This window comes from Anolis carolinensis, chromosome 5 (assembly GCF_035594765.1).
Source record: "Anolis carolinensis isolate JA03-04 chromosome 5, rAnoCar3.1.pri, whole genome shotgun sequence".
Lineage (NCBI taxonomy): Eukaryota > Metazoa > Chordata > Lepidosauria > Squamata > Dactyloidae > Anolis > Anolis carolinensis.
In genome coordinates, this window is record NC_085845.1 from 9,102,990 (window position 1) to 10,256,422 (window position 1,153,433).

General features: G+C 40.1%; 3 protein-coding genes and 1 long non-coding RNA gene across 12 annotated transcripts; 2 read left to right on the top strand and 2 right to left on the bottom strand.

The window, feature by feature from the left end:
* The first annotated feature begins 44,581 nt into the window (after positions 1-44,581).
* On the top strand, positions 44,582-745,928 carry ctnna2 (catenin alpha 2). Of its 9 annotated transcripts, XM_062981832.1 has the most exons (19): positions 44,594-45,003; positions 155,451-155,557; positions 211,624-211,819; positions 241,016-241,182; positions 260,929-261,048; positions 263,231-263,497; positions 286,799-287,002; positions 549,171-549,251; positions 575,879-576,031; positions 635,341-635,433; positions 635,717-635,873; positions 641,866-642,066; positions 677,446-677,597; positions 687,435-687,548; positions 700,843-701,024; positions 703,439-703,544; positions 710,303-710,437; positions 722,983-723,126; positions 744,701-745,928. In XM_062981832.1, exons 2-19 carry the CDS (start codon positions 155,456-155,458, stop codon positions 744,986-744,988), a joined length of 2,862 nt encoding a protein of 953 aa, XP_062837902.1. In that variant the 5' UTR covers positions 44,594-45,003; positions 155,451-155,455; the 3' UTR covers positions 744,989-745,928. The 9 variants fall into 9 exon arrangements, with proteins under 9 accessions (XP_062837905.1, XP_062837904.1, XP_062837902.1 ...); XM_062981834.1 differs by lacking the exons at positions 722,983-723,126; positions 744,701-745,928 and adding an exon at positions 712,928-713,554 and having other exon boundaries at positions 44,592-45,003; XM_062981833.1 differs by lacking the exon at positions 722,983-723,126 and having other exon boundaries at positions 44,595-45,003.
* LOC134299326 (uncharacterized) lies at positions 297,289-300,992 on the top strand. The gene is made up of 2 exons (XR_010006508.1): positions 297,289-298,505; positions 300,421-300,992. It is a non-coding gene; the product is annotated as an uncharacterized LOC134299326 (long non-coding RNA).
* On the bottom strand, positions 342,804-344,256 carry LOC103279066 (ATPase MORC2-like). The gene is given in 2 exon segments (XM_016994149.2): positions 342,804-343,413; positions 343,416-344,256. Coding segments are annotated over 2 exon segments (1,374 nt in total). The 5' UTR covers positions 344,218-344,256; the 3' UTR covers positions 342,804-342,841.
* Positions 484,653-487,311, bottom strand: lrrtm1 (leucine rich repeat transmembrane neuronal 1). The gene has a single exon (XM_003221838.4). The coding sequence runs from the start codon at positions 486,594-486,596 to the stop codon at positions 485,028-485,030; it is 1,569 nt and encodes a 522-aa protein (XP_003221886.1). The 5' UTR covers positions 486,597-487,311; the 3' UTR covers positions 484,653-485,027.
* Positions 745,929-1,153,433: the final 407,505 nt, after the last annotated feature.

A 1,153,433-nucleotide genomic window follows, 5' to 3' on the forward strand; every position in this document is an offset into this window, starting at 1 on the left:
GGGTCATACTTTGATGGCAACATTGATGCATTTCCTTTCCTTTTGTTAAAAAAGAAAGAAGACCAAACAGAACCAATCTCTATGCTTTTATTTAGTACTTGTTAACAGGCTTTTGTGTTTGATAGGCAGGCTGTATAGATGGACAGACAGACAAATGATCGGTAGTTCTGTTCCTTAGAATCATAGAGTTAGAAGAGACCTCACAGACCATCTAGTCCAACCCCTTGCAAGAAGCAGGAAATCGCATTCAAAGCTCCCCCGACAGATGGCCATCCTGCCTCTGCTTAAAAGCCTCCAAAGAAGAAGCCTCCACCACACTCCGCGGCAGAGAGTTCCACTGCTGAACAGCTCCCACAGTGAGGAAGTTCTTCTTGATGTTCAAGTGTGTCAAGACCCAGGCTGCAGAGCACCAATAACCATACACAGAGGCCAGAATCTATCTAATATCTTTATTGAAGGAATATATAAAGTTAATAAAAACAAGTGTAGAAAATAGTCCAGAATTAGACCTTTCAGGAAAGGTCAGAATTAGTCCAAAAAAGCAATGTCCAATAAGAAATATTAAGGTCCAAAGTTGTAATCCAATAACCGAAACACTCACTTTGCCAAGCAAAGTGAGGGGAGATGACAAGGTCCTTTAGTCCATGAAACTTGAGCGAGGCTAGGAAATAACTTGATACTTGAAACAAGGCTTGAACGTGGAACAAGGTAACTAAGAACAAGAACAAGGTCCGTGGAATAACTTGATAAAATCCGTGGAACAAGGCAAGGATTGATCCTGGGAAACAAGGCAAAGTCCGTAGATAAACAAAGGCTGGGAAGCAAGGCGAAGGCTGGATAGCAAGGCAAGGCTTGAGCAGGAGCGAGGCTTGAATCGGAGCGCGCTGTCCAGACACAACTCGCTCCGTAGGCTGACGAATTGACTCCGCGAAGTTACTACGCGGGTAAAACACCTAAATAGAGTCTAACTTTCCCGCCGAAGCAGTTCTCTGGGAATCAGAACCGAAAGCTAAACTCTGAGACCAGATGTGAGACTCCCCAAAGATTCTCACGAGAAGCAGTCTTAATTGGCCACATTCTTAGCTGCAATCCTCGCACTCCTGCGCGAAGCTGATTCCAAACTTCTCTGTTGTTTACAAAACTCCCGGCGCAAGAACACGGGAGAAGTAGGCTCTGGGCTTGTTTGACATACTTCTGGGAGACAACTTTCTTGCAGGTGCAAGGTTCCCAGATCTGCCTGGGAAAGATCTGGCTGAGAAGAATCCAGTTCAGACTGGGAAGGTAAAAAACCCAAGTTTTCATCTTCATCAGGAATTACAATGTCCTGAGCAGGACTACAAGGCCCATGGGTCATCACACTATCCCCCTCCTCAAGGCCCCTCCCAAACTGGGGCCCTCTCCCCGAGGCACGAGGTCGCGGTTTGGTGGGATAGGTCTGATGAAAGCGACGGGTTAGATCAGGAGCATGGACTGTGGAGGCGTCTTCCCAAGAGCGTTCCTCAGGGCCAAAACCCACCCAGTCAATGAGATATTGTAGGCGGCGGCGGTGAAAGCGAGAATCCAAAATGTCCTCAACCTCGAACTCCTCCTCCCCATTCATCAAAACAGGAGGGGGGGCTGGTTGGTCTGTATCAGGTCGCACTCCATCCGCCGGAAGGAGCAGGGAACGGTGAAACACTGGGTGAATGCGCATTGAACGCGGAAGTTGGAGTTTGAAAGTCACGGGGTTTAATTGCGCCACCACTGGATAGGGGCCAATGAAACGGGCATCTAACTTCCGGCAAGGGCGGTGGGAGGGCAGGAAGCGAGTGGACAGAAAAACCCGATCTCCTACCTTGATTTCGGGGCCCGGCTGGCGATGTTTGTCAGCGTGGCGTTTATAGTCCTCCTTGGCTTGGTCCAGTTGCTGGAGCAAAAGTTGTTGCACCGCTGTGAGTTCCTGCAGCCAATCCTCTGCTGCGGGAACTTCTGAAGTTTCAATGACAGGGGGGAAGAAACGTGGATGGAAGCCGTAGTTTGCAAAGAACGGCGTTTCTTTTGTAGAAGCTTGAACTCCATTGTTGTAGGCAAACTCAGACAGTGGTAACAGAGAAGCCCAATTGTCCTGTTGGTAGTTTACATAACAGCGAAGATACTGCTCCAAAGTGGCATTGGTGCGCTCCGTTTGCCCATCTGTTTGGGGATGATGAGCTGAAGATAAGCGAGAGTCTATGCCCAATAGTTTTTGTAGTGCCTTCCAAAAACGAGAGGTGAATTGAGATCCACGGTCTGTGACTAAACTCTTGGGCAATCCATGTAGTCTGAAAACATGTTGAAGAAATAGATCCGCAGTTTCTTTGGCCGTGGGGAGGCCTTCACAGGGAATGAAATGGGCTAACTTGGTGAAAAGGTCCACCACCACCAAGATCGTGGTGAATCCACAGGAAGGTGGTAGGTCAGTGATGAAATCCGCGGAAATTATTTCCCATGGGCGAGATGGGGTAGGAAGGGGGTGTAAAAGCCCTGAGGGCTTCTCCCTTCGTATCTTGGAGCGCTGGCATACTGGGCAGGTGTTGACATATTTTTCCACATCCTTGCGGATCTTGGGCCACCAAAAATCCCTTAGGATCAAATGCATAGTTTTAAATAGTCCGAAGTGTCCTGCTGGTTTGCAGTCATGACACAGACGAAGCGCTTTCTCCCTGCCCGGTCCGGGTGGGATATAAACATGATTTCTATAGCAGAGCAGCCCATCTTTAAGCGAAAAGGGAAAGTGCAGACCTTGGCGAAGTTGGTCCTGCGCCCAGGCATCTGCTTGCTGACTAGCCCTGATTTCTTGAGCACAGATGAGTCCTGGAGTAGGGGAAGTTGAACCAATGGGAATGGATTTGGTGTTCCCCACCGTGAGCGTGGCAAAGTTCTCGGGTTGTAGCAGTTGGGATTCAAAGGTCTCCTTGCGTCCTGCAGCGTATTCCGGTTTACGTGACAGGGCGTCTGCTTGCTTGGTTTGGGCTGGGGTCACATAATGGATCTGGAAGTTGAAACGTTCAAAGAATAAAGCCCAACGTTGCTGCCTCTGATTTAGTTTGCGGGCAGTTCTTAGATGTTCTAGATTACGATGATCTGTGTGGACTTCAATGGGAAATTTGGCCCCTTCTAGCCAATGTCTCCAAGTTTCAAAGGCTGCCTTTATGGCCAGTAGTTCTTTTTCCCAAATGGTGTAATTCCTCTCTGGTGTGGTTAGTTGACGAGAATAAAAGGCACAGGGATGGAGGTGATCTCCCACCGGTTGTAAGAGTACAGCCCCAATTGCCACATCAGAGGCGTCCGCTTGCACCACAAAAGGGGTTCCAGGATTTGGGTGCTGTAGAATTGGCTGGGAGGTGAATAGTTTCTTTAGTTGCTGGAACCCTTTCTCTGCTTGATCAGTCCAGCGGAAAGGCTGCTTTCCACGGATGCAGCTAGTGATGGGGTCGGACCAGCGGGCAAAATCTGGAATGAACTTGCGGTAATAGTTCGCGAACCCCAAGAAACGCTGCACCTCTTTCTTGTTAGTTGGCGCCCGCCATTCCAATACTGCTGAAACCTTGGCTGGATCCATGGAAAGCCCTAGAGGCGAGATGCGGTAACCAAGGAAATCTACCTCTTGTAGATCAAAGGCGCATTTTTCCAGCTTGGCATAAAGTCCATGATCCCGCAATCGTTGTAACACCATTTTGACGTGGTTCTCATGTTCTGATTGTGATCTAGAAAACACCAAAAAATCGTCCAGGTAGATTATCAAGAACCTGTCTAGATAGTCCTGAAAAATGTCATTGACAAAATGCTGGAACGTTGCGGGGGCTCCGCATAAACCGAAATTCATAACTCGGGACTCGAATAATCCGAATTTGGTCTGGAAGGCGGTCTTCCACTCGTCCCCTTCCCTGATGCGAACTAAGTTGTAAGCCCCCCGAAGATCCAGCTTGGTGTAAACCTTGGCTCCTCGAAGCCGATCCAGTAGATCCGAGATTAAGGGCAGGGGATAGCTGTTCCGCTTGGTGATATTGTTCAATGCTCTGTAGTCCACCACCAAGCGTAGTTCCCCTGACTTCTTCTTCACAAACATCACTGGGGAGGCGGCTGGGGATTGAGAGGGTCTGATGAATCCCTTGCGAAGGTTTGTCTCTAAGAATTCCCTGAGAGCTTCTTGCTCTGGTTCAGTCAGGGAGTAGAGATGCCCTCGCGGGATCGGGGCCCCCTCCACCAAGTCAATGGCACAGTCATAAGGTCTATGTGGGGGTAATTTTTCGGCTTCTTTCTCATTGAATACATCCCAATACTCGGAGTACTTCTTTGGCAAGGTGATGATGGGCTCGGTGTCTGTGGCGTGGCATACCTTGGCTACGAGGCAATGGTTTTGGCAGTACGGTGAAGCAAACTGCAGTTCTCTGTTGGACCAGGAGATGTTAGGGTCGTGGAGAGTCAGCCATGGAATTCCCAAAATCACAGGGAAATGGGGGACCTCGGTAACAAAGAAGGAAATCTCTTCCATATGTTCCCTTATCCACATCCTGGTGGGTTCCGACCACTGACTTACGGGGCCCGTCTTGAGGGGGCGGCCGTCTATGGCTTGCACCACACGGGCATTCTTGAAATCATGATATTGTAATCCCAGAGAGTCGGCATACTCTCTATCGATGAAATTGTTGGTAGCTCCAGAGTCTATCATGGCGTGGATCATGACGGGTCCCCTTTTTGCTGACCATAATGTGACCACGAGAAGGAACAGGACCCCGGTTGGCGGCTCTTGGATGGATTTTTTGACCGGGTTGGCGAGCCTCTCTACACCCGGTCGTTGGCTTCCCCCGCCGGCTGTGTGCCAGTCGGCTCAGACGCCTTCGTCTCCGTGGAGGACGCCGCCGCAAGACGGGCGGCAGGCTTCCCTTTGGCTGGGCACTCTCTGGCGAAGTGGCCCCCGTTCCCGCAGTACCAGCAGAGGTTTAAGCGTTGACGACGGGCCTTCTCGGCGGCATCTAGTCTGGGACGCACATTGCCCAACTGCATCGGCACCTCCTCGCCTCCTCTGGGGTATGGGGTTGGCGGTGGGGGTCTCCAGACCGGACGTGGCTGAACGCTGGCGGGAGCGGGGGGTTTTGCCCCGGCTCTACCGCCCTGGCCTCGAACCCACTGTTTCCTGTTGGCAATCATGACTTCAGCCCGTAAACATTGATCAATGAGTGCCTCGAGGGTCTGGGGAGGATCCACCTTGGAGATTTCTTCCAGCATTTCAATGTTGAGACCCTCCCGGAATTGTCCCCTGAGGGCTACATCGTTCCAGCCGGTGTTGTGGGCCAGCACTCGGAACTCGGCTATATACTGAGACATAGGTCTGTCTCCTTGGAAAAGGCGACGGAGTTTGTGACCGGCTGCCTCCAAATTGTCCTCGATTCCCCAAGTCTCCTTGAGGTGGTCCAAGAAGCGTTGCGCTGATCTTAGGTGTGGAGAGGCTTGGTCGTACAGTGCCGTCGCCCAGCTGGCCGCTGGCCCGTCTAGAAGACTGTAAACCCATGCCACCTTGATGTCTTCTTGGGGAAACTCGGCAGCACGGGCCTCTAGATAAGCTTGACATTGGCGACGGAAGACATGAACCTTAGAAGCTTCTCCAGTAAACTTGGTTGGCAACGCCATGGCCGGAAGACGAATTCCGCGTTCCTTCAAACCCCTTATTTCTCCATCCTGTGCATTGAGCTTATCACGGATTCGGTCCACCTCATCCTTGTCGATGGTGTAGGTAATCGGCTGGCCGCTCGGCCCAGGTACGACTCCGGTAGACATTCTGGCCGAGGTTAATTGGTGCTTAGGGTGGCGGAGTCAAACTGTCAAGACCCAGGCTGCAGAGCACCAATAACCATACACAGAGGCCAGAATCTATCTAATATCTTTATTGAAGGAATATATAAAGTTAATAAAAACAAGTGTAGAAAATAGTCCAGAATTAGACCTTTCAGGAAAGGTCAGAATTAGTCCAAAAAAGCAATGTCCAATAAGAAATATTAAGGTCCAAAGTTGTAATCCAATAACCGAAACACTCACTTTGCCAAGCAAAGTGAGGGGAGATGACAAGGTCCTTTAGTCCATGAAACTTGAGCGAGGCTAGGAAATAACTTGATACTTGAAACAAGGCTTGAACGTGGAACAAGGTAACTAAGAACAAGAACAAGGTCCGTGGAATAACTTGATAAAATCCGTGGAACAAGGCAAGGATTGATCCTGGGAAACAAGGCAAAGTCCGTAGATAAACAAAGGCTGGGAAGCAAGGCGAAGGCTGGATAGCAAGGCAAGGCTTGAGCAGGAGCGAGGCTTGAATCGGAGCGCGCTGTCCAGACACAACTCGCTCCGTAGGCTGACGAATTGACTCCGCGAAGTTACTACGCGGGTAAAACACCTAAATAGAGTCTAACTTTCCCGCCGAAGCAGTTCTCTGGGAATCAGAACCGAAAGCTAAACTCTGAGACCAGATGTGAGACTCCCCAAAGATTCTCACGAGAAGCAGTCTTAATTGGCCACATTCTTAGCTGCAATCCTCGCACTCCTGCGCGAAGCTGATTCCAAACTTCTCTGTTGTTTACAAAACTCCCGGCGCAAGAACACGGGAGAAGTAGGCTCTGGGCTTGTTTGACATACTTCTGGGAGACAACTTTCTTGCAGGTGCAAGGTTCCCAGATCTGCCTGGGAAAGATCTGGCTGAGAAGAATCCAGTTCAGACTGGGAAGGTAAAAAACCCAAGTTTTCATCTTCATCAGGAATTACAATGTCCTGAGCAGGACTACAAGGCCCATGGGTCATCACAAAGTGGAATCTCCTTTCCTGTAGTTTGAAGCCATTGTTCTGCGTCCTAGTCTCCAGGGCAGCAGAAAATAAGCTTGCTCCCTCCTCCCTAGGAATTCCCCTCACATCTTGAGCCATGCTCCTCATCATGTCTCCTCTCAGCCTTCTCTTCTACAGACTAAACATACCAGTTCTTTAAGCCGCTCCTCATAGGGCTTGTTCCCCAGAAGAACCGGCGTTGTCTGTAGAACCTCCTAGGTCATGTGGCCAGCATGACTGCATGGAATGCCGTTAACTTCCCGCCGGAGCCGTACCTATTGATCTACTCACATTTGCATGTTTTTGAACATGCAGAAGGTTGGCAGAAGCTGGGGCTAACAGCGGGCGCCCATTCCGCTTCCCAGATTCGAACCTGCGACCTTTTGGTCCATAAGTTCAGCAGCTCAGTGCTTTAACTCACTGTGCCACCAGAGACCTTAGATGATTATAGACAGCTAATAAGTCACCTCTCGATTTTCTTTTCTCAAATCTAAATCCAGTTTCCTAAGTAATTTCTCATAAATCTTGATATCTAGACCTTTTATCATCTTGTTGATATTCCTTTGGAATTGGAGTGTCTAGAAATGGACACAATATTCCATGTGAGGTCTGACCAAAGCACTATCCTCAATGTGGACATTATACTCCTGTTGAAGCAAAATTGTATCGGCTGTTGCATCATCCTTTGGAAACCCCATGGCATTATTGAATTGCTGTTGCTTTTCATCCGACAGGTACCAAAATATTAAGCCATACAGAGATGTAGATCGAACACAAAGAATTGGACTTCAATTTCCCCAAAGGAAACCAAGAAGTTACTGCAAACATAGCAGACAAGGACAATCTCATTATGAGAACAATTAGTGTGAAATTACAAAGGCTTTGTTCATCTTGCTATAATTAAAGACCTTTCAGCGCTTCCAATTTAAGCACCTCCATTGAATTAGCTGCAAAAGTTCACTCTGGGCTAAAATGTGTAATACAAGGTTTCAGTCCAGAAATTGTTGCAGCTAAGTATCCTCCCCTTTTTCCCAATTTAACTTACAAGTGAGATTTCCTAATTAAAATTTACTGCATGTTTAAACAGAAGCGAGGTGGAAAGTTATTCCATTATATAAAATAATTGCTTGGTTATTTCTCTCCTTGTTTAAAGTGACAAATTGTACTGCCCGTTCTCCATAGCAATTGCTCATAAGGAGTTATAATTATATGGACATTATGACAGTACTGTGAACTACTTAAAATATGTTCTTCTAAAAAAAGTCTGTGGGATGTCTAGCCCTCCACCGAGCTGGACTACAACTCTCATGAGTCCCACTGGGGAGGAATGATGGGAACCGCAGCCAACAACATCAGAAAATCCACAAATTGCATTGTTTTGTTATTACCATTGAAAGAGATGGGCTCCTAACACCGTCATCTGGAATAACAGCCACAATAAATATTTATGGGATCTTGGTGTACAATTATAGCACTTTGAGATCATCCACACTGCAGAAGTGTAGCCATTTGAAACCTTCTTAACTGCTATATTTCCATCCTATGTAAAACTGGGATTTGCAGTCTGTTGTGGCACCAGAGCTCTGTCAAAGAATGTAATCTGCTCTGAGTCCCTTTGGGGAGAAGGGCAGAATGTTTTTTTCTGGGAATTTTCAATGCAATTATTTGGTCAATTTCTGTTGGCCATCAACTGTAGACTCACACTGGGGAACTTAAAATGTCTAGAAAAAATATTCTCTCTAGTACAACTCTATGTTCCTTCTGGCAGAAGCTGACCACAGTGTCACATTGGAGAACCTAGAGATTCCCAAGGATGAAGTAAATCCATGACTAATCATATCCATAAAAGTGAAACTTGCAATAATTCGATGGTGAAATTCCAATTTAGTCGTTCAAAGGCCTTTTCAGCATCCAATAATAAAAGTGCCCCCTTTTTAAGCTTTGCGTTTTGAATGTGTTCAATTATATTCAAGATCATTCTTGTGTTATATGTATATATATATGTGTGTGTGTGTGTGTGTGTATGTGTGTGTGTGTATACACACACACACACACACACACACATATACATATAACACAAGAAAAGAAAAGCTAAAGTGTCTATATATATATATGTGTGTGTGTGTGTGTGTATATATGTATATATATATATGGACACTTTAGCTTTGCTTTTGGTTTTTGGTTTTTTTCTCTCTCTTCCTTTTTGATCCTTTTTTAATCACAGTTTTCCTACTTTCTATACAATCAAATGTTCTCACTCTTTTGATGTTAATTTACTCTATCTTATAAGGTAAAACTTCAATAAAAATATATTTTAAAAAAAGTGAAACTTGCAAATATGGAGGTCTGACCGTATTTACCAGTATAGAGAAGACAAAGGCAAACATTCAATACCTTATTTACAAGCATACAATGAGACACACGACACAGGCAAAGGCAAAGACTTCTTTTTTCATTTCCAGCTTTGGAGGTGGTGCTCATCTCTTACTCTGGGAGATGCTCTTTTCCATTTTCAAGCTGAGGAGCCTGTGTTGTAACCTCCTGGTCATGTGGCTGGCATGATTACTTGTAGTGTCTTTTATTGCCTTACTTACCTCCCCCACAGTGCTAATACTTATATAGTTAAGCGATAGTTGTCCTATATCACCCTCATTATGCATCAATGTATTTGCTCCTTCCATAGGGACACCTGGAGAACCTGTAATGGAGCTCCAGGTTCATTAAAGACATTGGTGAACAGTTACAACAACACATCAAAGAATACATATACCAGAGTAACACTTTTGGGAGTTGGTTTACAAACTGTGAACTGAATATAGATATTATGCTGTGGTCAAAAACAGTTTAGTTGGGTGCATTAGAGAACTTACATCCATGAACAAGATGCCAACTATCATTCCACTGTACTCTTCTTTTTTAGTAGAAAGTGGTAAAAGGCAAAGGTCATACAGAAATGATACGTTTGTTGAGGAGGAGCTTGAAAATATATTCTCTACTTTGGGTCTCAACTAAGTGAGAAAAGCAGAGTATAAATAAATGAAATAATCATAATCTGCTCATAAAATCCAACCCAGGGTTAGAAGGTTCCTTTTCAGTATAACTTTTATTGACTGTGAGATTTTGGGACATGGAGTTCGAAGATTACCTGCATTTTGTTGAAGGGTCAATCAACACACAGGGAAATCCAATTGAGTCAATGGCTTTGTTGTATTTAAGACAAACAATTGGATTTAGGTCATACTGCTATATGGTCTTAGCTTGGATGAAAATGGATGAATACTTTGGGTGAGGAATGGAGTCTCTAATCTGACCACAAAATTGAATTTCACAAACTCTGCTTTTGGCAACAAGATAGGCAGCTGTCCTATGTATCTGGATTCTCTCTCTCAAAGGGGAAGAAAGGGCTCAAAAGACAAAAAGCAGATCTTGAATAGCAAGCAAGCTAACAGAACATCCCAACAGCCGTGATTTTATTGGAAATCATTGAAGCCAACTCGCCATATTGGAAACATTTGCTGACTGCTTAACTCTAACACTCTTGCGCTCCCCTTCCAGAATGGCAAAGAGCATTGAGTGCAAACACTGGCCAAGAAGAGCAGAGTGTTAGAGATTACTGCCTCTTTAAAGGATTCATCTGTCTCTATTAGCCAGTTCCAACCACAGTTTAAGCCATTAGCAAGAATGTAGCAAACAAAATTTCCTCAAGGTTTCAGTCCAGACGTCAGAGACGAGCTGTACAAGCTGTGGGTGAAATTATCTTCTTTTCTAGGGCTGTGCAAAGAATGTTACATTCTTCCCCAATAAATGCTATGCAAGCACATTGATATCAAGAAAAATAAGCTTCATATTGGTTTGAGGAGGAGGAGGAGGAGGATTCTATGGGAGACATTTATTAAGAAGAAACCCTCATATTTGGTGGGATAAGGCTTGGAAAACCCAACAGAGAGAGAGGGTTAATAATCTTCAGGATCACAACCATCAATGAGTGAGGAGAGGAGTTTCCTTCCAAACTTTGATCCTGTCAAAAATCTCATTTTGAATTTTCTCTTTGCATTGGAAGGAAATATCCCACCAGTGAAAAGAGAAAGGTGCATCAGAGTTCCTCAGAATTGTTGATACAGTAGAGTCTCACTTATCCAAGCCTCGCTTATCCAAGCTTCTGGATTATCCAAGCCATTTTTGAAGTCAATGTTTTCAATATATCGTGATATTTTGGTGCTAAATTCGTAAATACAGTAACTACAACATAACATTACTGTGTATTGAACTACTTTTTCTGTCAAATTTGTTGTATAACATGATGTTTTGGTGCTTAATTTGTAAAATCATAACCTAATTTGATGTTTAATAGGCTTTTCCTTAATCCCTCCTTATTATCCAAGATATTTGCTTATCCAACGTTCTGCCGGCCTGTTTAGCTTGGATAAGTGAGACTCTACTGTACTTCCAACTCGGTTTATGTTTGAATACTCAGAATGAAATCCTTCTGTCTATAAAAGTGTTTCTTCCATGACTAATTTATTGGGTGGTTCCTGCTTGGATGGGAGGCCATCTGGGAAAACCAAGGATGGTCAAACTGGATCTTCAATCCTACCTGAAACCTTGGGGAACTGCTGCCAATCAGAGTTGAGAATCCTGTGATAGACACCACAAGGATTAGATATGCCATAAAGTACCTTCCTAAGTTCTCCTATACCAGTGGTTCTCAACTTGTGGGTCCCCAGGTATTTTGGCCTACAACTCTCAGAAATCTCAGCCAGTTTACCAGCTGTTAGGATTTCTGGGGCCCCTGGTGGCACAGTGTGTTAAAGCACTGAGCTGCTGAACTTGCGGACCAAAAGGTCCCAGGTTCAAATCCTGGGAGCGGAATGAGCGCCCGCTGTTAGCCCCAGCTCCTGCCAACCTAGTAGTTCGAAAACATGCCAATGTAAGTAGATCAATAGGTACCGCTCTGGCGGGAAGGTAACGGCGCTCCATGCAGTCATGCCTATGCCCACATGACCTTGGAGGTGTCTACGGACAACGCCGGCTCTTCGTCTTAGAAATGGAGATGAGCACCAACCCCCAGAGTCGGTCACGACTGGACTTAATGTCAGGGGAAACCTTTACCTTTACCTTTTTAGGATTTCTGGGAGCTGAAGGCCAAAACATCTGGGGACCCAGAAGTTGAGAACCACTGCCCTATACTTTCAATTGTGTTTAGGATTGTAGCCCCATTCTAATTATACTCTTTCTTAGGTTTTCAACCCAACTATTACAGCAGTCAGCAGAGGAAATCTCAACTGTAAAAACTAATAAGCGAAGCTATTATGAAAGCATAAAAGAGATGTTAAGAAAATTAAAGGGAACAAATCAGAGGCTGAGAGGACATTAGCAGCTTGGTTCAATAAGAAGCCTTCCCTGCCTTTGTGAAAGTTAAAATGTACTATGTTAGACAGACTTGCAAAAAAGAGCTCTATTAAGATGTTTCTTTCTCTATTAAAGAAAGCCAATGTAGTATAGGGATTTCAGCATTATACAACAATTCCAGAAGCAGAATGGTGGTTAAAAGAGTATTGAACGGAACGGCTATAACTGGGCAACAGAGACAATCTCAACCAAATGCAAACAAAGGGGGAATTTGGGAAGGACAAGTCTTTTTATCAATCTGAAAACTGTCTCTATCTTTGTTATTTATAGTATGATACCCTCCACCATTCCCGTGGAACCCATACTCTATTTCACATACTTACACCTTGGGAAAATGGTCACTTTAGCCATTTGCTATGTCCTCAGATGTTATCATAGACTCACACTGGAAGATCTAGCAAATGCCTAGAAATCCCTCTTTAAGAGCATCTAGGTCCTCTGGTGCAACTCCATGCTATGCTGGAACTGGAAGTTACTTATTTATAATGATGTTATAAATTATTCATGCTTACCAAAACCCAATCCACCCAGGGCCGTATTCTCTGCAGATATAGAGGTTTCACTATATGTATTTTCCACTTTTTTTTCTAGTCTTGGGAAATGGATTTGCAGATATAACAGAGTATCATAAATGCAGCCAGTGATTTTTTTTCTATTTAGTTGATGGAAAGACAAGCCAGAAACTGAACCATGTCCGCCCCTCCCCATGTCTATATTCTGTCACTTTGCTGGATTCCAGCCCATAGTATAACTCTTATTTAGTTTTCCGTAGGTGTCAGCTGCTAAATTATGCTTATTTTTAAGTTGTTTATGGGGCAGGATGGCTCAGCAAGAACACTTTATGTAAAAACTGGTGAGACGGAAGACTGAATTTTATTTTAGGGCTCTTTTCAGATCCTTATTTGATTAGTACACAGTTTTCTAGACACTATCTTTAAAGTTAACTTTTTAAAAAATCATTGTTTACCCTTACATGATATAATGCCTCTCTTCACACTTGTATTTCTTTCTGGTTATCTTACAGTCTCTCTGTTTGTTATATGGCATCCTTATGCTTTCTACCATATGCCTCTCACTTCAGTAGAGTTTAATGTTTTTGATATCAATGGGGTGACCAATCTACTCTGGGGAGTTGTCCAAATTTTATCCATGGTGCTGGAGCTAATTTGGGAAAAGGATGAAGTACTATGGACAATTCTTTTAAAGTTTACACTGAAATCCAGCACGGAGTAGTTACCCCAATGACATAGAAACAACCAACTACCAAGGGCCTTATTTTTTTAAAGAGGGAGGCAATATCCTTATTTTTATATTATATTTTTACCATGTTGGGAATTCGCTTGGATTATCTGCATCTGGCATCAAAATATCTTCTGCCATCCTTCTTTAGGTTAATACCGAATGTCTGTATGCATGTGCCTTCACGTTGTTTGTTGACTTCTGATGACACCATGAATTTAATAGGCAAGGAATGCTCAGAAGTGGTTTGGCTTGTTCCTCCCTTTGAAACGTAAACTTACAGCACTTTATTTTCTTTGGTGGTCTTCCATCAAAGTGCTGATCAGAATTGACCTGCTTAACTTCTAGGATCTGATGGGATCTAGTGCCTTTAGGCCAGAATACATGACATACATACATTTCTCTTGGAATCTAGAGTGGGCTCTATCTTGAAGTTTTGAATGCATCTTGGCTGGAACCTAGAGTTGCAGGTTTGCATGAGATGGCCTTCTTGTATTTTAATCCAGGATAGATTATGGAGCAGAACAAGGTACTGTAAGAACTATTAATCTGGATGAAGATACCTATCCTCAATTTCCAAGTCATTCTCTCTTAACACAATTTTTGCCTCTGCAGTGGAGAGTGGAGAAAGGTAGCACAGGGCACTGAGGACAAAAAGCAGAGCTGGATCCTCCTCCCTTCCCCTCATTGAAAAAATGATAGCCATATTGGGATGGGATAGCTCAAGCTGAAGTTTGGGATCTGGAAAGTGATAGAGAATATGGGATAGCTGATGAAAGGGTCCTCTGAGGATGGTCTCCAGTTGGGTTCTGGCTGGTTGGATCTAAAGTGTTCAGGGTAGATTGTATGGGCAAAGGCGATCCTGTAGATAACCTGGATCCAAACCATGTAGGACTTTAAAGATCAAAACCAACGTCTTGTACTTTGCCTGAAAACTAATTGGCAGCCAATGGAGTGATTTTAGGATAGGTGTAATATGCTCACTCCTGGATGTTCCTGTGACCAATCTGGTTGTCATATTTTGAACCAACTGGAATTTCTGAACTTGGTATGCCCAATGCAAAGTGCATTGCAGAAGGCCAACCTTGAGGTTACCAGCGCATACACCACCATGCTTAGGTCCTCCAAATCTAGGAAGGGGCACAACTGTCCTATCAGCCAAAGCTGGCAGTAAGTACTCCTGACCATCCCATCTACCTGGGCTGATATCTGGAGAGACGTATCCAGGAGCACTCCCAAGCTGTGAACACAGTCTTTCACAGGGAGTGTAACCCCATCCACAACTGGTTGACACATCTCCATCTTCAGATAAGGACCCTTGATGGCAAGTACCTCTGTTTTGTCTGGATTCAGCCTCAATTTGTTTTTCCTCATCCAGCTAATTACCTTCTACAGGAATTCATTAAGAGGAGCCATGCTATCCTTAACTGAAGCTGTTTTGAAAGGCATGGAGAAATATATTTGGGTGCCAGCAAACTGATAGCACCCCACCCTATGCCTTCAAATGATCTCTCCTAATGGTGTCATGTAAATATTAAAAAGCACTGGAGATAGAATGGCACCTTGTTGGGCACCACATAACAGCTCATTTTTTTTTGAAGAGTAGCTATCACCAGACACCACCATCTGGAACTTGTCTAAGAGGTATGATGGGAACCACCAATTCCCAGCCCCTCCAGGCCTCCAGAAGGATCTCATGGTCTTGAAAGTTGCTGAGGGGTCTAGAAGCCCCAATAGAAACATACTCCCCTTGTCAGTGTTAAGGTATATATCATCTACTAAGGCGAATATAGCAGTCTCAGCTCCGTATCCTGCTCTGGAGCTGGTTTGAAATGGATCAAGGAAATGTCTGTCACTCAAGACTGCCTGGAATTGGAGAGCAACAGTTGTTTGTAACTGTGAGTGTCTAATAATTTAGGAAGCGAGATATTTAATGTAATGGTTACTTGCAGGCTGAGTATCATGAGTGCATTTTCAACAACTCCTGTCTTATTTGTGAGCCAGTTCTCTTATTTTCTATCATTATGATCATTTACTCTAGCCATCATGTCTGTCTCATTAAACCAATGTGCTTTCTTTTGCAGAAAAAAGCAATTCTTAATGGACGCGTTACATAATATCCAGACAGAAAGGAATAGCTTAGTCTCTCATCATCTTCAGAGGCAATTCAGTTGCATTTGCTTTGATTTTATTTAGCATCTTACTCAGAAGTATGTTCCACAGCCATTAATAGGACCTCCTCTTTCCCTAGTTAAGTGTGTTTGGGCCTGCTACTGAAAATGTTATTATGAACATTTACCCTTAAAAATAATGGCACTGAGAATAAAATGCAGCTAGCTCTCCATATTTGTGGGTTTAACTCTTGTGGATTTGATTATTACGAGGGTTATCCACAAAGTAGATTACGTTTTGGAATTTAAAAAATGAACAAAGTATAGGAGAAAACATTTACCATATGCAGTTGAAAGCCACACCGAAATACCACTTCTCAACATAGTCCCCATTCAAATCTAGGCACTTATCATAGCATTGAATGAGCTTGGCAACTCCTTCCCCACAAAACTCTGCCACTTGCGTCCTCAACACAGCGTTTTGGTGACGATATGCAGTTGCGTAATGTCAGGACCCAGGCTGCAGAGCACCAATAACCTTACACAGAGGCCAGTCTCTATCTAATATCTTTATTAAAGAAATATATAAATTCAATAAAAACAAGTGAAGAATATAGTTCAGAAGCAGACCTTTCAGATGAGGTCAAATATAGTCCAGAAATGTATTGTCCAATATAAGATATTAGAGTTCAAAGTTTTAATCCACTTGACCGAAACACACACTTTGCCAAGCAATAGTGTGGGGAAATAACAGAGTCTTTAAAGTCCAATGAAGCTTGACAACAAGGCTGGAAATAAACTTGATTCTTGGCTAGATCCGTGACTTAAAACGAGGCAAACATGAAGCATGAAACAGAGTTCGTGGTAAAACCGTGAGACAGGGCAAGGCTTGAAGCTTGATCTGGGAAGCAAGGAACTGGGATTACGAAGTCCACACACGATCTCTCTCCTCTAGCTGATCAATTGACTCCGCAAGGAATCCCTCGCGCCAAACACCTATATTGGGTCTCGTTTTCCCGCCAACAGAACTCTTTCCCTAGAGAACGGGAAATGAAACCCAACTCTGTCCAGATGTGTGACTCCTTAGAATTTCCCAAGGGAAGCAGACCTAATCAGCTTGATGTTTGGCAGCTAAGCGTAAACTCCTCCGTTGGGCCTCCCTGGCTCCCCTTTCTCTGGAATAAGATTCTTTTCTGGGAAACGGTGGGGAGTTCTGCCCAAGGCCTGTTTGGCTGAATTCTTGAGGGCAAACATCAACATCCTGCAGGTGAAGAGACTCCGGCTCTTGCTGAACCGGCGAAAACCCCATGTTTTCCTCTTCGTCTGTCACAATAGTACTAGGAACAGGACTACAAGGCCCATGAGTCCTCACACGTAAAGAGGTGACCGGCTGGTTGAGGATGCAAGCGGCAGAGTTTTGTGGGGAAGGAGTTGCCAAGCTCATTCATCGCTATGATAAGGGCCTAGATTTAAATGGTGACTATGTTGAGAAGTGGTATTTGGGTGTGGCTTTCAACTGCATATGGTAAATGTTTTGTCCTATACTTTGTTCATTTTTAATTCCCAAACGTAATCTACTTTCTGGATAATCCTGTTCTCACTAGGAATTTCCAGCTGTACTAGGGTGACTCTATGCACAACTTTTGTTAGAAAGTGGCCACAAAGTCCAGTTGGAAGACCTGATTATTATGACAGCAGTGTCCTCTCAGATTAAGAAAAGTGTTTTGTATTTGTAGGTTTTCCATTTTACAGCAGCCCAGACCCCATCAACCTCATGAAAGTGTCAGTCCTACTGTACACATTTTGATTCCCAAGGCGGCACAGTTGGCGTAGGGAAGATTTTTGCCAACCCTACCAAGATAGGACCAGCCCTGTTAGAAATAGTCCATTGGAACTATTTACAAGGGGGCCAGGATGCCTTAGGGAGCAGCCCACTCCTCTTAGCTCAATTTGAGCTTTTCAATGACCCGCCCTCCCACCCATTAACAGTATAATACATTGGTCGTCTATTGCAGCCGGGTAGGATTTTTTTCTCCCATTTTCTGGGGTTTTTTTTCCACTCACTCTCTACGCTGTTAGCCCCAGCTCTTGCCAACCTAGCAGTCCGAAAACATGCCAATGTGAGTAGATCAATAGGTACCGCTCCGGAGGGAAGGTAACGGTGCTCCATGCAGTCATGCCGGCCACATGACCTTGGAGATGTCTATGGACAACGCTGTCTCTTCGGCTTAGAAATGGAGACCAGAGTCGGTCACGACTGGACTTAATGTCAGGGGAAAACCTTTACCTATACTGTTTACAAGGGCAAATTGGGAGCAGAGGCTTTAAATAGGCCATCCCGCTGAAAGCAGCTTTACATTTGGTGTACAACACCCTTTGTGGTGTGAGCCAGGAATGGAAACCCTCATCTGTGTTTACATAACCAGGTGAGGGCAAACAGAAATGATTTTGAAATGGGGAGAGTTCTGGCTTCATAAAATCCTTTGGACTTGGGGCAGAATTCTTCTTACATTTTCCTGAGTGGTTGCTCTGGAGACGTTAAAGTTGACTATATCTGGGAACTGAGGTGTTTCACCCAGCTTAGCCGAGGGGTAGGTCAGCGAGGGCCACTATCTCAGCTTAAAACACACATCAGGTTCATACCCCTTTAGTTATATGTTCCAAATCATAAAAAGTTAATTCAGGTAACATTTTAAATAAGTTTCCATAATTCAGTAGTGGGGAAAGCACAGTCTGAAGGCCACGATGATGCCCCTGGACCTACTTATTCAGCCCCCAAAGCCCTTCTACACTTCACCAAATTCTCCCCTTTTGTGAAAAAGAATAGTTTTAGATTTTTACCAAGTAACCAAAGAATACCCTCCAAACATGCAACAACACCTTCCCTTACCCTCCACACCCTCATATCTCTGTTTTCATTTAATTATCTCTCAAAATGGTGATATGAATGGATGCAATTTGGATGGATGTCACTTTCCACTTGCCATTTTAACGGTGGCCCTAAAGGATAACAGCAATATAATAGCAATATTTTGGCAAACTTAGGCCTGGACATGTAGAGGAGTCTGGAATGGTGAACTGGATACTGCACAGTTCCTAAACTTAGATGAGAGTGTCAATCTAGGTTAAGAGATACTAAGATTCAAAACCTCATCCACCCATACAACTCACTGACTGATCCTGGCTTGTATCCTCTTTTTTTCTACAATGTAGCTTACTTCATAGAGTTGTTATGAAGGTAGAAAGAAGCAGAAGAACAAATAATTGGGTTGCTGTGAGTATTCTGGACTGTGGCCATATTCCAGAAGCATTCTCTCCTGATGCTTTGTCCATATCTATGGCAGGCATCCTCAGAGGTTGTGTGGTCTGTTGGAAACTAGGCAAGTGGGGTTTATATATCTGTGGAAAGTCCAGGCTGGAAGAAAGAACTCTTGTCTGTTGGAGGCAAGTATGAATGTTGCAATTGGAGACCTTGAGTAGCATTGAATGGCCTTGCAGCTTCAAAGCCTGGTTACTTCCTGCCTGGGGGAAACCTTTGTTTGGAAATATTAGCTGGGCCTGATTGTTTCTTGTCTGTAATTCCCCTGTTTTTTGAGTTGCTCTTTATTTACTTAGAACACTTCAATCTTTTGTGTCATCATGAAGCATAAAATATAATTAAAATTACTCTTGTCTGTTGGAGGCAAGTGTGAATCTTTTTAATAATAATAAATAATAAAACTTTATTTATACCCCGCCACCATCTCCCCAACGGGGACTTGGGGCGGCTTACATGGGGCCATGCCCAAAACAATACAATATAACAAAATATAAAACAAATATAAAACAAAACAAATTTGAGGCAAATGTGAATGTTGCAATTGGTGACCTTGATTAGCATTAAATGGCCTTGCAGCTTCAAAGCCTGGCTTTGAAACAATCAGGGGGGGGGAAATCAGGGCCAGCTAACACCTCCCAACAAAGGATTCCCCCAAGGAGGAAACAACCAGACTTTGGAGCTGCAAGGCTATTCAATACTAATCAAGGTGGCCAATTAAAACATTCACACTTGCTCCAACAGACAAGAGTACTTTCTCCCACCCTGGACATTCCACAGATATATAAACCCCACTTGCCTAACACCTCAGAACTTCTGCCAGAGATGTGGGCAAAACGTCAGGAGAGAATGCTTCTGGAACATGGCTATACAGCCCAGAAAACTCACAGCAACCCAGTGATTCTGGCCATGAAAGCCTTCAACAAGACCTAGAACAAATAATGTGGCATTTAGCCCCTGAGTGAGACTTTGCCACCTCCCCAAAACAGGCCCATAAGCTCATTGGGACAAATGGGTATCTTTCCCCCCATGTCAGCATGATGAAAGCAGCTGCAGATGAAAGATTTTGATTGAGATGCAGTACTTTGTTGACTACACATTTCTTTTCTAATCTGACTTGCTGGTTTTCAGGGTTTTTTTTTAAAGTACTTTTTAAGGACATCTGATCCAGGTTCTTTTTCCATCAAGTGTTTGTCCCTCACTTCTAAATGAACATATTCAGGATCAAGCTGTACATCCCATTTATAAGATACCAACTCTCCCTTCAATTATCATTCTGGTCACTCCTGAAATCTCATTATAATTTCTAATGATACCGATTTCAGAGGGAGGATGGAGATAAAAGAGGGGAGAAATTAGATTTTCTTTTTTGTTGTTTTTCAAAGGCTCTCGGCTGCTGGTGGATTTTTTTTTTCTTTTTTAAAAAATATAAAACCGCTGAAGTAATTTCCTAGCATCCTGGGAAAATCCTGAGGGTCATCTGCTCTCAATTCCGATACCTGGTGAAATGCCACTTGCAAACAAATGAATTAAAATACACTAAGTATGAATTTATTAGCAATTAGCATATAAAATGCTTTCAATCCTCCTTTCATTAATCTTAAATAGGAAACCTATGAGGTTAGACTTTATAGAGAATTTGTGTGTGGAAGAGAAACCGAAAGGGAATTTACTCAAGGTCATGGATAAAACAGGAGGGTTAAGGAGAGGTAAGACTCATAACCTTATGTCATGCCTGGAGCCCTGCTGTGCTCTGAGCCATGCCCGGATCCTGAATCTTCCTTAGAATGAAGATTTCTACAGTGTCATCCTGGAGACAAGGCTTTCTGTCATAGCTGAAACAACAGCATTATTTGATTAGCAGGAACAAATCATCCTGAACAATCGTATCTTGACAAATACCCCACTTTTCTGTTTTTATAGGGTCTTAGTTGGTGGAAGGATGGGATTTTCTCCCAAACAACATTATATAGTTGTGAGCTAACTTTCTCTGCAATGCAGTCATCTCTCCATATCCACACAGTCTGCACCCATGGACTCAACCATCCACAGCTTGAAAATGTTCAAAAAATGCAAATCTGTTGGGTTGCTGTGAGTTTTCTGGACTGTCTGGCCATGTTCCAGAAGCATTCTCTCTTGACGTTTCACCTTCATCTATCCCAGGCATCCCCAGAGGTTGTGAAGTCTTTTGGAAACTGTTGGGACCAGGCTGTGGTGCAGGCTGGTTAGTAGCCGGCTGCAATAAATCACTATGAGTTCGAGGCCAGTCCGTGTCAGAGTGAGCACCCGTCCATTAAAATAAAAAATAGCCCTGCTTTTTTTTTTACCTAAGCAACCCGAAAGATAGTTGCATCTATCAAGTAGGAAATTTAGGTACCACTTATATGGGGAGGCTAATTTAAATAATTTACGACACCATAAAAATCGTCCAGCAGCATTTGGAATGAGGAAATATCCAAAGACTCAGCGTCACAGTGGATGATGAAGGAGCTGCTCCCCCTGTGGCCAGAATCGAGCATACCCTCAGGAAGCTGGAAGCTGGAGAAGGTTAAATTGCCTCTGTGTCTCTGTCTCTGTCTCTATGTTCATACGGCATTGAATGTTTGCCATGTGATCCGCCCTGAGTCCACTTCAGGGTGAGAAGGGCAGAATATTAATACTGTAAATAAATAAACTAGGCAAGTGGGGTTTATATATCTGTGGAATTTCCAGGATGGGAGAAGGAACTCTTGTCTGTTAGAGGCAAGTGTGAATGCTGCAATTATTTGCCTTGATTAGCACTGAATAGCCTTGCCATTTCAAAGACCGGTAGGCTGTTAGGAATTGTGGGAGTTGAAGTCCAAAACACCTGGAGGACCGAAGTTTGTTCATGCTTGCTCTAGAGTTTTCTTGAAATTTTGAACATTTACTTTGGAGGAAATCCTATTTTGCTTTCCTTCATAGGACAAGGACAAAGGAAAAAATGTATAGGACAAGATTGTAGGCTGCAACCCTACACTCATTAACTTGGAAACAAATCTAATGGCATTTGGTTCTGAACAGACATGGGTAGGATTGGGCTATGCAACTGCAGAGGAATGCAGTATATCCTTACTTCAAACTGAGTTCTCGGGAATGTAGCCTGGGATTTTCCGGAGGGAGAGGAAATAAGACATTGCTCCCCAATGTGAATTTTGACTACTGAATGTTTTTTTTCCCTCTGGTTTCCAAATTGCATTCAGCTATAACTTCAGTAGAGCATTTAGAAATGCAGTGGAGGTATTTCAAGGAAGTAAGATGCTTGGTTCATTTTAATATGATATGAGACAGGAGTACAACATTTGATTGATACAGGTATTTCCTTTTCCGGACAAAGCTGTTTAAAAAAGAGAAAATTATTGGGCTATCCAAGTCAAAAGGACAATGAGAAGCCAGATGAGAAAGGAAAAGATAAATCTGCTGCTTAAGTTCTAGTTGTTCAAGGACAGTAAATGGCCCAACCAAGGCCACTGATTAAAAGCATTTGTTACATAAAGGGGATGTGAGTCAGAAGTTACACATTATCTCTGCATTCCTATTTGCACACATCTCAACAAAATGCTATCTGGCTGCTCAGATATTCAGTTATTTGAAACCTGTGAATCTGTTGGGCTTTTTTTAAAGCCTTACAGGGGAAAACCCTATAACATATAAGGTAGTTTTTATTTAACACTTTGGACACAACCACATCTTGTAACTTGCTTAGTGGTAAACAGAGCTGATCCAACAATGAGGCGAATTAAGCCGTCGCTTCGGGCGCAAAACATACGGGGGCTCAGCCGAGAATGCTTTTTCTGTTGATTTGTTGTAAAACATGATTTTTTGGTGCTTAATTTGTAAAATCTTAATGTAATTTGATGTTTAATCGGCTTTTCCTTAATCCCTCCTTATTATCCAACATTTTCGTTTATCCAACGCTTTTATTTTTCAGTGATTGGTTTGGGGGGGGGAGGGGTTGCCAAAATTCTGTTCGCCTACACTTGAAAAATACCTAGGGCCAGCTCTGGTGGTAAAGCACCAGCGAAAAAAAACCAATGAGATTTTGGCCTGCATAAATAGGATTATAATATCTAGATCCAGGGAAATCGTGCTACCACTCTATTCTGCCCTGGTCAGACCACACCTGGAATCACACTGTATCCAATTCTGGGCACCGCAATTGAAGGGAGGTATTGACAAGCTGGAAAGTGTCCAGAGGAGGGCAATTAAAATGGTCAAGGGCCTGGAGAACAAGCCCTATGAAGAGCGGCTTAAAGAGCTGGGTACGTTTAGCCTGCAGAAGAGAAGGCGGAGAGGAGACATGATAGCCATGTTTAAATACATGAAGGGAAGTCATATGGAGGAGGGAGCAAGCTTGTTTTCTGCTGCCCTGGAGACCATGACGCGGAAAAATGGCTTTAAATTACAGGAAAGGGGATTCCACCTGAACATTATGAAGAACTTCCTCACTGTGAGAGCTGTTCAACAGTGGAACTCTCTGCCCTGGACTGTGGTGGAGGCTCCTTCTTTGGAGGCTTTTAAGCAGAGTCTGGATGGCCATCTGTCGGGGGTGGTTTCATAGAATCATAGAGTTGGAAGAGACTTCACAGGCCATCCAGTCTAACTCCCTGCCAAGAAGCAGGAAAATCACACTCAAAGCACCCCTGACAGATGGCCATCTAGCCTCTGCTTAAAAGCCTCCAAAGAAAAGCAATTTTCCTGTTTCTTGGCAGGGGTTTGGACCGGATGGCCCACGAGGTCTCTTCCAGCTCTACGATTCTATTATTCTCTTCCCTTTACTGGGCTTAAAAGTATTCCCAATTGCCACCAAATGTTTTTTCTTTCTCTTAAAGAAGGATGTGCTGTAAACAGAATACATTTCAGGTTTTCTAAACAACTTTCTTAATAACAAACAAAGGGTGGATTTTTTAATGTATTGTACGTGTCTGACAATAACACAAAAGACCACACACTAAGGGGGATCAAACCTCAATGAAAGAAGGACAACGTGATTCCTGGGGCTCTGGAGGAAAAGCATCCATAACATTCTTTTCCCAAGAAATGTGTACATGTGGGTCAAATATATACCAAAACAGAACTCTGCTTTTACAGAAAGCTTTGTAAAAGAAACCAGATGCTATCCACATGTGCAGCTCAGCCTTCCCATTTTTGCCTGGCAGAAAGTCTCCATGTGTTTAACTGGGCTTGCCCATTGGTAAATAAATACAGAACTGAAGCCACATGAATTCAAATTTCTGTTTTCTAGAAAGGAGGGATAGAGAGATTTGACCGATCACATTTGAAACCTGAAAGAGGCCGGAAACCTTGGCTGCTTTGACTGACAGGTTGTTCTGAGACAAATGGTGAGGAAAAGAATGATGGCGTGCAGAAGCAAGAATGTTAGGCTTGAGCTTGCTGGTGATTTCGCATGTGTAACTTGTTTTAAATGTGGCCTGGGAGATATGAAAGTTTTGCTGTCACATGTTAGGCTCCTAATGCTATCATTTGTCAGTCTGAGGCCTTTTGACAGGAGTACAGCTGCACATGGAGTAAGAAAGGATTTGATTTTGTCTCTAGCTTCAAAGACCTAGTTCTGCTTGACATGGCAAACCTGTTCCCAGGCTGTGTTATTTCAGATTGTTCATGTGAACAGTCAGTCTTCCGTGCAGATCCATATAAAAATCAAGAAGATGTTTATTGTTGTATGGCAGGAATTTTGTTTTCCTTTTTGCATAAAGAAACATGGTTTCTGTTTCTCGCTGTCAGAAGGGCTGAAACTAAGATTTCCTATTAATTGTCAATATATGTTCTGTTATGATTGAGCCTCATGGCTCTGTTACTGACAGACGTGGGCGTAAGACTCCTCGAGAGTCAGATACTCTCGAGGAGCGAGAAAGAAAAAGACTGCGAGACATTTTTGCAGCACCATCTGACGAAGAGTCTTTTGAGGGGTTTACGGAGAGAATGGAGGAGGGGCTGGTTAGCTCGGAGGAGGATGAGATGGATTGGACTCGGGTAAGGGAGGAATTGGGTGCCACTGGTCATGATGGGTAGAAGATGAATGGGGACTTTCAGGATTAGACCCATGGCTTAGCTGGAGGGATGGGACGGGATCCACAGCTGGAGATGCTGTGGGGCGTAGTCAGAGGTGTTCCAGCTCTGATGAGGAAAGTGATGAGGAAACGCCCGGGTTAAGGAGGACAGCTGACAGTGATGAGGATTTGTAACTGGCATAAAATGGGGCTTGGGAGCAATTGCAAATTGCGTTGGGCAAGGTAATCTGGACAAACGCTTGGGATCTGTGTGGGACGCTTTCCTGAAGACTGGTGTGTTTTCCTGTGCTGAGACGTAAGTTGTTTTTGGAATTCAGGGTCAGACGGCGGGAGGAATTGTGTGGGCATTTGTTTGTGCAAACCTGTGCTTACTCTTATTAGCTTGACCTTCCGTCGTCTTCTTGACGGACGCCATCTCCTGCTTTGAAAACTCGGATTGAACTGACCACGGCTTGCCTTCCCCCTTCTGGACTTGGAAACTACAAACGTCTACTTCTGGCTTTGAACCACGGAAAGGAACTGGGTCTACTCTTCTGCTACAATCCTTGGCTGATCTGTTCGTGTTGGAAATCCTGTCTGCTGTGTGTGTGGGAGCGACGCAAGTTCCTCTAAGCACAGTGTTGGCAGCAGAGAGGAATCTGCTGCCAATTAGTTGCATTCTTTTGTATCTTGTGTTCCTCGGCTTTTGTTTTGTTTACCCTCAGGCTGAAGCAAGCAGTTTGTTTTTACCCGGATTAAACTTCGGTTTAATCCGGTTTATCTTTTGTACATTTTTTCCTTGTCCCTTTTTTGCTCCTAAAGGCTAAAATTGCCTGGCCCTTGTGTTTTACGGGCATTTTTGAGTTCTGTAATTAAATAAACTCTGTTATCTTGAACCTTGTGGCGTTCTGTCCTTGACAGATTGCCCAACGCCCTTAAAAAGTTTATTGCAGCAATAAACCCGTCAGGAAGACGATGGATGAGTTAAGAGCCAAATTTGACCAATTACAAACGGCTTTTACCGTTAGCCAAGCTGCTCATGCTGTGAAAGGACATGTTTTGACTCCTGAACGCTTTGATGGGACCAGGTGCAAGTTGCTAACCTTTTTGGCACAAGTGGAGCTTTATTTTTCCCAGCTCAGTGCTCATGCTTTTCCTACAGACACTAGCAAGGTTGCATTTATTTTGAGTTTGTTGACCGGTCCCGCAGGACAATGGGCCACTAATTTAATTTTGGGAAATGACCCAGTCAAAGACAATTTGGATAATTTCAAAAAGTTATTAATTGACACTTTTGGGGATCCTCTCCGCACGGAGAATGCTGGGTGGGCTCTGTATCGGTTGAAACAGGGAAAGGGGACTGTTTTGGATTACTTAAATAAGTTTAACTTGTATCGCCACCAGCTGGATTGGGGGGAAAATGCATTCATGCTTTTATTTACTGCCGGGTTAAGTGATATGCTCCAGGATGAATTAGCACGCTTGGAGCCGGCTGAAAATTGGGATGCCTTAGTAGCTAAGGTGCTGCGTTTAGACGCAAGGTTCGAGGCTCGTAGACACTCGAAAGCAATGTGTGCGCCACCCATGCATATTACCAGGGCACCTGTGGTGATGGGGGAAGAGCCTATGGAGCTTGGGGTCTTTAAAAAGCTGTCTACAGAGGAAAAGAGCCGTAGGAGGCAGCTGGGTTTGTGTTTGTACTGTGGGAATGCGGGGCATTTTGCCAAAACCTGTAATGTGAAACCTTCCCAGCTTTCGGGAAAAGGCCAGCCCTAGTGCGACGTGAGTCCAACGCACTAGGGCTCCTCAAGCAGTCAACTGAGGGGAGGAAGCATGTTTTCATACCCATTACATTATCTGTTGGGGGAAGGGAACTTGTTTCCACTTTGGCACTGCTGGACTCAGGGGCTACGGTCTCTTATGTAGATATTGAGTTTGCTAGGAAGCATGGCATTCCTAGAGTGCGCAAAGCATGCGACGTGTGGGTGGAAGGAGCAGATGGGAGACTGCTGGAGACTGGGGTGGTTAACCATGAAACCTCAGCAGTAATGTGGGAGGTGCAGGGAGTAACGGGAACGTTTGTGTGGGATATTACGAGCTTGCCTAGATATGACGTGATCCTGGGGATGGATTGGCTAGCTGTAGTAAATCCACAAGTAGATTGGGCGACACGTAAAGTAACCTTAAAGAGGCAGGACTGTTGCATTCTGAATGTTACTCAATCTGATATGGAGGGAGTGCCTGCTGAGTATGGGGAGTTCTCTGATGTGTTTTGTAAAAGAGAAGCGGACAAATTACCACCGCACAGGCCATATGATTGCGCCATCAAGTTAGCAGAAGGTGCGAAATTGCCAGCAGGAAGGCTGTATGCCTTGACTGTACCGGAAAGGCAAGCTTTGCGGGAGTTTCTAGATGAAAATTTAGCCAAGGGGTTTATTCGCCCATCTAGTTCACCAACTGCGGCACCAGTATTTTTTGTAGCCAAAAAGACTGGGGAACTTAGGCTGGTTTGCGACTATCGGATCCTAAACAAATACACCATTCGGGATAGGTACCCGCTACCTTTAATCTCGGAACTATTATCAAGGGTGCAAGGGGCTAAGGTCTTTACCAAGCTTGACCTGCGGGGGGCATATAACTTAATCCGTATACGGGAAGGGGATGAATGGAAGACGGCATTTAACACGTGTTTCGGATGCCACGAGTTCCGAGTCATGCCTTTCGGACTTTGCAATGCTCCCGCGGTCTTCCAGAGGTTCATGAACGATGTGTTCAGGGACCTAATTGACCAATTTTTAGTGATTTATTTGGATGATATCTTGATTTTTTCTAAGGACGAGAAAGAACATCGTCAACATGTCAAGCAGGTTCTGCACCGTCTGCGGGCTAATGGGCTTTTCGCCAAGGCTTCCAAGTGCGTCTTTCATGTGCCTGAAGTGGAGTTCCTAGGTCATGTAGTGTCAGGTAGGGAACTTAAAATGGACCCACATAAGGTTGACGCCGTCAACTCATGGCAGGAGCTTAAGACTAAGAAGGATGTACAAAGGTTCTTAGGTTTCGCTAACTACTACCGGGAGTTTATTCCGAACTTTGCAAAGCTCACGGTACCTTTGACGCAGCTCCTGCGTAAGAAACAGCCATTTGTGTGGGGGCGGGAAGCTCACGATGCGTTTCTACAACTTAAGTCTAGTTTTCAATCGGATAACATACTAACACATCCTGATGTTGACAAACCGTTCGTGGTAGAAGCAGACGCTTCTAGCTACGCGTTGGGGGCTGTATTGTCTCAGAAGGATTCCTCAGGGACCTTGCGTCCCTGTGGATTTTACTCGCGGCAACTAACACCCTTCGAGCAGAACTATACCATATGGGAGAAGGAGTTGTTGGCGATTAAGGTGGCGTTTGAGGTGTGGCGGCACTGGCTTGAAGGGGCACGGCACCAGATCGTGGTCAGATCTGATCACAAGAACTTAGAGCACTTGCAAACAGCAAAGAAGTTAAACCAGCGTCAAATTCGATGGGCTTTGTTTTTCTCCAGGTTTAACTTCAAGGTGCAGTTCGTGGAGGGGAAGGCAAACTTGCGGGCCGATGCTTTATCCCGCAAGCCGGAGTTTAAGACCAATGAGCAGGTAGTATGTCAGACCATCTTGCCTACTGCCTCTCTATGTGTTGTAGACAATGAGCTCGGGTTACATGACCAGATCCTTGAGGCTCAGAGGGATGATGTGTGGACCCAGGAACAACTGATGTTGCTATCAGCAGGTAACCGTACAATACTGCCGCATCTACAGGATCAAGACGGAGTATTGGTACGCAGGGGGCAGGTTTACGTACCAGTGGGGGCCCTCAGGTTGGAGGTGATTAGAGCCCACCATGACGAACCCATGGCTGGGCACTTTGGCAGGTTCAAGACCGTACAGCTTATCACCAGGAGCTACTGGTGGCCAAAGATGCGGCAAGACATTTTGCGCTTTTGTGACAGCTGCACTGTTTGCCAGCAGAGTAAGACGCCTGTTGGGCGCCCTAGAGGGTTGTTGTCGTCTCTACCTGTTCCAGAGAGGCCATGGCAAATCATTTCCATGGATTTTATTTCGGATTTACCTAAGTCTGGGGGTTATACTTGTATTTGGGTGGTGGTGGATTTATTTAGCAAACTGGCTCATTTTATTCCTTGTTCAACCATTCCGGCGGCCCCTACGTTGGCCTTACTATTTACTAAGCACATCTATCGTTTGCACGGAGCACCCGAGGTGATTATTTCAGATAGGGCTCCGCAATTTGTGTCACGCTTTTGGAAACACTTCCATGAGTGCTTAGGGACTAAGTTAAACGTTTCTTCAGCTTTTCATCCACAAACGGATGGACAGTCTGAACGGGTTAATGGGCTCTTAGAGCAGTACTTGCGTCGTTTTTGCTTGGATCAACCCACGGCTTGGGTGAAGTGGTTACCGGTGGCTGAGTTCGCTTACAACAATGCGGTGCACGCGTCTAGTCAGCATACGCCATTTGAGCTAACTTATGGTTTTCACCCACGGGGAGGTGTGGCGCCGTCGACCAATGTGGTCTCTTCGGACCCTGTGTACCGCTCTTCGGAAATGGCTGCATTGCATGATGTTGCCCGTCGCTTACTGTTGGAAGCTAAGGCAACGCAAAAGACTCAGGCTGACCGCCACAGGCAGGCAGGGGAGGAGTTGGAAGAAGGGGATTTGGTGTGGTTATCTTCCAAACATATTAAACAGGCTGGGGGAAAGTTTGCGCCTCGGTATTTGGGTCCCTTTCCTATCGTTAAAAAGATTTCTTCCGTTGCGTTTCGTTTGCGTTCACCGTCTAGTTTAAAGGTCCATCCAGTCTTCCATCGTTCGCTGTTGAAACTAGATACCTCTAGTCGTCGTGGTGCTATAGCGGAGGGTATTACTGCCACTTCTCCGCCATCGGGGGAGGAGGCCTTTGTGAGAGGGGATAGTGTTATGATTGAGCCTCATGGCTCTGTTACTGACAGACGTGGGCGTAAGACTCCTCGAGAGTCAGATACTCTCGAGGAGCGAGAAAGAAAAAGACTGCGAGACATTTTTGCAGCACCATCTGACGAAGAGTCTTTTGAGGGGTTTACGGAGAGAATGGAGGAGGGGCTGGTTAGCTCGGAGGAGGATGAGATGGATTGGACTCGGGTAGGGGAGGAATTGGGTGCCACTGGTCATGATGGGATAGAAGATGAATGGGGACTTTCAGGATTAGACCCATGGCTTAGCTGGAGGGATGGGACGGGATCCACAGCTGGAGATGCTGTGGGGCGTAGTCAGAGGTGTTCCAGCTCTGATGAGGAAAGTGATGAGGAAACGCCCGGGTTAAGGAGGACAGCTGACAGTGATGAGGATTTGTAACTGGCATAAAATGGGGCTTGGGAGCAATTGCAAATTGCGTTGGGCAAGGTAATCTGGACAAACGCTTGGGATCTGTGTGGGACGCTTTCCTGAAGACTGGTGTGTTTTCCTGTGCTGAGACGTAAGTTGTTTTTGGAATTCAGGGTCAGACGGCGGGAGGAATTGTGTGGGCATTTGTTTGTGCAAACCTGTGCTTACTCTTATTAGCTTGACCTTCCGTCGTCTTCTTGACGGACGCCATCTCCTGCTTTGAAAACTCGGATTGAACTGACCACGGCTTGCCTTCCCCCTTCTGGACTTGGAAACTACAAACGTCTACTTCTGGCTTTGAACCACGGAAAGGAACTGGGTCTACTCTTCTGCTACAATCCTTGGCTGATCTGTTCGTGTTGGAAATCCTGTCTGCTGTGTGTGTGGGAGCGACGCAAGTTCCTCTAAGCACAGTGTTGGCAGCAGAGAGGAATCTGCTGCCAATTAGTTGCATTCTTTTGTATCTTGTGTTCCTCGGCTTTTGTTTTGTTTACCCTCAGGCTGAAGCAAGCAGTTTGTTTTTACCCGGATTAAACTTCGGTTTAATCCGGTTTATCTTTTGTACATTTTTTCCTTGTCCCTTTTTTGCTCCTAAAGGCTAAAATTGCCTGGCCCTTGTGTTTTACGGGCATTTTTGAGTTCTGTAATTAAATAAACTCTGTTATCTTGAACCTTGTGGCGTTCTGTCCTTGACATGTTCCAACCAGATTTGCACTTTCTGTGTACTCTAAGACAGTGCTTCCTGAGATATCCTATGTGTTGGGTCAGCAATGATTATTTTTTCAGTTCAGACTGGTACCATATATGTGACCATTGGTTACAATTGTTTCTTACTTTCCTAAAAGCTCTCTGGGGAACAGCGGCTGACAATTAGTGGATGGGCATCAATCCCTGACTGTTACAGTAGTTTCACTTATCCAACATTCACTTATCCAATGTTCTGGATTATACAAGACAGTCTGCTTTTCACCTGGATCCACAGCTGTTTCTCTAGGCAGCAAGGACTGAACTTGTTACGGGTTTAATTTCTGATAAAGTTTTACTGTAGGTTCATTTTACGCAATTCTATCTTTATGTGTAGTCAATGTGTTAGTAGCCAAAATTTTTGTAGTCAATGTTTTCAATACATTGCGATGTTTTGGTGCCAAATTCATAAATACAATAATTACTACATAATTTTAGGTAAAGGTAAAGGTTTTCCCTGACGTTAAGTCCATTCGTGTCCGACTCTGGGGGTTGGTGCTCATGTCCATTTCTAAGCCGAAGAGCCGGCGTTGTCCGTAGACATCTCCAAGGACCTGTGGCTGGCATGACTGCATGGAGCGCCGTTACCTTCCCACCGGAACAGTACTTATTGATCTACTCACATTTGCATGTTTTCGAACTGCTAGGTTGGCAGAATTCATTCATTTATTTATTTACAGCATTTATATTCCGCCCTTCTCACCTCAAAGGGGACTCAGGGCGGATCACATTACACATATAGGCAAACATTCAATGCCTTTTAACATAGAACAAAGACAAGACAAACATAGGCTCTGAGCGGGCCTCGAACTCATGACCTCCTGGTCAGAGTGATTCATTGCAGTGATTCATTGCAGCTGCTCTCCAGCCTTCGCCACAGCCCGAGTCCAGAAGCTGGAGCTAACACTGGGCGCTCACTCCGCTCCCTGGATTCGAACCTGCAACCTTTCGGTCTGCAAGTTCAGCAATTCAACACTTTAACACACTGCACCACCAGGGGCTCCATAATGTATTAAACTGCCTTCTCTGTCAATTTGTTGTAAAACTTGATGTTTTGGTGCTTAATTTGTAAAATCATAACGTAATTTGACGTTTAGTAGGCTTTTCCTTAACCCCTCCTTATTATCCAACATTTTCGCTTATCCAACATTCTGCTGGCTCGTTTATGTTGGATAAGTGAGATTCTAGTGTACCACCATAAGTCAGAAATAATTTGAATGCATACAGAATAAAATTCTGCTTAAGCTTCCCTAAGCCTTTGCAAAGAAAAGATAATGTCTTTTGTTATAGATTGGACAGAGAAGGAATATGCTTCTATGCCTTCAAGTTGTCTCCAACATATGGCAACCACAAGGTGAACCTATCATGAGATTTTCTGGGTGAGATTTGTTGAGAGGAAACTTGCCATTGCCTTTTTCTGAGACTGGGAGTGTGATTTACCCAAATTCACTTGGTAGGTTTCCATGGCTGATCGGGGATTTGAGTCCTGTTCTCCAGAGTGGTGGTCTAATGTTCAAACCTCTACAGCAGGCATGGGCAAACTTGGGCCCTCCAGGTGTTTTGGACTTCAACTCCCACAATTCCTAACAGCCGGTAGGCTGTTAGGAATTGTGGGAGTTGAAGTCCAAAACACCTGGAGGGCCCAAGTTTGCCCATGCCTGCTCTACAGGTTGGTTTCAATGCAACCTCCAGAAACAATTTTGTCTCTAAGGATACTGGCTGCTGACTTCAAAATCACATAAGCATTACAAAATAAACTCAGAATAAGATGCCAGCATGAAGCTGCCGAATTAGTATTTATTAAGCAACTTGATTCAACCGAATTCAGACTCAGTTAAGGATGCCATTATTGACCCCATCAGGAAAAATACATGTTCCTCTTAAAGCATTCATTAGCTTTGCAAAAAGGACAGTTGTATTACCAGTGACTGCTACTCTGAATTGATCTGCTATTATTTTGTATAGATGTAGAATATGTGAAAGCCCTAATGCTCAATTTTAATAACTTTCAAGCTCAATTGTTTGCAAATCTCTTCCTTCCTCCTCCTTCATACACCATATGCTCCAATACATTGCTCTCCTATACACTTCCTTGAGACTGAAATCAATGGAGGAGTAGAAATTCTGAGTAGAAATGTATGAAACTGAATTGGAAAGATGACCACAAAGATACAAGGCATATAACATGGGAGATTAGCAGTGTGAAAGAGCACGTTGTATAACTAAAGTTTTTTTTTAGTATAAGGTTGTTGTATGTTTTCCAGGCCGTATGGCCATGTTCCAGAAGTATTCTCTCCTGACATTTCACCCACATCTATGGCAGGCATCCTCACAACCTCTGAGGATGCCTGCCATAGATGTGGGCGAAACGTCAGGAGAGAATACTTCTAGAACATGGCCATACAGCCAGGAAAACATATAACTTTCTAATCCCGACTATGAAAGCCTTCGACAACACATTTTTTTTAGTACAGTAGAGTCTCACTTATCCAACATAAACAGACAGAACATTGGATAAGCGAATAATAAGGAGGGATTAAGGAAAGGCCTATTAAACATTAAATTAGGTTATGATTTTACAAATTAAGCACCAAAACATCATGTTTTACAACAAATTTGACGGAAAAAGCCATTCAATATGCAGTAATTTTATGTAGTAATTACTGTATTTATGAATTTAGCGCCAAAATATCACAAAGTATTGAAAAGATTGACTACAAAAACATTGGCTACTAAAAGGCAGACTGAGTTGGATAATCCAGAACATTGGATAAGTGAATGTTGGATAATTGAGACTCTACTGTATATCGTGGAAGCATAGAATTTGGTATCAGATACTGATTTTGGTATACTAAGAATACCAGTGTTTTTTTCCTGTTCTAATCATTATGAAATTTGGAAGCATTTAAAATAATGATCAATGGTTATAATATTGCTAAAATACTTCTCACTAAGTTCACTAAAACATACTTCCAACTAAACATGCTTCAGATTGTGCTGAAAGATGTATTTTCACTTCTCAGGGCATGAAGATGCCATGTTTGTCTGCACAGAAACTTGTTGTTCCTTACAGAAGCAGAACTGCTCATTAAAATAAGTAAATATATTCACATTTGATTTGTTTGCACAATGAGGTAGCAAGAATGGTTCTTTTTTTGCATTTCCTTACAAGCAGGCTCCCAAGCTAAAAACAACTGCCCAGCAGCAAGCAGAAATGGAAAATAACTTAAGTGCGTCATCATGTTCTGTGGGAGCTGGAAAAGACTACCCACTGGCTTCTCAAACTTAATAAATGTTGCTTTTTCAACCATTCCAAAATAGAGATACTGTGAGCCAAGGGATTCCTCTTCTGCTTTCTGTAACAAATGGAAGGAAGACACTTGTTTCGATTTCTATACAGCAGTAAATAATAATCAAAGGACATCAAGGCTTCATACCAGAGAGAAACATAATTCTGAACTGCCTCTCCTGCCCTCTCAGGTCCATGGCTGTCTGGGGAGTCTGGGACGAGACGAGAAAATAATATTTCAGCTTACAGAATTCAATTGTACAGATTAGGCTGGGATAAGATTCCTGAAATCCTCCTGATGCCATGCGTTCTCAATGGGGGGAAATAATCTGCCACAAATGTTGAAGGATAATGACAAAATGTATTATAAATGAAATGTACATAACTATAATCCATAAATGTTACCTGCAACTGAAAATTTAATGCATTTTCAGGAAAAAAAGAGTGAAAGGTGAAGTAATCTTCTTACTGAGAATTTAATTTGCTGATCATGTTTTTTTCCCATTTGTGGGTTGCAATTCTTTTAATACTTGTAAGATTAATGGAAATTTTATTATTACAACAATTCTGGCCAAATCCTCTGTTTTAAAGTAGCAAAATGAATATAGCAGATGTGTATTATGTCTCACCCAAACCTGGTATCTGAGGGAAGCCCACAAGTGAAATATCAATGAGGACCCTTAATTCTCCTAATACTGGGGACAATAAATAGCCACCATGGTTACTAGCTATAGATACTATAGCTTTCTCCTGTATACAATTCCCAATCCAAGTCATTTATAAGTGATCTCAAATGATCTTTTTTTACATGAGCCACACACTTTCTGCATGAATGTGATATTTCATAAATATTTCACCCTTACTTGCCATGGTTCAATGCCCAATTTTTATCTTATTGCATTTAGGTCTTGCAGCCACCATGGTATAGTGGTTTGATGTTGGACTTCCACTTCAGAAGACCAGAGTGTGAATCCTTGTTCAACACAGAAACCTGTAGGTTAATCTTGTGTAAATTATACTTTCTCAGCTATAGAGAAAGGCAAGAACAATCCTCCTCTGAATAAATCTTGCCAAGAAAACCCTGAGAAAGGATGGGCATAAGTTGGTGTTGAGTAGATGGCAGACAATAACAGTAACAATAACAATATCTATACCATTATAGAATTGCAGGCATTGGTTTATCTTTAATCTGACTGAGAGAATGGAGAATCTAAGGACTCCTTGAAAATGTCATAATCTTGTATGCTTTGCTGATCCAAGTCCAAGATACCAAAGGTTGCTACACTACATGCAGCACATATTTATGAAATAAGGACTGAAACAAAGGAACTTTTGTGATTTCACACCCACTTATATGATTCATATTAGAGTTGTGCATTCATTTGTCAACTTGATATAGACACAGGGTCTATTCCCATCCCAATTTGCACTTCTAAGCATTTGCATCACCTTATCAGTTACCTCGTGTTTACAATATTTATATGGTGCACTTTATCCAGTCTATTTTTACAACCTCTCCATTTTAATCCATGTTTTTATTAAGTTTTTGTCATTTACTTTATTGGTTAATGTTTAAATTTTAATTGTGCATGTCTCTTGTCTATTGTCGTGTTTTATATTGTTATTGTTTTTATTCAGGCCTGGCCCCATGTAAGCTTCCTTGAGTCCCCTTTGGGGAGATAGAGGCGGGGTATAAAAATAAAGTTATTATTTTATTATGACACAGCAAACAAGATAGATAAGCTGGATTTTGTATCACAAAATCACAAGTCGAACACTTCCCAAGCGTCTAGGACTGGGTGATGTATTTTCGGATGATGCGCACAGATCCCAGTAGGGTGGCCTTTTGCAGTTGGCAGATCGTAATTTGGTCAATGCCTATTGTTGTTGTTGTTGTTGTTGTTGTTATTATTATTATTATTATTATTATTAGGAATTGCTGTTTGTTTTGTGTAGTTTCATTCATGTCGTCTCATTTCCATATTCGTGTTCCGCTAATGTATATGGGCCACCTATACGACACAAATTTTCATCTGGCTAATGAAAAAAATGGCCATTGGCTGCAATGGGAGGGCTTCTGAGGTTCACCCCCTCCCCCTAAATTTTTGGGCTAGAGGGGTGAAAATTGCCACATATGGAGAGCACTTCAACTCCTTCTAGCCCACCAACATTTAAAATATTTGGGTCTTCCCCAGAGTACCATTGTTATTATTAATATTATTGTTATTAACACCCATTGGCACACATGAGTTGTCATAGGGAAGCAGCCCTCTCTCAGACTCAGCTTAGGGTCCCAGAGTAACTATCATTATTAATATTAATATTAATATTAAAACCCATTGGGACACATCCAATGTAATGGAAAGGCATTCCTCTCCCAGACTCAGCCTAGTGTGCCAGAGTTACTATTAATATTAATATTAAGACCAATTGGGACACATCTGATGTGATGGAAAGGCATTCCTCTCCCAGACTCAGCTTAGGGTGCCAGAGTTACTATTGCTATTAATATGAATATTATTATTAACACCCATTAGTACACAACAGTTGTAATGGGAAAGCAGACGTCTTGTCAGTACAAAAGGAAAACTAAAGCAAGCATGATGACTGTGGCTTTCATTTTCGTGTTGCCTCCCATTTCCTACAAAAATTTCGCCATTTGTTTTGTGTGACTGAATGGTTGAAACGAAACAATAGCATGAAGAAAAAGATGGAAAATTTTTCGCACACATCTCTAGTGCATATGTTTGCACCACCTCTGGAAAGAACATTTCCTATTTGGAATAACTAAATTTAGGAGAAAGCTAAATAGGGAAGCAAAGCACTTGCTAAAAGAATGCAAAGTTCAGGAAGCAAAAATGTACTCTTCCACAGAAAATATCTATGGTTTGTTTCTCAGTGCACAAGTCCACAAGCACATTTGTTGCCTTGAAACAAATGGTTAAGAATGCAGCAAATGCATGTTTAAGTCATCCTTGGTATGACTGCGAATGCCTGCATCTGTCTCTCCCCATTTCCTAAACACTAGATTGACTTGTCAGGCTGGAGGCAAGTGATGCCAGAAATTATAAAGTAAAAAAAATATATGTGAGCAAGTGTACTTCTGACCTCTAATTCCCTGACAGGAACATGGCCTAAAATTCACCTTTCCTCTCTCTAGTCTATGGAATAGTGGTGGCTGGTGGTATTGCATTGTGATGATGGTAGTGAGGAATCCACTTTTAAAAATAAAACACCTTGAAAAGAACTATCCAAGGTGCTGAACCTATTTTGGGTCTCATCTTCCGCAACTTAGAAGCATACAGTTGGAAGGAGCCTTTTGTTCTTTCTTTAGAAGTGGCAGCAGATGCATCCTATGGCAGAAGGGTAGTGAATCCACTTTGGGTTTTAGTGCAAACCATAAAGGAGTTCACCTGGATCACTGCACTCAGAACAGGGCACCTCATTTAAAGAAAGATACGAGATTATAATCAGGTTAATAAGGAGGATAAGAGATATGGAGAACATAGGAAGAAATAATTCAAAGACATTGCTGTGTTAATCTAGAATATCAGGATGGAAAAGAGATTGCGAGAATGAAGTTGGTAGCATACACATCCATACATTTATTTTCTGTATCTGAAGTCTATGAAAGTTTATGCTATTGACTTCATTCTCCCAGTCTTTAAGATGCTACAAGCCCCTTTGTATATGACAAAAGCTTGAGGGCATTGTAAGAGGGTAGGACCAGGTTTGCTTTAGCCCACATTAACAGAAGCATCGTTTCCATGTGGAAAGATGTAATGGTTCACCTGTTTTCCTTAATAGGTTCATCTGGATTGCTGCATTCAGTTCTGGGCACCTCATTTTCAGAAGGATAGACATAAATTGGGGCAGGTTTGGAGATGACAACCAAGAAAGGAATAGAGAACATATGAAGAAGCAATTCAGATATTTGTTTATTAATTTATAGTATTTGTGTCCCACTTTCTCTCTCTCAAGAAGACTCATTGGCTTACAAATTAAAGCTGCACAATGGCATAGCTTTGTTAGTTTAGGATACCAGGATGCAAAGGGATCATGTAACAGTGTGGAGACTAAGAGAATGAAGGTGGAAGCATAGGATTTCACAGACTATTTCTGCATCTGAGGAATTGTTGCATCACTTCACCTGCAGTGGCTCAATGGAGTGGGATCCTGGGAATTATTGTTTGTTGAGTTGAAATCGTCAACATTTTCTAGCATTACATCATTAAGCTCTATTGCTGGCATTGCAGACTTCTGGAAATATTCCATCAGCATAACCTCCAAAAAATATTGCAAATTTCTGGGAAGATGACAGGCAAACAATTGTCATCATCTGGGAGAAGAAGCATAGGTCACCAGCTTTGAAGCCATGATCCTCTATCATCCACTTTGCTAGACCAAATACCATGTTGTCCTAAGGCCCCACCACCATCTCCCAAAGTAGTTGCTTTATTCTCAATTCAAGAATAGAAAATGGAATGTCAGTGAACAGCAAAAGATTTAAAGATGGGCTTAAAGTGAACCTTAAAACTGTGGCATAGACCTGGTCTTTGAGTGTTGGAATTGGAGGTCGGCTGTGACCAACAATGCTATGGATTTTGAAGAGGTACAAATAGAGGGCAAAGGGAGAAACATGCCAAGAGGAAGGTGCATCAAGTAAACACTTGTTAGATCCAACTTCCATCTGGAATTGTATATCCTCACTGTGGCAGGCCATGCAGATCCAGAATAGGTCTCTACAGTCATTTGTGGACCCACCAAGACACAACACTTGGAAGACAACCAGACTTATGGGCCAATATGGATTGTCTATGATGTGTTTGGTGGGATACAAGATATTTGACCCCAGCAAGGTCAAATATCTTGTAAAACTACAACTACAATCATAGGATTCCATAACATTGATCCAAGACAGTTAAAGTGATGCCAAGCTGCACCCTTAGTCTATGAAAGCTTATACTACCAACTTCTTTGCATCTGAAGAAGTAAACCAAAGCTTATGCTATCAACTCCATTCTCTCAATTAACCTCTAGTGTGAAATAAGAGCCCTTTGCAGGTGAAGAAAGGGTGATGTTGCTAAAGGAGGATAGGCTCAGGTCTATTTCAGCAGCACAGTTTCCAAGTGAGAAGAAAGAACATTGCAACATCCCTTTGCATATTGATATTCCAGACTAACATAGTTATACCTGTGTATCTGAGGAAAGATTGAAGGAGGTGGAGGAGGGTAGGGTCAGATCTGTTTTAGCCTCCGTTAATGGAAACACAGTATTCAAGTCAAAAAAATTAGCTGTCCCCTATATTATGTGCTGGTCAGGCCTCATATAGAGTATTGCATTCAGTTCTGAGCACCGTGTTTTAAGGAAGATATAGAGCAGGCACGGGAAAACATTGGCCCTCCAGATGCTTTGGACTTCAACTTCCACAATTCATAACAGCTGGTAAGCTGTTATGAATTGTTGGAGTTGAAGTCCAAAACGCTTGGAGAGACAGACAAAGTTTGTCCATGCCTGATTTAGAGAAATGGGAGGAGGTTCAGAGGAGGCCAATGAAGATGAGAAGATGTATGGAGAATGAAACATACGAGGAGCTGCTGAAGCTGAGAATGTTAATTGTGGTGAAAAGACATCTGAGGGGTGGCAAGGCTGCCTTTTTTCAATACGGAGAGGAAAGGGAAGATATATTCTCTGCTGACTCAAAGGGTAGAACCAGGTTTGGAGTTACAGGGAGGTAGATTAACTTCCACTGAACATTAGAAGAAACTTCTTGAGGGTGAGGCAACTGAACCCATTGTCCTTCTCTGGACTTCTTCAGCTAGCTCGAGCATGGGCAAACTTCGGCCCTTCAGGAGTTTTGGACTTTGAGCACTTCTGGTTCCTCCAAGCATTTCAGATTATTTACTTATCATGTCAGAAGCGAATTTATAATACAATTATAATACATAAAAAACCACAAACAACATGATGCTAAATTTCCTTTGACCAGAAGCTGGCCACTTGGAGTGCCTCTGGTGTCGCTGTAAGAAGGTCCTCCGTTGGGCATGTGGCAGCACTCAGGCCGCATTGTAGTAAGTGACTAGCTGTGCCCGGCCACGCGTTGCTGTGGCTTAGTCTGGTGGTGTTGGTCAGTCTACATTAGTTTGTATTTATGCTGTGACCTCCACCTTCTTTATACTCACATTAGTAGTAGTATTTGAAGTCTGTTACCTTCTTCAATTTTTGTGTTGATTGATAATTGCTTGAGATCCCTGTTGTCTTTGGTTTGTTGTTAGTTGTAATGTCTGATTCTGCTGAGTGCGGTTTATATTTTTTATTGTGGTACAATAGTCTTTTTTTTTGTTTTGCCTGTGTAGGTGTTTATTATTATTGTTGTTGTTGTAGTGGTCATGAAGGTTGGATAAGTTAGATGCTACTGTATTGTTTTTTGGAGGCCCAGTGTAGCACTGCCTGGCCTCTCAGCCTCAGTGCCTGGTTGTTTCTTGCCTGTGATGGTGTTGATTCTTATTGTTGTTGTTGTTATTATTGTAATTGGTTTTTTTTTGGAGGCCAAGTGTGAATGTAGGGATTGGGGAGGTGGATGAGTTGTGTTGTCAAATTTTGTATTTGTTATAGTCACAATGCATTGTTGTGAGTTTTGTGGGTCCGGATTGTGGTTTTGTGGTGTGGTTGTGTTGTTACAACTGAGAGGCAAGGCTTTTGCATTGTTTTGCCAAGTTTTGTATTTCTGGGGCATTTAGTTGTGTGCCAGGTTTTGTATTTCTGGGGCGTTTAGTTGTGTTGTTATAGTCACAATGCACTGTTGTGAGTTTTGTGGGTCCGGATTGTGGTTTTGTGGTGTGGTTGTGTTGTTACAATCGGGAGGGAATGCTTTTGTGTTGTGTTGCCAAGTTTCGTATTTCTGGGGCGTTTAGTTGTGGTGTTATAGTCATGATGCATTGTTGTGAGTTTTGTAAGTCCAGTGTGGTTTTGTGGTGTGGTTGTGTTGTTACAACTGGAGGCAAGGCTTTTGCATTGTTTTGCCAAGTTTTGTATTTCTGGGGCGTTTAGTTGTGTTGTTATAGTCATGATGCGTTGTGAGTTTTGTGGGTCCTGTGTGGTTTTGTGGTGTGGTTGTGTTGTTACAACCGGGAGGCAAGGCTTTTGCATTGTGTTGCCAAGTTTTGTATTTCTGGGGCGTTTAGTTGTGTTGTTATCGCATGATGCATTGTTGTGAGTTTTGTGGGTCTGGATTGTGGTTTTGTGGTGTGGTTGTGTTGTTGTAACCTGGAGGCAAGCCTTTTGCATTGTGTTGCCAAATTTCGTATTTCTGGGATGTTTAGTTTTGTTGTTATAGTCACTGCGCAAACAACTTTATCATTTTATATATATAGATCTGTGGTTTGCTCTTGTCCACGCTCGCATGTCGTGGACTCCACTTTGTAGCCACATTTCTTAAGGTTGGCTCTGCATCTCATGGGATCAGAGCACAGCCTGTTCGGTGCCTTCCAAGTCGCCCAGTCTTCTGTATGCCTAGGGGGGAGTTTCTCATCCAGTCTCAGCCACTGATTGAGGGTGAGAGATGCTTGACAACTGAACCACTATGTTGTCGAAGGTTTCAAGTAAGGTTTATGTATCTGTGGACTGTCCAGGGTGGGAGAAAGAACTCTTGTCTGTTTGAAGTAAGTGTGAATGTTGCAATTGGCCACCTTGATTAGCATTGGATAGCCTTGTAGCTTCAAGGCTTGGCTGCTTCCTGTCTGGGGGAATCCTTTGTTGGGAAGTGTTAGCTGGACCTGACCGTTTCCTGTCTGAAATTCCCCCATTTTCTGAGTTTTGGTTTTTATTTACTGAGCTGATTTTAGAGTTTTTAAATACTGCTAGACAGATTTTGTTCATTTTCATGGTTTCCTCCTTTCTGTTGAAATTGTCCACATGCTTGTGGATTTCAGTGGCTTCTCTGTGTAGTCTGAGGTGGTGGTTGTTAGAGTGGTCCCCATTTGTCTAGTTTCATACAGACCTCACAACCTCTGAGGATGCCTGGCATAAATGTGGGTGAAATGTCAGGAGAGAATGCTTCTGGAATATGGCTAAACAACCCAGAAAACTCACAGCAACCCAGTCTCCCGGTTTATATATCTGTGCAATGTCCAGGGTGGGTGAAACAATCAGGGCCAGCTAACACCTCCCAACAAACGATTCCCCCAGGCATGAAGCAGCCAGGCTTTGAAGCTGCAAAGCTATTTAATACTAATTAAGGTGGCTAATTTCAACATTCACACTCGCCTCAAGCAGACAAAAGTTCTTTCTCCCACCCTGGACATTCCACAGTTATATAAAGCCAACTTGCTTAGTTTCCAACAGACTTCACAACCTCTGAGGATGCCTGCCATAGATATGGATGAAACATCAGGAGGGAATGCTTCTGGAACACAGCCATACAGCCTGGAAAACTCACAGCAACACAACTGAACCATTATGGAGCCCCCTGGCAGCGCAATGGGTTAAACCCTTGTGCCGGCAGGACTGCTGACTGAAAGGTCAGTGGTTTGAATACGTGGAGCGGGATGAGCTCCTGTCTGTCAGCTCCAGCTGGGAACATGAGAGAAGCCTCCCACAGAATCATACAGGTGTCCCCTGGGCAACTCCTTGGAGACGGCCAATTCTCTCACACCAGAAATGACTTGCAGTTTCTCAAGTCACTCCTGACACAAACACATACAAAAACACTGAACCATTGCCCTTCCCCAGACTTCTTCAGCTAGATTGAGGCTGGACAGCTCCTGCTGCAAGGGATGCTCAGTCTCAGTGCTTTGTTCTTCCAGGTGGTTTTGGACTTCAGATCCTAGAATGCCTCACTATTGGCCAAGCTGGCCGAGGTTTCTGGGAGTTGAGGACCAAAGTTTGGGGAGACTGGAGAATGAGGAGAAGAAGATGATGCGGTGCTGTTTCTGTGTGGGGCCACTTTCTCTCTCACATACTCCCCACTCCAGTTCCTGCTTCACTGTTGTCCAAACTGGCTGAGGTTTCTGGGAGTTGGAGTCCAAAACAGAGGAGCTAAATTTGGTGAAATTGGAGAGTGAGGAGAAGAAGGTGCAATGTTGTTTCTGTTCGGGGCCACTTTCTCTCACACATCCTCCCCACTCCAGTTCCTGCCTCTAAGTTGGGGTTGTTGTATGTTTTCCAGACTGTATGGCCATGTTCCAGAAGTATTCTCTCCTGACGTTTCGCCCACATCTATGGCAGGCATCCTCAGAGGTTGTGAGGTATATGGAGAAACTAAGCAAGGAAGGTTTATATATATCTGTGGGAAGTCCGGGGTGAGAGAAGAACTCTTGTCAGTTGGAGGCCAGTGTGAATGTTGTAGTTAATCACCTTAATTAGTATTGAATAGCATTGAATATTGAATAATAAGGTGATATATATAAACCTTCCTTGCTTAGTTTCTCCATACCTCACAACCTCTGAGGATGCCTGCCATAGACGTGGGCAAAACATCAGGAGAGAATACTTCTGGAACATGGCCATACAGCCCGGAAAACATACAACAACCCTGGGATCCTGGCCATGAAACCCTTGACAACACATTTCTGGGAGTTGGTGTCCAAAACAGAGGACCTAAGTTTGGGAGACTGGAGAGTAAGGAGAAGAAGGTGCAGTGTTCCCACTTGCAGATAGTGCGGAGAAGATGTGGTGTTGGTTCTGTGTCAGGCCACTTTCTCCCTCACATCCTCCCCACTCCAGTTCCTGCCTCACTGTTTTCCAAACTGGCTGAGGTTTCTGGGAGTTGGAGTCCAAAACAGAAGACCTAAGTCTGGGAGATTGGAAAGTGAGGAGAGGAAAGTGCGGTGGTTTGTTTTTGTGGTTGGCCACTTTCTCCCTCACATCTTCCCCACTCTAGTTCCTGCCTCACTTGTCTAAGTTGACTGAGATTTCTGGGAGTTGGAGTCCAAAACAGAGGACCTAAGTTTGGTGAGATTGGAGAGTGAGGAGAAGGTGCAGTGCTTTTTTGTGGTGATACTTTCTCCCTCACATGCTGCCCAGTTCCTGCCCCTCTCTCCTTCTCTTGGCGTCTTTTGTGATGGACAGCCGAGGTCGCCTAGCAACGCAGCGGCTTGCCATCACTCCCAACTCTGAGCAGCACCTGCGCAGTGGGTACCACCACCATCATTCACCACCCTCCTCGAGAGAGAGAGAGAGAGAGAGAGAGAGAGAGGAAAGGTACGCATGCGCGCGCAGCTCTCTCTCTCTCTCTCTCTCTCTCTCGGAGCCTCTCTTCCATCCTCTCAGGTGGGGACCAAGGCGAGGGGCGAGGAGCGTGCGCACGAGGCCGGCCCCCTCCCCGAGCCCTTCCCCGCCTCCCGCGGTCACCTGCGCCGCATCCCCCGACCCTCCAAGCTCCCCTCCCCAATTCCTGGGGCGCTCAGGGCGCAGGCGCGGACGAGGAGGAGGCGGAGAGGGAAAGAGGGAGGCGGGGACCTCGGCTTCGGCTGCCACTGTCGCGGGGAGAAGGGACAACGGTGCTTCGGAGGAAGGAAAAGAGGAAGAGGAAGGAGAAAAGGAAGGGGAAGAGGAAGAGGAAGGAGAAGAGGAAGAGGAAGGAGAGGCGGCCTCGCCTGCCTGCCTGCCCATCCTTCCCGGAGCGGAGGTGAGCGAGGCCGACGCCGCGCATCCTCGGCATCCTCGGCATCCTCCTCCATCCCTCGCTGACGCCTCCCTTTCTCCCCTTCATTGTCTGCTTCCCTTCTTTTCCTCTCCTTCCAGCCTTCCTTCCTTCCTTCCTTCCTTCCCGTCTTTCCCTCCCCCGCCAGCCCTTCTTCCTTCCCCCTTTCTCCTCCTCTCGGGATCCACGTTGGGAGCCAGGCACCAGGGTATGCCATCTCTCCAGCCAGAAAGGATGGGTTTCATTTGTGTCTAAAGGTCCCTTTGACGAGGAGGACTTTCTCATGGGCAGTTGCGGTGCTGAGAATTTCCCATAGCTGTATTCTATTCAAGGCTTCCTCACAATTGCTCCTTTATCGCGACCTGAAAATCCAGGGCCAGTCCCAGCAAAAAGGCTTCGGATTGGCCTCAAAAGATTCATACTTTCCCCTCTTTTCCTCCCCTTCCTCCCCCTTTTTGCATCCCCATCTCTTCTTCCTTCCCCCTTTCCTCCATCCTTCCTGTCTTTGGGGTTGCTGTGAGTTTTCCAGGCTGTATGGCCACGCTCCAGAAGCATTCACCCATATCCTGAGAGGTTGTGAGGTTTGTAGGAAACTAAGCAAGTGGGGTTTATATGTCTGTGGAATGATGTCCAGGGTGTGAAAAGGAACTCTTGTCTGTTGGAGGTAAGTGTGAGTGTTGCAATTGGCCACTTTGATTAGCATTGAATGGACTTGCAGCTTCAAGGCCTGGCTTCTTCCTGGAGGATCCTTTGTTGGGAGGTGTTAGCTGGCTCTGATGTTAAGGCAAGTGTGAATATTGCAATCAATCGCCTTGATTGGCATTGAAAAGCCTTGCATCTTCAAGGCCTGGCTTCTTCCTGGGGGATCCTTTGTTGGGAGGTGTTAGCTGGCTCTGATGTTAAGGCAAGTGTGAATGTTGCAATTAATCGCCTTGATTAGCATTGGAAAGCCTTGCATCTTCAAGGCCTGGCTTCTTCCTGGGGGATCCTTTGTTGGGAGGTGTTAGCTGGCTCTGATGTTAAGGCAAGTATGAATGTTGCAATTAATCGCCTTGATTAGCATTGGAAAGCCTTGCATCTTCAAGGTCTGGCTTCTTCCTGGGAGATCCTTTGTTGGGAGGTGTTAGCTGGCTCTCATGTTAAGGCAAGTGTGAATGTTGCAATTAGTCACCTCGATTAGCATTGAAAAGCCTTGCATCTTCAAGGCCTGGCTGCTTCCTGCCTGGGGGAACCCTTTGTTGGCCCTGATTGTTTCCTGCCTGGAATTCCCCTGTTTTCTGAGTGTTGGTCTTTATTTACTGTCCTGTTTATAGAGTTTTTAAATGCTGGTTGCCAGATTTTGTTCATTTTCATGGTTTCCTCTTTTCTGTTGAGATTGTCCACATGCTTCTTGTGGATTTCAATGGCTTCTCTGTGTAGTCTGACATGGTGGTTGTCAGAGTGGTCCAGCATTTCTGTGATCTCAGATAATATGCTGCGTCCAGGTTGGTTCATCAAGTGCCCTCCTTCTCTTTTTCCCCTCCTCCTCCCTTTCCCCTCTTTCCCTCTTCCTTCCTTCCTTCCCTCCTTTCCCTCCCTCCCTCTCCGCTCTCCATCCACCTGCTTCTCCTCCCATCCCCACCAAACCCTCTTCCTCCTCCTCCTTCTCCCTCACCCCATCTTCCCTTCCGCCACTCCTTTCTTCCCTTCCCCTCCTCCTCCTTCCACGCCTCTCTTCCTCCTCTCACCTCTTATCTACCCATCGCTACCTTTCTTTCTTCTTTCTTTCCTTCCTTCCTTTCCCCTCCAGACATCCATCCTCGCTGTCCTCTTGCCTTTGTGCTTTCCCAACCAGGGCCACCTTCCATCCACTTATCACAAGACTATCTGTTGACATGCAAAATGTGTTTGTAGCCAAGCGGAATGTATATATTCATTGTTATGGTCTCATTATTATTATTATATGTGATTGGGATCCCTGAGCAGCTCACAACTTAAAAAGCAATGCAAAAATATGTGTGGTTCCCCTCTCTATTTCCACATTTGTGCAAAACGTGTGCATTTCCTCTCTTTTCCTTGCTCTCTCTTCCTCTGAAAAGGAAAGAATCAAAAGGGATAAAAAGAGGATAATTCAACCTCCAAAGGCTTGGATAAGTGGTCATTTTTCTGCAATGTGCATGTGTGTGTATGTACCTATCAGTTGTTGTGCAAACAGAAGAAGGAGAAAATGCAAAAGGATTCTATGTCTGTCCAAAGAATCTGTTTCCTTGATTTGAATTGTCAAGATGCTTTGTAAATAGGTCCTTTTTTTGAGTGAGAGATTGTGTTCAGGCATCACTTTGCATGTGCATTTAAAACTCCTTTGGCTGCCTGTCAATCCGTCTCCTCCTGCTTCTGGTTATGTCTGTGAGAAACCACCAGGAAGAAGGAATGGTGAGATTGTGGTTGGATAGAAGGAAGCTCGGCAAAACGAGCTTTTCAACTCCGGTTCCGTTTTAGCTTCCTTCCAATTTTTACGCAATTTCAAACACCTGATTCATATTCGATTTGGGACCCAGCCTCAGACATCTGTGGTTCCATTTCTTCGGATAGAACTTATTTAGTCATTAATATAATGAAGCCTTTTTATCCCAAATGTTTTTGACATATCTCCTTTCTGAAGACAGTTTAATATCTGGAAAGCAGGGAGGTTTTGTGGTGGGATGTGATTGATAGTGCACTGTGTTTAATAGTGTGCTTGAACAAAGTTGGGGTTTGGTTACGTAGTCTCGAGACACGAGTAGATTTTGAATGTCGCCATGTGCGTCGATTTTCCGCAAAGTGACTGTACAACTCTGTATGGAAAAAATGTTTTCTTTTTACAAGGGGTTGGATGTACTTGCTCCTCTGATGTACTGTTGAATTCTCACAGCTGGAGAAAAGTGTTGAGAGGATATTGGATTCACAGATCATTTTTTAGGTGGCGGTTACATGCTTCCCAATATATCTTATGAAGGTTGATGCTTTTTTGCCTTTCTAGGGGTGGAAATGTTGCTAGTAATATTGACATTTTCAGCTGCATTGATAGAAAATATATTCCAAGTAATTTTCCTTTTTTGTGCATTTGCCCATTGAGCTAAGAAGTTTATTTCGTACTTTATCAGCCTGAGCTTGTGCTGTGGGACTTTGACATTTACAAAATACTGTAATCAGCCATGGAAGGGTTTGTGTATTGCTGCTGGTTCATATTTCCTTAGAGAGGCGAGATTCTGTAAACTTATCACAATTATTGACACTGTTGTCATTTGTGTATTCTGAAGAGGTTGTTTTGCAAGGAAGTGCAGTCACTGTGCATGTTCTTTCATTTTGAAAAGTACTTAAAATTTTGTTTGCTTTACACTACAAGGACATAGGAATGACATTTTCTCATTGGGGAAAATAACCCGTAAATATTATATTAGACAAAACAAATAAAATAACATACCGGTAATTAAAGTTTCTTAATGTAGACAGTTTTGAATAGCGTTCTCTAGTGTTGTACTCTCCATAAAGTTATATATAAAATAAAGAACTGCACACAAATTTCCAAGCATCATTAAGAACAATTAGCAATGCTGTCTTAGTGATGCTAAACTTAGTGATGTGTACTTCAGTATGACATGTGGTGTATTTTGGGATTCTCACCTGCCTGTAATACATTCTGTCATTGAGCCAAATTTCACTGACTTCTCAGGGCCAGAACACAGCAGCAGAAATGTGTTGTTTACTGTGGATGTCCTTAAACAGGGTAAGAATGGTTGAATGCAATATATGATGTCAAAAGCACAGTAAGAGGCTGAGTCACTTAAGGCAATTTTTTACAGATCCTGATATGTATATGCATTATGCAGGCTTGGTGCACATTGGACCAAAGACTTCTTATTTTTTTCGTGTCAGAAGCAACTTGAGAACTTACTGAAAGTCGCTTCTGGTGTGGGAGAACTGGCTGTCTACAGAGACATTGCCCAGGGGACGCCCGGATGTGTTAACTGGGAGACTTCTCTCATGTCTCTGCAAGCTAGAGCTGACAGACGGGAGCTCACACAGTCTCACAGATGTGTTAGAGACAGAGAAATCAGCTGAAAATCACAAATATACACCTGAACATGTGTTCAATATGTGCTGAATATTTTTTATCATGTCAGAAGCGACTTTAGAACATACTGCAAGTTGCTTCTGGTGTGAGAGAATTGGCCATCTACAGAGACATTGCCCAAGAGTTGCCCAAATGTGTTACCATCCTTCTGCGAGGCTTCTCTTATATCTCCGCAAGCTAGAGCTAACAGACGGGAGCTCACACTGTCTCACTGATTTGAACTGGCAACCTTCAAGTCAGCAACCCAACCTTCAGGTCAGCTGTTCAGCCAGCAGAAGGTTTTAAACCCATTGCTTCACCGGACATTAAAGGCTTCTCTAACCCAGCATCATGTTTTCTTAATGATCAGATATTTATGGGAAGTCCACAAGCAAACCATGATAGTACCTTTCTACTAGTACCTTTCTTCATGCATTTTGTACTGATTGTCATTGCTGTTGAAGGTAGCATATACAGCTATCATGATAGCATTATCCTCCATTGATTTCATTATCCTCCATCAGTTCACCTAATCCCTTTTGAAAACAGGGACATTATTGTATCTTAGGGTAGGGAATGCCATAGTTTAGCTTTGCACCACGTGAGGAAACACCTCCATCTATCTGCCCTCAATCACTTTGCATTCATCTTCCCTCAGTCGTTTACTGTTGGATGAACCCTTGCTTATAGTATTATGAAAGAGGAGCAGGAAAAAGACTCTCTATTCATTTCCCCCATATCTTAAACCATTTTACATATTTATCATGTTCTATCTTTAGTAAAGGTAAAGGTTTCCCCTGACGTTAAGGCCAGTCGGGGGTTGGTGCTCATCTCCATTTCTAAGCCGAAGAGCCGGCATTGTCCGTAGACACCTCCAAGGTCATGTGGCCAGCATGTTTGCATGGAACGCCGTTACCTTCCGGAGCAGTACCTATTGATCTACTCACATTTGCATGTTTTCGAACTGCTAGGTTGGCAGAAGCTGGAGCTTACAGCGGGAGCTAACTCCGCTCCCCGGATTTGAACCTGGGACCTTTTGGTCTGCATGTTCAGCAGCTCAGCGCTTTAACACACTGAGCCACCAGAGGCGCCTATCTTAATTTTTGCCTAAATTAAATATATTCCAGGTAATTTTTCTTTTTGCGCATCTGCCTATTGAACTAAGAGGTTTATTTCATACTTTGCCAACCTGAGTTTGAGCCTCAAGTAAATAACTCTAAAGACAAAATGTTTCTTCACAAGAAAGTTATTCCAGCCTCTTGATAATTTTAATCTCTTCTTTTCCTGATGTATGCTGAGGTGTTCAAGTTACAGACTAGTATGAATGATTTACTGTATTGGCTATTTTATTATAGACCACATTCCTAACTATTCCTTAAATCACATTCATTTTTAGAACTGCCACACACTGGGCTGACATTTTCATTGGGTTACTATTAATCATGAGCCTAAGATTATTTTTCTTAGTCAGTTATTGCCAGCTCAGACCCCATCAGGTTGTGGTTTTTTCTTCTTCTTCAACACACGTCATTTTACATTTATTTACATTGAATATGTGTGCTCTTTTCTTGTCCACTCATCCCCTGGTTGTGAAGTAATAAATAATTGTTTGTTGGGTTGCTGTGAGTTTTCCAGGCTGTATGGCCATGTTCCAGAAACATTCTCTCCTGATGTTTCACCCACATCTATGGCAGGCATCCTCAGAAGTTGTGAGGTCTGTTGGAAACTAGGCAAGTGGGGTTTATATATCTGTGGAATAATGTTCAGGGTGGGCCTTGCAACTTTAAATCCTGGCTGCTTCCTGCCTGGGGGAATCCTATGTTGGTAGATGTTAGCTGGCCCTGATTGTTTCCTGTCTGGAATTTCCCTGTTTTTTTTTAGTGTTGCTCTTTATTTACTCTCTTGATTTTAGATTTGGGCAGAACGTCAGGAGAGAATGCTTCTGGAACACGGCTATACAGCCCGGAAAACTCACAGCAACCCAGTGATTCCAGCCATGAAAGCCTTCAACAACTAATTGTGTGCTGTCAGTAAATGTGGTCATCTTAATATGAATACCTTCGCTTTATGAGTAAGCTAAATAGTTTATTTCCCAATGTAGGTTGTTAGGCAACTCAGGAGCTTATTATATCTCTGCATAATGCCCATTTATCCCATCTCCTTGCCTTCTGTTTTTTAAATCAGTTAGCAATCCATTAAACGACTTCTCTTATCCCATCACCACTTTATTTATTCATTGGTCATTGTTGAGAAACTTAGGAAAGTCTTTTTGAAGTCCAAGGAAACAATATCTCCTGTATTCTCCTTGCTGAAATTCGAGAAGAGCTAAATGGTTATTGTGGGAGACCTTAAACTTTGTATAGAAGCCAAGCCAACCCTTCTCCAGTAAAATGTGTTCTTCCACATACTACATCTATACTCACCTGTATCTGTCCATTTCTATCAAACTCATGTTGGACAATTTTTCATTGTTTTTAGGAAGAAGGCTAAACACAGGATTATTTTTTTCATATTTAGTTAGAAGGTCAATGGAATCACATTTGAGTTCTTTAAGAGATCTTGGGAAGTTAACATATGGGCTGGTGCTTTGTTAATTTGTAATAGATCAATATGATCTAGAACTTCATTCCTTGTTACTGTTGGCCTTGCATCCTCTGATATAGAGATAAATAAAAATGATTCAACGTTCTTCCAAGTTTGTCATCTTTTATTACATATTTAACTTCATCCTTCCTTGGAAGTTCCACTTGCCAGACCACATTCTGGCTTTTTTTCCTACTCGCTGTACTTTTGCTTTGGTTTTAATGTTGCTACTTCGCCCCTTGAAGTCTTTTTATTTATTAGGTTTAATTTAAGGAGCTCTACTGTACACATGGCCACCCCTTCTTTTGAGTTAGGTTTAAGTGATAGAATCACTGTCTTAAGATCAGTTGGTGCCTTTACTGGGAATATAAAATGGACCTCTAAAGTCTCAGGCCATTTATCCTAAGTAACAATGACACCACACTGTCTCATCATGCACACCATTGCTGGCTGTTGCGTGTCTTTTGCCAATGTTTGTGTGTATGTTTGCTTTCCCCAGTTTGTTAAGATTTCCCTTCTCTGCAGGAAGTATTTTGTTTTCTCAGTAGATTCCTTGACGGTGATGGCATTCTCTTTGACTTGGGAGTATCTTTGCTGATTTGCAAAGTTTACATTCCCTATATCAGTGGTTCTCAACCTGTGGGTCCCCAGATGTTTTGGCCTTCAGCTCCCAGAAATCCTAACAGCTGGTAAACTGGATGGGATTTCTGGGAGTTGTAGGCCAAAACATTTGGGGACCCACAGGTTGAGAACCACTGCCCTATATACTCATGTATAAGTTTGTAAATTTTAGTCCAAAAATAATCCAAAAAATCTGGTCCAATTTATCAAAGGGTTACTGCAAGTACTGTACCTTAACTTATATATATATATATAAAAACAACCGTCTACTTCCGAGTAGCAGAATGTAAGAACTAAGGCCATATGGGGAAATCTTAAAAGAAGCATCAACTTCCTTTACTATTTCTATCATGGCAGTACTTCTGCCCTTTTTGAGGTCCAGGGACAAAAATGATGGTGGCAGTTTTTAAGGGTAACTACATTTGAGGTGGCTATTAATACTTTCTCCTCTTTGTAGGATCACTCTCAAATTATCCATGGGTCGTATCAAAATCCATAATTTTGGTCCCCAAACCTACTTTCAATTTATATATGAGGTCGACTTACACATGAGTATATATGGCTTATTTCCCAGCTATCTAAACGATGTCTGATCTTCTCTACTTTCGTTTTCAACCAGATCCCTTACACTTGAGAAGTTCAAGTTCTAAAGTCAAATGTGCCAACCATTGACTTTGTTGACTATTACACAGCCCATTGCTTGGTGTCTTGGTTTTGAGATCTGTTTCTGGAGTTATTTGGGGCCCTGTTTCAGAAAATTGCATTGGATCGACCACATCAGGTCTAGTTTCCTAAATATGGTTATCATGATTTTCTGTGGGCGAGCAGATGGTGACTGTTGGATGGCATATGTTATATATCTCAAAAACTAGAGCTGGTGGGGGGAAACTGGTGCCATTTTTGGAATCAGAATATACCCAGAAAGAAGTCTTAACATTTGAGGCACCAAAATATGTGTGTTGGCCAGTATTATCTATTCCTTGAATCTGCTCCTTATCGGTGATGGCATTATCTTTATATGAAAATTTTCCTTCCAAAAGAATCAGATATCTGCTGAAAGCAGTATAAAAATACTACTTGGAAAATGTATGAAATTCTTCCTTTCAGGAGACTTCAACATCTACTGAAAGTAGTATGAAATACTACTTGGAAAATGTAGTATTTTATACTATCTTGACAGCAGTATGTGCGAAAAAAATCTTGGAGTCCTCGTGGGCAACAAGTTAAACATGAGCCAACAATGTCATGTGGCAGCTTAAAAAGCCAATGGGATTTTGGCCTGCATCAATAAGAGTCTAGTATCTAGATCTATTCCGCCTTGGTCAGACCACAATTGGAATTACATGGTGTCCAATTTTGGGCACCGCAATTGAAGGGAGATGTTGACAAGCTGGAATGTGTCCAGAGGAGGGCAACTAAAGTGATCAAGCGTCTGGAGAACAAGCCCTATGAGGAGCAGCTTAAAGAGCTGGGCATGTTTAGCCTGCAGAAGAGAAGGCTGAGAGGAGACATGATAGTCATGTATAAATATGTGAAGGGAAGTCATAGGGAGGAGGGAGCAAGCTTGTTTTCTGCTGCCCTGCAGACTAGGACACGGAACAATAGCTTCAAATGACAGGAAAGGAGATTCCACCTGAACATCAGGAAGAACTTCCTCACTGTGAGAGCTGTTCAGCAGTGGAACTCTCTGCCCCATAGTGTGGTGGAGGCTCTTTCTTTGGAGGCATTTAAACAGAGGCTGGATGGCCATCTGTCGGGGGTGCTTTGAATGTGATTTTCCTGCTTCTTGGCAGAATGGAGTTGAACTGGATGGCCCATGAGGTTTCTTCCAACTCTATGATTCACTGATGTATATTTGAAGTACAAAAATAAGTTTGGAAGAGTTTGACAATCCAATTAATTAATTAATTAATTAATTAATATGAATTTTCTTATTAAAATCCCATAAAGAATGTAAATTGCCTGTTAGAGAAATAATGACAGTAACTACCACATTTTCAAATATATGTAAATGACAAAGCATTGAAATCTGTCTGTACCGATTATGGAAAACAGGTTGAAATTTGCACTTTGTTGTGATTTCAGGGTGAATGTTTATAAAATGATGTATTTAGCAGGTATTTGACACCAGTAAAGTTAGCAAAAATGTATAGAGGTTGCATTAGCCAATGTTGGAATGTAACTTGCAAGAAGGGATATTCTTTCACTTATGGCGGACTTGTGATAAAGCAGAAAAGCATGCCGGAAGCAAATGAATGGAACCATATAAAGGTACTTAAAGCCCCTTAAGCCCAAATTCTTTGTATTGGGATTGTGAAATGGACAAGTAAAATGTAGCAAGAAAGTTCTAGTTATATATAGTCAAAGCAGTTAGAATACTTTATTCACAGTTACTGAAGAGCATGCAGAGTGCCCACAGTAAATACCTGGATTTTTAAATATATATATTTATCGTGTCAGAAGCAAATTGAGAATACAGTTATAATGTATAGAAAAACCACAAATAAAGTTAAAAACTTGGCATTATACTAGATTTCCTTTGACCAGATGCTCGCCACTTGGAGTGACTCTGGTGTCGCTATAAGATGGTCTTCCATTGTGCATGTGGCAGGGCTCAGGCCGCATTGTAATAGGTGGTCTATGGTTTGCTTTTCTCCACACTCGCATGCCGTGGACTCCACTTTGTGGCCCAATTTCTTAAGGTTGGCGCTGTATCTTGTGGTGCCAAAGCACAGTCTGTTCAGTGCCTCCCAAGTTGCCCAATCTTCTGTGTGCCTAGGAGGGAGTTTCTTATCCGGTCTCAGCCACTGATTGAGGTTTTGGGTTTTAGCCTGCCACTTTTGGACTCTTGCTTGCTGAGGTGTTCCTGCGAGTATCTCTGTAGATCTAAAATGAAATAGCAGCAATGGACAGACTAGCCATGTTGATTTAAAAAAGGACAACATATAATTTAATAGACTTGGAAGTTGTTTCTTATATTTTTGATAGTGACTGAAAATAAAATATCTGTGGGCTTTGAAAACTAGCTGTCCGTCACAATTAAGGAATTGAAGGATGTATAAAGTATATATAATTGTATGATATAACTGGAGGATGTATGAAGTATTTAAAAGCAGTGGTTGAATATACAATTTTTAAAGATTTGCTAGTAGAAAAGAGGGAAGTTTGCCTTTTCTTTTTCTTTTTTTGCTTTCCTTTCTTCCTTATAGAATTTAAATGTTTGTTTTTGTCTGCTTATGTTGTTACAGTTTGTTGTTAGTAGACTGGATCTCCTTTTTATTTCTTTTTAGGTAAGGTTATTTTTGTATGGATGTAATACTTATAATAAACATAAAATACAATAAAAACAAATCTACTTACACTGAAACCAAGTCACGTTTCATTTATTTTGCTGTTAATGATACACTGTAAACACTGGACATAAGGAGTTTATTTTGCTGTTGATTATTACATGGTAACACTGGGGATTCTTTGTTGTTATGGCAGAGAAAGCAGCTTCCTAGGTCTCTGTACTCAGTGTCTAAAAGTTGTTGGTTAATCTCAATAAACCTTTGTCCAGAGTACTTAATTTTGTTCTGAGAACAATGCGATGATAATAATGATGATGATGATAAAAACGTATTAATCACCTCTCATTGTGGCTCAAGATGGAATACACATGTTGGAAATAGCAACCTCCTACAAGCCCCCTATACTAATTATTTGTTATGTATAATTGAGATTGCTTACTATATTGCATGTATATATTGCTATGCAGCTTTCCCCTTAGCTCTATGTTGTTTGAGGTTGTGGGAGAGACTGCAGACCATGTGACCAGATCTGGGAATATTCAGACTGAGACTCAATTTTAGAAGTTAGTGTGTATGCAGTACAGTTAAGTATAGCAGTCAGTATGCATTAGAACGTAGTTGAGTATAGTATGTATCAGAAGAGAGTATTATTCCGTATGCAACAGAGAAGAGACTGAAACAGAATGCTTAAAGAACAGACTGTTTAAACTTTGAACCAATAAGCAATGTATCTACAGTAGAGTCTCACTTATCCAAGGCTCGCTTATCCAAGGTTCTGGATTATCCAATGCATTTTTGTAGTCAATGTTTTAAATATATCGTGATATTTTGGTGCTAAATTTGTAAATACAGTAATTACAACATAACATTACTACGTAGTGAACTACTTTTTCTGTCAAATTTGTTGTATAACATGATGTTTTGGTGCATAATTTGTAAAATCATAACCTAATTTGATGTTTAATCGGCTTTTCCTTAATCCTTCCTTATTATCCAAGATATTTGCTTATCCAAGTTCTGCCGGCCCGTTTAGCTTGGATAAGTGAGACTGTACTGTATATGCTGAATACATGAAATTTTGTAAGTAAATCAATTACGTTAACTTTTAATGAAGACTACTTATTTTTTTGGTTTCTTAAGAGCATGATTTAAAAGCAATATATTTTATGGGAAAGTAGGTTTTTTTTTGGGGGGTGGCACAGTGTGTTAAACTGCTGAGCTACTGAACTTACAGACCAAAAGGTCGCAGGTTCAAATCCTGGGAACGGAGTGAGCGCCCGCTTTTAGCCCCAGCTTCTACCAACCTAGCAGTTCAAAAACATGCAAATGTGAGTAGATCAATAGTTACTGCTTTGGCAGGAAGGTAACGGCACTCCATGCAGTCATGCCAGCCACATGGCCTTGGAGGTGTCTATGGACAACGCTGGCTCTTCAGCTTAGAAATGGAGATGAGCACCAACCCCCGAAGTTGGATACAACTGGACTTAACGTCAGGCGAAAACTTTACCTTTACTAGATGTTATTTGGGCAACTGAAATAACACTTCTGAAGATCTGATATATTGTAGTTTATGCATTGCCATATCTTTGTTCCTAACAGTTCAAAGAGAAAACCAGGGATATCAGTCTAACAACTGAGAAACCTAAATTGCCTTGCATGAATACTAGTGGATAGTTACCACTAAGGAGAAGATTGACTCAAGGGAGTTTTTAACTCTTCTCAGGAAGATCATACTTTACAAAAAGTTTATGATTATTCCAAATAGTGTGAATACCAATTAATCTCCAAAAAGTGACATGCTTCCTAATGGATAAGGTGATTCTGGTTTTCCAAAAGGTTATGATCTCTAAAAAAAAGGAGATGCCTTTGCAAAACAACACAATTAAGTCAGCGAGATAGAACACAATACAGTAGAGTCTCGCTTATCCAACTTCCACTTATCCAACATTCTGTATTATCCAAAGCAGTTGGCCTGTTAATAGTCAATGTTTTTGTAGTCAATGTTTTCAATATATTGTGATATTTTGGTGCTAAATTCGTAAATACAGTAATTACTACGTTACGTTACCATGTATTGCTCTACTTTTTCTGTCGATTTGTTGTAAAACATGATGTTTTGGTGCTTAATTTGTAAAATCATAATGTTATCTAATGTTTAATAGGCTTTTCCTTAATCCCTCCTTATTATCCAACATTTTCACTTATCCAACGTTCTGACGGCCCATTTATGTTGGATAAGTGAGATTCTACTGTACTATTGAAATACATCTAAAAATGATGAAAACATTCAGAGGAATGAAATAATGATTAAAAAACCAATACAAATAGTACAGTAGAGTCTCACTTATCCAAGCCTCGCTTATCCAAGTTTCTGGATTATCCAAGCCATTTTTGTAGTCAATATTTTCAATACATCGTGATATTTTGGTGCTAAATTCGTAAATACAGTAATTACAACATAACATTACTGCATATTGAACTGCTTTTTCTGTCAAATTTGTTGTAAAACATGATGTTTTGGTGCTTGATTTGTAAAATCATAACCTAATTTGATGTTTAATAGGCTTTTCCTTAATCCCTCATTATCCAAGATATTCACTTATCCAAGCTTCTGCTGGCCCATTTAGCTTGGATAAGTGAGACTCTACTGTAACAGCAATACAAAAAAAAATGATTGGCATAATAAGATGGTACTCAGGATAGGGAAAGATGTACAATAATTCTAGTTTTCAGGACGAAAGAAAAGGGGCAAATAAGGTCTTAAAATCAAACCATCAGCTGAAAAGTTTAGCAACAGCTGTGAAGAAATGCGGAGAGGCATAATGTCAGAATTTGTGTTTTAAGCTAAATGGTCTATTCTCTGGAGTATCTTTCTACATGCTCTGTGTAAATTCAGTGAAACTACTTCTGTAGAAAACACCTTGGGAAGTCTTATGTTATGGTACACTAAAGAGTACTATGAACTCTAGACAATATTTCAAAGGAAGGCAATGGCAAAGCACCTGAGTATAACTTACCTCATAAAATGCTATGAAATTCATAGGGTCACCATAGGTCAGGTAAAGGCAAACTTTGGCCCTCCAGGTGTTTTGGACTTCAACTCCCACAATTGGAGGGCCAAAGTTTGCCCATGCCTGCTATATGAATACATGATTTGAACACACTTGTGGACACACATACAATCAGCATACTTTCAGTCGGTTTCCTATTTTGTTTAGTGAGTATGTGGATACATTACCGGTAGTTTTGTGCAGAATTTTTTTGCAGTGTGTCAGATGTTTCAGTTATCACTTATCTGGCCTTTTTCTGATAAAAAATATTGGCATGTGTATGGTACAGAGCCAAAAACAGGGCTTAAAAGTTTACTTTGAAAAGTAGTATAGTTGATCCAAAGCCTTGCATGGTTACCATGCAGTTGTGCTTTTATTTAGGTTGAATGTCCATTACACTAATCCTGGATTGAAAGTGTTATTCCTGCTTAATTGTGTGGCACTTACTTTGAAAGTAGTTGTTATACTTCAGAAACTTCGTTTTTTTGGCTGCTGCAAACTAGGTTGAATCGTTTGAGACTCAATGATATTCACTGAAAAACTATTGCAAAATGTAATAAACTTTTCCCATGTTTTTATGATGGAACCAATTAGGAAATGACATTTACAATCAAGGAACAAAAATCATGTTACATAGTGTTATCCAAAAAGGTTGGACCAGAAGTAAGTAGGATTTTGTGTGTGTGGGCGGGAGGCATTTAGTGGGGGATTTGGAATACCTGTGTCCAATTTATGTAAATAATGAAGTATCTTAGAAATGGGACACAATACTAAAAATGAAATTGATTTTTCATCCACGTGTTGTAGACATTGCATGAAAGTAATTTCATGCAACATTTTAAATGATTAGTTCATACAACTACCTTTGTGTACATTGAACCAATAGGTGTGGCTATCTGAGCCGCCTATGTTCACAGTTTGAGATTTTGGAGTATTTTGAGTTTTTGATATGGGATGCTTAACTTGTAACTTTTTACGTTATTCTTAAAGGTAAAGGTAAAGGTTCCCCCTGACATTAAGTCCAGTCATGTCTGACTCTGGGGGTTGGTGCTCATCTCCATTTCTAAGCCGAAGAGCCGGCATTGTCCATAGACACCTCCAAGGTCATGTGGACGGCATGACTTGCATGGAGCAGCATTACCTTCCCGCCTGAGCGGTACTTATTGATCTACTCACATTTGCATGTTTTTGAAGTGTTAAACTGGCAGAAGCTGGAACTAACAGCGGGAGCTCACCCCACTCCCCGGATTTGAACTGCTGACTTTTCGGTCAGTAAGTTCCGCAGCTCAGTGGTTTAATCTGCTGCGCCAGCGGGGGCAGTTCAGTTAAGGGATGCTTAACTTGTAACTTTTTACGTTATTCTTACTTAACTTTGAAACAGCTCAAGCACAACATGAGCCTTCATGTAATCTTTCTATCTTACCAGTTCGTGAAGGCAGAATAGTATCATTATAAAACTGCCTTCTGTGCTGCCTGTTCATTTGAACTGAGAAGCAATGAAAAGAGCTGTAAGAGTTGGTAGTTGATGTTAGTAAAAAAAGCAATTATCTGGTCAAGTTTCTGGCAGAGGAGCAAGAACACACCTGGGGTGAGGAGAGACTGAGTAGTGGGGGAGTAGAGGTTTGCAAAGAAGAGACTCCGGTGACTGTTCTCAGAATATCTGTCAGCAACAGTATATTGCGTGTCATGTTAGATTATGGGAAAAGTTGAATGGACTTCTGTTTCCTAGATTGGTGCTGACAATATCTACAATCTCATGAAGAATGTTTATTTTACTCATTAGGATTGAAGCCCCATTGTTTTGTGGAGCTTGATGATAAAATAAGAGGCAAAACACTGAACCAATGGGATTTGGTTTAAGTTCATTAGATGGAATCAAAAAATGGGTAGATATTATCATGCCCATTTAATACTGAAGAAAAACAGAGATATTGTTCTTTTTTGCTTTGCAAAAGAACTGTACATATTTTCTTGGATGGCAATCGTGCATTATTTCCTCCAGAGATTCAGAGAGACTTCATGGTTGGTTGTGCATGTCTTGCATGAACCCATGGTCTTATTCTACCAACACACTTTCAAGCTGTTTCTGAGATGTTTTTATAGTTTCAGAGAGAAATGTTTCAAACCTTAAAGCTTACTAGACTAAAAAAATGTGTGAAGTGAGTGTGTGGTTAAGTTCCAAGATACTGTCATAGATGCTGCCTAGGGTCAGGGCTAGACATCCTGCAGCTCTCTATATCTTGCTGGGCTGGAACTGTCAGCATTCCTCTCTCTATCTTACTGAGCTGCCAAGGGAGGATGGGGTCGCATCCAAATGTGTCTCGGGTTTGGTGCCACAAGATGCAGACCTCTGATCTCGGTCCTTTATCATCTGCTGTGTTCAGCTTTGGTATAAATTCTGGTTTGCTATTATCTTCCAAACCTAATTCACATGGTAAGAGTGGGAGAAATGGAGGGTAGTGAAGAATGCCCCTAAACCAGGCAAGGGGAAATTAAGATCCGGGGGCCACATGCAGCCCCCTAGGCACTTACCTCAGGCCCTCCTCATTTTCCCTGTCCTCTTTGCATAAGGACATGGAGGCATAGTGTGTCCTTATGCCAAAACGACAGGGGAGGAAGGCATATGCAGCAAGTGAGAGCCCTCGAGAGCACTCTCAGCCACTGCATATCTCACCCTCCTCCCAGCTCCATCCTTATGTTGGGAGGAAAGCTCAAGGAAAGCACTTGGTGGCTGACAGCCCTCTGGAGTACTCTCAGCCACCACCTCTTTTGTCCTTCTCCTGGCATAATGCCAAGTGGACAGCCTGAGGATCTGGCCAGGCCCACAATGCAGCCCCAAGGCAAAAAAAAAATTGCCCATACCTGCCCTAAGTCTTTGGGGTTGCATCCTATCCACTTGGAGGTGTCTGCACTAACTCAATGAAAATTTCCTCTATTCTACCTATCTTTATGATCTCTTTGTCTAATTAATATCCTGCCTTTCATTCAAAGCGTCTGAAGGCATCTCGCATACTTTCCCTTTTGCCAGCGACTGCCAGTGAGATGGCACAGCCCCAGGAGCCATGTGAGGAGGTCCTAGGAATCTTTAGGCCAGGGATCCCCAAACTAAGGCCCGTGGGCTGAATGCAGCCCTCCAAGGTCATTTACCTGGCCCCTGTCCTAAACGTTAGACTTACGGTTGACCTAGGTCTAACTGGTCTTTGAAGGCCTCATTGCTTAGCTACGGCCTTATGAGACCATCTAGATGGCTTGTGGAGGTCACTTTCCTTACCTATGGTCCTATGAGACCATCTAGATGGCCTTTGGGGGCCCCTTTCCTTACCTCGCATTGGTGAGCACCCTTTGGGTTTGTTTACTTAGCCAATTACGGATCCACCTAACCATAGTTTTGTCTAGCCCACATTTTACTAGTTTGTTTGCCAGAAGGTCGTGGGGGACTTTGTCGAAGGCCTTACTGAAATCCAGATACGCTACATCCACGGCGTTCCCTGTATCGACCCAACTCATAACTCTATCGAAAAAAGAGATCAGATTAGTCTGGCATGACTTGTTTTTGGTAAATCTGTGTTGACTATTAGCAATGACCGCATTTCTTTCTAAGTGTTCGCAGACCACTTCCTTAATGATATTTTCCAGAATCTTGCCTGGTATTGACGTGAGGCTGACCGGACGGTAATTGTTTGGGTCGTCCTTTTTTCCCTTCTTGAAGATCGGGACCACATTCGCCCTCCTCCAATCTGCTGGGACTTCTCACGTTTCATGACGGGGTGGGCTGGATTCATCCTGTGGGCTTTGAGTTTGGCACATGTGACTTAGGGGATGTAAGACTAAAGTGCTACTCTGGGATCCTTAGGAATGCTAGGAGCCAGGTGTGCATTGTCTGATGAAAAAACAACAAAACTGTCTTTTATTTTAGGGTGAATTTTCTAGTTTCTAAAAAAGTACCTCAAAAGTTTGTCATAGGAAAGGAAAAAAAATGCTATTTCCTTATTGAAAGTAATGGTGCTTAACTTTGTTGACTTAAAAAATGGAGTCCAATATTGCATTAGAAGATGATGTGTTCCAAAAACAAATAAAACTATTCCCAGAGCCAATCAAGTATCAGACTAATCTTCTTTACTTCAAATATTCTAAGAGGAAGAAAAAAAAAGTAAGCCACTTTCAGACATTAGTACATTCATTGTCATGGGTTCTATGCAATCATAAAACTCCTGTTCTTGTGGAAGTGACTCTATTACCGTCTTTCCCCGAAAATAAGACAGTGTCTTATATTAATTTTTGCTCCCTAAGATGTGCTAGGTCTTATTTTCAGGAGATGTCTTATTTTTCCATGAAGAAGAATTCACTTTTATTGTTGAACAAAAAAATGGACATTTATTATATACTGTACAGTAGATATCATCACAAACCAGCATAACCAGAAAAACTGTGAATCTTATCAAGAATTTCTTGCTACTACCATTATTTTCATGTACAGTAATCTATGGTACGTACATTTACCAATCCTGCATGTTCTGGTGTTCTGTTTGGCGGGCATAATTTCAAACAAAAACTTTGCTAGGTCTTACTTTCAGGGGAGGCCTTATATTTAGCAATTCAGCAAAATCTCTACTAGGTCTTATTATCTGGGGATGTCTTATTTTCGGGCAAACAGGGTAGTTCCAGTTAAGGAAACAGATATCCAAAAGCACAGTTGTGGTGGTCTTCTACTTGAATAACAAAACACAGAGAGACGTTTGTACTTTCCCAAATAAGCAGGAAGGCTTCTCTTTCTCTTCTGTTGCAGCAGTATACAAAGTATATACAAAATATACAAACTTTACAGCTTCTTAACACTACTCACAACATCAATTTTCCAAACAACTATTCAGCCCTCAACAACCCTCATCAAACTTACTCAGTATATGTTGGAAATAGCAAGCTTCTACAAGCTTCCTATACTAGTTATTTGTTATGTTTATAATTGAGATTGCTTACTATATTGTATATATATATATATTGATATACAGTTTTCTCTTAACTCTATGTTGTTTGAGGTTGTGGAAGGGACTACAGACCATGTGACCCAGATCCAGATTGAGACTCCATTTTAGAAGTCGGTGTTGAGTATAGTACAGTTGAAGTATGAGTCAGTTTGCATCAGAAGCTAGTTGAGTATAGTACAGTATGCTGCAGTGAGTAGTCAGTTTATATTGAGTCAATGTTTAGTAATGTATTAGACTGAAGAGAGTGTTAGTCTGTTGCAACAGACTGAAACAGAATACTTAGAGAGCTTACAGTTTGAACTCTCAACCAATAAGAAATGTATCTGTATGCTGAATACATGAAGTTTGTAAGTAAATCAACAAAGACTACTTATTTTTGGTCTCTTGAGAGCATGATTTGATAGCAGTATATTTTATGGGAGAGTAGATGTTTTTTGGGCAAGTGAAATAACACTTCTGAAGATCTGCTATACATTTTATGCATTGGCATATCTTTGTTCCTAACAGTTCAAAGATATAACCAGGGATATCAGTCTAACAACTGAGAAATCTAAATTGCCTTGCATTAATACTAGTGGATATTATTTACCACTAAGGAGAAGATTGACTCAAGTGAGTTTCTAACTCTTCTCAGGAAGGTCATGCCTTTCCAAAAAGGTCATGATTATTCCAAATAGTGTGAATGGCAATTAATCTCCAAAAAGGGTCACACTTCCAAATTTTGGAGATGCTGCTTTTTCAAAAGATTATGGTCTTAAAAGATCATATTTTTCAAAATTATAACTACAACCCATTTACTACTCCCATTGCATATATCCACTACACCCTAATTACAATGGCTTAACTCTTTTACAGGTGGTTAAACCAGAGGTTTTAGCTCTGCTATCACTTAGAAAATGCTAGGTAATTTCCAAATCCTGATATTCATATCCAAAGGTATGATTGCTTTGGAAACAGCACAGCTGTTACCTACTGTACCACAACCAGTAATTTCTTGGAATGAACTCAATAACTATTGATAGTTACCTTGGAAATACTCCTCCCTTTATATTTACTACTTGCTGATGTGAGAGATATTTTTAGATATATGTGATACATTTAATTGCCTACCCAAAATATTGAAAAAATAGTGTAATGAAGAAGTAAATTGAGTCATGTTGAATGCATTTCAATTAGCCTGTCTAGAAAAATAGGTATTGCTAGAAATTCAAATGGACTTTTGTAATGGCGGGCTTCACGGAGATACTGACAACGGGCTCATAGTAAGGAATGCTGGGATATATACTTCACATATCCAAAGGAAGTCTCAGGAAAAAAGTTCTGTTCAGGGGTCAGTACAGCAGATGTTCTTTGCCATTTTTGTGACATTTTCAAGTCACAAAACTAACTGCAACATCATTTCCTTTGGGTTGTTGTATGTTTTCTGGACTGTATGGCCATGTTCTAGAAGTATTCTCTCCTGACATTTAACCAACATCTATGGCAGGCATCCTCTGAGGTTGTGAGGTATATGGAGAAACGTTTATATGTCATTGGAAGTTTCTGGGTGGGGGTAAGAACTCTTGTCTGTTGGAGGCCAGTGTAAATGTTGTAACGAATCAGCTTTGTTAGCATTAAATGGCCTTCCCAGCCTCACATCCTGGCCTGGGGGAATCCTTTGTTCAGAGTTGTTAGCTGCCCCTGATTGATGCCTGTCTGGAATTCTTCTGTTTTCAGAGTGCTGCTCCTTATTTACTGTTCTGATTTTGGGTCCCCCCCCCCCCAGGAACTTCCACAGACATATAAACCTTCCTTGCTTGGTTTCTCCATACCTCACAATGTCAGAAGAGAATAGTTCTGGAACATGGCCATACAGCCCGGAAAACATACAACAACCCCGTGATGCCGGCCATGAAAGCTTTCAACAACACATCATTTCCTTTGTTTTGTACTTTGTTTCTTATCAGTCAGGAGGTTACATTAGTAGGGATTCTTGGGTTGGTACACTTTGCATGCACCACTGATGAATTATTTAGGTTCAAGTAGTACTGCTCTTAATATAAATATGTAGGATGTCCACGATCTGTGGGCTCCCCCATTTTGTCATCATTATCATCATCATCATCGTCATCACCATAGTTTTACACAGTTCATCCTCATGCCCTTGCCCAGTACCTGTCCGTCAGAAAATTTTCAAATGTCTTGCCTGCAGTCACTTCAGTGAGTATCTCTAGAGATTCAAATGGACTTTTGTAATGGCAAGCTTCATGCAGGTATTGACAACATGCCCATAGTAAGGATTGCTGGCATATACTCCACATATCATTGGGCTTCCTTGTCCCCATTCCACTTTATTATTCTGTGAGTACTAGAGGTAATTTTGACGGGTCTTTGCTCTGAATATAGCACCCAACCATGCAGGAAAAGCTGCTGACTAGAGGGTTAGCAGTTCGAAGCCGCGAGTTGGGGTGAGCTCCGGACTGTCAGCTCTAGCTTCTGCCAACCTAGTAGTTCAAAATTATGCACTGTGAGCAGATCAATAGGTACCACCTTGGTGGTAAGGTAAAAATTCACCCTATGCAGACATGCAATCATGACGGCAAAAAGATCTGAGATGTCTATAGGCTCCTCGGCATGGAAAATGGAACAGCTCTTAGTATTGGCTGTTGGTCTCCCATCCAAGTATTGACTGGAGATGACCCCCTGCTTAGCTTCCAGTATCAGAGAGGACCTGGTTGGTACCACTATGTCTATTTACTTTTTACAATTCCTAAACAGTGCCTCCCTCCTGGCCTTTGCTTTTGTAAAGTGTTCACTGTTTGTGACAATCTGGTGATGCGTGTAAACGGGAAGAGGTGATTTAGTACGATAAGGTTCTCTATTAAGTCCTGATAGTCTGATAATGGAAGTAGTTATCAGTTTACTACTTCCATTAAATGGAAGAAAAGTGTGTCTGATCTTGTATCTAGTTTGTTATGGCTGTAGCTTTTATTAATGTGGCATGAAACTAAAAATTGGCATTAAATGCAGAAATGTTAGCCTCATCATAGTTGGCAGATAAGGAATATATACTAGACTAGAAATGAATAAAGCGGTGGACTTGTACATGTGTGCATGTGGATGGATGAGGCGTCCTGTTTCCATGTTTTCAAGTCTTGGAAACAATCCAGCCTCGTTTCATATTAAAAGTAGCAGGGTGATTCTCCTGTGTTATTAGGCCAGTTCTAGCTTGAAGCTTCCAGACCTCAAATCTTCATGCATGGATACAGACTACCTTTATCCCAATTACTCTCCGCAATCATAATATGACACTGAGATGTAGTGGCAGTGGAAGCATGCCCAGGTACTCTCCTGACAGCTTAAATGCATAAAGCTTGTACTTTGGTTGGCTGAATATCAGTCAGCTAGGCAAGAAATTGTTAAAGGATTACATATCCCAAAGGGCGACAAAATCCTCACAGAGATCTTCTAAAGTATTCAGTTGGCAGCAGAATGTGGTGCAAACCAATTGATTTTATATATTGTTTTCTGGCCATAAACTGTGCATAATTAAGGATAATGGCTGGAATTCATAATCGTAGTTAGGAATGTGTAACCTAGAGTTACACATACATAACTGATTTGTATTCACAGTTCCTACATTTTCAGCTGTGAAGGAAATATGCAGGGATTGGAGAAATCACAATATCCTTTGCATACTCTCATGATCTTATAGCACTTTTAACTACCTCTTGTTTACAAAATTCACTTAGCGCATTTTTGCCCAGTTCATTCTTATGATTCTATTGCTGTGTTTTAACTTGTGTTTTACTTAATGTCTGTTATTTTACTTTTATGTTAATTTTTAATTTTTATTTGCGTGTGGTTTTTGTTATTTGATGCTGTTTTATGTTTGTTATTGTATTTGCCCGGGCTTTGGCCCCATGTAAGCTGCCCCAAGTCCCCCCGGGGAGATGGAGAGGGGGTATAAAAATATAATAATAATAATAATAATAATAATAATAATAATAATAATAATAATAATCCAGGTGACAGTCGCATTGAAGAAAAACAACAGGAAAAACTCAGCCGCTATCAGGACCTCAAGATTGAACTTCAAAGACTCTGGCAGAAACCAGTGCAGGTGGTCCCAGTGGTGATGGGCACACTGGGTGCCGTGCCAAAAGATCTCAGCCGGCATTTGGAAACAATAGACATTGACAAAATTACGATCTGCCAACTGCAAAAGGCCACCCTGCTGGGATCTGCACGCATCATCCGAAAATACATCACACAGTCCTAGACACTTGGGAAGTGTTCGACTTGTGATTTTGTGAAACGAAATCCAGCATATCTATCTTGTTTGCTGTGTCATACAACATCGTTGTGTCAATAATAATAATAATAATAATAATTTTATTATGACACAGCAAACAAGATAGATATGCTGGATTTCATATCACAAAATCACAAGTCGAACACCTCCCAAGTGTCTAGGACTGTGTGATGTATTTTCGGATGATGCACGCAGATCCCAGCAGGGTGGCCTTTTGCAGTTGGCAGATCGTAATATGGTCAATGTCTATTGCAGGGGTCCCCAAACTAAGGCCCGGGGGCCGGATGCGGCCCTCCAAGGTCATTTACCTGGCCCCCGCCCTCAGTTTTATAATATAATATATTGTATATAAATATAATATTGATAATAATAATAATAATAATATTATAATGTAATACAATATAACACTAATAATAATACCATATAATAATATTAATTATATATTCTATATTACATATATTACTAATATTACAGTATAGTGGTATAGTTCAATATATAATATATAATGCTAATATTGTGCTATGCTAATAATATAATATATTGTATGCACATATAATTTGTAAGCCACTCTGGGTCCCCTTTGGGGTGAGAAGGGTGTGATACAAATGTAGTAAATAAATGCAGTAAATAAATAAATAATAAATAAATACATTTTAGACTTAGGCTCTCCCAAAGTCTGAAATGACTTGAAGGCACACAACAACAATAACAACAATCCTAATTAACTTGACTATCTCATTGGCCAGAAGCAGGAGCACACTTCCCATTGAAATCCTGATAAATGTATGTTGGGTTAAAATTGTTTTTATTTCTATACTAGCTTGGAGACCCGGCGATGCCCGGGTCATTTGAGAAAGGCATTGTTTGCCTGTGTTCCAAGTGTAGGCTATATCCAATGTCAGCTGGGTTCAGTGGGTGCGGGTGAGCTCCAACTCCCATATGCAACTCCCATCGTCCAGTGTCCATCCCCCTCCAAACAGAGCCAGTATGTAGAGTAGGTCATGGGGGCTCCATGTACCATGTTTGGTCTTGATCAGTCATTTGTGTGGGTCGCAGTGCTGTCAGGAAGTGAGTGAAGGTATTGGAAGTCCCATCGTGCATGGTCCATCGTCCTCCAAACTGCACCTGGGTGTAGAGTGAGTCCTGGGTGTTCTCTGTTTGAAGTTTGGTCTTGATGAGACATTGATGGGGGTGACAGTGGTCTCGGGAAGTGAGTGAACATACTGCAAGTCCCATCATCCAAGGTCCAAGCTCTTTCAAATCTCACCAAGATGTAGAGTGGGCCATGGTGGCTCTATGTGCCAAGTTTGGTCTTGATCAGTCATTGGTGGGGGTCACAGTAGTCCCAGGAAGTGACTGAAGATATTGTAAGTCCCCTCATCCACGGTCCCTCTTCCCCCAAACTGCACCAGGATGTAAAGTGGGCTACCCTGCACCTGCGTGTCAAGTTTGATACAGTTTTGTCATTCATGGGCATCACAGTGGTTTGTGGGAGGTGAATTGGATGAATGTACTGCAAATCCCATAATCCTTGGTCCACCCTCCGTCAAACTGCTGCAGCATGTGAAGTGTGTCATTTGGGATATGTGTGCCTGGTTTGGTTCAGTTGTGTGATTTGTGGCAGTTGCTGTGGTCTCAAGAAGTGAGGGAAGGTACTGCAAATTCCATCATCCTTGGTCCATCCTGCCCCAATATACATCAGGACGTAAAGGGGTCGACAGGAGTTCTGTGTGCCAAGTTTGGTCCATTTCTATCATTGGTGGGCATTGCAGTAGTCTGTGGGAGTTAAAGTGTTTGAAAGTACTGCAAATCCCATCATCTGTGGTCCATCCTCCCCCAAATGGCAGCAGGTCATAAAGTGCATCGTGGGGATGAAGTGTGCCAAGTTTGGTGCAAATCCGTCATTCCTGTTGGTCTCAGTGGCCTGGGATATTGGCGGCCAATCAAAACGCGAGCACATATTACGCCAGGCCAATCAAAACGCTGATACATACTCCGATTTCACTTTTATTATATATATAGATATAGATATTGTATTGTTCTTTCATTGTTCTTGTTGTTGTTTTTGCACTACAAATAAGACAAGTGCAGTGTGCATCGGAATTTGTTTGCATTTTTTTTTCCAAATGATAATCCGGCCCCTCAACAGTCTGAATTATTGTGGACCGGCCCTTGGATTAAAAAGTTTGAGGACCCCTGGTCTATTGTTTCCAAATGCCGGCTGAGATCTTTTGGCACGGCACCCAGTGTGCCGATCACCACCGCGACCACCTGCACTGGTTTCCGCCAGAGTCTTTGAAGTTCAATCTTGAGGTCCTGAGAGCGGCTGAGTTTTTCCTGTTGTTTTTCGTCAATGTGACTGTCATCTGGGATGGCGACATCAATGATCCAAACCTTTTTCTTTTCCACAACTGTGATGTCTGATTATTATTATTATTATTATTATTATTATTGACACAACGACGTTGTATGACACAGCAAACAAGATAGATATGCTGGATTTCGTTTCACAAAATCACAAGTCGAACATTTCCCAAGTGTCTAGGACTGTGTGATGTATTTTCGGATGATGCGTGCAGATCCCAGTAAGGTGGCCTTTTGCAGCTGGCAGATCGTAATTTTGTCAATGTCTATTGTTTCCAAATGCCGGCTGAGATCTATTATTATTATTATTATTATTATTATTATTATTATTATTATTATTATTATTATTATTATTATTATTATTATTATTGGGTTGCAGCTGCTGTGAGTAATGAGGGTCTATTCTTCTCTGGCTTTAGATGCAATGGACAGACGTTTCCACCCCATCTTTTGAGCTATTCCGAGCACTAGGAGAAATTGCTAAGGATCCTGCTTCTGTCTGTTGATGCAAAGATTACTCAAAGTGTGTTATTTTTGTTCATTGGATTTTTAATTTTGGGACCATGATGCTGTATTTAGTGATGTCTGCTTTAAGGCATATTTAACTATTTGGTTGATTTACAATCCCAGCCTGTTTTCCAGATTTTCTGTTATTCAGGTCCTTTATTGGTAGGGAATTTGTTGCTAAATTCACGCGCGTTCCCACGCTCCATCTCCAAAAATAAAATAAAATAAAATAAAATAAGAGAAGGAGATTTTACATCAATCATCTTCCTGCTGCTTAAGATGTCTGTTAAGATGGCTCTATGGATAGATTTACACTGTCATATAATACAGTTTGAATCTGCATTATATAGTCAGTGTAGACAAGGCATGGGAAAAACTTATGCCCTCCCAGTGTTTTGGACTTCAACTCCAATAGGCTGTTAGGATTTGTGGCAGTTGAAGTCCATAACACGTGGTGGGCATAGGTTTGCCCATGCCTGGTGTAGATCCACATAAATGCAGTTTCACCAGTATTATAATGCAGTGTGAAATGTAGTTTGGATCTGCATTATATGAGTCTATATTGACTATCATGCAGATCCAAACTCCAATATATAGCAAGTGTAGAACTAGCCCATATTAAGCCTGCCAATTCTAGAAGAGGCAAAATTACTTTAGATTTTGAGTAATCTGCTTTCCTTTGGGTGTCGTGAATCCAGGGAGTGGAGAGAGCACCCGCTGTTAGCCCCAGCTTCTGCCAACCTAGCAATTCGAAAACATGCAAATATGAGTAGAGCAATAGGTACCGCACCAGCGGGAAGATAACAGTGCCCCACGCAGTCATGCCAGCTACAGGACCTTGGAGGAGTCTACAGACAACGCCAGCTCTTTGGCTTAGAAATGGAGATGAGCACCAACCCCCAGAATCGGACACGACTGGACTTAATGTCAGGGGAAAACCTTTACCTTTACCTAGATATCTTACAATTATGCGTATTTGAGATGCTCTTCTCAAAGTTGTTTGGAAAATGGTGAGTATACGCCACCATGAGTATGTTAATAGGTCTGTGACATTGAGATCCTAGACTTTACAAAACAGTGCCCAGCTAAACAACTTATTACTGCAAGTAGACCATGGACAAATATGATTTGAGAGTAGAACTATGAAAAGACATATATTTGCTGGTGTGTACCCAGCAAAGAAATGTAATTGCTTTGCACTCTGGGCATACTGACTGGTTCCACAATTGCATTTCCCAGCCTTCTCAGGGGAAAAAGCATTAAGAATGACATTTTAAAAAGAGTTCTTTCAAAACTATTCATGGTAAACATGCTGGAATCCTGCTTTTACAATGCGGTGGTTAACTACACTGGCTTTATCACCAGGAAGGAAAAGGCTATGAGTTCAACAGCCATGGCAATTGTATAAAATAGGTTGCTCAGAGCTGACAGATTCTGTTTACCTTTCTTTGTGAACAACTCTGTGACCATGGAAATAGTGAAAACACTACTCTAAGATACCAAGAGGAGATTTCTGGCTGACATGTCCAATCTTTCAAATAAAGTCAATAAAAATATAATACAATGGTTAGTGCTGAATTGGTTTGCTTTGTTTCACAAAAGAGAATACCTCCTTGGTTAGAATATTTAAGAAATTTCAGGAACAATGTTGCTCTCTTATTTCTTCCCAGGCAGGAAGGAAAATGATCTCTAATTCAGAACCCATTTAAGTTGAATGTTTTTGATTTTTATCCTCATTGACATAAGTGGGATTTCTCAAAAGCCTTGTAAATTATACATGCTCAATTGTAGAGCTTGCGTGACTGCTGGTAGATGGTTTTCCTAAAAATGTTCAGTTGTATTTTCCTCCCTGTAAAAACTACATGTGTGACTGTTGCTTTTCCAAGTGAGTTCTGGCTTCTGGCAACATGGCCCTGCAATGTTTCTGCCCTTTCTTATTTGTTCAGTGTTTGTACATTTCTAAATGCAACCTGTCAGATGTCTAGGCATTAGTGTTGAGACTCACCTAGATGTCCTGGTGCACCCTTCCCCTTGGGCAGACCTATTATCATGCACAGGTTCTAGGTGTCTTCATTTTTAAACTTAAGAGTTTAATGAGGAGGGGAACAATCAAGGTTGAGCTGGTCATTTAGAATAAATTATTTTAGTATGCTTTGAATACTAAAAGAGAGACGGGGGCTTCCTAATTATAGTTGGAGTCAACACAGAGAGATGAAAAGGAGAAAAAAAGACGATTTTGAAATGTGGTAGGAAATACTGTCTGACATGAGTAGGTTTTTGTATTCCCTGTGACTGTTTTCTTTGAAGGAAGTGTAATTGGCTGCCACATTTGGTGCTGGAGAGGAATTTTTCTGAAGGAAAAGGTGCTACAAACCTTATGTTTTTCCCCCAGCATACAAGGTTCACTTGTTTGTGATATCAAGATCATGTCGTGATTGTATTCTCACTAAATTACTTTTGCATGGTTGTTTACCTCGCCATGAGTGGTAAGCATGTATGCTATGTCCACTGAATGGCAACAATTCTGTCATGTCTTCAGTTCATGGGGTTGTGAAGGCAAGCTGCCTAGATTAACAAGGATGCCTGTGATCTGTGATGCCACAGTGCATGAATGTCAAAGTCTTCATGCACTGTGGCATGAAGTCTTCCAAAACCTGCCCATCGTTATTATTGCTAACAACTAAGCTTCATGGTGAGCCTCCGGTGGCTCAGTATGTTAAAACGCTGAGCTGCTGAACTTGCAGACCAAAAGGTCCCAGGTTCAAACCTGGGGAGCGGAGTGAGTGCCCACTGTTAGCTCCAGCTTCTGCCAACCTAGCAGTTCGAAAACATGCAAATGTAAGTAGATCAATAGGTCTACTCCAGCAGGAAGGTAAGGACGTTCCATGCAGTCATGCGGCCACATGACCTTGGAGGTGCTACGGACAATGTTGGCTCTTCGGCTTAGAAATGGAGATGAGCACCAACCCTCAGAGTTGTACATGACTGGACTTAACATCATCAGGGGAAACCTTTACCTTTTCCTTACCTTAAGCTTCATTCATGGTTGTTATTATTATAACAACTAAGCTTCATGATTTTTTTCACCACTGGGATTCAAAATAGTTACATAGAATGGGAAGAACAATGGATGAACACCAGTATAACAGAAGTGTTTTCAGCTCTGATGCTAAGTTGGTCCAACAAGTTGCAAGAGGATGAGAAGAATGATATTGGCTCAAGATGAAATGCCTCTATGCTCCAATCTCCTTTTTCACACAATTTGTAGCTCATTGTCACTTTGAGTTTTACCAATAGAATGTGGCTGCAGCTAGCTACACAATGTCTACAGTGAATGCAATTTTGTTTGTCCCCAGTAAATTGGGAGGGAGGCTCATTCTTCTAGATCACTTTCTTCCATATTCTGGTTCATTTTAAAGAGCCACACAATTCAGAGGGATAGAGGGAACCTTTAGAGCAGGCATGAGTAAACTAAGGACTGGAGCCGGATGCAGCCGCCTGGGGGCTTATCTCAGGTTCGTCTTATTTTCCCTGGCCTCTCGGCATAAGGACGCAGTGGCCAACCTCATTCTTATTCAGAAAGGACAGGGAGGAAGACATGCAGTAGCTAAGAGCCTCTGGAGTGCTCTCAGCTACCGCATGTCTTGCCCTCCTCCCCACATAAGGACGGTGTGAATTGCCCTTTCCTTATGCCAACAGCATGGTTCGAGGAAGGCACATAGCAACTGAGAGCCCTCCATAGTGGCCTTAGTCATCGCCTGTCTTGCTTTCCTCCTGGCACAATGCCCGAAAATTGAGGATCATGGAGGAGGATTGCAGCAGCTGCTGTGTGTCTCATTTTGCTCTCGTCAGTAGGAGGGGCAACCAGTCTTATGCTTATGCCAGAAGAACAACCTGAAGATGATTTGGGCCCTGCCCCGTCCCCACCTTTTCTTAGGCCCACCCCTCCCAGGCCTATCCCACCCACAGGTGCCTGTCCCAGGAGCCAGATTCAGCTCCCTGGGGGCTTACCTCAGGCCCTGTCCTCTCAGCATAAGGACGCAGTGGCCAACCTCATTCTTATGCAGAAAGGACAGGGAGGAAGACATGCAGTAGCTGAGAGTCCTGTGGAGTGCTCTCAGCCACCGCATGTCTTGCCCTCCTCCCCGCATAAGGACGGTGTGAGTGGCCCTGTCCTTATGCCGAGAGGATGGCCCGAGAAAAGCACGTAGCAACTGAGAGTCCTCCATAGCAGTCTTGGCCATTGCCTGTCTTTCCCTCCTCCTGACATAATGCCCGACGATCAAGAGAGAAAGGTCAAGGAGGAAGATCGGGGCAGTTTCTGTGTGTCTCATTTTGCTCTTGGCATGAGGATCAGAAAGCAGCCTTGACCTTACGTCAGAAGGACAACCTGAGGACGATATGGGCCCTACCCCACTCTTTCCCAGGCCCATCCCACCCAGCAGGTGCCTGGCCACCCTCCATCGCGGCTTAGTCCTCTTAGCCAGGCCCACAATACAACCCCAAGGCAAAAAGGTTTGCCCATGCCTTCTTTAGAGGGAAGTAAAGGGCTAGAAAGTCCTGTTCTATTGTACCATTTACACATTCTGATCTGTCTTACTGTACCAGCTACTTATTGGTTCATATATATATATATATATATATATATATATATATATATATATATAAAATTTTATAATCTCTTTAATTAATCTGCCCATGCAGTGAAGTGCATATGCTGCTGCATAACCATGATGACTTTGAACTACTGTACACTGTGATGTCTGAAGAAATTAATTATTAATTAATTAACCAAATTAATCCTCTGCTTCAGTGAAAGATACTGTATGGGAAGAGCTGTGTCTAGGACCGTAGAGCAAATTAAAATCTTCACGTTATGTTCTCAATAATTAAAAACAACTATAATTATAAAAGTATACTGATGCTTTAAAAACAGTGTCAAATGCAAGTAACGTTTATTATTCTAAGTGTTGTAATGCTAAAGAAAGGTTGCCTGTTTATTATAATGTTGTTTAAATAGCACAGGGAGTAAAATACATTAATTAAGACCATGCTTAAGTGTCAGCTTTTAAGATACAGGGAATCACCCCCACCCCTCCCATCACTTTCTCAATATTTATTCTAGAAAGTTAGGAAATATAGTATTTTAAGCTCCACAAATAGAAGAAAAACAGAAGACAAGATGCTCCAAAAGGGCTTTTTATACAAGAAACCATGGGTCTGTAGGTATCAACCCAACAAATGTCTTTACAACGAGTCCTCAAATTATCAATTTCTCAACACAAGAAGACGAGTCCTTCCAAATTACGGCTACTATCATTATGTTGAATGTTTGCAATATTATTTCTTCAATTAGCTCCAAGTGCCTGGATTTTAAAACTGTTCAGACTGGAAGTAATAGATGTATTTCCATTTCTTTGCAATGTACTGTAGGTAAGGATGGAAATCTATTATAATTTCCACATCAGAGCTCTGGCATTTAGATTTTAATAAAGCCTAAGGAAAGAAGCAAATTAACTGTACTGGAGTAAATAGTTTAAACTTACTCCAAAACGACAGTTTCTATCAATAGTACATTTCTGGAATGAAGCCTAAATAGTATTGGCAGCCGGATATAATGGAGGCATGTTACTTTCACTCTCCCGAGAGGCAACAATGATTGAAGAGGCTGTTTTGTTTCTCTCTATTTCTTTTGTAGGATTTTCAGCTGTGCCATGTTTTTGCATTTCTTGTTTTCGGTTTTTGCCATTTTCTTTTTGATAAAAAATGTCATTGACTTTGGAACTAGATTTTCTTGGGCATAAAGAGTTCTTTATTTTCTTCATTCTGTTCTGTAAAATATAATTTGCTCCTTTGTTTATTCATTAACACATATATTTATATCACACTTTTCCTCAACAATCTCCCAGTCCTATGAGATAGGGTGAGAGATGCTGACAAACTTCAGGTTATACAATAAATTCGTTCTTGGCTCTGTTTTTGAATTTCTGTTTTCCACAAATAATCTGAAGATTAGCTGCTCCTTGCGTTGTTTGTGGGAAATAGATGATATTAATAAATATTTCCCATGCAGAAGACTTTTAGTTTGGACTATGAGAGACTGGGGCACCTAAGTGTTTTCACTGAGGAATGCCATATCTGTCTCTGACCTTGCTTACTTAGTTAGGCAATCCCTTGTTGTCTGTGTATAATTGTCTTCCAGGTGTGGTGTCCTGGTGGTGGATATGTAGGTGACTTGGAGCCCTGTTCTTGACCCGCATGTTCTTCCACCGTGAGGACATCAGTTTCCAGGTGGAAGGCAGTCCCGGTCAGGGTTGGCTTGACATGCCTTTCTCTTGGCATGTTTCTCCCTTTATGCCCTCCATTCATGTCTCTTGAAATCCCACAGCACTTCTGGTCATGGCTGACTTCTGGCTAGAGCTCTCAAGAGCCAGGATTTCCCAGTTCTCTGTGTCTATACCACAGTTTTTAAGGTTATCTTTAAGCCCATCTTTAAATCTCTTTTCCTGTCCACCAATATTCCGTTCTCCATTCTTGAATTGGGAGTATAATAACTGCTTTGGGAGACGATGATTGGGCATTCGGACAACATGGCCAGACCAGCGGAGTTGATGGCGTAGGAGCATCACTTCAATGCCGGTGGTCTTTGCTTCTTCCAGCACACTGGTATTTGTCCACCTGTCTTCCCAAGAGATTTGCAAGATTCTTCAGAGGCAACGCTGATGGAATCATTCCAGGGGTTGAGTTTGACGTCTGTAGACAGTCTGTGTTTCACAAGCGTATAACAGAGTTGGGAGGACAACAGCTTTATAAACAAGCATCTTGATATCCCTACGGATGTCCCAATCCTCAAACACTCTCTGCTTCATTTGGAAAAATGCTGCACTCGCAGAGCTCAGGCGGTGTTGTATTTCAGTGTCAGTGTTGACTTTTGTGGAGAGGTGGCTGCCAAGGTAGCGGAAATGGTCAACGTTTTCTAATGTTACACCATTAAGCTGTATTCCTGGCATTGCAGAGGGATTAGCTGGTGCTTGTTGGAAGAGCTCTTTGGTTTTCTCAGTGTTCAGTGAGAGGCTGAGCTTCTCGTATGCTTCTGCCAAGGTGTTGAGAGTGGCTTGTAGGTCTGCTTCTGTATGCACACAGACTACGTTATCATTGGCATATTGTAGTTCTATAACAGATGTTGTTGTGAACTTGGTTTTGGCTTTCAGTCTGCTGAGGTTAAATAGTTTGTCATCTGTCTGATAGATAATTTCCACTCTGGGGGGAAGCTTCCCATCAACAAGGTGAAGTCATGCAAGTGTTATTTATTGATCAGGTCATGTAAGTGTTATTTATTTCTATAATTGTATTTTTACTTTGCTTAATAATTTGTTATTATGTTTGTAATTTTATTTATTTATTTATTTACAGCATTTATATTCCGCCCTTCTCACCCCGAAGGGGACTCAGGGCGGATTACATTACACATATAGGCAAACATTCAATGCCTTTTAACATAGAACAAAGACAAACAAACATAGGCTCCGAGCGGGGCTCGAACTCATGACCTCCTGGTCAGAGTGATTCATTGCAGTTAATTGCAGCTGGCTTGCTCTCCTGCCTGTGCCACAGTATGTAATGTTTGTGTTGTTTTTATGATTGGAAACCGCCCTGAGTCCCATCCGGGAGATAGGGCGGTATATAAATAAAGTTTATATTATTATTATTATTATTATTATTATTATTATTATTAAGTATCAAAACGATGAAATGAGGCTTGAATAAGGGAATAGTAGGAAAGGGGTGAAGCTTGAGGAAGAACATGGCCATGAAAGAACAATATTTTATGGAAGTGAGAAGAAAGTGTGCGGGACATTGAGCGAGGTTGAGATATCATAGAATCTGGCATCGTTGAGAGGGAGGATTTCCGGAGACACAATGGGAACGGAGGAAGAAGAACTATAGATAGACGGGAGAGAACAAACAAGGAAAGGAGCAGGAGAGAATGAAGGAAACTTCAGCCATGTAGGATTATGCGCCAGTAGGGTGCACCAAGACTTGAATGCATAACTTACTACATAAGTTCACATTATAATAATAATAATAATAATAATAATAATAATAATAATAATAATAAAAAAAAAAAACTTTATTTATACCCCGCCACCATCTCCCCAATGGGGACTCGGGGCGGCTAACATGGGGCCATGCCCAGAGCAATACAACATAATAAAATATAAAAACAACATATCATAACACCATTTAAAATACAATAAATAATAATAAACAGAACATCAAGAAATAAAAACAAAAACAAAAAAAAAACAATAAAACAAGGGCAGGCCGCTTGAACACAGAGATAAAACCCGGAGTGAGAGGGACAGAGAAGTACTCCACTATGGGCAGGGACATTTGGAAGGGGTAATCTAGAGGATAGATTACAAGTCTGACAATGCTTTATGACATAAGGATAATGAGTTCTTGTTCTGTAAACCATTGATTTTCAAAGTGTGCTCTGTGGAGCCATTGGGGCTCCACAAAGTATCCTAGAGGCTCTATGGTTTCTTCCTCCTCCAACTTCCAAGCTTTTCCTCTTCTTTTCTGCTCCTCCCCCTCCCTCGCCTCACTCACCCCCAAAAGCCTTTCCCCCTTACTAACAGATAGTCCCTGGGGTTGCTCCCATTGCTATTATTATTATTATTATTATTATTATTATTATTAATATTAAAAAGGCTGGATGGCTATCTGTTGAGGTGCTTTGATTGTCCTTTTCCTGCATGGCCCATGGGATCTTCAACTCAAATACTATTATGTTTATGTTGGTTAAAATTGTTCTTCATTTTAAATATTATATTGTTCTTTCCATTTTCTGCACTACAACCTAGGTATGTGCAGTGTTCATAGGAATTTGTTAATGTTTTTTTAAATAGTTCACACAAACACTCTCCATCCATCTGCCACCGACTCAGCCTGTCTGTCAAATTTTAAAACACAATGTGTCAAAAAAATTGCCCATGCCTGATCACACACACACACACACACACACACAAAGTTTGAGAACCCCTGCTGTAAACTATCATTACTTCAGGTTGACATCTGATATCTTAGGTTCCATCTACATGCCATATAAAATCCAGATTACCAGCTTTGAACTGGATTATAGGAGTCTATACTGCCAGATAATCCAGTTCAAAGTAGATGCCCTGGATTATATATGGCAAGTTGATCGTAAAGATGAAGCCTCAAAGTTTGTACCAGTTTATTTTGGAGAATAATATAGGGAGTTTTTGTGGGAAAAGGGAAAGTATTTCCTGATTACTGAAGAAAAAAGGAAATATGCCATTAAAGCTATTCTTTTGAAGATCCAAGTAAATCAGGTATGCAATTTTTGCTGCTGATTGTAATACACAGGATAATTACCAACCAAATTAAAATCAACACAAGGCACAATTATTATGAGTCACAATTATATATAAATCTTTTAAAAACAGATACATCATTAGACTGAGAGGTGACATGATAGCTCTCTGTAATTACTATTTGAAGGAATGTTGTATAGAAGATGAAGCAAGATTGTTTTCTGCTGTTCCAGAGACGAGAACACAAACAACTGCATTCCTACTAGAATGCAATTAATATTCTCAGAGTTACCTTCTCACTTATTGGAGATATTTCTTGCACTTTGTTAAGGGCCTTTTGACATGACTAATGTATGGGATGAAATTCCAGTTCATAGGTAACTTGCTTCATGACTAAAGGGGAAGATAGAATAATAGAATCCTAGAGTTGGAAGAGACCTCATGGACCATCTAGTCCAACCCCATTCTGCCAAGAAACAGGAAAATCGCATTCAAAGCACCCCCGACAGATGGCCATTCTACCTCTGTTTAAAAGCCTCCAAAAAAGGAGCCTCTACCACACTCCGCAGCAGAGAGTTCCACAGCTGAACAGCTTTCACAGTTAAGAAGTTCTTACTAATATTCAGGTGGAATCTACTTTCCTGTAATTTGAAGCCATTGTTCTGCATCCTAGTCTCCAGGACAGCAGAAAACAAGCTTGCTCCTTCCTCTCTATGACTTTTCCTCACATATTCATACATGTCCCTCATCATGTCTCCTCTCAGTCTTCTCTTCTGCAGGCTAAAGATGCCCAGCTCTTTAAGCCGCTCCTCATGGGGTTTGTTCTCCAGACCCTTGATCATTTTAGTCGCCCTCCTCTGGAGACATTCCAGTTTGTCAACATCTCCCTTAAGTTGCTGTGCCCAGAATTGGACACAGTATTCCAGGTATGGTCTGACCAAGGCAGAATAGAAATAAAGGAATGGTGTCTGGAGATGCTCACATTAAAATTTCTTTGGGGCTACAAAGTTGCAAGGACTACCTCCTCTGTTGTTACTAGTCGAAAACTCATAATATGGCAGATCTTCAGATAAATGGAAATGCTAAATAATGCATGCTTTCACTGCCCCTATTGCCTCTACAAATCAACTTTCCCTTTAAAAACTTCACAATGTAAATAAAAACCAGTGCTTGTGACAGCAGATTAAAATTATCTTCCATATGTCCCAGATGCCAAGTGAGAGACTTGCTGCAGGTGCTCTTATAGTGTTATAGGGTACCACTGTGCTCCAGATTTCTAGCTCAGTGTGAGAAGCCATAGGCAATCGGGTAGAATTACATGTGCTATGCTTTCTTTCCTTCTCCCCTCGAGGCAGTGACAACCTTAAAAAAACTGGTGTAAATCTAGTGTAAAGAGGAGTAACAAAGTGGCCTGCTTGTGTGGTTCCATGGTTTAGGAATTACAGTAGAGTCTTGCTTATCCAACATAAACAGGCCGGCAGAACATTGGATAGGCAAAAAATGTTGGATAATAAGAAGGGATTAAAGAAAAAGCATATTAAACATCAAATTACGTTATGATTTTGCAAAATAAGCACAAAAACATCATGTTTTACAACAAGTCTGCTACTTGTTTGGAAGTGTGGCTGCACTTGTGGTGTTGTTGGGTGTGTTGGCCGCTGCCTAGAGAAACAGCTGTGGATCAGGGTGGGAGGCTGACTGCATTGGATGATACAGAACATTAGATGAGTGAAGGTTGGATAAGCAAGACTCTACTGTACCCAAAAAGTGAATAAGCAAAGCAATGTTGTTTATCCCAAGCAGCTGGCATAATGTTACCGTTCATACATAATGATGATGTTTAATGATTTAAGAGGACATAGACTAGGAGCAATGGTGTAGCACTGCAGTAGCACTCCCAGAACTGAATTTGAAGTAGAGTCTCACTTATCCAACATTCACTTATTCATTCTGGATTATCCAATGCAGTCTGCCTCCCACCCGGATCCACAGTTGTTTCTCTAGGCAGCAAGGATTGAACTTTTTGCGGATTTAATTTCCGACAATGTTGTTACTGTAAGTTCATTTTATGCAATTCTATCTTTATCTGTAGTCAATTTGTTAGTAGTCAAAGTTTTTGTAGTCAATGTTTTCAATCCATTTCTATGTTTTGGTGCTAAATTCGTAAATACAGTACAGTGTTCCCTCACTTAACACTGGGGTTAGGTTCCAGGACCACCCGCAATAAGTGAAAATCCGCAAAGTAGTTAGTAGTTATACACTATTTTAAGTCTTTATTAACCAATTGTGTGTTGATAAATTGCCTCCTTCTCTCTCGTTGCCGCTTGGGCTCCTTTTCTCTCCCTTTGGCTTCTCCTTCCTCTATTCCTTAGGCTGTAAATTGTAATTTTTTATGATTTATAATAGTCTTTTAGAGTTTATTGAAAAACCATGAAACAGCGAATCCGCGAAAAGTGAACCGCGAAGTACTGAGGGAACACTGTAATTACTACATAATGTTACTGTGTACTGAACTACTTTTTCTAACAATTGGTTGTCAAACATGATGTTTTGGTGCTTAATTTGTAAAATCATAATGTAATTTGACATTTAATAGGCTTTTCCTTAATCCCTCCTTATTATCCAACATTTTCGCTTATCCAACGCTCTGCCGGCCCGTTTATGTTGGATAAGTGAGACTCTACTGTATTTAAATTTTCCTAAAGAGAGTGTGGGCGATGAAGGATGTGTGAATCTATTGTTATTTCTGATTTACAAGAAACTTATTGTTGTTGTTTTGACTCAAAATGAAGATTGGGATTGGCTTTGCCTTCATCTGGGATTGAAAGAGTGTGCCATGTCATGTGGATTTCCATAAATGAGTAGAGATTTGAACTTTGGTCTCTAGTCAGAGTCTAAAGATCACGTTAGTATGGCTCTCTATTTGAGAAAAAGAAAGATATAGTACTCTTTAAAGTTTGGCTAAACAGGGCTCTCACCTGCAAGACCAGATTCACTCAGCAGTTGCCATTCTGATTCTTCCTAGTCTCTTTTGGAGAAACTTAAAAGTTTCAAGCTTGCTATTTAAACTAATCAAGTCCTTAAGCTATCTTCAGGTTTGAAAGAACTTGAATGATATCATATCACTTCCAATGTTAGAACAGGCTTCCCCTAAATGCAGCTTAGACTGGTGTATTTTATAAAAGTGAGACTGCTCATATCACTGATGTGAAACGAATCTGGTTTCTGGCAGTGGCATTTTAATGTGATTTTCCAATTTGCCTTCTTCCTGCAATAGTGTTAACTGCTGCTTTCTAGCTGCATTGTGAATTCATGTTGTACCTAAATATTTTACAGATGGCAAAAGAACACAAGTTTTTAAAACCCACACATAAAATCAGCTCCCAGTTCCTTTTGCCAGTTCATATAATTGCACACCTGTCTGAATCGCACTATGTTCCACCTCCCAGTCTTGGAAGGATTTCCCTGAAACAATGTGGTAAAAGAGAACAAAACTCTATCTCATAAAATACGCTTCCCAATGCATGCCAAAAATGGGCTTCCTTGTGAACCATTCCTCGGGGGGCAGCTTTTCTTTGAAATCTGGGACTGTGGTGTAGGATAAAGATTGACCTTATGGCTGCTGTCCAATCTGCATTCCCTTACTCCCAAAAGTGACCAACCAGAAACCAGCAGGCAACTAAAGGGAAAAAACAAAGAAAGCCAGTGTCTGTATCTGTATTGGCAGAGGCATTCCAGGGTCCTTTGAGGCTGATGGTGTTCACCACTTTATTATTTGTCCCCCTTCTTCATTGAGATGGTGCAACTGTACCAGTATAGTATGTACCCTGTTATAGATATTGATTTTATTATTTTTCTATGGGTTGTCCCTTTCCCCATCAAAATGATGAATCTTGCCATCCAAATGTGCTTAGCCTTAGGGTAGCAGAAGCACACTCCATTTCACAGCTTGAGGTCAACATAGTGCTGTGGTGTAAGTGACTTTGAATATCATATGTACCAAGTATTTCTTTCTTCTCCTTCATAACAAACAGTTATGTGTGCATGTATGCTGTGATTTTACCTGTTGATTTATGGCAACCAAATGAATTTCATAAGGCCTTCTAGATAAAGAATACTCTGAGGTGGTTTGCCATTGTGTTCTTCTGAAATATAGCCCATATATTGGGCAGCAGCCATAAGGTCAATTTAACCAATTTACGACACCATGAAAATTGTCCAGCAGCGTATGGAATGAAGAAGTATCCAAGGACTCGGTGTCACAGTAGATGATGAAGCAGCTGCTCCCCCTGTGGCCAGAATCGAGCATACCCTCAGGAAGCTGGAAGCTGGAGAAGGTTAAATTGCTTCTGTGTCTCTGTCTTTGTTTCTATGTTCATATGGTACTGAATGCTTGCCACGTAAGTGTACATTGTGATCCACCCTGAGTCCCCTTTGGGGTGAGAAGGGGGGAATATAAATACTGTAAATAAATAAATAAATATCACCTGGCTTTCTTTGGTGGTCTCCTATCCAAGTAATAACCAGGGATGCCCCTGCTTAGTTTCCAAGATCACATGGGATTGGTTGCCTTCTGGTATTTAGACCCCATCAAACAACTGCAGAGTTGTGCTTGTACTGGTGACTAATAAAATTTCTTTCTCTTGGCCTCTGGCTTGTGGGGTCCCTCAGGGATCCATCATGTCACCCATGCTATTTAACATCTACATGAAATCGCTGAGAGAGATTATCTGGAGTTTTGGAATTCAGTGTCATAATTATGCAGACTACACCCAACTCCATTACTCCTTTCCACCTAACGCCAAGGATGCTGTTCTGGTCCTGAACTGGTGTCTGTCAGCTGTAATGGACTGGATGAGGGCAAACAGATTGAAATTAAATCCTGACAAGACAGAGGTGCTCCTGGTTAGTCGCAAGGCAGATCAGGATATAGAGATACAGTCTATGTTGTATGGGGTTATGCTTTCCCTGAAGACAGTTTTGCAGCTTGGGGGTGATCCTGGATTCATCACTGACCCTGGAACCCCAGGTATTGGTGGTGGCCAGGAATGCCTTGCAAAACTCAAACTTGTGTGCCAGCCGCACTCATACCTTGAGACGCCTGATCTGGCCATGTTAGTACATGCCCTAGTTACATCTTGACTGGACTACTGCAACACATTCTACAACTATCTACTTTAAAGATAGTTTGGAAGCTTCAACTGGTTCATAGAATGGCAGCCAGGTTATTAACTGGGGCTTCGAACATGAAAAGAACCACCCTCATATTACAACAGCTCCATTGGCTCCCGATCTGCTTTTGGGCGAAACATAAAGTGCTGGTAGTTACCTTTAAAGCCCTAAACAGTTTAGGTTCAGACTACCTAACCTCCCGTCTCTGTGTTGTCGAAGGCTTTCATGGCCGGAATCACTGAGTTGTTGTGAGTTTTCCAGGCTGTGTCACCATATTCCAGAAGCATTCTCTCCTGATGTTTTGCCCACATCTATGAAACAGCTACTTTCCAGAGATGGTGAGGGTCTGTATATTTGAAACTAGGCAAGTGTGGTTTATATATCTGTGGAAGATCCAGGGTGGGAGGAAGAACTCTTGTCTGTTGAAGGCCAGTGTGAATGTTGCAATTATTCACCTTGATTAACATTAATGGTCTTGCCTCCTCATGCAAACCTGTTCAGTCACTATGATGGGGATGAGGGAGAGGCCTTTTTGTAATCACCCCCTGCCTCTGTAACTCTCTTCCAAAAGAGATTGGAATGACCCCCACACTCCTCTCTTTTAGGAATTCATTAAAAACCCATCTATGCACCCAGGCTTTCCTGGATAATGAATTGTTGAATGGACAAGACTTTTAAATTACGGATGTGCATTTTAAACTTATCAACTTGGTTTTTAGTATTTGTGAATTTGTTTACCTTATTGTGTTTTATTGTTGTTATTGCTTCATTTGTTTAATTGTTTTATATTAATTTATCCTTTTTTTGTATTATGTATTTTTGGCATTAACTGGTTGCCTCCATGTTGTAAGCGTCCCGAGTTCCCAGACGGGAAATGGGATGGGATACAAATAAAGATGATGATGATGATGATGATGATGATTTTTATTTCTGCAGCTGGCCATGTTATTTTCGTAACTTTTAAACATGTTAGGCATGATCCAGTTAGAATAAGATGCCTTGTGCCTGAATCAAGAGATAAATGTGGGATATAAATCATCATCATCATCATCATCGGTGTCAGGTACCACTAATTTAAAAGGGAAATGCTATTGGATTGGAACATGCTGTTTATAAGTTATACTTGGATATAGATTTAATCTTCACCAGAGGTAGTAGGAAACAGCTACTTTCCAGTGTGAAAAATATTGTTCAGGCCCTGCGCTTTCTATATAGATGTTGAAAATGTGAGGTGTCACAAAGAATAACCTTGGACATGCCTCCTTGTTTTTGATCAATATGATTTTATTGCTTTCAGGCTTTCCAATGTGTTTGTGTAAAGGTACAGATCTTCAAAGTCAAGTGTTGTTGTTTTTTTACTAGTTGGTCTCCCATATTTACTTCCCAGATATTTAATCTCAGACATAGCCCTGATAAAAAAAATTTTTTTTTGGTCTCCTGAATAGACAAGTGATAAAATTACTCCCAAAAATCTTCACACATATTCCTCTTTAGATATCTGCCTGGGAATATTGTTAGCATGTTTGTGACATATTAAAAAGTCTCTTAAAGTGATTAAAACAAAAATAACCGTACAGTACAAAAACAGATAGTGAACCCAAAAAGTTTCTGTAAGCTAACCTTATCGTACCTGTTGCATGGATGTGTAACAAAAAAGGGAAGGAATTGGGGAGGGGGGAGTTAGAATTATTTTCAAATCCAGAGACAAAATATGTTGTATTGTTATTCCTTGGTTAATTTGTTTCCTTCCCTACCATTCATCTTAACAGAAGGACTCCATAAGCCTTTCTCACTTTTTGAAAAATCAATTTGTCTTTAAAGCTGGTAGTTTCTGGCACCTGACTGAAGGGAAATTTTACACCTTTGCTTCAGAGCTCTGAATTCTATAGCAGAGTTGGTGACATGTCATCACTGCAGCAACATTAATGTTTCCCCATAGTGTTTGGAAGCTGGGAATCCATTATCAGTGGCCTGGAGTGTAGAAATCAGGATCAGATGGCATGAACTTTTTGGTTTTCAAACAGTGCGAGTCAGACTGTGCAGGATATAATCTGTGTTATGTCAAGCAGTGCATTGCAGGAGGATATTGGCTGCCTTTTTGGGATCTATTGACCTGGGCTGAATGCTTAGTGTTGCACTAGATATAGTGTAAGACAATTACCTTCAATGGGTCCTGGCTCAGGAGGGAAATCAGGCAGAAAACCCAGTCTCGTGAGAGATGGAAAAAGCAAAAATTAATTTCACTATAGCTATGAGAAGGCGGAACAGCCGTACACACCCACTTCAATGGGTCCGTACCATGCAATGTATGTCGTAGTTAACAAAGAATATATATCTTGGCTTATCTAAAATTGACCAGTGGCTGAGGGTTTTCCTCACTTTCCACACCTACTTTGACATAAGTGATACCTGTGATCTCACTTGTTGATTTCAAGCTAACTTTTGGTCTTGGAACTTTCTGGAGAAAGGCACCAGCTCATAGGAAGGGAGGGGCATATTCAGAGGCAAAGCCACATAGGCAAACGCTTACTATTTTCTGGCTTATGGTCCCTTCAATAGTAACATTCACAAGCAAAGTTCATGACTGTTTCATGTGGTATTTCTATAAAGGAAAAGGTTTAGCTCTAAATGGATTTGTAATTGCAGATGTAAAACTGGAGGAGTTCTCTACATGTGCTTCCTCCATTATCTTGTGGTTCCTAATCCTTATCTTTTCAGATCTCAACCTCCACTCATGTGTCCTCCCCATAACTCTTCATTTTTGTCATGCTTATTTGATTCCTTTTTTTAAAATTCCTCTTTTTACTGTTTTGTTCTGTTCTGTAGTGCTGTTTTCCCCAAGGAATGGCCTCCTCATCAAGCCAACTTCCTCTTCTTCCTCTAAAGTTTCGGACCTGAAACTGTCCTTGTCACTACCATTTAATTCTTCTCCACTGTCTTCAAATCCTTCCCATCTGCTACCAATTTCAGTATGCCTTTTCTCCCTCCAACTTTGTCTGACTTGTATGCATAGACTTAAAGCCCTTGAGGAAGAATTGGAGCAGCTTTCATGCAACATGTAGCACATTTAAGTAAATTGTTATGTAGAAAGAAACCAAAGAACTTGCCTATACAATAGCTAAAAGAAGCAGGATAGAAGAAACCCCAGATGTCAAATGCAAAATGCCAGTATAATGGACTTTTTCAGTGGTATGACAGAGAAGGACTGGCTTTGTAATAGATTAGCTGAAATCTATTGATTTCTGGTTGATTTTCCATTACTTTGCACACTTTCTGTCTGTAATTGTGTAATGGCCAGATTCACTAGGGATCTCATCACGCTAGCATGAGTCCACTTTAAATCCAGTTTCTGCCTCCTGCAGAATTCTGGGGCTTAGTTTAGGGAGGGGCCTTTAAACTGCTCACAACAACAACAACAACAACAACAACAACACTTTATTTATATACCACCCCATCTCCCCATGGGGACTCAGGACAGCTTTCAACATGAAAAGGCAAATATTCAATGACACACAGTACAGTAAATAAATGATGCCATTGAATAGTATAAAACACTAAACTACAAATCCTAGAATTCTTCAGGAGGCAGAAACTGGATTTAAAGTGGATCTATTCTCTAGTGCAGTGGTTCTCAACCTAAAACAGGCCAGAGAAGAGTTAAACATACACCATATCTGAAGTGCAGGAAAGAGTGTGCAAAGTATCACAGGTCTGCGAGATTAGCAGAGAAATAAGCATTAAACAAGCAACAGGTGAGATCATATGTGTGGAGTCTTGTTGTGGCAGACAACTTCATTGTTTTTTGGCTTAAATCGTGACATTGTTGCTTTTCTGACTACCGGCATTTCTGATCCAGGTTTGTGACTTTGACTTTCATTTGTTCCCAACTTGACTCTGCTGGTTCTCCAGCTTGACTTTGGCTAACTGGACTCTGCAACTGTTTGTGGTTTGTACTTCTGTTATTTTGGCTGGAATTTCAAGGACTCAAGAATTTGGACTTCCTTATAAGTGGGCTCTTAAGATTTGTCTTACTCTACTGTGTTGAAATCTAAGCTCCTGTTATAATGGCTGAATTCATGACAAATTGTCACATAGGTGCATTGGGTGAGGAAGATTGTCATAGGTCACATAGTTACTCTCTCATTATTTTTTGATTGTTTGACATGCAGTTCTTTGCTGGGGCTAAGGAAGAACAGGAGATGATTATTAGGGCCATGTGTCTCACATGAGAAGTTTTGCAGATAGGGTTCAAGATGGGATCCTTACCTCTTGATACCTCAAAGTCCATAAATGAACCATTGCTTCTGTCTCAGCAAGTTGTAGGTGGTGGACTGGGCTATTAGGTATATGAGATCCTTGTGAGTTGACATCAAACTGTTCTAAAAAACAGATAGTTTTCTAGGCTGCAGGTCCTAGACAAGCAGGTACATAATTACTGTATATACTTGAGTATAAGCCTAGTTTTTCAGCCCTTTTTTAAGACTGAAAAAGCCCCCCTTGGCTTATACTCGGGTGAGGGTCCTGGTTGGCTTATATTTGGATCAGCTTATTCTTGAGAATATATGGTACATTTATTATTTTTCTCTATTATTATTGGTATTATTACATTTATTCTTTTTCTCTATTATTGGTGCTACTATTACATTTATTTTACTCTTTTTTATTATTAATACATTTATTATTTTACTCTATTTATTATTGTATTATTTTCCTGTATTTATTATTATTACATGTATTATTTTACTCTGTTATTATTAAAAGGATACATAAGCACATTGATATTGAAGAAGATGAGAATAATGATTTGATCTGAGTTGGACAGTCTTATCTTAAATTTGAGCGTTATGTAAATATTCAAAAACATTTAACCTACTGATGCCTCAATTAATGTAATTTTATTGGTATCTATTTTTATTTCTGACATTTACCACCTTTGGCTTATACTGGAGTCGATGTTTTCCCAGTTTTTTGTGGTAAAATTAGGTGCCTCGGCTTATATTCTGGTCGGTTTATACTCGAGTATATACGGTAATTATTGAAAATTATTTCAAATAGTATTTATAAAGATGCAGTTATTTACTTTGGTTTCTACAACTTGCAATAGTAAACCCTGAGGTTTAGTTCCAGGACTCCATGTGGTTACCAAAATCCATGGATACTCAAGTCCCATTATATACAATGACACAGTAAAATGGTACCCCCAAAATAAAATGGAAAGCAGTAAGGTTTGCTTTTTTGGAATCCCTTCTTAATATTTTCAAGCTGTGCTTGGTTGACTTTGTAGATGCAGAATCCATAGATATGGATGGCCAACTGTACAATGAACTTCAAGTGATGTTGGCTATATTTAAGAGGAAGGAATTGGCAAAATCAACTCTGAAGATCCAGCACCTAAGAAAATTCTGTGGAATACTTGAAGGGTACTTGAAAGTACATGCACACACATATTTTAGGGTGGTTGTGTGTTTTCTGGGCTGTGTGGCCATGTTCCAGCCTCATCACACTAGAGCAGTGGTTCTTAACTGGTGGATCCCCAGTATACTTCTGGAACATGGCCATACAGCCCGGAAAACACACAACAACTCTGTGATTCCGGCCATGAAAGCCTTCGAAAACACATATTTTAAGCAACAAATGTTTTAAGTAAGAGATGGAGGCGGTGGAAATAGCAGGGAGTGATAATATGACATGGGCATGTTGACATTTCTTTGGGAATTAAAAAAGAACTTTGTGCCCTAACTCTTAAATTGTACCTGATGTTGGCAGCCAAGGCAACGTTTTCACTAGAGTAATCACACTCAGTGTATAATAGTACTTCATCTGGATGCCAAAGTCTTAATCTGCAACAGTTTTCAAACAGTCTTCAAAATAGTCTAATAGGAAGTACAGTATAATTATCCAATTGTGGGATCCCAAGGCATATGTAAGAGAAACTATAACTATTTCCTATTGGTGTGTAGAATACTAATAAAAGCTGCTGAGAAGCTTGGCCAATGTGGCCGTTATATATTCTCCTCTTCCCTTCCCTTCTCTCTCTCTCTCGTTCTTTCCTTCCCTCCTTCTCCCAGATTAAGTATTAATGTGTTTTGTCCTCATCTTGGTTATTGCTCCTCCAAGGCACTGATGCAAGACTGAAAATGCATCATTTCAGTAGGGTGAAAAAGAGAAGCAGATATGGAATGTCAAAGTAGCACTGTGAGAAAATGAGATTTTTATGCTCGGATCTCCAGATCTTTAAAAGACTGTGACAGATTAACCAAACGTTTTGTAAATGTGTAGTCAGCATTGATGAACCAGTGAATTCTTTCTGCTCAAATACAGACACAAACTCAGACTACTCAGTTAGCAGCCTGTGAAAAACACGCATATTTGCAGACTAATTTACAGGCTAATCATATAAGTTGTTTAACTTAAAAATGACTCTGCTTTGTCAAATGAAATTTATATTGAAATAATTGTCCACAGGACTGCAACCTTAGCCCTAATTCAGATAGCATTACCTTGTCATCCTCCGTTCTTCCAAAAACAACTGCCTTTCCATGCCTTGAGCATTTGTGCTGACAGTTAATCACTGAACAATTAAATTGTTCATTAGTATTCTAGAATATTGCAAGACTTCAGCAGATGATTTTCTCTGGTCATAGTCATAACTTCAATAAACCAACTACAGTACTATGTTTAATGAGTTTTCAGTTATCGCAGTAGACTCACTTAAAGAGTTTGGAAACTGCCAGCCCAATTCACATGAGCCTTGTTCCTGTTTTTATTCCTATTTCCAAAGCCCAGAAAAACTACTGTTTTTAGCTACGCCATATGCTCTTTGCTTTGAGTAATCGTTCACACCTTTCTGATCAGAGCTGATTAATATTAAAAATCGAATACCATTTTTGTTTAGTTAAACAAAACTGAGGCAATTCATATGGAATGGGGTAAAATAAATAGAACAAAACACAGCATTGCACATCTTAACACTGAAGATAAGAAATGGCTTTCTAAAATAGGAATTTCTTCATACTCTGCAAAACACGTTAATTGGTCTGAGCAGATATTTCTAGAAAATATTTGCTGAAATAGAAATTTCTGTTAGATACTTATTGTAGTTTCCAACAGAGGAAAGACAGAACAGAGTAGATTTCTAATTACCATTCTATGACTTTAAAGCACTGGTGAAATTGTGACGTCCTTTAGGTGTAGTTGAACTACAACTTCCAGCAATCCTAACTGTACTGATTAAGGCTGTTGTGGATTGCCATCTAATCACAACTGGGACACAACATAATGCCCATTCCTTCTTTAAAGAGTGTGCAGACTTACATGGAATGGACTATTTGGAAAAGATAGTATAGGTGGTTCTCAGTATCCATGGATTCCACCACCCATGACTTATAGACGTTAAAACAAAATAGAATCACCAAAAGCAAACCTAGATTTGCCATTTTGTATATGGGACACAATATTACTCTGCGATTGGGTGTAGTAGGACTTGAGTATCCAAGAATTTTGGTATCTATGAGAGGTCCTGCAACCAAACCCCAACAAATACCACTATAATGTAAAACAGCATACATAGAAACCAGAATCCTGTTGAGTTCTATGCTAGCATCAACATAGCTGCCAAGTAGTGGTTGTTTTTCAGAGGCCGAATACATTTGGTCCCTAGTGTGGCCAGCTTTTTTCAGAGCTTACACATAGCTTCTCTGTTTTAACTTGGATGGTGAGCTACTCTCTCATTGCACGTGAGCTCAGTGTTTCATTTATTTATTTATAGTACTTATTGTCGCAGCTATCAAACTGGAGTTCCAGACATTCAGCCCCTTCTGCGGAAGCTGCACCCTTCGTCTAAGGAGAAAACCCCAAAACAAACTGTCTTTTAGTAAAGAAAGATTTATATAAAAATATATACAAACATAACAGTCCTTGGCGTTTATCAGCAGCGAAAACAAAACGTTCTTATCTTCAAGCTTTAACCTTTCTGGTTTCTGGACTCTCCATCTTCAAACCTCTCTTCGGTTCCACTTCAATAGCTTTTCAACAGCAATACCATCTTTGCCACCATCACAATCACCTTCACCATCACATTCACTAACACAAGATTTACTCAGTCTCTATTAATAGCACTCAGTCTTTAGCAGGTGTCTTGATTGCTGCTGGTCATACATGGATAGGACATGATTCTTACAAACACTTATCCATTTTCACATAAGAAATGACCTAAATAATATAAAACTCTGACACTTATATTCCGCCCTTCTCACCCCGAAGGGGACTCAGGGCGGATCACATTACACATCTAAGGCAAACATTCAATGCCTTAACATAGAACAAAGACAGAGACAAACGCAGGCTCAGAGCCAGCCTCGAACTCATGACCTCTTGGTCAGAGTGATTTGTTGTAGCTGGCTGCAGCTGGCTGCTCACCAGCCTGCGCCACAGGCCAGTGATGTGCTGTGTGTTACTCAATAACTGCCACAACTGCAAGAATCATAATAATAATAACTTCAAAGACTCTGGCAGAAACCAGTGCAGGTGGTCCCGGTGGTGATGGGCACATTGGGTGCTGTGCCAAAAGATCTCAGCCGGCATTTGGAAACAATAGGCATTGACAAAATTACGATCTGCCAACTGCAAAAGGCCACCCTACTGGGATCTGCACGCATCATCCGAAAATACATCACACAGTCCTAGACACTTGGGAAATGTTCGACTTGTGATTTTGTGATACGAAATCCAGCATATCTATCTTGTTTGCTGTGTCATAATAAAATAATAATAATATCTTGTTTGCTGTGTCATACAATAAAATAATAATAACAACAACATTATTTTTATATCCCACCTCCATCTCCCCACAGGGACTCAGGGCGGCTAACATGGGGCAAAGCCCAAATATCCACAATAAACAAAATAAAATACATTTACAATAAAACGAACATAATAGACATATAACATTACATAGTAATTATGCCTTTTGTATCTATATGCTAAAACTGTGTAGTATCTGGTCCAGAAACAGATGTTTGAGATAAGATGAACCTAGATGGTGTGGAGTATTCTGTTATTTGTTTCGTACCTTAGAGACATCTTTTCGGGTGGTGAATGTTGTCCTCCATTAGACAAACCCAACCCGCTGAAGATGCGAATGTGGGGTGGGGGGCAGTTTAAGCAACCCATGAAGGCGGCCTTCACCGGACCCAATCATATGGTGAGGGGTGGAGTTGGTCCACCTCTTCAGTATATTTCTTCGCTCCGTTTGTGGGACAAGGCAGATGCCTGCTCCTTTTCGTGGCATGTAAAAGGTTACATAGTCCTGGTAGGCACCATGGCACCCACCTTTGTGGGTGAAGGGTGGACTTCCATAAAAGTATATCTGGGTTTTGTGGTTTGAAGGGCTGTAAATGGAGTTTCCCTTGGAACTTGAATGAGGGCTTCCACTTACGATTGGCCGAGCTGCATAACCCAAGAACTTAGGGTAGTCCTTGAGATCTTGGTGGTAGTCTAAGGATGGTCTTTGGAGGTGGTCAAACAAAGTGACACCTGGCCGAAGAACATTTCCCCCAGGTGGCTGAAAATAAATGTTTATCTTTTACATAGGCTAACTCAGTTTACAGGTTCAGTTTACAGGTTCGCACAGAATTTCTAACCAATAAATAAATACACCAAGAAATGTCCCTTTAACTCCACGTTTTGTGTCTAGTCTCTTTATTTCATGGTGAGAATTCAAGGATAACGCTTACTTTTCCTTGCAACCAAGATGTCATATTAGTCTGAAAGAGGCAACTAATATTTAATGAAATGCCTTGGATTTCACAGTGTATGCCGTGAGATGGATGTTACAGCTTTTGAATCAAATCATTGTGTATCCAGGAGCTATGATTTTACACTCGAATGCTGAAGGAGCCACATTTTGCTTAGTACTTGCTTTCTGAGCAGGCCCAGAGGCCCTTGAAACAAGGTTATCTTGCAGATATAAAACGTGTGGTTTGGTACAGGCTTTCTATGTTTCTGCAAGGAGCATATTCTGTCAATGTAAACTCTGAATGTGCCTAATGGGAGAGCTAACCTGTTATTTCACTGTGGCATTGGAAGAGTGAGGCAGCGTTTAGATTGTCTGCATTTAAAGGTTGCCCTCCAGTTAGACAAACCATCAAAATCCTCACTGCTGCGTGCATTTACCTCAAACAGTTCTTTCCTTTCCTATAGCTTGCCATGCCCCATAAATATAATATTATTTATTGTTTGGAATTTTTTAAAAAGCAGAAATGGGTAATTGGATATTTTGACCTGTGCACTGACACACTTATTTTTGATCTTTCTGTTTATACCATCATTGTTTCATGTAGAACATTGTCCAAATAATATTTTTCTGCAGCCGTGTAGATTTGTCATGTACATTATAGGTCCCTTAATTCCTATCAGCTTTATGTATTTTTGTTGCACCAGAAAACCCGTTTCCTTCAATGTACTGTGTCAGTTTTGCAGTTGGGACTGGTTCTACACTCCCATGTAATGCAGTTTGTATTGCATTATATGATCAGCGTAGAACTATATAATGCAGTTCAAACTGCATTGTATTGCAGTGTAATTATTATTATTATTATTATTATTATTATTATTATTATTATTTTATTTTTGTACCCCGCCTCTATCTCCGCGCAGGGACTCAGGGCGGCTTACAAATGCAAAAGAGTATACATACAAAAACATCAAATACCGAAAACCAGTCTGAGTTCTTTGATCCACCGTATATACTCGAGTATAAGCCAACCCAAATATAAGTCGAGGCACCTAATTTTACCACAAAAAACTGGGATAACTTATTGACCCGAGTATAAGCCGAGGGTGGGAAATAAAGCAGCTACTGGTAAATTTCAAAATAAAAATAAAAACCAATAAAATTACATTAATCGAGGCATCAGTAGGTAAAATAATGTATATACAGTAGAGTCTCACTTATCCAAGCCTTGCTTATCCAAGTTTCTGGATTATCCAAGCCATTTTTGTTGTCAATGTTTTCAATATATCGTGATGTTTTGGTGCTAAATTCGTAAATACAGTAATTACAACATAACATTATTGTGTATTAAACTTCTTTTTCTGTCAAATTTGTTGTATAACATGATGTTTGGTGCTTAATTTGTAAAATCATAACCTAATTTGATGTTTAATAGGCTTTTCCTTAACCCCTCCTTATTATCCAAGATATTTGCTTATCCAAGGTTCTGCCGGCCCGTTTAGTTTGAATGAGTGAGACTCTACTGTATATGGATACAGATATTCAGGTACATGGCTCTATATGTAAGTAGGATTTGCAAAGACCTGCAAATATATGAGGGGGAAATTCATATATAAAATTAATGTAGATAGATAGATAAATAGTGTGATGACCCATGGGCCTTGTAGTCCTGCTCATGACATTGTGATGCCTGATGAAGAAGAAAACTTGGGTTTTTTACCTTCCCAGTCAGAACTGGATTCTTCCCAGACAGATTCTTCCCAGCCAGATCTGGGAACCTTGCACCTGCAAGAGGGTTATGTTCCAGAAGTATGTCAAACAAACACTGAGGCTACATCTCCTGTGTTTTCTCGCCATGAGTTTTGTAAACAACAGAGAGGTTTGGAAGCGGCCTCGCGCAGGAGTGCTAGAATAATTGCTAAGAATTTAGCCAATTAAGCCTGCTTTCCATGAGAATCTTTAAGGAGTCAAACATCTGGTCTCAGAGATTAGCTTTCGTTTCTGGTTCCCAGAGAACTGCTCTCGGCGGGAAAGTTAGACTCTATATAGGTGTTTTACCCGCGGAGTAACTTTGCGGAGTCAATTCGTCAGCCTCCGGAGCGAGTTGTGTCTGGACAGCGCGCTCCGATCCAAGCCTCGTTTCTGTTCAAGCCTTGTTCTTGTTTTCAAGCCTTCGCTCCTGCTTCCCAGCCTTGTTTACCTACGGACCTTGCCTCGCCTTTCAGGACTAAACCTTGCCTTGTTTCACGGATTTTACCAAGTAATTCCACGGATCTTGTTCTTGTTCCTTGTTACCTTGTGCCACGATTCAAGCCTTGTTTTCAAGTATCAAGTTAATTCCTAGCCTTGCTCAAGTTCATGGACTAAAGGACCTTGTCATCTCCCCTCACTTTGCCTGGCAAAGTGAGTGTTTCGGTTATTGGATTACAACTTTGGACCTTAATATTTCATATTGGACATTGTTTCTTTGGACTAATTTTGACCTTTCCTGAAAGGTCTGCTTCTGGACTAACTTTTACATTTGCTTTTATTAACTTTATATATTTCCTTAATAAAGATATTAGATAGAATCTGGCCTCTGCGTATGGTTATTGGTGCTCTGTAGCCTGGGTCGTGACAGTTTGACTCCGCCACCCTAAGCACCAATTAACCTCGGCCAGAATGTCTACCGGAGCCGGACCTGGACCGGGCGGCCAGCCGATTACCTACACCATCAACAAGGATGAGGTGGACCGAATCCGTGATAAGCTCAATGCACAGGATGGGGAAATAAAGGGTTTGAAGGAACGCGGAATCCGTCTTCCGGCCATGGCGTTGCCAACCAAGTTTACTGGAGAAGCTTCTAAGGTTCATGTTTTCCGTCGCCAATGCCAAGCTTATCTAGAGGCCCGTGCTGCCGAGTTTCCCCAAGAAGACATCAAGGTGGCGTGGGTTTACAGTCTTCTAGACGGGCCAGCGGCCAACTGGGCGACGGCACTGTTCGACCAAGCCTCTCCACACCTAAGATCAGCGCAACGCTTCTTGGACCACCTTAAAGAGACTTGGGGAATCGAGGACAATTTGGAGGCAGCCGGTCACAAACTCCGCCGCCTCTTCCAAGGAGACAGACCCATGTCTCAGTACATAGCCGAGTTCCGAGTGCTGGCCCACAACACCGGCTGGAACGATGTTGCCCTCAGAGGACAATTTCGGGAGGGTCTCAACATTGAAATGCTGGAGGAAATCTCCAAGGTGGATCCCCCCCAAACGCTTGAAGCACTCATCGATCAATGTTTACGGGCTGAAGTCATGATTGCCAACAGGAAACAGTGGGTACGAGGCCAGAGCGGTAGAGCTGGGGCAAAACCCCCCGCTCCCGCCAGCGTTCAGCCGCGTCCAGTGTGGAGACCCCCACCACCATCCCCATACCCCAGAGGGAGCGAGGAGGTGCCGATGCAGTTGGGCAATGTGCGTCCCAGATTAGATGCCGCCGAGAAGGCCCGCCGCCAACGCCTAAATCTCTGTTGGTATTGCGGAAATGGGGGCCACTTCGCCAGAGAGTGCCCAGCCAAAGGGAAGCCCGCCGCCCGTCTTGCAGCGGCGTCCTCCACGGAGACGAAGGCGTCTGAGGCGGCTGGCACACAGCCGGCGGGGGAAGCCAACGACCGGGCGTAGAGAGGCTCGCCAACCCGGTCAAGAAACCCATTCAAGAGCCGCCAACCGGGGTCCTGTTCCTTCTAGTGGTCACCTTATGGTCAGCAAAAAAGGGACCCGTCATGATCCACGCCATGATAGACTCAGGAGCTACCAACAATTTCATTGATAGAGAGTATGCCGACTCTCTGGGATTACAATATCATGACTTCAAGAATGCCCGTGTGGTGCAAGCCATCGATGGCCGCCCTCTCAAGACGGGCCCCGTAAGCCAGTGGTCGGAACCCACCAGGATGTGGATAAGGGAACATATGGAAGAGATTTCCTTCTTTGTTACTGAGGTTCCCCATTTCCCTGTGATTTTGGGGATTCCATGGCTGACACTTCACGACCCAAGCATCTCCTGGTCCAACAGAGAACTGCAGTTTGCTTCAAAGTACTGCCAAAACCATTGCCTCGTAGCCAAGGTCTGCCATGCCACAGACACCGAGCCCATTATCACCTTGCCAAAGAAGTACTCCGAGTATTGGGATGTATTCAATGAAAAAGAAGCCGAAAAATTACCCCCACATAGACCTTATGACTGTGCCATTGACTTGGTGGAGGGGGCCCCGATCCCGCGAGGGCATCTCTACTCCCTGACTGAACCAGAGCAAGAAGCTCTCAGGGAATTCATAGAGACAAACCTTCGCAAGGGATTCATCAGACCCTCTCAATCCCCAGCCGCCTCCCCAGTGATGTTTGTGAAGAAGAAGTCAGGGGAATTACGCTTGGTGGTGGACTATAGAGCATTGAACAATATCACTAAGCGGAACAGCTATCCCCTGCCCTTAATCTCGGATCTACTAGACCGACTTCGAGGAGCCAAGGTCTACACCAAGCTGGACCTACGGGGGGCTTATAATCTAGTTCGCATCAGAGAAGGGGACGAGTGGAAGACCGCCTTCCAGACTAAATTCGGATTATTCGAGTCCCGAGTTATGAATTATGGTTTATGCGGAGCTCCCGCAACGTTCCAGCATTTTGTCAATGACATTTTTCAGGACTATCTAGATCGGTTCTTGATCATCTACCTGGACGATTTTTTGGTGTTTTCTAGATCACAATCAGAACATGAGAACCACGTTAAAATGGTGTTACAACGATTGCGGGATCATGGACTTTATGCCAAGCTGGAAAAATGCGCTTTTGATCTACAAGAGGTAGATTTCCTGGGGTACCGCATCTCGCCTCTAGGGCTCTCCATGGACCCGACAAAAGTTTCAGCAGTATTGGAATGGCGGGCGCCAACCAACAAGAAAGAGGTGCAGCGATTCTTGGGGTTCGCGAACTATTACCGCAAGTTCATTCCAGATTTTGCCCGCTGGTCTGACCCAATCACCAGCTGCATCCGTGGAAAACAGCCCTTCCGCTGGACTGATCAAGCAGAGAAAGGGTTCCAGCAACTAAAGAAATTATTCACATCCCAGCCAATCCTTCAGCATCCAGATCCTGAAACCCTTTTTGTGGTGCAAGCGGACGCCTCTGATGTGGCAATTGGGGCTGTGCTCCTACAACCGGTGGGAGATCACCTTCATCCTTGTGCCTATTATTCTCGTCAACTAACCGCACCAGAGAGGAACTATACCATTTGGGAAAAAGAACTATTAGCCATAAAGGCAGCTTTTGAAACTTGGAGACATTGGCTAGAAGGGGCCAAATTTCCCATTGAAGTCCACACTGATCATCGGAATCTAGAACATCTAAGAACTGCTCGCAAGCTAAATCAGAGGCAGCAACGTTGGGCTTTATTCTTTGAACGTTTCAACTTCCAGATTCATTATGTGACCCCAGCCCAAACCAAGCAAGCAGACGCCCTGTCACGTAAACCGGAATACGCTGCAGGACGCAAGGAGACCTTTGAATCCCAACTACTACAACCCGAGAACTTTGCCACGCTCACAGTGGGGAACACCAAATCCACTCCCATTGATTCAACTCCCTCTACTCCAGGACCCATCTGTGCTCAAGAAATCAGGGCTAGTCAGCAAGCAGATGCCTGGACGCAGGACCAACTTCGTCAAGGTCTGCATTTTCCCTTTTCGCTTAAAGATGGACTGCTTTGCTATAGAAATCATGTTTATATCCCACCCGGACCGGGCAGGGAAAAAGCACTTCGTCTGTGTCATGACTGCAAACCAGCAGGGCATTTCGGACTATTTAAAACCATGCATCTGATCCTAAGAGATTTCTGGTGGCCCAAGATCCGCAAAGATGTGGAAAAATACGTCAACACCTGCCCAGTATGCCAGCGCTCCAAGATAAGAAGGGAGAAGCCCTCTGGGCTTCTACATCCCCTTCCTACCCCATCTCGCCCATGGGAAATAATTTCTGCGGATTTTATCACTGACTTACCACCTTCCTGTGGATTCACCACGATCCTAGTGGTGGTGGACCTTTTCACCAAGTTAGCCCATTTCATTCCCTGTGAAGGCCTTCCCACGGCCCAAGAAACTGCAGATTTATTCCTCCAACATGTTTTCAGACTACATGGATTGCCCAAGAGTTTGGTCACAGACCGTGGATCCCAATTCACCTCTCGTTTCTGGAAGGCACTACAAAAACTATTGGGCATAGACTCTCGTTTATCTTCAGCTCATCATCCCCAAACGGATGGGCAAACGGAGCGCACCAATGCCACTTTGGAACAGTACCTTCGCTGTTATGTAAACTACCAACAGGACAATTGGGCTTCTCTGTTACCACTGTCGGAGTTTGCCTACAACAATGGAGTCCAGGCTTCTACAAAAGAAACGCCGTTCTTTGCAAACTACGGCTTTCATCCACGTTTCTTTCCCCCTGTCATTGAAACTTCAGAAGTTCCCGCAGCAGAAGATTGGCTGCAGGAACTCACAGCGGTGCAACAACTTTTGCTCCAGCAACTGGAACAAGCCAAGGAGGACTATAAACGTCACGCGGACAAACATCGCCAGCCGGGCCCCGAAATCAAGGTAGGAGATCGGGTTTTTCTGTCCACTCGCTTTTTGCCCTCCCATCGCCCTTGCCGGAAGTTAGATGCCCGTTTCATTGGCCCCTATCCAGTGGTGGCGCAATTAAACCCCGTGACTTTCAAACTCCAACTTCCGCGTTCAATGCGCATTCACCCAGTGTTTCACCGCTCCCTGCTCCTTCCGGCGGATGGTGTGCGGCCAGATGTAGACCGGCCGGCCCCCGTCCCTATTTTGGTGGATGGGGAGGACGAGTTCGAGGTTCAGGACATTTTGGATTCTCGCTTTCACCGCCGCCGCCTGCAATATCTCATTGACTGGGTGGGTTTTGGCCCTGAGGAACGCTCTTGGGAAGACGCCTCCACAGTCCATGCTCCTGATCTAACCCGTCGCTTTCATCAGACCTATCCCGCCAAGCCACGACCTCGCGCCTCGGGGAGAGAGTCCCAGTTTGGGAGGGGGCTTGAGGAGGGGGATAGTGTGATGACCCATGGGCCTTGTAGTCCTGCTCATGACATTGTGATGCCTGATGAAGAAGAAAACTTGGGTTTTTTACCTTCCCAGTCAGAACTGGATTCTTCCCAGACAGATTCTTCCCAGCCAGATCTGGGAACCTTGCACCTGCAAGAGGGTTATGTTCCAGAAGTATGTCAAACAAACACTGAGGCTACATCTCCTGTGTTTTCTCGCCATGAGTTTTGTAAACAACAGAGAGGTTTGGAAGCGGCCTCGCGCAGGAGTGCTAGAATAATTGCTAAGAATTTAGCCAATTAAGCCTGCTTTCCATGAGAATCTTTAAGGAGTCAAACATCTGGTCTCAGAGATTAGCTTTCGTTTCTGGTTCCCAGAGAACTGCTCTCGGCGGGAAAGTTAGACTCTATATAGGTGTTTTACCCGCGGAGTAACTTTGCGGAGTCAATTCGTCAGCCTCCGGAGCGAGTTGTGTCTGGACAGCGCGCTCCGATCCAAGCCTCGTTCCTGTTCAAGCCTTGTTCTTGTTTTCAAGCCTTCGCTCCTGCTTCCCAGCCTTGTTTACCTACGGACCTTGCCTCGCCTTTCAGGACTAAACCTTGCCTTGTTTCACGGATTTTACCAAGTAATTCCACGGATCTTGTTCTTGTTCCTTGTTACCTTGTGCCACGATTCAAGCCTTGTTTTCAAGTATCAAGTTAATTCCTAGCCTTGCTCAAGTTCATGGACTAAAGGACCTTGTCATCTCCCCTCACTTTGCCTGGCAAAGTGAGTGTTTCGGTTATTGGATTACAACTTTGGACCTTAATATTTCATATTGGACATTGTTTCTTTGGACTAATTTTGACCTTTCCTGAAAGGTCTGCTTCTGGACTAACTTTTACATTTGCTTTTATTAACTTTATATATTTCCTTAATAAAGATATTAGATAGAATCTGGCCTCTGCGTATGGTTATTGGTGCTCTGTAGCCTGGGTCGTGACAAATAGATAGATAGATAGATAGATAGATAGATAGATAGATAGATAGATAGATAGATAGATAGATAGATAGATAGAGATAAGTACATAGGAATTGTAAATGCAGATATGGGTTAATGCCATATATTAACAAATATTTCAGGGGAAAATGCTTTTATAAGATTAATGGATATATATTTTTCTTCTTCCTGACTTGCAAGGGCATCTTTCACTTTTCAAAACATTCTTTTGGTTAAGAGTGAGGGAGGCTTTGGAAAACACACTGATAAGGGAGGGTAAGAGAGAAATATATAATACATTGCAAGCAATGGCCTCCAGGTTCTGTTGCCCAGCCTTGACCACATTATAAGCTGAGGGAGGCTTTTTCAGCTCAAAAAAAGGGCTGAAAAACTTGTCTTATCTTCGAGTATATACGGTAATTTGTACCATAAGTCAAAATGTATGATTTGAAATGTGACTTTCCTTGGCAGCTTAAAAAAGGTTGAGGTTACAGTGGAATTAATTATATTTTGGAGGAGGTAGCAGTGATTTTTTGGGAAAAATAATTTAGTCCCTTTTATATTTTACATTAAAAGGCCTTTGTTCAATGTTCTTTAATTCGTACCTGCTCGAATACAACAATTGTTGAGTGGAGCAAGATAATGCAGTGGAAAATAAAAGCAAAATGCAATTATACTGATAAAGAAATTATATATTAGGTGAGAAAACGATACTTATTTCTTCAGCCTGAATAAATATCCATATTAAGCATCAATTATTTTGGTATGCTTTCTGCACTGCAGAGCATTTCAGGCAACACGAAAATCTTGCCCATGTAATAGCTTTTCTTGTCCTTGATCTTCTTGTGCAAATAGTATGGCATTGACTATTAGGGATGCTGGAGGAGGATTTTTGTCATCTATGATTACTGAATACTAAAAAATCCATTTGCTATGTATGTAGTGGTTGAGAAATTGATGTGTTTTGACATGTGTCACCATTTTATCACCAGCTAAACTCTTATTTTTGTTAAGAAAATACTTTGAACAAAGTTTTCCGATCCAAGAAGAAAGTTTGAGTTAAATGTACCGAATAATAGAATTACCTGCCTGTCTATTGAAGCACACTATCACAATTTGCTTTATTACGGAATAGAAATACCACAGCAGTCTTGTTGGCTTCATTTAACATGAAGAACAAGTATCTGTAGGGAATAGTGAGTCCTGAACAATTGCAACCATCAAACAAGCTGTATATTACCGTATCCCAACGAATATTTCTCAAGTTAAGCAATCAAACATAAAAAAGAATAATTGCACACATCTGAAGTTGCATGCATTGTATGTTTTAAAAGTATTCCTTATGTGGTGAAGTTGTTCTAACTGTGCCATGATCTGTCAACTTTGTATTTGTGTTTGTGTGATTCATATCATGTACTAGGTACTGAGATTACCATACTTTGAACATATTGTGAGAAGACATGATGCATTAGAGAAGATGGTAATGCCTGGTGAGATTAGAAGGCAGCAGGAAAAGAGGAGGAACACACTAAAGATGGATAGATTCAGTCAAGGAGGCCATGGACTGAGCTTGCAAGATCTGATCAGAGCTCTTGATAACAAGGCGACTTGGAGGCCTATCATTCATAGGCTTGCAATTGTCTTTGGGGGCCAACTTGGGTCCCATTCTGGAGAAAGGCAGCATACAAAGTAAATTAATAGGCATGCTAAATAACCAGTGCAATCTGATCTTAAAAACATTGTAAAACATAGAAATAATATATATGTATTGTTCCATTCAACCACCAACCCCTTCGGCAGGCGGTTTCCATACTTGGCTTCTAAGGGCAATTGTGCATTAGTTTCAATTACTTTTGTGAATACAAATCAAAATGAGTTTTTTTTTTGTAAGCTTTATTTCGTAAGCTTGGGGCTATCAATTGCATTCATAGTTGTATATCTTGGAGCACTGGAAACTATATAGAGCCTTGTGTTGCAGACAGCTGATTTGCACAAAGTTTAAAGAGTGCAAGCCATTGCGAATGTTTCTCTGCAATCTGTAATATGATTGATCCTTGCCATGTTTCGGTAGATCTCTTTTGCATTTGGTAATTATGTGGACCCCTTTTTGCTGTGATTGGTCTAAAACATTTCTTTTCTCCATCCTATGGTAGATCCTCTTAATAATGTGGATCATTTATTTATTTATTTATTTATTTATTTATTTATTTACAGTATTTATATTCCGCCCTTCTCACCCCGAAGGGGACTCAGGGCGGATCACAATGTACACATACAAGGCAAACATTCAATGCCATATGAACATAGAGACAGAGACACAGAGGCAATTTAACCTTCTCCAGCTTCCAACTTCCTGAGGGTATGCTCGATTCCAGCCACAGGGGGAGCAGCTGCTTCATCATCCACTGTGACACCGAGTCCTTGATGGAGACTTCCTCATTCCAAATGCTGCTGGATGATTTTTATGGTGTTATTGTATGTTTTCCAGGCTGTATGGTGAAACGTCAGGAGAGAATACTTCTGGAACATGGCCATACAGCCCGGAAAACCCTGTGATCCCAGCCATGAAAGCCTCCGACAACACGATTTTTATGGTGTCGTAAATTAGTTAAATTAGCCTCCTCGCATAAGCAGTGCCTAAATTTCCTACTTGATAGATGCAACTATTTTTCGGGTTGCTTAGGTCAACAATGAGCAGGGCTATTTTTTTTAGTGGTCGGGTACTCTAACACGAACTGGCTTCGAACTCATGACCTCTTGGTCATAGTGATTTATTGCAGCTGGCTGCTAACCAGCTACACCACATTTTCCCAACTTGGGATAAGGCTGATCCAGTATTGGAAATGAAAATCATGGGTATATGTGATTGGAGAGTCTTTGCAGATACCTGCTCAGTGCAATGTAAAAACAGGATGAGGAACGAGATAGTGGCTCCCATTGCTGCCAGTTGTTACCCTATAAAGAGGAGGAATGGACCATTTCGATAACTTAAAGTCTACAAAACATGTTTTAAATATTGTTAGGAAAGAAAAGACTCATTTGTTTCTGGCCGCTCATGCCTACACATCAAAGCATGGGAAGGAATAAGATCACTACTTCTTTCTCTCCATACTGACCCCTAAAAGATCTCTTACCTCCCTTCCCTTTCTGCTTCTTGTGGAGAGAAAATTGTACAGTGGTAGGGGGTCTTGCCTTGGTTTTCAAATCTAGCAGCTACTCTGAGGATGTATTATCTATATATATAAAAGGATAAAGTTGCGGGCGCAGTGACTATAACAACAAAACTAAACATCCCAGAAATACAAAACTTGGCAACACAATGCAAAAGCCTTGCCTCCAGGTTACAACAACACAACCACACCACAAAACCACAATCCAGACTCACAAAACTCACAACAACGCATCATGCGATAACAACACAACTAAACGCCCCAGAAATACAAAACTTGGCAACACAATGCAAAAGCCTTGCCTACCAGTTGTAACAACACAACCACAGCACAAAACCACACAGGACCCACAAAACTCACAACAACGCATCGTGACTATAACAACACAACTAAACGCCCCAGAAATACGAAACGTGGCAACACAACGCAAAAGCCTTCCTTCCAGGTTGTAACAACACAACCACACCACAAAACTACAATCCGGACCCATAAAACTCACAACAACACATCGTGACTATAACAACACAACTAAACGCCCCAGAAATATAAAACTTAACAACACAACGCAAAAGCCTTGCCTCCCGGTTGTAACAACACAACCACACCACAAAATCACAATCCGGACCCACAAAACTCACAACAATGCATCGTGACTATAACAACACAACTAAACGTCCCAGAAATATGAAACTTGGCACACAACTAAACGCCCCAGAAATATAAAACTTGACAACACAATGCAAAAACCTTGCCTCCCGGTTGTAACAACACAATCACACCACAAAACCACAATCTGGACCCACAAAACTCACAACAATGCATCGTGACTATAACAACACAACTAAATGCCCCAGAAATACGAAACTTGGCACACAACTAAACGCCCCAGAAATACAAAACTTGACAACACAACACAAAAGCCCTTTCTCCCGGTTGTAAGAACACAACCACAACACAAAACCACAATCCGGACCCACAAAACTTACAATAACGCATCATGACTATAACAACACAACTAAACGCTCCAGAAATACAAAACTTGGCAAAACAATGCAAAAGCCTTGCCTCCCGGTTGTTACAACACAACTACACCACAAAACCACACCGGACCCACAAAACTCACAACAATGCATCATGACTATAACAACACAACTAAACGCCCCAGAAATACGAAACTTGGCAACACAACACAAAAGCATTCCCTCCCGATTGTAACAACACAACCACACCACAAAACCACAATCCGGACCCACAAAACTCACAACAATGCATCGTGACTATAACAACACAACTAAACGCCCCAGAAATACAAAACCTGGCACACAACTAAACGCCCCAGACATACAAAACTTGGCAACACAACACAAAAACCTTGCCTCTCAGTTGTAACAACACAACCACACCACAAAACCACAATCCAGACCCACAAAACTCACAACAACGCATTGTGACTATAACAAATACAAAATTTGACAACACAACTCATCCACCTCCCCAATCCCTACATTCACACTTGGCCTCCAAAAAAACAATTACAATAATAACAATGACAACAACAACAACAATAAGAATCAACACCATCACAGGCAAGAAACAGCCAGGCACTGAGGCTGAGAGGCCAGTCAGTGCTACACTGGGCCTCCAAAAAACAATACAGAAGCATCTAACTTATCCAACCTTCATGACCACTACAGCAACAATAATAATAAACACCTACACAGGCAAAAAAAACAAAAAACTATTGTACCACAATAAAAATATAAACCGCACTCAGCAGAATCAGACATTACAACTAACAACAAACCAAAGACAACAGGGATCTCAAGCAATTATCAATCAACACAAAAATTGAAGACGGTAACAGACTTCAAATACTACTACTAATGTGAGTATAAAGAAGGGTGGAGGTCACAGCACAAATACAACCTAATGTAGACTGACCAGCACCACCAGACTAAGCCACAGCAATGCGTGGCCGGGCACAGCTAGTTTCTTTATATAATATTATGTAAGCGCATATATTAGGATGATCGGGTTATTCCAAAGGTTTCATGGCAAGTGAACCTGATGTTTTCTGAGGAATAGTTTCAGACATAGATTTATGGCTGAAGGTCATAAGGGTGATATGTTGGGATATAACTTGGAAGTGATAAGGAGAATAAGACTTTAGGCTGTTTGAATATAGAGAATAGATAGAATCTAGGTGCAAAGAAAAAACCCAATTTAGGCATTAAATGTGATAGTCATTTCTCCCCTGAGTAGACAGAGAGGAAGGGTTCTGCTTGTTCAATGTTATAAAGGATAAAAACATAGTGATTCAATGATGGATTGAATTGTATGTAGTTAAGGAGTGAGAGGTGTCTATCAAAGCCAAAGAATCATGCCTGATCAAGAGACTGGAGAGTGCTTTTCGTATATGAAGTGTGAACTTGAAGGGAAAAGTTTAACAAGAAAGATGAGAATGTATGCTAGCTGTGTTGTACAGATGGGTCGTAATACTGTAAAGACACCATATCTTCTCGTATTTTGGAAGCTAAGCAAAGTCAGTCATGGTGAGTATGGACTTGAATTGGAGACCACCAATGAATACTTGGTGCTGTAGGATATATGTCAGAGGAAGATATGGAAAAACCACCTCTGAGCATTCATTGCCTAAGAAAAACCTATGACATTCATGAGGTCACCATTAGTGGACAAAGGACTTGAAGGAACATTTACACACACTGTATAGATGTGGAAACCTATGCGATCTTGCTTACTGCAGATCGCTTGGACTAATTTAATAAATATTGCCTTATTTTAAATCATAGAATTGTAAGGAACCCCAAGGGTCACCCAACCTCTGCTAATTCTGGAGATTCACAGCTGAAGTAGTCCTGACGAATGGGTATCTGACCCATGTTCAAAAATTCCAACAAACAATAGCCAAGAAAATTATTTCCACTGTCAAAGAGCTTTTATCTTTAGTATATTTGTCCTTAAGGTTAGTTAAAACATTCTCTTTTGTCATTTGAATCATATCCTTTGGAACAGGGAGACAATAATTTTGCTCTATCAACTATGAAAGTCCTAATATTTGAAGATGGCTATCTCTCAGTCTTTCATTCTCCAGGCTAAAAATACACAACTTTGTCAATTGTTTTTTCTGCAGACCCCTTTATCATTTTTGTTACTGTTCTTGGAATCATTCCAATTTGTGGATATCTTCCTTAAGCTGCTGTGCCCAGAATGGCTTGAAGATTCATAATGTTTGTGAAACCTCCAGATGCTTTATAAATTATCTCTATGTGTTTACAGTTCATGTTGCAGTCATTATTTGTTGTGGACTGCTTTGAATGTCAGCTGAAACACTGGTGTTAATAATGCCAGAAAGATAAAAGTGTATTTATGTTTCTTCTGATATGTTTCACCTCTAGTGTCCCAACTCCTGTTTTAGAGTCCTTGTAAGTGAATTTTGTCCTACCAACAAATATGGCATATTAAAAAACTCTACCTTTTAGACTGTTTCCAGGTATCCTTGTTAAAAAGTGCTCCCACTTAAGAGAACGGTTGCAGTTCAGATTCTTGTCAAACCCAGAGCTGAACACTTGGGACTTTCTTAGTCATTCAGTTGGTGACATCAGATTTGGCCTCAAATTTATTTGGGTGTTTGGATGAAATGAGATGCTAGAAATATGGCTGTTATAAATCTTTCACTGCATAAACCAACGCCTGTGCATGGACCATGGATAGCCTTTCCATTAAAAACCGGAGGCAATTATACTGTCATAGATCTGCTTTAGCTGCATCATGGATTCAAGCATTTTTCAAAGATAGTCCAGGTGAAACCATATTATTCAGTACCAACCTTGAGGCTGATGCTGACAGAAGGAACCCACAAAAACAATCACCAGGAGAAATTCAGTCATGTTTTGCAATCAACAGTACCGTATATACTCGAGTATAAGCCAACCCGAAGGTGGTAAATTTCAGAAATAAAAATAGATACCAATAAAATTACATTAATTGAGGCATCAGTAGGTTAAATGTTTTTAAATATTTACATAAACCTCAGATTTAAGATAAGACTGTCCAACTCTGATCAAATCATTATTCTCATCTTCTTCAATGTAAATGTGCTTACTGCTTATGTATCCTTTTAATAATAACAGAGTAAAATAATACATGTAATTATAATAATAATAATAATAATAATAATAATAATAATAATAATAAATACAGGAAAATAATACAAGTAATAATAAATAGAGTAAAATAATAAATGCTATAATAATAATAATAATATCAGAGTGAAATAATAAATGTAATAATAATAATAATAATAATAATAGAGTAAAATAAATGTAATAGTAGCAACAATAATAGAGAAAAATAAGAAATGTAATAATACCAATAATAATAGAGAAAAATAAGAAATGTAATAATACCAATAATAATAGAGAAAAATAATTAATGTACCATATATGCTCGAGTATAAGCTGACCCAAATATAAGCCAACCAGGACCCTCACTCAAGTATAAGCCAAGGGGAGCTTTTTCAGTCTTTAAAAAAGGGCTGAAAAACTAGGCTTATACTCGAGCATATACAGTATGTCTCTTGCAGATATTTTGGATAATAATGAATATTTGTACGTGTTTACTGACAAATAAGCAAAAATAAGTGCAATTTGATTTCTTGTATTCTGAGTGTTATTGTTCTCACATCGATGTGGTTCTGTTTCCATTTTGAGAAAAAAATCACATATTTCAAATCTTTGTAGTTTACATTTTTGTGAACCTATTTTATAAATGGAGGCACGAATTCTCTCTAAACATTGGCACCACCCTGTTGAAATGTCTTCCTTCTCAAGCTCTGAAGCAATAAGATGGAAATTTCATCTGACTGAAAGGCTGAATTAACTATATGAAAGGAACTGAGAACACAGCACAGAGTAAAACTCTTGGTGTCTGTAATTGTGCCTATGATTCACTCACTGAAAATATGAGTCCATTGTTTCGTGCCTGATCTTTGGAACAAAGATGTGACAGCACACTATGTCTCAGGTACCGATCTTTCATTCTTTTTTGTTCTTGTGTTTTTGTAAGGATGTTCATTGAACCAGTCTATGGCATTCTGGAAGCCTGTCATTTTGTTGAACATCAACTTGATTGAATGGAATTCCTGCATTCAGTTTTATGAAATTGAGATTTAATCCCACCATACCCTTATGAGAGCCAATGTGGAATAGTAACTTGAGGACTCTGAGAGACTAGAGTACAAATCCATACTCAACCAGGAAAAATCACTGGGTGACCATGGACAGTCTTGGTCTTTCAGCCCAAAAAGGAGACATTAGAAAGCTTCCTCTGAATAAATCTTGCCAGGATTTATGGCAGCTTTCTGTAAGTCTGAACTGACTTGAAGCCACTTTATAACTACTATACCTTTATTTATTTATTTGCAGTATTTCTATTCCGCCCTTCTCACCCCGAAGGGGACTCAGGGCGGACCACAATGTGCATATACATGGCAAACATTCAGTGCCATACGACATACAGACAGAGACAAAGACACAGAGGCAATTAAAAATTTTCCAGCTTCATGAGGGTATACTCGATTCCGGCCACAGGGGGAGCTGATGCTTCACCATCCACTGTGACACCGAGTCCTTGATGGATTACTTCCTCATTCTTCCTCATGCTGCTGGACGATTTTTATGGTGTCGTAAATTAGATAAATTAGCCTCCCCGTATAAGCGGTACCTAAATTTCCTATTTGATAGATCCAACTATTTTTCAGGTTGCGTAGGTAGGTCAACAACGAGCTAGGCTATTTTTAATGGGCGGGTGCTCAATCTGACTTGGGCTGGCTTTGAACTCATGACCTCTCGGTCAGTTGTGATTTATTGCAGCTGGTTACTAACCAGATGCTCCACAGCCCATCCCTTTGGTGTTAGTTAGCAATAACTGGCATAACATTGCATTGCTTATTAACATTTGTCAGGTGATGTGACTGGCAGTTACTTTATTCGAAAACTTACCAATCCTGGCTGGCAGTTGACGTGAAAACGAGATTCTGGTTAGCAAGGTGTGGACCAATCATTTTATGTAGGCGTTTGTGTATTGGCAGGAACTTTTAGGGAAGTAGTTTTTTCCCTAGTGCCAGTGCTTTCAACAAACTTGTAGCATTTGTTGACAAGCTGAAACAAATTTTTACCTGATTTCAGATAATGTTCCCAGTGGATGTATGTGTCATTGAGGAATAGCGAACCACTATGCATGGGAATGTAGTTGATATACGTACATCTGTTTTCTTTAATCTTCCAGTACCTTCTTAAAAGACAACATTCAAGAATAGGATGGTACAGATGGGTCACAAGGGGAAAAACATAACTTTCTGTGAACTGCTTGTATATACGAGCAGCAATATATTTGTAAATAGTTAGCAATGAAAACAATTCATGAAGGCAGGTATGTTCTTAAACTAAAGACATCACGCAATTTGGTTGCCTTCCTGTATTTTCTTGAGGAGATATTATCTGAGGGTGCTTTTCTTTCGTTCTTCATAATCCAAGCATGATAGCTAGAGCAACCGATCTTCCATGATCACCTATCAACTGCGAGAAGAAGAAAATAACATTTCAAAACAGGACTTTGGATTAGCCATACAGCAAATGTTGGATACTTCATTTAATATTTGGAATTAGCAATGTCCTTGCCAACAAAAACAAAAACTAACTCTGTGCCAACGTCCAACTGGGCAAGGCCTTGAACATTCTGGCTAGTTGACAAAAGTACTTTGTTGCCAAAACAGTTTGGATTAATGTAGACTATAAAGCTGGCATTGCCATTTCAATACTGGTTCCATTACAGATTTGAAAAAGATACCACCAGCATTTTTTAATTGCTCTTTTGTCATTATCTCACTTAGTTTTTGTTCAATCATCCTTTCAGAGGCACTTCCACCAAATATGAAAGTGCTTAAAACATGGTGACTGGTAAGAGAACAAACATCCCAGCCAATATGATGGCAAGGTATTACTCAGTTCCATGCTAGAATAAGTCCTGCTCATAGTTTTCAGTGGGATCAGAGTATTTGTACTTGTTTCTCTCTATTAATATGGTAAATGGAGGAATGCATTTCGGAAAGTAGGGCTGTCATCTTTGGCTTGTCATCAGCATGTACCACTTTGGCAGCCTGGTCTCATTAAAAAGATCAAAGCCAAGCCTTGCTGGGCTGTCTGCTATTTGGAGCTCCTACTGAGGTCCTTGGTATGACAACAAACTGAGTCATCCCAACACTGTGTCTATGGACATGATTCCAGCAAGCAGGGTATTTAAACTACTGTAGTTTACTATTGCCAGGAACATTCTCTTGATTATAGCTTGTTGGTTGTCAAAGATCTACAGTGCTGCAGAGCTGGTACTTTGAATCCCTGTAGGTTTCCATTACTACCTGATTTCCTGACTCTAAGTATTCTAGTTTGACAGCTTCTGTACATTTATTTAAAAAAAATGTATGCCACTTTCCTACAAAAATGGCTTATCAAAGGAACAGAACAATCAAACACAACAAAAAGGCAAAACAGCCATAGAATACTACTAGAATGTAAAGCCCTCAAAGCTGAAATAAGCATGACAGGCTTTGGAAAACCTGAATGATTTGGGCCAGGCCGTGGCACAGCTGGCTAGTAACCAGCTGCAAGAAATCACTATTGACCAAGAGGTCATGAGTTCGAAGCCCGGTCGGGTTAAGCCCCCGACCATTAAATAGCCCGGCTTGTTGTTTACCTATGCAGCCTGAAAGACAGTTGCATCTGTTAAGTAGGAAATTTAGGTACGCTTTATGTGAGAGGCTAATTTAACTAATTTACAACACTATAAAACTGCCAGCAACATGTCGGAAAGGAATGCCTAATGTTCACAACTTGGACACACCAAGAGAAAACTTTCTAAAGTCTCCTGCTGTAATATAGGCTCAAATTATGTCTTCAGTGTCTGTTATATGTTCTGGGCACAGTGGACTTTAAAGAGAAATTCAGATATGATGGGTCTGTGAACACGAATTGCTCCAGTACTCATTTATTTAATAAAGATACAGGAGAACCAAGGCAACATTTATGACATGACAGGGTTTATGAACACAGATACCTGTTGTAGAGATGCTGAGGGTGACAGGGAATGGAATCCCTTTTGAATCCCTCAGCTTTGCCACCAATATGTACAGAGGTGAGGTGTCTGACAGGAATGTGTGTCAGAGATGGAACCCTTTTTGATCCCACACACACACACACAGATACCACCACTTAATACAGATGTTTTATGAGAGATGATGTTAATTAATTATTTAGTTGACTATCTTCTTCGCTGCCACCAATGGAGAGACGTCAGGCAGATGGCACTGGTTCCTTTAAGCTTTCTCTATTTGTTTTACTTCAGATGTTGATGTTGCTTAATTTAATATGAGAGTATGACAGAGGCTTAATTAGAATAAAATCAAAACAAGTTTGTTGCAGGTACAGAGCTTGATGGTTTCAGATAACTTGGTAAAGGCACTTCGCTTAATGGTTACAAACGGTTATGAGGTGGTTAAACTTTCAAAATACTTCTTTCTTTAAGTTACACTAAACCCTGATCCTACTGGATCCCCTGGGATTAATTCTCCCTAATCCACAGGCTCTATAAAAGACCCTAGACAAATCACCTAACTTGCCTAGTCTGGTCCAACCTAAATCTGACTCAAATCTTTCTATTTAAGCCAGCCTGATTCTCCACACAAGAATCAGATCCTTCCCTGTGACTAGAAAATCACAGACTGCCCTTGGGTTTTAAAACATTCCCCCTTTTCCTTTCCAGGCGGCGGTTGGCTCCGCCCCTGTTGCTATGGTAACCTGCTCTAGCATTCTAAGATGGCTACCTTCCCCCATACATATTGTCAACTTAAATACTCACCATTTTAACCTTAGCCAAACCTGGCTGTTTAACCAAAATCAAATACACATATCATCTATAAACAAAATATAATTATACACTTCTTCACACCTGTTTATTCTATATATCTTTTCATTTTATGAATAGCATGCTCACTGTTAAAACAGTCTTCATATAAAAGCAAGGCTAGCATCCCATTGTCCATAAATGCGGGAAAGATTCGGTGACATCTTGTTTTAAGGTTGGTCTCTTGTCCAACTTTACAATTAGAAAAAATTAGAAACAAGTATTTTTTCATGGAGCAATTAAACCCTCTTGTGCTGGCTGGACTGCTGACCTAAAGGTTGGGTTGCTGACCTGAAGGCTGCCGGTTTGAATCTGCAAGACGGAGTAAGCTCCCGTCTGTCAGCTCTAGCTTTCAGAAATATAAGAGAAGCCTCCCAGAAGGATGGTAACACAACCGGACAACTCCTGGGCAACGTCTCTGTAGATGGCCAGTTCTCTCACCAGAAGTGACTTGCAGTATGTTCTAAAGTCGCTTCTGACATGATAAACAAATTCAGCACATATTGAACACATGTTCAGGTGTATGTCTGTGATTTTCAGCTAATTTCTCTGTCTCTATGTATACATGAGTGTGTATGTGTAGGTATTTACCATGACATCACACTATTTATTGACTCGTACTGGGAGAAAGGAGGGATATAAACTAAATAAATAATCATTCTTTTATTTCATTTACTGATGCTGTTACTTGGGATCTTCCTTGTTCCTTGAATTTCAGGAACCCTAGGGTGGTCTCTTTAGGTTGTTGCTGTAGATTATCTCAGAGAGTGATGGACTTACCAATTTGAGCTCATTAACATGAATGGGTATCTTTCAGGAGTGCTGTAGCTGTGTATTCCTCCATAGTAAAGAGTTGAATTAGATGGCCCTTGCATCCTTTTCCAACTTTAGGATTTGTGATTCTGTAGTTCCATCATATCCTCTTTCTGTGTTACGACATGACTGTGTATATAGAAAAAAGTGCAGAATTTGTTACTGTTACTTAAGATGCATATATATATCTATATCTATCTATATAAAAGAGTGATGGCATCACGGCAATTCACAAAACAACAAAAGTACAGGACCCCTAACCTCAAAATTTGACAACACAACCCATCATCCATGCCTCAAGGTTGATACAACAAAAAGAAAAGAAAAATAAAGTCCTAATTAAAGGGAGAGCAATAATTTTTTTTATCCAATTACTGCCAGTTTAGAGGGCTAATCTCTGCCCACTTGGTTGCCTAGCAACCAAGGGACAGCCAGGTTTCAGTTAGGGGACAGGCAGATTTAGGCCTCACTTAGACTTCTTCCACAGATTATCTAATTTGCACTGGATTATATGGCAGTGTAGACCCAAGGCCCTTCCACACAGCTATATAACCCATTTATAATCTTATATTATCTGCTTTGCACTGGATTATCTTGACTCCACACTACCATATAATCCACTTCAGTGTGCATATTATACAGCTGTGAAGAAGGGGCCTCAGATAATCCAGTTCTGAGCAGAGAATATAAGATTAGAAATATACAGTAGAGTCTCACTTATCCAACGTAAACAGGCCGGCAGGATAAGTGAATATGTTGGATAATAAAAAGGGATTCAGGAAAAGCCAATTAAACATCAAATTAGGTAATCGTTATACAAATTAAGCACCAAAACATCATATTATACAACAAATTTGACAGAAAAAGTAGTTCCATGCGCAGTAATGCTATGTAGTATTTACAGTAGAGTCTCACTTATCCAACGTTCTGGATTATCCAATGCATTTTTGTAGTCAATGCTTTCAATATATCGTGATATTTTGGTGCTAAATTCATAAATACAGTAATTACTATATAGCATTACTGTGTACTGAACTACTTTTTCTGACAAATTTGTTGTCTAACATGATGTTTTGGTGCTTAATTTGTAAAATCATAACTTAATTTGATGTTTAATAGGGTTATCCTTAATTCCTCATTATCCAACATATTCGCTTATCCAACGTTCTGCCGGCCCGTTTATGTTGGATAAGTGAGACTCTACTGTACTGTATTTACAAATTTACCACTAAAATATCACAATGAATTTAAAACACTGACTACAAAAGCATTGATTATGAAAAGGCAGACTGCGTTGGATAATCCAGAACATTGTATAAGCGAATGTTGGATAAGTGAGATTCTTCTTTAATATGAAATAATTGCTGGGATAGAATAATGCAGAACAATATAATCTCTAAAACCAGGACAGTAAATAAACAGGGGAATTCCACACAGGAAACAATCAGGGCCAGCTAACACCTCCCAACAAAGTATTCCCATCATCAAAGTCTGGCAAATCCTGTTTTCTCAGGGCCACAGACAGTAGAAGCACATAAAATATCGCAAACAACATCACTCTGAAAACAAGGGTATTCCAGACAGGAAACAATCAGGGCCAGCTAACACCTCCCAACAAAAAATTCACTCAGGGAGGAAACAGCCAGGCTTTAAAGCTGCAAGGCCATTACATCCTAATCATTTTTCCTAATTGCAGCATTCATACTTGCCTCCAACAAACAAAAAAACCAATCAGAAATATTGTATATTCACAACCTTTAGGAAATAATATCCCCTGATGGCGCAACGTGTTAAAGCGCTGAGCTGCTGAACTTCTGGACTGAAAGGCCACAGGTTTGAATTGGGGAAGCGGAGAGAGCCCTCACTGTTAGCTCCAGCTTCTGCCAACCCAGAAGTTCGAAAACATGCAAATGTGAGTGCATCAATAGGTACTGCTCCAGCGGGAAGGTAACGCCGCTCCATGTAGTCATCCCACATGACCTTGGAGGAGTCTACGGACAAGGCCGGCTCTTCGGCTTAGAAATGGAGATGAGCACCAACCTCCAGAGTAAGACACGACTGGACTTAATGTCTGGGGAAAACCTTTACCCTTGACCTTAACTACCACCAATTCCTCAATACTTTATTTCCCATACCACCAGACTTCGCCACAGCAACGCGTGGCCGGGCACAGCTAGTATATATATATATATATATATATATATATATATATAGGTAAATGCAACATGTAGCCATACCAATTGTGATTATAAAATACTGACAAGTAGCTATGATGGGTGTAATAATAACCATAACCTAACACTTTTCTTTCTTGTGACAAGAACAAAAGAATCAATCTACAAGTTAGAAAAAGCAGCTAATTAATCCTTCACCAAGAACTTATGCTTGACATGTGATACACATATCTGCAGTTAAATCAGCCAGTTGTAATTAGATCACTTTTCAGAGTGTCATCATGAACTGAAACAGTGTATATTACCTCTAATTACCAAGAAGTGAAGCTGGCAGAAGTATATATTTATAGCGAAACATAAAGTTACCATTTAACTTTGAAGTCATTCTGTTCTGTAAAATTCGAACTGAAACAATCCAAAATGAAGGAATCACTATGCTTTTGCTTTAATGTTAGTAATAGGTAATTGATATAAGGGAAAATATTATATCACAATTTCAAAGGCAAATGGTATTTAAAGTATTTAAAGTATAAGTGCAGTGTATGTAATTATTATAACCAGTCTTTATGGGCTTTTGCGCATAAAAGTATGCCAGCTGTGCAAAAAGTTGAACATGGGTGGTATAAAAAGTTGAGCAAACCTTTTAATGCTGACCTTACATATTCATGGATAAGTCTAGGAATTTTAGTCAAAAGACAACCCAGACTGATGTATGGATAAAGCACGAGGATATTGGATGAACAATTTTAACCATATGTTTTATATTTTATACTGTATTTAACTATTTGGAATAGATTTTATATGCTGTTTGTTTTAATGATGTGTCGGCATCGAATTGTTGCCAATTGTACGCCGCCCTGAGTCCCTTTGGGTGAGAAGGGCGGGATAGAAATATTGGAAATAAATAAATAAATAAATAAATATCAACCAGAGAACCTAGGTTGACTTATCCATGGGTCAATGTAAGTAAGGTAGTACTGTACCTTAACTCTTACATAACAAAAGGAAGCATCCCCTACTCTGAGTAGTGTGGCAAAAGGCAAGTGCTTAGTCAGTTCTGGCAGAACATAAAAGAAGCACCAATTCCTTTTACACCAGGCATGGGCAAACTTTGGCCCTCCAAGTGTTTTGGACTTCAACTCCCGGTAGGTTGTTAGGAATTGTGGGAGTTGAAGTCCAAAACACCTGGAGGGCCAAAGTTTGCCCATGCCTGTTCTACACTCTTCCATGTCACCTCTTCCATATCACTTTTTGAATGTCTGCTTGGTTCTCCCCTCTCTACAGAATGACCCTCAACTTATCCATAGGTCATATCAAAATCCATTATTTTGGCCCCAAAACCTGCTCTTGACTTATACATGAGGTCAACTTATACATAATTATATACAGCAACAACAATAACAAAAGGAGGATCTTAAAAGGGCCTCTTCTTCTAGAGGGGTTGAGTTCCTCTTTCCACTTGCAGCTGAGCAAGTAGAAGAGAGCAGTTTTCATATGAAACAACTCAAGTCAACTTCACTGTAAAATTAATAGAAAGCATACCTGGCTCTTCCTTCCTTCCTTCCTTCCTTCCTTCCTTATTTATTTATTTATTTATTTATTTACAGTATTTATATTCCACCCTTCTTTCTCACCCCGAAGGGGACTCAGGGCGGATTACAATGAACACATATATGGCAAACATTCAATGCCAACAGACAAACAACATATATAGACAGACAGACACAGAGGCATTTAACATTTTTTTCCAGCTTCACGATTCTGGCCACAGGGGGAGCTGTTGCTTCACTGTCCACTAGTGGCTGTACTTCCTCATTCCTTTCCTCGTGTTTTGCTGGCAGTTTTATGATGTTGTAAATTAGTTAAATTAGCCTCCCGCATAAAGCGTACCTAAATTTCCCTAATTGAAAGATGTAACTGTCTTTTGGGGCTGCATAGGTCAACAGCAAGCCGGGCTATTTAATGATTGGGGGCTTAACCCGACCCGGGCTTCGAACTCATGACCTCTCGGTCAGTAGTGATTTATTGCAGCTGGTTACTAGCCAGCTGCGCCACAGCCCGGCCCTTCCTTCCTTCCTTCCTTCCTTCCTTCCTTCCTTCCTTCCTTCCTTCCTTCCTTCCTTCCTTCCTTCTCCCTTTGTCCCCAACATGTCCACACATTTTTTCTTTCCTCTTTTTTATCCTCTGCTGCCAAATATTTCATTTCTTTTAGGTTTTTGAAATTAAAAAAAAATGAGTGAAGACAAGAATGCTTTGAGATAGCTTCTGATGCAAAATACCAGACTTTCATGCTAATCTTTTGGGGGTAAAAATCTTGTAATAATCATAAGAAAGATGTTTTGAGAAAGCAGATGCTCTTCAAAGCTGGGGCTCATAAAACTCACTAGGCAGAATTAGTTATAGGCTTTATTTTAATGACGTTGCTTGAATAAAACATCCTTTGGAAGTTTGGAAGATTTTTGAATGTCTGTTTATATATTTTAATTATTAATACCATTCTTGCAAATGTATGGGAGAAGGACCTGTCCTATATTTAACACAGAATAAAAAGCCTCTGCCACTGCTTCTGAATGAATGCAGTCAGTTGTGAAATAATTTGTTTTTATTGCTTTACTGGTCCTGGTGTATATTAATACTGACTGTACAGAAATAAAATGAAGTGTTCTGGAGAGTTTACCATTGAGTTTGAAGTTTGAAAAAAAAATGCTTTCATTTGTGTCTGTATAATGGTCACTGTTTTGATGTGGAAGTCTAGAGATGATGTAGCTAACTATGGAAGACAGTAGGTCCTCTGTATCCACTATGGTTTTGTGCTAGGACCCCCATGGATACCAAAAGAGCTTGGATTTAGCACAGAAGGTTAAACCACCATCTACAGTAAATCTTGTCAATCAAAAAGGTTGACAGTTCGAAGCCTGTGTCAGGGTGGGATCCTGACTTTTAGCCCCGCTTCCACTTACCTAGCGGTTCGAAAACAAAATGTGAGTAGATAAAAGCAGGGAAGTAGTTTAAGGCACCCATAAGGAAATGCCAGAAAAATGCTGGCGATTTGATCAAAGGAGGAAGTTTACGAACAAAGCTCTTCGGTAGGGAGATGGAGCAACAGCCCCCCCCCCCTTTGGTGGCCAGAACTGAGCACAAGCTTCCTAGATGCCGAAAATGGGAAAAGCCTATATAAATACATCTGGGTACAACTGTCTATCTTGTCAGTGTATAAATGGCATTGAATGTTTGCTGCATATATATGTTCTGTGATCCTCCCCGAGTCCCCTTCGGGGTGAGAAGGGCAAAATATAAATACTGTAAATAAATAAATGAAATGTGTGGATGCTCAAGTTGTATTATATACTGACTTGGTGCCTGGGTGATTTGGAAAGGGCATTTGTCAGCTGGGTTCAGGGTTCTCTGGATAAAAGTGAACTACAATTCCCATATGCCAAGGTGAATCACCCCCAAACCCTGCCTGTATGTGCACTTGACCATGTTGGATCTGTGTGCCAAGTTTGGTCCAGATCCATCATTGGCTGGGTTCAGGGCTCCCTGGATAAAGGTGAACTACAACTCCCAAAAGCAGTCACCCCCAAACCCTGTCCGTATTCACAATTGGCCATGCTGGGTCTGTGTGCCAAGTTTGGTCCAGACGCAATGTTGGCTGGGTTCAGTGCTCTCTGGATAAGGGTAAACTATAACTCCCAAAATCAAGGTCTAATCCCACAAACCACTGCAGTGTGTTTTGTTGGTCATGGGGGTTCCGTCTGCCAAGTGAGTTCCAGGTCCATCGTTGGTGGAGTTCAGAGTGCTCTTAGATTGCAGGTGAACTATACATCCCAGTCCCTACAACTCCTAAGCTGAATTCTCCCCAACTCTCTCCAGTATGTTTAGTAGCTGATTAATTCCCCTGTTTGCTATGTCCCATAGAAAAGAGTAGGATAGGGTTAAAGGAGAGGCAGTGGGTGGGGTCATGCAAATAGAGAGAGAAATGAACGCTGGGATATGCTCACTGTAACCTGCAATGTCCTGGGAGGGAGTGATTTGGTGGCTCCACAGAACTGGAATCTTAGCCTGTTTGTGGAGACTGGATGCTGTCTGTGTGACACTCGTGCCACATACACACATACAGATTTTCACTTTTATTATGTGTATAGATAGATAAACTGACATAATAAAATGGTGAACAATTTAGATGAATGCTAGAGAGAGCCTGAGAATAAATGAAATGGCAGGAGGCTACTACAAGGTATTCCTACACATCAGTATAGTGCTTGATGTGTGGCAAAACCAAGATTTGCTTTTTTTTTTTCTTGAATATTTTGAGTCATGTTTGGTTGAATCCATGGATGCAGAAACCCTAAAATCAGAGGGCTGCCTGCAGTTCTAAATGAAGGCACAGTTTTACACCTTTTGCACTTTCTTCCTAAATTTTACAGAATTATGCAGAATGGCTTGTTATCACCATTGATACAATCAGACATGTGCAATACGTGATAGGGGCATAATTACCTTCGCTTTGAAACTACAAACATAGTTATCTTTTAATTGACTCCCTTTTGTATTTCTGTGTTCAGAATATTAAATTGCAGATGCTCTGAACTGAAAGGTACTGAGAACTGTTTTTGGAGTCAAGGCCAACCATATTCTGATCAATTTATAGTCTTTAATTCAAACAGTTTAGCCATGTGTTTCAAGTTTGAGATGTTGATTCTTCCCTTCATATTATACACAATCCACCACACCCATGTTTATTTTGTGTTTGTCTATAACTTCTAGATAAAGATAAGCATTCACAAATATTAAGTGGTTCTTCTTTGGTTCCACAACTTGTATGTCCATGGTTTTGTAGTGATGTTGTAACTTTGTTCTTTACTCATTACTAGTACTCTGTTACAGTAGAGTCTCACTTATCCAACACTCGCTTATCCAACGTTCTGGATTATCCAACGCATTTTTGTAGTCAATATTTTCAATTTATCATGATAGTTTGGTGCTAAATTCGTAAATACAATAATTACTATATAGTATTACTGTGTATTGAACTACTTTTTCTGTAAAATTTGTTGTCTAACATGATATTTTGGTGCTTAATTTGTAAAATCATAACCTAATTTGATGTTTAATAGGTTTTTCTTAATCTCTCCTTATTATCCAACATATTCGTTTATCCAATGTTCTGCCGGCCCGTTTACGTTGGATAAGCGAAACTCTACTGTAGTTTTCCTTTTTGCTATTTTATCAACCACTTGAGTTTTAAAACATTCACCTGAAAATACCTTCCCATTTGGCTTCAGGCAAGAGGTTTACAGTACTGCTTCATATATGACTTATTTTGGATTGCCTGAATCAAATTATTAAAATTTTGCTCTAATTTTGTTTAGACAATATTGACGTAGCTTGGATATGTTAGAGAAATAAAGTTTAATTTTGTGAAATGTTAGTAAGATTTTCAGTTTAATCCTGATGGTCAAAAGAAATGGTTGTTGATGCATATAGGAATTACGTATGAGTGGTAGGTTGAAGGTTTAGCTTGCTTGGCTGAGCTGAAGGGCGATGGCAGTATGTGAACAAACACGAAACAGCCAGAAGCAAATCTCACCAAGTGGAATATTGCAGCATAGCGTGAAATTAATACTTTAACAAACAGCCATGATTATTGGTTTAAACCAGCCACAGGCAAATCCTTGCTTTCAGGAGGCAACACAGAAGATAAATTTTATGTAAATGCTGGAGCCTTCCAGGTACCTAAAAACATGGGACCAAAGCTCTAACTTGGAGTATGCTTTGCTGAAGAAAAAACAGATGAATTGATAAAAAGTTAAGGTAATTTGGGTTTGAAAGTAAATACTATGCAGGCATGCTTCTGAAAAAGAAACTCCTTTTTATAAAGTTTTCTTATAGAAGACCATGTCAACTGGCCCCTTTATTATTTTCTTTATAGCAGGATTTTTTGTTGAAATATTGACATTGAGACAATGTTTAAGGAAGGCTGGAGAAATATAGCCTTTCAATGTTGAGTTATAGCAACATGTCAATAGTTTGTGTTTTTTTTTTCATGTCAGGAGCGACTTGAGAAACTGTCAGTCACTTTTGGTGTGAGAGAATTGGCTGTCTGCAAGGACGTTGCCCAGAAGATGCCCGGACGTTTTGATGTTTTTACCATCCTTGTGGGAGGCTTCTCTCATGTCCCATCTCAATAGTAAACAATGCAATAAAGCTTGACCTGGAAAAGGATGGGATACTAACTAGGTGATCCTACTTTCTCTTGATGTGCTTTGATAAAAATGACTGTCTACTGAGCCAATTTGCAAAGGCAAAACGGAAAGAAAAGCAGATTGACCTGGTCCAACAGCAATCCTGGCATGTTGAATAGCATATTTCTATAAGCTTCACCACCACAATAGAAGTAATAAAAATGAAGATTATTGAAAGAAAAAAAGAAAAGATCCCAGGATGCATTTTGGAACAAGCTTTCAACTAAATGAGGTTTGTAGGATTGTTCTTAAGTTGAATTTGTATGCAAATCAAAATAGGTACATTTTAATGTGTAACTTCAACCAGATAGAGAGATAGATAGATAGATTGCACAGGGAAAGGTTAACACACCTGTGGCATTTGTTTTGCTCTTTGTGCCCCTGTTTAGAAGATTTCACCTCTTTATGTCCCCGTGATAACTGGATTTTGAAAATGTTGGCTTCTTGTGGAAACAAGGATTGATGATAAAGCTACAGTGGGCACCTTTTCCCCATGATAACAACTCTTCCAGGAGTGAATTTCTCTATCAAGGGGTAGATTTTTCTAAAATCAAATAGAATCGTAAAACCCTTGGAGCTCCCTGTGGCGCAGTGCTGGCAGGACTGATGATTTGAAAGTTGGGTTGCTGGCCTGAAGGTTGGATAAGCATGGATAAGCTCCCTCTGTCAGCTCCAGCTCCATGCAGGGACTTGAGAGAAGCCTCCCACGAGGATGGTAAACACAGCAAAACATCCAGGCATCCCCTGGGCAACGTTCTTACAGACAGCCAATTCTCTCACACCAGAACAACTTGCAGTTTCTCAAGTCGCTCCTGACATGAAAAAAAAAAAAAGAATCATAGAGTTGGAAGAGACCTCGTGGGCCATCCAGTCCAACCCCATTCTGCCAAGAAGTAGGAAAATCACATTCAAAGCACCCCCGACAGATGGCCATCCAGCCTCTCCTTCAAAGCCTTCAAAGAGGAGCCTCCACCACACTCTGCGGCAGAGAGTCCCACTGCTAAACAGTTCTCACAGTGTGGAAGTTCTTCTTCATGTTCAGGTGGAATCTCCTTTCCTGTAGTTTGAAGCCATTGTTCCATGTACTAGTCTCCAGGGGATATGTTCAGGTTATGAAGAATACTTCTGCAAAGTAAGGGAAGAAAAAATATAATTATTCAATAGACTTCATAGTTTAGTTTGAGCCTCCAATTAGCTTCATGGTGTGAACTACTTAGCCTGTCAGAAACTTCAGAATGATATTACTGGCACTATGTGTCCAAAATGTGGAGAAATTGAATGCTGCCAAGTTGCCAACAGTTCTCTCTGTTAAGATGTTTATGTCCGGCATGTGGATATGTCAGATTAAGTTGGAATTGGACTACATCGTTTTTTTCCCCCTTTTCCCTGCTGTTAAAATCAGGAATGCATTTATAGAATGTTGCAAGCATTTTAGAAAGTGATATTTAAAATAGCTACTACTTCTTAGAGAAGTTCATCAGAGAAGGTGATGGGTTTCTTTATCAGATACAGATAATTGTGAGAGGGTAGTAATTTATATCCAGGCATATTATGATAACCTTTGTGTGTTGGTATAATGTTCTTCTTGAACTGCACTGCTGTTTACAGATTAGCACAGATGGCAATGAATTATTGGACTATTTGGTGCTTTTGTCGGGGAATAAGGTCACAGACTATTTAAACTGGGCCATTTTTTATCCCAATGGCCTTTAATCTGGAATTAAAGTATCATGGAAATTGACTCAGGGTATCTTGAATGGCAGGTTATTCAGTCATTACTGACAACCCGCATGTGTAGTTACAGTCTGATCCATACATAAACAGTATTCTCTCCTTTAAATAGTACTTTAGTTCCAGGCCTTGTGTTTTAAATCTTAAAGAAGTTTATTCTGCCATATTCTTCTCTAATACTGTCTCATTCTGGAAAGAGTGTGCACAATTCCTCAAAAATTGGTAAGAATATATATAAAAAGAACATTTTCATCTGAGCTTCTCCAACCAGTTCTTTCTTGAAAGATCTGTTTTTCATGCTGTGTAGGATGTATTGCTTCCTTCTCCCTTCCATGGTGACTGATGAAACTCTGCTTTAACGTCACTGGATGCTCACCACATGTGGGTGTTCTTCAAAATGCTTACCTTCAGGGAACTTTTTCTACAACTCCTTTTGTCTGTCGAACAGAAGAAGGCTCATGCTGAATAAGACCGAAAGAATAAGTAGCAGAACATCCTTTCTCCAGCAGGCCAGCCAAATGTTTCTGAGAAGGATATGAAGACAATAGCCCTATCCTGCTGTTCCCCAGTAGCTAGTATTTCCACACGTGGTGGCTGTGATCAGGGAAGAACATAGAGACATCACAATCACCCTGTCCTGAATACATGTGGTCAGATTTCTCAAGGAATCTGTTCCTGCATTGCTTTCATCTGATTGTGGTGCATTGCAGAGATGAGGCTACTGGGGCAATTCTATTTGTATTATATTTGGGGGTTTGTCCCTGTCCGAATGCCCAATCACCATCTCCCAAAGCAGTTGCTATACTCCTAACTCAAGAACTGGAAATGTAATGTTCATGGACAGGAAAATAAATGTAAAGATGATGATGATGATGATGATGATGATGATGATAATAATAATAATAATAATAATAATAATAATAATAATAATAATAATAAGTTTATTTATATCCCGCCTCCATCTCCCCCGAAGGGGACTCGGGGCGGCTTACAGCAAAATCAAAATACAAGCAATGATAAAATATGACACAAAGATGGGCTTAAAGCCAATGTTAAAAACTGTGGCATAGACACAGAGAACTGGGAAGACCTCGCCCTTGAGCACTCTAACTGGAGGTCAGCTGTGACCAGCAGTGCTGTGGAATTCGAAGAGGCACGAATGGAGGGCTTAAGAGAGAAACGTGCCAAGAGGAAGGCGCGCCAAGCCAACCCTGACCAGGATCGCCTTCCATATGGAAACTGATGTCTTCACTGCGGAAGAACATGCAGGTCAAGAATAGGAGTCCACAGCCACCTATGCATCCACCGCCAAGACACTACACTTGGAGGGCCACCATCCTCGGGGCTACGATGGATTGCCTAAGAGAAGAGACTGGTTTGCAACTCATTGCTAAATGTACTTCTATCAGAACTGCTAAACGGCAGACTATCTGGTATCCCCTACTCCCAAAGATTATGCCCGTGCGGTGGAAATGAAATGCCGCAGGCTATTTAGTAGCCAGTTGCAATAAATCACTATGACCAAGAGGTCATAAGTTTGAGGTCAGCTGTGTCGGAGTGAGCACGGAGTGAACCATTAAAAAATAAAAAAATAGCCCTGCTCGTTGTTGACCTAAGCAACCCAAAAGAGAGTTGCATCTATCAAATAGGAAATGTAGGTACCACTTATGTGGGGAGGCTAATTTAACTAATTTACGACACGATAAAATCGTCCAGCACCATTTGGAATGAGGAAGTATCCAAGGACTCAATGTCACAGTGGATGATGAAGCATCTGCTCCCCTTGTGGCTGAAATCGAGCATACCCTCAGGAAGCTGGAGAAGGTTAAATTGTGTCTCTGTCTCTATGTTCATATGGCATTGAATGTTTGCCTTGTATGTGATCCGCCCTGAGTCCCCTTTGTGGTGAGAAGGGCAGAATATAAATACTGCAAATAAATAAATAAATAAATAAACTCATTAGAATACATCTTGTTGCAGTGCTGCTATTACTCAGCCCGACGAGGTCAACTCACACACCCAATCCTGACCCGATTGTCTGACCATGCCTTGCAAGGGAAGATCAGATATCTTATGGTGGATAAGCACCACGAGGTGATCCTCACAGTGGCAAAGTTCCTTGCAGTGGCAGCAAGATTGAGAAAGGGCCTAGTCTCCAAACAGGGTATTACCTGACTTCGTGTAGTATGTGCCTGTTTAGCATATTTCCCCGGTTTTGAATGTTTTGTAAACTCCTATATTTTATCCACTTAACAGCTGTAGGTCCATACAGTATATATACAAGGACTGAATGAGAAGAAATACCTCCACCTTCACAACTCCTCAACAGATGGCAGTACTGGTCTGAGGCAGGTCCTGGCTTGTTCAGTAGACTCTCCTCTACAGTTCCATTTGGCGGGAAGCCTTAGCATTGAACGGTTGTGTTGTTAAAGTGCAAAGTATGGAACCCTGCACAGACGGTCAGTCAATGTGACTTAAGCAACGTGCAGTCATTGAATTCTTGACAGCAGAAAGTGTCACCCCAAAGGAGATTAATCAGAGAATGCAAGCTGTTTATGGTGATTGTGTTGATGTGAGTCCTGTGCATCATTGGGCGAGTAAGTTTAAAGATGTTGAGGTGGGAGCATCTGACTTGCATGACAAACAAAGAGTTGGACATCCTGTGACAGCAACCACCGAGATTCACAAGCAAAAGGTTGATAGATTGATTCAGGATGATCGTCGCATCCCTCAGAGAGAAATTTCAAGCATAATTGGCATTTCACAAGAACGTGTGGGTCACATTATTGCTTTGCTTGGCTATCGGAAGATCTGTGCACGATGGGTTCTGTGAGACGCTGGTTGCGGAAACAGAGTGTTGACTTTTTCCATGACAGCTTCAGAAAACTTGTTCATAGTTGACAAAAATGTATCTAATTGTCTGGTGATTATGTGGAAAAGTGAATAGTGGTAGTTAAAAAGCACATTCTAAGGATTATTTCTGCGTTTAATTTATTAAAATATTCCCATCCAAACCGAAGTAACGAAGGTGGAGGCATTACTTTTCATTCAACCCTCGTATATTGTATGGGTCTACATTGACCATAGAATTCAGATTCAAACCGCATTATATAGCAGTATAGATCCAGCCTCAAACTTTACTCCAGCTTTGTCTCCTGGATCAGTGTCAGCATCTCACTTTAAGACCTCCAAGAGTCTCCAAAATACTCTTGTTTTGGCTCTTGAGTTGACTTCTTCCACACTAGATATTAATGAATTCTAATGTTGCTATTCTTATGGGGTTTTTTTTGTCCCAGTGCAGCATGCCTTCCTGCGTATCCCATCTGCTTGCAGTATGCATTTTGCTGATCAGTTTGCCTGCCTGTATTAATTTGGCTTTGACGGCAGGATTAGCCTCACTGTAGTGAAATCTGCTGCTGTTGTCCTGCAGATTCTGCCAGCTGGACCCTCATTATACTAAAGTTGTCCTCCATTTCTTGTGGTCAGCATATTTTCCATTGCACGTGAAGCTGAGAGCTTAGCAACTTTTAAAACAGAAATTATTTCAGAAAACATAGTTACGGTCTAGACTGTATCTCCAGAATGAAGTAATGCTGCTGTGATTAGGCCACACGAGTGGAAAAGCAGAAAATACAATATGACAAAAAATTAGAGCGTGTGCATTTATTTCACTTTGCATGCAGGCGAATTATGCTAGCTTCTAATTCCTGATGACAGTATTGTATTCCCTATATAAAGTTTAGAAGAACTGACACAAACCTGCACTTGTTACCTGGGTCCATCGGTCCTCCTGGCCCTGTTACGGAATTACACAACTGTATGTTGCCTGTAGCTATAGCATGTTTCATCAGATGCACAGAAGATGGGAAAGTGTTAGGTGAAAGTGACTGCTTTTAAACAGCCTGGGCTCAGTGACAGAATTATTTCAGTATTCCGTCTACGCCGTGTTTGTTTTTCTTTCTGCACTTGCATGCTAATTTGAAAATATAATTGGGAAAATTCTGATTTTCAGTTTCTCCATACTGAGTATCCATTGACAGTTCTAAATACATGAGATTGGAGCAGTTTTTTAGGCCAGCTGATGCTTTATTTCTGTCTAAAATTTAGGCATGGGCAAACTTTGGCCCTCCAGGTGTTTTGGACTTCAACTCCCACAATTCCTAACAGCCGGAAGGCTGTTAGGAATTGTGGGAGTTGAAGTTCAAAACACCTGGAGGGCCAAAGTTTGCCCATGCCTGGTCTAAATCCACTTTTATTTCAAGAATAGCATTCTGTTAGGCCTTTTGAAATGTGATGCGTTTTGCATTAGAATGGAAATCTGCTTTCTAGAGGTTACAAGATGGATTGAAAAGCATAGTACAGTAGAGTCTCACTTATCCAGGCCTTGCTTATCCAAGTTTCTGGATTATCCAAGCCATTTTTGTAGTCAATGTTTTTAATATATAGTGATATTTTGGTGCTAAATTCGTAAATACAGTAATTACAACATAACATTACTGCGGATTGAACTGCTTTTTCTGTCAAATTTGTTGTATAACATGATGTTTTGGTGCTTAATTTGTAAAATCATAACCTAATTTGATGTTTAATAGGCTTTTCCTTAATCCCTCCTTGTTATCCAAGATATTCGCTTATCCAAGCTCCTGCCGGCCCGTTTAGCTTGGATAAGTGAGACTCTACTGAAATAATATATATCAACTATGGAGTAGTACTCTGCTTTAATTGTTGCTATGGTAATGGTAGCAATGTTTTTGTGGCTCAAACAAAGAATTGTAGACATAGATTAAAGAATGAACAATATTTATGTATGAGATATATAGATTATAAATGTCAGGAATCTTGGTGGGAGGAATATATAAATGTTATATATATAAATGTTATATATTCCTCCCACCATTCCTAGATTGGGGTTGTTGTATGTTTTTCAGGCTGTATGGCTATGTTCCAGAAGTATTTTCGCCTGATGTTTCACCCACATCCTAGATTGGTTTAAAGGGAAATTTGGGCTAATTTATATGAACCATTTTATATGAGTGGACCTTGGCAGAGCGGTTTTTCACCTTGTTTATTTGCATAATAAAAATAAGCAATGAAACCCCCTTTACCAAGTGATTGCATGTGATGAGCTGTAAACTGAGGGGGATTGTGTTGGGTCTTCAAATGTTCAATGGCATGGGCATCTAAATTATGTTGTTGAAGGAGTGGAAATTGTTCCTCAGCTTGAGAAGTGTCTGGAAATGGGAAACATTCCAATTTGCACTAAGCCCTGACCTTTTCAAGAAGGAAAAGTATTAATGGAAAAGTGTGTCAAGATTGATCGGATCAATCCAAGCAGTGGCTACTCTTACAAATGTAAACATCCAAACAAATAAGGACTGTAGTCTGTAGACATAACTGACTGTAGACATAACTCTGGACAAACAGAAGAGCTTTATTATGCTAGCAACTTATACTTCAGTGTAAAATTAAAAGTACAAAATTTCTATTCTTTTCTCTTATGACTATATAGTTAAGTAAGGTTTTCCCCTGACATTGAGTCTAGTCGTTTCCGACTCTGGGGGTTGGTGCTCATCTCCATTTCTAAGCCAAAGAGCCGACATTGTCCATAGACACCTCCAAGGTCATGTGATTGGCATGACTGCATGGAGTGCTGTTACCTTCCCCCAGAGTGGTACCTATTGATCTACTTACATTTGCATGTTTTCGATCTGCTAGGTTGGCAGAAGTTTACCCCGCTCCCTGGATTCGAATCACCGACCTTTCGGTCAGCAAGTTCAACAGTTCAGTGGTTTCATCCACTACGTCACTGGTGGATCCTTATGACTATATACACCCATGTTTTTTCTACCAAGATTGAGGTGTAGAATGCTCCTAGTGCATAACCTAGCATTACGGATGAGTTATGGGATGGTCATGTTTGTTGTCAATGCTGAAAAATGAGAATAAAAATAGATTGAGCAGTGTTCCAAAAGGATCTCATTCCCAGATTGGGGGAAATGAGTGTTAAAATAGGACATGAAAGTTTTGTATAAAGGCATGCAAATTTATGCACATGAGTGTGAAAGAGTCCAACTTTTGATATATGTGGATGGCATCCGAGCTGTAGGCAACTGACCAGGAAAAGAATCTTTTGTTAATGGTGGGTACTATGATGAAATATGACATTATATTCCGAAAGGCTAATTCCATTCTGGGCATTATTAGAAATTAATCAGAAATAAAACTGAGCCCTGGTGGCGAAGTGTGTTAAAGCACTGAGCTACTGAACTTGCAGACCAAAAGGTCCCAGGTTCAAATCCCGGGAGCGGAGTGAGTGCCCGCTGTTAGCTCCAGCTTCTGCCAACATAGCAGTTCGAAAACATGCCAGTGTGAATAGATAAATAGGTACCGCTCCGGCGGGAAGGTAATGGCGCTCCATGCAGTCATGCCGGCCACATGACCTTGGAGGTGTCTACGGACAACGCCAGCTCTTCGGCTTAGAAATGGAGATGAGCATCAACCCCCAAAGTCAGACATAACTGGACTTAACATCAGGGGAAAACCTTTACCTTTACCTTTTAAAACTGGCAAAATCATACTGCCCTTAAACAAATCCATGATACAGCCACATCTGCCAAACTGAATATGGGCACATCTGCACTGACCACTTAATGTGGAGGGCTCTTGATTCAGCTCTGTCATGACCAAACTACACATAAAGCTGGCCGGAGGAAATGATGTGGGGCAAGGATACCTTAATATGGCCTTGATCCATGTTAACCAAAGTTGTGGGTTGCTCTGAATTCTGCCCTGTATTTATATAGCCTCTCATGTTCTATGGATTTGGACAGCCTGGGGATACAGGAGGGCACTTACTGTTTCTCATGTACTGTAGTTTCTACCAACATGTCTAGAAATCTTGGCAAAGGATGGGCTTCTTTTACTTTGCATCCTTTCCCAGTATTGGCACAGAAAGATTTGGTAAATGCTGTGACAGTGACCCAACCCCGGCTCTTCCCCTGCCCAGTATTGCCAAAGTTATGATTTTTATGAGTGTTTTTCTGGCAAATATGCTAATAAAGTGTCTTTTGTCCAATAGAACTAGTTGTGTACTGAGATTTAAATTAATGAGGATTTCATTGTAAAATCAAGCCCTCCATTTGCTCCACAAACCAGGAAAAACAGACAAATAACACCATATTTTCTACATTCTACATTCTGTTATGCTAGTTTTCCCCATCAAACATATTAGACCAATTGTGCTCTGACAGCAATTGCTTCCCTGCAGCTCCATTAAAGCCATTAAGTGGACAGCTCCAGATTTTTAGATTAATGTTAACCCTCAATTTTTCAATGTTTGACATCTGCTTCTTACGCTCAATATTCTAATTTCTAGCAGCCGCCGTTCCACAGTGTTAATGGAGGTCCTTTCTTCTCTGTCTTTCTTGCCTTCTCCTGAAATTGTGGCTTGTAAATTACGGCCATAATTTGGGGCCATAGTTAGGGATGTCAGTTTAAGCATATACTTAGTTTTGCAAGTGAAATTAGAAACAAAAACCTCAAATATTACAGTTTGATGGTAAACACAAAATAACATTTAAAATAAACATGCACACCTTGGTGTATAAAAATATAATGGTAACAGCTTTCCTCTGACATCTTCAAAAATGTGAGTACTTCCAGATGCGTTTTTTATTGCACAATTAAGAACATAAGGTGGGCCATGTTGGATCAGAAAAAGGCCTCTGTTTATGCATTGTAAATGTGTTTCCACATTCTTTCACACAGCAGTAGTCAGTTGCTTTTGTAGAGTCCATATATTATTGCTCATATTCCTTAATAATAGGTATTATGCATTGACCACTCTATTACTTGAGATGACATCACATTTGGTAGCCATTGATAGGCTTGTCTTTCATGAAATCCATTGCTACATCTTGTGATAAAGCAAATTCCACAGTTAACTGTGCTGTGTGTGGAAACATCTATTTTCTGTGTTTATCTCTCAATATTAAGCTACAGTGCAGGTATGATTAGAGATAGAAAAGACACTCCTTATTCACTTTCTCCACAACACAGATAGATTTTATTGAGGTCTATACTGATTACTAAGTAAGCCAGGCTTTGCAACCTTCCCTTAGTTGGGAATTTAATGGGTCCCACCTCCAGGCTGGCTCTCCAGTTCCAATTTTTTGGGATCCTATCACTCATTTTGCCCCCTTTCCTTCTGGATCCCTCCATGGATTGGGTACTTGGGCCTCAAGTTGATCCCTATATTTATCAGGACTATGTTGTTCAGTGGGTTTTCAGTGGTAAGCACGACCTGTTGCTATCAAACTCTAATAGAAACACCAGATACAACTTTTAAAAAAGAATATGCAAGCATAGATTTATTACTATATTTTAGATCATACATTGAATTATTCACAACTCCTCTAGGCCTATTCTTTTCTGCCTCCTGGATGACTATCCTATCTTTGAGAAATCATTTACCTATTTCTGTGCAGACTTCTCCCTGTTTCTAGAACAGTAGTTCTCAACCTGTATGTCCCCAGGTGTTTTGTCCTACAACTCCCAGAAATCCCAGCTGTTTACCAGCTGTTAGGATTTCTGGAAGTTGAAGGCCAAAACATCACCCACAGGTTGAGAACCACTGCTCCAGGACATCCTTATCTTCCCGCTCTTCTGTCAGACATAAGTCTTTGTTTGGATCCTTTCTTCTCTGCAGGACCTCCTTCACATCATTCCCTCAACTGTCATTGGTTGGTACCAACCAGGTTTCCTTACTTCTCCCAACTCTTTCAAGCTCCATGATTCATATGTTTTAACCAGAACTGTATACTTGGGATCAAAGCAGGATATAAAATACATGCATATACACACATGCTGTTCTCAATGTGATCACAGCATAGATTTATAGAAAAGTAAGATATTTATAGTTTTATATTTGTTTCCTTTTCTAAATATGCCCAACATGGAATTGCCCTTTTGTGCACCATCTTTGCAGAGACTTTTTATTGGCATTGAATTCTCCACTACAATATAAGCTTTTTCCCTTAGGTATTTGGTGCCATTCAAATCTTTACTTGTGCGTGTGTGTGTGTGTGTATGTGTGTGTCTGGGTGAGCTTGTCCCAATGTGCATTACTTTACACTTATTTGTCCTACATTTTGTTTATCATTTTAGTGTAATTAAACCAACACTAGACATTAAACCAACTGGCTAATTTCGCCAAGTTGAAGAGATCCTTGTAGAGGTCTTCACATTACATCAATAAGCTTGGCCATCTCATTACATACTCCAGTGGTTCCCCCAAGGATCTGTATTGGGATGGTGTTTTTAATCTATTTCATAGATGATCTGGATGTAGGCGTAGGTCAGTGGTTCTCGACCTGTGGGTCCCCAGGTGTTTTGGCCTATAACTCCCAGTGATCCCAGCCTGTTTACCAGCTGTTAGGATTTCTGGGAGTTGAAGGCCAAAGCATCTGGGGATCCACAGGTTGAGAACCACTGACCTACTCCTACATCCAGATCATCTATGAAATAGATTAAAAACACCATCCCAATACAGATCCTTGGGGGAATACAGTAAACATTCTGGGATATACCCCTATTGAAAGGAATATTGAGATTTCTTTCTCTTCTTGTTTTTTAGCTAGTTACTAATCATCAACTCTCTTTTTTTATTCTATGATTGCCAAATTGATTTGATTTTTTTTTTGGAAGGACTTTGTCAAAAGCCCTTTGGAAGTCTCCGTAACCAGTGCATACTGGCCCCTCCTGTCATTGTGCTTCATTGGATTCCCAAATATCACTGTAAGATTAGTGATATGAGTGTTAACTTTGAGAAGCTGTCTTGATTTTTCCGTGGGTTCATCTTTATGTATGCTTGGCGCTTTAGTAACATTGTCCACCAGTTTGCTTGGAATAGACATTAAACTGACTGACCCATATGTTATTGAAAATCTTGTTTCACAAGGTAAGCAGAGTTCTTTGCCTTGTTGCAAGTAGAGTTTGCAGTTTGATTCACCAGGCAGAAGGTTCAGATGCTTCCTTTTAGCATAACTTAGTGGGGAAGAGTTCTGGCTGGTAATTAAACATGGCTTCTGATCCTCTGGATCAAAGACCAAAATAGATCCTGTAACCTGCTGTTTCAACCAGAGAGTTTAGTGGACAGTGCTTTTGATGTGCATTCTGACATTTTGAGGCAAGTTACAAGCAATTAGTAATTAGTAGCCCTAATGAGATGTTATGCTTCCTATTATAAATGTTAGAAATTGAGATTTTATCAGGATCTCCATTGCACTGGATGAGGTGCTTATTGCCCTGACTTTTCTGTGGCAGGTCTGTGTCCAAAACTGATGTAACTTTTGTTTCAGGGTTATAAACAAACAGATGCATTCTAATGTATTTAATATTTTTCATAAATGGATCTGTGTCTTTAATACATTAGTTTACTTTTGTTTATTGTGATGAGGAAAGTCATGTTATTGCATTAATTATTTTTGGCACTAGTGTGGATTTTTTTACTCCAGAGATTCATTGAGATAAAGGGCGATGATGATGTTTATAGTTAGCATCATCATTTATATCCCCCTTTCCAGAAGCCGATCTTAAGGCAATTTACAAAATAAGATAGTTATAATATAATTAAGTTCAGACAAGAGATAATTCTTTTCAAGTAGATGATTCTGAACAGTGCACCCCATTTTGCTTCTCTCCTATTTGTTAGAAAAACACTTAAAATAAAAATAATGCGCTCCAATGTATTTCCTCTTCAGCCACCCACAGTTCCTAATTAAAGAGGTTTATTATTACTACTCTGAAGGGTGCATGTTTATTGCAAATCTATTATTTGATTCCAATGTTTAGTTTTCATGAAAACACTTATTCTTTTTAATGGCAGCAAGTATAGATCTTTCAATATCTGAATATTATGAATATGTGATGGGAGATTATATGTGTGAAGGACATAATACACCTAAGTAGAATGGAAGAGTTAAACTGTATGGAAATACAGAAATGTGAAAGCTGTAAAAGATTATAGGATTTGCCGATTTTGTTTGCAAAACAAAAATACAGGAACTTTACTGATTCCAAGAAATCAAAAACAGTAGTATTTACAATGATCCCTCTGATCATTTACAGAAGTCTACAGAGATAAATAGTCCTTTTTCATTCCACAAATCTGCTTCAGAGAAGAATACAGTCCTGGTTCTTCTCCCTCTTTTTTCTGCAGCAAACAGGCCTCAAAATAGCAAGGCCTCTCTGAGTACACTGCTCTCTCAGCAGTATTCAGACAGCACTAAAAACTTTTCCAAACATGTTCTGCAGCAGCAGAACAGAAACAGTATCAAATCAATCCCAAGATCTTTGAAGGTTCAGCCAATTGGCTTCATGTACTTCATTTTCCAGTTAACACACACAGCACAGTACCTTTTGCAAACCACGACAAAACTATGTTTGTTCTAGAATTGATATGGTCCTTCCCTTTACCATGACAACATAGAAAATATAGACTGCCATGTCCATCATTATGCATGGTCAAAATATAAAACTTTGTGTTTTTTAAAACCAGAAATTGGTGTTGATGTGTCTTAGAACAAGGTGGTTTGGGACAAAGAATTATTTCAGGTTGAGAAAAATGTCTAGTGCTAGCAGGATGTTGGGTACCAATCCCTGCAAATTTAATGGTTGCTGAATACTTCAAAATGAGGCGCCAGGTAATTCACTTGAAGCAGAACGTAGGTGAAAGATCACCTCCTATCTGATTTGATTCCTTGTCATACATTGTGAATTCTCTTCTAACATTTTGCTGTGTCACCATGAGGAAGTGGAGACAATTATATAACTGAAACTGACTCTTTTTTTTTTTTTTACTCAATCCTTTGCTCAAATGCCGGCTTGAATCACTTAGAGCCTTTTTAATTTTAGCAGCCATTGAAGTTAAGCCATAGATTAACATATGCTGCATAATCTTAAAAATGGATATATGAGTTTCAGTGTAATGTTGAGGAAATAATTCAGCATTTCCTTTTGATCGCACAAGGAGTGAATGAAAGCTGAAATATGGCAGTTTTGCAATTAAATAACTTTTCCATAAATTTCAGCTGCTCTATCTCAGTTCTTTTCTGAAACCATCTATATATTTCTAAAATAACATACTTTTTGTAAATGTGGGTTCTTAGGCATTGGGCTTTCTCTTTCCTTCCCAACTGATAGTTAATATTAAATATGCTGCTGCTTTTCTTGCTTTTGAAGAGAACATTTCCAGATCAAATGTCCCTCAAGTAAACCATTATTTAGAGGTTTCTTGACAATTTCTTGCCCTATATTTGTAAATTAGTGGAATTGCAGCCCAACTGTAAGCAAAAGGTTTTTTCTAGGGCTATATGTCCCTAATTTAAAATAGTAATTATGAAAAGTGATATATAATATGATTCTCTTAACTGGGAGAAAATTGCCATGAATTGTTACGGTTCTAGCATTATAATTTCCTGTTGTATCACCTTCATTTGTTGAGTGTTGACAGAAAAGTAGTCAATGTAAGAGCTGTGTGATACATAAAGAAGATACTGGTTTGCTCAAGAAAAGCCCGAAAAAACAATATATGCATGGCATAACTGAATTCCCAAAACAACTCCTAGAAGACTAAACTAGCTCAAAAGCCACAGAATGTTTTATCAATTGAAAAGGAAGAATAGAAAGCTAGGGAAGTGCATGAAATATATCCTGCAGTAAGTCTTTGCTGTGTAGGTGGCTGGAGGCTTGAAATCACATATTTCTATTTGTGGGTACACTTTATTTCTGCTCCTGAGAATTCACCCCAAATCTCTTCTACTTTATAAACTATTTGTGCTGTAAATTTTTGGAAACCAAGGAGTTACAACTCAACGAAAGGTGGTTCTAGATGTTGCCTACATCTACCTCTGATAAGTATGAGATTTCCCTATCCTTTATGACATTTTCCACTGAATTATCATACACAATGAATAAAAAATAATCCCTGTAAGGTGTATCCCCATTATGCCGTCACACCCAGGCACCTTTTAAAGCTTTGAGATGTGCTTCTTCCTTTGCCCAGGTGAACTGCGGGGCCTTACTTAGAAGCTCTGGAAATCCTAGTAACCAAAGGCACTTTAAGTTGAACAATCAAACAAAATTTTATTTTCACAAAGTCTATGACAGACTTGGCACACATAGTTAAGGTTGCAAATATAAACAGTCAACTTATAAAACCTTGCAGATGTTCCTTTCTTGCTTTTCCCTTTTAGTTGCTGGGTTAACTTCCACCAAAAGCGAAGAGATCCTGAGATCCTTTTTACCCTAGCCCTGAGCTGCTATCAGAAAGGTCTATAACTATCTAAGCTCAAAGCTAGTTTTTGAGGCGAAGTTGGTAGGGCTTCTTCCAGTGGCAAAGAAATCCGGAGATGTTCTCTGCCCCAGTGCTAAGCTACTATTTTTAGAAAGAACAGGTCTTTCCCTATCTATGCTTGGCACTGGTTTTAAAGGCAGGTCAGTACTTACGATGGCTTTGTCAGAGTTGGCCTGGCTTGGCCACACAAGCACATCTAAGTTGTTTCTTCTTCAGTCTAGAAAGCAAGAGGCTTCTCAAAATGGAGCCTTCTTTCCCCAGGAAAAGGGGCGGTCTCCAGAACAAAACGATACATTTGCAGGCTGCCAGCAGCAAAGTTTTGCAAACAGGCTACAAACTCTGCTAATGGCTAAACTATCAGGTTGCTGCAGAATCTGCAACAGCCCTGGAAGAAATGCAAACAGGTGCTGTTCCTACAACTATGAGCAATTTGTAAAATCAAACTCCTGGGAGATGGAACACCCATCTTGTCCTTCTTTTGGGCTTTTCCTTTGATCTTTCAGTCCTTGTATTCCAATCTGCAGTTCATTGCTTATTGCAGTGTTATCTTGAGGTCCAGGAAGTATTGCAAAAGAAGGAATGGCATCCATGCTGAAGTCCTGCCAAGGTTATGTTCCCTCTGTTCCTTTGATCACTGGCTTAGTGGATCACTGAGTAAAGACTTCATAGACAGACTGGTTACCCTACCAAGTAGCATTTATAATGAGTGTGTGCATTTGAGGCTTTGTTGGCATCTTCTCCCAGCACTAAACTTAGATTTGCTACCTTCTTCCTAAGGTGATATCTTCAGTTGCGGTACCAAATAGTATAACATTATCATAGGAACCCCATTTGTAGTTGTTTCTGTTGTCTGGTGTTTGGAGTGGAGGAAGTAAAGTCCCGTGGGATAAAATGCTGGTGTTGAATTTCCACACAAATCCTTGGAATTGATAATCTATCTGTGGATTTGAAGAAGGAATGGGACACCCCTTTCTCCAGATATATTGAAGTACAAGTAGATCCGTTCCATTTCTCCACCAAAACACTACTGACCTTGTGCATTTTCCTCTTCTCTGTTTTTTTAGTTCATGCTGTCCTACCAAGGGCACATCCATTACTTCTTCTTCTTTCCTGAGAAGAAGCAAGATGATCTCACACCACAGCAGAAAAACACAAGTGGGATAGATCGGAAATCATTGAAGGCAAGGGCTGGTTGATTTGCTAACTAAAACCACCCCAAACAAAGTCATTAAAATCAGCCACACATCAAGTAGTTCCTCAAATGGTTAGGAGAGGCTCTTGACAATGAGAATCCTTAATGCCCCCACAGAAGGATTTCAGAAATGAGACCTGATTTAATCCAGTTAGTATTCAGTTTCCTTAAGTGTGTCACAGCCAATAATGAGAACAGAGTGAAGATATGAACCACAGAATGCCATTTTGACTTTATGGCTTCTCCAGAGTTGTTGCTATATAGGTTCCCCTTGGGCCATCACAGAAATGTTCACCCCGTGTTCTGCTTTTCTCTGTGTGTTTCATCAAAAACCAAAATCACATTTAAAATGCACACACACAAACAAAATTGGGTTGTTGTTTAATGCTCACATAGGGGCATTCTTTAGAATGAACACACACATGGGAGAACTTTTTTTATTGTATGTAGTAAATTGCAGGATCGATTTGAGATCACTTTCATTAGTGCAGATGCTGTGTTTAAGCAAACACATGTGCCTGCTCCTTCATTCACTTAATTTGCATCAATTTTGATTCCGTTTTCCGAGATGCATGTTTGCTTTTTGTTTAGTTCTTGTGCTGTTAAAAATAGCATCAAAGCTGTTAACTCTTAGGTTGCATTGGAAACAGCTGTCACAGAGGAACTGGAAACTTGTGTGTAGAGTCTCTACCTCATTAGTCTTTAACTTTAGATTTGCTCTTTGTTGAGAGTGGGATTGTTGTTCTCCTAACAACACAACCAAGAAGGGCAGATACATCTCCATAATGGAAAGTGATGTATGATTGTAATATAAATTCAGCGGATTTCAATCTGTCTAGATTTTAATTTGAGCCAGCTAGATTCAAGAAGTATTTTCACCAAAAATGTCCCTCAATAATTCTGGTTGCTAGTTGTTAGTTTCTATCAACCTCATCAGTTTTGTGCAGATGGATACAACTGGTTAGTGCAATTGAAGTTTGAAATATCTATAGCAGGTATGGGCAAACTTGGGCCCTCCAGGTGTTTTGGACGTGAACTCCCACAATTCCTCACAGCCTACAGCTGTGAGGAATTGTGGGAGTCAAAGTCCAAAGCACCTGGAGGGCCCGAGTTTGCCCATGCCTGTTCTAGAGGGTCCAACTTTTGAGAAGGTGGGTCTGCATAATTACTGAAACCGCAGGCTGAATGTAGAATGTAGACATCCTTTCCTCATTGAACTGATGTGGAGTTGAATCTAGGAAAATCTGCCATGGAACTATAGTAGACTCTTGCTCATCCAACATAAACAGGCTGGCAGAACGCTGGATAAGTGAAAAAGTTGGATAATAAGGAAGGATCAAGGAAAAGCCCATTAAATATCAAATTACGTTATGATTTTACAAATTAAACACCAAAACATATTTTACAATACATTTACAGAAAAAGTGGTTCAATACACGGTAGCATTATGTAGTAGCATTATTAATTTAGCACGAAACATTGCAATGTATTGAAAACATTGATTACACAAGCACTAAAAGGAAGACTGTGTTGGATAATACAGAACGTTGGATAAGTGAAGGTTGGATAGGCGAGACTCTATTGAGTTCATGAAATGCAAACCAGTAGTGGGACTGGTCGGACTGTTCCACAACTTTTGCTAAGGCTGTGCCATACATTATATGATGCGTTCTTTTATAGGAAGAGATTGATGGGGTGAGATATCTCTTCTTTTGGGAAATCTGGAGTAGATCTGTGCCATAAAATTAAAGCAGTTCGATCCTACTTCAGCTGTCATGGTTTTGTGCTGCAGAATCCTGGGATTTCATAGTTTGTTTGGTTGTTTGGTGAAGTACTTAGAATTCTATTCAAGTTTTCTAGTACATTCCTCTGAACAACAGTCAAATCGCATCACCAAATGAAAAATTCTAGAATTTCCCTGAATGGAGCATGACAGTTCAAGTAATATCAAACCGCAGTCGTTGTGTGGAATATATGAAGTCATGGTCTCTTATTACTGATCTTTTCTCTGAGCAACCCTTAGCAAATTTCCTGGAATACATTTTGTAAATGACTACATTCTGGGTACTTCTCCCTTTTATCAGGTGTTGTTTGATCCATGAACTTTTGTCTCATATAACTTTTATATAACCCTCGGGAAACATTTGAAAGCCAACTTGTCTGTTTTAATTTGAACACTTCCAGATCACAACTGGCTGGAATTCATTTGGGAATAAAATTAGTTGTCATAAATCAAATTATCTCTGTCTCTTAGCCATTTAAGGTGCTTCAGGGAAATATATTCTTAATAGGTTGCTGTGAGTTTTCTGGGCTATATGGCCATGTTCTAGAAGTATTATTTCCTAACGTTTTACCCGCTTCTATGTCAAGGATCCTCAGAGGTTGTGAGGTCGGAGGATGTCTGCCATAGAATTAGGCAAAATGTCAGGAGATAATGCTTCAGGAACATGGTCATACAGCCCAGAAAATTCACAGCAACCCAGTGATTCTGGCCATGAAAGCCTTCAACAACACATATTCTTAATATTTTTCAATCAGTTGGACTTTCCCAAAATGATATTTCATCTACACTGTTAATTATTTTTGATCTATTTAATATTATTATAATCTCACAAATGAAATAGTTACTCTAAAATACAACTGGATTACATATTTTATCTTCTGGGCTACCAGTGAGAAGCACTCCAATGTTTTTGCATTTCCATCTGCCCTTGAAAGGCAAAATAATTTTCCAGTTCATTTTAGACAACATTCTGCAATTTTGTATAGCTCTTCACAAAAACAGTACACCCTGCACTGATAAATGCTTCATATTATTTCTTTTGATGTTTTCATGCATTTATTGCTTCTTTCATCTTCTATGCTCAGCTATTGTTCTTTTCAACCTTTTAATGCCATTAAGCTCCATTTTTATCTCCGTAAGTATGGTAAGTCATCCTAATTTTCTGTCCTGTAAATCAACAGGGTCAAGAGTGTTTGCTTCAAGAACAAATAATGAAGCTTTCCAGAATTTTCCTTTGTATTCAATACAAATGGCATTTTCCCCATGGCATAAAATGGGATAAAAAACGGTACTACATTCCATCTGCTCTGTTAAATGCTATTGTGTAGATAGAACTTCTCCACTATGGTTGCGACTTACTTTGTACTGGGAGGAAATCCATCAGGGAAAGGTGGATCTTCATCACTTTTCACATTGGAATGAAGGTAGATGCGTTTCTGAAAGAGTTGCAGTAGCCAAAAGCAAGTTAATGGGACTTGCAGTTAATAATTCAAATTTCTCTCAGTTCCTGTTGTTTCACCTCCATTACTAACCATGAGTCATTTGTAAGTCGGATGTTTGTAACTTGGGGACTGCCTGTACAGGTATTAGTCCTGTGTAACCTAGGTGGCTTACGTATAACATAAATGTCATCATTTTGGAAGGAGACTTGAAACTGATTCCAGAAGGTTCAAAATATTAGTTTAATTATTTTCATTTCACATTTGCATGTTGTTAGTTTTGAATGAAAGAAAAATACTGAAATGTGTTGAATGTGCTCATCTTTTTTGTTTAGAAACCAATCCATGCTCTTTCCGTTTTATTCCTGCCATTGGTATTATTACTTTTTTTTACAGTACTAATTCCCAGGAAGACATCTACTTTATTAACTGAGCTGTACCAATATGGATGTGGATGTGCGAGAGAGAGCATGAGTGAGTGAATGAATGAGTCAGAGATAATCGGATGCATTAAAATTCCCTTCCTTGGTTGGATGGCACCTTTTCTGTATACAACCTTAATTGGGAAGGAAAGATTAGTGTAATTGATCAGTAATCACTTATCCTAACTCCAGCTATAAAGCCTGCAACTTGCTTTTTCTCCTTTGATAAAGTTCTTTAATTAAAGCATAGTGTGAATTATTAGTAGATTATTTCACCATAATGTATGACTATATTGCCATGAGATATTTAACCTATTATATGATTATTTAAATCCTGAGTGGTACAGTAATTGTTATTGATTTATCCAGAAACACTGTTCTTTATTACACATTCAAAAATCCTAAGTCTTTTATGTTGCAATGTTGAAAGGACTGCTTCTAAGTGGGAAATGAATAGAAGATTGCCTAGCAGCATACAATAAAACCAATCTAACAAAGTTTCAGTGGTGTGCTAGTCAGATACACACTGACGCCGTTCGGGTGCTTTGGGTCCCATACCAGGAGCTTAGGAGGATATAAACTGAATAAATAAATATCAAACCTTTTCATGATATGCCATATTATTTGCTAAATGGATAATTTGCTTAACATGCAAACATGGATGGTAGTATTTGTGCAATTCAGCTATGGAAGCCATGGACAAAGAGACAAGGATGAGAATGGAAGTTAAGTGAAATGTCTTCCATCAGTGAAGGGAATATGGAAAAACTAAACAAGGGGTTATTTAGAAATTGTGTCATCATATGCACAAAATGTGTGCAGATATGTGTTTTTCCAAGCTCCAAACTGTTTGTTTGTTTCACTGGAGTTAGCTACACTTTAAAATCTACCTGTTCCAACTTATGTAGAAATTCAGCTTAAGAATAAACCTACAAAATGTATCTTGTTTGTAACCTGGGGAATACTTGTACAATAGTTAAAGCCATGAAAGTTGGTGTCTTCTTGAGTTATCTGCACTACAGTGTTCCTTGCGGATGTCATTCCTGCACTCCTGTCCTTTTTGAATTGTGATTTATTTTTAACTGTGAAGTTATTCCTTGATTTGATTGCTTCTGGATTCTAACCTCATTTTTATATTAGGTTTAGCGTAACATTGACCCTAGGTGCATCTACACTGCAGAATTACTGCAGTTGGACACCACTTTAACTGCCATGACTCAATCCTATGGAATTAAAGTTCTTGCAAAACTGCAACTCCCATGATTCTATAGCATTGGTAGTTCTAACTGTTTGGAAGACCCTGAAAACTTGGCTCTTCCAACAGGCCTTTGGTGAATGATCTTCGCCCTTATGTTTAGGGTTCGTCCTGCTGTTTAACAGTATCTCTGCTGCACTTTATTCCTTCAGTTAGAAATAGTTCTTATGTTTACCCCATCCCAAACCCCTTATCAAGATAACAGTTCCGGGTTATTTACCTCTCCTCCAGTTTACATTCTTCACTATATGCACTTTCTCTGGTCCAGCCCATTTTAGGAGCTACTCAGGTTTTTTATCTAACTATGTTTTAATGTAAATGTGATTTATTTATTTATTTCGTGTCAAAAGCATTGCATAACAAATACATTTTAAAATGATGAAAAAAAAGGAACTCACAAGCAACTAAATTGAATGTGATTTAATATGTTTTATTGGTTTGTTTTTTATATTGTTCTGTCTTTTACATCGTCTGTAACTACCTGGCTTGGCCCCATGTAAGCCACCCGAGTCCCTTCGGGGAGATGGAGGCAGGGTATAAAAATAAAGTTATTATTATTATTATTATTATTATTATTATTATTATTATTATTATTATTTTGTATGACACAGCAAACAAGATAGATATGCTGGATTTCATTTCACAAAATCACAAGTCGAACACTTCCCAAGTGTCTAGGACTGTGTGATGTATTTTCAGATGATGCTCGCAGATCCCAGCAGGGTGACCTTTTGCAGTTGGCAGATCGTGATTTTGTCAATGCCTATTGTTTCCAAATGCTGGCTAAGATCTTTTGGCACGGCACCCAGTGTGCCCATCACCACCGGGACCACCTGCACTGGTTTCTGCCAGAGTCTTTGAAGTTCAATCTTGAGGTCCTGATAGCGGCTGAGTTTTTCCTGTTGTTTTTTGTCAATGTGAAAGTTCCCTGGGATGGCGACATCAATGATCCAAACCTTTTTCTTTTTCCACAACTGTGATGTCTGGTGTGTTGTGATCCAGAACTTTGTCAGTCTGGATTCGGAAGTCCCACAGTATCTTTGTGTGCTCATTTTCCAATACTTTTGCAGGTTTGTGATCCCACCAGTTCTTTGCTGCTGGGAGGTGGTACTTGAGGCATAAGTTCCAATCAATCATTTGGGCCACATAGTTGTGCCTCTGTTTGTAGTCTGTCTGTGCAATTTTCTTAGAGCAGCTGAGGATATGATCAATGGTTTCATCAGTTTCCTTTATTATTATTATTATTATTATTATTATTATTATTAATTATTATTATTATTATTATTATTCAGTTCTATTGTCTAGAGCAGCACCTGTTATTTTAAAAATGTTTCAAATCAAGAAGAGTGAATAAGTTAGATGGAAGGTTTTGCAGGACAGGAGAGTAGATAAAAATAATTTTAAAAATCTTTTTTTTTTCTGGTGAAACCCACCAAAATCAAAACAGACATTGAAAAACTGCCAACCTTTCAGCTCTCTTGAAGGACAATTTTGTTGACATTATCATTGACGATTTTTTTTGGATGAGATGTCTCATCGTGTTAAAGCAACCCGTTCTTGCCAAAATTTTGAAAATTTATGAATACACTTGACACCCCTAGCATGCAGAGATATTTATAAAGAGTGCAGCAGTTCCTGGGTATTTTCTTTTGTATGTGTGCCAAGGCAAGAAAAATAGTCAAACCTCTTTTTGATTTTTTTATATTTCTTAGAGAAAGCATTTAAAATGTAAGAAAAGCCCTAAATATACACAATGAAGCATGGGAAAACACACGCTGTAATTCAGTGTTCAAAAGATCTCTCTGAACCATCGTGCTCACCTGTCTCGATTTCCATCTGTGGCTGAAAGATGGTTCAGGCCTCCTCTTGTCATCTTGTGTTATATTAGCCAGATCTCCTGAGGGCTGAGTTGCCTGTCAATGAATAATGACAGGTGCTTCTAACCAAAGAGTGTTTTTTTTGATCTTCCTTGATGTTTTTTTACTTCTTTTTCTCCAAACCTCTCATTCCTCCCTATTGCTGTTGCTGTTTTTAACCTTTAGTTCTCTCCCTTGGCTTCCATTATGTCCTCATATTTCTTTGTACCCTCATTCCTATTTTTTTCCATTTCTTTCTGATTTTTTTCCCTCTTGTACTTATTTCTATCCCTTAGTATGACATCAGAATTTCAACAGGCATTATTTGGCTTAGAGGTGCTTCTTTGCTTTTTTGGTGAGCCTCTTGTTTAGACTGTGAGTCCATAGAGAACCCTTTTTATGAGCTGTAGGCAGCACTACAAGATTGCTTTGTTCCACCTGTTCCCCGTTTGCTTGTAATGCTGAAAGTTGATGGAACTGGTATTGCAAAAAAAAAAATCTTCAAAATTCCTCCTTCGTGGCCCAAATCCCATCATTTTTAGCACTTGCCATTTTTGTGGAAAGGAAGGCAACTAGTGAGGATTGTCAGACTTGTGGGGCTCTATGAAGTCCAAGAGCCTCCCCCATAAACAAAGGCTGTTTTCTGTGCTGAATTTTTGAAGTAGCTGTGATGACAGCAAGACCTATTCAGTGGATGTTGAATCATTGTAATATGACTGCAAAAGCGGCCAATGTGGGTGGCAATGTTGTCAACCATGTTCCACATATCCTGCATCTTCTGGGCTGGTTGTCTCCTAGTTGCTGGACAGAATTCAAAGTGTCAGTCATTAGATCTTTAATTGGCTTGGGTTTGAGATGCTCAGGGACCTCTTGCTCCCACTGGTTTGTTCTGTAAGACTCAGAGAGATAGTCCTTCTCTTTGTTCTGCTTTGGTTGGAGACATATAGCATATCCACACTGCACAAATATAATAGTCCTCATTGCAACAACCAGCGGGTGCAACTGCCTAGTGCGTGTTGCTTGTTGCCTGGAATGACATTAGTGGGGGTGCTAATGAGGGTGCTAATGGGGCCGGGCTGTGGCGCAGGCTGGTGAGCAGCCTGCTGCAATAAATCACTCTGAGGTCATGAGTTCGAGGCCAGCCCGTGGCAGGGTGAGCACCCGTCAATTAAAAATAAAAAATAGCCCCTGCTCGTTGCTGACCTAGCAACCCGAAAGATAGTTGCATCTATCAAGTAGGAAATAAGGTACCACTTATAAAAGTGGGGAGGCAAGTTTAACTAATTTACGACTTAGAATGAGGAAGTGCCATCAGAGTGGATGATGAAGCAGCTGTGGCCAGAATCGAACATCCCCTCAGGAGAAGGTTAAATTGCCTCTGCATCTGTCTGTCTCTGTCTCGGTTTGATGTGTTTATGGGCATTGAATGTTTGCCCTATGTGTGTACAATGTGATCTGCCCTGAGTCCCCTTCGGGCTGAGAAGGGCGGAATATAAATACTGTAAATAATAATAAATAATAGTGCAATGTGGGAAGGAAGAGAAGAGGAACTGCTGCTTCTTCTCTCCCCTCACTTCTCCAATCCCCTTGTCCCTCTGGTTAATGTCACTTCAGGTGATGAGTGACCAACATGAGCCATGTCATGCACACTGTTTACTGTGATGAGGAGGATGGGAGGGAGGTATCCTGTGTCCCCAGGCTGCTCAAGCCCAGGGAATATTGTACAACCATGTCAACAGTTGTAGCTGGTTCCATCTTGGACCCAAAATGGTCCCAAAATTATGATTTGCTCTGGGTTCTCAGGGAGAATTCAGAATAACCCATGATTTTGTTAACGTGGTTCAAGGTTGCATTGAGGTGACTTTGGCCTATTTTAGCCCAGATCTGCTTCATGTGTTTTTAGCCACAGAGCTGATTCTCCCACCCTTCAGGATAATTTGTCAGTGCAGATGTGGCTTTAGACTTCCCTAGTCAAATTTCCAGAAGGATAGTGTACTTCAAATTCTTTTTAGCAGAGAATTCAAAGTACTTTAAGGTAAAGGTAAAGGTTTTCCCCTGACGTTAAGTCCAGTCGTGTCTGACTCTGGGGGTTGGTGCCTGTAATGAAGTGAGGCGGGGGGAACTTTTATTAATCCCACCATACAGTTGCCACCAATTTGTAAAGATGTCTTGATGATGATTATATTTTTTCTTATAACCGCTGCCACCAATTATGAAGATGTCAGGCAGAGGATACTTATTCTTTTTAAGCTTTCTTTATTTATTTCACTTTTGATGGTATCGTGACTTAGTTTGAATATGAGTGTGACAGAGACTTAGATGGATTAAAAAAAACAAAACAAGTTTATTTCATGTACAAAGCTTAGTGGTTCAATTTGTTTCTCAGAGTTAAACTTTCTTAATCTGTTGCAAATATAACTTATGAGGTATACACTTTCAAAATACTTGCTCCTTTCCCTTGAGCAGTCTAAACCTGATCACTTTGGATCTAACCGGGATCACTTCCCCTTACTTCACAGCCTCCACAACTAGCCCTAAACAAGTCACCCAACTTGCTTAGTCTGGCTCTACTAGAGGTCTGCTTTCCTGGTTTCCCTCAATCCTGGAACCAGTCTATCTCCTGTGACTAACAATCACAGACTACCTAAAATAAGTCACCTTATTTTAGAATTGACTCAAATTCCCTCATTTGAGCCACCCTGATCCTCTAGCTGAGAATCAGTCTTAACTGTAATACCACCATTACAGACTCTCACTGACTGACTGGGTTTTAAAACGTTCCCTCCTTTTTCCTTCAAACAGCAGTTGGCTCCGCCCCCATTGCTAGGGTAACCTGCCTTCCCCCACGAAATAGCAACTAATACTTACCCATTTTAAACATACCCAAACATGACTTTTAAAACAAAATAAAAACACACACTTCTTTACAGTGCCCATCTTCATTTCTAAGCCGAAGAGCCGGCGTTGTCCGTAGACATCTCCAAGGTCATGTGGCCAGCATGACTGTATGGAGCGCCGTTACCTTCCCAGTGGAGTGGTACCTATTGCATGTTTTTGAATTGATAGATTGCCAGAAGCTGGGGATAACAGCAGGCGCTCACCCCAGCTCCTTGGATTCGAACCACCAATCTTTTGGCCAGCAATTTTAGCATGTCAGCGGTTTAACCCACTGTGCCACCAGGGACTCCAAAGTACTTTACAAAATTACAAATCCTAGCATTCCATAAGCTGCAGCCTTGAAATTAAAGTGGTACCACACTGCTGTACTGTGGATACACCAATAGCTAATGGTGGAAAGAAATGACACCTCCTCAGTGAATGCATAGTCATTAAGGCTGTAGAATTTATCTTATCCTGGTGATAGGAGACCCCTCTCCCTGCCTGTTTCTCACTAGTTGGCAAAAAAAAATTGGTTGAATTTTGCATTGCAAAGTACGCAATGCTTTATTTAATGGGTGAGTTTTCTCTGCAGTTTCTGCCTGTCCTTTGGTTTTATTATATTTTTATTAGGTGCATTATGTATGTATGTTTATTTTTTTTCGTGTCAGGAGCAACTTGAGTTGCTTCTGGAGTGAGAGAATTGGCTGTCTGCAAGGACGTTGCCCAGGGGATGCCTGGATGTTTTGATGTTTTACCATCCTTGTGGGAGGTTTCTCTCATGTCCCCGCATGGAGCTGGAGCTGATAGAGGGAGCTCATCCGCACTCTCCCCGGGTGGGATTCGAACCTGGAAGCCTTCAGGTTAGCAACCCAACTTTCAAGTCACTTAGTCCACTACGCCATTTGGGGGCTCCTTATTATGTATGTAATACAATTATGTATGTAATACGATATTATGATTTCAACTTGTTTCATGCTGTTGTACATGAGAAGGGATGGTCAGAAATTTCTGTATAGATTATTATATGAAAATGAATGCAAGTAAATTCTATTATTCTAAGCAGTTTTGATTCTACCTTTTTTGTTTGAAATGGAGCAGAACCTTATGATTCTGATACCAGTTTTAAAACCCGTGTATATGCTATTAAAGTTGAATGTTGTGTCTTTTGTTAAGATTGGTTAAATGTAATTAGCGTTACGCATGCTAAGTAATACTGTAGATCAGTACAGACTGGTGACATAAATGTATTGTAGAGTTAATGGATTACTAAAAACACTGGGGACCTCATTACATTGATGATGTCCTCCTGATCGATTTGCCAGCCTCCGTCGTGAATCGGGGCAATCCCAGTGCCTCATGCCCCCACCTTGCCAGTTGCTACTATCCCAGTTGCTAATGTCCCAAAATACCCTAGTTGTTCCAAAAGGAACAAATGGAGGCACCCATGTTGGCGGCACAATGTCCAAGGACGCTTTTGCTCCAGTTGAGCCATGGACCACTGCTGGAGGTGAGGCTACATAATGTGATGGGCGCCGTGGGGCTCTCTGGCTTAACTAGGGCAGAAGTGTCCTAGGACAATGAAATTTCCACATGTGATGAAGTCATAAGTACAATCGGTGCTCTAGATTTGCGGGTTTATCTTTTGCAGTATTGATTATTAGTTTATTTGATTACTAGCTGTGCCCGGCCACGCGTTGCAGTGGCGTTGTCTGGTGGTATTGGTGAGAAATTTGAGTTAGTGGTGGTATTGAATGTCTGTTGTATGGTTGTCTTTATGTTTAGTATGTATTTGGTTGTTTGTGTAATGTGAAAGTGGTGAGAGTAGAGGGGGTCGCTGTGTAGTATTGTATAGTATGCATACGTTGTCCAAGTGTTGTGAATGGTTAGATTGTGTCTTGGTGCATAGTAGAAAGGGTTGGGGTGGATGGCCGTTAGGGGTGTGTCCAAATTATTGGATGGTATAGTTCTATGATGATGATGATGATTATTATTATTGTTATCATAATGATTATTATCTTTATTATCATCATTATTATTATATAGTGGGTGGATGGCCATCTGTCAGGAGTGTTTGGATTGTGTGGTCTTGCATGGTAGAAGGAGGTTGTACTGGATGATTCTTAGGGCTGTCTGCAAACATAAGGATTCCGTGATATTGTTATTAGCATTATCATTCTCAAGAGGCTGTATGGCCATCTGTTGGGAATGTTTGGATTGTGTTCTCCATGGCAGGAAGGGGTTGGACTGGATGGCCTTTAGGGGTCTCTCCTATCTGTGTGACTGTAGGATTCTATTATTATTTTTATGGTGGATATTGTGGAGATATTGGATGGCCATCTGTCAGGAGTGTTTGGATTGTGTGGTCTTGCATGGTAGAAGGATGTTGTACTGGATGATTGTTAAGGCTGTCTGGAAACATGAGGATTCCATGATATTGTTATTAGCATTATCATTCTCAAGAGGCTGTATGGCCATCTGTTGGGAATGTTTGGATTGTGTTCTCCATGGCAGGAAGGGTTTGGACTGGATAGCCTTTAGGGGTCTCTCCTGTCTGTGTGACTGTAGGATTCTATTATTATTTTTATGGTGGAGATTGTGGAGATAAGCACCAAAATATCATGTTAGACAACACATTTGGTAGAAAAAGTAGTTCAATATGCAGTAATGTTATGTTGTAATTACTGTATTTACGAATTTAGCACCAAAATATCATGATATATTGAAAACATTGACTACAAAAATGGCTTGGATAATCCAGAAACTTGGATAAGCGAGGCTTGGATAAGTGTGTGATGCCTCATGGGCCTTGTAGTCCCGCTCCTAGTGTCACTGTGGCAGATGAGGATGAAAACATGGGGTTTTCTCCGGATCAACAACAGCCGGAATCTTTCCAGATGCCTGATGTTGATGTTCTCGCCCCAGAGCCAATTAAGACAGACCTTGAACAGCTCTCACCTCCCTTTGCTAGGAGACAGTCCTTTGCTGCAGACAGGGGAGTCAAAGAGCGGGTTCGCAGGAGTTTAAGAATTGGAGCCAAACAAGACACTGATTAGCCATGTTTCCCCTGGGAAAATCCAGGGAGTCTCACATCTGGAGAAAGCTGGGTTTCGTTTCCCGTTCTCTAGGGAAAGAGAACGCTGGACACCTGTTTGGCGGGAAAACGAGACCCAGATATAGGTGCCTGGCATGGTTGGTCCGGTGCGGAGTCAACTGAGCAGCTTCAGGAGTGAAATTGCGTCCAGCCTTGTGTGGACTTCGCAAGTCCGCAATTCCAGTTTCCTTGCCTTGCTCATTCAAGTATTTCAAGAATTGCCTCGCTTTGTTTCTAGCCACGGATCTTGCTTCAAGAATCAAGTTTTGCCCTCGTACCTTGTTGTGGACTTTTACCTTGGACCCTGAAAGACCCTAGACGTTTCCCCACACTATTGCTTGGCAATAGTGTGTGTTTCGGTTTGGATTTAACTTTGAACTCTAATATCATTTATTGGACAAAACATTTTTGGACTATATTTGACCTCATTTGATAGGTCTGCTTCTGGACTATATTTTCTATTTGTTTTTATTACTTTTATATATTTCCTTAATAAAGATATTAGATAGTTATTGGCCTCTGTGTTTGGTTCTTGGTGCTCCGTAGCCTTGGGCGTGACAAAGTGAGACTCTACTGTAAATAATTCGGATCATGGGCGGGTGCTAGGACCCAGGGGACAGCTTTTTCCCATTGCCTGCCTTCGCTCTTGCCAGCCGGCCATTATGCTTTCTCTTTCCCTCCCTCCCGGCATGGCTCCCGGTGGTGCGTTGTGGGTTCTGTCCATGTGGAGGTGTGTGACGTGATTTTGTGTTGTTTCAACCTTAAGGCGTGGATGATGGGTTGTCTTGTCAAATTTCGAGGTTGGGGGGCCTTTACTTTTGTTGTTTTGCCCGGTGCCGCGATTCCATAACCCTTTTATATATATAGATTATGTTTCTATGTTTTTCAGCATGACTCTATAATCAATTCCCCGCCATGATTTAATTTTTTTTCTTTCCCTATATAATTTATATGCAATTAAATAAAATCTTATGTTTCATGTATTGAGTCTCTTACTTACATGAGAGAATCCCTATTTTTTCCCCTATTTTCTTTCTTAATTAGGAATAGATTGTAGCACTGACCGACTTGCAATAAACTAGAATGTGATATATTTCCTAGGTCCCATGATAGCCCCCTTATTGGGTAGAAAGCTAATGAGCAGAAGAGATCATAAAGTGTGAAAGCATCTGTTGACAAATTAGATCCACCTTTTGGGATAGTTTGGGTTTATGCTGACATAGTTATAGTAGATGTTCATAGCTGCTGATATGTTTTTATACATTTCTCTGCACAACTGTGTCTCAGTATCATTTTAAAATTGTCTTGAGTTTGGATCATCTATATTTTTCTTTGCTTTAGATCAGTTATGTGGATTTCTTTCAGAAGGTCAGCTTGTCTTGTTTCTTTCTTAGCTGTATATTTGTTTTCTGTGCAAATTTATAAATGTCTCTTTAAATGTTAATTGAAACACTATTGTAGGGTTTATAGGCCATGGGTCCTCTTGCTCCCACAAATGTTGAATTTTAATGTCTTCTTGCAATCAACTAGAATGAAAGTGCACCATTTTAAATCTGTCACTTGAATGTTTCATAACATTTCCATAGAAAGGGTACAATATTATATTTATGATGCTTTTCATTTTGCTCACATCGAAACTGGCTTAGTTCCATAGTGGTTCACAGTTGTTGCTTTTTTGTGTGGGGTCAGCATAAAGCAGCATAAAGAAATATACAAATATAGAAATAGTTCTTACAAATTTCTGTTTGGAGACAAAATACATCATTTATATCGCATAAAAATAAATAAGTATAGCAAAAAAAAATTTCTTCCACATTTTGACTTCTGTTTAGCATTCTTTCTGAAATTGAACTAATTTCAATCTGTGATTTCTATAACACTAACAGCTACGTAATAAATAAACGTCATTCTCAATATAATGGTTCTGTTTAAATTTGAGTATTCCTCTAACTGATTATCTTTTTTTTAGGGAGAATGACTTCTGCAACTTCACCGATCATTTTAAAATGGGACCCCAAAAGTTTGGAAATCAGAACTCTTACTGTGGAGAGATTATTGGAGCCACTAGTTACACAGGTACATTTTCTAAATGCTTAACTATTACTTGTCGGACCGTATGTAATTATCATTAGCATTTTTAGAGCTGCTGCTGTACTGAAAGCTCATGTATATATGACAGAAAGGAAAACATTGGTCAGATAATAACATTTCAAGCTTCTTAGAAGGCTTTGATTCTGAAGAATGCAGAGCCAAATTAAGCCAAATGGAAGAAAGATGCCAGTTAGTATATGTACGGTAGGTGGCCATGAATGTTCACGTTTTCGTTGTCTCAATGAAAACTTGACCATTCATGGTCACCTACCATGTCTCAGTAAGTAATATACTAAAATGGGAATGGCAATTCAGCATTCAAAATAAAGAAGAAATCTTTAAAGGACTATTATTATAATAATGAATAATGATAATTACATACATATATATGATTATCAAATTTGCTTGCTGTGTTCCATACTTTTTAGAGTAAGAGTATACCTCTAGGTAATGATCCTCCTTCCTTTCCCTGATTTTGTTGTCTCTTAAAATCCAAATTTTAAGTTCACTGGGAAAGAGCCTTCTTGCCTTATTTATGCTGTTCTTGGAGTACACTATAGCAGTGTTTTTTGTTATATTTCCAGTTTGGGAATTGGATAGAATTTGGGGTTTTGAACAATATAGTATGACCCCCCCTCCCCATATCCATGAAACTGGTATTGTTGTGGACTACTGTTCTGATTCTGAGGAGGAGGTAGAACAAGAGGCTGAAGAGGTAGCACTTGGGGATTTGGGGCCAAGTGTTGAGGAGGAAGGAGAAGACAAGGAAGACATACTAAAAGTCCCTATATTTTTAGAATGGCAAAGGGCAAAAGAAGAAAGGAGAAGGTCAAGTAGAATCATAGCAAAAATGCTGAGCAATCAGACCTTGCCCCAGGAATGTCTGTGCTGGGATCTCAGGGCTATAAATGAGCAGAAAACTCAGTAGTCAGTGCTGGCAGCAACCGACCTACTTGGTCTGTTTGTGTTCCGATCTCCGTGCTATAGCTATAGCGTTGGCTTTGCAAAAGACTTCTTGCCACAGACTCTTGTTCCTGTATACTGTAAGCCTTTTTTTGCTGAAGACACTTACTCCTGTCTGCCTTGTTGCCAAAGACTTTTGTTTCATGTCTACTGTAAGAGCTTATATTGCTTTCGAACTTTACCTTCTGTTTCCTTTATTGCTGTTTGCATTATTATTATTATTATTATTATTATTACTATTATTTTGCTGAAGTAAAGTTTTTTTTGGTTTCTTTCGCTTGTGTGGTAAGTCTGGAGCAAAACAGGACAGGTATCTGCAATTTCATATAGCCATATCCAACAAAATATGTCATCTCTAGGCATTTTCTAGGTCCTCCAGTACAATTCTATTTCATTCTTGGTTCAGAAGTCCTTCATTTTGATATGGTTTGCTTTTATCTGTGATTCTGCATATGGGCCTCTGGTGGCACAATGTGTTAAAACACTGAGCTGCTGAACTTGTGGACCAAAAGGTCCCAGGTTCAAATCCCAGGAGCGGAATAAGCGCTCACTGTTAGCCCCAGCTCCTGCCAACCTAGCAGTTTGAAAACGTGCAAATGTGAGTAGATCAATAGGTACTGCTCCAGCGGGAAGGTAACGGCGCTCCATGCAGTCATGCCGGCCACATGACCTTGGAGCTGTCTATAGACAATGCCAGCTCTTTGGCCTAGAAATGGAGATGAGCACCAACCCCCAGAGTCGGTCACGACTGAACTTAACATCAGGGGAAATCTTTACCTTTACCTCTGCATATTCACACAAAGTTCAGAAATGTATCCCCTGTGAATATGGGGGTCATGTTTTATTGTAGGATTCTTAAAGGATATCGTAATGCTTTTATTAGTATGAATGAAGCTTATATATGCATTACAATATTTATATCCCTCCCTTTTCTTGACGATAGCATAGCAACATATGATACAACCAATCTAACAAAGTTTCAGCTGGCATACATAATTAAAATAATTTTAAAAACCAAAAAGAATATTAAACAATTAACTTTTTTAAAAAAAATAGGCTAAAGGTTTTTAAATAATTTAAAATGAATGTGTGGGAGAAGTTTGTAAAATCAGCTAGCTACTTTTCTAACAGTACTGGTTTTCTTACTTAGTGCCTAAATCGCGCTAATGTTGGTGCTAATTGAGAGAGCAGTCCATAACTGGATTGTCACAACGGACAAGTCCCTTTCCCATGACTTCACACAACATACTGCTCTGATTGTTGAAACACAGAGATCACTAAAAAAAAAGCATCTCTCCCCGCCCCCCTTTTATAGTTAGCTTTTTGGATACCGCTGCAGAATTTTAGGAAAGACCCATAAGCTTGGAATGTTGGAGTGGTGTAGTATTCTACTAGCTTTTGTTCTTATTTGAACACACAATTCTCCAGCATTTCTGCATTGTAGACCATCTTGCTATCTGTTGGTGTGTTCCTTCTGGTTGTTTCTGACTGGTGGTGACCCTAAGGGGAACCTATTGTGGGTTTGGTTGGCAACATTTGTTCAGAAGGGATTTTCCTTTGTCTTCTTCCAAGGCTGAGAGATCCTGATCTCCAGTGTTAAATCCTGATCTCCAGTTTTTTTTTATCGTGTCAGAAGCAAGTTGCTTATGGTGTGAGAGAATCGGCCATCTACAAAGATGTTGCCCAGGGAACACGTGGGTGTGTTACCATCCTATGGAAGGCTTCTTTCATGTCCCCTGTATGGGAAGCTGAGGCTGACAGATGGGAGCTCGCCCCATCTTGTAGATTTGACCTTCAGGTCAGCAGTTCAGCCAACACAAGGGTTTAACCCATTGGACCACCGTGGCTCCTCTGATCTCCAGTGTCAAACCTTGATCTCCAGTGTCATTATTCAGTGATCAAAACACACCCTTCCTACCATCTTTTCAGCAGAGTGACATGAATCTGTAACCGTAGGAAGTAGAAGCACAAAGTATTTGCTGTCGAAGAAGAGCATGAGGCATGCTTGCAATATGGAAGGATGAAAGAAGGGCAAATGTTCCTTTTGTATTATAAAATATTTCAAATATTAATCTGTAGCAGTTGAGAAATGTTGTTCATTTCATTCACATGATTGTTGCAGTAAAATTCAAATATCCAGAAACCAGGTGATGATTAAGTGGAAGAATGCTGGTTATGGGGACAACTCTGATAAGACGTGAATTGTATTTCATTCTTCGCTCGATAAGACTGGGAATGGCAAGCAGTTTGGCTGAAATCTTGTACATTAGAAACATAAAACAAGATGTACAGAGGGAGAAAAAACACTTATCTATTGGGTGAAAGGATTTATTGTATTTAATAGAACTAAATTTATATTTCTTCCAAAATGCTGTTATGGTAGCTGTTCAGATTGCAGAATGGATTAGAATTTGAATATCCTTTCGGAATGAAGGAATAGCTATTCTTCACTTCAATTACTTAAATTTGTCTAATAGTTATGAATGTTTACTCACTGACACTGCCTTTCTCCAGCTCTTATATTAGATTTATAGTCAGCTTAAGAGAACCATGTAACAAAATAGGATTGGTGAGTGTTCATTTAGAAGATGGAAATGCAAAGTCTCTCTTTGCCCTTGGCAGGGCAAGGAATGAAATTTTCTGACTAAATAAATACAACTGGCAGCTCATTTAGCTTACTTGTTGGCAGCCAAGTCAAGGACAGAAGTAACCTCCCACCTCCCAGTCTGGCCTCCTCTCTCTTGCCTAGATATCAGTAGGTTGACTTGTTAAAATGATTAGATATAACTAAGAGAGCTCATGAGTCTCCAGTGGTTAGAATATTGGTCTTGAATGCTGGAAACCTATTTTCCTCACCCTTTATATGAAGAGGTCACAGATGAAGACAGTGGAGCATGTGGGCATATGCTCAATGATTTCCTTTTATTTCTTCCTTAAGAATCGGGGAGTCCCTTGAATTACCGCTTTGTCTCATATGAATCTTTAAATTTTTATAAAAATTGTGCTACACTCACCACTGTTTCTTCTACTCTCTTTACTTTGTTTCCCATCGCCATAATGTGCATTGCCTGTAAAAGACCAGAAGTTTCAGCTACTGCAGAATTTAATTGTTTTTCAATGCTTACAGAAATCTCAGAGACTCCTGGTTGTTTCCTGAGTGAAATGTGTTGTCGAAGGCTTTCATGGCCAGAATCAAAGGGTTGTTGTGTGTTTTTCAGGCAGTATGGCCATGTTCCAGAAGTATTCTCTCCTGATGTTCAACCCACATCTATGGCAGGCATCCTTGAGTGAAATGTTCGTTATTAGCTATGTTGAATCCTATTTGGTAGAAAAGCAATAATAGCAATAATTTTATCAATGCCTTCTAACAAAAAGTTCTAAATAGTCTAGGTTTGCCACCTTATAATAATGATGATTTACTTGTGCTGCTTAGAGTATTATGGGTACAGACTTGTTGCAATCTTTACAACAATCCTGAAGCAGAAAAAAAGATCTGGGAGAATGTGAAAGAGATCTGTGTTACTAAGGCTCCGTGGTAAATTTGTGTGGAACAGATCTGCCGGGCTGTGGCGCAGGCTGGCAAGCAGCTGCTGCAATAAATCACTCTGACCATGAGGTCATGAGTTCGAGGCCAGCCCGTGGCGGGGTGAGCACCCGTCAATTAAAAATAAAATATAGCCCCTACTCGTTGCTGACCTAGCAACCCGAAAGATAGTTGCATCTATCAAGTAGGAAATAAGGTACCACTTATAAAAAAAAGTGGAGAGGCAAGTTACTTTGGAATGAGGAAGTGAGGAAGTGCCATCAGAGTGGATGATGAAGCAGCTGCTCCCCCTGTGGCCAGAATTGAACATCCCCTCAGGAGAAGGTTAAATTGCCTCTGCGTCTATCTGTCTGTCTCTCTCCGATGTGTTTATGGGCATTGAATGTTTGCCCTGTATATGTATAATGTGATCCGCACTGAGTCCCCTTCGGGGTGAGAAGGGCAGAATATAAATACTGTAAATAAATAAATAAATAAATTTCCTAACTTATAAATTGGATAGTGATTATGCTCTGTGAGGCTTAGCTTTCATGGTCTTAACCATTGGAAGATCAGTTGCTGTCCACAAAGAATTATTTCAGGTTCTAATCTTCTGATTATGGTTGAAACTGTTAGTTTTGGGATAAGAGTTGTTGGTGGATAGATGAAGATCAATACCATCTGTCCCCCACCTTCCCACTTCTCCAAAATAGTTTCACTTTTTATCTGGTAGCTAAGACTTCATGGAAGGATCACAGCATCTTTCCTTTACTGTTTGCATTTTACCTGATCTTCTTTAAGGAGAGTTCCCAGAGTGCCTTTCAGGTTAATAAAAACAAGACTGGTCCTGCTGTCAGGCTTGTAATATAAAAGGTATGACAAAAGGAGGAGAGAAGAAGAAAACCGGCAAAGCCCAACAGCGTTGCTTAATGTTCAAGTGTCACTCTGTTCCTCTAAAAATGTTTCTCGTCAAATCTTCAAAAGAGCTGCCAGATCCATAGAATCGTTGTATTTCTGGGTAACAATACTGGACTCCCAAAGTAATTTAGTTCTGGATATATGCTCTTATCCCACAGAACAAAATGTTCTAATTCAAATACGATATCTAATTATTTGAGAAGAAATAAGGTGAATAATTGGTTTTCCTCTGAGTTCTGGCTTTTTAAGCTTCTTGCTACAGGGACTGGCTCTCTTTTTTTAAAGTTGAAACTATCATAGTTTCATTTAAAACTATCAGAGTATGTTACAGGACAAGAATTTGATAGGATAAGAGCAATTGGTATACTCATTTGAATTTATTACAGGTTCAATGAAAATGCTGTCCATAATACTTTAATCATATGCAATTAAAATATGCTGATTTTATGTAGCTCATGATGTACTTCCAATTTGGCCTTTGGTGCTGAACAAATTGCCCGGCCCTAATTTTAGCACTGGAGACTTCATCTCCACTTCTGTGATTCACCTGGATTCATGGCGTAATAGGATTTGACTCTGGAAAGGAAATTAATCCATATCATTCAGAGCCTGACACCTGAACGAGAGCTTCTGAGCCAAAGGGAATATGCTGCAATAAATGAAATGTAGGGTAGATGTAGTATTTGACAGAGCAATTTTGTAATCAGTAGGAGTGTAGAGAAGTCTGACAGGGAATGAGCTGGCTAATACCTAACCCATTTGAGCCTGCAAGACAGGTATAGAATCACAATCTAGGCAGAAGTCATGTCCTCCCCACCCCCGTGATAAATTCTTTTTAAATATATTTGTTGCCTTAATATTTTTCTGTTCAATACATACCTTTTTCTCAACTTACTTGTGGTACGTTTTATTTATTAGCCCATCAGCCATATCAAAACAACACTCCTGTTTTGTCTTACAAGAACAGCCTTAAAATACTGTGTTAAGTAAATGAAACTGCTTTACTTCAGCAAAACGTAAAGTACAACACACTCAGTGGAATAAAGCAAGAGGTAGCAAAGAAGTCTTAGGGCAGTCTCTGATAAACTCCCAAATCAAATAACAGTCTTACTTCAGACAAAAAAACAGCAATAAATCCAGATGCAGACTCGAAGCAGGCACAAGGAGAGCAAAGGCATTAGAGTCAGTTTGTTACCAGTAAGAGCTGGCTGCACCTGCTTCTGCTTTATAGCTCTGAGTCCCTTCACAACTGCTAGGGCAGTTCCTAATTACTCAGCTGCCTTTCTGGCAGCTATTCTAGCTGAACGCCTCTGCTCTGTTTCCTTTCGCCTCTCCTGAAAAGTGGGTACTTGCAAAGTATCCTCCTCAGATTCCAACTCACCCTCAAATTCATGAACACTTTTCTGCTCCCCTTCTTCCTCTGAAGAAGAGAAATCCCTAACAACACTTGACAAACACTTTTAACACATACAGCATACAACCCACAGTACAACAACAGTTAAAATAAAAGAGCTGTTATCAAGGGATCAAAATCCCGATCCAGATCAAATGTCTGCTTTGGTACCCAGTTTTGGTAGCCTATCATTTGCCATGGAATTCAATTTCACCCAATAGTTGTATGCTCTAATTTTGGATAAATTATCAACTGTATATGCTCCCAGTTCTGCTCTTACTGCTGCAGCAGGGGTCCTTTTGTCGACTCCCCAAAAAATTCACAGGTGCTATGACACGGAACAATGGCTTCAAACTACAGGAAAGGAGATTCCACCTGAACATCAGGAAGAACTTCCTCACTGTGAGAGCTGTTCGACAGTGGAACTCTCTCCCCGGGACCGTGGTGGAGGCTCCTTCTTTGGAGGCTTTTAAGCAGAGGTTGGATGGCCATCTGTCGGGGGTGCTTTGAATGCGATTTCCTGCTTCTTAGCAGGGGGTTGGACTGGATGGCCCATGTGGTCTCTTCCAACTCTACTATTCTATGATTCTATGATTCTATGACTGAGATTGCTCTAATAATCCTACCTGGTTTAGGCCCCAAACTTCAGCTCTATATAAGAGCATAGGGGTAACCTTATTTCATAATTCCTGGAACTAAAACCAAACTCTTTTGTAGTTAGCAAACCATATATGTAGAAGTTTTCACTGTAATTTGAGCAAGAGAAAATGGGCACATTTGAAAAATGCATGTGATTACTAGTCTTTTAGGAATGAAATATATGTGCTTTAGTATTTTACAAAGAACATATACAGTTTTCTGTGCAGAAAACAAATAAGCAAAACAAAATAAATATGTTGTGGCTCCCTTGGATTAATGTGGAAATTAGAATGAGGTAGAAATCATTACACTTCAATATGAGCCCAAGGTGTATGCTTAAAGATGTGCCAATGGTCACAATTGTAGGCCATGCAGCAGAATGAAAGTCTTTAAGATACGTTTCTCACAACAAAATATGGTGCTGCAGGCAGAAAGCAATCCTAGTTCTAGTATGCTACTTCCAAGAGATGAAATTATAAGGTACAGTAGAATCTCACTTATCCAACATAAACGGGCCAGCAGAACGTTGGATAAGCGAATACGTTGGATAATAAGGAGGCATTAAGGAAAAGCCTATTAAACATCAAATTAGGTTATGATTTTACAAATTAAGCATCAAAACATCATGTTATACAACAAATTTGACAGAAAAAGTAGTTCAATACCCAGTAATGCTACATAGTAATTACTGTATTTATGAAATTAGCACCAAAATATCACGATGTATTGAAATCATTGACTACAAAAATATATTGGATAATCCAGAACGTTGGATAAGCGAATGTTGGATAAGTGAGACTCTACTGTAGCAGCAATCAAAGCTATAGAGTGATTTCAACAGAAACAATAGAATTCATTTGTTTCATACAGATTTGCTGATATATTTTTTTTCTCTAAAAATGTCTAAGTCTTCCAGAATGATTCTATGATCAGCTTCTTCTGGAACGTGGCTTCTTGGAAGACCCAGAGATTTCTAAAGAGGTTTTCTTTCTAGAAATATCTAGGTCTTCCAGGATGACTGCAGGATGTTGACCACAGAGTCAAACTGGAGGACCTAGAGATTTCTATTAAAAAGATTCTAAATAAAATCTGAGAATAATCAAATCCACAAAAGTCAAACATCTCAAATGTGAACTGATGACTATATTCTAATTCCAAAGGATTTTTGTCCATTTTCTTGCATGAGACTGCTGGCAAGCTATTTCTACACTAATTTTATTCTATTCATTATTATTCAATGCATCAATGTGAGGAATGATTTTAAATGTTATGCATCAGAGATGAGCCAGTTGTAAGATCTTGCATCCTAGTTTAATTGGATGAATATGCTTACATATGGTCATTTTGGAGGCATATCTCCTTTTTCTACTGAGATGCCTTGAGTTTGTCCCAAATATGCCAAAACGAGGTGTGCATTGGTATTCAACATTTGATAGGATGAAAAACACAATGGTTACCACACTGCATTTGTTTTGTCTTCCTATAAAGGAACAGATTACTATTGAGAAGGAGGGAAAATACCACTTGACTGTACATGCTACCTTACATTACTACTTCGCTGTTTCTATTATTTCACTCGTTCTGCTCATTCCTTGCATATATCTGTTATTTCTGTATATTTTTTTGTTGGAAATTGCTTCCCAGCTAGCATTCTAACTTCCTTCGCCCATCTATTGTTACAGCAGTGGGACTTTAGACAGGACAGCTTTCCTGTAGGCTTGTGCGTGGATTTGTTTTAGCCGTTTTCCTTTGGCCAATCCGACTTCTTTGGTTTGGTCAGATGACTGTAACTGCAAGGTTCCAGCTGACACGTTTTCCTGTCCATAATGGGATCACGGGACAGCTGTTCACAGCTTTTCCTCCTCTTTTCAGGAGCATGCTGGAGCAAACTGTGGCAATTGCCTCCATTGCTCTCAATTTTGTTCTCGTGCTTCAGTCCGATTGCTTTGCCTTGCCACCGCGCAGCTTGATTTTTTTGGCTTGGCTTGGCCTCTCTTTGGAATCTTTTTGATTTTCCTTTATTTTCTTGATTCTTCTTATTTAGTATGACAGAAAATTACTACCTACAGTTTCCCACCCTAACACTAATCAAAAATATAATGGGAAGGGGAGACTGGGAAGCCCCCCTCCCACATTGCTGCCAATGGGCAGATCTAGCCGTATTTTTGGCTGCGGTCCAAAAACAGCCATCTGGTTTTGCATCCATTTTTGGGAGGAGCACGAAAACGGATAGGAGGATCTACTGGTATCTGGCCAGCTGAAATGGATTGCGGTCAGAGACGGTCCAACCGTCAGGCAATTTAGGCATTTGCCCGTGGCGCCACCCCCCCGCCTCCTTTACCTTCGGGACAGGCCTTCCAACCGCGGTCTGGCCCTTGCTGTCCCGGCCTGACTGCCTGGGCCTTGCCACCATGCAGCCAGGCTGCATGGGAGGCGTGGCCACGCCTCCACGCCACCTGGCCACGCCTCCCACACCATGTGGCCTGGCCCCGCCCCCCATGCCAAGACACCTCCTCCCAGGGCAGCAGCAGGTCGCCAGGCCATGCCCTCCGCATGCAACAGGTAGAAGCAGCGTCACCCCCTCCACGATTCAAAACAGCACCTCCTGCCTCCTTCTTTCCTCCTTCCTTCATTCCTTTCTCCCTTCCCTCCTTCCTTTTTTCTCCCTTTCTTCTTTTCTCCCTTCCTCCCTCTTCCCTTCCTTCCTTCCTTCCCTCCTTCCCTGCTTCCTTCCTTCCTTCACTCCTTTCTCCCTTCCCTCCTTCCCTGCTTCCTTTTTTTCTCAGTTCCTTCTTTTCTCCCTTCCCTCCCTCCCTCCCTCCCTCCTTCCCTCCCTCCTTCCCTCCCTCCCTCCTTCCTTCCTTCCCTCCTTCCTTCCTTCCTTCCCTCCCTCCCTGCTTCCTTCCTTCCTACCTTTCTTCCTTTCTGGATTCCTTCGCTCTTTTCCCCCTTCCCTCTTCATCCCTGCCTTTCTTTCCCTGCCTTTCGTTTTCCAGTCCACTCCTTTCTTTCTTCTGTTTCCTTGCTCTCCCCTCCCTTTCCTCCTCTTCCCCACTTTTAACTCAAGCTTTCATGGCCTTGAAGGTAAAGGCTAGCTCGCTATGACGTTTCCTGACTCTATGGCCACATTCCAGAAGCATTCCATCTGTAAGTTTCCCCTTTATCTATGCCAGGTACCCTGCCTGAGGCAAGTGTGAATGTTTCAAATTGGCCAGATTGATTAACACCTCCTGACAAAGGATTCCCTCAGGCAGGAAATAGCCAGGCTTTGAAGCTGCAAGGCTTTTCAATAGCAACAGTCACACTGGCCTCTAAGAGCCTCAAGCCCCTTCCTTTTTCCCCTTAGCCATTTAAGCTAAGGGGTAAAACCTGGACACAGTATATTATTTGAGAACATAGAAATGCTGTACCACTCACATCCACCATGTCAAACTACACAGAGAAGCCATTGAAATCCACAAGAAGCATGTGGACAATTTCAACAGAAAGGAGGAAACCATGAAAATGAACAATATCTGGCTACCAGTATTTTAAAACTCAAAAATCAGGACAGTAAATAAAGAACAACACACACAAAAACAGAGGAATTCCAGACATGAATCAATCAGGGGCAGCTCACACCTCCCAACAAAGGATTCCCTCAGGTAAGAAGCAGCCAGTCTTTGAAGCTGCAAGGCTATTCAGTGCTAATCAAGGTGGCCTATTGCAACATTCACACTTGCCTTCCAACCTGGACTTTCAACAAATATTTAAGCCCCACTTCCCTAGTTTCAAACAGACCTCACAACCACTGAGGATGCTTGCCATAGATGTGGGCGAAACATCAGGAGAGAATGCTTCTGAAACATGGCAATACAGCCTGGTAGGTAGGTGCACTTGCTGTTACATCTTTGCTGGAAAATAATTCTGTGTGCATTTAGAAAAGCATAAATACTATTTCAAGTGATACATTATCATTTGATCATTTCATAGAATTCCAGCAGATTCTGAGGATGTGTAGGATGCATGGGAGTGGGAATTTATGAGTGGCTGTCACACAGCCATATAACCCAGAATACCAAGGCAGAATAACCCACAATATCTGCTTTGAACTGGGTTATCTAAGTCCACACTGCCTTATATCCCTGTTCAATGTTTGGTGCTAAATTTGCAAATATAGTAATTCCTACATAACATTGGAGCCCTGGTGGCGAAGTGTGTTAAATCACTGAGCTGCTGAACTTGCAGACCGAAAGGTCGCAGGTTCAAATCCCGGTAGCGGAGTGAGTGCCCGCTGTTAGCTCCAGCTCCTGCCAACCTAGTAGTTCAAAACATGCCAATGTGAGTAGATCAATAGGTACCGCTCCGGCGGGAAGGTAACGGCGCTCCATGCAGTCATGCCTATGGCCACATGTCCTTGGAGGTGTCTACAGACAACGCCGGCTTTTCGGCTTAGAAATGGAGATGAGCACCAACCCCCAGAATGAGACATGACTGGACTTAATGTCAGAGGAAGCCTTTACCTTTACCTTTTACATAACATTACCATGTATTGAACTGCTTTTTCTGTTGATTTGTTGTAAAACATGATGTTTTGGTGCTTAATTTGTATAATCTTAATGTAATTTGATGTTTAATAGGCTTTTCTTAATCCCTCCTTATTATCCAACATTTTTGCTTATCCAACGCTTTTATTTTTCAGTGAATGTTTTTTTTTTGGGGTGGGGCACCAAAATTCTGTTCGCCTACACTTAAAAATTATCTAGGGCCGGCTCTGATCGCGGTTCAGCCGAAATGCACAGGCCTAGTTTCCTGCATGTTTCTACTGAGTACATACTGACTCTAAAACTTACATCATTTGCTCAGTGAACCCTTTGGGGTTTATTTCTAAGCAACTACTATGTAACTAGAAAACTTTCCAGGTTTTTTCAAGCATGTAAAAGTCCCATCCCTTTATTTCTCTTCTTCCTTCTTTTAGATGATGAGTGCAGACTCTGCTGAGTTGCTTCTCTTCTTAAAATGTAGTTTAACTGAATTGAATTGCATTATATGAATGTACACTGACCATATAATGCAGTTTGAAACTGCATTATATGGCAGTTTTGATGGGGCCTGGGTCTTCAATGAAACAGTTTCTCCATACCTCACAACCTCTGAGGATGTCTGCCATAGATGTGGGTGAAATGTCAGGAGAGAATACTTCTAGAACATGGCCATACAGCCCAGAAAACAGACAACAACCCTGTGATCCCGGCCATGAAAGCCCTCGACAACACAGTTTTTATCTTCCCCAGAAAAGAGGCAAACACTCTAGGAATCTATTTCTAAACCAACAGTTTATGCTATGGAAAAAGTTCTTCAGTTTGAAAGTTGTTAGCAGGAGTGCACATGAGTTCAATTGCATTACCAATCACTCTTGTCTTCCGGCTGGGAGCTCTTTGAATAGATAATGATGTCTAGATTTGAAAGGCAAAGCTCTGTGAGCAATTCTGGCAGGAACGGTTTTCAGAGATGGTTGCTGTAGCATCTTGAGACAGCTATAATTCTAGGCTACTCCAATTCATGGTGACTTCATCATAGGGTTTTCTTGCCAAGATTTTTTTCCTGAGGAGTTTTGTCATTTCCTCTTTCTGAGCCAGAGATATTATGATTTGTCCAAGATTACCTTATGGTTTTCTATGGCTGAAAGGTCCTCCAGTCCTCATCCATCACTCAAATCACTACACTGCACTGGATTTGGGCAACCCACTAATACCTGGGATAAAGCAGGTTTCTAAAAGTGTGATGCTCAGAAGGATATGAAAAAACTCAATATTATATTGCACTCTTGATCTTCTGACAGGAAAGCATGATGGCTTCTTGGTACTGCGTTAACCGGGAAAGTTGGATTTGTAGCAGTGTGTTTGTTGATATATTGTTTACTAAGGAGAAAATGATGACTTTTCTCACAATTTCTGACAAAGTAATCATGTGCTGAGGTATTACATCTTACACACACTAAATGTTTACCTTTGGGGATGATGGACTCACCTTGTACACCAAATGTGCCTTGGTCATCATCATCACGTTGAAAATGGCCTATCTTTGCTCATATTGGGAGCCAGAAACTGAGTCCTTCAAGCTCAAGTACTCTTTGCTGAAATAACAACTTTGTGATGCCTCAAAGTGTCACACATTGTGATTGCTGTAAGCATTCCTGAACTCTAGCCCACTTGCCTGAAAATGTTGCATCAGAGGACTAGAATTTGTCCACTCGTCTCTAACCAGTGTCATATTCAATCTTTTCCCCAACTTATCTGGAACAGTACGAAGTGTGACACTGCTGTATTTTTGTAAAATTTCTTATACCTGACTGGATTGCTTATATACCTTTGTATCTGTAGTGTTGTATTTCAGCTAGTGGATAGAGAAACAAAATGTTTGTCGAAATTAATGTTTTGCTTTTGATTTAATAAGAAAAACTCTGTTATTTTCTCTTGCTAGAAGTGATAACTGTAATTTCTTTTTTTTTTTTTTTCATTTGGAAGCATAATCCTGCATCCTGAACTGTTGGTGAATATTGAACTATTTCCAGAGGACATATATTCATCTATTGAAGTTTTCATAGCAAATTAAGCATATCTGCACATTGCAGAACAGAACAGTTTAACTTTAATTCATGGCTTGAATTGCTTTAATTAACCATACATTGTTATGAAAGGTTACACTGGCCAAATTGCAAAATAGTAGATGTGCAATCATATATTTTGGTCTTTCAGGCTTGGAAATTAAGGAATGAGGTACTGTAAATCGAAAATTAATAGTGCTTTTGCAATAAATTATCTTCTTGGTGTGTTTCATGATTAGTACATCTTTAAATGTGGGGAGTTTTCATTGTTACTGGCAACTGAGTTGCATTCATGTTCACTTATAAAATTACTTACATTATAGTTCAGGCATGGGCAAACTTTGACCCTCCAGGTGTTTTGGATTTCAACTCCCATCATTCCTAACAGCTGTAGGCTGTTAGGAATGGTGGGAGTTGAAGTCTAAAACACTTGGAAAGTTTGCCCATGCATGTTATAGTCAGATTTTTTCTTCTTCTTTGTTTATGGATAAGTAACAACCCTTTGGAATAACTATGGAAACTACTGAGATTTGTTCTTCCTTTTTAGATGGAAATCTTAGAATCTAAGGAAAATAGTTAACCCATGTCTTATTATCCTTTGGCTCCTGTTGCACAGTAAAACATAAGAGATTAATAAACTACTTACATGTAAAACAGTGGTAGACCAACAAAGGTCTATCAGCACTATAATTAAATTCAGATTATAAAGGGCAAGGGTATATCATAGATAGTACAAACCCCAGTAATTCAGTTAGCTGAGTAGTTGAGACCACTGTCTTTAATTGTGTAGTGAAAACAGAGAATCCTCACTAAATGATGAAGATGACCCACTTGAGGATCCCATGCTCTGTATAACCCTTTCTCCTTCCTTGAACCTTTCCACCTAGGTCCTGGCACACTTCGGCTTTCCTTTGGTTCTCACTGGTTCACCAGGCAACTACTGTTTCTTGAGTTGGACCTACTCCCTGGTGCCAAGTTATCAGCTGAGACTTTTTCTATTTTGGCGCCATACTTGCCTTCTTCTGAGTATATTTTCACTATAGCCATATCCTTCAATTGAGAGATCCCAGATAGTTGATCTGATAGCTGCTTTGAGTCCCCTTTGGGGGAGATAAAGCAGGATATAAATAAAGATGATGATAATGATGACAGTAGTTGTTCTGCAAGGGTTTAGGTCAAACCTTGTATAACCATCAAACCTTCCTCATCCAATTTTGATAATTCTTGATTAACTGCTGCTACTCCTTTGAAAGAAGCTGAAGTGGCACTTGCCCTGAGTGACAATGCAGCTCAGATGTAGATGGAGCAGCAATGTTGGTGCATGTTCCAACTCAGCCACCTGAGTGACACTTTTTCAACCAAACTGAAGAGCTAATTGACTCAAATATAGTTCAGCCAAAAGATATCCAATCCACTGATTTAAAGTTTATCAAAGAAATGAGTGTTCTATAAAAAAGCTATTTCAAAAATACATTCCAAGGGAGAAGATACAAAAGTAATTCAAAGGTATGTGCAATAAGTCAAAACAAAAGTACATCCAAAGTACGGGATTCAAAAGTCATTCCAAAATATATCCTATAATCATAGTATTATTTGATGCAGCAATAAACAAAGTCCGGCACTGAGAATAAAACCAGAGACCCCAAAAGTCAAATGAAAGATTCCCTGATCATAGACAGAAAAGACATGAAACCAAGGCAAGAATCTCCTACTGTGGAGCTCCAGGAAAAGGTGACATTCTCCTAAAAATACAATACTGCACTCATACACAGCAACCAAAGAAGATAACTTAAGCAATCTATTTTTTTCCCATGAGGACACTATCTGTCTGACACCTGGAATCATTCTGTTTATTTTTCAAACTCTGAGAAAACTGTAATTGCCTCTGCTTGGCACTATCTTGTCATAATTGAAGATGCAGAGTTATAGGCAACAACCCGGTGTTTTCCACCTCCCTTACATTCCTCTCAGGGTCAGGGAAGGTCTCTGGCAGAGTCTCATGTGAAATATTCTCGCTAAGAGCAGATCTGTCTGTAAAGCAATTCCCATCATCCAGAGAAGAGCTACTTTCTTTCTGAGGCACTACAGATGTAGCAGGCTCTAATTCAAGGACCCACCAAAAGGTTCCTTCTCCTCCTCCTCAAACCAGGCCTCAACAATGCAGTTTTCCAGCAGCATCTGCACCCAATATTATGAGTGTAGTTGTGCCATAGTGTTTTCTGCTTATTGTTATTTTGCCTTGATGATCGATGGAAGCTAACTTGGTGCCTTCTAAATGTCAAACATGAACTCCTGCTTGAGATTGACCTAATCATTTGCTATTATTGCAATATTACAGGCATCCCTCAGTTTTTGATGGTCAATTTTGATGATCCTCTCTTTTGACAAGAAGCAGAACTATTCTCTCTTCCTCTTTGTCCATCCCACTCCTCTCAAAGCGTCACTCAACCAGAGTAATGCCTTCACAGAAAAGGGAGTGGATATGTGTGAGCTTCATGCAGCCATGCTTCATTGGGAAGCTTCCACCTCCCTTGTCCTGCCTGCCTCCCATTTCTCTTTCACACTGACTCATCTGCCACCAAATGTCTTTTAACTGTGTGTATTAGTTTGTGACACTCATAGCAGACTCACTGTTGCCACAGTCATTTTAAACACCAATTTCCACATTTTGGTGATATCTGGTGTTTGAGGGTGCTCAGATGCCAAACCTGTGAAATAAACAGGCATGGATATATTAATATTTTTTTGGTTATAGTTGTACAGCACTTCAAAATTTTTCAAATCATATAGTGAATGAGTTGGAAGGGTTTCCAAAGGCAATTGAGTCCAAATGCTTCTCAGGTCATGAATCTACTGCTAATTATTATTATTATTATTATTATTATTATTATTATTATTATTATTATTATTATAAGTATCCATAAAGAGATGCCAACCTAACCTTTCATTGAAAATCTTTAATGAAAGGAAGTCTATCAACTTTGAAGGGGACCTACTCTACTTTTGAATGTTGTCAAAATATTCATAAATGCACAGACTTCCTCAGCATTCAGTATATCCCAGTTTAGCCCCCAGTGCAGAGTTAACTCTTAATTGCATTCCTGCTAAAATAAAGAAAGAAATCATTTTAATTAGTTGAAATGTATAAAGATAGCATTTTGCCATTTTTAAAAGTCATGGATCGCTTTGAAAATGTAAACAGTTGTATGATTTTTGAATTATCTACTTCACCCGTGGACTGTTATAAGTAGAAGAGTTTATTCTTAGGCTTTCATTTCGAGGTGTCTATCAAGATAGAGATAGTAGTTTTTTCCCCCTTCACTGACATACAAGCAAAAAACAAATCTTTAAGTAAAAACGAAAAATTGATTCCATTTTCACAGCATTTTTCTTGTCTAGTGAAAAGAGTTGCGAAATGTCAATACTGGTGTGAATCAAATAGTCGGTAAACAAGTTCCCCGCATATAACAGAAAAATCAATTAGATTATAACATACACCCTCTTTGCAGTTCTGACAGATAAAGTAATATTCTGTAAAATAGGTTATTATCCAGATGTTCCATATGCCTCTTCCATTTTCAATCTAACCACCAAGTTGGTTGTTAGGCTGAATGTTGGCTCAGCCAAGGGAGATGCAAACTAGCCGGATGAGGTCTACTGAGGATGGAAAAGATTGCCTAGTGGTGGGTGGTTTTTGCCTCATTGGTCAGATGATGAATCTTATCTTGAGTTATTGTTTGAATTTGAAGGGGGCTGTTCAAGATGCTGAACCTTTTGGAGAGATCAGTATTATTCTCTTGGATAGCCACTTTTAAGCTTCAGACCGGAATCTGGATCTGACTTGCTGAAGTGGAAGACATTGTCCACTACTGTGATGACTCATGGGCCATGTAGTCCCGTTCCTAGTGCTGTTGTGACAGATGAAGAGGAAAACTTGGGTTTTCCACCATTTCAGCCAGAAAGGGAACTTTCCCAGCCTGAATTAGAGCCCTTGCACCTGCAGGAGGTTTGTATTCCAGAAATCTGCCAAACAAGCCCTGAGTCAAAATCTCCCCCATTTTCTCGCTGTAATTATTATCTACAACAAAAAGGAGTTCAGCAGGCTAATCGCCGAAGCCTGAGAATCGCAGCAAAGCATTCTGATGATTAAGCCTGCTTCCATGAGAAATTTTAGGGAGTCATACATCTGGACACAGAGATTGACTTTCGTTTCTGGTTTCCCCAGAGAAGTGTTCTCTGGTGGGAAACGAGGCCCTATTTAGGTTCCTTGCCCCTTTTGGAATCTTGCGGAGTCAATTCGTCAGCTACTGGAGTAGCGTGTGTGGACAGCTACTCCGTTTCCAAGCCTTGTTCCTGTTTCCAAGCCTTGTTCCTGTTTCCAAGCCTTCGTTCCCAGCCTTGTTTACTTCCACAGATCTTGCCTTGCTTCCCGGACCTTGCCAAGTAAATTCCACGGATCTTGGTTTTGCTCCTCGTTTCTTGTTGCCTTGTTCAAGCCTTGTGTTCCAAGTATCAAGTTATTTCCTAGCCTTGCTCAAGTTTCATGGACTAAAGGACCTTGTCATCTCCCCTCACTTCGCTTGGCGAAGTGAGTGTTTCGGTTATTGGATTACAACTTTGGACCTTAATATTTCATATTGGACATTGTTTCTTTGGACTAATTTTGACCTTCCCTGAAAGGTCTACTCCTGAACTATTTCCTACACTTGCTTTTATTAACCTTATATATTTCCTTAATAAAGATATTAGTTAGATTCTGGCCTCTGTGTATGGTTATTGGTGCTCTGCAGCCTGGGTCGTGACAACTACAGGGATTGATGGATCCAAAATTCAATAGTTTAGAGCAGGCAAGGCCAAACTTCGTCCTCCCAGGTGTTTTGGACTTCAACTCCCACAAATCCCAACAGCTGGTAGGCTGTTAGGAATTATGGGAGTTGAAGTCCAAAACACCTGGAGGGCTGAAGTTTGCCCAGGCCTGGTTTAGAGTCTTCCAAACTTCAGATGAAAAGAGTGGAGATTAAGGTGGAAAGTGACAGAATGATGGAGATGTATGACACAAGCTTCAGAACTGGAATGCAAGGTTCTAAAGCCATAAGGGTTTGACAGAATTGATTATGAATGTTTTTGTTTGTTTGCACCAGTGGCTTTGCATTAGCGTATGAATGTGGCTTCAAGTCATTTTATGGCAATGAATCTAATACATTTCATAGGGTTTTCTTAGGCATGGAATACTCAGAGGTGGTTTTGCACATTTCTTCCTCTGAAAAATAGCCTACAGCACCTGGTATTCAAACATATGTCAAAACTAAGATCATTTCTTTTGGTAAGAAAGCAGTTTTAAACCACGGGACTTCATTTATTTGATTTATACCTCACTTTCTTTCAATATGGGGGAAAATAAGCAGAAGCCAGAATAATATATGGATGTACAGTGTTCCCTCACTACTTCGTGGCTCGCTTTTTGTGGATTCGCTGTTTTGTGGTTTTCCAATAAACTCTAAAAGACTATTATAAATCATAAAAAATTACAATTTACAGCCTAAGGAAGGAAGGAAGGAAGGAAGGAGAAGCCGAAGGGAGAGAAAAGGAGCCCAAGCCGCAACAGGAGGAGGAGGAGGCAATTTATCAACACATGATTGGTTGATAAAGACTTAAAATAGTGTATAACTACTAAAATAATGTATAAATATTAAAATAAATATAGTGTCCCTACTTCACGGATTTTCACTTATTGCGGGTGGTCCTGGAATGTAACCCCCGTGATAAGTGAGGGAACACTGTAATTGGGTTGTTGTTCCATAGGTGTATGCTGGATATAGTTGCCGTATGTTTGAAACTGTGTATAGAAAGACTGTCATAAATTTACCAATAGCTAATGCATAGTTACAAGAAGTGCCTTGAGTAGAGGATAATGATATTTGATTTGTTTTGTTGTGTTAGGAGCAACTTGAGTCGCTTCTGGTGTAAGAAAATTGGCCATCTGCAAGGATGTTGCCCAGGGGACGCCCGGATATTTTACCATCCTGTGGGAGGCTTCTCTCATTTTCCCTCATGGGAAGCTGGAGCTGACAGATGGGAGCTCACTCCGATCCCTGGTTTCAAATCGCCGACCTTTCGGTCAGCAGTCTTGCCCACACAAGGGTTTAACTCATTGCGCCACTGGGAGCTCCGGGTGGGTATGTTACCATACCTTTGAAATTGATTATAATACCGTTGAAATCACCTAAGAAAAGTTCCATACTTGAATCTTGGTGAAACACAGTAATTCATGACTAAATGTATAGTAAGGGAGACATTAGAAATGGGTGTATTCTATTAGCATAAGATTTTTTTTTAAACCCTCTGATATACTATTTATATATTGGCCATTTGTGCACTGCTTTTTTCATGTCAGGAGCGACTTGAGAAACTGCAAGTCACTTCTTTTGTGAGATGATTTGCCCTCTGCGAGGATGTTGCCCATGTTTGATGTGCTTACCATCTTTGTGGGAGGCTTCTCTCATGTCCCTGCATGGGGAGCTGGAGCTGACCTGCTGTCCTCAGATTTGAACCACCAACCTGTCGATTAGCAGTCCTACCAGCACAATTGTGCCACCGGGGGCTTGTGAACTGCTAAAAAAGAAAAACCGTATCAGCAAAGGAGAGGATCTAGATTACACTGGCCAACAATGTTGCAGATTGTAGATGATAAATAGAAGCTCTTACGTGTGCCTGTGAGTCCCAGAGTCATCCTGCAGAAACATGACGTACCATTCAGGTTTGCAGAACAAATAATACAGGAACTTTACTGATTTCAAGAGATCAGTGCTTTCAGAAGTCCACAGTTATGAACAGTCCTTTCTCAGTCCATGAATCTGCTTCAGAGAAGAATACAGTCCTGGTTCTTCTCCCTCTTTATTATTTATTTATTTGTTTATTTATTAACGTTTGTTTTAACTTTGTTTTATTACCTTATTGTGTTTTAACCTGTGTATATTGTGCTAATGGATTTGTGTCGTTACTTTTGTAGCAATGTAAGTTGCCCCGAGTCCCCGCGGGGAGATGGTGGCAGGGTATAAATAAAGATTATTATTATTATTATTATTATTATTATTATTATTATTATTAATCCAGCAGTAAACAGGCTTTGAAAATAGCAAAGCCAATCGGCTTCCTGCACTTCATTTTCCATTTAACACGCACACATATGTAGCACAGTGTCTTTGCAAACCATGACAAACAACACACATATTGTGTTGTAGAAGGCTTTCATGGCTGGGATCACAGGATTGTTGTATGTCTTTCGGGCTGTGTGGCCATGTTCCAGAAGTATTATCTCCTGACGTTTCGTCCACATCTATGGCAGGCATCCTCAGAGGTTGTGAGGTATGGATAAACTAAGTAAAGAAAGGAAAGAATATATATCTGTGTAGAGTCCAGGTAACCAGATTTTGTTCATTTTCATGGTTTTTTCCTTTCTGTTGAAGTTGTCCACAAAGCATGTGGACAACTTCAACAGGAATCTACAAACATGTGGACAACTTCAACAGAAAGGAAGAAACCATGAACAAAAATGAACAAAATCTGGTTACCAGTATTACAAAACTCTAAAATCAAAACAGTAGATGGGAACCAACACTCTGAGGGCAGAGGATAGCTAATGACTGAACAAAAGATGCCCCCAGGCAAGAGACAAAAACCTTTCCAATGCTAATTAGGGTGATTAACTGAAACATTAATGCTGGCTTCCCAGTGACAAAGGACTCTTGCCACACCCTGGACTCTCCAGAGATATATATTCTTTCCTTTCCTTACTTAGTTTATCCATACCTCACAACCTCTGAGGATGCCTGCCATAGATGTGGCGAAACGTCAGGAGAGAATACTTCTGGAACATGGCCACACAGCCCAAAAGACATACAACAACACACATATTGATGCATCAAATGTTAGCCCTATTTTGAGTATATTTAATCTGCTGATTCCCAAAATGGCACCAGTGTTTTCCTAACAGCTCTTGTTTTTGAGATACAGAACATATGGCATACTCCACTTCTATTTTTTTATTAATAAAAATGAACAATGTATTGGGCTTCTGGCAGAAGCTTACCTAGAAAATGCCTACAGAAGTGTTCTTTCTACAGCTGCAGTGAGATTTTTTGGGAAAGTTGACCACAGGATCATGCAAGAGCAATTCTTTAGAGATCACTAGATCCGGCAAAGCAATTCTCTGGTGTTCAAAGCCCTTCACATATAATGAAACCATGTTCAACGATCTTGCATAATAAGCGGGCCTAAAATACTCTTTTAGTATCATCAGTCATGCACACTGGGCATGAAATATATCAGTCACTCTTGAAGCGATTGCTAGTGCAGCATAAAATAGACCTTTCATTTTAGGTTTCCGCGTGTATCTTCAGTGTACTCTTACAACACAGTATTACTAAAATGGAAGTTGCCCGATATTATTAGATCCATGTTGAAGTGTGTGTGTGTGTGTGGAGGGTCTGAGAGAGTAGGAGAAGCTATCTGCTTAATGAAGTGTTTGAATAAATTCTAAAGGAGGCAGCACGGTGCTTTTATCAATTAGCAGAGCTTCATAATAGTAAACGATTTAGTAAGTGAAATATTAGTAGCAGCATATCTCCCCCATTCTTCTCTTCTGCAGTTGTATAATTGCAGATGTTTGAAGATTCCCACTTGAAATAAAAAGAGGAAATAGCAAAAGAAAGACCAAAAGCATCCTTTTGCATATTTTACAGTGTCCTCTAGTTATCTCTAGAGACTCTCCGAGATCAAATAAACTAATGGTTAATGCTATGCTATGGGCAGTAGATACGGAATAAGGCAATGCAGAGGTATTACAAAAGGAGAATATATTTAAGGGCCGTAGCGGTTTAAGAAGATCTTATTGCTTGAAGAATGTGTCATAATGCCTTTTAAATTACAATATGCGTTCAGTCAAACAGATGTTCTCTTCTTAAGGATTCTCTTTCTCTTGGTGGGATAAAAGAAAAATGCTCCAACTACATGATTAAATATAAAGCTTAGGTGTGTGTAGTTTTACCAACATGTTCTGCTATAAAATAGTGTGTGTGCATTTGTGTGTGTGTGTGTGCTTTCGCCAATGTGTTCTCATTGCTAAAACATTATAGCTAAATGCCTTACATTATTCATGCAGTTACCCTAGTGAATCTTGGGCAGGCTCAGTAAGAAAAGCCCATAATAGATGTAGGCAGGCTTGTGACAGTTTGACAGCATCTCAGTACATCTGAATGACCCAGCTGGCTTGCATCCTATAATACCGTTTTTGGAAGGAAATCAGATATATTTATAATTAGGAAGACATCTGCAAGGCGGCATATTTACTGAGTGTGTCAGAGACCCAAGTTTGTGTGAGACTCTGTCATGTTCGGTCAGCCCTCCATATCCACAGATTCTGGATTTCAGCATCTGTGGCTTGAAAATATTTTTTAAAAATTCCCAAAAGCAAAGCATGATTGTGCTATTATATATAAGAGGAACAATTTTATTACACCATTGTATGCAATGATACTTGAGCATCAATGGATTTGTGTTCTGTAGTGGTCCTAAAACCAAACCCCAGCAGATACTAAAGGCCTATTACTATATATACTTGAGTATAAGCTGAGTTTTTCAGCCCTTTTTAGGGCTAAAAATCCCCCCTCAGCTTATACTCAGGTGAGGGTCCTAGTCGGCTTATATTTGGGTCGGCTTATATTCAAGTATATATGGTACATTTATTATTTTTCTTTATTTTTGTTGCTATTATTACATTTATTATTTTACTCTATTATGATTACATTAATTTTACTCTATTATTATGATTACATTTATTATTTTATTCTGATATTATTATTGTTATTACATTTATTATTTTTCTCTATTATTATCACATTTATTATTTTACTCTATTAATTATTATTATTACATTTATTTTACTCTCTTATTGTTATGATTACATTTATTATTTTTCTCTATTATTATTATTATTATTATTATTACATTTATTATTTTACTCTATTATTATTGGAAGGATACATAAGCACATTTATATTGAAGAAAGTGAGAATAATGATTTAATCTTAGTTGGACAGTCCTATCTTAAATTACAGTTTTATGTAAATATACAAAAACATTTAACCTATTGATGCCTCGATTAATCAATTTTATTGGTATCTATTTTTATTTTGGAAATTTACCACTCGAGTCATTTTCCCCCCAGATTTTTGTGGTAAAATTAGGTGCCTGGGCTTATATTCGGGTTGGCTTATACTCGAGTATATACAGTGTATGTTTCTGTAGCAGATGCTGTTTTTAGCCTTCAGACTTTATCGATCATAGATCTTTGCTAAAATTGCACTAAATGGCATTGTGTCTGCTGCTACATAATAAGAGGAAATTTGTTTTATGCTTCTGGGAGAAGTGTAGTAAGTATACACTTTACAAGCCTTTCTGCTAGATGTTAAACTAGGTCTGTTATATTCTAAGTGTAGTTTGCCTATGTATGGTTCTTGTGATATTGCTACACATAGTGCTTCATAGCAGTGTAACAGGGGAAAAGAAAGTCCCTTGGTCTGAATGGCTGTTCCCAGATTCTGGAAATCCCTCATCAGAGAGACTACGGGTTTATCTACACAATCCATTTAATCTGAAGCTTCCCTGGAGTGGGAATATTCTGGACTGGGCTTGAGGATGGCTACTCTATCCATCTCCATCCTGAAGCAATGGCAGGGCAAAGTGCAGACTATCCTGTGCGGTTGAAACTAGTAGGGTCCCCATTGGAGTGTCATCTAAGTTTGGCCTTCCCTTGTAATTAATGGTGGTGATCGGCACACTGGTGGTGATCGGCACACTGTGTGCCATGCCAAAAGATCTCAGCCGGCATTTGGAAACAACAGTCATTGACAAAATTACAATCTGTCAACTGCAAAAGGCCCCCTTACTGGCATCTGCATGCATCATCCACGCAAATACACCACACAGTCCTAAACACTTGGGGAGTATTCGACTTGTGATTTTGTAATACGAAATCCAGCATATCTATCTCATTTGCTGTGTCATACTATGCCTTTGTGTCAATAATAATAATAATAATAATAATAATAATAATAATAATAATAATACATTTTTATTACCCGCCTCTCCTGATGGCTCAAGTCAGGGTACAACAAATTAAATAGCAAATGAACATAAAAATACAGTAAATTACTACATTTCATAAACACAAACACACATATATATGGAAACGTATAATTTTGGGTAAAAGGTGGTGATGACAACAACAACAACAACAACTACTACTACTACTACTACTACTACTACTTTATTTTTGTATCCCGCCCCATCTCCCCAAGGGGACTCAGGGCGGCTTACATGGAGATCAAGCCCAGTAATATACAATAAAATACAACAAGGTAAAATACATTCCAATTACAACAAATTAATACATCAGAATTATAAAATCGCAACATCACGCAATAAAAGCATAGCTAGAAGTCAAGGGCAACATAATGGCACTTCAATCTTGGGGCAATGTTTCACCTGTTAAAGAACATCTAAAATTACTTTTAATTTCTCTGCAATCTAGCATTGCTCTCTGCCCCACATTTTATATTCCGGTCCTGCTTTTCAGCAAATTCCTCCCAACTCCACTCATTTTGAATTTGGCTATGGAAATAGGATAAGATTTGAGTAGCAACAGTAAAGGAGATGCCCTAGTAGCCAGTAGTTGCTACTTTTAGTCATTACTTGCCATTTCTTTTGCCAGTTTGCAAATGCTGTTGCTTGTGTTAAAAAGCAATCGTTCCCTATGGATAAATTTTCAAAATGTATGTTGAGCCAATTTCAGTAAGTGCCGGAGCATATATAATACACTAAAATAAAATGGTCACTTAAGCATTTTGACTAAGTGGGACCTAGCTAGTGCTTATTTGGATTGCCAAGGCTGCTTTGAACAGTTAATGGTTTTTCTGGTCTGCTGAAAGAACAAATTTTTTAAAAATAAAATAGAATAGCAGCTTGGCTTCTGTTGATAATAGAAGGGACACAGGAGATACTGAGTGCTTACTAATTTTACAAACATCTTTGGTCTCCTGAATATTTTAATAGGTTACAAGGAATGTGATAGGACTCGTGTCTGTTTCTGGGGAGCAATAAAATGAAGGGCAAGTAATTTAATTTACACTAGAGCAGCAAACAATCTAATATTTTCTGTCCTCTCAAGAGGCCTAATGTTTCTGACAAGAGTGACTAGCTTTTTCAGAATGCACACTTCCATGATTAAAATTATTTGACCTGAAGAGGGATCTTTGCCATGTAATTTGTGTTATCTTTGCCTAAATAAATTGTTGTGCAGATCATTCCTCTGTATTATACTCTGTCTATTATTAAGAAACTTTGCCAACCATGTTCACAGTCTGCTAACACTAATGGGTTTTTGCTAATAGATTTTCTCAACTCAGTTAACGATGTAGCAAATGCATTTTACCCGTTCCTTAATAATACAAGAAATGTTCAGATCAGTATATATTGTATGGTAGTCTCATGCATTTGTATGGAATCACTACTCATTTCTATTTGTACCATTTGTATGACCCCGTTTTCATTTCCGTCCGCCACTTATGGAATTGGGCACCTATACAAATGAGCTTTTCTATCCAAGGTCAGAAAAAACAAAGATTTTTCGGGCCATGGGAGGCAAAGCGCCAGGGCTTGCCAGGGCCTATAGGCCCTGCCAGTCAGGACCTAGATCCTAGTGGGACTGGTGCTCAGCTGTAGGCCCTGCCTGCCGGGCCTATGAGCATTGAGTGCTCGTCTGTAGGCTCAGCCTGCCGGGCCTACAAGCATTGAGCACGTGGTGGGCAGATCCTACAGTTGAGTGCTCAATGGCTCGTAGGCCTGGCTCATAGAGCCTACAGTTGAGCGCCAAGCACTCAATACTCGTAGGCCTGGCTCGCAGGGCCTACAGTCGAGCGTTGAGTGCTCAATGCTCATAGGCCTGGCAGACAGGGCCTACAGCTGAGCACTCAACTCTTGACTGTCGGCCCCGTGAACCGGGCCTAAGATTCTTGTTTTGGGTTCTCACTTGAAAATTACTGTAATTCTTTATTGTTTTAATAGCTAAAAAACCTCTTTGTTGTTGGAACAAAACTCTGTTAACAATGCTGAAGCTCAAATTTTAGGTGTGATACCCTGAGTCCGGTGGCACAGCGGATTACACCACTGAGGTGCTGAATTTGCTGACTGAAAGGTTGGTGGTTCGAATCCGAGGAGCAGGGTGAGCTCCTGCTGTTAGCCCCAGCTTCTGCCAGCCTAGCAGTTCGAAAACATGCAATTGTGAATTGATTAATAGGTACCGCTCTGGTGGGAAGGTAACGGTGCTCCATGCAGTCATGCCAGCCACATGATTTTGAAGGTGTCTATGGACAATACCGGCTCTTTGGCTTAGAAATGAAGATGAGCACCAACCCATAGAGTCGGACACGGCTAGAGGTAACATCAGGAGAATACCTTTACTTTTACCTACCCTGAGTCCATGTCATTTAAAGGTTAGATTGTTTTAAAAAAAGAATCACACATGCACGTTGATTAAAACATTACTGTATATTTAACAACTCTGCACCGTTGACTGATCAACATATGTGAGCAATCGGCTGCTTGTCTGTGTGTGTGGCTGCCTTTCTAAAATTTATACTTCCCCTATTTAAGTGTCTGAAACTATTTTCCAATAGTATAAAATTAATCTTTTTATTGAGGGACACAATTACTAAGACTGGATTGTAATCAGTCACACATGAAGGTTAGGTTATGGTTCAGCAACGTAAGGCCCCAGGCCAAATCTGAGGTTTAAGAAGGACTAGCCATGAGCCCATGAACTGCGACGATTGGAGTTGTAGATGCAAAAGTGTCATGAAAAATAAGGGCGTTGGCAAACAAACCTTTTAGCCGACCTCTTTATGAGGTGTCCCTTGAGACATTAGCTCTTAGTCATTACTTATTTTTAAGTGGCTCCTTCAGAAATCTGAGCGGTCAGGAGAACATCAGGTTCTTATACTTAGTTTGAATTATGATTTCCACTCCTGCTGAACAGAGTCATCTTAATATGCAGTATATATTAGAAATATTCTGCCAAATAGGTAAAAATAATTAAACCAATACATCCTGCAAAATTAGGTTACTCAATGCTGATTTTTAAAAGGCATATGTATAAAACTAGTACTCTCTTGGTGTAAGAAGTAGTAAAAAGAGTGAAAGAAAACAGGTCATGGAGGGTGTTTGTAGGATTGGGACCAACCGGGGGTGTTTGCAGTTGGTGTTCTTCACCTTCCCAATTAGAAGGAACTTTGCAGCTATTCCATCTTTTCCTCCTTCACAGAGTCTCCACAGTGACAAAAAAAGAAAGCAGCAGCATGTGAAAATCAAGAAAGGGTTCCAAGTAGAGGACAACCTTGTCTCAAGACTTTGTAAAATACAGTAAATGAGGCAAGGTGGTGACATGATTTAAAAAACACACACACATATACAGTACCTCTTTACTGGGACAGCTCTACAGTTTATAGTTTCATCTAAAAAACATTCAGAAACAGGCATCCCAAAGCAGAGAAAAGAACAGAGAATATTTGACCAGGCAGGGAGCTAATAGGCAGCTAGGATTGTCTGCTTAGAGTGGGAGGAAAGAAATTTAAATGTAGCAGGATAAATGGCTAAAACACCAGCTTTGAAAAGGCTTAATAATAGGAAAGGCAGTCTGAGAATAGGGGATTGTGCTGTAAGTAGATCAGAGCTGGCCTCAGAATCCTAAAGCAGGGCAGTTTTTCCCTGAATGGCTGGAAGGAGAGAGGCCGACCAGTCAGCGTGCAGCTTGCATTTACTGGTGACTTGCTGCACGGGGCAAAGCCATGATGGTGCTCAAGTCCACAGTCTCCTCCTCCAAGAGAGCTGGTAGTTGGGGCAGCTGCTCTGCAAAGCCGATGGCAGTCTCCAATAATCTCCATTTGGACAAAGCGTTGCTCTGTTCAAAATTCGTTTGTTCCAGAACCATGGAGAGTCATCCTCCCTTGCTTTTTGGTTTGGTATCTGCACAACTCTGTAGATACTTCGCTCCTCTTTTTACTATACTCACCTCACCCTTTTTGTTGACCTACAAACGATTTGGTTGTTTGCAAAAGCAGTGTCCCTGCTTGATACTCATAGAATCATAGAATAGTAGAGTTGGAAGAGACCTCACGGGCCATCCAGTCCAACCCCCTGCCAAGAAGCAGGAAATCGCATTCAAAGCACCCCCGACAGATGGCCATCCAGCCTCTGTTTAAAAGCCTCCAAGGAAGGAGCCTCCACCACAGTCCGGGGGAGAGAGTTCCACTGCCGAACAGCCCTCACAGTGAGGAAGTTCTTCCTGATGTTCAGGTGGAATCTCCTTTCCTGTAGTTTGAAGCCATTGTTTCATGTCCTAGTCTGCAGGGCAGCAGAAAACAAGCTTGCTCCCTCCTCCCTATGACTTCCCCTCACATATTTGTACATGGCTATCATGTCTCCTCTCAGTCTTCTCTTCTGCAGGCTAAACATGCCCAGTTCTTTAAGCCGCTCCTCATAGGGCTTGTTCTCCAGATCTTTAATCATTTTAGTTGCCCTCCTCTGGATGCTTTCCAGCTTGTCAATATCTCTCTTCAACTGCGGTGCCCAGAATTGGACACAATGTGATTCCAGGTGTGGTCTGACCAAGGCAGAATAGACGGGGAGCAGGACTTCCCTGGATCTAGATGCTATACCCCTATTGATGCATTACTAAGTCCATTTTATGGGACAGGGGAGTTGAAGAAGGAAAACCATATTCCCAATTTTCACTGGTTATTCCCCCCAGCCCTTTCCCATATAATAAACAATGGTTGTTTCGGTGATGGTGACATGGGTGGGGGAATAACAGGAAATGGTTTAATTCCTTCAACCCCCTTCCCTCCATAAAATGGACTATCCTTCTCTGTCTAGCACTCTCTTGTGGCCTCTGTCCGGATAATAGACCAGTCCCCTAATGTGCAAGACCCTAGTACCCTTCATGCCTCTGTTATTTTTTTTTGATGGCATATAGAATATTCTCAATTCCTGACATCTACAGGTTGGGCTGGGGCCCCTGGTGGCATAGTGCGTTAAAGCGCTGAGCTGCTGAACTTGTGGACCAAAAGGTTCCAGGTTCAAATCCCGGGAGAGGAATGAGCACCCTCTGTAAGCCCCAGCTCCTACCAACCTAGCAGTTCAAAAACATACAAATGTAAGTAGATCAATAGGTACTACTCCAGCAGGAAGGTAATGGTGCTCCATGCAGTCATGCCGGTCACATGACCTTGGAGGTGTCTATGGACAACGTCGGCTCTTCAACTTAGAAATGGAGATGAGCACCAACCCCCAGAGTCAGACACGACTGGACTTAACATCAGGAGAAACCTTTACCTTTACCTACAGGTTGGGCTAAGAAAGAGTTTTGTCCAAAACGTCGTTTGGTTTGAAGGTGATAACTCCATTTCGCACAGGTTTTCTTTGACCTCAGTTGAAATATATTTTGTTCAGGAGAAATCCTGGTATACCTTTCCACTAGCTCTTCTTTCTAGTTGCTCTTCTTTCTGAAAGGATTGCCACTCTAGTTCAGTTAGAAAAATATTGACTTTGAACTTAATCATTTTACAGCAGCTGTCTTCAATGGCAACATGTGTTTCCTCATTTGACTCAGAACGGAAGGTGCTGTCTATTTTGTTTAAAGGCCTTACTTCTCATATTTTTAAGAGGGATCCTTTATTTTTAAGAGGGCTGGGCTGTGGCGCAGCTGGCTAGTAACCAGCTGCAATAAATCACTACTGACCGAGAGGTCATGAGTTCGAAGCCCGGGTCGGGTTAAGCCCCCGACCATTAAATAGCCTGGCTTGCTGTTGACCTATGCAGCCCCGAAAGACAATTGCATCTGTCAAGTAGGGAAATTTAGGTACGCTTTATGCGGGAGGCTAATTTAACTAATTTACAACATCATAAAACTGCCAGCAAAACACGAGGAAAGGAATGAGGAAGTACAGCCACTAGTGGACAGTGAAGCAACAGCTCCCCCTGTGGCTGGAATCGTGAAGCTGGAAAAAAGTGTTAAATGCCTCTGTGTCTGTCTATATATGTTGTTTGTCTGTTGGCATTGAATGTTTGCCATATATGTGTTCATTGTAATTCGCTCTGAGTCCCCTTTGGGGTGAGAAGGGTGGAATATAAATACTGTAAATAAATAAAAATAAATAAATTTTTGGTCCTGAATTTGTGCCTTTGACAATGAACACTTCCCAGCTCTCCATTTCTCCCCGCCCCCCTCTCCAGTGCTGTAATGGCCAACTCACATCTCAACTGTCTCTTCTGGATTTTGATAGAATTTGTTTTTGTCTGTAGTTCCACTTTATTGTTTGGTGGGAACACAGGAGAGGGCCTTTTTGGTGACTGCTCCCAGACTGTGGAATTCCTTCCCAAGAGAGACTGATGAAGATAGCATTTGGGGAAGGGTAAGGGGCATATGCTGTATTGGAGGCATGGGCAAACTTGGGTCCTCCAGGTGTTTTGGACTTCAACTCCAACAAATCCTAACAACCTTGGGCCCTTTCCTTTTTCCTGTGAGCCTCTTAAGCAAGTGTGAAATTTACATTTGGCCACCTTGATTAGCATTGAATCAAACAGACAAGAGTTTTTTCTTCCACCCTGGACCTTCCACAGATATAAAACCCCCACTTGCCTAGTTTCCAACAGACCTCACAACCTCTGAGGATTCCTGCCATAGATGTTGGTGAAACGTCAGGAGAGAATGCTTTTAGAACATGGTCAGACAGTCCGGAAAACTCACAGCAACCTAGTGATTCCAGTTATGAAAACCTTCGATAACACATATGCAGATATTCTTTACTTGGCATTAAAACTTAAGTTAAGATATGATGCTGTGTAAAATAAATTACTAGACCTTTAAAAAGGTTATTATTCCAATGAAGTTGGTTAAGACAGAGAAAATGCAAACACTGATTTTTTTTCTAAGTTGTACTTCAGATTGGAATGTCGAACAGATTTCTTGAATTGGACATTAAAGTAATCATTTTTGTTAATAACCAGACTTCATATAGAATGAATGGCAAACAGGAGGAAAAAAAGACATCATATTACTTAATTAGCTCAGCTAAACACCTGTGAATTTATTTCTTGTTTCGTAGAAACCGGATTTGCTAAAATTATACACAAGGTATTAAAATGTAACAATTTTAAATAGAAATGTTATCACCTCGGGCACAGATATTCTTAGCTGCACATTCTCTTTCTCTTGAGAGTAGAATGAAGCAATATAGGTTGGTGCTATATTATGGGGACCCAAGTGATGCAAAAGCATCACACTGATTTTCAGTGTTGATGTGAAGCATCATAGAAAATCTGAATCAGATTGAGCCCCTGTTATCCAAAATACTTGGAGACTAGAAGTGCTTTTGATTTCAGACTTTTTTTTTCAGATTTTGTAATACATACATTTGCATATCTATACATAATGAGATATCTTGGGAGATGGGACCTGGGTCTAAATGCACAATTCTACACAATTCTGCCTGGAAGTAATTTTATATAAGTCTGTGTATTTATATAAACGTTTGTGCGCATTGAACGTTCAGAAAGCAGAAGTGCCACCCATTGGAATAAATTTACATTTTGGTGTATTTTAGATATTAGAATTCCAAATAATAGATATTCCACCTGTACTAATGAGGGGAAAGTGCTGTCTCCTGTGCTCCATGCAGTTTCCAGGGTTGATTTTGTGACCACTTGGCCCCAAAGCATCACCAATTTACATTTTATTTTGACTTCTCTCTCGAGGTATGGGGACAGAGGACGATGTTGCAGTACTTTGCTCCAGGGAGACCATTCTTTATGAAATAAATGAACATAGAAATGTCCCAGTTAATTTCTATTGGTGAATAAAGGTATTTTCTGGGTCTAAAATGGTCCACTGGGACCCAATATGGCAAGTTGGCCTCAATTATGGAGGCATTTTAGTTAAATGGGTTTTCGGTAAACTTTTTCCTTGGGAGTTGAAGGGTGGTGGGAGGGCACCATTTGGGTCCTATTGCAACCCTCCAGACCTGCCATATTGTTGGTTAGCTTGTTTCAGAAGATATCTTGTCTGGATGTAGCTTGAACTTCAAAACTGTTAATGATCACAAAGCCACTTTTCCTACTGAGATTTATGTTTTTAAGTCAGACATAACTTAGTTTGTATCAAGTCTAATAGGGCAGGCTTGGGTTGCCCAAATTGTAAACAATCCCAGAGAATAATAACTGTGAAGTCTTGGCTTTGCCTTTTCTCTCCTTTGCTTCAGTTCCCTCTGTTTAGGTTCCCCAATAGTGTAGATGCCTCCATTTGTATTAGTTTTTGGGTGGAGCATAAAAAACTCTCTAGAAGCCAGCCTTAGTAGGTTCAGTCCTTTTGCCTGTACAGAACTTTCTTGCTAGGTGCTCTCTTCTTTCTGCAATAGAGCTACAGAGTTTAGAGGCCTGGATATTGTCTGGAAATCCTAAGCCCTATCAATGGTATTAAGTAACTATATGTTTTAAGCTTGACTAATGTATTTTATGGATTATTGTTAAAGGTTTTAAATGTGTTGCTGTTTTTATTGATCTGTTTGGCATTGAATTTTGCCGGTTGTTGTAAGCCACCCTGAGTCCCTCAGATGAGAAGGACAGGCTAGAAATGTTGTAAATAAATAAATCAATAATCCAAATAGGCATCCTTAGCACTAAATTCTTCATATACCATCAGTCCCAGTAACAACAGAAGCTTGTGGTCAGCCCAAGTTTCACAAAATAGAAGACCAAGTCCATCACTTTGCATCAGAGGCAAAAGACTTTTCAGGATTCCAGAGAGATGACTGCATTCAGCAAAATCTCCATTTGTAATATATTGTTTTAAGTTATCTTATCATAGTCCCGGGTGGAGTTAGCCCTTGTTTTTCCAGTTTTCAGTAAACTCATTTTGGTTAACTTTCATCTTGCCTAAAGTGCCTCTGTATGTTAAGGGTTTTGATCTTAACAGAAGGTATACAGATAGCCCCCAAGTAAAGCCAGTCGCTATAGTTCTCCTGAAGGCTCGGGCATGCTATCATAATAACAGAGGAAAGAAAAGAAGAAGAAAGACATAGGCAACTGCCGGAGGTACGGGGACTATTTTTATGCCTTGGGATCTTCCAGGGGATGTGTGGACTGCTGAGCCCCTAAAACAACAACAGTAGCATCATCTAAGGTGGTGAGAAGTCCACTTGTGATTTTCAGGGTTTTTGAAATATACTAAGCAGAACAGTGAGGTCTTGTAGCCTATTTTCACAGGCAAGTTGTTGGACTTGGAGGCTTTCGGACCAGTACTTGATTCACTTATGGAGAAGAAAAAGCTTGATCTAGGGATTCTGGAGCTGTCAAGAGCACAGAGACATGCTTGGAGGGACATGTGTAATCCCAGGACTCCACTGCATTATATGATTGTATAATTGTCTCATCGGCAGTGGTCAGACTTGTTGTTAGTCATGACACATTGGAGTCATTTTTTAATTTTGCTGGATCTTCTCTAAAGTGACTAAGTCTCAATTGGAATTAGTGGCAGTTTTAAAGCATTCTTTTTATATTCTGAACTCTCTCTCTGTTAATAATCCATTTGGAGAAAGGGGTAAGACATCCTAAATTAAGTCTTTGTGCTTCTCCATGCTTTGTTGAACTTCCTCTCCCTCCTCCTCCTGGTGATGATCGGTCTGAAAAGCTGTGCTTTAGGCAGATGCTATTAGTATAATCAGTCAGCCATCCAGATCGTGCATTCAAGTAGAAGACTGGTATTATATTCAGAAGCGATAAAGGCCTTCTCCAAAATGTCAAGGCTGACTTTTGTTCAGGTCATTGACTGTTTCTAGAAATTCAGTGATATGTTAGAAATGGAGCTACAGAAATGGACAATAATATACCAGTGTTTATATTTTCTTGTAAATGGCATTATGTGAAAAAATAGATTTATTTATGCCAATAGAGCCAGGCTGAATGTTACTGGCCTGTGATACAGATTACAGGCGGAAAATACATTTATGTATAAATCCAGATCAAACCAGTAAAGCTCTTTTTCTTTAAAGTACTATTTTCACGTTGTTTTGCTTGCTGTAATCCTTTTTCAAAAATATTTTTGTTAGTTGCTTACATTGTTATTTCTTCAGTGATGCCTTGTGTCATGACATAAGGAAGAAAGCTGTGCAGAATATGAAGTAAGACATTCTGACTTGTTGCAAATGTACAGCTAGAAACAGTGTTTTCTCCATACTGATCAATCACTTCAATGTAATTCTACACTGTAAAATTACTACAGTTTAACCTCATTTTAACTATCATGGCTCAGTGCTATGGAATTGTGAGAGTTATCATTTGGCGAGGCACCATCACTCTTCTATTCTCTGTTAATAATCCATTTTATTGTATTCTATATGATTCTGTTCTATGGTTCTAGAATTATATAGTTGGGGAAACCCCAATGGTTATCCAGTCCAACTCTTTGCCATGCAGGAACACAGAATCAAAGCACTCCTGACAGATGGTCATCTAGCCTCTGCCTAAAAACCTCCAGAGAAGGAGATTCCACTGGATAGCATATTCCATTCCCAAATGACTCTTATCATTAGGAAGTTTTTCCTAATGTTTATGTCAGTGGCTCTCAACATGTGGGTCCCCAAATGTTTTGGCCTTCAACTCCCAGAAATCCTAACAGCTGGCAAACTGGCTGGGATTTCTGGGAGTTGTAGTCCAAAACACCTGGGGACCCACAGATTGAGAATCACTGGTTTAAGTGGAATCTCTTTTCTTCCATTTCAATCCATTACTCCATGTCCTGGTCTCCAGAGCAGTAGAAAGCAAGTTTTCTCCATCCTCAATATGACCTTCTTTCCAATATTTAAACATAACTCCCATGTCCCCTCTCAGCTTGGCTTCCAGGCCCTTGACCATTTTGATTGCCCTTCTCTGCACAGCTTCCTATGGGTCGATCTCTTTCTTGAATTGTATTACCTGGAACTGGCGAGGTCTGACCAAACCAGAATTGAATGGGTCTATGATTTCCCTCAATGTAGACATCGTACTCTGGTTTATGCAGCCTAGAATCACATTGGTGTTTTTGGCTGCCGCATCACCTGTTGTTAGAGAAGGCTTAAACCTTTGTAAAACTGCCATGATTCTACAGCATTGAGCCATGGTACTTAATGTGGTATAAACAGCAATAATGTTACAGTGCAGGTGCATTCTATGTCTTATTTTATTGAAGGGTGAAGGAACAAAGTAATGAAGTTGCTGACAGTCAGATAATATTTAAACCGACTGTGGAATGAAACTAGATCATTGGTCTAGCTCAGTGGTTCTCAACCTGGGGTCTCCAGGTGTTTTGGCCTACAACTCCCACAAATCCCAGCCAGTTTACCAACTGTTAGGATTTCTGGGTGTTGAAGGCCAAAACATCTGGCAACCCACAGACTGAGAACCACTGGTCTAACTATTTTTTGCTATCTTGGGGAAAAATGGAGCATGTCCTTGAGCACACTGGGGTGCAAGATGGATGATGTTTGCCCTTTGGGCATCTCCACTTTGGATCCTACTGAAGAAGGTATTCTAGCCTTTGGTATGGTCCTTTAAGTTTGCACCATGATCTCTTTTTGGAATACTTTGCAGCAGAGTTTCTGTCCACACACAGCGTTTCCTGTGTGGCCGTTTTATCCTGGACTTTCAAAGGAGGAAGAACAGTACCGTGAAAGAACAAGTTGCTCTGCGCCACTTTTATTATCTCATTTTCTCACACCATATTACATATGAGAAATTGCTTTTGAAAGTCCCCTCGGGTTCGGAGGAGGTTTGCATTTCAGAATTGCTTAAAGCTCCCTTGGTTTTTTCTTTTCTCTTTCTGGAGCTGTGTTAATATTAGTAGCTTGATGACTGAATATAAAACATCTTGAATGTCATGAATTTTTAACAACAGAATGCCACAGCACATTAGTAGTTGGAGAAAATGTAATTAAAATAACAGTTTGATTTTAAAGGTCAAACTCAACCAGCGTGGCCATGTATTCAAAGTGGAAATTTATACTGTCAGTTCATGTGAAATAGCAGGCATGTAATACCTCTTTATCCTTTTTTTGAGCTTTGTGAAGATGTTGTCGAGGAGGAGTCTTTTCAGGACTGTCAATGAGATTTAGAGACTTGTTGGAAAGCATTTTTTTCTATTTGGTTTGGGTGATACTGTACTTGAATATGTCTTACAATCCCGATGTTCAGCGGCAAAATTGAGTGGGGAATCAAGAGATACCTAAGGGCCCTGATGGCAGGGGAGAAATCCAATTTTTAATCCGAATGGCCTGCAGGATTTTGTTGAGAACTTTATCTAGTACATTTCTCTAATATTCTTGCCTTGTCTTCCCAATAGCAGCCATATAGCAGCACATACTGTGAATGCATCCATTCCCTCTTTCACATCTCTCATTCTAATGATCATTAGGCTTGTGCATGAATTTGGATAGATCGGTTCCCTTTGGCCAATCCGGCTTCTTCGTTTTGTTCAGATGGCCGTAATAGCAAGGGCTCAGCCTCCATGTTTTTTCAGTCACAACAAAACAGTTGCTGTTGAAAACTGGCTGCCATTGGTTAGAAGTGAGATGCGGGAGGGAAGCAGCCTCTAGAAGGAAAAGCACAAGGGGGAAAAGAGAAAAGAGTGGGCTTTTTAAGGAAGCCCAGGGTAAGATAGTTCCAGGTCATCACTCTTCCTTTCCTAGGAAGTGGGGAAGCCTCCTTAAAATAATGGAAAGCTGCGTTCTGCAGGGAGAGAGTGCCTGCAGCACCTGCAGAACTTATCTCCTTTATAGTAGAAACAGCTTTAACTAAGCATTAAACCCGGTCTCCTCTACAGACAGAAGGGAAAGGATCTCAGAAAGAATGATACCTTAACTCTGATGCTTTTAATCCAGGTCTTAATGAAGGATATAAGGACAAACGCTTCCTAAAATTATGGAAGCCTGGGAAGTCCCTCTCATAATGGGCCAGGTAGAAAACAGATCTTTCGGCTTCACAGTTTGAAAATGGATTTCTGTACTCCCGAATTTGGGATGCTCCTGAAAAATGGATCGGGACCCCCACCGAAATTCGGGACACTGAAACAGAATCATAGAATCATAGAGTTGGTCCAACCCCTTGCCAAGAAGCAGGAAAATCACATTCAAAGCACCCCCAACAGATGGCCATCCAGCCTCTGCTTAAAAGCCTCCAAAGAAGGAGGCTCCACCACACTCTGCAGCAGAGAGTTCCACTGCTGAACAGCTCTCACAGTGAGGAAGTTCTTCCTGATGTTCAGGTGGAATCTCCTTTCCTGTAGTTTGAAGCCATTGTTCCGTGTCCTAGTCTCCAGGGCAGCAGAAAACAAGCCTGCTCCCTCCTCCCTATGACTTCCCCTCACAATGTGTCCCCTCACATATTTATACAAGGCTAGCATGTCTCCTCTCAGCCTTCAACTTAGCTTCACGTGTTTTTAAATGTTTTGTGGGATTTCTTTTTTACCACAGCCACTAATTTATGTTTTCCCTAAAGGACACAGAAGTGAAGAAGCTTGCAATCTCTCCTGTTTGGAGTTGTGGCAAAGTCACAAGAGATAGGAATTAGATTTACAGAGGGTTCATAAAGTAGTTGAGATAATCAATTGGTTTCCTTACAAGAAACAAACCGTATCATCCTTCCAGAAGAGTAGTCTCTTCAGCAGAACATATTTGAGGTGTAGACAATTATTTGCACTCACCTGTCTCCGATTTCATTCCTCTTGCCCTTCATGCCTTCCTGACCACTCCAGACTCCCCTGGGTAAACTGGAATGGTAATTTAAAATGCAGATGGCAGCAGCAGAGCTGTTCCAATCTAAGGTTGTTTATACAGGTCTTCCACTGCTGTCAATCGACAAGGCAACCCTTTTTGGAAATTAGCATGCATGAAACAGGCACATTTACATTTACATCTCAGGCTGCTTCTTCTGTTAACAGTAATACCCTTATGCATCCAAAATTAGAACTTCTGGCATGATCCATTCATCACATGGCTTTTCAATGATATCCTTTGTTCAAGGTGATTTGTCAAGAAATATTGTAATTGAGATTAAAAATCACCTGAAATACTTCCTTCTTTTTAAAGGATGTATCTTGATTAGCAAAAAGTATGGAAGTAGCATGTGAAATTCAAAGCACTTCTAATCACTGTTTTGTTTTTCTTTAAGCCTTCAGCATATGCTTAAAATTTGTTCAAGTAGAAAACACACTCACTATTAATAATCTTCTTGTTTTTGATGATATGCAATTGCTGTCACAAAGACCCTTGTAACAATGTTAAGTAATAGGCAAAGAGTTAGACCCAACCAAGGATTTGCACATCTCTAGTGCTAAAGAAATCTGAAATGTTTTGCAGACATTTGAAATTATATGCAAATTTGTTGTTATTTTTTAAATTCTGGAATATATATTTAATTTTATGTCACAACTGTGGGTGGCCCCTTCTACACTGCCCTGTATCCCAGGATCGGATCCCAGATTATCTGCTTTGAACTGCATTATATGAGTCTCCACTGCCAGATTTTTTTTTCCATATCAGGAGCAACATGAGAAACTGCAAGTTGCTTCTGGTATGAGAGAATTATTCATCTGCAAGGACATTGCCCAGGGGATGTCTGGATTTTAAAAATATTTTTTACCATCCTTGTGAGACGCTTCTCTCATGTCCCCATATTGAGCTGGAGCTGATAGAGGGAGCTCATCTGCACTCTCTCCGGGTTGGATATGAACTGGCAACCTTCAGGTCGGCAACCCAACCTTCAAGTCATCAGTCCTGCCGGCACAAGGGTTTAACCCACTTCGCTACCAGGGGCTGCTTCCACTGCCAAATAATCTGGGATAAGAAAATAATCTGGGATCAGATCCTGGGATATAGGGCAGTGTAAAAGGGGCCTGAGGCCCCATCTACACTGCCATAAAAATCCAGATTATCTGATTTAATCTGGATTATATGGCATTGTAGACTCATATAATCCAGTTCAAAGCAGATAATGTAGATTGTCTCTTCGAAGATTGTCTCTTTGAAGGATTATATGGCAGTGTAGATCCAGCCTGAGACGTTCTTTAAATTCTGCAATTCTGACGTTTTTTCAATAAACTTTCAGCTTTGTTAGCTTTCCTTATCCTCCTTTTCCAAATAATTCTTGGAAAGAATCTCGTTCTATCACTCTTTAACTGTCGTCTCCCCCTCTTTCTTAATGTGTGTGTGTGTATGCATGCACTCATGTGCACATACAGGGACTTTGGAGCTGTTTCATATGCTTTACAAAACTGAACAATCCCTTGTAGAGTGGACTCTCCTTTTGAGTTGCATGCACACTACTTTGAATTTTGTATGCCTGTTCTTCGTTACTAGATAGTTCTGTGAAAGTTTGGAGAAAGGAAATGTTTGGGAGTCTGTAACTGTGATCATGAAATGTACTTCTGTTGATTTACCATTACATTGTACATTTCTTGTTTTCATTAATATTATGCAGCAGTTGTGCTGCCATATGTTGCTCCAAGGAAGCTTACAGTTGGAGCACAAACGATGTGGTAAAGTGCCAAAGTACTAGAGTTTCATGTAGACAGGTAAAGGTTTCCCCTTGACATTAAGTCTAGTCAAGTCTGACTCTGGGGGTTGGTGCTCATCTCTTTCATCCATTTCTAAGATGAAGAATTGGCTTTGTCTGTAGACACCTTCTAGATCATGTAGCTGGTATGACTTCATGGAGTGCCGTTACCTTCGCGCCAGAGTGGTACCTATATATCTACTCACATTTGCATGTTTTTGAACTTCAAGGTTGACAGAAGATGGGGCTAATGACCAGAGCTCACCCCACTCCATGGATTTGAATCTCCGACCTTTCGGTCAGCAAGTTCCACTGCTCAGTGGTTTAATCCGCTGTGCTACCATGGCCCCTAGACACTAAAGTATGGTTGGGCAAAGTAAAGCTCCAAAATTAGTTTTTGTAGGCCACAGTCCTTCCAGATACCACAAACTCCCTCTCTCTCATAAAAAAGAACTAAATGCATCTCCTGAAAGTTTCAAGGGACAGGGTTTGATCATTTAAAAAAATTATAGGGGAACTCAGACCCAATTTTCAAAATTGGGAGTGAAATTCTGGCCAATTTGAAGGTGGACATTATTAAAAAACATTTTGACTGTCTCATCACCATTGAAGAATCTTGAAGCTTGCCTCCTTGCAAACTACTTCAGTTGCCCATCCTGAAATAAGGGACTTGGTCAGTTTTTTTTGTGTGTTATTCCATATATATACTTCTGTGAAAGTCTACTTCATGAATCAGTTGAGGGTGGGTTGTTGGGCCAAAATTATGGATTTTGATATGACCCATGGATATGTAGAGGGCCATTCTGTGGAGAGGAAAACATCAGTGCCACCTCAGAGGTCCTGCCTGCCACTGCTATTTACCTGCTCAGTCATTGAATAAGTCCAGATGTTGTGCTATGGCAAAGGGAATAGAGGGGTCAGTGTCTTTTTAAAAGTTCTTCCATGATGGACTAAGACAGGCATGGGCAAACTTCAGCCCTCCAGGTGTTTTGGACTTCAGCTCTCACAATTCCTAACAGCCGGTAGGCTGTTAGGAATTGTGGGAGTTGAAGTCCAAAACACCTGGAGGGCTGCAGTTTGCCCATGCCTGGACTAAGGTCTTACCTTGTGCCACTTTACTCCTTTTTATATGAGAGATTTTTTGGGTTGACATTTCAACTAACATTTCAAGACTTATCATATGGGATGTATTATCCTGTTCATTTTTCATTCAACAGGAGGAATTGTGCATCTGTTCTAAAATACTATGCTTATCACGTGCCTCAGTCAAGTGCCCTTACATGTTGGTTGCCCAGAATCCCACTGTGGATTATTATAGATATACTCCCAGTGTGTATTTTCTAAATTAATTGGCATCACTCCATAAACCAATTCAAGGTACTTGTTCACTAGAGGCTTGATTCTTGGTCTGGGAGTTCATTAGATGAAGAGTGGCCTGAAGATGTGCTGAGTGTTTGTAATCAGAAGAGGGCTAGGGATTCGTTCTCTCTTGAGATTTACTAGATCATACAAGGTCAGCTGCCATTTCTGTGGGACAGCTCGGTTTTTGTGGGCACTTGTGTCCCCTTGCAAATGCAGTGTGTATCTTTCCCAATCTGTACAACTAATCAGGATTAAATCTATTTAAACGTTTAGCTGCTTTTGTTTTCAGTTTAGCCTGTTAGCTAAAAGTTCATTGTACAAAATTTACGAGCAACTACTCTTCTTTGTTTCAGATTCTAGTGATGTTTTTTGCTATCCATTGTTTAAAATTGCTGACACTTGGGAGCGATTGAGTATCATTGGTGAGATTATACCTTTAGAACTCTGTATTGCCTGCACTTAGGTTCCTTTCAGCTTTAATTATGTGTTTTACTTAACTTTTGCTTCTATTACATGTGATTGTGCTTGTTGTCACTGCGCAAATAACTAGGCGAATTTCTATATAGCAATGGAGTGAACAAGTAAGAAATGAATGTTTCAGAACAGAAGCACAGACTTTGTTGAATTGTTCGAGAGGCTATATTGCGAAATTATATCGACAATGCAGTGACTGGGATAAGATTAAAACCTAGAGACTTCCACTTTTCTGTTCTTAAGACTCTATTGGAAAAAATGCACACTAGAAAACACTTTGTGGAACATTATCTAATTTGTAGCACTCATCTAGTTGTCTGTGACAGTGAAGAATTGTTGGCAGGTTATCAGAAGGGAATTTAGCAGAGTTTCAAGAAAATAACGACTTGAAAAACTTGACAACCTGTGAGCAAAAAGGCTAGTAAGCAGTCTCTGTGGGCTAGTAATTTCTTTTGACTTATATACAAGGCTGCATAGAACAAATAACAACAGGTTATTAAATTTGACAGGGCACCTTCCCTGTAACTGTTAAGGCAATAACATACTATATACACCAAACATGGACAAACTTTTTTTCTCCTCCCCGATTCTCAAGCCGTCCTTCCAGCAAAAAGGCTCACCCCATCCTTATGCTTGGGGAAGGGCGAGATATGTGGCATCTGAGAGTGCTCCAGAAGGCTCTCAGCTGCCACGTGGCTTCCTCCCCTGTTATTTTGGCATAAGGACTTGCTGGGAAAATGAGGAGGAGTGGAGGTAAGTGTTCAGGGGGACATGTCTAGCTCATGGGCTTTGGTTTGCCTATGCCTGATACACACTCATGTGTAAGACTAGACCAGTGGTTCTCAACCTGGGATCCCCAGATGTATTTTGGTCTGCAACTCCCAGAAATCCCAGCCAGTTTACCAGCTGTTAGGACTAAACCTTAACATCTTTGAGGGAACTATCTTTGAGTAGAGTATCAAAAGATGAGAGTGTAGTTCATCCTAGAAAAACCTATAAGAAGCACCAGGCCTCCTACTCCCTCTGCCATGGTGCCACTTCTGGCTTTTTTAGATGTCTGATCAAGGAAATGGTGATGGCAAGGGGTAACTGGAGCACTGGAATTTTCTTTCTTTGCAAAATAACTCTTGACATATCCATGGGTGATATCAAAATTCATAATTTTGGCCCCAAAAACTGCCCTTGACTTACATGATGTTGACTTATATATGGGTTTATGGGATAGCTTGCTGATAGAACAGTACAGACTTGTAATTCAGCAGCTTGAAGATAGAGGTCTGTTCTGACTGTGAGATCTATGACCAAAACAATGGCTAAACAGAGTGTGATTGTACTGCTTGGAAACTGCGCAGGGCAGCTTTTTCATTGTCATAGTACCAGAATTTCCACAAGGAAACCTGGATATCCAGCAAATTGACAGGCCATATATGGTGCTGGAACCAAGAACACTGCAAATGGCTTACAAAACTTTTCAGAGGGAGTTCTAATTTATAGGGCAGGCATGGACAAACTTCAGCCCTCCAGGTGTTTTGGACTTCAGCTCCCACAATTCCTAACAGCCGATTTGCCCATACCTGTTATAGAGAATACATTGCACCTTTAGTCCTGAGTTGTCTTATGAATCATCTCATTGAGCCACAGATTGCTCACCCACATGAAATTCCTTTTTATTTTTTATGCAGTGGAAGAAAATGTTGCCTTCTCTAAATAAACAAATTTGGAAATGGTTGTTAGTTATCTTGACTGACACAAGGCTCATTTGATGTCCAACCATGGAATAATAGGACCATACAGAGAACGTTGGGTTACACAAGGCAATTTTATTTGACCTACTTCCTATTCAAGTTGATTGAAAATGAAAGGAGCATGGGAGGGGGGGAGCAACCTGATGCAGACTCAGCTGAGGCCAAATATCTACCTTAGACTACCTCCTCAGCTTTCCCTTAAGTCCTAAGGGAAATCCAACAGTTGGATTGCTCTCCAATCAGCCACATATTGGAAGGCAAACCCAGCACCCTCATACCCACATTTTGACCATTCCTCATTTGCTTGAATAAAGAACCAAAGCAACCTCCTTGTTGCATCCAAAATATTGCATACAGGTTATGAAATTACAGGAAAGCTAATTTTCAATAATGTTGTTTTTCAGTAACAGTTTAGTCACTGTTCAAATGTATTGTCTTGTATATGTCAATGAAACAACTCCCTACACCTTTGCAAGTTTAGCTTTAAATTTATTAAAACCAATGTAAGTCACTACTGGAGTTCAAATAGTAGAAGTTAGTAGTACTAGCATTTTAATTTTAGTAGATTGCTATCTGTGATGACTCATGGGCATTGTAGTCCCATTCCTAGTGCTGTTGTGACTGACGAAGAGGAGAACTTGGGTTTTCCTCCATTTCAGCCAGAAAGGGAACCATTTCAGCCAGAAATTGAGCCTTTGCACCTGCAGGAGGTTTGTCTTCCAGAAATCTCCCAAACAAGCCCGGAGTCGAGTTCTCCCCCTTTTTCGCGCCGTAATTACATTCTCAGCAGAAAGGAGTGCAACAGGCTAATCGCAGGAGTTTGAGAATAGCAGCAAAGCATTCAGATGATTAAGCCTGTTCCCATGAGAAATTTTAGGGAGTCATACATCTGGACACAGAGATTGACTTTCGGTTCTGGTTCCCCAGAGAAGTGTTCTCTGGTGGGGAAAACAAGGCCTATTTAGGTTCCTTGCTCCCGGAGGGATCTTGCGGAGTCAATTCGTCAGCAACTGGAGTAGTGTGTGTGGACAGCTACTCCGCTTCCAAGCCTTTGTTCCTGATTCAAGCCTTCGTTTTCCAGCCTTGTTCTTCCACGGATTTTGCCTTGCTTTCCAAGACCCAGCCTTGCCTTGTTTCCCGGATTTTGCCAAGTAAACACCACGGATCTTGTTCTTGTTTCTCGTTCCTTGCTGTCTTGTATTCAAGCCTTGTTTTTCCGAGAGTCAAGTTATTTCCTAGCCTCGTTCAAGTTCTTGGACTAAAGGACCTTGTCATCTCCCCTCACTTTGCCTGGCAAAGTGAGTGTTTCGGTTATTGGATTACAACTTTGGACCTTAATATTTCATATTGGACATTGTTTCTTTGGACTAATTTTGACCTTTCCTGAAAGGTCTAATTCTGGACTATTTTCTACACTTGTTTTTATTAACTTTATATACTCCTTCAATAAAGATATTAGATAGATTCTGGCCTCTGTGTATGGTTATTGGTGCCCTGCAGCCGGGTCGTGACAGTTTGACTCTGCCACCCTAAGCACCAATTAACCTAGGCCAGAATGTCTACCGGAACCGTGCCGGGTGGCCAGCCACTTAGCTACACCATCGACAAGGACGAAGTGGACCGCATCCGTGATAAGCTCAATGCGCAGGAGGGAGAAATAAAGGGATTGAAGGAACGCGGAATCCGACTCCCGGCCCTGGCATTGCCAACCAAGTTTTCTGGAGAAGCTTCTAAGGTTCATGTTTTCCGTCGCCAATGCCAAGCTTATCTAGAGGCCCGCAATGCCGAGTTTCCCCAAGAAGACATCAAAGTGGCGTGGATCTACAGCCTTTTAGACGGGCCAGCGGCCAACTGGGCGACGGCACTGTTCGACCAAGTTTCTCCACACCTAAGATCAGCGCAACACTTCTTGGATCACATTAAGGCGACTTGGGGGATCGAAGACAATTTGGAGGCAGCCGGCCATAAACTCCGGCGCCTCTCTCAGGGGGACAGACCCTTGTCCCAGTACATAGCCGAGTTCCGAGTGCTGGCCCACAGCACCGGATGGAATGATATAGCCCTCAGAGGACAATTTCGGGAGGGTCTCAACATCGAGATGTTGGAAGAAATTTCCAAAGTGGATCCCCCTCACTCTCTTGAAGCACTCATTGATCAATGTTTACGAGCTGAAGTCATGCTTGCCAACAGAAAACAATGGGTCCGAGGCCAGAGCGGTAGAGCTGGGGTGAAATCTCCCGCTCCCACCAGCGTCCAGCCGCGTCCAGTATGGAGACCCCCGCCACCAGCCCCATACCCCAGGGGGAGCGAGGAGGTGCCGATGCAGTTGGGTAATGTACGTCCCAGGTTAGATGCCGCCGAGAAGGCCCGCCGCCAACGCCTAAATCTCTGTTGGTACTGCGGAAACGGGGGCCACTTCGCCAGAGAGTGCCCAGCCAAAGGGAAGCCCCCCGCCCGTCTAGCGGCGGCGTCCTCCACGGAGACGAAGACGTCTGAGGCGGCTGGCGCACAGCCGGCGGGGGAAGCCAGCGACCGGGCGTAGAGAGGCTCGCCAACCCGGTCAAAAAACCCACTCAAGAGCCGCCAACCGGGGTCCTATTTCTTCTAGTGGTCACCTTGTGGTCAGCAAAAAAGGGGCCAGTAATGGTCCATGCCATGATAGACTCAGGAGCCACAAACAATTTCATTGATAGAGAGTATGCCGACTCTCTGGGATTACAATACCATGACTTCAAGAATGCCCGTGTGGTGCAAGCCATCGATGGCCGCCCCCTCAAGACGGGTCCCGTAAGCCAGTGGTCGGAACCCACCAGAATGTGGATAAGGGAACATATGGAAGAGATTTCCTTCTTTGTTACCGAGGTTCCCCATTTCCCTGTGATTTTGGGAATTCCATGGCTGACACTTCACGACCCAAGCATCTCCTGGTGCAACAGAGAACTGCAGTTTGCTTCAAAATATTGCCAAAACCATTGCCTTGTAGCCAAGATCTGCCATGCCACAGACACTGAACCCATTATCACCTTGCCCAAGAAGTACTCAGAATATTGGGATGTATTCAATGAAAAAGAGGCCGAGAGATTACCCCCACATAGACCTTATGACTGTGCCATTGACTTGGTGGAGGGGGCCCCGATTCCGCGAGGACATCTCTACTCCCTGACTGAACCGGAGCAAGAAGCTCTCAGGGAGTTCATAGAGTCAAACCTTCGCAAGGGATTCATCAGACCCTCTCAATCCCCAGCCGCTTCCCCAGTGATGTTTGTGAAAAAGAAGTCGGGGGAATTACGCTTGGTGGTGGACTATAGAGCATTGAACAATATCACTAAGCGGAACAGCTATCCCCTGCCCTTAATCTCGGACCTACTAGACCGACTTCGAGGAGCCAAGGTCTACACCAAGCTGGATCTTCGGGGAGCGTATAATCTAGTTCGCATCAGAGAAGGAGACGAGTGGAAGACCGCCTTCCAGACTAAATTCGGATTATTCGAGTCCCGAGTTATGAATTATGGATTATGTGGAGCTCCCGCAACGTTCCAGCATTTTGTCAATGACATCTTTCAGGATTATCTAGATCGGTTCTTGATCATCTACCTGGACGATTTTTTGGTGTTTTCTAGATCACAATCAGAACATGAGAACCACGTCAGAATGGTGTTACAACGATTGCGGGATCATGGACTTTATGCCAAGCTGGAAAAATGTGCTTTTGATCTACAAGAGGTAGATTTCCTGGGCTACCGCGTCTCGCCACTAGGGCTCTCCATGGACCCGGCAAAGGTTTCAGCAGTATTGGAATGGCGGGCGCCAACCAACAAAAAAGAGGTGCAACGATTCTTGGGGTTCGCGAACTATTACCGCAAGTTCATTCCAGATTTTGCCCGCTGGTCTGATCCAATCACCAGCTGCATCCGTGGGAAACAGCCCTTCCGCTGGACAGATCAAGCAGAGAAAGGGTTCCAGCAACTAAAGAAATTATTCACGTCCCAGCCAATCCTTCAGCACCCAGATCCTGAAACCCCTTTTGTTGTGCAGGCGGACGCCTCCGATGTGGCAATTGGGGCTGTACTCCTACAACCGGTGGGAGATCATCTTCATCCTTGTGCCTTCTATTCCCGTCAATTGACCGCACCAGAGAGAAACTACACCATTTGGGAAAAGGAACTATTGGCCATAAAGGCAGCCTTTGAAACTTGGAGACATTGGTTAGAAGGGGCCAAATTTCCCATTGAAGTCCATACTGATCATCGGAATCTAGAGCATCTAAGAACTGCCCGCAAGCTAAATCAGAGACAACAACGCTGGGCTTTATTCTTTGAACGTTTTAACTTCCAAATTCATTATGTAACCCCAGCCCAGACCAAGCAAGCAGATGCTCTGTCACGGAAACCGGAATACGCTGCAGGACGCAAGGAGACCGTTGAGTCCCAGCTGCTACAACCCGGGAACTTTGCCACGCTCACAGTGGGGAACACCAAATCCACTCCCATTGAATCAACTCCCTCTACTCCAGGGCCCCTTTGTGCTCAAGAAATCAGGGCTAGTCAGCAAGCAGATGCCTGGGCGCAGGATCAACTTCGCCAAGGACTACATTTCCCCTTTTCGCTTAAGGATGGGCTGCTTTGCTATAGAAATCATGTTTACATCCCCCCAGGACCGGGCAGGGAAAAGGCACTTCGTTTGTGTCATGACTGCAAGCCAGCAGGGCATTTCGGGCTATTCAAAACTATGCATTTGATCCTAAGAGATTTCTGGTGGCCCAAGATCCGCAAGGATGTAGAAAAATATGTCAACACCTGCCCAGTATGCCAGCGCTCCAAGACAAGAAGGGAAAAGCCCTCAGGGCTTCTGCATCCCCTTCCTACCCCATCTCGCCCATGGGAAATAATCTCTGCGGATTTTATAACTGATCTACCACCTTCCTGTGGATTCACCACGATCCTAGTGGTGGTGGACCTTTTCACCAAGTTAGCCCATTTTATTCCCTGTGAAGGCCTTCCCACGGCCAAAGAGACTGCAGATCTATTTCTCCAACATGTTTTCAGATTGCATGGATTGCCCAAGAGTTTGGTCACTGACCGTGGGTCCCAATTCACCTCTCGCTTCTGGAAGGCACTACAAAAACTATTGGGCATAGACTCTCGTTTATCTTCGGCTCATCATCCTCAAACAGATGGGCAAACTGAGCGCACCAATGCCACTTTGGAACAGTACCTTCGCTGTTATGTAAACTACCAACAGGACAATTGGGCTTCCCTGTTACCACTGTCGGAGTTTGCCTACAATAATGGGGTCCAGGCTTCAATTAAGGAAACCCCGTTCTTTGCAAACTATGGCTTCCATCCACGTTTCTTTCCTCCTGTCATTGAAACCTCAGAAGTTCCCGCAGCAGAGGACTGGCTGCAGGAACTCACAGCAGTGCAGCAACTTTTGCTCCAGCAACTGGACCAAGCCAAGGAGGACTATAAACGCCACGCTGACAAGCATCGCCAGCCGGGCCCCGAAATCAAGGTAGGAGACCGGGTTCTTCTGTCCACTCGCTTTTTGCCCTCCCACCGTCCCTGCCGGAAGCTAGATGCCCGTTTCATTGGTCCCTATCCAGTGGTGGCGCAACTTAACCCCGTGACTTTCAAACTCCAACTTCCGCGCTCTATGCGCATTCATCCAGTGTTCCATCGCTCCCTGCTCCTTCCGGCGGATGGTGTGCGCCCTGATGCAGACCGGCCGGCCTCCGCCCCTGTTTTGGTGGACGGAGAAGAAGAGTTCGAGGTTCAGGACATTTTGGATTCTCGCTTTCACCGCCGCCGCCTACAATATCTCATTGACTGGGTGGGTTTTGGCCCCGAAGAGCGCTCTTGGGAAGACGCTTCCACGGTTCATGCTCCTGATCTAACCCGCCGCTTCCATCAGACCTATCCCGCCAAGCCGCGGCCTCGCGCCTCGGGGAGAGAGTCCCAGTTTGAGAGGGGGCTTGAGGAGGGGGATAGTGTGATGACTCATGGGCATTGTAGTCCCATTCCTAGTGCTGTTGTGACTGACGAAGAGGAGAACTTGGGTTTTCCTCCATTTCAGCCAGAAAGGGAACCATTTCAGCCAGAAATTTAGCCTTAGCACTTGCAGGAGGTTTGTCTTCCAGAAATCTCCCAAACAAGCCCGGAGTCGAGTTCTCCCCCTTTTTTGCGCCGTAATTACATTCTCCAGCAGAAAGGAGTGCAACAGGCTAATCGCAGGAGTTTGAGAATAGCAGCAAAGCATTCAGATGATTAAGCCTGTTCCCATGAGAAATTTTAGGGAGTCATACATCTGGACACAGAGATTGACTTTCGGTTCTGGTTCCCCAGAGAAGTGTTCTCTGGTGGGGAAAACAAGGCCTATTTAGGTTCCTTGCTCCCGGAGGGATCTTGCGGAGTCAATTCGTCAGCAACTGGAGTAGTGTGTGTGGACAGCTACTCCGCTTCCAAGCCTTTGTTCCTGATTCAAGCCTTCGTTTTCCAGCCTTGTTCTTCCACGGATTTTGCCTTGCTTTCCAAGACCCAGCCTTGCCTTGTTTCCCGGATTTTGCCAAGTAAACACCACGGATCTTGTTCTTGTTTCTCGTTCCTTGCTGTCTTGTATTCAAGCCTTGTTTTTCCGAGAGTCAAGTTATTTCCTAGCTTCGTTCAAGTTCTTGGACTAAAGGACCTTGTCATCTCCCCTCACTTTGCCTGGCAAAGTGAGTGTTTCGGTTATTGGATTACAACTTTGGACCTTAATATTTCATATTGGACATTGTTTCTTTGGACTAATTTTGACCTTTCCTGAAAGGTCTAATTCTGGACTATTTTCTACACTTGTTTTTATTAACTTTATATACTCCTTCAATAAAGATATTAGATAGATTCTGGCCTCTGTGTATGGTTATTGGTGCCCTGCAGCCGGGTCGTGACACTATCTCTGTGGCTCGTAGTTGGATCAAGCTTTTTAAATGCCTGAATCTGAATTTTTTTTAAAAAAAACAAAAACAAAATATATACAGTAACACAAATTCCATTCATAAATGCTCAGCACCAGTTATTTTTTTACCTAAAACAGATGAAATGAAAACATTGAAATCCCTGGTTCTGTGCTGTCATAATGAAATCCCAGGCAGTTTTCATGGGAGGATTATAGACTAAAAACTGCTGGAATTCGACATGCCCTACTTAGGTATACAACTACCTAAGTTTGGCCTTACCTTCACCAAACACACATTGCTGGGCACCAGCTATTTAAAGAACGGGACATTCATTCTGCTACCAATGGAAGCACAGATGGATGATGTTCCCATTCAGCACTCATAAGACTATGACAAGGAAGTATCAAAGAAGTTCTGTTTCTGGTTGTCACGGCTTTGCTGGTGCAGGGAAGGGTAGTGGTTCTTCTGGGCACTAATTATCAGCAAAATCACTTTCAATCTATGTGGCTTGTACTTATCATAGGTTAAGTTAGGAAGACCAGAGTTCCCAAGTGCACAGTGGTGGCTGATGCTTTGTGGTGTGTATGGGGCAGGGTGGAATGGTGAATGTGAACTGACCCCAGCGCCATCATGGATCATGATGATGAAAACATGGGATTTTTGCCGTCTCAGCAAGAGACGGAGCCATTCTAGATGCCTGTTGTTGATCATTCTTGCCAAGAACTCATTAAACGGACCTTGAACAAGTTCTTCCCAGTGCTTCTCCCCCCCTTCGCGAGAAGGGAGTTCTGCGAGGCGAGCCGTTTCCAGAGAGAGCAAACAAGGAGAAGCGCGAGATTAGCAGCCAGACAGGGCGCTAATTAGCTAGTTTCCCCTGGGAGCTTTCAGGGATGAACGCATCTGGATGAAGATGTGTTTCGCTTCTTTTTCCCTTGGGAAAAGAAGCTCTGGACACCTGTTTGCAGGAAGATTCGAAGCTCCTTAAAAGCTTTTCGCACGGGCTAATCTGTGCGGAGTCAACATGTCAGTTGAAGGATTAACTTCGGTTCTAGCTAAGTGTGGACTGCGTTTTGAGTCCACTATCTCTAGTCTCTCCATGCCTTGCCTTGCCGTGTTCTTGACCGGTCACCGTGTTCCCAGCCTTGCATCTTGTGCCAAGTACCCAGTCTTGTCTTCAGTTCCGCCTTGGACTTACTTTGAACTCCAGTAAAACTTTTGGACGCTTTCCCCACTCTAACTGCTTGGAAGTTGAATGTGTTTCGGTTTTGGGATTGCAACTTTGAACTCTAATATTATATACTGGACAATATATTTCTGGACTATATTTGACCTTCCCTGAAAAGTCTTTTGCTGATCTACATTCTCTACTTGTTCTTATCCTACTATAATATTTCCTTAATAAAGATATTAGATTGTTATTGGCCTCCGTGTGTTGGTTCTTAGTGCTCCGCTGCCAGGGCGTGACAGTAGGGTTGTTTCCACAATGGGGACATGGGTGGAGGAAATAACAGGAAAACAAAGGGAAATGGTTTTCCTACTTCACCTACCCTTCACCCTCATAAAATTGACTATCCTTCTCTCTCTAGTGACCCTGGTGGCCTCCGCCCAGATAATGGAACAGTATCTGTATTATTACTCATTTGTTCTGATTTTATGTGTTTTATTGTATTTTTAAAATGTTTAAATTGTTTATTTTATTTTATTTATGTTATTACTGTTTTTGTTTTAATATTCGTTGTAATTGCTTTATTCTGTTTTGTTTTGGGCATTGCCCCATGTTAGCCGCCCTGAGTCCCTTCAAGGAGATGGTGGCGGGATAGAAAAATAAAGTATTATTATTATTATTATTATTATTACGTAAGGTAGTGCCAGTTTTATCTCCACCTTCCAAATAGCAGAAGAACAGAGGAGGAAGGAGTATGTCCATGTGGGAAGTCAGCTCCCTGGTTAGATAATGAATCCCTCCAACTCCCAGAAGCCTTAGCCAGCTTGTCCAGTGCTCTGGGTTTTTTCAGAGCTGAAGTCCAAAACACCTGGAGGGCTACAGGTTGTGCATCACTGATTTCAATTGAATAATTTCTAGTGGTATGCATTCGGGACTCACCTTGTCCCATTTCATGTCCTGGCTTTTGTTGGGGCCCTGATCCATTTTGTCTGAGCCTCCTGATATCAGGAGGTCAGACATTTGTTTGTTTGTTTTTGGGGGAAGAAATATCCATTTTCTTTTGGCCCATTATTTTGGAAGGGGGGACTTTACCCGTAGGCCCAAAGCTACTGGGCCTACGGGTGCAGGCTTTGGGCCTGCGCACTCAGGCCTCGGGTGCAGGCTTTGGGTCTATGGGTGCAGGTTTTGCACCCGGGCCTCACAGGGCCTGCGGCTGAGTCCTCCTTACTCGACAATCATCTGCAGGCCCTGCAAGGCAATTGATCCAAAAAGCAGGCTTGGAGCCAATACCGGCTCCCGCCTGCCTTTCGTTTCAAGTTGGTTTTAGTTTTGGAGGCGGGCGGCTTTCCATTTCGTGCCATCCGAATGGACTGTACGAAACAGAAACACAAATGAAACAAAAGGAACAAATACCACACACATCTCTACTAATTACTGTGCAGAGTTCTGTATACCATAAGAAGCCTTAAAGAAACAAAAAAAAATTGGGAGAAAGTCCATGCAATTTGTCAACAAATACTTAACACAAAATTTCCCAGGAAAGCGGAATATTATCTATTGGGCATAACTGACCGAGACATTCATTTAGACACCAATGATGATATCTTGTTCACATACTTAACCACAGCCTCCAGAATTAGCTTTGCAAAACAGTGGAAGCAAAAGGAAATACCAAATACGGAAGAATGGATACAGAAAGTGAGAGAGATCAAGGACATGGATAAATTAACTTTTTTATTAAAGAAAAATACAGGAAACCCGATAAAATACACAGACTGGTCCAAAGTAAAGGAATTTGAAAGGAAAAGAAGCTGATTAGTATCAATTAAAGGACAAACGGTAGACCCTTTTTGTGTTTCTCTTCTTATTACTTAACGAGAAGTAAAGAATCATTGACTCAGCCCATATAAAGGACAATATATTTTTTTGTTTGTCTTTATCACTTCCAAAAAAGAGGTTGCTTTTCTTTTTCATCCTCTTTCTTTTTTCTTAGAAATGGAAACGCAAAGGTGAAGATGGAAGTCTCATATATATATATATATATATATATATATATATATATATATTCCTTTTTAATGTTTTCTTATTTTTTCATCTTTTCATATATTTTTGATTTTTCTTTTTTTGTTTGTTTGTTGAGTTTGTTTTCTTTCCTTTCCCCATTTTATCCTCTTTCCCCATTTTCCTACTCCTTCCCCTCCTTCTCTCCAAATAGATCTCTTATTTTTTCCACACTTTCTCAACAAACATTGTTCCCACTCTTTCGTTGTACTCTAACTCTTATATATACCAATAAAAATTTAGGGGAAAAAATACCATAAGAAGCCTATATTCATATAATGTTGGCTTCCTGTGGATGGCAGTGGGGAAGACTGACAAGAAATGGCAACAGAAATGGGATTATTGAGCACAGACCCACTCTCCCTCCCATGTTAGAATGGTATAAGAGGAGAAGAAAATAATGAGAATAATCATATCATCAAATGATGTATCCTAAGGCAAAGAGTATGCTTTTTGAGTTACTTACCAGGCCAGTATCTTACAAGACAAGGCAAGGAAAAAACTTAAATCGTTCGAAAGGAAAACAACAGTTATAAAGAAAATATGACAAAATAGCATTTGGAGACATGTTTCATGACATTTTTCCATATTGTCTACAGCTAAGACTAAACATGGGGTAGAATTTATTATTCTGGCATAGTGTGTAGTTTTGTGGAGACTCCATCTTGTTTCATTTTCATTTGGTTTAAATGAGATATGATGTAATGGAGTAATATTTATTCAAGTTAATGCCTATGGGTGACAAAGAAAAGAGAATGAGGGAGCTGTTAAGTGGCAGAGTGTTTCAGAGTATTTCAGTTAATGGGCTTTTTGGCTCTTGGTCACATCCAGGGAGAAGTTTCATGCAATACTGTAGTTGTCATTGATGTCATGATTATAGATATACACAACTTTTTTTACTTTTTTCTTAGTTATTTCCCTCATGACTCTCCCTGAAGATGTCATACTACATTTTTGTATAAAGCAGAATATATTTCTCATTATAGGAATTCGTAGAATTTTGAAGAATGAAAGATGTTAAGTGCTCACATTTATTAGCTTCCAAATAAATGTACATGTTGTGCTAAATAAGCATGAGTAAATCATGTTTTAGATACCATTGCATTATTCAAGTGGGTGAAAGTGTAATGAAGCTTGCACATATCACAGTCAACTTAGGATGATTTTCAAAGGTTAACTTCCAAAATCTCTAAATCTCTAAACTTCACATGTTTCCTAAGTTAAAATTGTTCCTCGGTTAACCTTCAAAAGCAAATCTTGCTTTATTCCCATTCTTAAAGAACACAATTAGATGCTGGTTTGTTTCTGAGCCCAATCCATAGTTATTGTTACTTACTTTTAAAGCACTCAATAGATTGGGACTGAAGTACCTGAAAGGACATTTGTTTCCATACCAACCTGCTTACATTTTAAGCTTTTATTCAGAGTTGCTTCTCAAGATGCTCCTTTTAATGGAAGTACATTATTTAGTCATCGAGGAGAAGAGTTTGCTGTAAAGGAAACACTGAGTCATGCATTTTATGACCAAATAGAACAACTGTCAGTAAATCCAATTAAAACTGTACTTATAAAACATCATCTTTTTTGTCCTTTAAAGGTGACAACCCTTGTAAACACGAGCAACAAAGGGCCGTCTGGAAAAAAGAAAGGCCGGTCTAAGAAGGCGCATGTGCTGGCCGCGTCAGTAGAACAAGCGACTCAAAATTTTCTGGAAAAAGGAGAACAGATTGCAAAAGAGAGTCAAGATCTCAAAGATGAGCTGGTGGCAGCTGTGGAGGATGTGCGTAAACAAGGTAGGTGCTAATATCAGAAAGTATACCACAATGTGATTACAGATGTCTAATAGCAGCTCAACTGAGACAGTTTACAATTAATGCTAGCTGTATATAGCTGTAAGAGTAGAGACTTCACACTGGCAATGGTCTGCATAGTGAAAGCAATGGTATTCCCTGTAGTGTGGACCATAACAAACTGTGTCATGTGCTTGGTGGTATGGGGATACCAAGTCACCTTGTCTGTCTCCTGAGAAATCTGTATAAAGACCAAGTAACCACAGTAAGAACAGACCACAGAACAACAGACTGGTTCAAGATTGGGAAAGGAGTGCGGCAGGGCTGTATACTATCGCCCTACCTATTCAACTTGTATACAGAACACATCATGCGACGTGTGGGGCTTGACGAATCCATGGCTGGAGTTAAAATTTCTGGAAGAAACATTAACAACCTTAGGTATGCAGATGATACCACTCTGATGGCCGAAAGTGAGGAAGAGCTGAGGAGCCTTATCACCAAGGGGAAAGAAGAAAGTGCAAAAGCCGGGTTGCAGTTAAACATCAAGAAAACCAAGATCATGGCAACCAGACCGATTGACAACTGACAAATAGAGGGAGAAACCGTGGAGGCAGTGACAGACTTTATATTTCTAGACGCAAAGATAACTGCAGATGCAGACTGCAGCCAGGAAATCAGAAGACGTCTCCTTCTTGGGAGGAGAGCAATGGCCAACCTCGATTAAATACTAAAAAGCAGAGACATCACAGTGGCAACGAAGGTCCGCATAGTGAAAGCACTGGTATTCCCCATAGTAACCTATGGCTGCGAGAGCTGGACCATAAGGAGTCTGAGTAAAGGAAGATAGATGCTTTTGAACTCTGGTGCTGGAGGAAAATCCTGAGAGTGCCTTGGACCTTGGCAAGAAGATCCAACCAGTCCATCCTCCAGGAAATAATGCCCGACTGCTCACTGGAGGGAAGGATATTAGAGGCAAAGTTGAAGTATTTTGGCCACATCATGAGAAGACAGGAAAGCTTGGAGAAGATCATGATGCTGAGGAAAATGGAAGGAAAAAGGAAGAGAGGCCAACCAAGGGCGAGATCGATGGACGGTATCCTTGAAGTGACTGGCTCGACCTTGAAGGAACTGGGGGCGGCAACGGCCGACAGGGAGTTCTGGCGTGGACTGGTCCATGAGGTCACGAAGAGTCGAAAACGACTGAACGAGTGAGACGACGACGAACCTATGGGTGTGAGAGCTGGCATAAGGAAGGCTGAGTGAAGTGAGATAGACACATTTGAACTGTGGTGTTGGAGGAAAATCCTGAGAGTGCCTTGGTCCGTGAGAAGATCCAACCAGTCCATACTCCAAGAAATAATGCCCAGCTGCTCACTGGAGGGAAGGATATTAGAGGCAAAGATGAACTACTTTGGCCACATAATGAGGAGACAAAAAAGCTTGGAGAAAAGAATGATGCTGGGGGAAAAGGAAGAAAAAAGGAAGAGGGGCCAACCAAGGGCAAGATGGATGGATGGTATCTTTGAAGGGACTGGCTTGTCGCACCTCAGGTTAGCTTCACCTTGCTAAAGACACCAAGCCACACACAGAAAGTAGTCTTTTGTAGTTTATTTAGAAAATAGGCAAGAGATATTTCATGCCAGAGCTAAGAGGGGGCCATGAAGAGACTTCCATCTTGTCTCTTTGCATCAGCCCCTATCCGCAATAACATGCTATGCTAGTTTATATATATATATATATATATATATATATATATATATATATATATATATACATTTATATATACACACACACACACACACACACACACACACACACACGTGTGTGTGTGTTTACATATAAATATATATATGTATGTATATGTATATATATACACACACACACACACATATATGTGTGTGTGTTTATATATAAATATATATATACAATATAATTTACAATATGTAATAATTATAACATATTGTATATACATATAATATTCATAATATTATATTGTAATATGATATAATACTAATAATACAATATAATAATATTAATTATATATCATATTTTACATGTAATATTACTAATAATATTACAATATGTTGATACAGTACAATACAGAAATTTGTTACCAGTATTGTACTATACTAATATAATATTGTATGTAAATTTAATTTGTAAGCCGCTCTGAGTCCCCTTCGGGGTGAGAAGGGCGGCATATAAATGTAGCAAATAAATAAATAAATAAATAAATAAATAAATAAATGGTAAAAGTTCAGTTCCAAAAGGTAGGTACAAAACCAAGGCTGTAAGCAATAAGTCATAGAAACAGAGCATGAAATAAGGTCCTTTTCATAGAAGCCAAAAATCCCAGCAAATGGAATATATCCACATGGTAATACAGGAAAGCAAACTTGGTACAGGAAAACAAGCTTGCTTCTTGATCAAGCGGTGAAGTTGCATTGACAGAGATCTCCCTTTCAGCAGACTGTTTTAAAAGCATGACATAAAGGCATTCCTTTGCCCTTTGACCTCCCATTTGTTAGCTATTCAAAGACTTCTATGATCGAGATTGAGAGATGCGGCCTCAGAGTCAAGGTCACTGAGCCCGTTAGTGTTATCAGGCGGAGGCAAAGAGCTACCCTCCCTTTCTGCTTCCTGCACCTGAAATCCGTCATTAGAAACAACATCATTCCTTCCCATGGGAACAACTCCCTGCTCTTCATTTCCCACAGTAGGAGCCTCAGAATTATCTTCAAATTCATCCTGAATCCCATCATTATGCTCCTGTAACCCAGAATCCTCATCAGAGTCACACAAAGGCAGAGGCTGAGTCACAACATGGCTTGACCTTGAACAAGCTGGGGGTGGCCATGGTGGGCAGGGAGTTTTGGCATGGACTGGTCCATGACGTTACAAAGAGTCAGAAGTGACTGAATGAATAAACAACAATAAATATTGTACCCATTGTGTGTAAGGATCATAAAATGTTCATGCAAGTGTGCAATGACAAATAACATTGAGAATTGCATTAGATTGGCACAACCCTCTTTTTACTTAGATTTTCATGATAGAGTTGACAAGTGAACTCCTTTTTGTAAATGAGCTTCTTGAGATCATTATCGATAATTGTTTCATCTGACTCCTCTTCTGAAATGCTGCTTTTTCAAGGAGAAGAAGAAAAAAATTGTAAGCTAAGAAGGCTCAGTCTTGAAGTACTTGAATGGGAGGCCAGTGAATACCAGGTTCTGTAGGCTACATTTCAGAAGAAGAAATTGGCAAAACCACCTTGGAATATTCCTTGCCTAAGAAACAGCTATGAAAGGCACATACTCATGCATCTTGTGTAATAAAACTTGAGACCTAATATTGAATTCTTTAGCCCCTCACCCAGATGAGCACAGCAGGTCACTGTGACTTTCCAGGAGAAGAATCTCACATACATTGACTTTGATCACAGGTATATCCTCTTTGGTGGCAACATCATTATGCACTTGTCAGTTCCCACTGTGGTGAATCCCATTACAGAAAGGCACCATCTGCCAGGAGGGATGGCAGACATGCTTTTGTGATTTAACCCCCCCCCCCCTCCACCCTACACACACTTTTCCCCTTTTCTCTCATGTAATTTGTATTGCAGGATGATGGAATACTGTAACCTAGCATTCCTGATGTTACAGGTGAGAAATGAAGAGCAAAACAAGCTTTTAAACATTTATGAGGGTTGAATGAAAAGTAATGCCTCCACCTTCGTCACTTGGTTTTGGATGGGAATATTTTAATAAATCAAACGCAGAAATAATCCTTAGAATGTGCTCTTTAACTACCACTATTTACTTTTCCAAATAATCACCAGACAATTGGATACATTTCTGCCAGTGATGAACAAGTTTTCTGAAGCTGTCACGTAAGAAGTCAACACTCTGTTTCCGCAACCAGCGTCTCACAGTATCCATTGTGCACCTTACTTGCCCAACAACGCACAGTACTCACATCAACACAATCCCCATAAACAGCTTGCATTCTCTGATGAGTCTCCTTTGGGGTGACACCTTCTGCTGTCAAGAATTCAGTGACTGCACATTGCTTAAGTTGCATTGACCGACTGTCTGGGCAGGGTTCCATACTTCACACTTTAACAACACAACCATTCAATGCTAAGGCTTCCTGCCAAATGGAACTGTAGAGGAAATTCTACTGAACAAACCAGTACCTGCCACATACCAGTATTGCCATCTGTTGAGGAGTGATGAAGGTGGAGGCATTGCTTTTCATTCAACCCTCGTATTTAGGTGAGAGCTCATCTCTACTACAACCACCTCAAACACCATCTTCACCTGTAAAATAGTCTGAAGTCTTCAAAGTGTTTCATATGCACTGACTATTTTTGAGTCTTTCAGTGACATTATTTTTGAAAAAAATCAAGATAACTATAACCCAAATTCCACGAATAGAAATGAGCAAGAAAGCTTCTGGGAATAAAATACCCATTACTGTGATGCCTTTGTGGCATGATCATATTTTCAATAACGTGCACAGTTGAATCAGGCATATTGATTCCTGTCTTACCTTCCTTTGGTTTGGTTAAGCTGAATTATGAGCAAAGTCTGGCTATCAGTGTACAGACCTTATTAAATGTAGCTGTGTGATAATTGGAGCTAGTGCTCATATATCCAGAGTCATTCATCATATTTTATTGAGGGAAGTATTCATAACCTGTTCTAAGTATTTACTTTCAGTTCCAATTGTTATTCAGGTTTGCCAGCGCTTGTTCGGTGAAATATTGTGTGCTAAATGTCACTTTATGCAAATATCCAATTGTTAGTCCTCTAAGGCCCTTTCAAAGTCCATTAATTATCTTTCTGCTCTCGGAATATAGAGATTGTGAACGGCATTTAATTCTCAGTTCCAGGTTGATATAAAGCACTTGTGACGAATGAGCAGACATTGCAGGGAATCTTAGAGGTGAGGGGATGGAGATATGATGGGTTTGCCTTCCCTGAGATCATGAAACTATAACATCAGCAGCAAGCTGGTTTGGAAAGCTTTTCTTTTCCAAAATGAAGAAATGGAAAGAAACCAATGTTGCATCTATTCTTATTTACTATTCTAAATTAATATCTTCCTGTTCCAGTGTAGATTTTTCAGTATTAATTGAATTTCCCTTTGAATTTTCTGCTACATGAATGTGATTGTGTTCCTTGTACTTTTTACCCTCAGTTGTCATTTTGTTCCGTGTACTTTATAATCTTGCTGTTGTCTCTCTAGAAGACCTTTTATTTTTTTCCATTTTGTTTTGGTCATGAACAGTTGCAGTGATTGACAAATCATTGGCAGCATTCAAAGACTTGCTTTGAAAATGCCTGCAAGTTTAAAGTTACAGCTGAGGCTTATTTAGAACATCATGTTTACCTTAGACATTAACCCTTGGTTCATCTTTTGTGTAAGTATTTTCAGTCTATATGTTACAAACAGTTTGTACATTTCTGGCAGGGAATTTGGAGGAACCTTTACCATTTACTGATATCGCTATAAGTTTGTACTGTGCCAGAAATCCCTGATCTCTTTAGTTATGACAGGGTAAGAAGTTTTTGCAACTCATAGATTCACAGGTGTTGTATCTTTGTAGCTTGATTCTTAACCATCCATTGAATCTATTATAGATTTTACCAACAATCCTCCAAGATTTTCACCACATGCTAAGATTATTTTGAATAGTAGGAAAATGTGTTGTTTTCTGATCAGTTAAATAGTTGAATTCGAATTAATAATAGAAAGTGGAATGAGCAATGGCATAAACAGTATAATGTGTGTATACTATGCCAAGACTGGCAAAATTTCTCAGACCAGTTTTCGTTTTGATGTCAATGTGACAAATGATGCATAGTCTTTAACACATGTATTCAGAAGAAAAGCTATCTATTTGTTATTTTGTGTTCAGTGAGATTAAATTGTTTCTTCCTGTGGATAGCGTTGTGCAATCATGGGTTTTTTTGCTTCTTCCTTCATAATCCTGAGACAAGTAAGTCTCTATTTACATTACCTCCATTTACAACATTTAAAATTTACAATATTTTTCTCTAAGTAAAGGAAAGGCTCACCTAGCAGAGTGCTTTCCCGTTAATCTCTTTAAAATAGGCAATGGGTTGAGGAAAATTGCTAACTTTAGGGCTACTTTAGCTTTGTCAGATCACATCCTCCAATGAGACCTTGATTTCTGGTGACTGGCTCCCTTTGTTTGCATCAATTTCCATTTTCATGTCCAGAAACACAATTTCTGACATAAATTGAGACCCACTTGTACACATTTCTGCCCCTGTCACATATGGTTAAGTGAAGGAAAGTGAGATTTGTTTTTCCAGTTTGTCCACAGTTCTTCCACTTGTGCTTCTGGCTCTTCACAGATTGCATTATTGGTGACATTGATTTAATGATTGTATGTTGATCTGTCCCTCCAAAAATTGTAGCCCAATCTCACTCTCTCAAGGCAAATTGTTTTCTTTCAAATTCTTTAAGGAAATACCATGGATTGTTGCCTTCACGTCCTGTCCCATCCCCCTTTCAAAGAGGGAAAGCATGTTGAACATCAACTGCTTTATTAACCCACATCTTCCTTTCCCTTTTCAGATTTGCCTATTTTTTCTCTAAAGTTGTGAGACAAAGCACAAATAGGACCCTCTGCCTGTTTTGATGAGGTGATATCATTTTTATGCCTATTGTTTTGGGAAGCTGTCACACTTCCAGACTGCCAAACAGAATTTTGTTAGTAGACACAAATGAGCTATTTTGAAAAGGTTTTCAGTTGTGTCCTCAGACCTTGGCAAACAGCTCAAGCATTATTCCTTTGCAGCTTCATTTTCCTCCTTTTCCTTAATATCTATCATCAGAACCTTATTATGGCTTAAATCCAAGCATGAGCTAACATTTTGGATATAATGTCCAGATAGTTTGGCTATAATGTCCCACTTGAAAATAAGTGTGTTTCTTTGGGAGGGGAGACAATACATGGACATGATGGGTGAACAGACAGCTCTATTGAAGCTGGCAAGGCCATTAATGCTAATCAAGGTGTCTAATTGCAACATTCACACTTGCCTCTGGCCTCCAACTGACAAGAGTTCTTCTCTCACCCTGGACTTTCCATATAGCATTCAAAGCATTCAAAGACGTGCTTTGAAAATGCCTGCAAGTTTAAAGTTATATACATATATATACTTCTGAGGATGCCTGCCATAGATGTGGGTGAAACATCAGGAGAGAATGCTTCTGGAACATGGCCATACAGCCTGGAAAACTCACAACAACCCAGTGAAATCCTTCAACAAGACAGTGCTATTATTTCCATTAGTCAATGCATGCAAATCTTACATCTGAACCAGAGTTCAACAGCAAGAGATGCATTGGGCCTTCTTTTTCTTTACTCGTTCAGTCGTTTTCGACTTTTCATGACCTCATGGATCAGTCCACGCTAGAGCTCCCTGTCGGCCGTCATGGCCCCCAGTTCCTTCAAGGTCAACCCAGTCACTTCAAGGATACCGTCCATCCATCTCGCCCTTGGTCGGCCTCTCTTCCTTTTTCCTTCCATTTTCTCCAGCATCATGATCTTTTCCAAGCTTTGCTGTCTTCTCATGATGTGGCCATATCTTTGCCTCTAATATCCTTCCCTCCAGTGAACAGCCATTGGGCATTGCTTTGACTATTTCCTGGAGAATGGACTGGCTGGATCTTCTTGCGGTCCAAGGCACTCTCAGGATTTTCCTCCAGCACCAGAGTTCAAAAGCGTGTCTCTTCCTTCGCTCAGCCTTCCTTATGGTCCAGCTCTCGCATCCATAGGTTACTATGGGGAATACCATTGCTTTGACTATACGGACCTTCGTTGCCAGTGTGATGTCTCTGCTCTTCAGTATTTTATTGAGGTTGGCCATTGCTCTCCTCCCAAGAAGTAGACATCTTCTGATTTCCTGGTTGCAGTCTGCATCTGCAGTGATCTTCGCACCTAGAAATATAAAGTCTGTCATTGCCTCCACGTTTTATTTGGCATTGGGCCAAATACTGCTAAATCCTGAATCCTTGGAAACTGGATCATCCAAGGCAGGGTCCGTCATGGCAGCTTCATCTTTATTTCCAAGGGTTTTGTAGTCCACCACGTCAGCTTATCTGAGCAGGCAATATGCATAGTCCAAAAGAAGGGACTCTGGGTGCTAGGTGCTTCAGATAGAAGATTGCTCCTTTAAAGCTTCCCGTTCTGCAGCAAAGGATAGGATTCTGAATCCCTGTGAGATTATGTTTTGATCTTTGTGGGTTCTCCATGTTCCTTAAAGAGTTTGTCTTGTCTTTAAGAGCCTTGCTGTTTGTTTCCTCTTGGTCCCCTCTTTCAGATTCTCCCAGAAGGTCTGCCAAGATGTAGCCTTCAGATAAGCCCACAAGTTCTGCTTAATCAGCACTGGATGCTTTAGTGGCTCAGGGATAAAGAACAGTTTGATTGATAAGCCCTTAGTTTACAATTGGGCTCAAAAGACATGGGAAGAGCTACCCAGTAAGACTGTTGAAAAACTAATCATGGGGAAGGCACTCATAAAGAAGTCAAAAAAGTACAAGAGAAAAAGTGCAAAGGTGTTCCGTCTTCCTTTGAGCTCTTTTGAGGAGTGATGTCATATAGAAAAATAATAAATATAACAAATTGCCTGTGCAGTATTCTGTTACCTGCTTTGCTCATGATTTTGATAGTGTTCTGTTTGTTAGACATGAATGCATTATGCATCATTCGATAAGAGAAGGTTATCTATATTGCATTAACATACGCTGCCACAGAATTGTGAGTTTTATCATCAGTAAAATGTCAAGTATTAAATTTTTACCAGAAATCAAGAATAGGTCAGTGCTTGTTACAGTCCATTACGTTTTGGTGTGTTTTCCTTTTAATCTTAACACCACCAACTTTTGTATGGATAAGGAGAGAAATGTATGTAACTCTTCATTTAAGCTGCCATTTGAGGAGTTCGGTGTATATCAAGACTGTATGCTAGTTTTTTTAAAGCCAATTATTATTTCTGAAAAATAGCTGTCTAATAATAGTTCATGTAAATACATCATGCATCATGTCCAGAAGCAATATGTTTCTCTTGACGACTAGAGATACAACATAGTTTTGAAAGCCCAGAATGACATGCTTGTGTGTGTGTGCATGGTCATCCTCTGCTGTATTCAACGTAGGTCTTGACGTTTTCATGACCTGTGTTTTCTCCTACAGGTTTTCTCTTTTTCCTTTATCTCCCATTTTTCATTTTTTACAAGTATTTCACATTATCCAGTGCCAATACTCACTATGCGGTGTTCTGCATTGTATATAGAAGGAGGCCTCATGGATATCAAAATCCATAACATTGTTAACATCCCATGCTAGTTTTCAAAGAAATAGTTGTGTTAGTCTCTTGGAGCATAAAAAGGAGGAAGGAGGAAGAATAAAAGAAGAAATATGGCGGCATAAAACTAGGTGGTTATTATTTTAGCATGGGCTGTCCCAGATATGAACCCATTTCATCAGATGCTCTGTACTGCATATGAAGAAGTGGGTTTATGTCAATGAAAGCTCATAAAGGTGCTGCAACAATTTTTTTCCTTCCACTCTTTCCTTCTTTTTATTCCATACTAGGGATATGTGAACTTACCCCCCCCCCCCCAAAAAAAAAAAAAAAGTAAGTAAAGCAAGTACATATTACCTTGAAGCTACCCACTGACTCATGGGCAATCTTACGAATTTTGTGGAGTTTGCTTGGCCAATGAAAAATTGGCATACAGTAGAGTCTTGCTTATCCAACATAAATGGGCTGGCAAAATGTTGGATAAGTGAAAATGTTGGATAATGAGGAGGGATTAAGGAAAAGCAGTGTGTTGCTGCCTAGAGAAATAGCTGTTTGAAATGCTGTTCCCATCTCCCAAAGTTGGGGCTGCCGTGTGAACATTGTCCATAGGAGGTGAGCAAGGGGGCTCTTTGGGAGGTGTAACGTGTTTGTTTTCCTGAGCACTTTCCTTCCTTTGCCCAGTTGTATCATAAATTTGCAGTAGTGTAGGTAAGAGGAGGAGCTGCGAGGGTTGAATGAAAAGTAATGCCTCCACCTTAGAATCATAGAATAGTAGAGTTGGAAGAGACCTTCATTACTTTGGTTTGGATGGGAATATTTTAATAAATCAAATGCAGAAATAATCCTTAGAATGTGCTCTTTAACTACCACTATTCACTTTTCCACATAATCACCAGACAATTGGATACATTTCTGCCAACAATGAACAAGTTTTCTGAAGCCGTCATGGAAGAAGTCCACACTTTGTTTCCGCAGCCGCCATCTCACAGTACCCGTTGTGCACAGATCTTCCGATAGGCAAGCAAAGCAATAATGTGACCCACACTTTCTTGTGAAATGCCAACGATGCTTGAAATTTCTCTCTGAGTGATACGGTGATCATTCTGAATCAATCTGTCAACCTTTTGCTTGTGAAACTCGGTGATTGCTGTCACAGGACGTCCAACTCTTTGTTTGTCATGCAAGTCAGATGGTCCCACCTCAACATCTTTAAACTTACTCGCCCAACGATGCACAGGACTCACATCAACACAATCCCCATAAACAGCTTGCATTCTCTGATGAATCTCCTTTGGGGTGACACCTTCTGCTGTCAAGAATTCAGTGACTGCACGTTGCTTAAGTCGCATTGACCGACCGTCTGCACAGGGTTCCATACTTCTCACTTTAACAACACAACTGTTCAATGCTAAGGCTTCCTGCTAAGTGGAACTGTAGAGGAGAGTCTTCTGAACAAGCCAGTACCTGCCGCATACCAGTACTGCTATCTGTTGAGGAGTTACAAAGGTGGAGGCATTACTTTTCATTCAACCCTCGTAGTTGCACCGGGCGCCCGCAACTGATGCAGGCTGGACACTGCGCCCGATAACATACACTAGGGGAACTCAGGCCACTTCTACACTGCCATATAATCCAGATTATCAAATTATATCATTGGATTTTAGATGGCAGTGTAGAAGTGGCCTTAGCAGTAGCTAGGAAAGCTGGTGGCTACTTTGAAATATTATTCTATTAGGACTGAATTGGGTATAGTTGAGTATGAGTTCTACCTGAGTGGCCCATTTTGATTTTTTTTAAAAAATAATTACACTAGTTAATTTTGAGGTTTTCAATTCTGTTGTTTCCTTTTTAGAGGTCATTTATCGTAAATATCGCATCTTATTATTATGTTCATTTATATCCCACTTTTTCTCTCCATAAGGAGACTCAAAGCGGTTAACCTTAAAAGCATTACAATACAATGTAAAACATACAAATATTGAAACAGTATTGAACATCATGTACATTAAATACTATTAAAAATAAAGGAAGTTGTACACAGTATCCCAATAACATAGTACCAAGTGGGCTCCGTTAAAGACAGTTTTGTTGTAAAGGCATAAAGTATTAAAAATGTGCTATTACTGCAACGTGACATTTTCTTGGAACTGAGTAGTAGATTGCTAGATTTGTGGCCTGAAAGACCAGGTCTTGCATTCTTTAGTTTCCCCAGGGTGAATTACAGTAATTAAAATCCATACATTTAATGGTCTGTGCATTATGTGAAGCTATGGGTGAAGGGATCTAACATTGTTAAATGGCCTTAGGAAAATCCAGTCTGCTATATCATCTTTAACTGACATTGATGTTGTTTTTGTGATCCTGAAGCTACTCAGTCATTCATTGCTTTTCACTGCATGGCAGTAGATAGATATACTGATTGCTTTGAAAAGGAAAGACGAGATAAAGCTCTGCCCCCACCATCTGATATAACACTGAAAAGTCACATGTAGAAAATAGAGGGAAGCTATCTAAAGAATGCTAATAGTTGTAATCTATTGTCTTAAGGCCTAATACTTCTGTCATGTCAATATGTGTGTAATGTATATGCGTATATTTATGTAAAAATTTGGCAGTTGACAGAAAGAAGGAATATTTTAATCCACATATATATATACACACACACACACACACACACATTAAAAAATTTTTTTGGTGTTTTTCCAGCACTTTGGCTTCAGATTCCGCTGGTTTAAGCAAGACAAGGAGAATTTATGGGGAGGGAGAGATGGTGGTTAACATTTTAATTTTATTGTGTTAATGTGTAAAATATTTATATTTGCGTTTGTATTTTCTTTTCTGATGTGTTTTATTCTGTTTATTATAATTATCTGGGCTTGGCCGTATGTAAACTGCCCTGAGTCCCTTTGGGGAGATGGAGGTGGGGTACAAAAATAAAGCTATTATTATTATTATTATTATTATTATTATTATTATTATTATTATTACAGTACAGTAGAGTCTTGCTTATCCAACATTCACTTATCCAATGTTCTGGATTATCCAACGTAGTCTGTCTCCCGTCTGGATCCACAGCTGTTTCTCTAGGCAGCAAGGACTGAAATTTTTACGGATTTAAACTTCCGACGATGTTGTTACTGTATGTTCATTTTATGCAATTCTATCTTTATTTGTAGTCAATTTTTTAGTAGTCAATGTCTTTGATAGTCAATGTTTTCAATACATTGCGATGTTTTGGTGCTAAATTCATAGATATAGTAATTACTACATAACATTACCGTGTATTGAACTGCTCTTTCTGTCCATTTGTTTTGGTGCTTAATTTGTAAAATCGTAATGTAATTTGACCTTCAATAGGCTTTTCCTTAATCCCTCCTTATTATCCAATATTTTCGCTTATCCAATGTTGTGCCGGCCCGTTTATGTTGGATAAGTGAGATTCTACTGTATTATTATTATTATTATTATTATTATTATTATTATTGACAAGTGAGTTAAGCTGAGTTTGATAGAACAACATTTGACTGCAACTTTCATTTGGACAGATTGGAAAACAAATCATTTGTACAGAATTAATGCCATTTTTGTGTTCAACATTAGTGTCTATCAGGATGCACGCAGTCTCCTAATTGTACTCCTTAGAATGGGTTATCTGTCATTAGTTTCATCTGTCAGCCAGCATGCACATCTGGCAGAGTATATTATGGAGTAGCCCTGTTTTCACAATGGAAGACTGGGATGATCATATCACAGTAGGTGGTGTGGAGCGAGAGCGAAAACAAGAGACTCCCTCCCCCTTCCGTATTTAATCCATAATTTAGAAGGATTTCCTAGGCCCTTTGGGGATTGCTTTCAGTAGCTCTGTTTTTAATTAGTTAGTTGGTTTGCATGAAACCAGTGCATTGAATGTTGAGTAGTGCAAAGCTGTAGACTCACCAGGCATTCCAACATATATTCTATTATTTATCATTTGTTTAAGCCAATTATGTATTATCATGTAACCTATTGGGGCCCCCAAGGTGATGCACTTCAGATAAAAATCATAAAAATATTTAAAACATTATATACATAGATAAAAATGTTAAAACTTTGAAAAACATTCCTTATAAATATTTTAAAATCAGAAAGTTGAAAAAGCATGAGAACATCAAGGCCCAAAAAGGCATATGGAAGGACACCACTTCAGCTGCTCAAAAGAAAAGGAATCAGCCAACATTTGGGGTGCCGCAACATTTGGGGTGCCGCAGCAGAAAAAGGTGTACACATCAACTTACTCTTGTACGATATTGGATATACATCAGGACCTCCATTCAGGATCTCAGATTTTATATAGGAGAAGGCCCCAATTTGTTTCAAGTTTCGGATGTCAAAACCTGTACCATGGACTGAGCTTGAAAGCAGATGCAATTCTTGTAAAACCAGTGCAATTCTTGTAAACCAGTGCAATTCTTGTAAAACTGGTATCTTATCATCTGAAATACAGTAGAGTCTCGCTTATCCAAGCCTCGCTTATCCAAGCCTCTGGATAATCCAAGCCATTTTTCTAGTCAATATTTTCAATATATCATGATATTTTGGTGCTAAAGTCGTAAATACAGTAATTACAACATAACATTACTGCGTATTGAACTGCTTTTTCCGTCAAATTTGTTGTATAACATGATGTTTTGGTGCTTCATTTGTAAAATCATAACCTAATATGATGTTTAATAGGCTTTTCCTTAATCCCTCCTTATTATCCAAGATATTCGCTTATCCAAGCTTCTGCTGGCCCGTTTAGCTTGGATAAGTGAGACTCTACTGTATACACGTTTGATTATTATCTGACTAGCACATTGTGCACCTGCTGCAGTTTCTGAATTCTTTTCAAGGAAAGCCCCAAGTAGGTGATGTTGGAGCAGTCTAATGAGAAGGCACAAACAACTCTCACCAGATGTGCGTTCTTCAGAAAAGAACAACCATCTGAGCTAAGGCACTTGGCATCCATCTGGCTTTGCATAATCCTCAGGTCATGAACTGGATGTTTCAAAGGAAGTGAACATCCCAAACAGGCTATGATGTGAACCAGAGGTTAGCTTGTCTACTGACCAGCAGAAATCCATCTTGTTTAGACTTAGGATCAGTTCTCCACTCATTTCCAATCCTTCACTGCATCCAGATGATTTCATAGTCTCCTTGGGGAGATAAAGTTGGGTGTCCTCACATACTTAGGACACTCAACCTCCAAACTCGGGATGATTCCCACCCCATGGCTTCAGGTACATATTAAAAAAACATCCCCCCACAAGCTGCTGACCAATAGGCTGATGACAGAATCACCTTCTGCAGACATTGCAGCAAAAATTGCTAAACCCCTAAGTCCCATATCAGCCAGAATGCACAGAAGGATATCGTGATTGATGGTACTGAATGCTGCTGAGAGATCAAGAAGAACCAAATCCCCTGTTGCTATCTCAGTGCAGGTCCTTCACCAAGGCTGTTTCATCCAAGGAAGCCTGAATTGTGGAGAAAGAGAGATCATAAACTGGCCAAGAATGATTTAGGGAGGGAAGACCAAAATAATGTTTTTTCCACAGTGGCCTCACAGTTGCTTCTTTTAGAGGGTAGGAACATTGCTCTCTTTCAAAGAAGCAACTGCAAACTGCATCTTTTGTGACATGAAGCAGATACCTTTTGGCTAGTCGGTGTCACTCTCAACATGGAATACATCAAGATTTGTAAATCTGCTCCTGTTTTATGCTAGTATGAAACGAGAACACTGTCACTTGATTTTTTAAAGTGATGTTTTTATATAATACCATTAAAAAGGTAAAGGTTTCCCCTGACATTAAGTCCAGTCGTGACCGACTCTGGGGGTTGGTGCTCATCTCCATTTCTAAGCCGAAGAGCCGGTGTTGTCCATAGACACCTCCAAGATCATGTGGCCGGCATGACTGCATAGAGCGCCGTTACCTTCCCGCCGGAGCGGTACCTATTGATCTAGTCAGGTTGGCAGGAGCTGGAGCAACAGCGGCCGCTCCCGCCACTCCCGGGGATTGAACCTGGGACCTTTCGGTCTCCAGCTCAGTGCTTTAATTTTCTGTTGCCAGATGGAGATACATTGTCCAGAATGACTTGGCCTGCTCTTCTATAAAATATGTTCCCTTTTGTTATGGAAGCCTAATGACTCTGAATTGATTTGTAGAGCTGACATTGTTACGTTACAGTTTCTTTCCAGTATCTTGAAAAGTTATCTGTTAGATCAGGTATGGGCAAACCCAGGCCCGGGAGCCAGATTTGGGCTCTTTTCTCAGACCTTCCTCTCTCACACCATCCTATCCTTCCTTCTCTCTTTCCTTCCTCCTCCCATCCATCCTTCCCTTCCTTCCTTACTTCCCTGTTTTTCCTTCCCTCCTTCCTTCCCTTCCACCCATTCATCTTTCCTTCCCTTTTTCCTCCCTCCTTGGAGGACCCACATCTGGACCATGGCCTTTAGTTTGGGCTCCCCTGCACTAGGCTGTGCTGACTTAAGTAAAGACTCTGCCTATTTGGCCAAAGGGTTCACTTATAACTCGAGAATAGGCGTTTCTGCATCAAAATCCCAAACCTTTATCCTAGGTTTGAAGAACTTATATTATATGGCTTTTCCAACTATTTAAATTGTGGCACATTGACTTTGTTTTCAAAATGTACAGTTTTGTGACCAGACACATAAAAATATGGTGTTAATAAAAAAAAATCCCAAACAAACCTGAATATAATTTCTCGCTAATGGAAAATATATATAGCTTATATAAATCATTTTTTGGATTAGGCTAAATTTTAAGGGGAATACAACAGCAGCAGCAACAACAACCCTGCATTGTCCAACTCCTTTAAAAAGCGATTGCATTGCTAAATTCCTTTCTTTTAATCAAATCAAATCAGATCAGGTCTCTCTTTTAAGCTTTTGCTTACCACAAGTAATTGTTATGGTAATTTCAGAATTGGGCAATATCCCTGGAAGCAATTTGTTTACCCAGTTGAGGTTTGTGCAATTTTAGTGGTGGGATAAATAGTTATAAAAGTGTCAACTTCAGCTATTATACCCCTGCTTTCATGCTGAGAGGGGGGAGAGACAAACAGAGAGAGAAAAAGAGAGATTTGTGATATTTTTCTCTGTGGTCCTCACCATCCCCCTTCCTCCTAATTCATTCACTTTATTCAAAGTGGCATTCTCATGTAACTGCTGATTGGATGAAACCACTTGTTGAATGTATCCTTCTTACATAATTAATCATTAAAACTCCACAAACATATCCTTTTTATTGGTGTCTAAGATCATCTGGGGAGGCCCTGCTCTCGATCCCACCTTCTTTGCAAGCGTGATTGGTGGGAACGAGAGATGGGGCCTTCTAAGTGATGGCCCCTCGAAACTCCCTCCCTAGTGATATCAAATCAGCCCCCTCCCTCCTGGCCTTCAGAAGGAGAGTAAAAACATGGCTTTGGGAGCAGGCCTTTGAAAAATAGCACAGTGCAATAAGTTTACTGGAAATCATGCAATTTCATTATAGAATGTCCTTAGACCTTGCTTTTGGATTATGTGTCTTAACATTGGAATGCATTTTCATTATGTTTTATGTATGTATTAATTTTAATTTAATCTTACTTCATGTTTTTATGTCCAAGGCACTATGTAGTGCCATTTGTAAGCCACCTTGAGTTCCCCTTGGGGTAGAGAAAAGCTGGATATAAATATGGTAAATAAAGGGGCCGGGCTGTGGCGCAGCTGGTTAACTAGACAGCTGCAATAAATCACTCTGACCAAGAGGTCGTGAGTTCGAGGCCAGCTCATGTTGGAATGAGCACCCGACAATTAAAATTAAAAAAAAATAGCCCCTGCTCTTTGTTGACCTAAGCAACCGAAAGATAGTTGCATCTATCAAGTAGGAATTTAGGTACCGTTTTGTGGGGAGGCAAATTTAACTAATTTACGGCACCATAAAAAAATCATCCAGCTCCCGTTTGGAATGAGGAAGTATCCCTCAAGATGCCACAGTGGATGATGAAGCAGCTGCTCCCCCTGTGGCCAGAATCGAGCATCTCCTCAGGAAGCTGGAAGTTGGAGAATTGTTAAATCGCCTCTGCGTCTCTGACTCTGTTTCTGTCTCTATGTTTATATGGCATTGAATGTTTGCCATTATATGTGCATATTGTGATCTGCCTTGAGTCCCCTTAGAGGTGAGAAGGGCGGAATATAAATACTGTAAATAAATAAAATAAATAAGTATCACATCACTTTTTGAAAGCTCTTTATCACCACCACAGTCTGTGATGGCTCCCATGTTTCTGTTTATATTCCAAACTGGAACATCATATGACTGACCAGTATAATGTGTTGGGGGCTCTCCTGGCTTAATGAGCAGTTTCATGGCACTTTTTTGGAGAGATGTGGCGCAGGCTGGTGAGCAGCCTGCAGCAATAAATCACTCTGACCATGAGGTCATGAGTTCGAGGCCAGCCCGTGGCGGGGTGAGCACCCATCAATAAAAAAATAAAAAAAAATAAAAAATAGCCCCTGCTCATTGCTGACCTAGCAACCCGAAAGATAGTTGCATCTATCAAGTAGGAAATAAGGTACCACTTATAAAGTGGGGAGGCAAATTTAACTAATTTACGACATTGGAATGAGGAAGTGCCGTCACAGTGGATGATGAAGCAGCTGCTCCCCCCTGTGGCCAGATCGAACATCCCCTCAGGAGAAGGTTAAATTGCCTCTGCGTCTGACTCTGTCTCGGTTCTATGTGTATATGGGCATTAAATGTTTGCCCTATATGTATATAATGCGATCCGCCCTGAGTCCCCTTCGGGGTGAGAAGGGCGGAATATAAATACTGTAAATAAATAAATAAATACTTTGCTTATCTTCTAGCTGGGCCTCTTGAGGCATCATGGTTTGAAACCGTAGCAATGGATTATTCCCATCTCCAGTATTAATCTTAAAACGATCTTGGAGACAGAAGTCATTCCAAATCCAACCTGGAGAACAGATGGATGCAGAGCTGCTGATGTAGTGGTCTAGTTGATAGGTGGCTTGTGATGGATCTGGAAAAGTGATTTCAAATCTATTTTCTTCAGTTACCACACTCTGTGAGAGATTTACTGTGAGGCTTTCATCTAATTATCTCTCATATATTTTCGTATAGCTATGTCTTTATCTGAAAATGTTTTACAAAATACTTGTAAAGGAATCCATAGCAAAACACTCTCTACAAAAACAAAACTTCAGCACAAATGGAGATGCTGGCAAAATATTGTCCTGTTAGCAACACAGTAAATATTGATCTTCAATGTACCACCGCACACATAGTGTCTGCAAAATTCATATGGAATTAGCTTCTCCCCCCTCTTTGCAAGAAAGTGATGGATCTTTTCCCACCAAGTCTTTCTTCAACCTCTTCTGCAACCTTAGATATTTTTTAATATAGAGATCTACAAATATGCCAAGAGAAGATAAAGAAAGATGACTGAGGGCAGCAGTTTTCTTTTTTTCAGAGATATATATCCTGGACCTGAGCTTAGCCTTGCCCTATTTTTATTATGTGGGGTTATATATGTTTATCTCCAAAGAGAGAATTGCTGAGATTTGGAATACATGTTTGTGCTAATGCTTTTTTCTTGGGTTTATCAAATGCTTTTGGACTGCTTGATTCACATTTTGCCTTCTCTAACAAGAAAACAACACCTGTATTTTATAATCTGCAGCAAATTTAATTGGCTCTATTTTTCTCCTTTGATTTTAAATGTGTGTAGTTTTAGGTCTTTGGATTTTACCCGGTGTTAAATTCAAAATCAAGAATCCTAAATAGCAAAAGATGGATTGATTCTTCAAAATAACTGAGGACTAAAAACAGCAAATAAACCCACCCCAATCCATGTCACAAATTATAAATATTTGTTTCTCTGTTGAGCTTGTTTTAATTTTGCAGAATAAACTCCACTGTGACCTTAGAGTTATACAGGAGTTATTATCTGATTTCTTCCTCTCAGGAAGGCTGTGACGTAGGTGTATGCACACATTAACCAGAAAGAAAAGAAATAATAAGGCAAGGCGTTGGTAGGTTTTCCAACACCTTGCCTTATTATTTCTTTTGCTTGTGATGTTTATGCACATTAAAGAGACATAGCAACAAGCATGGAAGGCTCCTGAGGTTTGCAGAAATAAAAACAAAATCCTTGGAAAGAGGCCCTTAAAGGAAGAATCTCAAAAAAAAATAGGACTGAGTTCATGCAATGTTCATCAGTTGTTGAAAATTGAAAATTGTGTGGGAGGAATAAGAAAAAAAAACAGTGCAGATTTGTTTGGAGAGATTTTGCCTTTGCCTTTTCTTTTCCCAGAGGCTAAAAATGTATAACTTTCCAAATATCACCCAGTGGGTTCCCATGGTTGGGATTAAATCAATAGTTTCTATGGCTTGGATTCAACCAAATGGTTCTATGGCTGGGATTCGAACCCTGGTCCCCAGAGATGTTTACCACTGAAACCGCTGCACCATGCAGGCTTTTTTTTTTTTTTTTAAAATCTTCTTGTTTGTGTTCAAAGAGCCTTTGCATGACAGTATCAGAATTCACCAGATCTGCAGTGGGATGCTATTCTGTGGTCTCCAGTTCTGTAGCTCTTCTCATTGGCACATGTATTCCATTTTCCATTTCAGCAAGCCTGGTTAGGGCAAGGTTGCTGTGAGTCTTTTGGGCTGGATGGCCATGTTCCAGAAGTTTTCTCTGCTGACGTTTCGCCCACATCTGTGGCAGGTCCCTCACAACCTCTGAGGATGCCTGCCACAGATGCGGGTGAAATGTCAGGAGAGAAAACTTCTGGAACATGGCTATACAGCCCGAAAGATATACATCAACCCAGTGATTCCGGCCATGAAAGCCTTCGACAATATACTGAGTAGGGCATTTAGGAAGTTTTGTAGCTGGTAAGGTTCTGCATGAGCCAGTGTATTTTATTTGAGTCCTCTGTTTGGGTGGAGAAATGATGCCATTTGTTTCAATTGTGCTGTACCCAACCTTAAGCTGCAAGAAGAAGCAGGCAACAATTGTTGTTGTTATTATTATTATTATTATTATTATTATTATTATTATTATTATTATTATTATTATATTGTTTCAATTTTCTATGCTGGCAGCCTGATGACTTTTTGTTCACAACAGTGTGTGAACCCATTCTCAAGATTCCTGCCTCTTCAAAAACCTTATAGTTCTGCCAGGTACATACAGTAGAGTCTTGCTTATCCAACCTTCGTTTATCCAACGTTCTCTATTATCCAATGCAGTCTGCCTTTTAGTAGTTAGTGTTTTTGTAGTCAATGTTTTCAATACATTGTGATGTTTTGATGCTAAATTCGTAAATACAGTAATTACTACATAACATTACTGTGTATTTAACTGCTTTTTCTGTCGATTTGTTGTAAATGTGCCGTCCGCCGGACAATAAAAAGCTATAAAACTGAAACGTGCTGTCCTTTATCCGGGCGAACTGCAAATCCCTATAAGCTGTCCTATAGATATTGAACGACTGAGTCTGGATAACTTCAAAAAAGGATGTTTATTCATACAAGGTTGTAAACCTGGCACAGATCTTAAAGTTGCAGAAAATGAAACAAATTTCCATAGGTTTTAGTTGCAGAATTATCCCTGGTTCCAGAAGGCAAAGGTGATTATAAAACCACTATACCCTAATCACGCTGCCTATATTAGAAGGAGAAACTCTTTCCTTCCCTATCTTTACAGCAAAGATTAGTTCTAGAAGCGATGGAATAACTCTGCTCCTCTAACTAGATTTCCTATTCCAGATCAATATAATTCAATACTTATCTAATTTGGATAGGCTTAGATTGGCCTGGTTTTGAGGATGATTTGTCCCAGTTAGCTTTGCACAGCTGCAGCACGTTGGAAGACTATAGCCAAAATGAAGCTCCAAAATGGAGACTAGACCCTGGTAAAAAGGGCGGTCCTAAGATGTTGCATTCTTTGACCAATCACTGCAAAGAAAACTGCAGCCAGCTCTTGCAGATTCCAAGCCATTTTTCCTAGGCTTTTGCAGCCAGAGGCTGAAACAAAATGCAAAGGAGGGAAAACAAACAAACGACCAATAGGTAAGGCAAACCATCGTCCTGGGGGACGGAACACTCCCCGCTAAATTCCCAGGATGTGGGAATTTACCAATCAAAAACATACAAACACCTTTGTATACACAACAATAAAACAGTATAAAACTTACACACTTTGGACAAGCAACACGAGATTGCTGGTTGGTCTGTCCAGGACAGACATTTTGTCCTTACTATGAGTCTTTACCTGAACTTTTCTAACCTTACCGTCAGGGCAAGGAAAGGTCTTTAGTGTAATGCCCATAGGCCAGGCATAGCGGGGCAAGTCTTTGTCCTTTAGCAACACAAGGTTTCCCACCTTGAAATTGTCCTCTGGGGTTTGCCAGAGTCTTCTGGTTGGAAGCTGGCTTAAGTATTCGGCCTTCCACCTCTTCCAGAAGTGGTTGGCTAAGGTCTGCACATGCAAAATTGGTGCCACAGTCCGATCGAATTGACTTAATTGGCCCTCTGAGGGCTATGAACCTTTTCAATGCATTTAAAAATGATGAAGTGTCCATTCCCTCTACATCCTCAATATAGACAGTTCGTTTTGACAAACAAGTAAACAAAACCGCCCATCTTTTGTTATTTACAACACCACCCCTGGTTTTCCTAGTGACAACCTCCCAAGGACCAAACACATCGATTCCCACATGGGAAAAGGGGGGGTCTGTCAAAGTCCTGTCCTGAGGTAACTCAGCCATCAGCTGACTCTGAGTCGCCGACATTTGACACACTTAAAAATAACACTGCTGACCAAACTTTTAGCATTTACCACCCACAGGCCTTCATTTCTAAGGGTCGCCTCAGTCAGAGTTCTACCTTGATGATGGATTTTCTCATGGTAGTGACGAACCAACAACAAAGCAATATGGCTATTGGGGGGTACAATGATAGGGTTCTTTATACACACTTTGAGTTTAGCCTTAGCTAACCTCTCACCCACTCTTAAAATGCCCTCTTTATCCAGAAATGGGTTCAGCTCACGCAAGAAACTCCGGCTGGGGGTGTTAAGCCCTTGTTCTAACCTGGCTGTTTCTTGACTAAACTTATGCCTCTGAACTGACCTGAGTATTACTCCCTTAGCCTTCAGCATGTCCTGAACTTGCAAAGGCTGACTATCTTTGCAGACTAAGCGATGTATAAGCCTAGCAACTGCTCTAAGAAGACTGTGCCACTCCGAAAAACATTCAAAACGGTGTGGTTCCAGGCAAGATCTTTGGCCCATCTTGATTTCTGTGGTTGATTTGCAGGCTTTCACCTCTGCACTTCGTGAGACTTGAGCATTCATAATGTCCGAAAACCTTTGCTCATCTTTCGAGAGCGCTGTGGCTTCGTCTCTCTCAGAGACTTTGAAGATGGAGGAATACTCTGGAGTTATTGCTTGGCAGTAGACTGAGATATGACTTAGGCAACTGCGCACAAGTGTAGGACGTCCACCTTTAAGCACCTGTGCTTGATTGGAGTCCAACGACGATGGTGGGTGCATCTTGTTTATGCACACTGGGCCTATGACTGTCCAGCCTAATGGCAATTGTTGTGCGATAGGTGCACCTGGAGGTCCTTTAACTTGGTCGTTCACACAGAACAAGCTCGGGCAGTCCGAGCCAAGCAAAAGGGCAATGTCCACATCTGGCCGAAAGGCTGGTATAGCATTCTTTAACCGTCGCAAATGTGGATGAGCCTCCACAACTTCTCTAGTTACAATTTGTTTTTTGTTCCGAGGGATGGAGGAACACTCAATCAGGTCTGGCAACTTGAACTGTCTCTTCTGGTCGCAAGAGGAGACAACAAAGCCAGATGCTATGCGACCCTGCAACTTCTTTTTTCCTGCACACGTAGTCATAGTGTAGTCGACCATCTTGGTTTTAAGGTCAAACATGCGGAAGAACTCTGGAGTAGCCAGGGAGGCGTCGCTCTGTGAATCCAGGGCCACATAGAGTCTCTTTCTAAGCCAAGGGCTCTTGGCTGGATATACATCCGCTAGGCAGATAGGATGACAAACTCTGTACTGGTGCACGTCAGAACACAGCTCTGTACAGGCGACTGCTGAAACTTCCACCTGCATCTCTGGTGCGGCTGGCTTGTCGGTGTCTTCGACTGCTGACTTTTCTTTTGGTGAAGCGTTCTCTTTGGGGTGGGAGATGATATTGGAGTTGTGCATTGCGGTGCAATGCTTGAGGCTGTTGCATTTCTCACACTTGATGTTTTCTTTGCAGTTGGATGCAAAGTGTGGAGTTGCTCCACAGCATCTAAAGCAGATTCCCTGCTTTTGAACTAGCTGTTGCCTTTCTTTGTATGTCTTTCTACTAAACTCCCTGCAGTTGGCCAAGCTGTGAGGCTTTTGGTGAATAGGGCAAAGCAACTCTTTTACCTCCGACCTGGGTTCGTCAGCCTTGTGTTGAGTTTCGACTGCCTTTACGCTGACAGGTCTATTGGCCTCTCTAGGTGGTTTCTTGTCCACTTCAGGTGCCTTCTCTGGCTGGGTCCCTTGGTATAAGGTGGGGAGGCCCGTCTGCGGATCATTCCTTTCTCTGGCCGCCCTTGTGATGAACTGGACCAAATGAGAAAATAGAGGGTATGCCTGGGAGTGGGCCTCCTTGTAGTTGAAGACCTCCTGTCCCCAGCGTTCTTGCAAAGTGAAGGGCAGCTTGGTCAAGATCTGCCTCTGGGACAGGTACTGATCGAGGCACTTCAAACTGGGCAGTTCTGGATTCTCCTTGGCCGACTCTAATTCCGTAAGGAGATCGCTGAGGTCCCACAAGAGTTTGAAGTCTTTGAGTTTCAAAGCTGGGAACCTTTGGAGCTTGTCCATAAGAGATGCTTCAATCTCTGTGCTGGCCCCATACCTCTGCTGCAACCTGGCCCAGGCCTTTTCCAGGGCTTTGTCGGGATCGGCTACGTGGGCTGCGTAGATCTTCTTAACTTGTGAGGATGAGGCTGGGCCCAACCATGCAGCCAGAAGAGTCAGTTCTTCCTCCGGCAATAACTTTAAGTCTCTGATTGCTCTCTGGAAGGTGGCCTTCCAGAGAAGAAATTCCTCAGGCTTGTCCGAAAACTTTTCGACACCCTTGTCCTTAAGATCTCTTCTGGGGCTTCTGATGATGGAGACAAGCTGGGACTCTGGCGTCGAAGGGAACAATTGAGGAGTTTGCTGTTGTGGAGTGGACTCCCACCGTGTACCTTGCGTCAACCTTTGGCCTCTTGGAGGGATGACATCGACCACTGACGAATCGATGGTTCCCTGTGCAGCTGTCTGTAGGGGCCAACTAGCGCTCGGCCTTGGGGCCCTGATTGACTGACCTAGGGTTTTAGCAGGAGGCACAGGTAGCTCGAGCAAGGGTGAGCTCCCCGCTATGACGCTCTGCTCTGCAGGAAATTCAAACGTGACTTTGGGGCCCTGCTCTGGGTAAGGAGAGAAGTCTTCCTGTTCCTCATCCGAAAACTGGCTGTTCATGCTGCCAAGGTGCGCAAACACTTTGGCAGAAGGATCCTGTATTGGTAACTGGCTTACATTTTCTTCTGTGAGTGGCTCAATTAGGGCCTTGGCCAAAGTCTCAGCCCTTACCCTTTTGGCTGCGGCATCCATCTTTATTCTAAGCATCTCTATACGAGCCTGTTCTATTTGCATTTCGCTTTGTCTTTGGGCCTGTTCCATTTGCATTTCGCTTTGTCTACGGGCCTGTTCTATTTGCATTTCGCTTTGTCTACGGGCCTGTTCTATTTGCAGTCGTTGCTCTTCTTCTTTAAAGGGAAGGGTGAGATCAGCTGCCTTAGCATCAGCCTCCGCCCCCGCTACCTTGCTCTTTAGCTCCAGACGTGCAGCCTCCTTAATGTGCAAGGCAGCTAGGGAAGAGATGGCACTCCCAGCAGCAGAAGACTTGCTAGAGTGGCTATGTTTAGATGATGCACACTCCCTTAGTTTAGATACCTGGCTAGAGCGGTTAGACTTAAGACTAAGTGCCACAGCAGGTGATTTTAAAAGATTGGTCTCATGGCTGCATAAGGAAGACTGATTTCCTTTTGGCTCAGACCTTAGATTAACAGGTGGAGAACTAAATTCCAAGGCATCTAGAATTGCCCTCACCTTATTTTCTTTCTCATTAGTGTCAGCTAAGACACTCACTATTTCTAACTCTGAATCCTTGGCGTTAATGCGCTCGAGGACCTGGACTATCTTAGACACCAAACCCCTCCAGAGACCGAAGGTCTCTTCAAGGTCTGTCTGTAATATGGATGGCACCCTTGTAATACCCAAGCTCTCAATTCTGACCATCAATGTTACAATTCGCTCCCATGCCGAACCTAACCTCACATGGAGGAGCTCCTTTTCGTCTATTAGATGGGCTAGCATTTTGGCTGAAGGGTGCTTTATCCTTTGGGGCCTTTCATTCCTACTTTCAGCCTCAGAAGGAGGTATACCATCTGTATCATCTTGAAATTGCATAGACATTATGTATTCTTAATAGCAAGTAAATTTACAACAAAGGCAAATGCAATATACCTGCAAGTAAATTTACAATAAAAGCAAATTCAATATATAATACAATGCACAACACTTAACCATAGCAATATATATCACTAAGTAACTATACTTTACAAAGATTGTGACCTTTGGCGCCAGATTTTGGTGGGCAAGTTGCAAAATGCCAACTGACAGCAACTTGCCACTTGTTACCTCCCTTGCCCGAGTGACGTAAACTGCCAAAATGGCGACTTCGCCAAATTTTCAAGCACCTCGTGCTCTGCGGCTCGAGGCCTGCCGCCGAAGGAGCACCGAGGCTGGCTTTGGAAAGGAGGAGAGAAGAGACGCCTCCTCCCCGCTGTGAAGGGAGGTCACCACCGCAGGTCGATGAAGCAGGTCACCACCGCAGGACGATGAGGCAGGTCACCACCGCAGGACGATGAGGCAGGTCACCACCGCAGGACGATGAGGCAGGTCACCACCGCAGGACGATGAGGCAGGTCACCACCGCAGGACGATGAGGCAGGTCACCGCCGCAGGTCAATGAGGCAGGTCACCACCGCAGGACGATGAGGCAGGTCACCACCGCCGGACCATGAGGCAGGTCAAAGCCGGCCGAGTGCTCCGGCCGAACTCCTGATGAAGAGGCTGTCAAAGCCGGTTGAGTGCTCCGGCCGAACTCGCAGCAGCGTTGCCAGGCCTGTCCAGGTTCTAGCCTGGTTCTGGTGGGCTCCACGCCTCAGAGCCAGCCAAAGAACTGTCGCTGGTGCTCCGCGGCTCGAGGTCTACCGCCGAGGGAGCCCTGGACGTTGCTGGGAACTGCACAGCCTGTGCAAACCCAGAAAGCCACTGGGCTACGTGCGCACACGCGAGCCAAATAGCAAGGAAATAGAGCCCCACTATTTGACTCCTTCAGGTCTGAGAGCGGGCTCCACTACCTGAGACGCTGGTAGAGTCTTTAGGTATGCAGACTGAGCTCAGGCGGAAAAGCCGCAGCCTATACTAAAACTTCCTAAACTATAAAAAACTATAAAGCCGTGCAAGCTAGCTGAAGCGGAAAAACCGCTGATCGACCTCAAAACTGTGCCGTCCGCCGGACAATAAAAAACTATGAAACTGAAACGTGCTGTCCTTTATCCGGGCGAACTGCAAATCCCTATAAGCTGTCCTATAGATATTGAACGACTGAGTCTGGATAACTTCAAAAAAGGATGTTTATTCATACAAGGTTGTAAACCTGGCACAGATCTTAAAGTTGCAGAAAATGAAACAAATTTCCATAGGTTTTAGTTGCAGAATTATCCCTGGTTCCAGAAGGCAAAGGTGATTATAAAACCACTATACCCTAATCACGCTGCCTATATTAGAAGGAGAAACTCTTTCCTTCCCTATCTTTACAGCAAAGATTAGTTCTAGAAGCGATGGAATAACTCTGCTCCTCTAACTAGATTTCCTATTCCAGATCAATATAATTCAATACTTATCTAATTTGGATAGGCTTAGATTGGCCTGGTTTTGAGGATGATTTGTCCCAGTTAGCTTTGCACAGCTGCAGCACGTTGGAAGACTATAGCCAAAATGAAGCTCCAAAATGGAGACTAGACCCTGGTAAAAAGGGCGGTCCTAAGATGTTGCATTCTTTGACCAATCACTGCAAAGAAAACTGCAGCCAGCTCTTGCAGATTCCAAGCCATTTTTCCTAGGCTTTTGCAGCCAGAGGCTGAAACAAAATGCAAAGGAGGGAAAACAAACAAACGACCAATAGGTAAGGCAAACCATCGTCCTGGGGGACGGAACAGTAAAACATGATGTTTTGGTGCTTAATTTGTAAAATCATAATGTAATTTGACATTTAATGGGCTTTTCCTTGATCCCTCCTTATTATCCAACATTTTTTGCTTATCCAACATTCTGCTGGCCCGTTTATGTTGGATAAGTGAGACTCTACTGTACTACGATATTTGTTGGGGATACCTTTGGTCCTAACAATCACATCTCTTTTTTTGAAAGGCAAGCTATTCTTATACTTATACTTATAAGAATATTTATATTCTTATATGAAAATAGGGTTTAAGTGAGTAACCAAAAGCAGCGACCTTCTCAAAAAGCCACCTCTGTTCTGTGAATTTGCTATTCTTCAGGTTGCCTGTGTTTCGTCACATGCCATGACCTTGCTGTGTGCTTTGTCACACATTACCAAGTATTATGTTGTGTGTATTATTGTCTGATGAAATAGTGATGGTGTCCGAACTTCAGTACAGAGAAAGCCACAATGGACACAACTGTCAGGAAAGCTATGGGCTGATGAACATTGAATGCTGGCCAAGTACAATAGATATTACGCTAATTGTTTTGTTTAGAAGCATTGAAATAGGGGAAAGGTCAAAGGAGGGTGAACATTTGGGAAACATGCAATTCCTATATGAGAAAATGCTTACACTTCCACTCCCACCCACTACTTAGGCAAAACTAGCAATACTGATGTATGGATAAAGCACGAGGATATTGAATGAACGGATTTTAACCATATGTTTTATATTTTATAATGTATTTAACTGTTTGTAATAAATTTTATATGCTGTTTGTTTTTAATGATGTGTCGGCATCAAATTGTTGCCAATTGTACCTGAGTCCCTTCGGGTGAGAAGGGCGGGATAGAAATATTGAAAATAAGTAAATAAATAAATATATTTCAGAATATATTGTCCTAATCTGGACAAACTGCTTTGATCACCTTTATTCTGTCAGTTTTTTTTAAGAGCCAGACGTAACCATTATGTGTGATTACATAAATATTTTCATTCCTCATTGCTTAACTGCAAATTGTTTATCAATACAGCATTTCATATTGAGTGTTTTAAATAGCCTTCTCTGAAATGTTAGGATATCACCTATCAATCAATGAAGTCTGTTTCGGTTATGTGTTTGGATACCCACTCCAAAGAGGGATTTGCATCTTCCTTAAACTGTTTTTTTTTTTTAAATGAAATCAACATGAAAAACATTGCACTGATAAGCACAAGGATGGTGACAACGGCAACTGCTTCTACTCCCGCTTTTCTACTGATGGGAAAATATGACACATCAACAAAGCCCCCTCATGCCATGATTAGACAGCAGAGCATAAGTGAATAAAATATAGATTTTAAAACATTATGACCTAGCCTATTCTTAATTACAGTAACATTTTCAATAAATTAAGGTACAGGCATTTAGGTATTTGAAGTCCTTGTGAGCCTGCTTTTAAAATGAGCTTGTTTTAATTGTCTTTCAGGTGAAACCATGCGGATTGCCTCTTCAGAGTTTGCCGATGATCCTTGTTCCTCTGTCAAACGCGGTACGATGGTACGAGCGGCCCGCGCTCTGCTTTCAGCTGTCACCCGCCTGCTCATCCTAGCTGACATGGCAGATGTCATGAGGCTTTTGTCTCACCTGAAAATTGTAAGACTTCTTAAATAGGTTATGCTCGTGTCTGGGGATGTGGGATCGTAGACTACACAGGAAAAGAAGGGCAGCTGAAACTGGGATCCTATTAGCTCACTATAACAGTGTAGTTACCAATTATACTGGCAGTTGTGCTTATGCCAGGGTCATATAAGTCGACATGGAAAGACAGGCCAAGTTGCCACTGCAGTGCCATCGAGCTGTTGGTTCCAAGCACTTCCACAATGCTTGGCTTCCAGCCTGCTCTGAGCGAATTCAGGAAGGCAGCTTTGTCTATCATCCAGTACTTTTTTAATGAAAATCTTCATGTCCTCTAAGCCATGCACTTTTTGCTGTTCATTTCTCAGAGGTGAGATGGAAGGAATCTCTCCCAGGCGGAAACACCCACTTTTGTATCTGGCACTCCTGTATCAATTCTTTAGGACTGGAAGTAGGGCTATCAGGACATCCATAATTCAGATACTAATTTATTTGAGTGCAGAAATACATGGAATCATCAATGGTTAGAAAAAGATGTAGGGACCAAGATTTGGGGTTACATGTAAATTACTCACGCTATAAAGTATTGTCCTTCTATCTGACACAACTAACTGCAACTCTTGATTTACTTTCTATGTTCCCAAAGAATGGGCTGCTCCTGCTTTTACAAACAATTAGTCTCAAAATTTTCTACAGGCACATTTCATGCTGATGACACTCTTTGTATGCAGTATATTTAGGAAGACTTTGGACATACAGTGCAGCAACATATCACATGTGGAACATGTGGATCAAGATGTGTTCTCACATAATTGTTATACAGTAGAGTCTCACTTATCCAAGCTAAACAGGCCGGCAGAAGCTTGGATAAGCGAATATCTTGGATAATAAGGAGGGATTAAGGAAAAGCCTATTAAACATCAAATTAGGTTATGATTTTACAAATTAAGCACCAAAACATCATGTTATACAACAGATTTGACAGAAAAAGTAGTTCAATACACAGTAATGTTATGTTGTAATTACTGTATTTACGAATTTAGTACAAAAATATCATGATATATTGAAAACATTGACTACAAAAATGGCTTGGATAATCCAGAAGCTTGGATAAGCGAGGCTTGGATAAGTGAGACTCTTCTGTAATTGCTTTGACTGCACACACTGATTGTATGGCCATAGTCATGTTGAAATTATATGGACTTTTCATAGGCATGATCAACACGAGGATAGGTAAAAGGTAAAGGTTTCCCCTGACATTAAGTCCAGTCCTGACCGACTCTGGGGGTTGGTGCTCATCTCCATTTATAAGCCGAAGAGCCAGCGTTGTCCATAGACACCTCCAAGGTCATGTGGCCGGCATGACTGCATGGAGCACCATTACCTTCCCGCTGGAGCAGTACCTATTGATCTACTCACATTTGCATGTTTTCGAACTGCTAGGTTGGCAGGAGCTGGGGCTAACAGCGGGCGCTCATTCCGCTCCTGGGATTTGAACCTGGCACCTTTCGGTCCACAAGACTAGGATAAACTGTATTAATCAGACAAAGTAGATAAACTTATGGAATACTACAAAAGGAGTAAATTGCTGTCTCCAACTCCTGTGTGTGGGGCTCTACAGGGAGGAGAGAACTTTGCATTACACATGTTTTAGATATATATTGTATCTCCAAGGGTCTTCTTAGTCATATATACACCTTAACATGAGCCCTTTTGTGCCAGAGCTCGTACTTTGCGGTCAACTCAACACGTGGAAGCTGTAGTCTATCTCCCTCTTGTGGTAGAATCAAAACATGGAGGGTTGCTTCTCCTGTGAGCCGGGATATGAAATCCAGTACATCTAAATGTCAGAACTTTGATTGGCGCTGGAAGCAGCAAGTGCTTAATGAATGATCAAAGATGGGGAACAATGAAAGCCACAGAGGAATGATAGAGCAGCAAATGATTTACCGGTGGTTTGTATTTGGTTTGCCGCTGTCTGCCGTCCTGCCTGCAGAAGCCTGTAACAAAATGCTTTGTAATTGGAGCTAACCAGTCTGATGATTGATTTCTCCTTCTCTCCTTTCATTGCCTGCTGTTTGTTAATTGCAGTGGAATGGGAGGGGGGAGAAGAATCTGACTTATAAACTGGACAGAGAAGAATATTTATAAAAGCTAGGTTGTCTCTTTGAGCAGATTGTTTCTCTCTTTCATAAAAATTATGGCATAATATGGTTCTTGTGGGTGTGACACCCAGCAATCTTTAGCTTGGAAGACAAACCCATGCAGCAGTGTGCTGAATTGACCAGGACTAGCAGCAATAGTGGAAAATGTCAGTTCTTTCCCTGCAGAGAAGATGGCAATTCTTGCTTTAATAATAATAATAATAATAATAATAATAATAATAATAATAATAATAAGAAGAAGAAGAAGAAGAAGAAGAAGACGACGACGACTCTGGCAGAAACCAGTGCAGGTGGTCCCGGTAGTGATGGGCACACTGGGTGCCGTGCCAAAAGATCTCAGCCAGCATTTGGAAACAATAGACAATGACAAAATTACGATCTGCCAACTGCAAAAGGCCACCCTACTGGGATCTGCGAGCATCATCCGAAAATACATCACATAGTCCTAGACACCTGGGAAGTGTTTGACTTTTGATTTTGTGATATGAAATCCAGCATGTCTATCTTCTTAGCTGTGTCATACAATAAAATAATAATAATAATAATAATAATAATAATAATAATAATAATAATAATAATAATAATTTATTTTTATACCCCACATCCATCTCCCCTAGGGGACTTGGGGCGGCTTACATGGGGCCAAGCCTGGATAAAACAAACAAAGCAAAATAAAACAACATCAGAAAATACAAAACACGAAAATTAAAATGGACATTTTAAAATATAAAAATAATAAACATCATAAAAACATGGATTTGGCACCCAAGTAAAAAGGATAAACATGAACTGAGTAAAGTGCAGCGAGAGAGTATTGTAAACAAGATAGTTTAAAGGTGCTACCTTCAATAGGGAAGCAACTTGGGATGGGGTGGACTACATATAATAAATAGGTGGGGAGTAATAAAGTGCAACAGATGTTTTTTAAGGAGTAGGAGCAACAATGTGGGAGGAGAGCATATACCATTCACTTAAGTAATTACATTGCTTTCAGGGAGCTGAAGGAATAGGTTTCCTGGCCTGGCCTTCTCTTGCTTGAGTTCAATTCAAATGTTTTTCTTGGTCTCTCTCTGGTAACAAACAACTCCTTCTCATCAAAGAGCATCTGTTTCATTATTTCTTGCTCTGAATGTCAGTATACACTACCGAATAAGAGAAAGTATGCATTATAAGTTGTACAAATGTAAGTCCTTATCCATTCTAAAGCATGTTCCATGCAAATTCGCATTACAGTATGATGAAAAGAATGCTTTTCAAGCTTTGGTCCCCAAAATGTTTTTGATGTTGCATCCTAAAAGCTTCCTTCTGGGAATCAAAAACAATTGGAGAGCAAGACATGGAAAGCCACTGATGCAGAGGGTTGAAACAATTTCTTTTGTCCACATTCAGAGCATCTTGGCCAGCAAGTTCTACCAAAAGAACTACTTGTCATCCATCCACACTCTTTATTTCTTTTTTCCTTCCTGTTTATCCCTGAACTTTTCACAAAATGTTAGTGCTGTTGAAATGCCAAGCTAGGTCCTGTTCTGATACAACCACTCCTGTTTCCTCCTCCTCTCTTTCTCTCCACCCTCCCAGTTCTAAGAAACTAATTCAGGAAGCCCATGATGCATTTCTCTGTTGATGTTGAACTCTTGCAAAACCTTCTGGAGCAGAAGGAAGCTATGTAATGCAGTTAACTATTGAAATTCACCCTTCTCCAGCGAAATCTTTTAAAATTTTATGTAGAAGTGTTGTTCAGTAGTACACTGGCTGACTTTACAAGGATTGTGACCCCGAAAACCACTCATTCTTCTTCTATCAGTCCTATCCACAATAAATTAATGTCTTGGTAATTCCAATTAAATATTTAAATCTACACTATTCAGATTTTGGGACAGAAATGATACTTTGTCCCTGCAGTGTAATTTTCCAACATGAATGTGGATTAGTAGAATTTCACAGCAAGCCGTACCTCCATCTGTGCATCCACATTCGTTTCCCTGAAAAGTTCCAGTAGTCTTGTATGAGGTCATTATCCTGGGGCAATTACATGATTCCACTGACATTTTCATAAATACTCAATAAGCCACTTTAATATCCCCCCATATTCCTGTACCATTCCCTCTAGCAGAAGGCATTGGCATCAGCTGAAAAAGGAGGAAGGCTGCTGTGCAATTTCAATTGTCCGCAACTCCATTTGTATTAGAATGGAAGTGATAGTAGTTTGCTTTATGCAATGATTGCAGCAATTTCCATGTCACAAAATTAGTTAGTATTTTCATTGTTGCAAAGTAGCAGTAGGAACAAATTACATGATTTTGGTTCTCATTGGATTTTTTTTAAAGGCAATCAGTAAGGTTTTCACTTGGTTTAACAAAAAGGGAGTGAGTGATGCCATGATTAGGTAATTATCACCATGGTATCAGAAAGCAGCATTTACCTCTGGAGTGTGTTGAACATTATCTAGAGACTTTGCTTCAGTTGTGTATGCTTGAATGTGCGGTTTTCTATATAAAGTGCAAGTCCATATTAAAAAAGATAAAAGAAGATGAGACAGAGAAACTTTGAATTCATGCTGAATTTAGAAGAGACGTGCTTTAATATGATGCACAAGTTCAAGAATGGCTATTCTTTCCAAGAACAAGAATTTCCAAATAGATGAATGTCTACTGGTAGAGGAAGACAGAATATTTCATGCTCCCCATAAGTTTAACATAGGTAGTGTGAAGTCTTAATCTTATTGTGCTTTGGTCAGACCTTATCTAGTGTACTGTGTCCAGTTCTGGGCTCTGCAATTCAAGAAGGATATTGATGAGCTAGGTGTCCAGAGAAGGGTGATCAAAATGATCAAAGGTTTGGAAACCAATCCCTATGAGGAACTAGTAAGAGAGCTCGGGATATTTAGCTTGGATAAAAGAAAAGAAGTCTAGGAGGGGACATGAGTGCCTTGTTTAAATATATGAAAGGATGTCACATTGAGAAGAAGGGGGCAAGCTTGTTTTCCACTGCTCTGGAGACTAGGACATGAAGCAATGTATTCAAACTTCAGCAAAAGAGAATTCACCTAAACATTAGGAGGAACTTCCTGATGATAAGAGTTGTTCAGCTGTGGAATATGCTGCCTTGGAGCGTGGTGGAGTCTCCTTCTCTGGAGGTTTTTAAGCAGAGGCTGTATTTATTTATTTTATTTATTTACCTTATTTCTACCCCGCCTTTCTCCATCCTGAGGGCACTCAAGGCGGCTTACACTTGGCAACCATTCGATGCCTTAAAAATACATACGGTGGAGAGGAAAATCAATTAAAATTAAAAATTAATACACATTAAACATTTAAAAACATCACATTCAATATTGAAATCACATCCTCACAACCTCTGAGGATGCCTGCCATAGATGTGGGTGAAACTTCAGAGAGAATACTTCTGGAACATGGCCGTACAGCCCGGAAAACATACAATAATCCTAAAATCACATCATCCGAAAATCATAATCCAAGGCTGTTCCATCATTAATTATACATTATTCCAAGTCTATTATTGCACTGTACTAATTACCAAAAGCCTGATCCCAAAACCATGTTTTTACTTTCCTTCTGAAGGCTAGAAAGGAGGGTGCTGATCTAATGTTTCTTGGATGGGAGTTCCACAGCCAAGGGGCCACCACTAAGAAGGCCCTGTCTCTCGTCTCCGCCAGCCACGCTTGCGAGGAAGGCGGGACCAAGAGCAAGGCCTCCCCAGAAGATCTTAATTGTTGCACCTCAGATTCACCTTGCTCTGACACACAAACTGTACAGCAGGTTTAAGTCTTTTCAGTTTATTAAAAATTGATAGAAAAAAGTTCTTCAAAAAGCAAAAGTAAAATCTCAAAAGCCAGTTACAAAATATAATCTTGAGATACAAATCAGGCATTCACAAGGAATTTAACAAGGTCCAAAGAAGGCATGGCAAAGTCCAAGGAACATGGATACATAGATTGCAAGATAATCCAAGACATGGCAGGAAAACTAGAACTTGCTTCTCTGGTGAAAGAAAGTTGCTTTCACAACAACTTTATCCCAAACGTCCCCTTTTAACACTCTTTGCAAAACATGAAAGCATTCCTTTGCCCTCGTAGCTCCCCCCACCTGTTTGCAATTCTAGTACTATGGCGTACCCTCAATTCCAACCGGTCTGCTCGATCTAAAGAGCCCATCTCGTCAAGGTCAGCTTGCGCATTATTTCATTAAGGCTCATTATCAGGCTGAGAACATTCCACCCTCTCGTCCTCCTTTCCCGAGTCAGTGTGCACCTGGCTGGCTTCAGTAGTTTCAGAGTCATCAACACCAACCCTCTCTGTGGGAAACTGAACTTGCACTCTTTGTTCCTCATCTTCCAGAGGCCTTTCGGGGAGATTCTGAACCGGAACCCCGGTTTCCTCATCAGAGTCAATCCCAGATTCCAGCCGAGTCACAACATTAATCTCTGAGGTGGTTCATAGGGGAAGATACGTTCGAACAGATAAACTGGGCCAGAATCGTTTAGGGCTTTATAGGCTAAAGCCAGTACTTTGAATTGTGCCCGGTAGCAGACTGGCAGCCAGTGGAGCTGACATAGCAAGGTATATCTCCGTATGTTGCTCCGGTGAGCAATCTGGCTGCTGCCCGTTGGATTACCTGTAGCTTCTGAGCAGTCTTCAAAGGCAACCCCATGTAGAGTGCATTGCAGTAGTCTATATGCGATGTAACCAAAGTGTGGACCACCGTGGCCAAGTAAGGCTTCCCAAGGCATGGGCGCAACGGGCACACAAGTCTTTGTTGTGTGATCATCTGTCAGGGATGTGTGGCAGGAGATTGGACTTGGGTGGCCTTGATGGTCTTTTCCAACTCTCTGATTCTATGATTCTAGTTGTCAATTATCGTGAAGTTGAACTTAACTTCTGACAATCCTATAAATCAGAAACTTCCAGTTCTTGTTATCAACACCACTGGTCCGATCGTCCAGACTCAGGCCCATGGCTTTCTTGATTGAATCTACCAACTTATAATATGGATTTCTTCTTTTCCTACTTTCCTTCTCCGCTTCTGAGGAGTCACATCTTTCACAATGTGTCTAAAGTATGATAGTCTCAGTATAGTCACTTTGGCTTCTAGAGAGCATCCAGGCTTCAGACAGGGGAATCTTTTCTCCCCTATGCCTGGCATAGGAATCTGACAAGTTGGGGAAAAAGGGAGGGTGTTTATTTAATCTCAACTGTGAGTCTCCAACAAGATGAACAGGAGGAAGATGATTTGCAGGCTAGTTGCTCTTCTGGAAGCCATAACACAGAATTGCAGTTAGTTTTTTATTATAATAATTATTACAGCACTTTTTCTCTAAACATTAAAATAGAATTGAACCTAGAATTATCTAAAATGAATAACTAAAACCATTAAAACCAATATAAAATACATTGGGGGGGCCCTGGTGGCACAGTGTGTTAAAGCGCTGAACTGCCGAACTTGCAGACCAAAAGGTTCCAGGTTCAAATCCCGGGAGCAGAATGAGCGCCCGCTGTTAGCCCCAGCTCCTGCCAACCTAGCAGTTCGAAAACATGCAAATGTGAGTAGATAAATAGGTACCACTCCGGCGGGAAGGTAACGGCCCTCCATGCAGTCATGCCGGCCACATGACCTTGGAGATGTCTATGAACAACGCCATCTCTTCGGCTTAGAAATGGAGATGAGCACCAACCCCCAGAGTCGGTCACGACTGGACTTAATGTCAGAGGAAACCTTTACCTTTACCTTTTACTAAAAATACATAAAACACCACATTTACTGTAAACAGAAGTTAGGTGATGTCTATCACTTACTTTTATATGTCTTTTAAAAAATAAACTACAGGTCGTTCCCAAGTTACGAACAAGATAGATTCTGTAAGTTTGTTCTTAAATTGAATTTCTATGTAAGTAGGAACAGATACATTTTTAAATGTAACTTCAGCCATGTGTGTGTGAGAGAGAGAGTGTGTGTGTATGGCTGGAGATACACTTAAAAATGTACCTGTATCTCTGTGTGTAAACACACACACACACAGAGAGAGAGAAAGAGATAGACAGACAAACCTTTGGGTAGCATAGGGAAGGGTGAACACCCCCGTGGTGTGTTTGTTTTGCTGTCATTCCCCTGTTCAAAGATTTCACCTCACTTTCTGTACCTGTGGGAAAAAGGACTGGTGATAAAGCTTCAGTGGAGACATCTTTTCCCCATGATAGCTCTTTCAGGAATGAATTTCCCTTCCTAGGGATAGATTTCTCTCACTTTCTGCTGTCTGATCACTGTTTCTAAGTATAAGAAGCTTAAAAGTCGGACGTTTGTAACTCAGGGACTGGACTGCCTGTATTAGCAGAAATGAAGGGTCGATAATTATCAATAGAGAATTTTACACATACCACACACACACATAGAGATGATTAGGTTATTGTAATGCAATCTGTCATGATAGATGAGCTAAAGATGGGATATAAAAGTTCACATGACTCCATTCCAAGTGGAATAGTCTGAAATTGCAGGGTTGTAAAAGCCTTGTTCAAGGTGAAATCATATATGGCAATTAATCTCTTTGTGGATTCCTGCTATTATGCAAAGTAGCTGTACTTCATTGGCTCATTTATTTTTATTTCGTGCCAAAAGCTTTGCATGAAATAAGTTTAAAACTGATAAAATAGAGGAATCATAAACAGCTAAATAGTTTTAGACCAAAAACGGGCAACAGCGACTGCATTGTCTGTAGCTTTAAACAGTTCTTCCTCTGTGCATGAGGCAGGGCATGGTGGGCAAGCATAGAGAGGCTGAGTTGTTTGTTCTGCTCCACAATCGCACAAGGTGGAAGATCCTTCAAGGTAATGCCATTTTGACAGGTTGTCTTTTGATCTGCCCACTTCACTTCTAAGTCTGTTCAGGGACTTCCAAGTTGCTTATTCTTGGTTTGTCCCTGGATTGCCTGATTTTGCTGTCTACAGGGATATTCTTTCTAGGTTGTTGTGTGTTTTCTGGTCTGTATGGCCATGCTCCAGAAGCTCTGATTGGTTCCTGTCTGGAATTCCCTGTTTTCAGAGTGTTGTTACTGTCCTGATTTAGAGGAGTGGTGGTTCTCATGAAGCTTTTCTTTGGATCATTATATGTTTTCCTCTTCATTTGCTCATTTTATATGCCATCCTATTTTAACTATAAGTTGATTTCTGACCTCAACATACTGTAATTATTAATCATTCTTTTTTTCCCACATGGTACTATCTCATGGACACAACCAATTCATCATTACTTGTACAATTATTTTCCAAGACTCTTTTTTTGCTGTTTAAGAGCTAACTATTTGCCAATGTTTTACCTCTCATGGGCTTTAATTAAACCGGTACAGGAGAAATGCATCATACATATGAGTTAACTTCTTTGTTTCATAGTACTTATGAGCTGCAGATTCTTGTAACCTTAGCAAATACTTTTGAGTAATGTTATACTAAAATCGAAACCCAGATTGCTTCCTTCTGCCCTTTAACAAAAAAATACTGCTACTTGAATTGATTAAATGACTTCTAGTTGCTCCTTGGTGGCCAGCTCAATGGTCTGTTTTGCTAAATTGGATCCCTAAATATTTATAATTCGTAACTTCCTCAGTATTAAATCCCAGTTAACCTCTTGAGTTTTCCATCCTTTAACTAAACACCAACTTTTCTTATTTGACTTTAAAACAAAACAAAAATAACACTAGTTATTTCTAAAGAATAACCCGTTGTTTCTTTCTGTTACAAAAGATAAGCTTTGTTGATGCATAAAAAGGACAGAAGTTTAAAATCTTCTACAGTGATTGAAATTTTCTGAAGATTATGATTTTCATGAAGTTTGCATAAAAATGAATTAGAGAGCAAAGGCTGTCCTATGGAAATATTTGAAAAACCAAGTCTAAATTGGGTTGCTATGAGTTTTCCAAGCTGTCTGGCCATGTCCTAGAAGCATTCTCTCCTGACGTTTCACCCACATCTGTGGCCGGCATCCTCAGAGGTTGTGAGTTCTGTTGGAAACTAGGCAACATGGCCATATAGTCTGGAAAACTCACAGCAACCCAGTGATTCTGGCCATGAAAGTCTTTGAAAGCCCACTCTAAATTGTTCAAGCTTCGATAAAGTATTTTTCTTCTAAATTTATGGGTGGTATTTAAATGCTGAACTAAATGCAGTTGAAAACAATTGCTAAGTAAATTTTTAAAAACCTACAACATATTTTTCTTGATTTAAATCAAAGGATCTACAACAAAGCATTTATCAGTGTTGCTTCCCGAGGAATTTGTTCTTCTGTGATAAGAACAAGAATTAATTGCTTTTCCACCCAAAGATCCAGCTTGTTTCTTTGCTAACTATATTCAGCTAATTAAAAACATTGGTTTCATCATCACGATGGAACAGCTTGGTTAACAGTGTTGGAACGATGTTCATCTACGTGACTCTGAAACTAAATTCCACATTACAAGTATTGAACTGGTAGCCCATGCCATTCACATTGAGTCGGAATATCTTGCTAAATCTATATTGTTTAAATGCGAAAAGCATGGCTCTTAACAATTGCATTGTCGAGCATGAGTGAACATGGAAAGCTCTTAACATGAGATGTTAAAGTGAAAGCTTTCCAGTTAATTGAAATTGATTACTTTTTTGAGAAGGCAATGTGAATTTAAGCATTTGCAGGGGGAATGTTATGCCCTGTTAGGCTTTAAGAACTCGATTTCCTGAGCTCAGTTTTGAAGAACCTGCTTCTACTAAAGAAGTGACCTCGAGGAGGCTCTTCTGGCATGCATGCAAGGAGGCGTTTGAAAACACACAACTTTTCCAAGAAAGAACTATCACCGTGCATGTATTTTAAGACAAAATGGTGATTATACTCTCAGGAACTGTAGCACAACTCTAAAAATGGCCAAAGCCTGAAACAATGGTTATCACAAAGTCACACTGGCATAGGCTCTGGTAAACTTACTGTATTAAGGAAAGCTTTTGCATCTTTGGAAGCCTGTACATTTAGCAGCTTAACTGGCTTCCTCTGATTGCTACTGCAGTCTTGCTGTGATGGCATGCCTGAGCCTTTGGGAAAAACGATAGTGTCTGGCTTTACTTGGGGGCTATCTGTATACCTTCTGTTAAGAACAATACCCTTAACATGCAGAGGCACTTTAGGCAAGGTGAAAAGATAACCAAAATGAGTTTACTGAAAACAAGATGAATAAAGGGTTAACTCCACCTGGGACTATTATAAAATAGCTTAGGACAATACATTACAAAAGGAGATTTTGCTGGTTGCAGTAATCTCTCTGGAGTCCTTAAAGGTCTTCTGCCCCAGATGCAAAGCAATGGTTTACAGGCTGGTGCTCATACGCTGTCTCAGTCTTCTTCCTTGTCAAGCTTAAGCTGGTCAAAAGCTTATGTTGTCTCTGGGACTAGTGGCATATGAATACTGTCTGAATGCAGGTGCTAAGGATGACTGTTTTGGATTGCTTGGGCCTAGGATCACCAGACAATGCCCAAGCCTCTGGTCACTGTGTCTCTTCTGCAGAAAAAGGAGGAGTCTAGCAAGAGAGCTCTGTACAGGAAAATAGAATAGACCAACTAAGGCTGGCCTCTAGGGTTTTTTTTAATGCTCCACCCAAAACTAATACAAAGGGAGGTGTCTACCCTATTGGAAAACCTATAAACAGGGGGACTAAAGCAAAGGAGAGGAAAAGGCAGAGCCAAGACTTCACACTTGCCTCTGCTGCAGCATGAAGTAATGAACTCTGGGGTGTATAGTTCATAATGGAATATATCTGATAAACAGGTATCTCATTGTCTTGACTCAAATAAGAAGACATGCATGAGTTTCAGTAAAGAAATATTGCTACATGTAAAGTCCCTGAGGGATGGTATGGTGTGTTGGGTTGAGTATTGGGCTAAGGGTTCTGGAAGACCAGAGTTCTCCCATTGCTTGACATTGCACAAATCACACTCTTAGCTGAAGGCAATGGCAAAACCCCTTCAAATCAGTCTTGTCAGGTAAACCCTAGGATAGTCTCCATAAGTCAAAGTGAATTTGAAGTCATACAGCAACAACATAGTAGAAAGTTGTTGCATCAAACTGGAGGCCCTTTCAGACAAGCCCTATATCCCAGGATCTGATCCCAGATTATCTGGCAGTGTGGACTCATGCAATCCAGTTTAAAGCACAAAACCTGCCAGTTTTCAGAATATTGCAGACTTTTAACTCAGGTTCTTTGAAATAAGTCAACCATCATATATTTAAATATTTGAAATTTAAATTAGATTAGTGCATCATGTGTGACTCAAACCTGTGGACAAGGAGCCACAATGGTGCAATGGTTTAAACCCTTGTGCCAGTTGAACTGCTGACCTGAAAGTTGGGTTGCTGACCTGAAGGTTGCTGATTCAAATCCGCGAGATGGGGTGAGCTCTCGTCTATCAGCTCTAGCTTGCGGGGACATGAGAGAAGCCTCCCAGCAGGATGGTAACATATCCGGGCATTCCCTGGACAAAGTCTCTGTAGATGGCCAATTCTCTCACACCAGAAGCAACTTGCAGTATGTTCTCAAGTCACTTCTGACACGATTAAAAAAACCCACCTCTGGACCATGCATTATTTACACAACAATCTAAACCACAAGTTCACGAACTTTCTATCTACAATCCTCCCTTGAAAGAGCGGAAAATGAGAGAGACCTCACAGACACCGAATTGTAAAGCAGGGCAGAACTAACCACAAAGTCTTAGCAGACAAGAGGTTGGGTTTGGCATTATTAGTTGTGACTTACAAATACCTTTATGTTGATATCTGCCCCTCTGTTATTTTATTCTTTGCCACAGCGATTTCCTTGTAGCAGTGCATTCCACAATTCGATTTTTGTCAAGTTAAGTGCTAACAAGTATCACAACTTAGCATCCTCTTTTGAAGAAGAATGTGGTAATTTGTTCAATCTAAGATGGACAGCAATGAGTGACCCTCCAGATATTGATAGAAAGCTATCATTACTTTCCCTCACCTTTTCTTGTACCAGCTAAGGCCTGGGAAAGTTCCATAACAATATCTTGAGGGTTTCTTGTCTCCCATTACTGATCTAAACGAATAATAATAGTAATAATACACTTTATATTCTGCTCTATCTCCCTGGAGGGACTCAGAGCGGATTACAGAACACATATAAGGCAAACATTCAATGCCTTTTACACAGGATACAATATACAGACAGAGGTAAAGGTCTTCCCCCTTTTTTCATCTCCGGCGTCCGGAGGCGATGCTCAACTTCTGGCCATGGGGAAGTGCTCTTGTTCCATTTTTCCTTGCCTAGGAGCTTGTTATCCATAGATATCTCTAATCTGTTGCTGGCATATTTTTGCATATCTTCACGGTGTACCCTTTGACCTTCCTGCCAAGGCGGTATCTAATGATCTACTTGCATCGCATGCTTTCGAACTGCTAGGTTCATAATGAAGACCTTCTAATTTTGTTTTTCTCTCCCTAACTGCATATACATTAGTATTTAATGGGGTTTAATTCCAGAACACCATCCCCAGATACCAAAATCCATGGATGCTCACATCCTATTATATACAGTGGTTTAGAAAATAGTGTTCCTTATAATAAAAGGCGAGATCAAGGTTAGCTTTTTGGATTTTTTTTTAAAAAATATTCTTAAGCTCTAGATGGCTGAATCCTGCTTTCTTGTGCCCTCCTCTTTCACTATTTTAACATGTAGCCTACTATCACACATGACCAGTTCTTTTTCTGTACTGGAATCACTTGGATGGGTTTCACCCAAGAGCATGGCAGTTCAAATAGACAAAGACTATATTCATAGATGCAGTTTCGGTTCTCTTATGCAAGAAAAGTTGCACCTAATGAATTTCTTCTCCTAGTAAGAATACTTGGCCCTCTGCCTGTACAAAGAATGTCTTCCATGTTCCAAATTTAACATATCAAAGAGTCAAAAGTAAGTCAGAAGTGTAGTTAATATATTCTCTCTCTCTCTCTCTCTCTCTCTCTCTCTCTCTCTCTCTCTCTCTCTATATATATATATATATATATATATATATATATACATACTCAAGTATAAGCCGAAGCACCTAATTTTACCACAAAAAAACTGGGAAAACATTGACTCCAGTATAAGCCGAGGGTGGTGAATTTCAGAAATAAAAATAGATACCAATAAAATTACGTTAATCGAGGCATCAGTAGGTTAAATGTTTTTGAATAATTACATAAAGCTCAAATTTAAGATAAGACTGCTCTGATCAAATCATTATTCTCATCTTCTTCAATGTAAATGTGCTTATGTATCCTTTTAATAATAATAGAGTAAAATAATACATGTAATAATAATAATAATAATAATAATAATAATAATAATAATAATAAATCCAGGAAATTATTACATGTAATAATAAATAGAGTAAAATAAAAATGCAATAATAATAATATAATACCAGATTGAAAAAAATAAATGTATTAATAATAATAAAAAATATAGTAAAATAAATGTAATAACATCAATAATAATAGAGAAAAATAATAAATGTACCATATATCCTCGAGTATAAGCTGACCCAGATATAAGCCAACCAGGACCCTCACCCGAGTATAAGCCGAGGGGGGCTTTTTTAGTCTTAAATAAAGGGATGAAAAACTAGGATTATACTCAAGTATATACAGACACATACACACACACACACACACACACATATATATACACACACACACACATACATACACATATATATACACACATACATACAGTAGATTCTCACTTATCCAAGACTTGCTTATCCAAGGTTCTGGGTTATCCAATGCATTTTTGTAGTTAATGTTTTCAATATGTCATGATATTTTGGTGCTAAATTCATAAATACAGTAATTACAACATAACATTACTACTTTTTCTGTCAAATTTGTTATATAGCATGATGTTTTGGTGCTTGATTTGTAAAATCATGACCTAATTTGATGTATAATAGGCTTGTCCTTAATCCCTCGTTATCCAAGATATTCGCTTATCCAAGGTTCTGCCGGCCTATTTAGCTTGGATAAGTGATACTCTACTGTATATGAAATAATATGAAACATACATTTTAAAATTTTCAAGCAATGCCTCTATTCTCATGTCATCCCGCATTCCTTTTGCTATCCTGCAGCCTGTACCAATGCTTGTTTCATTTAGATATCTAACCAGCTACAGAAGCCTGGCCTAAATTAATTTATTCACTGATGCTTATATAATTCCAAATCAAGTTCTTCGGTGATGCCCATATAATTCTGAACAATTTCCTTTTTTATTTGCTTGATCTATTTTTCTTTTAAGCCCAAATTGTGGGTTGAGTGTGTGTAACAGTATGCTGTTTGATATACTCGGTCTGTTGTGTAATATGATTAGTTTTGCTCTTCATTGGATCCCATTTCAAACAAGGAAATGTAGGGGTGGTTTTCATTGGGAAGTGATTGTTCTTTCGCTTATTTTTAATTATGAAATTGTGAAACCATGGTGAGGAGAGCACTATGTTAGAAACCACACAATATGTATAATCAACCACCAATAGTTGGTTAACGCAAAACTCTTTGCAGAGGCATAAAAGTAAAATGTCTCGGGAGATCATTTCCTCTGGCACAACATAATTTCATCTACTGCTTATGTATGCTCTGCAGAATAAGTGGCTTGTGGCATTAAAATTATAACCCTGAATATGCCTTGTGATAGGTTATTTATGTCCTCTGTTACAATGTCTAAATCTTCACATGTACCTTGATGGCATGTTTATCATCAGCCATTAAAGTTACCAGGTAATACATCTGAGAATGTGTCCCAATGGCATGCATTTCCTGTAACCTATTTACCAGTCAGCCTCCAAATCCCCTGAATGTTAAGGTAGGGAAATAAAGATTTATATGCAATATTATGGGACTATATGTCCATCCTGCCTGTAATAAAAGTGAAAGAGAAGATTTAGAGGGTGGCAAATCTTTTCTATAGCTCTTCTTATTGCTGATTTAACCTGCGTAAATAACACAGCTTTGCTTATCTAGGTTTGCAGGCAAGTAACAAGAAAAAGCATTGTTTGGCATACAATGCATGTTGTAGATACAGTGTGTGAACAAGAAAAGGTCACACACATTATTGATTTCATTTCAAGAGAGGGGGGCTATCATGGGGTCTGGATGGAGACATTGGCCAAGCTGCTTGTCAGCTGTCAAAAAACAGTAACGCTCCAGTCTCTTTCTGGGCTAAAGACACTACATGGTTTCCCTGTCACTTAAGAGTGTGTTGGGTATGGTCATGGTCACTTGTATTTATTTATTATAATAATAATAATTTACAGTATTTATATTCCGCCCTTCTCACCCCAAAGGGGACCCGAAGGGGACTCAGGGCAGATCACATTATACACATATAGGGCAAACATTCAATGCTCATACACATAGAACCGAGACAGAGACAGACAGACGCAGAGGCAATTTAACCTTCTCCTTCTCTTCATGGTCAGAATGATTTATTGCAGTAGGCTCCTCACCAGCCTGCGCCACAGCCCTAGCAATATCCCTAGCAATTCCATCACACTGGAGCTTAGAGATGGAGAGGTAGTATGAGAAGAAGCCCAGGGGCCAACTTCCTGCTGGGAATCCCAGTAGGTCCAAGAGACACACTATAATAAATTCTCTTGTTTGCCAGGACAATCCACCAACTCTGGTGGACTAGATTCTTTTTTTGAATGGCTGGCTCTCCTGCTCTTTGCCAGATCCCATGAAAAAATGGGAGCTTCTGGGAATGGGCAGGGGTGATGGTGCTTATGCTCACCTCCATTGCAGGAGAACAACTGGTCTCCACAATGAGTCAAGCATTTTTTAAAAAATACAGTAGAGTCTCACTTATCCAACATTCGCTTATCCAATGTTCCGGATTATCCAACGCAGTCGACCTCCTACCCGGATCCACAGCTCTTTCTCTAGGCAACAAGGATTGAATGTTTTACGGATTTACTTTCCAACAGTGTTGTTACTCTAAGTTCATTTTATGCTATACTATCTTTATTTGTAGTCAACTTGTGAGTAGTCAATGTTTGTGTGGTCAGTGTTCTCAATAAATTGTGATGTTTTGGTGCTAAACTCGTAAATACAGTAATTACTACATAACGTTACTGCGTATTGAACTTCTTTTACTGTTGCTTTGTTGTAAAACATGATATTTTGGTGCTTAATTTGTAAAATCATAACATAATTTGACGTTTAATAGGCTTTTCCTTAATCCCTCCTTATTATCCAACATTCTGCCAGCCCATTTATGTTGGATAAGTGAGACTCTACTGTATCTGCAAAAGAATAACTGTTGTCTCAAGTACAGGCAGTCCCCATATTACAAACAACCAACTTACAAACAACTCATAGTTAAAAATGAGGGTGAGACAACAGAAAATGAGAGAAACCTTGTCTTTGGAAGGGAAATCCACTCCAGAAAGAGGTATCATGGGAAAAGGTCTCTCACCGGAAGCTTTATCACCAATCCTTGTTTCCACAAGTCATTTTTTTCCAAAATCCAATGGTCACAGGGACAGAAAGTGAGGTGAACTCATCTGAAAAGACAGCAAAGGAAAACTCCACAGGGGTGTTAAATCTTCCCTGTGCGATCCAAAGTGCACTCTCTCTATATATATATATGGCTGGAATTACAATTAAAATGTACATGTTCTGACTTACATATAAACTCAACTGAAGAACAAACCTGCAGAACCTATCGTGTTTGTAACTTGTGGACTGGATGTAATTAAAAAATTCCTATCTCCTCCTTGATTCTTTCACACCAAGATATTTCTAAGATTGTGTTGTCAAAGGTCTTCCTCTTCTTAGGTTCTAAGATGTTTTCTTCACCGTATTTTTGTGTGTCCCTTGTCGCTGCTTTTGTGTTTCATATTAATTGGATCATTTCAACTTTCAATCTTTTTCTCTCTAAAACCTTGAGATGATGGAAAATTGTTGTCTTAGGGTACAGGAAACAAAGGGTCATAAGAATAATTCTCTGAAGGATTGAAATTGCCTCTGGTTTCCAGAACCCTCTGAAACAGCTCTCATTTGGAAGTCCCCCAGTACAGTGGTTTAAACATGATGGGCCATTTATATGACAATCACTAGAGTATGTTCCAGAACCACCAGTGGTGCAATGGGTTAAACCACTGAAATGTTTTATTTGCTTACTGAAAGGTCGGCAGTTCAAATCCGGGGAGGGGGTGAACTCCCGCTGCTAGCCCCAGCTTCTGCCAACCAAACAGTTCTAAAACAAGCAAATGTGAGTAGATTAATAGGTACCGCTCTGGCAGGAAGGTAATGGCGCTTCATGTAGTCATGCCGGCCACATGACCTTGGAGGTGTCTATAGACAATGCTGGCTCTTCGGCTTAGAAATGGAGATGGGCACCAAACAGACAGGGAAAGAAAGCTTCCCCAACCAACACTGAAAATAAATGGATAGAAGCAGGACAGCCCTACTAAAGAGTGAGTTATGAAGATAAGGTGTCTTTACTCAGGGCCTCTTCCTTATTTCATATTTCACAAGTGACCTATCTTGTGTTTGGTTTCATTTTTACCAGGGATATTACATACCATAAATTGGAACCTGCAACTTGTAACACTATTTTACAACCATCTCAGGGTAAAATATACAGCCCAAAAGAGCAGTGTGGCCAAGGCTAGATTTATATGGTGTTTTTCAGCTCCTGAAAGTGGAACTTTCATTTTTTAAAAATTTATTGCCTTGCAAAATTTAATTTCCCTCTTTTCACTATGAGAAGGAACATTTTGCCATCATACCATATAATATTTTTATGTATTTTTCCTGCTATCAATCCGATGGTTAGCATTTGTGATCCATCCTGTATTTGCAGATTTTTATGGCACTTTATTTATTATTAGAAATAATCTGGAAGCCTAGAGCATTTTCTAGGCATTTTTCTAGGTCCTCCAGAGAAATTCTATGGTATTGAAAGCTCTTCATAAATAAATGAATCAGCTCATATAATAAGCGAGCCTACTGCATACACACACACACAAACCTAAGCAACTAGATACTGACCTTTAGCATTCCCATAATACGCATGTCAGAAGCAAGATGCCTAATATTCATGACCTTAAAGTGATGGTGGGCACACATGCACACACAGGCATGGATACAGAGAAAGTAAGAGAGAAAGAAAGAGACTAAGACTTTTATTAGTAGGGATAACATCTGAAGCTGGCAGCAACCGCCCTTTATTTTACTTCTTTCCTAACAAGCCAGAGCAATAACCCTAGAACAAGCTATGCTGGCCTGTCCCCAACAAACTGGAATTAAATAGAATTTGCCATGCTGTCAGGCAGTGACAAAACACAAAAACATAAGAGGAGGCTTCAGCCAACTGGGAATCTCTATTGCATGCTTGGTGAACATTCAGTCAAGTGCAGATCTGTTTGCTTTATGGTAAGGGAGGACATGCCAAATCTCTAATATGTGACAGGGTTCCCAAGTGACCTTGTGTTCGAAACAGAAAGTGGTACATTGTCTGGCATGAGCTTCAGTTTCTTCCTTGTTCTCTCCTCTCCCCTTTACAGGTAGAAGAAGCCTTAGAAGCTGTGAAAAATGCCACAAATGAACAAGACCTTGCAAATCGCTTCAAAGAATTTGGAAAAGAGATGGTGAAACTTAACTATGTCGCTGCTAGAAGGCAACAGGTGCGTATGATGCAGTGGTGGACAAAGTTTGACCCACAAGCAGCATATGACTCCCACAGCCATTGTCTGCCTTTGTAAAAATATTCATTGCATTTTTAGAAATTTCTCCATAAGGAATTTCACCATGCTGTTGTCCTCCATTGATTGGTTTAAGCCCGTGGAAGAGACATTGTACTCTTCACATTCCCCATATTTATTTATTTACAACATTTCTACCCCGCCCTTCTCACCCAAGGGGACTCAGAGTGGCTTACAACAACCGGCAAAATTCAATGCCAAACAAATCAATAAAAACAGCAACACATCTAAAACCATTAACAATAATCCATAAATTACATTAGTCAAGCTTAAAACATATAGTTACGTATTACCATTCTTCCAAGGAACCATTGCACATAAACCTAAGTTCAGACCTTGTCAATATAGTACTGGAACAAAGAGACATTTAGGATATGTCTTCTTTCTCCAAAGTTAAATGACTGTGGGGCTGTGGTTATTAGAGAAGTGTGTGGTCCTCAAGCCTGGAGAGGTCAATGCACCTCCACCTCTTTGGCCATTGTCTACCCTTTATGTGGATGGATTAGTACACGAGAACAGAGATAACAGTATTTACTGTATTGTGTAATGTAATTGTAATGCCCTCTGAAAAGCAACTCCAAAAAATACCTTCCAGAGCGGCTTCTCACACACCACGAAGAGTTGCAGCAAAAACAAAAAAAACAAAGCAGAGCAAAACAAACATATAGTGGTGGTCAAAACATTTCTTTTCATCAATCTTTAGATTTGTAAATCTTGGAAATATTTTTCAATACTGTTCGAACTGTTTTCTAGTTACCTTGGCAGTTTTAAAAAAGAAAAGGTTAAGACTAGAATTTAGCCATTCTAATTGGCAGTTCATGTTTTATTAACTTAGAACCAAGGGCGCAACACAAGACCCCAAATTCTTATGTTCATAATGTTTGCAAGAAAATTGTAGCACTCGTAATTATTTTTTTCTTGTACTGAAAATTTTTATTATAGTCCCCTGGAGGATATATTCTGAACCTAAAGGTATGAAATTTCTCCCTTCACATTTCACAGGCAGATTTTTTTTGTATACAGATAGCGATACCTCTTCATTACAACTAGTGGGTTCTTATCCACATTCAGCTATTTGTCTGTTCATGGGCGAATCACTGTCTTTGGCTGTTACAGAAACAATACAAGATAGTCATCATGTCGAGTTCATTAGAGAAAATGGAGGATGCAAACTCCAACAATACGCAAGCAGATTTCTGCTCATGCAAAAGGGCTTTTTTTCTCATTGCCTGCTTTGTACTGGTTTGACTGTCTACAAATGTCACTCTCAACTTCTGGAACAATTCCATCAGTGTTGCCTCTGAAAAATCCTGAAAATCCAAATGCCCGATCACTGTCTCCCAAAGCCGTTATTCTACTGTCAACACAGGAATGGAAAACAGAATGTTGTTGGACAGGAAAAGAGATGTAAAGATGGGCTTCAAGCCAATCTTAAAAATTATTGCATCGACAATGAGAACTGGGAAGTTCTGGTCCTTGAGTGGTCTAACTGGAGGTCAGCTGTTACCAACAGTGCTTTGGAATTTGAAGAGGCAGGATTGGAGGGTGAAAGGGAGAAATATGTCAAGAGGAAGAAGGCGTATCAAGCAAACCCTTTTCGGGACCACCTTCCATCTGGAAATGGATGTCCTCACTGCGAAAGAACATGCAGATCAAGAATAGGTGTCTACAGTCACCTATGGACCAACCACCAAGACCCTACACTTGGAAGGCAATCATACTCGGACATAAGTGATAGCCTATGATTTATTTATTTCAGGGATTTCTATGCCATATTTCTCCATGTGGACCCAAGGCAGCTAACAACAGAATTAAAATAAACAGTGTAATATAAACCATTCATTAAAACAAATACTGGATAGTGAACTGTCCCACAGCCCATTGGCAGGCTCATGGGTTTAAGATGGACATTGATCTGTCATTTGTGGTTGTTCCATTGTTGGAGGGAAACTATTGTCTCCAACTTGCAAATAGATAGGAGGGAGGAAAGAAATTAGATAGATGCATGCATGCATGCTTACTTCATGTATTAATTTTATAAATGTTCCCTTCTGATTTATATATGTATGTGTGAGATTCTGCATATGTGTGTATTTTGAAACAGGAACTCAAGGACCCCCACTGTAGGGATGAAATGGCTGCCGCTCGTGGTGCCCTGAAGAAGAATGCCACGATGCTCTATACGGCTTCTCAGGCTTTCCTCCGCCATCCTGACGTAGCAGCAACCAGAGCCAACCGGGATTATGTTTTCAAGCAAGTCCAAGAAGCGATTGCTGGCATCTCAAACGCTGCTCAGGCCACCTCACCAACTGACGAGAACAAGGGGCACACCGGCATTGGAGAGCTTGCTGCAGCACTGAATGAATTTGATGTAAGTAGTAGGCCTTTTAAAAAATGTGCCCAAGAACAATTGAGTGGCTTTTTCTAACATTTTCTAACCAGTTTTTAAAAAAGATAATAGGCTTGGAATACCCAGGGCCTGTGTTCCTCTTGCTCTTTGTTTGCTTCCCATCAGAATGTTTCCTTCATGTCTCACATCACAGTTTCTCAGAGTGGTATGCAATAAAAAAATTCAAACATCTTAAAATAATTTCATAGATTAAGAGTAATTTAAGTAGACTAAAATGTACAGATTAATTTGACAAGTTAAAAAGTTACAGTATCTTTAACCATTGAATATAGTTTTAACCAATTTACATATTTGATCTGTATTATCAGCTAGCTTTATGGTGAGGAGATAGTACTCTATCTCTTGCCTTTTTCTGTAGCTGCAGCATTCAAATTGTTTTAAAGGGCAGCTCCATGTAGCAATAATCAAATCAGGAAATTATCTGTGTGAATGTATTATTCCATATCATGTTGATTGGCTCCAAAACCACAAAGATTTCAGTGGAGCTAAGAGCCAGACTGAAATACTAAGATAACACAGTGGAGCTAACAGCAGGAGAATTAAAAAAAGAAACATTTTTAAAGGTTAATAAGAAAAGATACCTGTAAAGCAGGTAAAACATGTGGAAGAATGGTTTTGTTTCACCTGGCTCCTTGGGACCTAAAATCCAATTGCTTGCTATTATTAGCTCACTCGAATTTGCACAAGTGTTGACTTGCTCATGCAGCCATTTATTCAGTGATTCCAGTTTGACTGAACTCAAAATAGTTGCCAGTTGACCATCCTTGAGTTGCCAGAATCCTTGAGAACTTTATTCCACAAAGTGAACCACAAAAATGATACTATATCCAACTTCCTTAATAACTATTATCAAATAGACTTTGATTTAGGATGACCCAATGAATGGGAGACTTCTAAGTCACTCTGTCATCAGCAGCCCTGCTCAGATCTTGCAGACTCAGGACTGTGGCTTCCTTGACAAGTATCCATTTTTAATGTAGTCCTCCTCTTTTTCAACTGCCTTCTACCTTTCCAAGAATCTTTCTAGTGAGTCATGTTTTTCCAGGATATCTTCAAAGTCAGTTCCTTGTATGCGTCTTATCTAAAACAAAGTGTGGGAGCAGTCAGATCAATGCTACTTACTTGATTGTTGCCAATATATTGTTGGAAAGTGTTTTCAATACAGCTGGTATTCATATATAAATCTAGAAATTTTAGTTCAGAAAACACCTCAGAAATAAGTTTTTACTTATTCAAGGGTCAGTGTGGGTGCTGCACCTTTACTCTTGGGGGGTGGGGATCTTCTCTGAGTAGGGGCCGGGCAGTGGCACATGCTGGTGAGCAGCCTACTGCAATAAATCTCTCTGACCATGAGGTCATGAGTTCGAGGCCAGCCCGTGGTGGGGTGAGCACCCATCAATTAAAAATTTAAAAAAATAGCCCCTGCTCGTTGCTGACCTAGTAACCCGAAAGATAGTTGCATCTATCAAGTAGGAGATAAGGTACCACTTATAAAAAAAAAGTGGGGAGGCAAATTTAACTAATTTACAACGTTGGAATGAGGAAAGTGCGGTCAGAGTGGATGATGAAGCAGCTGCTCCCCCCTGTGGCCAGAATCGAACATCCCCCTCAGGAGAAGGTTAAATTGCCTCTGTGTCTGTCTGTCTCTGTTCTATGTGTATATGGGCATTGAATTTTTGCCCTATATGTGTATAATGTGATCCACCCTGAGTCTCCTTCGGGGTGAGAAGGGCGGAATATAAATACTGTAAATAATAACTAATAATAATAGAGTGGCGAAAAGCAATAAATACCAAAAGCTGCCCCAACCTTTCTATTCTCTCCACCGTGTCACCAGTTCTGGCTTTGTTGAATGCCTGGGTGGGGAAATGTCAGTGCAGCCAGGTGAGATGCATTTTCTCCTCTCTGAAATAACCACAGGTAATTTCAAAATCCATAATTTTACTCCCAAAATCTGCCCTTGACTTATATTTGAAGTTGACATATACACAAATGCATATGGTAGTTCTCCTTAAGGGGAAAAGTAAATATTTTTCCCCTTATTTGACCAGCAGAACTAGACTTAACATTAAGTCTTCCCTTGCTATGAATATTAAATGTGAAATATGTCTATTCAAGGCCGTGGTTCTTAACCGGGGATACCCAGATGTTTTGGCCTTCAACTCCCAGAAATTCTAACAGCTGGTAAAGTGGCTGGGATTTCTGGGAATTGTAGGCCAAAACACCTGGGGACCTACAGGTTGAGAATCACTGATTTAAGGTGTCTGTGCACATTTTGCTAAATTCCTTCATTCTTAGTCAATTATAGTTTGTGTCGCTCCTCAGGTTAGTTTCATCTTGCTGAACACATCAGGCTGTACACAGATTGAAGTCTTTTATAGTTTATTAGGAAATAGGAAATAAATAGCCCTTAAAAAGCAAAAGCAAAGATCCAAAAGATTGTTGCAAAACCAAGGCTATAAAGAATAATCCAAGAAATCCTTAGGCATAACACAAGGTTACATTAATACATGACATAGTCCCATGACCTTGAATACACAAAACTCCAGGATAATCCAAGAAAGCAAGAGCTGCTTCTAACTCAAATGAGACATTGCTTTTGACAAAGATTTCTCTCTCAGCACACCCTTTAATATTCCCTGCATAGCATGAATACATTTCTTTGGCCTCTGACCTCTTTCTTGTTTGCTATTCTGACACTCCTGCGGACCCAAAATTCCAAATGGCCAGCTCGATCCAGAGATGCCGTTTCATCAAGGCCAGACAGCTCGTTAGTAGCAGCCTCTGTCTGCATGCTATCTAACTGGGAGCTGTCCTCCCTTTGCACCTGGCTAGCTTTGATATCAACTCCAGTATCATCAACACCATTCCCTGCCATGGGAATGCCTCCCTGCTCCTCATCTCTCACAGCAGGGACACTCTGAACCTGAATCCATAATTCCCATCAGAGTCATCTGTAACCTGAATTCCATCATCTTGAACATCTGCAACCTGAATCCCACAATCCCCATCAGAGTCACTCTGAGACTCCAGCTGAGTCACAACAGTTTGATCAGATTGTGGACGTGACTCCTCCTCCTCCCCTTCTCCAATTTGTATATATGGTAATAAGCCACACACAATTTTAGCTCACTAGAATCACCTGATGCTTGGCCGTTTCAAGCTGATGCCAGCCTGTGCTCTCCAGAAAGAACTGCACTGAACTCTGTCACAGGCCTGGTATTGTGTGATGAGAAACACAATGACAAATCAGACTATGCAGAGCTTCCAGCAGATACTCTTCATTGCTATATTATCCATGCAACCTTCAGATTACAGGTAATCATTTTTGCAAGCTATGGATATGCTTGGAGAAATATCAATGTAGCATACTCTATAAATGTATGTGCAATATCGTTCTTGAAGTAGCATTATAATTTAAAAAAAGAAAATAAATAAATATATATTTGAATGAACTAATTAGGACCATTTCAAGGGACACACTTTTAAAAATAATTGTTTTTTCTTCTTTGATACTGTTTTCCATTTGTGGGCAAGTGATTTGCTGTAGATATTTCTTGTTATTGCTCTCCTGAATAAGACTTGAACAACTTTTCTTCATGAGATTTCAAGATTCATCTACCTTTTCTCGGTGTCTAAATGTGTCTAAGGTCATTCAGAATCAAGTCTTGTGTTTATGTTCTCAGGAATTAACTAGAGCAGCATAACATGAAGTTTCCCCTGCGGGAATTTCAGATAAAGGAAGAAAATTTATCTTCGGTATAGTATTGAGAACAACATTCTTTGTGAATAAGAAATGGATTGAACATCTCCTGTTGATAGCCAAAACATTTGAAACTAGTAAGGTGTCTTGGAAAGTTGATATTTAAAGAGCTGACTCTTCAATTGAACTTCTTCTCAGCATGGAGTTTTCTGTAGGTTTGTTTTTAATCTCAGAAATGTGTGACTTTCCATCGTTGAATAATTCTGCAGAGTTAGTGTTTTAATTTCCAGTGTTTACTTGAACTATAATAAACAAGTTTTTAGCATTTGCAGAAAGGAGAAGAACCTAAATCTCCATTGTGTGAAACATGAAAGCTGTAGCTTTAGACTTTTCTTTCTTAGCTTTACTCGTTCCGTCAGTTGTTTTGTTGCTGGATGTATAAACATAGAATGGTAGAAAATTCATTTCAGGATTTAAGTTACAAATATCAACATAGGTTTTCATGAATTGTATTCAAACTTAGACCCATTTATTTCCGCTGTTTTACTCCAAGTATGACTATGTCTGATAGATTTATGTGTTACCAGCAAAGAAATGCTTCTAACCATGTACAAAGATTTGAGCAGATAGTCATCTACTAAAATAGTCCATCAAATTTCGTACTGAGGGAAGGAATGCTTTATTTCAAAATATGAATATTAAAATGGAATTCATAAAAATGAATGTAAAGACAACTGAAATGAACGGTGACTGGATCTAAATAGAAAATGATCAAACTGCCTTTTATATGAGTTCATATCTATATCCATATCTTTGTAGGCATTTTAAAGTAGCTTTATGGAGTCTTTGCACTAATGCATTTGACATAATAATGGAAAAGACCTTGCTTTTTGAAAAGACAACTAATGCAAGCTAAGAAGACAGACTATTCCCTATGACTGTTTCCTTTAATGGCTCAATGAATTGAAGTTTCCTAAGTGAGAAGTAAAAGGCCAGGAAATAATCTCATGTATTTGCTAGAAGCTTTCTCCTTTCTGAAAATTATTTACTTGCAGAATTGTAATTTTGAGCACCACTGATATTTTATTATAGGCTACATGACATTTAATTTCACCACCATTGGTCTGAAGATGAGACAGTTTTAGACTTGGAAGTGAGGCAATAAGAAATGTGTATTTGTAAGAAATAATCAAGAAAGTGTCTACAAATTGTCTACCTCACAACCTCTGAGGATGCCTGCCATAGATGTGGGCGAAATGTCAGGAGAGAATACTTCTGGAACATGGCCATACAGCCCGGAAAACATACAATAGCCCTGTCTACAAATTCTCTCTCCAAGGGCTTGTCTACACTAGTCAAAAAATCCAGATTCACATCAAGCAGAAGGGTGTCTGTTTTAAGGATGCACAGCCCCTTCCAGTGAGTAACATTTCGGCACATGTTGCACGTTGCCTGGGTTCTATGAATTAGTCTCCAGTGTTAATATTGTATGTTTTATGTTGATTTTAACGATTGTTTTTACTGTAATTGATGTTTTTATTGGATAACTGTTTTATTGCTGTGTTTTGATATTTGATTGTTTTATCAGGCAAGGCCCCATGTAAGCCGCCCCGAATCCCTTCGGGGAGATGGGGCGGGGTATAAAAATAAAGTTGTTGTTATTATTATTATTATTATTATTATTATTATTATTATTATTATTATTATCCTGGGATTGTGGGGTTTCACAAGGACACAAATCCACTATGAGCAGTAGTAAACCAATTACAAAAGTAAATATTTTTTACAACTTATATACAGCCGCAATGAACATGTCTACAAAGAACTCTCTTGGCTACAATCAGTCACTGTGAATATAACAGGATTATGTTCTTTGTATACATGTTCATTGTTGTATATAAGTTGTAAAAAAATTACTTTTGAGATTGGTTTACTACTGCTCATAGTGGATTTGTGTCTTTGTGATTCAGGGAATCCATTTTCTTTTTTATTGTGGGTTTTCAACCAGTACACCCTGACTTTGCCAGAAGCTGTAGAAGTTGTATCCCATGACTTCAAGGCCGTCTGGGAAGCACAATGGGGGCTGATTTGGACCAATCTAGAGTCCATATGAGACACTGATAAACTAGCTCATTGTGTTCTTTTGTGTCCAAAACAAGACACAACCATGTCAAATGGTAAACAAAGGGAAGCGTCTAGTGAAACAAAACAAAACTGAATTTTTGCTTTCCTTGCTTCCAGAATTAGCTAGTCACAGAGTAACTGACATAATAAAAGCAACTGCTTTCCAACAATGTTTTGTCAACAATGCCAATGGCAAGGAAAGAAATATGGAAACAAGGAGAAGGTGCGAGATGGAAGACAAAGCTGTGGTGATACAAAAACATAGCCTGTTGTTGTTGTGGCTGTTATTATTGCTGTGTCATTTTTAAACATCCACAGCTACTATAGGATTGTGACACAAAAACAGAGTGCCAATAAACAGAGGAATGTAGTTACTGTCACCACAGCAGCAGTTGGAAACAGATTAATCTCTTCCTCTTGCACAGAGCTGAGAGGATGCTGTTGGTTTTTGGGACCACAGTTTCCAGAATCCTCAGACAAGCATGACTGCTAACCAAATTAACAGTACAAAAGGAATTTGTCCAGACTCTGCTACTGGAAATTAAAATAGAATTAATAACATAAAAGTCCTCAAATACTTTAAGAAATGTGATGTCTGTAGTTTTTGTTCTGCTTTTTCTTCTCCCAGTGAATGAAAAGTTGAAGTGGTTGTTGTGTGTTTTCCAGGCTGTATGGCCACCTTCCAGAAGTATTTTTTCCTGATGTTTCGCCCACATCTATGGCAGGCATCCTCAGAGGTTGTGAGGTATATGGAGAAACTAAGTAAGGAAGGTTTATATATCGGTAGAAAGTCCTGGGTGGGGAAAGAACTTTTGTCTGTTGGAGGCCAATGTGAATGTTGTAATTAATCACCTTGATTAACATTCAATGGCCTTCCAAGCATCACATCCTGGCCTGGGGAAATCATTTGTTCAGAGTCGTTAGCTGCCCCTGATTGACTCATGTCTGGGATTCTTTTTTTTTCAGAGTGTTGCTCCTTATTTACTGTTCCGATTTTCGAGTTTTTTTTAATACTGGTAGCCACTAGCCAGATTTTGTTCATTTTCATGGTTCCCTCCTTTCTGTTGAAATTGTCCACATGCTTGTGGATTTCAGTGGCTTCTCTGTGTTGTCTGACATGATAGTTGTTGCGAGTGGTTGAGCATTTTGTGTTCTGAAAAAATATACTGTGTCCAGGTTGGTTCATCAAGTGCTCTGCTATGGCTGACTTCTCTGGTTGAGTCAGGAGATAATACTTCTAGAACATGGCCATACAGCCCACAAAACACACAACAACCCTGTGATTCCGGCCATGAACGCCTTCGACAACATAAAAGTTGAAGGCAGACCCATAGCCAGAATTTTGATTCGGGAGGGGGGGGGGTGGCTGAGTCTGGGTGGGAGAGGATCTACCCTAGCAAACCTTTTGTATCGTTATCCCAATAGCCCCATGCATATGGGATATATTGAGCATGGTGATCAGATCATGATATGAATGAACATAACAGTTCAAATAATAAGTGTAAGGCCTTCTTGCGGACCACTCTGAGAATTTGGGGGGGGGAGGCTTATACTCGGGTGAGGGCCCTGGTGGGCTTATATCCAGGTCGGCTTATACTCAAGTATATATGGTATATTTATTATTTTTCTCTATTATTATTGGTATTGTTACATTTATCATTTTACTCTATTAATTATTATTATTACATTTATTATTTCAGTCTATTATTATTAAAAGGATACATAAGCACATTTACATTGAAGAAGATGAAAATAATGATTTAATCAGAGTTGAACAGTCATATCTTAAATTCCAGTTTGATGTAAAAACATTTAAACTACTGATGCCTCAATTAATGTAATTTTATTGGTATCTCTGCTCATACTGGAGTCAATGTTTTTCCAGTTTTTTTGTGGTAAAATTAGGTGCCTCGGCTTATATTCGGGTTGGCTTATACTCGAGTATATATGGTATTTGTATATGTATATGTGAATAGTTTCCAGCCTGAGGGCTTGTCTACTTGAACAAAAAAGTGGAATAACTCAAATCCAGTGCTGACTGTCTCCATGATACATGGGGACTTCTGGTGAGTGTCCTAGGTTTTCTGTCCTGAACTTGCCTTTGTTCTTCTTTAGACAAAGTTGGGGAATCGTTTGGAGTTTCCACAAACCTCACAGTCATCTGTATAACTGAATCAAGTTCTATTTGATCTGATCTTCTGTCTAGATGGACACTGCTACCATCACTTTTTCTCTGTATTGTCTAGAGTAGGGAAGGGAATGGCATTTATATTGTTCTAGATGTTATTGTTCACAAAAGGTTATCCCAATAAGCTGGAAGTTTCAAAGGGGGTAAAGGAAAATATACATTACAGTCTTTGTTTGTTTTAAGTCCAAGGAGCTTTGTAGCTGAGAAGATTTTCCAGGTCCCTCTTTCTCAATGGCTGTGAATGCAGGAGCAAACCTCAGCCTCAGTCCAAATGACCTATGTTTGAAGACACAGTCTTCCTCTGATGCCAAAGGACTGATTGGAAGGTGCTTGAGACTCCTCAGCGTCGTTCAGGTTGGCCCTGAATATGAAGCATAAGTCTCAAGGGTAAGAACCTCAGAATTGGTGCTGAGAGGTAACTTAATCAAGGGCTTTTAGAGCCAAGTCTCTCTCTCACATCCATCTGGTAGAGAGATTGATGGTGGAATGAAAAAGGAAACACTGTCCTACTCCAGGAAGAGGTGGAGTCAAACAATTGAGCTGAGGGAGCAGTATAACTGATGCAAACAACATTGATTGACGGCTATAAATAACCAATCAGTCCAACTACATTTACAGGGTAAAAGCAAAATCAGGCATGATACAATAATTCAAATCTTGCAACTTACAGTTTGACATATAGATGGCGCCACTCGCGCTGTCACAGGATCACTTTATTCCTTTCTTGCTGGTCATTTGGGTGCCTAGGTCTGACACCAGCAGACATGGCCACAACAACCAGGCATTTGCAAGGGAGTTCTGTGACCAGCAAGGAACAGCAGCGGTGACATTGAGGCAAGGTGATGGCCCAGTGAGGCTGATGTAGCCTCATCCCATCTGGTCCATTTGGCCACCAACACAGCATTGGCTTCATGCATTTGGCTAACATCACGGTCCCTCTGGGGCCAGTGTAGATGCAGCCTCCATCTCTGTGATTGCTTGCAGCAAATCATGTCGACTAGTACAAAGAAACAAAGTGAATAACATTAGGAATAATAAGCATTGAAGTAAATTTAGGCTAAAGATTCTTAATCCTATACTTTGTCAATCCAGATTTTCCTCTCTCGTAGTCTTGCAGAGATGTAGCAGCAGTGAGGTGCTATTTTAAGTGGGAAAATGTATAAAGGATGTCATGGAACCCTTTTTGCTCCTTTGTTGCTGTATTAAAGTTTTATCTTCTGAGGGTTCTTCAATTACCTATAAGAAAATATATGATGTGTAATTTAGCATTTACATCTTTAAACTTCTTCCTTTCAACTTTTGTTCTGCACCATTGAGAGCCTGAGAAATGTCATTTATTTCCTATGTTATAATGACATCTAGTGGATACTGTGTAGAACAGCTAGCCTCTATTGCAAATATACAAATGTTTTAAATTCATGAGCTGACCTAGCTAGCCTTTAAATCTCTGGCGATTTTTGTCCCCTACAGTTGACAGTGATTGATTTCAGTGCTAGTTCATGATCTGAGTGCTAAATGCTAGGGATTTTAGCACGTTCCTGGAAAAGGCCTCTAAAGATGCTGCATGCAATTTTCTGCTGACTGTGAAACAATGAGACTTGGATAAGATAAATCATATCAAGGGGAGGATAATGAAACGGTGGCATTGACCCTAACCCTGAAATAAAAAAGAATGTTGCATTATAGTCATCCCTATAACAAGCCTTGGTATGATTGCAAAGAGGAGAAAGAAATGAGAAGAAAACAAAGCAAGGAAAAGGCCAAAGAAGAATAGGAAAGGGAACGTAAGATATAGACTCATGCAATACTAAAGTTGGAAGGAGATCCATTGATCATTGAGTCCAACATCACAACCCCTTTAATGCAGGAACACCAGCTATACCTGTGGTTCTCAACCTGTGGGTCCCCAGGTGTTTTGGCCTACAACTCCTAGAAATCCCAGCCAGTTTACCAGCTCTTAGGATTTCTGGGAGTTGAAGGCCAAAACATCTGGGGACCCACAGGTTGAGAACCACTGATCTAGAGCATCCCTAGCAATTAGCTGATTCACTTCCTCTCTGTGACAGCTTTTGATCATGGACTAAGCAAACTGGCTTTATTTGAATGAATACATATTTGTTGAAGTTGGTGTCTATAAAATACACAGTAGAGCAGTCTGTACACTAGGGGATCAAAAGGACATAGGTTAAACATTAGAAATGGGAATATCCCAAAAATCTGTTGCAGACAATTTTGGCTTCTCTGTCTTGCATCTCCAGACAGGGATTGGAATAAGAAACAGCTAAATTAGAATGTGTGCATGAATTGCATTCAGTTGAGAGTACTTTGAAGGGAGACAATGATTTCATGGCACACTACTCAGTATTCGACATCCCAGCTTCTAAGTCATTTTCTCATGACAGCTTTACTGAACCACTTTACAGGTCCTATACCCATATCTGCACCCATGAATTAGATCAAAATCATCTTCTACTACAGTAACGTCTCACTTACTCAACATAAATGGGCTGGCAGAACATTGGATAAGCACGGTAACGTTATGTAGTAATTACTGTATTTACAAATTTAGCATCAAAACATCACAATGTATTGAAAACATTGACTACAAAAACATTGGCTACTAACAAATTGACTACAAATAAAGATAGAATTGCATACAATGAACTTACAGTAACAACATTGTCGAAAATTAAATCCGTAAAAAGTGCCGTCCTTGCTGCCTAGAGCAACAGCTGTGGATCCGGGTGGGAGGCAGGCTGTGTTGGATAATCCAGAACGTTGGATAAACGAAGTTTGGATAAGCGAGACTCTACTGTATTTATGTTACCTGGTTATCCTGTCTGTCACTTTTGTTCCTTTATTTTTCTCTTTATGGCCATCAACTGTAATTGAAACTGAAATTTTTCCTGCATCACCCATACCCACACATTTTGCGTTTCTATTACACTCCACTCCCCATTGCTATACATATCTTTCCACAGAGAATTTGCTCCATGCTTATGATGAAGTAAACAGGAGGTCATGAAACTTATGCTAGAAATGTTTTTTTTGTCACAGTTAGTATTAATGGTGCTTTGGGAATATTTTATACCACTTTATTCTAAAATACACACTCACGCATAATGAAAACAGTAAGATCTGATCATCAAAAGGTAGCTGTTAAATAGTATCTCTCCAATATTATAATATGTTGCAATAATAAAAGCATGCAGAAACCAATGATATTGGCACAGTGATATAATATAAAAGAACAAGTTTTTTTGTAAATACAAATTAAAGATACCTGGCTGAGCTAAACAACTCTAGAAAGTCTTCTCTGGGGTTGATCTACAGTAGGCATGGGCAAACTTTGGCCCTCCCTCCAGGTGTTTTGGACTTCAACTCCCACAATTCCTACCAGCCTACCGGCTGTTAGGAATTGTGGGAGTTGAAGTCCAAAACACCTGAAGGGCCCAGGTTTGCCCATCTCTGATCTACAGTTGCCTTGCTTGCTACTGTGGCATCCTTGGGCCTTCAGTGTTCCTGAAAGTTACAACGAAAAGGCAAAGCTGGCCCTAGGAATCCTATATCTAAATGAATCTCACTATCTTTCTCATTCAAAACGAGCATCTCCATGCTGTAGAATCACATTTGACCAACATCAGGTCACTGAGAGATTTCTCCTGCCAACAGTTAAAGATGAACTGAAGGGATGGAAACACAGAAGAGGAAGGCGGAATTGTCCAGCGACTTGCTATGATTAGTTGTTCATCTCCTGAACTCAATTGTCCCTAGCTGTTAATTTTCTTCCCTCCTCCTCCTTCCCAACAACTGCAGTAACAACCAGAAAGGAGGGAGATGAATAGGGAAAGGCAGAGAAATAATGCCAATGCAAAGTTCTTGGAGCGTTGTGCAACTTCCTGGCTCTCGCAGAAAAAGTTGTGCAACTTCCTGGCTCTCGCAGAATATGTGCTTTGTTTGCAAAAGATCCCTGATGAGGCTTGCCTGCGGGATATCCTATAAGCAACCTTAGACAACTGTTGCCTGACAATTTAGGCAGTGCAATCATTAGGATCAATTATCCACTATTACATAAATCAGTCTCCTGTTTTATTTATTTATTATTTATTTATTTACACTATTTATATTCTGCCCTTCTCATCTCGGGCAGATCACAATGTACACATACATGGCAAACATTCAATGCCATATGAACATAGAGACAAAGACAGAGACATAGAGGCAATTTTAACCTTCTCCAGCTTCCATCGGGTATGCTCGATTCTGGCCACAGGGGGAGCAGCTGCTTCATCAATCACTGTGACGCCGAGTCCTTGGATACTTCCGCATTCCAAACACTGCTGGATGATTTTTATGTTGCCGTAAATTAGTTAAATTAGCCTCCCCACATAAGTGGTACCTAAATTTCCTACTTGATAGATGCAACTATCTTTTGGGTTGCTTAGGTCAACAACGAGCAGGGCTATTTTTTATTTTAATGGTCGGGTGCTCACTCCAACACGGGTTGGCCTCGAAATCATGACCTCTTGGTCAGAGTGATTTATTGCAGCTGGCTACTAACTAGCCTGTGCCACAGCTCGCCCCCCTGTTTTCCTATAAGGATAATATATAATTTGTAAGTCTGCAAGATTCATGACATAGGAAGTGTTGTCAGGATTACTACAGCAAAGACTGCACAATCCAATATAGAATTTGGATTAATTTTGGGCAGGACTAGCTTCTCTCGGCTCTAAAAGAACTAGTATTGCCAAAGAGATTTAAATTACCAGTAAAGGAAGATAATATAGTTCCCATAGACTGGTATTATAAGAAGACTTCTTTCAGTCTGCCTTCCGATAACTTTTCTATTGCTTTTTTTCCCCTGGGAATTGAATGTTATCATTTCTTTCCTTATTGGTAATGCTTATAATTCTGAAATGTATTGTCATGTGGAACGAAAATGTCTCCTAATTGGTTTCTGAAGCTTTTTGTTACAATTGCTGAGTTGCAGCTTCTGCAAGAAGTATGATGCTACTGACAAGGTTTCTTTTGCCAATTTCCATCCACATCCTAACACAACATAATTATTTGTGATAGCGGAATTAAAACACCCGTTGTTGTTTCTGGATCCCAATAGCGAGAATCTCAGTACCTATCATTATCTCAGCAAAACTGTCATCTTTAGAAACACGATGATTGGTGACAGTGTATATTAACTAGAATATCTATGCATATCTCTCAATGGTGCATAATGTGGGTGTTCTACATGTCCTCTGTAGTATGTTGGCATTATACATTTTCAGAAACATCAGCAAACCATCACAACAACCAAAAAGCTTGAACAGACCTGCCACAAAATTCTTCAAAATTCTGCATTTTATTGTTGTTCTCAGAACACTGCCTCCTTTCAATTGAGTAGTCAAGGCTAGAGGTAGATAGAAATGTACTTGAACATTCCTAGTCTTGGTAAAAGTATTATTTTTTGAACTTCACAAAACTTGTTGAAAAACAGAAGAAGCTAACTTTCACATAATTGAAACACACACACACACAAACACATAAATGAGGAAATGTTATTCATGAATGGCACAATGTTGGCCCAGATAGCCCAATGGATTTCTCCCAACTCATTTGATTCTTGACAAAAATAGGAAAGGTGCTACAAGTTGTGTGGATTTCAGTAAAAGATGAAGACTCGTTGCAACCTGATAGAAAAGAGCAACAGGAGGAAAATACAATTGGAATCTGAAGAAACTCAACAAAATCAATATTTTTTTTACATTCATAAGCCAAGGCATTGGTGTTTAACTAAGCATATTCTCATTTAATGCTTCTCTCTCTTTTTCATTGGCTCATTTACTTTAAAATGAATGTGGTTGACTGCTTCCTCCCATCGATCAATGTGTCATCTAATTCTGAATGCTCCAGTTGATGCTGGAAAGTGCCCGGAGGAAAGTGTCCAGAGGAGGGTGACTAAAATGATCAAGGGTCTAGAGAACAAACCCTGTGAGGAGCGTCTTAAAGAGCTGGGTATGTTTAGCCTGCAGAAGAGAAGGCTGAGAGGAGACATAATAGCCATATACAAATATGTGAGGGGAAGTCATAGGGAGGAGGGAGCAAGCTTGTTTTCTGCTGCCCTGGAGACTAGGACACGGAACAACGGCTTCAAACTACAGGAAAGGAGATTCCACCTGAACATAGGAAGAACTGTGAGAGCTGTTCAGCAGTGGAACTCTCTGCTCCAGAGTGTGGTGGAAGCTCCTTCTTTGGAGGCTTTTAAGCAGAGGCTGGATGGCCATTTATCAGGGGTGCTTTGAATGTGCTTTTCCTGTTTCTTGGCAGAATGGGATTGGACTGGATGACCCATGCGGTCTCTTCCAACTCTTATGATTCTATGATTCTGTGTACCTGTTGGGTCTCTAAAAAGTGGTCCCATGTTTTGTTGAATCACTTTTGTATATTGAACATTGGCAAACCATATTCTTGGCACTGAGTCACTTTGCTCTGTTGTGCAATGATGATGCTTTAATTAAACTTGTGATCAGTCAGTTGTAAAGTTGCTTCAGTATGTTCCATGTGTAACATTGTGGTAATGATTTGCACACACATGGAGTTGTCGGATGGAGGTGGGGAGATAGTTGTAAGTTGTGTGAATGCAGATAGTATAGTCTGAAAACACATAAAGAAATTGGGTAGTCTGCTTGGGACTAACTGGAAAAAACAAAACTCCAGCATAAACTTTCTTGGCCTCAATCCACTTCATTGGATGCATCAGTGAAATGGGCCCAATCCATCCTCTTTTTCCTACACTGATGAGTTAAGAGAAAAAAGGATATTGGTGCCAGACCATGTGCACAGTGGAACACATCACATTGTAACTGATTGTGTTATTCACACTCTGAAGTGTGAAGCTGATTCAGAGTTTTGCTAATACTCCAGAGCATTCCTCGAGTTTCCTTAGCACAGGGCTAAACTGGTTCAACATGGTTTACCCCACTTTAAAGAACGGGATTCCCTGGACATCATCCAGTAGTGACTTCTGGACCACTTTGGCTTTTTTGGCTGGTGTCACCAAACCCACAGGACTAGTTCATGAGAAATATGTGGTGAGACCATTGTCTGATCTATAGCCCCCACCTTTCCCAGTTTGTTAGGCACTGTTCCAATTAACCCTCTGGGTTGTTGTGTGTTTTCTGGGCTGTATGGCCATGTTTTGGAAGCATTCTCTCCTGACGTTTCACCTACATCTATAGCAGGCATCCTCAGAGGTTGTGGGCAAAATGTCAAGAGAGAATGCTTCTGGAACATGGCGATACAGCCTGGAAAACACACAACAGCCCGGTGATTCCAGCCATGAAAGCCTTCGACAACAAATTAACCCTCTGTTTCCCCAGTATTCAGCTGTTTTTAAAATGTCCCAGTTACCCTCATCTCCTCCCGCTTTCCTTCTTTGTCCTTAGCTTACTTCAGTTGCTGCAAATTGAGTTCAAAGTCTCAAACTACTTTGTACTCAGTTAAATCACAGGAGGAAGTAGAGATGAGGGGGCAGGATCTTTCCCTTCCTAATAGGCTCAGGCAAAATAAAATCATTACAGACTTTCCCAAGTTCTGTGTTTATCATTATTGACTTTGTCTATCATGACAACACTTTGATATATCTTGGCTACACGAGTCCTAGGTTTCATGTTGGAGGTTATGCTGACCCAGCAAGAAGCTTTGTATACTAAAGCTAATTGGCAGGGTTGTGTGCCATTAAAGAAGATAGGTTGGTTGTATTATTTTGAGCTCCGGGAAGGCAGATGGAATGAAGAATATAGATAAACATTTGTCAAAAGTCTGAATGGCCTAGTTTTCATCAGAAGTTTATGTCAGAAATATTTAGAGAGAGGAAAGCTGGCTCATAGTCAAGTTGTAATAGATAGGATAAGAATAATCAGTTGTTATAATGGTTGTCTTTGAATATTACCAGCCTTGGCTAGTACATGATCTGGTCACTTCCCTTTGAGAGGCAACCACTTTGTTTCCTGATCCACGTACAATATTGGAAATGTAATCCATGTTGGTTATTCTACCACAAGAACATTTTCTGTTCCTTTGTCTTTGATACCTAGGTATCTCAGGACAATTAATCATAATCTGAATTTTGTCAGGTTTTGATTTATGACTTTAATAGTTTTGATTAATTGCGAATGTAAATGAGCTAGAACACTTTACATTAGTCAATCATTTACTGTCAGTAGCTGTAGGAAAGTTAAGGATGCTGTTTAGACATTTTGGGTAACTCAGAAGTAAGCTTTTGTCTGATTCATCTTAATTTTTAAATGACTTATCTTATTTCCTTGCCAATGCATAAAACATTTTTTTAGAAGTGCAGAAATTGAATACCTCACAGTGTAATGGGCTGGAACAGGACTCAGCTCAAATTGATTTAGTTCTAACTTACTGTCAAAAGAGAGGAGACTATTTATTAGAAGCTGTATAAAGCAACTCCACCTCTCTCTTTTTATTTCTCTGAATATGCGTATGTCTAAAAGAAGGAGATACACCCAGAAAGGCATGGCAGCCGGACAAGATGGTGTGTGGCAGACTGAGTCCATGAAATGTCAGATATTTTCAGGGTTGAAGAGGAGGGAAAGGGATTTTTCAGACTGAAATTTGGCTTGCTGTAGAAATAATTCCCTTGTGCTCCCATATTTGGCATTTTTCTTCCTTGTGATGATACTAAAATGCCATCCAGCACTATGCCATCTTTTTAGCAGTGATGCTGAAAGTGTCCAATCCCTCCCACTTGTTCTTCTCTTTGTTTTACAAATTCTGAAGTTGTAATAGTTTTTTTTCCTTCTTGCATTGCTTGGCAGAGTCTGATGAAGGTTGCACCTCTGCCTTTGACAGGAATGGAGGGCAGTTCGCAATCAGGACTCCTATGGCCTATTTTTTATAACATAGTATTTCTTGCAAAATCAACCTGGCTATCTTGGGTTTTTTTTTAATGATTCTTTGATTTCCCTTTCCTTTCTTTTTCTCTTTCTTTTTCTGAAGTATCTTCTATTTAATGTTTGTGTGGTAGCCACAGAGGTCACTTAGGTTATTGCTTCAGAAGACTTGTTTTTCTTGGGATGGTTCTTGCAGTCACAGCCTGTTTTATTGGGCAGCAGGTGATGTGCTCTGAGTGCCCTAGGACAGAGGACAAAATAGCAAGTACTCTGCATTTTTAAAGAAGCTGCCTTAAGCAATATTTATTTTATTTATTTATTTACAGTATTTATATTCCGCCCTTCTCACCCCGAAGGGGACTCAGGGCAGATCACATATTGCACACATATAAGGCAAACATTCAATGCCATAACATAGAACAGAGACAGAGACAGATGCAGGCATGGGCTGGCCTCGAACTCATGACCTCTTGGACAGAGTGATTTGTTGCAGCTGGCTGCTATCTAGCCTGCGCCACAGCCCGGCCTGTTGTAAATTAGAAAATTGACTGTTGTAAATTAGAAAATATCCCAAAGATGATACACATCCCCTTGCTATTGAGAGAAAGGATCCTGCAAAAAGAGGAAAGATACCATTTGGGAGTCTGTGTTACTGCCTGGATTGCAAATCCAGTTACAGATGTCTGGCAGGAGGCATTACTGTGAAAATGAAAAGTCCTTAATGTAGTCATGCTAAAAAAAATCAGGGAGGTTTTTCCAACTAAAACAATTATTTGAATTGTGTGTAGTATCATACTTTGCAGTGGTTCTTTGAGTGTGAATGGATAACTCTATAGCTTTGCTCCCCAGAAGTTGAAGAACAAGTGTGATTAGGAGCTCTTCCGGCTCTGAGTCTAATCTATTTCTAAGAGCTGTTCAGTCCAGTAATTGGGTTTTGAAAACATTTCTTTCCTTCCCAAAATATATCAAGAAAATCTAATTGCTGCCATGCTTCGTTTGTTGCTGACCTCTCTACTTTACTACATAGAACTGTCTGGGAAAAATGTTTTCAATTTATTCTTTGTAATCGAAATCAAGGGGTCTGGGCCACTTCTTCCTCCAGCCTTTGTACCTTTGTAGATCAAAGTTCCCAGGGAGGGATAAGATGGGAGAGATTATCTGTATTAAGACCAGCCTGGATTGCTTTATAGTTACAAAGGGGGGGGGGGGGGGATGCGGCCATAAAGAAACAAGATAAAATCTTCAAGTGTAAAGAGAAGTCATATCATTTGGTGAAAAAGTCACAATAATCCCAATCATAGTCTTTTTGATTTCTATGTATTTTTCAACTATGAAGCCGCTCTTGAAGCTATACAGAGAAGGAGGCTGAAAGGAAAATATCAATTCATTATAAATATGGTGCTAGACAAGATTTCTACAGATGCCATGGACTACTAAAAAGACAAGCGAGGAAACCTGAGAGTAAATCAAAGAGTAGTTGTGGACTTGTCTTTGACTCATTTTTCAGGAATGGGCAGAAGGCAGGCCTTGGTAGATTTGGTCTATTGGTAGATTTCTGGGTGATTTGCAGAAGATTGACAAGGCTTCCTGATTCCCAACTGTTTAGTAATAAGAGGAACAAATTGAACTCTTCTACCCTATTGTAGTGCTGAAGCAGAGAAAGTGTAGGATAACAAGATTTCTCTGTGTGTTTACTGTTGGAGGATTATACCAAATTAATGTAATCTGACTTTGTTCTTGCAACATTGGACCTAATGAGCCATCCTATGTTCAGGACTGGTCAGATGAATGATATTCTACTGTTATGGCCAATTTTGAGGAAGTACTGGTGTTTACTATATAAGCCCCCCTCGACATATACTCGATTGAGGGTCCTGGCTGGCTTATATTTGGATCGACTTATACTCGAGTATACAGTGTTCCCTCACTTATCACTGGGGTTAGGTTCCAGGAACACCCGCAATACGTGAAAATCTGTGAAGTAGGGACACTATATTTATTTTAATATTTATACATTATTTTAGTAGTTATAGACTATTTTAAGTCTTTAAATCGCCTCCTTCTCCTCCTGTTGCCACGTGGGCTCCTTTTTTCTCCCTTTGGTTTCTCCTTCCTCCTTTCCTTAGGCTGTAAATTGTATTTTTTTATGATTTATAATATTCTTTTAGAGGTTATTGAAAAACCACAAAACAGCAAATCCGTGAAAAGTGAACCGCGAAGTAGTGAGGGAACACTGTATAGGTAATCAGAGTTGGACAGTCTTATCTTAAATATTCAAAAACATTTAACCTACTGATACTTCAGGTAATGTAATTTTATTGGTACAGTAGAGTCTCACTTATCCAACACTCACTTATCCAACACATTTTTGTAGTTAATGTTTTCAATACATCGTGATATTTTGGTGCTAAATTCATAAATACAGTAATTACTGCTTAGCATTACTGAATATTGAACTACTTTTTCTGTCAAATTTGTTGTATAACATGATGTTTTGGTGCTTAATTTGTAAAATCATAACTTAATTTGATGTTTAATAGGCTTTTCCTTATTCCCTCCTTATTATCCAACATTTTCGCTTATCCAACGTTCTGCTGGCCCGTTTATGTTGGATAAGTGAGACTCTACTGTATCTATTTTTAGTTTTGAAATTTACCAGTAGCTGCTGCATTTCCCACCTTTGTCTTATACTCGGGTCAATAAGTTTTCCCAATTTTTTGTGGTAAAATTAGGTGCCTCGGTGTATATTCAGGTCAGTTTATACTCCAGTATATACGGTAATTACTTATTTATAGGAGACTAAATATTGATAAGGGAACTCTTTCAGTTGATGTGAAGAGCATAACTTTTCAGACATTTCATGTTAATGACACTCATTTTAGACATGCATCATTTTGTAGCACAATAATTCTATTTTATTAGCAAACTATAGAGGTTAAACTAGGCATGGTCAAACTTCGGTCCTCCAGGTGTTTTGGACTAATTCCCAGAAATCCCAGACAGCTTATCGGCTGTTGGGAATTGTGGGAGTTGAAGTCCAAAACACCTGGAAGGCTGAAGTTTGCCCATGCCTGGGTTAAATCAACCTCTTATAAAGACTACCACATATATAAATAGCAATAGTGGAACGTATGGGGATACAACATATCTCATGAAAACTTTTCATTTATATTTTTAGAAAATACATAATTTATTGCCTATTTCATATAGAAGTTTCTCATTATGTCCACACAGCAGACAATACAGTGTGTCATGACAAACCGTTTGGAAAGCTGTATGCTAGAAAGACTTGGATGAAGGCAACCAATCATTCCCAGAAAGCCTGTGTAGTGAAGTTTTAGGGCAATAAAAGATATCAAAAGGCAGAGGCTTTCCTCTGTGAGATTCAGAAAATGTTTGAACTCTCACTGACAGGGTTTGAAGTTGACACAGAGAGAGTTTTCACTCGATAGAAACAGGATTTTGGATTTGATGAAGACTGGAGATCTACCTAAGGTTTTGGGGAGCTGAAATAATAGACGAATAGAGGTTAAAGTATTGTTCTACTTTGCTTAATAAACCTATTCTTGTTTTAAAACTGTCTCTGGCTGCCTATCAAGCCCGAATTGGAGTCAGGTCACACATACCAAAACTGAAGAACCCACCCAAGAAGTTCACATATAAAGGCACTGTAACCCAATCCAACAAGGGGATAAACTCTCCAACCTGTTTTATGACCAGATAGAGAAGATTTTTTCCAAAGCCAGAGATGAATGAAAGTCATTTGGAGGCTACCTGAGACCTGTGGTTACATTTTCCCCACATTTGATCTAGTACAGGCTTTACCTTTTACGTTTTCAATTGCAATATGCTTTTAAATGGTTTAAATTATTTTATTGGTACACCATTCTGAGATTCTGTGACAGAGGCTTATATAGAAATATTTTAAATATACAAACAGATTTTATGCTTCATTTCACCTCTATCATTCTATGAAGATGGTATTGGTTTCCAGTTTGCAACTTGTAATATGGATCTGTAGTTTTGATTATTCTTTAGCTTCAATTGTTCAGCCAACCCCAATGAACAAACAAATAAGTGGCTTTGGTTCACAATTCTGCAATGACAACCATACAACTGTAACATAGTGAAGTATTGGGTGCTATATCTGTTGCCTAAATAACACAATAATCGTTCATAGCTGCAATTCCCTGGCATTTTGGATGTGTTAAGCTAAAATGATATTTGTTAATTAAATACACTTCCTAATGGTTTTGTATCCTCATCAGAGAGGCAGTTAACCAATAACATAAAATGCATCTCAACAGTTTACCATCTCATATTCAAATTTATATGATTTGTAATATTTGTGTTCTTTTGTAATACAAGCGTTCATTTACAGTACTTGCGCTCCACTGATACCTGTTAAGGTCGTTTATAGCCAAGTGTGCATGTATTTTGAGAACAAGATACTTTAAGATTTGCCATTTCAGCATTCCTGTGATGTTCCAATAATTTGTACTACTGATAACTTAGCCGTATATATCGCATATACTCTTGTATAAAAAAACCTTCATGTATAAATCAAGAATGGGTTTATAAATGAAAAGTATGGATTTTGATATGACCTTTGGATAAGTCAAGAGGCGTTCTATAGAGAAGGGAAAGCACCAATGACACCATAGTGGGCCAGCTGCCACCACTGTATCCTCACCCAGGCATTCAAAAATACCATATATACTCGAGTATAAGCCGACCCGAATATAAGCCGAGGCACCTAATTTTACCACAAAAAAACTGAGAAACCATTGACTCCAGTATAAGCCGAGGGTGGTAAATTTCAGAAATAAAAATAGAAACCAATAAAATTATTTTAATTGAGGCATCAGTAGGTTAAATGTTTTTGAATATTTACATAAAGCTCAAATTTAAGATAAGACTGTCCAACTCTGATCAAATCATGATTCTCATCATCTTCAATGTAAATGTGCTTATGTATCCTTTTAATAATAATAGAGTAAAATAATACATGTAATAATAATAATAATAAATAAAGGAAAATAATACAAGTAATAATAAATAGAGTAAAATAATAAATGCAATAATAATAAGAAGATCGGAGTGAAATAATAAATGTATTGTTAATAATAATAAAAATAGAATAAAATAAATGTAATAGTAGCAACAATAATACAGAAAAATAATAAATGTAATAATACCAATAATAATAGAGAAAAATAATAAATGTACTCGAGTATATTCTCGAGTATAAACTGACCCACATATAAGCCAACCAGGACCCTCACCCGAGTATAAGCCGAGGGGGGCTTTTTCAGTCTTAAAAAAACGGCTGAAAAACTAGGTTTATACTCGAGTATATACAGTACATTCTACTCAGAGCAAGAAATAGTTCCTTTTTTGATAAGTGTTAAGGTTCAACTGTATGGTCCAACCTTTAGTTACCCGAGGGTCAATCAAATGTGAATGTGAGGGCCAGAGACATTCCAGAAAGAAAACAAATTCTTAAAAACTTAAAGCAGTAAGAAGGGTAAACAATTTTTTCCAAATGTTACATTAAAATATTTTTCCAGTAAGAAGGGCAAGGGCCAACAAAAATGAATTGGTGGGCCGCATGCAGCCCAAGGGCCATGGGTTGGACCACACTGGGATATATATATATATATATATATATATATATATATATATATATATGGTGTCTAGATAGGAAAAAGGTAAAGGTTTCCCCTGACGTTAAGTCCAGTCGTGTCCGACTCTGGGGGTTGGTGCTCATCTCAATTTCTAAGCCAAAGAGCCGGCATTGTCCGTAGACACCTCCAAGGTCATGACTGCATGGAACACCGTTATTTATTTATTTATTTATGATCACATTTATATCCTGCCCTTCTCACCCGAAGGGACTCAGGGCGGCTTACAACAGTGGCAACCATTAGATGCCCATACAAATCAATATATAACCTTCCCGCCTTAGCGGTACCTATTGATCTACTCACATTTGCATGTTTTCGAACTGCTAGGTTGGCAGAAGCTGGAGTTAACAGCGGTTGCTCACTCCGCTCCCTGGATTTGAACCTGGGACCTTTCGGTCTGCAAGTTTAGCAGCTCAATGCTTTAACGCGCTGAGCCACTGGAGGCTCCTTATCTAGACATAAATTATGTATCTTATATACTCATGTCTTACATGAGTATATAAGATACATAATTTCAAAGACAACTGATTTCATTTTAGTTGATTGCTATCTTGTCCTTTAGAGAAAATCCTTCATTGCCTAACTGTGCTCATAAACATTATTAGAAACACAACTGTGCTCTTAATGGTCTGAATTTTGACTTTTCAGAACAAGATTATTTTAGATCCCATGACATTCAGTGAAGCCCGATTTCGGCCATCTCTGGAAGAGCGATTGGAGAGTATTATCAGTGGCGCGGCCCTCATGGCCGACTCGTCCTGTACTCGCGACGACCGGCGGGAGAGAATCGTGGCCGAATGCAACGCTGTGCGGCAGGCCCTCCAAGACTTGCTTAGCGAATACATGAATAATGTAAGTGAAGTGCTGCGTTCGATTTCTTATTCCGCAAAGTTCTACTATATGTCTTTAAAGGTGCGTGCACTTTGCCTGTATAGTTCTCACCCATTTCCCAAAAAGAAGTCAATTTAAATAATGTAGAGATGACAGTAAATTGATTCCTTTTTGGAAGACTACTTCAAGGCATGCTGTGAAGGCACAGTAGGCTCATCTTAGTAACTTTGGCTCTGATAAAAACTAGGTAAGGAGTATAAACCACTGCTAGTGATGGTGATGTTGGTGTTTGTTAACTGGAAATAAGACAAGAATGGGATATAACAAAAACAAACTGGTTTATAATAGTGATGCTTCTTTTAGAGTTCACTGAAAGTGATCAGAAATGCATAATGTGTACGCTATTTTAGGCCAAATGCATTCTTCTGAACTGTATCAGAAACCTTATTTTTTCTGGTGTAGATAAATGCATTGGCCCATTTCATGTGTTTTGAAAAAGCTCACTAGAAGTTTGGAAAGTCAAGTCAGATGGTAAATTATTATTTTTCCTTTCACGATGTAATTTCTTTCATCATTAACTGCTGGGACAGATGTGAGAACTCTGGGTTTGTATGTGGGAGGAAACAGTGAAAACATAAAGGAAGTATAGTTGTTTGCTAACAGTCTAATTGGAGCAATTAAGTGTGGTGTGTGGGTTCCCTACAGCTTCTCAGTCATTTCTAGCATGATGGCACTGTGCACAATGAAATATTTGAAATACCTCAAATACAGAGGTTGGAATGTCAAAAAAACAGCAATTACAGTATTTTCTTGCGGAAGTATACATTACGTTATTCAGAATCTAGCTATTCCGGTGTTAGGGATAATCATTTTCTTTGATGGGTGTTTCATAAACATTTCTAGAGTCTCCCCTTAAATGTCGTTTTGGGAAAAATATTAATAATTCCCTTTCTTGAAACACGTGACACAAAAACATAGCTATTGAGTTAATATTCAGTGTACTGCAGAGAAATTTCTTCGCTTCGTGTCAAGAGTTCTGTTTGTTTGAATAATAAAACATTTTCTGCTTCAAGTTAATCACGACTAATGCTATAGAATTTTTTTTCCAGAGAGCAACATAGGTCTTTTTTTGATATTTCAAATGCTTGTTTTCTTGAGAACCACAGGTGGAGATATTATGCCTTTTCATGTTATGAATAAGGAAAGGACAAAAAGCGAAAATCTGCTTTGCCATTTTGAGCTACATTTACCGAAATAAATTGTATTATCTCGTGATAAATTGCATCATGAATTGGTTTTTCTCAGGACTTCTTCACCCCACTACATTCAAGTATCCATATTCTTCAATTGTTTTTTTTAAATGCATGGAAATGTTATTTATTACATCGTTCTTGTGAAAACCAATAATGTGTAGTGTAAAAAAAAAGAGAGAGAAAAAACCTGAAGTATCTTCCCATTGCTTTATTTTATTTGTGACGGCAACCCTTATTTTGATACACTGGATCATTTTTATCATTCAGTCAGATGGAGTTATCTTCAAGGAATCTCTTCTCAGGTAAAGAATTAAGAGGCAGAAATGGCGTTTTGTGTTTTATCAAGTGACAGTTGAGATATTCGAGTGTAAATGACAATAAAAGCTGGATGTGGGTTTATCTTGAGGTGAAAGCTATAAAGAGATTGAGTTAAATAACAGGTGAATATGATGATTTGAGATGTGCCATTTTGGCATCGCTATCTGTACAGTCTTGTCTCACATAAATATTGCTCTGGTTGAAGTCCTAAAACACAGTTCATGGGCTGATTGATTGTTTTCATCTATTACTCGTGGCATCTGTTGTTATGAGCAAACCTTGGCAATAGCGGAACACATTTACCCTTCTGCATAAAATCTTTCTTACTTTATTGGTACTTCTGGGAAAATCTTTACCAATTAAATGTTTGACGTGCAAATGTATGTGTATATATCATAACTGCAATCAACCATGTGTGTGTTCCTTCAAGTTGCCTGTCGACTTATGACAACCCCATTAATTTAATAGACCTTTTAAAGGCAAGGAGTACTTAGGGGTAGTTTCGTCAGTTCCTTCCTCTGAAATACAGCCTGCACACCTGGTACTTAATGACATCTGCCTTTCACATACTTCCAAATACCTTATGTCTCTTGCAAGATCAGGCAAGATTTCGTGCTTTTAGGAGTCTTCTTGGACAGGGAGTTCCTACTTCAGTAAAGTGTTGATGAGAAACCTTCTCATTTGGTGCCACTCATTTGATCTCTCACAGAGATGGCACAAAAGTTGACATTGGAAAATATATACCTTAACATACCTGTACCACAAGTTATGAAGAGTTTTAAGGATTAAAAACAATAACTTAAAACGGCTTTCTAAAATGAAGTAGGAACACGTTTGGAGTATGTGTTGTTGAAGGTTATGATGTTGTGTTGACTGTTTTTTGCCTATGTTTTGTAATGCACTTGTATTTTGTGTCACACTTTGAGTGTTTTGTGAGCTGCCCCGAGTCTCTCTGGGAGATGGTGGCAGAATAAAATAAGATTTTTTATTGTTATTATTTTATTGTATGGCACAGCAAACAAGATAGACATGCTGGATTTCATATCACAAAATCACAAGTCGAACACTTCCCAAGCGTTTAGGACTGTGTGATGTATTTTCGGATGATGCGCACAGATCCCAGTAGGGTGGCTATTTGCAGTTTGCAGATCGTAATTTTGTCAATGTCTATTGTTTCCAAATGCTGGCTGAGATCTTTTGGTACAGCACCCAGTGTGCCCATCACCACCAGGACCACCTGCACTGGTTTCTGCCAGAGTTCAATCTTTAGGTCCTGATAGCGTCTGAGTTTTTCCTGTTGTTTTTTGTCAATGTGACTGTCACCTGGGATGGCAACATCAATGATCCAAACCTTTTTCTTTTCCACAACTGTGATGTCTGGTGTGTTGTGTTCCAGAACTTTGTCAGTCTGGATTCGGAAGACCCACAGTATTTTTGTATGCTCGTTTTTCAATACTTTTGCAGGTTTGTGATCCCACCAGTTCTTTACTGCTGGAAGGTCGTACTTGAGGCATAAGTTCCAATGAATCATTTGGGCCACATAGTTGTGCCTCTGTTTGTAGTCAGTCTGTGCGATTTTTCTTACAACAGCTGAGGATATGATCAATGGTTTCATCAGTGAAATTCACTAATGTGAATTTGGGATCCTTTTAAGCATCTCAGGAAATGGAATAAAATCATAGAATCACAGAATCTGCATTCTGAAGCTGCATTGTATGGCAGTGTGGATGGGACCTCAGATATATTACCCAGAGTTTAATAAAAGGTAGTAATGTCTCATACACGTACTTATAAAATACATCACAGAAGTTTTCAACTGGTCACTCTTCTTTCAAAGGTCACCACATGGCAGGAGAGATAAAATTTTATATGGCAGGTATTTGGTAGTTCAATCTCTTTTCTAGCAAACTAGATGGTGGTAGATAATGGCATTCAGCATGGGTGAGACATATGGGATCTGACCAGAGGCCTTTTCATCTAATCCTAATGTCTTTGCAGGCAGCCAAATACGTTCCATTTTAGAAATCCAATATGTACATCACAGCAAGAGGTTTGTTCAGATTTGGCAATTTCTTCACATTATTGCTTGAATCAACGCATATAGATAGCACTGCAAAATATATGTAACTGCCAGATATATGGCTTTGATGCATCATTTTCCTAGGTAGCCAGAAGAGGGCATACTTGCATGCTGCAAGACTTTTCTGCATAATTTAGATATATGTATTCTGCTGCTGTACCGCTATAATAAAAATGAATTTTAATAATAATAAACAAAATGCAGAGCTTATTTTTATGAGGTACAGGGGCTTTTACAAGTCACTGTATCTTGAATGTTTGTCTGTAATACAGTAGAAACGTAAACAGTTTCACAAAATGCTTGATTTAACCACACCTTGTATTTTAACAAAAAAGATGCGAAAAGAATGTGGGAACATTGGAACATGACATGGCATTATATCTGCACTGGAAAGGAGCCATAGTGGTTAACTACCATGACAATAAAACATACCTGAAGTGCTGAGTATTATTACTAGGTGAAGTTCTTAAGCAAGTTTTAGATTTTATGTTTGGAAAACATATCACAGCCTTAATTTTAAGATTTTAAATTTCAGCCACATTTTAAAGTGAATGTTGTTTCTGTGGTTTTTGCTTCTGCTTTGTAGTCTTAACTCAAAAAGATGCCATCTGTGTTCTTATATCCTAAAACAGTGGTTCCCAACCTGTGGTTCATGGACCACCAGTGGTCCCCAAAAACTAAAATATGGTCCGCGGTCTCACCATTACTACACTGTTGCAACTAGAGTGACTGGTTTCATGAAACCCTCTTATAGTGCTGAGGTAACAGGGATGTTAGGAGGGGAGAGGTAGACTACCCGCAAAAGATGCAACAACAAGTCTCCTGACTGCTGCTTCTCCTCCTCCCTCCCCCTGAGCAGAGCCATTCCATGTGGCACCTGGAAGCAAAGGCGCCTTGGTGTCTTCGTTTTTAGGCCTGTTCCTGGGGTTATTTGGGTGCTGATTTAGAAAATTGCATTGGATAGACAATATCACCTCTATATTATTGAATATGTTTTTCTGTGTCCAAGCAGATGGCAACTCCTGGATGATATATGTTCTGTATCGGAAAGTAGAGCTTATGTGGTCTATTCAATATGATTTTCTGAATCAGCTCCCCAAATAACCAAACCAAATCTAAAGTTGACCAAAAACTGATTTGTAACCATTTTTGGTACTAATGTTAGAGAGTGGTTCCTGTTCAAAATGGTCCCTGGTCAAAAAAAGGCTGGGAACCACTATCTAAAGTTTGTATTGGGGAAAAGGCAGGATCAAGACAAAGAAATAAATACTCAGTGTTTCAAATGCTAAGATTGAATACCTTTAAGTGAGAAGTTCAGAAGCAACCCTTTGAAATTCAGCTCAAAATATTCAGTTGAACACTTGCACTTATAACAGATCTGATTATTTTTCTTCATTTGTTTTCTTCTCTTTGGTTTGGAAAAATGGAGTTTGAATGAGCAGACATCACAGGAGGGAGACAGGTTAACATGCAATGTGTATATAGCACCATCAGCATTAGATGTGGCTTGTCATACTAATTCGACTATAATCAGTAAATCATTAAATGAGCAGATAGGTCGGTCAGTAAGTGCTGACTTGAATAGTTTATGATCATTGGCGCTTCCTTCTGCCCACAATGTTGTCTGGCGGGCAGGCGATGAGCTAGTCTGTGTTTTTAATGAAGAAGAGAGAACTAAGAAGAAAATATCTTAATAATAGGAAGCTCTCATGCATCCTGTTAGACAAAACCATTATTGAGTTGGAATCAAAGCCCAAGTCAGCCATTTTGCTAATACTTTGCCTCATTTGGAAAATACAGAACCTGATGTATGCATTCTGCTTTTCTGAACCATCGAACCTGAGATCTTTGATGAAATTCATCAACGTCCACAGAAAGAGAGAGTTCAAGCTATACAGGAATGCCCTTTTCTACTCTACATTCAACCTGTCAATTTTATTAAGTGTAGTGTAAATGCAGACACACAAATTCATGAGCACAGTATGTTGTGTTTATTCAGATGATCTGCTATATCTTGGCTTGTATAGTAGATTAATACAGATGCATGCAACAGCCAGTTGCAGTGAATATAAATAGTTAATGATTGCTGGGAGGGGCCATTTGGAGATGTGGACCGAATTGTCATCAGCATGGAGATAACACTCAGCTTTATTATTCCTTTTCATCTAATTCAAATAAGATGCTGACTATTCTGTCTGGTCACAATGATGGCTTAAAAGAAAGGTGTTCAACTGAGGTATGATCCAAGTAAGCAGAAGATGCTGTCACTTGATGGTTCATCTGCCTACCTGAGTGGTTTTCCACCTTGCTGCTAGGAAGAGTTAGCTGTAACTGAACAATGAGGCTGGAAATTTAGGGGTTCTCCTAGGTTCATTGTTCTCCTTGTACCTTTTATCCACTTAAATTAAAAAAGGTAAAGGTTTCCCCTGACGTTAAGTCCAGTCGTGTCCGACTCTGGGGGTTGGTGCTCATCTCCATTTCTAAGCCGAAGAGCCGGCGTTGTCCATAGACATCTCCAAGGTCATGTGGCCGGCATGACTGCATGGAGCATCACTTAAATTAAAATACCTTAAATCCACTTTAAGCAGAGGCTGGATGGCCATCTGCCAGGGGTGCTTTGAATGGTATTTCCTGCTTCTTGGCAGGGGGTTGGATTGGATGGCTCATGAGGTCTCTTCCAACTCTATGATTCTATGAAATGACAATAATACGACTGTGAACATCCTGACAGCGAGAGCAGTTCAACAGTGGAACTCTCTGCCTCAGTGTGGTGGAAACTCCTTCTTTGGAGGCTTTTAAACAGAGGCTGGATGGCCATCTGTCAGGGGTGCTTTGATTGTGCGCTTTCTGCATGGCAGGGGGTTGCATTAGATGGTCCATGCGGTTTCTTCCAATTCTATGATTCTACCTGGACATAGAGTGATTTGATACTGTTATTTGCGTTCTAGCAAGCTCCCATTTGGATTTCAGCAATGCATTATACATGGGACTACCTTTTTTGGGGAGAAAGGTCTTGGAAAATCAGATGAACTGGGACCATGCGTCAGGGCCAAATTCAAAGTTCTGGTCTTTACCTTTAAAGTCTGAAACAGCTTGAAAACAGATTACCCAAATTTTCACTTCCTCACAGATTTACTTATCTGGAGGTCCATCTCAGGTTTCTCAGGTTTTTCCCAAGTGAAGTATGGCAATGATTCTCAGAGAAAGAATATTTTTGACAATGGTCCACCAATTATACCGTCCTTCCCCAGAAAGGGTTGCATGGAGATTTCTAATTTTTTTTCAATGTCAACTTCTATTCTCCCTTTAATGGGAAATTTCTCTGTTGCAGATATTCATTTATTAAATCAATTTGGCCAAAAGTCTGTTATTCACAACACTAGCAATTGTACCACCACCTTTGAGCAGCTTTACTTCAGGAAATTATTAAGTGCATGATATAGAGAAGATGCAAGTAAATCCTAACAATCAAATATTAGAGTGTCAAGTGAGTTGTGCAGTTGTAGTTAAAACACAATTCTGTGTCTCCTTACAAAGAAGGACATCTTTGGATGTCTGCTGTGGAGAATGGCTGAAGACTTGACAAAGTTTTCTCAGGTATGTTGAACTTATTTTATTGAGAGAGCAAAAGTCATGGCTTCCTGTCATGCAATTTGATCCTTTGATTTGATCCTCCAAAGAGACAATTTTTGTTCTCATGTAAAGCACTGTAATATATAATATTTAGAAGGTTTTTTAAGAGTAGGAGATTTGAAGAAGACTTATGGATAAGTTGTAAAACAACCCTATGAACAAACTGTTGAAGTTTTGTATCTGTAGTGAACCCAAGCGAAACTGAGATGTAAAGAACTGAGAAATTTATCTTTTAATAACACATTTTTATTACCGTGATAAGATAATACTGCAACATAAAATCAAGGCTACTCAGTTAGAAATTTGTCTTTTGAAAAGGACAATGATTTGAGTTTTTTTAACACTATCAAGGATACCTTAGGGCACAATGAATAGTAAAACCATTCCTGCTATGACTGTCAGATTCATTGTCAAATGGCATTCTGAATTCAGGCATCAGATAAATTAGATTATAATTGAGTTTTAAAGCTGAACAGAGTAAGTAGATAAAGAATTATTAAGCAGAGACATCAATGCAACGAAGCTCTGCTTCTTTTATTCTATTGTATTAAAGACCATTGCCCATAGATCGCTGACAGGAGAGTCGATGCTAGACTTCAAATGAAAGAGATTGGCCATGATAGGTAGAACAAACAGTGGATGTAATGTAATCATGGTGGGAAGAACATTGGAAAACCTAGAAAATGGGCAAGCCTAGGTTGGCTATTGCATGGCATTTCAAAGGCAAAACAAAATTGAAATTTGCAAAGCTGGTAGGAGACCATTCAGGCAGAGAATTGAGGTATTTTTTAAAGCCTAAGATAAAGGGGAAACAAATTACTGCTTACTCTGAGATGATAGTAACATTAACCTATTCATTTCACTTAATAACAAGCTTATGATGTTCTTTCTTAAACAGTGATTTTAATTTCCATTATAGGCATGACCTTTTCCTTAATAACTTCGTTTTGTCTTTAGTTCGCTTTTACACAGACATGTCAGAATGACTGAATTTTTTTTAAAAGCCTGGAAAGCTGAAAGGACTAAATTCACAAAATAACTCTTTACTTAAAATGAAAATGTATTTTTAAGTAGCACAGCCCAATAATGTTTTGCACGCAAAAGAGATGATAGTGACTAACATTTGTATCTGTAACCCATTTCTTTAAAAAAATTTTTTTTGCAAACTCTATACACCTTCAGTACACATTTTTCTGTCTACACTATTTTCTTTTTTTAAAGGTTTCTTGATTATTCCTCTAAATTCAGGCCTTTTAAAAATAACATTACTAGACTAAAAATCACAAAGGAAAATAAAACAATGCTGAGGCTGTGCACTTGTTGAGTCTATCAGAGAACCTGGTGTCCCTATACAAAATTGTGAAGCCTGGTAAGACTAGAGAAAAAGTTTTTGTGCTGATTTACATGAAAATTTCATGTTGAGAAAGGTTGTGTGGTAGAGTGTTGTGCTAGTGGACACATAATCATTTAAATAGAATAGAGGAAGGCCACATCTCTGAACATTTCCTTCAGCTCTCTTGGTGACATGCAACTTCTTTGTAACACCAAATTTTCCAGAATGAATAGAAACACCTTTTAAGGTTTTCCATTTAAGCACAATCTATACACATGCCATGGTCAATGTTATGGAAGTGAAATGGTACAAAGAGGAATTTAATTGTCCTCAAGTGGATAGAAATAATAGATAATAGTAACAACAGTAATGAAGCTTCGTATTATGCTATATTGTGGTGTGTCTTTTGTATTAGCATGCTAAGTAACTGAGGCTAGATACCATGGGACTTTCCCAACTATATGTGGGGCAATAGCTTCCTCTCTTTTGCAAGGTTTCCAGCACCAAGGTAACAGTTATCTGTTGGTCAGTCACTTTGGGCATTTGTGTCATCAGTTAAACATTCTTGAGTTGTTCTTATTGTTTTCCCATTAAGCTGGAAATAGAATTAAAGTGAGGAGAAGACCAAATTCAAGGGTAATGATTTTACCCTTAAATCTGGCTCCTATATTTTAATTGAGCAAACTATATTTGCAAATAGTCAAAATAAAAGTAGTTGATGTCCAGCTCATGAGTTGGGCAGTTTTCAAGTTTCCGGGTACAGGAATATTTGCTCACACGTCAATTCCTAGCTGACCTAGTGCATGCTGGTAGTACCTTTTGTTTCTAATCGAGCCTATTTTGACTTGGTTTCTCATTAAACACTTAAAAATACAGTGATAGTTGGAGGCAGTAGAACGAATTGCATGGGAAAATGAGAATACTAGAATGTTAAGGATTCCTCTTCTTCAGAAGAGGAAGGGGAGCAGGAAAGTGTTCATGAATCTGAGGAGGAGATTTTGCAAGTATCCACATTTCAGGAGAGGCGAAAGGAAACAGAGCAGAGACATCATTCAGCTAGAATAGCTGCCAGAAATGCAGCTGAGTAATTGGGAATTGCCCTAGCAGCTGTGAGGGGACTCAGGGCTGTAAAGCAGAAGCAGGTGTAGCCAGCTCTTGCTGGTAACAAACTGACTCTTCGCTCCCCTTGTGCCTGCTTCAAATCTGCATCTGAGAAACTGCTCCTAAGAATTTATTGCTTTTTCTTTGTCTGAAGTAAGACTGATATTTGATTTGGGAATTTATCAGAGACTAAGAACTGTGCTTGCCCTAAGACTTCCTTGCTTCCTTTTGCATTATTCCACTGAGTGTTTATGTTTTGCTGAAGTAAAGCAGTTTTCATTTACTTACCACAGTGTTTTAAGGCTGTTCTTGAAAGACAAAACAGGACATAAAAGATGCCAAGTATTTCAAGTAGGTGAAGAATGCACTTAATTGCATTTCCAACTTTTGAACTCTTCACACAAGCCACTGGAATCGCCACACAACATGGTGAATCTGGTGACTGCTGTTTTTTTTGGGGGGGGGGCATGGGGAACCTGTCGCTCAATGGCTTCCTCCAATTCCTTGTGGTAAAACATGGGAAGCCTCCAGTGTTGCTGCTATGATTACATATGCTGGTTCCATGCTAGTTGACCCATGGAGCCCCACTGGAAGTTCCTTTGAGTCATGAGACTCCGTGGGTCAACTAGGGCTGAACCGGCATATGCCACCAAAGTAAGCTCCATCTGGTGAATTCATTTCACACTGTCTTGGACAAAGAGGAAGAAAATTGAAAATCTCTTTGGAATCAGTCTTGCCAAGAACACTAAAAATCTCCTGTGATAGGACCTTGGTAAGTCAGAGTTGACGTGAAGGCAAACAACTGTAATAGCTTAGATTTTAGTGTTAGATATAAAGACTGTCATATAGCAGGGTTATGTTTTTTAGCCTTAAATTTTGAATCAAGATACTTATCTAACCTCTTTTAAAGAAATACCAGTGACAGTTTATGAAGCTGATTTAGGAACAATGCAAAACAACCTTGATCTAACCTGAAGAGCAAACTGTGTTACCAGAAAAACTCAAGATAACTTCCTACTTCTAAACCCTGATCACATAACTGCGCTATACTTTTTGATTATAGTAGATAAGTGTCATATATTACAAGAACCCAAAGAGAATGGTTAAAACTGTGTTAAATATTTGATGTCACTATTATGCATCTTCAAGTCTCCTGTGACTTAAGGTGACCTTATCCTAGATTTTTTTTTTGGCAAGAGTTATACATTGGGGGAAGTGAGTTGCTACTGTTTTCCTCTTAACACTGGGAGAATGGGATTTACCCAAGGTCATCTAATGGGAAACTATGCCTGAGCAGGGACTGGATCCTTGGTTTCCTGGAGTTATACTCCAACCTCTACATTACACTGGAAATAGTCATTAAGTGCTATATTTATATCTATTTAGAAAAATCAATTTTGAGCTCCTCCTCCTTCCTGGCCTACTAAAAGAGCATGGCTGTTGACTTTATTAGAGTGATCCGCATGCATCCATTTTAGACAATAAAACTTGAAGGCTCATTAACTTGGAATGACCCAGCTGTGTTCTGTGCACAGGGGTCATTTCTTTACTAATGAGCCACTAAGCCAGATGGCTAACCCCACAGTCGCCTAACTGCATTATTGTGATTTAGATCTTTAAGCAAATTGCTTCTTGGGGATCAGAAGAGACACACAGTGACAGTGATGTGTGGGACTTTGTTTATAGGTGAAGAAAAGGGAAATACTCACATCTTTGGAAGACTCATGCTTAGAAAACCAGGATGGCTGATCTGTTATTTATACAAGCCATCCATTTACTATTGTAGAAAATTATAGCGGCATAAAGGTAAGGATCTATGGAAGAGTTATTTTTTCTTCAATAACATTCTAGAAGTTTCCTAACTCACAGATAAGACTGAACACTGCCCCATATATTATGCTTCTTACTATACTAATGTTTTGCATAGTGATTACTGGTGGCTATCCTAACATGCTGGTATTTCTCCACAAGAGTCTTTCACGTATAAATAGAGGAAGATGTTGACTACCACCAGGCTAGAAAGATTTGGATTAGTGATATGGATTACATATGGATTAGTGAGGTTTCCTTCCTTTCCACTGAGTTTTTAGTAGTTTGCTTATTCATAAAGAGTCTTTGTGAATGAAAGGTGCTTAATCCATTATACTAATCAGACACTTATTCAAATCACTTTTGTTTGCCCTAGAGCTACTAAAAATACTTTTTGTCTCCAGGTTTCTCATTTTGGTATCATTATGATATTATTAACATCAGAATCAGTCACTCCTTCAAAATTGTCTACATGTATACATTTAAAGCATGCTTTAAAGGTGTAAGATGCTGGTTTCACATGAGTATGGGCAAAATCCCTCCAATACTTACAAACACATGGATCTTTAATATCTTGCATTAATGCGTAAGCAGAAATTTGCCCAGAAACAGAAAAAAACAAACATAGCTACAGAAAACTGTTTTACATCTGGGTTGCTGTGAGTCTTTCAGGCTATATGGCCATGTTCCAGAAGCTTTCTCTCCTGATGTTTCACCCACATCTGTGGCAGGCATCTTCAGAGGTTGTGAGGCATGTTGGAAACTAGGCAAGGGAGGTTTATATATGTGTGTGTAAGGTCCAGGGTGGGAGAAAGTACTCTGTTTTACATCTGGCTCTCTAGGCTTTCTGGTAAGGATCGGGGGGAATTAATTCCATTACACATTTTTGGAAAAATACAACATTTCCAGGTACTTTGAAAACTTGTAAAATTTAGACGGAAGTCTCCAAAACCTATCCATTTAAGAATTTGAATCTTTGTGTGTTCAATGATATTAGTGTTGAATTGTTTGGCACCTCTGTTTTTCTTAGAGCTTCCTCATTTTTTTTTCATAGCTATAAGGAGGGTAGAGATCAGATAATTGGAATTTGATTTAGGAAGATGAAAGCGAAGATGATTGGCTCTTAATGGCCTATTCCAGGTGCTTTCCATTTGAATCCTTAATGCAACCTTTCAGGGTGATGCAACCTTGGGCTCTTCTTGAACCCTAAGAAGTCCTATGTCTCTCTACTCTGATTGCCTGTATCATCAGATATGATGCTGTATTTGCAAAGGTATTTCCACATCTACTGGGCTTGATAGCATTGGCCTGTGTGTCTGTGAGGCCTCTGCAGTTAGTTGTGTTTCTTTTGCCAGTATGAATGTAATGAAAATCCTGTCATGGTTTGTCTAGAACGGGTTGAATGCAGCCTTCAGAGATGAGGATCACAGCTGGGTGCTGTCTTCCAAATATGAGTGGCTTGCTTCCATGATTTCATGCTTTTGCTTACCCAAAGAGCAAATGCTGATTTGGTCTACACCAGTTTGCTTTTTACTAGCACATGCTGTGTTCAGATACCAGTACAAATTGTGTTGGCTATTCAAAATGTATAAATCACCTTCAGTTATGGGAATTTGTAAAATCCTTATAATAGCAACCAAATCTTGTGCTCGTGATGGCTTATTGTGGTTGTAGTATCTTCTGCATTCATTCAAACACAACTGTAGTCATCATTTTTCAAGGGTTATAGTTAAAATTTAGTTGGCAAAATGCTTTATGTTTTTCAATATTAAAATATTCACAGTGACATCAATGATAATGAGTGTAATGTTCAAAATTATTCAAGATACCGGCAACTAATTGACTTCATATGAAGAATGGCGGAGTTGCTGAGGTTTGCATGGAATTTTAATTTCTCCTTTTTATATTATAGGAAAAACTAAAACCATTGATTCTATTGACCTCTGGAGAAACTATTAACAATTCAGAATGGTTCTCAACTGTTCTCACCTTGTTGTCTATACTTTCTTTGTGGGATCATTGTCATTTCTGTGATTCTTTTCAAGACTTCATGACACACGGTTGACAAAGTCTCCTTAAAACATAATGCATGAAGGGTTCAGTGAAGTGGCGGCAGAAGCAAGATGACATCTGAATGTGAAATGCAACCTTTCCGTGTCACTTTGAGATAAAAGGAGTCTGAGTGGCACTACCAAACATAAACTGACTCAGGACAGCCCCACTTTAAAAAAAAAAGAAATAAGATATGGCTTTAATAAAGTGAGCACAGAGCTTTTCTTGATCTTTTATTTCACTTTAGTTTGACATTCTGTTTCCTTTTTACTTCAACCAGTTCTCTGTTAGAGGTATATTCAAATTCTATCTGTTTCTGCTTCTTAAAAAGTTGCACAACTTTTTTGACTATGGGCCTTCATTCTGTCATGATTGCTGCGTGCTTGGTTTAATTTTTAAAGTGTTAAAAAAAATAAAGAGGTATAGAGTGAATGATCTTTGTTTTACTTTTTTCTCCATTTTTAATAAAGCCAAACTGTATGTAATATGTCCAATCTTATGACGTCGTTGTAAGATGTTATTAAAATAATATCACTAAAATAGGGATATAAATCCTCAATTGTCTGTTTCTCACATTTAAAAATGAGAATTCATAAAAATGCTATTTGCAGACAACATAATGAAATATGTTTTATTTATATTGGTACAATTAGTGTTGTGGTTTGTGAGAGTGATTTTGGGGTAGGTAAAGGTTTTCCCCTGACATTAAGTCTAGTCGTGTCCAACTCTGGGAGTTAGTGCTTATCTCCATTTCTAAGCCGAAGTTGTCTGTAGACACCTCCAAGGTCATTGTTACCGGCATGACTGCATGGAGTGCCATTTGGGGTAAACTACCCAAATTGCATTGCTAAATTTCACAAGGTTTTCTTTTGGCAGGATTTGATCAGAGGTAGTTTTCCATCGCCTTCCTCCAAGGCTGAAAGAGTGCAATGCACCCAAGGTCATCCAGTGGTTTCCATGATCTGGTTGACATTCAAGTCCTGGTCTCCCTGAGTCTTGTCCAACATCCATGCCGATGCACCATCTGAACTGTTACGCAAACAGCAGAAACATATTTTTAAATGCTTTTAAAAATGGAAAATGCAATGTCAGTGACAAGTGGACCTTTCTACTCCTTGTGTGACCTGTCATTTCCTTAGCTTTATTTCTTTTGGAAGAATTAATCATCGAACTTGGACTTTGAGACCTTGGGACTATATTAAATTGAGATATTTTCTGTTGGAGAGCATTTGCTCCCTTTTCATTGTATTCTTATGGCACTGTATTGAACTTCGCACTGGAGATACATGATGATAATATTTGGTCATTACATGTTATTTTGTGCATAGACTATTGTGTTGGTTTGCATACTCTACAAGTATACTAGTATTCTGGCATTTCATTCAACATTTAAACCCTTGTGCCGACAGGACTGCTGACTTGAAGGTTGTGTTGCTGACCTGAAGGTTGCCACTTCAAACCCGGGGAGAGTGTGGATGAGCTCCCTCTGTCAGCTCCAGCTCCCCATGCAGGGATATGAGAGAAGCCTCCCACAAGGATGGCAAAAATATCAAACATCCGGGCGTCCCCTGGGCAACGTACTTGCAGACGGCCAATTCTCTCACACCCGAAGCAACTTGCAGTTTCTCAAGTTGCTCCTGACACACACACACACACACACACACACACACACACATCCCATTGAAATATCAGTATTTAGTTGTTTTTAAGAATCTTGAGAAAACATTCTGGAGAACTCAAATGCTTGCTCTGGACCTAATGTAGTATTTGTCCATTGCCCATGAAAACATGATGTATTTGGTTGTAGATTTTATATCTGCTCCCTTTTCATTACCGAATCCTTCAATCTATCTTTGTGCCATTGGGAGATCAATCTTGTGTCTGGGGTGGATGAAAAAAAAATGCACTGCAGCCAAGCTCATGCATATTTACGGTTAAGTAAATTAATACAACCCCGCTTTCCCTTTCTCGTCTGTTTGTCACTCTCATTTGAGACAAGGTTAGTACTGCCTGTCATTTAGTGTCCACCCTCTAAGGAGTAAATTTCATTGAAAGACTAGTATTTAGTTCATAAGATTCCATTGTAAAGCTGCACTGGAATGCTGGAGTCAATGCTACTGCTAAGTTCGGTGAAGTTTCCAAATCCCAGTGCAATCAATTACTTAGAACAATGCTATATCATGAACATTCACAACAGGAAAAATCAGTAGGAGTCAGAAATGTTTATCTTTTTGAAGAAGATATAGCATAAAGAACTGTCCAAGACTTGTTTTATTTTTTAACAGTGGTTCTCAATCTTTGGTCCTCCAAGTGTTTTGGATCTCAACTCCCAGAAATCCCAGCTGTTAGGATTTGTGGTGCTCCAAGAAATACATACACAAAATAATAATACTTTTCATTTCAAACTACTCACTCCACATTTCTTTTTACACTGTTATATTTGTCCTCTTTCCTCCATTTTTGTGCTTGCTTGTTTCTGTTTCCAAATATATATTGGTTTGGTGGTGAGAGTTCTTTCTCATCACACATTTTCCCTGAATCATATCAGCCAGAAATGTGTGTGTGAAAGATGGAAATAAAGTTTTTGGCCAGGTTCTGGTTAATCAAACTCTTAATGCCTATATTACACACCTATGAAAAGGGGGACCAAGAAGACTTGAAGTCATTTTAAGAAATAGATATTAATTGGATTATTTAAATTACCACCACTTTTTCTATATATAAAAAAGACATCCCTATTTTATGTCAGGAGTGGGGCTCGTGAAACAAAAGGGCCAAATCCAAAACAGTTCATGGTACTTGGTTTATTTTAGTCTGTGATCACAAGGGAAGGATAGTTAAGGACAGAAAGGTAATTAGTATTCTTTCAGAAAGAGTAATTATGATGGCACTTTATCTCCATGATATTCATTAGCAAGAGGACGTATTAGAGAGATGATGAATCATGCATCCTCTTCTCTATTGCAAAAATTGTAGAGATTTGTCACAACAGAAGTTAAATGTGGTGATTGCAGAACCTTGCAGTTAAATTGATTCACAAGGAAATCTTGCAAATTTCTTTAATGCTAGGTTGCTACTATACAGTAAAGTTACGAGTAAAGAAAATGCGGGCAATGTCTCACTTTCAGTCCCCAAAACCCACCCCCTCATCTCTCAAAAGCTCTTCAATCCAGCCTCCAGATCTTCTAGTCTGAGTTGATCCATATTATCAGGCTCCTTCACTCTCAGGGCCACAGATGTTTTCATCTCTTGACCTTGTTTATGAAACTCATGGCATGGAGGTGATCTGGTGTCTTGAACACGCCAGATACTGATCCATGACGTTAAAAGCATATTTACCAAGAGATTCTGGATGGGTTTAAGAGAGCCAAAATACAATTTGACCATATTAGATGGAAAAGAGATGGTGACCTAGAGTATGGTTTGGAAACAGAATGAGCAAAAGTGTAGTAATGCTAAATTAATTAATTTCTAAATTATTTATTTATTATTTATTACAATATTTATATCCCGCCCTTCTCACCCAACAGGGGACTCAGGGCAGCTTACAATAAAACAGACATATAAAAACAGTACAATACACTATAAATTAATGAATCTTAATTAATCTTTGAATCTTCCAATGTTTTTCTAAGACTAGTTCAACAGCATCACAGTAAGCATAATTTTGACACACCTATGACTAGAAGAAGATACTTGAAAAATCCTTTTCAGAGCCAAGGCCACATGATAAGAAAGATTTCTTGTGTTATATGGTAGCACCAGCAGTCTTGACTAGCATATAGTTCTTGAAATCTCAATTCAGTCATTCAGGTGGGAGCTGGATATCCAAAGGAGCAGGGTGAAAAGTTGGCATTGGAATCCCAAAGGAGATATGCAAGATACTTAAGCATAAGAAAAGGACCTAATTCAGATTTAGTGTTTGATTCAGATAGAGAGTGGTAAGCCTGGAGATGGAAATCATGAAGAACACTTTCAATCCAGACTCATGGGCAAACTGTTTCTTATTCTCCTCCTAATAGAAGGTAGTAATTTTAGTCAGTGGTCAGAACCTTTTTTGCTTATGGTTTAGAAACCTCATGCCAATGGAGAGCATAGAAGAAAGCATTTTGGTCAAGCAGTGAATATATATCCAAGGCACCACTCCCCAAATCCCTTATAATGATGACAGGTTTTACCAAAGTTCTACTGTTCACTTGGACTCTTCTCAAGAGCTGCAGAAACTTAAGATAAACAAGGTTGGTTGTTCTTTCCTGCTTCTGAGAGCCAAATCACAGCAAAACAAGCTGTCAGTAAACTTTTTTAATAGCTCTTATCCAGCCTTCACACATTTCATTCCAAGACATTAAAAAACATGAGAAATCAAAAGCCTGGAGTGTTCATGCATGGGAGTTGGAGTCTTTGACATTGAGTTGAGCTCTCCTCAAATTGAGATATTTGGTCTTACACTTTCTTATGTGCCTTGCAGATATTCTCAAGACTCATTGATAAACCATCCAAGAATTTCAGAATCAGATTAAACTTTTCCTCTTAGACTTGATCAACAATATTATTTAACTGCATCAGTGTCAGGTTATTAAAGGTGAACCACATCTGCTGATGGGTTTATACACTCAACTTCCACACCAAAAAGGAGAAAAGAAAAGGTCATTATCAATAAGTGGATATTTCAGTTTAGATCTATAACTTTCCCTTGTTGTGGTCCAACATTTCATGTATCCGATAGAGCCTTTGACTGAGTTTCTTGAACCATTGAGCTGCTGAACTTGCTGACTGAAAAGTCGGCAATTTGAATCCAAGGAGCGGGGTTAGCTCCCACTGTCAGCCCCAGCTTCTGCCAACCTAACAATTCAAAAACATGTAAATGTGAGTAGATCTATCGGTTCTGCTCCGACAGAAAAGTAATGGCGCTCTATGCAGTCATGCCAGCCACATGACCTTGGAGGCGCATGTGGACAACGCTGGCTCTTTGGCTTAGAAATGGAGATGAGCACCAACCCCCAGAGTTGGACACAACTAGACTTAATGTCAAGGGGAAACCTTTACCTTAACAAGGAACTGGGCCTCTTAATATATAAAATTCATTATGCTGCATACATATTTTCCAAGCCATGTCCTAAAGATGCTAGTTGTTTTGCACCGGACTTTCACTTGATAGTCAAATCTGAGCGCGATATGCTTCATTTATCTGCCAAACATGGAGAGATTCAGACTGATACTTCTGTCATTTAACACTGTCAAAAATGATGTATTTTCTTACATCTTGAGAACTGCAGAATAGCTAAAGTTGCAACTGTTGTGCTTGGCTGAAAGTTAGGAATAAGTGCCACAAGGCATACAAATATGAGGAGTAGGTATGATATAGCCTTAGAGCATGGATTGGTGGAAAACTGTTGAGGTGGAATGACAGCAGTTATTCATCCTGCTTTCTAGTACTGTTGCTCTCAGAGATATGGTGAAGAGGAGGAAACGTACAGATATTTGAAGTTGCTGCTTAGCAATGAATGAAGTGAGCAAATCTCAATATTTCTCCTATCTCCTTTGTCAAGTAGATTTGGAGGTCCCTGAAACCTGAAAGGAGAAAAGATGAAGGAAATACGAATCAAAGCATACTGAAAAGTCTCCGTGATTATGTTGTTATTTCCTATCCAAGAGCTTGGAAACTTTAAAAAAACTGAAGTAAAACAATTTTTCATGTGCTAAGGCAATTTCTGTAGTTTTTGTCCAATACTAATATTTCTATGCTGTGGGTTTCCTCTCTTTCATGTGGTTCTCATATACTCACCAAGCATTTTGTTTTAGGGTAGGTAAAATGGCACCATAATCTCATATATTAGCAACAGTGGAAAGATGCTTCTGAGAACATAAATTGGCTTCCAATGCCTTGGTGTAGGGTCTGTGATACAAGTAAATTTGCATTAAAATCAAACCAAATGAATCTCACTTTCATAAATTCACCTTCCAATGAACACAGTTCTTGGAAGGTTTGGAGGAAGATATTTAAAAAAATGTAAGATAGTCTTGAAATCACAAAGAGACCTGTGGCTATTAAGTTTCCCACATAACCAATATATTGGCACAGCTAATGTTTTACTGCTATGGATATGTAATTTTCACTTTCCTAGTTCAGGTATTGCTGCCACTAAATTGGCTATTGCAACTTTTGCCTTTTCATTATATTTATTGTTCTAGGTGACAACATACAAGCTATTTAGGCATTCAATGTTCACACTCTGTCTTTTTTTTTTGTTCTGAAATGCCATGTGTTGATTTGTTAGGCATGTCTCCTGCATTCACGTGTTGACTTACAATTTATACATCAAATTGCTTACATAAATAGACCCTTGTGTGCTGGAAATAATTGTTGTGTGTATATTTTTGTCCTCGTGCCATTTTCAGTCTTTTAATGGGATACAAAGTAAATGTGTTGTTTTAGCATCTCTCTCTTATAGCACGTTTTTATGGCAGTTTTGTTTTCTGTGAAGTTACTTCAAGTTATTGTAGCATAAATGTTCACTGTGCTATCCTCTCCTTTGCTTCTCTGTTTGTTGCTTTGGTGAATGTTGGGCTCTGAAACTTGGATCCAGCCACTCTCACCTTATCCTCAGCTATGGCGAAACACCACCCACTTTCTCACACTTCCCTTTCTCTTGGTATTTAACTTTGTTCTCTGCCATCTGGACTTTTCAGTTGGCACTTGCGGCACCGCATTTGGAATCAGACTGAGTTGACAACGACAAAATGTTTTGTTTGATTTTATTCTGTACTTTCAGAGAAAATGCTCAAAAGCTAAGATAGCTTTCGCTATATCTGGTGTGTGCATTTTTAGTGTGTAATGCCGTTTGCATATTACATTTTACAGTTTTCATTAACTGTTTTCCTTTAATGCAGTGGTTCTCAACCTGTGGATCCCCAGATGTTTTTGGCCTTCAACTCTCAGAAATCATAACTGCTGTTAAACTGGCTGGGATTTCTGGGAGTTGTAGGCCAAAAACATCTGGGGACCCCAGTTTGAGAACCACTGTTTTAATGCAATATAGTGATTCAGAAAGAATGGCTTGTATGGTCATAAGTTAAAGGTAAAGGTAAAGGTTTCCCCTGATGTTAAGTCCAGTCATGTCTGACTTTGAGGGTTGGTGCTCATCTCCATTTCTAAGCCAAAGAGCCGGCGTTGTCCGTAGACACCTCCAAAATCATGTGGCTGGCATGACTGCATGAGTGCTGTTACCTTCCTGCTGTAGCGGTACCTATTGATCTACTCACATTTGCATGTTTTCGAACGTCTAGGTTGGCAGAAGCTGGAGCTAACAGCAGGCGCTCACTCCGCTCCCGAAATTTGAACCTGGGACCTTTCGGTCTGCAAGTTCAGCAGCTCAGTGCTTTAACACACTTCACCACCTGGGCTCCAATGGCCATAAGTTAGTTGGCTTCTTTATCATATTTAAGACTCGAGATGTGTGGATTCTGTGTCCTTCTTCCAATCATTTTGTGTCCATTCTTTCCATAATGTCCCTTTTCCTGTTGACTATAATATAACTAATTTCTTGTAACAAAGTAAAAGCTAGACTGCCTTTTCACCTTCACTGTCAAATGGCACTTCCATTTAGAGACTAAAGTGAACTAAGGGGCTAAGGCCATGTCTAGTTCTACGCCAGCCACTTAATCTGAGACTGGCCCATAACATTATGCTCCAGACTAGCCAGTATTGACCCTGATGGCAACCACAGGCAATGCTTGACCTCTCTGTGGTGCCGTGTTAGTTAGTGTCTGTCTAGCCAGGATGAAACCAATCAGCCCTGTTGGAACATTGATTTGTCTGCTTCTCACTGTGTGAATGCCTGGCCAATGGCTGTCATGTCATAACGGTGCACCTAGATGAACAGCAGGGAGGATGATGCCCTCCTTCTAGCTAATCCTGCAGGCACCTCATTCTAAAAAAAACCCCAACAACTCTGGATGCAACCATTGGAGCAATATTGTAGGAATTAAAAGTTCCCTTATTACTTTTTGAAAACACACATGGTAACCTCGTGCCGGAATTGGTCTCTAAATTGAAGGATAATTCGATCCAAAAATCTAAATCAGTTCTTCCTTTTTAATGTGTTCATAAACTCAACTGATATGAACATGAAAATGGACTTTTTTTGAATTATGATTAATCTTCCCTTACCATTCAATAGATTTGCCTTGTGAGACTGCAGAGATATCAATATGTTCAGTGTGCTTCATTTTACACACTCATTTTTCTGAATCATTTATCATAACGATGGTATGTGAGTAGCTCATATATATGTTGTAGGTGTCGTGCATGTCAACTGGGGTTCTAAATTTGCAACCCCCTTTCTTCAGAAGTTTTGCCCCCTGGTTAAGGAGAATACCCAAAACAAACGGTCTCTTTAACAAAACAAACAAACAAACAAAACAGGTTAATATAAAGGTATTTACAAATACAGCAGAGTCCTTGGATTATTCAGCTGCTTCCACATGATGATTTGTAAACAATAAAGTCCTTATCTTCAGATAAGACGCCACAGTCTTGTTCTCCAGACGTTGCAGCAATAATACACCTCCGGCAACTCCAACTTGGATAAATCAGCTCCAGCAACTCCAGCTCAGCATTCAGTCTCCAACCTCGAACCTTAAGCACCAACCTCTAACCACAAGCTCAAACCTCCAACCTTGAGTAACATAATGTACGTACTCCATCTCTAGCAGGTGGCTTGATTGTTGCTGGCCATACAGTGATTGGTCATGATCCTTACAATCACTTGCCCATTTTCACTTAAGAAATGATGTAAAACTCTGACAGTAGGTCACTATTTTGACAATATTTTTTTCCTGTGAAATTGCCACTTTTTTCAGTAATGGCTACTTCTTATATTACAGGGTCATAGTTAATATACTGCTCTGTTAGCCGTTGTAACATCAGATACATCAAAATATACCATAGATAACTTTGTGTGTGGATAGGAGGAGGTATATCTGCAACAGAAATATGTGTTCTTGTGTATGAGAGAGAAAGAGAGAGGGGTCTTCATATGTATACTCTTCAGCAAATGAACACTACTTATAGAAATTAGGTACTAATACTAGGATGTTGTAGTTCAGGGCAGTGTGGTTCATGATTTACAAGACCACATGCAACTCTCTATCAGTCAGGTCCAAAGCAACAGACACACAAACAAGAGGAGAAAGGAACAAAAAAATCTTTACTCTTGTCAGCAGAGTTGCAAAATCAAAAATGATGTAAACTCAACAAACTTACACAGTTCTTCATAGCAAAGAGCATTGCTGGTCAGTCATTGCACTTTCAGCATCACCATCTGTATTCTAAAAACTCAGAGTTATACCCCATCAGGTGTGGTCCAAGCTTGCTTGCTGACCTACATCAGCAGCTGCTCATAATAAATAACACCATAAGGTTTTTTTAACACACACATAGATACCTGATCCTGTTACTACTTACTCTAACACCCCTCCTTGTGTTAAATAAAACCTTTATAAATCAAACTCAAATATTCCCAAGTCATCTAGAACTTGGTTATGTTTCTGTGCTCCCAGTGGCTTAGTTAATATGTCAGCAAGGTTCTCTGAAGTATTACAATATGTCAGTGAGATTTTACCATCTCTAACAGCATCCCTGACACAATTGTACTTTATGTCCACATGTTTACTTCTTTGTTTGACCCTTGCTTGTGTAGCCATCAAAATACAAGTTTGGTTGTCTTCAAAAACATTTGTTGGTTCTTCAACAGGAATTGGTAGGTCCTTTAACAATTGTTTCAAAACACATAACTCTGTCTGCCAGAGATAAAGCACCAAACTCGGCTTCACTCGAACTCAGGGCTACAAAACTTTGTTTCTTAGATTTCCAATCTATGACAGTGCCACTAAACTTAAACAAAACTCCGGTTGTTGACTTCCTGTCAGGGCTGTTTCCAAAATCACTGTCCACATAGCCTTCTAGAGCCAATGAATTGTCAGGATTCAAAACTAAACAAAAAAAAATTGGGTTTCTTTCAAATATCTCAATAGTCGCTTGAGACCATTCCACGCTGCTGTGGTTGGACTACTTGAGTACCTGCTCAAGAAATTAACAGAAAAAGCAATATCAACACGGGTGTAATTACTTATATACAACAATTGTCCAAGTACACTTTTGTATAAATCCTTCTGTGGAATTGGCTCAGCATTTTCAATTTTGTTTTGAAACCCTAAAATCATAGGTGATTGGGCACCTTTACAATTTTCCATATTCATAGTTTTTAACACAAGTAATATTTTCCCTTTTTGGCTTAACACAAAACCTCCTTGCTCAGTCCTCATCATGTGTAACCCCAGGAAATATTGTATTGGCCCAAAATCTTTTATCTGAAACTGCTGCTTTAACTCATCAGCAAAATGGTTCACCTCTTTATCAGTCTCAGCAATAAAACAAAGGTCATCAACATAAACTAAAAGAACTTGATAATCACAATTAACATTTCTTGTTTTTTCTTCGTGTACTCTGTGAATGCACACTAATGGAGAAGCTGCGCCTGCGCAGGTTCCAACGGAAACTCTTCCAAGCTGAAGTTCAAATTTTGGCGGTAACCACGCCCCCCTTCCCAAGGGGCATATAAGGCAGCCCCAGGCGCGCGCTCCCCAGTTCCTTTTTTTCCGCCGCAAGGTTCACTTCGGACTCTTCGCATGTCTACTACTCGCTTCAAGCGTTGCACGCAGTGTGCTGCTAAGATTCCTGACTCGGACGGCCACGCCAAGTGCCTCTTCTGTCTTGGCGAGGCTCATGTGGTCAGTAACTGCCGTTTCTGCCTAGCTCTCACAGCTCAGGCCAGAAAGAACAGAGCCGCTAGGCTTAGAGTGGCACTTTACGAAAAATCTCTCGCGCCAGAACCGACTCCATCGACGTCGGGTACGTCGTCGTCTTCAGCCCTAAGAGCCATGTCGGCGCCACCAGCTAAGCCTCCGTCAGCTAAAGCCTCCTCGGTCTCGTCCAGGGCGTCCAAGACCTCCAGGGCCGCTAAGCCGGTCAAGCCACCGTGTACGGTGACGACGGCTACCGTATCGACCCGCTCCGGAAAGGTGGGGCCTTCCTCGACGTCGAGCTCTTTGGCTTCGGTGACCTCGATCCGCTCTCGAATCGGCTCCCCCCCGTCCTCCTCTGCTATCAAGATAGCTTTTAAGAGGGCTCACGAGGAGTCTCGTCGAGCGCAATCTGACTCAGCTGTGGTTCCTCCCACACCTGGCAAGTCCTTGAGGGTTGCATCCAAACAACCGCCGACAAAGAAACGGCTGACTCAGCGCTCCTCTTCCTCGGCCTCCTCAAGGAGAGGCCAGCCATCTTCCTCGGCAACCTCCTCGAGAAGATCCTCTCCAATTGTGCCAGCACAGAGGCCTAGAGATGTTTCTCAATCTCCATTGCACCCCCTGTCTGACGGGGAGCTGCAGGACTCACCCCACCACTCTACCCAAACGGTGGTCAGGGTGCCGCTGCCGGAGCCCCTTGCGCCGCCTCACTCGTCGCGCCAACAGCTCTTCCCTCCCACCTCGACACCGGAGCGTGGCAGACAAACGGCTCGCCTGGCTCGAGCAGCTCAGGCCTCAGCCTCCAAGGACCCTCGGCTCCCAACCCTCTCTTCCCGCGAGGCCATGCCTCCTCCCGAGACTGTGCTTTCTTCTCCCCCTCAGTCCCCCCAAGGGGCTGAGGAGGAAGATGTTGATGTTGACCGCCCAGACTCTGTCCTCTCGGCCTCGGTGGTCTCTCTCGGTCTCGACCTCTCTCCTCCCCACGATGCGTATGAGGCGGACCCGCCTTCTCCTACTGACAATATTCGTGCTTTCTCTGATCAAATGGTCAGAATGGCCGACGCCCTGGGTTTGGAGATCAAGCAGACTTCCAAAGCAGTGTCTGATCCAGTTTTCAAAAGGGTGCAGGCCCAAGCTCCGCCGGCCACGCTACTCCCTTTCCTGCCTTATCTCTTGGACGTTATCCAGGCCTCCTGGAAAACCCCTTCCTCCATTCCTCCGATCTCGAAGAGGATCGAGACTTGGTACCGTACCGACGACGATACCTTGGAATGGCTCAAACACCACCCCGACCCCAACTCCCTGGTCGTTAAGGCCTCTCAATCCTCGGGTCGTCAGTCGAACACTCCGGCCGACAGAGAAGGGAAACGCTTCGACGCCGTGGGTCGAAAACTTTACTCCGGAGCCCTTTTGCTTTGCCGCATGGCGAACTATGGAGCCTGCATGGGTGCCTACCAGCAGATTATCTGGGAGAAGGCACAGCCCTTCTTCGCTAAGATGTCGGACGAAGACCGCTCCGTCCTCACTACCCTCCAACAGGAAGCAGACTCGCTTGCTCACCACCAAATACAAATGGCGAAACATACAGGTGATACTGCGGGCAAGATGATTGCCCACGCGATATCCATCCGCCGCCACGCCTGGCTGAGGTCTTCGGGTCTCTCCTCATCTTCCAGACAGGTCATTGAAGACCTTCCCTTTGACGTGCTCGGACTATTTAACTCCGGTACCGATGACAAACTTAAGTCTAATCATGACTTTAAAATTCTTGCGTCTAAATGTGGCGACCAACCGCAACCTCAGCGCACCCGCTGGTTCCTGCACCGCTCCCGCCGCTTCCCGCCGCAATCTTTCAGACACCACTCTTTCAGGCGGCCTTCGGGCTCGAATAATCAAACCCATCACCAACCTCGTCGGGGACCTCATCCGCAAAAGCAACGCGGTCGAACCACCCCCGCTCCTCCGCAGGCTAACCGGCGTACCTGACGCCAACCCCTGCCAAAGCTCCTCGCCCGCTACCGATGCAGAGCCCACGCTGCCTCGACCCTCCGGCGCCTTTGCAGACCGCCTAGCCCCCTTCTACAGTCACTGGGACTCTATTACTTCAGATGCATGGGTTCTTCGCATTGTCCAAGACGGCTACGCCTTAGAGTTCACGGACCTCCCACCTACAGGTCGCATTCTCCACTCAACTCCTTCCCCAGAGATACTGGCCGAAGTCGAGGCATTACTGGCCAAAGGCGCCATCCGTCCCTCCCCTCCCGAACTGGACCCTTTAAGTTTCTTCTCCAGATACTTTACAGTCCCGAAGAGAGGAGGCGGGCTACGCCCCATTCTGGACTTAAGGGCCCTCAATATATTCATTCGCCCTTCCAAATTCAGGATGGTCTCTATTGCCTCTATCCTCCCGATGCTGCAGCGGGGAGACTACTTTGCCTCCATAGACTTACGAGACGCCTACTTCCACGTGGCGATACGGGAGACGCACAGACGCTTCCTCTGTTTCAAAGTGCTTGACCAAACCTACCAATTTACCGTTTTACCCTTCGGGCTCGTTACGGCCCCGAGGGTCTTTACCAAGGTCGTCGCCGCCGTAGCGGCCCACCTAAGGCTACATGGCATCACGGTCTTTCCTTATCTGGACGACTGGCTTCTCGTCGGGCCCGATCCGGTTCTTCTCGAAAACCACGTTTCCTTCACGCTGCGTCTTCTGAAATCTCTCGGCCTCCAACTCAACTCCGAGAAGTCAAATCTCTCCCCGTCAACCCGAATCCGGTTCATCGGGGCCCTCTTCGATTCCGTCACAGAGACTGTTTCACTTCCGTTCGACAGATTCCTAGCTCTCCGCCACCACATCGCCCTTTGTCGATCTGCCCGGAGAATCAGAGCCCGTGCCATCCAAGTCCTTCTGGGCCGCATGGCCTCCATGGTTCTCACGACCCCGTTTGCCAGGCTGCGCCTTCGGGTCCTGCAAAGGTGGTTTATAGACACTTTCAAGCCGTCCTACCACCACAACTCCAGATACCTGTCGATACCGAGGTTCGTCCGCCAGTCCCTCTCATGGTGGACGTCTCACCAAAACGTGTGCAGGGGCCTCCCATTTCATCCAGCCCCGCCGTCGCTAACCATAACCACGGACTCCTCCACTTACGCTTGGGGAGCCCACATGAACGGTCTAACGGTTCAAGATCTTTGGTCCCCATCCGAGAGGGCCAACCACATAAACTTTCTCGAGCTTCTCGCCATTCTCAAAGCCCTGAAAGCATTCTCCCGCCTCATCCGTCACAAGTCCATCCTCATTCAATCGGACAACCTCGTAGCAGTATTCTACATCAACAAACAGGGCGGTACGGGTTCGAGGAAATTGATGCTCCTCTCCTCCCGTCTCTGGGTTTGGTGCATAGCCCACGACGTACAGGTCTCTGCAATCCACCTGCCGGGCGCCCAAAACGACCTAGCAGATGCCCTCAGCAGGATGACATCTTCCTCTCACGAGTGGAAGCTCGATCCCGAGATCCTCGACGGTCTGTTCCTCCACTGGGGATGCCCTACTCTGGATCTCTTCGCGTCTCCCCACAACGCTCAGCTACCCCGCTACGGGGCGAGACTTCCCCCGAACTCCTTCCCCGGCTGTCTAGGGGATGCCTTTCTACTGGACTGGTCGGCGGAGATGCTTTATCTTTTTCCACCGATTCCTCTCATACCGAAAGTTCTCGAAAGACTTCTCTCGATCTCGGTCACAGCGATTCTCATAGCTCCGGCCTGGCCCCGCCAACCGTGGTATCCGGCCCTTCTTCGTCTCTCCAGAGGAACGTTTCGCCCTCTGCCTCCCTCGCCGCACCTTCTCTCAAGGGAGGACGGCAAAATTCTTCACCCGGACCTCCCTTCCCTTCATCTCACTGCATGGAGGATTCTTACCTAGCCTCCCTTCCGCAGAGCCTGCAAGACGTCCTTCGGGCAGCCCATAAGCCGTCTACTACCAAGGCCTATTCCTATAAACTCTCTCGCTTTCACGCTTTTCTTCGATCCCGTAACGTCGACACCTTTCCGACCTCGGTATCGGTGGTCCTCGACTTCCTCATGACTCTCGTCGAGAAGAAACTCTCTCTCGTTTCTATTAAAGCTTATCTCGCAGCTCTTTCCTGGTCTTTTCAACGCCACGGTCAGCCATCTCTCTTTTCTCATCACTTGATCAAAACCTTTCTCCGAGGCTACAATAACATCTGCCCGCCGTCGCTACCACCTACGCCGGGCTGGAATCTCGAACTTGTACTTTCTCAACTCACTTCTGCTCCCTTCGAACCGCTTGCCTCGACCGATCTCCGTCTGCTCTCCTGGAAGTTGGCCTTTCTAGTGGCGATCACGTCGGCATGACGGCCATCCGAGCTTGCTGCTCTCAGGGTCGACGAGCCTTATCTACGTTTTCACCATGACCGCGCTGTTCTTCGCCTGGACATTACCTTTCTCCCTAAGGTAGTGTCAGCTTTCCACCTCAATCAAGACATTGTCCTACCAGCTTTCTTCTCTAACCCCTCCTCTCCTCTAGAGCAAAAACTGCACCTTCTCGACGTTCGAAGGGCACTTCTTTTCTACAGGGACCGTACCAAGGACATCCGTAAGACACAAAGACTCTTTGTCGCTTATGCCCAGGACAAGTTGGGTAATCCCATCTCTTCCCAAAGACTGTCCCACTGGATTGCTCAGGCCATTGAGTTGGCCTACGAACTAGCCAAGCGACCTCCTCCTCCATCCATTCGCCCGAGGTCGACTAGGGGCCTCTCGGCTTCAACCGCCTTCCTTAGGGGTATTCCGCTTGACTCCATATGTAAAGCGGCTATCTGGTCAAACCCTCTTACGTTTGTTTCTCACTACAGACTGGACAATAAAGCCTTAAAGGACTCGGCCTTTGCAAGATCAGTACTCTCATCTTGCCTCTCCTGACTCTCGAACGTTTTCTCCTTATATTCACCCGCAGGTGACTCTCTATACCTCTCCTTCAAGTTTCGGCCGGTCGTTTTTCCCCATACCTACCTCTAGGGATGTGTTTTTCCCTGATTGTTGAGCAGTTGCTCTATTACCTGGTACCGCCTTATTGATCCAGGCGGATATGATGTGTTTGTCCCTCTCCCCCCTGGGAGAGCGTTTATATGCACTATGCAATTGAATGGTTTTTTTCTATCATGTTTATTGGAAAATTTCTATGTTATGTTTCCTCTTCTACTATGCTCATGTTTGCATTGCACTGGTCCTTCCGGACAATTGATTGCACTGGTCTCTTGAGACTGTTATCTCATTATGTCCTAATAAATATGTGTTTGGACATTCACTAAATTGTTGAGTTTTGCCTTGTCCCACCATCCGGGACCTTAGCGTGTCAGTCTCCATTAGTGTGCATTCACAGAGTACACGAAGAAAAAGGACAGGTTGCTCACCTGTAACCATGTTTCTTCGAGTGTACTCTGTGAATTCACACAAACCCGCCCTTCCTTCCCCTCTGGCAAACCTCTCCCTTTCTCGTTGCCTTGGCGGCGTAGGAACTGGGGAGCGCGCGCCTGGGGCTGCCTTATATGCCCCTTGGGAAGGGGGGCGTGGTTACCGCCAAAATTTGAACTTCAGCTTGGAAGAGTTTCCGTCGGAACCTGCGCAGGCGCAGCTTCTCCATTAGTGTGAATTCACAGAGTACACTCAAAGAAACATGGTTACAGGTGAGCAACCTGTCCATATACACATGGGTCTGCTCTGCTTCTAACAAAACCCATTTTCAATAAACTTTCATTAAGACAATTGTACCAGGCAAGACCAGATTGCTCTAATCCATAAAGGGCCTTGTTCAGTTTGAAAAATGAATTTGACTCATTGTTCTTGAGTCCTGGAGGTGCTTTAATGTAAATATTCTCCTTTAAATCTGTATTAAGATGTGAAGTATTAATATCAAAGTGGTTTGCCTTTAACTTTAAGCTTGCTGCTATACTCAAAGCTATCCTTAACGAATTAGGGTTAAGAGTGGGTAAGTACACTTCAGAGTAATCAATGTCCTTCTTCTGAGTAAACCTTTGTGCCACTAATTGTGCTTTGTAGTGCACCAGACCTTCAGAATTTACTTTCTGTTTGTATACCCATTTGGTTTCTATTGCTCTTACACCCTCTGGTAACTTAGTTGGTTTATAGACATTTAGCCTCCTCATGCTTTCTAATTCCTCCTCCATAGCATGCAGCCATTTCTCTCTTCCCTCATGAGGTAAACTCTCAACTTCCTCATAAGTTTGAGGTTCATTGGTTACTAAACACACTTTAACATTCTGAATTTTAAATCTATCAGGAGCCTTTCTTATTCTTGTTGTTCTCCTAAGGCCTGTACTTTGGCTAGTTCCTTCCCCAGGATCTTTCTGTTCTTCCTTGACCTTTTAAATCTCTTAGTCACAGGTCTACTTGTGAGTTGAGGAGAAGCAGGAGTTGCTGCAGCAGCACTTTCCTGCTCTGAAGCTTGTGTCTCCTCATGAGGTGCCTCATTGGAGATTGGAAGGAACACCCCATGGTTATCATGAATTCTATCCCAACTCTGAGGACAGGCAAAGTTTGCAGACCTGGAAATTACTACAGACCCATCCTTATCCAGAAATCTCCATGCTTTAGCTCCTTGAGCATATCCCACCATGACTAACTTTCTGGATTTCTCCTGAGTTTTCCTCCTAATTGCTTTGGGCACAAAAACCCATGCTTGAGTCCCAAATGATCTTAGATGTCCCAAAGGAGGCTTCTTTCCATACAAAATAAAATATGGGGTATTTTGAATAGGTTCAGACCATATTCCGTTAATTAAGTAATTGGCAGTCATCATTGCCTCGCCCTATAAATTACTTGTTAATTCTGAGTCTGCTAAAAGAGAGTCCTTTACAGTTTGGATCTTTCTAACAAACCTTTCTATTTTACCATTTTCTTCCCTTTGGTAATGGACATGTCAGCCTGTCCACAATCCCTTCCTTGTGCAGGAAATTTTTGAAACTGTGTGATGTGAATTCACCCCCTCTATCTGTTTGCAAGGCTTTCACATCCACCTCAAACTGTCTCTTCACATAGACAACCCAGTTCTTAAAGGTTTCAAACAGTTCACTTTTGTGTTTTAACAAAAAAACTCCACACAAAACTAGAGTAGTCATCTAAAATACATAAACAATAAATTGCCCCTCTTTTACTGGGGTGAAAAGGACCAATTACATCTGTGTGCACCAACTGAAAGGGCTTTTCTGAATTTCTTAAGCTTTTCTTGCTTATTGGTGCAGATTGGGCTTTTGTTCTTTTGCATACAGTGCAATCTAAAAAATGCTTAGTCATTTAATTTTAGACCCTCACTGCACTCCTGCACTTTATACAGAACTTTAAAACTTGGATGACCCAAAACTCTGTGCAGTTCATGGATGCACCTATGATGCAATGGAGTATTTTTGCTTATTATGTTGATATTATTTGCATCCCTTGGTTCCAACCACATAAATACATCCTGTTTTTTCCCTGTTCCATACAATTTGGTTCCTTTCAGGATTTTAACCTTGCCTTTTGAAAAAAGTACATCAAACCCCTTACTATCAAGTTTCCCCACTGATAGATTATAATCAATGTATAGAACAAAAAATACATTCTCTAAGTTTTTGCCCAAACTATTAACAAAAACCCCTCCTTTCCCTTGAACAGAGTAATGTTGCCCATCAGCAAGTTACATTTAAGCCATCCTATTTGTTAAATTTTTTAAATAAAGTCTTATTATTCACAATATGTTGTGAACACCCTGAGTCAACATGAAAAATGTCCTTCTGTTCTAGGCTTGTATTTGTTTGTACAATCCTTACGTGTGAGGAACCCCTCCTTTGATGATGATGCTTCCCCTTCTGCTTATCTCACAGCCTTGGGCAGTCTTTCTTCATGTGCTTTGGAGAATTACAAACAAAACACCTTCTCACAGCACAAACTGTCTCTCTGTCTTGCTCTGCTGCTTCCCCAGCTGGATGTTTGTGTTGAACACGCCCAGCTGTGCTTGTTGCCTCCAAACACCTATCTTTCCATCGCTCCCAGTCTGCAAGAAGTTGTGAAGATACTTACTGCAGATTCAGCTGCGCTTGTGGGAGTGACTCCAAAGAATTTACAATTCCATCAAAAGAATCGTCCATGGAGGATAACAAAATAAAACACTTATTTGCCTCAGTGAGTTTGAAGTCCCTTTGCTCCAGCTCAACAAATAAGCTAAGCAATGTTTGTAAATGGTCTTTCGGCTCCTCTCCTTTCTGGAGACGCTTCCTGTACAGCCTTCTAGCTAGTACAGCCACAGTTGCTGCAGAGTCTGAGACATGTACCTCTTTAAGCCGTTCCCATATGGCATGTGCAGTGGGCAAACTGCAGACATGGACCAGCTGCTCGTTGTTGACTCCCAGGATGAGGGATGCTTTGGTCTTCTCCTGTGCCCTTTGTTCTCTGCTGTTGGTCGTTGTGGTGGTGGGTTCAAAATACAATCCAACAGAGATTCCCTCCTCAGGTAACTCTCCATACAAACCTTCCATATGGAGTAATTACTGCCATTCAACCTGGCAATAGGGAATGCTGCCAAATTCACTCCTGGATCCATCTTCCAGAGTTCAGTCCACAACAAAAAGTAAAGTCAAAAATAAATTTCCTCAGTTAAGGTCTATGTGATATAAGGACAAGACTGCTTTATGCTGGGTTATGCTGGGCCCATAACCTGTTGTGCATAAACAAATATCAATCAGGTCCAAAGCAATAGACACACAAACAAGAGGAAAAAGGAACAAAAAAATCTTTACTCTTGTCAGCAGAGTTGCAAAATCAAAAATGAAGTAAACTCAACAAACTTACACATTTCTTCATAGCAAAGAGCATTGCTGCCCAGTCATTTCACATTCAGCATAACCATCACCATCTGTATTCTAAAAACTCATACAGTTATACCCCACTAGGTGTGGTCCAAGCTTGCTTGCTGACCTACATCAGCAGCTGCTCATAATAATTAACACCATAAGGTTTTTTTTAACACACACATATATACCTGATCCTGTTACTACCTGATCCTGTTCTTTTCCCTAGGATATGCACATATGAGAGGGGAGAATTGCATTCCTAGAAACAGAGCTCTCTCTTCAAACAAAACACATTTTTCTGAAGGGATTTGTTTTCAAGTGTGCAAAATCAGAAGTTAGTTTCCAGTCATATTTTTTTCCCAATGCAATGGGTGCTGTGTTTTATGGAGTCCTGTGAAGGTACAGCCCATTTTTAATAGTATCTCATGTTGTGTTTTTATTGATTATTTTATTTAAATTGAGTTTGGTTTTTGTTAATTTCTGTAAGTGTGTTTTGTGTCAATTGTTGTTGTTATTGATACTGATAAATGCTGATGTATCTTATGTGTTTTGCCTGGCACCACCTTGTACTGCTCTGTAAGACACCCCAAGCCCCTTTTGGGAGATGATGGCAGGATATAAGTGTTGTTGTTGTTGTTGTTGTTGTTGATACAGAATGGTCTACAGACCTGCTGAGGTTGTCCAGACCTGAAGTATTTGTTGGCTTATAAAATGTATTAGAATTAGGGAAGTGGAAGTGGTATCCTCCAGCTTGATCGGATTTTAGTAGAGAATGATGTCTTTAGTTAGATGTGCCTGACTCCGTGTGCTGTACTATATGTTTTGTGTTGCTGTCCCGATATTTGTTCTAGTGTAGCCACGATGGTGCAAAGGGTTAAACCCTTGTGCTGGCTGGACTGTTGACCTGAAGATTGGGTTGCTGACCTGAAGGTTTCTGATTTGAATCTGTGAGATGGGGCGAGCTCCCGTCTGTCAGCTCTAGCTTGCAGGGACATGTGACAAACCTCCTAGCTAACAAATCCGGGCATCCCTTGGGCACCATCTCTGTAGATGGCCAGTTCTCTCACACCAGAAGCGATTTGCAGTATATTCTCAAGTCACTTCTGACACAACAAAAATGCATATATATCCAGTGTTGCTTGAGCATCATTGAGGCTGCTGCCTGCCTTCTTTCTCCGATCTTCAGCTCTAAGAAGTCTTCTCTCACAGTGTCTCAATGGCAACATAGCTCTCCTGATGGCACTTTCCTTCCTTCCCCTCATATCCATATCACCTTTCTTTCCTAGTGATAGCACAGAGGCCTACTATACCTAGCAACAGCCAGCCATTCACCTAGCAACAACCCATCTAGTGACATCAGGGAAGTCATGCTCCCCTTTATTCTGCTTTGGTCAGACCACAACTGAAATCACACTGTGTCCAATTCTGGGCACCACAATTTAAGGGAAATGTTGAGAAGCTGGAATGTGTCCAGAGGAGGGTGACTAAAATGATCACGAGTCTGGAGAGCAAACCCTGTGAGGAGCAGCTTAAAGAACTGAGCAAGTTTAGCCTGCAGAAGAGAAGGCTGAGAGGAGACATGATGGGGGCCATGTATCAAGATGTGATGGGAAGTCATAGGGAGGAGGGAGCAAGCTTGTTTTCTGCTACCCTGGAGACTTGGATGTGGAACGATCACTTCAAACTATAGGAAAGGAGATTCCACATGAACATGTGGAAGAACTTCCTCACTATGAGAGCGGTTTGCCCTGGAGTGTGGTAGAGGCTCCTTCTTTGAAGGCTTTTAAGCAGAGGCTGAATGGCCATCTGTTGGGGGTGCTTTGAATGTGATTTCCTGCTTCTTGCAGGGGGTTGGATTGGATGGCCCATGAGGTCTCTTCCAACTCTGTAATTCTATGATTCTATCCCAGAGTGCCACTTCACCTTAACAACCTTTGTGATACAAATATAATTGCAGACATACATATTTTGACTTTTATATATAAAGATACTAACTTCTGATATATTTTACTGTCTTCTGCACAAAAGACAACCGCTTCCTTCCCCGCACTACAGTTCACTTAGTAAATGCTGAGTTCTTAGTGCACAGGTGGCTGGTTAGTCATCCAAATCAAACTTTGTGGATCCTGATTAAAGCAACTGCAAATACAAACTCGTAGCTTTCAGCTACAAACTTTGACAGCTCTGATTATGTGTGGATGTTTTACTTTAAATGAATGTCATGGCTAAATCTTCCTTGCTTCTTTTGTTCTGTAAATGATTTTGTATTCAGTCTCTATGGCACTGACAGATATTGATGTATTTCAAGTAAGAAATATCTTCTGCAACTAGGACTGAAAATTCAATGATTTTTCAGCAGACTTTCTGAAGATAATAAAGTAATTTGTCTTTGTATGGGGATTACAGACAGCCTTTGAAGGTAAAAAGAGAGAGAGAGGAGAAAGATAGAAAGAAAATTGCTTCGAATTAAAAGGAACACCTCTAAAAGGATTGCATTTGCAGCCATTTGCATTAATATTGTTTCACTGGAGTTCTTTCCATTCTTGACATTTGTTTAATATACTAGTCTTTGAATTATGGATATTGATTTATTAAAGTATTTTAACCCATCAGTGGTTTTTAGGATGTGATATCATTAAGAACAATTTATAAGTCTGCATTTGTAACAAGTATTGCATTTGTGTGTGTGTGTGGGTTTGGGCATTTCAGAATGCTGAAAATCTGCCTGCTGTGCCCAGCCGTAGCGCCAGGGACATAAAACGTCATAGTCAATATGTGGTTTCAAGTTGTTCACCCAAAGGGCATTATAGTTCCCCTCAAGATTCATCTTAGTGCTTTAGTTTGGTCACACATCCCCTGACCTGTCCAAAGTGGCTGATGTTCCTTCCTGCCAGTGTTGCAGATGAGCAAAGTTGCCATTGAGGATGTGGGTTGTACCCAAACAAGAGAGGTGTTCCCATTGACAAGTTTTTGTCCCCATTGACAAGTTTGTACATATGAAATCTTTCATCTCAACATTAATATCTGAAAGGCAATCTGCTCTACAGTCTTGCCTTCTGGTCCACAGTGTACTTGTTCCAATTTTTTTAAAACCATCCATATTGTGATGGCACGCCTGAGCCTTTGGGAAAACTATAGTGTCTGGTTTTACTCAAGGGCTATCTGTATACCTTCTGTTAAGATCAAAACCCTTAACATACAGAGGCACTTTAGGCAAGATGAGTTTACTGAAAACAGGAAGAACAAAGGGCTAACTCCACTCGGGACTATTGTAAGATAACTTTAAACAATACATTACGAGAGGATTTTGCTGGTTGCAGTCATCTCTCTGGAATCCGTGAAATTCTTTTGCCTCTGATGTAAAGTGATGGATTATAAACTGGTGCTTATAAACTGTCTTGGGCTTCTACTTTGTGAGACTTGGGTTGACTACAAGCTTCTGTTGTGTCTGGGACTGATGGTGTATAAATACAGTAGAGTCTCACTTATCCAACATAAACGGGCCGGCAGAACGTTGGATAAGCGAATATGTTGGATAATAAGGAGGGATTAAGGAAAAGCCTATTAAACATCAAATTAGGTTATGATTTTACAAATTAAGCACCAAAACATCATGTTAGACAACAAATTTGACAGAAAAAGTAGTTCAATACGCAGTAATGCTATGTAGTAATTACTGTATTTACGAATTTAGCACCAAAATATCACGATGTATTGAAAACATTAACTACAAAAAAGCGTTGGATAATCCAGAATGTTGGATAAGTGAATGTTGGATAAGTGAGACTCTACTGTACTGCTAAATGCAGTGTTTTAGTGCTAAGCATGCCTATTTGGATTTCAAGACCTAGGATTTCCAGACAATGTCCAGGCCTCTAAACACTGTAGCTCTATTGAAGAAAGAAAAGAGTCTAGCAAGAGAGCTCTATGCAGGCCAATGGACTAAACCAACTAAGGCTGGCCTCTAGGGGGTTTTTAAGCTCCTCCCAAAAACTAATACAAATGGAGGCATCTACACTATTGGGAAAACCTAAACAGAGGGAAAGGTGGCGAAGTGTGTTAAAGCGCTGAGCTGCTGAACTTGCAGACCGAAAGGTCCCAGGTTCAAACCCCAGGAGCGGCGTGAGCGGTCGCTGTTAGCTCCAGCTCCTGCCAACCTAGCAGTTCGAAAACATGTCAATGTGAGTAGATCAATAGGTACCGCTCTGGCGGGAAGGTAACGGCGCTCCATGCAGTCATGCCGGCCTCATGACCTTGGAGGTGTCTACAGACAACGCTGGCTCTTCGGCTTAGAAATGGAGATGAGCACCAACCCCCAGAGTCAGACATGACTGGACTTAACGTCGGGGAAAACCTTTACCTTTACCTTAAACAGAGGGAACTGAAGCAAAGGAGAGGAAAAGGCAGAGCCAAGACTTCACACATAGAATTATTTGATGACTAAAGGAATTCCAACCCTTGAGAGGACCTTTTCTCCCATTCTTTTCATTAGCAAGGCAATGTGCGCTATTTGAAGCCAAGACAGCCTGAAGAAAAGAGCCTGTTTGGTCAATGCATTCTCCTAAGACCCGAAACAGAATTACTGAGGATTTTCTGTGCCACCCAAAAGCAAGGTGGAGGTGTCAAACTCCTCTCCAACAGCTCTATTAAAACTCCACTCTTTCAGATCATTATTTTGAATCATGTTTTCGAATTGTAAGATACAGTAATAAAGACGTATATATGTGCCTTGCAGGATTTTTTGCTTCATGGTTCTTTTGATTCAAAATGCATGGTTTTTAAAACTTCAGTGTCCAAATAAAGTATTTAAGGGTGCCCAGTATTTGCTGTATCAGTATTATATTCTGTTACATAAATCAGATGGCTACCTTCCAGAGATAATTCACATCTTGCTCAACTTCTTGCACCACCTTCTTTGGGCTTAGGGTTATGAATAAATATAAACTTCATCAGTCAAAGAAAATTTTATTTCATCATTCCATTATGCATAATTGTGGCTGATAATTCTAATAGCACATTTGTTGCCTTGGAAAGATGTCGCAGGAGTCCTTCTGACACTCTAGAAATACATATTTTCAAATATTTTTCCTTTCCTGTGACATATGTTTCACTTCTTTGCATTTAAAAAAAATAATTGGATTTATATATAATGTCATTTCTATCCTGCCTTTCTCCCGTAGGTGGGATTCAAAGCGGCATACTGTTGGGAATCACCCTGGACTACTCAAGTCTAAATGTAGTCAGATAGATGATAGAGTTAGATTGAGGGAATCCTTTCCCTGTTTCCAAAGCATGCCTAGACAGGCTTTACTGTGTTTCACTCTATCCTGTTTACGTCACATCCCTTACTTTGAAGTTAGTAGAAATGTGAATCTCCAGGGACACTAACTTCTCATTGGTCAGAATGTCTTTTATGGCCCCAATAAACTGGACCATGAGGTTGGAACCATTTTGGTTCACTCTTCTCCCTTTGTTCTTTCTACCTAACAACACGTCTCGCCATCCCTCCTAGCAAGATGTGACTATTTAGATGTTTGTTGTTTTTCCTTTCTTATTTTTCCTTAGAAACCAGTCTAGAGTAGACTAGACAGCTCCCAAGCCTTTCTATCTACAATTGAGTTCTTTTTACCTGAATAAATACTTTTTGAACTTTTATTGAGACTCTGCAGTCCATTGCAATCCTAAATGGTCAAAGGCTTCTCTTTGCTCGCCCCGTGTAAGTAACTGCTGCATTTGAAAGCTTTGCTTTTGCTACGCTGCTGATTTTTAGTGGAATCTCCCCCAGAGAGGGTTAATTTGAGTCTAACCACTCAGAGATTACCACAACACATACAACATATAAAATTAACACAAATACATCCATCCACAATACATAATCAATTTAAACATCATATCCCGATATAAAAAACCCAATTAACATATCAAATAAAACATTTTTAAAACTTGCAGCAAGCACCATTTAAAGATATCCATAATCTCCAGCCACTGAGGTTTTGTCAAATATTATAAAAAAAATTATCAGGCTGGCAGTGTCTATTATCATTCATCTGGGAAGGACTGGCTCCACATAAAGGTTTTAATTTGCAAATGAAAAACCAGTAAGGAGAAGGCCAATCATGCCTCATTAGGGAGGGAGTTCCAGAGCCGTGGGGCCACCACCAAAAAGGCCCTCTCTCTCGTTCCCACCAAACATGCCTGTGATGATGGTGGGACCGAGAGAAGGGCCTCTCCTGAGGATCTCAGGGCTCAAGTGAGTTGGTAGAAGGAGATACGGTCCCTCAAGTAGGCTGGCCCCGAAGCATGTAGGGCTTTTTGTAGGCTAAAGCCAGCACCTTGATTTGCACCTGTAAACAAACCGGAAGCCAGTGTAGCTGCTTCAAGAGTGGATTACAGTGTTCCCTCACTACTTTGCGGTTAACTTTTCGCTCCCACACTGTTTTGCGGGTTTTCAATTAAAATTAATGTGCAAATTTATCACATTATTTTTGAAGTTTCATGGGCTTTTGCGGTGTGCAAAGGGTTTTGGAAGGGGGGGGAGGGAGAAATAAAGGGAGGGTGTCAAAGACAGAACGCCACAAGATCAAAGATAACAGAGTTTATTGGATAACAGAACTCAAAATGCCCGTAAAATACAAGGGCCAGGCAGTATTAGCCTTTAAAAGCAAAAAGGGGCAAGGAAAAACGTTCAAAAGATAAACCGGATTAAACCGGAGTTTAATCCGGGTAAAAACAAAACAGCTTGCTTCAGCCTGGAGATAAACAAAACAGAAGCCGGGGAACAAAGTGTTCAAAAGAATGCAATTAATTGGCAGCAGATTCCTCTCTGCTGCCAGCACTGTGCTTTGAGTAACTTGAGTCACTCCTCCACACAGCAGGCAAGATTTCCAATACACACAGATCAGCCGAGGATTGAAGCAGTAGAGTAGACCCAGTTCCTTTCCGTAGTTCAAGCCAGAAGCAGACGTTTGTAGTTTCACCAAGTCCGAGTAGGGGGAAGTCAAGCCGTGGTCAGTTCAGTCCGAAATCCAAAGCAGGAGATGGCGTCCGTCAAGAAGACGACAGAAGGTCAAAGGTATCAGCACACGAAAACACACCAGTCTTCAGGAAAGCGTCCCACACAGATCCCAAGCGTTCGTCCAGATTACCTTGCCCAACGCAATTTGCAATTGCTCCCAAGCCTCATTTTATGCCAGTTACAAATCCTCATCACTATCAGCTGCCCTCCTTAACCCGGGCGTTTCCTCATCACTTTCCTCATCAGAGCTGGAACACCTCTGACTACGCCCCACAGCATCCCCAGCTGTGGATCCCGTCCCATCCCTCCAGCTTGTCCATGGGTCTAATCCTGAAGGTCCCCATTCATCTTCCATCCCATCATTGCCAGTGGCACCCAATTCCTCCCTCACCCGAGTCCAATCCATCTCATCCTCCTCCGAGCTAACCAGCCCCTCCTCCATTCTCTCTGTAAACCCCTCAAAAGACTCTTCGTCAGATGGTGCTGCAAAGATATCTCGCAGTCTCTTTCTTTCTCGCTCCTCGAGAGTATCTGACTCTCGAGGAGTCTTACGCCCACGTCTGCCAGTAACAGAGCCATGAGGCTCAATCATAACAGAGGGGGAGGGTAGGTAAGGGTTGGAAATAAAAAAGGGTTATTTAGCTTCCATTTTTCTTCTTTGCCAGTGTACTGTATATTGTAACTGCTAAAATAAAGTACAGACTGCATTGCAGTAAGTGGTCTGTGGCTTGCCCTCCTCCACACATAGAATAAATATGCGGATTTTCACTGATTGCAGGTGGTCCTAGAACGTAACCCACAATAAGTGAGAGAAAAATGCAATTCTTTCTCTATATTTCGCTCCAGTAAGCAGTCTAGCAGCTCACCTTTAAACCAGTTGAAGTTTCCAAATGTAGAAATATGTCATCTGCGTACTGATGGCACTGAACTCCAAAACTCCAGATAATCTCTCCCAGTGGTTTCATGTAGATGTTAAATAACACACACACACACACATTTACAGAGCCAGTATCAAGAGGGAATGATTTGTTTCTGTCTTGTTCTCATTCCCTTTTAGCTTGTCTGTAAAACAAAGGCTAAGAACTTCAGACTGAAGGTATAGTTTGTTAAGATAACTCTTTGAGGATGCTGTGCCCAATATGGCCAAGTAAATTGAGTTTCGTGATGCATTCTCCTATTTAATGTTGGTGCAATGTTATGATATATTGATAATGTTTTGTGGTATCTGTAGATTCCCTCAGAAAGGAGACATTTTCTGAAAATATTGAATGCAATGCGAGCAGTTTCCCCAGATATGATATATATTTCTCTGTATAACATATTTACATTCGGAACAAGTTTGGCTGCATTACTTAGTGTGCCTTTGCCAATTTGTTTGGCAGCGTAGAAATTAGATGTTTTCAATACATAATTTGATTAGAGTGCAGGTATTCATTAACTAATTCATGAGTTATTTAGTGCAACCTTTTCTTATTTATCTGTAGCATTATTGTCTTAACGAGGCTGTGAATAGTCTTCAAATCTCTCTGAAGAACACACAGCTGGAAATCTTTTAATGTTGGTGGGATTGGAGTCTTACAGAACAAATGACAAAATGGTGTTTGATTGAGACAGTGTCTTTTGAGGAGGATAAGGCTTTCGTTTCACAGATATTCACTACACAAAACAGGCAAGGTTATATTCTAATGCGCCAGAGGGAGAGCTTGCGCTGAACATTAATCCATCACTGTGCATTAATCTACCATGCAGCCAGAGGTTCTTTATCAATTTTCTAACAGGAAAAAGCTCATTCATTTTATCTACTGTATAGACCTCAGATAAGGGTAATGTAAGGAGAACAAGACTTCAACTTAGGTTAGAATATTTCACCTGAGTTCTGCATTTTAATCTATAATAAACTCCAAGACCATAAAATAACCACTAAAATAACCAGTTAAGTTTATGCCTCTGCTAAAATATAGATGGAATAGTATTTTTTAGGGAACTTGTCGTTTTTTGTCAAAACACATCCCAATATATTTGAGGAGGCCTGCAACATGAAACAAAAATACGCACCCAGTTGTAAAAGGAGGAAACAATTATTTACTGCATGTTAATGTTCTCAGGTATGATCCATGATTACCAGATATGGTTTTGAAGGGCTTATTGTAGCTGCACATCATAGAAACCAATGACATACCACAGGGACATACATGGCCAATAACATCAGAGTGTGATCTAGAAGGCCATGATCTCAGCCTCCTCTTCTCCCTTTGAACTGATGTAATTGAATTTATTTTATTTATTTCATGTCAAAAGCATTGCATAAATAAATAAGTGTAAAAATGATAAAGCGATCACAAGGAGTTATACAGGGTGTTTGAAAAACAAATCCCTATTCACCATCTATATATATATAAAAGGGTAATGGAATCACGGCACCGGACAAAACAACTACACTAAATGCCCCACAACCTCGAAAATTGACAGCACAACCTCCCATCCACACCTCTATGTTCATACAACAAAAAGAAAAGACAAATTAAGTCCTAGCCACAGCAACGCGTGGCCGGGCTCAGCTAGTTTAAAATAAATGGTGAATAGGGAGTTCTTTTTCAAACACCCTGTATCATTTTAGACCAAAAACAGGCTACAGCAATTGCATTGTCTGTAGCTTTAAGCAGTTCTTTCTCTGTGCATGAAGCAGGTCATGGTGAGCAAGCATACAGATGCTGAGTTGTTTGTTCTGCTCAACAGTTGAACAAAGCAGAGGATTCTTCTAAGTCAGTGGTTCTCAACCTGGCATCCCCATATGTTTTTGGCCTACAACTCCTAGAAATCTCAGCCAGATTACCAGCTATTAGGATATCTGGGAGTTGAAGGCCAAAAACATCTGGGGGCCCCAGGTTGAGAACCACTGTTCTATTGCTGTATATGCATGTATTTGACTAAGTTTCTGTGGGATCACTACTTTTGTATGTGTGTGTTAAGGGAAAAACACCTGGTCAATTACAACTCATAGTTGAGTAATTAGAACAATCAAGGATAACAAGCTTGAACCTCTCCCTGAATGGGGCATAACTTGGGGGAATGTTTGTAATGCTTTTTGGGACTTACTGAATCACTTGCTTCAGAACTTACAAGGAGTAAGTTCCTGGATGAGAGCCTACTATAATAATAATAATAATAATAATAATAATAATAATAATAATAATAATAATAATAATTTTATTTTTATACTCCGCCCCAACTCCCCAAGGGGACTCGGGGTGGCTTACATGGGGCCAAGCCCAGGCAAAACAGACAATATAAAACACAACAATAAGACAAATCAATCAACAATAAAGCAAGTCATAAAACAAATAAAATCATATAAAACAAACATGCTTGATAAAATCCTGGGTTGGCTCCTAAAAAGAACTGGGCCATAAAAGTGCTAGTAGTATCTGATACAGTTGGGGAGAGGATGATACAAAACCATTATCCCATTAAAGTGCTGGGGAAGGCATAAACAAAGGAGACTATGGCCGGCTAAAGGAATGTCTCCTTGTACCATTGAAGAAATCTCCAAAGAAGATGCATGAATTTAATGAAAATAACTGTATGTGACTTTTGTTGCTTCAGATGGACCGAGTTATTTTTTGAAACTGGCGGTTTTGAAGCTGCTTGTTTAATTTTCTCCTTGACTCTGCTACTTAAGAGTAAACTTTGATTTTTCAATTTTCCTGGCTTGTTTCTTTTGCTCATTGTGGATGCAGAAAAGGGCTGGATAAGTCTGGACAGGACTACACACAGTTTGTTTTTTCACAAACCCTTAACATGTTCTGGGTCGTGCCATTTTGCCAGGTTGTATTTTGATCTGCCACCTCCACTTTTAAGTCTGTTCAGGGACTTCCAAGTTGCCCATTCTTGGTTTGCTTCTGCAGGAAGACCCTGAAGGAACATTAAGAGGAGTGGAGGAGGCTGATAGCTATGCAGTGGGTGGCTTTCCCAGTGTTCAACCTTATTTCTCTTGCAATTGGCAGCAACTTCCTGACACACTCCTTGGGAACGGGCAATGCAAGCTCGCTTACAGAATCTATCCACAGTGTAGGTTTAAACAATCCAGTGATTATTCTACATGTAATTGAGTGCAAATTGCTTTTGCACCTTAAACTCCGTTTGCAGCTGTTGGAGTAAGCTGAACACAAGGAGGAAAGTGGGAGGAGGAGAAAGAATGGGCGATTTTAAAAGCAAAAAAGTTGGGAGAACAGAAAATTAAGGCTATCTTTGCCAAATTGGAAGGTATGAAATGGTAGCAACAGGTTGCAAAACACATTTTATAGAAGGTAAACAATATGACTGTTCAAACTGCTCTCCCCCATTTTTGAGTGCTTTACTGATTTCATGAAAGAGACGCCGTGAAATACCAATCCTTCTACATTCCTGTTTGCATGAAATAGATTTTCAGTGTAAACTCTGTTGAAAGAGTAGCATACTCTATAATCACAGATTTTAAACAACATTTTCATAAGATAGCTACTTTCAGTGGGACACTGGATTCTATGAACAGAAGGATGGAGTGGCCATGGGGAGCCCTCTCAGCCCAGTAGTAGCAAATTTCTATATGGAATACTTTGAAAAACAGGCCCTAGAAACAGCACCAAAAAAGCCAACTGTTTGGTTCAGATACGTAGATGACACCTTCACAATTTGGAGCCATGGAGAGGAAGAACTCAGCAAGTTCCTGGACCATCTTAACAGCATCCACCCAAACATCCAATTCACCATGGAAAAAGAAAAGGAAGGAAAACTGCCATTTCTAGATGTTCTGGTCATCCGCAAACCCAATCAACAATTGGGCCACACAGTTTACAGAAAACCTACACACACAGATAGATACCGTCATAAAAACTCCAACCATCACCCAAGTCAAAAAAGGAGCACAATCAAAGCCCTGACAGACCGTGCACAAAGAATCTGCGAACCTCACCTCCTCCAAGGTGAACTCAACCACCTAAACTGGGCTCTACAGGCCAATGGATACTCCACCACAGACATCAGAAGAGCTGCAAGGGCAAGAACAAGCCATGAGAGTCAAGACAAAGATCCACCCAGAGGAAAGGTGTTCTTACCATACATCAAGGGAACTACTGACCGCATAGGGAAGCTGATGAAGAAGCACAACCTACAAACTATCTACAGACCCACGAAGAAAATCCAACAAATGCTACGGTCAGCGAAGGACAAGAGGGATCCTCTCTCTTCTGCAGGAGTCTACCGGATACCATGCAGCTGTGGACAAGTCTACATAGGGACCACCAAACGCAGCGCCCAAACAAGAGTCAAAGAACATGAAAGGCACTGCAGACTAATTCAACCAGAGAAATCAGCCATAGCAGAGCATTTGATGAACCAGCCTGGACACAGGATACTATTTGAGAACACAAAAATGCTGGACCATTCCAACAACTATCATGTCAGACTACACAGAGAAGCCATTGAAATCCACAAGCATGTGGACAACTTTAACAGAAAGGAAGAAACCATGAAAATGAACAAAATCTGGCTACCAGTATTACAAAACTCCAAAATCAAAACAGTAGATGGGAACCAACACAATGAAGGCTTGACTGAACAAAGGATGCCCCCAGGCAAGGGACAAAACATCTCCAATGCTAATTAGGGTGATTAACAGAAACATTAATGCTGGCTCCCAGTGACAAAGGACTCTTGCCACACCTTGGACACAGATATATATTCTTTCCTTTCCTTACTTAGTTTATCCATACCTCACAACCTCTGAGGATGCCTGCCATAGATGTGGGCGAAACGTCAGGAGAGAATGCTTCTGGAACATGGCCACACAGCCCGAAAGACATACAACAACCCTATTTTCATAAGACTTATCTTGGCACTTAGAAGGTATGAAAGGAAGCAGTTCTGAGCTGCGATTTTAGTTTTATGTTCTGCTGCTATTTCTGAATTCAAACAGCTGAAACTAATGCTAGATCATAGAGCTGTTTACATTTTATACTTCTTGGGATAGCTTTAAAGAAGAATATTCACAATATGGAGGTGAATGTTTGGATGTTATGGAAAGTTAGCTGAAAGACATATTAATCTTGGGCACTGGGACGGGAAATGTGTGCATTTGTCTTGTCATGGCCTATGGAATGTGAAATTGCATCCCTTCTGCTTAGTCATGAAATTTTAATAGTTATATCATACGGGTTTTAAATAACAACTGATCCATACTACTGTAAAAAAAAAAAATCCCAGCAGTTTTCAGTTTTTCACTCTCCACTGTTTTCGTTTATAAATTCCTCAGTCCCTTCTGGCTGATTATCCTGGCTGGGCTAGTATAATCTGGGAGTTGGTGTACTAAATATTTGGACTTCTTTATCTAGCCTATAACCAAGTTTCCTTAGACTGCCACAGTTACTCAGGTAATCTCTCTTGTATCTCATGGCTCTATGATTTTGTAACTTCTCACCTAGGAGGCATCTCAGATATTCTACACTTCTAACACTAGGCAATCATCTCTCCAGATCTCTGTTACTCCTACATGATGCTGACACCCAATAAATGTAAATTCTTTATCTTGTTGTTTACCTGGAGGACAACATATAACCCTTTGGTGTGTTGCCCAGATAATGGTAGATATCATTATCACAACATTCCACTATTCTTCATTTTTTGGCACTGGGATATGCATTTTAGGTAAAGGTAAAGGTTTTCCCCTGACATTAAGTCTAGTCATGGCTGACTCTGGGAGTTGGTGCTCATCTCCATTTCTAAGCCGAAGAGCTGGCATACTCTGTAGACTCCTCCAAGGTCATGTGGATGGCATGACAGCATGGAGCACATTACCTTCCCTCTGGAGCGGTACCTATTGATCTACTCATATTTGCATGTTTTTGAACTGCTAGGTTGGCAGAAGCTGGTGCTAATAGCGGGAGCTCACCCAGCTCCCCGGATTTGAATTGTTGATCTTTCAGTCAGCATGTTCAGCAACTCAGCGGTTTAATCCGCTGTGCCACCGAGGGCAACATTTTACATTGATGTATATCAATGAATTTAGCATGTTACAGTGGGCAAGATCTGGATGTCCTCAAAACAGAGTCATTATAGTCAAGTAAATACATTAATTACGGCCATTAACTCTGTGGATTTCACTGTCTATACTCTTTAGACAGGAACCAACCCACTGCATTTTTCTTACTGACAATTTATGGATCAAGAGTCATGATCCCTTGGCTGACTTCCTCTTGCAGCAAGTCTTTCTTCAAAAACCTTTCTTCATTGTCCAAAATACATAGCAAAGGAATCCAGTAGAAAATGAGCAAAGGTTAGCTTCTCTCAGTGGTGATGACAGTGACAACCTATGGAGCCAAGTATTCTACAAAAAGGTTGATCTTCATCTTCAAGAGCTAGGCAGGTCCTTTAGTGAAGTATGATTGTGCTTACGGTCGCAGAAAGAGTTCTTGCAGTTCTTTAGTCTGATTGCATCATTTGCTACATTAAGCTCATTAGGAATATGAAGAAGAGAATAGAAGAGTCTAGGGAAATCAACCATTAAAATATAATAATGATGGATGGTGTTGAGACCATTTATTGAACTAGGATGAATAACTAGTACAACCTCACATTATGGGTAGGTTTTTAATGTCCTATTAAAAATGTGTTATTTTAAGTGTTTTCGTTCAAGTGTGTGGAGATCTTTTAGAAGAGCCATCATGTAAGATGAATGGAACTCAAAATCACTTAAAGTCTTAATATTTTCCATTCTGCATCCTTCAGCTCTTGTGCAGTTCTCAGCTTTTCTATAAGATAGCTCTGGATAAGAGGGAAACAAGCCCTATCCTTTACCAATGTGTCTTTCATACGGGAGGTATTCCTTTCAGCCACTTCAAAATGTAATTTTCACCTCCTGCAGGTAAATTCTAAGTGCCTCAGAGAAGTTATGTTAAGCTGCTTCTTGAATGCCTACTATAACTATCTCCTAAATTGACCAAAATAGTGTGTATGTGAACAAGTATAGAGGGGCCACAACGGTGATTCATGTAGACATGAAAATTGACGTTTGAGTGCATTATGCAACATTTCCAAAAAGAAAGCAGTTGTCTGCTGCAGCAATTGTCTACTTCAGCATGTGTCTTGCTCTAGGCCAGAACTTGGGAAAATTGGGTGGCTTTAATTTTGCCACTAATATTGGGGAGCAGTGACTTATGGACCCTGCTTAAAATGGATGGTCAAAGGTAATTAATGAATTAAAATTAATTACTGTATATACTCGAGTATAAGCCTAGTTTTTCAGCCCTCTTTTTAAGACTGAAAAAGCCCCCCTCAGCTTATACTCAGGTGAGGGTCCTGGTTGGCTTATATTTGGGTCAGCTTATACTCGAGAATATATGGTACATTTATTATTTTTCTCTATTATTATTGGTATTATTACATTTATTATTTTTCTCTATTATTGTTGCTACTATTACATTTATTTTACTCTATTTTTATTATTGTTAATACATTTATTATTTCACTCTGATATTATTATTATTATTATTATTGCATTTATTATTTTACTCTATTATTATTATTACATTTATTATTTTACTCTATTATTATTAAAAGGATACATAAGCACATTTACATTGAAGAAGATGGGAATAATGATTTGATCAGAGTTGGACTGTCTTATTTAAATTTGAGCTTTATGTAAATATTCAGAAACATTTAACCTACTGATGCCTCAATTAATGTAATTTTATTGGTATCTATTTTTATTTCTGAAATGTACCACCCTCGGCTTATAATGGAGTCAATGTTTTCCCAGTTTTTTGTGGTAAAATTAGGTGCCTTGGCTTATATTCGGGTTGGCTTATACTCAAGTATATACGGTAGTTAAAATCTCCTGGAAATGGAGGTAACAAGCAAGCAAGCAATCCATAAACTGGCAATAAAAGATTAAGAGTTCTACAAATCAAGAGCGATTGGACCATGCTTATTCCTATAGGAGGAATTTCTACAATTATAGCTCCACTATTTTTAAAAAAAATCCTATTAGGACTTTTCAGTTATATCTGTTATTTCTTGTGACCACCGACCATAGCAAAATATGCATTATGAGGATGCAAGAGCATAGATATTACTCATAAAAATCTAGAATACAATAGTTGCAAAGTATAATGAAATTATTTACAAATGCTCTAAATGGAGTCCTAAAAACAACAATTTCCTGAATACTTTTGAAGAAGAAGAAAAATATCCAAGGATTACTGCCTATACAGAGCAAAAAGCAAGTCAAAATAGTTTAAAATGTGCAACAATTTTTCATACAGACTAGTCAGCAGGGGCTCTGAAGTTAATCTGAAAGCTTGGAAAGGCTTTTTCAAGTGAAAGCAATGCATTGGATATCCTGGCTCCTAAAATATTCAGCCTTTTACAGTAAAAACAGCATTTTAAAGTGGGTTTAGTTTAGAAAGAAATGGGTCTAAATATTCTAAAGGCATCAGATCTCTTCTGATCTTGGAAGCTAAGCGGGGTGAGCTCTGTAGTTGCAAGAGAGACTGCCAGCAAATAGCAAGGACTGTGTAGACTATAATTGATAGGAAGGAACTGACAAAAGCACCCTTGACTATTATTTGCTTAATTTATTTCATGTCAAAAGCATTGCATAATAAATAAGTTTAAATGTGATGAAATAAAGGAAATCACAGGCAACTAAATAGTTTTAGACCAAAAACAGGCAACAGCAACCGCATTGTCCGTGGCTTTAAACATTTCCTCCTCAGTACATGAGGCAGGACATTGTGGGCAAGTGTACATATGAGGAGTTGTTTGTTCAGCTCCACAGTTGCACAAGGTGGAGGATTCCTCCAGGTAGTGCCACCTTGCCAAGTTGTCTTAAGATCTGCCCACTCCACTTCTGAGTCTGTTCAGGGACTTCCAAGTTGCCCATTCTTAGTTTGCCCCTGGAGGAGGACCCTCATGGGGGCCATCCAGTTGGGAATGCCAGGTTTAGCTGCCCAGAGGGACACCCTTGCTGCTGCTGGAGGAACATTAAGAGGAGTGGTGGTTCTCATGAAGCCCTTCCTTGATTTGAGTCTACTGGGAGGAGGCTGATAGTCATGCAGTGGGTGGCTTTCACAATGTTCAACCTTATTTCTCTCACCGTTAGCAGCAACTTCCCGTTGCACATCGGGGGAGGGGGGGGCAATGCCAGCTAATTTGTAGAGTTTATCAACAGGTGTAGGTTTAAGGCATCCTGTGATGATTCTACATGTTTCGTTCAGTGCTATGTCCAGTTCAGTGCTTCGCATGGGCAGACTTGTGCCAGACAGGACAGGCGTACTCTGCAGTTGAGAAAGACAAGGCCAGGGCTGATGTTTTTATTAATTGTGGGATATTTAGGATGTAAATATTGTGGTAATCTCTGAGCGGTTAGACTCAATTTAACCCTCTCTGGGGGAGATTCCACCAAAATACAGCAGAGTAGCAAAAGCAAAAGCTTTCAAATGCAACAGTTACTTACACTGGGCGAGCAAAGAGAAGCCTTTCAACTTAGGATGGCAATGGAGTGCAGAGTCTCAGTAAAAGTTCAAAAAGCATTTATTCAGGTAAAAAGAATTCCATTGTAGATTGAAAGGCTTGGGAGTTGTCTAGTCTACTCTAGACTGGTTTCTAAGGAAAATAAAGGAAAAATAACAAACATCTAAATAGTTACACCTTGCCAGGAGAGACAGCGAGATGCTGCTTGTTAGCTAGAAAGAACAAAGGGAGAAGAGAGAACCAAAATGGTTCCAATCTCATGGTCCAGTTTATTGGGGCCATAAAAGACATTCTGACCAATGAGAAGTTAGTGTCCCTGGAGATTCACATTTCTACTAACTTCAGAGTAAGGGATGTGACGTAAACAGGATAGAGTGAAACACAGTAAAGCCTATCTAGGCATGCTTTGGAAACAGGGAAAGGATTCCCTCAATCTAACTCTATCATCTATCTGACTACATTTAGACTTGAGTAGTCCAGGGTGATTCCCAACAGTAAACAGTGTTCAAGCTCTTGGCCTTCCCAAGTAACTTTCAGTTTCCTGTTGGCTTCACAGTTACGTAGGTGGAAAGCACACACTTGTGTTAGGGTTAGGCTTCAGGTGGTTCTCTTTGTAACAGCTGGAGAGATCTTTCAAGGCATTAGGGAGCTGGTTTTCAAATGTTTCAAAATCTTTTGCTTGTGTTGTTAGGCCAAGGTCATCAGCATATATAAAGCTCTTTGTGAGTGGTGGTTGTGGCTGATCGTTTGTGAAGATGATAAACAAGGTCGGTGCAAGGACACTGCCTTGGGTAAACCATTCTTTTGCCTCCCCCATCTACTTTTCCTGCCCTGAAACTCCACATAGAAGCTGCGGTTGTCCAGGAGGGTCTAGACAGTTCTTGTAAAGTCAAAATCCCGGGTGATATGGTAGATTTTATGCAGCATTTTTGTATGTTGCACCGTGTTATAGGCTGCCATAAGGTCCACAAAAACTGTTCCTGTAATACAGCATTTCTCATATGCTGCATTCTCGATATGCTCAGTCAGATGAAGAATTTGACCTGTACAGTTTTTCCCTGGTCTGAAACCTGCTTGTTGTGCAATAAGCTTGGGTTCGATAACAGGTCCTAATCGATTTAATAGCATCCTCTCATATACTTTATATAGATGCATGAAACTCATGCAGTTGCATACATGCACTAGAGAAAGGAAAAGGTGTCAGTGTAATATGTCCACCAGTAATGACCAAACTGGTTTTTGAGTTCCACTCCCAGAATCTGACCATTTACCAGGCTGGCAGTTGAAGTCCAAAACACCTGGAGCACCAAAGTTTGCAAACCACTGATGTACACAACTGGTGTAATATGTTCAGAATGTGTGCCTTCACGTTTGTGTGACTGCATTGTATATGGACAGGAATGATCATGAGGGTCAAAGTTAGAGGGTTATCAGTAAATTGAGAGGAGAATATATAGCTCAGCATAGAGTATGTCCACATGTGAATACTTCCTCTGTTTTGCAGACGAGGTTCATTTTTGTATCTTTCAATGCACTGAAATTTCCATGAGGTCAGAAAATACACCAGAGAACACTCAGTTTGAGTTTGTTTCTTGTTTGTCTGATTGAAGTTTAAATAAAATTGGACAAAACACAGCTAGAGTGGGGATTGGTCATGCATCATTGTATAGCTAGTGAAATGAAAGACAGATCCATACACAAGTCTTTTGCATTTCTTAGCCTGGATATGTAGTCGACTAGGATGTTCCCCTTTATCATAGTCAGAAAGAATGTCTTCATAACAAGAATGGTTCTGCATGGTTCCAGAAAAAGTCTGGACAACTATCACCTGGAGATGCTTCAATTGGATTTTCTTCATTCATCAGGTTGTTGGTCTCCATGGCCTATGTACCCCCTTCCAACTCTATGATTCCATGATGGTAGGAAGAGCAACAGTTTTCATAGAACATATGAGAACATAATGAGAACATAAAACTATACAGATGAGCTATGGCATGGAGTAGTGTCTGCTTATTATGAAGACTGCATGGATACTGACCTAATTATTGGTATATTTATCAAGAAACATGACTATAGTTGGCAAAATCCCTTTCAAAATGGCTTTAATTTCCCACATTCACCTTCCTTATCTGCAGTCTTACCTCAGTGTCTGGTTTCCTTTCCCTTCAGTGTAGTTAGTTTGATGCAACCCATTCCTTGGGCCTGCAGCAAGATGTTTGTTGTGTTTGCTAGACAGGCAACATAGACATCTGTGACATGGATGGAGTTAGTGAGAAATTACTTGCTATTCCCTCATGTTTTGTCCATAGGAAATAAACTTGTGTGATTTCTTTGAAGTGAAAGGCTAAAGAAGCCTATTTCTTCTCCCCTCTTCTCAATTAGAGATGGTAATTACTTTCAAGCATTCTCATCCTTCTGCAACATCTTGTCAATGTTACTTACACAGATCACCAAGAATGCTTTGAACACTTAATGTACGATATAAATACTTTCTTGAGACTGTGAAATCTGGTGAAGCTGCTCCTGAGTAATTGGTAAAAGGAACAGCCAGGCATGTAATGCAGCTCCGTTCCTTTCTTCTCAGTGGTAGATGAACATCTGTAGGGGTCAACACTTAATCATTCAGAAGCATCCGGCCGCACTCTTTGGCTCTCTAGAGAAGAAGAGGTGAGGGCTGAATTGAAACATCTGCCTTTTGGTCCCCAGTGGCTTGTCATAGTTTAAGAAGCTGATCCAGGCACACCAAAGAGTTTGATTTTGGCTATCGCTTCCTTATAAAGAAAAAGAGAACTTGAAAGAAACGGAAACACACAAGAAACAGAGGCAGAGAAATAAGATAGGAGTGCCAGGTTTGGAAGTTTATAATCACACACATATATATTGACCTGGTTATTTAATCTGCATTTTAATACTGATATTTTGTGGTATTGTTTGGAAAGTTGCAAATGTGTAAGTCAGTTTTGTTGAGGAAATAATTGCTATATTCCAACAATAACATGGGGTGGGAGGCTGTCATAAGTACCGCTAGTAAGTTTCCTGATATAAAAAGGATAGGGGAGAGGAGGCTCCGTGAAAAGTCTGGGGTAGAGACCTCAGCATTTCCAGGTTTTAACACAGGTAGAAAAATGAACAGAGTTCTCTGAGCTATGCCTGTTAAGATTCCCAAGGTAGGATAGGAATTTGTGGAAAACAAGGATGAAGAGAGCACTGTGGCACTAAAAAGACTGTAGACATAGTAAACTGCTTTATGAAGTACTGCTGGTAAGATTCTTCCATTTAAAAACTTTAAATTTAACTGGTACCTTATTTCCTACTTGATAGATGCAACTATCTTTCGGGTTGCTAGGTCAGCAACGAGCAGGGGGTATTTTTTATTTTTTTAATTGACGGGTGCTCACCCCGCCATGGGCTGGCCTCAAACTCATGACCTCATGGTCAGAGTGATTTATTGCAGCAGGCTGCTCACCAGCCTGCGCCACAGCCCGGTCCCCCCCCTTTTTTTTTTTTACAAAATATTTATAAACAAAACATTTTAAAATGGCACGCTCACTTGTTCCATTAGGTTAAAAAAAGCAATACGAAGAAGGTGGGACAACAATGTACGCTAATACAGTCTCTAACATTCAAGCACCAGGCCCAGGCTGCTTCCTCGAGGCAGGTGGGAGCCTTTGGATGAACTGGGCTTCAGCCTGATGCCACACTCGCCCCGGGATCAGGGCCGCTCAGTCACCTCTGGTGATCAGGTCCTCGATGTATGTGTCCAGTTTGTCATCCGTATTAAAATCAATGTCCTCTTGAACTTTTTGGAGGAATGCGACAATGTTTGTCCTCAGCTTCTGGAGCTTCTCTTTTGTTTCGGCCACAATCTGCTCCTAAGTATGCAGCTTTTCCTCGCAGGTCTTGGCCTGGGCATTTGCATGGGTCTGATAGGAGTTGCACAGGTTCTGCAGGCCCACCTCGTACTGCTTGAAATACTCCTTCAATGGAAAAGTCGCCAACTCTTCCGAACTCATGGAAATCAGGTCTTTCTTGGAAATGGGGAAGTTGGGGGGCAAGAAGTACCGCAAACAGTTCCAGAGTGTCTGAGCCAAAATGTCAAAGGTTTCCTGGTTGCTGCCAGAGCCGGTGGTGTCGGGCTCGGTCGGGACACACTCTGAGGCTGAGGGTTCAGCCAAAACCACTTTGGGGGTTTATTCATTTATTTATTATTCAAACTTATATGCCATCACTCCCCTAGGGCTTGGGGCGGCTTACAAGAATAGGCTAAACTCTAACAATTTAAAAACATCTTTAAAACATCTTTAAAAACATCTTAAAAACACTCCCCCAGGGCTCGGAGTGGCTTAAAAGAACAAGCTAAAATCTAAGCAATTTAAAAACAGCAATAATGGAGATCAAAAGCCTGCCGAAACAGATGTGTCTTACATGCCCTGCGGAAGACTGATAAGTCCCGCAAGGCACGAACTTCAGGCAGCAGAGTGTTCCAGAGTTTGTGGCGGTGGCTGCAGCTATTGTCGCGTATTGGACTTTTGGTTTTCCGGAGAGGGAAGCTTCATCAGTCGCACATCCTTGCTACTCCTCTCCACCCTCTTGGGATCACATCAGTCATTTTAAACACAGATCGCACTGAATGGTGGTAGGGATCTCCATGGCTCTTCGCCGCTTGGAGCACAGTTCATTCGAGGGAGGCTGGTTCCAGTTTGCAGACAGATAGCCAAAGTCATCCCAGAATTTGCTGATAATAATAATAATAATAATAATAATAATAATAATAATAATAATAAGTTTATTTATATCCCGCCTCCATCTCCCCCGAAGGGGATTCGGGGTGGCTTACAGCAAAATCAGATACAACACAATGATAAAATATGAAACATCAAAGAACAATAACAAAACCAATAATAATAATATATACACAATAACCGAAAAAACACCACGCAGTATTAAAACATCGAATTAAAAACAATGAGGTTGCAATAGTGGATAAGCAAAGTGCACATTATGAGTTACAAATTCATAAATAAATAAAGTGCAACAGATTCATTTAAGGTCACATTAGGTAGGGAGGAGCCCTGAATGTCAAGTAATCAGCAGAGCAATTTCTGAGCAATTTCCACATCCTTCCAATACTGGGCCAAGTGTTCACCCATGGCCCTCAGCAAGTGCCGGTATTCCTTGGCGTCGGCAAAGTCCTGCTTGTTGTGGGTGGGCTCCAGCACCAGGTAGGGAACATCCACCACTCCCACCACACCGCCACAGGCCATGCCACCTTCCAGCTGAGGGCCCACCTTCTCATACATTTTAATAAGATGGCTGCAGTTATAAACAAACATCCCGTCCAAGTGCCGCTGCTCGATGTTGACACTGAAGATGAAGTTCAGTTCTTTGGGCTCCTTCGGGGCCCTCTGTTTGGCTTCCTTGATTCTCTTCTTCACATCGGCCTCTTGGCACAAGGTGATGGCTGTATCCTGGATTTGGCGGAGCATGATCCTGGACTCCTTGTTGAAGTCTCCTCCCAGGCGCAGCTCAAAAGCCCGGGCCTTGTTCTCAGCTTCTCGGGCCTTTTCTTCTGCAATCTGAGCCATATGCTCTGCTTTCTTCACTTCCTGCTCTGCTCGGGTCTTGAACCGCTTGGAAGAGCATTTGTACATCCTAGGCAGGAGAGGCGCTTGGTTTTCGCTTTGTGACCGTGGATGAAGATTCTCATCCGGGGATAGATGTAGAGCACAGTGGCGTACGCCCGGAAGGAACGGCGCTCCGGCTTCGTTCCCTCTGGTGGGGTTTCAGCCAACTAAATATCGTGGGGGTCAGAGCTCACATACAGCTCCGGCTCACCATTATCCATCAGTTTGAGGTTGAAGATGATCACTAAGGTCCCGTTCTCTCTGGAAATCTTGTTAAACTGCTCCATCACTTCATCCTCCGACTTGAAGGGGGAATACTTGTAAATCAGCTCAGTCTCGAGGACAAATTTCTCCATGTTGTCAGTCAGGGGCTCCTTGGTTCGGACGTGCCAATAAGGCAGTGGAACAATGACCTCATCGATGCCTTCTTCCTCGTGAAACGTGTGAGACAAGAAGGGGCAGGTCAGGCTGTGGTCTTTCTTGGTGAAGAGGATGAAATCCTTCCCGATTCGCATGGAGCCCGATTTCAAGCCATTCCCATATTGTCCGATCTGAGTTGATTTAGGCGAACGTTTGGCGGACTTTCCAAACTGAATCACACTGGTGGCATCGTGTTGGTCCATTCCTGCACCATCATCCAAAAAGCACAGCATGAACCTGCCTCGCAGGCCGCCTCTGTGTTCAGTGAAGATATCTATTCTTGTGGCATCAGCATCTCTAGCATTATCTACAAGTTCTGCAAGGGCCCCAAACAAGAATTCGTGGGTGGTTGAGTTAGTGTGCAGATAGTCGAAGGTCAGCTGGGCCCGCTGGAGGCAGCTGTAGTTCGAGAACACCATTCCGTCGGGAGCGCCGGCCTTCCAAGCCCACCCACCCGAGCACCCCTTATTAAAGAAATAAATGCCAGTTTCCACAAGATGTTTACATTTTGGGATTTTAAAAATGTCTTCAAGAATAACTTTTTTCTTATGCAAAATAAATGTTAAAAGGGACGCTTTGTTTGGCATTAAGTGTTGAGTATTCTGTCCCAACCATCATGAACCCATGCAGTCTTCTTGGGGGTAGTGTGTGTGTATTATTTATTTATTTATTTATTTACAGTATTTATATTCCGCCCTTCTCACCCCGAAGGGGACTCAGGGCGGATCACATTACACATATAAGGCAAACATTCAATGCCTTAACATAGATTCAATGCCTTGGTCAGAGTGATTTGTCGCAGCTGGCTGCAGCAGGCTGCTCACCAGCCTGTGCCACAGCCCAGGCTGTGTATGTGTGCATTTGTTAGAAAGTTTACTATAGGGTCTGCAAATAAAACTAAATTAGGTAAAGAAAAAGGTTTTCCCCTGACATTAAGTCTAGCTGTGTCCGACTCTGTGGGTTGGTGCTCATCTCCATTTCTAAGCCAAAGAGCCAGCGTTGTCCGTAGACACTAGACACCTCCAAGGTCATGTACCCAGAATGACTACATGGAGCCCCATTACTTTCCTGCCAGAGTGGTACTTATTGACCTACTCACATTTGTATGTTTTCGAACTGCTAGGTTGGCAGAAGCTGGAGCTGACAGCAGGCACTCACTCCACTCCCCGGATTTGAACCGCTGACCTTTTGGTCAGCAAATTCAGCAGCTCAGCGGTTTAATCTGCTGTGCCACCAGGGGCTCCTAAAACTAAATTAGACATACACAAAAGCCATAATGGTTGAGCTTCTCAGTGACAGTCAGTTGGACTACTTTGAAAACAAGGTGCTTTACCAGATAGACTTTTGCCAACTCCTAGCAGAGCTTATCTTCATACATACATAATGCAAGCAGAGTTCATTTTCCTATATGGTTTGAATACTCTTTCAAACAGTTTTTCCGTCTAGTTGTTTCCTGTTATAATTGGAACAAACTCTAGTTGTTTGTCTTGGTTTCAGAGTCCTTTCTTCCTCGTCCTTTGTGATGACAATAGAGCCATGTATAGTGTTGGATCATGTCCAATCCAACAAAGGATGCCATTTTGCAGCAGCTAAGCATGGATAAGTCATACTGATTTTACTTGAAATATACTGCCGCTTTCCTATTATAGGATGTTGCTGAAAGCTGCAAATGGACAGTTAGATGCTTACTAAGAGCCAGGTTTTAAATGATTTCCCATTAGGAGACAAGTCAATGGTATTTTGTGGCCGCTTAATTGGCCTATTTAGAATAAACATCATCTGTTTCCACTTTCCTCCTGAATGTTCCTTCCCCATTGTTGGACTTTTCAGACCCATTGAACTGGCAACAATTACAAAATCAAAGAGACAAAATACGAGAGAGGAGCGTTATGTTCAGGTTAACTGACACACATTTTTCTCAAATAATTGGGAACAACAACAGATCTCTTTGTTCATACACCTTTACTAACCAGATTACTTACCCAGTGTCTTAATGGAGTCATGTTGTTTCACCTGATAACTGCTTCAGATGTATTTTATTTCCCTTTTCATCACCTGCTGATAGTTCTAATCTAACTATCTCAATGGGATATTTGAAGAGATTAATGTAGGGATAGCTTCAAAATACCCCCTGCACATTACATTTAAATTCATTTCTCTGTGGACCATGTTCCTTCTATTTTATCAATTATTACTACTTGCAGATGAGAAGCATTTCATCCTGTTCTAATTGGTACCAGGCTCTCCACCTCCTGAAGTTTTTTTTTTTAATAGCAGTGGTTCCAAATCTTTTTTTGACCAGGGACCACTTTGACCAGGAACCACTCTCCAACACTAGTACCAAAAGTGTTACAAATCAGTTTTCGGTCAACAGGGGGAGTTGCTGCTTCATCATCCACTGTGACACTGAGTCCTTTTTGATAGTAGTTCTTCCTTATGTTCTTTGCATGCTGCTGGCAGTTTTATGTTGTCATAAATTAAGTTAAATTAGCCTCCCCGCATTAAGTGGTACCTAGAATTTTCTATTCACAGACACAGCTGTTTTCGAGCTGCTCAGGTGGGCAGCAAGCTAGGCTATTAAATGGTCAGGAGCTCAACCTTGACCCGGGCTTCGAGCCAACAACCTCTCGGTCAGTGGTGATTTATTGCTGCTGGCTACTATCCAGCTGCGCCACATTCATTTTACACATTCAGTTCTGCTATTGGTTTTCTTCTTTTAAAAGTTGTAACAACATTTACTGACAACTGTTGACACTGAAGTTTAGTTAAACAAATGGAAAAGTGAAGGCACTGTCTTATCACTACACCACCACCGACTTTTGGTTTGGCATATTTAATATATTTGGAGGGAAGTCCTCAATCCTTCCTCATCCAACTTTATGAAATGTTATGGATAGTCACTTTGTTTACAGAAGTACCTGTGAATGAGATAATGTCAGGACCCAGGCTGCAAAGGCACCAATAACCAAACACAGAGGCCAGAATCTAACTAATATCTTTATTGTAGGAATATATAAAGTTAATAAAAGCAAGTATATGAAATTGTCCAAAAGCAGACCTTTCAGGAAAGGTCTCAATTAGCCCAAAAAGGCGATGTCCAATATGAAATATTAAGGTCCAAAGTTGTAATCCAATAACCGAAACACTCACTTTGCCAGGCAAAGTGAGGGGAGATGACAAGGTCCTTTAGTCCATAAACTTGAGCAAGGCTAGGAAATAACTTGATACTTGAAACAAGGCTTAAAACGTGGAACAAGGTAACTAGGAACAAGAACAAGGTCCGTGGAATAACTTGGTAAAATCCGTGGAACAAGGCAAGGATTGGTCCTGGGAAACAAGGCGAAGTCCGTAGATAAACAAAGGCTGGGAAGCAAGGCGAAGGCTGGATAGCAAGGCAAGGCTTGAGCAGGAGCGAGGCTTGAATCGGAGCGCGCTGTCCAGACACAACTCGCTCCGTAGGCTGACGAATTGACTCCGCGAAGTTACTACGCGGGTAAAACACCTATATAGAGTCTAACTTTCCCACCGAAGCAGTTCTCTGGGAATCAGAAACGAAAGCTAAACTCTGAGACCAGATGTTAAACTCCTTAAAGATTCTCACGAGAAGCAGTCTTAATTGGCTACATTCTTAGCTGCAATCCTCGCACTCCTGCGCGAAGCTGATTCCAAACTTCTCTGTTGTTTACAAAACTCCCGGCGCAAGAACACGGGAGAAGTAGGCTCTGGGCTTGTTTGACATACTTCTGGGAGACAACTTTCTTGCAGGTGCAAGATTCCCAGATCTGCCTGGGAAAGATCTGGCTGAGAGGAATCCAGTTCAGACTGGGAAGGTAAAAAACCCAAGTTTTCATCTTCATCAGGAATTACAATGTCCTGTACAATGTCCTGAGCAGGACTACAAGGCCCATGGGTCATCACACTATCCCCCTCCTCAAGGCCCCTCCCAAACTGGGGCCCTCTCCCCGAGGCGCGAGGTCGCGGCTTGGCGGGATAGGTCTGATGAAAGCGACGGGTTAGCTCAGGAGCATGGACTGTGGAGGCGTCTTCCCAAGAGCGTTCCTCAGGGCCAAAACCCACCCAGTCAATGAGATATTGTAGGCGGCGGCGGTGAAAGCGAGAATCCAAAATGTCCTCAACCTCGAACTCCTCCTCCCCATTCATCAAAACAGGAGGGGGGGCCGGTTGGTCTGTATCAGGACGCACACCATCCGCCGGAAGGAGCAGGGAACGGTGAAACACTGGGTGAATGCGCATTGAACGCGGAAGTTGGAGTTTGAAAGTCACGGGGTTTAATTGCGCCACCACTGGATAGGGGCCAATGAAACGGGCATCTAACTTCCGGCAAGGGCGGTGGGAGGGCAGAAAGCGAGTGGACAGAAAAACCCGATCTCCTACCTTGATTTCGGGGCCCGGCTGGCGGTGTTTGTCAGCGTGGTGTTTATAGTCCTCCTTGGCTTGGTCCAGTTGCTGGAGCAAAAGTTGTTGTACCGCTGTGAGTTCCTGCAGCCAATCCTCTGCTGCGGGAACTTCTGAAGTTTCAACGACAGGGGGAAAGAAACGTGGATGGAAGCCGTAGTTTGCAAAGAACGGCGTTTCTTTTGTAGAAGCTTGAACTCCATTGTTGTAGGCAAACTCAGACAGTGGTAACAGAGAAGCCCAATTGTCCTGTTGGTAGTTTACATAACAGCGAAGATACTGCTCCAAAGTGGCATTGGTGCGCTCCGTTTGCCCATCTGTTTGGGGATGATGAGCTGAAGATAAGCGAGAGTCTATGCCCAATAGTTTTTGTAGCGCCTTCCAAAAACGAGAGGTGAATTGAGATCCACGGTCTGTGACTAAACTCTTGGGCAATCCATGTAGTCTGAAAACATGTTGAAGGAATAGATCCGCAGTCTCTTTGGCCGTGGGGAGGCCTTCGCAGGGAATGAAATGGGCTAACTTGGTGAAAAGGTCCACCACCACTAAGATCGTGGTGAATCCACAGGAAGGTGGTAGGTCAGTGATGAAATCCGCAGAAATTATTTCCCATGGGCGAGATGGGGTAGGAAGGGGGTGTAAAAGCCCTGAGGGCTTCTCCCTTCTTATCTTGGAGCGCTGGCATACTGGGCAGGTGTTGACATATTTTTCCACATCCTTGCGGATCTTGGGCCACCAAAAATCCCTTAGGATCAGATGCATGGTTTTAAATAGTCCGAAGTGTCCTGCTGGTTTGCAATCATGACACAGACGAAGCGCTTTTTCCCTGCCCGGTCCGGGTGGGATATAAACATGATTTCTATAGCAAAGCAGCCCATCCTTAAGCGAAAAGGGAAAATGCAGACCTTGGCGAAGTTGGTCCTGCGCCCAGGCATCTGCTTGCTGACTAGCCCTGATTTCTTGAGCACAGAGGGGTCCTGGAGTAGAGGAAGTTGAACCAATGGGAATGGATTTGGTGTTCCCCACTGTGAGCGTGGCAAAGTTCCCGGGTTGTAATAGTTGGGATTCAAAGGTCTCCTTGCGTCCTGCAGCGTATTCCGGTTTACGTGACAGGGCGTCTGCTTGCTTGGTCTGGGCTGGGGTCACATAATGAATCTGGAAGTCGAAACGTTCGAAGAATAAAGCCCAACGTTGCTGCCTCTGATTTAGTTTGCGGGCAGTTCTTAGATGTTCTAGATTACGATGATCAGTGTGGACTTCAATGGGAAATTTGGCCCCTTCTAGCCAATGTCTCCAAGTTTCAAAGGCTGCCTTTATGGCCAGTAGTTCTTTTTCCCAAATGGTGTAATTCCTCTCTGGTGTGGTTAGTTGACGAGAGTAAAAGGCACAGGGATGGAGGTGATCTCCCACCGGTTGTAAGAGTACAGCCCCAATTGCCACATCAGAGGCGTCCGCTTGCACAACAAAAGGGGTTCCAGGATTTGGGTGCTGTAGAATTGGCTGGGAGGTGAATAGTTTCTTTAGTTGCTGGAACCCTTTCTCTGCTTGATCAGTCCAGCGGAAAGGCTGCTTTCCACGGATGCAGCTAGTGATGGGGTCGGACCAGCGGGCAAAATCTGGAATGAACTTGCGGTAATAGTTCGCGAACCCCAAGAAACGCTGCACCTCTTTCTTGTTAGTTGGCGCCCGCCATTCCAATACTGCTGAAACCTTGGCTGGATCCATGGAAAGCCCTAGAGGCGAGATGCGGTAACCAAGGAAATCTACCTCTTGTAGATCAAAGGCGCATTTTTCCAGCTTGGCATAAAGTCCATGATCCCGCAATCGTTGTAACACCATTTTGACGTGGTTCTCATGTTCTGATTGTGATCTAGAAAACACCAAAAAATCGTCCAGGTAGATTATCAAGAACCTGTCTAGATAGTCCTGAAAAATGTCATTGACAAAATGCTGGAACGTTGCGGGAGCTCCGCATAAACCGAAATTCATAACTCGGGACTCGAATAATCCGAATTTGGTCTGGAAGGCGGTCTTCCACTCGTCCCCTTCCCTGATGCGAACTAAGTTGTAAGCCCCCCGAAGATCCAGCTTGGTGTAAACCTTGGCTCCTCGAAGCCGATCCAGTAGATCCGAGATTAAGGGCAGGGGATAGCTGTTCCGCTTGGTGATATTGTTCAATGCTCTGTAGTCCACCACCAAGCGTAGTTCCCCTGACTTCTTCTTCACAAACATCACTGGGGAGGCGGCTGGGGATTGAGAGGGTCTGATGAATCCCTTGCGAAGGTTTGTCTCTATGAATTCCCTGAGAGCTTCTTGCTCTGGTTCAGTCAGGGAGTAGAGATGCCCTCGCGGGATCGGGGCCCCCTCCACCAAGTCAATGGCACAGTCATAAGGTCTATGTGGGGGTAATTTTTCGGCTTCTTTCTCATTGAATACATCCCAATACTCGGAGTACTTCTTTGGCAAGGTGATGATGGGCTCGGTGTCTGTGGCATGGCAGACCTTGGCTACGAGGCAATGGTTTTGGCAGTACGGTGAAGCAAACTGCAGTTCTCTGTTGGACCAGGAGATGTTAGGGTCGTGGAGAGTCAGCCATGGAATTCCCAAAATCACAGGGAAATGGGGAACCTCGGTAACAAAGAAGGAAATCTCTTCCATATGTTCCCTTATCCACATCCTGGTGGGTTCCGACCACTGACTTACGGGGCCCGTCTTGAGGGGGCGGCCGTCTATGGCTTGCACCACACGGGCATTCTTGAAATCATGATATTGTAATCCCAGAGAGTCGGCATACTCTCTATCAATGAAATTGTTGGTAGCTCCAGAGTCTATCATGGCGTGGATCATGACGGGTCCCCTTTTTGCTGACCATAATGTGACCACGAGAAGGAACAGGACCCCGGTTGGCGGCTCTTGAATGGATTTTTTGACCGGGTTGGCGAGCCTCTCTACACCCGGTCGTTGGCTTCCCCCGCCGGCTGTGTGCCAGTCGGCTCAGACGCCTTCGTCTCCGTGGAGGACGCCGCCGCAAGACGGGCGGCAGGCTTCCCTTTGGCTGGGCACTCTCTGGCGAAGTGGCCCCCGTTCCCGCAGTACCAACAGAGGTTTAAGCGTTGACGACGGGCCTTCTCGGCGGCATCTAGTCTGGGACGCACATTGCCCAACTGCATCGGCACCTCCTCGCCTCCTCTCGGGTATGGGGTCGGCGGTGGGGGTCTCCACACTGGACGTGGCTGAACGCTGGCGGGAGCGGGGGGTTTTGCCCCGGCTCTACTGCCCTGGCCTCGAACCCACTGTTTCCTGTTGGCAATCATGACTTCAGCCCGTAAACATTGATCAATGAGTGCCTCGAGGGTCTGGGGAGGATCCACCTTGGAGATTTCTTCCAGCGTTTCAATGTTGAGACCCTCCCGGAATTGTCCTCTGAGGGCTACATCATTCCAGCCGGTGTTGTGGGCCAGCACTCGGAACTCGGCTATATACTGAGACATAGGTCTGTCTCCTTGGAAAAGGCGACGGAGTTTGTGACCGGCTGCCTCCAAATTGTCCTCGATTCCCCAAGTCTCCTTGAGGTGGTCCAAGAAGTGTTGCGCTGATCTTAGGTGTGGAGAGGCTTGGTCGAACAGTGCCGTCGCCCAATTGGCCGCTGGCCCGTCTAGAAGACTGTAAACCCACGCCACTTTGATGTCTTCTTGGGGAAACTCGGCATCACGGGCCTCTAGATAAGCTTGACATTGGCGACGGAAAACATGAACCTTAGAAGCTTCTCCAGTAAACTTGGTAGGCAACGCCATGGCCGGGAGGCGGATTCCGCGCTCCCGCAAGCCCTTTATTTCTCCATCCTGGGCGTTGAGTCTGTCGCGGATGCGATCCACTTCGTCCTTGCTGATGGTGTAGCTCAGTGGCTGCCCACCGGGCACGGTTCCGGTAGACATTCTGGCCGAGGTTAATTGGTGCTTAGGGTGGCGGAGTCAAACTGTCAGGACCCAGGCTGCAAAGGCACCAATAACCAAACACAGAGGCCAGAATCTAACTAATATCTTTATTGTAGGAATATATAAAGTTAATAAAAGCAAGTATATGAAATTGTCCAAAAGCAGACCTTTCAGGAAAGGTCTCAATTAGCCCAAAAAGGCGATGTCCAATATGAAATATTAAGGTCCAAAGTTGTAATCCAATAACCGAAACACTCACTTTGCCAGGCAAAGTGAGGGGAGATGACAAGGTCCTTTAGTCCATAAACTTGAGCAAGGCTAGGAAATAACTTGATACTTGAAACAAGGCTTAAAACGTGGAACAAGGTAACTAGGAACAAGAACAAGGTCCGTGGAATAACTTGGTAAAATCCGTGGAACAAGGCAAGGATTGGTCCTGGGAAACAAGGCGAAGTCCGTAGATAAACAAAGGCTGGGAAGCAAGGCGAAGGCTGGATAGCAAGGCAAGGCTTGAGCAGGAGCGAGGCTTGAATCGGAGCGCGCTGTCCAGACACAACTCGCTCCGTAGGCTGACGAATTGACTCCGCGAAGTTACTACGCGGGTAAAACACCTATATAGAGTCTAACTTTCCCACCGAAGCAGTTCTCTGGGAATCAGAAACGAAAGCTAAACTCTGAGACCAGATGTTAAACTCCTTAAAGATTCTCACGAGAAGCAGTCTTAATTGGCTACATTCTTAGCTGCAATCCTCGCACTCCTGCGCGAAGCTGATTCCAAACTTCTCTGTTGTTTACAAAACTCCCGGCGCAAGAACACGGGAGAAGTAGGCTCTGGGCTTGTTTGACATACTTCTGGGAGACAACTTTCTTGCAGGTGCAAGGTTCCCAGATCTGCCTGGGAAAGATCTGGCTGAGAGGAATCCAGTTCAGACTGGGAAGGTAAAAAACCCAAGTTTTCATCTTCATCAGGAATTACAATGTCCTGTACAATGTCCTGAGCAGGACTACAAGGCCCATGGGTCATCACAGATAAACGGGATTTATTTGAGGCATTGAGGGCCTCTTATAAAAATTCCTACGTTATTTTTGATAAATTGATCTATATCCTAATTCTAAATCAGTTTGGAAGTTTTTCTTATTGATTTAAATGAAGTGTGAACTCCTTTTGCCCTATTACTGTAGTTACCGCAACAATCTGGTTAGTGTTCTTTACGTTGTCTTTTAAGTTGGGTTTGCAAAAATGGGACGAAGTACTAGAGTATTAGATTATATCTTCTATAATGTGTTTGGGATTCAGCAGTACATTCATTAGGCACAAAAGCTGCACAGCACTCTGGACCTTGCAGTCAGTTTTACTACTTTTCATTACACTTTGCTGTATCTAATGCTTTGTTTTTATCTCTTTAAAATTTTATAAGGAATATAGAAAGAAGCATTTGTTCTGAAATTGCTATCTCACACTCTATAATCAAGACCTTGTCTGTCATTCTTGCTCACGATGAAGTTTTATTAACCCTGGAATGAATTCAGTGTTCAGCTGTGACTGTGAGCTACCTGACATGCTATATATAACAGAAATGAAAACCACTTGATATATGGTTAGAGGATAATAGACTTCTTTCACCCAGACTGATAAGTCATTACCAGCACTTGTTTTCAATAAATCAGAATTTGGACTCAGATTGTACTCTTTGGAAGGTGATGGAAAGAGAGTTCATCTTGTTACCTTTACACTTGTCACTTTTGCATTATTATATCAGAGAACAGAGAAAGAGAGAATCCAAATGCTATAGAATTTTGTAGAAAAACCAAGAATGTTGACTTTGTAGTTAGACTTGTTGCAATATCTACATTCTCACATTATCTTTTCATATTTCTGTGTGTGATGTGTTCATAGCCTTGTTGGCCCTTGCTGATATTGAAAAAAGATGCTTTCTGAATGTCTACATTGTCTATGAGCTTAGAAAATCACTGGTCCCTTTCAGACGCCATAAGATGTAATTAAATCCTAAAAACTTGTCTAATCAACCAGTATCTTTTCACCCTGGGATAAGGCTGTCAATCTGAAAAACGAAGATCGTTTTTAGACAATTAAGGGTGTGTAGAATGGAGAGTGTGGGTCATCATTGCTTGCAGTCTAGTTGCAGCAACAACCTGCTGAAATTTCATCTTATATTGTATATGATTATTAAAGGTATAGAAGTCCTCTCCTGTGTGCCAACCCTATGTTCAGTGGACATTTTTCATAACCTCAGAGTCATTAAAAAAGCACAACTCTTCGTTATATGCTTATGCATTACAGTATCCTTTACCCAAAATCCTTGAAACCAGATTACCTATATAGTAGAGTCTCACTTATCCAACTTTAACGGATCGGCAGAACGTTGGATAAGCAAATATGTTGGATAATGAGGGATTATGGAAAAGCCTATTAAACATCAAATTAGGTTATGATTTTACAAATTAAGCACCAAAACATCATGTTATACAACAAATTTGACAGAAAAAGTAGTTCAATATGCAGTAATGCTACCTATTAATTACTGTATTTATGAATTTAGCACCAAAATATCACGATGTATTGAAAACATTGACTACAAAAATGCGTTGGATAATCCAGAACATTTCATATTGTTTCAAATGTTGGATAAGTGAGACTCTACTGTATTTGCATTTACATACATAATGAGATATCTTTGGAGATAAAACCCAAAGCTAAACACAAAATTCATTCATGTTCCATTCATTGTGTAGATGTGTTGCATGAATGAAGTGAGAAACCTCTGAGTTTTATTGCTTATTTCACATAGAAAAACTTGGCTCTGCACCCAGGCATTCAGCAAATAAGCTCATTGGCTGATGTAATCGGGTCACAAATCTGTAATTGTAGCAGTAGTGAATGACTGAGGATGGTGCAATATCGCTGCCTTGCAACGTTTTAATTTTTGTATACTTTTTATCATGTTTTATCATGTTTTATCATGTTTTAATTGTTTTGTTTTATAGTATATTTGTTGCTGGCCCTCGTGGCAGAATGTAAGCTGCTCTGAGTCCCCTCGGGGAGAAGGGCAGGGTATAAATGCATGTAATAAATAAATAAATAAATAGACTATGTTTTCATGAGATACATTGTCTCCCCACACATTCTGTTATTCCAAATTTATGTATGTCTCTGTATCTTTTAAAAGTATTTGTTTAACCCTGATTTGCTAATAAAATTGAATTATTGTGTCGCAAATTATGCATGCCTAAAAAAATCTGTCACCAACATGAAATGTTTGGAAGGTTCTGCCTTGACCTTGCTGGTCCACGCTCTAGTTACCTCAAGAATGGATTACTGTAATGCACTCTACGTGGGGCTGCCCTTGAAGACGGTCCGGAAACTGCAGTTGGTACAACGGTCAGCAGCTTCCGGACTGTCTTCAAGGGCAGCCCCACGTAGAGTGCATTACAGTAATCCATTCTTGCTTCCGCCCTCCTCACAACTACGTCTGGTGGGAACAAGAGAGAGGACCTTCTTGGCCGTGGCCCCCCAACTCTGGAACTCCCTCCCAAGAGATATTAGGTTAGCTCTCTCACTACCTTGTTCATTAAGCAGAGTTTGTGTACACAGAATCATCAGAACGTAAAGATCTCAGCCACCTATATGGACAATTTATTTATTTATTTACAGTATTTATATTCTGCCCTTCTCACCCCGAAGGGGACTCAGGGCGGATCACAATGTACACATACATGGCTAACATTCAATGCCATATGAACACAGAGACAGAGACAGAGACACAGAGGCAATTTAACCTTCTTCAGCTTCCAGCTTCATGAGGTTATGCTCGATTCCAGCCACAGGGGGAGCAGCTTCTGCCAACCTAGAAGTTCAAAAACATGCAAATGTGAGTAGATCAATAGGTACCGCTCCGGTGGAAAGGTAACGGCGCTCCACGCAGTCATGCCGGCCACATGACCTAGGAGGTGTCTATGGACAACTCTGGCTCTTTGGCTTAAAAATGGAGATAAACACCAACCCCCAGAGTCGGACATGACTGGACTTAACGTCAGGGGAAACCTTTACCTAAATTAGTTAAATTAGCCTCCCCGCAAAGTGGTATCTAAATTCCTACTTGATAGATGCAACTATCTTTCAGTTGCTTAGGTCAACAATGCGCAGGGGCTGGCCAACACACTCATGACCTCTTGGTCATAGTGATTTATTGCAGCTTGCTATCTAACCTCCTGTGCGACAGCCCAGAGTATATGAGAGTATATTGAATTTTTGAATTCTGGACGAGGAATTTTTGGCCTTTATTATGTAATTATACTCAGTGTCAAATGTGAGATAAAATTATGTTTTGCAAATAATAATGGCTGTAACCCTTTTAGTATGGTTGGTGTGCATTAACCATAGACAAATTACAGAGCTTTCAGATTTCACAAAGCTATGTTAATATGTGTGCATATAAGATTGCCCTATCAGGCTTTTATAACTTTATTATTCTAAGTCAAAGACAATTGTTCTGTTATCTTTACAGAATGGAGAAAAGCAAGGTCAACATCAAATCTATATAAAAAAAATGGTGCGTGGCCAATTGTTGCCGCAAAGCTTTGCTCAAATGGATTCCATATTTCCTGATAAAAAAGTGTTCTGCAAATAGTTAGGCAAAGAGGCAGTGAGAGCAGCATTTAAATATTCAGCTAGATTAACTCCAACAACAGACATACTATATGGCGAGTTAATGCTGATTCTACAGACTGTAATCTATAGGTAACCTTTAGATGACAGTTAGCAACAGTTGAGTGGTATTGACAAATTAAGGTGGATAAACTTAATTTGTTTTGAGCACATTTAGCTAATTGTTCTTCAAATGAGATTCTAAGAGAGTTCAGCTATAAGTACTTTGAAAAGCATACCAGGGAAAGAATGAAAACTTGCTGTTGTAAGTCAAATGGTCTACTTACTGCAAAAAACAAAACAAAACTATAAATAGGAAAATGAGTGAAAAAATGCAACTACGTAATGTTTACGCTAACAAGCTTTTTAATAAAAGAAGATTAATTACATTGATGTAGAAAGGGGGATTTTATTTCGTTTAAATGAATCTTAATTTGGCATCAGAATTCTTATTAGGATGATAGTGAAAAATCCCATTAATTGCCTTATTTCACTCGCTGCCCCTCTTTTGAGTTTGGGAGAGAAGAAAACGTCAGCATTTATTTATTTATTTATCTTTAAAAAATAAAAGAATTTCCTATCCACCCAATGAATGGGAATGAATGAACTTAAAGAGAAATGAAGGCGTACTCAGAGGATACAGGTATGGAAACAAATTCTTCTCCGTGATGATACACAAAATATTGTATACAATATTAGAAGTTTAGGCAGAAATATTTTAATTATATTTCATTACTTTACTTATTTACTTAGGCAATCCCTTGTTGTCTGAGTATGATGGTCCTCTAAGTGTAGTGTCTTGGTGGTGGCTACAAGTGACTGTGGAGTCCTATCCTTGACCCGCATATTCTTCTGCAGTGAGGGCATTGGATTCCAGATGGAAGGCAGTCCCGGTCAGGGTTGGCTTGACACGCCTTCCTCTTGGCCCGTTAATCCCTTTCGCCCTCCATTCATGCCTCCACAGCACTGCTGGTCACAGCTGACTTCCAGTTAGAGCGCTCAAGGGCCAGGGCTTCCCAGTTTTCTGTGTCTATGCCAGAATTTTTAAAGTTGGCTTTGAGCCCATCTTTAAATCTCTTTTTAAATCTCAGTTCAAAGCACTGTTATTGGGTGAAACATCTTGCCACTTCATCAAGTTTTTTAAAAATTGTTCTCTTCAAGAATAAATACTGTATATACTTGAGTGTAAGCCAAAGGGAGCTTTTTCAGCCCTAAAAAAGATGTTTCACCCAATAACAGTGCTTTGAACTTTTAAAAGTTTGGTTTTTAAAAACAATTGACAAGTACCACTAGTTGACATAAAGCCTTCAACAGATATCCAAATTCATGATGAATGTGGGCAGCAAGGGTTTCTCATGGATAATAATAATGTCTTTGCCTGCAGTGCCCCCATCCATAGAATGAAAGAACACTGTGCCCTTCGTGCACTCAATCTCTCAGTCTGAAGAGGATTTTAAGAGCCTTTTCACACCATTAATTTATTTATTTGTAGTGCTAGGATTTCACTTTAACTGCCACAGTCCCATCCCCTCGGCTTATACTCGAGTAAGGGTCCTGGCCGGCTTCTATTCAGGTCAGCTTATACTTGAGTATAAAGGTATTCAGAATTGGACAGTCTTATCTTATTAAAGGTAAAGGTTTTCCCCTGACGTTAAGTTCAGTCGTGACAGACTCTGGGAGTTGTTGCTCATCTCCATTTCTAAGCCGAAGAGCCGGCGTTGTCCGTAGACACCTCCAAGGTCATGTGGCCAATGGCATGACTGCATGGAGTGCCGTTTCCTTCCCGCCGGTGCAGTACCTATTGATCTACTCACATTGGCATGTTTTTGAACTGCTAGGTTGGCAGGAGCTGGGGCTAACAGCGGGCGCTCATTCCGTTCCTGGGATTTGAACCTGGGACCTTTCGGCCTGCAAGTTCAGCAGCTCAGCGCTTTAACACGCTGCGCCACCACCAGGGTCATCTTAAATTACAGTTTTATATAAATTTTCAAAAACATTTAACCTACTGATGCCTCAAATAATGCAATTTTATTAATATCTATTTTTATTTTTGAATTTGACCTGTAGCTGCTGCATTTCCAACCCTCGTCTTATACTCAAGTCAGTAAATTTTCCCAGTTTTTGTGGTAAAATTAGGTTCCTCGGCTTATATTTGGGTTGGCTTATACTCGAGTATTTACAGTATGTCTATATTGAAATTTTCTATCAACAGTGAATTGAGAAGAATTATTGCAAGCATTCCCCAATGGACTACAAAACATTTGCATTGATTCCTCACCATCATCATCATCCATGTTTAACCTGTCTTTCAGTTATATCTATTTTTATTACATTTGCTTTGTCTTTACATTTCCTACCCAGCTGCCAACACTCATTGTCATCCTGAGACATTCCTCCTTCTGGCAACTGCCTCCCAGAAATCTACATTGTCAATGTCTGTTTTTTCCTTCAAAAGGCTCTTTAATTTCACAAATGAATCAGAACACCAATACCTATCACTATTTGAGAGATTTTCTTTTCATTTTTGCCCTTGCCTCCCATCAGCCTTCTCTTTTGTTCCTTGGCACCCTTGTCTGTTTATGTTCTTGCTTGGTCTTTTCTTCTTGTCTTCTGTCTCTTTCCCTTTCCCATCTTCTGTTATTTTGCTTATGCTCTTGCTTAATGAGCTGTGCATGCTAATGGTGCTGTAAGAATGAATGACTGAATGAAATTATCTGTTGGGCAGATAGGAACCAATCTGGCATTTATTGTTTCACACACACACAAACCCCAAATTAGGAAAAGTGAGCTCAGCATTCAGTGTTTTAAGCTAAGGATATTCTTTGACAATGAACTGATTTTTTTTAACTGTACAAGTATATCATTGCACAGCAAGCAAAAAATACGCAGCAATAAGCTTAAGTGAATATTCTGGCAGGTTTGGCAGTGTGTTTCAAACAATGCAGAACAATGCAGTAGTAACAATGTGAAATGGAAAGACAAGGACAGTAAACAGTTAGGGCAAAATGACATGTATTTATGGAAGTTAAATTTAAATTTAAGGCTGGTTATTTAGTCTTGTGACAACAATGTAAAATACCATTAAGAGAGAGCCATTTTTTGTTCATGCATTACATAGCTGGCTGTTCCTTTCCTCTCCTCTCTAAGAGGAGGCATCATTTATACATGCATTTGTTGTCAAGATGATCCAAGATGCAGCAGCGACTGAGAATTGGCTGCAAGAGGCATGCAAGATTAATGCTGGGAGAACGGCAAAGATTGCAAGTTGAATTTTGCATCCAACTTAACATGCCAGTATATTGGGAATCTTTACAATCCTAAACTATGAAGAACTGAAGTGCTCATTGTGGAGACACTATTTTAATTCAAGAAGGGAGAAGTGAGCAATTGTAATTATGTTCATCTCACTGTTCTTTTAAAAACACTGTTTTTGAAGACTATTCAGTTTATTATGTGCAAAAGTCAAATGTGGCATTTTTGTGTGCAGGAAGCAGTATTTTCTGGGCAGAAAAGAATATCTCCTCATAGAAATATTGATTGCCATGTGGGAAATCCTACTTTCTGCACAGATCAGTTTTTTTCCATAGAGTAGGTTCTGAAATACAAAAATTCTAATGGGTCCAGGACTCTTCTCTTCACAATTTTTATCACTTAAGAAATACATTAAAGGTAAAGGGTTTCCCCTGAAGGTGTCCAGAGGAGGGCGACTAAAATGATCAAGGGTCTGGGGAATAAGCCCTTCGAGGAGTGGCTGAAAGAGCTGGGCATGTTTAGCCTGCAGAAGAGAAGGCTGAGAGGAGACATGGTGAGGGCCATGGATCAAGATGTGAGGGGAAATCATAGGGAGAAGGGAACAAGCTTGTTTTCTACTGCCCTGGAGACTAGGACACAATGGAACAATGGCTTCACACAACAGGAAAGAAGATTCCACCTGAACATTAGGAAAAACATCCTAACTGTGAGAGATGTTCAGCAGTGGAACTCTCTGCCCCGGACTGTGTTGGCGGCTCCTTCTTTGGAGGCTTTTAAGCAGAGGCTGGATGACCATCTTTTGGGGGTGCTTTGAATGCGATTTCCTGCTTCTTGACCGGGGGTTGGACTTGATGGCCCATGAGGTCTCTTCCAACTCTATGATTTTATGAATCTATTAAGTCTAGTCGTGTCCGACTCTGGGGTTGGTGCTCATCTCCATTTCTAAACCAAAGAGTTGGCGTTCTTCATAGACACGTCCAAGGTCATGTGGCTGGCATGACTGCATGGAGTGCCGGTCCATTACTGACCACTTTATAAAAGTTTTTTTTTTACTTTTCTCCCCATCATTAGCACTAATTAGGTTCACTTTGTCTCATGTTCATCAATGAGATTCCAAGATGTCTGGAACATGCCCTATTCCTTTGCCATTTCGTGACAGACGTGAATGTAAGAACATAATATTTTTCTAGACTAAGGATGAATAAAATGTGAAGGTGTCTGGTTTAAACAATTCTCCCCATCCCAACTCTCAAAATATGCTATTTTCAATAGTGGTGCTTGTTAATGTGTCTGAAGATATTTCAGTGCCATGAACAAACTGAGTAGGCCAGCTTGGGACAGACTGGGCAGTATTGTTAATTATTTAAAGGGAACTCTCAGAGGCTGTCACTTGGCAGCCGGAATAGCTGGACTTTTTCTGTTAGCAAGTTTTGATGAGAGTTAATTGCCCCCATTGATGTAGTTCAGTGCCATGGGATATTACAACATGCATCTTTTTAATTGCATCGAAAAGCTGTTTGGATTTGGACTGTTTGGCTAAAGTTTGATTATTTTTGCCAAAGATTTTGAATACTGGTGTGTGTGTTTGTGTGTGCATTCACTGGAGTATCTCTTTGGGAGCAACAGATATACTTGCTGCAACAAGCCCAGAGTTAATTCCATTGGCATCAGAAATGTGGAAGGAAAATCCCCATGACCAGGTGTCACAGCTAGCCAGTTATGTTGATGGACATTCACAGGCAATTTCTCACAATCCCTCATGCTTTTTAATAAAGCAAAATCATTAGCCATTGTTGGCAAACTTGTGGAACATTCTGTGTGACCGGTTCCCACTTGGCTACTTTTATGTTTCCCCTTGCCCCTCCATTGTTAGAAAAAAAAAATCAGTCTACACATTGGACTGGCTTAGACAACATTAAAAAAATAGGTGAAACTTTCCTTTGCTAAGTCCATTGATTTTTTTTGACTTTGACTTGTCTTCCTTGTATGACCAGCTTAGTTTTCATGAAAGGTTTTTATTGAGTTGTTTAAGATTTTGCCTTTGTAATACTCTCTGTACATGTATGCTCTTGATGATTATAACTTCATCGCATGCATTGATCAAATGTTTTAAATTTATATATTGTAATTTTATGTTGTATTTAATAGTCTTAATTGTTTTATGTATTGTTTGATATTGTTTTTATGTGGGCATCAAATTGTTTCTATTGTTGTAAGCCACCCTGAGTCCCTTCGGTGAGAAGGGCGGGATACAAATGTTGAAAATAAAAATAAATAAATAAATAAATAAATAAATAGGGATGTCTAGTGGCCTTTTTTTGTGAGTTAAAGGCCAAGCTATGGTGGGGACGAGAGAGAGGGCCTGCCATCTCTATATTGCTGCTGCAGTTCCCCCACCTATGAAGTTGATTGAATTGTATTGGTGATTGTTTGATATTATTATTATTGTATTACCTCTTGTGTTATTACAGTAGAGTCTCACTTATCCAAGCTTCTGGATAATCCAAGCCATTTTTGTAGTCAATGTTTTCAATATATCGTGATATTTTGGTGCTAAATTCATAAATACAGTAATTACAACATAACATTACTGCATATTGAACTGCTTTTTCTGTCAAATTTGTTGTAAAACATGATGTTTTGGTGCTTAATTTGTAAAATCATAGCCTAATTTGATGTTTAATAGGCTTTTCCTTCATCCCTTCTTATTATCCAAGATATTCGCTTATCCAAGCTTCTGCCAGCCCGTTTAGCTTGGATAAGTAAGACTCTACTGTACCTTATTGCGTTTTAACTTGTGTATATTGTGAAAAAGTATTTACTGTATATACTCGAGTATAAGCCTAGTTTTTCAGCCTTTTTTTAGGACTGAAAAAGCCCACCTCGGCTTATACTCGGGTAAGGGTCCTGGTTGGCTTATATTTGGGTCAGCCTATACTCAAGAATATATGGTACATTTATTTTTTTCTCTATTATTATTGGTATTATTACATTTATTATTTTTCTCTATTATTGTTGCTACTATTACATTTATTTTATATTATTATTATTATTATTATTATTATTTTATTTTATTTTATTTTATTTTATGACACAGCAAACAAGATAGATATGCTGGATTTCGTATCACAAAATCACAAGCTGAACACTTCCCAAGTGTCTAGGACTGTGTGATGTATTTTTGGATGATGCACGCAGATCCCAGTAGGGTGGCCTTTTGCAGTTGGCAGATCGTAATTTTGTCAATGCCTATTGTTTCCAAATGCTGGCTGAGATCTTTTGGCACAGCACCCAGTGTGCCAATCACCACCGGGACCACTTGCACTGGTTTCTGCCAGTCTTTGAAGTTCAATCTTGAGGTCCTGATAGCAGCTGAGTTTTCCCTGTTGTTTTTCGTCAATGCGACTGTCACCTGGGATGGCAACATCAATGATCCAAACCTTTTTCTTTTCCACAACTGTGATGTCTGGTGTGTTGTGTTCCAGAACTTTGTCAGTCTGGATTCGGAAGTCCCACAGTATCTTTGCGTGCTCATTTTCCAATACTTTTGCAAGTTTGTGATCCCACCAGTTCTTTACTGCTGGGAGGTGGTACTTGAGGCATAGTTTCCAATGAATCGTTTGGGCCACATAGTTGTGCCTCTGTTTGTAGTCTGTCTGTGTGATTTTCTTACAGCAGCTGAGGATATGATCAATGGTTTTGTCAGCTTCCTTTAACAGTCTATTATTATTATTATTACATTATTATTTCACTCTGATATTATTATTATTATTATTATTATTATTATTATTATTATTATTATTGCATTTATTATTTTACTCTATTTATTATCACATGAATTATTTTCCTGTATTTATTATTATTATTACATGTATTATTTTACACTATTATTATTAAAAGGATACATAAGCACATTTACATTGAAGATGATGAAAATAATGATTTAATCAGAGTTGATGTAAAGATTCAAAAACATTTAAACTACTGATGCCTCAATTAATGTAATTTTATTGGTATCTATTTTCATTTCTGAAATTTACCACCCTCGGTTTATACTGGAGTCAATGTTTTCCCAATTTTTATTGTGGTAAAATTAAGTGCCTTGGCTTATATTTGGGTTGGCTTATATTCGAGTATATACGGTATGTTGTTATTTCTGTGAACTATGTTGACCGGGCTTTGCCCCATGTGAGCCGCCCCGAGTCCCTGCGGGGAGATGGTGGCGGGGTATAAATAAAATTGTTCATTATTATTATTAAGCTATAACCAAACCTTGGCCCAACTGTCTAGAGTACCATATTCTGTCTTACCTGGTTTGCTCAGGTCTGCCTAGTTTTCAGAGTGTAGCTTTAACTCTCTTCATGGAGTCAGATGATAGAATCGGTCCAGTATTCTAAAGAATGAAGCTGAAAAAAATTATTCAAAATGTCTAGCCCTTTCAAACTTTCCTAGTAATGCTTTTTCCTGACATGGTAAAGCTGAGAAACTATAGCAGTTTGTATACAAAACAGATACCCCCTTACTTTGTCTACTTTCATTTTTTAAAAAGCATTCTAATTTTACTCCTGAATATCTGAATGCTGGACAGCTACGGTCAAATGGTGGGAAAAAAATCTAATCTAATCTGAAGGCAAATGCAGTGTTGATGTACAAATGCAGATGTGATTTAACATGTTTATAAGAATTAGCTTCAAAGGTTTCTAGGTTTTAGCAATGTTTGAAGAATAATGAAGTAAAATAAATTGCTTGCCAGTTCCATTCAGCAAATGAGCACTTTTCTTCCTCTAACTACCATTTATCTTCGTCTCCATTCATTACAGTATCTCAGCATTTCTTTAAATATAGGTATTCACCACCAAGCATACTTTTCATCTTTGCTTCCCGCACAGCCACACAATGGAACTGATTATAACACTTTAATTCAGTTGTCCTACAGAAAAAAAGGAATTCTTTGTCCTTTAATTGGATTTTAATCAAGAAAGGTAGAGAAAAAATTATGATGGTTCTGAACCGTTATTACCATTCCATTTCTAAGGAGGAAAATAAATACCAATATGACCAGAATATTCTGTTGAAAGCTTTTAGTTCATTTCAAAAACATATATAAATGAGGAGAAATGTTAAAATGCCAAACATGTTTTTTTAAAAGAAAAAAAAACCCTCTTTGAAGTAGAAATAGACATATTATATATAAATACTGCAGGACAGATGTAAGTGGATTATACACGGGATCTAATTATGAATTGCAACCTATAAGAGCTTTGGACCAGGAGGAGCAATATGTATTTCTTGAAAGCTTCATAGCACCATTGTGCGATGGACAAAGTCTGGACCATAGGCCATGCATGGACCCAGAGTTGTTGTTGTTGTTGTTGTTGTTGTTGTTGTTGTTGTTTGAGAATGTGTTGGTTTCATCTTAAGTTGATCCTATGATTGAGAAATCTGAACTTTTTAAATCATCAACAGACCTTTCCATATCTTATGAATGCAGGGCTGTGCCTTCATTGTTTGAATCAATCTATCTATTAGTTGAAGTTTTTTTTTACCACCTTCCATTTTACCAACATTTTATAGGTCTCCCCCATGAGTCGTGTTATCTAAAGATTTAACCAAAGTACAGCAAGCTCAGTTTAGTCATTTTAGTTTCTAGTGAAAGGTCAGATTTTATTTTCTCTTAGACCTATTTATATATCATTCTGTCAGTAACTTTCCTTTACCACCAATTTCAAAATGAACTGATTCTCTTCCCTCCTATGTACTATGGCACACCCTGGTATTTAATGCTTTACACTTGACAACTGTATGTGGTTCCTTCTAAATCCTAGTTTTCTTGTAATTTTTTTGACTATAGAATCTAATTTGATGTAAGCTTGGGCCCGAATCAGTTTGAACAAAAATGATTTGTAATATTCGGTGGTCAATTTTGTATAATTTCTGAAAACAGAACAAGGAAGAGGGAACCAAAAAGTTGACCAAACTGAATTAAGGGAGCTGGATTTTATTGGGTACTAGAGAGGATGGAGTTAAGTCCTGAGGCAGGGGTCTGCTGTGGTGCTCCTGAAGAAGAGGGGATTATTGCAGCGTCTTTTTCTCCCTCTCCCTGACAGCAGCAGTGTCCATCCATTTCTTTTTGGAAAGTTTCCTAGGCTCCTCCTCCAGAGAGGATCTCGCTGGGAATTCCCTTTCCCAGCAGTACTTGCATGGGACGGGCATTGAAAAGTCTTTGAGTTCCTCTAGGAGCATGATGGGAGTTGAAGTTTTTCTCTCTGTTTGTCTCTCAGCCAATAAAAAGCCTGGTGGTATCCATGCTCTGATTGGCTGGGAATGGATACAGCTAGCAACTACAATTCCCAGAACGCTCTCTTATGGTTTGTCTTATTTTTTTAAAAAAAATGTATGGTAAAAATTTAAAATAATTCTAAAATATTAGGAGATTGGTGAATTATTTTAAAACTTGGAGGATTACAGTTGTAAATGGAGTCTAAAACTGAGATAGGTTTCATACAGATAGGCCTTAAAATGACTGAGAACTGAGCCTTTAAAGTTTCCCATTGTAGCCAATGGGCCAAAGTTTTGTATGAAAACGGCAACACCATTCCCGATTTGAGTAGCATCCCAGTTAACAAAATGAGGGGCTAGCTGGCAATGGACCCTGAAATGGCATGCCTTTTGGCTAAATTGCACACCTCTAATTTGATGTACCACAGGTGAAATTTTTGCTATACCCCCTCCCCAATGTTTTAGCTCATAGAAATAACTAAATGGTAAATTCTATTTTTGTGAAATAATCCTACCTAGAATTTAAACAACTTGGGGAAACATAGTTTCTAGAGTGCACAAGGGCCTTTTTGAATAAAATAAGGGCATGTTGTAGTCAGATGGGTGCAACCTTTTGAGGTTTGATGGAAGAAATTTTTCAGCCCCTTCAGTCCTCTGGAAGTAGATTTGCTTTATTATCTGAGATATTTCTGTAGTTGATTGACTGAAGTTGCTTAGAAAACATACCACAAACTGTGTAGGAAAAACAGCAAGAAGTTGCATGAAAGGATGTTGATGAAGTTAGTCTACTAAAGCAGACATTCTTTCTTTCTCTGGTCAATTGTACACATCTGTGGATTATGATTATAGTTGTTGTTAAAACATGCATTTTTCTAGGTACTTTAAATGGGGGAAACTGGATTTATCATTAAAAATGCATGCAGAAATTGTTATTCCAACGTAAACAGACTTCTTAAATGTTCTAAAATGCTGAGTTTTTTAAGTACTGTAGTAGAACTTTGAATGAATCATAGGGAATGAACAGGAAACCCTATTGATATTAGTCACTTATCCAACAACATCCCACCTATTTTGTATTCAAGGGGAAACCATATTTGTTGAATTCATTATATTTGTGAAAAAAGAAAATGCCAGAGTGTGACATTAACATGTCATTAATGAGAATAGTAATTCTCAGTTAAGTGATATCGATTAGCAAAACACTGGATATTAGGAATTAATTAAGACTGAGCCAGTCAGGAAACCCTGGCCTTCTTTGTCCTGCCTTCGAGGACTGTGTTCATAATACACATAACCGACAAGGCTGATTGACACATAGCCAATACATGTTTAAGAAAGGCCAAATAAGTATTTCGTGAGAGTTTTGGAGCCATCCTTATGTAGTTGGAAATTCAGAAAGATTTGAAAATAGGCCAGTGAGATTTAGGTTACAGCAAAACAATACTTTTCTATAAATAAAATATAGTGGAGGGTATTAGTAAGCATCCTTCTGTACTGATCAAAATCCCATGTGTGCTGATTTTGTTGATGTGAAGTTGGAAAGCTAAGGAGATAAAACACTGATGGTTTATGCAGCCTCCCCTATAAGTCTGATGCAATTTATTAATATCTGACATTCAGTTCTGGTTTTGCTGTATGATTTTGATCTCTTAAGAAATCAAATCTGTTTATAAATTAGAAATGTAAAGCCAGCCTTGAAAGTGATGCATATCCCTGTTTATCCTCTGGAATATAGTAGACATGTTGTTGTGGCTTGCAAGGTGGGAGGTTTGATTTTTAAAATTTTTCTGTCTGGTCAGCAGTAGAAGTCTTTATGGCCTAAAGTACCCAATCAAGTAGTTCTATAGAAGCCTGATTAAATATTCTTTACAGGGGATATGTCTTTGGGTGTTTATTAAAAATGCATTATTCATAATGAAGCACTAAGAGCAGTGGAATAGACTACCTGGCAGTGTTCAAAGAATAGTAGACTGTTGGCTGTTGTTTAAGCAGAGATCTGAATATTACCTGTTAAGGGGCTTCATCCAGACCTTTTCCCCCTTTCATTCAGTCAGGCTTGGGAAATAGTTGTCTTTGCTTTTGTCCTCCTGATATAGGGTTAGAAGTAGTTTGCGGTGTGAGGACATCAGAAATATTGACTTCAATCTAATATCCCCTAAGTCTGGGTAAGGGTTTTTTTTTTTTTTTTTTGGCCGTGTCAGAACCGACTTGAGAACATACCTACTGCAAGTTGCTTTTGGTGTGAGAGATTTGGCCGCCTTCAGAGACATTGCCCAGGGGACGCCGGGATGTGTTAATTGAGAGGCTTTTCTCGTCCCCACAAGCTAGAGCTGACTGATGGGAGCTCACCCCATCTACCAACCTTCTGGTCAGCAACCCAACCTTCAGGTCAGTAGTTTAGCCAGCCTCCCACATTATAGACAAGCCCCTGAAACTGCTCCACTTGACCATTCTCCATAGTTGTTCTCAGAATCACAGAAGTGTCTATATGCCCACAACCCAAAGCAAGAGAGAGAGAGTGATAGGAGAGTCAGTGTTTTTAGTGCATAGAACAGTCATGAGTAGAGTCTCACTTAACCAAGACTCGCTTATCCAAGGTTCTGGATTATCCAAGGCATTTCTGTAGTCAATGTTTTCAATATATTGTGATATCTTGGTGCTAAATTCGTAAATACAGTAATTACTACATAGCATTACTGTGTATTGAACTACTTTTTCTGTCAACTTTGTTGTATAACATGATGTTTTGGTGCTTAATTTGTAAAATCATAACCTAATTTGGTATTTAATAGGCTTTTCCTTAATCCCCCCTTATCTAACATTCTGCCGGCCCGTTTATGTTGGATAAGTGAGACTCTACTGTATTGATGTTCAAGGAGTATAAGAAAAATGTGGGTTCTCTCTAATGCCCTTTTCTGTTTTTTTTTCTGTAATATGATTCCTTCGTGTCTATATTTAAAAGTTATATAAGGTTTTCTTAAGGCACTTGCAAAAGATTTTCTTAGTAATGTCAAAGTACATATTTTGGAGAAGCCACCATTTGTTGTGTTCAATCGCATGTTTACAGTTTGGGTTCTAGTCCAACTTTTGTTTTGTCTCACTGGCTACAAACTGGCATTTTATTTGAGCTTCATGTTGAATAATTTATTCAGGCAAGATCACTTTTGGGAAATAGAAAAGTCTAAATTAGCTGAAAGTCTTTAATGGCTGTCCTGATTAGTTAGAGATACCAAAAATCATGCCAATTATGTATTTAATTAAAAAATCACTGTAGTTAATTAAAACTTGCTGCTTTAGGTTTTTTTAAAAATATTTTCAGATATTGCAGTAGTAACTAGAGCTGATACTTCAGCATAAGAGGTTTGGGTCTTAAGGATTTATTATGCTTTTATGTACGAGTAGCTTTATTGTTTGTTAAATCTATAATCTGAAGTGTTTTCATCTCTGTGTTTTGCTTGATCATAGAGTCGCCAAACTTGGTGTGTTGTTTGATGGGTCTAACATGAAAAATGTGGTAAGATACTGAACCTGGTTGATCAATTGCCTCTCAGCCAAACACTTCAGCAATCTACTCTTTTGCTTTAGAACAGTGGTTTTCAACCTGTGGGGCCCCAGGTGTTTTGGCCTACAACTCCCAGAAATCCCAGTCAGTTTACCAGCTGTTAGGATTTCTATGAGCTGAAGTCCAAAACATCTTGGGAGTCACAGGTTGAGAACCACTGCTCTAGAATATAGTCATATGAACCAATTTTGACTGAACTTGACACCATGCAAACTTTGTTTAAAACCATGTAAATTCAGAAATTTGGAGTTGTGGTGGTAACAAGGCTAAATTAAATGAGCTTGAAGCTTATCTTCACCAATACAGACATCCATGCAGACCAATCTGAAGGGAACATTGAAATCCCTAGCCATTCACTTTAATGTGATGTCCAGAATCTTAGGGTCCATTTCCTGGCGTGCTGGTTCCAACAAGTTCCAGATAGAGACACACTTGTTGTTGTTGTTGTTTATTCATTCAGTCGCTTCTGACTCTTCATGACCTCATGGACCAGCCCACGCCAGAGCTTCCTGTCAGCCATCGCCGCCCCCAGTTCCTTCAAGGTCAAGCCATAGAGACACACAGAAATCGTTTATTGCTCTGTTGGCCAAAGAAGGATGCCAGAGGAAGAAATCCCAAATTTAACATACAGTTACAGACATGGATTTTTATAGACATTTGAAAAACATTGGGAAAATAGACATGTGCTTTTTTTTTCGTGTCAGGAGCAACCTGAGTTGCTTCTGGAGGGAGAGAATTGGCCGTCTGCAAGGACGTTACCCAGGGGATGTTGCCCGGATGTTTTGATGTTTTTACCATCCTTGCGGGAGGCTTCTATCATGTCCCCACATGGAGCTGGAGCTGATAGAGGGAGCTCATGACATGTGCTGAGATTGGTACAAATTACAATCTGCAATTTCATTTGTTCAAAAGTATGCAAGGTTTACAGTGTACGATTGGTGTACAGTATGGTGGGAAACTTTTTAAAAATATTGGAGGAATTCTGGAGCTGGTTTTCTGTATCAGCGCTGCCGCTTTCTGACCCCTCCACCCCCTCGGGAGCTTCTCAGATTGGGATGGCATTACTTTGGGAAAACAAAGGTTGTTGATTGTATTGCTTGATGGAGGGAAGGATTTCTTTGATGGAACAATGGATAGTTATTCCTGAAGTGAAGAGTTCATTGTGTTGGGTATGGGACTGGGGCTCTCTCAGCACATATCTTCACACACTATTGCTGGGAGCTTTGGGTGCACCATCTTTAAATTCATCAAGTGTTGGAAAGGCAAGGCAAGATTGTCGGTGTTGCTTAGCCAGGGTCTGTTTCCTGGTTTCCAAAGCCAAGCAGGGTAACTAGGGGTCATTTCTGAACTTCAGTACTTTTGGGAGGTCCCAGCTTCAGTCAACAAGTGGAGAAGTAAGTTTTAAAAAGATTCATAGATCTCTACTGATTCTCCCCATTCCATTGACGTGAATGGTAAAGTCCATTCTCAGTATTTTCTCTGTGCATGGGAAAACAATGTGACAATATGAAGCTTTAGACTGGACCCTCCCTCTCTTCATTCTTCTTTTAGTCCTCCACACATCTGAATTTATATGCTGCCATTCACTCATGAGAAATATCTATACCAGCCATGGTTCATTTGCCTTGAATGCCTCAGATGCTAAGTTCTTGTAAGTTGCATCTTGCCTAGGGAAATATAATTGCATAACTTTGTACATTGCATAGGGCAGTTTGTCGCTATAATGATGTTCATAATGACAAAACATTGAAAAATGAAACAAGTAGTGATAATTTTGAGAAACAATGTGACTTATTTATCACTAGGAAGAACTACCACTGCATTTCAAAATGAGTTCTATATTCACTGGTGATGGAGGAAGAGACCCTTGGAGCCAATTTTTAAACAAGTTTCCTCATTAATTTTCAATTTGCAATGTACATTGTGAGGAAGCATTTTAAATCATCCAGGGATGGTTCATAATAGATTTATCTCTAGTGCCTTAATATTCTTTGCATTGAAATAAAATGAATAGGCTGGAAGGGGAAAAATCATACATACATAAACAAGTAGCTAATTATATGCCCTTTTCAGCTAATGACTTTAAATATTTTAAGAAAGAATGTATTATAGATAATATGCATGACGTGATAGGAAGTAGTCCAAGCATTGAAGCACCGTTGTACTTTCTGTTCAAGACTGTTTTGAATCTTGTTAGTCCCAATAAGTATAGATCTATTAAATTGGTCAAAACATTCATAAATGTTGACTTACTTGGTCATCCATTGAGTTTGTGATTGTGCTGTAGTTGAGAAAAACAATTGGATGGATCTAACAATTGGATGGAAAGTTTCATCCTACCCAGAGTCAGTGTCAACCTGACTTTCATTTTAAGGGTTTCTTCAATGGTCAGGTATTAAAACAGAAAGACAGTAACAAATGGGAAATCCACAAATATGGGCTTAAACCCATTGTTAGGTGTACATAGAGCAATTTCAGTGACATCAATGGGACTTAGGCTAGTTATGAGGTAGGAAAAGAAATGTATAGGCATCCTAGCCCATTTAATTTGGATCATCAAAAGCTAGCATAGGGATATTTGGGTTGAGTTGTTGATATGTTCATTAGATAGCTTGACACCTATGAGTCTTCTGGGTTTGTGATCTTTTGATATTTTGTTGGCATTGCATCCCTTCAAGTCGTTTCCAGTTTCTTGGCAAATTTGTTTAGAAGGGTTTTGCCTTTGCTTTCCTCTGAGTTGGAAAGAGTGGGAATTACCAAAGGTCACCAAATAGGTTTGTATGGACAAGCAGGGATTTGAACCCTGGTCTCCAGAAACATAACCCAATGTTCTCACCATTACACAAATGCTTGCTCTCCTTAATAGATTAAGACAGTGGCATTTTTGTCTCAAGAGCTCCCATATTGTTGCTTCATTAAAACTATACATGGTATAGTTTTCAATAATTATGGGGGGAAAGTCAGTTCTGCTGTCTTCACCTCTCCAGCCCTCTTCACTATGGCAATTATCTACTTTTACATTTTTTTCTGATTTTTGCATAGTCTTTTGTTTGGGGGGGGGGTATAATCAGAAAGACAGAGAGCAAAAGAGAGAGAGAGAGAGAGAGAGAGAGAGAGAGAGAGAGAGAGAGAGAGAGAGAGAAGGCAAACAACCAGCATAAATCAAATATGTAACATAGCCACATATACAGCCCTCTCCTTCCAAGTCATCATTATAACCTTAATTAATTTATCAGTTTTTCTTGAAAACAAATAGTTTTCCTTCTCTAATAAAAAGCAACATTTTTGGTTTTGATTTTCTTCCCTCTTGTTTGCCTTGGTTCTTCAGCATCTTTGAATGCAAAGTGTCCAACAATAGGGAAATTATTTGCGAACAATGGAATATAAATGATAGGAAGTAGTCACAATTATGACAGCAACCTTGGGTCAAGTTGCATATGCTCTAGCCCATTGACTTGACTGGACTACATGCATATAATTTGTTACAGGATTACTGTCAGAATTTATCATATTAATCTGGAGATGGGAAATTATCCAGTACAGTAATTCTTAATGACATCTTCCATGAACCATGGGAATCACTTTTCATGTTCACAGAGGAACCACTTTTCATATTCACAAGTGGTTTTCACCTTTAACTACTTAGGCTGAACAAGATTAAAATGACAGGCAGACATACCATATTTTAGAGTACTATCAAAAATATAAAACCTTGAACAGTGCATAAAATCCTGTTCTTTTAGCCCTGAACACAGTGCCCATTAGCACATAATGTTTTATTTAATCATGGAGCAATAGCTAAATGTGCATCCTTGTAATCGCTGGCAGCAGATATTTCATGGAAGTTATAACTATTTGTAATTCTGCAGCTGCCTCATCCTTTAGAGAAGAGACAAAGTTTCTTCATGCTTTCAAATAAGTTTGTATAATCTGGTCCATCATTATCACTTCATTTATTTAATTGGCTGCTAAATACACTCATTAGGTTGTGTGAGCAGTGCCAGGCATGTGTGATGCAGTTTGAAAAAAGACAGAGTTAGTCTTTGCTTCCTTAAACATTTGCAAATAATTAGCATTATAGTTTGTTGACTTTTATATCCTTTGTTCCTGTATTGCATTGAGTTAACATAACCAGCACTCAAGATTTTGCTGACAAAAATGGACTGTGTTTCACAGATGGTGAAGTACGTTCATATAGTGGAGTCACTCCTTACTCCCTTGGTGAGAAGATGGCTAGGCTCTGAATGCATAGGAAGCATGTGTGAAATACAAAACCTTGATAAAGCAAAGTAATAATAAAATCAAGAATTATAAATAACTAGCTTTGCCCGGCCATGTGTTGCTGTGGCTTATGGGAATCCTTTGTTGGCCAGGTGGAATAGCAGTGAATAGCCTTGTAGTCTCAAAGCCTGGCCATTTTCTGGAGTAGCTGGAGCTTTTTGTTGTATGAACGTAGAGGCATGGATGAGGGGTTATGCTGCCAAGTTTAGTGTTTCTGGGATGTGTAGTTTTGTTGTTTTGTCCTAGGCCAAAATTTCATTACTCTTTTATATATATAGACTAGCTGTGCCCGGCCACGCGTTGCTGTGGCGTAGTATGGTGGTATGGGAAATAAAGTATTGAGGAATTGGTGGTAGTTAAGGTAAAGGGTAAAGATTTTACCTTACATTAAGTCCATTATAAATGGGTTATATAGCTGTGTGGAAGGGCCTTGAGTCTACACTGCCATATAATCCAGTTCAAATCAGACAATCTGTATTTTATAGGCAGTGTGGAAGAGGCCTAAGTGAGGCCTAACTCTGTCTGCTCCCTGGGCTGAGTGGGTTGCTAGGAGACCAAGTGGGAGGAGCTTAGCCTTCTAACTGGCAGCAATTGGATAAACAATTATTCCTCTCCCTCTAAGTAGGACTTTATTTTTCTTTTCTTTTTGTTGTATGAACGTAGAGGCATGGGTGATGGGTTGTGCTGCCAAGTTTAGTGTTTCTGGTGAAGGGGATACAGGAACTGTAACTAAGACTGGGATGTGTAGTTTTGTTGTTTTGTCCTAGGCCAAAATTTCATTACCCTTTTATATATATAGATAGAAGGAAGCTCAGGAAGATTAAATTTGTATAAAGTAGTGGTTCCCAACCTTGAGCCTCCAGGTGTTTTGGACCTCAGCTCCCACAGTTCCTAACAGCTGGCAAGTTGGCTGGGACTTCTGGGAATTGAAGTCCAAAATGCCTGGAGGCCCAAAGGTTGGGAACCACTGGTATAAAGAGATAGGTAAAGGTAAAGGTTTCCCCTGACGTTAAGTCCAGTCGTGTCTGGGGGTTGGTGCTCATCTCCATTTCTAAGCCAAAGAGCCAACGTTGTCCATAGACACCTCCAAGGTCATGTGGCCGGCATGACTGCATGGAACGCTGTTATAAAGAGATACATTAGGGTATAAAAATGTCATGATATGCCATTGCAGCACTATTGTCTCTCAGACAAACATGGTTATTTTCAGGCCCCATTCTTGCTGAATCTTGCTTGGTGAAGACAGGAAAATTAAGTCATGGCAAGTCAGTTTTGAAAGGCAGCTGGGACTGTAGTGCCCATAGAATACCTTATGCACATTGCCCTGGAAGGTTAGATAAAGATGTAATAATATTCATAGTGACAGAGTTACCATCAACATTTACTGACCTTTGTCCAAATTAAATACCCTATATTCTCATGTATAAGTCTAGATATTTTAGTAAAAGCCTGGATCAACTTATCCACAGGTCATTGTGAGTACTGTGCCATAACTCTTACCAAAAAAAAGGCACTACATTCCCTTCTCTGAGTAGAGTGGTGAAAAGCAAATGAATCTAAAGGAAGCCTTAACCCATTATATCAGGCATGGGCAAACTTGGGCCCTCCAGGTGTTTTGGACTTCAACTCCCACAATTCCTAACAGCCGGTAGGAATTGTGGGAGTGGAAGTCCAAAACACCTGGGGCCCAAGTTTTCCCATGCCTGCATTATATTATCTCCACTTCTATAAATTTCAAATGCCTGGGCATGGAAATATTAGTGGCAGTTGCATTCTTGCTTTCCCTTCTTTGTGTAGGAACACTCAACTTATTAACATGTTATATCAAAATCCCTAAAACCTGCCCTTGATTTATACATAAGTATATCTAGTAATCCAAAGAGTTTATATGGTTAATGATTATCTTGGACAGTCATCAAAATGGGTAGTTCTCAAAGAGAAATATAGAATCTGATGGGAGTGAAGGCAGTAGATATATGACATTCCAGCTAAATCTTGTTATAGGAATACCATGTGAATGTTTTCAGAGAGCACTTTGAAAGATGCATGATGGTGTATGCATATGTAATAACACATTTGGCTATTTGAAAAATTGACTATTCTCCTTGTGTGCCAAAGCTATTTTTTAACAAAGGCTCATTTCCTAATCGCCTGCTTCTCATATCAGCAGATGTCACGGATCATAAGCAAGAGGCCAGGTCCTCATTGTGTGGTGCCATCAGAAGGTATGAATCCAATTGCTGAGCTGTCTATCTTAATGACACCTTGCCTTGTTAAGGCCACTGGAGAATGTGAGCAATCAGCGACCTGGTACATTTTCTGTGGAATACCCAGAGATTTGTGACAGAAGGAAAACACATAATTGCAGGTGTGAGTCAAAAGAAACTGAACTGCCTACTGTAGTGCCATCAAAGATGATAGACTCAGGGCTTCCCTTGGTTTCTGAATAAATAGATATTTGCATCATCCTGTTTCAGTTTGGCATAATGTAAACAAGACACCTTAGTTGAAGTGAAATATACAACACAAATATTCTTTAAAATCATACATGTTTGGGCAGTTCACAGTTTTAGACATATATGCACATACCTTTATTGGGTGTGTTTGATTGATGATACTCTTGTTGGAAATGAGTACAGGGGACAATGTAGATTTAGTAAGACAGAGGGTCAGTGGAGTGTCTCCTATTTCTTGAATATGCTACTGGAAGACTTTCTTTAGAGGTGTATAATTGCTTGATTTTGAATACAAATGAAAACCATCTGCAGCTATCCCCAGTCCACACATTCTTCTACATCCTCTACAATGACCACTGACCTTATGTGAATACCCACAGTAGATCAATAGGTACCGCTCCGGCAGGAAGGTAACAGCGCTCCATGCAGTCATGCTGGCCACATGACCTGGAGATGTCTATGGACAATGCCGGCTCTTCGGCTTAGAAATGGAGATGAGCACCAACCCCCAGAGTCGGTCACGACTGGACTTAACGTCAGGGGAAACCTTTACCTTTACCTTAAGAATAACTAAAATGTAAGGAAATGTGGAGGAGAAAGTTAGGGTTGATAACAGATGTTGATGTTTATATTCATCTTTTCTCACAGAAGTAGAGCCCAGTTCTGATTCTAATCCTTTAAAAGAAACCCAGATTACTTCTGTCCTGATTCTATCCTTTATTGTTTCCACTTCTTCCCAGAGTAATCTCTGGTTCTTCTGTTGACCAAAAGGTGTAAATTGGAATGGAACTAATACAATTTTGATCAAAATTTAAACAGAAATAACCTGGGTTTTCTTTTCTTTTTCTTTCTTTCCTTTCCATCTGGTATAACTTATAGAGTATAGCATAAGGAGTACAGGCAGTTCCCAAGTTACAAATTAGATAGGTTCCATAGGTTGAATTTTAAGTCAGAACAAGTACATTTTTAAAGTGTAACTCCAGCCAATTTTTAAAAGATTTTGGATAGAATAGGGAAGAGTTAACACCCCTGTGACTTTTCCTTTGCTGTCTGTGCCCCTGTTCAAAAGATTTCACCTCACTTTCTGTCCCTGTGAGAATTGGATTTTGGAAAAAAAAAGAGGCTTGTTATGGGAACAAGAATTGCAATAAAGCTTTGGTGGAGACATCTGTTCCCCATGATAATAACTCTCCCAGGAACCAATTTTCCTTCAGAAGGGTAGATCTTTTACATCTTGTTGTCTCATCCTCATTCTTAACTATGACTTGTTTGTACGTCGGATGTTTGTAACTCTAGGATTGGTGGTATAAAGTATAATTGAGAAATCTAGATGTATTTAAATATGTGCCTATATATCATTCAGATTTTGGGAGCAGCTTAAATCCAGGCAAAACATTTCCTCAAATGTAAATAAGATAAGAGATGAAAATACTGGTACTTATGCCTACACTGTGAGATGTGAGCAGATGTGATCTATAATAACCTCCTAGCAGGTGTAGCAGCCGATGTAATTAGGATGGTAGTCAGCTCAGGAGTTTGCTCACTTTAGACTTTTTTTTCTTTTGAATCCAAACACTAGAGTTGTATATTTGCTCCCCTCCTCCTTACAAGCACACAGTCTAAATTGCAACCTATTGAAAGTTCAGAAGTTGTAATTCACCCTCTACAAGATGGCTCCAAACACAGAGCGTGATTGTATAGCAAAAGAGGACAAGGCAGAGCAGCTTAGAAATAGGATACTTGTCAACATACTCAGCTGAACTAGGAGATATTCCTTCTTAAGTCACTTAAGCAGGCTGGTGAGCAGCCTGCTGCAATAAATCACTCTGACCATGAGGTCATGAGTTCGAGGCCAGCCCATGGTGGGATGAGCACCCGTCAATTAAAAATTAAAAATAGCCCCTGCTCGTTGCTGACCTAACAACCCGAAAGATAGTTGCATCTATCAAATAGGAAATAAGGTACCACTTATAAAAGTGGGGAGGCAAGTTTAACTAATTTACGACATTGGAATGAGGAAGTGCCATCAGAGTGGATGATGAAGCAGCTGCTCCCCCGTGTGGCCAGAATCTAACATCCCCTCAGGGGAAGGTTAAATTGCCTCTGCATCTGTCTGTCTCTATCTTGGTTCGATGTGTATATGGGCATTGAATGTTTGCCCTATATGTATATAATGTGATCCGCCCTGAGTTCCCTTCGGGGTGAGAAGGGCGGAATATAAATACTGTAAATAAATAAATAAATAATACTTGGAGGGTATCCATACCATCTAAATTACTATTTGAACAAAAGGTTTTCTACAAGAGTGTTGGATGCCAATATTTATGGTGTGTAAGGAAGGCTTGGGCCACATACTTCAAAGGTGGATCCAGCAAGATAATGGATGCTCTAGAGTAGGAGTATCACACTCAGGTTCACTGAGAGCCACTTCAGACTTATGGTTGTCTCCAAAGGGGTATTTGTAATTATAAGTGTATCAGTGTACCCTGGCATTGAAAGCTTTGTGGGCCACATAAAATGACATGATAAGTGAGATTTGGCTCGTAGGCCTTGCATTTGACATGTGTGCAATGTGCATTAATATGCTGAGTGCTGGAAACAGTGTTTCTTGGTGAAGATATTTTTCAGCAGGGTTGCATCTCCTTTTTTGATGAATTGATTGTGTACATCAGGGGTCCCCAAACTAAGGCCCGGGGGCCGGATGCGGCCCTCCAAGGTCATTTACCTGGCCCCCGCCCTCAGTTTTATAATATAATATTTTATATCAGTTTTAATAATATAATATATTGTGTATACATATAATATTGATAATAAGCTTATTATTATCTTGCAATATAATAATTAATTATATGGTATATATTACATATTATATAATAGTATAGTGGTATAGTTCAATATCTATATATATATAAAAGTGTGATGGCATCAGGGCAGCGGACAAAACAACAAAACTACAGGCCCCTCAACCTCAAAATTTGACAACACAACCCATCATCCATGCCTCTAGGTTGATACAACAAAAAGAAAAGAAAAATAAAGTCCTAATTACAGGGAGAGGAATAATAGTTTTTATCCAATTGCTGCCAGTTTGAAGGCTAAGCTCCGCCCACTTGGTCTCCTAGCAACCTACTCAGCCCAGGGGACAGGCACAGTTAGGCCTCACTTAGGCCTCTTCCACAGATTATCAGATTTTAACTGGATTATATGGCAGTGTAGACTCAAGGCCCTTCCACACAGCTATATAACCCATTTATAATCTTATATTATCTGCTTTGAACTGGATTATCTTGACTCCACACTGCCATATAATCCACTTCAGTGTGCATACTAAACATAAAGACAACCATACAACAGACATTCAATACCACCACTACCTCAACAATTTCTCACCAACACCACCAGACAACGCCACAGCAACGCATGGCCGGGCACAGCTAGTAGTAATATATAATGCTAATATTGTGTTATGCTAATAATATAATATATTGTGTGTACATACCGCTGCTCTGAGTCCCCTTCAGGGTGAGAAGGGTGGGATATAAATGTAGTAAATAAATGCAGTAAATAAATAATTAATTTTAGACTTAGGCTCGGCCAAAGTCTGACATGACTTGAAGGCACACAACAACAACAACAACAATCCCAATTAACTTGACTATCTCATTGGCCAGAAGCAGGCCCACACTTTTCATTGAAATCCTAATAGATTTATGTTGGTTAAAATTGTTTTCATTTTTAAATATTGTATTCTTTTGTTGTTGTTGTTGTTGCACTACAAATAAGACAAGTGCAGTATGCATAGGAATTTGTTTGTATTTTTTTTTTCAAATGATAATCCAGCCCCTCAACAGTCTGAAGGATTGTGGACCGGCCCTCGGCTTAAAAAGTTTGGGGACCCCTGGTGTACATACACAATAGATTGATGTTTGCATATTTCCTTATATAAAATGGCAAACAACTCGACCGAGTGCTGGAGAGACATTGATGATCTGTGAAATGGTGAGTAGCTCTAACAAAGTATGCCTACACATCAGCATAGTGATGTGCACTGCAAAATTAAAGTTTGCCTCTTGGATTTTTTTCACCCAAATATTTTTGAGCCATTGAATTTTTAGATGCAGAATTCATGGATACAGAAGGTGAACTGCATTTTCAATTTCCGCGCCCCTCAGTCAATGGCTAATGTTATTCATCCTTTCCCAGCCTTTCCTTCCTTTCCTTCATTTTGTCTTCCAATTTTTATTATTCATGGTTTTGCTCCAAGTGACAGCGAGGGAGGGTGGGAGACAAGGCAGGAACAATTGGAGGAGGGAAAGCAGGAGAAAGGCCAGGGCATACCAGATGGTGTTCCTATGGGGTATCTTATTCCACCACTTTCCTGTGCCTCTTGGTGGGCTGGGAGATTGCTGCTGGTTCTAAAATATGATATGATAGAGAGTGAGAAATCCTGATACGGTTAGTCTTGCATTCTTTCATCTTGTCTTGTTCATCTTCTCTCTCTTCTTCTCCTTTTCTCCACAAAAAGAAAGTTTACCATCTGCTCTCATTTTAGACTCATGATGAGGCATCCTAGCCTTTCATGCCTGTGATGACTGCTGCCTCTCACTTTCCCACTGCTCTGACATTCACGTAGAAAACTCTTGATGTTTCAATCGTGGAAACGTTTTTGCAGCTAAGCAATTAAACACTGGATTAGAAAATAATTATATAAGATGGTTGGAGCCAAGTGATAAAATGGGATTTCAAACTCACGTTAACTAATTTTTTTTCCCCATCACCACTATCAGCTTTGCTTCATGTGTTCTGTTTGCAGCTTCGGCTCCTCTACCTGTCTCCTTAATTAAAACTAGGAGCATAAGAATGTATATGCAAAATGGAAATGCAAGCACACAATCATAATAGTTTCTTGTTGTAAATCTCATTAGATTGGAAGTGCCTTGGTTGTAAAGGGGGAAGTTTGATTTGTCTGATATGAGATAGATGCGATGGAACATCCAAGCCTTTGGGAAAAACTACAGTGTTTGGCTTTACTTGGGGGCTATCTGTATACCTTCCGTTAAGATCAAGACCCTTAACATAGAGAGGCACTTCAGGCAAGGTGAAAAGATAACCAAAATGAGTTTACTGAAAACAAAATGAATAAAGGGTTAACTCCACCCAGGACTATTATAAGATAGCTTAGGACAATACATTACGAAAGGAGATTTTGCTGGTTGCAGTCATCTCTCTGGAGTCCTTAAAGGTCTTCTGCCTCTGATACAAAGCAATGGTTTACAAGCTGATGCTCATAAGCTGTCTCAATATTCTTCCTTGTGAAGCTTAAGCTGGTCAAAAGCTTCTGTTGTCTCGGGGACTGGTGGTATATGAATACTGGCTGAATGCAGTTTCTAAGGATGCTTTGGATTGCTTGGGCCTAGGATTATTCATTTTATTTTATTTTATTTATATACCCCTCTTCTCCCCGAGGGGGACTCAGAGTGGTCTTACACAGTGGCAGAATTAAATGCCACATATAATATAAGATGTAGTAAAACCAAACATAAAACACAATTAAAAGCTGGTATCCAACAATTAAAACCATGTGACCATTACAACAGGGACAGTTTCGAACCAAAGTCCGAGCCAGTCCATGTTTGACTTAATATTAATTCACAGAATCCATCAGGTCATATCAACTCATATCTTAGGATGGGCCAAAAGCATGGTCCCACAGCCAGGTCTTCAACTGCTTCCTAAAAGACATGAGTGATGGGGCTTCCCTAATCTCCCTTGGCAAGGAGTTCCACAGCCACGGAGTCACCACCGAAAAAGCCCTGTCTCTCGTCCCCCCCTCCAACCGCACCTGTGACGGCGGCAGTCCATGGGGGGAGATACATTCTGAGAGGTAAGTTGGACCAGAGCCGTTTAAGGTTTTGTAGGTCAAAGCCAGCACTTTGAATTGTGCCCGGAAGGTAACAGGCAGCCAATGGAGCTGCTTCAACTGAGAAGCTGTATGCTCCCTGAATGGCGTTCCAGTTAGTAACCTGGCTGCAGAACGTTGGACTAGTTCCAGCTTCTGAACAGTCTTCAAAGGCAACCCCATGTAGAGTGCATGGCAATAGTCCAAACGAGATGTAACAAGATTACCAGACAGTGCCCAAGCCTCTGGTCACTGTAGCTCTGCTGCAGAAAAAGGAGAAGTCTAGCAAGAGAGCTGTGTTCAGACAGATGAAATATTTATTTATTTATTTCCAGCATTTATATCCCGCCCTTCTCACACAGAGGGATTTTAATGCTCCACCCAAAAACTAATACAAACGGAGGTATCTATACTATTGGGAAAACCTATAAACAGGGGGAACTAAAGCAAAGAAGAGGAAAAGGGAGGCTTCACAATAGATAAAAACCTGCCAGTTTTTTTTGGTATACACATGTGTGTAATCGTGGTAGTTGATTTTGGGGCAAATATAAATCTGGCAGGCTTAGCTTTCCCTGAAGTAGTAGTATATAAGCAAGATAGATGTGTTATGTCTCATTTACAGACAGATTCCATGACAAGCTTCTTATGTAATATAAATGCAAGTGAATTATTACTAGTTAAGTCACTGAAGTACAATTTTTCCGTTATGGAAAACATTGGATAAACAGCAGCCAGTACACATGCAAGATGAAATTAGATGTGTGAAATTAGATGTTTCAGTACTTTCCATACATCCTGAGATTGAGTGCAGGAACAATTTTATCACTAGCTGTCAGGCTTTCAACCTTCTGTATATTTCCACACTTGGATGGATGTGTTTATTGTATGTTACCAAGAGGTGAGGCTGGCAATACTTCAGGATTTGCTATCTCAGGTGTAGTGTTTTTCATGTCTATTTTGTAGGTAAGGATTCATAGATACTATTTGATCATATCTGCTGCTTTAAATTCATATTCCCATTGACTGATATAGGAATGCACACCTATAGCATGCTAAGAGAATTGCACAAATATATCCCTCCCACCCTTAGCTCCGAAACACCACTACTTTGCTACATTGGCAATAGCATAGAAAATTAGCATAAAGGAGCAAATGGCGTAAATGAAATGTATAAGGAAAAAAAATCCTTGCCTCCTTTTGAAAAAGCTACACAGAAAAGCCATGTTGTGGAAAGAAGAAACAATATTATTTATTTGAGGCAAGCTTTTAAGGCACGCATTTGCATGGAGAATTTGATTACGTGAATACCAGTGCTCAAATTGTTACAGAGTCAGGATGGATGGGGAAAGACTGCTGCCAGCAGGCCGTCTAGCTCAGTTCCGCTTGCAGTTCTATGCCTTTCTTGCTTTCTCACACATCCTGTCTTCTCAATGTTTTTTGAATGTAGCTGTCATGAAAGAGGAAGGAGGGTAGCAGGTGGTGGAGGGTTGGCATCTGCACCCTTGTGTTGCTTGGCTGGGTGCTTCCAGACCCCCCGCAAGGCTCTCCAAGCATTAAACTTTAGCGCTCAAAATGTGGAAATGTTATTTGAGGTGAGTGCAAAGATACTACATGTAAATAAGCATGGTGCAATACTGATATACTGATATATTACAGCCAAAACAAAACCCTCTATGGTGTATAAAGGAGCCTGGAGTTAATGATATCTTAAGTGAAGAACAGTCCTGTTCTCTATGCTGGCTGGGCCAGGTGATTGACATCACTCTTCAATTATATTTTTCGCCCCTGGATGACTGGATCTTTCAAGATAGTAGTGCAGCAAAAGGACCAATGAAAGGATTTCATACCCTATAGCTGTGGAGCCCCTGGTAGCGCAATGGGTTAAATCCTTATGCTGGTTGAGTTGCTAACCGGAAGCTTGCCGGTTTTAATCCAACTGGGGGAGAGTGCAGATGAGCTCCCTCTGTCAGCTACAGCTCCATGCAGGGGCATGGGAGAAGCTTCCCATAAGGATGGTAAGAACATCAAGCATCTGGTTGTTCCACGGGCAACGTCCTTGCAGATGGCCAATTCTCTCACACCAGTCATGACTTGCAGTTTCTCAAGTCACTCCGGACATGAAAAAAAAACCTTATAGCTGAGATTGCCTGTGTTGCATATTGCATATTACATGTGTTGTATAGTATACATTGCACTTGTGGTTCCATGGCACCCCCTTGCAAATTCCAGTCCACATTGGATTGCAGCTGTGTAAGTGAAGGAAAGTACAGTAGAGTCTCACTTATCCAAGCTAAACAGGCTGGCAGAAGCTTGGATAAGTGAATATCTTGGATAATAAGGAGGGATTAAGGAAAAGCCTATTAAACATCAAATTAGGTTATGATTTTACAAATCAAGCACCAAAACATCATGTTATACATCCAATTTGACAGAAAAAGTAATTCAATATGCCGCAATGTTATATTGTAATTACTGTATTTACGAATTTAGCACCAAAATATCATGATATATTGAAAACATTGACTACAAAAATGCATTGGATAATCCAGAAGCTTGGATAAGCGAGGCTTGGATAAGTGAGACTCTACTGTATTGACTGTTGACCTTATTGCAGCTCCATAGAAAGAAGGGAATTGGGAGGTGGTTGAATAGCAGGGAGTGACACTTGTTCTCCCTTCTGCAGTTCCTTGGAAACTGAGGAATTAGGAGATAATCAAGGACTGCTTCTCCTCCCTTCTGCATTAGAGAGAGGGGAAGAAAGGACAACAACCTCATTCCTCTTCCTTTTGACTTTTTAGCAAGTGGGTGCTGCAGGGGACAAGAAGTAGTAGAAATACCACTTCACCATCAGCAACTACCCCATGAGCAGAGATGAGGTTTTGGGTAGAGCACAAGCAGTAGCCTCTTGCCATTTATGAGGGTTGAGTGAAAAATGATGCCTCCACCTTCGTTACTTGGGTTTGGATGGGAATATTTTAATACATCAAATGCAGAAATAATCCTTAGAATGTGCTCTTTAAATACCACTATTCACTTTTCCACACAATCACCAGACAATTGGATACATTTGGATTTACAAGTTTTCTAAAGCCGTCATGGAAGAAGTCGACACTCTGTTTCCACAACCAGCGTCTCACAGTAACCATCGTGTACAGATCTTCTGATAGCCAAGGAAAGCAATAATGTGACCCACATGTTCTTGTGGAATGCCTATTATGCTTGGAATTTCTCTCTGAGTGATACGATCATCCTGAATCAATCTGTCAACCTTTTGCTTGTGAAACTTGGTTGCTTAAGCTGCATTGACTGGCCGTCTGCGCAGGGTTCCATACTTCACATTTTAACAACACAAGCATTCAATGCTAAGGCTTCCCGCCAAATGGAACTGTAGAGGCGAGTCTATTGAATAAGCCAGTACCTGCCGCAGACCAGTACTGTCATCTGTTGAGGAGTTACGAAGGTGGAGGCATTACTTTTCATTCAACCCTTGTATTCAGAACCAGAACCATCCTCACACATAAAATATTCACAAATGTCAGTAACAGGATTCTGGCGTGTGCCTGAACATTTCTGAGAGTGACTATTTCCGAAAAAGCTGGAGCTGCCTGCAGCTTCTGCCCAGTAAAACTAGTGTACAGTGAATTATCTCTTTCAGGAAGACAACAAGCCATAAACTGTTGTGAAAGATTCAGGAGGTAAGATGTTTTTGGTGTTCATTTTTTACTGTGAAAACAGTGTTGATGGACTGTGTATAAATATTGAAAATAAACTGGTGTTCTCCGAGTTTGAAAGCTGACTGAGCTTGACATTGCCTATTTCATTTCTGCTGCTATCAGGATACTGGATTTCATGAGACAAATTATTTTGCTTCTTGCTACAATTTCTTTAAATCTTATTGTTTCTTCATGTCCACATCATTTCGGTTGTAAATTACATGGCCAATGCTTTGATTAAAAACTTTCCATAATTTTTGAGGAGTCTGTGTTCTCGAGTCTACTCTGCCAAAACGTTCTATCAAATTAATTAGCAGTGCAAATGAATAGATGGAGCAGTAGTTAAAGTAGGCAGTTCTGAAGTCATAATTAACTTTTCTCAAGTGATATTAATTTTTTTTTCTCAGAAAATTACAATTAATTTTTTTAAGGTAGTAATTTCTAGCAAATACCTATATAGATGATGTATAGCTCTACCTTAAATTACCGTAGTAACTATTTTCAGACAATGAAAACATATAAATAAGGATTTTCTATGCCTTGGCTCAGTCATAAATAAAAATTGAGACATTTGGATAAGACAAGGATTTAGAAGATGGCTATGAAAGAATTAGAGAGTATCCTTAAGTGTAATGATACATATATCATTGAATACCAAGGTCTGGGTTGTCTATGCCATATTATTTCTGATTTTTATGTAAAAAGTGGATGGCGAAGAAACAACTGCTTTAAAATGATGTGCTTTTGAGGAGTTATATTGATAATATGAGCTGCTCTGAAGACAAAGGAATGGATCTTAATGGTAGAATCATTGAATCATAGATCTGGAATACAACATAAAGGCTGTCCAGTCCAACCATCTGCCATGCAGGAACACATAATCAAATCAAGGCAGAACTCCACCTAAAAGACTAGTTACTAAGCCAAGTCTATCATACTATGGACAGATCACGAGAAGATGGAACTCATTGAAAGTGACACTAATGATTTATAAAATGGGAGACAGTAGAAAAAGAGGAAGATTGCATTGCAGGTGAAGTGAAGTCATGACTTTAGCAATTACCTTGATTCTATAACTGGCATGAATCTGGCATTTCAACACTGGATCCACTCATTTCAACCCATACAGAGATTCCCAATATTAGAGATTATTGACCTCTCAAAACATTTGTCACATCCTCCTTGTTGGGAAAACCTTCATCCAAGAAATAAGTATATTTTAGGATCCCAGGTAAAGATAAAGGTTTTCCCTTCACATTAAGCCCAGTTGTGTCTGACTCTGTGGGTTGGTGCTCATCTCCATTTCTAAGCCAAAGAGCCGGCGTTGTCCGTAGACACCTCCAAGGTCATGTGGCCAGCATGACTGCATGGAGTGCTGTTACCTTCCTGCCAGAGCGGTACCTATCGATCTGCTCACATTTGCATGTTTTCGAACTGCTAGGCTAGGTTGGCAGAAGCTGGGGCTAACAGCGGGAGCTCACCCCACCCCCCAGATTTGAACCTGGCAACCTTTCGGTCAGCAAGTTCATCAGCTCAACAATTTAATCTGCTGCACCACCGGTGGCTCCCGATCCTGCCGAGGCCTATGTTAACTGTAAAAAATGCAATGGAATCATGTAGTTTACATATTATATTACTGCAAGTGCCATTAATATTATGTCACGGAATCAATTTTGTAAACATAATTTAAATCCTGATTAAATTTATGTCATTAGCATTTTTGATTGAATGGGTGCTTTGCTTCTAGTTTTCCAGGAATAATAAAACACTCTTGCAGTTTTATCAATGTTGTCACAAAGCCATATACCATCAGATAATATCCCTGATTTGTTTCTTTGCATGTGATAGCTTTAAAACCAAATAAGAAAAATGCTGCCGGGGCAAAGCTTTTTCTCTCCCCACATTAAGCTGAAATATACTTCCATTCTTACTTCCCCCTTTTCTCAGTAACCTGTTTATTGTTCTGCCTACGGACGGTAAATCAAATGGATAGAACGATCACTTTCTGCCAGCAGCACTTGCTTTTTGTCAGCTGCATTCTGGGCATTCAGTACTTCGGGCCTGGAAGAGACATTAGGTTTAATTACAACTGATCAGGTGCTTTGAAGGTGGGATTATTCCAGGTCTCCAGGGGTTGCAGTGTGGAAAAGGACCAGGGCTCCAGGAACACATGCTTTATCCTCCCTCCATCAGCACTAATTTTAGAATGTCTAATATAATCTTTTGTTGCTGTAACCATTCGTTTTCAGATTACCATCTTTTGTTCTCCTATAAGAAACCAGATATTGTTGGACTATACCTCCCAGCAGCCCTGATCTTGCATCACCTGTAGAAAGAAGTTCTGGAATTTGTAGTCCAATGATGCCTGAAGGTCTTCATGATTTTCATGTTTCACCTGATTTTTCTGGCAATATCGATAGCTGTACTGATAGGGGCAATAGCTTCATCTATATTTGTATTTGTATCTCTATATGGCTTTCCTGAGGAGCTTCCTGGCTTATGATTTTGAGTTCCCTCATCTGCTTAGGTAATCTATATATATAAAAGAGTGATGGCATCACGGCAATTCACAAAACAACAAAAGTACAGGCCCCCCAACCTCAAAATTTGACAACACAACCCATCATCCACGCCTCAAGGTTGATACAACAAAAAGAAAAGAAAAATAAAGTCCTAATTAGAGGGAGAGCAATAATATTTTTTATCCAATTACTGCCAGTTTAGAGGGCTAATCTCTGCCCACTTGGTTGCCTAGCAACCAAGGGACAGCCAGGTTTCAGTCAGGGGACAGGCAGATTTAGGCCTCACTTAGGCCTCTTCCACAGATTATCTAATTTGCACTGGATTATATGGCAGTGTAGACCCAAGGCCCTTCCACACAGCTATATAACCCATTTATAATCTTATATTATCTGCTTTGCACTGGATTATCTTGACTCCACACTACCATATAATCCACTTCAGTGTGCATTTTATACAGCTGTGAAGAAGGGGCCTCAGATAATCCAGTTCTGAGCAGATAATATAAGATTAGAAATATACAGTAGAGTCTCACTTATCCAACGTAAACAGGCTGGCAGGATAAGTGAATATGTTGGATAATAAGAAGGGATTCAGGAAAAGCCAATTAAACATCAAATTAGGTAATCGTTTTACAAATTAAGCACCAAAACATCATATTATACAACAAATTTGAGAGAAAAAGTAGTTCCATGCGCAGTAATGCTATGTAGTATTTACAGTAGAGTCTCACTTATCCAACACTCAATTATCCAACGCATTTTTGTAGTCAATGCTTTCAATATATCGTGATATTTTGGTGCTAAATTCATAAATACAGTAATTACTATATAGCATTACTGTGTACTGAACTACTTTTTCTGACAAATTTGTTGTCTAACATGATGTTTTGGTGCTTAATTTGTAAAATCATAACTTAATTTGATGTTTAATAGGGTTATCCTTAATTCCTCATTATCCAACATATTCGCTTATCCAACGTTCTGCCGGCCCGTTTACGTTGGATAAGTGAGACTCTACTGTACTGTATTTACAAATTTACCACTAAAATATCACAATGAATTTAAAACACTGACTACAAAAGCATTGATTATGTAAAGGCAGACTGCGTTGGATAATCCAGAACATTGTATAAGCGAATGTTGGATAAGTGAGATTCTTCTTTAATATGAAATAATTACTGGGATAGAATAATGCAGAACAATATAATCTCTAAAACCAGGACAGTAAATAAACAGGGGAATTCCACACAGGAAACAATCAGGGCCAGCTAACACCTCCCAACAAAGTATTCCCATCATCAAAGTCTGGCAAATCCTGTTTTCTCAGGGCCACAGACAGTAGAAGCACATAAAATATCGCAAACAACATCACTCTGAAAACAAGGGTATTCCAGACAGGAAACAATCAGGGCCAGCTAACACCTCCCAACAAAGTATTCCCATCATCAAAGTCTGGAAAATCCTCTGTTTTCTCAGGGCCACAGACAGTAGAAGCACATAAAATATCGCAAACAACACCACTCTGAAAACAAGGGAATTCCAGACAGGAAACAATCAGGGCCAGCTAACACCTCCCAACAAAAAATTCACTCAGTGAGGAAACAGCCAGGCTTTAAAGCTGCAAGGCCATTACATCCTAATCATTTTTCCTAATTGCAGCATTCATACTTGCCTCCAACAAACAAAAAAACCAATCAGAAATATTGTATATTCACAACCTTTAGGAAATAATATCCCCTGATGGCGCAGCGTGTTAAAGCGCTGAGCTGCTGAACTTCTGGACCGAAAGGCCACAGGTTTGAATTGGGGGAGCAGAGAGAGCCCCCACTGTTAGCTCCAGCTTCTGCCAACCCAGAAGTTCGAAAACATGCAAATGTGAGTGAATCAATAGGTACTGCTCCGGCAGGAAGGTAACGCCGCTCCATGTAGTCATCCCACATGACCTTGGAGGAGTCTACGGACAACACCGGCTCTTCGGCTTAGAAATGGAGATGAGCACCAACCTCCAGAGTAAGACACGACTGGACTTAATGTCTGGGGAAAACCTTTACCCTTGACCTTAACTACCACCAATTCCTCAATACTTTATTTCCCATACCACCAGACTTCGCCACAGCAACGCGTGGCCGGGCACAGCTAGTCTGATATGATTCGAACAAAAAAGAGATTCCATGCCAGTTAATTCTTGCTTATTCATCACATTTCTCCCAGACTCTGAATATGTTCTTGTTTCCGTTCATAGTCCATGACTCCTGGTATTTAGTTTGCTCTTCAGTATTTCTTTTGTCCCTTAGGTTTACATTTTGAACCAAGAGTGCTACAGTAGAGTCTCACTTATCCAACACTCACTTATCCAACGTTCTGGATTATCCAACGCATTTTAGTAGTCAATGTTTTCAATATATCATGATATTTTGGTGCTAAATTCATAAATACAGTAATTACTACATAGCATTAATGTGTAATGAACTACTTTTTCTGTCAAATTTGTTGTATAACATGATGTTTTGGTACTTAATTTGTAAAAACAAAACCTATTTTGATGTTTAATAGGCTTTTTCTTAATCTCTCCTTATTATCCAACATATTCACTTATCCAACATTCTGCTGGCCCGTTTATGTTGGATAAGTGAGACTCTACTGTATTAAGTTTTATAACAAAAAATGTGTTCCCAAGGGCTTGAACTAAAAGTGTCCACTAATGGAATAATAACAATGTATTAAATATCATTAAACATTATACAGTAAAGTCTCACTTATCCAAGATAAACGAGCTGGCAGAACCTTGGATAAGCAAATATCTTGGATAATAAGGAGGCATTAAGGAAAAGCCTATTAAACATCAAATTAGGTTATGATTTTACAAATTAAGCACCAAAACATCATGTTATACAACAAATTTGACTGAAAAAGTAGTTCAATATGCAGTAATGTTATGTTGTAATTGCTGTATTTACGAATTTAGCACCAAAATATCACAATATATTGAAAACATTGACTACAGAAATGCCTTGGATAATCCAGAACCTTGGATAAGCGAGTCTTGGTTAAGTGAGACTCTACTCATGACTGTTCTATGCAGTCATGCAGGCCACATGACCTTGGAGGTGTCTACAGACAACACTGGCTCTTCGGCTTAGAAATGGAGTTGAGCACCAACCCCCAGAGTCAGACATGACTGGACTTAATGTCAGGGGAAACCTTTACCTTTTTACTGTATTATGTACAATAAAAGAATATAAATTTTTGATAAATGGTTACAAATGACAATCAAACTGTTACATTCACAGTATGATGAATGGTAGTTACATTCACAATGGAGGAAACTTTCTTGTTTATTTCCTTGTTTCTTCATAAAAGAAGAGTAGACTCCTTATCCACAAATGGTTTCGACTATCTGTAGTCTTTGTCTTGTAGTAGGGTCTGCAAGTATTGTGTAACATTAATACAATTGTACAAAGTGTTTTCTGGCTAAGTAAAATTTACAACTATTAATACATACTACTTAGTTTTGTTATTTAGTTCAAACAATTCAAGAATGTACTCAATGAACCGTAAAGTCTTTCATAGATACCGTGGAACCTATTGGGAACATACAGTGGCTTACAAGTTGTTCTCTTGATACATTAAACACAGAGTGGATAAAAATAAAATAATGAAAAGATATTATGTCTATACTTACAAAGTGTTCTGTTTCAAATAAATGATACTCTGCATACAGGTTTTATTCTGCTGCGAGTATGAGCCTAAATGGCTCAACTTGTTGTCTAAATAGCAAAGAAACTCACACAGGTATTTTACAAAGCAATATGTAGCATTAACTCATGAGTTACATTTAAAGAAATACAACAGATTTATTAAAAAAAAAAAACAGTCATAAGAGTTGGTATCATTCAAACACTCTGTGTTTAATGTATCAAGAGAACAACTTGTAAGCCACTGTATGTTCCCAAAAGGTTAGTATGCTATTAAGTTTTAACTTCTGATTACTTATTTGAGCTTGATTTCTGGTTTGTCAGTTGGTGCTCACCTTGGTTGTATCTAGAACTGATGCAGTTTAATTCTACTTTAGCTGGCAAATTTCCTTGTTATAGAATCATGTTTGATCATAGAAGTTGAGCACAGAGTTGCACTAAGGCTGTAGAGATTCCTCGAGAGAACATTTTAACTCCATGAATAATCAGATGTGCAAAAATCAAATCCACCAATGTGGAGGGCCAGCTATACTCTCACAGCATTGTTTTTTAAAAGGTAAATATACTTAATTCCTTCTGATTTGGCCTGATCTGGCTCCTTGGCTTTGGTTAATGAGAAGACCAGATTGTTGCATTCTGCATTGCTTGCCAGTAACAATGTCACTTTACACATATACTACATGACAGGATCAGGACAGTTTTCCTACTCTGTAGTCTTATAAGGAACTTCTTTTTGTTATGAAATGAGTAATAAAATGAACGATCTTCCATATCTTGTGATTTGGCGTTTAGATAAAGGTGCACATATGCCTTTATTCTGCAATGTCTGGGCTATGATGTTAATTTATCTAATTGTTTCCCTTAGACCTGGGAGAATTGGCATGGTGAATAGGCCTGTGAAATACATTTTCCTCTCAGCATCAAAAGCACTTTTCCTTTTCAGGGGTCCTTCCATCATATTTCATTTCATAATAGTCGCCACCACATACAAGTTGCACCCCCATTTTGGGGATGGCACAATTGGTATTTTTTGCTGTTCCTCTCATAATAGTCACATCCCTAATTCACTTGCCTGCATCTGGGCAAGTGAATGAAGGATGCAACTTAGCAGATGAGGCTTTATCCACCAGCATGTCTGCCTCCTTTCCAGCTATGGGGCTTCACTTGGCTGACAGCCCATAGATGGGGGGGGGGGGGGAATCACAGTATAATAGTAGCCACTGCATAATAGTTGCATTCCTTTTTTTCTTCCAAATGTGGAAAGTGTGACTATTATGTGATGAAATGTAGTACAGTAGAGTCTCACTTATCCAAGCGTCACTTATCCAAGCTTCTGGATTATCCAAGCCATTTTTGTAGTCAATGTTTCCAATATATCGTTATATTTTGATGCTAAATTCGTAAATACAGTAATTACAGCATAACATTACTGCATATTGAACTACTTTTTCTGTCAAATTTGTTGTATAACATGATGTTTTGGTGCTTAATTTGTATAATCATAACTTAATTTGATGTTTAATAGGCTTTTCCTTAATCCCTCCTTATTTTCCAAGATATTCGCTTATCCAAGCTTCTGCCAGCCTGTTTAGCTTGGATAAGTGAGACTCTACTGTATATCATTTTGGCATTGCAAATACTGACTAGCTGTGGCTGAAATATTAGTGACTCAGGATGGTGGGAGATACGTTTCAGCCTTTTTCATTCCAGGGTGAAATAAAGTATTAGTGGCATTGAAATAACCTCTTTCAGTTTGAAGAACAACACACATGTTATAGGAGGAATTGCCAAAGTCATTTTTTGTGGCACTTTTCCAGGAAAAGTTGTTGCAAAATGTGCAAAAACCCCTTGCGTAATCTTGAAAGTCTTCATTCTTACACACATGAATGAAACTGAAGAGCTCTACGATCTAAAAGCTTTTTACTAATGTATTATACTGATTGTTAATACATTTGTACTGTTCTAAATAGTTTTAATTTCACTAGCTATTAATAATAGTTCATATTACGTTGTTATTAAAACTATTTAGAACAGTACAAATGTATTAACAATCAGTATAATACATTAGTATTTTTTTTTAGTTGTTCCAGTCTTGGACAGGAACAGGATGTATAAATAAAGGGATTGATTAATTGATTGAGCATGAAACAAGCGAAACAATGTGCTCCTTATATGATACGTCGCTTTCAGTTTTCAAAACTGATGGGAGATGGACAGAGGAATGAACAAGATATTTCAAAGCACAATCAAACAGAAACCCTTTGTATCCTCTGTAGTCCTTCCTCCTTTTGCCATTGTGACCAGTGAGGTAGCACAGTACTGAATAATCATTTATATCGATTTGTTTTGTGTTTTGCTTTTTACCATTTCTCAGAAATTGTACATGACATTCCCTCGTGTGACAGAGGATGAAAACTGATGGGAGATGGACAGAGGAATGAACAAGATATTTCAAAGCACAATCAAACAGAAACCCTTTGTATCCTCTGTAGTCCTTCCTCCTTTTGCCATTGTGACCAGTGAGGTAGCACAGTACTGAATAATCGTTTATATCGATTTGTTTTGTGTTTTGCTTTTTACCATTTCTCAGAAATTGTACATGACATTCCCTTGTGTGACAGAGGATGAAAAGACACATTCTTTGCATGTATCCCTTGAGAGGTTAATGGGGCAATCCATTAACCCAATGAGAATAATCAGACATTGGAGCCCCCGCAGGGACCCTCAATGTCTTATGGAAAACTGTTCTCCCACTCGCTGGAGGAGAAACATCAAAATAAAACAAAAATAAGTTTGCCATTGAATTCATTTGTAGATAGGCTTGAACATTCTTGAGGTGAAATCAGTAGGAGGGGCAACATATTTTCCTTGTAGTTATTCTGAGTCCTCTTGACTACAAAGCTATCTTCAAATGTAACTCAATGGAATTATGATGGATAGTTAGGTTATAGAGATCTATTGAGGAGCTCTTTCCAGAGAGAAAGTGGGTGGATTTTTATTCAAGACACAACATTCTTTTTCATGTTCTGTGTCTGGTGGAAATTTCCTGACAACAACAGCATTTTCTCAATCTTGATTTGCAAGGGCTCATTTACTCAAATGTTGCATGTTGCTTTTAGCAACTCCTTCTCTAGCATTGTTCAGAATTTTATATTTACTTAACTAAAAGGATTGGTGTAATAAACAAGTCTAACCTGAATATACTAAAATATTTCATGCCACCTGACTATTTTTCATGGCATATTACTGGCATCAGAAAGACAATAACCTTTTCAATGAATAGTTCACTTATCTTGTATAGTCATTTTTGTTTGTTTGTTTTTGTACCAGAAAGCATCCATGTTAATGGGAAACATGTATCTTATTCCAAGGTCTTTGTGTCAGGAAAGACAAACAATTGATGAAGACATCTAGTAGTCCACCACATCTAAATAAACCATCCTATCAATAAAATGGTGGAGTCCCAGGTGGTGCAGTGGGTTAAACCCTTGTACTGGTGGGGCTGATGAGATGAAGGTTGGGTTGCTGACCTGAAAGTTGCCTGTTCGAATCTTACTCAGGGAGAATGTGGATGAGTTCCCTCTATCAGCTCCAGCTCCATTCAGGGACATGAGAGAACATCAAAAACATCTGGGCGTCCCTTGGGCAACGTCCTTGCACAGGACCAATTCTCTCATACCAGAAACGACTTATAGTTTCTCAAGTTGCTCCTGACATGAAAAAAATAAATAAAATAAAATTGTATTTCTCTTTCCTTTAAGAAGTGCCTCTCATTGCACAGGCTTTTAGGTGAAAATAATGCACATACCCTTCCATGTTCTTATGATACGATACAGGAAAGCTTTAAAAGTAATCTCCAAAATATATTCTACTGCTGGAAGCTTGACTTAAGAGGGGGAAGAATGGCACCACTGTCAACACGGCACAACAATAATCCATAACAACAGAAGACCAAATACTGTATGATAAAATGAAGTAACATTGATAATTACCTGAAGGAATGACTGATACTTTTTTAAAGTTAATGCTAATGCAGTCTGTAGTTCTAGACAGTTTTCAAACTTGTGCTAAGACTGTTTTGAAAGTGCAAGAAAAGTGAATGAGAAATAATTCATAGGTACCAGATAAATAATAAGTAAGAGGCAGGAAGAACATTGAGTAGTATAAATATTTGTGACAAGAATGGCAATGGTACCACTACAAGCTGCATTATGCAAAAGTGTTGTGCCTTCAGGATTTTCCCCCTGTTCATGATATAGTTGGGAACCAATATTGTCCAACTTCTGATACATTGTATGTTTTGTTTTAAAGCTCAGATTTTTAGCCTTTCTTTGTAGTAATATGAGATGTCGTACATGACCATCCTATCTCTTGAGATGGCTACATATGCCATCTCTTATTATTATAAAAAATATGTTCAAAACCTGGCTTTAACACAAACTGTGAAGCCCAGACACCGGAAATTTCACATGACTCCTTAAGACTTGTGTGTGTAGACATTTTAGTTATGCTGCCTTAAGGTACCCAGGTATAGAGATTGGGAGGAGATAACAGATGGAAATAGAAGTCAGTCAGAGGTGGAGATCAAGGGAGTATCAATTAGAAATAGTGGTCAAAAAAGAGAAAGAGAAAGGGAAAGAGAAGATGAAGGAGGGGAGGAGGATGACAACAACAAGAACAACAACAACAATGGCATAGTGGCATTATATCAAGCTTTTAACCAAAACAAAATGAGTACCTTTACAAGTCCGTATGCTGTCCCAGACAGGTAGTGGCACTGCACATCCATTTCCTAATACATATCCCTTTGTCTCCAAAGAAGTTTCACTAAACAATATGTGCAGTGTAGAAGTGCCCTCATTATACTTGCTGAAATTGGTGAAATACAGTATTTCGCTATATCTGTTTGCCTATCACCTACAACAAAGGGAATGGAGGAAAGGAATTTTAATGCTGCCATAGAAAGATACATTTTTTCTTTGCTTGGGGATTTCATAAGCCTTGTACACATGAATATGGATATATTTACTGCCATTGCAATGCAGTTGAATGGCATATAGCTTGCCAAATGGAAAAAAATCCAACTAGTGCTATTTCATTGGCACAGCACTTGACTGCTTTCTTCACTGCATGTGACTTGGTATGAATGTAGTTGTGGTGCAGTGCCAACATACACTATGATTCTTTATTGGAGACTCAGAAAATTCAACTCAGGCTGCAGTCAGTCTATTTTTGGGTGAAATTTCCAGAGCAGCTAGACAGCGCTGTTGAATTTAATTAGCAATAATGTGATTTTAGATGTCAGCAGTTCTGCTATCTTTAAACTAAGTGTGTGCTCTATCAGTTCCCCTTGTTCATTATAAATGGGCCACACATCCTTTTTAAAAAACATAAGTGATCTTCCTCTTAATTTTTTAAACACTGAAGGCTTAGTGGCTGCTGGGGAACTTTGGAGGAGGGTGGGATTTTCTGTGACAAACTGTAGTCGAGCTTTTGGCTCAAAATCTTTCATTGATGAAACGATGATCTCCTGAATGTAGAGTGGCAATTGTATTCACCCTTTGCTATCTTCTTACCACAGCATGGGATCTAGAAAATTGCAGGGTGAGGTGCATTCATAATTCTCACATTCACATGAAACATTTGAAGCAGTATCCACAAACAAGCAGATGTGAATCCTCCTGCAAATGCTGAGTTCATAAATAATACTTGATTTTTATTGGCCAAGTAACTTCTGTCTGTTATCTGAAATATTCCCTTCACATATTTGTAGAAGACAGTATCTGTAGGTGATACGTTCCAGGAATTTGCATAGATAAGGGAAATCATAGGTTTGAAGAAACATCTTCTGGCAGAGCATGCCATAGGGTTGGGCTGGAGGACCCAGGAATAGCATAGAAAGAACTCCTCTCTAGACTTGCTAAGTCCTCCAATCTAACTTCATGATCATCTTCTGGTAGAAACATACCTTAGGATCACCTGGAGCACATATGTCAAACTCAAGGCCTATGGGCTGAATCTGGCCCTCTGTGTCATTTGGCCCCCCACATAGTTGTTACAGCTCCTATATTCCTCATCATTCGCCATGATGACTAGAGCTGATGGGAGTTGTGATGCAGTAACATCTGGAAGGATGCAGTTTTTCTCTTTAGTCAAGAGAGTGGGGTTTGAATTTAGATACAAGGCTTGTTGATATGATGTCTGACTTTAAAATGTCCTTTAATCTTTCCTGATCCTTAGAGCCACAAGTGCTGTCAGCTTGCAATTCCCATTGTTCCCTAGGCTGCATGGTGGATAATCAAAAATGACAAGAGTTGATTCTGGGGACACAAATAGGTAAAAACTGCAGAGTACTAGCCACTATGTATAAAATTATGGTATTGGTGGCCCTCTGTATCCATGGATACCCCATTCATAAACTCAGTAAACATCTCTTTGAAGGCAATCATAAGGTTGATGTGACCATCCATGAAAATAAGTTTGACACCCCGGCCTTAGACTCATCCAGGGAACATAAAAATGCCTAGAGAGGATATATTTTGCCAGACGTAGGTAAATGAAACCATGAGCTTAGTTATGCAGCTTTGAACCAGAAGATGCTAAGCCTCTGTTCAACATCTGTCTGAGATTCAATGGCTGTTTGATACATTTTTTTTTGTTGGTGGTGTTTTATGTTTTCAAGTCCTTTCTGAGTTATGACAACCATAAGGTGTATCTCTCCCAGGTTTTTCTTGGCAAGGTTTGTTCACAGATGGGTTGCCTTTGTCTTCCTCTGAGGCTGAGAATGTGACCTGCCCAAAGTCATGCAATAGGCTTCCATGGATGAACAGGGGTTTAAACTCCAGTCTCCAGAGTTGCACCCCTGTGCTCAGAACACTGTCCCATATTGGCTAAATAATACTTCAAAACTGCCTCCCTTGAATTTGAGGGCTGACCCTGGAGAAAATCTGGAGGTGCCTTCAAGATCTCCTCTCTTATGTTGGCCCCATAAATTTTGTTGTTGTTGTTGTTGTTGTTGTTGTTGTTGTTGTTGTTGTTGTTGTTTATTCATTTGTTCAGTCACTTCTGATTCTTCATGACCGCATGGACCAGTCCACGCCAGAGCTCCCTGTTGGCCGTTGCCACCCCCAGTTCCTTAAGGTCAAGCCAGTCACTTCAAGGATACCGTTCATCCATCTTGCCCTTGGTCGGCCTCTCTTCCCTTTTCCTTCCATTTTCCCCAGCATCATTCTCTTCTCCAAGCTTTCCTGTCTCCTCATGATGTGGCCAAAATACTTCAGCTTTGCCTCTCATCTCCTTCCCTCCAGTGAGCAGCCGGGCATTATTTCCTGGAGGATGGACTGGTTGGATCTTCTTGCGGTCCAAGGCACTCTCAGGATTTTCCTCCAGCACCAGAGTTCAAAAGCGTCTATCTTCCTTCGCTCGGCCTTCCTTATGGTCTAGCTCTCGCATCCATAGGTTACTACAGGGAATACCATTGCTTTAACTATGCGGTCCTTTGTTGCCAGTGTGATGTCTCTACTCTTCACTTTATTGAGATTAGTCATTGCTCTCATCCCAAGAAGTAAATGTCTTCTGATTTCCTGGCTGCAGTCTGCATTTCCTAGTGTTTGAATTTCCTAGTGTTTTTTTAAACAAGGAATAAGCAAAGGTAGGTTTGCCAGTTTCTTCTTCTAAAATATACCCATCACCACCAGGTATTCTTTTGTAGTGTCCTATACAAGTCCTAATCAAAGCTGACCCTGCTTAGCTTGTTAAATATGAGTCCAATAGTGATTGGCCCATCCATGAGAAATGTATCAGTGCTATGCCTAGACCGCGTTGGAATGTTCTTTCTTTTTCACAGAGTATTACAGCACAGCTTGGATCATGCTTCAAATGGATGAATTTTCTGGATAGATAATAAACCAAGTTTACCTCAAGTCAGTTTTTAGGCCCCTAGCATGTTCGATGTAATAAAGGGAGATTTTAATATTGTTGTCAACATTATTCCCAGACATGGTAATCACTAGTCTATGAACACTTACGGAGTTCATGCATATCAATATGACAAAACTATCTGGATCATCAGGTCAGTTATTGGCAATATAATTATATCTCAGTATTTTGTGCCTTCAAAACATTATTGACCAACTAGGGCGAAGCTGTCATATTTGACAGATTTGTTCAATGGGGTTTGTTCACTGTATTACACTACATCCAATGGTACTGTCTTGGAAAGTAATTCTGTATTGTCAAAATCAGTATTGTATTGATTGTACTTGGATTCAATTAAATTTCTCCAAAGGGCCAACTTTTAAAATGTACAATGAAATGGTTAAACAAGTTTATTTATATATGCATATGTATACCGTGGTACCTGGCTTGAAAGGAATTTCTCAGCTATCCTAAATTAGTTGAATTCTCTTTTAGTGTGTTTATTTTATTCATGTTTGATGGGAGATGCAATAAATAATACATAAATAACAAATACATTTTAAAAGTAATTTTAATGTTTTATAAATATATGCAAGACACAGCTGAAACGTTTTTGGGGGGAAGCCAATAAAGCACACTTAGTGTGACTGAAATGTCATATTCAAACAAATTCAAAGCATTGCATGTTTTTTTTATTGGAGTACTTGTAAATATTTTTATACAATATCAAATTAATAGCATAAACTTACTAGCTGTTTAATTTTAAAGCACAATCTAATACATGTTTATTCATAACTCCTACAGAGATCAGTTTGGCTTAGTACAGACTAGGTTTAGGACTTCAGGCTAAAGCTAAAGTCAAAGGCCTTCAAGGCAGGAGATAATGTTCTTTTCCAGTAGTTCTTAACCTTCCTAATGCCACAACCTTTTAATATAGTTCCTTGTGTTGTGCTGCTGACCCCAACCATGAAAATATTTTTGTTGCAACTTCATAACTGTAATTTTGCTACTGTTATGAATCGTAATGCAAATATCGGATATGCAGGATGTATTTTCATTCACTGGACCAAATTTGGCACAAATACCCGATACGCCCAAATTTTGAATACTGGTGGGGTTGGGGGGGGGGTGGTTTTGCCATTTGGGAGTTGTAGTTTTTGGGATTTATAATTAATCAACAATCAAAGAGCAGTCTGAACTCCACCAATGATGGAATTGAACCAAACTTGGCAGACAAACACCCATGACCAACAGAAAATACTGGAAGAGTTTGGTGGGCCTTGACCTTGAGTTTTGGAGTTGTCGTTCACCTACACCCAGAGAGCACTGTGGATTCCAAACAATGATGGATCTGGACCAAACTTGGCACAAATACTCAATATGCCCAAATGTGAACACTGGTGGAATTTGGAGAAAATAGACCTTGACATTTGGGAGTTGTATTTGCTGGGATTTATAATCCACCTATAATCAAAGAGCCGCTTGAACCGCACCAACAATAGAATTGGGGCAAATTTCCCACATTGAACCCCCATGACCAACAGAAAATACTGGAGGGATTTGAGTTCCTAAGACCATCAGAAATATGTTTTCCGATGGTTTTTGGCAACACCTCTGAAACCCCCCTTGCGACCCACCCAGGGATCTCGACCCCCAGGTTGAGAAATACTGTTTTAGTCTCCAGTTTTATTTGAACTTTAAGAGAATCAGAGCTCCTTTTGCTTCTTATAGGGAATGAAACATAACAAAGTGGGCCTCATGAAACTGAAAATCAGTTTTACTGCTAATTTTGTAATGGAAGGAAGAACCCCAAGATGGCTTAGATTGAAAAGGAGGCCGAAAGTTAACATGTTCTGTTTATTGGGTTCTTTGCACTTTGGTTTGTCCCCAAAGGTGTTTTAGGGTAGGTAGGTGTGTGTGTATGTATGAATATATATAATTGAAGATAATGAAAACGGTATGTATTCTTATTTTATCTTATATGAAGAGCCATACACATTAAAAATATCTTGCTTAGTTGCTTAGATATTTGATTTTGTACCCGAGTCATGTTTTGTCTGTTTTCCAGCATTATTGACTTGTGTTAATTCATTAGGTGATTAAGTGGTCTTCTAAAATGGCACATTTACATAAGCAGAACATTTCCTAGGGGACAGAAATACTTCTGGATTCCCTCACCCAATTTTGCCACACTTATTTTAAAAGAGAGAAACATTATCAAAGCTGCAGTTTAGAATGGAAGAATTTTAGGATTATGTAGCTGGGCTGAAAGCTTTAATTGGTCATGGTAATTTACAGCTAAGCACATGCGTTAAATGGAGCAGGAGCGAGAAGGGAGAATACTGCTTTTATTTTGGTCTGATTTGCCTCTCAGGATGATCTACATTGGCAAGATGTGGTGGTGGTGGTGGGGGGGGGGGGGGGTTGAATGGACTCCACGGCATCCACAGGGCACAAAACCTATTCACGCTGCATGCAAGGAAAGCTCACTTAGCACAGCCTTGCTCCATGTTATCTAAAGTTGAGGGGTGCCCTGGAGTTGGACCCCTTTTCTTTCTTTCTTTTTGCATAGCCATCCTACTTGCCCTGGGATTAGATGACCTGAAAGAATAGTCTTGATTTGTTTTCTTTTTTTGTTGAGAAAGGTTTGGTGCTGCTGAATAGCCACCATTACTATCACTGTCATAGCAGCAACCAAGAGCGTAAGATTTCTCCTGGTCACCCATCCCTCATCACCAGTGTGGATGCCTCCCAAAATCCCAATGTGATTGGGCAGAGGAGGGAAGAATTCCTCCTTTCTGCTCTCCAAGTCACACTGTTACTTTGTCAAGGATCAGCAATGGTGATGGGTGACAACCAGGAGCAATCTTGTGCTCTTGTTGCCACTACGACAGCGATAGTAATGGCAACCATCCAGTAGTAGCAAACTTCTCTCAACAAAAAAACCCTTGAACAACCTCAAATAAATCATGACAGGATTAACATGTGATAGGAAATACAGTAGAGTCTCACTTATCCAACATAAACGGGCCGGCAGAATGTTGGATAAGCAAATATGTTGGATAATAAGGAGGCATTAAGGAAAAGCCTATTAAACATCAAATTAGGTTATGATTTTACAAATGAAGCACAAAAACATCATGTTATACAACAAATTTGGCAGAAAAAGTAGTTCAATACGCAGTAATGCTATGTAGTAATTACTGTATTTATGAATTTAGCACCAAAATATCACCTTATATTGAAAACATTGACTAAAAAAATGTGTTGGATAATCCAGAACATTGGATAAGCGAGTGTTGGATAAGTGAGACTCTACTGTATATCTATATCTATATCTATATCAATATCTGTCTCCCTTTCTATTAAAATATACAAAAGGTTAAGAAGGAAGCCAGTATAAGTAAACATGTCTTCCTCATGCTTTTGTTCTCCATCACATTCTTTTCTGTTGGCACACTTGATCTTTCCTTCTGCAGTTTTTCATGGTCATTGCTGAATATTTAAAAATATTAAAAAATATGTATTTTTCTGTTAGAGCAGTGGTTCTCAACCCGTGGTGTCATACCTCAGATTAGCTTCACCTTGCTAAATACACCAGGCTGCACATAGGTTGAAGTCTTTTGTAATTTATTAGGAAATAGGAAATAAATAGTTTTTAAAAAGCAAAAGTAAAGTTCCAACAGATTGTTGCAAAACAAGGCTATAAAGAATAATCCAAGAAAACATTAAGCATAAAATAAGGTCCCATTAATGCATGGCAAAGTCCCATGAACATGAACACACAAAGACTGCAAGATAATCCAGGATAGCAAGGGCTTGCTTCTTGACTCGAATGAGAAGTTGCTTTGACAAAGGTTTCTCTCTCAGCACACTCTTTTAATACCCTTTGCATAGCATGAAAGCATTTCTTTGGCCTCTGACCTTCCTCTTGTTTGCCATCCTAGCACTCCTGCGAGCCCTGAATTCCAAACGGCCAGCTCGATCTAAAGATTCCATTTTGTCAAGGCCAGACAGCTTGTTAGCATTAGCGTCTGTCTGCATGCTATCAGCCTGGGAGCTGTCCTCCCTCCCTGAGTCAGTTTGCACCTGGCTAGCTGCAGTATCATCTTCAGTATCATCAACACCATTCCTTGCCATGGGAAAGTCTCCCTGCTCCTCATCGTCCACAGCAGGAACACTCTGAACCTGAATCCCATAATTCCCATCAGAGTCATCTTGAACCTGAATCCCATAATCCCCATTAGAGTCACTCTAAGGCTCTAGCTGAGTTACAACACGTGGGTCCCCAGATGTTTTGGCCTTCAATTCCCAGAATCCCTAGCAGATGCTAAAGTGGCTCAGATTTTTGGAAATTGTAGGCCAAAACACCTGGGGATCTACAGGTTGAGAACCACTGTGTTAGAGTATGTGGGTATCGTAGTCTTGAGAACCTTTAAGGAACTAAGTTACTCCTTCTGACACATATTGCATTGAAAGTACTTGATGTGCAAACAGAGCAGAAATAGAATATCATATGAGATTGCCTTCCAGGCATCCATCCTCTTCCTCCTCCTCCTTTTCAGATTGATTTTTATTTTCTTTTTCTTGTTGATGTATTCATGTCTCTATGAAGTATGCTCTATGAAGATAAATTACACTCAGCCACGTTGAAATTCATGCTTCAGAAACAGATTTTTACACACCCACACACACACCAACAACACAAGTAGCACCAACTATTTATTGCAAGTATGGCCATGTTCCAGTATCATTATCTCTTGAGGTTTCGCTTGCATCTGTGGCTGGCATGGCAAAACTTTAGGAGAGAATGCTACTAGAACATGGCTATACAGCCCGAAAAACTCACAGCAACCCAGTTATTCCAGTCATTGACAACACATATTTAGTGCAAGCATTTCAATCCTTTCCAAATAGAATATGGACGCTTCTAACTCTTCTTCCTCTCCCTGACATATACCAATATCAAGACCCACAGACAGATTCACATCAGATTGATTCTTAGATTTTCCTAGCTAAGCCTCCAGTTTTTTCCCCCTATCTCCTCTTCCAGCTCTCTAACCCTTTGATGATTCATATTCATGCTCTGCTTTAGTCGTCTGGACTCCCAGCATTGTATTGTGTAACAGTCAACTATCAACTCTATTTCTTTTTTCCCCTTGAGCTCCTCCTGAACTCAATTGACTAAATCATCCTTCTTTCCAGTACAAAAACCAAATGTTTTCTATTTTGGTGTGGAGTTTTTTTCCGTGATTGCTGCAGTCCCTCGTTTTGTCCTGGAGGCATTTTCTTGAACATTATTCAGGGAGACATTAGCAGGCCAGAAGGTAATGGAGAGAATTGTACTAGCAGTGAGTTAGTGGATCTGAAAATATTGTAGGTTGCCTTGAGTGGCCAGTATGCAGAGTTCAAACCAGTCATATTAATTCTAGTGTTCTAATAACACTTTTTTGACAGAACAGGAAAACTGTTTTCTTTGTGGTGTATTAGAAGCTGAGAAGATACTGTTGATATGGTTTAGTGAATAATAATGATACTAAACTAGAGGCACTGAGATTCCAAATAAGTTGGCAAATATATTTTCAAGCATGCTGACATTTACACTCTAACATTCCTTTTTACAAAACAACAGTTCTATAGTGTCTAGCACAAAGGTGGTTGGTATTAAAGGAAGTTTATGTCTTGGAAGGTTCCCTTCACTTCAGTGGGGTTTAAGCAAGGGAATATGCTGTTGGATTAAGTCCCAGTTGTTGACATCCCTCCATAGAGAAAGCTGTTGATTCCTATCTGCTTCCTGCTCTTACTGATTCAGAACAGGACAACTCATCTTATCTCTCGACTGCTGCTTTTCCCCTGAAGTCTTTGGTGAGTGGCTCTTAGAAAAAAGATTCTGAAAGTCTATGTATCTAGATCAACTTTACTGATACGTTTCTTGTACTTTGCAAGGGCTAGTTTAATTATAGGAATAAACTTTAGTATACATCTGCTGGCATTCTGTTAGGGACATATATACATGTATGCTTCTCTAATGTATGTGGATGTCCTTTTTGGGGGGCGATTTATTCAATTTATTTATTTCCTTCTGCTGAGGTTGAGCAAATGTGATTTGCTTGAGGTCTCCCAATAGGTTTCCATTCAAAAACTACATCCAGATATGTAGTCGAATGCTCAAACAACAGTATGCATACAACACTGGCTCTGACAAACTATTCATATGTAAAAAAAATATCTGATGATGGCTACAGATACAATGACTGTCTGACTCCCCTTATAGATAACTTATGATGTGTGTTTATGTGACTGTTTCTCCATTTTTCATAACATTTTTGTTTAATATGCCAAATTGAACCCTATTTTTCTCCCTGCTCAAAAATTCTGATTAACCCTTTTCTCTCCAGTCACTTTATTAGCTGCATGGGAAGAAGGTGGCCCATTCTTCTGGTAATCAGAACATGGTTAGATGGTATTTTCATCAGATGGGAAAGCAGGCCAGAAGGAATCATTTAATTGTACTGACAGTGCATCTAGACTAGTGGTTCCCAACCTTTTTTTGACCAGGGACCACTTTGACCAGGGACCACTCTGCAACATTAGTACCAAAAGGGTTACAAAGCAGTTTTTGGTCAATCTTAGATTTGGTTTGGTTATTTGGGGTGCTGATTCAGAAAATTGCATTGGATAGACCACATCAGTTCTAGTTTCTGATACAGAACACATGCCATCCAGTAGTCACCATCTGCTCACCCACAGAAAACCATATTTAATAATCTAGAGCCAATGTGGTCTATCCAATGCAATGGTCAGCTCTGAGGAAAGGAGCAGAAACAAAATAAATAAAATAAAATAAGAGGAAGAAGGTTCACAGACCACATTTTCATTCTCATGATCCACTGCTGAGCCACAGCCCACAGGTTGAGAAAACTGATCTAAAATGTCAAGTGAATGCAAGTTGACACCATTGTAACTGCCATGGGTCAATGCTATGGGATCCTGTGAGTTGTGCTTAAGTGAGCACCACCACTTTTAGCAGATAAATTTGGTACCAGCGATAGAAATAACATGCAAAGATTGGGGATAGATTCATACAACTAAAAAGAAGAATAGTTAAGTACTTTTCAGCAAATCTATGGTGGCGCAATAGGTTAAACCCTTGTGGCAGGACTGCTGACCGAAAGGTTGGTGGTTCGAATCTGGGGAGCAAGGTGAGCTCTCGTCTATCAGCTCCAGCATTGCATGCAGGGGCAGGAGAGAGGCCTCCCACAAGGATACTAAAAGATCCAGGTATTCCCTGGGCAACGTCCTTGCAGACAGCCAATTCTCTCACACCAGAATCGATTTGCAGTTTCTTAAGTTGCTCCCGACATGGAAAAAAGCAGATCAATGGACCTATGAAGTGAAACAACCATCTCAAGTAAACTTTGCATAAGTTAACATTTTTAATGTTTTACAGACCACTTGAAGACTTTTTCCAAAATGCATCCAAAGATGACATTTTCTTTCACTGCCACCCATCTGTCTTATGAATTCCCTTGGATGACCAAATATAGACCAATCTGTTGTTTTTCTTCACATGCTAAAGGTAGCTAGTAAAGCAGCTTTATCTGCTCACTCTGTTTCTTTGTTGTTTGTGGTTTATGTGTTCTCTGTAAAAGATCCTGGAGGCAGCTGCTGTTTATCTTGCCTATTTTAGGGAAGTACGCTTGATTAAGTAAGAGGACTCAGAGCAGAATTCAGCTTTTTACCAGCTCAGGCTTTGTTTATTACTCTGTTTAGTGCTATTGTAAACCAGTGTAAAAAGACTGCATTTGTACGGTTCTCCTACACCATCCTTTCAATACTGGTGGTATTTTAAAAAAACACCTAGTTTATTTTATTTTATTTATTTATTTATTTATTTACAACATTTTTACCCCGCCTTTCTCACCTGAGGGGACTCAAGGTGGCTTATAACAACAGGCAAAATTCAATGCCAAACAAAATCAATAAAAATCAACAACACATTTAAAACCATTAACAACAATCAATAAAAATACATTTGACAGAAGTTTGACAGAAGATGAAAAAAAAGTGTTTGTATAGACCTTGTTAACATAGTTGTGCCTTTTATATTTAACAATTTTTATTATTTTTGTACATCATATAGATACTATGATATATACTGCATATACTCAAGTATAAACCTAGTTTTTCAGCCTTTTTTTTTTAAGACTGAAAAAGCCCCCCTCGGCTTATACTCGGGTGAGGGTCCTGGTTGGTTTATATTTGGGTCAGCTTACACTCAAAAATATATGGTACATTTATTATTTTTCTCTATTATTATTGGTATTATTACATTTGTTATTTTTCTCTTATTGTTGCTACTATTACATTTATTTTACTCTATTTTATTATTATTATTGCATTTATTATTTTACTCTATTTATTATTACATGCATTATTTTCCTGTATTATTATTATTATTATTATTATTATTATTATTATTATTATTAGATGTATTATTTTACTCTATTATTATTAAAAGGATACATAAGCACATTTACACTGAAGAAGATGAGAATAATGATTTAATCAGAGTTGGACAGTCTTATCTTAAATTTGAGCTTGTAAATATTCAAAACCATTTAACCTCCTGATGCCTCAATTAATGTAATTTTATTGGTATCTATTTTTATTTCTGAAATTTCCCACCCTCGGCTTATACTTGAGTCAATGTTTTCCCAGTTTTTTGTGGTAAAATTAGGTGCCTCAGCTTATATTCGGGTCAGCTTATACAGTATTTGTTAAGTAAGTGTCTTTATCTCCACTTTTTTAAAAGAATGATAGGAGTATTCATTGAGTTGTATCTGCCTTGCTATCAGTAAGCAACACACTCCTACCAGCTTGTAAGCACTACCAAAAGAGCAATGAAAGTGCTGGGTTGAGAACATGGCAGCAAAGCCAAATCAGTTTTACCATTCTAGACAAGTCTAGACTGACAGCCTGCATTGTATCAATCAACATTTAAGTTGTCCAAGAAAGTTTGGGAGAAGGGGGTCTTTCTTTTCAATCACTGCGTTGAGCAGTGATGTTGGAGAAGTTATGAGCTGTTACTAGGTCACCAGAGATGGAGAAGATTTGAATTCTAAGCCAAGTGACATTAAGGAGTATCTCAGTAATTTGTGTTTGTTGGGATCAGATATTCTTCCTAACCAAATAAGATGCCTTCACTAATTTCATTTGAAATTGCTTGTGGAAATGAGGTCTAAGCTAACATTCAGCTCCTATCTCTTCTGTAGTGAGTAGGACTTGTGATAAGATACTACTTATGATAGCACTTAAAATGTCATAGGTGATCTCATTGTAAGGCTGGTGTTTTTGAACTCTACACTCCATTAATGTTAACCCTGTCCTGTTTTCTAAGACTGCTTCTTGTGAAAAAGGCAGCAAGTACCTGTTTTCCTGTCTATTCCTTAGAATGTATTATTTTTCCTAATTGATAGGGAAAAAAAGGGGCTTGTCATAATAGAAAAACACGGGAGGATTACAAATGGAGGAAAACTTTATTTGGTGTGTTTGTAAAATGTTTTGTTTGAGGACAAAAGATTCATCTGAAAGCAAACTAAGATGTCTTTTTGAGTAATTCCAAGTCATCCAGTCTGCTGAAAAATGTAGATTCTAGTTCATAGAACACAGTGTGTTAAAGCACTGAGCTGCTGAACTTGCAGACCAAAAGGTCCCAGGTTCAAATCCCAGGAGCAGAATGAGCGCCCGCTGTTAGCCCCAGCTCCTGTCAACCTAGCAGTTCGAAAACATGCAAACGTGAGTAGATCGATAGGTCTGGCGGGAAGGTAACGGTGCTCTATGCAGTCATGTCGGCCACATGACCTGGAGATGTTTATGGACAACGCTGGCTCTTCTGCTTAGACATGGAGATGAGCACCAACCCCCAGAGTCGGTCACGACTGGACTTAACGTCAGGGGAAACCTTTACCTTTACTTAGTTCAAGTCTCTAACTGGGTTAGGAAACTCATTGGGTGACCTTGATTCATCCTCTCACTTGTTGTGAGTAAAAATACTTCATATGTATTCTTGATGTCACTGCGGGAAAATGGTATGTCAATGTAATTCATTAATAAATTATGAATGCATTATTTTATTAGCAGCATATATTTTTCAAAGTGTGACATTGTTGTGCTAGGGCAGGGATTTCAACTGGGACTTCCCATTTTAGCAGTGGTGTCCTTTACTGATATTGCTGCAGAACGTCCATTGACTTTCCAGCTGCCCACTCGTCCCCAGATTGATGGCTTTCCTCTCCTTTTTGTCAGGTTTGTGGCACTCCTTCCACCCAAAATGCACTGTGATGTTTTTCATTGTCTCTTAAACATATTCTTCATCCCTTGAATGGGAACAGAAGCCATTATGTTGATAAAATCACCTTGCCAAGTGTTGTTCTTTGCAATAGAGATTCCTTGGAACATACTTTTTATGAAGTTGTGGAGACTTTTCCCAAGTAAAAGATCAGGATGGATATGTTTCCTATGGTTCACAGCTCACTTCTCCTTGGCCATGGGTGGATTTATGTTAGGTGAAGAAGGAGAATGTACAGCCCCTAGTCTGCATAAAGAGTCTTGTAAGGCTATTATAAAGTCCTGAAGGTACCTGGTAAACCAATTTTTTGTTTAAAAATCATAAATGTTCTTTAAAAGACTTAACGAGAAATTTTGAGATATTTTTGTCCCCTTGTATATTTTTAAAAATCAGGAAAGACCATTTTAACATAGAAATTTGACCAAATTTTGACTGCTGGGATACCTCTTGCTTTAAAATAGACGCATGGTAATTAATTGTTCTGCATTTTTTTCTAGGGTGGAGATACAACCTTGTAACCACTGACAATAACTCACTACTGCTTTAAATACCAACCCAGAAATCTATTGATGGGTTTTAATGCTTCCTACTGCTTAAAATGGCCATTCATTGATTATTCCCACCTCCAATCAATCTACACTGGCTGGTTAATCTACTAGCTAAAGATTGAAGTCTTAATATAGATTTTTTAAAAATGTCTCCGGGAATAACATGAAATTAATTCAGTATGGCACTAATGTGCCACATGTTTGATTTGATTCAATTCATTGTATTTTTAATGAATATTTATAAACAGTGTCCTACTGACATGAACCACAGCCGTTTGGAAATAATAATAACCCACGGTACAAATTTATGCAATCCCATTGGGGTCCATTTGATGTTTGGAATGAATTTCCACACATTTTGCGTGCAGACAGCAAAACTTTTCGGGGAAAGCATATCCCTCTCTCTCTATAAATATGCTGTAACTTGCTCTCTCCTTCTGTGTCTGAATTGTTGTGTGTTCTCAGGTTTTTTTCCAACTCATGGTAACCTTAAGGCAGTGGTTCTCAACCTGTGGGTTCCCAGGAGTTTTGGACTACAACTCCCAGAAATCTCAGCCAGTTTATTAGCTCTCAGGATTTCTGGGAGTTGAAGGCCAAAATATCTGAGAACCCATAGGTTGAGAACCAGTGCCCTAAGGCAAACCTTTCAAACTATCAGAAGGTTTTTCTTGCAAGATCTGTTCAGAAAGGTTTTTGCCATTTCCTTCCCATGGCTGAGTGAGGATTCGAGTCTGGGATTCGAACTGCACACCATATCATTTTTGTTGTCGAAGGCTTTCATGGCAGGGATCTACAGACCCACAAAGAAAATCCAACAAATGCTATGGTCAGCGAAGGACAAGAGGGATCCTCTCACCTCTGAAGGAGTCTACCGGATACCATGCAGCTGTGGACAAGTATACATAGGGACCACCAAATGCAGCATTGCCCAAACACGAGTCAAAGAACATGAAAGGCACTGCAGACTCACTCAGCCAGAGAAATCAGCCATAGCAGAGCATCTGATGAACCAACCTGGGCACAGTATATTATTTGAGACCACTCCAACAACTATCATGTCAGACTACGCAGAGAAGCCATTGAAATTCACAAGCATGTGGACAACTTCAACAGAAAGGAGGAAACCATGAAAATGAACAAAATATGGCTACCAGTATTAAAAAAACTCAAAAATCAGAACAGTAAATGAGAAGCAACACTCTGAGACATGGGAACTAGGGGCAGCTAACAAAGGATACCTCCAGGCAGAAAGTAACCAGTAGCTGAAGCCATTCAATGCAAATTAGGGTGATTAACTGCAACATTCACGCTGGCCACCAACTGACAAAGAGTTCTTCCCTCACCCTGGATTTCCCACAGATATATATATAAATCTTCTTTACTTAGTTTCTCCATATACCTCACAACCTCTGAGGATGCCTGCCATAGATGTGGGCGAAACATCAGGATAGAATACTTCTAGAACATGGCCATACAGCCCGGAAAACATACAACAACCCCATATCATTTTTCTCTTGCATTAGGCCCACATCTGTGAAAAACATTAATCTTTGTATGCAAGAATGAAATCTTAAAATATGTATACAGTATTTCCAAACAGAAAAAAACCAACACAGCAGCAAGAGGAGGAACAACAGATGAAGACATCATGTGGCTTGTTCAATGCCTTATATTTGTGTATTCTAATGAGTGGACATAGAAGGCAACTGGTGTGGAGGTTGCTGGGAAGCAGCATGTGCTTTTTATTTCCAGTGTGATGACGATGATGATGAACTCCTTTCTTCAAGGCAGATAATTAAATTGTCAGCATAAAGGCCTCTTTGCAAAAATGACATTTTAGAAAAAGCTCCTCTGCCTTTCTTTCTGACAGATGAACTGACAGCACCGTGCCCTTATTTCCCTTGACTTCACCCCTGCCTACATTACCCGGTGGATCATTTGCAAGTTTGGAAACAAAGTTCCCAGTGACAACTGCAATACTCCGATCTAGATCTCTAGATCTTTTAACATGGCACTTCTGAAGTCTTACTGAGAAACATAACTTTAGTTACGACTTCTCGGTTGTGAGTTTTAGATTATACTTTTTGAATGGTAGAGAAGCCCACCTGAAGTTGTCCCATAGTAAAACCAATACTAAGAACTTACTCCTTAAAAGTGAAATGCCTCATATTTCACATAAGAAAAGAGACTGCTATAGCTTGTAAAGTAAATGCTTGATTTGTTTACACACACACGCACACACACACACACACACACACACACACAACACTTTATTCATTTTCCACATGTCTGCCTGAGCAGGGCCAGCATTTTAACAATAAAATATGGCAAAAATAATTTGGCAGATTTTTTTAGAACCTTGGAGTGTAAAATTGTGTTTTAAATGTCCCACTATTTATTTATTTACAACATTTATACCCTGACCTTCTCACCCGAGGGGACTCAGGGTGGCTTACAAAAATTGGCAAAATTCATTGCCAAAGAATACAATCATAAAAGCAAAACAATACAAATAAATCAGTTAATAACATTATTAAAATACATTATAAAACCTTTAAAACACACGCACACGCACACACACACACATATTTAATTCCATTCATCCAAGATCCTCATGCTTCGTCCTTAAATCAGGCCATGTCGACTATTGCTGAAGAACATTTTATGGATCAGTAAAAAAATGCCCTTTTAAGCAATTAAAATATTTTGACATATTGAAGAATAGCAGATATTTTCTACAGTATTCTGACTGATGGAAAACCTATCCTAAGATTTTCCAGGAAAGAGTTCGCCATTGCCTTACTCCAAGGCAAGCTTGTAACTTCTCCAAAGTCACTCTGTAGGTTTCCATGGCTAAGGAGGCATTCAAACCATGTCCAACATTCAAACCTGTATACAGCCAGTCCCCGAGTTACAAATACAATAGGTTTCTGTGAGTTTTCCAGGCTACATGACCATATTCCAGATGCATTCTCTCCTGATGTTGCACTTGCATCTATGGTAGGCATCCTCAGAGATTTTGAGGTTTGTTGGAAACTAGGCAAGTGGGGTTTATATATCTGTGGAATAATGTCCAGGGCGGGAGAAAGAACTCTTGTCCGTTTGATGCAAGTGTGAATGTAGCAAGTGATCACCTTGATTAGCATTAATAGCCTTGCAGCTTCAAAGCCTGGCTGCTTCCTGCCTGGGGGAATCCTTTGTTGGGAGGTGTTAGTGGGCCCTCATTGTTTCTTGCCTGGATTTCCCCTATTTTCTGATTGTTGTTCTTTATTTACTGTCCTGTTTTTAGAGTTTTTAAATACTGGTAGCCAGATTTTGTTCATTTTTATGGTTTCCTACTTTCTGTTGAAATTGTCCACGTGCTTGTGGATTTCAGCGGCTTCTCTGTGTAGTCTGACATGGTGGTTGTGAGAGTGGTCCAGCATTTCTGTGTTCTCAAATAATATACTGTGTCCAGGTTGGTTCATCAAGTGCTCTGCTGACTTCTCTGGTTGAGCTTGTCTGCAGTGCCTTTCATGTTCCTTGATTTGTGCATTTGGTGGTCCCTATGTAGACTTGTCCACGGTTGCATGGTATATGGTAGACTCCTGCAGAGGTGAGAAGATAGTTTCTGTACGTTTGTTCTTAAGTTAAAGTTATATGTAATTTCAGCCTGTCTGTGTGTGTAGCATATGGAAAGGTTAACACCCCCGTGGGATTTGTTTTGCTGTCTGTGCCCCTGTTCAGAAGATTTCACCACACTTTCTGTCCATGTGAGAATTTGATTTTGAAAAAAATGTCTTATTGTGGAAACAAGCATTGGTGATCAAGCTTCAGCTTCAGTTGAGATAGCCTTTTCTCATTATAACTCTTCCAAGAGTGAATTTCCCTTCTGTATTTTATTTATTAAATCCCTATATATCACCCTATATGGGAGGACTGTGCTCACCCACTTTTTGTGTGCAGTTGACATTCTAAAATGCCTTACTGTGGGGCCACCTAAATCAAGTTGTTGTTTTTAAAGGCAAAAGTGGAAGAAGGAACACTTATGTTCCCTGTAAATGTCATTTGGCATTTATCAGTGCTGTTGCTGCCATTCATAGATCACTTTTCTTTGACAATAAATGCTGTCTGTTGTGTTATTTACGATAACAGGAATACAACTCTGTTTGGGCTAACCTCTGCTCACCTTGAAAATCTTTAATGAATCACTATATGCAAATCCAGTTCTAGAAAACTCCAAACCAGTAGTCATTTGGTATTCAGTTGTATTGTCTTGTTAAAGCAAGATGTATACGGAAGCTGGTAGTTTTGGCACCCGTCTAGATTTCATTTTTGGAAACAGTCTTCTTTGACATGAATTTTGCAAGTCATGTTTCATCACAGAGAGCAGTCTTTGTGCCTTGACAAAGCAAGGCTCCAAATCCTTCCAGCTGTTTTAAAGAAAGACCTTGATGGTTTCCAGCTTGTTTCCAGACCTATTCTACAGAAGTACAGCTAGGCTACATTGTGCCTGCTCTAGACATTCATTCCCTGTTGGTACCAGACTTCGTAATCACAAGACCTGGTAATTGTGTTGAATGATTAGCTTGTGGCTTTGGAAGATGATTCACTTCCAGCGCACCAGCCTGGAGGATCATTGAATAACCCCAATAGGCTGTGGCTGCACGGTCAAACAGCATTACTGCCAAATTGTCTGGGGAACGCTGAAGGTATTGCCTCCTGGACTCCCGCTGCTAATCTCTCTCACCTTTGAAGGCTTATCCTGTGAGTCAGAGTTATCTGGCCTCAGTGAGAAACAAAATACTGGATATGCTGAGTCTTTGGACTGAACCAGCATGGAACTTGATTTCTTCAGAGGTTTCAAATGCCAGCCTACTTTTAACCCATTTATGTTTGCAATTACTGGACAGAGCAGAAAGCTTGACAAACAATGGATGTGAATGCAGCACCGTAGCTCCTTTTGTGCAGTGCCTTGCAAGGTTGTCTCTTTCGGAATGACAACTTTCCGAAAAGGGTTGAAAACTTGGTTATTTCAGTGTGTGTTCGATTGAACAGGCATACTGGATGCTATTCCTCTCCAATGTCCCCACTCATCCTATCTACTGCACTTATTGGCCCAGATCCAGAGATTGAAATGACTGCACAGCGCGCACACATATATTTTATCACCTGACCCCATTGAATACTCTAACAGTGCTTTCTACTGTTTATTATGTTTTACTGTTTATATGCTTGTTTTATGTGTTCTTGTTTTAAATGCATTGATACTGTATTTTATCATGTACCGGGCTTAGTTCCCATGTGAGTCGCCCCGAGTCCCTCAGGGGAGGTGGTGCGGGATACAAAAATATAGTTGTTGTTATTGTTGTTGTTATTATTATTATTATTATTGACACAACAATGTTGTATGACACAGCAAACAAGATAGATATGCTGGATTTCGTATCACAAAATCACAAGTCGAACACTTCCCAAGTGTTTAGGACTGTGTGATGTATTTTTGGATGATGTGCACAGATCCCAGTAAGGTGGCCTTTTGCAGTTGGCAGATCATAATTTTGTCAATGTCTATTGTTTCCAAATGCTGGCTGAGATCTTTTGGCACGGCATCCAATGTGCCGATCACCACCGGGACCACCTGCACTGGTTTCTGCCAGAGTCTTTGAAGTTCGATCTTGAGCTCCTGATAGGGGCTGAGTTTTTCCTGTTGTTTTTCGTCAATGCGACTGTCACCTGGGATGGCGACATCAATTATTATTATTATTATTATTATTATTATTATTATTATTATTCTCTCGAACTCTCTCTCTTCCATCCTTCCATCCTTTCTCTTCTTCCTTCTCTCTCTGAGCTGAACAGGAAATAACAATATTGTGTAGTTCAAAACTTTGCCAATAATATTTCTCTGGAAGCTATTGTGGGGTCAGACTGTTGTCCTTTGTGAACTGAAATTGCAAAATGTCCTGACAGGTTTAGTTTATTTCCAAAGCAGCTGCCTAATTAAAAGATGCCTCTGGTGCCTTCAGTGCCAGGAGGGGTTGCCAAGTATTATTTGGTGGCAGACCTGAATACATCATTCTGGGCCATGTTGTACTTGCATTTGTTTGGCCATTTGAAGAGCTTGACAGCCACCACCTCACTCTCACATCCTTTGGGCACTGCGTTTATATGGACCAAAACAGGTTGATTAAAGTGCTGTGAGATAAATGAATCCAGGGATGATAGTCTTTTGTGTGCAGTCATATCTCCGCCAAGTTTTTGAGAGTGAAGCTCCTTTTTACAGAAGCTTTTCATGCCATCCTTCTCCCTTTTCCTTCTTGTCTGCTATGTAGCTAGAGATACCTTTTTTTTTTTTACATCATTAGCAGGATGGTGAAGAAGGCCTGGAGAAAAACAGACTTGTAGTGTCATATTGCACATTACATGTAGTAAACAAGGGGATATATATATATAGTATAAGCTGGGAACGAATTGGATTCTTCTGAAGTCATTCATATTGTAGATTTGTGTGCTTAACTAAAATAGGCAAGGCAAACAGTAGCTGCCTCCAGAATCTTTTTTTCTGAGTATGCAAAACAGAGAAAGATAAGGAAAGCAGGCAAGTTTGCTTCATCAGTTACCTCAACATGTTTAAAAGGGGATCAATCTAAAAGTATGGCCATGAAACTTGAAATCATGATCAAAGTGAAGAATGGTGAAATAAAAACTCATCCCTGAATGACTTAGATAAAATATTTAAAGTGGTCCCTAGAAGGTTCAAAGTGTTCACTCATGCAAGGCTTACCTGATGTGACCGTTTGATATCACATATTGTTCATTTTCAATAAAAAAATACTTTCAAGCATAACATTATTTTTAAAACTTGGTATAAAATTACTACCAGGATGTGTGTATTAGTTCTATATGTTATATAATTTAATGTCACATTTAGTCTTGGGTCCAATCTCCAAGATATGCCATTATCTGCATTGCAGGTCTTCCACTTTTTAAAAAGTCCAGAATCAAAAACATTGGAGTCCCAAGTATTTTGGATAGTTGATATTCAACCTATAAGAGCTATTTTCCCATGCATTTAAGGGCTGGTGGAGTTATTACAGAATGGAGATTACTGTTGTTCTTTTCATTTTATTAGTTGAAACTGTGGATGCAGTTTCTCTGACAAATATTTAAAAAATGTCAGTTTTGCAAATAACCTCTGGCATATATGTGCTAATAGAAACCACAGAAGCAGTATTAGAAGCAAGTCCAATCATTCAAAACAGTCATTACACCACCTCTGATATTGTTAGTAACTGAATCTTCAAAGTTAGGAATGGGTGACCCTTTGAAAAATGCTATCAAATATTGCAATTTTTAATATATCTAGGACCTAGTTCTACTTTTTAAAAATGCCCTTCAGTTCATCTTCCACCATTACATTCTGGTTGCCTTTTTGTGCTTTCTGAAGTTGGCACTGTGTCTGTTTAAATTTCTCATTAGCAAGACAATTTGACTTTAGAATAGTTTATAGACAACTTTCCTGACTCTGTAGGATTTTTACTAAACAGTGTTATTTCTCTTTAGTAACTGCAACCAACATTTAGAATATATGATCTTTGGTATAGGGTTATAGGTTGTCTTTGTATAATATCCATACATTAATTCCACACTTAGAAATTCCTGGAAATTTTATAACAGCTGCTAGAAGATGTTCCATCATTTCCAGACATTTTGTATACTAGGTTAATATAATTGCCCATTCCCAAGCATTTTATAGGAATTTTGCAGTATTTTTCCGGGATCCAGGTTGCATCTGAAAATAGTGCTGTTCAGTTGATGCATGTATAAGCATGTATCCTTGATTTGTATGTGAGAGAGAATGAGTGATTGAGAAAGATACACTAAGTGCACAAACCTTCACATTTTATACTGTGCTATGGAAATACAGTGAAATGTTCCACAATGGACAACAAAGCTTCACGGAGAAAAATATAATGTAAGATGATACTAAGAATACATCCAGTCTACCTTCCAGTTTCCAGTAGCAATCAAACATAACATTTTAAGGGTCCTTCCAAACAGGCCTTGTATCCAAGCATCTGATTCCAGGTTTTCTGTTTATCCCAGATTATCTGGCAGTGGAGCCTCATATAATCCAATTTAAAGCAGAAATCCTGGGATCAGATCCTGGGATATAAGGCCTGTCTGGAAGGGCCCTAAGGCTCCTTCTGCAAAGCTGTATAGAATCCACATTGAATTGGATTACTGTATATGGCACGGTGGATTCAGATAGTCCAGTTCAAAACAGATATTATGGATTAAATGCCTTGCTATTCTGGGTTATATGGTAGTATGCCAAACATAGGATAAAAATACAGAAACCCTTTCTCATGTATGCTTCTGCTTTTCTTCTTTGTTTTTATTTACAAATATTTTACTTTTAGAATAGTTCTGGTCATTCCATCTTAGGTAAGGGATTGCAGAGCTGAAATGTGTGCAGAAAATGTCGTTCTTTTGTTGCCTCTATTTTGTTGGGGGGGGGGGATAATGTATAGGATCTGTTGTGCTAGTTGCTTGTATATAACTTTACTGCTCTTCTTTCCTCATTTATCAGCAAAGGGGAGAGAAATACCATTGGAAATTAATGTTGAGCTAATGTATTGTTGAAGACTTTCATGGTTGGAATCAATGGGTTGCTGTGAGTTTTCCGGGCTGTATGGCCATGTTCCAGAAGCATTCTCTCCTGGCGTTTCACCTGCATCTATGGCAGGCATCCTCACAACCTCTGAGGATGCCTGCCATAGATTCAGGCAAAACGTCAGGAGAGGATGCTTATGGAACATGGCCATACAGCCGGGAAAACTCACAACAACCCTGTTGAGCTAATGTATTGACTTGGCTATTAGTAGATGGTATGTGTCATTGGTATAAACCATAATATTAAGAAAAAGGTTTCATTGTGCTCACTGAGAATTGGCAAGCCAGCACAGTTTTCCAGAGATTGTCATTGATTCATTTGGTCAGGCTTCAGAAGTCTCCCAGGTATTCTTTTTGGGACAAGCCATATCAGATCTTTTAATTTCATCACGGCAATGTGTAAAGTTCCTAATTGCACCAGTACCCTGCCATATTCCTCCAGGATATGCTGAAATGATCATTTCCCATACTAGCAGTCTCCACCTCCTTCAGAGATAAGGACTTCTATCTGGTCAATACAACTGAAACCAAGGACAGTTGGACAACAATAGAGATGGAAGACAAATGGTTTTTGGGGTGTTTTTTTTGTGTGTGTCAGGAGCGACTTGAGAAACTGAAAGCCGATTGTGGTGAGAGAGCATTGGCCGTCTGCAAGGACGTTGCCCAGGGGACATTGTCCGGATGTTTTGATGTTTTTACCATCCGTGTGGGAGGCTTCTCTCATGTCCCCACATGGAGCTGGAGCTGATAGAGGGAGCTCATCCACGCTCTCCCCAGGTGGGATTAGAACCTGGCAGCCTTCAGGTCAGCAACCCAACCTTCAAGTCACAAGGCTTTAATCCACTATGCCACCGGGAGCTCCTATGGTTTTCGATCATGGGGTGCAATCCTCTGGAGGTTCTGCAATTCAACAGCTGAGATGAATGAAAGCTGGGGTTTGACTGGGTGGCCCTTGTGGTCTCTTCCGCACTATGATTCTGTGATACTGTGTTCATTTCAATACACTTGAGCTGTGCCGGTGCTATTTTTAGGTTTTCTGCCGGAGGCACAAGAAGTGCCTTGGTTGAGCTTAATAACAGCAGTATTTTTTTCCTCCAAATACTGCTTAGGTTTCTCTACTTCACACACACATCCATACAAATCTGAAAATGGCACATTTTCTTTAATTAAAATATTTGAAAAAGGCACTCAGTATATTTCTGTAACTGTAAACTTCAGGGGAAAGCACTGATAGTGAGAGTAGGAGTCCTGGAATTATCCGCAGGCAAAGACCGTGAAAATCCTGCCAGAGGCAGCTCAGATTCAGTGGTTTCCCTATCATGCATCTCGTAAAACGGTAAGGTAGTGATAGGCACCACCATGTGGAACTGAGTCCACACTGCACTCTAGAACAACAATACTTACGGAAATAAGCACCAGGAGATGATGATGTGCACCTTTCTTCTCTTGCCAGTTATGGGGCTGAAATGTCCCATTCCATTTGCAATCTGTCCCATCATATCTGTCTTGTTCTTAATAGGAAGAAGTAATGCAAATCCCTGCTGGAAAGGGAAGAGCATGTAACATCTTGCTGCAATGTTTCTGCAGGACGTGTTTCCTCTGAAGGCCTTCAGATTAACCTGCCTTGGTATATACAGAGCCTTGTTCCCTAACACGATTAATTCTTACGCAGAGGCTTAATTTGCATCGGGAATGTGGGTGCGGTGGTGGAAGATGGAGTGAGAACACTGTTTAGACATTATCTGTTGCGAGGATTTTAATTTGGCCTGCTTACAGCTACAAAGCTGTTTCTTAATTTGAAATGCATAATGTGACATCCACAGAGCCAAGGGTAGCTAACAGGGATGTTTATGTAGGGAAGGGTGAGATGTTAATTTGGGTGTATTTTTTTTTTAAATCAGAATATGCTTAGACTCACAAACCTGGGACACAGAAGAAAATGGAATTTCCAGATTTGTACATACAGTAGAGTCTCACTTATCCAAGACTCGCTTATCCAAGGTTCTGGATTATCCAATGCATTTTTGTAGTCAATGTTTTCAATATATCATGATATTTTGGTGCTAAATTCGTAAATAGAGTAATTACAATATAACATTACTGCATATTGAATTACTTTTTCTGTCAAATTGGATATATAACATGATGTTTTGGTGCTTGATTTGTAAAATCATAATCTAATTTGATGTTTAATAGGCTTTTCCTTAATCCCTCCTTATTATCCAAGATATTCGCTTATCCAAGGTTCTACCAGCCCGTTTAGCTTGGATAAGTGAGACTCTACTGTATCAATATTTGTATGTGAATGCCTATTTCTGACGAGTTAGCATGAAAATCAGACAAAGCAAGTTCTTTAGATTGCATCAGAAGACTGGTCTATCTCATAATGTAAAGGTAAAGGTTTCCCTTGACGTTAAGTCTAGTCGTGTCCGACTCTGGAGGTTGATGCTCATGTCCATTTCCAAGCTGAAGAGCCGGTGTTGTCCATAGACACCTCCTAGGTCATGTGGCCAACAAGACTGCATGGAGTGCCATTACCTTTCCGCCGGAGCGGTACCTATTGATCTACTCACATTGGCATGTTTTCAAACTGCTAGGTTGGCAGAAGCTGGCGCTACCATTGGGCGCTCATTCCACTCTCCGGATTTGAACCTGGGACCTTTCAGTCCGCAAGTTCAGCAGCTCAGTGCTTTAACACACTATGCCACCGAGGGCATACCAAAGAGATGAAAAACCATGTGTTTCCTCTTGTTGAAGCCCATGTTCTTTCAGAGATCATTTCTTATGTGCTTCCTCCTTGCAACTGCTAGGCATGTCTGAAGCCAGTAGCAAGAGGAATCAAGGTTTAAAGTGCATGAAATCATGTCTTTCTAATGCATTACAGTTTGCCCTTAGTAACCACTAGGATCTGGTTCTAGGATCTCCCATGGGTACAAAATACCTAAAGAGGAAGGCAATGGCAAAACTCTTCTGAATAGATCTTTGGATAGTGTCACCATAAATTGGAATTACCTTGAAGGCATGAACAACAACAGGTACATGTCTTTAAATATAAAATGCAATGGGCTCTTGGTATCTGCTGGGATTTGGTTCCAGGACCCCCTATGGATACCAAAGTGGTGCAGTAAAATGATGTTCTTTAAATAAAATAGCAAAGGTTTGCTAATTTTAAAAAATATTTCCTAGATGAGCCCCTGGTGGTGAAGTGGGTTCAACCGCTGAGCTGCTGAACTTACTGACCAAAAGATTGGAGGTTGGAATCCGGGGAGCAAGATGAGCTCCCACTGTTAGCCCCAGCTTCTGCCAACCGAGCAGTTCGAAAACATGCCAATATGAGTAGATCAATAGGTAACAGCGGGAAGGTAACGTCACTCCATGCAGTCATGCCAGCCACATGACCTTGGAGGTGTCTATGGACAACTCCGGCACTTTGGCTTAGAAATGGTGATGAGCACCAACCCCCAGAGTCGAACACGACTGGACTAACATCAGGGAAAAACCTTTACCTTTACCTTGTATGGATGGTTTATTGGAGGTGCAGAAATTGTGGATAGGAAGGGTCAACTGTGCTCTCATCCTGTCTTTTACACTTAATCAGCCTGCTGGTCAAGAGGTCACTCTTTGTAGAAATCCAGATTGTTTCTTTGCCCTTCTTCTGGACCAGGCATGGACAAACTTTGGCCCTCCAGGTATTTTGGACTGGATGTTAGGTATTGTAGGAGTTGATGTCCAAAACACCTGGAGGGCCGAAGTTTGCCCATGACTGTTCTGGACCTCACAACCTCTGAGGATGCCTGCCATAGATGTGGGCGAAATGTCAGGAGAGAATACCTCTAGAACATGGCCATACAGCCCAGAAAACATACAACAACCCTGTGATCCCGGCCATGAAAGCCTTTGACAACACATTGATTCAATTCAATTCAGTAATGGACCATTTGGCTTAATATCACCCACCTCAACTGTCACCAGGCTGTCAGTTTTCAAATAAGATAAGAAAGATTTTCTGCATTCAAATTGTGCACTTCATCCATTGGGCTATATTTAATGATGATACCAATAGATGCTCAAATAGGTTTCTTTCACTGTTGCCTAATTCAACTTTTGGCATTTTCTGCTAAGAGACAGTGTGGCTGTACTCTGTATTGCCACCTGAAGAGCTCTTGGGTTTCAAACATCATTTACACACTTCTGCTCCTGAAGATCATTCCAACTATTCAGTAAGAGGCTCTCCATTCCCCAGTCATTGACAGGAATATGCATGATACAGCTATAAAGGCCACATATAGGTCATGTTCTCAAGGGCTGTTGGAACGTGCTATTCTGTTGCTGCCTTCCCAGACAAAGTTGGCCATCATACTTTGCTGTTCAAGGTAAAGCTGCACCCACTGCTGTACATCAAGTCAAAGTGCTCAGTGATGAGAGATGATTGAGATGCGCATCTTTTCACTGAGAACTCCAACACCACAGAAGTATCTTCTAAAAGGAGCAGAAGTTGGATCCTTGTCAGTTGTCCTTCCGTCACCCTGGCAAACAACTGTTGATGATGCAGAGTGTTCTGTTTCTGAAAGAGATTTTATGGCTTGAGCGTTGGGTTTTGATTTTATTGCTGTGCATTCCATTTATTTTCATTGTTTGGCTTTTCTGTTACAGTTTAATTAAAGCATTGCTTTGATGTATTTGAGCCTTGTAAATGAAGTTTTCTGGAAAAGCAAGATATAATATGGAAAGGCCTGTAAATCAGAATCTCCACCTCCTCATGCTGGAAAATTGTTGGACCAAGTCTAAATAACCCCAGGATCACCAATGTTCTCTTGCACAGATGTCATATCATCTAGATTTCCCCTGACGTTAAGTCTAGTTGTGTCCGACTCTGGGGGTTGGTGCTCATCTCCATTTCTAAGCCGAAGAGCCGGCTTTGTCCGTAGACACCTCCAAGGTCATGTGTCTGGCATGACTGCATGGAGCGCCGTTACCTTCCCGCCGGAGCAGTACCTATTGATCTACTCACATTGACATGTTTTCGAACTGCTAGGTTGGCAGAAGCTGGAGTTAACAGCGGGCACTCACTCCGCTCCCGGGATTTGAACCTGAGACCTTTCGGTCAGTGCTTTAACACACTTTGCCACCTGTGCTCCTCATCTAGATTAATCTGCTTCATTTTAGTGCTGAGGGTGCACCAAACAAGAGGCTTGTTCTAGCTCATACATTGTGCAACCCATGAGAGCTAGAGCCATTTAGTTGAGTTCTTCTTAACCTGAAGTTCATAAAAAAGTTGATTGTAAATGTTCCTTGCGTTTTTTCTCAATACCACACAATTCTATATGAAGGAAATCAATTCCCAGTACCATAAAACGATTCTGTGCAGAACTGTGCACCTCTGTTTTTTATGTGTATTCTTTTCCAGGGTGGAGTGATTAGCTTTGACCACATTATGGAAGGGGAAAAATCAAGTACAACTACTGTAGCACTACATTCCAATATTCCACTAAAATCCCAATTTTCCACTCATATCTTCCATCCCGCTTTCTAAATCCTCAACTTCTAGCTTTCGTCTACTTAGCAGTAGCAGAATATTTTCACGTATTTAGAATGCATATTTTGAAAACATGCAGTGTTTGAAATGAATAGTTGGGATGCATTAGGGAAGAAAGGTTGAATAAATAGTACTGCTAACAGCTTCAGGAAACAAAGAGGCTTGTTTATTTTGCTCTGGGCTCATGTGGCACATCTGCAATATACAGAATTATGAAATAATTGCCCTCTTCCAACAATGTTACACTGTAGTACAGTGTAAGGTTTAGCATGCCACTGGCTCTATTTCTTTGTTTTTGTGGGATACCACTGCTTATGTAAAGCCCACCTTCTTCTACCATCCCCATTTGTTCCATAACAAGACAGAACAGACTGACCCCAAGAGCCACAAATTGATCCAGCTGTGGACACTATACTGTAGTACACAAGAGACTCATATGATCTTATAGGAAGGATTAAATGCATCTTCCAACTATGCTACTTACTTGTTGTGTCCCTTCCCACATGGAATGTTTGCACTGGGGTAAGGTAATGGGGCCTATGAGTTGACAATGAGGTCAACATTTTGTATTTTCAAAATGGGGAAGAGTATCAAGCATACAACATGTAGGATAGAAAGAGAAGAGCCACCTATTCTCAAAGTAAGGTTAATGAAACGCTTCCTCTCCAAACATGCCATCTGGTGTTCCAGTGTAGATGCAACATATATAGCAAAGCCATTCACCTTAGAAATTAAAATATGAAATATTCAGTGTGTCTTGCTGAAACAGGGGAGGAAAATTATACCTTCTGGTTTTTGGGTTAAAGATGCTCCTTAGAATGTCTTCAGATTTTCAAGGCAAGGTACTTCTCTCTTACCATATGCATGAGGTGACCCAACATATTGACCCCTATCATTTATTTGAATTTTTCCAATACAGTGAACCCTTCATAAGAAGCTTCCAGACAACCCTTGCAGTCCTTGAAAAGGGAAGAAGTGTGGGAAGGATCTGTGACTCATCAGATATTGATTGAATCCACTTCTCATCATTCCCAACCATTGCCATTTTGGACAAAAGCTCACGGGAGTTGGAGTCCACTGTTTGGAAGCCCACAAATTCTTCACCTTTTGCTTTAAGAAAGACTTGGAGAATTCTGTGGAGTTCCAGACATTGTACTGAGACCTGGACAACAGGTCCTGTCCATGCGCCCCACTAGGTATAGCATTTGAAATTCCCATCTACTGATGGACCTCCCATGATAGGTCCTTGTTCATGGTACGACTTTCACATGTGCCTTTTCTCTTCTTCTCCCTGAGTGGTACAAACATTCTTCCACGTGTATTGTCAAAGGCTTTCATGGCCAGAATCACTGGGTTGTGAGTTTTTAGAGCTGTACGGCCATGTTCCAGAAGCATTCTCTCCTGACGTTTTGCCCACATCTATAGCAGGCATCTTCAGAGGCTGAGGGGTGTATTGGAAATCAAATAAGTGAAGTTTATATATCTGTGGAATGTTCAGGGTTGGGGAAAGAACTCTTGTCTGCTTGAAGTACATATGAATGTTGCAGTTTGCCACCTTGATTAGCATTTTAATGACCCGCAGTTTCAAGGCCTGGCTGGTAGCTCCCTGGGGGAATCCATTTGTTGGGAATGGTTTGGACTATTCTTCCACGTGGTCCGTACTACCCATCCGGCACAAAATCAGTATATGAAGTATGCATAAATGTATGGACCATCCATAAGCTCAGGCTGTGGCGCAGGCTGGAGAGCAAGCCAGCTGTAACCAGCTGCAATTAATCAGTCTGACCAGGAGGATATGAGTTCGAGGCCCGCTTGGAGCCTATGTTTGTCTTGTCTTTGTTCTATGTTAAAAGGCATTGAATGTTTGCCTATATGTGTAATGTGATCCGCCCTGAGTCCCCTTCGGGGTGAGAAGGGCGGAATATAAATGCTGTAAATAAATAAATAAATAAATAAGAACAATTCCAAGTTTTGAATTATTTTTCTCCTTTTTAAAAAAAAAAAATCCTTACTTAGCATAATTTCTGAAACAGAGACCTTCTGTTTGGGAGTTTCCTGTTTTTATACCCCTAATGATCAAAGATGAATTTAACCTATACTGTGAAACACAGATGCCTTTTTACTTCTTCCTTCTTCAAGTTCTGTTACCAAGGGACAAGAGGATTTAGCCCGCTGTGAATATTTATAAGACTAGCTGCAATAGCTGAGTGTTTTGTCTTGTACAACCAGATCTAAAAGCCTTGTTTTGAGAAGAATACTCTGGACGATAGAACTCAAGCAGCACACAATCTGATGCCTGGAGTTAAAATAAAATTATAGACCTTGTTACTCTATGAAAGACTTTCAAAAATTAATCTGCAACAACTCGCATAGCACCAAGGGCTTAAATACTTTATTGACCAAATGAACATTTGCCTTGCTGGAGGTAGGAGCCCCCTGCAACCATTTATCTTCACCCACACAATCATCTCACAGTAATAAATCTTTTGTCTGACTCTCTGAGCATTAAGAATGCACTGACATCTCTGCCTTTCCTTGTGTTCTCTACAAACCAAATCAGGAGTTGCAGTGTTTGGGAGGGAAATCTTACACAGAAATGTAATTGCTCAAGTGTGTGCATATGGATACAATTGCTGAGCCTTGTATTTAATAACCTGCATGAGAAAATAGGGAGTATTTGCGTGTAAACTCGCAGCCAGCTATCATAGCATGTCCTTTGGAAGTTAACCTATGAAACATCAGTTCACTTGCACCTTCTTCTTATTCTTTTTCCAGCAATGTGGATTTTTACAGTACAGTGTTTGGTAATCCCACTAGATGGAGCAGGACAACAATGAGAAACACAGGATGGTCATTTGACATTGTTTTCAAATTGAGAAAGGCTGCTTATGAATGAGAGAAGTGTGTGTGTGGGGGGGGGGGTGTCTCAGTTGTGAGAGTTTTGCTTTTAGATTTTTGGTGTGATGTCTTGGCTTTTGAAACATGCACACACATTGTGTAAACATTTGTATTTAAGCATACCTATTCTTGTTAATAGGTGCCCCAGTGGCGAAGTGTGTTAAAGCATTGAGCTGCTGAACTTGCAGACCAAAAGGTCCCAGGTTCAAATCCCGGGAGCAGAGTGAGCTACCGCTGTTAGCTCCAGCTTCTGCCAACCTAGCAGTTCGAAAACATGCCAATGTGAGTAGATCAATAGGTACAGTTCTGGCGGGAAGGTAATGGCACTCCATGCAGTCATGCCGGCCACATGACCTTGGAGGTGTCTATGAACAATGCGGGGTCTTCAGCTTAGAAATGGAGATGAGCACCAATCCCCAGAATCAGACATGACTGGACTTAACGTCAGGGGAAACCTTTACCTTTATCTATTCTTGTTAATAACTCATGTGTTTGCATTTTATTAAGTGCTATTCAGAAATGCAAAGTAATTGAGTAAATATTCTAATTTTCCTGTTTTTACATGCTTTCAGTTCTGACACATGCTGATCCTGTTTTCATGGCAAGATTTCCCTCCACTGACTGCTACTTAGTTTCTGGGAAAAGTACAATGTATTGCTTATTGCCTTTCAAGCCCTATATGATTTGCATCCAGGTTACCTATGGGATCACCTGCTTTCATATGATGCATCCCATAAACTTTTTGCTACAGTCAGCCAACTCAGACGTTCTCTACAATCCATGGCGATTCAAAATCTATCTTTTTATCCCAATGTTAAGTGCTTTTCTGATCATTTCCATAAATATTTTGATTCTGAAACATAGAATTGTTTTCCATATGTATCTCTGGATACAAGCAGTGCCCCATCCGCTTGTAGAAGCATACTGGTCTTGAGGGCTAAGATTTATTAGGCAAGTAAAACTGTCTATATTCCCTTGGTCAGCATGAAAATGAAAGAGAGGTAGAGTTCTTGGTTAGTGGGAAACAGCAAAGAAAGAACTGGAGTGATTTTATCTCATTTTTGATAGGGTTAGAAGCTTAATAGATACAAGGAATGCTGTAGATGTAGCATATCTTGATTTCAATAAGGCCTTCAACAAGGTCCCCCATGATCTTCTTGTAAACAAACTAGTAATATATGGGATAGGCAATGCTTTTATTAGGTGGATCTGTAACTCATTAAATGACCAAATTTCCCTTCGTCCGAGAAAGAAGTGACTAGTGGAGTGCCATAAAGAAGATTCGCTCCTGGGCCCCATGCTGTTCAACATTTTATTAATGACCTTTAGATGAAGATTTAGAGGGCATGTTTATCAAGTTTGCAGATGACACCAAATTTGGAGGGAGAGCTAATACTCCGGAGTACAATATCAGAATTAGAGAACTGGGTCAAAATTAACAAAATGAATTTCAGTGTAGCATATTTCACTTAGGCAGAAAAAATGAAATGCACATATACAGGATGAGTGGTGCATGGCTCAGCAACAGAGTTATATATGAAAAAGATATTGGGGTCTTAGTAGAAAACAAATTGAACATGAGCCAACAATGTGATGTAGCAACTAAAATAGCCAATGGGATTTTGGGCTGTGTCAAAAGGAGTATAGTGTATAGATCAAGGGAAGTCATGGTGCCTCTCTATTCTGCTTTCGTCAGACCTCACCTGCAATAATGTGTCCAATTCTGAGGACATCCTTAATTCAAGATGATTAATGACAAACTGAAAGGGCACTAAATGATCAAAGTTCTGGAGACCATGAATCCCTATGAGGAGCTTCTTAAAGAGCTGGGTATGTTTAGCCTGCAGAAGAGAAGGTTGACAGGAGACATGATAGCCTTGCTCAAATATTTGAAAAGATGTCATAAGGAAGAGGGAACAGACTTATTTTCTGCTGCCCTGGAGACTAGGATGCAAAACAGTGGGTTCAAATTCTACCTGAACATTTGGAAGAACTTCCTGACCATACAAGCTGTTCAACAGTGGCACTCTCTTTCTCAAAGTGTAGTAGAAGCTCCTTCCTTGGAAGCTTTTAAACAGAGGCTGGATGGCCATCTGTCAGGGGTGCTTTGATTGTGATTTTCCTGCATGGCAGGGGTTGGACTAGATGGCTCATGTTGTCACTTCCAACTCTATGATTCTCTTAGAATGACTGATAATGAACATTTCTCCGAATCAGATGAACTATTAATTGATATCTCAGTAGGAATCTTGGAGGTCTGGGCTCAGAGCCTTATTCCACAATGAAAGCCCCCTCTTTGGATGTTGGACAATTCACTCTCTCACAGCATCAGAGGAAAGCAATGGCAAACTTCCTCTGGGTAAATTGTATCAATAAAACTCTACAATAGAATCATTGCAAATGTAAATAAACATGAAGGATCATCCAAACATCACAATGCAGTTATTGGTTGCCTATTATTCTTTGTCTTCAGGTTGGTTAGAGGATATTCCAACGATGCTTTAGAGAAGATGCAAGAGACCAGCATAGAGTTGTTTTCCATATGTACCGTGTTTCCCCGAAAATAAAACAGTGTCTTATATTAATTTTTGTTCCCAGAGATGCGCTAGGTCTTACTTTCAGGGGATGTCTTATTTTTCCATGAAGAAGAATTCACATTTATTGTTGAACAAAAAAAAAATGAACAGTTATTATATACTGTACAGTAGTTGTCATCATAAACCAGCATAACCAGACAAACTGTGAATCCTATCAAGAATTTCTTGTTACTACCAATATTTCCATGTACAACAATCTATGGTATGTACATTTACCCATTTTGTATGCTCTGGTGTTCTGTTCATTGGGCATGCTTCCAAACAAAAACTTTGCTAGGTCTTACTTTCGGGGGAGGCCTTATATTTAGCAATTCAGCAAAACCTCTACTAGGTCTTATTTTCTGGGGATGTCTTATTTTAGGGGAAACAGGGTATATCTGCATATATGTATATGTGCCTCATTTGCTTATAGACTTATATTGGTCTTGAGTCACTGGCCATCACTGGTCTCTTGCATCTCCTCTAAAGCATTGTTGGAATATCCTCAAACCTGAAGGCAAAGAATAATAGGCAACCAACATATGCAGCAAGATTCAAGCAGTATAACTATCTCTTTCTCTCTTTTCCACTTATACATCTAAATCTCAAATCTTACAGAAGTGCAGGATGCTGTCTGTCTTAAGTGGCCTAGATGGGGAGATTGCAAATGATTACTCAAATGTGATTTATGCCATATCTCTTTTTTAAACTAGGGCAACTCCAAATAATGCAGTTCTTTTACTACTTGGTCATAAACATATTTTATGTCATAATGTGCATGTTGTCTCCTGCCCCTTGGGTTACTTGGATCCAGCTGAAGTCTTCAGTAAGGTATAAGGAAACTCTTTGCAGCCTTGCTTTCCGAAGGGATGTGTCCGGCTAGAGTTAAAGTTAAAATACATAAAAAACAAAATCCACAGTCAGCTCCCTCTCTGAGCCTTCAGCCTCTGAGCACCATTTGAGCAGATGAGCATTAGATCACAAGAGAGAAGCCGCCTGGAACCGCCTGACAAATAAACGGACAGCAGATGTATTGAAACTGTCCAGTTCCCATCTGCGGAGTGTGGACAGATTACATTTTCCTCCAAAATCTGCACTGACCTAAAACCAACAGAAAATTAAAAAGTGAATGAAGGATTTTCCACATGGCCGAGCTTTAGAAAATATACCTTGTGTATTAGATATCCTGTCATTGTGAATGCATTAACAGAGTGAAATGGCTTGAGGAAAAGCTTGGGCAACTGTCTCGCTTTTCTTCCGCCTGCTCTCCTGTGTTGCCGAACTTTCCGGACACATTTTGCTCAAAGTTAACCACATGGGCAGCATTTTTTTTTTCATTTTGTTCACTCAATTGACTATATTGGAATTTTTATTAGCTAAGCTACCACTGCATACAGCGTATACACACACACCATAGCTAACAATGTGCCTTTCTATGTGTAATCTACTGAATTTATATTGGCATGGAGTTTAGCATGCTTTCCATCTGATAACTTACAACCTGGGATACTCAACCTTTTCAGATATTCTGATGCTTGAAATTGCAGGTACTGCATAATTGCTGGCATGGCTTCTTTGCTGAACATAATATGCATGCAGTCAAAAGAACATCCATAACATTTGAATTATTATATATTTGTACGAGTAGTTCTGCAGATTTGATTGTTCATAGATTTAAATAATATGTCTCTGGGAATTTCTGGGACCTCCAGAGTGACTCTATGATCGTTGTGCTGATCCCCAACAAGTGTTGTCCTAGATTTTTTTTTAAAAAATAGCAATGGTTGTTTGCATTCAACCACAGGAGCCGGCTTTAATTCCTTGTTAGGGAAACAGATCACATATATGTTTTTTAAAGCAAATAAATAAGTAATAAAATTTGATTTTAAGCCGCTATGCCTCAGTTCTCAGGTGGGTAATGGACCTGGTGGAGGCTTGTGTTTTCCAATCTCTTTTGGCTTGGTGTTATGGCTGTAAATAGCCTTAGCCGATGTTTATTGCCATTTGTGACTGGACTTTTAAAACCAATTTTAAAGGAGCATTTATTGATTGGGGTTCTTTTTGAAGGTCATTGGAAAAACAGATGTCAGGTTCACTGTAAGGGTAGCATAGCTCGTGTAATGAAAATGTGTTCTGATATCGTGGCAGAACATTGTGTTTTACCCAAACTTTTGAAAATATTATTCTGTTTTCTTCTGGTTTTCAAAGTTTTATATGGAATAATCTCATTATCGTTATAGCTGTGGTTGATATTGAAAGTAATGTCTGCCACAACCCTACTTAAAGGCCTTTCACGAGTAATATATAGATAAATATACAGGCCTGTGTGTTTGTGTGTTGACAGTAGACCATTATGGTCATTCCTCCACTTATGCCTCATTGGACTTTTAACTTCTCATAAACTGCTAGAAGTTTAAGGTCACGCCATCAATCTTTCAAGAGGCATTCTCCCGTTTCCTTTGCTTTGCGATTTCAGATGCAATATGTGATCCATCTGTGCGATCAGGTTTTAGATATCTCCCTTCAAGAAATCCATGAGCTGAGACAAGTTGATTTGTCTTTCTGATCTGTCTAAGTCCCTGTCTTCAAAAGGCTAAGGCAGAGAACTCAAGATCAATGTTTCAGATTGCTAAAGAGTGAGAAAAGGCACCGGGATAATACTCCTGCAAAAGCTTCCATGTTTCAGTAAGAGTCACTTAGATGTGAGAGTCCTGGGTTTAAGTTTTGTTTATGTGTAGTCTGGGGACAGGAGCACTTTCAGCCTCAAGTATTCCTATTTTCTTTCTGCTCTGCTTCCCATTGCAGATATTCAGTCTAGTACAGTATTACGAGAGAACAGTTTTCTGAATATTTCAAGGAGTATTGCTTTGCATGACACAGCAGCAGCTATTATTATTTATTATTTACAGTATTTATATTCCACCCTTCTTACCCCGAAGGGGACTCAGGGCGGATCACAATATACATATACATGGTAAACATTCAATGCCATTAGACATACGACACACACAGACAAAGACACAGAAACAATTTAACATTTTCCAGCTTCTGGCTTCATGAGGGTATGCTCGATTCCAGCCACAGGGGGAGCTGCTGCTTCATCATCCACTGTGACACTGAGTCCTTGATGGAGTACTTCCTCATTCTTCCGCATGCACACTGCTAGACATTTTTATGGTGATGTAAATTAGTTAAATTAACCTCCCTGTATAAGCGGTCCCTAAATTTTCCTACTTGACAGATGCAACTGTCTTTTGGGTTGATTAGGTAAACAACAAGCTAGGCTATTTAATGGTCAGGGACTCAATCCGACCCGGGCTTCAAACTCATGACCTCTTGGTCAGTAGTGATATATTGCAGCTGGCTACTAACCAGCTGTGCCACAGCCCAGCCTTTTCTTGCTGTTGCTGGAGCTATGGGAAGATCATAGTGTACTCTTTTACTTGAATCTTACATCGGGTCTCCTTTATCCCTTCTGTCCACATGGAAAAGAAGCACAATTGTCACCAAAGTTTCTCAAAGTATGCAGCAGTGTTGAGTTTGAATCCTGAAGCAAGAAGGCAGTGAGGAGTGATAAAAAATTGTGTGTTTGTTCCTTTAGGCCAACCACATAAATCATAATCCACGTCTAAATAGCTAACTATAGTGCCAATGTTGCTGAAGGAGAAGGGTCTAGCTTGTCCTCCTTGTACACCCAAATTTGAATACTGGTGGGAGTTGATTTTGTCATTTGAGAGTTGTAGTTGCTGAGATTTATAGTTCACTTACAATCAAAGAGCATTCTGAACTCCACCAATGATGAAATTGACCCAATCTTGGCACACAGAACTCCCACAACCAACAGGAAATACTGGAAGGGTTTGGTGAGCGTTGACCTTGAATTTTGAAGTTGTAATTCACCTACATCCACAGAGCACTGTGGACTCAAACAATGATGGATCTGGACTAAATTTGGCACAAATGCTCAATATGCCCTAATTTGAAAACTGTTGCAGTTTGGGGGAAAATAGACTTTGACATTTGGGAGTTGTAGTTGCTGTGATTTATAGTTCACCTATAATCAAAGAGCCCATTGAACCCCGCCAATGATAGAATTGGGCCAAACTTCCCATGCAGAAAATACCAACATAAAATATTGGTCTTTGATGACTTCTCTGAACCTCCTTGTGACCCCCCCCCCCCCCACAAAGGGTCCCGACCCCCAGGTTGAGAAACACTGTCTTAGAGCATATCATCCTATACTTGCTGAACTAACTCTCAGAGTTTTATCTCCAGTTGGTAGTACTTGGCATTATTATCCAGAAGAGACTGCAAACTGGTTGAATCTCAGTGCCTAGGCCTCTTAAAAGTCCTGTTTTTTTATCGTGTCAGGAGCAACTTGAGACCATACTTCAAGTTGCTTCTGGTGTGAGAGAATCGGCTGTCTACAGAGATGTTTCCCAGGGGACACCTAGATGTGTTACCATTCTGCTGGGAGGCTTCTCTCATGTCCTCAAAAGCTAGAGCTGACAGATTGGAGCTCACCCCATCTCGTGGATTCGAACTGGCAACCTTCAGATCAGCAACCCAACCTTTAGGTCAGCATTCCAGCCGGCACAAGGGTTTAACCAATTGCACCACTGCGGCTCAAAAGTCCTGTTACCCTCCTGTTTTCTAAGCTTTCTGCCTTTTAAAGAGAAGCAATAAGAGGAGAGTTTCTGATTGCTAAACAGGAGAGAAAAAGACAAAGGGATTAAAAAGAAAAAGAAAGCTGTGAGTGTGGCAATGTGGCATACACCTGCCTTTCTTTGAAATTGATTTTTTTTTGTCCATGTTGATTTAGGCTGCTTCAGCAAAGGTTTTCACGTCTGCTTTTAAAAGAGAATGATAGATGACTCAGAAAAGTCTATTTTACTGTGATTTAAGCTTTCTTATGGGAAAAAAGGTGGAGACAGAAGAAAGGCAGTGCCTCAAGCTGCTGCTCAAATAGAGTGATTAATTATTGCATCTAATAATAATATGGTGAGAGGTGGCATACACCTATTTCAGACAAAAATATATATAAATGGAAATAAATGTGAGTTACCTAACACATTTCAAGAACAATTTCCCTTAAGGGAAAAGGGGTTTTGAGGTCTCCCAGTATGGTGCACCAGTCAAAACACTAAAAGACTAATATTTGAAAAGAAAGATGCCATTTCAGCCCACTACATCAGCTCGTTTGTTACTCTAAAGTACACGAATGCTCAATTTCATGCTTACTAGTACAAACCATGAGTTGCTGTCCTAGATGATACCAACCCTAGTGATTTCACTGACTATCATACACATAGAAGAAGGTGCGTTGTGGACACTGAAACTCGCAATCCATCTCTATTGATGCTGTTTGTACTGTATTAGAAATTGCCCAATTTCATCGCTAGTGTTGGTGTCACCCAGTGTAATAAATACGAGGGTTGAATGAAAAGTAATGCCTCCACCTTCGTTACTTGGGTTTGGATGGGAATATTTTAATAAATCAAACACGGAAATAATCCTTAGAATGTGCTCTTTAACCACCACTATTTACTTTTGCGCATAATCACCAGATACATTTCTGCCAACAATTGACAAGTTTTCTGAAGCCGTGATGGAAGAAGTTGACACTGTTTCTGCAACCAGCATCTCACAGGACCCATCGTGCATAGAACTTCCAATAGCTGAGCAAAGCAATAATGTGACCCACACGTTCTTGTGAAATGCCGATGATGCTTGAAATTTCTCTCTGAATGATATGACAATCATCCTGAATCAATTTGTCAACCTTTTGCTTGTGAAACTTGGTGGTTGCTGTCACAGGACGTCCAACTCTTTGTTTGTCACACAAGTCAGATGTTCCACCTCAACATCTTTAAACTTACTCGCCCAACGACACACAGGACTCACGTCAACACAATCACCATAAACAGCTTGCATTCTCTGATGAATCTCCTTTGGGTGACACCTTCTGCTGTCAAGAATTCAATGACTGCATGTTGCTTAAGTCGCATTGACTGTCTGCGCAGGGTTCAATACTTTGCACTTTAACAACACAACTGTTCAATGCTAAGGCTTCCCGCCAAATGGAACTGTAGAAGAGAGTCTACTGAACAAGCCAGTACTTGCCAGATACTAGGACTGCCATCTGTTGAGGAGATACGAAGGCGGAGGCATTACTTTTCATTCAACCCTCATATTTGGATTAGTTCCGGCACCCAGTAAAAGGCATCTGGTTTGGCAGAGAAAAAAGTAATGGGTGTCTGCTCCATCCCCCTGTACTAATTTGCAAGAGAAGATACCTGGGATGTTTTCTGCTGGGGAACATGCCAACTCTTGAAAGCCTCATGGGAGTAGGGCTCACTGCAGACATTTGAAACCAAGAATTGTTCACAGATCACTGACAGAAAGGCTCTCTCTATAAAAATTACATTACAAATAGCAACCAGAACAACAACACAAGATAATGGGTTTCGGGAAACCAAAGGCAAGGAGAACAACACACCAGCGATACATACATATTTTTCAGTGTGTATAGACTTAGAATGGATTCAAATTGCAATTCAAATTGTAGTTTGAAGCCGTTGTTCTGCATCCTATTCTCCAGGGCAGCAGAGGCAACAAGCTTTCACCCACCTCCCCATGACTTTGTCTCACATATTTATACATGGCCCTCATCATGTCTCCTTTTAGCCTTCTCTTCTGCAGGCTAAACATACTCAGTTCTTTAAGCCACTCCTCATAGGCTTGTTCTCCAAACCCTTGATCAATATAGTCACCCTCCTCTGGACATATTACAGCTTGTCGACATCTCCCTTCAATTGTGGTGCCCAAAATTGGACACAGTATTCCAGGTCTGGTTTGACCAAGGCAGAATAGAGGGGTAGCATGACTTTCCTGGATGTAGACACTATACCCCTATTTATGCAGGCCAAAATCCTATTGGCTTTTTTAGCTGCCGCATCACATTGTTGGCTCATGTTTAACTTGTTGTCCACAAGGACTCCAAGATCTTCTTCACACATACCGCTGTTGAGCCCATTCTGTATCTTTGCATTTCATTTTTTTCTGCCTAAGTGGAGTATCTTGCATTTGTCCCTGTTGAACTTCATTTTGTTAGTTTCAGCCCAAAATGAATTTCAATAGGAACACTACATCCATGGCATTCCCTACATCTACCCAGCTTGCAACTCTGTCGAAAAAAGAAGATCAGATAGGTCTGACATGACTTGTTTCTGATAAATCTATGTTGACTATTAGTGTTGATCGTGTTCCTTTCTAAGTGTTTGCAGACCAGATGTCAACATTTCTACTTCTAAATCATAAAAGAAGGTAGTTAACACTTGTCCCCATCATTTCTCTAAAAAGATATTTCTTAAAGTTATTCAATTATTTCTCTTTCATTAGCATTGCTAATTTGTCCATCTTCGCTAATTCATAAATCCTCCAGAGCCATTCTTCTTGTGTCGGGATAGCTGGGAATTACCAGTAACTTTCCCTATTGTGTTGCCATATTCTGCCCTTGAAAGAAGCCTTTTGTCTGAAATCACACTTGGGATAAACATTTCCCAAGTGTGGGAGTTTTCTCCTCTGTGGGACTGCCTCAGTTTCTTGGTCTTATTTTCAAACTTCTCCTAAGATTAATGCTAGAAAGGTGGAAATTTACAGCTAATACAATTTTCTATTAAATATGTGCATCACAAGTAAAGCATACAAAAAAGCATAGAAAAAAAATTTTTTGTTAGAGCTACACAATTTACCCGAAAGATGCTATCGTTTCTTCCTAAATGAAAGGGATGGGATTATTTGCTATCAGGGCAAGAGGAGAGCTGTTTCTCCAGATACAGATATGAAGCAGGTGACAAGCATGATCTTGATCTCCAGATAAATGTAACAGCTTATTAGTCCTATAATTTTTATAAATGATATGACAGAGCTAACCACAAATATCAGATTTCTTTCATGCTAATGAATTCCAGACTTAAGATGGTTCTGTGATGGAGTTTTCCATCTGTGAGATTAACATTGTGACAGTTGGAGCGTTATGGAAGCCACAAGGTGCTTTGATTTTCGGGGAGCTGCTCTCCAAGGTCCTGACCTTCCATGCCTAATTTCTTTTATATCTTCTCTGGGTTAATTCAGCAGCATCACTGTCAATAGACCTGCTACGTATTTCCTTTTTAGGGTTTCTGAAATGGCATTTCCATTCTCAGGCGCTGCCTTGCATTTTATAGACACTTTGAATTTGATGACTATCAAGGGTAGTTAAACAATATACAGTGGTAAAAATAGGTCTCTTTGCTGACATTAGGTGTTTTCTAAAACTGTCTCTATAAATCTGATGAGTGAAAGCTATCCAAGCCTTTAAGATTCATGTTGTTCAGACAGCATTACCCATGCAGGACTGAAAACTCTGGAGAAGAACATTTAATACTGTAAGAGGCTTGCTGGATTTGAAGAACGGTCTCTGTAACTGAATGAACTGGTTTTGGGTTTGTTTTTCCCCTCAGTGCCCCCGCCAGCTATGCCTTGAAAGCATTCAGGACAGAAAATGCAAGACTTCTGAATATGAAGCTGATACAATTCAATATGTTAAGGTTGAGAAATGCAACATTTGAATGTTTGGTTTCTCAAAACTCTGGGGTCTGTTAGTCTATGTCAGCCCATTTACCACCGTAGGCCACATAATCCAACCCACACAACTCTGTTGAACTTCAGTTGGCATTTGTAAATTACTGTGAATGTTTATTTAGATTTTATGTCACTATATAATTCTTGTCTGATTCTGTCTGACAATATTGGTTTAGGTTATTGATGTTATACTCAATTCACTGATATTAGGTTTGATTTGATGCTAGGTTTTAAACACTGTATTCTCATATGGGGTCTTGTTGAAATTTTATGCCAATATTTATCTGTTACTTGAAGGAATTGAATATATGCAATTGTTTGTTGGAATCCACCTTGAGTCCCTTTGGGGAGATAGCGCAGAATAGAAATAAAGTTATTATTATTATCATCATCATCATTATTATCATTATTAAAAACAGTATGAGGAATAACATTGTGATTTACTCTCTTCCCCCCCCCCCGAAAGTTGTAATTATTTTACTGTATATACTCGAATAAAAGCCTAGTTTTTCAGGCCTTTTTTAGGACTAAAAAACCCTCCTCGGCTTATACTCAGGTGAGGGTCCTGGTGGGCTTATATGCAGTTCGGCTTATACTCAAGTATATATGGTATATTTATTATTTTTCTCTATTATTATTATTGGTATTGTTACATTTATTATTTTACTCTATTATTGTTGTTACTTTTACATTTATTTTACTCTATTTCTATTATTAATACATTTATTATTTTACTGCATTTATTACATTTATTATTTTACTGCATTTATTATTATTATTACATGTATTATATCACTCAATTATTATTAAAAGGATACATAAGCACATTTACATTGAATAAGATGAAAATAATGATTTAATCAGAGTTGAACAGTCATATCTTAAATTACAGTTTGATGTAAAGATTCAAAAACATTTAAACTACTGATGCCTCAATTAATGTAATTTTATTGTTATCTCGGCTTATACTGGAGTCAATGTTTTCCCAGTTTTTTTGTGGTAAAATTAGATGCCTCGGCTTATATTCGGGCCGGCTATACTCGAGTATATACAGTATATTCCTTACAGAGTGGAAACAGCAAACCCAATTGTGTCTTTGCAAGTTTTGGACTGTGTGAAAGTTTCATATACAGAGTTTTGTATATAATTCATACTCAAGTGAAGTAGATCCATCCAATCCCCAAGACACTACCTGGTATGTCACAATTTGATAAGAAACAAAGGCAAAAGTTGAGATCATGCTGGAGGAGATGTTGTAGCCTCAGTGGTAAGGACATCCCATTGCAAGGTTATGCAGCAGGAACAAAAAATATATATAGATGTTGTCCAGAGAAACAAAATGCATCATTCTCTGGCAAATGAGCCAGTTTTGCTTCTGTTTGTCTCCTGCTTCTCTTGTTTGCTCCCAAAATGGTATTCACATGGTGTTAACAGTAGTATCAACACCTTGGTAAATCAAGGGAGTTCTGTGCATGTATTGAGTTCAGTGAGGCACATTTATGAAGACCTGTCTCCAACAGGATTTCATATAATGTTTTTAACTGTTTTCCATTTTGCTGATAGGTTAATTCCACTTTAATTTTTTATATAATATAAAATTTTAACTATGCTTTTAAAGCTCCTTTGGCTTGTGCTCAAAAAGTAGGAATAATAATAAGCATAATAATTCTCATCAATATTCCTTTGGCCACAGCAGAATTAAGAACTCAACTGGCCTATTTTCTCAGAGCCCTGATTATGTTCTTGCTTTTTTTAAAAAAATGATCTCAGACTTTCATTGGCTTGGCAGCATAACTTTAAGTTCAAGGATATACCATCTTGGAGACTGTTAGTGACGAGAAGTGGACAATGTATTTTAAAGGGGGATACATAAATAACATTTTGCAGGGATGTGACTATCAAATTCAAGACATTTTTGCACACATCACATCCTCAGTAGGGAGCAATATGCAGTTTCTGAAGTTAGATTGTCTGGGAGTGGGGGAATCCATCTGTTGATTTCAGAAGGGTCCCAGAATAGGACTAGTGAGCCTCAAAAGTTCTGGAGAGAGAAAAAAATAAGGGAGTTGGACACATGTCTGTCTTTGTACATGTTGGCAGGTGGTGTTGTGACTCAGCTGGAATCTCAGATTGACTCTGATGCGGATAATGGGATTCAGGTTCAAAATGTCCCTGTTGTAGAAGATGAGGAACAGAGGGTGCAAGTTCATTTTCCCACATCAAGGAATGATGTTGATGATACTGAAACCAGCCAGGTGCAAATTGACTTAGAAAAGGAGGACAGTTCTCAGTCTGATAACAAGGCTCAGCAAACTAACGAGCAGGCTGACCTTGATGAAATGGGTTCCTTAGATTGAGCTGACCGTTTGGAATTCAGGGTTCAGAGGAGAGTATGAGAATCACAAACAAGAGGGAGGTTAGAGGCCAGAGAAATGCTTTCATGTTTGCAAAGGGTATTAAAGCAATGTGTTTGGAGACAAACCTTTGTCAAAGCAACCTTCGTTCAACCAAGAAGCAAGCTCTCATTTACCTGGATTATATTGCAGTCTATATGTTCATGTTCCTGGGACTTTGTCATGCTCTAATGGGACTTTGCTCATTCCTTGTGATTTCTTGAATTACTCTCTAAGGCTTTACTTTGTAATGAACTTTTGGAACTTTACTTTTGCTTTTTAAGAACTTTTTAATCTTCTATTTCCTAATAAACTGAAAAGACTTTAACCTGTGTGCAGGTTGGTGTATATAGCAAGGTGAAACTAACCTGAGATGCGACAGTTGTTGGAAGTTTAGTTGTATTTAAGTAGGAATTTTTATTATTTCGGTCAAATGATTCGAGGAGTCCAACAAGCATTTTGGATGACACTGAGCACTTTCAATTCTTTTTGTATGTGTGTTAAGAGAAGGAAGAAGGGTGAAAGTGAACTGGAGAGAAAAAGCAAAACTTCAGTCATCTGGGGAAGGATGCAGCATTGATAGATACTCCGTTTCGGAGTAAGAGTGTGCTGTGTGTTTGTGCGTAGGACGGATTAATAATTGTAGCAAGGAAGGTCACCCAGAAGAACAATGGCTTGATTATGCAGCTAATCAAAGAAATCAGGAAGGCATTTATTTCTGGCAGCTTTATCTGCTATTGTTTCCTCCATGGCCCTTGAGAAGAATGCACCCCTGGCTCTTGAGATCCGGATAATTAGAGGAAGGTGTGAACACTGTCCTCCCTTATCTTGAATCCTTCTGTATTTGTCAGGTTAAAGGACAGTTTGTTTTTACATGTCTCCACTTCACTGAAAGGAAAGCTGTGAATTCTAAGCAGTAACACATTGTTTCTATGTAAAAGGAGCTGAGGGTTCTTCAGAATCTTAAATGTAGAAAACCACGTTTAAGGGCAAGAACATGTGGAAGTTTTCTGTGGTGCTTTTCAATGAAGGCAAAGAGATTTAAATTGGAAGATTCAGCTGAATGCCTTAAAAATGTTATAAACCTTGTCCATTTTTAAAAAGCCATTAGTAACTCAACAATGCAGTATAGAATCTTAATATCTTTAGAACCCTAAGTATGCCAGTAAATTCTATGAGTATGTTGAATTGCTTACTTTTTAAAAGCTCAATGCAAAGAGAGAGGACAAGAGTGGAATATTATATAGAAGTACTAGCTTTGCCCGGCCACGCGTTGCTGTGGCTTATGGGAATCCTTATGGAATAGCAGTGAATAGCCTTGCAGTCTCAAAGCCTGGCTGTTTTCTGGAGTAGCTGGAGCTTTTTGTCATATGAACGTAGAGGCATGGATGAGGGGTTGTGCTTCCAAGTTTAGTGTTTCTGGGATGTGTAGTTTTGTCCTAGGCCGAAATTTCATTACCCTTTTTTATATATAGATGTAAAGGCAGAGGGGTATCATACTTTGTTGAACTTCAGGCAGGAAGATCAAACTGACACATTTGTAGTGCTATATTCTACTTTATGTGCTAGGATAACACCCTGTGGATTCCTGGGATTCGTAGTTTAATGAAACATTAAAGCTCTTTAGCAGAGAATTCTAAATGCCTCTCTCTGAACTGCATATCCCAAGATTATTTATTTATTTATTTATTTACATCATTTTTACCCCGCCCTTCTCACCCAGAGGGACTCAGGGCGGCTTACAAAGGTTGGCAAATTACATTGCCCAAAATACATTCAATAAAACAACGACATATTAATAAACAATAAAACAGTACCATGTCAATGTGTTGTCGAAGGCTTTCATGGCCGGGATCACAGGGTTGTTGTATGTCTTCCGGGCTGTGTGGCCATGTTCCAGAAGTGTTCTCTCCTGACGTTTCACCCACCTCTATGGCAGGCATCCTCAGAGGTTGTGAGGCATGGATAAACTAGGCAAGGAAGGTAAATATATGTCTGTGGAGAGTCCAGGGTGTGACAAGAGTCCTTTGTCAGTTGGAAGCCAGTGGTAATGTTGCAATTAATCACCCTAATTAGCATTGGAAAGGTTTGTCTCTTGCCTGGGAGGCATCCTTTGTTCAGAGTCACTAGCCATCCTTGGGGCTCCTCTGCCCTCAGAGTGTTGCTTCCCATCTACTGATCTGATTTTAGAGTTTTTTTAATACTGGTAGCCAGATTTTGTTCATTTTCATGGTTTCCTCCTTTCTGTTGAAATTGTCCACATGCTTGTGGATTTCAATGGCTTCTCTGTGTAGTCTGACATGATAGTTGTTGGACTGGTCAAGCATTTCTGTGTTCTCAAATAATATCAAATAATAATAGTACCATGTCAATTAAAACTCTAATTAAACTCTATAAAACCATGAATTAAAAAAATTAAAAAATTATGTAGGAAGTTTCCATAGCAATTAAAATGGAATATAGAGAATGCATAATCTGACCTAGTTTTGTAATTGACTGGAAATGTTGTCACTGTTGACTTGAACTGAAATGACAGTGTTTAATTCTGAACATTTGGTCATTAGCTCACCAGTGTCAGAATATTTTTGTTCTCACCACACCTGCTTTGTTGGCTGCCACTATGTTTTAGTTTTATGCAATTGAAATGGGTAGAATGAAAATTCAGTTGTACCTTGAATAGAAACGATTGAAAATTATGCTTGTGTTTTACCTGAAGGGTAGTAGGAAGGCTGTCCTACTAGCTATGTCAGAATATTTCCAGTAGTTATTATGTCCCTTCAAAAAAAATTTCATGTCAGGAGCGACTTGAGAAACTGCAAGTCACTTCTGGTGTGAGAGAATCGGCTGTCTGCAAGGATGTTGCCCAGGGGACGTCCAGATGTTTTGATGTTTTTAATAATAATAATAATAATAATAATGTATTTATTTTATACCCTGCCTCCATCTCCCCGAAGGGACTCGGGGCGGCTTACATGGGGCCAAGCCTGGATAGAGCAAACAAGCCAAAATAAAATAACGTCAGAAAATACAAAACACGAGAATTAAAATGAACATTTTAAAATATAAAAATAATAAACATCATAAAAACATGGATTTGGCACCCCTGTGGGAGGCTTCTCTCATGTCCCTGCATGGGGAGGTGGAGCTGAGAGAGGGAGCTCATCCACAGTCTCCCCTGGTTGGATTTGAATTGGGAACCTTCAGGTCAGCAGTCCTGCTGGCAGAAGGTTTTAACCCACTGCGCCACCGGGGACTCCTGTAAAAAGATGAGCATCTGAAGGCTACAATCTGGTTAGTTATGTCCCAAATGTATGTGATTACTTATTTGCTTCTGTCGATATTTTCCTGCCATGTGCCTCTTCCCTTAGCGACGAAAAAGCCATTTGCAGTCTATAGTGTCAGTAGTCAATTTGGGGAGGGAAAGGGTTTGCTATCCAAAATACTGAAATGCCAGTCTGAGACTACACTGAGAAATGGAAGAACCATCTCCTGCTATGTTAATGATATATACTCTTGCCTTCGGCTAGGCAAGCAAAATTAACTGCTAAATAAAACATGCATGGTCTCCAGTTAACTTGAAACATACATACCTTTCATTTGAGTTAAAAGCCAACGGCTCTATTGCCCTCTCCAATTCTGTGTCACCACAATTTTGTTTCTCTAGAATATTAAAATCTTTCAGTGAGTGAATGGACTGGGATTTCAAAATTGGTGACAGTCCAGCTACATGGTAGTTTATGATCATAATTCTATTATTCAAAAATATGTAAAGAATTATAACTTCCATAGTGATACATGAAAATTGAATTATTATTATTATTATTATTATTATTATTATTATTATTATTATTATTAATGCCTGTCTCACCTTGCAGCTCAAGGCAGGTTGCAACAGGGTTGAAAACAGAGTGATAAACACATCATTATTAAAATACATATAACAAAATGCACACAAAAACCACACTAGTAAAATGTAGATTAAAATGCACAAGTTAAAAACCACCTGGGTAAGTCTGCTGGAAGGTCTTTAGTTGAATACAATATGTGCATTTGTCTACAAAACCTTCTCTGTAAGTTTCATCTGTCTGAAGGCCTCTTTGTGTCCTGCTTTGCTAACATCATAATGTTATAATTCAGGCCCAATCTTTCTTCATAGGTTTTAACCTTACCAAATAGAATATGTGTCTTTTGGGAGGAATAAGAAGCCAGGGGTTCCATTTACACCTCTTTTGGGATGTTAATGTTGTGACAAACTCTGTGGTGGATGTTCCTCTCAATATGTGGAACACATTATCTTAAAAAAACAGGGTACAGATAGAGGACTAATGTTTTTCAGCATTTAGTGGAGAACTGACAGAAAAAACTATTCCCTCCAGACAGGAGTCACCAAAAGTTAAGGGCACGGTTCTTTATTTTTATTTTGTTGATGTTGTTGTGTTCCCTCCGTCCTCTTCCAGCTTATGGCCACACAACCTGAAAAAGCACAAGTCATCTACAACAGTGTTGTGCTTTTCTATGGAATTGCTGTTAGTCTTGTGTAGTTTCATTCGTTTCCGTATCATTTTGGTATTTGTTCCCACTAACAAAAATGGGGCGCCTATACACACAGAATTTTTTGTTTGGCTTACAAAAAAAAAAAAACCATTTTCAGACCATTGGCTGCAATGGGAGGGCTTCCAAGGCTCACACCCCCCCCCACTCAGTTTTTGGGCTAGAGGGTGAAAATCACCACACACAGAGGGCATTTTGACCCTTTTAGCACACCAACTTTTAAGACATTTGGGTCTTCCCCAGAGTACTATTGTTATTATTAATAATATTATTATTAACACCCATTGGTACACATCCAATGTAATGGGGAGGCGAGGCACTCCTCTCCCAGACTCAGCTTTGGGTCCCAGAGTACTATTGTTATTATTATTATTATTATTATTATTATTATTATTATTAATACCCATTGGCATACATCCGATGTAATGGGGTGGCGAGGCACTCCTCTCCCAGACTCAGCTTTGGGTCCCAGAGTAACTATTGTTATTAATATGAATGGCCATCCAGGAAGAGGAGGAGGAAGAAGAGGACAAGTAGCGGGGCAGCACAGTCCCCAAGCAAGGCTTACATTTGGTACATCAACTGTAATGGGAAAGCAGCCCTCTGTCAGTACCTGTTTATTGATATGGGGTGAAACAAAAATGAAAGCTAGCACGATGACTGTGCGGCTTTCATTTTCATGTCGCCTCTCGTTTCCTACGAAAATGTCATTCGTTTTGTGTAGACAAACGGTTGAAACAAAATGATAGCACGAAGGAAACAAAAGAAAATTTTTCACGCACATCTCTATTCTACAACTTATACTAGTGTTGTTTCCAAATAGTTTCTAGCCAAAGATGGGGCTTAACTTGTTTAAGTTTGCAGTTCTTGAGAAGAATCAGATGGATTAATCTCTTGGCTACATAAATGTCTATGTTCAGTGTTTTGAACTTCTACCTAGTTCCATTCTTTTATAATTCCTCAGTAGCACCTTATTTAGAGGCAATTATAAAGGGGCCCTGGTGGCACAGTGCGTTAAAGCGCTGAGCTGCTGAACTTGTGGACCAAAAGGTCCCAGGTTCAAATTCCGGGAGCGGAGTAAGCGCCCACTGTTAGCTCCGGCTTCTGCCAACCTAGCAGTTCAAAAACATGTAAATGTGAGTAGATCAATAGGTACCACTTCGGCGGGAAGGTAATGGCCCTCCATGCAGTCATACCGGCCGCATGACTTTGGAGGTGTCTACAGACAATGCCGGCTCTTCGGCTTAGAAATGGAGATGAGCACCAACCCCCAGAGTCAGACACGACTGGACTTAATGTCAGGGGAAAACCTTTACCTTTATGGGAGGAGGGATGAGAGTACTGTAAGGCGCTGGTTGGCGTTTTCAGGGAAAATTGGTGAAATCCATTTTAACTGCTTCATTAAAAATATTTTTTTCTCCTGTCAAGCACTACAAAAAGTACATTGTAAATGCTCATTTATAGAAGGTTATGGCTGCTGGTAGGTAACAAGAGATCTTGGAGAGTGATACAATCTGGCAGTGTGAAACATATTTGAATGGAATCTAAATATTTATTTTGAGTACATAGTGTGCTCGTGAGCAACATAAACTATGTACGATTGCCCAAGCTTATTAGAACATTTCATTTTTTCCCCACATTGGCCAATATTTGTGAAGCAGTGTGTACTACTTACAATTAAAAACAGAGTACAAGAAAGTTCAGTATCATTATTTTCTCTCTCTCTTGTTTCGTTGTTTGTTGGATATTCAACTCAATTTGAGCCAGGAGGCTAATTTCCCCCTTCTTATTGTGATACAAGTGTTCACATCATAAATATTTGCCCAGGTGATAAGGACAGACCTGAGAGAAAGCACTTGAGATTAAAACATGGACCCAGGAATGGTGTTCCTGGTTTTAAAGGACATTTTTTCTTACTGGTGGCATTTAGGAGCACCCATTTTCTTTATAACATGACATGGAAACCCTCTGTATTTGTTGTAATGAAAAATTATATATTCTGCTGTTTTGGGATTTTTTTTTCATATTTGTCTTTGGCTAGATTAAATAAGATATATCTGAATGTGAATCAGGTGTTGGAAACATTGAGATATGGGATGGACTTTCGGGACAAGAGAACCTTTCTTAGTGGATGAACTTTTCCTTCATCTGCCTTTTTACCTTTGCAACCTCTTTTTAGTTCTCTCCGCTGCTGCTCAATCTAAGAGCGCCATGTAGCTCTATTAAATCAAATGAGATAATTAGAGAATTTTGACCTTCCATAGCCCTCCAGAAAAAAAAATATCTTCTCTTGATAGGTGTAGGACTAATAGTAATTACATAGAAGCTGCATGGATAAGGATTCCTTATATGCATTCCTATCAGGAGTATGAGCCCTGCCATGTTTATTTGTCTTTGCTTTTGTATGTAAGATGCTTATATTATTGACTATGTTTTATGTACACTGGATGATGGGCTTTATCATGGTGTAAGTATGCTTGTATTTAAGTATGTTTGATGGGGAATGTCACTTTCTCTCATTAGCTTGGAATTGTTTATCTTGGACTGCTAGATTGATGACCATGCTGCAGGAGTTTATAACCTCCAGAAGCTGCAAGGTCACTCTCCTGAGAGACTCAATATGAAGTGGGGAAGAAGAGTTATTTCTGGGTTGTGATAAATGGAAAATGAGAGGGAAACTTGCGCAAGAAGGTCTGGTGTTGCTTATTGACAAGTGGGATGAAACCCCGCCAAATATTTTAATTGCTTTATCTAGAAATGCAATGGGTTATTATGCACTCCTCAATATATGCTGTTATGATCACCTCTCAAAGCTTTTAGGCTTTGAGAGTTATTTTCTGAATTGGAGTTTTCTGTACATGACAATCCATGTTTCTGTTCTAAAAGGATGCTTAATTTTCTCCTTTGAGGTCTGCCTGCTGTCTTTTTCCTTCTCCTTTTTGCTTCTGCTCCACCTCCTTTGGCACCATCTTCAGACAAGGGGCCATGGTGGTGCAATGGGTTAAACCCTTGTGCCAGCTGAACTGCTGACCTAAAGGTTGGCACATTGAATCCACAAGATGGAGCTCCCATCTTTCAGCCCTAGCTTCCCATGCGGGGACATGGGAGAAGCCTCCTAGCACAATGGTAATACATCCAGGCATCCCCTGAGTAACGTTTTTGTAGACAGCAATTTCTCTCACACCAGAAGTGATTTGCAGTATGCTCTCGATTGCTTCTGATATGATTAAAAAATCTACATATTCCCTTTTGATGTATTCTAGAACAGTGCTTCTCATCCTGTGGGTCCCCAAATGTCTTGGCCTCCAATTCCCAGAAATCCTAAGAACTAGTAAACTGGCTGGGATTTCTGGGAGTTGTAGGCTAAAACACCTGGGGATCCACTGGTTGAGAACCATTGTTCTAGAAGTTCCTCTCTATTATTCTTAGCTTCATTGAGCACAGTGCCACAAGTGATAATAACACCAGCAGGGCAATATATGTCTGCCATTGCTGTCATATCTCAAACATTCTGGCATTATTGATGCAAGGGAGATTACTATCGTTCCACCATAGTGAAGTTTGGCAACTCTTGGCGATCGCCACCCCAGGCAGATTGTTCCAGTTCTTTCCTAAATACTTATTGGTGATTACCATGTCTTATCTGTTGTCTTATTAAGAAATTTATATTGTTATTGTTATTCATATTGTTATTCATGTATATTGTTATTCATATTCATATTGGAAAAAGGCAGTAATGTTCAGTAAAGTGGAAGGCAGTAGGAAAATAGAAAGATGGCATTGCAGGTAGATTGACTCTAATAACAATACAATACAACCCTAAATTGGTAAGGACTGAGCAAGTCAGATAACAGAGTGTTATTGTGAGGTCTCTCAATAATGGTGTTGCCATAAGGCAAAGGAGCATTTCACACTGCTCTTTTGGGCTGTGTTGTTGTGCTGGCAATCACCGGCAAAAGGGAAGGCACCATCACAAAGCTCGGAGGTAAAATGGGGCAAAAATGCCCCATGTGAAAAGGTGGTAAGCCAAGTTGAGAACAACAACCATAATGACAATGACACAAATTACGACCTAAGTAATAACTTAATATCAGCAGGTGATATTTTAAGATTGAACATTCTTGTAAACCTCTATACTTGAATAATGGTGTTCTCCATTTTATACGACTATAGTAAAGGTAAAGGTTTCCCCTGACGTTAAGTCCAGCCGTGACTGACTCTGGGGGTTGGTGCTCATCTCCATTTCTAAGCCGAAGAGCCGACATTGTCCATAGACATCTCCAAGGTCATGTGGCCATTGGCATGACTGTATGGAGCGCCGTTACCTTCCCACCGGAGTGGTACCTATTGATCTACTCACATTTGCATGTTTTCGAACTGCTAGGTTGGCAGGAGCTGGGGCTAACAGTGAGCGCTCATTCCGCTCCCAGGATTTGAACCTGGGACCTTTTGGTCCGCAACTTCAGCAGCTCAGCGCTTTAACACACTGTGCCACCGGGGCCCCTTTTATACAACTATACTGTAGTTATTTTTTTCTTATATGCTTCTAATTCTTCTGTTCACTATGTTACAGAATGCACACAAATCATGCTGTAGAAATAACCATTCCTCTCAATTTGTCAGACAATACAGAATAGTGAGCGTGGAAGACATTAATGTTTACTTTACAGAGAATTAATTTTAGCCAATTGTGTCTCGTTCCCTTGAGATATTTCAGCTTGTTGCAACTTCTGCCATAGAAAGTGCAAATGTGTGATGTTTCTTTACTTGTAAACATTTTCGTTAGTGTTCACCTAATATTGTGGGTTTGGAAGTTAGAGGAGAGAAAGATAAACTTCCCACATGTTCATCTTTGTTCAATAACCAGGCAAAGGGGGATGGGAGGTCAATCATAAATATACTGTTATTGGTGGGAAAAACGTGTACCGCATATTAAAGAAGCTGTGATAAATGGAATAAAGCATTAATCTGGTAATCTCACTGGCATGATAGATGAGAATAGAGTTTCATATTTTCAGGATGTTCATACTGCACTTATCATGAAGTCTTTGATTAGAAAATCCTGTCTTTTAAGAAAGTATATGGAATGTGAAATTGTGATTACTGTTAATCAAAAAACAGGATTATTATAGCTGTTGTAATAAATTCTATAGAACAGGGCAGAGGGCAGAAGTGATAACAAAGTGGGACAAAGATTTCAGTAAGAACATATTGGATGATTTGTAGAGTGAATGTAAGAAGTCCTCAAGAAGCACTGTGGTGTAATTTAAAAGAGAAATTTTACAAGACTCAGTCGAGGGGGTGGAAGGCAACCTAGAGATAGGCTAATAAATTTCATATTGAAGACTGCGGAAAAATACACCACAAATAGCCTCCTTCCCAAACCCTAATTTTCATTGAATCATAGAGTTGGAACAGACCACAAGGACCATCCAATCCAACCCTTGTTATGCAAGCACACAATCCAAACCCTCACAACAGATAGCCATTCAGCTTGTTTAAAAACCTCAAGATAGTTAGAGTCCACAACACTTTGAGGCAGCATTTTCCACTGTCGACCAACTCTTACCATCAGGAAGTTCTTGCATCAGGAATGCCTTTTCTGCAGACTGAATCCCCTCAGCCTGGAAAACACACAACAACCCTGTGAAACCCCCAGTTTGTTTTCCCTCTGTTATCCTTTCCAGTGGGTCATATTGCTTCCTACAGCTCCAACAAGATAAAAAGAGACCAGGCTCCTGACTTTAACCCCTGCAGTACTCATTTCCTAGACTTTCCTTGCCATGTCTCTTCTCAAAACCACGTTCAACTTACCTCCTGAGCAATTCTTCCCGGCATTGTATTGTTGGACTTTTCCTTCTGTGCTTTGACTTCCAAAGTTGAAATGACTTTAGGGTGGAGGGACCTTGTGAACAAAGGAAAATCTTTTCTTCTATCAAGATATTCATTAAAGTTTCAGTATTGGTGTAATAAAGTGAACAAAAGATCTGTGTTCCACAGGAGATCAAGATGGTTTTCGAAGCATTGTAAATTATATACTGCCTGGAGATATGTGAGGCTATCTGTTGGCCTTTTAAGGCAGCTGAATTTGAAGGACTGAAATAAAATTCACATAATGCTGCTTAATATTCCCATGGCAGAACATCTGATAAACTAAGCAATATCAGACAGAACCTGTTCTTTCATAATCTTAGGCATGGCCATTTTCTACAACGTAAAATGGTGAGTTAATTAGCAAATCCCAATGTGTTTTGTGACAAAGATATTCTCACTCTCTCATTCTTTCATGTTCTTCATCTTTTATTGGAAGGGAAATCATAAATCTGTACGAGTGTGCATGTATAACTGAAAGGAAAGATTGCAACCTGTGAGCACAGTGGGGCTTTGCTGTTAATGGCTGTACAACATCTTCTGCTCCCAGGTAGTTGACATGCCAACATACTGTGGGCAGAATAAATAGTTAGAACTATACCAAAATGGTCAAAAACATGCTTTTTTTGAATGTCAGAAAAACCTGGCAAAGAGATTTCTGACTGATAAGAATATTCACAATCTAGGACTTATTCTGTGCAAAATTCACATGTGCATGTGGTTGCATCAGGAAATAGGATTTTCTGTGTACAAAATGTTGTTGTATTTTTGTATGCATTTTTGGTACAGAATGGATCCCTGACATTGCATAATTTTAGAAAATGGCACATTTGACAAAGTCTTTCTTGCAACAGGAAGAAAATTGCAAAAATTGTATGTTGCTTCTTTCAAGAAAGAAATTAGTGAATCAGTACATCCCTACTACCTTCCCAGTAGTTTCAACTTAAAGCTTACCACACACTTCTCAGAAATTTCAAAACATCTTACAAGGGAATCTTCTATTAAAAAATCCATGTTAGTCACATGATAAAGAATTTGGAATTCAGTCCATCTAATGAATAGGAGACATCTGCTCATCTTTACTAACCATGGATCACCTTCTGATCCTTCTAATGGCCACTCTTGATCCCTATAGAGCTGATTGTTAGAATATTTGGGTGCATTTAATATTTCCAACCATGTTGCAGGTTATACTTGATGTTTTCAAAGGATGGCATTGTGACTCCATTTGCACATTCCACCCTACACAATCTCACAGCAGTGTGCATTTCTGTTATCAGGAGTCTGCATTTAACTCCTTTGGGATTCTTAACAGGGACTGAACTGATTTTTAAAAAGAGTTTGATTTTCACATTAAAAGCTATGACTTTGCTGGGACAGGATGTTGATCCGCATTATGTATATTCCTTCTTTTTGATTCTAGTCAATGAAGAAATGTGAGTGTGTGTGTTTAAGGAAAAAGTTGTCACTTTGAATACACAGAATGTCTGTTCAAAGAAAAACAATGGGCAAGAATATGCTATCAATGTAGAACAACTACCTTGACATGAGGTGTGTCCATCATGGGATTTCTCAGCATTTAAAGCAGGCTGCTCAACTTTGGAACTGGGGTGTCTCTAACGGATTATTAAAAGAACACATCACATATCATGGGAACTAAGAGTTCTCTAAATGGTTTCAGCTCAACTCCCCCCACCATTGACAGATCAAACTACAATTCCCAAATATGGTTCCTGTGTGAATTTTAAATGGAGCAACTGCTGTTTTCTGGGCTTTGCATCAGTTTGCATTAAATCAAGCAAAACATTTTGACCAAGAACTTGCACAGCCATGACACCTAAGGGGTAAATGCAGATTTAAAATAAGAGGTTGCTTTGAAAACATCCCTCCCATTTTTGTTGTTGTTTGAATGTGCAACAGGAGAGAAAAGTTTGCAAGGCACCCTTCACAGATCTAGTCTTCTCGCAATGCTATCCACTCCAGTCCAGTTTCAGGTGCTATTCCCCTGTTTGGTCTTGTGTCCTTATTTGACTGATTGAATTTAGGTCCCATTTTCCTCCCAATGTGGGACCTGGTAGCTCACAATGTGATTTTTTTTTAAAGGAAAGCAGCAGGGAAGAATCAGTTTATATTCCATTTATGTTACAAAGGTGCAGTTTGACACCTTTGTAACAGCCACAGCTCAATGCCTTAGAATCAGTGGAGTTGTAGTTTTATAGGATCTGTAGCCTTCAAATACTAACTGGAGTTAAGACTGCATGGCTTCAAAGTTCATATCGGATCTGGTGCCTTTCTCTAACTCATCTTTAATTAGCTTTGAACTAATTGGTCACAACAAATATATAACTCTGATGTATAATGCCATTCAAACACTGAATCGATTACCAATTGCTGATCATTGGACACCTCCAACATCGCATGTTCTCATCCCCTCCAAATAGACCATGCTCCTGATTTCATATAACACATGATTGGATTTAATAATGCATTACCTTATTTTCTACACATAGAGAGAGATATCTAGGATGCCAGGCAGCTCCAGTTTGCTGTTATCTCAGCACCAGTTTATTTTCCCAAGATGGTCATTGTCCTCTCATGAATAGTGACATCTCTTTAGCCAAGTCTGTTAAGTCTGTTAAGTTATGTGACATCTTTATGGTTTCCAAAAAAAGAAGACAGATTTTTAAACAGGACTGAGAACAGGTGGGAATAGCTGAAGTGAGAATTTGTGGAATATTAGGTGGAGGGAGGGAGGAAACTTTCATACTGATAATGTGCACTAGTTAGAATTCAGAACAACATTAATGAAAACTATCTCTAAAATAAAACTTTTACCTGCACCATTAATATTTTGGTTTTTATAGAAATGCAGTCACAGTTATTCTTTTGATCCAGTAGGAAAGGAAAGCATTATATTTTAGATACCATTCCAATGTAGAGGAAATTAAAAATGTATTGCAAAGGTGGAAAGAAGTTTGAATATTTAATGTAAACCTTTTATGAGAAATTTAAAGACTGCGTTTTGCATATGACTCAGCAAAAAAATTGAGTGTGTATCTAAATTTTCAGCCTTCTTCTGCAATGTTTGGTAGAACTAATGCCCTGATAGTTTGTCTGTATTGCATTTGGGATCATTAATAAGAAACCTCAATATATAAACATTTTGTGTCCTTTTTATTTTAATATCATTCTTCCTTCCATTCCTTCTCTCCATGTCCACCTCTTCACTTTTAGTCCCTCAAGTAATCAATGGTGCTTCCCTGTTGAGTTGAATTTGAAGAGCAAATCACTGTGTTCATTAAATTTGGCACCTGAAGAACAACTACTGGATAAAGCCAAGGAATTGAGAACCTGTAGTGATTAGTTCTATGATTCAGTGTTGTCCAGCATGTTTTAAAAACAATTTTTACCAAGATGTTCTATGCTCCAGTCACCAACTGAGCCAGGAAGCAGCTGCTTGTAAGGCAAGAGCTGCCTGGTAGTTAATCTAGTTCAGGTCAGTCACGGACTGCTCAGCAAGATGAGAAAAGAAGCAAGAGTGAAGTCCAGAACTCATTACAAGTCAGTAAGTCAGATAAACCAGCAAAGAATAAAACTCAAAATCATCCTCCATTGTAGCATGTCAAGAAAATAGAAATGTCAATAGCACTGCCAGTCACCAAGATAGAATGGTTGTAAGGGCAACAATGCCAGGGGCTTACTGGGAGATTTGTAGGCCACTCTCTCAGAATACCAAGCACTGAATATGTTAATGATTTCAATTTAATTGATGTTGGGATCTGCATATTGTGTCTTTATCTCTTCTACAATCTTTGAAGGACACAAAAGGGTTTTTTTTAGCATCTGCCATCTTCTCCTGGGGAATGGTCCTCTCAACAGCCTCATCCCCAAGCAGCTCAGGCTGAATCTACACTGCTCTATAATGCAGTTTGGAACTGCCTTATATAGTCAGTGTAGACCCATATAGGGCCCCTAGTGGCACAGTGTGTTAAAGCACTGAGCTGCTGAACTTGTGGACCAAAAGGACCCAGGTTCAAATTACAGGAGCGAAATGAGCGCCCGCTGTTAGCCCCAGCTCCTGCCAACCTAGCAGTTTGAAAACATGCAAATGTGAGTAGATTAATAGGTACCACTCCGGCGGGAAGGTAACAGCGCTCCATGCAGTCATGCCGGCCACATGACCTTGGAGGTGTCTATGGACAACGCCGGCTCTTCGGCTTAGAAATGGAGATGAGCACCAACCCCCAGAGTCAGTCACGACTGGACTTAACGTCAGGGGAAACCTTTACCTTTACCTAGACCCATATAATGCAGTCCAGTCTGAGAATAATATAGGGCTGTACTCAAATTCCCAGGATTAGAAAAAACATCCTTTATTTCATATAAGTTACACCCTTTTTGATGGTATTTAATGTTAAAAATCAGTAAGCTTTGCAATATTTAATTGTGTTTATTTTTTCCATGTACTGCTATGTACATAATCTATACTAAATTGTTTCATATCTGTGTATCAATAAGAATATGATTTAGATGTAAGCGATTCCCACAAGTGCTCTGGAGCACATCAAATCCCCTGGCTGACGTAAGCAATGATTGGTTTTCTGCAGGCCTTAACTAAAATAGTGTAAGTCTCGTATTGCTATTTAAGGATACCGAAGGAGAAGGTTGCAGCAAAATGGTTTTTGAATAATTGCATTCCCTAGCTTATCTATTTAAGTAAATGAGATCGACCTGTTCTTGAGTCTCAAGCACAAACAGCACTAGGTTTGCATGTCTGTAGGTAAACAACCATACAGCATTTCTTTCTTATCTTCTAACCAAAAATGTGATACTGCAGGAAGGCCTGTGTCCATGATAAATCCCAAGACTTCTGAAGTGTGTTTCCAACCTGCCTTACTTTTATCCACTTCTATCATCTTCATCCTGGAACGAAGTGACAAGTGGGGTGCCGCAGGGTTCTGTCCTGGGCCCCATGCTGTTCAACATTTTTGTATTTCACGTTGGATAGAGGTAGACGGTCCTCGTGCCATACTCTTCAGTGTCAGGCACTTATATTTCTTAGCCACTGAACACAGTTATAGTCCAGATTTTGATCATTTAGCAATTAAGAGAAACCAAAACACTGGAAAGCTGGAGAAAGTATACATAACAGTTTACCAGTGCCATCCATGTTTAAGACTCTAGCACACTCTTAAATGTCTGGAAAGCATTTGAGTCTCTGATAAGTACTAAGGTGGAAAGACTTAACATCATATGTCAAAGATTAAACAGGCTTGTTTTCTGCTGTTGCAAAGACCAGGGGCACATCTACACTGTAGAATTAATGTGGTTTAACATCACATTAATTCGCCCCGGTGGTGAAGTGTGTTAAAGCACTGAGCTGGAGACCGAAAGGTCCCAGGTTCAAATCCCGGGAGTGGTGTGAGCGGCTGCTGTTAGCTCCAGCTCCTGCCAACCTAGCAGTTCGAAAACATGCCAATGTGAGTAGATCAATAGGTACCGCTCCAGCAGGAAGGTAACGGCGCTCCATGCAGTCATGCCGGCCACATGACCTTGGAGGTGTCTACAGACAATGCCGGCTCTTCAGCTTAGAAATAGAGATGAGCACCAACCCCCAGAGTCAGACATGACTGGACTTAACGTCAGGGGAAACCTTTACCTTTTATGTAACATCACTTTAACTAACATGGCTAATTGTTATTATGACCTGGGACAGTTTGGTGAACTATTTGACAGAGAAGGCTATTGTAGAACTATAAATCTGATGATTCTATAACACTGAGCATCAATTCTACATTGTGGATGAATCCCAGGACTCCAATCTATGGCTTGACATTACAGGGTGAGAAATAGAGATCCTACTTAAGATTAGGAAGAACTTTGTAATGGTAAGGCATTCAAAAGTGGAATATACTGCATTAAATAGTGATAGGTTTTCCTTCTTTGGTGGTCTTTAAGGAGAACTTGGATAGTCATTTTTTCAGACATGTTTTGGCTGTGTATTCTACATGACAAAATTTTGCACTAGATACCCTTTGTGTTTCCTTCCATGTGCATTTATTTCCAAAGGCACTTTAATGAGATAGGGACTTCATAAGCGTTATATTCATAGAATGTTAAATGGCACAATGCACATTCACGGGCAAGCTTTATGGCTTGGAGTTACATTCTATGTTTGTGGTGTTTAGCCTATGAAAACTCCCATGCAGCCTGATCCCATGTGATTCCAGAAGTCAGGGCAGTGAGCTTGACAGTGCTCAGCCCAGGATCCTGAAGTCCTTGATTAGGAGCCAAGAGCTAAACTACTTTATCCTGTTCTTGTTGAGGAAGAATCCCAGACTAACCTTGGATGTTCTGTAAACCTTGTTGCCAAGTTAATGCATGTGAAATGGGACCGGTATCAATGGAAGACCCATGGGATAGGGGAAGAGAAAAGGCATGTGAGATGAGCTGAAACAAACTGTTAGCCAAGCTGAAGAGAAGAAAGTCCCAAAAGTAAGAGAAGAAAAAGGTGGAAGCAGACGCTACAAAGCAGGGGAAGAGGATTATAAGAAAGAGTCCTAATTCAATGGAGCTTCTGCCTGAGTGTCTGCACTGGTTAGTAAGGCAAATTGGATTTATTAAAAGCATGTATCGTATCTCATAGCCCAAAAGATTTTCAAGGAATTTGCAAGACAATAAAGCACACAAAATGCAATATTCATGGAAAACATCCTACGTAACATAAACACGCAAACACATCCCACATCTAGGATAGGTGTGAATTAGAAAATCTGTTGTTATTCATCCAATGTTGCACTTTGCTTTTAAAAAAATCTAGCCAGACAGTGCATAATATTTTGTCTCTATTTTATTAATCTCAGACACAATTGTGCTTCAATCTCTCTTCCTTCTTGGTCTCAAACTGGGTGTTAACTTTACTTCTAAGTTTGGCTATAGCTGGTCTTTGTGTATACAGTTACTCTGAAACCTAAACTTAAATTGATTCTTTCTATGCCACCAAATGGAAGCTCTGGTGGCGCAGTGTGTTAAAGCGCTGAGCTGCTGAACTTGCAGACCGAAAGGTCCCAGGTTGAAATCCAGGGAGCGGAGTGAGCGTCCGCTATTAGCTCCAGCTTCTGCCAACCTAGCAGTTCGAAAACATGAAAATGTGAGTAGATCAATAGGTACCGCTCCAGCGGGAAGGTAACAGTGCTCCATGCAGTCATGCCAGCCACATGACCTTGGAGGTGTCTATGTACAACGTCGGCTCTCTGGCTTAGAAATGGAGATGAGCACCAATCCCCAGAGTCGATCATGACTGGACTTAATTTCAGGGGAAACCTTTACCTTTACCTATGCCACCAAACATCTGATAATGTTTCATCATGATACCAACAAGAAACCCATTTACCTATTGGCAGAAGCCAAATTCATTACAATCATTCTCCTTGGCTCATCATATGGAGAAATCAGCACTTGCCCCAAGTGGAGAATCAATGGTTGAATAGGTAAGTCCCATAGATTCAATGGGTCAGGACTAGCAACAGAATTGTAGGCCAAGGATGCATACATGCAATGTGTTCGGTTGGGTTTCCGCCAACACGATTGTCCATGTATTGTTATCCTGAATCATCCGGAAGGCAGTATGCCTCTGAACACTAGTAACCAGGGAACACAAGTGGGAGGTTGCTATGACATTCATGTCCTCCTTTTACGCTTCCTGCATACATCTGCTGGTCATTGGAAGAGCAGAATGCAGGACTAGATAAACCTTTTATCCAAACCAGTACAGCTCGTCTTATATTTCCATCTGTGATGTAAGTGTCCTGACATTCATTCTGTTGATGATGCCTGTACCAAATATACCTTCCTTGTCTGGAGACTTTGGAAGTTTTCACTGGACTGGATGCTTCAGGTCAAAGCTATCTACTCATTTTAGCAACTCTTTTATGACTCTTTATAGTTCAGGTGGGAAGAAGGATTTTTCACCACTGTACACCCTAAAGAGTTCCCATTGGCATCATACTATTTTCATTTTCAGCCCATCCTCGGTGATTTGGGATGGAATTAAGGTTCTGTGGATCTGGGTTAGGATTATGGGAGGTAAACTATCATGACCTGTGGTGATTTTGAATTGTTTTCCGGTGTCTGGGGCAGAAATAATAGTCACTTTAAAATTATGAGAGGTATCGAAATTTGGGAGACTTCCATGGGGCTTCAGTGCCCACAAGAGGACTTCCAAGCTATAGACAGCATACACTTTATCCACCCTTGATGTACAGTAATATTGGTACTAACTGCATAATTTTTGCATGCTGATAGAATAATTTAAAGATGTTGTTTTAAAGAAGACTAAGCATGCCTACAAAGTAGGCATTTGACATGTTCCTCACCATGGACATGGCAGAAGGTCTCTGAATCTTCGCTGTGGTATATCCCAGGCCTTACTGTCAGGAATTAAAACCAAAATTGTAAAATCCTTAAGCTAAATCAACCTAAATATTGTAAGTCAGCCCCCTTTCCCACAGCTGTATAAAATCCACATTGAACTGGATTAGATGGCAATGTGGACTCAGATGATCCAGTTCAAAGCAGATATTGTGGATTGCCTTCATATTCTGGGTTACATGGCCTTTTCGGTGGTGGCCCCTCGGCCCCAGGGAGATTAGATCAGCTCCTTCCTTCCTGGCCTTCCACAAAAAAGTGAAGACGTGGATTTGACCAAGCCTTCGAAAATCTAGTGCAATAATATGAAAGATTTTGTTTTAATGGTACTGTTATTTTAATTGTACTATGTTTTTAAAGGCATTGCCTATGTTGTGAAGCCGCCTTGAGTCCCCTCTGGGGTTGAGAAAGGCAGGATAAAAGAGCCATAAATTAACAAACAAACAAACAAACAAATAAATACACTTGGAATTACACACATATAAGTGGTGCTTGTACTTTTCCCCCGACAGTGTCATTTTAGCACACAAATATTAATCTATTCATGCTTCATAACTGTTCTGTTCAGAGATAGTTAAATTGTGACCAAAACGGATGCAGTGTCCATGTATAACTTAAATATATTATTATTATTATTATTATTATTATTATTATTATTATTATTATTTTATTGTATGACACAGCAAACAAGATAGTTATGCTGGATTTCGTATCACAAAATTACAAGTCGAACACTTCCCAAGTGTCTAGGACTGTGTGATGTATTTTCGGATGATGTGTGCAGATCCCAGTAGGGTGGCCTTTTGGCTTATTATTTTTGGGTTGTTATTATTATTATTATTATTATTATTATTATTATTATTATTATTATTATTACCTCTCCCAAAGGAGACTCAAAGTGGATTAACATAAATGCATTGGCATACAATTTAAAATATACATATATGTGAACATTAAAACAGAATCAAATATAAACAGTATTTAAAAGTTCCCAGTTAAATACCATTAAAACATATTCAAGGTTAAAAGTTATATCCATTGTTTGGTTAAGGCTTGAATAATTTCTTTATTTAGACTATCTTAGCAGATCAGATTGCACAGCTAGTGAATGTTTGATTATTCTTACTAATTTAGAAACCCTGTCATTCAAGCCACCACCATCCTCAGGAAGTCTGATTCTTCCTGCCCCAGGTTGCAACCCAACATCATGGGCTCTGATGGTGATAGTTATGTATCTCAACTTTTAAACAGTGGATGGAAGGCCATCTGTCAGAAATATTTTGTGCTTTCCTGCATGGCAGGGAGTTGGACTAGATGGCCCATGTGGTCTCTTCAAACTCTATTATTCTATGATTCTATGATTCATCCCAAGGTGATCTTCTGCAGTCTTGACTGATATCTATACCAATGTGCCATTGTACCAGATTGAGTTCTAGCTCCAGCCTATCAATCTCATAACATTTACCTTTGGAAGTGTTGTATTTTGCTTCCATTTCAGCTGAAGGAAAGATGGGACCAATGTCCATTGCATGGCACAAGGGAACTTACTGTCAAGGCCTTTCTTCCAACTGGTGGGAAACCATCGTACAACACTTCCCTCTTGACATGTTGTGCTGGTTCCAGTGGCTGGGTAGATCCCAAATTTATGGAGGAAACTAATTAAAATCCCTGTAATGCCTATTGGCTGCATGCATTCAGGTTCAAAGGGCAGTATATTATAACAGGCAAATGTCTATAAACTCCCATGGTAAGAGATTAATTACCTACCTACATTGTGATGGGTTGTGCTTAAATGAAAAAGTGGAGCTATGTCTTTCATTCCCCTCAAGTTTGTAAAGCAGAATCATCTTTTTCAAGTGCAGTGGGATCATATATTGAAATGCAGGCTCATAAAATAAGCAAATAAAGCTTTTTCTAAGCCCATGGCTGGATCTAGCAGAGATTACGTGCATAGGTCTTTTGTTCCAGGCATTGGATGGTTCTGTTATAGCAGATCTAGTGAGCATGTTATAAGAGTATATGTGTTACTTAGTTGTTACATGTTACCTGAAGGTAGAAGAGAAGACATGTTTTCTATCATTTCTCTATTAACTCCAAACAAGATTTTGGAAATGTCTGCATCGAGAGACAGATGAGCTTTCTAACAGTGCTGTATCAATGTGCAAGAATTATCTGCAATGTGTAGGCTGTTTTGTAAGAGCTTTCTTCCATCTGGCAATGCCAAGATGTCCAATGTTGCAGGTTTTCAGAGAACATTTTCTTTCTTTCTTTCTTTCTTTCTTTCTTTCTTTCTTTCTTTCTTTCTTTCTTTCTTTCTTTCTTTCTTTCTTCCTTTCTTCCTTCCTTCCTTCCTTCCTTCCTTCCTTCCTTCCTTCCTTCCTCCCTTCCTCCCTCTCTCCCTCCCTCCCTCCCTCCCTCCCTCTCTTTCTTTCTTTCTTTCTTTCTTTCTTTCTTTCTTTCTTTCTGTCTTTCTTTCTTTCTTTCTTTCTTTCTTTTTGCATGAGTACAATCATCCAGTTATTATATCATTTAATTGAAGAGGTCTTTAGAATTTAATTAAGTGATGGAAAAATGGTCAACTGTTAAAATTGTATATGCATGTTAAATGATAATTCAGGAAGTGGAAATATATATATAATCTTTGTAAAATGTTCTATCTAAAGAAAAAAGGAGAGTGATGTCATCTCTTAATAGATAATTAATTTATAATTTGGCAGTTTTTATTTTATTTATTATTTACAGTATTTATATTCTGCCCTTCTCACTCCGAAGGGGACTCAGGGTGGATCACAATGCACATATACATGACAAACATTCAATGCCATTAGACATATGACATATTGACAGACACAGAGGCAATTTAACATTTTCCAGCTTCCGGCTTCATGAAGGTATGCTCTATTCCAGCCACAGGGGGAGCTGCCACTTCATCATCCATTTGTGACACCGAGTCATTGATGATAGTACTTCCTCATTCCTTTCTGCATTCTGCTGGACGTTTTTATGGTGTCATAAATTAGTTACGTTAGCCTCCCCGCATAGAGCGGTACCTAAATTTTCTACTCAACAGATGCAACTGTCTTTCGAGCTGCTTAGGTCAATAGCAATCTAGGCTATTAATGGTTGGGAGCTCAATCCGACCCAGGCTTCGATCTCATGACCTCTCTGTCAGTAGTGATTTATTGCAACTGGCTACTAACCAGCTGTGCCACAGCCCAGCCCTAATTTATAGCAGTGATGGCCTAAAATCAAATGATGGGCCATATTTTGGGCAGAAATGACATTGATATCTACATGATATGAGAAGACCAAAAGCATGGTAGCCCTAAATAACCTATAATACTTACCTAGGGTAAATCCAAGATGTCGGCATTGATATTTCAAGCCTTGTTTTGATTGGCATTAATAATTGTGAGAGGAGTATTTCACTTATTACAGATTAATAGGTTTTATTTAACAAGGATGGCATTGTAGAATAATCAGTGTTGGTTTGCATGGCATTCATGCCACCTTTGGGAAGATGAAATTGTTCCCTCCCTCTTTGGGGATGCCGACTAGGAGATGCATTTGATATCCTCCTTATCCATATAATTAAATGCCTTGCTATCTTTTACTCCTTTTGACCTTACCTTTAATTATGTTCAATAATTTCCTACTCATAACATATATTTAGTGTAATTCCTACTAATAATATACCTCTCTCCAACACACACATCTTGTCTTCTTTCTTACTTCCCTTTCTCTCTCTATATATATATTTCCTATTTGGAGAGCTGCCGCTAGAGGGAGAGTAGTTACATGTTTGAAAAGTGAATAAACTAATGCAAGGCTTTCATGCTTTTTCTTCCCTCTTTTTAAACATATACAGTAGAGTCTCACTTATCCAACATTCGCTTATCCAACGTTCTGGATTATCCAACGCGTTTTTGTAGTCAATGTTTTCAATACATCGTGATATTTTGGTGCTAAATTCATAAATACAGTAATTACTACATAGCATTACTGCATAATGAACTACTTTTTCTGTAAAATTTGTTGTATAACATGATGTTTTTGGTGCTTAATTTGTAAAATCATAACCTAATTTGATATTTAATAGGCTTCTCCTTAATCTCTCCTTATTATCCAACATATTCGCTTATCCAACGTTCTGCCGGCCCGTTTATGTTGGATAAGTAAGACTCTACTGTATAGTCAAATGATAACCCTTCATCTATGGCTTCCCTCTAATATGATGACCATATTACAATATAAAAACTAGAATAGTTGTGTTATTTAATGCATTATAGTAAGTCTTATCCCTTAAAATGTTGTGTTTTTCACTTACTAAACAATGAATGATTCAGAAATCATCAAGTGATTGCACACTGATTTAAGAATCTAAGGTCCCTTCCACATGGCTGAATAAAATCCCACATAATCTGCTTTAAACCGGAATATATGTCAGTGTGGACTCTGATAATCCAATTCAAAGCAGACATTGCGGGATTTTCTGCCTTGATATTCTTGGTTATAAGACTGTGTGGAAGGACCCTAAGATTTCTTACGTCAATGGTGTCATTGTCCTTTTTTCCCTTCCCCCTTTTTATTATGCTTTGTCTGAAATAAGGTAACTGAAGAAAAAAATATTAGCAAACTGGCACACATTTCTGGTGAGAGAACAGATTCTATTTTGTGTGGCCTTCACCCAAACACTTGTCAATCCTGATAGCCTTAGTTTGTTATTGTATGACATCAAGTCATTCCCAACTTATGGCCACCCTAAGGAGAACCTACCATGGGATTTGGGTGGCAAGATTCATCCAGGGAGGTCTGTCATTGCCTTCCTTTGAGGCTGAAATGTATGAAATGAGGCTGAAGAAAATTCAGTGGGTTTCCATGGCTCAGCAAGAGTTGTGAATACGGGTCTCCTGGTGACCTAGTCCAACACTCAATACCTTCTATCACACTGACTAACAGGACAGGTTACTTGTTTCCAAATAGCCTTTGGGCACTGCATGGATAGTTTTTATAGTCCTTCCATTGTCCAGCTTAATTTCATAGCCCTTACTGGCATCTGGATAACTTACACAATTGTTTCCCATTATTATTTTTTCTGCCCACCTGAGTTAAAACATCTTTGGACAATGTAACTACGTAGTAGAGAATCCAGTCCAAGCAAATAGCTATGCATCACCATGTTTTTCACTAAATGCTATGCTAATTTATATAAATAAATAATAATTTATAAATATATAATATATTGTATATACATATAATATTGATAATAATATTATAATGGAATACAATATTATACTACTAATAATACAATGTAATAATATTAATTATATATTATACATTAAATGTAATATTACTAATAATATTACCATATAATGATATAGTAAGGTAAAGGTTTCCTCTGACGTTAAGTCCAGTCATGTCTGACTCTGGGGGTTGGTGCTCATCTTCATTTCTAAGCCGAAGAGCCGGCGTTGTCCGTAGACACCTCCAAGGTCATTTGGCCAGCATGACTGCATGGAGCATCGTTACCTTCCCATCGAAGCGGTACCTATTGATCTACTTACATTGGCATGTTTTCGAACTGCTAGGTTGGCAGAAGCTGGAGCTAACAGAGGGCGCTCACTCCGCTCCCGGGGTTTGAACCTGGGACCTTTGGTCTGCAAGTTCAGTAGCTTAGTGCTTTAACACAATATACAATATAGTAATTTAATGCTTATATTGTACTATGCTAATAATATATTGTATGTTCATTTGATTTGTAAGCTACTTTGGGGTGAGAAGAGCGGGATATAAATGTAGTAAATAAATAAATAAATAAATGTAACATCCCTTTTTTTGGCGGGGGGGGGGTGTCTCAGAAGGGAATACGTACTCCTTATCTAACACAATTACAATTATGAATACTTGGAACTTGTCTACATGGGTTCAGTTGCCTGAACTGACTGTGAAGTCACTCCTGGCTAGCTAGAAGTCCTTATTGTAGTGTAAACCAGTTTGGCCCAGTGGTAAGGAAGTTGAGGAGATGCTCTAGAGTTTGGCCAAAATTCCAAAAGAACCGTGTAATTTGGGCACAGTATTGACAGTGGAACCAAGTCCAAGATAGATTGGGCTAGTGTCCCATTCTGTCCAGAGGAAAAGTGATGGATCAGGCCCATGATATGACCACTGCCCTACCTGGTTGCTTGGTCACCTCTGCTGTCACCACAAGGCTTCCACAATGGCCAGGGCTTTCCTGGAAGTCTGTGGCTCTCCAGCAACAGGGATGCTAAGAAGATAGTCTGGTAGGGTCAAACTGTATTTGGCCCTGTTGGACCATGTTCCGTTGGATGGCCATCTGTTCGGGGTGCATTGAATGAGATTTTCCTGCTTCTTGGCAGGGGGTTGAACTGGATGGCCTGTGAGGTCTCTTCCAACTCTATGATTCTATGTAGACTCATGCCCAGGAATCTTGGTTTAAGCCAATCTAATGGCTTAAACCAAGATTCCTGGGCAGAACAACTAACAAAGTTTCTTTGCACCTGTGGATTACAAATTACTTCCCTAGACCAGAATAGGGATGCCGAAAAAAGGACAGTGGTCCAAAGAATCCTAGATATTGAAGCCCAAAAAGACATAGCCACCCTGCCAAATTCAGGATCTCTGAAGTGGTTTGGACGCTTTAAACGTAATTTCCAGCGGTCGCTGTACCTAAAAACAGATATGCCAAGACACCTAAGAATCACTTTCACCAGGGCAAGATTCGAACAAATGGAGTACATGGAGAGATACGGCAGATTCAACCACATCCCATATGAAGAAAGATTATGTATTTGTGGCGTCCCTGAAGTAGAAAATTTGAACCACATTTTGCATAATTGTAACCTATATGAAAAAGAAAGGAAACAATATTTATGGCCTTTTATTTGCAATAAAACAAGCTGGGTTATTGAGGCCAAAACTTCATTTTTTGTTGGCCGGTTATAAGCCCACTCTGACAACAAAAGTAGTCCTGTATTTGTTTAAAGCTGCTAAAAGGAGATTGGAGTGCAGTGTATGGGAGACGAGGATAGTTGATGCATAGATCTATAGTTAAGCTACATTGGCACCAAGCAGGCAAATCACTGTATATCTGTATTTTATTTTAAGGGTACTAGATGTATATTGTATGTTGTGTTTGTACTGTCTGTTCTTGATAAGGCCAACTGGCTAATCAATAAATTGTTGTTGTTGTTGTTGTTGTTGTTGTTGTTGTTGTTGTTGTTTTTGTAGACTCATGCCTGCCACAGCTGTGGATTGAGGACAAAGTGTGTTGCTGCTCTGGACTGCCACAGGTTAAGTGAAAGAGAAGATAAGCCTTAAGTCCATTCCCAGAAAGTTAAACCTATGGATATGAAATCTCCCACTATGTTTTACTTCTCTGCTTGTTTGAATGTTAGACAGAATGTTGTTGTACAAGGAGATTTTACTTTTTAAGCTCATTTCATACAATTCTTTTTCTGTATTGCAGATGTAGAAATTCACATTAATAACACATGGCAAATGAAAATAACATATTCATGTGATTGTTTCTGTGTTCGTATAAAGATCCGTTTTTGCACTGTTTCTTTTTTTATCAAGCATACGGGGGGAGCATGGGTTTATATCAGTCAGGCGAGACCACAATGGGATTTTTTGCTATAGTATTTTATTAATGCACCTGTGCTTATCACTCATGGAAATTAAGAAGATACAGATCAACTGAGGCTTCAAAATCACCAACAACTTTTGCAATGCTGTCGTTCTTTAAATCTTTGTTAAATAGTGATTTAGAAGAAGGATATAAGGAGGATGGGACGAGGAAAGTAAGAAAAATAAATGCACACCCCTGCAAAATTTCTCACAGCCATTCCCACATGGTTTTAACATTAGATGCAAAGATGATAGTAAAGTTTTGCAAAGCCTTCTCTTGACTGATTTTATTAGATGTGTTTCAGTCCCCCAAGGATGCAGACAAAATATTTGGCACAATTTCTCCTATGGCATGACTGCTTATTTTCTTTCTATCTTAGCTGGTGAAGACTTGTGAGAGTCTGGGGAATTCAGTTCTAGACATCATCATCATCATCATCATCATCATCATCATCATCATCATCATCAAACTGCAGGAAGCCATCTCTTAAGGAGGCTATAATATGACCATTGCAAATGCAACTTTCTATCTTTCTATCCTCTTGTATTAGGAAATAGGATGTTTTCTATTTGAAATAGTCTACTTTTAGCTGAGAATGGTTGACCATTTTATTCTGGTTCATGATGAATAGGTAGACAGACAGACAGACAGATAAAAGTACCAAAATTAGCAAAAGTCTTTATCTTCTGGATGAAAAGAGCAGAGGAACAGAGAAAGGAAGAAATTGGAACAGATCGACTGATCCTTCTGTGCTCAGATCTTTGAGTACTTAAAACATAAACATCTATATTGAATCCCTGCATATTAAAATATTTTAATTTTGTGCATTGTGCTTTCACATAATTTCTGAATTAACACAAACCTAGCATGTGTTTTTCTTGGCCTCAGTCTTCTCTTCACCAGGTTGGCCCCATTATCTCTTCATGTACATTTTGTTCTCCATATCTCTTATGATCGGTGTTACATTTCTCAGAACTCAGTTCATCTTGTCTATATCCTTCTTAAAATGAGGTGGCCGGGACTGAGTTCAGAACTCCAGGTGACACCTGATTAATTTCCATTGTCTTGGAAACTACAATTCTGTTAATGTAAGCTAGAATAGTTAGTTGTCTTCTTTTTGACAGGATCATGCTGCTGGATCATAATCACAAAGTTCTTACCACATCTACTACTGCTAATCCAAGTATCTCTCATCAAATACTTGATGCTGAGAGTAAGTTGCTATGGTCAAGCAGAGATCTGAATTTTGTTCTCCTGAAGTTCTTGACTAACATTCAAACCACGACACCACATAGGAACTCTTGCTAAATTTTTCAAAGCCCTTTGTTTTTCCTGAGAGATTTGTCTTCTTTCATTCTTAATTTATTCAGGTCTGTCAACCAGGTCAATGTGGTCCTTCTCATTTCAGAAATATTGAGTATAAACTATGCACATGGAGGATAATTTTGGTTTTGGCTTTTGTTTTGAGGAATTTAGTATAAATTATGTATTATGTTATTTATTTATGAGCACATATTTATATTTATATTACATTTTATAAGTGAAACTGATTGTTTTCCATATCACTATCTATTCAGCAAGGCCAAGTTGCTACCATCTTGTTTCCTGACATTTTTATATTTACACGGAACTACTGAAGAGGGTTATCAGGGAATTTAGACCACTGTGCCTTCAGCATGCGGATGACTGTTTTAGCTTGTTTTGTTTTCCTTCTATATCCCTCGGTAGCATTTTCCTTGAAATTTTGTCCAAGGTCAACGGTGAGACTACATAAATCAAAACTCAACTCATACGAGCAAAATAGTTAATACCAGTAGATTTGCCTGCTATAGGTGTGGGCACCTTTTAGGAACCTAAGGGCCAGGTTAGAACCTGTGGTATATTTTTTCAGAAAAACAAATGTTGTTTACTGCTGTAAGCACCGGTTATAAATCGTTCTTAAGTATGTAAACATCAGTTTAATGCCACTTAACCATCAAAAATCACTTAATAATAGCTAGTACAATTAAAGACTGTTGTGAATTTTCCCTCCCATGGGAGGTTTCTAGTCCATTCAAAGCTTGTTATTTTCTTCTTGGCTGTATCGTGAGTTCAAATAGTAAGCGTAGAACTAAAGAGATACTTATCATGTTCTCAAGGAAGCTAAACATTGACTTACACACTTCATACACACTTCAGCTAGTTCTGGTTTTGTTGGTTTACTTTGTTACAATTGGAGATCATTACGTTTGGAACAATAGAGACATGGATTTTGTTTGTGCTTTTTTCCTTAGGATGTATGTCAACTAAGAAAACCAGTATGGTGTAGCAATTTGAGCATTGTGTCCTTTGTCAAGCCACACTCTGTCAGCACCAGAGGAAGGCGAAAGCAAATCCTCCCCCAACAAATTTGGCCAAGAAAACCTAACGAAAGGTTCGTCTTAGGGTCCCCATAAGTTGGAAACAGCTTGAAGGCACACAGTAACAATGTGGACTTACTATTCCCACTTTTCATAAATTTGTCTTAAGTCTCTGTTTGGTGTCTTCTTGGTGATCTGAAAGAGAGTCAATGTGTTGTCGAAGGCTTTCATGGCCGGGATCACAGGGTTGTTGTATGTCTTTCGGGCTGTATAGTCATGTTCCAGAAGTATTCTCTCCTGACGTTTCGCCCACATCTATGGCCATAGATGGAACATGGCCACACAGCCCGAAAGACATACAACAACCCTGAAAGAGAGTCTTTTACAAGTCAGCTATTCTGTCATCATGACAGCTATGGATACAGGGCTAGGTTTTAGGGAATTCAGAGGTGTCTGTCTAGGTAGGTCCCCTCCTCAAAAACACCACTTCCTTCATATACTTTATCACTGTTGACGTGGCTGTAGCTGATGTATGGTAGCCTGTTTCATTGTTATTTCCTTTTCCCATAATTCATTTTGAAGAATTTTCCTGAACTACACCTTTCCTCTCCCATGTCTGGTTCCATTTCACTCAAGGCTGTATTGAAATGAACAGAAAATGGTATCATGTCTGGCAAACTGATAATTCTAGATTGCCAGATCAGGCTTTTGGAGAATAGCTTAGTGTAATAATGGATTCGGCACATGTGCAATGATTATGGAATGGCTTCAGACTAAGAGTTTTGGATGACGTGATTTTAATATTGAATGTAATGTTTTTAAATATTAATATGTATTAATTTTAATTGATCTATTTTAAGCTTATTATGTATTTGTCAAGGCATTTAATAATTGCCATATGTAAGCCACCTTGAGACCCCTTCAGGGTAGAGAAAGGCGTGGTATAAATAGGGTAAATAAATAAACTATTTTTAATCATATTTTATTTGGTTTTATTTTTATTTGGTTTTCGTTTGTAGGCAGTCCCAAAGTTACAAACAAGATTGGTTCTGTTGTGAAGGTAGGTTCTGTTGTCAGGTTTGTTCGTAAGTTAAATTTGTATGTAAATCAGAACAGTTAGTCTTTTTAAGTGTAACTCCAGAGATAGATAGATGGATGGATGGATGGATGGATGGATGGATGGATAGAGAGATAAGCTTTGGATAGCACAGGGAAGGGTTAACACCCCTGCTGTGTTTGTTTTGCTGCCTGTGTCCCTGTTCAGAAGATTTCACCTCACTTTCTGTCCTTGTGAAAAATGGATTTTGAAAAATTTGGTTTGTTGTGGGAACAAGGATTGATGATAAAGCTTCAGTTGAGACACCTCTTCCCCATGATAACTCTTTCAGTGATGAATTTTCTTTCCTAGGGGTAAATTTCTCTTACTTCTTGTTGTCTCACCCTTATTCTTAACTATGAGCTGTTTATAAGTCAGATATTTGTAACTTGATATTTGTACAGGGAACTGACTGTATTTGCATTTTCTTTCTGCCCTGTGGCCAAATAAAACCAAATTAAATGAAGACAACAGTGGGACTATACTGTAATCACAGTGAAGACATAGAAAACATTAGCCAGTGTTTGGACGTGAAATTCTAATAATGTAAATGACATTACTCATATTTAATTGTGGTTTGTAAAATCCAGTTTTGGAATTTTGGATGTTTTAACTTATTACGTATTTTGGTCAGATGTATCTGTATGCATTTTATATGTTGTATGCCGCTTTGAATCCTACCCATGGGAGAAAAGTGGGATAGAAATTAATTAATTAATTAATTAATTATTATTAATAATAATAATAGGCCACCATATTGTTTTCCTCTGCTAAATTAACTTTTAAGCAGTGCTATAGTGCTTGGAGGGAATTAGAATGTCTTTATGTGAGATTGCCTTACAATTTAGTGGTAGAGAGAGACAGTATAATCAGAGAATTTCACAATTTGAAGGTTTCAATAATATTTTCCCCTCTGGTTTAGATTTTCTGGAATAGTGTGATCTCCACCTCTGTTAGAAATTTGTAACACATTTATCTGTGAACTATTCAGTTCCAACAATTTACTGGTCATTATCCAAATTTTTGTTTCGATGAAATAAGCATGCTAAGAATCATCCTCCTGGGGAGAAACATAGTTTATGTTTTCAAAAAGCTAACTGTTTTTTTCAGTTCCATTCTTTGATTCAACATTTGCTATCATGTAGCTTGTTCTCTGAGGATAGTGAAATACCTGGGTGGGATTTTTCTTCACCTGTAGTACAGTATCCATCACACTATTAAGGTCCTTACCTTTTGGTGTGTGGGATCGCCCATGTTGTAGACAGAAAGAATAGCTGAGCCAACATGATGGAAAGAAAAGGATGCATTAGGCGACTAAGGGTGTATATGATTGTGTTGTCATTTGAATGAAAGACTTCCTGGGTTTGTTGTTCTATCTATTTCAAGAAAGTGAGAAGACTCCACACAGAGGATCTCAATGCCCAGGCATGCTCATTCATGGGCAAATATAGCTGTCACGTAACCTGGATCTGAGCTGTAAGAACTCTTGAACGCCTACTCAATAACTACTGTAGTTTGATTTCTATCGTTCAGGTGTTTTGTTTTGGTTTGTTGGCAAGATGATTTTGTGTTCAGATTGATATGTAGGACTCAACCGATTTTTTTCACACTTTGTAATATTTGCTTCCGTGACTGTGTGTGTGTTTAAATTTATGTCACAGCATGAAGTAAATTCCTTCCAGGCGCTTGTTTCTGTTGCATCAACAATAAATAAATGCTGCTACATATAATATTCCCCAGAAGGTTCAATATAAAATTCTGGTCCTATCCCACATGGTGATAAAAATGAATATATTGTTTAGCTAAATGCAGCTTCTTATTGTCTTTGATTGTTGCAATACGGAACACAGATCTTAATTGTTTTATTATTTCTGTCATGTCTATGTCGTAATTGGCAGACATTCCTCACCCCATCCAAGCATATAGTTTCTACTAACTAAAAGGTTGCATTCTGTTGAGAAGTTACATGAAGAAAAGAAGAAAAAAAACAATTTATGATTGTGGAAAGTTGATTTGCCACATTGTTCCTGAGGAGAAGAGGGAAGATTTATGGTAGTTACTCCATCTGGACCACTGAAAAAGCAAAATTATTGTGTAATTGCATGGGAATTTTCTATGTACTAGCATGATATTGTTGCAGATAGTTACATGGCTGACATTTTCTTTGCAAAGTACAACTATTCCTTTGATTCTGTGGCTCTAATGCATCTGACTTGTTAGCTACACTTTCCTTTAGTTAAGTGGATCATTTTTAGGTTTTTTAATGAGCCTGTTATGACAAGCCTTTCAATATTTGAACTGTTGAGTTTGCCCTTTATGTTGTAACTGTTGATTTAAGGGCTAGATTTAAAACATACAAACACGATTCCAATTTGAGAGTTTGAGTGAAGAAAGCAGGGATAGGAAAGCGGAACAAGTTATACCGTTTACATGAAACTGAGACAAACTTTCAAATGCCAGAAATGTTTACTTGCTCTTGGAAAATTGTTTTGGGAAGTGATCTGAATCACCAAGGTAAATTATTTGTTAAGATACTTTAGTAGTGTGTTATGTTAAATCTTTTTAAAATGCCCAAGCGTGCAAACAGTTTTATTAACTTTTGCAAGTACTAGCTCTCTTCCCAAGTCTGTCTGACAGATGAATTACAGATATACTGTCATTAGTTTAGGCTAAGCTTCTTTATTGACAAAGATGGCAGTGCCTCAAATGATTTGTTTCAGAGCAACTTTACCTTTCTCGGATATTTGTTACTGAGGACCTACATTCAAATTCAGTCAAGACCTCAGCCAGTGTTTTTGTGTAATTGATTACACATTATCCTCAATAGGCTAGCAAACAATTGGCTGTTAATTGCTGATCAAAACCAAACATGACATTTGATCTCAAAGACACTACTAATCCCTGATAGGTCATCTATGTAGAAATACCTTCCCTCAAGAAAAAAAAAAAAACAAGACTTGGCAGATCCCTTAAGGATATGGATTCCCAAATTCTAGTCCCCCATGTATTTTGAACTTCAACTCCCAGACGCCTCAGCTGCCTTGGCCAATGACCATGGACTCTAGGAACTAGAGTCCAAAACATGTGGAAAACCAGAATCTGTCAAACACTGCTCTAGAACTCACACTCAGGACAACAGGATAGTAGGTCACCCCTTGTGTTTTTGTCCATCTGACTGAACCACTAACTTTCTTAGTTTTCAAAGGTGTCCTTTGGCCTGCACAAGATCCCACTTAGATTGACAGTCAGTTGATAGAAGCCTCCTTCTCTATGAACCTTTCCCTAAACTGTGTGTGGTCATAATTTATGTTGTATAAAAAACATTATTCTAAGTGGGTGATGTCAAGTTTCAAATTTATTTAGCGAGGAGGAGGAGGGATATCTTTTAGGGCGGAGAACCTGTGTTTTGGTGATTTTCCAAGCCACTTTCTTCCATAGTGCCATTTACACTCTCCAAATGCTTTCCATGGGTGAGACTTAAAATTAGTCTTCCCTGTTTTTGGCCTTCAACTTCCAGAAATCCTAACAGCTGGTAAACTGCCTGGGATTTCTGGGAGTTGTAGGACAAAAACATCTGGGGACCCCAGATTGAGAACTACTGCCCCAGATCCTCTTCTTCCCCTCTCCACATCTTCAGTCATTAGAGTGTAAGGAGAGCACAAATGTTTCAGCAATGCCAGTGTAATGAGTTTAATTGGATAAGACCCTTTTTTACTCATTGTATATGCTCATGCATATCCCTTGTCAGGGACTGTGTTGAAAAAACAATTGGAGATCTTCTGTTGTTAAACTATCAAAATACACTATTAGCTTCCCCTCCTCTATTCTGGAAGAGAGGAATAGGGAAAGAACAAAGGAGCACTTCTTGAAAACTAGCACAGAGGAGTAGAATATGCAAACCAGGAAGATTGTGTGCTTAGTCACTAATGTTATCAGTCAAGCATAATTTAAGTCCACGCCATCTTCATTAAGATGAGAGGTGGCTTAGATAAAACACCATACTCATTATTAACCTGTTGCAGTTCAAGATGGCTTTTGTTTGAGAATTTGGTTACATGATCATAAGGAAGGTGTTTCTCTCCAAGTCTGTTCTCAAAGTAGCAACATCTATGGATCTGAGAAATTATTTAAAATTAATCATCTCTAATAGTTCAAAAGGATTTGATTATCTACTGTATCAGAAGCTACAGCAGAGCTATAGAAGAAGCAACAAGGTTAGTTTTCCCTAGTCAGTTTCTTACAGTAGATTGTCAATAGGAGTTTTTGAAAGGTTCCAATGAAGCCAAATTAAAATTTTGGAATTGACACTAGGTTGGAATCCAGCTACATGTGGATTCAAAAGATTAGCTTCCTCCAAGATGGCACAAAGTCAGTCCATTGCTCCATAATCAGGTTCGTTCCAAACCAAGACATTTCAGAGGTGCCAGTTTTTAAGAATACCAGCAAAGTTTGTCAGGCTTGGATCCAGAAACTAGCTTTATGTGCAGAAATTTGGGACAGATTATGGAGAGCCAAACATTTATAACCCCCAGATTTTTATCTGCCTTAGATTTACCGGTAAGTGAAAACTAAAAAAAAAGACTTGATTTGAAGAGTTGCATCTAGAACAATTTCCTGATTTGAGATGTGACCATCAGGACTTTCCCAGCTTGCATTTGGTCTGGCCTAATTCCTGAACTACTTTGGAAGGCAGTCAGGGCATCCACATATTTTCCCCTTGGAATAAGCAAAAATGTATCAGTCAAGTGTCTTTTAGGTGGTGAGAGCTCATTTGAATGCCAGACTCCTCTGCCCATCTTTTAGTGTATGGGATTATGGGAAAGATACCTAATTCTTTTCATCCCAGGGCACTAAGAATTGAGAAATGTCAGCTGTTATATGCTTGTTTGCAATATAGACTTTCACCCTCATTTTATATGTTTCTGTATGCCTTCGTATTGTTTCATATTTATGGAGATCCTACAGTGAGGTTATTGCAGGGTTTTTGGAGGGAGCAAGATTTTTTAGAGGGAGGTTTTCCTTTACCTTCTTATGAGGCTAAAAAAGTATGACTTGCCCAATGCCATGTAGTGGATTTCCATGACTGAGTGGGGATTCAAATTCTGGTCTCCAGAGTTGTAGCCCAACATTCAAGCCACCACATCATGTGGGAAAAGACTATTTACAGCATATTTTACAATTGAAATGACTCTTCAAGTTGTCAATAAATTTCACAAAGTTCCATATAGTTCAACATAATTGCAATAGATTGCATCATCCCTTCCTTATGTCTGATGTTGTGTTGTTAATTTCAGAAGAGTGTCATTTTCATAATTTATTTTTCTTCTGATGAACACTCATGGATCCATGAATAGCATAACTTCTCTCCTCTGTGTGCGTGTATAGAACTTAAAGATAGAGATGGGTGTTATACATAGATGGATGAATGGCTAGGTAGATGGAGGCAAGTATGAATAGATGGATACATCCTGGATATATGGATAATTATAGGAATATCTAGTTAGGTAAGTAGATTGATGGATGGATGGATGGATGAAAGACAACTAAACAGGACCACCATCTGGATAAGATATCTACTGACAAAGTACATGTCCTAAGATGGTGCATTTACAATTTATACATGTAGCCCTTATAAATAATATTTTTTCCCCTTTAGAAATGCCATTTATTCATTTGAAATTCATACAGTCAGTGAACTAAAATGCACATGTTTACTCAACTATGGTTTGTGAGATCTTTGCTTTTGGATGGCAGTCAATATGTGTGGCATCTCTCCATGCTGCAGACCTGGAGAAAGGCTGAGCCAACACAATAGAAAGAGGCCACCGGGTGTGTTTATGATTGAGTTGTAACATGAATGAAAGTCTTCCTGGGTTTATTGTCTTATCTGTGGCAGAGCTGAATTATTTCGAGATGAAGAGAGATAGGGAAGTGCAAAATGTCCCATGGGACTGGAAAACTCTGTCACACTCCACTCCTTTCCCCTCTTCCACATGACTGTTTACATTTGCCATGTGTCTGTTTTTTTAGTTTCTTCTGGACCTCTTTTTTCTTCTGCCTTCCCTGCATCAACCCAGCCATTCTGGGATTGCAAAGTAAACATGTTACCTTATACTGTTGTGCAGGTTTCCCTGCTAGTGTTGCATTTTGAAGGCTAGCAGTATAATTGACAATGGTGCAAAACATAAGAAGCTGTTGGGGGAAATTCAGTTATTTCTCCCATCTTACTATATTGCTGAAGGTTTATTGACATATATTATATAAGACAACACATAAGGGGGGGGGGGGAGACAAAATCAGTTCTGCCCAATTGTTTAAGTTTGCTTCCTCTTCATGATCAATTTTTGTTCATCTCCGGGCTATGGCGCAGGCTGTTGAGCAACCAGCTGCAACAAATCACTCTGACCAAGAGGTCATGAGTTCGAGACCAGCTCGGAGCACCGTGTTTGTCTTTGTCTTTGTTCTATGTTAAGGCATTGCATGTTTGCCTTATATGTGTAATGTGATCCACCCTGAGTCCCCCTCGGGGTGAGAAGGGCGGAATATAAATACTGTAAATAAATAAATAAATAAATAAATTTTCTCTAAAGCAGCACTAAAAGGGAAGGGGATTGATAGTGTTATACCCTGTTGATGTCACAGAGATGTGATGTTTTGGTTTGAATCTAGGCTTATTGTTACACTATGATAGTCTTCCTTGCATAGGGCTTACAGTGGAAAACATGTCATATGTGAAGTGACACATTGCATCTGATGAAGTGGGCTTTGGTTTGTGAAAGAGTATCCTACATAAAATATGTATGTCTTTGAGGGTACTATTTAATTAGTTCTTGCTCTGTAAGCCTTGAGTAACACTAGTTGTTGTTGTAGTGGTGTGTCTTCAGGTCATTTCTGACTTAAGGAGTCCCTAAGGCAAATCTGTCAAGTGATTTCCTTTGCAGGATCTGTTCAGGGAGCTTTGTCTTTGCTTCCCTCCAAAGCTGAGAGACTGAGACTTGCTCTTGGCCACTCAGTAGGTTTAATGCAACCACAACTTGATGCCCATGTGTTGAACCAATCGGGACTATTTTAAGTACTCTTACATTGCTTGCCTTTTGGGGGGGAGAAAAAAACAACAACAGGATTTATGCACATTTGTAACATGTTCTCATAAAAACTGGTCAATCAGAAAGGTGTCCCCACTGACACAAGTCTGGTGCAGTTTGCATGGGATCTGGATAAGCTCATTCTTACCCTACAGCTCGTTTCTCTCTCTCGCTCCCTTTGCTACTTTATTTTTCATTAAATATCAAAGAAATTTCAAAAAAGAAAAAGAAAAGAAGCAACCCACCCCTCCTCCTTTTTCCCTCCTCTTGAAATTAGAGTGTTATGGATGATCGATACTAGAGAACAAGAACAAGAAGAAAAATTGGTCTAAGCGGCAAAGAAAAGGGGAAAGCGTGTGTTATTGAATACAAAAATGGCACCATCTTCTTAATAACAAAGAAGGGGAGGGCACGTGCCTGTGATTCAGAAAGCCTCACCAGATTTCACAACAAATGCAATCAAGATGCAACTCCATTTTTAAAAAATCACTGTTGTATATAGAACTCTGATAAGAAGGTCCAATGGCACCTTCTTAATGCTATGCCAGGTATGGATATGATCAAGCCTGAACAAAAAGATATATTGAGACATCTTTGTGTCTGCAAATAAATCATCCATGGGAAGAGGACAATAAAACCACTGTTTTATATCCCTTTATCTCTCCTTCCCTTGGTTTTCTGGTTGCTTAAGTAAGGCCCTTTCCACACAGCTGAATAAAATCCCATCTTATCTGCCTTGAACTGGGATATATGGCAGTATGGACTCAAATAACGCAGTTCAAAGCTGACCTTGTGGGATTTTCTGCCTTGATATTCTGGGTTATATGGCTGTGTCAGAGGGCCCTAAATTGTTCCTAAGAGTGAATGAGCTAAAGCCAGTTGAGTCCAAGTGGGTTCTGTTGAGCTTCACTTTGGTAACAATGTATCTTTAGCTATATGTATCTTCTTCCTCAAGAGCAACAAGCCAGCAAGCCAAAAGATTCTTTATACAGTAGAGTCTCACTTATCAAACACTCGCTTATCCAACATTCTGGATTATCCAACACATTTTTGTAGTCAATGTTTTCAATACATCGTGATATTTTGGTGCTAAATTTGTAAATACAGTAATTACTACATAGCATTACTGTGTATTGAACTACTTTTTCTGTCAAATTTGTTGTATAACATGATGTTTTGGTGCTTAATTTGTAAAATCATAACCTAATTTGATGTTTAATAGACTTTTGCTTAATCTCTCCTTATTATCCAACATATTTGCTTATCCAACATTCTGCTGGCCTGTTTATGTTGGATAAGCGAGACTCTACTGTATTTTGGAGGGTGGGGGGAGTGGGGTTACAAGTAACCAGGACAATTATTTCATTTTCTGCCTTGCAACAAAAAACATAATTTGATGTTTCTTGCAACAACTGTAGGTGATATGCCAATATCTTTGTATGAGTTCAATTTGCTTATTCTGCAAGGTGCCACTCAATCAAATTGTCATGTTTTAAAGGTTTTAAACCCTACTTGAGTGTCATCAATGAACTCCTAGGAGGCAACTTAGGGATGGTGCAGGTGATATGGGTTGAACACACCCCACTGAGTTGTTGTGTTTGTACAAAAGAAGGAGAGGATGTGATCTGGAGTTCTCACCATGGCAAGAACATATCTAAAGTATAAATTGATTTAGCTGTCCAGGTTTCTCCTTTGGGCTTTTCCAGACAGGCCCAATATCCCAGCATCTGCTTTAAACTGGATTATATGAGTCCACACTGTCAAATAAACCAGGATAAACAGAAACCCTTGGATCAGATCCTGGAATATTGGATCTGTCTGGAAGGGCCCTTGGAAACCCCTGGGATTTGAAACTGGTTGTTTTGGTTATGGTTGCTCAGGGTCTTCCATAGTAAGAGCTCAGTGCTACTACACTGAGCATTCCTTGGAGAAAACTGTGAGCAGTTGTGTTACATTCCCTACATATCTTTGAATCCCTCTGCTTCTTCTACAAACATTTCACAACACCCCTAAGTGATATATCTAATAATATTGATACAAATAGTAAAACATCTTCTTATTGCAAACTTATTCTGCTGCAAAATATAGATATAGATTTTTTGTATTGCTTGGTCCTTTTCTCTGACTTGCCTGAAACATATCCCCCTCCATGCAACACATACCATGGCACTTCTGTGTTTTTCCTTAAGCATTTCAACCCTTCTCTCCATTGCTCCCTCTGTGTGTTTACACTCACGGCCTCATGCATTTGGCTTCCCTACTCCTTCCTCCTCTCTCTCCTCTTGAATTTGTCACTATCTCTCTCTCTCTGCTATCTGCTCTCTGAATAAGTTTGCCCCCATTGCTTACTGGAAAGGCCTTTGATATAAGTGGGGCTTTGTTCAGCATCCCTTGCCTAGCAGAGGAAGGCAGGCAAAGGGATGTGGGTGGACATGACTAGTCTTCCAACGGGAAGAAAATGCTTCCTGAGTACCTTTGCCTGCTTGCCATGAAAACACCATTCCTAGAAAATGTTTCCCAATTTCTTCCTTTCATTGCTGCCCAGGATCTGCTCCTCAGGCTGCTAGGGGAAAGATTGCTGTTGCTGTGCATAGTGTGGTTCCCACTTGCTTGGTTACTCATGCAGTTACTTACTCCTCACAGTAAATACAAAAGGTGAAGCCTTAGGCACTGGGTCAGATTTCCTCTGCATTTTCTGTATGCAGACCTATATACAGAGTGCCATATATCTAAGCCCTGTAAGGTAAGGATTACTAGGAAGGCTTTTTTTAGTGGAAAGAGATGATTGGGGTGTCAAGAGTGCTACACATGAACTATGAATGCAGTGGTGTTCAATCAGATCACTGGCAACTGCCTGGAAGAAGGGTGGAAATGACAGCAATCTTACTTGTACTGCAGGATATTAATATAGGTCCACTTGGTCTGCTGTTCTTTATTTATTTCTCATGCAAACTTCTACAGAATCCCAGAAGCAGCTTAATGGAGCCTTGCCTCCTTCCCTGTTTTCCCCTAGTGACACAGATTGAGCCCTCGCTGCCAGAAAGACTAGTTAGGCTGCAGACTATTTGCAGGTTGCTTTGGCATTCCTCCCGCACAATGACATTTTCTAGGTATCCCGTTTTGCATTTTGTTTCCTTTTTATATCACTCATCACCCTCCGATTTTTGGAGAGGTGCCCAAAAAGTAACTGGTAATTGTTTCCTTAAGTGAAATAACAAAAGTGCACACTCTGCAAAGCACTTCACCTTTCCAAACCGGAGTATTAATTCCTTTTAGCATCGGCTGGGGCTGCCAGCTTATGTTGCAAAATTGCAGAGGAGCAAATAGATTGCAAAGCCTTCATTTAAGAAGAAGTCGCTTACAGTACCTGAATTTAAATTGCCATTTTAATAAGGAGCAAAGCTATTTTCCTTTTTTTTTATCTGCTCAGAAGTGCTGTTACTCAGAAAGGTAACATTTCAACCTGCGTCTCTGTCCATCTGCATATCATTACAAATACCATTTCTCCCCCTCCAGACTCTCTCAGATGTATGCAGGGAAGCAATGCAGCTCTTTGGAACCACCCCCAGCCATCACATCACATCACAACAGGGCTCCCAGAGAGGTGATCCATCATTCTTGAGAGAGATTGGATAGATAGGTACATATCCATTCCACTGTCTAAATTGGGAATCTCATTGCACATGCCATCGCAATAAATGTTTTTACAGAAGAAGGCTTTCATGCTAGGCTTAGGCATGAGAAGCATAGGATTTTGGAGAGTATTTGAACAAAAACAGTGCTACTATGCACCTTAGTGGGTGCTCTCCAAAGAAGGCTATTTTTAATCTGCACCGTTTCCTCTTAACTTAGCATTGAGGAGGGCAGTAGGCTAGCTGTTTCAAAATGAACAAGATAGTGCTATCATAAAGCCTCTCTCCCAGCAAGAGCCAAAACCTCTAACCCAAGTCGAACAGGGACATTTCATATTGATGTGGGGCTTTCCAGTGGAAACCCATCCTTTTCCAGAGCTAGGAGCCATCTCTATCAGTAACAGATTTTGGTTGCCTTCTGGATGTGTTATGGAAGTGGCCCAACCAAATAAACATTCAGACCATTTCTTTTGAGGCAAGGGGAAGGGACTTGTTGAAGAAGCTCTCAGTTTCACATTTGTCAGGGAAAGTGAATCAGGTTTAGTTCTTGCCTCCTGTGTTTCTTATCCACCTCTTCCTCCTGTTCATCCTCCCCTCCATTCCTTGTTAGCTCCTTGAAGCGGGCATCGCTTGTCAGCTTCATACCTTTATTTGCTTCAAAGCAGTGACATTTTGAGTTAATTAAATGCAAGGTAATCCCCTGGCATTTGCTTTTGTCACTCATGGAATACAGGTGTGTGTGAGAGGGAAAGTGTGTGCTCTAGCAAATCCTGTGTGTATCTTATTTTTTTTAAAGTCAACCTTATGCTTGTGAGTAAGTCAGTGTGTGCATCTGTGTGTGAGAGAGAGAGGAGGAGGAGGAGGAGGGGGAGAGAAAGGGATGCACCTTCCCGGTTGTGCGTTTTCAAAAGAACACATATTGTCGAGGCCCACGGGATGTTATAAAAGAACACTTGATGGATTGGTTGCGTGCCGTGGAGGGGAGTAAGTTCTAAATTTGGGTAGAGGGGGCAGTGAGAGGCATTTGTTTTTAGAAGAGGACAGGAACAGAACACTGGTGTGGGTTTCTTAGCAAGTTTTACTCTCAGCATTAAATGAGATGCACACCAACAATACATGGAACAGGACGAATGCATGTCTGGCTTGTGCACCACCCACCTCACATATTGACCGATATGTTTTGAACATCCAGGATGCATTACTCCTCTGTTCCCCAGTGACTTGCTATGTCTGCTAGTGGTTATCTTTTAACCATCCTGTGCCCAAAGGTTGCTCTCCATATTATACTAAAGACTGTCTCCTGAATAATCCCCCTCCCATACACTTCCAGCCAAGAGAAAGAGATTGGTGACAATGTAGGTGTTGTAAATGGATCTCTGCCGTCCCTCATTCCTCAGAGCTCTATAGGGCACAGAATTATGATTGTCTTGGCTATGGAGGGCTACTGCATAAAACAATGTAGGCAAGAGGGAACAATATGGGAACTAAAATAAACCTATGAGGAATGTGGGGCATCAGGAGAAGAATTGGAAAATAGGTTTCCTGTTGTTTTGTTCATCCCTCACCCTGGAGCACCAGTAGAGATGATGTGGTGAGGACCATTTTGATGCAAGATGAGAGAGAGAGACTGCATTTTGGGAGGGGAGATGGTTTCTTACAGCAACTTACAGGGAAGCCGTGTTTTCAAGCCCTCTACAGATATGACAAATGACATAGCTGCCATTGGGACTCAAAGCTTCACTCATTAAACCGAACCCCCTGTAGAAAATATCCTGATTTTTTCAGGTAGCATTAGAGAAAAAGGAAGAAACACTTCTCAATGCCACATTTTAAAATTCAACAGTCACGATACAACTCACCAAAGCATTATCAAGTCATCAAGCTAAATTCAAGCACATCTTTCAATATGGCTTATTGGCAAACAAGGTTTCGTAGCTTTACTTTACATCCGTGAGAAGAATTAACAGCATGCTTCCCACCCTGTCCCTGGATAGATTAACAATTCAGGTAATGTACACCAGGCTATGAAAATTGTAAATGCTATTTTGCTTTTATTTTAAACATATTTTTTGTTGTTCTTTTACAAAAAAAAATCAATAATTGGTACTTTTCTTTACACTCTTGGAATTTTTTTCTGAATCTTTAGAGATCTTTAAAGAGAGCTGTTATGTGAAATAGCTTATCTCTTTTTTGAAAGTTGAATGTCTTGAAGGTATTAAGCCACAGTAAAGCTAAAAATATCAAGTCTTTTTGGACAGCTCCTCTCTTTCTTTCTTTTTTTAACAATTCATCAAAGATGGGCATTGGTAAGCAACAGTCAACCCTTATCCAACTGTCTTTTTATGTGCCCACTGCTATTTGGTTGTACACTCAGTTAAATCCCCCACCGGAAAAGAGTTAAATCACACCTCACATTCCCTTGCTGGCTGCTGGTGGCAAGTACAGGATCCATACTCATTAATGATCACCAGAGCGCCTTCAATGTGGTTGGGTTTGTAATCAACATAATACTCCTGGGCTGACATTGCAGCCATTTGATGCATGGTTTGTTTTTGTTTCTGCTTTCTACGCTGTGTCACAAAACACTGTCTCAGTTGCCTAAGACTGGCTGGGAAACACTTCCATGAAACGTACAACACCAAAACCACTATGAGGAAAGAGAAGATGAGGGCCATGGTCCCCGTCACCACCTTGTGAATCTGAACCGCATTCTCTGGATTCTCGTTCACTATAGTTACCGTGACGGCATTTGTCGTTCTGTCCCCTTCCGTGTCCTGCATGTCGTAGTTGACAGTGGCAGGGCTGTAGCTGAACATTTGGTCACTGTTGTTAGCTATAGCAGACAGCAGGTTGACATCACTCGTGGGGTCTGTTGCGTCTTCACACAAGTGAAAAGCAAACACTGCATCTAAGACATCCTCACCCTGTGCATACTCAGGGGTGGCACACAGTAGGTTGCTGTCATAGCGGCCTTTAAAGTTGCTCAGCCAAGAGGCCAAGGCACAAATGTTACGGCCACAATCCCAGACATTTGAAGAAAGGCTGATGCTCATGAGGGACTTCCAGGAGTTGAGGATGCGTGGATGAATGTAGGTGAGTCGATTAGAATCCAGCTGAAGGGACTGGAGATGAGGTACACTTTCAAAAACGTGAGGTTCCATATATTCGATCTCGTTGCCCGAGAGGTCCATTTTTTCTAATTTCCATATCCAGTCCAAGGAGTTCACCACGATAGTGACCTTATTCCTCCGTAGGCAAAGGGAGTGCAAGGAGATGAGCCTCGGGAAGTGGGCCAAGTTCACTTTCACCAGGTCATTGTGCTCAAGGTGTAACTCGGTGAGTTTGAACAAGCCTGCAAACGAGTTTCGAGCCAGGCTTTTCAACTGATTGTATCCTATGTCCAGAAATTTGAGGCTGCGGCAGTCCTGGAAAATTCGGACGGGCACGAACTTGATGGCGTTGGACCGCATGTGCAAAGTCGTCAGCTTCCGCAAGCCATGGAACAGGTCCGGCTCCAAAGCCTGCAGATCATTGTAGGATAAATCCACACTGCGCAGGTTCGGCATGGGCCGGAAGGTGGTGTTGGGCAGTTGTGTGATTTTGTTGGAACTCAGAGTGAGTTCTTTAACTCTCCGCAGCTTTTGAAAGGCATTTCCCTCCACTGAGCAAATGTGATTGTGATCCAGATAGAGCCACGTGAGTTGCATTAACCCTGTGAACTGTCCATCATGCAGCTCAGAGAGGCTGTTGTACCGCAACGACAAGCCCATCACGCCCGACAGGTTGTGCGGCATCTCTGTGAGATTGAGCGATTCGCAGTACAAAAGCCTGCCCTCACACCGACAGAGCTGCGGACACCCACTATTCACAGCTGGAAGCATTTTGAAAAAGAGACCCAGTGTACACAGGATCCACCCCGGGGGCTTCCTCAGCAGCCAGTTTAAACAGACACCGATAAGAAGGAAATCCATTAGCAAGAATATCCCCAAATGTGCTTGAGAATGTCCATTGAATCTTTTGTTCGTCAGTTTCCTTTCTTGCACGAATTCTACATCATATTGTATGTAAAACAGGGGACGAGGGGATGGGGACGAGGCAAAAATAAGAGCATCATCGGGCCAAGTATTTCACTTTGGAGATTTGTTTAAAAGAGAAAAAAGAAAACCACATGCAGCAATCTGTACAGCATTAAAGTTCAGAGACATTCAAAAGGTACAAGGGACTCTGTCCATTTTAGATGTTGCAGCAAAGAACAAAACAATTAAAAAAATCTCTCTCTCTCTTCATGAAAGAATGAAATTAAAAAGTGTCTTACCCACCCTTTTCCAGAGAGTGACAACCTCCATTCAGCGGCTTCCTTTGTGTTTGGACTTAATTATATGCAGAGCTTAAAAAGAGCTCTCTGTTGCTACAAATTCTGTCTCTTTCAGCTTTCTGCGAGGCTGGCAGGCTCACAATGTCTCACTTTGCTCCGTCTCAAAGGGCGAGAGGCATGTCCAGCTAGCTCTTTTAAAAAAAATACCAAGAAAAAAGAAAAAAAATAAGAAAAAATTGGTCCTCCCTTATTTTTAAGCTGACTCCCAGGACCTTCAAGTTTCAGAAGTATGGGCATAAGGGTTGATCTTCATTCCTTCCTTTCTCCCTCTCCCCCTCCGTCCTTTTTTCCTCTGCAGTTAATACTGTGACGTGGGGAGCCGGAGAGGAGGGGGGGGCAAAAAAAATGAAAGCAAGAAGCCCCTTCCAAAACTCTTTACTTAACGGCTCCCCAGGATTTGACCATCTCTTTAATGTCCATCATTGGAGACGAGCAGCAACCACCTCTCTACTCCACTGAGACCACAGCGTACAATTCATTCACTGACCGGACCGGCTAAAGATGGCTTTATTTCCCAATCCTGGTGCGCTTTGCTTGTTAGAAGATGCTTAGAGCAGAGAGAGAAACAGAGAGGGAGAGACAGAGACAGCACGCATCCCTTCCTTCCTTCCTTCGTTCCTTCCTTCTTTCCTTCCAGCGGAGCAGTATGTAGCTACAGCATGCAGAGGCACCTAGCGCTCACTGAGTGTCGTAAGCTGTTCATGATTGTATGCCTGCGCCGTGCTTCGCAGACATGGGCAAATGGAAAAAGGGGTGGGCATTAAAAACCAACATTTTAGTGAACCAGTAAAAGAATATATGTTCTCTGATGAAATGGAAAACACTTTAAGCCCTTCTCGCTGTTACTCAAACACACACACACACACACATGCACACACAAACCGACAGCTACAGCGGCAAGATAATACTAAGGAGGACCTTATGACAATTACGATCCTCTTTCTTTTCTTTCCCCTTCCTTTCTATAGACGAGGTCTCTAAGGCACCTAGGGATTCAGATTGGGATGGGCAGACCTGTCCGGTTTGCGGACTTGTGCAGGAGGGAGATCTACAAGGATGACCTTTGGATTATACCCTCTTGTTGGATATGGTGTTTTGACTTCTCAGTGCATTTGATTGAGAGAGGTGCAATGCATGCACTCTGTTTGACTCCTCATTTTGGCATTACTGGGAGAGTGAAGCGTTTGTTTTTTTGCTGTTGTGCGTGTTTGTGTGCTCCCTTGCTCTTGCATAGCCAAAAGTGAGGCTGTTGCGACAATGACCGGGTTGGTGTGTGATTGAATACTGCTTGGCTTCCTTATTCTTCTGCTTAAAGTGTTTTTTAAAAAATACTGAGTCCTATGTGCTGCAGCATACAAAAGGTTATTCATGTGTTTAGAATGCTGCATTTATGAATCGATCGACCATGTAGTTTAATTCTGCACTGTGAGTGTGTGTGTGTGTGTGTGCAAATGCCAGTGTCGGTGAGGGGAATTAGACCTTCAGCTTTCTAAGACTGTGCTGCTATTTGGTTAAATGGACCAAAGAATGCCTGCCTGTTAATTTTCAGCCATCATTAGCTATGGAAAGGCCATTGTTAACAGTCATTTTTTGCCTCCTTCACAGACTTGGGGAACAAGTGCTGCTCTGTTGCCAGGGAACTGCTTTCTGATCTTTTGCCCATTTTTGAAAACATCCATGAAAGTCTACATCTGCCCAGTGGTTTTGGAGCAGACAGTTGTTGCCTAAATCTCCTGAAATTATCTGTCTTGCATATTTTAATTATTCTGCAGAATGTCAGGCTTGTGTCTCCGAAGACGACAAAACCGAGTCTTCTTTTTTTGACTTGGGCTAGGATATTTGTTAGTTTCTCAAGTTCTTGTGTGAATATGCTCAGATGCATGCATGCCTTCAGCACCCAATGGTAAACAGGGAAGAAGGTGAAATATGTGAAAATTTCCATTCCAGGAACATCCTCTCACAGTCTCTACCTGTGGGAAATATGACCAATGAAAAGGGACTCGTTCTGGCTAACTATCAAGTTCATAACATGGATGTTTTATTTTTGTTTCCTAAAGCTCAACCTGACCTTTTCAGCAATTCTTTCTTGTGCCTGTTAGTATGTATATCTGGATATTTTAGGATAATGCTGGATTCCTTCTCACATGTCTCTTTATTTTTTTTTGGGGGGGGGGGGCATTTGGGGGAGGTAAGGTGGAAGACTCCTCCTCTTCTCCCTCCTCCTTTTATCCTCCTCCTCCTTCCCTTCCAGCATTTTTATTCCCTGTGCAGGCATTCCTGTGGCACCGGATTTACCCAGAGGTGACAATGTCCACAAACTAGTAGAGGAGAGGCAAAAGGAAGCACAACAAAATGCATTGCCAAAGGCTTAATGGGTACACTGGGCTGTAATGAGTAAGAGTACAGATTGAATTTCAGCCATAGACATTTAGGACTTATTGGCACTCTAGAGCATCTGAATAATCACCATGCCATTTCCAAAGGGTTTGACCATCCTTTGCAAATAGCTATGCAGTATTTTTTCCTTCTCTTTTAAAAAAGCCAAAAATAGAAATAATAGTGGTGTGCTTGTGTGTGAAATAGTCTATAGGATACCTTAGTTGATATCTGGGTTTCTGGACATTCGGTTGGGTTGGGGCATAAGATGAAGACGTTGCTCCCTCAAAATTCTCTGCCTTCAGTTTCCAAAGTTCTAGTATCACAATACAGTAGAGTCTCACTTATCCAAGCTAAACAGGCCGGCAGAAGCTTGGATAAGCAAATATCTTGGATAATAAGGAGGGATTAAGGAAAAGCCTATTAAACATCAAATTCAGTTATGATTTTACAAATTAAGCATCAAAACATTATGTTATACAACAAATTTAACAGAAAAAGTAGTTCAATACGCAGTAATGTTATTTTGTATTTACTGTATTTACTAATTTAGCACCAAAATATCACAATATATTGAAAACATTGACTACAAAAATGGCTTGGATAATCCAGAAGCTTGGATAAGTGAGACTCTACTGTACTTTAAAATTTATGTTCGCATTTATAAACTAGACACCCAAAGAAAAGGGACAGGCAAGGAAAGAGATGTTTGGCATTTATAAAAATAGTGTAGACACCCAAAGAAAACACAACATATAGTGCTCTGAATGGTTTCCAGTGTCTTACTCTGCAATGCTTGAAACTGGGAGAGTGAAGGAAAACTGCATGGCAGTGGGAGGGGGGTATTATGTGGAGCTATGCCCCTCCCCAAATAATCCTCAAAATGCCATTTATTGGTCTTTTTAAAACAAGTGTGATATGTTCAGATGGCTGGAAAGAAGGGGGTAGATGTTGGAACAACTGGCTAAAACAATAATCAAAATGTAAGGTACATTATAAGACGAAGTGCATTAAAGCACTAAGCTGCTGAACTTGCAGACCGAAAGGTCCCAGGTTCAAACCCCGGGAGTGGCGTGAGCAGCCGCTGTTAGCTCCAGCTCCTGCCAACCTAGCAGTTCGAAAACATGCCAGTGTGAGTAGATCAATAGGTACTGCTCCAGCGGGAAGGTAACAGCGCTCCATGCAGTCATGCTGGCCACATGACCTTGGAGGTGTCTACAGACAATGCCGGCTCTTCGGCTTAGAAATGGAGATGAGCACCAACCCCCAGAGTCAGACATGACTGGACTTAACGTCAGAGGAAACCTTTACCTTAAGGTACATTATAGGACATCACTCTTTTGGTTTGTCTAGGTCAGGGCTTCTTAAACTTTTCCATCCCTTTTCTCCCAAGAAATTTTATGTGACCCCATAATAGGTAGGTAAGTATATAAAATAAGTATAAAAATCAAACATTTACTCGTAATACATCAGCATCTGTACAGCTCGCCAAACAGGCTGTTTTTCTTTTCTTTTTGTCGAATACAGCTGAAGAATTTTCTGCAGAGCCCACTGTAAACACTGCATGTTGTTGCTAACAGATTTGTGTAAATGGGTAGCATTCAAAAAACTTAATGTTACTACTTTTGTGATACCAACATTGAGCTAAGGGGAATCCAAGGTGTTATCTCCTTCTTTGAGGGGATTTATACATATTCTGGATGGCCATCTATCAGGAGTGCTTTGATTCCTTCATGGCCAAGTGTTGGCCATTGTGGTCTCTTCCAACTCTCATAGAATTAGAGTCTGTGATTCTGTGAAATGTGGGCATATTACATACAAATAGAGCATTGAGATTGATAAATTATCGTTAAGATAGGGTTCAGTGTTTGATCACGAGAGATCTAGATTTTAAATTCCTGTTCACCCATGATTTTGAGAAAACCATTTTATCTTCCTATCTACCTGAGTATATAGTCACCTGGATTTTGCACATCATAGAGCCATTGATGAACAAAAGAAGAAACATAAAGCACCCCAGACACAGACAGATTCTTGGCAAAATGTAAATCCTCCTTGCTTCTCATGGGACATAAAGGACCTGACACCCTGATAAAAATCCTCCTTACATGAAGGAGCTTGCCACTGAGGACAAAAATTCATATTACATGAAGTCACGTGTAATTTCCCTCCAGTATTGTAGTTTGAATTGGGGGGATGTTGCCACAGGAAGCTGAAACACAGCAAGGAAGGCAAGGCAAAGGTGGTTTTCAATCTCTTCTCCTATCCAATGTCTAACCTTTAGCACACACATGCATCAATTTGTGGACTTTTTCATTTGTTTTAGTTGAGGAAAAGTCTTATGGAGCTGCATCTTTTCTTCACAGGGACAAAGGGACAGCTAAGAGCAGTTTGAGATGATAAAAATCCAACATCCAAAAATCCTAATGTACTGACCATTATCTTCCATTTCTGGCTGAACTCTCTTTGAGCTGCTTCCCCCCTCCCAAAAGCCCAGAGAAACACAAAACATACTTTAGCAGAAAACTATATAGAATTCTCTCAATTGTCCTTTTCTTTCTCAAATACTCTAAGGAACCATATTTGTTTGCATAGAACTACAACAATGTTCTTTGAGGCATAACCCGTTTTCAGGTTTCAGTGTATTGCAACACTTCTTTAGTCTTACAACCTCATCACAAAGGCATGATTTCAGCACTATACGCCGGCTTCACTCTACTTAACAAATGGAGCCCACCGGCTCCCATCAGAACAATGCCAGCAAGGATCCATGGGTGATATGGGACGGAGCTGGGGAGTGCCACCACTGCAGCAACACTGGAGGCTTCCCATGTTGCCATAGGAAGCCATGACAAAGTTGCATGGAGGACTTAATAGCCTCAAAGATGATTCCATATCTACTTTGTGCCTGGCAGAGCTAGTTATAAATACAATGGATACTGCTATGAGATCTTGCACTGTACTAGTTAGGTTTTTCTGTCCAGTTGCTTTGTGCCATCAATGGTGGACATGAAGTAACAGCAGCCAAGAATAGCATGTCTCCAAATTGCTTAGACCAGTGTTTTTCAAACTGTGCTTCTCCAGGTGTTTTGGACTTCAGCTCCCAGAAATCCCAGCCAGTTTACCAGCTGTTAGAAATTGTTGGACCTGGAGTCCAAAACATCTGGAGAAGCACAGTTTGAGAAACCCTGGCTTAGACTGATGAGCAACCTCGCCTTGGATGCTTTATAGCACATATGTCAGGCGAAAGCCCTGCGGACTAAATCCAGCCCTCTGTGTCATGAAGTCATACACTTCCCAAGTGTCTAGGACTGTGTGATGTATTTTCGGATGATGCGTGCAGATCCCAGTAGGGTGGCTTTTTGCAGTTGGCAGATCGTAATTATGTCAATGTTTATTGTTTCCAAATGCTGGCTGAGATCTTTTGGCACGGCACCCAATGTGCCCATCACCACCGGGACCACCTGCACTGGTTTCTGCCAGAGTCTTTGAAGTTCAATCTTGAGGTCCTGATAGCGGCTGAGTTTTTCCTGTTGTTTTTCATCAATGCGACTGTCACCTGGGATGGCGACATCAATGATCCAAACCTTTTTCTTTTCCACAACTGTGATATCTGGTGTGTTGTGTTCCAGAACTTTGTCAGTCTGGATTCGGAAGTCCCACAGTATCTTTGCGTGCTCATTTTCCAACACTTTTGCAGGTTTGTGATCCCACCAGTTCTTTACTGCTGGGAGGTGGTACTTGAGGCATAAGTTCCAATGAATCATTTGGGCCACATAGTTGTGCCTCTGTTTGTAGTCTGTCTGTGTGATTTTCTTACAAGCAGCTGAGGATATGATCAATGGTTTCGTTGGTTTCCTTGCACAGTCTGCATTTTGGGTCATCAGTTGATTTTTCGATCTTGGCCTTAATTGCCTCTGTTCTGATGTCTTGCTCCTGGGCTGCAAGGATCAGGCCTTCTGTCTCCTTCTTTAGTGTCCCATTCATGAGCCATAGCCAGATCTTCTCCTTATCAACTTTTCATTATTATTATTATTATTATTATTATTATTATTACTACTACTACTACTACTACTACTACTACTACTATTAGATACAGGCCCTGTATCTGAATCCAGTTTCTGAATCCAGATTATCTGCTTTTCCCAACCTTAGAGCCATAAGTGTTGTTGGGTTGCAATACCCATTATCCCCAGTTCGTATGGTGGATAATCAAAAGTGATGGGAATTGTTGTTCAATAGCATCCAGGAACCCAAACAGGGTAAAAACTTAAGAGCACCAACGGCAGTGTAAAGAAATGATTGTCAGCTCTCTGTATCCACGGATTCTCTGTTCATGGATTCAATGTCCCTTTGAAGGCACCATAGGGCTGATGTGGCCCTCGATGAAAATGAGTTTCCACCCCTGCTTTATAGGGATGACAGTCTATTACCCAGCCCATCTGGCCATTTCTATAAGGAAGCTTATGTTCTAAGTCCTATTCTCTCCCTTGGCCAGATTTGAGTCATTGGCTGTATCTATACTGCCTCATAATCCAGTTTCTGAATCCAGATTATCTGTTTTGAATTGGGCTATATGAGTCTACACTGCCATATAATCAAGTTCAAAGCAGGTAATCTGGATCCAGAAACTGGATTATATGCAAGTGTAGATGGGACCATTATTCTGACTTCCCCACCTTTCTTCCTCCAGACCATGAGGTGGAAATCCTCAGCAGGAAGTTCTTTGACCTTCTCATACTACTATTTCACATTATCCTCTTAAAAGACGAAAATGTTTCATCTTTTGTTAAGTTTACCATATTCTACCACTGAATGTGATGCACCATATTGGAAATGTCTGCAGGCAAAGCATATAGTTGTCCAGATGGCTCACGCGACTTTGTAAAATCAGGGCTGGGAATGATCATCTACTTTCTCTTAACTCCAGAACTCTTGATTAAATTGACTAATTGAGAAACTGCACCTTTTATTGCTCTAAAACGCACTTGTCATCTAATTATTCTGGAGGTGGCCTCATTCTTTTTCTCAGTTTGAGCTGTCATCATTGCTCACATCTTATGCTCCCATATTATTTCCAAAGTTTTATAAACTACCCTTAGGCAACTTGTATAAATTAACAAATTTCAACCAGCTTTTATTAAAGGCAGTTAGGAGGGAAAGATATATAGTTGAATCCTATTGATTAGTCCTCACTATAGCAGACTCCTTTCATCCATTCTTCAGTGGTGAGCCAACACATAGATAAATCCTAAAGATTTGGTGAATCTTCTCTAGGTGAAACAATAGGATTTAGGCCATATATATTTAAAGCAGAATTACTAAATCCATGCTAATTAAGATGGCTAATTTCAATTTAAGTAACGAGGGAAGACCTATTGATAATTTGTTGAATTAGTAAGTGTGATTTGTATATGAGGACAAAAGCATTCTTCCACTGTAGTCTCCCTGTATATCTCCAAAATATTCTTCAGTGATTATCCTGTAGAGAAAAACACTTTTCTTCCATTCAAAAAAGTTCTTTATTCAGAAAGCACTATTTTTGTGCAGTAAACTAATTTTCTCTGGAGAAAATAGAGGATTTGTTCCCCAACACTTATATTTTCTCTCTGAATAATAGTTTGTTCACAATTCTTCAGTATGTTGAATGGAAGTAGAAAATTGCACCAAATTCTCACTGATCTTTTATTGTTCCTGAAAGAAATTCCCCACTGTTAGGAAACCCATTTTTCAACCTGGAAACAGATTTCTTTTCCAGACCTTAGACCTATCCTACAGTGTGAAACTTGCTTTTTACTCTTTGTTTTGCTGTGTACATACTTGTTTCTCTTGTCTCTAAGACAACTGTCTGCCAAAGAGAACAAACATCTTCTGCTTTCAAAGTCTGTGTATGAGAAGGAATTTTGTCAAATGTGGTTTGTAGGAAGGGATTGGTGTTTGTTTGTTCAGGTCCATCATGTATCATTGCTGTTTCAGATTAGTGCTGGGGATCTCCAGATTGAATTCCTCCACAGCCACAAAGTGTAATGGATGACCCTAGACCAACTGCAGTCGCTCAACTTAATCTACCAAGTTTTTCAGAGAATTAAGGGAGAATACTGTGCATATTACCTTGAGCTCCTTTGGACATTTTCATAAGTAAATAAATAAATACATCTGAAAATATGTCTTCTGCACACCTGATAAAATTAAAGGAAGCACATGATTTCTGTTTTGTTTTGTTTCCTCCCTCCTTCCTTCCTTCCTTCCTTCCTTCCTTCCTTCCTTCCTTCCTTCCTTCCTTCCTTCCTTCCTTCCTTCCTTCCTTCCTTCCTTCCCCTTTCCCCGGTTCAATTCCAAACAAAGATACAAGTGGCAATGAAGACGATGTCCTGGCTCAGCTTTCTTTAGGACCCAACACAATTGTCTCCATAACCAGTCTGTTATTTAGCAGTCAGTATTAGAAAAGGCAGGGAGCTTCGGTGGCGAAGTGTGTTAAAGGACTGAGCTGCTGAACTTGCAGACCGAAAGGTCCCAGGTTCAAATCCCAGGAGCAGAGTGAGCGCCCGCTGTTAGCTCCAGCTTCTGCCAACCTAGCAGTTCGAAAACATGCCAATGTGAGTAGATCAATAGGTACTGCTCCGGCAGGAAAGTAACGGCGCTCCATGCAGTCATGCCGGCCACATGACCTTGGAGGTGTCTATGAACAACGCCGGCTCTTCGGCTTAGAAATGGAGATAAGCATCAACCCCCAGAGTCAGACATGACTGGACTTAATGTCAGGGGAAACCTTTACCCTATTAGAAAATGCATGTTTGCACTTTCTCTTTTTTATGCATGTTTATCTTTTTATACTCTGGTTAGTTTTAAAATATTTTATATGTTTATATTTTTAAATGTACCTTGTTGTTGTATTTTGTGGTGTATTTTGGGCTTGGTTGCCATGTGAGCCACACCAAGTCTCTTCTGGAGATAGGGCAGGATACAAGAATAAATTATTATTATTGACACAACGACGTTGTATGACACAGCAAACAAGATAGATATGCTGGATTTTGTTTCACAAAATCACAAGTCGAACACTTCCCAAGTGTCTAGGACTGTGTGATGTATTTTCGGATGATGCGTGCAGATCCCAGTAAGGTGGCCTTTTGCAGTTGGCAGATCGTAATTTTGTCAATGTCTATTGTTTCCAAATGCCGGCTGAGATCTTTTGGCACGGCCCCCAGTGTGCCCATCACCACCGGGACCACCTGCACTGGTTTCTGCCAGAGTCTTTGAAGTTCAATCTTGAGGTCCTGATAGCGGCTGAGTTTTTCCTGTTGTTTTTCTTCAATGCGACTGTCACCTGGGATGGCAACATCAATGATCCAAACCTTGTTCTTTTCCACAACTGTGATGTCTGGTGTGTTGTGTTCCAGAACTTTGTCAGTCTGGATTCGGAAGTCCCACAGTATCTTTGCGTGTTCATTTTCCAATACTTTTGCAGGTTTGTGATCCCACCAGTTCTTAACTGCAGGGAGGTGATACTTGAGGCATAGGTTCCAATGAATCATTTGGGCCACATAGTTGTGCCTCTGTTTGTAGTCTGTCTGTGCAATTTTCTTACAGCAGCTGAGGATATGATCAATGGTTTCATCGGTTTCCTTGCACAGTCTGCACTTTGGGTCATCAGCTGATTTTTCGATCTTGGCCTTGATTGCATTTGTTCTGATGGCTTGCTCCTGGGCTGCAAGGATCAGGCCTTCTGTCTCCTTCTTCAGGGTCCCATTCGTGAGCCAGAGCCAGGTCTTCTCTTTATCAACTTTTCCTTCAATTTTGTCAAGGAACTTTCCATGCAGTGTTTTGTTGTGCCAGCTGTCAGCTCTAGTTTGTAGTGCGGTTTTCTTGTACTGGTTTTTGGTCTGCTGTGCTTTGAGGAGTTTCTGATTTTTGACTTCAATCAAAGCAGGTTCTTCACTTTGCTTGACATATTCTGCCAGGGCATGTTCTTCTTCTTTGACTGCTTGTTTTACTTGTAAGAGTCCTCTGCCCCCTCATCTTCTAGGCAGATACAGCCGGTCAACATCACTGCGAGGGTGCAGTGAATGATGAATGGTCATGAGTTTTCTTGTTTTTCTGTCCAAATTGTCCAGTTCCGCCTGTGTCCAATTTATAATGCCAGCAGTATATCTTATGTCAGGTATGGCCCAGGTGTTTATGGCCTTGATGGTGTTGCCTCCATTGAGCTTGCTTTTGAAAATTTTTCTGACCAAACTCCATGTTGATATCAGTGCTAAAAATTCGGACAGTGTTGGTCAGAGATTGGATTTCAGTTTCCGTTTTCCCATATAGCTTCAGGTCATCCATGTACATCAAATGTGAAATTTTGTGAGAATTCTTAGATGTTTGGTAGCCGAGATTTGTTTTTTGTAAGATTGTTGACAGAGGGATCATGGCAATAATGAAAAGCAGAGGGGACAATGAGTCTCCCTGGAAAATTCCTCTCCTGATGTTGACAAGTCCATAACTTTCATTTCCAACAAACAGTTCAGTTTTCCAGTGCTCCATCATGTTTTCAATGAAGGTGCCAACGTTTTTACTAATCCCGATGGCGTCCAGGCACTTGATGATCCAGCTGTGTGGGAGTGAGTCAAAGGCCTTTTTGTAGTCAATCCACGTCATGTGAAGATTAGCTTTTCGGCTCTTACAGTTTTCCAGAATCATTTTGTCAATCAATAACTGGTCTTTTGTGCCCCTGCTTTTCCGTTTGTTGCCTTTCTGTTCATCTGGCAAGATGTTTTTTTCTTCAAGATAGTCTTGAATTCTGTCAGCTATGATGCCAGTCAGTAGTTTAAACATAGTGGGCAGACACGTTATTGGCCTGTAGTTTCCTGGTGCTGCTCCTTTTGCTGGATCCTTTTGTATCAGGTATGTTCTTCCAGTTGTTAGCCATTCACTGATACTTCCTTTCTGCAGCATCTCATTGAATTGTTGGGCCATTTTTCCATGTAAACTAATCAGATGTTTGAGCCAAAATCCATGAAGTTGATCACTACCAGGCGATGTCCAGTTCTTGACTTTTTGCACTCGTTTGCTGATCATTTCAGTTGTTATTTCCATCTGTTCCATTTTGTTCTGTGAGAATTTTCCTTCAAACTCCTTTATCCACCCAGCGTTTTTGTTGTAGTTCTTATTGTTTTCCCAAAGCTCTTTCCAGAACTTCGTTGTTGCAGTTTTCTCTGGTTTTATGGTTACTGTGTCTGTTGTTTGGTTCAGGCTCTGGTAGAACCGTCTTTGGTCTGATTGAAACAGTTGATTTTGTCTGTACTGGATGATTCTGGCTTCATACCTTTCAATTTTTCTGGCTGTTGCTGTAATTTGTTATTATTATTATTATTATCCTTAGAAACACAACAAGATGAGTCCACAGCAGACACTGTTGGCTGTTGTATTGAATCACATGTCAGACACAAGTGTCTAGGACTGTGTGATGTATCGGCGAATAATGCGTGCAGATCCCAGTAAGGTGGCCTTCTGCAGCTGGCAGCTGGTAATTTTGGCAGCGCCGATTGTGTTTAAGTGCCGGCCAAGGCCTTTAGGCACTGCATCCAGTGTGCCGATCACCACTGGGACCACCTTGACTGGCTTGTGCCAGAGTCTTTGTAATTTGATCTTTAAATCCTCATATCATGGCAGCATTTCCTGTTGTTGTTGTTGTTGTTAAAATATCTGCCTTGCATGTACGAAGTGCCTGATCCAAGACATAGTGTCTCCTAAAAGGATCTTAGATGCCAGTGGTGGGGAAGCCTTCCTCTAAAGTTTTGAGGAGTTGGTGCAGGCAACAAAGATGACACAGATCCAATGAGCAATGTTTTGAATCAATCTGGCAACTTTGCAGTTTAAAAAGGGAGGTTTTAAGCTTTCTTTCATTAAAACAGACACAGTAGTATCCAGTAAGAAAGATGAAGCACTACTGTAAAATTACATATAAACAAGCAGTAGAATCAAATGATTCTGAAAAGAAAATGAACATAAAACTTCATGAGCATATAGCAACATGATACCGTAGAATATCAGAAGGTTGAAATGTCAGCAGCATCCCATTCCCTCCGATTTCAAGGCCAAAATCAATAGGGGAATGGTCTTTGTCATATTTTAGTACTGTTGAAACTGCAAGACTATGTACAATGAATAGTCCCATGAGTCACAACTTTGGTTCCCATTTCCCAACTTGCTCCAAATGCACAATGAGCTCCATTGTATGCATCTGTCATCTCTCTTTCTCCCCATTCCTCTCCTGTTGTTCCTGATTTTTTAAATTGCATCAGTATTTCACAAGTAAAGCAAATGGATAACACCTTGTGAACCAACTGAGACTTGGGTATCCAAGCTTAAAACTTAACTTTATATAGAAAAACCAAGTTCCCTTCTCCTCTTCATCTACAAACAGAACACTGTTCATTCTACTGACGCTTGCCAAACATACTTTCTTTTCATCTTCTCTACGTAACTGTGTTCCTTTTCTTTAGATGCCTAAGCTGTATGTCAGTTTTCAGTTATTGCAATGCTTGAAATTTGAGTAATAAAGTAAAATTTAATGGTGAGAAGACTGACAAGATAGTGTGCCATTTATAAGCTGTCCCAAGTCCCTATTGGGAGATGGTGGTGAGGTATAAGTAAAGGATTATTATTATTATTATTATTATTATTATTATTATTATTATTATTATTATTATTATTTGCCATCATGATGTCCTCACCCATTAACTACATTCCAATCTGTTTGGTGAAGGTGAAAGGAATATTTGAATACATTCAATCAACATTGCAGAAAAGCATTTCCTGAACATCAAGAAATCCCAACAAGGATTTTGAGCATCATCATGGTTTGACATTTTTCTGCACAATAGGATTATTTGGTTTTTTAAAAAATATTTCTTGGTTTGTTTGATGGTTTTTTCGGGGGAGGGGATGGCAGAAAATGGTGAAATTCCAGATTGTATGAAAATGTCTCAAACTGGAAATAGTCTTCTTAAAATGCATTCATTGCAAGCACTTTCTTGCAGCAGGAAAAGATTGCTTCTTTTTCTTCTTCCTCCAAGAACTAAATCAATGAAGCTTTACATCTCTTGTGTTTTGAGGGGTAATCCTTTCTGAGGTCTTCTTCGAATTGGTATCAGATCTCGGTCAATCTTTCTTTCAACTCTTTCCCAAAGACTCTACACCATTTCAGTCTTGGCTTAAAATATTCCTATCACCACATACATGTTTCTACTCTGAACCAAATCTAGTTAGAGAGATGAGGTGTGCTGAGGTATTTCAGCACTTGTGTGGAAGATATAAATAAATTCATGTTATATTCTTTGTAATTTCTAGAATTTTGTCCTGGTGTATAAACAAAGGAGACATCTTTCACTGTTTTATGGATTTCTCATTTCTCTGAGGAAGTCTTGGCTGGAGGGTATTAACGGATTCACTTATCTCTGAGGTTTCCCAAAAAAAGTCCTTTTTTTCTGAATCTCTCTTCTCATTTTCTCTTCTTGGAATAGAGATCCTGGTTCCTCATGAGACCCATCTCATGGTTGGATATCTCCCTTCTGCTACCCTCTTCGCTTTTTAGATAGCTTGCTATAAGAACTGTCTGAGACCAACTTTTTTTGGCTAGTCATTCTGAAAAAAAATTATTACATATGAGTGTTCCTTTCAAAATTAGTTTGGTTACTGTAATTTATTTAAATGACACCATATTCCTAGTTCTTCTTAAGTATCAGTCTCTTTCAGACATTTAGAGCATTCTGATTAGATTATAAGAAACATCAACAGTAGGCTCCCCACCGGTCATATTTTCTAAGTTGTACCCATCAATGGGCTATAAAAATGGAATTTGAGTGGTGATTTTAATTTTCCTTAGTGACTGGCAATGGACAAACTCAAACTTTGATCTTTACTCTGTCGTCTTTAATTTCCAAGTGCAGCGGAGTGTGAAGCTTCTTATAAAGGGAATGTTTAGAGAAAAAATTGGGGAGAAAACAGAGACTTCAAGAGTAGTAAGTTAAGCAAGTTATTTCTCTTCTATTTACATCTGCAGTGCTGCTGACATTCAGTTTATGCCACTTGCTAGATGCGGTTTTAAGAAGAATTTTGGTTTAACAAGGATCTAGAAAGTAGATATAACATAGTATTTGTCCTGCTCCCCCTTTTCCCACAAAAAGTGGGCAAAATACTATTTCTTTCCACTCAAACAGAACGTCAAAGTGTTGTAGCATTAACTTTCAAGCTGTTGTTTCATTAGCACTTTGAATGTGTTATTCTCTCCAAGCAATGGTTCAACTCATTCAGATCACCATATTTGTCTTGAAAAAATGCCAAATGCACATTCATACACATAGATGCACTTGATATCACCTGCAGCTTCCCACATAGCAAGCACAAGGCTGTAACTATACATTTTGTAAAAATTGTGACCTATATAAAAAACAAATAATACTGGTATTATTACTATTATCATTGGTCTCAAGAGTCTCCCATGTGTTTCCAACTGGAATTTGGGGTCATCATTGGTTCAGATTCTGTCTTGAAATCCAGGAATCAGTGAGGTATCTTTGGGCAAAATGGTCATTTTCAAGCAATGCCACTTTTTCCAATCGTGCCACTGTGATCTTATCTGTGTTTTGTCACTCCATTTGGAATTACTCCCAGAACATGTTTCATTGGATGAACCAAAGTTGTTTTCCTCTTTCTGTAAACTCTGAATCTCAGTTAGTAGGTCTGGATATTTCATAATCTGCTTCCTGTCTTTGATACCATCCATACTGTGTTATAGCAACTTCATACCATGTTAACTGTTTTAGCACAACCCTGTGCAATCTGGGATTTGAGATTTATGGTGGCACTAGAGCTTTATGATGGAGAAGGGCAAATATTTCACAAAGCTTCAAATCACAGATTTCCGTTAACATTGAACCATGGTTAGTTTGTTGTCAAAGTCCTATAATTCTGCAGTGTGGATACAATCTTTACCTTTTTTTTATTCTTGCCCAGGATTCAACACCTAAAATCCAAGTTATTACTATTACTACAGTCCCCCTCCACCACCACCATCTCTCAGGACTATATATGTCACACTCAGGATTATTCCACATGACTCAGATTAAATCTTTATGAACTGTGACTTTATATGTTCTGTTCATAACAACCCGTCTGCATGCTTCCTTTTGCTAAACAACTTTGCAAGGATGGAAGGAATGTCAGAAAGCTGAGAGGGATTTGATAATACCAAATGCAGAGTGGAACATCCAGCACCAGAGAGGGGACATCCTGCCATAGAGACCTCCCATTGGAAATGTAAAAATTTTAATGAACAAAATCAATCCCTAGGCTATGATAATTGTCCTTTCTACACAGTGTATTCACATTCGTCTATAACTTTTCCTAGTGGAGATTTAAAGGTGTTATTTCAAAAGATGTGTGCAAAACAAGAAAATAATACGACTATTTTCGCATCAACTCCTGATCCGTCAGTTCATTCTAGATTGGAGATCAACAAAAGTTTTACAAATCAGAAGAGAAATGGATGTGCTTCCAAACTCTTTTAGCACAAGTCCAAGCTCAGAGGCATCAATGTGTATTCCAGTTCACATGATCCACTTTTGCCTTGGTTTGAGTTAGTTATCTGTTTTCCTGTTTATCAATCTTTCATGAAGGGAGTAAGTTCTGATTTATTGTGACAGTAATATAAACTCTTCTGAAAGTTGCTTTGTGGCTGCATAAGAACTGCAGTCCTGTGGCTGGGTTTGATTGGTGTTGTCATAAATCATTCAAACAAAACCACAGAAATATAAGGCTGAACAGATTTCAGGCATAAAGCCCAAATTGCATATAGATGCTTATTGCGTATTCCAAAATTGCTGAAATGTTAACACATGTTCAGGGCTCTAGGTGGAGAAGTATGAGGCTATAACTGCCTCATTCTGAGAACTGACCCTGTGTTTGAGGCCAATTTACTTCTTGTTTGTTACACAATTCATTCCATCACAACAAAAGGAACATTAATGCTTGTTGTTTCCACCCAGTGCAGATATATAAACCATTTCCTGTTTCATTTCCTCCTTGCGATGTGTAATGTACTGTTAAGAATTGAATTAAAGGCCTTTGTAGTACCCTTCTTTTTTAAAAGGAAAGGATTACTGGAATAAGAAGCGAACTAGGCAATACAACATATCAGTACAGCTCTATGTGAATATTTCCATGAGTTAAACATTCAGGGAAATCACGCCTAATTATGTAGTGGTCTACTTTCCTTCCCTCATACTCTAATGTTACTCATCTACCTGGTTTTGTAAGGATATGGTACCTTTAGGCTAAAAATACTGTCATTTCTCTGCTAAGCAATACTGCCTCTTTGTCATAATCTCATTCTACTCAAGTTTATCTGCCTGCTTAATGGTTCTTCCCATCAGTCATGCCACTAAAATATAAGAAACAGAGAAGTTGTAAGGGGGTAATCTTCTGCAAGGGTTGAAGCCCAAAGTTGTGAATCAAGGATGAGTGGATATTTTCAGTTTGCTTTTAATAAGAATTTGCATAAGGGAGGCTAAAATATTGTAGAGGAAAGTAACTTGAGTTATGTTAAAGAAATTAAGCGTGGCACAATCTGATCCTGACAAAGTTCCCTATCAATTACCAGAGCCTTGAGAGCTTGATTTTGATGGGTTTGAATTTCTGCAATTTCATCCATGTTAATACTGTTTTGCGTTTGCCATGGTAGGAGCTGTAATCAGATCTTTTCTATTCTGCCTTGGTCAGACCACACCTGGGATCACACTGTGTCCAATTCTGGGCACCGCAATTGAAGGGAGATGTTGACAAGTTGGAATGTGTCCAGAGGAGAGTGACTAAAATGATCAAGGGTCTGGAGAACAAGCCCTATGAGGAGTGGCTTAAAGAGCCTGGCATGTTTAGCCTGCAGAAGAGAAGGCGGAGAGGAGACACGATGAGGGCCATGTATCAAGATGTGAGGGGAAGTCATAGGGAAGAGGGAGCAAGTTTGTTTTCTGCTGCCCTGGAGACTAGGACTCAATGGAAAAATGGGTTCAAACTACAGGAAAGAAAGGACATTCCACTTGAACATTAGGAAGAACTTCCTAACTGTGAGAGCTGTTCAGCAGTGGAACTCTCTGCCCCCGAGTGTGATGGAGGCTCCTTCTTTGGAGGCTTTTAAACAGAGGCTGGATGGCCATCAGTTAGGGATGCTTTGAATACAATTTCCCTGCTTCTTGGCAGGAGGTTGGATTAGTTGGTCCACAAGGTCTCTTCCAACTCTATGATTCTATGATTCTATTGTGTGAATAGCTTTCCTTATTCTCCTGATTCAATCTGGCAAGTACAAATGGAGAGAATTTCTGGCTTGATTCATTTTTCAGAGGTTTACAAAATTCAGAAATGACTTCGTATTTAGAATGCAAAGAATGTGAGTTTGGGGAAAAACAAATAAGAGAAAAGTGGAAAAAACGAATAAGAGAAAAGTGTTTAAGCTTTCAATACATTGCATTCAATCATTGATACATTGCATTCAGTTGAACATACTTATCCAACATCCGCTTATCCAACATTCTGGATTATCCAACGCAGTCTTCCTTTTAGTAGTCAATGTTTTTGTAGTCAATCTTTTCAATACATTGTGATGTTTTGGTGCTAAATTCATAAATACAGTAATTACTACATAATATTGCTGTGTATTGAACTGCTTTTTCTGACAAATTTGTTGTAAAACATGATGTTTTGGTGCTTAATTTGTAAAATCATAATGTAATTTGATGTTTAATAGACTTTTCCTTAATCCCTCCTTATTATCCAACTTATTCGCTTATCCAACGTTCTGCCGGCCCGTTTATGTTGGATAAGTGAGACTCTACTGTATAAGGAACAGACAAAACAGATGTGACATGAAAAGCTCGGCTTCAACAACAAGTTTACTCTTGTGTTTCATATAACTTTGATCTAAATGCCCTGACAACCAGGATGGGCAGCTTGACTAGACAAGCATATCCTGAGGCTAGTTCAGCGCATTAAAGATTACCAAAATTCATTGGACACCCCATGCCATGAAGCAGGAGGCTACTTCTTATTGGTGTTTGATATTATTAATTACTAATGTATTGCACTGACATGTGATAGATGGATGGGTGGATAGCTCAATTAAAAAAAAATCTTTGTGTCTTGTTCCTGGAATTATTTGGGGTGTTGATTCAGAAAATTGCATTTAATAGATTAGTTCTAGTTTCTCAGCTATGGTTGCATTTATAAAATTTATAAAAAATATATGTTTCTATAATAAATCTGGGCTTTTAGTATGAAACAAGTAGATTCTCCGTGTAGTACACTTTTCTTTTGATTTTAATATGTTTACTTCATGTTTAAAAGATGTTAATTTAAACACTGCATTAAAATATCCTAAGTTTTTATGAGTGAGCAGAGTGAAGAGTGATATATATGGCATATGTTCTATCTTTCAAAATCAGAGCTGATAAGAGGAAACCGGTGTCCTTTTTGGAATCAGCACCAAAATATGTGCTGGCCAGTGTAATCTATCTAAGAAAATAAGTAAAGGACCTAAAGGGATGGGATCATAATGTTCCAAGAAAACATATAAACCACTCATCAATTAGACATGAGAAGGGATGTTCAAATGTTAGTTGTTCCTTAAAGGGATTATAAAAATATTGCCTTTTATTATTCCTGAAAGATTGTATACAGTCTTTCAGTATCTATGGATTCTGCATCCATGAATTTCACAATTTGCAGTTTGAAAATATATAGTTTAAAATCCCAAAACCAGATCTTAATTTTATATTTTATATAAGAGGCACCATTTTATTACATGATTGTATATAATGAGGCTTGGGCAGTCACAGATTTGGGTATCCACAGAGACAAGATGTCAAAGGCCTCCTGTATAAGGAATATCCTTATAGCACCTAAACCTTTGTTTCTGTTTCACTCTGCATTGCCTAAACCCAGAGAAGGGAATTGTGAAGACATCCAGAGGTCAGTGAACTGCAACTACATCATCACACTTGGCTGCCATTGCCAATAGTGAGGGATGGAAAAAGATGTAAACTAACAGCACTTGAAGAGCTACACAATCTCAGTTGCTGATCTACACTGTCCAGGGTTTGAAACAGGTGTCTGTTTTCTCCTATCTCTACCTAGAAATGCAGCTAGAGACTGAACTTGAGATCCTTTTGTATGTAACATTTGTTCTTTGTTGTGTTGCAGATGTTTCAGTTGCTGTGTTTCTTTTACAGTATCTGGCACAAAGAAGTGAAGTTCAATGAAACTCCAAACTTCTGTTTGTTGAGTTTATTTATTTTTATTTATTGTGTCAGAAGCGAATTGAGAATACAGTTATAATATATAGAAGAACCACAAACAAAGTTTAAAACTTGGCATTATACTAGATTTCCTTTGACCAGAAACTGGCCACTTGAAGTTCCTCTGGTGTCACTGTGAGAAAGTCCTCCATTGTGCATGTGGCTGGGCTCAGGCCGCATTGTAGTCAGTGGTCTGTGGTTTGCTTTCTTCCACACTTTCATGTTAAAGACTCCACTTTGTAACCTCATTTATTAAGATAGGCTCTGCATCTCGTGGTGCCAGAGTGCAGTCTGTTCAGTGCCTTCCAAGTCGCCCAATTTTCTGTGTGCCCAGGAAGGAGTTTCTCATCCGGTCACAGCCACTGATTGAGGTTCTGGGTTTTAACCTGCCACTTTTGGACTCTTGTTTGCTGAGGTGTGCCTGTGAGTATCTCTATAGATCTTAGGAAGCTATTTCTTGATTTAAGGTGTTGGCTTGCTGGCTGATACCTGAACAGGGGATGGGCTGGAGATGTCAATGTCTTGGTCCTTTCATTGCAGGCTACTACTTCCCGACAGGGGCCCATGGTGGCACAGTTTGTTAAAGCACTGAGCAGCTGAACTTGTGGACCAAAGGGTCCCAGTTTCAAATCCCGGGAGCGGAATGAGCGTCCGCTGTTAGCCCCAGCTCCTGCCAACCTAGCAGTTTGAAAACATGCCAGTGTGACGGCGCTCCATGCAGTCATGCCAGCCACATGACCTTGGAGGTGTCTTTGGACAACGCCGGCTCTTCGGCTTAGAAATGGAGATGAGCACCAACCCCCAGAGTCGGTCACGACTGGACTTAACGTCAGGGGAAACATTTACCTTTACCTTACTTCCCGACAGATGTCAAGTGGTGCAATGCCAGCTGAACAGTATTTTTTCCAGTGGTGTGGAGCATAGACATCCTGTGATAATGTGGCATGCCTCATTAAGAGCCACACTCACTGTTTTAATGTGGTGAAATGTATTCCATGCTGGGCATGCGTATTCAGCAGCAAAGTAGCAAAACATTGAGTTACATCCTTTCTTTTCTATTAAAACAATCAACTTGTCCTACAACAAAAGTATAAGTTCATATTGACTGAAGGTAGCTGAAAAAGGAACATACATTATAATCAAAAGGCAGGAGTTATAGCCTGAAGAGCAGATGTTTGTTAAAAGCATGAAAAGGAACACCAAATATAGCTTGCTGAATTTAATTTGCAAACAGTGAAGGCCTTAAAAGCAAGCTGGTTTATACCACCCATCTAAAACTGGGGGTGGGGAAGTAGTAGACGTGACATGCCCAAGAGCGGACGGGATTGCTCTTGCAAAAATAATGGATAAAGAGTTGGAGTGCGTGCAGGTGTTCTGTCAGAGAAATCACTGGGAAACAGTGATTATTTCTCTCTGAAGGTTTGGTAAGCTTTGACAATACATTAAGCATGTATCTTCCCACACTGGCTTTTCAAGAATATGTCAGTTGCCATTCTTTGCACATTCCAGCAGATGGCAACTCCAGTCTTCCTGACATTTAATGTCTAGAAAATTCCCCCTCCCCGAACCTTTTATCTATATACACAGATAAGCCATAGATAGATACATGACTCAATTCTATTTTTACTGGAATCACCCAGTTAGAATCTGATTTTAGACCAACCAGAGAGAAATAGCTTGGAACTTCAAAATCAATAGATTTACATGCATATGAGCAATTGCATTAGGAGAATTAGTGATTAGATGTTCTACAGATTTAAGCAAGGACGAAGATTTGGCAAAGCCAGTCTGTCCTGTACAACATTTGAGACCTGCTTGAATAAAGTTGACCATTCTCTCTTGTTTATGTACAGCCTTTTTGATATGTTTATTATATGCCAAGGAAGGGAGTACCATAGCCTTTGAATTCCTTGATGTCCCTCCAGACAACTGAATTGCAACACAGGTAACATAATATTGACCTGAGACTCTACTATCCTCACTTTTGTTGTCCTATATGATTTTAAAACATCTTCTGCATCATGAAACATAACTTTGAAAGTGTTTGTGATGATTGCGTGTATTTTGGTTGGCCAATAAACTACCATTCCTTTGTGGGTTTTAGATTTTGCTGTATTTTGCTGCATGGCCAGCACAGCTACCCCTGAACATGAACTCATTACAGTGACTTAGGTCATATTACAGCAAATCTGTGGTGGTTGCAAGCAAGCACAAAATAATTAAATTCTCGGTTCCTGTTCTTCTGAGACTTCAGATACACACAACCTTTTTTTTGTAAGTTGCCCTTAAGAATATTTTCCTTTAGCTGCTGTTGCCTTAATCTTTCTTTTCAGAGTAATTTTGATGATTTTGTGTCTCCAAAGCTGGCAAAGTAAACACAGTGTCCACCTTTCAAGCTGGAAGTTCAAAATGTTAGACGTAACTGTTGTTGCACTTTTCATTGCAGAAATAACTAATTCAACCAGACACAGACAGAAGTCTTCTTCTCTGTCCATACAGACTGTAGTCTTGATTTTTAATGGTTTCACCTATCTGACAGGTTTATTTATTGATTGATTTGTTTTCCTTATTTGCTTTTCTTGACTCTCACTTATGGAAACCCTATCGTAGGGTTTGCTCAACAAGATTTTTTCAGAGAAGAAATTGCCATTGACTTCCTCTAAGGCAGACAGTGTGACTTCATTAGTCACCCAATTAATTTCCATGCCTAATCAGAGATCTGAGCCCTTGTTTCACAAAGCACTAGTACAGACCTAGTTACAGACCTCCACTAAATAATGTTGTCAATGCCTTGTCAATGTTGATGAGTAAGAATGGACGAAGTTTGACTCTCCAAACTCTCCAGATTAGCTAAAAGAGGACTGAAGGGAGTTATATTCAAACTTATAGCTAATTATAAATTATGGTGGGATTTTCAATCCATAGGGGCACATTTAGCCCACCCCCATGTAAGAGGAAGGGGGTAATGTTACGTTTTATCATCATTCTGGATTTGTACTATTGATGCCTAAGAGATGCACAATATTTGTTGCTTGGACAAAATGATCTATCTGGTATCCACCTGGGTTGAACATGTTGGGAAAGCAAGATTGTTGGCAAATGGACACAAATGTCTAAAATACCAGATCCATTTGAGGAATGTATGAGATTCAGAATACTTAGTCAGTCATGGAAGCCCACTGAGTGACCCTCATCTTCAGAGTAATCCAGTGGCAAACCTCTTTCTGATAAATACTGCCAAGAAAATCTTCTGGCAGGGTCTTCAGAAGTCAGAGTTGACATGTAAGCACATGCTAACAATATTCCCAGGTAAAATGTTACTTGCAGAGGGATCAAGCCTTCTCCAAACTGGTTCCATCCAGATGTTTAGGACTCCTGATGTGCATTGCCACCATCCTACACGCTAGTAATTATATTCCAAACATCTGGAAGTCTTCACACTGGGTGTCTTGAGCTCACACCTTGTGGTGAGGTAGCAGAGCACCTCCAGGAACAGCTACTTCTTTTCTGTCTTTGAGATGTTTGTCCGTTACTGACTGAAGTACAATGCCAAGATAAGTGTGCAAGCTGATGAAGAGACTACTTACCTGTTTTACGTTGGGGCAGTGTGCTGAACACATGTTTTCATTCATATTCACACACAAAAATCTGACATGCTCAGAACTCTGGCATCACCATATTTCTTAGGATGGCTCTTCATCTTTATTGCCCACATGATTCAGCTTTATGTTTAATGTATAAATCGCCTGAGAAAAAAGTGGCTTACATCCAAATTTTAGTCCCAACTGAAACAAACCTGTGAATGCAGTACAATTTGTGTAAGTCTTGACTTGCTATTCTACTACTGCTTGAACAGGCTGAATGTCATCAGTACTAAAGCGGTTTTAAGCCATTTATCAGGCCATTCTGTTTCTTGATTGGTTTTCTTTGTCTCTTAGGCCCCTTCCTTCCACACAGCCGAATAAAATCCCACATTATCTGTTTTGAACTGGGAAATATGGCAGTGTGGACTTAGATAACCCAGTTCAATGCCAATATTGTGGGTTAAAAAAAGGTAAAGGTTTTCCCCTGACGTTAAGTCCAGTCATTGACCCACTCTGGGGGTTGGTGCTCATCTCCATTTCTAAGCTGAAGAACTGGCATTGTCTGTAGACACCTCCAAGGTCATGTGGCCGGCATGACTGCATGGAGCACCTTTACCTTCCCGCTGGAGCGGTACCTATTGATCTACTCACATTTGCATGTTTTCGAACTGCTAGGTTGGCAGGAGCTGGAGCTAACAGCGAGCTCTCATTCCGCTCCTGGGATTTGAACCTGGGACCTTTTCGTCCACAAGTTCAGCAGCTCAGCGCTTTAACATACTGTGGGTTATTCTGCGTTATTGTGGGTTATTCTGCATTATATGTCTGTATGAAAGGGCCCTTAGAGACAATGTAATAAACTTTTTGTTTGTTTATTTCAGCCTCTCTTTTTTGTACTTCAGTTGCTGGCAAAAATCAGGACAACCAGGACAATAATTTTGGAGAGTTTTTCTTAGGTGTTTAGTTTTGTGAAATAAAATCTTAGGACTAAATCTAATGTTATTTTCTATTTAAGTAGATCATTTTGACATCAGTTTGGCTTATATAAGTACAGTACAACCCTGTATCCACAAAGGATATCTTCTCAGACTTGGTGTGGATATGTGAAACTGCAGACAAGAGCAAACTGTATTGAAATGAAGGATTTCTAACCAAAGGAAACCATAGGGTTTAGCTGCACTGGAGGATAAAAAAAACCTAGAGATGACATATTTAGTTGGATGTGGGGCTGTACTGTAGTGACTACTGCATCTCATTTATTTTTGTGGTTTACTCTAGTTGGGATTCACATTGATTTTCAGCTCTTAGATAGGGTGAGGTCTAATTCTAGGTTTATTTTTAAGTGATTAACTTTCTCCCCCCCCCCCCCCCCCCCGATACCATTCTTTTGCCTTGACTCAAGATTTATCCTGACTTACATTCTGAGTTTCTTGGCAAACATGATGACCTGTTTCAAGGAGTTTAAAGGAAACTCTGGCAAAGGGGATACTCCTTCTCCATAAGCGTATAAGCCTAGGTTCTCACTCCTCGAGGACATGCACTATGAATTATGCAAGATATGACTGTCAACATTTGAAATAGAACAAAGTGAGCCTTGCAGACAATTTTCTCTTATAGGGTAAAAAGTACAGGATCCCATTTGGTATTGACAGTCAAAGGCTAAGTCTGGCTTTCTGACTTAGGGCCCTTCCACAAGGCCATATAATTCAGAATATCAAGTCAGATAATCCACAATACCTGCTTTATCTGAGTCCACACTACCATATAATCCAGTTCAATGTGGATTTTATACAGCTGTGTAGAAGGGGCCTTAATCAAGACTAGAAACCCATATATACACCATAGGAAGAAGAGGGCCACCTGGTAGTTAGATGGTTATTTCCATTCAACCTAAACTCAGTGTTTCTTTAATTCTATCAAAGGCTGGGTGCCATAATTACATGTGGCTAGCCTTGATCTTGGCCAGCTTGCTTGAGTTTTATGTAACACATTAGTGAGGAAGGTAATTAAATCTCTTTTTTCTATGTCAGCCTCATCTCTGGAAAGAATCCCCAAGAACCCAAGAAACTGACTTTTCAGGTTATATACAGGTCCTGTGTCTATTGCTGCTAAGTGGTTTGTTTCTCATTATCACATTTAGTGCTACCACAACGACCGCACCAGAGCCTTCATTAAAATTTGCTTAAGGCTAGCTTTCCCCCCTGGGTCAATCATGAATTTAGAGGAAAGGAAGTGGAAACGGGATCTCTTCAAGCTACCGGAGTGAATTATGTCTTGTTGGGACCCCCAGGCCAGCATTTTAAATTTGCCAGGAGGTAGTTCATCAAAAATTCTATTTCTATCTTGAAAAGGCTACATGAGTCTATTAGCAAACAGAGAAAATACAGCAACGTTTTTTGCTTTGTTTTAGAGGAAGCGATATCTTGCTCTTTGTTGCAACTATGATGAATCACAGATTAATTCCAGATTTCTACACATGCTCATGTGGGCTCCATTTCTTTAATAAATTTCCTGGGAGTTTCCATGAACTCATGAGCATTTGGGACGCGTTTTGAAATTGCGATACAGACAGCATACAAGTCTTAACAGTTCTCTTTGGGACATATGTGACAACAGCTGTTGACAGGCAACTATCAGGGAAGAGTAAATCTGCTTATTTCTAGTACATGTAACTTTCTTATTTTTTCTGTCCCTTTGTTGGGACTCTTTTAAAAAGCCCTAAATTTCAATAAGAATTCAAAAGTGTATCTCCCTTTGTACGTATATCCATGTGTTTGTCACTTCTGCGTTTTCTATATATTTGATATCTCCCTCTCCATAGATATAAATACATCAAAATGCATAGAAAATGCAAAAGCTAATGTGTGAGTACTGATTCCAATTTGCACATTAGTCTGAAAAGTGAGGGTCATATCAAAATGATCAAAGATGGTATTCCTCAAGGATCCATATTGTACTGTTTTGGCACGTCAGTGGTTATTTAAATGGAGCGCTTGGGCAAAATCAATGAGACCACTAATAGTAAACGTTGTAGAAGTAATATTAATACATAGCAAAACCAGTTACACTTCTTCCTGATCAATACGTATAATGCGAACATTGCATTTGCATTTTGTTACCACCATTCCCCCCACCCAAGCCTTTTAGGAAAAAAATAATAATCTGTCAATGTAAATGCATAAGGATGTTAATATATTTTAGCCATGAATACTGCTAATAGGTAAGTGGGAAGATAGCGAGAGATTCCTTGAGGAAGTTTAAATTGAGAAATATGAAATCCAGAAGGCATTTCATCCTGTAGTCTCTTTGCAGCTGATGACCTTGGTTAGCTAAACATTTCAATGTTAAATAAGAATGGGTAATAATTCCCCCATATACTAAGGCTATAAATCCTCACTTTTCTATTTCTTACATGGGAGAATGAGAAACCCTAGAATTTTCTGCTCATCTGCATGTTAATGAGATCTTTTCTATCAGCCTTGAGTTTTTGGCATTTGTGAACACAGTGTTTATTTTAATTATACAGCTGCACAAATTGCATTGCAAAAATACAATAGGATTTCTTTTTCTTTCCTTTTTTTAAAGCTATAGAAGGGGTTTTTTAAATATCTTTTTTATCAATAAGCCTGAATTTCTATACATTGCTGTGTGTTTTTTTGGCTTTACAAAAGTTGAAAATAGAACATAATTTTGTGCATTGATGTTTTGTGTGAGTTACAGAGAACCTCATTTAAAAAGGGTACACCTATTGTTCACAAGCTGGACGGCAGAAATATTAAGAAAAGATCTTAATAGACTGTCTTAATGTGTTGATATAGCCTTTATTGTAACATATAAGTCAGTCAGTCACTTATTGGCATGTTCCTACTTGAATTGTGCAGTTTGAGTCTTGGACTAGAGCTCCTGGAAAGAACGTTATGAGTCCCAACTTAGCAATAGGAGCCCCATTGGTTTTCAATGAACACATCACACTATCAGGGGAAAACAATAGCAAATGTCCTCTGAATTAACCTGGTCAAGAAAACCTTGTAATAGAATTGTCATAAACTGGACTGAATTTGAAGGCATATAACAGCAACAAAGGTGGGATTAGCAAAACATTCTATGGGAGCACTCCGAGAGGCTGAATTTGTTTTAGGCAGGGGATCAGCTTCTTGGCTAGCTCACATAAAACACTTTGTTAAACCTAGAGCAGGAGCGTCAAACTCATTTTCATTGAGGGCCTCATCAGCCTTATGATTGCCTTCATAGGGCTGTTGAATCCATGGATGGAGAATTCATGGATATAGAGGACCAACTATTATTTATATACCAGCTTGGGGACCCAACAGTGCCCGGGTTATTAGAAGAACACATTGTTTTTTTTAGGGAAGTTAGGTAATATCACTGAAGTTTGGGCCAGATCCATCGTTGGCTTGGTTCAGGGCTCTCTGGATAAGGGTGAACTACAACTCCCAGATCTGAGGTCAATCACCCCCAAACCAGGCCTGTATGCACAGTTGGCCATGTTGGGGTCTGCTTGCCAAGTTTGGTCCAGATATGACATCAGCTGGGTTCATTGCTTTCTAGATGCAGGTGAACTACAACTCCCAAAATCAAGGTCCATTCCGCTAAACCCCTGAAGTATGTTCAGTTAGTCATGGGGTTTCTCTGTACCAAGTTTGGTTCCGGTCCATTGTCAGTGGGTGTCGCAGTATTGCTGGATGCAGGTGGACTGCAACTCCCAAAACCAAGGTTTATTCCCACTAACCCCTGCAGTATGTTCATTTGGTCATGGGGCTTCTCTGTGCCAAGTTTGGTCCCAGTCCATTGTTGGTGGGGGTCACAGTATCAGTGACAGTACTGCAAGTCCCATTATCCATGGTAAGTTTTGTCCAGATCTATCCTTGGTTGGGTTAACAGTGCTCTCTGGATGTAGGTCAAGTACAATCCTTGTAAATCATGGTGAATTCTCCTCAATCCTTTTGTTCAGTTGCGGATCAATTCCTCTGTTAACTGCGTGCCATAGGAAGAGATAGGAAAGGGTTAAGGGAGAGGCAGTGGGTGGGGTCATGCAAATTAAGGAACTCTGGGATGTCCATTCTAGAGGAAAAACAGAACATCTAGGATGAAATTGTACCTGCATGAAAGCCTTCACTTGGGTGGGGAGCAGAATGGTGTTTGTGGAGGACACTGGTAGGGTTTGGGCTACATGTTCATGGTGCTCACTATAACCTGCATGTCAGTGGAGGGAAGGCCATTGGTGTCTCTTGCTCAGTGGGAACTATAGCTGTTAGTGGAAGCAGAAGGCTGTCTGTGTAAGTGGACACCTCCTTCACATACACACATACACATTATTCACTTTTATTATGTGGATAGATATAGTGGTCAGTGCTCTTTAGTTTTTATCCAGCTTGAGTCTCCATATGTTATTGAACTCCCATTACTTCTGATTATCCACCATGTGGACTGGGGATGATGGGAATTGTGACCCAACAGCATTTGTGACTCTGAGGCTGGTGAAAGTTAAAGGATATTTTTAAAGTCAGGCATCCTATCCACAAGCCTTGTCTCTAAATTCAAACTTCACTTTCCTATCTAAACAGAACAAGCTGCAGCCTTCCTGATGTTCCTGTGTCACAACTCCCATCTGCTCTAGACATGGTATCTGATAAGGAATATAGGAGTTGTAGTCCAGCATTTGGCAGGCAACATAAAATGACATGGTGGGCCAGATTTGTCCCATGCACCCTGAGTTTGACACATGTGACTTAGGGTATGCTAATGTGCCTGGTCAAGGTGAACTCATGAATTTAAGAGAATTTTTTTAAAGCAAGGAATCTTCTGAACTGGCAATGGCATTTTCTTCCTTTGGAATGTTGCTTACCTGGTATTGTTAGTCATCTTCCATCCAAGTACTAATCAGAGCTGGACATTATTTTCTTCAAGACTGGACAAGATCTGGTTAGTTTAGAGCATTTAGGTCACGGTGGTATTGTGATGATTGCAAATTGGATTCTCACTGAATACTAATGCAATGTTCAGGATCAGGATCTGGTGGCTTTAGGGCGGTTGCTGTAAAACTCACAGGAATTTCAACCACAGTACCCATGGTTTTCATCACCTTTATGCTTCAGATCATGATGAGGCTAGAAATGTGTTTTAAAGAGAACTGATTGGAATCAGACACACATGAAAATGCTCAGGATTGTGAGGTTCTTTTATATGCCACAGATATGTGTGCAGTTACTTGAAGTCATTCTCACAATAAATTTAGTGTGACATGCATTCATTTATTAATAACATCCATATACTGTCTCATAATGCAATATCCTTAGTCCAGTTTAGCATTAATAATTTTAAAAAATCAGGTCATAAGCTATGACATTGTAATAACATTTTAAGAAGATTTTCAGTTAAGTTTATGCAAAGCATGATTTTTTTTCAGGAAGCATGGATCCAAGCAACTTGGGGCTTTATTGTTTGATATCAGCACTTCAAAGTGGGCACAGAAATAGACATAGAGTTAAGATAGCTTACAAACCATAGTCATATTGTGCAGCCATGTTCTGGACCAATGGTTATTTCTCAACCATTTCTAAAGTCCTCCCTAGGTAAAGATAAAGGTTTTCCCTGACGTTTTAAGTCCAGTCGTGACCGACTCTAGGGGTTTGGTGCTCATCTCCATTTCTAAGCTGAAGAGCCAGCATTGTTCATAGACACCTCCAAGGTCATGTGACCAGCATGACTGCATGGAGTGCCGTTACCTTCCCACCGGAGCAGTACCTATTGTTCTACTCACATTGGCATGTTTTCGAACTGCTAGGTTGGCAGGAGCTGGGGCTAACAGCGGGCACTCATTCCGCTCCCGGGATTTGAACCTGGGACCTTTTGGTCTGCAAGTTCAGCAGCTCAACACTTTAATATCAAGAGGGGGTTTCCAAATAGGAGTAATTGTGGATAAGCTATTGTTATCCAAGTGTTTGCATAGCAATGACAAATGATCTTTTGAACCAAGAAAGTTATGTGAAACTCTAAACATCTGAGACATTAGAGGCTATTAGGAGTGTTAGATCAAGAAGTACTTCCAAACTGGATGTTTTTTGAAGAATGCAAATTAGGACGGAGGTGGGGAATTTGCATTCATATTTCTAGATGAAATCAAGAGGGCTGGTGGATGTCCTACCTATGAGGCCAATACACTCTGTGAGGATGTGGGAAAGGCCTTCTCCGCCACAGAACCCAAATTGTGGAATAGTGTCCCTTTGGAGGCATGCTGTAATTATACAAGTGTATGGTGTACTTAGGCTTGAGTATTGTACTGGTGGGTTTACTTAAACTTTCTTTCCTAACAATGCTCAACAAGATACTTTTCCCCCCAGCAGTAAACATACCACTTTGATATTTTCATGGAGGTTTCCCTCATAGGCCCACGGCAATCATATTTGTTCTGTCTAGATCTAACCCATTAAAAAGGGAGATAAACATTATGGGTTGAATCCAGATTTGGTCATGTTAGTCCATTGACATTTAGACATCAGTGGTACTATGTGTGTGCCTTCTAGTCACCTATTGATTTACTGTGACCTCATTAATTTCCTAGGGTTTCTTAGGCAAGAAATACTCAGAAGTGGGTTTGCCAGTTTTTTCCCCTCTGAAATACAGCCTATAGCATCTGAGATATGTTGGCAGTCTCCCATCCAAGTTCTAACCAGTAACCCAAAATCAGATGTGCCCTGATCCCTTAGGGCAATTAGGCCACAATGCAAATGCAAATTGAATTCCTATTGAATACTAGTGTACTGTTCTAAAACTATCAAATGCAATTAAATCTAACTTAATTTTGAATTAATGTTGTCTATTTAATGGAATGGTGTGTGTGTGTGTGTGTGTACATGTGTAAACATCTGTAATGAGCATTGTTCCGCAATATGCTGATGCTTAATACAGTAGAGTTTCACTAATCCAAGCCTCGCTTATCCAAGCCTCTGGATAATCCAAGCCATTTTTGTAGTCAATGTTTTCAATATATCATAATATTTTGGTGCCAAATTCGTAAATACAGCTATTACAACATAACATTGCTGTGTATTGAACTAATTTTTCTGTCAAATTTGTTGTATAACATGATGTTTTGGTGCTTAATTTGTAAAATCATAACCTAATTTGATGTTTAATAGGCTTTTCCTTAATCCCACCTTATTATCCAAGATATTCGCTTATCCAAGCTTCTGCCGGCCCGTTTAGCTTGGATAAGTGAGACTCTACTGTATGTTCAAATCTTCAATTATGTTCTGAATTAATTCTCAATAAATGTATCCATAGCTGCCATTTTCGACTCTGGCTTTTCTACTGATCATCCTACTAGAGATGTTTGAAATTTTAATGAGGGAAAAATCAAAAGAAGGAAAAAAAATCAATTTATTGGCAACCCTATAAAAGGTAGCCCTTCAAGACACACTCCCAGGGCTTTGGCTTCCTTGATTCGTTCCACCCACCTGCAATATACTCCTCCTCATTCCCTTCTACCTTCAGTTTTTTTCAAGCATTATCATATTTCCAGTGAGTCATATCTTCTTATGGTATATCCAAAGTGCAATAATTTCAGTTCATCCATTTTCGCTTTCAGTGAGAATTCATTCTTGATTTTCTTTCGGCCCATTCATTGGCAGTCTGTGGTGGCTGAAAAACTCTCATCCAACCACAAATTTCCAGGGTTTGCATTTTGTTAATGTTTGAGCCAAATCACCTGTAACTTAAATCCACCATTTGCTCAAGGAAAAGTACATTATGCTGCAAAAAGGATAAAAAATAATAATTTGTGTACGTGTAAAGGCAAAGCTGATTATGTAAGAAAATAAATGGTACAGATAGCTATCTTTGGGCAGGGTGGCATCAAAATGCTGTTTGAAGGTGGTTTTAGAAAATATATTTAGGCAATTTAGCAATCCAGGGTGTTTAAAATGACAGGATAAAATTCTTCTTGTGAAACACACGCACTAAAAAGGGAAACTCTAATGTAATGCAGTGAGGAATTAATCCTGGGTTGTGATGCACAATGCAACGTATCTGTGACATTTTTCCTGTCATATGGACAAAACTGTGTTGTGAAGAAATTTATAGGCCTTAAATCAGCATTTTTACCAAACAGCTAGGTTGTCTTAAGGTGCAGTGAAGGGCAAAAGGTTCAGATTTTCTTTTCATTCTCCATATTACACTTTTGCAATGCATGGGCAGTTAGACAGCACTGCAAATTTGCTATGTTTCCACATGGTTTGTGAGAACTCTGAGTAGATTAAATATTAATATCTTTGGAAACAGATTCTGATTTTTGGTGTTCTTTATTTATTTATTTATTGGACTTGTATACCTCTACTCCCAATTTGGCTCGGACCGGTTTACAGAAATAACTTAAAACAATACAATTTGCTTTAAAATAACAATAATACTCATAACATTAAAATACTCATAACATTATGAGAGTAATGGGAAGAAAGTGGGGAAAAAACGTAGTAAAAGGGAGACAAGTACAACTATTCAAATCACTGTTGTGTTGTCAAAGGCTTTCATGGCCGAAATCACTGGGTTGCTGAAAGTTTTGCCATACAGCCCCGAAAACTCACAGCAACCCAGGAATCACTTCTGTTTTGAAATTAATACTTTATATTTCCTTAATGCCACACGACATTTAAAAATCCCTTTGATTAGTATGGAGCCTTTCCTTAAGATGCACTGCATTTTAACTAGGGATTTGCAAATCAATCTGCTTCTAATCCTTGTCACTTTTGCATGTAATCACCCATATGCCCTTTCTATCAGATTTTCTGCTGTAATAGCTTTTCTTAACAGTGCTGGCCATAAACCTTAATAAAGATTGACTAATTGGTTGGCTGGCTTTCTTTCTTTAAAAAAAATACACTTTTATTAACATAAGACATGTTGCTATATAAAAAAGCATTTAGGGAAAACAAGCCAAACACAACAAGTGCCATACAAAAAAAAATAAAACCTAACACACAATACATCTAGCTAATCTGAAACTAAACTACAACTATATTCAGAGAAATCAAATGACCTCTTCTTCCTTAGGTAGTGGTTAAAATTGTCAAAAAACCATAAAGTTCCCCTATAAAAATTCTCAATTATCAGCTGCAATAAACATTTATGTACAATATAATTTGAGAATACAGAAATGCTGGACCACTCTAACAACTACCATGTCAGACTACACAAAGAAGCCATTGAAATCCACAAGCATGTGGACAATTTCAACAGAAAGGAGAAAACCACGAAAAGGAACAAAATCTGGCTCCTAGTATTTAAAAACTGTAAAATTAGGACAATAAAAAAGAACAGGATTCTGAAAACAGGGGAATTCCAGGCATGAAATAATCAGGGCCAGCTAACACCTTCCAACAGAGGATTCCCCCAAACAGGAATTAGCCAGACCTGGAACTGCATGGCCATTAAAATGCTAATCAAGGGGATTAATTACAATATTCACATTGGCCTCCAACAAACGAGTTCTTTCTCCCAACCCGAACTTTCCATGGATATATAAACCCCACTTGCCTAGTTTCCAACAGACCTCACAACCTCTGAGAATGCCTGCCATAGATGTGAGCAAAATATCAGGAGAAAATGCTTCTGGAACATGGCAATACAGTCCAGAAAACTTGCAGAAACCCAGTGATTTCAGCCATGAAAGCCTTCAACAACACATTTATGTACCAATTCTTGAAATCAAACACAGATATTGCTCCCCAGCAATGTCTCAGAAAGCCAGTAAATGAATCACAACTTTTTAAAACATTATATATAGATTTGATCTGAATGAAATTTGTTAATTTGTTAATATTATCCAACTCACATAACATCATCATCCAGTCTTCTGTTTGATATATTAGGATCCTTCCATCTTGGAGCAAACAAATGTCTCATTGCTGTAAGCATGTACGGTTGGTTGGGTAGGTACTGAAAATTGCACTTCAAAATATTATTTTCTATAAAACACCATATTAGATTACATATTGACGTACAGATTGAGCATCATACCATACTGGGACATTTGGGAAGTGTGGAAAGTCGTGCATGACTAAATTCTGACCAATGCATTATCCCATGTGCATCAGTCTGCCTTGGAATTAGCAAAGGTCAGCCTGTTCAAGCATCCTTAATTATGATTAGTCCTTGCTTACATTTTATGGCATTGATCCTGCATATATGCAAACAAAATATATTTTAGACATGTATATGGTAATTTTGCTTGTGAAAATAAATAACCTATACTTAAATTCATTTACTGCTGTCCATTTCTGCGGAATTAATTTATCACCATTAACTTATCCTTGCCCCTTGGTGTCCATGGGAAATTCATACATGCAGAAAGATCAATCTACATCCCAATACAATATTGTAGCCAATGTAATTTTGGAGGTGAGGTGGGGTTCTTCTCAAGAAAAAGAACGATGATTATGCGCCTATAAACATGTCCTAACTAAATTAAGGAGGCTCTTTCTTGTAAAAGACTTGAATACTATAATCCATGTGGCAAAGTTCAGGTGAAACAACATAGATTAGTAGTAGAGTTGTGCATTTGTATACAATTACTTACCGTTTCTGTTTGTTCCATTCGTATGGCTACATTTCTGTTTCCGTCTGCCTCTGGTGGAAATGGGCACCTATACAAATGGGCTTTTCTGTTCAGGGTCCAAAAAAACCAAAAAAAATTCAGGCCTTTGGCGGAAAAGTGCCAGGCACTGTAAGCTGGCCTATTAGCATGAAGTGCTCAATATCTCCAAGGCCCAGCTCACAGGGCCTACAGGCGAGTGCCAAATGCATGATGCTCGTAGTTCCTGCAAGCTGGGTCTATGAGTATTGAGTGTTTGACACTCACCTGTAGGCCCTGTGAGTTGGGCCTACGAGCCATTGAGCACTCAATGGCTCTTAGGCCTGGCTTGCAGGGCCTTCAATTGAGTGTTCACCACTTGACTATAGGCCCTGCAAGCCAGGCCTACAAGACATTGAACGCCCAGTGCTCGTAGTCCTGGCAGGCAAGACTTACAAGCATTGAGTGCTCGGCGCTTGACTGAAGGCTCTGCGAGCTTGGGCTTACAGCCAAACAATGAAAATCAGCAAAGGGGAATTGCTACCCTTCCCCTCACCCATTCATTTCACTGTTTCATTTGCTCCCATGGGTTGTACTGTTCCGTGCAATCCAAATGGACGAAGCGGTACAAAATTACAAATGAAACAGTTGAAACTGAATTCAAGCCCAACCCTAATTAGTAGGCTTCCATGTTGTTTGTGTTGGCTCAAGTGCACTGTTGAGCTCTGCATTTCAAATGATAGAACCCTAGAAATGGAAAGGGACCTATAGCCTATCAACTTCAGTCTCTTCCTCAACTCAGGATTACAGCTGGAGCATCCTCAACAGATAATTTTCTGGCGAATCCTGAAGATAATGTGCTGATGTCCTTACTGTCAATATGTTCCTTCTAATGTTCAATCAAAATCTAATCTCTGTAACTCCAGATCATTAGGCTTCATTTCTACCTTCTGATGCAGCAAAGCACAGGTTTTCTCCTTCCTCTTTGTAAGAGGCCTCTGTCTTTTTTTCATTGAGTTGAAAATGATCAGCTCCTTCAACATTCCTTCTTGGTTTGTTCTTCATACATCTTATCATCTTGTTAGTCTTCTCTGAACCTGTTCCAACTTGTTTTTAGCCTTGTTAAGATAAGGTGCCCAGAAGTGAAAGTAGTCCTCCAGATAAGATGTGATGGCTTCAGAATATAATGGAACTATTACTTTTCTCAATTTGGAAGTTATGGATGTTCTTAAAAAAAAAAAAGAACAATTGAGCGGGTTTGTGTGCTTCCCTAATCAGAGCTAGAAAGGGTGAGACCTGGAAAGGGAGAGATTGATTGATTGATTGATTGATTAGGGTTGTGAAGAGCTGCCACTGATTGAGCCTCTACTGTTTAAGTAAGACTGGAATTTTGATCTAAGATCTAAGAGGAAGGTAATGGCAAATTTCCTCTGAATAAATAGAGCCAATAAAATGCTAGGATAGGATCTCCATAAATCAGAGTCTACTTGAAGGCATGGACTATCTGCAAAAATGTTCATGTTATGAAATTATTTGAGCTCCTTGTCATTGTTAAACCGAGGTGAAAACTACCTTTCTGGAATGTGCTGAATTTTTCAAAGCCTTCTTGGAGGATTCTCAAATGCTCAGAAAGCCCAAGCCAGGGGGAATTGTTCCATTTGTCTCTGTTCTCTTAGTCTTCCTTTCTTCCTTATGTGACATAAGGTTTTATCAACTAACAGTACTTTCCTCCTGGATGTTCTATCTTTAGGACTCTTCCAGATAATATACTTTTTTATTGCAATATTGATCCACCTCATTCATAGAATTTGAAAAGTTTATCGCCACTTATAATAAAAAGATAACTAATGAAATTTCGAATAACCCTGCAGAGGCTTTTGACTAACAATGATGAGATACCTCTGTCTGGAAACATCTTGTGCCCAACAAACTACCCAAGATCCTATCATTGTGAATATGGAGTGTGTCATCACAAGAAGGCAATCCAAATGCTTTCCCCATTTTTTGGCTCATAGGATTAAAGAAACATGGTGTAATACATTCTGATGGAAAAATGAGAAATACTTTTCTTTGTTAGTGTTTGCTTCCCCCAGAAGTAGAATAAACCAAGCTCTTAAAAGCACCTTATCGCAAAATAGATCCCGTCCTGAAAGCAGCAATTGTTCCTGCCATTTGACAGGACCCAGGACTATATAACATGATAAATAGCTCTCTGTGGCAGTTTCTTGCTTTTGCATGTCATTGCAATTTGTTTCCGATGTCAAAAGTGTGCATTTTTGGAGAACAGAATGACATTTGGGGAAGAGGACTTTGCTCTCAGAAGCTCTTTGTCACATCATTCCTCTCTGAGTCTCATCTTTCATGGGGGAGACTGTACTTGTCAGTCATTCTATTCTCCATGTTTTTAAAGGGAGTGGGCAAAAAGATTGAGAGGCCCATATACCTACCTGGAATTTGCACCTCTTAACTAAATCATGACATGAAAGGTACTTAAAGTCTGTTGATTTACTAACTTACTCTGAACGTGCAATTGTTATCTTTGAATTCCTATGAATGTGTCCAGATTGGAACTCATTGAGCTCTGTTTCTCCTGTATGTTTTAGAATGAGCAAAAAGGTCTGTGCCAATATGATGATAAAGATGATGTAAAATGCTACTTCATTGCTGGTCAGAAGGCATTTGTGTTTAATTTTTAATTCTAAAAATGCGCTTCTCTTTGCCACTAAATATGTAATGTGATATTTTCCATGTACAGAGTCTGTGTTGAGTGCGTACATTGGAATTTGAGAAAAAGACTCCTGTCTATTTGTTCAAGAGGAAGTGTGTATGTATTTGTGCAGATATCTTGGAGTTTGAGACCCACAGTGACCCTTCTTGCATTCCTTGTAAAGCCTTTTAGTTTAGGCTTTTATCGAATTTTTAAAAAATCAAAAATTGTTTGGTTGCCTTGAAATCTTAAACACCGCATATCTGATAAAGATAAATGGAAGTGCAGAGAAACAGACCCTTTTGTTTTATCCCAATTCTCCCCTCTCTCCATGTTATGAAGAAAGCTTTTCAAGGAATTACCTGACAGCTTTCGCAAGATCAAACCATGAATTCTCTTTTTACCATCCTCCACCCAGGATAACATCATTATGTTTGTTTAGATTATGCCAGAGTTACTTCATAGTTAGATGTCAATTCAAAAGGGTTTTTTTTTTTCCTCTGCTGGATGGGCGAGCAAAAAAACACTTACTGTAGTCTTTATGTCTCGGGAATCATCTCCTTTCATTACCACAGAGCAAATAATCTGCTGTCACTTTGATTTTTTTAAATTGAGAAAATAGCTTTATGGAATGACCATCCCATATAGAATTTGTGTTGGTTATTTGCACAGATGAAAAGGGTTATAAAACTCAGTGCTTTCAAAGTTGTGCCTTAGAGTAATGCTCTCTATTAACATAATTTCCGAAAGCCTCATTTTGAATACATAAATTAGAGATATTTTAAGGGCATGCGTACAAATAATGTCAGAGCTGGTGGCAGTGGTTTAACATTTCAGTTTGCAAGACTCATTGGGAACAGCTTGAATTAGTGCAATCTAAAAGGTTTATGTAAAGGTTATAAAATCTAAAATACAATTGCTTGATGATGATGATGATGATGATGATGATGATGATGATGATGATGATATTAATTCTTCAGTTTGGCTCACCTCAAAGCCATCCCAACAATCCCAACATTATGAGGACAGGGGAAAATTTTCCAGAATATAAAAAGAACCATCAGCTTCTTTACATCTGTTCATGGCTCTCCGTAATGTCCTCAGTGTTTCAAAGTTATAATAATTTGTTACTGTTTTTTCTCCATCAATGGGAAGAGTAAGCTGAAATGTGCAAACACTAAGAGCTTCGTTTTTTTAAAAAAATCCATAAGTGGCATATATCTATGTTCCAGATCATCCTTAAATACAATGAGATGTAAATTTCTTTTTAGGATGGTGATATTTGGAAGAGATCTTTAGTGGAGAAAAATGATGTTTCAATTCTTTTAGCTTTTGGGGTAAATTATGTTATTGTGGGATTTGTGTATGGGTAGTGTTTAAATGAAATTTGTGTCTTGGTTTGTATTGCATACTGATTGCATCATCCAGAGTGTACTATAGTCTGGAAAGAGTTAATTACTGAGAAGCTGTGTTGACCTTGATGTGTGGCTGGAACTGGGGAGTATCCAGACACAATTGTGTATGCATTACTGATTGCATCAGTTCAGTTCTGTTCTGTTCTGCTGTCTGCTGAGTTGTGTCAAGTCCTGTGTTCGTCTGCAAGTCTGTTTGTCTTTATTACTGCTTTCAGTAAAACTTGTATATAGTTTTACCATCGTCTCTGATGTCTCTTCGTTCTGCGTTCCACTGATTCCATCCAACTACTGCTGCGCTGCGTAAATTACTCTGACAAATTATCCATTGGAATGACTGGGGTATATGGAAACCAGACACATAAGGTGCTAGTAGTAAAAATGAACCAGCAAAATGCCAATTTCCATTACTGTATATATCCATGTATAAGTCAATGGCCTATATGGGAGCCAAAATTGTAGATTTTGATATGACCCATGGATAAATCACGGGTCATTTGATGGAGAGGGGACATTTCCAGCACTGATCCACAAAGTCATTTCCACACCCAGACATGTAAAACTTCCAAAAGTGCTGCTGCGGCAGAGAGATTAGAAGAGGCCAGTGCTTATTTTGACCTGGGTTGGACTAAGTTCTTGTCTTTTGCCACTCTTCTTGGAGAAAGGGATGGTTCCTTTCTTTACAGTTAAGATACAATATTCACACTCACCTGTGTATAATTCGACATGTATTTTTTAGACTTATATGCAAGTAGTTACACATACAGCCCTATTTGTTCAGTATACCTACAACTGCTTACCTATTTATTCCATCCATTTCATATGAGAAAGGAAAAGGTTAGGGTGCCAAAAGTAGCATTTTCTTATGGGTGGGGAGACACTAGTTTGCAACCTGCTTTTAGGATATGGGCACAATTTACCACAGCCATTCCACATCTTGTACATCTGCAGTACATCTCTCCATGTTCTTCCCATTGATGGTGATATGCTCTTGCTTGACAGATACAAGAGGCAAAAGAGATGAGAATAGGAGATGGTGCATTAATTCTTTCAAGGGTCCCCAGTGAAATGACGGAGTCCTGGCTGGTCATCAGAACAAATCAACTGCACCGTTCTGCTGGAAGGCAGAGGAAAACAAATCCCAGGGAAAGCAAGCAAACCAGTCAGTTCAGCACAGGACATCATGCTGAAATATGTATCTTGGCATGTCCCTGCCAAGTTTTGTTACTATAATTGAAAATCAAGGTAGAACCCCAAACGCCTGCTACACTTGGACGAGGGGGAATAGAGAAGCGAAAGCAAATGGCAACCAGCCTCGGGCCTAATAAACCCTACTCAGAATAAGAGTAATAATAACATGGGAAGATGCCTCTCCAGTTTGGTTGGAGTCATATAGATTTGCAACAAAGCAGAATGTTGTCATTCTGATAATCGTCCTCAAATTCTTGTTCAAATGAAAGAACCAGAAAGCAAGTTCTGGAAATAAAATACAGGGAGGAATTGAAGCCATCAAGTGATTACGGGTGGCCAGATGAGGGACTTTGAAAGATGTGGACTGAATGTAGCAAGGGAAAGATTTAATTAATTTGTAAAATAAATGTTGCATCTGCACTCTGGTGCATTCCCCATGTATAGCACTGTAGAACATATGGAACCTGCAAAAGGTGATGTTGCACAGATTGGAAAATATGTCCACAGACAAATAAGTGGAGGAAATGTAGGACTTTCTGTATTCCTTGCTGTATTCAGGGCAATGCTTGATCAGACATTTTATATTAAATAAATACTAGAGGGATAGTGATATAAGTCTTGCAGTAAACAAGAAGGTATAGAAGAGGTCTACTCCATGAGGAGTGGTTTGGGGAGCTGGGAATGTTTATCTTCAGGAAGAAAAGTTTAAGAGGAGATAGGATACCTGTGTTCAAATATTTGAATGGATGTCATATTGATAACGGAGCCAGTTTGTATTCTGATGCTCCAGGGAGAAGGGAATAGAGCACTGGATTCAAATTCCAGGAAAAAGAGATTTCAACTAAACATTATGAAGAACTTCCTGATGGTAAGAGTGGAATAGGATGCCTTGGAGTTTTGTGGAATCTTCTGGAGGTTTTCACCCAAAGGCTGGATGTCCCTTGTGGTCTCTTCCATCTCTATATTTCTATGGTTCCAAAAGCACAGAAGTTTTTAATGTGTTTTTTCTTTATCAGCTTCACTCCAGCTGATTCAAGGAAGCATATGGTTCTTCCTTCCTCTCTATCTTATCACCATAACCATTTCGCCATGATGGTTAGACTGAAAAATAGTGACAGTCCAAGGACATCATGGTGACTATGATTTTGAATCTGGGTCTCCTCACCCCTAGTTTGACGTGCTAACCATTGTTTTTCTTCATAGAAAACTATCAGATTCACATTCACCCTCTGCAAGAACTCTTGAATAGATGTCATTCAGATATACTTATTATTCATGTACCTTCATTTTAATATATTATTCCTAAATCATATTAATTTATTTCATTAATTTTATTTATATTTCTTTATATGACTCTTAGGATTTACTACACCAATTGAAACAGAGATGGGAAACATAGCACCTCCAGGTCTAGTTGGACTACTTCTTCCATCAGCATTTAGCATAGCCAATGGCAGGATCATGGGAATTGAACAGTATGCATTTTGCATCACTTTCCCATTACAAGCCCCAGTGTTTTATAAAACTAAGCAAAATGCCTATGTTATATTTTCTGTAGGAAAGACAGACACAAAGAACTGGCTTGGTTTCTTTGTGTCCCTTTATTATTTTTCATACACCCCTGTCCTCCATGATCCAGTTACCTCCCCAGCCAATTTCCTGAATCATATATATCTATATCTATATCATAATATCTTTATCTCTATAGTGTTTATTGTGACACATTTGGGGTGGGGGGATGAACTTTTGACAAGTTGCATTTGACAAGTTTGCTAATCTGACATCAGGTGTCACTGTTTTAGATATCTTGATATTTTTCCACTCATCTACGTATAAATAAACATAGTGTGGGTTTGCTTCCAGAAATAATAACAGGTCTTTCTATCCAGCTTGGTTTCAGTTATCTCCAGAATAACCAGGTTCTTGTTTAATACCAACCACTCACATTGCCATATTTTGGTTTGAGGATTCATGCTTTAGAGCAGGGGTCCCCAAACTAAGGCCCGGGGGCCGGATGCGGTCCTCCAAGGTCATTTACCTGGTCCCTGTCCTAAACTTTAGACTTGGGGTTGACCTAAGTCTACCTGGTCTTAGGAGTTCTCTTTGCTTACTTATAGCCTTATGAGATTGTCTAGATGGTCTTTGAAGGACTCTTTGCTTAGCTACAGCCTTATGAGGCCATCTAGATGGCTTTTGGAGGTCCCTTTCCTTACCTATGGTCCTATAAGATGGTCTAGATGGCCTTTGAGGGTCCCTTTCCTTACCTATGGTTTTATGAGATTGTCTAGATGGCCTTTGGAAGCCCCTTTCCTTACCTATGTTCTTATGAGACCATCTCGATGGTCTTTGGAGGCTTCTTTGCTTACCTATAGTCTTATGAGATTGTCTAGATCAGGGGTCCCCAAACTAAGGCCCTCCAAGGTCATTGACCTGGCCTTTGTCCTAAACTTTAGACTTAGCTTTGACCTAAGTCTGAAATGACTTGAAGGCACACAACAACAATCCTATTTTTGGACTATTTCATCATAGACCGGCCCCCAACAGTCTGAGGGACCGTGAATCGGCCCTCCACTTAAAAAGTTTGAGGACCCCTGCTTTAGAGCATCTATCCATTCTGCTCAAGCATCTTTGCCATGGGTTGTTTCTTTACCTCTCTTTAAGATTGATATTCATTTTTAAGATCTTCAACAAGTAGCTTTAAATGTGTTAAAACTCGAAGAGAGGATTATAGGGTCAGAGATATTTTTTCCTATGAATTGTGGCTCAATAATCTGTATCTGAATCCACATAGAAGCTTTATTCCAGCCTCTGCCCGCAGTATCCTGGGCCAGTTTTACAGTGTTGAAGTCACCCTCACCCGTTTTCATCCACAGTCAGATTTGTCTTGGAGGTCGCAAAGGACCTAATCACATTGGGATATGATCCATTTATATCAGTATGCAGGCTGAGTTTTATTTTAGGACTGGATGCATACTGTATTCATACAGGATGCATACTGACCCTATCACACCCGATTCTTATGTTTTGAAAACACTGTGCTTTGACTCATCACGCCATGGAAGGCTGTCTCCTTCCAATCCATTCAAATGCATCCATCACTTCTCTCCCCACTTCCCCCTGTAGTATTGCACAGTGGCGTAGCTTAGAAGTCTTGAACTATCATTCTCATTCTATTTTAGTTGACAGAATGCACATGGATTTTATGATCACACGTTAACACAGTGCCTCAGAACCATACTAAATCAACCACAATTAGAATCCCATGTGCAATTACTCCATTTGTGCAACATTTTACAGACTTCATCAAATGGATTACTGACAGAATGGGACAAATGTCATGTGATAGGACCATTTCGAATTACATTCAAAGAATTTCATAAATGGAGTACAGTAGAGTCTCACTTATCCAACGTAAACGGGCCAGGAGAACGTTGGATAAATGAAAATGTTGGATAATAAGCAGGGATTAAGGAAAAGCCTATTAAACATCAAATTATGTTATATTTTACAAAGTAAGCATCAAAGCATCATGTTTTACAACAAAATAGACAGAAAAAGCAGTTCAGTACACAATAACGTTATGTAGTAATTACTGTATTTATGAATTTAGCACCAAAACATCGCAATGTATTGAAAACATTGACTTCAAAAACATTGACTACTAAAAATTGACTACTGATAAAGATAGAATTGCATAAAATTAACTTAGAGTAACAAGTTAAATCTGCTTAGAGAAACAGCTGTGGATCCGGGTGGGAGGCAAACTGCACTGGATAATCCAGAACGTTGGATAAGCGAAGGTTGGATAAGTGAGACTCTACTGTATATCCCAATGTGATAAGGTCCAAAGTCTCCCCTACCTGAAGTCACCTCAGTACTAAAGGGCATTGCTGGTATGGTCACATGTTCACTGTATTTCATTATTTTAGATCACCTGAGCAGATTGGCTGCGGGTTTTTAGTATTTTCCAATAAATCTTTCAAACAATAGCCTTTCTTCTTTTCCTATCAATATTCCAACTGACCTGGATTCCAATCAGATGCCTCTTCTGTCACATCCCCTTCCCTTTCTCACTTGAGTGTGGGAACTTCCAATGCTGTGCCTAATTCTCCATCATGGGATGGAGGATAGGTGATGTGTGTGGGTCAACTGTGCAAGGCTATGGGAAATAGACTTTGACAACTCTCTTCTCGTCCCCTGCTCTGATTTTTCTATCTGCTCCACCTTTCCTACCCATCAGATAAAGACAGGTAGATTGGGAGAGCACTTCTGGCTAGGTGACCTTATCCCTGCAATGTGGAGGAATGAATATATATAATAACATTTAATAACATTAAAATATTTAGTAAAGGATAACACACACACACCAGAGAGTTACAATTGGAAGTAGGCAAAGCTTACCATGGTAAGTATGTTATCAGCATTTTCTTCTTACTTTGGTATATGTGTGTATGTGGAGAAATGTGTACTCCAATAGCAGAAGGTTCACAAGACATCTGAAACGGAAGCGACCCTTCAGCTATTTGAATATGTGAAGGTCCCAATTATAAATACACTGAAATAAACAAAGAAAATGTAGATGCCAAGGTACATCCCTTTGGAAACTTTCCCGCCATGAACTTTGGCCACCTCCTATTCATACATACACTGAATATTTCAGAAGACCCTCAGTTATTTGGATATGCATTGAACATGGAAAACGAATGGTGAGACTGTGCTTATTGGACCCAAGTAATTGCCCACCAGCCTGTCCCATCCTCCAAACCCCCAACTTACCCATTGCCCCATAGTCCCAATTCAATGTACAGGACATACGTTTTAAAATCCCTAGTTTTTCCTACAATGTCAGAGAAAATGCGAGTTTTTCAATCGCCTAAAAACCTTCAGGCATTTAAAAGAAGTCCTTTCACTTTGAACATGCAGAGATTTTGTGTGTTCTAATACCTGTAGAACTAAGGTAAAAACAAATTATTTTTCAGGTACATATTCAGCCTCTCTCTCTGTCTGTCAAATGACAGCTAAAGCAATGCCAAAAATTACCCTCTAAAATAAATACACAGGCTTTAATTAGTGCACCAATGAAAACGCTATTCATTATTAGTGGCACTTGCTATATTTCTTTCCTCCTGGGCACTGCTTTTAATTAAGGTTTTTGATGGGGAATGTCATAAGTCAGTAGGTCTCTTCTGCCATAATGTGTCCCAAATGGACCCTCTACACTGGCTGTGCACTAATGCCCTGTAATTGTGTTTCACTTTCCCTAATTAAACTGACAAGCAACTTGAATTGATATCACTTAGAACATTGATCTGAGGAGGCGGCAGGAATAGATGGCACTGTTTCTCTCGCTTGTGTGCTCTGTGCAGTGACTGTTGCAGAGATACCTGGAATTGTGAAGATCTAAGAACCAGTCACCCATTGAATCTTGTTACTCCAAGGCTCCTTTTATATATATTTTGTTTCAGAACCTGTGCATGTTAATGGTAGAGGCCTAGGGGAAAATTCGTAGAGTGGAGGAGCAGAGTGAATGCTCAGTAGGCTACATTATTTACACTAATGAGGATCTCATCGTCTTCTTAGTCAGCCAGCCATTAATTCAAAGTGATAGGCGGAAGTTGCACTGCGTGTGCAATTAATCGCCATGCGCCTTGTTTGTAGCACAGGTGAGGCTTCACCTGGAGGGTAGCCAACTGAACAAGGCAAACTGCCGGGGGCACAAGTTGCTCATTGCAACAAATTAGAAAAATACATTTGGGGTTGTGTAGCACATGAATGTTCTCTTTGTGTATGTATATTTAAAACACACACATACAATTACACACATGAATAAAATGGCTGCTTAATGAATATCTAAACCCCAAAGATTAACCAAGTAGCAGAATTATGCAAACAACTCTCTGTAATGACAGTATAGTGATACCTTGACTTAAAAGTTTGAATTGTTCTATGATTGAGCTCTTAACTAGAATCACTCTTATCTCAAAGTGAATTTTCCCATTGAAATACTCTTAATCTATTCCACCACACCTAATGTTTTAGGTAAGAAATTTTCCTTTATAAATAACAAACAATGTATAAATGCGTATTCACATGGAACAATAAAAAAGAAACATCAGCTTTAAATTGGTAGAAGTACAAAGTTGTGGCAAAGAAGCACAAAGTGTAGAGGCAGAAGCATAATTTTCTTCAAACTATATTCATTCCAGTCTTCCCTCCCTCGCTCTCTCTGTTGATGAATCCAAGCATACTAGGAATAAAAACCACACAAAATCAACTAACACAAAGTTCCTCAAAGCAGACAAGAGCAAAGCCTTTGTATGGTGCTTTGGTTAGACCTCACCTGGAATACTGTGTCCAGTTCTGGGCACCACAGTTCAAAAGAGATATTGACAAGAAAAGGGCTACGAAAATGATCAAAGGTTGAAAGACCATGACCTAAGAGGAGCATCTTAAAGAACTGGGTCTGTTTAGCTTGCAGAATAAAAGGTTGAGAGCAGACATGATAGCCATGTATAAATGTGTGAAAGAGTGTCATAAGGAAGAGGAAGCAGTTCTGTTTTCTTCTGCCCTTGAAACTGGGACTTGGCACAATCGGTTCAAATGACAGGAAAAGAGATTCCACCTGAACATTAGGAAGAACTTCTTGACCATATGAGCTGCTCAACTGTAGAACTTTCTGCCTTGGAGTGTGGTCGAAGCTCCTTCCTTGGAAACTTTTAAGCAAAGGCTGGATGGCCATCTGTCAGGGATACTTTGATTGTCCTTTTCCTGGATGGCAGGGGGTTGGACTAGATGGCTCATGTGGTCTCTTCCAACTCTATTATTCTATGATTCTATGAAAGTGTACAGCAATCTCCCAAAGTGGACAAGAGCACGAGACACAAAGGCAGCTCCCTAGAAACCCTAAAACCCTGTACTTTTTTGCTAGCAGAGACATCATCCTTCACAAACTACTAGATGTACACTGGCACAAAAACGTACTCACCAAGGATAGACCACTAGGTGTGTCCAAGGCTCAACAACAGCACCTTCAAATGAATGTCTTTTTTTTTCTTTTTCCTTTTGCTTTAAACCAACATTGCTCCACTTTGGAGAATTTTCTGAAAACCTATTTTTCACAGGCTCATATATAGCAGATTATGGGTTATGTAGAATGGGTATGTGCTTACCTCACATTACCTCTGTGTGGGTATCATTTGAGACCCGGAAGCAAAGTCCTGTAATGAAAATTAAAGGCATACTGATTGCAATCTGCAGCTGGCAAGCAGTGGGTCCATAAATTAGAAGTTTGTTGTGGGCTCTTTGGTAGATAGTAATTAAGAAATTAGCTGTTTTGATGAAATGTTTGCTGCCATCTAAGTAAAAACATCTGTTGGCTTTGTTTTAAAGGCCAGTTATTTAATTTTTAAAAGAAAATTTTAAATGGACAGTTTACTAAAAAAGAACAGTATGTTTTTCTCATCTTTTTTAACCCTCACCTTAAGATTGTCACTGGTTTAAAGAATATCACTAAGGTCACTGGTTCTCTGAATTTGCCATATGCACAAACTTGTTCTAACCTATTCTGGCTCTTGTACAGTTTTCTTAGCCAATTTTCTGTTTCTTAATGGATTCTCCTACTTCAGATCAGCATGGAAAGCTGCACTGGGAGTCAACATGCTGCATTTTTCAGCATTGGACTACAACTAGATGAAGAACCGGGTGATATTTTTGCATTCTGAAGCTGGAATGTACCAAACTTTGTTTCATGAACAAAATGATGATGATAACAACAATAACAACAACAACAACCACCACTTCATTTTTGTACCCCGCTTCCATCTCCCCGAAGGGACTTGGGGCGGTTAACATGGGGCCAAGCCCAAGCAATTACACTAAAACAAAATAAAATACATACAAGACACACGACAACATCGAGTAAAAATGCTTATACAATAACATGGTGAGACAAAACATAATAACTATAACATAATAAAACAAAGTATAAAAACAGTACAAAAGTTTAAACAAGGGCGAGCTGGGCCAAAGTGTGAGGAGTGAAAATTGCAAGGAGTGGGTGAGGTAGATAGATAAAGTGCTGCATTTAGTGGGAAACTCAGGTGGGATAAATAGTGAGGTTATTTTCAACTGAGGGATGAGATAAAGTGCATCAGAAAACAATTAAAACAATTAAAAATATTGTATGAAATTATTTTCAGGCTACGTGTATACCCTGCATATGGAATATAAATGCATTTTGTGTTTAAGCCTGGGTCCCATTTCCAAGATACCTCATGTATATACAGATGCAGGTATTCTAAAATATGAAGAAAAAAAACTCAAATCCAAAATATTTCTGATCTTAGGTGTTTTAGATAAGGGATGCTTTATCTGTATCAAATCTCTCGACATCAGAAGAAGGCATTGGCAAACCACCTTGGAAGAAATCTAGCCAAGAACACTTCAGGTTAGGGTTGCCATATGTCAGAGGCAATGAAAAATCAGCAACAAAATGAAATAACAGAGTTGTGCTATTCTGAGTCAAACTCATGTTCCATATAGCCCAGAAAACCAGAGAAAAAGAGAGTGTCAGTGTAGTGTAATGGTTTCAGATTAAGGGCTCATCCAAACAGGCCTTTAACCCAAAACTTGTCTCGGTTTTACCAGAAAAATTAATTAGATACCTGGTATCTTTGATAATATCTGGGTCTTTCCAGGTATGGATTGGGCTCGGGAACTGTGTCATGTGATCCCCAGGCCCAATCCACGCTGCCATTTTGGATTTTTCAGGCTCCATGAGCCCAGAAAACCAAGAGGGTACTTATCCCCTTCCAAAAAATCAGCAAAATAAACCCTTAAAAATTAAAATTAAAACAACTTACCCAACCACCATTAAGTTCCTGCTGGAGTCCTTCTGGTGCGTCGAAGTGATACACCAGGAGATAAGGCTTTTTTGGATGTAATTTTAAGGGTTTCTTTTGGGGGGCTTCTGGGTGTCTGTGTGCCCTCTGGAAGTTACTTGAGGGCATCTAGACCCCACCCCTGAAAAGCACGGGTTTTGGGGGGAAGATATGGGGAATTAAACCTGTGCCAAAGTGGGTTTCTTAAACCCACTTTGGTGTGTGTTTATGCAAAGTCTGGAAGTGCCCTTATTTTTTTACTCTGGAGACCAGAGTTCAAATTCCCACTCATTCATGGAAATCCCCTGGTGACTTTAGGTAACTCACAATCTCTCCAGCCTCAGAGGAAGGTAAAGGAAAACAGTGTCTGAACAAATCTTCCCAAGAAATCCTCATGATAAGTTTGCCCTAGGACTGCCATAGGTCAGAAATAACTTAAGGACATGCAATGCAACAAAATGATCAAAAGCAATTCAACACAGTAAAAGGAAAGAAGAGATTTTTAAAAACTGAAAGAAAATAAAGCAATAAAAATAACAGTAGAAATAAATATAAACTTAAAAAACAGAAGAGGCATGGGAATGCATGAAATGCTTGTATAAACTATATCAGTCATCTTTTCATGCCAATAATTTAAAAGTAACCGTCCTTGTTTTAAAAATCTGTTATCCTATATTTTAACTTAAGTCAATCAACGTGCCCTATATTTTCTGTTGTCTCTTCACATTATCTCATATTTTATTAAGGGTCATCTTGTAGTCATCCTCCTGCTGATTTCTCTCTCTTTTTGGCAAGTGTAAACTGTTACCATACTTGGTGATATTTCTTATTGCATCCCTAATATGGAATCCTATTTTCAGATGTCTCATCTATCTATCAGAACATGTATGTTCCAAATCTGTCTTCTTCCCGTGATGCCATTATGATTACAGTATCTATCTATCTGTCTGTTTATCTATCTATATCTGCACATATGTGTTAGTGTTAAAGCAATTGGTGGGAAGATAAGTCTAATACCTCCTGACAGAATTTCTTTCCTAACATGAAAAGTATACTTGCATTAAACTAGAGGCACCTGTTTTCTTCAGCTGTAATAAAGTGGGTGTATTTCCCTTTCCTTTTAACCTTTAATGATGAATCATTTCCTTAACTAAAGTGATCACTTATAGCTTTTTAAAATGTGAATCATTCCAAGAGTCTCATACAATTTTTAATGTAATTTTGACTGTGGTTGAAAAGATAATTTAAATTTCTATTATTTTGCACTCAAACATGATGATTGATGGGTGCTTAGCAAACCATTTGATCTGCTTTGTGATTTCACTCCAGTTTTAGGAAATCCAGAGTTAAAGTGGATACATTATTATTGGGAGTGAATGGAATGCTGAAATTTGTTCTTTCCCCCCATTTTTACTCTGGAAACATAAACCAAGTTGCTTGCGTTGGAGTTATGTGAATCTACACTTGTGTAGTTAAGTGTTGGTTACATTTCACCTCCCTTCTGTCAAATTTTGGCATTGGCCAACCTTATTGCATATCTACAAATGTGTTTGCTGTTTCCAAAGTCTCAGTGTTTCAGAGGTGATATTGAAGGCACTGATGGGTAGCTCTTAACTGTTGTTGGATCAACTTTGACTAATGATAACTTCATGAATGAAAGGCTTTTAAAGTTACTCTATTATCAACAGCTCTGCTCTGGTCTTGACAACATGGGGCCATGGTTTCCGTAAATGAATCTATCCACCTGTAAAGTGAACTTTCTCTTTTTTTCCTGCTGCCATCAACTTTACCATCATTGTCTTTTCTAATGAGTCATGTCTTCCCATAATATGTCCAAAATTCTCAGCTTAGTCATCTTGGCTGCTAGGGATAATTCATGCTTTATTTGCTCTCAGAACCATTTACTTGTCTATTTGCATAACTCTCCCCCAGTACCACATTTCAAGTGAATTGACTGTCTTCCTATCAACTTGCTTCACTGCCCAGCTTTCATGTCTATACATAGAAATCAGAAGTATGAATCCTTGGGCAATCTTGACTTTGACATTCAGTGGTATGAGTAGCTATCCAAAGTACCCTTACTATTTTTGGTAGTACAATAGAGTCTCACTTATCCAACATAAACGGGCCAGCAGAATGTTGGATAAGCGAATATGTTGGATAATAAGGAGGGATTAAGGAAAAGCCTATTAAACATCAAATTAGGTTATGCTTTTACAAATTAAGCACCAAAACATCATGTTATGCAACAAATTTGACAGAAAAAGTAGTTCAATACACAGTAATGCTATGTAGTAATTACTGTATTTATGAATTTAGCACCAAAATATCATGATGTATTGAAAACATTGACTACAAAAATGCGTTGGATAATCCAGAATGTTGGATAAGCGAGTGTTGGATAAGTGAGACTCTACTGTAGTTGTAAACAATTTAGCATTGGAATTAATGAATTATCCTACTCTAATCATGAAGAAAAGTAGGTGTTTTGGATCTTGTGATCTAAATACTTTAATTCTCAATACTGCGAAATGTGACCCAGAGACAGTATAGTGAAATGGTTTGTGTGTTGGACTATGTGAAGGTTCCCTTTGCCCAGGCTGGCAACAAATATCCAACTGCTGGGAATCATACCACTCACTTTGCCCCAATTTCCCCAATTATTGTATTTCTGGATTGGGTTACTGAGCCACAGAGTGGCCCATTAAATGAGGATTTATGGCTGCACTTTTCTGTGGGTTCTTTAGTTTTGATATGTATAGCCTTACTCCTGGTCAGGCTTGGTAGAAAGCCAAAGAAAAATATATAACAACAAAAATAACAACAATTGTATGAAATGCAGTTGAAAAATATAATAACCTCCAATAGCATATTCTTTATCCTTTCCTTAACCATAGGTAGTTCTCATTCCTTTCTCAAATCTCAATCCCTATCTACTTCAGGTCCAATCTCTGCGTCTATCAGCTCAAAGTTCTGCTTGTGTCAATTGTGCCCTGTCAGTGCCAGTTCAAACCCTATCTGTCTCTCACAAAGGCAAGCCTGTGCCTTTTGATATCTGTTTCTTCACAGTCTCCCACAGCTATCCTTACACCCTGCCTGAAACATGCCTGCCCTCATGCCAAGACTGCTTTGCATCTCTTTAATGGACTAAGACCTCAGGAGACCAGAGTTTGAATCCACACTCGGATACAGAAACTACTCGAGACTTTGGTCCAGTCACACCCTCCCAACCTCAGAGGAGGACAATGGGAAGCACCCTTTGAAGAAATCGTGTCAAGAAAACCCCATGATACAGTTGTGTTAGGGCAGTCAAATACTTGAAGGCTCACAGTAACAGAGAAAGTAGCAACAAGCAAGAAATGGCTTTGCACTTCTCCAAGAGAACTCCACTTTGGGCAAAGAATAATCTAGGAAATATGAAGCAGTTCCTTGCATCTCCTTTCATTCTTTTTAAAAAGATTTAATTTAACTTAACTAATAACTTCATTACGAAATTAAATTAATGCTAAAATTCCAACTTAAATTGATTTGTTAATAAATGCATTTTTCTAAGTGCCCATTTAAGTTTAGAAAATATAATTGTTAAGATAATGGATTTTAACTAGTTACTGTAGTTCCAATCTCTTAACTCTCTGGGAAAGTTTGCTCCATGCCTATTGCTTGGGGCATCTCACCCCTAGAGTAAATATGAGATCAATTTATCCTATAACCTCACTCTGGTTCTGTTTAGGATCATGTATTGGTAGTTTCAGACTATAATTTGTCTCTGAGGTTGGCAGAATGTACCTTAGACAACCACATTTGAAATCTGTTTGCTAGAACATGCGGTCCCCATCTGCCTTATCCATTTGAGATGAAAAATGGAATAACATACAATACAAACCCCATATCCACTGGAGAAATGCTCCTAAGCCTCTCATGGATACTTGGAACAAACCCAATATTTGTACTCAGGCTCGAAGCATACCATAAAATACTACTGGAGGACCTAGAAAAGTTCACAAACACGTTTTTTGAAACATGGGTAAATTAAACAATGAATCAAGGTGGGGGTGATCAGTATTTTTTGCTGTTGCTGGAAATCTAAAATTGCTGCTTCTCTCTGTAGTACCTGCCAACTGATTTTATTTCCTCTTAACTGGTATTTCTGTTGGCCATTCCTAAGATACTGGGAGGCAAGCTTTAAATACAGTAGAGTCTCACTTATTCAACATAAATGGGCCAGCAGAACGTTGGATAAGTGAATATGTTGGATAATAAGGAGACATTAACGAAAAGCCTATTAAACATCAAATTAGGTTATGATTTTACAAATTAAGCACCAAAACATCTTGTTAGACAACAAATTTGACAGAAAAAGTAGTTCAATACGCAGTAATGCTATGTAGTAATTACTGTATTTACGAATTTAGCACCAAAATATCACGATATATTGAAAACATTGACTACAAAAATGCGTTGGATAATCCAGAACGTTGGATAAGCGAGTGTTGGATAAGTGAGACTCTACTGTACTGAGAATCCATTAATATTAAAGACCCCCTGCACTACTCTTGATGTAGACCTTGATACAAGGGCATTAGTGAAATCTACCTTTAACTTAAAAGGATTGTTGGGAAAGAATATGAGAATATGTTCTCGAAGGCTTTCATGGCCGGGATCACAGGGTTGTTGTATGTCTTTCGGGCTGTGTGGCCATGTTCCAGAAGTATTCTCTCCTGACGTTTCGCCCACATCTATGGCAGGCATCCTCAGAGGTTGTGAGGTATGGATAAATTAAGTAAGGAAAGGAAAGAATATATATCTGTGTATAGTCCAAGGTGTGGCAAGAGTTCTTTGTCACTGGGAGCCAGCATTAATGTTTCAGTTAATCACCCTAATTGGCATTGGAAATGTTTTGTCCCTTGCCTGGGGGCATCCTTTGTTCAGTCAAGTCCTTATTGTGTTGGTTCCCATCTACTGTTTTGATTTTGGAGTTTTGTAATACTGGTAGCCAGATTTTGTTCATTTTCATGGTTTCTTCCTTTCTGTTGAAGTTGTCCACATGCTTGTGGATTTCAATGGCTTCTCTGTGTAGTCTGACATGATAGTTAGAATGGTCCAGCATTTTTGTGTTCTCAAATAGTATTCTGTATCCAGGCTGGTTCATCAAATGCTCTGCTATGGCTGATTTCTCTGGTTGAATTAGTCTGCAGTGCCTTTCATGTTCTTTGACTCTTGTTTGGGCGCTGCGTTTGGTGGTCCCTATGTAGACTTGTCCACAGCTGCATGGTATCCGGTAGACTCCTGCAGAGGAGAGAGGATACCTCTTGTCCTTCGCTGACTGTAGCATTTGTTAGATTTTCTTTGTGGGTCTGCAGATAGTTTGTAGGTTGTGCCCCAAAATATGAGAATATATGTTAATGGATAAACTAATAATAGGAGGGACAAAAGTGTTGAGAACTTTTTAGAAAAATGGAAGTTGGCCATGGCATATCTGAATAGAGAGTCAGTAACCTAGAGGAGCTCCATTAGGAATTTAGGATTATTATGAACAAGGATAGTGCTTAAGTGTCAGAAGTCATGGTGAAGGGTGCACTGGTGTGGGGAAGAGGTTTTATTTTGTGTGGGATAAGGGTTTTGGGTGCATGTATGGTCTGTTGATGGAGCCTCCGGTGGCTCAGTGTGTTAAAGCGCTGAACTGCTGAACTTGCAGACCGAAAGGTCCCAGGTTCAAATCTGGGGCACAGAGTGAGCGCCCACTGTTAGCTCCAGCTTCTGCCAACCTAGCAGTTCGAAAACATGCAAATGTGAGTAGATCAATAGGTACCACTCCGGCGGGAATGTAATAGCACTCCATGCAGTCATGCCGGCCACATGACCTTGGAGGTGTCTACGGACAATGCCAGCTCTTCGGCTTAGAAATGAAGAAGAGCACCAACCTCCAGAGTTGGTCACGACTGGACTTAACGTCAGGGGAAACCTTTACCTTTACCTATGGTCTGTTATGTGTAATACATTGTGTGTTCCTGTTTGAATGTTACGGTGAACTCTTTTTTTTCATTATTATTATTTAAAAAATTAGTAGACAGCTTAGACTGAAAATAGTGGATAACATGTAGAAACAGCAAGACTACATTTTTTAAAGTTACATTACTGATAATAATATGCACTCAATGTCAGAATTAATTGGTTGATAGCCTAATGTAGATATGCATGTATACATCAAAATTATTGTTACCTGCTATGATTTGTTGTTCCATTATATACCATAACTATAATAAACTGTTTATCCCCAAAAAGGAAAAAAGAAATCCTGTATGAAGTGTGAATCATCTTCCTTAAAGATAATTTGGAGAAGGGCAAAAGTGTGTGTGTGTGTGTGTGTGTGTGTGTGTGTGTGTGTGTGTGTGTGTGTGTGGAATGTCCATTAAGGTGCTGTATCTGTTGGATCAATAGGCAATCTGTCCAGCTGTCTCTTGCAGAATGAATTACTAGGTAAATGGCACCAGAAATGTTTTCTTTTTCTTTTTTGGAGAGATGATATGTAATGATATGTTAGTACGTGAAGCTTCTAGCATGGTTTTAGCCTCCACTTCTGAGTCTACCACAAAAGATCCTTGGAAGAAACATTTTAGTGTTGGGAAACAATGGACATTTCTGACACCTTTTTGCTGAGCTGTTCGAAAAAAAGAGTGTAAACTGTGAACCACAGCATAAAGCTTTCTATTTCTGGCTGGTTTCTTCTGTTTGTTTTCTTGTTCTTATTTTGTACAAGAGATACAAGGGGGCCGTGTTTCTTTTAAACTCTTGTATTCTGTTTCTTCCTTAAGTTTGTCTTTACTTCAGAAATGATTCCACTCTGTGCCGGCACATTTTCAACACATCATAATAGGAAAGGCAAATGTATCTTTCCTCCCAGTTAAGTGTGAACAACAGTTCACTAACTTATTTATGTATTTATTTATTTATTTGCAGTATTTATATTCCGCCGTTCTCACCCCGAAGGGGACTCAGGGCGGATCACATTATACACCCATAGGGCAAACATTCAAACCCCATAAACACATCAAACAGAGACAGAGACAGACAGATGCAGAGGCAATTTAACCTTCTCCTGAGAGGATGTTCAATTCTGGCCACAGGGGGGAGCAGCTGCTTCATCATCCACTCTGACCACACTTCCTCATTCCAATGTCGTAAATTAGTTAAATTAGTTAAATTTGCCTCCCTACTTTTATAAGTGGTACTTTATTTCCTACTTGATAGATGCAACTATCTTTCAGGTTGCTAGGTCAGCAATGAGCAGGGACTATTTTTTGTTTTTAATTGACGGGTGCTCACCCTACCACGGGCTGGCCTCAAACTCATGACCACATGGTCAGAGTGATTTATTGCAGCTGGCTGCTCAACAGCCTGCGCCACAGCCCGGCCCCATTCTAAGTGCATAGTCTGCACTTCCATTCTAAGTGCATAGTCTGTACTGCTGAACATATCTGGACAGAGGTCCTGGGAAGAACGTATATAGCAACTCCACCAACATCAAGATTTGATAATTGAATTGTGTTTTAAATGTGTTCAGATGGAAGCAATGGCCCTGATTTGCAAGATCTGAGCAAGATTATTAGTGATTGTTGTTCGTGAAGGTCTTTCATTCGTAGGGTCAATACATGTCAAATGGCAGCAAATGACAAGTGAGAGAGGAGGCAGCAGAGGTAGCAAGATCACACCAATCTTTTACACAATCCTTTGTTAAATCCCACAGCCACTACCTGACGGCAATTTCATCTGAAAGGTGTTGCCCAGGTCTGCTGTCCACGATACAGAAAAAGCCCTGGGAAAGCTTCACTCGGATTGTGAGAAGTTAACAGAGCATACTGACCATATAATGCAATTCCAAACTGCAGTATAAGACAGTGTAGATGGGGCCTCAGTGCTGCCAAATTATGGAAAGACCACTAGAAAGATACCAGGAGGAGAAGCAGAATGAAGAACCAGAAAATGAGAAAGGGAAAGAGAGAGATAAATAAAGACAAAAGAAAATAAAAATGTGCCAACCAAGCATGATCACAAATATCACCATCATCAAGTCATTTAGCATATGAGAGAGAAAAAAGGTACATCTTTGCTGTAGAATGAATGTTGTTTGGTAGCAGTTTAACTGCCATGGCTCAATGCTATGGAATTGTGAGATTTGTAGTTTTACAAGACCTTTAGCCATCTCTGCAACAAAATGTGAGTGTCTCACCAAACTATCGCATTGTTTCATGGCAATAGTGTCAAGCTGCTGTAATTCTATCGTGTAGCTGCAGAGTGAGAGAGAGATTGGTGGTAGGACAGTCGTAATTTCAAAGTGCTATTTCGGTCTTTTATCTGAGATGCTTATGAGACCTGCTGCCACAGGGTAACCAGTGGTTACTTTCTTGTACTCTTGGAAGTTTAAATTGTGCATAAATGTTGTACCTTCAGAGGAAATAGCAAGCTCTAGAGGGGGCAAGGGTCATTCATGCCAATGCTTTGTCTGTTAGTACAAAGGGCCGGGCTGTGGCGCAGCTGGCTAGTAACCAGCTGCAATAAATCACTACCGACCAAGAGGTCATGAGTTCGAAGCCCGGGTCGGGTTAAGCCCCTGACCATTAAATAGCCCGGCTTGCTGTTGACCAATGCAGCCCCGAAAGACAGTTGCATCTGTCAAGTAGGGAAATTTAGGTACACTTTATGCGGGAGGCTAATTTAACTAATTTACAACACCATAAAACTGCCAGCAAAACACGAGGAAAGGAATGAGGAAGTACAGCCACTAGTGGACAGTGAAGCAACAGCTCCCCCTGTGGCCGGAATTGTGAAGCTGGAAAAATGTTAAATGCCTCTGTGTCTGTCTCTACTGTATGTTGTTTGTCTGTTGGCATTGAATGTTTGCCATATATGTGTTCATTGTAATCCGCCCTGAGTCCCCTTTGGGGTGAGAAGGGCAGAATATAAATACTGTAAATAAATAAATAAATAAATAAATGTCAACATTTGGCTCGCTTTCTGATGGTGTGATCTCAAGTGCTTTTCAGCAAATGGTCAGCACCCCTGGCTCTGCATCTTTCAGTGGTCTTCCATATATAGGAGGTCCCCAAGTTACAAACATCTGACTTACAATTGAAAAAGGTGTCTCCACTGAAGCTTTCTTAAGTTGAATTTGTTTGTAACTCAGAACAGGTATCCTTTTGAAGTGTAATTCCATATATAAACTTTGGGTAGCATAGAGAAGGGTTAATACCCCTGTGGTGTTGCATTTGCTGTTGTCATGTATCATGTTCCACAGTTGATGGTGGTTGGTGGTGTCAGGCCTATCAGGTGGTTATGGAAGGGGTCAATGTAAGTCTTAGTTCTAAAGCAGTGGTTCTTGACTTGGGGTCCGCAGATGTTTTTGGCCTTCAACTCCCAGAAATCCTAACAGCTGGTGAACTGGCTGGGATTTCTGGGAGTTGTAGGCCAAAAACATCTGGGGACTCCAGGTTGACAACCACTGTTCTAAAGGGCTGAGTAATCTGTAAGTAAGAGTTACATGTGAAAGCAATTAAGGGTGGAGGCATGAAAGAGATAGGTTGCAGCTGGGTTTTACTGGATATAAGGAGCTAGCCTGGAAACTGATATTTTGGAGAAAAGTATTTGTCCTACTTTGGCTGTTGCTGGGTTTTCCCTGAAGTTTGTGGATTTTCGGTATCCTGACCTGTCTCCTGAACTCTTGGAACCCTTGAACCTTGAATCTCAGGACTGGCTATTGACTATGGTATAGACTCTTGATCCTTGGACTTTAATCATTGAACTCTCGGCGTTTGAATACTGACTGGACCTTTTGACTAAGGTGTTTTCTCTAACCTGCATTAGTGTTTTCTATCAGTCTTTGTTTTATATTCTGTGGCTGATTGCTATCTTTATGTTTTACATTTGGACTATGAAAACAGCCAGACAATAAGTGCTGCTTTAATTAAACAGTTCGGCACTGGGTGTTTGTTTTGGTTCACCTCTGCCTGTGTACTGGCAAAGCCCTGGCATTGTGAAAGCTGCCTGTGCCCCTGTTCAAAAGATTTCACCTCACTTTCTGTCCCTGTGAGAATTGGAATTTGTAAAAAAAAAATGGCTTGTTGTGGAAAATAAGAATTGGTGAGAAAGCTTCAGTGGAGACACCTTTTCCCCATGATAATAATTCAATCAGGAATGAATTTCCCTTTCTTGGGATAGGTTTCTCTCACTTCCTATTGTCTGTCCCTGTTCCAACTTACAGACAAATTTAAATTAAGAACAAACCTACAAAACCTATCTTGTTCATAACTTGGGAACAGTGTGTGTGTGTATGTATATATATACAGTAGAGTCTCACTTATCCAACATAAACGGGCCGGCAGAATGTTGGATAAGCGAATATGTTGGATAATAAGGAGGCATTAAGGAAATGCCTATTAAACATCAAATTAGGTTATGATTTTACAAATTAAGCACCAAAACATCAGGCTATACAACAAATTTGGCAGAAAAAGTAGTATGCTATGTAGTAATTACTGTATTTATGAATTTAGCACCAAAATATCATGATGTATTGAAAACATTGACTACAAAAATGTGTTGGATAATCCAGAACGTTGGATAAGCGAGTGTTGGATAAGTGAGACTCTACTGTATATATACGCATACACACCCACATACACACATATACTGGCGTGTCCTCTTTGGGTTTGGTTCTGAATATTCAGCATTACTGGGGGGGAAAACTTGGTTTCTTTCAAATAATAAGAAGCACTGTGACTCAATATTAAAATTCCAGAGTGATATATCAAAAACTTGATAAGGAATAAACTAATCTTTACAGTAACAACTTTTTTTCCAGAAGGGAAGATAGCCCGTGCCCTGGAGTCACTTGGAACTTTTTAATACTTTTTTTTTTTTTTTGCTTAAAGTTAGTCTTTCCTGTGTGTTATTTTAAAAAATTGTACCATAAACTATAAAACATCTTCCCTTCTAACATCTGCTTTTTTAACAAAACATAGAAAATCTGCATTGAGGATCTTTTGCTTTGAAAGGGGAAAAAGTGCTTTAAGTGGAAGTCTTTATCCTTCAACTAATGTCTGCCAATGTGAGCCTTTTTACCGTTGTAAGGAGCATTTTCCTTCTGTCCTCAAGCTGTTTTGCTGCTTATTATCATGTTTAACATCCCTGCTGCCTGGCAGGATGGAGATTAGAAGCTCTTAATATTCGTTTATAGTGAGAAGTATTGCCAGATTTATATTTCTTTCCTTTTTTTTTCTTTTTCTCTCAGCAAAGGCTACAGTACAGGGATATAATGCATTAGCACGAAAGTTTGGTGTGATCTACCTTAAGCTCCTCTCTTCATCCTTTCATGATTTGTTTTAAAACAATCTGCTGGTCTCAGCAGTTATCCCCTTAATAACAGCTGAAAAACTTACTATGGAAAAAAGACTCTGCATCAATGTTGAGAAGGAACCAAACTATTTAATGATATTACCTCCCTCTCTCTCTCTATTTATTTATGGCATTTTGATCCCACCCTCAGCTGCAAAGGCTCTCAAGAGTGCTTAAATATAGGCCATTCTCTTGCAGGAGCAAATGAAAGCTGCGCAAGGTGATATAGTAAGATGTTGTATGCCTTCCAGTGAACTGCTGTTTATGGTGGCACTATCTTGGGGGATTTGTGGCAAAATTTATTCAGAGCTACTTTATTATGGATTTTCTCTGAAGTTGAGAGAATGTTTCATGCACGTTTCCACAATAGGTTTCCATAGCTTAGTTTGGGGCTTGAACCCCGATGTCATACTCTCACCCTATTGCACAATACTGGCAAAGTATCCAAAAAGAAATAAGAGACAAGCAATAGGAGATTGTTGGTGGTAATATCTGGGTCTAGGGACAGGCCATCTCCTTGTGATATTAAAAATATTCTGTTTTCAAGTGATTCTTGTTTGGTCTCAGGTTGTACGACCTTTGCTTGCCATCCCTTTGTTGTAGTAGGTATATTCCCTTTCTGTAAGGTAAAGGTAAAGGTTTTCCCCTGACATTAAGTCTAGTTGTTTCTGACTCTGTGGGCTGGTGCTCATCTCCATTTCTAAGCCAAATTGGCAGCATTGTCCATAGACACCTCCAGGATCATGTAGCCGGCATGACTGCATGGAGTGCCGTTACCTTCCCACTGGAGCGGTACCTATTGATCTACTCACATTTGCATGACCTTGGAGGTGTCTATGGACAATGCTGGCTCTTCGGCTTAGAAATGGAGATAAGCACCAACCCCCAGAGTCGGTCACAACTGAACTTAACGTCAGGGGAAAACCTTTACCTTATACCTTTTACCTACAATTCAAAGCGCTGGCTCTAGCCTATAAAGCCCTAAACAGTTCCAACCCAGCTTACTTGTCTGAACGTATCTGCCTCTATGATCCTCCTTGGAGGTTAAGATCGTCAAGGGACGCCCTGTTCTTGATCCCAGCACCTTTCCAAGCACGATTGGTGGGACAGGGCCTTCTCAGTGGTGGCCTCCAATTTGTGGAACTTCCTCCCTAATAAAATCAGGTCAGCCCCCCCCCCTCCTGTCCTTTAGAAAAAAAACTCAAAACATGGTTGTGGGACTAAACATTTGAACAGAAGATGCGACAATAATAACGAGAATTATAGTTGGAACAGGATGGGTCTCACATTAGAAGTAAGACAGGACATTTTTTTAAAAAATCAACATTCCTCATTGTTGGCTATGCTGCCCAGTACTTGTAATCTAAAGAACTCTAAAGAGCCACGTGATCCCCTCTCCTGCATTCAATAGTGTCTGCATATGATACTAATGAAAACCATGGTTTATTTTCCCCTCCTCTCTTTGTTGCAATCTGGGACACCATATGTACTGATGTGCTTTATGTGCTCTGAAAGTATGACTTTTTTCATTTCAGTCCAGAGTAAAGGTCAACCTTGATAAAGCCATAAGTAATCAATTAATCAATAGATCTTGGTGTAGAAGCTTTGTCTAAGATTGTGCCTGGAGCTGTAAATGGAGCAATGTTGTACTTATTTGATGTTTGTACAGGTTTTTCTTCTTAATTAATTGTTATTTCTGTGTTATGTTTTAAACAGACTGGAAGGAAAGAAAAAGGAGACCCTCTGAATATAGCAATTGACAAGATGACCAAGAAAACAAGAGATCTACGAAGACAGGTATGAGATGCCTGCTGTTTTTAAAGGCGCTTTTGGTGATGCATTGTCAACTGCAGAGCTAGTATCAATCTGGAGGAAAATGTGTTACATTCTGCATGTGAAAGCAAAGGGTACTGTAATTAGTACTAAGGTATCAGACAGAAGTAACCCGTTTGTGATCCTTTAGATATATTGTGCTCCTTAAAAAATTTAATATGCTCTTCTTCAGAGGCAAAACTTTCTACATGGGTCATAGAACTATGGCAATGTGCAAGAAGACTCACATTTGGTTAGCAAATTGCGTACAAGAGGAGCTGTTGCCATAGATCTTAAGGAAAGTGTCAGAGTGAGAAAGGAGAAGGAGAAATCTTACTCCCTTTCCTTTAACACTGATGGCTGATGATTGCCACTGCCAACAAGGCAATGAAAGAGTCTGTCAAGAAATTGAAGGTTTGGGGAAAAGATTAATGGACCATTGGATTGATAATGGTAAGAACATGATAGGGTAAGTAAGATTGAGAGAGAGGGAGAGGAATTTTAGTTTAATGGAAATGGAGTTAGATCAAGTTCAGATTATTTCAGATATATGCCAAGCTATTTTGAAATTTGATTTATATATTTTCTTGAAGGAAATACCTTTCCTATTCCCTTATAATCTCTCTCTCTCTCTGAGGCCTCTTCCACAGCAGGTATATAAAATCCACGTTGAACTGGATTATATGGCAGTGTGGATTCAAATAACCCAGTTTAAAGCAGATATTGTAGATTATCTGACTTGATATTTATTTATTTATCTTTTTACTTACTTCCTTTCCATTTCATCTTTCTCACTCAAAGGGACTCAAGGCAGTTTACAAATCTGGCAAAAATTCAATGCCGATAAAAACCAACAATAACACTAAAACATAAAATGGTTCAAAACGATTAACATTAAGCAGTAATACACATAAAGCAGTATTCAAAATTTAAAAGCATATAAAGTGCATAGTTCCATTCATCCAAAAACCTTGTTCATAATCCTTAATTCAGTCCATGTTGAAGCCATAGAAACTTACTCTTTAAATGCTTGTCTGCAGAGCCAGGTCTTCAGCTTTTTTCTAAAACCCAGAAGTGATGGTGCGTGCCTGATGTTGCTCTTTTTCATATCAGGAGCGACTTGAGAAACTACAAGTTGCTTCAGGTGTGATAGAATTGGCCGTCTGCAAGGACGTAGCCCAGGGGATGCCCTGATGTTTTGATGTTTTTACCATCCTTGTGGGAGGCTTTTCTCATGTATCCTCATGGAGCTGGAGCTGATAGAGGGAGCTCATTCACGTTCTCCCCGGATTAGATTCGAACCTGGCAGCATTCAGGTCAGCAACCCAACCTTCAAGTCACAAGGCTTTAACCCTCTACATCACCGGGGGCATTGCTGGGGAGGGAGTTCCACAGCCGAGGAGCCACCACTGAGAAGGTCCTGTCTCTCGTCTTCACCAATCGTGTTTGCGAAACAGTTGGGACTGAGAGCAGAACCTCTTCAGATGATCTTAAGGTTCTAGTAGGTTCATAAAGGGATATGCATTTGGACAGGTAAGTTGGACCAGAACCATTTAGGGCTTTATAGGAGAAGACCAACACTTTAAATTGGGCTCAGTAGCATATTGGCAGCCAATGAAGCTGACACAACAGCGGATAACAGCTCAAGTTATAAGTCTGACCACTGCCTGTTGGACTATTTGGAGCTTCTGGGCCATCTTCAAAGGCAACCCCACGTAGAGCACATTGCAATAATCTAAGCGGGATGTAACAAGAACGTGGACCACTGTGGCCAAGTCTGATTTCCCAAGGTACGGGCGCAAGTAGCGCACAACCTTTAGTTGTGCAAATGCTCTCCTGGTCACTGCCAAGACCTGGGATTCCAGGCTCAGAGATCAGGAGAACACCCAAGCTGTGAACCTGTGTCTTCAGGGGGATATTTTGGGTTATATGGCTGTGGAGAAGGCCCCTAAGCAAATATGGCGTGTGTTGGGACCAAAGGGTCACTCTCCTCTCCTTCAGAGAAAGAAAATATAGCAGAAGAGTTACTATATCCAAACAGGTAGAATTTGTAGGAAGACCTTAGCCAGGCTGTGTTTACTATAAAGCAGTCTATTTGTAAAGATTTGTGTATTGTGTTATGTTGCCCCAGCGTGGGTGTCAAAATGGCTTATAATAAAAATTAATTAAGCAAAACATGCAATGCCTCATTTTAAAAAAAGACCTTGCAGCACAAATGATATGTACAATGAGCAGAACAGCAATTTGGTTTGAGTTCTCTGTTTAGAAATTGAAAGCCCCAAATATTGATCAGAATAACATTAAACTTTTTCCATTTTATTGGTCATATTCTTTTAAAAAAACAGTCGTGAATACTTTGCCAAGATAGCTTATTGGCAATTAAATAAAAGTGTTTGGCTTGATTCTCATGTTCATTCTGAAATGTTCTGCCAACTCACATCCTTGCTTTCCCACTTTGAGACACAGACTGGTTGAAATGATGGAATTGTTTCACTTGTTTCTAAATATGGTAGTTTTCTCAAACTAATTTGTGAGTTACTTGTATCAGTCAAGTTAGCTAATGTTTACAATTCCATTCTTGTAGGAAGTGTCATAGCTGGCTTGCAAGGTAGGATATGTGGAACAATTTCAATCTAAATACAAGTTAGGATATGGAACAATTTCAGCCTGGTCAGTTTCCAGTCTGGGGCCACATCTAACCTACCTTCTCTTGTGATGTGATACTAGTTTGATCAATGGGCATGTAGATCAGCGGTGGCACAATGGGTTAAACCCTTGTGCGAATTGAACTGCTGACCTGAAGGTTGGCGGTTCGAATCTGCAAGATGGGGTGAGCTCCTGTCTGTCAGCTCTAGCTTTCTATATGGGGACATAAGAGGAGCCCCCCACAGGATGGTAACACATCCAGGCATCCCCTGGGCAACGTCTTTGTAGATGGCTGATTCTTGCAGTATATTCTCAATTTGCTTCTAAAAAAATGCTATGTGGATGAAATGGCACATGAGTTAAGAAAATGTCAGTCCCTTTCTGCATCAATGTTTCCCATTTTAAATTGGATGCTTTGAAGGCCTCCAGCAATTTCCTGGAGGATCAGTCTTGCTAATATTCAAGTGCCTGGTCTAACAATTTATTGCATTGATGTGTAGTATGTTATTACACTGGTCCAAGAGAGTCTTCCAGTATTGCCGCCTTGGAATTGGGTATGGTTAGAGAATCATAGACTCCTAGAATTGGAAGAGATCTCGTGGGCCATCCAGTCCAACCCCCTGCCAAGAAGCAGGAAATCACATTCAAAGCACCCCCAACAGAAGGCACACTTTATAATAATAATTATTATTATTATTATTATTATTATTATTATTATTATTATTATTATTTTATTTATACCCCACTACCATCTCCCTGCGGGGACTCGGGGAGGCTCACATTGTTACAAAAGTAACAACACAAATACATTAGCACAATATACAAAGGTTAAAACACAATAAGGTAATAAAACAAAAGTTAATACAACAGTAATAATATCAAACAACCACCAATACAATTCAGTCAAACTTCATAGATGGGGGGACTGCAGCAGCAATATAAAGATAGAATCATTGGATTAAAATACCCAGATAAGAGGGACCTAGTAAAATTCAGAATAGAATTATAATGAGGCTTTACTGAAGTTTGGGGACAGTTACATGCTTAGTACCCTCTAGGGCAGGGGTCCCCAAACTAAGGCCCGGGGGCCGGATGCGGCCCTCCAAGGTCATTTACCTGGCCCCCGCCCTCAGTTTTATAATATAATATATTGTATACACATATAATATTGATAATAATATTATACTGTAACACAATATAACACTAATAATAATACCATACAATAGTATTAATTATATATTATATATTACTAATAATATTACAGTATAGTGGTATAGTTCAATATAGCAATATATAATGCTAATAGTGTGCTATGCTAATAATATAACATATTGTATGTACATATAATTTGTAAGCCACTCTGAGTCCCTTTTGGGGTGAGAATGGTGTGATACAAATGTAGTAAATAAACATAGCAAATAAATAAATAAATTTTAGACTTAGGCTCGCCCAAAGTCTGAAATGACTTGAAGGCACACAACAATCCTAATTAACTTGACTATCTCATTGGCCATAAGCAGGCCAACACTTCCCATTGAAATCCTGATAAATGTATGTTGGTTAAAAAGGGTTTTTATTTTTAAATATTGTATTGCTTTTTCATTGTTATTTCATTGTTCTTGTTGTTGTTTTTGCACTACAAATAAGACATGTGTAGTGTACATCGGAATTTGCTTGTATTTTTTTTTCAAATGATAATTTGGCCCCTCAACAGTTTGAAGGATTGTGGACTGGCCCTCTGCATAAAAGGTTTGGGGACCCCTGCTCTAGGGTTTTCCCAGGTACTTCCACATTCACCTTCTGCTTTTCCAGTTGTGATTTAAGTTGAGGCAAGCACCTATAAATTGCTATGAGTTCCATTTTATGTTTCCATAATCTTATAAGATTCTGATCCAGAACAATTTACTTTCAAAAAGGTGTTGTTTTTCTAAAACCAAGAGCCCTTCCACACAGCTGAATAAAATTTGAACTAGAATATATGGCAGTGTGGACTCTGATAACCTAGTGCAAAGTAGATATTGTGGAATTTTCTGTCTTGACATTCATGGCTTTGTGAAAGGGCCCCAAGAATGGAATTCCAGGCACTTTTTACTTCTTTTCTTCTTAGCCATTTTGGGCAATGCATCTGCCCTTTTGGGGCAGAGGAATGGTCCCTAAATCACCATAGTTATCCACCCTTCTTTTAGAACATTCAGAAAGTCTGAAATCACTGACAAAACTAAACTTCAGTCCTTTCAAAAGTACTTATTTCTCCCTATTTCCAGTTTCATAGGAGTAATGATTTTCAAGCATTCCTCGGCATGTTGAACATTTACACCCTCATGCATCCTTTCTGAACTTCACTTAATGAAAGAAGTAAAGAATGAGACTAGACTGTGAACAAAGTGTTTAGGAGTAAGCAGGCATGTCGGAGCAGTTGCATATTGTGCTGGGTGTTACTTCTTCAACTGCATGGAAAAGACGGGGAGTTTGAAGTCTGAATGGAAGTCGTGCCAACTGGCAGGATTCTTTGCTCTTCTCATGCAGACAAGCTTGTCAAACAGAACAAAACAAAGGTCTCTTTTATAGAAGGCTGTAGTAGGCACAAACATTCACAGCAGCACGGTATTCCCTGCTGCCAGTTATTTGGTTTTCGTGTTTGTTTGTTTTAATCTCTTTTGGAAAAAGGAAGGAAAATTTCATCGTGCGGGTAATTCCTAACTTGTACCACTTGTCTTGTGGTAGCAGGGTAGACATGATGCAAACTACTGGCTTGTGGGACAACATGAACTATTTTTCTGTCCACCTTGGTGTTGCCTCAAAACACATAATGGTGGCCTAGACATGTCAGAATAAACCATTCAGAAGTTCTGCATCGTGGTAAGGGTACACCCTCATAATCATGAAAATAATTAGTTTAAAATGTTCACTTTCTTCAATACAATTGAAGTGACTTCTTGCTAAATCACAGCTCTGGTGTAATTCTGTGATGTCTTAATTGCTGCAAATGAATTAATTAAGAATAAATGATTATTTGTATACAATTACTTCTGCTTTCCATGCTTCTGACTTTGCAGTGATGGTGGTTCTTTAGATATTATTATGGCAGAAGAGGACACAAATGGAACTGGAATAAAGCAGGGGTAGAATTATTTGGCCCTCCAGATGTTGATGTACTGCATCTTTCTGGCCCTAACCAGCTTAGATAATGATTAAAAATGCTGGGATTTACAGTTCAGCAACAACCCTGGACTGCAGGATCTACCACCCATTGCATTCCCACCACAATCACTACTAGCCCACTTCTTCAGATCCTAACCATGGAAGAAGCAAAAATTTAGCTAAGAATCAAAACCTCAGGGTGGTGAAAGGAAATCAAAATTATTGTCTGATTCCCCTTCATCTACATTGCCTTATGTCAAAGATTTGAGGATGGTAATTTGGTATCTTCTCTTTTTTCTATGCTTCAAGAAAATCATGACCGTGAATTTAATCTTTTTTTCTCCCTTAGGGAAAAAAAAGATATTATTCCTTTGCACCAGGCCCCTGTCCTTTATATCTGGCTTTATGGAACCACTAACAACAAGCTCTTTCCCTCCATCTGCCAATCTCCTCAGTGACCTTTATGAAATTAATTATATCTTATCTGGTTCCTAGCAAAGTGATATTATGAAACAAACGATGAATTGCCATCAGAAAGATGGGATCTGTCTCCTGTATAGTAGTTTCAGTGTTGAGGCTGAGGATCACAAGCACATGCAGTAATGAGTTCTTGGGGCTATATTGTCAATATCTGTTTTGTTCAAATTTAATCAGAAACACATGCAGCAGTGCATGACTTTTATTTCTAAGGACTGTTACCTAGGAAGGGTAAGAACTAACACATACGTCCAAGTGATGATTCCAACATTTGGGCCAGTCGAATCAATGGGAACCTGGCAAACTAGCATTTGTGCAAGAGCCATTGATTCAGTGGATCTCCTCTGCTTGGAACTGAGAGCTGAATTGAATCCAAAGTAATTGCTTGTATTTCATGGAAAATAACACATAGCACTTCTATTAGATTTTTTTGTGAACTTTGTTGACCAACTTCAGGCAAGAGATTTAAAGATACACAAAACAGAAAGGAACCTTCAGGGGCCTTTTCGCACTATAATAATAATAATAATAATAATAATAATAATAATAATAATAATAATAATAATAAATTTATTTATATACCTCCCTATCTCCCAGATGGGACTCATAAAAGCAACACAAACATTACATAAGAACATAATACACATTATTAAACAAAGTAAAATAATACAATTATAACAATAAATCACACTTACATGACCAGATCAAGGGAACGGGAACCATAAACCCAATATATTAAAATGTATCATTTTAGGCTAGGGAAATCTTGTGCAATATATTCAGGCTCGGAAAAAAGGCTACCCATTTTTAACGCTATGATCCTACTTTTACAGTCATTATTACATCCTAAGGAATCATGGAATAAGCACTGTGTGGAGAGACATATTGAACTCTAGTCCACTACACCAAACTCACCCAACTATAAACCACAGGATCTCATAGGGTGGAGCTAGGATTCTTAAAAATAGGATCATCTATATATATAAAAGGGTGATAGAATCGCGGCACCGAGCAAAACAACAAAAGTAAAGGCCCCCCAACCTCGAAATTTGACAACACAACCCATCATCCACGCCTTAAGGTTGAAACAACACAAAATCACTTCACGCACCTCCACATGGACAGAACCCACAACACACCATCAGGAGCCGTGCCGGGAGGGAGGGAAAGAAAAGTCTCAAGAGGAAAGGCAGGCAATGGGAAAAAGCTGTCCCCTGGGTCCTAGCGCCCGCCCATCATCCGAATCATTTACAGTAGAATCATAGAATCATAGAATAGTAGAGTTGGAAGAGACCACATGGGCCATCCAGTCCAACCCCCTGCTAAGAAGCAGGAAATCGCATTCAAAGCACCCCCGACAGATGGCCATCCAGCCTCTGCTTAAAAGCCTCCAAAGAAGGAGCCTCCACCACGGCCCCGGGGAGAGAGTTCCACTGTCGAACAGCTCTCACAGTGAGGAAGTTCTTCCTGATGTTCAAGTGGAATCTCCTTTCCTGTAGTTTGAAGCCATTGTTCCATGTCCTAGTCTGCAGGGCAGCAGAAAACAAGCTTGCTCCCTCCTCCCTTTGACTTCCCTTCACGTATTTGTACATGGCTATCATGTCTCCTCTCAGCCTTCTCTTCTGCAGGCTAAACATGCCCAGCTCTTTAAGCCGCTCCTCATAGGGCTTGTTCTCCAGACCCTTAGTCATTTTAGTCGCCCTCCTCTGGACGCTTTCCAGCTTGTCAACATCTCCCTTCAACTGTGGTGCCCAAAATTGGACACAGTATTCCAGGTTTGGTCTGGCCAAGGCAGAATAGAGGGGGAGCATAACTTCCCTGGATCTAGACGCTATTCCCCTATTGATGCAGGCCAGAATCCCATTGGCTTTTTTAGCAGCCGCATCACATTGTTGGCTCATGTTTAACTTGTTGTCCACGAGGACTCCAAGGTCTTTTTCGCACACACTGCTGTCAAGCCAGGCGTCCCCCATTCTGTATCTTTGATTTCCATTTTTTCTGCCGAAGTGAAGTATCTTGCATTTGTCCCTGTTGAACTTCATTTTGTTAGTTTCGGCCCATCTCTCTAGTCTGTCAAGATCGTTTTGAATTCTGCTCCTGTCTTCTGGAGTGTTAGCTATCCCTCCCAGTTTTGTGTTGTCTGCAAACTTGATGATCGTGCCTTCTAACCCTTCGTCTAAGTCGTTAATAAATCTGTTGAACAGAACCGGGCCCAGGACGGAGCCCTGCGGCACTCCACTTGTCACTTCTTTCCATGATGAAGACGACGCATTGGTGAGCACCCTTTGGGTTCGTTCGCTTAGCCAATTACAGATCCACCTAACCGTAGTTTTGTCTAGCCCACATTTTACTAGTTTGTTTGCCAGAAGGTCGTGGGGGACTTTGTCGAAGGCCTTACTGAAATCCAGGTACGCTACATCCACGGCATTCCCTGTATCGACCCAACTCGTAACTCTATCGAAAAAAGAGATCAGATTAGTCTGGCATGACTTGTTTTTGGTAAATCCGTGTTGACTATTAGCAATGACCGCATTTGTTTCTAAGTGTTCGCATACCACTTCCTTAATGATCTTTTCCAGAATTTTGCCTGGTATTGATGTGAGGCTGACTGGACGGTAATTGTTTGGGTCGTTCTTTTTTCCCTTCTTGAAGATAGGGACCACATTCGCCCTCCTCCAATCTGCTGGGACTTCTCCCGTTCTCCAAGAACTCTCGAAGATAATTGCCAGTGGTTCTGAAATAACTTCTGCTAGTTCCTTCAGTACTCTTGGATGTAGCTGGTCTGGCCCTGGGGACTTGAATTCGTTTAGAGTGGCCAGGTGTTCCTGGACAACTTGTTTCCCTATTTGGGGTTGGATTTCCCCCAATCCTTCGTCCATTCCATGTTGCTGAGGTTGAAGATGGCTTTCTTTTTGTGAGAAGACCGAGGCAAAGAAGGCATTAAGTAGTTCTGCCTTTTCCCTGTCCCCTGTCGCCATCACCCCATCTTCTCCTTGAATGGCCCTATCGCCTCCTTTTTCTTCCTTTTTCTACCAACGTAGAGTCTCACTTCTCCAACCCTCGCTTATCCAAGCTTCTGGATTATCCAAGCCATTTTTGTAGTCAATGATGGCCATCCACCCACTATATAATAATAATGATGATAATACAGATAATAATCATGATGATAACAGCAACAATAATAATAATCATCATCATAGAACTATACCATCCAATAATTTGGAGACACCCCTAACGGCCATCCACCCCAACCCTTTCTACTATGCACCAAGACACAATCTAACCATTCACAACACTTGGACAACGTATGCATACTATACAATACTACACAGCGACAAAGACCCCCTCTACTCTCACCACTTTCACATTACACAAACAACCAAATACTGTACATACTAAACATAAAGACAACCATACAACAAACATTCAATACCACCACTAACTCAAATTTCTCACCAACACCACCAGACAACGCCACAGCAACGCGTGGCCGGGCACAGCTAGTAGTGTTATAATTGTGTTGTGTGAAATGTCCCCACCTTGCCATCTGCAGTTTGCTATTCAGGTTCTCTCACCATGAAGCCACCCTTATTTTAGATTTCTTATCACACAAAAGTATCTGAGTCCATACATTATTTGAGAAGAAAGGGAGCTGTTACCATAGTTTGCAGTGCTACTTGGGGCCCTTTCACACAGCCATATAACCCAGAATATCAAGGCAGAAAATCCCACAATATCTGCTTTAAACTGGGTTATCTGAGTCCACACTACCATATTCCAGTTCAAGGCATATAATGTGGGATTTTATTCATCTGTGTGGAAGGGGCCCAAGTCTATCTGATGTGGGGAAATGATGTGTATTTTCCTCATGTCAGAGACTGATACTACATTTATGCCCATTGTCTATAGTTAGTGCTTTATTTCTTGGAAATGCACCATGGACCAACAAACAGTGGCTCAGCAACCATCACTAGTCAAGGGACCACTATTTTGAAGAGCACTGGCTTATACCTTCCTTCATTCTGTCTGGGGTTGGCTGAAGAGTATTTTGCTGGTGAAGGAAAAGCATTCAAAAATACCCTGTACTTCATAGATTATAGCAAACTCTTTGATTGTATAGATAACAAAAAACTAAGAAATGGGTGTTCCACAACATTTTATTGTTATGATGTATAACCTGTACTGAGGACAAGAAGTTACCACCAGGACACAATACGGAGAAGCAAAATTAATTCCAGTTGGCAGGGGGGTCAGGCAAGGCTGCATTTTATCACCCCATCTGTTTAGTTTGCATACCAAACATATCATACATACACCAGGAGTAGATGCGGAGAAAGGAGTCGTAAAAATTGAGGGATGGAGCATCAACAATTTAAGATGTGCAGATGAGCCTACTTGAATAGTGTGGTTGAGGATAGGGTGACTTGGTGGTCTCTCATTCATGGGGTCACCATAAATTTGAAGTCTTTTTAATGGCAATTAACAACAACAACAACAACCAAACAGCTGACGAACTAATATCAATGTTCTTAGAAGTACACAAGAGGGAAGCAAGCAGTGATAATGTTTCCCTGTGAAGAAATGAAAGAACTTCAGCTAATAAAAAAATAGTGTCAGTGTTAGGCTATTGTGATGTCTCCTGGGCCTTGTAGTCCCGTTCCTAGTACTATTGTGACAGACGAGGAGGAAAACATGGGTTTTCCACCGGTTCAGCTTGAATCGGAGCCTCTCCACCTGGAGGATGTTTGTCCTCAGGAAGTTAACCAAACAAGCCTTGGGCAGAATTCTCCCCCGTTTTCCCGAAAGGACAATTATAATAGAGATAGAGGAGTCAGGGAGGCTAATCGCCGGAGTCTCAGAATCGCTGCCAAACAACTAGCTGATTAGGTCTGCTTCCCTTGGGAAATTCTAAGGAGTCATGCATCTGGACAGAGTTGGGTTTCGCTTCTTGTTCTCCAGGGAAAGTGTTCTGTTGGCGGGAAAACAAGACCCTATATAGGGGTTTTGCCGCAAGGGGAACCTTGCGGAGTCAATTGTTCAGCTTGAGGAGAGAGATCGTGTGTGGACTTCGTAACCCCAGTTCCTTGTTTCCCGGATCAAGTTTCCAGCCTTGCCTTGTTTCACGGACTTCCTTGGACTTTATTCATGCTTCGTGTTTGCCTCATTCAAGTCTTTGATCTAGCCGAGAATCAAGTTTATTTTCCAGCCTTGTTGTCAAGCTACATTGGACTTTAAAGACTCTGTCATTTCCCCACACTTTGCTTGGCAAAGTGTGTGTTTCGGTCAAGTGGATTAAAACTTTGAACTCTAATATCTTATATTGGACAATACATTTCTGGACTATATTTGACCTCATCTGAAAGGTCTGCTTCTGAACTATATTCTTCACTTGTTTTTATTGACTTTATATATTTCTATAATAAAGATATTAGATAGATTCTGGCCTCTGTGTAAGGTTATTGGTGCTCTGCAGCCTGGGTCCTGACAGCTATCTATTCTAAGAACACTTTGATAAAAAAATTTTTAAAAAAAGTTACCTTGAATCAAGTTTCTTCTTGGCAGTGACCTATTTATCAGCCGTAAGTTGATAGGATGCCAAGCAGCAGTCATCTCATAGCTGAACATATTACCCATTTCAGCTGCCTCATATTGCAAGAGATGAGGAATATGTTGTCCTTCAAGACAATGTACTATGTGATGGTGATCTAACCTCATCTTACAGTGATAGAGTCTTTTTTCAGATGGTGATAGCATTTAAAAAATGAAGTTGACTGTGTGCAACCAAAAGTGCCAAGAGCACAAATTGAATCACAACCATTTTTGACTGTTATAATTGCCCCTAATGTAATTACAGTTGGCCATGCACTTCCGCAGGGATTAAGGGTCTAGGACCCCAAGCAATATGGAACTACCACACATGTTTTCTTGCATCTTGTGATTTTTTAGTAGGAAGTCAAGCTGCTGGGCTTTGGATTCGCCAACGTATGCATGCATATTTTGTTCTATCTCAAGGTTCTGACAGCTGTAACAAACCAAACTGTGGTCATTTCAACTCCAGTAAAGTTGCCAGATACATGAATGTGCTGATTTTATGGGGTCTCACCATATGCTCTATCCTATCAATGTTAATTCAGTAATCATAAAATGGAACACAGTTTTTCCGTCAATGTTGATACCAAATGACCTGTATTCTTGTTGGCTGTGTATAAGGATGGGAATTTCAGGTTTATTTTTCTGTTATGCACTCTTTTCTGTGCAAAAAGGGCTGTCTCTGTTTTGCTGATTACAAAAAACAATTCCATAGCAGTTGAGCATTTTTTCAGTATCAAAACCTCCTCCCTTGTCCAAGAGAAGGAAAGTTATATGCTTCCTTTGTCTACAATTCCAGTAGTAGAATGTATGCTGAATTCCAGTATGTTAAATATTAAAATCGCAAACAGTAGTATAGTTATCCTCACACAGCAGTTCTTCCATCATGCATTGAACAACAAGCTGAATATTATCCTTTGTGTGGTCAAATGGAATTTTCAGCCATTGAACATACCCTGTTTTGTATAAGTCATGGGTGACTCTGTTCATGCATCTGTCAGATTTCAGCTTTATCGTTTTTCCTTGGTGATGTTTTTTGCAATTTTATCATAGTCCAAATTGCTTCAGAGCAAAAAGGAGATGTAATATCAGTGCTACTGATTTCCTCTTTCAGATTTTCCTTAATATTTGTAAAGTCCCGCTGTGGGGTTCTTTTTAATTTACTCTACATATCTTTACCATGGACACTTACATTTTGGTTAGATCAAAGGAAAAACCCATAATGCTAGGGAAAATAGGAATTGGTATATAAAAAAAGGAAGATTGCATTCTACTTGGACTGAGCGAATGTGTTGTAGTGGCTTGAGTTTGGACTATAGCTCTTGAGATCAGTGTTCAAATCCCTGCTCAGTCTTGCAAACCTACTTGGTGATCTTTGCAAGTAACGCTCTCTCAACCTTGAAAGAAGGTAAATGCAATCTCCCTCCTAACAAATCTTGCTAAGAAAACCCCATGTTGGATTCAGTTAATGACTTGGAGGCACACAACAGAAAGGACTCAAGTCGCAGCTGTAAGTTTTCAGGGAGATGGGCCAAAACTAACAAAATGAAGTTCAACAGGGACAAATGCAAGATACTTCACTTCGGCAGAAAAAATGGAAATCAAAGATACAGAATGGGGGACGCCTGGCTTGACAGCAGTGTGTGCGAAAAAGACCTTGGAGTCCTCGTGGACAACAAGTTAAACATGAGCCAACAATGTGATGCGGCTGCTAAAAAAGCCAATGGGATTCTGGCCTGCATCAATAGGGGAATAGCGTCTAGATCCAGGGAAGTTATGCTCCCCCTCTATTCTGCCTTGGTCAGATCACACCTGGAATACTGTGTCCAATTTTGGGCACCACAGTTGAAGGGAGATGTTGAGAAGCTGGAAAGCGTCCAGAGGAGGGCGACTAAAATGATTAAGGGTCTGGAGAACAAGCCCTATGAGGAGCGGCTTAAAGAGCTGGGCATGTTTAGCCTGCAGAAGAGAAGGCTGAGAGGAGACATGATAGCCATGTACAAATACGTGAAGGGAAGTCATAGGGAGGAGGGAGCAAGCTTGTTTTCTGCTGCCCTGCAGACTAGGACACAGAACAATGGCTTCAAACTACAGGAAAGGAGATTCCACCTGAACATCAGGAAGAACTTCCTCACTGTGAGGGCTGTTCGACAGTGGAACTCTCTCCCCGGGGCCGTGGTGGAGGCTCCTTCTTTGGAGGCTTTTAAGCAGAGGCTGGATGGCCATCTGTCGGGGGTGCTTTGAATGCGATTTCCTGCTTCTTAGCAGGGGGTTGGACTGGATGGCCCATGTGGTCTCTTCCAACTCTACTATTCTATGATTCTATGATTCTAGGGCTGTTGATGGCAGACGTCTTAGAGGTTTCTCCTTCACAGAGTCACCATACATTGAAGCCATTTTATGGAAATAAACAATTGTTTATATAAATAATAAAACCTATATTAAAATAAACAGTTCTGTCACTCTATGTGTAGTTTCTCCCACCACACTCCCCATTCTAATTTTGTGACATGACCATAAGAAACAACAGTAGAAGACAATACCAAGTGGCTGTCACATTTCCTAATAATGAAATGTGAAGTATAACATATCACAAGTGGTTTATGGCTTCAGGATGGCATGGACTTGAAGTGTGGAGTCCAGTGATGAGATAACAATCCCAGGGAATATGTGGTGAAAACAAGTAGTAGGAGTGTTCATTGATGTAGTCAATAAAGATCATCCAATCTGTGATGAGACTTATTCTTTAATAGTCCTCTTTGGATATAGATATAGATATATATATATACACATACACATACATACATTAGTAGTTTCCTTTTTGAAATCTCTATTAAATCCATCTTGAGTGTGATAATAAAGTGAATTTATTAATGAACCAACAAATGAGTGGCTTGATATGAGGAGTCCAGCATACAGAAACTCTGGCTAGATATGCATGCATCAATTTTATGAATTCTGCAACTTAAAATGAGAACAGAATGCTATGTGAGACAAATCCGCAGAACAGTCCTGAGGCAAAACAGGAGATACATAATTGCCCTTCGGAAGGTTCTCCAAATTAGCCTTATATTTCCCTTTAGTTTGAGATGCATGCCACCTGAAATAATCAATTCAAATCTCTTTGTTTTTCCTTAAGGGGTCTACAGGTGTCCCATCCACTCCTGGATTCTTTAATTCAGTCCAGGAATGCCATAAATAAATTGCACCTCTTTTTCAGCATCCAAAGCTTGCCATATTATTTGTACCCCCACACATCCATACTTCATAGTAGTTGCTTTATTCTACAAGCACACACACAGAGACACACAGCTACTGACCATCACAAAGGATATGATTTGAAGGTGCCATTTCAGTCCTCGGGTGTGATTAGAGTTGTAGTTGAAAGGCTAGCTTCTGTTCGTGCCAATCAATATTTGATTGCGCCCACACAATGGCAACAAATGTTAAGGTTGTCAATGACTCTTGAGATTCCCTGAGGTAAGTGGGGAAACGTTGAATGCAAAGCTTTTTGCCGCAATTGCCAAAAAAGATTTCTGAAGGAATGGTTCAGTAAACTGTGGCTACCAGTGAGCTTTGTTGTGTGCCAGACACCACTTGATAAAAGTTTAGCAATCAGGAAGAGCTATCAGTCTCCCGCTGTGGCATTACCGTCTCGTGTCAGTGATAGGCCATTTAATTCTTTTCATGACTACATAGTGAGCTGCCATCTCGCTCATTCTCTCTCTTTCACTCTTTTTTCCTCCCCCGTTTCACAAATACGTTCAAGGAAAAATAAGTATGCAACAATTAAGTGTCATTCTAGAGAATAGATTATCCTTTCTGTTCGAATTTGTGGCCAAGGAATAAACAAGTATTTGGCAAAAAGAGAGACCCTCCTCTTGCGTAGCCAATTACCCATCTCTATGGTCCAAGGAGAATAAATGTTTCTGAACCTTGCTCTTCTACTATGATGTGCTTGCCATTGCAATCAAATGTGTGGATGAATGGAGTGATAGACAGATATGTAAATAGAGATTAATTTATACAAAAATGTGAGAGGATGGCTGGTAGGCTCAACTGTCTGCTAGATCACTTTGGCCCTTAAAAAATTAATGCTGAAGATAATGTGTGTGTAATTTGTCATTACCTTCTATGACCTCTGCTCTCACAAGCCAGATTTTTATTATTTCTTTTTTAAAGTATTTAGTTTTTTGAAGATTGGAACATGCCAAAATCAATACTGCATGTCATTTGCACTTAATAATAGTGATAGTAATAATAGTGGTAGTAATAATTCTCAGCATTTATATAAGAGTATGTCAAGTATTTACTTACATTCACTCCTTACTTACTTAGATGGTCCCTCGTAGCCTGAGGATGATGGTCCTCCACGTGTAGTGTCTTGGTGGTGGATGCCTAGGTGGCTGTGGAGACCTATTCTTGACACGCATGTTCTTCCGCAGTGAGGACATTAGTTTCCAGGTGGAAGGTGGTCCCGGTCAGGGTTGGCTTGATGGGCCTTCCTCTTGGCACGTTTCTCCCTTAAGCCCTCCATTTGTGCCTCTTCAAACTCCGCAGCACTGCTGGTCACAGCTGACCTCCAATTAGAGCACTCAAGGGCCGGGGCTTCCCAGTTCTCAGTGTCTATGCCACAGTATTTAAGGTTGGCTTCAAGCCCATCTTTAAATCTCCTTTCCTGTCCATTACGTTTCCCGTTCTTGAGTTTGGAGTATAGCAACTGCTTTGGGGGACAGTGATTGAGAATTCGAACAACTTACATTCACTCCAACATCCTTTCAACAATCATGTAAGGTTTATCTATTATTATCCCCATATGATAAGGCAGGAAAAGTGTAAGGGACTCATGCTTAGCAAACAATGGCTTGCACATATCTGGCTCAAAAGTCCATGACTCCTGTGAGATTTAAATTAAAAGTACCCTATCTTACAACTTCCACGATTGTCTACAAAACAATAAAATAGGATAGGACACCAAATGCACTCTTCTGACATGTTCTAACACTGTATCGAGCTGATGTGGGTTCTACTTCCAATATTATTTGAAGAAATGGTCTCCAAAAAAGCACATTTGTAGTTGATCTAAGATCATAGTAGAAACAATAGTGCCAAGGGACATGATTCTAAATATTGCAATGCTTTGGGTTGGGGTCATCGTCTGTATGAATTTCAAGAGTTAAATGTTAATCTTTTGCAGCAGAAACAATAATTATTGATGCTACCGGCTTCTGGAAGCAATATTCTTCCAACTTCAAACCCTTTCCTCCCACCCATGAGACCTGAAATTCTGGATGCCATCTCGTGCATCTGATAGATGAAAATTCATGCTACCGCTAATGTGTGGGACTGTATCTTAAAACTTTTGTGGGAGTCTCTAAAGGATTCGAGAGAAGGAACAGGTGCTTGGTGGGAAGATGGAAGCTATATATGTCTCACAACCACACTAGTATGAAATTAGGCTGTAGTCTAATATAGCTCTTGCCAAAATAAGTGTAAGATGCCTCCTGTCTCCTTGTCCTGTTCTTCTTTTTAAAGATGAACACTTCTAATTTTATGAAAGAGTCACAAGTAGAGCCAGTTACAGTTTCAGGGTGAGGGTGTGATAGAATTGGATGAGCTTTCCAACAGTTATTTACTTTGATGAATGGCCTTAATTGGATAAAATAGACTGGTTCTGCTGAGCTAATACCTTTGAATATCTTGTCTGCGACAATTAATATTCCCTTGTCATGCATCCGTTCAAGCTATTAGAAGAACGCCTTATGTTCACACTCCTGTCACATTTAACAAATGATTTTGTCAAGCCATTCCTTATAGGCTATTGTTGATGGATAGCTAAATTTTTGGTATCCCATTGCATATGTAAAAGCTGTTAACTATACCTTCAATGTGCGTGCAAGGACATTCCAAAAAGTCAATTTAAAAATAAATTACAATGCTTATTTGCCTGAAAACTTTTTAAATAATCTTCTGATGAAGATTGGGTTGATCTTGCTGGGATAAGTAAAAGGAAAATGGACTTACATGATTTGTAAATAAATGGTAGGAAGTGAAGCTGAAGAATTCTAGCGACATGCAAGAAATATGCCCAAAAGGTCAATTAACTTGTGTATTTAACTGGGGCTCTCTCTACACTGTAGAATTAATGCAGTTTGGCATGGATTTAGTTGCCATGGCTCAATGCTGTGGAATCCAGGGATTTTTAGTTTGGTGAAGAATGAGCAGTCTTCTGCAAAAAAGGTGAAAGACCTTGTAAAACTTCAACTCAAAAAACTGTAAGATTGAGCTAAGGCAGTTTAGTGCAGTGTCACTGTCAACTACATTGATTCTACAGTGTAAAGTGTCATTGACTACTGGTCCAATTCTGTGCACAGTTTTAGCGCTATAGATCAAGACTCTGGCCTACCCAAAAGAACATATCTCCAATGTGAGATTCCTGCACTTAAAAATCTTCAAGGAAAAGCTTCTTCTCCATCAAGCTTTCATCATTGTCATTGTTTAGGACAGAGGTTCCCAACCTGTGGTCCTCCGGGTGTCTTGGACTTCAGCTCCCACAATTACTAACGACTGGTAAACTGGCTGGGATTTATGGGAGTAGAAGTCCAAAACACCTGGAGGACCAAAGGTTGGGAACCACTGGTTTAGGAGGATGAGGAGGAGAGGCTCCCAGGTTGTGGAATTCCCTTCTCCAAGTGCTTTGGGTTGCACCCCTTTATTTTCTCTTCCCACCAGCAAAGATCTTCTTATTGAATTAGATTATTGTCTTTATGATTCATGGGGCAGAATGTACTTCCAATAAGGTTGTGCTTTTAGCCTTTTTATTAATTTTTAAATGTGTTTTAAACTGTGTTTGCTTTGTGCTTAAAGATTATAGTGTAATGCGATCAAAATAATTACACAATATCAAGGTACAGTTGATATTATCTCAAGACATAAGAGCAAGTCACTTGCCTGTAACTGCTGTTCTTTAAGTACTTACCTGTGAATTCAGTCATATGGGCTACTTGGAAATGTGCAGTGCATGTCTTGAAAATTATAAAACCAAGACATTTTTTAAGCAAAAAGCCCTGCCTACCTCTTTGTGTGCATGGCTATCGTGATTTTTACTTATTCTCTCAGTTCCAAGTCTGTCATAGTAGAAAAGCAAAAGATCTGCAGCCCGATTTTTGACTGGGGCTGGATAAAGGATTCACACAACTTCCAGTGCTTGTTGACCATTGATTTCAGGTCCCAGTCACATTTTCAAGAATTAGAGAGGCAGTGTGTGTAGTGGTTTGAGTGCTGGATTATTTATTTATTTATTTACAGCATTTATATTCCGCCCTTCTAGGCAATGTATCGTCAAAGGTTTTCATGGCCAGAATCACTTAGTTGCTGTGAGTTTTCTGGGCTGTATGGCCATGTTTCAGAAGCATTCTCTCCTAACATTTTGCCCACATCTGTGGCGGGCATCCTCAGAGGTTGTGAGGTATATTGGAAACTAAGCAAAGATTATATATCTGTGGAAGGTCCAGGGTGGGAGAAAGAACTTTTGTCTGTTGGAGGACCTTCCACAGATATATAAACCGTCCTTGCTCAGATTTTCCAATATACCTCACAACCTCTGAGGATGCCTGCCATAGATGTGGGAGAAACATCAGGAGTGTCAGGACCCAGGCTGCAGAGCACCAATAACCATACGCAGAGGCCAGAATCTATCTAATATCTTTATTAAAGAAATATATAAAGTCAATAAAAACAAGTGTAGGATATAGTTCAGAAGTAGACCTTTCAGGAAAGGTCAAATATAGTCCAGGAAAACAATGTCCAATATATGATATTAAAGTCCAAAGTTATAATCCACTTTACCGAAACACACACTATTTGGCAAGCAATAGTGTGGGGAACTGTCCATAGTCTTTGAGGCTTAAGGTAAATCCGAAGGGAAGGAAAACAAGGCTGAAATCCGAGAAGCAGGGTCCGTGGTTTAAAACGCAAGGCAAGGCAAGACTTGAGACTTGGCAAGGTCCAACTAGAAACAAGGCATTCGTGGAACAGGAACTGAGTCCATAGGAATCCGTGGAACAAGGCAGGGCTGGGAACTTGATTCAGGAGCTGGGAACTGGAGTACGAAGTCTACACACGATCTCACTCCACGAGCTGACGAATTGACTCCGCAAGGAATCCTTTGTGGCCAACATCTATATAGGATCTTGTTTTCCCGCCAAAGCACACTTTCTCTGGGGAACAAGAACCGAAACCTATACTGTCCAGATGCAGGACTCCTTAAACTTTCCCAAGGGAAACAGACTTAATCTTCTAATTGTCTGGCAGCTATCCTGGCGCTTCGGCGAGTCGCCGCCCTAGCGTGTCTATCTTGATTATAATAAAGGCGGAGAGAAAATGGGGGAGATTTCGGCTCAAGGCTTGTTTGGCTGTCTTCTTGTGGGCAAACATCCTGCAGCTGCAAGGGCTCCAAATCTGGCAGAAACGGTGGGAAACCCAAATTTTCCTCTTCATCTGTCACAACAGTACTAGGAACGGGACTACATGGCCCATGAGACATCACAAGGAGATAATTTATTTACAGCATTTATATTCCGCCCTTCTCACCCCGAAGGGGACTCAGGGCGGATCACATTACACATATAGGCAAACATTCAATGCCTTTTAACATAGAACAAAGACAAGACAAACATAGGCTCCGAGCGGGCCTCGAACTCATGACCTCCTGGTCAGAGTGATTCATTGCAGCTGGTTTCAGCTGGCTTTCTCTCCAGCCTGTGCCACAGCCCGGGCCTACAGCTCTGGAAAACATCCAGAGGGTTCACATCCCCACTCAGCCATGGAAATCCATTAGCTGACCTTGGAGCACTTGCCCTCTCAGAGCCTCAGAAGTAAGCACAGACAACTCTACTCTGAACAAATCTTGCCAAGAAACCCCCATGATATGTTTGCCTTAGAGTCGCCATAAGTCACTTCAGATCTGAGTCTTGATGGTTCCTCCACCTACACAGAGGTCTAGGCTCTGCAGCTGCTATTTGTTTGAATGAATACCTCCATTTCAATGCCTGCATAATCCTAATTCTTAGAATGATATTACCTCAAAGAAGCATTGGAACAGAGACATCTACATGTAGATAAGCCATATGGATTCACTGATTCATGTAAAGACCACATCTGTGTGAAGCAGCTTAGCTGTACCCAAGGTACAGCATAATTTCTGCTTAGCAACGAGGGAACAGTTATAGAATTAATGCATTTCTCAGTGTGCTTGCGCTAACCAAGATCATTTATCTGAAGAGTAAGTGCCCAGAACTGTCCCAAAAATTAGCAATTCTACTTATTGGGAAGAAGAGTGTTTCTCAATGAGTGTCTATGTAGAACTGCAGTTAACATTTTTAAAAAAATCATAATTTGAGAAATGAAAATATTGAGAAATGGAAACTCTGAGAAAGTCATATGATAAAACCCAAGACCTCCTGTGTGGTCTCCTGGCAAGATCATGGTTATATTGATTTCAGGATTAATCTATTTGTCCTCTGAAACCCAGCGCCTGTGACTTTGTGAAAGTTGCTGGGCTCATTAAAAGACTGTGGCCATAGGAACATCAATCCTTGACGGAAAACACTTTAAGAGATTGGAGCCTTTGTCTTCTATCATGTTTGTGTGTATTCTACTTATATTTTATTGTAATCTATATACTGTAAAGGGGAAAAAATAATGTAAAAACTAAATAGAGGAAGGATGGTGAGTTGTTTATTATTTGAATACCCTGTTTATATCCCTCCTGACTACATTACACAGAAACTGTCCACATTTCAGTTAAGTGAAGGATTGTATTCTATCAAAAATGGCAAGTCTGCAAAAAATGAACTAAGTGGTTAAATAGAAAAGAAAAGAAAGCCAGCCAAAATATTACTTTAAAACAATAGCACAATCTTTTCCTCTGTCACTCTTGAAACCACATATTAGTGTCAAATTTCGCCTGGTTTTCTAAGGTGACCAGAAAGATGACGGAAACTATGAATAATTCATTGTTGGGATAGCAATAGTTTTCTGATCATGTAACAGTCATGGCTTCACATATTTCCATAATGTTTGGGGGTATAATTGTTATTAAAAATGAAAAACGGTGCACTCAGAGTCAGTGGGCTTGGAGCAATCTAGCCTGAGGGTGTAACAAGAAATTAGTCTAGTTAAGTCATATAGTTTTTGGTCAGATTGGAAGTCAGTTAAGGTAATCCTCCACAGAAAGCCTAGAGAGTCAGGGTACACAGCTTTAACTGATAACTTTTCTGATGTTAACTACAGTATATGTTGGATATGGGGAAAGCATGAATTGATTCTGTTCCTTTTAGGGTGCCTTTTACATGGTTGAAGCATTGCAGTTTGAAATGATTTTATCTGCCTTGGGTCAATACTATGGTATCATGGGATTTGTCAGGAGCCGCCGGTGGTGCAGTGGGTTAAACCCTTCTTCCGGCAGGACTGATGACATGAAGGTTGGGTTGCTGACCTGAAGGTTGCCGGTTCAAATCCAACCTGGGGAGAGCACGGATGAGTTTCCTCTATCAGCTCCAGCTCCATGCGGGGACATGAGAGAAGCCTCCCACAAGGATGGTAAAAACATCAAAACATCTGTGCGTACCCTGGGCAACGTTCTTGCAGACAGCCAATTCTCTTACACCAGAAGCGACTTGCAGTCACTCCTGTTACAAAAAAAGGGAGTTGTCATTTTCAAGCTCTGCCCAAGATTGTTGGTGCCTCACTAAACTGTAATTTTCAGGATTCCATAGCATTGATCCATAGCAGTTAAAGTGGTGTCAAACTGAATTAATTCTGCAGTGCAGATGTATCCTTAGAAGGAAAATCGCTGATGATTTTCTTCAAATGCAGACCTGAAATGGAAAGACTTGCAAACTTATCCCATATTTCCTTTTGTGCTTTCCAGTCGCTACAGCTTATTCAGGTTCCTTTTCCAATTCTCTTAGAATAATAAGCAATGGAAGATAAACTAAGGGATCATCTCCCTCCATTAAGTATTATTCATTTGTACTTATCCTTGTTTCTGCTTTTCCTCTCCTTCCTCCTCTCACTGCAATAGTTAAGATGAAAAGGCTATGATACATTTTCTGTTTTTATGTTAAAAGTCAGATATGCTAATAGTTATAAAAATGTGCAGCCATTGGGTCAACAAAGACCAGACATTACATACATTTTGTTGTTGTTTTTGTTGTTGGTTTCCATCCTATCTACTCAGATAACAATAAGAATACATCTGGTATAGATAAAAATGAATAAAGACAAGTACAGTAGAGTCTCACTTATCCAAGCTTCACTTATCCAAGATTCTGTATTATCCAAGGCAGTCTGCCTTTTAGTAGTCATTGTTTTTATAGTAAATGTTGCAATGATTTGGTGATAAATTCGTATGTATTGAACTGCTTTTTCTGTCAATTTCTTGTAAAACATAATGTTTTGGTGCTTAATTTAAATATCGGAAATAAATATTAAAAATAAACAATTTGTAAAATCATAATGTAATTTTATGTTTAATAGGCTTTTTTCTTAATCCCTCCTTATTATCCAAGATTTTCGCTTATCCAATGTTCTGCCGGCCTGTTTATCTTGGATAAGTAAGACTCTACTGTATGTAAAGACATATTATTTAAAAATATCATTAAACAACAAACTATTGCTATAGTTGTTAGTTTTGGATTACAGCATTAGCCAATTGGAAGATCCTTTCTCAGCAGCTAGTAAAGTAATGGAAGCCCACTGAAATTTATTTATTTATTTGCAGTATTTATATTACGCCCTTCTCACCCCAAGGGGACTCAGGGCGGATCACATTACACATATAAGGCAAACATTCAATGCCTTAACATAGAACAGAGACAAAGACAAACACAGGCTCCGAGCTGGCCTTGAACTCATGACCTCTTGGTCAGAGTGATTTGTTGCAGCTGGCAGCTGGCTGCTCACCAGCCTGTGCCACAGCCTGGCCTAAGGATCTTTGTTTAATATCAAGAACAAAGAGAGGAAAAGTGAAACCTTAGCCACCCTTGGAAGGAACTCCCATGACCCGCAAGCAACCACTTTTATGCCCCACCAGCTGTACCTACAAAGTGGATAGTATCACAAAGAAGTGCAGTGTTCAGGTAGGCTCACATATAAATCTATTACTTCAGGATAAGTCTACACTGGCCACTAAATTCATGGCCAGTCCAGACCAGAAATAATCTGGACTGGTTCTAGAGTTGAAGATACGTACCTAGCTAACTCAACCATGGGACAACATTGACATCTGCATGGTCCTGCTAGGCCAAGACTGCATTTGCTCTCCTAGGCTATCACATTATTTTTTACACAGCTGCAGGACGCAGAGCTCTGTACTCATCCCTGAGCATTGGGAGCATTCTCTTCTGATGCTCATGTAGTCAAGAAGAAGGAGAGGGAACAAGAATTTATTAAAGACTGTATGGTTAAATGGGCTGACAATATAGGAAAACCAATAAAAATGGAAGAATGGGAGAAAACTTGGAATTACAGATTAAAACTTACTTATTCGGTGGACCTAAAAGAAAATTGGTTAAAAACTTTTTATAGATGGTAACTGATCCCCCCAAAACTAGCAAAATATTATAAAACATCATCCAATAAAAGCTGGAAATGCAGTGAAAAAGAAGGGACTTATTTCCACTGCTGGTGGTCATGTGAAAGGGCAAGAGTATTCTGGAAAGAAATCCATCTGAGAATACAAAAAAATATATCAATAAAGATCACTTTTGACTCTAAAACTATTATCCTATGTTATCTGATATGGAAACAGATAAAAATAAAGAAATTTTGTTTAATTATTTAGTAACTGCCGCGAGAATGACAAATGCGAAAGAATGGAGAGGAAAAAACACACCAGAATTGAAATCATGGTTCCAAAAAATACTGGAAATTATGAATATGGATAAACTAACATATTTATTATCAAATACTCAAGGCAAACCAAAAAAAAACAAGTAGGTTGGGAATTAGTTAAAAAATACTTAAAAGAAGAAAAATGTAAATTGATAATATAATAGCTCATCAGACAGGGGCAGAGTAGCCAACAAACCGTCTCAATATAAGTCTTTTTTATTTCCTTTTTTAGGACAGAAAGGACATGATGGAAGAAAATAGATAAGAAAAGAGATAAAAGAGCACAGTAGATTAATATACGAATCAACACACAATAGATGGAAGTCTATTTTATGTATTTTTGTTGTATGTATGTAATCACGATTTAGGTCTTCGGCTGTTTGGTTTTTGTTGTTTTTGTTTTCTCTCTCTCTCTCTCTCTCTTTTCTCCTCTTTTTTTTAACACTCTTTTTTATTTATTTATTACAACATTTATATCCCGCCCTTCTCACCCAACAGGGGATATTTCTTCTGTCTTTGTTTTGTATTGTTTTGTCACATTCACGTCTACGTTACAAACCAGATGTTACTGTTTTTGATGTTTCACCCATTAAGGATTGTTGTAACTTATTTTCTTGTATAAATCGCTCAATAAATTTTACTTTTAAAAAAAGTAGGAGGAGAGGGACAATCTCACCTCCTTCTTGGCCGTAACTCTGTTGTTCTCAGAATGGACACCTTGCACAGAACTCTGTCTGGCAGCAAAATGGGCACAATTCATCCCCCTTTCCCTCCACTAATGAGTGCAGGGAAAAGCTAATAATAATAATAATAATAATCATCATCATCATCATCTTTATTTTTATGTCCCGCCCCATCTTCTCGAAGGAACAAGCCCAAAACAACAACACAACATATTTGACAAAAACTTAAAACATTCCAATGACACACAAAATAAAATAATGGACAATACATTAAAATCCAAGCAGATCAAATCAGAGTAATTAAAAGCAAACCAGCGGGGACAGGTTTCATAAAGTGCTGTATCATGGAAATAAGTAACAGTGATAAAGTGCCATACACCTTTGAAACAGAAGAAGTATTCTAATGACAGCTCTATTGAGCCTATTCATTCAAACGCGCTCTGGAACAACCATGTTTTCAATGGCACTGATGTCCCATGTGAATAGCAGGGTGTTCTGATTCAGATCTGGTCTAGTTGTCAACTGATCTGAAGCAAACTCTGGAATATCCCCCAAATGTTGCTGAAATAGGTCACAGCCTGCAAAACTTCATATACTCACCAGAAGTAACTGAATCTTGTAGGGACAGCCAGCAATCAATTTAGGGCGAGTCCTGGTTTTCCTCCCCATGTTGACTCACTCTCAGGCTGTCCAGATCCATCCATCCATATAATGTTCAAGCCAATGCATGTACTGTCTGATGTTCCTGAATGTTTTAAGTTGTGTTTGAGAGGCAGATTATATTTTTTACTAATAGAAATTGGCATTCACTAAGTGTTGCATGCTCTGTATTTCATTTACACATTTTATTTTACTTTCCTCTTCCTAACTACCCTGAGCATTTTTGGACTAGTCAGATAGTTTTGTATGAATTCAGTGAATGAGTTATTCAAATAATTTTTCAGGCTGAGAAAGTTTGTTTCTCATACTGGTACAGATTACTCAATCAAACCATAGATTTTTATGGTTTATTACATTCTTACGAAGGGTATGAATGAAGGTCTTCCAAGCCTGTCCTTCCAATAGGTTGCTAAGATTTGGTGTATGCATTTAGGATGACAAATGTCAGATCAATGTTGTCTGCACAGAGTATAGATAAATGTTCAGTCACTTATTGCTCTCTGCTTTCTTTTATCACAGCTCCGGAAAGCGGTGATGGATCATATATCTGATTCTTTCCTTGAAACCAATGTTCCATTACTGGTTCTCATTGAAGCAGCCAAGAGTGGTAATGAGAAAGAAGTGAAGGAATATGCTCAAGTGTTCCGCGAACATGCCAACAAGCTGGTGGAGGTAAGTTCTGTAGACTTCAGTCCTGTACATGCTAAAAGTATACATCCTTGTTGGGTTTGTTCTTGGGAGGAAGCATAAAGAGTTTCAAAATCTGGGTTAGTGAGGATGTTGACATTTTGCAATGCTTTTTCATATTTCATTTTTTTGTGAAAATTTGGTAAAAAATTAAAACAATGTCCTTTTTGTGGCGCAAGATACATTATATTGTGCAAAGTATAATTTCTGCACAGAAAAGTTGGGTGTTGTTGAAAATAATGTTTTAGGGCAATTTTTTTCCAGGAAAAAATTCAAAAAAAGCCCCAAAAACATCTTGTGGCAATTTAACATTTCCCCCCTCAGTTAGCCATCATGATTGCCCAAAACACCTTATCATTGCAGATGAGAAAATGTGTGAGGATCTGGACACTTGTAAAATATATGTATCTTGAAGTAATTCCAACATAAATTTGTGGGCCTTATATTTAAGTAGTCATATGCAGGACAACAGCTTCAATGGGTTAAAGGTTTTTGATATATGGACAGCAGTAGTAGTGGAGGTTGAGTGTCCTTTATTTGGAATTCTGAAATGCTAAATCCTTCAAAATTGCCGGCATGAGTGACTGAGATAGTGACACTTTTACTTTCTGATGGTTTGATGTTCACAAACTTTGTTTCATGCATTAAAACATTACATAAAAATTACCATCAGTATACCTATATGTATGAGATTCATATGAAGCACAAATTAATGTTATGGTTAGACTGGGATCGTATCTCCAAGATACCTCATTATGTATCTATATGCAAATGCAGGCATTCCAAAATCTCAAAAAATCCAAAATCCTAAACATTTCTTGTCTCAAGCATTTCAGGAAGGGATACTCAACCTCTAGTAGTAGTACTGGTGAGGTTTTTTTTTTAAGTCTTTTTGTGAAGCAGTTATAGTCAATGCAACAAAAACAGGCTCAGAAGTCTGTCAACGGCAGAGAGAAAGAAGTAATTTTACAACTTGACATTGATGTGTGTGTAAGGTTGCTGTCTTACCTAGTTCACCCCATGTTAGAAACGAGAGGCTGGAATAGTTTCATATATTAGCCAACATCAGCTAAAGAAGTCAAAAGAAATGTAGAAAAAGTACTTTTAAAAAAAGGAAAGTTGCCATTTTATATGAAAACAATTTTATTTGAGGCCATTGGCCATTGACTCAACTCATCCAATACTTTCTATTCTTACGGGCAATGGCTGTCCAGGATTTCAAGGGTTTTATTCCTGTATTGGGGAAGCCTGTCTTCAAGCATGGAGTTTCATTTTATACTTCCTTTGATCCATTTTGCTGCTCTTCTGTCCCTCTCATTTCTTTTCACTCCCAACATGTAGACTTTTCAAATACTTTGTTTGTTACAAGCAAGTCACTCCAGGGTAATTTCATTGAGATGAGTGTTTTTCAGGCTGTCTTATGCCAGCAACTATTATTTTTGAGTGTGCCAGAGATTGGCACCAGATTTGTGTTGATTTGGTACAATTATTGATTTCTGACCTGGAAACTTGGCAGGGACTGGCTCAGGCACCAGCACCAGTCCAGGTGTCGCACCTCAGGCTAAGTTCACCTTGCTATAGATACCCAGTCAAACACACAGGTAGTCTTTTGAAGTTTTTATTAAGCAAAGCAGAATATAAATCAAGCAAGCAATCAAAAGGTAGTTCAAAGTTGTAGTGAAAGAGTCAATAGGTCCAAGAGATTCACAAAGTACATGAATGTCTATTTAATCCAAAAGGCTAGGTCCATAGGTTCAAAGAGCATAGCAGGAACAATAATCCATGAGGCAAAGAATTAATCCATAGAGTCCAAAGTACAAGATCCAAGATAATCCACAAGGTGAAGAATTAGTCCATAGAGTCCAAGAACAAGGTCCAAGAATCCAAGACACACCACAAGGCAAATAGTCCAAAGAACAAGGCCCAAGAATCCAAGAACGCTGGCTTGATAGAACTTCCACACAGATGAAGCGATGAAATTGCACTGACAAAGAATAGTCTGTGAAAGCATGCTTTAATAACAACTTAGGAATGCATTCCTCTTCCTACAGCTAGATTCACGTTTGCGCGCCAAACGCTCACTTACGGACCTGGAAACCCATCCAAGACAAACGGTCCTCTCTAGATAAGTCCTCGTTATCTTGCATCTGCTGGTCAGAAGCTAAACCGTCATCCTCATTATTTTCCAAGGCTGAAGTCTCTCCCTCAATATTTCTCATGTCAGCACGACCGTTATCTGTTTCTCCTGGAATCAGCAGCTCACCCTGCAACTGCATGTCTGAGCTAGCTTCTGCCTCAGACTGCTGATCTTGAATCCCAAATCCAGAATCCCCAGAATCCTCTCCATCTTCATCTAGAATCTGGCCAGCCTGTGGCTGGGATACAACACCAGGAACCAACCCTGTGAATACGACTGATTTAAGAGGACGCTGGTGCATTGCAAGTACAGAAATAAGTGGATAGCTAGACAAATCCTGATTCAGTGAATCACAGAATCATAGAGTTGGAACAGACCACATGGGTCAACTAGTCCAACCCGCTGCCATGTAGGAATCGAGTGAATTACTTTTAATCTGAAATTAGAGAGTTTCTATGCACATGCAGAAGGCTTTTCTGTACAACTGAATGGCTATCCCTTTGCTGCTTCCCCATTCACAACCAAGAAATATGGGTTTTAACTGTCAGTAGTAAAGCACAAGTATTGAATGCAGGAGCCAGGGAACTCAAATAACAGTCTGTAGCTTCTGAAATTTTAATGCTCAAGTATCTAATAAGCAGTCTTCTCTGCAACCATCTTGTAGTAACTGTATAATTAAAGAAACATTAAGAACAAGTAGGAGGAGAAGGGTGAGGGGATAGAGGGAGAAATGCAGAAGCCAAGATAAAAAGAAATGGGCTATGGCTTAGAGAGAAAGGAAAAAACTTTTTTTCATAATTATCCAAGACTACTGTGTGAATAATACACTAAATAATTGATAAGGGAGTCATTGCAGTTCATGCTATATATTATTATATCCTAATTGTATATTTTAGAATAATTTATGAAAGAAATCTGTTCAGAATATAATGACTAGAGGGAGTAAAAGTCTGGAAGAGAGTAATAATGCAACCCCACCTCAGACAGACTCCAAACACTTCTATGCAGGCCCTGTCTTTCAGGCCTAAAAGGCCATTCTGAGAGGGTCCAAATAATCTTATCTCCAAAAGAAAATTTATCTAGTATGAAGAAAACTAGGGCTCTCTTTGATTGGGTCTCCCTATATAGAGAGAGGTGGAATTCAACAATTTGTTCACACGCCAAAGACTCTGCAGAGGCTGAGGGGCCATAAAAGACAGTAATATTTATAAAGAAAACCATATTTTTTTACAGCTAGATAACATTGAAAGTTTAGGTTTTGACCATGTTTTTCATCCTCCATATTCAGGGATAATGTATTCATGGATTCAACCAGCCAGAGCTGGAAAATATTTTTAAAATCCTTAATTTTGCAATTTTATCTAAGATGCACATGTTACTAAGCCATAGTTTATCATGTAACTTGAGCACCCATGGATATTGGTATTCATGGGAGGTCCTGGAACCAAACCCCAGTGGATACTAAGGGCCCACTGTACAGAATAATTCATTTCCCATTCTTCTTTTTCTTCTTCTCTGTTTGCAAACCAAGCCAATGTTGTGCTCCACAAAACCCTCGTTCTGACCTCAGCTCCAGAAAATCTTCATTATCGTTCTTTCTACTCTCTCATCTTTCTACTGCTTGCTTTACAAAGAAAGCTGGAGGATTAGTCTACCTAACAAGGAGATGTAATGCATTTTCCCAACCCTCATACTTATTTTCCTAAAATACTAATGCTTTCTGTTTTAATGATTGTGACACAGGAGGAGGCTCCTTCTCTTAACAAATACTAGCAAATTAATACACCAAACTATATTTTCAACTTCAGGTATAATCCATTGGAGAATCTACAGATTTTTGTGAAATCCTCAGGAAAAAATAGTGCATTAATAACTCTATTGGTTAATCTTTTGAGTTGCTTTCAGCCTATAGTGTATGCACCAGTTTAGGCACCAAATTGACAGCTATGATATTACTGCCAAATTTCATATATGCACTGTATCATTGACAGCTATGATATTTCTGCCAAATTTCATGTGTCAGTATCCTTGACAGCTATGATATTGCCACCAAATTTCACATGTGCGCAGTATCCTTGACAGCTATGATATTGCCGCCAAATTTCATATGTGCACAGTATCATTGACAGCTATGATATTTCTGTCAAATTTCATATGTGCACAGTATCATTGACAGCTATTATATTTCTGCCAAATTTCATATGTGCACAGTATTATTGACAGCTATAATATTACCACCAAATTTAATATGTGCACAGTATCATTGACAGCTATGATATTGCCGTCAAATTTCATATGTGCGCAATATCATTGACAACTATGATATTGCTGCCAAATTTCATATGTGCGCAGTATCATTGACAGCTATGATATTTCTGTCAAATTTCATATGTGCGCAGTATCATTGACAGCTATGATATTTCTGCCAAATTTCATGTGTCAGTATCCTTGACAGCTATGATATTGCCACCAAATTTCATATGTGCGCAGTATCCTTGACAGCTATGATATTGCCGCCAAATTTCATATGTGCACAGTATCATTGACAGCTATGATATTTCTGTCAAATTTCATATGTGCACAGTATCATTGACAGCTATGATATTTCTGCCAAATTTCATATGTGCGCAGTATCATTGACAGCTACGATATTGCCACCAAATTTCATATGTGCGCAGTATCATTGACAGCTACGATATTGCCACCAAATTTCATATGTGCGCAGTATCATTGACAGCTACGATATTGCCACCAAATTTCATATGTGCTCAGTATCCTTGACAGCTACGATATTGCCACCAAATTTCATATGTGCGCAGTATCCTTGACAGCTATGATATTGCCACCAAATTTCATATGTGCAGTATCCTTGACAGCTACGATATTGCCGCCAAATTTCATATGTGCGCAGTATCATTGACAGCTACGATATTGCCGCCAAATTTCATATGTGCGCAGTATCATTGACAGCTACGATATTGCCACCAAATTTCATATGTGCGCAGTATCATTGACAGCTACGATATTGCCGCCAAATTTCATATGTGTGCAGTATCATTGACAGCTACGATATTGCCGCCAAATTTCATATGTGCGCAGTATCATTGACAGCTACGATATTGCCACCAAATTTCATATGTGTGCAGTATCATTGACAGCTACGATATTGCCGCCAAATTTCATATGTGTGCAGTATCATTGACAGCTACGATATTGCCACCAAATTTCATATCTGCACAGTATCCTTGACAGCTACGATATTGCCACCAAATTTCATATGTGCGCAGTATCCTTGACAGCTACGATATTGCCACCAAATTTCATATGTGCGCAGTATCCTTGACAGCTACGATATTGCCACCAAATTTCATATCTGTGCAGTATCATTGACAGCTACGATATTGCCGCGAAATTTCATATTTGCGCAGTATCATTGACAGCTACGATATTGCTTCCAAATTTCATATGTGTGCAGTATCATTGTGTGTTGGGAGAGAGAAGAGATTGTGACTTTTCAAGAGAAGAAATGTCTAAAGCCAACGTAACCCTTACTTAGTTAAAATCTGTTTACTTGCTCAATTTAGTCCTGTAAGATCATGTATTACACAATAAAATCAGTCTTTTGAGGGCTAACCTATATTTCCTGTGTCTTGTCAATAATGTCTCCAGCATCTACAAGTAGATTTCACTTAAATCTTTGCCAGCTGAGCAATACAGCAGGGTGGCTGTCTGTGCCAGGCACAGAGCCAAATAGATGTTCCTGTGCACTGTAGCTGACACGAATGGATTAGAAAGCACATTGGGTAATTATTAAACTGTCTCTTCAAAATAGTTAATGCAGTATTAAAAAGAGAATGTGGGAAAAGAGAAGTGGCTTTCTGCTGGCAGGAATTGTCCTTTTATGTCTAAGCTCCACTTATAGTAAATAAAAATGTGATGGGTTTCTTTTCAGGCTAGAATGTATGCTGGGAGGAGAAATTAAATGTTTTCAGGATCTCAACCTAAATATTTATGCCCACCTATTGTATAGTAGAGCCCATCTGCCTGAATCCTGGTTTGGTGCTTTATCGCAGGTGGTGATGTTACTTGCCTTGTGGCATGAGAAATACTGGTATTGTCATCTCACCTGGAATTGTGTGGCTACAGAAGAAACTATTAACCACACTACAGGTTTTTTGCCACATTCTTACTGTCAACTTTTGGTATAGCAGTGTACAACTTCTTCATGCATCTTGCTTCCATTCTGAAAGAGATATATATCTTAAATACAAGATGAATTGGTGCCTAGCGATCAAGGTTTTACATCTCCCCATAACCTTTTAAGTAGCTCTAAAAGGATTCATTACTTTAACATTACTTAGCCAGATATCTAAGTTCTAGTAGTCACTCCATTGTGTGCCTTTGTGTTGAATCTGATTAGTACGTTCATTGTTTATAGATGGTCAGTAATGCTTCACAATGAATGGTTGACTTGTTATAACATCACAGATTTTACAGACACTGGAGATGTTTCTGGTTGGTTTAGCTGATGTCCCAGGGCAGTTACCAAGCGGAGCTCTAAGAATGAGTTGGCCAGCTTAAATATTTGACCTGAAAATCAATGAGTATTTTTTTTGTTAATTTAGAAGCATTTTACATCCTACCTAGGCACAAGACAAGGGCCAAATTGAAGTAGCTTTATTTTTTGGTTTGGCTTAGCACTATGATGGCCATATTACATGAATCTAATGTGCACCCCAATTTTGGGAAGATAAATTAGCCAAAAAAGGTGAGCATTAGAGTCAAGTAAATATAGTAACTAGATAACAAGTGGATAACAGAGGGCTTAAATGTTTGAGCTTTATCCTGTGACAGAGTCCCACAGTAATGTTTTTCCTCCATGCATCTAGACAAGGACTATGTTCTCCAGAAATAGTTGCTGGCCATCTGTGAAAGAAGCTGATTCTGTTTAGATCTCCATAGTGAAATGACTAGCCAAATAATATGTTTATTTTTTCAGCATATAAATAACATTCCATTTCTTGTGTTTTTATTGTCATTGACCATTTACCTTTAGCATTCCCCTTTCTTTGTTTCAGTTGGTAAGATAGCTCTGGAACTAGTATTGTTCCTTGTGCTACACTTATTTTAACTCAAATTTAGGAACTTGAATCCAGAAATGTTCTATTCTAATGAGACATATTTTCCAGTTTTTGAAATAGTTTTTGTGGAATGTAATGATAAGAAAGTGGGTGTATGTAACACTAAAGTGTATTTCCTTGTCTCTGAGTCTGGAGGCCGTGGTCCAGGCCAATGGATAACATCTCTGGACCATCTGGATAATATCTCCAAATTGGGCATATGGAGAATGGTTTCTGGGACTGCGCTGAGATCAGATTTACAGCAGTGTAACCTGCCCACTGCAGATGTGCCCTGAGTTACAATGGGACAAATAAAGGAAAAGCATTTACCGGTCATTCAACAGATGAAGGGAGCACATTCTTTTTCCATCATGGTTTCAAACCTCTTACTGAAATAAAATTAAAGATAAGAAGTGACACGTTAAAATAGCTGCACTTGCCGGATTGACAAGGGATTGCCCAATGTATCATTCTATAGGTGACGGAAGAATGGATTCGTAACAGACTAATGTGACAGCTGAGCCATGACTAAAATGTCACGAAATCCATTGCAATCTGCACTACGGTTCAGATGTTTGCCCTTAAATCATTTTCATCTGGCTCTGAGTCCATTGAAGGAGAAACCTTAATGGAGTGTCTTTAGCCAGTTTCTTGAACCAAGCGAGTCCTTGAAAGGAGGCAATTTTAAAATGTGGTTAAATTTGATCTGTGGCATATTTTTGTCTGAAAGGGGCCACTGACCTTTTTGCATGCAATGCAAGAGTGAATGTTGAGATGGAAAGAGCTCTCCAAAATATTAGGAATGAGTGGAATATTTGAGGGGTTGCATTTCTCTTCTGCCACAATAGAAAAGAGTGGGATAGATATTAGCACTTCCTTTATAAACCAAAAGCTATGAATTATGGCTGAAATCATGCATCAAGTAGATGGAGTGTAACTATGTTTGCAGAGGTAAGTGATTGCACAGCATGGGCTAGTTAGTTAAGTGCATTGTTGCAAAATCAAATGTGGACCATTGTGAATGAACATCTATGTGTCTAAGGCATATGGAAGTACAATGTGAATGTGCATCTGTACACAATGGTCATCCATTGGCAGTACATCATGCACATATCTTCAGTCTTACAACCATAAATTGAATAAATTCTGCATTGGACAAAATATTCCAATTGCTTTCTTGTGGGGATTTTTGTGGGGGTTGGTCCCATGTAAGCAGCCCTGAGTCCCTGCGGGGAGATGGAGGCGGGGTATAAAAATAAAGTATTATTATTATTATTACTATTATTTTAACATGAAAATAAGATTTGCAGTGCACTACTTGAAAGTAACTTTTCTATAGGAATAAAAGATTAAGCTGTGAATTAGGAAGTCCTCTTCCATATTTTCAGTAAATTTAGCAAAGTCTTCCTACCTCTCAACTTCGGACACCATCTCATCTATAATATGACAATACTATGATTTACTAAGGTCTATATATATAAAAGGGTAATGAAATTTCGGCCTAGAACAAAACAACAAAACTACACATCCCAGAAACACTAAACTTGGCAGCACAACCCCTCATCCATGCCTTTACGTTCATACAACAAAAAGCTCAGCTACTCCAGAAAATGGCCAGGCTTTGAGACTGTCAGGCTATTCACTGGTATTCCACCTGGCCAACAAAGGATTCCCATAATCCACAGCAACGCGTGGCTGGGCAAAGCTAGTACTTCATAAAATGCTTCGGATTATCTTGGGCAAAAATATGAGGTGAAAAAGGGACATGATAAATAAATGTACAAAGGGGATTTATAGTCTTCCAGTTGTTATTCCAAGGTTCCCATCATACCTTACTGGAAATTAGAATGGCTAAAATTGCCCAAAGTTATGATGCAACAACTAAAGGCTACATTTGCAGTTTGGCATCCACAAAATTCGCAAGTGAGTATTGCACCCAGAAGAAGGCATTTTCTATGTAGAAAATGTTATTTCTGCATGAACTGTGTTCCCTACCCAGACAATGTTGTTTTATGTACAAAACAACCACATGTGAATTCTGCACAAAAGGGGCCATTAATTGCAAATAATATTGAAAGCCACACATTTTCTCAGAGTTTCTTGTAGTGAGAATGAAAAAAAGATGTTCAGATTGTTGCTTCCTTTTAGAAGATTAATCTCTTTCAGCAGGTCTACTTGGTCAATTTTAAAGATGAATCTCAAACTCATGTCTTGTGTTCACTTTATTTTAATCGTTGGTGTATTTTAATATATGAATGTCATAGAAAAATCTTTTAATATGTGTATTTTATATAATGTTTTATGGTGGTGTGGCTTGGGTCCCACCTCGAGCCAAGAGGAGAGGCGGGTAAAATAAAATGGTAGTTGCTGTTGTTCATAGAATCATAGAGTTGGAAGAGACCTCATGGGCCATCCAGTCCAACCCTCTGCCAAGAAGCAGGAAATCACATTCAAAGCACCCCCGAGAGATGGCCATCCAGCCTCAGCTTAAAAGCCTCCAAAGAAGGAGCCTCCACCACACTCTGGGGCAGAGAGTTCCACTGCTGAATAGCTATCACAGTTAGGAAGTTCTTCCTGATGTTCAGGTGGAATCACCATTCTTGTAGTTTGAAAGCATTGTTCTCCATTCTAGTCTCCAGGGCAGCAAAAAACAAGCTTGTACCTTCCTCCCTATGACTTCCCCTCACATCTTTATAACATGGCTATCATGTCTCCTCTCAGCCTTCTCTTCTGGAGGCTAAACATGCCCAGCTCTTTAAGCCTCTCCTCATGGGGCTTGTTCTCCAGACCCTTGATCATTTGAGTCTCCCTCCTCTGGACACATTCCTGTTGTTGTTGATGTTGCTGTTGTTATGAAGAATTGCATCCCTATTTTACAGAGGTTTACAACAGATCCAAAGCACAGATCAAATAAAACACATTCTAGGAAATAGAAGCACTAGAGAGATGTTTCTGCTACCTGACAGATCCTGGACAGTGATGGAGTCGATCTCTTCTGGGTTCTGCTATTTTTGGGACTACTTCCTTTCAGGGCTTCATGGTCTGATTTTCAACGACAGTGTGTTTGAGTTCCTTTGCATGAGTAAATTGAAAGGAAAATGTTATGGAGCCTATCTGTGTGCCTGTCAGTTTTTCCTCTCTTTCAGGCTTCTTGGGATGTCCAAAATAATCAGTTGTCTGCAAGGAACACTTGTTGGTGGCAGAGCTGAATAAGCTTATATTTTATGGTGATTAAAATTTGATACAGTGCAGGCAAATCAATAGGATCATAGGGCAGGATAGTCATTTGCCGCAGATAGAATGAAAGAAGAGCACTTCTATTTCTGCTTTATAGTCTCTTTGTCCATTAGGTTTATAGGGTCTGTTCATTAATATCACTTTGACCATCTCAACATCATTTAGGAAAAGATTTGCTTTTGCAAAGTCAGGAAACATCCCCTCCTCAGACACAAATGTAAGCATATACTTCTCCTTGTGAAATTCTGGCATCTTGCTTTATATGAGCCTACATTTGGCTGTTCCAGTTTCTTAAATAGATTGGAAATGATCTTGGCCTGTCATGGGATCAATGAATCAGCTGCAAGAGGGGAACACACTGGAGATACATGATCAATAAAGTGTATCCATCGAATCCAGAATGTCTGTCTTTTAGACTCATGCCACATATAGCCTCCTTCCCTTCCTTGTCAATAGTTTGTTTTCTTTGGAAATGAGTAATGCATAGCAGTGGGATTTGTTAGAGTCTCTTAGGACTTCTTAAATGAGTCTGATGCTCCTGAAACAGTTAAGACATGTTTCCCAAAAGAGTCTGAGCAGCTACCTCTGGGGGTTGATGCTCATCTCCATTTCTAAGCTGAAGAGCCAGTGTTGTCCATAGACACTTCCAAGATCATGTGGCTGGCATGACTGCATGGAGCACTGTTACATTCCCGCCAAAGCTGGACCTATAGATCTACTCACATTTTGCATGTTTTCGAACTGCTAGGTTGGCAGAAGCTGGGGCTAACAGTGGGAGCTCACTCCGCTCCCTGGATTCGAACTGCTGACTTTTCAGTCAGCATATTCAGTAGCTCAGCGGTTTAACCCACAGCACCACCAAGGGTAACACATAGACAAACACAATTCATTTGATGACTCTACTGTAGTGAAGGTTAACAATAGGCCCTTGAATGTGAAGAGTTTGCACAAAAAGTCTTATTCTTGATGTCAGGGGATGTCTAAATCTCTCAAGAAGCCATTGACCTTTATGAGTTTTCTCACCTCCAGCATCAAAAATACGCAAGGGACATTTTGTCCTGCTGAGGGTTTGTATTAGACATTTCTGCACAAGACTACTGCCTTTTCCCTTAGTTAAACAAGGCACAGAGATACAGCAAGTCCAGGAAGACTGGTTGATGGATTACAATGGTGCAAACAATTCATGCAGTTCTTCTACTTTTTAAGAACTTCTTGACAAGAAGACAGCATTTATTGTAGTTTAGTACAATTGTGTAAGTCACACAATTCATTCTATTTATGCAATTTGTACAGAAATACATACTAATCCAAGAGCTGAATTCTTCTAGAAATTGGGTGAAAATACTTTGCTGTCTAACAGAGGAAGAGAAAGGTGGGGAATGTGGTGTTCCCGTTGTCATTCAGGAGCCGAGGGACAAAGCAAAGCTTTTTATTCTGAAAACAGGTGATTTTTTTTTCTAGAGGGAGATGTTTATCTTGCATCATTCATTGTTCTGCTCACCAAGTCCTAACAGTGCAGACAGGGCACAAAATAAGTTATCACCATGGCCATCCTAAATATAAAAATAATGGGAAAGGTTGATGGAAAGTGAAGACACAGAAGAGAGAATTAGGAAAGTTGTTTACCTGAAGCTCTATTTTCTACTTCAGAGGGGGATATCTATATATATCTATATATCTATATCTATATATATGTCTGCCTGTGTTTTACATGTTGTACTTGTTCATGTTTACTCAGACACAAACACACTAGGTTCAGTGAGACGTCACCCCCAGGAGTGTATAGGATTACTTCCTTAGACTGAAACATCAATAAGCATCTTCTTCATTAGTTTGTGTTCACTTTCCACCACATTTTTCATGTGAACTAAATAATCGGCCATTAAACTAGTTTAATACACGAATTTAAATCTACCTGTCTTTGTGTTGTGCTCCTTAGAAGGCACCAATATGAGCTCTACATATTGGTTATGGATCTATAATTGCAAAATAGAATGTCAGTCAATGTTTTCTTTTTAAATTTTTTTTTATATTTAAAGGGGATGGAAAACTTGAAATGTTAAAACTCTCACACTAACTATTTTCTTGTCAGATCTTAATATATTTCACTGGAAAATTATAACCTGTATTTTTAGACCTTTATTTCACCTTTCAAGGAGCAATGTGGTGCTAACAAAAACTGGCTTCCCCAGGGGTTCTTGGCAAAGGATGAGAGGTGACATGATTATACCCTTTAAATACCCCATAGAGAGAAGGGGAAAATCCTGTTCCCTGCTGCCCCAGAGAGTAGGATCAGGTCTGTTTTAGCCTGCATTCACAGAAACATAATTTCCAAGCCAAAGGAAGCAATAGTCTCATTATATTCTGTTCTACTCAGGATTTATTTGGATTCCTGTATTAAGTTATGGGTACATCCCCATTTCGGCACATTTGGCACTTTGCCTGGGTTCTATGAATTAGTCTCCTGTTTTAATATTGTATGTTTCATGTCGATTTTAACATTTGTTTTTACTGATATTGATGTTTTTATTTGATAATTGTTTTATTGCTGTGTTTTGATATTTGATTGTTTTATTGGGCAAGGCCCCATGTAAGCCGCCCCGAGTCCCTTCGGGGAGATGGGGTGGGGTATAAAAATAAAGTTGTTATTATTATTATTATTATTATTATTATTATTATTATTATTATTATTACCTCATCTTAACTTAATACAGGAATCCATAATGGCGCTCCATGCAGTCATGCCGGCCACATGACCTTGGAGGTGTCTCCGGCTCTTCGGCTTAGAAATGGAGATGAGCACCAACCCCCAGAGTCGGTCACAACTGGACTAAACGTCAGGGGAAAACCTTTACCTACCTCATCTTAAGAAGGATATAAATATATTGGAGTAGATTAAGAAAAGGACAACAAGAAGAATGAGATGTATAGAGAAAAAACCGTATTAGAAGAGGTTGAAGGAGCTGGGCATGTTCAGCTTGGTGAAGTGCACTCTTTAAATCAGTGGTTCTCAACCTGTGGGTCCCCAGGTATTTTGGCCTAAAACTCCCAGAAATTCCAACCAGGTTACCAGCTGTTAGGATTTCTGGGAGTTGAAGGCCAAAACATCTGGAGACCCACAGGTCGAGAACCACTGCTTTAAATACCTCAAGGGCTGTCACATATAAGTGGGACCAGGACCCAGAAGACAGAACTAGTTGCTAGTGATTTTATGTTGCAGTAGGGCAGAATTTGTTCAAACATTAGAAGGAATGTCTTGGCAGTGAGAGTCAATCAGCAATTGTCTGGAGAGGTGGTGAGATCTCCTTCTCTGGATGTCCCCAAAATAGTCTGCGCAGATACTTGCTGGAGATGTTTTAGCTAAAGATCCTGCACCGAGTAGTGAATTGCACTCTGTGGTCCATGAGGCTCCTTCCAATTCTATGATTTCATGAATCATAACCTTATGAGAGTTGAACTGGGAAATGTCCTTATTGTGCATTTGCTATTAATCTACTCCCACAACATACCAAATACCAGTAGGTCTCTCCAAATCAGACATGGCATCCCAGAGGAGCCAGTGACAGCAAATGGCTCTTTCTTCTACCGTTTCAATGCATCACCTTCAAGTGGGAGGACAACTGAGCTACAATGACTCCAACAAAATGCTTCCATTCAACCCACCTGCCAATGAAACGAATGCCACTTGATTCATTGGCCTGTGTTCTCCTCAAACTCTTCCTGCCTCTCACTAACTGTGACTGCCAGATAATTGGAAAGAGAAGAATGATGATTGACTTTATTTATTATTTTACATTTTGCAATTTCGTCCTGTCCATCCACTAAGGAAAACAAAGTGCTCAAGGCAGCTAAAGAACATCACTGAAAACAAATTAAACAATAAAACCATTCAAGTTATCATGGTTCCAGGGCAAGGTAAATGTTGGTTGTTTGCCTTAGCTGAAATACTAAACGGCATCTCCGTTTGCATTGCAAAGACTCCGCATGCCTACAGAGAGAGCAGCACTGGCCTGTGCCAGTCTGGGTCTGGAAATAAGACCTCAAGAGTTAGACGCATTGGCAAAGAGAACATTCAATTGCAGATCCTGGCTGCAAAGCTCCTCTTGTGACAAGCCAGCTTTACTGAAGTCCCTCAAAGTGACTGTGGGTAGAAGGAGGGGAGGGTTTAGACAGCTGGTGTTTTGTTATTTTCAAGGCACCCCTTAACAGCCTTTTTGGCAGACATTTTCATGTGATACAAGGATACTGGGATGGATCAAAGGTGGCCAAAACTAATTAGGTAGTACTAGCCTTGTGGATTTTCCTGCCTACAAATTGCCTCAGAAGCCACGGTATATCCATTGTCCTTATTTCGTATTTCAAGTTCTTCCTTTGTTTCAGTAACTGGAGCAGGTACACTAATTGATTCCATAACTGGATTTATCCTGCATGTGGTAGTTTTGATAGTTCTATCCTTAGCAATATGTACAGCAATAAATTAAAATAAGCTGATAAATTTTAATGTTAGCCCATATGAATATTGTAAGTAAACACAACTCCAGAACACTACTAGTGTCTTGTCTCGTTTGGTGCCTTCAGATTGTTCCAACTTACGGTGAATCTAAGGCAAATCGATTACATAGCCTTGTTTGGTGCCTTGGCTTTTTGGCCTGTTTTCTGGGGTTATTTGGGGTGCTGATTCAGAAAATGGCATCGGATAAACTGCATCAGCTCTAGTTCCTCAGCTATGGTTATCCTGGTTTTCTTTTAGTGAGCAGATGGCAACTGGTAGGTGGTGGATGTTGTGTATCTCAAAATCTAGAGCTGATGGGGAGATGGGCATTTTTTGCAATCAGTTGGTCAAATATACCCAGAAACAGGGCTAACATTTGAGGCACCAAAATGTGTTGTTATAAGATTTGTTTACAGGTAGTTTGCCATGGTTTTCCTCGGAGACATTAAAATGTGACTTGCCGAAGATAACCTGGCAGATTTTGAGGGCTAAATAAGGAGTCAACCCCAAATTCGTAGTAAAACACTCCACTACACTGCAAAGCCTCTTGCAGGTATTTTACACATGTGTAAGTTCCTAAAACAAAGTATAGTAGGGTCTCACTTATTGAGCATTCTGGACTATCCAACACATTTTTGTAGTCAATGTTTTCAATACATCGTGATATTTTGGTGCTAAATTCGTAAATACAGTAATTACTGCACATTGAACTACTTTTTCTGTCAAATTAACATGATTAACATGATGTTTTGGTGCTTAATTTGTAAAATCATAACCTAATTTGATGTGTAATCCCTCCTTCTTATCCAACATATTTGCTTATCCAACGTTCTGCCGGCCCATTTATGTTGGATAAGTGAGACTCTACTGTAATTGTTTTTACTTGATGCAGAATATCTGAATTCATATCAGTACAAAAAACATTCATTGTGTATGTTTTGTTATTGAAAAGGATGTGCATTACCCCTTGCCTATGGATACACATATGCATTTGGCGTTTTAGTTGAGTTACATTATGTTGGTATTCAGTGCAAGAGTGAATATATAGTTTCATGATTAATAGATTTATACCATGCAACCTTGATATAGGATCTCAGACAGAGGCCCTACCTAGACTGCCATATAATGGTTTCAAAATGTATTATATGTTAATGTAGATGGGGCCAGAGTCTCAAGAATAAATGGCTCCAAAAACTGTTTTTAAAAGGCAGTTTGGAATAGGGAAGTTCCCAATGCATACTTTTATTTTTTATTTTGTTAGGTGCAGGGAGGGAATTTGGCAAGCCTAGTATCTTTTAAAGAAATACATAACAACAGGAATTCCCATAGATTGGATTTAAGTCTTAGTTGTATATCTACCACCCATGTCCTATCTGTCTTCATCACTGTTCAAGACAGTGTTTGGAACTCACTATACTTCATCCTCTCAATTTAAGTTAGTTCTGAATGGCTGTGATTTCCCCAAAGTCAAGCAATAACAACCACACCTAAGCAGAATTTCAAACCCAGGTCTCCTTATGCTACATCTTATTCTGTCTTCGCTGAATTGCACAAACCTTTAGCTATTTATTTATTAAAACGCTGCAACTTTCCCATTCTGTCTTTTTTCTCCTCCTAAATTGTTCTCTCATGAGCAGGCCCATTCTTGTCCTGTAAACTCAGAACTATGGTTTCCTTCATGGGGACTACCTCCTTGGAACACAGTCTTTCCCTGTTTCCCCTCTCACATCACCAAGCTTTATCACCTTTGTAATGAATCAAGTCATCGTGTGTTATGGCTAAAGTACAATACCTACAGCTTGGTCATTTTGGCTTCTAAGGAAAGCTCAGGATTGATTTTCTCTGGGACTCAATTTATTTGCCTTTGAGGCAGTCGATGCTTTCTGTAGAACTCTTTCCTAAGACCACATTTCAAATGAGTTGATTGTCTTCATCTCACAATTCTTCACTATCCAACTCTGAAAGTATACATATAAATTGGAAATACAGTGGCATGGATGATCCAAACTTTAAGATTCAGTGATATGTTGTAAAAAGAACCATGTTACTAAAATTAGGATAGTTATCCACCAACCTATACATCAATTAAGGTAAAGGTTTTCCCCTACATTAAGTCTAGTTGTGTCCGACTCTGGGGGTTGGTGCTCACCTCCATTTCTAAGCCGAAAAACCGGCGTTGTCCCTAGACAACTCGAAGTTAATGTGGCCAGCATGACTGCATGGAGTGCCATTACCTTCCCGCCAGAGCGGCACCTATTGATCTACTCACATTTACATGTTTTCAAACTGCTAGGTTGGTAGAAGCTGGAGCTGACAGCGGGTGCTCAGTCCACTCCCTGGATTCAAACCGCTGACCTTTCAGTCAGAAAATTCAGCAGCTCAGTGGTTTAACCCACTGCACCACCGGGAGCTCCTAAACACATCCATTAGTCATTATTTAAATTTATTTTCCTGGGTATTATTATTATTGACACAACAACATAGTATGACACAGCAAACAAGATAGATATGCTGGATTTCGTATCAAAAAATCACAAGTCGAACACTTCTCAAGTGTCTAGGACTGTGTGATGTATTTTCGGATGATGTGCGCAGATCTCAGTAAGGTGGCCTTTTGCAGTTGACCGATCATAAATTTTGTCAATGTTTATTGTCAATTATTATTGACACAATGACATAGTATGACACAGCAAACAAGATAGATATGCTGGATTTCGTATCACAAAATCACAAGTCGAACACTTCCCAAGTGTCTAGGACTGTGTGATGTATTTTCGGATGATGCGCGCAGATCCCAGTAAGGTGGCCTTTTGCATTTGGCAGATCGTAATTTTTTCAATGTTTATTGTTTCCAAATGCCGGCTGAGATCTTTTGGCACGGCACCCAGTGTGCCCATCACCACCGGGACCACCTGCACTGGTTTCTGCCAGAGTCTTTGAAGTTCAATCTTGAGGTCCTGATAGCGGCTGAGTTTTTCCTGTTGTTTTTCGTCAATGCGACTGTCACCTGGTATGGCGACATCAATGATCCAAACCTTTTTCTTTTCCACAACTGTGATGTCTGGTGTGTTGCATTCCAGAACTTTGTCAGTCTGGATTCAGAAGTCCCACAGTATCTTTGCGTGCTCATCTTCCATTACCTTTGCAGGTTTGTGAACCCACCAGTTCTTTATGGCTAGGAGGTGGTACTTGATTTTTTATTATTATTATTATTATTATTATTATTATTATTATCATCATCATCATCATCATCATCATCATCATCATGCTTATTTATATCCTGCTTTTTCTCTCCCCAAGATCACCCTTGTTTCCAATTCTGAGAGGATATGATTCCCCTGTAATAGTATTTCTGCACTCTGAATGAAACAAGAAAATAGGAGCTAAGTCTGCTTGCATGTATATCCATGATTCACACCCACAGCCAGAAAAAAGGTTGCTGGATATCCAAGCCATGATGTCCTAAAAGAAAACTTAGTAACAGAACTGAAGTCTAGTAATAGTGTCATCAAAGGCCCTATAACAATGTGGTCTTTCCGGGACAACCAAAACCTGTGATAATCTGCTGTAGCTGGCTTATGTAATGAGTAGATGGAAGCTTTGTGGACTGCTTGTTTTACTTGTGACAGATTGTTCTGAAACCTGATGGCAAAATATCCATTATGGTTCTGTAGATCATCATCCCCACTGTGTCCTCCTTTCATTATGGACTTCTGCGGGTCTGTCTGATCTCTCCTCCCATTTCTCCCACCCTTTATACTCTGCTGATGCTCAGATCTGCAATGCAGGCACATTGTACTTTCCATCACTGTATGGCTTTGCAATTTAAAGGAGCCCATGAGGACAAATGTGGGGAATGCATGCTTCAAAATGATGGATGATCAATGTTTCACTAGACTTTTCGTGATTCACAATTAGCAGTGCTTTGACGGTGACATTATATCCTGCCCAGGACAGACTTACATGATGTTCTTTGGTCATTTTTTAAGCTATCAGTGGCAGTACCATCTGACATCAGGGAAAGTTAGGGCTCCTGTTGCGACAGAGAGTTGAGCAATGCACTCCTGGGTTTATGCATTGGAGCCAAAAATATCTCTTTGCTTGAAACATTGCCTGTTTCAATCTACCACACTGCTTTCATTTGTTATAGTCCTCTGGCATCTCCAGTCATGTTGGTAGAGTATAACAACTTTGCCTGGACTTTTTGATGGACAGTTAAATCAGCAGATAACATTATCAAGCATTTGTATGGCTCTGGACTTTCCAGTTAGTGCCGAGTTAGGATGTAATGTTCGGCAATTATCAAGGGAGAAGTACAATTCAAAGTACTGTATAAAGAAAAATGAGTGAGGCAGGCAAAACAAGTAGCAAAGTTGGATGCCTGCCCTGAAGGAAATTGCTGTAGTACAGTTAAGGGTGGCAAAGAGGAAAATAGAGATAAGACACAATTAACTACAAAATTATTGTTGTGGGCTTTCTGGGCTGTATGGCCATGTTCTAGAAGCTTTGTTGCTTTTGAAACCTCCTTCTAGGCAATGTATTGTCAAAGGCTTTCATGGCCAGAATCACTTAGTTGCTGTGAGTTTTCCCGGCTGCATGGCCATGTTCCAGAAGCATTCTCTCCTAACATTTTGCCCACATCTATGGTGGGCATCCTCAGAGGTTGTGAGGTATATTGGAAACTAAGCAAAGATAGTTTATATATCTGTGGAAGGTCCAGGGTGGGAGAAAGAATTTTTGTCTGTTGGAGGACCTTCCACAGATATATAAAACGTCCTTGCTCAGATTTTCCAATATACCTCACAACCTCTGAGGATGCCTGCCATAGATGTGGGAGAAACATCAGGAGATAATTTATTTACAGCATTTATATTCCGCCCTTCTCACCCCGAAGGGGACTCAGGGTGGATCACATTACACATATAGGCAAACATTCAATGCCTTTTAACATAGAACAAAGACAAGACAAACATAGGCTCCAAGCGGGCCTCGAACTCATGACCTCCTGTTCAGAGTGATTCATTGCAGCTGGTTGCAGCTGGCTTGCTCTCCAGCCTGCGCCACAGCCCGGGCCTTCTGGAACACGGCCATACAGCCCAGAAAACTCACTACAACCCTGTTATTCTGGCCATGAAAGCCTTCGACAACACATAGAAAATTATTTTTCACAGGCCCATTGGAAATGGGAGGAAATGGTCCATAGGGATGAATGAGTCTGTGTTTCATTCCACGACAGTTTCACAAGTTTTGCTTTAGTACATTCTTCAATGCCACTTTTGTAGCAATCTATTTTTAAGCATGAAAAAATTGCATTTAATTATGAACACATTTGCTTCAAAAATGCACACATTGTTGACAACAACCCCAACAACAGAGTATCCATTTTTCTTTGTCTTTTGGTGTCCCCTTCCTTAAAAGTGTCTTGAAAATCAATGAAGCACAGAAATTGAAGTGTGACAGTCTTTCAGTATGTTTATTTGTCTACGATCTGTTGGATTTGCTTTTAAAAGCAGACTAAACAACTGTGTGATGGACTTATTCATCCATGCATTCATTTTTCAAGGCTGGTGTAAGATAACCTCCCAGAGGACCTGCCACTTTCATTACCATGTACAGATTTCCATGTTGTGTTGCATGGGAGATCTGATTTCTTGGTTCAGACATCAATGTGACTTGAACCTTCTGTGGACAGTAGATAGAGGTGCACAGTAACTAAAATGTGTCTCCTCTCCTCTTCCACTCTGATGAAAAAAAAATGGAAAGGACTATATCTAGCAAAAAAGAAAAAAAGAAGGAACTCCTCCTTTGTGGTACACTAAGCATTGCAGTGTGGAGGAGGATAAAATCTCAGTTTCTTTGTGTGAATAATTACTATTTTCCCATGCTCAAAGAAATGGTTGGGTGGATTTTCTTCAAAACCCCAGCAAGATTTCACCCACCAGCTCAAAAGCAAGCATGATAAATTTTCAGCCTCTGGGCAACAACTCAAGAAAGTTTTATATGAGACTGAGAAAAAGGGCTTAGCACGAAAGTGCCATCTCAACCTTAACAACCATGTCACGGTGGATCGGCTGCAGTGCTGTTAAGTCAAATTGTATGGGGTTTTTTTCCTGATCCAGTGCTGAGTTTAAAAACTTCAAAAGTTCTGGGGGTGGAGAGGAAAAAATTCTGAAAACTAGGGTGCTTTTACAACAGCTTATGGTTAGAAAGATTTGCAAAAGAAAATCCAAGAACAGATCACAGGAATTAGATTCTTATCATAGAAAATGGTGGGTCATATTTAAGTTGATCCCATTCTGCTCCACTCAGTTGTACATTTAGTTGTTAGTAACATGAACCAGATGGTCTTCAGGTTGTTTTATTTGAACTAAGGATTCATGTTTTCTGTTTCAAAGATTAATTCTATTTTGTACAGCAATTTTCACCCACTGATTTTCAACTCCTCTGCTCTTGCTCTCCTCACTTCTAAGACCCGATAGGATATTGTGGTTTGAGGGCAAGAACCTTGGGACACAAAATCGCCCTGGACGCTCACTAGGTTAATTTTGGGGAAATCATCCTCTCTTATCCCAAGTGCCTAGCAATAGCAAACCTCCAAGAAAAAATCTGACCAAGAAAGCCCTTTGATAGGGTCACCATCAATTGGAGACACATCACACCAAGACATTCCCCGCTTTTCATTGTTACTTATTTGCATCCACCTTACTGAGAGATTCATACTTAGCATGGTTATGCCGTCCTGCTATGTAGCTACAAACCAATCAGGTTGACTTGTTTTATATGAGGATAAATAAATAAATGAAAATATAAATATATTGACAGTAATCAACCTATAATTTTTATCCTAAATTTTAAATCTCACTCTGCTCATTTCATTTTGTTGTTCTTCAGTGGTTATTATGGAATTTTAATTTTATATACTATCATCTGTTTTAATTACTCTTACTTTTGGTATAAATGTGTATTTGTTTTGGAATTTTGGTGGGATGGGTATTTACTTATATTTGTTGTACGGCATTGAATGTTTGCTGATTTTGTTGTTCACTACCTTGAGTCCCTTCAGGGAGATATATAAATAAACTTTTATTTATTTTATATGAGGAAGCCCATATGGGCAAGAGCAATGCTCCCTATGCAAATTCTAGTCAGTTAAGCATGATTCTTTAAGTCAAGCTTTTCCAACATTTTGGTTGTGATACAAACCCAGATTAGTAGATGAATCCATCCTTCAACTCAGTTGAGTTTTTAGTGGATTTCCCTTAGTATAAACACATTGGCATTTTACTTCAACATTACTGTCTAACTGTTTACCTTCCCAAAATGCATTCTCAAAACAGATCTGGTAGAATGAAAGGGAAAAAAGACTGCTAGGAGAAAGGAAATCATGAAATGGTGAAAGGGGAACAAGGAGTTTTCTATATTGTTAATGTTCTGTCCTCCCAAGAATCACGTATTTCCAATCTATATATATAAAAGAGTGATGGAATCCTGGCAACCGCCAAAACAACAAAACTAAACACCCCACAACCTCAAAAATTGACAACACAACCCATCATCCATGCCTCTAGGTTGATACAACAAAAAGAAAAGAAAAATAAAGTCCTAATTAGAGGGAGAGGAATAATTGTTTTTATCCAGTTGCTGCCAGTTAGAAGGCTAAGCTCTGCCCACTTGGTCTCCTAGCAACCCACTCACCCAGGGGACAGGCAGAGTTAGGCCTCTTCCACACTGCCTATAAAATACAGATTATCAGATTTTAACTGGATTAGATGGCAGTGTAGACTCAAGGCCCTTCCACACAGCTATATAACCCATATAATCTTATATATTATCTGCTTTAACTGGATTACTTGGACACTACACCTTTACCCTTTACCTTAACTACCACCAGTTCCTCAATACTTTATTTCCCATACCACCATACTTTGCCACAGCAACGCGTGGCCGGGCACAGCTAGTTGTGTATAAAGTAATTAAAATGAAATATGTATTTGAACTCCAATGGTTGAGGGGCTTCAGAGGTTGCATTTTTCTGGTTCCGTGTGCTCTGATAACATTTTTAACTGGGATGAGAGCTAAGAGATGTGAGCACTTCAGAAATGAAATCTTAAGCGTCTTTGAAGATCAAACTGTAGATGTAGAATACATACTATACTGAACATTAACTTTATATTATTAAGCAATCAATAACAACAAGAGTACAGATTTTGTTAACTAAAATCTCTATTCAGCTCCAGTAGCCTTGTCATCTGCTTCATCTTTCTTTCTACTCTTTGCTTGGCATGACCAGATCCCCTACTACCCAAATGGCCAACCCATTAATCCTAAGCTCTACCTGACTCCTTCCATGTAGTCCTCAACTCATTTCCATGCTTCAGCAACTTGTAGTCAGCATGGTGTAAAGATTTGAGTGTTGAACTAGGACTAACTGGGAGTTTGAATCTTCACTTAGTCATGAAAACATCACTGGATATTATTGGACAAGTCATGAATGTCAGCCTCAGAAGAAAGGAAAGGCAATTCCCTTCTGAGCAAACGTTGTCAAGAAAACTCTGTGATGACTTCTTAGTAGAGTTTCCATAATGTAGAAATAAATACAGGACACAAACAACAATCACATACCACCTTTTTTGGTAATCTCTAACCTCTGTATATCAGAACGTTTCACCCCAGAATTGTTTTCATGTCATTTGAATTTTAGCTGCTGCTTAGTTACAATGCATAATTTTACTTGTTGCTACCTTCCTTAAATTTTTAATATTAATTACTGTTCTGCTCAATGCCTTGCTTCTTTTTGACTAGGACTTTTCTTTTGTTCCTAGACAGGTAAAATATCAAGAAATGCTGCATTATTGTTTTTCTGTGGTTTCTGCTTTTATGATTCAAAGCAGGCATTGCTGTATTTCTGATGTGAACAAGGTGGAACTTGTCATGCATGCAAACAAATTCCATCACATTGTACTTTCATCTGAAGAAGCTGAACAACATTTCTGTTTGTAAGAAGGAAACAGACTAAACTGATTCACAATGTAATCATATTAAGTCTCTGGAGATTGTGATTTGGAGGAGAACAACTGCAGGAGTGAATAGGGAGTTATTGCTTACTCTACAGACATACACACATACACACATCCAGATTTGCCATATCCATATTGCTTTAACTCCTGTGAATTCAAGGCATTATAACTACGTCTACCCATTCCCATTGTATCTTCACAGCAATCCAGTGAGGGGAAATGGCCCAAAGTTACCGTAGAATCATAGAATTGGATAGGATCCCATAGATAATAATAGATAGGATCCCACCTGCTCAATGCCTGGAATCCTGTTAGAATTTTCACATCTAGCCTATTTTAAAGATGTCCAGAGAAGGTAATTGGTTTCATTATCAAATTGCTCTTACTGTCAAGAAGTTCCTTTTTATGGGACCTTATCCCAGTCCAAAAAAAAGGGAGGGGGAGAAAACGGTCTGAGATTGTCTTCTGGATTCAAGAATAGAATCCTGAATTCAATTCCATTGAATTGAATCTATGGCCTGGGCAAATGGGCTGTCCTGTGGGCGGTCTGCTAATCAGCAGTGAGTCCCCATTACTCTGCCATAATGCAGTCACTCGATCCTTTTGATATTCTTTTTTTTGCCTTTAAAACTGAGAAATATTGCTGCTTTAGTAGGTCACTAAATGTGATCTACTAAAGCAGTAATATTTCTCAGATGTGGGCGAAACGTCAGGAGAGAATACTTCTGGAACATGGCCATACAGCCCGGAAAACACACAACAACCCTGTGATTCTGGCCACGAAAGCCTTCAACAACACACAGATGGCTATTTGTCTTTCCCTTTAATAGTGAGGTTCCCTGCTTTTTCTATCTTTTTTTTTTTAAATGCATATTTTGGTACCGCAAGAGTTTGATCTCTTGCAATGTCGAAGTAAGACCCAATTTGTTTACAAGGAGGGAGGGCGGACAATTCACTCACTCATTAGATAAGGGTGAAAAAAATTAGTAACAGAAAAACCAGCAAATTCAGATGACATGTGATAAGAAATGAATAATGGAATATAGTGATTTGCAATGCTACAGGACTAAAAACCACGATTACATGATGTTAACTCCCCCCTCCCCCTGCCACGAGATAAGCTCCATTGTCAGTCAAAATCTTTTAACTTCAAGCTATTTCACCTGATTCTGTCCAGAAAACAAAATTAATAAGTCAGCAATAAGTCTCATTTTTTGTCAAATAACCAACCCTAAAAATCTGGCTTCAGTTATCCAAGGGTCAAGGTGAGTACTGTACCTTAACTTTTATTTTAAAAGTAACAATCCCCTTCCCTGAATAGAATGGCAAAAGTCAAGAGTCTGACCTGAGAGAACCACTGACTCTTCTCTCTTCATAATGTTGTCACTTCTGTTTTGGGTTTTTAAAAATGTCTGGGCAGGAAAATAGTAGTGTTGGCCAGGAATGGCTGTACTCATGGGTTGGCATTGGTACTTTGCCCTTTACGCAGAATGACAATCAACTCTTCTTCAGGTCATATCGAAATCCATACTTTTGTCTCCAAAGCTTGTCCTCGACTTATATTTGGGATCAATTTAGACATGAGTATAAACCTTCCTCTTTAGGGAGCAATTTTGAATGGAGAAAAGGATGGTAAGGAAAGGCATAATTATTCTCATTGCCTCCTGATGTTTCTCAGAACAAAATTGCAGATCATCAGGTTTTCTTTCCTCTCTTTCTTTTAAGTTGTCATTTTCATTTGTGCAAGACAAATCAAAAGAGGGTACAGGTGCTATGTGAGGAGGTTCAGAAAATAGAGAAGAACTAAAACAAAAGGTCATTGTGGTTAATGTGTTGTCTCTTGAGCCAGGGAGCAAAGATTTAAACAGTGTCCAATAGAACAGTTGGCTCTGTTCTTTTTTGGTTGATTTATTTACTTCCTTGATTATGCTGAATTCATATTAAAAATAAGATTTCTTTGAGTTGTGAATTGGAAGATATTTTAAAAGGTCAGGGGCAATGACTCTTCATATTAGCTGGGAAGAAAGATTGGAAGCTTTACTGGGTTTCCAATTGAATGATGGTACTATGCAATTGTAAGTTGGAGAGATAAAGTTCAGAAACATAACGAAGCATAGGCCAAAAAAAATCCCATTGGTTAGCACATTTTATTTATTTATTTACAGTATTTATATTCCGCCCTTCTCATCCCGAAGGGGACTCAGAGCAGATCACATTATATACATATAGGGCAAACATTTAATGTTCATATACACATAGAACCGAGACAGAGACAGACACAGAGGCAATTTAACCTTCTCCTGAGGGGATGTTCGATTCTGGCCACAAGGGGGAGCAGCTGCTTCATCATCCACTCTGACCACACTTCCTCATTCCAATGTCGTAAATTAGTTAAATTAGTTAAACTTGCCTCCCCACTTTTATAAGTGGTACCTTATTTCCTACTTGATAGATGCAACTATCCTTCGGGTTGCTAGGTCAGCAACGAGCAGGAGCTATTTTTTTTTAATTGACGGGTGCTCACTCCACCACGGGCTGGCCTCGAACTCATGACCTCATGGTCAGAGTGATTTATTGCAGCAGGCTGCTAACCAGCCTGCGCCACAGCCCGACGCATTTGTGACTGTTGCATCCAAAAGGCTATCCTGTTACATAACCCTAATAAGTTCAGTTGTATTTAAATTATTTTGAATACAAATTTCCCGGTGTCTGTTTTTAACATATGTTTGACTTATGACTTTATCACACAGGGATGATTCTCTGGATGGACAGAAGGACTATTATACTTTGATAAAGATGTTATATTTTAGAATGTGAGCTCTTAGAACAAGAGATTTCCCATAGCTGCACCTTTTGATTTCTTTATTCTCTTTTTTTACTACATATATTTGGTGGATCCATCTTCAACTGGAGCTCAGAGATCCCAGTGTATGTCCTTAGTCATTAGCGTCTGGATACAATTACTTGCTTAGGAGCCCAGTTATACCACTTGTTGTAAGAGAATGCTGGGCATCCTTTATTGCATCATTTACCATAGCAATGATGTATGTGAGTTTTTCATACCAAAATGAAATCTTGGAGAGGTCTTGAACATCAACCAGTTCTAATTCACAAGACCATCCAATTTGAAGCAGGACTACAAAGCCTATTTGGTTTATAGCAAAGTTGTGAAATCTTTTATTCTCAGCTTGAATTCAACAAGAATGTAATGAAAGTGGTGGTGCATTTTACAACCTTTCCAAGCATTTCTTTTAGCTGAAACTAGTTTTCTTCATCAGACTGGTTTATCTTATATGCCTTTATGACCCGTGGTAGAGCATTAGTTTTCATATTTCCCATCCAGATTTAATTTCAGTGTTTAACTAGTTCTATATGTCAGTGAAAATGGCCTTGTCTTGGTTTTGTTTTGTGAAAGATTGCAAGATGTGGATGCTAGAATCTTCCACTATTCCCTTTTCTCATGAGTCAGGATTCTAGGAAGTTTAAGTATATTCATTTCTGTTGTACCATCATCTTTAGATTCCAGGACTTCTGTTTTCATGATGGAGAGATTGCATTCATTAGACATTAATACTCCCAAGGGCTTTTCACACTAAAAGGAATACAGTTCATTCCGTGCAGTTCTAAAGCTTCCGTCACTCATAGTACTTGCCTTTTTAATATAATTTCCAGTTATAGCCATGCTCTGAAGACTTGTCTATTCATTCATTAGGCACTATTGCATCAATACATTTTCAATCACTGGTGCAGCTTTATGTCAATATGTCCCAAAAATTTTCTTTTTAAAACTCTGATTTTTTTATAAATGCAATTATGGTGGTTTTCCCTTTCCTTTTCCTTCCACAAAGTAGTTTAGAGCAAAAGGAAACTCACATGTGGCCAATATTTTAATTACAATACTCTGGTAGTATTGATTTGAGAACTAGTTGTTCCTGTGTATAAAATAATGAAAATCTGTCCCTAGCAGAGAAAGTTATTTGCAGTTTATCGCAGTTATTTATAAAGGCCTTGCAGTTGCAAATGTAAAGAAACAAGAACAAATATTCAATCAGAAATATTGTCATTCGTGTATCAGAAAATAATAATTAGTGATAAATGCATACTCATGATGTTGCCTCCCTTGTTAATATTTCTATGTATTGCTGAAAAGAATTGATCAGAGTGGAAACTACAGTTGGGAAATCACAAAAAAACAAGGACTTGGAAATGAAGCTATGAAGGAACTGGACAAGATCCTAAAGTGTAAAGCTATATAACTGAATCCTGAAGTTAGAATGTCCCAAGCCATCATATTTCTCATTTCTATGTATGAGTGTGAAAGCTAGACAGTTAAAAAATGAAAATCAATTCATTGGTATGTGGTTGGAATTGTAAGTTCTGAAGATATCATGAATAGCTAAAAAGATAAATGAATGGATTTTGGAGGAAAGCAGACTATCAATTTACGGTATATTCAAAATTTGCACTGAAAATCTAGGCTGCATGTACTTCTCAATCAGAATTGAGAAAAAAATCTTCTGAGGTTCTGGGAGCAGCAGTCTGAAAGAATAACTACTAATACTGTGAACAATATAGAGGTTGCTTCTGTGAGTGTCTGCATATGCTTTTGACATAGATTCAAGGTAGACATAAATCCTGCATTAAATACCATATTTGAAGGTGTCAGATCCATGTATTGGTGCTAGTTCCTTAAAGTCTTATACATTATTGTGGCTGATCAAAATATCAGTTTCATGTGGATAAAATTTGAGGATCCTTACCTATCCCTCTCAATTTCTAATGAAGATTCATAAGTAAGAAAAGACATATTTCAGAGTTTCAAAGATCTTTTCTCAAATACCAGTTAGCATTGTATTTTTTGCATTTTTTCACACCTCTCCATTGAAAATGGATACAGATATTCAGCCAGTATGTGATGGCTTATACCATAATAAGTGGACGTATAAAGTTTCAGTGTGTCACCTCAACATTCAATGGGTTTCTGTGTTTATGTGCAAGACAGAAAGAGAGAGATTCTTGCTTGCCATCTTGCTTACAGGCCCAAGAATTGAGTGGACAATTAGCCCTATCTTGAGCATGTGTTCCAGATTTCATCTCCATTCTCAGTAGGCCAGAGGAGAACATAGAGGAGAAACACCTTCACGTGCTGTCCTGAGCCCAGTGCTCTTCAACATCTTGGATGATGGAATAGAAGGCGGCCTGCCTATCAAATTTACAGAAGACACAAAATTGTGAGAGATAGCTTATACTCCAGAGGACAGGATTGGAATTCAAAATGAGCTCATCAGATTGGAGATATGGGCCAAAACAAAATGAATCCCAACAGAGAAAAATTCACTAAGTACTACACTTATGCAGAAAAAATGAAATGCAAAGAAATAGGGCAAGTTACAACCAACTTGCCAATAGTACACGTGAAGGGGTCTAGGAGTCACAGTGAATCACAAGCTGAACATGAGTCAATAGTGTGATGTGGCAGCAAAAGAAGCCAATGGGATTCAAAGCTGCATCAATAGGAGTATAGTGTTGAGATCGACGGAAGTCATAGTCTCCTTCTATAGTCTGCTTTGGTCAGATGTCACCTGGAATGACCCTGTGCCCAGTTCTAGGCACAAGATCCAAGAATGATATGAAGATGGAAGGTGTCCAGAGAAGAGTGACCAAAATGGTTCAAGGTCTGGAAGCCCTGAGGTCTGGGAAGCACCTTAGGAAACTTGGTAGTGACGGCTAAGAGGGGGCACAAAAGCCATGCTTAACTATCTGAAAGGGTGTCACATTGAGGAAGAGGCATGTTTATTTCTGCTGTTTAAGGACTAGGACACGGAGCAATGGATTCACATTGCAGGAAAGGGGATCATACCTAAACAATTAGAAAGAACTTCCTGATGGTAAGAGCTGTCTAGCAATGGAATACATTGCCTTGCAAGGTGGTGGAATTTCCTTCTCTTGAAGTTTTTAAGCAAAAGGCTGAATGGACATCTGTCAGGGATGCTTTGATTGTGTATTTCTGCGTGGCAGGGGGTTGGATTGGATGGCCCTTTGTGGCTTCTTCCAACTCTATGATGTATCACCAGTACAGTACATACTACACTGAGAGCCATCTCCATGTGCTTCATACAAGTTGAAGGGTCCTCTTCTGGACCCTGTGGCTGTGATTGCTTTTGCTAAGTATCACTGAGGAGTTCAGCAGCCCGTATTTCATGATAGCAGCACTTGGAGGATGCTTTAATGTATGTGAAAATGCTTGGGCTGTCAGGAAGCTGATGATAATTGCATGATAAATGCACTCATATCTTGCAGCGAGAGGCTGACATAAAAGTGAAAAAAGTGGCAGGGCAGCACAAATGAATGTCAGCTAAACAAGAGATAGGTGGAAATTTCCATAAAATGGGGCCCGCTATTCAAATGTTAGACAGTTCATTGAATATTGTTGGCAACAACAAAACACTAATCTTAAGCACTGAGGGAATATTCTAGGGAGCAAAGAATGAAGTAGGTGGGTGACAGTTAAAAGCAACTATGGTATTCCTATTATGCTGTCAAGAGACAACACTTGTTATGAAGTTAATGAGTAGGAACTTGGCTTGCGGTTCAAAGGGCTGTAAGTTTCAAAAGAGGCCTCAACTGCCATCTACCCCAGTCCCCTCTGCCTTTCAGCAGGATTCCCACCTACACTTGAATTATTCATCATGAACCTCATCCCCCAAATCCCTAAAATGGTATGGTGTTCAGACAACTACATAAAAACAGCAAATGCATTGATCAGCAGGACACTGCAGATTGCTATCAAGCCAGGAAGATCAAGAAGGCTGGATGGCTAGCATTTCCCTTGATTAAAAGCAACCATCTGGTTGGGTTATTAGTTTCTAGAACAGAACTAAGGGTCCTTTTAATATTGTAAGCTAAAAATTGGATGTCTCTTTCATAACCTCTGTCTGAGCAATTGGCTGAACTTTTTCTCATGTCACAGGATGTTCGTGAACATTCTCAGAGGCAAAAGAGAGCATTGGCCTGAACTTTGACAATCTGTGCAGCTATTGTGAGCGAAAATGGAACGTTGATTTAATGGAAACAATCTGGAGGAGCCGATGAGAACAAAATTATTCATTTTCTCTCTCTCTCTTCCTCTTTCTCAAAACAGTGGACTGAATACTTGATCGTCCCAACTAGAATAGACTCATTGAAACAGTGAGAGAGACATGATGGGAGATTTATCTCAAAGATGATTACAAATCAATAAATATGTGATTGATTGATATGTGAGATTAGAAGTACAGTAGAGTCTCCCTTATCCAACGTTCTGGATTATCCAACACATTTTTGTAGTCGATGTTTTCAATAAATCAAGATATTTTGGTGCTAAATTCGTAAATACAGTAATTACTACATAGCATTATTTCGTATTGAACTACTTTTTCTGTCAAATTTGTTGTATAACATGACGTTTTCGTGCTTAATTTGTAAAATCATAACCTAATTTGATGTTTAATAGGCTTTTCCTTAATCCCTCTTTATTATCCAACATATTTGCTTATCCAACGTTCTGCCGGCCCGTTTATGTTGGATAAGTGAGACTCTACTGTAGTTATGCACCTGATTAGATTTAATTGAAAGTGTTTTCCCACCTAGTCCTGCTTCTCACATTTTCAAAGGTTCTGGCTAACTATTCTAAGTAGGAAACACTGCACTAGATGAGCTCTTGGTCTCCTCCAGTAGCATTTTATTCTGAAAGAAGAGTTCTTCGCATGATATCAGGCAAGAATTGTGTTACTTTTTGTTGGATTAGGGAAAGAGATACAAGCGGGGCCAAGAGACTGAGTATATGAGCATGGAGAAAGAGTCTGACTTTCACCTGCTTATTCCAAATGATTAGCCACAGTTCTGCAGCAAAACAAAAAGACAATAGATGCCCATCCAGTTTTAAAGACAGATGCCAGACAAATGCAACTTCCCTAGTTATTCCTCCAGATAACCTTAAATCTTTATGCAAAGTGATATGTTAGCACTTTTGTCATCACATTGAGGTCTTTCAGCCGAGGGACAGAGGGGAATCCATTAGGCAGTGGGGAAACTGGCGCTAAGCACATCACCCGCATAATAATAATAATAATAATAATAATAATAATAATAATAATAATAATAATAATAATATAGATAATATAAATAATATGGATCATTGATGTTGCCATCCCAGGTGACAGTCGCATTGACGAAAAACAACAGGAAAAACTCAGCCGCTATCAGGACCTCAAGATTGAACTTCAAAGACTGTGGCAGAAACCAGTGCAGGTGGTCCCGGTGGTGATCGGCACACTGGGTGCCATGCCAAAAGATCTCAGCCGGCATTTGGAAATAATAGGGATTGACAAAATTACGATCTGCCAACTGTAAAAGGCCACCCTGATGGGATTTGAAAATACATCACACAGTCCTAGACACTTGGGAAGCGTTCGACTTGTGATTTTGTGATATGAGATCCAGCATATCTATCTTGTTTGCTGTGTCATAATAAAATAATATAATAATTTTATTTTTATACCCCACCCCGTCTCCCCGAGGGGCCTCGGGGCGGCTTACATGGGGCCAAGCCCAGGCAAAACAGACAATCTAAAACACAACAATAAAACAAATCAATCAACAATAAAGCAAGTCATAAAACAAATGAGATCACATAAAACAAACATGCTTGATAAAATCCTGGGTTGGTTCCTAAAAAGAACTGGGCCATAAAAGTGCTAGTAGTGTCAGATACAGTACGGGAGAGGATGATACAAAACCACTGTCCCATTAAAGTGCTGGGGGAAGGCATAATCAAAGGAGACTATGGCTGGCTAAAGGAATAAAGTGCAGTAAGAATAGCCCCCTTCCCCATCACATGGGAGAGATTGTCACTGCTGGCTTCCCCACACACTATCCCCAGCTTACCTAATGAGAACACGGGTAGCCTCTCATGTTCTCAGGGTTCTGTCCTATGATGCTTCGAGGATTGAACCAGGAGAGAGCCCCACTGGAAGTAGCCCTGCATCATTTAATGGGCTCCATCGGGCTCCGTCCTGGTTCTGTCCTGGAAGCATCGTAGCACGGAGCCCAAACCCCATGTGATAAGGTCCTAACAGAGAGAAAGATGTTGGTAGCAAAGCTTTCATATATGTACGTCTACTTCACCAGATGCATCCCAGTCTCAAAAGTACTCCAAGCTCCTTTTGCTTTGAATTTGGGATTTTTCTGAAAGACAGAAGGAAATGGCAAAACGTTTTGACAAAACAGAGCTATCCGCTGATAAGAATCACGTGGGAATTCCTGAAGGATAGCATATTTTATCTGATTCAGAAGCAAATGAGTTCATTTTAGCATTACAAATATCAGCATTGAAAGAAAATGGTAATGTACTTTTTGGTTGTCATTTGTTGTAACCTTGCTGCATCTGAGTAGGGATGTGAGAATCTCTGTTTTCTTTTTGTTGAATTTCTTATATTCCCACCAGCATTTTCTTCCCATTTTTGTTTTGCATCACATTGTGAATTTTCATGTTTCTTTCATATACTGGGGGAAATTCACGTGATTTCCCTAATGGACACAATTGTTTGCTCAATTTACTTATTTTATGCAGGGCTTCCCCATTAACTACAGCATGTTTCTATGTATTGTTTTCAATTATGTTCGTTTAAGTCCCATAAAAACATATGCACTGGCTGATGTACAATTCATTATAGCCTGGATATTTTACAAGCTACACTAGTAGTTCACATTTTCTCACAAAAAAAAAAATCTCAGGACTGCAAAAATACTTTTTTAATTGACACTGTCAAATCCAACTAGATTTCTGTCTGCCCTTAATTCTGAGTGTTTACTACTAAATATGCTTTGTTCTGGGGTTTTAGGCTTCATTACCTCTCACACTTGTTGTTACTTGTTGCCAAGTTGACTTCAACTTATGGCATTCCTATGAAGGAGAGACTCCAAGATCCAAGATCACCAATCGCCCCACTCAAGTCTTGCAAACTCAGGACTTTGGCTTCCTGTTTTGAAGAAATTCCCCTTTTCCTACTGCCTTCACCATTGCCAAGCATTACCAAATTTGAGAAGTCACAACATCTCATGGAATACTCAAGACGTGACAGCCTCAGTTTAGTTATTTTAGGCCTCTTATATGCTGCCATATAATCCAGATTATCAAATCAGATAATCCACATCATCTGCTTTGAACTGGATTATATGAGTCTACATTGCCATATAATCCAGTTCAAAGCAGTTAATCTTGATTTTATCTAGCAGTGTAGAAGGGGTCTTAGTTTAGTCATCTAGTTAGAATTTAGGCCTGATATGCTTTGGGATCCGTTCCATTGTCTTTTGAGCACATTTAAATGAGTTTATTTTCTTCATTTCAGCTTCTCACATACTTAACACCACTTTGTGAATTTAACACATTTCCACAGTTGGTACTTTGGGGAAGATCTGTGTTGTTGTTGCTCCTGGTTGTGGCTTTCCAGAAGGAATTCCTTGAGCAAAGAGCATTATCTGTCAAGACCCAGGCTACAGAACACCAATAACCATGCGCAGAGGCTGGATTCTATCTAATATCTTTATTAAAGGAATATATAAAGTCAATAAAAACAAGTGAAGAATATAGTTCAGAAGTAGACCTTTCAGGAAAGGTCAAATATAGTCCAGGAAAATAATGTCCAATATGTGATATTAGAGTCCAAAGTTATAATCCAATAACCGAAACACACACTTTGCCAAGCGTGTGGGGAGATGACAAGGTTCTTTAGTCCATTGAAGCTTGACAACAAGGCTGGAAAACAAACTAGATTCTTGGCTAAACAAGACTTGATACGAGGCAAACAAGAAGCAAGAACAAGGTCCGTGGCAAACATGAAACAAGGCAGGCTTGGAACTTGGTCCTGGAAAACAAGGAACTGGGGATTACGAAGTCCACACACGATCTCACTCCTCAAGCTGACGAGTTGACTCCGCAAGGTTTCCTTCGTGGCAAAACACCTAAATAGGGTCTCGTTTCCCGCCAGAAGAACACTTTCCCTGGAGAACTAGAAGTGAAACCCAACTCTGTCCAGATGCATGACTCCTTAGAATTTCCCAAGGGAAGCAGACCTAATCAGCTAATTGTTTGGCTGCGATTCTGGCGCTCCGGCGATTCGCCTCCCTAGCTCCTCTATCTCTATTATAATTGTCCTTTCGAGAAAACGGGGGAGAATTCTCCCCAAGGCTTGTTTGGCTGACTTCTTGAGGGCAAACATCCTCCAGGTGCAGAGGCTCCGATTCTGGCTGAACCGGTGAAAATCCCATGTTTTCCTCTTCGTCTGCCACAATAGTACTAGGAACGGGACTACAAGGCCCATGAGACATCACATTATCTGAGAACCTGTTCTTTGTACATATTTGGTGGTTTATGTTCTGTGGAATGCTAGTGTTTGATCATAGAGACCTCAATAGGGCATAAAAGGGAGGAGAGTCTTCTGAATATGGGGAACATATTTATTAAGGCATTATCTTCAACAGTTTCCTGGGAAGAATATGAAGAGTGGCTACTGTCTCTGAAACTTAACTGTGGTTTCTCTCTCAAAACCTATCGCATTTCAAGAATTTTGCATCTCTCAAAAGCTACTTCTTTATCAATTGTTGTTGCATTAATAAAGAGAACCATTGTACCTCTTTTTTCACTTACGGTAGAACTGGTACAAACAATAGAGAATTCACCTATAAAAGCTTCTAAGATAGAGATGCTTCTGTGTGTCACAATTTCCTAACTTGGAATATGAAGCTGATTTTTTTTTAAAATGAGGCCAGAATTATGATACTCAGGTTCTTCTCTGACTTGGGTTAAAAGCCAAGGAAGAAAAGAACTCCCCACTCATTTTTCCCAACTGTTCCTCTGGCAAAATTGGCCGAGTTTGTTTTCCAGCAGATATCATGATAGTTGAAATCGCCCATGGCTACTATATCTCTTCTTTATGCCTGTTTGGTCAGCAGTTGATAAGCTGTAAAGCGTCCAGAGGAGGACGACTAAAATGATTATGGGTCTGGAGAACAAGCCCTATGAGGAGCGGCTTAAAGAGCTGGACATGTTTAGCCTGCAGAAGAGAAGGCTGAGAGGAGACATGATAGCTATGTACAAATATGTGAGGGGAAGTCATAGGGAAGAGGGAGCAGTTTTCTGCTGCCCGGGAGACTAGGACACGGAACAATGGCTTCAAAAGACAGGAAAGGAGATTTCTTCAGGAAGAACTTCCCCACTGTGAGAACTATTTGGCAATGGAACTCTCTGCTCTGGGGTGTGGTGGAGACTCCTCCTTTGGAGGCTTTTAAGCAGAGGCTGGATGGACATCTGTCGGGGGTACTTTGAATGTCATCTTCCTGCTTCTTGGCAGGGGGTTGGACTGGATGGCCCCTGTGGTCTCTTCCAACTCTACTATTCTATGATTCTATGATTGGTGTGGATGCTGCTGTTCTGACATTATAGAACAGTGGTTCTCAACCTGTGTGTCCCCAGATGTTTTGGCCTTCAACTCCCAGAAATCCTAACAGCTGGTAAACTGGCTGGGATTTCTGGGAGTTGTAGGCCAAAACACCTGGGTAACCATAAGTTGAGAACCACTGGTCTAGAAAAAGGAATCATGAACATCCCCTTTTATTCTTTTTACCAAAGCATCCAGAATGTTGGGAAAGTTTTTTTTTTTTGTAGGCTCAGATGCAGAGGAAATTCAAAATTGTTTTTAAGTTTGTGAGTTTGGATCTATTTCAATGTACAGTTGTAATACATACTCTTCTAATTTGCCATTCGCTCCTTCATTTTCATCCGCAATTAATATTTTTGACACAAAGTACAAATCCCTTTACAGCAGAGGTGTGAAACAGCATTGTTGAGTTAACATATTCTGCAAAAATTAGACCAGTTAATTATATGACATTCCCCTTGTTAGTGTGGGCTTAGGATGGTGCTCATTAAAGAACGAAATTGCTTGATAACGACAGACGTGATGCTGGTGCTTATTACAGAGAGATGATTATCTTAGTTAATTTGAAAGTGGTCCCGATGCCAGCAGGTGAATGAGAGGGGAAGAAAAGACTATAGTCCTTGCAAATCTTCACAAATTGTTCTCAGCTTTAATAGAATAATTATGACTTAGGCTGTGTCGAAGTGGGATTTAAAAATTGACTTATCTGTGGCTTTCTGTGTCATTGAGTAAGCCCCTGTGACAAGCTGTGAAAGCACCAAACATTTTATATTACAAACTACTGACTCATATGTTCTGCACACTGATGGGCAGCCCTGTTGCTTATTACCTTCTTCTCCTGACAATTCCACAGGTTTTTTCTAAGCACAAGTACAGCCAACCCTCCACATTCACTGGGATTAGGGGCACAGAACCTTATTTAAGTGGAAACCTTCAAGTAAAAGTACTATTTTTAACCTGAGAGAACACCTCTTGAGGAAACTCCAGCCTCTAGAACCTCCAGCACAACTGGGTGGTCAATATCTGGTAGAAGTTGGCCATAAAATCTCACTGGAAGACCTAGATATTCCTAGAGAGAGGTTCTGTTGGAATCTCTAGGTCCTTCAGTGTGACTCTGAGGTCAACTTGTCTATAGAATTGTGCTCGAGGACCTAGAGCTTCTTACCATGAGCATTTTAATCCAATCTACAAAAGTCAAACCCACAGATGTGGAAGGTGGATTGTATTTATTCAAAATTAAAGAGTTTAACTATTAAAGTATCCACAATCTCTGTAGAGCAGGGGTCCCCAAACTTTTTAAACAGGGGGCCAGTTCACGATCCTTTGGACCGTTGGAGGGCCAGACTATAGTTGGCCACCAAGCAATAATAATTAATAATTAATAATAATAATAATAAGGATTGGAAGAGACCCCTTGAGCCATTGAGTCCAATCCCCTTCTGCCTTAGTGCACAAAAGGAACAAGCAAAGCACCCCCTGACAGATGGCCTCCCAGCCTCAATGTTAATAATAATAATAATAATAATAATAATAATAATAATAATAATAGACCCTTGGGCCATTGAGTCCAATCCCCTTCTGCCTTTGTGCACTGAAAGAACAAGCAAAGCATCCCTGACAGATGGCCTCCCAGCCTCAATGTTAATAATAATAATAATAATAATAATAATAATAATAATAATAATAATAATAGACCCTTGGGCCATTGAGTCCAATCCCCTTCTGCCTTTGTGCACTGAAAGAACAAGCAAAGTATCCCTGACAGATGGCCTCCCAGCCTCAATGTTAATAATAATAATAATAATAATAATAATAATAATAATAATAATAATAATAACTGCAAAAGGCCACCCTACTGGGATCTGCGCGCATCATCCAAAAATATATCACACAGTCCTAGACACTTGGGAAGTGTTCGACTTGTGATTTTGTGAAATGAAATCCAGCATATCTATCTTGTTTGCTGTGTCATACAATAAAATAATAATAATAATAGACCCTTGGGCCATTGAGTCCAACCCCCTTCTGCCTTTGTGCACCGAAAGAACAAGCAAAGCACCCCTGACAGATGGCCTCCCAGCCTCAATGTTAATAATAATAATAATAATAATAATAATAATAATAATGAAGAGTGTTGGAAGAAACCCCTTGGGCCATTGAGTCCAACCCCCTTCTGCCTCTGTGCACCAAAAGCACAAGCAAAGCACCCCTGACAGATGACCTCCTAGCCTCAATATTAATATTAATATTAAAAATAAGGGTTGTAAGAGAAGAAGAGACCCCTTGGGTTATTTAGCCCAACCCCCTTCTTCCCTTGTGCCGTGGGGGCCGGATTAATGGCTTCGATGGGCCGCATCCGGCCCCCGGGCCTTAGTTTGGGGACCCCTGCTTTAGAGCATGAGAGGGTAGCATCCACTTTTGCTTTCCTCTGTACCAGTGGTTCTCAACCTGGGGTCCCCAGATGTTTTTGGCCTTCAACTCCCAGAAATCCTAACAGCTGGTTAAGTGGCTGGGTTTTCTAGGATTTGTAGGCCAAAAACATCTGGGGACCCCAGATTGAGGTCTATACCAAGAGTGGACTTTTTCTGCTGCTTTCTATGTCCCTTCCACTTGCCTAATTTGCATCCAACCTCTCCACCACATTAGCCTTCTCTAGTCCTACCTCAACAGGGTTGTTTTTATTTCATCCCTGAGTTGTGAAGGGACTATTAAGTGCTGGGCTATCAGACATAAGGTGATTGTCTGAATATCCCACAAGGTCCAGAGACCTAGGCTTTTTGTTTTCAGTGTGTTGCCCATGGGGATACCTGTCTGTGGGCGAAGCACATCATGAGCGCGTTTCAGCCACATGCTGTCAGATCAGTCCATTTGTTTGTCCTTCTGCCATGTTATCTGCCAGCTAGTTGTCATCCTGGTGTCTTCTGTCAGGGACCGGACATTTTTTTAAGTAATTATAAAGAAGGGGAAGTAAAGGTAAACAAACGAGCCTTGCTCCTGACAGAAGACAAAACAACAGCATGTCAACCACCAGAAGAAGGCTGAACTTTTCTCCTCTGGTGCCTTGCTGCCTATTATTATTCAGGGATCATTCGAATGCAGTTTTCTCTCTGTTCAATATCACTTTATAAAGCACGTTACATGTGCGCTGACCCTCAATAACTAAATAAATCTCGGTAGCTCGACAAATAAGCAACTGTGCAAATACTGTACGAGGAGAGGGAGCTGGAATTAAAATCAATCAATTGTTAAATCCATGTCCCTTAGATGAAGTAAGGAGGAGGAAAAACAGAATATGCTACAAATTTGTTGGACAGCATTTATCATCTTCAAGCTCATAACAGTCCTGTGCCAGCAGTCAGTTGGTTGTCTTCCCAGTTTTCAGATGGGGAGTTGAATTGAACAGGGAAGGAGAAGGAGAAGGAAGAGAGGCATAAAGTCAGTGTTCTTCATCTCTGACCCTTTGATATGTCATAATGTATACCTCTCAACATGGTGCTTCAGAATCACAGCCATAGTCCTTGCTATGGGTCATAATTAACTGTGAGAACATATGTTACATACATAAGCTTCCCATTGAAATCTTCAGCATCTGACGTTAGCTAACAGAGTTCAAAGAGTCTGGCTGAGAACAATCTTTTAGTGTCTTGGGAAGTCCTCAAGACTGTGGAAAGTTATTTTCAACCATCATAGACAATACTATGTCTGAAAAACAAACTAGCTGACTTGTCATATGTGGGATGCAGCAGTGAAACTCTTTCAAGAGACAGTCCAATGCCTCGTCTTATGTTCTGCTTCGTGCCAACAAATCAAAATCCTTCTCATAAAATCTTCCTCTTTCATAGCAGAATCATACAAGGAGGGGAAAAAGAAGTAAACACATAGTTTAATAATAATTTTCTATTTTTTTATTATGGAAGTTTGAAGTATATAACCTTTTGGGCACATAAGGATGTACGGGGCTGGGTATCCTTGATATGAGCTGGTCATTGACCATAGTAAAAGTTTACTTACTAGTTTAATGGATACTTGATTTTTTTTCCCCATGGTGGGCTAGTTCATTTATGTGCATGGAAAACATGGTAAAATCTTAGGTCAAAATGGAGGAGTTAATATTCAGGCTCATAATACTTACACACAACGCTTTATAGCAGGCTTTCAAACATGTAAATGCACATGAAAATATAAGAGTGAGAAGGGATTTCTTCCCCTCTTGCATTGATTTTTCTCAGTTTCCACTCGTGCACTGCCTCCTTCTTTTTTAAGATGGTAAAATTGCTATAAGTTATCTTTTAAGATGCTCCCAGAGGATGCATAGTGATTTGATTGTCTTCCCCATTTATTCCCTTTACTTCCTACAGTTATTAAGACCTTGTACTCACCGACTTCATTTAAATAGGAAGATAATGGAGGTGGATTTCTGTATATCTCACTTGTGTGCTACAATTTGGGCTAACAAACTTTTAGTTCAAAACTTCTGTTTTAAGACAGGGAATGAAGCTGCAAAACAATAATAGAGCTAGTGTCGAAAATCAACAAATGGCTGACAGGTAGGACCCAGTGGAAGAGATTTCACTGCTCTAGTTCAGGAATTTGCTGCACAGGAAAAAGATGGAAAAATAATGTTTGAAGACCCATAACATCGGAATCCAATTCTCTAAATTCTTCCTACTTACAACAAAGAAATATAGGAGCCCTCAACCCTTTTATTAAAAATGCAAATACTCATCTACATTTTGCCCCACAGTTTCCTGGAAACTATGAATTGCCCTTTCATAGTTTGGCTGTCGTTCAGTTGGAATGGAATAGAAATTCAACAGTTTCTCAACTGAAATTGAATTTTGTTTTTTATCCCTTGAGAGGTTTATGTAGGATGCAAGGTTGCATGTCAGAAAACCCCATCACTGGCAGGGAACCTTTGGGTTTTGTTCCTGGCACAACATATATCTTCACCATTTTTGAAAGCTGTGTGGGAGTTTGAAAAACTACTCAACTCTGTTGTGAAAGAAAATCGCACTTTCAGATTTTTCAAGCACTACCTTCAAGCACCGTTTGCTGGTTTCAAGATGTATGCCTCAAATGTGACATGGCAGGGGGAAAAAACTCATTGCAAGTTTGAATACATCATCATCACCACCACCACCATCACCATCATCATTATGTTTATGTTTATTTATACCCTGTTTTTCTCTTTACAAGGAGACTCAAAGTGTGTTGTTGAAGGCTTTCATGGCTGGGATCACAGGGTTGTTGTATGTTTTCTGGGTTGTATGGTCATGTTCCAGAAGTATTATCTCCTGGTGTTTCGCCCACATCTATAGCAGGCATCCTCAGAGGTTGTGAGGTATGGAGAAACTCAGCAAGGAAGGTTTATATATATCTGTGGAAAGTCCAGGGTGAGAGAAGAACTCTTGGCAGTTGGAGGCCAGTGTGAATGTTGTAGTTAATCACCTTAATCTCACATTGAATAGCTTCATCTCCTGGCTTCTTCCTGCCTGGGGGCATCTTTTGTTTAGAGTCGTTAGCTACCCCTGGTTGATTCATGTCTGGAACTCCTCTGTTTTTAGAGTGTTGCTTCTTATTTACTGTTCTGATTTTGAGTTTTTTAATACTGGTAGCCAGATTTTGTTCATTTTCATGGTTTCCTCCTTTCTGTTGAAGTTGTCCACATGCTTGAGAATTTCAATGGCTTCTCTGTGTAGTCTGACATGATAGTTGTTGGAGTGGTGAAGCATTTCTGTGTTCTCAAATAATATACTGGGTCCAGGTTGGTTCATCAAGTGCTCTGCTATGGCTGATTTCTCTGGTTGAATTAGTCTACAGTGCCTTTCATGTTCTTTGACTCGTGTTTGGGCAATGCTGTGTTTGGTGGTCCCTATGTAGACTTGTCCACAGCTGCATGGTATCCAGTAGACTCTTTCAATGACTGTAGCATTTGTTGGATTTTCTTTGTTAGTCTGTAGATAGTTTGTAGGTTGTGTTTCTTCATCAGTTTGCCTATGCGGTCAGTGTTTCCCTTGATGTATGGTAAGAACACCTTTCCTCTGGGTGGATCTTTGTCTTTACTCTCCTGGCTTGCTCTTGGCCTTACAGCTCTCCCAATGTCTGTGGTGGATTATCCATTGGCCTGTAGAGCCCAGTTTAGGTGGTTTAGTTCACCTTGGAGGAAGTGAGGTTTGCAGATTCTTTATGCACAGTCTGTCAGGGCTTTGATTGTTCTTATTTTTTGACTTGGGTGATGGTTGGAGTTTTTATGAAGGTATCTATCTGTGTGTGTAGGTTTTCTGTAAACTGTGTGGCCCAATTGTTGATTGGGTTTGCGGATGATCAGAACATCTAGAAATGGCAGTTTTCCTTCCTTTTCTTTTTCCATGGTTAATTGGATGTTTTGGTGGATGCTGTTGAGGTGGTCCAGGAACTTGCTGAGTTCCTCTTCCCCATGGCTCCAAATGGTGAAGGTGTCATCAACATATCTGAACCATACAGTTGACACAAAGTGGCTTACATTAAAAGCATTTCAATACAATTTAAAATCTACAAAGAGACTAACATTAAAACAGGATTAAAGATCATTAATGTTAACATTTTCAGTTAAAATCATAAAAACTAAAAACCACATTCTTCTTTAGTTTTCTGGGCAAATGGCACAACTTTCATAGAAAAGCTATACAATTTCCTCATTATGGGAAAAAGAATTCTTAGTATGTCCTGAAGCTATGGGATAGTTTTACTGTTCTTGACACCAATTGGGAACTGGAAAAGTCAAGCGTCACCACTCCTACGCTTTCATTCATCCCAAGATTCAAGCTGCCACCTGCTAGAACTCCCTTGTTCATGCACGTGTGTGGACTCTGAATCATGTACATAACACAGAATACTAGGATTCTTACATTGCAGTGTTGTATTCTAGTTTCTGAATGCTTTAAGTGAAGTGGCAAGTGGATAGTCCATATTATAAAGCTTGTGGTTTTTTTCCCAGTACAGTACTTAACATTTGTTTGCAGTATGTAGTGTGTACCACAATTCATAGAATCATGTAATTGGAAGGGACCCAAAGGCCATCAAGGCCAGCTCCATCAGGAATACACTTTCAAAGCACTATTGATACATTCAACCTCTGTTTCAAAACCTACAAAGATGGAGATTTGCCCACACTCTGGGCAGCATATTCCACTAAAAGCTCTTATTATCAGAAAGCTTTTACCAATGTTCAGATAAAATTTCCCTGCAGTATGAATCTATTGCCCTGTGTCCTAGTCTCTAAAGCAGCAGAAAACAGGCCTGCTCCATCTTAAATATGACATCTTTCCAAATATTTAAATATAGCTTTCAGTTCCTCTCTTCTCTCCCCATGCTAGACATAACCTACTCTCTAAGCTACTCCTCTTAGAGTTTGACTTCTACAGTTGTCCACTTTGATTGCCCTTCTCTGGACACATTCCAGTTTGGTAATATCATTCTTGAATTATAGTCCCCAGAAATAGATACATTATTCCAGGTGAGGTCTGGTGAAAGCAGACTACAGACTAATTCATATCAGTTCAGTGATTCGTGTTATGCTGTCAAACATATGTACACCCATGCACAAGTACATTCAGTCAGCATTTCTTTTTTTAAAAACATGTTAATTATATTTTAAAGACTTTGGCATTTAATGTATAGGCTTTCCAAATTCATCATCAGTTACCACCAACATAGCAATTTACATTTGTTTAATGGTTAACATTTTAAGGTTCAAATTACAACCCTTTCTTGTTGTCCTCAACAGAAGGAAAATATCGCCATTTTGTCTTAATCATCTTGCACTACATTAACATAAGAACTATTGTGCCTTAAAATAGAGACATTAACATTTTGCTTAAATATATGTTGCTCGTAGATATCATACTACATTTCACAGTTTACAAAGAGCAAAAAGTCAAGATAAAAAAGAAGAGAAAAATACAGTCGACTCTCCATATCCATGGATTCTGTATCCATGGATTCAACCAACCACCCTTGAAAATATCTTCCCTTCAAAAGAAAAAAAAATCAAAAAAAGCAAATATTGATTTGCTGTATATATAAGGGACACTATTTTATAATGCAATTGTATATAATGAGATGTGAACATCCACAAAATTTGGTAGCAATGGGGGGGGGGGGGGAGAGTCCTGTAACCAAACCTCAGCAGATACTAAGATTGATAAATAGATAGATAGATAGATAGATAGATAGATAGATAGATATAATATTGCAAATCACTTTGAGGAAGCAGGGAAAGAGTGACAGGTTTTTATGAATGGAAGATGTCCCATTAAAAGATCACTAACTTTGATGATCAAAGATGAAAATGGTATTTTTGTATTTGCTGTTAAATTACTAAACCTAGGCCACCATCCTCAGGACATATCATAAGATGAGATGTCTCACTGCAAAAGATGCTCAGTAAAGGGGAAGACAATAGGAAAAGTGGTTTTCATTCAGCCAAAGAGATCACAGTTATGAGCCTGGAAGGCCTGAACAAAGCAATTGAAGAATGGACCTCTTAGGGTGCTTCCAGGCCATACAAAAATGTGGATTTTAAATGGAGGACAAAAAAACCCCTAGGACCTGAGAACATTCCCCACACAGATGTGTAAGTCCCAGGATTTCTTCCCCCACCATCTTCACAGGTTTTGCCATCCAACCCACAAAATAAAGAGCCAACACAATAAGCTTGGGTTTAAAACTGGGCAACTTTATTAAATGTTACCTAATTAATTCTTTAATATGTAACTTGGAGCTAACTCTCAAGTGTCATCTATGAATTTGGTGAGGCATAAACCCCAGATTGGTGGTCCTTCCCAACCTACCCCTGAACTGAATTTAGGGCAAAATACCACGCCCCCAGTGTAACTAAGCCTGGATGACCTAAAGGGGACTGTGTTGGAGAGTTCTGCCCCAAGGATGATTGAGGTCATAGTCTCCCATTCCTAGGCCATAATAGTTTTCCCTTGCCGGGGTTGTTTGAACCCTAGGCGAGGGTTTCCACTTCTGGCCTGCACAAAAACTGAGGTGCCTTGTGGTATACACCGAAGGATGCAGCAATAATAATAATAATAATAATAATAATAATAATAATAATAATAATAATAATACTTTATTTTAGTATCCCGCCACCATCTCCCCGAAGGGACTTGGGGCAGCTAACATGGAGCCAAGCCCAAAAGCAAACAAAGTGTAAACAAGTTAAACAATAAAATAACAATAAAATAACAATAACAGTATAACAGTCAAAAATGGATTCAAACACAATTATACAAATAAAGTCATAAAAACAAGATAAAAACTTATAAAACAATTTCACCACCAAGAGATTAAAATGGGAGTCAGAACAAAGTCCATAATTGCTAGATTATTTGATAAAGTGACTGGACAAATGTCCCAAGTTTTGCTAAAGTGACGTTAGGAACAGAAAGTGAAGGGACAAGAGACAAAGTGCCTATCGATTCCGCCACAGATCAGGAGCAAATATCTATTTATATCCTGACCCCCACCAAATTCTCTAGAATTGCCCTAATTCCTTTTTGGAGATCAGCCAAAAATATTTACTTGCCCAGTTCAGAAAGATGGATACCATCATTCCTATATGGAGGGAGTTAAAAAATTTTTTGGTGAATTTCTCTCTTTCCCCAATTGTTTATTCAAGATCTGTTTAATATTATAAAGTTTAAAATAAAGAGTTTCAGAGAGTTCTAATTGCTCTCCATGTTTGCTTCCTTTAAATAGGCTGTGTGTCCATTTCACAGCCCAATCAGCTGATCAGCCATTTCAGGCTTTTTAAAAGAAGGCATGTTCTTGTTAGTGTTTTTGTTGATATAGAGTGAAATGTTTAATCTATTGTTGCTGTTTGAATTGTGTGTGTTTCGTTCTGGCAAGCATTCCAGCAGTCAAGAGGTTACTTTGCAGCCAACCCTGATTGATTCCTGGAAAGGCAAATGGCAAAGACTTCCGTTTGTGCTACGGGACAGGAAGATACATCACAAGCTGTGGAATGCAGAGGAGGTGCTACAGTGCACAGAGAACGGACTTTGAGAGAGACTGATGTGCTCCATGTTTGTTCTTGTGGATGCAACAGATAGCTTTGGTCAATTAGCACTGTAAATAATGTAAATAAAAGCTTCAATGCTACTGGCTTCAGCAGAGATAAATCAACAAAGTTGTCATTCTTGGTTGGTGCCACTTTCGCCATTTGCAGAGTGGTCTGACAGGTGAGCTGAGGTGGGACCTTGCTCATCAATCAGTCAGGGTCACCGATTCCCTGACAGTTCTAGAGCAGTCTCCACACGGGAGAGGGAAGGACATCATGTGTCTTTCACAAGTTCAGGGATATACAGTGATGTGAATATGTGCATTTTCTGGCCAGAATCGGGATTATCGATGTGTATTGGCATCGAATTCTGCCAGTTTTGTAAGCCGCCCTGAGTCCCTTCAGGTGAGAAGAGCGAGATAGAAATGATGGAAATAAATTAAAAGGAGACCTTTTTACCCCCATGTTCTTGTCCAATGCAGCAAATCAGCTTGGATTTACCGCTAGCATTATGTAGCCACCATCCCTTTTAACTCAGGAAATCCCTTGTTTTAGGTGCTGTGTGGATGGGCCCTTAAAGGATCTCTTATTTAAAGATTCCCATAAGTCAAAAATTAACTTAGCAGGGAATAAAAGCAACAGGCCCTCTTTTTCAGGCTGACTTTAAGGATTATCTCCCCCAAAATAAGTTGCTCTTTAGCCTTTTCTGTCAAAGAGTGCTGGTGCCTCACCAAAGTACAAATCCCAGGTTTCCATAATATTGTGTCATGGCAGTTAAAGTGATGCTAATCTGTATTAATTCTACAGTGTAGATCAGTGTTTCTCAAACGGTGCTCCTCCAGATGTTTTTGACTTCATCTCCCTCAATTCCTAACAGCTGGTAAACTGGCTGGAATTTCTGGGAGCTGAAGACCAAAACACCTGGAGGAACACAGTTTGAGAAACACTGGTGTAGATGCACCCTCAATTACCTGCATGTAATTTATTCATCAGTCTTTAGAAGACAGTCAGATTGTTAAATACTGTTAAATATTATTAAATAGAGAGAGAGATTAGAATCAGCAGTATCTTGAAGTAGAATCCGAGGCTCATTTGCCAAAACAAATGAATGTCTTAGCAGAACGTCTTTCCTTTTCTTTTAATCCCATCTACAAATTTCAACAATTTGACACACTCTCACACATACACTCAACCAATTAGTGTCTCCCTTCTTATTTTGTGCTGAATACAGTGAATTGCCAAAAATATTACTTTCAGTTATTAGGAAATCATTATGAAAATTGCACATTACTCCCCTGAAATATTTTGAATTTTTAATTTGCTTGTTTAAGCATGGCAGGAAAAAAAGCTATCTAATCAGAGGGCTTTGAAATGGAGAGAAAGATGGCAAAATTATGTGCAAACGGTCTTATGTATTTATGAGCTAATAATGCTCCTTTGAAAAAGGTAATCTGCTTTCATGAGTTAAACTGCAAATCTCCGAAGGCCAGGATAATATGTGAGGCCTAATCAGTGATATTATCCTCATTGCAGCTCTTAATCAGATAAGACCATATGCTTTAGTTTACTGTTCAGCTGAAAATTTGTACAGTTTAGTTAGCTCTGTAATAAAGATTAAACTATATTCCAAGAGCAGAGGAATGCAGACTTTAAATCAGAGAGCTTTATAATTTAGGTGTATAAATTCAGCCTGTTCAGTGATTAATGCTGCAATAGCCAAAGTCTGCACAAAATTACTGCATTTTTCTCCATAATTGATGTGTTTTTCCCCACTGCAAAATAAATAAATAAAGTGTTTACTGCTGAAACATAAAAGGAATTAATCTGAAAATCTTATTTTAAGTTTAGGGTTTTTTATTGTAAGTATTAGAAGAGTCTGCCAAAAGTGGTCTGTGTTATTCTGGTGCCTTGCCTCATCAGTAAGAATTCTTTCCCCCACCATTAAATTATCAGTCATTCTTCAAATATCTAGCATTGCAAAACATTAAAATTTCATGTCAACATTCAAAAATACACTCTAGGCATCCAAAGAAAAGGGGCAGGCAAGGTGACTTGAGATAATATGAAAACAGTAGAGATAAGAAACCTTTTCAGTGTTTCAGTCTCTGCAAAGCTAGAAACTTGAGAGCTGAAAGAAATATCCAAATTCCATAAAGTTGGAAGAGGCCACAAGGGCTATCCAGTCCAAAAGCCTCCCAGGAAGGAATATAGAATTTAATAACCACCAAATAAGAACCACCACCAAAGCAAGTCAGTGTATTCAACTGTTGAACAGTTCTTATCAATTAGGAATGTCCGTCTTACTGTTTGAATGGGATCTCCTTTGCTGTCCAATAAGATCCTCCTCAAAATCCATACTCACTCTAGGAATCTGTTCGGTTCTCAAGGTGATTCCATGTTATGCCTCTCCTGAACATTAGTGTAGAATTGTGTTAGAGGACATAGCAAATTACTAAAAAAGATACCTCTCCAGAAGTCTGCATGTCTCAAACAGAAGCAAGCTAATGTAATCATCTGTGGTCATATCTATGTTCAACTCGATTTTATCCCTTATAAACAAAAGTTGGGGAATGCTCCAAATATGCCTCTGATGCAACTGAGAAAAAAGCCCTCCCGTGTATTTAGTGTGGTGTAATTTTTTCTATTTAGCATTCAGCAAAGCAGAAATAATGCCTGGTCCTTTTAAGAAACTAGATACCAGAAACAGACTAAGACTTGAAGGACAGGTATGAAAAAGCTACACAAGATCCTCAAGTTTAAAGGTCCATGTCATTGTATTCTCCCTTTTCATATACAGTTGTGAAAGCTGGACAGTGAAAAAAACTGATAGGAAGAAAATTAACTAATTTGAGATGTGGTGCTAGAGAAGATTTCTTTGATTACTAAAAAGACAAATAAATGGGTCCCATGACAAATCAGGCCTGAACTTTCTCTAGAAGCTAAGATGACTAAACGTAGGCAGTCGAACTTTGGCCATGTCATGAAAAGAGGCACTATAGTGCTTGGTAAAGTGGAGAAGAATCAGAAAAGAGAAAGACCACGTTCAAGATGGATACTCAATCAGAGATGCAATGAACCTGAGTCTACAAGACCAGAGCAGGATGGATGAAAATAGAATGACTTGGAGGTTTTTCATCCATAAAGCGAAGTCAGCTTGAAGGCAGTTACCATTTTTTTGTATCAGCAGAAACTTCAAGTCACTTCTGGTGTGACAGAATTGGTCGTCTGCAAGGACATTGCTCAGGGGACGCCTGGATGTTTTGATGTTTTTACCATCCTTGTGGGAGGCTTCTTTCATGTCCCCACATGGAGCTGGAGCTGATAGAGGGAGCTCATCCATGCTCTCCCCAGGTTGGATTCGAACCAGCAACCTTTAGGTTAGCAAGCAACCCAACCTTCAAGTTATGAGTCCTGCCAGCACAAGGGTTTAACCCACACCAGAACAATAATAGGGGGAATTATTGAGTGGCTATTCCTTTTAATGGTGCTCCATGCAGTCATGCCGGCCACATGACCTTGGAGGTGTCTACGGACAATGCTGGCTCTTCACCTTAGAAATGGAGATGTGCACCAACCCCCAGAGTAGGACACGACTGGACTTAACGTCAGGAGAAACCTTTACCTTTACCTATTCCTTTTAAATGCCATGCAAGAGAAATATTCCCATCTCCAAAAGAGTTGAAGAAACAGGGATGCAGAATCTATATTGAGGCCCACTGACTCTTCATTCCCACTCCACATGTACCACAACTCTTCTGCACTTTTCTTTTTATCCCATACATTTTTCTCCCATACACTATACTGTGTCCCATGCTGCTTATTAAATATAAATACTTAAAATTAAGTGAATAGCATTGATTGCTACCTAATAACCGGATTAAAAGTAAAATCAAGAAAAGCAGCGAGTTTATTAAAAACCTGCCTCATTTTCAGAACAGAGTTAATCCATATTTTGTCATGTCACAGCACGAGGCAGAAATAATTGGGCATGTTGTTAGAGTAGGAAAATGCTCATCAGCATCTTGGGAAGGAATCCCTTTGCAATTTTGAGTGCGATGTTCTATGTTCTTTCTTTGTGTGGGAGGTTGGCTTGCCACCTCCACCTCCACCAAAATGGGACCAGTTATGCTTCTTGTTTAGCTTCCACACAAAGTATATTCAGTGTTTTCTGTTCAGTAGCGTATGTTGCATATATTTTCTGTTTGCATGCAGACATGTCAGAAAAATGGGTGAAGGAGACTCAAAGCCAAATTTCAGATTGAAAGTTAATACCAACCCATAGTTTTGGGGAGAAGAAGTGAAAGAGATGGCCACCCTCTGACTTTAACAATTCCCTTTCATTATTTTGTACATCATGTCAGAGATGTAGCTCTGTCATGCATGACAGCATTCAACAGCATTAAAGTTATGCATAACAGCATTCAACCAATTATTTGAGATAATTGTGATTTATTTCTGAAGCATTCAAAAAAGCAAGGTAGGGATGGCTGACTTGTTGGTCCTGTTTTTCAGTGCTGTCTTAAGCAATGCAGGGAGCCCATGAGGAACTGCAAGTCAAAATGTTTAAACTTTAAATTGTGATACAACAATCTCAAAATTTGTTGGAAATCTGATCCTGAGAAGATTTTCCCCTTTAATTTGTATGAACTGGTTGTGTTTACCTAGAGTGCATCCACACTGTAGAATTAATGCAATTTGATACTACTTCAACTGCCATAGCTTGTTGCTATGGAATAATGGAAGTTGTTTTATAACGTCTTTAGTCTTCTTTGCCAATAGTGCTGGTGCCTCACCAAACTACAACTCTCAAGTTCCCATAGCGTTGAGACGTGGCAGCTGGTGTCAAACTGGATTAGTTCTACAGAATAGATGCATTGCTAGTTTCCTACACAGATCCTAAAGATGCAAGACCCAATAAGGAATCAGAAGTATGGCCCATCATCATCCCTTTATTTTTGATTCAGTCTTCCTCTTTCCAATAAAGACACATGAAAGGGATATTACTCAGAACTTGGCAGGGGTGCAGTTTTGAGAATTCTTGTGTTTGAGTGATTCATTTTTCATATTTTCAAGATGTTTTGCAAAAATTGTGTTAAAAAGTTATTTTAACTAAAGTTCATTTTTTTCCACTCAAAATATGATTTTGTATTATCTGGATAAATCATTTCCTTATTCACCTATTGAAGGTTTTGCTTAATATCTCTTGTGAAAATCCAATATTTAAATTGATCTCGGAATGAGCATTATTTGTGCCTGAAAACACTAACTGAAACAATGTTTTGAAATTCATCCCAGACTTTAAGTTGCATCTACCATCTACCAGCGGAAGGTATCTGAAATTTTAAGAAGCCCTGTAATTTTTGGAAGCACAAAAAGTGAATGGAGAACTTCAAAAGAGGAAACTGCAAAAGGAAAGCCTTACTGAACAGACCTGTGTGTGCATGTACACATGCCTGAATCACCCAAAGGTTTTTCTGTATATACGCACTGAAATGAAGGTTCACTGTACTACCATAATGTGGGTGGTGAGAAGTGGAATGTCATCCAGAAGAGATGGCATATAAGAGAAAAGGAGAACATGGCTAAGGGCTAAGATAGAAGGGTTGACATACTAGCAGCTTAGTCTGACGGAAGGAGGACAGAAGAGAAGGTAGGAGAAGTGAGATGCCTCTGGAAATTAGGTCATCAAATCTGGAAGGACGAGCAAATGAACACAGAATGGAGGAAAGGGCAGAATCAGATGAACCATCTGGAAGGTGGGCAAAGCAACATCACAAAGGACAAGAGATTATTGTGGCAAGAAGTGAAGAGGTCAATAAAACAGGAAGGTGTGGGAAGAGTCGTGAGACAAAGAAAGGTCAGGAGCCGGAATAGGGATGACAGCCGAAAGAAGGGAAGTGAGAGACAGAAATGAAGACTGGTGTAAGGCACTGACCCCTTTTGCTAAATCTCAGTTCTCTTGGCATGAAAGGTTCATTTTGACATTTTCTACATATAACAGCAATTGGTAAGAGAGTTGCCTCTCCGTGTCTGCTAGTCTAAAGCTCTCAATGGCAAATGTTATGCTAAATGTAAGTAAAAATGAGGCAAAACTGTTCATCTCTGTTTAGCTTCCTTCACCATTGCCTGGTAAGAGGAAAAGCAAGAATTGTAGTCTTAACAACATATGGCTAAAAGCTACATTTCTCCAACTACTCTTTCTCCAACCTGGCTATCCTAAGTTCATGACAACCTCACACATAGACCAGAATACTATTGATGCCTTTCACAAACCTGTGTGCTCCCCTGTGAAAGTATTTGGATATTTTTATCCACTATGTGTGAAATTCCAGTTAGTAATAATTACCCTGCTTCTGTTACACTATTTTACATATATATTAGGCTTGGGCCCAAATCAGTTTGAACAAAAATTGTTTGTAATATTCAGTGGTCCATTTCGTTTAATCTTCGAAAACAGACCAGGGAGGATGGACTCGAAAAGCCTGGCAAAATGGATTGAGACAGATTTTATTGGCTACTGGAGATGATAAAGTTTGCAATATACCTGAGGCAGTGGCTGCCCGGGGCTCCTGTAGAAGATGGGATTATTTCAGTGTCTTTTTCTTTCTCCCTCAGCAGCAGTAGCGTCCATCCATTGCTTCTTGGAAAGTTTCCTAGGCTCCTCCTCCAGAGAGGTCCCTGCTGGGAACTTGTTTTCCCAGCAGCACTTGCATGGGGTGGGCATTGAAAAGTCTCTGAATTCCCCTCAGAGCATGATGGGAGTGAAAGTTTTTCTCTCACACTCTGTTTCTCAACCAATAAAAAGCCTGGTTATGTTCATGCTCTGATTGGCTGAGAATGGATATAACTGGCAATTACAATTCAGAACCCTCTCTTGTGGTTTATCTTATTTTAAAAAATGGTTATGGTAAAAACTTAAAATTATTTTAAAACATCAGTGAATTGATGAATTTTTTTGAAACTTGGCAGGCCTGCAGTTGTAAATGGAGTCTAAAACTGAGGTAGGTTTCATGCAGATAGGCCGTAAAATGACTGAGGACTGAGCATTTAAACTTTCCCATTGTAGCCAATGGGCTGAATCTTACCCGAATGAAAACAGCAACACTCCCAATCTGAGTAACTTCCCGGTAAACAGAATGAGGACCCCGAAACAGCATGCCTTTTGGCCGAATTGCACATCTCTAATACATATTCTAACTTTGGTTAATGTACCTTTGCTGAAATTGGTGGCAATATACCTTTAGCTGTGCATTAGATTGTATATTTCCTATCATATAGGTTCTTATCAACCTTTACAATGCTTTGCAATTCCCCATTTTCCAGTGATAGAATGTGGTAAATTTCTGCAAAATGTGGCAAACAGGCTACATGTGAGATTCTCCTTCACTTCACTGCTTGCTAAATCAAGAACTCCATAAATATATTTTCTTTGCTCTCTGTTAAAATTCTATTCCCCTCCCCATGGCTGTATTAATATCTTTCAAAAATGAAAAATTTTCACTCTTGTTTGATCTGCAGTAATGACACATTGCTTCATTTGGAGCATAGTGGAAAATGGAAGCAAGCTAAGATATGGGGTGGTACTTGAAGTTTTATTAAATCATAATTGGATTAAAGATGCAATTTTTTCATACAAAGAAAGCAGAGTCAGAGCTCACCCACTGGTGGTGAAAAAAGGGACTCCCTTCTATTAGCCAGCCACCAACTTGATAGTTCTGTTGCCATTTCAAGGTACCTATTATAATGCCATTAAAACAGCTTTCAGATTACATCCAGCCTACCTGGGAGGAGGTAAGATATATAGTGCTTTTTGAGCCCTAGGACAGTTCGTTCATCTTGATGATCATAAAAGGGGGGAAAGAAACTTGAAAGATGGCTTATTTTGTAGCATGAGGAGCCCATTTTTATCTGAACTTTAATGTTCCCTGCTAGTGTTCAGATGCCTGTATTCCTGAACTCTGTGCTTGTATTTGAGCCTCTAAATTTTACCCTTGCCTTGCATCATAATTACTATTTTGCTTTAGCTTTTGGGGCTTGAATGAATATTAGGGACATAGTTTGATGTATGCAAAACAGTAGCTGACTAGCAAATATAGCAAATCATCGGGGGGGGGGGGGTGCCATCTTAAAGGAGCATTTCTGACATGAGCTCCCAGAGGCTGTTAGCGAAAAGGGCAATGCATTCGTCTCCCCTTGAAATGAAAACAAGACCCCTCACATTTCAATCAAGAGCTAGGCTGGGGTATGTCCAGAAGGTTTTTCTTGCTGCCTAGAGTGGTTATTGCCTCCATTGGGTTTGACACAGTGATGCATGCAAGCCACGTCCTTGATAGCAGTGAGTTGAAATTGGGAGGGAGGAGGTAGAAGGCTAGTTGAACAGATGGATCAGGGCTTATACTGTGCTGTGCATTGGAAACAGGAACAGATTAATGCCACAAGGGGAGACCAAAGGAATGGCAGAAAGAAATGGGGGCATTTGAACTTACTCATGAATCATTTCCAACTGGTAGCTTCGCCTCTAGCAAGAATTTTTTTAAAAAATACTAAAACTGAATGTTTATTAAATGCTTGTTTGTTTTAGTAGGGAATTAAAATTTGGAGTCAAGGATCTCTACAGTAATCAAAGCTAAATTTGACTATGTTTACTCCCAATCATCAGGAAAAATGAAGTGTTGCAGATATTTTGGGAAGGTATACATCACACCACTTGATGGGGTGAAAAAGTTGATCACATTTGCAATGAGTCTGAATCTAGTAACTGCTCACAAGATTAATAATAAGGGAAGCTTGACAGATTTCATCCAGGGATTTCTTGTTTGTGACTTCTTGTTTTGGGTTACTACTAAAAAAAGCCTTCAGAAATATCTTCTTCTTTTAAACAGAAGGCATGTGAGAAGGCAATCAGAATGAATTTTATTATTACAATCACAGACCAGGAGTGTAAAACATTAAAATCATAGTGTTTCAAAAAATATTAACATTCAAACCAGAAATTCAAAACATTAAGAGCAGAAAGTCCACCCTAATCGGCTTCATATATTGCATTGATCACTTTACTATGATTCTGGATTATTGGGGATTAGCAATCATCATACATTTATACAATAAAGGGGAAAAGATCTGACCCATCTAATTATAGACCTGTCAGTCTTTGAAATGTCATTAGCAAATTATATGTGGCTCCTCTTTGCAAAAATTAGTTGATTGGATGAACCAGGAACATATTTTAGCAGAATCACAAGCTGGTTTCAGGGTGGAGCATTCAACCATTGATCAAGGGCTAGTGCTCCTACACCTAGTTGAAAAATATGACGTATTAAAAGGGGCATTTCTCTATGCTGCCCTTGACCTCATCCCATATGACAGATTATCTTAAGTGGCACAAATATAGATTGTTGCCTTTTAATTCTTATCTGCAATCTGTACAAAAATACACAACTACAGTTTAGATGCAACCGCCAGGGACATCTAACCGAGCAAATTCAGACCTGCGATGGAGTAAAGGAAGGGTGTATATTTTATTTAATTTCTATATTATTTCACTAGTCTGAAGTATGGAAAAAGAGGGTGTGTATGCTCCAAATCTTGCAAATATGCCACTCCCCATTCTTTTATATGCCGATGATGCAGTGTTACTTTCCCTTTCTTGTGTGGGGTTAAGACACCTACTAAGAAACCTGAAATCATATTGTAAAACTGAGCAAGTAACAATTACTCCAAATCTAAAGTCATGGTGTTTACTAGAAAAGTGAGGCATAAATGATGGATTGGTAAACAACCAATTAAACAAATTATTTTTTTAAAAAAAATATCAGGGTAGTATCTTTTAGGCAAAGAAAACATGGAATACTCACATTAAAAACAACACAGTAAATGCCCAGAGGGATATTAAAGCAAGGAGGGATATTTTCCCTTGTTGAGGAAAAACTCAGCAGGCAATGGATGTGAGATTAGCTCCCTTTCACATTATCCATCATTCACTATGCTTATAAAAATATAGATATACCAAAATCCAAAAAAAAATGTCTGATCCCAAGTATTTTGAGTAAGGGAGAATCTACCTGTATTTGCCGCAGCGTCCTATGCATGTTTGAGCATGCGTATCTTTTCTGGAAAACTAAAAGCTGAAATGCTCCAAAATCCTAAATTGTCCACATTGGTGGCTAAGACACCTTTACTTTCAGATGGTTCAGTGTATGCAAACTTTCTTTTATTTATCTTGTGTACAAAAGTATATCTAGGCTATGTGTCTAAGATGTATATTAAACATAAATGAATTAGGTGATTAGACTTGGGTCCCATCTCCAAATTGTTGCTTTATGTACAATATATGCAAATGCAGGTATTCTAAAATACAGAATATCTAAAATACTTCTGGTTGCAAGCATGTCTTATAAGGGAGACTCAAGCTGTGTTGATCAGTTCCTGGCTTGTCAATAATTTGTCAACTGCTAGCCACTTCATCTAACTTCCTCACTTGTTTGTGGGCCCTGCCATCTTCATTGCATAGGTGCTTTCTGGTCTACTGCCTGCATTGCATTTGGACAGGCTAGAAATTGAGTTAAGTGCATCTAACCTGACAAAGTACTGCACAAAATGAGGACTCAACTAAACAAACAGGTTAACACATCTCAAAAGATCACTGAGTTAACATCATGAAAGGTAACTGAGATCAAGTCTCCTTGATTCCATAATGGAATGAGGTTTAAATGATAAGTACTTTGCCAGATAACATGTGTGCTGCTGTTCTGATTAATAAAGAAGAAGTGTAAGAGTTGATAATCCTTTTAAAACACAGACAATTTTGTGGTTTGTTTTTAAAAAAACAGATGGAGCAATTTACTAACTCCAAAATAAGGTAGAAGTTGTCAAACAGCTTCAGAGATCTTAATACCAAGAGTGGCTGACATTTGTGAAAATTTCTTCTTCGCAGGAGACATGACAGTATTTAACTATTTGTATGTACCAGGAAATCTCCTTGACTTCCAGTCAAAAAGTCCAGATGCCAACAAGAGAAGGGGGCTCCCGTGTTGCCATTGGAATCCACGGGGGAAACTGCATGCTCCATGGGTGCTCCACACTCGCTCCATGTGCACTCCAAACTTCCCCCATCTGATTGCTCTCAGCTGGAGCTGGGTGATGTGGGGCATGGGGCACTGGGTTCCCCACGCCCTTCCACATACCCCTCAATGAAACAGAGCATCTCCAACGGCTATGTGACAAGGTCAATAGTCACCCACTCTTGCTCTAGATGACTAAAGCATGAGTCAGATCAAAATCCCACTTAAGATGCTATATTTCTCAAAATTTTACTATGACAATCTCAGCTCATGAAAAAAAGCAACAGATTTTGAAAACTACACACTTATAATTTTTTGTATATATATATGGAGAAATTATGCAGACTGGAAAAGGCTGACCTGTTCATTTCCACTTGAAACATCTTGGGACTCTGACCACTCATGAGCTACTGCCCTGTATTATGTATTGCAAAGGTACTGTTTTAACATGTTGCAGCCTTGAAAATGACGCTTGAGGATGAAAGCCATCCTCCTGTGCCAAAACACTTCTGGAGGTGGATATTTTCATACTCTAACAGTGGTTTTCCAATGCAGTCTATAAAATGTACTTCTTCCCATGACCAGTTATTATACTTTCTACCAAAGGAAAAAAAGGGCAATCTTGATGTCCCTTACCTAGGAAGACATTTTGGAAAACATTATTCAGATTAATGATAAATAGGAGGCTGTTCAACAGTTTCTAGAAAATATCTTCTTCTGTTGAAGTGTGCTTGTTTACATCCTAGAAGTGCGGATAGTAAAGTTTGCATGTGAGGATTCCTGGTGCCTAGTGAATTCTTTATTTACTTTAAGGAGGGCATTAGAGGCAAAACCTGAGAAAATACAGCTAAAAATATTTATCCCTCTGGTTATACATTGCCTACCCTGATCATGCAAAAATCTAAAAAAGTTGATGAGTTGTCTATAACAGCCATGACGCATTTGGAGATTATGGAGGATGCCACATAGCAGAGTGGTATTTGTAGTTATTTTTTAAAGTTGCACTTCACTGTTTCAGACAAAACCCACTAGGAAACCATGCTAGGTACTCCAAACACTGAGATAATGTATATTTGTTGTTCAAGTTGCACTGCCCATTATAAGAGTCAAACTTTCAAATGAGAGCCTTTCTGATAAAATAAAACTCATCAGGTATTTGTGATAGATGCTTCAAAAGCTGAAAGTATTTTTGGTTTCTTCCAAACTGTACTGGCTACTTTCAAAATGAAATTTCAAATTGAAACTCAGGAGAAGGGGAAGGCTTTCGATAATTTTTTAAAAAGTGGTCTCCCATAACTTATCTTTTAGTGGTTTCCTTTGCATCTGTGAGCCACCTGCCCAGCTCCTCAACTGAGAAAAAGACAAGCACCATAAAATAAACTCTCTGGACTAAATGAATTGTTAATGTCCTCTAGAACAGACTACTGAGGCAGTAGTCTACATAAATACTTACCATGAATGAATTGATTCAGTTAATCTACATTAGTTTAGACCAGCTGTTAGCAAATGTATGCCTCTGCTATTTTTTATGTTATCTGCACTATAGGAAACTCATTACCCATTTTAAAAGGCTAACAAAAAAGCCAAAATTCTTCAGATTCAATTGTGGGTCTCTTCCCTCTCCAACATGTTTCCAGCAAAAAGAAATAGAACGGGAATCTATGTTTCCTGCAAACCTAATTCTTATTCTGCTGGTTTTAATTCCAGGTTGCCAATTTGGCCTGCTCCATTTCCAATAACGAAGAAGGTGTTAAATTAGTCCGCATGGCAGCAACCCAGATTGATAGTCTGTGTCCACAGGTAAGCTATAGCCGTGCGTGGAATATGTGTTTGTGTGTTTAATTGCAAGTCTTTTGCAGCATTTAGAAACATAAAGTGCTTGACACAGAAAAACACATGGCAGAAAGACCAGACTTTTGTTCTTGCCATTATCCTGTTGATTGCCTTGTTCAAACAGAGAAAAAATGCATTTGAATGCTGAGCCTCACTTAATCAGCCGAACAATCAAGGCACACTTTGGTGTTTTTAGCACAGTCTTTAATCAAGTCGTTCTTTTCTGATAAGAACTGATTCTTTTTCCCAGGTAATAAATGCGGCACTCACGTTGGCTGCCAGGCCTCAGAGCAAAGTGGCCCAAGATAACATGGACGTTTTCAAAGACCAGTGGGAGAAGCAAGTGCGGGTTCTCACTGAGGCAGTCGATGATATCACTTCTGTGGATGACTTCCTCTCTGTCTCAGGTATATCAATCAAAACTGAAATGATTAATGGCTTGATTAAATGTAATGAGGGGCCCTGTAGTGAGTGTGGATTCAGAGTGATTCTACACAGGCATTAAAACCCAGAGTCACCTTGTTGGCTCTGTGACTGGCTTCACAATATTCCTGTACTTCCAGGTTATAGGGTTGTTGTATGTTTTCTGGGCTGTATGGCCATGTTCTAGAAGTATTCTCTCCTGACGTTTCGCACATATCTAAGGCAGGCATCCTTAGAGGTTGTGAGGTATGGAGAAACTAAGCAAGGAATGTTTATATATATCTGTGGAAAGTCCAGGGTGAGGGAAGAACTCTTGTCAGTTGGAGACCAGCGTAAATGTTCCAGTTAATCACCCTAATTTGCATTGAATGGCTACATCTACTAGCTACTTTCTGCCTGGGGGCATTCTTTGTTAATTGCCCCTAGTTCCCATGTCTCAGAGTGTTGCTTCTTATTTATTGTTATGATTTTTGAGTTTTTTTAATACTGGTAGTTTTTTTTTTGAGTTTTTTAATACCTCACAACCTCTGAGGATGCCTGCCATAGGTGTGGGCGAAACGTCAGGAGAGAATACTTCTAGAACATGGCCATACAACAACCCTGTGATCCCGGCCATGAAAGCCTTCGAGAACACTTCCAGGTTATGTTGGTCATTCTGGTATTGCTCCATCTCAGGAAATGCCAAGCGATGCTCTGGAGTTGGCCTGAGTGTTGTGCAGCTTTGGGGCAGTGTCACGCCCAGGCAACGAGAGCACTAAGAACCGACACACGGAGGCCAAAACTATCTAATATCTTTATTAAGGAAATATGTAAGAGTAATAAAAACAAGTAGGAAATATAGTCCAATATAAGACCTTTCAGGAAAGGTCAGAAATGGTCCAAAATTATATTGTCCAATATTTTATATTAGAGTCCAAACCGAAACCGAAACACACTCTATTTACAAGCAATAGAGTGGGGAAACGTCCAAAATCTTTCCAAAGTTCAAAGTAAGTCCACGGCAAACTAGAAACAAGGCTTGATACTAGAAGCAAGGTCCAAGGCTGGAAACAAGGCAAGATAGTTCTTGAATACTTGGCTAGACAAGGCAAGGCAAGGAACTGGAGTTGCGGACTTTGCAAAGTCCACACTTGGCTGGAACCACGAAATCACTCCCGAAGTTGATCTGTTGACTCCGCACGGAATTCTTTGTGTCGGGCAATTTTATCCCGGTTTCATTTCTCTGCAAAGCAGGTGTCCAGCTTCCTTTCCCAAGGGAAAGGAGAATGAAACACATCTCCCTCCAGTTGCGTTCCTCCCTAGAATTTCCCAGGGGAACATGACTAATTAGCGTCTTGTTTAGCTGCTATTCTCAAGCTCCTCCGAACCTGCTCTTTCTCGCCCCTGCCCGCCGCATAGAACTGTTTCCTGGGAAAAGGAGGGGAGGCAGTGGGAAAGGCCTGGTCAAGGTCTTCCGTAATGGGCTCTCGGGTAGAAACATTAACAACAGGCATCTGGAAAGATTCCGGCTCTTGCTGAGCCGGCAAAAATCCTCTGTTTTCCTCCTCATCAGCCACAATGGCACTGGGATCAGGACTCCATGGCCCATGGGACATCACAGGCAGTGTAGATAACTAGATCAGGTCCAATTAAGACCAGTCCATGGACCATATTGGATGCCATAACCATCTCCTTTTCCCAATACTCTTAGGTGAAGGAAAGGGGATGGAGCATGCCCATGTCACTGCCCTTGTCGCTTCCAGTTCACTGCAGCACTTTGAGCATTATGGGAATCTCACTCTGACATCAACAGAGGCACCCACATGGCCAGGGAAAATATGGGGATGTTGATTCCCCCCTTCTTTGAGGTCCTGTGGGCACCTCTGCTGACATCAGCATGGAGCGCCTGTGTTGATTGGGAACTCACATGGAAATTGATCCCTCCTTCTTCCTGGTCTAATGGATACCTCTTCTGACATCATCATGGAGCATCTGTGATGACTAGGAGTTCACATGAGCACAATCCATCCCCTTTTCACTGTACTAATAATAGGGACACAGAAGGCGAGGTAATGGTCCAGTGGAGCCAGAATTACACTGACCCTCAGTCACCAGGCAGACATCAAGCAGGTTCAAGAATCATTATCTGCGGATTATTTTTATTCAGGCAGGCTTTGAAACATGGTTCGAGTGAGATCCAGTCAGGGGGTGCTGTGGTTTTTAATTCAGGGGGTGCTGTGTGTGAAATTGTTTTTACTACACTGCTACTATTTAATTGCTTTTAAACTTTTGTATTAAACCTTTTAAACTTGCCTAGTGTGGAGTGTTAGTTTCCTTGAGTTCCCACAGGGAGAAAAGTGTGGTATAAATAAAGATAATAAATAAATAAATAAATATTTAAATATCTGTCCCACGGCCAAATGTTGAGAACTGCTCATGGTGAAGAAAAGCTGGTTCTATGTTTAGAAGGCCCTGCTAGATTACATGAGCCTACAAACAGAAGAGCTATACATTTTCTTTAAAAATGTGAGCAGACCCTCAGTTAACCAGAACTCTCAAGCAACCAGCAAAAAAAGAATATTTTAAATAAAAATGGTTTTATAATGCAGTAAAACTAAGTATGTGTTACATTGAATTAAGTTTGCATGTATTTATTAGTCTTGATTTACTTGTAATGTATTTCAATATTAATATCAAGTCAATTCAGAGTTTAGGACAAAGTAACTCTCAAACAACCAGAAACTTCTTTTATCTGGAATCTCCCATTGGTTAACTGAAATTGCATTTCATTTTATAGGAATTTGCCATTATAAATCCAAAATGACTCTAGTTTTGCCCCATCACATACAGTTTCTTTTCAACACATCTTGCTTTGATATTTTTATTTTGTAATATGTGACTGAGATTTCGTTGGGGAGTAAAGAATAAACAGTAAGAAAGGGCTTAAGGTCCTTTAATAAGCTTTCAAAACACTTCAATTTGCTGGTATGAAACACAAAGATCTGTTCAAGAGCACTAAAAGAAATAGTGCTGAAACATCAACATCGGCACTTAATCAAAACTGAGTAACAATAACTGAACTGATAAAAATATTGAATTTGTGGTGGCCATGTCTGACTTTTTTTTTTCAAATTCAGCATCCAAAATATATTAGCAAATCCCATACTGAAAAACATTTTTTCATTGCAGCCCTATGTTATTTCATTGTAGCCTGTCAGTTCAGGGGAAGTAAACTTTGATTAACTTGTTTATATAGCACTCCTAGCAATTAGGATGAGGTGGATCACAAATCAGGAGTATAGCTACTAGAGTGAGGCAAAATGAGAATTGCGTCCCTTCCAAATGAAAAGAAATTAAAGACCTTGCTAATTTGGATGTGTTCATTGAGTTTTCAGGGGTGTAACTACAGGTGGGAGGCAAAATTAGAGCATTCCTTCCCCCAATAAAAAGTCTTCCCCATTAACATTTTCCCTCAGTCCCCAGTTTTACTGTTCTGGAGTTTCAGCAAAATTTCAAAGCAACACCAAACTTCCGGATTAGTGTGGACAGTTGGACCGGCTGGCAGTAATTGAATGGATCTACTGTCCACATGACCAAGTGCCACCATCCCTTTTACCCTGTAGTCTTGAGAGCCCTTGGTTGTGCTGTGTCTCTGCTGTCAGAAAAAGTATCTTTTCTGTAAGCCTCTGGCCATCTCTCATGGTGACAGGGATGACAAGCCAAGCATGGCTGACTGCTTCATCACATGGGACAGTTGAAGCATCCTAGGAAGCTTCTGCCCAGGTTTGCCCATGGATCCCCATGCTACCCTGTCAGGTGGTTAATTAGCTCCGAACCACCCTGATTTATTGGTGAGTCAGGCCTCTCACCAATCCATCTTCCGTCAGACCGCTTAAGCAACTGGCTACAAGCAGCACTGATAAATGACACCACAGTCGTAATTCAGCTGATCCCAGCAGTTCTAAGGCTTTATTATGTACAACTATATACAATCACAAAGTCCATCGCTCATAAGACTCATGCTTCCCTAACAAAGGCAAAGCATGTCCTCTCTCTTTGCCAATCATCTGCGAAGAACTTCTGTTGGCAACTCCCACATTCCATTGCCGTAAGACTAATGTCCTGTCCACACTTATGAGACCGGAAGGCTCGACCTATTGGCTAGGCAGGCTATCAATCAAGCTGGCTTGCCATTAACCCGTGTGCTGCTGGAAAGCATGCCGGAATACACAGTTGCAAAACTCCATCAGGAAAAACACTTGCTTCAACATTTCACACTTACAACAGAATAACACCAACATACCCATCAAATGATGGCAAACTGGCACAGCAGCATTGTTCCATAAGGAACAACAGTGCTGTGACGCAGTGGTGATGCATTCACAGGTGGGATGGAGAAACATCAGCTGGCAACCGGGGCACCGGTATTGCCCCATTGCCACTCCACTGCCATCATGATTCCAACAGTTCCACTCCACTGCCATCATGATTTGCCACAAAGGCTCACAAATCACAGTGCTGGATCTCATCCATGTGATGAGGTCCTTAACTGTTTTCATCTGAACTGAACAGCCAGAACTGCTCCTGCCAGTGCAATTGAGGGCAGAGAGTCTGAACAGCTCTGTGGAATCCAGGGACAGTCCAGAGAATGTCTGCTGCAGCCCAACCCCAGATTATTGTGTTATTGTTTAGTTAAGCCCTTTGGGAGACCTAGAATTGCAGAGAGTTCCATCTTAAAGCAGTTTATAGAACAAGATTATTACAGAGTGCATAACATAAAATGAAACATTGCAGTTTTATCCAAAAATCTCCTACTAATGCCTATTATGAAAAGATCTCCAAACATAAAAAGTTTGTGTGCAGGTCATCCACACTACAATAATTTATATCCAAAATCACTGCTTTGAAAGGTCACTTTTCCACTGACCACCTCCAGAATCCTCCACCCAGTTGATTGGAAGATTCAGGGGGCTGTAGTTGAAAAGAAGGAAGAAGGACAGAAAGAAAGATCCTTGTAAAAGCTCTCAGGGACATGTACACCCAACCATTGCGAAAGGATTATGAAATGTATCTGTGGAAAGAGATTTCCAGTCCAGATCCTATTAAGCACATAGCAACAGTGCCTATTGTCTGTTCTCTGGTACATATGTGAACTAGGTCGAAAAGAAAAATGATCAGGAATATCAAAGAAATCTCTTGATAACAGCACTGTATTTCATAATCTAGTCAACTGAAATCAATACATTGATGTACCCCAGGCCTATCCAGCATTTTGTGCTCTGTGTTCAAGCTGCAGAAAATCTTATGGGATAAGTACTTTTACAATGAAGCAGCAATCTCCAATCATTAGTCACAGAAAAATAACCTGCCATTTTTTTGTTTAAAAAACTCCCACAAACACTACATAAATGGCTTCATTGTCTGTTCTCTCTTTCTTGTCTTTTCTTTTCCGTATCATCTTTGTCCTGTCAATTGTAATGGAAAATTCAATTAGTTAAAATCTTAGTATAATAGTTGTCAAAGAGAAAATGTGATGACCATTGCAATGCGATAAATAATGGTAACTATTGTGGATAATGGGAGTCATGGTAACAAACACTCCCACAGTAACTACTCTCACTATAGTTCTCTTATTGTGCAGTCATGGTATTAGACATCTTCCTTGTAGAGAGTATACCAGTTGAAACTTACATATTCCTCATAAAAGAGAAGTAATGTAGTAAATAACACGATCCTTTTGAAGTTTCCATCAGGCTGCCTCTTGACCTTTGGGTGAAATATTGGATATCTGGAAGTCTGGATTCAAATCCAAGGAATAATTAATTGTATGATCGTGGGTAAATTATCACCTTTTGGTTTGAACCAGCATCCTCTTCCTTTGAATGAAACTTGTGACAAAGAATAGGCACAGAAACTTAATTGTATGATGCTTTGCCACTTTAAAAGACCAACATCACTGGAGAACAATCACGATGTTTTGTTTTTTTCCTTGTGCAGAAAACCATATCTTGGAGGACGTCAATAAATGTGTGATTGCTCTTCAAGAGGGAGATGTCGACACCTTAGACAGAACTGCAGGGGCCATTCGAGGCCGTGCAGCCAGAGTCATCCATATAATTAACGCAGAGATGGAAAACTATGAAGCTGGGGTTTACACAGAGAAAGTGTTAGAGGCAACAAAATTGCTTTCTGAAACAGGTGAGTGTTGGCTGTCAAACACTACACGTTGTACCCAATCCTGCCATTCCAGTTCATATCAATGTAGTTTTTTTAATTACCTTGGCTTTTTGAAAGAGGGTAAACATAAGGTAAACAATAGAATCATCACTCAACAGTTACAGCTCCGTTAAACAACAGACCAGGTTACATTCTAGAGGTCTACCATTACTGAAGTGTCTTTGCCTCACCACATATGCCTCCAGTAGTGGTAACAAATCCTAGAGAAGTGCTTTCCTGAAAGATCTTAAAACCCAGGCAAAGTTGTCTTCAAGATTGTGTCCTTTCAAATAACAAAACCCCAAGTGAGATAGGAATATGCTCTGACCTGTAACCTATGAAACCACCCTGCTTCTGGTTGCTTCTCAGCCAACTTCCACTACTCAACTTGGAGCAGCTATCATGCATCCAAAGCATGTGTTAGGTTCTTCATGAGTCTGGTATCTATTGAGTCACTATTTTATACACTGTATACACTGGTATCTTGTGTATACACTCTTCCTATTCTCAGCTGATTCTTTGCCAGTGATTTCTGACGCTGTTCTGGATTTGCAGCAAGCATCCACCTCCACTTTCCCCAATGGTACTTGAGATGAAATAGTGTTTGATTATTACTCCTTTTGATTAGTACTCTATTAGAAAAGGTAGTATTACATGTTGCAGGGATGGGTGGTATTATTTAATTTTCCCTAGTGGGTCTTATTTGTTTTATGATAATCACAGTTTCATGAGAAAGACGAGATCTTCTAGTGCCTTTGAGGCTAGCAGAATTTTTTTTTTTTTTGCAGAAGCTTTTGTAGACATGAGTCTTGCTACACCAGAAGCACCAAAGACTAAGTCTACAAAAGCTTATGCTACAAGCTTCTTTATCCCAGTTAGTCTCAAAGGTGCTATTAACTGTATACTAACAAGGCTATTTCTTTGAATGTGAGAAAGGAAGTCAACAGCACTCTGTGTCTGAAACAGACTGAAGTTATAAAAGAACCATTTGCCCACTTGAAATTGCTCCCATGTTATGCTTTTCTTTTCCTTAGAAGATTTGACCAATGAAGATTTGTTATATGCTTTTGTGTATAATATGTTGTTCTTCCTGTAACAGAGCAATGCAAAATAGATTCACTTTTGCTGTAGAAAGAACAAGTAATGCCTCTTTCCTCATTATTTTGGATGCTTCTTTCTTTGTTATTTCAAATCTGTGAGGATGGATAATGTTCTCATCACAACCAACACCAGAGTGACTTGACACTAATAGTTCAAAGATGGATCTCATACTGAGTTAAAGAAAATTCCAGTTGGACGATCAGATTGGTAATACATGAGTTCTCCTTCTCAACTCATAGTGCAAATCAAAGCAGGCATACGATAACCTGAAAACAACAAACTCAAAAGTGATTATTTTATTTCTGATCTCATTCCAAAGTGTGGCCCTATCACACTCATCATGACATCATCAGAAGAATGATAAGTGCTTATCTCTCTATTATCAGTCCTTGATTTCTCCTTATTTATATTTATTTATTAATATATTCATATCCTGACATTTATCATGAGATCTCAGGGTGGCATACAAAATAAGAGCTTACCTACCTGCTGTAAGGGTGATGCTTTGTTATGGAAATGGATCAGGCAACTTTTATTTATTTCATAAAATACTTCTTTCCACAAATCTGAAACACCTGGACTTTGTGAAATATAATTTGTCTAATGTACTTGCTAAAGCTGCAAAAATTCTAGGTACTACATTTCCCAAGTTTCATAGTGGAACCCCATATCAGCATTATTATTTGACCTTCTACTGAAAACCCTATAGCTAGTGTTAACTCGAGTACTTAGGGGAGCTTACATGAGAAAGTGAAAAGGCAAGGAAAGTGGGAAAGACTTACTGTATATACTCGAAGATAAGCCGAGATTTTCAGCCCTTTTTTTGAGCTGACAAAGCCTCCCTCAGCTTATAATGGGGTCAAGATCAAGGCCAGGCAACAGAATCTGGAGGCCATTGCTTACAATAGATGATATATTTCTCTCTTACCGTCCCTTATCAGTGTGTTTTCCAAAGCCTCCCTTGCTCTTAACCAAAGGAATGTTTTGAAAAGGGAAAGATGCCCTTGCAAGTCAGGAAGAAGAAGAAAAAATATATCCATTAATCTTATATAAAGCATTTCCCCTGAAATATATGTTAATCTCTGCTACAGATATATAGGCATTAACCCCCTGCATGCATTTGCAATCCCTATGTACTTAAATATTTGTATCTATCTATCTGTATACATTAATGAATTTTCCCCTCATATGTTTGCAGGTCTTTGCAAATCCTATATACATATAGATCCATGTACCTGTATATCTGTATCCATATGTATACATTATTGAACATATTGATGCCTTGATTAATGTAATGTTATTGATATCTATTTTTATTTTCAAATTTAGCAGTAGCCTCTTCATTTCCCACCCTTGGCTTATACTCGGGCCAATAAGTTATCCCAGTTTTTTGTGGTAAAATTAGATGCCTCGGCTTATATTTGGGTTGGCTTATACTCGATTATATATATTTCACAAGGATGGAAGGAACTGAGTTACCAAAAAAAAAAAAACATATTTCCAATCATGTCATTAAGAAATTCAATACAATGCCTACACGGTAAATAATAGCTTTCTTGTTTACTACTTTACTGCAGGGGATTCAACCTAGAGACCTGATTGGGTATTCACAAGCAAGGAATGGTACAATTTCATTTAGTTCAAGACTGTGCAATCTGTGATTCTTCCCAAACCAAATACAGCCCACCTGGCAAATATTCTGCCCTGACAAATGCTTGACAACTCTCCTTTTCATTTTATAGACATAAAAATGCAAGGTCTTGTGAGATCTTTGTGAGATACACATTTTTGCATATTTAACAGTGTATTCCTTTCTTCTTGAAGTTAATAGCAAATATATGCTATACATGTCATTTCTTGTCCCCGTCAACCAGACAACAACTCCATGAAGTTGGATGCCTATTTTCCCCATTTTACTGGTTGGGGACTGAAGCCGAGAGACACTCCTGTGCCAATAGGTATTGCACAAAAATGGGCTTCAGCTGTCTAAGATACTTAAAAGTATCAGCAAAACTTTTAAATGCATGTCTCATAAAAAGATGGATTGGCATATTTGCAAGTTTCCACATCCATTAACATGCATCTATAAATAAAATACATTTCCCATTTACTGAAAGATGCAAATTTTAATGTAGTTCAATATCCCAATAATTTAACATCCCAATGATATACCTTCATGTTCCCAGTCTAAATAAAAAGAAAACTGGGAACATGGTGTAGTGTTTCTAGATAGGGAACAGAAGACTGATAGAACTGTAAATTCAAATGATCGCTTATTTCATGCCTTGAAAATTGTCTGAAGTTCAGAGCAATTGAGATTATTTAGTCAAATCTAACTTGGAGCAAGAAACATGCCATAACAGATTCTGAAAGACTGAATAGCTCTGAACTTTCAAGGACTGAACTTTCTGCTCTACTGTTACAAAGAACAGCAAATGCAAGAACCCAGAACAATTCTGTCAGAACTTGGACTTAAATATAATCAGGATTAAATGTCAAATTGTATTTAGATATTCATAAAAATAAATGATACCTTTGGGTAAAGCTATAGCTGAGCCTCCAGTGGCGCAGCGGATTAAACCACTGAGCTGTTGAACTTGATGACCGAAAGGTCAGCGGTTTGAATCCGGGGAGCAGGGTGAGCTCCCACGGTTAGCCAACCTAGCAGTTTGAAAACATGCCAACCTAGCAGTTTGAAAACATGCAAATGTGAGTAGATCAATGGGTACGGCTCTTGTGGGAAGGTAACGGCGCTCCATGAAGTCACATGACCTTGGAGGTGTCTACGGACAACGCCGACTCTTTGGGTTAGAAATGGAGATGAGCACCAACCCCCAGAGTCGGACACGACTGGACTTAATGTCAGGGGAAAACCTTTACCTTTACCTATATCTGACCCCATTAATACTGGAAGGTTTCCTCGCACAGTATTAAAGCAGTATTTCACTGAAAGTGTATGAGTTGCACCTTGAGGTCTAACTCAATAGTGTAGTCCCAAGGACTACAAGTCGCAGCAGTGTTGAAGGTGTGTCTAGGATTAATTTTGCAACCCTACAAAAGATGTAGGATGCACCTCTATGCAGGTCAACCATTGGGACACCAAGGGCTCTGTAAGCCAAGGTGGCACAATAGGTTAAACCCTTGTGCTGACTGAACTGCCGACCCGAAGGTTGTGTTGCTGACCTAAAGGTTGCCGGTTTGAATTCATGAAATGGGGTGAGCTCCTGTTTTGCAGGGACATGAGAGAAGCCTCTCAGCAGGATGGATGTCCCCTGGGCAACATCTCTGTAGATGGCCAATTCCCTCACACCAGAAACAACTTGCAATATGTTCTCAAGTCATTTCTGACACGATAAAAAAAAACAAAAAACCAAGGGGTCTACTTTATTTTCTTCAGTGGAATAATGCAGCTTCATGCACTCAGGAAAATTCTTGTCCACTCTAGGGAAGATGGATCAGGATCCTATTTATACAGAAGATCTCATGTGATTATTATTTGGTCCCAAGCTGTCTAATGTTGATCCTGTAAATAAGATAATCCTTGTAAATGATCCTTGTAAATGAAAGAGCTCTGTGTCTCAACAGCCTTGCTCAAGTCTTGGAGACTCAGACCATTACTTCCTTAAATGAAACATATAGAACAGAGTTTAAATGTCTTGATCAGGAGCTATTTTGATTCCTTCCCAGTAAGAATTGCCAGTTAACTTGGTAAGGAAATCTTGTGAAAAGTAGAAGTTCCAGCCATGTTTAAATGTCTTTTCTTTCTTTCTTTCTTTCCTTCCAATGGCTGAAATAAATACGAAGCATGGTTGCTCAACACAACATAATTTTTGGGATCAGCCAAAGATTTTCTCATTTATTCCTATTAAACTTTCCATTTAATAATAAGCCCAGGATTCAGGGCAAGAAAAGAATGGCAATTTTTAAGCTTTCGTAATTGCTAAAATTTCTGGGCCACTGTTATGAAAGATTTTGCCTATTTCCTTTTCATAAATCTAATTCACAGTGATAAAAACACAATGAACGAAGTCTACAGCATTTCCATGGCATACTTAATGTGTTCTTTCATAAAGCTTGAATTATAATAAAGTGCTAACAGTTCTGTAGTGAGCCTGTGCCTAGCCATGCCATTCTTTGGGGGTTTTATGCCAGAAAATGGAAATGTTGAAAGGACCCAATTGTTGCAGTGTGCCAACAGAGACGTTCTAATTGCAGATCCCTGTTTTTTAGTGGCACACACACTGTTAATGTGGGTTTTTTGTTACACGAATATGCAAGAGAGCTTTTGCCAGTAGTACAAAATGAGAAATTCTATAGAAAGGCTATTCATACCTTTGCTTTCACAGACTTGTTTGTGTGGTGGTTTGTCACGATGCAGAAAACGGTATGGATATCCCTACAATACTTCACAAAACAATTTTTTGTGAAGCAATGGTCTGAATCAATGTATTGCTCCAAACTAGACTAGATCCATTGAATCAAATCCATTGAATATGCATAATGGTTGTCTTGTCAAATTTATATGAATTCATCAGATCTAATGAGTGGAAGCTTCAATCAAAATCCTCTTGGCTACTGGTTCAGTGGATGGTCCTGCTGGTATAACAATACTGACAATGTGCTGGCATCAGCGGCCATTGACAAGGAGACTACCACTCACATAACAAAGTGTAGAATGTATCAATGTCCAAGTATTAAGAATGTCAAAACACACTGAGATCTGTTGTGTTGGTGTGTTTTCCCCTCATATGATCTCAATCTAACAGTGGGTTTTTTGGCCTTTATAGCCAACTAAACTGGTCAACACACATTTTGCTGCCTGAGATATTTTCCCTGTTTCTAGGTATACTTGACCAGTTGATTCCAAAAATAGTATCAGTTTGCCCATCAGCTCTAGTTTTTAAAATATAGAACATCTGGCATATTCCAATTGCCATCTGCTCACCCATGAAGAATCATGATAACCATATCTTTAAAAAAGACTAGAGCTGATATGGTCTATCCAGTGCAATTTTCCGAATCAGCATCCCAAATAACCCCAGAACAGGCCTAAAAACTAAGACACCAATATGATGTTGTTTTTCCTGATGTTATTACTATTACATATACAGTAGAGTCTCACTTATCCAACATAAAAGGGCCGGCAGAATGCTGGATAAGCGAATTTGTTGGATAATAAGGAGGGATAAAGGAAACGCCTATTAAACATCAAATTAGGTTATGATTTTACAAATTAAGCACCAAAACATCATGGAATACAACAAATTTGACATAAAAAGTAATTCAATACGAAATAATGCTATGTAGTAATTACTGTATTTACGAATTTAGCACGAAAATATCATGATTTATTGAAAACATTGACTACAAAAATGTGTTGGATAATCCAGAACGTTGGATAAGCGAGTGTTGGATAAGTGAGACCCTACTGTATTGGTTTCACAATCTGTCACATGTTTCCAACTGGGTTTTGGAACCGTCAATGATCCATATTGCATTCAAGAATGGAGGAATCAAAGAAGTATTTTTGGATAATATTGCATGATCCAAGTAATGCTGCTGTTTCTTTGTAATTGCAATATTGTGATCCTGTCTATGGCAGTTTTATTCTAGGGCTTTGTCAGTCTGTTTGGAATGAGTCCCAGAGCACCTATCACCACTGGAACCACAGTTCTTTTCTCAATTTGTATGTCTTCATGTTTTCTGTACTTTTTTTTTTGCTCTTTTCCTTCAGTTCTTCTGTCTCCCAAGATTGTCCAAATGCATCCGACTGCCTCACACTCAAGGAAAAATGTAAAGCTCTGGGTATCCTGGCCAATTTATTTTGTGCTTTCTTTTTGACTGGCCAATGGTGGGATGGGCACATTGAAAAATTAAGGTGCATCAACACAGTAGGATGAATGCACTTTGTAGCACTTCCACTGCCTTGACTGTATGCAGTGGAATTATAGTCAGGTGAAATGCCAACATTCTTTGACAGAGAAGGCTAAAACTCTTGTAAAACTACAACCCCCATGATTCCATAGCATTGAGACATGGCAACTGAAGTGGTGTCTAACTTCATTCATTCTAAAGTGTAGATGCAACCATAGTTAACAAGAAATATATGTTCCTTTAAAGTCTTAACTATTCTCTAATGTGCAATGAGTTTAGCAATACAGTAGAGTTTCACTTATCCAAGCTAAACAGGCCAGCAAAAGCTTGGATAAACGAATATCTTGGATAATAAGGAAGGATTAAGAAAAAGCCTATTAAACATCAAATTAGGTTATGATTTTACAAATTAAGTGCCAAAACATCATGTTTTACAACAAATTTGACAGAAAAAGCAGTTCAATACGCAGTAATGCTATGTTGTAATTACTGTATTTACAAATTTAGCACCACATTATCACGATATATTGAAAACATTGACTACAAAATAGCTTGGATATTCCAGAAATTTGGATAAGTGAGGCTTGGATAAGTGAGACTCTACTGTAGTTTGGAAACACTTTTGAGAAAAGGAACAGAGCAGTGAGTGTTTGCCCATATTTCCCCAATAACCTTCCCCCCATTTTTGCTTAAAAAAAAATTGGAATAGAAAGACATAGGGCAATTTGGGCATTTTTTCCTAGACAGAAAACATATTCCCAGCCTATGGAGCAGAAAACGTGGATTTTCATGTGAAGGAGATGTGAGTTTTGTGCAAAAAAATTGGGGGTTTTGGTACACCAAAGATCCTTGAAAATGAGGGGGAGATACTGTCTAAAATGGCTCCTCTTCACTCATAATAGGGTGAAAACTATACTAATTATTTATCCTTGCATAGAAGAATTAAATGACAGAAAATTTGCATCCTTGGTTTAGAGTGCAATTCAGCTGTAGCTTTAGTTTTCCATAAATGAAGTATTTCTCAAATTGAATCACATTTCCATAATTTCTTCTTCATAATCTTTTAATCAATACTAATTTTGCTATAAATGACATTTTCTGAGTTTCACAGGTGAGATTTTGTTTGATTCGTTGGTTGGGTTTTAATCATCAGCAAAACCAGCAACACTTGTTTCAAGAGCACGGAAGTTGTTGCTGTTCTGTGAGGCCAGTATCTTATTGTTTTCACAAGGAGTGTGAGCGAGACTATTTTGTGTTCCATGTATCCAACCCCCACCCCCTCCCTTTTCTCTTTAACTGAACATCTTATTCATTTCTAAATTAGGGGCTTTTGAAGATCTAGAGGGGAACTAATTTGAATAATAATAGAAATGGGGAAAACTCAATGCAGCCTACTTTCTTAATTATTATTTACATTTTCTGAGATCTCATCAGGGAAAGCATCTGGTTGTTGAGCTGTGAAAAAGCGGCATATCAGGGCGAACTGCTGTTTTCCAACTATATTTCAGGGTTTTGGGTGTATTTTTGTAGAGGTCTCATTTGGGCTAAGTACAGTAAAAAAAAAAAGGAAAAGTCAGATTTTACTACGAGGCATCACAACTTAATTTCAAAGAGTACAGAGTTAAGGGTGAAATGGGATCTTTGCTGGACCTACACTGCTAATAATCCAGTATCTGATCCCAGATTATCAGTTTTGAATTGGATTATATGAGTCTACACTGCCACTAATCCAGTTCAAAGAAGATAATATGGGACCAGAAACTGGATTATATGGTAGTATAGCTCGCCATATAATCTGTGCTTTGTTTCCTTGTTTTGTTCATCATGTCAAAAGCAGTCAGTTTTATGATTGCTAATCAGAGCTGCATATGCACACTCAAAAAATATGGGTTTGTATCAAGAATGTAGTCCAACAAAGAAAACTTGTATTTTTACAAAAATGCATGCATAGATTCAATCTCTCATGTGGATATGATACCCATGCTTAAATATTCAAACGGCAGGAAAAGAGATTCTTCCAAAGCAGTAAGAACAACCCTCCTGATGGTAAGAGGTGTTTGATAGTGGAATGTGTTGCCTCCTTGGAGCTTGGTGGAGTCTCCTTCTCTGGAGGTTTTTAAACAGAGGCTGAGTGGTCATTTGTCAAGAGTGTTTTGATTGTGTCTTCCTGTATGGTAGGAGGGGTTGGGCTAGATGGCCCTTGGACTCTCTTCCAATTCTGTGGTTCTGTGATTCTAAGGCAGTGGTTCTCAACCTGTGGGTCCCCAGATGTTTTGGGCTTCAACTCCCAGAAATCCTAACAGCTGGAACTGACTGGGATTTCTGGGAGTTGTAGGCCAAAACACTTGGGGATCCACAGATTGAGAACCACTGTTCTAAGAGCCCTTTCAAACATGACTAAATCCCAGGAGGAATTGGGATATTACATCCCAGTGTTTCCCAGTGTTGAATCCCCAAGATTCAGAACAAGGAAGAAGGCATGGGAAGCTCCCAGGATCCTTCAACCAGCACCAATGGCCATGCTGCTAGCTGTGGGGTTCCCTGAGTTTCAAGAAATACCCTGAATTGAAGTGCAGGCGATTTTGTGAATAAAACCAGGGAAGTAGCTGTGTAAGTCAGACAGAAATTGGTGACTGAAAAGTTTATCTCCCATGCCCCCTTCAGTTTCCTCCTATCTCAGAGAACATATCTATCAAAATGCCCATTTTCCAGGAGGAAAGCCAATGATATTTAAAGCAACATCTGCATATAGGGAGTTAAAACCACACAAAATAGGTCTAGGTATGTCCTGCCAAAAGGTTCCCTGTATGTCCATGGATCAAGTCCCTTGCTCCTGTTGTCACCCAGTTAAAATATGCATCCAACCCAGAATACCATCTGGGAAGCACAGAAAGAATGACCCTTCCTCAAATCAGGCAAAACACAAATTATTTTAATTTAAATTAATGAATGAATAAAATGCTCCCAAGCACCAATAGATCCCCTTGTCATTATCCACTTCCTCCCCAGGCTTTTCAAGGCACATTGCCTGAGAATGTTAAAAAAAAATAAAGCATTCAGCTGTCCCACACATCTTTACAGCCTTGTTTCCATGCTGAACAGACACAATTCAAGACAGCACTCCCCCATGAGCTCACTGTAGACTCAGTCCTCAATCTTCTATCAAAGACATTGGCATTGAGTACGGGATGTCTCTCGTTCTTTCTCTTTCTCCCACTCCAAGCTGCCTCTATGGTTATTTCTGTCATTTTCTGGCTGGCATCTTGTTAGTGAGTGATTTAAACACACATTATGTGCGGCTTCCATGCACATGTCTCTTTTGGAAGGGGCCCAGAGAGCTATTCTTGTGCCTATATGCTTCATCCAAAACCCTTCCATGCCTGGCAGCTGCCAAGCTCTGGGAGATGCTGCTGTTCCTCCTCCTCCTTCCTGGTGGGAAGGCGATTCAGACAATGAAAGTCCAGCTGCTCTGAGCTTCTGGGGGAAGGAAATGCAGATGCACTGTGCTTCAAAGAACACCCCCAATTCTCCTCACCTACCAAGCAGAGCCCAGCTGCTTCCCGTAGTCTGAATTTAGTACTCCTTCCCTCCCTTACTCATTGTTAGGATCACTATCCACAGTTTGATAGCCACCATGTAGTGTAAGGACATGGGAGCTACACACAGATTTAGAATCCCAGTCTTGGTGAAAGGTGATTTTTTGGAACCAGAAATTTTCTTGTATCCATGAAGCCTCTCCACATGATTCCAGCATCCCTTATCACATGGATCCCTTCACAGGGAGCAGTGTCTAGTCTTCAAACTGTTCTCCTAACCCAAATTTGCTATCATCTAGGCAGCTCTGTTGGATCAGTCTTGCTCATTTAGACTGGGACATGCAAATCTGAGTTGGTATTTCCTTTCTGCATAGCATGCACACAAGTAGTTTATGCAAGGCAATCAGGATCCTGTATTGTCGTAGGCTTTCATGGCTGGATTCACTGGGTTGCTGTGAGTCTTTCAGGCTGCATGGTCATGTTCCAGAAGCTTTCTCTCCTGACGTTTCGCCCACATCAGTGGCAGGCATCCTCAGAGGTTGTGAGGTATGTTGGAAACTAGGCAAAGGAGGTTTATATTATCTGTGTAAGGTCCAGGGTGTTGTATCCCTAGGCTACGTAGGCACCTCAAAACCACACTGGAGCCCCAAAATAATAAGCAAGCAAGCTGTTTATTGAAGGTTATATGCAAGCAATAGCAAAACAAAGTTCAGAGTCAATAAAATAGGTTTAAATCCACAAGAGCAAGGTACTTGAAATTCATGAAGCAAGAGTCTGGAAAAGTCACTCAAAACTCTGGCTGCATCTCAGGTTCTGGCTGCATCTTAGGCCCAAACCCAGAGTCCTCTGGCAAGGCAGGTACAGGGAAAGTCACTGGCTGAATGGGGCCAATCTCAGGCTGGGCTACAACACTGCTGCTGCTCAGTCACATAGTCATTTCTGACTTTTTGTGACCTCATGAACCAGTCCTCGCCAGATCTCCTTATCGGCCATCGCCGCCCCCAGTTCCTTCAAGGTCAAGCCAGTCACTTCAATGATACCGTCCATCCATCTCGCCCTTGGTCGGCCTCTCTTTCTTTTTCCTTCCATTTTCCCCAGCATCATTCTCTTCTCCAAGTGTCCTGTCTTCTCATGATGTGGCCAAAGTACTTCATCTTTGCATCCAATATCCTTCCCTCCAGTGAGCAGCCACTGGGCATTATTTCCTGGAGGATGGACTGGTTGGATCTTCTTGTGGTCCAAGGCACTCTCAGGATTTTCCTTTAGCACCAGAGTTCAAAAGCGTTTCTCTTCCTTCGTTCAGTCTTCCTTATGGTCCAGCGCTCGCAACCATAGGTTACTATGGGGAATACCATTCTTTTGACTATGCGGACCTTTGTTGCCAGTGTGATGTCTTTGCTCTTCACTATTTTATCAAGGTTGGCCATTGCTCTCCTCCCAAGAAGGAAACGTCTTCTGATTTCCTGGCTGCAGTCTGCGTCTGCAGTGATCTTCGCACCTAGAAATATAAAGTCTGTCACTGCCTCCACACTTTCTCCTTCTATTTGCCAGTTGTCAATAGGTGTAGTTGTCGTGATCTTGGTTTTCTTGATGTTTAACTGCAACCCAGCTTTTGCACTTTCTTCTTTCACTTTGGTGATAAGGCTCCTCAACTCTTCCTCACTTTTGGCCATCAGAGTGGTATCATCTGCATACCTAAGGTTGTTAATGTTTCTTCCAGCAATTTTAACTCCGGCCTTGGAATCGTCAAGACCCGCACGTCGCATGATGTGTTCTGCGTACAAGTTGAATAGGGAGGGTGAGAGGATGCAGCCCTGATGTCTGCACTCCTTTCCCAATCTTGAACCAGTCTGTTGTTCCGTGATCTGTTCTTACTGTGGTTACTTGGTCTTTATACAGATTTCTCAGGAAACAGACAAGGTGAATTGGTATCCCATACCACCAAGTACATGCCACAGTTTATTATGATCCACACAGTCAAAGGCTTTAGAATATAAAGCAGAAGTAGATGTTTTTCTGAAACTCCCTGGCTTCCTCCATTATTCAGCGGATGTTGGCAATTTGGTCTCTCATTCCTCTGCCTTTTCTGAACCCAGTTACAACACAGGGTGGGAGAAAGAACTCTTGCCTGTTGGAGGCAGGCGTGGATGTTGTAATTAATCACCTTGATTAGCATTTGATGGCCCTTAGGCCTCAAATGCTAACCAAGGTGATTAATTACAACATCCACACCTAGTTTCCAACATGCCTCACAACCTCTGCTCCAGATGTGGGTGAAAAATCAGGAGAGAAAGTTTCTGGAACATGGCCAAACATCCCAAAAGACTCACAGCAATCCAATCAGGACCCTGTTTGGCCATCCACGTGCATGTTTTGAACAAAAGGCCCAAGTGTATTTCTCTGTGCCTGTAACATCTATATCAGTGGAGTGTCTTTGCATGAGGATAAGTAGTTTTCCATTCATCATCCATGTGATCCCAGTGCTAACTGGTAATTGTAACCTGAGGACTGTTTCTAACAAATAGAACAGCGGGGAGTAGGCTTCACCCCTTCTCAAGCATAGCATGTGATCCTACCGACTCTATACCTCAGTACACTAATGGAGTAATATGATGACAATGAATCTAAATCTGAGCTCCACAGTCAGTAAAAACAAACACATATTTCCCCATGGGCTTATAAGATGAAAAGACAAATGAAAGAATAGAAGAAAAGACAACACAAGAAAGGGGAGAGTTAAGGAAAGGAGTTAAAATTAAGACAGAATGGCTGAGTTTACATTTCTGTCCTTTGAGCAAAGCTGGAAATAGAGAGGGAAGCACCAATCAGTACCATACAAGTTTTTCCATTACATGTCGGGATAATGCTTGCTAAGTGCAAGATTTTTATATTAGCAGCACTCCATTATATGGAGAAAAATAAGATGACAGAGGATTAATCAAGACTGTATAGGGTATGTGAATAAGAGACCTCAAAGAGATCCTTTTATTAACAAACCTTCAAACTATGACTTCGGTTTCCTTTATTAAGTAAATTCATCTTCATTGCAGTCTTTTCCTACTGGCTTCAACTTATCTTGATATTACTATTGTTTTTAATTGAGTTTTCATGATACATCCAAATTACAATAGCCTCAATTCAGTTGTTTTGGTCTCTAGTAAGAATTCGGTAATGATTTGCTCTAGGACACGTGTATTTTGTCTTTTTGACATAAATGAAACTTTTCTTCAACACAGACTTGAAACACGTTACTTGCAGTATGAATATCAGTCAGAAGAAAATGTACCATATATACTACCATATATACTCATGTATAAGCCAACCCAAATATAAGCCGAGGTACCTACTTTTACCACAAAAAAACTGGAAAAACTTATTGACTTGAGTATAAGATGAGAGTGGGAAATGCAGTAGCTACTGGTTAATTTTAAAAGTAAAAATAGATACCAATAAAATTATATTAATTGAGGCATCAGAAAGTTAAATGTTTTTGAATATTTACATAAAACTGTAATTTAAGATAATAATAAGACTAATAAGACTGTCCGTCTCTGATTACCTATATACTCTACTATAAGCCGACCCGAATATAAGCTGGAAAGGACCCACACTCGAGTGTAAGCTGATAGAGACTTGTTCAGCCATAAAAAAGGACTGAAAAACTCCACTTATACTCGAGTATATATGGTAATAAAATAGGAGCTGTAAGATGTAAGTGAGCAGCTCAATATGTGTTTTTTCTTTGTTTGTTTTAAGGAGTAAGAAAACAACACAGGAGAAAAATCCAGTAAAGCGTAGAAAGAAAGCAGAAGTAGATAGGATTAAAAGAAGGTACATAGACACATCTTTAAAAGGCACATCCTTATAGGCTTCAGAAATTTGTGTGTTTCCAGAATATATTTATATGCTTTTGATCTCTACTGGAACACTTGTGATGTCTCCCCTTCTAGCTATAATGATAAAAGTCCCGTGTGTGGTCTTTGAATATCTTGGGCCTCATCTAATCCTATCTGTGATTCCTGGTGTCTCTGACATCAGCTTTAATAAATGCAGAATTGCTGTGGATAAAAGTCCTTTAAGTGCGGTTGTCTCATTATAGCCTCCCCTTTAAAAAGAAAAGGAAAAACATGTTTGAGACCTGATTTGGCCACTTTATGCCAAACATGAAACTACAAAGATGCACAAACTCAAATATTTGTGGATTTTGGTGAGGCTCAATTGCGCCCTCTTTAATGAGACAGGCCAGCGCTAAGATATTCTGATATCTCTTGAATTTTCATCCTGTAATTATAGACAGTGCCGATTTTCTTCCTAAATAATTTGAATTACCTTAAGTGGACCTGTCTATTTTCTCTTGAATTTGTACATATTCAGTTGTGCGCCGGTCGCACTGGTTCTGAATGGTTCTGCCTGTCAGTTTTGGTCATGGTCTGTCAAATAATAAAGGAGCTAATTTGCTTCTGTATATTCCCCCCAGAAAATTCACTCATTTTTACTTAACATGCAAAAAAATGTAGTATTACTCTTCATCATTTCTACAGTGCTAAAATAATATCTGTGTGCGTATATAACCACAAAGCTTACTCACCTTTTGGAAGTAAGGACTCCATATCTCCAGGCTAATGTTCTAAGTGTATTAGCAGGCTGCGGAAGAAAAGGAAAGATGACTGACATAAGAGATGACAGTGAAAGGCAAGAGCCTAGGAGGTGTGTTGTTTTTTGCTTGGGAATATGACTCAACTGTGGGCCGGGGACCCTACTAACAAAGACGAAAGACTTTTGAGTACTTCAGATTGCATTCTCTCTTAATTGGTGCAGGGTCAAACAAGGTTAAGACTTAATTCAAAAAAGATAGAATTGGACTATTATCCACATGGATAAGTTTAGTTCAGGGCGAACAACTCTCTGGTGGCCACACAGATGCCCCAAAATGCCACTTCCTCAATAGAAGTAGACTAAGTCCAGTAAAGGTCTTGAAAAAAGGGTAAGTTATGTTGTTAAATAGTAGAGGAGGCTGCCTCCTTTAAACATTGAATTATGTTTCCTAGAAAAACAATTCACCCCATTTTTCCAGGAGAAAAAGAACAGCTTGGAGAAACTTGGAATGGTCAAAGGCCACAAAAGCAGTTTTGCCAATGTGACGTATACAAACCCAAGGATCACACTTTTCCACCAATGCTTTATTGTATAAAAGGTAAAGGTAAAGGTTTCCCCTGACGTTTAGTCCAGTCGTGACCGACTCTGGGGGTTGGTGCTCATCTCCATTTCTAAGCCAAAGAGCCGGCATTGTCCATAGACATCTCCAGGTCATGTGGCCGGCATGACTGCATGGAGCGCCATTACCTTCCCGCCGGAGCGCTATCTATTGATCTATTCACATTTGCATGTTTTCGAACTGCTAGGTTGGTAGGAGCTGGGGCTAACAGCGGCTTTATTGTATAGCTAGACTCATAAAACCAACATTATGTAGTAGATTGACTAAGGAAATAGAATTTGAATCTCTCCTTTACCATAGAAACCCATTGGAGGACCTTGGGCAAGTCACATGCTGTCAGACTCAAAGCAAATCATGGACACATACATGCACCTTGCTGCTAAGTAAATTCTGCTACAAAAACCCCATGATACATTCACCATACAGTTCCCATCAAGGATAAATTATTCCTATGGTTGTATATGTGTGAGTTATCCATATGGTCATTTGTTGTTGAATCTTTCCGGTTGTGATGGCAGTCATTTCGGAGGCCACCATGGTGAAGGCTTACTTGCTTCCTATATGCATTACTTATTTGCTGAATTCCAACCCCCAAATTCACTCAGCCCAGTTGAGCTGCTTAATGCTTCATTCTGCTAATGGATGTGGTTCTTCAATAGCCACCTGGCGCAGTCCAAAGACTCACAAAGCCCAGGGACTTAATTCAGTACAACACAGAATGGAACAGCAACAAAATCCCCTTTCCAAATTGTGCTGAGTATCTTATGAGAGCAGGACTAGTAATCAGCATGTGTTTAGTAAGGTTAAATCGTGCTTTTCTTAATAGCAATACTCATTGTACAGAGAGTGTATTTTGCAAACAATGAAAAGTCATACAAAAGATGACTGTGTAGGCAGAGTTGAATATATTTCAACTCTGTAGTCCATCACATCTGGCTATTTGGGACACCTCTGTTGAGATGCAGTATTTCAGCATATAAAAATACATTTGAATTATTAAATCCTGGTTAAAGTAGTAGGAAATTAAATATAAATGCCCTTTCAAGTAGAAAATAGTTAATCCTGTTCAAGCCCTGAGGTTTGTAACAACAACAACACTGTCTATAATAATAAATGAACAGCTACCAAGGAAGGCGGATTTGTCAATGAGTGGCACGTTCATGCCTGCTATTAACTGTAGGATTTCTATAGAAAATAAAAATTATGGCTCTTATACAAGGTCAAAAGGCTGTTGCCAAAGTATTTGAGAGTCTTTTCACTCATTGAAGACACTGGACACCTGTCTTAAGATACTCAAAATATGTTCATTTTATGAGTACAAAAAAAGCCTAACGTACTTTGGTCTGTATATTTTCCCATGGTCTTTGTCGGAGACTATTAAAGTTCACAAAGTTCAAACATTTCTAGATGAAATGAAAATGAACTTTTCATTTATTGGACAAACAAGAAGTTCATTTTCACAAATGAAACAAACCTACAGACAAAATAAGGGGGCCATATCTGCATCCCCATACTATGTGTACCTTTAAGCTGACTCCAGTTTTGGGTGACCCTCCCCTGGGATTTTCTTGGCAAGATTTATTCAGTAAAGGTTTGTCATTGCCTTCCTCAGACACTGAGAGTGTTACTTGTTCAAGTGGGTTCCAAGAGCAGAGTGGGCAAATGAACCCCGGTCACCTGGGTACCTAATTCAACACTCAAAGCCAGTAAAGTGATTTTAAATTGCCGTGCTTTATTTTGAATGATCAGTCCTCAGATCACTAGAATAAGGCACAACTTCACTGCCCTTCTCTGAGATAGAATAAGTGGGGAGCCAGAAACCACCCAAGGTCTTCCCTGTGGTCTTCATGTTAGGCTGGGATTTTCAACTTGGATACCTCCTTTTCATATTTAACGTGTGAAGCTGAAAATGGCTTTCAACATGTTTTGTGTTGAACATATTTTTGAACAAGGCTAGAATCCTGGGAGATCATTTAACAATTTTGTTAGAAAATATAATTTCCACAATTGATTTTGAAACCTTTTCTAATATAGTATTTGATATTTACAAAGTTGGCTTTCTGAAATAATCTAGTGAGCAAGTATCCTTGGAGAAAATACATGTAATTCCTCTGGAGATGTTCCATTGAGCTACTCTGCTAAGGAGTGAAGGGTTATGGAGGGAATAGGGAGATTCTTTCTGTACAAGGAGAAATGATAAAAAAACTAAGGTTATTTACTTTGAAAGAGAACAAGGAGAAAACCCAGGGGAGATGTACGAGGGACACAACAGGCATGGATATTTGCATATGCCTTTGTTATTGTCAAACCATTCTTCAGATTCTCCCTGAAAGCTGTGAAGGTCTAAACTCTCTATTCAAAACAAGAGAGAAACAATGGGTTCTTTGAAAACTGAGCTATACAGTACATTGGCCACCCAAAAATATCTCAGAATCGTATTATATATCATTGTCCGTGTGACGTTTATCGTCCTAAAGACGCATGCATGCTTCTTCTCTGGCAAGTACATACATACATATTTTCCTTTTAAGGAAATAATACTCAAATATGAATCAGACCAACCTCTGGGATACTGAATAAGTCAATTGCTAGTTTCAGGATTTTTGTCCGCTTTGTGTCCTAGTTTTGATGAAAATATCAAGTATAGAGTCATTCCTTTATATTTGCGGTTTTCATTTGATTAAAAATCTCCTCTCTAGGAATTTCTCAGTCCATTAGTGTAAATCTATGGGCTCCAGTCATGCTGAAAGACCTGGAAATTTCAAGAGAAGACACCTCTCTAAGAATCTCTAGGTCCTCAAATGTGATTCTGTAGTCAGCTTCCAGTTGAAGATGACCATATAGTCCTGCTGGAATTCCTAGAAAAGTGTTCTCTCAAGTAAAAAAAAAAAAATAGCACCGTCTCTACTTTCACTGGAGTCCTGTGCCTCAAACCCTAGCAAAAGTGGAGAGCTGACAAAAATCATATACTCATGTATAGGTCTAGCAATTGACCCTCAAAACCAAGGTCAGTGTATCCATGTAAGTACTTTACTTTAATTCTTACCAGAAGAGGAACCATATCTAAGTAGAGTAGTGAAAGGCAACAGCTTAGTCCATCCTGGGAGAACTTAAAAGAAGTGCCACTTCACTTTATTGTCCACCATGGTGTCACTTCTGGCCATTTTGAATGCTTAAGTGGGAAAATGGAGGTGGCATTGCCCAGATGTGCCTGGCTCCCAAAGCACTGCTGGTTCCTTACCCTCTCTGTGATGTGACCCTCTGCTTATTAATGGATCATATCAAAAATCATACTTTTAGCCTCAAAATCTGCTCTCTGCTTGTACATGAAGTCGAATTATACATAGCTATATGCAGTCAATAAAACAAAATAAAAGTACCGCAACTGCTTCAATGGGAATCCCATTAGCTGATCTGAAGTATTCTGGATTTATTCTATACAGTTGACTGTCTATATAAACAGGCTCCATATCAGTGGATTCAACCCATTGCAGATTCAAAAGGCAATACACAAGGCAATGCACAACACAGGGAGCAAATGAGTGAGATGTAAGGCTGGAGAGTGACTGGAGATACGTGAAATGGCAGGAATTCAAGGGTTATGAACAATGCACATCTACACCAAAAAAGCCTCCAAGATATTGAAACACTATTGCAAGGGCATGTTATTAAGCATCAGTTCCAACCCATTTCTTGTGCAAATCCTTGATTGCAGAATGTGCATGTCACAGGTCTCGGTTTGGGCTTTAAAATTGTTTGAAAGGCAGGCACACTCCCCCCACCCCAGACTAGACCATAGCTGTAATTTCCTTTTGTTTGGGGTGGGGTTTGTGGGTTCACAGTCAAGCAGGAAAATTTGTTATTTATAGCAGCTTTAAAAAAGGAAATTGTTCATACTGCCTTGGATCACTGATCCATGTAATCTGGTATTGTCTCTTTTGATTTGCAGTGGTTCCTCGGGGTCCTAGGCCAGATTCCCCCTCCCTCTAGCCTTATGTAGCCTTTCAGCTACAGATGCCAGGTTCAGTCCCTGGCACCTTCTGGATGTGATGCATGTTCCCCACCCAGAAACTGCAACCTCTCTGAGCTTTCTGTTTCCTTCTAATCCCCTGCGGTCTCAGGCAGACTGGTTTTCTTCTCCTTTGGCCAAAACAGAAGCTGCTGCTGCCGCTGCCAGGCAAACACTGAGTCTTTTGTTTACCTTAATTATAGCTTGGAAGCAAGGCCTAAAATAGAAATTCTTCAACTTCGGGAAAGAATCTCTTTTTCTCTGTGCTCCTCTCTTCTCTTTTCCCTTTCTGTCAAAGTGTATACTGTATGTCCCTCAAGGCATGGCCTTATTTGTGGGGGTCAAGGGAGGATTGATTTGCTTGGCAAAAAAGCAGCTATCCAGATCAGCAGTTGATATCGTTTAGCCTACTATTCGTTATTGGTTTGCAACCCCAAGTATATTTCACCTTTTGGGTGTGTAATTGTGTGATTTTTGTTGTTGCTATTATTTGTTGTTATTTATTTGCCCCGCCCTTTAGCAAAGCATAACCCCAAGGCAGCTTACAAAGCATGAGTTAGAACTTCCTCTGCCCTTAAGTTTGCAATCCTAATAAGACAAGATGTGTGAGAAAAAGGGAAGGGCAATGGAGAAGGGGATGAAGTCCAGCAGATCCTGGCTGCTCTTTTCTCCCTCAGAGGCCAGAACATTGGCAGTTGCAAAGCAGGGAGAGCCTCTTATCAACCTCTTAGACCAAGGCACAATGGAGCTACACTTAACTGCTCTCTCCTTTAGAGACTAGAGCAATGCGCACTCAGAAGAAGACCTACAAGCCACTCTAAACACCTTCGCAGAAGCATACGAGAAGCTCAGCCTCTCATTGAACATCGAGAAAACCAAAGTGCTCTTCCAACAGGCACCAGCTAATCCCTCTGCAATGCCAGGAATACAGCTTAACGGTGTAACATTAGAAAACGTTGACCATTTCCGCTACCTTGACAGCCACCTCTCCACAAAAGTCAACATCGACACTGAAATACAACACCTCCTGAGCTCTGCGAATGCAGCATTTTTCAGAATGAAGCAGAGAGTGTTTAATGATCAGGACATCCGTAGAAATACCAAGGTGCTTGTTTATAAAGCCATTGTCCTCCCAACCCTGCTCTACGCCTGAGAAACATGGACTGTCTACAGACGTCACACTCAACTCCTGGAGCGTTTCCATCAGCGCTGCCTCAGAAAAATCCTGCAAATCTCTTGGGAAGACGGGCGGAAAAATGTCAGCATGCTTGAGGAAGCAAAGACCAAAAGACAACAACAATAAGACAACAATGGACTATACAAGTATACATATACTACTCCCTCACACCCTATTTCCCCTTCCAGATCTTTTGCACGACAACACGTTATTCCTCTGTTCTGCAGCACCCTTGGGTACATTTAAGTCCTAAGGTCATTTCTTACCCTCTTTTATATTAATTATTTCATATTTTCATTATACATATACTCTTTCAGTTTAGACCAGCTTGTTTCTTGTCTTTGTCATTGAAGCGATGCTCCTACACCATCAACTCCGCTGGACTGGCCATGTTGTCCAAATGCCGATCACCGTCTCCCAAAGCAGTTGCTCTACTCCGAACTCAAGAACGGGAAATGTAATGTTGGTGGGCAGGAAAAGAGATTTAAAGATGGGCTTAAAGCCAACCTTAAAAACTGTGGCATAGACACTGAGAGCTGGGAAGCCCTGGCCCTTGAGCACTCTAATTGGAGGTCAGCTGTGACCAGCAGTGCTGCAGAGTTCAAAGAGGCACGAATGGAGGGCTTAAGGGAGAAACGTACCAAGAGGAAGGCCCGTCAAGCCAACCCTGACCAGGACCGCTTTCCACCTGGAAACCGATGTCCTCACTGTGGGAGAACATGCAGATCAAGAATAGGTCTCTTCAGCCATCTATGGACACACCCCCAAGATGGAAGACAGTCATCCTCAAACTATGAGGGATCGCCTAAGTAAGGCACTTATAATGGAGAAAGAGCCTCTTATGACCCATAGGGCCAAGGTGTTATGAAGCTGTGCCTGGCTGCTCTTCTTTCTCTCAATGGACTAGGCAGTGGAGGTTGTGATGGTGGGAGGGCTTCTCATGAGCTGCTGGGATGAAGGCATAGTCAAGCTGTGCCTAGTTGTTCTTCTCTTTCCTCAGAGGCCAGAACAGCTTTAATTAAGAAGGGCCTCTTGCTGTGCCTGGCTGCTCTTCTCTCCCTCAAAGGACTGGGCAATGGCAGTTGTATTGGAAAGAAGGCATCTCATGAGCCACTATGACCAAGGCACAATTGAGCTGTGCCTGTCTATCTGATCTTTTCATCAGAAATCAGGACAATGGAAGGAATCTAGAGGGAGAGTCTGATTGACAATAGAGTTCATTGTGTCATACACAAATAAAGACTAATGCACTTGAGTTATAATGTTAGAGGCAAATAGAAAAAGATATGTAAATATATATCTAGTCCAAATCAGATGATTTGTTGGAGGAGTCCCATATATTTATGTCTTGCAAAACACCGCTTCCCAAATCTAGCCTACTATGAATATTCTCATTAAGCTATATTGGTAGAGTATTTTTTTTAACAATCCCAGAAAGAGTTTGTTGATCAGGCTCCTGTTAATTTCTGATTGGTCAACTTTTGAGCATTTATGTATATATGTAGAAGGCATACTAGACTAATTGCTTGTGTCAAATCATGTAATAGTGTTATAGCAGTACTGTGAAAGGCATAGTTTCCTTTAATTATGCCCATAACAATTGCGTTTAGCATGCTGGAAATTAGCTGCGTAAAGCTTTTAATATTGGATTTAAGTGTAATAAAACTTTCATGAAATATTTAGAATCCTCTGACATGAAATTTACAGTTCTCATTGCATGAGGTTTTGACAAACGCTCCAAGCTACATAAAATGTCATGTTCAGTTCGTTCTTTCTCCCATTATAATTCAGAAATGGAGGCATCTATTTACTTTGCAATCTCGATAACCATTTGCGTATATTACTGTTTCAATTAATTACATTTCCATATGCCCAGCACTCTTTCCCCAGAGAGAAAGTTTACATTCTGGAAAGTACCATTTAGAGCTCGAAAAATAGAAGAGTTTTTTCTGAACAAACAGAAATAACTCTATATTCCCGTGAGTCTGTTCCATTGAGCGCAATGCATATGCTATTGGGTGTGGGTTTTTTCTCTTTACATTTGAGCATAGATGTCCTTTTTGATCATATTTACCTCTCTGTCATTTGCTCGTATATCAATATCACTTTGATATTACCCATCCCTGTGTCTTTTGTCCCCATAACGTCCCATAGTATAAACTGAATTGGTGCAGTATCTAAAAAAGCCACCTTGAAGATTAATTTTTAATTTGAAAAATGGGATACATTTTTTAAAAAATAATCCTGGTTGCTATATGAACTCTAATGTATATCAAGAAGTGTTGTCTATAAAGGAAACTGGATTTATTTCAAAGGCAATAGATAGAGGAGAGATAGAATGTTCTAAATCAAAAAGATTACCTCAAACTTGCTCTATCACATACAGTTTTTTCTCAACATGCTTTCACATTTTTATTTCATAATACGTGACTGAGTAAGATTACATCAAGTTGAGGCGGCAAGGTTCTAATTGCTACTTGTTGAAATTGCCCAACTTTTTAATCCTCTTGCTAATACATTTCCATTACAAAATATAATCTATCTATAATCTGGCAAAATAAATGTATTTTTAATGTTCTCTCTTTATATTTAACCTCATAATCAGTCTCCACATCTAGTCCATAGATCAAATCTTGAAAATGTGAAAATCCTTCATGTTTGTCCAAAGCCACTTCAAATCCAACCAGCACTCTACCAATTATATCTAATAATAATAATAATAATAATAATAATAATAATAATAATAATAATAATAAAGGTTTGGATCATTGATGTCGCCATCCCAGGTGACAGTCGCATTGAAGAAAAACAACAGGAAAAACTCAGCCGCTATCAGGACCTCAAGATTGAACTTCAAAGACTCTGGCAGAAACCAGTGCAGGTGGTCCCGGTAGCGATGGGCACACCAGGTGCCATGCCAAAAGATCTCAGCCGGCATTTGGAAACAATAGACATTGACAAAATTACGATCTGCCAACTGCAAAAGGCCACCTTACTGGGATCTGCACGCATCATCCGAAAATACATCACACAGTCCTAGACACTTGGGAAGTGTTCGACTTGTGATTTTGTGAAACGAAATCCAGCATATCTATCTTGTTTGCTGTGTCATACAACGTCGTTGTGTCAATAATAATAATAATATATTTTATTTATATTCCTCTCTATCTCCCTGAGGGGACTCAGAGTGGATCACAGGTACATATATGGCAAACATTCAATGCCATTGTACAATTGACAAAGACAGAATAGTACGTACACAGAGGCAGGCTTTCCTCTTTTTTTTCCATCTCGTGCATCTGGAGGCTACGCTCCACTCGGCCATGGTGAGACAGTCACTGGATGATCAGCCTCAGTCGACATTATAATTCTATCCTGAATTTTATTACGACCCTTTTATTTGCATATTTTAATCTGATGATGCTTTTTTTATATTCCTGCTTCTGTTTCCCCATCTATGAAGTCGACTGAATTGTACTTGGTGGTTGACTAATATTATTAACTCTTGTTTTATTGCCTTATTGCGATTTATCTTTTGTATATTGTGTAATGTATTTATGCTGTTGTTTTTGTAAACTATGCTGATCGGGCTTTGCTCCATGTGAGCCGCCCCGAGTCCCTGCGGGGAGATGGTGGTGGGGTATAAATAAAGTTTTATCTATTGTATGACACAGCAAACAAGACAGATATGCTGGATTTCGTATCACAAAATCACAAGTCGAACACTTCCCAAGTGTCTAGGACTGTGTGATGTATTTTTGGATGATGCACGCAGATCCCAGTCGGGTGGCCTTTTGCAGTTGGCAGATCGTAATTTTGTCAATGTCTATTGTTTCCAAATGCCGGCTGAGATCTTTTGACATGGCACCTGGTGTGCCCATCGCTACCGGGACCACCTGCACTGGTTTCTGCCAGAGTTTTTGAAATTCAATCTTGAGGTCCTGAGTTTTTCCTGTTGTTTTTCGTCAATGCGACTGTCACCTGGGATGGCGACATCAATAATCCAAACCTTTTTCTTATTCACAACTGTGATGTCTGGTGTGTTGTGTTCCAGAACTTTGTCAGTCTGGATTCAGAAGTCCCACAATATCTTTGCGTGCTCATTTTCCAATAATTTTGCAAGTTTGTGATCCCACCAGTTCTTTGCTGCTGGGAGGTAGTACTTGAGGCATAAGTGCCAATGAATCATTTGGGCCACATAGTTGTGCCTCTATTTGTAGTCTGTCTGTGCGATTTTTTTTACAGCATTATTATTATTATTATTATTATTATTATTATTATTATTCACAGATTCCTCCCTGATTGGACCACTGGCATGTTTTTCAGGGGCACCTTTTCCCTCACCACCAAAAGCTTTATTTATTTAGCTACTCACAATTGCTGTTTTCGAACTGCTAGGTAGGCAGAAGCTAGGCTGACAGCAGGAGCTCACCCCACCCGCGGCTTGGACTGCTAACCTTCCAGTTGACAAGATCTTTCTGTAGCTGGTGGTCAACCCATTGTGCTATACCACAGCCTGAAATCACTGAAATCACACTTAGGTATTCTTTCAGTTTTGCCGCATTGAGGTGGCAATTCAGTGTGTCATCAAAACAGTAGAAATGTAATCTAGGACACATTTAAGACTAGATCTACACTGCCACATAATCCTGTTCAAAGCAGATAATCTGGATTTTATATGGCAGTGTAGATGGGGCCTGAGTTATCTATAGTTCCCCTTATGCCAGGGAGGCACTTTCTACCAGTTGGGATACCTACAGACTGACAAATACAAAATCCAGGGTCTCTCCTTAAAGTTCAGTGCTTGTTGGATGGAGCCACACATCACCAGTCCAACTCAGAAGTCTAAAAACAAGCAAGCAAAACAAAAATGATTACATTACTTTAATGCCCCCAATTCTGCATCTTCTCTGCCAAGGACTTTTCATCCTGGATTGTTTCTAGTGGCCGCACAACCTATGATGCAGAAGAATTTTTAGCCTTTTTATTTGTGTGTGTGTGTGTGTCTATAGGCATTCATATTTTTAAGATGCCAGAAAAGCTCTCATGCCGCATCAAGTAAATAATCCCTTTAAAATATTCAGTACTTCAGCTGCTTATTGCTGCGCCTTGGGCTGTAATTTCTGTGACCCTCTCTGCATATGACCAAGCTAGAAGACCATAAAACATATGGAACTTTTTTTTTTCTTTTCCCGTTCCTGCTCAGTGCTCCCATTGTTATGCATCTCAGAGTGTAGATCAAAGCAGATGTTGGGCCAGGAATGCCTCTTGCAAGAGGGGCTGTGTTTAAAGAGGTGAATTTTAATGAAGTAGTAAGGGAAGGAGGAAGAATATTGCATGCTATATCTCCAGGAGAAGGCTTTCCCATCAGTTAGATTGATTAGACCAGAGCAGTGCTTCTCAACCTGTGTGTCCCTGGATGTTTTGGCCTTCAAATCCCAGAAATCCTTTGTTGTCTTCTCATTATGTGGCCAAAGTACTTTATCTTGGCCTCTCATATCCTTCCCTCCAGTGAGCAGTTGGGCATTATTTCCTGGAGTATTGAAATCCTAACAGCTAGTAAACTGGCTGGGATTTCAGGGACTTGTAGGCCAAAACACCTAGGGACCCACAAGTTGAGAAACACTGGACTAGAAAGTAGTCTTAAACATGCAAGAATGTGCAGGTGATGTGGAAAATTGTTAACGATTTGTATGTATTTAGGTCTGGAGTACCTCAATGGTTGGCATGGATCTGCCACCAGAAGATGAAACAAACTATATATGTGTGGCATAGTAAATTTTGTTTTCAGATATTTCTATATCAAATTCCACAAGAGGTGATTTTAATCATATGTTTTATATTTTTATATTGTTTTATTTGTTTTAATTGGATTTTCATTGCTGTTTTAATTATGTGTAGGCATCGAATTGTTGCCAATTTTGTACGCCGCTCTGAGTCCCTTTGGGTGAGAAGGGCGGGATATAAATGTTGGAAATAAAATAAATAAATAAAGGATGATGAACCCTAAACGCAATTAAAACAGCATTTCTGCTCCCAATTGATCCAGCCAATATAGGCATGGTCTTAGTCTAAAATACTACTAGTAAAGGTAAAGGTTTCCCCTTACGTTAAGTCCAGTCATGTCCGACTCTGGGGGTTGGTGCTCATCTCCATTTCTAAACTGAAGAGCCGGCGTTGTCTGTAGACACCTCCAAGTTCATGTGGCCGGCATGACTGCGGGAGCGGTACCTATTGATCTACTCACATTTGCATGTTTTCAAACTGCTAGGTTGGCAGAAGCTGGAGCTAACAGTGGGCGCTCACTTCGCTCCCAGGATTTGAACCTGGGACCTTTCAGTCTGCAAGTTCAGCAGCTCAGCACTTTAACACACTGCACCACCATAGGCTTTATATATTTTATACTAAAACAGGCTTACATAGCTAATTCATTGAATACTGGTTCTCTACAGTCAAATTCCGGCACCATGTTCTTAAAATGTGAATCACTTTGGCATTCCAGACCATGCTACTTCCATACTTGTCTTGGAATCTGGTGTTAAAAGCAACCCATTATTACCAACAATTATACCTGTTTCCAATTTGTGTTTGGGATTACAACCACTGGCAAGTTTTTGTGAATGAGCCACTATTCAACTACATCTTTACTTGACTTACAGGCACAGCCAACCTTAAAATGATTCCTTACTCAGCTTTGCCCACACCTACCCTATGCTCATGCTTGTCTTGCCTTACTATATTACTACTCTTACAAGACCAAGCCTCTGAGGAGGGAATGGAAGCAGTGATAGAGGAGGACATGTATTGACATTGTACAAGCATTACAATGAAACTCTTGGTGAGAGGATATCAGAACATTTTGACTCTTAGATTTTAAACTTAGAAGTTGCAAGGCAAACACTTTGATATTCACACAGTATTTAAGGTAACATGAAACTTGTAGGCAGCCAAGAAGGACATGATGCTGGTGCCTTGCTAACTAGGTGCAAAAGTTCAGTGGAGAGTTACAGAGACAGCACAATTGTCTTGACAGTTATCAGAAGAAACATAGGAAAAGTCAGCTATTTTTACTTACGAGGGCAAGTAAGATAGAGAATCAGTTTCCAAAAATGTTGCAAAGATGTCAGAAAGAAAATGTGAAGCAATTGTTCAAACTATGCAGAAGGATTAATAGCAGTAAAATGCAAAGAGAGATGTTATACAAAATACTAATGTCAATACTAAATGTGACAGGTGCCTTCTCGTAACTGATAATTAATTTTCCATGCGCTTTACTTAGGCCTTGGCTATTCCATGCATTTTATTACCTTTAGTAGCTCCCATCCCTAGTCACCGAAGAATATGCACTTTCAGGTTTCCATTTCCCCTTAAAATGGCCCATATCATATGGTGCTTGACTTCTGATTGGGATTACTGTCTATGTTTTAAGTTATTTTAACTTTTGTAAGATGTGTTATTATACTGTGATTTATTGTGTTTCTGTTTTTATTGATGTAATACTGTTTTGGGCTTCTCCCAGTGTAAGCTGTCCCTAATCCTTCGGGAGATGAAGAGGGGTATAAATAAAGTTGATTATTATTATTATTATTATTATTATTATTATTATTATTATTATTATTATTATTATGGTTTGACTGTTGGGTTAAATTTCTGGGAGACCAGGGTTCAAATCCCTGTTCAACAATGGAAACCCACTGAGTGATCTGAGTCAAGTTGCAGTGTCTCAATTTTAGAAGAAAGCAATGGCAGACCTCCTTTAGCCAAGAAGATCCTTGAATGAGGTCATGATTTAGGCCTCTTCTACATAGCTGTATAAAATCCAGATTATCTGTTTTGAACTGGATTATATGACAATGTGGACTCAGATAATCCAGTTCAAAGCAGATAATAGCTGCTATCCATGTTGTTAGCCGCCACCAGTCCCCAAGGGGAGATGGGACAGAATATAAATAAAGTTGACTTGAATATATTGCCTTGAAGAAGCAGATAGAATTAAGACGATTATGCTGTGATTTTTATTTGTTTGATTGTTCTTGTCTCCTGACTTCAATAAGCAAATAATCTGGATGTTTTATGGCAGTGTAGATGAGGACTCAAGCTTATTTGACAGTATCAAGGAAGAAGGTCTTCTTGGCAGCTGCTCCCAGATTGGAATTCCCTCCCTGAGAAGGATAGAATAGTCCCTTCTTCTCCTGATTTATTTATCATAAAGTGAACTGAGGGTACAAGTTGTAATGTATTTGAAAACACAAAGTTTTCAAAACTTGGTATTATACTAAATGTCCTTTGAAACAGTAGCCGGCCACTTGGAGTGCCTCTGGTGTTGCTTTAAGAAGGTCCTCCATTGTGCATGTGGCAGGGCTCAGGCTGCATTGTAGTAGGTGGTCTGTAGTTTGCTCTTCTCCACACTCCCATGTCGTAGACTCCACTTTGTAGCCCCATTTCTTAAGGTTGGCTCTGCATCTCATGGTTACCCAATCTTCTGTGTGCCCAGGAGGGAGTCTCTCATCCGGCGTCAACCACTGATTGGGATTCCAGGTTTTAGCCTGCACTTTTGGACTCTGGCTTGCTAATGTATTCCTGAGAGTATCTCTGTAGATCTTAGAAAACTATTTCTGGATTTATGGCTTTGGCATGCTGGCTGATATCCAAACAGGGGATGGGCCAGAGATGCCAATGCCTTGGTCCTTTCATTGCTGGCCGCTACTTCCCGGCGGATGTCAGGTGGTGCAATGCCGGCTAAACAGTATAATTTATCCATTGGTGTGGGGCGTAGACATTCTGTGATAATGTGGCATGTCTCATTAAGAGCCACATCCACTGTTTTAATGTGGTGAGATGTATTCCACACTGGGCATGCACATTCAGCAGCAGAGTAGCCAAGCGCAAGAGCAGATGTCTTCACTGTGACTAGTTGTGATCCCCAGGCAGTGCCAGTCAGCTTTTGTACGATGTTATTTCTAGCACCCACTTTTTGCTTGATAGTCAAGCAGTGCTTCTTGTGAGTCAGATGTAAGTCTTGACTTGTCATCTCCTGATGACAAGTCAAAACATTCTTATGTCAACAGGTTTTTAGGAACTAAGAATACCCACCAAGAAAACTGTTTCTCTTGTCCTAACCAGACGAGCCTGCAAGGGTGGTGGAACCAAGAGAAAGCTGTTCTCAGATATATCATAAGACTTGGGCAAGCTAATATGAGGAGATACACATTTTGAGATGGTATGAGCCTAAACTGTAGAGGCTTTATACATGTTCAGTTCAGAACCTTCAACGATTTAGAATTGTGTTTTCTATCAACCCGCACAGGATTGTTTTTGGTTTGTTTTCCCCTTTTTTTCTAGAGTGTCAGGGGTTGATACGCTGTGCACATTAAATAAGAAGAGACCACTTTGAAGAATGCACCCACTGAAGCATTATAAAGGATGTCGATATGGGAGAGGCTGGCAGAATAATTTTATTTTGGATAGATTAATTTCTGTAACAGGCTTCACTCCAGTGAGTCACACGCAAAGCATACCACTTAGGCTGAGAGTTTTTCCTGCCAAGCTCTGAGCAAGCAGAGCTTCTCAAATGATGCACAAAGTTCAGAAATGTGAAAAGAAGGGAGGTTATAGGTGATGTCTCTTTGTTCTTCCAAACACAAAAGAAGCACTTTTTGCTCTCTTGCTTTTTTAAAAAATCTAAAGAATATGCTTGTCATCATCCTCCAACAGCGGTTATGCATCATCAGCTCTCACCTTGTTAACACGAGAACCAGATCGCATTAGGATAATATGCCTTTTGAAGAACATTCATTAAAGGGCAGAAAAAGTGGGTGGAAAAGGTTAAGTACATAGCTTGCTCTTCTGGCAACTTGGCCTGAGTCTTTTGCCAGCGTAATTCTCACTGCTGTTCTGGGGATTTTTATCTTGCTTCGGTAACATCCTGCATGACTTCGATTTCTGGAGGCGGTGGAAGTGACAGACACACAGGGAAAGATGAGACACCAGAGGGGTGTTTCTGATGCTGAATCCCTCTCCAAAGGAGCTGCCAGGAATGAGATTTGCCTACATTTAGGATTCCTTCCTCACTTCTTTAATGAATGTGTGTCACATCTGACCTTTTTATTCAAAATTCTTTTTAAAAACCCATGAAAAAAAGTGGTCACTTGAAGCAAACGTACATGTTAGAGATGTTCTGGTTTCTTGAAGGTAGGATGGGTGGCAAATTATGGCACCACCAAAGAGTATTATATAGCGTTCATTTGTGTTTTTTATACCCCTCAGAAACCCCTAAACTGCCCATATATCTCTTGGTAGTGATGGTAGTAACCTCAGGATAAGGCCTATGCTTCTTTGCTCTAAGGAAATGCCCAGTGCTTTGGTGTTAAATGTCTGCAAGAAGTCTTTGACTTACAGCAACACTATCACAGGATTTTCTTGACAAGATTTGTTCAGGTGGGGGTTGACAGTGCCTTCAAATGAAGCTGAGGGATTGTAACTTGCCAAGCTTATCCAGGCTGGATCTGCACTGCCATACAATCCAGATTATCAAATCAGATAATCCAGATTATCTGATTTGTACTGGATTATATGGTAGTGTGCTCACATAATCCAGTCCAAAGACAATAATCTGGAATCAGATACTGGATTATAGTGTAGACTCGGCTGAGTCTACACTACCATATATCAAGTGTATATCATATAATCTGGATTTTATATGGCAGTGTGCTTCGTGGTTATTCAGAGATTCAAACACTGGCCTCCCAAAATTTTAGTCCAACATTCAGACTACCATATTGGTGCTACATGGAGTAAATAATCCCAGCATCTCAAGGCCCTTCTACACTGGCATATAAAAAACTTGGTGCTACATGGAGTAAATAAATAAGGAACAGGTAGTGATTCCATACAAATGCAAGAGACTAGTATCTACAGTAAATCTACTATCTAGTCCCAACCAGAATGGACAAATTTAATCAGTCATATTTGCACAAATGTTGGTTTACCCAGTTCCCACTGATTCAGTGGCTTTTCTGGTTTTGTGACTATAAATTGATTTGGGGTATTATCTCCTGAATCTTCACAGTGACATTCCATAGCAGATTAATACTGGTGTTTTCCATATTGCTATTGGAACAGACAGGTGGGACTTGCTTATAGAGACCTAGTGAGTTCTTGACATAGCAACTGCATCTTGGTTTGCAACTCCAGTAGACTTATTAGCATCCAATGAGCGGTCAAGAAGACAACAATTTTATTTTACAAAATTGTTGAAATTACAATACTGCATTGAAAATGTACCAATGTGTACATTTCTTGTGCAACTGAAACAAATGTCTGAAATCTTTTAGTGACTTGTAGTGAAGAGGAAAAAAATAGTTTTACTGTTTCCCATATAAGTAGAAAATAATTTGCCTCTCTATTTTCAATTCCATAACATCAATTCTAAAACTTTGACTTGTTGAGTCCTGCTGTCAGTTTATCATGCAATCATGCAAATGCTGAACATTATCCCAGCATAGAATCAGTTCAATTTCAAAAGAATTCCATTTCAAAAAACTGTTCAAGGCGATTAGTACTTCTGTGCAACTCAGCAAAGCAGTTTCCTCAATTTTTCCTTTCTCTCCTATCTAAGACATTGTGAGCATCCATATATTGCAGAAATAAAAAATGAATGTGGCCATTATGCACATATTCATAAAGTATGCATGCATGCCCCAACCATTAATACTGGGAATGGCTCACATATAGCTATTAGCATCCTTCATGTTCTACTCATTGCTGGAATTTAGAAACAGGTTTCTCTCACATGTGCTTTAAGGAACCTTATATGTCAGATTTTAGTAGAAAGAAGCAACTACTTGTTCATAGTCAGCTATATTAGAGTTTGTGAGCTAAAATGAATAAAAGGTTATGTGGGACATTTTATCCAATTTGAAGGTGACTGTGCTCTATGAATTCAAAGCTAACTACCAGGCATATTGTGGAGTACTCACGACAACCTATACCTGAATTCTGGAACCAGCCAGAGCTGTTGTCAAGGAGACAAGGCCTGATTTGTCCAGCTAGTGTTCAGCTATTGATTTATCAAATTAGAGTTAAGGATATAGATGCCTACACATTTTCATCAGGAATCCCTTGTCCATGAAAAGTAATGGACGAACATGCCAAATCGGCTTTGTCCCAAATTTGAGTTGTTTTTTTAAACTGATTATCTGGGCTGTTAAAGATGATTAAGAAGAAAAAATAGCACTTATTATGGACAAAGGCTGTTGCTGGTTTCAAGTACTTCAGGTCCACTGACACTTCTATTGATTCAGGGGTCTATGCTAGTTGAGGTTAACAATCAGATTTTGGCCAACATATATTATTGTAAGTAGAGAGAAGGCAGGAAAACTCCTTCAGGATTGGAAGACTGAGTGAATAAAGTTTTAGTAACTTCCTGTTACAACTACACACACATGCATAGGCATTTGTTTCTAGATGTGATTTTGTGCATGTGTGTGAGTGTGGGGGAGATGTCAAAGATGAGGATTGAGGGGAGCTGGAGAAAGGGATAAAATTAGAAAATGGGAAATGGAGAGAAGGGAGAGTGAGAGATAGATGTTAGTGTCTGGAGGCAGCTGTTGGTATGGAATAAAGGAAGGTTGATCCAGCACTGTGATGCAACCACCAGAAAGGCAAATAATATTTCAGCCAGCCTTAATTTCCAAGACAAGGGAAGTAATATATTCTGCACTTGTTAGTCCATTTGGAGTACTGCATTAAGTTTTTGGCACCTCATTTTAGAAAAGATATAGACAAATTGGAGCAGGTTTTGTCAAGGGTGACAAGGATGAGAAGATGTATTAAGAACAAAACCTATAGGAAAAGGTAGAACTAGTTGGACATGCCCAGCATGGAAAAGAGAAGACTAGGGGATGACATGATTGCCATCTTTAAATAAAGGCCATGTCACAGAAAGGAGTGCCAGGATATTTCTCTCCTGCCCCAGAATCTGGATCTGATATAATGGTTTTAGGTTACAGTAAATACATTTTTATTGAATATTTGTTGCTTTCCAGTTTTCCAAAGAAGAACAAATCTTAGGTCCCTCCCACACAGATGAATAAAATCCCATATTTTCTGCTTTGAACTGGACTATATGGCAGTGTGGACTCAGATTATGCAGATATTTTGGGATTTACTGCCATGATATTCTGGGTTATATGGCTGTGTAGAAGGGCCTTTATTTTAAGATATAGACAGACAAAAGTCAACAATGTAGTTAGTTGTTTGATTCAGAAATTTAGAATATAGAAATTCATTCATAGGTGCTAAAATAATTTTTGGAAATTGAAGCAGGGATATCAAGCATTTTTATACCATAGTCTTACATATGTACCTCAGGAGATATATACTGGGCCCAACTGCAAACAATTGCCTAAACTAGTGGTTCTCCACCTGTGGGTCCCCAGGTGTTTTGGCCTACAACTCCCAGAAATCCCAGCCAGTTTAACAGCTGTTAGAATTTCTGGGAGTTGAAGGCCAAAACATCTGGGGACCTACAGGTTGAGAACCATTGACCTGAGTAAGCACAAGCCCCTTGGATGTAACCAATCGACAGTGAAGTTACCTAATATCGCAACAGCCATTCAATTGAGAACTGAAGTGTCTATTATCTTGAATGAGCAGACTGACATGGCTGGTTTTTTTAGGATGATGTGACTGCCTCTTTCAACTCTATTAGTCGATTCAGTGAATGAAAGGAACCGAAAAGACAGAATCTTAAATTATGCCGTTCAGATCATAAGGGAAAGGAGTGTTGCTGTTGGTGGTATTCTTGAAGCTGATCTAAAAATTCAGAATTCCCTCTCCTGTGCAAATAAAAATGTTTGATCTTCTGGTACCTCTTACCTGGGCATATGGTGTTGGATGTCTATAGCTAGATCATGATCACCTGGTACCAATGAACCCATACTATCACACTCTGCCTTCTAATTCAGTCATCATAAGACTACAGTTGGCCTTGATTGTAATCCAAATACGGATCTTATTTTAAAAATACTAAGATGGGTGGCAATTTAACCAACAGAAGGACTTTGAGGAGCCACCCAAGGAATGGTTTTGCCATTATCTGCATAAGGCGGAGTAGTGAGGTCATCATAGAAATTAATTTGGAGCCGAAACAGTGATATGCTGAACCTAAACCTCACACATTTACTTTATTGCATGTAAGAGTAACAGTTAAGTTCTTCATCACATGCTATCTGAGGTGATAGATAAGGAGGGTTCTGCTCCCCTTTGGAGTTCACACATTTACTCTGCTGGCTCAAAGCTGTTTGCCAGGCTTTTCCCTGCCCTGATGCTACAACGAGCAGCATGTGTTCCAGGCCAGCTGGAAAGTACAGATGCCCAAGGACAAGAGAGGAAAAGGGACATGAAAGGAGGCCTGCGTTCTCACTGCTTTTCATTTGGTTTAATCTAGTTATGCCACGTTTTGCCGAACAAGTCGAAGTCGCCATTGAAGCCCTAAGTGCAAACGTCCCGCAGCCGTTTGAAGAGAATGAGTTCATAGATGCCTCCCGCTTGGTTTATGATGGAGTTCGTGACATCAGGAAAGCTGTTTTGATGATAAGGGTAAGTTAAGTCACCCAGGGAAATGAAAAGGTTTGGGTCTAGAAGGGAAGTATCATGGTAGGCAAAAAGGACCCAAGAGCTATTTGGTATTTGCATTGTTTTCTCATCTGAAAGATTTCATAGACATCAAAAGATGTGAAACAAACCCTGCAAGGGCAGACACCACTTGCATGTAAGGCCTGTTTGTAATAAGTTTATATCCTTCCCTCGTGGTACTGCTTTGTCTTAGAGCAACACTGTGAGGTAGATTAAAATTAGGCTTGGTGGGTGGATATTAGGTATCAAACAAATGTACATATTTTAAAATACAAATATATCAAAAGCACCTCATTGAACAAACTGAGCTGAAATGCAGGTTACTCAACAGGAAAACATTCATTAAAGAGTCCAGAATATAAGCAAACAGTTTATTGTAGAATATATCAAAAGTATAGAAAAATGCAGGAATAGAGGGGGGAAAAGGTATATCCAAAAAACTTTAGCTATAAGCAATAATCTCAAAGTCTCAAACAGATTCAAAAGGTAATCCAGTCCAGGAATAACCACACATCACAAGAACAGCGAAAGTCCACAAGCGAAATATATCCTTAGTAAAACTTGATCATGAATATTAAAACAGGAACACAGAAACTTCCAATACACTTGAATCCCAAAACCAAAGGGCTTGACTTGAAACATGAATCAGGAACTCAGGCCTATCTTCTTACTCCATACGACATGTTGCCAGAACTAACTTGAAAGTAACACCCTGCCAATTAAAAGCTGGCCATGAAAGCATTCTGCCTCCCTTGAAATCTCTCTCCACTTTCCCACACAACTTCTCTACCCTGCAATACCTATTGTCTGCTTTGGTCTGTAAATGGAGGTCTATGTTGATTTCTGCATCTCCAGGTTTTTCCTGGGAGTCTTCTGTATCACTTAATTCCCTTGCACTTTCATTTTTCCTGTCAACTTTCTCACTGACAGAAACTTTATTCCCTTCATCACTTCATGCAGACAATCCCACAATCCTCTCTAAAACATCAGTGAACCCATCAGTCTCAGGCTGATCTACAACATTACTGGCCTCATCACCAGTGCTAATCTCAGATGGCAACAAATCTCCTGGCCATTGTGGGCTTCTATGCTGGCATCAGCAGAGGTGCCTTCATGAGCAGGAGGAAGGTGGAGGAATGACCTCCCCATCTTCTTCCTGGTCACATGAGGTCAAATTGGCCAGTACCCCATATGGAGTGACAACAACATGGGCATAATCTTACAAACACAGAGAAAAGGGGATGGTGGCAATGCCCCATGAGAACAGCAAATCAGTCCAAATCAGATCTGATCCTGCTGCCTTGAAGCTGTGGGATTGCTCCAGTACTTAAGTCAAGCTGTGGTGCATCCCTGACTTTTCTTAGCATGCAGATATTAATCCAGAATAACCTGCAATATGTATCAGAAGTTCAGGAACATCATAGGTACAGCCAGGATCAAACGTGTGGTTAATATAGGTTGTATTGCCTGTATAGATGAGCCCATACTTTAGTTTTATAAACTGAGGCCTATTCCTTCTTGATATGGTGTAAGTGCCAAATGTTCCTTATTATAGAGCAGTTTAAAATAGTATTCACTTAGAACAATGGTTCTCAACTGTGAGTCCCCAGGTGTTTTGGCCTACAACTCCCAGAAATCCCAACCAGTTTACCAGCTGTTAGGATTTCTGGGTAATGAAGGCCAAAACATCTGGGGACCCACAGGTTGAGAACCACTGACTTAGAAATAAAGTGACATTGCTCAGTGCAGTGCAATGCAAATCAATGCCAAGGTGTAGAAGATCCCAGTTTAGCAGAATACTGATGAATTGACTTCTGATGCCCAGATTTACTTTCCCATCTTGAGTTGTTGCTAATGCAGTGAGTTCTACCAAAGACCTCATACCAAGTGTCTTGGAGATGTATATGTACTGAAGCTATACACTCCTTTTCAACTTTTTCTAGGACAACATATCTGTTCCTGTTCTCTAAGCCTTTTGAGAACAACTGACCTTTAGGGTTGTCAGAGCAAAAACTGGATAGGGTTATTGTACCTTTAATGGTTGTGTAGAAAGGAGAATGTCAGCAGGTGTTGCTTTGTTACTTGGTTGCACCTGTTCAAGTCCCTCTCTGACATAATATCTCTCCAGGTGCTGGAGTGAAAATAGGCACTCTCCAGACTTTTCTAATGAGTCCTGTCTTCTCCTGACCAGTTACTTTTTCTGTAATGTAAGCAGGGCAAGGATGGATGGGTGGTCTGGAAATAGTTGGTCTGCAATTTAGCTCCAGTCAGCAGTTCACTCTGAAAGTAATATGCATGCAGCTCCTTTCCTTTGCACACCTCTTTCTTCTACACAGAAATTAAGCATTCCCTAAAGTATCTGGATATCTGCCTTTACCGTAGTTCAATTGTGTAATGAAGATTGGAACCATTTGTGCCTATTTAATGTACATATGGAGCTCAGGGTACGAGATAGGTATTTGTAATATCTAAATGAATAAATAAATTAACTTGCTGCTTCACTGAATCTCCAAAGGCGTCGTTTTCAGTGTTTATTCAGGTAGGGAAACTGTCATTTCAGCGTTGAGTAACCAGTTGATTTGATTTTATCAGGCGTTCTTTTCTCCCTTCCCTCCTGTGCTTAATAAACTCTGGAGCATAATAATTGCAGGAATAGGGTTGAGGGTAGCTTTTCAACATCTCAGTCACATGTTTGTTGAAGGTCCTGAACTCGTAAAGGCAAAGGAGTTGTGTCATCTTCTGGGTGACATGATTGAGTTGCCTTTTGTGCTACACAACTCTCTGAGAAAATAGGGCGCGTGAGCTTGACGTGTACTACAGCTAGTAAATTAGAGTTCAGTTCTCTTTTCTAAAACATAATTTCTGAAGTATTTGTTCAGGCATGGTAAGACTCACGCTTTGCTCTTTAAGCCTTTTCTGAACATTAAAATGACTTTTAATCACATCAGGTTGTCTGTCAGAGGAATTCATCACCTTGGAGTAATTGTTCAGGGCACACACATTGTTTAACAATGAAATCATCGGAGATGTTTGCCTTAACGACACGTTGGAAATAAAAACTTTTTTTTTCAACCGCACAAAGGGTTTCCCACCACACGTCTTTTAATCCTGTAAAAGAAAATAATTCTTATCCATTTTGTAATATTTTATTGACAATATAGGAATTGGTGTAAGAATATATGTATGCTACAGAGAGGGAGTTGCTGTGGGAATTAAGTCTCCTCCCTAACATGTTTGGAAGAGCAGGGCAAGAAGAAATATTCCCAATATAATATATTTAGTCATTTCATTTCAGTAGCTGAAATTGAACATAATTGACAACACTGCCTCATTTTTGAAGCCCTCTGCTACATATTGTTTTGTCACAATTACTTATGGTGTTTCCTCTGAACATGTTAATGTAATGAAACCTAATCGGAAAAGCCCAAGATGGCAGAGAATATGTGCTATTTTGTTCTTTTTTTTGGTTTTTCTCCCATGCCTTCCTCACAAGGCAAGGCACCGTGGGATGTCTCTCATGTTGCTGTCAGCGAGGCTCTTCTATCTTTTCCATCTCATCACTTCAGTTCAGAGATAGCAGTCAATTTGAATGGTGACATGAAATCAGAATTTTATCATATTGCTTAAACAATGTTTGTAAATTGAACTCTGTGTTCATGAACAAAATTCAATGCTTATTTCTATTGTTAATGAAAACATCCATGCTGTGGGATGAAAGCACCCTGACAGCACTTTAACTGCCATAGCTCTGTCCTATGGAAATCCTAATATTTATAGCTTATTGTGGCATCAGAGTTCTCTGATGGAGAAGGGTAAATATTTCACAAAATTACAACCCCCCCCCCCCAATTACATAGCATTGAGTTGTTGCTGCTCAATCACATAGTCATTTCTGACTCTTCATGACCTCATGGACCAGCCCACACCAGAGCTCCCTGTCTGCCGTCACCACCCCCAGTTCCTTCAAGGTCAAGCCAGTCACTTCAAGGATACCGTCCATCCATCTTGCCCTTGGTCGGCCTCTCTTCCTTTTTCCTTCCATTTTCCCCAGCATCATGATCTTTTCCAAGCTTTCCTGTCTCCTCATGATGTGGCCAAAATATTTCAGCTTTGCCTCTAATATCCTTCCCTTCAGTGAACAGCCGGGCATTATTTCCTGGAGGATGGACTGGTTGGATCTTCTTGCGGTCCAAGGCACTCTCAGGATTTTCCTTCAGCACCAGAGTTCAAAAGCGTCCCTCTTCCTTCGCTCAGCCTTCCTTATGGTCCAGCTCTCGCATCCATAGGTTACTATGGGGAATACCATTGCTTTGACTATGCGGACCTTCATTGCCAGTGTGATGTCTCTGCTCGTCATTATTTTATCTCCTCCCAAGAAGTAAACGTCTTCTGATTTCCTGGCTAAGGTTCTTAATGTTTCTTCCAGCAATTTTAACTCTGGCCTTGGATTCCTCAAGCTCCGCATGTCGCATGATGTGTTCTGCATACAAGTTGAATAGGGAGGGTGATAGTGTACAGCCCTGCCATATTCCTTTCCCAATCTGGAACCAGTCTCCTGTTCCGTGGTCTGTTCTTACTGTGGCAACTTGGTCTTTATACAGATTTCTCAGAAGACAGACAAGGTAACTTGGTATCCCCATGCCACCAAGAACATGCCACAGTTTATTATGATCCACACAGTCAAAGGCTTTAGAATAAAAAGCAGAAGTAGATGTTTTTCTGAAACTCCCTGGCTTCCTCCATTATTCAGCGGATGTTGGCAATTTGGTCTCTCGTTCCTCTGCCTTTTCAGAACCCAGCTTGGACATCTGGCAACTCTCACTCCATGTATTGCTGAAGCCTTCCTTGTAGGATCTTGAGCATTACCTTACTGGCATGGGAAATAAGTGCCACTGAGTTAATGTGCTATAATTCCTCATTGTGGATACAGTCATGGTTACACCATTCTAGGGTTTTCTTGGACAGTTTTTTTCAGAGGTTTGCCCTTGCCTTCCTTTAAAATTGAGATAATTGTACTTTCCCAAGGTATCTCAGTTGTTCTCCATAGCTGAGCAGGGATTTGAACCCTAGTTTCCCAGTGTCCTAGTCCAGCATTCAAGCCACTGCAGCACACTGGCTGTGGTCCAGTTTGTATGTCATGGTCAAAATAGACCACTGGAGTCCAATGCCTCTGGATCAGTAAACCCATTTCCTACAGCTTTGTGTTTTTGCTTTCCACTTTGATCCAAATATAAAGCGAGCAATGCAGGGAGAGGAAAAAGCTGGTGGAAAGAACTAGTCTAGCATCAACTTGAGAAGTAGTGTGCAATCCTATCAAAAGTCTGCTCATATGACTATCCCACTGCTACACCTTTTCTTAATTAGTACACAACAGGAAGAGCGTTCTGAAGTATTACTGTCTGAGTGGTTAACCCAAATGCATATTGATTCTTGAGAGCTGTGGAGAAACTTTGACAACGGAAGCCTGAAGTGGTGCTTGCTCTCAAAATACCAGCATCCAATCATCCCCAAAACCTAAATAGGCCTAAAGCTAGGCAACAAAAAAGTGCTTGTATGAGCAATTCTTAGCAACCTAGAGCAGGAAAAACATGCCTTTCTCACATCTTGAACCTGGGATCATGATAATACCAGGGAAGGAACGAGAGAGAGAGAGAGAGAGAGAGAGAGAGAGAGAGAGAGAGAGAGAGAGAGAGAGAGAGAGAGAGAGAGAGGGCGATATCAGAGATCTCTGCTTTTGTGCCTGTCACAGTCTCCCTTCCCTGCATTCCCCAAGATCTTTTCTGGGTCCCAAAGGTGGAGATGACCTCTATCTCAAAGGGAGAGACGCATCATCGCAGATAGAATATGGCAAAAGCGTTTGCTACTGGTGTCTTCCTTTGTGTGTTTGCACCTGTGTCAAATGATATACAGCCACAGGATGTTAGGGGTAAAAATAGATTCCAGAAAGCTCTCTTCCAAGGGAAAGGGGGATTTGATTAGTGAGATAGCTTTGTGTTGTTTTCATAGTCCACTGGAGGACAAACATCCCTTTTCCCCAATGCAAGCCTTTGCTTTGCTCTTCTTGCTGTTCTGCCTTTAACTCCCACATGAAATCAGCAGGAGTTCTGCAGCACACATTAGAAGAAAACAGTCAAGGTAACCTTATTCTAACAAGGGGATGGGGGAACATAGCTCTCTTATCTGTAATACATTCATTGTTCACTTCCCGTATAGAGACAAGCTGTGCTATCTGCTTTGAGGGCCCACTGAGTGGCTACTGAAGACCAAAGGATTGCAAGATTCAAAGGAGTACTGGGTCTCCTTTCCTATCTTCTCCTCAATCTTGTGCAGACAGTAGGAACGCCAACTGTTAGCAGCAAAAAGAATACAGTCCATTTGATATTCCTGCTTCAACCAAACAACTAAAATCACAGCAACAGGGGAAATGAGTGATAGTGGATAGTATTACAACATTCATAATATCACCTTGTTTATTATAACTTGTGTATAGAGACATGGAAGTTTTCACCCCCAGATGTTTTGGATGACCGTTGCCATCAGTCCTGTTCCAAATGTTTTCTATCTCATTTCCCATCACCACTTTCTCGACTGCTATATAATCCAGTGAACTGCATTAAACTGGATTGTATGAGTTTACGCGGCCATATACCGGTAATTCAGTTCAGTCTGCATTCTGAAACTGGATTGAATAGCAGTGTATAAGGTCAACGTTAAGGATTTAGGAGAGATGAAAGACCAAACTATTTTATTGGCTAAAGGTTCTCATCTATGTGGGAGCCAGAAGACTGAGATCAGAATCAAGAGGTCCTCTGATCTGTCTTTCTTTTCCTATAAACCTCATAGGCTTATGGGTGCATCTACACTATACAGAGAAGGATTTTCCCAAAATGCAAATGCAAGAGGCCACTATAACCAGAAATGTAATCTAATAATATAAACTGTAAGACAGTATTTCCTGTTGAAGTGGGAATGATTGTATATAGAGTTGTTTAAATGTAATTGAGTTATAGTGATGCAATGTGAGCTGGAGATTGCATCATGCACTGTCTGCTGTCCACTATGCGAGTGTGTAAAGAGTTAACTGTGTATTGCATCAGACAGCAGAGGTGGTTATAAATACCTCCCTGTGTTATCTCTCTGCCCTCTGCTCTCTGCCTCTCTGCACTCTGTCTGTATATATCGTCTTGAGAGTTTTTCCGTTTGTTAGTAAATCTTTTGTAGAAAGCCAAACAGGCTTCAGCCTCTTTATTGGTGCCAGTGATTCTTCGTTGATCTTCCGCTGCATGTGTGTTATCCAAACCGCACGCTCTGACATTTCCTATATATGCATATGTGCACATATGGGAAATACTGTCTTATAGTTTATATTATTAGATTACATTTCTGGTTATAGTGGCCTCTTGCCTTTCAATCTACACTATGGAATGAATAGTGTGGATGCACCCTAAGAGGTTAGAAGTATGGATGCCAGCCTCTTAGGGAGCATCTACACTATAAATGCAGTTTTACACCACTTTAATTGCCATAACTCAATGCTATGGGAATATCTGGTGAAGCAGCACCACTCTTTGGAAGAGAAGGCTAAAGACCTTGTAAAGCTACAGTTCCCAAGACTCCAAAGCATTGAGCCATGGCAATTAAAGTGGTATCAAACTGTATTTACAGTGTAGATGCACCCAAAGCCTGGCATCCTACTGTCATGTTGGGTGATAGAATCATGTAGCCAGCGCAGAAGCCCAGGTTTAAAGAACAACTACCCATATACTGTGGGAAAGGAGGGCGTCTTTTCCCCTCCTCACTCTTTAAAAACTCAAGCATGGCTGCTCATGAAATTCCAGTTCTGTTTCATTTTCTGTAGAATTTTATCCAGGTCAGACAAGCCAGTGACCTGGATGCCCACCATCATAGCAATTGGCATGGCTCATTTCCTTCGATAACGTGAAACAATCTGTCATCCTGCACTGACCGTGTAGCACCCTATGATCTACTGATGGCAAACTCCTTTTAGCATTCAGCCAATTCCTTTATGAAAGTGAGCACAGAACACTAAAGTTTGGATCTGGTCCCTCCCTGTCAGTTTCTAAAAGTATCAGAAGTTTCTGACATGCAGACACAGAATGAAAGTTCACCAAGGACAGATGAAGAATATTAAGGGGCAATGGAACCTCTAGCTATTAGCAGTGAAAGCCACATAAAAGGAGTCCTTGTCGATTCTTGACTTCCATTCTTCTCTATAAAGTTGTCATAACTATTTGTATTATTTATGTTGATTGTATCATTCATTTTTTGTGTCGACAGCTATTTATTTATTTATTTATTTACAACATTTATATCCCGCCCTTCTCACCTGAAGGGACTCAGGGCGGCGTACAAATTGGCAACAATTCAATGCCTGCACATAATTAAAACAGCAATGAAAATCCAATAAAACAATTAAAACAATATAAAAATATAAAACATATGATTAAGAAGCTGACACTTCTCCATCGTGTTAAGGACTTTATAACAATATTCTAACTTTTTCTTTCTTCATCCAGTCCTTTACCGGTGTCCAATCTATCCTTTTTTCTTTTTTTTTGGCTTATTGATAGCAAGAACATTAGGTAGTCCATATTTATTATATCCCATATTCTTTTTATCCATTCTTCCACTTTTGGTATTAATTTCTGTTTCCATAATCTTACAAGAACTAATCTGGCAGCTGTTGTTAAGTGTGTAAAGATTTTGTTTTCATTCTTTCCCCATTGTTTATTCGTCATGCCCAATAGAAAGAATTCTGGGAGTAGTGGTATTTTTATCTTTAAGATTTTTTAACATTTATCATGGATTTCCCTCCAGTACGGTTTTACCTTCTCACAAGACCACCACATGTGTAGGTACTATCCTTCACCTCTTCCACATTTCCAGCATTTAATCTTCTTGCCTTTGGTAAATTTTGATATCCTTTTTGGGGTCAGGTGCCACCGATAGAACATTTTCCACCAATTTTCTTTCAATTCATAGGCATATGTGTAATTTAATTTTCCCCCATAAAAGTTCCCATTCCTCTAATAATATAGTTCTCCCTAGATCTCTTGTCCAATTTGTCATGCACTCCTTTATTTGTTCCTTCTCAGTGCTCCATTCCAATAGAAATGTATATATTCTTGCAATTTTCCTCTTTCCCTTGTCTAATATTACATCCCATGGTGTTATCTCTGATATCGCTGTCTTTTCTGCAGCCTTACCATGAAGAGTTTGTTCCGTCACCGAATGCTTTTGACCCGTTTAGTAATAAATAAATAACTTACTCCTCAAGAATGTGTCCAATTTAAATTTCAGTTGAAGGAGTAGGTGCTTTTTGCGGCTCCCAGCTGAAGGTGCCTTTTCCTCAGATGCTTCCTTAATCTCTTGAAAGATTTTGCAATCACTTTGGTACCATAATATTATTGGTCTTCCTTTTTCCCAAGACCAAATGCAATTATTTTGAAATATCACATTCCAGAGGGGTAAAAACACATTCTATGGGTGTGAGTTTGCAAAATGTATGTTCACTCCGTTAACCGAGTTAAGAGAAATCACAGTAAGGTGATGATGAATGCCAGTTGTAAAAGAACTGGGTTGGTACACCTTCATTTTTCCCCCCAGACAATTCAATTTGGGATCCTGCCTGCCTTTTCAGGCAAGTTAATTTAAAATGAAGATGAAACCGAGTTCTCTGGGCAGGTAGTTGATGAAATGGGAACTTCGTTATTGGTGGGATTTGTCTGTTCCTTTTGTAAGTTTGCCTCCTCTTCTTTCCTTTGTCTTTTCAAAACCCAGACTCCCGAAGAGCTAGAAGATGATTCTGACTTTGAGCAAGAAGATTATGATGTTCGCAGCCGGACGAGTGTTCAGACTGAAGATGATCAGCTTATTGCTGGCCAAAGTGCAAGGGTGAGTTTAAAACCCAGGAAAAGGTATTAACATGACTTCAAGCTCTGTTACAGAAGCTGAGCTTTTCCAAGATACTCTTCAAAATAAAAAAAAATGGATGGTAGCAGATAGGAGAGTTTCCATTATGTTGTTTTTAACGTCCAGCAAATCAACTTTGACTTCTGAATGAGAGACCTTCAAGTCTCCCTTTTCTCCAAATGCCTCTCACCTTTTCCACCAGTGTCTCTTCTAGTGAGTCATTTTTCTCATATGAAATCCAAAGTTTCATTTAGGTGACTTCATATCAGTCATTATGTGCAACATCCACATTTTGTGGATTAGGAGGTTTAAATAGATATGTTGCTTTGACTATATGTGATGTTTGTTTACTCTGTGCCCAACATTTATTATCAGAAAGAAAGGTAGGTGGATTCCAGCAGCTAATCTCGTACATCTGTCAAAATAGCCCCAGGACTTCCAGTTTTCACATTAAAAAGGAATCATGGGTCTCATGATTATCGAGAAAAACACTTAAAATTCAAACCGCCATCAAAATTTAATACCCTCAAGGAGGTCATTAATATTGGGATTGTACAACATAGTGGATTAGGCAAAGATCTCCACTCTCAGAGGAATTGCACATGCTGAAAATTTCCCAATATTTAAAGAATGGAACAGTCTGCTTTAATGAAGCTGCTTGTGTATAAGAAAGCCCTTGACTTGAAGAGATTTGTGCGCTAAGATCCTTGATGCTATAAAGTATGTGGGTAGGATTTTCAGTGGCTACATATCCTTCTTGCCATCCGAGATCCCTGTAATGCTATATGGACCTTACTCTATCCGCAGTACCTCAAATAATCATTATCCAACCAACATTATTCTTCCTTGCTTTCTCTTTTAACGAACTTTCTATTTTGCTGTAAGGAAAGTATGATTATTTTTTTAAGTAGAGCTGCTGCAACAATCTGACAGATTGAGTTCCCAGTATTGTTGCATTGATATTGTAAAAATTATCCTGAAATGTTGAGTCTCTCTAATTGACTTTTTCAACAGATACAGACAAAAGTTCTTCAGGGAGGGGAGGATGTGGTTCACTAGAAAGAAAGATACACAAAATGGAGCCAGCATCCTAGATAAGCATGGTTGGGCACCTGCCATTTCTGTAGCTCAGGGTGCTTCAACTCTGTAGAATTAATGCAGTTTGAAACCACTTGCCATGGCTCAATACTATCGAATCATAGGAGCTGCAGTTTTACAAGGTCCTTAGTCTTCTTTGCCAAGAATACTGGCCCCTCACCAACCTACAAATCTCATAGCATTGAGCCATGGTGTCCAACTCACAGTCCCTGGAGTCCCCTCCTAGCTGTTGCTACCAGTTTCTTGTTCTTTTTTAAGGAATGAGAACAATAAACTGTAGTCTCTGCACACCTTTTGCTATTGCTCTGACAGATGACTCTGTTCATCTATAGGCAACTGGTTATAAAAAAAGATGAAAAGTGAACATGCCCAGGAAAAGAAGTCTTAATGAGAGAAAATTCTGCCTAAAGTTCATACAGAACTTGGATCCAACACTGATGCATCTTCATCAGAATTATACAGGAATCATGTTGTCCATTACAGCTTGCTCACACACGTAAACAAAAAATTAGAAAGTTTCACCCTGTTCCATAAGAATGTGGTGGTTTCTGCACAGTTTCCAAGCACTATTTGTACTTGTTGACTTTACTGGGAAATTCAATAACGCAAAAATCCAGGTGGTATTCTTTTTTCTATTAAATTTATTTATTATGGGATCATTATTATTTTTTGCACAGAAAATGAAAGAATGAAAGCACAGGGAGGAAAATCTGTGTATTTACAAAAATGTAGAAAAAAATCTACATAGGTGCCTAAAAACAAGAATAGCATTGAAACTCACAAAGATATTCAACATGATAGAGTGGAAGGCTCAGCAGAAATAAAGATTTGAATTTAAAACATACCTGGTATCCTACTCTGTAACTGGAGCATGACTGTGGGACCAGGATGGGAAACATCCCATTTTCAGTTGGTTGAATAGCTTTATTTATTTATTTATTTATTTATTATTTACAGTATTTATATTCCGCCCTTCTCACCCCGAAGGGGACTCAGGGCGGATCACATCACACATATAAGGCAAACATTCAATGCCTTAACATAGAACAAAGACGGAGACAAATGCAGCTCCGAGCTGGCCTCGAACTCATGACCTCTTGGTCAGAGTGATTTGTTGCAGCTGACTGCTTTATCAGCCTGCACCATAGCCTGGGCTTTATTTATTTATTACCCTACTTTTCTCCCTATATTGAACCTAAACCAGATTATGATATATAATAGAAGTTCAAAATAGCTAAATAGTATGGTGCACAGGTTAACCAGTCCAATCAAAACACTATATATATATATATTGGGGGGGTATTAACTTCATATTACATATAAAAAGCAGCATCCCCATTCAACATCTTTCTCTCCAGATACTTAAAAGGGAGAAGAAGAAGAGGAGCTTTGCATGAAGGTGAAAGGAGTGACTATTAAATCTCCCTTGGAGTATTGTTTCATAGCCTAGAACAGCTAGCAAGAAGATTCTCTGCTATGTCCTTACCTCACAAGCCTTTGAAGGTGGTAGGACAGAGGGGAAAATCGGCTCATATGGAAAGATAGGCACTTTCTGATAGCCTAGATCTAAGCTGTGTATAGCATTGACATGCATTCCCACACATGACGAAAACATCAGTCCACCTAGTTGGATTTGCAGCATCCACAAGGCAAAGAAGAGCTGGATAGGGATTCTCAAGGAAGCAGTGAACCTTTCAAACCCACCTTAATCAGTACATGAATCACCTTCCCTTTATTGACTAACCAAGGAGTAGTATTGTCCAGCAGTTGTACTCTGGAATGGGTGCTTGGTGTCTCTCTTTACAGTCTAATCAATACATGTGACTAAACAGAAGAGCAAATGTGTTGTATTAGGACAGAATTCACAGTGCTGCTTTGATTACTCAACTTACAGTGTGGAAAGCAGATCCACTGCAATCATCCCTGACAAATGTTTTATGAGCTGTTATAATTCTATTATTAAAATGGGCCCAGATCCCTGTTTTACAGCCTTGGAACTACCTGCCAGATCCTACAAAAAATCAAATTTCTTTATAAAAAGGTTACGATTTGGGGAGTACTTTAGCCTGAAAACCCCACTTAAAAGGGCCCAGAATGCACAAAAACACCTCATCACCCAGCAAACTCCTGTCATTGCAGTGTTTCTGATCAACATATAGTCAAAGGCTTTCATGGCCAGAATCACAGGGTGGTTCTGTATTTTCCAAGCTGTATGGCCATGTTCCAGAAGCATTCTCTCCTGACATTTCGCCCACATCTATGGCAGGCATCCTCAGAGGTTGTGAGGTATGGAGAAACTAAGCGAGGAAGGTTTATATATATCTGTGGAAAGTCCAGGGTGAGAGAAGAACTCTTGTCAGTTGGAGGCCAGTGTGAATATTGATCTCCTTAATTAGCATTGAATAGCTTCATCTCCTGGCTTCTTCCTGCCTGGGGGCATCCTTTGTTCAGAGTCGTTAGCTGCCCCTGGTTGACACAACAACTCTTTCTGGTCAACGTTTTGAACCAGATATAAGATATTTTCCTGAGTTGTGATGGGTAAAGACTAGAAGGGATACTGGATATTGGTTCCCAGCTCTTGTGTAGCTTGTCCACATTAACTGCAGTTTTTGCACTGTTTGTGGGAGGAGAGGAATCACCAATCTTTATACAAATGGTGTGTCACCATCTCACACTATTTTCTCCTGTTGGAAAGCAGTGATTGCCCCAAGCATTTTAGTAGCACCTTTAAGACCATTGGCTTTTATTTGAGCATGGATTTTTTTTTTGTGGATATAAAAAAGGGATTACTGAGTGGGATTAAGGTCTCAAGTAAAGCCTTGAGCTTTAGACCTGACCTTCATACCTGAAGCCTTAATACCACTTGGTATGGCATCTGAAGAAGTCAGTTTATCCCCAAGAAAACTCATGCTAAAATAGACAACAGTTAGTCTTTGAGGTGTTACTACCCCCCCCCCCCCCCGCCGCCCCATATTTTATTTTGCAAGAAATTACCAGGACTACTTTTTAAAAATGATTTTTTGTGTATGTGTATGCTTTGTATACCTAGAGTGAAGAACACATATGGGACATCACTCCTTGGGGACTTCAATGTTTTCCTATTTAGAATTATTGTTTCTGGGTGCATCTGCACTATAAAAGGAATGTTGTTTAACACTGCTTTGACTGCCATGGCTTGATCCTATGTAATCCTGGGATTCATAGTTTGATGAGGCATCAGCACTCTGGCAGGGAAGGCTAGAGGCCTCCATAAGAAATGATTAACTACTAAAATTACCCAGTTTCTATTTGTTTGTTGTTGTAGTTATTGTTATTTTTGCATGAGCCACCCACATAAGCAAAGTGCATAAAATATTATGACTGTTTCAAATGTAATACAACTGTGGGCACTGAGCATGCAGGAAACTTTTTTCCAGTGACAAAAAAACCCAGCCTCCACTGAGAGCATATAGTAACTGCACGAAGTTGTCCATTAGTCATGATTTCCAGTGTGCTAATTTGTCTTGGTGAATAGTTTTAAGGTTCTTTTGTAGTCTCAGCAAATCTAATTGCAACTGAGCACACTTCTTACTGAATCAGGGCAGTTTTAGTGGGATAATTGTTTAATGATAAACTGAAGATGCTGCGACGGGCACCCTAAACTTATGCAAGGAGACTGCCGATTAGGTTGACAAGCGACCCAGACAAACAGAAAATGCTTAAAGAGGGGAGTTTGTTGAACCCTTAGGTATTTCCACTCCTGGATTAATGGTTTACTTTTTGCTAAGTGGTCTGCCACTACTGAGATAAGAAACCAATTGAATTGGGGTGCGGGATACACCATTCAAAAGCAATGCAATCACTTTTAGTTTACATTGATAACTCATTCTTATCATTTCCAGAAGACAGAATCAAAAGTGAACATAGCATCTGCTTACACAACTGATCAGATTCTTAGAAATGTTGTTACCATGCAAGGTATTGGGTTGGTTTTGTTATGTAGGTTAGGTAAAGATTTTCCCCTGACGTTAAGTCCTGTCGTGACCAACTCTGGGGGTTGGTGCTCATCTCCGTTTCTAAGCTGAAGAGCCGGCGTTGTCACCTCCAAGATCATGTGGCATGACTGCATGGAGCGCCGTTACCTTCCCACCGGAGCAGTACCTATTGATCTACTCACATTTGCATGTTTTCGAACTGCTAGGTTGGCAGGAGCTGGGGCTAACAGCGGGCGCTCATTCTGCTCCCAGGATTTGAACCTGGGACCTTTCAGTCTGCAAGTTCAGCAGCTCAGCGCTTTAACACACTGTGCCACCAGGGGAAATGTTATGTAGCCACTGGGAAATTGAGGTGTATTCCTGAGCATGCTCAGGGCCCTTCCAGATAAGCCCAAAGCATGGGACTTGGCTCGGTTTTACCTGAGGCATCTAAATGACGCCTCAGGTAAAACCAAATTAATCTGGAGAAGACTGGGATTTCCTGGTTTGCTCTGGATTAATAAAACACCTGGAAGGATCAGGACATTGAAGTAAGATCTGGATCTTTCCATGGTCCTGGGGGTCAACCTCCAGAGCAATTCCAATTCCTTGATTTCTAAGAGCCCGAAGGAGTGGGATGGCACCCGCTTCCCTCCAGCACCCCACTTCCAACTTACTTGAGGGGACTCGAAAATGATGCACCACAAAGTGGAGGGTGGAGTAAGGATTTCAGGTAAGTTTTAGGGGGAAATGGGAAACTTGGAGCCATCCCACCAGGAAAATGGGGTTTGGTGTGGGTGTATGGCCTTAATCTCGGGAGGAACTGGGTTTAAGTAACCCAGTTTCTCCCGGGATTAATGCCTGTCTGGAAGGGCCCTCTGTTGATCTTGCATATCTATGTACTGTCTTTTAAAGACATTGTGAACATTGCCTTCTAAAGTTCCATTCGCTGCTTATCTTTGCCTTTTGATATCTACTTCTCTTCTTCCAGAAGGGTTAACTTCTCAAGGCAGATGGTTATGTTGTGGGTCTTGTAAGTAGGCATCTCTCAGTATTTTTTGAGGGTGCCTCAGCAAGCCTTGCTTTTTTAGAAAATAATGAACTCTATGTCACCTGCAGTTTCTCTTCTCTTACCAATATAGACTTTTAATGTGTTGTCAAAGGTTTTCATGGCCGGGATCACAGGGTTGTTGTATGTTTTCCGGGCTGTATGGCCATGTTCCAGAAGTATTCTCTCCTGACGTTTCACCCACATCTATGGCAGGCATCCTCAGAGGTTGTGAGATATGGAGAAACTAAGCAAGGAAGGTTTATATATATCTGTGGAAAGTCCAGGGTGAGAGAAGAACTCTCATGAATCAACCAGGGGCAGCTAACGACTCTAAACAAAGGATGCCCCCAGGCAGGAAGAAGCCAGGAGATGAAGCTATTCAATACTAATTTAGGTGATTAACTACAACATTCACACTGGCCTCCAACTGACAAGAGTTCTTGTCTCACCCTGGACTTTCCACAGATATATATAAACCTTCCTTGCTTAGTTTCTCCATACTTCACAACCTCTGAGGATGCCTGCCATAGATGTGGGCAAAATGTCAGGAGAGAATACTTCTGGAACATGGCCATACAGCCTGGAAAACATACAACAACCTATAGACTTTTAATTTTGGGTTCTCACGTTTTTGAGGGGGGTGGGGGTGATTCGTAAGTGGAGAGTAACAGCCACAGGAACATACCACTGAAATGGAACAGCTTTGGTTGCACCTCAAAAATCATTAGGCCTTTTCAAGCTGCACTTTCCTCATCCCTATGTGTGTTTTGGTACTCTTTTGGCATCCAACAACCGCAAACATGAAGCGATTGTGCCTAGGAAGCCTCTAATTGCCAACCAGAAGTACAAACAGATCAGACCAAAATACAGGTTGAGATATTTTAAGTTTGCCTTCTCCTTGCATTCTAATGCTGGACAGGACACCAAATTTCTGGGGAAAGTATCCTAACATCAGAAAATATAACTTATTTTTCTATCACTTTTCCCCTCTGGCCTCAAATCCCTGCTCAATAGCAGTCTAGTTAATCCCAGGAATCCTTGTCATTTGACCTAGCGGGTCACTATTAGTTCCATTTCACAGATGAGGGACTAATTTGGGAAGCAGTACATGCCTGTGGCTACATGGTAATGCCGTGTTTGACCTGGGGCTTGCATGCCAAATCCAAAACATTATGTTGGCTCTCCTATTATTGACCATGTTATTATAAACTTTTTATTACACAAACTTTCCTCTAAACACATTTGTTGGAAGTGTTAGCTGGTGCACATTGTAGATATTGAATAGGCCCAAGTTTTTTTCTAATGTTATTAGACATTTCCAAGGGAAGGGCAGGCTTTTATGATGTCTCTTTTGCAAACTAGCTGCTACTTCAAATAATAATAACCCTTGCTACACAAGTGTGTTAGAAAGGGCCCTATATACATAGTAATATATGCAAGTATGTTTCCTGCCCATAAAAGACAACACTTGCCCATTCAGAGTCATAGAATCATAGAATCATAGAATAGTAGAGTTGGAAGAGACCTCATGGGCCATCTAGTCCAACCCCCTGCCAAGAAGCAGGAAATCGCATTCAAAGCATCCCCGACAGTCTCCCAGATTGATATTTTCTAGACCTGTTGATTGATACATGCACAGGACTACTTCCAACATATTCCATATATGTTGATGGAATAGGGAAAAAGAGTAATAATAATAATAATAATAATAATAATAATAATAATAATAATAATAATAACTTTATTTTCATACCCCGCCTCTATTTCCCCAAAGGGGACTCAGGGCGGCTTACATGGGGCCAAGCCCGAATAAAAACAGTAGCAGTATAAAACACAGCAATAGACAAAAACATGCACAATTAAAAAATTTAAACATTAGCCAATAAAAACAAGAACTAATAAAAGCATGGATTAAAACCGAGAGATTGTAAAAGTAGACTGGGTAAGGTGCACCATATAAATATTGTAAACACGAGGTGACTGATAAAGTGCTGCAAATTCTTGGAAGTGCAAATTGGGATAGGAATAGACCCCGTGTCTATATCGAGTTGACAAAGGTAAAAAGTGCAAACCGGTACAAGAATGGTCACAGATACAGATTGCTTCTGGATTAGCAATCTTTATCTAAAGGCCTGAGTAAAGAGCCAGGTTTTCAAGCTCTTTCTGAATGCTACCAGGGTGGGGGCTTGCCTGATTTCCCTGGGGAGCGAGTCCCAGTGCCGGGGGGCCACCACGGAGAAGGCCCTCTCTCTCGTCCCCAACAACCGTGCTTGTAGACCATGATGTCTCAAACAATAGACCATGATGTCTCAAACATGTACTTCCCCATGTTATGTTGACCACAGTCACGGTTTGACTTTGAAGATCATGGTCACCAGGAATAGCTTAGATTTGATTCCTTCCATTTTAAAATAAAGGAAGTGAGATAAACTCTTTCAGCTCCTACCTGTATAGCTTCTTCATACTAATTCAAAAGTGGTCATTATTTCCTCATGAGATTCTTGAATTGTAGGCAAGAGCTTTTGTACATTCACATCTTTGAGTTGGTTCATAAAGCTGTTACTACAGGACATCAACAAAATGACTACAGAGTCATTCTGTAAATAGGCATGTATCATGTTGATGTAATGAAGGATTCTCCAGGATGATCTTTGGAGATAATAGTGGGCTACCAGTAACATCCTTAATTACATCAACATGAGACATGCTTATTATCTCCAAAGATCATCGTGGAGAATCTTCAGAATCTTATCCAGGTACTATAACCCAGAAAGTCCCACATTCTGTGCCAATAAAAGCTAGAGTGTGAAGCATTTAAACGAGAAAACAATTTGCATCCATTTCCACTCTTTTCCATAATTTATTCTAATTCTACTAGTCAACTAGAAAGGAGAAATGTACTAAAGGCTCTGTCTATCAAGCTTATCTTCTTTCCCTTAAGCATTAGAGTCTAGCTTATTTACTGGCCCTTTTATAACACTTCACATTCCCAATCCGGTAGGTTTTTCACCCAAAATTAATATCTCAATTTTTGCTCGGGAATGAATTTTGGCTTAATCTGATCACAAAATATTCTCATGCTGGAAGGTGTAAGGAGCTGTAACACCACATCAGAAGTGCTATTGTTATTTTAATGTCTTGGGATTTGTCCTTTACTAGAAATACATTAAGTGGTAATTTGAATGCTGCATCTCTCACAGAGACCGAGGGCTCTTTTAAGAATACATCTGCAAGCAAAAGAGGCAAAACAGTCAAGGTTAGAACATTAACTGTGGTAAGAATAGCACCACATATCAGTGATTAAAACAGGGTTTCATGCGAGTGTATATGGAAGAATATGTGGATATATGCACACATATACACGATCACATCCTGAATATGGAAGAGCATGCAGAAAACAGGTGGAGTGTTTTCTTTCTGACAAAGGCTCACTTTGCCATTTCTTTCTTTCTTTTTTGCTTTTTTTTACACATTAACATTTCAGACTGCTGAGTTACATTGATAAGGCCTAATTAAAACACAGGCATTGAATTCTAATTTGATTAACTTGCACATTTTCACCATTTTTTTCTAATCTTCTGTTTCTAGATAACCTTTTTTAATTCTGGTTTCAGAAAAGGTCAATTATGAATTTTTTAAAAGCCAAGAGCATTTTAAGGATATGTAGAGGGAGGCTACAGCTGATTGAAAATGACATAAACAAGAAAAAATGTAATGGCACTTAAATATATGTCGCACCCCATTAAATGTGTCATGCAGCTCGGTAGAACCCCGGAGCCAAACAGTGTAGCAGCCTGGAAATCACTTTTGAAAGTACCCATTTGATCTTCAGAAGTAATTACTATAATTTTGCTGTTGCATGTTGCGACTTTTTTTGCTGGGTTCTTGAAAAAGTTGGGTGGAGATTAGAAACTGTGAGGGAAAGAATGGTGTCACCCCAGAGACAATGAAAGCTCGTGATTCATCGTTTTATGTTATATGGAAAAATGTCCCCCTTTTTGTCTTATTTGAAATCTGTAAATGGTATGGTTGCGGGGAGTCACAGAAGTCCTACAGGCTGGGCTGTGGCACAGGCTGGTGAGCAGCCAACTGCCAGCTGCAACAAATCACTCTGACCAAGAGGTGATGAGTTCGAGGCCAGCTTGGAGCCTGTGTTTGTCTTTGTCTCTGTTCTATGTTAAGGCATTGAATGTTTGCCTTATATGTGTAATGTGATCCGCCCTGAGTCCCCTTCGGGGTGAGAAGGGCGGAATATAAATACTGTAAATAAATAAATAAATAAATAAAGAGGTAAAAAGAAGGAAGTTCTTAGCACAGGGGTCCCCAAACATTTTTCCGTCATATGTATTGGACTTCAGCTCTCAGGATCCCTGGCCATAGACTATGGTGATTGGCACTTTGCAGAGTTGAAGTCCAAAACATCTGGAGAATCAAAGTTTGGGAGCCACTGTCCTTGCATATTAGTAGCACATCATCATTTCATCGTGCTGTATGCTAGAACCCAGCCTGCTTTGTATGGATAGTCAAACTGCAATCCTGAGAACTAACGACTACCTCCAGAAATTCATTTGCCTTGGCTGTTTCTTGTAATCCATGGAAAACATCTTATACACTATTAGGAACTGTTAAGTTATGCTACTTTGCTATTTGCTACCTGAAAGAGACATCCTTTGGTGATGACAGGGAAGAAGAGGATGATAACCTGTTGTGGAGCTAGAGAAGGAACAGAGCACAAATCTAGATTACTTTCTGAAGAACGGAGACTAAAGTGGCAGCCACAAAAGAGAGGGGAATGCTTTGGTGTGCTTTTAAAAAGGAATGCTCAGACAATTAAGCCAACTGTGCTGATTTACAGTTAGCAAGGCAACACCTATACAATCTCTGTTCAGCAGCGTGTGATGTCTTTGCTCTCTTGTTTCTTGAACTTCAGATTGCTCCTTGGCCTTGTCTACACTGATCTGTTAATCCCCGGGCAGTCTAGAGCAAAAATGTGCTGGACTGGCTCTGAAGCCAACCAAAAAAGAAAATGGGTTCCCTGGAACTACAAAGACAAGTATCCACTATTACAGTAATACAGAAATGATTAAACCTAAATTTAGTTCAATACATCAATATGAAAACAGATACAAAAGGCGTTGTTAAACAATCAAACAAAGGACAGTTACATTCACAGTAGAAACAATATTTTTCTCTTGAAGGATGAATTTACTCCTCTTCTCATAAACAATAAATGTTCTTTAGTTCTTTGATTGTTCCACATACACAAATTGAGTCCTCTTCTTATATATAATGATTGTTCTTGTTTCTTTATTATGGATAGTAGACTGCAAAACCACAACCGGTTTCAACTCAAATGAGTCTTCATCAGGTGGATTGTAGTCCTCTTTTTCAGTTGTTGTTTTTTTTTTTTGAGTTTTTAAAATGTGGGTCAGAAAGATCTAAGTTTTAAACATGCATACTCTACAAACAGTTTGATTCCAATGCGAGTATGTCTGAAGCCAACCACACATACTGTCTCAGATGCACAACAGTGTTGAATTGGGGTCCATAAGATCCAATGGGTTGGAGTCCATAAGGTCCAGCTAGGCTGAAACCACATCAACCCCAAATCTAACTATCCGTGTTGCTACTCCAATGTGGTCACAGAACTCTGAGATAACTCCTGGACTTCACATGTGCCCTGTGTTGATGAAGAAGCAGCAATAGGCTGACATGAGGTGTGCCGGGAAGAGCTGGCAATTATGCACCAGTCAGATTCACTGGCCCCCGCAATGGTCATGATCAGTCAACTCCATCTTACTAGTTTAGGATATTAGCTTCTTTGTGATATACGCTATGAATCAGTTGAATGAGATTACTACCTGCTTTTAGTTTAATTCTCCAGAAGATAATTTGCTAGTGCCTTCCTATGAGAGAGTATGACTTGAAGTGTTCAGAAGGGGTTTACCTATGCCTTATTCTGAGGAACCTTGCTCAAGATCATCCAATGGGTTTCTGTGGCTGAGTGGGGATTCAAACACTGTTCTCCAGAATCATAAATCAGTGCCCAAAGCACGCTGATTCTCTTAGGCTTAGGTATATGTAAAAGCTGTAGTTTTTCTCTGATGAAGTCCTCCTTCCCATCTCTTCCACTGGTGATCTGCTTCTCCTGAGTGATCCATGACCCCTATCTTCTTAGGCATTAGCTTTCCTCTGGAGATCAAATGCAGCTGTTCTTATTCATCACAGGTATTTCATAGAATAAGGTACAGCCTTATAGTACTTTTTCATTTCCAAAACCAATTATTAAGAGAATACTCCAGTGAAAGTTCTCTTTTCTTCGCAGGAGGCTACCAAATATGCCAATAGAACATCAAGTTAAGTGTGAGTTTGCTGCTCCATCTCATGAAGTAGCCATGAGCAGAGAATACTCCAGGATATGGGAGATGTTTAGACCTTCCATTGCTAGTTATTTCCTCAGAAATTAAACTCTCTCTAGAAACTTCTCTTTTCAAGTAATGAGACACTGGTTGTTATTGTTCACTTATTTGTGTAAAAATTGTTTGGAATGAATTATAAATGGGTGAGTGGGTGACAAGGAGAGAGATAGGCAGCTTCTTCCTGCTGCTTCTCTGCTCTGTCTGAAGTCGCCCACGGTTGCTTTTCATGACCAAATACGCCCTCTGAAAAAAAGGTGTGGAACTACAAGCAAGATGTATTTGTGTACAACAGGAGTGGGAATCATGTGGGCTTTCAGATGTTAGACTGAAAGTCCCAGCAGCCCTTGTCAGAAAAGCCGCTTGTGAGGACTGCATCATCTGGAGATTCATATAATCCCACCTCTGGTATGTACATACACAGATGTGTGTTTATGTGCACATGCATGCCACTCATTTTATTTCTCTCAATATGGAATTACATGACTGGAAATGGAAAGGGAGGTTAGTGTTTTCAGAAATTTTAAAAATGAAATACTCATCCTTGGTCAAGAAGTGGGGTATCTGCAACCATTGATTTATCCTGGGAATGATGTGAATTGAATAAACAAACTGTTCCATCCAGTCCTCAGCAGCTAACAAGATCCATCTCTTCTGAACTGGTTTGTCCAGTTATATAGAAAAGCTGGGAAAAAGGTTTTACTGCATTTGTTCTTAAAATGAACAATACAATTGTGTGTATGTGTGTTTGAGTGCAGGCTATCATGGCTCAGCTGCCCCAGGAGGAGAAGGCTAAGATAGCAGAGCAAGTAGAGATATTTCACCAGGAAAAGAGCAAACTGGATGCTGAAGTAGCGAAGTGGGATGACAGCGGCAATGATATTATCGTCTTGGCCAAGCAGATGTGCATGATCATGATGGAGATGACAGACTTCACGAGGTATGTGTGTGTCATCCTCAGCTTGAGTGTGAAGGTTGTCAAGGAGGAAGCAAGTCATCCCTGAGGCTAAAATAAGACATAAATGGAATCGTATGCACCCACTATTATGGAATAGAAGGATTCAGCCCATATTTGCTTTGCTTTTTTCTCTCTAGTCTCTGTTTTGCCAGTTCAAGGAGATACCCGGGAGGGAGAGGAGTATGTTGCTAGGAGGTTAGTTGGAGATGCAAGCCTTGCCCTAGTCTACAGAGGAGAAAAAGCTTCTCTTTGTGGACAAGAGAGAACTCTCTTTTTCTCATGGTTAATTTTGAAAAGATTCCATAACACTAGTGCTTCCACTTTTCTTTTTTCTTTTAGTTAAAGATCATAGGGTTTAACTTCCACCTCCATGACTACTGTTTTGTGGGACTCTGTTTTTATCATTAAGAAACAATTCTCTCCTTAGCATTGCTGTGTTTGAGAGGCCTGAGTTGGGGGGGAAAAACACTAGCACTATCTCGTCCAACCTCCTGCCTTCCAGGGATTCTGAAAAGTAAATAGAGTTTTCAGATATATAAAAGATGCAAGCTCAGTTGCTTTGTTATTCATTCCCTGTACAAGAAGACAGCATAAGTGTGCCAGTCTTCTCAAATACACACTATAGTGGGTCTTTTGTATCTGCTAGGATTTGGTTTCAGGACTCTGTGTGGATACCAAAGTTCATGGAACCTCAAGTCCCGTCATAAGCAATGGAATAGTAAAACAACATCCCTTTTATAAAAACAAGGTTTCCTTTTTGGAATTCTTTTTAAAATGTTTTCAAGCCAATCCTTGGTTGAATCCACAGGAAAAATTCTGTGGATATGGAGGGCTGCCTATACCTCATTATTATGGAAGTAGTCAACACATGTCATTTCAAACCCCAGGCTTAAATACCTGTTAATACCCACCACATATCTCTCTCACACACACAAACACAATCCAAATTCTAAGAAAAGGGCTTGGAAAAGTTACGTGAGGGAAGGTCTGGCTCCTATAATCCACCAGCCAGCATGGATTTCTGCAAAATGAAAACAAAACCAAAAAAAGCAGCTCCCCTAAAATACTCTCTTTATATAGAAAACTGCCTGTCAGGACCATAGCATAGCTTTCTCCTGGGAATGTTTTATTACTGTTGTTATTATTATTCTACTGTTTGGGTATATTTTATTTCATATGGAGTAGCATTTGTTTATCTGAGCCCCAAGCAATAGGCTAAGGTAATGAAGACACAGGATTCTCATCTCACAGATAACTAGATTTGCTACAAGACAGACACAAGATTGCATCTCAGAGATAACCAAACAGCTTCAGTGGTGGTGATACAAATGGAAGGACCCAACTTTATATTACATTGAGTGGTGTTTACATAGCTTTTTTTCTTAGGTCCCTTTTACACAGCTGCATAAAATCCACTGGATTATATGGCAGTGTGGACTCAGATAACTCTGTTCAAAGCAGATATTGTGGATTATTCCTTCATATTCTGGGTAATATGGCTGTGTGGAATGGCTCTTAGTCATGTTCTTTTTAAAGCAGAACAGGCTTTGCGTTTCAAGGGCCAGAACCAGTGATTGCATAGATGGGTGAAGGTCTTCGTCCTCATCTTTCCAGCTACATTTCTCCTCAAAAGTTTTCCCTCAGATGAGATTATTATTCTGTTGTTCAGGAGAATTACAGTATTTTCCTCAAAGACGAGTGTAGTGGGTGGTTTAAATGTGTGTAGGAGAAAAAAGACCAAAAAGAAGAAAAAAGCTAAGCAACCCTCCCCATCCCTTTTATTCCTTTGCTGAACTCGACACCTTGAACACTTCTTTGGCTTAAAAAAGAAAATACTTTGAACATGAAAAAGGAGCTTTTCCTGTTGGGCAGGTATGCTATCTGCAGGGCCTAAATTTCATATCCATGTGATTATTCTCCAAAAGCACCTGCATTTCTGTGCTCGTTATTATAATGAACTTTAAATGAGCCCCCAAGGGTTCTTATTCTATTTGTGTCTGTTCCATTACTCTGGTCATTATGTGATATGAAAAAAGCAGCTCCCCCAAGTGAATCTGAATGTATAACTGCTTTCTATTTCACCACTTAATCTCAAATTATGTCTATACATCACTCGCTTTTGCCATGATGTGCCCTCTGTTCTGTGCTAAAAGCTATTTGCCCCCATTTCTGGATTTTGTTTGGCAATTTTTGCATTACCAATGCTATGGGAATAACTGAGGGTTAGCAGTAGTGAGGGATGGAAATGAAAAAGTTTTGCATTTCATCAGAGACACATTCTTAATGAATGCTTAAAAATGCACATACTGTTGAACCTAGTTCATGATCTTAGAGGCAAAATCAAAGTGTCGGCAACATATTTTGGAGCATTGATGTAGGCATCTTGTATTTTCCAGGGGTAAAGGCCCATTAAAGAATACATCCGATGTCATTAACGCTGCCAAGAAAATTGCAGAAGCAGGCTCACGAATGGACAAACTGGCCCGTGCCGTTGCTGATCAGGTAACTCTATCCATGCTCTTGAAACTAGGGGTATGTCTACACTGTGGAATGAATGTACAGTAGAGTCTCACTTATCCAAGCCTCACTTATCCAAGCCTCTGGATAATCCAAGCCATTTTTGTAGTCAATGTTTTCAATATATCGTGATATTTTGGTGCTAAATTCATAAATACAGTAATTACAACATAACATTATTGCATATTGAACTACTTTTTCTGTCAAATTTGTTGTATAACATGATGTTTTGATGCTTAATTTGTAAAATCATAACCTACTTTGATGTTTAATAGGCTTTTCCTTAATCCCTCCTTATTATCCAAGATATTCACTTATCCAAGCTTCTGCTGGCCCATTTAGCTTGGATAAGTGAGACTCTACTGTAGTTTGATATCAGTCTAACTGCCATGGCTCAATACTATGGTATCCTGGGAGTTGTAGTTTGGAGAGGCACCAACAGAGAAGGCTAAAGACCTTATACAATTACAACTTCCATCATTCCATAGCATTGAGCCAGGGCTGTTGAAATGGTGCCAAACCATACTGATACTACAGTATAGATGCAAACAAAGTTGAGCAGTGGTCCCAACTTCCAAAGGGCCCTTTCCACTTTCTGATACATTCCCAAAGTCAAAGATACCTTCTTAAAATGCAGAAATTAGTTGTTGTGTTTCTTTAAGTTCTTCATATCATTTCCAAGAACCTTGAAACAAATTCAAAACAAGATTTTCATGGCAAGATTTCTGCAGAGAGGTTTTGCTGGGAGGCTGGGAAATTGTGACTCATCCATGCTCACCCAGTGGGATTCCATGGATGAGCAGCAGATTCAAGTGGGTGTTGTACTGTTTCAAGTTGTACTGTTCAACTGGTTTTTTTTTAAAAAAATCCCTAAGTATATGTTTTACATTGTTTTAACATGGATAAAGGTTTAATTCAGTTGTAATTAGTTTAATTTTCTATTTTAATTACATTTCAATTGTAATTTGTAAGCTGCCTTGCTTGGGATCCAATCTTGGGGAAAATAAAATATATAAATGACTAGCTTTGCCAGGCCACGCATTGCTATGGCTTATGGAAATCATTTGTTGGCCAGGTGGAATAGCAGTGAATAGACTTGCAGCCTCAAAGCCTGGCTGTTTTCTGGAGTAGCTAGAGTAGCACCCTCAAAGAGCCTGGCTACTTCCTTAGTAGGGGAATCCTTGTTGAGACTCTACTGTATATGTAATATAATATATTATCTGCTTAGAACTGGATTATATGAGGCTTCTTCTACACAGCTGTATAAAATGCACACTGAAGTGGATTATATGGCACTGTGGACTCAAGATAATCAAGTTCAAAGCAGATAATATAAGATTATAAATGGGTTATATAGCTGTGTGGAAGGGCCTTGAGTCTACACTGCCATATAATCCAGTTTAAATCAGATAATCTGTATTTTATAGGCAGTGTGGAAGAGGCCTGATTGAAGAGGCCCTGGGCACCATTAAATGGCTGAGTGGGTTGCTAGGAGACAAAGTGGGTGGAGCTTAGCCTTCTAACTGGCAGCAATGGGAAAGAATCAGTTATTCCTCTCCCTCTAATTAGGACTTTATTTTTCTTGGGTTTTTTGATGTGAAAACACAGTCTGGATGACCAAGTCTTTTGTGGACAAATTTGGTGTGTTTTGGTTGTGTACTTTTGTTGTTTAAGTTAAGAGAAAAACTATCAGAACATTTTTTTATATATAGAAGATGACAACAATTCCCACTACCCTGGTCTCCAAGAGTCCTAGGACCTCTAGTCTGACACTCAAACCACCATGATTGCTCACACTTGGAGTACACAATTATTTTTATCCCAACACTTCATACTCCTCAATGGCTAGATAAGACTGCACATACAGGCTCGTTTGTTTGTTTAATGTATTTAGAATATTTATACTCTACCCTTTTGCTAGAAAGGTCCTCAGAGAGGCTTACAAATGGTTGATTGGCTTACAAATGGTTGAATTCCCTGCCTCAGACTTACAATCTAAATAAGACGTGGCACACAAGAAAAAGTGAATGACAGTGGGCAGGGAATTAAGTCCTGCAGATCCTGTGGGTTTTTCTGCCCAATAGGGCAGTGGCAGGAGGGATGTGGGAAAAGCCTCTCATCTGCTTCTGAGCCTCCCCACAATGGTGCTGTGTTTGCTTCTCCTTCTCTCCCTCTGCACCCAGGGCAGTGGCAATTGGGATGGAGGGAGGATCTTTCATCTGCTCCTGGGCCTGGGTATAGTAGAGCAGAGTCTTTCTCTTCTACTATCTCTCTAATGGTAGAGCAGTGGCAGTTGGGATGGATGGAGGGAATTTATTTATTTATTTATTTACAGTATTTATATTCCGCCCTTCTTTCTCACCCCAAAGGGGACTCGGGGCAGATCACAATGTACACATACAAGGCAAACAGAGACAGACACAGAGGCAATTTAACCTTCTCCAGCTTCCAGCTTCCTGAGGGGATGCTAGATTCTGGCTACAAGGGGAGCAGCCACTTCATCATCCACTGAGACGCCAACTTCCTCATTCCAAGCACTGCTGGATGATTTTTATGGTGTCATAAATTAGTTAAGTTAGCTTCCCCACATAGTGGTACCTAAATTTCCTACTTGATAGATGCAACTATCTTTCAGGTTGCTTAGGTCAACAACGAGCAGGGCTATTTTTTATTTTAATGGTCGGGTGCTCACTCCGCCATGAGCTGGCCTCAAACTCATGACCTCTTGGTCATAGTGATTGATTGCAGCTGGCTACTAACCAGCCTGCTCCACAGCCTGGCCCCAAGTTGCATCTGTTTCTGTGTCTACTGTCTAGGCATAATGAAACTGTGCCTTGCTATTCTTCTCTTCCTCAGGCGGCCAGGATAGTGGCAGTTGGGATGGAGAGAAGTTATTTCATACGTTTCTGGGCCTAGGCACAGTGGAGCTGTGACTGCCTCACATGTTCTTCTGATGCCTAGGCAGTGGCACTTGGAATGGAGGAAGGTCCTTGTATCATGCATACAAAGGCATTCATATGCGTGCTCACACTTTCTCCATGACACCTATGCTTTATGGAATCATAGAGTTGGAAGAGACCTCTTGGGCCGCCCAGTCCAACCCCCTGCCAAGAAGCAGGAAAATCGCATTCAAAGCACCCCCAATAGATGGCCATCCAACCTCTGCCTAAAAGCCTCCAAAGAAGGAGCCTCTACTACAATCCAGGGCAGAGAGTTCCACTGCTGAATAGCTTCCACATGCATGTGCCCATATCTCAACACATATTAACATCACACTCTTCACAAGCACATTCAGCAAGCTCCTTCCCCAGAACTATCCAGTGAACTTGTCCTTAACCTGATTCTACTAGCCACGGGTCATCAGTGTTTTCAGAAGCCACAGAAGAGAGCCCAGCCAAAGGCAAAAGTTGGTAAGGTCCTGCTAGCTTTGCCAATCACACTGGGGGCAGCAAGAACCCAGTATGTACACCTCCAATGTAAAGGTCGGCATCACTGCTGTGCAAGGCTGGCAAAAGTGCAACCATGAATGCACTTCACTCGTAAGATCCCAGTCTTACTTTTTTTACATCTTCATAGCCAGGCTCACATTTGATATTTAATCACAGCTTGAGCCATAACCCACCCTCCTCCACATTCAGGATTAATCTGCTTTAATGCAAATCTGACCACATGAGGCACATTTGTAAGAAACTTTCACAGTGGGAGAATGATAATGTCAACAAATGTCACAACAGAGGAGACTCACAGGTGCTCAAAATTGCCTTCTGCATGTCAAACATAGCTCTGTTTCAGGATCACATTCTATAAACATGATAGCACTGTTTAATTGTGGTGTATAATCCTGCATATTGTATTGTGTTGTTTTATTTGTTCTCAATGAAGAGCTGCACTTGGAATGCCTAGGGCAAAGAAACCATAGCACCTGCACCTTTGTTGTTCTGTGGTAATCCTTATTGCTGCAGAGATCATCCTTCTGGTTCCTTTGTTTCCACATTATTGACCACCTACCTTGTTTATTCTCTGGGGTTTTTCCACTAGAGCTATAGATTCTGCCTGCTATGTAACTTCTGAACTGCTTAAAATCATCAGCCTTTTTCTGGGAAATGCTCCTTCTGCTATATATGAGGCTATCTAGAGAAAGCTTCTTTCAGTGCAGGAAAGCAGCAAACTATACGGAGCTGAATCCAAACTGTGCCAAAGGGTTAGGTCTGGCTAATAATGGGGGTCATCATGAGCTCACAGAATGGAGCTTCAATTCCTTCTTATCATTGTTCTCACCCTTTCCCAAAATTTGTAAAGAAGTTGACTAAGTGGTAAAAAGGGCTTATAACACTAGTGGGCATATCATGTTTTTCATACTAGTGAGACTCTCAAAGCCTTCCTAATTCCTAATTGCCCGGAATATGCATGTCATAAATCCAGTTGGTAGGTAGTTGTACATGCATCCCATTGAATTAATGTATTTTTATTCTTTTTGGGGTAAGTGACTGGATTTTGGCTTATGCCTTATAGCGGGAGCCAAAATGGTTTAGTGGTTTCAGTGATGATTGGGAGAATAGGGATCAAATCCCTCTTGGCCATGGAAACTCACCAGGTGACCTTGGTCTAATCATGTATTCTCAAACAAAGAGGAAGGCAATGATATACCTCCACTCAATATGTATTACTGAGAAAATCCAGTATTTGGTGTGCCTTAGGGTTTCCAAATAAATCAAAACAACTTGAAGGCCCACAAGAGCCATAACCTAAACTCAAGAGCTCTGCCATTGATGCAGCTCCTCCAGTCAAACGTGCTTTGTTATTATTCTCTTTCACAAAGATATATTCTGGTTGGCCAGGAGGAAAATGTTGCGGAGAGCTTCCTTGGATGTTTCAAAATAAATGCCCAAAGAACCCAGAAGGAGATTTTCCACATGTTCTTAGGCATAGCATAGAATAAATGAATTAATTACACATTAAATTGTGAAAGATTTACCCATCATTACTTGTGAGTGATCTAGACAGAAATCAGAGCAGCTCTTGGACAGAAATGCGGGTACAGATGAGGACTATTGGATACAAGATTTTTTTAAAAAAAATAGCAAGGAGTTATTAACCCTCCTTTAAATTCTCAAATATGAGGGCATTTTTAAAAAGTTTTGAGGGCTCCATGCAATGTGAAGTTTTTATGAACTGTTGCATTTTTAATTACTGTTCTAAAGAGAGAGATCCGCAAATTTTAATTTGCTGCAAAGTACTTCTGTTTAAACTCTTTGCTGGCTCTCCGGGGAGTTTGTTTTAAGGTTTCTCTGAGATATAAAGCCTCCAGAGCCCAATAAATATAATGGTGGTAAATGCTGCTAAGTGGGGAAATTCCTCTTTGGGATTTGCACTTGAAAGATGTGGCAACTTCTTGGGGGAAGAGCGGGAGAGATTGATTCCATGGCATTATCTTATCCCCAGAAGAAGCGATTAGTCTTAACTTCCCTAGAGAATGTTCGCAGTGCTGGCTTTATTGACTTAGAGGAGAAAATAAACTATATAATTACTGTTAGGATGTCTAGATTTCTAAGAATTTATCCATATTGTAAATTGCCCTTATTGCTAGGGATATCTGAGCATTTCAGCATAGAGTTGAAATGGAAAGATTGCTGGGGTCATCCTGTCCAACCTTCTGCAATTGAGGAATCCAAAACTAAGACCCCATTTGTACTGCCGTATAACTTTATTATGAAACTACATTATGAAACTGCATTATATGGCGGTGAAGATGGTGACTAAGGCACTCATGGAAGATAGTCATCCAGCCTTTAAAAACCTCAAAAGAAGGTGAATTTACCATGTCCCAAGTTCATCTGTTCCACAGACAACTTGTTTTTGTTTGTTCTTAGAAGAATTTTGTCAAATTTACAGATCTCTTCAGAAATTCACTGTAACAGACTCAAAACAACCGAATGTGGGAGAAGATTGAATAGATTTGCCAGTTCAGACCTTCAGGTGCCCAGGTCTTAAATGTCTGGCATTGAATTCCCACTTTGACTGCAGGATTTAAACTGCAGAATTAATAGCTGCAAGGGCTCAACACAATGAAATTTTTAGCTTGGTAGTTTGGTGAAGCACCAAAGCTAAAGACCTTGTAAAACTACAACTCCCATGATTCCATAGCATTGAGCCATGGCAGCTGCCAAACTGCATTAATTCTATTGTGTAGATGCATCATTAGCTGGAACAAATTTAATTTGTGCCTGTTCTATTATTTATTTGTATGATGCAAAAAAACCTTAAATGTGGTCCTTCTTGTATTATAAATAAATTGTTTTTTAAAACAAATATAATTTCAATTCATAAAATATACAAAATAGAGAGGAGTACAGCAATAGATATAGAGTAGGGGCTTTTAAAAAAAACATATTAAATAAGATGTTTCATGCATCAGCAGGACCTTATGATTATTGCAAACTGAGCCTTGTCCTAAGGAAACAGTTCCAGAGATGACTCTATCTGCTTCACAGCTCATCAGGTAACTGACAAACAATACTGCTGGTGTTTTTTTCTTTAAGCCTTTGGGTGCCTTTGTACTTTAATTCACAATCTTGAGCTATGAGAGATCGCTGCACATTGTTAAATACCATTTAGCCAAAGGGTTAAGCCAGACAAATGCTTCTTATATGATGTTGGTGACTCTGTAAGCTCTTCTCTGTATACTAAGCATATAAACCAAAGGAAATCAAATGTGTGCCATTTATCTCTCATTTTATTTTCAGTGCCCTGATTCAGCCTGTAAGCAAGATCTGTTAGCATACCTCCAGCGCATTGCTCTATATTGTCACCAGCTCAATATCTGTAGCAAGGTGAAGGCAGAAGTCCAGAACTTGGGAGGAGAACTTATTGTATCTGGGGTAAGTTAGCTTCCATATTGTACTGTTTGCATATCCTGCTTATTATATTTTTAGAATATTCCATTAAAATGTTTTTTTTTCCAATTTCAAAGTTGTATTTCAAAGATGCCAAAGTAAAACTAATCTTATTCAAGAGTTTTGTTCTATAAAAGAAGGATCACCATTGTTAGTCCAGAATTATGACCCTAATAATTTACTTATTATTAACATTTATTATTAAATTTCTATTAAATACTAATAAACAACAGTTGATTAATAGCCAATTATTAGCAGTAATTATTCAGCTATTGCATTATACTTACCAAAGAGTGAAGGCCAAATGCTCCTTTCTCCTCTAAAAACAGAGAGAGTTGAAAATTTCTTAAGTGTGAAGAGGTTGAGAAAGACTTTGGATTTTGGAAGTTAGACTTCCATAATCCCTAACAATATATCTTTATGAATTTTAGATATCTTAATTAATTTTATTTTTTAGACAATCCCTCCCAGAAGTAACTGAGAGATTTATGAGTGGTTTAGGCCAGTGGTTCTCAACCTGAGGTCCCCGGATGTTTTTGGCCTACAACTCCCAGAAATCCCAGCCTGTTTACCAGCTGTTAGGATTTATGGGAGTTAAAGGCCAAAAACATCTGGGGACCTCAGGTTGAGAACCAATAGTTTAGGCAGAACCTTGCCCCTCTTACTTGTATCTTCCATCCTTAAGATAGAGAATACAAATCCCTTGAAACACTTCCAGGTCAGAGATACATAACTTCAGCAAATTTTAAGATGATTTATGCACAACATTTAGCCACTCAGTTTTGCACTGGAGAGAGCCACTGGGGTGCAGAACCAAAAAAGAGGCTCTTAGTCTGGAGCTACCTGGGGGTTGCCACTTGCGCAATTTCTTTGTGCTTCCTTGCATTATCCCCACCCCATCAGATCTTCACTATTTCCACTTCACCTGGTAAAATGTAGTCCTGCTTTCAAAACAAATTTTTGTCATCTACAAGGAAGCCCCTGCTGAGCCATGAATATTATAATTATTTTGAGCTTTTTAATATGACGGCTCCAGGTAAATCCACTCTCAGCAGTTTTCCTCCAGTGAGCGTAAAATTGTGAGCTTACTGCCATATCTGAAGAGTCCATGAGATCTTCAACTAGGGTGGATCATGAATACAAACTGGCACAAACTGGGCTGAGCAAAAGTCAGAAAACTCACAAAAACAAAAGCATTTAAAAAAAATAGGGCAGGGAGAAGGAATAGCTTTGCAACATTCACCAAATATGCTCCTACTAGAACAGTGGTTTCCTTTGGGTCTCCAGGTTTTTTGGACTACAGCTCCCACAGTTCCTAACAGCTTGTAAGCTGGCTGGAATTTCTGGGAGTTGAAGTCCAAAACATCTGGAGGCCCAAAGGTTAGGAACTACTGTACTAGAGACATAGACTGCTTCCATAAATATTTTGTTCCCCAACACAAGACACAACCCACACTCAATGGATGCCATGAGCATTTGATCCATTGAGATCCTCTCAGGCTCAGTCCAGCTGTTTGGGAGCCATTTTTCTGTAAATGGAACCCATGTGAATATAGTACATTTAAATAATAGCACCATGTGAGTAAGAGTCAGTCATGAGTAACAAGGCTTACATTATCCATAGGCCATAAATGCCATTCCTGAAGGCCTGCCACAGTTTAGCATGGTCAAGAAATCAACCTAGAAAAGAACTATTAAAATGGAATAAAGTTGATTATCAGATTCTGGAAGTAGATTTAGCCCTCATTCTAGCAATGTATTAAGTTATAATACTTACTTACATAAGTCTGAATAATACCTATGAGAGTGTAATAAACTACATCCTCAAGGTAATGACTGAAGGCAGTTTCTATGTCTGCAAGGTGGTGAATTTCCTCTTGGTTTTGTTTCAGATTTTCAAGGAGAACTGTCCAAGGTGCAGAATCTTATCCTAAAATAGGTTCAGCACCTTGGATGGCTCCTTCAAAATCCAGAACTAAAACCTGGAATGAAGTCATTTACCCCACTGACATGAAATCCCCCAGACACTGCTAACTGAGAAATAGCAATAAAAGCAGGAGGAACTGGAAATGTCTAATAAACCCAATATCAAAAAGATGCTGAGTCTCATAGTGTACAAAAAAAAAAGATTTTATTCCACAAATTAGCCCAGTGCTTTTGGTCAAGATGTATTTTATGGCATTCTTCTAGGGGAGAAAGCCATTTGAAAGGCAACCTACAGAGTCTGTTTTCCACATGACTTCTCCTAAGCTTGCATCTGGCAACCGATCAGATGGGCTAATTTGTGGAAATAACCCTTTTTCTGGATATATCCTAAAACTCAGTATGTCTTTCAGACAGAGGATAGCAATGCCATAGATTACAATGCCTGCAGTCTCACCTTGGCTCACAGAGGCCATAGTAATTTAGTGTGTGTGTGTTCTCCCTCCCTCTATTTTTCTTCCTCTCTTTCTCCCTCTCCCAAATCTATTTTAGGTTCCCTTCTACCCTATAGAGAGAGGTATGCACATACATATAGAAAGAATCACAGTGACAGGCATTTTCCAAAGACATGCCAGTAGATGGGATTGTCAGTCAGAGTGGAATAATTTTGGTGACAGCACTCTTGTGATCTGACTTAAATGTTCTGCTTCCCTTCCTTTCCTCTGTCTCTCTCGACACGCATGTGGAGTGTTGTAATTTTAAAATCTTGATGTTCCTGCAGCTGTGGAGCCACCTCGTCTTCATCTTTTTATCTCTCAAGTAACGGGCTTTAGATCTTTCTCCTTAGACCTCCTGGCATTAGCAGGACCTGCTTCCCATCCTCATTAGTTATGATCACATCCACCTGCCTCTGACCAGTTTCTCCAATCAGCACGTGCATCGGCTTGGCAGTTGTGCTTTTCTTTTTTCGTTTCTGTCTTTGCTCTCCTTATCGCCTGCAAGAAGCTGGCCTTGGGCCGCCGCTCCAATAAGCTTGCCTCAGTTGTCGTTGGCATACCATCACATGCTGTGAAATCAAAGCAGCCAAACTGTTTGACTTTCCCATTCCCAGTTTGGTCGTCTTTTGCATCTGTCGCTTCCAGATTTTCATCACCACCGTCTTTATAATTTTGTTCCTCATTTAGCCATAATCCTAAGTGATGCTAGCACCATCCTTGCGAATTATGAATTGCCTTTGGCATTGCCATCAATGATATGTGTCGGAAGCCAAAACTCAAATCCGGAGATCGTTGGTACCAGCTTCCCTTGATTTCCCCCTTCCCTCCCAAAATTTGTACTTTTGTTCTTTTGGAGAATATCACTTATACATATTTAAAAACTAAGCAAAACAAGAATTTAATACCTTTCTGGCAGTCGGTAATTTTTGCTGCTTAGCTTCAAAGTACTGGGTACTGTATGCTTCAGGACTATCCAGAGATCTGGATTCTCACTTCACTTCATCTATAGCCTCCTTGCCTACTCCCTGCTTTCTGCTTCCATCTTGTTCCTCATTCTCTCTTGGATATCGAAATTGCAAATAAACTGTATTTTATTTGCATACAATGACCAGATATCATTGCTCTGAAACTAGCATACAGTACAGTGTGCATTGCCTCTTGCAAAAGACTGCCAGTCAGAAAATACAATTGCATGCTTTGATAATTGTGGCCCGCCATCATTTTATGGGCTCAGCTTGGATAACAGTACCATACAGGTATACATATTCTCCAAAGAAGACTGATCTGCATGTTTTGTTGTCTGGTGATGTTTGTGTTGAAATTGTGTCTGAGTTACTTGGTGTTTGCAATGAACCGGAGGCTAGAGGACCATCAAAACATTTGTTGGTGTGTGGTACATAGTCGTATATGTGTCTGGCTTTCTTTTCTTAATTCTTTAGGATCTTCCTTAAGGATCCAGTACGGGTGAGATGGGAATATCACCACTCCTGGAATTTTTCATCTCATTAAACAACCAATAACATATAAAGAACTTGTACTGAAATGGGAACATTGTGATGGTACAAACCAGTGAGCGACCAAGTGAGCTTGAAGGAAAAAATTTATAGTGGAATCTATATTTATATTTATAAATATGTTTATATATATATATATATATATATATATATATATATATATATATACACACACACACACACACACACACACACACACCTTAACCTTAAATACTCCAACATTTTGTCCTCACAACTAAGGGCAGATAATTTTCTTAGTTTTCTTCCCACTGCAGAGAAAGCAAATATTTCTGCAGAGTTCTCATTTGATATTGCATATCCTAGGAAATTACACTGCACAGAAATACATATTTTTTACAGATTTCTTTGTATGCAAACCAACGTTTTGGCAAATGCAAAATACACATGATTTTGTGTAATTTCCCAATCCTAATTTTCAGACAAAGAAATCATGTATTTCTGAACAGAATATTTTCCCCAAAAATTTCTGGATTTGCGAACAGAATACTAGACAAAATGTATGAAAAATCCTTACCAGTGTATTATTCTTTCCACCTAGGCTTCCCTAATGCCAAGTAACCCATAATGCCAGGGAAAGAATAACAGTGAATATTCTAAACATACTTAATTTATACATTAATGGTAGTATATTTGAGGGTATAGATATGAGTGATTATGGTAACACCAGATGATCCAGTTGTACATATATCCAAATGTGAATTGATGGCTCTGTGTGCAGTTCAGTACCATGTAATATAATCATAATCCTGCTTTGCACATACAATTTTGTACACAAATATCATTGCATGGAAATGGATACTTAAACAAATTAGAAGCAGTAATAAGAGGGTTAATCCCATCTACTCTTTCATGATAGAGGCTATAGATGAGTTGGTATGCTTTGTTTTAGCCTAATAGTGCTGCCAGGTCTAGGAATTGAATTGTACTTATTTTTATTGATTGGTTAATTGAAATTGCATGCCATTCCATATTACGGATGGAAATATCATAGACAAATAGATAATGCATGCATTACAGCAAACTCTGTCTTATAGAAGGCATCTCCTCCTAAGAGAGGGCCCAGCAATCACATTACTTATAAGTTCTGGTTAATTGAGTCTGCAGAGTAAGAGAGAAAAAAGTAAGCTTTGGACAACTGCTGTTAAATACCGTATATACTCGAGTATAAGCCAACCCGAATATAAACCGAGACACCTAATTTTACCACAAAAAACTGGGAAAACTTATTGACTCAAGTATAAGACAAGGGTGGACAATGCAGCAGCTACTGGCAAATTTCAAAAATAAAAATAGATACCAATAAAATAAAATTAATTCAGGCATCAGTAGGTAAAATGTTTTTGAATATTTACATAAAACTGTAATTTAAGATAAGACTATCAACTGTAAAATAATTAGGCATTCCTATTTCTAAGATTTAAATAGAATTTATATACTTGAGTATAAACTGAACAGAATATAAGCCAGCCAGACCCTCACTTGAAAATAACCGAGGGGTGCTTTTTCAGCCCTAAAAAGGGCTGAAAAACTCATACTCAAGTATATACGGTACTTCTGGGAAACATCTAAATGTTGGTTATGCTCCAGTCAGGAAGGGGAAACAGAAGGGGATGGATAGATGAGAGACAGTAGGCCATGGATTGTGAAATGTTGGATGCTTACCAAGAGGAGAAGAAGGCTGTCTCCCAAGTGCATCTTCCAAATTTTATTCTACGTTGTTCGAAATAAAATGCTGGCTTGGATTAACTAAGCCAGTTTAGTATATGGTTTGAGTGATAGGCTGGAATTCTGCGAGACCTGAGTTTGAATCCTTACTTAACCAAGGAAATCAACTGGGTGACCTTGGGCATTGCCATACTCTCAGAACCTTAAGAAGACGACAATGGCAAACCTTCTCAGAAAACTTGCAAAGGGTTGTGTTATTATAAATCAAAAATTACATAAAGGGATGTGACAATTGCCAATAACAAGATTAATTTGGTTCCAGAAAAGTAATCCTTGAACCTTTAGGGTATGTCACAGTAGTTTTGGAGTTTGATGGGCAAATTCTAACTATATCAAGTAGGAATAAGCTGAATGTCGAGACTATCGACTGTGTTTGAACAATAATCCACCAACTGTTCATTCGGTATGGAAGAAGAGAGTGCTGTAATACTCCCTGTTCTAGTATTGCTGCCAATACCTTTATGGTAGCCTGCAAGCAACCTATGTGCATATAGTCCTTTTCTTGTTAATGCATGGTGGCTGGAGAATGTAATCAGCAGTCACATCTACATCTATTAGTTGGCCAAACCTGTGTGCATATAGATGCTGTTTGACTTCTTATCCACATTTGTTGTGAATATGGGGAAAGCTGGTGACATCTGAACTCCCCAAGACTGAAGGCTAAGTGGAAAAGCATTAGAAGCATAATTTCTCTGTGAATGGCAATTGTCAGTAACCCTAGAGACTCCCTCTGAGTTTTATTATCAAATTAAGGGGATGATATACAAAATAAAGACATGAAATAGCTGAAAATAACTTTATTCAAGAGGCTTTAGGGATGATTACCAATGAAACAGCTGGATTATTACACAGAGTTATTGAAAAATCTATTCAGCACTAGAAACTGAAGTGCTATTTTTATTTTTAAAAAGACAACCATTTAAATAGAGTTGTCGTGTTCTTTTAAACACAGGACATCTCTTTAACAGTCACATGTGTTATACTGAAATTGCACTTCTGTTTCTGTGCTTCATTCTCCACTTAAAAGTGGTGTAGTTTTGTTTACTTAAATGAGATCAATTTGTCAATCGTCTACTTTTGGCTACATTTACCAGCCTTCTTACTATCGGAACACTATTTATGACTTCATTGGGAGTCTTCCAGACATGGAGACTGTAAGACCAACTGTATTTAAAAAAAGAAAGCAAATATGTTTGTTGCTGTTGTTGTTGTTGGGATATGGGTCATCTTGCCAAAATACTTTTAATAAAATGGGAGATCAATCCCTTATTGAAACGTGGAGGGGTTACACTCTTCGTTTTTCGTTCTGTGTCCCTTTGTTGATCTTTTGGGGCTGGAAAAGGAGGGATGAGTTTAATCTATTTTCTTGCCCTTATGTTGCATACTTTAGCTGAATTATAGTATGTCCACACATCGCTAGTTCATTGGTCTTCAAAGTCATCCACACGGTACCAAAGAGATAGTGTTTTGACATTGTCTTGTTCAAAGGGGCCACCAGAAAAGATTAATGAAATAGAGACAGAGTGCTGTCACACCAATATATACATTTATAGTCAGTTTACACAAGGGGTCTTGTTTCTCTGTGTAGTTGTGTCAATGTAAGAAGAAACTGATTGAGGAAACTAGTAGACAATTCATTTTGTGGCAATTGCTGTGACTGGAACAAATCCCCAAAGCTGTTTTGCAATTGCAGAAGTTACCACAGAGTGAACAACACATAAGAAATTAAATGGAAGCGAGGCCTCTGCAGTTTAGATAGTGTCATGTGTTATCAGTTTGGGACAGATATGAAAATAATCTTGCCAAAATAAGCACCGTGTGTGAAGTATACTACCAAACAGAACATGGTGTTGAATGTTGTTGAAATCACAGAACTGGTGGCCACTGTGTGCACTGTGTGTTCAAATGTCCTACTGTGTTGCTGGAAAATATGAGAAATGATAGCACTTTGTTCACCCAAATCCACATACAATTTGAAAGACAGAAGAATGACAACTCCCAACAATGAGTGCTCTTCTGGAATCTGTGTGTTTATACTGACCCAACAATGAACAATTTGCCTAGAATTCAGTTTTAAATCCATGATCTGCTTATCTTCTCATTAAGGAGAGGAATTTCAGTATAATCTATCAAGAAAACCTAATCTCCTGGGTGGAAGCAAGATCTCTTACCAGAAAGAATATTAACTATTTTCCATATTTCTTTATGTTCCTTCCTTGGAGTGTGGTGCTTTTTACCTTTCTTTAACTTCAACTCCTCTTTTCTTTGTTACGTGTAATAGTGCAATATCACAACAACTACTCTTCTAAACAACAGTGTACTTCCATGACTTATATTCTTCAAAGAAATCTTAATTCTACACTTTTTGCATGCTGTAAACCATGTCTTGATTTGTCTTCTAATTTTCACTCAAATTCTGCCCACTCTTATAGTGCTCAAGCTAAAGGTATTTTAATGACATGTTAATGAATAAAAGATCACGCATCAGTTATATAGATTCAGAATACTAAAACATGAATGGGATGGAACCTCAAAACATGAAGGCGCAACAACTTCTTCTAAGTTACCATTCTTAATCCACTTGCCTGAAGAAATTTCAGCTTCAAATGGATTGCACACAGAAAGGGAATCAATTTCCTTCCTAGATCTAATTTCTATTTGATCAACCTTCCTGATTGCTTAGGTTAGCTTGATTCGACATTGGCATATTTCTGTGCGTAATTCCCTTTGTTCTCAAATATACGCCTTCCAACTCTTTTATTTTATTATACATTTGACTCACAATACAACCTAATGCTCTGTCATTCCGTTTCATTCTTTCTCTGTCTCTCATTCATTAAATCCTACCCTCCAGCTTTGGTATCCTGCTTAACATCCATCTTGTGTCCTAACAAATTGTGTCTCCTGTGCGGAGAGACTCAAGTAGGCTGTCAGTTGTGGCCTTATCATTGCTAACAGGTAGTGAAGTCTCTTCAGATCTTTTCCAATCAGTTTACGGCACTTCATCAAACTCTTCTTAACTATCCTCTAGAAAGGAGCCTACTGACAATAGTTGTTAGGTTTTGTAAAACCCACCAAGAAGATACTACACATTAAAACACAGGATTAAGAAGACCCTAGGTTAAAGAGACTAGGAGGCATAATGAAGAAATATAAGAGGATCAAAGAGTAAGCAAAATGTCCTTATCACTGGTATTTCCTCAAAAATATGGCAACTCATAATGCAAAGTGAGCATTAAATTAGTTCCAAGAATTCTTCAGATGAGAACATTAAAGCTTGATACATGAACAATGAATATGTTTACACCTAAATCAAATACAGATTGAACATCTCTTATCCAAAACAATCCAAAATGGTCTGAGATGGTGACATCTTTGCTCCCCGATGCTTCAGTGTACACAAACATCGTTTCATGCACAACAATATTAAAGATATGACATGAAATCCTGCCATGACATTCTGTGGACTTGCATCTTCCTCTTTTAGAAGTGGACAAACGTGCAGGTGCATTCATGCTATACATAAGCAAGTATTTGATCTGCTTGTTTCTGTTCCCTTATACTTAAATATAGCTTTTATGAAATACTGTAAGAGCCCCCTAAACCATAGAACCCATATTCTTGGTTTGATTTATCTTCAACAATGAAAAAAACAGTTTTGCTAGGAATTTGATAGCTTCTCCAAGGGATTTCATGGAGTAGTGTTGGAGGAACTAGCAAATTCCTTGAAAGAATACCTCTCTAGAAATCTCCAGATCCACCAATAAATCTCTATGGTAGGCTAGGACCAGAAATAAGTTAATTTAATGCTTTTTTTTGTGTTATAACTGCAGCATTAGGTAATCACAGCCCACCAGGCAACATATCTCCTGTAGATACAAGAGAGTTATTGTATCCAGATGAATATTATTTGGATTACCTAAATCTGAATCTGTCCTATGTCTCATTGGTTTTGTATTGTAGTGCTGTACATCTTTTGTGTTATTCCCATTCTTCTCCATGTCACAACCTAACAATTTGAGTAATCCTGCAGAATCCATTATGATCAATAACTGTCCGAATTCTCAAGCCAAACACCCTTGGAAAAGCTATATAAACATCATATCCCCATTGATTTCACTGGGGTTATATCATTCTGTTTTGCTGTGTAAGATCTGTGATTCTTTAGGTTAAGTGAGACAGATTCTTCTTAATGCCTCTGCAATAAACAGTAGTAACAATAAATTTAGTTGCAGTAAAGATAAAGAAATGATACCATTATTTTTTTTTGGAAAATATAAATTGATGAATAGTAACAAGACAAATAATTGTATAACCATTGAGGTTACATACAAGTTATAAACAAGATCGAGCATTCACCCATTTATATGTTTACTGCCCTTCATAAAATCTCTTTAGTAGGGTTTCATGTATAATATACATGATAAATTCTCCATAACAACAGAAAAAACCAATATTAAAATATAATTTAATTTATCCTACTGAAATGCCAGAGTGAATGCAAAACATGTTTATCTGGTAAGTCATGTGATGGTAGCTCTAGCGAGCACAATGCAGAGTGCTGATCAAGATTAATATGATTTTGCCAAATTAAAATGAATGTTTTATATTGGCGAAATTATATAAGTTGATAAACAGGTTGAGGATCCTTTATGCAGAATGTTCAAAATCTGAAATGCTTCAGGATCCAAAATTGTCCACATGGATGACTGAGATAAGAAAACCTTTGCTTTTTTCAATGTATTCAATATTGAAAATATTGTATAAAATTATGTTCCAGTTATATGTATAAGGTGTATATGAAACATAAATGAACTTTGTACTTAGCCTTTGGTTTCATCTCCAGGATATCTCATTATGAATATATATGCAAATATAAATATTCCAAAAAGTAAAATAGTATTTTAAAAAATCCAAAACATTTCTGGCCTAAAGTGTTTAGGATAAGAGATACTCAACCTGTATCAAAACCTCTGAGGTTCCCAATAATTTAGTGAAACTATCTTGACAGGCCATTGTATTTTTCAGAAATGAAACACAATACTACTTAAATAATAAGCATACAAAAACTAAATTAATCATGAATTAAAAATATGGCATAATAATACTTTAATAAATATAACTTTATCGAGTGATTTACTTATGCATCTCAGCTAGTGTAAGTAGCTCACAACATTAAATAATCTAATATCCATGTTGTTATAACAATTTGTTAAAAGCAATTAAACAGTTTAAAACATATTTAAAACAAAAAAGTGGAAAATGCAATATCACCATTACAAATAATGTTGGTACTGATATTGCTAGTGTTATACAACCCTAAAAATAAAAGTGGTCACAACAGTGGATCTCATATGGAGTATTATCACAACAATAGGAAATTATAGGTGAATCCACTTATACTTCTCTTTCCTTAGGGCTTCTTTGAATGAGTTTTTCATTGTAAAATATTATTCCTCCAAACCAAAATCAGTATTATGTCTAATTTGCTATTAGGGTTCAATGAAAAACAGGCCGTAGCCCTAAATCTTTATTTCACTCTCCCAATAATATTGCACTATAAAATACAGTGCTTTAGCTTTTCATTCTATTTCCGTTGAAGGATTTCTCTTTAAAAATGTTTTCTGACTTCCATTCTGTTTATTAGGAATTGTATATTTCTTGGGAAAAATGTTTTCATCCTAGAAAAAAATGTCACTGGACCTAACTTCTAGACTAAAATGAGTGGTTATCTCTATCTCATTTTGTTCACATCTCCTAGATATTTGACATGTGCTTTATAAATCAGTATATACTGTTCAATTACTCCCTCAGGACAGCCTAGCAGTAGCCACATCTCACCTTTAGAAAAAAAAAACCCCATACGAAGTTTTACCCTTTCTTGGAATTAAGGTTCTCTTTGAGTGTTATGGAAACCAAGCAGAGCATGCATCCCATACGCATAGGTCTCATTCATCTCCGATACATATACACACGAGACTCATCAAAATCCAGTGTTCCAGATTTTAAACTAAATATAGAAACCATGTCAGTACTAATCTCATACAAGATTAGCAGAATTACAGTAGAGTCTCACTTATCCAAGACTCGCTTATCCAAGGTTCTGGATTATCCAAGGCATTTTTGTAGTCAGTGTTTTCAATATATCATGATATTTTGGTGCTAAATTCGTAAATACAGTAATTACAACATAACATTACTGCATATTGAACTACTTTTTCTGTCAAATTTGTTGGATAATGTGACGTTTTGGTGCTTAATTTGTAAAATCATAACCTAATTTGATGTTTAATAGGCTTTTCCTTAATCCCTCCATATTATCCAAGATAACCACTTATCCAAGGTTCTGCTGGCCCGTTTAGCTTGGGTAAGTGAGACTCTACTGTACATACATTCCTAAGCAAGCTCTCCAACACCACCTTGCCACCTGAAGTATACCAAGAGACGTGACTAGTGTGAACCACAGCAATGCTATCTCTTATTTTGGACAACCTTTACGTCCAAGCAGATTGGCTATTGCTGGATAGCATCTTCCCAATCCTTCCATTTCCTTTCCACACAAAGCCAGCTTTTAATGCAGCACCAGCTTGTTCCCCAACTCACTTTCATGTTAGAACCATAACACACCTTCATTGTTCCTTGGCTTAGCTGTGCTAAGGGAGCAAGAGAAGGAAATAGCAGAACAGGATTACTCCTCCCCAAAGGATCCCTGGCTACTTTTCCGGAGCCTAGCTCTTTCAGCACACAATCACGTGTCCCTGGCCCTTCTCTCCTTCCTCTCTGCAATAGGGCACAATATTTCTCTTGCTCTCTCTCTCACTCTCTCTTTTCTGTATCTCTCGGAAATCAGACTGGAGTTCAGAGCACTTTCTCTACCTTTTATGAGGTAGAGTGCGATGTCATAGATGGGGGCAGGGCTAGTCAACTTTCTACCCACCTACCCACCTGTGCTGAGGGAGCTACGCTTGCAAATGGAGGCGGTGACTCTTCCATGGTGAGTAACTTTGTTTCTAATCTATTTACATTTTCAATTGAGCTGAAGTGGTTTTGAGGTTGGGAGATGTTAAAATGGGAGTGATATTAGCTCTCTTTCAGATACCCATAATGAAAGTATGAAGGTGGGGTATTATACTTTGACCAATGCCATTTGTGGTTGATATCTTCTCGTGAAGAGCAACCAACTGAAAAAAGAGACTTTCCACTATTTGTGGAGGTTATGTAGATTCTTGAGAAGTCAAGATGAGTGATTGTATTGAGACCTATCATATGACTTTCCTGGACTGTTTCTGTTGCTACTTGAAGAGCAGTGCTGCTGTATTACACTCCTTTATATATCTCTTAGGAACACCTGAATGAATAACTGAATAGCACTTCAAATGGTTCAGCTTCTATAATCAGCAAGAAGAAGGTGATACATTTGCTCATCTCAGAGCTCCAAACCCAGTGGTTTTGCTCCAAAAACAAAGAGCTGTACCTTAGTGCAGCTACTGATGAGCAAATATGCATGTATACCTTCAGCAAATCTGCATCTTCTTCTGTATGACTTCTAAAATTCTATTCCCCTAATTGTTAAAAAATCTAGGTAGTGGTTGAAGAATTTTTCATACCATTTATAATGTATAAAAATGTTTAAACCACTAGCTTGATTGTAATCACTCTTCACTAAAGCTTGGAAAAACTATTTTTCAAAATACAAGTCCTAGAATCCATCACTCAGCGCAGATAACAGCCATGTTTGCTGAGCGAGTAGAGCTAGAAATTATAATCCAAAAGAGTAATATTTCCAACTCCTAATCCAAACAGTAGCAAGTTCTAACAATTTTTGGAATAAATTAAAAGTAGATGTGTGCATCTGTGGATTTGTGGGTGGTACCTTTACGACAGCTTTGTTGCACTCTGTCTTAAAGTTAAAATATGTCTTCTGTATGTAAACAAATTTGAAAATTTTAAGAGAAGTCTTTTAAAATCCTGGAAATATCTTGGGTGAAAAAGAACTTCTACCTTACTGGGAAACCTACATTAAGCTCAGACAAACTTCTGAAACCTCTTTGGGAAAAATGAAACAAAGACGTGATATTGCATTCATTGGTTTAGACCAGGGGTTTGCAAGCTGTGCTCTGTGGAGCCCCTGATGCTCCACGAGTGATAGTAAGGGGCTCCATTGTGCCATGCTGCTTTCCATCTCCTCCTCCTGAGAAATGCAGGCAAATTAAAGTTTGGAGCTGCCGAAACGTCCTCCCAAGACACTGACACTCCCCCCACCTCCCTTGCCACCCAGACTCTTTTCTATCTAGACCAGTGGTTCTCAACCTGTGGGTCCCCAGATGTTTTGACCTACAACTCCCAGAAATCCCAGCCAGTTTACCAACTGTTAGGACTTCTGGGAGTTGAAGGCCAAAACATCTGGGGATCTATTGGTTGAAAACCACTGGCCTAGACACTTTCCCCCACCTCCTTTGCCACCCAGGCTCTTTTTCCCACCACCCAGACCCTCCTCTTTACTTCTAAAATCCTATTTCCCTCCCACCTCTCAGGGGGTGCTTTGATTGTGCTTTTTTTCCTGCATAGCGGAGGGGGTTTGACTGGATGGCCCCTGGGGTCTTCCACTGAAATCTATGTTGGTTAAAATTGTTCTTCATTTTAAATATTGTATTGTTCTTGGTTTTTTTCTTTTTTGCATTGCGCACAGGAATTTGTTCATTTTTAAAATTAGTTCACACAAAAATTCTCCATCCATCTGCTACTGGCCCAGCCTATTTGTCAAATTTTAAAACCCAATGAGGCCCCTGTGTTCAAAAGTTTTCCCATGCCTTATATACTCTCTCTCTCTTTCTCTCTCTCTCTCTCTCTCTCTCTCTCTCTCTCTCTCTCTCTCTCTCTCTATATATATATATATATATATATATATATATATATATATAGTATAATGTATAATGTAATATATATAGAAAATTGGGGGGTTCATAAGAAACAACTTCTTCAAAAGGGCCTCGCCACTGAAAAAGTTTGAGAACCCCTTGTTTAAACTATGCTAACTTTGTGAGTTGTACCTGTTTGCTTGGGTTGCTGCAAGACAAGCAGGAGTTGTTATAGTCCCCACATGGTTTGTGGGCGTCATGTGAATAGACTAAGATCACCTGATGCTGGCAACCCACTCTTACTGATAACATTTCGATGGATTGATGGCTGCAGCCCCCAGGAATGAATCATCTGCCCTCATCATTTGATTGCCATGTACCTGTTGAAAGATATAGTCAAGAATTCCAATTATGTTCTTGTTAGTATAAAATAATATTTCCTATAATGAAGATGATGATAATCAGAAATGTTTTTAGCTTTCCAGAGAGGCTATAATCCAATTTACTCATTTTCAAAGGGTATTGAGTCGATATTAGGGATGGGAAGCATATTATAAAGTATTCAAAACATGGTTAAAAGGTTACTCTAAAAAAGCCCTAAAAAGAAAAATGCTAGACTGATAAGAATCTTTACACCTCAGGATTTATTCTACACAATAGTTATATGTGGCTGTTTTGCACAGAAAACAGCATTTTTATGCACAAAACAAAACTTTTTTTGTGCACAGAAATACTATTTTCAGCACATAAAGTACTGTTTTTTGTAACCAGGAAAACCTGAAAAACAATCATGAGTATTTCTTTCTCAGAGTAAGCCTCTGATCTCAAATTTCAGTTTTCAATCATGTTCTTAAAGTGAGGAAAGAATTGCTAAAAATTACCTGCTTCTGTCTACAATTTAATCTCACTACTTCTGTGAACAACAACTCTGAAAATGAAAATTTATTAAATGTGTATTCTCCACATAATCGGGGACCCCAGTTTTCAAAGTTCCTCACATAAAATAAGCTCTTTTAGTCATGGCTTCCACCATGGGAGAGCAATAGAACTGAAGGTGGAAGGGAGGAGGGTAGACTGCTCACATAACACTATGTAATATTTTTTTTCTGTTCCTGGTTTGAAACTGTTATTTTCAGTTTAATTGTGTGGTCCTTACTTTGAAAGTAGTTGCTATACCCCAGAAACTTCATTTTGTGGCTATGTTGAATTGGTTGAGACTCTGTGAGATAGTCATTAAAAAACCATAGCGAAATGTGTTGCAAGATGTCCCACAAAAACAAAGCTTTTGCAGTTCAATAATCCTTTTCCATTTTTTTTTTACGATAGAACAAATTAGGAAATGATATTTATAACCCAGGAACTAAAATCATGTTACATAGTGTAATCATGTATTTATTTCATCATGCTTTGCAAATGTTGACAATAGTATTCTTATTTTATGTGAACTCCAACTCTAGGAATGTTGTGTAATGAGTTAATATGAGGCTAATCCACATACTTTGTTTGCAAATGATGAACTTTTTCTCCTCTGCTGTTTCCCTGGTGACAGCAATCTCAGACAAACAAGGTGGATTCTTCTGTAAGAAATAACATTCCCTCCAGATGATAGAGTTGAGCAAACCTAATCTAAACGTGCTACTTAGAACATATATACTGTTTTTACTTGCAGTCTCCAGCAGTACTTGTCTTTTCTGTTTTAGAAATCTATAAACACACCTTTCAGCAAACAATTCTCAAGATAACAACAACAACAACAACAACAACAACAACAACAACTTTATTTTGTATCCCACCTCCATCTCCCCGAAGGAACTCGGGGCAGCTCACATGGGGACAAGCTGAACAACACAAGTTAAAGCACAGAACAATCAATTGAAACATAACTACATAAAACAATAAAACACATCAACAGAATTAAAACCAGGACAATAATAATAACTAAACATTCAGAGGGTAAAATTGTATAGAACTCTGAATAAGGAGGTATAAGGGCAATCAAAAATAGGGGCAGAGGAGCAATCTCAGTAAATACTAAAACCATAAAGGGTAAGGAACAGTGTTACATAATTGCAACAACTGTAGAACACTTAGTCCTCTGGCCAATGGATAGTGCTAAAACATTCTTCTTTCCAAGGAACAACTTGGAATGTCCATGCATGCACCTTCAATTTGCCTGTTAATCTCCAGTAACATCATAAATTTCACAAAGTTTTCTTTGTCGAGGAATACTCAAATGTGATTTGCCTATGCTTTCTTGTGAAAAATGGCCTTAAACCTACAATTCCCAGAAATCCCTACCAGTTTACCAGCTGTTAGGATTTCTGGAAGTTGAATGCCAAAACATTTGGTGACCCACAGGTTGAGAACCACTGGCCGAAACAATTTTGTATCACTTGTCATTCCCCTTTCCCTAGGTACTAACTTGGCCTAACCCAACTTAGCTTCCAAAATAAAATAAAATCTGGTATCTCAATGGTATTTAAGTCAAGTCTTCATTTAAAAAAAAATGGTAAGGGGAAGAACCCTTGCACTTGTTGGTCAGAAAGTATGATTGTCTTTTTGCTATAGTGGTCTTCCTGGGATATCTATATATATAAAAGGGTCATGAAATTTTGGCCTAGGACAAAACAACAAAACTACATATCCCAGAAACACTAAACTTGGAAGCACAACCCCTCATCCATGCCTCTACATTCATACAACAAAAAGAAAAGAAAAATAAAGTCCTAATTAGAGGAATAATGGTTCTTATCCAATTGCTGCCAGTTAGAAGGCTAAGCTCCGCCCACTTGGTCTCCTAGCAACCCACTCAGCCCAGGGGACAGTCACAGTTAGGCCTCACTAGGCCTCTTCCATACTGCCTATAAAATACAGATTATCTGATTTGAACTGGATTATATGGAAGTAGACTCAAGGCCCTTCCACACAGCTATATAACCCATTTATAATGGACTTAATGTCAGGGGAAAACCTTTACCCTTTACCTTAACTACCACCAATTCCTCAATACTTTATTTCCCATACCATCATACTTCGCCACAGCAACGCGTGGCCAGGCACAGCTAGTAGCATACAAGAAATAAACTTTGCACTTACCCTCAGTCCTCTGGCCACGGCAGACAGCAGGGTAGATATGATCATTTCCAGGTCTGCAATCCCATGGAAATCATGTTTTTGCTGTTGGTCTTATTGTTTGATCCTTTGACTCTTCCTTGTCCAGCCTCCCACCCCATTCTTCTGTCCACTGTGCAGATCAAGGAAATCCACACATACACAGTCAAAATCCCACAGAGTGCATTGTTCTCATACATTTAATAACGATACACAGAACCCCTGCTTCTTTGCTCTAACTGATCTGCACATATGAAGAGCCATTATGTGTAGGGCTTAGTTTGAGTATTTGGACTCGTAGATCCCTGCACAGACAAGATCCTGAAAACATGTGTGCCACTGAAGAAGCATTGACATTGTGACCCTGGGCACACTGCCTCTTGCACATCTTGAACTAGTGCATCCAAATTAAATTGCAATCTTGTCATGAAATGTATCCAAAGCTGTGCTGCTTCATATTCTATGTTCTTTGTGATCATTTGATGACTGGCAACAAATAAGTTTGTGACTAGGCATTTCATCTGTGAAATGTGCAGCTGTAGTATATGAGACTGGGCTTAAAATGTGTAGCAAAAGCATAAATATTATTAATGAGGAACCCACCGAGCACTATTTCTTTAAGCAAAGGAACTCTGGAATTTATGACTGTGATAAGACAAGACTGGGTAGGGCAAATAAATAAGTGCAACGTTCTCTGTGTATGAAGATCTACCCAATGATAATTAACAATAATAATAATAATAATAATAATAATAATAATAATAATAATAAAACTTTATTTATACCCCGCCACCATCTCCCCAACGGGGACTCGGGGCGGCTTACATGGGGCCATGCCCAGAACAGTACAATATAGCAAAATATAAAACAACATATCACAATACAATTAAACAATACAATAAATAATCATATACACTGCAACACAATATATATATATATATATATATATATATATATATATATATATATATATATATAACAGGGCGGGCCGCATGAGACACTTAATTAAAACTTGGGGTGAGAAAAGGATAAGAATACAATCACGGAGACCAGGGACATAAGATAAAAACAATCTAGAGGGTAGATGATGGGGGAGTAACAAAAGAAGTGTGTAATAGTTACTCTCCGAAATAACTGTAATCATATATATTATTTTATGATAATAATGAGGATGAAAGGGGAAAGTGGAGAAGAAGAGAAACATGGGCATTTTAAAAACAATTGAGAAACTAGAACAGCAGAGAATTAACCAGGACCGTCCCTAGTATGAAGTTGCTCACTGGTGCATCGATATTAATGGGCTTTTCTATGGTCTTAAAGTTGATGATAAGAGTTCCTTCACTACAATTGAAATACCTACCTTTTTTGCCCAAGTTTGCCCAAGTGTTTTGGATATTATGCAACAAGAACCAAGGCCTTAAAATATTTTATGATTTTAATAATAGCAGGTTTGGCTTAGTGGTTTCAAATCTCTATTTTGATTTGAGTGAAGGTTGGAATGCAATCAATTTTTAAAATATTTTTGCTCCAGGCTGTATTTCTTAAGCTCAACCCTTACTTTGAACAACACGTGAAGCTTGTGGCTTTTCGTTTCTCTGTCTTGGTTCTGTCTATTACCATTTGATTCCTCCTTATATCTCTCAGCATTCAAAATATAGACAAGAAGGACAGCAGAGAATTTTCCCGGTCTTGTTCTGTCTCTTGGGTTCCTATTAATGTTGTCAAAATGTTAAAGCTCTTTCACAGAAAAGCCAGGAAAAGTGTCATGTGAGGATTTTTTTTTCTAGGCTGATGAAGATTGTTCTACTATTTGTTTCTTTAAATCATGTTATTGGATCTGGTTGGGACTCTGCCTTATGTTCTGTTGTGGAAATGTGAGGCAGCAATTGGAAACTCTTGGTGACAAAACAAAAAAGTCACCATGATCTTTTTATGACTGTGACTGTTGAAACATTGATAGATGATCATGATAGAGCTACGGAGCCTGGCGTTGCTTAAACCCCAAGTTCAGAACCTGCTAAATCCCAATATTAAATTCTCCTTACATTTTTTGTGATTGATGGTCCATATGCTTCTCTGATGGTCAAGAATAATGATAATTCTCTTATGACTTTGTATATCTAAGTACTTCCTTGTCATATTTACGAAAGTCTGCACATTGAAAGACTTAGAGATCCAATTTTAATTAAACCCACGAATGTGGAATGTTGCATTTGCCTTCCTTATAGTCACCTCGTTGGCTACTGTAATAACATGATGTTGAAATAGATAGGTCTTTTATATGAACAAGCATGGCTCTTATTACGTTCATCTGAACATTGGGTTGTACACTTGCATTAGTAGCTATTGCATTTTTAGAATAAGTGATTCTAGCTTACATTTTAATAATAACAACAGCAACAAGTCCAAAAGATCTGGAGGAAAAGAGTTTGAGAAACACTGGATTAGACAATGCTATTGTTGCATGGATTTGTAATTGTTGACCAGCCCAAATCAAAGGATGCTCGCCAAGCATCAAAATAATCCATTTTGAATTCAGCCTCAAAATGCTCTGGTGGCCAGTGAAGTTGTCTGAACAAAGAAGTCACATAATCTCTATAATATAATAATAATAATAATAATAATAATAATAATAATAATAATAATAATAATAACTTTATTCTTACCTCCTGCCTCATCTCCCCGAAGGGACTCGGGTAAGCTCACATGAGGACCAAGCCCAGCAATACACAATAAAATACAATTACATAAATACATTTAAAACATAAAAGAAAAATCATAAATCATATAATACATTAAAATGTACTCAAGCAATAGCTAATAGTCAGGCACAGTGAACATATTCCACTGAGGGCAAGGAAAATGTTGTCTGTGTACAATATCTTATAAACCTCTACTGAATGGACTGGAAGAAGTGCAGTAACGGGGTCTAGGTGGAGGAAAGGGACAGTCGTCAATTTATGCCAATTTAATCAAACACACATTTAAACATTTTGAGATGTTTATGGAATGTGGCCAGGATGGGGGCTAGTCTAATTTCTCTTGGGAGGGAGTTCCAGAGCTAGGGAGCCACCGCCGAGAAGGCCCTTTCCCTCGTCCCCACCAACCATGTTCGAGATGGTAGTTGAAGCAAGAGGAGGGCCTTTCCAGCAGATCTTAAAGACCGTGCAGGCTCGTAGTAGGAAATGCAATCACAAAGATAGGCTGGACCCGAACCATTTAAGTCTTTATAGGTGATAACCAGCACCTTGAATTGGGACCAGAAACTTATCAGCAGCTAGTGGAGCTGTTTTAATAGGAGGGTTGTCTGCTTTCTATAATTTGCTCCTGTTAATAACGTGGCTGCCGACTGTTGTCCAAGTTGAAGTTTCCGGGCCGTCTTCAAGAGCAGCCCCACATAGAAAGAATAACCGGTGCTTGCAGGAGGAACAACACAAGATCTCCTATAAAATACTGGCAATCCAAATTATTATTATTATTATTATTATTATTATTATTATTATTATTATTATTATTATTATTTTATTATGACACAGCAAACAAGATAGATATGCTGGATTTTGTATCACAAAATCACAAGTCGGACACTTCCCAAGTGTCTAGGACTGTGTGATGTATTTTCGGATGATGCACGCAGATCCCAGTAGGGTGGCCTTTTGCAGTTGGCAGATCGTAATTTTGTCAATGTCTATTGTTTCCAAATACTGGCTGAGGTCTTTTGGCACGGCACCCAGTGTGCCCATAACCACCGGGACCACCTGCACTGGTTTCTGCCAGAGTCTTTGAAGTTCAATCTTGAGGTCCTGATAGCGGCTGAGTTTTTCCTGTTGTTTTTCGTCAATGCGACTGTCACTTGGGATGGCAACATCAATGATCCAAACCTTTTTCTTTTCCACAACTGTGATATTATTATTATTATTATTATTATTATTATTATTATTTATTATTATCTGGATTTCTATACCGCTTTTCTCACCCCTGGGGGGACTCAAAGCGGTTTACAACATAATAAATGGCAAAATGCAATGCCTTACATATATATAAAAATAAATCACATATCTAAATAAAAAACATACAACTGTAGATTAAAACCATTAAAACTATAAAAACATCAAACAAAGACATATACGTAAAACATGCTATTACAGCAATTAACATAGATCCCTTCTCTTCCCCCACCACCATCCCCCATCTCCTTATTTTTGCACAAGCAACACATTGAATGATGTTTCAGTGGTAAAAGTTTAAAACACCCACATATTTAAACATGAAGTTGAAATACCTCGCCGGTCTACTTATTCTGCTGATCTTGTTTAGTGTATAATATAAGTACTTGTGAATACATCAAGCTTAGCAATTGGTTCCAAAAAAGCATGCTTTGAACTACTTAATCCTTAGCTCAACATGTGTTTTTAAAGGAAAAATACACTATGGCATATTTTGATTTTTAAGAGTGGTGGATGCAGAAGAGCATGTTTTAGAACATCTTGTTTTGGGATGTGTTTTGCTATACACTTAATAACCAAAGAAAATCCACACCTCTCTATGTGAACTAGAAAGAGCCACAGAACTACCTTAGTAGGCATCTAGATTTTAATGCCTAAGCCTGTGTGCCCATCACCATGCCAATGTGATTATGCGGATATGATTTGAATTTTATTTTACTTTCTCTTTTCTGCTTACTGATATTTGGAATGAAGAGTTCATACATCTTTCAGCTGCTGTACATTTTCCAAGTGGGTTATATTTTTGTCAGGATGATGATGATTTTTTTGTACCTTTTCCAACTTTCAGTGACCATAAAATGACCTTGGGTAAGACACACCTTCTCAGCCTTAGAGAAAAACAAAAACCCCACTGAACAAATTTTGCCAAGGTAACTCCATGATAGGGTTACCATAAGTCATAAATAACTTGAAAACACGCAGCAACAACAAAGTGACCCTATCATGAAGTTTTCATAGCAAGAAAGTATTTGGCAGTGCTTTGCTTTGAATCTGAATGTGACTTACCCATTGTTACCCACTGAGTTTTCATGGCTGAACAAGAATCCAAGCTATAGTTCCCTCAAGCCGTAGTCCAACAATTGAGTCACTACACCATTTTGGTTTTCGAATAAGCAAGAGTGTGTGTGTGTGTGACAACCCTGGAGAACAGGATTTGGATTCTCATGCAGCCATAAAAACCCACTGGGTGGCCTTGAGCAAGTTATGCCCTCCTAGCCTCAGAAAACCCCATGAAAGGGTCACTTTAGGATTGTCGGAAGTCATAAAGGAGTTGATGGCATGCAACAACAACAAATTTGAGAGATTAAAAAGCATACCAACAGCACTTCTCCTGGGTTTGGCCTAGGTCCAAGAAGGATTAATTTAATCGCTGGAGATATATATTTCTTGAAGCTTAGAGGATAATACTAGCATCCACTAAGAATGCTGATAACTTCGTGGTCTAAATTGCCACCTAGCATGTAACCCAGTTTCATCTTCGGCAACTGAAGACAGTAGAAACAGAAACGTTTTGTTCATGACACATATTTTAACGCCTTATTTGTTAATAGACACCCTACATAGTAACATAATACTATCCCCTTGCTTCATATGGACATTGCAAAACATCCCAATTGTGTTTCCTGGATATGTAAGTCTGCTTACAGAGACGTAAGTTGAATACTGAATTCACTCTGGCAGTTTAAAAGTAACATTTCTCCTGGAGTTATACTGGCAAAAATAATCCTGCCTTCCTCCATTCATATTTACCGATTTCCTGCTGATAAGTCAAAATCCTGATGCCTTTTTTTACACTTGACAGCTGGTTCACTTCTGGAATCTTTCCCATTGAAGAAAACACAAAGGAACCAGCGTTTGTCAGGGTTCATTCTCCCATCCTTTCCACCTTGCAGATTTTGTGACAGATGCATGGAAGAAAAGGCAGAACTTTACCATTTCTATCAAGCTGGAAAGTGGCCAGCTATAAATAGGAAGAGTTGGACAACACTTCTGCATCTTTGCCCAGATTGCACATTTCCATCTCAAAGTGCTGGAATGTTTGCTTTCATTGCAGTGAGTTTGGGGAATAAATGCTGACAACCTGGGACATTGGCCAGTTACATAACAACATTTGGGTCTTGCTGCTTCCAGATTTCTGTCTGGAGTCAGATTACCACTAATGGATTGATTCTAATGTGCATCAGTTTGATCTTTTGACCACCCCCTCCCCTTGGTAACAGCACATTCCATCTCTTTGCTCTTTTGCATGAGAAAAGCCAACCAAGCAGTACCTGGCAAAGGTATAGCCATGGGACCCATCCTCAGCCTATTTCAATGCTGATGAAAATTGGCAAAGCTCAGTGGAAATCCATACAGTTGGCAAGTCTGCTAAAATGCATCTTCTCCCCAGCTGGATTCTGCAAACAAGCTTGATCTGATTAAAGCTGCATCAGAATGGATCTTGCAGCGTTGGGTCTGAATTTGAAAAATGAAATTAAATATATGTGTGTGTGCATGTGTGAAATAGTCTGTATGCCACAGTGAGAAACACAAGTAGCAAGGTGAAATTGCCTTCACAAACTGACATTGTTTTAGTGACATATGGAAGCATATATCCATCTTAAGCTTGTGTGCGTAATCTGGAAGTTCATTGTTGTGGTTGTCATTTCCTTCTGCTCTCTGCAACATTCAAACCCTGCCTTTCTTATCCACTGTATTGTTGTGATGGCCCCTTCTCACTGATATTTCTTTGTTGCTACAGAGTAAAAGGGATCCCCACAGCCAGAGACAGACCAAGGACATACTTTTCTGAGACTTTAGGACCCCAGTGGAAGTTGTTGATGTCCTCAGTATGTGTCTGGCTATGGGACAATCCAACCTCACCTACTCTTCACTAACTACTGAATGGCCATGATAGGGCTATCACAGGGCAATGGTTTGTATTGGAGATTGAGCTATAGCAGAGTTCTGGACACAGAGTGTAAGTTGCCCAACATCACCCAATGTTTTTCAGTGGTCAGCAGGGTCTGAACCCTGGCCTCTCATTGTCCTGATCCAATACTCAAAGTACTGTACTATGTCGGGGTGGCTCTTACTTTTTAAAAATATTTATATAGAAGAGACTAGTTATTGTCTTCCTGTATGGCTAGGAAATTTATTCAAACAGAAAGTTGGCTATTGCTTTTCTGTTATGTTGAGACAGTATGACTTGCCCAGTTTTGCTGAGATAGTATGACTTGCCTACATCACCCAGTAGGTTTTCCTGGTTGAGTTGGGATTCAAACCCTGGTCTCCCAGATTCCAACCCTCAAGCCGCTATACTACAGTGTCAGTCTTAAAAGACTCATTCATAGGATATATGCCATTCATATATCCTATGTTATGTTCAAAGGAGGTTTGCCATTGCCTTCGCTTTAGGCTGAGAGAGTATGACTAGCCCTGGTAGGTTTTCATGGCTGAGGACGGTTGCAAACTCTGGTCCTGTGAATTCTTAATCCAACACTCAAACCACTACACTGTATCACAGTTTCTTGGGATTGCTTTTTTTGTCTTGACATTAAGAAAAATGGACATAGTCTGTATATAGCAAACCCCTGGAATTTGGAGGCGGCATTGGGTATATTTGTCCAGGTAGCAATACCATTTCCTTATGAATTCTGCAATAAATAGTGACTTGGGAAGTCTGAGAGTTAGGTAGCCAGGATTAAGTGGGATATAGGTATGGTTACTTTTATTTTATCCTACCTAATGTAGACCATCAAATTATTTCAGTTTGCCCCCGCCACCTTTTCTGCATAGTTTGAAAAGAAAGGATAGCTCATAGCTATTGTATGGAATGATTCGCACCACCATACTTTTAAGTACACCGATTTATGTATCAACCATTCTGATTTAAAATGAATATAATTAGAACTACCTGTTGGGAGGAATTATTATGTATTGCAGACTTAGGTGGAACAATATCTATTACTTCTTCAAGGACTCTGTCTTCAGTTAGATAATTCACAGACTGAACCAAAATTTTAAGGCGTCTTTAATTATCTTTTATGATTGCATTTGTGTGTCATTTGTTTCCACCAGTTATCATAAATTAAATATCTACTTATATTAAAAAGAGAGTTCCATGCATGCAAAATGAGATGCGATTTCATTTTTAAGTTTTATTGTTTAAAAATTGCATTGGCTAAAGCAATTAAATCATTCCATAGAAGAAATGTCTCTGTCTGAATGCAAATAGATGCATTGTCTGTCTGTGCTTGCTTAGGAGCACCCTGTGTATTTTTAGACCAGTCTTGGTATTTTCCATTTATTTTCCTCCTTTTGCAGTGAAGCTAATAGCCAAGCAATTTTAAAATATTAATCTCTGGTTTTGAAATAGCAAATTTGCTTCTGGTGCACAGCTGTCTGTAGCCTTTAGTATTTTGTTGCATGATATCCAGAGAAAGGGAGCACTTGTAGGCCACATTGAAATTCAGAATTTGTTAAATATACAAGTAATTTTGTTCAGGAGTCCCAGTGGTTTTCTTACTAATAATTGAAAAAATGCAAATGAGTGCAACTAATCTGTGGTTTGGCCTGTATACTATCCAGCTATCTACCTTAATGAATTAAAAGCACATCACATCCAGATAAGTAAATTATTTTAAATGGGATAAAGTTTTAAAAGAGGAGGGAGATAAATTCGCCCTCCCTCTCTCAGCGTAAATCCTTTACAAGCTTTTGAGACATGGCTATATGCTTGGCTATATTTATTTTGCTTCATTACAATAAGTTAATTATACATCTCCCTTCCAGTACATTGCAGTGACACTAGCCAAGTCTAAATATGCAAGTCATATTGACTGATGTGCCATGGGGGTCTGCAGAAGCTTGAAGTTATATATTTTTGAATACCTACAATCCCCTGCAAGCAGCAAACTAGCATAGCAGGAAGCAGTAACAGGGATAAAATCTTGTGTTGAGTAAAGTTTGCTTTTCCACTTCGAGATACCATTCAGACATGATAATCCCCGGTGCAGGCTGAGTGTCCCTTATCCAGAATTTCAAAATCTGAAATTCTCCAAAATCTAGACATTGCCCACTTGGGTCACTGAGACAGTGGAGCTCCTGGTGGCACAGTGGGTTAGACCCATGTGCCAGCGGGACTGATGATTAGAGGGTTGGGTTGCTAACCTGAAGGTTGCCGGTTTGAATCCAACCCGGGGAGAGCATGGATGAGCTCCTTCTATCAGCTCCACAAGGATGGTAAAAACATCAAAAACATTCCAGCATCCCCTGGACAACATCCTTGCACATGGCCAATTCTCTCACACCAGAAGCGATTCGCAGTTTCTCAAGTCGCTCCTGACATGAAAAAAACAAAGCAAAAACGGAGATAGTGATACCTTTGCTTTCAGTATACACAAAAATAAGATTAATGCACACAATTATTTAAAATACTGTATTGTATAAAATCACCTTCAGGCTACGTGTTTCAGGTGTATATGAAACCTAAATTAATTTCAATGTTTTAGACATTTGTCCCATCTCCAAGATATGTCATTATGGATGTATTTGTAAATATAAGGTAAAGGTTTCCCCTGATGTTAAGTCCAGTCATGTCTGACTCGGGGGGGTTGGTGCTCATCTCCATTTTTAAGCCAAAGAGCGGGCGTTGTCCGTGGACACCTCCAAGGTCATGTGGCCACTGGTATGACTGCATGGAGCATCATTACCTTCCCGCCGGAGCGGTACCTATTGATCTGCTCACATTTTGCATGTTTTCAAAACTGCTAGGTTGACAGAAGCTGGAACTAACAGCAGGAGCTCACTCTGCTCCCGGATTCGAACCTGCAACCTTTCGGTCTGCAAGTTCAGCAGCTAAGCACTTTAACACACCATGCCATCGGGGGCTCCATATATAAAAATATACAGTATATCTATGTAAATATAGGTATTCTAAATTTGAATAAGGTATACTCAACTTGAGGTCTGAAGTGAGTACAGCTGTGGCGCTCATGTAAGAGCCCAATGAATAACCCAGGGAAAGCATGAGGAGAGGTGGTGAAAATGAAATCTCCATCATGAAAAAGCTTTTTTCAGTTGTCAAAGGAAATTAGATCCTTCCTCCTCTCTCCGAAGGCTGTGTTCCATTCTGGGTCTGATAGTTGCTGTTTGTAAAGAAAATAGCCTCTTTTTCAAATGCAAGGCATTGTTTCTTTGCTATTATAGCTGTCACAACACTGAAACCAAACCTTTCATTTCTTTTTTGCTCTATGCTACTTTCCTCTCTTGCTAAGGATTTGGGTTGCTTGTCTGTGGAAATGGGAGGCGTCTTCTTTTGCTGTAGTCACCAGTCAGGTTCATGCTTCTAATAGACAAATCCACCATCAAAATCAAACCCCAAAGTTAAATGCTACTCTACATGAAAAACAAAATCATGTTCATGGTGATAGTTGTGATAAAAATGTACCAGGGATTAATTCAGAATTTAGAGGCTTATGTACTATAAGGTAAAGGTAAAGGTTTCCTCTGATGTTAAGTCCAGTCATGTCTGACTCTGGGGGTTGGTGCTCATCTCCATTTCTAAGCCAAAGAGCCGGCATTGTCCATAGACACCTCCAAGGTCATGTGGCCGGCATGACTGCATGGAGCACCATTACCTTCCCGCCAGAGCCGTACCTATTGATCTACTCATATTAGCATGTTTTCGAACTGGTAGGTTGGCAGAAGCTGGAGCTAACAGCAGCCGCTCACTCCACTCCCGGGATTTGAACCTGGGCCCTTTCAGTCTGCAAGTTCAGCAGCTCAGCGCTTTAACACACTGCGCCACTGGGGCTCCATATGCACTATAGGTGCCCTGTTTTTCTTGGAATCTGAAAAATTCCCCAGAATTTTGCCACTAAGAAAGGTCAGCATCCAGTTAGTGACATTAATCCCATTTATACTTGTGTATCTATTCATTTGATTGATGTGATGGTTGAAATTGTCCTCTTTCTTCCCTCTTACTGGTTCACCTCAATAGCCATGCCCAATGGCCATTCCATTTCTGGTTGAGAGTGGAGGGGTTCAGAGCAGAGTCTAGCTATATTCCCATAGCCAAATCCATTCCTATGGCATCATATGATGGGTTATTCATGGAACCAGGGTTCATCTTCATAGACTATGGCCTGCATCTGGCTATAAGAACTCTGCTCTACCAAGCATGGAATAGCTGTAGCAAGGGAAGTGCTATGGCAGCCACATGGTGAGTTTTGGGGTTAGTGAAAGGAAAGCCATAGCAGGTTTCTCCATGCAAAACCTTTACGCCAAATGCAGCCATATAGGATCTTGATCAATAGGGGTTCTGACATCATCTGAAAATCTTCCGGTACTTCCTTTCATTTTGAATTGGGAACCTCTTGAATTTGGAATTTCCTCCCATATCTGAGAGAAGAAATTTTGGGAGAAAGACAGAATGTTGGTGGTGGTAGTGATGATGATCAAGATGATAAGTATATTGATATTTTTGTTGTTGTTAGACAATAGGAGGGAAGGAAGTAAATTCAGTGCAATAAGTGATATGGAATAAGTGCAATTACAACCGGAATGGCTCCTGGACTATTATTGGATTGTGTGCTTTTAATAATTGGTTTTAATGTTTTTTAACTTAATGGTTTTTAATGCATAAGTTTATTTATTTGTATGTCTGTTTATGCAGCATTGAATTGCTGCCTATTTGTAAGCCGCTCTGAGTCCCCTTTGCGGTGAGAGAGGGCAAGATATAAATATAGTAAATATAAATAAATAAATAAATGGAGGAAGATTATTCTTACTATTTATTTATTATTTATTTATTTACAGTATTTATATTCCGCCCTTCTCACCCCGAAGGGGACTCAGAGCGGATCACATTGCACACATATAAGGCAAACATTCAATGTCATAACATAGAACAGAGACAGAGATAGACGCAGGCACGGGCTGGCCTCGAACTCATGACCTCTTGGTCAGAGTGATTTGTTGCAGCTGGCTGCTAACCAGCCTGCGCCACAGCTATTTACTAATTCTTGAGCTATTTACTTCTTCAGCATTGCCTTAACAGCGGCTATTTCAATTGCTCCGAGCAATTTCATAGGCCCTCTGAAGAATATTTAAATGCACAGGTCTCCCTGCTCTCCCCACACTCTGACATTTGATGCTTATTGCAAAGGAGCTATTCAGCAGCCCACAATGCTTAATGGCAGATCTCGCCGGTAATTTAAAATATCCTAATTTAATAGAGTATGATCGGCTATTTGCCAACAAACACGCAAGTTGTATCGTAAATCATGCGACAGAATGGTACAAGACCATTACGCTTGACGATAGATCACCGCTCTTTGTTGAGCTGGCATGTTGTTGCCATTATAATGTTACTATCCATCTTAAAACTTGTTTTTCTTTCGAAAGGGAAAGATGGAAAATAAGTGCCTGTTTGTGTGGGAAGGTGGAAATGTTCTTGAATCTGGAGATTGAAAATTAATTACTCATTTGAAAGACATTCAATGATGAATCATTTTAACCAATTAACAGACGTCTTTCTAATGGCTGGTACTCTATGTGCATGGGAACACTGACTTACTAAGTTGTTGAATGTGATGGAAAGCACTGAATGATTAGAGTGATGTGCACTAAGCTTTCCAGGGAGACAGATCTGTTTCCAGGTTTGGACACTTGGCAGAGTGCCCTCTGGTAGGACTCATCTAAAATCAGTGAGGATTTGGCGAGCTTACCAGTTCTCATCAATAGTAGCAAACTGCCAACACACATCCATTTCAATTCACCAGAATGTTTCCTGCAACAGTTTTCTCAGGGATGTGTGAGAAATCAAGGTGGAGTGCTGGTCAGGAGTATCAGATGTTCTAAACTCCCAAAGAACAGCAATTCTAAGTCTAGATACAACGAAATCCCGACAATCAATTTGGGTCATGCAGTAGGGTTCCTGCTGAGTTCTCATTTGGACAGGGTACCGCTTGTATCGGGCATTGTGTGCAACATGACACAAACTGAAAGAAGAGTATGACCTTAGGAGAGTGCAAAGGAAGAGAAATCATGTACGCTGAAGTGGACTCATTGGGTATCTATTCCTGAAACTATTGACTCTGATTCCTGCTTTCATAACACAAGTCATCTTATGGAATTTTATTAGCTGGATGTTCAGAAGAGTCAAAGATAAAGATTGTGGTGGTCACTGCTTTATGTAATCCAAGATGTTGCATTGTCATGGCAGAGTATAAAGCATTGGGTTTACCTCCTTTACCTCCTCCATGCATATACAACCTACAATTCTATATTGCTACTCCATCATGGTCATTATGGACACAGAAAAGAGAGGATTCAACCAGGCAATGACCATCTTTCTGCAGCCAGATGTCCAAAGAAAAATGGCATCCTTCTGATCCTTTGGAGATCTAAGGATGACAGCTTATTTCTCCATCCATCTGCAGAAGTATGGCCAGATGCCTCCCAATCACTTTCACTCTCCTCTGGCCATTAAGTGACCATGGAGGCACATTGTAACAGAAGATCAAGTAGTGACCACAGGAGATCTAAAACCTTTAAAAACTACCAACAGACTTCCTGCCATTGTGTATACCATCAACAGGATTCTTGCCATATTCAGGACAATGAAATAAAGCTCTGTGCCCAGGGATGGTACATCTAATAACATGAGCTGGGGAGAAGAAGGGAGGTAACTGTATTTCTCTGCTTGCCAGGAAGAATTAGCTCACAATTAGGAGAGAACTGAATGAAGTTGATCTTTCCAATATAGTACCCTGTTTCCCCTAAAATAAGACATCCCCAGAAAATAAGACCTAGTAGAGGTTTTGCTGAATTGCTAAATATAAGGCCTCCCCCGGAAATAAGATCTATCAAAGATTTTGTTTAGAAGCATGCCCAACGAACAGAACACCAGAGCATGCAGGATCGATAAATGCACGTACCATATACATGGAAATAATGGTAGTAACAAGAAATTATTGACAGGATTCACAGTTTGTCTGGTTATGCTGGTTTGTGATGACAACTACTGTACAGTATATAATACATGTTCATTTTTTTTGTTCAACAATAAATGTGAATTCTTCTTCATGGAAAAATAAGACATCCCCTGAAAATAAGACCTAGCGCATCTTTGGGAGCAAAAATTAATATAAGACACTGTCTTATTTTCGGGGAAACACGGTACATAGAATGGGTAAGGCATTATTCTCCAGATGTTGATAGACTGCAGTTGTCACCATTCATGGCTATTAGTTATACTGTCTGTCTGATGGGAGATGCAGTCCAGCAACCTTTGGAAGGCCATATTATTCCTACTCATGTCATATACACAATTTTGTTCCTAATGCTATGTTGTACTATGGGATTTTTGTTATTGTAGGCCACTTGGATTGTTATTTGTATAGAAAATGGAATGGAAGTTATAAATAAATGAAAAATAAAGGCAGCTTGCCCAATCAACTAGTGAGAAGCAAGGGCTCAATGTGCTTGCCCACTGAATCTGAAACAACAGTTGGGATTTGCTTAAGCTATCAACATCACCTTGCCAGTGTGCACTATGTTCTTATCCATTTGGCTGTTTACCATTTTACTCAGTAGGAATTTCAGAATGTCTGAAAAATTCCTGCAGAGTCTTGAAAAATGCCGAGTTTTTGGGTCTTTATAAGCTTAGTTTCTCTCACTGAGCCCATGGCCTGTGGTCAGATCAGCACAGCAGGATGGGGAAATACTAAACCATTCCCTTTAATTGGTTTGTTGTCACAGGTTTAATAGTACATTGTGTATACATTTGATTCACAGGTTGAATAGTTGAGTCTCACACAGTCAAAATGCCTAGAATTTGCTTTTGGTTCATAATACCCTTCTTTTTTCTCAGAGCTTACACGGTGGCTGTAACATAGGAACCAGATATTTATGCTGTGAAAAAGTACTTAAGAATAGCCGTGTGATTCCTTTTTCCTATCTTCATAATAATTGATAAGAATTAGATCTGATAGTCATTGTGGCCTATTTGGGTTGCTTACTCACTGAAGTGGGAATAGGCAACAGTGACTGGCAATTCTCTCCTAGATAGAAATAAAATTATTATTATTATTATTATTATTATTATATTGTATGACACAGCAAACAAGATAATAATAATAATAATAAGCATATTATTATTATTATTATTATTATTATTATTATTATTATTATTACTATTTTATTGACACAAAGACAGAGTATGACACAGATATATATGCTGGATTTCGTATCACAAAATCACAAGTCAAATAATAATAATAATAATAATAATAATAATAATAATTATTATTATTATTATTATTATTATTAGTGACTGGCCTCTATTGATAGCTTGAGGCAGGGTATGACGTAGACATCCCCACAAGATACATCCCATTCCCTAATACTACTCCAAAATGTCTCTATTTGCATTGAAGACTTCTGTTGAAATTTTTAAAAGAACTTTAATGAAGGTAAAGGTATTTGAGAATTCAGGGAGAGTTCTGGGTGGTGATGGCTGCTTTGGAAGGGACTATCTAAATTATTTCTGTTGGAAATATGTTGTCTATCTATTTAAATATTGGGATCTTACGGGAACTGTCAAGGAGCTTCATGGGCCACAAGAGTTTCGTTTAGACCATGGGCAATACTTTCCCCACCAAATTTTAAAGCATGAAGAGTTGTCCTAGCTGTGTAAACTACCCATTGCTAATATTACCCATGCATGCCGCATAATATTTCAAGAGATTTTCAAGGAGGAAGGGAAGGGAAGAAGAGAAAATAAGGTATGAAGCAAGCTCACTGGTTTTTGTTTTCACATGAGCTTTCATGGAGATAGTCTCTCAATGGAAACTTATGCTGGAAAAAAAAAAACCCCAAAGGTATTGCCACATTCTTTTTTTCTCCTTCGCCTTGGTTTCTTCCTTTTTATGCTACAAAATATGAACATAGGTACTTCTTTGAAGATTACTTACAACCTTATCATATGATGTTTCCACTCCGGTTGTGAGTGGGGCCTCAGCCGGAAGTCCAGTGACATTGTGGGATGGGCAACTTGCCCATCCGTTTGATGAGGCTCATAAAGGTCCACATCCCAATGGCTCAGAAAATGTCTTTGGCTGACACATGTAAAGGAAAATGAGAAAATGCCAACTGTCTTTTTAGGCATGCCATCATTTTGTTTGTCAGAATTGCATGCGGTTATTCTCACATTCTCAAGACTCATGTAAGCTTTAAAATGATGAATGTTATCAGCAGACATCTTTAGGCATCTTCCTAAGAGGGCTGGGAATCTGCTTTTGGTGTCAGAGAAAGCAAGCAAGATCAGCTTTTGTGGGTTGTGAGCACATACATAACTTCCATTTTCTCTGGTTAGATTATATTGAAATTATCGATTCCTACTAATGATTCATTGAGAATGCCCATTACTTCTGCCAAGTGGGTGTGTGCTGCCATATCCACCATAGAGTGGCTTTTAGCAATCTGTATGTCTTTTGTGGAGAAGTGATTTATGCACAATATCTTCTTCAGCAGGATGCCCTGACTGCATTCCTCCCAGCCAGTCCTCCAATAACCTTCCCATTTCCTTCTTTTTCCTGTTCTCCAGCTGGACAGTGCCACGTCCCTCATCCAAGCAGCTAAAAACCTGATGAATGCCGTGGTCCTTACCGTAAAAGCTTCATACGTAGCTTCCACCAAATATCAAAAGGTCTATGGCACAGCGGCCGTCAACTCGCCTGTTGTGTCATGGAAGATGAAGGCGCCAGAAAAGAAACCATTAGTCAAGAGAGAAAAGCCAGAGGAGTATCAGACGCGAGTGAGAAGAGGTTCTCAGAAGAAACACATTTCTCCAGTACAGGCTCTAAGTGAATTTAAAGCGATGGATTCCTTCTAATTCACTAGGCTTCACCTCAAGGGGTTTTCTATTTCCTTCCTTGTTTTTGTATGCGTACCTGCCGACTTGTATGTGTCTGGCATGGGGGAACAAAGATAATGAAGCAGTGTCAATTTGCATGCAACCTGAGACTCTATTAAAGTCATTGAGCAATCTGCAATTTCCCTTCCCCAAAGACCCATGGTGTTTCTTACATTAAACAGTGGTCTATTACAATTGACCCTTTTTTTCTACAATAGCAAAAAGAATTGGCCCCTTTGACATCGCATTGTAAGACCGGGTGGGGGAAGGGGAGACAGCCAACTCCAAAGGATGGAAAACAAATCCTTAATGCATGCAAGAAACATTTAGGTTGCCAGGAATATTTATCAGTGGGAAACCTGGAAATTGCAATGGTTTGACCGTAAGAGCTTGTATTGCTTTTGTTACAGTGCAATCATGTAACTAGCCAATATGCTTGAATGTGTGACCCAGATTGAGCCGATTTAACTTTGAGTCATTTTCATTATGCTATGTGAATTTTTTTAACAAAGATTATGATGATATAAAAAAGTTAACACTTCTTTTAACCCACATTTTCTTCTATTGTTTCTAGTAGTGCTATGACAATGCTTCTGTTTCAACAGTTCCCATTTGACATAAGCGAAGGTTTCTCTCTCTCTCTCTCTCTCTTTCTCTTAAAATGGTTTTCTTTTTGTCAACTGAATTTCTTCTGGTGGAGTAGTAAGCACAACATGGTGGTTGACATTGCCTTTTGTATTATTATAATTATATTATTAATATTATTAGAAATAGAAGAACTGGTGATGGAATGTGTAGAGACAGGGAACTGACACATGTGAGAATTTAGAGGCAATTATGTAGGTGTAGCTTTGGATTACAAGGTATCTGATATACCACCGTAACCGCTAACTCTCAATAAACTTATTTAACCTTGGAATTTTCAGTATGGTTCGTGCTGCTCAATTACTTCATACACACACACATATCTGGTGTCAATCTTTGTTTGCCTTGTTATTGCATACAATTACACAAGAACAAATCTTTTCAGTAATTTTCCCTCTGGTTCATAAAAATAGAGTGTAATATGATCCCCATACAAAGGCATCTCATTTGTCACTGCAATGTCAGAAGTCTGATTTACAGCATTATAGCTTCCATAAGTATTTCAATTGATATTTATAGTTGTTGCATTATTATAATGATCAATGTGCCTACAGAAATCTACATCCAGGCATCTCCAAGGTTTGAGAGAATGGGCCAGTGATTAGTAGCACATTTGGTCCTTTTTCAGGTAAGGGTCTCTTTAGACAGGCATCTGCAGAGAATTCAACAGGGTTCTCTCAGGATCCTGTTGCAGCTACTTGTCTCATTGTTCACACTTAGCAAGATATGAGGAGCCTTTGCACATCTAGTGTAAAGGCATTTTGCAAGAAAGCATCCTTTATCCAGAACTCCAAAATCCGAAATACTCCTAAAACCACAATTGTCCACATGAGTGGCTGGGATAGTAACATCTTTGCTTTCAGATAGTGCACAAACTTTATTTCATGACCAAAATTATTTAAAATATTATGTATAAAATTATCTTTACGTTATGCATATAAATATGAAACTGAAATGAATGTTGTGTTCAGGTTTGTGTCCCATCAGCATTATGTACATATATGCAAATGCAAATATTTCAAAAGCCCAAAAATCCAAAACACTTTTGGTCCCAAAGTATGTTGGACAGCAAAGACACAACCTGTACTCCCTTATGATAACATAAGCTTGGGCAACTCAAAAGATTCTGGCTTTAGGCAATGTCTATTTCACTGAGGTTCACTGCAAGGCTCTAGATTGATTTTGAGACTGGCAGGCCTATTGAAAGCTATTCTTTTCTTGAAACAGCAATTAAATTGCTCACAAACCACAACATCCAATATTCTGGTCATTGTTCTCTTGCTGTATCTTCTAGGTTTGTTCCTACCTCCCAAAAGGCTTGCAACACAGGAAGGATATGCATATACTACTCATTCCTTTTTGTTGCTTCAGCACAACAGTGCCTACAGGATTCTGTGCAGCTGTTTCTTATTCTTTTCTTCTTAACTGTTCTATCATATGTGTCCAGCATATTAGTATAAAACATTTACTGACAACATCATTGCAAGGCCTCAGTTCTACAGGAATGTAATTGTGCAACCCTTGTGCAGATTTAAGCCTGGTATGTGTATTTGTGACAGCTGAGGACCCACTACAACTACAAAGGAAAGTAAGTTATCCAGAGTGGATAAGAAATCCATTCTTGGCATACATAACAACGATGTGAGTTCCAATTCTAATCTTCAAGCTAAGTAGACCTGGATTAATTACCCTGAGTAACACAGTAGCTAGGACACACATGATATTGTCTACATGACAAAAACAAAGCAAATTCATCATGCAGCTGCTGCGGGGAGTTGATGATGCATATCTGGATTCATGGAACAGCTACTGCATCTAGCCATTAATCTTTGTCTACAGAACATGCAATTTATTCTGAAGGTTCCTGAAAGTTTCCAGGTGATTCCACAGTTTTGGCAATGTAGACAGCTGGATCTAACATGGTCCAGTCTGATCAACTGTCCAGTTTTCCAATGAACCCACTACTGCACCATCACCATCAAGCAGTTCTCCTAAAGGCTTGCTATCAACGTTGCATTTATAGTGATGTCATTTGAGACACTTAGCCCATGTGATCAGAAAAGCAATGTTGCCAGCAAGCCTTTGGGAGATAATAGCTTGCTGACAGCAACACAGCAGTGGGGCCCCAATGCATAGCCAGAGTGCTCCAGGAAAGCATCACAGCAGCTCCAGAGCCCTTCAGATCAGATGTGTCCAGCAGTTGTAGATGCAGCCGTAAGTAAGATATTCAGAGATTCTCAGTGGACTAGCAGGGTATTAGCATAGCCATTGCAACCTTGCAATATATCTCTATCTATCTATCTATCTATCTATCTATCTATCTATCTATCTATCTATCTATCTATCTATCTATCTATGAAATACCACAATGTATACTGCAATTATCATGCACTTAAGAAAATGTAAACAATTAAGAAACATGCCACAAAATGCTTCTCGAGTCCAGATGCTTGCAGGTTTAAAAGTAGCATTGGAAGCTCATGCTGCTCATGACGAAATCCCCCTTCTGCTTCACAGGTGGCTAAGTTTAATATCTCATTTTAGTATTTCTTTTAAGTTGTTCTTAAGTACCAGTAGGAAAGAAGACACCGATTACAAATACACAGCAGGCAAAATTCATTATCAGATGTGATAGCTACAGCAGTCTCACAGAAATATTTGAAGTTGCTCTCTGTTGTGATCTTCGGTTGGTACTTAACACCTGTTTGTATTTGGCCTGGCTAAACGTTGACTGGGTTTGATTTCTATGCTCTCTTGGCATTTCCTTAATATGTCCATAGCTATGTTTTAATTTACATGCTTGCTTTTCCAATTACCTTCTTGATCGTGTATTGTCCTATTGTTTTGTCTTTCGGTTTTGAATGCCAGAGTAGATGGGAAATGTTGCATAAAAGTTTTAAATACATGCCAAATGAAGTCTAAAACCAGATTACTTCTATCTCACGTGAGAAAGAAAAATAAAATATTTATCATGAAGTTTGAGACTGAAGTAGACCCAAAACTCAGGGATAGAGCAACATTACAGTCTTTGCATACCGCAAGAATGTGTGGTTTTCTCCCAGTCAGAAAGGTCAATAGGATGTTGGGCAGATAACTGGAAATTAATGAGAAACAACAGGTTAGTTGTTAATAAGCTATGCATTTTAATTCAATTGCATTTACACAATGGAATTACATTTGATAATTACTTTCATTTTAATTTGGCTCTTAAATTTACATTACATTATTATTACACTAAAAGCCTTATTCAAATAGATGTGAAAAAATGCCATCCATTATTTTAGTCTCCTGCCTAACTCCATTTGTTCCTGTGTTACCCTTTGGAGATAATAGCTGCATGAACTTTTGACATTCCCATTTCTCACCTACTCCACCGAATACCTTTCGCTTATTCTTACCATCGCTATACTTGTTTTGTTCAATCATTCCCACAATGACCTCTACAAAAGTCCCAGAGTTAAAAGTTTATACATTCTGTTTCCAGGAAAAGATGACAAGGCTTTATTAAGTGCTCAAAACACAAGTGCAGCATGTTGACTACAGTTGTTGGATATGACTGAAATATCAGACCTAAACCTAAGGGACAAAACAAAGTGTGAAGTTGCATATTCCTGGGATACAAGAAAATCTGGGCTTCCTGTAGACTTGGTGAACTTTCTCTCCATAAATGACTGGCAAGATCATATCACTTGTATACAAAAATCTTATAGAAGAATCGCAAACCACATCAATGCTCCCCAACTATAATTTCTGTCCCAGATCTATGTGCCATTTTCTGTTACTATCTTATTATTGCAAGGAGACGCTAAGGCTTCTTCCAAAAGATTTCCGCACATATAGTTAATGATAAACAAAATCAGCATGTCTGAATAAATGATGTCTTGGGAGAGTAACAGTAAGTCGATAATCCAGCAAGTTTGAAAACTGAAGGCGATGAACAATCACACATGGTAAATTATTCAGTTCATCAAGAAAATGGCCTTTTCTGAGCAATACGCTTGGCTCTAATGACACATCCTTTGTTCAGAAGGGGAAGGGAAACTTTATAATATGTAACAGATAATCCAATCAGTGTAATGAAAGAATAGGCCTTATATAATTGCACAAAATCTAAATCTGCTTTAATTAAATATGTGGATTCTAAAGACACACACTGAGATACTGAACGTGGGAGACACAGTAGAAAGTTCAACCAGACAGAATGATGCCACAATTCCTCTCACACACATATCAAAGCCCATCTTTCTTGTGTTGCAGCTGACCATTCCACAGTCCTTCTCAGTCCCATAGAGACCAAAACAAAACAAAAACAAAAACTCAGTTTAGTTTCTGTTTCTCAGGGATGGGCAAAGTGCAGCTCATGGGCCACATGTAGCCTTTTTAGAGCCCACTTTTGCAGTGTCTGAAATCATCCCTGTCTAATTCCCTCAATTTTGAGACCATCACCATCCCCTTACAACCCAATAACTTCTACTATCACTGAAATACCACCACTTTTTTCTGCATACCCATTCAAAATGGTGATAAGAAGTCACAATGCCTCCATTTCCCTCTGTCGCCTCTCTCAAAATGGTGATGGTAAGTGACCCTCTAATACCATTTTGAGAGGCCCTGCAGAAGAAAATTGATGGGACAGGGAGTGACAATACCTTGATTCTACTCTGCTGGTCCCCTTAAAATAGTGGCAGAAAGGGAAATAAAGTGTTCCCTCACTACTTCACAGTTCACTTTTCGCGGATTCGCTGTTTCGCAGTTTTTCAATAAGACTAAAAGACTATTATAAATCATGAAAAATTACAATTTGCAGCCTAAGGAAGGGAGGAAGGAGAAGCCAAAGGGAGAGAAAAAGAGCCCAAGCAGCAACGGGAGGAGGAGGAGGCAATTTATCAACATACGATTGGTTGATAAAGACTTAAAATAGTGTAAAGGTAAAGGTAAAGGTTTCCCCTGACGTTAAGTCCAGTCATGATCGATTCTGGGGGTTGGTGCTCATCTCCATTTCTAAGCCGAAGAGCCAGCGTTGTCCATAGACACCTCCAAGGTCATGTGGCCATCATGACTGCATGGAGCGCCGTTACCTTCCCACCAGAGCGGTACCTATTGATCTACTCACATTTGCATGTTTTCGAACTGCTCGGTTGGCAGGAGCTGGAGCTAACAGCAGGCGCTCATTCCGCTCCTGGGATTTGAACCTGGGACCTTTTGGTCTGCAAGTTCAGCAGCTCAGCGCTTTAACACACTGTGTCAAGAGGGGCCCCTAAAATAGTGTATAACTACGAAAATAATGTATAAATATTATAATAAATATAGCGTCCCTACTTCACGGATTTTCACTTATTACGGGTGGTCCTGGAATCGAACCCTAGTGATAAGTGAGGAAACACTGACAGCAAGTGATTTGTGATCAACCATTTTTAGAGGTCCTACAAAGTGTTTTTAGTCTTGGCATGAGATACGATGCATACTGGACTCTAGCGTTGCTTCATATGTTTTATATATTTCTATGAACCACTAATTCTCAGAACTCCACCAGACATTAATGATTTGCATATAAAATCTTTCTGTATTCCTATTTCCCACACAACACCTTTTCATTGTACAATGTGCTTCCTAAGCATAAACTCTGAGCAAATATACTTTCTTTTGCAACTTTCTTTGAAATTCTGCCATCTACAGAATTTATCATTCACAAATTCCACATTATTATCAGAAGTATGGACTGTCGTGCTGGTTTTGCAGCAGACAACAACTGTAATCCAGTATCTCTTCAGCAAAAGATATTTGTTGCACTATGGCTAATAATACATCTCATATAAAAGGTAAAGGTGAAGGTTTCCTCTGACGTTACGTCCAGTCGTGACCGACTCTGGGGGTTGATGCTCATCTCCATTTCTAAGCCGAAGAGCCGGCGTTGTCCATAGACACCTCCAAGGTCATGTGGCTGGCATGACTGCATGGAGCGCCATTACCTTCCTGCCGAAGCGGTACCAATTGAACTACTCACATTTGCATGTTTTCGAACTGCTAGGTTGGTAGGAGCTGAGGCTAACAGCGGGCGCTCATTCCGCTCCTGGGATTTGAACCTGGGACCTTTTGGTCTGCAAGTTCAGCAGCTCAGCGCTTTAACACACTGTGCCATCTATAGAATTTGTATATTCACAAATTCCACTCTATTAGCAGAAGTATGGACTGTGGTACTGGTTTCACAGCAGACAACAGTTATAATCCAGTATCCCCTCAGCAAAAGATATTTGTTGCACTATGGCTCATAATCCATCTCCTATGCATAATGCAATTTATCTATGTATATGTCACTAACTGAATTTTAATCAGCATATATTTTCTATGCTGGTTCTCATCAGAGGTTTTCATGTAACATAATTAATTCTTCCCAGAAAGTTCCCTTACTTCAATGGAGTGAGTGTTAAAGGCAGTCACATTATACTTCTTTGACACCTCAGAACTACTTGACAAATACACAACTCTTCAAAGATTTATGGCCAGTGTCATAACTGATATCTTTCTGTATCTCACTACTCTCAGATCCTGTCTTCTCGCCTATGTAACTGTTCTTTCATTACCTGTGTTGTTAATATTGCACACTATCAAATCATTCAAAGAAAAAGATTGAAATGTACCATTTACTAACCATTTACTAAATGCTAAAAATACTTCGTTATCCCCCCACACACACACACACAAATGTACATATACAGCAAGACACCCATATCTGTGGGGAATACGAACCATGAAAATGATACAACTGGACCCCATTAAATCACTTCTCATCCAGGGCTATCACAGAGTTGCATTGGAGAACCTAGAGATTTCTAGAGGGGTATTCCGTCTAGAAATTTGATAGGACCTCTAACATAAGTCTATGATCATTTCAGAGGAGAAGCATACCATAAAATTGCCTGGAAGACTAAACAAATACCTAGAGAGACCATCTTTCCTCAACTAGGGTAAGTGAAGCCTAAGCTATGAGTTCCACTGATACAGGGGTCTTACATCAATAATATTTTAATTGTCATAGCTGCCTCCTAGAAAGTCCCTAAATTTGTAGTTATTTGTGGCATTACACTGCTTTGACAGAGAATCCTAAATAGCTTCCATAGCTACATGCTTGAGAATTACATAATATAGAACCATGGTAATAAAAGCAATATACCGTATATACTCAAGTATAAGTCAACCCGAATATAAACCGAGGCACCTAATTTTACCACAAAAAACTGGGAAAACATTGACTCCAGTATAAGCTGAGAGTGGTAAATTTTAGAAATAAAAATAGATACCAATAAAATTACACTAATTGAGGCATCAGAAGGTGAAATGTTTTTGGAAATTTACATAAAACTGTAATTTAAGACAAGGCTTTTCAACTTTGATTAAATCATCATTCTCATCTTCTTCAATGTAGATGTGCTTATGTATCCTTTTAATAATAATAGAGTAAAGTAATAAATGTAATAAGACTAACAAATACAGTCAAATAATAAATGCAATAACAATAATAATACAGTAGAGTCGCACTTATCCAAGCCTCGCTTATCCATGCCTCTGGATAATCCAAGCCATTTTTGTAGTCAATGTTTTCAATATATCATGATATTTTGGTGCTAAATTCATAAATACAGTAATTACAACATAACATTACTGCGTATTGAACTACTTTTTCTGTCAAATTTGTTGTATAACATGAAGTTTTGGTGCTTAATTTGTAAAATCATAACCTAATTTGATGTTTAATAGGCTTTTCCTTAATCCCTCCTTATTATCCAAGATATTCGCTTATCCAAGCTTCTGCTGGCCCGTTTAGCTTGGATAAGTGAGACTCTACTGTACTATCAGAGTGAAATAATAAATGTATTAATAGTAATAAAAATAGAGTAAAATAATAAATGTAATAATACCAATAATAATAAATGTACTGTATATTCTTGAGTTTAAGCCAACATGAATATAAGCTAACCAGGACCCTCACCCGAGTATAAGCCGAGGGGGAGGGGGCTTTTTCAGTCCTAAAACAGGGCTGAAAAACTAGGCTTATACTCAAGTATATACAGTAATAATTGCACTATAGCGTATAGTATCTAGATTGAGGGAAGTCTTGGTAGCACTCTATTCTGCTTTGCTCAGACCTTATCTGGAATAACTCTGTCCAGTTCTGAGCACCAACATTCAAGAAGGGTACCGACAAGCTGAAACATTTCCAGAGAAGGGCAATCAAAATGATCAAAGCTCTGGAAACAAAGTCCTATGAAGAGCATCTGAGGGAGCTAAACATGCTCAGCATGGAGAAGATAAAGCTGAGAAGAGACATAATAGTCATGTTTAAATAATTAAGAGGATGTCATATTGAGGAGGGAGCAAACTTGTTTTCTGCTGCTCCAGAGACTGGGACATGAAGCAATGGATTCAAATTACAGGAAAAAATATTCTATTTAAACATTAGGAAGAATTTCCTAATGGTTATAGCCATTCAGTGGTGGAATACACTGCCTTGGAGTGTGGCAGAATATCCTTCTCTGAAAGTTTTTAAACAGAGGCTGGATCGTCCTCTATTGTGAGTGCTTTTATTATGTGGTCCTGCATGGCAGGGGTTGGATTGGATAGTCCTAAGGGACTCCTTCACCTTTATGACCATATGGAATTTCATTTGGGTAACAAAGTCTTTATTTGGGTCAATGTCCTTATCCCTCCCCTTCTCCAATAGCTACAACTCTGCCATGAATCCAGACAACAGAAAAAGTGACAGGTGGGATACATTTCTTATGTTGGAATGTTTGTGTTTCCTTGCCCCAGTGGTTTAGAAGATGTTATTCAGACTGTCTTTTTTCCCCTTGGCAGTGGAACTACTACAGTGCTTTCAGTGGAAAAGCAGTGTTTCTTTCTGGCTTTCCTCCCTAGGCAAAATCACATTTTCAGCAAGCTTTAAAAGTCCTGGCAATCCAGTTTCTGTTCTGTGGTTGTTCTTTGCAGTGGCTTGGAGAAGGGCCAGGAAGTCTGTCTTTCACAGCAGGGTTCTTATTGACAACCAGCAAAGGTGGCTCGTACTCCCCATCCATCAATGTCTCTTTCATCTAATCTCCAACTGAGCAAATTTATTACACGAGAGACAGCGTTTAAACTTATAATCCCCAACCTGCTGTTGGATGTGCCAACATGATCCGCTCTGTCAGCATAGATCACTTGCCAGCCAAAAGTCCCTACCAGATGTTTCACTTTCATAGGGTCAAAGTTATAACTTCTAATGGGACAACTTGTGTGGGCATAGGAATAGGCATGCTTTCAAGGTTCAAAAACTACTTAAGTGGTAAGAATAGAATTTTTTTCAAAAAACACTGACATTTGTTTTTTGAGGCTGCTTCCCCCAATTTGCTCAAATTTTACTGCATTGTGAGCTTTGTGAAGACTGGTTCTCATAACAGTTACATCTATCTAAATATCTATATCTTCTATATCAGTGGTTCTCAACCTGGGGTCCCCAGATGTCTTTGGCCTTCAGCTTCCAGAAATCATAACAGCTGGTAAACTGGCTGGGATTTCAGGGAGTTGTAGGACAAAAACATCTGGGGATGCCAGGTTGAGAACCACTGTTCTATATCTACAATAAAAGTGAAAGTATGTGTGTTTATATATGTATGTGACTGGGGTGCCCAATTCTTACAGACAGGCTCCTATTTCCACAAACAACTATGACCCCCACCACAGAGGAGACACCAAATGCCCTCCTTCCAGTGATATAGCAGGTTATAGAGCAAACCGCCAACTTCTGCCAATATTCTCCACAAACACACCACTGCCCACCACCCAAATGAATGCTTTTATTTGGGAACAATTTCATCCTCAATTTTATGTGTTTTCTCCACCACAGACATCTCAGTGTTTCTCACTCTCTCCATTGGTGTGGAATTTGCATGATCCAACCTACTGCCTCTTCCATAACTCTTTCCTACTCTTTTCTATGGTACACAGCAAACAGAATGGAATTGTTCAGAAACTGAACATACTGGAAGGGTTTGGGGAATTGATGCAACATAATGGAAATTGTAATTCACCCTGTGTCAAGACAGAACATCTACATCCAGAGAGCACTGTGACCCCAACCGACAATGGACCTAGCCCAAACTTGGCACACAGAACCCCCATGACCAACTGAAGATACTAGAGCAGTTTCAGGGGAATTGGCCTTGGTTTCTGGGAGTTTTAGTTCAAATACATCCGGAGACACTGTGACCGCCACCGACAATAGACCAGCACCAAGCTTGGCACATACAACCAACATGACCAACTGAACCTACTGGAAGGGTTTGAGGGGACTGACCTACCATGGTGGAACTTGTCAGTCATTCTGCAGCTAGAGAGCACTCTGAACTCCACCAATGACGCATCTGGAACAAACATGCCATACATGGCCAACATGACCCACTTTAAGTATTGATGGAGTTTGAGGGAATTAACCTGACATGATATGAGTTGTAGTTCACCTCACTTTTTCAAATAACCTGGGCATCGCCAGGCACCCAAGTTAGTGTGTAATAAAAGAATACATTGCAAAAAGGTATTTTACTTCAACAGAACTCACATTTAGGTAAGGTGAATGTATTGTTTTGGCATTTCAAGGCTTAATAGGTCATCTGCTTGTCAGATTTAGAGTCTCTTGTTGTTTTGTGCATTCAAGTGTAGAAGTCACAACAAGTAAGCAAACAAGTAACAAAGCAGGTTGGAGAAGTTGTTTTTGGAGATTCCTCTACTTTGTTGTTGCTTTGTGCCTTCAATAATAATAATAATAATAAAACTTTATTTATACCCCGCCACCATCTCCCCAAAGGGACTCGGGGCGGCTTACATGGGGCCCTGCCCAGGACAATACAATATAACACAACAAAACAACATATCATAATACAATTAACCAATACAATTGATGAAATATACAGTACAGCACAGAATCAAGAAAGCAATCTAACAGGGGCGAGCCACATGAACACTAAGTTAAAAACTCAGGGTGAGAAAGGGATCAAGATAAAAACCTCAGGGAACAGGGACGTCAGATAATGAAACAGTCTAGGGGATAAATGTTGAGGGGAGTGACAAAAGAACAGTTACTCTCCGAAGGCACATTGGAATAGCCATGTTTTTAAATCTTTCCTAAAGGCTAAAAGAGTGGGGGCTTGCCTAATTTCACTAGGCAGTGAGTTCCACAAACGGGGGGCCACAGCAGAAAAGGCCCTCTCCCTTGTTCCCACAAGGCGAGCCTGAGATATAGGAAGCGGTGACAGGAGAGTCTCCCCTGATGAACGTAGGGATTGGGCAGGTTTATAGAGGGAGATACGGTCACGAAGGTAGGTGGGTCAAGTCATTTCTATCTTATGGTGACACTATGGATAAAATACCATAGGTTTTCTTGGGGCTGAGAGTGTATGACTTGCCCAAGAGCACTCAGCGGGTTTCCATGACGCAGTGGGAAATCGAACCTTACTCTCCAGAGCCATATTCCAATGTTTCTACCACTGTTCCTTGCTCAGCTTTCCTGGGTGGTTATTCCACTATTTGGATTCATCTTCTCTCCATCATGAATCTCTTTTCTCCCAACCATAACTAGGCAATAATCTTGCTTCTTTTTCTTGTGATTTGTTTTCTGGTTTCAGGAGACTTCAAATCAATAATTATCTGTGTTAGCTCAAGAAGACTAGTTTTGAATTATCTCAAAGTTCCTCAAAAATCCTAAATGTAAGAGGCCTTTCCAGTTCTGCTGATGTTGTGGCATTCTTTACTTCAGAATATGCTCCTACCTTCAAAGCCCAGACCTTGTTATAACTGCTGCTGTTACCTTGTTGTGTCTTCTGTATGAAATGGATAAATGTGGATGATGACATAAAATCATTAAAGATTTTCTGTACCTTGACTCAGTCATCAATCACATTTGAGACAGTAGTCAAGAAATCTGAAGACAGCAAAGATCTGCAAGGGCAGCTATAGAGGAACTAGATAAGACTATAAAATATAAAGAGAGATCATTAAATGCATAAGTCAGAATCATTTGTGTCATCATATTTCTGATTTCTATGCATGGTTGTGAAAGCGGGACAGTGAAGAAAGCTGACAAGAGAAAAATCAACACATTTGATGTGTGATGATGGAGGAGAGTTCTATAGATACCATGAACCAGCAAAAATATTCCCTAAAGCAAATCAAGCCTGAACTCTGCCCAGGAGCCAAACTGACTGAACTGAGCCTATTGTATTTTGAGATGAGAAAGGATGACTCACTAGAAAAAAAAAACCCAATAGTGCTTAGTAAAGTGGAAGGCACTTCAATCCATGTTACAGGCGCATTGACTCAATCAAATAAGCCATGACCCTGGTTTTTCACGACCTGATCAGAGCTGTTAATAACAGGGTCTCATAGAGGTCTCCTATTCACATGTCACCATAAATCAAAGCTGACTTGATGGTGGATAATAACAACTGGCCATAAAGCAAAACAAAAGCTGTGATTCTACATCACGCCTGCACAGTGTCAATATACACTCAATAGATACATGGTGGTTATGCTACATCATCCTTCTGTTGAATATCAACATTATGCAACCCATGGAGTTTCTGTAAACATGCTTGCTGTTTCCACAAACCCAGTGAACTAAGTAGGATATTGAAGGCACTGGCAACAGTTACATCTGCAGAACTTAGCACAGACAACTGTGTCCCAAATATAGCCATTACACTATTATTGATAGGTACAACCTAAGGGAAGTGACAAGTATGAAAATATATGAACCCAAATCAGGCCAGGTTGTTGTATGTTTTCCAGGCTGTATGGCCATGTTCCAGAAGTATTCACTCCTAACGTTTCACCCACATCTATGGCAGGCATCCTCAGAGGTTGTGAGGTACTTCACAACCTCTGAGAATGCCTGCCATAGATGTGAGCAAAACGTCAGGGGAGAATACTTCTGGAACATGGCCATACAGCCTGGAAAACATACAACAACCCTGTGATCCCAGCCATGAAAGCCTTCGACAACACACAAATCAAGCAACCTTCTGGGTGCATGTGTATAGTACATCCAAATAATTGTATGATCTTGAGATTTTTAAAAAGAGACTGGGAATGCTTTGGTTGTATATTCCTAAATGGCAGGGGGTTGGACTAGATGGATCAAAGAGTCTCTTGCAACTCTATGATTCTAAGAGTTAGAATTCAGGATATAGTTATAAATAATCTAGAGTTACACATTTGTGACTGGTTTGTATTCATGATCCTTCTATATTTAATAGACCAGAGAATATATACAAGATCATAAGTAAAGGTAAAGGTTTTCCCTGATGTTAAGTCCAGTCGTGACCAACTCTGGGGGTTGGTGCTCATCTCCATTTCTAAGCCGAAGAGCTGGCGTTGTCCGTAGACACCTCCAAGGTCATGTGGCCGGCATGACTTACCTTCCCACCGGAGCGATACCTATTGATCTATTCACATTGGCATGTTTTCGAACTGCTAGGTTGGGAGGAGCTGGGGCTAACAGTGGATGCTCATTCCGCTCCCGGGATTTGAACCTGGGACCTTTTGGTCAGCAAGTTCAGCAGCTCAGCACCTTAACACACTGTGCCACCAGGGGCCCTATACAAGATCATAGAAGTCCCCAAATCCTGACTTGCTGTGCCACTGGGAGCAATGGGAGTCCGTTCTCCCATCAATCAAAATACAGAAGATAAACATCTCCATCATTTTCCTATGAGCGGTTTCTTGTGTGAGGAGGAACTGTAAAAGGGATCCTGCTTCTGATGTTTGCACTTGAGATCATTTGTGGAAGGGGAGTGGAAGCACCAGGCTTCTGCACCCCAACTGATTGGATGACAAACTCCAATCAGTAACAGCAGCTGATGACCAGTAGGTAATAATAGAAGAGGTCTGGCCTGGAGATGCTACTTAGCTACATGGTAGTTGCAAAGCTCAGTAGCTGATCTAGGATCAGGCCATATTTTGTATCCCAGCAGTGTTGGTAACAGAAGACACCAATAAAAAAACAATTGTTAGAAGAGCTCATATCGTGGCTCCCTTGCCAAAGTGACAAAATTAATGGGGTAAGCAGAGACCCTTTGCTCACTGCCACATCTTCTTTTCATTATCTCTCTTGGTGGTTGTTCTTTCTCTCTGCAGATAGATCCATCTTATTTCTTTCTTCCCATTATTGTTATTTTAGTCTCCTTCTCTTTCCTTTTACAGAGATGCCTCCTAACCTTTTATCTCTCAGATTTGGAACAACAGCGCTGCAAATATAAGCGTCACCAAGATGAAAGGAACGGGGAGAGAAAGAGAGAGGGAAAAAGCTCAATCCTAGATCTTCTCAACATGGTGTACACATATCCGTATGTTGACCTATGCTGCACAGAGCCAAGGACCCTTTATTTGACTTACTGAGAATGGATCTGAGTGAGCATGTAGGCAAATTTTAGGGAAGAAGCAGCATGCTAGTGATACTGTAGTAATGTAGTGGTTACAGTGCTATACAAGTCCCTACTGAGTCCTAAAATTTTATTTCAGCCTAACACAACATACTGGCCATATGACCTAGGAGATGTCTATGGGCAACGATGGCTCTTTGTCTTTGAAATTTATTTATTTATTTATTTACAGTATTTATATTCCGCCCTTCTCACCCCAAAGGGGACTCAGGGCAGATCACATTGCACATATAAGGCAAACATTCAATGCCTTAACATAGAACAGAGACAGAGACAGACGCAGGCACGGGCGGGCCTCAAACTCAGACGCAGGCATGGGCAGGTCAGAGTAGTTTGTTGCAGCTGGCTGCTAACCAGCCTGCGCCACAGCCCGGCCTGTGAGATGAGCACCACCCCCTAGAGTCAGGCATGGCTAGACTTAATGTCAAGGCAAACCTTTACCTTTATCTAGAACCATTAATGTTTATCTCTGCATATGGTCATTTATACTATCCACTCCAGTATGGGATATTGGCCATCTTTTATTATTTTAAATGCACCAATGCTTATAGCTGGTCCTTTCTCCCTTGCAAACTTTCAAGCATTTGTAAAAAGAATAATTAGAAAATCAAGGTCATTAAATGACTGTTCATGAGAATTATTTTTTTTTTCTGAGAATGCTTCAGAGACTTGCTGGTCCCTTGTCAGTGGAGTTACGAAGAAATCCCTACCCTTTTTCTCCTTATCTTGACTCCTTGATAGGAGAGAGAAAGGATGTCTTTGTTTAGAAGACAAGCCCCAGATTAAATTTAATTACTTCCCTTGTGGATTAAGTGGTGAAGGTGTAATTTACAGATGAAAGGTGGTGTTGTCTTTAAAATGCCACAGCAAAAGGATGGCTACTAGCAGGAGAGACTCTAAAATAAAGTGCTTCTCCACATGGCTGCTGCTAACTTTTCTTTGAGGAGGAAAGGGGAAAAGATTGAAAAACTAAGCACTGGGAGCATAGAGGAAAATAAGATAACACATCTCTTTAAAAGGACAAGGGTTATGGAAGATAAACAACACCCACTCTCTACTTTTGGGAAGGGAAAAATAATAAATGCACTCAACTCTTTTGTTCCATGCCAAGATCCTTTATTCATATTGCATTTTTCAATATGCTGGAAATTTGAGTTGTTTGTCAAAGGACCTTATCCCACTGGGGCAAATTGCCCCCTTGCAACATTTTGAGGACTGGGCCTGCCGAGCGCCATCACATGATGCTCAGCAGGCCCCATCCCATTGCTCCTTGATGTGGCAAGGAAGCAAATGCTTTAAATTTTTATTTATGTTTTGGATCGGACAGAGGCCCCCCATGGTGCAGCGGATTAAACCACTGAGCTGTTGAACTTGCTGACCGAGAGGTCAGTGTTTTGAATCCGGGGAACAGAATGAGCTCCCGCTATTAGCCTCAGCTGCTGCCAACCTAGCAGTTCAAAAACATGCAATTGTGGGTAGATCAATAGGTACTGTTCTGGTAGCAATAGACATAGACAAAATTACGATCTGTCAACTACAAAAGGCCACCCTGCTGGGATCTGCATGCATCATTCGAAAATACATCACACAGTCCTAGACATTTGGGAAGTATTAGACTTGTGATTTTGTGATACGAAATCCAGCATATCTATCTTGAATGTTTGCCATCTTTTGCTGTAATCTGCCCTGAGTCCTCTTGGGGAGAGAGGGCAGAATATAAATAAAGTTTTATTTTATTGTATGACACAGCAAACAAGATAGATATGCTGGATTTCGTATCACAAAATCACAAGTCGAATACTTCCCAAATGTCTAGGACTGTGTGATGTATTTTCGAATGATGCGTGCAGATCCCAGCAGGGTGGCCTTTTGCAGTTGACAGATCGTAATTTTGTCTATGTCTATTGTTTCCAAGTGCCGGCTGAGATCTTTTGGCATGGCACCCAGTGTGCCCATCACCATCGGGACCACCTGCACTGGTTTCTGCCAGAGTCTTTGAAGTTCAATCTTGAGGTCCTGATAGCGGCTGAGTTTTTCCTGCTACTGTCACCTGGGATGGCAACATCAATGATCCAAACTTTTTTCTTTTCCACAACTGTGATGTCTGGTGTGTTGTGCTCCAGAACTTTGTCAGTCTGGATTCAGAAGTCCCACAGTATCTTTGCGTGTTCATTTTCCAATACTCTTTCAGGTTTGTGATCCCACCAGTTCTTTGCTGTTGGGAGGTGGTACTTGAGGCATAAGTTCCAATGAATCATTTGGCCCACATAGTTGTGCCTCTGTTTGTAGTCAGTCTGTGCAATTTTCTTACAACAGCTGAGGGTATGATCAATGGTTTCGTCGGTTTCCTTGCAGAGTCTGAATTTTGGGTCACTGGCTGATTTTTTGATCTTGGCCTTAATTGCCTTTGTTCTGATGGCTTGCTCCTGGGCTGCAAGGATCAGGCCTTCTGTCTCCTTCTTCAGGGTCCCATTTGTGAGCCATAGCCAGGTCTTCTCCTTATCAACTTTTCCTTCAATTTTGTCAAGGAACTTTCCATGCAATGTTTTGTTGTGCCAGCTGTCAGCTCTAGTTTGTAGTGTGGTTTTCTTGTACTGGTTTTTTGTCTGCTGTGCTTTGAAGAGTTTCTGATTTTTGACCTCAATCAAAGCAGGTTCTTCACTTTGCTTTACATATACTGCCAGGGCATGTATTATTATTATTACAAGGGGAGTTAATTGTTTTTCATGTAGCTCCAATGGAGCTACCCACATTTTCCACCTATTTTCCCCATCCAATAGGGTAAAGGGCAACACAGCAATGAGTATTGCTGCTCTTTCCCCCATCTGATGGGGACAGGAACAGGGTGCCATTCCTTGTCCCATTCCCCCAATGTGATAGGGTGGAGGGCATGCAAGGCATCCTTTGGCGCCCCTTGCTCCTGCCAATTTGCTGGCAATTGCTAGTGAAATGGAACAAATTGGGTGGGGGGCAGGGTTGGTGTGAAGAAGTTCTGCTTTCACTATCAGATGTCCCTTTTTGCTTTCACACATTATTTATGCAATTCAGAATAAACATTTGCCTGAGCATGATGCTAGTAATAGGGTTGCTATAAGAAAATAGGATCCCTGTGGTGGGTTTCCACATCTTTTACCAATATGTCTAACTGTTGCAGCTCAGACTTGATTCACCTTGCTCTGACACACAAAACTGTACAGCAGGTTTAAGTCTTTTCAGTTTATTAGAGATAGATAGTGAAAAGTTCTTCAAAAAGCAAAAGTGAAATCTCAACAGTCAGTTACAAAATATGATCTGGAAATATAAGTCAGGAACTCACAAGGAATAAACAATGTCCAAAGAAAGCATGGCAAAGTCCAATAAACATGGATACATAGATAATCCAAGACACGGCAGAAAAACTAGAGTTTGCTTCTCCGTTGAAAGAAAGTTGCTTTGACAACAGCTTTTTACCAAATGTCCCCTTTTAACACTCGTTGCAAACCATGAAAGCATTCCTTTGCCCTCTTGGCTCCCCCCACCTGTTTGCAATTCTAGTACTATGGCGTACCCTTAATTCCAAACAGTCTACTCGATCTAAGGAGCCCATCTCATCAAGGTCAGCTTGCTCATTATTTTGCTGAGACTCATTAGCAGGCTGAGAACATTCCATCTTCTCGTCCTCCTTTTCCGAGTCAGTGTGCACCTGGCTGGCTTCAGTAGTTTCAGAGTCATCAACACCAACCCTCCCTGTGGGAAACTGAACTTGCACTCTTTGTTCCTCATCTTCCAAAGTTACAGGCCTTTCCGGGAGATTCTGAACCTGAACCCGTTTCCTCATCAGAGTCAACCCTAGATTCCAGCTGAGTCACAATACTATCTCATCCCTTGGACTTGCCAGATGTCCTCTATCATCAACTATATGGCTGGAATCCTATTGATTAGTTCCAAACAGAGTAGACACATTTAATCAATTATTGAATGCTAGGTCAACACAAAGGCAAATCCAGTTGAGTCAATATCTGTATGCTAGTCAGAGCTAACAATAAGTCTTAGATCTATGTCAAATGGTTACACTTGACAGAATGATAGAATGATAGAATCATAGAGTTGGAAGAGGACCTATAGGCCATGAGCTTCAACTTCCTGCTCAATGCACAATCTCCAATTAGAGCATCCAGACATCCAGAGAAGGAAACATCAAGAAAAGATAATTTCATCACTTCTCTGTGCAATTGGTTCCATTGCCAAACTGCTTGTCAAACGCTGATTATACAGCCACAAACCAAATGCATCTTTAGCACAGCAATCAAAAAGTACATTGTCTCAAGTAAGAAAACCTAAAAATATGTATAATACTAACAAGATTCCAGTCTTGGCATCACATCAGAGAGAGAAGGAAAAAGGGAACATGGACATTTCCTCCATGATTTTTATTGCTTCTAGATCTAACTCAAATGTTCCTGGGAATTTTTTTGAGTTCTTACTTCTTGCTTGGAGTCCCAGGTAGGACAGCGGGTTAAACCACTGAGCTGCTGAACTTGTTGACTGAAAGGTTGGTGGTTCGAATCTGGGGGACAGAGCGAGCTCCCAATATTAGCCCCAGCTTCTGCCAACCTAGTAGTTCAAAAACATGTAAATGTGAGTAGATCAATAGGTTATTTCTCCAGGGGAAAGTAACAGCATTATATGCAGTCATGCCAGCTACATGACCTTTGGCAAAAGGTAAAGGTTTCCCCTGACATTAAGTCCAGTCATGTCTGACTCTGGGGGTTGGTGCTCATCTCCATTTCTAACCTGAAGAGCCGGCGTTGTCCGTAGACGGCTTAAAAATGAAGATGAGCACCAACCCCCTGAGTCAGACATGACTGGACTTAATGTCAGGGGAAAACCTTTAGCTTTACCTATCTCTTGCTTACTTACACAATGAGAAGACAGAAATCTCATCAGGACTATCATTGGGTTCAATGAATAGCCATATACAGAAAGCAAGAGAGCAGGAAGCAAGCCTCCATCTCAATGGGGTTAATGGCAGAACTTGTAAAAGCTCCTCTTTTAACTACAGCTTCCCGAATCTCTCAACTCAGAATCTTCCAAACTAGAGTTGCAATCCAAAGAAGTAACTCTCCCAGGTTCTGTTTATTGAAGAGCTACAGCAGTGTATAAGTTAGAATCTGAGTAAAGGAATTATTCTGGAGAAAGTAGGGCACAGTGGAGAGGAAGACAGGCAAAGATGCTGGCAGGTGAAGAGGGCATCAGAGTACAGAGCAAGAGCCAAACAGAATCTTGGAAACCAAACACAAAAGATGAGTTTCTGCTTTTGCTCAGGTAACAACAGAGCTAATCTAGAAACATTGGTAGATGGGTCAGGTCAAGAGGAACCAATGTGCTGCCAAGGATGAATACTAATAGAGACAAGATAGTTGGAGAAATGATGTCATTCCTTCTTCTTTTACTCTGCAGCCTTTAGCAGGGACTGAAAAGGGAGCACAGTATACAATGCTGCTATGGCTCCTGGTACGCATCCCATCTGATATAATGATGAAGCTTTTCTGCATAATCGTTAAAGGCTTCTCTCAATTAAGTGCCATTTCCTGGCCATACATATCAAAAGGATAGCTGGTTTTCTGCTTGGAATTGCCACAAGGATTCTCTGTTGCTAATTACATTTGATTGGGCTTTTGTTCGAAAAACCATTCATGCATCGTTTGATGTTCCTGCAACAGCCTTTATAATCAGGAGACCCTTGTCGGGCAAGCTGGTGCAGAAACAGTCACCGAAACCCTGCTTATTCCGTATGCTTTGAATGGGTTCGCTTTTTTTAAATGTTCGCTCTTGGGCCTAAATGGCATATAATTATATTGTCACACTGGCCCTGAAGCCATAAATTAAATTAGACAATAATGTGCTGACATCATGTTTGTGCTCATTTATTTTCCATCTCCCATCCAGAGTGAGTTTCACCCGGCGTGAAAATTCCTGGCTGTGGATAGTATCCTCTATACTGCATCAAATATTTTCTTAGCAAACAGGAAAACTTGTTAGCATGTCTGACATTCCATTGTATGGGTCACTTGATACTGGAAGCAATACAGATATTGATGAAAGCAATTAACATGTTCCACTTTGAATGAGTGACAAATCTAGAGAGTCTGGCTCAGCATGGGTCAACTTCCTCTGCATATGCCTCTCCCTTCCTGTGAGATGGTGCCTTTCTCCAGGAAGTTCTAAAGAGAGAAGAAAGCTTGAAATCAACAAGTGAGGTCACAGGTATCACTTTTGCCAAGTGGGTGTGGAAGGTGAGGAAGACCCTCAGCCATTGGTCAATTTTAGATAAGCCAAAGGTATAAATTCTTTGTTTGGTATGCACATGTTGCAGCAGCCATTGGCAAGTACAAACCTTTTGGGGTGTACGGCTGTTCGCCTTCTCACAGCTGTGGTGAAAATAAACTTTGCTTTTTGCATCTCTCATGAGACTGAGTTTTTCTGCCTGATTTCCCTCCTGAGACAGGACCCTTTGAAGGTAATTGTCTTACAATCAGACCTTTAAGGGGTGGAGCCACCAGTTGAGTTCTAGCAGCACGAGCCATTAGGCACACACAACTTATCCAACACTAATCCTGGGAAAACATAGTGAACAGATACAGAATGGGGGATGCCTGGCTTGACAGCAGTGTGTGCGAAAAAGACCTTGGAGTCGTCGTGGACAACAAGTTAAACATGAGCCAACAATGTGATGCGGCTGCTAAAAAAGCCAACGGGATTCTGGCCTGCATCAATAGGGAATTGCGTCTAGATCCAGGGAAGTCATGCTTTCCCTCTATTCTGCCTTGGTCAGACCAAACCTGGAATCACACTGTGTCCAATTTTGGGCACCGCAGTTGAAGGGAGATGTTGACAAGCTGGAAAGTGTCCAGAGGAGGGCGACTAAAATGATTAAGGGTCTGGAGAACAAGCCCTATGAGGAGCGGCTTAAAGAGCTGGGCATGTTTAGCCTGCAGAAGAGAAGGCTGAGAGGAGACATGATAGCCATGTACAAATACGTGAAGGGAAGTCATAGGGAGGAGGGAGCAAGCTTGTTTTCTGCTGCCCTGCAGACTAGGACACGGAACAATGGCTTCAAACTACAGGAGAGGAGATTCCACCTGAACATCAGGAAGAACTTCCTCACTGTGAGAAGGGCTGTTCGACAGTGGAACTCTCTCCCCCGGGCCGTGGTGGAGGCTCCTTCTTTGGAGGCTTTTAAGCAGAGGCTGGATGGCCATCTGTCGGGGGTGCTTTGAATGCGATTTCCTGCTTCTTAGCAGGGGGTTGGACTGGATGGCCCATGAGGTCTCTTCCAACTCTACTATTCTATGATTCTATGATTCTAACAGGAAAACTGAGAGATTTTGAGAAGGAGGACCACAGTTCAGCCAAAGGTCTTGTTTGGTAACCTGAGTCACCTGTATATGGAGCGGGAGCAAGCTGTTTTAGTCACATGCAGCGGCGGTGGGATGTTCATCTTCTTAGCAGAACATGTAGTGAGCTACATCTGCAGCAAATGCAAACAGCTCACTTTAATGGAAGAGAGGATCCAGCAACTCGAGTCCCAAATTGTGACACTTAAGGACATTAAGAAACTTGAGTTTTTCTTAGACAAATGCCCAGAGAGGTATGATACAGCACTTTCATGTGGAAAAGGAAGTAGCTATTTAGGATTCCAGCCAATAAATGAGACATATTAAAACAGAAGTTAAATTGGCCATGCCATTAGAAGATCAATTAAAATAAACAGTAGAAAACTCATCAATAATAATCCATAGCATGCAAATTTGAACACTCCATCTTATCCATTTTAAACCCCAGTACTTCTAGGCAAAGCTACCAAACCTGTCGTAGATTAACAGCAAATCAAAGGGGGGCTACAGTGGCTGAACAATTCCTAATTTCCTAGGGCTCAAAACCTCTGTGAATGATATTTGCTTGAGGGTCCTCTCTGTGACTGCAAAATAATAGGTTCTTTTTGAACAAAAGCCCTGGAAATGTGGAAGTAGGTGTTGCTGTGTTGTGTCAATAATTAAGAGCTTGGAGAGTTATGTGTGAAGGGAGAGGCCTGTCTGCCCCGCCTGACTCCTCTGCTTTCAGCAGTTGTTGTGAAGCTGGATGCTGCTATTGTTGACTAGCTGCAGGCATTTTTTTTTCACCTTTTCAAGAAGGTACAGCTAGAAAAAGAAACCCAAGTGAGTCTGTTTCAAGCTCTTGATTCATACAGGCAAAAACAAATAGCAGGCTGGCTTGACCCAAGTATCCAGTCAGCCAGTCCCAAGTCTGTAGGCGGAAGTCTTGTCTTGACAATCTCTTTGGTTTAGATCATTCATGGAGCATGAAGAAATTGCTTTATGAATGTTGCCAAGTTGCTATATCAAGGTTGCATAGCATACATTTTATTTATTTATTTATTTATTTATTTACAGTATTTATATTCCGCCTTTCTCACCCCGAAGGGGACTCAGGGCGGATCACATTATGTACATATAGAGCAAACATTCAATGCCCATATACACATAGAACCGAGACAGAGACAGACGCAGAGGCAATTTTAACCTTCTCCTCAGGGGATGTTCGATTCTGGCCACAGGGGGGAGCAGCTGCTTCATCATCCACTCTGATGGCACTTCCTCACTTCCTCATTCCAACGTTGTAAATTAGTTAAACTTGCCTCCCCACTTTTATAAGTGGTACCTTATTTCCTACTTGCTAGATGCAACTATATTTCAGGTTGCTAGGTCAGCAACGAGCAGGAGCTATATTTTATTTTTAATTGACGGGTGCTCACCCCACCACAGGCTGGCTCGAACCCATGACCTCATGGTCAGAGTGATTTATTGCAGCAGCTGTTTACCAGCCTGCGCCACAGCCCGGCGCATGCAAAGTTAAAGAGTGCTCACGATTCTCAAAGGACATGGAGCTCAGCTTCACTTATATATGCATATGTTATTACACAGGATGCCAGTCATTAAGTGTGTAATACAAACCTTGTATGAAGTGGTAAAGTTGCACAATTGAGTCAAAACAAATATGCTCTTAAACATGCATATAATGCTACCTTATGTGCAATTCCACTTCTGTAGGCTTGATCTATGCAGATGTTCCAAATCAAACAAAACAACGTCCAACTACTTCTATTAGGAAATGTATGCATTAAGTCTTGATTGCCTTGACCTCTTCATCCTGGCGCTATGTTGAATCATCAGCCCTCTTACATACGCCTTACTGGCGTCCCATATGATCTCTATTGGGGTGTCTTCCTCTTTATTGAGTTTAAAATATTCGCCTATCTTTTCTCTATATCTATTCTGATCAGGAACCTTTTTCAGTAGGAGATCGCTTAATTTCCATCTAAATTCTTTCTCTCTCTTGCCTCTACTCTCGATTGTCATTTCTATTGGTGCATGATCCGAATTTACTCTGGGCATAATTTTGATTTTGTTCACTTGGTTCGTTATTGTCTTAGAGCCCCATATCATGTCTATTCGGGACCAGCTAAGATGTCTACTTGAGAAAAAAGTATAATCTCTTTCTTCTTCGTGTTGGTGTCTCCAAATGTCTACTAAGCCCAGTTCCTCTTTTAGTTGTTTAAATTTTTTGGATAGTTCTCCTGCCACTTTCCCTCTTTTGGCCTTTCCATGATCTGACTTGTCTAGTTTGTTACTTATTACCCCATTGAAGTCTCCCATAAGCAGAAGGTCATCGTACTCTTGCTCTAAGATTTTTTGATATAACTCCTCTGCAAACTTTTCCTTGCTACCATTCGGGGCATATATGTTACATATTAGTACTTTTCTACCCTCTACATCTGTCATGACCCCCAACATTCTACCCTCCTGATCGCTGAACATTTTCTCCGATGGGATTTTCTCGTTAACATAGGTAACCACCCCCCTTTTTTTTTCCATACTTGATGAATGGTATGTTTTCCCGAGATTATCTTGCGTTAAGTGAGCGACATGTTTATTCATTATATGCGTCTCTTGCAAACAGATCACCGCGTACTTGCCTTTTTTAATTTGGTGCCATATTTTCTTTCTTTTATTGGGCGAGTTAAAACCGTTGATATTGTTAGAATATATTTTAAATCTTTGATCCGTCATTGTCTTTTGTCTCTCTGTCCCTGCTTACTATCCCCTTTTCAAACTCTATTAGGTCTAACACATCTTCCGGCGATTTTTCTCTTATCCGTTTCTTTTGCCTACCTATCTCCTCTTCATTATTCCCCCCTCTCTCCGTCGTCTCGCCCCCCCCTACCCCCCCCCCCGGCCCCACCCCCTCCCCCCTCTCCGTACCCTGCTTAAAGTGTTTCTCTTAAAATGATCTAGCTTTGTGTTCACTTGTGATCCATAATCTATTTCCTTCCCAAGTCAGCATCAGACCCTCTTTCTTTTCCCATTTAAATCTTATGTTTCTTCTTCTTAATTCATCTGTTAAAAAAAGGTACTTGCGTCTTTTTTCGAGTACTGACATGGGAAATTCTTTTAAAATCGCAATTTTGTTCCCTTTGTCAATTGTTGGGTTTTTGGCATTTCCCCTCAGAACCTCATCTCTCAGGGTTTTTTTGCTGAAAAAAACCACTACGTCCCTAGGGGTGTTATGCACTCTGAGCACTCTATCTATATTCGTATCGACCCCTTCTCTGGTTCTTTGTGTTATATTAGCTACAATTTCTATGACCTTCTCTCTTATGTTTTCATTATCTCCTTCCCTTAGATTACGGAATCTTAATTGAAATTCTTTTTCTTTAATTTCCATAATTTCCTGCTGTATCTTTATTCCATCAATGGTTTTTTCTAATGATCCAATCCCTCTCTTCGTTATCTCCTGCTGTTTTTTGATCGTTTCCAATTCTTTATCCCTTCCTTTGCAACCTTTTTTTAATAGAGTCTAAATCTTCTCTTATTTTGCTTATTTCCTCTTTGACTAATGTTTGTATTTCCTCCTTTATATCCTTCTTCATCCCCGCTATCTCCTCTCTAATCTCAATAAATTGTCTATCTTGTCTTTCTTGCACCTTAATTACCTCCGTCTGCAGTTTTAAAATTTCCAACATCACATCTTAGGGGAAATGGCTAGACTGGAAGCCAACCTAAAGGTGAAACCCAGGGATAAGGAAATCAAATTTAGTTTAGAAGTGGTTAAGAAAGAACTAGAAGCGCTACAGGTAGAAGAGATGGGAAAAAGATTGAAATATACTAAACAGCACTACTTTGAAAACGCGAATAGAGTAGGTAAATGGTTGTCAAGAAGATTAGCAAAAAGGAGACAAGTAAATACCATCAATAAAATCCAAGAGGGTGGAAAAAGTTATTATAACAACAAGGACATCGAAAAGCAATTTACCAAATATTACGAAAAATTATATTCGGAAGATAAAATTCCAAAAGAAAAAGTAACACAATACCTGGGGAAGCAAAATATACTGAAGATTATGGAAAATCAGAGGGAGATCATGAATAGAAAAGTAACATCCGAAGAAATAAGTAGGGCTATCAAAAGACTTCCATCCAATAAGGCGCCTGGTCCAGACGGATTTACAATGTTATATTATAAAACATTTCAGGAGACACTAACCATACCATTACAACAGGTTATGAATAAAATCTTAGAAGATGGCAAAATGCCGGCAACATGGAAGAATGCAAACATAACATTGCTTCCTAAAGATAAAGTAGATACAACTAATGTAAAGGGATACAGACCAATATCGCTGCTGAATACAGACTATAAAATTTTCACAAGTATTCTAGCCGCCAGGCTCAAAGAAGTACTTAAAGATAGGATTAAAGAAGAGCAAGCAGGATTTCTACCGGGTAGGCATATGAAAGATAACATCAGAAATATCTTGAACACAATAGAATACTATGACAAGAATTCACAAAAAGAAATAGCTTTTCTTTTTCTCGACGCAGAAAAAGCATTCGATAATGTCAACTGGTTTTGTATCATAGAAATTCTTAGAGAAATGGATGCTGGCTACTTTTTCATAAACGCAGTTAAGACGATCTACTCCCAACAAACAGCAAGAATAATAACGAATGGGCAGTTATCAAGTGAAATAACTATAAGGAAAGGTACCAGACAAGGGTGTCCACTCTCCCCGTTACTGTTTATCATGACGCTCGAAATACTATTAGAAGCAATTAGAAGAAATAAGGATCTGCAAGGACTAAGAGTTAGAAACCATAGTTATAAGATACGTGCCTTTGCAGACGACTTGGTCTGCTTGATAGAAAATCCCTTAGAACAGTTTGATCTATGGTGGGCAACTATTCTAAACTTTGGAGAAGTGGCAGGGCTGAAGATAAACCGGGAGAAAACTAAGATTTTAACAAAAAATATGCCACAGGAAAAAAGGGAGAGGCTTCAAAAAGAAACGGGCATAGAGATAGTGAAAAAGATAAAATACCTGGGGATAGAATTAACTGCGAGTAATGCCCAACTTCAAAAAAATAACTACGATAAGAAATGGAGGGAATTGAAGGATAAAATGAAAAGATGGTCCTCACTAAAGCTATCTCTACTAGGAAAAATAGCAGCAGTAAAAATGAAGATTTTGCCCGAAGTTTTGTTCTTATTTCAGAACATACCGATCTTGAGAAACAAAAGAATTATAAAAAATTGGCAGAAAGAAATTAGCAAATTCATATGGGAGGGCAAAAAGGCCAGAATTGCTGTCAAATACTTAAAAGATGATGTGAGAAGAGGAGGACTCGGTCTTCCAGACCTCCTACTATACAGTAGAGTCTCACTTATCCAACATAAACGGGCCGGCAGAATGTTGGATAAGCGAATATGTTGGATAATAAGGAGGCCTTAAGGAAAAGCCTATTAAACATCAAATTAGGTTATGATTTTACAAATGAAGCACCAAAACATCATGTTAGACAACAAATTTGGCAGAAAAAGTAGTTCAATACGCAGTAATGCTATGTAGTAATTACTGTATTTATGAATTTAGCACCAAAATATCACGATATATTGAAAACATTGACTACAAAAATGCGTTGGATAATCCAGAACATTGGATAAGTGAGTGTTGGATAAGTGAGACTCTACTGTATTACGAAGCGGCGAGTTTGAGCTGGATCAAGGACTGGGCAAGCCTAAGGGAAAAGAAAATGCTAGACCTAGAAGGACATGATCTAAACAAAGGATGGCACAGCTATCTGTGGAGGGAGAAAACTAAAAAAGAAAAGAACTTTAAACACCACTACATAAGAGCAGCCCTGATACAAACATGGGATAAATTTAGAAAAAGGTTTTATACTAAAGTCCCAATGTGGTTCTCGCCATTGGAAGCGGAACATAAGAGAGAGTTACTGAGGGAGAAATGGTTAACTTACAGAGAGTTGTTGAATGTGGGGTACCAGGGAATTAGCTTGAAAAGATACGAGGAAGTAAAACAATTAGAACCCTCAATAACATGGTTAAATTACTGGCAAATAAAAGAGAGCTTCAGAGAAGATGAAAAAATAGGGTTTGAAAACAAAGACACGTGCTGGGATAGAATGATGAAAATGGAGAAAAAAATTATAAAGATATTATATCGGCAGTTATTAATTTGGGAAACGGAAGAAGAACAGGTTAAAGAAGTAATGATTAAATGGGCAAGAGAACTAGGTCGCACCATAAATATGTCAGAGTGGGAAAGAATATGGAACAGAAACCTTAAATACACATATGCGGTGGAATTAAAAGAAAATTGGTACAAAATTTTCTATAGGTGGTACCTCACGCCGGACAAACTCGCTAGGATGAGTAAAGGGAAGGGAGACGGTAAATGTTGGAAATGCGGGGAACACATAGGTGACTTTATGCATATGTGGTGGAGGTGTAAAAAAGTCAAAAATTTCTGGCAGACAATTCATAGGGAAATGGAGAAGATATTGAAAAAGAAATTTGAAAGAAAACCGGAGTACCTTCTTCTAGGAATAACAGACTTCCCGATGGATCAAAATATGGAGAAACTTTTCACATATATGACGACGGCAGCCAGAATTTGCCTGGCAAAGCTATGGAAGAAACAAGAAGTACCATCGAGGGAAAATTGGATACTAAGACTCATGGAAATTAAAAATATGGACACATTGACTCAATTTATAAAGCAGGATGAGGTAACAAGACACGAAACTGATTGGTCACTACTGAGAGGCTATATGAACAGCGAGAGTATGATCAATGAGTAATTATAATGTATAAATAATCTATGAGTTTCAAGCAATCAAAGGAGCCGCAAAAGGGCATATGATGATTAAAGATGTTGTTGTGCAAAAGGGCCGGAAGGCAAATCTAGGGGGGTTTTCTTTTCTTTTTTTTCTTTTATCTTTTTTGTTTTTTTTTCTTTCTTCCTTTTCTAAGTTGCGGGAGGTGGAGTGTATTCAATAGGGATGCATTGTCAATGTATTTGTATGTCAATGTATTTGTATGCATGTATGCATGTTGATATTTTATGTAAAACGAAACTTATAAATAAAATAATTAAAAAAAAAGCTAGGATAAGGGGGAATTCCTCAATTAATGGGAACCCCTGAAAGCCTAGATAGGAATTCCTTAGATAAGGCCTAATGGAGGGTCAGAGGTCTTGAAAGTAGCCTATATTTTAGGAAAATGCAAAAGTAGCTTTTAGTAAAGTGCAAAGTAAGACTTTTTTGACACTAATTGGTGATGGATAATGCCTATATGACGTATGTAGATGGAGGCAAAAAGGGTATATAAGAACCTGTGTTTCTTTGTTCCAACCCTTCGCTTTCCTGATTACAGGAGAAGGTCCTTCCTATTGCTTATTCTCTCTGGCCACTGAGAATAAACGTCTTTTTCTACAGCAAAAAAAAAAAAAAAAAAAAAGGAAATGTATGCATAACCCACCAACAGGATTAAAACCTCCAACTTTCAAAATCAATCATTTAGCCTAATCATGGAGGTGGATCCTGGGACTTGTAGTCCCCAAAAGAAAAAATTCTACTCTCTTGACTCTGTAGTAGGTCAACTTGCTTACGGAAAATCTTGAGAGACTTATCAAATGATGAAGCTGTTGGTAAATGATTTTTTTAAAAAATCATTCTATTGTATAGATGCACCCAAAGTCTCTAGTTACATTTCTCTCTCCTCCATCAATGCCAGTGGGCATTAAAGGCTACTGATATTCCGTAGTCATTTGCAATATGGTCCTGTAAAAGAGTTTCCATGAATCTATTACGAAGATAAATGAATGGGTATAGGCCCCATCTACACTGCCATATAATGTGGTTTCAAAATGCACTGAACTGCACTGAACTGGATTATATGAATATACTAGCTTGGGTACCCTGGGTTATTTGAAATGGGTGAAATAGGCATTTTTATGTTAGGTAATTAGTTAGGCTATTTCTTAGGGAAAAAATCAGTCTTTGCTTTTGTTTTTATGAATGCTCCCATTAGAAAATGCATCCAGATGTGGTTGAACTACAGCTTCCATATTTGTGGGTCAGTCACCACCAAACCCCACCAGTATTCACAGTTGGCCATGTTGGATCTGTGTGCCAAGTTTGGTCTATATCAGCTGGGTTCAGTGCTCTCTGGATGCAGGTGAACTACAACTTCCATATTCCAAGGTCAATAACTGCCAAACCCCACCAGTATTCACAGCTGGCTATTTTGACATGGCTCTAATCCATCTTCTTTTCCTGCACTGCACAGCACAGGGAAAAGGAGGGAGTGGTGCCTGGCAATGTAGACTGGTTCAAATTAGTTCAAATTAGTGCTGGTCCAGTTGTCCATACTCAGATTATATGAGTACCTCTGTCTTGTCTGGATTTAACTTCCACTTGTTCACTCTCATTCAGTCCAACACAGCAGCCAGGCACCGGTTCAGGATCTGGACAGCCTTCTTGGATGCTGGAAAAAAGGAGTGATAAAGTTGGACATAATCTGCATACAGATGACACCCAACTCCAAAGCTCTGGATGATCTCACCCAGCAGCTTCATGTAGATGTTAAACAACAAAGGGGACAGTATTGAACCCTGTGGGACTCCACAAGCCAACGGTTGTGGGGTTGAATAGCTGTCCCTTATCAACATCTTCTGGGTACGGTCCTCAAGGAAGGACTGGAGCCACTGCAAAACAGTACCCCCAAGGCCCATTCCAGCAAGGCAACCCAGAAGGATATTGTGGTCTACGGTATCGAAAGCTGCTGAGAGAACCAGGAGAACCAGCAGGGACACACTCCCACTGTGAAGCTCTCTGCGGAGATTATCCACCAAGGAGACCAAAGCCATCTCAGTTGCATGCCCTGGTCTGAAGCCAGACTGTGCCGGGTCCAGATAATCAGTTTAATCCAAGAACCCCTGGAGTTGCAAGGCAACTTCACGTGCCACGAATTTGTCCAGAAAGGGAAGATTGGAAACAGGCCAAAAGTTATTCCAGTTAGTGGATTCAAGTGATGGCTTCTTCAACAGCGGTTTTATTACAGCTTGTTTCAGGCTGGCTGGAAGTCTGCCTTCCCAGAGGGAGGCGTTCACACCACCCTGACCCACTCAACCAACCCCCTTCTGGCTTCTTTAATCAGCCAGGATGGGCAGGGGTCTAGGATGCATGTGGTCACTCTCCCTTCTCCAAGGATCTTGTGCACATTCTCAGGTTGCACAAATGGAAATGAATCCATCAAAATTGGACAAGCAGGTGTTCTCGCTACATCTTCGGAGATTGCATCAACCGTGACATCAAGCTCGGAATGAATCAAAGCAATTTTATTTGAAAAGAACTGGGAAAAGGCTTCACATTTTTCTGCTGGGTCGTCTAGGGGTACAGTTTGAGGGGTGTTATTAAGCAGCCCTCTGACTGTTCTAAAAAGCTTGGCAGGGCGGATTTTGGCTGCCTCAATTCTAGAGCTATAATAGGTTTTTTTGCGGCAGCCGTCGCTTTGCAGTATGTTCTTCTTTGGGCTTTATCCAGTTCTAAATTTGATTCACTCCGAAGCTTTCACCACATGTACTCTAGGTGCCTTGTCTCACCTTTCATTGCTGCCAACTCCCTGGAGAACCAGGGAGCTAGCATTGCAAGGGGCCGCTTCAGAGCAATTGTGTCTATTGCCCTGGCCATCTCCCCATTGTAGAGAGTGACCAGAGCATCAACAGAATCACCTACCGAGGAGGCAGGAATATCCCCAAGAGCCATCAGGAATCTGGATCCATAAGCCTCCTGGGTCAAACCATCATAATGAGCCCACCACCCCCGCAGAGGTTAACTGAGTAGGTTCTATAGCATTCCAGAAATGGTTTATTGTTAGGACCTGGGGTTTATCTACACTAGAGAATTCCTAGGCCTGTTGACTGGGATGCTTTGTATCTATACATAGTTTTACTGTATGTATGGGTAAGTGTGTACGTTTTATATGTTTCACATGTTTTGATATGGTCAAAATTGACTAACCAATAAAGAGTTGTTGTTGTTGTTGATACACTAGAGAATTAATACAGTCTGACACTACACGAGCTGCCATGGCTCAATGCTATGACATCACAGGAAATGCAGTTTTACGAGGCCTTCAACCTTGTCTGCCAAAACGTGCTGGTGCCCCACCAAAGTACAACTTCCAACTTGATAACATTGAGCCATGCAGCTAAAGTTGTGTCAAATTTCATTAATTCTGCAGTTCAGAAGCACCCTAATATACAAGGATAAAAAACATTGTAGTTTTCTTCCAATTGTGAGAGAAAACAAATATTTCTGTGCAGCATTCTCCCTGTGTTTGAGAGTTTCAAAATATTCCAAAGGACTTTTCTTCACAAAAAAAGCAAGAAAGCTCAAATATTCTGAGAAAACAGTGCAAAAAAACTCATCTTTATTCCCATCTTACATTCCATCTTTTGAGAATGATATTTTTTTCAACCAGGAAAGGAATAATAGACCATATATTTCTATCTCTATAACCTAACACTTTTCATTTCTGTTTTGAAACCATCAACAGGAAACTAAACTGAACACAAAGGCACTTGTTTTCATTTTTTATTGATATTCTTGGTGTGTGCTGCACAAAATAACTGTAATATAAAAAAGGCTAGCCACAGGGTTTGTGTGTATGTACGTCTTTAAGCTGTTGGGACACTGTTGTTTAACTGCCATTTAAGATGAATGACTTATAATCCCCAGCAGTCCCCCGGCCCCCTTAAAGAGAGGCTAGAATATTGCTTAGCTCATGAATAGATCGACTGGAGACATTCTGATAAGAGATGCACGTCAATATTACTGACATGAATGGGGAAGGGGTGAAATGCAGCCTTGCAGTATAATTCCTGACGGCTCTAGTCAAAGTTATTTCTCCACTATGATGTGTGTAAATAGGGATAGGGGCTAATTTACAGTGTGGGGCTCCTCAAATACTTTACAGCATGTTCTTCCAACCTTACAGGAGCTTGCTTTTGTAATTTTTTCTGCCAAATTATAGTCAGATTTAACTCTCATGGTTCCATCCTATGGGATCCTGGTACTGGCATTTTAACTTAGCGTCTTCATCTGAGGTGCTCCAAGGCCTCTTCAGGCTACAGCTAGCTTCCACATTTGTTGAGTTGAGGAACATAGGACCTTTGTAAAAGTGGGAAAATTTGAATAAAATGATTTAACCTGAGAAAGCACCTTTCTTAGAATCTCTAGGTGATTCAATGTGACTCCGTGGTCAACCTCTGCTGGACATTGACTATTGAGTTCCTAGAGAACTAAGAACATTAGAATCTAGTAGAAGTTGGACATTAAGTGGACTGGAAGATATAGGAATTCTTGGAGAATCCAAATTCTTAGAGAATCCAAAACCAATGAGATGCCTGGCTCGACAACAGTCCATGTGAGAAAGATATTTTTTGTGAACAACAAATTGAACATGAGCCAACAGTGTGATGCAGCAGCTAAAAAAGCCAATAGGATTTTGGGCTGCATCAAAAGGAGTATAGCGTCTCGATCAAGGAAAGTCATTCTGCCTATCTCTTCTGCTTTCGTTGGATTTCACCAGGAATACTGTGTCCAATTATGGGCACCACCATTTAAAAGAGATATGGACAAGCTGGAACGTCCAGGAGAGGACAACTAAAATGAACAAAGGTCTGGAGACCAGGCCGTATGAAGAACATCTTAGAGCTGGGTATTTTTAGCCTGTAGAAGAGAAGGTTGAGAGGACACATGATAGCAATATGTGAAAGGCTGTCATAAGGAAGAGGAAGCAGGCTTATTTTCTGCTGCCCTGGAAATTAGGACTCAGAGCAATGGGTTCAAATAACAGGAAAGGAGATTCCACCTGAACATTAGGAAGAACTTTCTGACTGTAAGAAGAGCTGTTCAGCAGTGGAACTCTCTTCCTCAGAGTGTGGTGGAAGCTCCTTCCTTGGAAGCTTTTAAATAGAGGCTGGATGGCCATCTGTCAGGGGTACTTCGTGCATTTTCTGCATGGCAGAATGGAGTTAGACTAGACGGCCCCATGTGGTCTCTTCCAACTCTATGATTCTATGTTAATAAAATCCATGAATAATCACTAAGCAAAAAATTAAACCTGCAAATGTGAGAACAGACTGTACTAATCCCAGGATTCTATAGTATATCACCCTGACAGTTAAAGTGGAATGCTAATGTGGTAATTATGTAGCATTAATGGACCCCTGCTCCTTGAGACATCAGTTGACTTATTTTGGTTACAGTAGACCCACTGTGTCAAAAGTTGAGTGATGAGTCAACACATACGGAAATCCTATTGATAGAACTGATTTTTTCTAATTGGGACTTCCTCTAAGAAGCAAGTCACATGTGTCTGCTTTTAAAGCAATGATCTGAAGTGAAGTTCACATACTTTCATGGTTATTCTCATAAATGTACCAAGCAGTGAGCAGGTCCTCTTCTATGGTCTAAGGTGCAAAAGGGGAATAATGTGTATTTTTCATAAGTTAGAAATATGACATTACCAATTCAAATGATTTACTTTCCAAATATGAATAATGATGTTTATTCAGTACTATATTGCTTAAGAGTTATTCAGTATTATGTTGCCTACAGAAACGGTTATTCCTGATGGATTCAGAAAATCTGCATTGAGTTCCAAATTGTAGAAGCAGAGTTAATATACAGTGCAATTGTATAGATGTGTATTGTATGTGACTGTATATTGTGCACAGATGTGCATTGTGCATGAATGAGCATTGTGTAAGTATGCATGCACATGTAGTTGTTGAATGTCACGGTTTCACATTGTTTCCATTTCATCATTGCCCAATGTCAAAATTCACAAATAAGATGGCATTGTTCAATTACAACATAACTCAGTGAGTACAAAGATCCAGTTTACCTCTCTACTTTATTCTACTTTTTTGATATGGCCGGTCTGAATTTATTGCACTGAAGAGAATAATCTATGTTTCAGGGGAAAATATTGAAAAGTTTGATGGCAGTAGGGGGTAGTCTGCCCCATCAGCTGTAAACACTTGATGGATTTGGCTTGGCTTTGAAAGTGGCATTCACCTGCTGTGAAGTGCTTTGTAGGAGCTACTAAGGTGTAATTAATGAATAGTAATTGCAGGTTTCTGTAGGTGTCTGATCAATCTCATCTGCCATGTATGATAAGATACGGAAATATGAAAAAAGGAGGAGCTGAATGCCCCAAGCTAGACACAATGCTCTGAACTTTTGATCAGCCCTCCATGTGGATGATGAAACATGACACAAGGATGCTTCTGGTGCAGGTACATTTTGCATTGGATTGGTAAGCATATGTTCCTAACACAACACAATCCAATCTGATTAAACTCTTAAACAATCATCTTCCTTGACAGCTGACAAAACAAGAGGTGGCACCTTCCATTTCAGGTTTTTCACTGTCTCTCCAAATATCTACCATTCAAAGGAGATTGCTGGGGAAAGGAAGAGGAATCAAGATCCTGGATAGGTATGAAAAAGAAGCCCAGAGGCGTATACATATCTGGTTTTGCTAGGTCATTTTCTATATCATCTTAGTTCTCTGCCACTTTGACAAGATCACACAGCCAGGCTCTCACCTGGCTTGTGTTGTGATAAGGAATGAAATAATGCTCACACTTCCTTTTTCTCAACAACCTGTATAATCTTGCCAAGCTCTCACAATCTCACCTAGCATGGAGAAATGTTTTGAAATTACTCATTCCTGCACATGAAAATAAGACGACTGAAAGCTGAAATCCTGCATTAGGAGACATATTGTCAGGCTCAGTATTGGAGGGAACTATGAGATCTGTCTCCTGACCCTCTTAAAAGACTAATCTTCTTCCTTCAGTTTTTCTCCAGCAGCCAGTAGAGATTGGGAAATGGCTGAGGAACATCTGGCTATGTAAAATCATAAGAGTTGGAAGGGACTCCAAGGGCCATCTGATCCAACTCCCTGCTATGCAGAAGTACACAAACCAAGCCTTCTGGAGAGATGTATTAAGATACATGGCTATGTTCCTGTGGGATCACTACTGTGTGTGTGTTAAGAGCAAAAGACTTGCCCTAGTTGATTACAATCCACAGGCTGAGTAATTGGAATAATTAAGGTCAACAAATTTTGGGCCACTCTTGAAAGGGTATAACTAGGGAGAGTTTGTTGTATGTCTTTGTGCTTCCTGAATATTTGTCCCTGAGCTTACTAGGCATAAACTCCTGGCTTGCAGAATATTTGACACTGACACGTTTGACTTCCATCATTGTTTCCATGAACAAGATATGAAGACTGGAAGAATACATATTTTCTGATGAAAAGCATTGAATGAATTAAATGCAAGGGCCATATGGGCTCGGGCTGTGGCGCAGGCTGGAGAGCAAGCCAGCTGCAACCAGCCACAATGAATCACTCTGACCAGGAGGTCATGAGTTCGAGGCTCGCTCGGAGCCTATGTTTGTCTTGTCTTTGTTCTATGTTCAAAGGCATTGAATGTTTGCCTATATGTGTAATGTGATCCGCCCTGAGTCCCCTTCGGGGTGAGAAGGGCAGAATATAAATGCTGTAAATAAATATGTGAGTCTGATACTCCAGAGGAACCGTGACTGTATTATTACAAGAAGGTTTGTGTTGAAGTTGCTTTTTCCCCATGAACTCTGCTACACAAGAGTAAAGTTTGAGTTTTGCATTTTCTTCTACTTACATTACTCTTTTTTTGAATATACAAAGGACTAATCTTTGGCTGGTTTGCACACATTGTCAAACCATAACAAGATGGCCATCCAGTCTCTATTTAAAAATTTCCAGTGAAGGAGACTACCACATTCCAAGGAGCATACACCACTATGGAACAACACTTACCACTAAAAAGGCCTTCCTAATATTTAGGTGGCATCTTCTTTTCTGTAGTTTGAATCCATTGCTCTGTGTCTCTGAAGCTGCAGAAAAGAAGCTTGTCCCGTCTTCAACATGGCATGCTTTCACTTATATAAGCATTGCTCTTATGCCCCTTGTTAAACCTTCTTTTCTTCATGTTAAACATACCCAGCTCCCTAAACTATCCCTCATGGGACTTGACTTCCAGATCATTCACCATTTTGGTCACCTTTCTCTGGACATGTTTCATTTTATCAATATCTTTCTGGATTTTTTGTTGTCTATTTTTGTTGTGCTTTTGAATCTAGTTTGTAAATTTCGGTAAAGATATCTACTTAAACTGATGAAGTAGCAACCTGAGGAAGGGAGTTTTCCTGAAACAAGGTAATAATACTGGGAACCCTTGTAGTTGCTATCATCATGCACATCAAAAGAAATTCTACTGTTGCTATCATCACATATTTGTCAAGAAGTCCTACAACAACTAGTATCTACATGGGACTGAACGTTATTGACTTAATATCTTACAGAAGAAACTTAGTCTGAACTTTAGTTCATGAACATTCCTAAGAAGAATATATGAGGAACTATTGAGAACTCCCATTTGTTGAATGAGAATTTATTGTTTTTTGTCTATTATGGATATTTTTTTTGTTTGAAATACTGATATTGATATCTCTTTTGGCCATGGTACTGATACTAACAATAATCTTACTGTACATATTATATGCATTGTATAAATCAGTGTCATAATTGATTTAACTACAGAACAACTTAACACTTATGTAGAGATATCTGTTGCTCTCTATATAATGATACTATTGCTTCCTTAATCTCTAGACAGTAGACACTATACTCATATTTATGCAGCCTAGAATTGTTTTCAAATAGTGGTGTCGGTGTTCGTTGATATTCATGTGTGAAATGCAAGTTATTATTACAACTGTACTAAATACTCACCCATTTTGATTTGTTGGTCAAAAGTGTGTGTGTGTGTGTGTGTGTGTGTGTATACTCCTGAATCCATGAAGGATACATTCCAAGATTCCCCTGAAATCATGGATTATGTTTCTATTTGAGCCAGAAGCATGTCATAAAATCACATTGGAAGTATCCACAAAGACTTCCAAGGGAGAATATCTTTTGGAGAATGGTAAACGAAACCATGGATACTGAGGCTGTGAATAAGGAGGTTTTACTATGTGTATGTTTTGAGTGTACAGATATTGATTACGCTTGTTCAGCACCAATAGATGTATTTTAGTGTATTTTGTTGCTTCCCCTGACTCCTACTTCTACTGATTTTTCTCTCTCCTCCTGGGTAAATTTCCTCTGTGATTCCATTTCATCAAGAACCACAAAATGCTTTACACGATGCCAAAATGTCGCAGAGCTGGCGACATTTGACTTTATGACGGGATAAGTGTAGGGCATGAAGGCATGTGAAGGCAAATGATGGTAATGAAAATAAATAGGTGGCCATTTTCACCATGAGCACCATAAATAATTGAAAATAGAGACTCTTGACATTGCCACCAAATGTGAACAATTACATTTCAGGACTTCATAATGTTCATTTATTTTTAGAACACAAAACAAAGCTGCATCTGCAAGGTTTTGCATGCCTATATTTTTCCTGAGCTGCATTTGTTTTCTGGGGCACTGAATATTTTGGAAAAGTATCAATTTGACAAGGCTTTAGCAGGAGGGAAGCAGACTAGATGAATACGTTGGGTTTTTACTGCCCTTATTCACACTGCCAAGATGCTTTATTTCCAAGATAAAATGCACTGACCTATACATAGAATCAGAGAATCGTGGAGTTGGAAGAGCTCTCATGGTCTCATCCAGTCCAACCCCCAGCCAAGAAGCAGGAAAATCACATTCAAAGCACCCCTGACAGATGGCCATCCAGCTTCTGTTTAAAAGCCTCCAAAGAAGGAGCCTCCTCCACACACGCAGAGAGTTCCACTGCTGAACAGCTCTCACTGTGAGGAAGTTCTTCCTAATGTTCAGGTGGAATCTCCTTTCCTGTAGTTTAAAGCCATTGTTCTGTGTCCTAGTCTCCAGGGCAGCAGAAAACAAGCTTGCTCCCTCCTCCCTATGACTTCCCCTCACATATTTATACATGACTATCGTGTCTCTGCTCATCTTTCTCTTCTGCAGGCTAAACATGCTCAGAACTTTACATAGTTGATAGATTTTAATGTATGAATGACATAATTTCCTTTTCTAGAGATGATCTCACAACTTTCTAGACAAAAAAAAACCTGTATTTGCCTTTTGTATTTCCATGTTCATATGATTCATCTACCTTGAAATGCATGGAGGTCCTGTGCCCTAGCTCTTGCAAAAGTGGGATACCCACTGTATCCACATATACAGGTATATAATAACTCTGCTACACTACATAAATTGTGTTGAATTACAGCATTGAATGAGATTCCAAATGTGCAACCAAATGTGCAAATGTGCAACCAACAGTGTGCAATGCAATCAAAGAGCAATGGCACTGCATGTAAAACTCCACTTTAACAACCTTCATGCGAATGCAGCTGTCATGTGTGGGACAAAAATGTCCATCTACTTCTGTAGCTGTCAAAGGCTTTCATGGCCAGAATTGCAGGGTTGTTGTATGTTTTCCAGGCTGTATGGCCATGTTCCAGAAGCATTCTCTCCCAACGTTTTTCTCACATCTATGGCAGGCATCCTTAGAAGTTGTGAGGTATATTGGAAAAACTAAGCAAGGAAGATTTAGGATCCTCTCACTTCTGCAGGAGTCTAACGTATACCATGCAGCTGTGGACAAGTCTACATAGGGACCACCAAACACAACACTCACACATGAATCAAAGAACATGAAAGGCACTGCAGACTAACTCAACCAGAGAAGTCAGCCATAGCAGAGCACTTGATGAATAAACCTGGACTCAGAATATTATTTGAGAACACAGACATTCTGGACAACTCTGACAACCATTATGTCAGACTACACAGAGAAGCTATTGAAATCCACAAGAAGCATGTGGACAATTTCAACAAAAAGGAGGAAACCATGAAAATGAACAAAATCTGGCTACCAGTATTAAAAAAAAAACCTCTAAAATCAGAACCATAAATAAGGAACAACACTCTGAAAACAGAGGAATTCCAGACATGGATCAATCAGGGGCAGCTAACACCTCCGAACAAAGGATTCCCCCAGGCAGGAAGAAGCCAGGACATGAAGTTGGCAAGGCCATTAATGCTAATCAAGTGATTAATTACAACATGCACATTGGCCTCTTTCTCCTACCCTGGACCTTCCGCAGATATATAAACCTTCCTTGCTTAGTTTTTCCAATATATCTCACAATCTCTGAGGATGCCTGCCATAGATGTGGGCAAAACTTCAGAAGAGAATGCTTCTGGGATATGGCCATAAAGCTCGGAAAACACACAACAACACTTCTGTAGAATTGATGTGTGGATACAGCACCAACAGAAAACCACCTCATGTACTGGGATGACTTCTTTGCCACCCTCATCCTCAGTTTTGTTCTTCTCCTCAAATATTTCTTTCCAAGAGGAGCCAACAATTTAATCTTCAAGCCTTGCTTGAATGTCTCCAACTGCTTCTGTTGTTGTGTCTCACAAACCATTAGGATTTCAGTCTAAGTTACCAAATAGCATCTCTACATCTGGATATCGATAGAAACCTGTGCAGTTGTCATTCATCTACTTGTGATTTATTACTCCAATTTGATTAGCAAGATTGTAGTGTGTAATGAACAGTCCCTTAACTATCAGAAGTGAGGGGGAAATGCATAGGGGAGGTGGTGGACCCCTGCTATTATATTGCATTACTTCTGGATCAGTGAAGCGAAAGAAAATGAGAAGTCTAAATGACTAGTGGGGAAATCGAGCTACATTGCAGTACCAGATGGAATTAATTGGACAAAATATTTATGGGGGGAAATAAGAAGGAGAGGAAATCCTCATGCCAGTGATTGACATCCCATAATAGTCACTGGCAAGAGGACCAACCAAAACAAAGAAGTGGATTAAATAAATGCAGAAGGGAACCTGGCTTTGAAGAAAATTGGACAGCAGTCAGGTTGCAAATGAGTTTGCTTTATAATAGCAAATAGTACTGTACCAAAGTCTGCAAGGCTAAATTAGAAGTCTGTAGATGATATCTTCTGATATTTAAGCACAGCCTTTTTCTGTAATAAATTCCCAAGTGCTTGGCAAAGTGTGCAAAGGGTACAAAAGTGCCTTTCTCACCTGCCATTTAAAAACAGTTTCAATGTTTTGTCTCTGTACTATTACTTAAGTAGCAGGAAACCTTGGAATATTAACTGAATTTATTGAACAGTTTAGAAAAATATTGACCCCCAATGTCACACACGTTAAATGCTAGAGAAATAGGTTGTTACTGAAATCCACAACTCAGTTATATAAGGATATCTAAACAGAGAGTTCAAATCTTATCATGTTTACTCAGAATTCAATCCTGGTGCCCAAGGTGGATAGTTGTTGTGACTCAGCCTTTTTGTGACTCTGATGAGGATTCTGGGATGCAGTGTCAAGATGATGGGGTTCAGGTTCAGGATGAGTTTCAAGATGACTCTGATGGGAATTATGGGATTCAGGTGCAGAGTGTTCCTGCTGTGGGAAATGAAGAGCAGGGAGGCTTTCCCATGGGAAGAAATGATGTTGTTACTGATGATGGTTTTCAGGTGCAAGAAGCAGAAAGGGAGAGCAGCTCCCAGCCTCAGCCTGATAACACTAACGAGCCCTGTGGCCTTGAAAGCAAAAGCAACGAGGCTGCTTCTCTAGATCGGGCTAGTTGTTTGGAATTTCGGGGGTTGCACAGAAGTCTCAGAATAGCAAGTAAGAGGTAGGTCCAAGGGCAAAGAAATGCCTTCATGTTATGCTATTAAAACAGTCTGCTGAGAGGGAAATTTTCGTCAAAGCAATTTCCTCGCTGGAATCAAGAACCAAGTCTGCTTCCCTGTATTATCTTATAGCCTGGATATATCCTCGTTTCTGGGACTATGGCTTCGTTTTAAGGATCTTATTTCATGCCTAATGTTTCCATTAGGCTTGCTCAAATAATTCGTTTTCCCCGTTAACCGTTATTAATTCGTTATTTTCGTTTGTTTTGAAGCAATTTTGAAGCATTGGTTGTCCACACGTCTGGATATCGCGGTTTCGAATCGCGAGAGGCCGTTTTTCGTTATGTCGTCGTTTTTTTCGTTAGGAAAAAAAAGCTTTTGCAAATCACCCAAACTCCCACCATTCAGGCCCTTTCCTTTTGCCCCTCAGCAAAAGGGGCGTCACGGGCTCAGCCAATGGGAGGGGGCGAGGGGGAAGGAGGCCGAGGAGGAGGAGGAGGAAGACGGAGGGGGGAAATGGCCGCCGCCGCCTCGCCTCAGCTCAGGCCTGGTGTCTCTCTGTGAGGCGGGAAGGCGGCGGATGGAGCCGGGAATGGAGAGACCGAGAGAGACAGAGAGGGGCCCGGCGGTGAGGTTTTGACGTCTGTGCGAAGCTAGGCAAGTGGGGTTTATATATCTGTGCAAGGTCCAGGGTGGGAGAAAGAACTCTTGTCTGTGGGAGGCAAGTGTGAATGTTGCAATTGGTCACCTTGATTAGCATTGAATAGCCTTGCAGCTTCAAAGCCTGGCTGCTTCCTACCTGGGGGAATCCTTTGTTGGGAGGTATTAGCTGGCCCTGATTGTTTCCTGTCTGGAATTCCCATTTTCTGGGTGTTGTTCTTTTACTGTCCTGATTTTAGCTTTTCTGTAGCTAAATATGCATATAAAATTGATTCTATAGGGAGGATAAATGATTGGATTTCAACTCCTACAGCTTAGCTTTCTCTGCCAATAATGGTACCATATCAAACTAAACCTCCCAAGATTCTGTAGCAGTGAGCCATCTTGGATATTGTAAGGGATTTATTATTATTATTATTATTATTATTATTATTATTATTATTATTATTATTATTTTCATTATTAGACCTTGCTCCCAGGAAGGTGCCTTCGCTGTGGCTCCCAACTTATCTATCTACCTTTCCACATATTCTCCACATTGTGTGTATGTGTATGTATATTATATATACATGAGCCCCGATGGCGAAGTGTGTTAAAGCACTGAGCTGCTGAACTTGCAGACCGAAAGGTCCCAGGTTCAAATCCCGGGAGCAGAGTGAGTGCCCACTGTTAGCTCCAGCTTCTGCCAACCTAGCAGCTTGAAAACATGCCAATGTGAGTAGATCAATAGGTACCGCTCTGGCGGGAAGGTAATGGCACTCCATGTAGTCATGCCGGCTACATGACCTTGGAGGTGTCTATGGACAACACTGGCTCTTGGGCTTAGAAATGGAGATGAGCACCAACCCCCAGAGTCAGACATGACTGAACTTAACGTCAAGGGATACCTTTACCTTTACCTATATATACACACACACACACACACACACACACATTATGCAGGGACTATATACACAGTATATATCACACACACACCAATTTAACAAAGTTTCAGCCACAAAAACAAAGTTTCTGAAGTAGAACAATGACTTTCACAGTAAAGACAACCCAATTTAACAGGAAATAAGACTTTCAAACCAGGAACAGATTTCTGCAATTATTAAAAAATGGTTTATTATAAAAGCTATGAAAATTCGCCAAAAATCAGAGGATAAGGGAAACGTTCCAAATTTTGGTGAGCTATCAGTGTTAAATGTGTTCTACCACTGTACCAAGTTGGAAGAAGATCACTCAAAAAATGAGGGTGGGAGAGTCCTGTAAAGTCCTCTCCCTCTGTGCTGTTTTTGGGAATTGCGCATGCGCGTCCGCCATTAACGAATTAATTTAGAAAATAACGAATTTTCGTTAATTTCGATTTTTTGGGGGGGCCAAATTCGGAAATACCATCAGAAACGAAAAGCTGCCCCCCTCTAGTTTTGAAACGAGTTTAGAATCAAATTTTTCGTGGATCGATCAAGCCTAGTTTCCATGGATTTATTCTACAGCCTTGTTTTTGTAACTATCTTTTAGAACTGAACTTTTACCCTTTATGAACTATCTTTTCCCTATTTTCTAATAAACTACAAAAGACTACGATCTGTGTGCAGCCTGGTGTCTTTACCAAGGTGAAGCTAACCTGAGGTGTGACAATAGTGGTGATATTACTGCAATAGTAGTGGTAGTGGATGGTGGCAAAGGAAGCCCTGTCATGCGACACAATTGCCCTTACATCTGCTGAACTTCTCAAGATGGAAATGGTTTTATCTATCATCTGCCTATCACTACTATGCTCCACTACAGAAGTTGTGCACCTCAACAGTGGGTAGCACATATACACCAAACTTTGGTTTGTGAAGAACTGGTTTTGCTTCATGGATTATTAGACTGGCAGGTCTGGAACTGCTTTAAGGCCAGGAAGGTGATGATTACATTAACCAGGGAACCTAGCTTCAAACTGTTCTGTGGATTTTTTCCTCATTTCCAGGAGAGATGCACATTAATGCTTCCTGGAGGCATAGAAGATGGGAAAAATGAGGGTTAGGAGTGGAGGTAATCAATTACCGTATGTACTCGAAGATAAGCTGAGTTTTCAACTCTTTTTTTTTTTTGAGCTGAAAAGGCCTCTTCTTTCTCTTCTATCAATTATCCTGGAGTCACTGGAGTCAATTATCCTGGAGTCCAGACTGGCTAATGGAGAGCTGGTGTGAGTGTTAGAAAGCGTTTGGCTAAGTCTCAGTAGCCAGACACAGATGAATTACATCATCTTTTTTCCATTGTATTATGCAGATCTTGAAAGATGATGTAATATGGTATATGATCATGTATTATAAGTCTAGAGATATTTTTTTCAAAAATCAACTCCCCCAAATTGGGCTGACTTATCCATGGGTCAATATAAGCACTGCATCTTAACTCTTATCATAAAAAGAGACCACCCCCTTCTCTGAATAGAATGGCGAGATCTTTGTCCTTTCAAGGACAGCCTCACAGAAGCACCAACTTTCTCTACCTTCTCTGTTATGGGGCCACTTATGGTCTTTTTGGATGCCTGAACAGCAAAATGGTGGTTTTGGTGACCAGAGGCAGCTGGCTTTCTGAGATGGAAGTGGTGCTTTCCCCTCTCAGCAAACAACCTTTGATTTATCCATGGGTCATATCAAAATCCATCATTTTGCCCATGACTTATACATGAGATCGACTTGTATATGACTATACACAGTAGTTTTGCATCTAACTATGTCCTAAGAGTGGGATAATTCTCTGATCCTCTCAGATCTCCATGTGTATGAATTATTGAAGTTGAATGGTGAGTGGGGTGTGTGTGCTAGTCATGGTAAATGGAAGAAAAGAACATCGACCCTCACAATAACAACAAGACATATTCAGATATAAGTTGGACCTATGCTTGTATATGTCACTAATAGAAGGTTACCCAGTGGGTGGTAACCTGCTCCACCATTAGTAGAGAAATCAAGGCAAGGACATTTCTAGGGTAGAGGAAAGAAAATGGGTGCTTCTTTTAGGTTCTCCTGAGATAAACTGTTGGAACTAGATGTTAAAAGTATATGAGAATATGTGATCTAATTTCTCCAGTCAGAATCAGATATCATTTGCTTTAATAACAAGAATCCTTGACCAGAATCCTCTTGGTATCTAAAGAATGCATATATTCCACATCAGAAATAGTTGCCTGATGCAGAACAAATTTTGGGCACATTCAAGGTTGTAAAAGTACCATACAAGTTGCCCATACAGTGCCATTTCAAATTGATATGTCTGAATGTGTATTTCACATACAAGCTGTGTATCCAGTAGCACGTTTGACGTTTTGATTCAGTTGTGTAACACTATAGTTAAACTATAGTTAAGATTTTTATAATGTGTTTTAACAATGTTATTAATAGATCTGTGTATATTGTTTTGTTTTTATGATTGCATTTTGGGCATTAAATTTTGCCAATTTTTGTAAGCCGCCCTGAGTCCCCTCGGGTGAGAAGGACGGGGTATAAATGTTGAAAATAAATAAATAAATAAATAAATAAACACAACAGCTGCATATCACATGCAGATTTACATCAGGTAACTTGGGGAGGGGGGGACTCCTAGATATAATATGCTGGTCTTTGACCCAATGTGAATCCAGATCCACAGCAACACCATTATTGCATATCCTGTTTATTCAGAGATTGATATTCACACGGGATTCCCACAGACCTTTGGATCATGTCTACATTCTAATCCAGTGTAGAGAACCTTGAGAGAGGAAAAATATCTTTGAAAATAGGAAACTAGCCTTAATTATTCTCATGTAAATGGAACCAAAGGGCAAGGTTTTTGGTCTGTAACTTTCACAGGTTTGTCAGCGAGAACAGAAACAGAGGTTTCAGAGCAGGCTACACTGGGGATATAATTACAATTATCATCTCATCTGGAGAATTACTAAAAGGACATGGAGGTCAGTCAAGAGCACTCTTCAACATGAAGCTGTGTTGAGAATGAAAAATGAAGCACAGTCACCAAGGTGAGTGGAGTCTCAGATCATACACATGTATACGGTATGCTACAATTGAGGATACACTATTCACTATGTCCTAACAGACATATAATACCAGCAGTAGAAGCAGCAAAGTTGGGCATGCAGCTGCACATTGCAATTGTGCATGTGGTTGCCTTTTTGTCACAAGAGGAAATGAATGGAAGTCAACTTTATCTCCCATGCCTCTGACCTATGCAGTACTCAATTTGGCAGTTTATGAAGAGGAATTAAAAATTCTCAGGCAAAGAGTTTTTCCAGTACTTCACAAATTGAAAGCCCAAGAATTCTATGAGATTGAACAATTTCAATTAAAGTGCAATAACAACACTATGATGGTGAAGGTGATCAAGGAAAGTACAGTGTTCCTTTACTTATCATGGAGGTTATGTTCCAGGACCACCAGCAATAAGTGAAAATCCATGAAGTAGGGACACTATATTTATTTCAATATTTATACTTTATTTTAGCAATTGCAATATACAGTACACTGGCAGAGAAGAAGAATGGAAACTAAATAACCTTTTTTTTAATTTCCAACCCTTCCCTCCCCCTTTATTTCTCCCTTTCCCCCCTTCCAAAATTGGCGAAACAGCGAAAATACTGCAATAAATGGTGTACATTAATATTAATATTTATTGAAAACCCGCGGAACAGCGAGGGCGCTAAAAGCATACCGCAAAGTAGCAAGGGAACACTCTATTCAACTTTAGTCTGACCTCACCTGAAATGCTCTGCCCAGTTCTGGGCACTATATTTCAAGAAAGATATTAACAACTGGAATGTGGTTTTTGTTAATGTGGGATTTGTGTATTGATAATGTTTAAATGAAATTTGTGTCTTGCCTGTATTGCATACTGATTGCATCATCCAGAGTGTACTATAGTCTGGAAAGAGTTAATTACTAAGAAGCTGTGATGATCTTGATGTGTGGATGGAGCTGGGGAGTATCCAGACACAAGTGTTTGTGCATTGCTGATTCAGTTCAGTTCTGAGTTGAGTCTGTCTTCCTAGAGTGAGAGTCAAGTCCTGTGTTCTTCTATTATCTGCAAGTCTGTTTGTCTTGATTATTGCTGAAGTCAGTAAAACTTTTTATATAGTTTTACCAGCGTCTCTAGGTGTCACTTCGTTCTGCGTTCCACTGATTCCATCCAACTACTGCTGCGCTGCAATTACTTTGACAGTTTTGCAAGCTAGATCCTATGCTGTGTCTGTTTATATATGATAGCCATACTTAGATATTTTAAAGGATGTCACATTGAGGATGGGGCAAACTTGTTCTCTGCTTTTCCACAGATGAGGACACAGCCGGGCAATGTGTTCAAACTGCAGGAATAACATTTCCATTAAAACATTAGAAAGAACTTCCTTGAGTGGCTCTCAGCCTGTGGGTCCTCAGATGTTTTGGCCTTAAACTCCCAGAAATCTGAACAACTGATAAACTGACTGGGATTTCTAGGAGTTGTAGACCAAAACACTTGGGGACCCACAGGCTGAGAACCACTGCTCTAGATATTGTACTACTTCTCCCAGAATTCCTCCTCACTATCTATATGGGCTAAGGTTGATTGTCAAAGATGAAAGCCAACCTTATGAGATGAATGGCCAAGATCCTGAACTGGACAGAATGCTATGATCTATTTCCCAAATGGAACCCCAATCCTCACAAAATCCAGGCAACTCTCAATAGGGTGTTTTGCAGTTTTGGTGGCTGGGATGCTGAAGCATGATACATCCAGCCACCTCCTACTCATAGCTATGACGTGATAAGCAGAAATAGGAACCCCTGCAAGTAGAAAGGTAGTTCAATCATCATTCACCATCCAGCTCAGAATTCAATCCCTCAATCCCTGGATTTTAAGGTGGGCTCTGGGGAGCAGTTGAAGCCCAGATAATGGTTCAGTGTGGTCATTAATGTGCTACAAAAGACAAACAAGTTTCAAAGCCTAGCTTTAATGATACTATGGCGGCCCCATAGGATGCCAGCTAATATTGTTAATTTCATCAATATCAGCATGACAGCTTCATCCAGTGCCGAAATCTCATCTCTTCAATTGTTGAATCTGTTCAACAATTATTTCATGTTTCGTTCTGGGGAAATCTTTCCTGATAGATTCTACTCAAGGAAGGAAAGAAAAGAATGCACTCTGGTATTAGTTCGACATTTCTTCAGACAATTGGCAAAGAATAATTTGATCATCTTCTGAGGGGATTTCTGCTTCCCCTGGGAGGCATTAGATGTCATCTCTCTAATTTGCTAGTTAAAATTTCTACATGCAGCTTGTGCGAGAGAATTGATTGGAATTCATTTAACTGTTACATGAGCTACACATCAGTAAATATATAGACTGCGCTGGTATTAGTGGAATCTCTGAGCCACAAAAATACATTTTCCTCCTCGTTTTATTTGAGGGAGAATGGCACCATTATTTTGTGAATAATTAACTTCTAAATTTAGTCAGCATTGCATATCCTGTTATAATAATTAGAATCACGCCCCGCTATTTAGATGGTTTTTGTAAAAAGTATAATGTAGTTCCCTGGCATAGATACAATTTAATTAGATGACAAATTATTAATGCTATCAAAACTTAAAAAGTAGAAGGAAATACAATAAAACCAGATCTTGGGAATGTGGCTTGTGAGAACTAGGATTCCCCTAGCAGGCAGGACTATCGTCACTTCTGGGTGGTGGATTATTGGAGGTATAGTCCAAAAGTCTATTTTCAAGGTTTGGCTTTAAACTAAAAAAACAAAACAAAAACAACAACAAAGTGGCACAAAACCAACCAACCTGAAGAAGGACTCACTTTTTCTGGTCTCAGAAGATCAGATTTTGTAAGACAGGACAGAGACTGCTGTCATTATCTGGAAGGTTCCTATTGGGCCTGACAGAGTGTGACTTGGAGTGCATCTACGCTGTAGATTTAACCTGGCACCTCTTTACTTGTCATGGCTCAATGCTATGGAATTATGGGAATTTAATTTTCTAAGGTCTTTAGCCTTCCCTGTCAAAGAGTGATGGTACCTCATCAAACTACAAATCCCATGGCTAAGAGGATAAATCGGAATATGTAAGTGAAATTGTGGCTGGAATCCTGTTGATCAGGTCTAACTAAAATATAAACATTGGACCAATTGCTAAAAGCTGAGTCAACACATAAGTAAATCCATTTTTATTTTCACCTCACGAATGGAAAACAGAATATTGGTTAATAAGAGATTTAACAACGGGCTTAAAGCTAAACTTAAACGATGTGGAATAAACACTAAGAACTGGAAAGCCCTGGCCCTCAAGCATTGCAACTGGAGGGGTTGTTGTATGTCTTTCAGGCTGTGTGGCCATGTTTCCAGAAGTATTCTCTCCTGACGTTTCGCCCACATCTATTGCAGGCATCCTCAGAGGTTGTGAGGTATGGAAACCATGGAAAATGAACAAAATCTGGCTACCAGTATTAAAAAACTAAAAAATCAGAACAGTAAATAAGAAGCAACACTCTGAGACATGGGAACTAGGGGCAGTTAACAAAGAATGCCCCCAGGCAGAAAGTAGCTAGTAGATGTAGCCATTCAATGCAAATTAGGGTGATTGACTGGAACATTTACGCTGGTCCCTCACCCTGGTCTTCCCACAGATATATAGAAACATTCCTTGTTTAGTTTCTCCATACCTCACAACCTCTGAGGATGCCTGCCATAGATGTGGGTGAAACGTCAGGAGAGAATACTTCTAGAACATGGCCACACAGCCTGATAGACATGCAACAACCCTGTGATCCCAGCCATGAAAGCCTTCGACAACACATTGCAACTGGAGGTTAGCTGTTACCAACAGTGCTATGAATTTTAAAGAGGCACAAATAGAGGGCGAAGGGGAGAAATGTGCCAAGAGGAAGGTGCATCAAGCAAACCCTTGTTCAGACTGTTTTCTATCTAGAAATGTATGTCTTCAGTGCAAAGACCATGCAGATCCAGAATAGATGTCAACCAGAGGTGTGCCTTCATTGTTTCCTTCATAATTCAGATTAAAACCATTAAATTTTGTACTGACAAGGTGATATCTGACATGGGGGCATGGACCACACCAAAATGTTAAGAATTGAAACTTACCCCATACTTTTTCATTTTGTAAATCTCAGAAGTTTCCCAAAGTCAGTTCCTTTTTCAGTGCAAGGAAGCAAAGCCAAGCCAAAAAGGCTGCTTTAGTGCCTTGTTTTGCCTTTTCTCTAAACTAATGGAGTCTCAGAATTAGGAGAGGGAAAAGGAGGTGGTTCTTAACCTGTGGGTCTCCAGGTGTTTTGATCTACAACTCCCAGAAATCCCAGCCACTTTACCAGCTGTTTGGATTTCTGGGAGTTGAAGGCCACAACATCTGGGGACCCACATGCTGAGAACCACTGCTTTAGAAACACTTTAGAAACAAAATGCCAGTGGCCCACAGTTTTGTAATGACTTTTAAACCATTTTTCATGGATCACTTATCCCTAGTATCTACACTTACATACAGACCCACCGCCAAAACTCTACCTTTGGAAAACAATCACAGTCGGCCACAAGTGATTGCCTATGATGTTTATGAAATCAAATTGGTCCAATGACTTTATTCTAGTTGGGACTAATGACATAGATTGTTAATTGCACTCATATTTCCTATACCATGTTTGAAACACTACCTGTCTGGTTGCTCATCAAGATTACTGAACTTTCCTATCAATTGACATTTGTGAGGGAGGTTCTGCTATAAATCTGAATCTCAATGTAAGGGCTTAGTAGTGGATGTACCATCATTCTTCTACTCATTTAAGGTACATTTTAAGAAAAAAAAATCACAACGAATTACATGTAAGCTAGCTGTATTTTAGAATGAAGGGGGCAGTTCACTATGGAGATCATGCACTCCATCCAATGTGCCCTCCCTGAACTACCACTGATGCTTCTCCTAAGTCATTGAGATTTTAAAAATTATATGTCTGCAAAACACTACACTCGACTGGAAAATGGACTAGGCTGTGTTTTTAAAGTGAAACACAATCCAAGATTCTACACTGTGTAAATTGATACACATGTAGTTAATTGGTGGCTGTGCTGCATCACCCTTTTGCTAGACATTTTAAAGTAGTTTCAATCGTGCTTGTTGTGTCTGCAGCCCCAATGAGCCAATTAGTATATTTCAGACACTGATGAATAGTTAAATGCTAGCTGAGAACAAATAGCAGCACACCACCAAAAGTTACAATTGTGGACCCCCACTTATGCAATTGCGAACAAGATGTGGATAATACACCTTAGCCAAAAATGTACAAGTGCATGTATAAGGGAACTTATATGTGCAAATAACACTAACAAAATGTTAGCCATGGTCCTGACACAACCAAAAATTAAAGAAAAAAGTAGCTGAAAAAGACAGTTTCAATTCAGTTGATGACCGCAACCCAACATCTCCTTGGTGTATTGTGTTAATAACTGCATGTGCTGTGTGAACACTACACAAACCCGTGCAGAATATATTGCATAACATATGTCAACAACTATATGCCATTATGCTATGCACAATACATGAATGTGCAATAACTTTTTTCTCATGTCAGGAGAGATTTGAGAAACTGCAAATCGCTTCTGGTGTGAGAGAACTGGCTGTCTGTAAGGATGATGCCCAGATGTTTGATGTTTTATCATCCTGTGGGTGACTTCTCTCATGTCCCCGCATGGGGAGCTAGAGCTGACAGACAGGAGCTCACCTCGCTCCCCAGATTAGAACCGCTGACCTTTCAGTCAGCAGTCCTGGTGTCACAAGAGTTTAACCCATTGTGCCACCAGGAGCTCCTGCAGTAACATTGAAAAGTATAGGATGCACAACCATAATTCAAGGTACAAGATGCCCAACTGTGATATGCAGTCACAATGTAAGGTATAGTATGTTCAACCACAATGGCAAGCATAGGATGTTCAACTACAATGTGCAAGACACAACATAAAAAACAAAAGCACGACTGAGGATGCTGTTTGCTCAACTTCACTTCCGCCCCATCACATATAGTGTAATTTACAAATCCATATATTCTTCAGAAAATTCCAGCCATTGGTTTAGCCTGATAATACCTCTCCAAACCTCTATGCCTAACCACACTGTTTTAAGAGAAAAGTTCATGTTTTCCTTTGCAGCTGCTATGTCCACAAAGTCAGCAACAGCCATGTTCGGATCTCAGGTATATCAGGTGAACAAAGCTCTTGAATAATTCAGCTGTTCAAAGCAATATAACTTTTGCAGAATTAAAGATATTGGTTTTTGGAAGACAAAGTGGCATACTGACCACATTGACTTTAGCTAGCCCTTTGTCGAAAACATGCATTGTCTTCATGGCTCCATCTGGCTGTCAACTCATTGTCTCATGTGTGAAGCTGAAAGTACATCTTTGCTTGAGACAGGGCATTGCTTAATGAGCTCCATCCATAGAAGAATTTGATCTCTCCCTCAGATGTGTTGCAACACCGCAGAGGCTAAGCTGATTACTTGAGCAGAACTACATAGATCAGGCGCTGGATAAATACATTCACTATCAAACTCAATATCTCAGGTTGAGTAACACTTGACATCGAATACAGCTCTCCAGGCTATATTGCATTATGGATTTGTAACCACCTTTTTGTGCATCTATGCATACTTAGCAGACAAAATGGATGTGTTCTTTCCCCAGAGAAGTTGTTTGCTATGCAAGATGAGTGTACGTTCATCAACAGAATCAATAAACACTCAATTCATTAACTATTTCCCAAATAATATGAGTTAAGAAACAAATATCGAATGCCAGGAAGATCTGGCATTTATATGCAGAAAATCTATGCATAATAGAACCAAAGCTTGGCAAAGTTAGATTTTGGCACAACTTTCAGGAGACCTCAGTTTCCAAGTGAGTACTGTTTTAACAAAAAGTTACTTTTCTGAGCTCTTGAAAAATATAGAGCCTGCTCCGTCCTAGTCGTAGTTGATATCCAAGTGCTGGATGTAATGTTGAAAGGTTGCATTTTGGGGGGCCATGGTACAATGGACATATTAGGTACATCACTGCATAATTCCTGACTGCTGACAAAAGATTTAAGATTCAACCCCACAAATGCTACTTTTTTGTATCCTCTTCATCACCTATATGATAGGCAGCTACAATTTGCTTTCCTCTGTCTTGGGAACAGCTGCACCTATTGCATTCAACTGGGTCAGATAAATAATTTCTTTTTGTTTTAATTCCTTTTTCAAGAATCTAATAGCATTTGCAAATAAAACGTCTGAGATGGAAGTAACTTGAGATTTTAAAAAATTAATTTTGGCAGAAGGTAAAAAAGGAAACAGTGTTTCCATCTCTCCATATTCTGTCCCTTAACAAACTAATGAATCATGGTCGATTCATTTTTTTTACAAATCTAAATGGAAACAGAACAAAAAATGACATATAGAAGTGTGAAAAGGAAAAATGTTCATAGAAAGAGGGCCGGGCTGTGGCGCAGCTGGCTAGTAACCAGCTGCAATAAATCACTACTGACCGAGAGGTCATGAGTTCGAAGCCTGGGTTGGGTTAAGCCCCCGACCATAAAATAGCCCAGCTTGCTGTTGACCTATGCAGCCCTGAAAGACAGTTGCATTTGTCAAGTAGGGAAATTTAGGTATGCTTTATGCGGGAGGCTAATTTAACTAATTTACAACATCATAAAAACTGCCAGCAAAACACGAGGAAAGGAATGAGGAAGTACAGCCACTAGTGGACAGTGAAGCAACAGCTCCTCCTGTGGCCAGAATCGTGAAGCTGGAAAAAAAAAAGTTAAATGCCTCTGTGTCTGTCTATATATGTTGTTTGTCTGTTGGCATTGAATGTTTGCCATATATGTGTTCATTGTAATCCGCTCTGAGTCCCCTTTGGGGTGAGAAGGGCGGAATATAAATACTGTAAATAAATAAATAAATAAGAGGCATGATATGATGCTCGCTTGTGCATTGTGGAATATAAAGTGTTTTCGTACCTTAAATCTTTTGTCATGAGTTCTTTTTCTTTCTTTTCCTTTCTCCTTAGGACAGTGATTCCCTACCTTTGGTTCTCCAGCTGGTTTGGACTCCCAGATGGCAACAGCGAAGAATTATTGGAGCTAAAATCAAAAGCACCTGGAAGACAAAAGTTTTGGAAACACTGACATAGGAAGTCAATCCAGTCCTTAGAAACCTATTCAGCCTGCCATATTGATGAGTGGCTTTAATATTCAGTAGAGACCAGCACAGCTGAAGACCTGAAAACACGGGGATGCAGAATTTGTTATATTAATTTGGTGAGCTGTGTTGTTCTGTTCTCATTTTTTATTTTGGAAATGGTATTTAGCAGTTTGCCATCATTTTAATCCCATCTTGATTATTTCCCATTATTTGGACACCTTCATAAATTACTTGACAGTTATGATGATCGTTTTACAGCATTTTCAGAGCTTAGACACACAGATAGCTATCGCTCTTTGAGAAGACTAAGGTGGCAATTATTGTTGTACTTTGGGCATCATTTGTGGGTTGGTGATTAGATTTTATATTTAACAAGATGCAGTAGCTGGCATTAGATTAAGATGGTGATCAATACTAGAACCAGGGACAATCTGCTAAAACTCACCTCCAGAACTTGTGGTGATTACAGACTTTTTCCTTAGCAAGCATAGGTGCATTTCTCCAAATCATTGAGTAATTGCAGCTATTTTTAGATGAACAATGAGAAGAATAAAAGTTTACAAAGTGGGGTTTATAAATAACATACAAAATTGCTATTTATTTCTAGCACTTGAAGAAATCAACAAAACTTCAAAAAAGCAACACAAATTCATGGCTATCCTTTCAGTTGTTTTTCCCCTCATTTATTCCTTGACTATAGACACCATTCTAACTTCTGACTGAGTCAAGGCATGGAAAATGTTAAACTATTTCAATGTACTTTAAAATTATGAAAATCATCTGTGGTTGTTATTTTCATTTTGTTAATATTGAACTGTAACCCTGTCTTTGCACGTTTTTCCCTTCATTCCTTCAGTAGTTGTTCCAAGACTTTACTATTTTGTCCTAATGGTTTGGTGCCATCTGCATATCTTTAACTGTGATGTTCCTCTAAGTGTCTTCCAGGTTAACATATGATATGTTCAAGGAAGAAATGCTGTGGCCCAAATTCAGATACTGAACTCAAACAGAATAAACCCATGGAACCAGTTGTTTGCTGCTTATGAAGTTCTCAATTTTCAGTCAGTCTACTGTAGTTGGGCATGGAAATTGAATTTAGGCCTGTGTTATTCTATTATTTCTTTCTCATTTTTCTTCTTGTTCCATGGATCAGGATAATCCAACTAATTTCCCATGGGTATGTAATTGTTCAGTAATTCTCAGTTTACTCCATTAATTTCACCCACTATGACATTAAATACTCATTTGCCAGCTCACAGGCTCAGATCATCCTCACACGTTGTACATGTATTTCCCCCCCCCCCTTTTTTTTTTACTCTTCTAAGAGAAGGAAAATAACTCTTACAAGTGCACAACCTCTCTGACCTTCTTGGAATTCAATTTAGATTAGTTACCCAAACTTCTTACGCCCTTTGATCTTGACAATCAGGATTGTCGCGGGTTGGATATAAATGTACATTGAAGAGCAAAGCAAGGATTCCAGTCTGAAGACTGGACTAAAGTTACAGTAGAGCTAAATGGTAATGTCTTGAAGTGATAGAATGCAAGTTTTGTCCAATTTGAAATATTTTTATTTTGTTTTTAATCTGGAGAAACATTGTGCTGTGGCCTATTTTTGGAATAGTGGCAAATATGGTATATAATGTAACTGTGGAATTTACTTCTACATGATGTAGTTAAAGGGTGCTAAGTAATAATAATAATAAATAATAAAACTTTATTTATACCCCGCCACCATCTCCCCAACGGGGACTCGGGGCGGCTTACATGGGGCCATGCCCAAAACAATACAATGTAAACAGCACATAAAAGAACAGCACAACACAATACAATAAGCAATACAGTAAATAATATCCATTACAAAATAAAACAAGGAGACAATAAAAACAAGGGCAGACCACATGAACATTAAGTTAAAACTCGGGGTGAGAAAGACATAAAAATAAAAACCACAGCGAACAGGGTCATAAGGGAGTGGGGTATTCTGGAGGATAGATATTAAAGGGAGCAACGGAAAAGAAATATAAAATGGTTACTCTCCAAAAGCACAGCGAAAGAGCCATATTTTCAAGTCTTTCTTGAAGGCTGCTAGTGTGGGGGCTTGCCTAATCTCCGCGGACAGAGAATTCCACAATCGGGGGGCCACAGCAATACAGTTGGTATTGGATTTGAATACCGACTGGATATATTTTTGGATGTAGTACCATAAATATTATCTACTAATTGAGGAGCCTATATATCACCTCCAGTAAGAGTCAGGTTGCCTCAAGTATATCAGATGCTGTAGCAACCAACTCCTACTGATGGGTTTCCCATAGGCAACTGTTTTCCCAGTGTTTGAACAGAATATATGACCAGATAGACCAGTGGATCTCAACCTGTGGGTCCCCAGGTGTTTTGGCCTGGGGACAAACAGTTTACCAGCTGTTAGGATTTCTGGGAGTTGAAGGCCAAAACATCTGGTGACCCAGAGGTTGAGAACTACTGAAATAGACCTTCACCATTTGAACATGGGCTCCATATATATTCTTAGTATTCTATGGCCAATGGTGTTTGTTATAACTTCACCATTATCTCAGAGCAATCTTAACTTCACTTAATGAAAGTGAAGAAGCTGTGACTTTGTTCATTTTGCATCCTTAGCTGCATTTTTCTAGTATTGACTTCAATATGCATCAACCATATAGGACAGTGGTAGGCAACTATAAGTGACTGGGCCTGAAATTATTTTGTCCCTGTGATGCTATGGTAGGCTGAACCCCCCAGAAAAAGCTGAAGAGAATTAACTGGGATGCTGTGAGTTTTCTGGGCTGTATGGCCATGTTACGGAAGCAGTATCTCCTGACATTTCGCCCACATCTATGGCAGGCATCCTCAGAGGTTATGAGGTATATTGCTAGGCAAAGGAGGTTTATATATCTGTGGGAGAAAGAACTCTTGTCTGTTGGAGGCAAGTGTGAATGTTGCAATTAATCACTTTGATTCCTGCTTGGGGGAATCCTTTGTTGGGAAGTGTTAGCTAGCCCCAATTTTTTCATGTCTAAATAATACTGGTCACCAGATTTTGTTCATTTTCATGGTTTCCTCCTTTCTGTTGAAATTGTCCACCTGCTTGTGGATTTCAATGTCTTCTCTGACATAGTGGTTGTTAGAGTGGTCCAGCATTTCTGTGTTCTCAAATAATATGTCGTGTCCATGTTGGATCATGAAGTGCTCTGCTATGGCTCACTTGTCTGGTTGGATTAGTCTGCAGTGCCTTTCATGTTCCTTGATTTCTGTTTGGTTGCTATGTTTGGTCAGGACAGTAAATAAAGAGCAAACATCCTGAGCTCATCTTGACAACAAAGGGAATAATCTATCTTGCATATACACAAAAGGTTTTGATATAATCTAATTTGGGAAAAAGCTGGAGGGGCTTTGGCCATAACCAATATTCCCAAGGTATTATGCAAACTGCGGGCACAAGAAGGTAGCTGCCTTTAAGATACATTTGGTAAATTGTAGGAATTCACACAATACATAAATGATACAAGTTGCACAGAAAACATCAAGTTTATACATTTATTAAAGGGTTAGAATTGATAGAGTTGGGGTACAGCTGCTGCTAGGTTCCAGGGCCTCTAGTGGATTTGACACTGTGCAACTTTGGAGCCACATAAAATGTTTGAAAAATAAAGAAAAAAAGGTATCTTGTTTTCAGTCTCTTTATTGTTCATAAGCTTTTGGGTAGGCAGTATGATTACAAACTTTGTAGCTACAGTAGAGTCTCACTTATCCAGCACTCGCTTATCCAACATTCTGGATTGTCCAACACATTTTTGTAGTCAAAGTTTTCAATACATCGTGATATTTTGGTGCTAAATTCGTAAATGCAGTCACTGCTACATAGCATTACTGTGTTTTGAACTACTTTTTCTGTCAAATTTGTTGTATAACATGATGTTTTGGTGCTTAATTTGTAAAATCATAACCTAATTTGATTTTTAATAGGCTTTTTCTTAATCCCTCCTTATTATCCAACATATTCGCTTATCCAACATTCTGCCGGCCCGTTTATGTTGGATAAGTGAGACTCTACTGTAATTAGATTTTGTTACATGCTGAAGTTATGAAAAAATGAAACCCATTTTAGATTGCAGGAGTCATTAATAAAGAGGGATTCTCCAAACAGGACTTCTAAAAAACTCGCTCCACAGAAGTTCTATAAGACCGTCCGCTAGAAATGTTTGGCCACTCCTCCATTAGAAACCTTCAAGTCAGACCTAATTAATTTTATTTCTCCTAAATATAAGAGATGGTGTGAAAGAACAAGCCAAATGAGGCAAACTGTTCTCTGAAGGCTCATATCTGTTGGGGGGAATGAGCCCTGGAAATGAAGAGCAGGAGCTATTGAGATTGCCATAGGAAGCCAAGCACAAGGGTGAAGTTTTGAAGATGAAAGTAGATTGGAAGAAGCCCAGGAAGGTGGTGGCGAGGAGGACTATGTGAAGATAAATATGCCATGGTGTAAAGTTTAATTACAAGAGCCAACTTGGATTGATAGTTGGATGGTAACAAGGAGGGGACCATAAAATGAAACTTAATGAAGCAATGCAGCTTTCTTGGTATAAGCCCCTTGATTCAAGCTTAATAGCAATAATAGCTACTAGTGGAAAGTGGAATGATGATATTACAGCAATTTCTCTTAAAGCCCTTTAAAAACCTCGCTGGATCAGCAATCCATATAGCATGTCTGCATATTATTTTCAGTTCCTGTATTTTAAACCTGCACTGAAAGGACACTTTGCAAGTAAAGCTAAGTGCTGACACTACGAGGCAGAAAAATTGTTAGAGAACTCAAATGGAGAAATTGCTTGGATTTTACAATTGTCTTCCTAGGACTCTATGAAGTTTCCAGAAAGGTAAAGAAACGAGAAGGGGATCTGTTGAATTCAAAGTACAAAACTGGAATAATACAATAACAGATGTTTAAAGTTGGAAAAGAACCATACAGAGCCCCCTGCCATGCAGAAATACACAACTACAGGACTCCTGAAAGATGTCCATCTAACTTAATAATAATATGATAATAAAACTTTATTTATATACTGCCCTATCTCCAGGAAGGGACTTAGGGAGGTTTCCAACAATAATACAACAACATAACAGTACATAAACAATATAAAAAGCACATTATTACACAAAATAAAAACTTTACATTAAAAATATGAATAACTCTCACAACAGCTTTCAATCGGGGGGCAAAGATCAATAATACCATAAGTTAACATGGTCCATAATCAGGAATAGATGAGACTGTGCAGCATATTTCATTTAAGGATCTCCAATGAAAAGGAATATACCATCCTTTGAGGAAGTCTATTTCACTGTGAAACAGCTCTTACAGTAAAAAAAAATCATCTTAATGCTCAGGCGGAATTGTTGAAATTTGAATCCATTGGCTCATGATCTAGCTTTTGGAGTTGCCAAAAACAAGCTTGGTTTATCTTCTTCTACACAACATATCTTCAGATATTTAAAACTTCATCACACTAGACCAGGGGTTCTCCAACTTTTTTGGCTGCAGAGCCTTTTTTGAAGCAAACGTTTCTCATGGAGCCCCAAGAAATGTTTATATATTCTACTTACTTACTAACTTTACTTACTTAGGTGATTCCTTGTTGTCCGAGTATGATGGTCTTCCAGGTGTGGTGTCCTGGCAGTGGATACAGAGGTGACTGTGGAGCCTTATGCTTGAACCACATGTTCTTCCACAATGAGGACATCGGTTTCCAGGTGGAAGGTGGTCCCAGTCAGGATTGGTTTAACGTGCCTTCCTCTTGGCACATTTCTCCCTTTCACCTTCCATTCGTGCCTCTTCAAATTCCACAGCACTGCTGGTCATAGCTGACCTCCAGCTAGAGCACTCAAGGGCCAGGGCTTCCCAGTTCTCGGTGTCTATGCCACAGTTTTTAAGGTTGGCTTTAAGCCCATCTTTAAATCTCTTTTCCTGTCCACCAACTTTCCATTTTACATTCTTGAGTTGGGAATATAGTAGCTGCTTTGGGAGATGGTGACAAACATATGAGGTTGGGAGTCACACCTCTCTTCAAACAATAAAGGGAGTAAGCCAGCTCATCTAAGACCCTTTCTTTTCCACCATTCAATTATCACCTGATTGCTCTAACCCTATTGCTACCATTGGTGCTATCTCTCCATTCAAAAAACCTAACTGTGTCCACAGGTGAGCACTCATCTCTGTACTAGATCTGTAAACTAAGTTAACAAAAGTTAGTAAATACTAAACTGTAAATTATGTAGATGAGAAATCTACATAACTGAGCTATATATTTTCTTCAGTAATGTATGTACACCTTGAATTTAGTCTCCATTTCCTCAGCAGGATGTCTTAAGCATAGCATCTCCTATTTTACCACGCAACCGCTCCGCCCTGTAATGCCTATTGTCTGCTCTGATCTGTAAACAGAGGTCTGTGATGATTTTTGTATCTCCAGGTGCTTTTTCCTGGGAACCTTCTGTATTAGTTAATTCCCCACTCACATCTTCCTTATCTACTTTTCTCTGGCTGTTCTGCTCGACCTTGGAAGCCTCCACCTTCACTTTCCCACTGACAGAAGCATCATTCCCTTGACTGGAATTTTGATTACTTCGTACCACAGGCAATCCCAAAATCCTCTCTAAAACATCAGTGAACTCATCAGTATCAGGCTTATCTACAACATATGCTTTGGTAGAACCTGATGTGCATGGAGACACTCTTACAATTACCTCTTTTGTATCTTCACAATTCACCAATGAATTTCTTATTAACACTGCTACATAACTAAGTGTGCATAAAGCTATATATTATATTTTCTTCAGTAAAGTATGTACACCCTGTGTTCAGTCTCCATTTCCCCAGCAGGATGCCTTAAGCATAGCACCCCATCACTTTTCTTTTTGCAATGGGTGAGAACATGAATGAACTTCCTTCACTCCTTTAGTGTTACAACTAGATAAAGAGTAGGTCTGTTAGAGAAGCATTTGTGCTATTAGACACAATGTTCTGTTCGTTGGTTTCTTGGCATAGCATTGCTTCAAATACTTTGAGAAAAGCCATGCATCTTGAGCTGACGCTTCAATTTTATCCTGAGTCTCCATTGTTATATTGCATGACCCCCAAAGCTGCTGACTCGTGTTCTCCTGTGCTTCTGCTTCTTCCCTAGTCGATCTGCTTCTCATTGGTAATTTAAAAGTTGAAGAACAGTTCAGATTTTTTAATCAGTACTTTCAGTCTTGATATGAACATATTAGAAAGCTGAAGTTAATAGAATTACATTCTACTCTTACCGACCTTTGTCATGAAAGGTGATATATTTTGCCCTGGAGGAAATTGTGGCTGGGCAATAAAAGGAAATGTAGTCTGATCTAGCAAAAATATAAATGAACTAACCTTCCACTTTGGGGCCTCTTGTTCAAAATGTGCTTGTGAAATTATTCCAGTTTTCATTGGGATGGGTCCTGGATTTTACAAATAAAAGGTTTAAAGAAAATTATGGTAAATCAATTTAATCATTTTGAGGAAATCATCTGCCAAGGAATGATTTAACAGTGATCATGAGTTGGTTGTTTTGTATGTCCATGTCATGTCCAACTTATCACAACTGAAGTTTTCTGGATCTGAGAGTGTGTAATTTGTCCAAACTAAGCCAGGGAGTTTCCATGGTTCGGGGCATAGCTCTACCCCATAGCCATGACTAGGACAACCTCTAGCATGTTCTCCAAATGGTTTCTGGAACAGTTGGGAAGCTACCAGGAACACTAACACCACTACAACTTCACTACTTATTTAATAGGACATTGATCACTAGTTCAGGTCTCCTTCCATATCTATCTGTCTGGATGTTAAGGTCACAATGGGAGGTCTTCTCCAGGTCCTGCTTCTACCCAGAAAGTCAACACAGATGGCAACAAGAGCTCTTTCAGTGTTGGCATCCATCCCAAAAATACTTATCTGGTATTTATATAAGGGTCATATGGGAAGACATTTGAAAGCTATTTCAGTCTCATTAGAACCTTTAGGAATAGTTTAGTACTTGTTAGAACTGCCCATATTATCTTGTTTCTGGTAATAATGTAATTTAATTCTCTGTTGGTTTTGCCATTTAAAAATCTGCTGTGTCCAATTATAGTTTTATTGCTTTAATATGTTTGTTTTTTATATTCGAAATTCATTTTACATACAGTACTTAGAAAATGCTGGTCAGTGCTTCAGTTTAAATATGCAGCAAATAGATACATGGATTGATAAATGAAGTCTAAAACCTTTTTCATACCTCTCTGTAAGTTATCTCATGTGTTTTTGACCATTGTGCAATGGATACATTCAGGACCTGTTGTATAGCCAGAGGTTCCACAAGCAAAGCCACACAGACTGCTACTCCTTTTAATTTTTTTAACAAAGAAATGTGGATTTTTTTCAACATTGAAAATGTGGATTTGCTTGCAGAGGAGGCAGCAATTCCTGCAGAGAAGAAACCTTTTTCCACACAGAGAACAGATTTATTTTTGCACACACAAATTATGATGGCTCATCATAACTTACCTTCGAGAGTTGGAAAATTCAGATCAAGAGGAGGAGGCAAATTGTCAGGAATCTACAACAAGCTAGGGGCTAAGGCTGTTTTTATTTCTATGCAGGAGGTTGCATATGCTAAAAAACATTGCCATCACAATTGAGTCACTAAGGACCCTTCCACACAGCCATATAACCCAGAATATCTGCTTTGAACTGGGTTATCCAAGTCCAAACTGCCATATACCCCAGTTCAAAGTACATAATGTGTGATTTTACTCATCTGTGTGGAAGAGGTCTTAGAGACAAAGAGAGATTGCCTCATTCCCAGCAGCTGTTAGAAACATTGGTCTAATTAATACCTGAAGTGTGGAGACAGCTGTCTATAAATTTCTCACTCTTGGCAGCTTTGTTGCTTTTGAAACCTCCTTCTAGGCAACTCATAGTATTGTTGAAGGTTTTATGGCCAGAATCACTAAGTTGCTGTTAGTTTTCCAGGCTGTATAGCCATGTTCCGGATGTGTTATGATTGAGCCTCATGGCTCTGCTACTGGCAGACGTGGGCGTAAGACTCCTCGAGAGTCAGATACTCTCGAGGAGCGAGAAAGAAAGAGTCTGCGAGATATCTTTGCAGAACCATCTGACGAGGATTCTTTTGAGGGGTTTACGGAGAGAATGGAGGAAGAGCTGGTTAGCTCGGAAGAGGATGAGATGGATTGGACTCGGGTAAGGGAGGAACTGGGTGCCACTGGCAATGATGGGATGGAAGATGATTGGGGACCTTCAGGACTAGACCCATGGACAAGCTGGAGGGATGGGACGGGATCCACAGCTGGGGATGCTGTGGGGCGTAGTCAGAGGTGTTCCAGTTCTGATGAGGAAAGTGATGAGGAAATGCCCGGGTTAAGGAGAACAGCTGATAGTGATGAGGACTTGTAACTGGCATAAAATGGGGTTTGGGAGCAATAGCAAATTGCGTTGGGCAAGGTAATCTGGACGAACGCTTGGGATCTGTGTGGGACGTTTTCCTGAAGACGGGTGTGTTTCGTGTGCTGACTACCTTTGACCTTCCGTCGTCTTCTTGACGGACGCCATCTGCTACTCTGGATTTACGGACTGAACTGACTACGGGCTCGGATTCTCCTACCTGGACTTGGTGAAATACAAACGTCTGCTTCTGTCTATCGACCTTCGGAAAGAACTGGGACTACGCTACTGCTTCAATCCTCGGCTGTTGTGTTTGTATTGGGAACTTGCCTGCTATGTGGAGGAGTGACTTTTAAGTTACTCAAAACATAGTGCTGGCAGCAGAGAGGCATCTGCTGCCAATTAGTTACATTCTTTTGAACTCTTTGTTCCCCAGCTTCTGTTTTGTTTATTCCCAGGCTGAAGCAAGCTGTTTTGATTTTACCCGGATTAAACTCCGGTTTAATCCGGTTTATCTTTTGAATGTTTTTCTTGCCCCTTTTTGCTTTTTAAGGCCAGCGTTGCCTAGCCCTTGTCTTTTACGGGCATTTTGAGTTCTGTAAATCCAATAAACTCTGTTATCTTTGATCTTGTGGCGTTCTGTCCTTGACAGGATGCATTCTCTCCTGTTGCTTCACCCACATCCAGATAGTCTATGTACAAAGAAAATATGTCCAAATAACAAATAATATGATTAAAGTTCTCGTACAAAGCTCAATTTGACAGTATCAGACAAAATGAAAAGGAGCAACAGCTCTAACACAAAAGTTATCCAAGTCTGATATTGGTTCCAATGTATATAGGCTTCAGGGATACATAGTCAATGAAAATATCTTCCAAAAATAATGATGGAGCACCGCTCTCAAAAAAGTCTTCGAAAGTCAAGTCCAAATAAAGTCCCAAGTCTACAGGCGTCCTGGGTATTTTTGTACCCTGTTTCAGGGAGAAAATCCCCTTCTTCAGGAGTTGGTATACTCAGCAACAATGAACTTATATCTAAAACAAAACATAGAGTAACGAGTATTTTTCCAGCAAGTAGGGCCAGCTAACACCTCCCAACAAAGGATTCCTCTAGGCAGCTACCAGCCAGACCTTGAAACTGCAGGCCATTAAAATTCTAATCAAGGTGGCAAATTGCAACATTTACACGTACCTCAAGCAGACAAAAGTTCTTTCCCCCACCCTGGATATATAAACCTCACTTACCCAGTTTCCAACAGATCCCTCAACCTCTGAGGATGCCTGCCATAGATAAGGGCGAAAGAAAGCGAAAGTCCTCGTGGATGAAAGTAATTTTGCCAGGAACTCAAGGGTCATCATTTTTAATTTTTATTCCCACTCAGATTCATTTTCATTAATTTTAACATGACAACAAACAAAAGCAAAGAGACTTTGAAAAAAAATGAGTCATTTTTACTCAGCACGAATCATCTCTATTTTTAATGCTGAAGTTGCTGACAATTTACTCTTGTTCTTTTTATCCTTGTTTATGTTATTCTCTTTATTTTTGGCTGTTTTATTTACTTTCCTGTGTTTTAAATAGGCCTCTGCCAAGCCTCCTGGCAGTCCTTTGGAAGGATGGAGAAGATGCAATTATCATTTATCTTAAATAAATACATAAACAAATAAATAGTCTAGGTCTAGACCTCAATAGGGCCACCAGACCACTTGAAATATTCATTGGAGAGGCATCTTGCCATTTGGCTGCTGTCATACTGTGCCTTGGAATCCAAAATGCAGGGCAGCTGAGGATATGAATGTTGAATGTAATATATTAATTAAAAACAACTAGACAACCTCATTGGTTGTAGTTTATTTATTATTACAATATTTATATCCCGTCTTCTCACCCACTAGGGGACTCAGGGAGGCTAGTTCTAATTTAACATTTTCTAAATGCACCACAATACATACCAAGGTAGAGAAGTTAGATTCAGCTACAGTGAGAAATGTCCTGACTGCATCTTGTTTGGACTATTGTAATGTACTCTGTATGGAGTGGACTTAAAATCTGTTTGAAAAATTTGGTAGGTCCAAAAGGCTGAAATTGTTGACTAGGGCTGACTACGGAGATTATGTGACTTCTTTGTTCAGACAACTTCACTGGCCACCAGAGCATTTTGAGGCTGAATTCAAATAGATGATTTTGATGCTTAGCAAGCATCCTTTGGATTTGGCTGGTCAACAATTAACAAATCCATGCAACAATAGCATTGTCTAGTCCAGTGTTTCTCAAACTCTTTTCCTCCAGATCTTTTGGACTTCAGCTCCCACAATTCCAAACAACTAGTAAGCGTCTGGTATTTCTGGTAGCTGAAGTTCAAAACACCTGGAGGAGCAGAGTTTGAGAAACACTGATCTAGTCCACATGTGTCCAACTAAGACCCGCAGACCAAATCCGGCTTGCTGTGTTATTTTATGTGGCTTCCAAATGCTGGACTAGACATTAGACATATTGACTACAGCTGATGGGAGTTGTCATACAGTAACATCCTGAAGGCTGGAGTTTGTTCTGTTCAGTCTAGATAAGTGGTTCTCAACTGTGTGTCCCCAGGTGTTTTGGCCTACAACTCCCAGGAATCCCAGCCAGTTTACCAGCTGTTGGGATTTCTGGTAGTTAGAGGCCAAAACATCTGGGGACCCACAGGCTGAGAACCACTGCTTTAGAAACAAAATGCCCACAGTTTTGTAATGACGTTTAAACCATTGGGATTTCTAGGAGTTGAAGGCCAAAACATCTGGGGACCCACAGGTTGAGAACCACTGGTCTAGATAGTGGGGTTTGAATTTAGATACAAGGCTTGTGGGTATGATTAGTGGCTTTAAAATGTCCTTTAACTTTTCCCCAACACAGAGTCACTAATGTTGTTGGGTTGCAGTTCCCACTATCCTCAGTCCACATGGCGGATAATAAAAAGTGATGGAAGCTGTTGTTCAATAACTTCTGGGGACCCAAATTGGGCAAAAACTAATGAGCACCAACAACAAAATATAAATATATATAGTTGGCTCTCTTTATCTATATCTCCTTCGTCCATGGATTCAACTGCTACTTTGAAGACAACCAAAAGGCTGATGGGGCCCTTGGTGAAAATGAACGTGGCACCTTTGGTCTAGTCCACATTTTCCTACCTGATCTCAGCAGAGATCTTGTCAAAGGTCTTACTGATGGCTTTGTTGTAATCATTATTTTGTTATGATTATTATATTTTAATGGCTTTTGATATGACCATTTTGCTGATTCCTTTGAAACTGGTATTGGGAGAGATCTACCCCCTTTTCTCCCCCATACCAGGGGAGAACCGTAAACCAGGAAACGGTATGAAGAATGCATCACATTGTAAATAATCCCATTTGAAGTAAATCCGTTAATCCAATTGGGTTTACCTATGTGTAGATTTACCAGTCAGACAGTTGATTTATTGGGTCTACTGAAGTTGGGATGAATTACAATGAGAGGCATGCTTTATATCATTTCCAGGCTTCCAACCTAATGTTGTATTTTAAAAAGTCTTTGTTCCATTACATTGCCCAAGGTGACATACAGCATTAAATTAAAAAGAAGTCCCCAAACTACAACACACCCAAGAGCAATTAAAATCATGAAAATACAAAACAGCTGTAAGTCCAGATAACAGAAGATCACAACCTAACAAACCCTTGAGACCATACATATGGAGGTAAGGGCACAGGCTTCCATGGAGATTTTGCTTTCAGAGCTGTCTGAGGTCCCAAGTTCAGTCTGTGGTATTTCCAGCTGGAACAAACTCTTTCTTTAATTATGAGAGACAAAATAATGATAGATTTTTAAATTTTAAAATGACATTGAGAGATAAGATGCACAGCACATTTGTCAGCTTAATGCATTTGTTCTGCTTATTTCAAAACCTTAGAGCAGATTCTTCAAGCAATTTCCTAGGAGAGCTGATTCCCCCCTCCCTCCAAAAAAGCAACATACAGACATTTTAAAATACAAAAAAACAAAAACAAAAAAACCCAGCAAATAACCAGAGCATTGAAATGACATAAAATGTAAAGTATCAGCTTTGTATGAGGGATAGAGTTGGCCTTCTCTAGATTATCGGCAAAGGCGGCTGATGGTCACAAATCCATGGAGTGGTGAATCTGATTTGGCTTTTAAGATGCCACTGCACTTTAGAATTAATGCAGTTTGATTCCATTTTAATTGTCGTGGTTGAATGTTATGGAATCTCAGAGAGTGTGGTTATTATTATTTTTGTGGTTTGTTTGTTTATTTAAACTATTTATATTCCGCCCTTCTCACCCCAAAGGGAACTCAGAGCGGATTACAATGTACATATACATGGCAAACATTCAATGGCATATGACATACAACATACAGACACAGACAAAGACAGAGACAAAGACACAGTGGCAATTTAACATTTTCCAGCTTCCGGCTTCATGAAGGTATGCTCGATCCCAGTCACAGGGGGAGCTGCTGCTTCATCATCCACTGTGACACCAAGTCCTTGTTGGAGTACTTCCTCATTCTTCCGCATGCTGCCGGACATTTTTATGGTATCGTAAATGAGTTAAATTAGCTACCCTGCATAAGTGGTACCTAAATTTCCTACTTGATAGATGCAACTATCCTACGAGTTGCTTAGGTCAACAATGAGCTAGGTTATTTAATGGTTGGACGTTCTATCCGACCCGGCCTGGCTCGAACTCATGACCTCTCTGTCAGCAGTGATTTATTGCAGCTGGCTGCTAACCAGCTATGCCACAGCCCAGCCTTGTTGTAGTTGTTGTTGAGTGACTGACCATTAAATAGCCTAGCTCATTGTTTATCTAAGCAACCTGAAAGATAGTTGCATCTATCAAGTAGGAAATTTAGTTACCATTTATGAGAAGAAGCTAATTCAACTAATTTATAATATCATAACAATGTCCAGCAGTGTGCGTGCAGAAGAATGAGGAAGTACTCCACCAAGGACGTGGTGTCACAGTGGAGGATGAAGCAGCAGCTCCCTCTGCGGACGGAATTGAGCATACCTTTATGAAGCTGGAAGCTGGAAATGTTAAATAGGCTCTTTCTGTATGTTGTATGTCTAATGGCATTGAATGCTTGCCATGTATATGTACATTGTGATCCACTCTGAGTCCCCTTTGGGGTGAGAAGGGCAGAATATAGATAATAATAATATAATAACTTTATTTTTATACCCCGCCTCCATCTCCCCAAAGGGACTCGGGTGGGCTAACATGGGGCCAAGCCCAAATTCCACAGTAAACGGTGTAAAAATACACTCACAATAAAGCAAACATTGACATTTAACATTATACATATTAAACCAACATTTTAAACAACAATATAATGGTAAATAAAACCGCCAAAAAAGAAGAATACAGCAAGTTTAAATATAAGGCTGGCAGTGGTCCAATGAATACATAATTAAAGTTTGTTGAGGTAGTTAAAAGTGCTAATAAAAGGAGGGATTCGAAGATAGAAATTACTAATTAAGGGCAGAAAAACAATGTATCAGGCCTGGTAATATCAGTGCTGATGAATTTGTTCTTATGGTCAATTATTGAAAGCACACTGGATACTTAAATGCTGTTAATAAGTAAATAAATAAATAATTGTTGTCTTTATTTCTACCCTGCATTTCTCTCTGCGGCTTTAGTAAATTACCAGCTTCTTTGACTGAGAAGCCTAAAGATTTAGTAAAAGTTCAACTCCTATGATTCTGTAGCATTAAACCATGGCAGTCAAAGTGGTGTCAAGTGACATTAATTCTCCATTGTAGTGGCATCTCAAGATGAGTTGAACACCTGCTCTTCAAATCCCTGCAAGGTCTTGCCCAATTCTGTAGCACGTGAATAGGCTGGCATAGCACAACAGATATTTTTGGCTTGACATTTAGAAAATAACAGCACTATTACAAATCCTGATACTATTACATCAAGATTTCTTTCCCTTTCTCAGTTTAAGCAATATTCGCACATAGTTATCCAGGTCAGTAATAGGAGCAAAAAAGATGTGAACACAGGAAAAAATGCAACGAAAGCAACTTTGAAATCTGTTGCCAAAATTCCTTAAATTAAACTAGAGCTAAAGGCAAGGAAAAGGAGTCCCATGAAACAACAACAGAATGGAAAGTGGGAGAGCTATTTGTCCCTTCTTGGTGTTGGGCTATAGTAAAATATCAGTCTATCAACCCTTGTTCCCATTCAATTTGCGGCACTCCCCAAAGTCTTGCTGGCTGGCCTTCTATTTGTTTTCCATCATTTTTGTGTGCGTCAGAAAGTCTAAATTGTTTCCTGCCAATCTGCAAGATCTCTCTCCCTTAATGATACACAGGAAGATAAAGTGCTTATAATGCCGATGGAGGTAAAGGTGCTGGAATAAGTAGCACTTCAGGCATTGGAGTGATATACTGTTACCGGGAGGAAGCTCAACGGAGATTCATAATACTACACCGCTGGTTAGTCTAGCAGCTCCCTGGGTCATTATCTCCGGCACTACAAATCTTTGAGGAAGCGTCAAGGCCGGTTTGAAGTATGTGAATCAGATAAAGGCAGAATTGACTGGCAACCTTCTTAGTTCTTCCAACGTATATTAAACTTTGACAAACTGTATTTAGGATTTTGCATGGCGATGAGCTGTGGAAGATAAAGATGGTGTCATCAGCACCAACGTAATTCAGACACTCTCTTTGTTCCTTGCAGCTGAAAGCTTGTCTTGGCTTGTTAGAAATTCTACAAAACAACGGATGCAAAAGTGATTGTTAGTGGGTCAGTTGGTGTCTTTTTGAGTACATCTATAACATAGAATGAATGCAGTTTGCAATCACTTTAAATGCCATGGCTCAATGCTATGAAATTACAGAAGTTGTGGCTTTCTAAGGTCTTTTCTCTGCCACAGAGTGCTGGTCTCTCAGCAGATCCCACAATTCCATAGCATTGATTCATGGCAGTAAAATTTATATCAAACTCCATTCATTCTACAGTGTAGATACACTCTTATAATAATAACTTATAATAACTTTATTTTTATACCCCGCCCCATCTCCCCGAAGGGACTCGGGGCGGCTTACATGGGGCTTAGCCCGTTAAAACAATCAAATATCAGTAACACAACTATAAAACATTTATACCAGTAAAACATCAATATCAATAAAACAATTGTTAAAATCGACAAGAAGCATACAAGAAACATACAATATTAAAACAGGAGACTAATTCATAAAATCCAGAACAGAATGTTAATCTTAGTTATGAAGTTCCTGTTTTTGGACAATAGGTATACACATTTCCCAAGTAGTATGACTATTGACCATGCTAAATGGGAGATTCTGGGATTGTATTACCCCAGCTTAGCTGTACAATTGGAATTAATATTTATTATGTTTTCCTAAATAAAAATTGGTTTCCCGACAGCTGGAAAACATTGTCTGTAAATCCATTGCACCAGTGATAATTTTGTCCAGTTTTCTTCTAGTATTCAAACAACTTGGAATGTTTTGCTGTCAACAATTGACTGTAATGAAATCCTAAATCCTAAAACTGGACAGTGGTACGTTGATCATCTGTATCAGAAAGCATAATCCCACCACTGCCCAAGTATGGATGGCCTTTGGTGAGATGGAGTGGATAACTATGAGAGATATGAGATGTGGGAAGCAAAAATGCTACATTTTGGGAATGGTTTTGCATGGTTTCTAAGATGGTTTGGTTAGAAGATCAGCCATTAAAATTGGCCAGATCTCCTTGGGGGTGCATGCAACCTATAGGTCATACTTCCTCCATCTCTGTCTTAGAATAGTGCTGATTTATTGGAGGGGATGTGTTGTCAAAGGCTTTCATGACCAGGATTACAGGGTTGTTGTGTGTTTTCTGGGCTGTATGGCCATGTTCCAGAAGCATTCTCTCCTGACGTTTCACTCACATTTATGGCAGGCATCCTCACAACCTCTGAGGATGCCTGCCATAGATGTGGGTGAAACATCAGGAGAGAATATTTCTGGAACATGGCCATACAGCCCAGAAAACACACAGCGACTCTATTGGAGGGGAAAATGCCAGTTCACCATATCTCTAGAACATAGTATTGGATTCACTTTCATTGGAAGCCTGAACCCCAGTTTCAATGATTGTTTTCTTTCATGTCCTTTTAACTGGTATGTGAACTACAGATTGCCACTTTTCTGAATACTCTAGTCCAATGGAAGGTACCACCATTTTGAACTGACAACCTTGCTCTCTTTCTGTGAAAATTATATTATTTATGTCCCAATCCATTGGTCAGTCTGGTAATCCTGGCCAAGATCCTGCATAGATGAATGTAATTTGATGCTTGTTGGAAATTGTGATATTGCACAGCTGAATATCCGACTGAATGCATATGCACATCTTTGGGCAGTGTTGTCAGGACCCAGGCTGCAAGGCACCAATAACCATACACAGAGGCCAGAATCTATCTAATATCTTTATTGAAGGAATATATAAAGTTAATAAAAACAAGTGTAGAAAATAGTCCAGAATTAGACCTTTCAGGAAAGGTCAAAATTAGTCCAAAAAAGCAATGTCCAATATGAAATATTAAGGTCCAAAGTTGTAATCCAATAACCGAAACACTCACTTTGCCAGGCAAAGTGAGGGGAGATGGCAAGGTCCTTTAGTCCATGAACTTGAGCAAGGCTAGGAAATAACTTGATACTTGAAACAAGGCTTGAATCGTGGAACAAGGTAGCAAGGAACAAGAACAAGGTCCGTGGAATAACTTGGTAAAATCCGTGAAACAAGGCAAGGTTTAGTCCTGGGAAACAAGGCAAGGTCCGTAGGTAAACAAAGGCTGGGAAACAGGAGCGAAGGCTGGAAACAAGGACAAGGCTTGAGCAGGAACGAGGCTTGAAACGGAGCGCGCTGTCCAGACACAACTCGCTCCGGAGGCTGACGAATTGACTCCGCAAAGTTACTTCGCGGGTAAAACACCTATATAGAGTCTAACTTTCCCGCCGAAGCAGTTCTCTGGGAACCAGAAACGAAAGCTAAACTCTGAGGCCAGATGTTTGACTCCTTAAAGATTCTCACGAAAAGCAGGCTTAATTGGCTAAATTCTTAGCTGTTATTCTAGCACTCCTGCGCGAGGCTGCTTCCAAACCTCTCTGTTGTTTACAAAATTCATGGCGAGAGAACACAGGAGATGTAGGCTCAGGGTTTGTTTGACATACTTCTGGGGCACAACTTTCTTGCAGGTGCAAGGTTCCCAGATCTGCCTGGGAAAGATCTTGCTGAGAAGATTCCAGTTCTGACTGGGAAGGTAAAAAACCCAAGTTTTCTTCTTCATCAGGCATCACACTGTCATGAACAGGACTACAAGGCCCATGAGTCATCACAAGTGTGCAACCAAGCACTATGTGCACTTGTACTCATATGCAAGACATATTGCACATCCATGTACAAAGGCATCACATGCACAGTGCCACTTCTGGAAACTGTAAGGTAATGTAGCCCTTTCATATCAGAAAAACATGTCGAATTACTTCTATAGGGAATGTACGAGGGTTGAATGAAAAATAATGCCTCCACCTCCATAACTCCTCAACAGATGGCAGTCCTGGTATGCGGAAGGTCCTGGCTTGTCCAGTAGACTCTCCTCTACAGTTCCATTTGGCAGGAAGCCTTAGCATTGAACGGTTGTGTTTTTAAAGTGCGAAGTCTGGAAACCTGCACAGATGGTCGGTCAATGAGACTTAAGCAACATGCAGTCATTGAATTCTTGACAACAGAAGGTGTCAACCCAAAGGAGATTCATCAGAGAATGCAAGGTGTTTATGGTGATTGTGTTGATGTGAGTACTGTGCATTGTTGGGCGAGTAAGTTTAAAGATGTTTAGGTGGGAACATCTGAATTGCGTGACAAACCAAGGTTGGATGTCCTGTGACAGCAACCACTGAGTTTCACAAGGAAAAGGTTGACAGATTGATTCAGGATGATCGTTGCATCACTCAGAGAGAATTTTCAAGCATAATCAGCATTTCTCAAGAACATGTGGGTCACATTATTGCTTTGTTTGGCTATCGGAAGATCTGTGCACAATGGGTACTGTGAGATGCCGGTTGTAGAAACAGAGTGTCGACTTCTTCTGTGACGGCTTCAGAAAACTTGCTCATTGTTGGCAGAAATGTATCCAATTGTCTGGTGATTATGTGGAAAAGTGAATAGTAGTAGTTTAAAGAGCACATTCTAAGGATTATTTTTGCATTTGGTTTGTTAAAATATTCCCATCCAAACCCAAGTAACAAAGGTGGAGGCATTACTTTTCATTCAACCCTCGTACACATTGCTAAAACATACCCAAGATTACAGCCAATATCTTTTAGAAAATCACAGGTCATTTTTGACAGTATTGCCCTGAAGTCTAAATTCCTCATAAATGATGCTTCTTCTGGGCAACTCCAGAAACATCCTTTAAAAATATATAAATAGATAATAGACTCAAAATTGCCTGTTGCAGCTCCGCCTCTGTCTATTCTTCTTGGAACACTTTTCACAGATGAGCTACAATTTTAATCACTGTCAGGCAAAGGTGACCAATAACAATCCAAGGGATACATCTTCCCTGACATGACCCTTATTCACTTCAAATAAAAAGTCGCTGCCCTTGATTAACATTGTGCTGCTGAATTTGACATCCCCCTGGTGACATTGATCAAGGTTTATCACAAGATGGAAAGTTCAGAGCCATGAATATTTTCAATGCAGAAAAGCATTTGCTCAAGCTTCTGAAAAACAATCCTGATTTAAGAGGACCGTGTGTTATTCCTGCCATCATTAGAGCCACAGAGCCTGGAGTACCATTCTGGTGAGGTTTTAGCCATTCATAGGAATCCACATATGTTGTCCTATAATGGGGTTGTTGTATAACATCATTCTGCTAGTGGATATTTATGTTATACCTAATCAGTATGCATGTGCGATTAAAAAAAAGTTTCAAAAGTTATTACAAAACTGTGGGCTGCTGGCATTTCGTTTCTAAAGTATAGTTAGTGAAAATATCATTACTATAACAAAGTAATGAAGTTTCATTACTTTTTGTTATAGCAATTACTCATAATTACTATAATTGGGGAAAATTCAGGGGAGTCTTTCTCCCTCATTTTTACAGCTATTTGGGTGAAATGTGCTACAGTGCTAGAACACATGTACCGCTGTTAGCCCATCAAGTTTCAAAATATTTCATTTATCGATGGATTTTTGGGGAATTTTAAATGTTTCTATAAAGAACATTTTTTTAAAAAAACTACAAGAGTTATCTCCCTGAATTTTCTGTACAATGACACAAAATAAGAGGGGACAATTCCCCCCAGCTTTCAGGAATATTCATACATTTACTGATTTTAGGGATTTTTAAAAAGGTTTTGACAAAAACATTTTTTTAAAAGCCACAACAGTTATCTCATTGAATGCCCCTCATATATTAACCAATAGAAACCAATATTAACCAAATCTACATTTTCATAGAATTTTAGAGTTGGAGGAGATCCCCAAGGGCCATCTAGTACAACTACCTTCTTCCAGGCAGAAGGGCATCATCAAAACTCTCCAGACAAATGGCACCCAGCCTCTAAACTAGTTAATATGCTTCCCCTATTTAATTGGAAGGGACCCTCAAGGGACATCGATTTAGGGATTTCTTCCCAGCCCAGCACTGATTTACTTACTTTTATTGAAGTATCAGTCAGACTTCCTCTTTGCAAATGCAACTATTTATTGGAACTCTGGCTGGCTGCTGCTACCAAGGGACAAAGTCAAACAGAATTCTGGGAAATGTAGTTTAGGGCAGGGCTTTTTACATTCTCTGGCATAGGGCTCTTCACCTTCCCAAACTACATTTCCCAGATTTCTGTGCTTTCTTTCCCAGTGAATACTGCTCACTGCTTTCCCTCTCCTAATAGTAAGAGGCCATTAATTTAAAGAGGAAAGGCAGCCTTTGGGGGTTTGCTTTGCTTGCCTATACTGAAAATAAAATTGAATTTGGGAGGTTTCCGAAATTTACAAAATGCAAATGAAAAAGTATTGAGTAAGTTTCCATTCTTAAGTTTTTGGCATGTGCCACGCCCACATGTCAGATAACACATCATACGTATGAATTTAACAAATTTGATACAACTTACAAGGACTAATGAAATAATGCACACCTTTACTAGTCAGTGTAAACTCTTGGCCTTCAAAGGATTTTGTGGAATAGAGCCACAGCAGTTAAAGTGGGATCAAATGTCTATAATTGTGTAATCTCAATACACCTGTTGGGCACTTGTCAAAGAAAAGTGCCATTTCTTCTCTGCCCACTCACAATTCCTACCCGACAGTAAACACTTCAATCCATAACATTGCAGCACAGAATGAGATAGAAAGAAGGGGTGATGTAAGGGAAGAGGACACATATAGAGAAAAAGAAGGATGCAAAAAAGGTGTTTGGATCAGGCTCCACCACCTCTCAAAATTATCTGATTTTTTTCCCATCGGTCAGTGGACCTTATAAGGACCCCCTCCCTCTCATACAGAACCCAATTCATCAAGTTGTCTTCCATGGATATCACTTGGATGAATGAAAGCAACTCAAGAGAACCATAAATGGCCTCATTCATTTTTAATGGCACTTATACAGGAGAACTTCCCAGTTTATTGTGACAATCAATGAGCAGACACAAATAAATGGAGATAAGCCTTTGATGTCCTACTAGCGTTATGGATTTATTAAGGGAGGGTGCTAAATTGAAATGGATTTTCTTTAAGGAAAATAAGAAAATTATGAAAGGGAGAAAAGGGACAGGAGGAAAAGGGAGGGAAAGGTTGTTAGCTACAGGTTTCTTTACAGGATGATTGAACTCATGCTTCTGCCAGGTAAATGAGTTGCCTCATAGCATGAAATAGGTTTTCGGGTAATTCTGAGCCAAAACATTGGCATGTTTATATACCATTTTGTGTTTTACTGCTTCATTGAGCTCTATCACACAAGGCAGCTAAACTGGTGTTACAGCTGGACTATCAATAGGGTAGTTATTACATAATGCTGTATGTGCCCCTTTTGCTTCTGTTCCAACATTCGTGGCACAGACATGTGATGTTCGTTGGTAGGATTTTCCTCTTCTTCTCCCTCTCCCTTGCTATTCCCAAGTTTATTGAATTGCTTTTTTGCTAATCCTTATTATTGAAAATTGAAATGACACAACAAGAAAAGAGAGACTAGGAGCTTCATTTGGCCAAATAAGGATCATGAAGGGTGCTGATCTTCTGTTATAGTGGTTCTCAAGCTGTGGGTCCCCAGGTGTTTTGGCCTACAACTCCCAAAAATCCCAGCCAGTTTACCAATTGTTAGGATTTCTGGGAGTTGAAGACCAAAAAATCTGGGGATCCACAGGTTGAGAACCACTGTTCTATTACGTGCTGGAGGAGATTCCTGCAGACCCCATGGACTGTCAAAATGACAAATGAATTGGTTGTAGACCAAATCCAGTCTCAACTCTTGTTGTGCTTTGAACATACAAGACATGATTTTATAAGATAATAATACTTAATAGGGTAAATGACAGTAGTGAAAGAGGAAAACCATATCAGAGATGGATTGACTTGATCAGGTTTCCATTGTAAATTCAGGAACATATTCCCTGTGGATACAGGGGTCAATTTTGTATTAGGGAAAGAGATCCCAATATTAGGCTGAGAAGGTTGAAAGTATCCCTTCCAAAACGCAGCTGGATAGTGCTTGGTGATCGTTTTCAGGTTAATAATCATTAAGGGCTGTGGCACAGGCTGGTTAGTAGCCAGCTGCAATAAATCACTATGATCAAGAGGTCATGAGTTTGAGGCCAGCCTGTGTTGGAGTGAGCACCCGACAATTAAAATAAAAAATAGCCCTGTTCGTTGTTGACCTAAGCAACCCGAAAGACAGTTGCATCTGTCAAGTAGGAAAATTTAGGGACCGCCTATAGGGGAGGCTAATTTAACTGATTTACAACAACGGATGAGGAAGTACTCCATCAAAAAGAACTCATTGTCACAGTGGATGATAAAGCAGCAGCTCCTCCTGTGGCCGGAATCGAGCATACCCTCACAAAGCTGGAAGCTGGGAAGTTAAATAGCCTCTGTGTCTGTCTGTCTCTGTGTTGTTTGTCTAATGGCATTGAATGTTTGCCATATATATGTACATTGTGATCTGCCCTGAGTCCCCTTCGGGGTAAGAAGGGCGGAATATAAATACTGTAAATAAATAAATAAGTATGCCCCACTTTGGGAGATAGGTGAAAGGTTTGAAGTGGAACATTTATTTGATCTAATACAGCAGCTTCTGCAAGCACTTTTGGTTTTCTTGATGTACTGGATGCTACTATTTTTCTTCGATGGATGGCAACACATGAAAAATCAGAAGTGACTTTCCCAGTGGCTGCTTTCTGTCCCAGGAACTCTCTGCCAAGGGAGGCCAAGCTGACTCCCTCCCTGCTATCCATCTCTAGTAGACAAGGGGCATTTTAGCAGAACAAGCCTTTGACATCTCAGCTGGATTCTTGGTAAGAGGTAGGAGGTGATTTGAGACACTGAATGTTGAATTTTTCATTTTAGCAATGTGTTTTAACTTGAGTTATTAATCAGTTGAAAAGATTTAGTAGCTTTTAATGGAATTTTTAAGGAGTTTCCATTGTAATTCCTTTTAGTTGAATGCACCACTTCTATCCACCTTGGGTGCCATTTGTGGGTAGAATGAAAGGATATAAATTTTAAGCAAGGAATGAACAAACTTGAAATGCATGTTGTCCCGGCCGAGGGAATCTTTTTTGCTTTGTACTATGAATATCAAAGATGGCAATTCAGAAGTAGTTTACACAAACGGCAACAATCCTTTCTCTTGTATCACCAAGGTCAGTATGCAGCAGAGTTATTTTGATGCATATGTTTCAGGTATGGAAATGTGTATAGACATTTTAGAAAATTGCCAATTTTCTCTTGCTATCAAAGGCAGCTTCCCTCCTTCTTGCCCCCACTGTGTGACAATTTGACTCCCCATCTCTTTTCCAATCTCATCTCAGTCTCTTGTCTCTTCAGCTCATAACTCACTCTCTAGTAACACAGACATATCTCGCCTCGTTGCTTTCTTATTTATGTATTTTTAATGTTCCTGTCATTACATCTTCTGTGCACAAACATTTTTTAAGGATGCTACCATGGCCCGGCAATTGCTAGCAAAACTTTGCAATGCAAGGTAGTGACGTGGCCGAACTGAAGGAGCAAGACAATTTTATGCAGAGTCTGGAATCAATTTCTGAAAGTGGTGACAAAAATAATCAGTTCAATATATTTGAAATTAAATAGGTTTCTTTCAATATATATGTAACTAGTGGTTGTTTTATGCTAAGATAAATCTGGTGCAGATACTTCTTATTAGTGCTGCTTCAAAGATTTTTGTGTGTGTGAATTTGGATGTAAACTGACCTGATTTGCACCCCATGGATATACATAAGCTTTCTAACTGTCTAAGTGCTCCTTGTTTTTTTGTGGGTTTTTTTTTGAAAAAATGAAATGAAATGTATTTAAACTTGGTGTTCTCTGATGAAAATATGGTTAGACATTGATAGTCTCAAAACAAGTGCACTGAGAGTACATAAATATGGACTTTAATTAAAGTTTTCATTCAGATGTAGCATTATATTTTATTTCTAAAATGAATGTAGAAATGGGAGGCAAATGCTATTTTAAGCTAGTAGCATGTAAACTACTTCTGATATAACTTTGTGGCAGTCCTGAAATAACTTCATGGGCAAACTATGATTGTTTGGGTTGGAGGATAGAGCTGCCATTGTACAGACTGGCAAAATGGAAGTGATATGAGCTCATGCATCTTGCTGCAATTTTATGCACACATAATTTCCCTTCCATATGTGTTGTATTTTTTTGGCTGTGTCATAATGCCCATATTTAGTTCACAGTTGTACAAATGGTGTGCTACATGTTTATGTTGTGCCAATCATGGTGTAGTGGTCTGAATATTGGACTGTGACCCTGTAGACCAGGATTTGATTCCCTGTTTAGTCATGGAAACTCACTAGATCACCATAACTGGGTCACACACTCTCATCCCCAGAAAATCCCATGATAGGGTAGCCATAAAGTAAAAACAATTTGAAGGCACAAAACAACAGCCTTTGATACTGTAGGCCACAGTATCCTTCTGGGACACCTTGCGGGAATGGGCCTTGGGGGCACTTGCTTGTTCTTCCTGGTGGGTCACTTCCAGAAGGTGTTGTTGAGGGACACTTGCTCAGTCCCACAGCCTTTGTCTTGTGGGGCCCCACAGGGCTCAGTATTGCCCCCCATGTTGTTTAATATCTACATGAAGCTGCTGGGAGAGATCATCCAGAGTTTTGGAGTTCAATGTCATCTGTACGCAGATAACGTTGAACTCTACTGCTTTTTTCTACCTGCTGCTAAAGAGGCTATTCAGGTCATGAACTGGTGCTTGATAGCTGTGATGGTCTGGATGAGAGTGAACAAATTGAAATTGAATCCAGACAAGTCAGAGGTCCTCCTGGTAAATCGGAAGGCCAAACAGAGTATAGGGTTACAGCCTGTGCTGGACGGGGTTACACTCCCTCTGAATGTGCAGGTTGAAGCTTGGAAGTTCTTCTGGACTCATCACTGAGCCTAGAATCCCAGGTTTCAACGGTGTCAGGACCCAGGCTGCAAGGCACCAATAACCATACACAGAGGCCAGAATCTATCTAATATCTTTATTGAAGGAATATATAAAGTTAATAAAAACAAGTGTAGAAAATAGTCCAGAATTAGACCTTTCAGGAAAGGTCAAAATTAGTCCAAAAAAGCAATGTCCAATATGAAATATTAAGGTCCAAAGTTGTAATCCAATAACCGAAACACTCACTTTGCCAGGCAAAGTGAGGGGAGATGGCAAGGTCCTTTAGTCCATGAACTTGAACAAGGCTAGGAAATAACTTGATACTTGAAACAAGGCTTGAATCGTGGAACAAGGTAGCAAGGAACAAGAACAAGGTCCGTGGAATAACTTGGTAAAATCCGTGAAACAAGGTAAGGTTTAGTCCTGGGAAACAAGGCAAGATCCGTAGGTAAACAAAGGCTGGGAAACAGGAGCGAAGGCTGGAAACAAGGACAAGGCTTGAGCAGGAACGAGGCTTGAAACGGAGCGCGCTGTCCAGACACAACTCGCTCCGGAGGCTGACGAATTGACTCCGCAAAGTTACTTCGCGGGTAAAACACCTATATAGAGTCTAACTTTCCCGCCGAAGCAGTTCTCTGGGAACCAGAAACGAAAGCTGAACTCTGAGGCCAGATGTTTGACTCCTTAAAGATTCTCACGAAAAGCAGGCTTAATTGGCTAAATTCTTAGCTGTTATTCTAGCACTCCTGCGCGAGGCTGCTTCCAAACCTCTCTGTTGTTTACAAAATTCATGGCGAGAGAACACAGGAGATGTAGGCTCAGGGTTTGTTTGACATACTTCTGGGGCACAACTTTCTTGCAGGTGCAAGGTTCCCAGATCTGCCTGGGAAAGATCTTGCTGAGAAGATTCCAGTTCTGACTGGGAAGGTAAAAAACCCAAGTTTTCTTCTTCATCAGGCATCACAATGTCATGAGCAGGACTACAAGGCCCATGAGTCATCACACTATCCCCCTCCTCAAGCCCCCTCCCAAACTGGGACTCTCTCCCCAAGGCGCGAGGTCGTGGTTTGGCGGGATAGGTCTGATGAAAGCGACGGGTCAGATCAGGAGCATGGACTGTGGAGGCGTCTTCCCAAGAGCGTTCCTCAGGGCCAAAACCCACCCAGTCAATGAGATATTGCAGGCGGCGGCGGTGAAAGCGAGAATCCAAAATGTCCTCAACCTCGAACTCCTCCTCCCCATTCATCAAAACAGGAGGGGGGGCCGGTTGGTCTGTATCAGGACGCACACCATCCGCCGGAAGGAGCAGGGAGCGGTGAAACACTGGGTGAATGCGCATTGAACGCGGAAGTTGGAGTTTGAAAGTCACGGGGTTTAATTGCGCCACCACAGGATAGGGGCCAATGAAACGGGCATCTAACTTCCGGCAAGGGCGATGGGAGGGCAAAAAGCGAGTGGACAGAAAAACCCGATCTCCTACCTTGATTTCGGGGCCCGGTTGGCGATGTTTGTCCGCGTGACGTTTATAGTCCTCCTTGGCTTGGTCTAGTTGTTGGAGCAAAAGTTGTTGCACCGCTGTGAGTTCCTGCAGCCAATCCTCTGCTGCGGGGACTTCTGAAGTTTCAATGACAGGGGGAAAGAAACGTGGATGGAAGCCGTAGTTTGCAAAGAACGGCGTTTCTTTTGTAGAAGCTTGAACTCCATTGTTGTAGGCAAACTCCGACAGTGGTAACAGGGAAGCCCAATTATCCTGTTGGTAGTTTACATAACAGCGAAGGTACTGTTCCAAAGTGGCATTGGTGCGCTCCGTTTGCCCATCTGTTTGAGGATGATGAGCTGAAGATAAACGAGAGTCTATGCCCAATAGTTTTTGTAGTGCCTTCCAGAAACGAGAGGTGAATTGAGATCCACGGTCTGTGACCAGACTCTTGGGCAATCCATGTAATCTGAAAACATGTTGGAGGAATAGATCTGCCTTCTCTTTGGCCGTGGGAAGGCCTTCACAGGGAATGAAATGGGCTAACTTGGTGAAAAGGTCCACCACCACTAGGATCGTGGTGAATCCACAGGAAGGTGGTAGGTCAGTGATAAAATCCGCAGAGATTATTTCCCATGGGCGAGATGGAGTAGGAAGGGGATGCAGAAGCCCTGAGGGCTTCTCCCGTCTTGTCTTGGAGCGCTGGCATACTGGGCAGGTGTTGACATATTTTTCCACATCCTTGCGGATCTTGGGCCACCAGAAATCTCTTAGGATCAAATGCATGGTTTTAAATAGTCCGAAATGCCCTGCTGGCTTGCAGTCATGACACAGACGAAGTGCTTTTTCCCTGCCCTGCCCTGGTGGGATATAAACATGATTTCTATAGCAAAGCAGTCCATCCTTAAGTGAGAAGGGAAATTGCAATCCTTGACGGAGTTGGTCTTGCGCCCAGGCATCTGCTTGCTGACTAGCCCTGATTTCTTGAGCACAGAGGGGTCCAAGAGTAGGAGAAGTTGAATCAATGAGAGTGGATTTGGTGTTCCCCACTGTGAGCGTGGCAAAGTTCTCGGGTTGTAATAGTTGGGATTCAAAGGTCTCCTTGCGTCCTGCAGCGTATTCTGGTTTACGTGACAGGGCGTCTGCTTGCTTGGTTTGAGCTGGGGTTACATAATGAATCTGGAAGTTAAAACGTTCAAAGAATAAAGCCCAACATTGTTGCCTCTGATTTAGTTTGCGGGCGGTTCTTAGATGCTCTAGATTCCGATGATCAGTATGGACTTCAATGGGAAATTTGGCCCCTTCTAGCCAATGTCTCCAAGTTTCAAAGGCTGCCTTTATGGCCAATAGTTCCTTTTCCCAGATGGTGTAATTTCTCTCTGGTGCTGTTAGTTGACGGGAATAAAAGGCACAAGGATGAAGGTGATCTCCCACCGGTTGTAGGAGTACAGCCCCAATTGCCACATCAGAGGCGTCTGCTTGCACAACAAAAAGGGTTTCAGGATCTGGGTGCTGAAGAATTGGCTGGGACGTGAATAATTTCTTTAGTTGCTGGAACCCTTTCTCTGCTTGATCTGTCCAGCGGAAGGGCTGTTTCCCACGGATGCAGCTGGTGATTGGGTCAGACCAGCGGGCAAAATCTGGAATGAACTTGCGGTAATAGTTCGCGAACCCCAAGAAACGCTGCACCTCTTTCTTGTTGGTTGGCGCCCGCCATTCCAATACTGCTGAAACCTTTGCCGGGTCCATGGAGAGCCCTAGAGGCGAGATGCGGTACCCCAGGAAATCTACCTCTTGTAGATCAAAAGCGCATTTTTCCAGCTTGGCATAGAGCCCATGATCCCGCAATCGTTGTAACACCATTTTGACGTGGTTCTCATGCTCTGATTGTGATCTAGAAAACACCAAAAAATCGTCGAGGTAGATTATCAAGAACCGATCTAGATAATCCTGAAAGATGTCATTGACAAAATGCTGGAACGTTGCGGGAGCTCCGCATAATCCATAATTCATAACTCGGGACTCAAATAATCCGAATTTAGTCTGGAAGGCGGTCTTCCACTCGTCCCCTTCTCTGATGCGAACTAGATTATAAGCCCCCCGAAGATCCAGCTTGGTGTAGACCTTGGCTCCTCGAAGTCGGTCTAGAAGGTCCGAGATTAAAGGCAGGGGATAGCTGTTTCGCTTTGTGATATTGTTCAATGCTCTATAGTCCACCACCAAGTGTAAGTCTCCTGACTTCTTTTTCACAAACATCACCGGGGAGGCGGCTGGGGATTGAGAGGGTCTGATGAATCCCTTGCGAAGGTTTGTCTCTATGAACTCCCTGAGAGCTTCTTGCTCCGGTTCAGTCAGGGAGTAGAGATGCCCTCGCGGGATCGGGGCCCCCTCCACCAAGTCAATGGCACAGTCATAAGGTCTATGTGGGGGTAGTCTCTCGGCTTCTTTTTCATTGAATACATCCCAATACTCGGAGTACTTCTTTGGCAAGGTGATAATGGGCTCGGTGTCTGTGGTATGGCAGACCTTGGCTACGAGGCAATGGTTTTGGCAGTACTTTGAAGCGAACTGCAGCTCCCTGTTGGACCAGGAGATGCTTGGGTCGTGAAGTGTCAGCCATGGAATCCCCAAAATCACAGGGAAATGGGGAACCTCAGTAACAAAGAAGGAAATCTCTTCCATATGTTCTCTTATCCACATCCTGGTGGGTTCCGACCACTGGCTTACGGGGCCCGTCTTGAGGGGGCGGCCGTCTATGGCTTGCACCACACGGGCATTCTTGAAGTCATGATATTGTAATCCCAGAGAGTCGGCATACTCTCTATCAATGAAATTGTTGGTGGCTCCGGAGTCTATCATGGCGTGGATCATGACGGGTCCCTTTTTTGCTGACCATAAGGTGACCACTAGAAGGAACAGGACCCCGGTTGGCGGCTCTTGAATGGGTTTTTTGACCGGGTTGGCGAGCCTCTCTACGCCCGGTCGTTGGCTTCCCCCGCCGGCTGTGTGCCAGCCGCCTCAGACGCCTTCGTCTCCGTGGAGGACGCCGCCGCAAGACGGGCGGCGGGCTTCCCTTTGGCTGGGCACTCCCTGGCGAAGTGGCCCCCGTTCCCGCAGTACCAACAGAGGTTTAAGCGTTGACGACGGGCCTTCTCGGCGGCATCTAGTCTGGGACGCACGTTGCCCAACTGCATCGGTACCTCCTCGCTTCCTCTGGGGTATGGGGTTGGTGGTGGGGGTCTCCACACTGGACGTGGCTGAACGCTGGCGGGAGCGGGGGGTTTTGCCCCAGCTCTACCGCTCTGGCCTCGAACCCACTGTTTCCTGTTGGCAATCATGACTTCAGCCCGTAAACATTGATCAATGAGTGCTTCGAGGGTCTGGGGAGGATCCACCTTGGAGATTTCCTCCAGCATTTCGATGTTGAGACCCTCCCGGAATTGTCCTCTAAGGGCTACATCATTCCAGCCGGTGTTGTGGGCCAGCACTCGGAACTCGGCTATGTACTGAGACATGGGTCTGTCTCCTTGGAAGAGGCGGCGGAGTTTGTGACCGGCTGCCTCCAAATTGTCCTCGATTCCCCAAGTCTCCTTAAGGTGGTCCAAGAAGCGTTGCGCTGATCTTAGGTGTGGAGAGGCTTGGTCGAACAGTGCCGTCGCCCAGTTGGCCGCTGGCCCGTCTAGAAGACTGTAGACCCACGCCACTTTGATGTCTTCTTGGGGAAACTCGGCAGCACGGGCCTCTAGATAAGCTTGACATTGGCGACGGAAAACATGAACCTTAGAAGCTTCTCCAGTAAACTTGGTTGGCAACGCCATGGCCGGAAGACGGATTCCGCGTTCCTTCAAACCCTTTATTTCCCCATCCTGTGCATTGAGCTTATCACGGATTCGGTCCACCTCATCCTTGTCGATGGTGTAGGTAATCGGCTGGCCGCCCGGTCCAGGTCCGGCTCCGGTAGACATACTGGCCGAGGTTAATTGGTGCTTAGGGTGGCGGAGTCAAACTGTCAGGACCCAGGCTGCAAGGCACCAATAACCATACACAGAGGCCAGAATCTATCTAATATCTTTATTGAAGGAATATATAAAGTTAATAAAAACAAGTGTAGAAAATAGTCCAGAATTAGACCTTTCAGGAAAGGTCAAAATTAGTCCAAAAAAGCAATGTCCAATATGAAATATTAAGGTCCAAAGTTGTAATCCAATAACCGAAACACTCACTTTGCCAGGCAAAGTGAGGGGAGATGGCAAGGTCCTTTAGTCCATGAACTTGAACAAGGCTAGGAAATAACTTGATACTTGAAACAAGGCTTGAATCGTGGAACAAGGTAGCAAGGAACAAGAACAAGGTCCGTGGAATAACTTGGTAAAATCCGTGAAACAAGGTAAGGTTTAGTCCTGGGAAACAAGGCAAGATCCGTAGGTAAACAAAGGCTGGGAAACAGGAGCGAAGGCTGGAAACAAGGACAAGGCTTGAGCAGGAACGAGGCTTGAAACGGAGCGCGCTGTCCAGACACAACTCGCTCCGGAGGCTGACGAATTGACTCCGCAAAGTTACTTCGCGGGTAAAACACCTATATAGAGTCTAACTTTCCCGCCGAAGCAGTTCTCTGGGAACCAGAAACGAAAGCTAAACTCTGAGGCCAGATGTTTGACTCCTTAAAGATTCTCACGAAAAGCAGGCTTAATTGGCTAAATTCTTAGCTGTTATTCTAGCACTCCTGCGCGAGGCTGCTTCCAAACCTCTCTGTTGTTTACAAAATTCATGGCGAGAGAACACAGGAGATGTAGGCTCAGGGTTTGTTTGACATACTTCTGGGGCACAACTTTCTTGCAGGTGCAAGGTTCCCAGATCTGCCTGGGAAAGATCTTGCTGAGAAGATTCCAGTTCTGACTGGGAAGGTAAAAAACCCAAGTTTTCTTCTTCATCAGGCATCACAATGTCATGAGCAGGACTACAAGGCCCATGAGTCATCACAAACGGTGGCCAGGGGAGCTTTCGCACAACTAAAATTTGTGCACCAGTTGCGCCCATACCTTGGGAAGTCAGACTTGGTCACAGTGGTCCATGCTCTGGTTACATCTCAAATAGACTACTGCAATGTACTCTACATGGAGTTGCCTTTTACGACTGCTTGGAAGCTCCAAGTAATCCAGCGGGCGGCAGCCAGGTTCCTTACTGGAGCGGGGCACAGGAAACACACAGCCCCCCTGTTGTGCCAGGTCCACTGGCTGCCAGACTGCTACCGAGCACAATTCAAAATGCTGGCTTTAACCTATAAAACCCTAAATGGTTCCACTCCAGCTTACCTGTCTGAATGCATCTTCCTTTATGAACCAGTTAAAGTGTTCAGATCGGCCGGGGAGGTCCTGCTCTCAGACCCGCTGCCTTCACAGATGCAATTGGCGGGGATGAGAGACAGGGACTTCCCGGTGGTGGCCTCAACCCAGTCCCCTCCCACAGTCAATTAACCCCATCATCACTGGGTGGGTACCATTGTTTATGGAAATTAATAATTATTTCATTTTTAATAGAATCATAGAGTTGGAAGCGAACACAAGGGCCAGCCAGCCCAATAATTTGAGAAGATCTTACACACTTTCAGTGCTCCAGACTGCTAGTTAATATTAAGACTCCATATTGATAAAGAAAATTGCAGAATAATAACATTCCAGAGTCCTGACTGATATGTAAGAAGACTCCAAATGTTTGCTTTCTAAAGTTTGATGTTAAATTATCACATCTCTGGAGTCATAAGGTCTTTCCACACTATGTTGTTTTAGTGCTATATTCCATTTTAATTGCCATGGCAACAACCTGTGGAATTCTGGAATTTGCAGTATAGGAAGAGCATATAATATCATAGGATATACCTATAGCAGTTAAAGTGGAATCATAGTACTATGATGTATAACTGGGTAGTGTGAAAGGGTCCCCAGTGAGAACTTACATATCTTTTGCACTTTGACTTTTTCCCTCTCTGCAAGGCCACAAAAAGAACAATAAAAGTTTGCAGGGCCGTAGCTTTGCAGAAGAACAATGGAAGGGAAGAGCTTTTGACATGGCTGGATGCTATTGAGCAGCTCATGGCTATCACTTGAAAAATCTGAACAATAGTATGGACAATAGATAAGAGAACCTCTCAGGCTCCTTGAACTTAATGCCTTGTATTAGAAGAAAGGTTCAAGAAGATGAGTCATATGTAGTTTCTGAAAACTTTCAAGAGCCCTCAAGAAAAATATGGAATTTCTAAAGAGAAATCCAGGAGAAACTATGGCATTTCTAAATAGGATAAAATGTAGGGATGTTGGGAAAAAGAGGAGACCTCACTTCTGTGGTTGATCCCATCACCAGTGTAGCTCCACCTGGAACGAACAGAAATATCATACAGAATCCCATGCATTAAGGTGTCTCTCCATACCCCAATTGCATCTCTTTTTCCAGTTTCTGCTCTAGCTTGATATTTATTTCTTTGCCTCTGATCTTAACTGGAACATTGGATCCAATAATGCAGGTTATGGTGGATCTCATTGACACTTCATCTTTATTATTCCTTTTATCACCAATATAACTCTTTGACTATTATTCATATAGTATAAATCTACAAAGTTTTTTTTTTGTAAATATTAAATTATTAGCAACATGACATAACACAGTGATACCCAAACTTTGGTTCTCCAGATGTTTCGAACATTAGTTCCCAGAAACTCAATCCAGCCTGGTCAGGGAAATCTACAACATCTGACACACCAGTGTTTGGGAATCACTGACAGAGAGGCATAATGTAACTACTTGTTTAAGAGAACAAACAAGAATTTCACCAGGAACTGCACACTGTTTCCTCCAAAAGAAAAATGTTTAGGGTTTATATAAAATCTTTGGTTCATAAGTTCACAGCATGCGAAAACAAATTTATCATTCAACTCACGCATTTCTCTATAGGTCCTAGTGGTACCGTGGAGGAGCTGACAACTCCAAGCTGTCATTGATGAAATTCATAAAAGCAAACCATGTTGAAGAAAAGCTTAGTTGTGACTGGTCATTTCTATCGGTAAATCAAAGTGTCAATATTTTTTTGGAGTTATCTCATTTATAGGGTTGCTGTAAGGCAAATCGACATAAGAGCAAAGAATAAAAAGAATCTTAAGTGAGTTTTCTGATACCCTCTACTACTCATCACTTCTCAAACAGAAAGAAACTGTCACCATAACTTCTGCCAGGGAATTTTATCATAGAGATACGGATCCTGAGGGCAGTTTCTCCCCCTCTCTCCCTCTCACCTTTGGCTTACATAAGCTTCCAGGGAAATTGTGAAATGCCCAAAAAAAAATGACCCACAATGACACTGAAAAAGTTGACTTGCATTTTTGGGAGGTAATGTTTTAAATGTTAAACAGTATGTCTGTGTGTGTTGAGGCTGACTAACATTTAAAAGGTAATTTGTGACTTCGTGATGCTTTGTAGCTACTTGCTAAAATGTAATAGCAACACAGAAACCATGACTCATGCATATTTCACTAAGTCTAGTGCCTTCTTCTTCTTCTTCTTCTTTACTCATTCAGTTGTTTTCGACTCTTCATGACCTCATGGACCAGTCCACACCAGAGCTCCCTGTCAGCCGTCGCTGCCCCCAGTTTCTTCAAGGTCAAGTCAATCACTTCAAGGATACCGTCCATCCATCTCGCCCTTGGTCGGCCTCTCTTCCTTTTTCCTTCCATTTTCCTTCCATTTTCCTCAGCATCTTCTCCAAGCTTTCCTGTCTTCTCATGATGTGGCCAAAATACTTCAGCTTTGCCTCAAGTATTCTTCCCTCCAGTGAGCAGTCGGGCATTATTTCCTGGAGTATGGACTGGTTGGATCATGTGCCACATAGTGACTAAACTACACTATGACACTATCCACCCTAGATTAACGATGGAAATAATATTTTAAAATATTTGAAAAATAGTAGAACAATGGATAAACAAAGGATGATGATGAGAATCCTGGATGAACAGGAATCTTCTCGGTTTGGGGCTTATTCTGCATCAGATTTATATTTTTATGTTAAGAAAATGCAAACCACAAACATATTGCACAAAAACCCAAAGTGCAAATTGTGACTACAATAGCTCCTGTATTATGAATTGTGAATTAATGCTGGGCAGCTTTCTAAGACTTTCTCTTATTGAGAATAACATCGCTAAAATGTGTATCCATTCAGTAGAGGGTTATAAGATACTAGCTGTGCCTGGCCACGCGTTGCTGTGGCAAAGTATGGTGGTATGGGAAATAAAGTATTGAGGAATTGGTGGTAGTTAAGGTAAAGGGTAAAGGTTTTCCCCTGACATTAAGTCAAGTCGTGTCTGACTGTGGGGGTTGGTACTCATCTCCATTTCTAAGCCAAAGAGCTATCCAACGCAGTCTGCCTTTTAGTAGTCAATGTTTTTGTAGTCAGTATTTTAAATTCATTGTGATATTTTGGTGCTAAATTTGTAAATACAGTAATTACTACATAGCATTATTGCGCATGGAACTACTTTTTCTGTCAAATTTGTTGTATAACATGATGTTTTGATGCTTAATTTGTATAATGATGACCTAATTTGATGTTTAATCGGCTTTTCCTGAATCCCTTCTTATTATCCAACATATTCACTTATCCAACGTTCTGCCAGCCTGTTTATGTTGGATAAGTGAGACTCTACTGTATATTGATAATCTTATATTATACGCTGAGAACTGGATTATATGAGGCCCCTTCTACACAGCTGTATAAAATGAACATTAAAGTGGATTATATGGCAGTTTGGAGTCATGATAATTCAGTTCAAAGCAGATAATATAAAATTATAAATGGGTTATATAGCTGTGTGGAAGGGCCTTGAGTGTACACTGCCATATAATCCAGTGCAAATTAGATAATGTGTGGAAGAGGCCTAAGTGAGGTCTAACTCTGCCTGTCCCCTGGGCTGAGTGGGTTGCTAGGAGACCAAGTGGGTGGAGCTTAGCCTTCTAACTGGCAGCAATGGGATAAAAACAATTATTCATCTCCCTCTAATTAGGACTTTATTTTTCTTTTCTTTTTGTTGTCGGAACCTAGGGGGCAAGGATGGTGGATTGTGCTGTCAAATTTCTAGGTTCTGGGGCTTGTACTTTTGTTGTTTAGTGGGAGGAACAGACACCATTACTCTTTTATATATATAGATTGCACACAGACAATATTTGCCTTGCCCCCAGGGGAATATATTCACTATGCCTGACTAGTAGCTATTCCTTGAGTATGTTTAATGTATTATATGTTTTATGATTTTATGTTTATATGTTTTAAGTGTATTTATGTGATTGGCTCAGAGCGCTTATCTGGGAAGGTATAGCGTCAGCCGCCCCTTGTAGACTGTGTCTAGTTTATCAAGTACATGAAAGGCATTGCTTCTGATGAAATAGATACTGTCTACAAATCTTATGTTACAAAAAAAAATCCTCTTAGTCTCAGAGGTACTAGCATATCCTTTTCCATCCTGATCCATACTAACATGGCTATGTCTTTGAATTGATGAAATTAATTATTGCTTACTTCAAGAATAAAATTGGATGGAGAAATGCATCAGTATCTGATATGGACCAATTATCTGTTTGAATGGAAGTTCATTTATTGTGTCCCTTCTTTCCTATGCTGTTCTTTGTTTAGACAGACTAACTACCTAGGAAGAAAAGGTGATGGTGAGGATTATTTCATGTTAGCTAGTAGGCTACATTTGTTTTCAAGACACCACTGAGCTCTCAGATGTTCATCCTGCTGTAAAAACTTAACTTTGGAAAAGGTAATGAGGGGAAATCTGAAAAGGCTTGAGTTGTTCTGCCACTCTGTGTTTCTAAGATCTTTAATATGATGCATTACAGCTGATGAAGAAAAGAGGAAAGCTTTCACCGTAGACACCATTGAGCTTTCAACATTTTCAAGCCAGAATCTCTGCTTTTCTTATTAAACCAATATGTTTAATTAGCGGTGAATAAAATTTCTGTCCAAAGTGCATACAGATTAAAGAAAGTGTAGCCTAATTGAATCACTCCAATTCAAACACGGTTTATTAAATGTCTCCTCTCTTCTTGCATTATTAGATAGGCACCAAAGGAGAGGGGAGGGGGAAAAGAAAGAGGAAAATGTAGATTAAAAAGTGAAACTGTCCCATGGCTTCATGCACTGGCTTAGAGTAGATAGCTCAGCAAAGCTCATTTAGCCCAGGTCTTAAAATCTATACACTTGTTAATGAGAAACTGGCTACTTCCCAACAAGAAAAATGGAGTTTATATTGCATGCCCTGTGTTTTGTAAACCGGTAATTTACATTGATCCACATCTAATTTGCGGGCTCCATTAAGTTCCATAAGGTAAGCATACGTTAAGAAGCCCCGAACTTGGAAACAAAGAATTTTAAAATGCATTTATTGTGGTGCATGCAAGTCTAGTAGACAATTGACTCGGATTTTGTAAGAGGTATTTGAATATGAGGTGTGCATTAATGGATACAAATATTTAGATTGCTCTTGACTTAGTTTAATATGTGTAGAAGGAAACCATTTGCAGAAAAGAAATGACATCTTTATGACTCCAGAAAGCTCTTGCCCTGGGTGGCTGTGCTGCCAATCATTTAAAAGGCAACATTGGGTCTAATTTCTATTGGACTAGACTACACTACATGGTGGTAGGTAACCCGTAACACCTCCTGCCCCCAAATCAGATGCCTAAGAAAGTCTAATATTCTACCTAATATTCTATCTTGGCAGCATACTTATATAGGCATATAATGTTTCTGGCAAACCTCCTCTAGTCCACTTTAAGAGCCACTGGCCAGATTATGTGAAGGATCTGTATTCAGCTGACAAATGGGGTGCAAAAAAGATGATGCTTGCAAATGCCTTGCACCAAGTGAGGCAATGATAAACCTGTGGTCCCAACTCTTTGTTGCATCCTTGCTTGCTGGTGGTAATAGGGTTGAAATGTCATCCTCCTTGAGCCCTAATTGCCATCTGAAGAGACGTCCTTCACTTGATCCTACTGCTGGCTCTTAAGGTGGATTTGGACTTGAGCTCCTGCAATTCCTAACAAGTGATAAGCTGTTAGGAATTGTTAGATTTCTGTGAGTTGAACAACTGAGGACCAAAGGTTGATAACCACTGATCTAGGTCATCACTGTTGATTAGGATCAGATCTAGAATAACTGGTCACCTTGTTGTCTCTTCCACCATTTACACAAATGAATTGTCTACAAGGCAAGAGAGAACTTTGTTTAATCTGCTATTCTTAGCCGAGTTGGACTTCCAACAAACAGCAGGATAGTTGAAATCTCCCATTACTGCTTTTCTCTCACATTGTTCCAACAGAAGTCAGGCTATTTTCATTCTTACCAGAAATCTTATGTGAAGTTAAAATTGTTATTTTGTTCACCTCTAAGTTTAATCTTTTTTAAAAGTCTGTTTTTAAAACTGTTTATTGATCAGGCCTCTCTGGCTTTATTTTTTTTCTCCATAATATATATTTTTTCAAGTTTTTTTTTTTTTTTTTGCTATTCTGCCTTTATTATGTGATGCTAGTGTACACTGCTTTGTGGCCACTTGTGAGGACAAAAACCACTAAAAATGCTTTTAATAGATAAAGAATATTAAATTGTCCTGAAAAAAGGGGATGTAAATTATGACCTGTTTAAGTCTTACATTCTAAATGAAAAGGTGTTTTTTTCTCCTCTTTGTTGTAAGATGGTAAGATTTTCTATTAATGTTATTGCTGTCAAGAGGTTGGAAATCTGTGAAAATGATTCTAGTGCATTGCTGTAAATATGAAAAATAACAAAATCATGATTGCAGCTGCCTCTTTGAATGCACTGTTGAAAAGAAGTGGTTTGAACATTGGACTACAACTATTGAGATCAGGCTTCGAATACCTACAGAGCCATAAAAATCCACTGGGTTGCCTTGGGCAAGTCACACTCTCTCAGCCTCTGAGGAGGGCAAAGAGAAAACTCCTGTGGACAAATCCTACCAAGTACATCCCATCATAGGTTTGTGTTTGGGTTGCCATAGTCAGAAATGACTTGAGGGCATGCAACAACACATTGAATAGCAGTCTGCATTTATGTTTGTATATAATTATGGGGTTATCTTTGTGTTCACACAGTAAATGAGACTAATCTCTTTTTAAAGAGAAAACAAATATTTCTATACAATCTGTGTAAGCTTCCCTTTGACTTTGGAGATTTTTTTTAATTGTCTTGATTGGATATTATTCATGAATTCGTGAACATGAATTTCTGTTAAACATATACTATTGGGAAAAGTGACAATTCCCTTGTAGTAAAAGCAGCAGAACTCTATGGGTTGTTGTGTGTTTGCCGGGCTGTCTGGCCATATTCCAGAAGCATTCTTTCCTGACGTTTCACCCACATCTATGGCAGGCATCCTCAGAGGTTGCGAGGTTGTCTGCCATAGATGTGAGCAAAACATCAGGAGAGAATGCTTCTGGAACATGGCCATACAGCCTGGAAAACACACAACAACCCTGTGATTCTGGCCATGAAAGCCACTGACAACACATTGGCTTTTCCTGCCCTTTATGAAATCAAAAAGAGAAGGAAAAAAGGCGACAAAAGCCATCCAGTCCAATCTCTGCCAACCTAGAATACAAAAAACATCATTGGAAGATGACCATCCAACCTTTGTTTAAGGATCTCCAAAGAAGGAGAGTCCACCACCCTCCACTTTTGAAAAGCTCTTACAATCAAGAAGTTCTTTCTACTGTTTAGATGGAATCTCTTTTTTGTAATTTGAACCCACTGGTTCATGTTCTAGTCTCCAGAGCTGTAGAAAACAGGCTTGTTCCATCTTTTACGTGGCATTGCTTCAGATATTTGAAGATGGCCATTCTGTAACTTTGGGCCAAGTTTCCTGTCCACTTGTTTTTCCTGGATCTTTGGAAAAGGGAAAAGCTTGTAAAAGAGACAGGAGTTTTATTCAAGTATATTTTGCACAAAGTGCAGATGGAAACTACAATTGATTTTTTGTTGCAGGAAGGATTAGATTCTATAATGGAGTCAGAGAATCCCCCAAAGTGATGTCTCACATGCTTGGATAGTCAGATAGAATCCCAAAATCTCAACTGCAACTTTAGCAATGGTTAGATTTCTTCTCATCCCTAGCTCCACATAATGCTTCCCTTTGGCAAACCAAGACAAGGTACTGAAGTTCTATTGACGTTCCATTCGATTCCACTTGACACCGTGATGCTGGTGGGAAATTACTGAAGTGTGAAGTTAAAAAGGTGGTGCATTCATGTGGCCAGGAGAGACAAAGAGGTAATGAGCCATACATTTGCAGATTGCTTTGCTTCATTTTTTGTATATCCCACCTTTCACACCTCTCTGGATATCCTTTCCATTTGGTTAGTCACTATTTGGAAGTGAGATAAAAATCCCAGGTTTACTTCATCTTAATGGTGGCTTAAAATAAAAGTGGAGGTGAATAAGGGGGGAAATCACAACATAATGACTGACATACATGGCATTTTGATACTACAGTAGAGTCTCACTTATCCAACATAAACGGGCTGGCAGAACGTTGGATAAGCAAATATATTGGATAATAAGGAGAGATTAAGAAAAAGCCTATTAAACATCAAAATAGGTTATGATTTTACAAATTAAGCACCAAAACATCATGTTATACAACAAATTTGACAGAAAAAGTAGTTCATTACACATTAATGCTATGCAGTAATTACTGTATTTACGAATTTAGCATCAAAATATCACAATGCATTGAAAACATTGACTACAAAAATGTGTTGAATAATCCAGAATGTTGGATAAGTGAGTGTTGGATAAGTGAGACTCTACTGTATTTGGCGGTGTTTAGATTCTGCAAATTCACACACAATTATTATTATATTTATTTATACCCTGATTTATGCCTCACCGTTTCTGCTCTCTTTTTGATTCCAGGAGTAGATTGGATGATGCGCATGAGGTCTCTTCCAACTCTATGAGTCTTTGATTCTATGCACATTGTGGCCCAATCATATGTGTGACTTGCATTTGTATTATGTAATAATACATAATAAATACTATGCTGCATAAATTTAGGCTGTCTTATTTCCCAAACTAATTTGCCCAGGGCCCTGAGATCTTCAAGAGAAGGTCTTCTTTCACTCTAATCACCTTCACAGGCATTACTGGTGGAGGTAGAATAATAGCTCACATGGGGCTTTGCCCAACATCACAATATAAAAACAAATCAAAACACATACATTTACAACAATAAATCAACAATATCTGTAAAACCATCATAAAAACAATATTGCAGGAAAAAGCGTTAAAAACAGATATAAGACACAAGTCTAGGCCAAAGGGCGAATGTGTCAAATCGGGGGGAGGTAGTTACGTAATTGAACATAGTCATTAAAGTACTAGAAATGACAATAATGACAATAAGAAGGCGAATCAGTGGGTCTATTATTATGTAGGCAGACAACTTGAACCAACAGAATTCATCCATCAAAAGAATAATGGAGTTGGAAGAAGCCACATGGACCATCTAATCCAACCCCCGTCATGCAAAAGACAGGGCCTTTTTGGTGACTGCCCCATATTCAAAATACTCTTCCTTTGGGAGCTAGAATGACCCCTTTGCATTTCTGCCACCCACTAGCAAAAAATTTTTTTATTCCAACATGCTTTCTGAAAATTCAAGGTATTTTTAATAAAGAGTTTTAGGAGGGCTCTGCACTGCTGTTTAAATTGATTTTATCATTTTAACTGTTTTGCTTTTGAGTATTTTAAAAGACTGTTGGTAGCTTAGCTCTATTTGTATGTTGATCTTCTGTATGTTAATGCATAAGCCACTTTGTCTCTGGTTTTAAGGAAAAAGTGGAATGTAAATTGGGATGCTTATACCAATTTGAATTTTAATAACAAAAAGCAAGAATCTCTATAACTTGACTCATTATAATAAAACTCCCTATCCATGGGGAATACATTTCTGGACTTCATGTGGATATGTGAAATCATGAATAATAGAAAACCCTATTGAAATAAAAGTCTACGGAGATCAAACTGTAGAGCACGTGTGTGAAACTCAAATATCCACAAGCTGAATCTGGTCCGCCATGTCATTCTATATTATACTAGACATCATGACTACAGCTGATGGGAGTTGTGATACAGTAACATCTGGAAGGCTTGGGTTTGTTTAGTTAGATTAGTAGGGTTTGGATGTAGATCCAACTCTTGTGGATATGATGTTGGACTTTAAAATCACAATCAGAAAAAGAAGTGTGGTTGGGTTACAGTTCTTGTTATCTGCAGTCTGCATGGCGGATAATCAAACGTGAGAGCAGCTGTCATTCAGTAACATCTGGGGACCCAAACTGAGTAAAAACTAAAGTGCACCAACCATAATATATATATATATATATATATGGCCCTCTGTATCTATGGAATCTCTGTTCATAGATTCAACAACACTTTGAAGGCAACCATAAGGATGATGTGGCCCTCAATGAAAATAAGTTTGCTGTAGAGTTAACAATAAATAAATAAATAAATATCAAATAAATTGCAGCTGTTGCAGGAATGGCTTCAAGATGTCTGTTCTTCTTTTTTGATTTGAAAACTCCCCAAAGTCAAAGCCAAAGTCCCTAGTGAACAGTAGATTAGCATCCTGTTAGGGACATAGCTGTGCTTTACATTAATGTATAGCTTTTCCTGAAAGAGGTGTAACAGGCTGTTTTGTGTGTATGTGCACACATGCACACCTTCAAGATGTTCATTGACTTATGGAAGCCCCACAAATGTAATGCAAGGAAATGTCAAAGGTGGGTTTGCCTCTGAAACTACAGTACCTTGAATTCATTGTTTGTCTCCCATCAAGTTTCTATTGAGGGCTGATCTTACTTAGCTTCCAAGATCAGAGGGATCTCGTGTCTTCTTAAACCTTTTTCACTCGTGATCCATTTCCACAAAATAATTTTTTCACAACCCAGATGTATAGGTATAAGTAAAGGTAAAGGTTTTCCCCTGACATTAAGTCTAGTCGTGTCCGACTCTGGGGGTTGGCGCTCATCTCCATTTCTAAGCCGAAGAGCCGGCATTGTCCATAGACACCTCCAAGGTCATGTGGCCAGCATGACTGCATGGAGTGCTGTTATCTTCCCCTCGAAGCGCTACCTATTGACCTACTCATATTTGCATGTTTTTGAACTGCTAGGTTGGCAGAAGCTGGATCTAACAGTGGGAACTCACTCTGCTCTCTGGATTTGAAATGCCGACCTTTCAGTTAGCAGGTTCAGTAGCTCAGTGGTTTAATCTGCTGTTCTACCAGGGGCTCCATTAACAATTTTTAACCAATAGTAAATTCATAGCAGGTGTCCCAGTACAGTCTGATGCAATTAGTTGGCTGAAATAACCTGATGGAAGGCAACTGAAAGCCAAGATCCAACTATACCTGAGGTTATGTAATCCCTGCAGAGAAATGAACTGCTAGGCTGGCAGAAGCTGGGGCTAGGAATGGGAGCTCACTCCATCCCGCAGATTTGAACAGGAGACCTTCCGGTCAGCAAGTTCTGCATCTTAGCAGTTTAACCCACTGCGCCACTGCGGTCCCTTCATATAGGGATATAAAATAGGAATAAAAATGGGAAATTCATTGATAATAAACCGGCATTTAGAAGACTTACTAAACAGGCTGATTTTCCTTTTTATGGAGTACAGAGTCCACTGCAAATGCTACCATTGTTGCGAAGAGATTCACTGTTGCCAAATCTTTGCAACCCAAACCCTGAGCTAAGGGGATCCCAACTGGGGTCAGCACCCATAGTTTAAGAATAACCCCACAGTTGACACTGGCCCATCCAAGATCACTTTGCAGGTAGCAGCCAAGCCCTGTGGATCTGCTGAGTGGGATAAGGGAGGACACTTGGGCAATGGGAACAGCGTCTTCTCTCCCTTAATTTTGTACAAGGGGTGTGTGGGACAGAAGCAGAGGAACAACAATATTGTCATACTCTATTCTTTAATCTTTCTCACAAATTGCAGGGGACTAATTCACAGTGACACAATTGGAGGTACAATATCAATATCTAGCAGAAGGGTAGGGGCCGGGCTGTGGCGCAGCTGTTGAGCAGCTGCCTTAAATCACTCTGACCATGAGGTCATGAGTTCGAGGCCAGCCCGTGGCGGGGTGAGCACCCGTCAATTAAAAATAAAAAATAGCCCCTGCTCGTTGCTGACCTAGCAACCCGAAAGATAGTTGCATCTATCAAGTAGGAGATAAGGTACCACTTATAAAAAGTGGGGAGGCAAGATTAACTAATTTACGACCTGGAATGAGGAAGTGCCGTCAGTGTGGATGAAGCAGCTGCTCCCCCCTGTGGCCAGAATCGAACATCCCCTCAGAAGAAGGTTAACTTGCCTCTGCATGTCTCTCTCTGTCTCTGTTTGATGTGTTTATGGGCATTGAATGTTTGCCCTATGTGTGTTATAATGTGATCCGCCCTGAGTCCCCTTCGGGGTGAGAAGGGCAGAATATAAATACTGTAAATAAATAAATAAAATAAATTGTGCCCAACCATAACCATGTGAGACTCTTGCCATGGTACAATGCTTTGAAGTAATTGGAGCTTAGTTTCACAAAGTCTTTAACCTTCTCTACCAAAGAGTGCTGGTGTGTCATGAAACTACAACTTCTAAAATTCCATGGCATTGAATCATGGCAGTTAAAGTGGTGTCAAACTGCAATAACTCTACACTGTAGATACAATAAACATGGTGTAGTATCTCTTCCAAAGTCTTAAGACGTGCAAAGATAAATGATGCCTTCAGTAGCTTTTCTTCCACTTCCGAAAACTGACCCTAGATATCTTACATAATCTTTTTTTTTAAAGAATTTTATTAATTTTTTTATATTACACCGAAAGAGTGAGAACAACCAAGGTATAGAAAAGTAGGGAAAAGAGAGAAAGGCTTCCATAATCTTTTTTGAAGTGATTAAACAATGAAAATCAAGCACGGAGGAGTCAAAGGATTACACGAAACAGAAACACATCATCCAATCAAATGAGATTAACATTTTCTCCCAGTCTGATGAATTCCCTAGAGAAACTATTGCTTCTAGTTAGCTTGAAAAATTGTATATTTTCATGAGGTAGAAAAGAATAGTATTAGGTAGTGGATGCCAAAATGTCTTCAGGGTTGAGTATACTTGGATCGAGTGCTTCAGTCATCAAATGGAGAGCTTTTGCCCCATAAAAAAAGAACAGAGGCCTCTTAGTAATCAATAATCAGGTTGCAGGAAACTAGCAGATCACAAAGTAAATGCTCATCTAGAGCAGTGACAATAATCAACCATTTCCCTCACTTATAAGAGGGAATTACAGGGAGGTTAATGGTACTCGTTGGGTCTACCTTCCTGATTCAAGCTTGCATTTTCCTTCCATTAGACCTCTCCCAGGTCTTTGTAATTCTTCAATGCTGTACAGACAGTGAGCAACCAAATCTGCAAATATATACCTGAAAGTCTCATCAATGTATGACATAAGTCTGATGTAAGTATTCTATATATGTCTGTCTATTGAAGAACATTTATTCATTTGTTAATTCAATTTCTCTATCTCCTTTTCCACCCAAGGTGACCCACCAAAAGAATTAGCTAAATCCTGACAATAAAATTTATAACACAATTAGAATCAGTACATTAAAATGACATTTTATAAGAAGTATAAAATTATCCTAAAACATATAAAAGTTAAAAATAAACCACCTCTTCTTAAGAATGCTCCCTGCAATTCCACATTAAAAGCCTATTGCATTGGAGCAACAGCATACATAATCAGAAATTTGAATGTTTAACTAAAGTCTGATAATTTGACTCTCTCAGAAATTTTTTTACTTTGCTGTGATCTGAAAAACCCAGACATTAATTTGGTCATTCAGCTGTTCCTATTGCTGAATTGTTTGGACAACCAGAGAAAATGATATGCCAATATAGTCTGAGCACTAATTGGGCTAAGGTTTGCTCAGTTTAAGCCTCCAATGGATAAATAATAGATTCCTAAGACATTAAAGGTATATAAGACATACTTCAGAAAGCTTTAGGTATTGTACAAGGTGCTAGGGGCCACATTCCAGATCAAGTACAGGCACAAAGTATGAATAACAAAAGAAAACATCAGCAATTTTTAGTAAAGGTAAATGTTTTTCCCTGACATTAAGCCTAGTCATGTCCGATTCTGGGGTTGGTGCTCATCTCCATTTCTAAGCCGAAAAGCAGGTGTTGTCCATAGACACCTCCTAGGTCATGTGACTGGCATGACTGCATGGAGTGCTGTTACTTTCCTGCCGGAGCAGTACCTATTGATCTACTCACATTTGCATGTTTTTGAACTGCTAGGTTGGCAGAAGCTGGGGCTAATAGTGGGAGTTCACCCCACTCCCCAGATCTGAACCACTGACCTTTCAGTTCAGCAGCTCAGCGATTTAATCCGTTGCACCATCAGGGGCTCTAAAGGTAAAGGTTTCCCCCTGACATTAAGGCTAGTTGTGTCTGACTCTGGGGATTGGTGCTCAACTCCATTTTTAAGTCGAAGAACCGGCGTTGTCCGTAGACACCTCCAAGGTCAGCATAACTGCATGGAGTGCTGCTACCTTTCTGCTGGACCAGTTCCTATTGATTTACTCACATTTGCATGTTTTTGTACTGCTAGGTTGACAGAAGCTGGAGCTAACAGCGGACGCTCACTCAGCTCTCTGGATTCGAAATGCTGACCTTTCAGTTAGCAGGTTTAGCAGCTCAGCGGTTTAACTTGCTGTGCCACTGTGGGCTCCATCTAGTAAATTCATAGCAGGCGCCCCAGTACAGTGCAATGGCTTATGCAGTTGGCTGAAATAACCTGATGTAGGACAACCAAAAGTCAAGATCCATCTATGCCTGAAGTTATGTAATTCCTGCAGAGGAAGGTGAACTTTAGGATATTTTCCAAATGTTCTTCATAACCTTATGCTGATACTCTTTGTTGGGAACTTAGTTACTTATGTATTACTAAGTAATGTTGTCTCACCTGATCCTCCTAGTAGGTCTATACAGCTGCTGATATGATTAGACCTTAGAGCAAGACTATGTTGTCTTACTGAATACATAGCAGTTATGAATCCATAACTGCAACATGAATGCCAGCTTTAGTTTTTTGTTAAGTCTCTGGGTGATGGATTTCAGACTTCCAAGGAAAAGCAGATAATGTTATACGGTCCACTGCTGCTTTAAATGATGATGCAGGAATTAATTCCTGCTAGAGAGCAATATGTGTAATAAATGAATTCAAGCTCTACAAAAGAAAACATCCCCACTTGAACACAGTAGTACTTCCATGAAGCAGTCCACCACAAAGCATTGCTGCTGAAAATACAGAAAGACGCAACAACCCTCCACTTGGAGCAATTACGTATTCATTTGAGTCCCTGTGTTCCTGTAATCTCTAATCACCCTACAATCTCACCACAGTACTTGAACAAGACTGATGGAAGATAATACTCCAGCTGTCCTCTCGACAAGTTAATAGTGGTATGCTCTTGATAGTGGATGTGGGTTTGAATTGAACAATTTTATGGATTAGTCCACGGATGGTGGTGGGATACATCTTCCAAATTTCTTTCTTTTCCTGATTCATATTGTACCCATTATAATTAGGAGTATCTAGATCAAGGGAAGTAATTGTGTGGAGTTTTCTTCTCTGGAGGTTTTCAAACAAAGGCTGGATGGCTACCTGTCAAGCTTGCATTGATTGTGTGTTCCTGCATGACAAAGGGGTTGAACTGGATGATCATTGTGGTCTCTTCTAACTCTATGATTCTAAGATGGTAACAAGAGGCTATTTCATGCATTAATATGGAATATGTCTGAAAGATGGCATTATATCATCCCAAGTTTCCATCATACTCATGTTCTCAGAGAAGTATAAGAAGCTGCACTGCCATCTCCACAATGATGCAGATCAATTACTCGCTCTCAAATCAAGATGTACAGATGGACCCCCCTCCACAAACAAAAGGACAAACCAAAGGTTTTTCAATATGTATAATCTTTTCTTCCAGAACTAGTCTATGTTTGGACTCCTGTTGGTGTCAAATACATGAGTAAGCTCCTTTTCAGATACGTATTTGGGCTGTTCAGTAAATGAATTCAGTTCAATTTTAACTTGTGAATTTTAACCTGCAGGGTGAATTTTAATTTGTATTTTATCTGTGTATATTTGCTATATGTATTTTAATTGTATTTTATTTTATCTCCATATTTTAACCATGTTGTATCCTGCCTTGAGTCGCAAGGAAGGACAAGTAAAAAATGATGGTGATGGTGATGTTGATGATTCCATACACAGAGCTCCACGTGACAGTGATTGCATATGTAGAGCTCCACAAGTCTAATCATCTGTTTGGTTAGTCCTAACCAGAGTAGAGACACTGGGGCCTTCTGGGACAGTATAGACTAGTGGATAAACCACAATTCCAGCTTATTATCTCAAAGTAGCTGATTACAGTAGATTTGTTGCAGTTTAGCAAATCTTGTATTGGGTGGGAGGCTATCTGAGAACTTTATCTGTGCTGCCTTCAGCTCAATTTTTAAAAAGGCATGGTGCAAAAGTAATAAATAAACAAACTGATAGGTTGCAACAGCTAGTGGGCTTTGTGCTGTGTCCCTGAGCATAGATGACTCAGTCCTATTAAATATTTTCAAGAGTCTACATGCAGTCACAGCAATTTATTGTTAGCTCTTGGCTATTGCAAACCAATTCCAGGCACCATAAAATATATTCAGTGCACAATGTTAAAATACACACATGAAAAAATACAACAATAAAATCATAAAATTTAAAATATGCTACAGAATATTTTCAGGAGAGATTTGATCTTGTTTGCCAAGATAGCCAGTGCAAAAATTATTTTGTTTTTTATGACCTAATAAAAATGCCAACTCACAAGTAAGGGAGCATATAGGAAAAAATATAAATTGGAAAGTATCAGAACTTTAGCTCTCTCTTTAAAGAAAACTCTGGTGCTATAGGCAATTTAAAAGGTAATATGGCAAAAATGATACAAAACTAGACTTATAAAGACAAGAAATTACTACTTCTATGTAATCAATAAGGAAAAGATTGGGTCACTGTAAATGCAAAGCAGCAAACATAATTGACACATGCCTTGATTACTCACCATAGGAAGATGAGTATTTTTAAAAAACTGACTTTGTTATAAAGCACTTTGTCATTGGTGGTGGGAGAATATATTTGCTACTACTATAGGGAAGTGCAAATTGAGGTCAATACCCCCCTCCAAATAACACCTTGATCCCCAAATAAAGTTTTCCTTTAGTCCCTGAATTTCTAGCTCTGAGGGAATGAGACATTAAAATCATACATACCTAGAATTCTTACTTTTTCTGCATTCACATTTCCTTGGTAACTTTGCCTGTCCTTTTTCATTGGGTGTATTTCTAAATGTTCAAATGACGTTTAAAGCTACTACAATGCTAGACATTTAGGAACTGAAGGAACATTTCACTTGGGCACAAGATTCCTATTTTGGAGGTTGTTTTCCTTTTGCCATCTTTAGCTGCATGCCGAGATGATATAAAAGTCATGTGGCATGGTACTATGCCTTGTCTTTGATAAAGTCATACTTGGTTCCAAGAAGTCTCAAAAGCTGGCTATCGTGTGTAGAGATAAACTATTGGGTATGGATTCCCCTGGACTCTCCCTTCCCAAAGGGAACAAAGAAATTAATTTCTTGAAGAAAGAGGTGGTAAGAATGAATCAAAAGGCCAAAGAAGGTGACCGCAGGGAAGTGAAGCAACAAGCAAATTTTAACTAGATTTCCTTCTCTGATTAATCACTCTGGAGAAACATTGATTCTTCTTGGCTTCTAACACTTCCATAGCATACGTAGTATCCTTCTAAAAGCAAAACTGGAATTTGGTACCTCTGCTGTTATTGGTGGATCACAACTCCCCAAATCCTTCACCATTGACTATAGTGGCTAGAGCTCATGGGAAAAGGAACATTACAAAATTTAGAAGATCAAATGAATGCCTCATCTACTGTAACAGTGGTTCTCAACCTGTGGGTCCCCAGATGTTTTGGCCTTCAACTCCCAGAAATCCCAACCAGTTGGATAGCTGTGTTTGTCTCTCCTGTGAATGGTTTGACATATAATCTAGTTATAGGCCAGTCTGAATATGAAAAACTTCACTTTGATGAGCTTGGTGAACTTCAGTGACCTAAATACCCATGAGACAGATCCCTTCCTGTTGCAGGTTTGTGTGGTTACAAAACAACAAAGGACAGGACAATGAAACTCTTCTTTAAATATTCTGTACTATCGACAAGCTAAATATTGGGCACAAGGAAAACTGCTGGGTTGGAACAAGGATGAATATTGCAGAACATGAAGAGCATAACATTGGGAAGCACAACGTCTCCCATAATTGGTGAGGTATCATCTCAAGCATCCTCTAACCCTATCATGAGAACTCTGCTCCAGGACAAGACTGAGATACAACATAGCATCATAGGACATATCCACACTGCCATGACTCAGTGCTATGGGATTCTGAGGTTTGTAGTTTTGTAGATACTTACTCTTTTCTATCGTATTGCTTTTGGTGCCACAACAAATTAAATTCTAGGATCCCACAGGATGGAACTATGAGAGTTAAAATGTTGTTAACCTGCTATAATTGAAGTTTGAGTGGTCTCATATAGTTGGAAAGGTTATCAGGTCCAACCTCTTGTTCAATGCAGAATCTCCAAGTTAGAGCATCTCTGGCAGGTAGCAATCCAATCTCTTTTTGATGACAGCAAGAATAAGAAATGCCACTGTCAGTAGTTCTCAACCTGTGGATCCTCAGATGTTTTGGCCTTCAATTTCCAGAAATCTTAACAGCTGGTAAACTAGCTGGGATTTCTGGGAGTTGTCGGCCAAAATACCTGGGGACTCATAGGTTGAGAAGTACTATATTATAAGATGGGTTTCATAAGCTACGTAGATGTTTGACAGGTCACTGTTATAACTACCAACATCATCAATTAAGAATATTGACATATTATCTGTCAATTCTGGTCAGCAGCCAGAACTCTTTTGTGCCACAAAAAGAGACTGCAAAATGGCATGTTGAGTTTTTGCTAGTTATGTGATGATTGCAGAACCTTTTTAGCATTCACAAGGAAATCTTGGAAATTTCTTTAATGCTAGGTTACTAGTATACAGCAAAGTTATGTGTGAACAAAATGTGGGCAACTTCTCAGTTCAATACCCCCAAAAGCACCATCCCTCAACTCTCAAAAGTTTCTCTGTTCAGCCTCCAGGTCTTCCAGTCTGAGCCAGTTAGCGTTATTAGACTCTCCCATGCAGGGCCCCAGATATTTTCACTCTGTTTTCATTATTTGACTATGGCCATGAACTCCTTGCATGGAGATGTTCTGAGGTCTTGAACACACCAGATAGGAGTCCATGACAAATTGAGTTATTCAGTACAAAAATCAACTAATCCTTTGTGGATTGGTAAAATGGTAACATTCTTATCTTCATACTTTTCCCTAAATAAAATCTGTTCCTATGTTTGATTTTGTCTTCTCTGTGAACCGTGAAGTGGCAGCAAATTCCTAGCCAGAATTAAACAGCCTCAAACCATCCAGGTTTCTGCCGACCTTTCCTTTCATGCTGCCAGCAAATCCCACTTGGTTCTTGAAGCTTGCTAATTTGGACTTGCTACAACTCGCTTAATAACTCAGCCTCATTGATCCCATAGTCAACTGGGACAGCCAAGGCACCAATGGTATGAACAGATGATGCCTTTTCTACGAGTTTTATATACTGCTCAGCACTTGGATTTCTCTTCAAGAAGGCTTACTAATAATCTCTTATTGTGGTTATATATTTCCCATCCAAGCCAGCTGCAATGCTGTACTAAAAACCGAAATGGCAATTGTACATCTGCTTGTACACCCTCCAATCATGTTATTTATTTACTTATACGTATATACAAAATGGCTCTCATCAGTCAACCTGATTTTATTTTTATTTTTGTATCTTCAACAGATTGTTCATAGCAAACTTTCCCATGATTTCCTAAGAGCTAAAAGGGGAAGCTGGAAGTTTATGTGTCTGTTGAATTCTGTTGACGTACCTACTGTTTTTGACAGGATTAATAAATTGTTTCTTCTTCACTCTCTTCTATTGCAGGTCTAAGATGCTGCATTTCCCCTCTCTTCTATTCATTCACTCATCATTTATTTAATATTCCGTCTCATTCCCAGTTCGAGACTCAAGGCGGTTTGCAAAAGATAGAAAATGGTGATATAGTTAAAAAAAAAATTAAGTAGTAAACTAAGAACAGAATGAAAACAATTTAAAGTATTGTTTTAAAATAAAGATTGCATACTATCAAACCATAGAATACCCTTCAGTTCACAAAGGCTTGCTGGAATAGAAAGAACGTGGCTTCCCACTGAAAAAAACAGTCAAAAACATCATGTTGTCAAAAACATCAATTAGCCAGTGTGGAAGTTCCAAAATCCTGGAGGAGCCATAGGAAAAAAAAACTTCTCTCAGGTTACCACCAAATATATCCATGAAAGTGGTGGGAGAGGGAAGAAGCTTGGGCACGGTCATATATGAAAGTAGGTAAAGGTTTTCCCTGAAATTAACTCCAGTCATGTCTGACTCTGGGGGTTGGTGCTCATCTCCATTTCTATGCCGAAGAGCCGGCATTGTCTGTAGACACCTCCAAAGTCATGTCGCCGGCATGGAGCGCCATTACCTTCTCGCCAGAGTGGTACCTCTTGATCTACTCACATTTGCATGTTTTTGAACTGCTAGGTTGGCAGAAACTGGGGCTGACAGCGGCAGCTCACCCTTCTCCCTGGATTCAAATTGCTGACCTTTTGGTTAACAAGTTCAGCAGCTCAGTGGTTTAACTCACTGCACCACCTGGACAGGTATGCCACCTTCAATTGTTTGGACCAGTGTAGGGCTTTAGAGGTCACTCTTTGATGTCCTCTAGAGATTCTTGATAATACTTTATGAGTTCCTGCATGACACGGGAATTGGAGTGGATGGCCCCTGTGGTCTCTTTTAATTCTGTTATAATTTCTGTTCATCGTATATATTGGTACCCCTCAATATTTTTTTTTCTTTTGCCATGTTCAGAAGCGCTTTTTGTGTGGTGGTAGAGGAGTGCTAGGAAAAAATGGTTAAAAAAAAACCCAACAGCACAGGCCACAATGCCTGCCTTCACCTTACTATGATGGCAGAATGGAATTTAGATTGACCAGTTAGGCTGAACTTAGTTCAGCTCTTCTGGATGACCACCTTTACTTGTGTTGTGTTTTTTTTGGTTGCTGCTGCTGTTGTAAAGAGCTCCTAACCATTAGATCAGGGGTCCTCAAACTTTTTAAGTGGAGGGCTGATTCACAGCCTCTCAGACTGTTGGGGGGCCGGACTATGAATAGTTCAAAGTTAGAATTGTTGTTGTTGTGTGCCTTCAAGTCGTTTCAGACTTATGTCAACCCTAAGTCTAAAGTTTAGGACAGAGGCCATCTCATAAGACCATGGGTAAGCAAAGAGACCTCCAAGGACCATCTAGATGGTCTCATAAGACCACCGGTAAGGAATGGGACCGTTAGAGGACCTCTAGATGGTTTCATAAGCCTATACGTAAGGAAAGGGGCCCCCAAAGGCTATCTAGACAATCTCATAAAACCATATGTAAGGAAAGGGACCCCCAAAGGCTATCTAGACAGTCTCAAGGGCCTTAGGTAAGGAAAGTGACCTCCAAAAGCCACTTAGATGGTCACATAAGGCCGTAGCTAAGCAAAGAGACCTTCAAAGACCATCCAAACAATCTCATAAGACCACAGGTATGCACAGAGACCTCCAAAGACCAGGTAGACTTGGGTCAACCCTAAGTCTACCTGTTTAGGACAGGGGCCAGGTCAATGACCTTGGAGGGCTGCATCTGGCCCACGGGCCTTAGTTTGGGGACCCCTGCATTAGATGATGTCAGACAACTTGGAAAGAAGGTGGGCAATATCCTTCTTCTCTCCAAGTCCTGAGAGTGCCTTTGCTGACATTGGCAAAGGCACTGAGCAGTGGCTGGGATCTCTTTGGAGCTCTGTGGCCACTTCTACAGTGACAAAAAAAAAAAGAACACAAGTAAGTGCCATCCCATTCCCCACACACTGCAGAGTGAGACAGGAATGCTGACCCATTTGAACAGGGGGACTGGTTCCAAATCAGAACCAGTTCATCCATTTGAGATGCCACCTTCTGCTTTTTCTGCTGCCTTCTACCTTATAAGCACCTGTTGTTTTGTCTTCTCATCAAATGGCCCAAGTAGAACAGCCTCAGTTTGGTCATGTTGGCTTCTATGGAGACTTCAGGCCTGATTTATTCTAGAAGCCTTTTATTTGACTTTTTAGCCATCCACAGTATCCAAAGAACTCTTCTCCAACACTACATTTCAAATCAGTTGATTTTCTTCCTGTTTGCTTTTTTCGCAGTCCAGCTTTCATAGCTCTACAACTAGAAATGAAATGGCATGGACCATCTTAACTTTAGTACAGTAGAGTCTCACTTATCCAAGCTAAAAGGGCCGGCAGAAGCTTGGATAAGTGAATATCTTGGATAATAAGGAGGGATTAAGGAAAAGCCTATTAAACATTAAATTAGGTTATGATTTTACAAATTAAGCACCAAAACATCATGTTACACAACAAATTTGACAAAAAAAGTAGTTCAATACACAGTAATGTTATGTTGTAATTACTGTATTTATGAATTTAGCACCAAAATATCATGATATATTGAAAACATTGACTACAAAAATGGCTTGGATAATCCAGAAGCTTGGATAAGCGAGGTTTGGATAAGTGAGACTCTACTGTATTTATTTATATATTTTGTTACTTCATATTCTTGTTTAGTTCCTTTATAGCTACCTTCCAAGTCATCAACTTCTTCTGATTTCTTGACATCGGTGTCCATTCTAATGAAAGATTGAGCCAAGATATGGGAAATCTTTAACTATTTCAGTGTTTTCATTCTTTACTTTAAAGTTATGTATGTAATTCATCTGTGATCATTATTTTTTTAGCTTAATTCTCAGCTCTAAATCTGTCTTTACTCTTTCTTTCTTGACTATCTTCATTAATTGTTCCAAAACTTTTGCAGCAGAAGGTAAATATCCAAAATTTTGCAAAATAATTGATTTATCTGCGAAAGAACAATGTCCCACAATATGCTGTGTAATAACAATGGAGAACACCAGCTGGAAGTGAGAAACTCCTTGAGGACACAAATAGTTATTTCTCACAATTCTTTTAAGCCTAACTCAGCATAAGGTTGATTCAGAAAACAATAATATACTATTTTTTAAATGGCCCCCAAATTAATTAATTTAAACGTATACCAAATTTGCCCACAACCTTATTGCTTCCCAACCACCAATCATATATAGTTTGCCAAAGTTTCCGTTTTTGGACTATAATTCTCATTCCTCCCACCAGCCATCATGGGAATTCTGGGAGTTGGCATCCAAAAAGTAATCAATTTATGTCCTGAAGCTATGTTAGCAAAATTAATGAGGTCAGTGGGGAGGTTTCCCTGTCATTCCTAGGAACCCAAAAATATGATATATTATCTCTTGGTGCAAAACAAAAATATAGGGAAATGTAGTTTTCCTAGTTCTTCAAATGGCATTTTGCATTCTGATCTCAACACATTTCAAAGTCACCTGAATTAATCACTCCTGAAAGCAATTTTATTCTTATTATGCAATTATTTTACTTGATATTGACAGTTAAAAATATGTAATGCGCTTCAATTATGGTTGGTAGGAAAGATCAAGTCAATGGCTGCTTGACTTAAATATTCATTTATGAATTAATCTGTCACTTGACATTTGGAAGCCAAGCTATTTGTGCATCACTAATAGCATTGTTATTTCGAGCCTACTGCACATATTTGTCTTTGTCTGAGGTTTTTCAATACTATAAATCTGGTCCCATTTATTTTCTCTAACTTGCCACTACTGTGCTTGATTAATAGGAGGATTATATCCTAATCATCCTAGTTTTGTTTTTACAAAAAATTACAATGACTTTAAGAACATGAGATTTTTTTCCTGTATGTATATATTGTTCCATTTATAAAATGAAGAGAAAGGAAAAGCTGGAATCCTGTTTCAGCTCCTTAGTTACGTATATTTAACTAAAGGTACAGTTTCACTGTAGCATTAATGTAGTTTGATGCCACTTTAACTGCTATGATTAATTGCTATAGTATCATAGGGACTGTAGTTGTGCAAGGTCTTTAGCCTTCTTTGCCTTAGAGAAGGCTAAACCATACTCACCAAACTACAAATCCCAGGATTCCATAGAACTGAGCTAGGGCAATTGAAGTGGTGTCAAACTCCATTGATTCTACAGTGTAGATGGACCCTAAGGTACATCATGACAGGGCAGAGACAGTGATGCTGATCTTGATCTTCACTTTGTGGTGCCCATTGGGCAGAAAACAAACAAACAAACAAACAAACAAAACACTGTTCAACGCTCGGTGCCTGGAGTGACAATATCTAGAATGACAAAGTGACAAGTCTTTACACTTGAGAACCATATTTTGTACTGCTCTTGTGAGAATGATACTTACAACATTGCTTATCATGGCTAGCAGAAATAGCATACCAGTATTGATGGGTAGAAAAAAATGGTAGGTAAAAGAAAGTCAATCATTCAAAAAAAAAAAAAACATGGATAAGTGACAGAGTTCAAGATTAGGAAAACAATTAGGAAAATGCCAGGGTAAAAATATGGACCTTCCCCTAATCACAGGAACTTCTAACACTGTCCGGTCAATTGGAAGGCCATTCTATATGATAGGAACTGAAATCAAGAAGGCCCTCTTACATGAAACAATGAAATCAGCTTCTTGAATGAGACTGGTTAAGAGAAACATCTGGATATGTCCTTGTCACGAGGCATGAAATAATGATGTCATCTGTGTTGTCGAAGGCTTTCATGGCTGGAATCACAGGGTTGTTGTGTGTTTTCCGGGCTGTATGGCCATGTTCCAGAAGCATTCTCTCTTGCTGTTTTGACCACATCTATGGCAGCCATACCTCATGAGGAAGTCTGCCATAGATGTGGGTGAAACGTCAGGAGAGAATGCTTCTGGAACATGGCCATAAAGCCTGGAAAACACACAACAATCCAATGATGTCATCTGTTGAAACCTTGGAAGATCTGAGGAGATGATGTAATAATTTCATGCCTGGCTACTGGAACATAGCCAGATTTTCTATAATTCTTCTTTGCTTTCACTCGCCATGGACCAGGCAACTATGTTGGGATAAATATGGTCAACTTAAATAGTTACCTATTTAAACTTTCTTCATGAACTGCAACCAGCTAAAAGTGGGGGTTTGAACTTGATGATGTGTAAGCAGAGGCAGTGGCCATCCCAGACCCACTCCTCAGCTGACATTGGGTGAGGCACCTGGGTTCCCTGTATACTTAGGCGATCCCTCATAGTTCGAGGATGATGGTCTTCCAGTTGTAGGGTCTGGAGGGTGGGTTCTTAGGTGGCTGAAGAGGCCTATTCTTGATCTGCATGTTCTACCGCAGTGAGGACATCAGTTTCCAGGTGGAAGGTGGTCCCAGTCTGGGTTGGCTTGACGCTCCTTCCTCTTGGCACGTTTCTCCCTTAGGCCCTCCATTCGTGCCTCTTCAAACTCCACAGCACTGCTGGTCACAGCTAACCTCCAATTAGAGTGCTCAAGGGCCAGGGCTTCCCAGTTCTCAGTGTCTATGCCACAGTTTTTAAGGTTGGCTTTAAGCCCATCTTTAAATCTCTTTTCCTGCCCACCAACATTCCATTTCCCGTTCTTGAGTTCGGAGTAGAGTAACTGCTTTGGGAGATGGTGATCCCTGTATAACTCACCATGAGTTGTAACCAGGGCAACTGCTTAGGGAAGCTGCATAGAGTATTCAAACCCCAAGTTGAGAAACTTCAGGGATTAGAATTCCCCCACAGCTCTAAGGACATTTCTGTCTGCCCCCACTTTGGTTGTGTGAACTCACTGGTGCGGGTTCCTGTTCCTGGCCTTCACCAAAATGGGTGTTTTAGGTGCACACCACAATTTAAATTGTATCCCCGTATGCCACATGGCAGCCTATTTAATGGCTCCACCAAATACCAATTATCCAACCCGGCCCTGAAGTGCTCCCTTGGTACACTACTTTAGGATGGAAGGGTGGGCCAATGTTTGCTGCTCCAATACTGGATCTGAGATGGGTGGACATCAAAAGTGTTGCATTCCACCCCCTTAACTTGACCTCTTCATTGGGGTGGGCAAATAGCCTTTCCCTTCCAGGTATGGCTGGGAGGGGAAACCCAAGTGTGCTATAAAATAGTCGTAATGTGATTTTTTTTTCATGTCAGGAGCAACCAGAGTTGCTTTTGGAGTGAGAGAATTGGCCGTCTGCAAGGACGTTGCCCAGGGGATGCCCCGATGTTTTGATGTTTTACCATTCTTGTGGGAGGCTTCTCTCATGTCCCCGCATGGAGCTGGAGCTGACAGAGGGAGCTCATCCGCGCTCTCCCCGGGTGGGATTCGAACCTGGCAGCCTTCAGGTCAGCAACACAACCTTCAAGTCACAAGGCTTTTATCCCTTAGGCCACCAGAGTGATCATGTGATGGGAAATTTAAGATACACAGGCACCAAGTTGCATCTCATTTGGGGTCTTATCTCTTGTTTTTTTTTTTTCCACTTTTTACCCCTAGAAGGCCCATATTTTCCCCACTTCTACTTCTCATTTATCCCATTGAGATTTTGAACTTTCTGAAGGGAAAATATTAGCAGCTGTGCCACAATCCCCGCTAGTAAGACAGTAAGAGTGTGACATCTCAACTGCTTGAGCGACAGGCCTGAGGATGGTGCTGGAGCAGATCTGTCAGTGAAAATGAAGCCACGAGAACAGAGATGCTCTTCGCACATAAAGGTGAGCTATATGCTCAGTGACATTTGAGCCTGAAGTGCAACCACAGAATGATAATTAGAATGTCTGCTTTGTTTCATATAAGGGTCACCCGAGTGACATTTCAAATTAGAGACAGTCTCTTGGTGTGAAAGAAAGGGAGGAATATCCAAGAATCAAAAAACCCCAAAATCAGACTTGGGAGCTAAAGGGAAATTGAATAGTTTCATAGACTTTAATATACCGTCTGTTCATCCATCCACAGAAGTGGGCACATATATTCCCAAGTTAACAAAGTAGATGTGTTCCTGGTCATTACTTCTTGAGCAGAAAATTGGTATCAGCGGTAAAAATAACACAGAAACAATTCATATATTATAGAAAAAAGAAGAGCAGTTAAATATGTTCCAGCAAATCTTTTGTACAAAACAAAATGTATACATGTGAGATTAAAGCAAGGTCACATAAGTTTTTCAGTTGTCTCTAAGTTTTATTGAACTTTTTAAACATCACAAATTTCATCCAAAAATTACTTTTTTCTTTGACTAGCTTCCATCAGCAGTAAACCTCCACCTAGGCAGTCTGACTGAAGCACTGAATTATAGTCTGGCCTCACCTGGAATGGACAAGTTGGAACAGATTCAGAAGGGCAGTAGAAATTATATGCAGTATAGAGAACAATACATATGAGAAGAGGTTGAAGGATGGAACCAAGTCTAATACCTTGAAGTTACAGGACAGCAGATTTCAATTGAAAATTAGAAGGAACTTCTTCACAGGGAGAGCAATTCCAATTGCCTAAAGAGATGGTGGGGTCTTTTTCTCTGGATGCTTTCAAAAGATGTCTGGGAAGCTACCTGGTGGGGATGTCCAAGTTGTAATCTCTGCATTGAGCATGTAATTGAGTGACTTATGGCATCCTTTTTCAACTCTATGACTATATGGAAACTTTTATGTCTCTAATTATCAGCTGCATATTTCTTTCCTTCATGCTATAAGGAATCAGCAGTGTTTTTGTTAAAGTTCTAAATATAATCACAACACAAGTTTACCTTTAAACATCTTGCTTCAAGAAGGATAAAAAGAGCTGTTTGTTTCTCTGTGGTGGGGGAGACTATTCATAATTTTCAATTAAGATATTTTTTATCTTGTTCCACTGAACAGCCATCTGCAGTGATGGCTTTCGGCATCTGTACTTATAAGAAGCCACCTGTTAACTGCTGGTGATCCTCATAGTGAATGTCTCTAGAGATTGTAAACATCCATGTCTTTTATTGATGATATTTTGCTTCCCTTCAGAGGTTGAGCAAAAGATTCGGCAATGCCTTGGTGGACCTCGTGCTTTGGATCTATTGATCTGTTCACTTGAAAAATCCATGCTCTGTTCTGTAAATGCATCCCAAAGGTCACCTTCTTATCACCACCATCATCATTTGATGTGTCCTTCTTTTCCTTCGCTCGCTGTTTTCCCAGTCTGGGACTCATTGTGGCTTACAAAAGTTGAAAAAGATACAAGTAAGAGATAGAGAGAGAGACTGATTAACATCTTACAAAAGGTAAAAAATAATAATTAAACTAACAATTGAATTAGAAGGATCACGCATGACATAGAGCAGTGGTTCTCAACCTGTGGGTCCCCAGATGTTTTGGCTTTCAACTCCCAGAAATCCCAACAGCTGGTGAACTGGCTGGGATTTCTGGAAATTGTAAGCCAAAATACTTAGGGATCAACAGGTTGAGAACCACTGAAGAACAGGGTTTGCGATCAGCCATGAAAGTCCACTGGATGACCCTGGGCAAGTTATACCCTTTCAGCCCCAGAAAACTTTATGATAAGTTCACTATAGGGTCTCAATAAATTGGAAATAGCTTGAAGGCACACAAAGCAACAAGAATTTAGAAGCACTTGAAAGCATGACTATTAAAAGAAAAAGTAAACATACATGTTCTTAAAGGCCCCTGGCCCTGAGTAATTGGCTCTCAAAGGTCCACCAAGAAGGATAGTGGGGAAGGTGCCAGTTTAAGTTGTCTAGGAAAAGTTCTACAGCTTGGGAACATCGACAATTTTTTTTTAAAAGCACACAATTTACATTCCAAATTGCAATATATAATCTTCCAGATTGCAAGTCTGCTTGAGTTCATTGTTTTTTTTTTTTCCTTCAGAAGAAGAAGGCCAGTTTAAGTTTTATAATACTGCAAAAGATATAAAGTTCAAGAGCAGACTCCCCAAACTATCTTTCAGATCTTGTTTTACTGGAAAAATTAAGATCGGCACTGTACCACGAAATGGATCTTCGGGGCTTCTTTCAAAAGACACAAATGGGGAGGATGCATCAAACGTGTGATTCATTATTTTCAGACTATGTCTCATTTCTTTACATAAGTGGCATCTTGTGGGTCTTAATTCAAGCTTTTAATTAACTTCAAAGTAAAAGGCTTCTGAAGACGGTGTACATCGGCTATAAAACACAAGAGTTAAGACTCAGTCACTTATTTAATTACTTCTTGCCTTCTACTGATAGGTCAGAAACTCTGCATGTTCGTTTTCAAAATTACCTGGCAAATGTGGAGAGGGAGGGAGAAAAACCCAATTTAACTGCCATTTAGATGTGGACAAAGCTTTAATTTCACTATAGCAATTATTATGGACATGAGATACTTTGAAATAATGTTAGGGTTATGACAAATTGCTATTGGTTATAGGCCCTCTGTCCTATTATGTCAGGGTTGAGCAAACCATAAGTAGTGGATTGCATATAGTCTACTAGAACTATCAGCATTGTGATCCTGGGGCTCATGGGACCCCCCTCCATTCTAGATTTGGGGGATGTTAGACTTTGGGGTGTTTTTTTTTTTTTTACAAAATAGGTGGGTGTGGCCTATTTACAGCTAGGGGAGGATGAAATAATTACCAGACCCACAGTAGGTAGCCTCTTCAGTCTTATAGTAATGGTCGTTCTCTAGATATATTCATACTACAGAAGTACAGTCAGCCCTTCACATTAATTGGGATTAGGAGTTTAAGTCTCTTGCAAAAGTGGAAAAAACACAAAAATGCTATTTTTTACCCCACAAAACACCTGTATAGGAATCTCAGGATATTTCAACATGACTCTATGGTCAACTGAAAATAAACAGATGCCCGACAACTTTCCCCTTCTTCTTTTGACCTCTGTGTTCTACTGAGGATGCAAATATCCCAAAAGCTAATCCATCCAAGAGACTGTAAATTGATTGAGGGCTACATATAGTGGTGAGGAACCCTGGTGGTGAAGTGTGTTAAAGCACTGAGCTGCTGAACTTGCAGACCGAAAGGTCCCAGGTTCAAATCCCGGGAGCGGCTTGAGCACCCGCTGTTAACTCCAGCTTCTGCCAACCTAGCAGTTCGAAAACATGCCAATGTGAGTAGATCAATAGGTACCACTCCGGCGGGAAAGTAACGGCGCTCCATGCAGTCATGCTGGCCACATGACCTTGGAGGTGTCTGCGGACAACGCCAGCTCTTTGGCTTAGAAATGGGGATGAGCACCAACCCCCAGAGTCAGACATGACTGGACTTAACGTCAGGGGAAACATTTTATATAGTGGTGAGAGCCATTTTTTCACCCCAACTGATTTGCAGATATAATTTTTTTGACCCAAATAATGAGAAGATTGCTTCTAGTTTTTATTTTCAGGGTTTGGATGTGTTAGGGATGGGTGGGTCTGGGATTTCTAGAGTCTCAGAATAATAATATAGTATCTTCCAAAGAGCAAAATTACTGAAAGAACCCTAGGGACTATAGGGGACTTGGGATGACTGGAGACCTTACAAAAGATGCTGAAGATTTCATGAGTGACAGCATCTCCACCATGAACTAGATGAATTTAGCATGCTTAGATCTGTTTTAGAACTAGTGCTCCCTGAAGTGGTTGCAAATGTCTTTTTGTCATAGTGCATGGTTTTCCCTTGCCTACGTATTTTGTATGTTTTCTTTGCAATTCTGATTGCTGAGCCATGCAGCTTGAAGGAATCCTTGCTGTAGGCAGATTGGCATGTTTATTGCCAGGAATAAGTATTTTCCTCAATACATTGACCCAGACCGGCCATGTCCAAGGCGAGGACTATAATCCATCTACATGAGGATTGCTATGTAGCCTCAAAATGTGGATAATTAACTTTCTTTCAACTCCAACTCTTGTGGCCATTGATCACACGGATTGGCAGAATCTGTACCCATGCGAAATAATGCTTCAAACTTCTGTCCAAATGTACATCTATTTCCTTATGTTTATCTATTTATACTAGCCTTCTTCTGACTCCTCACCTCTGAGCATATCTGGAGATCCTTATATCTTTCATTTGCATTGCAAGATAATTGAGACTGGGGCCCAGCATGGCAAAGAGCCTGAACACTTGCGGTTCATATAAGATGGCAGTGATAATGAAGAGGTTTTCAGTCTTGATTATAGAAGTCCCCCAATGGGGTAACCCCAAGTAATCCTATAGCACTATACAATGTGTTCTTTCTTTCTGTTCAAGAAGCCATCACACACATCAGCTTGGGGGTTTAAAACGATCTGTGTGGCAAAGACTTCCCATAATATTAGCATATATCATGTGGGTTTTGCTATTAACATATGTCGAGGAGCGATGTAATTAATTAATTTAGAGTGAGATCAGAGTAGCAGGTTTACACAGCTGCTGCCAACATATGCTACAATTCTTTGACATTGATCATGAATTGACTGGAAATTTGATGTATCTCCAGTTAGACCTAATGCAGAGTGACAAATTGTTATTGTCTGACAATGTATGTGCCACAGTATAGAGCAAGTCTTTGTTTAAATAACAGTAACCTTAAAAGGCTCTCTCTGGATGTTGCCAAAGCCAAATTGATTGTAACAAGCCAAATCCTCTTTGGGAAAGTTCAGGGACGTTTAAAGAAGAAAGTAAAAAATTAAGGTGGGATGAAGCTTTTTTTTCTAAATGCCGGCTCGTCTTGACAATTCAGAAAATACATCATGATTTTTCTCAGCATGAATGAAGGTCAAAAGCAACATCTCTTGAGCATTACCATCTGTCTTCCAACTGAGGCAGGAAGATATCTACAGAAGGTAGATTGAAAATTTGGCAGCTATTGGAGGAAAGTGTGTGTGTTCACGTAAATAGATACAGACAGATATGGATCTAGATATTTCTGGAAAACACCCTCAAATGGTAGAAAAATTCAAGGAATTCATTAATTTTACTCTAAGATCCTATATCATACTGACAGAGCATAAAGCTTTACCAGATGTAGCTGCATGTCTCACTACCATTGAACTTCTGAGTACCTTGGGAGAACCAGAAGGAAAAGTTGTGTTTGAGGGAGTTAGTGGCACAAAGGTGCACATGCCCCCCTTGATGTTCATATGGGTCCACCAGAGGTCCAGGATGATTATTATAATTATTATTTACTTTATTTATATCCCACTATTCTCCCCGAGGGAACTCATGGTGACAAATGGCCACAAACTTTGATCGATTTAAAACAGATGACAGAGCTAGCTGATGACTGATCACCCCCTTTCCTCTCTCTAATCCCCTGGCCATTGAATAGATGTGGAGTGGGGTATCCATCCAGAAAATAGGTAGGTGTTGTGACTCAGCCTTTGCCTTTGTGTGATTCTGATGTGCCTTTGCATGACTCTGATGAAGATTCTGGGTTATATGTGCATAATGATGGATTTCAGGATGAATTTGAAGATGACTCTGATGCTGGGAATTAGAGGAGCGTTCCAGCTGTGGGAAATGAAAAGCAGGGAGTTGTTCCCATGGGAATAAATCATGATGTTGTTTCTAACGAAGAATTTCAGGTGCAGGATGTAGAAAGGGAGGATACCGCTTTGCCACCTGATAACAGTAACGAGCTCAGTGGCCTTGGCTTTGACTCTGACTCTGGGGATCTCGATCAGGCTACGAGACTTGAATTTAGAAGATTGCGGAGAAGCCTTCGAATAGCCAATAAACGAGAGTTCAAAGGGCAAAGAAACGCCTTTATGGCATGCTTTTAAGACAGTCTGCTCGCAGAGAGCTCTCTGTCAATGCAACTCCATCGCTTGATCTAGAAGCAAGTCTGCTTTCCTGTGCCAAGTTTGCTTTCCTGTAATATCTTGTGGAGATATTCTGTTTGTTGGGACTTTTGGCTTCCATGAAAAGGACCTTGTCTTATGCTCTAGGTTTCTATGGATTTCTATGCTTACAGTCTTGGTTTTGTACCTATCTTTTGGAACTGAACTTTTTCCCTTTTATGGACTATCTTTTGCCTATTCTAAATAAACTACAAAAGACTACTTCCTGTGTGTGGCTTGGTGTCTTAAGCAAAGTGAAACTAACCTGAGGTGTGACAGTAGGTGACATAAGGAGCAGCTCATAATAGATGAAGATAATTGATTCTTCCATTTGGTACAACAAAAAGGTACATTGTGTACATCACTAGTAGAGTGGTAGTACCAGTCTGTATGACCTTAAGAAGATATCTATCATGTAATGATTAATGGATATGCAAAAGACTGTTTAAAACTATTGTGTGGTATGATCTTCATGTGGGCAGGAGGACTGCATCAATTGTTGTCTAGCAAAAAAAAAAAAAAAAAAAGCTCCTACCAATAGTCCAAGGTACTATTTACTCTATTTTTTTCATAAAATATTTTACTCTGCTTTCTCTACCTTTTTAATCAGAAATGCACTATCAAGTTTGGGGCTCCCTACCAGAAACATAGTTACCTTTGCCACCTGGTTCTAGTGTGAACAAGTCACAGGATGAAACACACACAGCCCCCTTAGAAAATCTGAAGTAACCTCTTTAAAAAGGGAAACTAAGACCAAGATTCAGTCTTGTGTACTTTTCGAATATGGATTGTGTTATTTTTGTTGTTCTTGATGCAGAAGGTATTGATGCAACTCCTGTATCCATGTAGATTGCCCATTCCTGGTGTGGAACCGCAACAGCCATCAGAAATATCTGGCATGGCCGCACACAAAGCTGTCCACTTCCAAAATGCCAAGTTATGAGAAAATCAGTCAGGCACTGGGAGTAACAGCTTTTTCTGTGGTCTTCAGAAAGACCAGAGGTTGGGGAGAAAATTACTCTTTTGGATGATGACAATTCCTAAAATAATCTTTTCCCAGAATGCTCTAGTGACCATTCTGGAAAATTCTGTAGTGGTCATTCTTGGAGAAGCTATCTTTTGGTCCAGTTTCCGGGCTTTGTCAAGACTGGGCAGTATGGGATAGCCTTACTTGTGTTTTTAAAAAGAAAAATGATATAACATAAAGTCTATAAAGCAATAAAACTAAAATGTCTATTAGGAAAAAAATATTTAAAATTTCCTGCTCTTATTAAAATCAGTCTTGGTTGTTTTATAAGGTAGGCAGCTATCCTTTCTAGAAAATAGTCCTATTTATTTCTGGGTGGTTAAAACTGAAAGAAAAAAAATGGAATTCAGAAAGGCCAATCTTTGAAAGCACATTTGTTCATCACATTTATCAGATAATTTGAATTAAATAGCTTCATTTCTATGGGCTATTCAGCTCTGAAATAGCTGTTTCTCACATAACATGGCACATTAACTATATCAGAATGGAAGGGCTCTTTGGGAAATTGTGCTAGATTGAGGAGGAAAATTCTTTTTCAGTTTCATTCATGAAAGAACCACATTTGAACTCAGTCATGGAGCCCGGTAGAAATGGTTTTTGGATTTCTGAAATTAGCACTTCTACGAGGTCTACCAAGGTTAGGGATGGCTGAGAGTTTTGCTTTAGATTAATTTAAGCAAGAATTCAAGAAATATATGTATTGCCTTTCTGTAAGAAAGTTCATAACACTTGAGATGGAAAGGAGGTGAGATTTAAAAAAAAAACTGTAGGAGATTCTGCCAATAAAGAGTGATATGTTGTTTTGAATGATACCTTCTGCATGTCTGTAGTTGGCGGTTAATGCATTATGCTTAATGACACCATCTGGTGCCATCCATTATGGTATCACCAGAGATGACCCTTGTGTTTTGGTTATAAGATCTCAGGGCCAGGGATGCACTAGACCTAGAAACACTACAAAAATGGCATGAGATGTGGGATGGAGTAGGAAGGCACACTGCTTGAAATCACTCACACCACACAATTGCTCTGTCAAGCAAATTTTAGTTCTAGTCATCAGTTGGATTGAGCAAAGTGCACCTCTTCAGTATCTGATCAAGGCATAAGTAGGAGGAGGATTGCCCCCTCCCACCATCAAGTGTAGTAATACAATTGTAGTCACTCTGCTTAAGAAATCCAGTGATATGACTTATTACATCCCCTGTGAATTAAAATATGGGACAAAATAAAACTTAAATGATTTTATCTACTTGAAAGATTGCTAGCCACATGGGATTAAAAACACATTCCTGCATTTCCTACTGTAAAGAAAAATAGTTACTATCTACAAAATCAAGTGTGGAGTAAAGGTTTGAGCCCCCGGTGGTGCAGTGTGTTAAAGCGCTGAGCTGCTGAACTTGCAGACCGAAATGCCATAGGCTTGAATCCAGGGAGCGGAGTGAGCACTTACTTTTAGCTCCAGCTTCTGCCAACCTAGCAGTTCGAAAATGTGAGTAGATCAATAGGTACCGTTCCAGAGGGAAGGTAACAGCGCTCCATGCAGTCATGCTGGCCACATGACCTTGGAGGTGTCTATAGACAACACCGGCTCTTTGGCTTAGAAATGGAGATGAGCACCAACCCCCAGAGTTTGACATGACTGGGCTTAACGTTACCTTTACCTAATGGTTTGAGAATTGGACTGTGACTATAGAGACCAGGGTTCAAACTCTACTCAGTAATGGAAACCCACTGAGGGTGCACTCTTTCAGTCACAGAGAAAAGAAAAAGCAAACCCACTCTGAACAAACTTCCCCAAGAAAACCCTTTGATAGCTTTGACATAGAGTTGCCATAAGTTGGAAATGCCTTGAAGATAGACAACAACTACAAAGGGAGTTTTAAATTGTTTTGCAGAAGTACACTGGAATACAACTAATAAATCAATATAAACAATCTTAACCGTTTTCTCAGTGGGGATGTTAATCAATCAAGAGATAATTTCTCACTGAAAGTAAGAATATTTATGAGAATTCCCAACATCCTCAAAAAGCAGACATGAGGCTGAGAACAAGAGCCAAGAGTTAAAGCAAGTTTAAAATGCAAGTGATGGCAGCAATATTTACATCATAACTTGTTATAGAACTGATTGGTAATTAAATTAGAAATCTTTGAAATCTTTCAACTCCAATTTTTAATCTCTTCATTTCATTAAATCAAGATGAAGGCGCAAAAGTGAAGTTGATTTACTTTATCAGCAATTTGCTATTTCCTCTAAATTAGAACACCTGTGGCTACTGCTAATTTCCCAATAACAGTACCAAAATATATAGTTTAAAGAAGAACCTGTCAGAAATGCCAACCTGAAATGAAGTTGCAGGAAACAATTAATCTTTGATTATATAAACTGATAGGCTCAAATCTCATTAGTCTTATCTAAAATAGAACCATTGCATTTATTGTTCAATGGTAGGTCAATACATAAAAATCCTATTAATTCAGCGTTGAGACTAACATTAGAATTCAGGCCAAAATAGTTATCTAGTCTCAAATCCAAAGCCCAAGGAGTCCAACCTTCTTATAGATATGGTGGTCAATTAATTGTTAGATATCAGAGGGACTTTTTGCAGTCTGGAGAACATTTCTGCAATTGTATATTTATATGTAACAGTCAGTTTACTACAATGGCTTGAGTGTTGGATTAATACTTTGAGAGACCAGGGTTCTTATTCAGTCATGGAAACTAATTAGGTGATTCTAGACAAGACGTATTGCCTCAGCCTCAGAGGAAATTCATAGTAAATTCTCTCTGAACACATCTTGATGAGAGAAGCCCATTCTAGGTTCACCTGGGGGCTGCCAAAAGATGGAAATGACTTAAGGTCATACAACAACTAAAATAACAAAATGCATGCATGCTGGTTTTCAGATACGGTTGTAGATGAAGATATGTGGAACAGAATTGAGGGATTTGACCTGCCCCTTTGTTTAAGAAACTTACTGTCCTGGATTTAGCTAATACTTTGCAGAACTGACTTAGCACTTTGTCTCCTAAAGGACCACCTTTTCTTATAGATAGGGTTCGAGTCCCTGAGATAAGATGAACCAAGCGAGTTAGGGTTCTATAGCAGGACCCATATAGATAAGATGTAAGGATCTAATTAAATAGAAGCTTAGCTCACGGAAGCTTCATTGAGGCTTATTTCTTATTCTTTGAGATTAAATATCTGCAATAATTCCCCCCCCCCCTTGAATCTACTGTTGGCTGTCCTCACAACACATGTGAACTTCTGATAAGTATCCAAGGTGTTCTGCTCTTTGCTTTTCTTTAGAACAGTGATTCCAAACCTTTGGTCCTTCATGTGTTTTGGATTTCAACGCCAGACATTTTACCTGCTGTTAGGAATTGTAGGAGCTGACATCCAAAACACCTGGAGGACCAAAGGTTGGGAACCACTGCTTTAGACCAGGCCTGCACAACTTGTGACCCTCCAGCTGTTTTGGCCTCCAACTCTCAGAAGCTCTGGACAGCTTGGCCAATGGCCAGGAATTCTGGGAGCTGGAGAACAAAACAGCTGGAAAGCCACAGGTTATGCAGGTCTGCTTTAGACAAAGGCTGCATCTACACTTCCATATAATCTAGATCAGAGTTTCTCAAACTGTGCTCCTCCAGATGTTTTTGGACTTCAGCTCCCACAATTCCTAACAGCTAGTAAGGTGGCTAGGATTTACTTTATCTGCATTGAACTAGATTATATGAGTCTATCTCCATATAATCCAATGGAAAAGCAGATAATCTGTATAGATCTAGCCTCAGCTGAGGGATAATCCACAGTTTTCAGGAAATGTCCAAGTAGCCATGGGATTTGTGGCAGTTTGGACATCTAGATCAGATTCATTCAGCCCAATCCCCTGTCCAGATGGATAACCTTTCCCTATGCTGATCAGCAAGAAGAAGGGGATGGAGCATCCCTGCTACTCCTTGCAGGCCAAGTAGCTCCTTGTGGGCACGTGATAAGAATCTGATGTCCATATGATCAGCAAAAATAAGAGCAATCTACACCTCATTGCCGATCACTGTTCTCACATCAGTAGATAAGACAGGTGAGGACCAGATGTTTTCAGTAATTTCCATGGCTGGTGGGGAGCTGTGGTGTCATGGAGGACATTCCCAGCAGGGCTGATGTGGTTTCATTCCAGTTGGACCAGCTGGATGTCAATAAGGTGATGCAGCGGATTCTGCATGATTTGTATGGCTGTTATTGGGGTTGCTCAGGAGCCAATTCAGAGTCCCTAGACTGGTCCTGGAATAAGCAACAAGTGAAGATGCAGCCTCAAGTTCCCAGAATCCACCAGCATGTACAAACAGCTATGAACTCGCCCAGAATTGTCTTACAAAAAACATTTCATCTTGAACTCTAGAGAACAGCCTAGATGAGTTTCCAGAAAATCTTGTAGTAAATAATTCAAGTATAGTCACTCCCCTGACAATTACAGTAATCTGAATATAAAGTGATGAAAATCTGAATCACTTCAGCCAGTTCTACAGTGCAGAACATCTCCTCCTTCCCCCATCCCCTCCTAAGAATGTTGTTCAGTCTTTCTAAGGAAAATACCATTTTAGCTTTACTTGAAGGTTCTGAGATGCCTTACCTCACCAGGAACTGCTTAATTCAACTCAAAATTTACCTTCGTTAGAAATTCATTGGTAACTGACTTTGTTGATTCAAGATGGTCACTGAAGTCCTCAATAATGTATTGCTTAATGCAGCAATAGACAGAGTCATTCAATCACTCAAGGTCAATAGGACATTTCTAAAGCAAGGAATTTTTGTGGCTGCAACTGAGATTTGTCATATCGCTTTGAAAGCTTACATCAGAGAGTGCTCCTAAAAGCAGTGAAATATTGCTGTTAACACAAGAGTTCATATTTATTTTTTGCTTTTGCCTCTGTTAGTTTCCATAATGGTATCGTTTCTTCATATTTTTGACAGTTGTAGTCCCATCCTATAAGATTTAATATTTACCTAACCAAGCTAAGAATTTATATCTCTCATTAGGAGTGTAGGTACCACCAGTATTTTAAGCATAAACAACAATGTAGAAAGATATAGAATAATATGATTTTCTTATTTAAACTTTTTCTTATTTGAAGCAAAAGATCCACAAGTTGAAAATTCATTATTTAAAAATTGATTTACTCGGTGGTAGCCTTTGTACTTGAGTCTCTCCTTCTTTTGCACCATTCCAGTCTCCTTTATGGGCAAGATGCTATTAGAGATAGCTTTAGTGAGGGAACTTTGTTCATTGCCCAGCTATGCAAAAACAACAGCATTCCTACAAGTAGGTTGCTGCTGCTCCAATCTGACATTGCCTGGACTTCTGCAACATCTCATCCACTCCAACTGTAAGAGAATGGATAATCTTTGAGTGACTTGGTAGATCCTTTGGGGTGAGATGTTCCTTCTCTACTGTTGAGACATCATTTTTCATCTCATCCTCTCTGTTTATCAAAGATGTTTATCACAGTTAATGTAGGTGGCAGACAATAGAATGACAAGTCTTCCACGAAATCCTCCATGGTTGCATGGATGTTGGGGTAGGAGGATCAAGCTGGGCAGAAATGTTAAAGATTAGTTGAATTCTTGTAGTAAACTTACAGTGTCATTGAAAGAAAAACAAAGAACAACGGTTCAGTTAAACAGACTTTTAAATTCTATATCTCATAGAAGATGTTTCTAAATGAAAACCTGCAGCCAAAGGCGGCCCTAGGTAATTTCGCCTTGTAGGCGAAACTAGTGGCCAGCCCCCCCCCCCCCCAAATTGCGCTCCCCAAGGCTCCGCACATACCTTCGTCGGTGGTGGCGGCGGTGGCGGCGGAGACCATCGGCTCCCTTCTCGCCGAACGGGGAAGGCCTCAACTGAGGCCTGGCTCTTTTCATGAGGTCTCATGAGAAGAGCTAGGCCTCAGTTGAGGCCTTCCGTGTTTGGCGAGGAGGGAGCTGATGGTCCCCGCCGCTGCCATGGGGGTGCCTCAGCGGCGCCCCCAGGGACAATGCACCACAAGCTGGTGCTTACAATGGCCTCTATGTTGGGCCGGCTCTGCCTGCAGCACATCTTAAAAATGAGGCATTGGGCACTATTTATGGTATTGCAGTCCATGTTAGGAAAGGGGTGAAATGGTAGGGAAGAAGGAAAAGGGGGTTATTGTCTAGACACGTGTATTTGGGGCAAGCCTTGTCCTGGCTTTCATTAGTCCATTTTTTGTACGCCTTCCAAAATTGGAAGGGTTGTTTTCGGTCCATTTGTTTTGGAGCCCAAAAATTGAACCTTTGTGGGGGGAGGGCGGCTTCCCACCCATTGGCTTCCCTTTCTGGTGTGCATTCTTCTTACCTGGCACCTGCTGTTTCTACTTTAGAGTAAGGCACTCAGCTGCAGGTGCACTCCCTGCCTGCCTGCCTGTACGCCCTGCCACACATACTCTGCCACACTCTCTGAGAGTGCGTGTGTGGTGGGGTGTGCATGCAGGCCTGGAACGTACCTGCAGCCAAACTCTGGGTCTACCTGCCATGCTCTGCCACACACATCCTGCCGCCACACTCTCCAAGAGTGAGTGTGTGGCAGGGCGTGCAGGCAGGCCTGGAGCACACCTGCAGCCAATCTCCAGGTCTGCCTGCCTGCACGCCCCACCACACATGCCCCTCTGCCACACTCTCCAAGAATTTGTGTGTGACAGGGAATGCAGACAGGCCCGCAGTACACCTGCAGCTGAGCTCCAGGCCTGCCTGCCTACATGCCCTGCCACACACACACTCACTTTCCAATGCAAGGAAGCAAGCTTGGATGCACATGAAAGCAGACTTTCGTGTTAAGCAGATTTTCATGTGGGGAAAGGGCTTCCCATTTTGTGCTTCCAAAGTAATGGAAGGCACGAAAGAAACAGTAGAAACAAATTTCATGGACATGTCTAGTGAACAGAAGAATCTTAGGCATTCTCTCTCTCTCTCTCTCTCTCTCTCTCTCTCGCTCTCTGCAGCGCTATAACATTTGGGGACAGAAGGAGCAATTTATTGGGGGCAGGGACATCAATCCTTCCCATAGCGAGACTCCACTATATCCCAACAGGAGGAAGGAGAAGACCTTGTCATCGTTGTCTCCTTGAACAGACACTTGACCTGTTTATCTTCCGCTAAGAGCACATCTTGTAACTATATCTGCAACTTTTGTTGTATCTATATTCCCATGTGCCTGGGGCAACAATTCACCGAGTATCCTCAAATAATGCTGCAAAACTTTTGCATTTGAGTAAGAGCAATATCTTGTTAATATCTATCATACTTCAGCTAAAGTTGTATGGGCCAGTTCTTTGTGTCAAGGGACATTCTGCTGAACTGCTGGTGACATCCACAAAGGGAAGGGGAAGGTTATTGTATGATAATAATGCAACTAATAGCAAATGGGATGTCCAGAATGTTAGGTAGTTAAAGTGACTTTCTGTGTTGCCAGAGGCTTCTGTCAAATAGGTTGGGAATAATGTTCACTCAGCAACTGAGTGCACGAAGTACCAGCAAAGTACAATTGGTTGATGACATGCCCCAACTTGAACTGAGACCTGAGCCAGATGGGGAGAATGTGGGAATAGACTTTCAGATCCTGACATATGACTGATCAGATCAGATTGATCCATTTGATGTTTTGAAGTGCAGTCAGAAAACAAAGCAATTTCCCCTCTGAACTTGGAAGACAGCTCATAGAATCATAGAATCATAGAATAGTAGAGTTGGAAGAGACCTCATGGGCCATCCAGTCCAACCCCCCGCTAAGAAGCAGGAAATCGCATTCAAAGCACCCCCGACAGATGGCCATCCAGCCTCTGCTTAAAAGCCTCCAAAGAAGGAGCCTCCACCACAGTCCAGGGGAGAGAGTTCCACTGTCGAACAGCCCTCACAGTGAGGAAGTTCTTCCTGATGTTCAGGTGGAATCTCCTTTCCTGTAGTTTGAAGCCATTGTTCCGTGTCCTAGTCTGCAGGGCAGCAGAAAACAAGCTTGCTCCCTCCTCCCTATGACTTCCCCTCACATATTTGTACATGGCTATCATGTCTCCTCTCAGCCTTCTCTTCTGCAGGCTAAACATGCCCAGATCTTTAAGCCTCTCCTCATAGGGCTTGTTCTCCAGACCCTTAATCATTTTAGTCACCCTCCTCTGGACGCTTTCCAGCTGTCAACATCTCCCTTCAATTGTGGTGCCCAAAACTGGACACAGTATTCCAGGTGTGGTCTGACCAAGGCAGAATAGAGGGGGAGCAGGACTTCCCTGGATCTAGACGCTATTCCCCTATTGATGCAGGCCAGAATCCCGTTGGCTTTCTTAGCTGCCGCATCACATTGTTGGCTCATGTTTAACTTGTTGTCCATGACAACTCCAAGATCTTTTTTGCACACACTGCTGTCTAGCCAGGCGTCCCCCATTCTGTATCTTTGATTTCCATTTTTTCTGCCGAAGTGAAGTAGCTTGCGTTTGTCCCTGTTGAACTTCATTTTGTTAGTTTCATCCCATCTCTCTAGTCTGTCTTCTGGAGTGTTAGCTATCCCTCCCAGTTTGGTGTCGTCTGCAAACTTGATGATCGTGCCTTCTAACCCTTCGTCTAAGTCATTAATAAAGATGTTGAACAGAACCGGGCCCAGGACGGAGCCCTGCGGCACTCCACTCGTGACTTCTTTCCAAGATGAAGACGATGCATTGGTGAGCACCCTTTGGGTTCATTCCCTTAGCCAATTACAGATCCACCTAACCATAGTTTTGTCTAGCCCACATTTTACTAGTTTGTTTGCCAGAAGGTCGTGGGAGACTTTGTCGAAGGCCTTACTGAAATCCAGGTATGCTACATCCATAGCATTCCCTGTATCAACCCAACTCGTAACTCTATCGAAAAAAGAGATCAGATTAGTCTGGCATGACTTGTTTTTGGTAAATCCGTGTTGACTGTTAGCAATGACTGCATTTGTTTATTGTGAAACAAATGGTAGAGCAATTTGGATCTGTTTGTGGTGGACTAGTACTAGTATCATGAAGATTGAGACAGCTGCCTCAAGAAGATGCTCAAGGGCAGGAATGGTAATCCAACAGATGATCCTCCTGAGCTCCATAGTTTGCTGTTTTCACACAGAACTACTTCGCTGTGTGCAAGGATCTTATCATGTTGCTAGTGCCAAACCATTATGATTCCATTGCCAGTCTAACCAGCCTCTCTACAGAGAATTGAGGGTCAGGGCATATCAACTAGCTCTTTTGTCAGAGGCAAGAAAATGTCTGAGGACCCCCACCCCAATGATGGCAGCAAGATGACCTTGGAATTACAGATGTATAGAGTTCAAAGAAACGTCAAGGAATCTATGACTAAAGTACCTCCAAGTTATGAAAATCATGTTCAAAGGCAGTTGGATCTCTTGCAGAACAGCTTTTACTATCAGGAAATTCTTACTGATGTTTATGTGGAATCCTTTTTTTTTTTTTTTTAACGTTGAAATGACAAAAAAAGGGAGGGGAACAGTCTCAGGAACCAATCCCAGATGGAAAGAAAATCTAAGTAATACATTTAATCAGGTATTGAAAAAGACTGTGAAGTTTATTTAGAAAATCGCAGCAATTTTCTGTTATTATACCTAATGCATTTTGAGTGTGGCAAGTCTTCCTCAAAGGCAACTAAAAACAAATTCAGAACATGTAATTTGTTCAGTTTATCCAGAAAGTTCTGATATCCAAATTGTATTAAAATGCAGTTTGAAAACATTTTATACATATTCTTCTGAAGCAGCACTCCTTCTTGTCTGTCTCTTTGCTTTTATCTCTTTCAGTTCAGTATCTCCGCACACTGAGGGCATTATTGCATGAGGCCGACAAACTGGCATTACAGCTTTGACAGCACCATGCCATGTGAATCCTGCCTCCAATCTGCCTTCTCCCTGTGATAAACCTCTCCCTTGCTATTGTATTAATGGGTAAAACCAATTGCACACAATCCGTCCATGTTCCTGTTATCTACCTTGGTGTAAAGAGCCTATTCTGCTTCTCTCCATGCTGGTAGAAAAGTGATGTCTTTACAGAGCAGTGGTTCTCAACATGGGGTCCCCAGATGTTTTTGGCCTACAACTCCCAGAAATCACAGCCAATTTACCAGCTGTTAGGATTTCTGTGAGTTAAAGGCCAAAAACATCCGGGGACCCCAGGTTGAGAACCATTGGTGTAGAGGATTCTCCCTATTTCCTCATCTCCCTCCTCACTATTTATTCCCAAGTGTCCATTTTGCATACCTTTTATATTTTGTAATTATATTTGCTTTTTTTATTTTTCAAAGCTGAAATTGCAGAGTTGCCCAAAAATTAAAATAAAACTGGAATAGCAGAAATGCAGGAAGGTGGGGTTCCAAGAGTATGAAGATGTAAGATGGCGGGACTGTAGATTGTTGAATGGATCCAACTGCACAATGAAAGAGATGTGCAGTATCAAAGGTGCTCAACTTGGTAGTGGATTAATTTCAATAATATGACTGCAGAGGCATAATGGGTTTGCGTAAGCTCTCATTTTCCTTTCATCCAAAGCTTTTCCTCTTTTTCACTTTCAAACATATCTCTCTCTCTCTCCTGCCACTCATCTGATTACTGGCCTCAACAGCAGAATGCTTAGGGAAATTATAGAGCACAACTACAGGAGTCTTCAATCAATATGGAGAATTACTGGAAGATTCTGGGTGTTGTTGTCTAAAAAGTGACATTCTCATGCTCAATACTAATTAAAAATAAATAAATAAAATTAATAAAACTATTATTGCCTAAGGTAGTTGCTATCCTATTTGGCACTGATGAGATGGTCAAAAACCAGGGGAAATGTATGACCATCGTTATTATCCATGACAGCCAAAGTGTACCTCCGTGCTTACATGCTGTTTACCTCTTAGTACCTATTGCTGCTGATATATACTGGGAAAATATTAATGGCTCCCTAATTTACTTGTAGTGTTCCTGGAGTTTTTCTAGCTGGTCCTTTTGGCTAGGGATGGTCTTGTACAGAGGGGCAGAGGAATATTTTCAGTTCTTTCTTATTCTATTTGAGCCAAACCCCAATATTTTCTGAAGCAAGAAGGGATATTGTAGTCACTTCCAGTTGCTATTTTGATGTTTTAAGGCTCTTTCAGGCTGAGGAACCATAAACAATTATTTATGCCCAACCCGTGAGCATTAGAAGTATTATTGTTCAGAAATACTATCATCTAAAAATTGTATTTTCTGGTTTTTAAAATCAGGGAGGGCTTGCAATGGTTTGATGGAGTTGAGTTGCCCAAGATGTTCAGTACTTCCCATGTGCCATGAAACCTATCGGCTGTACAATTCCTACCTCAGTTCTAAAATAAATGGGCAGAATCATCTATCATGGTGTATTATTATTTGTGAATTTTAACCTGCGTATTAGTGGTATTGGTCTTCATTGTGTGTGTTTTGATATATGCATTTTAGTGGTAATGCATCTGTCTGTCTGTCTGTCTGTCTGTCTGTCTGTCTCTCTCTGTTTTAACCATGTTGCACTCTGCCTTGGGCCAGGAGGATAAATAAAATTTATTTCTTCTTCTTACATTATTGTACGTTTGCATAGCTATATAGGAGGGGCACTAAGAAACCCTGTTAGTAAAACTGTAACAGTGTGTAAAAGATGTCACCAAAAATGCACATTGCAACTCCCTAACCTGTGTCCTGATACACAAGGGGATTGAGGAGTCTAATGCACATTCATTGTGTTGAACATTGTTCCTAATGTACATCACTCATTTCACCAGCTCCCCTATGTAGTAATATAGCATCAGCTCTTTATTGGATACATAAGTTATAGAGCTGCTTGAATGTAACTCCTCCAGGTGTAACTTCATTTACAAAGACATACGGTAAGTACCCAACAGGATTCCAGCATATATTTGTCTATAATCTAGAGTCTTTTTCATATGGATGGACAGAAAATCCATTGAACATTAATTTTGTGCTTGATTATACTTCTATCCCTTTTTAATATTTCCTCTTGAAAAATGTCCTCTTTTCTTAGATCATCACAATGTATGGTTTGCTTTATAATGTACAATAGTTTTTCATTCCCTTCAGCATTCAGCAAACTTGACAGATCTGCGCTCTTCAAAAGCTTTCCATCCTTGCTTCCAAGCTATTGAAACATTATGGTTTAATTAGCTGGGAATTCACATATGAAGTGTTTTTGGTTCACTGGCAGTGCTGCTCTTTACATTGTCTTCCTGCTCAAGTGATCCTATTTAGACAGCTCACATTTCCCCTCCATTCTCATATTCTTTTTCATTTTCCAGATTTTTTGTCCATCAGAATGAGGCGAAGGGAAAATCGATTTTACTAAAAGTATGAAGCAACCCTGCATTCTGTACAATTAATCAGAATTTAGAACTAGCTAGTTAAAATAATGAGATAGCTCCCAATTCATTCCTTACTTTGCAAAAAAATAAATAAATAATGCACAAACTAATGTCTAAGCAAGTTGCATTATTACTGTAAAGTAATGAATGATAACTTCATTCAACTTGTAAGATGTTCTCTGTACTAATTTTTCCATTGCAGTGTTTTCAAGTTAAAGGGAACTTGTTGCTTTGGAACCATAAAAAGTAAAGAGCTAAAAAAAGATAATTAAAATGACAAATAACAAGATTAGGGCCTCAGAACTGCAACTGGAAGTAATTAATTTTTAAATGTAATTTCCCAGCTGCTGTAATTAGTTTTGGGTGCAGTCCATAGGATGTTGTTTTCCTCCTGACATATCCTTCTGAAAAATTGACCCAGATTCAGAACTCCCATAGATGAAGGATACTCTACTATAGGGATATAAATGTAGTCATTGTCCAGTGGGCATTCTTAGTACCTTGAAAATCTGTGTAGGTACTAATGTGTTACCTATAGCATTTTCTGTCGCTGCAAGAAACGTTCAGGTCATTTGCAGCCACTTCCAAAAGCAGTTCACACTTTCAAAGTGAGAGAGTAGTGCTTTGGTTGAAAAATGCACCCAACAAGGAATTTTTTTCAACTCCCAAGTGCAGTATTTTTGTGAGATAAATATTTGCAGAGATTGAAGTTTGGGGACACAGGTCACAAAGGACCACCCTAGGGCTATGTGCAGTCCCTGGACCAGATAATTCCCATCCTTGCGGTACTTGTAACATTAGTATGTGCTTAAGGATCAAGTGCCTGTTTCAGGATAGCAAGTTCCCAAAGTAGTGCATCCCCAGTGATCCAGAATTGCATTAGTACACCAAACCAGCCCCCTGGTCATACACTGTTGGTCTATAAGAGCAGAATAATCCAAAGACATTAGCTATCTGTCTGGAATATCAGTAAGCAAACCGATATTATGACACCTTATAGATTGAGAGAACAAAGTCAGTAGTACAAGTTCAGTATGGTCGATGAAGGACAAAGGCAGGAAAGATGTTCAATAACGACAAAACGAGTTGATTATCATATCAATGGTACAAGGAGTTATTGGAATGAGTGTGATGTTGGCTGGGGTGTTAATTAATGTTATAATATGTATTGTATTCCAGGAATACATTGTCTCTATCCAACCCAGTGTTTTTGCATATTTCCACTCCTAATGTCTGGTTTATATCCATGTCAATCTGCATTCTGTCTCTGAACTCAGAACAGCTGTTTTTGAATTTAAAAAAAAAACTACAAAGGAAGAATAGAAAGAAAAAAACCAGTGGAACTGGAATATATCTACAAACTACAGTCTATTGAGGATGGGTTGAACAGACAGACTGTTCTCTTAGCAAGAGTAGAAGTGTAAAAGTAGTCTGGGGTCTAAACATGAAAAGCAGTCTAAGAAGGGTCAAAGGCCAGTTAAGGAGTTTCTAAAGAGAGAAGTCCAAAGAGCAAGAGGTTCAGGGAATTAGACAGCATGGAATGTCACAATGCCAGCATTAGTAAGGCAGTTGTTATTAGGCTTGTTTCTCAGACAAGGTTAACAGTGTCTTCTGGCAGTTTGCAACCATTTGCAAAGCTTAACTGATTTGTTGCTACAACTCAGGCATGATTTACACTGCCAAATCAAGCAGTTTGAACTGAATGATTTGGCAGCATAGATCAAGCCTCAGAGATTCTAGGGGAAGGGAGAAACATCTATGTAATTACAGTGTTCCCTCACTTATTGCGGGGTTAGGTTCCAGGACCACCTGCAATAAGTGAAAATCCGCAAAGTAGGGACGCTATATATTTATACATTATTTTAGTAGTTATACACTATTTTAAGTCTTTATCAACCAATTGTGTGTTGATAAATCACCTCCTTCTCCTCCCATTGCCACTTGGGCTCCTTTTCTCTCCCTTTGACTATTCCTTCCTCCCTTCCTTAGGCTGTAAATTGTAATTTTTTATGATTTAGAATATTCTTTTAGAGTTTATTGAAAAACCGCAAAACAGCAAATCCGCAAAAAGCGAACCATGAAGTAGTGAGGGAACACTGTACTTATATATATTCATGTATAAGTCAACCTCATATATAAGTAAAGGGCAGGTTTGGAGGGCAAAAAGATGGATTTTGATATATCGCACTAGCTTTGCCCGGCCACGCGTTGCTGTGGCTAGGACTTAATTTTTCTTTTCTTTTTGTTGTATGAACGTAGAGGCATGGATGAGAGGTTGTGTTGTCAATTTTCGAGGTTGTGGGGCATTTAGTTTAGTTGTTTTGTCCGGTGCCGTGATTCCATTACCCTTTTATATATATAGATGGCTAAGTCGAGGCTCATTCCATGAAGAGTGGGTCCTGGCTGTCACTGCCATTTTCCCATCCAGGCATTCAAAAGGATCTTTGGTGATTAGCAAGTGGTGATAGGGGCAGGACTTTGAAACATGGAAGTTATAATAATATAATAATAAAACTTTATTTATACCCCGCCACCATCTCCCCAACGGGGACTCGGGGTGGCTAACATGGGGCCATGCCCAGAGCAATACAATATAACAAAATATAAAACAACATATCATAGCACCATTAAAAATACAATAAATGATAATAGGCATTACATCAAGAAATCAAAAAACAGTAAAACAAGGGCAGGCCACGTGAACACAAAGATTAAACCTGGAGTGAGAGGGACATAGGGGTACTCCACTGCGGGCAGGGACATATGGAAGTGGGGAAATCTAGAGGATAGATGTTCGGGGTGGGAGTAACACAGAAATAACAGAAATTACTCACCAAAGGCACAGCGGAAGAGCCATGTTTTCAAGTCTTTCCTAAAAGCTAACAGCGTGGGAGCTTGCCTAATTTCAGTAGGTAGTGAGTTCCACAATCGGGGGGCCACAGCAGAAAAGGCCCTCTCCCTTGTACTCACAAGGCGGGCCTGGGATAAAGACAGTGGTGATAAAAGGGTCTCCCCGGATGATCGTAAAGATCGGGCAGGTTTATGGAAGGAGATACGGTCACAAAGGTAGGTGGGTCCCAAACCGTTTAGGGCTTTATAGATGATAGTCTGCACCTTGAATTGGGACCGGAAGATGAACGGCAGCCAGTGGAGCTCCTTAAACAGGGGAGTGGATCTCTCCCTGTAACTTGCCCCCGTTATTAATCTGGCAGCCGAGCGTTGGACCAATTGTAATTTCCGGGCCGTCTTCAAGGGAAGCCCCACGTAGAGTGCATTACAGTAGTCCAGTCTAGAGGTAACTAAGGCATGGACCACCGTGGTCAAATCAGACTTCACAAGGTATGGTCACAGTTGGCGCACAAGCTTGAGTTGTGCAAAGGCCCTTCCGGCCACCGCCGACACCTGTGCTTCAAGCGTCAACGCTGAATCCAGGATGACCCCCAAACTGCGGACCTGTGATTTCAGGGGGAGTGCAACCCCGTCCAGCACAGGTTGCCATCCAATACCCCGATCCGACGCACGATTGACCAGGAGGGCCTCTGTCTTGTCAGGATTGATCCTCAGCTTGTTCCTCCTCATCCAGTCCGACACAGCGGCCAGGCACTGGTTCAGCACCCGAGGGGCTTCCTTAGAGTCAGATGGAAAGGAGTAGTGGATTTGCGTGTCATCTGCGTAGAGATGGCAACGCCCTCCAAAACTCCGGATGACCTCTCCCAGCAGTTTCATGTAGATGTTAAATAGCATTGGGGAAAAAATAGACCCCTGCAGAACCCCACAGGTCAATGGCCAGGGGTCCGAGCAGGTGTCCCCCAGCTTCACCATCTGGGAACGACCCTCCAGGAAGGACTGGAGCCACAGCAGAACCGTGCCCCCGAGCCCCATCCCGGAGAGCCTCCCCAGAAGGATACCATGGTCGATGGTATCAAAAGCCGCTGAGATATCCAGGAGAACCAGCAGGGTCACACTCCCCCTGTCCAGCTCCCTGCGGAGGTCATCCACCAAGGCGACCAAAGCTGTCTCGGTGCTGTGCCCAGGCCTGAAGCCAGACTGCGAGCGGTCCAGAAAATCAGTATCATCGAGGAACTCCTGGAGCTGCGTGGCAACCACCCGCTCCAGAACCTTGCCCAAAAATGGGAGGTTGGAGATTGGTCTGTAATTGTCACTATCCGATGGGTCTAATGAGGTCTTTTTTAGTAGCGGTTTTACCACCGCTTGCTTAAAACAGGATGGAAATGACCCTTGACCCAAGGAGGCATTTATTATAGCCACAAACCACTCCAACAACCCATCTTTGGCCAGTTTAACCAGCCAAAAGGGACAAGGATCCAGAGCACAAGTGGTCGCCCTCACAGACCCAAGAATCCCCTCCACGTCATCAGGAAGAACAAGCCGGAAAGAATCCCATAAGATCGAACCGACAGGTGCCTCGGTTACCTCCGCTGAAACCACAGTCAAGCTGGAGTCCAACTCACGACGTATCTGAGCAACTTTGCCTGCGAAATGGTGTGCGAAATCGCTACACCGAGTCGCCAAGTCATCGGGAAGCTCCTGGGCCTCAGGAGGCCGCAGGAGCTCCCCAACAACTCGGAACAACTCCGATGGCCTATTGGCTGCAGACGCTATGTGGGCAGTCGTGAAAGCTTTCCTGGCTGCTCGCAGAGCCACGGAGTAAGCCTTAATAGCGGCTTTAGCCCGTGCTTGGTCAGACACATTCTGAGATTTCCTCCAGATGCACTCTAGTCCCCTCCTCGCATGCTTCATCACAGCCAGCTCCTCAGTGAACCAAGGAGTTGACGTGACTCTACGCAGCAAGAAGGGACGTTCGGGAGCGATCGTGTCCAGTGCCCTTGCTAGCTCACTATTATAGTGATCAGTCAGGACATCAACAGGATCGCCAGTCTCCAGAACAGGAAGATCCCCAAGAGACCTCAGGAGTCCATCTGGATCCATCAGCCTCCTGGGGCGGACCATCTTAATGGGTCCACCACCCCTGCGGAGGTTAGAAGACACGGCGAAACTTAAACAGATCAGATGATGGTCAGACCATGACAATGGAAGAATGCTTTGTTCTTCCACTCTGACTGTCCCACCGTCCACAATGAAGACAAGGTCCAACGTGTGTCCCGCCTGATGTGTGGGCCTAGATATAACTTGAGTCAGCCCCATGGTCGTCATGGCAACCATGAAATCCTGAGCTGCACCTGTTAATGTGGTCTTGGCATGGATGTTAAAGTCTCCCAAAACTATGAGTTGTTGGGAGACCAAGGCCACATTAGAGACCACTTCTGCTAGCTCAGACAGGGAGACTGCTGGGTCGCGGGGTGGACGGTACACCAACAGAATCCCCAAGCTGTCTCGGGCTCCCACCTTCAGCAGGACACATTCAAACCTCGTAGATTGTGGAACGGTGCATCTGATCAGGGCGATGGACTGCCGGAAGATCACCGCAACTCCTCCTCCCCGCCCCTCAACCCTGGCCTGCTGATGGACCCCGAAACCCGGTGGACACAGCTGGGTGAGATTCACCCCACCCAGTTCATCCAACCATGTCTCGGTAATACATGCCAGATCCACCCCCTCATCCAGGATCAAATCCTGGATGATAGCTGTCTTACCATTGACGGATCTGGCATCTCAATGGGGCCCCACCCGTGAGAACCCTCTTCCTCCTGAGGGATTGGCTTGTTGAGATTGCCATTTGAAGGGGATAGTCAGCTATCCTGGGATGAAAGGCCTCCAAGTGTATTTGATTGTTTAAAAGAGAGGCTTATCTCCGCTGGTATGAGAGAGGAGGAGTCATCTAATATGATAACATCATCTAACGTGGGAGGGGGACTATGCACAGCTAATGACTGATGACAGGGCTGGGGGGTTCCTAGTCACAAACTGGCACATGGGTGGTGGATATGGATTCAGTTGTTCTACCTCAAGGTCCGAGGCAGCAGCTATATTCACGACTGAGCAGCCCTATTTAGGATCCATTTAGGAGCCCTATTTAGGATCATCCCATACAGTGAGGAGGATAGAAAAGGTGTCACTTTAAACACCTTTGCAGAAGCATATGAAAAGCTTGGTCTCACAATGAATATCGAGAAAACCAAAATGTTCTACCAGCAGGCACCAACCAATCCTTCTGCAAGGCCAGAAATTCAGCCTAATGGTGTAACATTAGAAAATGTTGACCATTTCTGCTATCTTAGCAGCCACCTCTCCACAAAAGTCAACGTCAGCACCAAAATACAACACCACCTGGGCTCTGTGAGTGCAGCATTTTTCTGAATGAAGTAGAGTGTTCGAGAAGCAGGACATTCATAGAAGTACCAAGATGCTTGTTTGTAAAGCTATTGTCCTCCCAACTCTGTTATATGTCTGCAAAATGTGGACCACCTGTCACTTTCAACTTCTGGAACTATTCCATCTGTGTTGCCTCTGAAAAATCCTGCAAATATCTGGGGAAGACAGGAGAACAAATGTCAGCATTCTGGAATCAAAGACCACCATTACTGAAGCAATGATCCTCCGCCATCGACTTTGCTGGACTGAATGCTACGTTGTTTGAATATACGATCACCATTTCCCAAAGCAGTTACTTTACTTTCAACACAAGAACAGAAAATGGAATTCTGGTGGTGAGCAAAAGAGATGTCAATATGGGCTTAATCTAACCTTTAAAACTGTGGCATAGGCACTGAGAGAAAATTGGGAAGCCTTGGCCCCTGAGTGTTCTAACTGGAGGTCATCTGTGACCAACAGTGCTGTGGAATTTGAAGAGCATCAAATGAAGAGCAAAAGGGAGAAATGTGTCAAGAGGAAGACACATCAAGCCAACTCTTGTCGGGAACACCTTCCATCTCAAAATTGATGTCTTCAATGCAAAACAACACGTGGATCAAGAATAGGTCTCTACAGTCACCTACGAACCCACCAGGGCAATCATACTTGGCCTCCGTTTTGGCTCTGAATCCTCAGGTTTTGGAATGACCCTGAACCTGCAATTCTAGACATGGGGGACTATATGAGATTTGAATTGATTTTTTTTTCTGTTCCTGAGTACAACATATTTGATAAAGAAACCACAAAAAAAGAAAAAGAGGAAAAGGATAAATAGATAGACAAACAGACATAATGCAATACGTGATGTTTAATTACTTTCATAATACAAACATTCAATGCTGGTGGGAGAAACCTTGGCTCACTGTGAACAATGGATGCCTGGCATGTTCCCATATTTGCAGATTTGGGTAAAAGCCTTTTAAATGGCAAGTGCTTTTGATGCACAAACCTTGCTAATGGGTACTGGAGCAGTATATTCATTATTTCCTCCTAAGTAGCCAATTATTGTCTATTATTGATTTTGAGAGCCCTGCCATTTAAAGAGAATTCAGGGAAGTCATATCACAACAACCTACCTCATTCACTATGTATTGTTACCAAATGAAACAATGCTAAGAATTTACTCTGGTCAATTGCAGAGTTAGGAGCTTTATAACACTTTCTCAACAAGACAATCTATCACAGTAATGGAGGAAATGCATCCCATGAGCTTCATGAATCCCCATGACCTCCACCAGCCCCTTGTCTCCTTGTCTCCTCAAAATTTTGATAGGCATATTACTTCCTTGTTAAGTAAATGCTACATGCAGAAGGCTTTGAGAATGTTGAATATCTTCAAGATACTCTTACTACCCAAAACAAAGATAATTCACAAATAAATGGAAATCAAAAGCTTGCGGTTTTGTTCTGATTGTTCTTGTTGTTGTATGCCTTCAAATCCTTTCTTTCTTAGAGCAACCCTAAGGCAACCCTATCATAGGGTTTTCTTGGTAAGAATTCTTCAGAGTAGGTTTGCTTTTGCCTTCCTCTGAGGCTAAGAGGGTGTGACTTCCATGGTCATCCAGCTAATTTCCTTGACTGAGCAGGTATTCGAATCATGGTTTCTATAATCATGCTACAATGTTCAAATTACAGTACTACACTGCTTTTGGATATTGGCCAAATGTAAGGGAAGTATAGCCTACCATGGAGTTAAAACGTTTAATTTGTAAGCATCCTTAGCTCCTCTCTCTCTCTCTCTCTCTCTCTCTCTCTCTCTCTCTCTCTCTCTCTCTCTCTCTCTCTCTCTCTCTGAGGAAAATCAGAATATAAATAAAGGGAAGAAGAAGAATGTGCAGGAGAGGGATAAAGAAGAGGAAAGGGAAGAAGAAAAGGAGGCATAGTGAGGAAAAAGAAGTTGACATCTGACCAGCTTCTGTCACAGAATGGCAAGACTAACTGACACCAATTGTCTTAATGGGCTGAATCCAAATGGCTTTTAATATTGATGTTTTCATGATTTTGCAACCCACTTCGGAAGGAGTTGAGTGTTTTAAAATTGGGGTGGGGGAATACAAATAATACCAATAAATAGGACAATTAAAAGAATCTGATGATAAGCAGAATTGCTGAATCAAGCTGAAAGTCTAACTAGTCATCCCTTATGTTCTCATGGTGGTCAACCATATGCCTGTGTATGCCCACAAGCCATGGAAAGTAATACGATTTTGATAGTTTTCCTAACTAGCTCATATTCAGAGGCATATTGCCTCTCTATACAAAAGCCATCATGACTTGTAATTACTGGCAGTTATGTCCTCCATGAATTTGCCATTCTCCATTAAAGCAGTCCAAGTTGGCTGTTGTTGCTATATCATGCAGTAACACATTTCATAGTGTAAGGATACACTGTGTGTAGAAGGCTTTCCTTTTGCTTGTTCCACATCTGTCACATCAGGCAGATTCAGTGGATAACTCCAGATTCTTCTGGTATGATGAGAGAACTTTAGCTCCTTAACCACTTTCTGGTTGGCATGGCTAGTATTTGGAAAGAAGACTGTCAAGGCAAATGGATACCATAGGCTATAGGAATGTGAATTCTTACAGAATCTGGTTAGGATTTTGCAGCCTAACATAGAATCAAAGAAACAACAAGTTGGAAGAAACCACAGGAGCCATCGAGTCAACAGGTGCAGAAGAAGAAAAGGCATGAACAGGATGCAAGAAAACAGGAGAATTGGACATTGTTTTGTTTACATAATGATGATCCAAATGCATATGTTTTCCGCAAGACAGGAATTCAATTAACTTCAAGATAGGAGCATAGAAAGTAATTTAGTGTGTTGTAAAGAACATCGTTATTGTTGTTGGTGTCTGCAAGCAATTTCTAACTTACAACAATCCTAAAGTAAATCTATCATGGGGTTTTCTAAAGTTGAGAGTGTGTGTCCCATCCAAAGTCACCCTGTGGGCTTCCATGGCCAACTCTGGTTTTACCATGGAATCAAACCCTGGTCTGCAGAGTCATAATACAGTGCACAAACCATTCCACAACACTAGCTCTCTGAAAGGAACATAGAAGGACTTACATAAAGGCACACCATTAGACCATCAACATTGCTAGCTCTGACTCACAGTGACTCTTTGACGGCTTTGGGCAAGATTCTTTTCTAACTTTATCTGGAGATAACCAATGTTCTCCCATCAAAATATTAATCAGGGATGAACCTGCTTAGTTAATCAGTTAAAGTATGATGTGTTCCAGGGAATATGGTAATGTTTAATGGCTTGGTGTAAAGAAAAGTATGAGAGATAGTATGGGGAGAGAAGGAGCCGAATAGCCCTTAGTCCCAGCTGAGGCAATGGAGTGAACTCTATTGTTTCATCCATCTCTATGCTGATCTTGGATAGAATGGCCAATAAAACAGATGGCAGTTCTGAAAGAGAGAGGCAAAGGCGGTTGCTAACAGCTTAGCCAATATGGAGCAACTCAGATGAAGAGGCCTAGTTAAGTATGCAGATGACCATCCCAGTATATGGCTTTTGCAATGGAGTGTAATAAGATGCACCTAACCGAACCATCGTTATATGCTTTTAACTACTATTTTGGATTTGGTTTTAGTTCTAGTGAAAAATAGCATAGACACTTTGAACCTGAGAAATACAGACCTCTGCTTCTGAATGAAGGCAGAACAATTGAACTGGCAAACTAAGGTCAGACATGATAAAATGCTGCACTTGTTGATTTCTTTTCATGTTAACAACTAAACTCTTCCACATGTGCCCCATGTGTCACATATGTAAGTTAGTCACAGCTGAGAGTAGAATCATTAAATCAATGAATGAATCAGTGAATGAACACATGAGTAAATTTAATTGATTCTCCTTTAAGGACTATAAGGTTTTGGGGCCTCTGGTGGCGCAGTGTGTTAAAGCGCTGAGCTGCTGAACTTGCGGACCAAAAGATCCCAGGTTCGAATCTAGGGAACAGAATGAGCACCTGCTGTTAGCCCCAGCTTCTGCCAACCTAGCAGTTCAAAAACATGTAAATGTGAGTAGACCAATAGGTACCACTCCGACGGGAAGGTAATGGTGCTCCATGCAGTCATGCCGGCCACATGATCTTGGAGGTGTCTACGGACAACACCGGCTCTTCAGCTTAGAAATGGAGATGAGCACCAACCCCCAGAGTCGGTCATGACTGGACTTAATGTCAGGGGAAAACCTTTACCTTTACCTATACGGTTTAGGCCAAACATGTTTGCTATCCCAATTTTATCTACAACTACAAGTCAGCCACCATTGCTTTGAACCATTCTTTCAAAGGCTACAAAAAAATCACCAGACATCTCTAAATGTCAAATTTTTTCATTAGACAATATTTACTCAATAATAAAAATGCAGTACGTGTGGAGGAGACACATGTTTGCATCTGTGGTTCAAATACCTTTCATTTTTGGGCTCCCTACCTTTCATTTTTGGGCTCCCTGGATATTTTCTCATATGACACTTTCAGTGCACTTTTGGGTACTTAAAAAGTGGACTTTCTCTATTCAGAGACCTTAGATCAATTTTCATGTGGAGATTCCAGGAATGTAACCTTGAACTTGCTGTGTGCTGTACAGTAGAGCATCCTTCCACATGCAAAGTGGACATGATTCTTCATTATGATCCAGGAAATGTGACCACACACATAGGATCCTGGTTTCTATAGAGCACAGAAGAGCTCTGTCAAGCATTCTTCCTGTTAGAAACTAAGGCCCAGAAACACAGCTACTTCATTAATTGAGGTATAATATTATTATGATTTTTTGCAAGTCTCCAATGGTGCAAGTCTAGCATGAAGAGCTGGATTGGAGGTCAGCATATTTATGCAGTGTAGGAGTATTTTGACAGTGCAGTTGCTTAAATGAATCAAATGTTCCCATTTTGTGATAGTTTGTGCTTCGTGACTAAATTACAGTCACCTGGTTATGAAATATCCTTCTGATTGGAACTGAGGAAACTATTGCTTTGTGCAGACTTATTGCTCTGATTTATGACTTATAGGTCTTATATTGAAATTTTATGAAGGTTCCATAAGGTTTGCATTAGAAGATATTTAGCAGCGAGTGTGAGAGAGATGAAGCAGAATAATAAATTCTGTGATACCTGGATATCATATGAAGTGTATAGATATAAATAACTGATTTAAATGACATTTAAAAAAACCTAGAATCAGGCAGATCTAATTCCATCATTTATTGCTTTCTGGATGAACTACTGAGATATTTTTGATGATCCATCCAAAGTAAGGCACCTTTTACTTTTGTTCGTTTCAGTGTAAGAATACATGTTGGCTTCTATGGAAATCAATAGGGAATATGCTTTATATTGACTGCATTGTGATGCTCTCTGAATGGCTATATAATCCTAACAAGGGACTACATCCAGTATTATTCCTTGTACTGATAGTATTCTCCTATTAAAATCAGTGGGGCAAACAAATCCCTGTTCATTCAGTTTACATTGTTTACTCTAACTAGAGCCAAGATTTATCTTATACTGGAGGGAGGAGAATAAAATCTTCATTCCCAAACCAATGCTCCATATATTTTCTCTCTCTACCATTTTTCTCTGTATTCCATTCTTGGTAATATAAAATAATGAAACAAAGTTATTAAAAGAAACCAGAAGGATTTCTTTCCATTGAGAGAATAAAGCCGTTGACCCCCAATATAAATTCTGGTTTCCAAAATGAAATTTTCTTTCCATCCCCAAATTTCTAGCATTGCTGGACTGAGCCTGACCATTTAAAATGTTTACATTTGCAGTTCTTATATTTGCAGTTTTTGCATTCCTTCAATCACTTTGCCTTCTCCATTTTTCTGAGTGCCGACCCTATATTTCTAAATACTTACCCATAGTTTTCAGTTATTGTAATGCCAACCCACCTGTCCAGACTGCTGAACAGTCCTGAGATGTTCCAAGTTTCCAGCAAGTTCTGTAGTATCCTCTGACTTTGGCCAAAAGCTGACCAAAGATGGTTTTAAACCTAAAAATCATGCAGTCTCCACCAGAAGTAGGTGAATATTATGGGGACATCCATCAGTGGATTCTAAGTGAATCTGGATTTTCTTTCCTGTATAGACTCATCCCTATAGCTCAGTGTACTTTGGTTTCTTCGATGTTCAATGTTCATTGAACATTGAGAAAATCAAAGTGTTCTTCCAGCAGGCACCAGCCAATCCCTCTCAATGCCAGGAATACAGCTTAATGGTGTAACATTAGAAAATTTTGACCATTTCCGCTACCTTGGCAGCCACCTCTCCACAAAAGTCAACATTGATGCTGAAATACAACACTGCCTGAGCTCTGCAAGCACAGCATTTTTCCAAATGAAGCAGAGAGTGTTGAGGATCAGGACATCGTAAGGAGACCAAGGTGCTTGCTTATAAAGCTATTGTCCTCCCAGCCTGCAAAACGTGGACGGTCTACAGACGTCACACTCAACACATGGAACATTTCCATCAGCATTGCCTCCAAAAAATCCTGCAAATCTCTTGGGAAGACAGGCAGACAAATGTCAGCATGCTGGAAGAAGCAAAGACCACCAGCATTGAAGTGATGCTCCTACACCATCAACTCCGCTGGACTGGCCACGTTGTTTGAATGCCTGATCACCATCTCCCAAAGCAGTTACTATACTCCCACCTAAAAAATGGAAAACATAATGTTGGTGGGCAGGAAAAGAGATTTAAAGATGGGCTTAAAGCCAACCTCAAAAACTGTGGCATAGCCACTGAGAACTGGGAAGCCCTGGCCCTTGAGCGCTCTAACTGGAGGTCAGCTGTGACCAGCATTGCAGTGGAATTCAAAGAGGCAACAATGAAGAGTGAAAGGGAGAAATGTACCAAGAGGAAGGCATGTCAAGCCAACCCTGACCGGGACTGTCTTCCACCTTAAAACTAATGCCCTCACTGCGGAAGAACATACGGGTCAAGAATAGGACTCCACAGTCACTTACGTACCCACCACCAAGACACTACACACGGAAGGCCATAATACTCGGACAATGAGGGATAATGTGATTGAGGCTTTAAAGATATATTTCAATCTGTCTTGTTTAACACATGGACTAAAATGTTTTTAAGACAAGTACTTGTATAATCGATGTGCTGCTTCAACAATAGACAGTAGAAGCTGAAGGCCATTGAAAAATCTATTTCAACATTATGAAAAATGTATTTTTATTAAAACGGAGATATGTACTCTCATTAAATCTTATTAAAACCAACATCTCCTGTAACCATTGCTGATCTTTAAATGGGCTGCTTGTGTGTGTGTGTATAATGATAATAACTCAAACCCAAAGCATTTGTATTACTTGTATTACAAAAGTCTAACTATATAAATTGCAAGGACAAATAGAACTTTCTGACATTTCTCCCAATGTGCAACAGCTAACACTAATAACACAATCCATCAAGTACAAAGGTCTATTAGCATAGACTCTAGCAGGAAGTTCAATGAGTGGCATTGATGTACTTGTAGTTACATAAGACAAAACATTCCCGCTTTTGTGATAGTTTTGTAAGCTCACACTATTACTTGCATGTTATTGTAATGCATTGATTGTTTGCCCTTGCAGTGTGTGATACTCTTTTTTAATTGAAAATGGCTTATTTTTACAGCGTAATTTTCCATTTAATTGCCATGAACAGTGTATGAGCAGCTTTGTCCTATGTGCAATGTTGAGCTTAAGTCATTAGAACAAAGGAAGTTTGGAAAGCCAAGAAAAAAAAAAGAATACATTACCTTTCAGAGAAGGGTTGGGGTAAAAGATACATTGGGCCACTGGAGATTCCCTTGTAGCAAAACAGAGAATCCAACCTTCGGACCCAAGTCAACTATCTAATCCCATAGTCAATTAGGTAATTTCCAGCTGCTCATTCAATACAAAGCCTACATAGCTTTTATCACTATGATTTTAGCTGAGAAACTGTAGTAATCAGAACCAAACATTTAGGGTCTTTTTTATTAACACACATACTGCTTTCCAAAATTATTATGAGGGATAGCAATTATTGTTATTAATCAATCATTAAAGATAATGGTGTGTGATGCTCATAACTTTGATAATGACCCTGAATCGGTCTGTGCTGTCTCTTTTATGCCTTGAATATCACTTGGTCTGGAAATGAATATTTTTTTTGCATGAAGTTGAGCTCTGATTTATTTGAATAAATACAAAGAGCAATTGCTCAGAATTAACTGCTTCTTGTTGCAGTGACAAGAATAATTAAATTACTGGTCTGAGCTGGTCTTTTTGGAGAATTCTAGTCCAGTTCTCATGTTACTATTTGAATTCATTTTGGAGTATAATCTCAAATGTTCAGAGTTTATACAGCTATTGATTACACATATGTTACAACACCTTAGGAACTAAGGAGGCAGACTTGCTGCTGTAGGTTAGGGGCTAGTAAGAACCAATTTATTAATTTATACCATACAGTCTTAAGACTTCACAAACCCATATGCAATGTGATGTGAGAAGATTGAACTATGCTGAAGTGACAATATAAAGATTTTTGTTGTTTAACCACATATCAGTCAACTCATTGTGACCCTATGAATTAGAGGCCTCAAAGGCACCCAATCATCAACAGCCCTTTTCAGGTCTTGAAAACAAAGGCCCCTTCTGCACTGTCCTTAAATCCCAGGATCTGGTCCCAGATTATCTTCTTATCCCAGATTATATGCCACTTTGAAGGAACTGGGGGTGGCAATGGCCAACAGGGAGCTCTGGCCTTGGCTGGTCCATGAGGTCATGAAGAGTTGGAAGTGGCTGAATGAATAAGCAACAAAGATGGCAGTGGAGACTCATATAATCCAGTTCAAATCAGATAACCTGGGATCAGATCTTGGGAAATAATAATAATAACAATAATAACAATCATCATCATCATCATCATCATCATCATCATCATCACACAGTCCTAGACACTTGGGAAGTGTTCGACTTGTGATTTTGTGATACGAAATCCAGCATATCTATCTTGTTTGCTGTGTCATACAATAAAATAATAATAATAATAATAATAATAATAATAATAATAATAATAATGTGATCCAATACAACAGCTAGCAGAGTGTCTGCTGTGGACTCATCTTATTGTGTTTCTAATAATCATCATCATCATCATCATCATCTCAAAAGATCTCAGCCGGCATTTGGAAACAATAGACATTGACAAAATCAAGATCTGCCAACTGCAAAAGGCCACCCTACTGGGATCTGCACGCATCATCCGAAAATACATCACACAGTCCTAGACACTTGGGAAGTGCTCGAATTGTGATTTTGTGATACGAAATCCAGCATATCTATCTTGTTTGCTGTGTCATAATAAAATAATAATAATAATAATAATAATAATAATAATAATAATAATAATAATAATAATAATTTATTTATACCCCGCTGCCATCTCCTCGTGGGGACTCAGTGCGGCTTACATGGGGCAGAGGCCCAAACAACATAAGGACAAAAATAAACAACATAATATGAATCACGATATAAAAAATAAAAGATATAAGGACAATGTAGAAGGGGCCTAATGGACAGGGCTTCTTTGATTAAATTTATCCACCTGAAACATGCATTTCCTCATTTCCTACTGACTTCTACCTTACCAAGCATTATTGCCCTTTTAGTGATATTTTCTCACGACATGTCCAAAATATGACAGTCTCAGTTTAGTCATCTTGGCTACTAGGAAGAATTCTGGCTTAATTCACTCTAGGACCCATTTATTTGTCTGCAGACCAATTTGTCACTGCAGTAGGCTTAATGCATATTCTTCTCATGTCATGCTGCAGCCCAGATTTTGAAGTCTTATAACTGTATTTAACTGTATTTTGTTTAACTCATATTGTACCTTGCCATGTTTTAAAACAGATAAGTTATAAATGTATTAACTATGTAAATAAGCAATCAATCAGATGGCTGTTCTTGTGCAGCTGTATCGCTTGGCTCTGTATCCCACAAAAGGGGGGAAGTTAGAAACAGGCAAATTCAAACACTTAATCCTCCTCCCCAATCTAATTACGAATTGGCCAAGAATATCCTCTTGGGTTAATATGGGAAGAACTTGGCCTAATATCACTTTATTTCAGAAGAAAATAAATACATAAGAAGAACCATGTTGGATCAGACTAATGGTTTATCTAGTCTAAGATTATAATGTCACACTGATTAATTATTAGTTGTTCATGGAAACCCACCAACAAAATGTGAGTACTATGCCATCCTAAATGGCACATTCTCTGGCAGCTGAAAGAAATAGACCTACTTTGTCCAATATTGGAGAGCACATGCAGACATGTTGGCTGGTAATCACTGATGGCCCCATTCTCTTATTCCTCAAATCTACCCTGCTAATTAGTGAGGCACGATGTTACAGAGATTTTGTGCCTCTAGATTTCCCAGTCAGAACATCATGGCTTCCAGTTTTGTTAAAGATATGAAGATCTCCTTCTGTCTTAGGGATCTGTTTGAGGAACAGGGAAATACGGTAGCAATAAGCATTCCTTGACCTAAGCAGGCTCTATATCATAGAAATAATGTAGTTTGACACCACTTTAACTGCCATGGCTCAAGTCTATTGGATCCTGGGAGTTGATGTTTTGCAAGGTCTTTAGCCTTCACTGCATCAGGAGGACTCTGCAGAGGGGTCTGCGTTACCTGCTGGTCCTTCTGGTAAGTTGTGGGGGTGAAATGGGGGGCTGAGAGGGGGGGCTCTCCCACTCTTCTGGGCTTTGGGAATCCCAAAGAAGGGGATGGCTGTGGGGGCTGAGCTGAAGCAGTCTCAGAAGTCAGTCCCCAAAGGGCCCTCACCTCTAAAGACCCAGACCTTAGCTTAAGGTCCAGATCTTTAGAGATGTTTAATTAATGCAGGGTACATTGGGACCACAAGAAGATCCAACCAGTCTATCCTCCAGGAAATAATGCCCGGCTGCTCACTGGAGGGAAGGATATTAGAGGCAAAGATGAAGTATTTTGGCCACATCATGAGAATCATAGAATATTAGAGTCGGAAGAGACCTCCTGGGCCATCTAGTCCAACCCCCTGCCAAGTAGCAGAAAATTGCATTCAAAGCACCCCCGACAGATGGCCATCCAGCCTCTGCTTAAAAGCCTCCAAAGAAGGAGCCTCCACTACAGTCCGGGGCAGAGAGTTCCACTGATAAACAGCTTTCACAGTGAGGAAGTTCTTCCTGATGTTCAGGTGGAATCTCCTTTCCTGTAGTTTGAAGCCATTGTTCCACGTCCTAGTATCCAGGGCAGCAGAAAACAAGCTTGCTCCCTCTTCCCTATGACTTCCCTTCACGTATTTGTACATGGCTATCATGTCTCCTCTCAGCCTTCTCTTATCCAGGTTAAACATGCCTAGTTCTTTAAACTTCTCCTCATAGGGCTTGTTCTCCAGAGTCTTGATCATTTCAGTCACCGTCCTCTGGACATGTTCCAGCTTGTCAACATCTCCCTTTAAATGTGGTGCCCAGAATTGGACACAATATTCCAGGTGTGGTCTGACCAAGGCAGAATAGAGGGGTAGCATGACTTCCCTGGATCTAGATGCTATACCCCTATCTATGCAGACCAGAATCCTGTTGGCTTTTTTTAGCAGCCGCATCACATTGTAGGCTCATGTTTAACTTGTTGTCCACGAGGACTCCAAGATCTTTTTCACACGTACTGCTGTCGAGCCAGGCGTCCCCCCCATTCTGTATCTTTGCAGGAAAGCTTGGAAAAGATCATGATGCTGGGGAAAAAGGAAGGAAAAAGGAAGAGAGGCTGTCCAAGGGCGAGATGGATGGACAGTATTCTTGAAGTGACTGGGTTGACCTTGAAGGAACTGGGATGGTGACGGCTGACAGAGAGCTCTGGCATGGACTGATCCATGAGGTCACGAAGAGTTGGAAATGACTAACCGAATGAAGAAGAACAACAACATTGGGAAAACCTGATTTACTCTGCATTAATTAACTTTAACCTGAGGCATTGTTTGGTAAAAGCGAGACAGATCCCGTGTTTTGGGCCTGTCTGGAAGGGCCCTGAGAGGCTACTGCAGCTTCAATTTTCACATTCTCTTGGCGAAAATGGCTGTTCGTCTTCTTTGCCTTTCTATACTGTCACTCATAAATACCCAATTGAATTGTTATGTTCTTGCAATGATAGAAATTTGAGGACTGAAGGAAAATTTAATTTTGGAGACAGAATTCCAATTTGAGGGGGCTATGCCTTCCTTTGCCCTCTTCACTGAAAATACCCCAGGGGCTCCTGTACATTGCACTTTTGCTTTTTGATATAGCATTTCTAGAGAAATTTGGTACAGTAGAGTCTCAGTTATCCAACATAGAAGGGCCGGAAGAACGTTGGATAAGTAAATATGTTGGATAATAAGGAGAGATTAAGGAAAAGCCTATTAAACATCAAATTAGGTTATGATTTTACAAATGAAGCACCAAAACATCATGTTATACAACAAATCTGACAGAAAAAGTAGTTCAATACGCAGTAATGCTATACTGTATTTATGAATTTAGCAGCAAAGTATCACGATGTATTGAAAACATTGACTACAAAAATGTGTTGGATAATCCAGAAGATTGGATAAGCGAGTGTTGGGTAAGTGAGACTCTACTGTATTTGCAAATTCTGATGCATGCTGATTTTATCCATACATCCCAGATGAGTGTGTCCTTTGGAGCATAGTTTTTGCACCCTGCTGAAAGTTCTGGTACGATTCTTCGCCTGTAAACCCTATTAAAATCAACTGAAGCTGCAAACCTGGGCAACATTTACCTGGGGATAAAATTGATTGGAGTGGGTGGGACATTTACACACAAGATTGCCCTTTAAAAATGCATATGTTGAAAGGAACCACATTTAGAAATTTTTACTTTCAAAAGAGGCTTCTTTTTTTTTTTAAGTAAGATGGGATTTCAAATGTGGATTTCTGTGCAGATGTTATAAAGTGGCAGTAAACAAGAGAGAATAGAATTGAGGTGAATGGATGTGAGCAGTAACCCAGCTGTAAAATATACTGATCTTCCCTTCCTAATTCCACAGTCCTTTGCACTGCATGAAAACAGTCAGCCTATCCTACCTTAATCTTTTCTCCTCTACAGTAAACATATCCATATCCTTGTAAGATTCGTCTTGTAGATGCTTCATCATCTTGGCAGCTTCTCTCTGAATTCATTTCAACCTGTCAACGTCCTTTTTGAGCCGAGGTCCCCAGAGCTCGACTCAGAGCTACAGATAAGGGCCGTGTTCTTCATCTTTGGGATCACAGACAGTGGGTTGAGGTGGTAACCCCAGCAATCTAGCTGTGTGCTGTCAGCCAAGCTTTGCATCCCGATTCCAGTGATGAGCCTGTGCTACAATTGGTGAATTCATGTTATTCTAAAAGCTGATTTTGAATTCCTCTTGTCAAAACACAGCTTCAACCAACCAGTTGAAACTCTGTTGGATATCTCTGTTGCTTGGCTGGTCCATGTCAGATGAGGCTGCGTTATCCTGCATCAAACCCTTGGCCCATCTAACTCCATAATGACCAGTTTGACTGGCAGCTGCATTTGCTTTACTATGTCTCTTTTAAAGATGCTAGGGCATGAACCAAAGTCTTTTGGATGCAAAACATATGGTTTTCCACTGAACCACAATTCATTGCAGGTAAGAGACAGGGGAATGACATGTCTGAACACATACATCATATTAAAACAATTATATGCAACATGAGGAGATACAATGGAATTATCAATATCCATCTTGTATATATTGTGTTATTGTTGTGTGCCGTCAAGTAGTTTCCAAGTTATAACAGCCCTAAGGTAAATTTACCATGGGTTTTTCTTGGCAAGGTTTGTTGGCGGTGACTGGACTTACCTGTTTTGAGACTCTGGGTATATCTAATATGTAGAAGTAATGCTGCTTGACCCCTCTTTTATTATTATGGTTTAATGCAATGGAATCATGGGAGTTATAGAATTATGGAATCATGGAGTTGGAAGAGACCACATGGGCCATCTAGTCCAATGCCTTGCCATACAGGAAAAGCACAATCAAAGTACCCCTGAAATCCAGTCTCTGTTTAAAAGTTTCCAAGAAAGTAGCTTCCACTACACTCTGAGGCAGAGAGTTCCACTGTTGAACATCTCATATGTCAGGATGTTCTTCCTAAAGTTCAGGTGGAATCTCTTTTCTTGTCATTTGAACCCATTGCTCTGAGTCCTAGTTTCAAAGGCAACAAAAAATAAGCCTGCTCTCTCTTCTTCATGGTATCTTTTTTCATATTTATACATGGCTATCATGTCTCCTCTGAACCTTCTCTTCTGCAGGCTAAACAGATCCAGTTCCTCATAGGACATAATTTCCAGACCTTTGATCATTTTAGTCATCCCCTTTGGACACCTTCCAGCTTGTCAATATCTCTTTTAAAGTGTGGTGCCCAGAACTGGACACAGTATTCCAGGTGAGGTCTAACCAAAGCAGAATACAAAGGCACCATGACTTCCCTTGATCTAGAAACTATACTCCTTTTGATAGAGCCCAAAATTGCATTAGCTACATCACACTGTTGGCTCATGTTCAACTTGTTGTCCACAAAGACTCCAAGATCTTTCTCACTTGGATGGTTGCCGAGCTAGACATCACCCATGCTGTTTTTTTGCATTTCATTTTATTCTGCCTAAATGTAGTATTTTACATTTATCCTTGTTGAAATCTATTTTGTTAGTTTTGGCCCAGTTCTCTAATCTGTTAAGGTCATTTTGAATTCTGATCCTGTCCTCTGGAATGTTAGCTATCCCTCCTAATTTGGTCCCGTCTGAAAACTTAATAAACATGCCCTCTAAACCTTCATCCAAGTCATTAATAAAGAAAGATGTTGAACAGAACTGAGCCCAGGACCGAATCCTACAGCACTCCACTAGTCACTTATTTCCAGGATTAAGAGGAACCATTGGTGAGCACCCTTTAGGTTTTGGTCTCTTGAACAAATACAGATGCACCTAATAGTAGCATTGGCTAGCCCACATTTGACTAGTTTGCTTGCAAGAAGGTTGTGGGGAGACTTTGTCAAAGGCCTTACTGAAATCAAGATATGCTACATCCAGAGCATTCTCTTCATCCACCAAGCTTGTAACTTTATTGAAAAAAGAGATAAGATTAGTCTGGTTTGGCATGATTTATTTTTGGGAAATCCATGCTGACTTTTAGTGAGGCACCACTACTCTTTGGAAGGGAAAGTTATAGAATTTGTAAAATTACAATTTCCATGATTTCATATCATGGAGCCATGTCCAGGAAAGGGGGATCAAACTGGATTAATTTTACAGTGCAGAATCCCGAGTCAGTGTGACTGCCCAAAATGTCAACAGGAGGCAATGTTGGCTCACTTCCCATCAGCCTTTTGAGAAGGACTGTGGAGGGAAAGGGGGCTATTAGGATCATTCAAGTTTGCAGGTTGCTTTTGAGAGTGGAGTGTGGATTATTTATGCATCCTTTCATGCATTTGGGGGGTGGTGGGACTGTTTACATGGTTTGGGGAAAACATTGCTGACAAATAGTGTTAGGTTGAAAACTGCGCTCGTGGTAGTGATTTTTTGGACTTCTAAGGAAGCATTAAGGCTCACAACAATGGTGTTCAAGGGTTAATTATTGTGCATGTACCTACCCAATCCTCCTCTAAAGTCAAGTACATTTCTGTCATTTTCTAAGGAATTCTTGTTGCTTTTTAATTTTTATGTTAAGTCCTCCTCCTTCTACACAACCTATTAGCAGACTTTGATTTTAGGATATGATTCTTTTTTTTCTTTGCATTCTCTCTGTTATCTAGTCAGGGTCACTTATGAAGTTGAAGAGCCAAGTTGCATAATTAGTAGCCGCTGAGCAATTAACATTGTGTTTGAAGCAAATCACCTATTTGGACTATAATTACTGCTTTTACATTGCTGCATGAAGACCAGGCAGCCCATTCGTACTCCCTAAATGGGTGTGTCGCATCGGCAATTGTGAAAATTATCTTTCATTATTTTAAAATATATGCTCTAGTCTTTTCTGCAGGGTAGGCGACAACTTAATTATTAACCACCTGAGACTATTTTTTTTTTAAAAAAAATACATCTATAAACAGATATTAAAAATAGGCTGCAGAGATAAATTATTAATTTACTGTCTACTGATCCTCAACTTATTAAAACATGAAAAGTGGCAGTGTGCTTGAGGAAGATGTTACAGCAGAGGATGAGAATAGATATATTTTTCTGCTGATCTGAGGAGCCAGTCTTCATCTACTGCTACCCAAAATACTACTCCCCCCTCTCTCCAGAACAAATACATGCAAATAAACCAAACCAAAACAGAACACTAGAAAAGACTTCTGAAAAATAGGTATATTTTTGTCAAAATGTCTGCAACATTTTATATTTTTAAAAGGAGAGTTGTTTTTCCTGGAGGCTATCAAAGGGTGTAGCCATAGTGTACAAGATGCAGCTTGTTACAACCAACACTCCATCCTTTGGAATTCTATGATTTTTTTAAAAATGAAAATTATATTTTAGTTATTTTACTATATACAAAAAACAGTGTAGCAATAAATCATAATTAAACATTTTACTTTTATTTCATTTATCCCACCCTAATCATAGACGTATTAAAAAACACATAGGGCCAACAATGTCATTTGGCAGCTGAAAAAAACAATGGGAATTTGGGCTGTATCAATAAGAGTATATTGTCTCGATCCAGGGAAGTCATGCTACCCCTCTATTCTGCCTTGGTCAGACCACACCTTGAATACTGTGTCCAATTCTGGGCACCACAGTTGAAGGGAGATGTTGACAAGCTGGAATATGTCCAGAGGAGGACAACTCAAATGATCAAGGGTCTGGAGAACAAGCCCTATGAGGAGTAGCTTAAAGAGCTGGGCATGTTTAGCCTGCAGAAGAGAAGGCTGAGATGCCATGTATCAAGATGTGAGGGGAAGTAATAGGGAGGAGGGAGCAGGCTTGATTTCTGCTGCCCTGGAGACTAGGATGCAAAACGATGGCTTCAAACTAGGAAATGAGATTCCACCTGAACATTAAGAAGAATTTCCTAACTGTGGGAGCTGTTCAGCAGTGGAACTCTCTGCCCAGAGTGTGGTGGAGGCTCCTTCTTTGGAGGCTTTGAAACAGAGGCTGGATGGCCATCTGTCAGGGATGCCTTGAATGTGATTTTCCTACTTCTTAGCAGGGAGTTGGATTGGATGGCCCACAAGATCTCTTCCAATTCTATGATTCTGGGGTTTAAACATTAGACTACAACTCTGGTGGCCAGGGTTCAATTCTCCACTTAGCCATGGAAATTCATAGAGTGTCCTTGGGTGCATCACATACAGCCACAGAAAACACTGTGATAGATTTGGAAAGGATTTGAAGGAACAGACCAACAACATAGCTCTTTTTCAAGACCTCAGGCTGTGTCTCAGAGCATAAGAAATTTAGCAGCTCCAGTTGTTGGAGAATGCTGAGAACCACATTTCCAAGTTCTGTAGCTTCTCTGCTGCCTGGGATCATTGAACAGGAAATGCCAACTACTAGACCTGGGAAGTTATATGTGCAACATATGTTCCAATGGTGAACTGTGGCTTCTCCTTTTTTATAAGTTAACTGTTGATCTTGTCTTTTTTCCTAGGAACCACATATTTTTTGTACAAATATTGTTAAAGTTCTCAGAAACCAAGAACACTTTCACCCTGAAAAATCTGTCTTTATTTTAAGATGAGGAATAAAAAAGCAGGAAACCAATGAAGCTTAAAGTTTGGATTTCAGTTGCTCTTCTCCTGACATTGTCACCTGTGTGAAATCTATTGACAGATGATGGATTAAGTGGTGCCATTATTTCGTCCCCCTCCCCTGTTTTATGCTTAAGCATATAATATATAGCCTATACATAACAGGCATCTTGCTGCACACCATTTTTTATTTTCACTTGTCATAAAACAATGGTTGCCTCAAGCATTCTTTGCTTTTGGCTTCATGAAAAGTGAAGTCTTCTGGATGAAGGAGATCTGTCTTTGTAGAAAACTTTTTTTTCAGTCAAGTCTGGGAATATCAGTACTTTGACAAGAACAAAGCCACACACACACATTTTTAACAAGACAAGTGAGAATCCTACTAGAGGAATGTCATTTAACAGTTCCTTTCTGTGACCTTGGACGAAGTTTCTGTGCTATATCAGGAACTACTTTGCCTTTTCCTACAGAATGAATGAATCAAAGGACAATCAAGAATGAATCAGAGGACAATCAAATCAAATATCCTAAGTCCCAAAGGGAAGGCCGTAATCAAAACATGAACAGAATAGTATCTTCCTCTGTGATGGTGAAAGTAATGTACGTATATCTATTCTTGGAAGTTACCCATCTGGATCACTGCAACATGTGGAGCTGTCTTTGGAAACTGTTTGGAAACTTCAGTATGCTGGCACCGCATTAGGTGCATAGAATTTGGGATACAGGATATGTGTTCAATTTATTATAAAATATGTTGTGTTTTTGTTTTTTTAAAAATGGCCTAAATTGTATTTGGTTTACGATTTTAATTGACATTCCCTTCTAGACCTAATTTATTATTATCCCTGCACTATCAACCAACCTATCCAGAAGTTCTATTGCACAAGCTCCTACTCTCTGAATTCCAGTATTTATTACTGTTCAGGCTATTGATTGTTTGATTATGTCATTTTATGTTGTTATAATGCTGTTAATTTTACTTATTCATGTTTTTAATCTATGTTTGATCAGGCTCGTCCCCATGTAAGCCGTCCCAAGTCCCTTTGGGGAGATGGAAGTGAGATACAAAAATAAAGTTGTTGTTGTTGTTGTTGTTGTTTGCCGTATGCATTCATAATTAGTCTCATAGAACTTAAGAAAGAGGTACAGATACATGGCTAAAGGTATCCATGTAGCAAAGCTGGTCAAATCACTAGTTTGAAAAGCTCCACTAGGCACTTTGATGAAGCAACTAATACAAAGGCATTGCTGTGGGGACCATTGCCTTCTAATAAGAATTTTGTCTCCTTCAATGAACACTTTCTTCAGTCCCCCAATTCCTACCATTTCCATAACTTAAACATTCAATTGAGCTTTTAGAAATCCAATTTAGATATCCCAAGATGAGGAAAGGCAAAGTTTCTATGGGAATGAGAACACAGAAAATGCAAGAGTTCTAGTTGTATTCACAATTATCAATATCTCGCTTTTCAAAGGCGCCACAGTGGCACAATGGGTTAAACCCTTGTGCCAACTGAACTGCAGACTTGAAGGTGGGTGGTTCAAATCCGTGAGACAGGGTGAACTCCCATCTGTCAGTCCTAGTTCATGCAAGGATATAAGAGAAGTCCACTGCAGGATCGTAACATGTCTGGGCATCCCCTGGGCAATGTCTTTGAAGACAGCCAATTCTCTCACACCAGAAGCAACTTGCCTCAATCTATTTCTGATATGATGAACCTTCTGAGATGCTAGAAGTTTGAGGAATGAAGAAAAATGTCATTTGTTGGGGCAGAAATCTTATTTGGAGGTCAATTTCTCCCTTGCCCCATAACTACACCTCTAAATGGAGGGACAGCCCTATCTGCTGTTGTCACCTGGCCCACAGAAGTCAATGGAATGGAGGTCCAGGAATCTGCCTCCCAAACCAATTCCCCACTCCTGGAATAGTTCAAGATCCTTGTTTACCAAGAGCTGAAATGAAGTTCTTCCCATTGTCTCAAGGCAGTATAGGTATCTGATGAATAGAGGAGAGAAGGTTCCAGGGACGCCTGCTGCTTTCTCCTGGGATGATTGAGAATCCTATTGGAATGATGGATAGAAGGATCTCTCCTCATTAGCATTCATACACTTCCCCTCCTGGCACAAGCAATCAGATTGAGTAATAACTTTGATAAAGTACCCTGCAAGCCTTTGCATATCCAAATGTGGGCCCAGCTTGTTCTTCCATCCTGGTCCCACCTTGGGCATCTGTTTTTCTCAGGCATTTACAGTTAATGAACAAATGGCTCTGAGAATAACAGCATTACACGGGACCACACATTTCATATTTTACTACCTCATCCCTCTGGCTTCTTCTGTCATAAATATAAATATATATATAAATAAAAAAGCCTAAGAATGAAGAAGGAATATTGCTTAAACAAACATAGTACTGGCTCAGCCTCTTTCAATCAACTGTTGTTAGCTGTGGGCTTGTGTTACACAGCAAGAGGGATTCTTTTACTTGGCAAAGTAATCTGAAATGAGCTATCAGACAATACCTATGGATGCTGCCAATATTTCCACTCCTGAAGGAAGAACTGAGCATTTTCTGTGCCAGAGAACTGTCCTCCTGAGCACCCAGAGAGGCATAGGGTTACATTGTTTTGAAGGAAACTACAGATCTCTTAAGTTTGTATGGTTACTTCTCAGAGGGGTAGCAGGTTCATATCATGTTAAGAAGTCTGCTTTAAAGATGTTGTACATTGGGAATTGGGAGAGAGGCAGGGAATGAAATGCATCAATCAGTAAATAGGAAAAATCTTGAAACTGTATTCAGGCATGTTGAAGGATTTCAATACCATTAGAAATAGGGTGAACTTCGCTGCCATTAGAAATGGAGGATAGCTAACTTGAAAACCGTCCATGTGAAAGGGATCTAGGAGTCTTAGGACCTTTCAGAGCCCTGTCAGATTTTTACCTGAGGTATCCAAAAAATGCCTAAAAGTGAAGGTAAAAGTGAACTAATTTTACAAATCACTCCTGTCCCCCCTTCTAGTGCATCATTGGTACATTCCAGGAAACCTGCAGAGAGGCCTAATAGCAACTCAGTAAGTTTTCCTTTATTTTTAATGCTTTTATTTTTTGGGGGGGGGGGGGTGTTGGGTGGACCCATGCCAGCTTTGAGGTTTGAGGACAACCCCTGGGAAAGCCTACTTTCTTTGGGCATCTGTGGGGACAGCAACACGGGTGAAAACGGGTTACTTTAACCCATTTTCACCTACAATAAATTGTTGTCTGGAAGCACCCTTAGACCACAAGCTAAATGTGAATCAATAGTGTGATGTGACAACTAAAAATCCAATGCAGTTCTAGGCTGCATCAAAAGGAATATAATGTAAAGGTTGAGGGAAGTCATGGTCCCACTCTATTTTGCTTTGTTCGGACCTCACCTGGAATACTGTGTCCAGTTCTGAGAACTGCAATTCAAGAAGGACATTTATAAGTTGGAACGTGTCCAGAGGAGGGCAACAAAAATGATCAAAACTTTGGATACTGAGCTTTATGAGGAATGGCTTAAAGAGCAGAGTATGTTTAGCATGGAGAAGGGAAGGCACAGGGGGTACATAATAGCTATTTTTGAATATTTGAAAGGATGTCACATTGAGAAGGGGAAAAGCCTGTTTTCTGCTGCTCTGGAGATTAAGACACAGCAATGGATTCAAATTTCAGGAAAAGAGATTCCACCTAAATATTAGAAGGAATTTCCTGATGATAAGAGCTGTTTCACACTGGAGTATACTTCTTGGCAGAATGCTGGTGTCTCCCTGTCTGAAGGTTTTTAAGCAGAGGCTGATTGTATGTTCTTGCATGGCAGAAGGGGTTGGACTGGATGACCTTTGAGGTATTTTCTAGTTCTATGATCCTATGAAATGATCTCTACTCATTCCTAATTGCACAGTGGAGCAATGAAACAGGCAAATGGACTGAAAAAAAGTTGCACAATACTGGTATTTACCAGAAGGATGGTATCACACAACCACTGTGTAGTGTGTAACTATGTAAATGGAGATGTATACTATACTACCAAGCATACTAAGATAACAGTATGGGATCTTAGCTAATATTCTTAGAGTTTCACCCAAACAAGGATAAGTTGTATGTCATAGACAGAATGCCACCAAATAGAGTACAACACGGTTTATTAAAGTTACAGAACCAAAAAATGCCCGTAGAGAACAAAGGACTAGGCAAACACTTGTCTTCAGTGTGAAAAGTTACAGAAACAGCTCCGTTTGAATTCAAACGGTTCGAAGGAATAAACCGGATTAAACAGGAGTTTAATCCGGACTAAATCAAAAGTGCTTACTTCAGCCTGGCAATTTAAACAAACAAAAGTTGGTAAACAAAGGTCAAAATGAACACCAAAAGCTGGCAGCAGATTCCTCTCTGCTGCCCCAAAGCTACAGATGAGTAACTCAGGCTGTTACTCCTCCGTGCAACGAGCGAAATCCGGGTCCAGGCACATCAATCAGGATCACGGTGGTCAGCAGGGTCCCAGTCCGGTCCGAGGTCGAAAGCCAAGTGCGGGCATCTAGAGTTCCACGAGTTCCACCGATAGCCACAGAAGGGATAGTCCAAGGTCGTAGTCAGTCAGTCAGTCCAGCGTCAATCCAGAGTAGGTAATTAATGTCCGTCAAAAAGACGACGGAGGTCCAAGGTATTCAGCAACGAATCACACCCGTCTTCAGGAAGTTCCCCAACAAGAGCCCAAGCGTTCGTCCAGATTACCTTGCCCAACGCAATTAGCCATTGATCCTAAACCCCATTTTATCCCAGTTCATAACTCCTCATCGCTGTCAGCTGCTATCCTAATTCCAGGTGCCTCATCATCCTCATCCTCATCAGAGCTAAAACACCTTTGACTACGCCCCACAGCATCCCCAGCTGCGGATCCCGCTCCATCCCTCCAGCCCGTCCATGGGTCTGATCCTGCAACCCGCCAATCGCCTCCCATGCTATCAGTGCCGGTGACACCCAAATCCTCCCTCACACGAGTCCACTCCATGTCATCCTCCTCTGAGCTAACCATCTCTTCCTCCATGCCCTTGGTAAAACCCTCAAATGAGTCTTCATCTGTTGGTTCTGCAAATAAGTCCCGGAGCCGTTTCCTTTCTCGCTCCTCAAAAGAGTCTGACTCTCAAGGAGTCTTACGACCCCGTCTCCCAGTACTGGAGCCAGAAGGCTCAACCATAACATTGTGCTTAAAGTAGAGATGGGGTCGGTGAGACATTTGTTTTGCATTTCAGTTGGATAGGACCACTTCCTAAAGTCTTAGCCCAACATTAAACCATTACACCACACTCATCAACATCTTGGCGGAGTATGATTGCCTTCCAAGTGTGGAGTTTTGGCAGTGGGTCCATCAGTGACCGTAGAAACCTATGCTGGATTCGTATATTCTTTCTCAGGGAGGACATCAGTTTTCAGATGGAAGGCAGTCCTGACAAGGGTTGACTTGATATGCCTTCCACTTGACACTTTTCTCCCTTTTGTACTCCATTACTGCCTCTTTGAATTTCACAGCACTGTTGGGAACAGCTGTCCTCCAGTTAGATAGCCTGGGCTGTCCATCAACATTCTGTTTTCCATTCCTGAGCTGAGTGTAGAGTAACCGCTTTGGGAAATGGTGATCAGGCATTCAGACAATGTGGACAGTCCAGCGAAGTTGATGGTGAAGGATCATCGCTTCAGTGTGGGTGGTCTTCGCTTCTTCCAGAAAACTGACATTTATCTGCCTTTCTTCTCAAGAGATTTGCAGGATTTTTTGGAGGCAATGCTGATGGGATTATTCCAGAAGTTGGGAGTGATGTTAATAAATGGTCCACTTTTTGGGAGAACCGCAGCTGTATAAACAAACATCTTGGTATTCCTATGAATGCCCCAATCCTCAAACATTCTCTCCTGCATTTGAAAAAATTCTGAACTCATAGAGCTCAGACAATGTTGTATTTTGGTGTTGATATTGACTTTTGTGGAGAGGTAGCGGAAATGCGGACATTTTCTAACATGACACCATTAAGCTGAATTTCTGGCATTGCAGAAGGATTGGTTAGTGCCTATTGGTAGAGCACTTTGGTTTTCTTGATGTTCAGTGAGAGGCCAAGTTTTTTGTATGTTTCTGCAAAGGTATTTAGAGTGACGTGAAGGTCTTCTTCTGAATGTGCACAGACTACATTATTGTCAGCATATTAGAGTTCTAAAACAGATTTTGTTGTGACCCTGCTTTTGGCTTTCAGCCCACTGAGGTTAAAAAGTTTGCCATCTGTTTGATAGGTGATTTCCACACCAGTGGGGAGCTTTTTCATCAGAGGATAAATAAAAGCCTTTTTACTACGATTTATGTACAATTTTCTGGCGAAAAGATTTGGAAAAGAAAAAAAGAAAACCGTGCAAGTGTGTAATATGTATGTGTGTGTTTGTAAGACTGTTTAGAAAGATAGGTTTGGATGCTCAACTGATAAGCTGTATGACTATGTCAGTTTTTAATTAACACTCTTTCTGAACGGACAAAATATATAAATGATGGTTAACTAGAGCAGTGGACAATAAATTATGAATGAAATAGGGTGCTTATTATCTCAGTGTGGGGCAACTGCATAAGAATTCAATGGCATAAATAGTTGGCTGAATTTTTCCTTCTTTTATAAACTATAGAATCAATGATATCTTGTTCCAGTAAATTAGTTTCTGCATGATATGAAGGAGGCGGTTTAGCAGCCCTGTCTGGTTTCCTGCTGGCAAGAAACAGCAAGAACTTCAGTGGTTGGAATTTCTTTGGTAGTTCAGTAAAAGTTTGAGGAATCAACAACAATAACAACAATGCCTTAATTTTACTGAAGTGGAAACTAAGGTATTAAGAAATGTCTAAAGTACACAACAGCCTAGTTCTGTTCAAACTGGTGGTTGTAGAGTCCATTTTATGCAGAGCTTAGACAAGTTAGGTTTTGGGGATTAAAACTCAGCTATAAAGATTAAACTCTGCTTCCTAGGAAATTCAATAGTACTACGAGGTAAATGTATGAAATTGCCGAGTCTATACAAAGCAGTAGGCAACATTTTGCATTTCGCCATTGCTTTGCAAACTGAGATCTAGTTCTCACTGAGTGGTGCCACTGCTTTGCACCATTTAGACTGCTGGAGAGGGGTTAAACACTTGACCTAATTGCCCCTGTTTTGTTCTGCCACAAAGAAATCTACTGTATCAGTTTAAAAGAATGTGCAAGGAGAAGTAAATTAAATGCCTTCCAGTTGCATGTTAGCTTATGATGACCTCATGAACTTTGCAGGGTTTTCTTAGGGAGAGAATACTCAGAGGTGATTTGTCATTGCCTTGCACAGAATATAGCCTATCTAACCCGGTATTTTCTAGTGGCCTCCCTTCCAAATACTAACCGGGTCCTCACAACTGTTAAAGGCCAGAGAAAAAGTGTCAGTTTCAATTTCAGTTATCAGCAAATTGGTGACCACACTGTGCTAGTCGAGACAAACTATCACTGTTTACTACAAATTGCAAAGTGCTAAATAATGGATACTGCAAGCATTCATTATTTATCTCTGAAGGTTTTTCTTCCTACACAGGCACACTGAGTTCAACAAGATTTTTAGTGTTTCTGTTTCCATTTGTCTAACAGTCAGAGTTTAGAATCTGGAATTAAAGATATGAGCAGAAAACTTGGCTCAAAAAGGAGCACAGAAGTGCCAATCAATATGAAAAGCTCAGGAACAAAATTTCAGAGGCTACTACACCGTATGTTTTTTTTTTTTAAACAACCTATACAATGCGAATAGAGATGGCAGCATTCAAAACTTTATCTCCCGTTCCTACAGTATGAGAGTCAAGGCATTATAGCACAAAGCCACTATTCTGTTATAGTCGCACGGTCAGTCATAAGTGGCTACTGACATGAGGGCCCTCACTATCAAATGCTCTCAATAAACACAGCTCTGCTGAATCAGCTATCAATGATACTCCACTTGTATTTCCCATAACCTTTTAACCCTGTCTTTTCGAGTTCCACTGCTTCTTCTTTTTTTAAAAAAAGTCGTTTCAGACTTAGGTCAACCCTAAGTCTAAAGTTTTGGACATAGGCCAGGTCAATAACCTTGGAGGGCCTTAGTTTGGGGACCCCTGATCTAGACGATCTCATAAGACTATAGGTAAGCAAAGAGACCTCCAAAGACCATCTAGATGATCTCATCAGGCTATCAGAAGACCATAGATAAGAAAAGGGACCCTCAAAGACCATCTAGATGGTTTCATAAGAACATAGGTAAGGAAAGGGACCCTCAAAGGCCATCTAGACGGTCTCATAGGACCATAGGTAAGGAAAGTGACCTCCAAAATCCATCTAGATGTTCTCATAAGGCCGTAGCTAAGCAAAGAGACCTTCAAAGACCATCTAGATGATCTCATGAGACCATAGATAAGCAAAGTGACCTCCAAAGACCAGGTAGACTTAGGTCGACCCTAAGTCTAAAGTTTAGGACAGGGGCCAGGTAAATGGCCTTGGAGGGCCCATGGGCCTTAGTTTGGGGACCCTTGATCTAGAAGAATGGAGACCCTTTTATAAAATGGCAAAATCAAGACTTGCTTTTGAATATGTTCACACTATGGATGGTTGACTATGTGAGAGCCAAGAATCTGGATACAGAGGGCCAACTGTAAAGGGCTATGTTTTTCTGCTTTGGGAGGCTTTCCAACTTGGCACACCCAATCTTTCTCTCTCAAAAAAAGACCCAAAGATGACTGGGAAGTGATGTATTGTTAATGTGGCTTGCCTAACATTGTACTTGTGGTACAGTTATCCATAACCCCAGAATTGCTGAAAATGAGCCAAAATGGACTTCTTGTTTTGGACTATGCTCACTCCTGCCCTAGTTCTTCTGTCTTGACTGAGAAAGGATATATAGGTAGGAGTATAGTGATGAGGAAGTATTGGAAAATATAGATATTCACATATTGTATGCACATTAGAAGCACTGAAATGTAGAAAAATCACACTCTGTGTTAGATTCTTAGGGATACACAAGCTGGCAGGACAGGGAGGAGAAGGAGGGCCTGTTACCTATACATTCCAGTGTGAAATGATCCCTGATACATCTCATGGAGGGAGAGTGGACTTCTCTCTACTGACAGATCAAAAAGTAGGCCCCTGATTGATGTCTATCGCTGAACCCTAGTTATCTGTAACTGGCTACAGGCTGCTTTTAGAGTGCTTAGATGGGAAAATGCTGAGGCATATATATGCCCATGTATGTAGACGTGTAAAGTGACCTACTGATGATGATGTTTATGTAAGAGCATGCTCTTTGTTTGCCTGATTTTGAGGATGTATAAAAGGGAAAGTCAATGCTTTTATCCTCAATCTCGTTTGCTTTTGGAGGAAATTTCACACCAGAGTCTCAGCTGAAAATAAAACTGAACTTTTCGGCCTCAACAAAGGATTGCTCTTGGTGTTATCTCTCCTATCAGCCACAACAATAGGAGAAGCCAACTGCTCTACTCATCTGAGGTCTTCAAATGTGTTTGCTCAACAACCCATTAACCCTTATCCAGGTAGATAACTTGGCCATGGTGGCCCACACTCTCGTTACTTTCCGGATAAACTATGGAACTCCCTTCCTAGTGAAATTTGAACAGCCCCCTCCCGCTTGTCCTTCAGAAATATGGTAAAACCTGGATGTGGGACCAAGCCTTTGGGGCAGTGCAATTGAGGCAATAATCGGAAACCTACTTTGCTGACTGAAGCCAGCATGGTGTCCTGGGTTGGTTTAAACAGCTGATTTTAAAGTAGATATAACTGATTTTAATGTTTGTGTATATTTATAGTTATTTTATGTCCCGGCATGGAATGCTTACTATATATATGTTATGTTTTGCTCTGAAACCCTTTCGGGGTGAAAAGGGTGGAATAAAAACATTTCAAATAAATAAATAAATAAATAAATAAATAAATAAATAAATAAATAAATAAATGTAGATTCGTTCTTACAGTGATGCTTTAATGAAGAATTTACACATAACAAGATCAGCAAGCTAGGCATTTCATGTCAACCTCATTTTGATAGTTATAAAGAACGTAGGTGAATGTCAATCACCTGCCATATATCAGTTTTTCTTTTGGAACACAATTATACTTTATGGCCTAGAAATTGTATTGATTTCCTCTTCTGCATTTGTTTTAATCATGAAACTGTTAACAAGTTAATTTGTTTTTTGTTTATTTGTTTGGTTATCATGGAATAGTCTTGCTTCTACACCAACAACCCCCGCTCCCTCCAGTCTTTCAATTTAAGGTATTGTTGTTTTTTATATTTCTAGAAGTACAGTAGAGTCTCACTTATCCAACACTCACTTATTCAACGTTCTGGATTATCCAATGCATTTTTGTAGTCAATGTTTTCAATATATCATGATATTTTGGTGCTAAATTTTTAAATACAGTAATTACTACATAGCATTACTGTGTATTGAACTACTTCTGTGAAATTTGTTGTATAACATGATGTTTTGGTGCTTAATTTGTAAAATCATAACCTAATTTGATGTTTAATAGGCTTTTCCTTAATCCCTCCTTATTATCCAACATATTCACTTATCCAACGTGCTGGCCCATTTATGTTGGATAAGTGAGACTCTACTGTACATATTTCTGTTAAGGCTATTGGAGGGGAATTTTGAGCATGATTTTTTTTCCAGTTATTGCATTTGTTAAAAAAAAAAGGCTCTATTTCAGCAGGAACAGGACTGTTCCAAGATTCCATCCTGTTGATTGTTGGGTTGTTGTCTTCTGTTATCCTTACACCAGTAAGCCCACTGGAGGGTCTTGGTAGCTTGTAATTCCCCCTGAGTTTCTATTTATTCCAGAGACTCTGTGAGAAGGAGTGGTAGTGATGTACTGGCTAATAGCAATTGCTTTTATTGTTTCAAAACATGGAGCAATGTCATCCATCTCTTTCTTCTTCTCTGAAACCTCCAACCCAGTTCTAGCAAGCCACTTGCGGAGAGGTGATTAAAGAACCATTGAGAAGAACAGCAGGTTTGTTTAATCCTGCCTTCCCATGCTGATGCCCAAACAATGCAAAAACAGCCATCAACAAAATCTGTTCAGTGGAGAGAAATGATTAGCATAAAACTCGCTGAAAAGCTCCCAATTCATCAAGGAGGTCGATTTAGATGAATTTCTATTATGCCGCAGGGATCTTCCCCTGCTAAATTTGAAAAATGAGACAATAAAAGAACAGGTTATTGATGGAGATTATATCTCTCCAACTTTACTTGATGATAACAGGCTTCGTAGGTGAACTATAGAAAATACAAAGAGAGCTTCACACTGTATTTAATTTCTGAAAAGAAAGTACTGCTTTGAATAATGATAATTTGCTCTTTTTTTCAGTGAAAGATCTTCAGTATGTCAGGTCAACATCTTTTAAAAAGCACCTGCTCCTCACCCATTCATAACAAAAAACCTCTTAGAAGTAGAGATTATATAAGTTCTTAAAAGTTCTTTTCAGTATTCGTTTATGGTTTTTTTTAAAAAAAAATATTGAAGTCTAAATTGGTTACAACTTTGGGGAAAATTAGTTATATCAATTCTTTACAGTAGACCAATTAATATGACTGGGATTTGTGAGTCATGACTAAATAAAGTCCCATTGATTAATGAATCTACTGTAGAGTGGGACTAATATTAACTGTATTCCATTAAGATATTGGCCTAAATCCTAACGGTAGACCTGAGTAGGGTAAAGACATTGCATTGGTAGGATCTTACTTATGTTTTTACTCACCATTCAACTACCGAATGGTGAGTAGTTGAGGATTAAGGACTAACAAGAGTGCAGCCATTATCTATCAGTTATGAAGTAAACTATATTATCGTGGCCTCTTATCATGTGCTGAGCTTTAGTTCCATGGCTCCCTGTGGACGTCATACTCCATATCTTGGCAGAATGTCTAGTTGATGGTTTTCCCAAGATCATTTGGTGTGGTGAATGTGGAAACAGGTTATTACATTAACCTTTCAGAATTTAAGGGTTGGATGTGTCAGGGTCTGCAGCCTTCCTTCCAAAGTGTGGTCAGAGGCAATTGGAGATTCAAGCCGAAGTCTGTCCAAGGCAAAAGAAGCAAAAAAGAAAATTCTTGTGTCTGTTCCTGTGATGTCTCATGGGCCTTGTAGTCCCGTTCCTAGTGTCATTGTGGCAGATGAGGATGAAAACATGGGGTTTTCTCCGGATCAGCAACAGCCGGAGTTTTTCCAGATGCCTGATGTTGATACTCTTGCCCAAAAGCCAATTAAAACCAACCTTGACCAGCTCTCGCCTCCCTTCGCTAGAAAGCAATCCTTTACGGCAGACAGGGGAGTGAAAGAGCGAATTCGCAGGAGTGCGAGTATTGCTGCCAAACAAGACACTGATTAGCCATGGTTCCCCTGAGAAAATTCAGGGAGTCTCACATCTGCAAAGTTGGGTTTCGTTTCCTGTTCTCTAGGGAAAGAGAACGCTGGACAACCGTTTGGCGGGAAACGAGACCCAGATAAAAGTACCTAGCACTGTTGATTCGTTGCGGAGACAACGAAGCAGCTTCAGGAGTAAATTCATGTTTCCAGCCTAGTGTGGACTTCGCTAAGTCCGCAAATCCAGTTTCCTTGCCTTGCCTTCTCAAGTATCCAAGAATTGCCTTGCCTTGCTCCTAGCCATGGATTTGGTTCTTAGAATCAAGTTTTGGACTGCCTTGCCTTGTTTTGAGCCACGGATCCTGTTTTCTAGGTTCAAGCCTTGTTCCCAGCCTTCTTGCGGATTTACCTTGTGCCTTGAAAGACTCTGGACAATTCCCCACACTATTGCCTGGCAATAGTGTGTGTTTCGGTTTAATGGATTTTATCTTTGAACTCTAATATCATTTATTGGACTAGTTATTTCTGGACTTTATTTGACCTCATTTGAAAGGTCTGCTTTTGGACTACATATTCTACCTGTTTTTATCCTTCTTATATATTTCCTTAATAAAGATATTAGATAGTTTATTGGCCTCCATGTATGGTTCTTGGTGCTCCGCTGCCTAGGGTCTGACAGTTCCAGATGGTCAAATGCACAGAGTCTCACTAAAAAGTCCAACTCCAGAATCCAAAGAGTGTGGGATAGATTAAGCATTTTGGATAGTTTCTTTTAAGATCAGCATGGGATTCACCATTCCACTGAAATAGAAACTACCAGCTCTCGCTGAACAGACATACATGGTTTCAAATATTGTCTAGATCAATATTTTTTGTGTGTGTCATGACCCCATTTTATAGAGGTAATGTGACCTGTGACTCTTAAAAGTAGACGTTTTAATACGACAAATGAAACCATATCAAAAATAGATTTTTCAGTATTATATAATTCAAAGTAATGTTAACTTATGACATATTTAATGAGATGATTGAAAACGTAACTCATTAACAAGCTTAAAAATTTGCAGTTGAATTTTCATTAATGCCAACCTCATGTCATTCTCAACATTTATTCTGTTCCTTGTTTTGGTTTTCAATTAATGAAGCATTGAAAATCCGCTCTTATACATATATGTGGAAACAAAGGGGAGTAAAACCCGAAATGCAAGCATGGTGACATTTGGATATGGCTGATAATGGCACACCAGAATTGAGTCAGCAGTTTCTCATAAATTAAGTTGCATGCTGAGGAACTGTTCCACAGATCCAAGAATTCATCTTGTACTTCATCAAAGATGAAGAATGAACATGGCCCTCACAACAAACTAACCCAATGAATGGAAGATTGTTACATGCTTACACAAACAAATCTCTGTAAAGTATGGACTTCTTTTTGGAAAGTCCATACTTTACCACTGCCTGGTGACCACACAGAAAACCCTTCATGACCCATGGGTTGCTAACTACTGGTCTAGATCAAGGGAAGTAATGAGGCCCTTCTATTCTGTTTGATCAGACCTCACCTGGAACCCTGTGGCTAATTCTTGGCACCACAACTCAAGGGGGAGGTTGATTCTAAGCTGGAAGATGTCCAGAGGAGGGCAACTAAAATGATGAAAGGTCTGGAGGCCATGCCCTATGAGGAGCATCTTAAAGAGACTTTCCACAGATATATATTTACCTATTTGCTTAGTTTTCTCCATACCTCACAACCTCTGAGGATGCCTGCCATAGATGTGGGCGAAACGTCAGGAGAGAATACTTCTGGAACATGGCCATACAGCCCGAAAAACATACAACAACCCAGAGTTGTGTATGTTTAGCCTGCAGAAGAAAGGTTGAGAGGAGACACAATAGCCATGGTTAGATATTTGAAAGGATGTCATAAGGAACAGGTAGCAGGCTTGTTTTCTGCTGCCATGAAGACTAGGACTCAGAGCAATGGGTTCAAATTACAGGAAAGGAGATTCCACCTGAACATTAGGAAAAACTTCTTGATCGTGAGAGTTGTTGAACAGTGGAACTCTCTGCCTCAGAGTGTGGTGGAAGCCCCTTCCTTGGAAGCTTATAAACAGAGACAGTGCTTTTGTGCTTTTCCTGCATGGTCAAATGGGGTTGGACTGGATGGCCCACGTGGTCTTTTCCAACTCTATGATTCTTTGTTTCTAAATCAAAAGTTCCCACCAAACACTAAGTTATTACTGTTATGAGTTTAATTTTTGTTTAAAGTTGTTTAAAATCCCTCATGTGATGACTGAATCAGTATACCCTTTTCCCACCACTAATGGTTATATTTAATTTTTTTGTAAAATCTGACTACACAAAAGCAAGAGGTAGTAGTAGGAAGTCACAGGCTGCAATTATAATAATCATTTTATTTATTTGATCAGTCACATGACCATTTCAGGCTGCAATTATAAAAATGACTGCAAGCTAGAGTAACTTGGTAGAGACACTAATAAAGAGTAAAATAGAGATGTCATCTCTCCTTACTTCATAATTTAATTTAGTCCATTATGAAGTGGTGGGGTGAGGCTAATATACTTTTGATATTGGGAGATGTCAATTAATGGCAAATACTTTGTTATTTCTATCTTGTTCCTTTCAAATCCTGGCCTTTGAAGGTCTCAACTTTTGGCCTTTTCATGTGATGACTGAATCAGTATGTGCCAACTTTTCTTATTTAACTTGCATATTTGTATAACAAAATAGCATGCAGTTTGCTTGCCAAATGGGTTGTTATCAAGCCTTTGATTGGGTATGGGAATTCATTTCTTTTTGGAAGATTCTTGTAGCTGCATTACTTTTCCGTCTTCTAAAAAATACGAAATTTCGTGATTTCTCAACTGTGGGGGCTGATTGAACCTTTATGTGCTTGTTTGCATGCAGAGTAGCATTAAATTTCCTTCTCCTCTTCCCTCATGTTTGTTCATGTTCTACACTTTGCTCACACAGTTATTACAATGTCAGGCTCACTCTGTCTTTTCACATTTCTCTGTTGTGATTATGTAAAAACAACACACAACTACTTCCTTTTCCCATCTCATTTTCAAACCTTTCTCAAATGTGAAACCTTTATTTACACACAGCAGCAGTCAGCAGAAGGCTGTGTCGTCTTTATTTTTTGTAATGGATCAGACACAGAAACCAGTGACTTGTCGGATTTCATTTTAATACAAGTCATATTATTTGTTTAGAGGAACTTCCTGCCTAAAGAAAGACTATGTCAGCCCTAAGCTACAACTGTGACTTCCGGAGATAGCACATGAGGTAATGCCAGGATTTGATCTATCCAATGGATTTTGGGGAACATTTATTCTTAGAGTAGAACAGAAACACATTTGTAGATGTTACTTTGGCCAGGCTGGGAACAGAGTCAATCATGGTCCATCAGGGGAAATATGGACCAGTTCCTGTTTCGTATCCCAGGGGCTCCGGGTTATGGGGATCCTAACAAATAGTTTTGAACTTTGTGTTTTTTTCTTCATCAAGCAGATGTACTGATGTGGTTTCATTCATGTATCAGTTCTCTTATGGGAACGATGGGACATTTTGTCCCATGTGGAATGCCAATATTACATTAATGGTTGTGCATTGAGTTGGGCAAAGTTCTAAATTAATAGTTGCATGTGGTAGTACAATTCATGCATGATTCTCCAGTTGGAGATTTTTGCTACACAAAAAACTCTACTCTTTGTCCTACCACCTTCTTAGGCTCATTTGGTGGGAACAAGGAAGAGGTCCTTGTCCATGGTGTTCCCAGACTATGGACTTACATATCTAATTTTTGTTTTTATATTCATATATTCCCTCCCCAGTGAGGCCAGGATGGCTCCATCCTTGATCTTTTCCTGCTAACAAATCAAAACATTCTCATATCAACAGGTTTTCAGAAATTGGTTTGGTAGGTTCCAATGATGAAATTACTTTAGAAAAAAAATCTACCTATTCAAGTTTATTTACCTCCAGGCCTGACCTTGCCATGAAGTAGAGCTCTAGGAAATCCAAATAGCAAATGTGGTGGGGTGAAGCTAGCGCATGTGGGAGCTACGCAGGATAAAATGTATACCATTAAACAAAATTGCAGTCATTAAATTTATACTGACCCAACAGCAAAACAAATCAGAGCCACAGCTTCAGCCAATTAGGAAAAATGTCTTACTTGTAATGAAGATTAACAGTTTTCTACAAGCTGATGAAATTTATTACTTCACTTTTCAGTCCCATAACAATGGCTGGAAGTCCAAGAAGAAATGGTTTGAGCAGAACTGGGCTAGAATAGAAGACATGGAAACTTTCTCCTTTATCCTCTGTTCAGTTTAAGGCTGGTGAGTTACATCAATTTAATAATATTTAGGTATTCAAATGTCAAAGCCTTAGCATATCTACCTATACTCAACAGTTGCAGGACTCTGGCTTAGCATTGTCTGGATTCTATTTTTCACACACAAACCAAACCTGCTTTAGCACAGCAGCTAAAACACCAGCTGTAGTCAATCTTGTCAGTCGAATGGCTGCCAGTTTGAAGCCGAGTCAGGGTGAGCTCCTGGCCTTTAGCCTAGCTTCCACCCACCTAGTGGTTTGAAAACAAAAATGTGATTAGATAAATAGGTACCACTCATAAAAAAGTGGTATTCTGAGGCACCCAGAAGGAATGCTGGTGATTCAATCCAAAAGGAGGAAGTTACAAACTAACTCTTCGACAGGGAGATGGAGCGACAGTACCCTCCGTGGCTGGAATCGAGCACAACACCTTCCAAGATGCCAAAAACATGGAGAAAGCCAATATATATACCTCTTATCTATGTATAATTGTTTGTCTAGTTCTGTATAAAAAGGCATTAAATGTTTGCCTCATATGTGCGTTCTGTGATCCTCCCTGAATCTTCTTCGGGATGAGAAGGTCAAAATATAAATACTGCAAATAAATAAAATAAAAAATCTCTCAGGTTATTACTTTGCCCTTCAACTTAATTGAAGTACTCCAAAAGGAGAATGGCATTTGGTATACTCAGAACTGAACTTGCTTGTTTCCCAGGCCTAGAATCTCTTTGAGCAACAACACCTTGGGTCCCGTGTCTTTGGCAGTATTTTAATGCAAGCAGTGTAGAGAATTTACTGTATGAAACAGTATATACGAATTCTAAATGTATGGATGATAGATAGATAGACAGGGTTGTTGTGTGTTTTCTGGGCTGTATGGCCATGTGTGATGTCCCATGGGCAATGGAGTCCTGATCCCAGTGCCATTGTGGCTGATGAGGAGGAAAACGGGATTTTTGCCGGTTCAGCAAGAACCGGAATCTTTCCAGATGCCTGTTGTTGATGTTTCTACCCGAGAGCCCATTAAGGAAGACCTTGACCAGGCCTTTCCCACTACCTCCCCTCCTTTTCCCAGGAAACAGTCCTACGCGGCGGGCAGGGGCGAGAAAGAGCAGGTTCGGAGGAGCTTGAGAATAGCAGCTAAACAAGACGTTAATTAGCCATGTTCCCCTGGGAAATTCTAGGGAAGAACGCATCTGGAGGGAGATGTGTTTCGTTCTTCCATTCCCTTGGGAAAGGAAGTTCAGGACACCTGCTTTGCAGAGAAATGAAACCGGGATAAAAGTGCCTGACACGAAGAATTCCGTGCGGAGTCAACAGATCAACTTCGGGAGTGATTTCGTGGTTCCAGCCAAGTGTGGACTTCGCAAAGTCCGCAACTCCAGTTCCTTGCCTTGCCTTGTCTAGCCAAGTATTCAAGAACCATCTTGCCTTGTTCCAGCCTTGGACCTTGCTCCTAGTATCAAGCCTTGTTTTTAATCTTGCTGTGGACTTACTGTGATCTTTGGGAGAAATTTGGACGTTTCCCCACTCTATTGCTTGCAAATAGAGTGTGTTTCGGTTTGGATCTACATCTTTGGACTCTAATATAAAATATTGGACAATATAATTTTGGACTATTTCTGACCTTTCCTGAAAGGTCTTTTATTGGACTATATTTCTTACTTGTTTTTATTATTCTTACATATTCCCATAATAAAGATATTAGATAGTTTTTGGCCTCCGTGTGTCGGTTCTTAGTGCTCTCGTTGCCCTGGGCGTGACACCATGTTCCAGAAGTATTCTCTCCTGATGTTTCACCCACATTTATGGCAGGCATCCTCAGGTATACCTCACAACCTCTGAGGATGCCTGCCATAGATGTGGGTGGAACATCAGGAGAGAATACTTCTGGAACATATCCATACAGCCTGGAAAGCACACAGCAACCCTGTGATTCCGGCCATGAAAGCCTTTGACAACAGATAGATAGACAGATAATTAGTGGCCCTCATGCTAAGGATAGAGCAAATCCATTCTTGGCCTTAGTCCAGACTTTAAAAGAACTGTCCAAGGTGGCAAATCCTATTTTGGAGATAGGCTTCAGAAGATGGACAGCTCTTTGAAAGTCTGGAACAAAACCTGAAGCAGATTTGCCACCTCCTGATATGAAAGCTATCAGTTCTCATTGAAGAGAAACAAATGTGGTAATTGAGAGAACTGCTTTCTGGATCACTTCTTGGAAGGGTCTGTTACAAAACCTTCCCAGTTGGTGACCCTGACAGAAGCTCTTTTAAGCAATGGAGCGTTCCTGTGTGCCTATCCTTCCGAAGGCCAAGGAGCCAGGGCAAAAACAACAGCAATAACAAATGATTGCTAGTAGCCTATTTATAGCACAATAACAGGGCCACGGATTTAAATTATAGTGGGAATAAGAGTGATTGATCAAGGCACATTGCTTTTTTGTGCAGGCAGAAAGGAACTTCAAATAGGAAACTGGGATTAATGCTAAATGATCATTCACGCATCTGCCTGATTTTGAGAGGGATAATTTTTTGTCCTTTTAAAGTATAATTTTAATAATTGATTCTGTATTTTATTATTGCCGAGATAGAACATTTACTTGGATTGGTTATGTTACAAGAGTGAATTTTAGATGCAGCACCAGCACAAAAAAAATGTGTGAGAGTGCATTGATCTTGTTTTCAGACGTATTTTCTCTTCTTTCATAAATTGATCTATATATTCTTTCCTCACCACATGATTTAATGTTTGTAATTAGTCAATTGTACTGGGAATGGGGATGGCAAAGGTTTCAGTTGGATTGGTTCAGTGACATAAGGCAGGTTGTTGTTAATGTTTGCAGTTGCAGGTTACAGTTTTATAGATCTGTTGTTTTATAAAATAAAACTGTTCCTATTATTTTTATGTTGAGTATTGTGAAAATATTAAATTCATAATGTTAATAAATACAGTAAGACTTTTTTTTAGCTACAGGGGATGGGTTACTGGCCAGACTGAGGTTACCTGAAACTGTAGATATGACTGAATGCCATTAAAATAACGTATTTCAGTAAGAGCATGCCATATATTTGGGCTGGAGGACCTTAGCATTTCCAGGAGAGGTTTCACTAAATTTGTCAATGTTCCATTGCCATTGCAGTTTGTCCCATTTTCATAAAGGCTTGTGGAAATACTGTGCTTATTTTTTGATTGCAAAAGTGAATTTACATCTCTAATCAAGAGATATATGAACTGCTGTCCCTCATAGCCTTTTCTTCTATTGGGTTCTTTAAGTGCTTTACTGTCTGTAATTAAAGGCATTTCCACATTTCCAGATAGCTGTGAGAGAAATCATCCAATAAGCTATGAGACAAAGCTATAAATGAGATAAATAGGTATTTTTTAATATCCTGGAAAAGTGGAACCTTCGTATTCTTCATTATTGAATTTTTTTCTGTTCTATTAATGGCATTGACTTTGCAATGAAACAAAACTTGACTTAATTTCAGGGCTGAGATCCTACATCAAGGAGGCATAGCATAACTTTATACTCAATTAATACTTTAGTTGTGCTGTGCCACACTATTGATAATTCTGTAATACTGAAAATATATTTTTCCCATTATCTTTAACATCTATGTGGATGTTGTTTAGGTTGTATTGTTCCAATTATGCTTTAACACTGTATCATGGCTAAACTGGTTACCAGATATGACACAATGTCATCTCTAATCACAATTTTGACTGAAAAAGGTGATATTTGGAGGCATTATCCAAAAATGCAATTGTTTAACCACTATCCTTCATTTGTCCATTCCTCTATGAAACAGAGAATGTCTGAATAATTTCAGTCCTCACTTTCCAAGGTGTTGCTGACTACGAATACAGTTCCCTAAATCATGCATAGCAATACTTCAAGGCTATAATCCTTTCCTGTGAAAACTCCTGAGAGTTTTGACACCAATTTTCATGCCTACTGATGATAGGCAAAGTGCAGATTTCCAACACATTAATTTAGGTGCAATTATTCCCAGGTTAGATCAATCAAATCTAAGCTGTGCAATTTGTTATGATGGTAGGAGTCCCAACCCACAAGCTAGAGTTCAGGTGAACAACTTTTACAACTGCAAATTATTATAATAATGGAACACAATCAACCTGGGCTGAAATCTAACACAGGGTAACTCAAGCAGTCTTGGGTCCTGGTTTTTGGGAAGATGTGAATATTAATAAATACAATGGTCATGGTGGTGGTAATGATGACCATGACAACGATACTCAATTGAGATCGAACCCACCAGAATATTTTTTTTGTCTTTAGTACACTGGCTATTCCATTAAAATGTCCAAGGCAACCAGCATGAATAAAATCCAACATGCAAAAGTTATGATGTCTGCAATTCAGCATCTGCTCAGCATGGTACAAATAACCACATTTAGAGATACAGTGAACCAGGAGCACATGACCTTCACCCAGAAGACCCATTCCTAGATGGAACACATCTCTAAGAATCTCTAGGTTCTCCAGCACAACTTTATGGATGTCAATCATAGAGACACACTGGGGGACCTAGGGATTCCTAGAGAAAGGTTTTCTTAGTTAAATAACATTTTTGTTTTTAATTCACCTTTGCAGTGGTCCTGTACAGTAGAACCTCTACTTATGAGCACTCCAAATTAAGAGCATTTTTGAGTTAAGAGCTGTTGCTCAGCCTGGGTTTTGCTTTGACATAAGAGCAGCATTTTGAGTTAAGTGCTAGTGCCAGAGGGAGTGCTAGCACGAGAGTACAGGGCTTTAGGGCTTCAAAAGGATCAGCCTCCATGCTTCAGGTTTCTGCACCTTATGCTTCATGCTCTTTTCTGCTTTGGGAGATTGCTGTCTGCTTTGCTCTTGGCTGCTTTGAGGAACTTTGAGTTAGTTGATTTTGTGTGGTTTTTATTCCTGGTATGTTTGGCTTCATGGCGAGAGAAGGAGGGAGAGCAAGAGAAGGAGGGAGGGATGCTGGAATGAGTACAGTATGACGAAAATGATGCTTTTGCCTCTTCATTTTGTGCTTCGTGCTTCCTTGCTGCAACTTTGTGTTTCTACCATTTTAAAGTTGATCTTTCTTTTTATTGTTCCATGTGAATATGCAGGTTTGCTATTAAACTGGCTAACACACATTTTGTTGCCTCAGATGTGATTCCTTGCCGCAACTTTGTGCTTCTACCATTTTAAAATTTACCTTTATTTTTATTGTTCTATGTGAATGTGCATTTACACATTATTTATTATTTATAAAGTATATTTTCTTATTTCATCTTGAGATAAGGGTGTTTTGAGTTGGGAGCTTGGTCACAGAAAAAATTAAACTCTTAACTCAATGTATCACTGTACTTCTTATCCCAGCAAATGTGAAATGCTGACTGTATTTCTTTAGTGGACATACATCTCTGACCAATGCATGGGTTCTTTGAGTGACCATTGTTAGAAACAAGGTTGAGTTCAAAAAATAATCATTTAAAAATAAGTATTATTGAGGTTCAAAACATAATTTTTACTCTTGAGAAATGTATAGCTCTTTCTTTGCCCTTGTCCTCCAGTGATTTCACCCATCTGTCTTCAGTTGATGGCATTGTAATGAGAAATCTGATTTGTCATATAGAAATATAATGTAACTGGCTTAGGAAGTGGACGTAAAACAGCTATAGGGAAAGTCAAAGGTGCCAAAGTAGTAGCAGGCAAGAAAAACATTGTCAGTATCATGACATTAGCTAGGATTTACAGGGAGGAGAAGATGAATATTTTTTCCAGGAAATATTTCTGCAAAGGTTAAACTTCATTGGTGTTTCGCATAATATGTTGCAATTACCCCGTTTTCACATATCTGTGCTTTTTTCCTCCTTTGAGGAAGCAATCCTAAATTATTAGGTAAATTGAACAGAATTAATGTGTAGTCAGATGAAGTCTGAATTTAATCTGCTCCTGACATTCTCATTCCATCCCATTCCAAAATCCAATTAACTTGTGGGGCTGATTAGCGTGACTAGTCTCCGATTTTACAGATGGCAAACTTCCTTAACCACGACAATCTCTTTCATTTCCTCAACTTTAATCCAAATATTGCCAAGAGAGTTGACGAAGTACTTGAATAGGCTAGGCAGTTTATTCCCCAAGATTAGCCAGCCAACCATTGTTAAGTGCTGGGGGAAATTGGCTAAAGGAATATCTTTGAAGTTAATATGAATGATTAGAGATATAAGATGCCAAGCTGAAATATACCCATCAGAATCCCACTTGTGTATCTAAAAAACTTAATACTTCCGTTAGGTCATACCCCTCTTGTTTCTTCTCACTTGGATGTTTAGAATTGAATGAAGAGTTTTCTGATCTTACGGCCTATGATGGATCATGGATCATATCCCCTATCAAACATAAGGGTCTTGAATCAGATGAATAGGATAAAGAAATACTTTTGATTTTGATGAGTGTATTATAAAAAATGTGATGGCAAGAAGTAACTGTATAAAAGTAGCCTTGAAGGCATGTCCCAGAAGTTGCTCAAAATCCATAGGCTGAGAAATACATAGATTTTTATCTTGGAAATATTGGACAGCCAATATATTTATATATGAAACTGTACTTCTTTATTGCCAGTTGCATATGTGAGAGGCCCACTTAGCTAATTTATGACATTACTATAGCAGAGCCTCACTTATCCAACATAAACAGGCCAGCCAAATGTTGGATAAGCGAAAATGTCAGATAATAAGGAGGAATTAAGGAAAAGCTTATTGAACATCAAATTACATTATGATTTTACAAATTAAGCACCAAAACATCATGTTTTACAACAAATTGACAGAACAGGCAGTTCAATACATGGTAATGTTATATGTAGTAATTACTGTATTTACAAATTTAGCATGAAAACATTGCAGTGTATTGAAAACATTGACTTCAAAAACAGTGGCTAATAACAAATTGACTACAAATAAAGATAGACTTGCATAAAATGAATTTACAGTAACACCATTGTTGGACGTTTAATCCCTAAAATGTTCAGTCCTTGCTGCCTAGAGAAACAGCTGTGGATCCGGGCGGGAGGCAGACAGTGTTGGATAATCCAGAACTTTGGATAAGCAAAGGTTGGATAAGTGAAACTCTACTGTATATATACTTGTGTATCAGTAAAAAATGATAAAAACTGAAAAAAGAATCACTGTACCTACTCCCCCCCCAAATAAAATAAAATAAAATAAAATAAAATAAAATAAACAACAGCAACCCTGGGTCTACTGCATAAGAAACTGCAGTGGCCATTTTCAATAGAGTCGGACATGCCTTTACACCTGAACAGACTGGCCATTTACTGTCTTCATTCAAAACTAATGCTCACCTTTTGTAGCTAAATTACCTTGCCAAATTGGGGTGCACATTAGATTTGTGTAATATAGTAATTTTAGTACTGAGCCAATGCAATAGAGGAAGCTGCTTCAGGAGCACCAGGAGCTCCTATTTAAGGGATGTCACTGGTAATTTAATTGTCATATCTCGATGCTATGTGATCCTGGGATTTGTAGTTTGGAAGAAAAGGCTCAAGGTCTTATAATAATAACTTTATTCTTATATCCTGCCACCATCTCCCTGAAGGGACTCGGGGCGGCTCACATGGGGACAAGCCCAACAATAACATAGGTTAAAATACAATCCATGAGTTAAAACAATATAAACAACATAAATATAAATTTTAAAAAAAGATAAAACACAGCAGTTAACTTTAAAACCTGGCCATAGATACTGCATATGTGAAGGGAAGCTTGTGCAGGACTCAGGGCAGGGTTCATGGAAAGTATAGGGATAATCAGAGATAGGGGCAGGTGGATGATCTTGACAGACTTTGGAGACCTAAAAAGGTGAGATGTAGAAATAAAGTGCAATAAGAATTTGTGAGTAAAATTACTATCTAGTGGGGGTATTCACTCAAACAGCCCCCAGACTCCATAGTATTGAATCTAGGCAGTTAAAGTGGTTTCATTCTACAGCATAGGTGCACCCAAGGTTTTATTTTCCATTGCTGAAAGCTTTGATGTTCTAACACTTTTGTTTTTAAAGAAGAAATTCTAAGCAGGCAGCAACTATAATGGCCATATTACAAAGAGTGCACCTTTTGCTGCTACATATTACATTCGCTAGCCAATACTTTTTTTTGGTTTCAGGGTTTTGAAAATTGATGTGCACAATAGATTCACTGGCGCATTAGACTCAAGTAAATATGGGTATTTTTTTTTTTTGAACAGGTGGTAGACAATGCCCTCTATCTAAGGAAGAAGTCTTATTTTTCAAAAGGTTCTGCGCTTCAACACAATTCTTCAAGAATTGAGGAGGAACACCCATAAAGGATACCATCTCTTCCTTCCGAAATTCTGCTGCTTGAAGCATTGTTCTCCTCTGCCTCCGGTAGGGCCAGTAATGATGAATTCATGGGTTTGCCCAAAGTAGTTTCCTCAATGACTAACTAATGTTTTGAGGAATACTTTTAAGCATCTGAGCAGCAACATTTTAGTTGCACCATATGCCACGTCTACTTTCATGGTCCTGTTTGAATTTTTACGTTTTAATGAATTGGTTTCTTTTCTAATAGATCATCCAGCTTGAAATCTGGAGCGGGTGCGTCATGGACATATGCTCAATTCTTTTGACTGATGGAGGTGACAAAGTGAAGCAAAGCATGAGAAAAGTCGGCAGTCTGGTTCATTGAGCTACTCCTGGTTATTTTGGCTCGTGCATTTGCCCATTACTAATAAAATACATTGCTCTGGCACTTACGAATACATGCCCACTATTTATAGCTATTTTTTAAATCCTTGGAGTCTTAAAAAAACCTATAGCATGCTGGATTTTCCTATGAATATGGAATTAAGTTGCATACATAAAACAGTTTTCTTAAGAATGAAAGCAGATGGGAGATCTTTAAGAAGGGGGGAACAGCAATATAAAAATAAAAAGGAACTTATATTTAAAATGACAAGTCTTTCATTTGGTAATGTTCAGAAGTTGCATGCTTCAAAGAAACATGAAAAGAATTTTCTTTGTGGCTTAAATATTTTACAATTAGAAGCAGGCCAGTTTTTTTGGCAATGCAATGCAAGGTCAATTGCTTAAATACGTGTTGTTTACACAAAATTCTTTCACACCTAAAAAGCATGTTTTTCCCCATCAAATGTTCTTTTCATGAAGAATTGTCAGGATTTGCTGCAGATTGTCCTCCATAAAAACAGGATTCTACAACAAGGAGGGAGGAAACCATCAGCCATGTAAACCTAGTTTTTAGTGTAGTCTATGACAAGTAGTTCATGTAATTCTTCACTATGTTTCTTCTCAAAGGAGGGAACAAGTGGTTTTAGTAATTTTCTTCTCACTGTGAGAAATTATTTGAAAACCTCTTGCATATATTATTTTACACTCAATAAATGTGGTTTTCTGTGCTCAAAATAATGTTTTTCTGTGCAAATCTCCCACATGCAAATTACACACTGAATCAGTTTTTAAAATGGCATTTTCTACAAAAGAAACATATTTTGATGAAAGAAATAATATGTTGTTCAGTCAACAGAAAGTGCTGTGGTCAGGACAATATATATATATATATATATATATATATATATATATATATATATATATAATTTTTTTCCTGACCACAGCACTTTCTGTTGACTGAACAACATATTATTTCTTTCATCAAAATATGTTTCTTTTGTAGATACAGTAGAATCTCACTTATCCAACATTTGCATATCCAACATTCTGGATTATCCAACACATTTTTGGAGTCAATGTTTTCAATACATTGTGATATTTTGGTACTAAATTCGTAAATACAGTAATTACTACGTAGCATTACTGCATATTGAACTACTTTTTCTGTCAAATTTGTTATATAACATGATGTTTTGGTGCTTAATTTGTAAAATCATAACCTAATTTGATGTTTAATAGGTTTCTCCTTAATCTCTCCTTATTATCCAACATATTCGCTTATCCAACGTTCCACCGGCCCGTTTGTGTTGGATAAGTGAGACTCTACTGTATATATATGAGTGCAAAACAACAATAAATAGTCTAAAATATATTTTAAAATGCAATCATGAAAACAGAGAACAATTTCTTGTCAAAGGCTTTCATGGCTGGCATCATTAGGTTGCTGTGAGTTTCCTGGGCTGTATGGCCATGTTCCAGAAGCATTTTCTCCTGACATTTCACCCACATCTATGACAGACATCCTCAGAGGTTGTGAGATCTGTTGGAAACTAGGCAAGTGAGGTTTATATCCAGGGTGGGAGAAAGAATTTTTGTCTGCTGGAGGAAAGTGTGAATGTTGCAATTGATCACCTTGATTAGCATTGAATTGCCTTGCAGTTTCAAAGCCGGGCTGGTTGCTGTCTGGGGAAATCCTTTGTTGGGAGGTGTTAGCTGTCCCTGATTGTTTCCTGTCTAGAATTCCCTGTTTTCTGAATGTTGTTCTTTATTGACTGTCCTGATTTTAGAGTTTTTAAAATACTGGTAGACAGATTTTGTTCATTTTCTTGGTTTCCCCCTTTTTCTTGAAACTGTCCACATGCTTCTTGTGGATTTCAATGGCTTCTCTGTGTAGTCTGAGATGGTGGTTGTTAAGAGTGGTCCAGCATTTCTGTATTCTCAAATAATATGCTGTGTGCAGGTTGGTTCATCAAGTTGTCTGCTGTGGCTGAGCACTTGATGAACCAACCAGCCGTAGAAGAGCAGCAACCCAGAGAACAATTTAACAATAAAAGCATATCTGGATGATTTAAACGATGTATTGTTGCTTCTACTGCTGCTGCTGTTGTTGTTGTTATGCTTACTTATACCACACTTTTCCTCTCCACAAAAGAGACTAAAAGTGGCTTGCGTTAAAAGCATTTCAATACAATTTTAAATCCAAAAATATACAAACATTAAAATAGAATGAAACATCAATGGTATTAATTAAAGTGAACAGTTAAAATCCTCAAAATCTATTAAAAACATATTCAAAGCTGAAACCACAACATGCCCTGACTTGATCTTAAAAACCTCCAGATTTTAGATAAATGGTTAGATTCCCCAGAAGCGTATTTGCAAAAGGAACATTGTTATGTATTTGTTAACTCACTTCAAATGTGATACGTAATAAATAATAGCCTTTAATTTGTGTTGTCTTATTTCTGATCTGTGCATTGGCTTCTGATAATGTAGTCTGACATGGAACTGGGAATGGACTTATCCATTGTTTCTGAAGCTCGCTTCAGGGTTACTGATGTCAAATATTTGAAGACTTGAGATAAGTTTGCTTTCCTTGTTATGGAAGCAAATTGAAACCATGTAAATGAACTGGGCAGATGGCACAGGCATGAACTAAGTATACAAGTCAAAGTCCCTTAAGCTGCCCTAAGCGATGATTACACTCTATGTAAATATTTTTAGATCTTATAATATTTTACACAGACATGTTTTGCACAGATGGAAGCTAAACTAATCCCACATAAGAGCTTTCTTTGATATGCAAAATTTCACAGCTGCGGTAGTGGGCTGGTGACTTTTCTGGCCATCTTTGCTATATAAATGTTTATTGTACAAACATGTCAAATCGTGAAAATCCTGAGCCAAATGTCCTCATGGAAGCAGATGAAACTACCTTGCTGTAGTTGAATTATTTCATTTTGAATGAAAGGTCCCCAGGCATAGATTTCATTTTGACAATGTCTCACCTGACTCTAAGTGGACATCAGAGCAGAGACATCGTTCAGCTAGATTAGCTGCCAGAAATGCAGCTGAGTAATTAAGAACTGCCCTAGCTTACTTACTTACTTAGGCGATCCCTCGTCGTTCGAGGACGATAGTCTTCCAACCTTGGTATCTTGGGTGTGTGTTCTTAGGTGGCTGAAGAGACCGATTCTTGACCCGCATATTCTCCCGCAGTGAGGACATCGGTTTCCAGGTGGAAGGCGGTCCCGGTCGGGGTTAGCTTGATGCTCCTTCCTCTTGGCACGTTTCTCCCTTAAGCCCTCCATTAGTGCCTCTTCAAACTCCGTAGCACTGCTGGTTACAGCTGACCTCCAATTAAAGCGCTCAAGGGCCAGGGCTTCCCAATTCTCAGTGTCTATGCCACAGTTTTTAAGGTTGGCTTTAAGCCCATCTTTAAATCTCTTTTCCTGCCCACCAACATTACGTTTCCAGTTCTTGAGTTTGGAGTAGAGCAACTGCTTTGGGAGACAGTGATTGGCCATTCAGACAACGTGGCCAGTCCAGTGGAGTTGATGGCGTAGGAGCATCGCTTCAATGCTGGTGGTCTTTGCTTCCTCAAGCACGCTGACATTTGTCTGCCTGTCTTCCCAAGAGATTTGCAGGATTTTTCTGAGGCAACGCTGATGGAAACACTCCAGGAGTTTGGTGTGACGTCTGTAGACCGTCCACTTTTCACAGGCGTAGAGCAGGGTTGGGAGGACAATGGCTTTATAAACAAGCACCTTGATATCTCTATGGATGTCCCGATCATCAAACACTCTCTGCTTCATTCTGAAAAATGCTGCACTCGCAGAGCTCAGGCGGTGTTGTATTTCGGTATCGATGTTGACTTTTGTGGAGAGGTGGCTGCCAAGGTAGCGGAAATGGTCGACATTTTCTAATGTGACACCATTAAGCTGTATTCCTGGCATTGCAGAGGGATTTGCTGGTGCCTGTTGGAAGAGCACTTTGGTTTTCTCGATGTTCAATGAGAGGCCGAGCTTCTGGTATGCTTCTGCGAAGGTGTTTAGAGTGGCTTGTAGGTCTTCTTCTGAATGCACACAGACTACGTTGTCATCGACATATTGGAGTTCTATAACAGATGTTGTGGTGACCTTGGTTTTGGCTTTCAGTCTGCTGAGGTTAAATAGCTTGCCATCTGTCCAATAGATGATTTCCACTCCGGTGGGAAGATTTCCACTCCGGTGCCCTAGCAGTTGTGTGAGGACCCAGGACTATAAAGCAGAAGCAGGTGCAGCCAGCTCTTTCTGGTAACAAACTGACTCTAATGCCTTCGCTCCCCATGTGCCTGCTCCGTGTCTGCATCTGGATTTATTGCTGTTTCTTTGTCTGAAGTAAGACTGCTATTTGATTTGGGACTGTATCAGAGACTAAGAACTAAATTTGCCCTAAGACTTCCTTGCTTTATTTTGCTTTATTCCACTGCGTGTACTGTACTTTATGTTTTGCTGAAGTAAAGCAGTTTTCATTTACTTACCACAGTGTCTTAAGGCTGTTCTTGCAAGACAAAACAGGACAGGTATTCAGGGGGAATTGTGACACCAAAACCCAATTGATAGCAAGGGTTCAATGTATATTACCTTCCTTACTGTATGGGACGCAAAGTAGTTCACAATATAAATCTGGACTGGGTTCCTACACATCAAATATGCTGCTGGTATACTACTGTCTATCTAACTCCTTGTGGGTATGCAGGGCATTAGGCAAGATTTTTTTTCCAGTTTGACTTAGGGCCCTTCCAGACAACCCTATATCCCAGAATATCAAGGCAGAAAATCCCACATTATCTGAATGTGGACTCGGATAACCCAGTTCAAGGCAGATACTGTAGGATTTTCTGCCTTGATATTCTGAAATATAGGACTGTGTGGAAGGGCCTTTAGAGATATCAAATAATTACTCTAGAAATATCTGGAAATAAAACAAATGCTCTACCACTCATATACAATCCTCTCTGTAGCAATGCATCATTGCTATATGCTATGGCTGAAGCACTTGTTAACATTTCAGAAAACCATTTATCATGGACATGCAGTTTATTAGGGTGAAGGTTGGATTGCAAAGATGGAAGTGGGTTCCAAAGAAATCCAAGTCAACTACTGAATGAGCCCTAGACAAATTTTTATAGCTAAAGATGTGAAAAAAACTTTCAATTGGTGTTGAGATACGGTGTCTTAACCCAGATTGATAGCCTGCTGGGGACACTACAAGTCTTGTGGGAGGTTTCATGTCTGGTGTGAGACTGAAGACCAAGCATTTCCCTCAAATATATTTTTATACTTTATCCAAAAATGTCTGTGCAAAACTAGTCTTTTTCTTTCTTTGCAGAGCTCTATAGACGCAAAGAGGGCAAAGCACAAAAGGAGAAGCTGATTCATCATAAATATGGTAGCAAGCTATCCAATAGTCCTACTTTTCAATAGTCCATGCTGCAAGGCAATTGGAACTTCGTTTTAAATGTGGCATATTTTCAGAAATGTTGAAAACTCAGCCTCTAGGAATTCTGAAGCTGTGCAGAGGAGGGAAAGCAGCCTAGCCTTTCCCACCTTCATTATTGTTTCTATCACCCGTTATATCAGGGATGGGCAATGTAAAACGGAAGGATGTATATTATGATTGAGTCCCAAATGAGTCCTTTGTAGCTCCTCCAAATCTTCAGGTTGATTTAAAAAAAATCACAGTGATTTGGAGGCATTTTTTTCAATTAAACACTGACTAAATAGAGCCAAACCATCCTCAGGTGTGAAGCTTTACTTCCTCCACTCCCAGAGTTACCTTACTTCCCTCAAATGCCCCCAATACTAAATACAAATACATTCAAAATGTTTGCACTGAAATATAACAGCATGAACCTCTGGACTGTGCATGGCTGGGATGTCCCCTGTCCTCTCTACAGTTGTCCATGTCTGCTCTACATGGTAGGCGTGTGATGGAGACTCTCTTCTGAAAGGGAGAGTCTATCCTATTTGTGAATGTTCTCACTTCAATATGGAAACATGATTGGGAACTCAGATAGAAGCCCAATTATGGTTCAGATAGATAGAAGAGAGGATAGAGATCATTAATTCCTTGCCTTAAATGTTTGTTGTTTACTATTTTAGTGTCCACATATACTAGCTGCTCTCCTGCTGTTTTCATTTTTAAAAACAAGATTTAACAGGTGAACTGTGAAGAATGGTGCATAGCTTAATGAGAGACAATTATCAATACAGTACCCACAGTATTAGCATTAATTGAATTATAAATGGCATTAGCAGGCAGTCTACTTAGCAGACTTCATGAGCTATTAGTCCAGAACAAATTCCTTGCACTGTGCTTTGGCAGGATGGCCTGCTAAGATGCCCTATTCACTCCTGAACAATCAAACCATCTTACTGGCACAAAGCAGAGCCAACAGCTTGGTTTTTCCTATGGAAAGGAATACTGAGGAGGTAGAAGGGAGCAGGGAATCCTGATGTAAGTTTTGGGATATGTTAATGTGCACTGATCAGTAAAAAGCAAAAGACTAAACAAAACAAAACCCATTCAATATTTTTAACAATTTCTTTGGAATTTCAAAAAAAATCAATTGTTTGTTTTTGTAGACCTTCAATACTTGATGCATATGTAATTCCTTGAAGTATGCAAATAAATATTTTAAAAGTCCCAGTTGAAGGTATGTCTTTATATACAGTCAGCCCTCCCTGTTTGTGTCACTTTTGCAGATTTGATTAATATGGTCTCACTAGGAATCTGTAGTCTTCTAGTACTTCTCATGATCAACTTTCAGTGCACTTGGACCATAGGGTTGTGCAAGAGGACCTAGAGATTCCTGAGGAAACACTTTTCAAGGCATCTGTAAGTCCTCTACTATAATTCTATGGTCAATGTCTTCATAGGGTCACATTGGAGACCTACAACCTCATTGCATGAGGAAATTTCAGCATCCTAGGATGCTTCTTCCCCAGTTGAGCCACGGAGCCCCATGCCACCCATCACATGACATAGCCTCACTTCTGGTGGGGCTCCGTGTCTCAACTGGGGCAGCAGCATTCTTTGACTCTAACACAGGAGTCTCCCCCATGTTCCATTAGAAACTATGGTGCTACACTTGTGATGGGAAAGTGTTGGCTGCCAGCAAGGTGGGGCGTGGGGCACCAGGATTGTCCCACTGCCCCCCAATTCCCCATGGAGGCTGGCAAATTGATCCAGAGGACCTCATCAATGTGATGAATATGAATTAAAATGATTTTTGTTACCTGAGAGAACACTTCTTTGGGCATCTTGAGGGACCTCATCAATATGATGAGGCCCCTTGAGGCCCCTAGAGAAGAGTGCTCTCAGATAAAAAAAAATATTCATTTCCCCAAAATTTTCTACTTGCATCTTAGGCCCTTAACACTAGTGAATGTGGATATTTTCACATTTTGTGGGCTATAATATTTTCCAAGAAAGCTCTATTGGAGAACTTAAATCTGCAGACACTGTTGAGAAACAAGCACAACAGACTCAACTCAGCCATCAATTCAATTCAAGCAACTTTCTGAGGGACAGATTAGAGTAGAACTATGAACCATAGGTCCTTGTGATTGGCAGGCAGCAGAAAGCTTCTAGATTAACCAAGACTGGGATAAATTGTTGCAAAGTAAAGGTCCTCTTCTCAAGAAGCATGCCACTGGGAATTTATGTTGCATCAATGCTGTTTCAGGAAAGCGTTAAATGCCTATGTGGGAAAATAAGTGTGGTAGAGTTGCCACAGGAGTGGCAAATCCACAACTGGTTTTATAGCTTTTTCTCAAGCTCTTTCCATATTGATGGGGAGTTCTCCTGTTCCACCTCTTTGGAGCAGAAGTTTTACATTTCCACTGTAGTCCTTCTCAAAATGATGATAGGAAGGGATATTGAGAGTGAATTGAAAACAAAAATAGAAATATTTGGAATTTGTACTTGTAAGGATGGAAATATGGTAAGTATTTCACATCAGTCATTACTTTCTGTGCAGAAAAATGCCTGTTTCTGTGCAAGCATCCATCCATATAATAAGTCCTGCACTACAAAGATTCTTGACAGCCCAGGTTTCTTCTTTTCAGGTTTTCCTGACACTTGAGAAATGCATGTTTTAACCTTTAAAAATATTTTTAAACATTTTTTCCATCCCTACGTCAAAGGAAAGTAGAATCCTCGAAACGTAGAAATAGAAGTGACATCAACTAGTCCAGATTCTGTCAATGCACACACATCCATAGCAAAAGCATCCCTGACAGTCGATTGTCAAAACTCTGTTTAAATAACTCCAACAGAAGCTGGAGGTTGCAGCACTTGTAAAGCTGGGATTAAAAGTGGGGAAGGAAGAAAGAAAAACATAAATATGCACTTCATGCCACAAAATGTTAAGTTCTGTTGTTAGTTTTAACTTGAGTATGTCTACTAAGCCTATGTGATTGACTAGAATGTTGAAGGATTGATTCACTAGATCTACTCTAGTTAATTCTAAAGGTGCATCTGCATTGTAGAATGAATGCAGTTTTGCACCACTTTATCTGCCATTGGCCAATGATATAGAATCGTGGAAGTTACAGTTTTTACCCATCTCTATCAGAATGCTTTTGCCTCACCAAACTACAAATCTCAGGATTCCATGGCACCGAGCCATGGCAGTTTAAAATGGTGCCAAATTGCATTAACTTCTATCACTCTAAAATTAACTTGCTGCATTTCTGTCTTTTGGAGAGTATGGACTACAGGAAACTTCAGACAGAAAGCCAAAAGCAAAGAGAAGATGATAGCAGAAATGTGTTTTATTGCAGATAGTCTGAAAAAGCCAGACCTAGCCCTGATCAAATAATGTCAAAATGCAAACCTCCCTGAAAGGTTAGGAAAACATTTAAGCAGACATTGGCTATCCTTTTGAGCATCTTTCTCAACCTGTGGGTTTCCATGTGTTTTGGCCTACAACTCCCAGAAAGCCCAGACAGCTTACCAGCTACTTGGATTTCTGGGAGTTGAAGGCCAAAAACATCTGGGGACCCACAGGTTGAGAACCAATGCTCTTGGGTGTTTTATGCACACACAAGTTCTCTTGCACATGCAGTTGTACTTATTTGGCTATGGCATAATATCAATACCCAGTTCATGATGGTATAACTGGAATCATTCAAAATCAGGGGATATTCTAGAGTTTGTTGGAAGTTCTACAGCATCCTAGGGTTTCAGGGCAATCTAGGCAGTGGGATCATGTCCAATTTGTAATTATCACTGTCCTGATAGGCCCCAATATCATAATCTTTTCCCCGCTTATATCAGCATAGGAAAGGGGGATGGATTGAGTCTGATGTAGATGCACCCTGAGATTGTGTGACTAGAAAACACAATCAGGGATGTGCAATCAGTCACACAATGTTGCCATTCAGCCAAAGGGTAGAATGATACAATCACCATTTATGCACTTTACTGACAATTTATACTACACAAGCATGATGTAGAATCTTGGCTAGCAAGAGGAGAAGCAAATGAGAGTGTTTTGACTGTGATGAAAGCGAAGTCTTTTTCTGGAGTTGTAAACCACAGGTAGTTCAGGGAACATGTTGTCTCCACTCACAGAGATTTACTGAAATGGGTAGCGATTGCCTGATATCAGAAACATGTTTGCAGCTCGCAAATTGAATCCAGCCCCAGTATATCAGCACCAATGCTTCCTCCGCTTTTAGCGTAACACTTTAAAATTCAGACCCAGTTGTATTTCAAGAGGGATGTTTTCTTGGAAAAAAAAGCCCTTGTAATTCCATCAGTCCACAGGTAGTATTTCAGGACTCGTGGGGAACACATTGATTCAGTGCTTACCAGTGTTGTAGCCTTAAAGATTGACAAGGGAGTGGAACCTGTGGGGAGGCAAATAAATGCAGAAACTGAGCACAGAAACAATTTGAAGAGGCTAGGGGCACAATCCTGCTTTTCTTATGCAGATCAGAAGGCTTCCAGACCTAGCCCAAGGCATTTTCCACCCAAGGAAGAGTAGCAAAGAGTATCACTCATTCATTCAAGCTGAGCTGCATAGAGATGTATCTTTCCTGATTTCAAGCAAGAAGTGAGAGTAATCATAACTGGGCCAAAAGTAACAAAATAAATTTCAACAGGGACTGAATTTCAACAAGATACTAGATCTGGGCAAAAAAAAATTAAATGCAAAAATATAGGATTGTGACAACTGGCTAAAAGGTAGTATATATCACAAGGATCTGGTGATATTAGTTAATCATGAGAAAACAGGGCAAAATTGTAAATTGCTATGAGATCATCAAGATAGCTTACAAGAGCAGAGCTGACTTCCAGTCATTATTAGTTGTTCAAAAAACACAAGGTTGTTTTGTTCATTTTCCCCAAACAAATTCCTAAATGTAAAAATAAATAGTTAGACCTCTGTTTTCATGGACATTGCATCGATAGATTCAATCATTCATAGCTTGGTTTTTTTAGAAAAAGATTCCATAGAGCTAACATTGATTTTACCAATTTATATAAGAGATGCCATTTTACTACACCATTGTATGTAATGGGATTTAAGCATATATGGGTTTTGGTATCCACAGTGTGTGAGTGTTATGAAACCAAACCCCAATAGATACCAAGGACCTACTGTGCATACAAATACAAATTTAAAAACATCTTATGGCAGAAGACCATTTTGTTAGCCTAGTACCTCAATATGTTTTGATATGTCAGAGAACACTTTATCATCAAAAGGTGATGAAATGTGTACACATTCTTTACATCTCGATTATGTTCATCTTCCCCTCCTCTTAAAAAAGCATGGCTGTTTTCATATGCCATTTATTCCACAAGAAACATGCCAGGATGAGTAGAAATTTAAGACTAACCTTGGGTGGCCCAATCAGTTACTGATTTCTGAGATGGCCAATCTATGTCCTGGTCATATTTTCACTGCAGTTATTTTTTTTACTCAGTTTATCCAACCGGTTGGTGATATTGTGTATAATTCCCACAGGGAGGAAAATGTCAAATGAATCACTTGAGCCAGGTATCGTTTTGCAGAGAGACGTGCTTTCATCTGCATGAGATCATGCCTCTTAGCTCCTCTTGTGACGTTTCTCTTCCAATGAAGCATCCAAATACATTCACTTTCTGTGATTTCAAGCTGCAACTGTGGAAATGATTCAATTTGACACGCTGTTCCAATTCAATAGATATCCGCCTCAGTATGATTTCTGGTAGAGTCACTGATCTATAGTAAAGAAACAACAGATGTGGTGAATCTTTTTGGGTGTAGGCCTGAAAATGTACAAATGGTGAAATCTAAGGATATTACGTGTATGTTCCTATGGTTATGACTGAATGTCTTAAGCAAGGATTGTGAGGATATAATATCTGGTGCAATTATTTTCTTAAGAGTTGAAAAAACCTTCTAAAGATCTTAAATTTATTTAGGATTTTTCTGATGTACTCAGAGAGAAAAACAAACAAACACGGAAACAGCAGAAAACACGTCCCCACCGCCCATTGCTCAGAAGAGCTTACTCCATCATCCCTATTGTCCTCTCCTATTCCTCAGCCATCTTGGGCACCAATGATATGATAGTGAATTTTTTAAGTCCAGATCCTCATTATTGAAGTCCTCTTGACTACACCCTAAAGCTAATAAAAATGCAGGAAACTGTGTGGTTCCATATCACTAAATATATTATATAACCCTAGCAGTTCTATTTTAAGTCTAATGAGTCTTCATTCAAGACCATGCCATTCCAAAACTTTGGATTCCAATAAGGTATACATTGCTGGAAAGGAAACACATTCCACTGCCCCAGCTATCGCAGAGGCTGTTGGCAATATGTTCTTGTTTTTCAAAAAAAGTTCCAGCACATCACCCCTATAAACTCTGTATCCTATAATGCACTACCCATGATATCAAGCAGTTCTTAAACAAACTCACCTATCTTTCAATCAGTTGCAGTGCAGAATTGCCATCGACATTATAAGGACAAAATGAGAGGATCACATGTTTCTTTCCTCCCTCCCTTCCGTTCAACAGTGTGGGGGATATCATGGCCTCTTTGGTTGTTATTGTTCTTTCAAAGTCTTCTGCAATTGCAAAAAGTTTTGGATGAGCCTCAACTCATCCAACTCAACTCATGTTATAGCATAAACTCTGGAAGAGTGTTTTTCTGAGGGCACTTCCAGATAGCACCTAAATCTATGCCAAGCAGGCATATAGACACTTTCCTGAGGGAATGTCTATATGCCATCCCGGTAAGTACCGAGATGGCATCCAACCACCCTGAAGCCCCCCAAACCACCCTTAAAATTAGAAAAATCTTATCAGAAAATGATGCACCAGGAGATCAGGTGGGAGGAAGTAAATCACTCCCTCTTCTCCAGGAGGACTGAAGGACCTTAATGGTGGCCTGTTAAGTTTTAAAAAATATTATTGTTTTCAGGGATTGGGAGAGGGGGTGGGTGCCATCCTACACCTTTGGGTTCCAGGAAACCAAAAGGTGTGAGATGACTGTGGGGACTCACCCCTGGGTAGTTCTGGTTGGTCCTGGAGGTGACTTCCCATAGGCCCAATATGCCATTAGACCCAGGTCTTTCGGGAAGGCCCGGATCTAAGACACTATCTAATTAATTTTGTTTTACTGGAGGCATCGTTTGAATGATTCCGGTAAAACTGAACCAGATCTCGGTTTAAAGGCCTGTCTGGATGGTACCTGAGTGACTTTCTATTTGTTTGGGGTTTTCTGTGCCTGAGAAATTTTTCCAAGAAGTTCAGTATTGCTAGACATGCAATTTACTACCTTGACTCCAACTCCCCTGTTTGTATTAGTCTTTAAACATCAGTGTCAAGAAGAAAAGGAGACATTTTAATCCATTTTGACTGAAGTTAAATTTAGTTCATTTTCCTCCCCCATTTCCTCCAACCCCTCCTCTCCTCCCTCACATCCTTAGTGTTTTTTAGACTACAGTTCTAAGAACTTCCAAACATAATGGAGTATTCTGGAGGTTGCAGTTCAAAAGACAATATTTGTTAAGACCTGATTAAAATGAAAGAAGTTGAGCTAATGGATGATGAAAATGCTTCTGATTGATCCATCCTTCTGTGACATAGCAGCAGAAAGACAATTTGTGAAGTTTAGTATTTTGTAACTGGTATTTTACTTAGAAACTCTGTAAAAGTAAAAAAAGGTCTTAAAATAGAAAGAGGCAAAATCAATATGGATTTTAAAGACAAAAAATGATTTGGATATGTCAGCCCCTAAAACATATGCCTAAGTTGTAGGGAGAAAACTAATAAGCTGCACAAAATAGTGGGTATTTTAATCACTTAGGAATTAACATAAATATTAAAAACTTGACTCCAGATCTGTCAAAGGCAATCTGGAAAATGCATTGGATTCCAAATGCATGTGCCCTTCAAATGTTTCAGTTCATGTGGGATATACATACTAATATTTTGCAAAACAAATATTGCAAAATGATACGTGAAATAATTATGATATAAAGCAGACCAAGAACAATCTGTTTAATAAAAAGTAGAAGAAAGGGTGGACTGGGAAACCTGAGTATGGGTAACAGCTGTAGGTACCCCATCCCCACAAATCTATCTATGGGTCAAATTGAGACCTCTGAATTGGAACTCATGACAATTCACTATCTGTATATGAAAGGAGACAAACTGGGAATTTCATGTTAGGTCAACCAGGGCTGTAGCCAAGGGGGGTTAGGAGTTCAATCCCCTCCCCCAAATTTTCAGGTAAAAAAACCCCTGTTTTACTCATGAATTTTAACTGGTTAAACAAATATCCATGCCAAGAAAGAATTAAACGATTCTTTCCAGAACTGCAAGCACTATCTCAAGCAAATTTTGGCAACTTATTCACACTGTCATTACTTGCAGCAATAGCTGATATAACTGGCAGGCAAAGCCCAAGGCATGAGGGGTGGGTGGATTTGAAGGCCCTCATGAAGAAGACCAGATTTGGTAGCGGTGGTTGAACCATAAAACCATATTTGAGATAGACCTAGTAAGACTGTTCAAAAAGCTTTGTGTAGAATATCCACAAAATTATTTATTACTGGGGAGTTGATTCCCCATGAGCTTTCTTCTCTCTTGTACAACATGGAGAGAAAGTCCTCTTGGTTTTTCATTGAGGTCTCCAGTCTCCACCATTTGTTTAAGACTAGAGTATATAAATGCAGAAAAATTTTGGGATATTTCCCATGCATGCCACTGGCATAACCATCAATTTGGGATGAAATGTGTCTGGCTTTTGTAATTTAGGGTTTCGAGGTGTAGGATAGGTTAGTGGGGAGGACTACCATTCTTGTGGTGGATTGAGTGTATTAGGCATGTTTGTGGTTTTTAAATGGAAGAACTGAGGCTTCAAGAAGCACAAAACTGGACCCCACAGGCTATTTATGTTCTAAGGGCGCCTCCATTCCCACCCCTGGTGGAAAATGTCTCTGTGAAAAATTAATATCTTCTCCAAAAAAATCACTTTGTACAGGAGCAAAACTTGGGTCTCTCAGAGATATTTGTTCCTCACAGGGTGAGGGAGGGAAGCCTCAAAATCAAGTTAGAGATTTTCATATCTCTGTTGTTGAGCCTGTATGTTAACATTGCTCTTCCTTAAGCTTTATGCAAATCAGTGTTTATCAACTAAATATAGTGATGTAATTTTTCAACAAGTTCCTTCTCAGTGAGTAATTTCAGCAATTTTCCTACTGCTGTGAGAAAATCTTTAGAAATCACAGTTTTCAGTCTATTCACAATCCAGAACTTATTATGTACAAAGGTTGCATGTGGTTTTGCACAAAAGTGTTTTCTGCTCAGAAAAAAAATTCTAAATGGAAAATAATGCTAATAAATAAATAAATAAATAATGATTTGTGCACAGATAATACTGTTTTCCATGCTAATAATAATGATGACAACAACAACAACAACAATAATGCTATTTCTTACCTGCCTCTCCTCATGGCTCAAGATGGGTCATAGCACAGTCAAAACACACAAACACTGCAAAAATTCTATAAACGGTGCATGCTGTCACGACCCAGGCTACAGAGCACCAATAACCATACGCAGAGGCCAGACTCTATCTAATAACTTTATTAAGGAATTATATAAAGTTAGTAAAAGCAAATGTAAAAGTTAGTTCAGAAGTAGACCTTTCAGGGAAGGTCAAAATTAGTCCAAAGAAACAATGTCCAATATGAAATATTAAGGTCCAAAGTTGTAATCCAATAACCGAAACACTCACTTCGCCAGGCAAAGTGAGGGGAGATGACAAGGTCCTTTAGTCCATAAACTTGAGTAAGGCTAGGAAATAACTTGATACTTGAAACAAGGCTTAAAACGTGGAACAAGGTAACTAGGAACAAGAACAAGGTCCGTGGAATAACTTGGTAAAATCCGAGGAACAAGAACAAGGTCCGTGGAATAACTTGGTAAAATCCGTGGAACAAGGCAAGGATTGGTCCTGGGAAACAAGGCAAGGTCCGTGGATAAACAAAGGCTGGGAAGCAAGGCGAAGGCTGGAAAGCAGGGCTAGGCTTGAGCAGGAGCGAGGCTTGAATCGGAGCGCGCTGTCCAGACACAACCCGCTCCGTAGGCTGACGAAATGACTCCGCGAAGTTACTACGCGGGCAAAACACCTATATAGAGTCTAACTTTCCCACCGATGCAGTTCTCTGGGAATCAGAAACGAAAGCCAAACTCTGAGACCAGATGTTAACCTCCTTAAAGATTCTCACGAGAAACAGTCTTAATTGGCTACATTCTTAGCTGCAATTCTTGCACTCCTGCGCGAAGTTGAATCCAAACTTCTCTGTTGTTTACAAAACTCCCGGCGCAAGAACACGGGAGAAGTAGGCTCTGGGGTTGTTTGACATACTTCTGGGAGACAACTTTCTTGCAGGTGCAAGGTTCCCAGATCGGCCTGGGAAAGATCTGGCTGAGAGGAATCCAGTTCAGACTGGGAAGGTAAAAAACCCAAGTTTTCATCTTCATCAGGAATTACAGTGTCCTGAGCAGGACTACAAGGCCCATGGGTCATCACACATGCATATTAAAATGTAGTTCTATAAAATATACTAATTAAAACATATTTCTATAAAATACATATTAAATAGGCAGGACAAAGATTGAACCACAGGACACAAGTCTGAAATTCAAGTTTAAAACTGGTTGAGTAGACCTGCTGGAAGAGATAGGTCTTTAGATGGGTTTTAAATTTTGACAGCTCATTTAGCTGTTGCAACTCTTCTGGCATGTCATTCCATAGTCTTGAGGCAGTTGATGAAAAGGTCTTCCAGGTGACAGTCACCATTTGGGTTCTGGCAGGTTAGAGTAACTGTCCCCCAGAGGATAAGTATTCGGGGTGGATTGTATGGGAGAAGGACCTAAACCATGTAGGGCTTTAAAGGTCATAAGTAACATCTTGAACTTTGCCTAGAAACCAATCAGCAGCCAGTGGAATGATTTTAGGATAAGTGTAAAATGCTAACTCCTGTATGTTCCCGTAACCTATCTGGCTGCAGTATTTTGAACCAGCTGGAGTTTTCAAACTTGGTACAAGGGTAGCCCAAAGTAAAGCACATTGCAGAAGTCCAATCTTGAGTTTACCAGTGCATGTACTACCATTTTAGATACTCCAAATCAAGGAAGGGATGCAGCTAGAGTATCAGTTGAAGCTGGTAGTAAGCACTCCTGACCTTTGCATCATGTGTAAATTTCATGCAAAATATGTCCCCAATTACAGCACAGGCATTTATTTTCTGCACTGTAATAGACTTTTATGTAGAAAATGCTGTTTTCTGAGCAAAACATCCACATATGATTTTTTTTTACTGAATACGTACAAATGAAAGACAAATTTGTCCAAAACTTTTCTCAAGGTTTTTCAACCATTTTTCAAATATTTCTTGAATATTCTTCCTATCCTTAACTGAATGTCAATGTAGAGTTTATATCCTCTTTGCACAAATAGATAGATAGTGTAAGCACCACCAGATAGGTCACATCAAAGTAAACAGTAATGGCATAAGAAAATAGAAGTACTGGTATGATTGCTATTTGAGAAATCTGTAATGAAAAGGCTTTTTTGATGCTGCATTCTTAGAATTCCTTTCTCACCATGTTTTTTTATTTAAACTTTAGAGGATCTATCCAAGATACTGTACTGTATCCTCAAAATAAATTGAGCACCTTGGGTTACTCTACGTAAACTCAGATTATCACCAGAGTGAATTGACATCGTATTGACATGGAGCCACTAGACACCAATGCATTTTAATATCTAGCTTTTTAAAGTGTTTGGATTTTACTGTGGAATTTAATAGTTGATGTAACACATTTTCTATTCTGACCTGGAATTTTGATAGAAAAGGGGCAGTATCTATGGTAGGAGTAGGAATAGGAGTAGTAATAGCGTATACACACTTTAACTTTTTGATAATGGAACAATATGCAAATACTTAAATGGCTTGTTGCTTGTATATTTGTTTGTTGCAAACCACAGACTCTCTGTCTAAAGCATACAGATTGCTCTCATAGTCCATGGCTGTTGTCAATGTTGACCATGATTTACACACAGGGCTGTAATCATAAAACATCCTAGAGGAAGAGATTGCCAGCAACTGTGGGGAAAGAGTGTTATAAATCAACAGTTGGTGGAGCACCAGTCCCTAAAATTAGATTTTTAGTCTTCAAGACACATATAATTTGTAAAAAGAAAAAAAAAGAAAAAGAAAATCATTTAATTTTCAGGTGTTTTGCATGCCTCTGATCAAAGGGGCTGTACTGCTAGATCTGAGGCTGAAATGTGTAATTTTAGAACACATTTGCATTGCATGTGATGTTGCTATGTTTTGATCATTAACAAAGAAGCCTAATTGAATGTGCAGGTTAAGGGGGGGCAGGGATAACTTTCTCCAGGCAACTTTCCAAATGTTTATGTACACTTTTCCAAACATCATTTAGGCTATTGAAAAAGTGGGGCAATATTTCCCCATCTACTATATCGGGATCTAGTGCTTTTTACCCTTTTTGGGTGCAGTTGTTTCTTTCTTCATTGGAAATTTTCTAGGGACTGGCAGCCAATACATCAAAGGTCTACACTGCCCCAAGGGACACCGTTTTGAGTAGCTCAGATCTAAAGCAAGGCTTCTTCCCACTCATTACCTCTTTTCATCCCATAAATCTTTATGTGACCCTGGGTATATAGATATATAAAATAGGTATTCAAATCACTGATTAAAAATCATGTATTTTAAAACAATTCTTTGGATTATGTATAATTTTATTAAAGATTAAAGCAAATGTGCATACTAATTAGATAGATGTGTTTATTTTTACACAAATAATTTTTTATTGAATAGTTGATACTGCAAGATGTAGAGTATCTTCAATGTTTTTTATTAATTTTTATTAAGGAGTTTTCATCAAACATATAAAAAGAAAAACAAAAGCAGTACAAAGCAGTACAAAGTTTTCTAGAAGGAGTTTACAATAGGGATTAGGGAAGATGGGAATGGGGGGGAGAAGGAAGGGGGAAAGGGAAAAAAGGGAGAGAGATAAAGGGAAGAGAAAAGGAAAAGTTTAGAAAGGGGGAAAGGGTAATTTGTTAGTCTTCCATTTTCATCGATACAAGTTAAATTATTTCATAATTTCACTTTTAGTTCTTTATTTACTGGATGATTTATTCAGTTGTGTATTGTTCTCGACAAAGATCTTGTTACTCCTTTTGTAGCTTCTTTATCTTATATTCCTCGTAATGTGTCCAGTCCGTGTGTTTTATAGGTTTTCCTCTATGTTGTCTTAGCAAAAATGTTAATGTGTCCATGTCATATATATCTTCCAGTTTCTCGAGCCATCGTTCAGTGCTTGGAATATTCTGTTTTCCAAAAATTTTCATGTCGTTCTGGCATGCTTGGTTTACAGCAGGCATGGGCAAACTTCTGAGTCTTGGGGCCATATTGTGGGGCAGCTGAGGGGGCAGGGCTGGAAGGGAGGGCAATCATGCTGGGTGGACTGGGCTGGGACGGGGAAGGCCTGGGAGAGGGCAGGGCCAGGAGGGGTGGGGCAGGGCAGGATCCAGATCATTCTCAAGTTGTCCTCCTCGTATAAGGACAGGGCTACTCACCCCATCCTTATGCCGGGAGGAAAATGAGACATGCAATCCTGCATCCTCCTTCCCTGATCTTTGGACATTATGCTGGGAGGAGAGCGAGACAGGTGATGGCTGAGAGTGCTCTGGAGGATTCTTAGCCACTATGTGCCTTCCTCAGGCCATCCTCTCGGGATAAGGATGGGGCCACTTGCACTGTTCTTATGTCAAGAGGAGGGTGAGACATGTGATGGCTGGGAGGTTTCCAGAGGGTTCTCAGCTGCTGAGTGCCATTCTCCACCATCCTTTCCACATAAAGATGTGGCAGACCACCACATCCTTATGCCAAGAGGACAGGGAAAATGAGGAGGGCCTGATAAGCACCCAGAGGGCCGCATCCGGCCCCCGTGGCTTAGTTTGCCCAAACCTGGTTTACAGCCTCAAGTGGCAGAATATACCCTGCTGGCTCTCTTTTTTTCCCTCTTGCTTTCATATAAATGTCTAAAACATGTCACACCCGTCAATTGGGGTTCTAAATTTGCAACCCCCTTTCTTCGGAAGCTTTGCCCTCTGGTTAAGGAGAATACCCAAAAACAAACTGTCTCTTTAACAAAGAAAAGATTTATATAAAGGTATTTACAAATACAGCAGAGTTCTTGGATCTTTTCAGTTGCTTCCACACAATGAATAGTAAACAATAAAGTACTTATCTTCAGATAAGATGCCACAGTCTTGTTCTTCAGACGTCGCAGCAACAATACACCTCCGGCAACTCCAACTTGGACAAATCAGCTCCAGCAACTCCAGCTCAGCATTCAACCTCAAGCTCCAATCTCCAACCTCCAACCTCAAGTAACATAATGTACTCAGTCTCTATTAGTAGTACTCCATATCTAGCAGGTGGCTTGATAGTTGCTGACCATGCAGTGTCTGGTCATGATCCTTAAAATCACTTACCCATTTTCACTTAAGAAATGATATAAAACTCTGACATAAGTAACAAACTACACAAATTTTTCATGATCTCCAAATTCAATTATGGTAGTCCAAATAGAGTTGTGACCCACAGTTTAAGAAGCTATGGTCTAAAGAATGTCAAGGGCCTGATTTCCAAATTTCTGCTCCCCTTCCTCCATTATAACTTCCATCCTGATAATTTGTGGTCCCAATTGTAAACTTTCCACTGAAGTTTTATTCTGAAATTCGCCTTTGGGAGATAATTCTACAAGAATTCTGTAAGTTAGCGATACTATTATTAAATCTGAGATGTTCTATCTGCATTGACAAGGCAAAACAATGTATCATTGAAGACAGAGTGGGTGGTTTGTTGCAAGAAACCCAAACATTTTCATGAATGCTCTCAAGGAGTAATCAACTTTAGAGATCCTCAATCCCTTTCTATAGGTGTAGCGGCTGTGTGTTCCTAGGAATACAGGCTTTTGAGTAGTGATGATCAATTGATGAAATACTTTCTACATTTGGGAACTACATTCTGGCCTTTTTAATGCCAAGCTGATAACTTTGTAAACTTAACATACATCCCCTTGTAATTTATAGCATTGCTATTGCTAATATATGAAGATTTGGGTTGTTGCCGCAAACAGCAAGCTTTATTCTATTGTTTTATCTCTATTCCCAGTTTTATACTTTATATTGATTTTAAGGTTTTAATTTAATCTGCAATCTATAGTTTATTATATGCCACACTGAACACTTCTGCTATTAGATGACATATACAGAATGTAAACTGGGGTGGGAAATTGCAACAGGATGGGAGGCAGGCAGTTTTATGCCTCAGAACATTGCAAAAGCGAATGTATGATCTGCCAAAAATACCTCCTCCCAAAAAAGTCCATTTCTGATTTTTTCCCCCCAAGGCCAATTTCTTGGCAGGTCTTTTAAGAATATTAGTCATTCGAGCCTTGCTGGTGTTATTGTAACCTTTTGGCAGATCATACTGCATGATAATCAAGGTCATCACCTTTGTAGTAACAAACCACAAATATACTGCAAATTAATAATAATAATAATAATTAATTATTATGACATAATACCTGTCATAAGATATACTGCTGGCATTATAAATTGGACACAGGTGGAACTGGACAATTTGGACAGAAAAACAAGAAAACTCATGACCATTCATTATTCCCTGCACCCTCGCAGTGATGTTGACCGGCTGTATCTGCCTAGAAGATCAGGGGGCAGAGGACTCTTACAAGTAAAACAAGCAGTCAAAGAAGAAGAACATGCCCTGGCAGAATATGTAAAGCAAAGTGAAGAACCTGCTTTGATTGAAGTCAAAAATCAGAAACTCCTCAAAACACAACAGACAAAAAAAACAGTACAAGAAAACTGCACTACAAACTAGAGCTGACAGCTGGCACAACAAAACACTGCATGGAAAGTTCCTTGACAAAATTGAAGGAAAAGCTGATAAGGAGAAGACCTGGCTCTGGCTCACGAATGGGACCCTGAAGAAGGAGACAGAAGGCCTGATCCTTGCAGCCCAGGAGCAAGCCATCAGAACAAATGCAATTAAGGCCAAGATCGAAAAATCAGCTGATGACCCAAAATGGAGACTGTGCAAGGAAGCTGACGAAACCATTGATCATATCCTCAGCTGCTGTAAGAAAATTGCACAGACAGACTACAAACAGAGGCACAACTGTGTGGCCCAAATGATCCATTAGAACTTATGCCTCAAGTACCACCTGCCAGCAGCAAAGAACTGGTGGGATCACAAACCAGCAAAGATCGTGGAAAATGAACACGCAAAGATACTGTGGGACTTCCGAATCCAGACTGACAAAGTTCTGGAACACAACACACCAGACATCACAGTTGTGGAAAACAGCAAGGTTTGGATAATTGATGTTGTCATCCCAGGTGACAGTCGCATTGACGAAAAACAACAGGAAAAACTCAGCCGCTATCAGGACCTCAAGATTGAACTGCAAAGACTCTGGCAGAAACCAGTGCAGGTGGTCCCGGTGGTGATGGGCACACTGGGTGCCGTGCCAAAAGATCTCAGCCGGCATTTGGAAACAATAGACATTGACAAAATTACAGTCTGCCAACTGCAAAAGGCCACCCTGCTGGGATCTGCACGCATCATCCGAAAATACATCACACAGTCCTAGACACTTGGGAAGTGTTCGACTTGTGGTTTTGTGAAACGAAATCCAGCATGTCTATCTTGTTTGCTGTGTCATACAACGTCGTTGTGTCAATAATAATAATAATAATAATAATAATAATAATAATAATAATAATGTGATTTCAGGTAGGACCATGGATAAGGAGGTCCATGCCTAGTAAGCGTCTGCTAAACCAGATCAGCCAGTCCTGTTAAAAGTTAAAAGTCCTGTTCCATACAGACATAGAGATCAAGATTCAAAAGATTTGAGTTAGATTTGATAGAGTTTTTAGGATACCATTGCTGCCTGGAGTCTCTAGTGCAGTGGTTCTCAACCTGTGGGTCCCCAGATGTTTTGGCCCTCAACTCCCAGAAATCCTAACAGCTTGTAAACTGGTTGAGATTTCTGGGAATCTACAGGTTGAGAACCATTTCTTTAGTGGCTTTGACATTACACAACTTTGGAGTCACATAATATGTTTTCAAAAATCAAGAAGAAATCATATATCTTGCTTGGAGTCTCTTTAATGTCCATAAACCTTTGGGGAGTGGGTGTTGTGGCTCGACAACAATATAAAAATAAAAGTTAGTAGTAAATTGTAGAGATGTTTTTAGCATTCACCGCAAAAGAGTTCCCATTCCATATCATTGTGCCATGGTAGTTAAAGTGGTATCAAACTGCATTAATTTTACAGTGTAGATGCCCCCAGAGACTCAGGCAGCCACTGTCTATCTGAAAAATAAATTAATGAATGAGTACATTGCATCTCTCTAGGAATGTATAATGATTACATGTTTCTACACATACTCTCCTCCTCACTCATCTCTCTCTGCAGAATAATTTCCTGTACTTTTTAATCAGCCAATACTGGGTTTTTTTTCTCTCAAAAACATCCAAAAAAGAAAGTGTCTCTTCATCTTTTGTCCTCGAGCTAATCAACTCTGTTCAATTCAATTCATTCCCATGGCCTATTTTTCAGATACAGCCAGCTTGTTTTTTCCTTGTTTGGAGGTCTGCTGGCAATTCAAAGAACTAAGACAATTTTGTTAAAGTTCACTTGTTTGCTTTCAGTTTCATTTGTATTGGAAATGTATCATCTATATATACATTTGGGAAGAGAACCCACATGGAGTGCACACTTTTAAATAAATAAGACAGCTGTGATCCAAGAATGGTTAACCTTCAGCTGCCATTGGATTGTAGCTCTCTTAAGTCATGTCCAGCATAGCCTATGGTAAAGAATGATAGGAGCTGTAGTTCAACAGTAGATGGAGGGTCATAAGCTGTCCTCCTCTACTTTAGATGTCTGATAATTGCTGTCATGTATTAATGGTCCTCTGCTCTTGTTGTACAAATGTTTGATGTTAAGAAAACAGATGGTTGATAGCAAAAAATCATCCAGTACAGAGACTACCACAAATTGATCCTATTTTAACAGAATGTTTCAGACAAATGCACACAAAACAATGAACATATTTTAATAGATGATGAGTAAATTAGGCACAATTGGAAAAAAAGCGTCAAGAGATAAATCAATAGGAAAAAATATGTGTAATTTGAATCAAAAAGAGCAAATAAATATTCTCATTTGGTTGATGCATTAAAATGTGTGTGGACTTGTTCCAGTCATTTTTGGCACATGTTTCTAGCCTCATTGTTTTCTTTTGAAATTATTTTATACTTTATGAAGGATAATGCCATCATAATATAACTTGTTAAATCATTCATTGGCTTTTGTATGATGAGATTTTCAGCATTCCCTTGTTTTGACATTTTTGTAAGCTGCCTTGAGCCTTACAGTGAGAGGAAGGGAGAACAAAACTGAATTAAATTAAAGATAGATAGATAGATAGATAGATAGATAGATAGATAGATAGATAGATAGACAGATGAGAGAAAGAGAAGGAATGACACATAGATATGACAGATAGGAATAAGAGATCAGTGTAGGAAGAAAGTACAAACTACTGTATGCAACCCAATACTAAATAAGAATATGAAGAAAATGCAGATTGGACTCAGAAAAACACAGCAGACATTTTCACGTCCTTAAACCTAAGGTAATTTTAGCATTGCATAATGTAATGAATATAATTCCCCTGCTGCCTTTACATTCAGCTGTGCCAGTGATGCATAAGTGGCATCTTTCCCACTCATCCTATGAACTAGGTTAGGATAAGAGCTCTTGGCAGTTCTGAGATCACACTGCGGGCTTCACGGCTGACTGATGATTGAAATCCAGATCTCTCTGGTCTGGCCCTTTAGCTGCAATGGCATACTAAATATGATCTGTTCCATATACAGAAGGGCAATGTTTCTCCCCTCCTTCCTCTGAAAGTTAGTCTTGTTGAAGGTCATACTGTGAGAATAGACATAGCAGTTTAAGTGTGGTGGATGGGGATATGACACATCCTCTTGATATGGTTCAATATTTTAATATTCTCCTGTTATGACAATGGAGGCTGATCCTTTTAGGGTGTAGAGAGAATAAGCACAATAATAGGTGCAAGGTATGGCAGTTTTATTAAATAGCAAGCAAATATGGAAATGATAGTTTCAGTACAGTCTCCATTGAAAACAAGTCCCGCAGAACCATTCATAGTCAGATGCTGGGGGACCAGCAAAGAAAAGTGGAGATAACTCCTGGTCTCATATTCCTTTGTAGTGGAAATATGACAATGAGGTTCAATATCTTATCACTTTGTGATCTGCACCCAACTTTCATGGAGCAATTTAACAAGGTTTTTTTTTCCATACCTCACAACCTCTGAGGATGCCTGCCATAGATGTGGGTGAAACATCAGGAGAGAATACTGCTGGAACATGGCCACACAGCCCGAAAGACATACAACAACCCTGTGATCCCGGCCATGAAAGCCTTCGACAACACAAGGTTTTTATATATATATATATATATATATATATATATATATATATATATATATATCCCTAAGCCTATGTGGACCAAAAGGTCCCAGGTTCAAATCCCAGGAGTAGAATAAGTGCCCGCTGTTAGCCCCAGCTCCTGCCAACCTAGCAGTTCGAAAACATGCAAATGTGAGTAGATCAATAGGCACTGCTCCAGCAGGAAGGTAACTGTGCTCCATGCAGTCATGCCGGCCACATGACCTTGTAGGTGTCTATGGACAATGCCAGCTGTTTGGCTTAGAAATGGAGATGAGCACCAACCCCCAGAGTCGGACATGACTGGACTTAACGTAAGGGGAAACCTTTACCTTTACCTAAGCCTATGATCTACATGCAATCATGCACTCTCCATTGAAACAGCTATCATCTGCTGGGCATATACTTCTGATTAATGGCACCTCTTTCTAATGCATGAGTCTAAACCAGTGATTCCCAAACTCTAGTCCTCCAGGTATCTTGGTCTTTATCTCCCAGAAGCCCTTGATGCATTGATCAATAACTATGGATTCTGGGACTGAAGTCTAAAATACTTGAAATAACTGCATTTGTCTAATAATAACACTAGTCTAAACAAACAAACTGATGCTTTCTTCTAGCAACCAAGTACAGTAGAGTCTCACTTATCCAAGCTAAACGGTCCGGCAGAAGCTTGGATAAGCGAATATCTTGTATAATAAGGAGGGATTAAGGAACTGCCTATTAAACATCAAATTAGGTTATGATTTTACAAATTAAGCACCAAAACTTCATGTTATATAACAAATTTGACAGAAAAAGTAGTTCAATACGCAGTAATATTATGTTGTAATTACTGTATTTACGAATTTAGCACCAAAATATCACGATGTATTGAAAACATTGACTACAAAGATGGCTTGGATTATCCAGAGGCTTGGATAAGCGAGGCTTGGATAAGTGAGACTCTACTGTATGTATATTAATGGTTAATGGGTTAAGGTTGTGTCTGCACTGGTGATTGGGACAAGTTCCTCCCTATATTCAAAGGCTACACTGAGCATGTGGAGATGATAAGCACAGTCAGATGCCAAATTTATGCATATTGTATACCAGGGAAGAATGACATTTAGTATCCACAGAAACTGCTAAGATGCCTGGGAGAAGTAAGCTAAGAAAATTAGCCTAACTGGGCACTGAAAGTTACTTTAATGGGACAATTTGCGTAGGTCATCCGAATTCTCTTTGTATGATGGTTCCCACTACAATTCCACTAGAATATTCAGCTGCCAAAAATGTTGGGTTGTCTTGATTTGGGGAAGAAATGTTGATTGACAGGAGAAAAATTTCCCCTGCCTTATAACTGTAACATCAATGCTAGCATTATCTCAGAAGACACGTATTAAAAAAGTTGTGCATGTGGTTTCAAGTCCTTTCCTACTCATGTCAACACTATCATTGAGGTTTCTTAGTAATATTTTCAGAGGATGGTTGTCTTTACTTTCCTCTGAAGCTACAAAAGTATGAGCTGCCCAAGACCAACCATTGGATTTCCATGGCTGAGCAGGGATTCCAAACTGGTCTCCAGAGTCCTAGTCCAGTGCTGAAACCACTACATCAACTGTCAACAAGCAATCAATAAATTGGTGACTATGAATTTAAACAAGTTTTCAATAAAACAGAGCTTAGGTGTGTTGTAACACTGTCATCTTCTTCAATTGCCAATATTAATTTTTTTATAATCTTCTAATTTTCACCAGACTATGCCAAACACAGAGTAAGAATGGCCATGCCTTTTGCCTTCACTTCAAACTACAGGAAAGGAGATTCCACCTGAACATCAGGAAGAACTTCCTCACTGTGAGGGCTGTTCGGCAGTGGAACTCTCTCCCCCGGGCTGTGGTGGAGGCTCCTTCCTTGGAGGCTTTTAAGCAGAGGCTGGATGGCCATCTGTCGGGGGTGCTTTGAATGCGATTTCCTGCTTCTTAGCAGGGGGTTGGACTAGATGGCCCATGTGGTCTCTTCCAACTCTACTATTCTATGATTCTATGATTCTATGATCCACAATATGTTTTTCCTGGAAAACATATTAGTTTTCTGGAGTGACATAAATAATAAAAAGTGAAACTTTTTAAATATCCTGTCACTATCTCCCATAAGGACTTGGGCAGCTTACAAAATAGCACACAAAGATGCCATACATAAAATACATAATACATAAAATACATAAATACATCAACATGAAAACAATAATAACATTACATAAACCTGGTATATAAAATGGATAAAACATCCTCTATTAAAATAGCATCAGTTAAAAGATCAATGGAATCAATATGGCAGCCTAGCCAAATGCATAAAACATAGATATAAAGTGCTAAGTGATTGGCATTCAGTTCTGGTTACTGTCTAATTTCTGCTGGAAAAACCAAGTTTTAACTATTTCCTAAAGCATTGTAGTGTAGGGGCTTGTCTAAGTCCCCTGGGGAGGGCATTAAATGGTGTGATTCTATTGTTATTCTACATGGCATGTATTAGAAGATGTTCAGTATGTGGTGCCATTGTCCATGAACATGCATTGCACACAGATGTATATTGCAAATGGATGCATATTGTGCATTTGCACCTAGGAGTGCATTGTCAATAAATGTGCATATATATTCAATCATGCGTTTGGCTGCATTTTGGAGAATTTGGTTTAGTTGTAAAACTCTGCCATTCAACACGCTGGTTACATAGCTCTGCACCCAGAATTTTTACTAGCCAACCCTGATATAGCATCTCAGCCATTACATGGAAGCCAAACTAGCTAAGCCATTGTGCCCACTTGCCAACAATTATTCAAAGCATTGGCATGGAACCTCATATCCCTAGTTGGAAATTGAGATGGCACATTTTTAAGGACTGGCAGTTCATCAGAGCCTTCATTTCAATCCACATTCATTGTCAGTAAAATAATTATCTCTAGTTGCATCAAATCAGTATCCAACATATGATCCTGATACATATCCGTTTCCATCAATGGTTGAGCAGGGATTTCATCTTGTTTTCCCATATTTAGACACAATAGTTCCTTCGTGTTGCTGTTGCTTCTTGGGTCTGATATATTTACCACTGACATTTCTTTGTTTTCCTTGTCTTTCTTCTCGCGTTGTTTTGGTTTTAAGCTCTTTGTACATCAGGAAATCAATGCAAAACTGGGGCTTGTTTATTTATTTACATTTTCTGAGGAACATTCACAAATAACTTAGATAAATGATAATAAATAAATTCCGCAGACAGATATCGATCTGGCTGCATGGTTATACGATATCTATCTTTCCTTTCTCTTGTGCATCTCTACTAATCTGCTATCATTTTCATTTTCATTTTCCCTTCACTGGCACATGGATTTTATATCAGTGACAGTCTCTTTTGATCTTCTATCTCTTCTGCCACATGCAAATGCATGGATTTTAATGCTAAATTGCCAAGAAAGCTATTTTGAATTGAAGGGTAACCTTGGCAACATAGGTGGTTTCAGCTCCATTTTATCCTCTATGGAATCCCAGAGTAAGTCAACTGGACTGTATTCTTGGAACTGCCAATTTCTTTCTGTTACTGAGCAGCTCATCCATGATGGTATTTACATGTGTACTTTTCCAACATCCTCCAATGTATATTTTTTGTTCTGGAGGGAATTAGGAACAAAAACATCCTGATGGCAATGTACCATATACTAACATCTGGTATATTTTTAATTGGTGATGTGCATGTCTTCTAATTTCATTGAATTAATATGCAAATGCTCAAACAATGGACACATGTAATTCTCTTCCAAATAATGAAGCTACAACTAGGCAATTGGCAAGGTATGTATTTTTACACAAAAACTAGCATCCTATTAGGGACATGTGCAAACATAAGTCACCTTACCCTTGCATATAGTCTTTTTAATTTGGTTGTTGTGAAAGTTGGTATTCTCGCCTCCTTCTGCAACATCAAACTCTCCCCTGGCTTCATCCTTTCACTGCAGGTATGCAAAGAGTTTTCATCTTCACTTCTTACTTTTATTTATCCAGACATTTTTATACTGCTTTTGCCTCTGCACAGAAGTCAAGGTAGCTGGTTTGTGGATCCTACATATGGTTTTCACATGCAAAACAAACTAAACATTTTACACAGTGGTTGGTGGGATTACAAGAGATTTTGAACTTTTTATTTTTTAAAAGGATTTTTGCACCCAAATACTCATCTTATTACTCTCACACAAAATTGAAAAAAAATTACATTGACCCCCCCCTGTGACGGCGTGAGTGGCGCCATCTATATGTGGAACTGTTGAATTGTTGTATCATCCCTGATTTTGCCTTTTTACCCTGTAAATGTAGTTGGATTGATTGGTTATTTATAGCTGTCAAGCAATGTTGTTTACACCAGTTATATTGCTCCCTCAGCTCAATTATTTGGCTCCACCCTTTCCTGGAGTAGGACAGTGTTTCCTTTTTCATTCCACCATCAAGCTTTCTATCAGAGGGACGTGAGAGAGAGACTTGGCTCTAAAAGCCCTTGATTAAGTTACCTCTCAGCACCAATTCTGAGGTTCTTACCCTTGAGACTTATGCGTCATGTTCAGACCAACCTGGACGACGTTTAGAAGTCTCAAGCACCTTCAATTCAGTTCTTTGGCACCAGAGGAAGGCTCTGTGTCTTCAAACACAGGCCATTTGGACTGAGGTTGAGGATTGCTTCGGCATTCACAGCCATTGAGAAAGAGGGATCTGGAAAAGCTTCTCAAGACAACCTGGGACTGTAATGTATATTTTCCTTTACCCCTTTGAAACTTCTAGCTTATTGCCTTGAAGGAATACCCTTTTGTAAACAATAAAACCAGTTTTCTACAGTGTTTTGGTCCTTGGAAGTTCCAGCTTTCCTAAAGGAGGGCAAGAAGCAATCCCCTGGGGGAAAGATGTCACATCCATGCCTCTTTCGCTAAGAATTATAGCCCCAGGCACGATGGCACACCCTCTCTAGATATCCTTTTTTATCTCTTATTTCTCCTGTTTGTTTTTTAACCCTAGGCTATATTTTCTCATCTAAATAATTCAGCAATACTATGAAAGGGTTGTAAGAGTTGTTCAACAGTTGAATAGACTTGTTTGGAAGAGCCTTTTCTTTTCTTTTTGGAGGTCTTTGGGAATTCTTCAGAAAAGTGAAAGGCAGGAATTTGGATTTGCTGACCCTTTCAGATGCTTCCAGCTCTAAGATTCAATGTCTCCAAATTCTTCCCTCATAGTTATTTTTCTTGACTGGCTTTCCCAAATATCAGATTCTCTAGTTTCATTTTCCAATCATGAAAACCTTACGATAACACAATAAAAAAAGGAATAAGAGGTAATGCCAGAAAATAATTCTCCCAGGTCATATAGCATTCAGTAAACTACAAGTAGTACTGTGGTGAATGATGCAACTGGGCTCGAGCCAAAAAGATGTTCAGATGTTGACATGCTCAGAGGAAAAAGGGAAGTGTGAAGCCAGAGAACACATATAATAGGAATACTGATTGTGAGAAGCATGGATAAGAGAAAGCTAGGTATAGTAAAACAAGGAATAGATTGCATAAACATTGCAATACTTGGGGTGATTAAACAGATTAAAATACAATAAATACTCTTAAAATTGCCTTTAAATGCTGGACATGTGACTAACCCTCTTTCTCTCAGTTACTCTAGATATACAAATACTGATGTTCCAATGCCTGCGAAAAATCCAAAATCTGAAAAACTTCTGGACCCAAGCTTTTTGTATCAGGGATACCCAACTTGTAATACATTCGTATAAATTTCTATTGACTAGAAAGTGCCACTGACTTCAGGGGCATTCTGCCACATTAGGGCATGGAATCTTTTAGTCTATGGCTGGCTCTACACTGCAGAATTGACGCAGTTTGACACCAATTCAACTTCCATGGGACCCTGGGATCTGTAGTTTGATAAGGCACCAGAACTCTTTAGCCACGGGCCTTTGCTAAATTACAACTCCTATGTTTCATAGATTTAAACCATGGCAGTTAAAGTGGTATCAAACTGCATTAAGTCTGCATTACAAATGCACCCTAAGTCTGCTTCAATCTCTTCCCAAAATCCAGTTGCTAACCTTTATTGAAGTAAGTCTCACATGGGATTTCAGCAGGTGTTGATTTAACATTCAGGATTTGATTCAGGGAGACTGTTTTAGCTTGGTCTAGCAATTGGATTTCACCCTGTTACTGAATTATTTAGATCAAGAAAGATAGCCTAGGGCAAAAAAGAATTCAACATTGATAAAAAGCAAAAGGAGATGGCTGTCTCAAAAAAAGGTCAGCCACTATGAGATTTTTTGTGCGTGTAAGAAGAGATTAGCTTTTGTTTTACTATTAGAAGCAAAATGCAAGTTGAGTATCTCTTATCCATAATTTCAAAATCTAACGTACTCCAAAATCTAAAATTATGCAGATGGGTGTCTGAGATAGTGACATGTTTGCTTTCTGATGGTTCAATAAACACAAACATTGTTTGTGCATAAAACAAAACGATTACAATACTGTGTATAACATTATCTTCAGGCATTGTGTTTATGATGTATATGAAACTTAAATGAATTTTGGATTTGAGTCCCACCTATAAGATATTTTATTTGTAATGACTGATATTCCACTCCTTCCCCAACCCAACAAACATAAATCCAAATTAGTTCTGGTCCCAAGCATTTTGGATAAGGCGTAATTGATCTTCCTTTGGCTATTTCACAACTCCCCATGCATTATGTCCTGGTCCATTTTTTTTATTTTTGGCAAAAAGTCCCAAAATAGTAAGACAAAAGACAGACTGACTGATTAGCCAATGGAAAAAGAAAGAAAAGAAAAGAAAAGACGTGCAAAGCTTCTACGATTTTGCTTTTAGGAAGTACATTTAAGTATTATTTCTGCATGAGAGAAGGTTGTGAGGAACTCACTTAAAACATTGGATCTTACGCAGGGAGAAATGTAGGATAAAATTCATTAAATAAAATAAGTAAATGAAGATGAACACTCCTTGTATGAATGCATATACCTCAGACAATGGCCATACTATCTGGAGGAGAAGGTCTGAAGTTGTAGTCCAAAAAAAGTAACATTTCCAAACTCTCACAAAGGAGGAAGAAACTCAGATTCAGTCTGTTATAGAAAAAAAAACTTTGATGGAGTTGACTGCCCTCTGTGATATTTCTGTCATAGCACAAATGATTTATTTGAAGGGACTGTCCCATTGATCATATGGCAGTATATAGACTATGAAAGCAACAATAGAAATGTCAAGAAGGAACAAACCAGGATCAACATGAGCATATGTAGGCTCACACTTCTGAAAGCAGCAGGACCTTTGGTGGCTTTGTTATCTGATGTCAAGACAAAAAAGGAAGGAAACGTAGATGACAAAAGCATACAGGGAGCTTCTAGAAGTGCCCTTCAGTCCCTTCCAATTACATGGAGAAATACAGAACCTCGATATTTTATCTGTACCAATTTAATGCTGCTCTTTCTTTTATGGGCCATTGAGTAAGTAGCTGTATAGCTCAGTCATCATCATACTCACAGATTGCCTCTTCAGAATGACCATCCTGTGTTCCTGCATTGCCTTTGAATAATCCCAAATAATTTATCCTTTGTGGGGGGTGGGAAGAGTCTCAAGCATTTATGGGGCCTTCAGCAATGTGATTCTCTATTCCTCCTTATCTGGAACTCTGATTACACAGTTTTTTTCATAGAATCATACAATATTAGAGCTGCAAGCCACAACATGGGCCATCTCATTCAATTCCAAGTCATGCAGGAACGTACAATTAAAACAGTCCCCCAAAATTCAAAAACCAGCTGCAATCTTGCTGGTATTACACACATGCATGCCTTCACTTACCCATGTAGTGGTACTTTTTGGGTCATTGTATGGTGGATGAATGCAGTTTTGGTTGTGGAAGCTCAACTGTACAAACCCACAAGGTGACCTTAGGCAAGTCAGTCTCTTAGTCTCATAAGAAGCCAAAGGTGAACTCCCTCTGAAAAAAACTTTCCGGGAAAATCCCATGATAGGCTTGCCTTAGGGTAGTCATAAATCAGAAATGACTTGAAGATATGACACCAAGATTCAATGACTTGCCAAAGGATGAGGCTGAGAGTCTGATGCCTGGCACACTCCGCTACCTTGAAGACCAGATCAACACGTAAACCGGGTGTGAAGGCAAAAGTAACAGAGGTCTATTGCTTTCAGGCCTAAAAGGAGGTCTGATAGATAATCTGTGCTCAAAAAGATCTAACATAAAGCAGTGCAAGACATTTAATTCTCTTTGACAGCTATTCAAAGATCCTGTACCCTCCCCTGATTTGTCAGAAGCCGATCCAGTTCCAATATGGGCTCCTGATGGCTGGGGAATCCTCCTGACATCAAAGATGGACAGAAAATCTCCTCCATGGCAGGAAAAACAAACAGTTGTCATTTGCTAGTTTGAAGTCAGTGTTGTATAGAAGATCAACCTTGAAAAAATGGGTGGATAAGCAAAATGTGTTGAGGCAATAAGTAAAACAGTCCATGATGACCAAGTCTGGTTTGCACAAAAGATGAGTCTCAGAAATGCAATGAAGCTGTTATGTAAATATGGAGAGTTCATATGGATGAATGGATTTTAATCTTGGACATGCTTAAAATTTTATATAATGTGATTTTATTTTGTAATGGTATCTGTTTTATATGAATTGTTGTTTTTACATTGTTTTTAGGCATTGCATTTTTGCCTATTTATTGTAAGCCTCTTTGAGTCTCCTCGGGGAGAAAGGCGGGGTAAAAGTGATGTAAATAAAAAATAAATAAGTTCAATGTAGAACTTACTGATTTTATCTATACACTGCTGATGTCTGTCAGCTGGCAGTTTTGTGAAACTTTCGTTGGAAGAATTAACTTTTCTGGCTGGACCTACCTCACAATAGGTGGAAAAGTCCCTCAGGGACACACATACAAGCATGATATATTGTTTAAGATTTCCCAAAAGGCAAATGCTGCTCTAAATACGTGCAGATATGATTCCCTGCTCCAGCACAGTTTCGTTATTTTTAATACATAACATATATGTGGAGGTCTCAAAAGGGTTATAACCATGTGAATGTTCTAAATGGTTTTTAAGAAAACAGAGGTGTATATATTTCTGAAGCACGGAGTTAGGGGATTTATATAGACTTTTTGTTTGGGATTAGTGGGCATGCATTTCCTCTTCAGTTCCCGTCCAGTGTTATATTGGTGAAAATTTAACTTATCCCCTCTGGAATGTGTAGTTTCCTGGCCAGACTACTGGAAATGAAGTCCATTCCAGACAAGGAATTGTTAATATTTCAATATTGCAAACTTAATAAAGTGCAAAAAATATAATATAACTTAAATATAATTTTGGAATTCATGTTTAGTCCACCTTATGGAAGGGGGTTTGATTTTTCAATAACAGAAACACCGCAACTACACAGCTATTCCCAAAAGGGCTAGAAATTTGTACACGATGGGATGGCAGCTTGAATTCACTGAACACATAGGGAGAAAAAGGGAGACCAGCAGTCTAAATTCAAAGATAAATGCACAAATCTGGAGCCAAGCTTCAGGTGTTAAGCTTGCAAAGACATCTACCTGGATGGGAAAAATCAGTAACTTCTGTCAACATTTGAAATGTAAACATCTAAAATTCTTTGTATCACATTCATAAAGATGCCTGTGGGTTTAAGTAGCATTCTCATTCCCAAAGTAGATTTAGCACCTTACTCAGGTCTTTTACAGTTAAGGATAAGACTCCAAATGGATTTCCTACTGAGATTGGAGCCCTCATCCTCCCTTGGAGATTCCTTTATGTAGAAGCTTAACTATTCAATGGAATGCTCACAAATGCCAAGTTTTATTTCTTCCCATAGGAATCCCTTCGCATGTTGCATTGGCATAGATTATTTACGGAAGAGGCATATTGTCAAGATTAACAAAATGCTACTAGGTTTCGAAACCATAAAGGATTCTTTCCCTGTTATATCTCATTGTCAACACAACATAAAGTCATGTCACTGTTTGTTAATCTGCAACAGTTGATATCAAATAGTTTTAAGCATAACACTTTTTAAACACTGCTCTTTCACAACTAACGGTGTATATATGTTTTGACAAGGAGCTGTTTGTTTCAGAAAGGTGTTTTAACATCAAGAGTTGAGTTTTTAAAATGAGAATGATTCTTTAATCCAAATGTTTTTCCCAAAATCTGGAAGTCATCTTGTCTATAGAATGGCGCATTGGATTTGGGAACAGAATCTTTAGAAAGATTGAAGAAAGATTGTTTTGTGTCAAGTGGTTTTCTTTAAGTTTGTCAATCCTTCCGGGGGGAAATCCTTCACACGTAGAACTCTTCTGTTTGCTCAGTTTGCATTCTCTTGGGACTTGGTTACTGTTGCATCTCTTCAAGTCTTTTCCAACTTATGGAGACCCAAAGACCAACTTATAAATATAAATCAAGCAAGCAAACAAACAAACAAACCAAACAAGTAAGAGCTGGGGCGTTCCTTGGTAGTATTACAGCCCATTTGTGTGAGCCAAAGAACACCAAGAAGATTATCTGAAAAGAAAAGCCTACACTGCCCTTGGATTTCATTCCCCCTGACTGCCAGCTTCCATATTTAAAAGACATGTCATTAGATGGGCACCATTCTGAGGACGGTCTCCAATATACCAATGCCTTTCAAGCTTTAAAATCTTTAACTTTTTTCCCAAAAAGGTATACAGTAGAGATTCTCGGTTAAACAGAACTCAAGCAACTGGCAAAAGAAACAATAGTTAAAATTAAAATTACAATAAAATCACAAAATTATAATAAAACAGTTAAACTTTTGCTTTTAATATCAATTTTTCAATATGAATATTAAGTCAATACAAAGTTTAAACTGTTAATTTTGAACTTAACTTCTATTATTAGTACAGCAGAGTCTCATTTATCCAAGACTCGCTTATCCAAGGTTCTGGATTATCCAATGCATTTTTGTAGTCAATATTTTCAATATATCGTGATATTTTGGTGCTAAATTCATAAATACAGTAATTACAATACTGTGTATTGAACTACTTTTTCTGTCAAATTTGTTGTATAACATGTTTTGGTGCTTAATTTGTAAAATCATAACCTAATTTGATGTTTAATAGGCTTTTCCTTAATCCCTCCTTATTATCCAAGATATTTGCTCATCCAAGGTTCTGCTTCCCCGTTTAGCTTGGATAAGTGAGACTCTACTGTATTGTATTTTCATCTTTATACTATGTATTTTAATGTGTTTTAATGGTGATGTGTTTCATTTGGGTTTTTCAACTGTCTTGTAGACTTGTGCATTTGTATAGAATCACTATCCATTTCTATTGGTTTCATTCATAAGCACCCCTGTTTTTGTTTATGCATGTCTCCTGAAAATGGGTGCCTTTCGAAATGGGAGTTTTCATTCTGCAAATGAAAAAAAAATGGTCCATTGGTAGCAATGGGCTGGCTTCCCTAGGCTCCCCTTCAGTTTTAGGGCTAGATCACTCATTACAACCTGTATTAAAAGCATCAGAGTTACTTAAGATACCACTCTTTGTGTGATGCTTCCAGTCGGTCTACAGAGGAGACATGGTTTTAAAGAAAGGGCTTATGATACCCATCTTCCTGTGATGTTTTCCCTTCGGTTTGCAGAGAAGACAAGTGGTGGCGGGCGAGGTAAGGAAGGCAGGCAGCAGACGAGGCAGACAGCAGCCCAACAGGCAAGGCTCTGAGGGAAAGAGCACACAGCAGTACTCAATGGGGACGCGTGAGGATTGCCATGAAAAGCAGGCAAGGAGCCGGTAACTGCTCCTGCTTGCTTTTGTGTTGAACTGATTTTTTGTTCCAGGAGGGGCCTTCCCATTACATGCTCCTGAAGGTAATTTTTTTTTTTCGTGTCAGGAGCAACTTGAGTTGCTTCTGGAGTGAGAGAATTGGCCGTCTGCAAGGACGTTGCCCAGGGACGCCGGATGTTTTGATGTTTTTACCATCCTTGTGGGAGGCTTCTCTCATGTCCCCGCATGGAGCTGGAGCTGATAGAGGGAGCTCATCCGCACTCTCCCCAGGTGGGATTCGAACCTGGCAGCTTTCAGGTCAGCAACCCAACCTTCAAGTCACTTAGTCCACTACGCCATCTGGGGGCTCCTCCTGAAGGTAATGGAAGTAATAAAAGAACGGATGAAACGGGAGAAACAAATTCCACGCACAACTCTACCATGTTGTAAACTGCTGTGAGGAGAAAACAGAAAGCAAATAAATAAATAAATGGTATAGTATAGGGTGTAATATTAGGCTTATTTTTGACATGTTAGGCCTATTTTTCAACATACAGTAGAGTCTCACTTATCCAACTTATCCACTTAAATGGGCGGGCAGAACATTGGATAAGCAAATTAGGTTATGATTTTACAAATTAAGCACCAAAACATCATGTTTTACAACAAATGGACAGAAAAAGCATTTCAATACACAGTAATTACACAGTAATGTAGTAATTACTGTATTTACGAATTTAGCACCAAAACTTCACAATGTATTGAAAAATTGACTGCAAAAACATTGACTACTAAAAGGCAAACTGCGTTGGATAATACAGAATGTTGGATAAGCGAATGTTGGGTAAGCAAGACTCTACTGTATTTTGCCTAATTAAACCACATTTATCCAGTATCTATCACTCCCTATGGGGGCTGTGGGTTCACTGAGAGTCTACTGCTATAATAATAATAATAATAATGATGATGATGATGATGATGATGATGATGATGATGATGATGATGATGATGATGATGGGCACACTGGGTGCCATGCCAAAATATCTCAGCCAGCATTTGGAAACAATAGACGTTGACAAAATTACGATCTGCCGACTGCAAAAGGCCACCCGACTGGGATCTGCACGCATCATCCGAAAATACATCACACAGTCCTAGACACTTGGAAAGTGTTCAATTTGTGATTTTGTGATACGAAATCCAGCATATCTATCTTGTTTGCTGTATAATCATCATCATCCTCATCATCATCATCATCATCATCTACCATTGATGATGATGAGGATGATGATGATGGCATCTATCGTGTCTTGAGCAAAAAATAATGTTTGACTCACAAATGAAATATTTGCAAAATCATCTTGATATGCAAAGGTCATCAAAATTGTTGCAAAACACCTCATAGTTTCACCCTTTGCCAAGGAAAAAATGGCACTCATAAAGGAAAATAAAGATTTCATATCTACCACAAGCTTCCTGTTTCAACTGTACTGTGGATGGTTTTTGCAATCATGATTTTTTTAAAAAATTAAAAAGCACAGAAAAATGGACATGTGTTATGACACCAGTAAGCATGTTACCAAAATAAAGGGAATGGTTCTAAAACAGCCATACCAATAAAGCCGCCTTGAAAACAATGCAGCCTTCCTATCTCACAGATGGCAGCAATCATACATGAAATATCACTCCTTCAAGCACACACACCACAGTAGTGCTTTGCATTTCGAGGCAGCTTGTGTGGGAGCAGACATTTAGAACTCTCATAATCCAGAGACTCATCAAAGAACTTGGAAGCTTTGAGCAGAACCATCCAACCAAAAATAAAATAAAATAAATTTCAAAGCTTAAGTATCTTTTTTTTTTTCTTTGTGGGTGGGTGGATGGGACAGAGTAAAAATAACCTAGAAAATGTTGTTGTCTTCATGCGCTCTGAATCCTTTCAAATACATTTCTCTGAAAAGCAGCCTTTTCCCCAGCTCAATTTGATATTCACTGCTTCCTCTTGTGGATTATACCAAACTTTTCACATCCCATGAGCTCCACTGTATTTGTATTTCCTCTGTTTGCTCATAGCATTTTGGGATTCCATTCAAGGTTAGAAGTGGGAATCTGCTCTCGTGGAGGTGTCCTAAATGCAGACTTGGGTGACAGCAAAACTGAATTCAGCTTCTGTTTTATCTTCTGACAGTGAAGGCTCATTTGCAAGCACCCCTTCTTTGTAGGTTGTAGGAGATGGCATGCAGACAGATACCATGGAAGTCCTGTGAACTGTACTGAATCAACAAAACTAGAATTGTCTCCTCTTCTCACTGTAGTTCTCCAGGAACAAAAGGAGAGAAGGATAAGCCCATTACTTTTTCCTCTCTCTCTCCCCATTCTCCTCTGCTGCCATTTAAAAGCCATGGCAACTTGGGGAAAGGTTTTGGATGGCGTACAAGGGGCTAGTGAATAGTCCCATGTGCCCCTTTCAGAACAAGGCATACTCGAGGAATGCATATACATTTCTCAAGGGTGCCTTGCTTGTGTTTTCCTACATGGTAGGGAGTTGGATTGAATGGCTCTTGTGGTCTCTTCCAACTCTATGATTTTATGCTACTAATAATGGTCTTCTCACTGTTCTGAGAAAATTCATTTCCCTACTAACTCAGAGTCTTGATTCTACTAGAAGGTGTAATCACTCTACAGGAAACTGACTTTGAGGAGTGTTTGGAAACTTTAGCTAATTCAAAGAGTTGCGTCCAAAAGGGCTTTGAAACATTTTTTAATTTTTGTAGCAAATTATGAAGAGTAGATCCATAACACACAATAATTTAAATTATATGACTCATTCTATATTTTTATAGATGTAATGAAATCAAATATCTATTTTAGCTGAAAAGTTTTGAGTATAAAAAAGGGAAATGACTCTTAATTGATAATTTAGTGTTTACAAAATAATACAATTATGTCCATTGGAAACACCTGAAAACTGTGTCAATACGCTTTGACATAAATCAGGCTCCATCGATAAACTTCGGTGGACACTCAAGAGTGCAAGTCCAGTCAGCCTTTCTTGCCCTATTGTGCTCCTTATATATGTTTTCAAATGTTTAAGAGTTGAAACTGACCTTTCATTTGTAGCTGTTGACACTAAAAATGTTGCTGAAATCTGAAGAAGTTTCATCACATTCAGCCCATTCAGCTTCCTTCTATGCTGGCCTCATTGTAGGCTATGAAACATGGGTAACCATCCATGTTCTCAGGGCTGTGTCCTAGGACACTTCCAGGATGGAGCCAGGACGAAGCCCCACCGGAAGTAGCCCTGTATCATATGAAGGTCTCCAGCAGGCTCCCTCCTGGAAATGAGCCATAAATCCATGTGATGAGGTCTTATGTTTTCCTGTAAACCCTTCCCAAACCCTGAAATCCACAGGAGAAGCCCCTTTCTTTGCTCCACAACCTTCATAGGAGGGTACCACAAGAAAACACCAGTTGCCCTTAGACTTTGGAATAGTCTTTCTAAGTATAGCATCATGCTTTCTTTCCTGCCCTTTTATCAGCGGGTGAGCATTTATTTATTCATTCAGAACTGTGGGAGCTGAAGTGCAAAACATTTGGAGGCCCAAATGTTGGGAACCACTGTTGTAGGCTATGAAAATACAGGGAACCACCTGTGTTCTCAGTGCTCTGTCCTAGGACGCTTCCAGGATGGTGCCTCACTGAGAGGCTTTTGGATCTGAAAACTTTAACAAAATGACTGGAAAAAGATGCTGCCTTGTTTTACTCTGTACCGTTTGAACTGTTTTTTTTTAATTAAACATCTTTTAAAGTTTGTGCTTTATGTTTTAAACATGATTCAATTTTATTTATATTTTAAATAAAAGCTTCTGTTTTAAATGTGGTTAATGGTTTAATTCTATTAATTAATTCTAATGTTGACTTTTTGCACATTTTTAATTGCACTGTAATCATTTTAATTTGGAAGCAGAGTTGAATTGCAATTTGAGGAAAGGGTAGGATACAAAGTAAAGGAGGAGGTTGTTGCCTAACAGAGTAAAGTGGCAGATGATATCATAGTTTTGGTCATCCAAATGATCCAAGGGCTTAGACATCATGAGCCCTGGCTTCAGTATATCTCTGCTCCTAATTCACCATTCTAATTCATCATTATGGTTCCTGTCCTATCCCTAGAAAAACAAAGATGGCCGCAAAAAGGAAGAATAACGGCAACTGATACCATCCCAGGACTTCCCAGAATCATCCCAGAATAATATCCTGTTTACCACTTCATCTTCTTCAAGCCATAGAGCCTGCCATCAATGAGCTATCATAGTCATTTTCAAATGGATTTAATGAATTTAGTTCTTCACATCTCTTTGATCTGCCATAATAATTCTCTCTGATTTTGTATGCTAGTCATCCATGTTTATCTTTTATTGTTCTCAATATGTGACAGACATGTTACAGAGCTAGAAGCTGAAGATTAAGGTCAAAATAATGGGTTTGACACCACAGACAAAAGAAATGTCCCAGTAGTTCACCATGAACTGCCAAAATAGGGGTTTGTTTTTGTTGTTGTTCCAGTTGAAATGCTTGCATAATTCCAACAGCCCCATCATTTGCAATGACAGGGGTGTGGCAGGAGTGCATGATGAAAATGAAATTGTGTTAATTTGCATGGATCAAGATGCCGTGTCTTGGAGAACATCTATTGCAAAATTCAAGCCTTTTGTACTGGTTGTTCTGCATTGCCTTTCAAATGAGCGCCTCTTTTTGAGAAAGCTTCATCTCATTTAAAGTTGTGGAACAATTTTAATAACTGATGAAAGAGAGCATCTAATTGCTTCCATATGTGAATAAAATACAAATAAATGAGATTCTATCTACTGCAGCCAGGTGGGCGAGAAATCTCCATCAATCTTGCATTCTGTATATAGGCATATAGCAGAGCAATGGTGAGATGAAAAGGTCTCTGCATAAATCTTGGACATCACTAGCTATTTCATTAATAGATGGAGATATGAAAAAAAAGTTCCTTATAAAACCATGAATATGCTGAACCGTGTTACAAACACACCCTCATCACATGTAAATTAGATTTAAAAAAAAATTGGGAGAAGGAATTGGTAATTTGGTTTGTTCTATGTTCTCCAAAATTCCAGCATTCATTCCTCACAAGTTTCAAGTTATTTCAGTCAAATTTATAAAGAAATTTCTGAATTGTGAACATTTTGATTAAAATGTTTGGAATGCTATAAACTAGACTAGGAAGGCTATAGTTTCACTCACATGCTGCCAATTTTACAGATTCTAATAAAAGATGGATTGAAATCCTCACTGATCTCTGTGAACTGGGGTCTAACTTGAGGATATGTACTCATGGAGAGGTATCTATGTGATACAAACACAGCTCTCTATGCAAAATCTCATTCAAGGCTTGACATAAGAAGCGTTTAGAGTACTTACATGTCCAATCCATCTCCCTTTCCCTCCCTCCCCTCTCTTTCTGTTCTCCTTCCTTTCTTCCTACAAGAGTGCTTAAGAAAGCTCAAAGGATGTATTAAAACAAACCTCCACCCCCAACCATGGAAACCCAAACCCATAGATGCTCAAGTCCCATCATATACAATGACATAGTAAAGAGGAAAAGGGGTCAAAAGTATGCCTTCTCACAATGATCATAAGTATCAGGCAGGTTCACACTGAGATAGTTGATCTTTCTGATAATCTGCATCTAAACTGTTTAGGAATTCATAACCAAGAACTATACTAGATTGAATCGTTAGTTTGTTAAGGATTCCTCTTTTACAAGATTAACACATTCAGGTTAGAAGAACAACAAAACCTTTTGGAAGTGAAGTGAAACAAGCAGGAGACAATCACAAAGGGAAACACCATAACACGATAGTAAATCAAGCTGATTCTTGTGTATGCCTTCTCACTATCCATTTACAACAAAGATTGAGGACCAGCTGTAGACCAATTAAATTCAAAAGTTCACAGGTGTTCAGAGGAGTGATTATAGCATAAAAGAGCACTCCTGTTTAGTACCTTTCAACATTTCCACTCCCTTTCCACTGTGTTTAAAATGTGGCACATTAAAAAAAAGATCTATCTCAGCAAGTAAACTGAGAGAGAGGGTGGATTAGTGGTTAAAATAAAGCTTCAGAGTGGAGCAAAAATAATAAGCATAATCCATGGATAGTTGATGACTTCTACTGGGGGAGTGAATCTGCTCGTACTTTTAGTCTGCACTTTAAAAGAGCTATCCAAAGTACAAGAGTCATATTCTCTCATGATATGCCCCAAATAATATTAACAATAATAACTTCAAAGATTCTGGCAGAAACCAGTGCAGGTGGTCCTGGTGGTGATGGGCACATTGGGTGCAGCGCCAAAAGATCTCAGCCGGCATTTGGAAACAATAGACATTGACAAAATCACGATCTGCCAATTGCAAAAGGCCACCCTACTGGGATCTGCACGCATCATCCAAAAATACATCACACAGTCCTAGACACTTGGGAAGTGTTTGACTTGTGATTTTGTGATACAAAATCCAGCATATCTAGCTTGTTTGCTCTGTCATACAATGTCGTTGTGTCAATAATAATAATAATAATAATAATAAAATTTATGCCTCAAGTACCACCTCCCAACAGAAAAGAACTGGTGGGATCACAAACCTGCAAAAGTATTGGAAAATGAGCACGCAAAGATACTGTGGGACTTCCGAATCCAGACTGACAAAGTTCTGGAACACAACACACCAGACATCACAGTTGTGGAAAAGAAAAAGGTTTGGATCATTGATGTCGCCATCCCAGGTGACAGTCGCATTGACGAAAAACAACAGGAAAAACTGAGTCGCTATCAGGACCTCAAGATTGAACTTCAAATACTCTGGCAGACACCAGTGCAGGTGGTCCCGGTGGTGATCGGCACATTGGGTGCCGTGCCAAAAGATCTCAGCCGGCATTTGGAAACAATAGACATTGACAAAATCACAATCTGCCAACTGCAAAAGGCCACCTGACTAGGATCTGCACACATCATCTGAAAATACATCACACAGTCCTAGACACTTGGGAAGTGTTCGACTTGTGATTTTGTGATACGAAATCAAGCATATCTATCTTGTTTGCTGTGTCATAAAATAATAATAATAATAATAATAATAATAATAATAATAATAATAATAATAATAACTTTATTTTTGTATCCCAACACCCTCTCCCTGCGGGGACTTGGGGCAGCTTGCATGGGGCCAAGCCTGGCAATACAATTAAAATTGCGTAGACAAAAACATAATGCACAATTCACAGTATAAAATGGGTAAAAACAACAGTACAATATAAAATGGAATATTTTAACAGTAGTTTATAATATCAACCAACCACCAGGCACAATTTCTATCGTCTTCAAGGGAGAGGAGACTAAGACAGCAATACAAAATTGGATGATGGTTAAAGTGCATAAAAGATAGGGACCTAATAAGGTGTGGGATCGATTATTAATACCATCTGGAGCTGGATTATCTAATGACTGTCTCGCCAAAAGCCAAACAGCACATCCAGGTCTTTAATTGTTTCCTGAAGGTGGATAGGGAGGGAGCTAACCTAATCTCCATGGGGAGGGAGTTCCAGAGCTGGGGGGGGGCATAGGAGGCTTCCAAGATTTACAAAATGCAAATGAAAATGTTTTGGGGAAGTTTCAATTCTGAAGTTTTTGGTGCGGGCCATATCCACATGTCAGATATTGCCTTGTAAATACGAATTTAACTAATTTGATACAACTTACGAGAACTAACAAAAATAATGCACACCTCTAGTTGTTAGATATTTTGTTTCCAATGAGGATTATCTCTATTCAGTTCAAGGTTATGTTGTGTATGGGTGCATGGACATGCGTGTGCAGCACACATCACTGTTTGCATATGCATTGCATGTGGGTGTTACATACACATTGATCCATGTGCACATTTTGTTGTGATTTTGGTTGCATATTTGGTGTCTCTGTGCAACATAGCTGCTCAATACAAAAGTTGCACAAAATAATTATTCCATAACTTCACATGCAATTTTATGCAACACAACTTTGATATATGATTTTCGTTAACATTTCTTGGGGTAGTGCTGACAACATACATTGCTGTCATCCAATCATACTCTCGTAAAATAAGATCCTCAGAAGAGATCTGTTGGTTTATTTCAATTTCTGTATTTCTCTTGGTAAAAACACACATGGACGTGTCTTCTGCTTTTCATTTTTGATGCTTTCTTTTGTTATAAATGACCAGGCTGCGCATTTTTTTAAAATTTTGTAACATATTAAGACAAAGGGAAACTCTTATCCCCTTGCCTATGAATGTTTGATGTAACTCTAGGGAACAGTAATTTTCACCTATATCTGCTGACATGAATGAAGCACACACACACACACATACACCTCTCTTTTTTATTAAGTTCTCTCATGGATTCTTCCTACAAAATATGAGGAGAAGAAGCCTCATTAATAGCTTTTTCCTTTTTTTGTAACAATAGCTTGACGGGTAACAGTAGTTTAACACTAAACCTGTTCCTACTCCAGTGAATAATAACTGCAGGCTCCTAATCCCTTGATTGGAGCAGTTACTAGTTTAAAATGGGAAATATTAAATTATTACTGAATTTCTAGAGGAAATGGTCTTAAAGGATCATAATCGTCTTAAGAAAAAAAGGAGTGTGGGAGGCCTGACAGAAGACATTCTAATTATGGTAAAAAATACTTTCAGATAGTTTTCAGAATTCCTTTTTTCTTACAAGTTGTAAAGCATTTGTGTGTCTTCAAGTCACTTGTAGAAACACCCTTCTTCTCTTCTTTGTTGCAGCCACTCAATCATCATGAATAAGAAAGTGTGTCTTTCTTTGCCCAAGCTTAGCATCAATGACTGCTATGAAGGAGAACTTTATAGGCCTTGGGGGCCTTGGGGGCCTTCGAGATAGGCTCTATATCCCAGGATCTGATCCCAGGTTTTCTACTTTAAACTGGATTTAAACTGCCATACTGCCAGATAATCTGGGATAAACAGAAAAACAGAGATAAGTTCCTGGGATAGAGAGCCTATCTGGATGGGCTCTTGGTCATCAGCAAGCCCTATTCATCTTGCAAGTTTGTCCATCATGAAAGAAAGAGCTGGAGCTGGCTATAAAGTGTAGCAGCTCTAAAGTGAATTGAAGAATCTAGGATTGTGGCCTTCTAGGGAATGAAATGAAGCATAGCCCTTTAAGAGAAAATTATTGCAGCAGCTGAAAAAAAAGAGCAAAGGCATCCAAATCCATCAAATGGAAATAAACTAGATATTTTGGAGATGGGAACAAAAACAAACCCCATCGAAATCCATTTTCTTCCCAAGAGAACTTTTCTTCCTTGTTTCTTTTTTACCCTGAATTGTATTGCCTGTCTGCTGAAAAATGTAAATACATAAGTATAACATTAAACCGTCTGGCAAATAACACTCCCTTTGCAATAGTTTGGAAAAATAAATGGCTATAAAACCAAATTAATGACCGAGATGAAATAAAGTTGTTAAGAGAATAAGTTACACACTTGCAGCTTCGGCATTTTCAGTGTAAACTGATGGCTTTTGCCACAGCTCCCCATCGCTACCTCCTTTCAGTGGGGGAAAAAACCTCACAGCTAGTTGCAAATTCAATTCCAGAAGCTTGTTTCTCCTAAATGACTGAATTTATTTCCAAGAGCTAACTCATCCAAGACAGTTCTAAAGAACTGTAGAGAACAAAACAGATATAGGGCCCTTCCAGACATTACTTAATCCAGGGAGGAATTGGGATATTATATTACCTCCCAGTTCCTCCTCATATTTAGTCTGCATCTTCACCCCAAACTCCAGGCTTTCTCTTGGGGGTCAACCAAGGACTGACCCAGGATGGCATGGAGCCAGTCCCCAGCCCCCCATTTAGCCCCCAAAACATACTTGAGGGGGCTAACTGCATGTTCAGGCCCCTCTGTCGAGAGTCCTCCACCTCAACCTCCCAACTTTAAATTTTGATGTGCCCAGAGCTTTTGATGAAGGGGCCTGAACATGCAGTCAGCCTGCTCCATTATGTTTAAGCGCTAAATGGGGGGGGGGGGAGAGGCTGGGAGGAGAGGATGAGATGTCACTCCACTTCTTTGGGCTTCAAGATAGCTGTGGGATAGCTGTGGGGATTGAACCCCGGGATCACAGAAGTGATCCCAGTAGTCAATCTCCGCAGGGTTCACACCTGAAAAGATTGGAATCTTACATTAAGATCTGTCCAGTAAACTGGGTAATCCCAGTTTACTTTGGGTTAATTCAGGTTCATTTGACATGTCATTTGGATGCCTCAGGTAAATTGAGACAGGTCTGTCTGGAAGAGCCCATAGACTCAAAGAGCAGGAAGAGACCCATGAGGCTCATCTAGTCCAACCCAAGGCATGCAGGAATGCACATTTAAAGCATTCCAGAAAGGTTATTAAATCCAGGACCTTAGTGACAATATCTACTAGTACTTATACTCATGCATAAGTCTGGAAACTTTAGACAAAAATTAGTTCCAAAAATTGACTCAGAGTATCTTAACTATTTTCAAAATAGGAAACATCTCTGAGTAGAGTTTACAGGGTCTTTGTATTATCTGCCAAAGAGTGCTGGTGCCTCACCAAATTACACCTTCCATGATTCCATAGCATCGAGTCCCGGTAATTACATGAATGTCAAACTACATTAAAAACAACACTTTCTTACAGTTTAAAGAATATTGCTAAATTGACTTACTTCAAGAGTGACACTAGCCAAATGCCTCATAGTTAACAAAAATAGCTCTTTGTAACCTTGAGTACCACCATACTCCCATTAGATAATCTCAGTGTAACAACTTCAGGAGCTTGTCAATGGACCTTGGCAGAACTCAATAGGATTAAGTGCAAACAATTGCCGCTAATAAACAACAATTGTTTGTTCTACTGATGGTAAGTTTAGTGTCAAGACCCAGGCTACGGAGCACCAATAACCATGCGCAGAGGCCAGATTCTATCTAATATCTTTATTAAAGGAATATATAAAGTCAATAAAAACAAGTGAAGAATAAAGTTCAGAAATAGACCTTTCAGGAAAGGTCAAATATAGTCCAGGAAAATAATGTCCAATATGTGATATTAAGGTCCAAAGTTATAATCCAATAACCGAAACACACACTTTGCCGAGCAAAGTGTGGGGAAATGACAAGGTCTTTTAGTCCATTGGAGCTTGACAACAAGGCTGGAAGACAAACTAGATTCTTGGCAAACAAGACTTGATATGAGGCAACAAGAAGCAAAAACAAGGTCCGTGGCGAGGTCCGGGGAACAAGGCAGGCTTGGAACTTGGTCCTGGAAACAAGGAACTGGAGTTGCGTAGTCCACACACGATCTCACTCCTCCAGCTGACGAGTTGACTCCGCAAGATTTCTTTCGTGGAAAAACACCTAAATAGGGTCTCGTTTCCCGCCAGAAGAACACTTTCTCTGGAGAACTAGAAGTGAAACCCAACTCTGTCCAGATGCATGACTCCTTAGAATTTCCCAAGAGAAGCAGAGCTAATCAGCTAATTGTTTGGCTGCGATTCTGGCGCTCCGGCGATTCGCCTCCCTCGCTCCTCTATCTCTATTATAATTGTCCTTTCGAGAAAACGGGGGAGAATGCTGCCCAAGGCTTGTTTGGCTGACTTCTTGAGGGCAAACATCCTCCAGGTGCAGGGGCTCCGTTTCTGGCTGAAACAGTGGGAATCCCATGTTTTCCTCCTCGTCTGCCACAATAGTACTAGGAACAGGACTACAAGGCCCATGAGACATCACACTATCCCCCTCCTCAAGGCCCCTCTCCAACATGGGCCCTCTCTGCAGGGCGCGGGGCCGCGGCTTGGCAGGATAGGCCTGTTGGAAGCGGTGGACTAAGTCGGGGGCATGAACTGTGGAAGCGTCTTCCCAAGAGCGTTCTTCGGGGCCAAAACCCACCCAGTCAATGAGATACTGAAGGCGGCGGCGATGAAAGCGAGAATCCAAAATGTCCTGAACCTCGAATTCCTCCTCCCCGTCCACCAAAACAGGGGTGGGGGACGGCTGGTTCGCATCTGGGCGTACACCATCCGCCGGAAGGAGCAGGGAACGATGAAACACTGGATGAATGCGCATGGAGCGCGGAAGTTGGAGTTTGAAAGTCACGGGGTTAAGTTGTGCCACCACTGGGTAGGGACCAATGAAACGGGCATCTAGCTTCCGGCAGGGACGGTGGGAGGGCAAAAAGCGAGTGGACAATAGAACCCGATATCCTACCTTGATCTCGGGGCCTGCCTGGCGATGACCGTCAGCGTGGCGTTTATAGTCCTCCTTGGCTTGATCCAGTTGTTGGTGCAAGAGTTCTTGCACTGCTGTGAGTTCCTGCAGCCAGTCCTCCGCTGCGGGGACTTCTGAGGTTTCAATGACAGAAGGAAAGAAACGTGGATGGAAACCGTAGTTTGCAAAGAACGGGGTTTCCTTAGTTGAAGCCTGGACACCGTTGTTGTAGGCAAACTCTGACAGAGGTAATAGGGAAGCCCAATTGTCCTGTTGGTAGTTTACATAACAGCGAAGGTATTGTTCCAAAGTGGCATTGGTGTGCTCCGTTTGCCCATCTGTTTGGGGATGGTGAGCTGAAGATAAACGAGAGTCTATGCCCAATAGTTGTTGCAGTGCCTTCCAGAACCGAGAGGTGAATTGAGATCTACGGTCAGTGACCAAACTCTTGGGCAACCCATGTAGGCGGAAGATATGTTGAAGGAATAAATCTGCAGTCTCTTTGGCCGTGGGAAGGCCATCACAGGGAACGAAGTGGGCCGATTTGGTAAAAAGGTCCACCACTACTAGAATCGTGGTGAATCCAAGGGAGGGTGGTAAGTCAGTGATAAAATCCGCGGAAATTATCTCCCATGGACGAGAAGGAGTGGGAAGGGGATGAAGTAGCCCTGAGGGCTTCTCCCTTCGTGTCTTGGAGCGCTGACATACAGGGCAGGTATTGACATATTTCTCCACATCCTTACGGATCTTGGGCCACCAGAAGTCTCGCAGGATCAAGTGCATGGTTTTAAATAGTCCGAAATGCCCTGCTGGCTTGCTGTCATGACACAGACGAAGCAGTGGTTCTCAACCTGGAGTCCCCAGATGTTTTTGACCTTCAACTCCCAGAAATCCTAACAGCTGGTAAACTGATTGGGATTTCTGGGAGTTGTAGGCCAAAAACATCTGGGGACCCCAGGTTGAGAACCACTGCTCTATAGGATGTTTGCTGTTTGATCCCACTTTAACTGCAATGACTTAATTCTGGAATCCTGTGATTTGTAGTTTGATGAGACACCAGGACTTTAAAGCTGAGAAGACCAAAGACCTCGTTGAACTACAGCTCTCATGAATCCATAGCACTGAGTTGTGACACCTAAAATGGTGTCAAACTATATTCATACTACAGTATAGATGTACCCTGGTATTCCCTGCTCATGGGTTTGTTTTTGTTCCATCACAGAACTTGCTCAAGTTGTATGAAAGCCAAACAATGCATAAAGATATCCTGACCTATATTCAATTGTTAGCCTCAGCTAGAGCACATCTATTAAATCAATGGGGCTTTTATAACACTCATCTAAGAAGTTCCATTGATTCCACAAGCTTATTCTAGTTGGGATGCATTAGATTTAAGATTCATACGTTCAGGCCTCTATTTGCAGGTTGTACAATTTGCATTACTAACTTTCTGAGTACACTCCAGGGAACCCTTTCACACTATATATTTATAGCACTATATTCCACTTTAAGCACCATGGCAATATATTGTGCAATCTTGGGGTTTTTCAGTTTAGGGAGGGATATTTATAATTCTCAGCCTGAGAACTCTAACTTCTCACTATAAGATGTTGCAATGGCAGTTAAAATGATATAACTATATAGTGTGAAAGGGGCTCAGTTGCATCTCCTACAGATGTATCCCGGTTGTTTTTGCTTATCCAAATTTTGGTGGGGAGATAAATCTGCTATTTTATGGTTGGGAAACATTTAGCATTTGTACATATACAGACTAAAATAATTACAATGAATCAAGCAGACGTTTTTAGTAATTTTGTCTTCAGAAGCTTGGATGGACAATTTGTACTTTCTACATTTTTGTATAACCCCCTCCATTTTTCATTTTCTTGAAAAACAATTCCAATTACACTACAGACAGATCACTGTCTTCATAGGTTAAACACCTGCAAAATTGTTGTTTTGTTTGCTTTCAAGTTGACTTTGCCCATAACGATGCCCAAGGCTGGAGTTAAAATTGCTGGAAGAAACATTAACAACCTTAGACATGCAGATGATACCACTCTGATGGCCGAAAGTGAGGAAGAGCTGAGGAGTCTTATCACCAAGGTGAAAGAAGAAAGTGCAAAAGCTGGGTTGCAGTTAAACGTCAAGAAAACCAAAATCATGGCAACTACACCTATTGATAACTGGCAAATAGAAGGAGAAAATGTGGAGGCAGTGACAGACTTTATATTCCTAGGCATGAAGATCACTGCAGATGCAGACTGCAGCCAGGAAATCAGAAGACGTTTACTTCTTGGGAGGAGAGCAATGGCCAACCTTGACAAAATAGTGAAGAGCAGAGACATCACACTGGCAACAAAGGTCCGCACAATGAAAGCAATGGTATTCATCATAGTAACCTATGGATGCGAGAGCTGGACCATAAGGAAGGCTGAGTGAAGAAAGATAGATGCTTTTGAACTTTGGTGCTGGAGGAAAATCCTGAGAGTGCCTTGGACCACAAGAAGGTCCAACCAGTCCATCCTCCAGGAAATAATGCCCAGTGGCTGCTCACTGGAGGGAAGGATATTAGAGGCAAAGCTGAAGTATTTTGGCTACATTATGAGAAGACCAGAAAGCTTGGAAAAGATCATGATGCTGGGAAAAATGGAAGGAAAAAGGAAGAGAGGCCAACCAAGGGCAAGATGGATGGACGGTATCCTTGAAGTGACTGGCTTGACCTTGAAGGAACTGGGGACAGTGACGGCCGACAGGGAGCTCTGGCGTGGACTGGTCCAGGAGGTCACAAAGAGTCAGAAATGACTATGCAACTGAGCAGCAGCAGATGAGGGTGTAAGAGTCAATAGTGCAATGGGGCAATAAAAAAAGCTAATGCAATTCTAGACCGCATCAATAGGAGGTTAGTGTCCATATTGAGGGATGTCATAGTCCCATTCTATTCTGATTTGGTCAAACCTCTCCTGGAATAGTCCTGTGTCAATTCAAGGAGGAGATGGAAATGCTAGAATGCGTCTGAGAAGGCCAACTAAAATAGTCAAATAACAGGAAACCAAGCAGTATGAGGAGCAACTCGGGGAGCTGAGTATATTTAGCTCAAAGTAGAGAAGGTTGATAGGGAGAATGTTACACAAATTTAAATGTCTAAAATGATGTCATATTGAAGAGAGAGCAGGTTAGAGACTGAACTTTGGAGCAATGGATTTAAACTACAGGAAAAGAAATATTACCTAAATATTAGGAGGGGGAAAATCTCTTGATAGTAAGATCTGTTTAACAGTAGAATATGTTGGTATGGGGAGCCCTGGTGGCTCAGTGTGTTAAAGCACTGAGCTGCTGAACTTGCAGACTGAAAGGTCCCAGGTTCAAACCTGGCGGGAGTGGCCACTGTTAGCTCCAGCTCGTGCCAACCTAGCAGTTCGAAAACATGCCAATGTCAATCAATAGGTACCTTTCCGACGGGAAGGTAATGGCGCTCCATGCAGTCATGCTGGCCACATGACCTTGGAGGTGTCTATGGACAACGCCGGCTCTTCGGCTTAGAAATGGAGATGAGCACCAACCCCCAGAGTCAGACATGAATGGACTTAACGTCAGGGGAAACCTTTACCTTTACCTTTATGTTGGTATGGAGTGTGGTAAAGTCCCCTTCTTTTGACGTTTTAAACAGAGGCTCAATTGACATCTTTTTTTTTTGGGGGGGGGGGTGCAAAGTTGGGATGAATGGCTTTTGTGGTCTCTTGCAACTCTAAGATTCTATGGAAATACAATGCCATGGATGAATATTGCAAAACAGCTTCTGTAATCTAGTTAGACTAAGCATGTCCTGTAATTTTCTCTGATGATGTTACATCTTGTAGCCAGGGTCCATTAAAGTCTTTCTCCTTTGTCATACAGCAGAGTTCAATCTCAAAACTGTCTGGCTTCTGAATGCAACTGCAAAGCCAAATTGAAAATATCAGAAAAGAACATTTGTTAAAGATGTAACAATTGTTTTTCCCCTGCTAACATTGCACCAACTTCAGATCAATAATGTGGGTGGGTGGGGGGTGGGGGCTTTTTGGAAGGCAAACATGATCCTAAAATGAAGAGTAAGATTAATCCTTCAGCTCGACATGGCTCACAATAGCAAAAACTACTGTGGGAGAAAATTAGTTCATGGGTACAGCTATGCTGTCCAATTTAGCTTCCTTTCTTAGATTACATTGAAAAAGAATAGGTTCAGAGATGATGGTATAAGCCAGAGATTGTGAAAATGTAGCCTAAACCCACTTTGGTGGTCTTCAAGCCTTCTTTCCTGTTGTTTTTTATTTGGGGGCAGGGGTGATAAGCCACCTGAAAATCACCCAAAATGAGTCAGAACTGCACTTTTATTTTAATTTAATCCATCTTCTATCCTGGAATGAGATTCTGTGAGCAGCTACAGTGTAGAATTAACTCAGTTTGACACAACTTCAACTGCCATGGCTCAATGCTATGGAATCATGCCAGAGATTGTGGATGCCTCACCATATTACAAATTCCAGAATTCCATAGCATTGAGCTATGGCAGTTCAAATGGTGTCAAACTGAATCAATTCTACAGTGTGGATAGATATACCCTCCTAGTGGCTTACAGAAATGATTTGAGTGTTGGAGTATGGCTCTGGAGACTAGGGTTTGTGTTTTTGTTTCTCTTAGCCATAGAAATCTACTGAGAGATATGGGTAAAGTTACACTTTTTTAACCTCAGAAGAAAGCAATAGAGCCCCCCCCCCCCCGATCAAATCTCACCCTCCCCCAAATAACCATGATAGGCTTGTCTTATGCTCACCATAAATTGGAAACCTAGAAAAGAGATCTGTATGCAAGCCCAGGGAGCAACGGTTAGTATTGAATTATGCAATTGAAAAGATCATGGGTGCCTTTACACTGTATAATGAATGTAGTTTGATATCACTTCCACTGCCATGGCACAATGCTGTGGAATCCTTGAAGTTGTCAATTGGTGAGACACTAGCACTCTTTGGCGGAGAAGGCTAAAGACTTTGTAAATATACAATTCCCAGGAGCTCATAGCATTGAGCCATGACAGTTAAAGACATCATTGAGCCCCCCCCCCCCCCCCAATTGGCTCAGTGGATTAAATCTTTGTGACTTGAAGGTTGGGTTGCTGACCTGAAGGTTACCGGTTTGAATCCAACCCAGGGAGAGTGCAGATGAGCTCCCTCTATCAGCTCCAGCTCCATGCAGAAAGAAGCATTCCACAAGGATCCTAAAACATCAAAAACATCCAGGTGTTCTCTGGGCAACGTCCTTGCAGACGGCCAAATCTCTCACACTAGAAGCGACCTGTAGTTTCTCAAGTCACTCCTGACACAGAAAAAAAAAGTTAAAGACATATCAAACTGAATTCATTCTACAGTGTAGATGCACTTCTAGTGTGATCTGGAAACCGGAGTGAAGAAGCTACAGCCTGTGGAACACATAGGCTCCCTCCAGCAAGCTCATTTTGTAGCTCTCAAAACTGCAAGAATCCCCTTAAACAAAAAAAAAACCTTTTAATCAAATATATATATATATATATATATATATATATATATATGTGTGTGTGTGTGTGTGTGTGTGTGTGTGTGTGTGTGTGTGTGTGCGTGCGTGCGTGCATATACATACACACACACATATTAAAAATGGCTAGCATTTCAGCCAAAAATAGTCAAATCCCACCCAAAGCTCTACAAAGCATGTCAGTTGGGTGGGGCGTAACTATTTGGATCTCTGGAGCTGCATAAACAAGACCCAGATAATTTCCCATCCCAAAACAGGACAACGTGCATGTCCATTGGGAGACATAACATGGACTGCACAGAATTTCTATTCAGCAGAAGGGTATAAATGTGTAGGTGTAGATTTATGATGTACAATCTCGACCCATGAATAAATATGTAGGCGATGGATAAGCATATTGACAGCAATCCATAGAAAAAGATAAACAAAAAGTTATATGAAATCTTTGAAATCAGATGCATAGCTCGATGCTGTTCATCATTTTGTTTAGAGCTCTCTCCTTTTCCCTGTGTAGGTCCATGTGTATATGAAGAGAGAGAGAGATGAAACATATTCTGAAGCAAATCCGAATTACAAAAAAGTGCTGCAGTAAACAACTGTCCGTGGGAAGGGGATAAGAAGGAAAGTTCACTCGGCTCTCCGGCAAGATTATTCTATCAAGAATACCTGCAGAGAGACAACCTCATAAATCAGGAGACCTCAGACACCGATTTGCTGCAGTGCACATAACTCAGCTAGATACTCATTAGACACTTCGGGTTTCATTAAGAAAAATCCATCAGCCCATGTATACGCTTTTCCACCCTGAATGTATTTCCAGGCCATTTTCAAAATAAGAAATGTGTTCGGAAAGCCATAATTTCAAACCAGTTTACCATTCCTTGTTTACCAAAGCATAAAACTGTATCATGAAACATGATGAGCTTACAGAGAGAGAGAAAGTGGGAGAGAGGGAGGGAAAGGAACAAGTAGAGTGAAACTCAGTAGTTGTTTTGGGCCTTTGTATGCTTCAGGATCTGCATAAACCTTGTTCTAGACAGATCTAACAAACCATGAAACATGTTAAAGGGTTATCTTCTCTATATGAGCAAGAGGTCAGTAAAGGTAAAGATTTCTCCTTAACATTAAGTTTAGTCAAGTCTGACTCTGGGTGGTGGTGCTCATCTCCATTTCTAAGCCAAAGAGCCGGTGTTGCCTGTAAACACCTCCTAGGTCATGTGGCCGGCATGACTACATGGAGTGCCATTACCTTCCCGCCGAAGTGTTACCTATTGATCTACTCACATTTCCATGTTTTTGAACTGCTAGGTTGATAGACACTGGGGCTAACAACAGGAATTCACCCCATTCTTAGATAGTCCAATACATTTTGCTGCTCATTTTAAGGGATAAAACACCACCTATTCATTATATGTGAGGAAGCAGAGTGAAGTGAAATTTTACTGATGTGAGGCAGTTGTAAAATAAGGAAAAAGATTCAGCTGTATGCTGATCTTTTAGTGAGACTAAACAAATCCATGTTGACAATAACTGACATCTCCTCATGGCCTGTATTGTTTACATACATCAGAAAGAAGGTTTGGATGCTGGAGTATCTTAGAGTTTGGAAATTCAGACAAGGGATGCTCAACAACCTGTATTTATCTTTATAACAGGTTGTATTCCACTTTGGATTCCATATTGGGAGAAAGGCAAATATTAATTAGTTAGTTAATTACTTAATGGCCATGTCCACGGCTCAGTGCTATGGAATCTTGGCAGTTGTAGTACCGAGGAGTCTCACTTATCCAACATAAACTGGCCGGCAGAACGTTAGATAAGCAAAAATGTTGGATAATAAGGAGAGATTAAGGAAAAGCTTATTAAACGTCGAATTACGTGAAGATTTTAAAAAAATCTATCTCTAGGCAGCAACGTGCAGCTGGCCTCTCTGGCATCCTCAGAGGTTGTGAGGATGCTTGCCATAGATGTGGATGGAACATCAGGAGAGAATACTTCTGGAACATGGCCATACAGCCTGGAAAACATACAACAACTCTGTGATCCCGGCCATCCCATATTATTGAAATGCACTACATAAATGCACATGCGATTCAATTCTGGGTGTATCCAGAACTGTGTTTTAAACCCAGGTGGGAACTATTTGCCCTGTGTTGAAATCTCTGATATCCACATTTCAAAGGGATAAGAGGTGTCAATAATTGTCACCTTCCCAGTGTGTCTCTTTTTATCCTAATAAGTACTCATTAGTGTCCCTGTCTCTCTGGTTATCATTCAACTCTTAATACCTGAAAAGAGCTTCCCTGGGGTTAAACTAATACACTTTCTGAGTCCTTAATTGCATTAATACTGAGAATCAAACATTGTCACGATGATGATAATAAATGAACTTCCAACCTATTTTAAAAGGTGTGACCACTGCATTTTCATCACTGTGATTTTTCAATGTTGTTCTTGCTATTGCTGATATTCTCCCTCCTCTTCTTCTCTTACTTCTCCTTCTTCTCTCCTTCTTTTTATTCAAGGCAACAGAAGTCAGGACTATCTTTTGAACTGGAGGAGTTGAAACTTTTGAATCATAAACTGGATTCCTGTTATCTTTTCTGCTGCCATTCAAATGGAATAATTTCACACTTCCCTCATAAACACAAGTCAGAGGTGAAACTCTGTGCAGAGCTAATGTAAACCAAATGAGGTAATTACTCTGAAAGACAAGCCAGTGTCGCAGGACTGTTTTCAATCTTAAGGTAGCTAATATGGAAAGATGTGCCTCCATGCAGTCTCTGGCAAGGCAAAGGGAAGGCATTGCAGATTAAGGAGACCTCTATTAGCATGAAGAATGAGCATCCTTGGGAGTTTTATTTGAGTTCATGTTTGAGAAGAATTTGCCAGAAAGCACACATTTTCGCCATAGTCAAGGAACTTAAGGTTTTAACGCAGGTTGGTTGTATTCAGTGCAGAAGTAGCTATGTCGATCATTAAACAGAATCTACTACTGATTTTTTTATCTAGGTAGCTTAGATTTTAGGGGAGCTTTTTCAGAAAATTGCATTCGATAGACTACATCAAGTCTAGTTTCTTAGGGTCCTTCCACACAGGCATATAACTCAGAATATCAAGGCAGATAATCCACAATATTTTCTTTGAACTGGGTTATCTGAATCCACACTGCCATATAATCCAGTTCAAAGTGGATTTTAGACAGCTGTGTGGAAAGGGCCTTAGATGGAGTTATGATTTTCTGTGGGTGTGCAAATGAAGACTGATATGGCATATGTTCTGTATCACAAAAACTAGAGCTGATGCGTGGAAACTGATGCCATTTTTGGAATCAATAGGGCAAATATACCCATAAACATTTGAGGCACCAAAATGTGTTAGCCAGTGAAATAAATAAATAAATAAATAAATAAATAAATGATTTAAAAAAGCATATGGGTGCATCCCTAATTTTAGACAATTACAAATGTGTTGTAATGTGTATTGGCCAGTGCAGTCTAAAATGTATACCTTTATCACATCAATCAGAATTTCAATAGGCCAGTTTTCGTAGTCATCATGAAAAGAAGCAAGCCTCCACTTTCTGGTCACTGATGTCAGTGTCCATTCATGTAGGCAGAAAATTCAATCCCAAACTATAAGATGCTGACCTGCAAGTGTTTTATCTCAACAACATCACTATAGTTTTATCTCAAAAACATCAGTGCATGGTTCTTTTTTCTACCACCTAACTGATGGTAGAAGATCTTTAAAAAATGTATCTTTTAAATGTGCTTTTTGGTTGTCTTAAGACCTCATTACATGGGCTTTATTGCCTGTCCTATGACACTCTGACCTCATTTCAGGCACTGAGCCTGCAGGATCCTATGGAGATCTACTTCTGGCGGGGCTCCATGCCTGCAGTGAGGTGAAACTCTTGCAAGAGGCAGTGTTGGGAAAATAGAAGAAAGGGGGGAAGCTGGGCTGTGACGTTTTCCCCCATGGGACGAGGTAAGGGGCATTGTGGGTGATGTGGGGTATGGGGTGATGGGTTCCCCATACCCCTTGACAGAGTCACTACAATCCATGGTGAATCCACTGCTATCATCTGCAAGTGAGACCTCAATGTGATAAAGTCCTTAGTCAAGGTATCACCAATATTGAGGCTGAGAAGCTGGGGAAAATTGGGAGAAACCATGGGGCAGGGTAAGGCTTTGCCCCCTTACCATCAGTGGTTATGGGATCCCGTCTCACAACATTTCCTCATTATCCATGGCTTCCTCCCTGGCTTCTTCTATGAGGAGTCGGGTATACACTGGGCTTCGCTTCTCTGCACTGTCGACATGCTGCCAGTGAACTGTTGGCACAAAGTCCAAGAGATGCCCTGCATCATTTGATGGGCTCTGGGGGACTCCATGCTGGCAGCATAGCAACAGCGTAGAGAAGATGCTTCTGGACTCCACTGTGATGAGGTCCATTGTCTATGTTGCTGCTCAGTCGTTTAGTCGTCTCCGACTCTTCGTGACCTCATGGACTTGCCCACGCCAGAGCTTCCTGTTGGCCGTGGCCACCCCCATCTCCTTCAAGGTCAAGCCAGTCACTTCAAGGATACCATCCATCCACCTTGCCCTTGGTTGGCCCCTCTTCCTTTTTTCTTCCATTTTCCCCAGCATCATTATCTTCTCCAAGCTTTCCTCTCTTCTCATTATGTGGCCAAAATACTTCACCTTTGCCTCTAATATCCTTCCCTCCAGTGAGCAACCGGGCATTATTTCCTGAAGGATGGACTGGTTGGATCTTCTTGTGGTCCAAGGCACTCTCAGGATTTTCCTCCAGCACCAAAGTTCAAATGCATCTCTCTTAATTTGCTCGGCCTTCCTTATGGTACAGCTCTCGCATCCATAGGTTACTATGGGGAATACCATTGCTTTGACTATGTAGACTATTGTCTATGTAGAGAGTGCCTTAAGGTTGCCTGTCAATTTATGGTAATGATTCGAATTCAAGGGCTTTCTTTTAGGGGGGAAGGGAAGTGGCCTTGTCTTCCTTTGAAAATAGCCCACAGCACATGGTATTCATTGGCAGTCTCACATCTCCTAAAATCTGAATCTCCTTAGCTTCCAATATTAAACTGGTGACTTCTGCATATTTAAGGCCTGTATGTTAGTCCAGTGAAATACCATTAAAACAGTAGCCTTTTGAGTCAAAATTGTTCATCAAGTTTTCCATTAGAAAAGGGACACAATATCAAAGACCAAAAACTTGGCTAAGTGTTGACTCCATGGGATCTTGTAGGCTAAAGTCTTTCCAACATGATATTCAGACCCAGAGGCTCAGCTGTGTATTTGGATTTTGCTCAGGGACTGCATGGCTCCAATTCTTTGTTCGGAAATTCTTTAAAAAAAAACATCTGCAGGATAAATGGTGTTTGACAGATTCAGCCATCCAAGTCCAAGACTTGATCATTTAACTCTTAAGAGTAAGTGTTTGAATAGCCCTAAATTCAACCATGTTAGTACTGCATTGCAGTAGGCACTTTTTTGCCTTTCGTGTCTTTAATACACAGGCAACACATGGTCTTCCATATGCCGGAAATAACAGTACCTATTGAATTTTGCAGTTGCAGATGGAGAAGGATTTCAATCCAGCTTTTTTGGAGAGAAGAATTTACCAGAATTAGCCAATTTCTTCATATGTGAGATGGAAGGAATTGATTTGTTTTTAAGTAGGAGAAAGTAACATGTTCAAACTTTTGCATCTCTAATTGTTCCTAACTTCTCAGAACCATTGGTGGAGGCTGGAGACACCTGGGCCAAAAATCTTGTTGTGTGTGCGGGGGGGGGGGGGGGGGGGGGTATTTACATTCCTTAGTTCCTGTGTTTACTATTGGCTCTGTTTCAAGTCTCACCTTTGCACATAGAGGATAGGGGCAAAAGTATTTGGGAAGGCCACGGGTTGAAAGAAAGGTCATATTTCAAGCAGGAACAATAAAATCACTTGGTAATGTTCAATAGTCTCCTTCAGAGCAGAATAAAGATTAAACTTGTGAGCCAGCTGCTCGTGAAATCTGATCTGGCTACGGTGGTCCATGCCTTAGTTACCTCTAGATTGGATTATTGCAACGCACTCTACGTAGGGCTGCCTTTGAAGATGGCCCGGAAACTCCAACTAGTTCAGCGGGCGGCAGCCAGGTTCCTAACAGGAGCGAATTACAGGGAGCGGTCTACGCCCCTGTTCAAGGAGCTCCACTGGCTGCCGTTCACCTTCCAGACCCAATTCAAGGTGCAGGTGTTGACCTACAAAGCCCTGAACGGTTTGGGACCCACTTACCTTTCTGAAAACCTGGCTCTTCAAACAGGCCTTTGAAGAAGTATACTAAACCCTGGTACTAGCGGGTCCTTCTGACCAGTTGTACCTCTTGGTTAACTCCTTGACATAGCCTCAGAGTTCACCCCAGTCTAAGGCTCTTCCCATGACCTTGTAGCACCTTAACTTCCTTCTTGTTTACAAGTTCCACTCAGTGCACTTTGCCCAGCTCATTTTATGTTTTTATTGCTGTGTTTCTCAAGTGCTTTATAATGACTGTGATTTTTAATGCCTTTTAAATTTATTTGTGTGTTTTTGTATTTGATATTATTGTATGTTGGTTTTATATCTGTAAGCCGCCCCGAGTCCCTCTGGGGAGATGGTGGCGGGGTACAAAAATAAAATAATAATAATAATAATAATAATAATAATAATAATAATAATTATTATTATTATAAAGTCAGGTGAGTTTACATGGGCAAGAAAACCTAGACCCAGCTAAAATTCACTTTTGGCTGTCCATCCTCTTCTGATGAGTATTACAGGTTTTTTAGGCTGGCCTTACTCCACCTTGGACTAGGTTGGGGATACTTCAACGTTTTCTGGAAACTGGACTAGTCCACTGTTTAGAAGAGACACTGGCTTCATCACCATTTCCCTTTGCCTATCAGTCTAGGGAAAAGGAGATGGATCTTGTCTATGGCGTTTCCATTACTATTCCTAGCTGGCCACGGTGCTTTATCTGAGTACGGGTCATCACAAGCTCCCTATTCTGACATCCCACATAGGTGTCTTGTGTGACCAGGAAGGAGGGAGTGGAAGCTGTCAGATGTCAGAGCAAGCACCCATCATGGCTAGGCTGTGGCCAACTGGGAGTAGCAGCAACAACACAGATGGTGATGGTTCAGTGAGACCAATGTCATCTTGGCCTGGTTGGACCTGTGGACACCAATGTGGCCCCAGAGGGTTTGTCCACATGTGTGTATCGATCTCTGGGTGCAGTTGAGGACATTTCTCTTACAGTGGCTAATGTAGTCTCACCCTTTGTGTCATACACATAGGTAATTTGCTTGACACATACAGTAGTGATATTTTGACATTGTACAATACACACATTTAGTTCATGGTTACACAAACAGGGCTCCCACAAGTGTGATTATTTCATGTGGACTGTGAGCTTGTTTGTTTGGAGGTTCTAGCAGGGGAGTGCAGCGATCATATACCCTGGACCGAAAACTGGAGACCTTGGTACACTCCTTCTATACCTAGGATGTTGTCCAATCCCACCAAGTGCCCAGCTTCGGAAGTGACTCACATTGAGCGGTGAGGAGGAAAGGGACACCTAGCCAGCCAGATCAGCCGAATCAACCCTAGTGATCAATGAGGTAACAGATGTCACTGCCAGATCGCCCACACATTACTTCTTGACTTTTTGGCTAAGATCAAGTGTACTATCCATTCTTATCATGTGTGTGGGGCTAAATCCTATTGTTACTGCCAAAACACAATTGCATTTAACTGCATCTTAAGTCACTATTTGACACTTGATTCAATTGGTACCAGCACATATAACCATTTTTTTCTATTTCCACAAAAAGGACTTCAGGCAAACTTGTACATTTAAAAAAAAGTAAAACAAGCAAACTCAGTTTACGTTAACTATCAGATATCCTTAAATTCTAAACGTAACTGTAAAAAACACAAGAATCTTTTCCTATTGTCATAGTCAATTTTTTTTAAAATGCACCTTTCCTTCTTTAGTTTTTGCTCCATGTTTACAGCTACAGAAACCCCATCCTGATGCAAACACACACACAATATGATTCGTGATCCTCCATCACATTACAGCATTAGGCACTCCATGTTGTAAATACTGCACCAGGGGAAGTTCTGTTTTACATAATAACACCTGGATTACTCATTCCAGCTAACTTTATGTTTGCTTCCCCTGCCAGTAAATCTGTTGAGCCAATCACCTTATGTAGGCTATAAAAGACATTTGTCTTCTTGCAAGTCAAGAAAGCAAACTTAGAAACACCGTGCGAAAAAAGAAAGGATGTAATGTTGTGCTATATTGACAAAGAATATATTCTAGGCTGTATTCTCTGGAACAGAAATTATTGCTTGCGAAAAAGTACACTTGGAAAGATTTAAGAGGTCTAAAGGAGATCTTTGTCCTTAAAAGGAGGGTGTTTCATCTTCCCTGCTGAGTCAAGGAAGATTCCTTCCTAAGATAGTTGAAGTCTGGATAAAAATTACCCCAAGATCCTTTCATACTGCACAATTATAGCACTTTCATTGCATTTTATTTACCATGGTTTCATTCTGTGGATTCCTGGGATCTATAGTTTGAGAAGGCACTTGAGTTCTCTGCCAGAGAATTTTAAACACTTCATGAAACTAAAAATCTCATTAGAATGGAACCATGGCATTAAAAGGACCCTATATACAGTAGAGTCTCACTTATGCAATCTCCACTTATCCAACATTCTGTATTATTCAATTCAGTCTGCCTTTTAGTAGTCAATGTTTTCAATACATTGTGATATTTTGGTGTTAAATTGGTAAATACAGTAATTACTACATAATACTACCGTATATTGAACTGCTTTTTCTGTCAATTAATTGTAAAACATGATGTTTTGGTGCTTAATTTGTAAAATCATAACGTAATTTGATGTTTAATAGGGTTTTCCTTAATCCCTCCTTATCCAACATTTTCGCTTATCAAACATTCTGCTGGTCTGTTTATGTTGGATAAGTGAGACTCTACTGCACTCATGTATACATACAGAAATTTTAGGCCCCTTCCATACATCTGTATAAATCTACAATGAATTGGATTATATGGTAGTGTGGACTCAGATAACCCAGTTCAAAGCAGATATTGTGGATTATCTGCCTTGATATTTTGGGTTATTCAGCTGTTTTGAAGGGCCCTTAGTCAGAAAATCAGCCCCCACAAAACTGAGTTGATTTGTCCATGGGTCAATGTGATTATTAGACCTTACTAAAAAAAAAAAAAAAAGGAACCATCCCCTTTTCTGAGTAGAGTGGCAAAAGGTGAGAATCATAGAATCATAAAATCATAGAGTTGGAAGAGACCATATGGGCCATCTAATCCAATCCCTTACCATGAAGGAAGAGCTTTGTCCATCCTGGAAGAAACTTAAAGAAGCACCAGCCCATTTGACTCTGTCCACAATGACACTGTTACTGGTCTTTTGAAGGTCTGAGTGGACAAATGGTGTCAGTGGCCAGGGTGGCACCATTGCTTTTCCCTCATTGCTGAATCTCTCTTGAACTATCCATGTTGTTATTGGGTTGTTGTATGTTTTCCGGGCTGTATGGCCATGTTCTAGAAGTATTCTTCTAGAACATGGCCATATAGCCTGGAAAACATACAACAACCCTGTGATCCTGGCCATGAAAGCCTTCAACAACACATGTTGTTATTGTTTATTCGTTCAGTTGCTTCCGACTCTTCGTGACCTTATGGACCAGTCCACGCCAAAGCTTCTTGTCGGCCATCACTGATCCCAGTTCCTTCAAGGTCAAGCCAGTCACTTCAAGGAGACTGTCCATCCATCTCGCCCTTGGTCGGCTCTCTTCCTTTTTCCTTCCATTTTCCCCAGCATCATGATCTTTTCCAAGCTTTCCTGTTTCCTCATGATGTGGCCAAAATACTTCAGCTTTGCCTCTACTATCCTTCCCTACATTGAGCAGCCGGTCATTATTTCCTGGAGGATGGACTGGTTGGATCTTCTTGCGGTCCAAGGCACTCTCAGGATTTTCATCCAGCACCACAGTTCAAAAGCATCTCTCTTCCTTATGGCCTTCCTTATGGTCCAGCTCTCGCATCCATAGGTTGCTATGGGGAATACTATTGCTTTGACTATGCAGACCTTCGAACTATCCATGAGTCATATCAAAATCCACAATTTTGGCCCCAAAACCTGCCTTTGACTTATCCATGAGGTCAGTTTATATATGAATATATTCAGTAATATCCAAGTTGTGTAGCATCAAAGACACCCTTGCAACAACAATAAATGAAATAACTGGCAATTTCCACCTTTCTTCCTGCTGACAGTTCTCTATAATCTGATAACTGAAATGTGCTTTCAAAGTTTTGCCAAATAATAGGGGTTGTCCATGTTGGCACCTCCACAAGTGAACTGGTGTGGTCCCCAAACCTTATTTCTTTAGACTGAAAATTGGCCTTTGTCAGCTAACTTATATATGTTTTGGGATTTTTTCTCATTATGTTCATTCATCTGGACTCCCAGTTTGTGAGCAATGGTGTAGTCCCAACATGTAAATTTAGACCAGTGCTCTAAATCATCATTTGCTGATGGAATAAGATCTGTTTTCCATCAGAAGGTGATATTAAAGACCTTGGAGAGACTGGATTTGTTATCACAGAAATAGATGTAGAAGAAATAAAAGAGCTGTTTTGATTGAAGACCCATGACATTGACCCAGTGCGGCATGAATGGTTTAACTCAACCTTATGAGACATAAAGTTAAAAGGTTTCAGAACTGAGGTTTGTATGTGTCTATACTGTTTGAGGCAGATTCACATTCACTTTGCATCCTCAGTGTTTCCAGGAGGGAAACAAACTTTACCGAAGAGCATGAATTTTGTATGATGCCGTGTCCATCAAAGCTTTGCAGAACCACCATAACATGAAATTTTAAATTGGCCAGAGACTTTGAAAATGTGTTTAACAAACCTGGCTGAATGTTTTGGCATGCCTGGCCTGGTTCCTGAAATTGTAGCAGTCCATGGAATCAGGCAGGCCTCATTATTTCTGTGCAGCTCATCTAATGCAAAGCATGAACCAAAGGAGTATTTCTACCACTTAAGCCACAGAACAAGACTTCCCCATGCTTAGTAGCATACAAGCATAGAGTAAAATAATGTCTGTGAAAAAAGAAAAAAGGAACCCATAGCTGAAATGTTGGAAAGAGGGTGGTGAGGACAGTAATAATAGATGAATGCTCATTATAGCCATGTGGGAAAGACCCGTTTGCATCTCTGTTTCAAACTGGTGTTGAAAAAATGGTTTTGCTTTGCAGATGATTGCATAGGAAATTATGGAACCAGGTTGAGGCCCTGGCGATGATAAGACAAACCACAGAATACCAATGCACATTAAGAACTTTTTTCATGCACTTTAATGAGAGATTGTTGTCTGGTTGCCACAGTTTGAAGCTAGATTCAAACTGCATTAAATGGACAATACAGATGGCACCTAAAAGAGGAATGCTAAAGTCATGCTTTAACTCAATGCAAAGATATATGTGCTGGTCATCAGGAAAAAAACCCCAACTTCTATGGTAATAATTATCAGGACATTCAACATGTGTCCAAATGTCTTTAGCCTTTGGAGATCCTATCTCTCTTACAAGATGTTGAGGGACTTCAGATTAAAGTAATGGGTTTTGCATTGTGTCTTGGGATGGGATGGAAAGCCTTTGAATGATTCATCATGTAGATGTGGTGATTTTATAGTCAATCTTGGTCAGCTAGAATAGCATGCAAGATGCTCAGAGGTCATATGTGGTCTTGGGAAGGGTACTAAGTAAATGGGTTCCTGACTATAACCAAAAACAATGTATGCCCACAAGCACAAAGATATATGCTATCAATTGTCAAAAAACCTTTACATACAGTGTAGACTTATATTGAGTGAAATACACATGGCACAAAATATACAGTTACAATGGTAATGCTTTATATCACAAAGAAGATCCTGACTTAAACAATGTGTGTTCTAAACTTTTAATTTGTAGAAACAATATGTTGACCCGACGAGTACAGAGAACACAACCTGTTTTGACTCTAGGTCTTCCTCAGGTGAATTATCTGTGATTATCATGTTGTATTAACAAAAATGTAAACACATCTCCACATACATACAGTTATAAAATTAATACAAATACTCACTATTTTATATCCTCATTATAATTCTATTCTGAATTTTACTAGGTCCTTCTTATTATTGCTGCTGCAGTTCCCCCACCTATGAAGTTGACTGAATTGTATTGGTGGTTGTTTGATATTGTTACTGATGTATTAACTCTTGTTTTATTACCTTATTGTGTTTTAAGCTGTGTATTTTGTTCAAATGTATTTATGTTGTTACTTTTGTGAACTATGTTGACCGGTCCTTTCCCCATGTGAGCCGCCCCAAGTCCCCGTGGTGGCGGGGTATAAATAAAGTTTTATTATTTTATTATTAAAGACACTTTGTATCCCTTTCTACAGATTGTATGCATGTGTCCTATCTCAATGGTGGGTTCTAAACAAAAGGAACAAACCGTGGCTATAACAATTTAAATGTGTTAAGGTTTCAATTAAATAATTTTATATCCGCGTTCATATATTCACAGTGTTTGTGATTTCATATGCTTTTTTTTGACAATTGATAGCATATATCTTTGTGCTTGTGGGCATACATTGTTTTTGGTCTTTGGAAGGGTCCCATGGTTTCTCAGACCTAGTCAGAGGTTTCGTTAGGATTCAGGGCATGGTCACTTTATCTGCCCTTGGTCTTTTGATTTCTGCAATGTATTTCTAATTGCTCAACTAAAGCAAAAATGTGGAGACTGAAGGGAAATTTAATCGAGCAGCCTTATTCTGAGAGTCAAAATTCTCGTTTTGCTTCTTTTTCATCACTATTATTAATTTTACAGAACTTTTTGGCTCTTAAATAATTTCTGTGTTTTACTTTCCTGTCTGGGAAAAATAATAATTTTATCCACAGGGAATGAAACTAAAAAAAATTACTACTCAATACATTTGTAAAGTCTTCACTTTCTTAACTGAAGTATGAAAAGAATATATAACCTTAAATGACTGGAGAAAAATGGGCTCAAAAGAGATGTAACTCTTCACAAAAGAGCTAATGATGGACTGTACTACCATGAGAGATAATAAAGGATTTTAATTCCAGTAAAGATTTGTAAAATCATAGAAACATAGAATTGGGAGAAACCATAAGACCATATAGTCCAAAGCCCTGCCATGTCTTTGGGCATTAGCTGTAAGGATAAAACGACATGTTAATGTTCAAGACACAGCTAGTAAAAATGACTTTTTGGGCGTTTCCCTGAAACCTTTGGATAGATCAGAAAATAGTTCTGAGATAACATTACATCAAGGATAAGTTCATAGGATTCAAACTGGTGAAGATGAGCTTTTTCTTACCTTAAGTAATACTGCTTTTCTTGAAGGTATCATTTGTACAAAGCTCAGCATGGAATATTAAACACAACTAGGGAATGTGCCTCATCATAGGAAGATTTATAGATTACAAAAAAGGTGTGTCATAACATCTGATTGAGCTGATGTGTAACTTCTGCTGTGAACAAGAAGCCATAAGGCACAATATCGAGAAACAGAATGGTTCCCAGTGGTCAGGGAGTCAGGAAAGCCTGCTTTTTATTAATTTGTATGCAGAACATATAATATGGAAAATAAGATTAGATTCAGAGAAAGAAGGTATGAAAATTGAGGGAAGGAACATCAACAATATCAATAATTTAAGACATGAAGATGATACTATATTACTTGCAGAAAACAACGAAGACATTGAATTAATACTTTAAAAAAGCAATATTACAGTTGAATATTAATAAGATAAAAATAATGGTCACATATGATTTTCATTATTTATATAACAGAGTTGGTTGTGCATTTTCACAATGGTGCCATTCAACACAGTTCAATTTATGTGTAATTCCAAATGCCAGTATTTATGCCACATAACTATGATGTACTATGATCTGACCAGAGGTGACCATCCTGTTAGTATCTAAATAGGCTTTCAAAACAGAGAATCAATGAAGACAGAGGTATAAGGATATTGATTTATCTCAAATGTTTTTTTGCTAAGATAATATTTACTACCCTATCCCTGAAAGTAAGAAGGGCTAGTTGTAACAGCTGAAAGAGCTATTCGTCATCTTCATCAGAGCCTACTCACTCTGATGTTAGCTTAGAACAAAAATAAAGAATAATGCAATGGTCTACTTCAGCTAAACTTGCCTCATCTTCGAGAATATCAAAGCAAGGTTTCTTACTGTTGTTCTGGAGGGTAGGACCTGAACCAATGAATTGAAATGACATAAAACAGTATTTTCACTAACCATTAGAAAGAGCTTTCTGAAGAGCCCTTTGACACACTTTAGGAAGGGCCCTTTGACAGTGGATCAGAAGGTGATGGAAGCCTTTCCACTGGAGGGTTTTGAACAAACCTTGGATGGTCATGTGTCAGAAATGGTTTTTCTGTAGAGTGGATGCCTTTCATCTCTTGGTTCTATTATTCCATGATTCTATGAACATTGGAAATGGCATCCTAGGTAACAAAAAGTCAATTGAAGAGAACAAGTAGGCACCTGCTCTATCTACTCCATCTTTGGGTGGAAGGGCAGATGTTAACTCTATGACTTCTTCTTTGATGCATGTATCCAGGTACTACTGCAATGTGCTAAAATTAATAGCAAACATTACTTCCAAGAGTTATTGGATGAGCTTCTCAAGTTAATGGGATGCAGCTAAGAGAAATGCTTGTGTTAATCACAAACCAGGAGTGAGGCTGCTGTTCATATTTCTCAAACAATCCGAAGCTGTGCTGCTGGAAATATTTGCACCCATTGGATTGAGTATACGCTTGGGAGCATTGCAAAGGCTGGTGATATACCACATGAGTGTTAACCTGAGTTTCTTTTCCATTCCTAATTGCGATGATTTAAGGTGAAGCATTTTAATGTCTAGGGGGTCATATTAACTCATGAAAAAGAGACGCCAAATTCAAAGATCAGAAATCGTGTGATCAGGTTTCAGGCTCTAATGGAAATCTCAGGGAAATGTTATGTTTCCATGGGTCACCAGGCAGGGTAATAAATCTCAGGGTGAGTGGAAGAGGAGAAGGAGTAAGTATGATTTTCACCTGTGGGGTCATTTAAAAGCATGAGTGAATAAATACAATGAGTCAGAGAGTCACCTTTTTACCCCTGTGGCCTTCCAGGTGGGCTGCATGAACTGCAAAAAATTAAAATATCAAACACACAAAAATGTGACAAGTGCCTCTTAGGATGCCAATTTTAGGATCATGAATATTATTGTGTTTTATTGTACTTCAGTGTCATCAAGAGAACACTCAATAAAAAAGACAATAATGCTTGGTAAAAAGGAGGAAAAGAGGAAGACTGCATTCCTAAAGGACAGATTCCATCAACAATGAGAAACCCTTTTCAACATTAAGCTGTTGAAGAAGGTCTCTCATTCATAGGACGATCATGAATATTTCACTTGATGGTATTTAAGAACTACAAAGTACAATCTCTTGTCATGTGTTTACTAGAAATTTGTAAAATAAATATATAAAGGGGCAAAAACACAAGATCCTTTCTGTGTTTGAGCAGGAATGGAAATAACATGGGCTGATGGATGTCCCTGAACTTCTTACTAATGCTTCAAGTCTAAATCAATTCCTTGAGCATTTGTGTTCTTAAATGGAGCACGGAAGAGATAGGTTTTGAACTACAGATCCTTGGATCTCCCTGCCAGCATAGCACTTCCTCAAAAAGTAGCCTTTCCAAGTGCTCCTCTTTCTGTGGTGTGGTCAAATGAGCAACAAATCTGAGAAGATGTAAAAATTATGCAGTTGGCTCAGGCTACAAACTCATGTGATCTTGCATTTTCCCCATATTTCCCCATTAACTAGCAGCCAGGTGGTCTCAGTGCTTATACAAATGTAATGCATCTCACTGTTGTTTGTCACATGCATCTCATACTTAGAGATCATCATACATGGAAGTCCCAATTAGTTTTCATGGCTGGATTTTGTTGACAGATCTGTCTGTGCTATTTTTAAAAAATAAACATCTACCTTAATCCACCATTTTCTGATGTGCTACAAGAGACCCTCTGGAGGTTTTAATGACATCACCAAGCCTGTGGTTTTTCACTCTGCTAGATTATAGTATTCTTCCTGAGCTTTGGTCTGCAGTGGATTTGGCTTTCAGAATCGAATTGTAATGTGAAGAACTGTCATGGCAACCAAATGATGTGATCAGTGAGCTGTGACAAAGAAAGAAAGCTGAAGAAAGGTGGAGATGGATGGTACCGGCAAGGACTGGGAGGGATATGGATGGAGATTCTATCTAAAAAAAACTGAAATGTGCATGTTGTTTTTTCTCCTGTTTCTTGTCTTTAAAAAAACTTATCCACAGTAATAGAAAATGTCAGAGAATTCCCCAGTGGGGTTAGAATATGCAGAGCAATAAAAGTTTGAGTTGTCTCTTCCTTAAACCCCAACGATTTCATCTGACCTTGAATGCTAAGCAGAGCTATCCCTGGTTAGTACTTTGATGGGAGACCACGAGGTGCTGCAGGCTAAATATCACAGGGCATAATAATTTTTGCCTCTGGGTATTTCTTGCAATATTGTAGCTGGTTACATGGATGTAGATTTACAATATGCAAGGATGATGTGGGATCTGAACCTCAATGTGCGTGCCTTTATGTAAGTGTGTGTAAGACACACTTACACAACCCTGGGGGAAATGGAACATGACCCTGGATGCTCCCATTTTCTGAAGTGGCATTATATGGAGATAGAAAAACGAGAAGTGATGAAGGAATGCTTGCAATAATCCAGCAACGTGGAAGGACTCGGCCTGGTAATTAATATTGTTCAGCTCACTCAACGTAACCTGCATAGAACTTCTTTGATTGCCAATGAAAGAACTGCAGGGGGGAAGGACTATAGTGCAGATGAAATAGATTTATGGATGAGCGATACATTATTTTCTTTGATTTGACATTGCTAAATGCGTGGGTTTTTCCAGACCCTCTGCTCTAACCATTTAATATCTTATGCACCAAGCTTCAGAAGGCTCCTGATGGGCCTTTGCAATTATTAACACATCATAACAGCACCCTGAGGATTGGAATTTCTCAAGGAGGAATTTATGCTTGCTGCTATCTTTTTCAAATCCCACTCTGTACCACACTGCCTCCTTTCCCACTCTTATACTCAGAGATTATCTATATAATACTAGTATTGGATAGCATAACCCTTGGAAGATTACAGCATTTCATACTTCAGTTTGAAAATGGTACATTTCAGCCCCTTCCCTGCAGCCTAACAAGTATCACTGCATATAGGAAACTAGATTGGAAGTATGGCCAATTTGAAGTATTTATCAGATTTCTTGCTTTTTATGTACATGGAGCTGTTGTTACCTAACAAGCACTTTAAACCCAAAGGTATTGGATATGATGCATGAAATGCAATGACTCCTTAGGGCAGTGGTTCTGAATCTGGGATCCCCAGATGTTTCTGGTCTTTAACTCACAGAAATCCTAACAGCTGGTAAACTGGCTGTGATTTCTGGGAGTTGTAGGCCAAAAAACATCTGAGGACTCCAGGTTGAGAACCACTGCCTTAGGGAGTCCACACTAGAGTAAAGTGTATTTGGAAAGATGTAGAAGAAAAATAGACATTCCCTACATGTAAGGATTAGCCCATGAATGGTGGTGATGCTCATGAAACCATTCTGTCTGCACAAGAAACTGTATTATGGAATGTGGGCACAAAAACTGTATACTAAAATTATCTTTTAAATATTCTTTCTGTTGCCAGTGTAACAGAGATCTGGACCTCCTTCTGAAAAGATGGAATGGATGATATGAAGATTGAGAAACACTGAGTTCAAGAACCACCTTGGATACAGTCTTGGTACCAGAAACATCTACTGAATATAACTTATGTATAATTAGTCAAAAGATTAAATCCAAAAATGACCCCCGCCCCACCAAAAAAACCCAGGTGTCAACATATACTCAGATCAAAATGGTATCTTTGTGTGTTCCACCACAAATTCTAGCTTTTTATGGATGTCTGGGCAGGAAAATACTTAGTATCAGTGGCAGTGGCTCTTTGGCACTAGCCTTCCTTGGCAGGAAGATATGAGGGAGTCAGTGCTTCTTTTATGATAGGTGTCTCCTGATGAACTCTTGTCTATTTGCCTGCCTGTCTGCAGTAGTCTGCAACCAGCTTGCTTCTCTCTGCCCACCCCCACCCCACTTCTTGAGGAGACCAGCTATGGGTGGTGGGCCCATAGAAGGTAGGCAAAAGAAGTCAACAACTTGTTTGTGTGTGGGGAGAGGGAGAGAGAATCAGTCCGAAAAGTGAGCGAAGAAATACCACTGGTGCTGAGAAACATTTGGCTCAAGAGGCTGCTGAGATCTCATCTTTTGCCTACTTCCCCCAGTTGTAGTGAGCCTGCTGCTTCTTTGGAGAAGTTGGGGTAGAGAAGGAAGAGGGAAGAAAATGTCTGGCTGCAGCCATTAGTGCAAAGTTGAGCCAGAGCAGGCAGGCAAATTGTGAGGTCTTGAGTCAAATATTTCTCAGCATCACTGATGTTTCTTTCCTCACCTTTTGTCCCTACTCCCACAGAAGTTCAAGACACTCCAGATTTCTCATCTTTTTCCTGCCTTGTGATGAGCCCCAAAGTTGCACCCTAGATCTATTTATGGGCCAAAAGATGTAATTTTGGTCCAAAAATCTGCCCTCAATCTACACAAGTTCTTGCCATGGACTGGAAGTCCCAGGAGTCTAGGTTGAGATCTTTCCATTGAGAAGGTAGCTTTGCCCATTTCATTTAGTCCACAATGCCTCCTTTTTAGATTTGTAACTGTGGGACATACTACCACATCCAGAAACAAAGGACAACTACCTCTGTCTGCCAGAGAGAATATCAAACAAGCAAATTGTGAACTCTTTAGTATCTAACCATTTCTCATTGGGGGGGGGGGGAGCTTTGGAGTGATATCTTGGCTCTAGTTTATTATTTGGAAAGAAGAAAAAGTCATACTCTTTTGATACATGAATAGCTGCAATATGCACCAAAACCCTTCCCATAATTATAGAAGTCTGGTAGCGCAGTGTGTTAAAGCGCTGAGCTGCTGAACTTGCAGACCGAAAGGTCCCAGGTTCAAATCCCGGGAGCGGAATGAGCGCCCGCTGTTAGCCCCAGCTCCTGCCAACCTAGCAGTTCGAAAACATGCCAATGTGAGTAGATCAATAGGTACTGCTCCAGCGGGAAGGTAACGGCGCTCCATGCAGTCATGCCAGCCACATGACCTTGGAGGTGTCCGCGGACAATGCTGGCTCTTCGGCTTAGAAATGGAGATGAGTACCAACCCCCAGAGTCAGACATGACTGGACTTAATGTCAGGCGAAACCTTTACCTTTACATGCCACTATAATTGCCACAATCCTAGGATCTGTGGACAGGTTCCAGTTTGCTAGTCCAATCTAATCTTTTATCCTAGTTTTTAAAGTAACTATTCAGGATACTGATCTTTTGTCTGCAAACTAGGTACAGCCCCTTGGATAATTCACACAGAACTAAAACCTGGAATGGATTCACCACTCCTATGATATCAGAGTCACTCGCTTTGAATGGTATAGTACAGGGGTCCCCAAACTAAGGCCCGGGGGCCGGATGCGGCCCTCCAAGGTCATTTACCTGGCCCTCGCCCTCAGTTTTTTAATAAAATATTTTATATCAGTTTTAATAATATTAAAACTGATATAAAATAATAATATTGTATATACATATAATATTGATAAAAATATTATAATAATATAATACTAATAATAATACTATATAATAATATTAATTATATGTTATGTATTACATATAATATTACAGTATAGTGGTACAGTATAGTGTGGACTGAAAGGTCGCAGGTTCAAATCCGGGGAGCAGAGTGAGCGCCCGCTGTTGCTCCAGCTTCTGCCAACCTAGCAGTTCGAAAACATGCAAATGTGAGTAGATCAATAGGTACCGCTCCGGCGAGAAGGTAAGGGCGCTCCATGTAGCCATGCTGGCCACATGAGCTTTTTGGCTAAGCTTTTTGGCTTAGAAATGGAGATGAGCACCAACCCCCAGAGTCGGTCACAACTGGACTTTTACCCTTACCTTATAGTGGTATCGTTCAATATAGTAATGTATAATGCTAATATTGTGCTATGCTAATAATATAATATATTGTTTGTACATACAGCTGCTCTGAGTCCCCTTCGGGCTGAGAAGGGTGGGATATAAATGTAGTAAATAAAGGTAGTAAATAAATAAATAAATAATTTTAGACTTAGGCTCACCCAAAGTCTGAAATGATTTGAAGGCACACAACAACAACAATCATAATTAACTTGACTATCTCATTGGCCAGTAGCAGGCCCACACTTTCCATTGAAATCCTGATAGGTTTATGTTGGTTAAAATTGTTTTCATTTTTAAATATTGTTCTTTAATTGTTATTGTTGTATTGCACTACAAATAAGACATATGCAGTGTGCATAGGAATTTGTTCGTATTTTTTTTCAAATGATAATTCGGCCCCTCAACGGTCTGAAGGATTGTGGACCGGCCCTCTGCTTTAAAAGTTTGAGGACCCCTGGTATAGTACAAGGAAGTGCAGTAGAATTCTGTGATAGGGTTTCCCTCTTGCTGGGAAAATGGTATTCTACTAAATTATTGACACACTGAGCCAATGCAAATACGATGGCAGTCAGAAAACAAGGGCAGTCACTGCAACAGCCATGAAGTAAAGTGAAGGAGATAGCCTGCTCAGAGCCAACCATTTTTGTCTGCCCTCCCTGCATTATTCTAGAAAGGGTATAACCAATAGCATAGTATGAGAGCGGGATTGCAGCCTCTGTCTCCACAATCAGCTCCACAGGGAGCTGGCCATGGTCCTGATCTCTCACAAACAATCACCAACTTGACTGCTGTGTAGTCCTTTCAGGTTTTAGTCAGGATAGAATAAGGAGTTATTCAGAAAATAGACCAAGCACAGCTTCTATTCATAGGATTTGCCAAATATTGTTCAAGCTTTGATGTTCAGTCTCCCACCTGCTGGTTAATATGGTACAGAAATGGACTTGGGGCTTCCACGCTTTCACTTTAAATGTGAAAGGAATTTTTCAAGCCTTTCATGCTTTAAACTGCTGGGCTAGGACTGAGTAAACATAGGTTCATATCCCCACACAAACTCCTTGCTCTGGACATTGACCAGGATCCTCTTGGTGTAACACACATATGTAGGTTTCCCTACAGAAACTGTAGGCCATTTTTGTCTGGTGAAGAAGGTCCACATTCAGTTCAAGATTGTGGAAATGGAATTATCTGTGCACTCTCATTGCACATGAATTAACATTGCATGTGACACATACTGGATATGCATATAGATGCAAATTACGAACTGATGTGCATATGCATTTGGATATGCATTCAGTTGATGTCTTGGTTCAGTTGCATAATGTTGCCATTCAATATAAGGCCTCTGTACTTCAATTAATGAAAATAATATGAGTAGAGACATGGAATACACAACCAGAATATAGGAACTCAATTACTGTCTCTTAGCCCTGAAGGGTTATTTTGGGGATAAAACATGGGAAAGAACCATATGTGCTACCTAACGCTTGTAGCAAGATTGATCGTACTATGGTATCTATAGGGCTTTGCTTCCAGGATCGCCTATGGATGCTAAAATATGTACTCCCATTATGTACAATGGCACAGTAAAATGATGCCTCATTTAAATGTTTAAAATATTGTTAAGCTTTGGACGGTAGAATCCATGGATGCTGACTCCATGGATAGAGTGGGCCAATTGTAGGAAAAATTAAACATTACTACTACTACGACTACAAAGCAGCAGCAAGAACAAGAACACACATATCTACTTCTTTTAGTTGTGGGCCAGAATAGATTCGTTATTTTTACTTTTATACCTAACAGTATGCCCAACCATGGTTTTGATAATCCGGCACAGATAGTGGAGTTCTACGTAAACCTTATTTAAATAGACTAAACCAGATCAAAACACTTGCTGAAGATGCAGAGGCTTACACCATTCATATCTGGTTTCAACTCACGTTGTCAGCTTATGGGCAAGATGTCATTGTTTGATTATGACACCATGCTTTCTGGGAATGTAGTGAGGGATTCCTTCCTTCTCGTGCCTCCCTGTGTGCAGTATGACTTATCGATGCAATGATTCACCTGACAATGTTGGCTGTACCACAGAGATTTAACCATTGCTGCTGTTGGTTCTTGGAAATGTACCTCAATACCTCCTGACTCATTCCATTAGGACAAGAAATACTTTATTTCCCAGGCTTCTTGGCAGCACTAGGAGAAAATTCAAAAGAAACCTTCATTGATTAAGCCTTAAAGATAAAGTCTGGGCATTTTCACAACCTCTTTAGTGTTCAAATTATAGTGGGAATGGGAGAAGGGCCATAAATGAAATCCATAAACTGAAACCCCATCAAACCTTGATTCACCAAGTACTGTATTAGCAAAATCTTGCACCCTGGAAACTTCTGAAAATGAGTAGGTAAGGAGTAGGAATGTAAATCATTGCTTATTTCATATATGCATGGAAGAACAAATACTTTGAAAAGTTTTCTCCCAACTGGGTGAGGTTAAATGAGCTAATTCACATTTTTCTTTTTTTTTTCTTTTTTTCTTTTTTTAAAAAAACAACAAACTGTTTCTTTATTTTAAAAGCCCAAGAGCTCCCGGTGGCACAGTGTGTTAAAGTGCTGAGCTGCTGAACTTGCAGACTGAAAGGTCACAGGTTCAAATCCAGAGAACGGAGCACCCACTATTAGCTCCAGCTTCTGCCAACCTAGTAGTTCGAAAACATGCAAATGTGAGTAGATCAATAGGTACTGCTCCAGCGGGAAGGTAACAGCACTCCATGCAGTCATGCAGATGGCCACATGACCTTGGAGGTGTCTACAGACAACACCGGTTATTCAGCTTAGAAATGGAGATGAGCACCAACCCCCAGAGTCGGACACGACTGGACTTAACATCAGGGAAAACCTTTATCTTTACTAATGCAAAAAAAATTCACTTAAGTGTTTTTCTTTGGCATGACATTGAATGTTTAAAGATTTTGTTATTCACCACCTGGAGTCTTTTCGGTAAGATAGGACAGTATATAAATAAAGTTTTTTTTAATTAATATTATTATTGTTATTATTATCAACTTGATCGTTAAAAATATAATTTATACAAAAAACTGGCTTTTGATTTAAATACACCTCAATATTTAGCATATAAATGAGCTATTTTTGTATACAACAATGTATTTTTCTCACCATTGCTGAATGGACATAGCTCATGATTGCATAAGCAAACATCCATCAGTGTAATTATTACACATGGGCTTATATTCCTATTGTTCGTTCTCATTAGAGCACTGCTATTGAGTTAACTGAGATCACCTTTGTATTTGAAAATTTATTGAATGAGCCTACTCTAGTTAGGACTAATTGACAGGATTCCAGTCATGCAGCTGCATATTTTTGCATGAGGCAAAACAGTGCATTCAGCATACCACTTCATTTACCAGAATTGGAGAAACAACTACTTTGCATTCCCCATTGCACAATGTACAATAAATACACTGATAGAAGTATGCTATGTGATCATGAATCCAATCGAACCACCCCTGACAGATGCCCATCCAGCCTCTTTTAGAAATCTCCAAAGAAGAAGACTCCACCAGACTCACAGGCAGCATATTCCAGTGTTGCATAGTTTTCGACATCATGAAGTTCTTACTAATGGGGAATCTTTTTATCTGTAGGTTTGAATTCATTGCTTTGTGTCCTAGTCTCCAGAGCAGCAGAAAACAAACATGGTCCCTGTCATAGACACCCTTTCGAATATTTAAGCATAGCAATGATCTCTCCCTTTAACTTTCTCTTCTCAAAGCTAATCATCCCCAGTTCCTTAACCCACTCCTCATATGACTTGGTTTCCAGACATTTTGCCACTTTGGTTGCCTTTCTCTGGGTATATTCCAGTTTATCAATATCCTCCTTGAATTATGGTGCCCAGAACTGGAGACAGTCTGAGCAAAGCAGAATAGAATGGCTTTGTTACTTCCTTTGGTCTAAACACCATATTTTGATTGATGTGTTACATTGAATTACATTGCAGAGCCACTGCATCACACTGTTGACTCATGTACAGCTTGTGGCCTACTAAGACTCCTAGATCCCTTTCACATGTATTGCTGTCCAGGTAGGTGTCAATCACCTTATATTTATGCATGTGGGCTCTATGCCACCATCCAAAACTCAGGAGGACAATGGAGCTTTGTTGCAGCTGCCATTTTACTGGGAATGTGTCATTTGCTGTGGCCACTTGAATGCAAATTAAGGCTGTTTGGGGATGCCTGCTTGACAACTCACAATGGCGTAATCTACCCCAAATGAGTGTTTAATCTAAAACAAACACAAAACAAAACAAAAAATTTACTGTTTATTCTGAACCAAGAATTGCACCATGCATTGTAAGATATTCATTGCATACTTATAACTGTAAGTATAAAGATATCCCCCGTGACCTGTTGTTAATAAGGCTAGACTATGGAGCATTTATGTGCAAAAGTAGCCTGCCCTATAGTATCCTGAATAGCTCACTCAGCCAACATTATCTCAACTCATAATTATCAGAAAGGAAGGCCTGGCACCTGCATCAATGCTTCAAAGCCCACAGTAGCTTGTTAACTGAGTTTCTAATTAAAACATAAAGCAGGTAATACATGTCTCATGTTCCTCTTTTGGAAAGCTTGTGCTGACAGGCAGAAATCTATTTCCATTCTGCTTAGTGCTTTAATTCTGTTGTTAAAATGTTGTCAGTTTGTTACTGTCTTTCCCTGCATTGCATGGCACCCTTCACAATAGCTGGTTTCTAGTCTCTTGCCATTGGATACAAAGAGGGTATGAAGGCTACTCTATATGCCTGCAGCACTTCATAGAGCAACCTATACACATCATAAAAGTAAAATATGTGTATGTGTGGATGTGTAGGAGGTGTCCACTTAACGCAGACAGCCTCCCTCCACTGACATGCAGATTATACTGAGTGTCATGAACATGTAGCCCAAACCCTGCCCGTGTCCTCCACAAACAACATTCTGCTCCCCACCCAAGAAAGGCTTTCATGTGGGAATAATTTCATCCTAGATGTTCTGTTTCTCCTCCAGGATGGACATCCCAGGGTTCCTTAATTTGCATGACCTTGCCCACTGCCTCTCCATTAACCCTTTCCTACCCTTTCCTATGACACACAGTTGAACAAGAGGTCTAGGGAAAATTTACCATGATTTACAAGAGTTGTACTTGACCTACATTCAGACAGCACTGTTAACCCAACCAATGATGGATCTGGACCAAACTTGCCATGGATAATGGGACTTGCATTACCTTCACTGATATTGTGAGCCCCATTGACAATGGACTGGGACCAAACTTGGCACAGAGAAGCCCCATGATCAAATGAAAATACTGCAGAGGTTAGTGGGAATGGACCTTGATTTTGGGAGTTATAGTTTACCTACATCCAGAGAAACCGTGACCCTCACTGACAATGGACTGGGACCAAACTTGGCACAGAGAAGCTGCATGACCAACTGAACATACTGCAGGAGTTTGTGGGAAGGGATCTTGATTTTGAGAGTTATAGTTCACCTGAATCCCAAAAGCACTGAACCCAGCTGACATCAGATCTGGACCAAACTTGGCACACAGACACGACACGGCCAACTGTGCATACAGGCCTGGTTTGGGGGGTGATAGACCTCAGATATGGGAGATTCAGTTCACTCTTATCCAGAGAGCCCTGAACCCAGGCAACAATGGATCTGGACCAAACTTCAGTGATATTGCCTAACATCTCTAAACAAACAATGTCTTCTTCTAATAACCCAGGCACTGCCGGGTCCTCGAGCTAGTAGAAAATATTTGTTTCCCAACATAGCACTCCCATTCATTAAGGTAAAGGGCGCAGGGGTTCTCTGGGTTCTTCAATGTGATTCTGTGATCAATTGGAAAGGTCTTGCCCCCAAATACCAAACATTGGTTTTGCCTTGAAGAAAGGTTGGTTTTGCCAGAAAGCAACAAGCATTTTCATGGTAAAACAAAAACTCTCCCTCCTTCAGAGGGCAGACATTATGGCTGAAATAGCAAAGGTGCTGTCTAAACAGAAAGGTCTTAACACACTGGAGGAAAGAGACCAGGGATAGAACTAATGGCTATGGTCCTCTGGAGAAACTCAATTTTATGCCTTCTGTGCTCCTGCTGCATGTCTATCCCTGGTTGAGGTATAACACCAGGACTTGGAGACTTTCGGTTTCATGTCTAACTTGGCTACAATGCTTATTGGGTTTTCTGAAAAGCCACTATCTTTCAGCATAGTTTTGCATAGTGTTGTATATATGTTGTATATAATGGCCTTCCATTATCCATAATTCTGTATCTAGAGATTCAACCAAGCATTGCCTGAGAATATTCCATTAAAATATCCCCCAGGGTAAACCTTAATTTTGCCATTTTATATAAGGGGAACCATTTTACTGTAGTGATTGACCACTCACAGCTTTTGCTCTGCATTGGGGGGGATATATCCCAGCAGATACCAAGGGCCCATTGTACATTGCCACAAATATATTAGAGGAAAAACAGGGCATAAATACAAATAATCAATCAATCAGGTTGAAATTTCATATTCAGTTTGAATCCCACTCTGATAAAATTTATTCTTGTTTTGGGGCCTGACAAACCACAGTTTCCAATACCTGTCATTTGTCGATCAATTCAATTTATCTCTTCTCATTTCATCTCCACAAAATGCTCCTTTCTAAATCCCTTATAGGAGTGAGATCTGAAAAGGAAAATTGGAATGGAAGCAAGCTTCTTCCAGCTCAGAGAGTTTCAAGCATCTGTAACTAATCAATTGCATATGATTTCATGGTTTCAATATTCCTTTGTCACCCTCTCTGCATAGATCAAGATCTGTATTTACATTTCTGTTCAAATGCATTTAGGGGAAAGTTCCCAACCCATTATTGGTAATTGTTTACTGAATAGGCACTTAGGGGCTGCCCCAGGCATCAGGATTATAAAGGAGACAACACACAGTGATCCAGCATCTTTAGGAGACGTTGCAGAATTATGATTTTGCAGATGGAATTACTGAGATGGTATAAGAACTGCCAGCTTTTCTATAACAGCTGTGTCCTTGGTTCCAGATCCATAACACAAGGTTGTTAGTTTGACCAGGGGGCACAATTGGCTTGCAGAATGTCATAAGAATATAAAAATACAGGCACCCCCCATCTTTTGATGTCTTGCTCTTTCGACACTCTCAAATTATAGGTTTCATTAATGAAAGTGGAAAAAACCATGATTAAACAACTGCTTTTTTTGTTGATAAAACTGGAGAGAACAACTATCTAGGAATCTCTATGTCTTCCACTACAATTTTATAGTCAATTGCTCGTGCAGGACTATAAAACCACACTGGAGGACCTTCAAATGCCCAGAGATGTGTTTTCTCTAGGAATCTCTAGATCAGTGGTTCTCAACCTAATGCCACAATCCCTTAATACACAGTTTCTCATGTTGTGGTGGCCCTCAACCATAAAATTATTTTCGTTGCTACTTCAGAACTGTAATTTTGCAACTGTTATAAATCATAATGTAAATATCTGATATGTAGGATGTATTTTCATTCACTGGACAAAATTTGGCACAAATACCCCATACGCCCAAATTTGAATACTGTTGGGGGTGGGGGGATTGATTTTGTCATTTGGGAGTTGTAGTTGATGGGATTTATAGTTAACCTACAACCAAGGAGCATTCTGAACTCCACCAATGATGGAATTGAACTAAAGTTGGCACAGGGAACTCCCACGACCAACAGAAAATACTGGATGGGTTTGGTGGGCATTGACCTTGAGTTTTGGAGTTGTAGTTCACCTACATCCAGAGAGCACTGTGGACTCAAACAATGGTGGATCTGGACGAAACTTGACACAAATACTCAATATGCCCAAATTTGAACACTGGTGGAGTTTGAGGATAACAGACCTTGACATTTGGGAGTGTAGTTGCTGGGATTATTAGTTCACCTACAAAGGAGTTCCTAAGACCATCAGAAATATGTGTTTTCTGATGGTCTTTGGCAACCCCTCTGCCACCCCCTTCATGACCCCCAAGGGGTCCAAACCCCCAGGTTGAAAAACACTGCCCTAGATCATCCAACATGGCTCTGTGGTCAATGTCTGGTGGAGGTACTGAAGGACCAAGAAATCCTCAGAGAGAATATATTACTCAAATCCATGAATAACCAAATCTGCAAAAACCTGCAAATGAGGCTGTCTCCATATACGTTGGGAACCCACATAATTCCCCCTCTGAACTAAATTGACTAAGAACAACTCTCCAGCTTTTCAGATATGCAGACTTCCCAAGCTCCCTGAATTGGAGCTCTTCTGCATGTAAATCACGCAAACTGCTGAAGCTCTAATGCTGAGCTTCAGCAGTTTGTCTCACCAATCTGCCCCCAGATTTGTTCTGTGGTGGTTATTGATGGCTATACTGACAGCTATTTTAGCTAAACATTTTTATTGCAAATCATGTTGAAATTTTTATTAAAAGTCAAAATATATGGGCAGTCAATCAGTGAGTCAGTCACACCTTTTATTTTAAGGATGATAGCAAAGAACATAGCAGATGGAGTGATCTTTCGCAGAAGTCACATAGTTTTCTCAAAATCTCAGCACCCTGAGTGAAGGAGAACAATATGTATATGTATGTATGTATGTATGTATGTATGTATGTATGTATGTGTGCATGTGTGTGTGTGTGTGTGTGTGTGTGTGTGTAGTGTATGAACAATAACATAATCATTCTGGCCAGTATTAGAGTCAGCAGCATTTTAGGGGAATTTAGGGGAAATTAGCTAGATGTGGGGTAGAAACATTTCAGTTCCTTTGGGATTAGAATATATCTTACCCATTCATTTCAAACCCAAACACAAACCTGAAAGCAATATGTGATTAGTGACCTGTATACTCGTGTGATTCCAATCTGGTGGACACATCCAAAACAGTCACTTTAGACTGGAGAATCTTATGAGCTGTAATTTGGTGAGGCATCAGCATTCTTTGGCACAGAAGACTAAAGACCTTGCAAAATTACAGTTTCCATGATTCCATAGCATTGAGCCATGGTGGTTAAAGTGGTGTAAAATTGCATTAATTCTACAGTGTCGATCTAACCTAAGAAATGAAGCAATGAGCTCAAATAGCAGGAAAAGAGATTACACTCAAAAATATCCTCATAGCCTTTAGAGAAAATTTGGAAGTAATTTTGGAGGTGGCATTCGGTCTTCTGGGGTGCATCAACACTGTACAATTAATCTTGTAAAACTATAACACACATTAGTCCATAGCATTGAGCTGCGGCAGTTAAAGTGGTGTCAAACTGCTTTAATCCTACAATGTAGGTGCATCCCTAGAGAGATATTGCAGCTCCCACAGTTGCCCACCTTTTTATAGGCTATTCTACTTACTTGCAAGCTAAGTAATACTTTCAAAAATGGAAATAGATTTCCTCACTGCGAAAGAACATGCAGATCAATAATAGGTCTCTATAGTCACCTACAGATAATATAATATACTTTATTTATATTCTGCTCTATCTCCCCGAGGGGACTCAGGGCAGATTACAGAACACACATAGGGTAAGCATTCACTGCCGTTATACAATTAACAAGGACAGACAATACACAAACAGAGGTAAAGGCATTTCCCATCTTATTTGTGGCATCTTGGAGGCTGTGGTCGACTCTGGCCACAAGGGGTGCTGTTACTCCATCTTCCAAGCCGAGGAGCTTTTGTCGTCCTTAGACATCCTCCCGATCAATCTCTGTAAGGGCACTTTTTATTACTTCCCCACTTAAAGAGGTACCTATTTATCTACTCACATTTATGCTTTCGATCTGCTAGGTCGGCAGTGGGCTGGGGCTTATGGCAGGTGCTTACCCCAACCTGGGCTCAAACTGCTGATCTTTTGATTGGCAGGATTTTCTGCAGCACAGCTGTTTAGCCCACTGTGCTAAGCCCAACCCCAAGACCCATCGCTAAGACCCTACACTTGGAAGGCTATCATACTTGGCCTCAAGTGATAGCTTATGATGATGATATGATGAATTTTTAAGCTGCCACTTAATAGATGACTGAGTTTTTCCTCTAACGTTGATTTAGAATTGGGTGGGTAAGATTGGGCAGATGGACAATTCAAAAGATAGGGATAGTGGGTTCATATGATAAAATCCTTACATTCACATTCTGTCCATGAGCATCTTTGTTGGTGTTCCTGTCAGGTTTTAATGTTCTGTCTACCTGCGTTTCATTCATACTATGCATGGTGCTATGATTCAACTTTAAGGTCCATGGTTCCATGCTTTGGGATTTGGAGTTTAGGGAGGATATTTAAGAGGACTCTAGTATAGTCAAAGTGGAATTCTAATGTTATCATTGTAAACTGTAAAGAAGCCCCTTCACTTCCCATCCCAACTCTTTCTATGTCTTCCTGTCTCAGAATTGTACATCAGCTTTTTAGCCAAAATCCTTCACACTGCATTTAGAATCAAATAATGCATTAATATGTTCATCTTCGTGAAATGTTCTCCTAACTATTACCCCGGGCATCCATTTAGCTGATTTGTCTAGTGAGAACACATTGACATTGCTAAGGTTAATGACCCAATGATTAACAATATGCGTTTCTGAAAGCCTCATTGTTTGCTTCCAGTAGAAGGGAATTTTTTGGTAGTGTGTGGGCTGTACAATATTTAACAGTAGATGTTATTATGTGTACATGTACATGTATAAGATTTGGCTATTTCCTTTGCTGTTTCTCTCATCCAAAGAGTCAGGAGCAGAAGGATCTCCCATATCTAGAGTTCCCACTCAGAATTTTGCCCATTAAGAGTGAAAAGCTTGAAAACTTTCCTGCTCAGATGTTCTTGCTTTAACACTTTGGCTCAAGCCAAAGTATTATCCCAAATAAAATTCCAGAGTCTGAAGAATCTCACACCTGACTCAATATTTGGATGGCTGAATTTGACAATGAGCTCTTTGCACAAGTAACCCCACATTTAGATATCTACAACTGTTTTATCCCTCAATGGTAAAGATAAATACACGAAAACTAAAGTCAGGTTTGTCCATCATATTTCTGATTTTTATGTATGTGAAAGCTGGACAGTGAAGAAGCTTGAAAGGAAGAAATGTGGCTCATTTAAAATATGCTGGATGATAGTTCTATGGATACTCCAGACAAAATAAAACCAAAACAAATGAATGGGTCTTAGAACAAATAGAGCTTAAAAGTTCAGTAGATGTTCGGGGTGTGCACGATGCCCCAAAACTGTACTGTTTTTGGTTCTGTTTTCAGCCCCCCCCCCCCCCCAAATTTCATTTTCTGGGAGATTCCCAAAATCAGGAAGGGGGGCACTGTTTTTATTTGAGTAAGATTCGGTCCATTAGTGCCAAAGGAGAACCTTCAGAGGCTCATTTCTCCATCCTTTTTTTGGTCTGTCAGGATGAAACTTGCCTCCATTGTAGGCCACATTTACAACTGCAAGCCCACCAGGTTTCAGAACAATTATGATTCCAGAATTTTTTAATTTTTTTTTTGGGGGGGGGGTTCAGGAAGGGATGGAGTAAGTTGCTGGGGAAGAAAGAAGAGGAGAAACTGCCTCCAGTAGACAACCACTGCAGCTTCCGCCACAGGTAGAATGCCGCTCAGCCCCATTGTCCCCATTTTCCAAAAGATCAGGCTGCTCATAATCTGTTCCAGTTAAGGCTTCGACTAAATTCTGCCCGGTAATCTAGCTGCCAGATCACAGAATTTTCCCATTTCCTGAATCACCAAACCGATTCCTGAAAACCTCTGCCAGATGCCAGGAAGACTAAAGGGAGGCTGTTGTGCTTAGGGTACATTGTGAGATGCAATAGCTCATTGAAAAATGCAAAAATGTATGGTTTAGTCAAAGACAGCATGAATAAAGGGAGAACTGATTTAATCAAGGAAGCAACAATTGCCTCAGGTTTTCAGTACCAGAACAGAGCAATTAATGAATAAGGTTACATCTACACTATAGAATAAATTAATCACTTTAACTGCCATGGCTCAACACTATACAATCATGGGAGTCATTTTACAATGTCTTTAGACTTCTCAGCCAAAGAATGCTGGTTCCTCACCAAGCTACATTCCCCAAGATTTCATAGCATAGAGCTGTGGAAGTTAAAGTGTTGTCAAACTGTGCTCATTCTACAGAGTAGTTGCACCTTGGGTCTCTTAGAGCTCGCTGAATCATAGAATCATAGAGTTGGAAGAGACCTCGTGGGCCATCCAGTCCAACACCCTGCCAAGAAGCAGGAAAATCTCTCACCCCCGACAGATGGCCATCTAGCCCCTGTTTAAAGCCTCCAAAGAAGGAGCCTCCACCAGACTCCAGGCAGAGAGTTCCACTGCTGAACAGCTCTTATAGTCGGGAAGTTCTTCCTAATGTTCAGGTGGAATCTCCTTTCCTGTAGTTTGAAGCCATTGTTCCGCGTCCTAGTCTCCAGGGCAGCAGAAAACAAGCACATTCCAGCTTGTCAATATCTCCCTTAATTTGTGGTGTCCAGAATTGGACATAGTATTCCAGGTGTGGTCTGAACAAGGTAGAACAGAGGGGCAGAATGACTTCCCTTGTTCTAGACACTAGACTCCTATTTATGCAGGCCAAAATCCCTGATTCATAAAGTCAAAGTGGGTTGACATTGGATGGACAGTAAATAATAATAATAATAATAACAAAAATTTATTTATATGGAATATCTTTGTGTTGGATCCACCTCTAGTTCACAACATGGTATTCAGAGTGCTGACTAGAATGCCTAGCTGTAATGCATTGCCTCACAGTTGAATTAACTTCACTGTTAGCCTATTAGCTATTGAGCCATGTTCAAGGTCTTGCTGCTGATACAACTTTGGCCAGATTACCTGGTAAACTTCCCTGAAATACATTCATGTGATTACTAAAATAACTGGAGCAGATCTTACAGGTTGAACAATGACTTCTTGTAGTACCTCGGATGCAAGTCATATCTGTGGTGGCACCAAACTCATAGACCATGATTCCCTCCTGGTATTCAGAAGGAAACAACAACTGTGATATCTGATAAAGAGAGGTTTTCTTTCCTCTGTTGTATCCTATGATGAGTCATATAAAGTCCATATTGCAGTTTGCTCATCCATAACAAAATCCATGTTTAAAAATTGGAGTTAATCAAATGATTGTCCTCTAAAAACCTAAACTGGCATCTGAACTCATGACTACAGATTTAATATGAATGGAATAAATGGAAAGAGAGCTGTTCAAACAGAAGGCCCACCTGATTCTTGAGTCCCTTCACAAATGGGGTGACCAATTGCATCTTGGAAGTTGGCCTCATGCAGTTGTGAAAAACTACATTCTTGTTCTCTTTATGACTGGCAGCCAACACAAATCACAACTAAATGTACTATACATGGATAATCAATTAATCAGTTCAGTTGCCATGAGAACAAATCAATTGCTTGGCACTGGCTAGTCCAGATGACAGAGAACGATGCCGTTAGAGCCCATTCTACATATGGTGAAATGTGTTCTCTCTGCATTAAATTATACATAAAAAGAAGGATGTGATGTGAGGCAAGAAGCACTGCCAAGTAGTATTAAGAAAAATGTCCTGCTAGCTTTGGGAAAATTGCTTCATCTCATCCATGGGTGACCTGTAAGGAGCTGTGCTTGGTTTTCTAGCTTAGTTATGCATTAGCTGTTTAAAGTGGCTCATAGCTGCGCAGATTGAAAATGGCAAGCAAGGCAGATTGTCAGATTCTCTCATTGCATTCTTAAAAGAGAGGAGGCATTTTCAGTCTGTGAATGTGTGGAGAAAGAGGCAGAATGAAGAGGGCAGACTACTCCTTCACCCTGCCTGGATTGGGTTTAGCTCTGGTGCAAGGCAAAGGACATTCCCCTGCCATCTGCACAGAAGAGGTCTGTCTTCATTTGTTGGGAAGAGAGATGGAGGTAATAAACGAAAGGCTGCCCAGGAAAGTCAGGGAGAAACCTAGAAGCAATTAGAAGAGATATTTTGAAAGAGAGAGAGAAAGGGAGGAATGCATCACTCCATTCAGGCATAAGAAATTGCATGGAAAAATAGGAAAAAATTCTAGATAGATTAGATACATACAAGTCAAATCACAGGGTTGTCATGAGTTGGAGTCAAGTCTTGACTCCAACTCATGGCAACCCTTTTATAGGGTTTTTTTTTTGGCAAGATTTATTCGCCATCGCTTTCATCTAAAGGTGAGAGTGTATGACTTACTTCTGGTCATCCAGTAGGTGTCCACAGCTGACCATTTGAACCCTGGTCTCCCAAAGACCTATCAGGCCTGCACAACCTGTGGCTCTCCGGATCTTTTGGACTTCAGCTCCCAGAATTCCTGACCATTGGACAAACTAGCTAGGGCTTCTGGGAGTTGGAGTACCAAACATTTGGAGGACTACAGGTTATGCAGGCCTGTCCTAGATCAACAAACCACAACACTATGCTCTCAATCACTTGGAATGTTGTGTGTGTCTATGTATGTGCCTTCAAGTCACCTGTTGAATTGTAGTGACACATAGATTTCATAGTTTTCTTAGGCAAGGAATACTCAGAGTTGGTCTTGCCCGTTCCTTCTATTGAAATATAACCTAACATGTGAACAACATTTCTGTTTTGATTTCCAGTTTGTATTTTCTTTGCAGCTGTACACTGAGACACAATGTTATCTTACATCTATGAACATTTTAACAAAATTTTCTTAACATGTGTATGCTTTTGTGCAATTAACTGAATATTTGCAATTACAGTAGAGTCTCACTTATCCAACATAAACGGGCCGGCAGAAGCTTGGATAAGCGAATATGTTGGATAATAAGGAGGGATTAAGGAAAAGCCTATTAAACATCAAATTAGGTTATGATTTTACAAATTAAGCACCAAAACATCATGTTATACAACAAATTTGACAGTAAAAGTAGTTCAATACATAGTAATGCTATGTAGTAATTACTGTATTTACGAATTTAGCACCAAAATATCACAATGTATTGAAAACATTGACTACAAAAATGTGTTGAATAATCCAGAATGTTGGATAAGCGAATGTTGGATAAGTGAGACTCTACTGTATCTTGATTGAACTGAAATGTATTTGTATGTATTGTTTTCCATTTATGAATTCTTGAGCTGTTCGTGTTTTAAAATGCAAACATCACTTTTTGTGGACTTGAATTTTTGAGAAAGCCACCAAGGGCTACAGGTGGTCACCCTGTGATCTTTCAAAACAAGGACTTTTTCTCCTTTCTCTTCCCATGTTGCAGACATCTATGGAGAATTAAAGGAAAAAAGTCTTGATCTAGAATATAGGCGAAAGATTTATATGATCTGAAGAGAAACCAGAGGATCTAGAATATAAAGAATATTCTGAAATTTTCTCATCCTCTTGAGAAGGTACATCAACACCATGAAACACTCAACTGGAAAAAGTCATCTTCCACAAGAAGAGGAGTCGGTAGAGAAAGAGGAGGAGGGGGGGAAAGAGGAAGGTGAACATTTAAATCCCACTTCTAGTCTTTTTTGAGCTGCTTCCTGTTCTTTAGGCCACGGGTGTGGCAGCCATATTGGCTATAGCCCATTCAATCTTTGCAAATGTGGTTTTCTTTGAGCAATTATCAGAACAGACACTCTCACAGGGGTACAAGGTAATGAAACCAAAGAGTCATTTCCATTTCAAGGAACTGTCAAAATCCTATTTACCGCTGAGACCACAACAACTCTGAAGCAGCTGTTATGTTCTTTTGGGTAAATAACCTGTGTTAAAAATGTATAAACGTTTATATGTGTTTTCCTTCGAGATTCGAGTTGCTGTGAGGCTGACATTCCTAACTCCCCCCCCCCCACTCCCCACTCCCCTTTTATTCTATCACATAAATAATGCATGTTTTATTTGAAAAAGCGTCCTACATCTATAAAGTGAGAACGAGAAGGAAATAAAGGGAGGACTTAGGAATACTCTTGCTATTCTAGAAGAATGAAACTGCAATTTGGTCAGGCAGAGAGAGCGAGAAAGAGGTAATGGATCCTTGAGCATGCTGTTATACAGTAATAGTTAAAAATTAAAAGCCTTTAACAACCATGGTACTAATGGTTTGCACTGGGTATCCTTGAATCTGGTGATAGACACACCATGTTGGCCATTTAAACCCTGCAGCCCCATTTAACAACGGGGAAGGGGGAAGGAAAAAGGACATTCCAGGGTAACATTTGGGTCTTTGCAAACTGCACAACTCCAGATTTTATACTAGTACGCCTATGCTGTCACACCATCTATGATAAACTAAGATGTGCTGCTTTCTTTGCCCGGGTGAACTGCGGGGCCTTACTTCGAAGCTCAGGAATCCCAGTAACCAAGGCCACTTCAAGTTGAACATCAAACAAGATTTTTATTTTCTCAAAGTCCTTGACAGACTTGGCACATGTAGTTAAGGTTACAAACTTAAAGTAAACATATAAAATCATGCAGATGTTTCTTTCTTGCTTTCCCCCTTAGCTGCTGGGCTAACTTCCTCCAAAGGTGAAGAGATCCTGAGATGCTCTCTACCCTAGCCCTGAGCTGCTATATTAGAAAGAGCAGGTCTTTCCCTATCTAAGCTCAAAGCTAGCTTGGAGATGAAGTAGTTGGAGCTTCTTCCAATGGCAGAGAAATCCTGAGATATTCTCTGCCCCAGTGCTGAGTTGCTATATTAGAAAGAGCAGGTCTTTCCCTATCTAAGCTCAGCACCAGTTTCAAAGGCAAGAGGTCAGTACTTATGATGGCTTGTCTGAGCTGGCCTGGCTTGACCACGCAAGCACATCTGAGTTCTTTTCTCTTCTGTGGAAAGGCAAAAAAAGGCTTCTCAAAATGGAGATTTCATCCCCAGGAAAAGGGGTGGTCTCAAGAACAAAAGGATACTTTGCAAGCTTTCAGCACCAAAGGCTTTGCAGAATGGTTACAAATCTCTGCTAATGGCTAACTGTCAGAGTGCTGCTGAGTCTGCAGCAACCCTGGAAAAAATGCAAAAAGGGTGCTATTCCCTATAACCATGGGAAAATGCAAATCAAACCCCTGGGGGATGGAACAATGCTCCATTTCTTTGATGTCATTCTATTTATGCTGTAGCAACTTTACCTCCCATGCTCATATAGGACTCATAAACCATGGACCTACTCCATGCCACATGGTTGCCTTTAGTATATGGGGAGTTCCATAAGAAATATTCATTAATTGATTGTATATTGATCAAAGGAACTGAAGATGTTGGCTTAAGCCATCATGTTTTGTTGTCCCATTTGTTTGTGTTCCCTTCAACTTCCTTCTCAACCACATTCCGATTTTCTTGTGTAACCCATCTTATGGCAATATAATTTGGACACAATGAAATATCAGCAAATTGATATTCATTTAGTAGGCTATAATTATGCATTTATTGCCAGGGGAGAAGTATTTGTAGGATTTTCTTGCATTGGATACTATCCACTATTAAACATTTCCTGGTCCACTTTTGATTCCCTGTGCTAAATGTTAGATAGTAAGGTCCCTGGGGCAGGAAATTATTATTTCAGGTCATGATACAACTATGTATGCTGAAAATCATGCAGAAAATAATAAAATATTGAGGATGGGGAAAGGCAGACTTCTGCAGGTTGACTCAAATATCACCTTGACTTCTATACAGAGCTTGACAAGTCCCTTTTGGGATTACAGTTCCCAGAATCCTCCACAAAGCTTGGCCATGATAAATGAAAGAAGAACAGTGAGAATTTGAGGACTGGCATTGATTTTGATTCCAAATGAGAGTCAAGAAGAAATAACGGAGGATGTGGACTGAAAAACCTACAGCTAAGCTTTTGATTAATAACAATTAATTAAATAACAATCTTGCAGTGGTCTTGGATCGGGTGTGCAACTCAAGGAACATTTTCATTCTTCCCTTCTTGAAATGCAGTTCACAATTACAGACACATTCTCACATCCTACAGGAGGTGTCTAATTGAATTCCTTGTTAATAATGAATAGCGCATTAAATATTCATTGTTTCATTATTGATAAAACCATCATGAGAGGGCACAGCCCTGGCAACATAAAGAGAGACAGCGTAATTCTCTTGGTACATACAGTGTCAGAGCCATTTGGGCTGGTTCTGTATTGTTCAGAGAAGCTGTAGGAGAGCAGGCTTCTCCTGCATTCATAATGGGGATGGAAAGAATACCTGAAAATATTCTAAAACAATATAAGGTAAAGATATTAAGTCCAGTTGTGTCCGACTCTGGGGGTTCGTGTCCATCTCCATTTCTAAGACGAAGAGCCAGCATTGTCCATAGACACCTCCAAGGTCATGTATCCAGCATGACTACATGGAGCACCATTATCTTCCTGCCGGAGTGGTACCTATTGATCTACTCATATTTGAATGTTTTCAAACTGCTAGGTTGGCAGAAGCTGAGGCTAACAGCTGGTACTCACCCCGCTCCCTGGATTTGAACCGCCAACCTTTCGGTCAGCAAGTTCAGCAGCTCAGTGGTTTAACCCACTGAGCCACTGGGGGCTCCATCAATAACAGTATAGTAAAAAAGTTATTCCAGAAGTGTCAGGAAATAATGATATGAACAAACCTGGACTAATTCTGTGAAAAATTCACCCATGGTATGTGCCGAAAAAATCATTTTCTCTACAGAATATTTCTAGGCAAAAGGAAGGTATTTTGTGAAAGAGATAGCATTTTCTCACTGGAATATTTCTGTGCAGAAATGCTGTTTCCTATACGTAAAATGTTGTTCCCTGTACAGAACCTACCACAGGTTTTTTGGGACTGAGAGTGTGACTCATCCAAGGTCACCCATTGGGTCACCAAGGTCTCAATGGTTGAGCAGGGAATCTAATTCAGGTATAGTACAGTGCTCAAACCACTACACTCAATGGTAAAAGATTTAGAAGTCAAATCCCATGAGGGCTAGTTTATGGAGCTGGGATGTTTAGCTTGAAGAACAGAGGGCCAAGAGATGGCATGAAAGTCATGTTAAAATATTTGAAAGAATGTCACACTGGGGCAAGCTTGTTTTCTTCTGCTCTGGAGAACAGGACAAGAAGCAGTTGATTCAAACTGCAGGAAAAGAGGAAAAGAGTAACAGTTGACCTCTGGTTACAATGCTTCCGATTCTTGATGTATATGCCAGATTTTTTAGGGCAACTTTAAGCTCATTTTAAAATCTTTTTTGCTGTCCACTGGCATTCAGTTTTCTGCTCTTGAGTTGAGAATAATGTAGCTGCTTTGGGAAATGGTGATTGGATATTCAGACAATGTGGCCAGTCCAGCAAAACTGATGACAGAGAATCATCACTTCAGTGCTGGTGATCTTTGCTTCTTCCAGAATGCAGACATTTGTCTGCCTGTCTTCCCAAAAGATTTGCAGGATTTTTTGAAGGCAATGCTGATGGAATATTTCCAGAAGTCAAGAGTGACATTCATAGATGGTTCATGTTTTGCAGGTGTGCAGTAGGATGGATTCTACACCATGCTGACTTTGTATTATGTACTTTATATAAGTAGTTTCCCAAAATTTAGCTCTTTAAAGTATTTGGACACTTGCTGACCACAGATTCTGGGAGTCAAAAACACCTGGAGGAGATCTCATTGCAAAAATATCAACTATGTAAACCTTTAGTGCCTAACATTTAACAATGAAAACAAATAGCACAGGATTAATCATGCAAACATCAAATATTCAGAGCACATGGCTCAAGAATGTTGATAAAAAACCAGAGAGTTCTGGTTCAAGTCTACATTTCCATTGAAGTTCTTCTGGCCACAGACTGTAACAATATTGGACCAAGAGACCATCTTTCAAAAATTGGATTACAGTATCAATATATTTTCCACAACCGGGATAGGCAACATGGTAATATAAAACAATGGAGGAAATGACAGTGTCTGGGGAAATTGTTAGAAAATGTATTGTTTGCTTCGGAAATTGTATGTTACAGAAATTATACAGCACACACCACATGATTTTGTAAGAGAACAATATTTGTACACAAAGATGTCGTGGGTTGCTAAAAGAGGGAAATAAAACTGATGAGATGAAATATGGGGGAAGAGGTGAAAGGAATTGTTGATACAGGGAAATGTCAAGCAAGCAGAGATGGTGGTAATAATTAATAATTATAGTTTGCTACCTATGAATTGTAATTATTTAAAATGTTTTCAAAAATATCTACTTTTGAAACATTTGAAGTCAATGATTTTGGGAAGTTGGGATTAAGATATTGTGTTTCTTTCATTCACTACTTTCTGGGGTAATTTTGGGAGATTTTTTATTTATCCCTAATGTTTATGATACAATGTATTTATTCTAAAGCAGGCATGCCCAAAGTCTGGCCCAGGGGCCAATTGTGGCCCCTGTCTTGTATTTATTTATTATTTATTTATTTACAGCATTTATATTCCGCCCTTCTCACGCCGAAGGGGACTCAGGGCAGATCACATTACACATATAGGCAAACATTCAATGCCTTTTAACATAGAACAAAGACAAGACAACTCGGGCCTCGAACTCATGACCTCCTGGTCAGAGTGATTCATTGCAGTGATTAATTGCAGCTGCTCTCCAGCCTGCGCCACAGCCCGAGCCCTTGTATCACCGCCTTGCATTTTTCTTTGCTGTGGCTCCTCCATTGGAAAGTAAAGAGGAGATCCTGAGGGCAACTATAAGCTCCCCTGACACAATCAAAGCCCTCTGGACAGATGGCCATGCTGCATTTGCTGAAAACCTTCCAGAGAAGGAGACTCCACCAGACTCAAGCAGCATATGTCACTGTCTGAAACAACTTGAAGACACACAAAAACAGTAATCCTAATTAATATGACTCTCTCATCAGCCAAAAGCAGGCCAAAACTTCCCATTTAAAGACTGGTACATTTATGTTGGATAAAATTGTTCTTCGTTTTATATTTTGTATTATTTTTTCATGTTTTTTCCCCCCCGCACTGCTAATAAGACATATGCATTGTGCACAGGAACACGTTCACATTTTCTTCAAACTATAGTCTGGCCCTGCAATAGGCTGAGGGACCGTGAACTGGCCTTCGGCTTTAAAAGTTTGAACACCCCTGCTCTAAAGGCACCAGATCCCATTTAATTTTGGAAGCTAAAGTCAACCTCACTTCGTACCTCGGATGTCGAATGTACTTCGTAAGATTCGTACATACAATACGACATTAAGAAATGTGGGCGGTGTCTACATAAAAAAAAATTAAGATTCTAAACACTGACTTATGACTTTTCAGAAGAGTTATGTAAGTCTCATAAGTGGTCCTAGGTTCTCGTTGCGGCTGCTGCTTCTTCTCAAAAGGGCTTGGTTTGGTTTCTCCAAAGAACCCCGAGGGGGATGGCAAGGCCCAGAGTCGAGGGAGGAGCCCTGAAGTCAGCAGAATTCTGAAAAATATAGTTTAGGGTGGGGCCTTTTGAATTTTTTGCCACAGGGGTTATTTCCTTCTCAAATGACATTTAGTAAAATTCTGCTTACTGCCTTGTGCCTCCTCTTCCCTCTCTCTGAAAGTTTTGATGGGGGAAAGCCTGTGTTCACTTGTTAAGGGATTTCGATACACAAGGGGAATCAACCCTGAGAGGTTAGCAAAGTTGAGAGGCAATAACTCCAAAGTTTACCTAGTAAGTTTCTATTATTATTATTATTATTATTATTATTATTATTATTATTATTATTATTATTATTATTTTATTATGACACAGCAAACAAGATAGATATGCTGGATTTCGTATCACAAAAATCACAAGTCGAACACTTCCCAAGCATTTAGGACTGTGCGATGTATTTTCGGATGATGCGCACAGATCCCAGTAGGGTGGCCTTTTGCAGATGGCAGATCGTAATTTTGTCCTGTCTATTGTTTCCAAATGCCGGCTGAGAACTTTTGGCACGGCACCCAGTGTGCCAATCACCACCGGGACCACCTGTACTGGTTTCTGCCAGAGTCTTTGAAGTTCAATCTTGAGGTCCTGATAGCAGTTGAGTTTTTCCTGTTGTTTTTTGTCAATGCGACTGCCACCTAGGATGCCATCTTGTCGCGTTGAGGGGGTTTAACTGCTCCGAGGATGCTGAGAGCTGTGCTGGCGGCAGTGTAACTACCAGCAGGTCCAACCAAGCCAGAGAGGTCTCAGCTGAGGAGCAGAACTAAGAGCACCTAACCCACTTCCTGAAACATTTCTTTCATTGATCACAGAGACCTTTTAGAAAGACTGGCAACAAATATCAAATGCTGTAGGCTTTATTTCAGAGAAAGGAACTGGGAAAACCTAATTCATGGAGTCACAACAAATTGATAGGCAGCTTGAAGATTAACGGATGACTATAGTATCAAAGACGTGATGATGGAAATTTTAAAATTGCATTTACTGAATTTCTTCTTGAAGAAGCAATAAATAATTTTCCACTTTTCCCCTATGCAAAAAAGGATTTGAAAACCACAGTTTTTGAAGAGTGTTCACAGTTCAGGTCTTAATCTGTAAAAATCTGTAAAAATTGACTTATGATTGTAAAGGCTGGTTTGAGTGCAGAAAATGCTTTTAAGACATGGCAGTTAAAGTGGGGTCAAACAGCATTAATTCTACAGTGTAAATGTACTTTAGTGACTTTTCAAGACATCTTGCTGGGTTGAGCCTCTTTATTTGGAATATGACCAATGCACTGTTCACTTCCCCAAATACAGAGTTTCCTCTTTGTCCTGAAAACACCAGATCCCATTTGATCTTAAAAGCTAAGCAGAATAAATCCTGTTTAGCACTTAAATCGGAGACTGTCAATGAATACCAGAAGTTGTAGGCTATAATTTTAGAGGAAAGATCCAGCAAAACCACAGAGTAGTCCCAGCTTAAGAAAACTCCATGCATGTCACACGCACACCCAATAAACACACATGCACTTACCAAACATAATTATAAAGTTTGGGAACCTCTGACATAGAGTATGTCTACACCGTAAAATTAATACATTTTGACACCACTTAAATTGCCATGGTTCCTTGAAATGGAATCTAAAGAGTACTGATACCTCACCAAACTACAATTTCCATGATTCCACAGCATTGAGACATGCCAGCTCCATTGTTTACTTTACTTTACTTAAATTGCTATGAAACAGCATTAGTTCTATATGGCTCAAAGCCATAGATACTAGGGCTGTGCAAAACTTAGTTTGTAATTCATTTTTCAGATCTAATTTGTTAGATTTGTACAGTGTTCCCTCACTTATCGTGGGAGTTAGGTTCCAGGACCACTTGCAATAAATGAAAATCCACGAAGTAAGGACACTATATTTATTTTAATATTTATACATTTGAGTAGTTATACACTATTTTATGTCTTTATCAACCAATCGTGTGTTGATAAATTGTCTCCTTCTCCTCCCATTGCCACTTGGGCTCCTTTTCTCTCCCTTCGGCTTCTCCTTCCTCCCTAATAGGTTTACTATTATTGTTGTTATTGTTATTATTATTATTATTATTTCAAAGGCTGGATTGGCATCTGTTGTGGGTGGTTCGACTGTGCTTTTTCTGCCAGGCAGAATAAAGGGGGTTGGATTTCCCCCTTGCACAATTACTTAATGAAAAGTAATGGAGAATTTGTTATATTGTTATAGTTATGGTACAGACAATATTTTAGAAACACTTTGGAAACTATTCCCTGTGCCCCCCCCCCAATTTAATAATGAGTATTGAAACATTTTTTAATTGATCACATAGGCCTAATGTATATACCGTATATACTCAAGAATAAGCCGACCAGAATATAAGCCGAGGCACCTAATTTTACAACAAAAAACTGGGAAAACATTGAGTCCAGTATAAGCCGAGGGTGGTAAATTTCAGAAATAAAAATATATACCAATAAAATTACATTAATTGAGGCATCAGTAGGTTAAATGTTTTTGAATATTTACATAAAGTTCAAATTTAAGATAATACTGCCCAACTCTGATCAAATCATTATTCTCATCTTCTTCCATGTAAATGTGCTTATGTATCCTTTTAATAATAATAATAGAGTAAAAATAATACATGTAATAATAAATAGAGTAAAATAATAAATGCAATAATAATAATAATAATAATAATATCAGAGTGAAATAATAATGTATTATTAATAATAATAATAAAAACAGAGTAAAATAAATGTAATAGTAGCAACAATAATAGAGAAAAAGAATAAATGTAATAATACCAATAATAATAGAGAAAAATAATAATTGTACCATATATTCTTGAGTATAAGCTGACCCAAATATAAGCCAACCAGGACCTTCATCCGAGTATAAGCCGAGGGGGGCTTTTTCAGTCTTAAAAAAAGGGCTGAAAAACTAGGCTTATACTCGAGTATATACAGTACATTGTAGAATTAAGGCATTGAACCCCTAATGGAATGAAAATAGACATGAAAAATGTCACTTTCCTGAAGAAAAATGCCACAAATTTTGAAAGTAAAGTAAAAAATGGAACCGTTTTTTTTTTCAAATCCTGATTTATAACAGTGAATGCCATATTGAGTCATTTTTGGTCTATTTTTCTCTTTTCATATAACAAATACCATATCTTTCTCCAGTTCCTTCTATGCTAATCTCCCCCACACTTCTTGTTTTCCAATTACTTGCCTTCTTCAATGACAATTTGCCAAACATTTGTCTATTTCCACCCATTGAACATTTTATGCCCCTCAATAAAATATCTCCACAGGGTTGTGTTTAGCAAGAATTCAGGAGTGCAATGTAAGGTCAGTTTTCATGTAAGTTACAAAGGGGAAGAAAAACCGTTTTCTCTACAGGGACATGACTCACCTCGCAAGAGAACATGGAAACAGCATTCCAAGTAGATAAAGAGATGAGAAACAACTGATTTTCCTGACATTTCACTAAGGAGGCTGAAGAGGATTGGAAGTGGGCAAAATGGAAGGAGAAGGAAAACAGAAATGAAGTGAGTTCTTCACACTATGTTGTTTCTATGGTATTAGCTTTTAATTTCGTTCGTTCTTTTTCTATTGTGGTTTTCTTCAAGTTCCTATGACCTCTCTGCTGCCATATAGAATGTGTAGACTAGCCATGTGTCACATCAGTGTCTGTATTGGAATGGGATTTGGGAGAGCCCCACAATCCACTATATTCAGTGGATGAACTTAGGATAATCGCTTTTTTTCATGCTGACCTACATTACAAGGCTATTAAAAATTAAAATTAGGACAAAGAGCCATGCCTTAGACTGTGTCTACACTAAGCAAATCATCTGGAATAGTCAGCTTCAGAGCAGATTGTCCTCTTTCGGGTTCCCAGTGGTATCTCAAGTTAGAAGTGGTTCCCAGCAGAGCTGGGTTGGTGATACCATTTTTGAGCATGGAGCCATGTGGTCATCAGAAGCAATATTACCAGTAAGGCTCTACTGGGGACCCATTTCTGGCAGGCAAAATAGTGGTAGATCTTTTTGACGTGTTCATACTGGATTACCCCAAATCTAGCCTGATCCAGTTGTCCACATGTCGAAAACCCTGTCCACCTCCCACAAAGCCTTAAAAACGTGGATGTTCCGATGTGCATTTGAGTAAGTGGTTCCATCAGTCACTCCTGTTTACAATGGTATGCACTTTAACATTGTTCCTACCCTTCGGCTCAGTGGTTATCGAGATCGTCCCTAGTCCCCTGTTTTGATTGTCCTTATATATCTCAGGAATCCCCCTCCACAGTCTATACTTTTATCCTCTGCATGTCCAGTTGTTGTTGTTGTTGTTGTTGTTGTTGCCTTGCTTTAACTTATTGTTGTGGTTGTTTATGTTTTTATGTATTTATTATGTTTTATTTTTATTGGCTGTATTTTAATATGTTGTTGTCTGGGCTAGTCCCCATGTGAGCCGCCTCAAGTCCCTTTGGGGAGACGGAGGTGGAATACAAAAATAAAGTTATTATTATTATTATTATTATTCACTATAAAGTTTCCTGGAAGCTCCAGAGTAAATTGTGTTTCTTCTTATGATGAATTAAAGGCTGGAAGAAGATTCATGTGTTATGTGTACTGCTTGCAATATGTTTTATTTGGCTCATGGAGACATGAGGTGAGTATGTTTTATTTGAGGTTAGATTCACCGGAGAAATGTCAGTACAGGATGCAAACATTACTAAGGAAGGAAGACTTTTTTGGGGAAATCCCAGCTGCATCTTCATGGAAATTTCTAATTATTGTGAAAACTTTGTCAAGACTAAGGACCACACCAGACAGGGGTTTTTTTTCTTCCTTTTAGCACACTGCTGGGATGGAGGTGGGATGGAGTCTGGGCTGAGTCCCTCATGACATTAGGCTACTTCCAGTAGGACTCCATCTCGGTTCTGTCCCAGAAGTGTGCTAAAAGGAAGATAAAAGGATACAGGTGACTACCTGTATCCTCATTGAAGAAGCAGATGAGGGAGACAAAGCTGGGTCCTGCCCCACAGTTTCCTTTGATGTCCCTGGCTTCTGGACCTCCATCTAATGAGGTCCAAACTATCTTATTGGTTAGTCTCAATTAGAGTAGAAACTTCAAATCAAAAGTTGAGTGGTGCATCAACATATTTCTTCTTGTTGGGTGTCTGGAAATTATTTGTAACCTATGGTGACCATAACAAGACTCTCTCACAGGTATTTATTGGCAAGAATTCTTCAGAGGAGCCTTACAACTGCCTTCTTTTTAAGATCTGAGAGTTGACATGCACAGAGTCCCCCTGTTTTTTCAGAATCCTAGGCCTACTCTGAAAACTGGATTACGCATTCATATGTAATTCTGATTCATTCTTTGACTGGAGGAAAGTGTTAGCTCAAAGTAGTGTAGACCCATTGAATCAATAGTTGATTCGTGACTCGAAATTGATTCAATAGGTCTACTCTAGTTATTGTCAGAATTCAGGTCTGATAATGTGTTTATTCAGATTTTTTTTTCTATAGAACACTTCTTCATAAATCACCCAATTAATTTATGGAATTCTTGTCTATGATACCTAAAGACAAATATTAGTTTTGATGGCTCTAGAAAAGGCAAGTATCCATATACAGAGGCAGTATGTCCAATCCCAGTTGATGGGGAACAATAAATGTCGAGAGCTGTTGTCCAAACATTTCCCTAAAGTCATTGGGGTTGAAATAGAGGATACTTGATCAGATGGCCTTTGATCTGATCTAGCAAAATTATCCTTTTTGTTTTTGCATCAGTATTATGTTTATTGGTTTGTGTTTTCCATTTCCTGCTGTCTCTTCACTTATCAGTCTCTCTAGTTCAGGTACTATTTCAGAATAGAGAGAAAAGATGAAGGTCATTAGAGTTTCAGGCAATTCTACTCATCCTTTACAGTAAAACAAAAAAACAATTCATTTCTCAAGTACTTGCAGACCTATTGACCCTACACACTTAAGAAATAGATCTTTCCAAACTAGGTTCAGCATGAGGTGAAATCATGCAACCAATATTTTATTTACTACAGGTGCCAATATCAAGCACAACAACAAACAAGCAATAAGGAATTGCTGGAGCTGAAAAAAAAATCAGCAATATGTTCAAAGATATGAATACATTCCAGTTGTGAATGATTCCATTTTTGATGCCTTGTGAGAGGCATGGTTATTATGCTGCCTTGTTTTCATCAACTTGGCTTTAGTGTAGAAAAAAGGGGGACAAACAAAAGAAAGAGAAACACTGACACACACATTTTCACATAAACAATGCTCACAAATGTCTCATCTCAATGCTTTTAATTGAACAGTACTCCAATTAAGAAGTGAATGAATTGCCTCAGGTGAGCAAATCTGAGACTGCAAAATGTAATTAACTGAAGAAGATGCAATGGCACATCCCTCCACCCCACCTCCCAATGTGCATGGAATTAGGAATTGGATCACTTGGTTAGCTCATTTGATTCCTTATAAATTGTTAAATACTTCCCTTTCCCTTCACTGTTCTGCAAAACATTCATATTCTAAATGAAGAACATGCTTTCACTCAAGAAATGCTGCTGCCTAAGGCAAATGGCAGAATGGCACCACTCCCATTCCATTTACTTAACCTGTTCATGCTGCTACTTAATTTGGATAGGCAGGAAGGCTAACTTTCAGTGAGTCGAGCAAAGTTTATCATTTCAACTGATGAGTTCCCGCAACAATGGTATCCAGTATTTGTTAAATGATTTTATGTTTTATTGTATAGTTGGTTTTATTGTGTATTATTTATATATGGTTGATTTGTATTATTTTAAAATGTTGTAAGCCGCCTTGGGTCCCGTTTTGGGAAAAAAAGTAAAGTTAAAAGTCTCCCCTGACGTTAAGTCCAGTTGGGACTGACTCTGGGGGGTTCGTGCTCATCTCCATTTCTAGGCCGAAGAGCCGGCGTTGTCCATAGACATCTCCAAGGTCATGTGGCCGGCATGACTGCATGGAGCACCCTTACCTTCCCACCCTTACCTTCCCACCTATTGATCTACTCACATTTGTATGTTTTCGAACTGCTAGGTTGGCAGGAGCTGGGGCTAACAGCGGGCGCTCATTCCGCTCCCAGGATTTGAACCTGGGACCTTTTGGTTCGCAAGTTTAGCAGCTCAGTGCTTTAACACACTGTGCCACCAGGGGCCCCTTTAGGGAGAAAAGCAGGATATAAATAAAGAATTATTATTCTTGTTATTATTATTATTATTATTATTATTATTATTATTATTATTATTTTATTATGACACAGCAAACAAAATAGATATGCTGGATTTCGTATCACAAAATCGCAAGTCGAACACTTCCCAAGTGTCTAGGACTGTGTGATGTATTTTCGGATGATGCGTGCAGATTTATTTATTTTTATTTATTTGTGACATTTATATACCGCCCTTCTCACCCCGAAGGGGACTCAGGGAGGTTTACAAGTATATATACATACAATATATTATATTATACAACTATATTGCAATATTATTAGTAATATTGCATGTAATATAAATATACAATTATAATAGTGAATTATAATTATTATTACATTGTATTACAACATAATATTATTATTAATATTAATATTATATATATTCATGTGTGTGCGTGTGCGCGTGTGTGCACGTGTATACACATACAAACACACACACACACATATATATATATATATACACACAGATCCCAGTAGGGTGGCCTTTTGCAGTTGGTAGATGATGCTGATGATGCTGATGATGATGATGATTATTATTATTATTGTCGTCATCATCATCATCATCATCATCATCATCATCAGAATGGGCAATAAAGTAGATGTTTCCACCATATCTGAGGGCAACTCAGTAGTTTCTTTATGAAACATAGCTTTTTTTCCCCCTTCTCCCTCCTCCTTTTTCTTTCCTCGTGTCTTTTAGATTGTGAACCTCAAAGCAGTATCTGTTTAACCGCTAATATTTATAAGCTTATCTGGGAGCTGTTTAAGCTAAAGAACAGGATAAAAACATTTTAAGAAAATTAATAAATTGGCTGACAACAGGAGGATAAAGGAGAGGGAAGAGGTGACTCATACTTTTAATATGTTGTTTATTTTTTCAGCTGTCATGCTATGCTGTAAAATAGTTAAGATTTATAATGTACATTTCTGTTCCCAATAGAGATAGCTTTGCAATACAAAAAAGACTTACGGGTGCATTATGTACTTGTGGATATAAATGAAGTCAGGGCAATTCACCTTGCAGTTTTAAATCGGTCCTTCTAAACAGAGTGAGGAAATTTCCTCTTCTTACTGTACTCATCTTCATGATAATCGCTGTATTTTTCTAGTCCCGAGTTTCAAGGGAACTTACAAAAATTAAAACAGATATGTCATGGAAGTTCTTACTAATGAAAACATACAAAAAGTTGAAAGTAGAATAAGACTAAAAATGATACTTCACAATTATGGAAAGCCCTTCACAATTATGGAAAGCCCTTTCCTAATATATGATTCCTGAAGATCTGTTAAGATGAAAAGGATTGCTGCTACCTGCGGAAGGTTTTAGCTTAGCCTTTTTAGAGAATGTGTTCTAGTGCTTGGAAGCAATTACTGAGAAGGCCTTCTCCTACATTTCCAGATAGAGCAGGGTAAAAATGCAGTAAATAAATAAAGTGGGAAGGTAATAAAAAGATCATCTAATCAACATCCTATGAGTTGGCCCTCCCTTTCTGTCTTCCTTCCTTCCTTCCTTCCTTCCTTCCTTCCTTCCTTCCTTCCTTCCTTCCTTCCTTCCTTCCTTCCAAAAAGTATTGTGAGAGGTCAAGGAATTCTTAATTTTTGTTCATAAGTATTTAAAGGGGAAATAAAAAAAAGAAAAGAATGAAGGTAATTTAATCTCAAAATCAGCAAAGGCAAAATTCTTCCTCTCCTCCTTCTATCATTGTTGAAAGATCCAGGTACAAGGATTGCAGCTAGTATTTTTGTCATTTTTTGGCATATCCGTGTAATGGATGTGGTAGTTCTTCCATCTACAGTAGAGTCTCACTTATCCAAGCCTTGCTTATCCAATGTTCTGTATTATCCAACACATTTTTGTAGTCAATGTTTTCAATATATCATGATATTTTGGTGCTAAATTTGTAAATACAGTAATTATTACACAGCATTACTGCGTATTGAACTACTTTTTCTGTCAAATTTATTGTATAACACAATGTTTTGGTGCTTAATTTGTAAAATCATAACCTAATTTGATGTTTAATAGACTTTTCCTTAATCTCTCCTTATTATCCAACATATGCGCTTATCCAACGTTCTGCCGGCCCGTTTATGTTGGATAAGTGAGACTCTACTGTATTTTGTTTCAGATCAATACATGAACCAACGTATTATGGAACCATTGAAAATATTAAGTCTGGATGAATTTTACCCACACTTTGCAAGGAGTGGATGAGAAAACTCTTACTTTTTTTGTATATACTATCCCCAAGCATGTATGTGCATGTGCGTGATTGACTAATCTTGCAAAAGACATGATTCCTAATAGAGCTCATGCAAGTCCAGCATAAAATATCTAGGGACAATATATAAACAATCTAGACAATATTTGCAGGTTGGATAAAATAATGTCATTGTGTTTTTTTCTCCCCTTCTCTCATGTATGGTAATTGTCTATGGCTTGTATATTTGAAGAAGGCTTACATCTCTGATAATTACAATATTTAAGCTGTAACAACAGAAGAGCAAGAGAGAGTAGTGAAGTTCAAGGGCAATAAAGGTAAAATGCTGGTGAATGTTGATTTCATAATCAACAGATTTCCTTATTCATCTCAGGTTGGATAGCTGTGTTTGTCTCTCCTGTGAATGGTTTGACATATAATCTAGTTATAGGCCAGTCTGAATATGAAAAACTTCACTTTGATGAGTTTGGTGAACTTCAGTGGCCTAAATACCCATGAGACAGATCCCTTCCTGTTGCAGGTTTGTGTGGTTACAAAACAACAAAGGACAGGACAATGAAACTCTTCTTTAAATATTCTGTATTATCGACAAGCACAAGGAAAACTGCTGGGTTGGAACAAGGATGAATATTGCAGAACATGAAGAGCATAACATTGGGAAGGACAACATCTCCCATAAATGGTGAGGTATCATCTCAAGCATCCTCTAACCCTATCATGAGAACTCTGCTCTAAGACAGGGCTGAGATACAACATAGCATCATATGACATATCCACACTGCCATGGCTCAGTGCTATGGGATTCTGAGATTTGTAGCTTTGTAGATACTTACTCTTTTCTATCGTATTGCTTTTGGTGCCACAACAAATTAAATTCTAGGATCCCACAGGATGGAACTATGAGAGTTAAATCATGGAAGCAATGATGAGTTGGCTGCGAGTGAGTAGACTAAAAGTGAATCCCGTGAAAACTGAGATACTCTGACCCGGCCAGCCACGAGAGTTAATCCAGTCACTGCCTGATTTTGATGGGGAAGTTCTGGTTCCGTCTGCTACTGTTAAAAGCCTTGGGGTTGTGTTGGACTCATCGCTGACAATGGAGGCCCAGATCACTGCCATAAGTAAGCAGGCCTTTTTTCATCTTCACTAGGCAAGGAAATTGGCATCCTACCTTTCGACAGAAGCATTGGCAATGGTAATCCATGCAACAGTCACCACTAGGTTGGATTATTGTAACGCCTTATACGCCGGCCTTCCGAAGACAAAAACCCATAAGATCCAAATGATCCAAAATGCGGTGGCCAGGCTGCTAGCGGGATCATCTATAAGATCCCATATTACACTGATTCTGAAACAACTGCATTGGCTACCAATAGAACATCGGATCTTTTACAAGATACTGATCCTGACGTTTAGAGCTCAAAATGGCCAAGGACCATTATATCTTAGGGACTGCCTCATTCCTTTTTCCCATCAGTGGTCACCTCGATCCTCCCAGGAAAATCTCCTATACGTACCGGGCCCTAGGGAGGAACACCTGGAAGCTACAAGGCATAGAGCCTTTTCGAACGATGCTCAAATTCTGTGGAACTCATTGCCTCCATATGTTAAAGCAATATCGGAGTTGCGACCTTTTGGAAAAGCGCTCAAGACTTGGCTGTTTGGTTGTGCATTTAAGTAAATCAGATCTAATTTGCCAAATAGTCACTTTTGAATGTTTTTAGGTTAAATGTTTTTATGTTGAATGTTTTTATATTGAATGTTTTTATATTGTGGAATGATATTTTAAATTGTAAGTCGCTCGGAGCACTCTGGTGGAGAGCGACTAATTAAGAAATAAAGTGAAGTGAAGTGAAGTGAAAATGTTGTTAACCTGCTATAATTGAAGTATGAGTGGTCTCATATAGTTGGAAAGGTTATCAGGTCCAACCTCTTGTTCAATGCAGAATCTCCACGTTAGAGCATCACTGGCAGGTAGCAATCCAATCTCTTTTTGAAGACAGCAAGAATAAGAAATGCCACTGTCAGTGGTTCTCAACCTGTGGATCCCCAGATTTTTTGGTCTTCAATTCCCAGAAATCCTAACAGCTGGTAAACTGGCTGGGATTTCTGGGAGTTGTAGGCCAAAACACCTGGAGACCCACAGGTTGAGAACCACTGCTCTAGGCTGTTGGTTCCATTACTGAAACACTCTTGCTGTCAAGAAGCTCCTTCTAAGATTCAAAGAAAAATCTAGCATCTTGTAATGTAAAATCATTAGACATTGTTCTACTTTCTAAGACAGCAGAGAAAAGGCCAACCCCTTCTATCTGTGATAGCCCTTCTTATATTTAACAAGAAAAATCATGTCCCCTCTCAGTCTTCTCCTCACCAAGCTGAACATGTCCAGGTTCTCTATGGTTTTGCCTTTTGTGGTTTCTGCTCTTCACCAAAATGCCATTTGATTAAAACTAATGTCACTGAGTATCTTTTCCTTTTGTACAGCTAACCACATACATACCTATACACATGCACAACATAACAGGTTGATTCTTCATTACTAAGATGTTAACGGTCTTTTCTTTCTGACTACTACTATTGCAAGGCTATAGGCATAGCATTTTCCAGCTCTACACATTGTAAACAAATCTAAAATGAATTGTGATAATATGCATTTTCCCCAAGACTGGCAACACAAAAGCTTGCAGTCGCATGGTGACTCAAACCATAGAGATCTCTTCTCCAGTTTTTCCATCTATCACACAAGGACAAAAGAAAAGAGGAGCTACATCCTTAGTAATGATGTATTTTATAAAGAACTTCCTTTCTCTCTGTTCCAAATATATTGCAAATCAATTTCATTGGCAGTTAGAAACCCAGTTATAATAAGAAAAGAAGAAAGTGTTCTTTCCACCTACCTTCTCTACATCCTTCATAGTTTTACAAACTCTTCCCATTAGTCATCCAACTTGCCATTAGATGTTTTTAATTGTCTTATTTTCTGTGGTACAGTGGACCAAAAACGTAATATATTTCATCCGACATGTTCCGTCCCCCAGGACGATGGTTTGCCTTACCTATTGGTCGTTTGTTTGTTTTCCCTCCTTTACATTTTGTTTGAGCCTCTGGCTGCAAAAGCCTAGGAAAAGTGGCTTGGAATCTGCAAGAGCTGGCTGCAGTTTTCTTTGCAGTGATTGGTCAAAGAGTGCAACATCTTAGGACCGCCCTTTTTACCAGGGTCTAGTCTCCATTTTAGAGTTTCATTCTGGCTATAGTCTTCCAACGTGCTGGAGCTGTGCAAAGCTAACTGGGACAAATCATCCTCAAAACCAGGCCAATCTAAGCCTATCCAAATTAGATAAGTATTGAATTATACTGATCTGGAATAGGAAATCTAGTTAGAGGAGCAGGGTTATTCCATCGCTTCTAGAACTAATCTTTGCTGTAAAGATAGGGAAGGAAAGAGTTTCTCCTTCTAATATAGACAGCGTGATTAGGGTATAGTGGTTTTATAATCACCTTTGCCTTCTGGAACCAGGGATAATTCTGCAACTAAAACCTATGGAAATTTGTTTCATTTTCTGCAACTTTAAGATCTGTGCCAGGTTTACAACCTTGTATGAATAAACATCCTTTTTTGAAGTTCTCCAGACTCAGTCGTTCAATATTTTAGGACAGCTTATAGGGATTTGCAGTTCGCCCGGATAAAGGACGGCACGTTTCAGTTTTATAGTTTTTTATTGTCTGGCGGACGGCACAGTTTTGAGGACGATCAGCGGTTTTCCGCTTGAGCTAGCCTGCACGGCCATAGAGACTTTGATTTTGTTGGTCTGTTGCAGTGAAGCTTGCTGCCATTCCTTCAGCCTCTGCAGTATCCTGCTCTTCAGCTGCGGCTGTTTCTGCAATTGCACGGCTGTGCAAAACCCAGCAATCTACCCCGAGCTCCTTCGGTGGCAGGTATCGAGCCGCGGAGCTCCAGCAGCAGTCTTTGGGCTCACACAGAGGTGGTGAGTCCAGAAGCACCAGGCCGGGACCCAGATAAGCCTGGCAACTCCAAAAGAAAGTTCTGGCTGAGTCTTCACAGTGGCTAGGATCTCGGCCGGGACAGTCGCCCGGCGGTGGTGACCTGCCTCATGGTCCGGCGGTGGTGACCTGCCTCATCATCCTGCGGTGGTGACCTGCCTCATTGACCTGCGGCGGTGACCTGTCTCATCATCCTGCGGTGGTGACCTGCCTCATTGACCTGCGGTGGTGACCTGTCTCATCGTCCTGCGGTGGTGACCTCCCTTCACAGCGGGGAGGAGGCGTCTCTTCTCTCCTCCTTTCCAAAGCCAGCCTCGGTGCTCCTTCGGCGGCAGGCCTCGAGCCGCGGAGCACAAGGTGCTTGAAAATTTGGCGAAGTCGCCATTTTGGCAGTTTACGTCACTCGGGCAAGGGAGGTATCAAGTGGCAAGTTGCTGTCAGTTGGCATTTTGCAGCTTGCCTACCAAAGTTTGGCGCCAAAGGTCACAATCTTTGTAAAGTATAGTTACTTAGTGATATATATTGCTATGGTTAAGTGCTGTGAATTGTATTATATATTGAATTTGCTTTTATTGTAAATTTACTTGCAGGTATATTGCATTTGCCTTTGTTGTAAATTTACTTGCTATTAAGAATACATAATGTCTATGCAATTTCAAGATGATGCAGATGGTATACCTCCTTCTGAGGCTGAAAGTAGGAATGAAAGGCCCCAAAGGATAAAGCACCCTTCAGCCAAGATGCTAGCCCATCTAATAGATGAAAAGGAGCTCCTCCATGTGAGGTTAGGTTCGGCATGGGAGCGAATTGTAACATTAATGGACAGAATTGAGAGCTTGGGTATTACAAGGGTGCCATCCATATTACAGACAGACCTTGAAGAGACCTTCGGTATTTGGAGGGGTTTGGTGTCTAAGATAGTCCAGGTCCTCGAGCGCATTAACGCCAAGGATTCAGAGTTAGAAATAGTGAGTGTCTTAGCTGACACTAATGAGAAAGAAAATAAGGTGAGGGCAATTCTAGATGCCTTGGAATTTAGTTCTCCATCTGTTAATCTAAGGTCTGAGCCAAAAGGAAATCAGTCTTCCTTAAGCAGCCATGAGACCAATCTTTTAAAATCACCTGCTGTGGCACTTAGTCTTAAGTCCAACCGCTCTAGCCAGGTATCTAAACTAAGGGAGTGTGCATCATCTAAACATAGCCACTCTAGCAAGTCTTCTGCTGCTGGGAGTGCCATCTCTTCCCTAGCTGCCTTGCACATTAAGGAGGCTGCACGTCTAGAGCTAAAGAGCAAGGTAGCGGGGGCGGAGGCTGATGCTAAGGCAGCTGATCTCACCCTTCCCTTTAAAGAAGAAGAGCAACGACTGCAAATAGAACAGGCCCGTAGACAAAGCGAAATGCAAATGGAACAGGCCCAAAGGCAAGGTGAAATAGAAATGCTTAGAATAAGGATGGATGCTACTGCCAAAAAGGTAAGGGCTGAGACTTTGGCCAAGGCCCTAATTGAGCCACTCACAGAAGAAAATGTAAGTCAGTTGCCGAAGCAGGACCCTTCTTCCAAGGTGCTTGTGCATCTTAATAGCTTAAACAGCCAGTTTTCGGATGAGGAACAGGAAGACTTCTCTCCTTACCCAGAGCAGGGCCCCAAAGTCACTTTTGAGTTTCCTGCAGAGCAGAGCGTCATAGCGGGGAGCTCACCCTTGCTCGAGCTACCTGTGCCTCCTGCTAAATCCCTAGGTCAGTCAATCAGGGCCTCAAGGCCGAGTGCTAGTTGGCCCTTACAGACAGCTGCACAGGGAGCCACCGATTCGTCAGTGGTCGATGTCATCCCTCCAAGAGGCCAAAGGTTGACGCAAGGTGCACGGTGGGAGTCCACTCCACAACAGCAAACTCCTCAATTGTTCCCTTCGACGCCAGAGTCCCAGCTTGTCTCCATCATCAGAAGCCCCAGAAGAGATCTTAAGGACAAGGGTGTCGAAAAGTTTTCGGACAAGCCTGAGGAATTTCTTCTCTGGAAGGCCACCTTCCAGAGAGCAATCAGAGACTTAAAGTTATTGCCTGAGGAAGAACTGACTCTTCTGGCTGCATGGTTGGGCCCAGCCTCATCCTCACAAGTTAAGAAGATCTACGCAGCCCACGTAGCCGATCCCGACAAAGCCCTGGAAAAGGCCTGGGCCAGGTTGCAGCAGAGGTATGGGGCCAGCACAGAGATTGAAGCATCTCTTATGGACAAGCTCCAAAGGTTCCCAGCTTTAAAACTCAAAGACTTCAAACTCTTGTGGGACCTCAGCGATCTCCTTACGGAATTAGAGTCGGCCAAGGAGAATCCAGAACTGCCCGGTTTGAAGTGCCTCGATCAGCACCTGTCCCAGAGGCAGATCTTGACCAAGCTGCCCTTCACTTTGCAAGAACGCTGGGGACAGGAGGTCTTCAACTACAAGGAGGCCCACTCCCAGGCATACCCTCCATTTTCTCATTTGGTCCAGTTCATCACCAGGGCGGCCAGAGAAAGGAATGATCCGCAGACGGGCCTCCCCACCTTATACCAAGGGACCCAGCCAGAGAAGGCACCTGAAGTGGACAAGAAACCACCTAGAGAGGCCAATAGACCTGTCAGCGTAAAGGCAGTCGAAACTCAACACAAGACTGATGAACCCAGGTCGAAGGTAAAAGAGTTGCTTTGCCCTATTCACCAAAAGCCTCACAGCTTGGCCAACTGCAGGGAGTTTAGTAGAAAGACATACAAAGAAAGGCAACAGCTAGTTCAAAAGCAGGGAATCTGCTTTAGATGCTGTGGAGCAACTCCACACTTTGCATCCAACTGCAAAGAAAACATCAAGTGTGAGAAATGCAACAGCCTCAAGCATTGCACCGCAATGCACAACTCCAATATCATCTCCCACCCCAAAGAGAACGCTTCACCAAAAGAAAAGTCAGCAGTCGAAGACACTGACAAGCCAGCCGCACCAGAGATGCAGGTGGAAGTTTCAGCAGTCGCCTGTACAGAGCTGTGCTCTGACGTGCACCAGTTAAGAGTTTGTCATCCTATCTGCCTAGCGGATGTATATCCAGCCAAGAGCCCTTGGCTTAGAAAGAGACTCTATGTGGCCCTGGATTCACAGAGCGACGCCTCCCTGGCTACTCCAGAGTTCTTCCGCATGTTTGACCTTAAAACCAAGATGGTCGACTACACTATGACTACGTGTGCAGGAAAAAAGAAGTTGAAATGAAAGGGGTGATTTGGGAACTAACCCCAATCACTGAACCCAAAATTACCCGAGTTCGCCAAGCCGCTATGAGACCATTAAAGAGCCCAAAATTTGTTGAGGACAAACACCTTTATTGGTAGCTACCGGCAGACAGAGTCACACAGCAGTGTGTGGCTGGCAAAAGCTGTCGGCCCCGAGCAAATCTGCCCGGGGTCCTTTATACCCTGGTTGTTTACGCATTTCTAGTTCCCCATTCTGGACTGGTCTTTACTGGAAAAACCACCAGTACAGTTTGTGGTGAGCTAGAGTTTCCTGAGTTGTCAACAAGTCCAGGATGTTCTAACCGCAAGATTTCAGCAGGTGCAAGCGTAACATATGTACCGTATATATGTTGCATACAATTCTCGGAATTAGCCTAACCGCAAGTACAAACTGATTATTGCTAAACTTAGACACATGCTGCAAAAACAGCAAGTTGCAATTCTTTATAATTTTTAGGGGAGACTGATCCTCCATTTCAAAGCAGACAGGCAATTCTAAAATGGAGTCACTTTTGGGCTATGTGAAGTGACCCCTTCATTCCCCCGTTTTTTCTTGTAACCAAGGAAGACATTTTCTTGGTTACACAGGCAATTTCACCTTTCCAATTACAGTGGGGTGGTGTCTTGCTCCATGGTGTTTAACTGCATATACATGACACGTTGAACTTCCCTGTGCTGACTGAAGGTGGCAGTGATCAGTCTCGCCATCATGTTTCTTAAGCATGTCATAATACAAGGCAAAAAGAGCAAAGCAAGAAGTATAATTAGCAAAATTATAAACAATACTTTGATGAGGTCTCGTAACCAATTAAGATTCGGGAGCCAGCCAAAAAGCCAATCCATCCAGCCAGTTCCCTTGGGGGTGTAAGTAGCCCTTATGGTGGAGACAACGTTATTGATTTTGGCCACATCAGATTCAATAAGCCCAGACTCATTGACATAATGGCAACAAGTTGTGTTCAGCCATACACATAAGCCACCCTCTGCTGCCAGAAGGTAATCTAATGCCATCTTGTGTTGCATAAGGACTCCTGCTAGTGAGTCAATTTCAGTCTGGAGTGCCTTCATGCCTATAACGGTTTGATTGGCCAAAATTTCCAGCTGTGCGGACAGCCTCCTTAGTTGTTTGACATTTAGGGCAACTCCCACCCAAGGGAATAGGATTGCTCCAAATCTTTCTCCCTCTGTTAGGTATGTATTCTCAGGATCATAGCCACGTTTTTCATCATAGGATCTCTTAGGCCTGTTCCACCGGTCAGCTGCTTCCAATGCATGCAGGGGCTGCTCTCGCGGGTGTATCCCAATATTAGTGGGGATTAGGGTACCAATGGTGCAGGTACCAACCCATAGTGGGGGTAAGACTTTACCTCCCCACTTTCCACATATCCAGAAGTATCCCGGAGGCAATCCTCCCATTGCATGGTTATCAAGCAGTATGCCGGGCCTTGGCCTTCCAGGAATTTGGTATTCCATTGGGAAGTTTCCTTGTGTCCGGAGCAGATCTTGCCGCGGTGGGGGTGCGGCCTTCACCACTGGTGAACGTGGTGAAGAAACAGCACCACCCACAGGCGGTTGTGGTGGAGCCGCCGCTCCCGCCTCAGGTGGTGGAGTTGCTATTCGAGGCCGCTCCGACCCGGGCTTAACCACATATACTTTCCCATTACGTGCCGGACGAGAGGGCGGTTTCTTGTCACCCCCCTCTGGTGAGGCCACTTGTCTTTTTAATCTCTGCAAGTGACCATCTCGTTGTGGCTGTGGCTGTTCAACTCCGAAGTGTATGTTGTCATAATACACAGGGAGAGTGAGATTACAACGGGGGTAATCTCCTACTTTTATGAGTCTGGCTTGGGGGAAGTTCTTATGATCAACTTCTGAAATCCCTTCTTCTGACCGTGTCAGACAGGCTGATGCATCTGGTGCAGAATCATCAAGGGCCAATAAAAATTGAGCCGAATCAGTCAACCCCTCCGGACTTGCATATGTCCAAGGGGTAAACAATTTCCATCCAGATACATCCAGCAGTGGCCCTGCTTTCATGACCCAGCCCTCATATTGAGAGTGAGGACTATGGGCACAAATCCAGCAGTCTGTGACCTCTGCTTCTTTGGCTATTTCTTTAATTAATTGGTGGAACATGTTCTTGTCCCAACCCATCTGAGTCTGCACCAATGGCATCATTATCAATATCAATAAGTACAATTGTGTCCTCATTTTCACAGTGGTGTTTGTCCTTAATATCACAAAATTTCAGCCAACACAGAAACAAAATACAACCCACACAGGAACCCCCAATTCCCCACACCCAAAACCAAGTGTCCATTCGGTCTTTTGGGACACTCTCGGAAGTGTACCCTCCTTCCTTCTTCAAGGCGGTTCTTGGTAACCTGACCTCTGGGGCTAGCTCTGGGTAGCTTCGGGCCCCTCCTCTTCAGGGCAGCTCTTGGTAGCTTGACCCTTAGGGCGTGTGAGTGTGAATTTCAGTGGATTGTCCTTGTGTAGGTTTACCTTCCAGAACTCAGGATCTTTGGTGGTATAGTCCTTCTTGACACGAGTGTAATGTACCCACGGCTTTATACCTTTCAACTTCACAGCAGTAGGGGTTGTAAGCAACACCTCCAGTGGTCCCTTCCACCTTGGGCCGAGGGGATCGCACTTCCAATCTTTCAGCCAAACAAAATCTCCTGGTGAGAAAGAATGTAACGCAGTAACGGGAAAAGGGTAACGCAGCATGCCAGTATATTTATACAGTTTGTTCAACACTGTACCCAAAGCTTGGACCTCTTTTATCAATTCTTGTTTTCCTAATTCATGTATGTCTCCTTGCAGAGGTCTAATTTTCAAAGGGGGTCTTCCATACAACAATTCATAAGGTGACAAACCCAAAACCCTGGTGGGGGTGCATCTGACCTTCAGTAATGCCATTGGCAATATTTGAACCCATGTCATTCCGGTCTCTTGACACATCTTTGAGATGGTCCCTTTCAAAGTCCTGTTCATCCTCTCCACTTTCCCCGAAGATTGGGGCCGGTATGCACAATGCAATTTCCAAGCGGTTCCTAACAACTGGGCTAGGCACCCTAGGACCTGGTGGACAAAGGCCGGGCCGTTGTCACTCCCAATGTGTAAAGGTATTCCGTATCTAGGGATTATGTCCCTCATCATGGCACGGCTGACCTCTACAGCCTTCTCAGAGGTGGTAGGATATGCTTCCACCCACCCTGAGAAAGTGCATACCATCACCAACATGTAATGAAATCTTTGGACTTTTGGCATTTCAGTGAAATCAACCACTAGAGACTCAAAGGGTGTTGTTCCCAAATACTGAACCCCAGGTGGGAGCAATGGCCCCATCCTGGGATTGTTCTTAGCACAAATTTCACATCTTAGAGCAGCAGTTCTGGCCAAGGCATGCAGGCCGTCCACCCAGATTTGCCGTTCCAAGAGTGAAGCCAGTCCTGTTGCACCTAAATGGGTTTGTCTATGAACCTCCTTCACCAATCCCCATCCCAACGCTTTTGGGACGTAGATTTTTCCATTGGGTAATATAAGAATATTACCCTTCCACTTTGCCCCTTCTGCTAGGGCCCACTCCTTCTCTTGTGCAGAGTAAGTCATGGACTCTACTGTGGGTGTAACGTCTAATTGCAAAACTGATTCCTCTGATGTGCTCTCATCTGCTGCTATCCTAGCCTGTTGATCTGCCAGGCGATTTCCCTGTGTTACCTGATCCTCACCGTACTGATGTCCCTTGCAATGCATGACTGCTACCTCCTTTGGTTCCCAAACTGCATCTAAAAGCTGTAAAATTTCTGTTGCATTCTTGATTTGTTGTCCAGCAGAGGTCAGCAGTCCTCTTTCCTTGTAAATGGCACCGTGGGCATGCAAAGTGGTGAAGGCATATTTCGAGTCAGTATAAATATTGACTCTTTTCCCTTTAGCCAATTGGAGAGCCCTGGTCAGAGCAATCAACTCGGCCCGCTGTGCGGAAGTCCCCGGAGGCAACCCCTTTGCCTCTAGGGTCTCCCCATTGCTATTCACCACTGCATACCCCGCTCTCCTTTCAGAACCAACCACACGACTTGAACCATCTGTGAAAAGCACCCATTCTGGAGTCTGTAATGGCAGATCTTTGAGATCTGGCCTGCTCGAATATACTTCATCCATCACCTCTAAACAATCATGCTGCATCAATTCTCCTTCTTCCACTGGCAACAAGGTAGCTGGGTTTAAAGTGGCACACACTGACAATTTAACCTGTGGATTATCCACCAACATGCTTTCATACTTGAGCATTCGGCTGTTGGTGAGCCAATGGTGTCCCCTGTGTTCCATTAAAGTCACTACTGCATGGGGACACTTTAAAATCACAGGCTGCCCTAAGGTCAGCTTGTTTGCCTCTTCCACTAGAACTGCAGCAGCCGCTACAGCTCTCAAGCATGGGGGCCATCCACAGGCCACATTGTCCAGTTGTTTAGACAGATAAGCCACTGGCCTGGGCCAATCGCCTACCAACTGAGTCAATACTCCTACAGCCACTCCTTTCCGTTCTCCTACATACAAGTAGAAAGTTTTGTCCAAATCAGGCAACCCCAAAGCTGGGGCAGACATCAAGGCTTTCTTCAATTGCTCAAATGCATCCTGCTGTTCTGCTCCCCACACCAAGGGGTCTCCTGACTTCCCTTTTGTAGTCTCATGGAGGGGTTTGGCATATAGTCCGAAGTTCGGAATCCATATACGACAAAACCCTGCCGCTCCTAAGAATTCTCTGACCTGTTTCCGAGTTTGGGGGGTAGGGATGGAGCAGATGGCTTCCTTGCGCTCCACCTCTAGCCTCCGAACACCTTTAGCCAAACGAAAACCCAAATACTTCACTTCCTGCTGAACCAACTGAGCCTTTTTCTTTGAGACTTTGTAACCTTTCTCTGCCAAAAACTGCAACAAGGTCTGAGTTCCTTCTAGACATTCTTCTCGGCTATCTGCACAGAGAAGAATATCGTCTACATATTGGAGAATGGTCCATCCTTTATCATTCTTGACCATTGGCAGCAAGTCCTGCGCCAGGGCTTGTCCGAAAATGGTCGGGGAATTACAAAACCCTTGCGGCAATCTTGACCAAACAAGTTGACCTTTGGCCCCTGTCCCAGGATCCTCCTTTTGAAAGGCAAAAATCTTCTGGCTTTCTTCAGCCAGTCTGATACAAAAGAATGCATCCTTAAGGTCCAGGACAGTAAACCATTGGTGATGGGGTGGAATAAGGCTAAGCAGTGTGTATGGGTTTGGGACTACCGGGTGAAGAGGGACTACTAATTTATTTACTGCCCTCAAATCTTGGACAGGGCGATAAGACCCATCCGGCTTCTTGATTGGCAACAAGGGTGTGTTCCATGGAGACTGGCAAGGGACCAGTATTCCGTATCTCTCCAACCTCTCCAAATAGGCGGCGATTCCAACAATCGCCTCCCGAGGGAGCCGATACTGTCGGATTGCCACTGGATTGGCGAAGGGCTTTAATTCAATTATGACTGGTGGAACATCCTTTGCCAACCCCGGAGGGTTATCTTCTGCCCATACCTCTGGGACATTGAATGCTTCCCAGTCAGTTCTTTCTTCCAATACAGAATATAATCTCCACTCTTCCTCCATAGGTAGTTCCAAAGCCATTTTCAACTGCTGTTCTACCAGTTGCCTATCCGGACCTGTCCTGAAGCCTGCCAACATTGAACCATCCTCTTCAAAAAGCAAAGCAGCTCGCATTTTGCACAAAAGGTCTCTTCCCATTAGAGGCACTGGACACTCAGGCATATAAATGAACCTATGCCTGACCAGATGCCCCCCTAGCAAACATTCTCTCTCTGCCAACAAAGGACAAGCTTTTCGTCTTCCTGTAGCTGCTACAATATTTACATCTTCTCCAGTTGGGTGAGACACAGCCGTGTTCACCACAGACTTAGAAGCCCCGGAATCAAGCATAAACTCAACGGATTGATTTCCAACTTTCATATTGACCATTGGCTCCCCTGGTTCAATCCTAACCACTCCATGGCTACCCGGGGATCCGGGAGCCGGTCTGTCCTATTGCTCATACTCATCCTCCTCCCTCACGGAGGCCAATCCATGCACATCTAACGCGGGGTCTACCAATCCAGCTGCAACCGGAGCCCATCTGGGCTGGCCGGCAGTCCCACGGTTCTGCCTTTTCCCTTTCCAGTTTCCATTCTGCACTTTTCTATTCTGTCCTTTCTCAAGATCCACTTTGCAATCAGCTGCCCAATGCCCATGCTTGTGGCACCTTGCACATTCATTCTTTCCCAGTGGCTTGCCCCCTGGTCCTTTCTTTCCTTGTTCTCTCCCTTTCCAGCCTGATCCTCTGGGTCTTGGCGGCTGTCCCCCTTGGAACACAGCAGCTATGACCTTGGCCCTGCGAGCCACCGCTGTTTCATCTTTCTTTGCCTGTACAACCTCACGAGACAAGTAAACTTGATTTGCAATTTCCAAAATCCTTTCCAAAGTCAAATGAGCCAAACCAGCATCCTTCTGCAACTTTCTCCGTATGTCTGGGCTACACTGGCTTGAGAACACACTTTTCAACACTATCTTCCCTGCAGCCTGATCCCTCTGATCATCCATGTCATAGGGAGAGAACTTCTCAAACGCTTCCCTGAGCCTTTCCAGAAATGCGACCGGGCTTTCATTCTTCTCCTGCTCCATCTGGTAAATCTTTTTCAAATTTGGGACCCTTGGAACTCCTTTCCTCAAAGCGCGCACAACCAAATTCTGATACAGCCTCAGAGCATCCTTACCAAGGCCACGTGGTTCATTCAAATCCCAATGTGGGTCTTCCCTCACTGGGAATACCCTTTCCTGGTACACATCCACCGCATCTATACTATGAGAGGTTGCATGTTCCTTTGCAGCCTCCTGTCTACCCACTTGCGTCAACAACACTCGTTCTTCTGCCGTCAACAAAGCCTCTAACAACTGTTTCAAATCCACCCAGCTAGGATTGTGTGTCTGAATGATACCTTCAACCAGGTTCGCCATGCCTCTCGGATCTTCTGACCAGGCGGGGCGGTTTGTGCGCCAGTTCAAAATGTCCGAAGAAGTAAAGGGAACGTGCTGAAACAGAGTCCTAGTCTCAAACCTAGGGCGCCCCTGATCATCTAGGGACAATGGCACAAGTTGCGGCACCTCCCTTATGGGGCACAATGTTGCCTCATCATCACTTGATTCACTATAACAATGGGCTTGCTTCAATTCTTCAAGCTTCTGACGAGCATCTATTTTTGCCTGCCTCTCCGTTCGCTTTATCTCTTCTGAGGGGTAGAGCGGCTGGGGCCCAGAACTCCCAGCAGGCTGCTCCTGCTTGGGGGCGCTTGCCGCTGCCGTGAGGTCAAGTCCCCCCACCGCACCTCCCCTTACGTGTGATGTCAGTGGAGTATAGAGGGTAGGCATATATGGGGGAGCTGGCATGGGTTCGTCAGCCGGATTTCCTGAATCTTGATAGGGGGGAGGTCTAGCAATTTGCCTTCCCCCTCTCTTTCCCATTGGGGTGCCAATTCCCCTCTGGGAATTACCTGAGGCAAGTCCTCTATTCCCCCCAGACATCACCTCTTCAACCACCATGCATTTGCATTCTCTCAACCAATCAGGCGGTTTCCTTACAATATCATACCAAGCTGAGATGTATTTGGCCTGATCAGGGTGTACCTCACCAACAAATCTATAGACATTTGCAGTCAAAGCAAGATCGAGTGACCCTTCAGGAGGCCACTGGGGAGTGAGAGGGAATGAGGGCCATTCCACCTCACACAGCGAGCGTAACTTATTTGGCTTCATTCCTTTCTCAGATGTGTATTTGGAAAACTTATCAAAATTATCTAACATGCATTGGAGAGGGGTCACCGACCCCTCTGCTCCTTTGGATTTCTTTGATCCTTTCCCACCCATTGTGGTATGTGGAGTCGACCCTGGCCGGCACCCCCAGAAGATCAATGGCCAGTAACCGGGAACGCAAGGTCTTCTCCGCCCCCCACAAGATGCGAAAAGAAAACACAGAAATAAATTTTTCAATGGAGTATGTCCCTTGGACTGTGGTTGGATCTCCCGTGCACGTCCAGTCAATAGGGCTTGTCTCCTAGACCTGGTTGGCTCTCCCTATCAGGTCTCTCCTAGAGCTCTTCCCTTTGGGTTTCTCACGTTTTCCCAAGGGCTTCTAACGGGACCCAGAACAATTTCTACAATTTAAAACTCTCCCTCCCCGCAATGCTAAACAACAGCGGTTTAAGAGATATACTTGCCTATCTGGCGTTCTGTCCCGCGGCGGCCGCCTTCCCACGAGCGATGGTTGTCTCCCAACAAGTTGGTTTTGGAGGAGAGCTCACCTTTCCTTGCCTCGGGTGTCACGTAGGGAACCGCTGGTCTTTACCTCGAGAGGCCGTGCACGTCTCAGCGTGGACCGTACGTGGCACCCCGGAAGGGGGAAGTGGCCACGCCTTGCTCCCAAGAGCAGCTCTTGAGCGGTCTACAACGGAACCTTGGCGAAAACAGGTTCCCGGCCAATGCACCAGAAATGAAAGGGGTGATTTGGGAACTAACCCCAATCACTGAACCCAAAATTACCCGAGTTCGCCAAGCCGCTATGAGACCATTAAAGAGCCCAAAATTTGTTGAGGACAAACACCTTTATTGGTAGCTACCGGCAGACAGAGTCACACAGCAGTGTGTGGCTGGCAAAAGCTGTCGGCCCCGAGCAAATCTGCCCGGGGTCCTTTATACCCTGGTTGTTTACGCATTTCTAGTTCCCCATTCTGGACTGGTCTTTACTGGAAAAACCACCAGTACAGTTTGTGGTGAGCTAGAGTTTCCTGAGTTGTCAACAAGTCCAGGATGTTCTAACCGCAAGATTTCAGCAGGTGCAAGCGTAACATATGTACCGTATATATGTTGCATACAATTCTCGGAATTAGCCTAACCGCAAGTACAAACTGATTATTGCTAAACTTAGACACATGCTGCAAAAACAGCAAGTTGCAATTCTTTATAATTTTTAGGGGAGACTGATCCTCCATTTCAAAGCAGACAGGCAATTCTAAAATGGAGTCACTTTTGGGCTATGTGAAGTGACCCCTTCAGCAGGGTCGCATAGCATCTGGCTTCGTTGTCTCCTCTTGCGACCAGAAGAGACAGTTCAAGTTGCCAGACCTGATTGAGTGTTCCTCTATTCCCCGGAACAAAAGGCAGATTGTCACCAGAGAAGTTGTGGAGGCTCATCCACATTTGCGACGGTTAAAGAATGCTATACCAGCCTTTCGGCCAGATGTGGACATTGCCCTTTTGCTTGGCTCGGACTGCCCGAGCTTGTTCTGTGTGAACGACCAAGTTAAAGGACCTCCAGGTGCACCTATCACACAACAATTGCCATTAGGCTGGACAGTCATAGGCCCAGTGTGCATAAACAAGATGCACCCACCATCGTTGTTGGACTCCAATCAAGCACAGGTGCTTAAAGGTGGACGTCCTACACTTGTGCGCAGTTGCCTAAGTCACATCTCAGTCTACTGCCAAGGAATAACTCCAGAGTATTCCTCCACCTTCAAAGTCTCTGAGAGAGACGAAGCCATAGCGCTCTCGAAAGATGAGCAAAGGTTTTCGGACATTATGAATGCTCAAGTCTCACGAAGTGCAGAGGTGAAAGCCTGCAAATCAACCACAGAAATCAAGATGGGCCAAAGATCTTGCCTGGAACCACACCGTTTTGAATGTTTTTCGGAGTGGCACAGTCTTCTTAGAGCAGTTGCTAGGCTTATACATCGTTTAGCTTGCAAAGATAGTGAGCCTTTACAGGTCCAGGATATGATAAAGGCTAAGAGCGTCATATTCAAGTCAGTGCAGAGATCTGCTTTCAAGCAGGAAATAGCTAGGCTAGAGCAAGGGCTCAACATCCCTAATCAAAGTCTTCTAAATGAGTTAAACCCATTTCTAGACAAGGAGGGTATTTTGAGAGTTGGAGGAAGGTTGGCCAAGGCTAAACTCAAGGTGTTTGGTCCTTGGGAAATTGTTACCAGAAAAACCAGGGGTGGTGTTGTAAATAATAAAAGATGGGCGGTTTTGTTTACTTGTTTGTCAAAACGAACTGTCTATATTGAAGATGTAGAGGGAATGGACACTTCATCATTTTTAAACGCATTAAAAAGGTTCATAGCCCTCAGAGGGCCAATTAAGTCAATTCGGTCGGACTGTGGCACCAATTTTGTAGGTGCGACCAAAGAACTCAATTGTGTGTCTAGGTTTGGGAGAGACCCAAAGGTTCAGAACTTTACGAATACTGAACAAATTATGTGGACTTTCAATGTTCCTCACGCCTCCCACATGGGTGGTGTTTGGGAGAGGATGATTGGTATTAGTCGCAAAATCCTTAATGCCATGCTTTTGAGTCATAGGTCATTGACGCATGATGTTTTGGTGACACTTATGGCGGAAGTTACCGCAATTATCAACAACCGGCCGCTGGTTCCCCTTACCAGTGACCCTGAGAACTTACAACCACTGACTCCTGCACTTATTTTGACACAAAAGGTGCCAGGATGGAAGGACATCATGTTGCCAGTTCCGGACGGAACTCACCGTGCCCTGTGGAAACAGGTGCAGTCCTTGGCCAACCACTTTTGGAAAAGGTGGAAAGCTGAGTACTTAAGCCAGCTTCAAGCTAGAAGAATCTGGCAAAGCCCACAGGACAACATTGAGGTTAACAACGTTGTGTTGTTAAAGGACAAAGACTTGCCCCGCCATGCATGGCCCATGGGCATTGTATTAAAGACCTTTCCTTGCCCGGACGGTAAGGTCAGGAAAGTTCAATTAAAGACTTTCAACAGAGGCAAAGTGTCCATTTTGGACAGACCAATTAGTGACCTCGTGTTGCTTATTGGAGATGTTTAAAGTTCTAGTGTTTGTATTGTTGTGTATACAAAGGTGTTTGTATGTTTTTGATTGGTAAATTCCCACATCCTGGGAATTTAGCGGGGAGTGTTCCGTCCCCCAGGACGATGGTTTGCCTTACCTATTGGTCGTTTGTTTGTTTTCCCTCCTTTACATTTTGTTTGAGCCTCTGGCTGCAAAAGCCTAGGAAAAGTGGCTTGGAATCTGCAAGAGCTGGCTGCAGTTTTCTTTGCAGTGATTGGTCAAAGAGTGCAACATCTTAGGACCGCCCTTTTTACCAGGGTCTAGTCTCCATTTTAGAGTTTCATTCTGGCTATAGTCTTCCAACGTGCTGGAGCTGTGCAAAGCTAACTGGGACAAATCATCCTCAAAACCAGGCCAATCTAAGCCTATCCAAATTAGATAAGTATTGAATTATACTGATCTGGAATAGGAAATCTAGTTAGAGGAGCAGGGTTATTCCATCGCTTCTAGAACTAATCTTTGCTATAAAGATAGGGAAGGAAAGAGTTTCTCCTTCTAATATAGACAGCGTGATTAGGGTATAGTGGTTTTATAATCACCTTTGCCTTCTGGAACCAGGGATAATTCTGCAACTAAAACCTATGGAAATTTGTTTCATTTTCTGCAACTTTAAGATCTGTGCCAGGTTTACAACCTTGTATGAATAAACATCCTTTTTTGAAGTTCTCCAGACTCAGTCGTTCAATATTTTAGGACAGCTTATAGGGATTTGCAGTTCGCCCGGATAAAGGACGGCACGTTTCAGCTTTATAGTTTTTTTTTTATTGTCTGGCGGACGGCACACGACATAATATATGAAGTCATGTCTGTTTGGAATCAAGTAGCTCCATCTTACTTCCATGTGCCAGAGAAATCATATAATAGCATCAATCTATGTGGCTTCCCATGTTTGTAACCCAAGATGTCCCCAACATCCCAGCTGACTTACATTGATTAGATGGCAGCTCAACTGAACCTTGGCCTCAGATCCATGCTGACTTTGAGGCTCTATAGCTGTAACAAATACATTTGAGCCCTTTTTTCTCCAAGAGATTGTTGTCAATGTATTTTTTTATTAGGAAGGGGACAATTGCCTTTGTTCTACAATCTTTTCCCAATAGCATTGAAGTCTGCAAGCGAGTTTGGTACCAAGTCCCCTTATCTTTCCTTGTGGAATGCAATTTGAAGGGTTGGATGTTGGTAGGTACTCATTCCAAGCTCTAATTAGCAAGGAGAAAGAAGAAATTAACAGACTCCAGGGCTAATAGAGAGATAGTGAAGTTCTGCTGAGGCAGTCTCCGTAATTCACATGCTCCTTTGATGCATATAAAATGCTAACTTGCAACGCTTGTTAATTTTTTTTATTTTGCAAATGCTCTATAAAAATTATACCTTCCTCAATATTTTATGCCTTTTATTTATGTTTTATGATAACAAATAAATGCTTGTAAAGCGGTACAGGAAAGCAGGTTTTATGATCCTAGGAAAGGAACCCCTTGCCGCGTGAAACACCTGTTATGCAATGTGTCCTAAAGGACTGAGATAAAAAGATTCGGTAATTAGAGGTGGGCAAGAGCACAGATTTTAGGAAGGCATCCAGTCTATGCCTCTTCCAGTGCCAAACTTTTATACTGACTAGCACCATATTGTTTCTCCTACCAGGGATTGCTTTATGATTTCCTACCTCCTATTTTTAACCCTATTTATCCCACCAATTAATAAGTATCACTTCTGGAAGTGAACCAACAGCTGTGTTGTTTTCTTTTTTATTGTTTGTTTTTAAATTTTAAATAAAGCACAACTTCCTTAACTGAATGATGGATAGATGGGTTCAACTTATACTTTTTCTTTTTCCTGGATGGTATCCTTATCAGGAATAAGAAAACTTTATCATTTTCATTTCTTATCTAATAAGAACTGTTAGAAGTTTCAAGTGTTTGTCATTCAAATATGAGGAGATATATATTTTTAACTTCAAGAATAAGCTGAATTATTGCTCTGGCACAATGACATTCATTAGATTACCTGCCCCTTTTTAATCTAATGAATGTCATTGTGCCAGAGAAATAATACCCACATGTAAAGGATGGAAGACTCTCTCAGACTCTTTATCTAACACTAAAATTCTTAAATATAGAGGGTTTCAAATGTTGACTTGTAAGTGTGACATACTTTGATTTTGCTTTCTTCCCTATTGGATGTAGATGGAGTATCTTTAATCCATAAAGGTTGGAACCAGTGGTGTTTTGGATGTAATTTTTTCCAGATTATGGAATACCTGTTGTTTTTAATGAGATATCTTGGAGATGGCACCCAAATTAAACATGAAATCCATTGATGTCTCATATACATCTTATGCACATAGCCTGAAAGTAAATTTATATACAAAATTTCAAATATTGTTGTGCATGAACAAAGTTTGAACATACTGAACTGCCAGAAAGCAAAGGTGTCACACTCTCAGCCACCCATGTGGATGATTTTGGATTTCAGAGTATTTAGGTTTGGGAAATCAAGACAAGGGATACTCAATTGTATTGGCCGGTATTTATTTATTTATTTACAGGATTTATATTCCGCCCTTCTCACCCCGAAAGGGACTTAGGGCTGATCACATTATACACATACAGGGCAAACATTCAATGCCCATAAACACATCAAACCGAGACAGAGACAGACAGACAGACAGACACAGAGGCAAGTTAACCTTCTCCTGAGGGGATGTTTGATTCTGGCCACAGGGGGGAGCAGTTTCTTCATCATCCACTCTGATGGCACTTCCTCACTTCCTCATTCCAACGTTGTAAATTAGTTAAACTTGCCTCCCCACTTTTATTAAGTGGTACCTTATTTTCTACTTGATAGATGCAACTATCTTTCAGGTTGCTAGGTCAGCAACAAGCAGGGGCTATATTTTATTTTTAATTGATAGGTGCTCACCCCGCCACGGGCTGGCCTCGAACTCATGACCTCATGGTCAGAGTGATTTATTGCAGCAGCTGCTCACCAGCCTGCGCCACAGCCCAGTATTTTTTTGATGTTTACATATATGGAACCTACCTTATGTAGTTCTTAAGTTATGGCATAATGTCTGCATTCCTTTCACAATTGTGTAAACAAACAAAAAAAAATCTAGAAGTGAAAGTGTTCCTGATAGAAATTAGTTAATCTACACTGAGAATATGAAGCAGAATTTTACACTCACACAGTTGTGTAGCAGTTGTGTAGCATGGCCTTGTTAGTAAATTGCAATGGTGCAATCTGTAATGCAATGAGCACTTATAATTGTATGCTCAACACACATCCGTGTCAAACTGCATGCAATATACATGGACATCCAAATGCAATGGCACTGAAAACATAAATCTGCTTCAACAACCTTGAACTCTCCAACAACTATCATGTCAGACTACACAGAGAAGCCATTGAAATTCACAAACATGTGGACAACTTCAACAGAAAGGAGGAAACCATGAAAATGAACAAAATCTGGCTACCAGTATTAAAAAACTCAAAATTCAGAACAGTAAATAAGAAGCAACACTCTGAGACATGGGAACGAGGGGCAATTAACAAAGAATCCCCCCAGGCAGAAAGTAGCTAGTAGATGGAGCCATTCAATGCAAATTAGGGTGATTGACTGAAACATTAATTCTGGCCTCCAATTGACAAGAGTTCTTCCCTCACCCTGGACTTCCCACAGATACAGTAGAGTCTCACTTATCCAACACTCGCTTATCCAACGTTCTGGATTATCCAACGCATTTTTGTAGTCAATGTTTTCAATATATCGTGATATTTTGGTGCTAAATTCATAAATACAGTAATTACTACATAGCATTACTGCGTATTGAACTACTTTTTCTGCCAAATTTGTTGTCTAACATGATGTTTTGGTGCTTCATTTGTAAAATCATAACCTAATTTGATGTTTAAAAGGCTTTTCCTTAATGCCTCCTTATTATCCAACATATTCGCTTATCCAACACTCTGCTGGCCCGTTTATGTTGGATAAGTGAGACTCTACTGTATATATAAACCTTCCTTGCTTAGTTTCTCCATACCTCACAACCTCTGAGGATGCCTGCCATAGATGTGGGTGAAACGTCAGGAGAGAATACTTCTAGAACATGGCCATACAGCCCAGAAAACATACAACAACCTTGAACTCTATCTATACAGCCATTCTACATCAAATGAAAATGATAACTTCCTTATATGAAGGAACTTGTACATTTGTATGTCAACAATAAGATTTAAGCCCCCCTTTCCTTTGTATTTGATTGCGATGGGGAAGGTAGAAGGGTTCTGAACTTTGAAAATTGCCTTAAAACTAAAAAAATGAAGCCTATGGGAAAATCAACCATTCCTTTCTCTGATCTTCTCCAAAAAACATTAGTCACATTCTGCTAAACATTCGTTTGATTGACAGGCTGGAAAAGGGCAGCTCTTTTAAGTGTAAATGTGATCATAAGAGCACTTCAGGATGAATACATTATAGATAAAGTGGATTCAGGCCTTTCTTTTCACCTGCTTTTGTGTTGTTACACACAAAGCTCATACATATTTAATACCTGTTTTCTTTTTCCTGGAACATGGTTCAAATAGGTTGGAAAATGTACAAAAAGATATTACAGTGATAATCCAAAGCCAAAACACAAGCCCCACACATGCTCTTCTTGGAAAATGGTCAATCTGACATTTTTAATCCAAAAATGTCTGATAGTTGTACTGAACTCAGGACAAAAGCTGAGCCTTCAATATCAAGAGGAAATTCACTTGTGCATATGTATTGCATGGTGATAACAATGGAAAGGGGAAACATATTCGAAAGATGAACAGAGCTAGATTAAATTAATTGTTTGGCCACCAGCTTCCAAAATCCACAAGCACCATGGCTGGCTGCTGCTAATAAATAAGGATAGTGGTCAAAATCCAATTACAGATATGGAATGAAGTTACCAGACAACAGTACTGGGATCTATAGGTAAGGTAAAGGTCTCCCCTGACATTAAGTCCAGTCATGTCTGACTCTGGGGGTTGGTGCTCATCTCTATTTCTAAGCCGAAGAGCCGGCGTTGTCCGTAGACACCTCCAAGGTCATGTGGCCAGCATGACTGCATGGAGTGCCGTTACCTTCCCGCCGGAGCAATACCTATTGATCTACTCACATTGGCGTGTTTTCGAACTGCTAGGTTGGCAGGAGCTGGAGCTAACAGATCTATAATGACCATAATTAACAATGGGAATCTACAATACAACAGTAAGATAGGATATATAAGGCTTCTATTTGGGAATACCAGCTAAGCCAAACCTCACAGGAGGCTCTGGACCCTGGCTTCGAACCATGGAATAAAGTCCCCATGGTTTCTCATTTCTTGTTCACTATTAAAGGAAGAATAATGTCCCAGGCTAGGAGTGCTAGTTGGAAAAGTGGGGTTACACATGGAACAAGGGACTACTACATGTTAGTTGGCACTAACGAGTATGATTCAAGCCATAAAGTTTCATGTTCTTGGATGGTATATGATTATTAATTGGTGTCTTCATTGTATCATAAACTCTGGTGGAAATCCTTGTGATGCCTACTCTAGGAAAGTTCTGTTTCATATTCGATTGTATTTTTTGGCCATTGTGCAATGGATGCATCCAGTTCATGTGTTTGTAGGATGGATGCACCAATGTCACCACTTCCCATGTGCTTACATTCTATTACTATTGAATAAAATGAATTTATCTACATGTTGCCTCATCATTTAACAATTGAGTTAGTAACTCTACCACCAACTGAATTCCAGCCGCAAGGTTGCACATTATTGCATGATGTACAGCTTTTGGTCAATGTCTTCAAAATACTATTTGATTCACTAGGAATGCAGCAACAGCCCACTATGCATTCTCCACTACACAAGGGGACAGTAAACAGACACACAAATAGGTAAACACACTATTGGTATTCCGCAGAAGAAGAGTGTGACACACTATGTTTTTTGTACATTTACACTCCAGGGCCATGATTTAGAACCTTGACTAGGCTGCTTTTATTTCTTGCAATATTTTCAGATTCATATTCATTGCCTCCTATAAACATGAGTGAACAAATGAAGCTCATTTTGTCACTTTACTGTATATATTTATATGCTCTCTTGGTGCCTTGTGGAACTGCAGGTATGCAATGATATAGGATTATAGGCATGATTACATCAGAAAGATCCATATCTTCAGAGAATGTGGTCTACCAGAATTTTGCTCATTCCTGTTCAAGAAGATATCTCAGGAAACAGAGGTACTGACAACCCAATTCCCTCTCTGTTTTAATATGATTCTCATTTTTCCTGTTACTGTCATATTTACACATTGTCAGTTCCCCCGGTTATTTCATGTTTGCCCAGATAGACCAACTTCTCCTATCTCCTCAAAAGAGAAACACACTAACATTTGACTCTTGAAAAAAGTGCCACAACAATAAAAGCAAAAGATTGTCATATTATCTTTTGAAAATAAAACCTCGTGGAATACAGCATTTCTCCCACACAAATTCCTTGTTTCTTTCAGGTTCCATTTTCAATAAGAGTCTGATAAAAAAAGGTGATGCATTTATCCTAGCTCCTGTGAGAAAAGAAAAAGAATTATTATCTCTGCCTTGAGTATAATGACACAGCTGAAGTCTACCACAATGTGGCCATCAAAGAGGAAGAGAGCAAAATAGTTATTGCAGTTATTTTCAAACAGCGGTCTCTGAAAAAAATACTTAGAGTTCTGCAACGAGATGGTGGAAGACAACCTTTTTTTCCATTGTGGAATGCTCTTTGTAAATGCACAGTTAGAAGAGGGTTAGAAGTCTTGGGATGTTTCGTCCTCTTTGGGTCTGGAAAAAAACTTGAAGAAGATTATTTTGAGCCCCTTACTCCGCATATACTCTTTTCATAGAATCATAGAATTGGAAGGGAGCACATGGACCATGCAATCCAACCCCTTGCCAAGAAGCAGGAAATTCACATTCAAAAGTACCCCCGACAGATGGCCATCCAGCTTCTGCTTAAAACCCTCCAAAAAGGAGCCTCCACCACACTCCAGGGCAGAGAGTTCCACTGCTGAACAGTTCTCACAGTTATGAAGTTCTTCCTAATGTTCAGGTAGAATCTCCTTTCCTCTTGATCATTAAAAATGTCATGTAACACTTGTTTCCTTCTTGCTTGAGAAAGACCTTATTTATTTATTTATTTATTTATTTACTTACAGTATTTATATTCCACTATTCTCACCCCGAAGGGGACTCAGGGTGGATCACAATGTACACATACAAGGCAAACATTCAATGCCATATGAACATAGAGACAGAGACAGACACAGAGGCAATTTAACCTTCTCCAGCTTCCAGCTTCCTGAGGGGATGCTCGATTCCAGGCACAGGGGGAGCAACTACTTCATCATCCCCTGTGAAGCCGACTTCCTCATTCTTTCCACATGCTGGTGGCAGTTTTATGGTGTTGTAAATTTAGTTAAATTAGCCTCCGCACATAGTGGTACCTAAATTTCCCACTTGATAGATGCAACTATCTTTTGGGTTGCTTGGGTCAACAACGAGCAGGGGCTATTTTTTTATTTTAATTGTTGGGTGCTCACTCCGACACGGGCTGGCCTCAAACTCATGACCTCTTGGTCATAGTGAATTATTGCAGCTGGCTACTAACCAGCCTGCGCCACAGCCCGGCCCCCTTAAGGGCTATCCCATTCAACCCCCTGTCATGCAGGAATCAAGGCACTTCTTTTGGAAACAGACCTCCCTTACTTCATTTAGAATATAGATATTTGGAGACTATAAATAAAATAAAAGAGTTTGATCCCAAATTCTCATCAGTTCCAAGTAGAGAGAGCAAAACATGCTGGTCTAAGTCTAGTGTTATGCAAGCACATATCACATAACTTTCTTTCCTTTTTTCCCTCTGCTATAGGAGCCGAGCTACATCAAAACTAGCTACACCTCTGGAGCAAGGTTTCAGTAGATGCAACTTCTCTTCCATCAGCCCATGGAGATATGCTGGAGATATCCAGTGTTGAATACAACCCATAAGAACTTCATCTAGTTCAGCGTTTTATGTCTCATAGTAAATACTTAGATAGATCAAGGATGTCTATTGAAGCCAATAATTGTCGTATCATTTCTCCTTACATTAATTGGGTAGCATGCTGCATCTGTATCTGGAAAACAAGAATCTTGACTAATAAACCATTTAGACTAATATGGCCTTACCTTGATGTTTTCTTCCTTAATATATATTCTGCAAAAGTTAAATTAGGTTAAACTCAGTGGCTGAAGCATCAGTTAATAATGGGGCTAGTCATGTGGGCCTGGTAGTTTCTTGGTTTTGCTGGAGACTATTACAGGGACTTTTGGGGTATATATTCAGGCAGGTGAGGGACAAAGCTGTGCCCATCTGTCATGGAATTGTGCTTGCAATGATAAATAGCTTGAATAAGGAGGAATAGGATTCCTTATTGCACAAGTGTATAAATAGTATAATCACCATCCCAGCCAAGGTTTATGCCAGTGTAATGATCATGAGAGATTTCCAGTCAATGTGTTTTTTTTTTCCATGACAGATGTGAAGAATAATTTCATTCTAAATTCCTAGCATCTTCCATGCTTTTCAGAGGGTAAGGAGCACTCATTAGGGATAGAAACTCAATACTTTACATTGCTCTTATAATGCAGCAAGTTTTGATAATTGGAAAGAATAATTGCATTGTGTCAACATATATCCCAGAGACATTTTGACTCATCCTTATTCATTCCTTCTTACTCTGCTAGCTTTCAGCCAGGGACATATTTTGTAAAGTAGCTCTATACTGAAACCTTGCACAATGTAGCTGCTTCATTACATCACTCCAGATAATTAATATGATTCCATTTTAGTTCATAAAAATACAACCCCTTTAACATCTAGAATACAGTATATAACAGTTTGATAAAAAGGTAATATTGTCAAATATGCATATGGTTTATCTCTTACAAAATTGACTAAGTAATATGGTGACCTCTAACAGCAGTAGCAAATGCCAGTTATTCTTTTAAAAGAATTGCAGCCCTTCATAATTGCAACACAAAATATATTCAAGAGTAGAAAGAACAGTGCAATTCAACCTTAATGTCAAAAAGGTATGCCCACGAGCAGATTGCCTGTGGATTGTCAACATCTGAGTTTCAAACAATATTTGTCTGAAAAGCATTTTGCTAAATGTGTTCATGTTGAAGTCTTTTGGACAAGTCTAATGGAATGACAGTAGGAAGAACCCACAAAATCATTAGCTGTGACCTCTGGCAAGATCTCAAATGTAAGAAATATCTTCATGAACAAACAAATTTTCAAATTTTGCAAAATGGGAATGGGAAAGAATATTCAAAACCATTTGAAAAGTGATTAAAACACATATTATGAGAAAACATGATATGAAGAATCCTCGACTTATTGGACTCTTCAGTTTGGAAGTTGTTCAGCACATATTTGTCTATGGGTATTTTGCACAGAAAATGTATTTTCTGGACAAACAAAATCCTCTGCAGAAAATGCAGCAATTGGAGCATTCTACACAAAATTCACATATTGTTGTATGAAAATGCTGTTTTCCAGTCAAAACAACCACAAGCAAACTTTGTGCAGATTTACAACTAAGGTTCACACTGCAGTTTTCAGTCTTTCTCACAGTGGAGAGGAAATAACTTGTTGCTCTTAAAAAAGAAAATTAAGGATCAAGTGTATCCTTATTGTGCAATCAAGTAGGAACCCTGATAAATTCTCCCAATTTACAATTTAGTAGAAAATTTGGAGTTCTGCTATTGAGAAGCTGGAGTGTGAGGCCATCCATTGCTCTTTCTGTATATTTGAGTAGTCTAGATCTCACATTGACTCATATGGCCCATCATTGTCTGGTGCACTGTGCAACAAAATCCATAAAGCAGTTTGGCTATGTTTAACATGCGTAGGCCTTAAACTTGCACTTTGGGCAGATACTGCAAATATGTATAGACCATGAGAGCTACTATTCCTCCACAGTCACAAAGATTAGCTATATCTTGTTCTAAGGAATGGAATGAGGAAGGCAGAAAGCAAGCAAGGAAGGAGAAAAAGTATTTCCAGGTATCTGTTGTAGTAGAGCCTGTGAGTAACGTTACAAACAGTAATATGGGTGCCAGAAGGGGAAAAAGGGTTACTCTGGAGCAGGAATCTGATGATGAGCAGCAGAGAAAGAGGATCCGGGACATACTTACAGCATCTACAGATGAGGAGTCATTTGAGGGATTCTCTGGGGATGATGGGTCAATGAGTGAAGGAGAAGAAGGAGACACCATGGATTGGACTAAGATAAGAGAAGTGCAAGCTATTTGTGAGGCGCCAACAACTAATGATACCTTTATGGAGTTCTCTGGGAGTGAAGACTGGCAATCAGGGGATCCAACTGAGTCTTGGGGGGATCTAAGTCTTGACAGGAGGTGGAGGAATTGGAGGGAAAGTCAAGGGAATTCACATGAAGAGCTGGGAGCAGCTGCGGGGGACAGTGATGGGGTGATGGTCAGTTCATCTTCTGATGATTATTTGTAGATAAAAGTGGGTTCAGGGGTGAGGGGTCTTTGCAGAAGGCAAGGTGTTGATGTGCGTTCGTGTTCTGAGTGCTGGGGTAAAGATTCTTGTAGACTTGCTGTTGTCTTTTTTGTGTTCAGCGTTGGATTCGGATCTGCAGTTTGGACCTCCTGATCATTTGCGTGTTTTTTGACATGAGTCAGCTTCTCGTGAATGTGGACTTCTCTCTTTCTGGACCTGGACCGGTTTGGCTAAAGACACTGCTTCTGTGGACACTAGAGCGACGCTGTTTTGGATTTCTCCCGCTTTGACTCTGGACTTCGGCTGATGATGGTTCTCTTCCTGCGACTCCTTTTGTTAACCATTTGTGTACTGTGCCTTTTTGTTTTGCCTCAGAGCGTTTTTTGTCTTTTGGACCAAGTCTAGTTTGGTTTTTTGAGTTTTGACCAGTGGAACTGCATTTTAGTATCTCTGTGTCCCTTTTCTTTTGTTTTATTATATCCTGTTTTGAAATCACTTTTAAGTCTGGCCCTTTAAGGCGTCTGTGATTCCAACAGTATCAGTCATTACAAACAATGGGAGGGCAAGATAGGTTCAGAAGATACAGAGCAAAACAGGTATATAAGCATTCTAATTGGCTTTAAGAAACAATTGAAGCTTCTTTCAAACAGATGCAGTGATTGCATATTTTCGAAGTGCACTTACTTGTCATCCATCACTTAAAGTATGTTTCAGAACATTTTCAAATGACTTTGTTATTGATGGCAATTTTTTCAAATCTATACCATTTTGAATGCATTTTTATTGTTGCACGACTCACACTGCCAGGCTGGAAATGACATCAGATTACAGATTGCTTTAAGATCTACATTTATTTCTAAAAGATGTGAACTGGGAGTCTTCTAGTAAAAACCAAATTGAAATTCTAACTGGAATTCTATTGATTAGTCTTAAGTAGTCTGATTGTTGAGTGGTGAGTCAACACATAGGCAAATTCAATGGATTGAATGAATCTATTGTATTCAAGATTATCAAATATATTTAGGCTGAGAACTTTAAGCCTCCTCTAAGTTTATATAAAGCCATTATTACAAAACCTAGAAACTCATATTCCCAAGGCCAGAAATACAAGTCTTGGTAACATAATATCTTGGTTACACCAACTTCTGAGTCACAAGGTCATGTGACGCAGGACTGAAATGTTCTGACTAATATAGTCACCAGTATTTTCACCCATCACTTGAGAGGCATCAGCTCAAGAGAGTAGGTTATAGAATCTAGACTCACAGAGTTGAAAGAGACCTCATGGGCAATCCAGCCCAACTCTCTGCCAAGAAGCAGGAAATTTGCATTCAAAGCACCCCAACAGATGGCCATCCAGCCTCTGCTTAAAACCCTCCAGAGAAGGAGCCTCTATGACACTCCGGGGCAGAGAGTTCCACTGCTAAACAGTTCTCACAGTGAGGATGTTCTTCCTAATGTTCAGGTGGAATCTCCTTTCCTGTACTTTGAAGCTGTTGTCCCATGTCCTAGTCTCCAGGGCAGCAGAAAACAAGCTTGCTCCCTCCTCGCTATGACTTTGCCTCACATATTTATACATGACCCTCATCATGTCTCCTCTCAGCCTTCTTTTGTGCAGGTTGGTCTCGTGGATTCCCCATTGTTATTATCATGTGCCATCAAGTTATCTTTGACTTACAGCAACGAAGAAAGAGAGACCTCCAAGAGTTCTGATCATCAACTGTCCTGCTGACATCTTGCAAATTGAGGGCTGTAGTTTTGTTTCTTGAATCAATCCATCTATAATGTGGCCTTTTCTCACTATGTTCAGTTTTACCAAGCATTATTATCTTCCCCAATGAGTGATGTTATCCCATGATATGACCAAAGTCAGTTTAGTCTTTTTGGCTCTTGGGAAGAGTTCAGACTTTATTTGTTCTCAAACCCATGTATTTGTCTTTTGGCACACCACAATATGCAAAAATTCTCCTCTGCCAACACATTTCAAAATGAGTCAGTCCTCTTTCTGTTGGCTTTCCTCAATGCCTGGCTTTCACAAACATACATAGAAATTGGAAATATTGTGTGCGTTTCTTATTTAGGTATTTAATTGAATCTCTTTACATTTTCATTGCCAGCATACACACTCTTTCTTCTTCACCCAACCATTTCACAATGAGAAGGGAAGGTGTAAATGACAAGGTGTGAAATACACTTAATAAACATAAACAAACCATGATGACTGTTCATTAAAAGAGATTACAGATTTCCTTTTTGATCTCAGAGTTCATGTAGACTTTATTATTGGTGGACTTCTCAATTATCAGACAGAGACTTGATGAACTTAATCATTAATGACTTAATCAATTAATGCCATGGCATTTGACCAAAGCAATAGAAGTCTCAGCCTGGAGTCTTGGTTTTTCATTAGGGCATTTTGCTCCAAAATCACGAAGAAAACAAAACTGACATCACACAGAAAGACATCACTACTTTTCTTTTTACAAGAATGGTGGGCAATAGATGGGGGAGGGAGAAAAAAATGACACATTTTAAATTGTAACTGTATTGGAGAGATTTTATTGGGGGAAAGGTGTGAAAAGAATAAAGAGTCTGAGGCCCCTTCTACACAGCTGTATAAAATCCACATTATCTGCTTTGAACTGGATTATATGGCAATATGGACTCAAATAATGCAGTTCAAAGCAAATAATGTGGCTTTTCTGCTTTGATAACCTGGATTATCTGGCAGTGTAGAAGGGGCCTTAGATAACAACAATAGGTAAATCTTTATTTCCACTCAGAAACCAGCTTGCAAGCATTTATATAAAGAGTTTAGTCAAAATGCTGCTGCCATCAAAAACTAATTTTAAATTGTAAAACCCTATATGAGCTACTGCCCCAAGCTCTAATTTCATCCCTTCCCCCCCAGTCTGCCCCAGATCTGCTGTCTTGGAAATCTAGACTTCTAATTTAGCTAAGGGTTTCCTCTTTCTCGGCTCATTTTCATTCTTTTTCACTTGCCGCTTCATCCTTCTGGAACTGCCTTTCTGAATTCAACCATTAGTGGGACATTTATGGATACTCGTTACATCCTAAATAATACATATCTTTTGCTGACTCAGGTGAAAAACTGTTTATACTTTGAAATAGCTAAAGGGGTATTTCCAGCAGAGACTCAATACATCACAACTAGTTCTGTTGGCTTACTTAACCCTCTTCATACATAGAAGTATATGCATACGCAAAAGATCCGAGGAGAGTAATATTTGTTCTCACAAACAAATAAAATGCAAAGTGAGATGAAATGAGAGGAACACCAGTTATCTAGTGCAAGAAAAAATCAGAAAAAATGAAATCGCAGGATGCTACTTGGCTGTACTGAATTTTTAAGCCCAGTGCTACATCATGAAATGTGGAAAAATGGATACTCTGAAGGAACTGTGTTGGGATCAGTGTTTCAGCCTAGGAAGTGCAAATTAGGTTGATCTGCTTTGAACTATAGACAAAACAAAATTCTTTTCCATCCTTGCTCATGACAGCTTGTCTCTCAAAGGGACATCCATTGCAATCATCTCCCCAAAAGATAGCTGCAGTCAACCATTGAGGTCTATTGTTAAAATCATTGTGTTTTGTTGCCTGCTGAGCATGTAATGGACTGCTCTTTCAAGACTGCAGCTTTTGTGGTGTCTGAATTTTCATTTCTCCCATTAACTATTGGGAAGGGGAAACATTTTCTTCAGGTAATGCATGCAGCCCTTTGGGCTGTGCTTTCAAAGCAGATATTGCCAAGATGCACTTAGCTCTAAGATGTGCCCGTAATAACCAGGATTAACCATCCTACAAGGTATGGACCCCATCAATCCTTATGTCTAAGTTATTCTGAGTAAATGGGCATCCAGATCTTTCAGGCTGATCTCAAAGCTCATTGGAAACAAAAGATAAAGCTCTGCATTCTTTTTTCCAAAGAATTGTAAGTCATGATATTAAATGTCAAAAAAGAAAAACCACCTGGTGCTGTATTTAGTCTCTGTGTTCAAAAGAACCCCAAGCCAAGATTTTTAGATTTGAAATTTTTTCTTTTGAATTTTAACTTTTAATTTTTAATGCCATTGATACTTAATTATGTTTTAATGTTTGTATATTTGTAGATTTTAAATTGTATTAGAATGCTTTTAATGTAAGCTACATTGAGTTTCCTTGTGGAGAGAAAAAGTGGAATATAAATAAATATAAACATAATAAACGTATTATTATTAGGATCAAAAGTCCAGGATCAAAAAATCAGTTAATGACACAAAATATAGACTGTGCAAGGAAGCTGATGAAAGCATTGATCATATCCTCAGCTGCTGCATGAAAATCGTACCAATGGTCTACAAACAGAGGCACAACTATGTGGCCCAAATGATTCATGGAACTTATGTCACAATTACCACCTCCCAGCAGTAAAGAACTGGTAGGATCACAAACTTGCAAAGGTAGTGGAAAATGAACACGCAAAGATACTGTGGAACTTTCGAATCCAGACTGAGAAAGTTTTGGGAACACAATACACCAGACCTCACCGTTGTGGAAAATGAAAAGTTTGGATTATTGATGTTGGGCCAATATACAAGCTGGAATGGAGAAGCAAAATGGGGAGTGTGTGATGACTCATGGGCCATGTAGTCCCGTTCCTAGTACTGTTGTGAATGATGAAGAGGAAAACTTGGGTTTTCCACCATTTCAGCCAGAAAAGGAACTATCCCAGCCAGAAATTGAGCCTTGCACCTGCAAGAGATTTGTCTTCCAGAAGTCTGTCAAACAAGCCCCGAGCCAAAATCTCCCCCGTTTTCTCGCCATGATTTTTGTAAACAACAGAGGGGAGTTCAACAGGCGTCTCGCAGGAGTGCTAGGATAGCTGCTAAGCATTCAGCTGATTAAGCCTGCTTTCCATGGGAAACTTTAAGGAGTCATGCATCTGGACTCAGAGAATAGCTTTCGTTTCTGGTTCTCCAGAGAACTGCTCTTTGGCGGGAAAACTAGACCCTATTTAGGTGTTTTGCCCACGAAGGGATCTTGCGGAGTCAATTCGTCAGCTACCGGAGCAGCGTGTGTGGACAGCTACTCCTGCTTTCAAGCCTTTGTTCCTGTTCCAAGCCTTCGTTCTCAGCCTTGTTTTCTCCCCGGATCTTGCCTTGTTTCCAGGACCTCGCCAAGTAATTACCACGGATCTTGTTCTTGCTCCTCGTTTCCTTGTTGCCTTGAATCAAGCTTTGTGTGCCAAGAATCAAGTTATTTCCTAGCCTTGCTCAAGTTCATGGACTAAAGGACCTTGTCATCTCCCCTCACTTGCTTGGCAAGTGAGAGTTTCGGTTATTGGATTACAACTTTGGACCTTAATATTTCATATTGGACATTGCTTTTTTGGACTAATTTTGACCTTTCCTGAAAGGTCTACTTCTGGACTATTTCCTATACTTGTTTTTATTAACTTTATATATTTCCTTAATAAAGATATTAGATAGAATCTGGCCTCTGTGTATGGTTATTGGTGCTCTGCAGCCTGGGTCGTGACAGAGTGCCAATCTGCCAAACAGGCTCTGCCCTCAACTTATTTTATGATGCTTGCCTCACTTAATTGAGAAGGCAAATAGCCCTCCACTCCAAGGCTTACAGAGAGAGGAAAGCAAAATTCATCTAGTATTAGTATTGTCAACCAAAGACTCAGGGATGTTGCTATGGGGAGGGGGAGAAATAAGCCCCTGTCATATAAGAATTCCATCTTCTCAATGCATCTTTCCTTCTGTCTTCATTTTAGACATCCAAAGGAAAAGGAGAAAAGCAAAGATCCCCAGAGCTATGGACACAGCAAATAGAAGACTTTTAGCAATAAACAAAAGTCAACATCTCACTCTTTGCTATGCTAGAAATTTGGAGACAAAAGGAAAACTTGGGAGGGGGGGGGCAGAATTTTTATTTAGCAATACCTCACCAAAAAGCACTCCCTAGAATTCCATAAGATGAACTCATGGCAGTCAAAGTAAAGTCATAGTGTTATAATTGTATAGTGTTAAAAACCTGTAATTGATGGGGAGGTGAATTTATTTACAAGGTTGAGGAGGAAGGAAGACTATAAAAGGAGAAACATTATAAAAAAGAAAGGATCCATTGAGGAATCTACAAAACAAGCCAAAAAAGATGCAAAGTCTCCTTGGACAGTCTTGAGATTATAGTAAAGGATAGACAAGATGGAGGGCAAAAGAACAAATAAGCTATTCTCAGTTCAATTAATAAGTCTGGCTGTTGCTCAGATGAACCCAACTAACCCATCAGGGATCTTAATGGCCTGAACCGTCTTAAATCCTGGTAGCCAAATGGGTTCATACCAGAATTCAGATAAGGTCATTCTCTTACTAATGAGCAAAGCCATCACCAAGTCCCAAACAAGAGACACTACAGGTAGTTTGAGCTTAATGTGCTGAAGTAGTTTCTCAAATGTCACATGCAAACAGGCTACTGTGGAGTGTCAGTTACTAAAGAGACAAACAAATGACTCCTAGAGTGAATACAATGGCTAAAATTGCGACCACAGGTGCAAAGGAATTTGTGATTATTTTGCCTTAGGGTCACCCATGGGTCAGAAATGACTTGAAGACACAAGAGCATGAATTTCACTCAAAATGTTGATGACAGTAGAGATGTTAGGAAATTAAGGGAGTAACCAGGGAAGAAGAGGAAACGAGGTTTAATTTTGCTGTCCTTCTGTGGGCCTCTAGCCTGACCTGAAGCGATTGCACCAACTGAACTGTCAATAATGCAGACACATAATGAGACTTGACTGAACAGGAAGATTTGCAAACAATTTAAAATACAGCGTAATAGAGATGGTTGAAAGCAATCTCAGTCTACACCCCATGCTATATGTCTTTCCACTGTATTTTCAATTGGTTTATCTTGTAAAATCCACATTAATTTAGCAATTTAGGCAAAATCTGCAACTTTAACAACCCATTCGCCATTATTTGAGTTTCTGATTAGCAGCCAAGACCATCCTTGATACTTAAAACGAGAGTTGGTCTGAGCCTATTAGAATTATATGCATGCTTTAAACCTGCTTTTCAGATTGTTTTGGTCTGTTTTTTAAAATGTTTTTACCTGTTGGTGCATTGCCTTGGGGGCCTTGGCTGGCTGAGAGCTGATAAATACATAAACAAACAAAGAAATACAATATCTATCCAAAAAGAAAAGAACACTCTGTTCTCTACATCCATTCAGCTTCTGCTGCTACATATCTTCACCTGACTAGGAAATATCTCGGTTTGCTTTAACACTACACCATGCCTATTTTGCAATATGTCTATTGGGTTTTGCAAGTTATTTGCAAATTAATATTTCTACTGTTTTCTTGCTAATTCTGTGGAGATACTTCAGTTGTTGTTTGTTTTGTTTTGGGGATATGCATAATTTGTCTTCTCAGATGTTGTACAAGGGAAAAAAACCCATACATTTTCCACTGCTTTGCTTTAAATTCATCTGAGTTTTCCTCTGCATTATAAAAAATAAAACAAAATAACACCAAGTTTCTTTCTTAAGTTGTTCATGGTAAACCGGACCAAAATGGGGGGGGGGGGCATCAGTATGATGAGGTCCTTAGTATGTTAAAGAGCCTTTTGAGATGCCTGGAGGGAAAATTACAGGAGCATCCAGGGTGGCACTCCCTCTAAAGTGGCACTGCCACTTTTCCTTCTCCATGGAATGGCTCTCAACTTATCCACAAGTCATATCAAAATCCATAATTTTGGCTTCAAAACCCACCCTTGACTTATACATCAAGTCAACTTGTACATGAGTATATGTGGCAATTATTTAGAATTCTAAACTGCAGATTGGGATATGAGCAATGTGGGAGAAATGAAAAGATAAATAAATACTGCTGCCTCAAACCTGAAAAGGCAGGGGGAGGTTCTTGTAGCTACTCTCACCACATGGGAGCAAGGAAATGAAATTTCATCTCAGGCATGTACATCTATTTTTCACAATATTATATTATGTCTCCTTATATCTTTGTATGTTTTCTGAGAATCCCCGCTCTGTATGTTATGGTTCCCATAAAGCCACTTCTTTTTCAACAAGATTTGTCAAAATGGATATTAAATCATCACCAAAACCCATTTCTGCTTCTGGAGATTTTTGGAAAGAATGCTTCATGTGAAAATGGTCTTATTTCCTCAATCATCTGTTTCTAAGAATAAATGAATACATTCCCATGCAAACTCCAAGGGTATGCTTTGACAGATTTTATTATGCCTGAGATCTGGTAAAGTTTGAGGTTCTTTATGTTTCCATAGTAGATCTGCAAAATCGGATGACTTAAAGTATATCCTTTATAAAATTAAATAGCCCATATCATTTCCTGAGGGTGTCACTCAGTATTTCGTAATAATTGCTATATTATGCATCAGTTCTTCCTTTTGTTTTAAATCAGGCTTTATCACCATAGTATTTACCTGTGCCCGCACAATGGAATATAACATGATCCTTTTCTGATAGATTTCTACAATAATAACTTTTTAAATTTTATCCCACACCTTTAATCAAGTTCTGTTACGGCTCATATGAACTTGCATTGCAGCACTTGCTTGGTACAGACTCTGGAAATGATCGACGAAGGCATGCAGAATTATGAAATCTGTTGCCAGTTGTATTGGGGCCACCCAACTATTTTTTGGAAAATCTCCTTGAGCCCCATTTTGCAAGAAGGAGGGAACTGAATTCCATTTTGAGACATGAAATCCATAACCCCAACATTAAAGCTCAGGTTCCCAATAAGACAGGGATCAGGGATATCTAAAAAAATGGACTGCCTATTTAGGTCAGGATTTTCCTCAAATGGTTTTTTTGTTGTTGTTGCAAAGGACAAGATGGCATCCACTTCCCATTCCATGCATAGAATGGGTCAAGGTTGACCAAGCTAACCATTTTGCTTCACTTCTGGTGATTGAAATTAAGGCTTCTGCGAAAAAAAAAAAAAAAACCAAATGTGTTTGTAGGTTGTACTAATTCTTGCTAGAGTTCTCAGGATTGTTTTAGAAATACAGAAACAATGTTGCAGCTGTCCCAGATTATTTTATGGCAATGCCTTGTGCTTGCTGCCATGTATTATTCCCAATCTGCTGTGTGTCTCTTTTTAAGGCTGCCAGTCTGCTACCAAGCACAATTCAAAGTGCTGGCTTTAGTCTATAAAGCCCTAAATGGTTCCAGTTCAGCTTACCTGTCCGAATGCATCTCCCTTTATGAGCCAGTTGGAGCCTCTGGTAGTGCAGCGGATTAAATCACTAAGTTGCCAAACTTGCTGACTGAAAGGTCAGCTGTTCAAATCCGAGAAGCAGGGTAAGCTTCCGCTGTTAGCCCCAGCTTCTGCTAACCTAGCAGTTCGAAAGCAGGCATATGTGAGTAGATCAATAGGTATCGCTCTGGCAGGAAGGTAACGGTGCTCCATGCAGTCATGCCAGCCACATGACCTTGGAGGTCTGTACGGACAACACAGGCTCTTTGGCTTAGAAATGAAAATGAGCACCAACCCCCAGAGTCAGACACAACTAGACTTAATGTCAGGAGAAAACCTTTACCTACCTAGAGTGCTAAGACAGGCTGGCGAGGCCCTGCTTTCTGTCCTGCCACCCTTGCAGGTGCGATTGGTGGGGACGAGAGACGGGGCCTTCTCAGCGGTAACCCCTTGACTGTGGAACTCCCTCCTCAGAAAGATTAGACCGGCCTAACCCCCTCCCTCCTGACATTTAGAAAACAACTTAAAACTTGGCTATGCAAGCAGGCATTCGACTACTGATGGCAATACTCAAGCAGTTAAAGGAAAAATCACAGGATTGATGCAACGGCTAAATGATTAATGTTCATTGTTATGTCTGAGGGTTTGTATATTTTAAATAGATTTTAATTTTATAGTTACATGTTATTGCTTTTAGATATATAATGTATGGATGTGAGACATTGAATTTTTTCCATTTATTATGTTGTACACCACTTTGAGTCCCCCTGGGGGTGAGAAAAGTGGTAGAGAAATGCAGTAAATAAATAATTAAATGTTTTAGCAATATATTAGCACAATATGTTTCCGTCTTTTATCTTCCTTTCTTTTTGACTTTATAGTTATAATCCTGTAGTGCATCACGAAATGACATTTTTACACTATAATTCATTTTTTAAAGGATATGTTTTAGTGTAGATTCAATACATTCCTATAAAGAGGGCCCCAAAAGAGTGGGATAAATGGATGCAAAGGAAATCAGAACCAGCAAAACGCAGGAGCATGAATAAAGGAATTCAACTTTCTTTAGACCAATCTGGAAAAATCCAGCATTTTGCTAAATCTGATGGCAGTGAGTTATTACCAGGGATCTTTGTTGGCCAAATGACTAATACAGATATGACTGAATGCCATTAAATTACCTGATTTCCGGCTCCAGAATACTGAGAACCTAGAGATTTTTAGAGAGGTATCATCTCTAGGAATTTGCCTTGTCTTCTAGTGGGTGCGGTATAATCAGAATTGCCTGGAGAACCTAGCAAATTTCCAGAGAGATCATTTTCCTAGGACACAGGTAAGTGAAACTGCCAGAATGGGCTCTGCAAAGAAGGTCTTCTTGTATATTTTGGTATAATCTCTGACTACTTGCTGCCATTCCCTGCTTCATCATCTGTAGCTTGAGGCAGTTGCCTCACTCTGACGATTTGTAGAGTCATCCCAGGTTTGGAAAAATACAAGGATTCTCTTCTCCCATCAGAAATACTTTCTGAAATGGAACTATGTTTGATATTGTTCTGTTATCATGAGCCAAGCTAGGAAGCACTGCTTGTTGGGTTTTCTTGCATAACAAGATAAAAAGCACAAAGAGAGCTCAATCAAACATCTTTATTAACAGTCAATAGACCATAAAATCCTCAGATTAGAATGCACATATGGCAAAAGCATAGCTAATAAACAACAGTACATCTAAATCTTAAAACATCTGAAACATTTCAGTCGTACATTAAATAACGTTTTTCTGTCATATGCGACCTAGAAAGAATTGACAGAATAAAAAAGCTGCCTGTAGTATAAATCACTTGTTGGAAGCTCAATACAATATAATTAAAAGAGACCTGAGAGAACAGAGAACTCTTAGTTGTATTGTTGTGTGCTCTGGGTTATTTCTGACGCATGATGACATGAAGGCAAACTACTCAGAGTGGTTTCTTGGCACAACTGTTCTAAATGGCTTTGCATTTACCTTCCTCTGAGACTGAGAGATAATGACATGCCAAGACTCACCCATGAGCTGGGATTCAAAGCCAGAGTCTAAGGCTTTATCCTATGGGGGGAAGCATCATATTACTATGACATTATGTCCCATGGAATTATAAAGGACACCTTCCCACTTCCCATTTCTCTTCACATGTTGTCATTTCTTGCCAATTCCTTGCCAGACCTCACCTGGAATATCGTATCCAATTCTAGGTACCAGAATTTAAGATGGAGATTGACAAGCTGGAAGGTGTCCAGAGCAAGGCAACTAAAATGATCCAAGACATGAAGACCATGAATCCCTCTGAGGAGCGGCTTGAAGAGCTGTGTCATTTGGCCTGAAGAATAGAAGGTTGAGAGGAGACATGATAGTGTCATAAGGAAAAGGGAGAGGCTTGTTTTGGTTGCCCTGGAGATTAGGACTTGGAGCAATGGGTTCAAATTGCAAGAAAAGAGATTCCACCTGAACATTAGGAAGAACTTCTTGACTGTAAGAAAAGCTGTGCAACAGCAGAACTCTCTGCTTCAGAATTTGGTGGAGGCTTTAAAGCAGAGGCTGGATGGTCATCTGTCAGGTGTACTTTGACTGTGCTTTTCCTGCATGGCAGGGGGTTGGACTGGATGCCCCTTCCAACTTTATGATTCTAGGATTCTATGACAATTAAAAAAATCCTGATCCATTTAAATGTAGCATTGTTGGAAAGGACTGAAATATCCACCCTACTATATTTCCCAAGTGAAACAGCACGTGAATGATCCCTGAAACTGAGAAATAAGGCACACACACAATAGATAATAACATTGGCCAATGGTTCTCCAAGCCGTAGCATTGCTTTCAGTCTAACCTACTAACCTAGATAGATAAACATTTATTCCAAGCATCCATAATTTACTGAACTTCAGAGTTACACGAAGTCAAAGTGTGCATGAACAAGTTGTAATGCACATATTGGCAATCCTTGTTTAAGATCTAAGTGACCAACACAGTATCCTGAGCTTGTCTGTTGTTTAAGAGGATGTTTTCAGGGTCTGTCATTGTAATAATAACTTCTGGTTCTTGGTCCTGGGCACACAATGTTGCAGATATAGCATTTCTAGCATAGCACAGATGACAAAGTTCAGCAAACAATACAGACCAGGGGATACCATAAGTTATTCGTCAAAGGGAATTTAAGGCTCACTAAAACATAGAAACAGACATATAACTGAATATGTAATTCTTAGCTTTCAAATGTATACATTGGAATTAAAAGAGGGTTATTAAAAAAGGATGATTTTGGGAAGATATGGGGAAAATTTATAGAGTTTGTATATGTAGAAGGTAAGGGGAAAAACCTGTAAAAGACACAATGGAATTTTGGAAATAAATATTGCAATTGGCTGGTCTGGGGTGAAGGGATAGCACTAGGTGAAGGATCACAAAAGGTAAATAATATGAGTATGTATATAGTTAGAGAGTGAAAATACTATAGGAGATATGATATGCATAACTTTGTATTGCAAATTTGTTAAAGAATGTATAAGTTTTAAGTACTGAATATGTAAAATTCACATTTTTTTCAATAATTTAAATTTAAAAAACTGGAAAAAAGTATGTATTGATTTTATCTGAAGGATGGCATTGCATCCCCCCACACACATTTTAAAAACATATAAAAGGCAAATAAATTGTCCAGAAAGGTAGGAAATGTATCTGTGGAAAAACCTTTGGTCAGTGGTTTGAAACAGCAGGCTGATCTAGCAGTGAAACCATCCTTCTAAAGATACACAATGACTAATATTATTAAGCAACATTATAGCCATTTTGTGACAAATGCTTAAGAAAGGAGGGAGATTTTTGCCCTGTGTTTTGACATTCACCATCCAATTGCTGGTTCAGTGAATTCCCTGTCTTTCCCTAGTCTGCTGTTTCTGCTTCTGGCAAGGAGCAGCTGCTGGAAAATAAGGTATGGGCAGCTTGGGATGAATGGGGAACACTAGCGTTTTCTTTACCAAAGGGGTTTGAGGAAACTGTGCTCCTCTTCCAACTCAGCCGAGCAGGCAAAATTAAAAAGGTCAGAAGAAGTCAGAGTATCCATGGATACCAAGATATCTACGGATGTATGTCTTTGTTGTAACACGTTCACATGAGATCTGATCATGGAAGAAAATCCTGAACAAGAAGCTGGAAAAGCTATCAGAGAGAAGATACAATCAAGGTTATGGATTGTCCCATCCTATTATGAAAACCTGAAAAGTTTACAATATTTTAAAACAGCTATATTTCTTTCTTTTATTGAAATATTATAATACTGGTTTCCATTTTTAAGAATTAAATTCATATTAAAATATTAAGATGAGTTACAACCTGCGCTCCATGTTCTTGGGGTTGGAAATAGGACCCACCTATGAAAGTGGGAAAAAACATAAAAAACTGCTACATTGTATCTGAGAAATCTGAGATTTCTTTCTAGAATTTCTAGATCCTCCAGCATGACTCTATATTCAACATTTGGTGGAGGTTGGCCATATAGTCACACTGGAGGGCATAGAGATTTCTAGACATCTAGATTTCTCTATGAAGGCCTCAATTGATGAATGATGGGTCAACAGTCAACACATTCAATAGAAACATGCAATTGTTTCAGTGGCTCAACTTTCGTTAGGAGTAGCAATTAGGTACCAAAAGCAGAAATCTACCAGAGCATGTATGTCTTTCACTCATATTGGGAAAAGCTTTGCATATTTGATGGAATTATCCAAATTTTCTTCTTTTTAAAAATAATTTTATTAAATTTTATACTACATCGAAAGGGTGAGAACAACCAAGGTATAGAAAAGTAAGAAAAAGAGAGAAAGATAAAAGTCTACAATCTACAAAATATACCCACACACCAAAAAAATGACTTCCATTCCATCTTCTTGGATAATATTTTCTTATTATTCAATAATATTTTTTCTTACTAAAGAAAAAAAAGTAAAATTATCTCTCATAAGCTTCATTTTCTCAAATTATCCAGATAGTCCTGAAAATCATCCCAATTCGTTCTTGTCCAAATTTTCAAAACTTATCATGAGAAATAATAAAGAAAATTGAGATCATTATATGAGTATAGGTTCCACAGTGAATCCTGCAAGAATCTTGCTGAATTTTTATGAGAGAAATTGGATCAGGTACTGATAATTATAGTGTACTATTTCACTAATAGCAGCAAAAGAATTTGTAGCTAGAAGTATCAGAAATATTTGGTTGGGAAAATTAAATGCTATGATTTCATTAAATATGTTATAACACACCGGTAGAAAAATAGAATGATGATAATAATTGCTCCCCTCTCCCAAAAAGTGCTGGAAGACATACCTCAGTCATTTTGAGGAAGACAATTCCCTTTGGACCAATTTCTGGAAAGAGAGCAAATATATTTTAATTGCATGCAAGTATAATATTATGTAATGCTATATGCAAATCTACTCAGCCCTTAGCTTCACAAGGGTCGGGAACCCCTGCTGTTGATTAAGAAGATTTCTTGATGGAGCTATAAATATGGAACATTACTCTGATTAATTTGTCAACCTGTTATTGCAGAACTGTATTCAAGAGTGAATCTATGCCCTTGTTTGACATTGCATGAGGAAAAAGGAATGGGAAGATGCACACCTCAGGGCTCCTGCTAATGCAATGGCCATTAACAACCACGGGATTGTCCTCTTGGGGTAAATCTACACTGATGCATTAATGAAGTCTGGCATCACTTTAACTGCCATAGCTCAATGCTATGCAATCGTGGGATTTGTAGTTTGGTGAGACACTAGTCCTCTTGGGAAGAGAAGACCTTGTAAAATTGCAAGTCCCAGAGTTTCATAGCATTGAGCCAAAGCAGTTAATTAATTCTATTGTGTAGATGCACCATTAGATTTAGGATAGGACACAATGAAGGTCACTCACTAGTCTGTTTCTTCATTGCCTGAATTCCTCATAGATCTTTCCCCAGGTGATTTTTTAAATGTTGCTTCTTCATTTCCTTCTATGGCATAATATTCTAATTTTTCCACAATAAGTCAGAGCATTTAGACCTTCTTAGGACACATCTACACTGACCACTTAAGCCAGTTGAAAACCTGCCTTGGAGAAAGTGGTTTCACTGTGCAGATGATTATATAGGAAGTTCTGGAACCAGTTTGAAGGAATGGTGATTATAGAAACCACAAAGCACTGCAGCATGTTCATGGCTTTCTTTTCCTGATGCTTGTGGGTGTTTGTTGTCTAGCTGCCACAGTTTGAAGCTAGCTCTGAACTGCATGAAAAAGATCCTCTGACAGTAAGAGGATTTCTCCATTATTGTACCTCTTGTCCCCATTACCCCTTGGCTTCTCAGTCCCCAGCATATTGCTTGCAAAGTATCCATTCACCTTTTGCTGTGCACACATAATTTTCTGATGCCTAGGCCCCTTCTTTTGAAGCCAAACTGAGTCTCTGCTACACACATAAAGAGTCTTTGTCAGTGGCAAGTGTATATCCCCAAGTTCACCAATGTCTCCTTCAACCATGAAACTTAAAATAAAATATTCATGAATAATAAATCAGCATTAAGACTAATGTTAGTGCTGATTTATTGTGCATAAGCCATTAGTTGGCACTTTGTCCTTTCTTTCCAAAGACTTCAGCCAAATCAACTCCCATGAAAAGTGTGATTTATATTTCAGTTATGTATGTATTTATTTGTATGTAAATTGCTTTTGCATTTTCTAAAATTATCACTTGATGTTGCAAATGTCTGGGTATATTTGACCTGTTGATTCCCAAAATGGCACCAGTTTTCCTCTATCAGCTCTCATTTTTGAGATACGGAATATATGCCATCTACCAGTTGCCATCTGCTTGCCCATAGAAAATTATGATAACCATATCTAAGAAACTAAAACTGATGCCATCTATCCAATACAATTTTCTGAATCAGCACCTCAAATAACCCCAGGAACAGGCCTAAAAATAAAGACACCAATAATTTTGTTTGGTTGGGCTGTGTTATAGGATAATTTTTATAAATTCATAGATTGAGATAGATTTACTTGCATATCCTAACTTTTGTTGGTTAGTGTTTGAATGCATGTATTACTTCAGACATATAGCCAGATGCTCTTCAACCACCTCCCGTTCTCTACTGAGCTACCATGATGGAACTTTTACAATATGTCTCCTGATGCAGATAATTACCATTATTTTGTTGAGGTCTTAATCTGAATATATCCCTTCTCTGGTCCTTTTCAGATGATACTCACTACACTTTTGCCAAGATGGGAGTAGAGGAGTTCCTCGTCTTACACCTTCTGTTGTCTCTTTCCTGGAAAAGTTGTTGTAGGTTCTTCATGCAAGCAAGAATGGTGTGGAGGAGGAGGAGGAATACTCTTGCCCCATATGAAGAATATGCTGTGAATAATGAAACTATAACATTCTGGAATATCACAGTAATGTTGCTGGTGGAGATAGAGGGGGGTCTTGTCTATACATCCAGCTTTTTGCTTCTAAATAGATTGGCATTTTCAAGTCTTTCAATGAATCTCATTTAATATTGTAGTCTTGTAGAGTTCTCTTTTTTGTATCTCCATTCACTATGCAAGATGCTTAATATGAAACACCAGCCTTCTAGGATAATTTTGCCAGCAGATAGATAAACTCATAGAAAGTCATTCATTGTCTGAGTTATACAAAAGCATTAGACACCTAATAACTCCAAATCAGCATTTCCCCCCTTAGGTTAATGAATATATATCTTTAGTAGAATGGGTTGAATACAGCAGTCGAAGCCTGCGTGGCTGGAATTTATGCAACTAAGTCTGCCGCTCCAAGCAATCTGATAAAAGAACCTGGCTCGACTACTCTCTTGCATCTGCTGAGGTTATTATATTATCGTGCAAAAAAGAAGAAGGGGAGAGCTTCTGAAATGTTTTGTAATTGCTTCACATAGGGCTTGGCTATACTGCTGCTCCTCTCCGTGGAAATGTATATGGCAATGCTTCTCATAGCTTCCTTCAGAACTGAGCATATATATATCTCCCTCTACATTATTCATTGGAGCTGAAATGAAAACTACCTCCGTGTAATACAGAAGTCCATTTTGAAAATGATTGCAGATGCACACCCACACCATAGAGACAAAGCTTAGTTCTCAAGCCAGCATTTGCTCACATCTGAAACTGTACATTCCTACTAAAATAGCAATTACTATCCCTTTGCAATCTGCTATGATCCAAATGTTTTGAGCCCTAAGTGGCAGAAATGGGAGGATCAGCTAGAATCGTGTTGCTGTCATGTATTTGCACAATCTGAGGTTATATTAATTTCTTGACCATTTTTAATTCAAATTTGCATATTTAACAGAAAGACAAAAGAACACACACATATACATACTTGAACAGTTTTCCTGACATTTGTTCAGTGTTAATTCCTAATTGCACTAAGTCTGCCACTCAGCCACCTCAAAACCTTTGAGGTGGACAATCATACCACTCCTTTATAGTGAAATATCATTCCATTCTTACTTTGCTTGCATGAGATCTTTATTGCTGAAACGTTTTGTGCAAAGATTAAAATGCAAAGCCTTCTGTAAACATTCTCCTCTTTCTCTTTTTTATAACATTTAGATATGGTTCCCAGTCGTTGATAACGTACTTTTGTGTTTTTATTTGTTCATAGTTACTAATGTATCTATTTCTTCTCTTCTAAAAACTTTTACTAGTATCCATTCTTCAAATTGTAGGAAGATTCTGGACTTCTTCCAATGTTCTGTACATAGCATCCATGCTGCAAATATCATATAGTGCAGTACTTTGTAGTTTAGTAATTTTATTTGTTTGTTTGGCATTTCAATAGAAATAGTTCAGGTTCTAATGAATATATCTTTGAATTGAAAATTTCCTGCATTGTGTTTTGTACCTAGAATTTTCATACTTTTTGGCAAATGTGGTAGGATGTTCCTTCTTGTTCCTTACATTTCCAACAAGTTTTGTTTCCTTATACATTTTAGCAAGTCTTTCTTGGGTCAGGGCTTATGTGATCTTCTGTGCTTTTATGTTTATTAGGCATCTTCAACCTTCTGGTGCAATGCCCATGCAAGGCAGAACTAGCAACAGAGAAAGATCATACATTATTCACATGTGAACTTCTCACTTGTGGTGTTCAATTTCCTTTGGCTACTTTCTTCACACCTTTTTGTTCAGTACCTAAAATATTTTTTTCCTAAATGCTTAACTGAAGTTTGAAGTTACTGAAATGCTAAAAATTTGAGGACTGGAGATAAAGTTCATTTGGGATGGCAGAATTCTTATTAGGAACAATGCATTCATTTTTTTAAACTATAACATATTAATATTCAGACAGTATGTACCTCATGGACATTTAGAGAAATTGTGAGAGATTCTTTTCTTCCAGCTGACTACAACTGGACACTACTTGGACACTTTCCCCCCACGTTACATATAATAAATTCCTAATTAAAGCTTTTTTGTGCTCAGGAATGAATTGTTTTATATTGAAATATTATTTTCTATACAGAAAATACTGTTTCTTATGCAAAACAGCTGCATACAAATTTTGCACAGAATAAGTTCTTAACTGTCAAGATTGTTGTCAGTCCAGGATTTTTCTTCTCAGCGTTTCACAACACTGAAAAAAAACCCCAAATTCTTTGGACCTTTCTAAATATTTTTGAATATTCTTTACATCCCTTCCAATGATTCAAATATGGCCCCATTAAAACTAGCATCTGGTCTTTTCTATGCCTATGGAGCAGTGTTGCAGGGCTCAGTCTGAATGTTAAATGATCTATCCAAGGTGCTGAACCCTATCACCAAAAGAGGTTGCATATTTGGAACTAGAATCCAGAATGGATTTGCCATGGAAACCACATTTGATGTTTGCCAACTTAGTATGTGTTGAGGATTACTGAGAATGTGTTGAGACTCTGACCACCTACTTTGCTTGTCCTGGTTGACAGAGCTTGGCTTTGTGGCCATTCATTGTGTGTGTAGAGCTTTGTTCTGCTCACTTGAGCTGAACGGTTTCAATGTCTTTTATCTGGCACCACACCAAGAAATATCTCTTTAAAATCACCCCGCTGTTTTCCTCATTTGTGGGAATATTATAGCTCACAAATTATAAGCGTAGACAAAGATGGGACAAGTTTTCTAACTATTAATATTCTCTAGCAGACAAGACGCAGGACAACAACATCCACATTTGTTCTTAATAACTCCGTGACCATAAATATCTCAATGCCTGTGATGAAGGGTTCTATATTAGGAAGTTTCTACATCACGACACATGATTACTCTTATTTCAGTTTTTCTGCAAAAAAGGCAATATATATTCAGTTCTTTTGGCATCCTGCCAGGATCCTGACTCACTCCTGAGGGAAATGAACTATAATGGGTTTGAGTACATCTTTTTCCTGAAAAAAAATGAAGCAATATCTTGCCATTATGATTTATTATGAGTATTGCTAATTTGCATATCCATAGCTTTACATCTTGTGATGAAACAATGAATAAAACAAGAGGACTCAGTAACATTAGGGAGACTATGAAATTGTACTTGGGAATATAAGAAAGCTGTCCCAGGTCAGGCTGCTTGAGCATTTTGAGTGCTCAGTGGGGTATGAGCCTTAATTATACCATTGGATTTTACAGAATGTCTGGAATCCTGTTGGTGACATACACATCTGTATGTTCCCTTACACATATGTCTGTATTTCTTTTAGCAGGAGCTAAGATGTTTTCTATATGTCAGATATAGATTGGGTTTTCCTCCATCTGTGCTCCTGGTACTGCTTTCCCTACTTTGACTCCTTGAGATCTTCTGCAAACCAGGAAACCCAAATAGTAATAAGTCCAAGAGTATGTTTTGGTAAAAATTATGATTTCATCTACTGACCAAGACTTCAACAGAATCATACGTGGTTCCAATCATAAAACTGATAGGTAAGCCTACTCTTTTACTTCTGATGCCATACAGTGCTGGAGCTCACTGCCCCCCCCCCCGCAAACATTTTCTCAATTGAAGTCATCCTGCAAAATTAAAGAGGTTCCTCAACCTAAACTAGAGTAGTGGTAGACAGATCACAGCCCTTCAGATATTTATTGCAACTCCCACAATTCCTCATTGTTGGCAATGTTGAATGGGAGTTTCAATCTGGAGTGTCCTGGTTGCCAACGCTTGTGTTGAATAAGAGAATGCTGTTGTTCTCATGTCTTTCTTTTTGAGATTCCAATACTCATCTCTATTAGACAGTGGAAGACAGTGGGTAGTGCAATCTTTTAAATTGAGGTGTTTAAACAGAGGTGTGATACCCTCCTCTCTGTGGTACTTTAGTGATGGATGTCCTAACTGGCAGATAGTTTCACACCTCAGGTTAGCTTCACCTTGTTAAAGACACCAGGCTGCACACAGATCATAGTCTTTTGTAGTTTATTAAGAAATAACGAAAAAATAGTTTATAAAAGGCAGAAGTTCAGTTCCAAAAGATAGTTACAAAAACAAGGCTGTAAGAACAAATCCATGGAAACATTAGGCATAAAGCAAGGTCCTTAAAACAAAGCCAAAGTCCCAGAAAAGAAGATACATCCAAGCAGGAAAGCAGATTTAGTTCTTGATTCAAGCGAGGAATTGCTTTGATGAAGATTTCCCTCTCAGCAGACTGTTTTAATAGCATACCATGAAGGCATTTCTTTGCCCTTTGACCTCCCTCTTATTAGCTATTCTGAGGCTTCTACGCAACCCCCAAAATTCCAAACGACTAGCCCGATCTAGTCGTTTTCGCTTTCAAGGCCACAGGGCTCGTTAGTGTTATCAGGCTGGGAGCTGCTCTTCCTTTCTGCTTCTTGTACCTGAAAACCATCATCAGTAACAACATTTCTTCCCGTGGGAAAGCCTCCCTGCTCCTCATCTCCCACAGCAAGAGCACTCTGCACCTGAATCCCATAATTCTCATCAGAGTCATCTTGAAACTCATCCTGAACCTGAATCCCATCATCTTGAAACTGTATCCCAAAATCCTCATCAAAGTCACACAAAGGCTGAGTCCCAACAGATAGTTTGGATGAGGTGTTTTTTGATTCCCATCCAATTTCATGATTTTATATTTTGGCCACTCAAAAGGTTGGCCTTGGTTGATCTAGTAGGTATCTCCCAAAGTTCTCAAGATAGTGGAACCAACCCTTCACCGTAGTAAATGCTTCTGTCTGAGGATGAACCTAGATTCTCTGAACTTCTCTGGCTTAATTTTCTCATTTGCATTTAGCCAAATTCACTGTGATATGTTAAAACTACCAATGCTTTAAAAATGAAAATGAAAATCCTTTGAAGTTTTTTAATCTATGCAGCAGATCTGTGGTGCAGATTAAGTACTGCTGTTTCAGTGTCCCCTTTTTAAAAAAGCTTTTTTTTAGTTCTGAAGCTTCAGCAGCTTAAGAAGGTGATGTCTTCCGATCAGTCCTCACCTCTGATTTAGTTCTTTTGTTACCAGTTGGAATCCACTTATATTTTCAAGTACTTTTCATTTGCACTATTTTTTTTATTTTGCATGGGGCAGGAAAAAAATCATAGAAAGTTTTATAAAATCCAAACTTTTCAGTGAGATAACCTATGTAGAAGAATTAAAATGGGCATGATTTTTTATCTATTACTAAGCCACAGAAAACCATTGCAGAACCTGCAATCAACTCTAAACATTCAACTTTTGCAAAACTTTGAGAAGTATTTCTAGTCCTGATACTTTTAATATGTGCATATATATTATGCTTTAAAACTTGCAAACAAATAGACTACAGCAAATAGACAGGCATAAATAGAACAAGGGACCTACAAAAATCCACAGAGGAACAGAAAGTGGAATAACATGAATAACACCTAAGCAATTCTTACTTACTTACTTACTTAGGCGATCCCTCGTAGCTCGAGGATGACGGTCCTCCAAGTACAGTGTCTTGGTGGTGAAAGCGTAGGTGGCTGTGGAGACCTATTATTGACCCAAATGTTCTTCCACAGTGAAGGCATCGGTTTCCAGATGGAAGGCGGTCCCGGTCCTGGTTGGCTTGACACACCTTCCTCTTGGCACGTTTCTCCCTTAATTCCTCCATTCATGCCTCTTCAAATTCTACAGCACTGTTGGTAACAGCTGATCTCCAATTAGAGTTCTCAAGGGCCAGAGCTTCCCAGTTGTCAGTGTCTATGCCACAGTTTTTAATGTTGGCTTTGAGCCCATCTTTAAATCTCTTTTCCTGTCCACCAACATTATGTTTCTTGTTCTTGAGTTGGGAGTAGAGTAACTGCTTTGGGAAATGATGATCAGGCATTTGGACAATGTGGCCAGTCCAGCGGAGTTGATGGCGTAGGAGTATAACTGCAATGCTGGTGGTTTTTGCTTCTTCTAGCACGCTGACATTTGTCTGCCTGTCTTCCCAAGAGATTTGCAGGATTTTTCAGAGGCAGCGCTGATAGAATCTTTCCAGGAGTGTGCCATCTGTGGACAGTCTGTGTTTCGCAGGCATATAGCAGGGTTGAGAGGACAATAGCTTTATAAGCAAGCACCTTGGTATCCCTACGGATGTCCCGATCCTTAAACACTCTCTGCTTCATTCAGAGAAATGCTGCACTCGCAGAGCTCAGGTGGTGTTGTATCTCAGCATCAATGTTGACTTTTGTAGAGAGGTGGCTGCTAAGGTAGCAGAAATGGTCAACATTTTTTAATGTTGCAGAGGGATTGGCTGGTGCCTGCTGGAAGAGCACTTTGGTTTTCTCGATGTTCAGTGAGAGGCCGAGCTTCTCGTATGCTTCTGCAAAGGTGTTTAGGGTGGCTTGTAGGTCTTCTTCTGAATGTGCACAGACTACGTTATCATCAGCATATTGGAGTTCGATACAGATGTTGTTGTGACCTTGGTTTTGGCTTTCAGTCTGCTGAGGTGAAATAGGTTGCCATCTGTCTGATAGATGATTTCCACTCTGGTGGGAAGCTTCCAATCAACAAGATGAAGTATCATTAAGTAATTCTAAAGCTAAGCTAACTACTCCAGACTGAATGACTAATTAGCAATTAAACCAAATGACCAAATACTAAACTAACTAAAACATAAAGTAACTTTTATTCCAGCTCCAACAGACTGATGAAATTTTCCTTCAATATCCAGGTTTCCAACACTCCAGTTGAGCCTTTAGAAATACAGTATAATCTCTAATTCCATGGAGGAAACATTCACGAATGTTGCATGGGTATGTGAAACTGCAGATGGTAGTGAATTATTTTATTTTAAATGATGGAGGTCCGAAGAAGGAAGTATCGCTTATACTGGAAGCTGTGGATAAGTGAACCTGCACTTATCAGTTCTGCATATATCAAGATAATCCTGCAAAGCTTAGGTATGGTAAAATTAGCAAGGGGAATGTAGAAACTCTAGGCGTGAATGGTTTGCAGTGATTTCTCTGCGATGCTTTAAACTTGAGGAATAAAGCAAAAATTCATATTGAGGACAAAACCTTCTTTTCCTCCACTTCCCCAGCTACTTCCCTGCTTGTAATGGCATCACTAGGGTTGGTGTAGTAACTCATGGCGTCACCTCCATGGACATTTTTCTTTATAAGACCGTATCACAATACTGTAGCTGAAAAAATCAGTAACTACTCATTTTTTTATATAAAAAAAGAGCATATGAAAACAACAACATGCTTGGAGTGCATTTGCAGATGAAACCCTTTGATTTCATGCGTTCTTGTAATGGGTTAATATTGACAGCTCTGATTAGGGTCCATGCACATTTGAAGGTTCAGAAAGTAAATCAGCCTAGAGTTTTAACTTTGTTGGCATTGTAAAATTGGACATGTAAGCTGGGCTCACAAAAATGGTTTTGTGAGTATAACTAACTGCATAAGGCCAATATATTTCTGCTGAAACAATACATAACCTTTTAAAAAAGAGACAGCTATTTTGCTGTTGTTAAAAATATGAATAGATTTATTACCCGCCTCTCCTTGTGGCTAGTGTCATCAGAAGGTCCATTGCTTTCTCTCCTTTTTCATTCATTTCCAAAAGAGATCTGGGTGGAAATGCAATACTGAACTAGAATGGACTATTGGGTTGGATGGGTAGGTTCATTCTTGTAATACAACTCATTCTCTGTAGAGTACTGCTATGTTGAAAAGCTTCATTGCATCACCCATATGAGAGAAGAAATATTCTCCTGTTAAGAGCATTTAGAAAGAAGAACTCATTTTTTTTTCCTGTGGCAAAAGGTTATATAACTTCACATCCTTCTCAATGTTCCAATTCAACAATGTTTTAGTGTCAGTGTTTATGATGAGATTCGTGAATAAAAAGTTCAAGACTTGACCTCCCCTGCTCTCAATGGTGAATATTCAAGAGGAGTAATTTTACCAGATGGTTACGTCGTGTAAAAGAATGTCATGTACAGAGGTTCCTCCTGGCTTCCTTACTAAAACACATTTCTAAGGGAGGGAGGATAATCTGTTCCTAGCAAACTGAGCCTTTTAAAAGTGAAAAGAATGCTGTGGTTACATACTGACTGAGTGCCATTCATGCTGGGGAATCGATTCAGGCAAAGGCCTTCACCTCCACTTGAAAATGATTATTTATGAATCTAAAGAATTTGCATTCATAATAGAAGAGCCGATGCTATTGAAGTCCACAGACGCTGTAAAAGGAATACTTCTAGTATTAAAATATAGAGTCTTTGCACTGGAAAGGATAAGTCTGTCTTTCTCTCATGTTTGTTTTTTTAAAAAATTACATTTTACAAAATTACATGTTCATAACGATGCACATTTTTGTACATTTATATGGAAAAAATGAACCCAAAAAAGAATCTCAACTGTCTGTGCTGCTTGAATTCAGGGGGTACAGGTGTTTTGAAAATGGGAAGGATTTTTTCTCTTTTCCTATGTTTTGTTTTTTTAAGGTTCCCAATCTCTTGTGGACCGAAAGGTCCCAGGTTCAAATCCCGGGAGCAGAATGAGCGCCCACTGTTAGCCGCAGCTCCTGCCAACCTAGCAGTTCGAAAACATGCAAATGTGAATAGATCAATAGGTACCGCTCCAGCAGGAAGGTAACAGCGCTCCATGCAGTCATGCCGGCCACATGACTTAGGAGACGTCTAAGGACAACGCCGGCTCTTTGGCTTAGAAATGGAGATGAGCACCAACCCCCAGAGTCAGACATGACTGGAGTTAACGTCAAGGGAAAACCTTTAACTTTACCTTAATCTCATTCTTTTTAAAAAATTGTAACATGGTCACCTAGTGTTTCCCAACTTGTCATTTGTTAGGAGAAAAATAGATTGGAAAAAAAAAGGGTGTCATTAGAAAAACTGAATCTGTTTTAAGCTACTGTGAGTCCTGTCTTGGGAGAAAGATAGAATATGTCAATCAAGAAGGATATCAACAAGATGAAATGTGTCTGGAGAAGGGCAACCAAGCTGGTTAAACATTTGGAAACCAATCTTTATGAGGAACCAATGGTGGGAGCTGGGTTTGTTTAGGTTGGAGAACAAAAAACTGATATGTGACACAATAGGCGTCATTAAACATCTCAAGGGATGTTGTCTTAAAGATGGAGCAAGCACTTGATTTCTGCTGTTCCAGAGATGGGAACATGAACCAATGAATTCAAATTAAATTAATAGAAATTTCAGCTAAACATTAAGAAGATTCTAACTGAATGTAAGAGCTGTTTGGCTGTGAAATGGGATCTCTTGGAGGACGGAGGGTTCTCTTTTTTGGAGAGGTTTTTCAACAGAGATTGAATAACCATCTTTAAGGAGTGCCTTTCTTGCTTATACCTGCATTTCAAGAAATTGAGCTATGTGACCCTTGTAGTCCTTTCCAGCTCTAAGATTCTATGATTTTATGTAGCACATAACTTGTCAAATTATAACTAACCTTAAAACCAGAAAATGTTATAGTCTTTGTGGGAACTTCATGAAGGTCACAGGCCTTCTTTAGCATCATCTACTGGAAGACCAAAGTTCAACAAAGGTAAGAAGGCAGGCTGATAAATGAAATGTGGGACTTTTCCCAATAAATCTCAAGAAAAGGAGAGAGATTACTTTTATTGTGTATGTCAAATGATTTTCCCAATCTTCTGAAGACTTCCTTCCTTCCTTCCTTTTTATCATCCTGTCTTCATCCTTTCCCCCAAAGGGATTCAAAGTGGTTTTGCTGTTATTGTATGTCTTCAACATATTTCTGACTTATGGCGACCCAAAGAGAAACCTGACATGGAGTTTTCCTGGCAAAATTTGTTCAGAGAGGGTTTTCCCAGCTTTCCCCTGAAGCTGTGAGAATGCAACTTGCCCAAGGTCACAAAGTAGACTGAGAGGGAATGAGGACCATGGTTTCCCAGTGTTCTAGTCCAACATCCAAACTTCCACATCCCTCTGGCTCTTCTAGACTGTGTTGCAGCAATTCAAATGAGAAAGAGTTAAGGAATAGATCACTGTTGCCAGATCTGAAATCTCCAGGAAGAGGCACAGCTGGCACACAAATTTTAAATGTTCAAATCCATTTCTAGTCTGCTCTGAAACCTTGGTATCTAGGTTCAGATGTGAGTCAATGTGCCCAAGTTACAAGTCAGATTGTGTGTGGAAGTGAGACTAGCCCCAGTCAACTTATCCATTATCTGCTGCCCTCCTCTAAATAATGCACCAGGTAATGGATCAAGCAAATGGTGACAATGAAGTGTCAGGATCCCTAGACACATAACCATTGGCCAAGCTATTCTGAATGGATTTGGTTAATACACATTTGCACCAGATTGACACGGGACATTAGCATCTTTTAAACAGCCCAGTAAAATGAACCTGCTATACAAGACTTTGTTAAGTGGTGGAAAGAGCAAGAGGCAAATTAAGTACCTTTTCTGTCATTAAAGAGCACACGGGATTGTTTATCACTAATTGTCTATGCTGTGTTTAGTATGACTAGTGTTCTTTATCAGCAGGAAGTAACTTGGTGTAATTGTATTTATTTTGCTAATCCTCCTGTGGTTTAATCTATAACAATAAAAGGCCTTATGTGAAGGAACAAAGAGATTGTCACTGGCACTATAGAGACAAATTAATTAGCATTCTCCGGTATCATGTATACGGATCTGCTGGATATGGGTGTGTTTTTTCCTCCCCTCTTTTAAAAATCACTCTATTATAGAGCAAAATGATCATAGGCACAAATGTAATGTATGGTTTGGTTTCCTCCTGCTTTGTGGATTTTTTTTTCTTGTTCCTAAGTACCTTCAAGTCAATCCCAATGTATCACAGAGTTTCCTTGGTAGGAGTTTTTTTTTTCAAATAAGTTGTTTGTCCAGTGTCAATAACACTCTTAGGCAGAGAAGGCTAAAGGCCTTGAAAACTGAAACTCCCAGAGTCTAAAACATTGAATTTTGGCAGTAAAAGTGGTGTCAAACTGCATTAATTCTACAGTGTAGATGCACTCCAAATGGGCTTCAGGAGACCAGGGTTCAAATGGATTTGAACTCTGGTCTCCTGAAATACTAATCCAGCACAGAAATCACTACACTACACTGGCACGGGAAATTGAACAATGGGGATCCCACATGGACCCAATGGAAGTGATATCACATGTTTAGGGTTTTTTTCCCATGTCAGGAGCAACCGGAGTTGCTTCTGGAGTGAGAATTGGCCGTCTGCAAGGACGTTGCCCAAGGGACACCCGGATGTTTTCATGTTTTACCATCCTTGTGGGAGGCTTCTCTCATGTCCCCGCATGGAGCTGGAGCTGACAGAGGGAGCTCATCTGCGCTCTCCCTGGGTGGGATTCAAACATGGCAGCCTTCAGGTCAGCAACCCAACCTTCAAGTCACAAGGTTTTTATCCCCTAGGCCACCGGAGGCTCCATATGTTCAGGGTAACGTATAGGTAAGATATCAAAGGGCTCATGAAACATCATGGAACAAAGTTTAACATCTATCAAGCAAAAAAATATCAGAGGAAGTAAAGTTTTCAAATTTGAATGGTTATGTGTCTTTCAGTCACCTGTTGACTTATGTGAAGCTTAGGAGATTTATATACACAGACATCTTCCAATATGAGCCATGGGATAATAAAGAACCAATAATAAATGCACCCAACTAACAGAGCAATTGATTTTAACTAAAGGAAAAAAAATCTGTCTAAATATTAGGAAGAATCACCTGATGGTAGTTAGTGTTGTTTGACAGTGGAATTGCTGCCTGAGAGAGTGATCGAGTCACCATCTCTGGAAGACTTTAAACAGAGATTGAATGGGCATCTGTTGGGAATGATTGGATTGTTCATTTCTGCATGGCAGAAGGAGGTTGGATTGGATGGCCATTGGAGTCTTTAGTTTAACTAGACTGTGTTTTTTTCACCCAGGTTCCTTCTCCAAGGGATGTTATAATATGCCAGACTTCAGTTCATTGTTTTCCTCATATTCCAGGCTACATTTTTGCTGTTTTTATTTGCTATTATTTTCTGAGAACGTGTATGTCTTTGTGTGGGGAAAGGGGGGGGGGGGAATTCAATGGAAATTTGTATGCATTTTAACATGTTTTCCTTGAAAACACTCATTGATTTATGCAATTTTTTTCTTGTTGTGCATATTTTCTGCCATTTCCTTTCAAAATGTGCATAATATGATTCTTCAAGAAACTACTTAAGCCTACCAATGTAACAACCTTTGGAATGAAGGACATTTGTTTTCACAATGGATCTTGAAAGATCTAAAGATATTATTTTTATTTCAAAAAATCATTTAACAAACGTCTTTTCTATTCATACCATTGTTGTAATTGTATGCCTTTAGGTCAACTCTGATTTATGGTAACCTCATCTTAGGATGCTTTACTTATTTTTCTCAAAGAGGTATGCACAAGGCATATAACAATACCTTTTCCTGGAAATGTGAGGTCAGCCAGCAAATTTCCATTGGTTGAGTGGGATAATCCAGCACTCAAAACTTTGTACTAAAGAGGCTTCCTTATTTGTAGCTTATTCGAGTCATATCTTTCTTCCCTTGGTCAAGTCCTCTCAATCGGTTCTTCTGTTTTTGTAACTCTGTTTTTTTCCCTTTCCTATAGAATTCACTGGTCTTCCTTCTCTGATCTCCAAATCTATGTTGTATCTATTTTATTGGTCTTTAAGAATAAAACCAAGCTTTTCTCCCTGTAAATCCAACCAACTCTTAATTTTTGATAATGTTGATCAGCACCAAAATAGAGCAGCAAACTTTAAGCCTAAAACAAAACCTGAAAACCAAATTGAAATGAGTCACAATGAAAGACAAAGCTGTCTTTTCATGAGACTATTGAATGTTGTAGTGGCCAAGTCGTTTAGAAATACTAATGACTTCTAAAATACATGTCAAACTTAATGCATAAGAGAAATGGCCCTTACAGCATATTGACCATCATTTAGCTTAACCATAATAGTTATAGTCGTAGAACTGATAGGTGTAACAAACTTGTGCAGTTCTATGGAGGTTCTGCATGGTGGTAACCAGTTTACAACATATGCCCTAACAGATAAAGTTCTGAAAAGTTTCTCAGGTTCAGAAATAGATTCAGAAAGTTCTCCAGATTCAAAAAGAGATATAGAATTACTCAAGTTCAAGAGAAATACTTTCTAGTTTCTGAAACTAAACAGATCAGTCCTGACTACTACTTGGATGAAAGACCCATGCTCTTCAGATCAGGACCTCTGTGGCCAAGAAACATCAGAGCGTTGTCAAGATGGAAAGATTACTAATGGGGAAGAGTAGACAAGACAGTAGAGGCTGCAGCAATCTGCTTTTTTCCTGAGAATAAAACAAAGGACAAAATAGTTCTATCCTCTCCTGTCTCCATCCCGGAGCCATCCCGGAACCTCTCTTCTTTTGTAAATAATGTTTGCTGTCTTTCCTATACTCTGATGTTGCTTTGCTTAGTCATATATATATATATGTGTGTGAAATATTGGAGGATATGCAGTCTTCATTGCCTAATCCTTCCTTTCCTGCCATTCCACAACCTCAATGCCCAAAAAGGAATCAGAGAAGAATTTGGAGGTCTGGGGTAGTAAGATGGTGCAGTTTTCATCTCCAGTTCTTGTGATGAAAAGAAGAAATAGGCTTCATCCCTGCAAATGAAAAGCAGCAAATATGGCTGTTCCTTCATTTAGTCGTGTTTTTTTACAGAGAGGGAAACACTTCATCTCTGCTGATGAGCAGAAGCAATTGGGCTTCCTGTTTTGGATGTGTGTTTTCTTTCTTAAGCTCACACCTGTGATTGTCAGAGAGTAAATCAACCCGTTTTTTGCTCAGCAGCATAGAAGCCACATTTCCCCTCCTGAGTGCTTTGTTGTTCCTGTTTCCAATTGCTGTGAACTAACGTCTAGCACTTAAATCTGTCTCAATTAAGGATGTTTCCATTGAAGTAGAGAATGCATTTCATCTGTGCAACCATTAATCACATCCTCATTAACTTAACTATTGTCAGGAGTTTCTTCTTTCCCCTTTTTTTTGTTTTTTTATTTTCCCGGAGAAGATACAATTGGAATTTCTATTCCACTCCTTGTGATGGTACAATGGAGGAAAGCAGATGAAGAAATCTTTGTCAACAACTCCAGTACAGCTTACAAGGGAAAGTCTATTATAGAGAAGCGGTTGATGGGGCCAGACATCCAGAAATACAGCATTTTCAGAATAAGTTGAAATCACACACACACACACACACACACACACACATCAGGTTTTCTTGGCATTTTCTGAGTCCATGCACTATAGTCTTTCAAATTAAGCAGCTTGGTCCAAGCTGAAGAATCAAGAACTGCTAGGAATGGCTACTTAAATGAAGTATTTCCACCAGAAATGGAGCCAAACAAAGTCAGAAGGTGAGATATTCTTTGCTGCCCATACAGTGCAAATTTGGGTTGGTTTAAATTCTTTGTTCCTGGAGGAGAGAACAAATAATTCAAATGTTTTCTCCCACTGCTTAAACATCTTTAGAAACTGTATAATTTTAAAACATTATCTCACCTGAAATGGAAAGTCTTTCTTCCCTGTGTATCCCAACATAAGATTTATTTTTATAGTCAGTTCTCGATATTTATGGGTTTAACTTTTGCAAAATTGATTATTTGTAGGTCTTCCAGGGTGATTGGTCCATCCAGCCAATCATGGTCAACTTCCACCAAAGGATGACCACAAAGTCATGCTGGAGAACCTAGAGATTCCAAGAAAGGTGTTTCCTCAGATTAAAAAATAGTGCAGAGAGTCTCACTTTTAATTCCTAGAATCTCAAACCCAGGGGAAATTATTGAAAAAGGCCTCTGCTAGAAATTTTGCCCCTGGTGGCACAGTGTGTTAAAGCACTGAGCTACTGAACTTGTGGACCAAAAGGTCCCAGGTTCAAATCCCAGGAGCGAAATGAGCGCCTGCTGTTAGCCCCAGCTCCTGCCAACCTAGCTGTTTGAAAACATGCAAATGTGAGTAGATCAATAGGTACCGCTCCGGCAGGAAGGTAACGGTGCTCCATCAGTCATGCCAGTGGCCACATGACCTTGGAGGTGTCTACGGACAACGCTGGCTCTTCGGCTTAGAAATGGAGATGAGCACCAACCACCAGAGTCAGTCACGGCTAGACTTAACGTCAGAGGAAAACCTTTACCTTCACCTAGAAATTTTGAAAAATTATTGCCAGTAAAAGACAAGATTTAGCTGGATGGACCGATCATCTGATTGCATGAGACAGCTTCCTATCTTTCCCTCTTAATCTTGCAATGAAATTTCTGGAAATCATCTCGAGATATGAAATGCTTTTGATAAGTCATCTACATTTTTGAGTCATAAATACTAGGCCACAAATTGATCCATTTCATGCTGGGCTGTACAGTATAGACTTGCCAATTCTTTAAGCCATCTTAAGAGCAATGCTTTTGAATGGAGTCTTGGTATGCACAAAATGTCAAACTGAAAATGCACAGAGCATGGATGTGGCTAGATGTATTTTTTTCCATTGTGACAACAGGGATATTGATAGCCATTTAATTTTGTATCATAGTTTCTACCCACTTTTGTGGGGCAGCAGTAATTCCAAAATGAGAAAAGAAAGGGGCAATACTTTCCCACAAACCACTTTGCTTTCAATGTGATGCAGCACATTAGGTAATTCAGTAAAATTGAACTGGCTGTAAATGTTGCGTAGCTAAGAACTGACCATAAAAAACACATGCTATTCTTTTAAATATATAATTATATAGCCATTTTCCAAGCAATTTGCCTCCTGTTGGCCACTGCTATCCTACGAGCAAGACCTCTTAATAACATTTGCCATTGTGGTCATGCTACTTCTGAGAGGCATTACGAGATATAGTTATAGTCTCAATTTGAAGCCATTCTAAGCATAATGCGTCTTTTGCTCTCCTATTGTGCAATGACTCGACATGAAGAACCCAGTGCATTTCGACTCCACATAGAGAGAAAATTGACTGTGACATCAATCATTTGTGACCTTTTTGAGTTGAGTACACAACAAAATATTTGATAAACACAAAATATATTTCCCAACTGGTGCACTGTGAACTACTCTAATCTCTTTTCAGAAATCTATTGTCTGGATTCAAAACCAGGCTTGCTTATCTATTTTGCCTTCTCTGTGCACCACACCCATTCCTCTGTTCTCAAGGGATTCAGAAGGCATCTATATATTTTAAATAATCATATGGGAAAGCTTGGTCCCACTATGGTGTAGTGGTTTGTGTATTGGACTAGGATGTCAGGGGACCAAAATTTGAATCCCTACTCAATCATGGAAAGTTATGGAGAGACAATAATAATAATAAGAGTTACGAGTTGGGTCGATACAGGGAATGCTGTGGATGTAGCGTACCTGGATTTCAGTAAGGCCTTCGACAAAGTCCCCCACGACCTTCTAGCAAATAAACTAGTAAAATGTGGGCTAGACAAAACTACGGTTAGGTGGATCTGTAATTGGCTAAGCGAACGAACCCAAAGGGTGCTCACCAATGCGTCGTCTTCATCATGGAAAGAAGTGACAAGTGGAGTGCCGCAGGGCTCCGTCCTGGGCCCAATTCTGTTCAACATCTTTATTAACGACTTAGACGAAGGGTTAGAAGGCATGATCATCAAGTTTGCAGATGACACCAAACTGGGAGGGATAGCTAACACTCCAGAAGACAGGAGCAGAATTCAAAACGATCTTGACAGACTAGAGAGATGGGCCGAAACTAACAAAATGAAGTTCAACAGGGACAAATGCAAGATACTTCACTTCGGCAGAAAAAATGGAAATCAAAGATACAGAATGGGGGACGCCTGGCTTGACAGCAGTGTGTGCGAAAAAGACCTTGGAGTCCTCGTGGACAACAAGTTAAACATGAGCCTACAACGTGACGCGGCAGCTAAAAAAGCCAATGGGATTTTGGCCTGCATCAATAGAGGAATAGCGTCTAGATCCAGGGAAGTTATGCTCCCCCTCTATTCTGCCTTGGTCAGACCACACCTGGAATACTGTGTCCAATTTTGGGCACCGCAGATGAAGGGAGATGTTGACAAGCTGGAAAGCGTCCAGAGGAGGGCGACTAAAATGATTAAGGGTCTGGAGAACAAGCCCTATGAGGAGCGGCTTAAAGAGCTTGGCATGTTTAGCCTGCAGAAGAGAAGGCTGAGAGGAGACATGATAGCCATGTACAAATACGTGAGGGGAAGTCATAGGCAGGAGGGAGCAAGCTTATTTTCTGCTGCCCTGCAGACTAGGACACGGAACAATGGCTTCAAACTACAGGAAAGGAGATTCCACCTGAACATCAGGAAGAACTTCCTCACTGTGAGGGCTGTTCGGCAGTGGAACTCTCTCCCCCGGACTGTGGTGGAGGCTCCTTCCTTGGAAGTTTTTAAGCAGAGGCTGGATGGCCATCTGTCGGGGGTGCTTTGAATGCGATTTCCTGCTTCTTAGCGGGGGGTTGGACTAGATGGCCCATGTGGTCTCTTCCAACTCTACTATTCTATGATTCTATGATTCTATGATTCTATAATAATAATAATAATAATAATAATAATAATAATCTTTATTCTTATACCCCGCCCCATCTCCCCGAAGGGACTCGGGGCAGCTTACACAGGGACAAGCCCAAACAACAACATAACAGCATTTCATGTATAAAATTTAACAGCAGATTAAACATTCCAACAATAAACAGAACAAAATACAAGACAGTTACTTAAAAGCCCGAGGCCCATCTGCATATAATGCATTGGAACTTCATGTAGACTCATGTAATATAATTCAATGTAGTTAAACTGAATTATATGAGTCTACACTGACCATACAACACAGTTCCAAATTGCATTATATGGCAGTGTAGATTCAGTCCTAGCCATGTCCTGTCAACCCATGAGGAAGGTAATAGTGACATTTCTCTGACTCAATCTGGCTGAGAAATCTCTGTGACAGGGTTGTTGGACTTGACTTGAAGTGACATGACTATAGTCCCGGGGGAAGGTATTTACTTCTTCAGTCTGCTATGGTTGTGGTGCTTTGAGGAGCATATACTAAAATGTTTCCTCTGTATAAAGGGTCTTGGAATGTAGAAGACATCTAAAAGGCAGGTTTTCTAAGTCAGGGAAACATTTAACGATTTCTAATGTTAAATGTGCTAATTTGCAAACATGGTGGAACATTATCGCATCTGAAGTGTGAAATGTCACAGCCCTAACAGGTTTTTGCAGTACAGTTATTCTAAAACTATAGAACAGCTTTCAGCTATTTTGCAGTGTGATCGCCGTTTATGTTTGGCATTGAGAAATGGCAAACTGACCTTCTGTACCATTGAGATACACAATAAACAGATCCAATATTTTACAGGTCCTATTCATTGTGGAAGTGAGAAATGGTTGCATTTGCTTTTCTATTTTTGCAAAGGGGAGGGAGATTGGAAAGGGTTTGGGTGGGATGCATAGTACCACTAAGAGAGTTGAAGGGCCACATAGCCTACTGCAAGGCTAAACCTGCTTAGCTTCAGATTAGAAGAGATATCATGCTTTAAAATTCTATTTAGACTTAGTTCAATATCTGTTTTAATATTGTCTTCTCTTTATTTTAATATTAAATAATAATAATAATAATAATAATAATAATAATAATAATAATAATAATAATAATGTTTACTTTCCTTCAGCCCAGGAGCAAGCCATCAGAACAAATGCAATTAAGGCCAAGATCGAAAAATCAGCTGATGACCCAAAATGCAGATTGTGCAAGGAAGCTGACGAAACCATTGATTATATAGAATCATAGAATAGTAGAGTTGGAAGAGACCTCATGGGCCATCCAGTCCAACCCCCTGCTAAGAAGCAGGAAATCGCATTCAAAGCACCCCCGACAGATGGTCATCCAGCCTCTGCTTAAAAGCCTCCAAAGAAGGAGCCTCCACCACAGCCCGGGTGTTGCATCCCAGCCACAGGCTGGCCAGATTCTGGATGAAGATGGAGGAGATTTTGGGGATTCTGGATTTGGGATTCAAGATCAGCAGTCTGAGGCAGAGGTTAGCTCAGACATGCAGTTGCAGGATGAGCTGCTGATTCCAGGAGAAACAGATAACAGTCGAGCTGAGAAATATTGAGGGAGAGACTTCAGCCTTGGAAAATAATGAGGATGACGGTTTAGCTTCTGACCAGGTGCAAGATAACGAGGAGTTATAGAGAGAGGACCGTTTGTCTTGGATGGGTTCCCAGGTCCGTAGAAGTGAGCGTTGGGCGTGCAAACATGAATCTAGCTGTGGGAAGAGGAATGCATTCCTAAGTTGTTATTAAAGCATGCTTTCACAGACTATTCTTTGTCAGTGCAATTTCATCGCTTCATCTGTGAGGAAGTTTTACCTAACCAGCGTTCTTGGATCTTTGGGCCTTGTTCTTTGGACTCTTTGCCTTGTGGTTTATCGTGGATTCTGGGACCTTGTTCTTGTACTCTATGGACTAATTCTTCGCCTTGCGGATTATCTTGGATTCTTGGATCTTGTGCTTTGGACTCTATGGACTAATTCTTTGCTTTATGGATTATTGTTCCTGCTATGCTCTTTGAACCTATGGACTTAGCCCTTTTGGATTAATAGACATTTATGAACTTTGTGAATCTCTTGGACCTATTGACTCTTTCACTACAATTTTGAATTACCTTTTGATTACTTGCTTGATTTACATTTTGCTTTGCTTAATAAAAACTTCAAAAGACTATCTGTGTGTCTGACTGGGTATCTATAGCAAGGTGAACTTAGTCTGAGGTGCGACACCAGCGGAGAGAGTTCCACTGTCGAACACCTCTCACAGTGAGGAAGTTCTTCCTGATGTTCAGGTGGAATCTCCTTTCCTGTAGTTTGAAGCCATATCCTCAGCTACTGTAAGAAAATCGCACAGACAGACTACAAACAGAGGCACAACTATGTGGCCCAAATGATTCATTGGAATTTATGCCACAAGTACCACCTCCCAACAGTAAAGGACTGGTGGGATCACAAACCTGCAAAAGTATTATAAAATGAGCACGCAAAGATACTGTGGGACTTCCGAATCCAGAATGACAAAGTTCTGGAACACAACACACCAGACATCACAGTTGTGGAAAAGAAAAAGGTTTGGATCATTGATGTCGCCATTCCGGGTGATAGTCGCATTGATGAAAAACAACAGGAAAAACTCAGCCGCTATCAGGACCTCAAGATTGAACTTCAAAGACTCTGGCAGAAACCAGTGCAGGTGGTCCTGGTGGTGATTGGCAAATTGGGTGCCGTGCCAAAAGATCTCAGCCGGCATTTGGAAACAATAGACATTGACAAAATTACGATCTGCCAACTGCAAAAGGCCACTCAACTGGGATCAGCGCGCATCATCCAAAAATACATCACACAGTCCTAGACACTTGGGAAGTGTTCGACTTGGGATTTTGTGATATGAAATTCATCATATCTATCTTGTTTGCTGTGTCATTCAATATAATAATAATAATGTTTACTTATTTCCTTCCCTCTCTCCTCAGAGAACATGGGGAGCTTACATCATAAGTAATACAATAAGTACAATACAATACAACAGAATGTAAAAATGGTAAACAATAACACATCAATAAATATAAAACACAATAATGCATAATCACATAACAAAAAATAACAATAAAATGTTTGCAGTAGATTAAAACACAGTCATTCCTATAAGCTAAAAGGGACTTGCTACCATAAATCCATATCCTAGAGGTTGACTAATCTCTGTCAAAAGCCTGTTTAAATAACCAGGTCTTCAAATCCCTCCTGAATGCAGTGAGGTGTTGTGACTCAGCTGGAGTCTCAGAGTGACTCTGTTGGGGATTGTAGGATTCAGGTTCCAGATGTTCAAGATGATGGGATTCAGGTTCAAGATGACTCTGATGAGAATTATGGGATTCAGGTTCAGAGTGTCCCTGCTGTGAGAGATGAGGAGCAGGGAGGCATTCCCACAGCAGGGAATGGTGTTGTTGATACCGAAGCTAGCCAGGTGCAAAGGGAGGATAACTCCCAGTTTGATAGCATGCAGGCAGAGGCTCCGCCTGCTGCTAAGGAGCTGTCTGGCCTTGACGAAACAACATCTCTGGATCGAGCTGGCCGTTTGGAATTTTGGGTTCGCAGGAGTGTCAGATTAAAAAACAAAAAGAGAAAGAGGTCAGAGGGCAAAGAAATGCATTCATGCTGTGCAGAGAATATTAAAGGGTGTGCTGAGAGAGAAACCTTTGCCAAAAGCAACGTCTCATTTGAGTTAGAAGCAGCTCTTGCTTTCTTGGATTATCCTGCAGCTTTGTGTATTCAAGTTCATAGGACTATGTCATGTATTAATGGAAGGAGCCCTTGGTGGAGTAGTGGATTAAAGCCTTGTGACTTGAAGGTTGGGTTGCTGACCTGAAGACTGCCAGGTTCGAATCCCCCAGGTTCGAGTCAACTTGTAAGTTGAACCTATCTTGGCAAAAATTGTCCAGAGGAGAGCTGCCATTGTGTTCTTCTGGGGTTTTAGACTGTGATTTTTTTTTTTTTTTGCAGTCTGCCATTGACTTTCCATGGCAGTCCTAATCCAACACTCAGAACACTCCACCACATTGACTTTCATTTTACATTTCAGTCCAAACTAATTATACTCTCCAAGGTGCTAATCCAAAAATGCATCCAGGGTCCTTTAAAGATTAGATTAAAATCCAGAACAAGTTTACTACCCCACTGATCTGGAAGTCATCGGCCCCTACTGTTTATAGTTTATTATGTCTTGAGTAATTTCTGTTTTTTATTTACATTTTGCGAGGTACTTTGTTTCTTAGTCTCGGGAGAAAGGTGAAATACGAATTTCGAAAGCCACAAGGTTTTCTTTGCACTCCATTCTTCTAGAACTGCTTCAGACTGTTTCAGCTTTATAAAATGCAAAAGAACAAATTACAAAACATGGCACAATGTATAGCTGGACTTTCCGAATGCTTCTTTTCTGTATAGAAAACCAAGCAGATAGGTATGTGAGTATAAAACAAGCAAGAATGGCAAGGGGGGGGGGGGAATGCATTGCTGATTCCATTATTGACTATTCACATCACAATTGTCAGCGAGCCGAAGCCAAATGAATATTTGAACTGCTCACCAACACCCATCATGTCAAATAGGAAAAGTACATTTACATTTAATATGCAAGCACCGGGAGAGAAGGAATATATTTATTGTTAATAGAAGATAGACCACAAGCTATACATCTTTGGCTTTGCATTTTGACAAAAGATTTCCTCGGGGAGGCAGCAGCCAGCCCCTGAATGTTTTTGTAGAGTGCATGATGAGTTGAGGGGTTTTTTTAGCCATTAGCTCCCCATAGGCCTGAAGCTTCAATTGACTTACTGCTCATGCCACCATTTATATCTCTGCTGTGTTAGAGCCAAACGCTGCAGAGCTGACATCGTGACAAGGTTGCCCTTCCTTTCCTCCAGTGTAATTGGCTTAGTTTGGAGATGTGTTCGTGTAATGAGGAAATGATCGTTCATCACACTGTAGCCTCCGTGCACAGCCCTCACCTCACTACCCACCCCTTCAAGCAAGGCTAGTCTGGAAGTTGGAACAAGAATATGGCAAGATGATTCAAGAGCTCTGAGTGAGGATAATTGCAAGTCTTGTTCTTGGGAGGAGCAAGCAAAGCCAAAACTTGCCAAGAATCATTGACTCATAATGTTGGAAGAGACCACAAGGGTTCAAGGAAGCAAAAAATATAGATACATTTTCTCATGGAAGAAATGAGCTCATACCAAGGGTATATGATCAAGACTCCTTTGTTAATTGAAATAAACTGGACATAGAGGAATAAGAGAAAATAATGCATAGAATAATGAAGTTGGAAGAGATCCCAAAGGCCATCCAGTCGAACGTCTTTCTGACATAAAGAAATCCAAAATCAAAGCAATCCCTTTCAGGGTTGTTGTATGTTTTCCGGGCTGTATGGCCATGTTCTAGAAGTATTCTCGTTTCACCCACATCTATGGCAGGCATCCTCAGAGGTTGTGAGGTATGGAGAAACTAAGCAAGGAAGGTTTATATATATCTGTGGAAAGTCCAGAGTGAGAGAATAACTCTTTGTCAGTTGGAGGCCAGTGTGAATGTTGCAGTTAATCACCTTGATTAGTATTGAATAGCTTCATCTCCTGGCCTCTTCCTGCCTGGGGGCATGCTTTTTTCAGAGTTGCTAGCTGCCCCTGCTTCCTATGTCTGGACCTCCTCTCTTTTCAGAGTGTTGCTTCTTATTTACTCTTCTGATTTTTGAGTTTTTTTAAATACTGGTAGCCAGATATTAAAACACGCCCAAACACAAGTCAAAGAACATAAAAGGAACTGCAGACTAACTCAACCAGAGAAATCAGCCACAGCAAAGCACTTGATGAACCAACTTGGACACAGTATATTATTTGACAACACAGAAATGCTTGACCACTCCAACAACTATCATGTCAGACTACACAGAGAAGCCATTGAAATTCACAAGCATGTGGACAACTTCAACAGAAAGGAGGAAACCATGAAAATGAACAAAATCTGGCTACCAGTATTTTAAAAAACCTCAAAAATCAGAACAGTAAATAAGAAGCAACACTCTGAAAACGGAAGAATTCAGACATGGGAACCAGGGGCAGCTAACGACTCTGAAGAAAGGATGCCCCCAGGCAGGAAGAGGCCAGGAGATGAAGCTATTCAATGCTAATCAACTGCAAGATTCACACTGGCCTCCAACTGACAAAGAGTTCTTCTCTCACCCTGGATTTTCCACAGATATATATATATATATATATATATATATATATATATATATATATACCTTCCTTGCTTAGTTTCTCCATACCTCACAACCTCTGAGGATGCCTGCCATAGATGTGGGCAAAACGTCAGGAGAGAATACTTCTAGAACATGGCCATACAGCCCAGAAAACATACAACAACCCTGTGATCCTGGCCATGAAAGCCTTCGACAACACAATCCCATTCAGACGCTACTTAAAAACTTCCAGAGAAGGAGACTCCAATGCATTCCAAGGCAATGTATTTCACTGTTAAACAGCTTTAACCATCAGGAATGTTTTTCTAATGTTTCAAGTGAATCTCATTTCCTGTAATTTGAAGCCATTGCTCTGTTTTCTAGAGTAGTGGAAAACAAGCCGGTACTCTCCTTAATATGACACCCTTTTGAATGGGAGTTGTAGGTTGGTGAAACCCCAGCACTCTTCGGCCAAGAATGCTAAAGACATTGTAAAACTACGACTCCAAGGATTCCATGTCATTGATCCATGTCAGTTAAAGTGGCGTCAAAGTGCATTAATTCTACCATGTAGATTCACCCTAACTTGGAATTTAAACTGAAATTCTACATCATGCTTGAAGAATATTAATCTGTTCTCAAATGGTTAAACAGTGATTGCATTTCTCCACTCTTTAGCTGCAAAACCTCACAGGATATTTGAAAACATCTTTGCAACCCCAAGGACCAAGTTGTACATTCATGTCATTGATGCACCACTTAGAAATATGCAACTGGATGTGAAATGATTACAGCTGCGAAACTCTATACATTTCACTATGACTAAAAAATGTGCAACCACAAGCAAAAACAAAACAAAACAAATACTTCAATATAAAACACTTACAGGATGCCAACTATAATCATCACCCTGCATTGGTCAAATTTTCCTACTTCTGATCACATTGTAATCTTTTCCTCGGGGTTTCCTGGATCGGCATTCACTTGCTGAATGTGAACAAACACATATTTCATTGCTCAATCCTATGAGCCTAAATCACTCTTTTGTGAGGTGGTATTGCTTTAGCCTTTGTTGAGTCAAGCTGTTTTCATGTTTTTCTAACAACATATTTCAGAATGCCTTGTTTTCACTTAACCTTTCGACTTCAGTTTTGCCCTGCGTAAGGCACAGAATGATGTTTGATATGCTGGCTGGCCTCATATACCCAAGGATAACACAAATTACAAAGCCTAAACCTGAGACTGTTACACCTGTTAACATTGATTACATAACCGAGGGGTATTATTCTTATGGTAAAAGTGTTAAAATCAAAGGACAGAAAGAGAAATATAAGAGGTCATCTGCTTCTATGGGTAATAGCCTTTCCAGTTCTCTTACAAATGTGCAGGTCTTGTATTGTCCTGGCAAAACCAATGCAAAACCATTGATTTGGGGTTCTTATTTTATGATGATGATGACAATGACGGTAGAATTTGCTTTTCTCATTAAACCTCCAAACTTTTTAGCTATCTCTTCAAAGTTTCTTTGATAATATTCTACACTGGCTACTTAGTTACATCTGTGTGATTTAGGGTGCATCTACACTGTAGAATTAATGCAGTTTGATACCACTTTACTGCCATGGGTCAATATTATATTATGTTGTTCTACATGGTCTTTTAGCCTTCTCTGCAATAGTGCTGGCTTCTTACCAAACTACAACTCCCATGATTCCATAGCACTGAGCCATAGTAGTTAAAATAGTGCATTAAATTTACAGTGTAAATGCATCCTAAGTAATGCCTCCTGCCCTCCACCATCCCATTTTAAGAGCCAGGAACCAGATTGAGTGAAGGACTTGCAATACTGAATGCCAAATTTCATTTTTATTTGGTGTAATGTTTTTATTATTATTATTATTTATTGCACTCTGTCTACCAGCACTAAAGAAATATTCACTCAGTACAGTTGTCTGGATAGGGGATTGGGTTGGAGATGCAACATAGCTGCAACACCACAGCTGTGTCTCCCATACAGGATCTCAGCCAGAAAATTTGACAACCATTTTTGAATATGTTCAACTCTTTCCATCCCCAGAATAAAGTTAGTGAAGATTTACATATAGGATGAAGTAGGTGGGAAAAACATTCATGTTTGGAAGCAGGTCCAGAGCAACTGCAGAAGGAACAGCTTGAAAACTGAACGCAGATCCATCATCCCCACAAAATAGAAATATAAGCTGTCACATCCTAAAGGTATTAGAAGCTTTCTCATGGCTTCATGCAACCTTTGGATAATCTATCTAAATAAACATTTTTGCAAATTCTATTTATTCAGTCCACATTTCTGCGGGATACCTCTTGGACAGTCATTTTATAAAAATAACTATTTCCCATCTTCAATATTTAAATCCTGTTGTTAGTTCTGTCTAAAGTAGACTGAATGGGATTTACCTGTGTGCTGACTCACCATCCTACCATTCATAGAATCATAGAATCATGGAGTTAGAAGAGATTACAATGGCCATCCAGTCCAACCCCCTACCATGCAGCAATAATGCAAGCATTAGAGCTCTTGTAGTCAGGATTAACCAACAAGATGCCAACCACAGTGTTTTAAAAGTAGTTTGTTTTCATGCTGTCTTCACTGATTGTCGTGCTTAGGAAGTCATTCACTTGTTGTACTGTTTGACACCTTTCCATTTCTTTTTTTTTTGCAGCTGGGGTTGGGGTGAAACCATGTGATTGACAAGTCAATAGTGTAAGGCTTGCAATGATCCCATCAAAATGTCTTTACAATGCCCTTTAAAAGCAGGCTTGAAAAACAGCTAGAAGACATACATTATTGCAAAACTAAAATTACACTGTTCATATGCATCATGTTCTTTTGAAATGCAACAGTGCTATGCCATCATCTTGGAGGAGAATTATCAACCATTAGAAGGGGTTAGCAAATGCAATTCAGTGGTTTAACTGCCAGAGTGCAAATTCAAAAGGTTCATTCAACTGCTAGTTGACCAGTGGCCAATCTTAAATTAATGCATCTCTTTGGATGATGTCAGGATCAACGGATTTGAGGAAATGTCATGGCCTACCTCCCACACTGAGGAGTTGACCTGTAATGTTACACTATTGGAGAGATAGGGTGGTTGCACAAATCTGTCTTGTTAGTGAATTGTGATGCTAAGCAAATGAATGTTCAACCTAATGTGTTTGTACGTCTACATATGCAATGTTGGATGTACATCAGTGCACAATCAAACTGCATGCAGAACATTTCTTTTTTGTCTTGAACCAAGTGCAATCATTCAGCAATTGACATAAATGTCAAATCAGTTCCATTGGGAAATTGTGCATGCATCAAGACACCAACAGGATTCCAAACCATCCAAACTACTATCGTTGTGTGAAGAAATCATCAATTAATAATAATTGATATGTTACACTGGGGTCAACCCATTTGCCAGGATGACTAAACTGGGGCCAGCCTACCTTGGCCATATCATGACAAAAAAAAAGACTCACTAGAAAAAATGCAAATGCTTCATAAAGTGGATGAAAGTAGGGAAAGGGGAAATTATATTATAGGTGGATAGACTCAATTATTTATTTACTTCATTTATATCCCGCTTTTCTCACCTTGCAGGGGACTCAGAGTGGTGTACATCATACATCTAGACATTCAATGAGTCTGAGTCCCCTGCTGGGTGAGAAGACTGGGATATAAATGAAGTAAATCAATCAATCAATCCATCAATGAAGCAATGTCCTTGAGTCTGCAAGATCTGAGTAGAGCTGTTGAAGATAGAACAACTTGGAGATTTCTAATTCAGCGTAAGTTGAAGTCAACTTGAAGGCAATTATCAACAATGAGTAATGTACCTGTCAAGCCTACCAACATCCATCTGTGAACTGTGGACCGTGGATAATATTTCCAATCCTCTCGTATCAGCAAGCAAGGTTGTGATTGCTCTGTTGCAATTGCTCATATTTGCTGGTGAAAGAGGGCTAGAAACACCACCTTCATTAAACCGCAGTTGATAGCCGAACATACCACCTTTGTTTAATATGATTGGTGGCTCTTAGGTTGGGCTTGGGATTGCAGTTATGTCCATAGTAATTGCACAATGATCTTCACTATGCAGTCTTATGGAGTACGAAGCAGTTACACATTTGTATCTCTAGATTACAAATTCATAACTGCAATAGAGAATGCCAGCAAATATTCACAGCTAACAAAATCAGAATGGACCTTTCTGGAACCATGTTGCCACAATTTTCTTTTGGTTGAGCAAAAACGTATAGAAATTGCCTTTTAAAAAAGAAAAGGGAGAAAAAAAGAAGTGGACAATATCATTTCATGGCTATGTGAATGGATGAATAAATAAAATGTCTACCCAAAAGTGTGTCTTAAATAGACTTTATGACAGTAGCAACTGCAGATGTGCCAGGTAAATAAATACACACTTTAGAATGAGAGATATTTAGGAGGAGAAAGAAGATTCAAAAATCAATTCTTTCCCCTCTTGCTCCATATCACTTTATGGCCACTCTAGAAGGGGCTGTAAAAAGCTTATTTTTTTTGGAGGAGGGGAAAAAAAGGTTGGAACACTGATCAGTTTCAGATTATTATAGGTTACTATGCAAATGAAAGCCTGTCACTCCTGTTGACCAGGGGAGCAACTATAAAAAATAATGGGAGCTATTTTATGAATACAGAAAATGGGCTCTCATCCTCAAATATATTGTCATAAAAAGGTAAAGTGGACAACAAGCCATAAGAACTATTCAAAGATTTGCTACTCAAAATAGGAAAAGCACATGAACTAAAGAATTTCCTGATTGTAGTGAAATGGAATGAAATATTTATAATGTAGTATAATATAGAATACTTTATGTACATACATAAACATATTTGTGCTTTTTATGGGAATTGCTCATATGGTTCAGTGGGACTAGCCTATATCACAAATGTATCACAAAAACACAGCAAAGCTGAGATCTGAACATCATGTTCATATCTGAAAGGAACTGAATCATTCCAGAGTTGAGTTGAAATTTCTCCAAAGACATTTTTCTGAAAATCTTTCAGATATTTTTCTGTTTCATGCACCCCACACTTCACACTCTTGGAGACATAAAAGTTCATATTTTTGTTAATGGGAACTACCATTCCCCACTCTCAGAATTATTCAGTATAGCACAATGTCAGAAATGCAGGCTTCTAAGAGAGTTACTGCAGATGCTACTTGAAATGGCAGAGAGAGAAAAATACAAATGCCCTCCATATCCATAGATGCTGCATCATCAATTCCACCATCCACATCTCAAAAATATTTTTAAATCCAAAAGCAAACATTGATTTTTCAATTTTAGACGAGGGACATTATTTTACTATGGCATGGTATAGAGAGGAAATTAGAATCATAAAGTTGGAAGAACAGCCTTAAGACACTGGGGTAAGTAAATGAAAACTGCTTTACTTCAGCAAAACGTAAAGTACAGTACACTCGGTGAAATAATGCAAAAGAAAGCCAGGGAGTCTTACTTCAGACAAAGAAACAGCAATAAATCCAGATGCAGACTTGGAGCAGGCACACAGAGAGTGAAGTCAGTTTGTTACCAGCAAGAGCTGGCTGCACCTGCTTCGGCTTTTATAGCCCTGGGTCCCCACACAGCTGCTAGGGCAGTTCCTAATCACTCAGCTGCATTTCTGGCAGCTAATCTAGCTGAACGATGTCTCTGCTCTGCTTCCTATCACCTCTCCTGGAATGAGGATACTAGTAAGTCTCCTCCTCAGACTCCAACTATCCCTCAGATTCATGAACACTTTCCTGCTCCCCTTTCTCTTCTGAAGAAGAGAAATCCCTGACAGTTCTTCCTAATGTTCAGGTGGAATCTCATTTCCTGTAGTTTGAAGCTGTTGTTCCGTGTCCTAGTCTTCAGGGCAGCAGAAAATAAGATTGCTCCCTCCTCCCTATGACTTCCATACACAGAACTTGAGCATCCATGGATTTTGGTATCCACAGAGAGACCCTGGAACCAAAGCCCAATGGATACAAATGGCTCATTGTACATGCATACACACATGCACACACACACACCAGTTCCTTAGAATAGCATTACATTTCCACTGATGGGCCCTTCCTTCAGAAATTATTGGGAAATGTCCTCCTGTAGAAATTTGGTACACTGGACTTTATTTCCACAGGATTCATTCTGCATCCAAACAGCCTGATCATGACATAAATCAAATGCCTTTTTCCCAATAGAATAACAAATCAACATTAATATAAATCCCATTTTACATAAAAAAAATAACTATCCATTGGATTTAGACTTCAATAATTTACTAAAATCTATTGGTTCATGAGTTTCAGCTGCCTCCCCATGCTTAGATTTAATTATTTTTCCTGAAAACAAAACATAATCATTGCGAGGAATAAATAAAATTAATAATATTATTTTTTCTCTATTTTGTGAGTCCACTAGCAGTCACCAGTCCACCAGTCACATAAACTATGCTGCCAACTCCATCTTCCACTTCACTCAATTCATGAGAATGGAAACTTGGCATATACTGATGTGTATGTATAAGATAAGCCAATGGGATAGTAGATATGATTGTATTAGATGTCTGGGAGACCAGAGTTCAAATTTTCAATAACCATGGCTGCCCAAGATCTTGAAGGAAGATAATGGCAAACTTCCTCTGAATCTTGCCAAGAAAATCCTGCGACTGGGATATTATTGGTTACTAGGTTAGAGTCAACAGAGAGGTGCACAACAGCACATATGATCCATTGATCATAATAAATTCTTAGACAATAGTGGTTTGAGGGAGAAGAAAACATAGAAACCACGATTTAGGTTACAGTCAAGTGTCATCCTGCCCTCTGGTCATGTTTTCAATCTTCCAGAAAAAAGAAACATATATATATGGAATGTCATGAAACTGTAGGCTAAGATTTATTCTTTTCCATTTTTTTCTCTCTCTTTAAAGAGAGAGAATTGAATTGACCTGCTTTGGTAAATTCCTAATGTAGTGTGGAAATAGGTTTATTGCCCATAGACGGTGTCATCTGGTTACCTGCCAAGCAATGTTAAGAGTCTCTGGAAATCCTATTCAGTGTCAATTTGGAAATCCCAGTGAAACTAAATGGCTGTTAAATGAAAGGGTCAAAGGAGTGAGGATCATCAGCTGGATTTCAACTCTTTTCATTGCTATCTGTGAGCGCCATTCAGCTAGGCTTTGTCCGCTAATCCGAACGGATTCTATTGACGCTCTTCTTATTAATGCAACATGGTATTAGCCGAATGCAAAGTCTCCTGTCTCTGCTATGCACAGTCACACTAGATTTTAGGACTGGTTGCTGGGCTCTGAGTACATGTTCACGAGGGGAAGACATTCCAGTCAGGAAAATCATTGTCTTGTCATGTAACTTAAAAAGGCATATATGTACGTACAGAAAGGCACAATTGATCACTATAAGAGACAAGGGGGAGGCATTTTTTCTACTTTTAATGTGAAGATAAATATTATACTTATACTTTAAAAAAAAAAGATGCAGCCTCTCCTACCTGATGATTAATCAAAAAGTCTTTTAAAAGTATGGCTGTTGTTAACTGCCTTCAAGTCAGTTATGATTTATGGAAACCTTATGAATGAGAGACCTCCAAGAGCCCTGGTCATCAACAGTTTTGTTATGCTTTAAGGCTATGAGTTCCTCACTTTCTATATCATTGGACAGGGTGAATTCAGTGCCCTAGGACACTTTTTCTACTGACTGCCCGTTACCTAGCATTAGTGTACTTTTTAATGAGTTACATCATCTCATGATATGACTATAATATGATAGGTTCTGTTTGGTCATTTTGACTTCTAGGGAAAATTCAGACTAAATTTGCTCTAGAACCCATAATTTGTCTTTTTGGCTGTCCGTGGTATCTTAGAAATTTACTCCAGCATCACATTTGAAATGGGTTGATTTTTTTTTTCTGTCAGCATTCTTCATTGTTCTGCTTTTATGACCATATATAAGCATCATAATAATGGTGGCATAAACGATCTTGGATTTGGTATTTGATGATCTTTCTTGAAACTGGAGGATCTTATGTAGTCATTTTACAGGTTTATTTCAACTCCTTGACTGGCTTCATCATGGGGTTTGGAATTTGGTGAGGAGTCAGTAGTCTTTGACAGAAGAGGCTAAAAACTCTGTAAAATATGATTCCATAGCATTGAACCATGGCAGTTAAAGAGTTCCTTAGTGGCGGAATGGGTTAAATCTTTGTGCTAGCAGGACTACTGACTGATAGGTTGGTGGTTCAAATCCAAGGAGAGTGGGTGAGCTCCCTCTGTCAGCTCCAGCTTCCCATGAGGGGACATGAGAGAAACTTCCTACAACGATGGTAAAACACCAAACATCTGGCCATTGTCCTTTCAGATGACTGATTTTCTCACACCAAAAGCGACATGCAGTTTCTCAAGTTGCTCCTGACACGAAAAAGGTAGTTCCAGTGGTGGCAAACAACCTACCAGTCCTCTTCTGATTCTTGAATGGATTATAAATCCATTTTGATTTATAAATGAGCCAAAGAAGAGAAAGTTTTTGATTATAGCCGTGTCTTTGCCATCCATTTTAAAGTTTCATAAATCATCCATGGCCATTATTTTTCTTTAATGTTCAGCTGTAATCCTGCTTTTACATTCTTATCCCTGAATTTCTTCAGTAGTTGACTGTAAACTATTCTAAATTCAGTGGCTCAGTTACCATATAGTAATCACCCAACTTCCTAGCATTTATTTTATAACCTTTTAAAATATTCTTCTTAGGAAAGAAACTCAACATATCAAATCATGACCACATTCTTTGTTGGATTTAGGAGCCTCTGTTGGAAAAATGCCAGGTCTTCTCTCTCTGTGGCTAATGTAAGACATGACTTAATTTGTACATATAAATGGAAGAGGAATTTATCACAGCTCTTTGCTCTATGCAAATATGCATTTCATTAGCTACATTTGGAATTTATTTCTTCTGAAAATAAAAAAGCACAGTTAACATTATTCTGAGATATACATTTACACTTTAAATAGCTTGCGGGGATGAAAACAGGGAAGAGGTGGGACACTGGAGATGATGATTCATTCTCAGGTTCCTTCTTGGAAATTCATAGGTGATTTATGGAAATAATATTTTCTTCCACAAGAAAACCTTGCACTGCTTTCTGTGAGTATTATTGTGCAGTGTGGAAAAGAAATCCTTGCTGCTGTTTGCAAGCATTGGTCAAGTGAGGTTATATTTTAAAGATCTAAACTGGCATTGCCTTTGCATTGCCCCACATTGGAAGGAGCATACAATTGGCCCTCGGCATTTGCAGGTTTCACTTTTGGAAATGTGATAATTCCTGGATTTCAGGGTCAACTGAGGAGGATCTAGAGCAGTGGTTCTCAACTTGTGGGTCCCCAGGTGTTTTGGCCTACAACTCCCAGAAATCCCATCCAGTTTACCAGCTGTTAGGATTTCTGGGAGTTGAAGCCCAAAGACATCTGGGGACCCCAAGTTGAGAACCACTGACCTAGGGAGTCCTAGAGAGAGCACCACTCTAGGAATAATTCTGTCCTCCAGTACAATTCTGTAGTCAGATTCCCATAGCTATAACCTCAGCAATTCCCTCACCAATAACTCGAGCAAATATGGAGGGCTGAGAGTAAAATGTCTCCTAATTTTAGTGGAACCTTGCATGAATGCAAAGACTTCCTAACACTGACTTTTTGATCCCCACCTAGACTAGCATAATTCAGTCCAAACCTGATAGTGATGCAAGACTCGAGCTGTTTATTTGATTCTTCCTTCCAACAGAAGTTGTTAAGATCCACATTTTATTGGGGGTCGGGTATAAATGTCTAGAGAATTATGAAAATACCAAGTCTGAGTCAAAATTTGAACTGAGCCACCTCTAGACCACATTCAGTGTTCTGCTCTTTAATCTCAAAGAGACTATCAGGATTAGTTAGTAATGTCTTTAGTTTAAAACTTTTCCATTTAATTGTCTTTGTTCCTAGGATTTGTCACGTAACAATGTAATTAAGGAGACTTAAAAGTAATGCATCTGTTTTTTAAATCTGGCAATATATCAAACGTCTCGATAAAATTGCCTATCAGTGCAATAAATAATTATCACATTTACATTAGTGGCATTAGTGGAATTAATTGTGTATATCACCTACAAAGTAAGTGATATAATACCACTTTTCCTGTCAAACCTACCAAAAGAAAAGTGTACCTTGCTCACATGCAGAATCATTAATATTGGTAAGATTTCTTACATTACAACTGCAGGCAGAAGTAATTATACCCATAAGTCATGCATTTTTAAATTTAAAAAATCAAAAGAATTTCTTATTTTCCAGTGATTAACTGCATGTCAATCTGAATCTGGCAATCAGATATTAGCTGTTGATTTCCCCATTCCTATGCCTAAATACCCTAAAGCAGTGATTCTCAACCTGTGGGTCCCCAGGTGTTTTGGCCTACAACTCACAAAAATTCCATCCAGTTTACCAGCTGCTAGGATTTCTGGGAGTTGAAGACCAAAACATCTGGGGACCCCCAGGTTGAGAACCACTGCCCTAAAGGCACTGGGTCCCATCTAATGCTGGAAGTTAAGCAGGGGCAGACTTATTTAGTACTTGAATCGGAGACCACCAAGGAATAACAAGTGTTGTAAACTATATTTCAGAGGAAGGAATTGACAAAACCGCCTTTAAATATCACTTTACTAAGAAAAGCCTATGAAATTCATGAGATCACCATACATTGATAGACAATTTGAAGGGGGTCCTTTGGTATCTGCTGGGGTTTGGTTCCAGGATCTTCAGTGAATATCAAAATCTATGGATGCCCAAGTCCCATTATATGCAGAAAAGAAGGCTGAGTGGAGACATGTTGAGGGCCATGGATAAATATGTGAGGGGGAGTCATAGGGAGGAGGGAGCAAGCTTGTTTTCTACTGCCCTGGAGATTAGGATGCAGAACAACGGCTTCAAACCACAGGAAAGGAGATTCCACCTGAACATTAGGAAGAACTTCCTAACTATGTGAGAGAGCTGTTCAGCAGTGGAACTCTCTGCCCTGGAGTGTGGTTGTGTCATACCCCAGCCACCTTTCGCTTCTGAACCTGATCCAGAAATGAACTATGACCAGGATGAAGCTTATTCTGACTTTTTACCTAGTTCACAGAGCTCTTTCCAATTACAGCTGCCGGCTGTTGATAGCTCGGATGATTCCTTAATTGGGAGAGAAAGTGAAAATATTACTCCCATGGCTGAACCAGATGTTCTTAGTTCCCCAGAGAATGTGTCCTTCAACAGAAGGGAGTTTCTGCATCGCCAGAGATCTGAGAAACAAGAACTCTGCAGGAGTAACTGCTTGGCATCTTGAGGGGATAATGGATAGAAGGTTTCCCCTTGGAAACCTTTAGGGAGTTTGGCTTTCCTTGTTTGTGGTCAAATCTAAGTTCCATAAAAGTGTTTTGCACCGTGGACACTTCGCAGTGTCAACTTTGCTATTTCACCGGCTCTAGCTCCTGTTTCTTCCAAGCCAAGTTTCCAGATCCTGGTGGCCAAGCCGAGCTGCGACTTCCAAGTAGACCCGGATTAAGTCTACTTCCTTGCCTTGTTCCTGAACCAAGTTTTGCCTTAGCTTCATCACGTTCCTGCCTTGTTATCAAAGACTTCCTAGTGACTTTGGACTTTGTTATTCAGTCTTGCTTCCTTGTTTTCCCCCACTCAAGAACAGTTCTGAGCATGTTTCTGTTTCTGGACTTTGGACAATAATATTGGACATTTCCCTTCAATTCTTTGGACTAATTCATACCTTTTCATAAAGGACTACTATCTGCTCAACCTCTCCACCTATTCATTCCTGGATTTATAATTGTTTTAATAAAGATATTATATGATTATTGGTCTCTGTCTGGTTTTCAGTGCTCACACTGCCCTAGGGTGCAACAGGTTGAGGTTCCTTCTTTGGAGGCTTTTAAACAGAGGCTGGATGGCCATCTGTCAGGGGTGCTTTGAATGTGGTTTTCCTCCTGCTTTTTCTCCTTCTTGGACCAATTCTTAAAAAGCATAACAAGTTACACATTGTAAAATCAAATTACAAAACAAATCATCCAGATCAAGTGAAAAATTCTATTTTTATCTACTTTTCTCAGGTTTTTAAAGTGAATTGAGTTGAAAATTCTTTTTCTAGAGAAGGGAGAAAGAAGGAATGAATGAAAGAATGAATGAATGGAGAAAGGGTTCAAAATAGACCTATCAAAACTGATTAAACATATGTTGTATAAAAATAATATTTTTGTCATTTTTTCCTCAAGATCTGTCTCACATAAATTTATTCCCTCCCTCCCTGTCTCGAAATGTGCAGTTGTCCTCATTTCAATACATACAATTTACTCAAATGCTAAATTTGTTTTGTGCTAATACTTTCAAGCTGGCTGTCTTGAAGAACTGGCCGTTGACATGAGACTTCTGAATGTACCCTGTGCTATAATTCAACTGCTATGGGATCTGGAGAGCTATATCAGGGATAAAAGATAAGTTTAAAGATGGTTTATCCTCAGGCTGTTAAAAAAACATAAAAAACTGATTAGGTACCTGTGTTAGTTGCAGGCGCCTGGGGAAACTTCATCACTGATTCATCATTTTGTTCCCCCAGCATTACTGCTTAAGACAGTGGTCTTCTTATTTCATGTTAGAACATTTGGTATTCTCCTGCCTCAGAGATAACAACCCTTATTTTCTCTTAGTAAGATTTTCTGGTTGTTGCTTGGGTGAGGAGTTTTAACATCATTTGAATGCTAAGATGATCATCCTTAAAACCTCTCTAGGGTTCAATATTCTTTAATGCTCCTTGTTCTATAAAAAATAGGCTCTGTGCTTCGCTTACTGTTCCATCAACAATACATATGTAATGGGTATGTGAGGCAGAAAGGAAAGAATATGCATCTCTATGTGTGTATTTTTTTTTATTAAAATGTGCCTTGCCGGAGCTGCAGTGTGCTTTCAAATCATTTCTGATTTATGGACACCCTAAGGGTCTTCTTGGCAAGATTTGCTCAAATGGGTCTGCTCAATAGGTTTCCTCTTGCCTTCTTTGAAGCTGAAAAGATGTGACTTGCCCAAGGTGGGTCTCTATGGTTGAGTGAGATTTTGAATCCTGGTTTCCTAGTTCAATGTTCAAACCACCATAGCATGGTAGTTCTCTAAATAACTCCATAAATATGTCTGTTCTCTCTTATAGAATCATGTTTAGTAAGGACACAGGAGAAAGCCTTCAAAGTGGTTGCTCTAAAGTGATGGAACTTCCTTTCCATGTACATCCAGTTGGCTCCATCCATGCTTGAAGGCCACCACGAACCCTGTGATTGGAGAAAGAGGGGATATAATAACTAAATAAATAAAATAAAAGTAAGATCTTCAAATTCAAGCATCCATTTTCTAGCAAAATCATCATCATTTCCTCCCCAAATACCATTGGAAAGCTTGGTCATTTGAATATTTAGAAAGAGAGGCAAATGTAGACCTTAAAGTAGCTGCAAGGGGAAGTCATTAATATAAAGATAAGAATAGGTTTTTTTATTAGATATTAGTTTCACATTGAGTGGTGTTGGAAGTCATGTGTGGTAGTTCACAGGTGGGGGAGAGGGGTGGGTTTAACATATTGGAACCTTTTTTGGCACCCCCCCCCACTGCATTTACATTAAAATTTTGCTTTGGATCGCCCCCAAAAGAGTATTTTTTTTTCTATAGAGAAGTGTTGTTGTTGTTGTTGTTGTTGTTGTTGTTGTTCTTTACCTTCAAGCTTTTTCCAAATTATAGTGACCCTAAGGGGAGCCTATCATGAATTTTTTTGGGGGCTGAGAATGTGTGACTTGCAGAAAGGTTTCCATTGCTGAGTGGAGAACTGAAGAACTGGATTCCGATTCCAGAATTGTCCTCCAACCCTGAAACGACTAGACCATACTGGTTCTGTATTTGTATGAAATGCACAAACACACTGGGGAATTTTTTTTTTAGAAGTCCATAGGTTTGTTTATTGTACAATGTTTTATGTATGCACATCTTTTTCACAAGAAATGTTCCAAAATATTATCAATCTTTTTTAAAAATATACAAAAACTCTTGTAATGTTCCCCAGCATTGGAGAAATTGTAGTTTGGAGAGGCATTGACACTATTTGGCAGGAAAGGTTACAAGACCTTGTAAAACTATAATTCCCATGCTTCCATCACATTTATCCATGGCAGATAAAATAGTGACAAGCTGCATTCATTCTACAATGTAGATGAACCTTTATACCAGTGGTCCCCAAGAACTAAAATATGGTCTGCAGCCTTACTGTTACTACTACGGATAGGCCTGTTCCTGGGGTTATTTGGAGGGCTGATTCAGAAAATTGCATTGGATAGACCAGATCTAGATTATTAAATATGGTTTTCTGTGGGCAAGCAGATGGTGACTACTGGATGGCATATGTTCTGTATCAGAAACTAGAGCTGATGTGGTCTATACATAGCAATTTTCTGAATCAGCACCCCAAATAACCAAACTGAGGCTAAAGTTGACCAAAAATGATTTGTAACGCTTTTGGTACTAATGTTGGAGAGTGGTCCCTGGTCAAAATAATCCCCGGTCAAGTGGTGTCTGGTCAAAAAAAGGCTGGGAACCACTGCTTTACACTGAGCTTGGATTTGAACTGGCACAACTTTCAGTTATTTTCTAAATTTCTTGGACTCTGAAATTCACAGAGGTTTTGAGAATTTCTGAAACAAAGTTCATTAAAAAAAATAGTCTTGTAGACTCCTGAAGTTTCCACTTCCGTTTTAAAACACCACTTGAGCCCTGTTATTTTGGTTTCACCTCTGTGTTTTCCATAGCTTAGTTGCTTAACAAACAAGGCAATGAAGAATTGCTCTACTTTACCATCAATTAAAATTAACTTTAAAGCAGCCCTGTTTAAAGCTGCCATTACATTACAAATTACCTCTGTAACTCAGACTAACGAGAATGCAAAGCACCTTTGAATTAAGATGAGGAATTTTATAATGCATTTGATGTTAAATATGGGAGCTGTTGTTTGTAGTGGGAGTGGATTTACTGGGAACGTCAATTTCAAATGAGTGCCAAGAATTGAAAGCTCACCTCTGATTGTAACTATTGATATGTGGTGACTAAAGTATTTAAGGTGCCATTAATAACAGCAGGAAGTGTAATGTTTGGGTCTTGTTAGGCTAAGAATACTCAGAGGTGGTTTGCCATTGCATTCCTCTGAAAATAGCACCTATAGCACATGAGTCAAATGCAAGACCTACTGTCCGAATCCGGCCTTTTACATCATTTTATGTGGCCCTTGAGGTCCAGATGCTCCCTATGTTGGTGCTGACCCCTCTGCCGAATGCTAGCTGTGTCCTCTGCATGTGAAATGAAGCAGGAACCTAGTTGTGAGGGAGCAAGTTTCCAACCAGAGACCATTTCCCTCCATGCAGTGTCTGGTGTTCTGGGAGACTGCAGGAGGCAGTGGGAATGCTGCTGCTTTGGCACCATTGAGAGGATGCTGAATGCAGATTGGCACAAATATCTGATTGTGGTGCGGGTGGCACAGCATGCAAGGCAAGTGGCAAGCTCTCCCTTCTTGCTCCCAGGCTAAGGAAGCCTTTTCCCTGAGGGGCCAGAGGTGGGGCTGGGGGGTGAATGCTTCAAAAAGGGCATGGCCGTTGTCTAGTCCATTCCCCTCCTAGCTGAGCTGGAACACAGTGGTCCTCACTCTGTGACACAAATTAGGAAGTGGATTTTGAAGTAAGGTGGCTCCCTCCATCCCAAATTTGCTCTTCCTCACAGAGGGTCTGTGGACAATGGGATACATGAGGTTTGAACCATCCCTGGTAATTAGTGGGTGGCTTTCATGTGGGAGGTGCTTTAGGTTTTCAATACCAGAGCAACATAGTGTCATCTTTCTACTATTATTATTACGCAGGACCGGGCTGTGGCGCAGGCTGGAAAGCAAGCCAGCTGCAACAAATCAACAAATCACTCTGACCAAGAGGTCATGAGTTCGAGGCCAGCCCAGTGCCTGTGTCTTGTCTCTGTCTCTGTTCTGTGTGATGGCATTGAATGTTTGCCTTATATGTGTAATGTGATCCACCCTGAGTCCCCTTCGGGGTGAGAAGGGCGGAATATAAATGCTGTAAATAAATAAATAAATAAATATTTGTTTATATATCACCGTGTATTAGGCTTTCAATGCCAGAGCAACATAGCTTCATCTTTCTGTTGTTGTTGTTGTTGTTGTTGTTGTTGATTTGCTTATATACTGCCATGTTACATATATACAGTCTTGCAATTACAAATACAGTAGAGTGTCACTTATCCAACATAAACGGGCCGGCAGAATGTTGGATAAGCGAATATGTTGGATAATAAGGGGGATTAAGGAAAAGCCTATTAAACATCAAATTAGGTTATGATTTTACAAATTAAGTACCAAAACATCATGTTATACAACAAATTTGACAGAAAAAGTAGTTCAGTATGCAGTAATGCTATGTAGTAATTTCTGTATTTATGAATTTAGCACCAAAATATCGCGATGTATTGAAAACATTGACTACAAAAATATGTTGGATAATCCAGAATGTTGGATAAGCGAGTGTTGGATAAGTGAGACTCTACTGTATATATATTTTAATTATAAAAATGCTCAACCTGTAATAGTATCAGTAATAATATCCAATATCAACTATAATTCTCCTTCCTCTTAGAAGAATTAGCTGCTATGCTATATCAGCATTCAGTGACCCTTCCTATGTGAACGTAGACCTACAGAGCAGAGGGGAAAACTGCTTTAGAAGTTAGTTTCTTTCAAAAAAACACAAAGGTTCTCTTTCTTGTGTATCTTCACCTGGTCTCTCCTCCTGCGTTTTCAAGTAAAAACTGTTAATATTTCCCCCCTTCAGGTGCATGGTGATGTAACTAATTCAGCATCCAAACAGGAGGAAGAAGAAAATCTGATGCAACCTGTTGAATGTTTCCAAAATTTGCAAAGGTTCTAAATCCCCATCCTGGACCTGGTGTCAAACTCCCTGAGGTTATTATGCAACATAGATGAGAGCATCCAAATAACATCTTTACCAATTGCCAGGTGGACAGGTTCCAGAAGGAATTGTATATATTTAAAGGGAAGACTTCCAATCTGCAATGATCAAACTAGCCATCTGGCTCTGGTTAATAAATGTTGTTGATAAATATTCTGTTAGAGGAAGTTTTGCATGCATCAAAGTACCATTCAAGGCAAGCTATAATTGTGTAGGACAGATACACTGGTACCTGGTTTATTCCCTTCCACCATGTGCATAAATGGAAATAACTTGAAGCCTTTTCACAGCATTTAATTAAACAATTCGAAACGACCATAACAGATTAGAGAACTGGGCCAAAATTAACAAAATGAATTTTAACAAGGACAGATGTAAGATACATCACTGGGGCAGAAAAATGAAATGCATGTGAACAGTCTTATTGGGCCACAAGTTGAAAATGAGCCAATGATGTGATGCAGCAGCTTAAAAAGCCAGTGGGGTTTTGGGCTGCATCATAAGGAGTATAGTGTCTAGAAGTAATGATGCCCCTCTATTCTGGTCAGAATTCATCTGGAATAATACTGTGTCCAATTCTGGGAAATTCAAAAAAATATTGATAAGCTGGAACCTGTTAAGAGGAAGGCAACTAGTATGATCAAAGACCTGTAGACCAGGAATTCCTCTGAGGAGTGGCTTAAAGAGCTGGGTATGTTTATTGTTTGTCTTGCAGAAGAGAAGGTTGAGAGGATATATGATTGTCATGTATACATATTTTAAAATATGTCAAAAGGAAGAGGAAACAGACGTGTTACTGCTGTGCTGGAGACAAGAACGCAAAGCAGTATGTTCAAATTGCAGGAAAGGAGATTCCATCTGAACTTTAGGAAGAACTTCCTGACCATATGTTCAAGCATGGAACTCTCTGCCTCAGAGTGTGATGGAAGCTCCTTCCTTGGAGGCTTTTCTAAAGAGATTGGATGGCCATCTGTCAGGGGGTACTTTGACTGTGCTTTTCCTGTATGGTAGGTGGTTGGACTGAATGGCCCATGTGGTCTCGGTATGATTCCCTGATTCTATGATTTCATAGGATGTTTCCATGACAGTTTAAATGAAACTATATTGCTATAGTCTGTTTTTCCCCTGACATTAAGCCTAGCCATGTCTGACTCTGAGGGTTGGTTCTCATCTCTGTTTCTAAGCCAAAGAGCTGGCATAGTCTGTAGACACTTTCAAGGTCATGTGACTGGCATGACTGAATGGAGTGCCATTACCTTCCCACTGGGGCGGTACTTATTGATCTACTCACATTTGCATGTTTCAAACTGCTAGGTTAGCAGAAGCTGGAGCTAACAGTGGGACCTCACCCCGCTCCCTGGAGTCTAACTGCCAACCTTTCGGTCAGCAAGTTCAGCAGCTCAGAAATTTAATCTGCTGTGCCACCGGGGGCTCTATTGCTATAGTAGTATAATTTATTTATTATCTTTATTTATACCCTGCCTTTCTACCACTGGGGACCTAAGGCAGCTGTGATGACTTTCCTGTGATGACTTAGTCACTTTATTTATTTATTTACCTTATTTATACCCCACTTTCCTCTACCCCAAAGGGAATTCAAGGTGGCTCACAAATGGCAATTCATTCCATGCTTTAACACATACAAAATAAGCTTAAAATAGATTAACTGAAATTCATATATGTTAACATTTAAAAACATTACATTCAGCATTTGTCCCCAAATCACATAACAAATACATTTCTTTGGATGAATCTGTATTACACAACTGTAGCAGTATAGTACTACTTTATCTACCATGGTTACATCTTACAGAAATCTGGTATTTGTAATTTGAGGAGTAACGTGGTATTCTTACTTCAGTTCATTCCATCCGAGCTACACTACTAGATCTCTCAGATCCTGCCAAAGTGCCTTTACCAACTACAGATCCCAAGATTTCAGTGGGAGGAGCCATAACATAATGGTATGATATGGATATACAACCTCTACAAAGCTTGGTTAGGCTCCAAGAGTCTGGATCTGAGACTCACAATATCACTTTGATAGCCTCATTCCCATGCCCATTTTATGGATAGTGGAGAATAGAGAGGATTGGAGAAACGTCTGGGTGAGTTCCTGTGGCTACAGACCATCTTGTACCAAGATCGTATGGGATTCTCTAGATATATGATACAACACATGATATCTGTGACATTATCACCTCAATTTCCTACTAGTATTTTTGTGTGAGAGTAGAAGGTTATTAAAGTGAAAGGAGCCTTGGTTATTGAACATGAAGCAAGGGGATGTGTACTTTTGCAGTGAGAAAGCATGCAAGCATAAAACGTGGCGTATATACATAACTAACAGGACACTGGTCATGATTTGTTTTGTTTCTGGGTAGGATTACTCTCAGTTGTAGGATTTTCACCTCAAGACTCAAGATGTGGATATTATGCATCTTGATGTAGGAGCTGGAGTGGGTGGCAGACACTATTTTCTATACTGCTTCAGACATCAACATCACAAATTATTCCTTAACAATTAGAAAGGCAACTGAAGAACATCTAACAGATTCCTTCACCATTATTTGCTACCCAACCACCAAAATAACGAGACAACACAACAGGTATAGGTTAAACTTTGGGCAACTTTTATTAATGTTACCTGATTTAAGTATTCTTGGATATGTGTATAATGTTTTAATTGTTGTATGTTTTATATTGACTGTATATTTCCTGGTATGCTTGAAACCGCTCCGAGTCCCTCGAGGAGATAGGGCGGTATAGAAATAAAGATTTATTATTATTTGAAACTCAACAAGATAAGTCCACAGCAGACACTCTGCTGGCTGTTGTATTGGATCACACATCAAACACTTCCCAAGTGTCTAGGACTGTGTGATGTATCAGCGAATAATGTGTGCAGATCCCAGTCAGGTGGCCTTCTGCAGCTGGCAGATGGTAATTTTGTCAGCACTTATTATTATTATTATTATTATTATTATTATTATTATTATTATTATTATTAAACTTTGTAACTTGCAGAGAATTCTAAAGTGTGACATGAACTTTGTGTAGATAAAGCTGAGGCACTGGCCATCTTAGACTTACCCCTTAGCTAATTTGGGCACAATACCCGTGTCCCTGGCTGGAATAACCCTGTGTGACCAATAAGGGAAACGTGATGGAGAATTCTGCCCCAAGTATTTATTAAGGCTAGACTCTCCCATTCCTAGGCCATTTTCATTTATCCTCACCTCGGTTATTTGAACCACAGGTGAGGGTTTCTGTTCCTGGGTTAAACACAAAAAGGGTGCCTTGGGTGTACACCAATATTAAAATCACTTGTTAATTTCTGGTATGGCCTGTTTAAAAACTGCACTTTCCCAATTTGCCCTCTTTGAACAGTATAGACTAGGCAAAAAAAAAAAAAACCCAAAAAAACCTTAGAACATAGGGGGTGAAAATCCTACCTGGCCCCAAAGGTGACGAATTGAATTGTATTGTTAATGGGCAGGAGGGTGGGTCAGCATCCAGAAAGGAATGAGGAGAAGAGGAGGACTGCTGCTCATGTAGCTCCACCCCAGAAAGTAGCTCTGGCCAGAGCTACTTTCTTTAAGTCTCTTCCCCAGTGGAGGAGGCCAAGCACTTCCTACCCCTATAGAGACTAAATCTCTTTAGGATCATACATCAGAGAGAATAGGGTCCCCATTTCTTTTACGCTTGTATTTTTGTTTGTGATCTCAAAATCTGTAGGTTAGGAGCAGAGTAACAGATGAACACAGTGTACCATTTGAAAGCTCTGGGGGTTTTGTGAGTGTGTGAAAAGGGCAGAAATGGGTTTAATCAATTGTCACTTAAGTGGAAAGTATTATAGCAGGAAATGCAACAGATGGTGGGTGTACATATGGAATATGGCCATAAAAATGTTCTGTAGCTGAGTGGGTGGCAGAGCTGGCTTTGCACCACCTTCTTGCTCTTGGAAAAAAAATGCTGTCTAACAAGTGAATACTAGAGATCTACATCTTTGCCTTTTTTCTTAGAACATACTTCTCAACTAAGCATTCCCTTTATGTCTTTTTCACCCATTTGTTCTTAAAGTTTAAAATGGCTATTCCTTGCCTGATCTTCAAAAGATCCAGAAGGAAATAATAAAAATGATAATAATGCTTTATTTATATCCCACCCCCTCTCCTCAAGGGGACTCGGAGCAGCTTACAACAAGGAAAAACAATATAAATAATAACAATCACATTGTGTTGTCGAAGGCTTTCATGGCCAGGATCACAGGGTTGTTGTATGTCTTTCGGGCTGTGTGGCCATGTTCCAGTATTCTTTCCTGACGTTTCGCCCACATCTATGGCAGGCATCCTCAGAGGTTGTGAGGTATGGATAAACTAAGTAAGGAAAACAAAGAATATATATCTGTGTAGAGTCCAGGGTGTGGCAAGATCACATTTACGATCCAAAGAAAGTTGAAACTAAAACAGCAAATCAGAGGAAAAATAAATCATGATATATAAGAAAAAATAAAGCACAAAACATGTTAATAATATCTCAGAACATCAAAATATTGTCTTCCAGCTACAGACACATTCACATGTACCAGGATGGGGGCAGGAGGTGCAAATATGTTTATTGAACTTCACACTTCACTAAACTAATGTGCTTTTAGTACCCACAAATATTTCTGCAAAGTCAAATACATTTTGAGTGTGCTTTATTTGGAATTCCAAAATCCAAAATTCTCCATGTGGATAGCTGAGCTAGTGATCCCTTTGCTTTCTAATGGTTCAGTGTACATATAAAACCTTCTTCCAGCTAGTCAAGGCTTAGGCCTTTGGATATTAGGCTTGGGCCCAAATCAGTTTGAATGAAATTGATTTGTAATATTTGGCAGTCCATTTCGTATAATTTCTGAAAACAGTACGTCGAGGAGGGAACCAAAAAGCTGACCAAAATGGATTAAGGAAGCTGGATTTCATCAGTTACTAGAGAGGGTGGAGTTAGGTCCGCTATATATCTGAGGCAAGGGTCTGCTGCGAAGCTCCTGGAAAAGAGGGGATTATTGCAACATCTTTTTCTGCCTTCCCCAGCAGCAGCAGAGTCCATCCATTTCTTTTTGGAAATTTTCCTAGGCTCCTTCTCCATAGAGGGCCCTGCTGGGAACTTGCTTTCCTAACAGCACTTGCATGGGATGGGCATTGAAAAGTCTCTAAGTTCCTCTCGGAGCATGATGGGAGTTGAAGTATTTCTCTCTCTATGTTTTTCAGCCAATAAAAAGCCTGGCTGTGTTCATGCTCTGATTCGCTGAGAATGGACACAACCAGCGACCACAATTCCCAGAACCTTCTCTTGCGGTTTGTCTAATTTTAAAAACATGTTATGGTAAAAACTTAAAATAATTCTAAAAAAATCAGTAGATTGGTGAATTGTTTTGAAACTTGGCAGGCCTGCAGTTGTAAATGGGTTCTCAAACTGTGTCCTTCAATTTTATTTACTATCTTGAACCAATTCTTAACCTATTGACTTCTTCCCATTTTCTGTCCTTTTCTTTAACTCTGTTCTTTTCCCCAACTGTAGTTTCTTCTTCAGCTCAGATTCCCATTCCCACTTGAATTTTTCTCCTCTGATGTAACTCTTTTTGGCAAACAACTTTCAGCACTTTCACACGCTTCCCTTATCTGTCACTTCTCCCTTCCACCCCAAACCTAGTCTACACACAGCTTTCCCTTCTCCCCCTCAAGTGTATCTTTTAGTTTCCTAGAATAAACTGTACTCTATTGTTTCACCCTTTTACAATCTGTTCACTGTTATATAATCCACTGCATTTATTTCACTTTAAGTGGAATTTTAGTCTTTTTGAATATAGTCACACATTATCTGGGCACAAGCAAAAAGACCCCATACTGGTGAATGGAGACAAAAGTTTGATGTTAGAAAAGTGTACATCCAAATCTGGAATTCTTTCTCTCAGATCTCATAGGAGGTTACGATAGTGTGCTACTGTAAGCAACCATGAGATATTTTCATCATTTTGCATGAAGAATATTACATTTGTGTATGTATTATCCAATGTGATATTGGAGGGAATCAACATCCTTTGAAAAATTAATAAATTTTCCCATCTCCTAAATACCGTAATGTTAGCTAATTTTATGTTTTTGTAACCCCAATCATGTAAAGGTAAGGATTCATTTCTGGACTATCCAAATCAGAAGGCAAGTCAGAGAAAATAGTTGAGAAGAAGCATTGCTCAAGGAAACTTTTTTCTTTCAAAAGCAAGAAATTCAGAGCCTCGGATGTTCCCCCTTCCTTTTGGGGGATTCCAGCTACTAGATGGGTCATCTTGGCACATCTTATCTAAGGGGATTCTTGACGTTTGTAATCCGAAATATATATATTTTTTTTCAAGCTCTGTGAATCATGATACCTGCTTCCCTAGCCTCAGTCATCTAGCATTCCAGCCTCTCTTCTATTCGGTATCTTTCCTTTATGAAATATTCATAAATTAATAGCTATTAAATAATTATAGCCATAAGGTATGGTCATCATCTGCTATGAGCTTCCCACTTGATATGGTAATTGAATTTTGAAAAATAACACTTTTATTCCTCTTTCTAGAAAATAGAGTAGTTAAGTAGAACTTCCAAGCCATAGTGGATGGCAGCTTTCATGTGGGTAGGATAGTTGAACTGTTTTGGGTTTTATCTGAAACTTTGAAAGCACTATCAACAGTTCTGAAAAAAATGTGTTTTTCTGTCTTCTCTTGTGGGGAATAATTCACCTTGTGTGTCGAGTAGCTCAAAAGCATTTTGAGGTTTCACAGGGGAAAGGAAAGCTTTATTCTAAACTAAGGAGGATTAAGCAGGGTATTTCAAGGATCACACATCTTGAAGGATCATTCTCCAGACAATAGCTTAAAAAGCTGCAAGAAACAAGTTAACGTTTAAAAACACCTTGAAGTGTCAACTGCCAGAGGAATATCACCGAAATTCCTGATGCCCCCTGATTCAAAATTGTGTTTTTTCTGCTTAAACAAAAATAGAGGCTCTATAGTAGGGGTTTCCCAAGATTATGGAAATAGGATTCGGATCTGCATTAGGATCAACTTCTATCAGGTCTTCTTCATGTATCCAAATAGCAACAGGAGAAAATTTGAGAACAGAAGCAGTAAAACATTTTATACTTCTTGGTCTTTGAAGATTCCTGATTTTTTTTTGCTCCTCTGTAACTCTTATGAAATTTTCTTGGTGAAAGGTAACTCTGTTGATCTTACTTCACAATTGTAAATAGTAAAGTAACCTATAATTAATTGGAGGTAGCTTGGTTCGCAGTCACTGGAAAATGCATGGTGTGGCATTATCACATCCCTGACCAAGCCACAATCTACCAACTACTGTTTAAAAAGATGTGCTTTGAATACCCAATACTGGAGAGAAATAATGAGAGAAGACTATTATCTTCACATTTTTGTTTGATCCCAAAAGCATAGAGCTAGTTGCTACTGTGAAAACAGCTGAACCAAATAGACCCTTGATCTGATCCGTGGGTTTATTCTTGTAGCGCAGTGTTCATATATTTAAAATCATATTTCCTCATAGACCATGTGAGAGAGGTATGCCTGAAGGCCAAATCTGTAAGGCAAAACAAGTTCAGGGCAAGGCTTTGCTGAAACCACAATTTCACTGCCTTATGATTGAAAGTTGTCCTTTCCTGAAACAAACACATGTGCCTTTATTTCATCTGCAAACAGGGTAATAAAGTCCTTGTTTTCAAATGTGTAAAAATTATTTCCAGGGAGAATTTAAAGCCAAGAGCCATTTCAAAACCATAAAGCCAAGAACCCCCAGAATGCAATCTCTCACTTGCCATTATATAAAGCATGCAGCCATAATGCACAATACTGTGTATTTTTCTAGGCTTAAATTGTTGATTCTGTGGGCATCCATTTAACATCCATTGTTTTATTACTACAGGGTGGTGCAAATGAAATTTAAATATGAGCAAGAATGATGAGCCTGGAGAACTGGGGGGAAAACAACTGGAGAATTTGTAAAATATTTAATACCTATTTGGATGAAAGTTCCACTTTTGCCTGCCAGTTCATGCGTTAAATTTGTTACACCCATGTTATTTGAGTATAAAGCAGAAAGAATGTGAACTAACTTGGTGGGCAAAGTACTTTCAGCTTTATTCCTAACTAGGAAGAAGATTAATAAGGCATGTTTCAATAGATGCTATTGTTCAGTTGAAATTGTTTTTGAACAAACCCATGATCTCAGTTATCAAGGGTCCCCGCTTTGTTGACGATTAAAAGAGCCACAACAGCCGCTGTTGTTAATTAATGTAGTTAATCCACATTTCCACTACTTCCCCCTGTTAAACCTTAGGGGAAAGTAGTGGAGTGCATCTTCATAAAACTGTCTGTTGTAGCTCAGCCTGAGTTGGAACCAGAGCCAGATGTTGGGCCCATCCAAGACTTTGAATCTCAGCCTGTAATTCAGCTACGTTTACCTGAATTGGTTTCTACAGAGGATTCTGAAACCAGAGAGGAACATTCCTCTCCACAGCCAAGGTCAGTTCAAAGACCAGATGGCTATGTTACCCCAGAGGAGGCTGGGGATTTTGACAGAAGGGGGATGTTTACCCAAGAAAGGAGCAGGAGGTAGTATCGGAGAAGACGCCAGAAACACGCTAATGAGCAACTTTCCCGTGAGACGGATGGCTCTCCCTAGTTTTCACTAAGAATGTTAGCCTTGATATCTCCTCAAATACTCCTTGCTTCCTCTGCTTGGCAGAGGTGTCAACTTTGCTATTCAAGTGAGAAAGATCTCCATGTTCGTGCTCTTGTTTCCGTGATTTTCCAGCCAAGATTTTGCCTTGTGGATCCCAAGTATTTCTTGCCTTGTTGTGCCTTGTTTTCAGTTGGACCTTGCTGATTCTTGGTCGTGTGGATTACAGTTCCTTGGATTACTTTGAGTTTGGTTCTTGTTCCTTGTGGCTTCCTGCTGTTTCCTGCTTAGAAAGAGAACTTTGTGTGGACTATTTCTGATACTTTGTGGGACTAAGCACAGTTCCTGTTTGGATTATAACTTTGAGAGACTTTGTTGGACTTCTATTAAGGACAGATAAGTACATTGCTTGGTGTTTCATCCATTCTATTGACTTTGAACTTTATTTGCTTGTGCTTGCTTATATTCTACAATAAACAGCTTGATTGCTTATATTCTGGGCTCCAGTGTGGTTTTCAAGGTGTCCATGCAGCCTTGGGGTGCGACACTGTCCTTGGTTGAATGTTCTACACTATTTAAGTGTCCCCAGAACAGCTGGGACTTCTGGATCATGGCTTCTCCTAGCCTGGATATTAGACAATAGACATGAGAAGTTATCAGTTCTATTTCCACTACAGTTGGCATTCTCCTCTTTTTTTCAATTTGGTATAAGAGCACATCTACAATCAGCCGAAGTCTTAGGGTCCATCTACACTGTAGAATGAATGCAGGTTGACTCTACTGAAACTGCCATGGCTCAATGCTATCTAATCTAGAGACACCTGATCTTGGAAGCAAAGCAAGATAAGCCCAGCTTAGTGCTGGAATGGAAGTTGCCAATGAATATCAGGGAGTATGGACTATATTTTAGAGCAGTGGTTCTCAACCTTTGGGTCCCCAGATGTTTTGGCCTTCAATTCCTAATAGCTGGTAAACTGGCTGGGATTTCTGGGAGTTGTAGGCCAAAACACCTGGGGACCCACAGGTTGAGAACCACTGTTTTAGAGGAAGGGACTGATAAAAACACCTCTATGCATGCCTTGCCAAAGAAAACCCTATGAAATTCATGAACTCATCGTAAGTCTATAGGTAACTTGAAGGCACACACACAATTAAGTGGTGTTTCTTGACACTCTTTTGCAGAACACAGACATTGTGCAAACAATTGCATCTCTTTGAATGTGTCTGTTAATCCCTGCCGAAACAGGGGAAGCACAAAAGTTGTCCCAGCAATGTCAGTAGATGAAGTGATATATTTAATGTGTTGACAAAGAGTCATGCCCCATTAAAAATGTATCTGCATCTGCAACATTTACACCAAATACGTTATTTATTTATCACGTATTTAACAGTGAACATTAAGCCATGAGGATTTTTTAAAGAATACAACCATATGTAAAAGGGAACTTAGCAGTGTGGAAGACAAGAGCAGGATACCAGCCTTAATTTTTCATTCCAGGTAGAAATTTGTGTATATCTTTGTGTATCTTCTCCTACCATGTATGCAATTATTCTTCACTGTTTTATTAATGTATGCATGTTAATGCATTTTTCTCATTAAAAACCAATTGTAAACTTTTTTGTTTTCTAAAGCTTTTGGAGTATTGGTTTAATACTGTTTTATTATTTTGATTATAAGCATTTGTTATACTGCTTTATTTAAATTGAACCAATTTTTTAAAATTATATCTGTATAATTGTTTTTTAATTATTTTCATAGTAGCATTTTTGTGTGTGCACTTGTTTATATTTTAGACAATATGTTTTGGCAGGGCTGGTGGCTTTACTTTATTACACATTGATGGTATGATATAAAGAAATATATAATGATTATCAGATAATTATGATGATACATTTTTGAAGTGTATCTTTGTATATATCTTTGTTCATTTGCCCCTACAATAAATGCAATTTTTATAGGTATACCTCCCATTGACTAAAATATGCTTGTGTACATTTTAAGAGTATGTATGGTCTTGTGCACATTATTAATCCATTAATAAATCATCCTCATCATCATCTTTATTTATATTTGGGGGGGACAAAATTGAACCCTGAGGGACTCCACAGGCCAGGGAGTCAAACAGGAGTCTCCCAGCTCCACCATCTGGGTCCGTCCCTCCAGGAAGAAAGGAAGGACCGGAGGCACTCCTGAACAGTGCTCCCAAGCCCTATCCCAAAGAGATTGTCCAGAAGGATACCATGGTCGATAGTATCGAAAGCCGGTGAGAGTTCCTGGAGAACCAGCAGGGACACTCCCTGTGTCTAGCTCTCTTCATAGATCATCCACCAAGATGACAATGCTGTTTCAGTTCCATAGCCAGGCCTGAAACCAGTTTGAAATGGATCTGGAAAATCAGTGTCAAGCAAGAAACTCTGGAGTTGTGAGGACACCACCTTCTCTAGAACCTTGCCCAGAAAGTGGAGATTTGATACTAGCCTGTAGTTGTTTAGTTGAGAGGAATCAAGTGCTAGTTTCTTTAACAGAGGTCTTACTACTGTCTCCTTGAATCTAATAGATCAAGGTCAAGGAGGTGTTCACCAGTACCTTCACCCACTCAACCAATTTTATAAGCCAGGATGGGTAAGAGTTCAGTGAACAAGTGGTTGGCCTCATTTCTCCTAAGACCTTGTCCATGCCCTTGGGCCAAAGAAGCTGAAAAGAATCAATTAAACAAGGACAAGCATATGCTTCATTCACATCACAGAGACTGCATTAACACTGGTGTCTAAACTGGAATGGATCTGTTCAACTGATGATGCTTTCCCCATCCCCTGGAATCCTGTGTAAGGGTCAATAATGTATACTCTAAATTTCCAAGGCAAGATGTGCTTTCCCCCTGATGTCCATCTTAGGAGAGGTGGAATCAGTACTTTCATAAGGAACTGAGAACTTCACGCATTTCTTCTTGGTCACTTCTCCTTCCTCTTGCTTCTCTTCAAATGATAATGAAAGAGATCCTATTTTGTGCCAGGTCAGTTGAGATTTGTGCCACCCACTGCCATTCTCCAAACCTTCCTTGCATGATTTCTGGATGGAAAAACAATGCTATTTCATTTTACCAGCTACAAGAAGGAAACTTCTTGGTGCTCAGAAATCTGCCAACATCACTGGGCACAGACGAGCCATGGTGGTTCTTCCCAGTACCTTCAAACTGCTGTGGTAAACAGGAATGATTGTTGCACAGGGTGTTACTGGATGCTTCCTTTCATAAAAACACCAAAAGGAGACACAGTTGACCCTCCGCATTTGTGAATATAACTTTTGTGGATATGATCATTTGCAGTTGTGCTTTGCATGTGATTTTCCTGCTTCTTGGCAGGGGGTTGGACTGGCTGGACCACGAAGCCTCTTCCAACTTCCAACATGATTCTATGATTAGTATAGTGTCTCTTAGAATCTCTTGGCCCTCCAGTGTGACTCTATAGTCAACTTTTGCTAGAAAGTGACATTAGATTTGTGATCAAAGTCTTAGAAATTCCCGGAGTGAATACCTCTCTAAGAATTACTAACTCCTCCAGAACAAACCTACATCAGGGCTACCCTGTCAACCTTGAAACATGAGTGCTGGATTTGCATTCTATTGCTGCTGTATTTTCATCTTTGTATCACTTGTTTTGGTGAATGTATTTTATAGTGGTGTGCTGATATATGTACACTGTTGTATATATTTTATGTTGATATGTTTTGACTAGTGACTGGCTTGACCTTGAAGGAACTGGGGGCAGTGACGGCCGACAGGGAGCTCTGGCGTGGACTAGTCCATGAGGTCACAAAGAGTCAGAAATGACTGAACGAATAAAGAAGAAGTGCTTTGACTGTGTTGTACCTCACCTCAAATCATTAGGAGAGGTGGACAACAAATTTTATATTATTATTATTATTATTATTATTATTATTATTATTATTATTATTAACTTTTTGCAGAAGTTGACTATAGGGTCAACTATGACCTAGAGTTTCTTAGAGACGTCTTCAATCATGTAAACAAGAATAGCTTTTGTGTGTGTGTGTTTTCACCTTTGTATGGGTCCTGCAAACTTAACCCCAGTGAATATGGAGGACTGACTGATGTAAAAGGAGATTACATCAATATACCCACAGGATTCCAAAGGAAGTCTGGCACATATGAAGTTTTCCACTATTTACTTTCTTTTTGCAGTTTAGTATCAGTTACTCAAACTGGAAGAAAAAAACCAAGAGACTGAAAGATGGCATACTGACTCTTGTTAACCTTGTTTATTTCTTCTTTCATACAATTCTTGCTGGCTTTTCAGAAAGAAGAGATGGGAATAGAATATGGCACCCACTTAACTAAGATTTTACTTTTGTTTGAGTTGAATGTGGCCATTGCTACTAACTATACCTTGGATAACAAAGAAAAGGGCATTATTGGAGGATAGTTAGAACAAAATAATGATCTCATAGAAAACTTTTCACAATAGCCTGGCCATTCAGTCTGGAAAATGAGGCCACCAACAACATAATAAGTAAAAATCAATATAAAACTTCCCAGATGACATAATTCAAGCACCAAATTTTAGTAAACATCCTAAGTGAAAGCTCCTATTTATATCAATCATTTTCCGATTAAACGAGTACAAATTATTCAGCAGGAATGTAGACAGATTTAAACCCTTCATTGATGGAGTGGTTACAGAATGCAGACTCTACAATCCTATTCTTAGAAGTCTTTAAGATGCAAGGATTTAGTAGCCTGCCCTCTGCAAGGAACACCGCCTTGCATATCTGGGAAGTGTCATTATATTGGCAGAATCAAGTAGTAAATTCCTGGACCAGTTAGCTTCAGATAAATTGGGAGAGGTTTTACATGTTTGCATGTTACCCCATGAAATTAGGAATCCCCCCTTCCCATTAAAAGGGGGGCATTAACCTGTTTTGGAGAAGACTAGATGGAATTATTTTCAGAGTCAGCATTCATAGCAAAGATACAAAGAAATGTGAGCACAGTTGTACAAATTTAAAAGAGAAATGTGATGCCCAGGGCACCTTTGGCCCTGGACCCTGTGCCCATTCCTGACGAGGATGAAGAAGATTTGGATTTTTTCCGAAGTCAGCAAGATTCAACACCCTTCCAGATGCCTCATGTTGACATCTCTGAGCCAGAGCCAATTAAGAATGCCCTTGAGATAATGCCGGCTCTCCCAGATTCTCCGGAAAGTCTGGTGTTTGATCGTAGGGCATTTGTACACACAGACAGGTCAAACAGACAAAGCCTCCGGAGAAGTGCCAGATTAGCGGAGCATGGTGACTATGGCTAAGCCCAGTTCTCTTGGGAAAAATTGGGGAGTTAGACACCTGGTGCAGCAGCTGAAACAAGCTCAGTTCTCTTGGAAAGTTTTAGGGAGTTAGGCACCTGGTTTGGGGGAGCTTATGAACTTCAATAAAAGTGTTGTGTTGAGAACTTGCCTTTGCGGTGACAACTTTACTTCTCACTGAGAAACATCATTATCTCCAGCTCCTGGATTCCAAGCGGCCTGAAGATGCGCTTACTCTTGAGTAGACCAGGCGTCGGTCTACCTCCTTGCCAAGTTTGGACTGCGTTTCAGCTCCTGAACATCTAGTTTTTGCTTTGCCCTGAAATCCTGTTTTGGACATTTATTCTAGAGGACTCTTCTTGCTACTTACTATTTTCCCCACTCAAAACTCAGGCGGAGTTTTGAGTGTGTTTCGGTTTCTGGATTTTAAACTCTAATACTGGACATAAGACTTTTTCTTAATGGACTAAATTTGATCTTTCCTGGAAGGTCAATTGCTTCTTCAACTTTGCTGCTTATTTCCTTTTGGAACTTTACTTACTTTAATAAAGATATTATATTGTTATTGGTCTTTGTGTTGGTTTTCGGTGCTTCAGCTGACTAGGGTGTAACAAGAAAACTCAAAATGGACTCAATGCTGAAGGAAGGTACTTTGGAGTTCTGGGATAATTCCTAAAATAGAACATGTATGAGCCATTCTAGAAGTGATGGCACAGAAATAATAATAATAAAAAACACTAACACATAAAATACTCTGATTTTGGAAGATAAGCAGCTCTGGCTAGTACTTAGGACTTCACCACACTCGAGCATCTATCCATTTTAAATCCAGTTGTTGCATCCTGCAGAATTCTGGGATTTGTAGTTTAGTGAGGACCAGGACCTCTCTAACTGAGCACTGCAGTTTAAGGCTGAATGTACAGGATGGATTATATGGGAGGATGGATTATATATATCAGAAGGTGATTCAGTAAGTGGAATGCAATGTGCAGGTGAAGGGCTGAACTGAGCAATTGCTTTCTGCTCAACACTACACTCCCTCTGATACCACGGAAGCATTTCATCTCATCAGCTGGCTCTCATTTTACTCGCTTTAATTAAGGGAATGTCAGCATGCTTTGCCATGATTAATGCACTTGATTCCCCCTTGTGAACCTGTGGGGCGTCATGCTGCTGACAAGTATCTGACATTTGAACAAACAGGAACCACCAGAGCTGAAGTGACAAAGAGTGATGGATTTTGCAGGAATCATAGAATAATAGAGTTGGAAGAGACCACATGGGCCTTCTAGTCCACTCCCCTGCCATTTAGGAAAATCACAAAGTATCCTTTGCAGATGGACATCCAGCCTCTGTTTAAAAGCTCTAAGGAAGGAGCTTCCACCACACTCCAAGGCAGAGAGTTCCACTGTTAAATGGCTCTTAGGAGCTAAACAGGAGGAACGGATGTCATCAGAGAAATTCTTTCCTTGCATTTGCTTCCCTGAGGTCATAATTTACTTCCCTGCTAATATGTCTACATTTATCTCTCATTCATAGATTGGCAATATTTATCACATGCAGGTTGGTGTCTAACCTTTTTACAATGTTGCTCAGAACAGCTTAAAGGTTAATAGTTTTTCAGTATTACTTTCACAATAAAAGTCAAAAGGCAAAACAGACTCCCATAGCTGATGTGGCGATAACAAACACACCTCCTTTGGAGAGTCAAACAACCAAATGTAAAACAACAATGACCATCTTTACCGTACAGTAGTCTAACAGTTGGATATCCTCATAACTGTCAGATAGCCCTATAACTGTCACAGTTTCATCTTATGGGCTCCTGGCATCAGTAGTTTGGCAAGGTACTTTGAATTCTGTGCTGCATTTCAACAGAGTGCAATAAAAATTCAGTTTTCTTTGAACTAAAAAAAAAAGGCATTTTTCTCCAGCTGGAATTCTAAACCATATTCAGCCATAGCTGCTATGAGTCTCCTTGTGGAGAGAAAAGGCAAGGTATACATAAACATAATAAACATAATAATACAAATGCAAGAAGACTCCTACAGAGGAGACATTGTGTTGTTTAGGATTTATACTTTGAAAAACAAGGCATGTGCTGAACGTGTGTACAGTCGTCCCTTCACATTTGCAGTTTTGGTTTTTATAGATTTGATCTTTCACATACAAGATTAAAGATGGTCTCTCTCAAGCCTCCAGTGTGATTCTATGGTCACTTTCCTCCAGTCATGCTGGAGGACCTAGAGATTTCAATAGAGAATAGCTCTCTACATCCTTCAGTGTGACTCGATGGTCAACATCCAGCAGAAGTTAACCACTTGGGGGCTCTGGTGAACAGGGAGGTGATGAATAAACAATTTCCATAAAGAATACATTTGAGATAGTCCTACATACATTCTGCTAATAATCTGATGTCTTGAATTGTAGTTTAATTACTAATTAGTCTGTGCATAAACTCATCAATAAGAACTCTGTTAAGGTCTTCAAAGCCCTTTCCAACTCTAGAATTCTCTGATTTCACAAGAAAGCTGATGGTTACTCATATAAAATCTCCATAAAGTAAAGGTTTCCCCTGACATTAAGTCCAGTTGTGACTGACTCTGGGGGTTGGTGCTCATCTCCATTTCTAAGCCGAAGAGCCGGCATTGTCCATAGACACCTCCAAGATCATGTGGCCGGCATGACTGCATGGAGCACCGTTACCTTCCCGCTGGAGCGGTACCTATTAATCTAAGCACATTTGCATATTTTCGAACATAGTAAAGGAAAATCTTGATATCCATATGGCATGAGGGAATATCCAGAGTCCAATAATTCTTTGAAGGAAATGATAATGCACCTAATAGACACAATTAACAATAATGTTCCTACAGGCTTAATGCGATATATTTCAGTTCTCAGAATATAGGTGTTTTAGAGACGTAAAGATGGATGTGGATGCAGACCTAATGGCAGGGATTATATGGGAGAAAAGAGAATTATGTACACTAGACACACTGCATTCTTTCAAACTACATCATTAAAACTGTCTAGCAGAGAATTTGTGAAGAGTTGAGAAAACATCATTGGGTGGAATGGAGTGAGTGAGAAGGCCACAAAAGCAGACCTAAGATGGGACAATGAACATGATGATGCCACCAAAAACTTGGGAAAGAGCATGAGAAGGAAAGCCAGGGGAATTAGGTGTAGAGTGGATGATGAGAAAATATTAGATTCAAGGGGAAGTGAAGGATATAGTAGGTGATTCAAAAGACTAAGATAAGAGAATAAGGACTTCATAAAGAGTTTGAGGTTGGGGAGAGGGGAGGAAACCTATAGGGAAAGAGAGGGACCTTAACAGAGGCAAGGGAGAGTAGAAACATATTTGATTCTGAATCAGTTTACCTGGAAGAGTAGCAAAGCAAGCTCCTAATTGTACATGCCTACTCATACACATAAAGCACACACTAGCTCACTCATGTTTTGCTAAGTAAGGGTTGTTCTTTTAGGATTCAGAGTCAACAGATATACCAGTAAGTGAAAGGCATGGCAGATTTATGAAGTTACAGGCAAAATATTTAAAGCAATATCTCTACCTTAGGCAAGATTCTAGAACAGGAATGGGCAAACTTCAGCCCTCCAGGTAGGAATTGTGGGAGTTGTACTCCAAAACACCTGGAGGGTTGAAGTTTGCCCATGCCTGTCCTAGAACATCTCATTTCCAGTCTCTAACTGGGAGCCCAGAGAAGCAACAATGGGGAAATGTCACAGAATGAAGATGTGCATCTCCTTGCTGTCTCCTTTGGTCTACACCAAGCTTTCTTAGGACAATTCTACAGGGTTTTAAATTAAAAAAAAAAGATGAATCCCTCCTGAAATATACACATTTATGCATCATCAATCACATTCTTTTCTGCTGGACATATGTCTCCAACTACACATTATACCTGTGTTGATAGGTTGGCTTGGCTCCCAGTTCTTATCAGTTATTTATAATATCTCATCTTTGGTCATTACAGCCCTTGTAGAGGCAACTGTTTTGTCCAGTTGGCTTCTCCTTGTTTCCAGGTTCACCTCATGGTGCAATGTTATATGCAATCAGAGGCCAAGGTTCCAGAGACATAGTTTTGGCTAACACTCCAGAAACCTCTGATAGAAACAGGCCAAGCAGTTTAGCATGTTGAGACAATTTGCACATGTCACTGTAATTTTCCTCTTAGGAAGCTGTTTCATGTTCATTCAACAACTCATACCTGGAGCCAATCCAGGAGAACATGGATGGAGAGGTTCGGTGAGATTTGGCTTCAGCAGAGTGGTCTTCTCTCACACTTATCTGCTGGAGTGGTCTTCTCAAAGTTTCAGCCCATCCCGAGATACCTTTTTTACCCCTGTGGTGTCTTCAGTGAACCATTCATCAGTTTCAATGTCATGTTCTCATTCTTTTGATAAAGAAAGACGATCATTAGATCTGGGTCCCTTTGTGAGTCCCAAGTTGCTGTTGAGCATGTCCTCTCTGAGATGGCTTCAGACAGTTGTTTGAAGCCATCTCAAGGACTCCTTTGTTAATTTCCATCTTAAAAGGTGTTCACCTATTTTCTCCTTCTGTCTAGAGCATTTTCTTCTCTCTCTGGTCACCAGAACATGTGTTCATTTATTGTATACATTACTTGCCATGTACAGACACAGATATTTTCACAGAACCAACTCAGCTGTTCAAAGACAATATTGTTTCGGCTTTCTGCTGAGCCAGGCTGTTCACCGATTATAACAAATGTTCCCTCTTGCCACATTTTCTTGGCATGAGCTTAGACATGCCTAAGGCACAGAATGGTGCTAAGTAAACTAACCAGCATCAGCCACACAGACATATTATATATTGCAAAGCTTATTACATTGATAATGTAAGGACAGATGCTATTTATATCACAGAACTGTTACAAACAAGGAATTGAAATTATAGCTGGCAACATGTTTGTATGCTATGCCAGTGGCTGCCTTTTTTTCCTTAGGGTTATGGAATAGTGACAATGGAAAAGAAACACGGAACCTGTTGCTCAGAAAAAAAAGTATTCCTACAACACATTTCTTTGTTTGACCACTGCACTGATGGCCTTTTCTTTCTTGCCATCATCACATCAGCATTATTAAAATCATAGTGTTGGAAGAAGCCCCAAGGGCCATCCATTTAAACCTCATTCAGTCTCGTAGGAATCCACAATTCAAGCATTCTTGACAGATGAATCTCCACCTTCAGTTTAAAAACCTCCAGAGAAGGAGACTCCACCATACTCCCAGGCAGCAGCATATTCCACAGTCAAACAGCTCTTACAGTTATTAGTTTCTTCCTAATATTTAGGTCAGGGGTTCCCAACCTTTAAACCTTCAGGTTTTTTGGACTTCAACTCCCAGAAATCCCAGCCAGGTTACCAGCTGTTAGGAAGTGTGGGAGCTGAAGTCCAAAGCATCTGAAGGCCCAAAGTTTGGAAACCATTGATTTCTTGTAGTTTGATAGGATTCCATTTCTCTAGAAAAACTAACTAACAGGATTCTGGCCATCGGAATAAAATACATTATCTCCTCTTTTGGTAATATAACTATGCTAAGACTACCAACTTATTGCTTGTGGCCAAAGGACATTTCTAAATATACATAAAAATACAAGAATGTGAACAATATGAACATGATATTATCTCTCTCCCTCCTCCCATCTCTCTCTCATGTGTGTATATGACAGTAGAAAATATAAAACCATCTCTTGCAATTAACAAACACAACTTAAACTATCCATATATCAAGAGGAAAACATTTTAGTTTTTGCTTTCATTTGCCAAAGACAAAACTGAGCTGTTTAGCAGGTGGCAGTTGAGAACACTGTGTTATCAACATTCTTAGTGAATGATGATATTATCCTCTATGTTGAGACCATGTGGTGTTAGAGTTTCTAGTTATAAACCCAAAAAACTCTCCCCTTTGTCCAAAATAAATGGTGTCTCAATGCCAAACAGGGACAAATCAGAGAGCCTGAAATGTTACTGGTTACTTTAGCTTCCTGGTTAGAATGGCAGATTTATGGTTCCTGAAGCTAGTACACCTGTGTCTGTGGTAGTTCTTCCTACATATTGCAGATGGCATTCTGTATGCCTGCATTCAATCACTTATATAAAATTACAGGACTGGCAGGTGAAGTGTTGTTTAATATAGTAAGTCCCGCTAGTCACTGAGCTCCTAAAAGTGACAGTCTGCTTGAGATATTTACAGGTGATGCAACATTTTGAATCACAAGGGTGCTATCACAGATTGCTGACTGTTTCTTCTGGACAGCTTCTATCCATAGTCTCTGTAGATTTGATGGCTGGCAGAAAGCTATAACAGGAAACTTGCTGATGGCTCTAACAAGATGTTCAGAATTTGTTAACAATGGGTAGCTTTCTCTAATTGCCATGTGGTGGTTGCTGGATGGAAATCTGCCACAAATGAAATGTGTTCTTGCTTGTTACTTGACTCATGTCTGCTGCAAAGATTTTCTCTCAAAATGAAGGTTGTTCCCCTGATTCTGGCATCAATTATATGAGGAGATCCCCTTTGAAGCAAATATTGCTTGAGTTCACTGTTCCTTCTAGAGGTGTTTTATTTGGTGTTATAGATTGCTCATGATTGCTACTGTTAGGTGGATTGGGAATTGGTTAACCAGTCAAACCGAGAAGATACTTACCAATGGCTTCTTTTCATCCTGGAGAGAAGTGACTCATGGGATGTCACAGAGGTCTGTGCTGAGCCTACTGCTATTCAACATCATTAGAAATGACTTGGATGATGGAATGGAAATAATGCTTAGCAAATTTGCAGATGACAGCAAATTGGGAGAGATTCCCAGAGGATAAAATTAAAATTCAAACAGTCTGGAAGCCTAGGGAGTGGCGTAGGGACCCAGGTATGTTTAGCTTGGAAAAGAGAAGGTTGAGTGGCAACAAGGAAGCCATGTTTAAATATGTGAAAGGATGTCATACGCAAGAGGTGGCAAGCTTGTTTTCTGTTGCTATAGATAATTGGGCACAGAGGAATAGATTCATATTGCAGAAAGAGATTTCACTCTAACATTTCCTGCTGGTAAAGCTCTGCGGCAGTGAAATACACTGCCTCGGGGTGTAATGAAGTCTCCTTCTCTGGAGGTTTTTAATCAGAAATTGGATGCCAATCTATTAAGAGTTTTTGATTGTGTATTCGGCATGGCAGAAGGGAGTTGGACCTTGTGGTCATTTTCAACTCTTTGATTCTATGATATATGGTATATACACACAGCGAGTCCTTGACACCTGCTGGAGTTTAGTCCTAGGGCTCTCCGTGACTACCAAAATATGTGGATGCTCAAATCTATTAAACTAGTGTCCCTTATCTAAAATGGAATAGTTAAGTTTTGCTTTTAGGAATAATTTTTTAAAAATTCAAACCATGTATGATAGGACCCATGAGTGAAGAATATGTGGATATGGAGGAATGAAGTATTATGATTACTTCTGTATGCCTTAAATCAACACAGTAAAATGAAATAATTTAGGATATATCATCAAAGTAATCAGTTTTCACAAAGATTTCTCACATCTCCCTTTCCCTTATAATAAAACAGGCTATAAACATTACCGCGAAGCAATAGGTGGTTATATTATATGACCCTGTTGCTTTGCCAAACATTTGTGCCTTATCTTCTTTTGTTGTTTTTTTTCACGTTTTTTAGAATTAATCTATCAAGTCTCTGCTGGAGGCTTGCGCAATTGCAATCTCTAGCAAAACCACTCTCTTGAAGCAGGCATTAATGGTGCTCCCTTCCACTCCAGCTATGTCATCTCTACTAGCATTAAATTTGGGGGAGAAATATATTTGCATAGCATGTTTCAAAAATAATGCAAAAATTGATTGCTAGAGACATGTTTTACTCCTCTGCCAACGAAATACATATTTGGAGACCAATAAAAGACAAACAGGATATGTGGTACTCATTACCAGAGCAAGTGTTTTAACAACTCCAAATATTTTGATGCCAGCAAAAATCAATTTCACTTTCCTGAGAAAAATTCCAACAGCTAAGGGAAATGAAACAAGAGGTTTACATATACCAAACATATTAGTCAAAATGAAGTCACTGGATTTCTGTTGTTGTTGTTGTTGGGTAATTTTATCCTCACATTCCCTTTTGCATATGACTTTCTTGTTTGATATATATTTGGGCTTAGATGGCAGTGAATGGCTGTGAAAGTTGCTATGATGACAGAAAAACCTGGTAGATTTTGTGTTTTTCTCCCTCCCCTTTTCGTCTTGGTTAAAGTTTAATGAGTCTGTTGGGGGTGCTTTGATTGTGGCAAGGGGTTGGACTAGATGGCCCATGCGGTTTCTTCCAACTCTTTTATTCTATGATTCTATGAGTCTGAAATTGTTGAAGAAACAAATGCAAAAGGTTGCCAAGGGAAGGGACAGGACTGAGGAAAACACAGAGAAGGGGGAAGGTGCTGAAAGTAATTGGCATATTCAATGGCAGAGAGGGAAAGAAAGATGAGAGGCAGATAATGAAATATTATACACCCGGCTGCTCATTTTCATTCCATAGCTATTATTATTTGCTTAATGGATGGGGAAATATGTCACCTATAAACAAGGAGATCTGACACCCGCAGAGATATAAATAGTGAAAGACTATTTGCTCATTAACTATGACTCAAGTCAGCTAAAGGAACCCAAAGACTGCAGGAAGAATCTTCCTTGTCCTTTGGGAAGTGCATGGGGAAAGCCTGAGAAATGTGTGCAAAGTCTTCTTTGGATCCTTTCAAAAACTTTTCTTCAAAAATTGGGCACCTAAGAAGTGAGCATCCAGAGAAGTGCAATAGAATTTCATGAATGTTGATCACCTAATAAGTTTACACAACCATGGTAGAGTTGGTGAGGGATTCAGTTGTAATTGAGCTGCTGCAGAACATGGAAAACTTACAATTTTAGGCAAAACTCCTAATGGCCATCCATGCCGCAATATTTCCAGTTTCATAGTTGTGAAAGCTGGACAAAGAAGATAGCAGATGGCAGCAGGTAAAACAAGTCATCCGAAATGTGGCGTTGGTGAAAAGTACTGTCAAAAAGACAAATAAAGGAGTCTGAGATCAAGTCTGAACTCTCAGCAGAGTCCAAAAATGATGAAACTAAAGCTCTCATACTTTGGACATACCATTAGGCACAGTATGACTCACTGGAGTTAGAAGGCAGTAGGAAAAGAGAAAGTCATATTATAAATGGATTAATTCAATTAAGGAAGCCATTGCTACATTGATAAACAATAATAAAAACCTTAGGATTGTAGTATGTCTTTCGGGCTGTGTGGCCATGTTCCAGAAGTATTCTATCCTGATGTTTCGCCCACATCTATGACAGGCATCCTCAGAGGTTGTGAGGTATGGATAAACTAGGCAAGGAAAGTAAATATATATCTGTGGAGAGTCCAGAGTGTGACAAGAGTCCTTTGTCAGTTGGAAGCCAGTGTTAATGTTGCAATTAATCACCCTAATTAGCATTGGAAAGGTTTGTCTCTTGCCTGGGGGGCATCCTTTGTTCAGAGTCATTAGCTGTTCTTGGGGCTCCTCTGCCCTAAGAGTGTTGCTTCCCATCTACTGTTCTGATTTTTGAGTCTTTTAATACTGGTAGCCAGATTTTCATGGTTTCCTCCTTTCTGTTGAAGTTGTCCACATGCTTGTGGATTTCAATGGCTTCTCTGTGTAGTCTGACATGATAGTTGTTGGAATGCTCAAGCATTTCTGTGTTCTCAAATAATATACTGTGTCCAGGTTGGTTCATCAAGTGCTCTGCTATGGCTGATTTCTCTGGTTGGGTTAGCCTGCAGTGCCTTTCATGTTCTCTGACTCGTGTTTGGGCGCTGCGTTTGGTGGTCCCTATGTAGACTTGTCCACAGCTGCATGGTATCCGGTAGACTCCTGCAGAGGAGAGAGGATCCCTCTTGCTTTAAGATACATTCCATTACAATGAATTAATACATAAAAACATATAAAAATCAGAAAAGCATAAACTAAAAACAACCGATAACCAATAAGCAATATCTGGGCGCAATGGGCGTGTTCAAAAATGGGTGGCAAGGCAATAAATTATACATGTGCGATATATTGCAAGGTCACTAATAAGATGGGCCAGTAATAAAGTGCAGCGGCTGGGTATAGGTGGAGGTAAAAGGACTCTGTCAAATTGTTTTGTCCTCGGTTTCCCAAACAAAAGAGGATATTTTAGAGTATCAGAACTTTCTTGATCAAACACCACTTTCCATCCCAAGGTCTCTGGTGTTCAGACCAAAACTGTCTTTTAACATGGATGTTTTATTTAGCTATTGCTCTTAGAAGATGGTTTTCATGAATTTGACAAGGCACACGTTTCTTATACCCATATCACATTAAGACCCATTACAGAAGATTGGCAAAGTATGTAGCCATGCTTTGGTAATCTTTTCAAAAAGCATAATAATATAACCATTTATAATAGTTTATTACATAAAATTAAAATATATTTTACTTTCAAATTATCTGGATGGTTGTCACTTTTGCTTGATAGAAATCAAGCTAGCAATTTGGTACATGCAAATCATTTTCTGAGACAAGCTTACATGGTCTCCTGGTGCCATCCATTAATTAAATCAGAGGATTTGTTTACTCACTAATAATACATTAAAACAAAGAGTTCTTCTGAGCCGCTCTTATTGAGAATGGCAGGCAAAATCTTGTTTGAGAAGATTCGTAAGTGCCAGCCTTCCAATTTGAGAAGTATACCTCCCTGAGTTCAAGTCCTTCCTGAATAAATCTAATGGAAACATGATCTGAAGCTAAATTTATCCAGCATACAAACATGCATTTGGGATCCTTAACTGAATCACAATGAGTCTGAATTCATTATTTAAGTTCCATTCTGAGCTGACCTTCCAAGACATCTGCTGGGAGATGAATTCCAATTTCAAGATGACTTATTGGAACAAGCACTGCATTTCTCAGTTTCTAAGAGGGCTATGTCATGAAAAGTCAGTATGTAAGTAGGTAAAGGGTGAAGATTTGTTACCTAATAGGTCACTATTCTATCAGCTATGATGTCATAGCAGAAGAAGGCATGGACCACAAGCCATAAAAAGAGAAAGGGAACATTAAATTCATTGTGTGGGCTGCCAAGATGTTTCCCCAGAGATATGTCTTATAATAGAAACGGAGTTATGGGAGAACATGAACAACAACCATCTAGTCTCCCTTTTTGTTCAAGAGTGAAAAAGGTAGATGTTTCTAAGGCACTCGGTACATCTTTTAGAATAATCTGGTTGATATCTTACATTGAGATTGCGTGGCATAAATCTCCAAAAGTGCAGTTACACAGATTGGTTATGGTACATACGTTACCTCTGTCAACACTGCACAACTGAATCGAGACAGCTAATGTGTAATGAGATGCTTAATCAAGTATGAATGTGCAATTTGTCATGCACATCAATGCATTATTTGCATTGCACATTCATGTGCAATACACCTCCATGTGAAACAATGCTATTTGCACAACTCTGCCTCCATGAACTGAATGCCGATCTTCAACATGAGAGAAAACAGTCCAGCTGCTTGGATATGCACAAGCCATGAATGGGATCCCCACTTATTGGTCTATATATCATTCCCAAGAAGGCTTACAACTGTAAACATAAATCTTAATGCAATAAAAAATGAGAACGATCAACCCTTCAGAACAACTACAAGAGATTTAGGATACATAAAGTGGTACATAACAATGTTGAACGTGGGTTGACAAACTTTGGCCTACTTGTTGTCCAAGCACCCCAGATACCTCAACATGTCCCACCCACTCCCAATCCCTCTAGATCACTTTCTGTTTCTAAAGAACATCTACTCTCAATATCTACTGGTTTGATACCAGGACCCGCCATGGATATCCAAATCTGTGGATACTTAATTCCCGTTATATACAAATGGTATAATAAAATGGTGTACTTTATATAAAATGGCACAATCTGGATTTTTATAGGGGGTTGAGGTAAGATATTTGCAAGCCAAGGGTGATTGAATTTGTGGGTGCAGAATCCAAGGATATGTAGGACTGATTATAAGAATAACTCCCTAATGGCAAAATCTTTACAGAGGATAACTTTTGGATATTTGGAAGAAATGTTTGTTTTGAAGTTGTCAGTGTACAAGCTGGGATGGTTTCCATCTGGCTTGGCAGGTATGAATATAAAGTTATAATTTCTACATTAGCATATGTTTTATTGCTCCGGCATTTGTTTATGGGAGAGAAATTATGGAAGGAAAATTAATGTAGCATGTATTTTCCACTTGATTCTTTTTACACTGTTATTGACTGGCTTGTAGAAAATATATTTTCCCCACTAAAATGCAGATGCTGATTTCATTAACAACATTAAGGAAATAAGTCCTCTGGTGCTAAATAGCCTATGCTTTGGATTGATTCCACACATGATAGAATTAAGGTAAAAAAATGTGAAGCTGATAACTTGCCACTCCAGTGTGGCCTAAAGCAACTCTCAAAACAAAATTGAGTACTAGTTCTGAGCACAGTGCTTGGAAAGCTACTTTCAGGAACAATTCATATAATGCAATAGTGGAGTTACCTGTCATTGTGAAAAAATAGGATGGTGACTTGGAACTCAGAGTATCATCCTATCACTTGCTAATTTGTGGATGGTTTTGAAGAAAAGGGAGACACTGATATGAATTTGCCAGGTCTAACTAAATGTGCATCTACATTGTAAAAATTACCACTTTCACTGACATGGCTCAGCTAATGTCAGTTTCATTAATGTCAGAGCTATAGTTTTATGAGGTGTTTCACCTTCTCTGCCAAACAACTGTAACTCCCACAGTTCCATGGCATTGGATCATGGCAATTAAAGTTGGTGTCAAGCTGCATTAATTCTACAGTGTAGATTCATCCTTAGAAAAACACTTCAATTTCTTCTGTACCTTGATTTACACCCCCACCCACACCCGCAGTAAAACAAGCTGACACAGTTCGAGTGACATATAGCAGGTAAGAGTTGGAAGTCTTCTTATAGCATGCAATCTGGATGTAGTTTAAAGGAGCTCAGTTTTGTTACCTAACCTGGCCAGAATAGTTGCAATCCGGGTAAACCTTGACCTGTTTTGTGTCCTGGCTGTCAGTGGGGGCTTCGATCCATTTTTTTGGGAGCCTTCCATAATCAGGAGGGAAGCTATGTGTTTTCACTCTGGGTGCCAAAAGATATGTTTTCTGTTGGCCCATTATGGAGGGGGGGGGGGTCTCCAGGCTCTCCTTCCCATCATTTTAGGCATTTAAACTTTTATCTAGAGGAGAGGCGCTCAGCTGCAGGCAGGCACATGCTTTAAGTAGGCTTCTTACCTGTTTCTTAATCTAGAGGAGAAGCTCGGCTGCATGCTTTCTGGGCCTGCATACCACCCAAACTTTCCAAGGCAATGAGGCAGGTTTACTCCAGAGAAGGCACTCAGTTACATGTAGGCATGCACGCTTTCTGGGGCAGCATGCCACACACATTTTCCAAGGCAAAGAGGTAATTTCTCTTACTCCAGAGGAGGTGCTTAGCTGCAGGCAGGCACACATGCTTTCTTGGCCTGCACACCACATGCACTCTTTCCAAGGCAAGGAAGCTGCTCATGAAAAGCAGGAAAGAAACCGGGATCGGCTTCCGCTTGCTTTCATGTCGAGCTGATTTACGTAGTGGGAGGGGCTTCCTGTTACGTGCTCTCAAAGGCAACAAAAGTAACAAAAGAATGGATTTAACTAAGGAAAATGGATCCACGCACAACTCTACTGGTTGGATATGAAGTTACCCTGGTGCTTGTGTGATGTAACTTCATCTGGGTCCCGCTGTACTGGAATATAAAATTGCTGAATTCTTTTCAGATTCTTGTCTGTCATGGTGTGGGATAGAATGCATTTTGATTGAAGATTAGAAAGAACTTAATAAGAGCAGTTTGGTGGCGGGGTCCCATAGAATCATAGAGTTGGAAGAAACCTCATGGGCCATCCAGTCCAACCCCATTCCGCCAAGAAGCAGGAAATCGCATTCAAAGCACTGCCGAAAGATGGCCATCCAACCTCTGCTTAAAAGCCTCCAAAGAAGGAGCCTCCACCACAGTCTTGGGGAGAGAGTTCCACGGCCAAACAGATTGCACAGTGAGGAAGTTCTTCCTAATGTTCAGGTGAAATCTCCTTTTCCTGTAGTTTAAAGCCAATGTTCCTCATCCTAGTCTCCAAGGCAGCAGGAAACAAGCGTGCTCCCTCCTCCCTATGACTTACCCTCACATATTTATAAATGGCTATCATGTATCCTCTCAACCTTCTCTTCTGCAGGTTAAACATGCCCAGCTCTTTCAGCCGCTCCTTATAGGGCTTATTCTCCAGCCACTTGATCACTTTAGTTGTCCTCCTCTGGACACCTTCCAGCTTGTCAACATCTCCCTTCAATTGTGATGCCCAGAACTGGACGCAGTGTGATTCCAGGTGTGGTCTGACCAAGACAGAATAGTGGGGTAGCATGACTTCCCTGGATGTAGACACTAGACTCCTATTTGTGCAGTCCAAAAACCTATTGACCTTTTTAGCTGCCGCATCAATTCTTTCCAGGATGAAGAAGATGCATTGGTGAGCATCCTTCTCTTGAGGCCTCCAAAAAGAGTCTGGACAGCTACCTGCATGGCAGAACTATTATGCGATAAAGTCCTAAGTTTCTTGCAGCATAAAAAAGAGGAAGGAAGGAGGAGGAAAAATGTAGCCACATCTTTAAGACTAACTGGGTTAGCTTATGCTAAAATAAAAGCCAGTTAGTCTTAAGGACACTACTACAGCCTCCTTTTTTTCTCCCTTCCTCTTTTTATCTAGTTAACTGGAACTTGCTGTTTCCATCAGGGATATAGAGCCATCCATCAGTTAATCTCAATAGGCTCTTTCTTTCTCACCTCCTTGTCTTTTTTATATTGCTCTCTTCAACCCCCTTATGCTCTCCTTTCTCTAGCAGTAAAAGTCACACCTGCTGTTGTCACCTCATAAAAATTCTAACACTAAAGAAAAGGTGTCGGTGCTGTGTTTTATCTCTGGACTTAAGTTTCCCAGGTGGAGCGATTCAACAAACATTTAAGGTGTCTGTTCAATAAGGCCACAGCTTGCTCAGCAACACTGTTCTACAGATCAAGGAGATAAGGCCTCTAGAGACCTTGGACAAAGTTATCTGTCCATTAAGCTTGGTTTAGGCCATTAGGCTGTAGCCGGTGGCATTTTGGGAACTTCCCTCAAGAAAACGAGTTTCTCCTGTTCTCTGATTTTAGAGGTGTGTGAGTCAGCCTCCTTATTGCCACTTTAATATGTTCTCTTATCTTTTTTATATTTATTTTTCAGGACCCCTCATGGATGCCAGGTTTTGTGGATGCTTCAGTCCTGTGATATTCAATAGTAAGAGAATGGTATGCATTAGATAGAAATTGCAAAATCAAGTTTTGCTTTTTGGAATTTTTAAAAATGTTTTGAATCCATGAATAAAGAATTTGTAAATACTGAGGGCTGACTACACTAAAATCAAAAGCTACAATACTCAGATATATGTATAATAAAATGAAAAAGGTTGTCTTTTTAATCTCTGCTGTGTCTTCCTTTCTCATTTCCACATTTATTAAGAAAAGAGAAAATCCAGAAACATGAACAGAAACTCCACATTTAAATGCACATTTTAAAGTTTCTTTTTGTATTTTCCTCCTTGTCTCTTATGAAAATGTGTCAGTTATGTCTAGCCTTGCTAAATTTTGTGTGGTTGTATACTATTTGATAAGCATGTGTAGAAGTGATTATCTTCCATCCCTTGGAGGTATGATCTCTTATTCTATGACTTGGCCATTCATTTTAATCAATCCTGATGTCTTCTATGTCTTTTAGACTGCTGCTCATATGATGTAATATAGATTTATTGACTTCTTGATAGCATTTTCAAGACATGTTTTCTGAAAAAATGATTTGATTTGATTTTTTCAAAATATGCATTTAAATGTATTTATACTCAGACAAACATATATGGGCCCAAAACCCTATGAATACTCCATTCTAAGCGAACTCTTTGAATCAGTTGTTCAGTAATTGATTTAGTTGTCTTCTTCAGTTTGGACTAACTAATAGGAGCCAGGTAATGATGTGAGCTGAAAACTTGACCTGAATATTTAATAAACATGAAAAATGATGAACTAAATTCTTGTTTTCAAAATAAACAAAATGCCAGTGGAATTATGGTAAAACCCATAATGATATTTATTATTTACCTATATCACATTTTCATGCCCAAATGAAGAATTCTAACATTTTTCTTCCTTTGGGAGTGAGATAATAGCTTTTAACTTTCAAAAATTATTTTTAACCTTTGAAGACTTATTCTGAACATGCTGTTTGCACACAATCCATTACATTATGCACCAAATACGACTGTTTCCATCCAACAAACCCATACTGAAAAACCCAAAGAAGAGTCCATCACCCTCTAGAATAATCCATTCCACTATTGAACACTTCTTACAGACATTTTTTTTCTAATGTTTGGAAGGAATCTCTTTTGTGTCACTTGAAAATGTTCATTTGTGTTGTAATATCTGGAACAGCAGAAAATGAGCTTGCTCCATCTGCTATATGATGTCTCTTCCGATATTTAAAAGATGACTATTATATCAATTCTTACTCTCTTCTCCAAGTTAAACGTACTGAACTTTTAAGTCCTTTTTCCTAGGACTTGTTTTCCAAATATTTGACCAGCTTGGTCATCCTTCTTTGGGCACATTCCTGGTTGTCAATATCCTCTTTGAACTTGCCCAAAACTGGACACAGTATTCTAAATGACTAAATCAGAGTAGAGTGGCACTTCTATTCCCCTTGATGTAGACACTGAACTCTTGTTGATGTCACCTAGAATTGCATTGGCTTGCCTCCTCTTTGCATCACACTTTTGTGTGATATTTAACGTGACCCCTACATCTTTTCCCCATACACTGCTTTCATGCCAAGTGTCACACAGGTGGCTCAATAACCAATTTAAGTCCAGTGCTTTGTTTTGTCAGAGCAGGCTCTTGCGGTCTTCATCTCTCCTTAGATTAGCCCATGAGACAATGGTGTCAGTGTGTCATTCAGCCTTACTTTTCATGATATTGATCTATAATGTTTTTTCATTACACCTTTTGTCCTTTTTCCAGCAATGCCCACTGGACATTGGCTCCATTATGTACTGTTTGTGGATGTTTCCATCAATAGCATTGACCCTGCTCCAGGCAACCACATTCTTCCTAATATGGCTTTGACCCTCTCCCATTAAAATGGAGAAAGGAAAGGAATTAGAATGGCTTCAAATAAAAAGAATACAAAAAAGGAACTGATAATCACAGGAAATAACATCTTAACATTCTAGCAATGGGAATCCTATAAACGTATCTCAATTCCTGAATAATTATATGCTTTGTTTGCAGTGATACTATATAGCACTCTAGGGGGTAAGTACATCACTTGATTCCCATTTAAGAATCCGTGCTTTCAAGACAGCTGGCCCACATGGAGGAATCAATCCTTTTATGTTCTGTCAAAGGAATTGGCTGCTAAAATAGGAAGCATCTGATTGTTTTTGATTGGGTATCGAAAAAAGAACTCTGGAA

Bases quoted from the DNA above. Each gene is read 5' to 3' on its own strand.
- ctnna2 (XM_062981832.1), top strand. From the start codon at position 155,456: ATGACTTCTGCAACTTCACCGATCATTTTAAAATGGGACCCCAAAAGT. The intron at 549,252-575,878 runs GTATGAGATGCC...CTTTTATCACAG, and splicing joins CAAGAGATCTACGAAGACAG to CTCCGGAAAGCGGTGATGGA. The intron at 642,067-677,445 runs GTGAGTGTTGGC...GGTTTAATCTAG, and splicing joins AAAATTGCTTTCTGAAACAG to TTATGCCACGTTTTGCCGAA.
- lrrtm1 (XM_003221838.4), bottom strand. From the start codon at position 486,596: ATGGATTTCCTTCTTATCGGTGTCTGTTTAAACTGGCTGCTGAGGAAG.